Source organism: Loxodonta africana, chromosome 13 (assembly GCF_030014295.1).
Source record: "Loxodonta africana isolate mLoxAfr1 chromosome 13, mLoxAfr1.hap2, whole genome shotgun sequence".
Classification (NCBI taxonomy): Eukaryota; Metazoa; Chordata; class Mammalia; order Proboscidea; family Elephantidae; genus Loxodonta; species Loxodonta africana.
This window is the reverse complement of record NC_087354.1, coordinates 24,735,637-25,889,069: the sequence shown is the minus strand read 5'-3', so window position 1 is coordinate 25,889,069 and position 1,153,433 is coordinate 24,735,637. Positions and strand designations below refer to the sequence as shown.

The 1,153,433-nt window shown below is 41.9% G+C and overlaps 3 protein-coding genes and 3 non-coding genes across 26 annotated transcripts; 2 read left to right on the top strand and 4 right to left on the bottom strand.

The window, feature by feature from the left end:
* Positions 1-145,459: 145,459 nt before the first annotated feature.
* TRNAG-UCC (transfer RNA glycine (anticodon UCC)) lies at positions 145,460-145,530 on the bottom strand. Its single transcript has one exon. It is a non-coding gene; the product is annotated as a tRNA-Gly (tRNA).
* A 78,673-nt stretch (positions 145,531-224,203) lies between these two features.
* On the bottom strand, positions 224,204-224,306 carry LOC111751643 (U6 spliceosomal RNA). Its single transcript, XR_002786764.1, has one exon. It is a non-coding gene; the product is annotated as a U6 spliceosomal RNA (small nuclear RNA).
* Positions 224,307-248,500: 24,194 nt separating this feature from the next.
* KLHL25 (kelch like family member 25) lies at positions 248,501-302,214 on the top strand. Of its 5 annotated transcripts, none has more exons than XM_023553046.2 (3): positions 248,501-248,611; positions 280,471-282,274; positions 293,370-302,214. In XM_023553046.2, the coding sequence occupies exon 2, from the start codon at positions 280,482-280,484 to the stop codon at positions 282,249-282,251; it is 1,770 nt and encodes a 589-aa protein (XP_023408814.1). In that variant the 5' UTR covers positions 248,501-248,611; positions 280,471-280,481; the 3' UTR covers positions 282,252-282,274; positions 293,370-302,214. The 5 variants fall into 5 exon arrangements, with proteins under 5 accessions (XP_023408814.1, XP_023408813.1, XP_003413948.1 ...); XM_023553045.2 differs by lacking the exon at positions 248,501-248,611 and adding an exon at positions 248,634-248,730 and having other exon boundaries at positions 280,468-282,274; XM_003413900.4 differs by lacking the exon at positions 248,501-248,611 and adding an exon at positions 248,637-248,730.
* An 8,374-nt stretch (positions 302,215-310,588) lies between these two features.
* On the bottom strand, positions 310,589-722,694 carry AKAP13 (A-kinase anchoring protein 13). 16 transcript variants are annotated; one of them, XM_064267087.1, is made up of 38 exons: positions 722,563-722,694; positions 614,270-614,313; positions 561,363-561,510; positions 543,053-543,349; positions 532,244-532,427; positions 501,242-501,440; positions 495,171-498,312; positions 490,883-491,013; positions 426,692-426,767; positions 420,134-420,273; positions 410,975-411,345; positions 408,630-408,683; positions 404,819-404,884; positions 402,761-402,953; positions 399,993-400,098; positions 390,453-390,495; positions 387,939-388,071; positions 379,666-379,840; positions 363,924-363,991; positions 361,572-361,638; positions 357,152-357,287; positions 355,461-355,573; positions 354,702-354,854; positions 353,852-354,102; positions 343,868-343,993; positions 343,638-343,755; positions 342,810-343,058; positions 339,016-339,092; positions 338,260-338,441; positions 338,041-338,123; positions 335,240-335,434; positions 333,616-333,777; positions 333,101-333,168; positions 332,595-332,639; positions 329,675-329,722; positions 327,660-328,109; positions 325,242-325,572; positions 310,589-324,101 (listed from the first exon to the last, which is right to left on the bottom strand). In XM_064267087.1, the coding sequence occupies exons 2-38, from the start codon at positions 614,300-614,302 to the stop codon at positions 324,052-324,054; spliced, it is 8,463 nt and encodes a 2,820-aa protein (XP_064123157.1). In that variant the 5' UTR covers positions 614,303-614,313; positions 722,563-722,694; the 3' UTR covers positions 310,589-324,051. The 16 variants fall into 16 exon arrangements, with proteins under 16 accessions (XP_064123157.1, XP_064123165.1, XP_064123160.1 ...); XM_064267095.1 differs by having other exon boundaries at positions 722,513-722,657; XM_064267090.1 differs by having other exon boundaries at positions 325,167-325,572; positions 722,513-722,599.
* Positions 663,728-663,837, bottom strand: LOC111751640 (U6 spliceosomal RNA). Its single transcript, XR_002786762.1, has one exon. It is a non-coding gene; the product is annotated as a U6 spliceosomal RNA (small nuclear RNA).
* Positions 722,695-1,006,512: 283,818 nt separating the features above from the next.
* SV2B (synaptic vesicle glycoprotein 2B) lies at positions 1,006,513-1,082,651 on the top strand. Of its 2 annotated transcripts, XM_003413901.4 has the most exons (12): positions 1,006,513-1,007,233; positions 1,039,730-1,039,910; positions 1,040,312-1,040,463; positions 1,048,129-1,048,262; positions 1,049,316-1,049,405; positions 1,055,223-1,055,333; positions 1,056,418-1,056,506; positions 1,059,543-1,059,707; positions 1,072,534-1,072,667; positions 1,074,892-1,075,092; positions 1,080,340-1,080,499; positions 1,082,079-1,082,651. In XM_003413901.4, exons 1-12 carry the CDS (start codon positions 1,006,690-1,006,692, stop codon positions 1,082,260-1,082,262), a joined length of 2,145 nt encoding a protein of 714 aa, XP_003413949.2. In that variant the 5' UTR covers positions 1,006,513-1,006,689; the 3' UTR covers positions 1,082,263-1,082,651. The 2 variants fall into 2 exon arrangements, with proteins under 2 accessions (XP_003413949.2, XP_023408817.1); XM_023553049.2 differs by lacking the exon at positions 1,074,892-1,075,092.
* The last annotated feature ends 70,782 nt before the right edge of the window (positions 1,082,652-1,153,433 follow it).

Sequence of the window (1,153,433 nt, the reverse complement as noted above, 5' to 3'; positions counted from 1 at the left end):
TCACATCCGTACCACCAGAGGTCCTCCATCATTTCCAATCATCTTACCACAGAAATAAGCAAGGATGGCGCAGGATACATCAGGCTCTTGGTAGACAAACAGGATATCAAGCTTTCCCTGCTGCTTCCTAATGAGACCCAATTAGTATTTTGGGAACAAGCGTCCATTTCTATTACCTGAAGTTTATTCTGAGCCCTCTGCCTCTGCCTCTCATACCAAATCTGCTTAGGAAACAAGAACATATTCTGTTTTATCAAAAAAAAAAAAAAAACTTAAGGAGCCACCAATTAGCACAGAGAACAGAGCTCCAATAGCCGAAAGGTATAGAATGCCTTTCTGTTCCCTAAAAGGCGAACTCTCATCCACCTACCCACACTTCACAGGAAAAGTGACCATTGAGGTAGAAGACAGCTCGCCAAACATTCTGGAAACATAATTGGGGCCAAAGGAAGTACACCAGTACCAAGAAGAGGCACGAGGGAGACTTTTACCCTAGCATCACTGTGGAATCATATCGAGTGTACAGGTGCGAAGTGTGTAATTAGTGTATGAAAGAAACCACATGGAATGTCATTTCAAGAGCAAGTGTTATTGATTTCCAAAAAAGGACTTATGTCAACAACTTTAAATGATTCCTGGCCTTTTCTCTGTAAGCCAAGTTATCAATGTGTGGTAAAGACACTCTCAAAATGGATCCCCATTCGGGGCACAGGAGAGTGTAAAGGGGATGTCATTGGAACATTTACAACTGACAAATCCATTGAAGACACGACAGGTGTTTATAAAAAATGTTTGGAAATGTACTTTACTAAGGGTCACCTCACATTTCACTGGCAGTCTGCCAGGCCACATCCTCCAAGGCAGCTAACAAAATTGGTCATTACCTTACTTAGGTAATATTTAGGATATTAAAAATCTATGTACTGCCATTGTCCTTTATAAAAGATTGAGCCTCCACTGGGTTTCTTGAACTCGTGACTCTAAAAGAAATTTTGAAATGAAGTGAGAAAATGATTATTATAAAATCAGATTGTATACATTTTCCTCAGTTTGCCTCCCTCTTCCTCTTCTTCCCATTTTCTTTTTTTTTCACATCTAATCATGTCTATTCTGGGACTTGGTAGAAAGTGGTTTCATAATTCTTTGGAATTCAGAATATATCGCAGACAGGAAGTAGAAAGATATGGGCTGGGGAAAGGTAATTGGACCCTTCACCCAGGGCTCTCACCCAGGCTCTTCTCCTGAGAATGTGATTTTGTGGGGACCTAAAAAGAATATGGAGGGAAATGGTGGTTTAGTGGTAGAATTTTCACCTTCCGTGCAGGAGACCGAGGTTCGACGCCCCACCAATGCACCTCACATGCAGCCACCACCCATCTGTTCAGTGGAGGCTTACATGTTGCTATGATGCTGAACTGGTTTCAGCAGAGCTTCCAGACTAAGATGGACTAGGAAGAAAGACCTGGCAATCTATTTCCAAAAATCAGCCAATGAAAACCCAATGGATCACAGTGTTTCACTGTGCCTGGGGTTGCCATGAGTCAGGGGCTGATCCATGGCAGCCAACAACAACAAAAAAGAATATGGAGTCCGCAGGTGGTGCAACAGCTAATCCACTCGGCTGCTAACAGAAAGCTTGGAGGTTCAAGTCCACCAGAGGTGTCACCAGAAGAAAGGCCTGGTGATCTCCTTCCAAAAAATCAGCCACCGGAAAGTGGAGCACAGTTCTAGTCTGACACACACGCAGTTGCCATGAGTCAGAGGAAGCTCAACAGCACCTGATTTTTGAAAGAATAACCTTATCCTCTGCTCCAGGGCAGAACCAGTTAGGCAACAGGTTCGGCCAATAGGCAGAAGGAGATCGAACATCCGTCTTACTACTGAGAAAGGCCATTGCCAGGGCTCACGTCCTGATAGTGCCACCTAAGAGCTGTGTGACCTTGGGTAAGTTACCCACAACTGCACCTTCCACCTACAGATCATTTTAGAAACAAAATAAGAAAATACCTGTAACATGCTTAGCACAGTTGCTGGCACATAGTAAGTACTGAACAATTGTTTGCACTTGTTGTTATCTTCTAGCAAATGGAATCAACTAAAGCACAGTGCAGCTGGACCCAAATAATGGTATAATTCTGCGCACACACACACACACACACACATACACACACACACAGTAACATGGACTTTGAAAGCATTGAACTTCTTACTTGGGAGTACAGGGTTACCCCAATCCCTGGCCAAGGCAAAAATAAAAACCTGAATCCATAATTGTTTTATGATGCTAGTTTCACTTTTATGGACATGCTGTCGTTCTCCTCTTCGGAGCCTGGTATTGATTGTTCCTGTATTGTTAACTCATAACCAGAGCGTATTTGAACACATAAACTTTAAGAGAGATAATAAAGAAGCGACACACTCTCGAACAAGCCTCGTTTCTCTTAGTCGAGTAGAATACTTAAACACTTAAGAGATCTGTGAAGTTATGCGACCAGATGTTGAACCTGGATTGTGGTGGTTTGGTTAAACTACTCCGCTGGTCAGACCACAGCCGAATTCTCTTAAGTCCTAGGGCATTTTTTTTAAACAGTTTTATTGAGATATAATTCACATATCGTACAACTCACTCATTTAAACTTACGATGCAATGGTTTTTGGAATACTTACAGGTAGGTGCAACCATCATAGTCAAATTTAGAACATTTCATCACCTCAAAGAAAAAAATAATAGTAACTTTTCAATACCTTCAGATGTCTGGCTAGGGTCCCCATTTCTCTATCTTATACATTTTATTTATTTATCTTATTTTACCATTTGTTTGATCAGGGTCCAAATGGGGATCATACATAAAAACCAAAAACAAACCCATTGCTGTCAAGTCAATTCCAACTCATGGCAACCCTATAAGACAGCACAGAACCCTGCCCCACAGAGTTTCCAAGGAGCATCGGGTGGATTCGAACTGCCGACGTTTTGTTTAGCAGACGTAGCTCTTAAGCACTACGCTACCAGGGTTTCCAGATCATGTATAGTGATTGCTTAATATATCTCTTATCTATCTTTGTGTGTGTGTGTGTGTGTGTGGTAAATATATGTAACAAATCATTTGTCTAGGGCCATTTTTAAAAGCATCATTACCAAACTGGAGTCCATTCAAATAAGCGGAATCAATGTAATATGGAAACTTTTAACCACAGCCCATGAGTAACAAGAGAGGGGTTAGAGAGCTTAAACTAGGACAAGAAGTCTGAGGAAGTAGATGTCTTAGAAGAGCTAAAATGTTGTCATATGCAAGGTAGATTTGGTACCTCTCAGTGTGCCCCAGAAAAAGGACATATGTAGGAAATATGGCGTGGTGTAATAAAACGTCCACGGGCTCCAAACTTAGTATGCCTAAGGCAGAATCTTATTCCCACCAATTTATAAGTGGAACGGCCTGAATTCAAATTTTTGTCGGAGGCCAGATAAGTAATGGAAATGAGTGAAGCGATCCATTACAAGGTTAAGAACTGGTGGCAGCAGGAACATAAAGGAAAAGACTAAAGTCTTCCAAATTCAATTTTTAAAAATACGCTAGCCAAAGAAAATGGATTTGTGAGCCAGTTTGGTTTGTGAGCCTCTAATCTGCAAATTCCTAAGTAATTTTGAGCAAATTTCTTTCTTGACTTGATTTTCCTGGAACTGTCATTTGTAAAATGGGGATAATAACAAGCTTTGACCTAAGATTTTATGAGGCTCAGGAGAAATAAGATACATAGAAATACTTTGTAAAGAATAAAGAGTTACATAAATGTTGGGTATTATTGTTATGAACTTTCTAAATATTAGTACTGTCTGAAAAAAGTTTAGGTGTTATAGAAGGTAGAGTGTTCCCTGTCTCAAGAGGGTTTGGGGGGTTGGCAACCCTGTTGTAAAGAAGATTCAAATATTGAATGGGGTTTTTCAATTAGATTGGGTTTCCTGGGGAAAAAAGACATTGAGATATGGAGATTTTTTATGCAGGGGGTTTATTGGGAGTGCTCTCAAGAACAACACCTGTGAGGGTGAAGAGACCTAGGCTGGGCAGAGAGAGATGCTGAGCTGTACCGCAGCTGCACGAGAGGCCTCAGCCAATCCCGAGGGCAGCTCTGGAGCTGGTAGGACCCTTCTGAGAAGTCCAACCTGAACCCAGGGGGCTGGGCTTTCTATTTCCATGCGGACCAGTCCTTGGCTGTAAACTGCCTCAGGAAGGAGCATAGCCTGGAGTAAGGCAGCTCCTTTCAACAGAGGACAACAAGACTCAGCTTTGAGCCATCAGAAGCCAACAGTCCTGGCAGCTGGGGAATGCCATCCTCACTCCTGAACGAGGGATCTGGGTAGGGGAGCACAGCATCCATCACAATAGGCTGTATGAGCTTAACGATACTTACAACAGAAATTATTGTGATACCTAATATATATATTTTTTTTAATATATATACTGGATATATATCTATACATATATATATACATCTATTGGCAGCCTTCTGTGTACCAAGTACTATGCAAACCCCTGTCATACATTATTTCATTTAATCTTTGAAAAGACTGTAAAAGAATGAACCACTACCTCCTCTACCTTGAGACCAGAATTAGACGGTACCGAGCTACCATTACCAAAATTCTGAGCAGGGACACAAAATGTGGATCCTGATAGAAAGGAATAAAAATGTGGGACAGAACTTCAAATTCTTAAAGAATCCAGCCTCACTGGACCTACTGAGGCAGGAGGAGTCCCCAAGACCATTACCCTCAATAACACTTCAAACCTTGAATGAAAACTACCCCCTGGAGTCACCTTTAAACTAAGTAACAGTTTAGCTCAAAAAAGTCAAGATTGTCACCATGAGTACTGCATTCTTTTTTTTAAATCTTCATAAGACCAAATGGACAACAGCTATTTTAAAGCATAGACAAGAAGTTTGGGGGACAGGAAGTTTAAGTCAAGGGGAATGAAACAACCAGAGCAGAAATTATGAGAATGTTAACACGATCTGCAGAATATAACCGATGTTACTGATGATTACGTCTAGAAACAATTGACTGGGAGTGAGTTTTGCTGTGTATATTTTTGCGAAAAATAAAATACAAAAAAAGATTCTAAAAGATAATTGTTGCCATTTTTATATTACAGGTAAGAACTTTGAGAACCAGAAAGGTTAAGACACTCACGCTTCCACAGGCAGTCAATGGCAGATTCAGGCTTTGAAACAGGCCCATTAGACCTCAAAGCATGAGCTTTTAGCCTTTCAGAAATTATCCTATTTACTTGTTACCAACCAGGTGGCTCCAGGTTTTACAAATATGATATCTGAGTTCGTTATTCTGCTGGGTAGAACTCCTGATCCCTGTTTCCCAAATGAGGAAACCAGCACTCGGAAAGCTTGTTTCTGAGATCTGGTGTCATTACAAAATATGAGCTAGACTGGTTTCAAACTCCGGTCTGTCTGACTTCAGAGTGAGCATGCAGATTCCCCAGAAGCTGTACTCTCTTCTTAAAGGATCAGGTTTCAGACCCAGAAGGCCACATATGGTTGCTGTTTTGTGCCGATTGTAACTCAAAGCCAGCCCATGTGACAGAGTAGAGCAGCCCCATAGGGTTTCCTTGGCTGTAATCTTTATGAAAGCAAATCTCCAGGTCTTTCTCCCATGCAGCAGCTGTGTGGGTTCGAAAGACCAATCTTTAGCTTAGCAGCCAAGTGCTTAACCATTGTGCCACCAGGGCTCCTTCTACATATGCTAGAGGCATGGTAATACTCTAATGAACCAGAGATGGTTGAGGGAATAGAAAGAAAAAACACTGCACAGTTACATGAGTTTCTGTGGCCACTGGCATGGTGGCTTGGAGGAACTCAGGAGAACAAAAGGGGGTGCTGTATTCTCCAGCTGCCTATGGAGCTAAAAGTAAGGTGGCCCCTTCAAACAACTAGAATTTGCCTTCCATTTATCACCGTCACCACTTCTGAGCAATTGCCTAAGGGGGCAAGAGAATTTAAACTTCTTGCCCCCTTCATCACAATCAAGTTAGAGTCTCTCGAGTATTCATAAAAGCACTGACCTCCTAAGTCCTGTGTCTCTGAGTGTGAGTGAAACAATCAGTGGGACCATTCATTAAGGATGTTCTCACAGCTCTTACTGGGGATCTAAAAAGTTAAGTCCACCTGCGAACTTCCTGCGATAACCTAAAGTGTGAATCACTGAGGCTGCCAGAAGAAGGTAGAGAGTCGGGAGATTATAGTCCATTTTACGACAGCCTCGCAAGGGTTTCCAAAAATCCTCAGGCGGTGCCCTCATTTCCTGACGTCCCCTAAAGAACATCAGTTTTAGGGGGAGATAACTGTGGTTTCAAATGCTGGCTCAGTTGTGCAAACTTGGGCATGCTTCTGAACCTCTCCGGACCTAGCTTTTGCATCTGTAAGCGAGGAGCACAAGAGCAATGCTTGCCTGGCAAAGTTGGCTGGCTTTTAGCGGGCACTCAAAAACAGTGGAGCCTCTTTACCTCTTCCTCTTCATTTCATTCCAGCAATAAATCTAGACACAACCAACACAGAAAAAGAGAAAGATAAAGATTTCAACATGAGCCAAGGCAAAGAGTAGTGAAAATATATTTAGTATAGCACCCAAGCTCTATCCTTCTACCAAGCAACCCCTTTGCAGCCTTAATTAAAGGCCTGGGAATTTTTTAGTTTATTTCAGCAAATATCCATCCAGTTGCTGTCAAGTCAATTCCAACTCATGGTGAGCCCGTGTGTGCAAAGTAGAACTGCAACCCATAGGGTCTTCAAAGCTACAACCTTTCACATGCAGATCACCAGGCCTTGCTTCTGAGGCACCCCTGGATGGGTTGGAACTGTTAGTCCGACCACTTAACCTCTTTCTCCACCCACGGAAGCCTTCAGCAGTTGTCTACCTACTATGTGATAGGTACAAAGCTAAAAGAAGACATCTGCCCAGCCCTCAAGGTATTCACAAGAACCAGTGTTTATGTTTGCGTGTTTCAATAATTTGATGGAACTCAATGCCATTCCCCAGAATACGGTCTGTGATAATCTTTTTACTATTCATTGAAACCTAACTTAGATAAAAAAAAAAAAAAAAGCCCTCCTGTAGATACCGTTTTTGCATTTCCAAAAGAGAGAAGTCTAACTATGTAGCAAACGCAATTGCTAATGACTCAGTTGAGTCTCTCACTGGACTGGATTCGGTACTTTAGCAGGCGGGTGGGAAGTTGCATCCCTGCCCCCATTTGTGGGAAAGAACAGAGGTCTGTGTTTCTTCCTAGAAGCACCTTCCACAGTGAGTTTGGTTAAAGCTGAATTCAGTGGTTACTCTAACCATAGGTCCTACTGAGAATTTGAGGAAATTATGTTCCCACAGCCCCCAAAATGAGCAAAAACCAATTAAAGCTCAATTCATTATTACACTCTAAATATGGGCCTAGCTGGGTCCCCTGAAATGTATTAACCTATTAACTAATGTACTAGAAATCTGCTATCATATGGTCGGTCTCTCAGGAAAGTTAGCCTGTACTGGAAGTATAGTAGACAAGGGAGATCAACAGGGTTATGCTGAGTCCTATAAGTGCAAAAAGGGGTCCTGGTGGCATAGTAGTTAAGCGCTTGGCTGCTAACCAAAAGGTCGGTGGTACAATCCTACCAGCTGCTCAGTGGGAGAAAGATGTGGCAGTCTGCTTCCGTAAAGATTACAGCCTTGGAAACCCTATGCGGCAGTTCTATCCTGTCCTTTAGGGTCAGGGTCGTAATGAGTCAGAATCAACTCAACCACAACTGACTTTTTGTTCGTTTGTTTGTTTTTGGTATAAGTGGGAAAGGATCTGTGAATTCTGATAGATAAGAAAAGAGAAGCAAATGAAAGCAACTTATTAGGTATTCTTTTCAGACCCCCCTAAAGAAAACAAGGAAGAGGAAGAAAAAAAAAAAAAGCAGAGAAAGAGAGAATGACAAAGAGACTGAAAAGGAAAAAGAAAGGCAAAACAGAAGAAAAAAAGGAGGAAGAAGAAGGGGGAAGTGGAGGAGGGGTGTGTATTGAGTTCTTCCTATAGGTCAAGCGTTATCCTACTGGTTTATGTATGTGTTCTCATCTGTATTATCATACCCATTTTACAGAAAACTGTGCCCCCCAGAGGTTCAGTAATTTCCTAAGGTCACTTACATTGAAAAGTGAGTGGGCTCTAAAATTTCAATTTTCAACACAACCATCCAGGGGCAGAGCTTATTAAAGGCAGTTTTTATAGAACTTGTAGTGCCTTTTGGTTTGTATGGAGAAGGGGACTGATTCTTAGACACCTCAACTACCTTATCCTCACCTCACATTAATCATTCAGAAAAACCAGTAGAAGATGCAGGAATTTTCTTTGGGATTCATCAACGGGAAGGAGAAAAGAATTTTCTTAGCCATCTGACCCTTGGAATTGAACCTCAGGACGTAACCAACTATTAATTTATTTCAAGAAGGAGCAAACTCAAAGGGACTTCAAACTTGAACTTTAATTGGGATACATTTACTCATTCAACAAACCTCTGGACAGAGTTATCGAAGATGGCTGACTAGGTAGACACTACCTTGGATCCCTCTTGCAACAAAGACTTGGAAAAACAAGTGAATCGATCACATACAGGACAATCTACGAACCCTGAACAACAAACACAGATTTAAAGAGTTGACCTGAGTGACAGAGATGGAGAACGAACAACTACGGGGAAGCAGCGACTGTTTTCGGAGCCTGGAGCCAGCGTCCCAATCAGTGGATTTACTGGAAAAACAAGTTTCCCAGGTCTGATATCTCTGCGTATTCAACAGAGCCCTCACTGACCCACAACAGGGAACTGAGGGCTGAAGCTCCCCCCAGACCACCTAGCCTCTTGCCTTAGGGGTCTAAGGAGGGTGACACCTACCAATCAGTAGAGGTACTTGCATTGGGGGCCTAAGGTACAGCTGCAGAGCCCTCCCACCAAGGTGCTTTAGGAATAGAGACACACCTACCTCACTGACACTTGGGGGAAGCCTGTCAGCATCCTGCCCCCCTGGCGTGTGAACCCTAGCTGCTAATAGAATCTGGTGCACACAACTATCACCACTACTTCTCAAGGTGGTTAGGTGTTAGGGTGCAGCACACACTTGATGACCCAAAATCAGATTCTACACAAGAATAGTGAATAGACTCAGGAATATATATCAGGCAACAGCCCTAACCAGCTGGTAATAGGTCATAAGTAAGTCAAGGGCTACAACAATCAAGACAGCACAATCTAGTAGCCCATCCATGTATATTGAAAGAAAACAAAACAAGATAAGACTCAGTGAGCAAACATAGAATAAGTAACTACAATATCTTAGTGATGGCTCGCAGACAGCAGTCGATATCAAACCACATAAAGAAACAGACCATGACAGCTTCTATAACCCCCCAAACAAAAGAATCAAAATCTTTCCCAAATGAAGATACAATCCTGGAATTATCAGATACAGAATATAAAAAACTAATTTACAGAATGCTTAAAGACTTCACAAACGAAATAAGGCAAACTACAGAAAAAGCCAAGGAACATACTGATAAAACAGTTGAAGAACTCAAAAAGATTATTCAAGAACCTAGTGGAAAAATTAATAAGTTGCAAGAATCCATAGAGAGATAGCATGCAGAAATCCAAAAAAGTAACAATAAAATTACAGAATTAGACAACGCAATAGGAAGTCAGAGGAGCAGACTCGAGCAATTAGAATGCAGAGTGGGAAATCTGGAGGACCAGGGAATTAACACCAACATAGCTGAAAAAAAAAAAAATCAGATAAAAGAATTAAAAAAAATGAAGAAACTCTAAGAATCATGTGGGACTCTATCAAGAAGGATAATTTGCGTGTGATTGGAGTCCCAGAACAGGGAGGGAGGACAGAAAACACAGAGAGAATAGTTGAAGATCTGCTGACAGAAAACTTCCCTGACATCATGAAAGACGAAAGGATATCTATTCAAGATGCTCATCGAACCCCATTTAAGATTGATCCAAAAAGAAAAACACCAAGACATATTATCATCAAACTCGCCAAAACCAAAGATAAACAGAAAATTTTAAAAGCAGCCAGGGAGAAAAGAAAGGTCTCCTTCAAGGGAGAATCAATAAGAATAAGTTCAGACTACTCAGCAGAAACCATGCAGGCAAGAAGGCAACGGGATGACATATACAGAGCACTGAAAGAGAAAAACTGCCAGCCAAGGATCATATATCCAGCAAAACCCTCTCTGAAATATGAAGGCGAAATTAAGATATTTACAGATAAACAAAAGCTTAGAGAATTTGCAAAAACCAAACCAAAGCTACAAGAAATACTAAAGGAAATTGTTTGGTCAGAAAACCAATAATATCAGATACCAGCACAACACAAGGTCACAGAACAGAACATCCTGATATCAACTCAAATAGGGAAATCGAAAAAACAAATTAAGATTAATTAAAAAAAAACATGCTCAAAACAGGGAATCATTGAAGTCAATATGTAAAAGATCACAATAATCAAAAAGAGGGACTAAATACAGGTGGCATAGGACTGCCATATGGAGAGGGAAGCAAGGCGATATACGACAACACAAGTTAGGTTTTTACTTAGAAAAATAGGGGTAAATATTAAGGTAACCACAGAGAGGTATAACAACTCCATAACTCAAAATAAAAACGAAGAAAAACGTAACAACTCAGCAAACATAAAGTCAAATACTATGAAAATGAGGATCTCACAATTTACAAAGAAAAACATCTCAGCACAAAACAGTAACTGGAAAAATGAAATTGTCAACAACACACATAAAAAGACATCAAAATGACAGTACTAAACACTTATTTATCTATAATTACCCTGAATGTAAATGGACTAAATGCACCAATAAAGAGACAGAGAGTCACAGACTGGATAAAGAAACATGATCCGTCTATATGCTGCCTACAAGAGACACACCTTAGACTTAGAGACACAAACAAACTAAAACTCAAAGGATGGAAAAAAATATATCAAGCAAACAATAAGCAAAAAAGAAGAGGAGTAGCAATATTAATTTCTGACAAAATAGACTTTAAACTTAAATCCTCCACAAAAGATAAAGAAGGACACTACATAACGATAAAAGGGACAATTGACCAGGAAGATATAACCATATTAAATATTTATGCACCCAGTGACAGGGCTGCAAGATACATAAATCAAATTTTAAGAGAGCTGAAAAGTGAGATAGACACCTCCACAATTATAGTAGGAGACTTCAACACACCACTTTCGGAGAAGGACAGGACATCCAGTAAGAAGCTCAGTAGAGACACGGAAGACCTAATTACAACAATCAACCAACTTGAACTCATTGACTTATACAGAACAAACCTCTATAGAACACCTACTATATTAGGCACCTTTCTAGGTGCTGGTGTATAAGACTGTTCTCTCCTGTGTGCTTTCTAAAACTTGCAACCTAGTGACAGAAAATAATATTATGACTACCAGAACCAAACCAAACTCATTGCCTTCGAATTCTTTCCAACTCATAGCAATTGTATAGGACAGGGTAGAACTGCCCCCATAGAATTTCCAAGGAGTGCCTGGTGAATTTGAACTGCCAACCTCTTGGTTAGCAGCTGTAGGTCTTAACCACTACACCACCAGGGTTTCCACTATAACTACAGTGAGTATTAAGTGCTACAAAGGAAATAAAGCAGGGTAAAATGCTAGAGAGTAACTGAGTAACTGGTGGGGAGATAGTGCAAACTACTTGAGATAGATCAAGGATATCTGCAGAAAGGATTCTAGGAAGAGGGAAGAACAAATAAATGTAATGAGAGAATTTGTTTGGCAAAAAGAAAAGTAAGAAGGACTGTGTGCCTGGGCATGATAAATAAGAGAGAGAGTGTTTGGACATGAATTTGAGGCTCTGCCTCTCCCTCCAAACTGGCTATGTGTGCACCAAACGTACTTCCTCTGGGCACATAAGTGGACTATGTTTCCCAGACTCACTTGCAATTGGGTGTGGCCATGTGACTGAGCTGTTGCCAGCGGAATGTGAGCCAAGTTGTATGTATTTCCTCTGGGGCTGATGTATAATCTCCTCCCCTCTCCCTCCTTTACTCCTCCATTAGCATCTTCCAGGCTTTTTTCCACCTGCCAGCTAAATTAAGCCCAGTGACCTTGGAAGACAGGTGTTGAAGATGATGGAGCCCCAAGACAGAAGTAACATGGCTGACAGAAGCTTGCCACTTCAGCAATAAGGACATTTAAAGGTTCTCTGTTTACTGAATCGCGCTTCAAACAGAACAACCCATACACTTCCTCCAACTCCTTCAGTACCTAGCGCAAGTACATTGGCATTGCCTTACATTGCTACCAAATTCACTTGAAAAAAGTATTTACGTACACTTTCCATGGGCTAGGCCCAGTCCACACTGTTATAATCCGTAGGGTTTTCACTGGCTCATTTTTCAGAACTAGATCACGAGGGTTTTCTTCCTAGTCTGTCTTAGCCTGGGAGCTCCTCTGAAACCTATTCGGCCTCATAGCAACACTCAAGCTTCCACTGACAATGGGTTATGGCTGCATATGAGGTGCATTGGCCGGGAATTAAACCCAGGTCTTATGCATGGAAGGCAATAATTCTACCACTAAACCACCAATGCCTCGTATCACATTGTGGTGCAGTGAATTACTTAATACGGCTCTTCTAGCCATGCATGATCTTGTGACTCCCACAGAATGACTGGGTGGGACTATGCAAATAAGGTGTTTGTGGCTCACCAATGGGATTGGACAGCTTGCTAATAATGCAAATAAGGTACATGCAACTCCTGTGAGGAAGGAACCAGGCAAATAAGGTGGAACCATATCGAGGGGATTGGTCAGTTTTACCATCCCACTAGGTTTAAAAGAGAGCCAATCCCAGAGCAGGAGGGAGGGCTTCACTACCATCGAGAAGAGCCAGGAGCAGAGCATGTCCTTTGGTCCCAGGGTCCTTGCTCTGAGAGCCTCCTAGACTCAGGAGACAGAGAGCTATAACACTGGAGAAGGCACAAGACAGTGACAAGTGTCAGCAAGCACTGCACAGAAATGTCAGCAGCAAAACCAGAAGAGCGGCACGAGAGGGCGTGGTGGGCTTCCCAGCCCAGAGAGCAAGGCGGCTAAGGTGGGCATGCTGACCAAAAGAGCCAGACAGCCAAGCACCTCCAGGCAGGAGGCTTCTTGGGAGTGGGGTGCCTCTGGGCACTTGTGCCCCACAGAGCCAGAGAGCCAAGAACCTCTGGGCAGGAGGCTTCCTGCCAGAGTAGAGTATCTCTGGGCACTTATCCTCAGAGCTGAAGAGCTCTGTAACCCTTGCCTGAGCAAGGCAGAGGGCAGGCTGAGAGGAGCTTGTCCTGAGGGAGCCAAGAGGGCCTGTCCTGAGGGGGCCGTGAGGAGCCTATTCTCTGGAGAATGAGCTGAAGGGCCCAGGCCCAAGCAGGACTTGTCATCAGAGGCCTGCTTGTGGACATGGCCAGAAAAACTGTCTTGATTGAAGAACAGTATCCTGAGTTGTACCCGTTACTTCCCTAAAAAAAAAACATAATCATGGTACAGTCTGTGAGTTCTGAATGGCCATTGCAATGAATTAACGAACCCAGCAGAGAAGTAAAGAGTGCGATGGGAGGGATGGCTTGTGTCAGAATTGGTAAAAAAAAAAAAGTGCAGAAAGGAGGTATGTCTGACCTCCACCTCATAGGGATCAGCTTTGAGCTGACGCTGGTCTTGATCCATTTCCTCCGCCTTGTGAACTTAGATGAGGAGGTCTGACGCCCTCACGCCATTTTTACACACACACGTAGTTAATGTCTAATCTTCATAATGGTACTGTAACTCCTAGAAAGCAAGAAATGCCTTCAACAAAGGATACAGAACTTGTACGCCTCAAGTTCTGTGTAGATGACAGGAAGCAAGAAGAAAGAGAGGGAGGGAGAGCTGAAGGGAGGGTGGGAAGACGGCAGATAAAGTGCAAATGGCTACAGGCCATGCAATCCAGCCTCAGTTACCCATGGCTGGTCTCACTGCGCAGAGACATTAAGGTTCATTCGAGTTTTATTTACCTTGTGCCTGTGTTCATTTCACACCATCTGACAGCTGTTTTAGGCCACTTCACTTGCCACTGGAAGCATGATCAGGCCTGAAATGCAAGCTATAAGTAGTGCACGTGACGTAGTAAAGGTGAGTTTAATGCATAGTATGTTTTATTAATGCTGCAACATTTATTGTGTATTTTAAGCTGTCATTGATCTTTATTAAAAAGGGCACTTTTATTATAAGCACATGATGCCAGCGAAATAAAACCCTCCCCCCGTCAAAGCAAATTCAGGTTAACTTGCTGTAAGTGCCCATGAAAAGGCCAGCTAGATTTGGTTGGCTTCGGTTATGCGTCCCCAGGGATATCACATCCAGACACCTCTGCGTGCAGGATGGGAAAGGAAAATGAATATTATGTGCACCTGGACTCCAGGAAAAGAGAGAGCATTTCTGATATTTTATTTCATTTTTTACCCATAAAAATAATAGATATGTGACTCCAACAGCAAGTCAACTAAAATATCAAGAATATGAGAGACAGACTTTTGGATACTGTAATTTTATTTTTCCTCTACCAAGTTTACACTTAAAACATGTTGCTGTCAAGTCAATTTGGACACTTAGTGATCCTATAGGACAGGGTAGAACTGCCCCATAGGATTTCCAAGGAGCAGTTGGTGGATTCAAACTGCCAGCCTTTTGGTTAGCAGTCAAGCTTTTAACCACTATGCCACCAGGGCTCCACACCTACATAAACCAAAACCTACATAAAAAACCCATAGAGAGCCCAAATATGGGTTTCACTATGAAATTTCCCACTAATACACTTGTCTTCAAAACTACGCTTGTCATATCAAATATTCCTCCCTCCAATTTCTCCCCCATCTTCTCCCTGGACCAACAAACACTTTCCTTGTAATTTAGAGAAGAAAGAGTATTCCAGACTGTCCACTATGGTAGCCACTGGCCACATGTAACTATTTAAATTTAAATTAACATTTTTTAATGTTGAAATTAAATATTCAGTTCCTCAGATACACTAGCTACATTTCAAGTGCTTAATTACAGCATACGGCTACTGGTAACCATATTGAATAGTACAAATATAGAACACTTCCTTGACTGCAGAAAGTTCCATCAGACAACACTGATCATAGGACCTTTCCAGACCACAGAAATAAGTGTCCATCCTGCCTGCAAGACATGTCCTTCATTTACTCATTTTTCTCATTTCCCACAGCCCAGTTCTAGAAATCACACCTTCATGCCCTTGAGTTTGAGTTCCTCTGACTTCTTTCCCTGACTGTAGTCCCCTGCAGCTTCCCACTTACAACCTTCAGCTCCAACCCATTCTTGCCTGCACTTTCAGACACTTTCCTTTGCATGTATCCTTTCCTTCAAGATTTATTGAGTAGCAAGTAAGTGTGAGGCACTTATTTGTTAGGTGCTACGGACAGCTGCAAAAGTGAAGAAAAATCCCTCCCTTATCCTCAAGGGTTCACAATCAAGGAGAGAACACTAATTATAACCCTCAGTTGCTGAACAAGAACTCACAAATCTAATCATATCATTTCCTGCTTAAACATCTTCGGTAGATCATTATTTCCCAGAAGAAATGTTAAAAATATTTGCTGTAAATTATTCAATCTGTGAACATGTTTTCAGGGACTAATGTTTTGCACACTTCATGGAAGAAGAGTGGACAATATTTGTGATATATTCCCCTTTCCATTAGGATTGATGAAGTTTCTTTTAAACTCTTATCAGTTAACACTTTTGAGACCTGTATTTAGCTGCGATAAACAATTAGATGCCTAGAAGACATGACTTCCGTGGAAGAAAGTGTCATAAGGTTCACCCCAGGGAGCTCTTGGGTGCACCAAGAAAGACCAATGCTTGGACCACTCCCAAAGGTGGTTTGTGCAAGCAGAGACCAAAGGCCATAGTTCCTGGACCCCTCAGTGTGATAATAGGATAATGATGCAAGCTTACACCCCATTGGACCACTTTCACCCAGTGCCCGTACTCTGCTGCCCAGACCACATATGGGCAGAGAGGAAAGAGGAGCTCACCCAAGCCCACTCAAGCCAACCAATGAAAGCTGTTTAAGTTCCTTGTTATGGTGATGGTTGTCGTTGCTGTTGCTGTTATGGACACTCTAGAAAAGTGGTGAAATAGACAAAATAGCTACCCTCCTACCCTCCAGATACAGACAGCCTAAACAAAGCCTAGCTCTGCTCTCACAAGTACTGTTCACCCCGGGAGGATTAACTACTACTGCTCTCTTCCCAGTCCACATGGTCTGGATCTCCAATTGCATGTTTCCTCTCTACCAGGGAACAAGATCTGGACTTTGACTTCTGGGAAGCCTCTTCACTTCAGGCCACATGGGCAAGGGCCTGGTCCTTCACCTAGTTCCTGTCCGGTCCCTCCCTTCATGGTTTGGAACCTGCTTCCAGTATCCCTTGCATCAACTCGGACTTCTCAAGTACACTTTTTCTACACCCATATTTTATCTAGAACTACAGTCACCTAGAAGCCTTCCAACAGTACCATGTCCCATATCCAAGATGCCTAGGAGAACATAGCCAGCCTGCAGTGGATCATGGCAGCAGTAAATGTGCAATGGTTGAGAATGTGCCCTCTGAGGTCAGGTGGCGGGTTTGGATCATCAGTCCACTATTTGATGGCTGTGGAATCTTGAAAAAGTTAATTCTCTTCCCTTCAATCTTCGATTTTCTCCTTAGTAAAATGGGGACACTTAAAGTACTTAGTCCATACGGACGTTGAGAGGATTCAGTAAGATGATCCAGCTGATAATGCAGACACTCGGCACAGTGTCTGGCCCCTGGTATGTGCTCAATAGTTGTTAGCTGTTTTTATTATTAGTCCAGAATTCCACGCTCTGTTGGGTTTGGTAATACAGACATCTAAGCCCTGGGTACCTTTTGCTCCCCCTAATTTCTATCTTCCATGAGAAAACACAGCGGTGACAACCTGATCCACCACCAGGTAACAACTGAAAGCTCTGTCCTAAGACCTCAGGAGAGTGAGAACAACAGGAAGGGTGAGACAGAAGGAGTGGGGTGGAGGTGGCAGGAAGTCCCTCGACTATTTGCAATTTTTACTTAAGCGTCAAAGTTCTCACCCTCATCCCAAGACCAAATCTGAGCAGAGTTTCTTCATGGCAGGCTGATCTAAGGGGAAGCACTTCTGAAATCAGGACTGAACCTTGTATGAGTATTCTCATTATTATCCTGTTATCACATTGAGGGGCCCAGGAGCTACGGCCTTTTGAGTTCTACTTCTCAGGGATGCTAAGGAAGCCTGATATTGGATGACGACTCCTCTGGAGAACTAATAGCTCTTATGTGGAATTTAAACATGGGAGATCTCTTAGACGTCACAAAATGGAATAGCTAAAGAATGCTGTGACAAGGATATAAGGAAATTTTTTAAATAATGTTTTATTGTGTTTTAGGTGAAAGCTAACACAACAAATTAGGTTCCCATTTAACGATTTTTATACACATTTTCCGTGACATTGATTACAATTTTCACAATGCCTCAGCATTCTCATTATGTCCATTCTGTTTTGTTCTGTTTCCATCGATCTAACTTCCCATCCCCTCCTTGCCTTCTCATCTTTGCTTTTGAGTAAATGTTGACTGTTTGGTCTCATACAGTTGACTGTTTAAGGGAGAACATTAACCACGGGTGATACTGTTTATTTTATAAGCCAATCTGTTATTTGGCTCAAAGGTGACCTCCAGAAATAGTTTCCGTTCCAAGTTTAAAGGTTATCCTAGGGTGATAGTCTCAGGGGTCCCTCTAGTCTCTATAGATCCAGTAGGTCTGGCCTTTTTTAGGAATTTGAATTTTGTTTTCCTTTTTTCCCCCATTCTATCTGGGACCTTCTATTGTGTCCCTGATCAGAATGGTAGTAGTAGCCAGGCACCATCTAGCTCTTCTGGTCACAGCTTAGAAGAGGCCATGGTTTGCGTGGGCTGTTAGTCCTATGGACTAGTTTCTTCTTTGAGCTTTTGATATCCTTCATTTTCGTTTGCTCCGTATGAGTAGAGGCCAATAGCTGTATCTTAGATGGCCGCTCACAAGCTTTTAAGACTGCAGATTCTACTCACCAAACTAGGATGTAGAACACGATCTTTACAAACTATATTATGACAATTGACTAAGTTGTCCCCCTAGACTATGGTCCTAAGCCTTTTAATCCAGTAAATCCATCCCTCAAGTTATATGGATATGTTTAAGAAGCTTCTGTAACTGTTCCTCCTGTATACTTTGTTATATGTATATGGATATACATGCAGTACACACAAAAGTGTATATACATATGCCTACAGATAACCTATTCACGCATGTGTATTTACTCACATATGCCTCCTTATACACATATATACATACATATCTACCTATGTAACCACACATATTTTTTAGTTGTTGTTAACCGTCATTGCAAAATTGTTATGTTATACCATTTGCTGAATTGTCCCCTTTTTCGGGTACTTCTTAGTGTCTTTAGTTACCTGGCCAAGTTGTGCTGACTTCACCCATATTTAGTATTGCCTTTCCCATCACCAGAAATAACAACTATCTACTGTCTAGAAAGTGACTCCTCCTCCCTCTCCCGCCCATCTCTGGTAACCAACAAAGAATGTTGCTTTCTATGTGGATATCTATGCTTGACTTTTTATAATAGTGGACTCATACAATAACAGTCCTTTTGTGATTGACTTGTTTCGCTCAACATAATGTCCTGCAGATTCACCCGTGTTATAAGATGTCTTCTGGACTCCGCATTCATTAGAGTTGCATAATATTGTGTTGTATGCATGTACCATAATTTGTTTATCCATTCATCCATCGATGGGCACTTAAGTTGTTTCCATCTTTTTGCTATTGCGCGTAATGATGCCATGAACATAGGTGTGCATATGTGTATTCATGTCAATGTCCTCATATCTTTTGAATATATACCTAGAAGTGGGATTGCTGGATCATAAAGTATTTCTTTTCTAGCTTTTCGAGGAAGTGCCATGCCATTTTGCATAGTAGCTGTACCATTTCACAATCCCACCGGTGATGCATAAGAGTTCCAATCTCCGCACAACCTCACCAGCATTTTGTTGTTGTTGTTTTTGTTTTTTGATCATTGCCATTTTTGCAGGGGCAAGATGGTATCTTATTGTAGTTTTGATTTGCAACTCTCTAACGGCTATTGGGTTTTAATGGCTAATGAGCGCAAGCATTTTTTCATGTATTTGTTGGCCGCCTGAATGTCCTCTTTGGCGAAGTGTCTGTTCATGTCCTTTGCTCATTTTTTGAATGTCTTTTTGTCCTGAGCTATTGAAATTATAATGAAATCTTTATACCCATGATCAGTCCCAATCACTGGTTCTTTGTACTCTACCTTGTTGTTAGTTGCCATCAAGTCAATTCTGAGTCAAGGCAACCTCTTCTGTTACAGCAGAAAACTGCTCCATAGGGTTTTCTTGGCTGTAATCTTTAGGTAAGCAGTTCACCAAGCCTTTCTTCTGCAGAGTTGCTGGGTAGGTTCGAACCACCAACCTTTGAGTTAGCAGCCAATCACAAACTGGTTGTGCCACCCAGGCTCCTGCATACTGCATTAAGAGAAGTTAATAGTTCCCAGCTGGCCACAGTTCAAACCTGAAACCCTTCCCTGGGAAACAAATCATTCCACAGTACCTTCTAGGGCAGGATAATTTTCCACAGAAAGTGGTCCAGAAAGGCTGAGTGACAGAACGTCCTAGGGAAATCCTAGGTCCTAAGTAAGTTTCAGACTGCCTAGCTCAGTCATTTATTTGAGATGGGGTAAAATGATCCTGTTGCAAGGGGTCTCCTAATTATCACACCCATTTCCCCAGATTCCATTGTCCACTAAGTTGCATTGCCTCACTGATAATTATACTCAGCTGAATAGCCCATGTTCCCCCTCCAAGCTGGTCATGACAGTGCTCCAAACAGAACTCTGATGCAAGAGGGAATTGGTGCCGGGAGACTTAACGTGAGGTTAAAGCCCAAACTCATCTGCCTGCAAACAAGGACATCCCCCAGTGATAACTCCCCAGCCTACCTTTCCAGATACATTCTCCTCAGTTCACTCTGCTGCAGCCACTCTTTTCTCTGGTCCACAGTAAGTCACGCTGTCCCAGAACGCATAGCCTTTGCACATGAGACCCCTCTGCTGGAATGCTCCTCTGCTTTTTCTCCCTATGAAGAACTTTTTCTCTCCTTCAAGGCCAAGCCCAAATGTCAAGTTCTCTGTGAAGCCCTCCCTGACCCTCTAAGTCAAAGTTATTTCTCCTGCCACTTTTGTAGCAGTTTTAATGCAAATTAGATGTTTTTTTAAAAATCATCTTAGATTATGGATCCCTTAAATCTTTAATGGAGGAGGTGGACTGTCTCCCAAGAAAAATTCTAATAACCACAGATAATTTTCCAAGTAATTTTAGAGTGCTCAGGGATCTCCTGAAATCATCTCTGAACCAGTTACAAATTCCTGCTCTTGCAGTTTTTTTCAGTTGCTTGCTATCACTAACATCAATGCCAGACAGAATATTCTGGATAATAAGATCTCCCCCAAGGCCAGCATGCCTCACGAATGTTACCACTACAAAATGGCGGCAACTTTGGCCCGAGGTAAGACAAGTAGTTTCTCCTGGGTCATGTACCACTTGGATAGTCCAGCCCAACCACTCAGAAATCCTTCCCTCAGGATCTGTTTCCTGCTTCCACTAGGGAACATTTCCCTGGCCAATTAGAGTGATTGAAACTTCTACTTGCTGTTTCCATAAGGAGTGGAAACAGTTGTTGGGGAAGGAGGAAGGAGAGCTGTTTAACTATTTCATCCCTACTTACTTGCGGGCTTGGAAAGTTTTGAAAACTGCAGAAGGTATAAAAGTACGATGACTTCATTGATGAAGACTGAGAATTAGTTTGTTGATGCTGTGTCATTATATACCTTCAGGACTAGAAGGCCAACAATGTAATCCAGACACAGTAGACCCAACCACTAGACACTCTCTGTGCCCTATCTCCCCATCCAGGAATGTGTCCACCCCACTGGGTTCCATTCCCTTCTGGGTCCAGGCCAGTGAGTCTGACTCATCATCTATCCATCTTTTAGGGTACCCAGACCATTGTGCTCAGGAGGAGAAAGAAGTGGATAGAGGCTGACAAACTCCTTCCATATTCCATCTGGGCCACTCTCCCATGGACTTGGCACTCGTTCTCACACCAGATCAGCTCCAGAACTCACACTTGGAGAGAAGAAGGGATTTCCTCTCTTGTTTCAAATGCTTTTCTGCTTGTGTTTATTGGTCCATTAATTATCTGTCTATGTCTTTTAACGGCCTCATTCCTGGAAAAAGCTGCAAACCATGATTCCAGTGTGACTTTTCAGGGTGATGGAGATTACAAAACTGTCCAGCCCTGGGGAGCATCAGGCAGTGTAACAAGGTTCTAATGTAAAGCACAGAGCAATTAGCAAGGAGATTTACCTCCCTGTCTTAAAAGCATTTTTATTACTTAATCAATCACAAACAATTTCTAAACAAGGCTGGGGTTTTACAAGGAGCCATAAATCTCTCCCATTTGCTTCCAGGAGAAAGAGCAAGAAAAACAGACATGACATTCCAGATGGGACGCTTTCTCAATTAAAACAAAAATTGACCCCAACTCACTTGGGAAACAAAAAAGTGGGTAAGGGGTGGTCACAGGATCCCAGAGGACCTAGGGAGGAAGGAGTTGGTTTAGAGGCAGTCCTGTGGTCCCAATAGCAAGTCCAAGTTCAATTTCGTCTATTTCCACACTCTGGAAAAAGGAGGACCAAGGAGCAGAATATGAAAGAAGCACCCAAACAGCCAGGCAGATTTTCCACATTTCATCTCATGACAGATAGCTTCCAAGCTGTAGCATCTCTCTGGGCCTCAGTTTCTCCAACTGTAAATTGAGAGAATTCAGGTCAGATTACATCCAAGTGATTCTCAGCCCTGACAGCATATCGGAATCATTAAGGGGGTCTTTTAAAAATTACCATTGCCAAGCTGTTTCCCAAACCAATTAAATCACGCTATTTGGGGCTGAGTTGAAAGATCTTTGATCTCATCTAGCTCCAGCTTGAACATGCAAGCAGAGAGCCTTATTTTCAAAATAAAATGCTTAAAGTCCACGCAGCAGTGAGCTCTGCAGTTAATGAAAGAGGCATTCAGCTTATGTTCACACGTTTACTTTTTCCTCCATTCGACAGGCTTTTCCTGAGTTCGTCTACATACTAGTCACTGGCCACACTGTACCTCCTGGCCTCATCCTGAAAGGTAATGCTAGCTCTAGTTTAGACCAGAGGAGAAGTGCATGGAGGTCTCAGTTAGCAAGTATAGAGATTGAGAACTGATGTCCACAGGCAAATTGTCAGCATCTATCAGCTCTGTTGACTTGTGAGTCCCTGGGTGGTGCAAGTGGTTAACATGCTCAACTACCAACAAAAAGGTTGGTGGTTCAAGTCCACCCTAGGGCACCTCGGAAGAAAGGCCTGACAATCTACTTCCAAAAAATCAGCCACTAAAACACTAAGGAGCATAGTTCTACTCTGACACACGTGGGGTGGCCATAAGTTAGTGTTGACTCGACGGCTACTAGTTTTACCACCTCTGTTGACTTATATTCCCCTGGTTCTCAGGACCTGCCTGCAGGATTCTATCAAGCACGTACTGGGAAGCAAAGGCGTTCAGGACCCAGCCCTGGTTCTCTATCTGGCTCTTTGTCAGTAAATGCAGCAGAGATCAGGTGAATTTTAAGTGTCAAGAGAAAGAGCTCGATTGAAGTGATGACAGGTCTGCCTTAAACATTTTCTTGGGCCCATGATGGACCCATCCCTATGGTCACCAATGAAAACAGTTGCCTCTGTGTTCTTCCAGAGAGGAGGCCTACAGCAAAAGCTGTGCTCGGCCTGCCCTTTACATGGCCCAAAGTTAATATCTTTTCTACAGTTAAGTGACGATTATCATTCACTTCCCCAACTCTGACCCAACATAGTCTGATTCGATGTCTTTTTTTTTTTTTTTTTTTTTCTTGCCTAGTTTTACCTTCACTCGGAGCCCTGGTGGTACTGTGGTTAAGAGCTATGGCTGCTAACCAAAAAGTCTACAGTTCGAATCCACTGCTGCTCCTTGGAAACCCTGTGGGCCAGCTCTACTCTGTCCTGTAGGGTTTCTATGAGTCAGAATTGACTCAATAGCAATGGGTTTAATTTTACCTGGGACTCTGGATTTTAAGGAAAAGCATATCCTTCTTTTAGTCACATGAGATTAAGGTCAAGTTCAAATGCCATCGGCTGTATAAGATTTCCATTTCTTCTTCTGAACTCTTCTAGCGTTTATATGCCTCTAATATGGAATGTACCTCATCCTGATTTTAATTTCAATGGTTTGTACATGGCATTTTTTCCTGCTAGAAAATTCATTCTCAAATGCAGTAGAAGGAGTGAATTTTTGGAATCACAAAGACATAAATCAAATCCCAGCTCCAGCCCTTACCTGGCTGTGTGTCTTTGAGAAAATTACTTGACCTTGCTGAGTCTCATTTTCCAGCTCTATAAAGTGAGGATAATAATGCCTACTTCACAGCACTGGTGTCAGAATGAAAGGAGGCAGTGCCCATCACATCTCTAGGTTTACCCATGTCCAGCTTAAAGTATGGTGCTCAGAACCCAGTAAGTACCCCAGTGCAGGCTGTTGACCAAGAGCACATGATGGAGCTCTGGTCACCAGAGTAAAGGAGAGGAACGTGATTTCACCAAGGCTGCGTAAGGAGTGGGAAAGGGAAGCTACATTCCAGCATCAGGAGTGGGAGAGAGAAAGGAAGGGCCTCGTTCCTGGGAAGGGTCATTGCATGGGAGGAGGGCTGGTGTCACTGGTTGGTGGGTGAGTAGGCACGTTGAAAAGACTCTTGCCTATGACAAACTTCTTTACGTATTTCCGACAGTAAGGTTTCACACTGCTTCTTTGGACACCTTCCGTTATTGCTCAGCAAAAGTCAGGTCAATGTCGCCCATTAAAAGTATCGAAAGCTTTGGAAATCGCTCAGGGAAAATTACCATTCCACTAGTCCTCTGGCTACATATAGACACATACACACACACATTCATACACACATATGCACACCGATATCCATACATGCACACATGTACATATGTACATGCACACAGAGCGCCTTGTGTTCAAGTGGCTGCTACTCTGAGCTACTCATTTGGCATTGCTATTGTGAGGTGCTGTGGAGTCGATTCTGACTCATAGCAACCTTATGTACAACAAAACAAAACACTGCCTGGTCCTGCACCATCCTCACAATCGTTATGTTTAAGCCCGTTTTTGCAGTCGCTATGTTGATCCATCTCATTGAGGGTCTTCCTCTTTTTCGCTGGCCCTCTATTTTACCCTCCAGGGACTGGTCCCTCCTGATACCATGTCCAAAGTATGTGAAACAAAGTCTCACCATCCTTGTTTCTAAGGAGCATTCTGGCTGTACCTCTTCCAAGACAAATTTGTTCATTGTTCTGGCAGTTTGTGGTATATTCAATATTCTTTGCCAACACCATAATTCAAAGGCATCAATTCTTTTTTATTCTTCCTTATTCATTGTTCAGCTTTCACACGCATATGAGGTGATTGAAACCACTCTCCCTGGAAACCCTAGGTGGCAGTTCTACTCTGTCCTATAGGGTCACTATGAGTCAGAATGCACTCAACTCTAGGCAATGGGTTTTTTTGAGTCAAGCATACCTTAATCCTTAGAGTGACACCTCTGCTTTTTAACACTTTTAGAGAGACCTCTTGCAACAGACTTGGGCAATGCAATGAGTCCTCTGATTTCCTGACTGTTCCTTCCATGGGTGTTGATTGTGGATCCAAGCAAAATGAAATCCTTGACAATTTCAATATTTTCCCCACTTATCATGATGTTGCTAATTGGTCCAGTTGTGAGGATTTTTGTTTTCTTTATGTTGAGGTGTAATCCACACTGAAGGCTGTGGTCTTTGATCTTCATCAATAAATGCTTCAAGTCTTCTTCACTTTCAGCAAGCAAGGTTGTGTCATCTGCATAATGCAGGTTGTTAATGAGTCTTCCTCTAATCCTGACACCCTGTTCTTCATATATTCCGGCTTCTCAGGTTATTTGCTCAGCATACAAAAAACAGATTGGTATAAACAAAGCTATTTTGATTGCCTCCTTGCCAAGTATCCAGGGTGCTTGGCAGAGAGGGGATTTAGGCCCAGGTCTTTCTTACTCTAAATGAGAGGTTAGTAAACTTTCTGTAAAGGGAAAGAAAGAAAAAAAAAAGTGTGTCAATTTAGCTAGTTCTTTTTTTTTTTTTTATTCCCAGTATTGTCATCCGATGTGATTTTCCTAGTGTAGTAAGTCTTACCTCTGTGATGTTAATGAGGTGGGATTAGCAGCAGTTATGTTAATGAGGCAGGACTCAATCTGCAAAATTAGGTTGTGTTTTAAGGAATCTCTTTTGAAATATGAAAAAGAGAAAGGAGCAGAGAGACAGGGGGCCCTCATACCACCAAGAAACAAGAGCCAAGAGAATAGTGCTTCCTTTGGACCAGGGATGCCTGCCCTGAGAAGCTCCTCTATCTGGGAAGATTGATGACAAGGACCTTCTTCTAGGGCAACAGAGAGAGAAAGCCTTCCCCTGGAGCTGACACCCTGAACTCATACTTCTAGCCTACTAGACTCTGACAGAATAAACTTCTGTTTGTTGAAGCCATCCAACTGTGGCATTTCTGTTATAGCAGCACTAGATAACTAAGACAGGCAACATAGTAAATATGTTCAGCTCTGTAGGCTATTCAGTCCATACCATAACTGCTCAACTCTGTCATCTAGTGAGAAAGTCACCACCATCACCCACCAGTGCCGTCGAGTCGATTCTGACTCATAGCGACCCTATAGGACAGAGTAGAACTGCCCCACAGAGTTTCCAAGGAGCGCCTGGCGGATTTGAACTGCCGGCCCTTTGGGTAGCAACCATAGCACTTAACCACTACCCCAAAAAAGAAGAGGGGACATAGCTGTGTTCCAATAAAAACTTATTTACAAAAACAGGCCACAGAGGGGAGTTTGCTGACTCCTGGTCTAAAGTCTTTGTTTTTAACCACTTGACTTTAGAACAGAAATTCTGGTGGTATAGTGGTTAAGTGCTATGGCAGTTCAAATCCACCAGGCACTCCTTGGAAACTCTATGGGGCAGTTCTACTCTGTCCTATAGGGTCACTATGAGTCGGAATCAACTGGACGGCAATGGGTTTGGTTTTTGGTTTTGGACTTTAGAACACGGATTTGTTTCTCCTCAAAACATGTCCCTTCAATCTGTTAATGTACAGCAAACATCTTAAATGTCCCTGTGCCCTTTGACCTAATAGTTTTACTTCCAGGAATTTATCTTAATGATGTTGTTGTTAGTTGCTGTCAAGTCGATTCCAACTCATGATGACCCTATGTGTGTTAGAGTAGAACTGCTGCACCGAGTTTTCAAGGCCGTGACCTTTCAGAAATAAATCACCAGGCTTGTCTCCTGAGGCACCTCTGTGCAGGTTTGAACTGCCAACCTTTTGGCTAGTAGTGGGGTGTTTAGCCTTTTGCACCACCCAGGAACTCCATCTTAATAAAGATCAACAGTTATTGAACTTTTTACGTGCAGTATCTAATCTTCCCAGAAACCCCATACGAGAAGTCATATTTTTGTCTTCATTTTTACACACAAGAAAACTGAAGCACACAAATCACACAAATGCTAAGTGATTTTCCCCTGGACACATAGTGATGAAGCTGGACTCTGAGCTCATTAGGCAGTGATTTTTCACACTTAACTGAAAAATGGATGCAAAATTAGACAAACAGACAAAATTTCCTTTTTTTTTTTTTGCAACAAAATGTATAATAGCATAAAAGGAAACAATATGTCAAAAATGGGGAATAGTTAAAAATTATAATACAATAGAATACTCTTGCTGTTATTGTGTGTGTTTCCAATACTAACTCATAGCAACCCTATAGGACAGAGTAGAACTACTCCACAGGGTTTCCCAAACTATAGTCTTTACGGAGTCCTGATGGCACAGTGGTTAAGACCTGTGTTGAGCTACGGCTGCTAACCAAAAGGTTGGCAGTTCATATCTACCACCTTTTCCTTGGAAACCCTATGGGCCAGTTCTACTCTGTCCTGTAGGGTCGCTATGAGTTGGAATCGATTTGATAATAAGGGGTTTGGTTTTTTAGTTTTTGTTAATCTTTACAGAAGCAGATTTCCAGGTCTTTTCTCCTGTGGAGTGCCTGGTGGGTTCAAACCTTCCACCTTTCAGCTTAAATAATAAACTTAAATAATAGGAGGGGTTTAAAATGATAGAGAAGAATATTGACTCTGTTTGCAAAAGTGGATGCAGAAATTCCTCTAGAGGCATACTCCTTTCCAATGTCACATCAAAAGTTAGAGCCTGTTTTCTGTCTCTTGAATGTGGGCTGGCCCCATGACTTGCTTGACCAACAGAAAAAGAAGGAGGTGACATTTCATGTCATCCAAGGAGAGGCTTGCAGCTTTCATCTTTCCCCTCTTGAAATCCTGCACTAAGACCACACTGTAAAGAAGCCCCAGCCAATTACTGAAGGGCAAGAGGTTGCATGGAGGAGAACCAAGATGTTCCCAACAGAATGGGTTGCCAGATAGAGCCCAGGACATCAATTAAATTTACATTTCAGACAAACAATGAGTCAATTTCCCGGTACAAGTATGTCCCAAGCATCACATGGACTTGCTAATTCTAAAAACATTATTCATTGTTTGTCTGAAACACAAATTAAACTGGGCGTCCTGTATTTGAATTTGCTAAATCTGACAACCCTGAAGGTGAGGACAGCGGAAGAACCATCTAGCTGGTCCCAGCCCAAATTGCTGATATGAAGAATACTGAGAAGTGATAAATGGTTGTTGCTCTAACCCACCAGGTTTTGGAGTGAGTGGTTTGTCACACAGTAGCACATAACTGAAAACTGTCCTATTTATTGACAAGGAAAATAGTTACAATAGGATAGCTAGTATTCCATGGGCAGAGAGGAAGGAGGACATTCAGACGGGAAAGCATTGTGAATATAGAAGCAGTCATGACCACTCTTGGAAAATAATGACAAGGGTAGAAGGTATTATATGGTGAGCAATGGGACGTAAAATTAGAAAGTTGATTGGGTCCAGGATGCAGAGGATTGTGACTGCCAAGCTCATATTTTTGAACTTCATCCCTTATAGGGAAATTATCAAAGAGAATTGAGCAGGGAAATGGCACAATAAACATATTAAAGCACATAAGATTTCTATGTTCAAATTAAATTTTGAGTGTGTAATGGTATCTTTTGAGGATGTGCATGGTGTCAAATATTGAGGGGCGGAAGGGTTCAAAATGTCTACTTTTGGATTCCAAGATCCTATTTTGCAGATAGTTTTACTAATGGTTACTTAGTTATATCTCTGCGTACGCCCTAATGTTATCTTAACATTTTTAAAAGAATTTAATTTGCTTATGATCTGTTCAGTGTTAAAACATTTCTAGAAGAATATACACAACATGATCTCATTTTGACATAAAATCACACACACACGCACACACACAGACATACATACTTTTGTATGTCTAAAATTGGTAGTTTTTGAGGGTAGGGGGTGAATACGAGTGACTTTCATCTTCTTTCTTATTCTGGTCTGTACTTTCTCATTTTCCTACAGTGAACACATCCCTCTTGTGTAGTAAGTAATGTGTCAGTGTCTATGTATGTGTGAGCTCACTCTGGCCTTTCATTCCCCAGCCTTGTTCCAAATCATTAAGTATTGACGAAGTTCTCGATTTTCCCTAGCACTCATTCAAGTGTGAGGGATCAAAAAGCAAACAGAGGACAGAGCTTGGATCTCTTTCCCAGAGAAAAGAGAAGTAACAGAAGAACCAGGCAGTTATTTAAACTATGTGGTGCTTGGCAGTGTGGTACAAACCAAAAAGGTGACATTCTGGTAAGCTGTAAAGTACGATAACATTTAGTAGTTCATAAGCCCCTTTGGCCACCGCCTGTCAGTGTATTGTACTGTGGTGACTTGCATGTTGCTTTGATGCTGGAAGTTATGTCATCAGTATTTCAAATACCAGCAGGGTCACCCACGATAAACAGGGAGCTTCCAGAATAAGACAGACAAGGAAGAAAGGCCTAGGAATCTACTTCCTAAAATGAGCCAATAAAAAAATTAACCAATGAAAATCTTATGGATCACAACAGGACAATTGTCTTACTGGCTTGCTCTGGACCTATCATCAGGAAGGATCAATCGCTAGAGGAGGACATCACGTTTGGTCAAATAAAGGGCCACCAAGGGCATGCGAGACACTTAGTGAGATGAACTGCAGCAATAACCGCAACGATGGACTCGAACATGCTGGTGATTGTGAAGTTAATGCAGAACCAGGTAACATTTCATTGCGTTGTACATAAGGTTGCCATGAGTCGGAGTCGACTGGACGGCAGCTAACAACAACAAGCCCCTTTGGAGAGATACATCAGAATTACTTAGAAATTTTAAAACTATGTATGCGTATGCCTAGGCCCCTTCCCCTGGAGATTATAGTTCAATAGATCTGGAAATGGGCCCAGGTATCTTTATTGTGTAAAGCTCTTCGGTTGAGAATCTGTGATCCCAATGATTCCTGTGGTTGTTTCCCTTTCATTGAGATTGTGAACAATAGGAAGAATCCCAGAAGACTTCCTAGATGAGGTGACCCCTGCATGAGCCCTGAAGGGATCGAGGGACTAGAGGAGCCAACTCTAGTCTTCATGGTAGGCTGGCACCTTCATTAGCCACAGTCTCCAATGCCTTCCCAGCCATGTTCTATGTCAGGGCCCGCCCCTCCACACATATTCTGGGACTGGTTCTGCTGTGACCCAGCTCAAGTCAGATTCACTCTTCAGTCTGGACTTTGCTCACATCCGTGCCCCTACTCCTGCTTTCCAGGCTCTATGTTGCATCTGCTCTCTGACTGCTCTCCACCCCGCTGCCTACGCAAGAATTGGGGTTTCCCTGTGCCCCACACCTTCTTTCTCCAAGCACCCTACTGAAGGCATTTCCCTCCTGGATCAGCTCCAAAGGTGTCACAGATCAATCCAGCCAGTACTCCAGCCTCACCTCCTGAAATCAAAATTTCAGAAAGAAAAAACAGTGCATTAGGAGAAGAGCATTTCTCACTTTCCACTGTCACTGTATCCAGTATCATTGTGTGGCTCAAACAAGCCACTGAAAGTGGCTGCTCTGGCCCCAGTCACCTCACCTGGAACTCCTCAGAGTGGCAGCCATGTGAAAAAGTGAGGTACAATGTCATACGGCCATGAAGAGGGTTCTCATTGCTGGAGTCAAATCCTGTCGGTGAGAGTGGCAGGTGGCAGGATCACAGCACGCAGAATAGCACAGAAGTGAGAGCAGACACTGGCAGGAAGCCCCCCTGATGGGGACAAACATAGTCTGGTGGAGCTGGCATACTCTGGCCCAGAGGAAGGAGCTCAGTAGCATTCCAAGATTACCTGAAGTAGGTGTGGCAGGGAACTCCAATTTCCTGCAGGATCCCACGATGGTTAGAGCTGTGCAGAGGATGGAACAAGAGGAAAGGAAAGAGATTACTGAATGAGGAGGAAGCTTTGAGAAGGGCAGATTTAGGGGCCAACCACAAGCCTATTTAGGCAAGACCTGTGTTGTTTTCCTTCAGCAGATTGTTGGTGTTGTTAGCAGGTCGAGTTGGCTCCAGGCTCATGTCAACCCCATGCACAATGGAGTGAAACCCTACCTGATCCTGCACCATCCCCATTATGGGTTGCAGATTGTTGGACTGATGTGATTCATAAGATTGTCATTGGCTGATTTTTTAGCAATAGATCGCCAGGCCTTTCTTCCTAGTCTGTCTTAGTCTGGAAGCTCTGCTGAAACCTGTCTGGCATCATAGCAACAACGCACAGACCTCCACTGACAGATGGGTGGTGGCTGTGCATCAGGTGCGCTGGCTAGGACTCTAACCTGGGTCTCCCGTATGGGGGGCAAGAACTTAATCCCCAGTCACAGAGTAGCACACTGGGTCATGAGGCCAATCCCAGAGTGAAATTATCCAGAGGTAAAGGCTGCATGTTGCTCTGGGCACATGGCAGCAGAGGCAGGGCTAGGACACATGCCCACTGATCCGTAGTTGAGGGCTCCTACTGTACCACACTGCCTCCAGGGTTCTTCTGTGAAAAAGTTCTCTATCCAAGTGCTTCTGGCCTTCTCCAGCTACTGGAAGAAGTCTGATTAAGGACCCTGCTCTGCACACCTGTGCTAGGAGGTACATAGCAGCAGCTAGAGCTACCTTAAAGCCAAAATATGTATGATGGCCTGTCTCACATCCACATGTCAGGAAGATCAGGGCCTAGTTAGTTACAAGCCAGGCTGATTCTCCAGGTTGGTGAGTGGCAAAAACAGTTTACATCCAACTACTAACCTAAAGGTTGGCGGTTCAAACTCACATAGCAGTGCCATGGAAGAAGGACCTGGCAATCTGTTTCCATAAAGATTACAGCCAACACAACTCTATGGAGCAGTGCTACTTTGTAACACATGGGGTCACCAGGAGTCAGAATCAACTCAACGGCAACGGATTTGGTTTTTGGTTTTAGATTCACACTCTAGTCACCTACTCTCCATCCAAGCAAGAAGAGAGAGCCCCTGTCTTTCTAATCCAACTCACACAGCCACTCTCCTAAAACCAGAAATGAGGTGGGATCCATTGCATCAACATCTGGGGGATTCCGCCCTAGATATGTCTCCAAAACCATCATGGACAATAATCACGACCAACACCAATGCTTTATAAAATCGTCTTTCTGATGAGGTCTCACTCAGTGCCAGCTTTGAATTATCCACACCAGGAGAGGAGAGGAGGGCAGGGCAGAAGAGAAGAGCAAATTCAAGATAATAAATTGCCTGCAAAGAATAGGCTGGAGGATCATCCATATTAGGATAATTGAGCTATGACCATAGGCAAGCCATTTATTCAACAAACTTTTTGTGTGTAAACCAGGACTCCAATTTATTAATTTACAGCTAGAAATAAATGCCACTGTCTTGTGGCCCAGACGTTCACATCCGTCTGACAGAACATGTGTTTGCTCCTTGGTGGCAGCTACTGGGGAAGTCAAATTATCAAGAGGTTGCTTGGCGAGCATGGAATCAGTACAAGAGGACCTTGTTTTGTAATGTAAATTCAGCGAAAATGTACTGAGCTTTATATGTCAGGCATCGTACTGGGCAGTGAGGACACAAAGATGGGATAGCCAGCCTTGAAGAGTTTGCAGCCCAGTAGAGAAGTGCCCTTAGAATGTAACTGAATGTGATCAAGATCATATAGAGATATTAGATGGATGGACAGGGGCCCCAGAAACCCAGAGCAGTGAGCAATTGCAGGGTAGCACACAGTGGCTATGAGACCAATTCCAGCTCCAGTAACAGGAGGCTGGGAACAGCTCTGCCTTTCTACTGGGCCCTAAAGGATGAATAGAGTTTGCCAAGTCAGTGTGTTAAGTATGGGGAGGAGAGGGTAGATTTCAGGCAGAAGGAATGGTGAGTGCCAAAACAGGAGAGGAATGGTGTGATGGTTCAGTGTCTAAACTAGGAGTGTGAAATGCTGAAAGACTGTTGTAGCGTTTGGGTGCTAAGAAGTTGGATGTTATTCCTACTTTAGCGAGTAGCGTCTGGGATCTTAAAAACTTGTGAGCAATCAGCTAAGATACTTTACTGGTCCCATCCCATCTGAAGCAAGGGAGAAGGATGAAAACCAAAGACACAAGGGAAAGATTAGTTCAAAGGACAAATGGACCACAATTGCAACAGCCTGCACCAGACTGAGCCCAGAACAACTATATGGTGCCCATGGAGCCACTGGTGGGTTTGAACCACCCACCTTTCGGTCAGCAGCTGAGTGCATAACAGTTACACCAACAGAGCTCCTTGATGGACTCAACAGAGATGTTGATTTATCTCCATTTAACAGAAGGGAAACCACAATTCAGAAAAACCAACATCAGTGGGAAAAAAAATTAGGCAGGGACCCAATCTCCAGAGCACCACTACCTTGCTTTCTGTTTGGGAGAAGAATTTGGAAATGAGGAAACGTTTTTCACAGCAAATACTGCTGCCAGCTCCTATGCCCACCTCCCTCCTGGAAACAAGGGTGTTGAATCCAAGGCCTGCAAGACAGCTCCTTAATCCAGAGAGAAGGTCGTTGATGCAACAGTTGACGCACAGCCCGTACCACCAGCTGGGCCAGGCTGGGCTGCCTTCTATAAGGAAACTTAGTTAAGTTGTATTGCCGTCTTAATGGGGCTGGGCCCACCGGGCTGATACAATGACGCCATACTGGTTTCTGCCATTTTGATGTTTAATAAGAACAAATGGGCTGGTGCACACTTCACTGATTTAACAACGCTGAGGATCTTGATGAATGACTCCTTTATATTTTCATTTCATAGACTTTTACATCACACTATGACAGACAGAAATGTGCTGCTTCATGGTGAAAAGCTTGCCAGCCAAATAGAAGCCTTCCTGCAGGTTGGGGACCTACGCAAAGCTCCTGCTGCAGCCCGGCTGTCTCTCCTGCCCTCCACCCATGAGCTTAGCCTCTGCCAAGGGCAAAGGCGTAAGGCTGCTCCCCCAATTTCCTGGAGCAGGAAGACGGCGTATTGGTTTGTTTGTTTTTTAGATTGATCCAAATCAGTGACTATGTTCCCGTCTAAATCTGATTTCACTGATTTGATGGGAAAAAAATAGGAACACAAAGGAATAAATATAGGCATTTGTTATGTATTGAATTGTGTCTCCCAAAAATATGTGTTGTAAATCCTAAGCTCTATGTCTGTGATTATAATCCCATTTGGGAATGGATTGTCTTGTTATGTTAATGAGGCAGGATTAGTATAGGGTATGTCTTGAGTCTATCTGTTACAAAATATAAAAGGAACAGATTAAGCAAGCAGAGATGGAGGAAGATAGATGCCAAGCCACATGGAGTTCTCCAAGAAACCAGGAAACAGAAGCTGAAGAGACAAGGACCTTCCCCCAGAGCCAACAGAAACAGAAAGCCTTCCCCTAAAGCCAGCTCCCTGAATTTAGACTTCTAGCCTCCTAAACTGTGAGAAAATAAATTTGTTTGTTAAAGTCATTCACTTGTGGTATTTCTGCTATAGCAGAGCTATAAGAAGGCATTGAACTATCTCATTGTTTCAAAGGATATTTAAACCAGAAGGAACTTAAAACCAACTCAAAATACCTATGAATTCTCCAGAGATCAGGAGTGGGAAACCACTTGCCCAAAGTCACTGCTCAGTTCTAAAACCAGAGCCACCAGACTCCCAATCCATTGGTCAGTCCTTCTTTTCCTCCTTCCTTCCTTTCTTTCTGGTTGGGAGAAGAATTTGGAAATGAGGAAAAGTTTCTCACAGCAAACACTGCTGCCAGTTCCTATGCCCACCTCCCTGCCTTGAAATAAAGGTGTTGAATTGAAGCCTGCAAGACAACTCCTTAATCTGTCTTTTCTCCTTCCTTCCTTCCTTCCTTCCTTCCTTCCTTCCTTCCTTCCTTCCTTCCTTCCTTCCTTCCTTCCTTCCTTCCTTCCTTCCTTCCTTCCTTCCTTCCTTCTTTCCTTCCTTCCTTCACCTTTCCTTCCTTCTTTCACCTTTCCTTCCTTCCTTCCTTCACCTTTCCTTCCTTCCTGCTTTCCTTACTTCTTCTCATCTTCTTCTTTCCTTCATTCCTACCTTCTTTCCTTCCTTCCTTTCTTCCTCTTTCCTTCTTTCCTCTGTTTTTTTCTATATAGTTTTGTCTTGTTGTAGGATAAAACATTTTAAGTACCACAGTGAAACCCATGTCAGTCATGTTGTTTAGTCGCAAGCAACAGAGTCCATTTTGGCTAGTTTAAGCAGAAAAAGAAATCATTAAAGCATATTGGTTAAGTTACAGGAGGATAAAGAAACAAACTAGAAGCTAAATGTCAGAAGCAACACTCAAAATATAAGCTACTTGGCCTAATGAGAAAACTGCCTCTGCTGCTGCTACTGAGCAATGAATTTAATGACATACCAAGAACTTGACCTTATTGCTCCCCCACCCCCACTGCCGTGATCACCTAAGTCACGTCTGAGACAGAAACTTGACTCTGTAGCCTCTGTGATATCAAACCTGCAGCCTCCAAGCTCCAGACCCCATTGCAACCACCACCAGCCAGTCTTATTTTCCTCACATTGCTCACTTTAGGGTTGAGACCTTCCTACCTGCATCCTAGCTGCAAGAGAGGCTAGGAAGGTGCACTCTGAAATCTACACTCAGATGCTGGGATATTGCAGACCCAGCCTTCGCTTCAAGGCCCTGTCTATTATGTAGTTCTCTGTCCTGGTTGTGAGCTTCTTATGGGTGTTCAGAATAAGATTTACATGATTAGGGCATTTGCAGAATTGAAATGCTTTGAAGTTTAATTTCTCTCTGTTTCTTCCAAAAGTCATATAAACTTCGAGAGAAACAAACACCGTTGCTCTGACACTCTGGACAGTCTCCAGTGTTTTTTGCCTGTCTATTTTATCTTAGACCCTCCCCTCTGTCTTTCATACCATGTTAGAAAGTTCACGACCACAGGACAGAGTTGATAATGCAGTGGAGGGAAAACAAAGTAGTATTTTCTAACTAATTATCCTACCTGTTGGAATTACTGAGAAATATTTTTTTTTATTCACTATCTCATTTCTCAAGAAAGCTAGAAACAACTTTATGGTACAGCTAGTTAACTCCAGACAGTGCCTTCATGGTAGATGTACAAACAATCACATGTGCTTCCAGAGCGACGTGAGGCCCTGGGTTTCAGGAAAGGAGCTTTTTATAGAATGTCTTAGAAAACTCTCTCTGGTCAGTTGGACACCCAAATACCGCCATTGACTTTATTCTTTCCATCTCCTTGTTCTCTCCTCTTCCCTGGATCCTTTATGCTGAGAAGGCTTGAGCTTTGAACAGTCAATCCCAGAGTTACTTAGGCAGGAAAGGGGTGGGGTGGACAAACAGATCTTTGATTTAACTAGTACCACCCCAGGAGTAAATTCACTTGCCCCAACTAGGCCTCTCCGCACACTTCTCCAGCGCCATTTCCCACAGCTTCTCACCAAGCCCCTACACTCCAGCACCCCCAAACTTCTCATGGGTCCCCAAAAAGCCAGTCCTAGTCACGACACTCTCCCCTTCCGTGTATTAATGTTTTTGATGGAATGCCTTTTCGCTGTTCCTGAAAAACACCTACTCACGCATAAAACACACAGCTCAGATGTCATCTTCTTGGCACAAACACCCCTGACACCCTCCACCAAAGCAAATTATTCTCTGCTGTGCAGCCTGCCTCAGGGTGATTGATATCACTACAACCACGCCTACCCACCCTGCCATACAATTTATCCATTTGTTTATCTGTCTCACCCACTGGACCAGGAACACCTGGAGGACAGGGAGCACACTTAAGTCACCTTCATGTGTTCTGAATGTCATAATGGTTTATTCCCCTGAGCAAAGTCTTTCTAGAGTTTCCTCATTTTACTCCCCGGCACGAACACTGCAGCCTGTTGTGATTCCAAACATTTTGCTGGATAAATAAGGTGACCTCTTTCAAATACGTGTTATCAGTAGCAAGTTGAAAACCAGTTATCATCTAGTCAGCTCTGGCTCGTGGTGACCCCATGTGTGACAGAGTACAACTATGCTCCATAGGGCTTTCAATGGTTGATTTTTTGGAAGTAGATTGCCAGGCCTTTCTTCCAAGTTGCTTCTGGGTGGACTCCAACCTCCAGCCTTTCAGTTAGCAGCCGAGAGTATTAACCATTTGCATCACCCAGGGACTGCATGCTATCAGTACCCATTTCAAGTAACCTTTTTGGAGTTTCCCCCTGGTGACTTAGGTCTTCCTCCTTCATCCCTGGGGATAGCATTCATGCCTCATCTTCCTTACCTGAGATTCCCGAGGTCCCTCTTCCCTGGTGGATTTCAAGGCAAATCTTGGAAAGGGTCTTGGATTTTACTCAGGTATAAAAGAAAGCCTGAAATTTTAATGTGGGAAGGAACTGGCTGATGGGTACTTTTCAGCAACGCAGTCCTTAGAAACAGAAAAGCCTTGTTTTTGAATTCTGAGTTCGTGGTCTTTTTTCTGCAATATGTGGCTATGCACCATGAAAGTCTAGTAAGAAAATTATGAATCAATCAATGAATGAATGAGAAAAAGCTAAAAAGAGGAATGCATTTGAAAACACAAAATTTTATCTCATATTTAATAACGTAATCGATGGATTTATTGTTTCTTTTATTCAAAATTGGTGCCATTGTTAAGTAACCATAGCTTTTCTTTCCCCAAGCCTACTGATTTTTTGCTCATTTTTCTCTGTCCTCTCCACTCTGTGTAATGGCAGATAAACACTGTGATGGTCCTTCTGTTTGCCTAGATGAAGGCACTCAATGCTGTTGATGTGAAGAAGTGTAAATTCAACCAGAGCAGCTATCAAATCCAATGACATTTTGGAGGAATCTGAATAAGGTAATTATTGCATGAAGATGGATTTGCCCAGGGGAAGGAAAACAACACAGGCAAAATGATTGAACATTTCAACTGGAAAAGCCTGTTCACCTAGAGCTATTATGAAAGCAAGGACCCCACAACTTGACTTGCCAGGGTACCAAGGGATCTTTCCCTGAGGAAGAACCACGTCATTAAGATCAATGTCTTTACTCTGGTTTCTCACACTGTGCCCACTTGGGGGACCAGAGGCTACTCACAATGAAGCCACCCTATCCCTGATTATAGAGCCTGAAGTATAACTTTTACCTCAATGGCTTCTTCTCTGTTCTTTACTGACCTTCCTTGGCTTCTTTGTTCAAAAGCTAAAACCTCCTTTTGCCTGGGAGCTGCTAAAAATCAAACACCTATGCTCATCTAAAGACCTCACCAAAAGAGTAAAAAGACCACCTACAGACTGGGAAAGAATTTTCAGCTATGACATCTCCGACCAGCGCCTGATCTCTAAAATCTACAGGATTCTGTCAAAACTCAACCACAAAAAGACAAACAACCCAATCAAGAAGTGGGCAAAGGATATGAACACACACTTCACTAAAGAAGATATTCAGGCAGCTAACAGATACATGAGAAAATGCTCTCGATCGCTAGCCATTAGAGAAATGCAAATTAAAACTACGATGAGATTCCATCTCACACCAACTAGACTGGCATTAATCCAAAAAACACAAAATAATAAATGTTGGAGAGGCTGCGGAGAGATTGGAACTCTTATACACTGCTGGTGGGAATGTAAAATGGTACAACCACTTTGGAAATCTATCTGGCGTTATCTTAAACAGTTAGAAATAGAACTACCATACAACCCAGAAATCCCACTCCTCGGAATATACCCTAGAGAAACAAGAGCCTTCACACAAACAGATATATGCACACCCATGTTTATTGCAGCTCTGTTTACAATAGCAAAAAGCTGGAAGCAACCAAGGTGTCCATCAACAGATGAATGGGTAAATAAATTGTGGTATATTCACACAATGGAATACTACGCATCGATAAAGAACAGTGACGAATCTGTGAAACATTTCATAACATGGAGGAACCTGGAAGGCATTATGCTGAGTGAAATTAGTCAGAGGCAAAAGGACAAATATTGTATAAGATCACTATTATAAGATCTTGAGAAATAGTAAAAACTGAGAAGAACACATACTTTTGTGGTTACGAGGGGGGGAGGGAGGGAGGGAGGGAGAGGGGTTTTTATTGATTAATTAGTAGATAAGAACTGCTTTAGGTGAAGGGAAGGACAACACTCGATACATGGAAGGTCAGCTCAATTGGACTGGACCAAAAGCAAAGAAGTTTCCGGGATAAACTGAATGCTTCAAAGGTCAGCGGAGCAAGGGCGGGGGTTTGGGGACCATGGTTTAAGGGGACTTCTAAGTCAATTGGCAAAATAATTTTATTATGAAAACATTCTACATCCCACTTTGAAGTGTGGCGTCTGGGGTCTTAAATGCTAATAAGCGGCCATCTAAGATGCATCAATTGGTCTCAACCCACCTGGAGCAAAGGAAAATGAAGAACACCAAGGTCACACGACAACTAAGACCCCAAGAGACAGAAAGGGCCACATGAACCAGAGACCTACATCATCCTGAGACCAAAAGAACTAGTTGGTGCCTGGCCACAATCGATGACTGCCCTCACAGGGAGCACAACAGAGAACCCCTGAGGGAGCAGGAGATCAGTGGGATGCAGACCCCAAATTCTCATAAAAAGACCATACTTAATGGTCTGACTGAGACTAGAGGAATCCCGGCGGCCATGGTCCCCAAACCTTCTGTTGGCACAGGACGGGAACCATGCCCAAAGACAATTCATCAGACGTGAAAGGGACTGGACAGTGGGTGGGAAAGGGATGCTGATGAAGAGTGAGCTAATAATATCAGGTGGACACTTGAGACTGTGTTGGCATCTCCTGTCTGGAGGGGGGATGGGAGGATAGAGAGAGTGGGAAGCTGACAAAATTGTCACGAAAGGAGAGACTGGAAGGGCTGACTCTTTAGGGGGAGAGCAAGTGGGAGTATGGAGTAAGATGTATGTAAACTTATATGTGACAGACTGACTTGAATTGTAAACGTTCACTTGAAGCTCAGTAAAAGTTAATTAAAAAAAAAAAAAAAAGACCATACTTAATGGTCTGACTGAGACTAGAGGAATCCCGGTGATCATGGTCCCCAAACCTTCTGTTGGCCCAGGACAGGAACCATTCCCGAAGACAACTCATCAGACATGAAAGGGAATGGACAATGGGTTGGAGAGAGGTACTGATGAAGAGTGAGCTACTTGTATCAGGTGGACACTTGAAACTGTGTTGGCATCTCCTGTCTGGAGGGGAGATAAGAGGGTAGAGAGGGTTAGAAACTGACAAAATCGTCACGAAAGGAGAGACTGGAAGGAGGGAGAGGGCTGATTCATTAGGCGGAGAGTAAGTGGGAGTATGGAGTAAGGTGTATATAAGCTTATATGTGACAGACTGACTTGATTTGTAAACTTTCACTTAAAGCACAATAAAAATTATTTAAAAAAAAACAAAAACCTCCTTTTGCAGTCTTTGCTCCTGTATGACAAAAGTTCTGCCAGACCCCAAGGACATGCATGTGCACACACACACACACTAACACACACACTTACATTTGTTGTTGTTATTGTTAGCTGCCATCGAGTTGGTCCCCCAACTCATGGTGACCCCGTGCGCAATGGAACAAAACACTGCCTGGTCCTGTGCCATTCCCATTATTAGTTGCAAATCAGATGGTTAAGACCCATGGAGTCCTCACTGGCTGATTTTCAGAAGTAGATCATCAGCCCTTTCTTTCTAGTCCATCCTACTCTGGAAGCTCCACTGACACCTGTACAGCATCATAGCAACAGACAAGCCTCCACTGACAGACAGATGACGGCTGCATACGAGGTGCATTGGCCAGAATCAAACCGAGGTCTCCCTCGTGGAGGGCAAGAATTGTGCCACTAAACTACCAGTGTCTCAATACACACAAGCAAACACATACATGCACACACACATGCCCTTGTACTCACACAAACACATATAATCACACACACACACACACAAACACACACACACACGAAAGCACACCTACATACAAACACACTCACGTACCCTCTGCTCTTGAGGAGTTTACAATCTAGTAGAAAGACAGATGGGAAAAACAAACAAACCTGTTTGAATTCACCAATATAATTGCTAAGGTGGGGTTACATCCAAAGTAAAATGGGAACACGGGAGAGGAGCAGGGATAATCTGCTAGGGAACGTCAGGGAAGGCTTTACAGAGGAGTTGGGTGCTGAGTTGATATCTGAAGGATGACCAGGGCAGACAACCAAGGAGAGATGGCTTTGGTGAAAGGAAACAGCACATGTAATAGGCGTAGAGGGAGAGATTCTAGCACATATAGGGGACTGTGTGTAATTTAGGACTTCCAGAGAATGAAGCCATCCAGCCTCTGGCCTCTTTCAACGTAGGCCATGGCTAAAGACTCTACTACAGCCCCAGGCACATTTCATGAGTCACTGGGGCTGAAGGAAAAGGAAATGAAATGTGGCTCCCCTCTAAATTTGGAGGCACAGAATCCTGGGGGTAGAGGATCAGGTAAAATGCACATGTGTGCTTCCACCCCAAGCTCTACTTGGTATGATGTATCCCTTGCTCTGTGGCATAAAATCATTCCTGTGATTGTATGAGTGAATAAGCCAAGAACACCACCAAATGAGACCCTCAAAGAAAATAAATATGCTTTTTTGGGGATCATTTGACCATAAGCTTTGTGAGAACAGAAACTAAATTGTCTTCTCTTAAATCTAAGTCACGCTTGACTCTCCCCTTCCTCTCACCAGACACATCCAGTCCATCTGAAGTTGTGTCACTGAAACACACCCCACTTCTGTCCTTCTCAGTGGCTAGTAGCCATTTGCTATCGAGTCAACTCCAACTCAAGAGAACCCCATATGTGTCAGAGTAGAACTGTGCTGCATAGGCTTTTCACTGGCTTATTTTTCAGAAATAGATCACCAGGCCTTTCATCCAAGGTGCCTCCGGGTGGGTTTAAACTACCAACCTTTTAGCTAGTGGTCAAACACTTAACTGTTTGCTCCACCCAGGGACTCCATTTCAACTCACAGCAACCCTATAAGACAGAGTAGGACTGCCCCATAGGGTTTCCAAGGAGTGGCTGGTGGATTCAAGCTTCAGACCTTTTGCATAGCAGCCTGAGCTCTTAACTACTGAGCCACCAGGGCTCCATTCATGATATTAGGTATTATTAAGTAAAATACAGTCTCTTGACAATGGCCCCTGACTATATCACTAACCTCATCCTGACCCACTTTGCCCCTCATTGGCTAAGTTATAACCATGCTGGCCTTCTTAATCTTTAAACAAATCAAGTTTACTTCAGGCTGAGGACTTTTGCATTTGCTCAGCTGTCGTTCCAGCACCCCTCTACCCAGATCTTCACATGTTGGTTCCATCTCATCATTCAGAGGAAAACCAGCCCTTAAGATGGTCCCTCCCTGCCCACCTAGCTCCAACTAGCTTCCCCACCAGCATCACTGACTGCACCCCTACACACACACACACACACACACACACACACACACACACGATTATCCTGCTGGTTGTCTTCATAGCATTTGTCACTATTGGAATTTATATTATTTATTTATTGGTCTACTCATTTATTACTTGCCTTCCCCCAACTGAAAGGAAAGCTTCATGGGAACAAAAATATGTAGAACAGTGCCTATTCTGTAGAAAGAACGCAGCATCTCTGTGTGGATGAGTAAATGATGAATGAATGAATCTATGTAGCTAGCACCCTGCAAATGTTTACTGAACAAACTCAAGTAAGCTTCTAAACACTCATGGAAATGGAAAGAAACTCAAGTTTAAGGAAACTCTGTCTCTGCCATGTGTGATTGGCCATGTAACAGATGTGAAACTCTTATGCCGTGTGATCCAATTAGTGTCGCTCTTAAAAGGGCATTATTCTTGGATACGATTACACCATCTGTCCTAAAAGCATTCTTGATTCATGATCAGATAAGCACCGAACCCCATTTGGCAGGTCTCATAAAGTGACTATCTTCTCAGCTGGGTTCTAGCCATGTGTGGGAAGTATTTTGACATTTTCAAATGAAATATGGGCTGAAATGAAAAACACATTTATAGTGTGGTGAGATAACGTGAGCAGGGGAAGAATATTACACTCTATAAACTCTAAAGGTATAATCAAGATGAGGGCCTGGTAAATTGAAGTCCAAGAAAATATGGAGAAACTTTGCCCAAAGGAGATCTCTATTAAATTCAGGTTTCCTCTCCCCGTAGCATTTGCTGGAGGTTCTACCACATATTCCCAGGCAAAGATTCAGAGCACACTCCGCCAGCATGTTATGAAGAGTCCTAGTTATGTAGATTATGGTAGAAGACAAGATGGAGAAAACTATTGAACAGAGAGAAGAGATGACCAGCCCCATTTAACCCATAAAAAAGGGAGGAACTGAATAGCTGTTTTTGCCTGTCTGGTCACCATTCCCTTTTCTTCTGCTGTTAGAAACTCCATTTTCCTTTGGGGAAATTTTTCCCCACTTTTGACTCCTATGTTTTCAGTGAGTTCCAACCCCACGCCCCATCCCCATACCCATTAGTGCGTAATTCAGGCCTGGCTAATCAACCCTCTGGCCATGTGATTAGTTCAGGGATAAACATGTGAGTTATGCCAGACAAAAGAAATGAAATACTGAAATTTTTTTCTGAAAGTATTGAGAAAGACAAGCTTTCTGTCTATACAGGTTGCTAAGCCCTACGAAGACAAGTCTTAGGCTATTAGCTGTCAGTTTCTCTTCTCTTGTAGAGAACCTGCCTGAGAATGCAACCAACACAAAGATAAACAAAGCTGAGAAATATAGGAAAATGAATTCCAAATCTAACCAGGTGTGAGGCTAGAACTAGCATTGGATATTTCAATTACACAAGCCAAAAATTCCCTTTAATCCCTTGTTGAGATTAAACCCGTTTCAACGGGATTTTCTGTCACTTGTAACCAAGAGTTCTGATCAATTGAAGAAACTGAGGATCAGAAAATTTTAGTCATTTACCAGTGTCCCCCAGCTAATAAGTGGCAGAACCCAGAACTGAACCAGATCCGTGTGACTCCAAAATCCAGCTTCTTACCTACCAAACTATTTCCCCGGCAGGGATTCCATCCTTAGCTGGGAGGCTAAACCTGACAGTTCCATAGGCTCTTGAAACTCAAAATTTCTCTCACTGGAAATATCTCCCCACAGATGATTATAAGGACTCCTCTCAACTAAACCACAAAAAAGCAGGGTTCTCTAGTCACACCAAAGCCCATCCCTTTTTTGTCCTGACATTCTAAACACTATACACAGCGTCGTTTGACAGTGCACACTCTAAACACAGCCCATGGCATACCAGTCACCTCTACCTCCTGAACAAAGTTCAATAACAAAGTTGAGGAAAATTGTCCCTCTGTAGCATGGAGTCAAGTGCAGGAGAAGAAACTCAATGAACTGTATAAAATGTTGGCTGTTTGCTCTTTTTATTTTCTTCCTAATTTCCTCTTATCTCTCTAAAATGAGGTTATAACATCCTTCTGGCAAGGACCACATCTTAGACATTTTAATGCCTCCCTCAACACCCAGCACTATCCTTATGTATAAGAAAACATGTTGAATGGTTGACTAATTCAGGACCTTTCCATTCGTCCTTGTTTGATTTCTTATCTCTGTCTCCTTCCGGATCCAATTCTTCTAATATTAAAACATCCTTTTATGAGCCATTTTTACTTTCCTAAGATGCTGATTTTCACAGATGTTCGTCACATGTGTTGTGCTGATTGGCTGTGAAATTAACCTTGTTTTATATCAGCTCATCCACATTTAAAATAAAATGGCAGCTGGGAGGAAGAAGAGCAATGAATGGGGAAGAGGCTCATGAACAGAGTTAAGAATAGAGGGTATCTGGGCATCAAGGAGAGAGGAGGCAGGGTTGGGAGAGGAGAGACAAAGCCATGGAGCTAGGCATATCCAAGTTCAATCAAAGAAGGTGACAGTGAGATCAAAGACTTCAGTGAGGTTGAAGAGAACTCAGCACAAGGAAAACTGAGGAAGGAAGGGAGCCAGATGCCTGGAACAGACAACGGAAGGAAGGACACTCCATCGGCAGCTGACACAGACAACACCTAGATGGCCCAGTGTCATGAGCCTCAGGGAGGCCAAGGGGGAAACGCTGAGAGCACAATCCAGCCACACTGGTCTTCTTTCCAAAGTGCCATGCGCTTTCTCCTCTAGACATCTGCACGTGTTGTTCTCTCTGCCAGGAATGTTCTTCTCCCCCATCCCTATTTACTGGGCTAATTCTAGTCTTCCTTCCTATCTCGGCTTTGATTTCACCTCTGACAGGAAGCCATCCCAATAAATCATAACGCCACTCAACTCCAATCTTACGCTGTCACATACTATATGCTACAGAATTAAGCACTTTTACTTTGTGTCAGGGATCAGCCTCCCTACTATTATATTGTACTTTAATGTTCAAAAAGTGTTTTCACTCAGTGATTCCATCTTCACAGTCTTGAGAAGCTGGTGGGTCATGTCTTATCCACTCCATCCAACAAATGATATAAACTGAAGCTCAGAGAAGTTGAGAAACTCACACAAGGACCAGGCTGGTGATACTTGGGATATAACTCTTTTGGTAGAAGCCAAGAGTCTCCCCACTCCACCAGGTGACCCACAGGATTAGCTGAAAGGAGAGGTCTGTGTGTATGCCTGGGAACTCTGTGTGCATATAGACAGGGAATTGTGCAGGGTTCTTCGTCATAGCCTTTTGGGAAAGAAATTGGGCTCCCTGATATTAAAGATGATTCTGAATAGAAAAATCACTTTACTCTGTTTCTTTCACCTTTGTGCCAATGTACAGAATGGGCACATGCCAGATCCTATGGTTTACCCTCTCACACCATTGAAGGCGAAGAAGACAAGTGTCTCCAGAAAGAAGACCCCAGGACTGCTTCCTGCAGACGACTTACCAGTCTTATCTTGTAGAATAAAAAGAGGCTAGATCTAGACACATATGTGCTCCGCCACTTTCTTCCAAAGGCAGTGACCAGGAGCCATCCATTCATTTTGCAAATGCTATTCAATCTTACTGAATCCTGGGTTCTGGGGCACAGAGTGGAAGAAATAAGATGAGAAGCCTGTCTCAAAATGGTCAAGATCTTCTGGGAAAAATAGATGAGAAAGTTCTTCTCTTTCATTATAATTCTGCTCCTCCAGCTCTTCCTGTTTGCTTATTTCTTATTATTTCAAACTTATTTTATAGGCTTTTTTCAGATTACTTTATAATTTTTATTTCTTGGGGTACTAATTTTTCTGTTTGTTGTTTCAACAGACTCTTCCTCATGGTGGCTAGTTTCCTCATATGGTTTGTCTTTTTGCTGTTGTTTTTGTTGTCAGGTCACCTTCAACAAGTGTTGTAAATCCTCTGGGATATTTATGTGCTTTGGATTATAAAACATCATTACAGAGTGGTTTGGGGTTTGCTTTGGTTAAGATCCTGAAGTTTCCATGGTCCTGGACTACTTTTACCTTAATCCCTTGCCTTTCAATGAATTTAGACCCTACACCCAGTTTTGGTGTAGATCTGAAGTTTTAATTCCTTCCTATAACTTTTATGCTATTGGACAGATTTCCTAGTTGCCAAGACTAAGGAACACTCTGAGGCTTTATGAAGGGCAGGTCACTCCCAGCTCTCTCCTCCCAGCTTCTCCCAGCCCTCAGTCAGGTCTCTTATCCCTGAATTGGCTATAAATTGCAACCTCTAGGGCACAGAGTCTAGATCCTGTCTAAAACCCCAGGTAGGCATTGCAGCAGTAAAATCCCTTTTACCATTCTGACTCTGACCACTCTGTGCATTTATGGCACCTGAGGGGGTTCCCTTTCCTTTTTTTCAAGCTCAGTCATTTTTTATTGTTTTATTTTGTACAGAATATATCTGTCCTACAATAGGCAAACTGTCTGCCAAGATGCTGGGAGCCCCAAACAGAGGCTTAGAAACTGTGATAAGAATTTTGTTTTGTTTTGTTTTCATGAAGGCTGGGGGTCTTGGAAGGATCCACACTGACCTCCTTCCCTGGCAAGGCTGCCAGCTGGAAAAGGTCTTCTCTGAGGCAGCCCAGAGGAGAAAACCAGCACCCACCAGACAGTCTGGTTTCTGATTCTGCTTTTAACTTGCTCTGGGACACTGAGCAGCTCGTTAGAGTCCTCTGGAGTTCAGTTTAGTCCTCTGCAATAAACAATACGTCTGTCTGTGACATGAGTAAGGATAAGGGAGTTCAGTGAAGCCTCCAGAAATAAGGACAAAGACAAGATACTGGGAGCAAAATACCGAAAACTAAAAACCAATCTCATTGCCATTGAGTCGATTTTGACTCATGGCGGCCTCATGTTTACAGAGTAGAACTGCTCCATCAGGTTTTCTTGGCTGTAATCTTTATGCAAGCAAATCGCCAGGCCTTTCTTCCATGGCTCCACTGGGTGAGTTTGAACCATCAGCCTTTAGGTTAGTACTCAAGTGCCAACTGCTTGTGCCACCCAGGGATCCTGAGAGCAAAGTACAGAGACAGGAAACTGGGTGCCAGAAAAAGGACCACAGCAGCAGCATTGTCCTGTCACAGTCTCTCTGAAGATACCTAAAAACATCTGGCCCATGACATCTAACAGGAAACACAGGCAGGGGGATTGTTAAAGAAAGAGTGACTGAAAAGGAGCAAACATTTACATGGTAACTACCTGAGTCCAGGCACTTCACAAAGTAATCTCTCACTTCTAAAACACATGTATTTAGACCTTATTTCCAAAAGGCTTTAAAGAAGCATAGCTTTTTAATCCTCACAGAAACCATATGAGGTAACTGCTGTACTCAGTTTAAAGAGATATTAACTAACTTATTGTTCTGGATTGAATTGTGGCCCCCCAAAAAGGATACTGAAGTCCTAACCCTTGGTACCTTGTTTGGAAATAGAGTCTTTGAAGACGTTATCAGTTACATTAATACGAGGTCACACTGGAGTAGAAAAAAACTAACCAAACCCTCTGCCATTGAATCAATTGACTCATAGCAAACCTATGGGACAGAGTAGAACTGCCCCATAGGGTTTCCAAGGAGCAGCATGGGTCCTAATACTCTGTGACTGGTGTCGTTACAAAAGAGGAGAAGAGACACAGAAAGAGATACAGAGGGAAGATGGCCACTTGAAGACAGAAGCAAAGATTGGAGCAATCTAGAATTCAATGATCACCAGTTGTCACCAGAAACTAGGAGAAAGGCATGAAACAGGTTTTCCCGCAGAACCCTCAAAAGGAATCAGTGTGTTTAATATCTGATTTCAGGCTCCTAACCTCCAAAACTGTGAGAGAGTAAATTCCTGCTCTTATAATCCACTCACTTTGCAGTACTTTGTTACGGCAACCTTCAGAAGCTAAAGCACCTAGCCAACCACAGTGCCTCTTTTGTAACCCAAGTGTGGCTGACTCTGCCAGCCTGTATACATTTCACCACAGCAAAGTCTAGCCAGACTAGCCCCACCCAGATGACACCACAGAGCAGCAAACGCCCTATTCTCTACCTGAGACTGCAGGAGAGAAAGGCAAGAGAAGGCACAGGCTACGATGGCTAGTGCCAGAAAAGAAAATCTCCTCTCATGGATCCATGGACCACCCATAGTTGGAAAGAACTGATTTGGATGGGCTCTTTCTTCACTAATAGTCCACAATCCTATTCAATCCTATCGGCTCGAATGCACAACCAGCTGTTGACATTCTTCATCAGTGGTGGAACAAAGACAACACCATTCCCTCGCGTGTTTACTTTGAGTTTTCGGCTTTGAGAATTAGAACCGATTGAAGAATTAACGATCTCATTGCTCATTCCACTCTCCACCCCCAAGAACATTCTCACTCTGTTCCTGGTAACGCGCAGTGATGTTCCCGTCACATTTCTCCTGTTCTGCCTGCCTTTCCTCCCCTCGCCCCGCCTCCCTGCCCACACTCACACAGGTGGAAATTAAAAGCCAGGTTTGGCAATGCAGGAAGTCATATATTCAAGCTGGAAATAAATCAAAACAAGCAAGCTGCATCAACACGACAGAGCCCTGTGCCCAAACCTGACAAGCCACCCACACTAGTTCTTTCTACTCCTGACAATGTATTATGATTGTTCAGATGAGTCACCTAGACCAAATGATAGTAATTCAACTCAATCACGGCAAAAATCAAAAACGCACAGCCATCTGGTCACACGCTTACTCACCCACCAGGGCCACCCGTTGACATGCTGTTGGCAGAAAAGGTCATGGAAGGCGAGTGGGTAAAGAGGAGGACAAGGTTGGAGGGGTGGCGGTAAATGGCTTTGGGAGGCTATGGGTCTATAACTTTACTTCTTTCCTATCTCTCTAAAATAAGCATGGAAGCTGAAGTCACCTAGATGGTGAGGATAGAGGTTCAGACAAGAATCTCCCTCCATTTCGTCTCTCTATTCACTATTGTAAATCGTGAAGTCTAACTCTACCATTTTTCTCCTAAAACACTTAGTAAAGATTAAAATTAAATAAAAGGCAATTCTTGTTGCTGACAAGTTTGCAGTGAAACCAGCACTTTCATGTCTTGCAAATGAGAGGATCAATTAGTGTCATTTGGGGAAAGCATGCTGGCATTATGTATCCAGAGCTTTATCGTTGTTCAAACCCTTTGACCCAGTCATTCCTCTTCTAGGTTGTATCCCAGGAAAATATCAGAGATAAGCACAAAAATTAATGTTACAATTATTTGTAATAGCAAAAGAAGAGAATAGGGAGGAAGAAAGAAGGAAAGAAAGCCAATTCAAATATCCTACAGTAAAATATGGCTATAAATTATGGCCATACACGCGATTTACTAGAAGAAAGCCATTAAAAATCACGCCTTCAAAGAAAATTTAACGACATGGGGAAATGTTAACGATATAACAGTATATGCAGAGTAGAACATAAAACTTTATATACAATGTGAAATGTATTATATCGAACCATATATAAAATTGCCTTTTTTATAGGTCAAAATGGTCGACTGTCATCAATTTCATATGATACAAGGCAAAGAAGAAAAAAAAATACTACAAACAGAAAAATACCAAAACATTAAATTGTGGTTTACTCTAGTGACTTTTATTTTTCTTTTTACTTCTCCCTATATTCCAGTGTTCTACAATAGGGCTTTTGCACTTAGGAGAAAATTGTACAATTTAAAAAGACGAAAAAGTGAAAGTTCAAGAGCTGCCCTCAGTGGAATCCATCTCAACTCAGCCCAAGGGAGTGATGGGCTTGAACTTGTATTTGCTCACAACAGCCAACTGGGCACATCATCCCAACTCTATATTCAGTGACATCACATTACGTTGGTAGCTTGATATTGGCTATAATGGGAGTAATTTGACCACAGAAATTGGCAAATGCCTCAAATTGGGGCTTCCCCTGTCCCCCAAGGAGCCAGCTATTAATCATTTACCAGCACACCATTGGTCCAGGGGTTTCATTGATCCAGGAGCAGGGTGGTCCAGGGACAGGTCTGTCCAGCTCCACCAGAAAAAAAAAAAAAAAAACCATTGCTGTCAAGTCGATTCCGACTCATAGCAACCTTATAGGATAGAGTAGAACTGCCCCGTAGGGTTTCCAAGGCTGTAAATCTTTTTACAGAAGGAGACTGTCACATCTTTCTCCTACATGCACCTCCACAATACCCCTAAATTCCTGCCGTGGAATTGGACGAGCCAAACAACTCTTAGGCTTCTAACCTCTGGGCTCAAATTCCAGGTTCTAAGTTCATGCTCACCAAGCAAACTTCTTATCCAAATGGCTTCCCATGTTTCTTTCACATTAGGACAGATCCACGTGATAGACAGGACCATCAGGGTGTACATGGACAGGATGGTTACATTTCCCACTGGAATTTAACAAACTTAAATTAATGAATGAATGGGTGCTCCTGAGACAAATGCAGGCTACACATGCTGTTGAGTCGACTTTCGGAACCTATGAAGCTAAGGGTCAGGTCATGTGCTATGCTGAACTCATCTCCCCAGGAGGTTCCTTTGTCAGCAGTCAGCCTCTGCTCTTATAATCACACCTCACCATATGCCTCTTCTCCTAGGCATTTCCATGTTTATTATTAATAATTAATAAATAATTGTAACGGTTAGTATTTACTGCTTGCTTACTGTACCAGGCACTATGCTAAGTGCTAGACATACATTACACCATTTAATCCTCACAAGAACCTTGTAAGCTACATTGTGGTGATACCGACCATGCTTTTGGCACCCAACACCTTTGAACATTGTTCCTTTACTCAGTGACTTCCCCACCTTTTTTTAGGAACTAGTGACATAGTGGTTAAGAGCTATGGCTGCTAAACAAAAAGTCAGCAGTTCAAATCCACCAGGCCCTCCTTTGATATCCTATGGGCAGTTCTACTCTGTCCTACAGGCTCGCTATGAGTCAGGATCGACTTGAGGGCAATGGATCCTCCCCAAGGTAGAATGCTGGAACTCACTTTCCCAGCCTCCCTAGCAGCTAGAGCACAAGCATGTGACCCAGTCTCTACCAATCCTATGCACCCAAAAGATTTTCTTTAGGAAACTGCTGGCACAAAGAAGCAGGCACCGTGGCAAGGATGTCATTGGGGACATCCACATCCAGGGAGGCAGACAATGGTGCCCAGTACCCACCTGGTGGGGCAAGCTGCAGTGCCCAGCCCAGCAAGGACGGTAGGGCCGTCTCCACTGGGGCAGTCCTATGGTGTGACACGTGGCTTGTTGTAGCCCTCATGTCTTCCAAATCTTGTTCTCCAGTCCTTCTGAGAAAGCCATACGCTACTGAATTCCATTTTATAAACTCATAGTAGGTTTAAAGAAGTCTGTGGGTGGTGCAAACAGTCAGTGCATCTGACTACTAACCACCCAGAAGTGCCTAAAAAGAAAAGCCTGGTAATCTACTTCCCAAAAATTAGCCATTGAAAACCTTATGGAGCACAGTTCTACTCTGACACACACGGGGTCACTGCGAGTTGAAATCCACTTGACAGAAATGGTTTTTGGGTTTTTTGTGTGTGTGTTTTTTAAATTAGGTTTAAACTATCTTGAATAAATTTCTGTGATTTTCGAGGACTCTAAGAACCCTGACAGGTTTGTAAGTGCAATTATTATATAACATAATATTCACCTTTTATAAATGAGGACACAAAGGCTCAGAGAAATTAGGTCACATGCCCAAGGTCACACAATAGAGGTTAAAACACAAAACTTAAGCTCTTGTTTTAAAATACTGCCATCATTTACCATACCACTAGCCTCTAGATCAGTATTACTGCTTCTGTTTTACAGATACCGCTGAACTTTGGAGAAGCTGAGCTACTTTTTCAAGCACTCACAAGTGGTGAGTGGAGCCAGGGCCTCCACTTCACCCCTCTGCTCTTCACTGACAGATGAAGTTGGTTTTTGCTTGTTTTTTAATTTATTTTGTTGTTGTTGTTGTTATTGTTGAGAATATACACAGCAAAACATTCACCAATTCAACAATTCCTACATGTACAATTCAGTGACATTGACTACATTCTTGATGACTATTGTCACCCTCCTTTTCAGAATTGCTCCTCACACTTTAACATAAACTCACTGCCCCCTAAGTTCCCTATCTAATCTTCTGAGTTGCTGTTGTCAATTTGATTCCATATAGCTAGTTCTTAAAAGAGTACAATGCTTCAGGTAGACATTCTTCATTAATTAAGCCAAACTACTATTTGGTTTAAAGAAGACTTCAGAGGGTATTTTTGGATTATGGCTAAAAGATTATCTCAGAGCAATGGTTTCAAGGGTTCACTCAGCCTCCTTGGCTCCAGAAAGTCAGGAGTCCATGAGAATTTAAAATTCTATTCTGCATTTTCACCCTTTTGTTCAGGATTCTTCTATAGTATCTTTGATTGAAATGTTCAGTAATGGTATCCAGGCACCATCCAGTTCTTCTGGTCTCACGGCAAAGGAGGAAGTTGTTCATAGAGGCAGTTAGCCACTTATTCCCTTTCACTTCCCTATTCCTGACTCTCCTTCCTGTGTTGCTCCAGGAGAATAAAGATGAATTATTGTACCTTGGGTGGCTGTTTTCAAGCTTTTAAGACCCTAGTCACTATGCAATGAACAAGAAGGTAGAACTTCTACACATGGCATTAAGCCAATTAACTGGATGTCCATGAAAACATGACCTTAAACCTCCAAACCAAGAAACCAAACCCCATGAGATGCTTGGTTGTACATAAACAACCTCAGTAGCTACCCTTCTTCTTTCTCTCTCTTTTTTTCTTTCGTCATTATTGTAACTATATCTTTCACACATTTGCCAATTCAACTTTTTACAAGTGTACAAGTTACTGACATCAATTACATTAATCATCTGTACAACCCTTACCCTTAGTCAATGCAATTTTTCTATCTTCATAGACCAAACTCAGTGTTCCATAAGCAATAACCCCCCTTTCCCCTTCTTTCCTGCCCCTGAAGATCTGACTCAGCACCCTTCACCCACTTGATCTCCTGTCCCTCCCGAACACTCAGCTAGACCAATCCCTCTGCCTCCCCTGTGTGGGTGAGGGTCTTGTCCTCCATGACCTCCTTTCTACTCTCTTCCCTGACCCAGAATGCCCCCTTCTCCCCACTTTTTATGAAAGGTCTATCAGCTTTTCAAGAACCACAAATCAAGTGCCACTTCCTCTGTTAGGCCTTTCTTGCTGTGCCAACTGACACGGTGACCCAAATTTCTGAACTCCAGTGTATGCACATTCTGCCTGAACCACTCATTTGGGGATGTCATCCTATGCTGCCTGGCATGGTTACTAATTTTGTCTTGTCTCCCCTATCAGCATGACAGCACCTGGCAGAAAGATACCCGTTGCACTTATTTAGCACCAATCCCAGTGTCATGCATACAGTAGGCACTAGAGAAATTTTGCTCACCAAATAAATGAGCATGCTCAATTTACCATAACTAACAACACGATTTATGAGTTATTGTCTTAATACTGTTTGTTCAGCTCTGCTGCATTTCTCTGGTAATGTACATTTAAAATGGAAAACGGTGTGGCAGTTCTGGGAGATCTCAGCCACCATGCACACAGGCTAAGTGATCTCAACCATCTCAACAGGGAGGTTCTAAAAGCCCAGCACTGGCTATGATGGGTTCCCTCTGGCCCAGCTCCAAAGCCCTTCTACATAGTCTCCTCTGCCCCCCACCAACAACAGTGGAGTGCAACCCTGTGGTGCCTTGCCACTGCTTCCCATTCTTCCACAAAAGTGCATTCGCTGCCATGTGATTCATTCCCTTTAATTCTTCCCCAACTGTAATTATTTCTCACGTTGACTATCTTCTTTCCTGACACTCCCCACCTCTCCCTGTCTCTCTCTCTCTCTCTCTGACACACACACATACATGCCTGTCAAAATCTTTACCTGTACCATATCGTCACTGACTGCCTTTTCTAAAGTACCTGTGGCAAGCATCACTGTTCAATTTTCCCAACACCCAGCCACATCCCCTCCTTCCTGGGTCCCTTCCAACTAGGGAAGAATTGTGCCTGTCACACAGTTCTATGTGATAAGATATAGTCAAAAGTCTGCTGAATAGGGCTTCTCTTCCAAAATTAAAAACACAAAAACAAAAAAACTCTTGAAGAGAGGGACTTTTTGCCCTTCACCATCCTCCCTGTCATGGATTAAATTTTGTCCCCCTAAAATGTCTGTCAACTTGGCTAGGCTGTGATTTCCAATATTGTGTGGTTGTCCACATTTTGTGATCTGATGTGATTGTCCCATGTGTTGTAAATCCTAACCTCTATGATGTTAATAAGGAAGGATTAGAGGCAGTTAGGTTAATGAGGTAGACTCAATCTACAAGATTAGGTTGTGTTTTGAGTCAATCTCTTCTGAGTTATGTAAGAAAGAAGCAAGTGAAGAGACAAGGGGACCTCCTACCACCAAGAACGCAGAGCCAGGAGCAGAGCTGTCCTTTGGACCTGGCATCCCTTCACTGAGAAACTCCAAAACCAGGGGAAGATTGATGACAAGGACCTTACCCCAGAGCTAACTAAGAAAGCCTTCCCCTGGAGCTGGTGCCTTGAATTTGGACTTCTAGCCTCCTAAATTATAAGAGAATAAATTTCTCTTTGTTAAAGCCATCCACTTGTAGTACTTCTGTTATAGCAGCACTAGATAACTAAGACACCCACTTACTCCTTCTTCCTGCCTGGGATATGGACCTGAAGCCTGGAGGTGAAGCAGCCATCTTGCAATCATGAGGCAACAAGCATAAGACTAAGGCCTTTAGGAGTGGAAAAGCTAGAAAAAGCCTGAGATCCTGGGCCTCTTGTCAGTTACTGTTCCTGCCCTAAACTACCTACCCATGATCATTGTGAGATACCTCAAGACAATCTGTTTAAGCCACAGTTACAGGTCTTTCTGGACTTTGGATGCCAACCAAGTTACCCAATGCAGGCTCTGCTCATTCAGCTTCTCGTCAATAAAGAGACACTGAGATGAGGAGGGAGAAAGCATTTATTGCAAGTGCACAGACAAGAATCAAGGAGGTGTATAGCTCAAATCAAGCTCCCTGAAAAAAGGGAGGCAGAAATTTTTATACCATCTCTCACAAGGAAGTACATGCAAACATTATAGACTACATAGTTTATTATGGTGTGCAGGTACAGCAAGACAAATGGCATTTTTTTCTTTGGCATGTAGGCTAGTAAACTCGGTTTGACTGGCTTGAGCCACACCCAGAGCTTTGAGGACAAGGGACAGGAGGTAGCAGGTTTTGCTAGGTCTGAGCAGTTCCCAACTGAGCCACATCCATCGCCATCACCTAAGCTTTTGTTTGCTAATGGCCAAGCAGCTGCTGCCTGAATTGGCTATCAATCACATCCATATACTTAATACATCATTCAAGCATCCCCCAAACGAGAGAAACCCAAAGTTTTGTTGCTTGTACCTCTCCCTATGATTTCATCATATAATGCTGTGAAAATATACTGCTTCATATACCCTTCTTATTCTACCTTATAACAACTGTAAGTTTTCTGGGGGCAGAGCCATCCCTTACCTTGGTCTCCCCCGGTACTTATGTCAACAAGGTAGTAACTATCCATGTCTGCGAATCTGCGGAAAAGTATGTCTTTTTTTTTTTTTCTGGCTCAATCTTTTAGCCAGTGTCTAATAATTAAAGGGAAGAACCTACCAACCCTCCAGTCTCCGTGTACAGAAGGAAGCCACATCTTCCAAGCAATCATAAGAATATCACATATTTCTTCACTGTTGCAAATCAGTTATTTACATATTAAAGTGGTTATTAGAGGAGAGAATTCACTGATGCAAATTTGACATTCAGATGTCAGCCACTCCATAAATAAGGTCAACTGTGATGAGGACACATGTTAGACTCCAATTAGACTCTCTTAATGTCTAAATAATGCTAATGCGAGGCATCTGCCAGCCACATCTCGACTCATAAACAAAGACACTGATGAGAGTCAACTTAGTCAAATGTTTATCCCATTGCCATGTCATGTCTCCCAGCTCGCAGGAAATGAGCCCAGTCTGTCTGGGAGTAGTTTCGGTCCATTAGTAGACACAGCGGCCAAGTCCTGGCAGCACAAAATCACCCAGCTCCTTGAATATCCGGATCTAATAGCTACTTAGAGTTGTTCTTCTTGCCGCTCACCCCAGCTCTTTCCAGAGGAAAATGGGGGCATACAAAGCCACAGGCTACACAGAACACATTTTCTGGAAAAATCCATTTTATTCATAGATTTGGTTTAAAAAAAAGAACAATAGTAATTATAATATTTTTTTACCTGATGGTAATTTGAGGCATTATTTGATAGTTATAAAGACAAACAAAAAACACAAAATTTGCATATTTTCAAAATAAAACACTGAAATAGTTTAAGACTTTCTCATATAAAGTCACATTGGTGACTACTCCTAGATGACTAGAACTCAAAAGCCATGAAATGGCAAACTTGGAACAAACTGCACTGGTTTCTTCCCAATGGGTGACACTTTTGATGGAAAAGTCTGAGGAACGCTGACTTAGGGAAAGTGGCTCCAAGGCTAAGGCCAGCTTCTTTCTCCAGCAACTTGGAAGAGCTCTGTGCAAGTCATGGTGTAAAGAAAGACTTTCCAGAGGTGTTGTCATCTGCAGTCATGAGAAAGCCCTCTCCCCTCTGAGGGAATTGGGTGCTTTCCCCCACACACTGGCCCCTTTAGCCTAGTTGGCATGTGCCCTGGATTCAATACAATTTCACTATTGTCTAGCACCCCAAGCGTAATGCTGGCCTCTCCCTCATGGCAGGTCTATACATTCCTCTCTTTTGGCTTGTCCATTCTTTAATCCCCTGCATTCAGCTCTGGATCTCTCCTCCCTGGTCAAACTTGAGTGGCCTCTCTGAAGCACGGCTTCCATATGCGAATCCTGGCCTGGGCACTGTGAGTGAGAGGCATTCTGCCCATGACACATGGTCCTCAATCCTGTGGCACAGACAGGCCTGGTCTGCCCCTTGCCCTGGGTCTCCCACTGGGAGAAGGGAACTCTGCATGACCAATGAAAATGTCTAAAAATGAATCCAATCAAGATTCATTTTATAAGGTACTTTTAAACAGTGGTAGCAATTAACCCCATGCCAAAATGATATAAACTTTATTCTCACAGATTTAAATTCTTTGCCAAAATTGCACTTTGGAAAATCAAGTTCAAACTCTTTAGCCTGGCCTTTGAAACGAAGGCTGCATGCAAGAGAGATAGAAATGGCCCCCTATTCCAAACATAGATTTCAAGCTCTGATGCCCACAATATCCATCTTGCACTCTAATCAGGTTAGATCTTCATATAAATTGTACACTTTTCTCTCTCTTGCTCTCCCTCTCTCTCTCCTTCTTCACTCCTTCTCTCTGACTCTGTCTTTGCTTTTTGCTCTAAAATGCCCTCCACACCCAATTCTAGGACCTGACACTTGTGTTTTTCATTCAACTGATACATATTTATTGAGAGCCAATTAGAAGCTGGGACTTAACTACAGTGTACAAGACAGAATATGGGGCACTCATTCTACGAGGAGGTAATGAATGGAAATCCATGAAAACGATACAGGCTGGAAGAAAGTAACACACAGTCCAGGTGACAGAGTGTACCTGGACAGCTCAGGTTGTCCATAAAGGCCTCTCTGAAAGGGGGACTTCAAAGGCGAGACCTGCAAGAGGACAAGCTCATGCCGATCTAAAGAAAAAGCACTGCAAGTTGAGGGAACATCTGATGCAAACGCTTAGGGAATGCATGGGCTTAGGGGTGTTGAGAAGCTACAAGGAGAGGGTGGCTAGAGCAGGCCCAGCAAGACAGATATAGGCACAGGAAGTTAGAGAGGCAGGCAGGAGCCTTGTAGACCCAGGAATAGTTTTTATTCTATTTTGAGCATGAAGGAACACCATTAGAGGATTTCAAGAAGAGAAGTGACATGACCAAAGGGTGAAAACCCCACGTCAGTCTCTTACTAGTCCTGAGTTCTTGGTCAAGTTACTTAACCTCTCTGTTGTTGTTGTTAGCTACTGTCGAGTCAGCCCCTGACTTATGGCAAGTCCATGCACAACGAACAAAGATGCTGCCCGTCTTGCACCATCCCCATGATCAGCTGCAGATCAAATTGCTGTTACTCATAAAATTTTCATTGGCTGTTTTTTGGAAGTAGATCTCCAGGCCCTTCTTCCTAGTCTATCTTAGCCTGGAAGCTCTGCAGAAACCTGTTCAGCATCATAACAACAAGCAGGCCTCCACTGACAGACAGGTGGTGGCTGTACATGAGGTATATTGGCCAGGAATCGAACCCAGTTTTCTATCATGGAAAGCTAGGGTTCTACCACTGAACTACCAACGCCTCTCAAACTCTCAGAGCCTTTTTTTCTCCAACTATAAAATAGGACCTACATCACTGGTGTGTTATGATAAATGTTGTTATGGAATACCAAACCCATTGCCTTCAAGTCAATTCCAACTCTAACGACCCTATAGTACAGAGTAGAACTGCCCCATATGGTTTGCAAGGAGCAGGTGGTAGATTTGAACTGCCAGCTTTTTGGTTAGCAGCTGAGCTCTTAACCACTGTACCATACATGGTTTTTTTAAATGACAATGGTGTCTGGTGTTCCTAAGTTTTTGCAGGGGAAATACATGCACATCCAGCTTGTCAGTTGTGAACTGGGGATTTTTCCCCTCTTAGAAAGGAGAGCTGGTAAGAGAATTGTTTGCAAAGGGCTTCAGGAAATCAGTTTTGGAGAAGGTAATAGCAAGCGTCAGGATGTCCAAAGGAAGACTAGTGGTTCCATGTCTTCTGTCCTAGATCAGGGCCTCAACGCTCATGCGTATTGTGATCTTTGGTGTGTGTAAAGGATGATGCTTTCATTGTAATGCACCCTCCTCGGACTCACTGACTCTTCCCTCCAACCTAATGGGAACCACTGAGATCCAGTACCTAAACTTCAGCCCCACCTACCCAGTTCCTGATTCAGTCCAACCTGGACAGAAGACGCATTAGCCATTTCAGCACCACCAGAGATGACAGGCAGAGACAGCCCTGTTACCACGGAAGGAAGAAAGAAAAAGGGAGAGAGGGAGGGAGAGAAAGAGGAGAGAAAGAATGAATTAATAATAAACAATTACCATGTATTGAGTACTTGCTTTGTACCTATAACTGCACCAGCACTTTGATTTATTTTTTATTATGATAAGTGTGTATGCATGCGTGTGTGTGTATAATCTCCAAACATTTGCCATTTCACCATTGTTTACGTATAAAATCCAGTGCATTCATGACATTCATCGTGTTATACAACCATCACCACTATCCCTTTCCAAATTTTCTGTCACTCTTAACAGAAGCTCAGTGCCCCCTAAGCAAAGACTCCCTCGTTTTCTCTTCTTCCTACCCCTGGTAACCACTAATCTCTCTTTGTCTGCGCTAGCTATTTCATATAAGTGAGATTATACTATACTTATCCTCTTGTGATAGGTTTATTTCACTCAACATAATGTTTTCAAGGTTCATTTATCTTGCAGCATGTATCAGGGAATATTGCTCTGCCATAAACAAAAACGAAATTCTGATTTTTTTGTTTTTAATTGTTTCCTTAGGAATCTTTTCATCCTCCTGACAATTCTAGAAGATGAGACTTAGACAGTATAAGCACTGATCCAACGTTGCCCAGCTGGTTTGAGCAACTGGGGGTCAAACACAGGCTTGTCTGGCCCCTAAAACCCTGATGCAAAACTAGGGTGACCTTGAACCTCTGCTTTGCCAACTGAGCTCCTGCCATATTTGTACCCTTTCTGCCCCAACCATGTGCTTGGGCTTTTGCTTGTTATTCTGATTAGCTCATGCACACGCAAGCATCTGGGGCCATACCTTGAGCTAGAAATCTGAGTATCCCTGCCTAAGCTCTTGAAAAAAACCCTTCTCCTAGGAGCTGGGAGGCTGGACCTGTACCCCACGGGCCTTGCATTTCAGAGTTAAACCTGAGGATGACACTGTATCTGAAGAATCAGTTCCACCTCCCGAGTCAGCCTTGAGTAGACTGGAGAATGGCAGGTCAATTACCCCAGGTCCAGCTCTGCTGTACAGAATTTCTTCCCATTTATCCTCACCCAGACTCAAGATTCCAACCAAATCCCAGGTCTTTGCCAACGACAGTTGAAACTCCTTTTAGGCCATTGCCAGAGCTCCCTGCCACTAGCCCCATCTGTTATCCAAAATAGTTCTGAAAGTTATGAATGATGCCTATGTGCAATGGGCAGATACGTATAGATAGATAGATAGATAGACAGACAGGTAGGTAAGTAGATAGATACACAGGTAGGTAAGTAGATAGGTAGATAGACGACAGATAGATAGGTGATAGATATAGATAGCTTGGATGGATGGATGGACGGATGGACGGACTGACGGACAGATGGATGGGTAGACAGGTGGGTGGGTAGGTAGATAGGTAGATGATAGATATAGACAGACAAAGTAGGTAGGTAGGTAGGTTGGTAGGTGGGTGGGTGGGTGGGTGGATGGATGGATGGATGGATGGATGGATGGATGGATGGATGGATGGATGGATGGATGGATGGATGGATGGATGGACGGACAGACGGATGGTTGGATAGGTAGGTAGATAGACAGATAGACAGGTAGGGAGAAAGAAGAGGAAAGAGAGATAGATGATATACAGATAGGTAGGTAGGTAGGTAGACAGCTGCTGTCGAGTCAACTCTGACTCATGGCAACCTTATGTACAACAGAATGAAACATTGCCCAGTCCTGAGTCATCTTCATGGTAGTTGGTATGTTTGAGTCCATCATTGCATCTATTGTGCCAATCCATCTCACCAAGGGTCTTCTTTGCCCTTGCTGGCCCTCTACTTCACCATACATGATGTCTTCCTCTAGCAACTGATCTCTTCTGATGACATATCAAAAGCAAGCAAGTCAGATAATGTTCTGTTGGGATCCATAAGGTTTTCTTTGGCTTATTTTAGGAAGTAGGTCTCCAGGCCTTTCTTTCTAGCCTTTCTTAGTCTGGAAGCTTTGTTGAAATCTGTTTACCATGGGTGACCCTGAGGGTATTTGAAATACCGGTGACATAACTTTCAGCTACACACAAGCCACCACAGTATGACAAACTGACAGACAAGTGGTAGATGTGCCTCTTAGATAATTATAAATTGAATTTTAGGGCATTCTAATTCTCCTGTCTTGTGCATCAATCTTTTTTTTGGATAGCCAGATGTTAGGGCAGATAGAAATATGAATAATACATCATCCCAACTAACAAAGATTTGCAAACTTGTCAGGCAAGCATGGGAAGTGAAATAACAACAAGTGGTTTAACAAGCTAGCCAACAGGGAAATAGGAAGCATGTGAGGAAACAGTCCTTGAACTGAATGCTTATGTCTGTTAGCTTGTGGAGTTTTCTTTACCCTTGCCTTTTACCAGGAATGTCACCAGATTATGCTTAAATATGTCTCAGTTCTGCAATCCTGTCTGTAGCTCCATGAGTCTTTTCAGTTTGAAGACTTGGAGAGTTTTCTTCAACTCAAGAAATGTTTTATTTTTCTATCATTAGTTTAATTTATAACTCTCCTCCTTCTGGTTCTTTTTTGGAACTAGACAGAGTTAGGGCCCCTGCATCCGTGCTGTAAGTCTCTTATTTTGTCCCACAGAAGTTCATTCTCTTTGCATTTCTACTTTGAGTTATTTTTAATTCTTGGTCTTACAGGCTGCTAACTCAGGTCTCACCCTCCCATTCACCCCCTGTATTGAACTTTTTAATTGGCAAACTATAGTTTTTTAGTTCCAAAAAGTCATTTCTACTGTACCTAAGTCTCCTTGTATGGTGTAGTGGGTTGAATAAATCAAAAACCAAACTCGTTGCCCTCAAGTCAATTCTGACTCATGGCGACCCCATGTGTTACAGAGTAGAACTGCTCTGTAGGGTTTTCTTGGCTGCAATCTTTATAGGAGCAGGTCACCAGGCCTTTCTTCCGCAGCACTTCTATGTGGGTTCCAACTGCCAACCTTTAGGTTAGTAGTCTAGCATAAACCATTTGTGCCAACCAGGGGCCATGGGTTGAGTAGTGTGCCCCAAAATTCATGTCTATCCAAAATCTGAGATTATGACTTTATTTGGAAACAGTGCCTTTGTAGAAGCAATTTGATAGGTTACGAAGAGGTCATACTGAATTAGGATGGGCCCTAACCCAATGACTGGTGTCCTTATAAAAAGAAGAAAGACATAGAGACACAGACAATGCCATGCAAAGATGGAAGCCAAGATTGGAGTGATGGATCTACAAGCTAAGGACCACTAAGGAATGCTGCAACCACCAGACACTAGGAAGAGGCAAGGAAGGATCTTTCCTTAGAACCTTCAAAGGGAGCGTTGCCCTTCCAACAACTGGACTTTGGACTTCTAGCCTCCACAACTGTGAAAGAATAAGTTTCTGTTGTTTTAAGCCACTTAGTTTGAGATAATTTGTTATGGCAACCCAGGAAACTAAGACACCAGCCATTTCAGTTTGCCCAGGAATGAGGGATTTCCCAGGGTATGAGATTTTCAATTTTAAAACCAGGGAAGTCTCAGGAAAATCAGAACATTTTTTAGTCACCTACCTACAACGTTCCAAGCACTGGGGCATGAGATGCTCAGATACAAAGGGAGCTAGGAGAGAAACTCATGATCGCGGACCATAGTCAGATAAAGTTAAGGGAAAAGCCTTCTCAAAAGAGAGATGTCTGACCTGACAGGGAGTACAGTGGGGAAAGGGAAGGATCTGGTCAGGAAAACACTTCTTGGAAGAACAAGGCATAGTCCTGCCCTCGAAGGTCTCACAGACTGGTCGGAGAACCATTCAGACAATTACAGATCGGTAAATGTTAAAATAAGGAGGCCTGGTAGAACAATGGTTAAGTGCTCAACTGCTAACTGAAAGGTCAGCAGTTCAAACCCACCAACTGCTCACAACAGAAAAAACATGGCGATCTGCTCCCATAAAGCTTAGAGCTTAGGAAACCCTATGGAGCAGTTCTACTCTGTCCTGTAGGGTCCCTATGAGTCAGAATCAACCCAGCGGCACGTAACAACAACAAATGCTGAAAGGTAAACAACTAGTTGCCATTGAGCCAGCTCCCACTCACGGCAGTCCCACACGTGTCAGAGTAGAACTGTGCTCCATAGTGTTGTCAATGGCTAATTTTGGGGAAGTAGATCACCAGGCTTTTCTTCTGAGGCACCTTTGGGTGGACGCAAACCTCTGGCTTTTCGTTAAACCAAAAAAAGAAAAAAAAAACCCATTGCCATCAAGTTGATTCCAACTGATCGGGTTGACACAGTGGATTGACACAGTGGCTACAACAAAGGGCTCAAACATAGCAAAGATTGTGAGGATGGCACAGGCACAGGCAATGTTCTGTTCTGTTCTGAGTCTCTGTGAGTCGGAGTCAACTCAATAGAACCTTAACAATAAAAAAAAAAAATAAAAGTTCTATTATTTTCTTCTTGGACCCAATGGATGTCTTACAGGCATTGCTCTAAATGGCTCTGGTCCGGATCTTTTATGCCACTTTCTCTTCCTTCAAATGTTGGGGGCTGTCACTGACTTGCCAATTAGCTAAATGAGAGCTGAAATCTGGAGCAAGGACTTCTGAAGCCAGTTTCTTTGACCTTTTCCATCCGCTCCCATCCTTTCCTCCTCTGGGAACCTCTCCTGGGGCTGTGGTCCCTCCTCTGCTCAGCAAGACCCCTCACTGACCCCGCAGCCAGGGACACAAATGTGCCAACAACCCCTCTGTGTAACGGAAGGGACACCTCAGAAGTCAGACCACGTCCTCCCTGTTGCTGCGGAAACAGGGAGAAGTCCTTGGTTGTTTTCTTACATGGGCAACTCTATAAACAGGAACAAAACATCTTCACCAGTCTCAAAGGCTGTCTGCAAAGGACATACCCTACCCTTCATGGACAGGCGGCGGGAATCCTGGCCCATTCGTTCCTCTCAGATCACATTAGTCATGCCTGGATTAGGTCTAATAATCCAGACGCTGTCACACAGCAGATGGATTTGTAGCTAGTAGTGCCCTGACCACAGGGGAATTTGAAGCAACGTTGCTTCCCACTGCTCTGGGGCTTACATGAAATATGCCTGTCATGAAGCCGAGGACTGTCCAAATACCCAGAGCCCAGACTTCAGCTTCCAGCCATTTCACCCACTTCCCAGTCATTGCCGACTGAAGGGCACAGCTGTAAGGAGGACCTGGAGCTCTGAGTTGACTGAGGTGGGCAGGAGCCACCAGTGGCAGAGTTCAATGAGCTTGGGGTTTGAATTCAGATGGTCTGAGGTGGGACCTCTGGCTTTGCTGCTTACTAGGCGAGTGAGTTTGGAAAAGGTAGTTAACCTCTCTGAGCTTCGGCGTCTTCACCTGAAGGATACAGAACTGTGACCTACTTTTTATGGCTTGTCTTAGCTACCTAGTACTGCTGTAACATAATACCACACATGGGTGGCTTTAAAGAACAGAAATTTATTTTCTCACAGTTATGGAGGCTGAAAGTCCAAATCAGGGTCTCAGCTGTGTCATTCCTTGCTCCTTGGCTTGTAGACAATCCTCACTCACATGGCATCTGCCTTCTCCCGTTCATAGGCCCATGCCTCTATGTCTATGCTGCTCTTTATGTAACTTAGAAGTAACTAGGTTTAGGACCCACCCTATACTGGTATGACCTCAAATGATACATCACATTACATTACATTGCATTATGGATGGTGATTACACTGCATTAGATTAGATCACATCCATGGATGTAGGGGTTAGGATTCCAGCACTTATTTTGGGGAGACACAATTAAATTCATAACACGGCTGATGTGGAGCTCAGATGAGATCCTCAAGGAAAGCTCCCAGCTCCCAGCTGACATTCAGTGCAATGAGCTCCCTCTTACCTTTCCCCTCATGCCTTTCCACCTCCCTTCAGACCCCTCTCTTTCCTACTTCAGTGACTCTTTTGCCCTCCACTCAGGTACCAGCCATAGGCATGATGCAACCACAGCCAAAAAGGAAATGGGAGGGGAGAGGGGCAATGCCCTGGATGTGAATCTGGTCTGGGGATGGGATGGGCTTGGCACACACGGCACTGAAAATCACGAGATTCAGAGAGCAATTTGGCAGTGTTTCCACTACCATTTAAAATGCATATGCCCTTTGGACAGCAATTCCACTTCTGTATATCCATCCTAAACATTTGGTCTATGTACCAAACGCTGTGTGAAAAGGGCACTTACCACAGCATTGTTTCTCAAAGCAACAGATTGAAAACAGCCCGCACTTTATGTAATGGAGTATTACATAGTCATTAAAAATTATGAGGCAGCTCCCTGTGTACTGATATGGAACGATCTCCAAGATAAAATTTTAAGTGAAAAAGCAAGGTTCAGAATAATGTTTTTTTATAATTACCAGGGTGGGGAGTCGAGATAGCACGCACATGTGTATTTGTATGTATGTCTGGGTACACGTGTACATATAAACGCATGCAATACTTCCAGAAGGATATATAAAAAATGCATAATAGTGGCTGCCTCAACTAGAGAAATTGGGCAACTGGGGCAGAGGACAAAGGGAGATATACTTTTCACTGTCTACCCCTCTGTGCTTTTTGAATTATCTGCTATAAACACGAATTATCTATTCAATAAATGAATTAATTTTTTTTTTTAATAACAACAGGTTTCAAAGGTTTATGAGCAGTTAAGCTCCACCTAGACTAAAGGTGAAATCAGTGGCGAGTTCTGACCTGGCAGGGGGAAGTATGGAAGCAGACAGGTGGACGAGCTGATGGTGAGAGCTCTTCGTTTAGGGCTCAGACTCCAAGCAGAGCTGGGGATACGAGGAGCAGGGCCTGACCCTCAAGATGAAAGAGTGGCAAAAGCTGCTTGGGTGGTTATTGGCACAGCCAAAGGAGCTGAGAGCAGAGGTGGGTGTCTGGGAGTGAATGGGAAAGAGAGAGAGAGACAGATGGAGAAAATGGAGGAGAAGCCCAGCTCATATCTGGGCACTTGGTGGTAGAGGGGTCTAAAGAAGGCAGCTAAGGTTCCGGTCATGGAAGCCCTGCTAGGCTACACGCACACACACAGAGGCACATACACACAGCACATAAACACACACATGCATACATACACACAAACACACACACACCCAACACACATACACACACCACACATACATATACGTATACATACACATACACCATACCGCACATGCACACGAATACATGTGCACACATGCAAGCATGTGCACACACACATACACACACACACACTTTAGAGGACAAGGCTGTAGAGAGTGTCCTTCATCCATTCCTCCCTCCGAGGCCAGGAGAGAAACCGAGGCACCACCCGCTCCATGTGCCCTTCCCATCCTCTTCTTCCTCCACGCTGATCAAGCTCACCCATGTGGTGTCCGGTTCCCTCCTGTTCCTGCTAGGTGCCTCGTTAATTTGATAAACTAATCAAGACAAACTATCAGGTATTATTTCATGAACACCCAGTGGGGGCATAAAGGACGTTTCCTGTTGAATCAACTTGACACTGCAGTATTAATAGCTGTTAATTGTTTAATTTGTTCATCCTTCCCAGGGGCAATTGCATTTTAACTGGCACTTCAGACACTCAAAGGAATGCATGTCTGTGGGAAATTATTTCAGGACTGTGACAGGATGATAGAGGAAAGCTATTTGGGGCTGGAGGCCTTCCCTCTCCCCTTCAAATCCCATGACCTCTCACCCACCTTTCATCCTAAGCCATCCCTGGAATAAGACTCAGGACCACTTTAAGTGAATAAAAGACCACTTGGAGTTGCAGCCACCAGGAACTGCTCTAGGCTCTGGAGCTAAACAAAGACCAGTGTCACCTGAATAGCTTAACAAAGCACAATTGACTTGGGGCTGGCAATCAGACACATTACACTGGCATAATTTAGCTGCCACAATTTGTCAAGTTTTTAAAGAAATAATTGCTGGATCCCAGAAGAATCAGCGCTTAACACAAGGCCTTGCAAGTAGGTCCAGGAACAGTCCATTCTTCCCCTGTCTGTGAAGCCACAAGGACATCTCCAGCCTAACACACAAAAAGAACTATTAACTACTTTTCAAGGACAAAGCCACTTCCTTTATATCAGCACAGACAATGAAGAAGTCAGCCTGCCTGCTCCACCCTCAAAGAAAAGAGCCAGTCAGTGCAATTGACCATGATTGCCCACCACTCAGTAGAGCTTGCCAGCTCTCTTGGTGGCTGGCTTCTTTTAGTGTGCAAGGTACAGAAACTCAGCATGCCTCTCAATTGCCCTGGTGCAATTATTGTATTGATTTGATGCAGCATCAGCTCCCTGTTTAAGGTGGTTTATGTTTTTTAATTTGCAATTAAATCAAATGATGCCTTTTCGCTAAGATGGCTGACACTTGTTTATATTCTGCAGTAAGCAATGAAGGCAACTTTTATTTAGCATCATAAAGCATTCAGGGTGGGGAGCTTGATATTTCAAGCAACTCAATTTTTCGCCTGGCTCTCCAGCCTGGTAAAACAAAATCAAGCTACATACCCATCCATTGTAAAAATGGTCCAAGTAATAATTGGTGTTTTGCAGTGATCATCTAATGAAAGTCATCGAGCAAGCAACATTGGAGGGGGGATGGCTGGAATAGCAGCAAGAATAATTGATGATTTTGTGAAAGGAAACACTGGTGGTATAGTGGTTGAGAGCTATGGCTGCTAAACAAAAGGTCAGCTGTTCAAATCCACCAGGCACTCCTTGGAAACTCTATAGGGCAGTTCTGCTCTGTGCTATAGAGTCCTATGGGGCAGTTCTGCTCTGTGCTATAGAATCGCTATGTGTTGGAATTGACCTGATTACAACAGGTCTGTTTTTTATTTTGTTTTGTTTTTTTTTCTTGGTTTTTCCTTTCTAAATGATCTCCAAGCACTTGACCCACAAGATTTTTTTTCCAACCTTTGATATGGCTGTGGAAACCCGGTGGCTTAGTGGTTAAGAGCTACAGCTGCTAACCAAAAGGTCAGCAGTTCAAATCCACCAGGTGTTCCTTGGAAATTCTATGGGGCAGTTCTACTCTGTCCTATAGGGTCACTATGAGTTGGCAGGGACTTGGTTTTGGTTTGGATATGGCTGTACTGTTCCTACTTTTGATATTGCATTGTGTCTCCATTGAACTTCGGGATCCTTCTGTCTCCAGGAGTAGGCAAGATGGTAGTTGACAAGAGTTGCGTCTCAGGAATGCATCCCATAACCCCAAGGTCAGAGCAATATCGACCTTGTGTGGTTCAGTGCAAATGTTTTACCTCATCTAAGGACTCTGGAATATTCTCAATGGCTGTCCCATCCCTAGCTCTTTAAACACAGCATACCCACCAAACCACAACACTACAGTTGGTGTGAATAAAAGCTGCAGAAAACAAAGCCTGTTCTTCATCCTAACAATTAACAGCCCAGTAGAGAAGGACGGGAGTCCCTGGGTGGTGCAAAAGGTTAACGCGCTCAACTGCTCACCAAAAAGTTAGAGGTTTGAGTCTACCCGGAGGCCCCTTGGAAGAAAGGACTGGTTATCTATTTCTAAAAAATCAGCCATTGAAAACCCTATGGAGCATAGCTCTACTGTGGCACCCATGGAGTCATCATGAGTTAGAGTAGACTCAACAGCAACAGGTTTAGAGGAGAATGAGCCTGTAGCCAAGATGGAGGATAGAGGGGTAGGAGACAAGAGTGTCCCAGAAGATAAAGGAAGAGAGTGCTTTAAGAACATCAAATGCTTGTCAGAGGCAAAGGAAGAGGCAGGCTGTAGGGAAGGTAGGAAAGGAATGACTTGGGACATCAGGTGGGACTCAGGTGACCTCAGCAGTAATTTTTTGGTGGAGAGATGGGGGTGGAAGGCAGACTGGAATAGTCAGACAATTGAAGAATTATCACTCTGCAAAGTGGATGCTTCCCTGCTGTGCCTACTCCAGAAACCAGGGTGGTGCCACAAAGGGAAGTCCCTCCATTTAAGTACCTTCTCTTAGCAATATTCAAAAGGATGCTTTGAATAATACAGGATGACTATGATACCATTTGCTAAACTATTAACTTAAACACATTGTTGTTGCTGTTATGTGCCATCAAGTCAGTTTCAACTCTTAGGGATCTTACGTACAACAGAATGAAAAACTGCCCCTTCCTGGGCCATGTTCACAATCGTTGTTATGCTTGAGCCCATTGTTGCAGCCACTGTGTCAATCCATCTTATTGAGGGTCTTCCTCTTTTTCACTGACCCTCTGCTTTACCAAGCATGAGGTCCTTTTCCAGGGACTGGTCCTTCCTGATAACATGTCCAAAGTATATGAGGCAGTCTTGCCATCCTTGCTTCTCAGGAGCATTCTGGCTGTTCTCCCAAGACAGATTAAACATAAGCTTACACAAAAAACAGCACAAATAATAAAGAAGCATAGCTACTGTGTGAGTTTAGTGCTAACTGCCCTTTCCCCTGTCTCAGGTATTAAAATCCAGCTAGGAGTAGCTGAAGTACATCTCTCTTCTGGCCTTGGTCTGGCTTTACTTTTTCCTTTGTAGCCTGATGGCTTTATCACCCCCGCTCCATTTCTGTGCCCTATGCCAGTCCAAGATCCTTGCCAATCCATGAAATCTATGTTTGAACAGTCACTTGCTCACACCAGAGCCAGACCAGCATTTACTGAGAGTTCTAGGCCTACATCTGTCTCTACATTGCTGCCAGTTCATGCAGAGATTTCCGTAACAGTATGGTTTGGCTCCCGCTTGTTCTATGCAAGTGCTGAAACAAGTACACGTGGATGCTCCATAGCACCCTCCAGAAATACACCTGTAAGAGTCCTACGGACCTCATTCCCAGCTGAATGAGTGGTGTCTTAGTTACCTAGTGCTGTTGTTACACAAATACCACAAGAAAGTGGCTTTAAAGAAAGTAGATTTGCTTTCTCAGAGCTCAGGAGTCTAGAAGTCCAAATTCAGGGTGTGGCTCTAAGGCAAGGTCCTTGCTTTTCTATTTCAGCTTCTCCCTGGGTGTGTCTGTGCCCATTCTGTTCTTTTTATTACTCAGGAGTAATTAGATTTAGAACCCACCGTACTTGGGTATGATCTAATTAGCATAGCAAAGAAAATCTTATTTCCAAACAGGATCATATTTACAAGTATAACTAAAAACCAAACCCATTTCGTTCAAGTTGATTCCAACTCATAGTGACCCTATGGGACAGAGTAGAGCTGCCCTATAGGGTTTCCAAGCAGTGACTGGTGGATTCAAAATGCTGACCCTTTGGTTAGCAGCCAAACACTTAACCACTGCACCACTAGGGCCGGGATTTCAATACATATTTTTGGAAGGACACAATTTAGTTCATAACAGGTGGGAAGTCAAGATCTCCTTGGTGTTAGTGCGGAAAAGAAATCTTGAGTACCGATTATCACCTGGAACCCTTTCTCCACATTACTCCAGGATGCTGAGTCACTGGTTGGTATGACTTTGCCCTCTTAAACAACTTTCCCTGATACAGTCTCCATTGCTCTACGGCACTGCAAAGGGGGCATAAGAATTATACAGAGTCAGGTTTCTGCTGTAGTAGCTCAACATCTTCCTCTGAAAAAAAAAAAATGGCCCCTGTAGACTGAGGGGAGGTGGCAAACGGATAGTTCTTGCCATTAGGTGGTACCCAGGTTCATGAATACACCATATATCAATGGCAGATTGAAGAAGGGGACTGTGTACAGTCAACTGTTAATTAATTTTTGAGGATATTTGGGACCAGGAAAAGCCAAGGCAAATGAATAGGCAGGTATTTCCTAAACTCATTTTAATTAAAAATATTGACACCCAACAGTCTCGTCCTGCTGGCAAGTCGATTTCGACTATCGGTAGCCCTATGTGTTGCAGAATAGAACTGTACTTCATAGGGTTTTCAATGGTTGATTTTTCAGAAATAGATCACCAGGCCTTTCTTCCAGGGCATCTCTAGGGAAATTGAACCTCTAGCCTTTCAGTTAGCAACTGAGCACATTAATCATTTGCACCACCCAGGAACTCTTCGTACTAAGTAACCATTAAGCCTATGCTTAAACTCTCCAGTTGAAGGGATCTCACCTCCTCACTCATTAGTCTATTGCATTTTTTTATATAAATCTAATTATTAAATTAAAATCTCTTTGCTAAAATTTACAACCACGAATCTGGTTTCACATTTTGGGACCATACACATCGAGTCTAATTCTTCTTCCACAAGCCATCCATTTTTACATTCCTTGGTGACTGATCACGCGCCCTTAAATCCTCTCCTCTCTAGACCAAACACTCCCAGTTGCTCATAAAAAACGATTTCAAGTTCCCTCACCATCCTGAAGCTCAGAACGCCCCCCAAAATGAAATCTCTCTAGAAAGATATTAACAAACCGGAGTATTCCCGAGATGCCAATCAAAATGGTGACAGCATAGAAATCATGTTACTAAAAATGAGGTTTGAAAAACCTAAGGGAAAGAGTAGATGAAATGAGAACATAATACTCATCAAATGAAGGAAGTAGTTGACCTTTCTTAGGATCCTCTGGAAGACAGAATTAGGGATAATGTGCAGAAATAACAGAAAGGCAGCTTTCAGCTCCATAAAAAGCTGTGTGAGAAATAACAATGGTTATGATAATCATTATAGAAAATTTAGAAATTACATGAAATTATGAAGAAAGGCATTTTTACCAGTAATCCCATAGCCAAGGGCCCTCTGGTGGGAAAAAAAAAAAAGCGCAATCGGATTTTACTTACCACAGGACTTACCAAATTGTTTAATACACTAAAGTAATTCATATCTCAGCCAAATGTCACCTCCTCTGGGAAACTTTTCCCGTCCATCCAATCTAAAGTAGTTACTCTATCACCCTATTTTGGTTGTTTGTTACCTGGCTCATGTGCTAGAATACACGCTCCCTGAAGGCAGGGTCTTTGCCTGTGTTATTCACTTTCCAATTCCCAGTGCCTGGAACAGTGCCTAAAACATAGTAGAAATTCTGAAATACCTATGGAATGAATGAATGAGGAGCGCATTGTCAAATTCTCTCAGTCGTGTATGTATATGAATATGTATGTGTGTGGTATGAAATTGGAAAGATACAGTATACATAGTTGGAATTCTGCCTTTTTTTTTTTCTTACTTAGCATTTTACTATGAATGTTTTCCTATGTCCTTAAATGAGAAATGGGCCTTAAAAATAGTGACTTTCCCGTCAAAAGTTCTAAGTCCTCAAGTGGACGCAGGATGGCCCAGGCATGGAGAGCAATTCTGACGTGGGGTAAGAGGTGGGACTCCAGGACCTCTGTGGCCTCTTACCTTCCATGATCCTATACTGCTCTGACTTAGCCAAGGCCTGGGGAAACCACTTCTGAGGAGACCACAGTGCTGTTTGAGGGGTCCAGTGGACCCTGGGCAGCTTGTCAGTGTGTGGAAGGCCCTCTCCTCTGTGGTCCTCTGCCTCCCTTCCCCACACTCACGGCAGCACCTGCCGCTGATGGATCTCTGCCTTTGCACGTTTTGCCCAACTGCTGGCCAAACATAGTGACAGGATACAGACAGGAACCCAAGTTGGCTGACTCTGAGACTGTTTCCCAATTTAATGAACTACCATTGTTCAGATATTTGAGTCAATGAGGAACATTCTCAGTCCTCTTTAGCATGACCTACCTCTCAGGCCTTACCTTCATTTTAACTCTGAACTTGATTCAGAGCCAATCGAACTGTATTTACATACTGTTCCTCCTCACTTCCAAATATTTAGTCCACTTTACTCACCATCTGTTCAAGTCTATTTCAAATGCCTTCTTACCCAAGATAACCTTCCTGGTCCTCCACTTCCTGCTATAAACTCACACACGCACAATCTTTTGTGCTCTTTCTCTATTAATGCACCAAACACTTGTTTTATCCGTCTTGTGGTCCTTATGGTATGAGCTCTTATATTATTGCCTTCCAGCCTTCTAGTAACAGACTCCACAAGACCAGGGAAGCCCTAAGCCAAAGAATTCTTTCAGATTCACTATTAGGTCCCCAGAAAACCAATGCATTGCCTAGCTCAAAGGAGTCACTCAATCAGTGTTGAACATAATTGAACTGGACAGATGGACAATGTCTATCACATTGTTTTTTTTCTCAGTGGAAATGAAGGTATGAGTTCCTTCTAAGAATTGGCCATCCATTTATTTGATTTAAGTATTGATGGATTTTGTTTTGTTTAATAACTATATACTCCACTCTATTCCAAAGCGGATTTGAGATGGTTTATAAATATACACCATATTTCCTCCATTCTAGAAGAACATTAATTTTAGGATGTATTGTCATGGATTGAACTGGCCCCCCAAAATCTGTGTCAACTTGGTTAGGCCGTGATTCCCAGTATTGTGTGGTTGTCCTCCATTTTTTAATTTTCCTAAGTGTTATAAGTCATAATCTCTGCCTGTAGTTAAAGAGGATTAGGGTGGGACGTAACACTCTTTCTCAGATCACATCCCTGATCCAATATAAAGGGAGTTTCCCTGGGGTGTGCACCACCTTTTTTCTTACAAGAGATAAAGAGAAGCAGGCAGAGAGTGGGGGACCTCATACCACCAAGAAAGCAGTGCCAGGAGCAGAGTGTGTCATTTGGACCCTGGGTCCCTTTGTGGAGAAGCTCCTAGTCTGGAGGAAGAGTGATGAAAATGTTGACAGAGAGAGAAAACCTTCCCCTGGAGCTGATGCCCTGAATTCGGACTTTTAGCCTACTTTACCATGAGGAAATAAACTTCTCTTTGCTAAAGCCATTCACTTGTGGTAGTTCTGTTATAGCAGCACTAGATGACTAAGTCATGCAGCATATATTTGATAATAGTTTCTCAAGAAAAAAAAAACTGAAAGAAAGGAAGGGAGGGAGGGACAAAGGGAGAAAGGAAAGAACAGAAGGAAAGATCAAAAGGAAAGACAAAGGAAAGGCGAGTGGAGGAAAGGTGAGGGAGTAATGGAATATTTATTATCACATTAAATGTACGCATTAATTGTAGATCTTGTCACAGCTTCTGAAAAATTAAAGTATAAAAGAAATCTCCATTTTATAAGTGAATAGCCATGATATACAATCAAAAATATGTACATTTCGTGGAACAATTGTAGGGTTATTAACAACACAATTAAAAAAAAAAAACCACAGAGGTAAAGTTAGACATTAAACACCTAAGGCTCTTTACAGTTTGTTAAAGGGCTGTAAATTTTGCTCTGGGCTCTCTAGCAACCAGTTCAAAGAAACCCAATCAGTTAAATACCACAATGCCCCCATGGAGGGAAGAAAGAAAAGTTATAGGGAGAAGTGAAGTTATTTATGATACTGAAGGCTAAGAGATAGTTAATTAAAAAACCTGTCTGATATACTGAAAAATACTCTTAGCAATATCCGTCACCCCATAAATACACTGCTTAATTCTGTGTCTTATTACAGCCTTCATTTTCAGACAATGAGACCACAGGATAAAGCTGTGATTTTCAGGGTTAAAGGATGTCATTGGTTTATAGCTGTCTGATGAGGCTTAATCCAGAGATAAAATCTATAATATCTCATGCGGTGGTTCCTAAACGCTAGCCCACCAGCTAGATGCATTGGAATCACCTGGTGCGGTGTGATAGATCACTTTTACGTGTGGCCTTTCTAGCCATGGTTTTGTAACGCCCACCCAAGTGATTGGCCAAGACTGTGTGATAGGGTCAGTGTAGCCCACCAATGGGATTGGTTAGTTTTGCCATCCTGCTAGGCTTGAAATGATCCACCCCAGAGGCGAAGAACAGAAGAGCCCACCACCACCAAGGAGAGGCCTGCAAGAGACTGTGCAACGGGTTTCCCAGCCCACGGAGCAAGAAAGCTGAGTGCCTCTGGGCAGAGACTGCGGGCCAAGGAGAGGCGTGCCTGCGAGCAATGCTGGAAAGAGGCTGTCTTCATGGAAGAACTGTGTCCTTGAGTGTTCCTGAGCTTGAATTGTAACCTGTTACTTCCCTAATAAACCCTGTAACGGTGAGTATGGTCTGTGAATTCTGTGTGGCCATTACAATGAATCATTGAACCTAGCAGAGAAATAGTGCCGTGGGAGGGACGGTTGGTGTCAGAATTGGTAAAGATGGTGGAAAGAGACGGCATGCCTGGCCTCTGCCTCATAGAAATCAGTGTTGGGCTGTTGATCTTGATTTTCCATCCCCCTTGCGAAGTTAGAGGAGGTCCAACACTGCCCCGCCCCATTTTTTATTATCTTTAAAAAGATACAGATCCCAGGACCCCACCCCTGGGAAATCTGATTCACCGGATATTTCTGGTGCCCAGAACCACTCATCTAGAGGGTAATAGAGTGCATATCCTTCAGGCAAGCCTCCCGAGATACAAGCATTATTTCTCTCAGTCCATATTTTGGTAACTCTTGGACAGAAGAGCAGTCAAGGTGAGACTCCCAGTTGATTATTGGTTTCCTACATGTACCAATGGACTCCCTGGGTGGTGCAAACAGTTAAGCGTCCAACGACTAACTGAAAGGTTGGCAGCTCAAACTCACCCAGAGACACCTTGGAAGAAAGACCTGGTGATCTACTTCCGAAAAGTCACAACCATGAAAACCCTACGAAGCAGCTGTACTCTGTGACACTTTGGGCACCATGAGTTGGAATCAACTTGGCAGCAACGGGTTTGGGTTTTTTGCAAGTGTACCAATGGAGAGAACAACTTCACACATCACCCCCAAAAAAAATGTGTTCCGGAACTGGAAGTGAGTCATCCCTCTATGTCCCCAGTGGGCCAGAATAATGTGGAGGCTAAGGGCTTGGTCTAACTCCCAACCCCTCCACTTAGCAGCCAGTGTGGTCTTAGCTGGGTCAGGGAATCTCTCTAGGCTTCACTTGGCTCATCTATAAAATGGGATGACAGCGCGGGTCTCATAAGCTTGTTGTAATGCTTAAACAAGAAAGAATATGTGAAACTGCTTAGTAGAATGCCTATATCATAGAAACAGCCAATAAAGGAAGCTTTTTGTTTTTCGTTATTCTTTTAGGAAATAGCTTTTCTCTATAACTGTACCCCAAGGCATCACTCTACCTGGCTGGCATTTCCAAGCAGCAAAATGAGCCAATTTGACCTCAGATCAAAACTGACCACCATGATTCCATGTTATGACAGAAACCCAAAGTGCACCCTCCCTGGCCACCACTGACCCGTGGTGGCTGCCACAGGCCAAGTGAGGAATGTAGAGACAGGTATGCAGAATGTCACATACAACTGAGCAGAGAATGTTGTTGCAAGAATGAGGAGGGCTTTGGGAGCATATGACTCAAAACCAATAAAAATAAACCTGACTTCACACACAGCACTTAAATGCAATGAGGCCACCTGCAGACAAGCTCATGTTATTATTATTTAGTGAGGGCCTCTTAAATCCTTTATTGCTTAAGCCTCCTATTGGCTGGAAACTTCCTCCTTATAGAACATAAAGCTAGGTACAATCTTGGAGGGGTTATTTGGGGGCCTTATTCTCTGCCTCCAAGCCACTGTTTGTCTAAGCCTGTATACTCAAGGTACCCAAGGTATGTGTTCAGCATAGCTGATTTCTGTGCCCCCCAAATCTGTGAACTCCTGGCAGGAGATGAGTAGAAGGGGGGTTGCAGGGACAGGGGAGGGGTAGCCAATGAAGTTCCAAGGCGGGATGGTGGAGATGTGTAATTAGCAGTAAACTCATTAAGGGACTCTGGGGAGCAATGCAGCTGCCAATATGAGTTTTGTCTCTGCTGCATCTACTTGATGGACTGTGATGCAGCCACTTACAAACATCTATGGAGAGTTCATAACAACACGGGAAAGACTTCTTTCACATCTCCGGGTACATTCAGTATAGAAGTAATAGCTACACTTGACTGAGCACAAACTCCTGCTCTGCATTTTAAACACATTATCTCATTAAACCCACCATCCTGCAGGGTAGGTTTTATTATTTCAACCTAAAAAATGGGGAAACAGGCTCAGAGAAGTTAAACAACTTGTCTGAGGTCACCCAGCAACTGAATGGTAGAACCAGGTCTCAAAGTGAGGCTCAGAGAAGTTAAACCATTTGTCTGAGGTCACCCAGCAACTAAATGGTAGAACCAGGTTTCAAACCTCTGACTGATAGCCAACACAGCCAGAAGTTGCTTAAATCCACTGCCATTGAGACAATTCCAACTCATAGCAGAACTGCCCAAGAGTTTCCAAGAAATCCCTGGTGGATTCAAATTGCCAACCTTTTGGTTAGCAATCGACGGTAGTGGGTTGGTTAGCAATGTAGCTCTTATACACTACGCCACAAGGGTTTCCGGAATCTGCTTAGCCATTATCAAACAAAGCCTTAAGTGTTAACACTGGGTGTGGCTCAATCAGAAGCTGCTCAAACCAAGTGAAACCTGCCCCCCCACCCTCCCCACCCCCTCACCCTCCCCACCCCCCCACCCTCCCCACCCCCCACCCTCCCCACCCCCCCACCCCCCCACCCCCCCACCCTCCCCGTCCCCACCCCCTGTCCATTGTCCTCAAAGCACTGGGTATGGCTCAAGCCAGTCAAACTCAGTTTAGTAGTCTACATTCCATAGGAAAAAAATGCCATTTGTCTCATGGTGCCTGCACGCCCTGATAGCCTACGTTGTCCATAATATTTGTATGTACTTCCTTGTGAGAGATGGTATAAAAGGTTCTGCCTGCCTTTGTTTGGGGAGCTTCATTTGAGATATACACCTCCTTGATCCTTGCCTGTGCACTTGTAATAAACGCTCTTCCTCCGTCCTCACCTCAGTGTGTCCTTGTTGATGAGAAGCAGCACCAAACAGGAGCTGCTTTGGTAACATGACTGTTGACCCCAAAGCTGGCACTCTCTTTCTTTCCACTGTGCTGAAGTAGGAGCTAGGGCTGGTACAAAAGACTAGAAGGAAATAAACCAAAAAAAAACCGTTGCCATCGAGTTGATTCCAAGTCATGGTGACCCCTCCACAAGACTCTACAGAGTAGAACTTTTCCATACGGTTTCCTGGGCTGCAATCTTTATGGAAACAGATTGCCAGGCCTTTCTTTCACAGAGCCCCTGGGTATGTTTGAACCACCAGACTTTCAGGTTAGTAGTTGAGTGCAAACCCATTTTGCCACCCAGGGACCTCCAGAAGAAAATAGGCCAGTGTGACTGTATCTGGATCCTGGGAGCTGGGGCTTTTTCTAAAACTGCTTTATATTTTTTCTTAATGATCCCACTCTGTGGTCTGCTGAGGGCTGCTCTGTTAACCACACCAGACTTGAGTTATGCAAAATTTTTCTTTCCTCTCTGGATGTTCTCCAGCTCCACCCAAGCTGGCACCAGGCAGAGACGGAATGCTGGCAAGGCCAGGAACTCTAGTTGCCTCCCAGCCCCTTAGAGACTGTACAAGTTCCCATGGCATCCATAACTAATTACCACAAACATGGTGGCTTCAAACAATAGAAACGTATTCTCTCATAGTTCTGGAGGCCAAAAGCCCAAAATCAAGGTGCGGGTGGGACTGTTCTCCCTCCAAGGACTCTAGAGGAGATTCGTTTCCTTGCCTCTTCCAGCTTCTGGTGTTCCAGGAGTTCCTTGGCTTGTGACTGTGTCAGTCCAATCTCTGCCTTCATCTTTTTTTTTTTAATTTTTGTTGTCATTGAGAATATACACAGTAAAACATACACCAAGTCAACAGTTCCTACACATACAACTCAGTGACATCGATTATATTTTTTGAGTTGTGTAACCACTCTCACCCTCCTTGTCTGAGTTGTTTCTTCCCCATAAACTCACTGACCCCTAAGAGTCCTATCTAATCTTTTGAGTTGCTGTTGTCAATTTGATCCCACATAAAGCTAGCTCTTAAAAGAGTATGATGCTCAAGGCAGACGTTTTTTTTACTAGTTAAGTGAAACTATTCTTTGGTTTTAAGATTTCAGGGATGTTATTGGTTTCAGGTATAAAGATTATCTCAGGGCAATAGTTTCAGGGGTTTATCCAGCCTCCATGGCTCCAGAAAGTCTAAAGTCCATGAGAATTTGAAATTCCGCCCTGTGTTTTCCCCCTTTTGATCAAGGATTCTTCTATAGAGCCTTTGATCAAAATGTTCAGTAATGGTAGCTGGGCACCCAGTTCTTTTGGTCTCATTCTGCCTACATCTTTAAATACATGGCCTTCTCCTCTCTTGTCTGTGTCTCCTCTTCTGTTTCTTATCAATGAACCCAAGGACAATGGGTTGCATAGTGGTTAGGAGCTCAGGCTGCTAACCAAAAACTTGGCAGTTCAAGTTCATCAGGTACTTCTTGGAAACCCCATGGGGCAGTTCTACTCTGTCCTATAAGATTGCTATGAGTCAGAATCAACTCCACAGCAACAAGTTTGGATAATCCAGGATGATCTCATTTCAAGATCCTAAGCTTGATTATATCTTCAAAGGCTCTTTTTCCAACTAAATTCACATTCATAGGTTTCGAGGACTAGGACATGAACATACCTTTTGGAGGCCACCACCATTCACCCCTTTTTCTAGCCCAGGGCTCATGACACGAAGCAATGGGGACAGATATCAGAGTCATGGCTTTTGATGTCTTAGGGACATCAGATGTTTAATTGCCTCCATGCAATGATGAAAACTCCGCTGCCAAATGGAAAAAGGTGGAATTTTAAGCTCTTCTCTATCCATCTCTTTCTTATTCAAACAGTGTCTCTTGCACCACAGGCAATGATTGATAATAAAACTAAGCCCTGTCTCTTTAAGTTCCTGAGTTCCCAAATCTGGAAATCTCCCTTTAATTGTGTGCTAACTGTTAGGGGCTTTGTCAGGGAAGGATGACAGGAGTCATCACCAGAGAACAGATTTCTAGGTAATTTATACTTAGTCAATCCGAGCCTAATTCCTGGGTGACCTATGCTGTGCCTAAGGAGCCTGAAATAATCATGTATTTACCCTTTACCCTGAAATTCGATGGTACTTACTATGCAATTACCCAGCCACTAAGTGACAATTACCATGTAATTAAATGGTCAGTGGTTACCATATTATTAAATAGCATTGACATGATATTCATTCCTCAAAACCTTGCACTGTCGCCACAGAATTAAATTCCCCACCAAGAAATTACAGCCGTTCCTAGGTAGTTCTCCTCTTTTCTTGGATGGCTTTCAAGTTGGCAGAAACTGTCCTAGCCATGCACCTCAGAGGGAGCAAGGGAATGGCCAAGTTGGGCACAGATTCAAATCTCACCAGACCAGGGAGATGCCACTACAGCCCAGATCAGTGCAGGTCAGGATATCTGGGGAAGTCTCTCCATCCTTTTCAGAGAACGTGCTCTAGGGGGAAGGATTGCTCTTGTGTTCTTTTTCTCCTGGGTGTGATACCTAGAGGCACAGTTGCTACGTGAGAGAAGCTTTAGATAAAGCAATAGCTCTGTTCCAGTCTGTGAGAAATATGTATAAGCAGCCTCATAAATCCGGTGAAGATAGGAACTGTACTTGCTTTGTTGCTTACCTTATTACCAACACCATCCCCGGCACACTGTAGATGTTCAATAAATATTTGTTGCATGAACAGGCATATTAATTAATTGGTATGCAGCTGTTGTGGGGTCATTAATTGTTCAGTGGTAGAATTCTCACCTTCCATTACAGGAGACCTGGGTTTGATTTCCAGCCAGTGCACCTCATGTGCAGCCACCACCCATCTGCCAGTGGAGGCTTGCATGTTGCCGTGATGCTGAACAGGTTTCAACAGAGCTTGCAGATAAAATACCAAGCTGGATTAGTGATGTCTGCCATGGACATTGCTGGGGGAGTGGATGCACTTGAGCCAGGTATTTACTACCTCTGACCTAGATTGTGGGATTCTACAAAATGAGGTCAGGCTTGGAAAACATCAGGGCTGGAGGAAAGCCAATCTGTGAGGCCGGAAGACCAGCTAACAAAGTAAGCAGCCAAAGACATCCTTTTCCTCAAATGGAGGTGCTTAAAGCAGAAAGTAGAAAATATAGTTTCAGAAAAATGAAAACTAGAAACCTTGCTTCTAGTATCTACTCTGTTGTTAATTAATTATAGACACTGACCCCATCACTTCCCCTCTTTCTAGGTTTCAGTTTCATTGCCTGTGAAATGAAGGCATTTGAGTAGCCCAAACCACTTCCATGTCTAGACTTCTGTAAGTCTATAGTGCTTGGTGAGAGGCATTGGTGGTTCAGCTGTAGAATTATTGCCTTCCATGCAGGAGACCCAGGTTCTATTCACAGTCAATGCTCCTCATGTGACATCACCATCCATCTGTTAGTGGAGGCTTGCATGTCACTATGATGCTGAACAAGTTTCAGTGGAGCGTCCAGACTAAGACAGGCTAGGAAGAAAGGTCTGATGATTTACTTCCAAAAATCAGTCCATGAAAACCCTATGGATCACAACAGTTCAATCTGCAACCAATCATGGAGACGGTGCAGGACCAGGCATCATTCATTTCATTCCATTGTGCATAGGGTCCACAGGAGTTACATAATGTAATAGAAAATGATTGGAGAGGTATTTTAATGCGGGTGGTCAGTGAGGTTTCTCTGGGGAAGTGAGATTTGAATGAGGCCTGAATGATGAAAGAGACCATCACTTGAAAATTTGGGGAAAGAATATGCGAGGTTGAAAGAACACCAAGCACAAAGACCCTGACACAGCAAAAGCGTTGTGCGTTCATGAAGATAACTGTGGCTAGAGAAGACAGAAGAGGGAAGGAGGAGCAGAGATGGGGAGAAGAGGCAGGGAGACTTCAGATCATGCAAGGGTTTGTAGGCCATAATATGAAGTTTGCGTTTTATTCTAGTTTCAAGGAAAAACCATTGGAAGGTTTTAAACAGGAAGAGTAATATGGTTACACATGGGAGTAAGCTGTCTACACATGGAGGATGGACTGTAATGAGAAAGAGTGAGGGAGAGAGGCCAGTTAGGAAACTAGGGCAGTAGCCTAGGGCTGATGGTGATTTGACTAAGGCTGTAGCAAGGAGAATGCAGGACCAGTCAGTTTAGGAGATAGATCAGTAGGAGTTACTGATGAACTGGCTGTGGGGTATGAGGAAAAAGAGAAGAATTAAAGATGACTTTTGGGTTTTGGTCCAGAGCAACAAGAAAGACGATGATACTCATGTTCTTGTTCTTGTTCTTGTTCTTGTTCTTGTTCTTGTTCTTGTTCTTGTTCTTGTTCTTGTTTTTGTTCTTGTTCTTGTTCTTGTTCTTGTTCTTGTTCTTGTCCTTGTCCTTGTCCTTGTTCTTGTTCTTGTTAGGTACCATCGAGTCGGTTCAGACTCATAGCGACCCTATGCATAACAGAACAAAACACTGCCCGGTCCTGTGCCATCCTTACAATCTTTGTTATGCTTGAGCTCATTGTTGCAGCCACCGTGTCAATCCACCTCGTTGAGGCTCTTCCTCTTTTCCGCTGACCCTGTACTCTGCCAAGCATGATGTTCTTCTCCAGGGACTCATCCCTCCTGACAACATGTCCAAAGTATGTAAGACGCAGTCTCGCCATCCTTGTGCTTCTAAGGAGCATTCTGGTTGTACTTCTTCCAAGACAGATTTGTTCGTTCTTTTGGCAGTCCATGATATATTCAATATTCTTTGCCAACACCACAATTCAAAGGCGTCAACTCTTCTTCAGTCTTCCTTATTCATTGTCCAGCTTTCACATGCATATGATGTGATTGAAAATACCATGGTTTGGGTCAGGCACACCTTAGTCTTCAGGGTGACATCTTTGCTCTTCAACACTTTGAAGAGGTCCCTTGCAGCAGATATGCCCAATGCAATGCTTCTTTTGATTTCTTGACTGGTGCTTCCATGGCTGTTGATTGTGGATCCAAGTAAAATGAAATCCTTGACAACTTCAATCTTTTCTCCTTTTATCATGATGTTGTTGCTCATTGGTCCAGTTGTGAGGATTTTTCTTTTCTTTATGTTGAGGTGTAATCCATACTGAAGGCTGTGGTCTTTGATCTTCATTAGTAAGTGCTTCAAGTCCTCTTCACTTTCAGCAAGCAAGGTTGTGTCATCTGCGTAACGCAGGTTGTTAATGAGTCTTCCTCCAATCCTGATGCCCCTTTCTTCTTCATATAGTCCAGCTTCTCGTATTACTTGTTCAGAAAAAAAAAATTTTTTTTTTTTTACAGATTAAATAGTTATGGTGAAAGAATACAACCCTGACGCACACCTTTCCTGACTTTAAACCGATCAGTATCCCCTTGTTCTGTCCCAACAACTGCCTCTTGATCTATGTAAAGGTTCCTCATAAGCACAATTAAGTGTTCCGGAATTCCCATTCTTCGCAGTGTTATCCATAGTTTGTTATGATCCACACAGTCAAATGCCTTTGCATAATCAATAAAACACAGGTAAACATCCTTCTGGTATTCTCTTCTTTCAGCCAGGATCCATCTGACATCAGCAATGATATTTCTGGTTCCACGTCCTCTTCTGAAACCAGCCTGAATTTCTGGCAGTTCCCTGTCGATATACTGCTGCAGCCGTTTTTGAATGATCTTCAGCAGAATTTTGCTTGCGTGTGATAGTAATGATATTGTTCTATAATTTCCACATTCAGTTGGATCACCTTTCTTGGGAATAGGCATAAATATAGATCTCTTCCAATCAGTTGGCCGGAGGTGGGGGGAATTGCCATTGAGTTGATTCTGACTCATAGCGACCCTATAAGACAGAGTAGAACTGCCCCATAGGGTTCCCAAGGAGTGGTTGATGAATTCGAACTGCCAAAATTTTGGTTAGCAGCTGAACTCTTAACCACTGCACCACCAGGGCTCCCAGATAGGGATAGATAAGGGAAAATAAGGGATAAGATAGGATAGGGTAGGGTAGGGCAGGGCAGGGTAGGACAGGACAGATGAGGGAAGGTGAAAGCCAAGGGGTCCCTGTGTCCTGAGTCCCAATTATATGCCAGATGCCTTACATACAGGACCTCGTTGTTTTCTCCTTTTTAAATTTTTTAAATACGTCTTTTATTTGGAAACCATCACAAACTTAAAAAAAGTTGCAAGACTGTTTTTTCTTGAACGATTGAGAATATGTTTCTGATCTAAAGTCCCTCACCCCCAAGTTCTTTTGCATTGAATTTCCTGCACAAAATGATTTTCTTCCACATGATCCCAAAACAATGATCAAAATCGGGAATGTAACATTGATCATTACCATTTGGTCTTCAGACACGTTCAAGTTCCATCAGTTGTCTCCATACTACCCTTCACAGTAAAAGATCCAGTTCAGAATCATGCATTGCACTTAGTTGTCATGTCTCTTTAGACTTTTTTGTTCTGGAACAGTTTCTCAGTCTTTTCAGGACCTCATTTCAATCTCTCAACAACTTTGTTCTATAGGTGCTATTATTATCCCCACTGAGACTTCAGAGAGGTTAAAAAAGGAGCCCACGGTGTCCCGGTGGTAGAGTTCTAAAATGTATGTGGTTCTGAGGACCAGCATCTGATGTGGAGAGTAAGCAGTCAGGGCTCATTCCAGTGATAGCTGTGTGCGATTGGTAAAAGCCAGCCTAAGGTCATGGCAGTAGAAATGGAAAGAGGAAAGTGGATGTGAGGGACTATAGCAAATGAGAGTCAATAGGTGATTTTGTGTGTGTGTGTGTGTGTGTGTGTGTGTGTGTGTGTGTGTTTTATTGACTCACTGAGAGAAAGGTTAAAAGAGGACTGAGGTTTTGAACTTGGATGATTCTCTAGAACAGGGACACCAAGAGTGAGAGTAAGTAAGCCGCTGGTCCAGTGTGAAGATTTTCACTTGATGTGAAGTTTCAGTGAGCTATGGGGGTAGTACTCTCCCATGGGGAGTGTAGCACTATGGGAAGATCAGTGTCTCATAGGCAAGCAGAAGCATATATTGAAAGCCGAGGACATCAGATAATCTCAACATCAGCATCCCCCCAATATTGTAAGGCCATTTTATTTGCCTTCTGCAGGTGAACCTCTTTGAAGATGAACCTCTTTGAAACTGTCCTCACCAGGTAGCTTCTTTTAAAATGTAATTACTATTCAGAAAGGCAACTCATTAAATCAGTGTGAACTTATTTTGAATTAGTTTATGTTATCAATTTGTTACATGATCAGAAGACCCCAGAAATATCGGGGCCCCTGTTATCAGGGAGATTATAGACAGTGGACCCTGAAGCCTGTAGAAAGGAGTTATACAAGAGAGGAAGAGACTCAAGTCAAGACACCCAACTTTCTGCATGGCCAAGCCAGAGAAGAAAGCAATTCTAACGGAGCCTCTACTATGTCCCTGGCATGATGTTCCAGGACTTGCCATAAATGTCCCATTTATTCATCTTCGTGAGGTGAGATAAAGAAAATACAGTTCCAAGAGGTTAATTACCTTGTCCAAATTCACCTTCAGGGCATGATGTAACAGAGCTAGGATTCAAACCCAAGGTTCTTCAATCCCAAGGCCCAGGCTATCTACCACACTAGCCTGCCTCCATTACCCTGGGGACTCAGACCTGTCACATACATTGGGCTTCTGGCTGAGCTGAGCCTCTGAAGCCAGAGGGTTCAACTAAGGCTTGCAGTTTTACCTGGAAATGTAGCTGGCTGGCATGAAGTGAGGCATTAAGGAGCAGTGGGGTGAGCCACAGTCTGTCTGCTGGCCTTAGGCCATCTCTCTGCTTGCCTTCCAGAAGCTTGTGGACTGGGCTGAGGCAAGTGGCAGAAACTTCCTGTTTCCCCCATACACCTGCTGAATGGGTAAGATGGCTCCTCACATCACATAGGTGTGGGAGAAATAAAGACAAGCAACTAAACGGTAGCTGAATCCAGGGAAAACCATATCAGCCATGTAGGTGTCCTTCTTCATGGGGTCTGTTGAGCCTAAACCCAAGGATGTGTTCAATTAAAAAGGCACCTAAATGCTAAATAGATCCCAGACCCCCCACGTACGGGTCTGAGTTATTTCAATCATAATTTGCGTTTGGACACCTCCCCCAGGCCTATTCACCATGCCATCTTCTTTATCAAGCCCCCTTCCCTCTGAGGGTCCAAGAACTAATAGGCAGGTGGTAAAGGTGCACTGAGTCATCATCAGGCATGATGGAGTAAAATAGGAAAGCCAGTCAGAGGTGGTTCTGAACTCTCAGGTGGTCATTTTGGGCTCTATTCTTGGTCTCTAAAATGTGATGACACTCACAAACCTAGCACGTAGTTTTATTTGTAAGAATTAAATGAGATATGGCCTATGAAGTGTTTAGTACAGGGGCTGGCTCAAAATAAGTGCCCAATATCAATTCAGACTCATTGTGACCCCATGTGTTAAGAGTAGAACTTTGTAGGGTTTTCTTGTCTGCAATCTCATGGAAGCAGATTGCGAGATCTTTCTTCCATGGTGCCACTGTGTGGGTTTAAGCCACCAACCTTTAGGTTAATAAAACCCTAAAGGTTTTTATTAACCCAGTGCTGTCGAGTCGATTCTGACTCATAGCGACCCTATAGGACAGAGTAGAACTGCCCCATAGGGTTTCCAAGCAGCAGCTGGTGGATTTGAACTGCCGACCTTTCAGTTAGCAGCCTGAGCTCTTAACCACTTCACTACAATAAATGTTAGCTACTGCCAAATAAAAAACAACTCTGGACTTGGGTAAAGAGAGACTTTATTCAAAAGAAATTTTTGATAGAGGAGGGGAAGAGACTATTGCAATGGGGGAGGAGGGCTACTGCAATAGTGAGAATGCGCTATGAGCTCTGCAATCATCTCAAACCACAGGCAGAAAGGGGCTTTTCTTTTATAGGATAAAAACAAGGCTAGAAAGAACTAGATGTGAAGTGGGATAAACAGGAGGAATGGGTGGAGGTGATGTGATCCACAATAGATCAGAGAATGTTTTACCCTGAAATCAGCCTATTCCCAGGAAGGATCATTAAGGACGGGCTGTATGCTAGCTCTGGAACCCCTGGTGGTGCCATCAGTTAACACACTGGGCTGCTAACTGAAAGGTTGGAGGTTCAAATCCACCCAAAGGCGCGTGAGAAGAAAAGCTTTTCAATCTACTTCCAAAAAATCAGCCACTGGAAACCCTATGGAGCACAGTTCTACTCTGACATACATGAGGTCACCATGAGCCTGGGTCACCATGAATCAGGGTCGACCTGAAGCAACTGGTTCAACTGGTGTGCTGGCTCAGGCTATGGGGGTGGGGAGTGTGGTCAAAGTTCAGGGCCTTAGGGGAAGAAGAGAATCTCAGCTAAAGTTTAGTTAATAAACATTTGTTCTAATTGATCAGTGGGAACAAAACTATTCCACTCATCATTTATAAAGCAAAGAAGGGATTTGTAGAATGTGTGTCTGACCTTGCCGTAAGTAAACAAGGGAGAAATCCATGAGTCTTATCTAAGTCCTGTGGGGAAGGATGTTTCTTTGCAGTAAGCTGTTTGCAGGAATACAAATGGTGGTGGAATTCTTTAACTGTCATTGTTTTCCAGGGCTCAGGTAAAATTCCACAGTGTCAGTAAAATGAAAACTTGTTTAGTCTCTGTGTGCCTCTGTTTCCTCCTCTGCAAGGTGGGAATTATTGTTGTTAGTTGCCAACGAGTCGGCTCTAACGCATGGTGACCTTATGTATAACAGAACTAAAAATGCCCCGTCCTGCCCTATCCTCATACTCGTTGGAATTTTTGAGCCCATTGCAGCTACTGTGTTGTTATGGATTGAATTATGTCCCCTGAAAATATGTGTTGTAAATCCTAACCTCTATGTCTGTGATTACAATCCCATTTGGCAATGGGTTGTCTTTCTTATGTTAATGAGACAGGATTATTGTAGGGTGTACCTTCAGTCAATCTTTTTTGAGATATAAAAGAGATTAAACAAGCAAGAAGCAGCGGAGATGGAGGAAGAGAGATGCCAAGCCATATAAGATGGCCCAGGAGCAGAAGCTGGAAGAGACAAGAATCCTTCAGAGCCAACAGAGAAAGAAAGCCTTCCGCTGGAGCCAGCACCCTGAATTTAGACTTCTAATCTCCTAAACTGTAAGGTAATAGATTTGTTTGCTAAAGCCGCCCATTGGTGATATTTCTCTTTATAGCAGCACTAGATAATTAGGACATGTGTCAATTCACCTCGTTGAGGCTCTCTCTCGTTTTTGCTGATCTTCTACTTGACCAAGTATGATGTTCTTCTCCAGTAATTGATCCCTCTTGATAACATGTTCTAAATCCCTTTTTATTCTAAGGAGCATACTGGCTATACTTCCTCCAAGACCAATTTGTTCATTCTTCTGGAAGTCCATGCTATATTCAATATTCTCCGCCAACACCACAGTTCAAATGCATCGGTTCTTCTTTGGTCTAACTTTTCCATCATCCAGCTTTCGCATGCATATGGGGCAATAGAAAATACCATGACTTGAGTTAGGCACACCTTAGTCATCAAAATGACATCTTTACTTTTTAAGATTTTTAAGAAGCCTTCTGCAGCAGATTTGCCTAATGCAATACATTGTTTGATTGCTTGACTGCTGCTTCCATGGGCATTCATTGTTGATTCAAGTAGAATGACATTCTTGACAACTTCAACTTCTTCACCATTTATCATGATGGTGTTTAATGGCCCCCTTGTGTAGATTTTCATCTTCTTTATGTTCAGGTGTAATCTCATACAGTGAAGTCCCAGTAGCACAGTGGTTAAAAGCTAGGCTGCTAACCAAAAGGTTGGCAGTTCAAATCCACCAGCCACTTCTTGGAAACCCTATGGGGCAGTTCTAGGGTTGCTATGAGTCAGAATCGACTCGATGGCAACAAATAATCTCATGTAATCTCTACTGAAAACTACAGTCTTTGACCTTCACCAGTAAGTGCTTCAAGGTTGGGCAAGCAAGATTGTGTCATCTGCATATAGCAGGTTGCTAATGAGTCTTCTTCCAAGTAACACCTATTTCCCTGGACTGCTGTGCAGATTAAATGAGACAAGAGCCAACCACAAATCCTGCTACATAATAAGTATTATTCTTTTTTTTATGCAGATCTACCATGTATCAGTGGTAGATATGCATTAAAAAAAAAAAAAAGCCATGTATCAGGCACTGTGCAGACACCATAAAGGATGAAAAATAACCTACTGATTGTGAGATGTTGAAGCAGAAAAGCCCTGAAGGAATCCAGGATTTAGGATCAGGCCTCAATGAGTTGTATCAGAGATGGAAATCAATGTCAAATTCTTGCCCCTCAGCCGATCGTGAGTCAACACTTCAGCTATAGAACTTACCACCCTTACCAAATTCACTGGCCAGTCAGAGAAACCATCCCTGGGGTCCTCCCTCCAGCCTCCTTGGATGAAAAGATCTCTGCAGCATTGGAATACTGATTGAGAATATAGGTGGCTTTTTCCTCTTCCTTGTTTCCCTTTTCTAGACAAGAGGGAGACACATGTGATCATCTCCATTGTCCCTGGACTCACAATCCACAGCCACAGGTAGCCTGGAATTAGCACAGTGCAGTGTTGAGGAGAATCCCCAGCAGTTTTCCTAGACACAGAGTACTCGCACTGTGTTGACTTCCATTCTCGTACCCGGAGGCTGGGCACCTCCTCAGAGGCCACTTTTCCTGCAAATCTCTGATTGCTGGACAGGGACATGCATAAATGCTCCTTCCTGTGAACCCAACTAGGGACCTGTGACCTCATAAACCTCTCTCAAGCACTTTAGACAGCTTGTGACCTCCTTCCCTGGAGCTGCAGAACTTCCCTGTGAGTGCTCTTGGAAACACAGTTCCCTCGGGCAACCAGCAGGTGTGCTGCCGACTAACATTGTTTCAGCCTGCTCTTCATACACTTCTTGGTTTCGCTCCTTAGAGCTGCTTGTTCACGTGGGGCTCAAAATTCAAGTGCTCTGCAAAGCAAGGCCAACTTGTTTTTTGATTATTTTCCTCCTGCCTTCTTGGCAGTGCTGGTAATATCTCCAGGGTACTCCTTCTTCTGAGTACTAAGGAGATACAGTTGGACCTGACCCAGGCCCTTTCGATCCATGCATTGGAGGGTTTCATTCTGGGGCACCTCAGCTCCCACTAGGCCTGAGACACGTAACCTGAAGCTTCTTCCCAGAAATAATAGAAAAATATGCTTTTGGGTGGCAGTGACATTTATCATCACACTTGTACTGTTGTTTTTCTGTTAGTCGAGTTAAGAGGACAGTATTGCTTATACCATCCCCATGTCAAACTTGCATGTTACTAACTGGCCCCTGGGTGGCACAATGAGTTAAGCACTTGACTATTAAATCAAAGGTTAGTGGTTCGACCTCACCCACAGGTGCCTCAGGAGATAGGCCTGGTGACCTGCTTCTGAAAGCTCATAGCCTTGAAAACCCTATGGAGCAGTTCTACTCAGCACACTTGGAGTTGCAATGTGTTGGAATCAACTGGATGGTAACTGTGCTTTGATTGTTGTTGTTTTTTATTCTAACCACTCCTTTGTCTGTCCAGTTCACTAGACTGAGAATGCTGAAAGGATAGGAATGTAACATGCATTTTACATTTTCAGTGTTTATGCCAGCATTCATCAAAAAGTATATATTTACCACCGAGACTATGGCCCCCAGATACGCTGCAAACTCAGAACTGAAGCCATTCCCCAAGTCAACCTTTCAGCCAAACACTAGACAGCCCTATAAAACAAACAGTAACACACGTGAGGAACCTGCTTCTTAGTTCTACCAAGTATACGAGACCAAGTGGGTAACACCTGCCAAAAGCAAAGCTGGTAGGAAGGGACAGGAAACCTGGACAAATGGACATGGGGAACTCAGGGTGGAAGGGAAAGGAGGAGAGTGATGACATATGGCAGGAATTGCAACCAATGTCACAAAACAATTTGTGTATAAATTTTTGAATGAGAAACTAATTTGTGCTGTAAATTTTCACCTAAAAGACAATAAAATTTTTTGTAGTATATTCTTAATAAATAGAAATATAGAAAAATATACTTTAAGCATCGGTGAAATCAAAAGAATTAAAAGGATAATGTGGACTATGTAAAGGGGCTCTTGGTTCAACTAGGAGGAAGTTACCCCAGATGGCTAGAACTGCAGTTACCCTTCCCATGTCTGACAAGATATGGTAACCAGCACAGTTACCATTGACACTGACCTTGGCGTTCAGAGACCACAAATTTCTTGATGCCTTTCTCAATTATTAGCCCACCTCTTGCTATGCCAGCCTGGATTGGGGCCACCGCAGAACTCAGATGTGGAAAATAAGAAGTAAGGATACACCTGCTGCTGAACAATGAATCAAACAAACCTCATGATCCACACCAGGGGATCCCAAGATGCCAGGGCAAGAGATAACTCTGGTACCTCTTCTACCAATAGTTTAATTGATATAGGTCTCTCTAGCAGCTACAGGACAGAAACCTATTTGTCCTTGATGACAGTTTTTTAATGGTGATAACTAAAAGGTAATGACTTAGAGCAAAGGAACAAATACTGAGCAGGACGTGGGCCCTTTAATTCACTTACGGCAATGTGCAGGACCTCGGACTTTCAGTGGCTGCAATCTGCAAGTCAGGTCTCCAGATAGGAGCAAGGTGGTGAGTAGTCGGCATTGCCCACTCATCTGTTCTAGACAGAAAAATCTAGTTTGCTTCTTTGATAAGTCATTTACAGCTTGAAAGGATGGTAAGGAAGATCCAAGACCAAGATAAAGGGCCACAGGTAAAGCAACCTGGTCACCTGTATGAATCACTGATTCCCCTCTTCATCCCATCTACCTGCTTAACATCATGTCCCCCAGAGGGCAGAACAACGACTGTTGTTAGTTGCATGGAGTTGGTGTCCAAGTCAAGACAACCTCACGTATAACAGAACAAAATGTTGCCCAGTCCTGCACCGTCTTAATCATGGCTGGTATGTTTGAGTCCATTGTTGTGGCTGTTGTGTCAACCCATCTCATGGAGGGTTTCCCTTGATTTTGTTGGCCAATTGCTAGAAAAAGACTCATGTTTGGTAGAGGGCCAATGAAAACCAGGGGCAAGGATAGAGTAAAGGAAAAAACAAAACAAACGTTATCTGAACACTTATCACTAGTTACCATTGACTCAATTCTGGCTTATGGTGACCCCTGTGTGTCAGAGTAAAACTGTGCTCCAAAGGGCTTTCAAAGGCTGATTTTTTTGGAAGTAGATTTCCAGGCCTTTCAACCAAGGTACCACTGGGTGAACTGGAACCTCCAAACTTTCAGTTAGAAGCTACTTGCACTAACAATTTGCAGTACTCAGGACTCTTCATTTTAGAGATGAGGAAATTAAGACTTGGAGGAATTTCGTAATTTGCCCCAAGGTCACACAGCTAGTAAGGAGAAAGAGCAGGGCTTTGAACCCTGGTCGATTTAATTCTAGCAGTGAGGTTCACCACCAGGCTGGCTTCAGACATGACAATGTCTAAACTCTGAACAGCTTCAGTAGATATTCTGGTAGATGGAGCTTACAAACATTAGTCAGAAGTAGGCTTAAAAAATCCATTGCCAACAAGTTGATCCTGACTCATAGTGACCCTGTAGATTAACACTCAGCTGCTAACCAAAAGGCCTGCAGTTCGAACCCACCCAGAGGCTTCAGGAGAGAAAAGATCTGGTGATCTGTTCCCATGTAAATTACAGCCTATGAAACCCTATGGGGCAGTTCCACTCTGTCATATAGGGTCACTATGAGTTGGAATTGACTTGAAGGCACACAACAACAACAAAATCTTTACAGAAGTAGACTGCCACATCTTTCTCCCATGGAGAAACTTTCAGTTAGCAGCTGAGCTCTTAACTACTGCACCTCCAGGGCTCCTAGGCTTAAAGAGTCTCTGTGAATTTACACTTCCTTATGATCCCCATCTCTCTGCTAACTCCCATCATAACAGATAGAAAGGGGATTAAGATCTGCTAGAGCTTTCCAATGAAATCAAAAAGCTGCCTTCTCCTCGACCTTCCTAATGCTTCCTAATGCCAGGAGATAATCAAAGCCCCAGGAGAATGAAGCATTGAATTCCAAGGGGCAGTGCAAAGCTCCAAAGCAGAGGAAGGTCTGTGAAAGCTCTCAGGACTGGATACAATTAACTCCAGGCCAAGTCAGCAAGTTCAAAGCATTGTGGGGGGTCGCTCAACTGGGTCCTTACCTCTCTCCACACTCAACCTAACAGCTGGTTCCATGGCTTAAAATACCAGCTACTTGCTGGGGATTTCATGCCCCCAAACTCACATATTCAACCTGAATGCCTCACTGGCACCTCAGATGTAATGTGTCCTAAGCAGAATTCTTAAGTTCACATACCCAAGCCTGTCCCTACCCGCCCCAGGCCCCATCAGTTAATAGCACTACTGTCCATCCAATGGACCCTGGTGGGCCAGTAGTTAAGAGCTCAGCTGCTAACCAAAGGGTCAGCAGTTCGAATCCACCAGCAGCTCCTTGGAAACCCTATGGGGCAGTTCTACTCTGCCCTATAGGGTCACTATGAGTCGGAATGACTAAACAGCAGTGGATTTGGTTTGGTTTGGTCCACCACAAATTACCAAATTGAGAGTCCTAGTACTCGATCTTTTTCATCTTAACTTATCATGGAAAACTTCAAATACATACAAAAATAGAATAGTATAATAAAGGCTTGTGTACTCATAACCCAATTTCAACGTTTAGCAACCCATGGTCACTCTTGTGTTTCATCTATACCCCATCCACTTCCCCATTCTTGTATTATTTTGAAGCAAATCTGAAATCTCAAAGTGTGGTCTATGAACCTCTGGGAGACGCCAGATTCTTTCAGGGGGTCTGCCAGGTCTAAGATGTTATTTGCCTTTTTCACTGTATTGACACTTGTACTAGTGTTCCCCAAGCAACAGTGGGTATAATTGCTGGTGCCTTAGAAGGATCAAGGCAGTGTGGTATTGTATTCATCACCCCTCATTCACATTAAAAAAAACAAGCACCAGTTTCGCTTAAGAATGCCCTGGTGACAGAGCAGGTGGGGCTGTGGGCTAGGGACCATGTTTTCGGGGAACATCTAGGTCAATTAGCATAACAAAGTTATTAAGAAAATATTCTGCATCCCACTTTGGTAAGTGGTATCTCGGGTCTTAAAAGCTTGCGAGTGGCCATCTAAAATGCATCAATTGGTCCTAATCCACTTGGAGCAAAGGAGAATGAATAACACCAAAGACACATGGAAAAATATTAGCCCGAGAGACAAAAGGGCCACGTAAACCAGAGACTTCATCGGCCTGAGACCAGAAGAACTAGATGGTGCCCGGCTACCACCAGTGACCACCCTGACAGGGAATACAGCAGGGAATCCCTGATGGAGAGGGAGAAAAATGTGCAGCAGAACTCAGATTCACATAAAAATACCAGACTTAATGGTCTGGCTAAGACTGGAGGAACACCCAAAGCCATGGCCTCTGGATGCTCTGTTAACCCAGAACTAAAACCATTCCCAAAGCCCACTCTTCAGACAAAGATTAGACTGGACTATAAAACATAAAATAGTACTCATGAAGAGTGTGCTTCTTAGTTCAAGCAGATACACAAGATCAAATGGGCGGCTCCTGTCTGGAGGCAGGATGAGAAGGCAGGAAGGTACAGGAGCTCGTTGGATGGACACAGGAAACCTGGGGTGGAAAGGGGGAGTATGCTGTCACATTGTGGGGATTGCAACCAGTGTCGCATAACAATATGTGTATAAATTTTTGCATGGGAAATTAACCGGAGCTGTAAACCTTCACCTAAAGTACAATTAAAAAAAAAAAAAAAACAACGCCCTGGATGAAGCAATAATAAATATTAATTTAATTAAATCTCAACTTTTTTGAGTAAACATCTTTTTTTTTCTAGTAATATACTGATGTTTATTATTACTATATAATTTATTGTGCTTTTGTTGCCATTGTTAATAATATACACAGCAAATCATACACCAATTGAGTAATTTCTGCATGTACAATTCAGTGACATGGATTACATTCCTCAAGTTGTTCAATGAGTACACATCTTTGACAAAACACAAGTACACATAATGCCCCTCGTCTGCACAACAAAGTATAATTGCTGTCTCAAGGAAAAACATTTGTGCACATGTTTGAGTAACAAGCTAAACTAGCCTGTTTTTTCACGGAATGGAGTTTTTACTTGAAAATTTGACCAAGACACAAATTCTGGCAATTGAAACTCAAGCATACAGCACACATTTTCTCGAAAATGAATAAAGCGAAACTGTCATTTCAAAGAAAACAACCCACAGTACTTGCTGCCAATGATGCAATTCAAACTTTAAAGCAGAAATTAGAATTTTGGAAGAACTATTATCTGCCACCGTGAAGTTCACAGTTTCGCAGTACTTAAAGATACCTGAGATCAGTGATGATATTAACAAATATGCTTTTTAAAATACTGCATAATGAAATGTGTCAACATTTGAAACATCTGCACACTCAGTATTTTGCAAATAACCAATGAATGATAATAAAAAATCATGCTTGGGTAAAAGATCCATTCAACATGCAAGGCAGACCAACGGACTGAATGTAACAGACTATGAAAAATCCACTTATATGATTACAGGTTCCATGCTGCAACTAACATTTAAGAAATTACCACCTACAGAGTTTTGGTGCAGTATCAAAGAAGAATATCCACAATTATCTGAAAAAGTTAATAAAATATTTTACCTTATCCAGCTGCATATTTGTATGAGGTCAAATTTTTTTGTACAGTTCAACCTAAACAATACATTGCAACAAATTAAATTGAGAAGCAGATGTGAGAATCCAGCCATCTTCTATTAAACCAGATATTAAAGAGATTTATAAAAATATAAAATGATGTCACTCTTCTCATTAATTTTTTTTTATTTTGGAAAACAGTTATTTTTCATTAAAAATACATCATTTACGTTAACCTGTAACAGTTTATTTTTTAATTAACAAATTAATATTTTTATTAAGTAATATTTTCTCCATTTTAATTTCTAATGTGGTAAATATCAATGGCTATAACCCACATAAGCAAAGGCTTTTTGGGGTCTTCAATAATTTTTAAGGGTATATAGGTGTCCCAAGACCAAAACATGTAAGAACTGCTGATTTATACTGTCAACAATTCAGTTTGTATTTCTTTAACATAAGGAATCTTTTTTAACATTATCACAATCACATTTTTTAAATTAATAATAATTCATTAATATTAAAAACACAGTCATGTTTAAATTCAAATTGTCTCATAATTGTCATAATTTTTTTTTTAAGTTTATGTGTTTCAATCAGAAGGGAGATAAGACCCAAACATTGCAATTGGTTGACATGTATTTTAAGACACTTTCAATCTACCAAGTTCCCTCTGTCTTTTTATTTTTTCTTTGTAACCTATTAATTGAAGAAATCAAGTCCCTTATCCTATGGGGCTTCCCACAGTCTAGATTTTGCTGATTGCAACCCCATGATATTCTCTAACATATTCCTCTGCCTTTCCTGTCAATTGAAAATAGCCACTTTAATTTTCTCACAATTCTGTGGATCAGGAATTTGGAAGGGGCATAGCAAGGATGCCTATCTCTGCTCCCTGATGTCTGGGGCTTCAGCTGGGAAGACCCAAAGGCCAAGGGTGTCTGGACAGCTGGAAGTTAGAATCATCTAGAAGTTTGCTCGTCGCATGTCTGGCACGTGGGCTGGAAGAACTCAAAGACTTGGGCTGCCAACCGAGAACCTACGTGGGCCCTCTCCATATGGCTTGACTTCCTCACAACATGGCTGCTGTGGGGCAAAGGGGTCAGATTTCTTTCACATCATTTCAGGATTCCAAACATGAGTTCCATCTAACAAGGCAGAAGCTGCCATTGCCTTTTATAACCTGGCTTTGGAAGTCACACAGTGTCACTTCTGTTGTAAGGTACAAGCCTGCCTAGATTCAAAGGAAGAGTAAGTGGATACCCGTCCCTTGATAGAACTCCTTGAAGCTTCTAGAAGAACATGTGGGATGGAAGATACTTTATGTGGCCATCCTTAGAAAATATAATCTGCCCCACTTTCTTTTAGTTTTGTTTCTCTGTAGACTACCTTCCATTCAGTAGACAAAGCATACTTCTAAAACAAACCAGTATGTGTCACTCGTTTACTTAAAACCCTTCCGTGGCTTCTCATCACACTTGAAGAAAAGCCCAGGCTCTGCTTCATGTCTGCCACTGGCCCATCCACTCCCTTCCCTTCAGCTGCAACGCCCCTCTCTGACTGGCTTTACAAGGCTGGCTCCTTCTCCCGCTTCAGGCTTCCACTTCAGTGTGACCTCCTCAGACAGGCCCTCCCTAACGATGTCCTGAAAAGTTTCCAGAACCCAGAGTTAAATTAAGTGATGGGTTGATTGAGGCCAATATAAAAAGCAGAGGCAGAGCTACCACAGAATTGAGAGTTCTCTAATCAGTGCCCAAAATTTATTCCGTGAAACATTAATTTTTAGCTAGACTTTTTTTTTTTTAAAAATAGACATTATTTTTTAAAATATGGATCCATCAAAACAAGCATAATATCCCTATAAAACAAAGTTGTAAAGTTTTCTTTACAGCATGACCACTTTGGATCTTTAAATAGGCTAATTGCGTGGTAGGTCTTCATGGGAAAGACACAGTAGGCAGCAAACCTCAACTTAACCAATCACAGAACTCTTTCGCAAGAATGTTTCCTGGATCCACTTCGCTAAACGCATCTGCAAACAGTTCTGCGACCCTTCCTGTGCTTAAGTTTACAGACCAAAAGAAACTGGAGTCCCTGGCAGGTTATTCTACCTGTGCCGCTGACCATGTCCCCCCAGTGAGCTACAAACAACAGGAAACCTGAGGAAGGCCCAGCTCTCCTGGGAAAGGCCTGATTGGATAAAAGTGAGGTCATACTTTTGACTAATGCTCTTGATTGGCTGTCAGTAACATCCCACTCACTGCAACAGTGTCCAGCAAATATATGAGTCTCTGGTTTAGATGTACGAATTATAGTCTTTAGAGCAGTGAGTCAGTGAGGCAGGCACTGCTGAGGATTGCATTTTTTTTTTTTTTAATTGGGCCAAGAACCTCAGAGGCTGGCTCCGGGCCTGGTCCTGTCCAGCAGAAGCATGTCCGTGGTTCCCAGAAGCAGGCTGGCTGACCCTGGGTTGGGGGCATAGATTCACCAAAGGAGTGTAACCTGAACAACTCAAAGGAGCTGATTTGTGTCTGATTTCCCTATTACCCTGTTCCCAGAAAGCATCTCTGAGATGATCAGGAAAAACAAAAAAGTTGCATTTTTTAGTAACTGCCAGTTTTGGATAATGCTTGCTTAGAAAGTCTTTGGGGGTTGATTTTTATCAGGAAAACAAAACAAAATATTGTTGCAGTTCAACTAAATTTGACCCCCTCTCCCAGGCATGCACCCTATAATTCCCAAAGGAACTTAAATGTTTGGAAAAAAAAAAAAAAAAACCCTTCAGTCCTAAGGATGAAGCACTCCTTCGTAGTACCAACGGCAGCTAAACTTATTGAGCCTTTATCGAGTGCCAGGCACTGTGTTAAACACGTCCCTGATGTTTGTCTTCACAACCACCCTGTGAGACAGATATTACATATTGTCCCCATTTTACAGATGAGGAAACTGAGGTACCAAGAGGTTACTGACTTGCCCAAGATCTCACTGATGATAAACAGAAAAACAAGGGTTTGAATTCAGGTACACCAAAACCAAACCCGTTGCGGTGGAGTCGATTCTGAGTCACAGCAACCCTATAGGACAGAGTAGAACTGCCCCATAGGGTTTCTAAGAAGTGGCTGGTAGATTCGAACTACTGACCTTTTGGTAAGCAGCCAAGCTCTTAGCCACTGCACCACTAGGGCTCCAAATCCAGCTATTAAAAAAAAAAGAACCAAACCCATTGCTATGGATTCGATTCTGACTCATAGCAACCTTATAGAACAGAGTAGAACTGCCCCATAGAGTTGCCAAGGAGCACTTCGTGGATTCAAACTGCCGTCCTTTTGGTTAGCAGCCATAGCTCTTAACCACTACCCCACCAGAGTTTCCAATCCAAGTATACCCAGTGCCGTCGAGTCGATTCTGACTCATAGCAACCCTATAGGACAGAGTAGAACTGCCCCATAGAGTTTCCAAGGAGTGCCTGGCGGATTCGAACTGCTGACCCTTTGGTTAGCAGCCATAGCACTTAACCACTACGCCACCAGGGTTTCCAATTCAAGTATAAAAAAAAAAACAGTGCCATCCAAGTATAGCTGACCTCAAAATCCATACTTTCAACCACTCCATGGCTTTTAACTAGCATAACAGATCAGCAGTTAGCCAGTCTCACCCGCCTAGAGAAACAGGCTCTAAAACAATGCTTCTTTAATCTTTATAGGGCACCTGGGGACCTTATTCAGATGCAGATTCCAATTCAGAGGGCCTAGGGTAGGGCCTGAGATTCTGTACTTCTAACAAGCCCCCAGGGCTGGTCCACTCTGAAGTTCTAAGACAATGGTTCTCAAATAATGTTGCACATAAGAATCATGGGCGGGGGGCGGGTAAAAACTCTGATCCTGGCCCCCACCCTGTACCAAATAAAATCTCTGAGGGTGGGGCCCAGGCATCAGTATTTTTTAAAGCTCCCAGGTGATTTCTACGTGCAGAAAAAGCTGAAATTACTGATCTAGGGCTTATAAAATATCCTCAGAATAGTTAGGTGGGGGAAGCCAGGTCTCCTTTTGCTGATAACATGATGACGCCATTTTTGTTGCAAATTACGAAGAAATCATTACCACTCTAATAACCCGTTATTATTCTCTGTGTCATCAGCTGCTGCCAAGCTGGTCCCCAGCTCATGGCGACCACATACATAATGGAATGAAACACTGCCCCTTCCGGTACCATTCCCATAGTGATCCACAGGGTTTTCATTGGCTGATTTTCAGAAGTAGATTGGCATGCTTTCTTCCTAGTCTGCTTCATCCTGGAAGCTCCACTGAAACCTGTTCAGCATCATAGCAACATGCAAGCCTCCACCAACAGACGGATGGTGGCTATGCGTGAAGAGCACTCACCAGGAATCGAACTGTGGTCTTCCACATGGAAGGCAAGAATTCTACCAATAAACAACCAATGCCCCCCAAACCCATTAAAACCAACACCAAACTAGTTTCTATTGAGTTGATTTTACTAATGGCAATCCCATATGTTTCACAGTAGAATTGCCCTTTATAGGGTTTTCATAGGTATGACCTATCCAAAGCAAACCACCAGGCCTTTCTTCCAAGGCACCTCTGGGTGGGTCATAACGGCCAGCCTCTCAGTTAGTAGCCCAGCATTTAACCATTTACATCACCCAGGAGCCCGCCCCCCCCCAAAAAACCCATTGCAACCTACAAAATCATAGTGGGCCAGCCCCATTTCAGTGTAGCCATCAGGCATAATCCCAGATATCAAATGATTTGGGTTGTCCACCACCCCACTCTCTCCCCCTCCCCAACACACACACATATACACACACTCTGTTCACCACTGGCATCTCCGTAGATCTCACCTTGTTTCCACCTTGAACCTGGTGAGGCCATGTCCACTGTGGTCCAGCCACATACACATCACCACACCCCAAGGCTCAGAACAATAAGCTGCTTCCCATAACACTCACTCCACTCACTGGGTGGAAAGTGCGAACATAAACATCCTGGTGTTATTGAAGCAATGAAGACTGCACCAGCTGTCTGTTTCTCTTGAGTCAAACCAAAATACTCACAACTGACAAATGAAAGAAAAAAAGGGAGAGGAAGTGTGTAGGAGTTAAAGACTTAAAAAAAAAGAAAAGAAAAAGAAATTAGGGCAAAGAAAGGATGCCAAAACCACCTTATAGTAGGAATTTGGGCTCTGCTTCCCAAAAGCCTACTCGTTGGCATATGTTTGCTTCCCATTCAAGTCAACTTCCCTGGCACACTCACCAGAAGACCTTCATCTTTCTCCCTCACTCCCCACCCCTAGTTGCTTTTCTCTCAACACCCACTTTTTCCTCTGAGAAGGCAAAAAAAAAAAAAAATTAATTAAGAAAATCTTTTTATCTCCAGGGCTTAAACAGATGTTCCTCTCTGCAAAGACTTAGAGGTCACTGGAGATAAGTTAATAAATATGTTTGCTTAGCGAGAGCAGGGCAGGGCTGCTGGCAACAATCTATCCAAATAGGAAAAAACTATGAGAATTCTTGTTTAGAAATGCCCAGCAATACAATTCATCAACGGAAACAATGCCACCAAAGGAAAAAATCATAAAGGAGGCAAACAGATGCTTTCCAGAACATCAGGTCCATGAACAAATCAAAACTATTTTAAGAATGAGACATAACTTTCTCTCAAAAACTGGGTTGAGTCCACCATCCTCGGCAGCAAAGGGCTCCAATACCTATAAGATGGAGGAAGATGGAGGGCTCCCAACTTGGCCAAGTGGCACATCTATCATCCTAGCCTTGGTGGCACGGTGGTTAAGAGCTACAGCTGCTAACCAAAAGGTCAGTAGTTTGAATCCACCAGCTGCTCCTTGGAAATTCTATGGGGCAGTTCTAATCTTTCCTATAGGGTTGCGATGAGTTGGAATCGACTTGACGGCAACAGGTTTGGTTTTTGGTTTTAGAGGTAAATAGGCCATATGCTTCCCTTAGTGTGCCCATCTTGTCACACTTTGCCTGCGACTTTCTTGGTTTTAGCACTGAAAGTCCAACATACCAAGAAGCCCCTCAGGCCCGTCCAAACTGGGACAGTTGGTCAACCTAGCCTCTTCCAAGCTGGGCGTAGATCCTGGCCAACTGTTGAGAGGCCTCTCCTCCTGGGAATGAGCTCTTCAACCCTCTTTCCCAGCTGCAGCCCACCCAAATAGGGTGTGAGGAAGCCAAAATTTTCCTTTGCTTTCTTGGTACCAGCTTGTTTTAAAATGAGTAACTTGCCTTCCAGGTTCACCAAGGTAGGGCAGTACTGCATTTTCTTTCTGGTGCTTATTGAGTGGTTACCCTTGGGCCCATTTTGAATGTTTAGCTTTAAACTGTATACGGTCCAGGCTGGACCCTAACAACATGCAGGGTCAGGCAATGCTTTTCTTCCCACTCCCAGTATCTAGTGGATGGCCAAGTGCTTTGTTAGGCTGAAGCAGGTTTCTGCAGTGAAACCAGACGTCCCAAGGAGTGCTCTTTAAGAGCAGCGGAAGCAGACATCCCTACTGGAGGGCTCTGGGCACCTTCACACAAAAATGAACAGGAGGCTGTATGGGCAATTTTGTCTGTATTTCTCATGGATCTCTCACCTTTCTTCTCCTGTTTTCAACCCCAACCTCAGATTCGTCCAGGAGCTTCACTTGGGTACTGATGTGATCACTCACCTGACTCGACCTAAGCCTCATCGCACACACTTGACTCTGAAAGAAACACCCAGAGGTTGGAGGAGACTTGGGTCACTTCCCTTGGGAGAGGGAAACAAGCCTATGAGAAAATAAACTAGGGTTACAAAGTTATAGTACTTTTATTGCAAAGAAATTATCCTGCATTCAATCTCCTTTGGCGATCACATCAAAAGTGGAAACATAAAACCCTTTGAGACAGCGACTGGAACCACGTAGTCCCTGCCTGCTACTTTCCTCACCTTCACCCCAGCCCCTTGGAGTCTCTTCTCAGCCCAGGGAATTTGTTTTATGCTGCTCTACTCCTGCGCCCCGCGCCCGCACCTCTCCTCAGGGTACAAAGGACCTGAAGAGATTTCAGGTGTGCAGAAGACAGAACTGTGAGCTATGGTGACAGCAGTGAGGAAGGGAAAAGGCTACGGTGATACTGATCTTTCAAATGAGTTTGGAACAAAAGCCAGGAGGCAGCTGCTATGGGTTGAATTGTGTCCTTCCCAAAAGATACATTGACATCCTAACCCCTGTACCTATGAACGTGACCTTGTTTGGGGAAATATGGTATTTGAAGATGTTATCAGTTAACATGAGAGGGGATGCTAATCTTATATGACTGGTGTCCTTGTAAAAGAGACAGGGAGACAGAGGAAGAACGGCAATGTGACAATGGAGGCAAAGAATGCCAAGGATCGCTGGGAGCCACTAGAAGCTGAGAGAGAGGCATGGAACAGATTCTTCCTCAGAACCCTCAGAAGGAATCAATACGGCTGTCTTAGGCTGGGTTCTCTAGAGAAGCAAACACAACCTTAACCATCACAATGCCCAATGCTCTGATTTGAACTTTTAGCCTCCAGAAATGTGAAATAATAAATTTTTATTCTTATAAGCCACCCAGTTAGTGGCACTTTGCTACCACAGCCCTAGAAAACTAATGCAGCAGCCAAGGCGAAACAGCTAAAAAGCAATGAAGTGTCCTGAAGGTCACCCCTGAGTGTGCCTGTCAGAGACAGGCTCTGAGAGGTGATGGTGGAATACCAAATGCAGACCAGGTCTGTTCCTCTGTGACCAGAGCAAAGACATGAGATATGACCTTCTCCATGGTCTGGCAGGCAACTATTCCTCAAGGTCACAGCTACTGAGCATCAGAAGCTCAAGGGGCTCTCGGCCCTGGGCCCTTAAAGAGGTGCCTCTGCCTTCCCAGCACTGCCGTTGTGCTACAGAAAGCAGTGTGGCCAAAAACACTAAAGTCAATACTCTTGAAATGTTAGAAAAGTGGAATATTATACTACCAGTTGCCAAGGAGTCAATTCCAACTCACGATGACCCCATGTGTGTTAGAGTAGAACTGCTCTCCGCAGGGTTTTTATGGCTGTGACTTTTCAGAAGAACCTAGAACTTTCTTCCGGGGCACCTCTGGGTAGATTCGAATCGCCAACCTTTCCGTGAGTAGTGGAGCGCTAACCGTTTATACCACCCCGAGAATTTTTTTGGATATTACACTTAACTCCTCTCAGTTTCTGCAGCACCACATTTCTGCTCCCAACCCTCTCAGGTCATCCGCTGTAACCACAATGAACTGAACTTTCCAAATGCGCCCTGATCTCTCACTGTCCTGGGCATGCTGTGTTGAAAAACAGTGATAGTCATACCGACCAGTAATTTGCAGAGCTGGGATTTGGACCCAGCCTTTATCTGATTGGTAAGCTGCATCTTTGTTTTCTCTCCCCATGCCCCAGGCTGCCTAGATCACTCTAACTCAACCTCCAGGAATTCACTCAGATCTTCTGGATCTGAGAGCAGCTGTCTGGGCCTCCTCAGGCCAGGTTCCCTTTTTCTCCTTGGCACCTCTACTTTGTCCTGAGCTTACTCCTGTCTGGCCCCTGTCACACTGTAGTGAAATTGTAGGTTAACTGTGTTATTTCTCTCCCCATGTCCCCAGGTAGTGAGAGCCTAAGGGGCCTAGAACATGCTTTAGTCATTGTTGTGTGCCCAGAGGCAGCTGATGCCTAGTATAGCACAGACGCTCCATGTGAGCCCTGTGAGGTCAAGGACTGTACCCACATCCCTCACCCATGCATCCCCAGTACAGAAGGCACGGTGCCTAGGAGGCAATCACCGAATATTTCTTCAATGCATGCTTATTGATTGAATGAGTGAATGGACATTCAATTCAATTTGAGACTTCCTAACCCAAATGTCTTTAGTCATGATTGAAACACATTTTAAAAGGTCTTTTTCTTCTCTCCTCTCTCTTGCTATTCTATGAAGATTAGGAGAAAAAAAAAAAAAAGATTGGATCAAAGACTAACTCTGACTATGACAAGCCAAACTTATTTGGTGACACTGTCCAAATTGCCACTTGAAATTTGAGCCCTCACCCTGATTTGGCCACTTTTTTTTTTTTTTTAGGACAATGCAAATTCAAGTGGACTCCATGGGCCAATCTTCCCAATGACTATGCAGTGTGTTTTCATGGCCAGAGGCAAAATGATTCAACTAAATAGGCATGTTTTAAGCATCTACTAAGAAGCCCTGGAAACCCTGGTGGCATAGTGGTTAACAGTTATATCTACTAACCAAAAGGTCAGCAGTTCAAATCCACCAGGCATTCCTCGGAAACTCTATGAGGCAGTTCTACTCTGTTCTATAATGTTGCTGTGAGTCAGAATCGATTTGATGGCAGTGGGTTTGGTTTTTTTAATTTTAAAGAGCCCTGGTGGTGTAGTGGTTAAGGTACTCAGCTGCTAACCAAAAGGTTGGCAATTAGAACCCACCAGCTGCTCCTCAGGAGAAAGATGTGTCAGTCTGCTTTCATAAAGATTTACAGACTTGGAAACTGTATAGGACAGTTTTACCCTGTCCTATAGGGTCGCTATGAGTCAGAATCGACTCAACAGCGATAGGTTTGGTTTGGTTTTGATTTATGAGCAGAACAACGTGCAAGAGACTCCGAAATATATGAATAAGATCAAGAGCTGCTTTCGAGGACTTTACAACTACAAGATAGAACAAAATACGTTCATGCGCAACTATAACACATGGGAAATGGGTTTTATGACAGAAATTCAAGTGCTATGGAAGAACATAGATACATAAGAGGTTAGTTTTGGCTGGGCAGAGGCATGTTTTGATGGTAGAATCTCTCAACCTCGACCACCCACTAAATGGGTAGGATTTTGGTAGACAGGGGTGAGAGGAAGGAATTCATTCCATTAGGGAAGAACAACTGAGTAATTACAAAGGGAACAGAGGTATGGAAGTGGGACATTTTTCCAGATACTGCATGTGCAGAGTGAGAAAGAGTGAAGAGGAAAATCCTGGAGGGGTAAGGTGGGCCAAATACTGTACAATTGGAGATCAGGCTAAGAAGCAGCCACAATATTGTCCAGGTAGTATACAATATTTTGGACATGTTATCAGGAGCGACCAGTCCCTGGAGAAAGACATCATGCTTGGTAAAGTAGAGAGTCAGCAAAAAGGAGAGAGACCCCCAACAAGATGGACTGACACAGTGACTGCAATGATGGGATCAAGCATAGCCATGATTGAGAGGATGGCACAGGACAGGGCAGTGTTTCATTTTGTTGTTTATAGGGCCTCTATGTGTTGGAACTGACTCAATGACAAATAACAACAACAGTGGAGGAACACTAAATGTGTGGAGGCCTTGGAGGGTTTGCTTTTTACCTGTAGTACACGCACTTGGCTCCTTGGCACACATGGGACAAGAAAGCCCACTTCGGGCTTGCCCTGGTTTACACATGACTGGCCTAGAGGATGAATGGAACTTAAGACTTGTCACTACTCAGCAGTGAGCATCCAGAAAGTGAGGAGTGGCCTTGAAGTGCCTATGAGTCTTTTAAATATTATATATAAAAGCTCTCACTTCCCTTCTCCAATTTTCTTCCTCCTCTTTGAGGTCTTTCCAACCTAGCACTTGAACATCATTGAAGAGGAAGCAGGAAGCACTATAAAGGATTCTGGTGGTAGTCCGCAGTTCAGATTGGTTCCAAAGTCAGCCTGAGAGCAGGTAAGCTCTAGCCAAGGGAACAACTGCTGCTGTTTGCCCACTTGATACCTGCATTGCCACTCTTTGCTCAATAAGCTTTTAAACACCCTGAGAATGAATGAAATGGAAAGAGAAATTTACTGTGAGAGGGGGTTCAGCTTGAATCCAAACTATGTGTACTAGGGCTTCAAATAGGCTAGGAAGGTCTGAGAAGCTGGTGTGGGATGTATCTCCTGACTTTCATGAGGGGCTGAGGCCCTCCTAGGTACACCCCACCCTCAGCAACGAATGCAAGCAGGCAGATGGGCTGTATAAAAGGTAAAGAAAGAGATACAATTGAAAATATTCCTCAGAGTTGGCTGCTCGAAGGTCCCTAGCCCAGCCCCCTCATCGAGTTCAGAGTCCTAGAATCTGACAGCTGCAATAAAGGAATGTGGAAAGCCAGAGAATGGTTTTTCTGTATTTCTGTGAGAATCAGCAGCAGAGAAGCCTCTTTTAGCGTGAGGGGTGACAAAGGTCATTCCTTCGGGGTGTGTCAGCAGGAGAGGAGGGCTAGATACCTCAGGTAACCAAGAGAACAACTTCTCAGATCAAACACGGACACCCTGTATACACCTTCTACCAATTGGAAGGAACCTGAGTGGGATTGAATTTCTCAGTAAGCAGGAGAAGGTAAAGCCTCAGGAATATTGTTTTATAACATAATTGCCACTCTATTTTTAACCCTAGGTTGGGGATCTCTGGGAAAATTTTTGTGGTTGATATCTGATCTCATTTGAACTCTCTCCCACCCATTTCAACTCCTTCTCTCCCTGACTCCATGCCTTCTGAATGGCACCAGAAAGGAAACTTGGCTCTTACCTAAACTATAAAGAATGTGCTTAACATCTTGCTTTAGCATGATAAGCTCTAACAGAAAAAAAAACATCTGAAATAAAAGGTTCAATTAAAAGCATTTGCCTTTGCACTGGAAGTCTTTTTTCCCTGATTCCTAATTCTCTCTTTTAGAGACTTTTGAAGATTATCTTTCCATTTCTCCAGGCAACAGTATTATTTGGTGTCCTTCTGGCTTTTTCTGCCTCTCATCACTAAAACGTTCCATCAGTTTCATGGGCCTCATGATTAATGACGATTAAAGAGGAGAGTTTTAACAAATATTAGGAGGCTGTGCCATTTGGATTTGAGGCTCTGAATCCTGGGAAGGGTTTTCTGCTGATTACCACCAGGGATAATGTAGACAGCCACTAATTTCTGCGCTTCCTCTCGTCCCCAGAAATCACAGAAACCATCTTGATAATTTACAAATGTAAGAGGTTCTCTGTGCAGAGTGGGGAGGCCAGATGGCTGTAATGGGTGTGTCTTATATTCCTAGTGCTGCTGTAACAGAAATACCATAATTGGGTGGCTTTAATGAACAGCCATTGATTATCTCAGAGTTCTGAGGGTTAGAAGTACAAATTCAGGGCAACTGGCTATAGAGAAAGGCACTTTCTCTCTCTGTTGGTTATGGGGGTAAGATCCCTGCCTCTTTCCTCTTCGGTAGCCCCAACATTCCACAGCTCCGTGTTAATCTTCATGTGGCATTAATCGTCCCTGTTCGTCCTTGCTCCTGTGTCTAATCTGCTCTTTTTATAGCTCAGAAGCAATTAGGCTTAAGATCCACTCCACACTGGTGTGACCTCAACTGACTGATTGATTATATTAGGTTTAGGATCCACCCTACACTGGTATGACCTCAATGGACTGAATGATTACATTAAACTAAATTAAATTACATCAACAAGTGTAGGAGTTAGGATTCCAACATATATTTGGGGAAACACAATTCAGTCCATAACAGGAGGATACAGAGGTCCCCTCAGTATGGTGTCCTGAGAATATTTATAGCACCATTGCAGCAAACATTTCATCTTCTCAGGTGCTATTATTCCAGATGGGTTAATGAAATTAAAACGCCCAGACCCCTCTTTGCCTGAACCACTCATCCTATTTTGGGGATTTGCTCAACTCTGTAGTATAGCTACTGTCCATGTGTCTGCCATATTTGGAATTTGAGACCCAGAAAGAAGAAACAGCTTGTTGAGGGTCACAAAGCCCACCAGCACAGAGCCTAGAGGAAAATGCCCTTCCTGCCAAACCCGCCAACACCCCCATTATTGACTTAGAATTCAAGCTGCTTAAGGATTAATGCAGTGAACAGACGTTTGTGAGCACTTGCTCTGTGCCAGGCAATGTGCTGGGTGCCAGAGACACAAGAAGACACAGGACAAATAGAAACTCTGCTCTAATGGAGCTAACATTATAGTGGGGGATTTGTACCAAAAAAAAAAAGTACGTAAGTAATTTAAAAACATGGATTTATGATGGAAATAATCTAAGGAACTTGAAAGAAGACCATGTGAGGTAGGGCCTACTTTGGAAAGATGGAGAAAGAGGTGGCAATTAAACTGAGATTCACACAAATAGAAGGAGCCAGTCATTAGAAGAACTGACGGAAGAATCTTTCAGAAAGCGGGAAGGGCATGAGAAAATCTGAGCCTGGAAAGGGCCCAGGCATTTCATTCCCACAGGCTAGTGTGGCTGGAGACTAGAGAACCAAGATGAGAGTAGGAGGGAGAAGCAGGTTAGGACCAGCCCATGCTGGCAATGATAAGCAATTTGAATGTTATTAATTGAAACGTGCTCAACAGAAGAGTGAGGGTCAAATATACTACTTACAATCTACATCATTGCTGTGACTGTAGAAGGGTAGAAGTGAAGTGAGGAGAGCAATGGCTTTGTAAGACTCCTCCGGAGAATATTCTCCTGGACTAAGATAAAAAGTAGAGGCAAAATGGATACAATTGAGCCATCTGACAAACTCAGGGGCGGATTGCAATGAAGAAAAAAGAGACATCCACGGTCTAAATATTTGTAGATTAATTACTGGGTGGCTGGTGGTGCCATTTATGAAGTCAGACAGGGCCGGAGGGAATGGGCACAGGCTTAAAGAATCCAAGATGCAGACATCTCAAGTTTGAGATGGCAGTTATTTAAGTGAAAATATCAAGGGGTCAAGTTAGGACATGAGTCTGAATCTCAGAGGAGAGATCCGGCTGGAGATGCACTTTGGGGAATCTTCATCCAAAAGATGATATTAAGCCACCGAAGGAAAGAATAAAGGGAAAGAAAGCAGGAGACCCAAGGCCAAGCCACAAGAAACTCCCAAACTTTAGAGGTCACACAGAGAAGAAGTAAAAGAGAAAGAGAAGGAGTAGCCAGTGAGGTAGGAGGAAAACCAAGAGGGAGCAAAAGCCAGGAGAGCAGAATGTTTCAAGGAGAGATTCGTTGCCATTGTGGGATGCTGCAGAAGGTCACCTACAATGATCAGAGACGTACCTGTGGTGTTTGACAATGTGGTCATTACTAGAGACCCTGACAGGTGAGGGGTAAAGGTAGAAACCTCTCTAGAGTGATTGATGAGTGAGGACAACATCAGTGGAGAAGCTTTTCAAGAAGCGTGATTACACTGGGGAGCAGGGAAATGGGGCATTACTGGAGGAAGGTGTGTGTCAAGTGAGGCTATTTGAAGGTCGAGAATCTCAAGTATGCGTGTATGTGTATGAGAATGGCTGTGAGGAGAAAGATTAATGATCAAGGAGAGAAGGAGGGAGAGAAAGAAGCCCGGAGCCCTAGTGGAGGGACTGTTTTTGGTAGAAGAAGAGGTCCTTCTTCACTGTAACCACCTAGAAGAGAGAAGGGGTCAGTCACATACAGGTGGTTCATTAGGTTGGCAGTGAGGAGAGGAAGTAGTTCACATCTGAGCCTTCCATGTCCTCAGGGATGCACAAAGTGGCCACACAGAGGGAGAATGACAGTGAAGAAGGGCATGTGGACAGTCCAAGAAGAAAGTATGAGCCATAATGTTTCCCCCAGGGAGTAGAACAGGAGTTGTTGTTAGCGTCATCTAGTCAGCCCCCAACTCATGGTGACTCCATGTACAATGGAACAAAAAACTGTCTGGCTCTGAGCCACCCCCATGATCAGCTGGAGATCAGACAGTTGGCTGATTTTCAAGAGTAGATCGCCAGGCCTTTTTTTTAGTCCATTTTAGTCTGAAAGCTCCACCGAAACCTGACAGACTCGAACCTAGGTCTCCCGTATGGAAGGGGAAAATTCTACCAGTGAACCACCAATGCCCTCAAAGAGCAGCAGTGAAGAAGGCCATTTTAAGACTTCGTATTTAAAGTGAGGTCAGGCAGCCCTGTGGTGTGACTTCCTCTGGTGTGGGTTCAGTGAGGCCTATAGAGGCGAATCCAGAGCTGGGGCATGAAGGGCTGCAGAGATAAGGAGAAATTCAAGCAGGTGGTTTACTGCCCTCGTCTTTAGTTCTCTGGACCTTGCCTTGCCCTCTTACATGAAGTCCACTGTAGATTCTCAAGGATTGTGACTTATTGTAAGGAGATTCCTGGACTGGAAAAACTGAAGCCCATTTGAAATCACATCCTGGTACTGAGTGGCGAACGGACCAGTTCCTCTTCACCGGTGACGGCCCGTATGCCATGGAGGCCTTTGTCCTCTCTCCTCTGAGGTATTCTTCGTAATCCCTGACTGGAGGGTTTTTGGCTTTCTGGAAGGAACAGGTACACAAAATGGCTAAAAACAACTCCTTCTCAGGAAAATTCGAAAGGCCCCCACATTCAAAAAGACCACACATTAAGCCTTTTAACATTACCTGCAAGTGCGGTGATGCACAGCACAGCACAGCCATACAAAAGGGTTGAAGAAAGATGACCAGTGAGGACACTAAACAATCTTAAAATCCCATTTATTGTCAGGTGCCGTAGAGGTGATTTTCAACTCATAGTGACCCCATGTGACAGAACAGAACTGCACCATAGGGTTTTCTTTGCTGTGATCTTTAAGGAAGTAGATCACTAGGTCTTTCTCCCGCAAAGCTGCTGAATGTGTTCAAACCTCCAACCTTTCAGCTAGCAAATGAGCACTTAACCGTTGCTCCACCAGGGCTCCTTTAAAATCCCCGTACCAACCCACAAAGTCTGCTATATGTGCTGTGAATTCATATTTCTTAAAGATGGCAATTATCTTGTGAACAGCACATTTATAATAAAATATGTTTCCATGTGTTAAAGGAATTAAAGTAGGGGAAATGTAAATATTTAAAATATACCATAGTTTAAAAAAACTATAAACCTTTTTTAAATCCAAAAAAATGGAATAGTAAATAATAAAAGGGGACAAAATATGAAAATACTGATACACAGAACCACACAACATTATGCTAAGAGAAAGAAGCCAGACACAAAAGACTACATACTTTGTGATTCCACTCACATAACATTCTAGAAAAGGAAGAATATAGGGACAGATAGCCCATCAGTGGTTGTCAGGTGCTGGGTGTGAGGAAAGAAGATTAACTGCAAAGGGACATGAGGGAATTTTCTGGAGTAACAGAAACATTCTATATCTTGATGGCATTTTGTCAGCATTTGTCAAAACTCATCTAACTGTACACTTAAAAGGGGGTAAGTTTTATTGCACATGAGTTATTCCTCAACAAACTTGACTTAAAAGAAAAAAAAACAACACCTTCCACTTGGATAATGCTGGATAGTTAACCACACATTTTCTCATCCATTACGTGGTCGATTTTCCCAACAACCTGGTAAAATAGGCAGAGTAGTGTTATTATCTCCACAGGAAATGGGACATTGGGAGTTTGTGATGGCCCAGCTCATTCGGCTTGAAAGAACATGGTGTTTTCTTAGTCCTAAACAAGAGCTCTTCCTTCTATGCCCTGAAAACCTGCTCAGGCAATAATGTCAGGGGTACCCGCCATGCCCTGCTCACGCTGGGCTCTGTGATCATGCTTTCCATTCATTCTTTTACTTTCTTCTCACAACTAAGCTATGTTGTTGTTCGCTACTGTGGAGTTAGCCCCTGACTCATGGAGACCCCATGCACGATGGAATGAAACACATCTGGTCCTGTGCCATCTCCATGATCAGTTGCAGATTTGGGGCTGATTTTCAGAAGTAGATCACCAGGTCCTTCTTTCTAGTTTTAGTCTAGAAACTCTGCTGTAACCTGTTCAGCATCATAGCAAGGTGCAAGCCTCCACTAACAGACAGGTAGAGACTGTACAGGAGATGCATTGGTCAAGAATCAAACCCAGGTCTCCCGCATGGAAAGAGAATTCTATCACTGAACCACCTATTCTATCAGATACCATTATCCTACCTTACAGATTAGAACAGAAAGAGGTTAATTCATTAGTCCAAAGTCAAACGGCAAGAGATTAACAGCAACATTATTTGAACCCAGGTCTAAATGGCTGGGCAAACCTCTGCTTTTAACCACTAAGAACTGCTTCTTCTCAAAACTTAAATTCAGGTCCAAATACAATCAACAAGAATATCTAGAACAATCATAGGGAAATAAAATAATTATGCTAGCAGGACCGTGCTAGCCAGCCTTTTAGGTATCTTTTTAGTCCATCAGTCTTCCAAATTTTTCATACTTCCCAGGCACTTCCTGAAAGATGTCACACCCTGCAAATCAGCCACCTTTCTCAATGCCCTGTCCACCTCTCCAAGACCTTCTGTTCTGCGTCTGTTCTACCTGTGTTGCCCAAAGCACGGTCCTGAGCAGACTGCAATTTGACCAGCAGAATCAAAAGCTGAGAATGCTGGGCAGAACAAAAAGGTGCTTAGCAAAGGCAGAGATGCCTGACAGTGGAGGCTGGAGGTCTTTCTTTAGCTGTTCCAAGTAACCCAGGGGTCAGACGCAGCCTCTCGTTGCTCCTAACGGTAGGGACCACCAGTAAGCACCTATTTTTCACTGGAAGAAGTAGGCCATGATTTGGAAGCAGACAGGATCTTTTCCTTTCCCTTGTCATCTGGGCAACTGCAAGTTTTACAGGGATCTTCCTGGTACCACCAGGACCTCGATATGAAGCTAGCTGACTCCACTTTGCAGATACAGGATCCAGGGCAGAAGAAGACAAGGGTCTTGCCTGGTTTCCTGCAGCAGAAAGAAAGAGAAGGGAGGGAAGGAAAATTTCCGAGTGCCATCTATGTGCCAGGAACTATGCTATGAATTATATGCATCATAGTATTAATAATTAACTTCTATGGAACACTTCTTATTTCATTTCAGCCACTCAACAACACTATTTAGTAAGCATCATTACTATCTCCATTTTACAGTACCTGTTGCTGTTGAGGCGATTCTGATTCATGGTGACGCCATGCTTGTCAAAGTAGAACTGCACTGCAAATTTTCAGAAGTAGATCACCAGGCCTTTCTTCCAAGGTGCCTCTGGGTGGACTCAGAGTGCCAACCTTTTGCTTAATAGCCAAGCATTTAACCATTCATGTCAGCCAGGAACACCATATCCACTTTCAGACTTAGAAACTGAAGTTGATAAAGTTTAATCATCTTGCTCAAGGTCACACAGCTACTATGTGACAGGGAGGGATTTTAAACCCAGGTATGCCAGGCCCAAAGTCTCAATTCATTCATTATACTACCTCACCTATAATGTTTGATGCCCCAATCCAGTGTTTCTATTCCCAAAGCCAGCCCTGAACTCCATCTAATGCAACACTAGAGGTGGGTATTTTAAAGGAACTAATATTTTTCACTACTCTTTCCCCTAGAAGCAACCCTGTCAAGCAATATTTCACAAGCAATGTTTAAACTTCCACATTATGTTACCTAAGAGATAGTACAGAAATTCAGGAACTGCGAATGCATGGCCAACACTTCCCCTCCACTCTCAGCAGACATCCCTAATCACAGGACTCTTTCCTGTTGAGCTTAAACACAGCCTCAGAGACCTTCTCAACACAGCGCTCTACTACACTACTAAAATGAACCAGTGTGAACATGCAGGAAGAAGCCTCCTAGACCTTCCTGCAGAAGCATGGAGGCAGAAGTAACAGGGAGAAGGCAACAGGAACAATGGAAAGTATGGAATATTCTGAGGCAGAAGTTTGGGATCAAATCTTCTACTGCTCACTAGCTGGGAATGAGGAAGTAAATTAAACTCTCTCAGCCTAATCGTCTTCACCTAAAATGGAGACCATAATAAAATCTGACCTATGTCACAGAATTGTTGGACCCAGGAATTGTTGGTGAAGGTGAGAAAGACAGTGTATTCATTTCTTAAGACTGTTGTTAACAAAATACCACACGCTGGTGGCTCATCAGAACAGAAGCGTATTGTCTCACAGTTCTAGAAGCTAAAATTCCAAAACCAAGTTGTCAGCAGGGCCATGGTCTCTCTGAAGTTTCTAAAGGAACACCGTTTCTTGTCTCCTCCAGCTTCTGGTAGCCCCAGGTGTTCCTTAGCTTGTAGAAACATCTTCATATGACCTTCTTCCTCTGTCTGTCTCTCTGTGTCTTTTCTCTAAGGACACCACCCAGATTGGATTAGGACCCATCCTACTCCAGTGTGAACTCATGTCAAATTAACTGATAACATTTTCAAAGACTCTGTTTCCAAACACTGTTACCTTCATAGGTATGGGGGTTAGGATCCAAAAACCAAACGCCAAGTCGATTCCGACTCATAGCGACCTACAAGACAGGGTAGAACTGCCCCATAAGGCTCCCAAGGAGCACCTGGTGGATTCAAACTGCCGACTTTTTGGTTAGCAGCTGTAGCTTTATTATTTCACCATAAATTTGGGGGGAGGGGACATAATTCAATCCATAAGAGGCAATAAGAGCAGAAACCTGGAATAAGCGTACTGACAAGAAAAATGAAAGAACATGGAAGATAGTTTTTGCCTGAGAAATAGCCTAAGATTATCCACAAAGGGGTTGAGTGGGGGTGGAGGGGTGTCCTCCAATGCCCTGTGTTATGCCGTGGGATTTATTGATGAGTAATGGTGGTGTCCACCTGGGTAAACAGTGGGGCTAAACGGTAGCATTAGAGCTACCCAAGCTGACAACATAGCAGAAACATACCCCGCTGGCAGAGGAACCTGACTGCCTGATTCAAATCCTGATATGGTCACACAGTGGCTGTGTGATCCTGGGCAAGTGTTTTGTTTTTTTGTTTTTTTTCTTCTCTGAAGCTCAGTTTTATCATCTGAGACATTAAAAAAGAAAAAAAAAAGCCTGCTTCATGTTGTTGTTGTTAGTTGCCATTGAGTCAGCTCTGACTCAGGAAGGCTCATGAGCAACAGGACGACATGTTTCCTGTCCTGCACCACCTTCCTGATCATTGGTATGCTTGAGTCTACTGTTGTGGCCATTGTGCTTTTTGAGTGTCTTCCGCCGTAGGGGGCTCATCTTCCAGCACTATATGGGACAATATTCTGTTGTGACCCATAGGGTTTTCATTAGCTGATTTTCAAAAATAGATCACCAGGCCTTTCTTCCTCATCTGTCCTAGTCTGGAAGTTCTGCCGAAACCTGTCCACCACAGGTGACCCTGTTGGGATTTGAAATACTGATGACATAGCTTTCAGCATAATAACAACACAAAAGCCACTGCATAATGACAAACTGACAGATGACTGCCATCAAGTCGATTCCCACTCATAGTGGCCCTGTAGGACAAAGTAGAACTGCCCCATAGAGATTCCAAGGCTGTAAGTCTTTACGGAGACAGACTGCCGCATCTTTCTCTCGTGGAGCGCCTGGTGGGTTCAAACTGCTGACCTCTTGGCTGGCAGCCGAGCGCTTAGCCACTGCACCACCAGGGCTCCCTCGGGTCTACTTCTTAGTGAATATTAAGAGATGGGTCCTGACACATAGTGGGTCTTCAACAAAATGTTTGTTGAATAAAGACACAGGGCTTGGCAGGCAGAAATGACAGCAGAGAGTCAGCCAGGTTGTAATAGGATGATGTATACCCAACCCACTGCCATCGAGTCATCGAGTCATATAGAGTGGTAATTTCCGTTCTTGGTATAGGAGGAGTTGAGGGCAGGCACTGCCTTTGCCTTGTTCACTGATGTAACCCAGCATGGCAGCTGGTACGTAATAAAAGGTGCTCATATATATCTATGAGCTAGTTGTCTGGTTTAATTGACTGACACTTAGGAAACCATGAAAAGGCTTTATGCAAAGGAAGAACGTGATCTGGTTTAAATGTTAAGAGTATTGCTATATCTGCTTTTGGAGAAAGGAGGCAGGGTGGCAGGTGTAGGAGCAGAAAGCCCATTTTGTTTCCTACATCCAGGAATGTGGACAGGAGGTCTTGGTCCAGTCAAGCAATCGTGGCAGCAGGGACTCCTGAGCAAGCTGGAAGCGTTGGAGGAATGGTCGGAGAAGGAGATATATGGAATTATGATTTCCAATAAGTGGTCTTTCTGGCGGCGATAAGGTCCCAGGCGTAACCAGGGTGAAGTGGTGAGACTCAGTGCAGCAAAAGATTGGTGGTGATTAAAAGGTGAAGAACCTGAGAAACCAGGATGTTGAACGCATTCTCCCTTATGGGCAATGTCTTATTTCCTCCTCACAGCAAAGCTATCAAGTCCACATCATTGTCCTTCTTTTCCAGATGGTGAATTTGAGAGGTTAAGTGACAGGTCAAGGACAGAAAAGGTACAGAGCTGAGATTCAACTTAGGGAAGTCTGACTTTCAACGATCTTGCCCTTTCTCCTGTTCACCTGTTACCCACTGACTTGACTGTGGCCTGCAGTCCCTTAAACTTGGCCATGCCCACAAAACATCTCACATCTTACCTTTCTCTGTGTTTTCGCTGCAGCGACTGCACTGAAGATGCCTTGTGAACTGGAAGGAAAAGGAGAAGCTGCAGAATTATCAAGATGCAAGATCACAAGAATGACAAGTGAGGGCTACAGTCGGGCAAGCTTTTGTCCTTTCCCATCCAGAGAGGGGAGATATTCTGCTCCCCCAAAATTCAGTTGTGTGTCCTCTCTGCCTGTGCCCATCCTGCAAAGCACTTGGTATTGCTGAAGCATCAATCATCCTCCAACTACAGTGCTAAATGGTGTATCTGAGCCATAAATACTGTACAAGCACTTTGCAAACGGGTCCATTTTTGTCACCATTTCATTCCTTTTATACATCATTACCTATTCTGGCCATTTGCAGTAAACTGAGAAATACGAGTGCAGCCCACAGCTAGCTGTAGCAACTCTTGGATGGCCTGTTTCTAGGAGGCTTTGGCAGGGTGATAGTGGAAAAGTGGGGATGGATAGTTATCATCCTTGGATCCCCTTACATTCATGCGGATCCAGCCGACCTGATCAACCTGTGCCCAACTGGAACTTAATGGACTTTATTTTAGCCTCTCTGTGGCCACTGGACACTGCTCTGGCCCCAGGGTCTATAGCTTTGTGATGTAAGAAGATGTGATCACTCACTTAGAGCCAACTCTGCCAGAAGACTGCATTGTAAACCTCATCCAACATGGCTGGATGTCTTCATTTCCTGGTGGCTTAAAACAACAGACATTTATTCTCTCAACAGGCATATTCCCTCATGTCTGTCTCTCAATAGGCATTAATTCTGGAGGCCAGAAGTCTGAAATTAAGGTATCAACAGGGTTGGTTCCTTCTGGAGGCTCTGATGGACAATCTGTTCCATGTCCCTCTCCTAGCTTCTGGTGGCTGCTGGCAATCTTTGGCATTCCTTGGCTTGTAGACACATCACTCTGGTCTCTGCGCCCATCTTCATGCAGCATTCTCCTCTGTGTCTCTGTGTGTCTTCTTTTCTGTCTTATAGGGATACCCGTCACTGGATTTAAGTCCCACCCTAATCCAAGATGGTCTCATCTCAAGATCCTCACCTTAATTACATCTACAAAGACCCTTGTTCCAAATAAAGTAATTCTGAGGTTGCAGGTGAAGAGATCCTTTTTCGGTGAGGGGAAGTAGGGGTGTGGTGGTGGGGGAGGCACCATTCAACCCACTACACTGGGCTAGATGGCCCAACACTGCAGAAGCTGTGCCCATCTTCTTTCATGTAAAGAGCAAACTGGCTGCCCCAAGCTCCATCACTGAGCTGCCGGGTCGTCTGGGAGAAACAGAGAGAGGCTTCAGAGGTACATCCTAGCTCAGGGAAGAGCCTCTGGGGGAAAGTCAATTTCATAGAGAACTGTTGAATTGTTGTTGTTGTTAGGTGCTGTCGAGTCAGTTCCAACACATAGTGACCCTATGTACAACAGAACACCACCCAGACCTGTGCCATCCTCACAGTTGCAGCTATGCTTGAGCCCATTGTTGTAGACACTGTGTCAATCCATCTTGTTGAGGGTTTTCCTCTTTTTCACTGACCTTCTACTTTAGTAAGCATAATGTCCTTCTCCAGAGACTGACCCCTCCTCCTAACATGTCCAAAGTATGTGAGATAAAGTCTTGCCATCTTTGCTTCTAAGGAGCATTCGTTCTGGGTTTACTTCTTCCAAGACAGATTTGTTCCTTCTTTTGGCAGTCCATGGTATATTCAATATTCTTTGCCAACACCATAATTCAAAGGCATCAGTTCTTCTTTGGTCTTCCTTATTCATTGTCCAGGTTTCACATGCATATGAGGCAATTGAAAATATCAAGGCTTGGGTTAGCACACCTTAGTCTTCAAGGTGACATCTTTGCTTTTTAACATTTCAAAGAAACATTTTCTATGGGAAAAATATTAAACAAAGCAGGAATTAAAATTAGGATTGAAATTCCAGGTTTGGTTTCTTCGCATCTTAATATAGGGAATTTCTGCTTCCAGTAATTGTGGACTACCATGTGGCCGACTGACCCTTCTGCTGAAAACAACTATAGTAGCTAAGCAAAAGATTCTGAGAGTACCTGTTTGAGGGTATAAAGCAGCTACTGATGCAACAAAGACTTGAGGGGCTCAGATCCCGGAGCGGAGAGAAGAGCAGAGGTGAGCCAACATCGGGTACCACATTTTCCCTCAAGGCATTTGCCAATTCCAGTGGAGGCTGAAAAGCTGGTCAAAAGGAAAACTTAGGCTGGACTAAGGGCTCCTGTATTAGTCTCCTAGGACTGCCATAACAAAATACCACAAACTGTTGTTGTTCGTTGTTAGTTGTTGTTGAGTCGATTCTGGTTCCTGGTGACCCTGTGTGCAGAGAGTAGAACTGCTGCATAGAGTTTTCAAGGCTGTGACCTTTCAAAAGTAGATTGCCAGGCCTGTCTTCTGAGACACTGCTAGGTAGATTCGAACCACCAGCCTTCAGAACTAGTTCCATGTTGTGTGCCAACTCCAGCCTACAAAACAGAAAAGATCTGTAAGTTCTACCATGGACTATTGCATGAATAGGTTCCTTAGCCATTCTGCCATGCAGCAACCTTACCCTGAAAATGGAGGCAATGCGTGAGAAGCACATAAGCGCCAAGCACACACTAAGTGCTCAGAGAGTGCTCTCTCTCACGAATGCACAGGAAACACTCCTGCTTGATCATAGTCAGTGGGGATGGCATGACTTCCCAAAAGCAGCCCTCTGTTCATTGAGTTGCCTGCAGACAGGTGCAGCCACAGCCTTTTGTTTTGTATATTTCTCAGTATAAGATTGATATCAGTCTATTATAGTTTTCAAGAAGGAGCCCTGGTAGTGCAACAGTTAAGCACTCAGCTACTAACTGAAAGGTTGGGTGTTTGAATCCACCCAGTGGCTCCTCAAGAGAAAGAACTAGTGATCTGCTTTGGTAAAGATTACAGCCAAGAAAACCCTATGGGGCAGGTCTACTCTCTGTCACATGGGTTCCAGATGAGTCAAAAATGGACTCAAGGTCATCCAACAACAACAGCATAGCTTTTAAGCACCAGAAGGATATGTGTCAAGATCTTCAAGAATTCCCAACAGACTTGAAAGAAGGGTGAAAGTATCCCTCTCTCCTCCTCCATCAAGGATCAGAAGCATAGCACAGCTCCTTCCAAAGACATTCTCCAACATCCAATCACCAGTCTCTACCTTCCCTCCTTTCTATGCCCTCTCTTTTTACACTTCAGTGGGTAAGAGTTTAAAGCTTCCAAAACCAGTTTTCAACCACCTCGTTGGTTAGGTTCTCCAGCATCTCATTTTGCAAAGTGGGAGTAGATGGTCCCTTTGTCTTAGAGCTTTGGTTGAATCAGTCTCATTTTAATCTCCTTTTGAGAGAGAGATAGTTCATGAGCAAAGAGCACCTGCTTAGTATAAATACTTATAGGGAAATAGCCTGGGAGCCTCACTGGCTGGTTGTAATCACTCCCAGTGTTCTAGGCCAGAGGAAAATGGATATTTCTTCCTTAGAGTGAGGCCATTGCCTTGCTGCAGAAACAGGCTGTAAGGGGCATTGACACTGATGCTAAATCTGCATGGAAACATTTTCCACCAGCTGCCTGCTCACTTCCCTTACAGACCGAGTTCATTATCCTCTTAAAAACTCGTTTTCTCATGCAGAGGAGCTTGGCAGGCCAGAGGGTCTGTGGTTCGTTAGTCATGGCCTATTTCCCTCCCAAGAACTTTCTTCAGCATATCCCCTGCCCCAGCCCAAGGCAGCTCCCATTCCTGTGCCCCACAGATGTGGCTGTTCTTGGTCATTCTGGGATCCAGCTGCTTTTCCAGAGGAACCTGAATGTCAGTTATCCTAGGTTCAAATCAGGCTTTGCCATTCCCCAGACCTCCAGTGAATTATGAATTCGATAACTTCTCCAGGTCTCTGTTTCCAGCTGTAAAATGGGAATAAGACCTCCTTCCTTAAAGTGGTGTGGGTGCAATGGGATACTGAACACAAAATATGTGACTTGGAACACAATATCCACTGTTTAGAGAGAAGGTCGCATTGGGAGAAACAGGCATGATCTTACACACTCCTCTTCCAATCTGTTATGAATTGAATTGTGTCCACCCAAAACGTGCATTGGAATCCTAACCTCTATGCCTGTGGATATAATTCCAATTGAGTATGGTTCTCCTTGTTATGAAAATGAGGCCATACCAGGTTAGAGTATGTCCTAAACCTAATCACTTCTGAGTTATAAAAAGAGCAGATTAAACACAGAACCACAAACTGGGGGCAAATAAATGCCATGTGAAGATCATCAAGGAACCAAGGAACACAAGGGCTATAGAAGCTGAAAGAGAAAAGGGCCTTCCCCTAGAGCTGACGGAGAAATCTCCCCTAGAGCCAGAGTCTGGGATTCGGACTTCTAGCCTCCTAAACTAAAATAACTTTCTGTTCATTACGGTATTTCTGTTGTGGTATTTCTGTTACAGCAGTACGAGGAAACTAAGACATCATCACATACCTGTCTACTTTGAAGCTTCATTTGTAGGTAATGCAGCCGGATCTTCTCTTCCCAATAAGATTTGTCCTCCATAGGCCAACAGGAGGCAAAATAAGGGCTCATCTATGGAAGGAACTGGACAGAGGTTTCCCAAATTTGACAACAATGCTAAAAATTTACATGACATTATCAAGGAATAGTTGCAAATCTAAAAGGAACTTTTTAAAGCTCTCAATAATAAAAAAGCAATTTTGATCAACCATGCTAAAGACAGAAAATTCTTTTTATATTATCTTTATAGTCTCATTATAAAAATATTGCAAAATCATTATCATGTGAAAAAGAAATCAAAGGACACACAGTCCAAAGATTGTAGGGGTAAAAAGTACCATAGAAGTGTTTCCGGTAGTTAATGAACAAAAATAGCATATCCCATATGATCCTATGTGTCTTAGTTATCTAGTGCTGCTATAACAAAAATACCACAAGTGGATGGCTTTAACCAAGAGAAATTTATTCTCTCACTGTCTGGTAGGCTACAAGTCCAATTCAGGGCGTCAACTCCAGGAGAAGCCTTTCTCTCTCTGTCAGCTCCGGAGGAAGGTTCTTGTCATCAGTCTTCCCTTGGTCTGGGAGCATCTCAGCACAGAAATCTCAGGTCCAAAGAGTGCACTCTGCTCCTGGCACTGCTTTCTTGGTAGTATGAGGTTCCCAACTCTCTCCTTGCTTCCTTTTCCTTTTATCTCTTGTAAGATGAAAGGCAGTGCAGGCCACACCCCAGGAAAACTCCCTTTACATTGGATTAGGGAAGTGACCTGGGTAAGGTTGGTGTTGCATTCCCAACCTAACCCTCTTTAACATAAAATTACAAACACAAAGTGGAGGACAACCACACAATGCTGGAAATCATGGCCCAGCCAAATTGATACATGCCTTTTGGGGGGGACATAATTTAATCCATGACAGTATGTATAGAAAATCCCAAAAAGTCCACAAGAAAACTTCCAGAGCTAATAGAGGAATTTAACAAAGTTTCAGGGTACAAGGTACAAGGGTACAAGATCAACAAACAAAAATCAGTTCGGTTTCTATACACCAGCAATGAGAAATCTGAAAGGGAAATTAGGGAAACAATTCCATTCACAGTAGCATCTAAGAGAATAAAATACCTAGGAATAAATCTAAAAGGGACGTGAAGGACTTATACAATGAAAACTATAAAACACTGCTGAAAGAGATAAAAGAAGGCTTAAAGAAATGGAAAGATGTTCCATGTACATTAATTAGAAGACTTAATATTGTTAAGATGTCAATATTGCCCAAAATGATCTATAGATTCAAAGCAATTCTGATCAAAATCCTAACAACCTTCTTTACAGAAATAGAAAAACCAATCCTCAACTTATATGGAATGCCAACCCCAAAAAACCTATTGCCGTACAGTCAATTCCAACTCATAGTGACCCTACAGATTAGAGGAGCACTGCCCCATAGGATTTCCAGGAAGTGGCTAGTGGATTCAAACCGCTGACCTGTTGGTTAGAAGCTGAGCTCTTAACCACTGTGCCACTGTTACCACAATCAAATAAGGTTCTTGCATCTCACTGGTCAAGAATGAGCAGGTAAGGCATGAAGAGTTTTCCACACGAGCAAAGCTTTGTTGAAATGGCTTGCAAGTGGAGACAAGGAGGGCCTAAGCTACACTTACCCCCATCTCACAGAACAAAGGGCTTGCATGGGCTTTTAAAAATTCTTGAGCAGGGAGTTGGGGGAAGATTCATGTTTATTCAGAGGAATAGGTGGTGTTTTCCGGCAAGTAGCCCCTTTTGGGCAGGCATAGGTTAACTAAGGTGTGCGCACAGTAGCTTTCTAAGATGGCTCCTGTCCTGGAGGCCTCTCGGATTCGCAGCAGGACTTACTATGGGGTGTCACACCTGTGCAGTCTTTCACTCCCTGAGTTCTATCCCCCAGCTGTGGCTGCAGCCCCTCACTGCCCCTGGTGGAAGGTCACACAGGACTCACAGATGGATGTTCTGTGCATGTCCCTGGGGCTGGTTTCATTCAGCTGCTTCCGAAAGACAATTTTAAAGAAGTTTGTGGGCTGTTTTCTGATACCCTGCCCCACTGTTCTAGGGAATGGCTTTGTTTCTGCACCCTGACCCATTTCCTGTTACTTTGTTTGCAGATTTGGGGGCCCCTCTGTTCCCTGTCTTGCCACCAGGGCTCTGTGGAATGCCAAGAGGCCCCAAAATAGCTACAGAAATGTTGAAAGAGAAAAACAAAGTAGGAGGACTCACACTTCCTGATTCTAAAACATACAACACAGCTACAATAATCGAAACAGCCTGGTACTGGTAAAACAGTAGCCACATAGACCAATGGAATTGAATTGTGAGTCCAGAAATAAACTCATACATCTATGGTCAACTGATTTTTGAAAAGGGTACTATAGGGAGAAAAAAAAAGGTCTCCTCAATAACTGGTGCTGAGAAAATTGGATTTTCACATGCAGAAAAATGAAACAAACTATGCCTCACACTATAAACAAAAACAAATTCAAAATGGATTAAAGACCTAAGTGTGCAAACTAAAACCATAAATTCTTAAAAGAAAAAGCAAGAGCAATGCTGTCAGGCCTAGCTTTTAACAATGAATCATCTAATATAATAACAAAAGCACAAACAAAAAAAGACAAAATAAATAAGTGGGACCTCTTAAAAATTAAAAAAACTTTCCTTCATGAAAAGATTTTACCAAAAAAAAAAAGAGAAAAGACAAGCTACCAAGAGAATGTCCTACAAGAATCTAATAATCAAAATACATATAAAACTTCAACAACTTAACAACAAAAAGACAACTCAATCACAAAATGGGCAAAGAACTTGGATAGACATTTCACCAAAGAGTACATTCAAATGGCCACCAAACATGTGAAAAAATGCTCTGTGTCATTAACCATCAGAGAGATGCAAATCAAAACCAGAATGAGATACAATTTCATTCTCATTAGGATGGCCAAGATTTAAAAAAAAAAAAAAAAAAAAACCTGAAAATAACAAACATTGGTGAAGATGTGGGGAAACTGGAAGTCTTACCCATTGCTAGAGGGAATGCAAAATGGTACAGCCAATTGTAGAAAACAGTGTGAGGGTTCCTCAAAAAACTAAAAATAGAACTATCATATGATCCAGCAATTCCACTCATGCATATATGCCCTAAACACTTGAAAGCAGAGTCTCAAAAAGAGATTTTTACACCAATGTTCATTGTAGCACTATTCACAATAGGCAAAAGGTGGAAACAACCAAAATGCCCATCATCAGATGAATGGGTAAACACAATGTGGTACAAACATACAATGGAATACTACTCAACTAGTAGGAGAAATGAAATCTTGATACATGCTACTATATGGATGGAACTGGAAGACATTATACTGGGTGAAGTAAGTCAATCACAAAAGGACAAATATTACATGACCTCACTTACATAAAAAGACAAGAAAAGGTATATGTATAAGGAACAAAGTTTATTAGTGGTTACCAGGGCGGGAGGGAGGTGAAAAGGGGGGTTAACGGTAATGGAAATATTGTATTGATTAAGAGTTGCACAATCAATTATTGTAATTGCTGTCAATAAGTTGTACAGCTGTAAAAAGTCAAATTGTCAGAAATTGTGTAATAGATATATTTACAGCAAGGACAAAAGAAAAAAAAAAACCAGAGTAGTTGCTGAGTCTGCTTATGTGCAACCAAAAACCTCCTGGGATTCGGTTTCTTGGTTTGGAGGTTTAGGGTCATGGTTCCAAGGGACAACCCAGCTAACTTGCCTAATAATATGTTTAGTGCTTTGTTCTACCTCCTAGGTTGTTGTGTAGTACCTGGGGTCTTAAAAGCTTGCAAGTAGCCTTTCAAGGCCCAACAATTGGTTTCTATTCACCTGGAACAACAGAGGAAGAAGGAGTGTCAGAAATAGAAAGAGGATATGGAATGTGCTGATAATTACCTCCATGAACAACCTCATCCTTTGCCATGAGACCAGCAGAACTGGATGGTGCCTGACTACCATTACTGAATATTTTGATCAAAGATTCTATAGCAGAATCTTGATCAAAAGGGGGAAAATGCAGAACAATATTTAAAATTCTCACAGACTCCAGACTTCCTGGAGCCACGAAGGGTGAATGAACCCCTGAAACTATTGCCCTGAGGTAATCTTTAAACCTTAAACCAAAAAAAAAACCCTGAATTCTTAAAACCAAACAATATTCCAGCTTAAGTAGTAAAAACTGTAAACCTTGAATATTATGCTCTTGTAAGGACTATAAATACGGGATCAAATTGACAACAACAACTTGAAAGATTAGATAGGAATCTTAGGGGGCAGTAAATTTATGTTAATGAGGGAGGAGCAACTCAGAAAAGGAGGGTGAAAATAGGTGCACAACTCAAAGAATGTAATCAATGTCACTAAATGGTACATGTAGGAATGGTTGAATTGGTATATGTTTTGCTGTGCATATTCTCAACAACAAAATAAATAAAATTTTAAAAAAATAGCATGTTCTATTTTGGGGGTTTTGTGATATTTGAGTTCTTTGTCAGTTTGCTAAAGTTTATAATCTGTTGTGATTCCTTGCTAAATAGTCACTTTGTACCTAATTTTATATTTGTAATTTTGTATTCTTTTTCTCAGAAGGCCCCTGTTATGGATTGAATTGTGTCCCCCAAAAATGCGAGTCAACTTGGCTAGGCCATGATTACATACTGTGTGGTTGACCACCATTTTGTGATTATCTGATGTGATTATCCTATGTTTTGTAAATCCTAACCACTGTCACTATGTGTCAGAACTGACTTCACAGCAACGAATTTTTTACGTTAATGAGGCAGCATTAGAGGCAGTTATGAGGCAGGACTAAATCTACAGGATCAGGTTGTATCTTTAGTCAATCTCTTTTGACTAAAGAGAGAAGCAAGCATACTACCAAGAAAGAAGCTCGAGGAGAGAGTGTCTTTTGGACCTGGAGTCCCTGTGCTGAGAAGCTCCTAGATCAGGAGATCAATGACAAGGACCTTCCCCCAGAACTGACAGAGAGAAAGCATTTCCCAGGAGCTGACGCCCTGAATTTAGACTTCCAGCCCCCTAGACTGTGAGAGAATAAATTTCTCTTTGTTAAAGTCATCCACTTGTGGCATTTCTGTTATCCAGCAGCACTAGATAACTAACACAGCCCCCCAAATCATACAAACTTCAGGCACCACAAAACCAGGACTGCCCCCCTCTCCTAACTGCCACATCTCTTCCAATTGCCATTGAGTTGATTCTGACTCATGACAACCCCAAGTGTGTCAGAGTAAACTGTGCTCCATAGGGTTTTCAATGGTTGATTTTTCAGAAGTAGATCGCCCAATCTTTCTTCCAAGGTACCTCTGTTTGGACTTGAACCTCAAACCTTTGCATTAGCAGCCGAGCAGTTTAACTGTTGGCACCACCCAAGGAATCCAGCCATTTCATTCTCATTTCATTTCATTCTCACTACGACTCCACGAGGTAGGCATATTAGTGCCAGTTCTGCAAACTGAGGCAAGGTTGAACACCATTCCTCGAGGACCAGAGTCCTGGGTGGCCCCAGCGTTAGTTCCCAGATCCAGGACTTCAAGCTCCTCTACTGACAAGGAGCAGCCAGGTGAGGGCTTTGGACTTTCACCAGTTTCCTCCCAGCTCATCTCTCTAGGTGGATATCTGGCTTCACATTCTCCTCTAGAAATGGAAGGAAAATAGGTACAGGACTTAAATCCCTATGGAATCCCTGGTGGTACAAAGAGTTAACGAGCTTAGATGCTAACCAAAAGGTTGAAGATTTGAGTCTACCCAGAGGCGTGTTGGAAGAAAGGCCTGGAGATCTACTTGTGAAAAGATCAGCCATTGAAAACCCTATGGAGCACAGTTCCACTCTGACACACACACGGGGCGTCATGAGTTGGAGTTGACTCCATGGCGACTGATTTTAAAATCCCTTAGCTGCACGACTCAAACTCAAAATGCTCCAAAACCTGAAAGTTGTTCAAAACTCACTGGGTGACAAAATCTGACCCAATGGGCAAGAGATTGTTGCTAATCTTTATGCATCCAATTTCGGGAGCTATTTATACGTTTTATTGTTTGGTTTCAAATGCTGCTTCTGACCCCAAAGATAATTTATGTAATAAACACGACATGCACTATAGTTACAAAGTTTACAAAGTCCTGGATTCTGAGATAGATCTGACCCCGAGGGTTTTGATAAGTGGTTCTAAACCTGCATCTCGCACATAGGGTTGTTAGGACAAAAAATGAGTGTGAATGGGCTTGGAAAATGACAAAGTGCTGGACAGATGCAAGTTTTTGCAGTGGTGATTGTGACTGTTCTGATCAGCAGTGAATTCTGGTGTAGAAACCCTACCATCATCACCCTAGGAGCAGATGATTAAGGAAGACGAGGAAAGAAAGCCTCGTTTCAATCCGAGTGCATGTCCACTTGATGTGTTAGCTGAGTGCCAAGCACAGCTCCTGGACAGAGGCAAATGCTGAAGATAAACTGTGCCACGTGCGCCCTCACTTCAAGCCCTCAGAGCTACATCACACACCTGGACACCTGGATTCTGGTGGAGCCCAGTGACCTGCAAGTATGTCGGGAATCTGGGATTCACTCCCAGTTCTCCACTGATTAACGGGGCCACCCCAAAGCTTTTTGGGCCCCAGTTCTCCTTCTCTAAAGGATGAGAATAATCGCTAATCTTGGTCTCCATAAAAGCGATGTCACATCAGTGTTCACTGCAGCTCTGTTCACAATAGCCAAAAAATGGGAACCTAAATGTCCATCAACAGACGAATGGATAAACAAAGTGCGGTAAATTCATACAATGGAATGTTACTCAGCCATAAAGGGAAATGAAGTCCTGCTACATGCCATGCCATGGATGAGCCTTGAAAACACTATGCCGGGTGAAATACTTCACTCACAAAAGGACAAATATTGTATGATCCCAATTATACAAAATGTCTAGAATAGGCAAAGGTACAGAACCAAGTTTATTAGTGGTTACCATAGATGGAAAGGAAGTAATCATTGCTTAGGGGCACTGAGTTTCTGTTAAGGGTGATGGCAAAATTTGGAAATAGATAATGGTGACGGTTACACAATATGGTGACTAAATTTAATGTCACCGAATTGTACACATAAACAACTACAACTATTAAAATGGCAAATGTTATAACATTTTTACCAATTTTTTTTAAACTATGTGTTCCCGCACCATTCACCATTACTGTTTCCTTCTAGGGTAATGCAAGTCACATGTGTGGCATAATGAATATAATCATCTCAGTAAATCCAGCTTCTCCTTGACCTTGATCTTGACTGGCAGCAGATTTCATAATTCTTCACGTCCTCCTGAGAAATAGACTTTGCATAAAAGCTCCAACTAGTACCAGAACAAAAGCAGCATTGGGATAGCTCCACTCTGTCTGCTACCCAATTTTGGATCTACACTATAACAAGTCAACTGGTTGGAATTGCACCTCCTGTCTCTGCCCATCTGTCAAGTCAACGTATTTCAAACGGATTCAATGAGTATTTACTGGGTGGCTGCTCTAACACAGAGATCCTGATAGCTACCACTACAGAGGCCTGCTCTGGGCCAGGCCCTAGGCTGCACACTTAAGAGATGTAGTATAACTTAAAGCTCACCACAGAACAGGAGGTAGGTAGTTGTATCTCCATTTTACAGTGGAAGAAGCTGGGTCTACACTGAGATAGCCATTGTAAGCCAGGCAACGCAAGAGATGGTAGTCTCTTAGCATCTTATTGCTGATGTAGTTTAAATACACAAAACACGTAGAGAATCACACAATTGCATATCACCAGCTGTTGGACCGAATATAAATGTGTGTCAATCCTAGAACGTTAATCAACTCCTCAGAGGTATGAACCATGTCATATTTGATTTTGTAGCCCTGTGGTTGGTTCAGTTCTTGGCAGTCAATAGAGGTTTCTGGGAGGAAGGGGAGGAGAAAGAGGGAAGGAGAAAGTGGTTCCCAAAAATCAAGTGCCACTGTCCTATCTCGGCCTCAAAGCAAAATAATAGGGTTCAGAGCTATCAGGGCAGAGATGAGAGGGGCAAATCCATAAATGGGGAAAGACAAAGGACAGAATCAAAACAGCAGATAAAGTCTAGATCACAGAGAAAGGTAGAGTGAAGGGTACATACTCTATACTAAGCAAGCAGCCAGCAAGAGTGGAATGCGTTGGCAGACCCACAGTCAAGGGCTCATCTGTCAAAGCCCTCTGAGCTGTGGGTTCATGCGACACATTCTGAAGGCACATCCCATATCAGAACCTCCAGGGCTGCTGGGATGAGAAGGCAAGTGACTCAGGTGCACCTCTCTGAGCAGCATTCCGTGGTGGTCCTTTTTGGAGCAGGTTTCTGCAAGTCTTAAAAGCACCATGCCACATACCCAGGCTCTAGTCTCCCCTGCTGATCGGCGAAAGGAATGAACAATTAATTTAACACGAACACACACACTCACTTTTTTTTAGAATAGGTTGGACTAATTAGATCTTGGGGCATTGGAATGTCTTTGATTGGTGGGGAGGCAAGCTTGCTCACAAGCATCGTTGTTGTTAGCTGCTGTTGAGTTGGCCCCCAACTCATGGTAACCCCATGCTCAATGGGATCAGACTGTCGTGATCCATAGGGTTTTCAACAAACTGAGTTTCTTCCTACTCTACCGTAGTCTGCACGTTCCTCTGAAACCTGCTGCATCACAGCAACACGCAAGCCTCCAATGGTAGACAGGTGGTGGATATACATGAGGCGCATTGGCCGGGAATCGAACCTGGGTCTTCTGCGTGGAAGGTGAGAATTCTTCCACTGACCCCTGAACCACCACTGCCTGTAAAATCCTCAAGCTGGGTTGTCTGTCTTGACTATGCAAGAGCTGAACTGGAAGAACATCGCCTTTCAAAGTCCCCAGAAAGAAATCATTCTGTCAGGTGTCCCCAGTGGTTGTCAATTCAAACTCCAGGGGCCCAAAGACCGTAACTTGATTACGTAGTTCAGTGATATCTATAGAATAACTTACTAAACCCTCTTAGAAGAGGAAATTGACTTTTGCAAAGATGAAGTCTTTGCCTCCCCAGATTTCCAAGAGTCAGCCTACTCATCATGGGCTGCACTAAGTGTCTGAGCTTTTGAGTCACCCTTACCTTCCTCTGTGACAGGGACATAGAGTGAGACATTAGATAAAATTCTCTGGATTTATTTATGTAAAAAGCCGGGAAAATTGTCACCCACCCCTTGGCCGACAAAGTGAAATATACTAACGTGTAGCCAGCCCTCGACAGGTTCCTCTCTGCCTTCTAGTTTGCCTGCCTGAGCTCGCCTGCCCAGCCTGGGACGCCAGCCTCTCCACTGAATACACAAAGCTTGCTTTTCCATTAAGCAAAGATCAAAGGACAAAAGTTATTAATGGCAAGAAATTCCTGGGGACACACTGACAGTGAGATTCCACACACGCTGCCAGTCAGAGCCCACACATGCGGCACGGTCTGTCATCTTGCTCCAGGTGACACAGAGCTGCCTTTGGCAGGAAGGTGTGGCTCAACGGATTCGCTTCCTGGGCCGTGTAATAGGCTCTGCTGATCCAAACATCCCTGCGCTGGTCCTCAGGGGATTGCCTGGACATCAGCTGGGCCTTTTACTCTCTTTTCTTGATTGCAAAAATGGTCCCAAGGCATACACCACAGCTAAGACAGATGAGAGCATGTTACCTCCTTCCCACTCCACGGCCATACTTCTCAGACCACCAGAGACAGAGTTGCTTCCGCTGGGCCATGCAGTGTGTATGGTGTTGTTGTTAGCTGCCAAGCAGCCATCTCTGACTCATGGCAACCCCATGTACAAAAGAATGAAATGTTGCTGGTCCCGCACCATCTTTAGGATCATTGATATGCTCAAGTCCATTGTTGCAGCCACTGTGTATTTTGAGTGACTTGCAACCTAGGGGACCCATCTTTCAGCAGTATATTGGACAATATTCTGTTGTGATCCATAGGGTTTTCACTGTAATATTCAGAAGTAGGTCGCCAAGCCTTTCTACCTAGTCTGTCTTAGTCTGGAAGCTCTGCTAAACTCTGTCCACCATGGGTGACCCTTCTGGTTATTTGAAATGCTGGTGGCATAGCTTCCAGCATCACAGCAACACACAAGCCATCATAGTACGACAAATAACAGACGGGCGGTGGTGCATAGTGACAGATGCCCAAAGAGCAGATGGCTTCAGTTCCAAGCTGTTGGAGGATGATTCTAAATAGATGGGAACTGGGCTGGCCAAGTTATGCTCTTTAGCTGTGCCCAAGTTTGCTAAGGAAGGCATTTTCAGCAGCCAAGAATCCACTCGGCTGAGGGAAGAAGCCATACCAAGAGAGATGCCTACCTGGTTGAGGCAAATAGTCTGCCAGGCACAAGCCTGCCCAGATAAGGAGTAAGTGACAATTAGCTGCTTACAACTGGGACACCAGTGGATTCACTGTTCCCCATGTAAAGCTGGACCGTTCTTTGAAGAGTTGAAGGAACACAGCCACCCCACGCCAGAGCCAACAAATAGTTGCTGAATAAGTGAATGACCCTTCAGCTAAGTAGGCCAGTCCTCCAAGCTTTCCTGCTCATTATTCGATTTTAGAACAGGCTGCCCCATTTCCCGCAAAATTTAACTGAATATATCAAGTGGTCAGTAGGGTCAGCGCCTACTCCAGAAATGGAAAGCTCCGTGTTGTCACTGCGGCCTTTGACCAGCTGTCGTCGATTAGACTCCAGCTTACAGCAATTCCATGTGCGTCAGAGTAGAACTGTGTGCCACAGGGTTTTCAAGGCTGATTTTTTTTTGGCAGCAGATCGCCAGGACTTTCTTCCAAGGCACCTCCCTCTGAGTGGACTCGAACCTCCAATCTTGCAGTTAGCAGCCGAGCGCATTAACCATGTGTACCACCCAGGGACTCCTACTAAGATCTAGTTTGCCTTATCTTCTCCCTGAGTGCTGAAGATCAAACCCCCCTCTCTTGCTGCAGACTAACTTCTTCTCCTACCTCGGGCACATTTTAGAATAGGTGTGACAGCTTTGTAACGTGCCACTTGGCTAGGCTGATTACGTTTCCCAGAATTCCCTTTTCTCATACGTTTCCTGTTAGAAGATTCTCTCAGGAGAGTTGGGAGGTAGCAGGGAAGTGGCAGCCATTTTATATAGCACACTGGTCGTTACTGATCTGCAGATTCACCTGGTTGACGTGAAGCAGTCCCTGGGCTTGCAGTTGCTCTCCTTCCCCTCCCCCGACCACATCCCCCACCCCCATATTTTTGCTCAGTTTCTCTGACTTCTGTGTTCGGCTCTGTAAGGAAGGGCCCTGACTTCTGCAGGATACCCTTGTCACCAAGGTCAGAGGCAACGAGAACAGACAAGGGGATCCGTTAGTCTTTATAGGGTTCCAGTTCAAGCATGTTGTTGGGTTGCAGCCCGCTTATGGTCTTCCCTTTTTTAAGGCCTGCCTAAAGACTACGGGCTCTCAAGTCACACAAAGCAGCTTTGCAGATACTCCTCAGCCAGCATCCAGAATTGTGTAAGCCAATTCTCTGTAATAAATGAATTATACTTATATACGTTATATTGAGGAAATCCTGGTGGCATAGTGGTTAAGAGCTATGGCTGCTAACCTAAAGGTCAGCAGTTCAAATCCACCAGGCACCCCTTTGGAAACCCTGTGGGGCAACTCTGCTCTGTCCTATAGGGTCACTATGAGTCGGAATTGACTTGATGGCAGTGGTTTTTTTGGTTTAATATAATATAATATTAAAAAAAAAAAACCCAAACTCGTTGCCGTCAAGTTGATTCTGACTCATAAAAACCCTATAGGACAGAGCAGAGCTGCCCCACAAAGTTTCCAAGGAGTGGCTGGTGGGTTTGAACTGCTGATCTTTTGGTTAACAAACTCTTAACCGCTATGCCACCAGGGTTTCCTATATTAGTATATAAAAAATATAGTATATATTTATTCTGATTCTCCGGATGAACCCTGGCTGATACAACATGTAAAGAATTTTGGAATCAAAATTCGAAATTTGAATCATCATCTTATTGTTGTTGTCAGTTGTGGTCGTCAGTTCTGACTCATAGCGGCCCTATGTGTAGCAGAACGAAACACCGCAGGTCCTGCACCATTCTCACAATTGTTGTTATGCTTGAGCCCATTGTTACAGCCACTGTGTCAATCCATCCCATTGAGGGTCTTCCTCTTTTTCGCTGACCCTCTACCTTACCAAGCTTAATGTCCTTCTCCAGGGACCAGTCTCTCCTGATAAGATGTCCAAAGTATGTGAGACAAAATCTCACCACCCTTGCTTCTAAGGAACATTCTGGCTGTACCTCTTCCAAGACAGATTTGTTAGTTCTTTTGGCAATCCATGGTATATTCAATATTCTTTGCCAACACAATTCAAAGGCATCAATTTTTCTTCGGTCTTCCTTATTCATTCGGTGTCTGTGATTAAGGAAAAACATCCAGTAATTGGATCCTGATTCAAACAAACCAACCACAAAGGACACCTTTGAAACAATCAGGGAAGTTTTTAATTTTTTATGGGCATTGTTCATTGTTTTCGGTGTGATAATGGCAAGATGGTTTTAAAAAAAAAAAGTTGCTCATCAGAGATTCATACTGAGCTATTCACAGGTGAAACAATAGGATTTGTTTCAAAATAATTCAGGAAAAAAAAAACCCAGACAATGAATAAGGAAGACCAAAGAAGAACTGATGCCTTTGAATTATAGTGCTGGTAAAAAAAAAAAAAATATTGAAAATCCCATGGACTGCTGAAGAAATCTAACAAATCTGTCCTGAAAGAAGTACAGCCAGAACGCTCCTCAGAAGGGAGGATGGTGACACTTTGTCTCATTTACTTTGGACATCTTATCAGGAGGGACCAGTCCCTAGAGAAGGACATCATGCTTGGTAAAGTAGAGGGTCTGCAAAAAAGAGGAAGGCCCTCAAGAAGCTGGATTGACACAGTGGCTACAACAATCGGCTCGAGCATAGTAACAATTGTGAGGCTGGTGCAGGACCGGCAGTATATTTTGTACTGTTGTACACAGGGTCACTATGAATCGAAACCAACTCAATGGCACCTAACAACAACAGAAAAGTAAGTGGGGGTAAAGAGATAAGCCAAAATTGGCAAATGAAGATTACACCTGAAGCTGCGTGAAAGGTGTAGGAGGGTTCATACAACTATCCTCTCTCTAGTTTGGTATGTTTTAAATTCTCCATAATAAAAGTTTTTAAAAATTTGTGAAAAATACACAGAGCCCTTTCTACCTATTGAATGAATGTGTACCCTGTCGGTGTTGATGAGAATACCAACTTCTGTTAGGAAACAGGAGTACACCATGGGCAGGAAAAACCTGGGTTTTCTGCACCTGGAGAAAGACAGAGCTGGAGGAAATGAACATTGAGCCATGGGGTTCTCCTCTAAAGCCCTCTCTCCCTGGATGCTAAAAGCTGCAGTTTATTGGCCAACTTTTAGTGGCTACTTTCAGAAATATCAGACCATTAAGTGAAAGTAAGGGCTAGAAATAAGAATACATAAAGCTGTTCGGAATTTTTTTTTTTTTACAAACTTACCTTTATTATGTCTTGAATATATGTGTAATATCGTAAATGTATTTAAAATGAAAGAGTAGTTACCGTTAAAGGAAGCAATAAAGCATGCTATCAAGTTCAAATCACACTCAAATGTTAATAAACATGTAGGCAACAAAAACTACTATCCACATTAGATTCAGCTATTAATATGACATAGAGCCACAATCTGTACCGTCAAACAGAAAATTTTTCACTCTTTCAGCTTATATTGTCATCCAATAAAACTGCTAGCATATTTGAAGTCCTAATGGAGTTTTCAAGGAGTCTAAGCCAAAGTTGAAATTTCGAAGGGAAAACAACCTCGCAAAATCTCCCATATTCTTTTTTAACAGAGATTCTCTTTAACAAACTTTGACTTTCTAGCACAATGTTGGAAACTCGCCCTGCACCGTGGACCACGTGTGTGTGTGTGTGCGCGCACGCCTGTGTGTTTGTGTCTCAGTTGTTGTCCCTCTTCCTGTGAGAAGCAGTCCCCTTAAGATCCCACCAGCCCCTCTTGCCCTAGAGTAGAACTATGTACTCCACAGGGTTTTCAACAGATGTAATCTTACAGAAAGTTTCGTAAAAAACAAACAAACAAACCTGTCGCTGTCGAGTCGATTCCAACTCATAGCAACACTATAGGCCAGAGTAGAACTGCCCCATAGGGTTTCCAAGAAGTGGCTGGTAAATTTGAACTGTCCACCTTCTGGTTACCCGCTGAGCTCTTAACCACTGTACCACCAAGGCTCCAAAAGGTCCCTAGGTGGCACAAATGGTTTACACTTAATTGCTAAGCTAAAGATTGGTGGTTCAACCTCACCCAGAGGTACCCAGGAAGAAAAGACCTGGTGACCTGCTTCCACTAAGATTACAGCCAAGAAAACCCTATGGAACAGTTCTACTCGGTAACACATGGGGTTGCCATGAGTTGGAATCAACAGTAATTAACAATAAAAACAATCTTACAGACATAGATTACCAGGCCTTTCTTTCACAGCTCCACTGGGTGGATTTGAATGGTCAACCTTTTGGTTAATGGCCGAGTACAAACCATTTGTGCCACATAAAAAAAAAAAGCTCTCAACTTTCCTGAGCATTTAAATCTCTGAACCTCAGCTTCCTCATCTGGAAAAGAAGGGCAGTACTATCATCTGGCTGAACAGTTTTTTGCTTTTATTCAAAAAATTTTGTGGAGGAACCACTTTGTGCCACACAGTGAATTTCAGTTGCTAACACATACAATTGTCATAATGATCCAGTGAACTGTGACAGCACCTAGCACCGTGCCTGGCAGAATGGAATCTCCCTAAGTGTCCATTCTTTTCCCCTTCACTGGTTTCATTGGATCTCTCCCGGGACCTCCTCTCAGCCTGCTTTCCCAGCCTGCCTCTTTGGCAGCAATTCCGTCTCCTGTCTGCCACTCTGCCTCAGGCCTCCCAGCCTGGTCTGACGTGGGAAGCCTCCAATGTTAAACACCCCGCTAATCGTCAGGGCTCCCACGAGTCTCACTCCAGCCCTGCCAGCGTGCCCCCAGACAGGGTGGTAGGCTGGGGGATTGGAGACAGGAGGAACCAGTCAGGTCTGCTGTATTGAATTAGATAGACCAAAACTTTTCTCCGTTTTAGATGCTGCTGAATTCCTAGGAACTACTTGGTAGCCTGGAATAAGCGATGCTTTGTGTTTTCTCAGAAGGGAGAGAGCTGACCCACACAGGGCGCTCCCTCCAAGCCTGCACTGGGGGAGTGGGCAGGCTTTTCCATTGGAAACTAGACGTCCCACTCCTTAGCCATTCCTAACACCAGTTCTTTTTTTCCGGTCATATTGTCTTACTTCTCACTTCTGACCAAGGGACCCCATTAATTCTCTTTGATGTATATTCCAAGTGACATCATTTCAGCTCTTTGAAATTCAAAGAGCTGGATTAATGAACCACAAACTTCAAGCAAATTGGCTGCATAATCCATCACATCTGACCGAAGCGTCGCTGCTGCCTCAAATTCCAAAGAACGGCAGAAATTTCCCAGGCTGCTTTTGAAAGGGACACAAACGCCTGAAACGGCAGCCACACCAGGTCCGTCCTTTGTAGAAACGCTACGTGTTATCTGTGTGTTGGAAATTAAATAGTCCTATTCAGCGTTTGGTATTTTATTGATATAAATTTAACCTGTTCAAGGGCTATATTAAATTCCAATCTTTTCCAGAATAATCTACATTTAATTCCTCTTTCTACCAATCTATTGAAAATATCCTTCTTGGCAGCCTTTCAAAAAAGATATATGAACTGCAAACTCTTTTAGATTTTGTCGAAGTATTAAGAACAGTACTTACCCACATATTCAACTGAGGCCTTTTTATTCCATTCCATTTCCCCAAACTCCTTTCATATAATGTCAGAGCCACAAAAACCAGGAGCAGCGACTGGGTACAGCCATTCACCTTTCCTTCGGCAGTGAAAATGGCATTGACATTCGCAAATGAAAAAATATATATCAAACTAATTACCTCCTTTTCTCGCAAAGTAAAAGACAATCTAACACCATTCTTTTGGACCTAATGCCATTTATTTCACGTAAGGGGGTTTTTGTGTGCTCAGAAAAGATGGTGTTTAATGCGTGTGAATCAAAACCCAGATTAGCTGATTAACTGATGCGTCTGCGAAAGAAACGAAGAATCAAGATGCTGTGAAAATTGTCAAAAGCACAAAAGAATGTCATATCAGGTGAGACTAGTTCATGAGGTCCAGAATTTTCTCTGCCAGTGAAACAAAAGAAGCTTTTTTTTTTTTCCTTTTCCCAAAAATACATAGAATAAAATTTTAGTTAGTTGCAATCACCAGGAAGTGAACCATCGCTGGAGAGCTAAGTTTTCCAGATAGTCAAAAGTAACTTCTTTAAATAGGGGAATAGTTTGTTTATCTTAACTATCTCCCTGTCCTCTTAAATAGAGTGCATTCTGCATTGCTTACTCATTCAAAGTCATCATTATGGACACCAAAAATGATTTACTAAACGCCCAAGGACTTGATGAATTGTGTAGGGTTCCTTGCCCCTTCATCAGATTGCCCCAGATTACTATGCTGGATTGCCTGGTGGTGAGATCTAGTTTGATTTCTCTGTTTCTCGACCCTGAGTTGGACTGTGGAAGGCTGAATCTCAGAAAGGTAGTGATACCTCCCCCAAATCCCTAACCCTCGGTAAGATTTGGTTAATGCATCATCACGTAAGATTTCTCCAATCCAAAGGCCCCAAGGGATTGGGAACTCAGTGGTAGAATTCTCACCTTCCATGTGGGAGACCCAGGTTCAAACACCAGCCAAGGAGCCTCATGCACAGCCGCCACCTGTCTGTCGGTGATAGCTTGTGTGTTGCTAGGTGATCTACTTCTGCAAAACAGCAGTGAAAACTCTTCATCACAACAGGACCACGAGCCAGGGCTGACTTGACAGCAGCTAGCAACAAGAGGGGACCCAGCCCTTTTCTCTTTTTTTTTGCAGGAAGATGCAAATGAAGAGGTTTTCTGTTTAACAATGACCATCATCTGTAGCGTGCGATGGAGAAACCCAGGCTTAATGATCCAATCTTGAGTTAAAGGAGAGGAAGGACAGAAAATTAGATTCTTGAAGAGAGCTTGTTCGCTCCAGCGGTCGAATGCCTCAGTAAAATTCTAGAGAACCGTAGAAAGAGTTCAGGCTGACAAAGAGAATGGGCAATGTCAATGTCACTAAAGGGCTACTAGATGACACTTCAAGATAAGTCCATCCATTAATTTAACTACTGCTGTGAAACCCTGGTGGCGTAGTGGTTAAGTGCTATGGCTGCTGACCAAAGGGTCAGCAGTTCGAATCTGCCAGGCGCTCCTTGGAAACTCCATGGGGCAGTTCTACTCTGTCCTATACGGTCACTATGAGTCGGAATCGAGTCGACAGCACTGGGTTTGGTTTTGGGTTTTGGTGACATCCCTGAGTTTCAGGTTTGTAAACTTTTTTGGAGTCCAAGTTCTAAGCTTTTATACCTGTACCTCAGTGCGTGTAAATTTTCCAGAAAAACTGAAGTCGTTTGAAGTGATTACAGAAGTCCCTGGGTGGTGCAAAGAGTTAACATGCTCAGCTTCTACCCAAAATGCTGGCATTTGAGTCCATCCAGAGGAGCCTCAGAAGAAAAGCCTGGTGATCTACTTCCAAAAAATTAGTTATTGAAAACTGTTCTACTCTGACACATGGAGTCGCCATGATTCAGGGTCAACTCAAAGGCAACTGAAACTAGAACTGGAAAGTGATTACAAATTCTTTTTTCCCCTATTTTGTGGGAAAGTCTTTCCAAAATGTACTACGCAGTCCCTTGACCAGGAGCTGCACGACCTCAGCTGGCCTTCTCTCAACATCAAGGTCATGCCTGTGAACACTCAGTACTTGATCATGGGGCAACATGACAATGTTCCTTGGGTCCCCTTCCCAGCTGGGTGACTGTGGGAACATTTTCTCATGTTTCTTTATCTGTGCCTACCTCATAAGGTTGATGTGGTAATTAAATTAGACGCTGTGAGTCAACAGACCAGCATGATGCATTCCTTAGGAGAAAGAGGAATTTTCTCACCTTCTCTATCAAAAATCATTCCTCAAATCATCGGTTTTGTCCAAGAATTGGGACCTGGAATAAATGAATATTTATGAAACATAATTTTTTTGAAAAATGCTGTAGGTTAAAAGAAGTGCACAATTCCATCTATGAAGTGTTTTTCCCAAAAAAACACCATGAATTTCCTCAAGCCTCTAGACCTACCCTTCTTTTTTATAAGAGGAGAAACCATCAGAGATTGCAAGAGATATAAGAGATGAATCGAGCAAATGCAACGTGCTGGCCTTGTGTGAGGTCTGATCTGAAGAATCTAACTAGAAGAACACCATTTTGAGATCATCAAGGAATATTAAACATGGAAGAAGTACTATATGACATTAAGGAATGACTGTTAATTTTGCCATGATGACTATATTGTGGTTATATTTTTTTTTAATCTTTATCTATTGGAGATAATACATGGATGCCGTCACAGGTGAACGATATGGTATTTGGATTTGCCTTTTTAGTATTTCCATGAAAAAAAGTGTGTGTGTGCTTGTGTGTGTAAGTAGAATAGATGAAACAAAAATAGCCGAATACCGATAAATACTGAAGCTGCGGTGGGTACATAGGGGTTTATTATACCACTCTCTGTACTTTTTATGCAAACCCTGGTGGCGTAGTGGTTAAAAGCTACAGGCTGCTAACCAAAAGGTTGACAGTTTGAATCCACCAGGCGCTCCTTGGAAACCCTATGGGGCAGTTCTACTCTGTCCTATAGGGTCACTATGAGTCGGAACCCACTCGACGGCAGTGGGTTTTGTTTTTCGGGTACCTTTTATAAATCTGAAATTTTTCCAAATGAGTTCTCAAATTTATAGGCTGATTCATTTCCAGAACATCATTTGACCCAACACCTGAAAGTGCCCCACTCACAGGGATGGAAGGCTAACTGAAGCCAGCCATCAGCACTTACTGAGCACCTACTGTGTACCCAGCCAGGCAGCGCCGAGAGGTTGAGCTCATTAGCCACCGTTCCTAACACACCCTCTGACACTTGAATGCATTTCTTTTCATCTAATCAATTTTGCAAAATCATGGTCACTATTAGATTCTCATTTGGGGTCAGCACAGTTTGAAAGACAATTAAATGTGTCATTTAGACCTTGTATCCAATCTCAAGTATTTTTAATAAATATAAAGAAACATATAAATGTGTCATAAATTATTATTAATCAACTTATTGGAAATGTATACAATGAAACAGCTCACCTAGCTCAATCTTCTTTGACTTCAGTTTCTTTCGTGCTTTCAAATTTGCTCAGCACTGCTAAGATTATTTTTGAAATTCTTCATTACTTCCAAATTAAAAAAGCCTCAATTCTCTAATACTTTTACTCTGACAAAAACAGCATGTACCTGGGAATCAGAAGATGGGAGGCGGTGCCCCAGACTCTGCCAACAATGAAATACATGGCTTAGGAGAGCCACTTCTCTGCTTCGAATCTAGATTTCCCCAGGAAATAAAGCCAAAGAGCCTGTTGTCATCAAGTCAGTTCTGACTCATAGCTACCACTACAGGACAGAGTAGAACTGCTCCACAGGGTTTCCAAGGCTCTAATCTTTATGGAAGCAGACTGCCACATCTCTCTCCCATGGAGCAGGCTGGTAGGTTCGAACCTCCGACCTTCCGGTTAGCAGCCAAGCTCTTAACCACTGAGCCACTAAAAAAAAAAAAAATAGGAAATAAGGCTAATTATATCTGTCACCCATTTTAGAGGGCTTATATAAAATTATACCTGCCCCCATATTATAGATATTCTGCAAAAATACACAAGATGTATGTCTAATAATTTGAGAGGCAATAACTAAGTTCAAGACACCCACGTCCCTAGTTCATTTGGAAGCTGGAGCCCTGTTCATTCTCCCTTGTTCCTCTAAAAACACAGCGAATGAATGAAGTGTGGATATGGCACCAGGATGTGCCCCAGAGGTTCTTGGAATGAGGCATGATTGGCCTTACCCCCACTTAACCCCAAACCAAAACACAAACCCATTGCTATCGAGTTGATTACAACTCATGGCGACCCCACGTGTGCCAGAGTAGAACTGCTCCATAGGATCTTCTTGGCTGTAATCTTTATGGAAGCTAGTCACCAGGCCTTTCTTCCAAGGCACCACTGGGTGGGTTCATACTGCCAACCTTTAGTAATCGAGCACAAACTTTTTGCACTACCCAGGGACCTTCCAGTGAACTGCAGAGGTGGCTTAACAATACACTACTTCTCAGCCATTTTCTTCAACTCATCCATCGCGGACAGTGACTCGCTGCAGCACTGGAACTCAGTGTGGGGACTGCCTCGCTCAGCAGGGCACAGCAAAATACTCAGGGGCAGCATATGAAAAAGCTCCACCTAGTAGCACTTCTCTAGGTCTTCTTTATCATGTGACACTAATACCATTGCTGCACACTATGTTGCTGTCGTCAGTTGCCTGGTCCCGCACCATCTTCACGGTGACTGGTATGCTCGAGTCCATCGTTGCAGGCACTGTGTATTTCGAGTGCCTTCCAACATAGAGTTTCACCTTTCAGCATTGTATCAGACAACACTCTGTTTTCATTGGCTAATTTTCAGAAGTAAATGGCCAGGCCTTTTTTCCTAGTCTGTCTTAGCCTGGAAGCTCCACTGAAACCTGTCCACCATGGATGACTTTGCTGGTATTTCCAATACAGGTGGCATAGCTTCCAGCATCATAACAGTAGGAGAGGTGCAGACTGCAGAGGGGATGAAATCTGCCCTTCACATCCTTCACAAGGATATGGCAGTAATGTGTTCGACCAACAGACACAGGTTCACCCCGTGCAAAAGGCAAGAGATTCAGATAAGGAATAAAATAGGAAAAGAACTTCTTATCTAGCTGGGTCAGTAAACCTTGAACACGGTATCAAGGACCACCGGAGTGGCAGAGTGGCTGTTGAGGAAGAGTAGAACATTCTATCTGTGTGAATAGAAGTACCCCCCACGGCGTTGAGCTAATGCAGCAGTCCCGCACCCATCTCTGATGACCTCCCCTCGACAACTGCGTGGTGATAGATAGCCAGGTGGCCTCTGACCCGCTAGTGCATGGGTCTGGAATTAGTCTCAATGTTTTAGTGACGCCTGTCTTGAGTCATGCCCACCCATAGGGCCGCCCCACTGCCCTGGCATCCCCCAGCCCTTACGCAACTTTCCAGCTTCTCCAGTATTCCTTTCCCAGCACACCTGGCTGAGCCAGGCCACCTGTATCTATGAGCAGTCTCTTCCACTTACTTGATTCTGACTTTCTATTTTCTATTAGTTCCAATAAACAGAAACAAATCTCTATGCCCTCCGCCTGCCCCTCCCAGTTACTATCCTGAATTAGACTGAGAAAACAACCAACGTGTAGGGGGTCTCTACAGACCACGTGATCCACGTCTGTCCCGGGACCCTGGTCCGCTCAGATCCTGAGCAACAATCTTGCTGCTCCCACCTCAAACATCAACAATTCCATTTTTATCCTGGTTGCTCGCCAAATGTTTCTGTTTCGCTTCCCTCCCTGGATTTTGGGTACGCACTGAGCAGGGTTGAAAATACTTCATGACAGCTGCGATCCAGGCATTTGGAGAACTACAGGTTCCACAGTGCAAGATGGGGTGATGGACCTGACAATAGAGCCCATCTGATGGCTTGGAATGAAGCCTCCCCACCCCACCCCCTTCACAGGGCACTACAAGCTCCTTCGGGGTGGAGCCAAGCAGGAATGTGCCGTCAAAAAGCCAGCTCTGCAGTGGAGGCACCTTCCGCTCCCGAAAGCCTGATCGGTGTCTGCTCAGACACCCCCGTGCACATCACAGGGAGGAGGCCCACCTTCCACAGGTGGCCTATAGGAGGCTTATCTGACACAGAGTAAGAGCGCAGTATGGTGGGTGCTGCCGAACGCAAGTCCAAAGTCTCCGCTGGCGTTCCAGACACCTGCCGGCTCACTTTGTCCACCCCTTCCTGAAGGATGACACCCCTCAGCTGGTGAAGTTAATTACTGAGCATGCTGGGGGCTGCTCCCACCTTGGCCTCTCCCTTTTGTTTCACCTAGGCAAGGTGATCAGAGGATGGTTTCTCCCTGCCTCCATCCCAAAATAGATACTCTCTCTACAGATAATAGTTATCATGGCAGGGACGATAAACAGAACTTTTTCCCCTTGTATTTTTTTAAATTTTTTTGAAATGTTTCTCCAAAGATAAAAGCCCGTGGGGAAAGCTCTCCCCATAGGGCCGTGGGAAGACTCCTCACAGCAGAGAGTTGAGAGCAGTGACAGTACCCATGTACACAGCCACGGAGAACAACAGGCAGCAGATGAACACAGAGGCAAGGATGCCAAGTCGGTTCTGCTGGTGACTTCTCTGAAGGCAAGCTCTCTGTACCTGAGGCTCAGAATGGCCGTTCCCAGCTCATCATGAAGATGCAGGCATCACCTGGCCCAGATAAAGAGAGAAGCTGGGGTGACTCTGACAGCGCAGGCAGCCAAGCCCAGTGCTCACCAACTCCCAGAGCTCAGGGCTCCTCGGGTATCAGAGAATGTGGGCCTCACTCATGTAGGAAAGGATGAAGTATCTGCAGAGTGGTGGGCAGAGGTACGGCCTGGGAATAGCAGTTTTGCCAAAGGGAAATGCCGTATTGTTGCTGTTGTTAACTGCTGTCCAGTCAGCCCTGACTCATGGGTGACCCCATGCACGACGGGATCTGACCATCGTGATCCGTGGGGTTTTCACTGGCTGCATTTAGGAAGTAAATCTCCAGGCCTTTCTTCCTAGTCCGTCTTAATCTGGAAGATCCGCTAAAATCTATTCAGCGTCATAGCAACATACGAGCCCCCGTGACAGACAAGTGGTGGGTATGCACGAGGTGCGTTGGCCAGGAATTGAACCCGGGTCTCCTACGTGGAAAGCAAGAATTCTACCGCTGAACCACCAACGCCTCCTAGGGAAAACGCCGTAGTGTCATCTGGTTCATTTTAACATTTAGTTTCTCTACATGTACGTACTGGGCGAGCTTTTGTCTGGATGCTGCGGAGAATGCAGGGTACCCCACTGAAGAAGTTCACGTCCGTTGGCCAGGAAAAAGAACTCATGATTAGGTAAAAACCAAATATCAAGCCATGCAGTACTTTGTGTAAGGCCATGGGGGGGTTAGTGTGGACCAGATTAGAAAAAGCTGCACAAAGAAGGGAAGGCTTGGAGAGCTGGCACCGATTCAGAACTAAAAACCAAAAAACCAAACCTGTTGCCGTTGAGTCGATTCTGACTCATAGCGACCATATAGGACAGAGCAGAACTGCCCCCATAGGGTTTCCAAGGAGTGGCTGATGAACTCAAGCTGCTGACCTTTTGGTTAGCAGCCGAGCTCTTAATCGCCGCACCACCAGGTTCCTTATTCAGAACTAGCACTTACTTAGTCCTCACTGCGTGCCAGGCGGTATACTAAATTCCTCACAGGGCTTTGAGAAAGCTCCTGTTATTACCTCCATTTTACAAATGAAGAAATGATGCTTAGAAATGTTAAGTAAGATACCAAAGGCAGCACTGTATGAGCTAGGCCGCATGAAATGGGGCACCAGCCCAGGCCTATCTGGATCCTAAGGCCTGTTCTCTTAACCACTATTCCACCCCCGTCCCCACCCCGTGTTAGCCATCCCCTAAAGGCACAGAGGGAGGGAGGGGCTGAGGGGAGAAAGAGTGGGCGTAAGCAAGAGTTAGGGGCACATTGGTGGTTCAGCGGTAGAATTCTCTCCTTCCACGTGGGAGACCCAGGTTGGAATCCCAGCCAATGCGCCTCATAAGCAGCCAGCACCCGTCTGTCAGTGGAGGTTTGTATGTTGTTATGATGCCGAACAGGTTTCAGCAGAGCTTCTAGACTAAGAGATACTAGGAAGAAAGGCCTGGCAAACTACTTCCAAAAATCATCCAATGGAAACCCTATGGATCACAATGGCCCAATATGCATCATGGGTATGGCACAGGAGTGGGCAGCATTTAGTCCTATTGTGCAAGGGGTCACTTCGAGTCAAGGGACAACTCCACAGCAGGTAACAACAACAACAGAGCAAGAGATAAAGGTAGAAAAGTGGGAGAAGGACACACGGAGATACTGCCTTGTCCTCATTAGGAAAAAAGAAAAGAAAAAAAGTCTGAATTACAATTACCCAAGTGTTCTCTTCCTAACTAAAGGGAATTTCTTTTTTTTTTTTCCTGGTGTTCCTCTACATTTTCAAAATGTCTCTGATGAACACATGGTTATTATAATAATTAGCAATCAATATTCTGGGTTTATTGTATTAAAATGAGAGGTAGAGCAGATACCTTCTGCTAGTTCCATTGCGTCACATTACCAAGGAGGAAGCTGAGGCGTCAAAATAGTAAGCAATTTGTTCAAAGACACAGGGAGATTAGGCAAAGGGGGTGAGAAGCCAGGTTCTCCACCACGCTGTGCTCTGGTGAATTTTTTCAACAAGGCAAGCATCAGAGTGCAAGCGACAGTTAAATGACAGTTTAGGAAGAGCAGCAGGGTACACTGTGAAAAGGAGGTGGAAGAGGCTGGCATGAGGGAGACCACTCCAAAGAGGCTGTGGCCAGGCTCCAGACTTGACTTCGACCAGAAAGCTGTAGAGGAAGCAGAAGCAAAGAGTAGACTTTAAGTCACAGTGAAGGAAGGCATGATAGAACCTGGAGACGTGTCTTGGGCATGAAACAGTTAAAGGCATAAGAGAGTTACGTGCATAAGACAGGTACAACACTGACATTACCGACTAGTCTATGACTCAAATGTCAACTCCAAGATCCTGAAATTCAAAAGCAGTAACAACTGCTTCCCACGCTCTCTCTGTCTGCCTCCATTGCCACAGTTCGGGACACTGCATTGGCAGCTCTCGACCTTCCTCTCTTCGGCAGTACACCTGACATTTGTTATTTGTATGCATGAAATAACCCTCAAAGTTTGACGAAACCCATAAAAAACCTGTGCAAGTAAAGTGCTATAAAATGTTTACTTGTTGCAGCTATTAATAGAAAGCCTTTCACTGTGAGAAGCTGCATAAGTCCCATAGTCCATGCAGTTCTTGGTGTGCCTCCTGTAACCAGGATCCTTTTTCTCCTGTTCAAGGAAGCACAACAGAACACAAGGGAATAAACTTGCATAAAGAAATAATCTTGAATCTACTTCGATTTATTGAAAGTTCACAAAATTTGATTCTTTCACTGTGTTAGGACAAATTCTTTCGACGCCGACTCTACAACGTCAAGATACTGTGTCTCCGGATAGCCAGCCCGAGCTATCTACTTGGAGAACATTAACTCGCTAGCCACCCTATGGCCTCTTGACCACCAACAAGCAGATGAGTAGGCACTTTCCCAACCCAGGCATTGCCCTTACCTCAATCACTTTCTGACTTCCCCATCTACTGAGAGAAAAACCCCTGACACTGCCCTCCTTGCCCCACCCCCAACATCCCGGACTAAATGGATCCATCTTCCTGATGAAAATCTCTGGTTTTCTTCAGTCAGCTCATTTGACCTACCTGGTCTTTGAAAGCTCCACACATTTCACCTTGGACAGGAATTGTAGAATGCAAAATCTTTGTTATGTGTCATGTTGATTATTCAATATCAATATTATTAATAATATTAATATATTCAATATTAATGACATGTCATTGTTGTCGTTAGGTGCTGTCGAGTTGGTTCTGACTCATAGCAACCCTATGTACAACAGAACGAAGTACTGCCCGATCATGCACCATCCTCACAATCATTGCTATGGCTGAGGCCATTGTTGCAGCCACTGTGTCAATTCATCTCCTTGAGGATTTTCCTCTTTTTCGCTGACCCTCTACTTTACCAAGCATGATGTCCTTCTCCAGGGACTGATCCCTCCTGATAACATGTCCAAAGTATGTAGGAAGTAGTCTTGCCATCCTTGCTTCCAAGGAGCATTCTGGCTGTGCTTCTTCGAAGACAGATTCGTTCATTCTTCTGGAAGTCCATGGTATAATCAATATTCTTTGCCAACACCACAATTCAAAGGCGTCGATTCTTTGGTCTTCCTTATTCATTGTCCAGCTTTCGCATGCATATGAGGCAATTGAAAATACCATGCCTTGGGTTAGGTGCACCTTAGTCTTCAAGATGACACTTTGCTTTTTAACACTTTAAAGAGGTCCATTGCAGCAGATTTGCCCAATGCAATGAGTCGTTTGATTTCTTGACTGCTGCTTCCATGGGTGTTGATTGTAGATCCAAATAAAATGAAATCTTTGACTTCAATCTTTTCTCCATTTATTATGACGTTGCTTATCAATTCAGTTGTGAGGATTTTTCTTTTATGTTGAGATGTAATCTATACTGAATTAACGATACAGTCATTAGTAAAATGGGAAGGAGAGATACTAAATGGTGAAAGGAGACATGGGGACAGAGAAGCTAGAGCTACAAAATGACCAAGGTGAGGGAAGGTGAACACTAGAATCAAAAAACCAAACCCATTGCCATCAAGTCGATTCCAACTCTATAGGTCAGAGCAGAACTGCCCCATAGGGTTTCCAAGGAGAAGCTGGTAGATTCGAACTGCCATCCTTTTGGTTAGCTGAGCTCTTAACCACTGTGTTACCATGGCTCCAAGGCCAACACTTGTTCTTAGAAAAGAATACAAGCATAGACTGCAGGCTCCCCCTTCCTTTCACCCCCTCAAGTTTCATCCCCACATATCATAGTCAAGTTCTTCCCCATAACAATGTGTCATTTGAACAGTGGTCTGCCATGTCATTCTGTTCCGAACAGCTCTGCTCTCACTGTACTTCCCTGACAGGAGTAACTAGGTGAATGACGCACAGCTCAGTTCTCTTTGTCCAAACTCATCTTTTCTACTTTCACAAGGCTTCACTTCAGCCAGTAGACCGATACTCACAAAGCTTTCACTCTCCAAAAGGCTCAGTGTCACCTAGAGGAACCACAGAAAGAAATGGGATCCCAGGGAAGAGGATTCCATTTTCCCAGAAAATGAAGACTTTGGGGGCTTGGAATTTAAGGGCCTTCAAGTAGAGGTATCCTACAGGGAAGTTAGAAATGTACAACCAGGAGGAATTTAAGAAGTTTTAGGCTTTATTAATACTGTTGCTGTTATTATTAGCTGCCATCGACCCCCAGCTCATGGTGACCCCATGCACAATGGAACAAAACACGGCCCACCTCTGTACCACCCCGTGATCAGTTGCAGATCAGGCCATTGTGACCCGTGGGGTTTTTAGTGGCTGATTTCAGGAAGTAGACTGCCAGGCCTTTCTTCCTAGTCTTAATCTGGAAGCTCCACTGAAACCTGTTCAGCATCACAGTAAAACAGAATCCTCCACCGACAGATGGGTAGTGGCTGTGCCTGTGGTCCACTGGCCAGGAATCAAACCCAGGTCTCCCTCATGGAACGAGAGAATTCTATCATAAACTGTATGTACTTATTTATAATAAAATAAATAATACTGTGTTTATTTTATTCTTTTAGGCGAAACAAGCCTGGCATAAATTTATTAAAACTTTACAAGACCTGTTGATGTCATGACCATATTTTCCTAACTGAACTGGATAGCATAAATATACTTCAGGGAGCAAGAAGACAGAATATTGGGATTTGGGGAGGGCCTTGGAGATAAAGAAGTATAGGCTACTGCACCTATGTTCTGAGTGTATTTTCCCAGGCACTGCACGCAGAGAGATTTTCTAGTGTAATCATTCTTGTCATGTCTCTCAGCTTTGAATTAACACTTCAGATTCCCACCTTCCGCAGTCTTTAAAGAGGAGGCTATGTGTCCTCGCCCCCAGGATTATGAATTTTGTAGCTTGAAATCAGCCTTGTTTCCTTTTCTTTTATTGATTTTTATGTTCTGACACCCTTTAACTTGCTTCTGATTCGTGGGCCCAGGGTCACAGAGCCTGATGATTTAAGTGGGTGACGGACGCAGTTGGATGATGAAAGGTGAGAGAGTCACAAACCCGAATAGAAAGCTTTGCAGTTGTGTTCTGCCCCATTGGCAATCGGCCATGTCACTTCAAAAGAAAATTAACATCTAGCTGACCCAGGGAACAAGCTAAAATAAAAAAGAAAACACTCTTTAATGAGAGAAGAGTTATCTCTTGCAAAGTGTCCAAGAATCTCTACAATTGCAGATGTTTGCTTGAATTGTGAGACAAAAGCAAGGCAATTCAGGAGAAAATGGGTTCATAATTGGACACTGGGAATAGAATCATCCCTTTTATCTTACAGCTGAGTAAAGAGGCAGTGGCGTTTCAGTGGCAGAATTCTCGCCTTCCTTGTGGGAGACCTGGGTTAGGTTCCCAGCCAATGCAACTCACACACAGCCCCCAGCTGGCCATCACTGGAAGCTTATGTGTTGTTGTGATGCTGAACAGGTTTTAGCAGAGCTTCCAGACTAAGACAGACTAGGAAGAAAGGCCTGGCTCCTGGAGCCATGAGGGTTGGATGAATCCCTGAAACTAGTGCCCTGAGATAATCTTTAAACCTTAAACCAAAAATATCCTCTGAAGTCATCTTAAAACCAAGCAATAAAAACCCACTGCCATCGAGTCAATTTCAACTCATAGCGATCCTACTGGACAGAGTAGAGCTGCCCCATAGGATTTCCAAGGCTGTAAATCTTCATGGAAGCAGACTGCCACATCTTTCTCCCATGGAGTGGTTGGTAGGTTCGAAAAGCCAACCTTTCAGTTAGCACCCAAGTGCTTTAACTTCTCCACCACCAGGGCTCTTAAACCAAACAATAGTTTGGCTTAACTAGTAAAAAATGTCTGCCTTCAGCGTTATGCTTTTTTAAGAACTATCTATATGGGATCAAATCGAGGAACATCTCAAAAAAAGAAGGTGAGAATGGTTGCACAACTTGAAGAATGTAATCAATGTCACTGAATGGTGCATGTAGAAACTGTTGAATTGGTGCATGTTTTGCTGTGTATATCTTCAACAACAACAAAATAGATAAAATAATATTAAAAAGAAAGAAAGAAAGGCCTGGCTATCATCAGCCAATGAAAACCCTCTGGATCACAACAGCCTGATCCATAACCCTTCGTGGGGATGGCGCAAGATCGGGCATCGTTTTGTTGCATTGCACGTGGGGTCACCATGAGTTGGGGGCTGACTTGACGGCAGCTAACAACAACAAAGTGGGGTACAGAGCAGATAGGCCTCTAACCCAGTGGGCAGGATGGTCGTGTGAGTCAAGAACTCCTAAGTTACGTAACATCCTCCCAACTGAGCTTGTTTGGTAACCCCCAATCCATCAGCTATTTATCCTGCATTCATTCATCATGTATTAGTCACCTACTATGTGCCAGGTCCCAGTATATGGTTGCTACTGAGGACATTCATAAACTCGTGAGGGAGAGAAAAGCAAAACCACTAGTGCTGTGAGGAAGAAGGATTTGAGTCAAGCAGATCAAAGCAAGAAAACCAGTTGGCAGGTTGTAGTGATCTCTGAGGGCAATGACAAGGGCCCAACCACTGAGGTGATAATTACAAGAGAAAAGAAGGGATGGATTCAAGAAATATTTAGCAGATAAAATCAATAAAACTGCTGGTCAATTCATTGTGTGAGGCGAATGAAAAGGAAAGTTCTGAACACTGCCCAGATTTTTTTTTTTTTACTTGAGTGACTCATAATAGAAATAAGAAATACAATGCAGTGAGGAGAATACAGAAGTAATCCATAATTCGAGTGAGCATGGGAAAGAAGAGAGAGCCACATACAAGTGCTCTGGGAGGGAAAAGGAGTGAGAGATTCAATCCCACTGGAGAAACAGGGAAGTTTTCATGAAGGCAGTGACGTCTAAACTGGGCCTTGAAAAATTAGTAGCATTAGAACTGGTAATAATGGGAGAGCTAGACATTCTGGGTAAAGAGCCCAACATGAGCAAAGCAAGAGGAGTGTTTGGGGACTGAAGTTAATTAACTTGCCAACTCACCCACAGCTCTTCAGGAGAAAGACGCAGCAGTCTTCTTTCGTAAAGATCACAGCCTTGGGAACCCTATGGGGCAGTTCTACTCTGTCCTATAGGGTCACTTTGAGTTGGAATCAACTCAATGGCAACAGGTTTGGGTTTTTTTATTTTTTATTTTTTTGGTAATCCTAAAGCAAAAGAGTCAATCCCACTACCTTAGAAAATTGAAAATGAGTAAAATTAAATTAAAATCCCAACCACATGACTCCAGCTGGCCTCTCTCCAAAAAGGGCAGATGGAAAGAGGTGGGCTTTGAAAATGCTTGCCCTTCTATACTGGACAGTGACCAAACTATCCCAAAGAGCTTTGTAGGGGGGTCTCAGATCAACTGACAGACACCCGGAAGTGTTAATGACTAGAGAAAATGCCTACTCCCAGAGGAAAGGGAGAGAGTTCTGGAGAAGCTGCGGTGAGAAGTAGGCCTTCTGGAGTCTTCTTACAAAGGGACTTGCCCATGCAGAGAGAGGTGGGCCTGCAGACTATACTGCCCTGCTCCTGGCAGACTAGGCTTCATCCCAGCCAGGAGCTGGCCAGCAGACAGGCATCCCAGGGGCTGAGCAGACCTGCTCCACATGTCCACAGCTTTCCTTGTGGCACCGAATTAAATCCAGCCAGTTGGCACCAGGTTGTGCAAGTGAGACACAGGATTCTAAGGGAAGGAAATGAAGTAGAGGGGATAAGGAAAGCCCCAGGAAGCCTGAAGGACTGAAAGCAGTCAATACTACAGGCAAAACCCATGATGTTCTGACGTAGGCTTCACCCAGCTCCAAAGTGGGGCATCCTGGGGTTCACAGGCCAAATGGGATTTATCCTCTTACACATTCATCTCTTTTCCTCGGTTTGGGACTTCCTGAGGACAAGGACCACCTGGACTTATCTGGACTTGCCCATCTTCATGTGAGAACTTGGAGCACAGCCTGTGATACAGTAGACTAGAAGACAGGCAGACTGGCAGACCTGGACAGTGAGAGGGAAGGAGCTGGGCAGAAAGCTTAGAGTCTCGGACAAATCACGCCAACAGATTAATGTCCACTAGTGATAAGTAACTTTAATGCATCATGTCTATGGAAATTATTCTACTCTAAACCATATATATAGGAGGCCCTGAGTGGCACAAATGGTTACGGGCTTGCCTGATAACCAAAAGTCTGGCAGTTCAAATTTAACTTGAGATACCTCAGAAGAAAGGCCTGGCAATCTAATTCTGAAAAATCAGCCATTGAAAACCCTATGGAGCACAGTTTTCTACTCTGACACACATGGAGTCACCATGAGTCAGAGTGAACCCTATAACAACTGGATATGTGTGTGGGTGTGTAAACAATTTCCTTCTGTTCTCCCATTAGGGATTGTGAGTTTAAAAAAAAAAAAATACTTTGGGGGTTTGGCAATATGATTAAATTATGCCATTTCCTATTCTTTTGTCCTAACATTAACTGCTGTTTGGGAGTATTTTGTTTATTGAGGTTTTTGTTTTTACAGGGATGTATGCTGAGAACTCTGTAATGGAGATTTGGGGGGTTTGCACAGCCCCCCTGCATCCACTCCCTGTACTTCTGGCAAGAGTGACCCAATTCTCTTTTAGGAAGATTAACTCGCCCTAATTTGCCTGATAGCACTGTAAACCAGAGTGACATACTCTACCAAAGCTGAAGGGTTAGGCACATCACCAAGGCCAGATAAATTTAGCTAACTCACTCTCCCTCTTTTGGGATTTTGTGTCTTGAGCAGAGTGATGGAAGGAAAGAAGTAAATGACCAGAACTTTATTATAAATAATCACCTACTTTATTATCTCAAACAAAATAATCCATAACCATAAAATAATTCCAGATCACACCTGTATTGGAAGTAGCATTGTTACAAGGACTGTGGAGAGCCACAATATGGCAGGCGGGACAGTGCCGGTGCTCCAGATCAAAATCGTTACCACGGAGAGATCTGAGGACTGGGAGATATGACCATGCTCTCCCTTCTCCCATCCTCCTCCTGACTGAAAAGTTTTGATGTAAACCAACATAGCCATTGATTATGACACGGGGGTGGGGGAAAGACACAAGAAGAGAAATAAAAGTTATCACCCTTGCCTTTTATACACTTCCCTACTACACACTAGGTGCTATGGATATATTATATAATTTAATACAACAAACTTGCCCGATTTGTACTATTATGCACATTTCAGAATATAAATGGGGAAATAAGGCACAGAGCTGTATTTCCTTAGCTGTAGTCTGAAATGAATGTACCATGCCCTGTGGGGGCAGTTTATCAAATAGGCAAGGTAAACATGGTGCTTACCTTGCTTATCAGATCATCTGTAGTGCACAACTTCACATTTTTTCACCAGATCACAGATTCTGCTTCTAGGTATGGCTGGCATCTGTCTCTCTCCCAAAACCACAGCACCTTCCTCTTTTCAAATTTACAATTCCTGACCCGGGCAGATGACTCAGTAAGCAAGGTAAGTGCAGATGTACTTGTACTTACTTATTAATCTGTAGTGAACAGTTTCAAAGATGTGGTGAAACTCACGTGAAATTGTTCACTACAGATGATCTGGTAAGCAAGGTAAGCACCGTGCTTACTTTGCCTATTGGATAATCCACCTCGACTATGGAAATAATTCTATCAGTGGAACGAGTTCTTTGGCCAGTGCAATTCCCTGGAGTCATTACGTAGGTGGTTGTTGTAGACGTACTGTGCTAAGCGTTTATTCATAAAACTCAAACATATTGGGCAAGAAGGGGCTAAACAACAAAATCAGGTATAATAGGAAATTACACAACACTCAAAGATTAATTTCTAAGACAACACCATTCACAGGTTGACTATTGAACACACGAGTCACCTGTATGTCTTTATATCTATTACATCACGCATGCAAAATCCTCCTCCACCTCCACTTGTTGGGTCGATTACAACTCATGGCAACCCCATGTGTGTGAGAGGAGAACTGAGCTCCACAGTCTTTTCAATGGCTGATTTTTTGGAAGTAGATTGTCAAGGCTTTCTTCCAAGGCACCCTGGGTAGAACCTTCAAACTTTCAGCTAGCAGCTGAGCGTAAAAACCTTTTGCGCCGCCCAGGAACTCCTATAAGCAAAAGGTTATTGTTGGTGTTTGCCATCAAGGCAATTCTGAGTCATAACGACTCCATGTGACAGAGTAGAACTGCCCCGAAGGGTTTCCTAGGCTGTAATCTTTACAGGAGCAGATCTCCAGTTCTTTTCTCCTGCAGAGCCACTGGTGAGTTTGAATTGCCAACCTCTGGGTTAGCAGTAAGCACTTCTACCTCTGCTCCACCAGGGTTGCTATCATAAACAAAACAGCAGGATGAAAAGCAACTGCTGGGCATGTGGGTAAGAAATGAGCTGTTCCTCTAATATGACACAACCACCTCTTGTGAGCTGCTGATACCAGGGTCCCCAAGGGATGTGTCACATTTGAGAGCTGGGCCTGAGAGAATGCTACGAGAAATTCCTGGGCTTATTTCCCTAAGAAACAAGTAGATCCTTTGGTTCCTCAGACCTGATTCATCCCTACAAAGTGCCCTGTCGGTTAAATCCTGGCTGCCTATCATATTCCAACCCTGACTCTCCAGCCTTCCCTTTGCGCCTGTAAACTCCTGATACCCTTCTCATCTCTTCCTCCTCTGTATAAATTAGCTGGACTGAGTTTCTGTTGCTTGCCTCCAAACACCCTGCCTCCTAGAGGCCCCAAATGAGAACTGAATAAACTAACCAGTAAGCTGTAAATGGATGCACCGGTCACATACAAGATGTTTCACAGTCTCCCAGGGGCTGGATATCTAAGTCTCTAGAATACCTTTCTTTCTATCAAGAACCATTTAATGAGCAACCACTATGTTCAGCCATTCATACCAATAATTTTCAGAGAAAGGGAGAATGAAAAAAATCATTTTGTCCTATACTGTCTATCCAGTTCTTCCAACATTTCCTTTGGATTACAGGGCCCACAGGAGCTATTGGCACAGGTTGCGTTTCAGTCCATTTCACTGCGATTTGGTATTAAATAATTCCCTAAAACTTGCTAAGTGTGGCAACATGCTGCTTTCATTGTTGTTACGCTCTTGTTTGGAGATTTCGGAACACATTTTCTCGGCAGCTGGGTTGAGCAAACACAGATTACCTAAGGGGCTTGTGTGGGCAGCACAGAACTGAAGTGATTTCTAGTTAAAAAAAAGGTAGTGCACTTTGGATCGTTTGTGTTTAATCACACCAAATAAAGCACGATGAAAAGGTACAGCTTTTTTTGTTTTGTTTTACCATTTTTAAAGATTGTCAAAATATTAGTGTCTCCTTCTGGAGTGCCCACTCTGTACCAAGAACTATTTTGGGCTCTTTTTATTTGCTAGTTCATTTAATTGTCACCTGTGACTGAGGAAGTAACTCAGAGGGACTGACATGCTGGTGTCTCCCAGCTAACTGAGCAGCAGCAGAGATTTAAATCCAGGTGTTCTAATCCCAAAACCTAAGTGTTTCCCCAGCCTCCCTCCGTAATCCTTCTAATGATAAGTGACTGAGATATGTTCTACCTCAAAGACAACTTAATCCAACCTTCTCTTTATAGAGGAGAGCACTGAGGCCGAGAGGGTTTGGCACTAGTGTCAGAATACAGTTTAGAATTCGGGTCTCCTGGATCCCAAACCATTTCACTGTCTACTATCCCACCCTACTAGAAACCCTCCCTAAACCCCTCGCGCTGTGTATGAGGCAGGTTTCCTTCTTTTTCTGTGAAACCTGCAAATGATAAATCTTGCCCTAGGCATAAATTAACCCCCATTCCTTTTCCTTCTCCCCACGGCTCCTAGTGTTTCAACTCTTTATTTTGAACCATCTCCAAGTTCCTCCTGCCCTTTTGCTAAAGCAGCTGCCGACCCAGGTTGTAGCAGGCCCGTTTTTGGAGCGTGGAGTCATTGGGTGCCCGGGGACAGCTGGGACGCCAGGAGAGAGGTTGTACAGGGCTGGTTTCAAGGGCAGAGGTAGAGCTGGTATTTCAGGCGGCCACTGCCAGTGTCCAGAGGGCAAAGGAGGCCCAGGGGAGCCAGAGTGCATGCGTCTGCACACAGCTCTCTGGCAGCCAGAGCCTGACAAGGCTTAACTGTCCCAGCACCATGGCCGGGATGAACAGGTGTCCTCACAGCTGATTGGGCAGTTTAGCTCCTAGCTGGGAGGCAGGGTGGGCAGACTGAGCAGGGAATTACAGGCACACAGGACTATGAAACAACCAGGCCTTTACAAAGCAGCTGAGAGTAGCAACCTGGGGTAGAGGTACTTATTTCTGGGGGAATAAGAGACACTTGACCTTTAGCCAGTCAGAGGCTACACACAGCATGATTTGGGACCCGTAAACCTGTTGCCGTCGAGTCGGTTCTGACTCATAGCAATGACACTCCTCAAAGGGTTGTCCTTATATAACGGTATCAGCATCACCTGGGAGTTGGTCATAATGTAAATCCTCAGGCTCCACCCCAGAACTACTGAGTCAGAATCTGCATTTTCACCAGGTCCCAAGGTGATTCCTACGCACACTCAGGTCTGTGAAACGCTGGTCTGCAATACAGCTTCTCGAAGCAAGCCTGACTCCCAGACCAGCAGCAGAACCTGAGAACCTGTTAGAAATGTAAATTGTCAGGCCCCATTCCCAGGTCCCTGGGTGTGCGGCTCAGCACACTGCCGTAAGAAGCCAGCCCGGTGATTGCAGTGCATAATGAAGTTTGAGAAGCAGTGAATTAGGGTACAGCTTTTGCATTTTAGAGAGAAGTAATTTGAAAGAATCTCAAGAAAGGCATCCTGATTGTGGCTTGGAAGGAAGGCCCTCAGCCTCTCGCCTTATATCCCAAGAAAGGTATTTTTCTGAATAAAATGATTTCTTTCCCAAGTGGAATTCTAGGGTCAACTAAGGCAGACAGATAGATAGACGATAGAGACTGATGGAAAAGATAAAGAGATCAGATTAGTCTGATAGATAATAGATAGGTAAATAGACAGACGGACGGATGGATGGTTGGATAGACGATGGATGATATATACATACATACATAGATGATAAATGATGAATGGTGGATAAGCAGACAGAGAGATCGATAGATAATGAATGGATAGATAGATTAGATCATTTGATGAATCGATAAATAGGACGGATTCTTTCTTCGCTGAAGCGCACAGCTCCTCCCACTCCCCAGTGACTCCTTTGCAGTGCCCTGATCATCCCTCATTGCCCCACTTTCTTAATCTAAGTCTAAGATATCCTCTTTCATTTGTAATAACTCAGTTTATTTTCTCTCCTTCCTTTGTCTGAGACCAAAGCCTCCTCCCTGGGACTTTTATTTTGTACATTGCTCATCATTACCCATATCACAGCTGAGAATTATACCTCTTATCTGTGAATCCTTTCCCAGGCAGCTGGCAGCTTGATACAAAAGCTAAAATTCAGAGGTATCCTTAATCTAAAGATTGGGGTTATCTTCCAACACCTGGGGGCTTAGGAATCTCAAGAGAGACAGGAACTCTTTAACACCAACTCTTCTTGCCATTTCTAACACCTGCGTCCTAACATAAGACTCTCACTATCCTTTTCCTGACTATGCCAATACCGTAGTAAATGATTTCCCCTTCTTCAGTGCCTTGCAATCTACCCCACCAGTTCATCCTTTCTCGCATTGATAGATCCAACCCCATGATCACAAACCTTCACTAGCTCCCAGCTGCTTATAGAACAGTACCAACCTTCTTCCAGCTTGGGTATCCTGCTGAAATAAGAAAGGAGTGGTAGAACCAAAAACCAAACCTTTTGGTTAGCAGCAGAACTCTTAACCACTATGCCACTAGGAGCGGTAGAAGAAAGATGCAAAAATGGAAGGCTGGGGCAGGGAAAGAGGCAAGCCCTGATGTCTCAGCACAGAGGGAGGAACCCAAACCAAAAAACCCACTGCAGTCCAGTCAATTCCGACTCATAGCTACCCTATAGGACAGTGTAGAACTGCCCCATAGAGTTTCCAAGGAGTGCCTGGCGGATTTGAACTACCAACCTCTTGGTTAGCAGCCATAGCACTTAACCACTACGCCACCAGGGTTTCCACAGGCAGAGTTATAGTCACCTAAGACAGTAGAACATGGGGTGCTAGCCATTAGGAAAGGGGTTAGGAATGTTTGGGGTCACCAACCCTGGTGGTATAGTGGTTAAGAGTTATGGCCACTAAACAAAAGGTTGGGAGTTGGAATCCACCAGGCGCTCCTTGGAAGTTCTATGGGGTAGTTCTACTCTGTCCTATAGGGTCACTATGAGTCAAAATGAACTCAAGGGCAACGTGTTAGGGTTTTTTTTTTTTTTTTGGTATCATCACTAAGAGTTGGCTCAGGATTCAGATCTCTGGACACACTAATTATAGATAAAGCTGGACCAAGAGAACAGATAGGGACAGATGTCTGACATGGGGCATGTAGAAAAACAAGCCAGGTTGAAGGCCAGTTTGGAAAGGAGATCAAATATGTGCTTTCTAATGAACTGTTTTATTTTATGCTGCTTTATTCTTCCCTGAAGAAGTTCTGGTGGCACAGTGGTTAAAGCGCTTGACCACTAACCAAAAAGATCAGCAGTTCGAATTCACCAGCCACTCGGAGGGAGGTAGACATGGCAGCCTGCTTCCATGAAAAAGGTTTACAACCTTGGAAATCCTATGGGGCAGCTCTACTCTGTCCTGTATGGTTGCTCTGAGTCAGAATCACCTCCACAGCAATGGGTTTGGGTTTGGGGCTTTTGGGTTTTTTTTTTTTTTTTGAATACTTCTCTGAAAGAAAAGTCTGGATAAGTGGCCAGAGTTGGGACTTTATTTCCAGAAAAAACTCCATATACGTCACTTCTTTGCTTGAACACAGTGTAAATGTTTTATTTAATGAGTGTGTCTGTGCAGTCTTTGATTTGGTTGTCTGTAAATCTGTTGCCTGTGATTGGGGATCAATGCCGCCCCAGATGGTAAACTCTCGAAGGTCAGGTACTCAGCTCTGTCTGTTAAATTACTACGTGGGTCCCCGTTGCAGCCAGTGAGCTGTACAGTATCATCTTGATTTTGCTAATAAAGGGCTGGGAGCTGCTGAAGGAGCAATCTTGTGGGCTGGAAAGATGCTAGTTAAGAGCAGCCCTTAGCCACCTGCAGTGAGAAATCATGATTTTTTTCCAGTACTCAAAAGCCAAACCTAACTCCAGTGAACTCTGGGGAACTGAATATTGAAAAGCATAGATAAAGTGGGGAGAAAGCCATGGCCACTCACCCTGAAGGAGGTGCTGCTGTGCTGTGGTTATTTCAATGATTAAAGGGAGAAAAACACTGACAGTGAGACTGGTATAAAGAGGAAAGATGTTCTACAGTGTGGGATGAAGAATTTAACTCTACCCAAATAACGTGGGCTTTGTTCTTGGTTCCTGAAAGGCCTTTCCCCAGTGATGCAGTGTCTTTGATGATGCCTCTAGAACCACACCTAACCTAACAGGTTATGTTAAAAAGCTGACTCTTGGGTGGGGGCTGGCCAGGCCAAAAATCCCCACCGTGTGATATCAGCGAACTCCTGGGGAGGGGGTTATGATACAATTAATCATGCCTAAAAAAAAAAAAAATTTATGTAATGAGGTCTCAATAAAGGCTCTGGACATGGAAGTTCCATGGGCTTCCTGGTTGGTAAAACACATTAGTGCACATGGGAGAGTAACACATCCCTTTTTTGGGACATGGAAGCTCCACATTGGGAACCCTCCCAGATCCCCCCTATGCATCTATTCATTTGTATCTTTTTTGCTATAATAGGACTCTAATTTTAAGTTGAGCACTTTCCTGAGTCGTCTGAGTCATTCTAGCAAATTATTGAACCTGAGAGGTTAGTGGAAGCCACCAGGTCAAAAAATGAGGGGGGTTCTCAGGACCTCCAATCTTACATCTGGCATCCTGAAGGCCGAGTGGGAAAACCCTGAATTTGTAGCCAGCAGGTCAGAAGTGAGGGTGTCATGGGGATTCCCAAACTTGCTGCTGGTGTCTGAGGTCTTGGGCAGACTGGGCGGTCTGGGGGCATGGCGTCCTTTAACTCGAGAGATCTGCCCTAGCCAGAAGAAGCGCTGCACGTACAACTGGTGTCAGAACAGAAGTGGAACGGAGGGGAACAGAACTGACAACAAATTGATTTTGATTTCCACAGTTTGGCGTCAGAGAAATGGGGTTTGATTTTCCAAGTAGATAGGTATGGAGCAAACATGAGATTGGGTTTACAACTGGAAAGACTTGGATTTGAATGACTCCTTCCTGGTGTTTACCAGGTTATTGACTACGACAATTACGTAACCTCTGGAGTCTCAATTTCCTCGTCTATAAAATAGGAATCTGAGTACTCACCCCAAAGGTTTGTTGGGAAAATAAAATGGGGTAATAGACATGAAAGTGTCAGGTACGTGGTCTGTGCTCAAAAAATCTGTTTCCATTCATCTCTCTCTCCTTCCTTCCTCCTTTTCTTCCCTCATTCCAATAAACCAGCTGCTCAATGGCAGTGTTCTGACAATGAAGTAAAACTGCATTTGTCCTTCCCCAGAAGGATGTCATCAATGAACTCTGACAAAGATTTGGGTACTTGCATATAATCCTATAGGAACTATCCAGGATGAAAAGAGAGATCACTCAGAAACCAATTTCATCCTCCACTTCTGAGAGATTATTGCAAGCAGCAGTGGGAAATAAGGATATAAAGATGACTTACATTTCAATAGCCTCGTTCATCCACCAAGATTTTCAAAGTTGCTGAGAAATTTTCCTAAAACCACATTTTGTACCCCCCAAAAGCAGGCATTGCACCCGTCTCTGATACGGTGATCACCACCCTTCTGAGAAACACGGCATCCACTTAGCTGTCTGAGAAATACTGCAGGAAGCTAGTAAGTTCACAAGAGTTCTGAGGGAGGCAGAGGAGGCGGACACAGTGATTTATGTGGGATCTAGACAAAACACCAGGCATGGTTGTTCAAAACGTTGGCAGAACATGTGCTAGAAGTTCTCAAACAGGGCCCCCTGCCAGGTACCTATACTCCCCTCCCCAACTTCCAGGTACTTCTATCGCAAAGGTCTGAGCTGAGGTTTGAGCCCTTAAAAGAGCTGTCAAGAAAGGGCCACATAAGCCAGAGACTACATCAGCCTGAGACCAGAAGAACTAGATGGTGCTCAGATACAACCAATGACTGCCCTGACAGAGAACGCAAAAGCGAACCCCTGAGGGAGCAGGAGAGCAGTGGGATGCAGACCCCAAATTCTCGTAAAAAGACCAGACGTAATGGTCTGACTCAGACTAGAAGGACCCAGGAGGTCACGGTCCCCAGACCTTCTGTTAGCCCAAGAGAGGAACCATTCCCAAAGCCAACTCTTCAGACAGGGATTAGACTGAACTATGGGATAGAAAATGATACTGGTGAAGAGTGAGCTTCTTAGATCAAGCAGACACATGAGACTATGTGGGCAGCTCCTGTCTGGAGAGGAGATGAGAGGGCAGAGGAGGTCAGAGGCTGGCCAAATGGACACAAAAATAGAGTGGAGGGAAGGAGTGTGCTGTCTCATTAAAGGGAGAGCAACTAGAAGTATATAGCAAGGTGTATATAAGTTTTTGTATGAGAGGTTGACTTGGTTTGCAAACTTTCACTTAAAGCACAGTAAAAATTTAAAAAAAGAATTTAAAAAAGGGGGAGCTGTCAAGTTGTGCCATTTGCTTCAGTTAGCTTTTCTGTGGACACCTACGCTGAAAGGAGCCTTCTGGTGACCCCGTGTAGGCAGAGAAACAACCGCACTGACAGAAGAATCATAATGTCTGCATCTGGCAAAACACAGGCTCCCACAGGGTGGCTTAGAGCTCCTTGCTGACTCAGAGAGGAGAATGTCACCCTCTGAATCACCAGCCCTGCTCTGGCCAGCTGGCTCTGCTGCCATCTGAAATCTCCTCTTCAGACCCTGACAAGCGATTCGATGTGACCATAACACAGGGCCTCCAGGAGATGTTTTAGCCTTCAAGTTCTACCCACAAAATGAGCCTGCGTTGACAGACACAAGGGATTTGCATGACCATCCTAGCTCAGTAAAATAATTTGGGAATTTGGCAGCTTCTAGAAGAACATGTTTATTTACCAGCTGCCATCGAGCTCACTGCAACTCACGGCAATCTCATGTGTGTCAGAGTAGAACTGTACTCCATAGGGATTTCAATGACTGATTTTTTGGAAGTAGATCACCAGGCTTTTCTACCTAGGCATCTCTGGGTGGACTTGAACCGCCAACCTTTCCATTAGTAGCTGAGCACGTTAACCAGGGGCCCCATTCTGATTAAGAAAGCCATTCACAGCGGGCTTGAAATTGCCATGCCTGGACCCTCAGTGTCATGTTGGCAAAAGGGGTGCGTGGAATACCCTTACCTTCTTTCTTGCCCCATAGCTCCAGACAGAGCAAGAACTGACCCAGGATCTAATCCGGTCCGGCTGGTTAATCTCTGAACAATAACACAGAGCCAGAAAAACTACACAAGGAAAGCTTCAAACTAGAATTGAGTTCAGTAAAATATATCCTTAGTTTAGTTTTTTTTTAACTTCCAACTGGACTTCTGGCTCTCTCTTCATAAATCCATGAACAACATGGATTTTTTGAGCACCAAGAAACACCACTGAGAAAGGGCACGGTTTTCCCATCAGTGAAAAGGGAAATGGTACCATATCTAGCAAAAAAGGTTGTTGTCAGGATTAAACAAAATCAGATTGCATTATTTGCTCCAATCTGTTTATGCTTTGCCCTTCTTTCCTAGTGTTCCTTTAACAGAAATACAACCAGTGGAGGGCTTTAACAAACAGAAATTTATTTTCTTACGGTTTAGGAGGCTAGAAGTCCAAATTCAGGGCACTGGCTCTAAGGAAAGTTTCTCTCTCTGTCAGCTCTGGGGGCAAATTCTTGTCTCAGCTTCTCTAGCCCGACATTCTCAGAGTTCCTGGGCTTATAGACTGTTCTGCTTCCATCATCTTCAGAGAGCATTGGCCTTCCTCCTGTGTCGGCCTTCTTCTGTACTGAATCTGCTCTTTGACATTTCAAAAGTGATTGGTTTAAAACGCATCCTACACAAATATGACCTCATTAGCATAACAAAGAAAACCCTATTCTCAAATGGGATTATATCCACAGGTATAAAATCCATTGCCACTGAGTGGATTCCAACTCATTGTGACCCTACAGGACAGAGTAGAACTGCCCCAAAGGGTTTCTGAGGAGCAGCTGGTAGATTCAAACTGTTGAACTTTTTGATTAGCAGCTATAGCTCTTAACCACAGTGCCACCAGGGCGCCTCTACAAATATAAGGGTTAGGATTTACAACACATATTCAATCAATAACACCATGGGACTTTGCAGCCCACCCACCATGTTATTTCCCTGCCCTTTGACTTTGGTTTTGCCCATGTGACTTGTTTTGACCAATTGACTGAGGTGGGTCTGACAGTGGACCAGTTCCTAGCACAGGCCATAAGAGGCCTTTCATGTCTCCTCTTGTTCTTTTGTGCCTCTACCATAGCCAAGAGAAAAAACATGCCTCAGCTAGACTGCCAGGCCCAGTAAGAAGATGAGAGACATATGCAGGAGAACTATCCCAGTCAGGAGAGCCTGAAACAGCTGTCATGGCAACTCACAGACCTATAATGAGAAAAGCCACCCCATCAAGCCCAGCCCAGGTCAACTTAGACTAGCCAAACCCCAGCCAACCTACAGAATGTGAACAATAATAAATGAGTGAGGGCTTTTAAGGCTACTGACTTGGGGGGCAGCTTGTTATGCAGCATTATTGTGGCACTAACTAACCAATACACTCATATTTGTACACACACACATACACGTGTAAGTATTTCCCATATAGCCAAGTATATTGTAGATGCTCAATAAACAGTAATTTCCTTCCTCCCACTATTACATTCCAAGTGCTGTGCTACACGCTGGGAATACAGAGATGAATAAACCTTAGAACCTTCAGAAACATACAGGCTGGTGGAACAAGTGCTGTAACAGTTCCAAGTCCTAGGTCCCTCACAGAAAATTCATGGAAGATGCAAAAAAGAAAAGCAATGAGTAAACGCCTTCTTATCCTCAATTTTTCCCTGAAATATATTCTCCCAAAACAGGGATTTTGTTTTTATTTCCTGAGACCATATTCTCCAGACATTTTCATGAGCCTAGAATGAGAAACTCCTTAAAGATGGGAAGAACTTTTTGGGTTGTGTCTGTTTTTTTTGCCTTATCTCAAGTTTCTGTTAGACTGGCTTTGGTGGAGTTAAGGGAGTGTTGAAGATCTAGCTAACTTGAGCTCGAAGTGGAAGGCCTTCAAAGAGGGATAAAAGGACTCTTCTTTTATCAATGGTGAAGAAAGTAGTTCAAAAGTGGATCTATTTTTCTGAAGACAAAAGCGTACTCTCTGCAACCACCTACCCTCGTGAAAGGGAACAGTTCTTGATAGGAACTGTGTCTGACAGGGGAAGAATCAAATCCACCAGGAGGTAAAGCAGGAAGATATTAGGGATTTTATCACCAGCCGCGTAATGCCTGTCACTGAGTTTTCATCCCATAATGGTACAGCCCAATAATACACTTCCGTGTTCTTAAATCTCTCCTGTCAGAGAAGCTTTAAGGATAGTTCCTATTTTTTAGCCCCCTTTGAAATGACCATTCAATGGTTTGCTGTAAGGGCAGCCTCCACCTGACAAAGAATTATTGGCTTTTTACTTGTCAGTTCAGAGAAAATGTCTATGTGATACCACTGGCCGCTGAGGTGACAGACAGACAAAAGGGCGCTGAAATGTAACGCTTGAAGCCCAGAGTAGTGGTGTTTTCCAGAATATACTTGTGCCTTTTTTTTTTTAAGCTCCAGGGCTGGTTGTCTCCCGGCGAGGAGGGCCTGGTTTAGGAGGAACACCTGCAAGATACGTTTTCATGATCAGGCTCAGTTCAGGGGAAATGGGAAGTTTGGTGAACAGAAAATTCCCCTCCAGCTAGTTGGTTGCACAGTTCTATCCTCCTTCGATTATGGATTGTAAGCACTTTCACCTGTTAGCTAGCGTATGCCTCACCACACCTTACTGTAATATGTAATGTTAGAGGTTAGGCCGTGTGCAATTGCAGCTATTTGACTGTTTTTGACTTACAAAAACTGGACTTTCAAATGTTGCAATCAAAAAAGTGTTTCATTTGTTTGTTGAGTCAGGTTGATACACAGTAAAATTCAACCTTTCTGATGTACACTAGTACCACCTACTGTCGAGCCGACTCCAACTCAGGGCACCCTCGTGTATGTCAGAGTAGAACTGCACTCCATAGGGTTTTCAATGGCTGATTTTTCAGAAGTAGATTGCCAGGCCTTTCTTTCAAGGTGCCTCTGGGTGACTCGAACCTCCAAACTTTTGGTTAGCAGGGACCATGTTAACCATCTGTACCACACAGGGACTCCTTTTGATACATAACTGTATGAATTTCAGGAAACATGTGCAGTCATGTAACCACCACTACAATCCAGATATAGAACACTTCAACACCCCCAAAAAGTGACCTCGGGACCCTCTCCCAACACCTAGCCCCTGGCAACCACTGATCTGTTTTCCATCCCTATAGTTTTGCCTTTTCCAGAATGCCCTGTAAATGGAATCACCCAGTATGTAGCCTTTTGAATCTGGTTTCTCTCACTTAGCGTAATACCCTTGAGGTTCTTCCATGTTATTGTGTGTATGGGTAGCTAGTTTTTGTGTGTTGATGAGCAGAATTCCACTGCGTGGATTCACCACAATTTGTTTATCCATTCGCCAGACCTTTGGGTTGTTTCCGCTTTAGGGTGGAATAAAGCTGCTATAAACATTTGCATTCGGGTTTTTGTGTGGACCTACGTTTTCATTTCTCTTGGGTAAATACCTAGGAATGGTATTGCTGGGTCATAATATGAGTGTATTTAATTTTATAAGAAGCTGCCAAACTGTTTTATAAAGTGAGTGTGCCCCTTTGCATTCCCAACAGCAGTGTCTGACGTTCCAGTTGTTCCATATCCTTGCCCATACTGGTACTCTCAGATCTGGAGCAGGGGAGCTTTCGTCATTCTAACAGGTATGTAGTGGTATCTGATTGTGGTTTTAATATGCATTTCCCTAATGACTACATGGGGTCACGTGGTGTCGCCATGAGTCAGGATCAACTTGATGGCAACAATAACAACCAAAAAAAAAAATCCATTGCTGGCGAGTCGATTCTGATTCATAGCGACCCTCTAGGACAGAGTAGAACTTCCCCATAGGGTTTCTAAGAAGCGGCTGGTAGATTCGAACTGCCAATTTTTGGCTAGCAGCTGTAGCTCTTAACCACTGCGCCACCAGGGCTCCAACAATAACAACAGTAACTACGAACTTTGAGCATCTTTTCATGTGCTCATTTTCTATCTGTACATCTTCTTTGCTGAAGTGTCTGCTCGACCCTTCTGTCTTTTTATCTAAATTGGGCTGGTTGCTTTCTTCTTGTTGAGTTTTGACAGCTCTTTATATACTCTGGTTGCTTGTCCTTTATCAGGTACATCTTATGCAAGTATTTTCCTCCAGACTGTGTCTTGTCCTTTCATTTCCTTAACAGTGTCTTTTGAAGAGCATAAGTTTTTAATTTTGATGAAGTCCATTTTGCCAAAATTTTTCCCCTTTAGGGTTCATGTTTTTTGTGTCCTGTATGAGAAATCTAACCCAAGGTCACAAAGATTTTCTTTGATGTTTTCTTCCAGAGGTTTTACAGGTTTAGGTTTTATATCTAGGTCTTTGATCCATTTTGAGTTAATTGCTGTATAGGGTACAAAATTACCCTATATGTGTTGAGGTTCTTTTTCTTTTCTTTTCTTTTTTGCATATGGATATGCAATTGTTCCAACATCGCTTGTTGAAAAGACCACCCTTCTCCCATTGAACGGCCTTGACATCTTTGTTGAAATCAATTGACCATATATGTGTAGGTCTATTTCTGGACTCTATTCTGTTCCATTAATCTTTGCATCTATCCTTTTTCCAACATCACATCGTCTCGATTACTGTAGCTTTATAATAAGTCTCAAAATCAGGTAGGGGGAATCCAACTTTATTTTCTTTTTCCAAAATCGTTGTGATGACTCCAGTTCCTTTACTTTTCCATATAAATTTTAGAATCGGCTTGTCCGTTTCTATAAATAAGCCTAAAAATGATTTTTAAGATGAGAGAGTGACTTACCCAAGGTCACCCAGTTCATATGTGTCAGAGCCAGCTCAGTCTCCAATCATTTGTATGGATCCAAGTTCTTGATGGGCTTCACAGGGAAGGAGCCAGAGGACTGAGAGAGAGCCTCATATGGCAGAGCATCTGAGGACTCAAGCACACGGGTCCTACGGAGCTCGCCAAAGGTCAGGAATTCTGGCTCTCGATACACTGGGAAGAAAACCAACCCTGTCTTCAGTCACTCAGCCCCTGTCTTGCCTTATCAGGGCAGGGAAGACAATCTGATATCATCTGCCATAAATTATGCAGTCATAGACTCAGTGTCTGGACAGCCAAGGTTGACCCCTGGCCTTTCATGGAGTCATGAGTCCCAGCTTTAATAAGCACTGCCTTGTTGACAAGTCTATTCAACCAAGCTTCTGTCTCAGTTTCCTGGTTAGGTTCCCATTCCCCACTGGGAAGGAAGCCCCACTCTGAACCCTCTTAGCTGGGGCTCTGACACCCTCCCTAACCAGTTCAAGCCCTCTTTGCTAAGAAGCTGTTGTCTCTACTCTGCCATTGGCTGGGCCTGAAGCCAGGGAATGCTCAGGACCAGGGCCCTGCCACCTGTGCCTTTGACTATATGTATCCCTATGGCTGGCCAACTGCTGACTGTTCCTCTTGTCTCCAGACCCCTTCCCAAACCAAGTTCAGTTTTATTCTGCCCCATTGGACAGGTCTGGGAAGTCTCCACTCCAGTACCCCCTCAGTCTAGAGGCAGAATAGGATAATAGTGGAGCATTCCAAAGCTGGGGTTTGGAACCAGGCAGAGCTGTGTTTGAATCTCAGATCTTTTTTTCTGGGCAAGTTACTTAATTTCCTGAGTCTCAGTTTTATCATGGGAAGAAGGCCCCACAGGGCTGCCAGGAGAATGAGAGTGAGAGAAGAACTTTGAACTACGCTGGGCACAGTTCCTGGCATATACATGGTAGCAATCAGTGCTATTGTGGCTCCCCCCACCCCAGATCCACCCATCCAGACCTGCCGCCTTCCCCCACCAGCCCACACCACTGAAAACGCAGCGTGCCTCCCCACAGAGCCCCCCAGCATTGTGTCGCCAGCTGCAATGTCCTGCCCAGTCAGCTGTGGTGGAAACAACCTTGGAAAGATCCAGCTGCAGAAAATTCAGCAAATCTTCCATCATGAAAGCAGCAAGCCTTTGGTCCCCTGTGCTGACTTGATTGAAGAGAAACAGGCATTTATTGTTCATGATCCAAAAAAAACCCTCTTGCAATCAGGAAAAGAAACTCAAGCCTAATATCTGACTCTATTGATAGTCTTATTCACTTTTAATGGTGAATGACTGGTGGGGGAGTTTGTCTCCATTACTGGAGGCCGTAATGAGTGTTTTCATTCTCTTGTTTGCTGGCTCACACTGGAGCCAGATAAGAACTATCCTTCATTCCCTAAGATGGTGCTAATGACTTGTGAACAGACAAGTTTGAGATTGTCTTCTCATGGTGGTGGTGGATGGTGCTGGCCCACCCACTCTCTGAGCCCTCCCCCCATGACCAGAAACCAAAACTGAAGAGAAAGTGGTCTGGGTTCTAGACGGAGGCTGAGGCTGGGGGTCAGCATTGTACACTAGGACACACAGAATCACGCCCGCCATCTTGGTACATCAGCATTGACCTCTCGCCACTGGATGACACATAGGAGTCCCACCTGCCGCAAGAGTAAGCTCAGGGTCCTCTCTGGGCCTTGTCAGAGGAGTGGCCATTGTAAGACATCAGGGACTAGAAACAAACTGAAACCAGAAGCCACAGCTGGGATAAATCAGAAGTCACAAACCGCATAAACAGCCTGAATGAGAGCAGGCTGTAAGCCCACAAGAGGTGAACAAGAGGAACGCCAAGGCAGATGGGATATGTTTGCAGACATAGATCTGGAATCGCTCCCTTTCTGGCCACCCTTTTCTCAGTCGTCTTCGGTTTCTGCCTTCTTTCTTTCTTTATCCTTCTAGTTTGACATGCTGTCCACCCTGTTCTCTCCCTTCTTGTCTTTCCTGATTCATTTTTTAAATGTTGATCAGGTTCCTCCCTCCTTATAATGAGCCTCACTTGGCACATTGAAGAGGTCCCCCATATATCAGTACTGCTCTTGTGAGCACTGTGACTGAGAAAACGATGAGCCACAAGCCATACTTCTGTCCCCAGCCCAGCCTGAGAAGGGCTACTTCCAACACTGGGGGATACAGTCAAGATCCCAAAACCTGCTCCGGGGATGGCAAATGCCCAGTATGTACGCCTTGACTCTCCCAAACATGAACTGTGACACACACAGCATTCTTTCTTGCTGAGCCAAAGGAAGTCGAGTTCAGCATAAGTCCCAATCAGAGACTCATGAGAATGTAAGGAGGTAACCAACCGTTCTAGTTTGCCTGGGAGTGTTCCAGTTTTAAAACTGCAAGTTCCAAATCCCAGAAAGCTCCTGTGTACCAGGTAAACCAAATCAGTTAGTCACCTAGCAGGAGACAGCAAATCCAAGGGAGGCCTGTGCGAAAACCACTGTCATGGAATGAGCCGAGGGCAAAGGTGGGAGGAATCAAGAGGCAGGGTCAGAAGCTCTAAAGACAGTTATAAAGACCAAATAGTCATTTCCTTTTTTTTTTTTTTCTTTAATTGTTGTAAAATCTACTCAACATTAAATTTGCCATTTCCACAATTTTCAAGTGTGCAATCCAGTGGCATTAATCACAATCAAATGTTGTACAATCATCACCGCTATTTCCTCCCAAAACATTTTCATCACCTCAGACAGAACCTCTGCACCCACAACGCAGTGTCTCCCCACTCCTCCAGCCCCCCAGCTCATGGTAACATCTAAACTACTTTCTATCTCTATGCATTTGTTTATTCTAGATATTTCATATAAATGGGATCGTACAATATTGGTCATTCTGTGTGTGGCTTCTTTCACTTACTGGAAGGTTGAACAGTCATAATTACATAAACGGTATTAGTCAGCATAGGCTAACCAGGTAATAAACAACCCCAAAATCTCAGTGGCTTAAGGTAACAAAGGTAAATATCTTGTGCACATCACAAATGAACGTGAGTTGACAAAGGGCTTCTGCTCCATGTTGTATTTTAGGGATTCTGGCCCTTTCCATAGAGTGGCTTGGCACCCTTATGGCCTCAGAATGTGCCCCACCCTCATCTTGGATCCTCTGACTCAGTCAGCAGACACAGGAAGAAAGAGGACGGAAAGGGCTGTTCAAGGGCTTTATGGACCAGGCCTGGAAATGGTGCTCATCAGTGCCTCCCATTTCATTGGCTCGAACATAGTCACATGGCTTAATCTAACTGCAATGGAGGCTGGGAAACACAGCTAACTAACTGTGTGCCAAAGAACAGGAAATGGATTGTTTGCTGAATACCTAGCTAGTCTCCACCTACAGAGCTCATTAGTGATAAAACCAGGGCCCTCTGTGTTCAGAGGGTCCAAATGCCCCCTTATCCCATGCACCCTTTACACACCTGGGCTACAGCATGAGAATGCCACAGGGGTGGTAGAAATAAAAGGAAGACAGCCAAGCAATTCTACTCCTACAAATATACCCAAGAAAACTGAAAACATATGTTCACACAAAAACTTGTGCACAAATATTCATAGAAGCATTACTCATAACAGCTATAAGGTGAAAATAATACAAATGTTCATCAACTAATGAGTGGATAAATAAAATGTGGTATAGCCACACAATGGAATATTATTCAGCCATGAAAAGGAATGAAGTCCTGATACTTGCTACCACATGGATGAACCTTGGAAACATTATGCTAAGTGAAAGAAGTCAGACACAAAAAGACAAATATTGTATAATTCCATTTCTATGACATGGTCAGAATAGGCAAACCCCTAGAGAAGGATGGGGCAAAGGATGGGGCATAGACTGCTAATTGGTATGGAGTTTCTTTTTAAGGTGGTGAAAACGTTCCAGAATTAGATAGGGGTGATGGTTACACAACCTTGCAAATGTACCAAAAACCACGGAATTGTGCGCTGTAAAAGGGTGAATTTCATGGTATGTGAATTATAGTTCAGTAAAGAGGCTCTAAAAAAAAAAGAAATAAAAGGAAGACAAAACTGTCGCGCTATTTCCTACCCAATCCCTCCCACACTTGCCCAGACCTCCCTGCTCCCCTTCCATAGGCTCCTGCCACCTCCCTTGCCCACAGTTGGCAGGTAGCAAGGGGACACACACACAGTAGTTGTCATGACGTGTGACACGACCAAGCCTTGTCCTGCTCCTCTTCCCCAAAGCCGCAGGTGGGCAGTTATGCCCAGGACAGGCAGGAGCTACAGAGATGAGTGCCAGAAACACTGGTTACAAATGGCGTTATTGATCTTCTTTTCTGCAGGGCACTCCAGGGCAGTGGCTTTCTGACTAAGCCATGGAGCTCCTGGAAGCAGCAATCTAAAAGGCTTCTGTGCTATCTGGTCCTTTAATGGTCCTTTAGCTCAAAGCATCAAGGCTTTCAGAAAAAAACAGTCTGCGCTAAACTTTCAGTTTTTCTTGCTGGGGCAACTGTAGAAAGAAAGTTCTGAACACACAGATGATCTGAGATTTCTTCGTTTCAGGGTAACTGCTCCTGAATGAGAACAACCCCTCACATTTGGAGGGTTTGCTCACATTCACCATCACATCATTTCTTCCAGCAGCTGTGTGAGATGTGGGTTGTTAGTCCCATTCAGGAGGCAAATGGTGGTGGTTCAGTGGTAGAACTATTACCTTCCATGCAGGACATCCAGGTTCAATTCCAGGGCAAGGCACCTCACGTCTCATGCGTAGCCAACACCCATCTGTCCAGGGGTAGATTAAACAGTAAGCAGGTGAAACTGTGCACGGCAGATTAGTAAGCACAAGTAAGCCCAGGCGTACCTTGCTTATTTGGTAATTCGTCCCTGCATCTGTTCGTAGAGCCTTGAGTGTTGCCATGATGCTGAACAGGTTTCAGCGGAGTTTCCAGACTAAGATGTACTAGGAAGAAAGGCCTCGCAATCTACGTCCAAAAAATCAGCCAATAAAAACCCTATGCATTACAGCAGTCCGATCTCCAACTGATCCTGGGGACAGCACAGGACCAGGCAGTGTTTCATTCTGTTGTGCACTAAGTCATCATGAGACAGGGACTGACTTGATGGCAGCTAATAGCAACAAAGTGCCATTTACGCATGAGGAAAGTGAAGCACAAAGGGTTAAGGGGTGTGCCAAGAGCTATCCTGCCCATAAAGAGTAGAGTTTGGTCTCAGATAATATTGGAGTCAAGGGACCTAAAGATCAATAGTGCAAACCCTGTATTTTGCAAATAAGAAACATGAGACTTGGGGGACGGGTGTAAGTTTCTGATCTGATCTGGGACATTGCTCCAGTGCTGCCCCCACAGAAATTTAAGGGGGAACTTGTGCCACAGGCATACAAACGAGGTAAGTTCCACAGTCACTCATACTTTGAAACCTTCCCTTCCTCAGAGGAGAATCAGCCACCCTCTCCTCCGCATGCTCAGAGCAAACAACACTTACCGTGCTGGACTCCGAGTGTCTTTTTTTTTTTTTTTTCAATTGTGCTTTAGATGAAGGTTTACAGAACAAAGCAGTTTCTCATTAAACAATTAATACACATATTGTTTCGTGACATTGGTTGCCAACCCCGCAACATGTCAACACTCTCCCCTTCTCGACCTTGGGTTCCCCGTTCCCATTCATCCAGGTTTCCTGTCCCCTCCTGCCTTCTTGTCCTTGCCCCTGGGCTAATGTGCCCATTTCGTCTCATGTACCTGGCTGAGCTATGTTTATTATTGTTTGTTTTATGGACCTATCTAATCTCTGGTTGAAGAGTGAACCTCAGGAGTGATTTCAGTACTGAGTTAAAAGGGTGTCCGGAGGCCATACTCTCTCCAGTCTGTCAAACCAGTAAGTCTGGGTTTTTTTTGTGTGTGTGAGTTAGAATTTCGTTCTATACATTTCCCCAGCTCTGTCCGGGACCCTCTATTGTGATCCCTGTCAGAGCAGTCAGTAGTGGCAGCTGGGCACCATCTAGTTGTGCTGGCTTTTTTTGTTTTTAATTGTTTTGTTGTGGTAAAATTTTGTATAACCAAACACTTGCCATTTCAACGTGTCTTACACGTACAATACAGTTTCTGTGGCATTGGTTACACTCATCATGTTACGCAGCCATCACCACTATCCGTTTCCAGATCATTCCACCCCCATTAGCAGAAACTCAGCACCCTGTAAGCTAAGACTCCCCTTGCCTCCCTCCTTCCCAACCCTGGAAACCACTAATAAGATTTGATCTCTATACATTTGCCTATCTTATGTAAGTCGAATTATACAGTGATTGTCCTTTTGTGACTGACTTATTTCACTCAGCATAATGTTTTCAAGGTTCATCCATGTTGTAGCATGTATCAGGACTTCATTTTCTCTTTATGGCTGAGTAATATTCCCTTGTATGGATATACAACATTTCTTTGTCCATTGATCTGTTGATGGACATTTAGATTGCTTCCACCTTTGGGCTATTGTGAACAGTGCTGCAGTGATCCAATCATCTTTTTATGGATAAGTCTTTCCCACCAAACTATGAGCCATTTAGGGCAGGAACAGTATCTTCTTAATTTTTCTATCCCAGAACCTAAAATAACGCCTTAATGAATGAAGTTGACTTCATTCATTCATTCACGAATCTTTCCTGACCACTTACTATGCACCAAGCTTTATTCTGGGCTGACGGTGCAGTGCTGAACAACCCCAGCCTTGGCCTTCATGGACCTTGTGGGCCTGTGGGTCGAGCAAAAGCTAACTAGTAAATTAATTAATTAATAGACAATTTTGGATGGTGATCAGTGCTTCATAGAAAACAAACAAGGGAATAAGGACAGAAACATGACATTTGAACTGAAACTGAATGGTAAGGAGGACCCAGCCACACCATGATGCTGGGGCCAAGCATTTGGGGCAGAGGGAACAGAAAATGCACAGAGTTTGGTGTCTCTGAACACACAATAAGACAACTGGGTAGCTGACGCCCTGTGAGCAAGGAGGTCAGAAGATAGGCAGGGGCCATGAGAGCCAGGGCAAGGCGTTTGGAATTTATTCCGAGCATAACCAGAAGCCATAGGAGGTTTGAAGCAGAGAATTGCCTGACCTGATTGACACTTGAAGATTATCCCCCTGGCTGCTGTGGGAAGACTATTGACCATAGAAAGCCAAGAGAGGAACTAGGAAGACAGGCCGGAATTACAGTAGCACAGGACCCCCTTAGCCAGATGTGAAAACTTAGCATCACCAATCATGGGACCACGTGACATCATGGGTCTCCTGGCATGATGCAAGAGGAAGGACAGCAGATCACCCAGGTAGAATTCTTGCCAAAATACGTAACTTGAATCTAATGCTGAGGAAACAATAAGATGAATCAAGAGTGTTGAGCTTCTTATAAAACAAATGGACTGGAATCTTAAGAACTATCAGTGTCCCGAAAGACACGGAAGGAGGGGGAACCTCTCTAGATGAAAGATGACTAAAGAGACATGACAACGAAATGCGATGTATAATTCTTTAACGGATTCTGGAGGGGGCAGTGAATAAAGCTACGAAGACCATTACTGGAACGTTTAAGTATATATTGTATATGAGAAAATACTACTATCTTGTATCAATGTTTGAATGTCTGGGGTGTGATAATGATGCTACGATTATGTAGAAAAATGGCTTCCTATTCTTTGGAGACACAGACTGAATTATTGAGAAGCAAGATGTCACCATGTCTGCAACATACTTTCAAATCTTTCATCCAAAAAACACAGAGAAAATAAATGTAGTTAAATGTTAACAGCTGGTGGAGCCAAGAAACTAGCAAACAGGTGTTCATTTTCCAGCTTTTCTGTAGGTTTGAAATTTTTCAGAATAAGAAGTTGGGAGGATGAAAGTAATGAAGTAAGTAAATACATAAACAAGCAAACAAACGAGATTGGGGAAGCTTCTTTCCCTGACAGCTTTAGCAGCAGTTTTGCTCACCTTGATTCTGGTGTGGGTAGTTCTAGAATTCTCTGCTTGTTTTAGTAGGACTAGAAGGTCCCTGGGTGGCACAGATGGTTTGTGTTTGGCTACTAACCTAAAGGCTGGCAGTTTGAACCCACCCCGCAGTACCATGGAAGAAAGGCCTGCAACCTGCTTCCATCACAATTGTTGTTGCAATTACTTGCCATCAAGCGGATTCCAACTCGCGGCGACCCCTGTGTGCAGAGTAGAACTGCTCCACAGGGTTCTCAAGGCTGTGACTTTTCGGAAGCAGATCACCAGGCCTGTCTTCTGAGGCACCTCTGGGTGAGTTCGAACCACCAATCTTTCAGTTCCTAGTTGAGCACTTAACTGTCTGCACCACCCAGCCAAGAAAACCCTATGGAGCAGTTCTACTCTGTTACATATGGGGTCTCTCTGAGTTGGAATTGACTTGATGGTAACAGGTTTAGTAGGATTAGAATGGACGAGCTATCACAGTCTTTTCTTCTGTATTGAAGGTTTTTGTTTTTTTTTTTTTTTTTGGAAACTCCAAAAGCGGGGATGATGTGTGTGATGCTTTAGGAACTACTGCCATCTTGTGGGTCTGACTTTCGGTGAGCATGGAAGCCAGACATTCAGGGCTGCCATATGCCCAAAACTACCCTCAACAGCCTGATGGGTAAGATTCCGGAGGTTAAAAGTCTACAGACATTTGTTAACCTCCTTCCAGAGTGACAGTAAAACGCCGCTTCCAGCCTTCAACCAATCCCCTGAATGCTCCACATTTTTGCCTTTAAAATTACCAGGCCTAACAGGATTTTCATTGATTTCACTCTACAAAATTAGAGCCAAGGAGCCATTTAGTGGAATTTAACTGCCATTTGCCCATAATATTAACTTGTTGGCATTGTTTTCTTATTCACAAAGGCTAAGAAAAATAATACCAGGGGCGTTCGATACTGGCTTTTCAAGCCTCTAATTAGTTCACAGACAAAACTTAGAAAAACAGGTCTGGAAGGGTTACTGTAGACAGGGGAATGGGGAAAAGTAGAAGGGGGTGGACTGCCTTACTGAAAAGAAGAGAGTCTGAGGAATAGCTGCCACTAAAAATAGATTCTAGATTTTCTTCGGACGCAGGGTGAGTGTGGGACCAGCACTGAAGGCACTGAGCTAGGTGGACTTCTGAAGCTAGGTGGTCTTGGGTTTGCATTTCTTCTTTGCTGAGCCGCTTCCAGTTTGGATGCGTCGCCTCCCTAAGGGGCTCTACATCAAAATCATGATCACACACAGGATTGTTTTAAGGATTAGAACGTTTTAAGGCAGTGGTTCTCAAACTTCCCAGCGAGCATCAGAAGGACCTGGAGGATTAAAACATGCACAGATTGCTGGGAGTCAGCCAGAGTTTCTGACTTGGCAGAGCTGGAATAGAACCTGGGAATTTACTTCTCGAACAAGTTCCTAGATGATGCTGGTCTGGGTACAATACTTTGGAAGCCACCGTTTTAAGGATTAAGTGGCATAAATGTATGGTAAGTATCTGGCAAAGTAGCTGACAATCAGTAAAACCATCATCTGTCATCTTCCCCTACTCTGTAACCTGACCCTACGGATGCCAGTAAATTTCCAGTAGTCCTTAAACTAGCCCAAGCCAGATCTGGCCTGGCCCGCATGCGCAGAAGGCCCCCTGTGACCACGACCCGAACTCAACAGAGGACGCTGCAACAGGCGGAATGAATCAGAACAACAATCATCACCTGGACACTATTCTGAAACAAGAGGCCCGACGAGAGCCACATCACCTCCTGTTCCCTGGCCACCTTCCATAATTTTCCCTCCCCAGCATGCCTCTGCAGCTGCCATCTTGCTGCCCAAACCACACGTAAGCCCCGCTTCCCCGTAGCTCAGGGAGTGGGATCTGAGGAACTTCCTCCCGGCTCCTCACTCTGTGCATTGCAATAAAGTTACTTTCTCTTTCTCATAGACCGGTGTCCAGGTAATTCGCAGGTCTGAGCTCACCAGACAAGGACCCACCCTCCTGGGTTGAGTAACAACTCCATCCTACACACCCACTCTTCTAACCTTTGAGCTGACACGAGCATTTCTGAGGCTGAGACTATCTCCAAGAGTATGCAGCAAAATTCTTCCTGAAAGCAATTCAAAGCCTATGGTGGGTTGAATAGTGCCCCTCAAAGTTTCACGTTCACCAGACCTCAGAATATGGCTGTCATGGATTGAATTATGCCGCCAAAAAATGTGTGTGAACCTGGCTAGGCCATGAGTCCTAGTATTCTGTAGTTGTCCACCATTTCATGATCTGATGTGATTATCCAATGTGCTGTAAATCCTAACCTCTATGATGTTAATAGGTGCCCTGGTGGTGCAGTGGTTAAGAGCTACGGCTGTTAACCAAAAGGTTGGCAGTTTGAATCCAACAGCCACTCCTTGGAAATTCTACTGGGCAGTTCTACTCTGTTCTATAGGGCTGCTGTGAGACGGAATCGACTCAACATCAATAGGTTATGGGTTATGATGTTAATGAGGCAGGATTAGAGGCAGTTAGGTTAATGAGGCAGGACTTAATCTATAGGATTATATCGTATTTTGAGTCAATCTCTTTTGAGATATAAAAGAGAGAATTGAGCAGAGAGGAGAGGGACCTTATACCACCAAGAAAGAAGCACCGGGAGCAGAGCACGTCCTTTGGACCTGGGAGTCCCTGCACTGAGAAAGTTCTAGACCAAGTAAAGATAGATGACAAGGACCTTCCCCCAGAACTGACAGAAAGAGAAAGACTTTTCTGGGAGTTAGCACCCTGAATTCGGACTTCTAGCCTCCTAGACCACGAAAGAATAAACTTCTGTTTGTTAAAGTCATCCACTTGTGGTATTTCTGTTATAGCATCACTAGCACTGGGTCTGGGTTTAGATAACTAAGACAATAACCTTATTTAGAAGTAGACTCTCTGCAGATACAATGAAGGTTAAGACTAGAGATGAGATCATACTGAATTAGGGTTGGCCCTAAATCCAAAGAGAATGTCCTTATAAGAGAAAAGGATACACAGGGTGACACTCAGAGGGAAGAAGGCCATGTGAAGATAGAGGCAGAGGTTGGAGTTACCCTGCCACAAGCCAAGGAATGCCAAAAACCACCAGACGCTGCAAGAGGCAGGAAAGGATACTCCCCTAGAGACTTCCGAGAGAGTGAAGCCCTGTCAGCATCTTGATTTCAGACTTCTGTCCTCTGGAACTATGGGAGAATAAATTTCTCTTGTTTTAAACCAGTGAGTTTGTGGTAATTTGTTATGGCAGCCCTAGCAACTTGTGGATGTACAGTTCACGTCTTCGCAGAGGTACCTGGTCAAGGGAGGGCGTGGAGCTGAAATCCAGCCAGGCTCTGCTCACCAAGCATGTGCCTTGGCTCAGGCTGCATAAACCCAGAGGAGTGAGCACCTTTCCCTTATTCACTTGCTCTAAAGGGCCACTCCATCTCCTTCCAGCACCAGGTCCATCTCGTTCCTGGACACAGTAATCAGATGATCAAAAGCAAAAGTACCCTATCGAGGAGACCACTTCAACAGCAGCTTAGGTGAAAAAGACCAGAAGGTTTAGCTCTTTGGTTGAGCCCAATGGACCAACGGGCTGATGTGGTTGCCAATAAGAAGGAAAAAAAGCTAGTCCTATCCTATCTTCAACCACATTTATGGACGTCTACTGGTCAGAAAAAAAAATTTTTTTTTTTTTTTTTTACTGGTCAGATCGAAGGAGGATACATCCAGTGAGATTTACACTGATCCAGCCACATCGGAAAATTTCCATTTCTAATAACAAATTATTTCTATGAAAGACTAAAAGGAGTCAAAAATCAAATGGTCTCTCCAAGTGTGGTTCATGAGCCAATTCTATTTGTTCTGTAAAGGTTTAACATAAAGGTTCTCAAGCCTAGTTGCACATTAGCTTCAACTGGGGAGCTTTAAAAATACTAGTGCAGGGGTCCACCCCCTGAGATTCCGATTTAATTGCTTTGGGGTGGGGTCCAGGTAACAGTGTTTTTGCAAAAGCTCTCCTGGAGATTATAACGTATAACCAGGCATGAAAACGACTGGTTTTCATATTAGGCAGACACTTCAGGAACTGTGAGCATTACCTAAATGGTGTACACACTACCTACACCACTAGTTCCCAGCCCAGAATGATGGTCAGAGCCACCTGAGGCCATTTTTAAAAATGCAGATTGCCAGCCTGGCCCTTTCCAGGAGCCCTGGTGGCACAATGGTTAAGCGCTCAGCTGCTAACCCAAAGGTCGGCGGTTTGAGCCCACCAGCCACTCCGTGGGAGAAAGATGTGGCAGTCTGGTCCAGTAAAGATTACAGCCTTGAAAACCCTGTGGGGCAGTTCTACCCTGACCTATAGGGTCTCTAAGAGTTGGAAACCACTCCATGGGAATGGGTTTGGTTTTGAGGGGTTGGCCTAGCCCTTAATCTACTGAATCAGAATCTTCTCCCATGAGGCCCAGAGCTCTGCATTTTTTTTTAGTTACCTGCTTAATTTCCAAAAGGCAGCTACCTCCAACGTGTTCTCTGCTGAGGATGCATACCAGCTTCGTCTGGGTCTCCACCCAGCCTGCTAAATCAGTGTGAGGCTGAGAATCGGTACTTTACAAGTTCCTCCTCTCTGGCTTTGTTGTACACCCCAGCTAACATCACTAACCTGGGTTACTCGTTGGTGTCAATTGATTCTGACTCTTAGCCACCCTACAGAACAGGCCAGAACCGCCCCATAGGGTTTCCAAGGCTGTAATCTTTGAGGAAGCAGATTGCCATGTCTTTCTCCTGTGGAGCAGCTGGTGGGTTCAAACCTATGAAATTTCAGTTAGCAGTCAAACGCTTAACCACTGCACCACCAGGGCTTTTAAAATAATAAATGTAATGATTACCATATTAGTTATCTACTGCTATATAACGAATTAGCCCAAAACTCAAAACAAAAAAGTTGTGTTGAGCCGGCCCCGACTCATGACACATGGGGTTGCTATGTGTGTTACAGGACAACTGTGCTCCACAGGGCTTTCAATGGCTGCTTTTTCAGAAGCAGATCACCAGGCCTTTCTCCTGAGGCACCTCCGGGTGAGCTCAAATCTCCAACCTTTCAATTAGCAGCTACACACATTGATCATATCCACCACTTGGGGACTCTATCCCAAAACTTAGTGGCTTAAAACAACAACATTTGTTATCTTACAGTTTCTGCAGGTCAGAAATCTAAGTCTCTCACAGGCTGCAATCAATGTGTCAGCCGGGTGTGGTCATCTCAGGACTCAACTGAGGGGCGGATCTGCTTCCATGTTCCTGTAGTGGTTGTTGGCAGGACTCCGTTTCTTGCAGGCTGTTGGACTGAGGACCTTAGTTCCTCCCTGGCTGTTAGGCTGAGGTCCTCAGGTCCACAGGAGCTGTTGGGCTGAGGGCCTCAGTTTCTTGTGGACTGTTGGGCAAAGGGCCTCAGTTCCTCTAAGGTTGTTGGGCTGAGGGTCTCAGTGTTGAACTGAGGCCAACCTCTGTTTCCCACCACTTGGACCTCTCTACAGCACAACTCACAACATCAAAGCTGGCTTCATCAGAGCGAGCAAACAAGGAGAGCCAGAGAGAGTGAGAGTGCTAACAAGATGGTGGTCATGGTCTTTTGTAACCTAATCATAGAAGGGTATCCTGTCACCTTTGCAGTATTCTATTCATTAAAAGCAAGTCACGAGGTCCAGTCCACACCCAAGGAAAAGGGATTACACATGAGCATGAATATCAGCGGGCGGGGATCATTGGGGGCCATCTTGGAAGTTTGCCTGCACAGCAACCACTGGCCGAGCACTCACCAGACGTGTTTCGAGGAAGTTTGCACACACCAGCTCACATGGTCCTTGGACTGGCCTTGTGAAGAATGGGGGAACGAAGGCTTTGTTGTTGTTAGTTGCCATCAGGTCAGCTCCGACTTACAGAGACCTTAAGAACGAACCATTGCCCGGTTCTGTACCATCTTCATGACCGTTGGCATGTTGAGTCCATCGTTGTAACTATTGTGTCAGTCCACTTTCATTAACGATTTTCCTTGTTTTCACTGACTCTCTACCGAACATAATATCGTTTTCTAGTGATTGGTCTTTCCTAATGACATGTCCAAAGCAAGCAGGTTGAAGTCTCACCATCCTCGCTTCTAAGAAACATTCTGGTTGTGTTTCTTCTAAGACTGATTTGTTCATTCTTCTGGCAGTCCACAGTGTATACTCAACGTTCTTCACCAACACCACGGTTTGAATGCTTCAGTTCTTCCGTCTTGCTTTTTCACTATCTGACTTTCACATGCATATGAGGCACCTAAAAAGACCAGTGGCAAAATCACATCCTTGAAGTCATGTGGCTGGTAAGTCCAGAACTAGGACCAAGACCCTCCACCCACTGCCATTCATTCCTTGGCAAGAGAACTCCGTATAGATCCTGTTTTTGCCTATGCATAAGCAGAATACTTCCTAGGACCAGCTGTAGGGAGAAAACTGAAGCCAGACCAACAGGCAGATGTCTTAGAGGGCTCATGGCCCAAGCACTGTTCTCCTGCTTCCAAGAGGATTTTGAACCCTCTGCCTCCCCTCTTCCCACCCAGTGGAAGCCCAAAACAGTTCCAATTAGCAAGAAGAGTGTTCATAGCTGCTCCTGTGGCCAAAGTATTTCTTAGCAGGCTTGAATGCACTGGATTCATACACTGTCTGTCATCTGTGACCCTTTAGCATGAATTGTGCATTAGGCTGAATTCGGCTAGGTTTAAGGGGACACCATTCCCTCTAAGGCGATCCTTTCGGATTGTGGGCACGTGTGTGTTTACAGGATGTCCTCTCAATGGCTTCCAGCATATTCGGGAAAGTTTTTATGAATACTTGGGTTTTCGGTGCTCAGGAGTTAAGTCTGAAGATAAAAGCTCTTGGATGGTTGCTGTTCATAAAGCAGGCTTCTGTCCCTTTGTGTTAGGGGAAATGACTAGACTTTAGCTGAGTGTCTGGCTTGGGTCAGCACTGTGGAAGAGTGTCCACCTAGGGGACAAGGTCAGCAGAAGAATGAAGTATGGAAGGTGGCCTTGTGAGTGGGTGGGAGGCCACAGCCACAGTGCTGTCAGGCTATGGACCCCGTGGGGTTTCAGCGCCATCCACGTGGGCCTTGAGTCTACCCTTGGGGCCTCTAGCAAGTGCTGGCAAGGTTTCTTGCTCAGTGAGTACAGCCCCTGAGCTCAGAGCATGGGGCTGTTACCTGGGGGTCCTGTGTCTGTCATCCAGTGCCTGGGAAGGGAGAGCCTCTGAGTACACTGACTTTCACACCTCGATGACAGGTGAACAGAGGCAGCTCCAACGACACAAGTCTTCCTGGGAAGCACAAGCATGGTAAACGGTGAACGCAGCAAGCGTGGGAATCTGGTGCCGCACACCTGGGTGGGGCCGAGCATCTACAGTCTCTCCTGCACTGCAGAGGAGTTCACTAGTTTTGGTCCACGGAGAGCTACTTTGAGCAGCTAGAGGGAAGAGCACATCACTAGGGTCAGCTCAGAAGCCATAACAACAAGGTGCCCAGGCATGCCTATAAGGGTCAGGGACCCACGGACAAGGCAATGCCCTGCTGGGGTACACAGCCATCCTACCTCAGTCCACCCTCCTGCCCCCCTAAAGCTCAAACCTGAAGAGCTGCCATTTCTGAGCAGGCAGTGACATTGAGAAGAAAGCACACAGACGAAGGTGTCAAGAGATTCAAACCCTCGTCCTGACTCCTCCATTAATAAGCTCGTTGACTCTGGGCAAGTCTCACTGTCAATCATACTGGCTGTTGCAACAGGCTGTATAACAGGTGTTGGAAACACATATCTGATGGTGTTTTGAAAATCACAAAAAAGCCACAAATGCAAGGACAAAGAGCCGTGACCAGCAGCTCAGTGGCTGATGGCACACGCTGCCCCCTCAGCACCCTCCCTCGGCCCTGTCCTCATGACAACTGTTCGGGTCCCTTAGGGTGTCACACGCCATTAGCGACCCACAGAAGTCCCCAGTACCCTTTTCTGAGAGCCACGCTGTATGTGTAACGCATGGCTATCCCTGAGGCAAAAGGCTTTCAAAAGGGAGACCAGAACGCCCCTGGAAATTCAAATCCTTAACAGTTATGTTCGACTGTGTTTTTAATCCTTCAGCTCGCTCCTAAGGAAGTTATGGAGAACGTGCGTACCTTACAAGGGGCAGTGTGGTTCAGTGGTAGACTCCTCCCCTTCCATGCAGGAGACTTGGGTTCAATTCCTGGCGAATGCAGCTCACGCTCAGCCACCACTCGTGTAAGGGGAGGCTTGCGCGTTCCTACGATGCTAAACAGACTAAGAAGGACTAGGAAGAAAGTCCCGGTGACCTCCTTCCCGAAATCAGCTGATGAAAACCCGATGGACTGTAAAGGTCCGACCCGCAGCCAGTCATGGAGACGGTGCAGGACGGGGCCGTGCTTCATTCTGTCGGACGTGGGGTCGCCGCGAGTCGGGGGCCAACTCGGCCGCCGCTAACGACAACAACATGCACTTTTCAGATATCGTTGGAAGAAAGACCTGGCAATCTAATTCCAGAAAATCAGTCACCGAAAGCCCTACAAGGCATAATTCTACCCTGACACACGTGGGCCACCATGAGTCGTAGAGTCAACTCAACAGCACCTGGTGGTTTATTGGAGACAAAGCGAAGGTACAGACGCTGGCCTGGATGTGCTTGGAGCCCCAGTGCCCTATCGGGGAGACCTGAGCCTGCCTTAATTCGGGGTTCAGGCATGTACATGTCTTCTGCTAGGCTGGGGATCTTCCGGGGGAAACTTGACCTCAGGGCCCAAGGGACAGCACAGGTGCACAGGATGTCTGCTGAGCGCTTAACCACTGCGCTACCAGGGCTCCTATGTGAACCAACAACTATCTCAAAATAAAAAGTTTAATTTAAAAAAAAAAGTTATACAGACTTTTGGATTTTTACTATAGTTGAAAAAGTGGAGCTAATGAACAGTCTTTTAAAGTCTTAATTCAACCACTTTGTGGTTCAAATCTAGGAAACCGAGAAGCACCCCGGAATACGTTAAGACTTAGGAGGCATTATTATAAAAAGAATCCCCCCTGTGAATGTGTTACCAATTGCCAATCTGACACAAAGGGTCCTTGTCTTTTCCTGAGTAAGAATACATCCAAAAGACAAATTTTACCCTCAGCAAGCTTTATTTTGCTTGAGTCAAGCAAAAGGAGTCAGTGGGGATCTAAGCCTCTCCAGAAGGCTGACTCGAAAAGGGAAGCAAGGCTAGGGCTTATACGGGTTAGGTGGAGACAACAGAGTAATGAGCATTTAGTGGCCTTCTTTCAAGGGCAGGTACTTCTCAGAATGGCATTGTATGCTAATTAGGTTGTGCTCGCATCTGGAATCTATGAGGAAAAAAAAAAATAAGAGGAGGGGACTAGAAAAACACTAAGAAGGAGATAGTAATTCATGCGTTGTTTCAGTCTTATCTGCTGTTGACAGGGTGGGTTCCTGTTTACCCAACTTCTAGATGGTGGTCTTTTAACACCTCTTTTTTTTTTGTTCAGCTGCCGGCACAGTTAACCCTATCTGTCTCAAATGGGGAAACTTCACATGTAGCTTCATTAGCCAAGCCTTACAGTGGGTGAGCCTTTAATGTACATGATCTCATTCATCCTCAGACTGACTTTACAATGCCCAGATTATGACCTACATTTTATAGAGAAACTTGTTGTTCAAAGGGGTGAAGCAATGTTCCCAGCCACACAACTAGGAATGGGCAGCTTTGGGATTTGAATCCAGGTTTGTCTGATCTATGTATTTTCCATCACCAGACCTACTAGTCATTTAAGAGACAGTCATGATTCCAGGAGTAGAAAACCTTTCAACTACAAGCCACAACCCACAAGAGCAAGAAAATTAAAAAAAAAAATTGAAGATCACTATCAAGTAAAAAGCGAATTAAGTACTTTTTTAAAGATTTAAATATACAGGAAAACTAAATGCAAGGTGTGATCCTGGATTGGTTTGGGAACCATGAAAAAATTTGCTTTATGGTGTGAAAGACACAAGTGGAACAATCGATGAAATTTTAATAAAGTCCATAGATTAGATAGCAGTATTGTACTGGTGTCAATTTCCTGCTTTTGCTCATTGTACTGTGGTTATGTAAAAGAGTGGCTTTGTTTTTAGCAAATACTAAATGAAGTATTTCGAGATAATGGGGCATAATATCTGCAACTTACTCTCCAAAGTGTTAGAAATACATCATAAATGACTCGTGTTGAGTTGATTCCGAATCATAGCGACCCTCTAGGACAGGATAGAACTGCCCCATAGAGTTTCCAAGAGTGCCTGGTGAATTTGAACTGCTGACCTTTTTGGTTAGCAGCTGTAGCTCTTACCCGCTATGCCACCAGGGTTTCCACATCATAAATAACTACATCTCTATCTACCCGGGTAGGAGCCCTGGTGGCACAGTGGTTAAGCATTTGGCTGCTAAAGGAAACGTTGACCGTCGGAACCCACTGGCAGCTCCATAGGAGAAAAGACTTGGAGATCTGCTCTTACAAAGATTACAGCCTAGGAAGCACTACAGGGCAGTTCTACTCTGTCATATAGGGTATGGTTTCACAGCCAATTAGTATAGCTGCTGTCAATAAGTTGTAGACCTGTAAAAGCTTGAACTGACAGAAGCTGTGTGATAGATATACTTACAACCACAACAACAACAAAAGAGTAGCTGCTGAGGCTGCTTATGTACACCCAAAAAAGCTCATGGGATTTGGTTCCTTGCTTCGGATATTTAGGGTCGTGGCTCATGGGACATCCCAGTTAACTGGCCTGATAACATGTTCAGTGCAGAGTTCGTTGCATAGTGCCTGGGGTCTTAAAAACTTGCAATCCAAGGCTTGATGATTGGTCCCTATTTGCCTGTAGCAACAGAGGAAGGAGAATCAGGAACAGAAGGGGGAAATGGAATGTGTGGCTAATTGCCTCCAGGAATAACTGCCTCCTTTACCATGAGACCAGCAGAACTGGATGGTGCCCACCTACCACTGAATATTTTGATCAAAGATTCTATAGAAGAATCCTCATCAGCAGGAGGGAAATGTAGAGCATAACTTCAAATTCTCATGGACTCCAGACTTTTTGGAGCCATGGGGGCTAGATGAACCCCTATGTCAAGGATTGAATTATGTCCCTCAAAAAATGTGTGCATTAACTTGGTTAGGCCATGTGTGTTTGTCCTCCATTTTGTGATTTTCTTTTGTGTTATAAATCATAATCTCTGCCTGTGGTTAAAAAGATTAGGGTGGATGTAACACCCTTACCCAGGTCACATTCCTGATCCAATGTAAAGGGAGTTTCCCTGAGGTGTGGCCTGCACCACCCTTTATCTCTCAAAGGGAAGCAAGCAGAGAGTTGGGGACCTCATACCACCAAGGAAGCAATGCCAGGAGCAGAGCACGTCCGTTGGACCTGAGGTTCCTGCAATGAGATGCTCCCAGACCAAGGGAAGACTGATGACAAGGACCTTCCTCCAGAGCTGACAGAGAGAAAGCCTTCCTCTGGAGCTGATGCCCTGAATTTGGACTTCTAGCCTACCAGACTAACCTAGTGCCATCAGAATGTGAGAAAATAAATTCCTCTTTGTTAAATCCACCCACTTGTGGTATTTCTGTTATAGCAGCACTAGATGACTAAGACACCCTGAAACTATTGTCCTGAGATAATCTTTAAACCTTAAACCAAAAATATCTCCTGAAGTCTTCTTAAAACCAATCAGTAGTTTAGCTTAACTGTTAAAAAACGTGTGCCTTGAGCATTATGCTCTTTTAAGAACTATCTATATGGGATCAAAGTGACAACAGCAACTCCAAAGATTAGACAGGAACCTTAGGGGGCAGTGAGTTTATGTTAATGGGAGAAGAAAGACTTAGAAAAGGAGGGTGAGAATGGTTGCACAACTAGAAGAATGTAATCAATGTCACTAAATGGTACACGTAGAAACGGTTGAATTGGTATATGTTTTGTTGTGTATATTCTCAATGAGAACAACAAAATAAAATTTTTTTAATTTTTTAAAAATTCAGTTTTAACGACATTCTAGAAACCATCCAGAACAGCTATCCAGGTGAAAACTCCAATGATGAGCATATTCTTGAAAATGCCACAAAATATTTCCCAGGTCATCTCTTCATTCTTCTCCCCTTTTCCTTCTCCCCATTAAAACGAAAATTAAAGGATGATTTGGCCACAGTCAATAGTCCAAGATTCCTGAAAAGCAACGAACACAAATTCTCAACTGAGATAGCTCTCCACAGGTGTAAGCTATTCCACTGTGGAGCTCGGGGTTGCCTTTGGGTTGGAACCTGGGGCACCAGTTAGGATTCACACAGCAGTCATTTCCAAAAGGCTCCCCAGTAGCTGAGAAATGGGATTCAGAGAAAGTGGTTCACCCCACAGAGGTATTTTACTGGCTGCCAGCAGGTAAGGCACCTCTGCACCCCTGCAGGTAGGAGAGCTATCTCCCACCTAGAATCCAAGAAGTCACAGCAGTGCATGGTGAATACGAAGCTCCCAGCACCCTGCAGTGAGGAGGCTTGAGAGAAAGATCAGAGAGCTGGGCTTTTGATCAAGCAAGAGAGATATCAAGGGCTAGCAGAACCACATTCTGGAAACACATTTACTCAGTGATCGTGGGATACTCACATACAAGAAAGAGCCATCATTAACGTCTAGACATCTAGCAACACGTGGAACTGGATGTCTAGACATCATGTAACAATTTCCATCATCACATCCCTAGAACACCCGCAATCGAGCAGCCCTGGCTCCCCACAGGCTGAGCTTCTGCGGTGATATTCTGCATGAGAGCAAATCTAGCCTGCAGCCCACACCCAGGCTCCCAGCCTGCCTCGAGTCCCTGCCTTCAAGCTGCATGCGTTAGAGAACATTAGAGTCTGAGGCGCCAGGCGAAGGTAGTTTGGTACTGTATCAGGAGGAGTGATTTCTCTGCTCTCCCGTGCCTTATTGCCTTGCACAGTATGATAATGTTTCCTTGATTCCCTCTCTATCTCTTGACGGGTGCATATCAACAGGCCCTGCTGCACAGAGCAGACTTTTCTGAACACTCAAAAACTCCTTCATACACACACACATAGATACACACACACAGACATATGCACCTCAGAGGACAAGGCCACTCTCCCCATAAATTTGTAAACTTGTTACCATGGAGACTGGCACCGGGTATCCCAAGTGTGGGTCAGCAGTGCCACCTAGTGGGCAATTGATTATCCGGCCTCCCCAAACCACACAAAAAACGGGATTTTTTTTTTTTTTTTTAAAGGTCAGCAGTTTGAATCCACCAGGCACTCCTTGGAAACTCTATGGAGCAGTTCTACTCTGTCCTGTAGATCGTTATGAGTCGGAATCGACTCAACAGCAACGGGTTTTGGATCTGCCACTCTCCCTCAATATTTCTAAGGATCTGTAACCAAAAAGTTGGAGATTCAAGTCCGCCCAGAAGAGCCTCACAAGAAAGGCATGGCAATCTACTTCCAAAAAATCAACCAATGAAAACTGTATAGATGCCAAAAAAATGAAAAGATATGGCACCAACTGGGAGAACATCGTCAGAAACCAGATATCCAACAAGAATCTAATAATCAAAATATATATGAAACTTTGACAACTTAACAACAAAAAGACAAAAAACTCAATCATAAAATGGGCAAAAGACTTGAACAGATACTTCACCAAAGAGGACATTCAAATGGCCACCAAACACATGAAAAGATGCTCAGTGTCATTAGCCATCAGAGAGCTTCAAATCAAAACCACAATGAGATATCATTTCACTCCTTCTAGGATGGCTATGGCTAAGATAAAAAAATGTTGGCGAGGATGTGGGGAAATTGGAACCCTTACTCATTGCTGGTGGGAATGCAAAATGGTACAGCCATTGTGGAAAACAGTGTGGTGATTTGTCAAAACAAATAAAAATAGAACTACCATATGACCCAGCAATTCTACTCCTAGATATAGACCCAAAAGACTTGAAAGCAAAGACTCATACAGACACTTGTACACCAGTGTTCACTGCAGCACTATTCACAATAGCCAAAACGTGGAAACAAGCAAAATGCCCATCAACAGACGAATGGATAAACAAAATATGGTACATACATACACTGGAATGCTACTCAGCCAGAAGGAGAAATGAAATCTTGATACACGCTAAAGTATGGATGGAGCTGGAAGACGTGCTGCGTGAAATAAGTCAATCACAAAAGGACGAATATTGTATGACCTCACTTATATAAAAAGACAAGAAAAGGCAAATGGATAGAGAACAAAGTTTACTAGTGGTTACTAGGGATGGGAGGGAGGTAGAAACGGGAGGTTAATGGTGATGAAAATATTACATTGATTAAGGGTACATTTGCACAGCCAATTTTTGTAACTGCTGTCAATAAATTGTACACCTGTAAAAAGTTGAATTGGTAGAAGTTGTGTGATAGATATATTTACAACAAGGACAGAAAAAAAAGAAGAGAAGCTGCTGAGGCTGTTTATGTACAACCAAAAACCTCATGGAATTTTGTTTCTTGGTTTGAAGATTTAGGGTCATGGTTCCATGGGACATCCTAATTAATTGGCCTAATAATGTGTTTAGTGCTTCTATTCTATCTCTTAGTTCACTATGCAGTGCCTGGGGTCTTAAAAGCTTGCAAGTGGTCATCCAAGGCACGACATTGGTCTCTATTCACCTGGAGCAATAGAGGAAGAAGGACAGACAGGAATAGAAGGAGGATGTGGAATGCGTTGGCAATTGCCTCTTTGCCTCCTTTGTCATGAGACCAGCAGAAGTAGATGGTGCCCAGCTGCCATTACTGAACATTTTGATCAAAGATTCTATAGAAGGATCTTGATCAAAAGGGAGAAAATGTAAAACAGAACTTCAAGTTTTCATGGACTCCAGACTTCCTGGATCCATGAAGGTTGAATGAACCCCTGAAAATATTGCCCTGAGACAATCTTTAAACCTTAAACCAAAAATATCCCCTGAAATCTTCTTAAAACCAAACAATAGTTTAGCTTAACTACTAAAAAATGTCTGCCTTGTCTGAGGGCTGCAGGGACCATGGTCTCAGGGAACAGTTAGCTCCATTGGCATAACATAGTTTATAAAGAAAGTGTTCTACATTCTACTTTGATGAGTGGCATCTGGAGTCTTAAAAGCTTGTGAGCGGCCATCTAAGATACTCTGCAGGTCTCACCCCATCTAGAGCAAGGAAGAATGAAGAAAACCAAAGACACAAGAAAAAGATTAATCCAAAGGACAAAAGGACTACAAGTACCACACCCCTCACCAGTCTGAGCCCAGGACAACTAGATGATACCCAGCTACCACCACCGATTGCTGTGATAGGGATCACAATAGAGGGTGTCAGAGTAGGAGAAAAATGTAGAACAAAATTCAAATTCACAAAAAGAGATCAGACTTACTGGTCCGATAGAGACTGGAGGAACCTCAAGACTATGGCCCCAGACACCCTTCTAACTCAGAACTGAAGTCACTCCCGAAGTTGACCCTTCAGCCAAAGATTACACAGGTCTATAAAACAAACAATAACACAAGTGAGGAAATGTGCTTCTTAACTAAATGAGACAAAATGGGCAACACCCGCCCAAAGCAAAGACAAGAAGGAAGGCACAGCAAAATGAGATGAACGGAAACAGGGAACCCGGGGGGGAGAGGAGGGGAAGTTTGACCCATTGCGGGGATTACGACCAATGTTACAAAACATTTTGTGTATTAATTGTTTAATAAGAAACTAATATGCTTTGTAAATTTTCACCTAAAGCACAATAAAATATATGTATGTACGTATATATATCTGCCTTGAGCATTATGCTCTTCTAGGAACTATCTATGTAGGATCAAACTGACAACAGCAATTGGAAAGAATAGATAGAAATCTCGGGGGGCAGTGAATTTATGTTAATGGGGAGGAAAACTCAGAAAAGGAGGGGGAGAATGGTTGCACAGCTCGAAGAATGTAATCGAGGTCACTAAACCAACATAAAGGAAACAAAAATCCTCACAAATGAACCAACAAGCAACATCATGATAAACAGAGAAAAGATCAAAATTGTCAAGAATTTCATTTTACTTGGATCCACAATCAACACCCACGGAAGCAGCAGTCAAGAAATCAAAAGATGCATTGCATTGGGCAAATCTGCTGCAAAAGACCTCAAAGTTCTAAAACAGCAAAGATGTCACCTTGAAGACTAAGGTGCACCTGCCCCAAGCCATGGTGTTTTAATCACCTCGCATGTGAAAGCTGGACAATGAATAAGAAAGATGGAAGAATAACTGATACCTTTGAATTGTGGTGCTGGCAAATATTGAATATACCATGAACTACCAAAAGAACGAACAAATCTGTCTTGGAAGAAGTACAACCAAAATGCTCTATAGAGGCAAGGATGTCAAGACTATGTCTCACATATTTTAGACATGTTATCAGGAGGGATCAGTCCCTGGAGAAAGACATCATGCTTGGTAGAAGGTCAGCAAAAAAAAGGAAGACCCTTAGCAAGATGGACTGACACAGTGGCTGCAACAATGGGCTCAAGCATAACAACAGTCATGAGGATGGTGCAGCACCGGGCAGAATTTCATTCTGTTGTACATAGAGTCGCTATGAGTTGGGACTGACTAGATGGCACCTAATAACAACAACAAACTCAGATGGTACATGTAGAAACAGTTGAATTGGTATATGTTTTGCTGTGTATATTCTCAACAACGACAAAATAAAAATTAAAAAAAAAGAAAACCCTATGGAGCACAGTTCTACTCTGACACATATGGGGCCATGATGAATCAGAGTCAACTCAACAGCAAGTGGCTGGTGGTCCACCACTATCTACTTCAACCAAGTCTTTCAACACTCTTTCCCACACTCAGGTTTAGAGTTCAGGATCATATTTGGCATTGGCAGCCTTTATAATTTCCTGTATGATCTGCCTAATATCCCAGACAAAATCAGCTAAATAAGTCAAAAACTGTGGGCTTCCCTTGGATATCACAGTGACAAAGAAAATCCATCATCTGATAAGGAGAATAAGATTCCTCAGGAATTAGAAATATTTGCAGTCCTCCTTTACCATTTTATTCATTCATTCAGCCAGTATGACTTCTAGTTCACACACTTAGGTGTGCAATAGCTTGCTTTATTTTCTGTAAATGACTTTACCCATCTGATTGAGCAGCGGAAAGTTCGTATCGGTAATTTTGGGGTCTCCTGCCCTCCTTTTATCAATTCCAGAGGACTCATGTGGTGTTGATCCTGGGGGTAGTGTGGGTTGAGGAGCATCTTGTCTTCAGTGTCCTTATCTCTCCACACTCCCATCTGTTATGTGCACCTGGTCCAACCACACACCAGCTCCAGGCTAAAGCCACCCACTACTGTTCTTCCCTGCCATCCTCCCAGCAGGCAGTGACTGCCAAGTGGTACAAGTAAAAAGGGAAACCCTCAGTGAATATCTCCAAGTAATAATCTGCCACCCCAATAGCTATCACGCTACAGGCATGACATACTTGAGGGTTGAAAAGATGAAAATGCAGACATGTTTTCTTAAGTGCACAGACTCCTGGGGAGACAGGCTTGTCAACAAAGCACAGGAATACAGGGGCAATTGCTGTAAAGGAGGAGTCCCTGGGTGGTGCATATGGTTAAGCACTTGGCTACCAACCAAAAGGTTGACAGTTTGAATCCACCTAGAGGTGCCTCAAAAGAAAGGCCCGCAATCTGCTTCTGAAAGGTCACAGCCATGAAAACCCTACGGAGTTCCTGGGGGACATCTGGGTCAATTGGCATAACATAGTTCATAAAAATAATGTTTTACATCCTAGTTTGGTGAGTAGCATGTGGGGTTTTTTAAGCTTGTAAGCCGTCATCTAAGACACCCCTATTAGTCTCTCCCATCTGGAGCAAAAGAGAATGAAGAAAACTGAAGATTCAAGGAAGTCCAAAGGATTAATGGCCCACGTGAACCACAGCCTCCTCTAACCTAAGACCAGAAGAGCTAGATGGTGCCCAGCTACCACTACCTACCACTCTGACCGGGATCACAACAGAGAGTTCCGGTAAGAAGGGATGGAAAATGTAGAACAAAATTCAAATTTATAAAAAAGACCAGGCTTTCTGGTCTGATAGAAACTGGAAGAACTTTTGAAACTATTGCCCTGAGACAACCCCCTAACATGGAACTGAAGCCACTCCCAGAAGCCACCCTTCAGCCAAATAATAGACTGGCCTATAAAATGAATAATAATAACCATGAATAATGTGCTTTTAGAACAATCAACTGTAGGAGACCAAAAGGGCAGTATTTGCCCAAAAGCAAAGATGAGAAAGCAGGAAGGGGCAGGGAAACCGGATGAATGGAAATGGGTAACCCAGGACGGAAATGGGGAGAGTGCTTACACTTTGAGGGGATTGCAACCAATGTCACAGAACAATTTGTGTGTGAAGTATTGAATGGAAAACTAATGTGCTATGTAAGCATTCACCCAAAGTGCTATAAAAAGTTTTTAAAAATAATTAAAAAAAAAAAAAAAACCCTATGGAGCACAGTTTTACTCTGCACACATGGGGTTGCCATTGAATCAAAATTGATTCAATGACAACTGGTTTGGTTTGTGGAGTTTTTTTGCTGTAAGGGAGATCAGACAAAAAAGAAACTAGATGCCTATTGCATCAACCCCAACTCATGGTGACCCCATGTGTGTCAGAATAGAACTGCACTCCATAGGATTTTCAATTGCTGATTTTTTTGGATGTAGATCTCCAGGCCTTTCTTCTAAGGTACCACTGGGTGGACTGGAATCTCCAACCTTTCATTTAGCAACTGACCACATTAACTATTTGCACCACCAGGGACTCCATAAAGGAGACAAACCCAAGAAGCCAACCCATTGCTGTCAAGTTGATTCCAACTCATAGCCACCCCAAAGGACAGAGTAGAGCTGCTCCATAGGGTTTCCAAGGAGCGGCTGGTGGATTCGAACTGCTGACCTTTTTGGCCATCAGCCAAATGCTTAACCGATTCACCACCAGGGCTCCATAAGTGGACACGGGTCCACAATCCCTTAATCACAGGTCCACAATCCCTTAATCAAAACCCTTGGACCAGATGGGTTTGGGATTCTGAATTTGTTGGACTTTAGAAAGGTAACCAACCAGTCTATACGTTACATATTTCATAACATCTCCAGAAGGGTCTGGAATTGGCGCCCTCTTCAATCACACTCATATTCCTGCAGCAAAGCTTATGAAGAGCAAAGTGAAACCAAGAAAACCATCAACAGCCTCATACCAGTCCAGGCAGAATTTGCCACCAAATGAGTTTTAACACCAAAAAAAAATGTTCATTTTGCATTTAAGAATCGCGTACAAGTATCTGCAGACCTGTATGTACAAAATGCAGAGAGGGGACTCCTCACTCAGCCTGAGGATGTCAGGGGGCTTCAGAGGGGAGGTGGAGTCTGAGCTGAGATGTGGAAGAAGGAGCCACCAGGTGCCAGTGGGATCATTTCAGGTGGGAGGAGAGTAGGCACAAGGACACAGGGCAAGGACCCCCAGCAGGGTATGTTGGAGGAGCCTAAACTAGTTCAGTGAGCTTGGAAAGATTAAACTAAATTCTTCACTCTTTTAGATATTCTCAGTCCTGCCTTAAGGAGCCCTGGTGGGTTTGAACCCACCAGCAGCTCCATGGGAGAAATATGTGGCAGTCTGCTTCGGTAAAGATTGCAGCCTTGAAAACTCTATGGGGCAGTTCTACTCTGACCTGTAGGATCGCTAGGAGTCAGAACGGACTCAACGGCAAGGGTTTTAGTCCTGCCTTAAAAGTCTCCCTCTGCAGGAAGCCTCCCCTGACTGCCCACCCACTCCTGTATGTATTGCATTGACGGCCAAAAAATGCTTTGTCTGAAATAAAGTCCCGATACATGCTACAACATGGATGAACCTTGAAAACATCATGCTGAGTGGAAATACATCAGACAAAAAGGACAACCATTGTATGATCCTAAGCCAAAAAAAACCTGTTGCCATCGAGTGGATTCCAACTCATAGCGACCCTAAAGTACAGAGTCAAACTGCCCCACGGGGTATCCAAGGAGCCCCGGGTGGATTCCAACTGCCAACCTTTTGGTTAGCAGCCATAGCTCTTAACCACTGCACCACCAGGGTTTCCCGTATGATCCTACTTAAATGAAATATCTAAAATAGGTAAATGCATAAAGACCAAAGCTTATTGGTGGTTATAGAAGTGGGGGCGGGGGAAGGGAGACATTGCCAGGAGGCCCTGAGTTTCTGTTAATGGTGGTGGGATAATTTGGAAACGGGTAATGATAATGATTAGACGACACGATGAGCATAATCAATGTCACTGAATGGTACGTGTGAAAAATGCTGAGTTGGCAAATGTTTTGTCATATATATTTTTACCACAACGTTGTTATCAGTTGCTGTTGAGTTGTCTCTGACTCATAACGACCCCCTGTACAACAGAACGAGATGTTGCCCCGTCCGGCGCCATCTTCATAACTTGGTATGTTGGAGTCCATCGTTCAGTAATTCTGTCAATCCATCTCATTGAGGGTTTACAGCAATAAAACAATTTTTTAAATGTTATGATAACAATAAAAAAATGTCCTGAGTGTTTTCTCTCAGGCCGCTATAGATTTGAAATTCTTTAAGTACCAACAATATCTTCTCTCTTTTGTCCTGTCTGCTAGCACAAATTCAAGGTTTGTCGATAGCAGCCATTCACGGCCCCTCCAGCTACAACCACATACCAACTGGCAATGATAACAGCAACACATTCTTAAAAAGCTTGGTCCTGGGGGTCTGGGGGCTAGTCCTGGAGGTGAAAGGGAAGGGAAGGGTGGAGGGAAGGAAGGAATCTGTCAGGGATTGCGTGCACTTGTGTTTTCTCTCCTTATCCACAACTCAACAGAATCCAAAGTTGCCTCCTACTCTGGTCAGGAATCAGAATCTTTTTCTGTCCATTAATTCTCAAATCAGTGCAATTTCCAAAGCAGCCATGTAACTATTCAGGCAATAATCAAGAAGAGCCAGATGGAGTGGCCTTCACAGTTATTTTTGTTTCTCTATCAAAATATTTAGCTGATACATAAATCATTTAAAAAACATTAATTTGGTATTGCATGCAAACATATCCATGAATAACACTAATCACCCCCAATTGCTAAATGGGGCTTCCATTTCAGCATGTTTTGAGCACTTATCAAAGAAAGCTGGGCCCAAAACCCAGAATATAAGACCCAAAAGGGCACCAAGACTAGAGGACAGGCCCACCTTCTGCCCAGGCTGGCAGACCACTGCTGCTCCTCCTTCCCAGCCCTCCTGACAGTCAGCAGGCGAAGCCACCCCCTGTGTCGTGAATAGAAGCGGAGATAATTCGGAGAGCCAGGAGGAGGGCTCGCAGAGAAGGGATATTTCTGGAATATGTCTGTTCTCTAGGGTTGGCTAAGTGAGCCTGAACTCCTCAGAACCCTATTTCCTCCAAAATGTGTGAATGTAAAACCACACTACTTGTTCAGGGTTGTTCGGCGTGGGTTTTTTTCAGTTTTGGAAGACAGGCACAGCATAAAATCAAATATATTTTTAATACACTGGAAGCATGAGATGGATTTTAATGAAAGTGATCAAATCTGGGAAGAGAAACAGTGACACGGAGGAAGTAGGTCTACCTGTGGAGTCCCTGGGTGGCAAACTGCTAAGAGTCCAGCGGCTAACAGAAAGGTTGGAGGTTCCAGTTCACCCAGAGTTGCCTCAAAAGAAAGGCCTGGCAATCTACTTCCAAAAAATCAGCCACTGAGCATGTATGGGTGTAACTATAGGCATATATATATACATGTTTACATGTGCTGCATATAGTTTCAAATATAAAATAAAGCACATAGGAGGCACAGTTATAGCTACTTACTAGACAAAACCAAACACCTCACAGGGTTGGTCTACTGTGTTTGAAGGCTTAGGACCATAGTCTCATGGGGCAACTCAGTCAACTGGCACAATATAATCCATTAAGACAATGTTCTGCATCCTAGTTTGGTAAGTAGTATCTGGGGTCTTAAAAGCCTGTGAGCGGCCATTTAAGATAAAATTATTGGTCTCGACTCATCCAAGCAAAAGAAAGAAGGAAACCAAAGACTCAAAGACGAAACTAGTCTACAGAACTAAGAGTCTACACAAGCAATGGCCTCATCTACCTTGAGACCAGGAAAGCTAGATGGTGCCCTGTTTCCACTACTGATGGTTCCAACTGAGTACTCAATAAATGGTTCCAGATAGAATGGGAGAAAAATGTAGAACAAAACTGAAATTCCTAAAAAAAAAAAAAAAGCCATGTTTACTGAACCAGTAGAGGCTGGATGAACCCCCAAGATTATCACCCAGGGATATCCTTTAAACTTGGAACTTAAACCACTCCCAGAGGTCGCCTTTTCACGAGATGACGGATTAGCATCAGCCCATAAAACAAATATCGCCCACGAGCACTGTGATCCTCTGAACAGTCACCTGGGTGACACCTAACAGTAAACATTTTCCCTAGACCAACATTCCCAGGGACAGGGAAGCTAAAGTAAGGAAACAGAGCAACCAGAATGGAAATAATGAGAATGCTAACACATTGTGGAAAATGTAACCGATGTCACTGAACAATATGTATAGAAATTGTTAAATGAGAACCAATTTGCTATGCAAGCTTTCACCAAGAACACAATAAAATATATATTTTTTTTAAAATCGGCCACTGAAAATGCTAGGGACCATAGTTCTACTCTGACACACGTGGAGTCACTGTCAGAATCTACCCTACAGCAACTTCTTTTTTTTTTAAGCGTATCTGTAACATTTCCTCATCCCCACCCAGACTACGGTAAGAGTTCTGTAATGGAGTCTGCTCAAGTCCACAGTCAACTAGAGGGACTTGGCTGTGGACTGCAGGTAGCTCCAAAGGCTGCATCTTGGGAGCTAACACCAAACCTTGTGAGAAAGAGGCTCCAGCTATGTGAACTCCCTTCAGTTAAGCAAGACCTCAGGGAGGACCAACCTCGTGCTCAGCCTGTACTAAGGAATGAGGGCAAAACAACAAATAAAATTCCGACTCAGCTATCACGGCAGGAGGGAGAGTTCTGACGCACAGAATAACGCCCCCGTAAAGATGCCCACAGAATCCTTCACTGTTGCAACTTCAGGCTTGAAGTTGCAGACTGAGATGTTCTTCCCTTTTGGTTTTCCATCTCCAGCTCTTTGCTCATGTCATTATAATACTTTACTTTGTCTTCTTGAGCTGCCCTTTGAAATCTTCTATTGAGTTCTTTTACTTCATCATTTCTTCCTTTTGCTTTAAGCTGCTCAACATTCGTGAGCAAGTTTCAGAGTCTCCTCTGACATCCGTCTTGGTCTTTTCTTTTTTTCCTGTCTTTTCAATGACCTCTTGCTTTCTTCATGGATGATGTTCTTGATATCATTGCACAACTCGTCTGGTCTTCGGTCACTAGTGTTCAATGAGTCAAATCTATTCTTGAGATGGTCTCTAAATTCAGGTGGGATATACTCAAGGTCATATTTTGGCTCTCGTGGACTTGCTCTGATTTTCTTCAGTTTCAGCTTGAACTTGCATATGAGCAGTTGATGGTCTGTTCCACAGTTGGCCCCTCGCCTTGTTCTGACTGATGATATCGAGCTTTTCCATCATCTCTTTCCACAGATGTAGTCGATTTGATTCTTGTGTGTTCCATCTGATGAGGTCCATGTGTATAGTCGCCGTTTATGTTGGAGAAAGAAGGTATTTGCAATGAAGAAGTCATTGGTCTTGCAAAATTCTATCATTTGATCTCCAGCATTGTTTCTATTACCAAGGCCGTATTTTCCAACTATTGATCCTTCTTCTTTGTTTCCAACTTTTCATTCCAATTACCAGTAATTATCAATGCATCCTGATTGCGTGTTCTATCAAATTCAGACTGCAGCAGCTGATAAAAATCTTCTATTTCTTCATCTTTGGCCTTAGTGGTTGGTGTTTAAATTTGAATAGATAGTCGTATTAACTGGTCTTGTTTGTAGGCTTATGGGTATTATCCTATCACTGACAGCGCTGTACTTCAGGATAGACCTTGAAATATTCTTTTTGTTGATGAATGCAACACCATTCCTTTTCAAGTTGTCATTTCCAGCATAGTAGACATTATGATTGTCCAAATCAAAATGGCCAATACCAGTCCATTTCAGCTCACTAACGCCTAGGATATCAATGTTTATGTGTTCCATTTCATTTTTGACGATTTCCAATTTTCCTAGATTCATACTTCATATATTCCAGTTCCCAATTGTTAATGGATGTTTGCAGCTGTTTCTTCTCATTTTGAGTCCTACCACAACAGGAAATGAAGGTCCCAAAAGCTTTACTCCATCCACATCATTAAGGATGACTCCACTTTGAGGAAGCCGCTCTTCCCCAATCATCTTTTGAGTGCCTTCCAACCTGGGGGGCTCGTCTTCCGGCACTATGTTCTGCTCCTATTTATAAGATTTTCACTGGCTAATGCTTTTCAGAAGTAGACTGCTGGGTCCTTCTTCCTAGTCTGTCAGTCTGGAAGCTCAGCTGAAACCTGTCCTCCATGGGTGACCCTGCTGGTATCTGAATACCAGTGGCATAGCTTCCAGCATCACAGCAACATGCAAGCTCCCACAGTATGACAAACTGACAGACACTCGGGTTTCTCAAGCTGAAAGAACTAAGGAAAAAAAAAAAAAATCAAGCCTCGACAGCACTGGATTTATTCCCAAGAAAGGTGATCCAACCGAATGTGGAAGTTATAGAACAATATCATTAATATCACACACAAGCAAAATTTTGCTGAAGATCATTCAAACACGGCTACAGCAGTATATTGACAGGGAACTGCCAGAAATTCAAGCCAGATTTAGAATAGGATGTGAAACCAGGGATACCATTGCTGATGTCAGATGGATCCTGGCTGAAAGAAGAGAATACCAGAAGGATGTTTTGACTATGCAAAGGCATTCAACTGTGTGGATCATAACAAATTATGGGTAACATTGCGAAGAATGGGAGTTCCAGAACACTTAATTATGCTTATTGAGGAACCTTTACATAGATCAAGAGGCAGTTGTTCAGACAGAACAAGAGGATACTGATTGGTTTGAAGTCAGGAAAGGTGTGTGTCAAGGTTGTATTCTTTCACCGTACCTATTCAATATGTACTCTGAGCAAATAATCCAAGAAGCTGGACTACATGCAGAAGAACAGGGCATCAGGATTGGAGGAACACTCTTTAACAACCTGCGTTAGGCAGATGACACAACCTTGCTTGCTGAAAGTGAAGAGGACTTGAAGCACTTACTAATGAAGATCAAAGACCACAGCTTTCAGTAGGGATTGGACCTCATCATAAAGAAAACAAAAATCCTCACGACTAGACCAATAAGCAACATCATGATAAATGGAGAAAAGATTGAAGTTGTCAAGGATTTCATTTTACTTGGGTCCACAATCACAGCCATGGAAGCAGTAGTCAAGAAATCAAAAGACACATTGCATTGGGTAAATCTGCTGCAAAGGACCTCTTTAAAGTGTTGAAAAGCAAAGACGTCACCTTGAAGACTAAGGTGCCCCTGACCCAAGCCATGGTATTTTCAATCGCATCATATGCATGTGAAAGCTGGACAATGAATAAGGAAGACCGAAGAAGAATTGATGCCTTTGAATTGTGGTGTTTGCGAAGAATATTGAATATACCATGGACTGCCAAAAGAACAAACCTGTCTTAGATGTACAGCCAGAATACTCCTTAGAGGCAAGGATGGCGAGACTGCGTCTTACATAATTTGGACATGTTGTCAGGAGGGATCAGTCCCTGGAGAAGGACACCATGCTTGGCAAAGTACAGGGTCAGCAGAAAAGAAGAAGACCCTCAACGAGGCGGATTGACACACTCTCTCCCCCCCATCTCACTCTCTCTCTCTCCCTCTCCCTCTCTCTCTCTTGCTCTCTCTCTCCCTCACTCGCTCTCTCTCTCTCTTCCCCTCTATCCCTTGCTCTCTCTCTCTCCCTCTCTTCCTATCTGTCTCTCTCGCTCTCTCCCTCTCTCTCTCCCTCTCTCACTCCCTCTCTCTCTCTTGCTCTCTCTCTCCCTCTCCCTCTCTCTCTCTCTCCCTCTCGCTCTCCCTCACTCTCTTTCTCTCTCCCTCTCTCTCTCCTTCTTTCTCCCTCTCTCTCCCTCTCTTGCTCACTCTCTTTCGCTCTCTCTCTCTCTCTCTCCCTCACTCGCTCTCCCTCTCTCTCTGTCGCTCCCTCTCACTCTCTTCCTCTCTCTCTTTCTTTCTCTCTCTCTCCCTCCCTCCCTCTCTCTCTCTCTTTTTCTCTCTCTTTCCCTCTCTCACCCTCTCTCCCCTCTCTTTCTCTCTCTCTCCCTCTCTCTCTTTCCCTCTCTCCCTCTCTCTCTCTCACTTGCTCTCTCTCTCCCTCACGAGCTCTCTCCCTCTCTTGCTCCCTCTCTTTCTCTCTCTCTCTCCCTCTCTCTCTCGTTCTCCCTCTCTCACTCTTCCTCACTTTCTCTCCCTCTAGCTCTCTCTCCCTCCCTCTCTTTCTCTCTCTCTCCCTCACTCGCTCTCTCTCTCTCTCACTCATTCTCTCTCTCTCCCTCTCTCTTCCCATCTCTCTTCCCCTCTCTCTCCCCCCTCTCTCCCTCCTTTCTCCCCTTCTCTCCCCCCCCCCCTTTCTCTCTCTCCCTCTCTCTCTCTCTCACTTGCTCTCTCTCTCCCTCTCTCTCCCTCTCTCGCTCTCTTGGTCTCCCTCTCTCTCTCCCTCTCTTCCTCTCTCTCTCTCCCTCTCCCTCTCTCTCTCCCTCTCCCTCTCTCTCTCCCTTTCCTCCTCTCTCTCTCTCCCCCCTTTCTCTCTCTCCCTCTCTCTCTCTCACTCACTCTCTCCCTCTCCCCCCCCACTCTCTTGCTCTCTCGGTCTCCCTCTCCCTCTCCTTCTCTCTCTCCCCCTCTCTCTCTCCCTCTGTCTCCCTCTCTCTTTCTCTCTCTCTCTCTCCCTCTCTCTCTTTCTCTTTCCCTCTCTCTCTCTCTCCCCTTGTTTCCAGGGGTTTCCCTGCAAGGGGATCCTGGGTCCAAAGGACTGCTCTTGGCTTTTCTTCTTTGCAGTGGTGAAATCCTCTCTCTGCTCTGAAATTAGCTCTCTTTTAAGCCTAGCAGGATGGCAAAGCTGACCAATCCTTTCATTAGTGTTCCATAGAACTTATTTGCCTGGTGCCACCCAGTCATTTGGGTGGGAGTTACAAGACCATGGAGAGAAAGGCTACACAAAAGGGACCCATCACACCACCATCTTTAGAAGATGAAAGTAGGCAGATCAGAGTCAATAGTAGGAGATGTGACAATGGAAGCAAGAGGCTGGAGTGATGCAAAGAGGGGCCCACGAGCCCAGGAATGTGGGTGGCCTCTAGAAGATGCAAAACGCAAGGGAATAGATTTTTCCCTGAAACCTCTAAAAGGAACACGGCCCTGCCTACACCTTCGTTTAGACTTCTCGCTTCCAGAACTCTAAGAGAATAAATTTGTGCTGACTTAAGCCACTAAATTTGTGGTAATTCATGACAGCAGCAATAGGAAACTCATATTGTTGTCAGCTGCTGTCGAGTGAGCTCCCAGCTCATGGCAACACCATGCACAACAGAACAAAACGCTGTCCAGTCCCATGCCAGCCCCGTGATCGGTTGCAGATCAGACCACTGTGATTCATAGGGTTGTAACTGGCTGATTTTGGGGAGTAGATCACCTGGCCTTTCTTCCTAGTCTATCTTAGTCCGGAAGCCCTGCTAAAACCTGTTCACCATCGTAGCAACACACAAACCCCCACTGACGGGTGGTGGCTATGCATGAGGTGCAGTCGCCAGGAATTGAACCCTAGTCTACCGCATGGAAGGTGAAAATTCTACCACTGAACCACCAGTGCCCCCAGAAAACTAATACATAGTCTAACTGCCTAACAACACACTTTGCCACAATGCCAACATTGCTGTAGTGGGCGATTTTAACGGTGGATTTAGAGAGCATGAAGGGGGCAGGAATGAATCCTGACTTCCAGAAGTCCTTGGAAGGCCGCACAGGATTGTTTCCAAGGTGACTGTTTTCAAAGGTTGAGAAGTTTCCCAGCCAGTGAAGTTTAGGCAAGCAGTCCAGGCAGTAGGAGAAGCATAAACAAAGGCACAGGCGCAGGAAGGTGCAGGGCAAGTTCATGTCATAGACAGAGCTGCATGGCCAGACCAACGTGTTGGAAGCGGAGTCAGGAAAGGTGAAGTACTGCCCAACCCCACAGCAAGGATGACTGAGTAAACCAGGGTATAGAATGGTGTCCCTGGGTGGCGCAAATGGTTAAAGGGTTCAGCTGTAACCAAAAGTTTGGAGGTTCAGGTCCACCCAGAGGTGCCTCACAAAAAAGGCCTGGCAATCCAATTCTGAAAGCTCAGCTGTTGAAAACCCTACAGAGCACAGTTTTACTCTGACACACATGAATGAGGTCGCCTTGAGTGGGAATCAGCTCCATGGCAACTGGTTTGGTTTGTAGAATGGAAATTTAACTCTTTCTCAGGACTTTGGCTAAACCCTCAAAGTCCAGGGTAGCAGTGATAGGTAGCCCCTACACAGGGCAAGAGACTAGGGTGAGGCAAGTGAGGCACTGGTATCAGGGGCAGTGAATTAGAGGGCACAAAAAAGCTTAGAAATCAAGATACATAAGGTTTTAAGGCAATGTTTAAAAAATTCAAAATGAAGGCAAAAATAAACCACGATGAACAAAATTTTACATAAAGACAAGATCAGTAACAGCGGGTTGCCAAGCCATACTGGAGCCTGAGGCAAACAGAAAAATTAGGAATTCTGGTCCTGACTTCATTTTACAGTTTGATGTTTAGTTCATCACAAATTTTTGCATAGGTCTTGAGTTTTAAACATTCCATTAAGATATTGTCTTACAGGCCCATCAAACAAAATGAGACTAAAGGGACACAGCAGCCCAGGGGCAGGGACAAGAAGGCAGGAGTGGACAGGAAAACTGGTAACGGGGAACCCAAGGTAGAGAAGGGAGAGTGTTGACATGTTGTAGGACTGTTAAACAATGTCATAAAACAATGTGTATTAACTATTTAATGAGAAACTAGTTTGTTCTGTAAACCTTCATCTAAAGTACAATAAAAAAAGAGAGAGCAACTGTCTTAATTACTAAGTGTTTTGGTGCCCCCTGAAATTTTGCAGCCAAGGCTTGTGCCTCCCTCCCTGCACCCTAACCCTACATTCTAAAGAGAACAAACAGCAGCCTGCAATACCATCCTCGACAGCCTATGCCAGAAAAACCAGAAATTCAAAGGTGATTTCCCTGGAATGGGACGAAAAAAAATTTAAAGACATTTGAAGGAGTAGAGGGGGGAGCTTGTCGTGTGCTCGCTGAATTTGGGGTGCTACGGAAACAGAAGGCTCCCGCTCATCTGTCTAGAGCAGCCCACCAAGGAAAGATTCAGAAAAGGCCAACGGAAGGGGCCGCTCCACCTGCACCTTGAAGACAAGGATACCTGGGTTCCCCAGGCCAGGTGGAGGCAGGAGAGAGGAGCTAGGCTAGAGCGGCCCTGAGGAGACCCGTGCAAGTTAATTGCCTGTCTCAGAGAAACCAAAAAATCCGTTGCTGTTGAATCGACCCCAGCTCATGGCAACCCCATGTGTGTCAGAGTAGAACTGTGTTCTATAAGGTGTGCAAAAGCTGATTTTTTGGGAAGTAGATCTCCGGGTCTTTCTTCCAAGGTGCTTCTGGATGGATTCCAGCCTCTGACCTTTTGGTTAGCAGCAGTGGACATTAACCGTCTGGGCCACCCAGGGACTATGCTGCGACAGGGGACCCCAACAGAGAGGCTGTGATGGGAGTATTGCTGGGGGACAGTCAGAAGAGACGGTTAGAAGGTGAATCAACTACATCCCAGAACCCCATGCGGTGTCTCGGAGGAAACGAATCATGTGCCTCACCGCAGTGGCAGCTCCTGGACATCTGACAGAAGATATTTGACAGGCAAAGAAGAAGTACAAGCAGAGCTTCAGGTAAGTAAGAAAACCCTTTCCCAGGGCTCATCGCATCCCTCCTCCTGGCCCCGCTCTGGAAAAGCTAAAAGTGGGTATGACATGGAAACGGAAAGAGAAAGAACAGGCCCCACTCCCCCATTGTCCTAAAGAAGTCTGAGATAAGACGAGAAGGAAGAATATTTAAACTGGCTGAGAAATTGATGTCTTTTTTCAGGTCAGAGTGGACCTTTTAATACCTGAAAATGAGGTTAATTAGGCCCCAAAGTGGCTGAGAAGAATGGGCTTTGCCCAAGATCAGTAGGAGTATAATTGAAGGTAGTGATGGGGGAAAAAAAAAAACAATCTCCTAATTGTTTCCTGTGGAGTTCAATCACCTAGTAAGTCATTTATGCTGGGGGTTCTCCATTTATCCTCCACCCAATCCAGTCTCTGTCCTCGCCTGCCTTGCCCAGGCCCCTAAAGACTGGTCCCTGCTGACCACAGTACATGACTCCCAAGCTGGTGGCCTTCCAGTTGGGCTCTGCCAATGGCAGCACCAGCAGAGGATCAAAGGCCAGCCTGGGACCCACTCCTCCAGCAGCAGCCCTGTCCTCCATGACCATAACCCCTCCCCACAGCTGCAGGTCTCATGGGCTCTGGGGACAATATTTCCTTCCCCAGTGTCTTTGCCTCTAGGGTGGTGATGGCTTTCATATTGCTAGATCTGGTACTTCAACGTCTTTGGTTTGTTCCTTTAAAGCACGTGCAAACCAGTTGTCTTTGAGTCAATTTCAACTCCTGGCAACCCATATGTGTCATAGTAGAGTTGTGCTTCATAAAGTTTTCAATGGCTATGATCATTTGGATGTAGGTCGCCAGGCCTTTCTTCCTAGGTGCCTCTGCATGGATTTGACCATCAACCTGCCGGTTAGTCGCCAAGTGCTTAACCATTTGGATCACTCAGGGACTCCAGGTCCTGTGCCCTCCGTAATTAGAGCTTTGGTTAACAATCTCTTTGTTTAAACTATCTGAGTGAATTATATTTCCGATCCAGTCCCTGACTGATAAAAACAGGATGAAGAATACCTTTTTCACTCTGACTAGAGAGGAAGAGACAAGCATAAATGCAAATGTAGGTATGTTTTAGGTAGAGATGAGGCAGGAAGGCCCCTGGATGCACACAGGGCTTGCACTTAGCTGCTAACCAAAAGGTTGGCAGTTCAAACCCACCTAGCAGTGCCTACAAGAAAGACCTGGCTATCTACTTCCATAGAGATTACACCCAAGATGACCTTATGAAGCTCAATTCTACTCTGTAACATGGAGTCAGAATTGACTTGACGACGAGTTCAGTTTTGGTTTGAGGTGGGCAGGAAGGAGGGGAAGGACTATCCTGTTAGCTTATACTGTCTTTCTGAGGGAAGATGCAGGATCAGTTACTAAAATGGAGTCAAGACAGTGAAGTTTTGAATTGAAAAACTCCCACTGAGGTTGGAAACCGTAACTTTTTAGAGGCACCATTCTGCGCCTTTGGGTGATTCCCTTGAACAGCTTTGAGCAGCTGAGTCAGATCGCATCTGTTCTCAGTGCTTTGCATTGTTATGCTTAAGAAGCAATAACTACAGATAGCAATCGAACATGGATATTCATGCCAAATGAGTTCATGGATTGAATAGGGCGTATTGTATTTGTAACAAAGGGATTAATAGTACTGGGTACATCAAAGATCAAATGCAGAAAGACTGCAAAGTAAGAGGCCTGCAAACTCCCAGCTCATCTTGAAACATTTTATGACATGGATTGCCAGACGGGCGTTAATGAGCCATAATTCATCAAAGGCCAAATTAACTGACTTGTGTAATCAACAAACTTACAAATTCCCATTTAAGACAGTATGGGGTGGTAGAAGGAGCAAGGAGTCTGGATAACTTGAGTACTAGTAAATCCCTTGATTGAACTGACATTTATAGGACATTCCACTCAACGTTCTATGGGTATAAATACTTAAACTTACTGTGACTAACTTTAAATTCACTGAGTCTGGGTATTCTCATCTGTAAAATGAGTATAATACCATCTGTAAGCCTGAGTCTAGCACCTGACCCTGAGCTCGACAAAAGAGAGCTATTATTGAAGATCTGGGTGGCAATGATGGAGGCAATACTGAAGTGTCTGGGTGAAAAGAGAATAATTAAGACAACTTCTATATGTTGATCACTACAATATCAACTGTGTACATCTTTGGAAATATTCCATAAATTCTATACAGGGTATGTGGTAGAGCTATTGCAGATAACTTTGAAGAAGACTAAGAAAAGAAAGAGATTAAAGGGGCGCACCAGCCCAGGGGCAAGGACTAGAAGGCAGAAGGGGGCAGGAATGCTGGTAATAGGGAACCCAAGGTCAAGAACGGAGAGTGTTGACATGTCATGGGGGTTGTTAACCAACGTCATAAAACAATATGTGTACTAAATATTTACTGAGAAACTAGTTTATTCTGTAAACCTAAAGTACAATAAAAAATTATAATAATAACTTTTAAAAAGACTCAGAAAGGGCATGGAAGAGACAAGAACCCTCAGGCACCAATACTCTGGAATGATAAAGAATCAAACACAAGACATCCGTGGAAACACTTTCCAGGTAATGCATCTTTAAGACAAGAGATCCAAGACTGGAACAGCTCAGCTGACATTCAGATCTTCTATATCCTTATTGATGTCTTTGTCTAGTTGTTCTATTACTTACTAGGAAAGGGGTGTTTAAAAATCTTGCATTATGATTATGGATTTGCCTATTTCTTGCTTTAATTCTATCAGTTTGTGCTTATGAATTTGGCAGTTCTGTCATTAGTCATATACACATTTAAAATTGGTATGTTTTCATTTTATCATTATGAAATAATCCTTATTATCTTTAGTAAAACTCCTTGTCATAAAATCTATTTTGTCTGGTATCATTATAGCCACTCCATCTTTTTTATACTTACTGTTCTCGTTGTGTATCTTTTTCTATTGTTTTACTTTCAATCTATCTGTGTCTTTATATTAAAAGTGTGTGTCTTGTACAGAGCATATAGATGAGTATTGCTATTTTTTTAATCCAGTCCAACAACACCTGCCTTTTAATTGGTAAGTTTAGCCTATTTATATTTAATATAAATATGAATATGGTCAGATTTAGGTCTACCATTTTATTGTTTTCTATTTATCCCATCTCTCTTTTTTTTTTTTTTTTTTAATCCTCTGTTCTTCCTTTCCTACTGTCTTTTAGGTTAATCAAATATTTTTTGGTATTCCCTTTGAATCCCTCTATTGGCTTTTAAACCCCACTTCTTTGCATTTTTAGTGGTTTCATGTAAAACTGAAGAAATTTGCATTTCTTATAATACTATAGCTCTATTTACTACCCCCAGTCCTTTGTACAACTGTTGTTAGATATTACATCTACATACGTTATAAACCCCACAAAGATTTATGGAATTTCGTTAAAGCAATTAGCCTTTCCCACCTAATACGATGGCAAGTTACTCAGCCAATGCAATGGGTTCGTTACAAGAGATGTTTGCTTACAAAAATAAATATTAACACCACTACCCATCCAGTTATCCAAGCCAGACAGCCAGAGTCATCTTTGACTCCTCTTTCTTATCCCTTATACCCATGGAATCAAATACGAAAAAAAAAAAAAGGGCTACTGAATTTGTCTCATGAATATTTCTCACTTGATTCCTCTCCTCTGTCTCTTCTACTACAGTCCTGGTTTAGTTCTCGTTATCTCTCATCTGGACTCCTTTAATAGCCTTTTAACTGATGTCCCCATTAACCAAAAGGTCGGCAGTTCAAATCTACCAGGCAGTCCTTGGAAACCCTATGGGGCAGTTCTACTCTGTCCTAGAGGATTGCTATGAATCAGAATCAACTCAGCAGCAAAGTGTTTGGCTTTGGTTTTTTCTACAGACAGTCTGGCCCTCTCTCAAATCCACATCCCTTCACACAGCCACCAGAATAATCTGTCTGAAGTACAAATTCGATTATAGGATTCCCTTCAGTGCTCCTCCTTACCGTATAAGACCTTCATAATTGTCCCCGACCTACCTCCTCAGCCTCACTTCTCACTACTCCCTGTCTCCACTTTGGGGTCTAACATCACTAAACAAATTACTTTTTCCCCCAAGACACTCCACAGGCTCCTCACTCTTGCTATCTTCTCTGCCTAGAAAGTTCCTCCTTCTTAGCCCTTTCTCTCCTGGAAAGTCCCATTCATACTCAGTTCAGGAGCATTTCCTCCAAGAAGCCTTCACACACACACACACACACACACACACACACATACACACACTAATGCATACGCACACACACATGCATACACACACTTTTTTTTAAGCTTTTATGGTAAAAATTTTAAGCATATACAGTCTTATTTCATCTTTATCCCTTCCTACTTACCCTCTCCATCCCTGGATTATTTTGAAGCAAATTCCACATACTATATCATTTTATCCATAAATATTTCAGTACTCTATGTGTCTCTAAAAGATAAGTTTTTGAAAACATGACCACAAAACCATGACCCTGCCTAAAAATATTAACATTTCTATAATATCATGAAACATCAGTGTTCAACTGTCTCCAAGTGTCTCACAATTTTTTGTAGTTGATTTTTAAGGCTGAATCCAAATTGAGACCCGAGCACTCTGATTTTCTGAGAGACAGTTTTCTGACTCACCATCTCCAGATGACTCAGACCGAACTACCTCAGCCAGTCCTGTATCTTCTTACCAAAACTCACACTGAAACAATGCAATAATAAAAAGTCAAATAATCTTTCATGAATTGAATTGTGTCCCCCAAAATATCTGTCAGCTTGGCTAGGTCATAATTCCTCTACACGATTGTATGATTGTCTGCCACTTTATCTTCTGATGTGATCTCCCTATGTGTCGTAAATCCCATCACCATGATGTAATAAGATGGATTAGTGGAAGTCATACTTCTGAGGCCTACAAGATTAGGGAGTGTCTTAAGCCAATGTCTTTTGAAATATAAAAGAGAGAAGTGAGCAGAGAAACAGGGGACCTCATACCACCAGGAAAGCAGCACCGGGAGCACAGCGTGTCCTTCGGACCTAAGGTTCCTGCGCTGAGATGTTCCCAGACCAAGGGAATGACAAGGGCCTTCCTCCAGAGCCGACAGATGGAGAAACCCTTCCCCTGGAGCCAGCGCCCTGAAGCTGAATTCAGGCTTCTAGCCTACTGGGCTGTGAGAGAATAAACTTCTCTTTGTTAAAGCCATCCACTTGTGGTATTTCTGTTAGAGCAGCAGTAGGTGACTAAGACATAATCTGATTTCAAAATGGGCAAAGCAGCTGAATCTCTAAATAAGATCTATAAATGGCCAACATCATTAGCCCTCAGGGAAATGCAAATCAAAATCTAAATGAGATACCACTTCACAGAAACACTAACTAAGGTGGCTGTAATCAAAGAGTCATATAATAACAAGTGTTGGCGAGGATGTGGAGAAATTGGAAGATTCATACACTGCTGGTAGGGGTGTAAAACAATGCAGCTGCTTTGGTAAACAGTCTAGCAGTTTCTCATGGTAACAGTTAAACCCAGGGTTACCATGTGATCCAGCAATTCTACCCCTAGGAATATACCCAAGAGAAATGAAAACATGTCCACACAAAAACTTATACATGAATGTTCATAGCACCTTTATTCCTAATAGCCAGAACGTGGAAATAACCCAAGTATCCATCAGCTGACGAATGGATAAACGAACTGCTGTATATCCATACGATGGAATATTACCCATAGAGAAAAAGGAACGAAGTACTGATTCATGCTACAACATGAATGAGCCTTGAAAACATTGTGCTAAGTGAAAGAAAACCAAAACCTGTCACCATCAGAGTCAGTTTTTACTCATAGTGACCTGAAAGGACAGAGTAAGCTGCCCCATAGGGTTTCCAAGGAGCGGCTAGTAGATTCTAACTGCTGACCTTTCAGTTACCAGGCTGAGCTCTTAACCACTGGGCCACCAGGGCTCCAATTGAAAGAAGCCAGTTACAAAAGACCACATATTGTATGATTCCATTATATGAAACATACAGCATAGGAAAATCTAGTTAGAAAGAAAGTAGATTAGCTGTTGCCTAGAGTTTGAGGGGATGGGAAAATTCGGCTAAGATGTGGAGGGCTTCTCTTTGGGGTGACAAAAATGTTCTAAAATTGATTGCGGGGGTGGTTGCACAACTCTGCGAACGTACTACAAGTCATTAAACTGTACACTTTAAATGGGTGAACTGTGTGGTATGTCAGCTATATCTCAATAAAGATTTTATTTAAAAAAAAAAAAAACCCGCACTGAAAATATTCTGGTGAGCTTTGCCCTAGGAAAGAGTCCACTATCATAGCCCTATTTTTAAGTGTGTAGCTTTTGCTTATTTAATTTTAATTCAAATCTACCACTTACAAGTAGAGCAAATGGTTAATGCACTCAGCTGCTGGGTTAGAGTTGGGTCACCCAGAGGTGCCTTGGAAGAAAGGCCTGGTGATCTACTTTCAAAAAAATCACCATCGAAAACCCAATGCAGCACAGTTCTTCTCTGACACATACAGAGTTGGTTGCTATGAGTCAAAATCAGTTCCACTGCAACTAGTCGGTTGGTTGGTTATAGTCAAATGTACCTGTTATTTTTAAAAGTTGAGATAATCTTTTTGAAGACATGGGTTTGATTCCTAACTCTGCTGTGTCCAAACCATGTGATACTGGGATACCCCTTCTGTGCCTGGGAAGAATAATACTTACCTCACCTCACACTATGGGCAGACTGTACCTCACCAAGGGCATCCAGGCAAGAGGGCGAGTGGGCACCCAGGAGGCTGCATCTGCCCAGAGGGGGAATATTCTAATTCTCACAAAGGCAGTGTAGGCACTAGTGCCAGCCCTGAACAGCATAATTATTAGATATAACATTTCTAATAATACATTGATATTAATATATTACAATAATATATAACATGATACATTATATTATTGTATGTTATAATATCATAATAATTATATTATGGTAATGATATTAAAAAAGAAAATATTAGTGTTATTATATTATGTGTACTATTTAATATGAGATGTATTACATAATACTTATATATTATATTATTTATATTGTATATTCCATTGTGTTATAACAATATTAATAACATATTTTATTATTACATAATTATATGTCATATATTATACATTATATTATATTACATCATTATAACATAATCATATATATATATAAATAATAATATATTTCTAAAGTGGGGGGATACATGGTAGATGATTAGCTAAGAGCAAAGGACGACTTTGGATGCAAATAACAGAAAATACTCAGCTCACCCTGGTTGACACAATAGAGAGGGTTCCTTGGCTTACAAAACTGCACGTCCTGTAGGACAGCGGGACCAGCTCCACTCCTCAGAGATTTTCGGCTCTCCCTTCTGGAAATAGGCTCTTTCCTCTGACAGGAAGTGGCCATAGCACTTGTAGGCCTGACCTCTGTGCACTCCACAGAGGTAGAGAGAATAACTTCTAGAAAGCCTCAAAAGACCTAGGAATTCCTTCACAGAAGCACCCAACCACTGTCTCTCCCCTCCCTGCATCTTTGGCTACACTGGGGCACATACCACGTGCTTTCCCTGAAGGAAGCATCGCGGCCAGGACAAGGCTGTGCACAGACTGGCTTAGGCCTGCCCATCCCTGGAACTTGGGGCAATCAGGACCTCAGTGGCTAGGGAACAATGGCAGCGGGAGATGGATGTGAAGGAGACAGCCCTATTCACTACAAAGGAATAGTAGGATCTCAACACACAAATCATCCATACTTTCAGGAGCCTCTCAAGATTCGTTTCCACGCGAGCAAAATAGGAGAAATTCACCTTCCCTTTCTGAGTTTTCTCCATTTTTCATTCAATAGCCACCACCACGCAGATGACCACATGATTGTTTTCACCAAAAATTATTATCTAGCCAGAGGCCTTACTCTAAAATTCACCCATTAAAGATACCACATCTGTGCACATAATGGAACACTGCTCAGCCATAAAGAGAAATGAAGTCCTGACGCACTCCAAAACATGGATGAACCTTGCAAACATCAAGCTGAGCAAAATAAATCAGGCACAAAAGGACAAATACTCTATGGTATCACCTTACACGAAATAAGCAAAAATAAAGAAACCAAAGATTATTAGTGGTTACCAGGGGTGGGAGGAAACAGGAAAGGGGGCGTTTTTGCTTACAGGGCACTGAGTTTATGTTAATGGTGGTGGAATGATTTGGAAAAAATTATCAAGAAGAGTTACACAACAGGAAGGATGTGATTAATGTTACTGAATTGTACTTGTAGAAATTGAGATGGTATATGTTTTGTTATACATACTTTCAACACAATAACAACAACAACAAAATATCACATCTGCTATCCTGGATGACCAACTACTAAGTAGACAAGAGCACTGTGCTGTGTTCACCCACTCAGTAAATACATTCTTTCAGCTCTGGCTTGCTCTGGGCCCAGTCCCAGGTACTGGGGATCCTTACCTTCCCTGGGGAATCAGAAGATCAGTGAGAAAAATACATAAACAAGGTAATTCCAGATTATGAAAAGTGCTAAGAAAGAAAGAAAATACGGCGAAAATATAGGATCATTGACGGAGGTGACTCAGAAGGGCTGTCTGGGAACATGTCTCCAAGGAGAGGAGAGAGATGACGCAGGGCCCAGATGCCCGGGGGAGGAGTGGGGCTTGATTGCTGGAACAAAGTACAGCCAGGGAAGGGAGAGAGGAGTGGGCATCTGCTGAAGTCAGACAGGGATTCAATCATAGCTCCACCCAATTACTTAACCTTCCTGAACCTCAGTTTCCTCATCTGCAAAACAAGATTAAAAATACCTACTTCATAGGGTTATAACAACAAAATGGGAAAACGGAATTATAAACTGTGTTAACAAAATAAAAATGAGCTACCTCTTCAGTTTGTTTCGTTAAAAATTGAGGGATGATGTGTTCACTGGGGGTTGAAGTGTTTAGGGAAAAATGTCCTGAGGTCTCCAACTTACTCTGAAATGCAACAGAAACATAAAATGTTTTGATGGGTGGAGAGACAGGAATGGATTAAAACAAAAAGCATTGTTGCCATTGAGTCCACTTTGACTCACAGCAGCCCAGTGCGTGTTAGAGGAGAACTGTGCTCCGTAGGGTTTTCACTGGCTGATTTTTCTAAAGTAGATCACCAGGCCTTTCTTCCAAGGCTCCTCCAGGTGGGCTTGAGCCATCAACTTTTACGGTTAGCCGTTGAGTGAGTTAACAGTTTGCACCACCCAGGTGCTCCAAAGAATTAAAAGAAAAAAGCCCATGGCCACGGAGTTGATTCCAGCTCACGGTGACCCCATGTATCACAGGGTAGAACTGCCCCAGAGTCTTCTTGGCTGTGACCTTTCAGGAGCAGGTCGCCAAGCCTTTCTTCTGAAGTACTACTAGGTCGAGGGCAAACCGTTTGCATCATCCAGGGGCCTGAGGGATGGATAGATGGATAGATATGCAATAAAATGAGTAAAATGTTAGTGATAGATTATAGGTGATGTAGATATATGTGTTCACTGTAAAATTCTTGAAATATTTAATATGTAATAAAATTTGGAAAATGGGGAAGAGGGTGATGCTATTTTTTAAATTTTGAAAGTGATTTTCAAATACCTCGCCTGCTCCTTCCTTTCTTGTCTGATTGCATTGGCAAGTGGCCTTACAGTCCTGTCAAGTGATTCAGTCCAGATGGGGGCACAAGGTACCTGCGATGATGGTGACAAGGCACCAGGTTGAAACTGCAGCAAAGGTGAGGGCTGGGATTGAGCCGAGTCTGCCATTTGGGAACATGTGGGGCTCTTACCACTAGAGGGCGCTCCCAGGGCATCCTGAGCTCTAAGGGTAGGCTTGGGCTCTGCAAGGCAAGGACACAGGCCCTAGAGCGGACCTTCACCCAGGACGTGGGATCAGCTGCCTCTGCAGTTACCTGCAGAAAATAGCTCATCAAACAGGACAGTCTTGGAGTTAGTACCTACTCTCTGGCTCTGGAGAGATTCTGCTGAAGAAAAGAAGGAGGGAGAGAGGAAGGAAGGCAGGAAAGTAACGTGCTGAGCAAGTGTCAGGCAATACTAAATGCGTTCACATGAATTATTTCATGTTGTCGTTATGAATCAGTCTGAAAATAGTACAGCAGTTGAAGGGCAAAGGATAAACATTTCATTCCCGGAAGAGGCTTCCCAACTAAATGCTTCCTGGTTCTCTTAGGAAAGCTCTTCAGGGCAGTCACGACCTCCACCCTACCCCCCTTATCCCATGAGTGAAGGGGTTCAGAGTAGCTGTGTTCCCTGGGCTGAGATGGCACCTTGAGAAGGCTTCCTGTGGCCTCACCTGTGTCAAGGAGGCTGCCAAGCCAACCCATCCCGCAGATCTGCCTATCAGCTTCTTCACTGTGGATCTAGAGAAGTATTTAACCTTGAACCCTTGGTCAACCCAAACCTTCCTACTTCTCCCACTGACCTAAGAGTTTTCTGAGACTGCCTACTACCCCAGCAACCAGAAATCCAGACATTAATGATCAGTACCTCAGTGCTTCAAAGTCATAATCATTCAAAGCCTCCCTGAGCGAACCAGTGGTTCCCTCAAAATTTGTGTATGTGTGTATGTGTGCATGTAGCCACAGGCTGCCAGTGGTGTATCTAGGGTATTGCACCAGCCTTGGGCGCATGGCATCACTGAACAGTTTCTATTAACCCGGTACAGCCCAACATCCTTCCTCAAGAACAGTAACCTGTTAATTGAAAGAGTAATGAGCTTCACTTATATTTTTGAGCTGATATTATGGTAAAGTTATCTAAAGAGGGGTGTCAGATGTTTGGACAGGAGCGCAACTTCAGTGCTTGCCATAGGCACCATTTTCTGTAGATACGCTGGTCTTACCAGGTTAATAGAAACTGCTCAGTGCAATACCTGCCATATTCGTCGTACCCTAGTTATACGTCTGGAGTCTTAAGTCTTGTCCTTAGAAGTCTCAGCCACATGCTCCCATCTCTCCACCCAATAGGTCAGCTCAAGCCTCCCAGAACTTGGAGTCCAACCAAGATTCAAGCTCCAAAAGCTCCTAAGAGCCCCCTAAGTATTAGCCGCCTTATACTCCGCCGGTAGGAAAGCAGGATTATACCAGAAAAGTTATTTTAAGATCTGCTAGATAGGTAAAAAGAGTGATTTGAACCCTATGGGAACTTGGACTCTAAACCAAAAAGGATTGCATATCCCAGATTTTTATTATTAATTTCTTTGGGGTGTTTTGAATATTTTTATTCACTGGCAATACATACATGTTACACATCTTTCAGTTTGTTGTACTGTGGAGGCTTGTGTGTTGCTGTGATGCTGGAAGCTATGCCACTGGTATTCAGATACCAGCAGAGTCACACATGGCAGACAGGTTTCAGCTGAGCTTCCAGACTAAGACAGACTAGGAAGAAGGACACAGTGTCTACTTTTGAAAAGAATTAGCCAGTGAAAACCTTATGAATAGCAGTGGAACTTTGTCTGATACAGCGCCAGAAGATGAGCCCCTCGGGTCGGAAGGCACTCAAAAGACAATTGGGGAAGAGTTGCCTCCTCAAAGTAGAGTTGACTTTAATGGACATGGATGGAGTCAAGCTTTTAGGACCTTCATTTGCTGATGTGGCATGGCTCAAAATGAGAAGAAACAGCTTCAAATATCCATTAATAATCAGAACTTGGAATGTACGATGTATGAATCTAGGAAAATTAGAAATCATCAAAAATTAAAAGGAACCAATAAACATCAATATCCTAGGCATTAAAAAAAAAATTAGCGAGCTGAAATAGACTGGTCTTTGTCATCCTGAATTGGATAATCATATGGGTTTGGGGGATGGTCTACTATACTGGGAATAACAATTTAAAGAGGAATGGTGTTGCATCCATTTTCAAAAAGAACATTTTGAGATTGATCCTAAAGTACAATGCTGTCAGTGATAGGATAATATTCATATGCCTACAAGGAAGACTAGTTAATACAACTATTATTCAAATTTACACACCAACCACTAAGGCCGAAGATGAAGAAATTGAAGGTTTTTACCAACTTCTGCAGTCTGAAATTGATTGAACATGTAATCAGGATGCACTGATAATTACTGGTGATTGGAATTTGAAAGTTGGAAACAAAGAAGAAGGATCAGTAGCTGGAAAATATGGCCTTGGTGATAGATACAATGCCGAGATTGCATGATTGAATTTTGCAAGACTTTTTCATTGCCAATAGCTTTTTCCACCAACATAAACAATGACTAAACACATGGACCTCACCAGATGGAATACACAGGAATCAAATCAACTATATCTGTGGAAAGAGACGATGGAAAAGCTCAATATCATCAGTCAGAACAAGGCCAGGGGCTGACTTAAGATCAGACCATCAATTACTTATATGCAAGTTCAAGTTGAAACTGAAGAAAATCAGAGCAAGTCCACAAGATCCAAAACATGACCTTGACTATAGCCCACCTGAATTTATAACCACCTCAAGAATAGATGTAACATGTTGAACACTAATGATTGAAGACCAGATGAGTTGTGAAATGACATCAAGGACATCATACATGAAGAAAGCAAGAGATCATTAAAAAGAGAGGAGAGAAAGAAAAGACCTAAATGGATGTCAGGAGAGACTCTGAAACTTGGTCTTGAACTTTGAGTAGCTAAAGCAAAAGAAAAAAATTATGAAGTAAAAGAGCTGAACAGAAGATTTCAAAGGGCAGCTCAAAAAGACAAAGTATTATGATATGTGCAAAGACCTGAAGATAGAAAACCAAAAAGGGAAGAACTCGCTCAGCATTTATCAGGCTGAAAGAACTGAAGAAAAACCTCAAGCCTTGAGTTTCAATACGGAAGGATTCTATGGGGAAAATATTAAACGATGTAGGAAGCATCAAAAGAAGATGGAAGGACTATACAGAGTCACTATACCAAAAAGAACTGGTCGACATTCAACCATTTCAGGAGGTAGCATATGATCAGGAACTGATGGTACTGAAGGAAGAAGTCCAAGCTGCACTGAAGGCATTGGTGAAAAACAAGGCTCCAGGAATTGACCAAATACCAACTGAGATGCTTCAACAATCACATGCATCACTGGAAGTGCTCGCTCACCTATGTCAAGAAATTTGGAAGACAGCCACCTGGCCAACCGACTGGAAAAGATCCATCCGTATTTATGCCTATTCCCAAGAAAGGTGACCCAGCCGCATAAGAAAATTATCCAACAATATCATTAATATCACATGCAAGCAAAACTTTGCTGAAGAGTATTCAAAAGTGGCTGCAGCAGTATATCGACAGAAGACTGCCAGAAATTCAAGTCAGATTTAGAAGAGGACGTGAAACCAGGGGTATCATTGCTGATGTCAGATGGATCCTGGCTGAAAGCAGAGAATATCAGAAAGATGTTTACCTGTGTTTTATCGACTATGCTAAGGCATTCGAGTGTGTGGACCATAACAAATTATGGATTGCATTGTGTAGAATAGGAATTCCAGAACACTTAATTGTGCTCATGAGGAATCTGTACATTGATCAAGAGTCATTCAAACAGAAACAAGGGAATACTGCACAGTTTAAAGACAGGAAAAGTGTGTGTCAGGGTGTACCATTTTACCATACCTATTCAATCTGTATGCTGAGCAAATAATCCGAGAAGCTGGACTACATAAAGAAGAACAGGGCATCAGGATTGGAAGAAGACTCATTAACAACCTGCATTGTGCAGATGACCCAACTTTGCTTGCTGAAAGTGAAGAGAACTTGAAGCACCTACTGATGAAGATCAAAGACTACAGTCTTCAGTATGGATTGCACCTCAACATAAAGAAAGCAAAAATCCTTACAACTGGACCAATGAGCAATACCGTGATAAACAGAGAAAAGATTGAAGTTGTCAAGGATTTCATTTTACTTGGATCCACAATCAACATGCATGGAAGCAGCAGTCAAGAAATCAAAAGACACATTGCATTGGGTAAATCTGCTGCAAAGGACCACTTTAAAGTGTCGCAAAGCAAAGATGTCACTTTGAGGACTAAGTGCGCCTGACCCAAGCCATGGTATTTTCAATCGCCTCATATACATACAAAAGTTGGACAGTGAATAAGGAAGACCGAAGAAGAATTGATGCCTTTGAATTGTGGTGTTGGCAAAGAATATTGAATATACCATGGACTGCCAAAAGAACAAACAAATCTGTCTTGGAAGAAGTACAATCAGAATGCTCCTTAGAAACAAAGATAATGAGATTATATCTCACATACTTTGGACATGTAATTAGGAGGGATCAGTCACTGCAGAAGGACATCATGCTTGGTAAAGTGGAGGGTCATCGAGAAAGAGGAAGACCCTCAGTAAGACTGATTGACACAGTGGCTGCAACAATTGTTAGGATAGTGCAGGACTGGGCAGTGTTTCATTGTTCTGTTGTGCATAGTATCCCTCTGAGTCAAAATCAACTTGACAGCACCTAACAACAACAGCAGTACATGTTAAGCTTAAGAAATATAGATAAGCAATTACATTAATTCATGAGCCCATCCTTAGATAAACACTTCTAACACTGGATTTTTTATTTCTGTGCATCTATTGACCTATTTCAGAAGCCCTGGTGGAGAAGTGGTTAAGTGCTCAGCTGCCAACCATAAAGTTTGTCAGTTCGAATCCACTAGCCGCTCTGTAGGAGAAAGGTGTGGCAGTCAGCTTCGGTAAAGATTACAGCCTTGGAAACCCCATGGGGCAGTTCTACCCCACTGTGAATCAGAATTGACTGGGCGCAACGGATTTGGGTTTTTTGTTTGTTTGTTTCATTAGTATGAGTTAAATGAAATCATTACACTGAACAGACTTTTTGTAACTTCTGTCATTTAATAGTAATCATAAGTACATTTAATGGTTAAAGGATAAATTTCACAAAAAAAGTTAAATTCATAACTCCCCTGGAGCAATAAAATGAGCACATCCTTGCTTCTAAGGAGCCTTCTGATTGTACTTCTTCCAAGACAGATTTGTTTCTTCTTTTGGCAGTCCATGGTATATTCACTATTTTTTGCCAACACCACAATTCAAAGGTGTCAATTCTTCTTCAGTCTTCCTCATTCATCATTCCACTTTCCCGTGTGTATGAGAGGATTGAAAACACCATGGCTTGGGTCAGGTGCACCTTAGTCTTCAAGGTGACATCTTTGCTTTTCAACATTTTAATGAGGCCTTTTGCCTCAGATTTGCTCGATGCAATGCATCTTTTGATTTCCTGATAGCTACTTCCATGGGTGTTGACTGTGGATCTAAGTAAAATGAAATCTTTGACAAGTTCAGTCTTTTCTCCATTTATCATGATGTTGGTTATTGGTCCAGTTGTGAGGATCTTTGTTTGCTTTATGTTGAGGTGTAATTCATAGTGAAGGCTGTGGTCTTTGATCTTCATCAATAAGCGCTTCAAGTCCTCTTCACTTTCAGCAAGCAAGGTTGTGTCGTCCCTAACGCAAGTTGTTAATGAGTCTTCTTCCAATCCTGATGCCCCGTTCTTCTTCATAGAGTCCAACTTTTTGGAGTATTTGCTCAGCGTACAGATTGAATAGGTATGATGAAATGGTACACCCTGACACACACCATTCCTGACTTTAAACCATGCAATATCTCCTTGTTTTCTTCAAACGACTGCCTCTTGATCTATGTACAGGTTCCTCATGGGCACAATGAAGTGTTCTGGAATTTCCATTCTTTCCAGTGTTACCGATATGATCCATACAGTTGAATGCCTTTCCATACCCAATAATGACACGTTGTTAAGATAGATCAAAGATTTAAAATCTGAGGTCCATAGCCCCTTAGACGAATTTATTAAATTATATGCAAAATTGTATGTCTATGGGCAATTCTCTGGGGAGAAGGCACAGAGCTACCCAGATTCTCTGCAGTAGAAAGGTTAAGAGCCACAGGAGTAGATACTCAATTTTCAAAGAGGCTTCTTAAACCAAAATATACATTTTTCTCTTCCACCTGACTAAATCTCATTTAGCACCAGGTTCCCCAAAAACTGCTTTGGAAATCTACCAATAATTTTCCAGGGGTCGGACTATTGTAAAGGGGCTCTGGTGGTGCAGTGGTTAAAGCTCTGGGCTGCTAACTGAGAGGTCGGTGGTTCAAACCCATCAGTCACTCCGCGTGAGAAAGATGTGGCAGTCTGCTTCCATAAAAATTTACAGCCTTGGAAACCCTATGGGGCAGTTCCACTCTGTCCTATAGGGTCACTATGAGTCGGAATTGACTCGAGGGAAGTGGGTTTTTTGTTTGTTTGTTTGGGGTATTGTAAAGGTCGCTGAATGGATAGAGCCTTCCATAACCTAAGCAGGAGTTGGTAACCTGAACTGGCCTGTGAATATCTGAGAGTGTGCACTTTCTCTGCTCTGTCCCCCCATTGACAAGAACACTCTGCACTGAATGTTCCAGAACCAGTTCACATGGGGGCTGCTTCACTGATTTCTGAAATAGACAGCAATGTAGCCCCACTGCCATTCAACCAGTCAAGTTTGTTCCCCAAAAAAGTCACTTCTTCGATCTAACACTGACATCTAAAGACTCCAGCTGGTTGTGTTGATACCTCCAGCCCAACTCTGCAATACTGTCTGTGACATCCTTACCAGCTTTACGTTTCATGCCAGAGAAAGGTTGAAACTCGCCGCTATGGGATGCTTGACGTAGAACAGCCTCAGCAATCATTTAATTTTTCCCTTTGCTTTTAAAAATGAGGAAACTAAGGCTCAAGGAGGAGTAAAGGGCTTACTTATTCAAAATAAAAGGTAGAAATGTGACTCAAACTCAGGCCTTTGGGGTCCAAATCCGGACGTATTTCCAAATCAATAGATGGTCTCACAAAAATATAAGCGCCTCAGGAGTCTCTAAGTCATCTTTGCTCAGGGACCACATCAATTTTCTCCATATTCTTTCAGTTTTAATATATGCATTGTGAAAGTGAGCATGTATAAAAATGTGCATCGTTAGCCATGATAATTAAATCCTTGGCTCATCTATATGTACATTCCACTATAATAACACATGTTATGGATTGAATTTTGTCCCTCAAAATACATGTTGTAAATCTTAATCCCTATACCTATCGTTATAAGCCCATTTTGGGGAACAGGTTTTCTTTGTTATGTTAATGAGGCAGTATTAGTGTAGGGTATGCCTTGAGTCAATCTTTTTTGAGATATAAAAGGAGTAGATTAACTAAATAGGGATGGAGGGGGAAGAGAGATACCACGCCACACCAAGAAACCAAGGAACAAGTAACTTTCCACAGCCAACAGAAAGAGAAATCTTCTCCTAGAGCCGGCATGCTGAATTCAGACTTCTAGCCTCCTACACTGTGAGAAAATAAATTTCTGTTTGTTAAAGCCACCCACTTGTGGTATTTCTGTTAGGGCAGTGTTGGATAACTAAGACAGCATGTATCACTTCCTTGGGTAACTATCTCTTTATTGGTCCATATCCTTCAACACCTGTACGAGATTGTAAATTCCCGGATAACAGGGATTATTTTGTTTGCATCTGCTTTCTAAATATCTGGAAACCCTGGTGGCATAGCAGTTAAGAGCTACAGCTGCTAACCAAAAGGTTGGCGGCTCGAATCCACCAGGTGCTCCTTGGAAACTCTGTGGGGCAGTTTTACTCTACCCTGTAGGGTCACTATGAGTTGAATCGACTCAATGGCAATGGGTTTTTTTCTCTAAATATCTAGCATAGCACCTGATATAAGTGTGACCCTGGATAAACGGCAGTTAGATCACTGACTGTACAAATGAGTCTTGTACCATCTATTCCAAACCCACTGCTGTCAAGTTAATTCCAACTCATAGCAACCCTATAGGACAAAGTAGAACTGCCCACAGCAGCAGACTACCACATCTTTCTCCTGTCGAGTAGCTGGTAGATTCAAATTACCAACTTTCCAGTTAGCAGCCAAGCTCTTAACCATCGTGTCACCAGGGCTCCTTCATACCATCTATAATGACAAATATCCATGTCATGTCTTAGTCTTGGAAGAAGCAAGATTCTGAGAAATTTTATGGCATATGCGAGAGTTCCCATAAATCATCAGAAGCATCACAATTCTGTGGGTACACTGTTTTGTTTGCTTTCTAATAAAATTAAAGCCTCATTATATGTACACCGAGAAAGCAGGGTGTCTGAAATCAAATACTTTAACATGTTCCAAATTTTAAGCATAAGATCAGGTCTACTTTCAGAATTAACTCAGTTGTTCATTAGTCCTCTATGTATCTATAACTTAGGTCACTCACCTGTACATGTGAAGATTGTTGAAACGTCTAATACTTTTTCACATACGTATTTACTGTAATAAAAAAAAAAATCTTCTATGTATTTAGAACCTGTGTGTTCCAGTCAAAGAAACACCCATCTGGTAACCAAGAACAATTTCATAATAACTCAAATCCTTCACCAGTGTTTCTCGAAAACCATGAAGTGGAGCTAAACACGTGATCCAGAACCACCCTTGTTAGAATCCCCTTTCCTCTCCTAGCCACTTCCCTCATACTCTGCAGTCACTTCCCCACCTCCTTCTACACACTGTTGGGACACATCTGGATCAAAATGGTGGAGTAACACAACAAATTCATCTCCTCACCAACCCAAAACCCATAAAATATTAATTTAGCATACCACTTACTGTAGAATCAATTCTGACTCATGGTGACCCCACGTGTGTGAGGGTAGAACTGTGCTCCACAAGGTTTTCAATGGCTGACTTTTCAGAAGTAGCTTACCAGGCATTTCTTCCAAGAAGCCTCTGCGTGAACTCAAACTTCCAACCTTTCAGTTAGCAGCCAAAGACATTAACAGTTTGTACCACCCAGGTACTCTTAAGAAGGCATGGTCCCTCAATAATAAAGAAAGTAAGAGATGAAACACAAACAGAGAAGAGATTTCAACATAATTCTACAAGATGGAGAGCCCATGGAGAGAAGAAGGGTAACTACTGGGTGGGACAGAAAAAGTCCCAGCCCAGAATATTGCATTTCTGGATATCAGCCTGTCTTGCAGAAACGTGGAGAGGCTCGGGATTCAGAAATGCCTGTGGAAGTCAAATGAGGGGCTGGACTTGGGGGATTAATAGAAGTCCATATGGAACAGGTACACGCACTGCCACTCTTCTCCTGGAACCCCACCTCACAGGCACACGTGGAAGCACAGACACATATTCCCCCCAGACAAAGAATCAGATAACTTCTCCTTAGAGAGAGTAAAGGTTTCAAGGAAAATAATCCTGTGTCCTGGCATTTTAGGGGTCCAGGATAATGGCCAGCATCTCCTGGCCTCCCTGAGGCAGAGCCTACCATTTAAGAAGCCCCTCCTATGAAATGCAAAAGGGTACAACCCCTCTGAACAGTTCAATTTAGCAATAGGTAGCCAAAGGACATATGCATTTGTTCTCTGACCAGTAAGACCACTTCCATGAATCTATCCAAAAGACACACTGAAAAAAATATGAAAAAGACATATGCAGAAGGCTAATTCATTGCAACTCTATTTGTAATAGCAAGAGCCTGGAAACAACCCAAACGTCATCCATAGGAATGAATTGAATAAACTATGATACATCAAAACACCAGAGAGTTCGGGAACTATAAAAAGAAATGAGGAAGATGTCTGTACACTGTTATGAGTTAGTCTCCATGATATATCCATCAAGATAAAAAAAAAAACCAAGTACAGGACAATGTTTAGAGTATGCACACACTGGGTTGCCATGAGTCGGAATTGACCTTTAGTGGAAAAAAAAAAAGAAATTGCCTTCAAGTGGACTTGGACTCAATGCAGCTCCTCATGTGTCAGAGTAGAACTGTGCTCCATAGGGTTTTCGATGGCTGAGTTTTCAGAAGTTGGTCACCAGGTCTTTTTCCTAAGGGCCTCTGAGTGAACATGAATCTCCAAACTTTCGGTTAGCACCTGAGAGCACTAACTATTTGCACCATCAAGGGACTTCATCTTTACTGTGAGAAGGGGGGAACTGAATATATAAACATTGTTTAAAATATTTTTTAAAATAAACAATGGAAGGATAGAACAAAACCAATCAAATAAAACACTCATAAGCACCACAATTAAAAGACAAATATTGGCAGACTGGATAAAAAAGCAAGGTCCAACTATATGTTCTTTACAAGAAACACACATTAAACATAAAGACAGTTGAAAGTAAAAGGGTGGTAAAAGACATGCCATACAAACACTAAGCATAAGAAAGCTGGTGGGACTATGATCAGCAGGGCTTCAAACCAGTTCATTTCCACTCAGGATATACTGAATCAGAATCTACCTTTTAACAAAAAATCCTGGTGATTCTTATGTATAATTTCATGGGAACTTGTTAGAAATGTAAATTCTCAGCAGGGAACTTGTTAGAGATGCAAATTCTCAGCAGCAGTTCGAACCTGAACAAACTGGTTTGAAGCCCTGATGATGATACCAGACAAGGTAAACTTCAAGAAAAAGAATACAACTAGAGATCAAGAAGAGCATTTCATTATAATAAAGATATCAATTCATCAATAAAACATAGCAATCTTAGCTGTGGATGCGCCTAATAACAAAGTTCCCAGCTACATGAACCAAAAATTGACAGGACTGATTTTCAGTACAATTTTCTAGGACTTCAGCTGGTAAGCCCCTCATTCATCATTTCCAATATGCAGCTGGAATCGACTGGTGGCTGCTCTGAACATATCCTCCCCTCCCTCCCCCAAAGCCTTCCAATGCTGTTGAACAGCCAATTCTTAATCACATTTGCAAGGAAATTCTAGGAACTTCAGGAGCCTGACTTGTCATGTCAGAGCTCCAGGGCATTTCCTCCACATGGCACTTTGGTCAGGGTTACTAAACTTGATGAGCTTTTAAAGGCCCTACTGGGTATCACTCACCAGGAAAACTGTAGAGGCTCCAAAATACAAAAAGGCAACTCAAAAATCAATATCAGTACCTGTGTAAATGTCTACAAAATGTAACGCTAGGCAGCTGGTCCACTGCAACTCATCTCAGCTCTTACACAATTCCTTATGAATTATATTTATACTATGGCACTTGGGTACATTTAATGTGCTTTATTGGAAGATATAGCCTCTAAAATTGGAAAGGCCTATGGTCTTCTGCCACTACCTGTCAGTTTGTCGTCCTGTGGTGGCTTGCATGTTGCTGTAATGCTGAAAGCTACGCCACCGGTATTTCAAATACCAGCAGGGTTACGCATGGCTGGACAGGTTTCAGTGGAGCTTCCAGGTTGAGACAGTCTAGGAAGAAAGATCTAAAAAACTACTTCCTAAAAATTAGCCAATGAAAACCCTATGGATCACAACAGAATATTGTTCGACACAGTGCTAGAAGATGAGCCCCATAGGTTGGAGGCACTACAAAATGGCAGCAGCAATGGACTCACATGAGCCAAAGATCATGAAGATGGTCCAGGACCTAGCAACATTTCCTTATGTTGTACATAGGGTCACCATGAGTCGGAGCCGACACGGCTGTAACTAACAACAACAACATGGCCATCAGGAGTCTTATATGGTCCTGCACAGTTCCCAAGATGGGCCTGCAGATTAGGATGCCTTTTGGGAACCTCACAGGGTGAGGATTAAATGAAATAATAGAAATTAAAGTCTTTAAAAGAAGAAAAAGTAACTGCACATATAGAGTTTTTTAGGTGATCTGAAATCTGTTTCCCTCTTGTAATTCTTTTACCCTCTCCTTTTTCAACATCAGAGCATGAGTCACGCTTCCCTAGAACCACTTCTATTCCCAACTCCTACTCCTGTTTCTTCCACTAACCCACGCCCATGCTAAATCTGCAGTAGTGTCTGGTTGGTATCAGGGTAGAAGTAGCTTCATAAAATGATTCGAGAAGTGTTTCCTGCTCTTCTATTTTCTGGAAGTGATTGTGTAAAATTAGTGTTGATTCTTCTTTAAATGTTTGATAAAATTCTCAAGCAAAACTATCTGGGCCTAAAAATTTTGGAGGGTGGGGGGAGCTTCTAAATTACTGATTCAATTTATTCATGGTTATAGGACTAATCAGATTGTCTGTTTCATCTTGGTTGAGTTTTGGTAAGTACCGAGTTTTGAGGAATTGGTTTACTTCTTTTAAGTTATAAAACTTAAGAGTGTAAAGTTGTTCATTTTGTTTTTGTTGTGTGCTGTTGAGTCAATTCCAACTCATAGCAACCTTTTAAGACAGAGTAGAACTGCCCCATAGGGTTTCTTAGGCTGAAATCTTTATGGGAGCAGTCGCCAGGTCTGTTCTCCCATTCAGTGGCTGGTGGCTTAGAATTGCTGACTTTTCAGTTAGCAGCCAAGTGTTTAATCGTTGTACCATCAGGGCTCCTTAAAGTTGTTCATAGTATTCTTTTATTTTGTTTTTAATAAAAGATCTGAAGTATCTGTAGTGATAGTCCCTATTTCATTTCTGATATTGGTAATCTGTGTCTTTTCTCCTTTTGTTTTTATTAGTCATGATAGAGATTTATCAATTTTACAGATTTCTTTTTCAAAGAACCAGCTTTTTATTTCACTTATTTGATTTTCTCTTTTGGTTTCCAATTTTCCACTTCATTGATTTGTGCTCTTATTTTTATTACTTTCTTCCTTCTTCGTGCTTTGGGTTTATTTTGCTCCCTTTCTAGTCTCTTGAAGTAAAAAACTTAAGTTTTTGAGGTATTGATTTGAGATCTTTTCTCATTTCTAATTTAAAGATTTAATGCTATCAATTTCCCTCTCAAAACTGCTTTACTAGAAATAGAAGTACCATATGATACAGCAATCCCACTCCTTGGAATATATCCTAGAGAAATAAGAGCTGTCACATGAATAGATATATACATATCCATGTTCATTGCAGTACTGTTCACAATAGCAAAAAGATAGAAACAACCTAGGTGTCCATCAACAGACAAATGGATAATCTTATATTCACACAATGGAATACTACCCAATGATAAAGAACAGTGATGAATCTGAAAAACATCTCATAAGATGGATGAATCTAGAAAGCATCATGCTGAGTGAAATCAGTCGGTCCCAAAAGGACAAATACTGTATGAGATCACTATCATAAGAAATCAAGAAAAGGTTTAAACACAGAAGAAAACATTCTTTGATGGTTAGGAGGGTGAGCAGGAAGGGAGAGATTTATTCACTAACTAAATAGTAGATAAGAATTATCTTAGGTAAAGGGAAGGACAACACACAATACAGAGGAAGTCAGCACAACTGGACTAAACCAAAAGCTAAGAAGTTTCCTGAATACAAACAAACACTTCAAGGGACAGAGTAGCAGAGGCAGGGGTCTGGGGATCGTGGTTTCCGGGGACATCTAGCTCATTTGGCATAACAAAGTTTATTAAGAAAATGTTCTACATCTCACTTTGGTGAGTGATGTCTGAGGTCTTAAAAGGTAGCGAGTGGCCATCTAAGATGCATCAATAGGTTCCAACCCACCTGGAGCAAAGGAGAATGAAGAACACCAAAGAAAAACACAAGAAAAATATGAGCCCAAGCGACAGAAAGGGCCACATAAACCAGAGACTCCATCAGCCTGAGACCAGAAGAACTAGGTGATGCCCGGCTACCACCAATGACTGCCCTGACAGGGAATACAACAGAGAATGTCTGATGGAGCAGGAGAAAAGTGGGGTGCAGAACTCATATTCTAGTAAATATACCAGCCTTAATGGTCTGACTGGAAGACATGGCCTCCAGACTCTCTGTTAGCCCAGAACTGAAACCATTCCTGAAGCCAACTCTTCAGACAATGATTAGACTGGACAATAAGACATAAAATGATAATCATGAAGAGAGTGCTTCTTAGCTCAAGTAGATAAAAACCAACAAAAAGTAGATACATGAGACTAAATGGGCAGCTCCTGTCCGGAGGTGAGATGAGAAGGCAAAATGGGACAGAAGCTGGTTGAAGGGACATGGAAAATCCAGGGTGGAAAGAAGGAGTGTGCTGTCACATTACAAGGGGAGTAACTAGGGTCACATAACAAAGTGTGTATAAATTTTTGTATGAGAAACTTACTTGAATTGTAAACTCTCACTTTAGGCCCAATTTAAAAAAAAAAAAAAAAAAAACTGCTTTAGCTGTGTTATGGGTTGGATTGTGTCCCCAAAACATAAGTGCTGTAAGCCTAACCTCTATGTCTATGGTTAAAGTCTCATTTGGGAATGGGCTGCCCTTGTTATGTTAACGGAAGTGATTAGTGTAGCGTATGTTTTAAGTGAATCTCTTTTGATATAAAAGAGATTAAACAAGCAAATAAAAGAAGCAGAGAGGGGGAAGAGAGATGTCAAGCCACATGAAGATCACCCAGGAACAGAAGCTAAAAGAGACAAGAACCTTCCCCCAGAGCAATCAGAGAGAAAGCCTTCCCCTAGAAGTAGCACCCTGAATTCAGACTTCCAGCCACCTAAACTGTAAGAAACTAAATTTCTCTTTCTTAAAGCCACTTATTTGTGGTGCTTCTGTTATTGCAGCACTAGATAACTAAGACACAATCTGGTTCCAGGAGTGTGGTGCTGCTCTAACAAATACCTATAGTGCGGAAGTGGTTTTGGAATTGGGTAATAGGTGGAGGCTGGAAGAGTTTTAAGTTTTTCGTAAAAGCCTAGATTGCCTTGAAGAGACTGTTGGTAGAATTATGGACTTCAAAGGCAATTCTGGTGAAGGCTCGGAAGGAAGTGAGGAGAGCTACAGAGAAAGTCTGTATCATCTTAGAGGATACATATGGCACCAGCAACAGAATGTTGCTAGAAATGTGGATGTTAAATGTGCTTCTGGTGAGGCTTCAAATGAAAACAGTGAACATGGGATTGGGCTATGGAGGGAGGGTGACGCTTTTTATGTAGTGGCAAAGAACTTGTCTGAATTACGTTCCTATGTTTGGTGGAAGGTAGAAGTTGTAAGTGATGAGCTTGGATATCTGGCTGATGAGATTTCTAAGCAACATCTTAATGGGGTTTCCCCTTCCTGCTTATAGTAAAATGTGAGAGAACAGAGATGGGCTTAAAAACGAACTGTGCAAAACGAAAACAGAACTTAAAAATTTGGAAAATTCTGTTATACAAACTAAAGACACATGCCCTAGAAAAGTTCACCAAGGATGTGGCTACACAATCTTTTGTTGAAGAGATTAGCTATGACCAATGGATCTAACCAACTACCACAGCAGAAAATCCATCAGCTTAGACTGAAGGGGACAGAGAAAGAATGAAAGGCAAGAACACTCTCTGCCTCTTGGAATTCTACAGGCAGGAAACAGGTCAAAGGAGCTACATCTATTGACCTCCAAGAAAAGAAAATGATCATCCCTGGAGTACCTCAGAGATCAGCAGAATTGTTGGAAGGAGCACGGGAAGCAGGTCAGAGACCAGCAGGGCTGTTGGAAGGAGCACAGGAAGCAGGGCCTTCTCTGTTTCAAAGGGTAGTGCCATGGTCTCCTGGATCTCAAAGAGTGGGGCCACAGTCCCCTAGGTTTTGAAGAGTCAAATCTTCACCAACTCAGTTCCAGAGAGTGGGGCTGCCAATAAGGTGTGCCAGGGAGATGGGGCCACTGCCCAAAGCTGAAGGAGCACGGCTGCCAAGCCCAAGGGACATTAGAACAGGGCTTAAGGGATGAGGAGCTGGGGTTGCCGCTTAGACAGACTAGGAAAATGGGGCTGTCCAAAGCCAAAGAAGAGTTGCCGTTGAGTGGACCTGGAAGGCAAAGCTGAAACCCAGGGCTGAGGGGCCTCTACCCAGAATCCAGAAAACATGGCCAATACCTAGAGTCTGGATAGCAGGGCTATTCTGTAAATTGTCTCTAAGAACAGAGGATTATTTTCAAGCCTTGAGAGCTAATGCAAATTTTTCTACTGGGTTTTGGACTTGCTTGGTGCCTGTTATCCCATCTTTGCCTCCAAATTCTCACATTTGTGATGGAGATGTATACCTTGTGCCTGTTCCACCACTGCATTTTGAAAGCAGATAACCTGTATTCTAGATTGCACAGGTTCTCAGATGAAGCAAAATTTTGCCCCAGGTTGGAATATGCCTAACATCTCACCCATACTTGGTTTAGATGATTCAGAAGACAAGATTTTTGACTTGGAGTCAACTTAAGACTTCTGAGATGATGTGATGGGGTGAATGAGTTTTGCATGCAGCAAGGACATGAATTTTGAGAGGCCAAAGGGTGGAATGTTATGGACTGAATTGTGTCTCTCAAAAATATGTGTTGTAAATCCTAACCTCTATGCCTGTGGTTATAGTCCATTTGGGAATGGGTTGTCTTTGTTATGTTAATGGACAGGATTAGTGTAGGGTATGTCTTAAGTCAATCTCTTTGGAGATATAAAAGAGATTAAACAAGCAACAAAAGAAGCAGAGATGGGGGAAGAGAGATGCCCAGTCACATGAAGATCTTCCAGGAACAGAACCTAAACGAGACAAGGACTTTCCTCCAGAGCCAACAGAGAGAGAAACCCTTCCCCTAGAGCCAGCACCCTGAATTTGGACTTGTAGCCTCCTAAATTGTGAGAAACTAAATTCCTCTTTGTTAAAGCCACCCATTTGTGGTATTTCTGTTCCTGAAGCACTAGATAACTGAGACAAGCTGCGTCTCACATATTTTGATTTTTTTTTTCATTCCATTCTATGGATTCTTTAATACTCAGAAGTGTACGTCATCCATTGTCCATGATCCACATTCACACAAACGACACTATGAACAACTTCAGTTTACAAACAGTTCTCAACCATATCTTGTGTAAAAAAGCAAAAAATAAATGCTCTCAATCCCGAGTACGCATCTGAAAACAATTTAAAGAGAACATGACAATTTTGGAGGAAAGTCAGAAAGAATTTACGTTGAAAGAAAGAGATTTAGTGGATACTGTCAGTCCAGCTGGCACAGTGATTAAGAGCTACGGATGCTAACCAAAAGGTTGGCATTTGGAATTCACCAGCTGCTCCTTGGAAACCCTGTGGGGCAGCTCTACTCTGTCCTACAGTGTCGCTGTGAGTTGGGATTGACTGGACAGCAGTGGGTTTAGTTTGGGTTTTGGTTTGTCAGTCCAGCGTGTATGAGTTTCCTAAAGATTTTATCTTCTCATGTGAGGGGGAAAGTATAGGACATTTGCCAGTTGGGTCATTCTATTTTCAGTGTGTCATACAGCATCTTAGGAGGCACTGGCCGTTCTGCTTACCACAGGTTTAGCAAGGAATTGGACCCCTGTGGCTTTTGTACTGTATTTTCTTGAAAGCTGTCTTCTTGAGGTTGATTGTGTATGTGCTTTTTAGTTTCCTATTTGTCCCATGGATTATTTAGAAGTGTTGTTTAATTTCTATGTGTTTAGAGATTTTCCTATTGTCTGTTATTGACTTCTGGTTGGATTCCATTATGGTCATAGAACATACTCTGTGTGGCTTCAATCCTTTTAAATTTCTTGAAATTTGTTTTATGGCCCCAGATATTACCTATCTTGGTGAATGTTTCATGGGTGCATGGGGGGGGTGTGGTTTACATTCTGCTGTCGTTTGGTGGAGTGTTCTATACATGTCATTTATATCCTGTTGGTTGATTGAGTTGTTCAGATCTCCTATATCCTTGCGGATTTTTTGTCTAGTAGTTCTATCCATTGCTGACGGGGGCTGGTGGGGTGTTGAAAGTTCCCAGCTATAATTGTGGATTTGTTGATTTCTCCCTACAGCTCTATCAATTTTTACTTAGTGTGTTTTGAGTCTCCGTTATTTGGCGCATACACACTGAGGATCATCACGGTTTCCTGGTGGAGTGGTCCTTTCATCAATAACTTTTAAATTTTCTCTCATTGTCACTGAGCTCTTCCTATTGTCTATGTATCTTTTGAGGTAGTTTTGATAACCCGTATTTTCCCAGAAAATCTTTAAGATCATTGAAGTTTTCGAAATACATTTGTTATACTGTTGCCCACTGTGTGTGTACACATACTTGGTGTTTTTACACTTAAACAATATAACCAGCTATCTGTAAACAGTATATACTTTATAGCTGTTTTGTGTGATTTTACAATTTACATAAACGTGATCATACTATATGTATCATTTGCAAATTGCTTTTCTCACTCTCCACACCATGTTTTTGAGATGTATCCATGTCGACATATAAAGACAGTTCATTGCTTTGAACTGCTGTGCAGTAATCCTTTGTGTGAATAAATAAATAACAGTTTATTCACTCATATGCCTGTTTTTTTAATAACTTTTCACAGTGTTCTAGGCCTTGGTATGTTCTTTAGCAGGATAGTTATTAGCAGCACGAACCAGGAGTCAGTCAATGCATAATCTCTTCCCCCTCCTCCTAGTCTTTTCACATCTCTCCATATCACCCACATTTCCTTCCCATCTCCTGACTTGAACTCCATATTCTTTCTTTCTTCAATATTTCATTGTGTTTCTGGTAAAAGTTTACATATCAAATTAGGTTCCCATTTATGAATTGCTATTTTATATATATTGTTCAGTGACATTGGTTACATTTTCCACATTATGTTAACATTCTCATTATTTCTCTTCTGGTTGTTCTGTTTCCATTAATCTAGCTTTTCTGCCCCTCCCCGCGACCTTCTCATCTTTGCTTTAAGGTAAATGTTTGTCTTGTATTTTTTTGTTTTTAAAGGAGCACAGTATTCATGGGTGGTGGTGTTTATTTTATGAACCAATCTGTTATTTACCTGAAAGTTTACCTCCAGGAATGGTTTCAGTTCAAAGTTTAAGGTATCTCAGGGCAATAGTCTCAGGGGTTCCTCTATTCTCTGCTGGTACAGTAAATTGGGCATTTTTTAAAGAATTTTTGAGTTTCGTTCTACCATTTTTTTCCCATTTTATCTAGGACCGTCTGTTGTGTTCTAGTCAGGATGGTTGGTAGTGGTAGCCCAGCATCATCTAGTTCTTCTGGTCTCAGGATAGATGAGGCTGTGGTCCATGTAGGCAATTCGTCCTATGGACTATTTTCTTCTCTGAGTCTTTGGTTTCTTTGTTTCTCTTTTGCTCCAGACAAGTAGAGACCAATAGTTGTATCTTAAGTGGCTGCTTGCAAGCCTTTAAGACCCCAGACACTACCTAGATGTAAAACATAAACTTCATGAACTATGTTGTGCCAACTGACCAAGTTGTCCCACAAAACTATGATCCTAAGCCTTCAAAACCAGTAAACTAATCCTTTGAGGTGTTTGGTTATGTCTGGGAAGTATCTATGACTGTGCCCCCTATGTGTTTTATTATATATATGAATAAATGTGCAGCCCACACAAACATGTATATGCATATACCTACAAATACACCTTCACATACACACGTACACACATATACACACATAGGCGTCCCTATACACGTATATGCATACGTAACTGTAAAAACCCATTGCTGTCAAGTCGATTCTGACTTACAGCGACCCTATAGGACAGAGTAGAAGTTCCCCATAGAGTTTTCAAGGAGCACCTGGTGGATTCGAACTGCCAACCTTTTGGTTAGCAGCCATATCACTTAACTACTACACCAGCTACATATCTACCTATATAACCACTCACACACTGTTGGTTGTTACTGCTGTTGTTGTAAAATTGCATACGTTATAGCATTTAAGGGGCCCCAGTGGAAACCCTGGTGGTGTAGTGGTTGAAATCTCAAGGAATGCCAGGCTCACAGTTGTTGAAAGGAGATAAGGACCTTCCCTCAGAGCCGAAAGGGAGAGAAAGACTTCCCCTAGAGCCAGCACCCTGATTTTGGATTTCTAGCCTCCTAAACTGCAAAAGAATAAATATGTTTGCTAAAACCATCCACTTGTGGTATTTCTGTCATAGCAGCACTAGATAACTAAGACAGGCGTAAGACTTTATCCATTAATGTGTTGATTTGAAAATGTTATCAATCACTCAGCATGTTTGCCAGGCGTTGAGTAGATCCAGAGCCAGATGGAACACAGAGGTAGATAAACATAGCCTTTGTCCTTAATAGTAGTTCAAGTATGTACAATGATGCAGGAAATATACACGGTAACTGTAAAATAAGACAGAGAATACCACTGCGATTCTGATGAAGTGCTATGGAAGAGACCCGGAGGGAAACGAGAGTGTTAGAGGCGGCATTGGTACTCAGCCTTGCTGGGTGGTTAGAAATCTAACAGGAGGTAGGGACAGCATCCCAAGGTGCAAACAAAGACCCACATGGAAAAGTTGGAAGGATAGATTCAAGAAAAGAAGAGGAGCCCCTAGAAAGGATATGGAGTTTTTAATGCTATAACCAAAACCAAGTCCGATGCCATGTACCTTGGCATCAATCTTCCCCTGGGTCTAGGAGGTTCTCAGCTCAGGGACCCCAGGTCCAAAAGACGTGCTTCACTCCCAGCTCTTCTTTCCTGGTAGTAGTGAGGTCCCTCTCTCTCTCTGCTAGCTTCTCCCTTTATCTCTTGTAAGATAAAACGTGATGCAGTCCACACCTCAGGGAAACTCCTGAGTATGGGTGTTGCGTCCCACCCTAATCCTCATTAAATGACCTAATCCTATCGTATTAACATAATGGACAGCTCACTCCCAAGTGGGACCATAACCACAGGCATAGAGCCTAGGATTTATAAGACATCACAAAATGGAGGATAATCAGATAACAAAACAGAGGACAACCACACAATACCGGGAATCATGGCCTAGCCAAGGTGACACATATTTTCGGGAACACAGTTCAGTCCATGACATGCTTATATTAGTTTTTTAGGGCTGCTGCAACAAAACACCACAAACTGGGTGGCTTATAAGAACAGAAATTTATTGTCTCACAGTTCTGGAGGCTAGCAGTCCAAATCAACATGCCAGCTGAACTGTGCTCCCCTCAAAGTGTCTAAGGGAAGATCCTTTTTGGTCTCTCCCAGCTTCTGGTAGCCTCAGGCATTCCTTGGCTAGTAGATGTATCTTCATATGACTGTCCTTCCCCTGTCTCTCTGCGTCTCTTCTCTTCGGGGGATGCCATTCAATCCATAACACGGCCTTTAAACAACTCCTAGAAAAACATTGCCATCGGGCTATGCACAAACTCCTATGCACATGGAACAAAATTCCAGAGGACACTCTATTTTTCTGAAGAAGCTCATCTGGAATCAGACCCAGGGATCCTCCAACTCTGTACCGGCTACCTCCCACAGCTTTTACAGACGCCAGGGAGCAGGCCTGAGGGGCGGAGGCCACCCCTTCTGCCACCATCAACTGGGGATCATGTTTTTAGTGGTGGTGGGTGAGACGTACAGAGCTTCCGACCCTCCAGCTGGGGAGCTACCAGAGACCACATCTAAAGTTACGTTAATATTAACAAAGAATAATTACAATTAATTGAGTTCTCGTAAGTAACCCAGAGATACTTCTTAAAACCGAAAAAGATCCCTTGCCATTGAGTTGATTCCAACTCACAGTGGCCCTATAAGACAGAGTTGAACCACCCCATGGGGTTTTCAAGGCTGCAATTTTTACAGAAGCAGACGGCCACATCTTTCTTCCACTGAGCAGCTGGTGTGTTCGAACTGCCAACCTTTTGGTTAGCAGCCAAGCACTTAACCACTGTGCCACCAGGGCTTCTTGGATGCTGCTTCCAAAAACCCACCAAACCCATTGCTGTGAAGTCAATTCTGACTGATAGTGACCCTATAGGGCAGAGTAGAACTGCCACACTGGTTGTTGGGTTTAAACCACCAACCTTGTGGTCAGCAGCTGAGCACTTAACCACTGTGCCACCAGGGCTCTTTTTGGATGCCCTTAACATTTTACAAATATCCAGCCCTCTAATTGCAGCTAATATTTTTTAGGTTTACTAGTCCCCAGGTATTAGGCTACGTGCTCTACATAGACTTTTTAAAAATTTACTTAACCTTTTTCTTTTTTTAATTTAACTTTTTCAAGAACCCTATTAAATTTTTTTTTTTTTTTATATCACATTATATATTATGGAACCCTGGTGACACAGTGGTTAAGGGCTTGGCTGCTAACCAAAAGGCTGGCCGTTCAAGTCCACCAGCCGCTTCGTAAACCCTATGGGACAGTTCTACTCTATTCTATGGGGTCACCAGGAGTCGGAATTGATTCGATGGCAATAGGTTTTTTTTTTTTTTTCTGGTTTTATATATTATGCAATAATATATATTATTGTTACTATTATAATAATTATAATATTTGCCCCATTTGATTGACAGGAAAACTGAGGCTTAGAAAGGCAAAATAACCCACCCACAGTCACACAGTGGCAGAGAGAATGTACCAACAACCCAGGTTGTGCTAGCTGCCTCCAAAGGCCATTTATATTCCTTCCTTCCTTGCTTCCTTTTTGCTTTTTAAACGATTATCTTTAATTATGCAAAGAAAACATGGATGCATTTTTCTAAAACCTCAGACCGTATACATAGAATACAAGTCTCCTTTATTCTTCCTCTTCACTCATTCTAACCTGTGCACTGAAAGACGTAGTTTTATTTCATTTTTTAAGCTCTGGTTTGGCTTTTAAATTTTATCTTGAGTAAGCATCAATTTCCATGGCTCAGGAATCAAACCATGTAACAAGGTACACAGCGAAGCCCACCACTATGCGTCGCCCCTCCTTGCACACAGGGGGCCATTGGATTCATTTTCTGAAAATCTTAGCAGCGTTTCTTTATTCACATACATGCACTTGAACATGTACTTTCTTCTTTTTCCCACTTTGGGGCCCCAAAGTAGCACACTATACACACTGTTTTGCATCTCCCAAAGGGGTTTATTAGCCATCATTCCATCTTGGTTTCTGGGGAAAAAGTGAGTGGGCATCCCCCGTCACATGTCTAAATGGAGGCGTTTGCTCTGTGGTGCCCTCTTATCTTCCTTCCTGAAGCTCATTCCTGCCCCCTGGGTCCCCGCTCCTCCTCTGCTGGCCCCTCAGGCTGAGCCTTGGATATCTAAAGAGCTCCTCTCTGGTGTCCTTGCACAGGCTCACTGCCCCATAAACCCAGACAGTTGTCCCTTCACCCTCCCCGTACCTCCAGGATGCACTGTATAGTATAGATGAATAAGCATGTTTTCTAGATCAAATAAAGGTCGAAATTGTGGCATTTCTCGTGTGTGTGTGTGTCAGGGTGAGTATATGTGGGAAAAGTGGCCTTCATGGGGCATGGCTGGAATGGAGACCGCTGAGTGGCTGTGGCTTCTTGGGGTAGAAGGAGCAGCAACAGCTTCTTCCTTGTGCAGTCTACACCGCCACCAGGTGAGGGCACAAGGCCCTCCTACCTCCTGCAGCCCCTGTCCCCACCCACGTCCAACCCTGCCCTATGCCCAGGACCTGAGCAGTGACTCATCCCATGACCTTGATTCCTGCTGCTCCCCAGGATAGTAGCCACTGACACCTTGAGAACCAAAGCCAAGAAAGGCATCTCTTGCCACAGCTCCACCCTGAGGGGGCCCTGCCTGAGCAGGGATTCTATCTCTGAGAAGGCTGGTGGAAAATTAAAGACTCGGTTGAACTCATCCAACACTGAGATCAGAAACTACTGATTGGGTGATGGTGAACACTGCCTCTGAAATGACATTCAATTCATAATTCATTGAATGAACGTTAATTGAGCGCCTACTATGTGCCAGGTACCGTCCTAGGTCTGAGATGGAGTGGTGAACAAAACAAATTCCCTGCTCTTATGGAACTTACATTCTGGGAGAGCAGCCAGTTAAAACAAAACAAAGAGCAAATGTGTGTGTGTGTGTGTGTGTGCGCACGCACATTGTCAATGCCCTCCAGCCAGAAACCACCAGGAACACCTATAGTTGAACAAGTCAGGTTTATTACTTTTTGCTAAAAGGGAGCACACACACACCATAGAAAACCAAAGGCCATCTCAGTAAAAAGGTGTTAGGAAAGATCAATACTAGGATTTGGGCTTTGGTTGGTGTGATGGTTAAAGTTTGTGTCAGCTTGGCTGGGCCATGATTCCCAGTGGTTTGGCAGTTACACAATGATGTAGTTTGGTAGTTTCGTAACGATGTAGTTTGGAAGTTATATAATGATGTAATGTGGCAGTTATGTAATGATGTAATCATCCTCCATGATGTGATCAGCCAATCAGTTGTAAGGGGAGTTTTCTCAAGGGTGTGGCCTGCATCCATCATATACAGACATTCTGGTGAAGCTTGCTCACTTGCTCTGGATCCTGCATCCAGCCCATCATCATTTGACCCCTAGCTCTTGGGACCTGAGCCAGTGATCCACTGTCTTACCTACCAATCTTGGGTTCATCAGCCCCTGCAGCTACGTGTCAGGAGAAGCCTCCAGCCTGACATTTGATCCATGGACTTGGGACTTGTCAGCCTCTACAACCATATGAGCCATTTCCTTGAGATAACACTCTCTCTCTACACACACACACACACACACATACTTTACTGGTTTTGCTCCTTTAGAGAGCCCAGCCTAAGACAGTTGGCAATTCGGGGGAGGGTCCAAGGAAGTCGAGGTTTGCTGTGGATTGGATGCTGTCAGAAAGCAGGAGATAATTTTATGTTTGGGTATCCCAATAAATCTTATCTAGAAGGAGGGCAGACTGGAGGGAGGCTAAAGTTGTAATTTGTAAAGAAGCAGTAATCACTAATACTAGCCCAGCAAGCGGGATGGTTGGTATTTTGTGTTTTGGACAATGTTTATGTTTTGTCTGTGTTCAGACATGATTACAGAGTGTTCTGTTTTCGTTTTGATCCCTCATGATCACAGCATGGCCTTGTCTGACTTTGGTGTTCTGTGAAAGTATTTATGTTCAATGGGAAAACACCTGGGCCTAGCTGTAAGTGCCAGGCTCTCTTTCTCTGCATACATATGTAGAGATGGAAGGTGAAGTATGTGCTATAGATAAAGTCTAGCAAGGGGAACAGAGGCTGTCAGGGTGGGAAATGCGGTTATTTTATAGAAGGTGCTCAAGGAGGCTCTCTTTGTCTCCTAGGGCTGCCATAACAAAATGCCACAAACTGGGTGACTTTGAAGAACAGGAATTTCTTCTCTCACAGTTTTGTAGGGTAGAAGTCCAAATTCAAGTTATCTACAGGGCCATGATCTCTCTGACTGCTCAAGGGGAAGAGTCTTCTTTGTCTCTTCTAGCTTCTGGAACCTCAGACATCTCTTGGCATTCCTTGGCTTGTAGATATATCTTCACTCACGAAGCACCTTCTCCCTGTGTGACTGTTTCTACATCTCCACAGCAACAGGTTTGGTTTTTTTGGCTTTTCTCCTCTTTTATAGGACACCATTCAGAGGGGATTAGCAGCCACCCTACTCCGGTATGGCCTCATTAATTTAACTGATAACATTTTCAAAGAAAGAACCTATTTCCAAAGTCACATTCACAGGTACAGGTATTAATCAGTATATTTTGGGGAGGGGGGGCACAATTCAATCCGTAAGAGAGGCCTACCTGATAAGGCGGCAGTTGAGCAGGAACCCGATGGGAGCAGGTGAATGAATCAAGTGGATGTCCAGGAAAAGAGCATTCTGGGTCGAGTGACCAGCAAAGCAAAAGCCCCACAGTGAGAGTAGGCTTGGCTTTGTGTCCCCCAAAAATATCTGTCCACTTGGCTAGTCTGTGACTCCCAGTACTGTGTGATCGCCCACTATTTTGTCATCTGATGTGATTTTCCTGTGTTGTAAATCCTGCCTCTATGATGTTAATGAGATGTGACTAGGGGCAATGATGTTAATGAGGAAGGACTCAATCTGAAAGATCAGGCTGTGTCTTATGTAAACCTTTTTGAGATATAAAAGAGAGAAGCTAGCAGAGAGACATGGGGACCTCATACCACCCAGAAAGCAACACCAGGGGCAAGGTGTGTCCTTTGGACCTGAGGTTCCTGTGCTGAGAAGCTCCTAGTCCAGGGGAAGATTGATGACAAGGACCTTTCTCCAGAGCCAACAGAAAAACAAAGCTTTCTCCTGGAGCTAACACCCTGAATTTGGACTTTTAGCCTAGTAGACTGAGAGAAAAAACTTGTGCTTGTTGAAGCCATTCACTGGTGGTATTTCTGTTATAGCAGCACTAGATAACCAAGACAGCTGGTCTGAGGATGAGCAAAGAGGTCAAGGGGTCTGGAGCAGAGGGAGCGAGAGGCAGGGAGGTGGGAGGTGAAATCCAAGGAGTGCTTAAGCACAAATAGTGTCAGGCCTGTTGGCCCAACGTAAGGGCTCTAGTCTTCACTCTGAGTGAGATGGGAGCCACTGGAGGAGTCTGAGCTGAGGACAGACCAGTTAAACCAGTTACCACTGAGTCGACTCTGACTCATGGTGGCCCCATGTGTGTCAGAGTGGAATTGTACTCCATAGCATTTTCAATGGCTGAGTTTTTAAAAGTAGATTACCAGGCCTTTCTTCTGAGGTGCCTTTGGGTGGCTCAGTTAGAAGCTGTCTTAGTTATCTAGTGCTGCTATAACAGAGATACCACAAGAGAGTGGCTTTAACAAAGAGAAGTTTTATTCTCTCATAGTCCAGTAGGCTAGAAGTCCAAATTCAGAGCATCGGCTCCAGGGGAAGGCTTTCTCTCTCTGTCGGCTCTGGAGGAAGGTCCTTGTCATCAGACTTCCCTTGGTCTGGGAGCAACTCAGCACAGGAGCCTCAGGTCTAAAGGACGTGCTCTACTCCTGGCACTACTTTTTTGGTGGTATGAAGTCCCCCATGTCTCTCTGCTCGCTTCTCTCTTTTATATCTCAAAAGGAATTGGCTTAAAACACTACCTAATCTTGTAGTCTTGTAGACTTCATCAGTATAATTGCCGCAAACCCATCTTATTACACCATAGTGAGAGGATTTACAACATATAGGAAAATCACATAAAATGGTGGACAGTCACACAATACTGACAATCATAGCCCAGCTAAGTTGACAGATATTTTGGGGGGACACGATTCAATCCATGACAGAAGCCGAGTGTGTTAACCATTTTGTACCACCCAGGGACCTCCATGATCAGCTTTTTTGGGAGGAAAAAAAAAAAGGATCCCTCTGGCTGCTGCAGGAAGGATGGAACAAGCAGAGGAGTCAGAAGACTGCTGCAGTGGCCAGGGGAGAGACAATGTGGCTCGGACTAGCCTGGTGGTGGCTGTGGAAGTGGTGAGAAGTGTTCAGTCGACAAAGATTTCCTTATGGATCAGATGTGGGGTATGAGAGAATGACGCCAAGATTTTTTATTTGAGCAAAAGAAAGATTGGGCTGTATTTCCCTGGGATGAAAGAAGCCCTGGTGGCGCAGTGCTCAGCACTCAGCTGCTGGCCAAAAGGTCTGCAGTTTGAACCCATCAGCTGTTCTGCAGGAAAGATGTGGCAGTCTACTCCCATAAGGACTACGGTCTTGGGAACTGTCTCTGTGGGGCAGTTCTGCTCTGTCCGATCTGGTTGCTATGAGTTGGAATCAACTTGATGGAAGCGAGTTTTTTTTTTTTTTCCTGAGATGGAGAAGCCTGCAGAAGGAGCAAAATATCTCTTGCAGGGAAGTGTATCAGCTCAGTGGGGGCATGTTAAGATTGAGATCCCCTCTAGACACCCACGCAAATATATCGAGCAAGGAGTGAGAGCTGTGGGCCTAGAGTTCATGGAGACATCAGGAGCTAGGAGTACGGATGTGAGAGCTGCCAGTGTTTGTATGACCATAAGGCCACGGCCTGGGGGAGATCACCTAGGGAGTGAGTGTGGGCAAGGATGAGGTCTTCTTACCTATCCGTATTCAATTCCTGAGCACTCCAGTACCAGGAAGTCTGGGAAATGCCAAGGAATCAGCGGAGGAGTCTGAAAAAGGAACATCCAAAGAAGTAGGAAAACCAAGAGTTCAACCATCTATTAACAAATACGTATTGAGTTCTGCACATCACCCCAGAATTTCTAAAACTTTAAGTTCTGGGCCACCAGGAATACTGGACAGATACTGGGAAAATGAAAAAAAAAAAAAGGTGTTGGCCTGGACTGTTGGCTGACACCAGGCATCCGTTCTTCCCTTCTGCCCTGTTAACAGAGGCCTGGTTTTGTTTAGGGATGCACTCATATAAAAGTCATCATTTCCCAGCTGCCCTTGTAGGTAGGTATGGCCATGTAACTAAGTTCTATCCAATACGATGTAACTTAAGTATTACATGGGGTTTCCACAGGCTGGCTAAATGGAACTGACACAGCTGGGAGGCATATACTTTTTGCCCTTCTATCCTTATTCCTTCCTGCTGCCTGTAATATGGATGCTATGGCTGGAGCTCCAGCAGTCATACTGGACCATGAGGCAACACTGGAAATGGAAACCAGGCATTAAGGATAGCAGAAGGGAAATATAAAAACCCAGATTCCTGATAACTGTGGAGGTGCCTACCAGTACTGGATTGTTTAACTTTAGACATCTTTTACATGAGCAGGAAACAAAGTTCTATCTCTATCAGTTATTTTGGATGTTCTATTCTAAGGTGCCTGCTTGGGTGGTGTGATCAGTTTGCTATCAGCTGCTAACTTAAAGGTTGGTGCTTCAAAACCACCCACTGGCTCCGTGGAAGAAAGGCAGGGTAGGCTCCTTCCATAAAGATTAAACTCAATGCTGTCAAGTCGATTCTGAGTCACAGCAACCCTATAAGATAGCAGAACCGCCCCACAGGGTATCCAACGCTGTAATCTTTATGGAAGCAGACTGCTGCATCTTTTTCCAAAGACGTGGCTGGTGGGTTCGAACTGCTGACCTTTCAGTTAACAGCCAAGTGCTTAACCACTGCACCACCGGGGCTCTTTCCATAGAGATTACAGCCAATATAACCCTACACAGTAGTTGTACCCTGTAACCTATGATGTCGCCATGAATCAGAATCGGCTTGACAGCAACGAGTTTGGTTTATAGTATGTAGCAAAAGCAGATGCTCAATGATACGAGATTTATTAATAGTATTCCGAACAACTTGTGTTAAGGCTCAGGATTCAGAGATAATTGTCATGGCCCTCCCCGGACCCGATGTGCAGTGGGTGGACTAACAGGTAAGCCGGTCCTCACAGCACTGATGACAAGGGCTATGATGGTGGTTATTCTCCGCAACCTACAGTGAGAATTAAAGCAGATGGCAAAGCAAGTTTCATCTCCTCTCCTCCTCTCAAGTCATATCTAAATGATCTAAACGCAATAACTTAACACATGTCTTTGGTCTGGTTTTGTTCCATTGCCTATATTTGTCTTTAATGTATGCCATACCTAATTTAAGTTTTGGAGTTGAGGAGAGGGAAAATGATCATGTGGACCAGATTTTAGATGGTTGTCATTATAATTTCTCAGAGAACCTCTATGGAATGATAAGCAGTGACTATGAGCTTGCTAAGATCAATTTTGAATATGGAGCTTCATCCAACCAACAATTATATAAATAGTCAAGCCATAGAAAACTGGCAAGATGTTAGAACTATAAATCAAAGTTGTGTCATTTCTTTAATGGAACAATTATTTCGACGCCGCCTTTTTCCCTTTGAAGGCACTTTAACAGCACAGTTGGCCGGCTTTTGCCTCCGGCCAAGACCGCTCTTAAATACTAGAATGGCTGTGTCTTGAAAATCTCCCGATCTGGGCCAAATGGAGACACAAACCTATATTGAGCACTTACTAAGTGCCAACTAAAAACACCAAACCCGCGGCCGTTGAGTCGATTCCGACTCAGAGCCACCCTGAAGAACTGCCCCATAGGGTTTCCAAAGACTAATCTTTATGGAAGCAGACTGCCACATCGTTCTCCCATGGAGCGGCTGGTGGGTTTGAACCACCAACCTTTTGCTTAGCAGCCAAGCACTTAACCACTGTACCACCAGGGCTCCTTACTAGGAGCCAGGACCCTTGTATATGTTTTCTTATTTAATTTTGGCAATAACCTTGCAAAACAGGTTTTAGAAGCCTCCTTCCACCAGTAGGAACCTGAGCAATCTGCCTTACATTACACAGCTCTGGAAAGGCAGAGCCAGAGTCCAAGCCCGGATCTGGGCTGCTGTCCTCTACACTTCTGTTTCCACCACAATGCCTTCCCTGATGGTGTCTTCCCTGTCATTTCCGCAGCTTCTTAAATTTGCAGTCTCTTCTGTCTAGTCTAAGCAGATTTCTACTTGTGGGGTCCACTTGCCAGTTTCCACCACTGGTCAAAAGCCTAGTAATCTTTCAAAACGGTTTGCACACTCTCCTCCTCCTCCGTAAACCTCGCCCCTCCCATCAACGTAACCTCTGCTTCCTGGGAATTGTCCCCCGGACGGTGCTTGGCTCTTCCAGCACTTATTATTTTCTGTATTTTATTAGGGTTGTCTAAAGACCTAAGTAGGCCCGTAAGTACCTATTTGAATTATCTTTCTCCAGTGGGAGGGAAAAGAAAAAGCACATCTCTCGTGCACTTCTTTTGTCTCAGGAATTTTGTCTTTTTTTAAGACTCCAAATTGTCCTATGAGGAATTTTTTCCTGTCACTTACCTGTCAGACGAAGAAACTGGATACACAGGAAATTTAGGTGGTGGGATGGGATGCAATCCTAGAAGGCAAGGACGAGGAATTACAGGTCTTTCTGCCCCTCTGAGACTAGCACATTGCAGACCTCCAGTAAACTTTTCTGGGATGAATAAATAGATGAATGAATGAATGTTTGAAGGCTGGCTTCTAAAAGGAGCTTCGAAGGAAATGATACAAGTAGGAGAGCTGAGATACCTTAAAAAATACAGACCCAAATAGAGATGAGACTTGGTGGCTGCAGAATATCTCAAACACAGTGAAATAAGGCAGGAGTAAAAGAAAGGGTTTAGGAGAATTAAGAATGTGGCTCGGCAGGGTGCAGTGAGACCAAAAACGCCTGTAATCTGGAGGTAGGAGAAAAAGGTACACGCAACCTACAAATCTCCCTCTTTCCGAAAGCTCTGGCTCACCGTCGCGTTTTGTTACCAAACTTCGGCCCTCGGCCGGGCAGGCACCTGTCCCTTTAAGAATCAGGCCGAAGCCTTTTCCTCTCCCTGCCCCGCCCCTCGCGGGACTGGCGCGGCCTGGGTGCCCGCCCCTTTCCCCTCCTCTGCACTGAACTACGGGTTCGGTCGCCCATCCGTCACAGAGGCGCCGCGTCTGATTGGTTGCTGCGCTTCGGCCCGGGAGGCGGAGCGGGAAGGCCGGAGAAACTAGTTTGTTGGCGGCGCTTCAGCCGTCTCGCAGCCGGAGTGAGCTCGGCGCTGGGGCGAGTCGGGGAAGGTGAGCGGCGGCGGCGGCGGCGGCGGCGAGGGCTCCGGAGGCTCACGAGGGCGGCGTGGGCTTCTGAGCGCGGCGGCGGCCTGGGGCTGGGAGCGCAGCGGCCGGCAGCGTCCCGAGTGGTGAGTAGCCGGCCTGGGCGCCTGGGGGCGCCGTCCTCGCGGCCGATCCGGCTTCCCGGCGCCCGGCGCTGGCTCTGCCGAGGGCTGGGCGCCCAGAGCCCCTTCCCGGCCGCCGGCGCTGGGGACTTGTCGCTCCCCTGCGAGGCGGTCGGGCGCCGGCCCCCTACGCGTGCCGCCCTGGAAGCCCCGGCAGAGCGAGCCTCCGCGGGGCCGCGTGTCCCAGGAAGAGCGCAGCGCAGCTCGGAGGCGCGCGAGCCGCCGCGGGGATTGGGGGTGCTGGGTCAGGGACAATGGGGAGCTGAGGTTAGCACCCCCTCTGCCGGCTCATCCCGTCTCGCCCTCACCTGGGGACCGGTGAGGGTATTTGCTGTGCGCTCTGGGCGAGGGGACGAATCGTTTTGTAAATAGATGTTGCGCGCGGGAGCCGCAGCTCCTTCCCCTGGGAGTGGTTGATTCATTGAGTCCGCGGACTCTCTATTCAAAAAATTACTATTGATCCTGGAAAGAGGAGGCTGCTTGTCTCGGAGAATGTGACCGCCGGCTTTGCGCCCTGGCGGAACGAAGTCCACGGCACCCAGAGCTGACGGCCTTGTGCAAAGCGAACGCGGAGGGGTTTAACCAGGGAAATGTCGTCTGCAGGAGCCGGCCCGGAGCCCGGCGGGGTAGCTAAGGGCCAGCCGCCTCTCGCGGGCGGAATTGACCACCTCCCCTTTCACCCGGGCCGTTTACTTGTCGCCTGGCAGGACACCTCGTTCCTGTGAGAGCTGCAGAGAAAGGGTCACACTCCTGAAGTCACACCCACCTGCCCACCTGGGTGGCCGCCAACCTGGCCAGTCCAGAGCTAGTCTCCTCCAGCCTGGTTCTCCCCACCGCCACCCACACACCCATCTTTGCGGTGGCTCCCAGGACCTCACTGCATCTCGGAGTTCCCCCCTCACCCTCTTTACTTCTTCATAGTTGCTTTAGGTGCTTTTCATTTAGGGAATTTTGCCTCCCCACCCCTACCCCCAGGGGCTCCACCTATTTTTTTGTGTTGTTGCTTCAAAACCCGTGAAGTTCTTTCACACCATCTTTGAACAAAGAACAATTTATATAGAGATCTCACCAAAGGGATAGGGGATGGCTGCTGACCCAGGCCCTGCAGGTTTAATCTGGCTCTCTGGAGTCCTGCTGGGTCCCCTTGCTTTGTCCCTGGGGAAGGCTCGCTGGGCTCTGGCCCTCCCTGGTGAGTCAGGGCAGAGCGCCAGGTGCCTGGCCTTTTGCTTTCACTCTGGCGGTGTGACGGGCCCTGCCAGGGAGGGAAATTACCCATGGCGCTACGAGAGGAGGCAGGAACCCCGTATCTTTTCACGGACCAGACTCTGGGGACTGTGACATGGGGTCAGGCTCTTTGGGACCCTGGGCCTCAAACTCCCCACTCATAGATGGAACTGGTTCTCAGTGGGACCTGGTCTGTGTGTTGGGAACGGGCGGCTGTTGTTGGAGACCTGCATTTGGGGACTTGGTTGGAGTAGGACGCAAGGTTGACCCCACCTGGGGCCAGATTTGGTGCCCTTCGGAGACAGGGGCCTTGAACCTCAGCGGTGCCTGTGGAGGCTGATGGATCCAGTCTGTTCCCTGGCCCGCCTTGAGTCATTCCGCTTGTCAGGAAGTGACTCCAGGGAGGTTAAAAGGAAGGTAGAGAGAAATGGAAGAAACCTTCATCCTGAGTCTCGGGCTGCAGCCAGATTTATGTTTATGGTGCCGAGAGAGGAGCTGTGGGCAAGTTGCACACTCTACTTTGGAGGCAGCTCCTGCAGCCTAGTGCGCCTTAATGCATCTGAAACCTGTGGGCATTTGGTGTGGGCAGAGAAGAGCAGGAAGAAAGGAGAAAGAAACTACCCACTACCGGGACTGTGTGGTTTGCAATGAAAGCAGGCTTGGTTTTCCCATCTATCACTGAGGGGGGCCCGTGAAGTAGAGCTGTACCAAGTGGATGGCTTGGTCATTCATTTCATTCGTTAGGCGTTTTAATCATTAATTGTTTGAACAGACTAGATGGGACACGTGCTGTGTTCCAGGCCTTGGGTTAGGTGCTGGGGACCCTTCTTCAGGGAGCTTCTAGACTGGCATGTGGATGAAGGCCCTGCCACGGTGTGGCAGGCAACGTGCCCCAGGAACACTGCGGGGGCACAGAGGAGGGGCACAACAGTGAAAGCTTCCTGGGAAGGCATGCCACAGCCTCTCCAGATTCCAGGCTGTGTGTGTTTGCTCCTACCACCCATCCCCACCTCTTCAAGAAGGCAGAGGCCAACTCATTGCCGGCTCAAGGCAGACTTAGGTTCAGGTCGGGGAGAAGCAGGTGGGAGGCTTTGGAAAGGTTCATGGCTGTGGGTGGCTCCGCCTGGGGACTCCGCAGACAGTGGTGTCCGTGGGCAGCTAGATGCTTCTGGATGCAGCCTCCCTGCTTAGGGGAGTCCTGGAAGACCCTGCCCACCATGGCCTAAGCCCCTAGTCGCTCTGTACAACCTGCAGTGAGGGTGTAGCCTGGCTAGAGTGGAGAGCAGAGCTGGCATGAGAAAACAGAGTGGCCAGACACAAAATGAATTGGCTAATTGAGATGCTGGTTTTCATCTAACGTGATAAATTTCATAATTGAATTGCCTGAGCCAACCAGGGCTATTGAAGTGTTTTCCCAGCTGGGACCAGCTGGGGGTGGGGGCACTCATGCATCCACAGCCTTTAGTCACAGCATGCAGCAGGGCTTTCCCCTGGTCCATCTGTATCTGTCCCGGTGATGGAGGTCAGCCCGGCTCTTGGAACACCTCACCCCCTGAGCAGGACTGTTCTGAAACCAGTCAGCTTCAGACCATTGCCTTGCCAGACTGCCACACCCAGAGTCCTCGGAACTGTTAGAAATAGGGGAGAAGGTATTGTGGGATGGGGCTCCACTGGAAGTCCCTTTAATACAAGGTCAGTGGACAGGGCATGGGCTCTGGAACCAGACTTGGGTTTAAATCTTGGCTGTGTTTCTGTGATTAAGTTAATTAACCTAACTGAGCCTCTTTGGCCTTTTCCAAGGTTTATTGTGAAAATGAAGCGTAATACTATGTAGAAGCCCCTAGAACAGTGTCTAACGGAGTGGGCATTGGTGCAAGCCAGGGATGCCTTTCTCTTCGTCCTGTCTTCTCTGCGTGGGATGGTAGTCAGAGACACCAGTTGCTCTGAGCCAACCTGCAGCGTCTCCTGGGTCCCCAGCCACTTCACCCATTCCCACCCCCTCCCTCTCACACCAGACACGGTTCTTTCTCATTCCTAAACCTTTCCTTCCAAGCCGCCCCATCTCAGTGCCATCTGGATAATGAAAGGCAGGCACACGTGGCTCATTGTCCTGTTCTTAAAAGTGCCAACTTGGTGGCACCAGAAATGCAGTTGGGAAATGGTACCTTATCTTCTGCAAAGACATAAAAATCTTTGCAGCCATTCTTTCCCCCCACAGTGGTCTCCCTGTACCCCAGGGTTGGCTGCAGAGGTTGAAGGAGGTGGCCTGAGCCACCACTTGTTTCAACGTGACCAAGGCCAGAGGCCAGCTCCAGCTCTTCACCATCCCACGGTTGGAACCCTTGGACCTGGAAACTATTGGCAGGAAGAGCACTTAAGTGGGATTTTGGGGCCTGGAGTTCTCGCTCTGCTCTGCCCGTGCCCAGCTGTGGGACTTCGTGCGGGTCTCCCAGCCTCTAGGGACCTCTTCTGTAAAATGGGTGGATGCTTTTCTGTATTACGCTTCCGTTAAACGTTTTGCTGTAAAATCTCAAAGGGTCTTGCAAGCACTGATGTTAAGCGGTTTTATAAAGCTCGATTTACTTGCTTAGCTCTTCTGGGCAAGAGGAGTTTGAGAGGTAGTCCCTTAGAGCTCAGAGGGGCCACGTGAGCAGGGGTCTAAGTTCTAGTTCTAGCTGTACCTCTGATGTGTTATGGGACTTTGGGCAAGTCGCTTTTCTCTGTGGGCTGCAGGGTTTCCACCTGTGACGTGAGAGGAGCCAGTAGGCAGGTTCCCAGTTTCCTTTCCTTTCTCAGTGGGTGGAGACTAAGCCCGACTTCCCCAGTAACCAGAGGGACTTGCTCTCCTCCCTCGAGGCTCCCTTCCTTAGTTCCCTGCCTCTGCCCGCTGCCTCGCTGTTTGGGGCCCAGGTGTAAAGGACTCCCCCCTGTGCTGGCCTGCAAGCACTGGGTGTGTCTGTGGAGGTGGGGGGGCTGGAGAAGCCAGATAACAGGGTCAGAGAAGAAACAGACAGCACCTAGGGGAGCAGGCATGGGCTCGAAGGAAGGTGACGTGTGGGTGACTCATTTCCCAAGGTCTTGCTGGGCAGCAGATGTGGGAGCATGAGAGTAACCCCCACCCTCCAGAACAGATGGGGTGGGACCTAGCCTATGAGTGTCCCCTGGGCACAGAGCCCGGGGCCACCACCTAGGAGAGACGATCCAAGAGCTCAGAGGAACTGGAGAGATCAGGAGGGAGCCAGGTGGACAGGAGGTGGGAGGTGGTAAGGCTTCCTGCCTCCTGTTCTCCAGGCTTTGCCAGGCGGTGCCTGTAAGACCAGTTGAATGACTCCTCCCTGAGTGGGGGCGGTAAGCAAAGCTTTGTGAGAACTGGGGCTGCCACCGAGAACCGTGTTCCCCAGGGACTTCTGTCCAAGTGACCGAAACCATGTCACTCCCCACCCACCTCTGCCAGCAAGATGCCTTCAGCTGTCAGTGTCATCAGGAGTAGGATGCATGGATGGAATAGAAAGAAAAAGCCTTGCTTTTTCCTGCCCACTCCCTTTGGGCCCCTGAGGAGAGGGTAACCACAGATCAATCCAGGCTGAATGGAATTAATTTCCTAATTAAGATCAGAGAAGCTTTGCTGGTCCAAACCCCAGGGCATGCTGTCTGTCAGGTCTGCAGCTGGCCAGGCCCACATGTCTGGGTAGAGTGAGGGCCAGAGGTGGAGGAGGCCTTTTTCTAGAAAGCTCTGGTGCTTCCCTCCAGAGGTCAAGGTTTGCTGCCTCCCAGCTGGGCTCATGAGACCTTGGGCAGCAAGTCCCTTAGCCTTTTAATGCCTCAGTTGTCTTGGCCTTGGAAAGCTGAGGGAGAGAAGTGTACACTCCATTCATGCAATAAGCATTTTTTTTTTTTTATTGAGCACCTTCTGTATGGCTTCTATGTGGGAGTCCTGGGTGGCTCAGACGATGAAGCACTTGACAACTGAAAGGCTGGCAGTTTGAACTCATCCAGCTGCACCTCAGAAGAAAGGTCGGCAATCTACTTCCAAAAAATCAGCCGTTGAAAACCCTGTGGAGCACAGTTCTACCGTGACACACATGGGGTTACCATGAGTTGGAGTCAACGTGACAGCAACTGATTACTGGTATGACTCATGCCCTGGACTAGAAACCAGTGAAAGTCAAGTTCAAAGAGAATCCCTATTCAGGATCCCATCACCTGGAGCAGGAGGCAGGCGGAAGTCAGGTGGTTATGACACAGCGTTAGGGTATGAGTGGCATGCCTGGAGAGAGCCTGTCTCAGTTTCCTCTTTGGAGAGCTGAGGACCAGACTCTTGTTAAAGCCTGCCTCATTCTAAAGGTGGCCGTGAATCTTTTTTGCCACGTCCTGTATGGCCGGCACTGGGACGCTGCAGAGAACAAGGCAAGGTCCTTGCCATTCCTAAGCCCCGCTCAGCTGGGGAGGCAGACACCAAATACAGGATAAATGCAGCTGTGACAAGGGCTGGGAAGGAAGTGGACGGAGAGGGCTGGAGGGGAGGTTAAGGTGAGGAGAATCCGCTCAGACAGGGAGGTCAAAGAAGGTCTCTCCGGGTTAGTGACATTGGATCAGAGACCTGCAAGACCAGCAAGAGGCAGCCAGGGAAAGACATGAGCACAGCAGGCAGGGGCAGAGCACATGTAAAGGCTGGGATGTCCTGGGCTGCTGGGGGACTGGTGTCAGATGAGGCCCAGAGACAGGCCATGGCCTTTACATTCTGTAAGCTTTTGATGGATAGGAGGATGAAGAAAAGTACTTTCCTTCAAAGTGATTGTTTTGTTTATTGTTTAAGTAACATCAATACATTCCCTTTGTACACAAACAATATAGACAAAAATGGGGGTACAGTATGAAAGTCCTCGTCCCCTACCCTTGCCTTCGTTGCTATCTCTGTGAATGGTCTGTATTCTTCTAACCAGTGACTGTGCAGTCGACCCCAACTCGTAGCGACCCCATGTGTGTCAGAGTAGAACTGAGCTCCATAGGATTTTCAGTGGCTGATTTTTTGGAAGTCAACCACCAGACTTTTCTTCCGAGGTGCTTCTGGGTGGACTTGAGCCTCCAGCCTTTTGGTTAACAGCCAAGCAGGTTGACTGTTTTTGCTACCCAAGGACTCCGCATACCCTTGTAGTCCTCCTTTTCACATACAGCTTTTGTTTTTAGCAATTTAGATCATACTCAGCACTCTACAACTTCTTCTCACTTAGTTCCGTTTTCACAGCTACATAATATTCTGTAGTGCAGCCAAACTTTTTTCATTTTTCTGTCTTCCTAATGAGAGATTTTGGGGTTATGTCTGATTTTTCCTGATATGATCAGTAAAGCCTTGAACACCCTCAGTCACATGTCTTTATGTGCAGGCGTGGTCATCTCACTTTTTCATTTTTAAAGCCAAATGCATTTTGCAAAGACTTAATCAGTTTTCTCTCCCAGATGGATCTGGAGGTCTGTTTCCCCACATCCTCACCCTCAGTTGATATTATCCACATTTTCAGTTTCAGTAGTCTATGGAGGCACAAGCACTTGGCTACTCACTGCAAGGTTGGCAGCTCAAACCCACCTAGAGGCTCCTGGGAAGAAAGGCCTGGTGATTTACTTCTAGAAACTCGGCCCCTGAAAAGCTTATGGAGCACAGTTCTGCTCTGACACGCATGGGTCACCAGGAGCTGGAGTCGACCCGATGGTAACTGGTGGTTTATTGAAGACAAAGCAAAATTGGCCACTAAAAACCCTGTGGAGCACAGTTCTACTGTGACACTCATGCAGGGTTGCCATGGGTCCAAATCAACTTGATGGCAGCTGGTTTTGTTTGATTTTCTGTTTTAGCAGACGTAATAAATAAAAAATAATCTCGTTATTCCTTTAAAAAAAAAGTTTCTAGTTTATTTGGGTTTCCTCTTTTGAATTCTTACCTACATGTGTTTTTCCAGAAGAACAAATCAAGGTTTAGTGAGCCTTGGTTCTGCCTTTTGCTGGTCTCCTGACCTCGGCTGAGTACTGAGCACCTGTGTTCTCACCATCTGTGAATTGAGGCCCTTTATTCCCCACCCGGCCTTCTGCCAGGCTGCTGTGCGTTATGTATGAGAAAGCATTCCTCAAAGTTTGTTTTATGCTGAAAAGCTCTGCAAACATCAGGAGGCATTGTTTTTACCAGGGAAAGCAAACTATCTGAAGCCCAGGATATTCAAGTGAATCAGAGTGCTTCTAAACAGCCAGCGTGTCCAGGGAGGGGTCGGGGTGACTTGGCCTCTGTGAAGTGGAGGGGCTTCATGCAGGAGGCATCCACCTGGGGACCCTTGGGATGTAAAGGGCCTCACCAACCTAAGAGGGCTGAGTGCTCCTCTCAGAGGACTGGCCGAGTCATGGGCTTCTCCTGTCCTTCCTGCAGGAAGAAAGAAATGAGCACAGGAGGGTGGAGTGAGCTCTCCAGCTGGTCCATAAAGAAAGGTGCAGAGAGGGGCATTAGCCATCACAGATGGAGCCCTGTTTACCTGTGGGTAGAGGCCAAAGGCTGGGCTCCAAGAACCTTGTGACTGTCCATGTTTATTATTGTGGGGGCCTCTGCTAGTAGGGAGCTTCCATACAGACTGAAAATTTACTAAGTGGGTCCTTGTGCTTGATTTGGAGAAAGAGGCGGGGAGAGCTGTGGAGACTGATGGTACACCCAGGAAGTGGGTGACAATACACCTGGATAGGTGGCGGTATACCCGGGGAGTAGGTGACCATACCCCTGGAATAGGTAGGTGACAGTACACCCCGGGAGTAGGTGACCATACACCTGGAGTAGGTGGCAATACACCCGGGAAGTAGGTGACCAATACCACAGGAGTAGGTGGCAGTTACATCGAAGGAGTAGGTGACCATACCCCTGGATAGGTGGCACTACACCCAGGGAGTAGATCACTGTACCGCTGGAGTAGGTGGCGGTACACTTGGGGAATTGTCACCATACACCTGGAATAGGTAACAGTACACTTGGGGAGCAGGTGACAGGTGACCATACCCCTGGAGTAGGTGGCAGTACACCTGAGGGGTAGGTCACCATGAACCTGGAGTAGATGGCAGTACACCCAGGGAGTAGGTGACCATACGCCTGGAGTAGGTGGTAGCGGGTGTGGGGAAATGAGAAGACGGGATCTCTGGGCCTGGGAATAATCAGGCCCAGTGGTCCCAGGTGGCACCAGGCCCTGTGAGAGAAGCTGGTGGCCTGATTTCGCCAGGCTCCCTTGTCACTCTCCAGGTGAGCTCTGCTCTCCCCCTCCCCTGGAAAAGAAGCTTCCAGGTTTGGCTGCGATTCCCCTGCTGTCCTGGGGATGACGCTGGCCTAAGCACCAGAGGAGGCTCCTATTATCTGACCAGCCTGGCCTGGTTAGGACAGCCTGGGAGGTGCCATGGACCAATGGGTGGCAGACAAAGGTGGGAGTGAGAGGGGGACCCCCCCCCCCCCGCTCCCCAGGGCTCTGGTAGGGAGTCCTGCTTTTGCGCTTCTGCACTGACTGAGCCTGGAGCAGGGAAGGCAGGTGTTTGCATTAGTCAGGGGCCTCCTGACTCTGAAAGTCAGGATTTTTCATGAAGGCAGAGAGGAAAGCGTCCAACTCTGCGGCTGATTTAGAGGGGGCGTGAGTGGGCTGCCTAGGCTGGGCCCCTGCCCCACAGCCATCCTGAGCAAAGCCTAAGGGCAGCTGGCTCACCGACTTAGCGCAAACTGAATCGCCAGGCTTCCATTCGGGCACTGGGGTCCACTGGCGTATCTGTGTTGCAGGAAGTTGTGGCAGCTATTTTTACCACTCCAACCAGGACTTTTTGCTGGAAGGTACAATTACAAGCAAAAATGTCAGGGTTTGGCTGGCCAGCTATGTCCTGGGAGGCCGCTGCTGCTGCAGGCTGGGGTGGGAGCACTCAGCGCTCGGGACACATTCGCACAGGGACTTGCACCCATTCCGACTGCTGGGTGGCTTCCTCTGAACCATTTTCAGTGGCTGGAGTTTTCCTCTAGGCAAAGAGAAGCCCTTACTGGGTTTGGCCTAGATAATTGTACCCAGGCACCTCATTGCGGGCTGTCCATGAAATCATCTTGGAGAACAGTGAGCCCTGGCTGGTCCTCACTACCAGGAGGTTTAAATGCTGTTAAGTGAAGCATTGAGAACCTACTATATGCTACCCACTCTGCTAGGTGCCAGGGATAGAGATGAATAGGCCAGTACTTTGAGGTAGGGGCATTTATTTCAAACCCCCATTTTCCAGATTAGGAAGCTGAGGCTCATAGAATTTAAGCATCTTGGTCCAGCCATACAGGACGGAACGACGGTCTTGGGATTTGAGACCATAGCATCTAACTACCCTGTTAGATTGCTTGAGGTTAGCACCTCCAATTTGGGTTGTGTGATTTACGGAACCCTGTCCAGGACAGGGCTGAGGGTTGCTCTTTCCCATCTGCATTTAAAATATTTAAATATAAAACAGTTGTTCATACAGCAATTAATTCAGCGAACACTCAGGACTTCTCAGTTTAAGGGATCTCTGGTCCATCCTCGTTCTTATTTCAGTGGTCATTGCAGTTAATCCATTGCCCATTCAGCCATATCTTATTGAGCATCTAGCGTATTCTAGGCAGCAAAGTAACACAGAATACTCTTCTTGAGGAGCTGAAATACAGATTAGGGCACAGTGCGAAGTGTCCTAAAGGAGAAAATAATGATAGACGGCAATGGGAGAAACGTCGTGAAAGAAACAAACGGTTAATTCCAGGAGGTGAGACAGACATCTTTGTTAGTTACTTGCTACCATATCCTTTATGCATAGCCTGACTCGTAGTAAAAGCCAAACACCAGTTGCAGTCAAGTCGATTCTGATTCATGGCGATCCCATGTGTTACAGAGTAGAACTGCTTCATTCGGTTTTCAATGGCTGTGACCTTTTGGAAGCAGATAGCCAGGACTTTCTTCTGAGGTCTATGTGTGGACTCAAACTTCCACTCTTTGAGTTAGTAGCCAATCACATAACCATTTGCCCCACCTGGGGACTCCTTGACACATAGTAAGCACTCAGAAATTACCCGTTGCATCACTTGTTTGAGCATCTATTATGTACAAGGTCCACTATGTGCCAGACAAATGTAGAGTCCAGAGGAGAGTGGGGTCATTAAATTAGAGGGATTATGGAGGGAGGAGGGGAGACCAGTAAGCCCAGGTGAGAGGAGGGGAGGGACTGTGATGGGTAGTGGGTGGTGAGCCGGAAAGGCGAGAACAGACTGAACAAGGTTTGGATGTCAAAGACTTGTTGAAGGCTTTTGAGCAGGAGAGATGTTGATCCAAGCTAAGCCTTTGGCGCTGACTGATGGTAGTGGGGAGAGACTGGGGTCAGGGGCCCGGTATTAACCCCGCCTGCAGTGGTAAGGCCCTCACCATGGACCAGGAAAGAAGACACTGAGGCAAGGGACTTGCAGAGGCTGATTTAAGGAACTGGGTGTCTGATGAGATGTTAAGAATGTATATATGAATGAGTGGCTATTTGTGGACACCATGTATTTAACTATAAATATGCATGCATATGTAATTTCAAGAGACCAAGAATTATCAGCTGTGAAGCCCAAGTACAGCGCCCATCTGCTTCCCTGCACTTTGCTGTGGGAGACCATCCCCTCTGCAAACCACCGTGGTCTGTTATTTTGAGATGAGGTGGTCCTGGGGGTGAGAGGATGACATCTAGTAATGACGGGGAGGAGCAGGGTAGGGCCACGTTATCAGAGGAAAGCCTCTTGGGAGGTGGAGAGGCTACAGCAGCCGAGGGTTAGAGGGTGCTGGTGACAGCAGGCTCCTGTGACTGCCTTTAGCGCAAACTGACAAAGGGGACAGAGACCCCAGGGCACAGTCGGCTCCATTCTCACCAGCCCCACACTTTCTATCTTGTTGTTGTTAGGTGCCATTGAATCGTTTCTGACTCATAGCAAACCTGCGTACAACAGAGTGAAACACTACCCGGTCCTGTGCCTTCTTCACAATTGTTGCTGTGTTTGAGCCCATCGTTGGAGCTCCTGTGTCAGTCCATCTTGCTGAGGGTCTCCTTTTTGCTGACCCTCTACCAAGCATGATGTCCTTCTCCGGGGATTGGTCCCTTCTAATAACATGTCCAAAGTACGTGAAATGAAGTCTTGCCATCCTTGTTTCAATAGCATTCTGGCTGTATGTCTCACACTTCCTATAGAAGTTTCTTTTTCTCCAAGTTCATAAAAAGCATGGTTAACCTGGAGGATAAAGAAGTTCTGCTAACCCAGTGTTCTCAGTGTGTGCCGTGGGGGTCCCTGAGACCCTTTCATGGTTCAGAACTGTTTTTATGATAATGTTGTTGTTAGCTGCCGTTAAGTTGGCCTCAATTCTTGGTAACCCTATGCACAATGGAATGAAACGCTGTCCAGTCCTGCACCATCCCTGCGATTGGGTGCCAGTCAGACCTTAGTGATCCGCAGGGTTTCACTGGCTAGTTTTTGGAGGTAGATTGCCAGGCCTCTCTTAGTCTGGAAGCTCCACCGAAACCTGTTCAGCATCATAGCAACACGCAGGCCCCCACTGACAGACAGGTGGTGGCTGCGTGTGAGGTGCGCTGGCTGAGAATCGAACCCAGGCCTCCTCACGGAAGGTGAGAACGCTACCACTGAACCACCCCTGCCGCATTTCATGATAGTACCAAGCAGGGGCGGATTAACCAATAAGCAAGGTACGCACGGGCTTACTTGTGCTTACTTACTAATCTGTAGTACACAATTTCACCTGTTTTTCACCACATCGAAGATATGGTGAAGCCCATGTGAAATTGTGCACTACAGATTAGTAAGCAAGCACAATTAAGTGCGTGCGTACCTTGCTCACTGTAAGTCCATGCATACCTTGCTCACTGGTTAATCCACCCTTGTTACTAAGACATTGCTTTTTTAAATTCTCATTCCCTCTCCTGGGTGCATAACTCAGTGAACTGCTGTTTTCCAAAATGACCAACGCACAATGCTCTAAAACCATGTGTAGGTCAGCAGTCCGTTCAAAGCGCGAGGCAGAGCAGTGGGTCGTAATCTGACACGGTCCTCAAAGTTTAGCAATACCGGTTCCAATTGCAGCTAACCTTTGTGACACTAATGCTTGTCAAGCCTTGGTGTAGTATTAAAGAATATCCACCGTGATCCGAAAAGGCTGTGAAAATCTCCTTCCTTTTCCTTTGCCCACCACGTATCTCTGTGAGGCTGGGCTTCCTTCAGATTCTTCCGTCAGAACAACACCTCACAACAGATTGCATATAATCGGTTTAGTCTTGTTATTTTAATTTATTTTCTTGTTATTTGTAAATGAACTAATATATATTTTAAGGAGCCAAAAAAAATTTTTTTGTTTGTTTTTTTAGTGGAAGAGTGGAAACCCTGGTGATAGTGGTTAAGAGCTATGGCTGCTAACCAAAAGGTCGGTGGTTCAAATCCACCAGATGCTCCTCGGAAACTCTATGGGGCAGTTCTACCCTGTCCTGTCGGGTCGCTGTGAGTCGGAATCAACTCTGCGGCAATGGATTTGGTTTTTTGGTTTAGTGGCAGAATGGTTAAGCACTCAGGTGTGAACTGAAAGGTCAGTGGTTCAAACCCACCAGTCAAGGGAGAAAGATGTGGCGATCTGCTCCTGTAAAGACTGTAGCCTAGGAAACCCTGTAGGGCAGTTCTGCTCTGCCCGGTAGGGTCCTATGAGTCGGAATCAACTCAGTGGAACACAATGACACAAAATATATTTTTTTCTCAGTTTCGGTTTCCAATATGGTAAATACCAGTAGGCAAAACCACATGAACAGAGGCTCTGTAGGTCCTCGGTCATTTTTAAGATGGTGAAAAGATCCTGAAACCAAATGGTTTGAGAACAGCTGTAATTCCCGGAGCCCCCAGAAACATGGGACTGAGTATCGGGCCCCATGCCCAGCTCCCTACATCTGTTTCCCCCATTTCATCCCCACAGCAATCTTATGAGGTTGGTGTGCTTATTTTCATGCCCATTTTACAAATGAGGGAACTGAAGCACCAAGAATTTGAGTACTGGACACAGGCCTCACAGCTTGGAGGTGGCAGTGCTGGCAGACCAAAGCTTCTGTTGTCCAGGTAGGGAGGAAGGCCAGTGCCTAAGAGAAATCCCGCTGTAAGCACAAGCCTGCCCTGTGTTCCCAACTACCGCCCTCATGTGCTGCAAGCAGTCTTCACGGGGCCTGGCAGGGAGGCACCTCTCCGTGTGCACCCTCCTTTCCTGAGGCCCAGGAACGAAGGCAGAGAGGCGTGCAAGATGGCAGTAGCGTGCTTGGGAAACCGAGCTTTTTTTCATTTGTAGGAGTTTTTTCGGTGCTGGCACACACAGCGTGTGTGGACAGGAAGCTTTTTATCTTCATAGATAGCCCACATCTGCCATTGAAGCAGGATCTTTGGAATGAAACAGCTTTGCTTACTGGCTGCAGAAAAACTGAGCATGTGTGCAAGTTCTTTATCTTTTCTGAGCCTCAGTTTACCCATCTGTACAGTTGGCCCACTTAACAGCGGGCACAGAGTTCAGCAGGTTCAAAGTGGCGGGGGGTGTATGCTGAAAATCAAGTCTCCCCTGCTCTCCTTCATGGGGTAGCTATTATCAGCCAGCTTTTTCTATGTTTTCCAGAGCTAGTCTGTGCATATACAAACAGGTGTACATATTGATGTGTGTTGTGTGTGTATGTGTGTGAATAGGTAGTCTGGTTTGTAACATATGTAATAGGCAGTAGCCTATACACAGCTCTTATCTTAGTACAGAAAGCCGGATGTTTATTGGTCAAGCAGCTGTCTAGTGCTTCACTCTGTGGATGGATCCAAAGCAAACCAAACCCACTGCTAGCGAGCCAATTCTGACTCATAGTGACCCTACAGGACAGAGCAGAACTGCCCCACCGGGTTTCCAAGGAGCAACTGGTAGATTCAAACTGCCAACCGTTTTGTTAGCAGCCGAGCTCTTAACCACTGTGCCACCAGGGCCCCATGCATGGATCAAAGTTTACTGAATGTGCTCAGCTCCTGACTGAAAGGATGGAGGTTCAAGTCCACTCACAGGTGCCTGTGGGGAGGGGGAGACGGGACCTAGTGACCTGCTTCTGAAAAATCAGCCGTGAAAACCCTATGGAGCACAGTTCTAGTCTGACAGACGTGAGGTCGCCATGAGTCAGAATTGACCGGATGGCAACAGGTTGTCATATTTGTGAACCTTGAGGTTGTTTCCAGCTATACTTACACATGTGCACCTGTAGCTAAAGGGAGAATTCCTGGGAGCACAGATGCTGGGGCAGGGGGACATGGATTGGTCATTTTGGAAGATGCTGCCAGTGAGCTCTCCAAGGAGGTTGTACCAATAACATTCCCCACTGTGTCCTGTCCCTCAGTGGAGAGGGAAAGTGCTGTGTCTCGGGCTTTAGGAATTAAGGAACATTCTAATTCTGATTCAGTGCTAACACTGACAGCCTGGGAAAGCCTAGAGAGTTCTCCCAAGAAACTGATTTCCAACAAATAGCTGTTTTTTCCCCCCTCTTCTTCTACACGTTCCCCCTGTCCAGGCTGTGCCTTCATGTGCTCATTGAAAGCGATATGCAAGCCAGAGTGCTTTTAATGGCTTCATCTGTGGGCCTTGGTGGGTCTTTCAGGGCACAGACAGGAAAGACAGCCCCTGCACGTCCCCAGGTCCCCTCTGTTTGCCAGAGGGCCAGGCTGGTCCAGCTGAAGAGGGAGGAACCTGCAGTGATACAGTGTTTGCTTTGAGGGGCCAGAGAGCCCTCTTTGTTTCTCCCTCTGTCTGTCTCACTCTTCCTAAGTGAAAGGAAACAAATTATTTCAACAGATGGGTGGACCCCATGCCAAGTTGGTCGTCCCCTGTGATTAGAGCAGCGGTGTCCATTTCACTGCCTTGTCTCAGTCTGGAGCCACAGCTGGGCTTGCAGATGCCACCTAGCTCTGGGGCCAGAGAAAGTCCAGGTGGCACCACAAGCCGGGTGGGGAGAGCTGGGAGAAAAGGATGCAGAGGATAGAAGCTGTGCGACAGCCCTCGCCTGCCCGGCCCGGCCCGGCCCTGCCCGGCCTGGCCCGGTCCGGCCCTGCCCTAGTGAATGTGGAGATGTCTGAGCTGAAAAAAGCCTCTTTGTTGCAGGTGTGGTTTAAACATAGCTCAGCGGGTGGCCTGGTCCCTGAGTGGTGCACATGTTTACCAGAAGGTTGGAAGTTTGAGTCCATCCAGAGGCACCTTGGAAGAAAGGCCTGGTGATCTGCTTTAGAAAAACCAGCCATTGAAAACCCTGTGGAGCACAGTTCTGCTCTGACACGCATGGGGTCGCCATGAGTCAGAGTCGGCTTAATAGCGCCTGACTTTTTCGGTGGGTGACATACATGGAAAACATAGAACTTTTAGAACAATATGACATCAGAAGTCTTTAATCTTTGTCCAAGGAATTTACTCAAGAAAATAATTCAATAGAAGCAAAGATATTATTTGTTCATTAGATAACAGTTCAAAAACTGTGGGTAAATGGATTAGTAAACTGTGGTTAATACATATTTCACCAAAAAACCCATTGCCGTTAAGTTGATTCCAACTCGTAGCAACCGTATAGGACAGAGTAGAACTGCCCCATAGGGTTTCCAAGGAGTGGCTGGTAGATTCAAACTGCTGACTTTTTGATTAGCAGCCGAGCTCTTAACCACTGTGCCACCAGGGCCCCATGCATTTTACAGACATTAAAAATTATAGTTGGCAACCACAGAGAGAGAAGCAAGCTTCCTGAGGGAACGGGAAGATTTTCTACCTTGCTCGCTGTGATCCCCACTATCTTTGCATAATAGGCCCTTCATTGATCTTTGTTGGTGGTGAATGAAGGGTAGGAATGTGGAAACTATGTGGAAAGTTAAGGTAAAACAGAATTCTATAGTTGCAACAATGTAAAAATGTTTTTTTTTTTTTAATAAAAGCTTAAAATAACAAGATAAAGTCAGAATTGTTACTCTGTTTGCAGTGTTTCTCAACCATTTTTATATTGTACCCCCCTCAAGGAAGTTTTTTGGGTTTTTTTTCCTTTGTCAACCCTGTCCCCATTAAATTTTAATCACACATGTATTTGTGGCACTGTGGTTAAGAGCTTGGCTGCTAACCAAAAGGTCAGCAGTTTGAATCCACCAGCTGCTCCTTGGAAACCCTATCCGGCAGGTCTGCTGTGTCCTATAGGTCATTATGAGTCAAAATCGACTCAAGAGCAATGGATATGCTATATGTCTGTTTACACACTGTATGTGTTGTTGTATGTCGTTGAGTTGATTCCAGCTCACGGTGACCCCATGTGACAGAGTAGAACTGTCCCGTAGGGTTTTGTAGGCTGTAATCTTTATGAGAGCAGATGACCGGGTCTTTCTTCCACGGAGCTGCTGGGTGGGTTTGAACCACCAACCTTTCGGTTAGCAGCTCAGTGTTTAACTGTTAAGCCACCAGGGCTCCTTACTGTATGTATATCTGTGCTTTATATATAAAAAGAGTAAGATTTTGTTCGTCTTCCCTAAGAAACAGTTTTTACCCCCTTTGGAACAGTAACCCACCTACCCCTGCCCTACCCTGTGGAGACTGCCTGTGTTGGGGGAAGTGATTCTAGGAGATTTACATCTTTGGCTCCTGCTCTTCTCTCTCATGTTGTCTTTTCAATAAAAATGATTGAGGCTGGGTGCATTTCCTGGCTTCTCTCACTTGGTTCATGGAGCTCATACTCACGAGAAAGCAGCATTCTGGGCAGAAAGGGGCACCAACTGTCCGTGGCTGCTTCTCCTGTGGGCTGGACACATGGCTCACACCACTTCTCCCGAGGGAGGTCTGGCTTCTCTCCTTAGCCAGATGGCTTCTCAAATAAATAAAAAATACCACATTGAGGGGGAGCTGGCAAAATCCCTACACTGACTTTGAGTAGCTGGACAAGGCAGGGGAGATTGTTAAATCCTAAATGGTTCCTTTCCCTATGGTGGCCTTTCAGCTGGGGCTCCTCATCTGAACACAACCTATGAAATGATCCGAGAGACGGGGCTCTCCATTCTGCCCAGGGTGGTATAGAATTTGGACGGTTCTTGATGTACAGTGGAGCTACATTCATGCCATTGCCTGCAGTGGGTATCTTGGGGCATTAGGGCTTTAAGTCTCTCAGGAAGCTGATTGAGAAGGACCAGATGGAAAAGGACAGGTCACTTTGGCAAGACCCTCGTGGTGAATTTGAGGCTGAAGTCCCACAGACTTCTCCTCTATCCCCTTTGGTGCACCAGAGTGAGACTGGTCTGGATTTGAATGCTGCCCTCCCCCAGCCTCGTGACACTGGGCTCATGTGGTGGAGCGGGAAGGCACAGATTCCTGGACTAGAGAGCTGGGCTGTGCCCCCACTCCCCTGGTGACCTTGGGCAAGTTGCCTGACACCTCCCTGTCCGGTTTCTTAACACGTAAAATGCAGATGATAAACATACCGAAGGCTGTTTGTTGTAGGGATCAAAGGGGTTCACACATGTAGAGAACTTAGAACAGGGCCTAGCATATAGTAGGTACTCAATAACTATGATTTATTATTATCATTGTTGTCATTGTCATTAACTTTGCGGCAAATGAGGCAAATGTGGTCGTCCTACTCCCTCAGGAAGCTTGGTTATTTCTCTGTGGCTGTCAAGTATAATTTTTAATGTCTGTGAAATATGTACTAACCATACTTTACTAACCCATTCACACATAGTTTTTGAATTTTTATCCAATCGACAAATAACGTCTTTGCTTCTAAGCTTCTGTCTTCTTATCTGCAAATTACAGAAATAGCGGGGCCTCTGAATGAATTGTACTTGCTAGCTCTCTCATGGCTGAGTGAAGTCCTGTGACTGTTTTGGCCAATGAGTTGTGAGTGGAAATGATGTGTGCCCCTCCCGGCCAAGTATTGACTTGTCAGAGCTACACTTCCCAGAGCACGCTTTCCTTTCCCTTTGGTGACATTCAAGAAAGTGGCTGCTGTGTCATCTGGGTCTCTGGGAGGGACAGAGATGAGAACACTCCTCCCCCCGCCCCCCCATCAACTGAACTACGATCCAAATAGTATGAGCAAGAAATAAATCTCTGTCCTTTAAAGCCACTGAGATTTGGGGGCTGTTTGTTGCCCCAGCCTAACCTAGCCCATCCTGATTAAAACCATCGTAAGCATGTCAAGTTTGGCTGTGAGGGCTAAAACTTACAATAAAGTGCCCAGCACAGCACTAGTTCAGAGTAATCACACCTTGATGTGGGCCCCTTCCCAAGGAGAGTTCCCAACTGAGTTTTTGCAACAAGTGTTGCTTCATCTCCTGCAAGATTTCACTGGTCCTAACCTCTTACCCTCTGATCTTTGCCGTGTTTGGGAAGCAGAGCCTGTTGCCCTGGAGGTAAGGCCCACAGCCTTGCACAGGCAAGCCATCCCTCCAGGAGATTGGAGCTGGGCCTCCATCTCAGTAGCGTCTCTCAGCTTGTAATAATAGCCCTGGATCCCTGACTACAAGAGGCTGCCATCAGCCTGGGACTTAGCTGTCAGTCATGGAAGCTGGAGTGCTGCCCTTGCCTTAAGTGTGCTTAACATTTTTGTGCAGTGCATAAAAAGTCCAGAAGATGTGGAGAAGGCACCGAAACTCCTGCCGGCCCCCCTCTGGGTCTGTTTGGATCTCTCTTTCTCTTGTAGGCCTTGGTTGCAGGCAGACAGTGGGCCGCGTGTAAGGTAATCCTATGATTCATTGCCCCATCTGGGGCTTGGGGAGGCACCTTTGAGAGGGTATGGCGGCACTTTGATCATGACCCCCGAACAGGAGTGAACCAGGTTGTCCCATGACACACTGTCAAGGGACATGGGGGAGCGTTGTGATGTTGACCTCCACTGGGTAAATTCAGGGGTGGACGTTGGTCTGAGGTCCCAGCCGTCCGGAGAGTTGTTTGATTCAGGGACACTTTGATTCTGCCTGAAGAAGAAACCTCTTTAATACCAAGCAGTGTTTGAATAAATGTCCTAACCCCTTCCCTGAGCCTCACTGTGTTCTAGAACCTACCCCGTGACCAACCCATTCCCCTGTGGGGGCGTGGGTGAGGCTGAGGACTGGGTGAGGCTAGGTGCCACCCAGCAGACTGACCACATGAGACCAGAATGCATGTGTGTTCTTGTAACTTTATTGCAGGTTTGAAATCTTCCGGCAGTAAAAAGCTGAAAAACAAAACCAAAACAAAAAGTAAAAAACACGCGGGCACACAGGGAAAAATGTAAAGTTTTAATCCGTTACATTTTAAATTAAACACAGCGTACACAAAATTTTTCTGCATAAACACATTCAATTTATTTTAATGAAATGGCCTCTGAAAAACAGAACTGGGAAAGGGGCCCATTGTCTCATCATCCACTTGTGTCTAGAACAGTCTGCAGCTCCAATTCAGTGGCAGTGGTCATTCTTACTTTACTTTCAATTCATATTGAGATCATCTCCTTACTAAGGATGCTTGGTGTGTTTCCCATCTGAAAATCTGCAGGCTGGAAACCTGTGGACCCTGTGGGCTTCCTGAGATGACTGTGCCCCCCAGGCACTGGGGGCAAGGCAGGGAGTCGGCTATAGCCTCACCGTGCTGGGAAATCCCTGCTCCAGTAACAGTGTCACAGCGCTCACCCTGACACATCTGTGATATTTAATGTCATTCTGTCCTTTATTGTTACAGTTGCCAGAGTAACCTAGATCCAGCAGACATGAAAAAAATCTTTTAGTGTTCTTCCTGATTATAAAAATGATACACACTCAAAAAGTGAAACAACTTAAAAGTAAATAGTGAAAACCTTATTCAGAGTGGAGGCTAGGGATGGAGTAGGGCTCAGGAATGGGTGCTCTGTCTATTCAGTGGCAGTGGTAATAGCAGCACCAGTAAGCATGCTGGGCCCAAGGGTCTTCTAAGTGCTTTGCATTTATCGTCTCATTTAATTCTCACAAGTAGCTACTGTTTTTATCATCACTCTGTGGATGAGGAAACTAGACCCAGGGAGGTGAATTACCTTTCCCAAGGTCACACACTAATGGCTGAGCTGTCTTCAGGGGCGCTATTCCTAACTGCTGTCGCTGACCTTTCCTCAGGGCTGCTTTTCATGATCTTAAATCAGTCAGAATAGCTGGGTCAGAACACCCTGAGGGAAACAGCTCTGCCATACCACTGTCTCTGCCACTGTTCTGGCCCTCTCTCCCATCTTGCTCAAATGTTTTTGTTTTATGTGTGTGTGCTTAAAGCCAAAAAGAATAGGACCATACTGTTGTGCATGTGCTCTCTCTCTCCCTCCCTGCAGGTGTTTGATCAGGACTTAGATGTTTAGGTTGAGAGAAGTGTGGCCATTGTAGTCACTGGGGTCATATGTCTGAGGCCCAGTTCTGGCTGCCAGTTGGGTTCCTCAGCTCACCTGACATATGCTGGGGCTGGCATGTCCGAGCTGAATTCTTCACTTGTGTGCCCAGCATGTGGAGATGGCTGGAACAGCTGGCAATGACCAGGCATCTCTGTCACTCCACATGGTAGGCTGAGCTTCCTCACAGCATGGCCGACTCAGGGTTGTCTGGAGTATTATGTGACAGGAAGTGGAAGAGGCCAGGACCCAGAAATAAGCACGATGTCACTTCAGGCCTATCCTGTTGGTCAGAGTAGTCACAGAATTTGCCCAGATCTGAGGGGAGGAATGTAGACAACCCACCTCTCCATGGGAGGCGTGGTGGAGGGTTTGTGGCCGTCTTTTGTCTATTCCAGTGAGCCTGCATGGTTGTGCCCCTGCCTGCCTCCCTGGCCTTTCCCTTCCCTCATGGGCCCACCTTGTTTCCAACCAGCCTCTGCACTTGCTGTTCCCCGTCCCTGGGGTCTTCCTCTCTCCTGATCTTCAAGCTCTGCCTCCAGCGCACCATCTGAAGGTTCCGCTCAGAAAGCGCCTCTTCACCAACACCGTCTCTGGCCACGTTAGTTCAGCGAGCCAATCCTCATCTCACCGCTCCGTGGCCCATTGCGGTTTATTTTCTTCATAGCCCTTACAGGACGTGAAAGGCCTGTTCACTGAGTTGATCTGTTTCATCATTATGGTGTGCCTGCCTCCATGCCCCCCGTCCCCCCCGCCCAGAGTGCAACCCCCATGAGGTCAGGAACCGAGTCTGATTCGCCCACCATCTCCCTAATGTTCAGGAAACTTCCGGTGGATGAACAAACCAGAACAAAGCAGCCAGCCCTCACATTTAGCTGCCCTCGTTGGTTCTTATGTGATTGAAATTGTAGGTGAGCCAGAAGAGAGGAGTGTGGGAGTGCCTGGACCCTTCTCCCAAGGAGGGGTGGTATTCTTGAGCTGCTCCTCTGCTCCCTAGGTTATTTTGCAAGAAGCCCTCCAGTAACCTGCCTACAGTTACCAGGAACACGCCTTAGTAGGGTGGTAAGATGTCACACGGCCTTTCTAAAACTCAAAGCAGGCAGCAGCCCTCCGTGCCAGGCACTGGCCATATCCTAACCTGCACTGCTAACCCTCAGGAGAGGGTGGTGGGGGTGGGGGGAGAAAGTGGTTGTTGTTGTTAGGTGCTGTGCAGTCAGTTCCGACTCATAGTGACACTGTGTACTACAGAACGAAACACTGCTTGGTCCGGTGCCATTCTCACAGTCATTATGCTTGAGCCCATTGTTGCAGCCACTGTGTCAGTCCATTTTGGTGAGGGTCTTCCTCTTTTTTGCAGACCCTCTACTTTACTACTAGGCAGTGGAAGGGGAAGAAATGTATCATTCTGTTATCCTTCTTCCCTACCTACAGAAGCTCCCCCACCTCCCACCTTCCTTTTCAATGTAGCAGAGGAATTTGGCTACGCAGCGCTTTGCTTGCTAGCCGAAAGGTTGGCAGTTCAAACCCACCCAGCAGCTCTGTGGGAGAGAGACCTCGTGATCTGCTTCTGTAAAGATTACAGCCCGAAAAAACCCTGTGGGGCTGTTCTACTCTGTCACATGGGGTCACTATGTGTCAGAATGGACTAGACGGCACCCAACAACAACAAAGGAATTAAAAGCTCAGAGTTTACAGTCATGCCAGAGTTCCAGGAGAGTGACCTTGAGCCTTAGTTTCCTTATCTGTAAAATGGGAATGATGGAAATGGCTCTTCGGAATACTGTTGCAAGATAAGTGAGTAGAGCTCCCAGCACAGTCCTTGGCATGTGGTAAGGACTCGCTCAATGGCAGCTAGTAGTGGAGAGGTTCTCTGCGGATCTCACTGGGCCGGGGACGAGGGGCTGAGCAAAGGGGCATGTTGAGGTCCTTGCAGCTCTGTGTTTCCGTGAAATCATCGTTGTCGGGATCTTTGACCTGACTCACCCAGTGTTTTCTCTGTATCAGCAGGAGGAAAGGCAGGGCTTTGCTCTGAGGAAGGGAGAGAAGTCGGAGGCCATGGAGTGGGCCCAGGAAAGGAGGGCTTTGCAATGTCTGTTAGTGCTGGCTCCTGCAGGGCAGCCGCAAACCACTGTGCAGGTTGTTCCCTGCACATGACACTGGCCCAGTGTGGGCTGAAATTCAGCCTGCATGTTTCCCTCCAAGCCTTGTGCCTGGGCCAGTGCCGCATCCACCATTGGAAGGGCCAGCTTTTCCAGTTTTCCAAAGGTACTTTCCCGTTAACGAAGAGATTGGTTCACTGCAAAGGATGGGGTGAGGGGGTGCCCTTTTTTTCTAATTTGCACCAAGGGATCAGCTGAGTTGGCCATGAGCCTGAGACATTAAAACCAGAGAACCTCGGAAAAGCAGGATCAACGCCCAAGCTGAGTCTCTTGGGCCTCTGGCGAAGAATGATGGAGCTGACACCCTCATTTTGAGAATCACTTACTCTAGCCTAGGAGTCCTGGGTAGTACAGTTAACACGCTCAACTGCTAACCAAGAGGTTGGCAGCTCAGGTTCACCAGAGGTGCCTCAGAAGAAAGTCCTGGCAATATACGTCCGCAAACTCAGCCGCTGAAAACCCTGTGGAGCACAGTGCTACTCTGACACACCTGGGGCTGCCGGGAGCCCGAGTCAGCACTACTCTGACACACCTGGGGCTGCCGGGAGCCCGAGTCAGCGCTACTCTGACACACCTGGGGCTGCCGGGAGCCCGAGTCAGCGCTACTCTGACACACCTGGGGCTGCCAGGAGCCCGAGTCCAGTTGATGGCAGCTGGCTTGGTTTTGGCGTTTAACTCTCGGCTAGCGGAGTAAGGGGAGCCCTGGTGGCACAGTGGTTAAGAGCTCGGCTGCTTTCTTGGATCAAGTGGACACTTGAGACCATGTTGGCATCTCCCCCTGGAGGGGAGATGAGAGGGTAGAAGGGGTTAGAAGCTGGCGAAATGGACAAGAAAAGAAAGAGTGGAGGGAGGGAGCGGGCTGTCTCATTGAGGGGAGAGCAACTAGGAGTATGTAGGAAGGTGTATATGAGTTGTTGTGTGAGAGGCTGACTTGATTTGTAAGCTTTCACTTAAAGCACAATAAAAATTAAAAACAAAAACTCGGCTGCTAACCAAAAGGTCGGTAGTTCTAATCTACCAGCAGCTCCTCAGAAACCCTGTAGGGCGGTTCTGCTCCGCCATATAGGATCGCCGTGAGTCGGAATCGACTCGGTGGCCACGAGGGTTTTTTGGTTGAGGGGAGTAAGGGGTAGGATGGGATGGTGCTGCAGCCAAATGGAATCAGGCCTTCTAGAGCAGACACCAGGATAACAGCTTTGACGGCCTCTGATTCATTTTTCTTAATGAATGCAGGCCTTTAGTTTTTAGTCACTGGAAGCTTCTCTGAGTATGGCAAGTTCTTTTCTGAAGGTCATACCTCCTGTGTACTTTGATGCCTTCTGCATTTAGTTAACTTTCCAAGGATAGTGAGAGAAAGGAGCCAGCACATTGCTCTTGGACCGTTTGAACCACTTTTCTGTAGGCGAGGATTGCTTGTCTGTGGCGTTGGGAGACAGGTGGAGAGGAGGTGTTGTCTGAGGTGGGTCGATAGCTCTTGGCAGGATGATTAATTGTTAGTCTGTAGCACTGCATGGTCATGCAGTTAAATTATGTGCCGTGAGTCTAGCAAAACCCAGGATGACGCTTAGGTAATCAAAACATGGTTCCGTGATGCGTGCAGCATGAGAGTGTCTGATTTACCATGGCACCAAAGGCATGGAGACGGGGCTTCCAAGAGCCTGGACACACCTGATTTGCACACACATGCTCTCCAGTGCTCAGCCGTCCTGCTGCCAGCACCTCTGTCTCACACCCCTTTTGTATCCCACAGCCTCTGCCATGCATGTAATTGGTGCTAAACGAACATATTTTGAGTGACTGTAAAAGATAACCTCACTGTCTTAGTTATCTAGTGCTGCTGTAACACAAATACCACAAGTAAGTGGCTTTAAAGAACAGAAATTATTTTCTCAGTTCAAAAAAACAGAACCCATTGCCGTCAAGTCAGCTTCAGCTCCTGGTGACCCCATGTGTTGCGGAGTAGAACTAACTACCGTGTAGGGTTTTCTTAGCTGTAATCTACAGAAGCAGATCGCCAGGCCTGTCTTCTGTGACACTGCTGGGGGGTTTCAGACTGCCAAACTTTAAGTTAGTAGCTGAGACCAGACTGCACTATCTAGGGACCTTGTCACAGTTCAAAAGGAGGTACGTCTGAATTCGGGTGTGGCTCCAGGGGGATGTCCTTCTTTGTCTGTTTCAGCTTCTTGTAGCCGCCCCAATCGTTGTGGATGTGTCCGTCTATCTTCCTCTTCTCCCTGTGTGTGTCTCTGTGTCCAGTCTGCTCTTTTTATAACTCAGAAGTGATTATTTAGAACCCACCCTACTTGGGTATGGTCCAATTAACACAACAAAGAAAAGAAAACTCTCTTTGCAAACAGGATTACATCCATGGGTAAGGGTTAGGATTCTAACTTTTTTGGGGGGCGGCGGGACACAATCAGTAACACTCACAAAACCAGTTCTTGGTGTCTGGGATAGGCTCCATAGAGGTGGAAAGGGTGAAGGGACACACACAACTAAGGCCCCTTATCATTGGAGTCCCCAAGGCAAGCAGCCCCTCATCACTGATTCTGGAAACTGATGCCTAGTGAGCCATTGTGTTGGTCAGGACTCGTGGTGGCAAGTGACAGAAGCCCCTCTCCAACAGACCTGGGCAGAAAAGGGAAGTTTAGGGGAAGACTGGCCTCAGGCACAGCAGGCATGAGGGGTACAAGTGAAGAACTGCTCTATCCTGCTGTTGTGGATTGAACTGTGTCCCCCCAAAATATCTGTCAATTTGGCTAGGCCATGATTCTCAGTATTGTGTGATTGTCCACCATTTTGTCATCTGATATGATTTTCTTATGTGTTGTAAATCTTATCTCTATGATGCTAATGAAATGGGATTAGTGGCAATTATGTTAAGAGGCAGGACTTAATCTACAAGATTGAGTTGTGTCTTAAGCCAATCTCTTTTGAGATATAAAAGAGAGAAAGGAGCAGAGACATGGGGACCTCATACCACCAAGAAATAAGAGCCAGGAGAATAGCACGTCCTTTGGACCCAGGGTCCCTGCACTGAGAAGCTCCTAGACCAGGGGAAGATTGATGACAACGACTTTTCCCTAGAGCCAACAGAGAGAGAAGGGCTTCCCCTGGAGCTGGCACCCTAAATTTGGACTTCTAGCCTCCTACACTGTGAGAGAATAAACTGTTGCAGCCTTCCACCTGTGGCATTTCTGTTACAGCAGCACTAGATAGCCAAGATACCTGCCTTCCTGTATAGGCTTCCACCTTAGGCAGGTGGCAACATGGCTGTTACCCACCCCTACCCCAAGCCTTTGCCTGGGTCTCTCAGCATTCCTGGGGAAAGAGCCTACTCCATTCCCAGCAGCTCCTCTGTACATCTCAGAATAGAGGCTCATTGGTCCACCTCAGGTCTGGGGCCCATCATGGTGGCTGGGAGGATGGAGCAGTCTGATTGACTGGGCCTGGGTCACGTTCACTCCTGGGTCAGTCCCCGTGGCCCAGCAGTATGCTGCTTTGGTCATCCAGGGCCAGATGCCCATCCCTGGAGTCAGTGTACACGACCACATGGACTGAGAGTGGAGGAGGGCATTTCCAGAGAATAATCAGGGTGTCAATATAAGAAGACAGTGGTAGCCCAATAGCGACCCAGTGACTGTCCACTATAGGCATCCAGTGCTCACTTGCCACTATTCTCCCACTGTCTCAGCCCTCATCTTTTCAGTTCTGGAAAGCAGCAGGGTTAGCAGTCAGGTTAGATGTTCAATGACGTGAGTTTTGAACATCTTACGTGTCTCAGCAGTCTCATCGTGGTAAAGCAAGAGACTTGAAATTTTCAGTCAGGTTGAGAACGCACCCTGTACCAGAGTCATCCTAGGGCCTGAGGGCATGTCAGAACACCACATGGGGTCTAGTCGGAGGGACACTAAGCAATAAACACGCAGTATTAAGTATGGTGAGCCGTGAGGAAGGTGACACGTTGGGAGGGGTTAAGGCCTTTTCATGGTGGTCAGAAGAGGCCTCTCTGAGGAGATGACATTTGGGCAGAGACCTAGATGAAGTGGGGGAGGGAGCTGCAGGTTCAGGCCCTGAGGCCCCCCCAGAGAGTCCAGTGTGACCTCAGCGGGGGAGGGAGCGGGCACAAGAAGTCAGGCTGTGAGGGCTGAGACCACCCAGTGGGGTGGGGTCAGCTTATGTGGGGACCTGGAGGCCATGGGGAAAACTTGGGATTTTACTGGGGTATGATATGGGGTTTTTGTTGTTTGTTTTTTTTTTTTTAGGTAAAATTTGCATAACATGAAATTAAGTATTTTAAAATTAATTTATTGGCATTTAGTACATTCACAGTGTTGTGCAACCACCACTCCTTTCTCATTCCAAAACATTTTCATCACCCCGAAAAGAAGCCGCAGGCGCATTACACAATTACTGCTTATTCCCTCCTCCTCCAGCCCTCGACAAACCCCAGCCTGCTTTCCATCGTTATGGATTTATTTATTCTAGATACTTCATATAAATGGAATCATATAATATTTGTCGTTTTGTGTCTGGCTTCTTTCACTTAGCATAGTGTTTCCACAGTTCATCTATGTTGTAGCCTGTATCAGGGCTTCATTCCTTTTTATGGCTGAATAATATTCCACTGCAGGGATCTACCCCATTTACTTATTCATTCATTGGCCGATGAACATTTGGGTTGTTTCCACCTTTTGGCTGTTGTGAGTGATGTTCGTTGGTGTGCATGTGTTAGACGGAGTCCCTGCTTTGATTGTTTTGGGTGTACACCTAGGAATGAAGTTGCTGGGTTATATGGCAGTTCTGCGTTTGACTCTTGGAGGAGTGCCTGATGCATTTACGAGGACGCCCTGGCCCCCGTGTGGAGAAGACACCATGGGCAGGCAGGAGCAGAAGCCGGTCACTGGCAAGGGGATTTGTGCGTTTGTCCAGATGAGGCGTGGAGGTGGTAGAAGAGGACAGATTCAGGATTCATTCAGGAGGTGGGGTCAGCAGGTCTTGCTGCTGTATTAGGTTGGGGTGGGGAACACCTAGATATTTGTTGCCATTTCCTGGGCTGGGGAAGTCTAGGGGAGGAGCAGTTTTGGGGGAAATGCTCAGTTCTCTCGTTTGGATATATTAAGGTTGAGGTAGCTTAGATAAGAGCCCCTGAGTAGCACAAACAGTTAAGTGCTTAGCTACTAGCTGAAAGGTTGGCAGTTCACGTCCACCCAGAGGTGCCTCAGAAGAAAGGCCTGGCAGTCTGCTTCCAAAAGGCCATAGCTCTGAAAACCATGTGGAACACTGTCCTACTCTGACACACACGGGGCCGCCGTGAGTTGGAGTCAATTCGAGGGCAACTGGTTAACTGTTAGATGTCCAGGTATTTGTGCTCCAGGTGAGGAGCCTGAGGGGAAGAACACAGCAGCCAGGCATCCCTCTGCCTGGGCCTAGGTGACGGACACCTCCTACACTGAGAGCTGGGAGCTGAGCACAGTCTTAGGGACTGTGGGCCTGAGTGGAGAATTGTGGCTCTGCCTATTCGCAACCTGTGTGCCCTGGGCCACGGAAGTTAATGTCTCTGACCTTGGCATCCTCATCTGTAAGTTGGGGACAGTGATCCTCTCCACCTTATGGAGCTGTGGAGCGACTGAAATGAGGTTGTGTGTCTAGATCACTTAGCTCAGAGGCTGGCATGAGTCAGTGAAGGAGCGGCTACTGTCCCTGGGAGACTGGCTCAGGGGTCAGCTGCCCACCTAAACAAGAGGTAGAAAAACAGGAAGCGGCTGCTGGGAGCGGGAACCCTGCTTGGGGTGCTTGTCGAGCCTCCGGTTCTTTGGCTGTGTGGAAGTTTGTGTAAGCCGGTGGGCATTTTTGGCCTTGATTTGAGCCGGTCACTGGGCTGGCTCTGGGGCCCTGGGGCTGCCTGCTCAGTGTTGGCCATGGAAAGGGCACTGCTTTCCCTTGTTCTCAGGACAAGCATGGCTGCTCTGTGTGGATTTGGCCCACTTTATGGTGCTCTCAGTCTGCAGCTTGGTTGTCCCACAGTTAACTGGTTCCCAGTTGCCGTCTAGCTGACTCTGACTCATGGCGATCCCATGCCAGAATAGAACTGTGCTTCATAGGGTTTTCAGTGGCTGATTTTTCAGAAGTAGATTGCCAGGCCTTTCTCCCGAGGTGCCTCTGCTTGGGCTCGAACCTCCAGCATTTTGGTTAGCAGCTGAGCACTTAACCATTGCATTCCTGTCCCACCTTTAACCCCCTCGATAGGAAGCCTCCGCATCAATACCCTCACAGGACAGCCTGGTAACAAAGCCGTCTTGGGTAGAGGCCAAGCCCAGCCCTCACCCCACAGCTTCCAGTGTCAGCTGCCCTGCCAGCGTGGACTCCGGACACTTGAGGGGGCCTGGAGAGAGGGAAGCGTGCCACTCAAGGGAAGCACCCAGTCCAGAAAACCCAGAGGCCTTTTCCTCGTGGGACTGGAAATATCTCCCCATGTGGTTGGCAGTGTGGGGACACCAGGCCCTCTGAAACTCACTGAACCCCTCTCCTGGTCACAGGGCCATAGATGAGCAGGTGAAGATTTGGGATTCCAACCCAGGTTGTCTGTAAAAGGAGCACGAGAGAAGGCGTGCGTACATCTGGGGTAGCCGAGCTTAGGCATTCCAGGTGGTGCTTAGCCCAAGTTTGGGGTGGCCTGGCTCCCTGGCTGGTCGGGGTGGGGCAGGGCAGGTGTGGGAGGCACTCAGGCACCCAGAGCAGGTGGGACCTGTGAAAATGCCTTGGAGCCCCAGAGACCCCACTGGAGGCCTGGTTCTCGGTGCCCTGAGCCCACTTCCCCAGTGTGGTGTTCAGAGCAAAGGCCACACCTTGGACACAGTGCTTCGCACAGCAGAGGCCGTGGGGTGGGGCAGGACAGGGTCACCAGGCAGACGACCTTATTTGGGAAAGTGTCCAACAATTAAGGGGGTGGAAGAAGGGGAAATGAGAATTTCGCAATCACAGGAAGGTTTGAGAAACGTGTGGCAGGGTCCGAAATTCAGATTGGGCAATAAGGGTCCGAGTTGGCAGCATAGCCTGTCCTGTCCCTGTGACCCGGACACCCCGTCCCGGGGCCTGGCTTACAGGAGGCGCTTGGTAAATAATTTTCCAATGAGGGAATCAGGGAGGCCTGAGCAGGACAGGAGAGAAGAGTGAGGTACAGAGAGCAGGGAGGTGTGCCCCAGGATGGGGAGCAGAGCCTGGACCTCCGTGGGGTCCAGCACTCTCATCCTGTCCCATGCCACCCTCCGCACTGGTATCGGATCCTGCTGAGGACACAGGGCCCCGGCCAGTCTCCTGAGACCTTTGGCCCCTCAGTAATACCTCTGGGTAGGCTCACCTCGGAGTCAGGGGGCCATGTGTCCAGGGGCAGGTTTGGACAACAGTGTCCTGCCGTCCAGCAAACAGGTCCCAACCCTCCAGTCTGCCCAGCCTGGGTCTTAGGGGCCAGAGCAGCAAGGCCAGGCCCCATCACTGGCCCACCAGGAGCCCAGGCACAGGGGCACTGCCTAGGCAGCAGTAATCACGTCAGCCTGCGGCTTCTTTGGGTCCTCTCTAGGGGGGAGTGTGAGAGGGGGCAGTGCAGTCGGACACTAGTTTAAAATTTCATTGAAGCATGAAATCGCTTCCTTCCTTTACCAGATTATTATTAAGTAGACCATTTTTTGGCCTCGTGACTAGTGGGAAGGAGGCAGCACAGGCTTTGGGGGGCCTGGCCTAGTGCTAAGTGCTTTTTGGCCACTTTTTCTTGAGAAGTATGCTTTTGCTGGCCTATTGGCAGAGCCTTGTTCCCACGGCAGGAAGTCAAGGTCCTTGGTCCTGTACGGGCTGGACTCGAATGAAAATGCTTGGGAATCACCCACCTTCAAGCCAGGATGAGCCTGCGTCTTCCTGATCGAGGAGCAGCTCGGAGCACCCAGCCTCCAGGCTGTAATGTGGGCGGACAGGGAGGTGGGGGCACCCAACAGAGCCAGTGAGGCTCCAGTGGCTCCCAGTTTTCTGGCTGCTTTGCTTGAGGCCAATCTGGATTGGCCAATTCTTGGTCTTAGCATTTCTGGCTGTGACTCCTGGGCCCTTGCCTTGGCTTCCCATTGGGACCTTGGAATGGAGCAGGTACCTTATGGGCTGAGCCACTGGTCAGCAGCCTCACCCCGAGCTCATGCTCGTCACCCCAGCTGAGTCAAGGGGACTCTGCAGACCCCCAGATTCAGAGGACTTGTCTGCACTGAGTGTCTGGGCCATGGTAGCAGCTCTTGGGGATCTTTTTGAGTGGAGGGGGCGCTATGGACACAGTCTCCTGGTAGCAAAGGAGCCTATAAACTGGGTGCCTAGCTTCTCAGGAACCTGGTTTCAAAAGCCTCCCGCAGCAAACCCCACAGGAGGTAGTCTCCATGGTCCAGTGGAAGACCAGAAGTGGGCTTTAGAGCTGCCTGCTGGGTGTGAATCCTGGCTCCTGCACTTTGGGTGGCCACGTTGCCTCTGAGCCTAGGTGTCCCCAGCTACAGAATGGGTTAACAATAGAAATATGGTTGAGTGTACACACCACTTAGTGCTGCCGTGACGAGTGCTTGCCATTTGCCTTTTCTCATCATTGTGGAAGGCAGCCCCGTGTAACGCTCACCTCAGTGGAAGGCTCATCTCCAGGCCAAAGACAGCAAGAAGGGTGGTTTCTGAATGGCCGAGGAGAAGTGCAGCCATTTTCAAATGCCCGTGTTGTCCTTGGAGGGAGCTTGGGTTGGAGAACTGGGCAGGGAGGAGGGACAGGGCTGGGGCTCAAGACTGAGCTGACGTGAGGACAGACGGGTAGCACCAGGCTGCCCTCACTAGTGGCTCCTCTCACCCTGGGCTTTGCTTCCCCCAGCAGATTGGCTCACGATGTCCGTCAGCGTCCACGAGACCCGCAAGTCGCGGAGCAGCACAGGCTCCATGAACATCACGCTCTTCCACAAGGCCTCCCACCCCGACTGTGTGCTGGCCCACCTCAACACGCTGCGGAAGCACCGCATGTTCACCGACGTCACACTCTGGGCCGGTGACCGTGCCTTCCCCTGTCACCGCGCCGTGCTCGCCGCCTCTAGCCGCTACTTCGAGGCCATGTTCAGCCACGGCCTCCGGGAGAGCCGGGACGACACGGTCAACTTCCAGGACAACCTGCACCCTGAGGTGCTGGAGCTGCTGCTGGACTTTGCCTACTCCTCCCGGATCGCCATCAACGAGGAGAACGCCGAGTCGCTGCTGGAGGCGGGTGACATGCTGCAGTTCCACGACGTGCGGGACGCCGCCGCCGAGTTCCTCGAGAAGAACCTGCTGCCCTCCAACTGCCTGGGCATGATGCTACTGTCGGATGCCCACCAGTGCCGCCGGCTGTATGAGTTCTCCTGGCGCATGTGCCTGGTGCACTTTGAGACGGTGCGGCAGAGCGAGGACTTCAACAGCCTATCCAAGGACACCCTGCTGGATCTCACATCGAGCGATGAGCTGGAGACAGAGGACGAGCGAGTGGTCTTCGAGGCCGTCCTGCAGTGGGTGAGGCACGACCTGGAGCAGCGGAAGGCGCACCTGCCCGAGCTGCTGCGGAGCGTGCGGCTGGCTCTGCTGCCATCCGACTGCCTCAAGGAGGCCCTCTTGGGTGAGGACCGCATCCTGGCGGACGAGCGCACCAAGCTCATCCTGGACGAGGCTCTGTGCTGCAAGACCAAGATCCTGCAGAACGACGGGGTGGTCACCAGCCCCTGTGCCCGGCCACGCAAGGCAGGCCACACGCTGCTCATCCTGGGAGGCCAGACCTTCATGTGTGACAAGATCTACCAGGTGGACCACAAGGCCAAGGAGATCATCCCCAAGGCAGACCTACCCAGCCCGCGGAAGGAGTTCAGCGCCTCAGCCATTGGCTGTAAGGTCTACGTGACGGGGGGTCGGGGCTCCGAGAACGGCGTCTCCAAGGACGTGTGGGTGTACGACACGGTCCACGAGGAGTGGTCCAAGGCAGCACCCATGCTCATCGCCCGCTTCGGCCATGGCTCAGCCGAACTGGAGAACTGCCTCTACGTGGTCGGCGGCCACACGTCCCTGGCCGGCGTCTTCCCAGCCTCCCCGTCCGTGTCCCTGAAGCAGGTAGAGAAGTATGACCCTGCAGCCAACAAGTGGACAATGGTGGCCCCGCTGCGGGATGGCGTCAGCAACGCTGCAGTGGTGAGCGCCAAGCTAAAGCTCTTTGTGTTCGGAGGCACCAGCATTCACCGGGACATGGTGTCCAAAGTGCAGTGCTACGACCCCGCCGAGAACCGGTGGAACATCAAGGCCGAATGCCCCCAGCCCTGGCGCTACACAGCCGCGGCCGTCCTGGGCAGCCAGATCTTCATCATGGGGGGCGACACGGAGTTCACGGCCGCCTCAGCCTACCGCTTCGACTGCGAGACCACTCAGTGGACACGCATCGGGGACATGACCGCCAAGCGCATGTCCTGCCACGCCCTGGCCTCAGGCAACAAGCTCTATGTGGTAGGGGGCTACTTTGGGACCCAGCGGTGTAAGACCCTGGACTGCTACGACCCCACCTCGGACACGTGGAACTGCATCACCACTGTGCCCTACTCACTCATCCCCACGGCCTTTGTCAGCACCTGGAAGCACCTGCCCGCCTGAGGAGCACCTGCGGAGTCAGCCAGGTGAGGCTCCCCGGGGGCTGCAGGAGGGCCAGCGGGAAAGTGCGTTTTCCCACTCTAGGCACAATGGTTAAGCTTTCGGCTGCTAACCAAAAAGCTGGCAGTTTGAACCCATCAGCAGCTCCTTGGAAACCCTATGGGGCAGTTCTACTCTGTCCTGTACAATGGCTGTGAGTCTGAATCGACTCAGTGGCAACAGGTTTTAGCTAGGTAACGGTTGCAGTTTTGCAGAGAAGGTTACATGGAATGGCAGGTGTCCGGTGTATCCTTGTCCCTTTCTCAGCTTTGAGGCCGAATCCTAGTGCCGCCTCTTACCTGGAGGTGACCTTGAGCATGTTATTTACCCCTCTGTAAAACAGTGAGGGCACCCTTAGACTAGTGCCAGGCCAGTTCCGGTCAAGTCAGCCATGACTCATGGCCACCTCATGTGTGTCAGAGTAGAACTGTGCTCCATAGGGTTTCTGTGGCTGATTTTTTCAGAGTTAGATCACCAGGCATTTTTTCCAAAGGTGCCTCTGGTGGACTCGAACTGCCAACCTTTCTGTTAGCTAGCCGAGGACGTTAACCATTTGCACCAGTACCTATAACCCATTTCCGTCTAGTCGATTCCAACTCACAGCGACCCTATAGGACAGAGTAGAACTGCCCCATAGGGTTTCCAAGGAGCAGCTGAAGGATTTGAGCTGCTGATCTTATGGTTAGCAGCTGATCTCTTAACCACTCCACCACCGGCGCTCCCGGTTCCCAAACCTGGCTGAACATTAGAACCCCCTGAGGATCTTTTAAAAAATCCTAAAACCCAGGTCACACCCTGGACCAGTTAAATCAGTGGGTGGGGCCTAGGCATCAGTCAGCTAAAGCTCCCTAGGTGCTCCAGTGTGCACAGTGATGAGCACACCTGGCTCAAGGTGGGTGTTAGTGCTTTTGGCATGGCTGGGGAAGGTGCTGGGGCCCTGGCTTTGAGTCCTGCCTGTCCTGAGGCTGGCTGTGTGCCGCCCAGTGTATGAGTGCAAGGGGCCCTCTGTCGCCTGCCCTCTGCAAATGGAGTGTTCCCTCTGCGTAGAGTGGGCATATGGATTGAAGGAAGCCACCCTGCGGGCCTCAGAGCAGGGTGTGCTGCATGGTGAGTTACTTAGCTCCACCACCATAGACACAGCACTCCTGGGCAGGAGGGAGAGCAAGCAACGTTCAGGCACTTGGGGAGTGAGGGGAGGGACAGGGAGAAACGAGGAGGGATGTGTGAGCACGAGTGAAGAGACAGATGGGCAGAAAGGAGAGGGCCAGGAAGGACCAGTTTAGCCTGGTGCTGCCCCTTCTGGGGACAGGATCAGAGTCCAGTACTGAGGCTGAAACAGGCATCCTCACCACCTGTGCAACAGTTCAAGGGGTGAGGACTGTGACTGGGTGATGGGCGGAGTGGCCACACAGAGCTGGGGAACGGGTTGATAGGCACTTCTAGACAGCTCCTGGGAAACACCAGGGGCTGAGGGGCCATGTCACTCGCATGTCCCATTCTTAGCCTCCCCACAGGTCCCCCATGCCTGGGAGTGAAGGCAGCAGGTCCTTAACCCCTAGGGCTGTGAGGTCAGGGACCCGAGGGTAGGGGTGCAGGGAAGCAGGGGTCCCTAGGGGCTTTAAGAAGCTGGGTGGGTGGAAGACGATGAGGGGCTGCTCTTGTTACCTCAGGCCCAAGACAAGACTGGGGAAGAAGGGCCTTCTGGGCTGGTGACTCACCAAGGCCCCACCTCTGCCCACCTGACACCAGAAGTCGTGCCAAGAGGGCCCCACCCCTTCGGCCCCTCTTCCTTTGTGGCCCCAAGGCTCTCCTTCTCCAGCTATCTCGTGTGCTCAGGCCCTAGGAACCCCACCAGGGCTGACCTGAACCGAGAATTAATTTTCTCCACCAGCCAGCAGCTGCTGACAGAATGCTGAAAGCTCTGCAGGAGCCAAAGCACTCCTGCTTAGCTGGGATTGCCACTAAATGGAATCTGATGTTTCAGCCATTAAATCAAATCCAGCGGAACCTTCGAGTCCCTTAAAGGGGTACACTCAGGCGGAAAGCCCAGAGGCATCCCATTGGCAGTGGGGCGGTAACTACAGGGTGTTGGTGTCCTCCAAGCCAGCCTGGATAGTAGCAGTGTGGCTTTGTTCTCTTTTTAAAAATCTGTTCTTTTCCTCTTTGGGAGAAAAATCTGACTAGCAAATTTCTTGGTCCTCTGGGGAGTTAGGCTTCAAAGAGGATGTTGGCATTTCAGCATTAATTCTGTTTTTACTGTCTAGGTTATTTAGGAACCTGGGGGGTGGTCACCTGTAGCGAATGAAGTTCCTCCCACCTCAGGCCAGCCTAGCCCAGCCCAGGGCCAGGTTGTGGGGGTGGGGTGCAGAGGGCCCTCGTTCCACCTCCGCTTCCCTGCTGATGGCCTCTGACAGCTCTGATACATCTGGCATCGCCCCTCCTGGGAGTACCTGAGGGCACTTCTTCTACAAGCAGGGTCAGGGACAGGCTGCCCACCCCCCAGATTGGAACAGAGTCTCCCTCCAGCCCTCCCTGCCTGATGGGGCTGGGGCAGGTCAGCAGGACCCAGTGAACCCTTTACTTTTCTGGGAACTTCCCTGATTCAGGGCTCCTGGGACGGAAGCAAGCATCACCTCTCAGCTCTGACTCTTCCTGGCTGCTTGACCCTGGACAGGGTACTTAACTTTCCTGAGCCTCAGTCTTCCCCTCTGGAAAACAGGAATGGTCATATTGCTCATTGTCATGAATAGAAGGGGTCAAATGAGGTGCATGGTTTAGAGTCAGCTTCTACAAGGGACAGTGAGGAGGAGGAGGAGGATGGTGACGATAATGCTTTTGGAGTGCTTTGTGCGGCAAGGGCCTCTCCATGCCACCTGGTGCAGCCCCTCCCACTAGAAAAGCCTCCCCGACCACAGTAGTCACTGCCCTTGCACTGGGCCGAATGCAGCCCAGGCCTTGTCTCCTCCAGCCCTCCCCAGTCCTCACTGAGGAGGTCCTGGCTGGTGAAAACTGTTCATGAGCTCAGCTACTAACCAAAGGTTGGCGATTCGAGTTTACCCAGAGGCACCTTTGAAAAAAGGCTTGGTGATGATCTACTTCTGAAAAAATCAGCCATTGAAAACCCTGTGGAGCACACTTCTGCTCTGACGTACATGGGCTCATCAGGAGTCAGGGTCAGCTCTATGGTACCTGGTTTAGTCCTCAGCAAAGGTGCTGCCTGCATCCCCTTTTAAGAAATGAGGAAGCAGGCACAGAGAGGTTAACTGCACAGACCAAGCCAACCCTGCCTCCTACTGCAAAGCCATACCGGACCTTCCCTCCCAGAGCTGCATGAAGTTTGTTTTCTATCGTCATTGTTATTGTGAAATATATATTGCAAAACATTTGCCATTTCAACCATTTGTATGTATACAATTCAGTGACATTAATTATGGTCACCACTGTTTCCAGATTTTTCTATTCCTCTTAACAGAAACACAGTACCCCATAAACAATGTCTTAACAGAAGCTTGGTGCCCCTTCAGCAGTAACTTCTCATTTCCCCCTCCCATCCCCCCTTTCCGGTAACCACTAATAACCTTTGGTTTCTATGCATTTGCCTAGTCTAGGTATTTCAAGGACCCCTAGTGGCACAGTGGTTAAGAGCTATGGCTGCTAACCAAAAGGTTGACAGTTTAAATCTGCTAGCCACTACTTGGAAATCCTATGGGGCAGTTCTACTCTGCCCCATAGGGTCGCTATGAGTCGGAATCCACTCAATGGCAATGGGTTTAGGTCTTCCATATAAGTGAGGTCATGTAATGTCCATCCTTTTGTGCCTGACTTATTTCACTCAAGCTCCGGCCTCTTTCCTGATGGACAGACGGGCCTGTGTTGTTCCCACACTCTGCACAGCCTCTCCTGTGTCCAGCCTCTCCCACCTGGACCGTTTCAGCAGTCTCTGGGGCCTTCTTCCAAGGCGTAAGCCTGAGCTGGGCTCTCTGGGGAAGGCCCATGGCACAGCCTTGGGGCAGGAAGCTGACGCTCAGGGTGAGCCTGGCTCTCCCCAGTTCTCGGGTCCTTCTGTGGTTAGTGGCGCAGCTTCGGCAGGAAGCTGACCCCTCTCTGCTGCTGCTCAGGTGGCCCTCGTGGTGTTGCCAGGACTGAGCAGGAGGAGGGGCCTCCAATTGGCAGTGCCTCAGGCCAGGACCTGAGGTTTAGCCCTCGGTGGAAAGGCAGCAAGGACGGGGCTTGAGCCCTGGAACAGGGGCTCCTCGAGCAGATTCAAGAGAGAGTAAGTAAGGCAGGTGCGTGGCAGGAAAGAGGAGTCAGCGAGGCCAGGAAAAGGAAGCAGGCTTGTTACACTCGCAGTCCCCCGAGACAAGGAGGCATGGCATGCCATGACGCAGGGCCACCCAGGGATTGTACCCAGGGACAAGGCAACAAGCTGGAATTGTAGGACATGCTTATGTATGACAAGAAGGGTGGGGTTAATGAGGTCTCCTGGTCTTCATAAGGTTTGGGCATTGGGTACCTGGCCCCAGGACAGTTAGGATGGGTACCTAGTGGCCCAAGAGTATGGGAACCTGATAAGAGGAGTGGTTGGAAACTGAATGCAATCAGCTGCTCAAGAAGGGGCATCAAAACTGGGTCAAAACAGCATTTTAAGGAAATGGTATTTCAGGGGCATAGCACCCTGAGTAGGATTGAGGCAGGCAGGGCAGAAATGCAGCAGCCTGCTGCTCTCCCCATCCACTCCCCACGATGGACCACTCACTCCCTCACCCAGATGGGTGCGCCTTGGAACCCCTGGCCCAGTGCCTCAGCTGGTGGATGGCCCGAGAATAGTTTCCTACCAGCTTCCCCCTGCTGTCCCAGTTCCCCCTGCCAGGCAACAGAATTAGGGTTCTGGTAAACCCAGCTCGCCTGGATCCCTGAGAGCGTTCCTGACTCTCAGGTCTCTAGCTATACCTCCTGCTTCTGTAGAAACAGCACTGTCTTAGCCAGGTAGTGCTGCTGTAAGAGAAATACCACAAGTTGGGTGGCTTTAACAAACAAATGTATTCTTTCAGTTTAGGAGGTAAGAAGTCTGAATTCAGGGCTCCAGCTCTAGGTAAAGGCTCTCTTTGTCTGTTGGTCTTGGGGGAAGATCCCTGTCTCCTTTCAGTATCTGTGGGCCCAGCATTCCTCGGAGACCTTTGTGTGTCTCGGCATTAATCTTCCCTTAGGTCTGGGAGGTTCTCCGCGCAGGGACCCCAGGTTCAAAGGACACGCTTTTCTCCGGGCTCTTCTTTCTTGGTGGTAGGAGGTCTCTCTCTTCTTTTCTCTGTTCTCTCTCCTTTTATTTCTTGTAAGATAAAAGGTGATGCAGGCCACATCCCAGGGAAACCCAGGGATATGACTTGAGTAAGGGTGTTGCATCCCACCCTAATCCTCTTTAACATAACCTAATCTTGCCTCGTTAACCACAGGCAGAGATTAGGATTAACAGCTCATAGGACAGTTACCTCACATCACAAAACGGAGGACGACCACACAATACTGGGAATCATGGCCTAGCCAAGTCGACACTTATTTTGGGGGGACATAGTTCAATCCATGACAACCACTCTGGCTTAAGTTTTAAGAGCCAGACAGCCAGAGGTCCCCCCACTCCCAGCCTTTCCTTATCACCTGAATGACACCCCTCTCTTGTCCCCACAGTGCTTTAGTTCCGTCTTGGTGACTGTTCTATACCCTTGGTGGGTGCCTGCCTCTGGGCTGAGTGCTTGTTGTCATTACTCCATTGAATCTTCTCAAAACTGTCATAGGTACTGCTATACAGATGTGGCCACTGAGACGGGTGGGAGTTGGCATCACATTTATGGCTCAGACTAGGAGCAGGGCGTGAGCAGACCTGCCCTGACAACAGAGCAGGCAGGACCTCCCAGGGCCAGCCTCCCCAGCCCCAGTGTCATGTCCAGGGCCCGTAACCTCAGGGGACAACAGCCAGTGGTGGCCAAGAGGTGCCTGGATTGGGCATCCATCTCTCTGGGTTACCCACCAAGTGGGATTCACTTTCTCTCCCACCAAGTCTTCCGCTTTCCCCTCCCCACTCCCCTTTCCCCCAGCCCAGCCAGCTGGGAGGGCTTGTGGTCTCCTTGCTGTCGGCATTGTTGGGGAGGGGTGACAGGGAGGGGAGGAGGGGAGGGGGGAAATTTCAGTGGTGCCTCTGGGAAAGGCCAAGCTTGTTAGTCCTTCATGGGGCCTTGCAAGGGGTTTCGGTCACTGCCAGAGGAGAACAATTAAGCACATTCTGTCCTGCTCAATGGCTACAAAGAGGAAACCACAAAGCCCGGGCCTCAGGGTTCTCACCAGTCCCCACACAATGGGCCAGCTTTCACTGGGCCTGGTATGGCCGAGAGAGACAGGCGCCCAGCTCCATCTGTCCATGCAGCCATTTAGTTGGCTCGTGTTGGCCACGGCTGGCCCTGTGCTGGGTGTTGGAAGTGGACGCATCCCTGTCTGGCGTCGGACCTTCTGTGACAACCCACAGGACGGTGAGCCGCACACACAGGCAGTGGGGTGCTCGCTGACTCTGAGGCGTGGAGGATTATCCCTGCTCAGAGGAGAACAAGCCTCAGAGAAGCAGCATGCCTGTGCCCATGGTGCCAAAAGCAAGGGTGGCTCGACTGATGATGAACCTCAGGGTGGAGGGAGAGAGTGACCCCCCAGGTCAGGGTCCCTGACGCTGGCTGCTTCCAGGTTTAGTTTGGGGGTGGCAGTGGGGCCTTGCCCTCGGGGGAGCCACATATTAGTGCCTGGTGTCCTGAGGGCAGGGGGCAGGGCAGGAGGCCGCAGGAGCCCAGGACCCAGAGTTTCCAGTTTGCCATCTTAGAGAACCTCAGAATGACCCAGCTTTTTGCCTGCTAGGAGCTGGGGCGAATTGGGCAGTGGTCACCTTTACAGGCCCAACTGAGAAAACAGTGGCCACCCTGCTCAGCCACACATCTGGGAGCCTGCCATGCTGGGGATGGCCAGTAGGACTGGCAGCCAGTGAATGAAGGGTACACCTGTATGCTCCATTTAACGGGAGAAGGTTCCATAGGTCCCCAGTGCTTCCTTAAGTTGTTTTTATTATAATGTTACCAGAATGCACCCTGGAAGCAAAGATGACGAGACAGTGGCTTGCTTACTTTGGACATAGTATCAAAAGGGACCAACTCCTGGAGAAGGACATCAAGCTTGGTAAAGCAGAGGCAGCAAAAAAGAAGGAGACCCTCAATGAAATGTATTGACTCAGCAGCTGCAGCAATGAGCTGGAACATACCAATGACTGAGAGGATAGTGCAGGGCCGGGCAGCGTTTTGTCCCATTATGCATCGGTTCCTATGAGTCCGAGCCGACTTAGTGGCAACCTACAAAATAATTACAGACTTAAAACTGGATGTAAGCTTCTTATGTTTGTAGACGTTACACAACTACAAAGCCAAGGCAGATGTACAGGGTGAATATGACCGAAGCCACGAAACCAGTCATCTTGTCACCATTAATTGATGTTTTGCCCAGACTGTGTTGCCTCTTGGAATGAACTGAATGTGCAAGCTTCCTGGAGACCTCAGCTGCCCCGAGCTCCTGCCCCCTGTGCCGGGGAAACCTCACTTCTCTCTCTTGGTGCCACCGTGAGACCTTCCTCCAGCAGCTCGGCGTGTGGGGACATCATCTGGTCTCCACTGGCACAGTGTGCCTCTTTGGTTTTAGGGCCGCCTCTGAGCCCGTGGCATTTAGAGTGTTCACCAGAGGAAATGCGGAGCCAGGCATTGAAATTGTGGGTGGACATGTGAGAGTGCCATGTGACCCCTTGGGAGAACCCACATCCCTTCCTGTCCTCCATCCCCCCACCTCATACTCCAGAGTACCTGGTTTGAGGTTTTTTTGGAAACCGCTTTATTGAGATACAATTCGCACAGTATAAAATTGACCCGTTTAAAGCATACAACTCAACAGCTTTTGATATATTGACAGAGTGTGCAGCCATCACCAAGGTCAACTTTAAAACATTTTCACTACCTCAAAAAGAAACCCCATAAAACCATAAGACTCTTAGATGAAGACATAGGGGTAAATCTTCATGGCCATGGATTTGGCAGTGGATTCTTAGCAATGACACCAAACACACCGGCAACAAAAGAAAAAAACAGGTAAATTAGACTTCACCAAAATTAAAAACTTTTTCTCATAAAAAAACCAGACTTAATGGTGCGACTGAGACTAGAAGGACCCTAGAGGTCGTGGTCCCCAGACCTTCTCTTAGCCCAAGACAGGAACCATTGCCAAAGCCAACTCTTCAGACAGGGATTGGACTGGACTGTGGGATAGAAAATGATACTGGTGAAGAGTGAGCTTCTTAGATCAGGTAGACACCTGAGACTATGTGGGCAGCTCCTGTCTGGAGAGGAGATGAGAGGGCAGAGGGAGTCAAAAGCTGGCCGAATGGACATGAAAATAGAGAGTAGAGGGAAGGAATGTGCTGTCTTATTAGGGGGAGAGCAACTGGGAGTATATAGCAAGATGTGTATAAGTTTTTGTGTGAGAGAGTGACTTGGTTTGTAAACTTTCACTTAAAGCACAATAAAAATTAAAAACCTTTGTGCATTAAAGGACATTATCATAAAGTACAAAAACAACCTACAGAATGGAAGAAAATACTTGCAAATCATATATCTCATAAGGGTTTAATATCCAGAATATATAAAGAACTCTTACAACTCAACAACAAAAAGACGACCCAATTTAAAAATGAGCAAAGGGCATGAATAGACATTGCTCCAGAGAAGATATGTGGATGGCCAGTGCACGCATACGAAGATGCTCGGTGTCATTAGTCATCAGGGAAATGCAAATCAAAACCACAATGAGATGCCATGTCACATGTAGTAGGCTGACTGTTATCCAAAAACAGAAAATAACAACTGTTGGTGAGAATGTGGAAAAATTGGAACCCTTGTGCATCACTAGTGGGGATGTGAAATGGCACAGTGGCTATGGAAAACAGTTTGGCGGTTCCTCAGAAAGTTAAACATAAAACTACCTTGTTGTTGGTAGGTACCATTGAGTCGATTCCAACTCATGGCAACTCCATGTGTGCAGAAGCAGATTGCCAGGCCTGTCTTCTGAGGCCCCTCTGGTCTGGGTGTGTTCAAACTGCCAACCTTTTGGCTACTGGTTGAGTGCTTGCCCGTTGACGCCATCCAGAGACTCCTAGAACTCCCTTATGACCCAGCAATTCCCCTCCTAGGTGTAGACTCAGAAGAATTGAAGCCAGGGGTTCAAACAGACACTTGTACAACAGTGTTCACTGCAGCGTTGTTCACAATAGCCACAAAATGGAAACAACCAATTGTCTGTCAATGAATGAATGGATAAACAAAATTGTGTGTGTGTGTGTATACAATGGAATGTTACCCAGTTATAAGAAGGAATGAAGTCCTGATACATGCTACAGTGTAGATGAACCTTGAAAACATTATGCTGAGTGAAATAAGCTAGACACAAAAGGACAAGTACATGATTCCATTTATATGAAATATCTGGAATAGGCAAAGTCATAGAGACAGGAATTACCAGAGTTGGGGCGGGGGAGGAAATGGGAGGCTGTTGCTTAAGGTGTACAGAATTTCTGTTTGGAGTGATAAAAGCCTGTTGGGAATAATGGTGATGGTTGCACAATACTGTGAATATAAGAAACGCCACTGAACTGTACACTTAAAAATGGTTAAAATGGCAAATTATGTGTTATATATTTTACAATTAAAAAAGAAGGTAGATAGAAACCCCTACTTTTAGCTTTCAGCCCCACATGCCCCATAGGGGTTTGGCTGCCTGTGGAGGCTGAGCGATTAGTCCCTCCGTTGCTGTCTTTCTGAGTGCTTCCCTCTTCCCCACCCTGCCCCAGGGTGTCTGCTCTGAGTTTGATCCTCTCAGGAGCTGCTGCTCTGGGCTAGGGCCTCACTTCCTGTATGTGCCTCTCCAGCCACATCCCTGCCTGCGGCCGTGCTAGGGTTACACCGAGCTGTTGTTGTGGGTTAGGCTTCAGAAATGATCACACCAGCAAATCTGTTTTTATCAGTTGCTTCAGAGATGTTCTCCACGAAGCCTTTGGCATGCACTAGATGACTCCGGACCTATCTCGGCAGTAGGTGCCACCTATCTCGGCAGCAGGTGCCACCCTCATCTCCCATGTGAAGACACTGAGGGTCAGACAGAGCGGTTACCTACCTACATTTATCAAGAACACACCCTGGAGTATGAGCTTCGTGAACATAGGGATTGACCTACCTTGTCCCGCACCGTGTCCTGCTATGCAGTAAATAGTTGTCCAGTGCGTGAGTGAACGTGCTGACCCGTGTGTTCTTCCTAACAACATGGCGGACCATGTCCTCCTCTGCCTTCCTCCTCTCCGATCCCTCATCTGCCCTCATTCACTGTGTGCCCGCCTCACTGGCCTGTTTTTTAGATTTTCAGACTTGCCAGATTCATACCTCAGGACCTTTTGCACATCCCGAACTTTCTATCTGGACTGCTGGTGCCCCTCCTCTAGCTAACTCCTGTCCATCTTTCAGGTTAAATATCACTTCTTCAGGAGGTTTTTTCCTAAATGACCTTCCTATATCCTTCACCAAAATAAAGGTCCCGGATCTAATCTCTTTTTTTCTTTTTTAATATTTGTGGTGCTTCTGTGTAATTCTGTATATATTTGTCTATACAAACTGCAGTTTCTCCCACTGGAGGAACGTCCATGGGGACAATATCTACACCTGTTTGCCCTCTGTCCTCAGGGAGGGCCTCACATGGTGCCTGCCAGATGGAGGGTTTTCTGGGAATGTGGTTGGAATGGGTGGATGGACAGATGAGCAGTATACCCACATTGTAGGCGAGGGAACCACAGCTCAGGGAGGTGACTGAATTGTTCTGGATGACGCGACAGCAGGAGATTCTCACGCCAGGTCGTCTGATGTCCAGGCCTGCGCTTCAGCCCTTACACACAGTGTCTCGGTATATCATTTTGTCCCATATTAGGACAGAACAGTGTGAACACTCATGCACTCTCTTTTTCCTCCCCAGGCTCCACGAGTTTCTCCTCGGCCCTCGCTGTCATGGAGTGGCCTTGACCCTGTCTGCGGAACAGGAAGCTCAGACCAGCCCTGGGCAGCGCTCCTAGCGGCCGGAGCTGCCCACCAGTTTGGGGAGCAGTAGCTTTGGGGCTGTCCTGAGCTTTAGACAGGAGAGGAGCAGACTCCACCTCCTTTGTGCCCACCCAAGGCCTCTTCAGGTTTGCAGTGGTTTGCGGGGGAAGAGGACCTCTGGAGGGAGCGTGGGCTGACCCTAGGACTTCTGTTTGGAGAAGAAAGTTCCTGCAGAGCTTTGGGTTCCTCTCTTTCAGCACATCCTGGCCTGGGGCCTGGTGGGCAGTGTTCAAGGACCCCAGGTGCAAAGACTAGCCCTGGGGGGGGGTGCTGGTGGGGCTAGGCAGCCCTGGCTGGGCTGCAGGCCGTGCAACATTGAGGGCACAGCCTTGGATTCCAGGGCTGCCCTGTCACGGGCTATGATGTCACCCACACAGGGTGCCCCAGGCCTCAGCAAACAGGGTTCACCAGGAGTGAGAGCAGAAAGTTGCTGAGGAAAAAAAATCAAGGCAGGATTTTATAAGAGGCAGAACCCTCCGTGAAAACCCAAGGCTTGATTAGAAAATGTCACCAGACTCCCTAAGGTTAAAGGGGACATTTTTTGGCCTGCCCTTCCCCTCCCCCCCACCCAAGACCTCTAAGTCCCAACCCATTCCCAGAGACTAGCCTTCCCTCGGCAACCCTGCCACCACCCAGTCCCACTAGCCACGCTGCCGCCTGGTGCGATAAAAAACGCCCCCGACATCCAACCACATGCAGGGAGCCCGAGCCCCACAGCCGGACTCACGGCTCTGGGATGGCTGGAAGCCAGCACAGGCGGTAACATCCTTGGGGGCCATCCCATTGACTCCCCTCCTCAGAGCCCACCATAAAGGGCAGCAGTGATGACCACATCTCCTACCAGCCCAACACCTGCCACCAGCCTTGGGGCTCCTTCAGAAGAGCATACCTGGCCTCCAAGACCAGGAGCAGGTGATAGCTGGGGAGAGCAGGGCACCTGCAGCAGGCCCTGCCTGCCGGGGCCGGATTCATCTTGGCATCAGGGACAGCCACAGACCCACGACCTTTGCGTCCAGCAAGCACTGATCTGGCCCCTTTTGCTCCCTGGATCAGAAAAGTAAGGTTGGTCGCAAGAGGCTTGCCAAACCTTTGTTCGTTTTTTCACCTCCTGGGTCCTTGGGGTCCCTCACCAGCATATCACCAACAGCTGGGCTTCCCAGGGAGCTCAGCTCCTGCCAGGGGCTGCCTTAACACCTACTGTCAGAGTTTGCGGCTCATCCCAGTGTACCATTTAGGGAGAAGGGGGCTTGACAAGCTCTTGGTGCCAGAACCTGTGTACTCTCCAAGCTGCTGCTGTTAGAGTAATGCTGTGGGGGTGCTTAAGGATCAGTGGCTCCAAAGTGCACTACCCGGTTTAATGACTTGCTGGGGGAGAGGGAGGGAGGGACAGGGATGTAACAAGCCCATTACTTCCAGAATTTGTTCCCCCTCCTTACAATGCCTTACTTTTGTGCAGGGGCCAGGCCTGTAGGCTTCTGGGGATCTGGGGTGGGGAGTGGGCGTCTTAGCTGGGCTGGTCCCCAGTGTGCACCTGGCCACATGTGGGCAGAGCCAAAAGCAATTTGGCCTCCAGGCTCTCCAATCCCTGCGGACTGTCCATGTCGGAGGCTGGCTTCCCCTGCCCTCAGCTTGATCCCAGCCCACCCCAAAGCCAGTTGGCCCCTGTCCTGGGAAACTGCCTTACCCAGAAGCCCCATGAGCCACGGTGCCAGGATGGCTGCCCTGACAAACCCTGGGCAATGCCCTGTGGGTCCAGAGCACTCCCTGGCCTTCAGGAGGGATCTGGGTGCCCATGTCCCCGTTGGAACTGCATAGTAGACATAAACACACTTCACACAAAGGGCCTCGTGGTGATGCTTTCCCTGAAAGTTGTGTTGCTTTGTTCAGTTTTCTAATAAAAGAGTTGAGAAAATTATTTGCTTCCTTTGGGTGCTTGGACCAGTCTTGGGGAGGTGAGGCACGGGCAGATTTAGGTTTCTTCTCCGCTAGCCCTGTTTGAAGTCTGCATCAGCCCCTCCCCCACCCCGCAGGCCACCCAAATGAGAACAAATTTCCCTTGCTTTCTGGAATTATTTGAATTAGCCTCAGAAGTCCTTGAGTTGGGGGCGTGTAGAATCCTACACTGTCTGCCTCTCCTGACAGTAATTTTTCCCTGAAAAACCCTTGAGCTCTGGATTCCAAGTTGAAAATGTAATTCCATCCATTCCAATGGGCAAGACATTTATGCTTTGAGAGCCTCCAGTTGACACTCATTTGTGTGAAAGTAGCTCAAAGGCCATTAAGGTGGACATAATTACTTCTGTAATTAATATCAGCTATCATACCATGACCATACAAACTGTTTTCCTTTCATTAGTTGCTCGATAATGCTCATGTCTTCCTGCATCTTCAAGCTTTTTTTGTAGCTATTGATGAACTGTAAATGCAACTACTGTATTTTTACAGAAATAACACGATAATTTTTTTTTTTTTTTTTTGCCAACCTCACCCTCCCCTGCGAGGTAACTTCATAAGTGTACAAGCTAATCTTTGCATGCCCACAGGTAAAGTGGGCAGATGTGCATTGCTTGAGTGGTCTCATCTTTAGAGCATCCCCGCCCTCCGACAGCAGGGGGCCCAAGGAGGTCACTAGGGCAGTGCCAGTGTTGGGTGCTAAGGTTGTCAACCCAGAAGACTCATCTGTGCTCCAAACCTCAGTGGAGACTGCAGGGCAACTGCCCTTAGTGGTCCTCAGCTGTGCGGGCCCACAGACTCCAAGCTGGGCTTTGCTAAGTGTGAGGGGATGCGCAATTGCTGAGGTAAGGGTTGTTGTTAGTGGCCGAGGAGTCGATTCTGATTCATGGCCACCCCAGAGGTGCAGAGTAGAACCGCCCTGTAGGGTTTTCAGGGCCATGATCTTTCAGTAGCAGATCAAAGGCCTGTCTTCTGAGGCGCCTCTGGGTGGGTTTGAACCACCAACCTTTCGGCTAGCATTTGAGCACTTAACCATTTGCGCCACCCAGGGACTCCTCAAGGAAGGGTAGTACATCAAATCTCTCATAAAATTTAATTCTTACCTGAATGAGTGGGTGGATCTCAAAAGTATGGTGCAAGTTAACACAAAGGTGGAGATGCCCTCTTAACCCTCCCCGCTGGCCTCCTCCCACTAAGAACAAGCCTGAGCTCTGGATACTTGGCATCAGAAGCTGGGGGGTTGGCCTCCAGTTCCCTGGGAAAACAGCCAAAATAGTGAGGCAGAGCTGTCTTTCATGTAAGTGTAAGCAGTCCAAGGCACATGAAGGGGCTCTGCAGTGTTGGGGCCCAGGCTCCTTCTATCTTGTTGCTCTGCCGTCTTCCATGCAAGGCTTCTGTCTCTTGGTTTTACGTGGCTGCCCCAGCCCCTGCCATTCCATCTACATTTCTGCCAGTGGGAAGGGGAGAAGAAGTGACAGGTAAGCCCCTTTAAGGGCATGACCCGGAAGTTGCAGGCATAAGACTTCTCCACAGCACCCCCATGGGTGAGAACTTAGTCATATTCACACCTAACTGCAAGGGAGCCTGGGAAGTATCCAGCTAAAGCTTGGGCTCTATTTCTAACTAATGAAGGAGAGAGTAACCCCATCTGGTCTGGGGTTACAAAAGAACTGACTGGGTGGTCCCAGTGCTCTTGTGTATGTATGAGCTTGGATAAATCATTTAGCTTCTCCGAACCTGCATTCCCCCAGTGTATGGGTTATGGTGGCAGGGCTAACAGAAGGAATTGAGATAAAATTTCATGAAGCCCTAAAACCATGCCTGGCACCTAGAGAGCCCTTGATGCGGCGAGAATGGTCACCATTAGTGAAATGGTGGAACTGGGATTTGAAACCAACTGTTATACATTGAATTGTGTCTCCCAGTAGTATGTGTTGTAAATCCTAAACCCCTATACCTGTGGATGTAATCTCATTTGGGAATAGGACTTCCTTTGCTATGCTAAGGAGACCGTATCAGTGTAGGGCATGTCTTAAACCAACCACCTCTGAGATACAAAGAGCAGATTAAGCACAGAGAAGGAAGCATAGACAGAGGGGAAGATACAGGCCATGTGATCGCCAAGGAACCCAAGCTGAAATGAAACAAGGACCTCCGCCCAGAGCCCACAGAGAGAGAAAGCCTTCCCTAGAGCTAGTGCCCTGAATTTATTCAGACTTCTAGCCTCTTAAACTGTGAGAAAATAAATTTCTGTTAAAGCCTGTACTACATTGTAGGGGATGCCCCCAGTCCCTCCCTGCCCAGCAGGCCTAATTCCATGTTTCTTGGCTTCCCAGGGGTCAAACTGAGTCTGGGATGGGGCTTTGGGGAGGGCATCAGTGATGGGGACAGTTCCCAGGATGACCAACTGGCTTTCATGGGTTGTGGGGCCTGATTCAGAGTCTCTAGGTGGTGCAGATGGTTAACATGCTCAGTTGCCTACCAAAAGGTTGCAGGTTCAAGTTGACTCAGAGGTGCCTTGGAAGAAAGGCATGGCAGGCCTGGTGATCTACTTCTGAAAAAATCAGTCGCTGAAAACCCTGTGGAGCACAGTTCTACTCTGACATGGGGTCACCATGAGTCAAAGTCATCTCAGCAGCAGCTGGGGCCTGGTTCAAGAAAGAGGATGGAGCACCTCCAAGGCTGCAGGACCCTGTGAGCCTGCCCAGCAGCAGCCGGGCGGTTCAGAAAGGAGGATGGAACACCTCCAAGGCTGCAGGACCCTGTGAGCCTGCCCACGGAGGCCGTGTCCCCGGGCGGGGCAGGGAGCCAGCTGCAGACTGCCCGCTGCTCCTCAGCCAAGGTTTCCTGGCATTCAGAGGGCCCCTCTTTGGTCTGGCACTGGCTGGAGAGGACTAGCCCAGACCCATCGACCATCCCTCGCTCAACACCCAAAGCTGTAAATCAAAATGAGAAAGGAAGGAAGCTTTTAAGAAGCAATTGTCTTTAACGAGCGAGAGTGGAAAGGGCCCTTGTTCTTCGTGGTCACCACTGGGTGGGTTTTGCACACTAAGAAACTTCCAGACTCCATCATGTCTCAGCCCCAGTTCTGGCCCCAGTGGCTCCATCCTGCAGCTCTCCTTCGCGTTCATTTCCCTGGAGGCCAGGCAGCCCCAGCTGCTTTCCTGCCCAGGGGCAGTGGGGGCAGGGTGGCTCCTCCACTGGGATAGACTCCAGCCCCACCTGATACAGCCCACAGCACCTGTCCAAGGTCAGGCCCTGCCCAGGGAGCCAGGGGAGATTCAGGGTGAATGGCCCAGGGTGTGCATGGTACTGCCCCTGGCTCTCACTTGCCTTGCTGGCTCCTCGGGCTTTGAGATGTGGCTCTGCCTCATTGACGGGCAAGGAAAAAGTCTGGAGAGGCCACAGGCATCCTCAGCTTGGGGTTCAAGGGTTCAATTCAGGGGGTTCGTGAGTCCCTGGGTGGTGCAAACGTGAACAGTTAACAAGCTCACTGCTAAATGAAGGCTTGGTGGTTCGAGTCCACTCAGAGGTGCCTTGGAAGAAGGGCCTGGTGATCTACTTCTGAAAAATCAGGCATTGAAAACCGTAAGAGGCGGAGGTCTACACTGACACACATGGAGTTGCCATGCATTGAAGTCGACAGCAATTGTTCAACTGGTTTATGTTCTTGGATGGGGAAAAAACCCTATATTTTCACTACCCCCTAACTGATATTTAGCATTTTCTCCTACTAGGAATGCAGACGACAAACCATTGGTACCAGCAGTCTGTGACTTTGTCTCTATGGATATTTTCAATGACGTTACAAACACAGATATTTTCATGTGACATTACATATTGTAGATATCTTGAAAAACCATTTACACTCACTCATGTCTCCAGATTACAGTTACTACGTCAGCCACTAGATCTCGTAACCTAGCGCAGGTATTACTAGTAATATCATAAATTTGTAATATTTTCAAAACAGCCTAATATTTGAAACATTTCTTTTGTTAAACCATACATTACATGTTATGCATTTAAAAACTTCCTGAGAGGGTGCCCACAGGTTTCACCAGATGCCCAAAGGGTCCTGAGCACAGAAAGGTCCGGAAGCCCTGATTTGGCATGGGGTCAGAGCACAGAAAGGACCAGAAGCCCTGATGTAGCATGGGGTTTAGAGCACAGAAAGGTCCAGAAGCCCTGATTTAGCCTGGGGTTCAGAGCACAGAAAAGTCCAAAAGCCCTGATTTGGCACAGGGTCTAGAGCACAGATAGGTCTGGAGGTTCTGATTTAGCATGGGGTCAGAGCACAGAAAGGTCCAGAAGCCCTGATTTGGCACCGGGTCCAGAGTACAGAAAGGTCTGGAGCTCCTGATTTGGCATGGGGTCAGAGCACAGAAAGGTCTGGAAGCCCTGATTCAGCATGGGGTTCAGAGCACAGAAAGGTCTGGAGGTTCTGATTTAGCATGGGTGTAAGGGCACAGGGTTCCGCAGAGAGCTTGAGAGTCCCACCCAGACAGAGTGGCCATGGTGTCTTTGCTCTGGAGGGAAGCCCTCAGCCCAGGACTCACCCTAGCCCAGCAACCCTCCCCTCTCTGGGTCCTGGTGGGGAAGGAGGAGGTGCACGTAGCCTCAGGCTGTCCCTGAGACTTGGACAGGTAGGTGTGGAGTGGGGAGTCTTCCTTGGTGGTGATGCTGACCTCTTCCTAGGCCCTTCGGAATCCTCAAGCTGTCCTGGAATACAACTCCAGGGGACGCCAGTCAGGCTTCAGTGTGTGTAGCAGCGTAGGTCCCCAGCTCTGGGCCAGGCTGCCTAGCGCCACATTTACACTGTGTCTTCCTTGTCTGAGGCCCATCAGAGCTCCCTCAGGACAGACCTGGCGTGGGGACACCAGCAGGCAGGCAATGGCTATAGAGAGCTGCTCCCGGGTTTCACTTCAGATGTTATCCTCCTTGAAAGGAGGAGGGAGGCCAGCCTCAGGCCCTGGGGTCTGGAGAAGTGCTTGCTAAGTCTGTTTGGAGCCCTTAATTATGTGCACATTTGCAGATCCACGGAGGCCAGGATCCTATTTCCCAGATCCGGAAACTGAGGTCCAAACAGGATATTAGGGCCCACCAGAACCACAGCACTTCCAGGTGGCCAGGGAAGAGCCAGCAGGTAGAATGTATACTTCGTCCCCTCTGGCTTCTTTTCTTCTTTTTCGCTCTTACCTGGCCACCAGGACTTCCTCCCAACTCTGTAAAAAACAGATATCAAAAGTTTAAACATAGACAGGCATATAAAACAAAAAATAACACACGTGAGGAACATGATTCTTAGTTCCAACAAACATATGGGACCAAATGGGCAGCTTCTGTCCAAAAGCAAGATGAAAAGGCAGGAAGGGACAGGAACTGGGAACCCCGGGGTAGAAAGGGAGAGCGTGCTGTCACATTGTGGAGATTGTAACCAATGTCACAAAACAATATGTGTATACATTTTTTAATGAGAAATTAAAGCACGATAAAATTTAAAAAACAAACCATATGATTTTGAAAGTAAAAAAAAAAGTTTAAACAGGAGGAGGCAGTGGAGAACCTATTTCACATCAAGCTCTCTTTACCCACCTAGACACCCGTCCACTGATGTCATAGACACCTGTCCACTGATGTCATAAACACCCGTCCACTGATGTCATAGACGCACCTCCCCTGATGTCAAAGCGTGCTCCAGCTTTGGGGTAGTCCCCACCAGTGTAGACATTCCTGTTGCTTTGGCTTTTTGTTCGTGTTTCCCATTCATTCTGTACAGATGTGGCCACGTGCTTCTCACGCTCTTTTACAGCTGAGTCTCAGTGTGTGTGTGCCCAGGTGGCCTTGACAAGGTGCTGCAATTCCCTGGGCTTCAATGGCAGGTCTGTAAAAGGGGGACATTGCAAGTGGCTATCTCCTTGGGCCCTGTGAGAAGCAACTGAGTCAAGGACACATGAGAGTCACAGTACACAAAGTCCTATCGACAGTGCCTGGCACTCAGGAAACACTCCGCGCCTGTGAGCTGTCATTATTTTTGTTATTATCTTCATTGTGGGCTTTATTATTTGATTGAGCGTCATGACCTTTCATTATACCAAGATCCCATGACTGGCTCAGCCCCGCCTACATATAATCCAGGGGGATGTTTGCTGTTCTGTTGGTTTGTACGTTAGCAGTTATAATTTAATATTTGAACACGAGTTACAGTTTGGAGTTCCTGGGTGGTGCAAATGCTTAATACACTTGGCTACTATCCAAAAGGTTGATTGTTCGAGTCCATCCAGAAGCACCTTCAAAGAAAGTCCTGTCAGTCTATTTACGAAAAAGCGCCCACTGAAAATCCTGTGGAGCACGGTTCTACCTTGACACACATGAGATCACCACGAGTCGGAATCGATTTGCAGCAACTGGTAAATTGGTAGTTATAATTTAGCTAAATTAAATATTTAATCTCATTGCCGTGAACATCTTTGTACAAGTCAGTTTTTCCGTCTTGTGTCAATGCTTTGGGCTCTATCATATATCGAAGTGGTCGTCAGGGTCAAAGTGCAACACGGTTTAATGGAAAAGACACAGGCTTGGAGGTCAAAGGTCAGGGTCATTACCAGATGAGATACAGGCTCTGGAGCCAAGGAGATCAAGATTCAAACCTGTCATCACCAGGTTTCCAGCTGCCTGACCTTGGGCAAGATATTCTGAGATTAAGCTTCCTCAAAAAAAAAAAAAACAGATTTACCTGGAAGGATTGTTGAGAGACTTAAATAAGAAAATGTGTATTCCTTTCTTCATAAATGAATTGGGCCCAAAAGAATTGAAAACAGGAATGCAAACAGAAACCTGTACACCGATGTCTATTGCAGCCGTTTTCACAATAGTCAAAAGGGGGAAACAGCCCAAATGTCCATCAACAGATAGATGGGTGAACAATGCAGTATATTCACACAACGGAAGACTACTCAGCCAGAAGGAGAAATAAAGTCCTGATACATACTGCAACATGGATGAACCCTGAAAACATAATGTTGAGTGAAATAAATCAGTCAGAAAAGGACAAATAATGCCTGAGCCCACTTATATAAATAGACAAATGTATAGACCAAAACTTATTGGTGGTTACCAGAGGTGGCAGGAAGGGGCAAAGGGGAGTCGTCGCTCAGGGGGCGCTGAGTTTCTGTGAACAGTGTGGAAGGACTGGGAAAAGGGTAATGGCGATGGTTATGCTACTTGATGAACGTAATCGAAGTCACTGAAACAGTACATGTAAAAACTGCTGAATTGGCAGAAGTTTTGTTTTATGTATTTATACCACAATTAAAAAAAAAAAAAAGGAATTGGGTTTGGACAGATGTGGGGCTAAGGAGGATGGCACCAGCTGGCGTTGCCCTCAGCCCAGTCTTCTCACCTCAGGCTCTGAGGTGGGAACGAGGACACCCTGAGAGCCAGTCCTCGGCTCTTGAGCAGGTGGGGAGCGTGCCTTTTACCTGACACCACCCAGGGGTCTCTGCCCCTCGAGTTTAAGGCCTATTTTTTTTCAGGCTGGGCCTGAAACACTGAGCAGCAGAGGCCAGGAGCTGCTTTTAGAGGAAAATCGAACAAAGAGAGACAAAAGCCCTCTGACAGCCATAGAACGCAGGGAGTGGGGGCGGGGTGGGATTTTCCGGGGGGAGAACATGGGATTTGGTTAAGAGAGTGTGGGGAGCAAGGAGTTTGTCCTGGATGACCAGCTGTCCTGCTTAGACTGACTGTGGTGTGTTCCTGGCATGCCTGGGCCCTTGCTGGCCTGCTACTAGACCAAGCCAAACTCATTACCGTTGAGTTGATTCCAACTCATAGCGACCCTATAGGACAGAGTAGAACTGCCCCATAGAGTTTCCAAGGAGCGCCTGGTGGATTCAAACTGCCGACCTTTTGGTTAGCAGCCATAGCACTTAACCACTGCGCCACCAGGGTTTCCTAGCCTGGCTACTAGAGAGATACTATTCATGTTGTTATTACTACAACTATCCTGTGCTGTCAAGTCGATTTCAACTCATTAGTGACCCCATGTGACAGAGCAGAACTGCCCCATAGGGCTTCCTAGGCTGTAATCTAGGATGTAATCTAGCATGTGAAAGCTGGGCAATGAATAAGGAAGACCGAAGCAGAATTGACGCCTTTGAATTGTGGTGTTGGTGAAGAATATTGAATATACCGTGGACTGCCAAAAGGACAAACAAATCTATCTTGGAGGAAGTAAAGCCAGAATGCTCCTTAGAAGCAAGGACGTTGAGACTTCATCTCACATACCTTGGACATATTATCAGGAGGGACCAGTCCCCAGAGAAGGACATCATGCTTGGTAGAGTACAGGGTCAACGAAAAAGAGGAAGACGCTCAATGAGATGGATTGACACTGTGGTTCCCACAATGGGCTCAAGCATAACAATGATTGTGAGGATGGTGCAGGACCTAGCAATGTTTTGTTCTGTTGTATGTAGGGCCGCTGTGAGTCAGAACTGACCCGACCGTGCCTAAGAATAACAACAACAACCTTTACAGAAGCATATTGCCAGGCCTCTCTCCTGTAGAGCTGCTGGATGGGTTCGAACCACCAACCTTTCGGCTAATAGTCAAGCACTTAACAATTGCACCATGAGGGCTCCTTATTACTACAACTACTACTACTAATGGGTGCATTTTATGGCACACCTACTATGTGCTCGGCTCTGCATTAGGAAATTAAGTATTTATGCTCATTTAACCCTCACAAAGAGCCTTTAAGGTTGGCATTGATGTAGTTATTTTAAAGAGGAAATGGAGCTCAGAGTGGCGGTGGAAGATGTTTCCCTGTCTCTGGCCCCCGGCCGTGCAGGCCCCTGAGCCCCTGGAGCCTTGCTCTGGCCCAGTGGACTGGCCCAGGGCAGGCAGCTGGAGCATTGTCCCCTGAGGGTTTGCTGCTGTCCTCGTTGAAGGGAACAGTAAACGGAGCAGTGGCCCCACTCTGCATCAGTGTGTGTCCTTGAGAAAAACCCAGAACCTCTCAGATTCTGCATCTGTAAAGAGGGCTGGCTGCTCCTCCTTCGTGGGTTAATTACACATCCTGAGGTCTGTGAACCCTGGTGGCACAGCGGTGAAGAGCTTGGCTGCAGCAGTTCAAATCCACCAGCTGCTCCTTGGAAACCCTATGGGGCAGTTCTACTCTACCCTATAGTGTCACTATGAGTCAGAATCAACTCAACGACAGTGGGGTTTTGGGTTTGGTTTCAGGTCTGTGAGGAGTCCCTGGGTAGTCCAAGCAGTTAATGCATTTGACTGCTAAGTGAAAGGTTAGAGGTTTGAATCTACCCAGAAAAGGTGCCTCAGAAAAAAGACCTGGTAACCCACTTCCGAAAAATCAGCTACTGAAGACATGACGGAGCACAGTTGTACTCTGACACACACGGGGTCCCCTGAGCTGGCAGCCACTTTTTTAGGTTCTTTGCTTTTAAAGGTCTGTGAGCGTGCTCAGGGCTGGGGTCCTCCGGCAGGTGCTCACTGGCTGGTTCACTGAGTTGAATTGAGTAGGACTGGATCATTTTCCTCTCCTTTCTGCAGCTAAGTGAGAGGAGGAGCGTTGCTCTGGTACCCCAAAAGAAGCTTCCAGACATCTTTGGGTGCATAATCGATTGATTAATCTGATTTATGGGCATCAATTTTACTTAATTTTCATTGATATAATTTAAATAGTTGCATGTGTCTAGTGGCTACCGTATTGAAGAGTATAATTCCAGAGGTTAAGGGGTTCCCCCAAGAAAACACACCCATGGGGTGATCCTTTACCAGATACCACCAGGGGTCAGGTGGATCAGGTAACGGATGACTCACCTGGCATGGGACGGTGTGGGCTGCTGGGGTCTGTGGCACAAGGGACACCTGGTTCTAAAGCAGTGACTTTTAAGATGGTGTGAGCCAAACAGAAGGCATCTGCTGGCCAGACTAGCCCCCTGCCTGTGTAATCACCAGCTCTTTCACGCTGCCCTAGCCTGGGACAGGAAAGGGCTGTGGAAGTCCCCAGAGCTTCATCCATGCAGGGCCTCTCCCCCATTTAGACTCCAAGTGGATGTCTGCACAACCACTTCTGGTGTGGCTTTGGGGACTTTTACCCAGCTCGGTGGTAAAGACGCGTATTGATCTGCTTTCAGAGCTATGGTGGCAAATATTCTAAAGATGGGTCAGCAAACTTTTCCTATAGAGGACCATGCAGTAAATATTTTAGGCTTTGTGGGCCACATGGGCTTTGTAGCAACTACTCAACTCCGCCACTGAAGCAGTAGTACAAAGGCAGCCTCAGACGATACAGAAACGAATGGGCGTGGCTGTGTTCCAATAAAACTATTTATAAACACCGACAGTGGGCCTGATTAGCTGGGCCATAGTTTGCCAGCACCTGCTCTAAAGCTAGCCGGCAGGACTGGGTGTCACCGCTGCTCTGGATAAGACAGCCTCAGGCCTTGGGCTCTCATCTCAATCATGGTGACCGAATTACACAGCCATCACGGGGTCTAAAAGGGTTAAAAGGCAAAGCTGTTACTTTGAAGGCTAAGATGCACCTGACCCAAGCCATGGTGTTTTCAATCACCTCATATACGTGTGAAACCTGGACAGTGAATGAGGAAGACAGAAGAATTGATGCCTTTGAATTGTTGTGCTGGCAGAGAATACTGAACGGACTGCCAAAAGAACGAACAACTCTGCCTTGGAAGAAGTACAGCCAGAATGCTGCTTAGAATTGAGGCTAGCATGACTTCGTCTCATGTACTTTGGGCATGTTATCAGGAAGGACCAGTCCCCGGAGAAGGACATAATGCTTGGTGAAGTAGAGGGTCAGAGAAAAAGAGGAAGACACTCAACAAGATGGAGGCTGCAACACGGTAGCTGCAACAATGGGCTCAAACATAGCAACGATTGTGAGGATGGCGCAGGACCAGGCAGTGTTTCATTCTGTTGTACATAGGGTTGTACGTGAGTTGGAACCGACTCAACGACAACGACAACACAGGATCTAACTGGAAATTGCTATGGTGGCTGCAAGCGGGATGGGCGGGCCTCCCTTTCAGGACAAGATACCATTTTTCACCTTGGCCACAGATAGTGTTGCCCTTATTGCTGAGCTGCGCACCCCACATACTTCTCTCCCTACCCCCTCCTTTTACCCCAGCCCTCTCTAGGATCTTAAACTGGGAGGAAAACTAAAAACACCTTCTAACTAGAGTGGGGTGGTTTTGTACTGTGTCAGCATGACAAAGCCGAAGCAATCTTCCCAGCACCCGCAGTGTGATACCAGATTGAGTTGGCCAAAAGAGAAATTTACCTGAAGTTTGAAAGGCAGAAGAGAAGCAGCCGCCGTTATGCTCCGAAGAACATCATGGCTGGGCGTGATGAGGCACCGACACAGGCCCCGGTGGAGGCACCGCTTGTTGCTCTTCCCCACTCCATACCTGCTCTTCTTTCCAACTGCAGACACTGCTGACCAGAAGCAGCCACAGGCCTTTTGATCAACCAGCTGAGCCTCAGGATGTTGCCTCTCTGGTCCCACAGTGCAGCGAGGTTGGGGAGCCTGCACACTTGGAGTCAGGCCAGCTGGGGCTCAGATAGCAGCTCTCAGTCTTATACACTGGATGACCTTCTAAGAAGGTCCCTTTACTCCTCTAGCTTCCATTTCTTCATTTGTCAAAAAAGGGGTAATTAAACCAAATCGGGTAGATAAAGAGGCTACTAGACTTCCTCAACATTGCTCATTTCCTTTGCTTCATATAAGATTCCAACTGAGTAGTGTGTGTGTGTGTGTGTGTGTGTGGTGGTGTTCGAGAGAGAGAAAAAAACAAAACAAAACTGGGAAGGAGAAAGCAGTCCAGGTTCTCTTGGGAGTCAAAGAAACTCTGTAAGAAATATGTTTCCCAGACCACCTTTCAGCCAAACAATAGACAGGCCCATAAAATAAACAACACCTGAGAGGAACATAGTTCTTAGAACAATCAATCACACCAGTTCAAAAGGGCAACATTTGCCCAAAAGCAAAGTTGAGAAGGCAGGAAGGGCTAGAAAACCAGAACGAAAGGAAACTGGGAACCTAGGACAGAAATGGGAAGGGTGCTGACACATTACGGGGAATGAAACCAATGTCATAGAACACTTTATGTACAAACCATCAAATGGGAAACTAACATGCTCTGTAAAGTTTCACCTTATGCTCGCTGAAAATTAAAAAAGAGGGAAGGGAAGGGAAGGGGAAGGAGAATGGAAAGGGGAAGGGGAACGGGAAGGGAAGGGAAGTGTGTAAGTCTAGGTAGGTAGTGTGTTTCTAGAAATTCGTCCATTTCCTCTAGGTTTTCGAGTTTGTTGGAGTATAGTTTTTCATAGTACTCTGTTATGATACTTTTTATTTCAGTTCGGTCTGTTGTAATGTCCTCCATTTCATTTCTTCTTTGGGTTATTTGTGTCCTCTCCTGTTTTTCTTTTGTCGGTTTGGCCAATGGTTTGTCTATTATGTTGATCCTTTCAAAGAACCAACTTTTGGTTTTGTCATTTCTTTCTATTGTTTTTCTATTCTCTATTGCATTTATTTCTGCTCCGATCTTTATTATATCCTTTCTTCTGGTGGCTGTGGGCTTCTTTTGCTGTTATCTATTTGCTCGAGTTGTGTAGCTAATGTTTTGACTTCGTCCTTTTTTTATTTTTATTGTACTTTAAGTGAAAGTTTACAAATCAAGTCAGTTTCTCATATAAAAATTTACATACACCTTGCTATATACTCCTAGTTGCTCTCCTCTTAATGAGACAGTACTCTCCTTCTGTCCACCCTGTATTTCCGTGTCCATTCAGCCAGCTTCCTTTCTTCTTTTTTGATGTGTGCATCTATTGCTATAAATTGACCTCTGAACACTGCCTTAGCTGTGTCCCAAAGGTTTTTGCTTGGTGTGTTTTCATTCTTGTTTGATGCTAGGAATTTTTTGATTCCATCTTTGATTCCTTCTATTGCTAAGTGATTTTTAAGCAAGGTATTATTCTGTTTCCATGTATTTGATTTTTTTTCCCTTCCTCTTCCAGTTGTTAATTTCCACTTTTATGATGTTGTCATCGGAGAAGATGCTTTGTATTATCTCAGCGTTTAGGATTTTGTTGAGGGTTGCTTTGTGGCCTAAGATGTGTTCTCTTCTGGAGAATGTGCCATTGGAAAAGAATGTTTACGTTGGTGCCGTTGGATAGAGTGTTCTATATACGTCTATGAGGTCAAGCTGGTTGATCGTGCGTGGCCTTTAGATCTTCTGTATCTTTGCTGAGTTTCTTTCTAGATGTTCTGTCCTTTACTGAGAGTGCTGTGTTGAAGTCTCCTACTATTATTGTGGAATTGTCAGTTTCTCTTTTTGGTGCTGTTAGAGTTTGTTTTCTGTATTTTGGAGCCCTGTCATTGGGTGTGTAAATAAATTATTTATTATGTACTCATGGTGGAGTGTCCCTTTAATCATTATATAATGCCCTTCCTTGTATTTTATGGTGGATTTTGTTTTAATGTCTATTTTATCTGAGATTAGTATTGCCACTCATGTTCTTTTTTGGTTGCTGTTTGCTTGATATATTTTTTTCCATCCTCTGGTTTTTAATAAATTTATGTCTTTGTTTCTAAGGCGTGTCTCTTGTAGACAGCATACTGATGGGTCCCATTTTTTAATCCGTTCTGTCACTCTGTCTCTTTATGGGTGCACTTAAGCCATTTATGTTCAGTGCGATTATTGATAGGTGTGAGTTTATTGCTGTCATTTTGTAGTGCTTTTTTGTGGTGCTGATGTTTTCTTTGTTCCTCTTACTCTTCTGTGATGAATTTCTTTTGTTCATGGATTTTTTTTTCTTTTGTTTTTGTAGATTTTGTGTTTACTGAGACTTTATGATTTTTTCTTTATTTTGATGAGTAGGTTTGTTAACGTTCTTTGTGATTACCTTGAAATTTGCCCCTATCTTCCTAAGTTTAAACTAGTCTTTTATTACTTGATATCACTTTGACTTCCTCTCCATTTCAAAGTTCTATACTCACACTATTCATTCCCTCTTTTATTATTCTGATATTGTTGTCATTTACAGATTGACATCTGTTTTCCTGTTGTAAATCATTTAGTTTTGTTTTATCCTTGAGAGCTCATTACCTGGGTTGGTACCTGGCTGATTGTGTCCTGTGTCCTAGATTCAGGCTGTTGTCTGCTATTGCCTGCTGTTATTTGTTCTCTAACTGAAGGGACTCCCTTTAATAATTCTTGTAAATTTAGTTTGGGTTTGGCATAGTCCCTTAATTTCTGTTTATCTGGAAATGCCCTAATTTTGCCATGGTATTTGAGCAAGAGTTTTGCAGGATATATTATCCTTGGTTGGAATTTTTTTTTCTTTCAGGGTTTTGTACACGTCATCGCATTGCCTTCTTGCCTGCATGGTTTCTGCTGGGTAATCAAAGTTTAGTCTTCTTGTTTCCCCTTTGTATGTGACTTTTCATTTTTCTCCAGCTGCTCTCAAGATTGTTTCTCTGTCTTTGGCTTTGGTGAGTGATTATGAAATGTCTTGGTAACTTTCTTTTGGGGTCTATCCTATATGGGGTTCTTTGAGCTTCTTGGATGGTCAGCTTTTCATCCTTCACGATATTAAACCTTCAATGATCCTCTCTGTGTTTCCCGTTTTCTTGCCGTTTTGGAACTCCGATCACAAAATTTTGCTCTTGATTGTATCCCAAAATCATTCTCAGGTTTTCTTCATTCTTTTCTGTGATTTTTCCTCAAACAATGCATTACCCAAGTGTTTATCTTCAATTTTGCTGATCCTGTCTTCCATTGTTTCAAATTTGCTCCTAAAATCTTCTATTGCACTGTCCATTTGTGAAACCTTGTCTTTTGGATTTCTAATTGCTGTTTTTGTATGATTTTGTTCCAGTATTTTTTTCCTGAATTCTTCCATTGTTTTGTCTGTGTTTTCCCTGATTCTTTTTTTTTTCCTTATTTTTGTCTGTATTTTCCTTTATGTCTTTCCTAATCTCTTAGAGAGCCCTGAATATTAGACTTTTGAGTTCCTTATCAGATAGTTCCAGTGCCTTTTCTTCTACTGGAAGGTCATCTGGTGTTGTATTTTGGTCGCTCACTGGAGCCATCCTGTCCTGTTTTTTTTTTAATATGTTTTGATATTGTCTGCTGTTTATGGGACTTTTGGGAATTATTTTCTTCATTTATTGATTGTAGATTCGTTTGTTTGGTCTTGTTTTTTTGTTTTATCTGGTTATGTTTGGATAGGCAGGCTGGGAGTGTTTTGTGGCTTGCTTGTCTGTGACCATGATACTTCTCACCACCTTGTCCAGGTGAGCAGGGCTGGCTGGGTTGCTCAGCTATGGTGCAGCAGGGCGGGTCCATCGGGAGGCAAGGGGAGTGGGGATGGGTTGTTTGTGACATGAACTGGAGCTGGTAGGGTGGGGCTGGGCGGCAGTGTGGGGTAGGGTTTGGGGGTCCGTGCCAGTGCTGCTTGGGGGTGTGGTGCTCAGTGTGCAGTGCAGATAGGCAGGAGGGAAGGGAGAGGATGTGATGTACGGATTGGGTGCTGTGTCTCCTGCTATGAGCTCCATGTAGTTGCCTCCCCGTATTTGCTGTCTGCACTACTTGGTGGCTGTAGTCCAAGATGGTGAATCCATACCACGTTAGCTAGTAGGGAATCTCTACACCATGGCTCCCCTCATTCTCTGTTCTCTGTTAGTTTCTTATTCCATTTGGTGCTTGTTCAAGTTTTTTACCCCTTCATTTGTTGCTTAGGTTTCTAGGATTGATGTTTGTATCTGTTTTACTTAGTTTTTTGGGTCTTTGCTGCAGAGGGACAGCATTATGCTTCTGTCTATAGTGCCATGTTCCAGCTTGTCAATTTTTGCAAAGAAGGTAGTGGGATTTTGATAAGGATTATGTTGCTATCTTAACTGTGTTAAGTCTTATGATCCATGAACATGGGGTATCTTCATTTATTTAGGTCTTCTTTAACTTCTTTCAGCAATGGTTTTTAGTTTTTAGAGTGTAAGTTTTTCACTTCTTTTGTTAAATTTATTCCTAATTATTTATTTTTTGAAGCTTCTGTAACTGGCATTTTTTCCTTAATTTTATTTTCAGGCTGTTCAGTGCTACTGTATAACAATACAATTAATTTTTTGTATTGATCGTGTACCCTACAACTCTGTTGAATTCATTTATTATTTCTAGTAGTTTTTAGTGGATTCCTTAGAATTTTATTTATACAAGAACGCCTTGTCTAGAAATAGAAAATAGAAATAGTTTTATTCCTTACCAGTCTGAATGCTATTATTTTTTCAGATTTTTTTTGGGCCCCTTTCCCCTTTCTGGGACTCCCAATTACAAATATAGTAGGATGCTTGAAGTTGTCCCACATCTCATTGACGCTCTGTTAATTTTAATTTTCTGTTTTATTTTGCATAGTTTCTATTACCATGACCTCAGACTCACTAGTCTCTTTGTTGTTAATCCAATTCAGTATATTTTTCATCTCAAACATTGTAGTTTTTATCCATAGAACTTTTTAAGAAAATATTTTTCATGCTTCTAATTAACATTTTGAACATATGAAGCACAGTTATAATGACTTCTAATGTCCTTGCCTGCTAATTCTATCTGTGTCTGCCCTCAGTCTATTCCAAATGATAGGTGTTTCTTGATTTGTTTTTATCCTCACTATGAGTCATATCTCGTTTCTTTGTATGCCTGGCAATTTTTTAGTAGATGTCAGACATTGTGAATTTTACTTTGTCAGGTGCTGGATATTTTTGTATTCCTGTAAATATAATTGAGATTTGTTCTGAGATGCTATTAAGATACTTGGAAACACTTTGATCCTTTCAGGTTTTGCTTTTTAAGATTTGTGAGGCAAGATTGGAACAGTGCCCCATCTAGGTCTAATTATTCCCCATTACTAGGGAAAGAAGGAGCCATGGTGGCACAATGGTTAAGCACTCAGCTGCTAACTGAAAGGTACTTTCCTCACACTCATGTGCTAATCAGTTTTCTGATGAATACTTAAGGAAGACCTGAAGATCTCTGGAATTCTCTTTATATGCGCTCTGTCCTCTCCTCAACTGTTCTGCCAAGTCTAGCTAGCTTTGTCTCCCCTAACTCTCAGCTCCATGTCCTCAACCTGGGAAGTCTTCCAGGTTCTGTCTAGGTTTTCTTCCTTCACAGAAGCCTGGAAACACTTTTAGAGCAATGGCAAAGCCTGTGTCACTCAGAAGGCTCCCCTCAACTTCTCAGGGAGTACTGTACTTTGCTGTCTGCTGTCCAGTGCTTTAAAAACTGTTGTTTTTATGTATTTAGTCTGATTTTTTTGTTGTTTTATGTGGGAGGGTAAATTCAGTGCATATTACACCATCTTGGCTAAATGCAGAAGTTCCTACTATGGCTGATTTTTATTTATTTATTCTATTTACTGATAGTTTCTACATTTCCTGTAATAAGCATGCATTACTTTGAAATAAAGAAAAAGATGAATGTTATAAAACTAGCTGTGTATGATTATGTTGATCAGTCAAATCCACTTTTTGATAACCGTTATAAAAAATAATTGGATAGGATAATAATCAAAATGCCCATCTTTCACTTCTCTGTTCAGTTCTAGTACCAGCTGCCCATGTAGCACTTCTTCCTCGGACTCTGACTGCCTGGGGCTAGGTCAGAGCTCTCAGGTGAAAGCAGACAGTCTTCCAGAATGCCAGACAGGCCCAAGACTTTAGCTATCAGCTGCAAACTTGGGGGCCCCCATGATACCCTCACTTATAACCTGCTGGTTCCGAGTTTGGGGTTTTCCCAATACCCCTTCAGGACGCCAATTATAAGAGCATCCCTCACTTCTGACCCGCTGGCTGCAAATTCAGGATTCCTTCTACCCTCTCAGGAAACCCTGGTGGTGTAGGGGTTAAGCACTATGGCTGCTAACCAAAGGGTCAACAGTTCAAATCCACCAGGCGCTCCTGGGAAACCCTATGGGGCAGTTCTATTCTGTCCTACAGGGTTGCTGTGAGTTGAAGCCGATTCAACAGCAACAGGTTTGGTTTGGTTTTCTGCCCTCTCAGGATACCAGCTGCAAGCTCTGGTGTCCCTAGGCCCTCCTTCACCTCTGACCTGCTGGCTGTCACTACTCTCTTGGTTTTGATAATTTTCTAGAATGACTCACAAAACTCATAGAAAGTGCTACATTTACAATTATAGCTTTATTATGAAGACTGCAAAGCAGGATTGGCATAAAGAATGGACACATAGGGTGAGGTCTGGGAGGGTTCCCAACTGTGACGCTTCCATGTCCCAAAGAGGATACATCACCCTCCCGAGTCGATGTTTTTTTGCCAACCAGGAAGCTCTTGGAGATTCAGTGTCCAGAGCTTTAATTGGGGGTCTCATTATATAATGCCAACTTCAGCCCTTATGCCCTGAGATCAGTTGATATCCCAAGGTGATCACGAGGTGGGTTTTCCTGGCCATGTCATGATGAGATGATCATCACAAGTCACTGTGGCCTGGCCAGCCCCCCTTCTCCCCGACCCAGAATTGCCTCTCAGGAATCACCTGTCAGGTCTGGAGTCCTTATCAAGGACACTTAAACCATTAGGGAAATTCTAAGGTTTTAGGGCAAGGGCAAAGACCAAATTCTTTGGGTAAGGTTAAATTCTAAACCCCACAATGGTGCTAAGTGAAATAATCTGACATCAAAGGACATATATTGTATGATCCTATTTATATGAAATATCTAGAGTAGACAAATGCATAGCGACAGAAGATTAGTGGTTACCATGGGCTGGGTAGAGGGGTAAATTGAGAGTTATGGCTTAATGTTAGTTTCTGTCATAGGCTGAATGTGATTAATACCACTGAATTGTATGCTTAAAATGGTTAATCCATTGCCACCGAGTTGATTCCGACTCATAGCGACCCTATAGGACAGAGTAGAACTGCCCCATAGGGTTTCTGGGAAGCGGCTGGTGGATTCAAACTACTGACATTTTGGTTAGAAGCTGAATGCTTAACTACTGTGCCACCAGGGCGCTGTGAAATGGTTAAAGTGGCAAATTTTATGTTGTGTATATTTTACCACAATTAAAAAAAAGAGTAAACACATACACATATAGCCTGTATGTTATTTGCAGGAGGGAAAAATTTTAAACACCTAAGTTCCCAACAATAGTATATCTATAAAGTGGAATATATAAGCACCCACCGTTTGTGACAAAATGTGAAATGGAGTATGACATAAATCTCTACGTAGAACATGACCTTAACTTGTTTTTTTTTAAAAAAAATGTGTACACAGAAAACATTGGGGATGTTAATGAAATGCTAATAAAATGAACAAATCCATCTGGGAAGAAGTACAGCCAGAATGCTCCTTAGAAGCCAGGATGGCAAGACTTCGCCTCACCTACTTTGGACATGCTATCAGGAGGGACCTGTCCCTGGAGAAGGACATCGTGCTTCGTAATGTAGAGGATCAGTGAAAAAGGCCCTCTAATAGGTGGATTGACACAGTGGCTGCAACAATGGGCTTAAATACAGCAATGATTGTGAGGATGGCATAGAACTAGACAATGTCTCGTGTTGTACATAGGGTCGGTCGCTATGAGTCGAAAACTAACTTGATGGCACCTAACAACAAGAATGAAATATTAATTGATAGTTTGTTCTGGGTGATGGGATTATAGGAAGCCCTGGTGGCACAGTGGTTAACATGCTCAGATACTAACCAAAAGGTTGAGGATTTAAACCCACCAGCAGCTCCATGGGGAGAAAGATGTGGCAGTCTGCTTCTATAAAGATTAAAAACAGCCTTGGAAATCCTAGGGGGCAGCTCTAGTCTGTCCTACAGGGTCGCTCTCAGTTGGCATCAATTCAGTGGCAATGGGTTTGGTTTTGATTTGGGATGGGATTATAGGTGTTTAAAAATGTTTTAAAAATAAATCCCAGTGTTTCCCAGGTGTTCTTCAGGGGACACGAATTACAATGTTAACAAACATGCTGAACATTAAGACCATACCTTGCAGAGGAGTGGCTGATACTAGTCTGGGAGAACAGGTGGATGGGAGCGGATGTGGGCATGAAAGGGCAGGTGCAGCTGGAGCTGGGGAGGTGATGGTCTGGCATCCTGGGGAGAAATTTGGCTAGACATTGGCACCAGAATCTGGGACTTGCAGGCAATGCTTGGGCTAGCAAAGATTGGCCCAGCCCAACCAGAGTGGGATGGGTGCCCCTGTCTTCTTGCTTCTGGAGGTCCCTGGATTGTTTCCTCAAACCCCGCCCAGTCCCTCTTTGGCTGTGCATCTCCCTTGGGCACTGCTTCTGTCCCCTTCTCCCTCATGTTGACTTTGCTGCTTGGTGGCTGCCAGTGGGACTCAAAGCCCCAAGGAGAGAGAGGTCATCCTTCAGACCTGGAGCCCTGGGTCTACAAAACTCAAGCTTTCATCAGACACCAAGCTGGCTCCATGTAAGGGGAAGCTCTGGGTCAGGGGCTGGGAGAGAAGCATCATCCAACCTCAGCTGCGTACCAGAACCACCTGGGAGCACTAAAAGTCCGGATGCCTGGGCCCCGGCCCAAAGATTCTGATATATCTGTCTCAGGTGTGGCCTGGGCCTGGCCACGTTCTGGGGTAGAACCCTCACCTACCACATGGGAGACCCGGTTCGGCCAACGCACCTTAGGAGCAGCCACCGCCCGCCGGTCGGTGGAGGCTTGTGTTTTACTATGATGCTGAACAGCTTTCAGTGGAGCTTTCCGACTAAGAGGGACTAGGAGCAAAGGCCTCGAGATCTACTTAGGAAAATCAGCCAGTGAAAACTCTATGAATCTAAGGGTCCCATCCACGGCCAATCATGCGGATGGTGCAGGACTGGGCGGTGTTTCCCTCCAGTATGCAGCCGGTGGCCAGGAGTTGGCCCACTCAACAGCAGCTAACAACAAACAACGTACAGCTGTGACAGGCTGCTCCTGCAGCTAGCGTGCTTTAAGAAATGTTTGCCGGCCCTGTCTCCAGCAGTGAATATTCCTCATCTCACCACACCTAATCCGCAAGGTGGATAGTGCCATTGCCTTCTGAAAGAGGGAGAGTAGACACAGAGAGGTTAAGCAGCTTGTCCGAAGTTGCTCAGCTATGACAAGGCAGGATGGAGTGTGGGCTCAGGCTCTCTGGTCCAGAGCCTGGGCTCGCTCTCTTGCTCCCCTGCGCTTCCTCTGCCTTTGTCCACAGTCCTCCCAGGCAGGGTGGGACCCTGTCCTGCCCCCCGCCCAGGTCCTCACGCGCCAGCCAGGTTGGTGCAGGAAGCATTGTGTCAGATGACCGGTGCCCCAAGGCCAGGCTAGCGAAGACGCAAGGGCGTCCAGGCGACCGGCCAGCTCCAACTCTGAAGCGGGGCTGGACGGCTGTGGAGGAGTGAGTTCAGGGCCATTGGAAGGGAAGGGGGAGCTGAGGGAGGTAAGGGGAGAAAAGCGGCTGGCTCTTAGCTGGTGCATTTCACGCAGCCATTTCAGGAGGCCCCCTCCCCCACGGCAATTCTCCCCCACGGGCTGACCTGGGTCCCCACCCCTGGATGGGTCCAGGCGTTTCCCAGGATGAAGGAAAGTTTCACAAAGGCGCCTGGAGAGAGCTGCCCAAACTTCAGCTATACTATTAATAGCTGTGTTGAGCAAGCAATTAGCATGTGAAAGAGGGAGGCCAGGCAAGGGCCTGGGGAAGAGGCAAAGCTGTAACTGGGATACAAAACACTGCTGGGGACTGTGTGGGGGTGGGGGGAGGACGTGGGTCCCCGCACTAGCGCAGACAGGGAAGGCAGTGGGGCTCTGTGACCCACATTCCCAAAATCTGGGGCACACCACTTCTTCCCAAATCCTAACTCCCTTTCCCCCATGCAACTCCTCTCAGGCCTCAGGGACACCCTCCGGGGGCAGGGCTGGAACCCTGAGGCTAAGCACCTGAAGAAAGGGGGAGGGTTTTGAGGGCAAAGGAATCTCCAAAGAACTGTGGTGGGAGTGAAGGAGAGTCCTCAGGACACGCTAGTGGGAGGGGACAGGTCTACTCAGTGGAAAGAGTTCCTCATCTTATTTCGAATACTCTGTAGCTCAGTTTGGCAGTCCCTGGGGTGGTGCAAATGGTTAACGTGCTGCAGTCAAAAGACTGGCCGTTTGAGTCCACCCAGAGGCACTTTGGAAGAAAGGCCTGGGATCTACTTCAGAAAAATCAGCCACTGAAAACGACATGGAGCACAGCTCTGCTCTGGACACATGGAGTCGCCGTAAGTCGGAGTAGGCTGGACAACAACTGCCTTTTTGGCAGCTCAGCCCTCCTGGGTTCCACATCCAAGAAGGTAACTCAGCCTTCATTTCTTTCCTGCTCTGCAAGCCCTTGCCTGGCCTGTCTTCGCAGCTTCCTGGTTTTCTCCCCGTATCCTGGTTTGGATCTCTATCTTGTCAGACTATTACCTGCAGCTCTTTCGGCACAGCTTTTGCTGCAGACCCACCTAAGCCAGTTTATAGGTGGCTGCCACAGGCCACAGGCTCTCCCTGAGGGTGCGCGGGGTGGGCACCTCCAACAGAAAGTGGCCATTTTACATAAACCACCTGGTCGGTTTTGTGGGCATCCCGGGCTCTGAATACAAGTTTCCCTCAGGAGCCAGCAGAGCTCAATGTGCCCATGAATGGCGTCTAGGACTCTTGGAGCCGTCCGTGCTTTGTGCCTTCTCTTCTTTTGGAAGAGAAGGATGGAACCTTCTGGCTCTTCAGGCCTTCCAGACAGCAGCTCCCCTGCCCCTGGCTCAGAATCAACTACAGCAGGAGTCAAGGAGAGAGGCCACAGGAATTACTCCTCTTGCCCTGCCAAGGGTGTGTCAGGGGCGGGGGGGGGGGGGGCAGGTGTCACCCTGAGCCAGGACAGGCGGGGCTATTCAGATGCGTAGGGGCTGCCGAAGCTGCAGTGGCCACGAAGGCAGTGAGTGGGTGAAGAGAGACCAGTTTCTCTGGCTCCCGGGGAGGCAGCTATTGCCAGGACTACAAAAGGCTCTGGGAAGAAATGTGTGCACTTCTCAGTTTACAGAAAAAGGGAAGACTTGGCACTGTGGAAAGCCTTTCTTCTTTTGGGTAGCTGGGGGTGGGGTGGGGGGAGCAGGGACCTGGGACTGGATCCCGGCTTTGCCTATGTTCTTTGTGTTACACCACGCTGCACGACTCTCCAACGTCCAGCTGGATTTAAGGGTCTTTCTTTCTAGGCACAGTAAAGGCAGACACAGAGAAACAGGAAGTAGGCAATTTAGGAGAAAGTGCCACAGCTCCTGGAGGCAGGTCACAATCACTGTCCTGTGTATTTCAGTTCTCCAGCAGACCCAAGTGAGATCAGGCCCAGTCCATCCTCATGGAGTTACCTGCAAACAGGGCTTTGCTTCCTGAATTAGCTTTCGGCAGTTGGACTTGTTTGGTGGTGGAGTAGGGCAGAAAGTTGACAAAGAAAAACAAACATTATTAACCTTTCTTACACAGTACCATCTACAGCAAAGTGAACCCCTGCACAGAGTTATCTGCAAATAGTTCTGATTCCGCAAAAATCCCGTGACTTCCGGAAAATCAATCAGCCTCAGGGTTTGGGGTCCAGACTCCAAGGTGGATTAAGACTATTCCTAGGAGCCCCCGGGGAAACTTCTCTTCCTACATGTACAGAAATCAACATTTTCTTAATGGAGGCTGCGTTGGAGAGAAGGTTCCCCTTAGAATTAAGGGGGGGGGGGACGACGACATCACTTTTCCACAAACCCAAAATATCTTGAGAATCTCTCAAGAAGTCCACAGGGACAAGAATAAATCACAGCAACGATCAAGACTTAAAAGGAATTTTATTATTTTTTTTGAACGGGTTGAGGGGGACTTTACAAGAGTTTGAAGCTGATACCTAGAAAGGAAGATAAATAAAATACAAAGCCAGTATGTTGTGGCAAAATTCCAGAAAACACACTGAAAAAAATCTTTACAGTTTAAAACTGCTTCACTTTGTACATAATTACAAATTAATATACAGCATGTGGGTTTTAACCCATTTTTTAATAGAATTTAGCACAGAAATGTTCGTCTAGCATTTGAAAACAAAAAATGAAAGCAGAGGTATGAGGTGTACAATCACCCTCCTGCACGTCCTAGCGTCTGACACCAAGTGCACCCCACATGGGTTATGCAAAACACAGGAAACCATGAGGCTAAACTTCCGCCACAGGCAAGTTCACTGAGCACATACGTCCCTGACGGATGGTCGCAGAGGCACAGGGAAGGCTGAGCCGGGGGAAGATCTTGGAGTGAAGGAGTGCTGCGCTTACTTTCCGCCTAAGCCAGGGTGTGGCAGGTGCCCTCTGCTTCGCTATGAGTTCCGTGCTCAGGAGCCCACAGCGCAGACTGGGCTTCAGCGTGGATTTCTAGAACAGGTTGCAATGCATTTGGCAGGAGAGCTCTTAGCCAGTGGGGTCTGCCCATCTTTCAACCTTAGCGAGATGGAGAACTAACTCATGGCCTGTCAATCTTGTGACAAAGTAAATTAGATAAGGACATGGAAAGATGCCTTTGTTTTCGCTTCCTCTTTTTTTTTTTTTTTAATGGTAGCATTAAAATACTTTTCATTTTAAAAACCTGGCCAGCAGGCAGTAGATTCCAAGACTCTGGTTAACTAGGAATGTTATGCTACATTGAAAAAAAACATTCAGAACCAAACCAGAACAAACTCGTTGCCTTCTTGTCTCTTAGGCTGCATCAGGGCACCAGTGCAAGGCTGAGACACGACCCCCAGGACCTCAGCAGATGTATGTCCAAGTGGCCCTGCTGGAGGATGGCGAGGTGCCCAGCTCTCCGCTGGCCATCACGACCGTTTCATCTACAGGGGTTTTCTGGGCTTCCACCTTCACAGAAGTCCAAGCATGCGGGGTCAGATATTCTTCTGCACTGTCTTCTGTCACTGCACAGCCACCCTCTCCTTAGGACTGCCTTGGCTACAAAGCTGGGCTTGACTATCCTTGGGACACAGCTGGCCACACCACAATGTCAGAGGACACTTCTGCTCCCATGCAAGTACTAAGTCCTTGGGAAGAAAGAACTGGCTATGTGAAAAAAAAATCTTAGAGACAAAAGAGTGGAATATAAAGCACTTTGATGGATAGAAACTTCTGGCCTGTAAGGTTACGGTTCCACCCTGCTTTTAAGGAAGGGCCTATTCTGTTAAACCCCTATACGGTAATACCTGTCCCCTCAAGTAAAGGTACAGACAAAACCCTAAGAGTCTCAAAAATCTGTGCTTACCACTAATACTGAGGCCTTGGGAAATAACAAAAAGGAAAAGAATCAGCTGAGGGAAAATTTTAGTGGTATCACCCTGAGACATAAGAGGGTGGGGCGGGGGAGGAAAGGTAAGATTCGTACCTTAAAAAAAAAATCTTAATAGGGATTTCTTTCCCACAGAGAACTCTTATGGGGTAGGATGGAATGTTGGCAAAGGTTGAGTTACCTATGCAATCTGCTTGTTCTTAACCCTCTCCACTTTCAAAGAGGAAAACAGTATGCCTGATTGTCTCAGAAATGATGCCAACTGACGAGAGCAAGTAAAGTGCACATATCACCCCTGGGATGAAACATGGAGATGATCTGATTTGAAGGAAGATGCAGCTCCTTCTATGGGGTTTGCTAGATTCTAGGACTACGGAGAGTGTCACTAACTACCCCCCAAAACTTCAGTGCAGTTTCAGGAATCTGATTTCTCCAGCTTGGTGGAGAAAGACACTGGGGAATTTGATCTGAGTCACAACCCAGACAACCACCCCTTTTCACAGGACAGAAGGGTAGACAGGGCTGTAGACTCAGTAACCAGCATAGGCCTCAAGGTCACAAGCAGCAACAATCCCAGGTAATTCCCCAAACACGACAATGCAATCCCATCGGGTTTAGTTCCAGAGGAGAGAGATGACACAGAGAGATGACACTTTCACGACACAAAAGCGCAGTTTGAGTAAAGCCACTCTTTTCCACCGCAGACTAGATTCCTGATTGCAGCTTGGGCAAATGCAGAAGGTTTCTGATTCTAAGCTTGTCCAACCTGACCAAATGGTTTTAAGTTAGTGGGGTATGGGTGGAGGTGATATCTCCATTTTTAAAAACCACTGCCCAAACAAATTACACATGATAGTAGTTGGGAGTAAAAGACACTCTAAAGTCCACACGGAGCTGTGCGGCTTCTGTGGAAAATCTCCACAGTGCTTCCGTGAAGAGTCGGCGTGAAAGCAGCACTCGTCAGTGCTAACTCCTCACTGGTGTAAAACCTGGACAACAGGGTCAGCCACCCCGTGCCTGCACAGGAAGGCGACACGCCAGTCTGATTCAATACTGCCCTTCCCGCAGCTGTACTGGCAACGGGCCCATGAGTCCCAGGCGGGAACGCCTGGGAAAGTGACAGAACACAGCTAGGCTCTGGGGTGGAGCAAAGGGAAGCCATGACAGGCACAGGATGTATCCTGGAGTTGTAGGGAGTGGTGGAAGGAAGCAACTTAACTTTTTGCTGTTTAGGGTCTTGAAGGGGGGCAATGGGTGTATCACGTGGTTCCAATAGAAAATCAGATGATTTTGTTTTTAAGTCTATTTCTCACGGGAAAGAAACCTCCATGACAAAACAGGCAAATGTAACTCACAGGTGGCAAGTTTCTTGAATTCTCAAACAAGGAAGAAGACATCCCTTGATAAAAGAATGAGGTGGGGTGGGACGGGGGAAAGGGAATGAACCCCTCCCCTAGCCCTTCTCCTTCCTTCTCATCTGGGCCTTCAAGGCACTTGGAAAGTCACTGAGGAGGAAGGGGTGCTGGCTGCGACCTCGGTCTGCACTGATCAGACAGTCTAAACCGTTGGGCTAGTATGATTATACTGAAAACAACACACACACAAAATAAATAAAACAAATCTACGCTAAAAATTTTAAACCAGACCCCTTTCAAATAAACTGAAAGATAAATATCTCCATCTGCAAGGCCAGCTTGCAATTCATCAACAAGCACCATGTTACAGATTTTTTTTGTTTGTTTTTTAAACGTATGGTTCAAAGCCCCATGTGCCTGAGGGGCAAAACACAGGAGTCAAAGGCCACAACTGAAGCACAATTTCCCAGGATCTCCCCTCATGGGAGCACCCCGTGCGGCAGGAAGAGGGGCTCTCAGAGGCTGCTGTTGCTAGTAAGAGAACGTTACCAATGATCTGGCCTGCCCATACGAACTGGTGAGGAGCCTCAAGCAAATAAAGACCAAAACACAGTGGAAAGAGGGAGAAGAGAAAAAGAAAAAACCCAAAAATAAACAGGCAGGGGTAGGGTACAACTAATTATCAGCAGACCTTTAGAGTTTTTAAATTGTATATAAAAAGCCAATTTGCCACGGCCTCCTGAAGAAGAACGAGAACTTACCCCAGCCCCACCTTCTGGGCCAGCTCCTCTCTTGATCTGTGCTGGTGGAAACCCTGTACACAAGGTGTAACACCTTCGCCTAGACCTACTTCTCAGCCACTCGTCCTGGTACAGGGGTGGGAACATCAGGAGCTGGGCCAGCCAGGCTAGGGAGGCACCGGACCAGAGGTGTGCCAATGGGGTGTGCCCCCACAGTGAAAGCCTGTGGGGGATTATGATGGGGCTAAGGAAGACTGGCAAAAGGCCGTGGCCACTTCTGAATGGTCAGTGACAACCACAAAGTATCAAACTTCTACCTCATCTGTGCCCAGAATATGTGGGAAAAATCTTGGTAAGCCAATACATGATTTCTTCTGGATTTGATGATGAGATTAGATACTTGCCTGAAACGCCAAGATCAAGGTGGTGCAGCTCTTATGCTTCTTACACACACCAAGTCTTTTCTCAGGGGCTTTCACAAATATTTGTCCTCCCCGCTAAAATGAAATGGGAAATACGTGCATAAGAAGGGGTAAAGTGTGCCCTGGGAGGGCTTAAAGGGAAACCAGACTCTGAGAACTACTGTGTGAAATCCTTAACAATCCTTAGCAGCCGCACGCCACCTGACTTGGTGGCAGGCTGTCCCCTTGGGTGGAGCGAGGCTGTCTGGTGCAGACTGTGTGTAACTCGGATAAGCCCCATGTATATGGCAAACTGGTCACTGTACATGTACAGGGGAAGTCCAAACGGCTTCATTTTGATTGTGTCCCCCAAAATGAAAGAGTGTCAGAGGTTTAGACCTCACTGGAAAACACTCTTGTAGGCTTTAGGAGTAGCCATTCCTGATGTATCCAAAACCATCACCAGTACTTTGGGGGTCAGTACTTTCAGTGTTCACATCCTTAATACAGTCAGCCTCCACCGTTGAGCCCCTGGCAGTCTCAGATCACAGCCAAAGCACTGTCTGGGCCTCCGCCTCCATCGGACACTCCAGCCCCTTTGCTCCTTCTTATCCAGGACGTGGCAGCACAGAAAGACTTGCTGCTGGAGATGGGTAGGTGTACACATAAGAGGCCGGCACACGCAGGGACCGCGGGGAGGGAGCTGGTGACCACAGAGCAGGAGGTGGCCGCCTCAGCAGAGAGGAGGCAGCTCAGCAGAAGATCTCTTCACCCTCTGCTGGTACTTCAGATGCAGGGCCATCTGGAAAAGTGCAAACCAGGAATATAAAGAAGAAATTTGGAAAAAAATGACCTCGAAGTTGTTCTTTTCATTTAGCTCCCCACCTCTGCCCCCCCAGTGAAATCTTTTGTGATGCAGGTAGACGACCCTGGCGTGTAGACAACGAATGCTCTGGAATCCACAAGTAATATGTGATATTATATTCTTTTAAGCACATTGTTGTTGTTGGGTGCCATGGAGTCCATTCTCATAGTGACCCCCTGTGACAGCGATGAACTCTCTGCAACAGTTGCTGGGTGTCAGTGCTTACTGCCTGAGTGAGGCCCGGGGTGACACCCCCTTCACGACCTACTCTCTCTTCAAGTTACTTAATGCATTAGACCTTACATTTCTAAATGTTGTCATGTGCTGCAGAGTTGATTCTGACTCACGGTGAGCCCACGTGACAGAGCAGAACTACCCCATAGGGTTTCTGAGGCTGTGATCTTTATGGAAGCAGCTCACCAGATCTTTTCTCCTGAGGAGCAACTGGTGGGTTCAAACCACTGACCTTTCAGTTAGCAGCCGAATGCTTAACCGTTGTGCCACCAGGGCTCTATATTTCTAAACAGCCTGGAAAATATTAATTTTCTCAAGCTTCCCACACATAAGAGAAAGATCAATCCCAACCACAAAGAATGGAGAAGGATTCAGGGAAAAAGTGGCACATAAACTGGGAGGCCCTGTTTGGTGCAATTTAATCTGGGGTGCTATGGCCTTTAGCACATTATTTCATCTCTCTGAGCTTCAATGTCATCATTTCCCCTGGGCTCAGATCACTGACCTCACCAGCCATTTTGATGACTACGGCAGATCTGGACACACTCACAAATGCCAGCTGTTATTACCAGTTACTGGACTAGGCCTAGAAAGACATGGAGGGTTCTGCTTCACATAGGTGAGTTTCAGTTCCTCAAGTGGACTGTAAACACCTCAACAATGAAATCTGTGCTTTGGACAGTGTTTGTTAAATTAAGAGTTTTTAGTGTTAAATCCAACAGAGCAAGCAGGTCTGGTGAGAAGTACAACAATTCAGCTTTCACTCACCTAAAACACACCCCTTGTAAACCGCAGACCCTATTCTTCAGAACCTAGGGCTGCCGGGCTGGCGTGCGTACTCACCACCAGGCTGAGAACGGCTCCCTTTGCTCTTCTTCTTCTTTTCCTTCTTCTCCTTTGGCTTAGATAACCCAAACAGGCGGGTGGAGGTGGAGGTGGACACTGCAGTCTGGCTTGGCCCCTCGGGTACTTTACTTGTCTGGCTGGCTGAACTCAGTATGTGAAAAGCTTTATCTTTGTGTGTCCGAGAGAGGCTGTTCCTTTTTGGGGACACTGAAAGTTCGGAGTCCAGTGACCCTGATTTGGCTATTGAAGGTGCAGAAGGCAGAGGGGACTCCTCAGGATTGGGGAAGAAGGACGGGATCCTCATCACCTTGGTATGCTGACATGAGACCTGCACCGTTCAAGAGAGGGGGCTTTAGCCTAAAGGCCGGCAGCATCCCTGGCGCCCACTCGAGAAATGCTGGCTGAATTACACTAGTGTCAGCTGGGGTTTACCCACTTCCTCCGGCTCTAGAGAACTCACCGTGGTAAGGCTCAGAACTTCTCATTTACTCTCTCTCCTGAGCAGTAACCATCCAGGTGTTATTACCTTTGATACCATTACTGTTTTTATTACACCATGTACTTTAATCAGTATCATAAAGAATTACTAGCATGCTACGGATTCAACTGTGTCCCCCCCAGAAGTATGGGCTGTAAACCCTGATTTGTGGTTATAATCTCATTTGGGAATGGGCTGTCTTTGTTATGTTAACTAGACAGGATTGGTGTAGGGTGTGGCTTAAATCAATCTCTTTTGAGATATAAATGAGATTAAAGAACCAAGCCAGAGAAGCAGAGATGGGGGAAGAGAGATAGCAAGCCACCTGAACATGAAGATCACCCAGAAGCAGAAGCTCAAAAGAGGCAAGGACCTTCCTCCACAGCCCACCGAGAGAGAAAGCCCTCCCCTAGAGCTGGCACCCTGAATCTGGACTTCTAGCCTCCTAAACTGTGAGAAAATAAATTTCTGTTTGTTAAAGCCACTCATTTGTGGTGTTTCTGTTACAGCAGCACTAGATAACTAAGACATAGTGCCTTTGATGAAGCAGCTCAGAAAAGAACTCCCAGAAACAAGGAGAGCTGCTTATCTCAAGACTGATTTACACAGGGAGGTAGATAATTATTTCAGGGCAAAGAGACTATAAGACCCTGGCCAGGTTAGAGGGTAAGTGGAAGAGTGGAGCTTATACCCAGATGTCAGGCAAAGGGCAGACCAAAGGTGAAGAGGATCCGGCTAGTCTGTGCTCAGTTGCCTCGGACCCTTCCTCTGCCACAGCCCAGCTGATTTTTTGGGGACAGGGCAGAATCAGTCATTGTGGCATAAAATGGGACCATCTGTTGCTCCCCACCATATATCTGAAAACTTCTACAGGAAGCTAAAACTGTCCCTTCAGGAAGATGTCAGTTTAATTTTCTTTCATGGCCCAAGGTCAATCAATCAATCCAACAGCAACATGATAGGAGTTTCCATAGACAGGTAGATGTGCGTGAACTCGGGCTCTCCATCTGCCACAAGGCGTCCACGTTCCACAACAACCATGGAATATCACCGATAGAAACTCCGAGTCAGTGTGCTGAATAACTGAAAGCCCTCCCATGTATTTAGCAGCTACAGAAAAGGAAAGGTTTCATCAACGGCAGCAAGGCAAATCAGGAACTAAGGACAGTCCAGATATTAGAATATCCACAAGAATGAGTTTCACTTGCCCAGAAGAGCAGTTGTCGCCTCCCACTCATTTGGTGGGATGCGCTTTTTCCTCTCTGACTGACTCCCCAGTGACTCTACAAAATGGGCTCTTGAATAGCTCCTGCACCAGAGCCATCTACTGCTGTTGAGTGATGGCAGGCACTGCCCCTTCTGGGGGTTCCTTATCCTTGGTGTTTCCCCCAGCAGGCTACAGGTTCCTTTAGGGTGGGGACCACACCCAATTTCTCATGTGGCACAGAGCAGATGGGTTGCCTGTTTTCTCAGACATGCTGAGGCTATTCCAGCCTAACCTGATGGGGCTGCGGGAGGCGTCAGTCTGGCTGGAAGTGCCCATTAACTTCCTTGGCCCCAAAGCCCCAGGCATCTCCATTCTCCCCATCAACCTCTCGGAGATGCAAAAAAGAGAAAAAGACTCACTCTCCACCCCACTTTTGGTATAAAACAAAAATTACGTAAAAAAAAAAAAAAAAAAAAAGGTGGGGGGGGGCGTTTGTATTTCTGCTTACTTTCTGTGGTGCTTAGTACACGTGGAAAAAAAAAAAAAAAAGTCCACTGCGGTGAGTTGATTCCAACTCATAGAGACCCTCTATAGTAAATGGAAGGTTCTTAATTAGCATTAGTCATTAAGTAACCAGACTAGTGACAGATAAAGAAAACCTCTCTTTTTGTCCCTGGGCTCGGAACAGCAGAAGGGAAATCAGTCAAAAACAGGAAAATGCCTTCATTACCTGAGAGATGTCCCGTTCTATCTGCCTTTGGCTGAGGCGCTCCGTGTCTCTCTTCATTTGCTCCTGCTCTCTCTCGAGCTGTTTCTGGGCCGCACGCAGCCTCTCCAGGTCATACTGGTATGTGTCCTTCTTCTGCTGGAGCTCCCTGAGGTCGTTCTCTAAATCCTGCTGCCCACGCTGCACCTTCTCCTCCCACTGGGCCAGCCGGGCCTCGCGCTCCTGCAGCTCCCTCTCACGGGCTTCCCACTCCCGCTCGCGCCTGCGTTTCTCCTCTAGGTGCTGGGCCTGCTGCTTCTGCAGGTTGGCCAGATCCTGCCGCTGCTTCTCCAGGCTGCGCTGCTTCTCCTGCTCAATGAGGGAGCTGGGGCGGGAGGAGCTCCGTGTGAGCACGCGCTCACTCAGCATCAGCTTCTGGTCCTCGATGTAGCTGTCCTGCTGCAACACCACACCCTGAGGGAGAGCAGAGGAGGAGAGAAACGCAGCTCAGGCCCAAGATGAGAGCTAACTTCTGGTCCACCTCCTGACCCGGACTTGGGAGCAGAGCACCACTCACTAAGACAGACCACAACTCTTCTCTGCCTCTATCAGTGGTCTAGGGAAAACGCTCCAGGGTAACTTTGGCAATTATCAAAGAGGAATGCTGAAGGGCAGGAAGTCAGTTTTTTGGTCAAACTTGGTCCCATGCCGTCTGAGGCCACTGGCATTGGCTGGAGTGGGCGAGTGAGTACATGTGCATGTGTATAGGAGGTGGGGGGAGGCAGGAATCCTATGAACTGGAATCAGCTTGAGGGCCCACAACAACACATAACAACAGATCTTCAAGAAAGGAAATGAGCAGAGTTTCAGTACTAAATAGTGGCTGTTTAGGGGAGGGCCATTTTGAGGTACAGAAAACAATTTGTTGTTTTGTTCTGGGTTCCTGAGCTGGACTGTACCTGAAACTATTGAATGGGGGTTGACCAGACCAAGAGGGACGCCTGGGGGCCAGATGCTGACTAAACCTCAGAAGCTGATAAAAGCCCTGAGCCCTGAGGCTCAGATGGATCTTCCTGGTTGGTAATCCTGAACATCTGCTCTTGGGATGGTAGTACGTCCCCTTGGGCCACGAGAGCTCTGCACTAGGACCCTCCTGGACCTGCCTCATGAATCTCTTCATTTGTCCCCTTTTTTGTTATATTTAAAAAAAAAAAAAATTAAAGCTGTTATGAATGGTGTTTCCTATGAGCTCTGTGAGTCGTTTCAGCAAATTATAGGATGACCCAAAGGAGTATTGGGAGCTGGCTGGTCTGAAGTGGAGACAGTCAGGTGAACTCCTGAGCCTGTTGTAGCTAGTACTCTGGAGCAGCAGAGGAAAACCCCAAATCTGGGGCCAGCTGGTCTGAAATGTATGGATTCATGTGGGCTCCTGAGATGGTAGCTGGCACCTGCTGATCTAGCCCTGGTGGCTAGGGATGAGAGACAGAAAGGCTACGTGGGCAGCTGTGGTCAGAAATGAACAGGGGAGGGAAGCTGAGGTTTTCACAGGACACAGCTGGTGCGCACAGTGGGATTTATTATCCACCACACAATCTGCCAGCAGAAGTGGGCAGTCTTACTTTCCCTGAACTGGTTGGCGCAACTGGTGCAGTTGGCAGGTTTGGTAGAGTGACTCTGACTTCACAGCCACCCTACGTAAATACCACATAGAAATACGGAATGTCAACTTATAATACTACAGGCTGTCTGGATGTAAATCATCTCCTAAATGCATGTTAGTACCCTCTGTGCTTTGTGGCCTGGTTACCAAATAGTGCCTGTAGTCAACCATTTCTTCATCAATTCCACTCTAATAAGGTAGATAGTGCCATAACCATTACATTTTATAACCTTTTCCATCACGAGAGTCAGTCTTGCCTAGCATCAGAGCCCCATTTACCCTAAGCAACCTATAAACCTCAAAGATCTAGGTCAACACCACTCCCTTTACTGTTTTTCTCTAAACAGGCAAGTGGAAGAATGAAAGATAAGCCATGTACCTGCAAAGTGCTCAGAATTTCGTGGAGGTGAACAATGCTCTGGATGACCTGAAAGAAAAAACAAAATGGAAACATCATTCCAGGGACTTCTGCGTCTTGGAATCCCTTACACTAAGTGGTTATTTGGCAAGATAATTTCCTAAATACAGCAAGGTGCTTGAATTTTAATGAAATATTGTCAAATTAAAAACGGCAAAGAAAATAAGCATGTACAGGTAGCCAAGACAAGCAAAACAAGACCAAAGAAACAAACAGAACTGTGTATGTAGACAGAACATCAGTACACATTAAAATGTATTATAAAACATAAAACGTCAATCATTTAAAATGACTGGCACACAAACGGCAGACACAGCAATATAACAGAACAGAACACCCGGCGACAAACCGTAAGAATTTAGTCTATGATATAAGTAGCATTCCCAATTAATGGGAAAGGACAGAATATCCAATAAATTGTTCTGAGGAAACCTGGCTAAATCTTTGGGAAAAACTGAGTCTGATTCACACAAAAAAAAGTGAAATGGATTCAAATGTTAAGTGTAAAAATTGAACCATGAAGAAAGCTGGAAGTAAATATAGGAAATGGAAAAGGCTTTTCAAACACAGAAGCAATACAAAAAAACTACAGAAATTTTTTCCCCATATTTTACTACGTAAGAATGTAAAATTACATTAAAAGGCAAAGGTCAAACTTGAACAGAAAGTCAAATAAAAAATATGTGATTAAAAAAGGCTCCCATGAATCAATTAGAAAAAGATGCATTCCCTAGTAGAAAAACAGGCAAGGAACAATTCAGAAGAAATACAAAATAATAATATAATTATTAAAAATGACTTAATCTTATTTGAAATCAAATAAATGAAAATAAAACAAGTACAACTGGAAGTTATCAAACCAATAAAACATCAATAAAAAGTGGTAATATTCAGTGTTGGTGAACATAAGATGAAAATGGATACTCTCGCACCTGACAGGTAGTGACTGATAAATACTGTATAACCTCTTTTCTGGAGAGTAATCTGGCATGTTGAGGAAATAAAAGGCTGTGTAAAAAATGCGTGTACAAGGGTGTGCTTGGCTGCACTGTTTAAAAAGCAAGAAGTAGAAAAAGAATGAACTATTGGAAAAATTGGATCACGGTACACACTGTAGTAATATATAGCTTTTAAACAGCATGTTTTGTAAAACTATGACCTGGCGAAATGCTTACAACGTGTTAAGACAAAAAAAAAAAAAAAAAAAAGGCAGGAAAAATAAAGCTAGAGGCACTATTGATACGAATTATATAAACTGTTTATATACTGGTTCATACATACAAACTCAGACACACAAAGATATGCTCTGTGGTAAAAAAAGATTGGAAATGTGAACACCAAATACATAATAGTAATTATCGCTGAGTGGTGGGATTATGTTTATTTATTTTTAGATTTTCAGACATATTTCAACTTTTCTACCATAAACATCTATCCATTTTATATAAAAAAAAAAAAAATAAAAACTTAACTACCAGGCTTAGCTCCTTTGAGAATACTTTTCATCCTGCATTAAGTTTATCCTTAATAAACTGAGAGAGAAGTCACACAAGACCCAATGGCCACCTATAGGGTATAATCTGTAATGACATGCACAAAAAACAAATTGGTTTTGTACTATTTCTTACCCCAACTCTTCTCACTACAGGGGAAGCTGCCAAATGGAAAAATCAACTAACAGCTAATTTTTAAGCAGGAGACACAGAGAGCAAGCACCCTGTGAAGCCTGTGTGAGGCCAGGTGTATTTCATTTAAGGATAAAAGCATGGGACGGGATTCCCTCAGGACATCACAATATTTAGACTTCCATGCCGACAAGTATAAAACAGTATCTTTCCGTGTTGTAGGGGAAAAAGTGAAAGATCTCCTTAACTTAAAATTTCACAAAGCTCCTCAGAGATTTAATATGTTAAAAGCAAGAAGAAATACAAAGAACATCCTTGGAAAGTACACCCTGAAAAACAACTATCATATACCTAATTCCAGTCTGCTCACAGAGAAAGCCACATACTCAGAGTCAAATAATTTTGGAGATGGGTAACCTCAAGGAATCCCTGGGTGGTGCTCGGACTACTAACAGGAAGGTCGGCAGTTTGAACCCACCCAGAGGCACCTTGGAAGAAAGGCCTGGCGATCAGTTTCTAAAAGAGCACAGCTTCGAAAACCCTATGGAGCAGTTCTATTTTGCACACATGGAGCTGCCATGAGTGGGAATCAAATTCGATGGCAACTGGTTTGGTTTGTTTTGATTTAGTAACCTGAAAAGACTACTTAATAAGAAAGCATCAGGGAGAGCAGGGAACAAGTGAACAGAGTGCAACCACCCTGCAGGATCAGTGAAACTCGGTTCAAGAAAGGTGAAAGTGAGAACTGTTACAACCTGACTCCTAACTAGGAGAACAGCAAGGCTACTTTCACAGCTGAAACACACATTTAGTGAAAAGCAGTTCTCAAAGAACAAAACTCCAGAGTCCTTGCAGCACAGGAAATTACTATGTAGAATTACCCAAGTTAATTTCCCCTGTTCCAGACTTGTAGCTTTTGGCATTGGGTTTGCTATAACTTATATGCAGTGTGACTCAGGCTGAAAAAAACCACCAAGGACACTTCACAGCCTAATGTTTACAGAAAGTTGATTAAAAGAGGATTCTGAAGGACGAGAGCGCATCAGAGGCCATTCTGGTAGGAAATACTCTAAATGGCTAATTCCAAAATGGTGCCCTGGGACTAGGAAAAAAAAGAAAGGTAAAGAAACTGACAACTCTGCAGATTTTAGCCAAGAGTCATCTTGTTTATAACTGCAAAACAAAAATGAGTATTGCTAAGCGAACAATGTTAAGATTAAACATATGCTGCTTTTAAACAGCACAAATGTCCTTACCTCACTGTTTCTTTTAAGCATAAAGCCCAGGTTAGCGTTACCACCCTATAAAACAAACAACACACATTAAAAAAAGAAAGATCACCATGTAAAAACTGAATTCAACATGCTTCTAAGTTATGCTGTGGCCTCTCATTTCCTCCTACCATAGCCTCTCACTGCGAAGCCATGAAGACTTGAGGGTGACTGTTACTGACGCCAGCAAAGCAATCAGATTGGGTTGGAGCATTCAAAACAAACCTCTTAATGAAACTCAGGTCGTGCCAGGGCATGGAAGAGCTACATATATGAACACAGTGTTCTGCACCAGAAAGGCTAAACGGCCAATCAAGGGCGAACCCTTGACTGTGTTGTTTGTTTTAAAAATGTGTTTTCCTCTGGAAATAAAGTAGGAGTTAAAAACAGCAAGTCAGGTACCCAACACAAGATCAAGTGGAATAATTTCACACGCGGTGAATTCACAGGGAAGTGCCACGGAGGTCACAGGGCATTTTAGAAAGACATACCTTCTTCAGGCCACTATCCGATTCTGTCCTCCTAAGATCTTGGCCATCTTCTTCTTCCTTCTCTCCTCCTAAATGAAAAAAAAAAAAAAATTTTTTTAAGTTGTGAAACAGATTGGCTAAGAAAAGAATACAAAATCCATAGCTTAGGTGTATGGTATTTCTGAATTCTATTATAATGCCAAAAAAAGGGAAGCCACCTGGTGGCAGGTAAATAATCATTAATAATCATTTTATTGATGCAAAAGAGCTATGTTGGCAGGGAGAAAAACAAGTATTAGACTCCTTTAGCTACAGCTTAGCTGGGATCCCACAACGATCTTTTTCATTATTCAAATGGAATGTGGCCGAAGGTCCTAGAGTGTTTTAGCAGCTAGCTACCTTGTTTGGATCCCACTAAAACACTTACTGATTGAATACGACAGAGGAAATGGGGCAACTAGAGCAGAGGTCATTTTTTAGTTGTGTGTGACAGTCAAGGATTGCTGGTGAAAGCACACGAGTTCACAATCATTTACCTTTGGAAGCATTCATCTGATGGCAGTCAAATCCTCCAAAGGTCTCTGCTCTCCGGGGCAAGGAAACAGGGCCGACCATGCCTTCTTGCTCAATTGGGCTGCTGATTGCTGGCCCCATTGTTCCTCCCAGGCTTCCGCTCACCAAACCCTGAAGGATCTCCACTGGAAAAAAGGAAACATGCCAAATTGACATCTCATCTTTCAAAGAGAAAAAAAATCTCACGGTAATCTGTGATATGTACAGGAAGCATGATCAGCAAGTTCCAAGAGTGACCGGGTGCCTTCCTTTGCTCAGAGGAGGGTCTCGGCTCAGGGTATGTTTTAGTTGGATTCTACTGAAAATTTAGAGATTACACCTTCAGCCTTATTTACTTACATTAGGCTGAGAAAATCTGAAATGATACAGGGAAGGCAGAGTGATTTACTAGAAGGAGCATGGCTTCTGGAGGAGACCAAAGGTATTGCCTGGAAGTAAGGAGGGCCAACACGAGACCAGCAACTAAAACTGGCAGGGTTTTGACTCCCTCTGATAGTGAATGAGTTCAAGGGACTAGAGCAGTCTTAGCATCTGAAGTCTCGAATACGACCAAGTACAGTTCTTTTCTACAACAGGGCCCCACAGAAAGGAGGAATTGCTGAAAGTGGATAAAAACTGAGCAGGACAGGGACCACAGAGACAAAGGAAAAAGAGGTCCATATAGAATAAGGGAGGGAAACAGACCCAGGAATCTCACAAGACAAGCCAGCACAGATTTCAACACCACATGAAAATGACAGAAGAGTCCTGTGAAGTGAGCAAAGCTATCTGAACAAAGCCTCCTCCTAAAAAATTAAGAATCTAATAATAAAAAAAGATGGGACAATATCAAGGTCAAATCCTATACAAGAAATTGCCTCTGGGTCCAGCTGCGTATCTGAAGGAGATACTAAGACAGTAGAACTGCTGCATGAATGAGGCTCAAATTGTGGGACACTCTCTTGGTCAAAAGCTCAGATTCTTTAAAGATAAGCTGTATGGAAAAGGGATGGTGGGGACTATAAATTAAGACTCTTAAAAGCTATGCCAAAATAAAAAAGCAAGCCTAAACTACAGTGTCTGTGAATAAAAAAACAAAACAAACCCACTGCCGTGTAGTTGATTCCAACTCAGTGGCCCTACAGGGCAGAGCAGAACTGCCCCATTGGGTTTCCAAGGAGTGATTAATGGTTGATTCGAACTGCCAACCTTTTGGTTGGCAGCTGAGCTCTTAACCAGTAGGTGGCCAGGGCTCTGTCTAAGAACAGTTAGGTAATTAAGCCATAAAAAAAAAAAAAAGCAAAAAAAACACAAGCATGCAATTACTAGAAAAGTCACAATGGCTGTCCCTTTTGAAGGAGCAGAGGGAGATATGATGGGGACAGGGCACATGGGGGCTCTGAGGGTAGACAGTCAAGTTGTATTTCTCGAGCAGGGTAGTGGTTACAAGGGATGACCACGTGATAATAATTTACTAAGTGATAACATCTGCATAGTTTTCTGTGTTTTTTTTTTTTTTTTACAACAAAAAAGTAAAGACTGTTAGATAATATTAGCATGTAAACCACTTTAGAAGAGTGCTCCCTAGTAATGCTGAGTGTGAATTACCCTCATTGATTGCACTTTTCATTAAAGGTCCTCCTTTGGGAGCCTCTTCTGTGTTGGACCGGAAGAGGATCCTAGAGCTGTGTGTTGGGGAGCAATCCTCTGGCAACGGGGTGCTGCACTCTGTCATGTCCCGGAAAATTGTCTCCTTCTCTTCCAGTAAGTGTAGGATCTGCTGGTCCTTTTGCTGAAGTTGTTCTGCGGGGCGGATGGAGAAAACACCTTGTGATTCTTTGCATATTATTAGATGACTAATATGTGACCGCCACCTTGTGGTGACTTATGGAAAGGGACAAGACAGAACAACTTTCTTTTTTAAAGGAACAAAAACAATCATCAAGATACCATCATCGAGTTTCTGTTCTGAGATTTCTACCTGGAAAACTAGCCTGGGTCTTTCTCAGCAAACACTGGAAGTTCTGAGAGAACAGTTAAGTCTTCTGACAAATCTGTGTTTGCTTCCATGCCCTTAAACCAGAACAAACCAGTTGCTGTCATGTCATTTCCAACTCATGGTGACCTCTTGTGTAGTAGAGCCAAACTGTGTCCATAGAGTTTTCAATGGCTGACTGAAAGATCACTAGGCCTCTCTTCCTAGGAGCCTCTGGGTGGACTCGAATTGCCAGCCTTTCGGTTAGCAGCCAAGCACTTAATTGTCTGCACCACCCAAGGGCTCCTCTACTCCCTTGCCTCCTGTTTATTTCTGAACCCTCTGCTCTCTGGCTTTGCCCCACCACTCCTCTCCAACTGCTCGTTCCTGAATCCAAGGAGGTCTTTTATTTGATCTTTTCCAGCACCGATGATTACTCCCTCCTTTGAAGATGGCTTTCCTCCTCTACTCTGAGGACATCACTGGTTCTCTTGCTATCATTCCTTCTCAGGACACGTTAGAGATCTACCATCTGCAATGCAAGACCTGGGTTTCCCTCGGTTCCATCGTGAACTGTCTTCTATACTTTCCTTATTTTCCTTCTGGGGAGCTCATTCACTCCCATCGCTTCCATGACTTCCTGTGTGCTGATAACGCACAATACCCCAAATCCCCCTCTTTTTTGGGAGCACTGGTCCACTGTCAGTGGCCATCTCCACTGACTGCCTCATTCTCAGCATGTCAGAAACCAATCTTTCCTCCACTCTTGACATCCCACCTCTTCCCACGAGCCTGTGATCTCCTCCTAGGTAAACCACATCTTTTTCCTCCAGGTTACCCAAGCTGGACACCTGGGAGAGATTTCATTCCTCCCTCTGTCCCATCACCCCTGCCAAGTGTACCAGGTTTGATGGCCTTAGTTCTTACTCACATTCAGCCTTCTTGGCCCATTTCTCACATAGCCTGTTTCCACGGGCTCCCAGGTACTCCTTCCATTTCCAGTGGATCCTTTAACCCCTCAAGCAATTCTGTCAATTTGCTTCAGCAGCGTATGTTAACATTTTTCTTTTTCTTAAAAAATGATATTCTCCTGAGTCAAACCCTTCAGAAGTTCTCTGTTGCCTTTCGAGACCTGGTGCCTTCCCACCTTAATCTCCCATCTCTAAGTCTCAACACTCTAGGCCTACCAAACCTGTCATTCCTTGGCAGAGATGTCAGGCCCTTTTCCACCTTTGCACACAACTATTCTTCCTGTCTGATGAAATGTTTCCCAATGTAGCTCATGTCTCAGCTTCTGAGACTCACCACAGGCAGAATTAGTGGACCTCACACGCTTTACCCGTGCTATGGTGTAAAACCACTCTGTGGCCTGACATTTATGTGTATCTCCCTTACTAGCATATGAGCTCCCGAAGGGTAGGGACTGTTTTAGGAATCCCTGCATCCCCAGCACCCAACAGTATGCCTGGCCAGGTGCTTACTAATGTGAAAAGGAGGAAGTTTTAAAATAAATATGAAGTAACTGGCTCGAGTCTAAATTGGTCCATCATTTTTTTTTCCACTGACAGAAACAGAATTAGAAACTAAAAAAACAAACAAAAATTACTGTACAGCTTGAAGGACTAACCAAACCCCTTGGGTACTTACACTTACTTGACTCTGGGCCTTATTTCTATCCAAAGCAGAGTCTTTACTTACTTTGGAAAATTCAATAGCTAGCCAGCAAAGAGGGAAGAGCACCAGGGTTTCCTGTTCAGAGGAGAGGATAAGAAGTCTGGCTCTGGCATTAACTAGTCATATGGGACTGGAGCGCCTGGCCTTGATGGTCCAAGATTTCTCATGGATACAACGGGGTAAGAGTATCTGTCTTGCAGGGATGTTGACAGGACTGCATACCTAGTAGGTACTCAATGAATGGTGGTTAAGCATAATCAGTGTAAGTACACTTCTTCCTGAAATACCTCAAAACTCATTTGTGAACGCACAGATCAGTGGTAGGGGCTAATGGATAAAGCCACGAACTGGCAGGAACTTTAGAACAGATTAATTGGAGAATTCCTTCCCTCAAAAACCTTTCTCTACTTCTGGTTTTAATCTCCGTAATGACGATACATCTTGGCTTATTCTCCTGTGACATAAAGTATAAACAGTGTCACCAGGGCCAAGAACACTGATGCCAAGATGAGAGCATCCAATATCAGGCACATTCATCTAGGATCAGACACATCCTTAGAGCCGTTCTTCACCAGAACCCATGTCATTTTGTGCTTGGTTTCCCTTTTTGTTAAAAGCTATTCATTTCCCTGTTTTCAAGTGCCTGCCGGGACAGCTCTGGAACCTAGGAGTAGCAAGCAACTCAGAAAACCACTAGCAGTCTTCTGCAACTTCAGACATTCCACAGACCAGGGCCACAGACTACTTGCAGCAGCTTTACCTTTTAATTCCCGGGCTTTGGTGTCCAACATTTTCTTTTCCTCCTCATTCTCACTAGGGATTCCTTCGTCTTCATCTCTGTTCCTAAAACAACCAAAACAAAACAAGACAAAACAAAAAGCTCCTAAGATATTAATTCCTCTGGTCACTGCCAGGTTGGGGTGGAATTGCGGAGAGGCACTGTGAGGTCTGGGAAGGTGGGCCGTGGGGCTGAACTTACAGGGCGGCCATCGTGTCCTGGATGATGTGAATCCAGCTGTTCCGCTCCTCCTTGGAGCTGGCGTGGACTTCGACCATCTCGGGGTCTTTCATCCCCATACTAATCAGGAATAAGCCTTTCTCCTCATGGGCCACTTCTCTTACAATCAGCTTCTTTAAAGAGATCACTGTTGATTTCTGGTCCTGAAAAGAGGGAGGGGACAGATACGATGAATGTATGTAATATTCTAACTCTTAAGGGAACTGCAAGCTCAGGTAAGAGCATACTGCAGAGATTTAAAGGCATCTGGCTTAACAAATAATGGCAGCTTTTGGATAAAGAGATATGCCCCATTATTTAATGAAAGTTTTATTAAACAAGAAGATTTCCAACAGGGGAATGATAATTTATGACTATAAAGGTTTGAGTCACATTTCTGCACTATAAATCCTCCCAGTTTGCCCACAGAATTTGGTCAGCAATAATATAAGTGAACACAATTTATGGGGCCTAACAGCAGAGAAAGATCCCAGGGACAGATTTCTATTTAGCTCAACTGTCAAATGTCCAAGGTTGTGAGGGAACAGAAAAATGGTGATTTCTGGGAAGGAGATGGAGAACAGAAAACTGTGAGGGGTGTACAGAAACTACTCAGAGGTGTTTGTCTTGGGCTAGTTAATTGTGGTTAGGGGGGCAATAATATAGTGTTTATGCCCAATACGTAACTATTTTTAATACTATTAATTGCAAACAGAAAAGAGTAACAATTCAGCTTACCAATGACGCAAAGACGTACTTCTGGTCTTTTTCTTGAAGGAAAACTAAAATATCAGTGAGCAGAACTGCTTGAACCTCTGCGAAGTGGAAATGGGGGGTGGGGAGAGACAAATGAAAATTTACTTTAAAAATTAATAATTAATAGTTACAGAAGGGTCTGAATTACAGGATTACTCAGCAATACACTCCCCACCTGGGCAAATCCTGATCTGATATCACACCTCTCCATGGCAACGGCTATAAAGCTCTGTAGGATACTGATCTGGTTGCTACAGTTTTAAAATGTGATTTATCACCAAAGCCTTGTTTGGGAAAAGTCCAAGCACTCGGCTCTGGAAAGGTATGTCCCATAGGGCAACACTCTAAGAATCAAGTTTGAAAACTGGGCCTCAACAAGTGTTAAATAACAAATACTTTACAAAATACTCAGGTCATAACATTTCTCAATGTCTGACTATAGCAATGGGAAAGGCGTGGGATAAACAAAAAGGAAAGCTGCCAAAAGGTGATCTATAAAAATACCTGAGTCTAATAAAAGACAGACTTCTACATTCCCAAGGGAACAAGAATGGCTCACAGAAAGGCCCTCTGATTTCGCAGGTACATGTGAATACCACAGGCTCTTTCCCCAGCTCCAACATACAAAAGTCAACCTGAACCTCCCTGGACCAGGCAGACGGCCTTCAAGTCTTCTGGAAACAAAATTCACATCCCTAGTTGAATCCACAAATCAAAAATCCCACAACCCATGATCTGACTAATTCTCTAGGAGTACAAAGTGACATTTTCCATATTGCCTAAAGGACAAAATCTGACATCTCTGGAGGTTAGCCTTCTATTGTGATCTTCATCACTTGTAAAGTGGAGCCTACACTTCCTTGGGAGAAGAACTGAACCCATTCCTATGCAGTCTGGCCCCTTTGGCCTCTTCCACAACCTCTGCCATAACTGGAATGCCCTTTCTGTATAATTCATTGCAAAACTATGAAGAAAACAGAAGCAACAGTGTCCAATTCCTAGGGAGGTCTAACTTTTCAGCCTAGACCACAGTAATTTTCCATGTACTACCATTAGTTTTTTTTTTTGAAGGTTATTTTTAAATAATTCAGATGCCTGCCAAAAAAAGAGTTCTAAAACACAAATGTCAATTTCATTGGATCCTAAAGTTTATATGATCAGTGTCAGTGGATCAGAGAAAAACAATCCCACCCCTTTCCAAGGGTACCCAACGCAGTACTGGCTGTTCTTGGCATGGGTTCACTTGGGGTGAAAATGACTAAACACCACTCCTATCTCCACTGGAGGGATTTAAGGCCAGAAAACCTATCATTCTCCATGGGCTTGACCACAACTTTATTCAACAGCTGGAATCTATTAGTTTATTCTGAGGATGAATAAATAAACTGCTGTGTTAAGGGAAGAATAAAGTGCTGGCTCCAGGCAGTGGCAGCACCTCTAGGAAATTCAGGTCCTTTCAAGAGAGAGCAGGTATTCCTGGAACTGCTACCCTGCCTCAAAGACAGACTCAAAGTGGCAGAGTGGAAAGAGTCCTGAATTAGGGTTCTCTGAGCATCACAGAACAGAGTTCAGCTGCTAACAGAAAGGCTGGAGGTTTGAGTCCCCCCAGAGGTGCCTCAAAAGAAAGGCCTAGAGATCGATTTCTGAAAAATCAGCCACTGAAAACCCTGTGGAACAGTCCTACTGACGCACGTGGGGTTGCCACCAGTTGGAGTCAACTCGATGGCAACTGGTAGGTAGTAACTGCAATTCAGATCCAGATTAGCTCTGCCTCTGGGTTTCTCTGTTACCAGTTTCTCTTATTCCTATCTGCACTCTAAAATGCTACCAGTCCTTGTACTAAAAAACAATCTAATTTATTCCTTTCCTACTAAAAACCCTCCACTGTGAACCCATTCTTTGCCTTGCCCTATCAACAGTGAGGTTTGAACCCACCCAGAAGCACCTTAGAAGATAGGCCTGGCAATCTGTTTCTCAAAGGTCACAGCCTTGAACACCCTACAGAGCAGTTCTACTCTGCAACACACGGGGTCAGCACAGGTCTGAATCCACTTGGCAGTAATTAACAACAACAATGTCAATAGTATCACTTGTGAACTTTCTAGTCTAGGGTACACATCCCAGTACAACCTGGTCCGCACCACTTCTTAAGGCTTATTTTCCCAATCTTCTCCGTCATTCGCTCTGCCTGTCTGACTGAGATGGCCACTGTCTACCCTTCCCTGCATGTGCCAGACCCTTTCAAATCCTCCCGAAATGCATCCTTCCTTTCGTCTGGCACCCTCCTCTTCATCCTTCAAGACAAGTCAAACGTCACCACCTTCCAAAGTCTTTAGAAAATTCCCAGGCAACTGGCTACTCCTGGCCTCTTCTGGTATCCAGCGCACACCTCTAGTCCAGCACTCACCACATCATGTGCCACTACTGCCTTGTTGTTGTCATCATGTACCAAACAGTCAATTCCGATTCACAGTGACCCTTACAAGCCTCTTTATTTTGATCTCAACTTCTGAGGACATGTCCTGCTTCATTTATCTTTGAAACCACCGAGGGATGACTGCCTGGGACTTCTCTCCTATTTGCTCTAAGCATATTGAGACTCTAGGTAAGGACTCTTGGTTGGGTAGTCCCTGAGGGCAGTTACCTACATCACTGCTTAGTGCTCAGAGATGAGAGAAACACACATTAAATGCAACAGAGTTTTATATCAGTGGGGCTGATGGCACTGGCCTGGGTTTCATGGATTCACTTTATCCAGGCAGGGAGAAGCGGTGGGTATCCTCAAGACTACCTGGGAAGTCAGACCTCCCATATAGGCCCATAGGGTATAGGTTTGACAAAAACAATTATTTTTAAACGAATCAGATATGCAGATGAATTAAAAAGCAAACCTCGTAACTTCCTTAACTTGATGGAGCCAACCATGTGAAAAGTGAAAACTAAAACTAAACGGAAAATGAACCTCTTTTATCATCTCTTTTGCTTTAGCGTGAGATCCAGGAGGAGAATCACAAAGTCTAACAGAACACCTAGTCGATGTGAGTTAGGCTTCCATGTCTAACACTGCTGTAACGAACGCTGCGGAGGACGCAGCTCACTCTTCATGAGGACCCACGAGAGAGTACTCTAAGGTCTCTTCTGAAGAAATCGTTTGTTTTTACTCTCATAAAACCAGCTGCCAGGGAGTCAGCTCCAACTTGTGGTGACCCTACGTGTGTCAGAGTAGAGCTGTGCTCCACAGGGTTCTCAGTGGCTGATTTTTCAGAAGTAGATCGTCAGGCCTTTCTCCTGTGGCACTTCTGGGTGGACTCAAACTTCCAGCCTTTTTGTTAGCAGGTGAGCATGTTAATCACCCAGGGATTCCTTTTAATCTCACAGAGCGTGAACTGTGTGAGTGACTGTGTTTCCCTCCTTAAAACTGTTCCACCAGAAACTCCAATCCCAAATTTGTTGCCCAGCTCTCAAAGGGAAAGGAATAGGCCTTAACCGCGTGCATTTTCACATGGGTTTCATCCTTCGCTTTTTTTTTTTTAATCTCATTTCCCCTTGCCCCCGATTACACCATTTTCTTGCTATCTTACTTTATTTTATAAACTTTACCTCAAACCAGTCCTTTTTGATGTAAGATTAAGAATAATTAAATGATTGTTGCTCCTACGGGATTTTTGGATATGGGCTCTCTAGGAAAAAATCTGGTGGTGAATTTCTAACCGAAGCATTTGGATTTTATCTGCCCTTGTCAAGCACACACTTGTCTCAGACAAAGAGAGCCTTACCTTTCAACCTTCCAGCCATGTTCTTCAGAAATACACTCCCGTCCCGCACAAGCTTCTTCCGTTTCAAATCCTCCTTCGCAAACATCTGACCACTCTTCATCCTCATGATCGACTTGCTATCTGTCTTCGTATAAATTTCAATGAGACGCACTTTCTTCTCATAACTTGCCACTTTGCTGTCTACAGCTCCAATCACATCCTTCACCAGACTCAAGGACTGGGCTAAATCTTCCTCCTCCACTTCATTGTCTTAGAAGGAAAGAATAATCCTGTTTTTAATCAATCCTTTTCCAGAGGGGGAATCCTGCCTTCTCACCCTACACCTTGACCAGTTCCCCCCTCTGATGATGCTATTAGAGTGAAGCCAACTTATCAAAGGTCACATGCCTATCTCCCTCTGTCATAATGTTAATTCTAAAGAAAGCTAGATGTTTTCAGTGGTACAGACAACATGCAATTACATGCTATAGTCTGAAACAGAAGGATGGAGAGTAGAAGAGAGAGCAGCAGTATGTTTTTTACGCTTACTGGCAGCACTGGTGGGAATTATCTCCCAGTCTAGCACATAAGGGGGGAATAAGTTGTTCAAGTCATTGAACTCTTGAGGGAATCAATAAGTGGTTCCCCTCCCTTCCTATCATCTATACTACGCTTGGTGACATAACATTTCAAGTTTTCACTAAGAACACTGATTTGAAGATGAAATACAGGATCCTTTTTAGACCTACTAGAGCATAAAAAGGTTCCTCTAAAGGGGGTCTCACATGCTACTGGACAGACTGCAAGCAATCCACTGGCACATGAGACTGAGTGAAAGGGGAGGCTCACCTTTGGTATACTGCAACATTCTCTGGAATAGAACTGGGTACTTGGTGATGCGCTGGGTCACAAGCAAAATGCACTCTGGGATTCCAAGCCTTCTCACCACTGAGCTGCTCATCTTCTTCTGTAAGGGGGTAAAAAACAGGACCCACATGAGGAAGAAGGCTCTAGCTAAAACTGACAGCGACACATTGCCCTTGGTGCATTACGGGGGTTTTCACGCTGTACATCAATACCTTTACAAAGGCTTGAAAACGCTTATCCTTGGTATAAAGGTCTTTGAAGTAGTTTACAGACTGGGTGTGCTGCCCACAAAACTTGCCATATGTCTTCTTTAAGCGTTCTGCATTCTCACCTGAAAACTGAGAAAAGAGAGATCCGATGTTATGCCAAAACGCAGACTGCTAATAAAGTCTAATAAGGTCTAGTACCCATTTTATAAAAGGGATCCAGTCTATTCGTAAAACCCAAGAGTGCTTCCTCACAGATCCCGCCAAAAGATTAAAAACTTACAGCCTCATACACTGCTAGTGGGAATAAAAAATGGTACAGCCACTTTGGAAAACAGTCCAGAAGGTCCTCAAAAGGATAAACTTATGACGTGACTTAGCAATTCCACTCCTAGGTATGTACTCAAGAGAAATGAAAACATATATCCACACATCAACTTGTACACAAATGTTCATACAATATTCATAGTGGCCAAAAAGTGGAGACAACCCAAATGTCTATCAACTGATGAATGGATAAATAAAATGCAGAGTATCTATACAATTGTGGTATATAATACAAAGATGTGTTATGAGCAATAAAAAATGTATGAATGCATACTATAACACATATGAACCTTGAAAACATGCTAAAGAAGTCAGTCACCAAAGATCACATATGATTCCATATATACGAAATGTAGAGAACAGGCAAATCTACACAGACAAAAAGTAGATTAGTGGTTGCCTAGGGCTGGGGATGGGGCAGTGGGGAGGTGGGGAAATTGGGGCTTAAGAGTGCATGGTTTCTTTTAGGGGTGATGAAAATGTTCTATAAAATATAAAAATCATTGTGAGATGTAATTCACATGCCATACAGTTCACTCATTTGAAGGATACAATTCAGTGGTTTACAGTACATTCAGAGTTGTACAAACATCACCATAATCAATTATAGAACACACACACGTGTGTGTACATAAACTTACAGGAAGACCTATGTACTGTACGAAGAAATGCAAAATGTATGCTAACCTTCATTTGTGGTAAAGACAATAAAACCAGGAGACTCATGTTCAGTTTTTCATGAGACATTCAATGTAAAAAATTTGACCTTGATAAGTTAGAATATCATCCAGAAACAGCCCTCTTTCCCTAGGGATCTATTTATCCTACTTACCTCAGGCCAGCAATCCTAGCAACAACTCTGCATGGCCCTTAAATCATTCCCAAATGTGTGCAATCCCAACGGTTTGTCTGAAGAAATGTTCACTTTGAGGTAAATCAACAAGTTTCTGCTTGTGGTTCCTATGATACATGCTAAGCATCGATTTCCATCATACTAAAAATCTCTGGAGACAACTCAACTGACCTTACCAAAAAACCTGAAAAAAGGTTCAGGGTAGCTTTTCCTTTTCCCATTTACCAATGGAGAAACTAAGGCAAGAAGATCTTCAGTGATGTGTTGACATCACAAAGCAAGTGACCTGCACGGCTGACCCTAGCACCGGCATACAACAAATGGGGCTGAGATGTGAATCCTGCCATCAGAGGTCTTATAAGAGGATGTGCACAGATACAAGACGCTACAAACGATAATTCAAGTCAAGGTCACATGTGGGAGGTGCCTGCACAGGTCTGATGGCAGAGGAGGGGGAGAGAGAAACGGGAAATGTTTGAGAGGGGGGATATTTGGAGAGGAAGATCCCCGTTAACAGGGTTTGGGCCCTGACTGTCCTCACAGATACCTGTGTTACAGCATTTACCATCCTGCATTTGCACTGATTTTTTTTTTTTTTTTTTTATAATAACTTTTATTAAGCTTCAAGTGAACGTTTACAAATCCAATCAGTCTGTCACATATAAGTTTACATACATCTCACTCCCTACTCCCACTTACTCTCCCCGTCTTGAGTCAGCCCTTTCAGTCTCTCCTTTCTTGACAATTTTGCCGGCTTCCCTCTCTCTCTATCCTCCCATCCCCCCTCCAGGCAAGAGTTGCCAACACAATCTCAAGTGTCCACCTGATATAATTAGCTCACTCTTCATCAGCATCTCTCTCCCACCCGCTGACCAGTCCCTTTCATTTCTGATGAGTTGTCTTCGGGGATGGTTCCTGTCCTGTGTCAACAGAAGGTCTGGGGAGCATGGCCGCCGGGATTCCTCCAGTCTCAGTCAGACCATTAAGTTTGGTCTTCTTATGAGAATTTGGGGTCTGCATCCCACTGATCTCCTGCTCCCACAGGGGTCCTCTGCTGAGCTCCCTGTCTGGGCAGACATTGATTGTGGCCGGGCACCAACTAGTTCTTCTGGTCTCAGGATGATGTAGGTCTCTGGTTCATGTGGCCCTTTCTGTCTCTTGGGCTCTTAGTTGTCATGTGGGCTTGGTGTTCTTCATTTTCCTTTGCTCCAGGTGGGTTGAGACCAATTGCTGCATCTTAGATGGCTGCTTGTTAGCATTTAAGACCCCAGACGCCACATTTCAAAGTGGGATGCAGAATGATTTCATAATAGAATTATTTTGCCAATTGATTTAGAAGTCCCCGCAAACCATGTTCCCCAGACCCCCGCGCTTGCTCCGCTGACCTTTGAAGCATTCATTTTATCCCGGAAACTTCTTTGCTTTTGGTCCAGTCCAATTGAGCTGACCTTCCATGTATTGAGTGTTGTCTTTCCCTTCACCTAAAGCAGTTCTTATCTACTGATTAATCAATAAAAAACCCTCTCCCACCCTCCCTCCCTCCCCCCCTCGTAACCACAAAAGTATGTGTTCTTCTCAGGTTTACTATTTCTCAAGATCTTATAATAGTGGTCTTATACAATATTTGTCCTTTTGCCTCTGACTAATTTCGCTCAGCATAATGCCTTCCAGGTTCCTCCATGTTATGAAATGTTTCAGAGATTCGTCACTGTTCTTTATCGATGCGTAGTATTCCATTGTGTGAATATACCACAATTTATTTACCCATTCATCCGTTGATGGACACCTTGGTTGCTTCCAACTTTTTGCTATTGTAAACAGAGCTGCAATAAACATGGGTGTGCATGTATCTGTTTGTATGAAGGCTCTTGTATCTCTAGGGTATATTCCTAGGAGTGGGATTTCTGGGTTGTATGGTAGTTCTATTTCTAACTGTTTAAGATAACGCCAGATAGATTTCCAAAGTGGTTGTACCATTTTACATTCCCACCAGCAGTGTATGAGAGTTCCAATCTCTCCGCAGCCTCTCCAACATTTATTATTTTGTGTTTTTTGGATTAATGCCAGCCTTGCTGGTGTGAGATGGAATCTCATCGTAGTTTTAATTTGCATTTCTCTAATGGCTAATGATCGAGAGCATTTTCTCATGTATCTGTTGGCTGCCTGAATATCTTCTTTAGAGAAATGTGTGTTCATATCCTTTGCCCACTTCTTGATTGGGTTGTTTGTCTTTTTGTGGTTGAGTTTTGCCAGAATCATGTAGATTTTAGAGATCAGGCGCTGGTCGGAGATGTCATAGCTGAAAATTCTTTCCCTATCTGTAGGTGGTCTTTTTACTCTTTTGGTGAAGTCTTTAGATGAGCATAGGTGTTTGATTTTTAGGAGCTCCCAGTTATCTGGTTTCTCTTATCATTTTTGGTAATGTTTTGTATTCTGTTTATACCTTGTATTAGGGCTCCTAGGGTTGTCCCAATTTTTTCTTCCATGATCTTTATCGTTTTAGTCTTTATGTTTAGGTCTTTGATCCACTTGGAGTTAGTTTTTGTGCATGGTGTGAGGTATGGGTCCTGTTTCATTTTTTTGCAAATGGATATCCAGTTATGCCAGCACCATTTGTTAAAAAGGCTATCTTTTCCCCAGTTAATTGACACTGGTCCTTTGTCAAATATCAGCTGCTCATACGTGGATGGATCTATGTCTGGGTTCTCAATTCTGTTCCATTGGTCTATGTGTCTGTTGTTGTACCAATACCAGGCTGTTTTGACTACTGTGGCTGTATAATAGGTTCTGAAGTCAGGTAAGGTGAGGCCTCCCACTTTCTTCTTCTTTTTCAGTAGTGCTTTGCTTATCCGGGGCTTCTTTCCGTTCCATATGAAATTGGTGATTTGTTTCTCTATCCCCTTAAAATATGACATTGGAATTTGGATCGGAAGTGCGTTAAATGTATAGATGGCTTTTGGTAGAATAGACATTTTTACTATGTTAAGTCTTCCTATCCATGAGCAAGGTATGTTTTTCCACTTAAGTATGTCCTTTTGAATTCCTTGTAGTAGAGCTTTGTAGTTTTCTTTGTATAGGTCTTTTACATCCTTGGTAAGATTTATTCCTAAGTATCTTATCTTCTTGGGGGCTATTGTGAATGGTATTGATTTGGTAATTTCCTCTTCGGTGTTCTTTTTGTTGATGTAGAGGAATCCAAGTGATTTTTGTATGTTTATTTTATAACCTGAGACTCTGCCAAACTCTTCTATTAGTTTCAGTAGTTTTCTGGAGGATTCCTTAGGGTTTTCTGTGTATATAATCATGTCATCTGCAAATAGTGATAACTTTACTTCTTCCTTGCCAATCCGGATACCTTTTATTTCTTTGTCTAGCCTGATTGCCCTGGCTAAGACTTCCAACACGATGTTGAATAAGAGCGGTGATAAAGGGCATCCTTGTCTGGTTCCCGTTCTCAAGGGAAATGCTTTCAGGTTCTCTCCATTTAGAGTGATATTGGCTGTTGGCTTTGCATAGATGCCCTTTATTATGTTGAGGAATTTTCCTTCAATTCCTATTTTGGTGAGAGTTTTTATCATGAATGGGTGTTGGACTTTGTCAAATGCCTTTTCTGCATCAATTGATAAGATCATGTGGTTTTTGTCTTTTGATTTATTTATGTGATGGATTACATTAATGGTTTTTCTGATATTAAACCAGCCTTGCATACCTGGTATAAATCCCACTTGATCAGGGTGAATTATTTTTTTGATGTGTCGTTGGATTCTATTGGCTAGAATTTTGTTGAGGATTTTTGCATCAATGTTCATGAGGGATATAGGTCTATAATTTTCTTTTTTTGTAATGTCTTTACCTGGTTTTGGTATCAGGGAGATGGTGGCTTCATAGAATGAGTTGGGTAGTATTCCGTCATTTTCTATGCTTTGGAATACCTTTAGTAGTAGTGGTGTTAACTCTTCTCTGAAAATTTGGTAGAACTCTGCAGTGAAGCCGTCCGGGCCAGGACTTTTTTTTGTTGGGAGTTTTTTGATTACCGTTTCAATCTCTTTTTTTGTTATGGGTCTATTTAGTTGTTCTACTTCTGAATGTGTTAGTTTAGGTAGGTAGTGTTTTTCCAGGAATTCATCCATTTCTTCTAGGTTTTCAAATTTGTTAGAGTACAATTTTTCATAATAATCTGAAATGATTCTTTTAATTTCATTTGGTTCTGTTGTGATGTGGTCCTTCTCATTTCTTATTCGGGTTATTTGTTTCCTTTCCTGTATTTCTTTAGTCAGTCTAGCCAATGGTTTATCAATTTTGTTAATTTTTTCAAAGAACCAGCTTTTGGCTTTGTTAATTCTTTCGATTGTTTTTCTGTTCTCTAATTCATTTAGTTCAGCTCTAATTTTTATTATTTGTTTTCTTCTGGTGCCTGATGGATTCTTTTGTTGCTCACTTTCTATTTGTTCAAGTTGTAGGGACAGTTCTCTGATTTTGGCTCTTTCTTCTTTTTGTATGTGTGCATTTATCGATATAAATTGGCCTCTGAGCACTGCTTTTGCTGTGTCCCAGAGGTTTTGATAGGAAGTATTTTCATTCTCGTTGCTTTCTATGAATTTCCTTATTCCCTCCTTGATGTCTTCTATAACCCAGTCTTTTTTCAGGAGGGTATTGTTCATTTTCCAAGTATTTGATTTCTTTTCCCTCGTTTTTCTGTTATTGATCTCTAGTTTTATTACCTTGTGGTCTGAGAAGATGCTTTGTAATATTTCGATGTTTTGGACTCTGCAAAGGTTTGTTTTATGACCTAATATGTGGTCTATTCTAGAGAATGTTCCATGTGCGCTGGAAAAAAAAGTATATTTTGCAGCAGTTGGGTGGAGAGTTCTGTATAAGTCAATGAGGTCAAGTTGGTTGATTGTTGTAATTAGATCTTCCGTGTCTCTGTTGAGCTTTTTACTGGATGTCCTGTCCTTCTCCGAAAGTGGTGTGTTGAAGTCTCCTACTATAATTGTGGAGGTATCTATCTTGCTTTTCAGTTCTATTAAAATTTGATTTATGTATCTTGCAGCCCTGTCATTGGGTGCATAAATATTTAATATGGTTATGTCTTCCTGATCAATTGTCCCTTTTATCATTATATAGTGTCCTTCTTTATCCTTTGTGGTGGATTTAAGTCTAAAGTCTATTTTGTCAGAAATTAATATTGCTACTCCTCTTCTTTTTTGCTTATTGTTTGCTTGATATACTTTTTTCCATCCTTTGAGTTTTAGTTTGTTTGTGTCTCTAAGTCTAAGGTGTGTCTCTTGTAGGCAGCATATAGATGGATCGTGTTTCTTTATCCAGTCTGTGACTCTCTGTCTCTTTATTGGTGCATTTAGTCCATTTACATTCAGGGTAATTATAGATAAATAAGTTTTTAGTGCTGTCATTTTGATGCCTTTTTATGTGTGTTGTTGACAATTTCATTTTTCCACATACTTTTTTGTGCTGAGACGTTTTTCTTAGTAAATTGTGAGATCCTCATTTTCATAGTGTTTGACTTTATGTTAGTTGAGTCGTTACGTTTTTCTTGGCTTTTATCTTGAGTTATAGAGTTGTTATACCTTTTTGTGGTTACCTCATTATATACCCCTATTTTACTAAGTAAAAACCTAACTTTTATTGTCCTATATCGCCTTGTATCACTCTCCATATGGCAGTTCAATGCCTCCTGTATTTAGTCCCTCTTTTTGATTATTGTGATCTTTTACCTATTGACTTCCATGATTCCCTGTTATGTGTATTTTTTTTTTTTAATTAATCTTAATTTGTTTGTTTTTGTGATTTCTCTATTTGAGTTGATATCAGGACGTTCTGTTTTGTGACCTTGTGTTGTGCTGATATCTGATATTATTGGTTCTGTGACCAAACAATATCCTTTAGTATTTCTTGCAGCTTTGGTTTGGTTTTTGCAAATTCTCTAAACTTGTGTTTGTCTGTAAATATCTTAATTTCGCCTTCATATTTCAGAGAGAGTTTTGCTGGATATATGATCCTTGGTTGGCAGTTTTTCTCCTTCAGTGTTCTGTATATGTCGTCCCATTCCCTTCTTGCCTGCATGGTTTCTGCTGAGTAGTCAGAACATATTCTTATTGATTCTCCCTTGAAGGAAACCTTTCTTTTCTCCCTGGCTGCTTTTAAAATTTTCTGTTTATCTTTGGTTTTGGTGAGTTTGATGATAATATGTCTTGGTGTTTTTCTTTTTGGATCAGTCTTAAATGGGGTTCGATGAGCATCTTGGATAGATATCCTTTCGTCTTTCATGATGTCAGGGAAGTTTTCTGTCAGAAGTTCTTCAACTATTTTCTCTGTGTTTTCTGTCCCCCCTCCCTGTTCTGGGACTCCAATCACCCGCAGGTTATCCTTCTTGATAGAGTCCCACATAATTCTTAGGGTTTCTTCATTTTTTTTAATTCTTTTATCTGATTTTTTTTCAGCTATGTTGGTGTTGATTCCCTGGTCCTCCAGATGTCCCAGTCTGCATTCTAATTGCTCGAGTCTGCTCCTCTGACTTCCTAGTGTGTTGTCTAATTCTGTTATTTTATTGTTAATCTTTTGGATTTCTACATGTTGTCTCTCTATGGATTCTTGCAACTTATTAATTTTTCCAGTATGTTCTTGAATAATCTTTTTGAGTTCTTCAACAGTTTTATCAGTGTGTTCCTTGGCTTTTTCTGCAGATATCCTAATTTCATTTGTGATATCATTAAGCATTCTGTAAATTAGTTTTTTATATTCTGTATCTGATAATTCCAAAATTGTATCTTCATTTGGGAAAGATTTTGATTCTTTTGTTTGGGGGGTTGGAGAAGCTGTCACGGTCTGCTTCTTTAAGTGGTTTGATATGGATTGTTGTCTCCGAGCCATCACTGGGAAACTAGTTTTTCCAGAAAATCCGCTAAAAAAAAACTGCAGTCAGATCCCTATCAGAGTTCTCCCTCTGGCTCAGGCTATTCAGATGTTAATGAAGCCGCCTGGGGAGGATGGGGGAGGGAACAGAGAGATAGGAGAGTAGCACCTCAGAATATAGCCAGAGTTGCTTGTCTTGCTTGGAATGACTGTTATATCTGAGATTCCCGCGGGCGCGTCGCCTATGTGTGCTGGCTGTGTGGAGATTGCCCCCAGGGGGTCTGGCCCGCTGGAGTCACGGTCAGATCCTCCGCTTCCAGCCCCACGCCCAGCGTCAAGGCTCCCCTACTGGGACGGTGCACTCTCAACTCCAAAATCAGTCGCTGCCTCCCGGGGACTTCTCGTCTCTCCAGCCGTGTGGCCGTGCCACCCCTGTGAACCAGGTGGGCCCCCTCCTGGGGTTAGTTCAGATGGGTGGAGTAGCTCCCCGTGCTTGTGCCGCGACCGAGTGTCCCGGCTGGAACGCTGTTCTCCCCACTCCAATACCAGTCGCTGCCTCCCGGGGACTTCTCCTACCGGCTGCGTCCCACGCCGCCCGCGCGACCCGGCTGGTCCCCTTCCAGGGGTTAGTTCAGGGGGTGGAGCAACTCTCTGTGTTTATGGCGTACCTGCGTGCAGTCCAAATCCCTGCGGGACGGTTCTCCGGCTCGGATGCTGCTCTTTCTGCTCCAAGATCAGTCACTGCCTCCCGGGGACTTCTCCTACCGGCTGCGTCCCACGCCGCCCGTGGAACCGGCTGGTCCCTCTCCCGGGGTTAGTTCAGGGGCGTGGAGCAGGTCTCTGTGCTTGTGCCGTACCTGACTGGTACGCTGGCTCCAGGCTCTGGAAACTATCGCTGCTTCCCCGTATTAGTTCGTTCTCCGTCTCTAAATCTGTGTTTGTTGTTCAGGGTTCGTAGATTGTTATGTATGTGATCGATTCACTTGTTTTTCCGTGTCTTTGTTGTAAGAGGGATCCGAGGTAACGTCTGCCTAGTCCGCCATCTTGGCTCCGCCCCATTTGCACTGATTTGATAACAGGCCTGTTTTCCACTCCTTGAACATGAGCTCCACAAGGCAGAGGTCTATGCCCCATTTGCTTCTGTGGTTCCACTTGGCCTTTCGTAGGGGCTCAGTAAATATTTGAAGAATGAATAAATGCATTAATGAATGAGGTGAGAGGTATGGGTTCAAGAGTACAAGAAAAGGACAAAAGCTCCAATTCTCAGACAAATGTTCCAGTACTTCAGTAGAGAAGCAGAGAATTGCTGGAAGAAGGGTGCCGAGAGCACACTATGCCCTCTATCCACAAAGGCCACACTAGCAATGGTTTTCTTCGAGAAGAATGTTTTTAAAAGTGACATTAAAACCTGTCTATGCAAATACATCTGAAAGTATCAAAATAATTTTTAGCCAAAAAAATTTTAGGGGGTGGGATTAAAACCATATCACATTTTGATGAAAATACCAGCAACAATATGCATCTTTGAAGTATTTTACAGACAGTCCTTTATTCACCTTTCTATTTTCCAAGTGATTTTAGACAAATGAGATCTTTCTGATTTGAGGCACAGGGACAAGTTGAGACTCCCAACAAACATTTTCTTATTTCTCATATTCTCTTACCTTAAACTACATTGCTTCTGAGGAAGAAAAACTAACTTTCACTGGATATCTACCATATATGTTAGGTACTCTATATGTACACACTTTTCAACCTTCTAAAATAGCACAGGTAAGAAAACTTTTCATTTTACAGAAAAGGAAACTGAGGCTCAGAGAGAAGAAGTAACTTGACAAAGCTTATACAGACAGTAAGTGGAAGTGCCAGGATGGGAACGCATGGTTATGGAACCCCAAAGCTTCACTCTTCTCCCAGTGCATCCTTCTACTGCTCACCTGGTTGACAAGCACATCGCCCATTCTCCTGATGAGAAAGTTCTTTTCGCTTTTTTCCACCAGAGACTCCTTCTTCCGCTCCAGGATCCTCTGGAAGAACTGGCTATGGATACTGATGAGCTCATCCAAACAGGGGAACAGCTTCTCCACCATTTGCTGCTCAAAGAGCAGATCCGTCATCATCCCCCGGCTATACACATCGCTCATGATCTTGAGTGTGCGGACGTGATGTAACTCCGTCTGCATCAACTCTAAGTGGAGAGGCAAAGCTCACGGTCAGGGATACTCTTTCACATGGATTCTCCTTCAAGGTCATCTGCTGTAGTCTGAAAGCTATTTAGAGTCCAATTCAAACTTGAAAAGTGGGCCAATAGCTGTCTTTTCCCTAGAAGTGTTCTCATCTTATTCCTCTATTTTTTACTTGACCCAAAACCATTTTCTGATGATAGGCACATTGGATTCCACTAATCTTAAATGGTGGTTTCCAAAGCAGCCTTCGTTGGATTCAGCGTCTCCCATATTTTACTGTATTCCTAGAAATGGCTGTGTTTAGTCTAGTTTTCAGTGTAGCTGACAAACTCAACTGTACTTTCACAAGAGATTCTTTCTAGAACTGTTACATAAATAAGCACTTAATATAAATAAAATATTCAATAAAATTAAAGGAACTAGAATGGGATGAAAGGGCAAAAAGGATACAAACAAGAGCATGTCACTGAACCTCAAAGTTTTTAAAGGAAATCTTTAAGGTGCTACTCAAAAGTCAACTTTCCACAGTCCAATAAATCACCAGATAAAAATGCTGGAAAACGCAAATCAAATGTCAGCAGAACAGAATGCAGAGTCTTACCATAAATCACTTCTTGCCGTTTGATCACATCTTTCTTTTGCTGTTTCAGGAACTTGCTGTCCACTATTCGACTCCAGGACTCTGCTTCTAGCTGTTTGGACTCAATCTCAAAGTCTCCCATTAGTTGTCCTTCATTCATGTCTGTACCTACTCCTCACAATGCCAAAAAGCAAGATCAGAGTCTTGAGTCTGTGACTCCTAAAATGCTATGCTGGCCTTTCCTCAGGGAGATAACCCTCAGGGTGATAAGTGATTTCCTAAGACGCAAATGTGCTGCATTGATACGGGGGATACTCATGGAGCACATATTCTGATACTTAACAACAAACAATCTCCTGTTTGGGAGTGACAGACCATACTCAAGGCTCCGGTTAACAGGGGTAAACATCATTCCAATCAAAGCTGACTGTGATTCCTATAAGAAGTAAGAGTTGGAAGGGAGCTGGTAACGTTACATGTTTGGAAAGCAGGTTTGCAATTGTGCCTAGAGCACCAGAACTGAAAGTGTACAGAAATCGAGGGGAAGAAAAGCATCTGTTCCACACTGAACTCAATGACATCCTTCAGTGGACAGTGCAGAGTGGACACCTGGGACATATGATTAGCAATGCATCAAAAACCACTTGATGTTTTACAGATAATCCAGAGAAACTTTACAGGATTCTCTAGGCAGGCACTACTGCTCCATTAACACTTGTACTGCTGGTAATGGCACACAGTCTGGAGCTGCACAGGACATGGGCCATCCCCTTCTCTTACCCTCATCAGTCAGTGACTCTGTCGACTCGTTGACCTTGCTGATTTTATTTAGTGAGTCTGTTGAATGAGACAGGAATTTCCAGGTGTTTGACATGCTCTCATCATTGCCAACTCTGGAGACAAAAAGAAGCACAGCCTGTCAAATGCATTCTGAGGAGCTGTGGTTTGCTCTTGGATGAGTGCCTGACAAACTCTACAACGGCAGCTGGCTGTGAGAACTCCAATGGCTGAAGACAAAATATACGCATGTCAGGTATGTGGCAACATGCAACACTATTTACAAAGGTTGGAAACATTACCCATCACTGCAGCCTCCAACTTTTTGAGCTTCAGGATTTCTTTTTCAATGGTAGGTAGCAAGGAGAACTGTTTTTCCTCAAACTACGTGCACATTACATAAGAAATTTCTTAGTTTGAAACTCATTGCCTAACAACTGTACTTTCTTTTCCTGTTCCCTAAATAACTACAGACCAAGCACTTATAATAAACTATGCCTTGATCTATCTTAACCCTAACTTACCAGCTAGCATAGCAGCACCCAATAAATGTTTGTTGTATGCATAAAAGCCAGCAAGAGTCATTTAAAACTTTAAAGATCAACTTCTTAAAGACATAACGCAAACTCTGGTAACATTACAACTTTGAAAAGAAGACCTCTGGAGATAATGAAAATACAAAATAAAAACAAAATAAAAATATTTGAAAAAATTTTTTTTTAAGGAGGAGGCAACATTAGCCAGCACAGGTGTTAGGAAACAGAGACAAAAGGAGATCTGTATTCTTTAGTTAAGAATTTTCCTCCAACTGAGGTTAAGAGAGACGCAAGAGATGTTTTTGAGTCCTACATTTGAGATGATTTATTTACTTGGTGGGAAGGCAGACGTCTTACCCAGAACAGCCGGCAACATCATAATCAGCCCTGTGCTGACCACCCGACAGCCCAGGCCTGAATAGTCAGTGGACACCACAACAATGCTGTACCCATTGCCAATGAGGTAACTGCAACTCACAGCGACCCTACAGGACATGGTAAAACTGCCCCACAGGGTTTCCAGGACTGTTATCTTTACGGAAGCAGACTGCCCCATCTTTTTACTGCGGAGCGGCTAGTGGGCTCGAACCACTGACCTGACAGTTAGCAGCCAATGGGACCACAAACCGTACTCAGTGCAAATGAGTGAGGGGGAACCTGACAGTAGTAACTGCTCCCTTACCCATCCCCCGCCCTCCCCCATGACACTGACTTAAGAGGCAGGAGGCAAGGATGGAAAACAGATCAAAAAGAGAAAAAAACACCAGGTTCTCCTGAACAATAAAAAGTCTGACGTCTGAAAACATTAGTGGCTGCAACTAAAACTTTGTAATTAAATTATCCTTTCCCCTACTCCCACTTCCTATTTTGATTTAAAAATTATCTTTGTAGAACTCAGGTTTTTCAAAAGTGGGACTAAACATCTACAAAAGCCTAGGGGAACCTGGCCTGATAATGGTGTTGAAAGGAGTTCACTGTTACAAAATGGCAGTCATCACAGTGCTCCCAAATGAACCCCCATTCTGTATGACCCATTTATGCACCAACCCATTATTTTACACCTTTATTTCTAAAAGGATCGTGTTGTCGAATGACCCGATTACCATGCTCATGACAGTTACCTAGCTGTCACCTGTGCTATCTTTAAACCCCACTTACCCAGCGATGTTCTGTATGGAGACACTTTTGGAAAGTGAGACACTCTGCTGGGACCGCCTGTTAGCAAACACTGGGGCGGCAGTGGTTTCATCAGCCAGGAGGACTGCTGACCGAGGGCGCTCCTTGGGCTGTGAAGCTGCAGAGGAAGAGAAGACACTAACTGAAGCACCACACAGCCATGCCTACCTACTACTGACTCACTGGACAAGTGCCAAGTGGCAGCACAATGCTCTAAAATCCATTTTTCCCTGGGAGCGTAAATTGGTATAAAAACTCTATGGAGGACAATGTGGCAATATCTATTGAATTATAAACGCATATATCCTCTGATCCAGCAATTCCACTCTGAGGACCTGTTTATGCTATAAGATATGCTATGTATGTGTAAAATGATATATATCCAAAGTTATTCAATGAAACGTCGTTCATAAAAGAAAAAGATTTGAAATGACACAAATGTGTAACCAAAGAGGGGTGGTTAATAAGTTATGGTACAACATAAATACTAGGCAGCTGATTAAAAAAACGAGGACACTCTCCTACTTACACAGAAAGAGCTACAAGATATATTAAGGGGGAAAAAAATCAGGGTGCGGAACAAAGTATATAATAGGCTATCTTTCATGGGGAAAAAAAATAATACAAATTAACATTTGCTTAGGTTGCATAAAGACACTCTGGCAAGATATATAAGAAATCAAGAAGAGAGGGTGGGATACAAACTAGGCAATAGAGACAAAGAATCATGCAAAAGTACTGCATTTTTAAAAAATTAAATGGCAAATGTTTCGTTACATGTATATTTACAACAATTAAAAAAATCAAACTAAAAATAAAAGATTCAAAGAATTGAGATAAGTGAGGCTGTGTTCTTTGGGGTCACCTACAACAGAAACACCTGAACTGCCTGTAAGAAGATATGCAGATTCCCAGGCCTCCTAGTCCCTGGGGGTGGGGCCTGAGTCTACATATTTTACAAACTCCCCACCTGATTCTACTGCGTGCTGTGTCAGAAGACAGATTTTGACCAATTCCTTTAATTTACAGATGAGGAAAATGCAACACTTAATGTCAAATGGAAACCCTGGTGGCGTAGTGGTTAAGTGCTACGGCTGCTAACCAAAGGGTCAACAGTTCCAATCCACCAGGTGCTCCTTGGAAACTCTATGAGGCAGTTCTACTCTGTCCTAGAGGGTTGCTATGAATTGGAATTGACTTGACGGCACTGGGTTTGGTTTTTTAATGTCACATAGCTAAGTAATTCTCATATTGCGTATTTCTCCTTAACATGACCACAGAAGAAACTGGAGCTCCAATTTGCTAAAGTGGTCACACTGGCATTTGAGAAACCCATAATTTTTTCTTGGTAACAGAGCTCCTGCCCCAGACACTGGTTATCTGTCCATCCCTAGGAGTGGTAGAAGCTGACACAAATAAGACTGGGGTGGGCTGATACGGCTTTAAATACTTCAGGATGATTCTGACTTAATAAAAATTAATGAAATCATGAATTACCAATTCAAATCCTATTTAAGAAGAATGTGGTAGAATAAAAAATCAGAAATGTGACCCACTACCACACTATCAGACCCTTGCTGCAGGAAGCACACAGAGGATGAGATACAGTATCTGCCCAGCAGAGGGTGGGAACAGCTGGTACAAGAGGAGATACCCGTAAGTGTTAAAGTGTTTCAACAGGGAGGTCAGTGTGCGAGCAAGATCCGGTGGAAGAAGGAACACTGGTTCTTGAAGAACGGTTAAGGATCTAGACGGGTGGGAAGAAAAAGAGGGGTATTCTGACAGGAACTGTGTGAATGAAGTCAGAAATAATCATGCAGTAGTAAGTAAAAAGAAGGCTGCAAACAGAGGAGGAACAGAGACTTATAGAAGGAATCAGTGAAAAGGCTGGAGAAGCAGAATGAAGCCATGCTACGTCCAGTCCTGAAAGTTATAAAGAACGATTTGTATCTGAAAGGCAGCAGATGGGGATGAAAGTATGTTTTTCTTTGCTAAACCAAACCATATTTCACTTGGGTAAGTTACACAGTGTCTTTGAGCCTCAGTTTCCTTACTTGTGATGGTGATGATGACGGCAGCAAAAGCTAACACTTAAAAAATGCCTGCTACTAAGAATGCTATTGGTAGGCTCTCATTTAAATCCCACTACCACCCCCATATTACAGAGAAGGAAATTGAGGCACAGGGACGGTTTGTATGTGTCTACAGCTATTAAGCGGCGGTGCTGAAACTGGGACCCATACAATCTGAGTATCCCAAGTTTGCACTCCTAACCACGGTATTGGCTCAGTGGGTAAAACAGGATAAATCCTTGTGGGAACCGGAGATGACAGACACAAAGTACCTGGTATATAACACCTGGTATATAATACAAAATATAAAATATAATAGATATTTAAAATAAAAAAATTAAAAGGTATTACAAAATACGTTTCTGAAACATGGGATAATGACACAAAGAAAACAGTTTAAGGAAGATTAGAGTCATAAAAGGTAAGTGGAATGGATGGAAGATCACTGACAGAAGTGGATCTCAGTTTGGCAAAGATTCTCTTGTAGTAATCTACACGCAAAGATTGATAACAGGACTTAGTATGTCTAAGGAGTCCCTCAGTGGTATAAATGGTTAAGAGCTTGGCTGCTAACCAAAAGGTTGGTGATTCAAGCCCACCCAAAGACATATCAGAAGGCCTGGCCATTTACTTCTGAAAACTCAGTCACTGAAAACTGTATGGAGCACAGTTCTACTCTGACATACATGGGGTTGCCGTGAGTCAGAATCGACTCGATGGCAGCTGGCTTGGTTTTTTAATATGTCTAAAAAACCTTCTGTGGTAGTAGAGACTGGCATTCTGGAGCACTATCTGTAAGTACTTACAGGAATTAAGTATGACTTTATACCTTAGGGAAACCCTGGTGGCCTAGTGGTTAAGTGCTACGGCTGCTAACAAAAGGGTCAGCAGTTCGAATCCACCAGGCGCTCCTTGGCAACTCTAGGGGGCAGTTCCACTCTGTCCTGTAGGGTCGCTGTGAGTTGGAATCGACTCGATGGCACTGGGTTTAATTTTTTTTTTGTTATACTCTACAGCTGTGGTTCTCAAACTTGGGTGTGCATCAGAGTCACCTGGTGGGTCTATTCAAACAGAGTGCTAGTCCCCGCGCTCCAAATTATTGATGCTGTAGGTCTGGACTCAAGCATTTGCATTTCTAACTGGTCCAGAGGTCATACTTTGAAAAACACTGTCTTAGAGAAACTCTTACATAGGTTCCCAAGGAGCCAACTATAAAGATATTCATTACTATCTTATTTATAGTAATAGTTGGAAGCAACTTAGATGTCTGTCCATCTTTGGGGGAACTGATAATTAAAATGTGGTACGTGGTCGCTATGAGTAGGGATTGACTTGAAGGCAGTGGGTTTTTTTGGTTTATGTGTACATGAGGAGCCCTGGTGGTACAGTGGTTAACAGCTCAGCTGCTAACCAAAAGATTGGCAGTTCGAATCCACCAGCTGCTCCTTGGAAACCTTACAGGGCAGTTCTACTCTGTCCCGGAGGTCCACTAAGAGTCAGAATCGACTCGACAGCAACGGGTTTTGTTTGCTTGTTTTTGGTATATGTATCTAAAGGAATACCCATGCAGCAGTCTGACTCGATGGCTTACATATAATTAACATGTATCGGCCTCAGAATGACACTGAGGTAAAATAAGAAGCGGAATGTATAACCACAGTCGTATCATTATCTAATTGAAATCCAACACACAATCACAGATACTATTCTAAAGATATGGCAGAGGGACAAACATTAAATATATTATGTGGGTCCTAACGAGGGAAAAGGGATAATAAGATAGGGGATGGAGAATAAAAACGGAAAAATATTAAGCAAAATAAAACCGAAGTGTAGCCTTGCAAGAACTGATGAAAATAGTCTGAGGTGAACAGAGGAATGTGATTTACTCAATTCTGTGTACCACTTTGAGGTCCTTGAAAAAAAAAAAAAAAGAACTACTTATGTATCTTCACAGTTTATAAAGAAGTTTAACAAGGGAGATCTCACCTGACCACAGAACTGTGAGGCACTAAAAGCAAGCACTACAATTTTTGACTTACTGATGAGGAAATCTATATGCACAGGAGTTGCATCATTTGCTAAAGCACATGGGGCTGAGGGTGCCACCAGCTTTAAAGCTACAAACACATCATTCCAGAAACATTCAAAGAAGGTTTGACGGTACCATCGGTCAATGCACCTGTAGGATTAAATAGTAGATTATTCTAACTCACTACAAAATAGGTATTCAAACCTTCATTAAGTTTACTTAAGATTACAGGAGTATTTTGAAGTCCAGAACCAGAAAGTCAAAAAGTGAACTGTGAGAGGTAGTATTAGCTACTTACGCTTGTTTCTCATAATGACTGTGGGTAGAGATGACGTGTCATGTGCCTGAAGGCTCCCTTTGGGCTGCTGAAGGAAAAAGAAACAAAAAACGATGACGACTGCATTTACAATGATCTATTGCTGAGTTTCAAGAAGGCTAGAATAGAAAAGAGCTGGTCCGGTCTACTCGGGCCAGTCTTCTTTCCTCCTCTGCTCTATTTCTTGCTACTGATCCTCAGCATCCTACACCAGTTGCCGCTGAGTCAATTTTGAGTCACAGCAACCCTAAAGGACAGGAGAACTGCCTCATAGGGTTCCCAAAGAGCTGCTGGTGGGTTTGAACTGCTGACCTTTTGGTTAGCAGCTGAGCTCTTAACCACTGTGCCATGAGGGCTCCCAGTAGAACAGATTCAAGCTCGCAGAGTCTGCAGATGAGGTTTATTTATTCTGCCTGGAATGCTCTTCTCACCTTCAGAGACATGGTGTTCTTCTATTTCAAAACTAAGTGTTCCCTGCTAGGTAAAGCCATCCACAACTCCTTCCCTGCCTTCACACAAGGTAGTGACTGGCGCCCCCTCAGAATCCTGTGCATGCCTCCAAACAGCTTTCGTTTCATTTACAGTAACTGGCTGCTTGCCTGTCTTCCCCACTAGACCGCTGGTTCCCTAAGAGCAGCATCCGGGCCTTCTTCATTTTTACTTCTCCAGTGACTTACATTGGTAAGGTGTCAAATCCTTAGGTAAAATGCCAATTTTACTTAAGACTGTTGTTGTATCACGTAACAAAAATATTTTGAAAAATTAGACTTAGGCAATTAATCTGGAGGAAATTATTAGTGAAAACAAGTGACTTTCAGTTTAAAATGGAAGTCCCCCTTTAAGATTGCATGCTCTTACATGGGAGGAGCTACAGCTGTATCACTGTCCTTCTATAGAACCTAGTACATTCACAATGGCAATAACTGATCACGTCAGAGACCACAAACTCAAATACCTACTGAGTCGGGCAAGTAACAGAAATGATGGACTGGAACACGCACATCCTGTGTAAAGGAGGCAGCAGCCACTAGCTATAGTTATCACTGCTTGCCATCTGTCCCTCTAACATTTAAGGAACTACACCCCAGACACCATGCTAGGTGCTTAGAATACCTTAATAGATCAAAAATTCCTGCCTTCAGAGTGCTCGACAAGTTTGGAGCTTACATTCTAGTGGGGGTAAGGTATAGATCAAAAACAATAAACACAATAAATATAGATTGTTAAATATGCACTTTGAGAACATGATAAGTACTATGGAAAAAAAGGAGCATCAGGGTATGGGGAATTAGAAGTGCCGGGTAAGGTTGCAAGATCTTCCAATTTTTTAAGGAATTCACATTGATATGAAATATGATTTTTAAATGACTGCATTAATTCAAATTAAATACTGTATGAGCCAAACAAAGTATCTGTCCTTGGGCTGAAAAGGACCCAGGGTACAGAAGTTTGCCATCTTTACCCTAGGTCAGTATCAGCATCATCTGAGAACTTGTGAGAAATGCAAATTCCTGGGCCCGGCCCTAGACCTACAGAATCCGAAACTCTGGGCGTGGGGCCCAGCAAGCTGTCTTTTGACAAGCCCTCCAAGTGAGTCGAGTGCACTCTATAGATTGAGGCCATTGCACTAGACAGAGGTGCTCGGTTATTGATGGAGAAGCACACAACACGCTAAGCATTTGTGTAGATGTATCTGGAGAGTACTCTTCTGACAAGGAACAAAAAGACACTTCACGTGTAACTGGACACTGAAAACCACACAGGTTACTTAAAAGGTACACCCTCAAACCCATACTCATTTTTAAGGGCCGCATACAAGGGCTACTTGATAAGCAGTACACATTATCACATAACATGTGCTCAGAGCAGGCAACACCAGACAACTGGCCCTTTTTACTCTGGTATCATGAACCCTGTGGAGAAAACTGCTACCAGATAGATTGGGTCTAACCGTTACACCTCCCAGCCCAAACAAATATGAAAGCCTCTGATTTCCACCTGCTGTTCTCCTGGTCCTGAATGAGGAAGTCAGGTATGTGAACAGCAGAGTGGGTATGCAGACATGGTAAAGAAGAAAGCTACTTTAATAGTGATACAAATATTAAAATCCTAAAAAATGTACATTTAACATGGAGAAGTTCTGGAAGCATTTTATTTTCTAAATGTCTCAAATTCCTGAGTGTGTTAGTCAAGAAAAGAATTCAATACTTTAGAAAAAAATTTTTTATTTCAATAAAATAATTTAAATTAAAAAAAAAAAAAATCCCATCTCCTGGGGATTTTACTGGTTTAAACCCCTTATATTAAGCTTTCTTTTAGCCAGAAGTGTCTTACCTTCATTTTGACTTTTGCACAGGAGGCCAGACTTTCTCTACAGCCTTTGTGGACAAAAGCGCCACAATCTGAAAAGAAAGCAAAACCCAAGGTCACCTCGACAAAGCAAACAGATCCTAGGTTCTGCCTCTCTATGGCTGCTCAAGCAGCACACAGATCTCTGAGCAAAGCTGCTCCCATGGAAGACTATGACTCTAACTGAAAGACTGCAGCCCTCTTCTGGGAAGTAGGCCTGTGATGTCACCTTGGAGGAGGAGAAACAAGAGCAGATGTGATTTCTGATTAACAAACAAACACTAGAAGCCTGGAATTTCTCAGGCAGGAAGTGGAAAGGCTACTGTTTTAGTTATCTAGTGCTGCTATAACACAAGCGGGTGGCTTTAACAAACGGAAGTTTATTCTTTCGGTTTGGAAGTCCAGAAGTCTGATTCAGGGCATCAGCTCCTGGGGAATGAATGGTTTCTTTTTCGTCAGTGCTGGGGGAAAGTGCTTGTCATCAATTTTTCCCTGGTCAAGGAGCTTCCCATTGTAGGGACCCCAGGTCCAAAGGACAGGCTCTGCTCCCGGCTTATTTTTCTTGGTGGTAGGAGGTCCCTATCTCTCTGTTCACTTCTCTTTCCTTTTATCGTTTGTAAGATAAAGGGTGATGCAGGCCATATTCCAGGGAAACTCCCCTTACATTGGATCAGGGCTGAGACCTGAGTAAGGGTGTTGTATCCCACCCTAATCCTCTTTAACATAACCTAATCTTGCCCCATTAACCACAGGCAGAGATTAGGATTTACAATACATAGGAAAATTACATAAAATCACAAAATGGAGGACAACCATCTAGTACTGGGAATTATGGCCTAGCCAAGTTGATACTCATTTTTGGCAGACACGATTTAATCCACAACAGCTACCAAAACTAAAAGTGTCTGCCATCAATGAGTCTAAGTCACAAATATATAAATACACACATAAACTCCCTAATAAGGGCTGTGAAATTTCTATGACTGCGCCAAAGATAGAGTGTGAATCTGAAAATCTATCCACTTGATGTCCTTCTACTTCCCCCCTTAAGTGCCCATGGCTTTTTCACAATCCTCCCCAAGTCAAGAGTCACTGAGAAAGGTCATTAGAACCACCCCAAAGTGCCTCTGGGAACTCTTGATTCAAGAGAAAAGTGGGAGACTTCCTGGAAGACAAAACAAAGACCACAGCTTGCCATGGACATGATTCTATCTCAACTCTTATTTCTCACTCCCTTGGCCTACAAGGGCTGCTGATGTAAAAACCTAGCCCTCTGTGTCTTAGAAAGGTCATCATCAGCTCTTACTGCCGCTATGAAGTCATAAAACAGAACAGTGCCAGGAGGCCAGAGGTGAAGTAGAAACAAACAAACCAGCTGTCTGCGGGGACAACCGATGAGGAGAGACTTGTGGTAAAGGCTCACTCAGGAAATCAACAGCGGATACCACTCATGAGGCAATTCTTCACCCTGATTTAGGAAGCGCCACAGGTCCTATCAATGTCAACTCACTAATTACGGGCAAGATGCTCTTTTAGGTCATCTACAACGATTGTAAAGTTGGCGCAGGACTGGGCAGCGTTTCATTCCGTCGTGCATAGGGTCGCTATGAGTTGGAACCGACTAGACGGCACCTAACAACAACATGGATGTGGAGCGGTGTGGACTGAGGATGGTAAAGGGAAGACACTAGAAGGAGACTAACAGAATCTCTTCCTGAACAGCTGCTTGTCTAATGTCCACTTGGTCCACAGGTCCCTCCCATACACCACCAACAGTACTGAACTGTGAGTATCTTCAATTTTTTCTTCCACCGAGTGCTCCCTTTAAGGCAGGGACCATGTGTTATCCATTGCTGTATCTTTAATTAGGTCTCTCTAGCACAGTGCCCAGCTCATTGGAACCTAGTCAAATGTCTATCTGTAGGCCCTATGTTTATTTTATCCAAAGGCCAAGTGCCCCAACAAAATTTTGTTAACAGTATGTGAAATATTAGCTTGATAACACTACAAGGAGACAAGAACATCTGCCCAACTACATACGATACAGTTTGATTTAGTTTCCAGCTCTGCTAATTAGTTACTATGACCCTGGTACAAGTCCCTTCTCTCTAGACCTCAGTTTCCTCACCTATAAAATGACGGCAGCATCCACATTTTTTCCCAAGTTCTTCAGGTCTGTGATTCTCTAAGACTCTTTTTGCTAGATCTCTTAAAGGAATACTTTTTTTGAAGAAAATCCTGCTGGCTGTTCCAGCAGGTTCATACTGCAAAAGGGTCCTCAACTTCAAAGTCATCTGAAGTATCCTGAGGATAGACCTACCCTCTTGGGTAGAATTTGAGGAGTCAGTAGATCCAACGGAGGATTCTGGGCTGAAACTACTACCATAAAAGAAGCTATCAGGAGCAATTCTACTTTTTTCAACATGATGCCTCAGAGTTGGAATTAGCTTAGAAGTCCCGGGCATGGGGTGAGGGTTTTACTTTGGGCCTTATATTCCTAGGTGTATTGATGCCCTCTCCTATCCACTTAACCTCTTCCAGCTTTACCTCACTTGAAATTCACTGTCCAGTCACTTTTCTGATGTTGATAAACCAAAAGAAACATCCAAGTTCATTTACAAACAGCAGCACAAGGAGAAACTCCTGGGAAAGGCTCACTGAGGAGATCAAGCGGAGAAAACCTGAAGGGTTTTGTGTCAGTCAAAACTATTCCTGCTTCCACTGTTTTCTGCTCCAGCAGCAAACTGCTTTGCTCACTAGTTCTACTGTCTGTGATTGTGGCCACTTCCACACAAGTCCTAAAGCTGTTCTGGAAGTCAGCAGTTAGAATGGGTTCCCCCTCACTGCATATTAATGCTGTGCTTCTCAGTGAAGTCCCTTTCTGGGCACAGGGAGGGCTTTGCAGAAAGAGATCAATGGGGAGTGACTCACTCTAATCAGCAAAAGGGAACATTCTAAAAGTTTTCTTAATATCTGAAAATCAACGATACTAATTAATGTGTCTCTGTTATTTGAAAGTAAGGAGAAATTCTGATGAAGAAATACTTGATTTGTATTCAAGACTTTTTGCATCTCACATCCTAAATCCCCTTTGATGGCTCCATCATTTTTAGGATACAACTCAAATTCCTTACTTGACACCCATCCGTGACTGGTATTGCCTCAATTTTTCAGCCCCTTACCAAGTTCTGACGTACCCTGGAGCCTAAACAAGCTGCCTTTTTTGCTTGTGTCCTTTCCCCTATCTTCCCTTCACCTGATAAGACTCCCAACCTCTGTGCTCTTAGGGTATCCCATGCTTGGCTCCCTCAGGGTACTGTACTGTAATGGTCCCACTCTTCAACTAGACAGAAAGCTCCTTGAGGGGGTCTAGCTTTGTTGTTTTTTATGCGCAGTCCCAGATCTGGTCCACAATAAACACTAGATGTCTGAGGAGGTGAGAAGGGACAGGCAGGTGAGCTCCAGGCTGCTTGAACCGGAGCAACAAGCATTAAGAAAAGACGTCAAACATTTTTATTCATTTTCTAGTGAAAGGCAGAAAGTGTTTCCTCCCACCCTCACTACTATCCTTACTCAGGGTATGTGGTATCTCCTCTCACTTGCCACAAAGATGCCTGGGATGATGGAACTGCTGTCTAGTTGATTTGCCATCTCTTTCCATACACAGCTCTCATAGCTCCCTTGCACCTGTTTTTTCTCTGTTGTTCACAATTTCTTGCTCAGCTAAAGTCTTTCAAATGCATCCTTTAAAATCCCAATCGTCTTTCCCCTCTCTCAAAGGCTTGCCTATTTATCTTTAAGTGAACCTCTTGTCCATTCCACTTAAACAAACAAAATGCTTAAAAACATGGTGACAGGCATATGAGGAAAACTAATTAGCCCATATCAATGTGCCACAATTCTCTTTTTGGTATACAGCCTAGTAAGAGGCTCGCACACATGCATAATGATGCTCCTGTTTATAACAGAGAATTGGAAACAAACAACAGTTGTGATATATTCATATAATGGAATACCACACAAGAGTAAAAGTCAAAAATCTAGATACATGTGTTTCAATATGTCGGCTCCCCAAAATACAATGTTGAAGGGAATAAAACAAATACAGAATAAGATGTACTATATGGGACCATTTATGAAAACTAAAAAAAAAAAAAAAATTAAATACTGGTTATATATGAGATAAAATTATAAAGCACCACCTATACACTGAACTCATGATAATGTTTGCCCTTGGGGTGGAAGGCAGAGCAATGGGATTAGGCAGGGAAACAGGGATATTCAACTTTAAATGCAATAGTTCATTTCTCAAAAATATAGGACTATCTAAAAAGTTACTCAGTATGATGTTACTTTTTTTCCCATTTTGAGTGACAAGTACATAGGTGTTTGCTATATTATCCATGCAATGCTTTGTGTTATATTTTTCAAAGTTAAAAACAAGCAATCCAGTGTAGTGAACTCTAATATCCTTCAAAGTTCGTTAGCTTTCCTTATAAACATTTCCTTATCCTTTAGGAAAAAAAAAAATCAATTTATCACACTTGTGATAAATTAAAAACTTTTCAATTAGATTTTGCTGTCTTGTTTCCCACAGTTACAAAAGTGCTTTTTCTTTTTTGCTTTGCTGCAAATCCATAGTATTTTTGGGCCCTGGTGGCACAGTGGTTAAGAGCCACGGTGTGCTAATTAAGCCTGAGAACCAAAAAGGTTGGCAGTTCAAATCCACCAGTCGCTCCTTGGAAACCCTATGGAGCAGTTCTACTTTGTCCTAAAGGGTTTTGCCATGAGTTGCAATTGACTTGACAGCAACAGGTTTAGTTTTTTTGGTTTAAGGGCAATATAGGAAATGGTAGATTAGCTTGAGGACTTGCTGCTAATTCTGATCTATAAAAGTGACTAACTGCCACACTATGGACAGAACTTGGTTTCCAAGCTGTGTTCTTCCTGTGCCCTTCTCCCAAGCCATTGCCAATACTCATTTTATTAAGCAATGAAAATTTTCAAGGGAGTGGTGCTATCACTTTTAAACAAACATAAACAATATCCAAGCTCTCAGGCCACTGTCAGAGATTTAAAAGACAAATCGATGAATCATAAAAGCAGAAATAACATTTAAAATGTACTTCCAGTAAAGAAATATTTATATACGTTCACTTTTGCAGTTAACTGAGTCACATCCCTCAACCCACAACCCAGTCGAAATTTTAATATGCTCTATGTTATGGTCACAGGTCTTAGTGTAAATAGTTTGCGTGAATGACTGCTCACATACTCAAGTACCTCCTTGAAAAGCACTCTACTTGTTACCAAGTTGTCCTGGACTCTGTTCACATCGGTGGTATTAGTGCTGTGAGTGGGTGATCTAGATACTTCAGCACCACTGACACCAGTCAGAGTCATGAGGTTAAAACCCTACTCTTTGTTTTGGAAAAAAGACAATTACCAAGAACACAAGACATAAAGACAAATCTAAATACATTTTTCAAGCTCTCTGCCATAACAACACCAAAATTTTTAGGGAGATCAAAGGAGAAGAATTATCTTTTTTTTTTTTTAGATTTCCTAATATCAGTAAGCAATGTGCTTTCATTTTTCAAGGTTCTTCAAAAGGTCTCAGCACAGTGGTCTATGGGAACAGAGCCGATTCCTAATTAGATTATCCTGAACTTAAACGCAAACAGCCCAGCCTTCAACTTCTTTTTTCTCTACATGGGGGCATCAAAGAAAAGAATATGAAGCAAAACCCAAATGACAGGGAGCTATCATCAATATGTTCCTGCCTTTTTTTTTTTTTTTAATCCCTGACTCTAACGACCACAAATCTTTGGTGAACTGTTATATACCATGCATTCTTTTTCCTTCAGGAGAAAAATAAAACCAACCATTAGAGAGACTAGCTTAAGAAAATCAGCTTTATAAAAGATAGAGAAGAAGAGGGCCAGGACAAAATGAAGTGAAATCACAGGAGGGGGTGAATGTTTAGGTCTGCCTAGATCACTGGCATGAGTTGAGCTCTACGCAGTCAGAACGCAAAGGAGGCGTCTTCCATCACGTCAGTCTACTGATCTTCATTAGGGTGTATGCTGAAAGTTCTGACTATTCTGTCTACTAGGGACAGAACTGAGCAACCAAATCTGGGGATATTTTCTGGTTCTTCTTAAGGACACAGGTTGCACAGTTCTCTTTTTGGGACAGATACATGAAACTTCCTCCTACCACTTCAACCCTAATCAAGAAACGTAAAACAAAACCCAAAAAGCATTCCAATATAAACAATTTAGAAATACATGCTCTAAAATTCTTTCTGCAACTTCTTGTTTAAAATCTTTAGGGAATGTGAGCTGTTGACCAGCCTGGCTTGATAAGACTCAGATGCAAAGGGCGTATAAGATGTTCTTGGTAACTGGTGTAATAACCACAATGCTGATGTACAGAACAAGAGGAAAGCCACAAAAAAGAACCAAATCATCTTAGCTGAAGTGCCCGGAACAGCAGTTTTTATAAGCACATTGGTAAACAAAAAGGAAACTGTTCTGCTTGAATAAAATCTGATTTTATTGCTTAGGTTCTCCTTTCATCTTCCTTTTCCCTAAATAACAAACTTCCTTTCTTTAATCAATCATAAGTATTTTATTATCGTATATAAATAATGAATTCTAAATGCCAGAAAACTCTTTATCTGGAGAATTGGTTTTCCTGATGAAATTCAAAGCAAGATTTAACCATTACACAACATCCTAAACTCTTAAGCTTCCTACCAAGATTGCAGCTGGTCTACTTGTTTATTTAACTAAGAGAAACAACCTACGACAAAACTACTCAGAAGCTGCTAACACAACTGATTCAACAATAATTTCAGTATCATTTTACATCTGTTTAAAGCAAACAACAAAAAAAGGAACTACTAGCAGGAGACAAAAAACCAGAACATAACTGATTCCTTATTCTGAAAGAATCCAACAAGCTACCCAAAGACCAAATTATTTGTGGCAGCTGGAAAGAACAGCTGATTATTCAAGGAAAGCTTTACATAACTGAAGAAATAAGCATTGGAAAGACATTCCCTCTCCCCAGTTAAGGTTTTTTAACCCTAAAGCAAAAGTACAGTTTCAACTGAGACAAAACCTTCCAGGTTTTCTCTTAGCTTAAATTACTCTGAAGCAAGGCTTTGAACTGGTTTGAACCAGTTCAGTCATGGCCGACAGAGCAAAACTGTAACAGATCCGAATTTTTACAATTTGGGTGATCCGAAATAATAAGTGGAATGGGAAAAATTATAGGTTGAATCCCTGGCATGGAAGACTCAGAAAAGGTGTAGTGAGCCCTTTCAGGAGCCTGATGCATGAGATTGGATTACTGGCAGGACTGAGGAGAGGGACATTCAAAGGGGCACAGTTGGCAGCCACCTATGAGTGGGGCACCACTGTTTCTGACTCTGCTAAAAATCCGAGGGACAGGTGATTTGTTTGCTATGCAATGTATACACTGTCCTTGTTTTCTAAAAAAGGAAACCAAGTTTCTAGCAGGGCTTTGACCTGTAATTTCTCCTGTTTTGGTTATTGTTCCAGTTCACCAAATTTTAAAATTCGGGTTTGTTCTCGTTCTACTTCCTTGGCCATGACTGAAATGTTAAGCACCAGTGTGAAGCTCTGGTTTGAAGTGGTCCTGACAAGGTGCTTCAGGCTTTGCTTCCATTGTTCTTTTTCTCCAGGGGTAGACTGCAAGGAGGCTGTAGGGATGCTTTGCTCCTTGTTATTTCTTGTATCTATTATTTTCCACATAAATCCACATAAGGGACTCAGCTTTTTACCCAAGATTATGATCATAGACTCCGGAGTCAAGAGATATTCATTTGCTTTAAAACACCCCATCCCACTGAATCTCTTAGAATCTGTATACAGAAGGATACATTACAGTGCCTATATATTTTTGGAAGACAGGAGCAAACAAATATAAACCATCACAATATGCCATCATCGTGAATTATATGTTGTTCTTTCTGAACCACGAGTCAAAACCTGACTGAGCAGCTATTTGAGGGATGTGGCTCCAGGGGTCAGTAAAACAGGGTTAGGTTAAACCAAAAAGAGAAGTTACTTTTTTCAAAGAGCACAGTGGGTTTCTATGTAAATGACTAAGTGGAGGGATACTACATTTCCTAAGACTCCGGGGAAGATCCTGAACATGAGAGGGGATGGAAGGAAGAAAAAGATTCTGGGTTCCCAAATGACTCATATTTTCCGCTTCCTGCCAACACAGCAGATGGGGCTTCACACATTCTTTGCCGGCTCTGTTCTTCAGGAAGCCAAAGACATCAGCCAATTATTTTTGTTCCTTTGGAAAGATGACTACACATCATTCTTTTGACTTCAAGCCTTGATTTTCTTTCCTCCTTTTTGTAAGAGGCAGAGTACACATGTCATATAGACTTAACGCCACCACTAAACGTCGAGTGTATTTCACCAGTAGCTCCAGAGCTAGGTGCAATGCTGTAATTCAAACAGAGGGCTCCTAAGTTTCTGATGCAGGGGGGTATGCCACGTAAAAATGTATTTTTGAATCTTAGGTGCATATTAGGGTTCCATCAGGTTATATCAAACTGTTCTCTTTTGGTGTCTGATTCTTTTCAGTTTAAACCTCAAAAACGTTAACTCTTTTTCCGTGTTCTTGCTCAGTGGGTAGAGCTAAGATAATCTGATATTTTATTCGACCACGCTATTACCATAAATGAAAGAACCACTGGCAGAGTTCTTTATGATGGGCCTCACACCCTCAACAGAAAAGGCTCCAGTGATGACACACTTCACGGAAACAATTTGCTTCCAAAAGAAGCAGAACCAAAATTTACAGGTTGAACCAAACAAAGGGCCACTTACAAACACCATTAGCACAAAGTGAGCAGCCAATCCGCTATCTCACTGGTTTTCTACTTAATAAAGTCTTAAATGAAATAAAATATTGTTATACTGCGTACCATCAGATAATGTCAAAGATTTACTACAGATTTATTTTTTGAGTTACAATTTTAACACTTAAAGTCAATCAATTAGAACGATGAAGCTATGTCTGATGGGGCCAAAAGTATAAAATCAAAGATATATGACACTTGCAATTCATATATTTATCTCAGCAACTACTTTATTTCTGTATTTAGTTCTGAGTGCATAATACACAGGACATACTCACTCCCATGGGTGTTGCTGTTAGGTGCCCTTGAGTCGATTCTGACCCTATGTACAATAGAACTAAACACTGCCTGGTTCACGTGGGGAAGGAGGTGCAAATAGTAACAGTTTTTATTTTAATGGCTTGCCTTGCAATCACAGTACAATTAATCAGAGATGAAAGGAAAAATACAAAGAAGAAGGTAGGGTGACAGACTAAATCAGTATGTTGATATTAAAATTTGGTAATGACACTTTTGAGCATGTTTAATTTTTTATGCAGGTTTTAAACCTACATTAAAAAGAAAAAAACAAAAACAAAACAAACCCATGGCAATTCCAAAACACCAGTGTCACAAAAGACAGTCTGAAAACCACTGCTCCATTCATTAAGCTATTGAACTACTACTACACAAAGGTATGACTGAGAGCTTTAAGACTCCAAGCCTCAAACTGTCTTCTATTAAGTTTTTCCTAATCAGTACCGGACCCTACACAAGTGATTCTTCATGAGTTGCTCGGGCATTCTTGGGCCATGGAAGTCTCTAAGAGGTACCCCAGATCCCCCTTTCAGGAGGGATTCTAGCACATGCAATACTGACAGCAATAAACCATCCAGCAACCTATGGTGCCTAAGATAGGCTTCATCGTTTAAGGAGACCAGTCAAAGAGAATTTCTATTCATGTGTAACAGGAAGGATATTAAGAAAACAAATGCGCTCAGGACGCCTGTGGTTAAGAGAGGTACATGTTGTTGTTGTTGGGTGCTGCTGAGTTAATTCAGACTCACAGAGGCCCCAGGTGACAGAGTAGAACTGCCCACAGGGCTTCCTAGGCTGTAATCTTTGCGGAAGTAGATGGTCAGGTCTTTTCTCCCACAGAACTGTTGAGTGAGTTCAAACCACCAACCTTATGGTTAGCAGGTGAGCATTTAACTGTTGGGCACCCAGGACACCTATATTATAGTGGATATTTTTGTTATCTGACAAATCAATTACATGCCAGTTACAGGTCTGATTATGACTCACTATAGTCTAACGTAGACTATGACTTAATAAGCCAAGAAATGCAAAATTCAACCATTTTTACCTAGAAAAAAATGTATATACAAAAATCAATGGCAGTACAAAATTAAATAAACACATGTATCTTAGATACCTTTTTCCAACCTGAGCTTAAAATTGAAAAGTTGTCTGGAGCTAGTCATAGACACATCCTTTTATTATGACCATAAACCAACTGTTCTTAAACTTAGTCCCTATAGCACAGGACTCAATTAAGGACTAAGGTGACCCCAAGCCATAGTGTTTTCAATTGCCTCGTATACATGCAAAAGCTGGACAATGAATAAGGAAGACTGAAGAAGAACTGACGCCTTTGAATTATGGTGTTGGCAAGAGTACTGAAAATATCATGGACTGCCAGAAGAATGAACAAGTCTGTCTTTGAAGAAGTGCTGCCAGAATGCTCCTTAGAAGCGAGGACGGTGAGACTTTGTCTCACATACTTTGGGCATGGTATCAGGATGCATCAGTCAGTCCCTAGAGAAGGACATCGTGTGTGGTAAAAAGCAGAGGGTCAGCAAAAAAGGAAGACCCTCAATGAGATGGAACGACACAGTGGCTGCAACAATGGGCTCAAGCATTAAGAACGATTCTGAGGACAGCTCAGGGCTGGGCAGCATTGTGTTCTGTTGTACGTAGGGTCGTTATGAGTTGGAACCGACTCGTCGGCACCTAACAACATAGCACAAATATCCTCCATACCCTTCACATCTAGATCTCCTGATAATAATTCACTCAGAATTGAAAGCTGGCAGATCAGCTACACTGCTGCTTCTTCAAGCTGGTGCTGTTAACAGCACTGACAGAATGACTCTCCTTAAGTCTTTTCTCAAGCTGATTCATTTCCAGTAATAATTTTGTTCCTATGTCCATTAAGTTTTTGAACCAAATACTGATACATTTTGCTGTTTCATCAAGAACCACACGACAACCAGAAAAACCCTTGACACTGTCAGTGGTCCAAGATTGACATTTTGTTTTAACTCACACAAGTAACATTGCATTAAGTAGATTCTTAAACACAAAAGTATAAAGAACCCTTTTCAATCTCTTTTCTCCTAATCTCTTTCTCCAAATTATAAACAGTTTGGTCTATATCCTTTCAGGTATTTCTGTATGTTTACATCAACAACTACTTGTTTTCTATCAATTTGTATCATGTTATTCATACTGTTCTTTTTCACTTATCAAAAATGTTTTGGAGATGTCTGTCTGTACCTGTAGGTCTATCTCAGTGGTCAGGAAGCTACAGTTTGTGGGTCAAATCTGGTCCATAGCCTGTTTTTGTAAATAAAGTTTTATGGGAACAGAACCCTACCCATTTTTTTATGTACTGTCTATGACTGCTACAAGGCCTATGCCCAGTACTCATGGCAGAGGCTGCATGGCCCACAAAGCCCAGCATACTTATTACCAGACTCTTTACAGAAAAAAGTTTGCCAACCACTGACCTATCCTATTCTTCAGTGTCTGCCCAGTATTCCATCTAATGAATAGACCATATTTTACTAAGGGATGTTCAGATTGCTCTAAAATTTTCCATATTATAAAAATGCTGCCATGGTGTATGTACCAAGGATTATATTTTGAGAATTTTTTGATAAGGCACTGTGTAAGCAACTAGAGAAAGGTGCCTGGCACATAGTAGGAACTAAAAAAAAAAAATTTGCTGACTAACTGCTTTTGAATGAATCACGAAGTACCAAAATATCAAAGTACCTTGTATAGTTTAGATAAACGATCTTTGTTGAATGGCTTTACTTAAGATCAGGGACTCAAGTATTTATTGACAGTTAAATGTAAAAAAATAACTCCAGCCTGAAATCATCAAAATTTCCAAGAATATTCACCCAAGTCTCTTTATTAAAGCAGACAAGAGGTCAGAAGATATTTTCCTCCTTCACAAACAAATACAAGTCGGAATAACGCACTGATGAGGAAAAACACTGGAATATTTGACGAATATCCACTAAGACCCTTCAATGGCGATTTTGATTTTTGAAGTTTTATTCAGTTAATTTTTTTAAAACCTACCACCCATTAATTGTTATGTCCTATTCTGCTATCATGGAGTCTACCCCTTTTAACTCTTTAATACTTTTCAACATCTTTTCCCGTTTGTATACCTGCTAATTCTTCCTCATGGTGGTTTTATTTCTGAATGTTATCTATGGGGCAGTTATCTATATACATATATTTTATTGTGAGCTCAGCTTCAGCTTTACAGGACTTTTTATTTTCTTTTTTTTCTCTAGTGGGAGCCTCTGGTCTCCTGTTAAAGTGACTCTATGGAGCAGCTCTGCATTTGCTCTGGCTGGGGTCCCTCAGGGTATCATAATTCCTTTACTGGGATTTTACTAAATCTCTTGCGAAAACTTCTTATCTTGGGGTTCCAGCACACATGGATAATGTAAATTCAGACCCCAGATTCATGCATGATACAGAATTCTCACTCAAGGCCCTGGAGAGTAAGATTCTTTGCCGCTTTTGAATGTCAATGGGTAGAATTTTTCTAGGTCCTTTATTGTGGGTGTTACAGTCTTTAACGCTCTTGTCTTTATGTAGGAGTCTCAGTTCCAGTTCCTCTGTAGGCCCTGAGGCCACCTATCCTGTCCCCAACTGAGAGGGATGCTGTTTTTATTGCTCTAGCTTTGAGAAACCTTGAGGGAGTTTTCTTTTTTCAGGTTCAGCTGTGTACAAATTAAAAAAAAAAAAAAGAAGTATATATATATATAAATATAAATTTTTTTTTATAAATATGTATTTTTTATCGAGTATTTCTAGGTTTTACAGGAGAATGGCCTCAAATATAGCAACAACTGTAAACACGGCACAGGATTGGGCAGTGTTTCATTCTGTCGTACGTGGGGTTGCTACGACTGGAATTGACTCAACGTCACCTAACAACAATAGGAGAATGGAGGTGACAATCCAGTCTGCTTCACTGCTGGAGTTCCTTGAAAATCAATTTCGTACTACCAATCAAAGGGATGGCTTCTCCCTGACACCAGTGCTTCCCAAATGGAGTAGAGGCACTGAAGGGGGAATGGCAAAAGGATTCATTGATATACAGAAGAAAAATTTTAGAGCTCATTATTTATATTGACTTCTTAACTTTTTTTTTTCTTAACTTAGAAGAGAAATGGAATTCATATATAGACTGATACACTGGTGCCTCACGCAGCCTTTATGTTGGGCAGCCTCACTTGATACACAATACTAGCGGTTTCTTGAGGGAAGAAGGGGTGTTCCTCACTTGGTGGGATGTGGGGTATGGGATGTGTAATGGTGGCATCCTTTTTTCTCTGCCCACTTTCAGCACACTGTGACAAATAGAAGTTTACAGGTATATAATTAAGAGAGTTTATGGGCTATATTATCTAGTTTCAACTGAAATAAAAGGGAAAGAAGGTTTAACACAAATTCCTGCAAAGAAACCATGCATCAAAGACAACTCTAGTAACTAACTAACCAACAAGAACATGGCAAATGTGACACTTGTCTTATTCCCAGGATGAGCTCCTTTTAAGTAGAACAAGTATGTAACTTTACATTAAACATACTACCGATGGAGGCAGGATGCTAAAAAGTGTTCTAATGATGGATGTACGTGCTAAAAAATGCGTGGTGACTACTGCCCTGGACAGCCAAGTTATTCCAATTCTGAGAAACTGACCATGCCAAGTGGCCTAAAACTAAACTGTAGACATTCAAGTGGTGTCCTCGGAATGTGACTAATTAGAGCCTGGGCTCTGAAAGAATAACACTGGTGGGATGCTGGCCAGTGATAGCCTCTTCTTTCTTAGAGGTTGTATAAAGCTTATTTTTGTGAAGTAGTAGTTGTCAGCTTTCTGATTATACCTGAAAGGTGACATCAGCATGTGTGCTATCTGCCACAGGGATACATTGAGATTTGGATGACACCGCCCTTGAATTTTTTTTTTTTTTTAATGGGACATTAAAACAAATAGTGCAGCAGACTATTTTTGGGTTATAATGCACCTATAAAAATCACTTAACAAGAACATGAGTGATGAAGCCAGTCATTTAAAAAGTCACAAGAGCTGCGGTATAGATAAGACAGGCTGTGGGTTATATGCTAGCTTTAAGTCCACTCCTTTTCTATTCAAGAAAGCAAGTAAGTGGAAATTATTATAGAACTAACTCTGAAGTTGCCCAAACAAATTTAAAAAATTTTAAATTTCAGTAGTAAGTTAACTGTTTTTAGTCACAAATCACTTGGGATACTCAACATAAATGACAGGAAATAAGATAACATCATGACATCACGGTCTGAGAAGTGCTCCTTGGAGTCCGTATTAGTCACTATTTTGTTGCACTGGTTACAGGTACAACACGACACCGCCTCAGCCTTCCGGGGTGGCCCGATCTCCAGATTGGTCACTTCTGGCCATAAGCAGCCTCCATGATTTACATCAGAGTGCTATGCAAACATTATCACATTCTATGTGTGCCATGACCAAAGTTCACACATACTGCCTTAGAGCAGGGGTTGGCCTGCAGCCTATTTTTCGTCTGGCCCATGAGCTAAGAATGATTTTTATCTTTTCAAGTGGTTGAAAAAAGTTTAATATTTTGCGACATGTGTGGACTGTATGAAATTCAAATTCCAGTGTCCATACATAAATAAAGTTTTACTGGAACACAGCCACGATCATTGCTTTATGTATTACCAATGGCTGCTTCTGGAGTCCTGGTGGTGTAGCAATTAAAGAGCTCGTCTGCTAACCAAAAGGTCGGCGGTTCAAATTCACCAGCTGCTCCTTGGAAATGCTATGGGGCCATTCTACTCTGTCCTATAGGGTCGCTGTGAGTTGGAATGGACTCCACAGCAATGGGTTTTGGGATGGCTGCTTTTGCACTACCACGGTAGAGTTCAGTAGTTATGACAGAGACCCTGTGGTCCACAAAGCCTAAAATACTTGCTACATAGCCCTTTACAGACAAAGTCAGCGACCTCTGCCTTAGAGTATCTTATCAAAACCAGGAACCATGCTCAGGTAACAGCCTTCTGTTTAAGGTGGTTTTAAGCAGGTCAGCAACATCTCTGCACACAAAGGTACTCTCCCTCCCTTGGCAGTTAGCATGAGCTAATGGCGGTAAAGAATCGAAGCATATACCAAAAGACTAGAACAAAAAAATAAGCATGTATGATCTGACAAGGGATTGCTGGGTAACTTTACGGTTGAGGCTACGATGCAGTTTTGATGCTGACGCAGACTTCTGGAATAGGTAGCGGTTTAGGGACAAAAGAACAGAATATCTGAAATTGGAGCTGTCTGAAAAAAAAATACAGGCTGTATGCTATATATATCCAGAATTTAATTCTTTGGTACCAGTTAAAGAAAAACATGAAAAGGACTACTTCTCCATATAAATGAGGAACAGATCAGAAGTGGGATAGACACGAAGCTAGAAATGAGCGTGCTTGAGCCGAGAGAGCTGATCCTGAGAGAGGCAGAGCATGTCTCTTACTTGCACAAGTGTAGGCATCTCTGTTGGTGAAAGGCTTCATACACTGGCTACAGTTGATGGGACCCACAACAGGAATGGAACCGAAGGTGTGGCCATTAAGAGTCTTCTTGTCCTTGTCCTTCTCTTTATAATCTTTCTCTTTCTCCTTAATTTTCTCTTTCTCTTTTTCCTTTTCCTGCCAATGAAAAGAATCAACAATTAATTGAGCACTAGAAGGCTTTCCCCTCACCTGGGCCTCCAGATGACACGTGGTCAAGAGTCGCCGGTGAGTGTTTTAGACAAAAGTAGGGAACACTGCTTTAGACACCCCCGCACAAAAAAAATCCTGTTATTAAGTTGTGAATGTGGCCATGGATCTTCCTCAGTAAGTCACAGCAAAGGCCACAAAGCAAGCAACACGTTTAAGGCTGGCTCGAAGCAGGAGCAGCCTGAGGGAGAGGAAGGACGACTGGGCAGCACAAAAAATTACTCTGAGGTTCCCCCTCTGACTTTCTCACACCAACCACATGCCCCTAAGTGAGGGCATATCCCCATGACGTTTCTTCCTTACCCTATCCAGAAGTATTAAACATCTCCCACATATACATTTTCAGTTCTCACTAGTTAGAATTTCAAGATTTATGGCTATCAACTTTGGTACATTTTTCAAAAATAGGAGGAGGGAGTAGATAAGAGGAGCAGGCTGGGAAATCGCACCATGGTTAAGAATATGTCTGACCTGGGTTGAAATCTAGATACTAATGCTACTTACTAATGATTGACCATGGGTAAGTTAGTTACATTCTCCGAGCTTCAGTTTGCTCATGTGTAGGATAGAGATAACAGAGGTGCTCATGTCTATGTTTTTTTGAAGAATTAAATGGGATAATACTTTAAAACAATACATGCCTGATACATAAAAACAAAAATCAAACCCACTGCTGTCGAGTCGATTCCAGCTCATAGTGACTCTATATGACAGAGCAGAACTACCCCACAGGGTTTCCAAGAAGCGGCTGGTGGATTTGAACTGCCTACCTTTTGGTTAGCAGCTGAGCTCTTAACCATTGCATCACCAAGGCTCCAACATAGTGAGTACACAGTAACGCTCAGCAATAGTTATAATAATTATTCATAACTTACCGAAAGTGGGTTCTATTTGCTTATTACTCTCCTAATCCAACACAGAAAAGCAGTGATAGCAGTAGGGGAAAGGACATTTTTATGGGAGGGTGGGATGCTAGGAAAGGAAACTGAGGAACAGCAATGACAACAGTGCAGAGCAGGGAGGACAAGATAAGTATGCAAAGGATGGGAGACAGAAGCCCTGTTATTAATTCTCCTCAAAACCATCTTCTTTATTCCCTCACGCTAGTTACCAGAGGGGTCACTTCCTTCAGGAAAATGGGGTCCCAGAGAAAGGCAAGTCGCAAGGCCTATCTGTTCACTCCTCTGCCCTGAAGACAAGGAGGGCACAGCAGGACAGGAAAAGGAGGCAGCATGGAACTGACTCTATTTTGGAGAGACAAGGTTCACCCAGACTGTTCTCTGGTCTCCCCTAAGAAGCTCCTTTCTCTTCATGCTCCTCCCTCAGAGAGGACGCAGGAAACTGAAATTCATCTAATGTTTACTATGCGCCCAGCCACTGAGCTAGGTGCTTCCCACTGACTGAGCAGACTGGAGGTGGCCAGGCATGAAGCTCAGGGGCACTGGCTAAGCAGAGATCAGATTGGATGGGAAGGAAAAGGGGGGGCACTGGACTGGGATTTGGGTTTTCTGATACTAGAATACACTGGCTACATTACCTCACAAAAATACAGAATGCTATAAATGCTTTAGGGACAGACAGAAAGCAGATCAACTTTCACATGACATCATGCTTCAATCTAAGAGGGATTAATATCAAAGCATATATACAATCGTAAAGAAAAATGCAAGAGTCTTTAAAACTTGAGGAAATACTGATGACTGCTAGATTCTAAATAAAGTTTCTAAAGCAGTCAGGGGCATTTCAGGTATATCTTACTTTTAGTAGGTTAGGACCGTGGAGTATTAACCATGTTCTCCATGAAAGGTCCTTAGAAGCACTGTGAGGCAGGACATTCAGCTAGTTAACCAATATCAATTGAATTTTTTTTTTTTTTAAACTTACTGGAAAGGTTTGGAGAAGTACAATTCACAGAGGTGGGAGTTTCACCTATTGCCATATACTACTGTTGTAATCTAAGAAAATTCCTGGAAATGGGAACCCCACAATTAGTGATCACCACAAGTACTAAAAAAAAAATGCCTGCATTTTGAATCAATGCCTTCTACGTACATTATTTCATCTGATTCTAAAACTCTGAAGTGACAGGGTGGGCACTATGCTTCCCATTTAACAATGGAGAAGTTGCAGATAATAACAGCCAATATTTTGACAGTTACTAACCCAATGAAGTAAGTACTCGCTGTTACTTCCACTTGCATCTGAGGAGACTGAGGCTTAGAGATGTTAAATCATGGATTTGAAGCCACACAACAGTAACTGCCCACACTGGGATTAAGACCCGGGGGTGGATGACTCTAAATCTCAACTCTCACTCACTACACTATACTGCTAAGAGCTGGAGAGGTCCGTTAACTTGCAAAGGTCACACAGCAAATGAGCAGCACAGTCAAAATTAGAACCCAGGTCTTTTGACTTCTTGTCCAAAACCTTTCTCACTATACTGAAACGGTGAATATTTGCTAAGTCCAGGGTTCATGTTATATCTTTTATTAAAAGAATACATATAATGAAACTCTAAAGGCCGAATGCTATTAATTTGGAAGAAACAACACATAAGGAAGAGAGAAAAACTACTTCATTTTACAAAACAGGAAACCGTTCTGAGTAAAAATTAGTAACCTCTAAAGTACCTAAAACCCTAATAAAAATTAATAATAAAATTGATTTTCTTTGAATAATTTTCTTTTCACTAAATTTTGCTGCAGGTTCCTCCATACATAAAATGCTAAACTGAGAAGCATCTGATTTTTGCTCAAGAAAGCTAAAGCATTCTCCAATAGTTAAAGAAAATCTGCTATGGCAAGTTGCTTATTCTCTCAAGCTTGCAATGCTTTTCAAATCTGAATAAATAACGGGTTCCTCATCCTTTGCAACAATCGCAACTCGTTTTTCCACAGGCAAAACCAAACAAAACACTTCACTGTCTCTTTCTGTGTTTATTAGAAGTGAGTGCTCTTACCTCTCCATGTTTTGGTCCTATGAATCTCACTGTTATGACGGGTACTTCATGAAACCGACCCCATTTTACCGACATGATTCGGTCCCCATGCCAGGAAATGTTCTCTCACAGAAGGAGGGGCTCATGCCGGCAGGGCAGGGCTAGCAGCTTGGAGCTGCCATTAGAGAAAGCGTAAGAGGAAGCCAGAGACTGGTTGAGAAAGGGAAGGAGGGAGGGCGGAGGCTGGTTGTTGCCTTGAGACGATCTTAACTATTTGAATGCTGCTGGTAAAGCCAACTACCTTACTCACAGACAATACAGGCAAGGAAACAAAACTAATTCCCCAGATACAGTGTGTGCGGATGGTGCTTAAGCTGCAACATGGGCACTCGGGCAAAGACTGAGGCCAATTTTTAAGGCAGCAGTAAGGAACACATCTGTCTAAAAACAGACTTCTCATTTTATAAAAAGCAGTGAGTTTCCTAAGAAAACTTTTTAGTGAAGTTGCCTGTGGTAAGGTGGTAGCTGGCTGTTTCTGACGCTATTCATGTTTAGCAGCTGCCAAAATACTTTAACTGTGTGCTGGGGAAATAGAAGCTAAGAGTATTTAAAGGGAAAGACACAGGCAATCGCTAAACTAGGATACTATGGAGGAAAATGATTTTTCACTTTCCTAAACCTACCCTAGGAAACCCTAAGGGGCAGTTCTACTCTGTTCTGTAGGGTGTCTGAGACTGGTTTTGCTCGACAACACACAACACCAACACCAATAAACCTAACCTTTAGACAAGTAATTATAATAAAAAAATCAGAGAACACTTTGGACAACTGTGAAAACATGCTATCATTAAGCAACTGTCACACTGCAGATCAGTAATCAAAGGAGGAATGAGAGAGATAATTATATTTAACATTGACTTACGGCTGTGTAAACAGTGCTCTAAACTATTGTAGGCAACTCTGAAAGGCTGGTGGGTATATTTTTTATACAGACCACAAGGAACTAGGAGTTGGTACTGAATGTCTTGTTATAAAGTCATGTCGTGTATTAGCAGCTGTGCAGGAATTCAACCCTTGCATCCAAAAATACTACCTTAAGTCAGATTAAGAATTTCTCTAAAACATTGCTAACCATCTTCTAGTTGTCTGCAAAGAAGAAAGCTTAGTAGCAAAAAGAAAGCCAATATGACAAGATGGTTTCTAGAATTGCACACCTCCCTTTTTGAATGCAACTATGATGCATTACGGAAACCCTGGTGACGTAGTGGTTAAGAGCTATGTCTGCTAACCGAAAGGTTGGCAGTTCAAATCCACCAGGCACTCCTTGGAAACTATGGGGCAGTTCTACTCTGTCCTATAGGTCACTATGAACTGGAATCGACTCGACAGCAACGGGTTTGGTTTGGTTTTTGGTTTATGATGCATTACAGCGTTTAAATATTCTGTAATAAGCCAAGTTACTTAGCAGGAAACAGCACTATCTCTTAGAGATACTAAAAGACAAAAGCAGAAACTGCCTATCTTCCTGTTGTACTTCCTGTTTAGACTTTTTTCCTCTTTTCAAAAAAATTTCAATATATTTACCTAGTAACTTATGCCAGTTGTTGATAATTCTCAAAATAATTTGTGGAGGAGACAGTAACTCAAATTTTCAAATAATATATATGCAACCCAGTGCTACAGGCAAAATATCCTGCCCAGGAATATGAATAGCTTGCAACCTACCTGCTGATTTTTGGCTCCTCTGAGCATTATTTAAGAATTGTTTACAATCACAACTTAACATACTGACTGTATCAGGTTAATAGCTATAAGCCATTTTTATATAAACATATATATATATTATGCTTAATTATACAGAAAACAGGAATTTCCAAATGACCATTGGAGACTACCAAGAACTACAGGTGGCATTTTAATATTCAGTAAATGCTTAAATTTTTCTTTTAAAAGAAGTAGGAATGGTTCAGTTGTATGATAACTATCAGAACAGGCAGATTGGATACATCAAATAATACCTATTTTAAAAAATTAAAAGTGAAAATATATAATTTTCATAGACAATCAGTGTTGACATCTCAGTTAGCACTTTCAAGTTTTTAACATTACAGAGAGGCAACATAACTCAATTATTCAATAATTAAAAAACAGTATCATCATGGCTAAGAAAAATTCATTTATTTTTGTGTAATCATTTAGAAAATAAAACACTTCTGTATAGAAAAGCCCTATTGTGAGGGGATGATATATAAAGGCAGGGTATTTAATATAACTTAACACAAAAAATATAGGAATTCACTATAGGAACTCTAAAACAATCTTATTTAGTTATACAGTTGTGAAAGGTGACTCTCATACTTCTCAACACACTTGGCCATCAGGGTACTTTAAAGAACCGATAATGAGAAAGGGGTTGTAATCCAGGGCTACTATCATTTTTGATTTTTAGTTTTCTTGAGACTTCCTCCATTGCTTAAAACAGCGCAGCCCCCAAGGATCAAATCTTGAAGCCAAGTCTGAAAGAGGAACCAGTCTCAATTGCAAAACAGTGTTGTCAATTTGAAAAAGACGATCAGAGGCAAGAGGTCAACTGACACTTCAATAGTTTCTGCAGTGATGACAGGCTTCACTCCAACACAGATTACCTTCTTCTCTCATGTCCTTTCTCCTCATTCCCTCACTAGCAAACTTTAGTCCTTTGAGGTCATTAACAAAGTTAAAAAAAAGAAAAGAAAAAGATACTGTTTAGCAATATATTTTGCTTAAGAGTAAGCATGCAATGCAGAGTACTACTTGCCAGAAAGGAGCCCTGGTGGTTCAATGATTGAGCACTTGGCTGCTAACTGAAAGGTCAGTGGTTTCAACCCACCAGCCACTCTGCGGGAGAAATATGTAGCAGGCTGCTTCTGTAAAGATTTACAGCCTTGGAAGCCCTGTGGGGTAGTTCTACTCTGTCCTATAGGGTTACCATGAGTTGGAATTGACAACAACAAATAACTACACTTGCCAGAAGATAAACCAGGTTCTCCCTTCATTTTTACCTAGTTATGTGACCTGAAGCATACTGCCTGTGTTTTAGCTGATAAAATAAGGAGGCTGGATGAGACTTCAAGCTCAGGTCCAGTTCCTACATTCAGACTTATACTGTTTTTTCATGTTTGTTTGTCTCACCTGATCAACGAGATCAGTGGTGTACTCATTGCTCTGCCCTAAAAGTCAATGTCATTGTGGGATGGGATGGAAAGGGGATCTGACCTTATTTTATCCATTTCCAATTAAAAGTTTATTTGAAGATTCTGTAGTGTAGAGCCAAAATAAAAAAATGACAATTTTTTAAAAATCAACTAAATTTGATCATAAAATGTTTCAAGGTAAAGACTATGAATTTTAGTTTCTTCAGGTGATTCTTAACCCCTGCAGAGTGCCATGACTATAGATATAATTCAGTAATACTTGGCTAATTTATAACGACCCTGGCATACTGCTGATGCCAACCAGTGTCTATGCCATTAGAGTTAAGTCAAATAGATAAGGTATTATTTTACGACTTGCTGCCAATATGCAGAATACCAGTAAGCATTCTGGCTTCTCTGACCTTAGATTTGCAGCTGTAAAACAAGGTTAATTATGAGATTAATACTTAAATATGTGATTATTCTACAACTGACTTCTGCGACTCTGCATCTTTTCCTGACCACTTGCTCTCCAGTTGGTGCGTCAGAGGCCAAAAATGGGCAGGAGAAATGGAGGGAAAACACAATTCTAGTGCAGGTTTTGTGCAAAAGCTTCTGAGTGATTTCTAACTATGTGTATGGTGTGCATCTATATCTATATATAGACACCAGACTTGTTGCCGCTGAGTCGATTCTGACTCATAGTAACCCTACCGGACAGAGTAGAACTGTCCCATACAGTCTCCAAGAAGTGCGTGGTGAATTTAAACTGCTGACCTTTTGGTTAGCAGCCGTAGCTCTTAACCACTACACCACCAGGGTTTCATATATATGCATACATAGTGATTCCTTGCAGGAACTCTTTCACTGATTTCCAATTTTCATTTACTTATTTCTTTATTTTGACTGTGGAGGGATGAATGGAATGTAGGGAAAGTGGGAGGCAAAAAGCTTCCCCCACTGATTTGAAATTGAAACAGTTTTGGTTTAGCAATGGGAATTAGCATAAGCAAATTAAATCCTTTTCTTTGTTTCTTTTAAAAATACATTGGGAAAAAAAGATTAGGAGTGAATAAACCAAATTAAGAGTAGTTATTTCTAAGTGGGGTTATTAGAGATGATTTTTATATTTTGAAAATTCTTATAATTAGTAGGTAATAAAGTAATAACTAGATAAAAATGTTAATTATTTTAGCTTAATCTCTTAAGTGCCAAAGAAGATACGGTACAACATGTTCTTGGTTAGGAATAGATTGAACAATTCATATTAAATTAGTTTCAAAAGTTCTTGTAATTTTCTGTGAGATAATCTTTCTTCCCTCTACACTCAAAATATTTTCAGTCCCCTGACCTAGGAATAAAACCTTCTAGTTGGGCTGATAACCAAAAGGTCGGCAGTTCGAATCCGCCAGGCGCTCCTTGGAAACTCTATGGGGCAGTTCTACTCCGTCCTATAGGGTCGCTATAAGTCGGAATCGACTCGAGGGCACTGCGTTGTTGTGGGGTTGTAGTTGCATTTTAAACCTGATTTATTCCTTTAAGGATCATAGTTCAGATTACGGGATCTGAAGTCAAAGAGACCTGGGTTTGAACCTCTGCTCCACCGCAGGAGCATATACTCAGATAAGGCACCTCACTCCCATAAAAGGGAGGTAACATCTAACTCACCAGGTTGTGGCAAGGATTAAGATTGTATGTTAAAAGCTGCTAACATGGTAAAAACTCAACAATCGTAGTACCTCTTGTTGCTGTTTTTCTTACTGTTCTTCAACTATGAGGCTATTTCTGCACTGATTTCCACCCATGTCCCACACCTAATTAGTTGTAGGCTGTGTGCAGCCTGTGACAGGAGCCTACTGATGACCGACTGAGGGGGGGAGGTCAGATGAGGAGTGCCTAGGATGATACTCACTTTGTTCTTCTTACTGCTGGACATTTTATTCTTGATGTAGCTGAATGTGCGGCTGACTTTTGTTCCACTCTTTCCTTCAAAATCTTTCTTGGAAGGGCTTTGTGGCGGGATATCATAGTTCTCTTCTGTTATACTAAATAAAAACAAGAAGACTTATTTTTTTTAAGGACTACAGAAGTCAATTAAGAAAAACCCTGAAAATACCTTATATGTAATTCTTTGTAACTGTTATTGTCATATATTACTTTATTGACAGGTCATAGCCAACTTATATATTCACATGAAAACGGCAACCAGGAATAAGAAGGTAGATGAAGGCTACTAGATGGTTTTATACATACTGCCCTCTGCTGCCAAAAAACGGCTGTTTTCTTACACCAGCCAATTCCAGTGACCTGATGTTAAATATACAGGCTGTTAATTATTAATTATTTCATCTGAAATTTCTTATTTTAAAATAGCAGTCAATTTAGAAACTTCTCTGCATCAAAAAGGAAAGCCATATATATGATGGATGATACGGAACTGTTAATAAAGGTTGTAAACCAAGGAATCTATATGACTGACTAACTGCAGAGCCAAGTTCCTTACAGCAGAGATGACACATCATTTTGTTCTTCTGGCATACTGGACAATCAATGCTGCGAACTGGTCAGTGTAGCCATGCACAATTTTAGGACGGAATGTTCTGCCGTGAGTTGGAGCAGACTTGAGGGCAACTAACAACAACATACTGAATGGCAGGTAGAACTGACGCAGAGTATAGAAAGATCCACTCTGTGAGTTTTAAAAAGGTCCAAACTTAGTGATGTATTTGTTCAGGACGCCTACATAAAATCTAAGTCCACCCAAAATGGACATGTTTTGACCTTAGGAAATTCATGGGGGTTGATTTCTTCAAAGAATGCTGGGCAAAGGCACTTGAGTAAATAATCCATTACACAGAAAAGGAATCTATTTATACTGTTTTTCTCAGATGTCTCAGAAAAGTTATTTTAGAACTAGCTTTCCACTGGACAGCAGTGAGAAGGCAGCAGAAGCCCATTCATAAGGCTCTTCTTCAAAACGTAAAGCCTTCTTACAGAAGGGAGGCCACGTAAAAAGCTGTTTACAAAACAGAGGAGTCTGTTGCTAAGAAACAGGGAAAATGGTGTGAAAGGCACTGCTCTAGAAAGGAGAAAGAATAAAAAAGTGCAGAGAGAAGTACTCAATTAAGAGTCCTGGATTGCTGAGCCACACTGATACCTTTGTGAAAAGGAGCACAACTTTAAAAACTTCAGGGCAACAATCAGAATCCCAGTTATGCTGTTGTTAAAATATTTAATCTCATAAACACGAAAAGAGAAATATAAACTAAACAAGTCAGAACAGAAATCTTTTGCCTGCTGTCAAGTAAGAACCAATTCACGCACTTCAGCAGAGCTGTGTATCATATCCACATACAGAGAAGAAAATAGTTTTAAAGCATAAAATGACTATGGTAGCAGTACCACACGAACTTATTACTCATAAAGAAACAAAATGTTGCCAGACTTAGGAGTTAAAAATGTCCATAAGCAAAGAGTGCCTAAGTTCATGAAGTCATATATAAATGTGCTCTCATATGAATAAATGCAAACAATAATCTTTATCATTAGTGTAGTACAAAAAATAAAAGTGGCCAATTAATTGAGATATTAAGATACAACCTTCATATGACCTCTATGAACAACTACCACGAAACCAGAAGAACTGGATGGTCCCTGGCTACCATTACTGAACATTTTGATTGCAGTCTATAGAAGAATCCTGATCAAAAAGGGGAAAATAAAGGACAGAAATTCAAATGTCAAAAAGTCTGGGGCCATAGGGCCTGGATGAACTCCTGAAACTAATGCCCTGAGAGAACCTTTAAACCTTAAACCAAAAATATCCCATGAAGTCTTCTTAAAACTAAACAATAGTTTAGCTTAACTAGGAAAAATGTCTGCTCTGAGGATTGACACAGTGGTGGCTGCAATAAGGAACTGAAGCATAACGATTGTGAACCAGGCAGTGTTTTGTTCTGTTGTACACAGGGTTGCTATCAGTCGGAACTGACTTGACTGCACCTAACATCATCATCATATGGCATCAAAGTAACAACAACGACTCAAAAGATTAGACAGGAAACTTAGGGGGCAGTGAGTTTATGTTAATGGGGGAGAAACAACTCAGAAAAGGAGGGTAAGAATGGTTGACAACTCCAATAATGTAACCAATGTCACTGAATTGTACGTGAAGAAGCGACTGAACTGATGTATGTTTTGCTGTGTATGTTATCAAGAACAAAATTTTTTAAAAAATGTAAAAAACAACAACAAAAAGATACAGCCTTCAATACAAAACCATTTTTAATCACTATCCCAAATTTATTACTCAAGGAAGAACCAAATTAGCTCAATGAACTTGGCTTACTTAAGTTAAATGCCATAGATATTTTGGGTTTCTTTCATTTCATTTTGGGAAAGGAACAACAAAACAAATGCATAGTACCTTTCAGCCAGATTAGCGCTGGTGTTGTGGAACAGTCGTGAATCTTAGAAAACAAAAAAGGAAAAGATAAAGTTAGAACGAAAGCATTTTACCACGGTAGACAGAATGTTTATGATGACACAACTAAAGTGGAACTAGTGCGCTGAAAATCAGCGCATGGTGTCTCCTTCTTCTAAGTGTTCGGAAGGAGGAGAAATTAACTAGAAACCATGAGTCAGAAATGGAAATATGAGCAATAAGGAGTGAATTTCCCACAAAAATAAAATTAAGAAGTTTAACCTGGGATTCAGTAAACAGAACAAATCTAAAGTCAACGTTTTTTTCTAATGCTTCAACACTCATGAAGCCTATTTTATTCCTGTTGTATCAACATTCAGTCTCCAACAGGCCATCTTTCTGAGATGACATCACAGAAAGAACCTAAAACAGGAAATTATGTGCCATATTCTACATGCTCTATTAATCCTACTTTTGTATATTTCTGTATTAGAAATCTAGCTAATTTGTCTCTGATATTTTCCTGAGAATTTCTGGAAACAGATTAGTGACTAGGAAAGAACATCAGACCTGGTTTACGCTCTTGGCCCTGTCACTAATTTGGAGTGAGAGCTCTGGATTTCATTTGCTCATCTGTGAAATGAGAGAGACAAAGATGTTCTCTGAGATCCTTTCCAGGATGATGCTGAGCAAATTAATGGGTGGGCCGATGCATTCTTCCTCCCTCCATGCAGATCAGACTATAAACCAAAATGGGTCATTAAAATGTTAAGTCAGAAAGCAGGGCAAAAAGCATAACAAAGAACACTACCATTGTTTTGATCTACCACACGTTAATAAATATTGAGCTACTTTAGGACTTAAAAGAGAATATGCCCTCCATCACACAATGATAAATGGTTTTCGATTTTCAGGAGATCAGATAGAGGGGTATTTTCCATGTATGATTCCAGATACACAAGGTTGCTCAGTACCTCCTGATACAATGTGGATCATATATACCCTTCTTCCTTGAGGCTGGCTTCAAGGATCCCTGAGATTACTGTGAGTAAAACTTCATAGACATTTGAAGATGTTCTACTACTTGATTACCAGCATTTGAAATTCTAAACTTCCAAACCATTTCAGATTCTGAATAACAATGTAAAATGACAGTTATTATTAAGTAATATATAAATAGCGAAGGAGTGGAATAATGCATAGAAACTTAAATACTAAGTCTTCAAAAGATCACCTTGTACACTTTCTTCTTTTCCCTACTTGGGGCTTTTCTTCTATTTCACTTATGTGCGCGGAAGCAATAGTCAGATGAGTGAGAAAGATCAGCAGAGTGAGAGTCTAGGATCTGTTCCCAGCTCTGGTCGATCAGGTGTGAAACCATCGGCATTTTAATCTCATGATGCTTTAGTTTGCTTAAGCAAAAAACCAAGTGGCTGGTTTAGGGCAGTGGCTTCAAAACTCTTTCTATCATGGGCCTTCAATGACACAAGTGACATTAAATCCTTTCAGGTCGCCAGGATACAGTCATATTTTTAAGCTATTACCTAAAAAATTACCACCCTAGTAATCTAAACAAAAAGAAAATAAAATTTATAAGGTAGATAAATATCAACCAATACAGAACCTAACTATGGATAGGCTCCAAGTAGATTTATTTTGAACTAACCAAACACCTAACAAGTATGTGGCTAGGGTACTGGGAGAATCTATGACTCTTACAATGTCCAACTTTTTCACTGCTGAAAAAATTTTTCATTCAGTTACGATGACTTCCTTAGATGTGATTCCGAAAAGAGTGATTAATTCACTAATGTCTCTGAAATTCCTAGTGTCAAGTTCTTAGAGCATCTAAGAACATGAAACAATTACGGTTACTTCCATGATATAATTACAGACAAAAGCAAAGAAATTTGTTACTTAAGTTAGTCTGTGACGTTATTATTTCAGGTGAGCAGAATATTTCAACTAGGCCTTTTTTCAAAGCATAAAATAACTTGCAGATCTATTATACTACATCCAGGGACTGTGGGTTAGAACCTATTGGATGCACATGGTCAATCTTTTCCAAAGTGTGTTCTGAGGAATACAAGTCTCATGAGATGTGATATACTGCTGCTGTTTGGTGCCGCTGAGACAATCCTAACACATAGCCAATCCCATGGGACAGAGCAGAACTGCCCCATAGGGTTTTCTGGCTGTAATCTTACGGAAGCTGATTGCCAGGTCTTTCTCCCACAGAGCTACTGGGTGGATTCAAACTGACAACCTTTTGGTTAGCTGCTGAACATTTAACCACTGTGCCACCAGGGCTCCTTATGTTATGCACAGGCTCGCACACATTGTGGTTTCTTTCCTAAATTAATAAGCTTGGAAAACACAGCACTTTAAACACTGCCTTGGAAAATCACAACATACACATTAGCTTTTTATATATGCTTAACCCAGAGTTTCCTAAACCTAGTTGGTCATGGACTAGCCTCCTCCTTCTCCCTTCTCCTCCACCTTCTCCTACATAATTCTTATTAGTATCTTTGACTTCAAGGAACACATTTTGAGAAAAGGTGGACACATGATTCAAAGATTTCTCCAGCTTTTATACTTTTATGATTCCATTATGACAGATTAACTGGGTAACAAGTACTATTATGGGATTATAATTTTATATCAGTGGTAGAAGAAATACTAGGGGAACCTTGGTTTATTTACCATGTTGACCAGAGTATTTCCCAGCATATTATAAATACTTTGAGGTGAAACAGCTTTGAGGATTTCTGAATACTCAAGGTTGTAAGTGGATTTTCACAACTTCCCTCCTCTTACAACTGACGTATAAGGTGAAGGAGCCTGTGTCTGCTTGCCAAACATCTCTTAACAGAACTGAGTGCCGATAAGATCTCCATTTAAAAGCCAATTAACAACAGATGAATGAATAAGCAAAACAGGGAATATACACACAATGGACTATTACTAGGCTGCAAGAGAAATGAAGTCCTAATACATGCTATAACATGGATCGATCCTGAAAACATGATGCTGAGTGAAATAAGTTAGTCACAAAACGACAAATACTGAATACTGTATGATCTCACTTACATGAAATATCTAGAATAGGCAAAGGCAGAGATAGAGACAAAGGTTTTTTAATAGTTACTAGGGGCTGGAGGAAGGAGGGGTGGTTACTGCTTAGGGGCCACTGACTTTCTATGAAGGGTGATGGAAAAATCAGGAGCAACTAATGGTGATGGCTGTGCAATATGATGAACAAAATTAATGTCACCAAATTTTACATGTAAAAAATGGTGAAATGGCAAAAGTTTTGTTACATATATTTTTACCACAAATAAAGAAGCAAATTTAATTTTTTTTTGGTGTGTGTGTGTGTGTGTTACTGTGCACAAGGCACTTTCCTTTAAGAATGATGCGAAAATGCCAGCCTGTGCAATATTTAAACAGTGCTGGAACTCAGGGCTGAGCACGTGGTAGGAAGCAGGTCACTCAGTCCTGTGAACGTTTTAACCATCAACTATTGTAGTTAACTGCTGTCAAGTTGATTCCAACTCATGGTGACCCCACATGTGCTGAGTTAAGCCTGTGGCCTGTCTTCTGAAGTGCCTCTGGGTGAATTTGAACTGCCAACCTTTTGGCTTGCAGTTGAGCACTTAACATTTTGCATCACCCAGGGGCTCCTTAATTGTCAGAGACTCAAAATACTAGGTATATGATATGAAAACCGCTCAGTAGATAACTTTAGTTTAGAAACGGTTTTTCTGTTAAAAAAAAAAAAAAGCAATATTAGCATAGTCTATAAATCTTGCACAACTGCAGACAATGATTTCCCCAAGAGGGGGATTCATCTCCTTTCTAAGTTTACTGTAACTGGTACCTGTAAAGTTTGGAAACTAGTATTATCAAGCAACCTGTGGCTTACCAAAAGGACTGAAAAATAAGAAAAACGGAAGTTCAACAGGAGAGAATGTAGGGTCTAGTCTCAAAGGAAAGGTATTTTTTTAAAAAAAATGTTCTGAATAGGTGAGAAGAAAAGGGTATTACGTCCATTTTTTAATACCACAGATGGACATCTAGATATCTGTCCCATGAGATGGAAAAATTAAACAAGGAGAAATGAAATCTAACTGTCAAATGGAAAGTTTTAAGAAATTTGTACTCAGTATTATAAAGGCCATCAAGTGGGAACACATCTCTCAGTGGCTTTGAAGATATCTTGCACCCTGGGTCAGGAGGTCATTGAATCCATCAGTGTAGGTAGTATACGGAAGACAAAAATTGCTCTATCCAAATTAATTTTCACGGCAAAGCAGGAAGACAAGTGATTTTGAAAAGGTAGCATGCAAGGGGATGAGGGTCCCCAAACAATTTCTTAGTACCAAGCCTTCAGTATTTTCAGAGCTGGCCAAACCCTGGAGAACAGCCACTGGACACCCAAGTTGCTTACTTACTATGCAACTCCTGCTCCTCATCACTGGAATAAGAAGAGCCAAGAGAAAAGAGAGTTTTAGACTTAAGGAGGAGCGGAGAGATGCTGACGGAGAAGGAGATCCGCCTTGCTGGTTGCGTCTGCTGCTGGGCTGAGGGTAACAGAAGACATTAGATCAAGCACAGGTTATGCCAGCACAAAGAAAAAGGCATCAGAAACCCATGTCAAAGCAGAATAATGTCACCGGCCTATCTGGTTACAGGAAAGGTTGTCTAGGTGAACGCTGTAATTTATTCACATATTCATCTTCATTTCTCAATATACAGAATTCTAATGCAATATTATAAAAACCCATCAAACAATATCTATTTCCTTGTTCAATTATGAAAACAAAAAGTAAGTTATTTGAAGGGTAATAATTTACAGCTGGAGTTTTCTTCCTTAAAATATGCTGAAAACATCTTGAGCAGTGGTGTTGCTCAGGATTCTATATTTTGCTCTTTTCTCCCTCATCCAGTCTCCTCATTCATTCCCATCTCTTAAAGTACAATTCTTCCAAAATACGCTGCTGACTTCAAGCCAGACCTCTCCTTTGAGTTCAAGACTTATTCATCTCACCACTTACCTATGGGTGAGCTTCCCACAGGCAGCTCAAGCTCAAGGACATCCCCTAAAACACATTTGTCAATGCTATCTTCTCCTGATAGAATTATGCTAAGAAAACACAGGTATCCTAGTAAATACGTATCCCAGTGTGCACACTGAGAAAGAAAGAGAGCATAACCACAGTAAGTAGAGATAAAATATTCTATATTTCTCATAAGCACTGAATCCTAACTTTCTAGATATCCACCTTGATCTTTGCTCATGTGGACTGTAAATCCTTTATACATCACCTTATATATAACAATGTCATAAGATCAACATAGCTTTCATAGCCTGATGCTTGTGTACAACGTTACAATTACAAGACACATATAAGAAGAATGGCAAATTCACAATCATTGAGTGACTATGTAAGAATAATCCTAAGGGCAGTGCCATTTGTGAACATCCTTGCTTGTGATAACAAATCACACAAAATGAAGAGTTAAAACTTCTAACGGGTACTATTCCCCTTTTAGCATTACTGCCACTGATATAAATGAAGCCCCAGCGGTATGGTGGTTAAGTACTCGGCTGCTAACGAAAAGGTAAGCAGTTCAAACCCACCAGCCGCTCCGAGGGAGAAAGATGTGGTAGTCTGCTTCCTTAAAGATTTAAAGCCTTGGAAATCCTCTGGGGCAGCTCTACTCTGTCCTTCAGGGTTGCTGTGAGTTGGAATCACTTGGCGGCAAAGGGTTTTGGCCACTTATGTGCTTAGAGTACTTCCAGGGACACAGTGAAGCAGTTTCTCTATTGCTGTAAGCATCCTCTGGGTGTAAGCAACAAAAATTATAAGGCATGGTCTTGAAAATGGATCATCTGTAATGACTGAATTACTCTGCATATGCCGAAATTAAGTTTATTCTTCAATTGTATCCAGAAACCATCTAAGTTTCCTGGCAAGCTGGGAGACAGAGGCATCATCTAACCCTCTGATGCAAGAATAAGAAATGCTACTAACACATTTCCAGAGGCTTCTCTGAGGCATTTCTCCCAGTCATTTTCCTTCAGGAAACAGGCAGCGTCAGTGCTAATTTTGATTCCTCAAAAAAACGAGCAATTACGCAGTCGTCGTGTTCCCCCCACCAAGACAGCTAATTGAAGACGTGTGCTGCAATAGCTTTCCCACTCTCTGTGGTTCCTACCTCCCACCCCAGAAAATTATGGAGACACATTTTAGTCACCCCCTTCCCCAGGATTTTCCTCTACATCAATGGGTTTTTAAACAGATCCCAGCTTAGAAAAAACGCTTTAGGTTGACTGTTTTCCTAATCTAGCAAATGATCCAACAAGACATTCTGTACAACAGCTCAGCTGACACACACATTTTCAGACGTGATCAAATGTTAACTAACAGCTGTGAAAGGCTGGGGTAGAAACAGCTACTTTCTTTAGAAGGAAGAAGACACAGTATAGGTACCAAACTGGCAAGTAGTGACATAATGGTAATTTTAGAAAGCATCTGGTTCCCAAACAAGAATGCTCATAAAACACAGCCGCTTACAAGGTAATGAGAAACAACGTTCTAGTTTAACTAACACAGCTTAAAGCCCAGTCAGAAAAACAAAGCTCTGGCACTATTCTGGGCACTATGGACTAGAGTGCTCGAGAATGATTATGGATGCTTATTAACCGCCAGGAACACACTAAGCATTTAAAATAATTTACGCCTCATCACCATGCTGAAGTAACTGAGGCAGAGGGCTTCAGTAACTAGTCCAAGGCCACACTCACGAAGTATACTTATAATAAAACCTCAGCTAAAATATTTTAAGGATACCAAACACTTTAGGCTTTAAAGTCACTTTGTAGGTTTCACTTACAACACCGTCAGACACGAGGAGCATGACCAAGGATGAATTATGCAGATTATTTAAGTCCTGTGGAATTGGAGATTGGAGATTTGAGTCTGTGGCAAAGGGAGAAACACCTAGTTACCCTGATACTTTTAAGGCATACCACAAGGCCTTCGACATGAACTTTACTATTCTGTTCAACAGTCAGGATTTTAACTCTCCACAAAGATTTATCATGTTCTCGACAAAAAAAAAAAAAAAAATACAGGTAGAGAAAATTAATTTAACTGCACATGGAGATGGGCTTGGGGTAGTGTCATTGGATTTGATCAGACCTTCAATTATAGCATAAGCTGCCTGAGGGAAATAAGTGAGGTCAGCTAACTAATTTATGACCTAACCATTTAAATCTGCATGAAATAAGTGTCCATTACAAATGAGAATGAGGGTGTCACATTTTGACGGAAGGGTTAAACTCTTGCTTGACGTGCTGCTCCTGATTTCAGCTCTTCTCAGTGAACTGAGCAGAATTTCCCGCGACAGGAAGGAAACTGTCCATGTCAGACAGTGCTTTCTTTCTGGGAGTTAGCCATATTATTTATAGTGTCTAGATAGCAACTGAAAACACAGTCAAAATCCATCTTGCTTTTTGGAGATAAATTAGTAGTGTTTCATCCACGAGGAAAGAATACGTGTCACACAACCCAGGGAAACGATCTCTGTGGGCCACATTCCGTTGGTCCTGCGTATCTGCTGCTGTAGGAGAACATCCACCATGCCGCAGCACTGCTAGTCATGGAAGCATCATACACGAGCTGAATTACCTCATTTAGAGGCCTTCCTGGTTTCCTTTGGCTATCACTTCAGGCTCATCAAACCTACTATAAACTACTCAGTTGTAATTTTCATTTCACACCTGCACAACCCCTAATCTGCGCCAAATCAAAACCAAACAAAAATAGGAAAAGTTATTTCTGTTACAGTTGTATGACATTTTATCTTTGAGAACAAGCCACCATGAGGCTGGTTCAGTCAAACAGGCTAGATTTGCATTTAAAGTGTTATCCATATGAAAAAGAGGGCCAGAATCATACATTATACTCTAATTCCACTGTGGAAATTAAAAAGATTATATAGGGTTGCTATGAGTCGGAATTGACTCAATGACAGCGGGCTTTTTTTTTTTGTTTGTTTAGGCCTCTAATAAGTCAGGAGCTGAGACAGAATACCCTATTAACACAAGGCAACTACTCCTGTCCCCAAGCCTTTTAAATTTAGTTAAATTTAACTTCTCTTTTACATTTCAGTTAAATGAGGGGAACCTGATGAAACACTGAAACAACTGGAGAAGTTTATTCCCTTTGCTTCAGACTTCCCAATACATGGTCTTTCCACAAAGAATGTAATGTATACCCCTTCCTTGATAAGAATGTTAAATCTTCTTATTAAGATATTACCCTGCAACTACTCATGAAAAACATCAATATTGTTTAAAGTGTGGAATTTCTCAAAGAACAGCTGCCTTTCTGTGGCAAACAACATTTGCATCCAATTCAAACATGATTTTGAGCATCTCTTACAAATGCCCTGTGCTTAGGGACGCCATGACATCTTTATACAACTTTCACAGCCAATTGGTCCTGAATCCATTAATCACTCAGAAGTAATCCTCCTGCACTTGCTTAAGTAGCAAAAAATGTATCTCAATCTTTCTTTGTCCTTCATGAACCTGACATTTTTGAAGAGCTCACGCCACTTATTCTGCAGAGTGTCCCTCAAAGTGGATTTGTCCAGTGTTTCCTCACGTTTAGATCCAGGCTATACATTTCTGACAGGAACGTTACAGAAGTATTACTGTGTCCTTCTCATCATATCAGGAGGCAGATGGTGTTGATCTGCTCCATTTACTGGTGATGTCAATGTTGATGACTGGGTTAAGATGGTGTTTACCAGGTTTCTCTACTGTCAAGCTCATGAAAAACAAAGATCAACTGAGCAACCCTTCCAGATGAGAAGTGGACTCCAGAGACATGACAACGAAATGCAACCTATGTTCCTGGATTGGATTGTGGACCGAGAAGATGAGATAATTGGAGAAATTTGAATAAGGTTTGTATATTAGACAAAAGAATTGAATCAATGTTATATTTCCTGATGTGGATAATTACACTGTGGTAATGTAAGAATATTTTTGTTTTTAGGAAATATACACTAAAAGATTTAGAGGTAAAGGAGTACTGTATCTATGACTTACTCTCAAGTGTTTCAGAAAAAATGTAAGAGGAGTGATGAAGAAAGGGACGTTGATAAAACAAGTATCACGCTGACATTTGGAGACTCTATGTAAAAATATATGGTAATTCCTCATACTGTTTTTGCAACTTAAGGTCTGAAATTGTTTCAAAACCAAAAGTTAAAAAATTGTGTGTCAGGTTTAGGCCCAAGAATTTTAATGAATTAAGGAGATTTTTAGGTAGTAAAAGGAAGAAGGTCCCAAAGCTGAGCTCTAAGTCATTTCTTCTGTTTAAATGCTAAGCCACTCGTTCAGAGGAAGAGGTAGGAAGGGTTTGGAAGGTAATGTTACAGGACCTTAAAGTAAGAAAAATAATAGAAAAAAAGTTTTTTGAATGCATATTTTTAATAATAATAATAAAGTAGTATACTCACTGTCCGATGCAGGATGGCTGATTGCCATTAATGAGATGGACTTTGTCAGTGGAGAAGAAATGGCTGAGGTACAGTAATTAAATCCCTGTTGTTTAGATCTGTGACTCTGTGAAGTAAATTGAAAAACAGGTTCTGAGTACATATACTTTCCTATTTCTAAATAAGCGCAACATTTTAAGCTCAGACACAACATAGTGAAATAATGCAGTACAGCAGGGGGTTAACAGCACCAGCTTTGTAGTCAGACAGACTTCAATTCAAGTCTCTGCACCTGCAATGCAACAGCTGCTCAACTTCAGAGATGTTACTTGGCCTCTATGAGCCTCAGCTTTCTCATCTGTAAAATGGGGACAGAGTATTCATCCTTCATAGTGATTTTAAGTCTTTGTTTTCTTCACTGGGAACATCAAACTACATATAGTACTTGTTCACTGAAAATCTAAACAGCCATTATAGAGACATAGTGGGATACGCATAATGTTACTCTGATTTTAAAGAATTGGAAACTAAAGTGCAAGTAAAATTGTTTTCCGATCAAAAGGAAAGCAGCAGTGTATCTGGAAAGAGGTCAGAATCTCTTTCATTTTCTCATCTAAGATTAGACAGCTTCAGGGTTACTGAGTCTGACTGATAATTTAACTGCCTCAGTAAGTTCACAGCAGCTTTAAGGCCATGGAATCCAACAACTGCAGAAGCTCCTGCTACTGTATCCCAGAATGACAGTCAACTAGTGTCTGCCAGCACACTTCTGGTGGTGAGGGGCTCCCTACCTCCCCTTTTGTTTTGAGGAAGCCCATCCCAAGAGTTAACTAACTTTAACTGTCATAAATCCATTCCCTTTATAGTAGGTTGAAATCTAGGACTCCCACATATGGAAAGGAAGCAATGAAAACCTGTTACTGGTGTGAACTTGGCTCAATTGTGCCAAAGACTTCTGATTACTTAAGAGCGTGGTCCATGTGTAACCATGGAAACTGAGGGAAACAGTTTCTATGTTTCAAATACAACTGTGAGGTCTGAAAAATGACCTCACTGAAAGGCAGAGAAACTTTCAACAGAAAGGTGGCTGACGGCAACTTGTCCAGATCAGTGATACACGCAGCTCAAATACCCACTCTGAAGTTTCACATGAGATGAAAAACTGGGTGAGCAAAGAGATCCAGGAAGGCTAAGCACAGGAAGGTGCTAAAGTGTCAGTAACTTTACTAAATCAAAAAAATCGATTTTATGGAGACATTACTGGTAATTAACATCACTTACTGAAAGATAGTCTTCTATTAAAATCAGTCTCAGAAAAGCTGTCACATAAACAATATCAGAAAATTGACATTTTTTCATTTCCTCATTTAACAGGAGTTTTGAGTTTAATAGTATTCAACTAATAGCTAGTTACGTGGCCTTAGACAAGTCACTTGATTGGGTTTGAAGTTCTCACACACAAGGGTCTGAACTAAATCCAAATGCATATACTGGCCCTAAGTCTATGATTCTGCCCACAAACCCACAAATTTTGGTGCTTACCTGATTTTCAAAGGATTCTATACACTGAAATGCAATATATTTTTCAGACTTTCCAGTGGTGTGTTTATCATCAAAGCAGCAGTAGCTACCAAAAATTGTTCCTATCTTTTCCTTCCCTTTTCTGTTACCACTTGGCTAAATAAATCGAAATTACTTGCTCCAATAAGCATATTCTCCATAGTCTCGTCATTTTTTTCTAACTTGTTCTAAAGTATCAGGCCAAGAAGAAATGGAAAAAGAAGGAAAAAAAAGTCGCAAAATTCTCTCAGGCTTTCAATTTCATTTTCATTAGGCCTAAATTCTCTTAGGCCCTCACATGAACATAAATGACACACTCATTACTAAGTAATCCTTCAGTATCAAATTTATATTTGATAATGGCATTGCTATGTAGTAGGATGTAATTAAAAAATTAAAATTTTACACAAAACCCCAATCACTGGTTCAAAGAACAGGTGTTTACCATTTTTTAGGTTTGTTTACTTAATCAGAAATGGGCCCAATTAATCCAAAATCTCCTTGGTCCAAAAGGGGGAAAAAAAGGACAGGAGTAAAGTAGGAAGCTATAAAAGAATATAATTCAAATTCTCAACCCAAAAACTTCCTGGGGGATTGTCAAAGTGGTAAGTGATAATGAGGGTCCTGAGAGATGAGAAATAAGAAAATATCACTTGACTGGTTGGCAAGGAAGTCTTTCATGACCTTTAAGACAGGAATTTCAAGAGTGACAGTGATGGAAATTAAGAAATAGTTAGATTGTGAGAAAAAGAAGGCCATAATTCTGGCAGAAATTCTTCTGATAAGACGCAGAGGGAATAAACAGTGGCTTTCTGGACAGTATAATAAAACAAAACTGTGTATGTGTTTTTAAGGAAGGAGAAACCTGGGATATATTTTGAGAATTGGGAAATGTAATAATATGTAACATACTTCAAGACTCATTTTACCACTGAGGTAGTAAAAGAAGGCTTGAATAAGAAAGAAAAACTTGATTTAATACCCTGCATAGTTTCCTAATTTTAAAAGTCTGCTTTGATAGAACATATAACATCTATGCAGATTAAAGGTGTCTTTTAATTAGTATTAAGTGCTTAAAAACTTCTGTGCTAGATTGGAGGTATTATACAATGGGTAAATATTTTTTTTATTAGCCTGACACTAACAGATTTTTGCCTTTTATGTAAGGTCATATTTTAGGAAATAAGCATTTTTCGAAATTAGTACCATATACCTGGTTTCAGCCTTACCTGCTGCTCAAACATCCTATGTTCTCTCTGGCCCGACTCCAGATCCTCTTCTGAAAGTGACACCAAAGAGCCGCCCCGCTCCTCACCAGTGAAGGGATGCCTGAGCTCTTTGGTGTTTGCAGAGTTTGCTTCTAGAGATGAGGAAGGCTTGTTTCTGACACCAGCTCCTCCTGTCAAGCCTTCGAGACTGAAACTGAACACGGCACAAGAGTTAACTCACTCTGAGTCTCAGAAAGGAAAGAGGACACAAACCCCCCTAGTTATATCTCCCTTGCTTGTGTATTATTTCTATGCCCCTTAGTAAAATTATTTATAAGGGCACTGCACAAATGAGTGCTACCTGCCTTTCCCCCCAGATGGCCTTGGTATGCTGAGAGAGAGTACTACTGATGCACTCAGATTCTCTTACCTTACTACTTCCATCTTGAAACATCTGTGATTTCCTTTCCTCAGACTTTTTTCAAGATACCACGTGGACAGACCATATGTATCTTATCGGTCCTTTTATATGTAAGTACTTTTCCCCAAGCTGATATATTAGGCTTTACCACAGCCCAGGTTTGCTATGCCAAAGAATTAAATGCCACAGAGAAAATGTTAGGCTAAATAACTTTTGGAAGGCAAACCAGGAGACTTGCCTTTGCACCCATTAAATTCACCTTGGTAACTTTACATTCATTCAACTATATCCTTCTTGACCTTTATAACTTTACAGGCATGCTTCCACCCTAGAAACCCAAGTATTACTCATGAGCTTTATCATCTTGCACACCTGGCTGGACAACAATCGCTTGACAGGTTTTCTGAGAATTGTTAGTTGCAGGCAAGCACATATAACACCTTGAAAGAAAAAAAAAAGCTGAAAAGCTACTAAGTCTAAGAGTTTTACATTTTTTTGTCTTACTATTGGGAAAGAAAAAAGAAAACAAACTTAGGGTTTGTATTTTAAGTGAAATTGCTGGTATAAACATTTTGTGGTTTGCAGAGCCAAAAGCATTTTCTCTAACAAGGAAGCTACAACCACATAAACTTGTTCTAGCCTTCTCCAGAGAAAGGTCAGGGATCTAGTGTCCTCCTTGGTGTTGCTAGCTAGAATAACTCACATCTGTAACAACTGCAGTGGAATGGCAGCCTCTTTAAATAAAGTCAGATCTCAAAATACAGCTGCAGCTGAGAATATCTTCAGTTACAACAGCTAGAAATGAATTTCAAAGTATACTGAAGCTATTTAGTTACCTCTGCTCAGGACAGACTGCACAGTTAAGTGCTACAATTCATTTATGCCAGTCCAGAAAAGTTTTTGTTTGCTTTTTTGGTTTCATGAATTGTTTATTATGAATGGAGGCCATATGGCTCTATTTTCTTTAATTGGTAAGTTAAACAATAGATTTTTTTCTTATTTCAATATGACAAGAGAAATCATGGCTAACTACAAGTGTCTCTGTAAAACTCATTTTCAATGCCAGGAATAAGAAGAGGTGCTAAGTGAAGAAGAAATTTATTTATTGTGAATTATTCGAAAAGCCTGAGAAAACCAGATCTGTGCTTAACATTAAGACTTTATTCTAAAAACATTCTAGTAATTAAATCTGGCTGTGTAGATGAGAAAAGAATATGAAACAATGAGTATCTGTGAATTTGGAATCTAAAGAGATTGATGAATTTGAAGCAAAATAGGAATAATAAGTGCATCTTACTAGCTGTCTTGCTTTTCTTATCGTTTTCCTTCAAATCCCTAGCATCTGGGAGTTACAACAGACCAAAACAAAGAGAGAAGTGGTCTACCACACCATGGAAACAAGTCTGTGCAGAAAACACCGAATCTACAGCCACTCGAGACAAACAGGATGCACTGGGGTACACCATCCAACTCCTAGGCTGTACCCTCTTCAGCTGGTTTAGTAGTGCCCATAGCAGAGGCATCGGAACACTGTGCTCACAGACAAAGCAGGCTGCCCATACGCATTCCAGCCATAAAGAAGCCAGCTCCAAGCCAAAAGCCCAGATGCAGATTTTATGGTTCCCCCTTTGGTGGCTGGACATGTAATGATACCATACCTTCTGCAAGTAAAGTCAGCACTCAGGGCAGCAGAGTATTGCACACCAGAAGGACACCAGCTCATACTGGGGATGACATCAAAGGCAGAAACAGAAACGGAAGGAGAAAAGAGGAAACAGGGACAGGGTTATTGGGCTTAAAAAGAAAGGGCACAGTTAGAGACAGATGGATTTACTTTATCATCTAAAAATCTGGGAATGAAAACAGCTAGAACTATGAAAACCTAAAATTGTTCTACTTATGTCCATCTATAATAATGTGTTAGAAATTGAGTACATGAGCACTTTACAAGGGAACCAGTTCAACCTGAAACCCAAGAATTCCTTCTAGAAGACTGCTGGTAAAGAGGCTGGCCCTTGGCTTCCTCTTGAGGCATTTTCAAAGAGGGGCTGTGACTTCCACTTTTGGGAACAACCTCTCTATACACCCCACCCTCCCATGCCACCTGTACTAACACTATGGCTAATGACAAACTGCACTAGACGGGCTAAGTCAGGCATATGTTTTTGTTTTTTTTTTTCCCCATGTGTTTCCATTAAGGATCCATCTAAAACAAATAATTTAGAAATCCTCACAATTAAGACACTCGATCAACATTCACATCCATCTTCAAACCCCATTCACTGGACTTTTAAGTTAAAGCATATAACAATGGTTACGTTTCCTTGAAGGGATTTTTTTTTTTTTTCCTTCAGAAAAAGAAAAAAAAAGGGAATTTTATGGTACTGAGTTAGAAAATGTATCTTTTTAAATTTTAGGGTTGTATCCATTTTCCCAGAAGTCCTTGGGTGGTGCAAATGGTTAAGTACTCGACAAAAGGCTAGAGGTTCAAATCCACCCAGAGGCTCCTTGGAAGACAGGACTGGCGATTTGCTTCTGATAGGTCACAGCCTTGAAAATCCTTTGGAGCGGTTCTACACCACATACATAAGGTCACCATGAATAGAATCACCTTGACAGCAATTAACAACAACAATCTATTTTCCCCACATAATTAAAAAAAAAAAATCCATATACTTCTTTGACTATCTCAGCATTAATATCTATTCTCAAGTAGCCGAAGTCTAAGCCGGTTGCTGTTAAGTCGACTCCGACTCATAGTGACCCTATACGTCAGAGTGGAACTGCCCCACAGGGTTTCTAAGGACTGGCTGGTGGATTTGAACCGCTGAACTTTTGGTTAGCAGCTGAGCTCTTAACCTCTGTGCCACCAAGCCTTCTCTCAAGTAGCAGGGGCACAAAATCTGGGATTGGAAATGCTAATAGAACCAGCTCAAGAGATAACCAATTCAAAATAGCAGGTATTCTGATGGGAAATGCATGATTTCTTATTAACAAAAGCTATCACTTAAAAAAATATTCTGCTACTATTTGGGTCTTGAAGAACTAAGTGACATGCCTTTGTTTTCAAAAGGGGATAAAAACAGCAGTCCTGGGCAAGGGTAAAACCACTCAGTTCCCTCCTGAATCTTGCAGATGGGAAGGCCTAGATACATCAAAAATGTCTACCTTGAACACACTTAATACATTTATTTTGTTAATAAGTGGGGAATTTTGGCAGAGGAAAAGAGACAAGGAAAACGGTGGGAGAATATAAGAGCTACCTCTATGGCTCTTCTAAAAGTTAATCTTAAAATATCATTTAAAAATAATTTAAACTAAATAAATTTAAATCAGATTGAATTAATAATATAAAGCTCACAATTGCAAAAGCAGAAAGAAATACACACCTGAGGTATGTCTCAAGTCTGGTAAGTGAGATCAGATTGATTTATAATTACTTTGTGAGTAGAAGCCCATCTTGATATGTTTTATAATCACAGGTGGGACTCAGAAGTTAATTCTTTGAAATCATAAACTGATTTTTTAATCTCTAAACTGTTAATAAACAGGCATATTATACCTAAATATCCAACTTCTTATTAAAAACAGAACAAGGAACATCAGTAACTGAATAACCCACTGCCGTCGAGTCGATTGTTCCGACTCATAGCGACCCTATAGGACAGAGTAGAACCACCCCATAGAGTTTCTGAGGAGCGCCTAGTGGATTTTAACTGCCAAGCTCCTGTTAGCAGCCGTAGCACTTAACCACTATGCCACAAGGGTTTCCAGTAACTGAATATACACTGCTAAACCATCATTTGTAGAAATAATCTCCTTCTACATATTTAAGGATCACTTTTACTCTCAGGATATGGCAATGTTGTGGAAGACATGGGTTAAATTTAAGATGAGAATGAAGAGCAAAAGGTAGACAGAGAGACGTAATAGCTTTTCTAAGGATCCAGGGAGGAAGTTACACATGGTCCATAGAGTGTCTGCCCTTCCTTGTAGCAGAAAACTTCTTTCAGCATTAAGAGCATTTTTGAGAACAGCCTAATTTCCTCAATTAGTGGTGCTAATATTCTAATATTAATTGAACTTTGGCTTTATCTTGCGACTTCAGCAAATTCTAGATTAAAAGACAAACAAACAAATATCCCTCCCCCACATTTTTAACTACTTGCTGGAATGTTTCAAGTTTACTAGCTAAAGCTTAATACTTATGTTAAAATTATACATCTCATTCTCCTTACAGAAATATGACTGTAGATGAAACCATAAACTGGACTTGTTTATGACAGTTATGTCTATATATTAACCCAGACTCCATCCAGCAACTTGTCACCTTCCACCTGGGCACCAAGTGGACGTATTCGATAAATGCACATTAAAGAGCTTTAATGGAGAGCCGGACAAATACATCTCCCAAGGTTTGAGAGATCTTCTACTGAAAAGGGAATCTACTAACTTAACTGGAGTCATGATTATCTGAGATTCATGAGAATATGTGAATTTGAGGCACAATCTTGTGCCTAAAATCTGGAATTAAAAAACAAAAACAAAATCCACTTGGAAAAGAGAAAGTGGGAAAGATCACTGCCTGCTTCTCAACAGACAGCTTTAGCTAATAGCTAAAAATAACCTCTTTACAAATGTCTCCTAATATGAGAGACTAATAGTACCACAACCATCCTTTTTGGATTTTTTAATACTTTTCCAAACAATGGGAGAAAAGGTCATTAATAACTTCTGAACTATAAAAATAAAACTCATTACCTGGAAATTTTAAAGCAAATCAGTACTTTTTGACTGGAAATGATTTCTCAGTGAATAAATCAAAATCACTTATTTTTGGCTCAAAATTTTACCTAACAAAAAATAATTAAGGAATTTAAAGACTGAGGGGGCTCCTGAGAGATCAGTTTATTCCTCTTACTTGCTTTAAGGAATGACTACATCAACAATGGAATAGCAACTGCCAAGTGACTGAGGAATTAAGCCTTTCACAATACCATTGAGGAATGTGTTGGAAATATTTTAGGTTCTGTGTGTATGCACATACACACACGCACACACAAGCACATACACACACACACACTTCCAATTTTTTTTTTTCTAGAGAGGGGAAGAAGTACTCCCCAGGGCTCACCAGTAGGCGTAACACAGGCAAATTCCTTGAATTCTCCTAGGGAAAGTTGGGTGAGAAACCTACTCTAAAAGTTGTCTGAACACCAATAAGCACAAGACGGAAAATACTTTTGATTTTGAAAAAAAGATAAAAGTAGAATAGGAAAGAACTTCAGATTAAAGAAACCATTTCATACAGACACCAGCAATAAATAATAACTATATTCTACTTGCCTGAAATGCACATTACATTATTTAAACATATATTATCTAATTATGGATTAAGTAGCATGAGATGCTTGTTAGTAGATGCTCAGAGGCAATGTGGTTAGTCAGTCAGGTTAGTGGAGTCTGTACCTTCTCCTATGAATGGGACGTCTCCTGACAACATCCCCAAGAACTCGCATTGAACTGAAAATGAATGATGGGAGAGGTCAGTGTAGCAGGTGAAACAAAATGGGCAACAACTATACCAAATACGGACACCACACTGGGAAGAGAGACAACCTCTATAGAGAAATAGCACCGGAAGTAAGGGAATGAAAGCATGTGGAATGAGAGAAATATCAGAACCAAAAAGGTCTGACAATTTCTATAGGGAGCCACTTTGCTCCCCCTTTGCTCCATGACGTTAATCAGATGACAATGAATTATTAAATCCTAAACACTTAAAAGCATGTAAAATTGGGGGAAAAAAACATCATTGAAAACTTCAATTTCTTAAGTCTTTGAAATTCAGTAATATTTGGATAGTGTATGAATTAGTCAAACTAATTAAAGTGATCATTACAACCTCTTAATCTAAAATAATCTAAAAGTAATCTCCAGATTTTTGGCACGGTTATGCTAGGCAATCAGTGATTTTAAGTCCAAATACGAAATTCGGTGACATTATATAGACTGAAAATATAAATAGCTTTGGTGATATGGTCCTAGGCTCAGTTCAGTCTTACGATCAACATGTAATCTTGGGCAAATCATTCAATCTGAGCTTCAATTTTCTCATCTGAGCAAAACGATCCATAAAGTCACATCTAGCTCTGAAATCAAAGGCAAAGGGATCCACAGCAGGTTATGAAGAAAAACACATTATATACATAAAATAAATCCCAGTTCCTTAATGCTGTTATTATTAAAGACCAGTATGTGCAGTCAAAGAACTACCCTTGCTTCTGGAAGAGAATTCTGGCTGAAGGATCATTCCTCACCTTCTTATTTTTTCTTATACATGTGAATGCTAAAAACAAAGTAGCACAGCATAAATAAAGCTGAAAAGGAAAGCTTCAAGAAACTTTTTTATATAATCTAGGGTTTCAAATGTATATAAACATTATGTAGAAGATAGAGCACATCAATTATTTTGATGTCAGCAACCTGAACCCCACCACAGAGTTATATGGAATTGGAGAAAAAGCACTTGACTGAGGGACCAGAAACCTGGATTCCACTGACCTTGGTTGGGTAAGTGATTTAGCCTATTTGCACCAGTTTCCAAATCTGTAAAAGTGAGGGTCATATCACTTGACTCACGGGGAAGATAAAAAAAATTCTATACGATAATGTGTTATTAGAAGAGTCTTAAAAGATTAGCAAATTAGCAAAGTGTAAGGTATTACTCTGAGCCCCATGAAGGCAGGGACTTTGTCTTGTTTACCTCTGTATTTCCAGAACCTAGAACAGTGCCTGGCATCGAGTAGGTACACATTATGTTTGTTAAATAAAAGAATGAATGAATGAATTTGATTAGATTCCACGTACTTACAGTCATAAATTTTGAGCCAGAATATCATAAAGAGGTCTAGGATTTAAAAAAAAAAAAGGGGGGGGGGAATAATTGCTCCAGCTGAGCTGTTTACATCAACTATTTTAAAAGAAGAGTAGATGGGGGAGGAAATACACGGTCAGCCTCCCAACTCAGTGGGTTCTCCTCATTAAGAGAGTAGCTTTGGAGTAAGCACACTCTTTTAAGCACAATATGCAGGATCACAGCATTCTGTTCTTTAGAACTAAAACCACCTGTTTAAATTCATCTAGGCAGCCAATAGTAAGAAGCCAAATTCAACTTATTGTCTCACAGTTTGCTCCCAAACCAAATGGAAGACCAGGTAACATTTATGAAAGTCCCCAAGACCATAAGACATATGGGAAAATATCAACTATTTAATGATATTTAATGATTTCTGTATGCTTTATTGAGGATTAACACTGATAATTTAGAGTTTATCAACACTTTAGAAACAGATGGCTTTAATTCCTGCGATGTAATTTGAAAAACTTAGATGTGTTGAGACTATAAGATTTCATTTTTTTTTCTCAATTCAAAAATTACTTGAAATTATTCCCCTGTATTTTCTAATCTATGGATTTCATTGACAAAGCTGGCAAGAATAAATGTTACCATTTATAAATACCTACTATGTGACACGTTATTTCACTTTATTACTGTAAATATTCTGAAAGGCATGTATTTTACAGATGAGAAAATTAAAACTCTGAGGGGTCGAGTAACTTGCCCAAGGTCATCCATGTAGTAAATTTTAGACCTGGAGTCTGAACATAAGTTTTCCTGATTCCTATGCCCATATTCTTTCTTCTATACCATGGCGTCTCCTAAAATCTTTTGCCAACTGAAATATCAAAGGAGCAACTTTTCAAAAGCAAGCAGACATTGGAGAGACTAGACAAAGGGCCTTCCATCTCACCTCCGTTGGTTCATTTCTGCATCGCTGGCTGCATTTTTCCCAGGACCCCAGCTGTGTCTCCGGAAAGGGGACAGAGAGCGCATAGAGCCCCTCAGGACAGAGCAGTTTGCAGGCACCTCAGTGATGCTGTCCATCTCCTCCTCTTCCATTTCACCTGAACCAGCAGGCTCACTCTCACTCTCTCGCCTCTCAGCTCCCATCCCATGGCTGTAGAAGCCATTAAGGCTTTGTGGATCCTTGGACTTGTTCAAATTTGAAATCTGGGGGAGGGACACATCACTGCCATGGGAAGAATGTCGATCCAGGGAAGCTGTGTCATCGGTGGAAGAACTGGATCCAGTGGTATCACATACTAACTGCTCTTCCTCGGGCTATAATAGAGAGACAGCACATGTGGTTAAAAACGGCAGGAGAAAACAGACCATCTCAGTGATTTCAGGTCAAGCAAAATGGCTTCATGTTGGGTCTGAGATGGGTAAGATCACAACTTGGCTTCCAGACACAGATTTTTTTTTTTTTAAGTATGATCACAGTTGGGTTCACATACTCGGAGCTTCCAGGCAGGAATGGTTTATCCTCTTTCTACTCTCTTCCATTAGTTCACCTACACTAGAAGTACATCTTTTTTTTCTTCCCTACAAAGGAAAAAGAATCTAACTCAGGCCAGTTGTTTCAGTCAATACCATCAACTGAAATGAAAAGGAACCCATCTGTCTCTGGGATTTCTGCGGAGTGAAAACTCTAAATCCATGTCATATCGTCTAACTTTTTCACAAGCCTTAACTGAAAATGAAGCAATCTGCCTGGCTACAATAATCATTTGCTGATGATAGCTTTTAGTGGCCGTTTGGAAAATGCTCAATAGCTTAAGACCCTACATAATGCCTGTCACAAATACCCAAATATCTGCCACAAATACCTAAATGAAAGAAAGCTATTTCTTCTTCTCATTTCACTAAGAATTCAGTTAGTGTTATCAAGCCAAATCATACATAAAATAATCAGTCCTGGCAATGGGGTCTTTGATAAGAGTGATGATGCTCTTTCCTGGGCCAACCTCTAGAACCTAACAGGGATTGTGCAACTTTGGTCCCAGCAGCCTGACATTCTCTACTTGTTGAAAGACATCAGACCACATAATTTAATTGGAGAGGGAAAAATGAGCTTCATGGCATCTCACAGACCCAAAGATAAATAAAAGTTGCTAAGAGATGTAGAGATAAATTCAAACATGATCACATTATCAGTTATCGATGTAAGCAAACTGCCTTAATATCTTTATTTTGTACTCATACAGAATAGGAAGCAGGGAATAGGGAAGGACATCTTGTGATTTTTTTTCTTCTTCATAGCATTTTCCTAATTAGCTTGTCCACTCAATGTTTTAATTAAGGGCACCAAAACTTACAGTTCTTAGAGGACAAAAAAAAAATTTATGAGAACAAATGAGCCCTTTCGGCCCTGGAACAGAGAACCAGCCTCTATCCTAGAAAGAGTCTCTTTAAAAAGTTAATACAGCACTTCGAAAGCACATCATCTCTCTATATCTTCTGGACTAGATCTTATCAGTAAATACGAGATTTTTTCACTTTACAGAATTCAGGTTCTTAGAGTAATTGATGTTTAAACAATGTCTAAGGTATAAGACTGAGAAAGAAGATGCAAAGGGATCATTGAACAGGTCAGGAAACTGAGACCCACATTGTCTTATAGATTCTCCCAAGCACTCAGGCCAAACCAAAAAAAAACCCAAACCCCTTGCTGTCAAGTCAATTCCAACTCATGGTGACTCTGTAAGACAGAGTAGAACTGTCCCATAGGGTTTCCAAGAACAGCTGCTAGATTCAAACTGCCGACCTTCTGGTTAGCAGCCGAGCTCTTAACCACTGTGCCACCAGGGCTCCAGTACATAGGCAGTGAGAAGCAAAGTCAAGATTTGAACCCAGGCTGATTTTAACTCAAATTGTCCCGTTTTGTTATCTCAATTATCTGGACAAAACCCTGTAAGAACAAAATCTGAAAGTCAGTATGAGAAATGTTCACTGTTCCCTTTACCAGGCCACAATGTAAAATAATACTATACTTTGATTGGCCTAATAATGTGTTTAGTGCTTCTGTTCTACCACCTAGTTCCTTGTGTAGTGCCTGGGGTCTTAAAAGCTTACAAGTGGCCATCTAAGGCATGATAATTGGTATCTATTCGCCTGAAGCAACAGAGGAAGAAGGAGAGTCAGGAACTGGAGGAGGAAATGGAATGTGTGGCTAATTGCCTCCATGAACATCTGCCTTCTCTACCAAGAGACCAGAAGAACTGGATGGTGCATAGCTAACATTACTGGACACTCTGATCAAGATTCTACAGAAAAGTTCTGATTAAAAGGGAGAAAATGCAGAAAAGAATTTCAAATTTTCAGGGAATCCAGACTTTCTAGAATCATGGAGGCTGGAGGAATTCCTGAAACTACTGCCCTGAGATAATCTTTATAACTTAAACCAAAAATATTCCCTGAAGTCTTCTTAAAATCAAACATCAGTTTAGCTTAACTAGTAAAGAATGTCTGCCTTGAGCACTGTGCTCTTTTAAAATCTATCTATATGGGAACAAATGGACAATGGCAACTTGAAGATCAGATACGAACCTTAGCAGGCAATGAGTTTATGTTAACGGGGGAAGAACAACTTAGAAAAAAAAAAGGAGGGTACAAATGGCTGCACAACTTGAAATCTGTAATTGATGTCACTGTTGAATTGGTGTGTATGTTCTGCTGTGTATACTCTCAACAACAAATAAAATTATAAAAAAATAAAACTATTTCACCAAGTAAATTCTAAAACAAGGTAGCTATTATTGTAATACAAAATTATTGATTTTTCTTTTTATTTAGTTAATGAGGGACTGACTTGGACATCCTCAAGAGTTTCTACTCATGGAGCTACTCTCCACAGAGGGGAGAAATATAAGTTGTCATGAATACCAACTTAGGGGACACTTTCAGGATGTCTTAGCTTTCTTATTCCTTAGTTTTCTAAATTGCTAATTCTCAAACCATTACCAGTAGGCAAACAGAACAGACATCAATAAAGAAAAATGTGACAAGCCTGTTCTAAAACATATAAGAAAGGTTTTAAAGGAAATAATAAAAGATCTAAGTTAAAGTTTTTACTTATCTTTGATAGATTCTTCTTAGAAGTCAGCTTTTCTCAACCCAGAAGAGTAGATAGGCACTCTTCACCCTGGCATCCAATCTTGGAAAAATAATACCTTGAAAAAGTCCCTGCTATCTTTCTGGCACTTTATGGACTGGAAACTTACAAACAAGCATCTACTCTTTTTTAAGACATAAAATCAAAATGTGAAAATCTTTGGCTGCCTGTTTGTATGTATTAAAATAAAGGAGAAATTTGTCTAGAATATATCTTCAACACAGTCTTTTTCCTGGTGTGCGCTGTGACATTTCCTGGTTTGTGTTTTTAACTCTGATTGCACTGGCAAACTAAATGACCACGGAGTCTTTTCATAGTGATTACATGGTTTCTTCAGCCCTGCATTCCTGAGGAGAATTAAGTTCTCACAGTATAATATTCTCATGAGTGAGTGGAATGTTACTTGAAGATGAAAAATGGGACAAAATTCAGAAATTAACACTGAACTCAATTATTAGGCAGCTAAGGCAAATGGTTTTCTTTAATACTGGATTCAATCTAAAGAAGGCTCTAAATTACTTCTTCCTAAGACTCTAAGTTTTCTCAAAAGAGTTTCCCAATTTCCTCATGTCTTGACAATATCCCTGCAGAACAGAAAGCAGTCCGTGGCCTAACTAGAAATCAAGTAATATAGTCATGGCTTTTCTCTAAGTAAAAAAAAGTGGCTTTTCTCTAAGTACATGACTATAAATAAGTCACTTTTTCTTTTCATTTTCCTATCCAATATGAAAGTTGTAAACAGACGACTTTTAGATCTAAAGAGGTTAGAAATTAATATAAGGCCTGTTGCAAAGTGTTAATCCATCTAATTAGACCATTGATGATAGAAGAAAAGCCAGGTTCTAAGCTTTTGAAATATTTTAGGCAAGGAAAAAAAAAAAAAAAAAACTCCTTTCTAGTTCCTGAAGCCACTATGCCGAAATTCTTAGAGACATCTGTCAAATAAAAGATAAGAGAACTATTACTTCTCCTCTTGCCTTCCCTCCCAAAGCACCAGGTTTTGAGGCTGTTATATATACTGTTATACATATTCTATATATATCGGCAGGAAGAAAATAGTTATGGCTTCTGACACAGGGCGGAATGTTCCATGTCTAAGATTCAAAGTCCCGTCTCAAGAGTTTTTGAGTTACGTGTCAGTCTTTCTTTGTAGAGATCTTTTATCTTAAAATATCTGGTAATTAAATAATTTTCAGGGACTTGCTTAGGATATTACATCTAATAGTTAGAAAGAATGACACCATGGATATCAGTTTAACAAAGACATTTGGTTCACATGGAGTCATAACTAGGTGATATTTCTAGTCCTATAAATTGACAGCCAAAACATAATTTTCTGCCTAAATATAAGCTTTTTCTTAACATTCTGCTATAAATAAACTTCAATTTTTAGATCGATATATATTAAGACTGAATTGGGGCAAAGCCACCACCCATCTGTCAGTCTGTCATACTGTGGTGGCGTGCATGTTGCTATGATGCTGGAAGCTGTGCCATTGGTATTCAAATACCAGCAGTGTCATCCATGGTTGACAGCTTCAGCAGAGTTTCCAGACTAACACAGACTAGGACGAAAGGCCTGGCAATCTACTTCTGAAAATTAGCCAATGTAAACCATATGGATCACAAGAGAATACTGTCCCATACAGTGCTGGAAGATGTGCTCCCTAAGTTGGAAGGCACTCAAAATTCACAGTGGCTCCAACAATGGACTCGGGCACACCAAGGATTGTGAAGATGGTGCAGGACAGGGCAACATTTCATTCTGTTGTACAGGAGGTCGCCATGAGTCAGAGCTGACTTGATGGCAACTAACAACGACAGGGCAGAGACCAAGAAAGGCAGACAAAGGAGAGATGGGGTGGTAGGGTAGGAGCTACTTATGTTTTTGAGAATGTAAACATTTGGGAAATGAAGACTGAGCCTATATACTTGAGATGTACAAATGAATCCTTCTTCCCTTGAGTCTTTCGCAAGTGAATTTCCTCCTGCATATGAGGATGGAAAAACACAAATGTGTATCCCTCTACCATCAGGCTCTATTTTCTTAGGGCTTATGCAATTTTGAAATTCTGCAAATGTTACCAGGCTAGCATTTGCAGAATTTCATTTTTTTTTGTACCAGGCTAGTAGAAGTCTCTGAATCAAAGACAAAATGCCTGCAAAAAATGGGCCCCCTAAGCAATACAGAGGCATAAGTGTGGCTGCTCTTTACAAGCATCAGTCTTAAATGGACAGCTCTGTATTAGGGGCAGGAGCTGAGCTGATGAAGTGACCAAAGGCTACTACTGTTCTGCTTAATTTCAGGTTAAATAAACTAAGGAGATTTAATAATAAAATAATTATGTAACTAAAAGTTAACGAAAAGGTCTAAATTAAATGATCACACTGTCTACGTAAAACTCAAGAAACTAGTGTTACTACTTAAGTGTATGTACAACATAACTATGACTTAAATTTAAATAGTACAGTGAAACCTGTGAGAGCTGGAACTCAATGGGACTGCCTTGTTTTTCTGGGTCTCACAAGTTTTCCACCCTCGACAGGGTGCAGCTACCACTTTTCTATTGCTTGTTTTCATGGAAAATATTTTGGTTTTCCTTCTCTGACAGGTTTCCACCTTACACAAGTTCTGGCTTTTGCAGGTTTTACTGTAATGTTTACTGGAAACTAATCACCTGTGGAAGGAGCCCTCGTGGTGCTGCGGTTAAAGCAACTGATTGCTAACCAAAAAGTAGGTGGTTCGAAACCACCAGCAGCTTCGCGGGAGAAAGATGTGGCAGCCTGCTTCCATAGAGATTTACAGCCTTGGAAACCCTTTGGGGTCGCCATGGGTCACAATCAACACCATGACAGTGAGTTTTGGGTTTTAATCACGGGTGGGGCTCTATGCTAAATGATTTAGTTGAATTGTTTCCTTTAATCCTGACAGTATTCAATTTAGTAGGTATTCTTACTCTCATTTTACACATAAGAAAACTGAGGCTCAGGAAAGTTAAATAACAAACTGTATGAGGTAGTTCTACGAGTCAGAATTTGACTCAATGGCAATGGTTTTTTTTCCCCCTTGGTTTTGTGATATCTGTAATTTATTTTAAAATCCATCAGAAATTTCTGATGGACTTGGGGATGGACAGAGGGAAGGACAGGTGTACAGTTACCTAAAAAAACAAATATAATTAAATGTTTATTGTAGAATACAGGTGGTGGGTATGTGGGTGTTCACTGCATAATTCTTTCAACTTTTCTATATGCTTCTGAATTTTCATTATAAAATGTTGGGGTAATAACCTAATTGGCTTCCGTCACTAGAGTTATACAGTATCTATATGCTGTACACTATCTATGCCATGTAGAGGTATAAACATTATATACACTATACATAGGAATATAAAAACTGCTGCAAACTTTTACACTGTACCTGGAATCATGCTTAATACTGCCAAAATATTAGGCTTTTCATTTTCATTTATTTATTCATCAAATTTTGATTAATTTTTATTACATTATACACAAGGCAGCATATACTTAAGGTGGTGCTGTGTTTAAGAGCTCGGATGCTAACCAAAAAAGGTCAGCAGTTCGATTCTACCAGATGCTCCTTGGAAACCTTATGGGGCAGTTCTACCATGTCCTGTAGGGTTGCTAAGAGTTGGAATCGACTTGACAGCAACCTGTAATACATGCCAATAACGTAATCCATTTATGTACAATATTTTATCTAAGAATCTTAAGTATTATCTGATAGCAAGCATTATCCCTGTTTCACAGTTTAGAAATTCTACTGATTTTAGTACTTGTACACTGATTTTTCTAATATGGATTCTGTAAATATTATTTTTTTCATTGAAAGGTTTAAAAAAACAGGTGATTTTTTGGGTTGGTGATTGAGTACTTTGGGAGGAAACTATAGCATATGAAAGAAAGGGTATTCCCTTAAGGTTTAGTATCTTACAAAAAGTTACTTTAGTTTTTTTCTGTTCCATATATAGTTTTACTTATTTTGTTGTTGTTGAGAATATACACAGCAAAGCATACACCAATTCAACCGTTTCTATGTATACTATTTAGTGACACTGATTACATTTACGAGTTGTGTAACCATTCTCATCCTTCTTTTCTGAGTTGTTCCTCTCCCACTAACATAAATTCACTGCCCCCTGAGGTTCCAATCTAATCTTTTGAGCTGCTGTTGTCAATTTGATCCCATATAGATAGCTCTTAAAAGATCATAACGCTTAAGGCAGACAATTTTTATTAGTTAAACTACACTAATGTTTGGTTTTAAGAAGACTTCAGGGGATATTTTTGGTTTCAATTTGAAGATTATCTCAGGGCAATAGTCTCAGGGGTTTACTTTGATTTTTTAGTCAACCGTGGATGCTTCTTATAACTTGGAAAAAAAAAAAAACCAACAAGTATAAGGGCTTTGATTTATCTCTCTTTGGGCAAGGAGGCAACAACTATTAATATTTTCTACAGACTTCAATTATTCTTTTGGATTACGTGATGGCCTAGACCATGCATATTTTATGATCACACTTTCTTTCTTACCTAGCGCCCAAAAAAATCCCAGGATTTCTTCTCACTCTTAAAACAAAATTAAATTTTATGCTGTTGAACTAAGGAAAAGACAGGCCTTAGGAACTGGCAAATATTCCTAAGAATAAACACGAAGTTTTTTTTTTTTTTTATAACACTCACCAAGGATCATATTTGCCAGGAGGCATACCGAATGGAAAGAAGAGGTTAAAGTGAAAAGCTCATGACAAACACTGCAGGCTGTTAAAGAGACCTCTGAAGGCCAGAGTCATCCAAATGACTTCAGGAAGTGACCTAATGCGCCACTCATGGTTCACAGAAAAGGATGTTGCAATGTCTTGCCTACAGATTATTTTTTAGTAAAGGGAAAAGAGGAGGTTAGACTCTAGGGACAAACTCTGGGACATTCTGATATTTCTCAGCACACAGTGTGTGGATGACCACTGAGGAAACTTTTTAGGGAAGTACCTAATGGCTGGCCACTGCCATGCTTCTACATAAATCACTGGCTATAAAAGCAGGTGTTTGGAGACTGAGAGAAAAATACCAGAAATGAAGAGGTTTTAGTCAGGCTAACTGAGGTACAAATCTTAACTCTGACTCTTACAGCTGAGTAATTTTGGTTAAACTTCTTTACCAATCAGAACTTCCATTTTCTGGTAGACAGGTGGTTTTATAACGAGGATAAAACAACCCACCTAGCAGAGTAGCTGGGACTATGAAATGAGATCACATGCGTAAAAATTCAGTTTAGTGCCTGGAATACAAGCAGACCCCCTCCCAACTCTTGCCTCCCAACCCTTAGACAGCCTCAAATGATATGCAAACACTAGGTGACTCATGTGGATGGGCTATTCACTAGGGTGAGAGCTCCAGTTCCCTAGCAGAGATCTAGAAAGTTCCAATTAAGCAGGCTAGATGAGGAGAGGTGATATCACCAAGCTCAGCAGGGAGCTTTAGGCCTAACTAAACACATTAATCAGAAATGAGTCTATGGTTAGTTTATACACATGACATCATATAGTCTGAGTTGCGGTCCCTTCCTGCCCACTGAAAAGCGTTCACTGTTATCTGACTAAATTTATACCAAAGGAACTTCCATTTCTTTAAGCTTCAATGTGAGCTTCAAAACTTGCATATAACTAGTCATGATTGTGCAGAAATCTAAAACTGCCAGTGCCTTCTTTTAAGCCCAGACAATAAGGAGTTTCCTTCCCCAAAAGGGAACATTTTATACTCCTTTAAGATCATATTACTCTGTCCTACAAGGTCGCTATGAGTTGGAATCGACTCGACGGCACTGGGTTTAGTTTTTTTTTTTTTTTAAGATCCTCTAAGAACCTGAAAGAGGCCCTGTAAAGCTAGCTGGATCACAACTTACTAGCAAGAGTCACATATTGTGGCGAACAATACCTTTGAGAAGACGATGCTTTCCGTTTCATCACTGGGCGAGTGAAAGAGGTCAGAATCACTCCCAGACTGTCTGTTAAGTCCACCTTGTGACGAGGCACACTCTCTGCCCAGTCCAACATGGAGGAAGTTTTCATCACATTCTGAAAAAGACAATTTATGCAACCAATACTTTATAAAATTTTAATTTCTTTCCATCCAAGAAACCAGTCTCTTAAATTCTGTTTCTTTTGTTTTTAAGAAGCTATTAAGACATTACTACAGGATGTCCATGAGTTTGCCATGTTCACCCTGGGTTAAAGAGATAAACTGATGATTCAGAACCATTAATTCCACCTATTTTTAGGTACCTTAGTGGCAATGTTTTCCTCCAAGTGTTTTTCTTTTGCCATCAAAATCAGAAGTCCATTATTAGGAAGCTACGTGATAGGGTTTGTGGCCAATCCTTGTTTTGAGACTAAGTTCCCTCTGGAAGCTTGTTATTTTATCAGAATTCTGGGATAAAAGGCAAAAGGAAGTATATCTAATAAACATATGAGTGTATCACACTCAGGGATTCTGTTCCTTAGTAACAAAAATATAATTATTTAACTTTTCCTACCTTAAATTCATCTCAGAAAAAAAAAAAAACATGCTAAAGTAGAAAAGTATATCATCTAGAATCTGTTTTCAGCTCAATAAGTAGGACAGGGGCTCTACTGAACCAAAGGGAGGGGGCCTTGACAGAAATACTACACGGGTATCAAGGAATCCCAAAGACACAGTACCTTGAAATTAGCAAGGTATTTAGCCCATTCTCTCTTTTTAACTTTGTGGACAAAATGAACATGTGGCTGCATAGTGATAGGGTTAGAGAGATTTGTAGATGGTAAAATCAAGAATCCAAAAAGGGTCAGTTACTGCATGGAGGTCAATCTCCTTCAAGAAGATTTGAAGACAAGTGTGATATACTTGAAACTGAACTAAATTCTAGAAGAGTTGACAATGCAAGGCATTTGCAAAAAAAGTAGAAGACAATAAATACACACAAAACCTTAATATTTTTAAACCCTATTAATATACTGTGTACTCAAAGCCACAATGGGGACAGTCTTGCTACTAAGTGCTAGCCAGACAGACCACACCCAAGAACTGTGGTTGTTTCTAGGTAATACATTTAAATTAAAACACTGGCAATGAGGTCCCACAGTGGAAATGCTTGAGGTACACTTAGCTTGCAGAGGATTTTAACAAAAATGTGCCTAGGAACAGTCATCAAATGAGAAACAGTGAGTAGAATCATTCTGCGCTGTTCAGAAGCCAAAACAAAGTCAGTGGGTGGAAGCTGCACAGTCACTACGGCAGGGTTTCCAGGCAGCCTCACTAAGTAATGACTGTCACTTCACCAGAAGGACTGAGCAGGGGTTGAGTGACTGTGTCAAGAGGTTTCAGAAAAGTTGTCTACGCAGAGGGAAAAGTGGAGATTTAACTAGATAACCTGCAATGTCTCCCTTTTGAGTCTCAGATTTTTTGCTTAGACAATAACGTGCACCTGCACGCTGGGTGTGGAGCTAACGGGAGGAAGCTGTTCTTATTTAGATGAATTAGTAAATTAAAAACTGGTTATTAATACATTAATTACTCTGGATATGCTGAGTAGCTAAGAGGAAGGGGCCAGGGAGGCACTGAATGAATCACCTGTTAATAAAACTGCCTTTTCTATTAAGTTGGAAATCCTGGTGGCATAGTGGTTAAGAGTTGCGGCTGCTAGTGAAAATGTCAGCAGTTCGAATCTACCAAATGCTGCTTGGAAACTCTACGGGGCAGTGCTATTCTGTCCTATAGGGTCGCTATGTCTAAACGGCAATGGGTTCCTATTAAGTCAGGCACTTGGCAAGGTACTAAGAGAATTCACATAAAAAGCGAAGTTTAGTGTTTGTGTGCCGGGGGGGAGGGGTTACAGTCTTATGGGAGAACTGGACATATTATGAGAAAATTTCAACACGGAAGTACACAAAAGAAGCCACAGGAAGCAAGGCAGGGCCCACAGACTAATCTGAAACAGTAAACTTATGCACATATTTCAGTTAAAAAAAAAAAAAGACCCTGCTCCATTTCAATCTTGCTCCAAACCATTTCAGTACATTATTTCAAGAGGAACAGCTCTGCCTTTAAAAGACTAGAAATCATGGGTATTCTGGAGCTTTGTTTACATTTCATAGAGCACGCAGGTAGAGTTGGTGGGTGTGATCTTTATTTCTTCCCCTGTCCCCACTTGGAAAAACCAAACACTCCATTCCCTGGTTGACGGGAAATTGGGGGGGTGGCCAAGGAAAGAAAGGGCTGTCACAGCAACTATGCTGAGCTACTAGTTGTCCAACTGGCAGTTGAGCAGACCACGTCCAAATTCCACACTGAATAACAAACCAGCCCCGAGATATTCTAATGGAAAATTCACAGGGAAGATCCAGATTCAGCCCTGGTAGGAATACCTCACCCAGAAAATAAGAAAATAAATCTGAACCAGCACTACAAGGGACCACAAACCAAGTCTGGGATGAGATGAGTTGGCTGTGTGAGATAATGCTGACTACTGGGGTAGGAAGGTAGGGAGAGTGTGAAAAAATGGAATCAGCGTGAGAAGGACTTTAAGCAATCAGGAAACAACACTCCCCCCTTCCAAAGCTACTCCATGCCCTACATCATGTGTTGTTTTCAAAATTAAAGAAATATCTCCTTTCCTCCTTCATGCCCCCTTCCTAATGAATAAAGTTGGGATAGCATATCAAGGGGTAAACAACAGCAAAGATCATTGGTTTTAGAGTTAACCTATTATGGTTTAAATTTAGGTCTGAGTACTTATCAGCAGAAAGATTCTAGGCAAGAAGTAATTCAATACTAGTGAAATGGGGTAATTAGCATTTTACTTGGATCCACAATTAATGTCCATGGAAGCACCAGTCAAGAAATCAAAAGATGCAACGCTTTGTACCAGGCAAATCTGCTGTAAAAAATCTCTTTAAAGTGTTGAAAAGCAAAGATGTCACTTTAAGGACTAAGGTGCACCTGACTCAAGCCTTGGTGTTTTCAATCACCTCATATGCACGTGAAGCTGGACAGTGAATAAGGAAGACCGGAGAAGAAGTGATGCCTTTGAATTACGGTGTTGGCGAAGAATATTGAATACACCATGGACTGCCAGAAGAGCAAACAAAATCTGTCTTGGAAGAAGTACAGCCATAATGTTCTTTGGAAGCGAGGATAGCAAGACTTTGTCTCACATACTTTGGACATGTTATCAGGAGGGACCAGTCCCTGAAGGAGGACATCATGCTTGGTAAAGCAGAGGGTCAGCGAAAAAGAGGAAGACAGTCAATGAGACAGATTAACACAGTGGCTGCAACAATGGCTTAAGCATAACAATTGTGAGGACAGCGCAGGATCGGGCAGTGTTTTCTTCTGTTGTACAAAGGGTCACTATGAGTCAGAACTGACTTGACGGCACCTAACAACAACAACAAAAAGAGTTGTGGTGACAGAAATAATATATACATAACGGAGCCCTGATGGCACAGTGGTTAAGAGCTATGGCTGCTAACCAAAAGGTCTGCAGTTCGAATCCACCGGTTGCTCCTTGGAAACCATATGGGGCAGTTCTACTCTGTCCCATAGGGTTGCTATGAGTAGGAATTGACTTGACAGCAATGGTTTTTTTTTTTTTTAATGTTACCTGAAAGGAGTCCTGGTGGCGCTGTGGTTAAGTGCTCAGCTGCTAACCAAAAGGTTGGTGGTTTGAACCCACCAGCCGCTCCAAAGGAGAAAGATGTGGCAGTCTGCTTCCATAAAGATTACAGCCTTGGAAACCCTACGGGGCAGACCTACTCTTTTCTACAGAGTTGCTATCAGTTGGAACTGACTTGATGGCAATGGGTTTGGTTTTAGTTTAATGTTACTTGAACTCTGCCCTTCAACATATAGCAGTCATGTGATAAATGTACCTAATGAAGTTAGGGGTTCATTAACTCATAATGTGTGTTTCAGCAAGTATCCCATCATCACAGTACCTTGAAGGTGGGCATAGCAGGGGCCAGTCCCATTCATGACCCACATATAAACCTGTCTGTATCTTTTGTGTACTTAGCCATTAGCTTTTAAAAGCTAGCAGTCTATACTTTTTAAGATGCTGTGTAGTCACTTGGATTTAAAATGATATATGTGCAAACAGATTATAGTTAGGGAAGGGTAGGGAAACATGCAGCACGGTTCTGTTAAGCCATGTTAATCATAATCCTATCTTGTATTTATTCAGTATTGAAGAGTATACAAAGAGATTTTCAAAGACACTACCTTATTTGGTCTAATGTTACTGCTCTCTTAAGCATGTGTTTGTGAAGTAAAGAGAAGAAATCTGCGAGACTGAAAGTACTTAGGACACACAATCAACTATACCTAAAACGGAAAACCCAGGATTTTGTTACTTAAGGATTTAAAAAGAATCACTCTAAAAAGGCCCAATTGTTCGTGTTTATAGGTTGAGGTGGGGAGGGTCTATAAAATTCAAGATTATGCCCTGGGGAAAATGCTGAGGGCTCAAAATTCATTTCTTTAAATGAGTGAATTAAACTACAATGTGTGGAGATATTTCCTGTGAATATTCAAATTGTGAGGCCCATTTAACCTTTACATTGCAAAAGTTTCACTTGTTAGGTGGCTGGGAGTAATTACACTTTTTAAAAAAGCCCCCGAACAGTTTAAGGAACCAAAACACAGAAAGTAGTATATTTTTAAATAGAAGATTCCAGAGGGTGAAATGGGAGAAGTGTCAGCTAAATTTGTAAACAAGGTCAATCTTATAAAATTTGGAGAACCCAAACATACCTACAGAATAATAATATCCTTTATCCATTTTTTTTCTATGTGAGATAGAGAAAAACATTTTATATAATTTGTTTCTAATACTTCCTCTATAGTAAAGTCAAAGAGTTCAGAATCAGTAGGAAATCTCTAGAGATAGAGGATTTGAACCAAAGCCAAACCCATTGCCACTGACTGGATTCTGACTCATAGGGATGATCCTAAAGGACAGAGTAGAACTGCTCCATAGGGTTTCCTAGGCTGTAATCTTCTTTTTTTTTTTAATTTATTTATTTAATTGTGCTTTAAGTGAAAGTTTACAGCTCAAGTAAGTTTCTCATACAAAAATTTATACACACATTGTTATATGACCCTAGTTGCTCTCCCCTGTGATGTGACAGCACACTCCTTCCTTCCACCCCGGATTTGCCATGTCCATTCAGCCAGCTCCTGTCCCTTTCTGCCTTCTCATCTCACCTCTGGACAGGAGCCGCCCAGTTAGTCTCATGTATCTACTTGGGCTAAGAAGCACACTCTTCACTAGCATCATTTTATGTCGTATAGTTTAGTCCAGTCTAATCTTTGTCTGAAGAGTTGGCCTAGGCTGTAATCTTTACGGCTGTACATCTTTCTCCCATACGTTCAAACCGCCAAACTTTCAATTAGCAGCCGAGTGCTTTAACCACTGCGCCAACAGGTTCCTTGAGGATTTGAACGGTCGCCTTTAAATTTAATACTACTGTAAGGTATCTGTAGCTAAAAGCTTTCTAAAAAGACCAACAAATGAGAACTCAGCAGTTTTTAAAGCAGGTCAGCAAAAACCAGGAAGGTAATCAGAAATGGCGTTGGGTAAGGGCGGTTCAAGAGCCCAGAATCCAAATTACCAAGTGTGTTCTCTTAGCACCTGCAGCAACAGGCACAAAACATACAATTACCAAGTAGGTCATCCTTGCAACACCTACCTCCCCTCTCCCTGAAGTGAGGCAAGCTAGTAACACTTTACAGATGGGAGACAATAAACACACACATTAGGGAAGGTCACCGAGAGTTAGTGGCTGAAACCAAGTTAAAAGTCAGGAACCTTAACTAGCCGTTAAGTTGTGTGCTGCACCTGTCATTATAACACGCAAGATCTTAACAGCAGCTTTTGTTCCTTGTACTTCATGGGTACTTAAGGAAAGACTCAATCCTGACAGTACAATGGTTCTCAACACACTACAGTGACCAAAAGAACTTTTAAGGACTCTGATGTCAGGCCACTTCCCAAGTGAATTAAATCAGAATTTTAGAGGGTAGGACCTTAAATGAATATATATTTTAAGGCTCCGCAGATAATACCCATGTACTGCCAAGATTGAGGACCACAGCTTTGGTCCTTAATAACATATATTCACAGTTTTACCAGATTAAAAGACCTATATCATATGTATATACACAGCACAGGTGCCTTAACAGATGAGTTAATAAATCACAGCTGAAAATCTGTGAAATCTGCTACCACTAAAAATGAAATTTAAGTGCTTATATATGCTCACCTTCATTTCTGAGACAAAATGCTACAAACCCAACTCATATATGCCCCTTCCTCTAATTAACTGCATAACATGCTAAGAAAGGCAAGCTCTCCAAATCCAGTAACTTGTTATTAGAATGGGACTAGGGCTCCAGGAAACGGGCATTTGGATGCAGTTATTCCAGCAAATTGGAAGCTGGAAAATTTCTGCTTACCTGGGCTCTGCTTGGGAGCCAAAAGAGATGCTGCTTCAGGGCATGGTTCTATGGTACACCAGCTTTCTTGGTTTATCTGGAGGAAAAGAAAAACAGATTGAACTTCAGACAGTTAAGCAGTGCAGGATGATTTTACAGCTGCTCCAAGTATACCTAAAGAGCTATGGTAGTGCAGTGGTTAAGCACTTATCTGAGAACTGAAAGGCAGACGATTTGAACTCACCAGCCGCTCCATGGCAGAAAGATGTGGCAGTCTGCTTCCTTAAAGATTTACAGCCTTGGAAACCCTACAGAGCAGTTCTGCTGTCCTAGAGGGCTGCTATGAGTCACAACTAACTTGACAGCAATGAGTTGTTTTTTTTTTTTTAATTTTAGTTTGCAAGTATATCTACTTGCATATCTACTTTTATTTTTTCTTTAATACTTTACTGCAAGGTGAATAAAATTATGTCAAGAACAAAATATTTCTACAATACAATCAAGGCAATCTGTGCTCAATTAAGGCTCTAAAGAGAGTGTTAACAAAAGTTAAGCATACAAAAGCAAGAGGAAGGAGATGTACAAAGCCGTGGTACAGGTCAAGGGTAGAATAAAAAAGAAGTTTAGTACGTGATTAAAATACTCATTTGATGCCATGGTTTGAAAGATTTTTTTTTTTTAATAATACAAAGGTATTATTAAAATTACTAGACTTATGTTAAGAATACTATATATATTATCTCATCTAATCCCTATAATAGCTACATAAAGTTTATATTATCTCTATCAGAAGAACTGGCTCAGAGTGGTTGCTGAGGTGATACATGGTAGAACTGGTAACTTTAACTCAAGTGTGTGATCCCTCAACGTATGAAAGAATAAATACACCCCCCTAAAATAAAAACTTTTAAAAATATGTAGTCCTTACAACTCTCCAATCATCTTAAAATTATAACCTTCTAATTTTATTAACTTCAAAATTTTGTAATTTAAAAAATTACCATTGGAGATTTCAAGACTCCTTTCTTGGTAACTGATAGAACAAGGATATAGAAAACTTGCAAAACATCATGTGACCTAACTGACACATATAGAACACTACACCCAACAACAGTAGAACACACAACTTTCTTTTCAAGAGCACATCTACTATGCACCAAGAAAGGCCATATTCTGTGGCACAAAACAATGCTCAAATTTAAGAGGATTAAAATCATACAAAGCATGTTTCTCTAACCACAACATTATTAGAAATCAAAACCAAAAAGATATTTGGAAAATCCCCACATACTAAAAAACAAAAACTTATAATCTACAATTCAAAAAAATCTTAAAGAAAATTGGAAAATAATTTGAACCGAATAAAATGAAAATAAAAACACCACATACAAAGTTTGTGGAACACAGCTAAAGTGGACCTTAAAATAAAATTTATAGCACTCCAATATTTATACAAGAAAGGTCTCAAATCAACAATTAAAGCCACCGCCTTAAGAAGCTAGAAAAAAGAGGTTACCCCACATCCAACTCAAACGCATTGCCACTGAGTCCGTTCTAATACTGACCCCATACAACAGAGCAGAATTGCCCCACAGGGTTTCCAAGGCTGTAAATCTTTACAGCAGTAGGCTGTCACATCTTTCTTCCTTGGAGCAGCTGCTGGATTTAAACCACCAACCTTGTGGTTAGCAGCTGAGTGCTTAACCACTTGTCACCCGGGCTTCTTCTTATCCAAAGTAAGCAGAATAAAGAAAATAATGAGCAGAAATAAGTGAAATAAAAAACTGTATAATTAATGAAACCAAAGCTGGTTTCTTGAAAAGATCAATACACCCACTCTTATCGATGTGGTCAGGTTCCAAAGACCAGGCCATTATGCAAAAATGGGCGTTATTAAAAAATGGAGGATTTTTTTGTTTTGTTTTCAGACTATCCATTTGTCCGTTTTTTTCTAATTTAGAAAAATGACTGTAGAATAATAGCTAAGATTCATGAATGTGCTCTTATTCCTCTGCAGAAAAGGGGGCTTGGGGGGAGACAAAGCTGCATAAAGCCAGGCTGAGTGATTGGAGGGCCCACTGCTTAACTAAACACTTTACCTTCCTCCCGTGCTGAGTCAGAACTTCCCTTGCAGAGTTGCCTCTAGGGCTCCACTCTCACCCCTACAGCCCTGTGTTCAGAATCCCAGAGCCTGCTCTGCTCTCTGGGCCTGGCAAGTCATGCGAGGTTACTGGGAGCCTGGTCCTGTACCTGGCCCCATCGGAGGCAGAGGCTTGAGGCTCAGTTCAGCTCACTTTGGGAATGTCATCAGACTCACACACATTTCTTCCAAACACCCTCTTTCTTTCTTCCCTTTCCATCCATGCCAATTTTGAGCTGCAGGGCCCCAGGCTGCATAGGAACTGGGAACCCAGAACAGGTGCCCACTGGCTCAGTGCTGCCTCCGCTGTCCACCCAGAGGCCAGCCCGAGCGGCAATTGGATGGGGCACCTCTGCCGGCAGGAGGAAGCAGAGGGCATGGGGTGGCATCGCCCAGTTTCCCAGAGGCCATCAGGAAATCCTCTTCAAGGGAGGGGATGCTCTGCAGCCATTGCTTCTACAACTACTGGCTTACTATTGTTGTAAATGAGAAATGTCAGATAACAAGATAGTTGGTAAGTAAGGAGTAGGTGTAGTATCAATAAACCTCTAGCTAGACATGATCAAGAACAAAAGAACAGTTAGAAATAACCAGCGTTAGAAATTAAAGAGAGAGATCATAGAGCTCTTATAGACACTGAAAGGATAATAAAGGAATTGTTAACAATGTTATAGCAATACATTCAACAAGTTAGATGAAATGGACGCATTCCAGAAAGAACTCACTCAAGAAAACACAGATAACCTGAGTAGCCTTAGTCTATTAAAAACATTGAATTCATTGTTTAAAACTTCCCTAGAAAGAAAATTCCAGGTCCAGATGTCTTCAGTGGTTAATTCTACCAATATTGAAGGAAGAAAACCAATTCCACACAAACTCATACAGAAAATAGAACACAAGGGAAGAGTACATAGCTCATTTTATGAGTCTAGCAAAGACAGAATAAAAAAACTATAGACCAATATCCCTCATGAACACAGGTGCAAAAATCCCGAAAAAATTTGAGGAAATAAAATCCAGCAATATATAAAACACACACATATATACATCACAACCAGGTAGAGACATCCGTCCCAGGAATTCAAGGTTGACGGAGAATTGAAAAAATCAATGCATTAACAAATAACCCACAACCAAATGATTATTAGTAGATGCAGAAAAAGGACTTTGCAAAATTCAATACTCATTCATGATAAAACTCTCAGAACACCAGGAAATGAAAGAAAATTCCTCAAACTGATAGAGGCCTCTATGAAAGACCTACACCTGACAGCATACTTAATGGTGAAACACTAACACTGCCACTCTGAGACCTGGAACAAGGCAAGGATGTGCATTCTCATAACTTTCATTCAACATTGTACTGAGGGTTCTAGGCAGTGCAACAAAGTAGAAAAAAGAAGAAAATTCTTACAGATTGGAAAGGAAGAAGTAGAACTTCTTTATTCACAGATGGCAAGATGGTCTATGTAGAATATCCTAAGGAATCTACAAAAATGCTACCTGAATGCTAAGTGAGTCTAGCAAAGATGCAGGATACAAAATTAGTATCAAAAATCAATACTATTTCTATATACTAACAAGGAACAATTAGAAACTAAAATTAAAGGCAAAAGCAACACCATTTACAAGAGAGGTATAAAATACAAAATAAATTATAGTCTTCACAACTCCCAAATACCTTTACATTATAACCTTCTAATCTCATTAAGGAGCCCTGGTGGCACAGTGCAAACCCTGGTGGCATAGCGGTTAAGAGATATGGCTGCTAACCAAAGGCCAGCAGTTCGAATCCACGAGGCGTTCCTTGGAAACCCTATGGAGCAGTTTTACTCTGTCCTATAGGGTTACTGAGTCAGAATCGACTCTGCGGCACTGGGTTTGGTTTGGTTTTATAGGGTTACCATGAGTCGGAATCGACTTAATGACAATGGGTTTGGTTTGGTTGGCAGCGCAGTGGCTGCTAAACAAAAAGTTGGCAGTTTGAATCCACCAGTTGCTCCTTGAAAACCCTATGTGTCAGGTTTCTTCTGTCCCATAGGGTTGCTGTGCCTCAGAATCCACTTGACGGCAATGGGTTTCTTTCTGTTTCTGTTTTCAAATCTCATTAACATTGAAATAACTGTAACTCTAAATAATAATAAGACATTAAGTAAGACTATCTAACAAATTAAGTAGCTGAATATTTGTAATGCTCAAAGATGGAAGCTGTAAGTTTTATTTAATGACCACTGCGCTGGTGGTGCAGTGGTCAAAACAATTGACTGCTAACTGAAAAGCCGGCGGTTCGAAAGCACCAGAGGCTCTGCGGGAGAAAAACGTGGCAGTCTGCTTCCATAGAGATTTACCCAGCCTTAGAAACCCGATGGGGTTGTTATAAGCCGGAATCGACTCTACTGCAACGTGGTGGGTAGAATATAGTATGTTCTCCTTAGAAGATTTCGGATCACTTTGCTGAGAAGATATTTAAATCCTTCTAAAGATCAACATCAGTACTGAACAGAAGTGGTGTAGTTCTACTCCGCAGATATGGGGCTGCCTGGAGTCAGAATGGACTCTACAGCCAACTAACAACAACACACTAAGCGGAATAGGCAGAGAGGTGGGGGACATTTAGTCAAATTACAACTGAAAAGCAAGAAATGCAAGGCATTAAACTGCTTGCAATTAACTATGCAAACCCAGAACCACAGGAAACAAAACATGAATTCTTTCACTCGTTTCAGCTATTTACCATTAGAAAGAGGAGGCAGTGGGGGAGAGGAGGCAGAGGTGAGAGGAGGCAGTGGGGACAGTGGGCAGAGAAGAGGCTGGAGGGAAAGGAGGCAGCTGGGGCCAAGGGCATCAACTTTTGAGCTCCTGGTGTGTAGCAGGTGTAAATGCTGCCAAAAATTTGAAAGTGATCCTGAATGGGAAAGAACCTTCAGCACGTTTCCTTAGATTATAGAAAATATGCCCCTGAAATGTAATTTGAGTGGCATGATAAGGAAGTAATTACAAATACAGCAACTTTACCAAACCCTACCCACATCTTCTGAAGAAATGAAACAGCAATTTTTCTTAAAAAAAAAAAAAAAGAGAAAGAATCAGTCATTTAAAGGATTTTTTTCTCATTTTAAACTGCATCTTATTCGAAATAAGTAAAATTTCATATATCATGGAATACGTTTCTCTGTTAACATTAAAAGTAACAGAGACCAGACTCACCGTACTTCAATCTAAAACTACGTTTTGAAGCTGGAAAGGAAAAAAACCGTTTTCCTTTCTTTTATTCCTTAATAGGAAGAAGCTGCATGAATATAGCAACGAATTTAGACAGTTAACAGAAACAGACAGCAACAATTGATTGTGAGGATGGCACAGGGCCGGGCAGTGTTTTGTTGTGTGGTACATGGGGTTGCTATGAGTTGGAACCAACTGGACAGCACCTAACACCACCACACCAAGAGAAATAAAAAATCTGAGATAAAAGACCCTTTAATAACAGAGCGAAGAATCTGAAAATGAACTGCTCTGAATTATCACAGTATTGTTCTCTTTTTCAATGACCAACAACTTTTTCAGCCAACATTTTAGGAAATTATGCTAAAATTCTCTATCTCAGAATATTTATCATCACCTTTTCAATACCACACAAGTAATGAGTAAATTGAACATTCTTTGCCTTCAATTCCCATCTAAATTCTATAAAAACAAAATGTGTAATTCACTTTATGTAACAGTATCTAAAATGACATGAAAAGTACAGTCTATTAGTCTCATGCATATAAATATTACTGAAAGAATGAGGGATTAAAATTAAACCAAATCCCTTTAAATACATACTCTAATTTCTGAATAACAGTGATGAGAACATACTAATGTTGGTAATTCTCCATGGGTCTTATGCGTTCCTGCGTATTACAAGCAAAGGCACCAACTATTCTTTTTTTCTAGGCTAGCCTTTTTTTTTTTTCTAGGCTTTTGTTCTAGACTGTTTTTTTTTTTTCAAGAATGTTTGTACATCAAACAGCCTTGGAAGACAGAGATACTGTTTCCCTTTCAAGCACAGCAAAGAGCAGGTTTGTTTCCCGTACAGTATGATAATGTCTCAGTCAGGGGCAAAGGTCAGGCAGGCTTACTGTTCATTATGAAAGTTCAAGTTTCCTAAGCTTGGGGTTTCTCCGCTGTTGACAAAGCTCCGACCTGGCCCCCTCATGTTGTTCCCGTGAGACTTGGGGGCAAGAGAAACCAAAAGGGGGCTGATGTTGATGCTGCTTGCTGCGCCATGAATAACAGTCATTTGTCTCTGACCCAAGAGTCCTGTGACTTCTGCCAGCATCCATGAAACTGTCAGGCTAACTTGTTAGCCTGTAAGTAGATAAAACTCTCAGACCACAGTTCTTGACAATTGGTAGATATTAAGCAGTGTTAAAAATTTAAACCACAATGGGCAGCCAAAAATCTACTGATCCGATTACAACTACGTGATGCAAACTCCTGATCAGATTCTATTTTTGAGTTGCTATGCTTGAATGATTCTAAAGAGACAATTTAATGGTTTATTGCTTTAAAAAAAAATTATTTTGATGAGGTTTTTATTTTGTAATAACTGTAGACTGACGGAAAAGTTGCAAAGATAGTACAGAGAGTTCCCATATATCCTCACCAGTTTCTCCACACGTTAACTCGTACGTTATTATTAACTAAACTCTAGACTTTATCTGGATTTCACTAGTCCTTTCCACTAATGCCCTTTTTCTGTTCCAGGATCCAATCTAAGAGACCACAATGCATTTAGTATGTATTGTTATCATCATTAGTATCTTTTGATTTTAACATCTTCATTGAGATATGATCCACATACACCCATTTAAATTGTACAATTCAATAGTTTTAGTATATTTATAGAGTAGTGCAACCATGATCACTATTTAATTTTAGAACATTTTCATCTCGTGAAAAAGAAGCCCCATACCCCACTAGCCGTCACACCTGCCCGCGGCCTCCAGCCCCAGGTGCAGTCCTTTGTGTCTCTATGAATTTGCCTTTCTTGGATATTTCATACATGGAATCAGACATTGTGTGGCCTTTTGTGACTAGAACTTTGCAGTTTATAAAGTTCTGTAACATAGATCTGGCCTTTTTATAGCCCTGTAGGTCGGCAGTTCGAATCCGCCAGGCGCTCCTTGGAAACTCTATGGGGCAGTTCTACTCTGTCCTATAGGGTCGCTACGAGTCGGAATCGACTCGAGGGCACTGGGGTTTGGGTTTTTTAGGGAAGCATGTTTCCATTTCAGAGATGAAGAAACAGATTTACTAAGGTTTGATGATTTGGAGCGAGTATCTTTGTGTGTGGAGCCCTGGTGGCGAAGTGGTTAAGAGCTCAGGCTGCTAATCAAAAGGCTGGCAGTTTGAACCTACCCGCCGCTCCTTGGGAGCCCTATGTGGTGGTTCTAATCTGCCCTATAGGGTCCCTACGAGTCGGAACGGACTTGACGGCACAGAACAACAACCTTTGTGTGTGAACTACTATATTGCACTGATAGCTTTATCTGCTTGAGAGACTGCAAGCTTCTCAAGAACAGAATCACATCTTTTATTCCATGGGTCTCTGGTGAGTAGTAAATGCCTGGTTTACAGTAAGTGCTCACTGAATAAATTCTGAATGCACTGTCTTCAGTAAATTTACCAAAAAATCAAATTTGGAAGAGCGTTTAGGGCCATCGCTTTGCCTCCCTTTGCTAGGAGATCCATAAAGAACTGAGACCAAATGAAGTCACTCGTGAAACGTAATACACTATTTAGGCACATAGGACCACAGTCCCCTGGGTGGTTAAACGTTATCACATTCAGCTGCTAACCAAAAGCACGGAGGTCAAACCCACCCAGAGCATCTCAAAAGAACGGCCTGGTGATCTACTTTTGCAAAATCAGCCACTGAAAACCCTGTGGGACACAGTTCTGCTCTGACATACACGAGGCTGCCACGAGTCGGAAGTGACTAGACAGCAACTGAAAACAAACAAAACAGAAAACAAAATAAAACAGAGGATCCAGGTTCCCTCGCTTCCAGTCCAGTCTTTCCCCACCCTACCAGTGTCTCCTCTGGTTCTTTACCTTCTTTGTTTCAGAATCCAACAATAATTGTTTAAAACAATTGTTAATATTAATAGTAAATTGAACAATCTTGCAAAGTGCATGTAACATCTCTGGAGAAGATTTTTTTGAAAGAGTCATTGTTTAATTTATACAAATATTTAGAAAATAAAATATCAATATGAAGCTTAACTAAAATATGGACCTCTGGGTACCAATGTTTTGAACATCAAAATGCCACAATTGAAAAAAAGTTTTTTTTTTGTTTGTTTGTTTTTAGCTTTGTCTATTTCTAGGTGCCTGTGTTTTTAAGGAGTCCTATTTTTTTTTTTTTAGTGGGGTAGCTGTTAAGCGCCTGACTGCTCACTTACAGGCAGGCGGCAGTTCAAATCCACCAGCGGCTCCACGGGAGAAAAATGCGGCTCTTTGCTTCCCTAAAGATTACAGCTTACAAAACCCTGTGGGGCAGGTCTCCTCCGTTCTACAGGGTCACTTTGAGTCAGAAATGACTCTATGGCAACGGGTTTGGTGTTTTCAGTCATCAAGAGTTAATTAACAATATGCTGAAAAGGCCCACTTCCTCCAAGTGCACACTAAGAAACTTAAGCAAACCGGGTGATGATGCACAGTTTCAGTCAGTTCCCTCTTCTGAATTAGACTTCATTTACAAATATCTGAAAGTAAAACCTATATTCAAAAATAGTAAGATTTCAGGTATCAAGGCTTCCTCATCATCGTTTATGGAGGGCCCCCTTCAGGCAATCAACAGTGTTATGGTGCAGCATTAAATAGTAAGGTGAATAAGACATGACCCTGATCACAGTCTGTACAGTAGGTCCCACAGTTTAAAAGCATGAGAAATCCTTTTTAACTAAAATATCATGCGTTACACATTTGCCTCCACATCCCAGGATCACAGATGTATATATAATGATATGAATCTACAGATTATCAGATCCAACGAAGTAACTCCACAAACTGTGGCCCATAGATTGGGACCACTGATTTGTTTGTGGAAAAAAAAAAAAAGGGCGTACAAATAACTAAGACCCACAAAAGAGGTAAGGAAGGCCCTAGGGTAAAAAAGCTAACTTCTGGTTCAGGAACTTGGGAAAAGTTTAACAGAAGTGGTAGTATATGAGGTAGGCCTTAAAAGGGGCAGTATGGCTCCAGGGATAGAGATGGTGTAATGGACTGAATTGTATCCCCCCAAAATACGTGTCTACTTGGTTAGGCCATGTGTGGCTGTCCTCCGTTTCCTGATTTTCCTATGTGTTATAAATCATAATCTCTGCCTGTGGTTAAAGAGAATTATATAATAGTATCACTCTTGCTCAGGTCACATCCCTAATCCAATGTAAAGGGAGTTTCCCTGGGGTGTGGCCTGCACCACCTTTTATCTCATAAGAGATAAAAGGAAAGGGAAGTAAGCAGAGAGTTGGGGACCTCATATCACCAAGAAAGCAGCATCAAGAGTAGAGCCTGTCCTTTGGACCTGGGGTTCCTGTGGGGAGAAGCCCCTAGTCCAGGGGAAGATTCATGAGAAGGACCTTCCTCCATAGCTGACACAGAGGGAAAGCCTTCCCCTAGAGCTGACACCCTGAGTTCGGACTTGTACCCTATTAGACTGTGAGAGAATAAATTTCTTTGCTAAAGCCATCCACTTGTGCACTATATGACCAAGACAGATGGTAAGACAGGGAATTTCAGCCATGTGAAAAAAAAGTATGAGCAAAGCAGTTACAAAGCTCCAGAGATGGAGTTCACAGCCTTTACACACACAAAAAAAACCCCACAAACCCATTGCTGTCAAGTCAATTTTGAGTCACAGAGACCCTAAAGGACAGAGTAGAACTGCCCCATGGGGTTTCTAAGGAACGCCTGGTGGATTCAAACTGTCAACCTTTGGTTAGCAGCCTACCTCTTAACCACTATGCCGCCAGGCATAGCCTTTAGACTCCTTCGAAAACTACGAACCCTCACCAGAAACAGGTACGTGTGTGTCACAGTCAGTGGCTCTGGAACATATTCTTATAACCCAGATTAAAGACCTCTGAGAGGGATTTCAGGTACACATAAAGCCGAGTGGTGCCTAGAAGCATAAACTGAGGAATGAAGAATCATGGGTGCTATGTCTACAGTGAATCCAGGCTTTCATCTCTAGAAAGTGTGGGCGTCCCTAATAATATAATCAAGGGAGTGAAATGGGCAGTTTTATGCTAGGAAAAGAATTCTAGAAGTATGTAGATAAAATGGGATGGGGAGAGGAAGGAAGCACAGGGCACTCAGGACACGAAGACCAGTTAGATAGAGCCTCCACTGGTCTAGTTTAGAGGTACGTCCACCTGGACTGGGGAGAGGTCCTTCGGCATTCAGAAGAAGGGACAAATCAGAGATCTAGTATAAAAGGAAAGCTCGTATTTGCTGGCTCTTACAACATAAATGGCACAAAAATGAGTGTGCAGCAGTCAGAGATATGCAAGCTTGTTCAGAGAAAAGTAGTCAGGCAGCCCACATAGCCAGAGGCAGAGCTGGTGATCTGGGCCGGATGCTACCAATCACGGTCAATGCCATCAACCAGAGGACAAACTCCACATGCGCTGAGTGCAGGAAGAATGTCAAAGCCTGCATCATCATTTTCAGCCACATCCTGTATACAGGGACAGCAATACCAAGCATATCATGTTCATGTGTGAAGAATATTGTGCCTGGTATAAGTAAACTGCTTCAGAGATACTTATATCTCTTGGATGACAAAACACCTCTCCCTCCTTCTGCCCTATTTCAGAATCATTGATGTGGTAAATAAATTTGCCCTAGTCTCACACAATTAAGGCCACTGAAAGCCACACTATGTGGCTCCACCTGAAACATTTCCAGAGCGATTCCTACTGGCCAGATACAATGCCGAGTCCCGAGCACAGGCATGGTAATACATCTGCGATCTATACTGTAGGAAATCTGAAGTTATCAGACATTTTCAGTTACAGAAATGCTTGTTCTCATATTAGTCTCCTCCCCAAAATGTAATCTCTAAGACTGAGGTTTTTACACTGACAGATGATAAGCTGGTTTCTTGTACTATCAACACTTCTTCAGCTCTGAGGCCAGGCTTGGCAAACGATTTGGACTGTGAACAGAATTAGGAGATGGAATAGGACGAGACACCAGTACTGACACTGCTAATAATCTGAGTCTGAACAGAAAAATAAAGATGATAATTATGAGTCCTTCTATTCAGATTTTTGTCCATATAAAATCTCTGAGCTATTAGCAAAATACAGGATTAATGACTGACTGGATGGGTATGAGAGGGAATAGTTCAAGATGATTCAGAATTTTTTTTTTTTTAGCAAGTAGTTTGAAATGAGGAAAACAGAATTTGCCATTAAATGTCTACATCTTTTGGAAGGTAAGTTACCAAAACACACTTTCTGGCTCTGATCACATTTACGACCCTTTAGTTAAAAAACAAACTCAGTCATTGGTTTTCCTCTGTCCATAGTATCTCCATGACAACCACATCATGGACATCACCAATATTCAACATCCGAAGTACTGGTGAGTTATAGTGCATATGGAATATGAAGTAACGAAAGTTACTTCGGAAGACATGCCAGACCAATCCAGGTACCTTTATATTCCTGCCATGAAGTCTGGGGGCTCGTTGTTATTACCTAAACCTTACCCACACTGTGATGTGTTCCTATCAGTCTGAAAATAGACCTGCACATATTTTCAGTGGGGAGAGAACTGTCTTTTGTTTCTGGCAGTATTTCTGGTGCTGTTTATATCTGAACATCCTAATAATAAAGCTCATGGTTACGCCCAACTTTCGCAGTCATTGCTCATATTTACTTCCTCTGCAACTGTCTCAGGAGATCCAGCTAGACTTACAAGGCTGAACAAAAGGAAGCAAAAACCCACCATCCGGAGATGGCAGCCAACATTTGAGTCAGAGAATCAGGCTGCAGATGAGCAGACACGTGTGGCTGCTGTCAATCCTTACATCTTTCATGTGCTGCAACGTGGATATCTCTTAGAGCAAGCAAACTTTCAAAGGACAGGTATTTCTCTGGAAAATGACACTAGAGTTAGAGACAACTACTCCTTCTGAGCTTCGGCTAATGAGGGAATGTGGCCTGCCTGGACATCAAGGATTGGGTAGGGAGGGTGTACTCATCCACTGCCGTCGAGTCGATTCCGACCCATAGCGACCCTACAGGACAGAGTAGAACTGCCCCATAGGAGGTGTGCATCTCTGTAAATATCTTCATTCATGTACACAAAATACTGTTTCAAACCTTTTAGCCATTCAGCTAATGTTCTGAATTACTAGCTACAAAATGATCATCAATAATATGAAGAAGTATGATACTATTTTTTTTTTATGATACTATTAGTAGACAATATTTTCCCAGGTATCCAAAGTTATTAAATTAGTAAAACAGAAATGGCCCCCGAGCTACATAAAATGAGTTTAAATCTGCAGTTAATCTGAAATTGTGACTACCTCTTCCCTTTTGGTATGCTAGTTTTGCAGTAAGTTTCTGACGCTTGCTGTCCTCTGGCATTATGAGTGGTCTCGGGACTCCTCATCACAAGCCAAAGTTTGGCTATTGACTGAACCAAGTTAAGTGAAAGTGCTGATAAGTCACCAGCTTGTGAGGTCAATGCTAACTCTTTGAAGAATGCTGAGAAAAAAGGGCATGTTGGTATCAGAGGCCCCTGCCAACAATTAAAATGCTCTCATATTCCATTTTTAGTATATGAGTCATAGTTGCCATTTATCATAATAGCTAGGAGCCATGTACACATCAGGAGAGGGTAACAAAGGGAATGTCATGTACAGAGGAAGAGGGGTGTGCATGCGTGTACTGGGGTAGGTGACCAAGAAATACTATCAACTTATGTCTAACTAGTTAGAAAAAGTCTCTGAAAGGAAATGAGATTTGAGGGGTGTTGGTGTCAACGATGGGAAGCAAAGAGCCGACCTGAGGATGATGACAGCTGTTTGTAGCCTTAGGTGAATTTTAAGAGACTAAGGACCATAAAACTGACCGTAAAGAACCTACAAAGGGAGCAGATCAGAATGCAGAATAAGCCAAAGAAAGTATGGGTCCATAACAAAGGATGAGAATTCTGAAGCTAATCTACAGTAAATTATTAGGATGTCAATACAGGGGCTAGAGTTGTGTATATGGAATATCAAAATGACAGGCTCACAATCTAAATTTTGTGATTAGTCCCGTATTTCCTTTGTGTTCTTATACTAAACTTCTCAGTATATTAAACACAATTTATATAACATGATGCTTATGAATCCATACTTACAAATCTTGAAACATTCATTCATTCAATCAACAAATACTTATTGAGCACCTAACACAAATTACACTGTTCTAAGTATTTAGATACATTTGTGAAGAGATGAAAATTAGTATAAAAAATCAAATTTCCACAGGTAAAAAGTGAAGTGAGACCATGTACATCATTACTTGAGAACTGAGATGGCACATGCCCCTGATATAACTGTTTTTTAAAAATACTGGTAAAAGACACTTAACTGCAAAATGGAAGATTTTGTGGAAAAAAACTGGAGAACACTACTGAATTGATTTAAAAAAAAAAAAAGGTGTAGGGGGGATAGAACCAAAAAATTGTGGGAAAATCTGCTAAAAATTTTGTGACAAAATGAATTTATATGAGATCATGCACCTGTCCAAAGTGTTCTAGGGAGAATTCCTGCACTGGGAAAGCAGTGATCAAGATAACTTCTAATACATGCACGCCCATGCTCACTGCAGCACTATTCACAACAGCAAAAAGATGGAAACAACCTATGTCCCTGCCAACAGATGAAAGGATAAACAAAATACGGTACATACATGCAATGGAATACCATGCAGCCAGAGCGAATAATGATGAGTTCTCAAAATACAATGTGGATGAATCTGGAGGACCTTATGCTGAGTGAAATAAGTCAATTACAAAAGGACAAATACTGTATAATCTCACTATTATAAAAAAGACAAAAATAGGCACACTGAAACCAATGATCACTGGTGGTTACCAGGGATAGCTGTTGGGGGTGGGGGTGGGGGTTACTCTCTAGATAGTAGACACTCGTAATTTCTGGTGATGGGAAATATAACACCAAATGTGGGTGAAGTATGCACAGCTTGACCAAGATAAATGATGTCACTAAGAAACGTGAGAAAAAAAGGACGTTTTAGGTAAATGCTACGACATATACAACTGTGCAACAACAGCTAAAAAACAGGGAGTGTGGCTACATGTGTATGTATATATGCATACAAATGTATAGGTATGTATATATGTGTATACATGTGGGCATATATATATGCAAGTGTATACATCCATATATGCTCATACACACAATAAAACACATAAAACAAAACCCTGTGCTGTCAAGTCAATTCCGACACATAGTTGACCCTATAGGACAGAGAACTACCCCGTAGGGCTTTCAAGGAGTGCCTGGTGGATTCAAACTGCTGACCAGGATTTTCAATAAAGCACACGGGGCACAAACATGGGTACTTCGTAGACTTAACCAAACACCTCTCGGGATTGGTTTATGGGGTCCGAAGGCTCAGGACCATAGTCTCGGGGAACAATTCAGTCAACTGGCATAATACAGTACGTAAAGTTTATGTTCTACATTCTAGCTTGGAGAGTAGTAGTGTCTGAGGTCTTAAAAGCTTGCAAGTGCCTATCTAACTATTGTCTCTACGCATTCGGAGTGAAGGAGAAAGAAGGACCAAAGACTCAAAGAAACTAGTCCACAAGATTAATAGTCTACAGGAACCATGACCTCATCTATCCTGAGACCAGAAGAACTAGATGGTGCCCAGCAACCACTACCGACTATTCAGATCACAAACACAATAGATGGATCTTGATAGCATGGGAGCAAAATGTGGAACAGAACTCAAATTCTTAGAGTCCAGACTTACTGGACTGGTTGAGCCTGGAAGATTCTCCGAGACTATAGTCCTGAGATACTCTTTAAACCTGGAACCAAAACTACTTCATGAGGTCATCTTTTAGTTAAATAAAAGCCTGGATCATAAAATAAACAATATTATCTATAAATACTGTACTCCTTTACAAAATCATCCATATGAGACCAAACAATCAACATTTATTCAGAAGCAAAGATGAGGTGCACCTGACCCAAGCCATGGTATTTTCAATTGCCTCACATGCATATGAAAGCTCGACAATGAATAAGGAAGACTGAAGAAGAATTGATGCCTTTGAATTATGGTGTTGGCAAAGAATACTGAATATACCATAGACTGCCAGAAGAATGAACACATCTGTCTTGGAAGCAGTACAGCCAGAATGCTCCTGCGAAGGATGGCAAGACTTTGTCTTACATACTTTGGACATGTCATCAGAAGGGACCTGTCCCTGGAGAAGGACATCATGCTTGGTAAAGGAGAGGGTCAGTGAAGAGGAAGACTTTGATGAGATGGACTGACACAGTGGCTACAACAACAGGCTCAAACTTAGCAATGACTGTGAGGATTGCGCAAGACCAGGGTAGTGTTTTGTTCTGTTGTACATGGGGTCACTATGAGTCAGAATCGACTCGAGGGCACCTAGTAACAACAACAAAAGATGAGAAGGCAAGAGGGCAGGGAAGCTAGATTACTGGAAACAGAACAACCAGAACAGAAATAATGAGAAACCTGACACACTGTGAAAAATGTAACCAAAGTCACTGAACAAATTATACAGAAATTATAAATGGAAACCTAATTTGCTGTGTAAACTTTCAATGTAAATAAAACAAACTGTTTTCATTACAAAACAACAAACTCACCACCATATTGAAAAAAAAAAAGATAACTTCTAAGATTTCTTCCAACATGAAGAGTCTATGATGGAAAAAAATACATATGTATACATCACTAAATGCAGATATACACATTCAGGTAATAAAAGCAACTGGTTAACTCAAAGAAGAGGCCTAGGAGAGCAAGAAAAAAACATGAACTGAACTTTCAAAACAGTCAGACCTGGGGTTGTATCCTACTATCTATAACTTATGAGCTGTGAGACTTTGGGAACATTACTAAATATCCGAGTCTGTTTTTCCATATATACAATGAGGTAAGTACTAGGAATATAAAAATTAAATGCCTGTGTCTCATATCCTTCTACTTCTTCCTGCTTCAGACCACAAAACCATTTAGCATGCTTGGACGACCATAATGGCAGCCTAACTGATTTCCGAGCCGCAAGAATGATCTTTTAAACGCATAAACTGAAAAGTCATACATCCAAACAAATCAAACTCCTCACCATGGCTGTGAGGGCCTTGTTTTTCTAGTCCCACCTCTATCTCCAGCTCTCTTCTCACACTGTCACCTGCTCACTACGCTCCAGTCACGACCAACAGCCCTGTCAGCTCTTTCCTACCTCAGGGTCTCTGAATTTGCTGCTCATTCTTTCTAGAACACCTTCCTTTGGTATAGCTCATGTGTTTTCATCTTTAGGAGATTAGCTTTTTAAATGTCAGCATCTGACAAAGAACTTCCCTAACAACCCTATCTAAACAGGTCCTCCCATTATTCCCTTATGGTACCCTGTTTATTTACGTCAAATCACTTGTAACAATTTGTACTTACTTTTTCTCTGTTTACTGTCTGTCTGTAAGCAACATGAAGATAAAGGCTGGACATAGCAACATGCCTGGCATCAAATACGTATTCAGTTTTTTGTTTTTTTTTTTTAATTTTAAATGCATAGCTCTCAATGATGCTGTCTCACTCTGCATCTCCAAAACAAATTAATGCCAAATGTCCCCATCTCATTTCAGACTGGAAATAAGGATTTTTCAAGACTCTTAGTGTTTATTTATTTATAGTAAACGACTATTTTCTGAGAAGTGAAGTTTTCGTTCCCGAAAATCTTTTATTTTATAGCAGGCAGTATAGCACAAATCAAAGGATACAAACATAAGTTCATTTCAAAACCTAAGTATGTTCTTTATGAGCTATGGCCTTGTGAATAAACACATCTTCGCCCCTCAAGTTCTTCACACTCCTCACCATGGCTCAAGAGAACTCTTAAATTCTTCAAATGAAAAGGAGTGAGAGAAAACAATCAGTACCTGACAAGGCAAACCTCATGGAACGATGCATGTAGAAGTGCTTTGTTAAAACTATAAAATAGCATCTATGAGGCCAATAGGGCTGAGATGATTCAGCTCTACTTTTAAAGGTTTTCATGGACAGCTGGAGTTTATAGTACGATACATTTCTGTATTAATTTCAATGTATAAGATTCTTAGGTATCAAGTGATACCTAGACTGAGATTTTCTATTTCAAAAAAAATTTTTTTTTTCCCAAACAGGTAAAACTGTAAAGAGTCAAGCAAATAAACCAGCTCCTGTTGAGTCCAATCCAATTGATAGCGACCCTACAGGGCAGAGTAGAACTGCCCCACAGGGTTTCCAAGGCTGTAGTCTTTAAGGAAGCAGACTGCCACATCTTTCGCTGGTAAGGTGGCTGGTGGATTCAAACCGCTGACCTTTCGGTTAGCAGTCAAGCATTTAACCACTGCACCACCAGGGCTCCTAAATAGCATGGAAAGCTTCACGATTTTGTCACCCTTGCACAGCAAATAAATGTCCTAAAAACTAAATATATATATATATTTTTATGGCCCTCCTAAATACATATGGACAACATTTTAAAAAAATCACTGTTTTCATAGAGGAAATCATATTGAAGAAAAACGAAAATTAATAATATCTTACAACGAGTTCAAAATGCCAAGTTATCCGCTGCTCTCAGCCTTTTCCTGGTAAGTCAAACTACCACCTGATAGAGGTTATGGAGGAAAAAGATAACAGTGAACCAGAAATTACAACTCCTCTACCTAGCCCCCTCATCCGCCTTGGTATTTCACTAACCTTCTGAGCCTCATTCAACCAATAAAAAAAATCAGGGACTCTCAAGTAATAAACTGAATAGACAAATTAATAGTCTCAGTATTTCTTTGGCCAAAGCAATACATTGCCACTTTGCCTAGATCTCCCCCCACCCCACCCCTGGCTCCATATTCTTTTCACAAGTTGAAGTTCTGAGGTTCTTTTGGGCCTCTGTGAAACACTTAGCTGGCTTCCAGTTTCCCTTGTATTTGTTAGAAAATTGCTAAACTTCCAAAAAGTACTCCTTGAGTTGCCTGGCATTCCCAGACTCCCTTTTACCCCCTGGAGGAGTCCTTACTAATTTTAGATTCAAGTGTGACTTCCGTGGGCCATTAGATAGATATTCAGAGTCTCCGCCCCCATCCTGCTTAGACACCCAACCAAACAAACAACTACAGCCATCAACAGAGTCAGAAGCTAGACCTGAAAACATGGTCAAGTCAAGCCGATGATAAACAGGTTGATTAGAGACCCTTCCAAAAGAAATAACTGTTGCCTATCTTTCTTTCCCCTAGAGAACTGAGTGAGAGACAGCAGCAGAACAACAGATAGAAAAAACTCAGACAAAAGACAGACTGAGAGACGAAAACATAAAGGGAGGGACTGACAGACATAGGGACAGAGATACACTAGGAAAGAGCAACCGTGAAGGTAGATTTCTCCCTCAGTGATTTCAACAGCCTGAGATTTTCCTGATCATAATAATCCATCTTAAAGCAAGGATGAAAATCACACTTAAACAGTAAGTGGTTTAATGCAGACTCCCAAACACCCGTTGTTTCTGTTCAGGCGCCCCACCTTTAAAAGAGTCTTAAAATCATCCCCCAACACAGACATTATTTACGCAGGTTTCTCAGTCTTTGTCCCAGCAGGACACGCCCAAGGACACAGCAACTGGATTCAAGGAGCAAAAACCTGGAGACCTTTAGGATTTATGAGGTGTGGTCCCCTTACCTTTAGCAACACCACATCCACAGTCCTGTCCACCTTGGAAATGTCACACAGGCTGTAGCGCCTCTTGTGCCGTTCATACATTTTGTCCAAATGCAGAAGAGGAGATAAAATACAGGAGGTATACCCACTGTTAACTTGGGGGACCAGTGTGCTCCACGCAAGTCCAGAGTTCCAAATTTCCAAATGAGCTGGATGAGATCTGTCTTCCAGGCTCCTCTATACAGTATCCTCAAAGGGTCAAATATGAATTAAAAAGAAACCAAGCTGAATCCAATTCCTTGAATTGAGAACTTTCTGGCAACTTCAAAGCACTGGGATGATGAATTTACAATTCACAGTATAAACAATAAATGCCTCTTGATGCTATACTCTGCGCAAATCTTGACCGAAAGAAAAGCACACCGTTTCCATCGCTGGCAATAACTCCAATGGAAAAATTAAAAATTAACTGGCTAAGCATAATGGCTGACACAGGTAGGGAAAAACCCGACGCAGGCAATACAAATCCAATATGCACTTCGCCAGGAAGAGAGAGAGAAGGGGAAAAAAAAAAAATGAAGATAAGGAAAACCAATTTTTCCTTCACAGGCGTTAAAAAAAAAAAAAGGCGGCGGCAGATTCTTTACAAAGTAATGGTTTTTAGAGTCTGTCTCTTGCTCATCAGGCAGGAGAGCTTGGTTTTGATTTAAGTTGAAAATATCTAATGAGAACAGAGTCGGAGGGAAAAAAAAAAGACTGCTCCTCCTGCCCTATCCCCTCCCTCCCTTCTTCCTGCCCGTGCGCGCCCTTCCCCACCCCATCCCTCTTTCCCCTTTCTTCTCTCTCTCTAGAGAACGTCACTACTTGCCCTTTCAGCTCTGCACCAGCAGCCTTGGAGGTTTGAAAACCTAATTGCAGTGGTGGGAACATGATTCATCTGCAGACGAAGAGAACAACAAGGCTTCCTTTTCCAACCCGCTTCCTTCTCCTCCTCCTCCTCCTCACACTGTCCCCTGTGAACAAGGCTCTGTCAGAGAGTGCAAGATGCAACTTCAGTGCTTTGATGTCAGGGTAGTAATAAAGGAAGGGGGATGTCATCCTAAACACCACAAACGAGTACAACCGACCTTTCTATTCCACGAAGTACAGAAAATCGAAACTACCAATGCGTACACAGCATCGCCCAGCCAATGCAAACCAATGATTTAATATGAGAAAAATGTTAGCCAAATATTTCAGGGCTATGGCTCAAGGATCCAGAAGTGGCTACAACAGTGTCTGACAAGGTTTAAAAATCTTTTTTTTTTTTTTTTTATGGCTCAAGGATCCAGAAGTGGCTACAACAGTGTCTGACAAGGTTTAAAAATCATCAATAGCAAGGCTTCCCCTCCCCCTCCAGGGGAGGAGTAAAGGGGCTTTAAAGAAAATCAAAAACGAGTGGGTAGGTGTGTCTTAATGCTTTTTAGTGACTAATGGTCACCTGGCTGGGGCTTCTGCCCCATTCAACAGGTTCATTCTCATTAATGGGGCCCTGCATGTGCTCTGTTACTTCACCTGCCTGTTTTCTTACTATTCTAGACTCCTCTAGCCCCTACCCTCCCTATCTAACATTCTTAGGGGCAGATCTATTCCAGAATTCATTCTCTCACTTGGGTCTTAAATGATTTGGGAGGGAGAAGGAACTGAGGGAAGCAAAAAAGGAGAGGGGAGAAAAAAAAGGTTTTTCTCCTTCCAGAAGCATTCAGCTGCTAACATTTTCAAGCAGCCAGAGGAGACTTCACTCTACCTGGAGAATGTAAATGAAGTTCAAATCACAACAAAAAAGAAGAGATTTAAATAAAGCTTTTCAGAAGTTATAAAAGGGGTATAGAAGGTCTGATGAATCATCATTTCCTCAGGCCAGACATTCGAGTTGCTAAGGAGCTTAGCCGAGGAATACAACAAACTCTTGCTAAGAATGCAAGCATTTCCCCCACTTATCTGTTAATACACCACAGCTACAGCTATAATCGAGGCAGCCTTTTATTTCCCTCACTCCTCACTGTTTCACCCCAGGCATGACGGTGGACACCCCGTTCCATTCCCACATACCCAACAGTGAGCCCTGTAATGTCTGCAATAATACACACAGCTACACAGATGCTGCTTTTCATTAGCGATGACGATAGAAAACAGTAGAAACAAAATGATCAGAGAGAGATTAAAAAATTGTAAATAAAATTCTTGCTCAGGCTTACCAAAAGCGTGGGAACCTGGCCAGGGATTTACAAATACTTTGAAACTATGTGGTTCCCGGCACAGATTGAAAGATCCCTTAGGCTTTCGCGTACAGAAAAAAATGATAGTTTATTATCTTTTCTGTATCAACTTTCACCAAGCTATAATTTAAACTCACCCTTCTTCCCATATGAACACAAAGCTGCCTCCCCTCTGTCCTCAGTATGGTTTATTCCTCACTGCCGCTCCTTTCTGTTTTAATTAGAATCAAATGTTTCCTGCTTCCTAGGTTCCCAGGCATCTCTCAAGGGACCAGAGATGCCGTAATCACCATAGAGCCTTTCTACTCCCAACCCCATCAAGCTATTAAATGTAGATAATCTATATCTATTTATGTGCCTTGCAGTGGAGGCGAACGAAAGATAAAAATAAGGACTCTGTCCTCAAAAAGTTTGTAAAATCACAGAGAAATCCATTTCGATATAATGTAATTTTCTGAAATAGCCCAGGTTACTGTTTGAGACGTATAGATTATCTTCTTATTTCGCACCACAGGCTGGAAATCCAGACTTCTCACTCCTTTTGCACACGTAAACACATGAAGAGGAGGATCTGGAAGTGCCCAGACGGACTCTATTCCTTTTCAGAGAACAAATGTTCTGGGTGGGGAAAATGTTCTGGGTGGGGAAAAAGACAGTCTGTTTTGCTTTCCCCTCTGGACCTATCCAGTACTCCCCAACAGCAGACAGAATTTGTAGTCCTGTGCTTTTGCTGATGTTACAATTCCAAGTTTTTATCGAAAACATCTGGAACCACTGAACAATTATTCTGTTAGGATTTTGAAACACAGCAACCAATCATTTTATATCCAAATCAGAGCTGAAAGTTGCGAATTTAAAGGAGGTTTGAGTATATCCCCCCTTTCCTTTAACTTTATCTACAACAACTTACAACAGCAGTTATCTGCAATATTAGTTATATCTCCCCTCTCTGTGTGCTCTATCCCACCCCCTATCCTCCTCCTCCTCCACCACCACCACCACCACCACCACCAGAGCAAAACAACCAAACCCACTGGCATCGACTCTGCTCTGACTCATATTGACCCTACAGGACAGAGTACAACTGCCCCATAGGGTTTCCAAGGAGCGGCTGGTGAATTTGAACTGCCGACCTTTTGGTTAGCAGCCTTAACTCTTAACAACTGAGCCACCATGGCTTCCTATCCACAGAAGGAGTCCCAAATTCCACAACAGAAGCAGCCACTGCTCTTTATCCGCCTCACACCAGAAGCCCAATGTACATACTTAAAGATTATGGAAAATGAAATATAAGAATACTTTATGCATTTCAGCTTAACCATGGCACTCTGTTCATGAATTAAATTTTCTCTTGATGTATTTAACTGCAAGATCTAATACCTTATACAAATTGTTTAACCATTCTTATGGGTCAACTCTTTTTGGCTCCTTTAATTCCAGATGGGCAAGAACCCTTTCTGAAGTCCGACAGCAAAGTTTCTGAATTAGGGCACCACTTCATAAATAAGATGAAGACCCAAACAGAAATCCAATGGCCATAAAGTATGTAGGAAAAAAAATGTTAAAAGTTCACTGCTACTAAATATTTTTCCTGAAACCCCAAACTGAACACAGATGTAGCAGCATGTGACCCATCAAAGGATCAACATGGGCTCTGCAGGCAACACAAGGTATTAAGGTGAAAATGAAGGGTTCTTTCTATTCCTAGGCATGCCACTATATAATATCATTGAGCAACTTGGGATTATGAGTGTTATTCTCTGGACCTAGGTTTCCGGAACTGGAACATAAAGGGGTTGGACACTAGATCATATCTTAAGTTCCTTCCTGCTCAAATACCATATATTATCAGTTTGAGTCTAAGAAATCATCATCTGCTTGATAGCTCATGGGATGTTGGTGGATTCAAAGGAGAAAGAAAAATTGAGACATGCTCTCAAAACTTTGTGTGGAAAATATCTAGTATATTCTTGCACAATTTTGTTTTCTACATTCATTTTCAAATGAAATGATAAAGAAGGAAAAGTCTACCACCGTTAGCAATTTTCATTTATCTGTGATTTCATCAACTTAAAAATAGTGAGTCATCCAGGGCTGTACATTTCTTGGTGGCATAATTTACTAGACTAAAGATAAAACATTTAGTCTCCACTTGAGCAGCTCCTGTCTGCTTAGAACAGGCGGTTTCAAGTAAGATATATATATATTTGAGAGAAGAAAGAAAGAAATTATTTGCAATGGTTGCAAAGGCCGTATTTCTAAGATTTCCTTTTTAATTTCAAATCAGGCATTTAAGCATCCCTGGTCTAGGAGAAGAGCCCTGGTGGTGCAGTGGTTAAAAGCTCGGCTGCTAACCAAAAGGTAAGCAGTCTGAATCCCTCAGCTTCTCCATGGAAACCCTATGGGGCAGTTCTGCTTTGTCCTATAGGGTTACTATCAGTTGGATTCAATGGCAATGGGTTTGGTTTTGATTTCAGGCCTAGGAGAGGAAGGCACGGTGTTCCCACCTTGCATTTTACTGACACACAGATTTGGAGGTTTCATGAAAGGAAAAAGAGTAAAGGAGGAAGGGGAGACACAATAACAACAAAAAGAAATTAATGGAAAAACGTAAGAAAAAAAAAGCTTTAAAAACATCTCTCAGCAAATCAAAGTTAAAACAGAAAAACAATAACCAAACCAAAACCAAACCCGCTGCCATCGAGTAGAACCAATAAAACCAGAAGTTGGTTCCTTGAAAAAAAAAAAATCAATTTAGCTAGACTGACAAAGAAAAGATGCAAATAACCAAGTAAAAAATGAAAGGGGGGGGGGCATTACAACTGAACTGACAGAAATAAGGAGAATGACAGTATTACGAACAACTGTATGGCAACAAACTGGATAACCTAGATGAAATGGACAAGTTCTTAGGAGCACACAACCTACCAAAGCTGATGCAAGAGGAAATAAAGTCTCAACAGACCCATAACAAGTGAACAGATCAAATCAATGATCAAAAACCCTCCAACAACAAAAAAATTCCTGGACCAGATGGCTTCACTGGGAATTCTATCAAATATTTAGAGAAAAATTGATACCAATACTGTTAAAACTTTTCCAAGTTCATTCTATAAAGCAAACATAACCCTGATAGCCAAACTAAAGACACCACAAGAAAACTATAAGCCAATATCTTTTATGAATATAAATGCAAAAATCCTCAACAAAATACTAGCGAACAGAATTCAACGGCGTATGCGGGGACCATGATCTCAGGGAATACCTACCTCAACTGGCATAACATAGTTTATAAAGAGTATGTTCTTCATTCTACTCTGATGAGTAGCGTCTGGGGTCTTAAAAGCCTGTGAGCGGCCATCTGTGATACTCCACTGGTCTCACCCCTTAAGAAGCAAGGAGGAATTAAGAAAACTAAAGGTACAAGGGAAAGATTACTCCAAAGAACTAATGAGCCACATCTACCACGGCCTCCACCAGACTGAGCCCAGCACAATGACATGGTGCCTGGCTACCACCACGGGCTGCTCTGACAGGGATCACAATACAGGGGTCCTGGACAGAGCTGGAGAAAAATGTAGAACAAAATTCTAACTCAAAAAGAAAGACCAGAATTGCTGGCCTGACAGAGACTGGAGAAACCCCAAGAGTACAGCCCCCAGACACCCTTTCAGCTCAGTAATGAGGTCACTCCTGAGGTTCACCCTTCAGCCAAAGACTGAACAGGCCCATGGAATAAAACAAGACTAAAGGGGCGCACCAGCCCTGGGGCAGGGACTGGAAGTCAGGAGGGAACAGGAAAGCTGGTGGTACAGAATCCAGGGTTGAGAAGGGAGAGTGTTGACACACTGTCGGGACTGTTAACCAATGGCTTAGAACAATGTGTATACCGTTTGATGAGAAAATAATTTGTTCTGTAAACCTTCATCTAAAGTACATTAAAAAAAAAAGTTCAACTGCATATTAAGAGAGTCATACACCATGACCAAGTGGGATTTATTCCAGGAACGCAGGGATGGCTCAACATTAGAAAAGTAATTAACGTTAACACACCACATCAACAGAACAAAGGAACCACATGATCATTTCTACGGACGCAGAAAAAACATGACAAATTCCAACACCTTTTTTTTAAAAAAAAAATTTTATTGGGCTTTAAGTGCAAGTTTACAAAGCAGGTCAGTCTCTCATACAAAAATTTATATACATCTTGCTATATACTCCTACTTGCTCTCCCCCTAATGAGACAGCATACTCCTTCCTTCCACTCTCTCTTTTCGTATCCATTCGGCCAGCTTCTAACCCCACCTCTGCCCTCTCATCTCCCTCCAGACAGGAGATGCCAACATAGTCTCACGTGTTTACTTGATCCAAGGAACTCATTCTTCACCAGCATCATTTTCTATCCCATTGTTCAGTCCAATCCCTGTCTGGAGAGTTGGCTTTGGGAATGGTTCCTGTCTTGGGCTAAGAGAAGGTCTGGGGACCATGACCACTGGGGTCCTTCTAGTCTCAGTCAGGCCATTAAGTTTGGTCTCTTTATGAGAATTTGAGTTCTGCATTCCACTGCTCTCCTACTCCCTCAGGGGTTCTCTGTTGTGTTCCCTGTCAGGGCAGTCATCGGTTGTAGCCGGGCACCATCTAATTCTTCTTGTCTCAGGCTGATGTAGTCTCTGGTTTATGTGGCCCTTTCTGTCTCTTGGGCTCATAATTACCTTGTGTCTTTGGTGTTCTTCATTCTCCTTTGGTCCAGGTGGGTTGAGGCCAGTTGATGTATCTTAGATGGCCACTTGCAAATGTTAAGACCCCAGATGCCACTCTCCAAAGTGGGATGAAGAATGATTTCTTAATAGATTTTATTACACCAACTGACTTAGATGTCCCCTGAAACCATGGTTCCCAGACCCCCGCCCCTACTACGCTGGCCTTCGAACTGTTCAGTTTATTCAGGAAACTTCTTTGCATTTGGTTTAGTCCAGTTGTGATGACCTCTCCTGTATTGTGTGTTGTCTTTCCCTTCACTGAAAATAGTTCCTATCTACTCTCTAATTAGTGGGGACCCCTCTCCCTCCCTCCCCCGCCCATAACCATCAAAGGATAAATTCTTCTCTGTTTAAACTATTTCTCCAGTTCTTAAAATAGTGGTCTTATACAATATTTCTCTTTTGCAACTGACTCATTTTACTCAGCATAATGCCTTCCAGGTTCCTCCACGTTATGGAACAATTCACGGTTTCATCATTGTTCTCTATCAATGCGTAGTATTCCATTGTGTGAATATACTATAATTTATTTATCCATTCATCTGTATGGGCACCTTGGTTGCTTCCCTCTTTTTGCTATTGTCAACAGTGCTTCAGTGAACATGGGTGTGCATATATCTGTTTGTGTAAAGGCTCTTATTTCTCTAGGATATATTCCAAGGAGTGGGATTGCTGGGTTAGATGGCAGCTCTACTTCTAGCTTTTTAAGGAAGTGCCAAATCAATTTCCAAAGTGGTTGTACCATTTGACATTCCCACCAGCAGTGTATAAGTGTTCCAGACTCTCCACATCCTCTCCAACATTTATTATTTTGTGATTTTTGGATCAATGCAAGCCTTGTTGGAATGAGATGCAATCTCATTGTAATTTTGATTTGCATTGCTCTAATGGCTAATGACAGTGAACATTTCTTCATGTATCTGTTAGCTACCTGAATGTCTTCTTTAGTGAAGTGCCTGTTCATATCCTTTACCCATTTTTTAATTGGGTCATCTTTTTGTAGTTGAGTTTTAGCAGAATTATGTAGATTTTAGAGATCAGGTGCTGACTGGAAACGTCACAGCTAAAAACTTTTTCCCAGTCTGTAGATAGTCTTTTTACTCTTTTGGTAAAGTCTTTGGATGAGCATAGGTGTATAATTTTTAGGAGCTCCCAGGTATCTAGTTTCTCTTCTGCACTGTTGGTAATGTTTTGTATACTGTTTGCCATTTATTAGGGATTCTAACATTGTCCCTATTTTTTCTTCCAAGATCTTTATCATTTTAGATTTTATATTTAGGTCTTTGATCCATTTTGAGTTACTTTTTGTGCATGGTGTGAGGTATCGGTCTTGCTTCATTTTTTTGCAGATGGACATCCACTTATGCCAGTACCACTTGTTAAAAAGACTGTCTCTTCCCCATTTAACTGACTTTGGACCTTTGTCAAATATCAGCTGCTCATATGTGGATGGATTTATGTCTGGATTCTCAATTCTGTTCCACTGGTCTATATATCTGTTGTTGTACTAGTCCCAGCCTGTTTTGACTACTGTGGTGGTATAATAGGTTCTAAAATCAGGTAGAGTGAGGACTCTCACTTTGTTATTTTTTTTCAGTAATGCTTTACTTATCTGGGGCCTCTTTACCTTCCATATGAAGTTGGTGATTTGCTTCTCCATCTTATTAAAAAATGTCATTGGAATTTGGATCAGAATTGCATTGTATCTATAGATCCCCTTCGGTAGAACAGACATTTTTACAATGTTAAGTCTTCCTGTGCATGAACAAGGTATGTTCTTCCACTTATGTAGGTCTCTTTTGGTTTCTTGCAGTAGCGTCTTGTAGTTTTCTTTGTATAGGCCTTTTACATCTCTGTAAGACTTATTCCTAAGTATTTTATCTTCTTGGGGGCTACTGTAAATGATATTGATTTGGTGATTTTCTCTTCAATGTTCTTTTTGTAAGCATAGAAGAATCCAACTGATTTTCTGTATGTTTATTTTCCAATACCCTTTCTTGATGAAAACCCTCAAGAAGACTGGAATAGAAGGGAAATTCCTCTATATGATTCAGGGCATATATGAAAAGTCAACAGCCAATATTATACTTAACGGAGAACGGCTGAGAGATTTTCACGTGAATTTGCGAACAAGGGTGCCTGCTCTCACCACTTCTATTCAATTTTGTATCTGGAGTCCTAGCTAGTGCAATATGACAAGAAAAAGAAATAAAACGTATTCAGATTTGAAAAAAATAAGTAAAATTATCTCTATTCGTGGATGATATGATGTCATAAATAGAAAATCCCGAAGAATCCAGAAGAAAACGTCTAGAAATTTGCAGGGTACAAGGTCAAAAAACTGAAAATCAGCTGGGTTCCTATATGCCAGAAATGAGAAATCTAAAAGGGAAATTAGGGAAACAATTCCATTTACAACAGCATGTAAGAGAATAAAATACCTAGGAACAAATCTAAACAGGGACATTAAAGACGTATATAACAAACTATAAAACACTAATGAAAGAGATTAAAAAAGGCTTAAATAAATGGAAAGATGTTCCATGCTCATGATTGGAAGACTTAATATTGTTAAAATTTCAATACTAACCAAAGTGATCTATAGATTCAAGGCAATCCTGAAGAAAACTCCAATAGCCTTCTTTAAATAAATTAAAAAACCAGCCCTCAACTTTATATGGAATGACAAGAGGCCCCAAGTAGCTAAAACAATGTTGAAAGAGAAGAACAAAACAGGAGGATTCACACTTTCTGATTTTAAAGCATGCTATACATACATTTATATACATACATACCCTGGTGGGGTAGTGGTTAAGTGCTACGGCTGCTAACGAAAAGGTCGGCAGTTCAAATCAGCCAGGCGCTCCTTGGAAACTCTACGGGGCAGTTCTACTCTGTCCTATAGGGTCTTTATGAGTCAGAATCTCCTCGACAGTAGCGGGTTTGGTTTGGTTTTTGGATACTGCTACAGTAATCAAAACAGTCTGGTACTGGTGTAACGGACACATAGAACAATGAGATAGAATTGAGAGCCCGGTAATAAATCCACACATTTATGGTCAATCGATTTTCGACAAGGGTGCTAAGCCCATTCGATGGGGAAAGAAGAGTCTCTTCAATAAATTGTACTGGGAAAATTGGATAGCCGCACGCAGAAAAACGAAACATGATCCACGTCTCATGCCATACACAAAACCAAATTCAAAATGGATTAAGGACCTAAATGTGAAAACTAAAACCATAAAATTTTTAGAAGAACAAGCAGGGGCAATGCTGTCAGGCCTAGCTTTTGACAATGGATTATCTAATATAATAACAAAAGTACAAACAGCAAAAGCCATAATAAATAAACGGGACCTCATAAAAATTAAGAACTTTTCTTCATCAAAAGACTTTACCATAAATGTGAAAAGACAAGCTATCGACTGGGAGAATATTTTTGGAAACCAGATATCCAACAAAAATGTAACAACCAAAATATATACATAAACTTTGACAACTTAACAAAAAGACAAATAGCCCAATCATAAAATGGGCAAAGGGCATGAATAGACATTTCACCAAAGAGGACATTCAAACGGCCACCAAGCACATAAAAAGATACTCAGTGTCATTAGCCATCAGAGAGATACAAATCAAAACTACAATGAGATACCACCTCACTCCCATTAGGATGGCTAAGATTAAAAAAAAACAGTTAAAAAATGTTGGCAAGGATGTGGAGAAATTGGAATCCTTATTCACTGCTGGTGGGAATGCAAAAGGGAAGAGCCATTGTGGAAGATAGTGTAAGTTCCTCAAAAAACTAAAAATAAAACTACCATTTGACCCAGCAATTCTACTCCTGGAAAGATACTCAAAAGACTTGAAAAGCAGACACTCAAAGAAACCTGTAAACCAACATTCACTGCAGTACTGTTCTCACCAGCCAAAAAAGGTGGAAACTTAAATGTTCATCAACAGATAAACGGATAAACAAAATGTGGTACATACACACAATGGAATACTACTCAGTCAGTAGAAGCAATGAAGTCTTGGTACATGCTACAGTATGGATGGAGTTTGAAGACATGCTGAGTGAAACAAGCCAATCACAAAAGGACAAATATTGTATATCATACTACTATAAAAAGTGAAGAAAAGGCAAATGCACAGAGAACAAAGTTTATTAGTGATTACCAGGGGAGGGAGGAAAGGGGAGCTAACACTGATGAAAAAATGGCATTGATTCAGGGTAGGGTAGCACAGCTGATCCCTCTAATTGCTTTCAATAAGTTGTAAACCAGTTTTCATTGACTCACAGCGACTCTATGGGACACAGTAGAACCACCCCATACAGTTTCCAAGGACCAGCTGGTAGATTCTAACTGCTGATCTTTTGGTTAGCAGCAGAGCTCTTAACCACTATGCCACCAGGGCTCCTCAGTAAGTTGTACACTTGTAAAAAGTTCAACTGGCAAAAGTTGTGTGATAGATATATTTACAGCAATGACCAAAAAAAAAAGAGTAGCTGCTGAGGCTGCTCATGTACAACCAAAAACCTCATGGGAATTGGTTCCTATAATGGCACAATGATACAAGAATTTCTTCTAGCATCTAGAAATCCTACTAAGTTAATGAAGCCTGTAAGTGCAAACTTTTATGTGCATAAAATAACTATAAATATTAGCTTCTCTTTTTCCCCCCACAGCAATAACGGCAGAAGGATATGCTGTCTCCACATTTTCTTAAACTTGCTTACTACCAAATAATCATTCCAAATGAATACATATCCTTTTGCTATTTTTCCACCCAAAATTGTTGGATGTGTTTACAAGTGCAAAAAGCACGAGATTCAGATTAAGCTTTGGTCATAACTGTTACTTCAGATGGCAATCTAGAGTTTGAAATATACTTTTTAACACTTAAAAATTTTAGAATTTTATTTAAGGTATAATTGACATATAGTAAATTTGTTATAGCTGTTGTTGTTAGGTGCCATCGAGTTGGTTCTGACTCATAGTACCCCTATGTACAACAGAACAAAACACTGCCTGGTCCTGCACCATCCTCACAATCGTTGTTATGTTTGAACCCATTGTTGCAGCCACTGTGTCAAGCCATCTTATCGAAGGTCTTCCTCTTTCGCGTCAACCCTCTACTTCACAAAGCGTGATGTCCTTCTCCAGGGACTGGTCCTTCCTGATTAACACATCCAAAAGTACGTGAGATGAAATCTCGCCAGCCTCGCTTCCAAGGAGCACTCTGGTTGTATCTCTTCCAAGATAGACCTGTTCGTTCTTCTGGCAGTCCACTATTCTTCGCCAACACCATAATTCAAAGGCATCAATTCTTGTCCCACCTTTCTTATTCATTGTCCAGCTTCTGCATGCATATGAGGCGACTGAAAATATCATGGTTCGGGTCAGGCGCATCTTAGTCCTCAGAGTGACACCTTTGCTTTTTAACACTTGAAAGAGGCCTTTTGCAGCAGATTTGCCCAATGCCATATGTCGTCTGATTTTTTGACTACTGTTTCCATGGGCGCTGACTGTGGATCCAAGTAAAACGAAATCCTTGACATCAATCTTTTCTCCATTTATCATGACATTGCCTATTGGTCCAAATGTATTTTTGTTTACTTTATGTTGAGGTGTAATCCATACAGAAGGCTGTAGTAAATTACACATATTTATAGTGTACAAAGAATGTGGCTTCAAAATACATTACTGTTCTTTAAGCCTGGAATGCTAGGAACACTAAAAATGGCAAACTGAGTAAGAGCCACAATTTAAACAACCAAGAAATTTCACAAGGAAAATTCAAAATATTGTTGTGATTTTAAAATACAACTTACCACGTTACTATCCTAAATTAGTTCAACCATTAGAAAAATAATTGATTGAACATCTATCCTTTGCGCTGAGGATACAGCAGCAAACAAGACAGACAATAATGTGTAAGAAGCACTAAAACAGAGGAATCACAGGCTACTATGAGAAAGTTTTGCATAAGTTGTGATATACTCTAAGAGGCAATACAGGCCTCTTGACGAAATGCTGACTAATCTGACACCTGATGGATGAGCAGTAATTACCCAGATGAAAAGTGTGTATGTGAATGGTATAAGGAAGCAGGGTAAGGAGAGCTAGAAAGACACTAATTTGTGTACAGGTTCAGGCAGAGGGCTGCATGCTAAGCCCAGAGGCAAGAAGGAGCACAGTGGCTGATGGCGAGGCCTAAGGAGCAGAACTAGGCCAGTCCAGGTGAACACGTCAGCTATATTCTGAAGTCTGAATCACTGCAATAGGAAAAAGCCACTGATGGGTTGTTAGCAAAGAAAAGGCATGATCAGTTCTGCATTCCAAAAATGTCAGTTTTTCTGGAGCACACCTAGTAGACGTGAGGGAGCAAGGCTAGAGGAGGGGAGATTAGCTAAAAAGCTGTGACTGAAGCAATGACACTGGACATCAGGAAGATAAACTGTGTACATTCATTCAATGGAATACTATTCAGCCATAAAGAAAAATGAAATTCTGATACATGGAATGATTCATTTGGAGCGACTGGATGAACCTTGAAAACATGCTGAGTGAAATAAATCAGACACCAAAAGACAAACGCATGATTCCATTTATATGAGATATCTAGATCAGGCAAATACTGCCCTGGGAAGCCAGATAAACGGTGGTGTGGAGTAGAAAGAGGTGACGAGGAGAGATTAGATGATTTCTGCTTTAAACACAGTGAGTCTGAGGTATCTCAGAGAAATCTAAGTGGAGCTATGGTAGGCAGCTGAATGTATGTATCTGGAGTTCAGGATAATGGTTCGGACTGGGCATACAGATTTGGGGATTAATACACACACAAACGTGGTTACCAAAGAAACAAAAAAAGCAAGTACTTCAAAGAAAGAATGGTAAACAGTGTCAAATGCTGCGAAAAAGGTCAAGCAAATAAGATCTCAGTTTTGTTATGTGAATGTCTTGGTGGACCTTGGTGAGGGTAGTTATGCTGTAGAAGCAGAGTAATAAAAACAACAACAGAAAAATCCACTGCCATCGAGTCTGTTCCAACTTACACGGACCCTATAGGATAGAGCAGAACTGCCCCATAGGGTTTCCAAGGAGCAGCTGGTAGATTCGAACTGCTGCACTTTTGGTTAGCAGCTGCAGCTCACTGTAGCTCTTAACCACTGCGCCACCAGGACTCCAGAGTGATAAAAGCTGGATTGAAATGTTCTATTTCACAGGGAAAGCTTTGTTTGTATATTCAACATTTTCTATTTTTCTCTTAAGATGTTTTCCTGTTAGAGAAAATACCTTAGTTAATCCCTACACATTGCTGCTATAGGGTTGCTAACCTTATAATGAACGCTTTAGACTGTCAAAAGTCTCTGAATTATCTAAACTATTAACAGAGAACAACTGTCATTATCATGAAGTGAACTTTATGCAACATGTGTGTGTCTGTCCTTTTGGATACTTTCAATTCTTTCAGAGATCCTGTCACAGAGGCCAAAAGAGAACATTTGAGTGCATAAGCTGCTATCTGGGTTGGGAATAAGCACAAAGGTTTTGTAATAGCTAGAGGAGGGAAGCAGGGTGTACAAAGAGTGTTTTGGTAAGGAAATGGAAAAAGAAGGGAAGAGCCAACAAGTAAGAAACTCCCTTTCCATATGATCATCTACGGAAATAAGAACAAACCTCATTCTATAAAACAAAGGCAATGAGGTCAAGGGAAACGATGCTGACATTTACTGACCAGAATTTCTTAATGGGATTTTATCATCACCAGCATGTCATGGTCAATTAGTAGCAAACTGGTGAAAATTAGCCAATTTTTTTTATTCCATCTAACAAATATATGTATATTTTTTATCGTGCTTTAAGTGAAAGTTCACAGTTCAAGTTAGTTTCTCATAAAAAAATTTATACACACATTGTTATGTAACCCTAGTTGCTCTCTCCTCCTTTCCACCCTGTATTTCCCGTGTCCATTCAACCAGCTCCTGTCCCTTTCTGCCTTCCCATCTAACCTCGAGACAGGAGCTGCCCATTTAGTCTCATTTTTTTTTTTTTTTATCTACTTGGGCTAAAAAGCATACTCGTCATGAGTACCATTTTATGTCTCATAGTCCAGTCTAATCCTTGAAGAGTTGGCTTCAGGAATGGTTTTAGTTCTGGGTTAGGAGAGAGTCTCGGGGCCATGTCTTCTGGGGCTCCTTCAGTCTCAGTCCGACCGTTAAGTCTGGTCTTTTTACTAGAATTTGAGTTCTGCACCCCAATGTTCTCCTGCTCCGTCAGAGACTCTCTGTTGTGTTCCTTGTCAGGGCAGTCACTGGTGGCAGCCAGGCACCATCTAGTTCTTCTGTTCTCAGGCTGATGGAGTCTCTGGTTTATGCGGCCCTTTTTGTCTCTTGGGCTCATATTTTCCTTGTGTCTTTGGCATTCTTCATTCTCCTTTGCTCCAGGTGGGTTGAGACCAATTGTCACATCTTAGATGGCTGCCTGCTAGCTTTTAAGACTCCAGAGACCACTCACCCAAGTGGGATGTTGAACATTTTCTTAATAAACTTTGCTATGCCAATTGACCTAGATGTCCCCTGAAACCATGGTCCCCAGACCCCTGCCCCTGCTACTCTGTCCCTCAAAGTGTTTGGTTATATTCAGGAACCTTCTTAGCTTTTGGTTTAGTCCAGTTGTGCTGACCTCCCCTGTATTGTGTGTTGCTCTTCCCTTAACCTAAGATGATTCCTGTCTACTATCTAGTTAGTGAATACTCTTCTCCCTCCCTCCCTGCCCTTGTAACCATCAAAGAATGTTTTCTTCTGTCTTTAAACCTTTTCCTGAGTTCTTATAATAGTGGCTTCATATGATATTTGTCCTTCTGTGACTAATTTCACTCAGCACAATGCCTCCTAGATTCATCCATGTTATGAGATGTTTCACAGATTCATCGTTCTTTATCGTTGGGTAGTATTCCATTGTGTGAATGTACCATAATTTGTTTATCCAATCGTCTTTCAATGGGCACCTAGGTTGTTTCCATCTTTTTGCTATTGTGAACAGTGCTGCAATGAACATGGGTATGCATATATCTACTCATGTGACAGCTCTTACTTCTCTAGGATATATTCCAAGGAGTGGGACTGCTGGATTGTATGGTAGTTTTATTTCTAGCTTTTTAAGGAAGTGCCAAATCAATTTCCAAAGTGGTTGTACCATTTTACATTCCTACCAGCAGTGTATAAGTGTTCCAATCTCTCCACAACCTCTCCAACATTTATTATTTTGTGTTTTTTGGATTAATACTAGCCTTGCTGGAGTAAGATGGTATCTCATTGTAGTTTTGATTTGCATTTCTCTAATGGCTAATGATCGTGAGCATTTCCTTATATATCTGTTAGCTGCCTGAATGTCTTCTTTGGTGAGGTGCCCGTTTGTATCCTTTGTCCTTTTTTAAATTGAGTTACTTGTCTTTTTGTTGTTGAGGTTTTGCAGTATCTTATAGGTTTTAGAGATTAGACCCTGATCGGGTATGTCATAGCCAAAAATTTTTTTCCTAGACTGTCGGTTGTCTTTTTATTCTTTTGGTGAAGACTTTCGATGAGCATTAAGTGTTTGATTTTCAGGAGCTCCCAGTTATCTAGTTTCTCTTCTGGCGTTTGTGTATCATTAGCAATGTTTTGTATACTGTTTATGCCACGTATTAAGGCTCCTAGCATTGTCCCTATTTTTTCTTTCATGATCTCTATTGTTTTAGATTTTATATTTAGGTCTTTGATCCATTTTGAGTTAGTTTTTGTGCACGGTGTGAGGTATGGGTCTTGTTACATTTTTTTTTTCTTTGCAGATGATCCATCTAACAAATATTTAAGGGTCTGCTGTAAGTACTTCGCTCTGAACGGTGTTACGAGAGATATAAAAATGCATAAGACATTTCTGGGTCCCTGAGGACATCAGCAGAAGAAATGACATGTAACACAAATACAAGGCCGCACGGCTAGTACAGATGAGATGCAGATTTCCAACAAAAGGGATGAGGATCTCCAGCTGAGCTGATAAGGAAGAAAAGTTTCATAAACGTAGGGGTTTAATGTAGAGGGAGAGAAAATGGGAGGGGGAGGCAGGCACTGCACAGGAAAAGAAGGCTATGAGCCAAGGCAGACCTATGGAGGAATGTCAGGTGTTACAGAGGAATAGCAAGCTGTGTAATTACATGCATCAAACTAATGGTATCGGGCTGGAAAAGAATAATGGCCAAGATTATAATAGCACATGATGTCATGCTAAAAAGTTTAGACTCTATTCAGAGGCAGGTAGGTGCCACTGAAGAAGTTTGAGGAGAAAAGTGCTATTATTTGAGCTGTAATTCAGGCAGACTACAAAAGATTTCAGTCTAATCCCCCTTGACTGAATTTCATACTGCTCCTTCTTTATTATCCTACTTCATTTTCTACTATTCTTCAAAATAAGTACATAATTGATGTCCCACAGTTGCACAGTTAGAACATGGTTCTTCCTACCTCAATGTCCCCGCCCTTGGAACAATCATTTACCCTGCTGCCTTCAAGTCAGAATTGACTCATAGCAACGCTAGAGGTCAGAGCAGAGCCGCCCGACAGGGTTTCTAAGGAGTGGCTGGTGGATTCAAACTGTTAACCTTTTGGTTAGCAGCCGAGCTCTTAACCACTGCGCCACCAGGGCAATCAAAGTTTCTGGAATTCTCTATTTTGTCTCTCCATCTAGCCAAAGCCCACTCTTTGAGTCTAACTTCCCTAATTAAGCTGTCTCTGTCTACCCTAACCCTATGACACTCTCATTTGAACTACTATGGCAGCAGACTCTGACACACTCACTTTGCCGTGTTCTGTCCCGTTCGTTGTTGCTGCAGGCTGCTGTGTCTCTAAGTAGATGGTGTGCTCCTTAAAAGCAACAGCCGTTTCCTAAATTTCACTCCCAGAGCACCAAATGCAGTACTAGGCATCCTAAGGCTAGAGGACTAACTGATTATGTCTTAGTTCACTACCACAATCACAACCCCAAGACTTTTCCAGCAATGGCTGGAGAAATTTAGTTACTAAACAATGAGAAATTTTTTGTCAGTGTTACATACACAAACGGTGAGTGGTCTGAAAGAGTTTGAGTTAAAAGGATAAAAGTCCTGGCCAGACATGAAAACTCCTGTTCAAAATAACCATAGCCTTAGGAAAATTTTGAATCCCATATAAAATGAAAATGTATTACTTTAGGAAATTACTAGACTTATTCTTATTTTTCACTTCACGGCAAAGAGAATAGTTCTAGTATAGTCACCCGGTCAGAGAAGCCAAAAAATGACTCAGCTTCCCATAGAAGACTTCCCTCATCCCTCCAGGCAAACACACACCACTGTACAGTCATGCCTTCCAAAAAATGTACCAGTACAACTAGCACTTTTTATCAATTGTCCAAAAGACAAAGCAATGGGAAGAGAGAACAATTCTTCATGAAAAACCTATCTTTCAACACTACTGCCAGGTCAACTTTGGCATTCACTCAGCCCCAGAGGAATAAACTTGGTTCTACTCGTTTAGAAACTACTCATTTGAGCTTTGTATTTTGATAATTTTATTCAACAGGGATAGATATTTTAATGTTCTGAAAATTTTTAAGGTGGTGAACATAACTCTATCTCAGATTAAAGTGTAAGAATTGGTTTTGGAAGGTTTATCATCATAAAAATATTCTCAGACAGGGAAAAATGCCCTTTTATTTAAATACATGCAAACAGAGATGTCTCATATGGTAAGCGTCAAAGGGAATCAAGGGATGGCTGGCTGGCTTCATTATCCTATTTACCTAGCATAGTGGTTAAGAGGATAAACTCTGGAGCCAGACTGCCTTGGTCAAGTTACTTAATCTTTCTGTTCCTCAGTTTCTCACCTGTAAAATGGGGATAAAAATAATAAATGCAAATAGTAAAAAAAATAAAGTTATTGAGGAATAAATGAAATAACATGTATTTTGTATAATGCCTGTGGCATAAGTATTAGTTATTTTTATTTTATCATCATTATGTTTTTGCCTCATTTAAAATAAAAAAAAAAGGAGGTATTTAAGTTAGCCTAAAGGGTGCATGTAAGATAAAACCAAGTTAACTACAGTAAATTCTGACTCAATTTAGAATTGAAAAAACAAAACATTTTTGGTTTGAATCAGACCACCACCTTTTCTTACGGGTATATTTTGTATCCTGGGACAAGAAAGCAGATAGTGCGATAAAGGGAAACTTAGGTTTCCTGATTCCGATCATGGAGAAAGTAAGTAGCTTTCCCAGAAAAGATTAAAGGTAGTACTGAGCATCCAAATGCCAAACTGTTTTATGGGAAAAGGCCTGATGATCTACTTCTGAAAATCAGTTAATGAAAACCCTATGGATCAAAACACTCTAATCCACAATGGATCATGGGAATGGCAGCATTTTGTTTCATGTGCATGGGGTCACCATGAGTTGGAGGCCAACTTGATGGCAGGTAATAGCAACAAGAAAGTTCTTCCAAAAGAGCAAGATAGAATGGAGAACACAGATGGAGGAGTTAGCCTTAGGGGGGAAAAAAAGAAAGTCTTCATCTAAAGCAAAAGAGAAAGAAAAAAAGACAGATATTTATAGATTTTTCCTGGCCAATGCCCAAGTGCCTAATTTGGACTGAACTTAATGTGTTCATGAACAATCCTGACCCAGAAGACTGGCTGACATACTGGTAAGAACTGGGATTAAAGGGCATTTGGCTCCAAAAGGAGACCATGGCAGAGAAATCTCCCACCATTATATCTCCTTGACCTTTTCTCTCACCTCTCCTTGCAAGACTTTTTTTTTTTTTTTAATAATTTTTATTGTGCTTTAAGGCAAAGTTTACAAATCAAGTCAGTCTCTCACACAAAAACCCATATACACCTTGCTACACACTCCCAGTTATTTTCCCCCAATGAGACAGCCTGCTCTCTCCCTCCACTCTCTCTTTTCGTGTCCTTTTTGCCAGCTTCTAATCCCCTCTACCCTCTCATCTCCCCTCCAGGCAGAAGATGCCAACATAGTCTCAAGTGTCCACCTGATCCAAGAAGCTTACTCCTCACCAGCATCCCTCTTCAACCCATTGTCCAGTCCAATCCATGATTGCAAGACTCTTCTATTACAGACATGTAAGTCCACTCATTGTGCTCAGACTAGATTTTACTCCCTGGCTGCTCCATGACCTTGATCCTACCCTGCTGTTCCTCTCCATCTGTGCAGAGCAAGTCAAGCCTTTAAGGCCCCTCCAGATGCTATCATATCCATGAGGCCTCCACTGAACACCTCAGCCAAAAAACTGGCCTGTACTTACCATGACTCTATCAGAATTGTGGTAACACTCATACCCACTTCAAGCACTCATCTATTATCACATTTATCTGGGTGCCCGTTGTACAATTTCCTGGGATAAGACATCTCTTATTCCTTTGGATTGCTTATAGATTCTTGGCCTTAGCATACAACAAAGGTTCCTGTGTGAATGAGTAAATAACCATCTCTCTGTCTGAAGAGAATCTTTCAGGCAGTCCATTCTCAGGAGTAGATCAAACCGGCACAGGCAATCTAGATTCAGAGGCTCCTTTATTTATGAATTTATATTACCCATGGACTTATGATACAAGTGTATGTACTAGAAAAGGGGGCATCTATTCTGCCCACTACAAATAAATGGCATTAGCAGATCTTATCAATAAATGGAACCTAACAGAAATAATTAGTAAATGGAAGAACTTCTGTGCCTACCCAGAATGGTTTTTAAAATATAAATTGCAGTTTGGGTGGACTCTATAGGATCACCCATTCTGGAGATTCATCTAAATACATATTGATTTGTAGATTACTATTTTATTGGCTCACGATTATTGCTATGAGTTGGAATAGCCTCAATGGTAACGGGTTTGGTTTTTTTGTTTTGTTTTTCGTATTAACAGACTAGTATCCTAGTGCCTTTCTATATATGCAGGTGTTTCTGGAATTAATGTGAATGCTTTTTAATACAAGCCTTGTGAAAAGAAAACAACTGTTCCCAGTGAAACTTTTAAATAAATATACTCTGCACAAAACGTGTGTGTGTTTCAAGGCTCAGGAGACTGCACAGCACTGACTGGCTGTGTGCTAAGGCAAGGACAGTCCCTCTAGTTCATCAGGTCACCCACAGGAGGAGCATCATTAATCTCTCTTCTGCCTTCCCCGTGCACAGGTTATAATAATAAGCATTAGTGGTCTTCAAAAGGACACAGTATTATTTAATATGGCTCATTGTTATTATTTTTCTTTCACCTAAGTTCTGAATTCTAATGGCTCTAGGTCACCAACTCTCATATTGACAAATCTGAAGAAGTTTTTCACCTGCTCTGTTCTACTACGAAGGCAATCTTCCAAATCTTAAGTAGACAGAAAGATGAGCCACTCTTCTTGGATCAATTCTAAATACTCATATTAATGCATTACCAGTGAAGGGGTTCTTCTTCCCCAACCAATTTTTAGTTCCAACTCCTGCCATACTGATTAATTTTTTACCTCAACTAATAAAACTGAAAGTTTTGGACATGTTTGTTATGGAAATAGGATTTTCAAAGAAAGGGGACTAAAGTTTATCAGTGCTCTGAAGGACAGAATTTAATAAATGAAATAAATATACTCATGTAAAGTTCACTGAAGTAATACCTATAGGAAAACGTCACTTAAATAATGAGATCCGCCTTGTAGTTCTTCCCTGTGTTCCTTTTTCTTTTAAGACACTCACATACATCAGTTACAAATGCCTGCTAGGTGTGAGGCAATGTGACAGGGTCACTGTGCACATAAACAAGGCTAAGGCAGAGTCACTGCCAGGAGGTTGCAGAGCTCCCAGGACAGCACTGAGCAGGACATATGAAACACATCACCGTTACACTGGATCTGCACTGCAGTGTAAGGAAGACAAGGTGCAATTCTCCCTGAAAGAATGAAGAAGGTAGCACAGGACAGATCACATCTGAGGAGGGCCTTAACACCCAGGTAGACTCCAAGAATACATTTCAGGCAGAAAACGTATGAGCATGTACAATGATGGATTTTAACGGATAAAGAGAAGTCTGGTGTACCTGGCAGCTGGACTGCAGGATGGACGGTGTAACTGATGGCACTGTGCAAGTACTCTCAGGAGTCAGACTGCGAAGTTCCCCCTCTAAGGATCCTGAAGTAAACTCTCTAAATGAGCAGTCTGAAGTGATAAGTTAGATTTGATGGCTCTCCCAAAGGGAGGGAAAAAGAAAAAAGAATTTTGATTTGAGGGAAGAGATGAGAAGAGTGTTCCAGCTTAAGAGACTGTGAAACCCGATGCCTTGCTTACAGATGAAGTGAGGCCCAGATTGATGTTTTGAATAAAGCTCATGAATGAAGAGTAACTATAACAAGAATAAAAAACAGGGATGAGTTTTTGAAGATGAACAAAGCTGTTTAGGAAAACACTGCTTAAATGATCTCTATGATAATGAAATTTAGTGGAAAGGCATGGATGAATATGTCTCATTCCACTTTTGAGTGACAGGGCAAATGGCCAACAGGTAACCTGACATGAGTAATTTTTCAATGCTAGTTCCTGTGCTATACTAGTAGGATCAGTGCCGACTGATGTACATATATCCTTGACGTAACTGTCACTGATTCCCGTAACGATAATTTTGTGCCAGCAAAAAGAGGGTAAATTTTGCTCAGTGTTTAAGAAGGCAGCCAAGTGCATAGAATATTTTAGAAATGTACTACAGCAAAGACTTCCAAGTAGAAGCTCCAGCCATTTAGGGTTTCCCCCAGCTATCTGAAAACTCTGTCATTCCAAGAAGACTCACCTGACAAAGGGTCTCATAGAGTGGAAATGTTTTAATTATAACATGGCGTTCACTCTTGGAGCTGGTAACAACAGAGGAACTACAGCCACAATACTAAAGAATGGAAGTTAAAAACACGGTAGAAGACTTGGCCTACAAGTTTCTTTCCCTGCCAATGCTGAGTTATCTCTCAACTCAGTCACTCCTTGCGGTTGTCAGAACATATGTGTATTTGTGTGTTTTATTTATTTATTTGGGGGGGGGTAATATCCCCTTAAAAATCTGCCTTATTAAAATTTAAGATCAATAACATGCACTTGTGAAATATTTTAATAATTATTTAAAGTTCATTTTAGTAAAAAAGAAAAACAATTGAGCATTAGCCTTTACTTAATATATTTTCTAACTGCCTTTATTTAGATAACTTTAAATAATATTGAAAAGTATCCTGAAAAAAAAATTTAATGGAAAAATGCACTTGTATGCACAATATATATATTAAAATAAGCACTACATCATTGTACCTATAAACAGAATTTCTATCTAGGTGCCACAAATTCAAAACTGGTGACAATTCAGTTTAAAGCCTATTTTAATTGATGAAAAATAACTTCCTAAAAGGCCCTTTGTTTTGTAAAAATGGATGCCAACGTTTAAAGTTCTGTCTATTGCATTACAGATGGCCCAGCAGCGCCTTCACTTAGCAACAGCTGCTGAAATTCCCTGAGTAATGGTGTGTATCTGAAAGTAAGAGACTTGCATTTAAAAATATTTGACAATTTCTACCTTTTACTCATTTAGATTTGTGCATTTACTTCCCCCCATTAGACTAAATTAGTTGGTTATGTGATAAAATGCTTTTCAGAGGAAGGAGAGTCAGCTAGCTGTTTCTTCTTTTTCAAAAAATCTCATCTTCCTTTATTTCCACTTTCCCCACTAGATGCTGGGGTGATAAACTACAAGAACTCATAGGAATAACCGCTAGAAGAGTTGGACAACTTGGGTCTTTTCACAGCTGTTGCCATTTCATGCCTTTGGAGCTTGTCCAGTTACAGATGTTGTAAAGGGACTTACGTTTACTTTTTCACTCCCTGACCCCCCACATTAAAACTCTCCTTTATTGTCCCTTTCCTTTTACCTCTCTTTATTCTGCTCCAAGCTTCCACCAACTAGCTTTAAAAGAGGGAGGATCAAGGCAACTTTTCCTATCAGTCATATTTCAGGGCACCCCACGTTTGTTCTCTGTCTAGTAGATGGCTGGGGTGAGAGTCCAAGTTTAAAAAACAAGATTGATTTAAGAAATTAAATTCTTAAAAGGGCATGACTTGCTTTGTTTTTAATTTAACAGTCACTCCCCCATAACCTCTCAAACAAAGAGTCCTGCCAAGAAACAGACATATGGCAGCACATGGTCCATCAGGAATAAAACAAAGACACAAAAACTTGGCATTGTTAGGCACTGAGGAGCTGCCCCCACCCTGGTCAGCCCTTCCGGGGACAGCTAAAATCATAGTAGTTCCCAGTATGAGACCAAAACCAATGTGAGCAGGAAGTGAGACATTGGAACTATGACGCTGTATTCACCACTGCCAGCATCTAAGAACCTCCAGTGGCTTCACAGAGCCTGGGGAGGTGGAGGGTGCAGTGCCCATGACAAACTCTTTCTCAAAGCTTATCAGATACAGTCTTTTGAAAAGCAAACCTAAGAGTACTGTCCACATTATATTATATGCCAATCTTGAAACAGTATTTCTTCCAACAGCTTACAGAGAGTCCTTTCAATGGACTCGGCTGTATCAGCAATTGCATTAAAGTTCATTGTCAAGAAAGCCAGGATTTAAATCCTTTTCCTGACTCAAGGAGGAAAGAACAGTCTCGGGCAAGGAGAAAAACAACGCATTGAGCTTGACGTGAAGCAGACACAGCACCAGACTTCAGCGCTAATGAGGGTGGAGGGCCAGAGCTTTATTTTCCTTCTTTGGATTATCCCATTAGGAAAACCTAATGACTCCTAGGAAGGAACACAGCCTATTGTGTTGTGTTCAATGGTGAGAGGGACAGGAACTGTTCTACCGCAAAACAATCATGACACATGCATCACTTTCTGGAACTGGAATGAAAAGACTGGCTCCCTATTTTAAGGCAAGAAAGACTGTCAACTGCGGAAAATCCCTTGAAATATTTTAGCAGAATTCCACTTCATGCCTGATGGTATAATGCCACCTAAAGTAAAAAGCAGAAGGACGGCAATGCAGATAGGTCCCAGCGATACATACTCTCTCCCCTAGGTTCCTACCACTCAGGTGTCAACTACTGGCTCATGCTTTTGTATCTCCCAACAGTTTCTTGAGGGGATGGGATGTATCTTACTCATTCACCCAGCATGACACGCCCAGTTTCTATTACACTGTTCAGCAGACAAAACAGTAGATTAATTTGTAGATTAAAGGTTCTGTTTAATTTTGGAAATACACGACAGTAATGCCTCCTGGGGGAAGGGAATATGTTCCACCGCACAATTTCCTGTTGAAATCTTTGTTTTAAGTGTATGGAGACAGATTTTAAATGTGTAAAGACAGGCATGGTTATACCTGTGTGCTCTCCACGTTTCCCCCGCTGACATGTCAGTCTGTGGCTTCCCACAACTCCTGACCACGCAAGGATGGAATGAGACAAAAATCTCCTGAATCTCTTAGAACGAATGTCCTATTTGCCCATACAGTGGAGATTATGCTTTGCTCCTCCTGCATCCATCTTCAGACTGGTCTGTCCTTGGTCTGCTGTCAAGAGGCCTGCAGCCAAGGTGGTGGCTTTAGGTCTTCTTCAGTCATCTCTGCCACTAGCTCAGCCTGGTAGGGAAAAGCTGTTCCCAACCAACTCTGTCCCCAGGCCACTTCTGCCTAAAAAGAGCTTTGCTCAGCAGATAGCTCAAGGGGAAAATTAATACAACAGATTTTTAGAAGCAAAATAAAAAAGGATGGCAGAGAAATAAATTAATGATGTTAGAAATAAAATTGTCCACAAGTAGTTACTTTCATAGAAACAGAAAGAGAAAGGGGATCCTACAAGGCTGCTTTTCCTAGGACAGCCAAGATATATCCTCAGGGAAGGAGATAGCAAAGAGAAGGCTCCTCCTCTTTTCACGGCATTCTTCCACTGTGGCACTGCCAGAAAACATCCTTGATTTAAACAAACCTGGATACCCAAGTGGCTCATACAGGCTCATCTGGAACCAAAGAACCCCTGTCCTGGGTAGGTAACAGTTTTCATTAAATTACAGGGAAGGTAACATAGAACAAGCAAAAACAAAAAACCAAACAGATGCCATGCTTTAGAAAGACAAAGGCAACAGAGGGCTGGTGTTGCTGTTAGGTGCCATTGAATTGGTTCCAATTCATAATGACCTATGTACAACAGAAGGGAACACTGCCTGGTCCTGCAGCACCCTCAGGATTGTTGCTATGTTTGAGCCTACTGTTGCAGCCACTGTGTCAATCCATCTCGTTGAGGGTCTTCCTCTTTTTCACTGACCCTCTACTTTACCAAGTGTGAAGTCTTTCTCCAGGGACTAGTCCCCCCCGACAGTATGTCCAAGTAGGTGAGAAGAAGTCTCACCACCCTCGCTTGTAAGGCGCATTCTGGCTGTACTTCTTCCAAGACAGATTTGTTCATTCTTCTGGTAGTCCATGGTATATTCAATATTCTTTGCCAACACCATCATTTAAAGGCATCAATTCTTCTTAAGTCTTCCTTACTCATTGTCCAGCTTTTGCACGGACATGAGGTGACTGAAAACACCATGGCTTGGGTCAGAACACCTTAGTCCTCAAAGTAAACATCTTTTTTTTTTTTTTTTCAAACACTTTAAAGAGATCGTTTGCAGCAGATTTGCCCAGTGCAATACGTTGTTTGATTTCTTGACTGCTGCTTCCATGGGTGTTGATTGTGGATCCAAGTAAAATGAAATCCTTGACAACTTTACTATTTTCTGTTTATTAAGATGTTGCTTATTGGTCCAGCTGTGAGGATTTTTGTTTTCTTTATGTTGAGGTGTAATCCATTCTGAAGGCTGTAGCCTTGATCTTCATCAGTAAGTGTTTCAAGTCCTCTTTGCTTTCAGCAAGGAAGGTTGTGTCACCTTCCTATCACAGTATTAATGAGTCTTCCTCCAATTCTGATGCTGCGTTCTTCTTCATACAGTCCAGCTTTCCGGGTGGGAATCTTAAATCTATTTGGATGGCCTTGACACTGTCATCGGCACATGGCCCAGCCACGAGCCTCCAGGGATCTGCATCAGATGGCGGTTTGCCACAAGGAAGCGCTGCAGAGTCACCAGTGCAGCAGGTGAATACTGCTTACCAACTACAACAGGATTCCGTGTACATATTCAGTTGTACTCTTCCCATAATTCCTCTCAATGTCTGCAGAAAGATCAAGGATTTAATAAAGTAGAGGAGAACTGCCGATCAGTCCAGACGTCCTAAGAATTTCCATAGTGGAGTAAGCACAGAACTGGAAATCAGTAGGAACACTGCAGCAGTTCCCAGGGTGCCCACAGCTTACTGTGTGACCCTGAGGGACTTATTTCAGAGAGATGAGGGAGCTTCAAGTTAGAGAGGGGCAAGAACAGAGGAGCTGGACCATAGCAAGACTCCGAGATTTGAAGTTCTAGGCCTGGCCCTAACGCTAACTAGCTGGGCAAACAATGGCAGGGCCTTCGGGCTTTCTAACTCTCTGGGGCTCTCAAGTTCCTGCCTTGCAAATGAAAGGGTTTAGAATGCATGATCACTAAAATTTCTCCTCATACTAAGATTCTTTAACAATTATTTCCATAAAATTTTGGGTTTTCGCAGGTATATCACCTGGAATTTAAATAGAAGGGAACTTTAAATAGTTCCATTATAAATCTTATGATTTCACGTACTCTATTTTTACAAATGGACCAAAAAAGGGCTGGGACACGTCTGGCTCCAGCGTATTTTTCTATTGGACTATCCTTGAAGGTAGTCCTTAGGTGTCACAAACAGTTAAGCACCCAATTACAAACCGAAAGCTTTGTGGTTCAAATTCACCCAGAGGTGCCTCAGAAGGAAATCTGCTTCCAAAAGGTCGCAGTCTTGAAAACCTTATGGAGCACAGTTCTACTGTGCAACATATGGGGTCGCCACAAAGCAAAATCGAATCAAAGGCATTTTTTTGGGCGGGAGGTATCTTTAAGGGGAATTCTAAGTAACAAAATTATTAATTTTTTCACTAACTCCCCTCTTAATTTTTTTTTATTGCTTCAGGAAGTGGTTGAGCAAAAATTTTCCAGATGCCTGACTGTCTCTCACAAGGCACCTCACATATTATGCAGTAAAAGAAACACACACACGTACTCACAAGCACAGGTATATATATATATATATATATATATATATATATATATATATACACGCACCTCACATATATGAAAGCGCAAAGTCAGATTTATATATTCAAACTGGTATTTTCCACAGTATCCATTTTGGGAAGCACATATTTATTCTAATTATTCCTATTATAATTAGTTCTAACAGTTTGAGATACCATCTTCTACAACTATCTTTAGCAGGAATCCAGGAACCACACTTCATGAAAAATGTTTTATTTTCATGCCTCAGTTCAACCCCAAACTCCAACCTCAAAATGACAAGGCTTTCGAAAACTCTTCAGTGTATATACATCCTGATGACTCAGCAGGTACAAAATGTCACCTACAGAGAAGGACGACCAACACAAGAAACATTCTGGCTTACTCAACCTTTGGTTTAAGCTTAAACTTAGGATCGTTTACAGGTATTCACAGGACTCTGTTTTGAACTTCCTAGAAAGTACTTTCACCATCACCTAACTTGGGGTAAGGACTTATGACATTGTCACAACAATCCTTTGGGGACACAAGCAGTGTCAGGGCTTTTAGGGACCTCAGAATGCAAGCAAAATGTCAAGCATTTAAAGAGATAAAGAGGGAAAACACAGAATTGACACTGACTAAATGGAAATAGGAGCCCTAGTGGCGTAGGGGTTAAGAGCCTGGCTACTAACCAAAAGGTCAGCAGTTCAAATCTACCAGTTGCTCCTTGCAAACCCTATGGGGCAGTTCTTCTCTGTCCTATGAGGGTCGCTATGAGTCGGAATCGACTTGACAGCAATAGTTTTTTTTTTTTTTTTTTAATGGAAATACTTAAACAGATGTCCTATGCTTTTGAGGTTCCCAGGTGGTACAAATGGTTTGCCCTTGATTGCTAGCCTAAAGGTTGGTGGGTCAAACCCACCTAGCAGTGCCATGGAAGAAAGGTCTGGCAATCTGCTTCTATAAAGATCACAGCCAAGAAACCCCTATGGAGCAGTTCTTCTCTGTAACACACGGGATCACCACGATTTGGAAATTAACCGGACAGCAAGAGGTTTTTTGGTACTATTCTTTCTAATTCCAACATGGTTCACATACGACAGAATACCTCCACTCTTCATACTTCCCTTGGTAGTATTCCTTTTCTCAGTTCCCCAATTTTTTTTTTTTTTTTGAACCTAGATTATCTCCAGATCAGTTACTTTGCAAATCAGGCTGCTCTGGCAATTCTTAGGCAATTCTATGACCTCTGAAGGGCTCAATGCATTGTGAACGCAAAAAAGAACTATATGGTTGGAAAGTACATCAAAGACTCCCTGAATCTATTCCTAGTCTTTCCAATGGAATATTTCTACCACGTGTTACAATGTAGTTCTCACCAAGGAAACACAATTACATTTCAGGCAAGCACTTTTCAAGGGATTGGTTAATCTCTCTGTTAACTCCTATTGCAGCTAACAGTACTTCTGGCATGTCTCATATACTGCGATTTTATGTGCTTAATTGTATATTTAACCATATTCTAAGTGTACTGTTTTTTTAAGTGTACTGAGGGCAGAGACAATATCTTGCTTTTCTTAATGCCCTAGATACTTGATGCAGTACCTTGATCAGGGAAAGACATTCATATAATGTTTACTGAATGAAATCAAAGCCACAAACTATATAGTAAAACTGCGTAGGCTAAAAGACCAAAAATATCTGAAATCATTAGACCTGAAACTTGTTCTGGATAAAGTGGACAATTCCACAGAGTGTGCGCACCTTTACTTTTATGGCGGCTGTTATGGATTAAATTGTGTCCCCCAAAAATATGTGTTGTAAATCTAACCTCTTGATTATAACCCCATTTGTGAATGGGTTATCTTTTTTATCTTAATGAGGCAGGATTAGTGCAGGGTGTGTCCTGAGTCAATCTCTTTTGAGATATAAAGAGATGAAACAAGCAAGCTAAAGAAGGAGAGATGGGCTAAGAGAGATGCCAGGACACGTGGAGCTCTCGAAGGAACCAGGAAACAGAAGCTGAAGAGACAACGACCTTTCCCCAGGAACTGATAGACAGAAAAAGCTTGTCCCTAGAGCCAGCTCACTAAATTCGGACTTCTAGCCTCCTAAAACTGTGAGAAAATTAATTTGTCTGTTAAAGCCACTCATTTGTGGTGTTCCTGCTACAGCAGCACGAAATAACTAGGACAGTGGCCAACCAGCAAGACAGAACTAGACATCCCCTTAAAATCCTCATTCAAAAACTAATATGAGAATTTTATAACTGTCCAAATATTTCATAGGTGCCCAAGTATACTCCTGAGAAGGACTGAGACCTTTCTTAACTGATTAAATTACATTAAAAAAAAATTCTTTTCCTACTATAGAAGCCCCTTTTAAGTGGCAAAAACATGCGGCTTTAAGTCATGTTTATCCCAGCGAGCTGAACACAAAATTTAGGATGAGAAGGCATACTTAGTTTTTCTAAGAGATCACCTAGCAATCTCTCACAAGCTTTCTTTACAAGTCCACTGGCAGAAATAATGGTTTTACCCAAGTGTATGCCTGTGCTTCCATATAGAACACCCATGTCTTCACTCCCATAAAATGCAATCAATTTTTAAAATGGAACTTGGAAAGTCACTTGAGGCAAATAGTGTAAAAACAATACACCATTCTTTAAAAACTTCCCTTCCCCCAGAGGGTGCATGGCAATTTAGAAGAATTTACATCTACCTCACTGAAAGACATCCATTCATAGGCAATTATGTTTATCTGTATTTTAACACTTATTGCATTGGGTCTTATTTACTGGTTTAATAACTGTCTCTTCCTATAGGGTATAAGCTTTTGACTTCTGAGACTAACCTATTCTCATTCCAGCATATGCTAAGGCCTAGCACACAGCTCAGTGAGTGAATCAAGTACCGAACAAATTAATGCTTCTCACAGTAAACATAAAGTGACATGATAATTTCAATGAGTATCGCCATGGCCTGATAACTGGCAATTTCTTCCATGAACATTTTAACCATTGCCTATCTGAAATCATTTATCTATACAGTCTCAAAAGTGAGTCCAATATTTCTGAGCTACAGTTTTAAATAAGATTAGAATTACATCTACCACTTATAAAATGTCTACTCCGTGCCAAACACTATACTGACACATACTCTAGTTAGTGTGAATACGTCCTGAAGTAGGCATCATTATCCAAACTTACAGATGAGGAAACAGAGTCTAAAGAGAGGACAAATAACTGTATCAAAGTGACTCAGCTAACAAGTTGCAGAACTGGTATTAAAACCTTTGTTTACTGGGCTCCATAATCCTTCCATTTCGCTTGGCTACTACCCTTTTTTTTTTTTACTACCCTTAGGTCTCAATATACTGATAAGAAGGTTGTCAATACAGTGAGATAAAAACAAAAAAAAAGATAAAGCAATGAAGACTGGTAAGAAATGGGCAGGAAGAGTGATAAGAATCAGATTCAGTTCCTCTGTTCCAACAGGAGGGAAGAAAAAGACACACATACACACCCCTTCTAAAATGCATACATGGCAATGATTCAGTAGTTCTATGAGAAAAAAAAGATAAATTATAATTTATTTTAAGGCCTCAGAGCAAAACACCTTGGGAAATGTTCAAGGAAAAAGTGATCACTTAAAAATTTAACTGTAAAAGAAAGTAATTTTAAGAAGTCCCTCATGATTGTCCTTTTGGTCCAACACACGTATTTATGAATTTATCCCAATCATATCAGAATTATACACTGATCAAAAATTAAGAGCTGAAAAAAACTTTAGAGATTATTTAACCATTATACAGAGGAGAAAACAGACCAGAGAATTTAAATAAAAGTCACTTGAAAATATATAATAAAATATATAGTCAAATCATAAATTATATTCTTCCATTATCTTTGGATAGTTTTACACTAAGGTTATAGTTTTGCCACTTATGGCTTTACAATTTGGGGTTCTTTGAGGTGCTTCTTTCTGCAACAATCGACTCTGGAAGAATATCTGCAGAAGCACCCATTGTATAATTTTCTGGACACTCTCCATTTCAGAGTAAAGAAAGAGAGTCTCCAAAAAACTTATGTGAAAAAGATGAGTAAGTTTCCCTGTGGCTGATGCCAGCTCTAGTTTTGAACCCAAAAGGTAAAACTGAATAGGGGACAGGAAGGGTAGCTTCTCTTAAATGCCAAATATATGCAGAGAAGACTTATTAGCAACTCAGAAAGAGGCCAATCATTCTTTTCCTAGGAGATGCACACCCCACACAAAACTATATACTGTAAATAAGAGCAGTGACATTATTAAAATAACTTTTCTTGAAATTGAAAACTGTTAAATAGTGGATGGGATGCAAAGCCATTTTGAGTATCAATGTCATGGCTTGTTAAATAGTTACCAAATAGCCAAATTCTGCTATGGCAGCTGAGTATGAAGGCTTTGAAGAGGCATCCAAAACATAGAAAGTTTTAATCAAACTCCTAGACCAGTGATGGAAATGAAAGCTCAACTCCTGAGACAAGAGAAAACAGTGTCCCATTAAAATAAATGCAAGTTGGGAAAACGCAGAATTTCAAATTCTCATGGACTCTAGACTTTCTGGAGTCATGAAAGGCAGATGAACCCCTCAAACTACTGCCCTGAGGTAATCTTTAAACCTTAAACCAAAAATATTCCCTGAAGTCATCCTATAACTGAAAAATAGTTTAGCTTAACTAGTGAAAAAGATCTGCCTTGAGCATTATGTTGTTTTTTTTTTTTAATTGATTTTTATTGTGCTTTAAGTGAAAGTTTACAAATCAGGTCAGTCTCTCATACAAAAATTTACATACACCTTGCTATACACTCCTAATTGCTCTCCCTCTTTTTTTTTTTTTTTTAATGAGATAGCACAGTTCTTCCCTCCACTCTCTCGTGTCCATTCGGGTAGCTTCTGACCCCCTCTGTCCTCTCATCTCCTTTCCAGACAGGAGATGCCAACATACTCTCATGTGTCTACTTGATCCAAGAAGCTCATTCTTCACTAGTATCATTTTCCATCCCATATTCCAGTCTAATCCCTGTCTGAAGAGTTGGCTTTGGGAATGGTTCCCGTCTTGGGCTAACAGAAGGTCTGGGGACCATGGCCTCCAGGGTCCTTCTAGTCTCAGTGTCACCATTAAGTCTTGTTTTTTTTTTATGGGAATTTGGGATCTGCATCCCACTGCTCTCTTGCTCCCTCAGGGGTTCTCTGTTGTGTTCCCTGTCACGGCAGTCATCGGCTGTGGCCAGGCACCATCTAGTTCTTCTGGTCTCAGGCTAATGTAGTCTTTGGTTTATGTGGTCCTTTCTGTCTCTTAGGCCCATAATTACCTTGTGTCTTTGGTGTTCTTCTTTCTTGCTCCAGGTGGGTTGAGACCAATTGATGTATCTTAGATGGCCATTTACTAGCATTTAAGACCCTAGACGCCACTCTCCAAAGTGGGATGCAGAATGTTTTCTTAATAGGTTTTATTATGCCAATTGACTTAGATGTCCTCTGAATCCACAGTCCTCCTCAAATCCCCATCCCTACTATGCTGGCCTTGGAAGCATTCAATTTATTCAGGAAACTTCTTTGCCTTTGGTTTAGTGCAGTTGCGTTGACCTCTCCTGTATTGTGTACTGCCTTTCCCTTTACCTAAAATAAAACTTATCTACTATCCAATTAGTGAATAACCCCCTCCTTCCCTCCGTCCCTCCCTCCGTCCCCCCTCTTGTAACCATCAAAGAGTTATTTACTTCTCTGTTTAAACTATTTCTCCAGTTCTTACAATAGTGGTCTTATACAATATTTGTCTTTTTGCAACTAATTTCACTCAGCATAATATCTTCCAGATTTCTCCATGTTATAAAATGTTTCACAGATTCATCATTGTTCTTTATTGATACGTACCATTCCATTGTGTGAATATACCATAATTTATTTATCCATTCATCCATCGACGGGCACCTTGGTTGCTTCCAACTTTTTGCTATTGTAAACAGTGCTGCAGTCAACATGGGTGTGCATGTATCTGTTTGTGTAAAGGCTCTTATTTCTCTAGGATATATTCCAAGGAGTGGGATTGCTGGATTGTATAGTAGTTCTATTTCTAGCTTTTTAAGGAACCACCAAATCGATTTCCAAAGTGGTTGTACCATTTTAAATTCCCACCAGTAGTGCATAAGTGTTCCAGTCTCACCACAACCTCTCCAACATTTATTATTACATGTTTTTGGATTAATGCCAAGCTTACTGGAGTGAGATGAAATCTCATTGTAGTTTTGATTTGCATTTCTCTAATGGCTAATGATTGTTATCATTTCCTCATGTATCTGTTGGCAGCCTGAATGTTTTCTTTAGTGAAGTGCCTGTTCATATCCTTTGCCCATTTTTTCAATTGGGTTGTCATTTTGTAGTTGAGTTTTAGCATAATCATGTAGATTTTAGAGACGAGGTGCTGATCGGAAATGTCATAGCTAAAAACTTTTTCCCGGTCTGTAGGTAATCTTTTTACTCTTTTGGTGAAGTCTTTGGATGAGTGTTATGCTTTTTTTTAAGAACCATCTATAGAAAACCTACCCGGTGCCCTCAAGTCGATTCTGACTCATAGTGACCCTACAGGATGGAGTAAAACTGCCCTATAGGATCAAATTGACAACAGCAACAGGAAAGATTAGTAAGTTTATGTTAATGAAGGAGGAATATCTCAGAAACGGAGGGTGAGAATGGTTGCACAACTCAAACGATGTAATCAATGCCAGTAAATTGTACATGTAGAAACTGTTCAATTGGTGTATGTTTTGCTGTGTATATTTTCAACAAAAATAAAATGAATAAAATTTAGGAAAAAAAAAACCAAAAGTACACAGTGACTTGAAGGAGATATAAAAAGAAATAACATGACCAACACTGCCGTGACCACAACCCCAAAGAAATAGAAATTAATACTGTCATAAAAATAATAATGGAAATTCAGTTAATTTGATGTTTGCTTGTGTAGTTATAAGAAGGGAGGGGCATGGTTCTGAATTAAAATGTTTTCTTGACTGGAGCAGGTCTGGTAAACGGAAAGTAGACTTTACCAGTAATCTAATACTCAACATATGGGATTTTATAGTCGTGGTTTAACATATTCCTGAGTGCTTGGTTGCGAAGACCATGGACATCCTGACAAGATATAGTGACTTGCTGAATTAACAATTCCATATGGCTAATAAACTTATGCAATGAGCATTTGGAAGAGAAATTATTACACAGATACCTCAATGAACAAGATACCCCAGGAGGCAAGCTCTTTCCTAACAAAATTAGTCACATATTAAAGAGACATGACTCCTTGTATCAAGTGAATGTGTTAGTTTGCAGCACCAGGACAGGGAAACAGAGGCCAGGATTCATTCTTGTCCACCACGGATCATACTCAAGGTGAATGGTCCCAAACGACTTTCTTTTCTGGACTCAAGCATTTAATGTCATCTCCTGCTTTCTACTTAATGCCTATCGCTTCAGATCATTCTTTGGGAAATAAACAGCAAGTCTAGAGAAGTTTAGTAAGTAATTTCTGTACCCAAAGCAAGCTCTTTGGACAAACACCATCTTGGTGATATTAACTCTCACTAAAGATATCATAATAAGAACATGGGACTGTAAACCTAAACCCACCAGAAGAAAACAAAGATCAGAGCAGGAATACATAAAATCCAAATCAGAAAAACAATACAGAAAATCAACAAAACCGGAAGTTGGTTCTTTAAAAAGATCAATAAAATTGACAAACTTCTAGCTACACTTACAAGGAAAGAAAGAGAGAAGATGCAAATAACCAAAATAAGAAATGAAAGAGGAGACATTACAACTGACCCGAAAGAAATAAAAAAAATTATGACCGAATATTATGAACAACTGTATGTATGACAACAAACTGGGTAAACCAGATGAAATGGACAAACTCTTAGAAGCACACAACCTACCCAAAATGACGTGAGAGAAAATACAAAGTCTCAACAGACCCATAACAAGTGAAGAGATTCAATCACTGATTAAAAATCTCCCAACGAAAAAAAGTCTGGGCAACACACAATACAGGGGAAGTCAGCGCAACTGTACTAAACCAAAAGCTTAGACATTTTCTGAACACAACCAAACACTTTGAGGGACAGAGTAGGAAAGGCAGGGGTCTGGGGACCATGGTTTCAGGGGACACCTAGCTCAACTGGCATAACAAAGTTTATTAAGAAAATGTTCTGCATCCCACTTGGACAAGCGGCGTCTGGGGTTTTAAAAGCTAGCAAAAGCGGCCATCCAAGATACATCAGTTAGTCCCAACCCACCTGGAGCAAAGGAGAATGAAGTACACCAAAGACACGAGGAAAATATGAGTGCAAGAGAAAAAAAGGGCCACATAAACCAGAGAGTGCATCAGCCTGAGGCCAGAAGAACTAGATGATCCCTGGCTACCACCAATGACCTCCCTGGCAGGGAACACAACAGAGAGTCCCTGGTGGAGCAGGAGAAATGTGGGGTGCAGAACTCAAATTCTAGTAAAAAGACCAGTTTGGTCTGACTGAGACTGGAGGGACATCAGAAGACATGGCTCCCAGGCTCTCTGTTAGCCCAAAACTAAAACCATTCCTAAAACCAGCTCTTCAGAGCAAGATTAGACTGGACTATAAGACATAAAATGATAGTGGTGAGGAGCGTCCTTCTTAACTCAAATAGATACACAAGACTAAGTGGGCAGCTCCTGTCCAGAGGCAAGATGAGAAAGCAGAGGGGGAGAGTAGCTGGTTGAATGGACACGGGAAATACAGGGTGGAAAGGAAGAGTGTGTTGTCATATTACAGGGAGAGCAACTAGGGTCACATAACAATATGTGTATAAGTTTTTGTACTTGATTTGTAAACTTTCACTTAGAGCCTAAGTAAGTAAATAAAAAGTCCTGGACCAGATGGCTTCGTTGGGCAATTCTACCAAATATTTAGAGTAAAATTGATACCGATTCTGTTTAAATTCTTCCAAAAGATAAAGGAGGAACACTTTCTAATTTGCTCTATGAAGCAAACACAACCCTGATACCAAAACAAGACAAAGACACCACAAGAAAAGAAAATTACAGGCCGATATCCCTTATGAATATGGATGCAAAAATCCTCAATAAAATACTAGTGAGCAGAATCCAACAAGAAGTCAAGTCGTACACCTGACCAAGTGGAATTTATTCCAGGAATGCAGGCATGGTGCAACATTAGAAAACCAATCACCATAATAAGATCAATAGAACAAAGGAAAAGAAACACATGGTCATCTCTAAGGACGCAGAAAAAGCATTTGATAAAAATCCAACACCCTTTCTGATGAAAACCCTCAAGAAGATTGAGATAGAAGGCAAGTTCCTCAATATGATTCAGGGCATATACCAAAAGCCAAAAGCCAACATTATACTTAATGGAGAAAGACTGAGAGCTTTTCCCCTGAAATTGGGAACAAGACAAGGGTGCCTGCTCTCACCACTTCTATTCGATATTGCATTAGAAGTACTAGCTCAAGCAATAAGAAAAAGAAATAAAAGGTAACCAGATTGGAAAAAAAAGAAGTAAAATTATCTCTGTTCGCTGATGATATGATCTTCTAAATAGAAAACCCCAAAGAATCCACAAGAAAACTTCTAGAGCTAAGAGATGAATTTGACAAAGTTGTAGGGTACGAAGTCAACAAAGAAAAATCAGTTGGGTTCCCATACATCAGAAATAAGAACTCTGAAAGGACAATTAGGGGAACAATTCCATTTACAACAGCATCTAGGAGAATAAAACACCTAGGAATAAATTTAACAAGAGATGTGAAAAACTTATACAAAATTAAAGACTCAAATAAATGGAAAGATGTTCCATGTTCATGGAATGGAAGACTTAATATTGTTAAGACGTCAAAGCCACTCAAAGTAATCTAAAGATTCAGTGCAATCTTGATCAAAATTCCAGCAGCCTTCTTTAATCTTCGACTTTATATGGAACGGCAGGAGGCCCCATATAGCTAAAGCAATATTGAAAGAGAAGAAAAAAGTGGGAGGATTCACACCTGATTTTAAAACATATAACACAGCTACAGTAAAATAGCCTGGTACAAGCAGTCCCTGGGTTACAAATGTCTGACTTATGGACAACTCGTACTTAAGAACAGAGGGCCATAAAGCCTATTACATTAAAAATTTGAGTTAATTACATACAATGGTACATAATAACAAACACATGCACCACTTTAGTGACGCTCATGAGAACGCTACGTGGCTTGAAAGTGTGTCTTAAGTGTTTTGATATGCACACAAAGGTGAAATATATACTATATACTAAGATAAACATTTGACAACTGATGCTAAGTAAGAACCGTATGTACCGGTTCTGACTTACCTACAAATTAGACTTAAAGACAGACTTAGGAACAGATCTTGTTTGTAATTTGGGGACTGCCTGTACTGATATTAACAACAGACACATGAACCAATGGAACAGAATTGAGAGTCTGGAAATAAACCCACACATCTATGGTCAACTGATTTTTGACAAGGATGCTAAGTCCGTCTGACGGGGGAAAGAAGAGTTTCTTCAATAAATGGTGTTGGGAAAACCAGAAAAATGAAACAGGATCCATGCCTTACACTATACACAAAAATAAATTCAAAATGGATTAAAAACCTAAATTTAACCATAAAATTATTAGAAGGAAATGCAGGGGTAATGTTGTCAGGCCTAGCTTTTAACAATAGATTATCTAATTTAAAAAAGCACAAACAGCAAAAGACAAAATAAGTAAACGGAACCTCATAAAAATTAAAAACTTCCCTTCAGCAAAAGACTTTACCAAAAAAGTAAAGACAAGCTACCCACAGGGAGAATATCTTAAGAAACCATATGTCTGATAAGAATCTAACAACCAAAATATACATAAAACTTTGACAGCTTAACAACAAAACGGCAACCCAATCATAAAATGGGCAAAGGACTTGAATAGACACAAGAAAAGATGCTCAGCTTCATTAGCCAACAGAGAGATGCAAATCATAACCACCATGAGATACCATTTCACTCCCAGGAGGATGACTCAGGTAAAAACAAACAAACAGAACCCAGAAAATAACGAACGCTGGCAAAGATATGGGGAAACTGGATCCCTTATCCACTGCTGGTGGGAATGCAAAATAGTACAGCCATTGTGGAAAACAGCAAAGCGGTTCCTCAAAAAACTAAAAATAAAACTACCATATGACCCAGCAATTCTATACTTAGGTATATGCCCAAAAGACTTGAAAGCAGAGACTCAAACAGATATTTGTACATCAGCACTCATTGCAACACTATTCACAATAGCAAAAAAGGTGGAAACAACCTAAATGCCCATCAAGGGATGAACGGATACATACATGCAATGGAATACTACTCAGCCAGTAAGGGAAATGAAGTCTTGCTATATGCGGAAGAATGGACAGAGCTTGAGGATATAATGCTGAGTCAAATCAGTCAATCACAGAAGCTCAAATACTGTTATGACTTCACTTATACACAAAATCAAGAACAGGTAAATGTATACAGACCAAAATTTATTAGTGGCTACCAGGGGCAGGAGGGAGGGGAAAAGGGAGGTTTATTGTTTATGGAGTACTGAGTTTTGGTTTACAGTAAAGAAAAAGTTGCATCAATTAAAGGTAGGGTTGCACGGCTGATTGAAGTAGTTGCTGTCAATAAATTGCACACTTGTAAAAAGTTGAATTGGCAAAAGTTGTGTGGCAGATGTATTTACAACAACAACAAAAACAGTGGCTACTGAGGCTGCTTATGTACAATCAAAAACCTCATGGGATTTGGTTCCTTGCTTTGGAAGTTTAGCGTCGTGGATCATGGGACATCCCAGTTAAATGGCCTAATATCATTTTAATGCTTCTGTTCTACCTCCTACTTCACTGTGTACTGCCTGGGATCTTAAAAGCTTGCATGCAGCAGCCATCCAAGTACAACAATTCGTCTCTGTCGGTATGGAGCATCAGAGGAAAAAGGAGAGTTAGAAATAGGAATAGAGAACTTAGGGGCAGTGAGTTTATGTCAATGAGGGAGGATCAACTCGGAAAAAGAGGGTCAGAATGGTTGCACAACTTGAAGAATATAATCAATGTCACTGAACTGTACCGTAGAAACTGTTGAATTGGCATATGTTTTGCTGTGTATACTCTCAACAACAACAAGAATACAATAAATTATTTAATAAAAGGAATACAGTCTGGTCACAAATAAATAAAAGAACATGAGACTCATTTTGAAGTGAATCAGCTTAGATCCCAAAGTGTTTTAAGGAATTCCTCCAATTATCACTGAAATCTGGGAGTATAATGCAATGGTTTAAAATTTTTTTTTTAAATTTTTAGTGTGCATAAGTTATCATTCAGGGCTGCTTGTTTAAAATGGAAATACTCACTCCTGACTGAGTGAACTGGAGTCCCCGAGACTGTACCCTCAGGATGGCCCTTCAAAAAACGAAGGTATACTGGAAACATTACTAGCACAGAAGCTGGATTCTAATCCAGTTTACAAGTAACTAGTTTAGAGACAAGGCAAGTCACTTAACTATGCCGAATCCACTGTACAGCAAAGATGTTAGACCTCAGATAATCTTTAAGGTTCATTCAAATTCTAAAGGTCTGAGAAACAAAATGAACTCCATGTCTTCCAATTTAATGAATTTATAATTCTATTCCTGAAGCTTTTATAACATATGCTCAAGAAGCAGTAACTGAGTTTAGATTGTTCTGGGAACCACTGTATACCACTGGTTACTTAAAAGAGTGAAAAAGAATATTCAAATCCGAAGTTGTAAAACTAATTATTATTATCAGTAGTAGTAACAATGACAATAAACCTAAGCTGTCTTTATGGTGTGCTAGACACTGCTTTAAACACTTGATACATAACTCATTGAGGGAAAAATGAAGAAAACAAAAGGTATCTGAGAACCTTGAAACCAGTAAAGTATGTAAAAGGGGATAATACTGAATATTAAACTGTTGCTACTATTAAAGCTATGGCAATATGTAATAACAAACCACAACTATAAAATATTGATAAAATGGTCACTGGAAAGAACTATATTATGTGTAAATTAATGACTTGGCCTTCTAAATTGTAAACAATTTGCTATCCACGGAAGAATTATCAGTTAGGGGCCTCTGGCAGCATTTAACTCATGTGTGTATTTTCTCTGAGACTATATGCAAACAATGACATTCATATTGCCTAATTCCTTTATGAACCATGATTTTAACCATTACTGACCTCATGAGAAAGGGTTTATTTATAGCACAATGTCTCAGGCGGGTTAAGGAATGAAAAATACCTCCTTAGTGTGTATGGCAGATATCAAGACCACTAAACTAAACAAAACAGGACCCTAACCGTAGCTTTTCTCTTTAAATCCTTGGCAGTGCTGCTCTCCACGGAGATCCCTATACTCTGACAGTTACATATGTTTACAAGACTATAAAATAGAAATATCCCCATGAGAATTTAGAATGGATTTTTTATTTACATCTACTAGATAACTGCCATATATTCACCACTGTTCTAGCTTTTCAAGCTGGCAGCACTGCATAAGAAATACAAGTTCTTTCTGTTTTACATTTGGAACAGGGTACTTCAATGAAGCAATGATTCAGTGAAGCAATGACTGGCCTACTCCCAAGGCCAACACAGGCTGGGCATGTGTCAGGGATACTGGATTAAATAACATTAAACAAATGCCACTCTACCCTCAACTACAATCACAAGCTCAATTAACCCTTTTCAGACTGCAAACAGAACCAAGAAGGTTATGGCTAGAGAGGAACAGGTCTAGGGAGGCTAAGTCAAGAAGCTGGTTCAGAGAGACATGGAATTGGAACGCCCTGATTCCCAGCTTCTAAGTTTCAAAACTAGAGGTTTCACCTCAAAACAAACAAAAAAGGAAAGAAAGAAATCTACTTCCTTCTCTTTCTATCCATTGGTGTGCAAGTATTCTGGCCTGGGGCCAGCAAACCAGTGCCCAAGGCCAACAGCCTGTTTTTGCATAGCCCATGAAAAAAATCTAAGAGCGGTTTTCACATTTTTTTAATGGTCGGGGAAAAAGAAAAATCAAAAGAAGAGCAATGTCATGACACATGACCATTCTGTGAAACTCAAATTTCAGTGTCATATATGTCTTTTTTCTAACACTGTCCTGCTGTTTCATTTCCATTCTGTCTATAGCTGCTTTAGCACTACCAGCAAAGCTGACTAGATGCGACTGAGACTGTAAGGTCCACAAGACCTAAAAGTGTCCCATCTGCCCTTTACAAAAAAAGTTTTCAGAGCTCTACTCTCTTCTGACCCAATGAAAATCTATACTATATATATACACACACACACATATACGTATAAGTATACGTATACATACACACACACACACACACAGAGGGAGGAATATGAATGGGAAGAAGAAAAAAGGGGGGGAATAGAAGAAATTAAAGTTGTATATCCATGCTTTAAGGAGCCCTGGTGGCATAAATGGTTAAATACTCAGCTGCTAACCAAAAGGCTGGCGGTTCGAACTCACCCAGAAGCTCCGCGGGAGAAAGATCTGGCGATCTGCTTCCATAAAGATTATAGCCAAGAAAACCCTACGGGCAGTCCTGTCACATGAGGTCGCTATGAGTCACAATTGACTCCATGGCACCTAACAACATCATCATCATCCATGCTTAATCCTTTAAATTCACAGCAAACAGGGCGAATTTGGCAGAGCAACAGGGAGGAGAGGTAACTAATCAGATTTCACCTCACTATGACAATACTGTGAATACGAAAACCTCCACTGTTTAGACCTGAACACTTTCAAGAACTGAAAGTTCCATTGACGTATGTTGTCTCCAACTATATACAAGGAGGAGGCAGACACAAAGCATAAGGCACAGATAACTTCTACCAACAGACACCTTTTCTCAGAATCTGACACTCGTTAAAATATATCCACCAGTCCCAGAGTCAGGATAAGAGTGTGCTTTGTTGTATAAGTCCTAGGTTAGGAATCAGACTCTTAGCTCTCATTTCAACGGGGTCTGACCTTAAGCTAAGTCCTGTAACTCCTTCAGGGTCTATTCTTTCATCTATAAAATGAGGCATGCCCATCAACCTGAGAAGTATTCTCTCTCTCAACTCCAGAAAAGCTAAAGGAAAAATGAGAAGAGGAGGAAAGGGACTGAGTTTTTTTTTTTTAATTAATGGTTTTTCTTCTTCTTTATGGTAGATAAGATAGACACATCTACCCATGGACGGTGTATTCTTTTATTTCTCCAGGGGCAAAAGTAACATTTGTCTGAATAACGCTTGCTATACAAGTAGCCACCCTGGCATTAGTCACGAAGAGTATCTGTAATAAGGAGCCAGGTTAGGAACAGTCAGCACCTTCCCACCACAGTACTCCAATAAAATGAAGCTTGTTTATCACAGTTCATATACTTTAAACAGTCTGGGAGAGTACAGTTCTGTTTACCTACTGGGGTAACTTTAAAAGGAAAAAAAAAAAAACCCCGTTAGCCCTCTGAGGAGAAAAACAGAGCACTAAGTCTAGTCAAAAAAGACTGACTTTCTGAGGGGCAGTATTCCGTAGCCCAGTAATTTGATTAGCTTCCTAAATGTTTTTCTTTGCGCAGCATGCAAGCTAAAGCTTAGAGCACTGTTTCAACAAGCTTAATAAGTTCCTTTGTTTCAAAAATTAATAGTTTCAAATAAGAGAAAAACAATAATCTCAGAATCCTGCAGTGAAGCCATTTGAAAAAACTTACTGGAATACCGAACACAGAATTACCATACAACGCAGCAATTCTACTCCCAAGTCTATGAAAACATCATGTCCACACAAAACTTGTATACAAATGTTGACAGCAGTATTATTCACAATAGCAAAAAGTGAAAACATCACCTTTTTCAAACAAAACATGGTATATCTATACAATGTATTATTTAAAAATAAAAAGGAATGAAGTACTGATACATGCTACAACATGGATGAACCTGGAAAACATTATGTTGAGTGAAAGAAGCCGGTCACAAAATACCACATGTTATATGATTCCATTTATATGAAATGTCCAGAATAGGCAAATCCATAAAGAAAAAAAATAGATGAGTGGTTTCCAGGAGTGGGGGGTGGGAGTAGGGAATGACTGCTAATGAGCATGACATTGCTTTCTGGGGTGATGAAAATGTTATAAAATCAGGTAGTGGTGATGGCTGCATAGCTCTATGAATGTATGTATAACAACTATATGCTTTAAAATGGGTGGACTTTATGGTATGTGAATTATATCTCAATAAAAAAGCTGTGATAAAAAAAATTTACTGAACTATTTCCTTTGTGAAAATGGCATACTTCATATTTTAGACCATAATATTGAGCTATAAATTAAAATCTCATTTTGCTGCTATCAGTTTCTATATAAAGAAAGGTCAGGTTTGAGAAGGGTTAATAGATCCCTTCTTTGAGGACTGTTATTTTGTGACACTTTAAGCTGAAGGACAAATTTAAACCTTTTGAGTTCACAGGGAATCTTTTTCATTATAATCTCCAAGGCAGTCACAGAGGAGGGCTGTGTGGTGCACACCGTTCATGAAAGCTGACCTGCCATCACATATCCACATTTATATAATGGAATAAGAGAGAAGGAAAGAATACTGTTCTGCAAAAAAAAAAAAAAGTTCCCCCAAATAAAAAACAAGGCCATAAATCAGATGCAGCAGACCAAGCTAAACACATATATTTTGTGCTCATACAGACTCACTGATGCTACTTACCACCTGGGTCTTCGGGCTTTGTTTCATCATAGGTGCAGTTATGTGCCCTATGGCCACCACTTCAGAAACTGAACTCTCTTTGGAATTACTCAGAAAATCCACTTCATCTTCAGCTTTCGTGCCTGGCATTTCTAAAGACAACAAGGGGGTTACAGAGTGCATTTGAAAAACTGATTCCTGTGCCTTACTATTTACACAACATGCTCTGGTATCAGGCATTTTGTTTGTTTTTGCTTTCGTTTTAAAATGGAAAAGTATTCTTTTGCTTTCAGCCTCTGTTGTCATTTCTGACCCTGTGCTGAGCTGAGCTATTCCCTTACCCCGTGGTTGTACGGTTTTCCCCAAAAGCAGCCAATGATCACCATTTAGCCTTGTTTGGGTTTGGAGCTAAGGGAGGGGCCAATTCAATGTCTCTTGAACTTCCATTTTCACTAGTGACTTTTCATAACCAATCTGACTGTGGTGCTGACCTGCACATGGAAAAGTAAATTCATAAGCTTCAAGGGAACAGACTAATAGCTGAAGGTAGATGGTCTATTTTGGCCACCATCAAAAAAGTCAGGAGATATTAGTACAGGACAATAACGGAAAAGTCACCAACAGCTATTTTAAAGCACAGATGAGAAGGTTGGGGGGCAAAATTAAGTGAATGGAAGTGAAACAACTATAACAGAAATAACGAAATAACGAGACTGCTGACACAATGAGAATAATGTCACTGAACATTATGTCTCGAAACTGTGGGACGGCAGCAGGCTTTGCTGCGTGTATTTTTACCAAACAAAACAAACTTTCTCAACAACAACAAAAAAGGAAAAATTCACTAAGAATGAGGCGATGCCTCTGGGACAAGTCTGGCTTTCTTTTAAAATGTACCACACTCCATGATCTACCCATCACTGCGACTGATAAGACTAAGTGAACTATTCCAGTAAGTTATAATTTTGTGTTTTAAGTCTTATTTCTTCCCTAAACCAATAATCCCAAACTGGCAGTTCCTTTTCTTAAGAGAAAGTTTTTAAACATGCTTTCTCTGGGATTATGCAATTGTCTTCTTGCTGACCATGCTCGGGGGACCAAAAAGCAGTGGCTTTTGTTACTATCGGCCACCGTATGGTCAAGCAAAGACAGAAAGTGATAAAATAATGTCTGAGGCAAATTTCAGCTTCTCATGCTTCCTTAAAGAAGACTGATGATTGAATAGTCAAAATTCACCCTGATAATCCAAAAAGAAGTGGAACTGTAATCTCAACTTCATGGAGAAAATTCTCTCAGATCATTATTCACCTAGTGGTACCTCTACTGTAACAAAAAAAAATTGCTCCCTACACCAAAGGGCAGAGAGGTTTCTTTCACAAAAGAATAAATCCTATTAAGATTTTATCCTAGCAGCACACCATGACATTTACAAAGGTCTACACGAATATGACACAGGACCACACAACATCAAGTTCTGTTATACACAAGGCTGCCACGAGCCAGAGACAACACATTTGCAACTAACAAAAACAACACCTTAAGATTTAGGAAAGTTACATTCCTATAAATGAACATTTATAAATCACTTTCTTCTGTCTTCACTCTTAAACAGTCTTACTAGCAATTTCAAAACGGGTAAACAAGCTTCCTTGCCCAAAGAACCAAAGTCTGTCTTGGATTTCATAAAATGTGATTAAAGGAAAAAAAAGAAGAAAAAGAAAATGTGACTAAGCAACTCCCTGAGAAGTGTCCCTTGATCAAAACACTTCTAGGTGAGTCAGAGTACTTTTTTCGTTTTTGGTTGGTGATGAATTTTACATTATTTATTTGGGGGTGTGATTTTTGGCACAACCTTCCTTTCCTATACCCATCAACTGAAAATATGTATCCTGGCAAGTCGTACCCAGTCACAGTGGTAAACAGTGATTACTGAGACTTTAGGGGTGTTGGCAATCTCTGCAGGACTGACCTGGCTCAGTTGTATGCCACCAACGTCCCAAAGCACAGTGTTCAATGGTCTTGATGGCTGAGGGGCCACGTTCCCTTCTTTCTACCTAGAACTTTGGGTTTTCCCCATTTCAATTTCTATCTGGCTTTATTTCAAACACTATATAAAAAGAGGAAGTCAGTGTTACATAGATGATAGGGAGAGGTATGACAACCTCCGTATCAGCAGTTAAACTTACATCTTTTCACGCATAACACAAGTATGGTTAAATCCATGTAACGGACTACAGACTTCCTAGAAAATAACCTTTGACTTTGACCTCACTCTCGGGTGCTTTTTCTCCAGGGCAACACAACTAGGTACTTTCCCTAACCCTGGCTATTTTCTGAAGAAAGCCCCGATTTCCTTATCACTGACCACTTCTTCCTGTAGTTTGAGACTATGACCACCAAGCATACATGTCTCCTTTGGGTAGCAAAACAAGTAAATGGCCCACACATATATACTTATCCCAAACCCATACACTGTTGAAACGTCATGCATCTTGTTATCCTTCCTAAAGCCTTAAAAATCATTTCTTGACATCTTTACTATATATTTACAAATTATTAAAAACCAAAGTCTGAAATTCTCCCTGGCTTTTACCTTTTATTAGTACTATTTAAAAAAAAAAAAAAAATTTTTTTTTTTTTTTCTTCAATAGACACAAACCCCACACACAGTTCGCCCTTTCTTGGGTTAAATTTTGACGAAGCCAGAAAGAGAAATAATTCCAGCCCATGTGGCCAAAGACACAGCACCCAAATGAGAAGAACATAGCCAGGCATCAGCTTACGGCCACTCCCATTCTTCTGAAATGTCAACCTGCCAGGGCCCCCGAAATAGACTTGTTGTTGTGCCTGAGTTTTAAAAATTACAGATCTTCTCATTTAAGTTTTGAGACAGCAGCCAACAAATTTCTATCACTAACAGTCCAAATCATCCCTCAAAACTAAAAACCTGAAATCACCAAAAATACTACCTCAGGTTCCTTAAAACCCCCAACTGGAGGGGAGGCGGAACGAGATTGTACATGGTTAAAAACCCTCTACTGGGGAAAATGACAGCTGGGTTTAAATTGTTCTTCTTCCTAAGAGACTTGGGAGAAGAATTACATGACTTGTGTTCTTGACCTATTTGTTCATTTCTCTCCACACTCCCTCCTGCCCCCAGACTCTTAACAAGCACTACATTCAGAAGGATCTTCAAAAATGAACAAGAACAACAAAAAACATAATAAAAACAAAATAGGCTACTTCTTACCTACGAGAGCCTAAGGGCAAGCATGGAGATAGGTCCTCTGCACCTGGTAACAGGTGGTGCTATAAAACCGTCTGAATCAAACTGACCTTCAAAGACTTCAGGAGTCAATACCAAGGCTGACTCCAGTTTTAGCTTCAGCCTCAACCCCCAATAAGACGTTTTATTCTGATAGTTTATTTCCACTGAGCAGTAGTGGTTTCTCTTTGCTCTCTCTGGACGCAGTTACCCATAGACGGAACAGGCTGCTGGGTGAGGCAGCTGCACTGAGCAAATTGTGAGCAATCTGCTTGGTGCAGCTGCTTCACCCAGATAAGCAGACACAAGGTCTGCCCTGTGACAGCGGCTCAGCCGACTGGGCTTGGGCGGAAATCCTGCATCCTACCCCCTGCACTGTGCTCGGTCCTGAATTCCCAGACTGCTGCCCAAAAGCAACAAGCAATGCAACTGGAGGTGCACTCCGTAGGCAGGAAAAGGAGGGAGCTCCCTCTTCCCATCCCTCAGCCCCACCAATGACCCAGTACCACCACCACGGATACTGGATCACCAGCTTAGAACGATAGCTCCAGCTGCTTATGAAACCACTCTGACTCTGTGTGCTCAGAATATAGTCTAGGATGACAGGAAAAGAAGGGAGTTTCAGGCTTGTAAATAAAATAGAAACTGCAGAAACTTCCCAACCACACTTTTCAGCACTGTTTTCTATGGCCCTAGAGAAAAAGACTAGGACATGTGAATAAAAACATCTACTAAATTCCTTTATCATTTTAGAGCACCTGTGATCCAGGCATTGTTTTCCAGGTTTAGAAAGTTGCAACTGCTCCCGTCTGACAGACAGAGCTGCAAGCAATCAAGCCAGGAATCTGTAATACAGGAAGCAAAATCTGTCCAACCCTCAGAGATGACGTGCCTCTTCTAATGCTGGTAACTATTAACTTGGCAACCTACCAAATAAGTGCAATGTCTCTAAACAAAGATGTCTGTATTTTTTTTTCCACACATCACAGAGACTCTTAAAGAAATCTGCTTCTCAGCTTGTTAATTCTGTATTGTTTTGCTTACCTGTTGCCGGCTCAGGTCCTTGGACAGGCAGAACACTTTCCTCTGGCTCTTCCTTTCCGGCAAAACATACTGCAACGTTCACAGTGGCTTCTCCACGAACGCTGACCATTTGTGGGGTCTCCCCTGGCAGGAAAGCATTCATTTTCTCAGTAGAAACATTCTCTAGTTGTTCAGCCACAGGACCTGACTCAGAAGGACTGGGTGATGGAATGTGACTGATTTCCTTGTCAGTAATCAGTGCTCCTGAGGCCTTGACGTGTTCTATGACAGCATCCACTATCCGACTTGCAGCCTCCTCTATCAAGTCTGCTCCCTTAGGCAGGTCCACAGCTTTGGCAGACACAGTGCTAGACAGAGTGGGAATACTGCTTTCCTTGTGCAGGGCTGCAGCTTGCCTGGCTTCCTTCATGCCAGGTGGGGCCCTGTTTTCAGTGGTTAAGAGCCCTGTCTCTGCAGGGAGCTCCTTGGCAATAGGCTGCAGCAGGACTTGGTCTGCTTCCTTGTCCATCTGTGTCTCCCTGGAGTTGCCCACAATACAGCTATGGTCTACTCCCTCAAGCTTCCCTTTCTCCCAGTCAAGTGGTAGCACCTCTAGGGTTGTAGCTACCTGTAGGTCAGTCACACCTTGGTCTGGTAAAGCTCCTGGCAAACCCAAGATTGTATTTTGCTCCTGGCTCAACAAGACTTTTGAAATAGGGATGTCTTGGGTGTTGTGTGATATATCCTTCCTTCTGGCCCCAAAAGTATCTTGCTGAGCACTAACCAAGGCAACATCCAATGTCACATTTCTGCTCACCTCACAAGCAGCAGTTTTTCCCTGGGTTTGAGTGTTCTTCACTCCAACATCCTGACCTGGCAACAGAGGTGGGCTGCTCTGCTCTGGGCCCAAGGCTTCCTGCCTGGAATCTACACTCAGACTTGCTCCTGGTGGCACCAAGCTCTGTGCAGCCCCACCTTCAGTCAGCAGTGATCCTCGTGGGGCCACTTTCTTGTTATGCTCAGTTTCTGCATTAAGAAAGGCAGAGGGTGTGCCCAGTGAATCACTGTGCTGAAGTGCATTGCCCTCAGCACAGGCAGCTGAACTAGGTTCTTCACGGAATCCCAGTGCTTCCTGTCCAGGAGGTGGTGTTCTCTGCTCTTCCTGTGAGGCTCCTGAAGAAAGAGTGTCTTCCTTGATGAAGGCGCAAATCACTGCTTTGTCCTTGTCATCTTGTCCCTGAGCTGAAGAGCTTTCTGGAACCACTAGATTTTTTCCTTCTCTAGTCAAAACTGACTCAGTGGCCAAAGAGGCCTTACTCACACTTAGTAGGGAAGAACCAGTGCCCAATCCCTTGATACTCAGAACTTCTGGGGCTGCTGGGGGACAGGGACCTTCGTGCTGCCCGCCAAGTCCCACAGGGCTGGTATTCCCCATACTGGGCTGGAGATCTGTAGCAGAAAGGGATGTGGTAAGGCCGGCTGCACTGTCTTCTAGTGGCTGCTCACTGGGATCACTCGAACCTCCGCCTGGGTCATCTCTGCCATCTGTAGCCTCATGTAGTTCAGGAGCTGCCGTTCCTTTTTTTTCCTGGGAGGGGACAGGAGAAAGTGCGTCATCTTTGGTTACTGAGTCACTGCCTGGCCTGCTTGCTGGAGAAAAAGTGCTGTCTGATGTCACTGCCTGGTCTGGCACCACTTCTTTCTCAGCTTTGGGGACAAGTGGCTGTGGATGAGAAGCTGCTTCGTGCATGTTAGTTAAAGCTGTATCTAGATTCAAATCTTCTCCTTGGCCCCCTTTATCTGTATCTTCAGGAGGACAAAGACCCACATGTTCCTGGGTATCCTGTACACGGTCAGAGATGACTGTGTTAGCCTGTGGGGCTTCAGAGAGGACCACGGGGGGTGAACCTTGTGTGATGGGCTGCCCTGCTATGATGCTTTCAGGCTGGGCAACTATGTCATCACAATGTTTTGCCACCAGCTCGCCACTAGGAGTCACTGTGTTCTGTTGACCTACAGAATCAGCACAAAGTTTATCATCTCCAGTTGTAGAACAGATGGGTGACTTGCTGCTCTGACTTTGAACATGAGATGAATTAGTTTCTGATTTCCAGTTTGATATTAAATCTTTTTCTGGCCCGGGAAAAGTTAAATCGGAGGCTGACACTGCCTCACATATGCTTGCTGAGGGAGTGCCAGGTTCTGACCCATCTAGTATCTTGTCTTTTGCAGCAGCTGGAATTACCAGGGAGTTCTGATCTACGGGAACATCAGCACCCTCTTTATAACCTCTACTTGAAGTTTCCGTTTCTGTAGTTCCTTCGGCAGAGGTTTCTCCATTACTAAAGGCAAGTAAAGACTCGGCAGGTTCATTACCATCCAGGGAACTGGTGGCAGAGACACAGTTTGGAACACTGGTTTTATCCACAGGCTTACTGGTGACTTTTACGTCAGAGGCTCCAGCTGTGTTGATACGAAAGTTCTCGACTCCTTCCTTTGTACTTTTCTCTACTTCGAGCACATTCTTCTGGAAAGTGGTATCTGGGTTCATGAGACCATGTTCCATTTCCCCTGCAGTATCTGGGACACTGACATCTGTTGTTGAAATAACGGCCAGCTCACCTCCAGAGACATGCTGGGCTGTGCCTGGCTCTGCAGCCAGATCTCCCTGCAGGACGTTGTCTCTACTGCCCAGAGACTCTTGGTCTGCAGTCATCCCAAAAGGATTTGTTCCCGTTTCTTCATTGCTGTTTCCACAGGAGGGAAAGCCTTTCGTGTCCTTTTTGCCACAGTCAGGCATGCTCTGAAGGCAGCTGTCTTGATCAGACACAGTTCCAGAGTCCACAGTGGGGGCTGGCTCCACCTCTTCCCCTTTTCTCTCCATGCCTTGATTTTCTTCCTTACAGGAACAATCTGTGTTCTCTTCCTTAACTACACTTGACAAATCACAGGAACTCTCAATCTGCCCCTTGGCAGAGCTCCCTTGGCAGCATGGAGTACTACCTGTATCTTTAGGAGGAAAAGAAGGTTGCAGGCTGTCCATGGGCTCTGATGCACAGGGCGGGAACTGGCCATCTATATCTGGGGTGCTGGGAAGACTTGAGGGATCCTGTGCTGTAACCATTAAGGGCATAAGACTGTCCATCTGCTTGAGGTTTGTTTTCTAGGAAGAAATAAAAGACACTTTTAAAAAACTGTCCATGGGAAAAGATGCCACTGACACCTATAAGCAAAGATCCTGGTGGAGAGAATTCATGGCCATTTCTGCCTTTCTAAGGTCACATGATAAGCTGGTCTAACAAATACAAATCAATTTTCTCTTGTTCCTGATATTACTTTCCTAAATTGTACCTGCATATCCCCTGGGGCGTTAAAAATGGCAAAGAATATACAAGATGACTGTTTCCTGTATGATGAATTTAGTTTGAAGAGTAGATTAAAACTGAGCCACAATAACCTTATTTTTTATAATTTATCTTATTTTTTGTTGTTGAGAATATGCACAGCAGAGCACACACCCATTCACGGGTTTCTACATGTGCAATTTAGTGACACTGACTACACCCTTCGAGTTGTGCAACCATTCTAATCCGCCCTTTCCGACTTGTTCTTCCCCCATGTTAACATAAACTCACTGTCCCCAACGTTCCCATCCACTCCTTTGAGCCGCTACAACAACCTTGTTTTAAAAAAAAAGTAAAGGTGAGAATCCTCGAATGAGCAGCTGAGACAGATAACTTCTTACAGGGTCTTTAGAGGGACAGAGGCTGCTGGTTCCACCTTGCTTCATATATACGAGTAAGAACAAATCCTAACGAGCGTGGCAAGCTCTCTTTAATCTCAAGGTACAACCAAATGCTGCTGCAGCCTAAATATTTACTGAGGAGTTACACCTTGTGCTTTAATCCTAAAACTATGCTCCACCCAATCTAGCTTAACAATTTTAGAGACGGGTTAATAATTTCAAGAACAATGGCATGGTAGATTGTCTTTCGTTTTTTGATGAAAACAGTTCCTCTGTTGTCCGATACTGAATATTAAATAAAAGAGAGCATGTAATGCTAATAATACCTAAATCTTGATTATTCACAGAGGGGACTGTGGCCTGCGGATATTATAGGTCATCTTCAAAATAGTTTTTCCAACTTTAAAATATTTTTAAAAATGTAAACAGAGGTAACCAACGACATGGGAATAATGGTTAAAATAACCAAGGCTCATCAACCTAATGGGAAGACTACCATGCTGTTACATAAATGTTAACTATGAAGACCACAGAGAAATCAGGAAAAAAATACTTGTAATACAATGTTGAAAAAAACTTTTTTAGTTAATCTAAGATTATAATTATGCAAAAAAAAAAACCAAAACATGTGTATGTAGATAAGCCCTAGAAGGAAATGGGGCAAAACAAATACAATTGATTTATTAGGATAAGTTTACCTTTATATAAAAATTCACTATTATTAAAAATACGTTTTCCTCAACACATAAAGAACTATTTTTAAAACAGGTGGCTTGTTCTTCACTCAATATCTGACCTACTGCAATAATCCCAAGCATATCTACTTTCCTCCATCCTCTCGATCATTTATTCACTCAGTGGATACACTGAGCTTATACTACTCCATCACTGTTCCTGTCTACTTACTGGGTCTGTCATAAAAGTCTACACAGGCAAGTGTGAAATGTGTTCAAGTCCTTCTATACGAAAGTAGAAGAAAAATGGATCTTCACTGAAAGCTTCCGTGCTATACCCCTCAGACTATTCAAAAGTAGCTTGCTTCCATTTCCACTGAGAATGTGGCAGTCTCCTTAAAGCTATGAAAGCAGATCATTAAATCTAATGAAGAGCGAACATCACAGAACAGTGATCCAGGAAACAAGAGATATTCCTTGAAGAATTTCAGCAGCTCTTAACACATGCATCCTTCCACATTTTTAATTTCTCATGCCTTCCCGTTAACCATTCCCACAGTCAGTTAGGCTATCATCTACCTAGCCACAAGAGCTCTAAAGCACATTCTGATTTCCTGCCAGTCCGTCCAGAGGAAAACAAAACGACACCTATCCTGGAACAAACATGATTCTGGAAGGCAGAGGCAGGCGCACCACACAACCTTGCTATGAAGCCTCTTGGCCTGCTGGTCTCAAAAATGCCTGCTCCCAAACAAGCCTCTGGCACTGGGCTGACCCTAGATGATCTTTAATGAAATTACTGCCAAGCTGTTTCCAAATCAAATCAGCTCTGAACTAAACTGGGTGGAAAAATTATCTAAACTTAGCCTTTCAGATGTTATGGCCAAGGGAGATGTAGCTATATGACGTTTATATTATCCATAATAAATGCTACTAAGGGACTCTAATGTTTTTATGTCTGGCAACAACTTTATCTTGAAGGCTTGAGTGGGTTATAAAATCTTTATTTTGTTTAGTGATCTTTTTTACCATATAACTATCAATTTAAATATAGTAACACTCACTCACTGAAATAGTTGTGAAAAGGCTTCATTCCTGAGTAATTGCAGTTTTTGTTCTTTAGCAACAATCTCAGAAACTGTTCTGCTCATTCAGTTTTATACAGTTAAAAAAGACAAATTTCCTTTATGCCAGAAAAATTTCGCACTAATTGCATATTTGGAAACCCTGGTGGCATAGTGGTTAAGAGCTATGCCTGCTTACCAAAAGGTTGGCAGTTCGAGTCCACCAGGAGCTCCCTGGAAACCCTATGGGGCAGTTCTACTCTGTCTCTAGGGTTGCTATGTTTTGGAATCGACTCAACGGCAAAGGTTTGATTTTTTTTGGTTTTGGCTGTGTATTTCTGTATCTGTAATATGTGTGTGTATGTACATCTTCCATTATTCAAAAATCTGGCAAAAGCCAATGAAAAATTCTCATCTCCCTATTGCTACAACTCTAAATGCTAATTCTGTATATGTAAGTGGCACCAACTAATACTGCTATTACTGCTTAACAGGTTTCTCAATCTTTGGGGGAAGGATTTTTATGTTCTAATTACACAGCAAGGCCTACGGGGGGAAGAAGGAAGGTAAACCTCACAGAAGCCCGAAAGCGGAAACTTTCTTCCTTACCATCAACTGCTGTTGGATGTTCCTAAGTTTAAAAATGTGTCCAGTGCAAGTGTCTCCAGGAAATGGGGGTTCATGATGTGATTCAGACTCAGAGGTTAACGTATAGATGTCCCGCTCTCGATGATGCCTCACAGAACAGTCTTCGTAGGGTATTTCATAGGACAAACTGCTCCAGGAGTCTGGTTCTCCAGCATTCTCCCTGCAAGCAAGCAAGCAAGCAAGCACGCTCTGGTGAATATACACATTCTGCCTCCCAGGCATAGATTTAGCCCTCTCTGTCTTATGTAAAAGTTCTAACCTGATTGTCTTGAAAAGGAGGCTCTGATGTGGAAATGTGGCTTGTGTAGTGCCCTGTTTCTTCAGGCCTGTAACTAATTGCTCCATTCTCCTCATTAAAGGTCACAAAAGGGTAAATGAAAACTGCAGGAGTCCTCTATACAGAGGTTCTTTTGACCAAGATACAGAGACACCTGGGATCCTAACATTATGCTAACAACCAGGTAAGGAGGAAGCGCAAAGAGGATGGTTTTAGCAAGACTTATTAAGAGTTTCTCTTAAAATAAGTTATACTATATGCTAATTGCAGTCAATTATATTAAAAAGTAAAGAACCAGTTACTGCAGCCCATGCAAGTGCCCTCCACCTTTTATAAGTGGAGGATGCATTCTCGAAATACCCAGTCAACTCCATAGAAAAACTAACACAATTGCCATACTATTCTATAATTGTCAATATAACATTAGAAACATACATTATATGCACATAAAGGTGACAGGGGCACAGGTGTATGAAAAGCCATTCCTGGGATGGGACTCAAAGCATGAAATCTCCCTTTATGTGGTTCACTATAATGAACTTTCCACTACTATAAGCCAACTAATTTGAAAAGTGGATATCTTCTTTAGAGGCCACGGCAACTCCAATTCCACCCCTACTTCTAGAAGGCATACTTATACCCATAGTGCCTGCTGCAATACAATACGCAATCAGTATTGTATTTTTCATACCAGATGAGAGAATCCTGGAGTATACGATAAACAGGGATGAGGTACACAGGGATACACTGCACAACTGCAGATTACACAATTGCTGTAATGTGGCACAGGTGTCAAGTGTTCAGCAGCCTCTTCAGGATTCACCACATTTTGATAAACTTCTGAAGCCCCAACCCTTGGCAAGACTGCCCTTTCTTGTTAGTGTGAAGATGGTGAAATGTATAGTTGGAGAGATCTGGGCTCAAATCCCAGCACTAGGTATGTGATGTTGGACAAGTTTCTTAACTTCTCTGGGCTTTAATTTTACAATCTGCAAATAGGGATACTACAATGCAAGCACTGTTTTGAGAATTAGAGAAAACGCATCTAAAGAACCAAACATAGTAGCATAATAATAGATTATGCTTTCCATCAGCCTTTTACTCCTTATCTTGAATGTCCCCTTATTATCCCTTTCTTTAGAACATTAACATCCTTGAAAACCCCCATACCATATTTATTATATCCCATCTAAGCAACCAGTAGATTGGTAAAGTATCTCAGAGAGTCTGAAAGAAGGTTGCATTTCAGATCATTATCATGGTTTGAAATCGAAGAAATAATAGATACCCATTCACAAATTTGAGAAATACCACTTCAACTCCCTCTCCAGAGTTTTGTCTAGTAAGTCATATCTGCCTGTTATTAACAATTTACCTGGAGAAAATTAGAATTTTAAAGCTAAAAATATGCTATAGTGGTAAAACTATAACTGAAGACTCACATACTGGCTCAGGGTAACAATTAAGGCTGCCCAACATATTGTTAATTTCTATATTCAAGAGCGGGTGCCCAACAGTTGCATAAGTTTAGCTTATGCTATGCTAAATGTTTTATGTATTTACCAAGCTGCTCTACTCTAAGTAAGGTGACTGTAAGATAGTTATTTCAAAGTTCAGCTGAATGACTCAGTTAAAAACTCTACCAACTACACCCAGTTAGAGACGGGGAACTTCTAAGTTCAACTTTCAAAACAGTGGTTTTGCTATTGTTTCCTCCTGCCCTCCTCAGGTACCACTTCAGTAATTATCCCCTGGTGGCCTGTGGTGGTCTACCAGCTTCTGGGCTAGCTCCTTTTCCATCCACCTACAAGAATGCTTAAAGATCAGTATTAGACACAGCAGCAGTGGCAGTAAAAGGGATTACTGGCAGTGGTAGAAACAGCAGCAGCAGCAGCCGCTGCAATCCTTATTAGACCCTATAAACCAGCAGCTCTCAGTCAGGAATGTTGCCCTAGGGGACATTTGCAAATGTCTGGAAACAGTTTTGGTTGTCTCAACTGGTATAGTAGGTGGTACTGGCATCTAGCGTGTAGAGGCCAGGGATGTTGCTAAACACCCTACAATGCACAGTACAGCCCCCACAACAAAGAATGATCAGCTCCAAACTGTCTATACTGCTGAGGCCGAGAAACTCTGCTGTAAACTCCTTGAATTACTTTGTCTTCTTCCTCTCTTTCTTCCCTTCAAGGAGTCACCATCTTTACCTCCTTGTCACTCACTTACAACACTTTAACCTTTGCAATTTGGCTTCTACTCACCCCCTCACAGGTCACAAGCAACAAATGAATCCCCAAATCCAATGACCTTCCTTGAGTTTTACAAAATTTTAAAATATTAACCTGACTCTTCTTTGGAATTTTAGTCTCGTAAAGAACTGTCCCCATTCATCTACTGATTTCTCTGGCTCTTTCTTCTTCTTCCCCTTACATCTCAGACATGAACATGTCAACTTTCTGAACTGTCTTCTTCTTTCATCCAGGCCCATAGTCCCAGTACATATCCCAAAACTCTCTCTAGCTTAAAAATCTCTCTGAACTTCCGCTTCTTCCACACTTCCAATAATTGATGAATGTCTTCTTTACTAGAATACAAGCTCCTTGGCTGTGGGGCTGTGTCTCATTTGCATCTGTCAACTGGAGCTGCAATTTACCAAGAGTTTAAGATCTAAAGTCAGCACATAATACAAAAATACGGGTGTATGAAGAATTTTCCTTAATTACTATTCCTCTGGCTGAGTAACAAATAAAAACCTGGCTTAACATTTGGGGGCTATCTTGTATAAAAACTACACATCTCTGTAAAAACAACTTGGGGCATTGTGTGACCTCTAGCTTCACAAGGAAGGAGAATCAAGATCAACAGCCCAAGGCTGATTCCTATGAGGCAAGGGTCAGACATGCCTCCTCTGTCCACCATCTTTACCAATTCTGACACCAACGTCCCTCGCACAACACTCTCTACTTCTCTGTTGGGTTCACTAATTCATTGCAATCGCCACACAGAACTCACATACCATACTTATGATGATGGGGCTTATTAGGGAAGTAATAGCTACAATTACTCAGAATACAGTTCTTCCATCAGGACAGCCTCTTCTCAACAGTGTTCGCAGCCATGCTTCTCCCTGGCCCTAGGCCTCTCCCCAAAGGCGCTCAGCTTTCTCTCTTCATGGGCTGGGAAGCCCACCGCGAAGTCTCTAGCCACCAGGTCTCTCCTGCCACCACTTCTCACCGTCTTCAGGATTATAGCTTGCTCTCTCTCCCTGTCTCAGTCTCCTGCTTCCAGGAGCTTCTCAGCACAGGGATCCTGGGTCTAAAAGATATGCTCTCCGCTCCTGGCTCTTCTTCCTTAGTAATGGTAGGATTCTCCTCTCTGCTTTGGAATTGGCTCTCTTTTAAGGCAAAACTGACCAATCCTCTTGTTGTTGTTAGGTGCCATCGAGTCTGTTCTGACTCATAGTGACCCTATGTACAACAGAACGAATACTGCCCGGTCATGTGCCATCTTCACAATCATTGTTATGCTTGAGCCTACTGTTGCAGTCACTGTGTCAATCCATCTCATTGAGGGTTTTCCTCTTTTTCGCTGGCCCTTTACCAAGCATGATGTACTTCTCTAGAGACTGATCCCTCCTTATGACATGTCCAAAGTATGTGAGAAGTCATCTCGCCATCCTCGCTTCTAAGGAGCATTCTGGCTATACTTCTTCCGAGACAGATTTGTTCGCTTTTTTGGCAGTCCATGGTATATTCGATATTCTTTGCCAACACAATTCAAAGGCGTCAATTCTTCTTCGGTCTTCCTTATTCATCGTCCAGCTTTTGCATGCATATGAGGTGACTGAAAACACCATGACTTGGGGGCAGGCACACCTTAATATTCAAGGTGATATTTTTGTTTTTCAAGACTTTAAAGAGGTTTTTTGCAGATTTTCCCAGTGCAATGGATCGTTTGATTTATTGACTGCTGCTTCCATGAGTGCTGACTGTGGATCCAAGAAAAATGAAATCCTTGACAACTTCAATCTTTTCTCCATTTATCATGATGTTGCTTACTGGTCCAGTTGTAAGGATTTCTGTTTTCTTTATGTTGAGGTGTAATTCACACCGAAGGCTGTAGTCTTTGCTCTTCATCAGTAAGTGCTTCAAGTCCTTTTCACTTTCATTAAGCAAGGTTGTGTCATCTGCATAATGCAGGTTGTTAATAGTCTTTCTCCAATCCTGATGCCCCACTCTTCTTCATACAGTCCAGCTTCTCAAATTATTTGCTCAGCATACAGACTGAATAGGTATGGTGAAAGGATACAACCCTGACGCACATTTTTCCTGACTTTAAACCACACAGTATTTATTTCCCTGTTTTGTCCAAACAACTGCCTCTTGATCTACGTACAGGTTCCTCATGAGCATGATTAAGTGTTCTGGAATTTTTGTTCTTTACTATGCTATCCATAATTTGTTATGATCCACACAGTTGAATGCCTCTGCATAGTCAATAAAACACAGGTAAACATCTTTCTGGTATTCTCTACTTTCAGCCAGGATCCATCTGACATCAGTAATGATATCCCTGGTTCCACGTCCTCTTCTGAATCTGGCTTGAATTTCTGGCAGTTCCCTTGGTAGGTCACAACTACCCTATCACACAGTTCTGTCCAATCACCTGGGTGGGAGTTACAAGATCATGGGCAGAAAGGCCACACGAAAGTAATCAATTGCACCACAATCTCCCAGTTGTAGACTCTCAAGGCAGAACAAGACATGCACAGACAAGACGACTGGAGGAACTGAGACTGACTGAGGCAAAACAGATTTAGGTCTTCCTTATCACTCACACTGTGAAGTCTATGTCCAATGCATGCAGTGGTAGGTACCTACACTATTTTAAATTCTTTCTGTTTGTTTTCCATCCTCCTACAGATGAATTCTCTAAGTTAAGGATGCATATAAGCCAGTCTATACAATCAAAATGCCTGTGCAATAAAGTGTGAGCAATATATTTTTGCGAAACAAATTCAATGAGAAATAGAGAGGTATAGATCAAAACAGCTTTTTAAAATTTAGTTATATAGGCACAAACACTTCTACAAGGCTTATAAAAATAAACTGCATTCTCCCAACTTCCTCTCCACCTCACTCACCACAGGCAACCACTTTCAACTTTTATAGTGTTTTAGTATTTATCTTCTTAGCCTATTATATACTTACAGTACCATTTCTTTCCTTTTTTTTTTTTTTTTTAGGCATTACGAATTGACTTCCCAACATAGAAAATTGGTTATTTAGCTCAGGTATCTTCCCCTTTTTCAAAAAACAAAAAGAAAACAAACACATGCACACAGCCTGTCCCCTTCTCCTCATAACAATTATAATTCTGGTTGGATCAGTGTCTATGTTATTATGCATTTAGAAATGCTGTTCATCGCTGATCCAAGTAAAATGCTATGACTGCTTTTCCTTTCTTGAACCATTTATTATTTTCTCTGGAGTTAATTGAGTTCTTTTCTTTTTCATTTACTCCCATCTAAAATCTTGTTTTCATGGTCTGTCTCACAATGTCATATTCAAAGATCATTCAATCAAACATTTACTGAACACCTGTTAAATGGTAGGCACTGTGCTAGATACCAGGGCTACAAAGATAAATATGATGGCTTTCTCAAGTAGAAATTGAAACACACGGTCTTAGGTCAAACATGAATTTCCGTCAGATAGTCACAGTGTGGCTTATTAGTGTTACTGCCACGTCCACAGACACAACAAGCAGAACTGTCCCCCTTACAAGTGTGGACTTTCATGCACTAAATATACCACATTTCATTAAAATTAATATGCTAATAAATGAACCACCATTTTATGCACCACTAAGAAGGAAAAAACTGGCAAATTTAATTTTAATAGGGTGTGATGACATCGTTCATCAAAATGCATCCAATTTCACACTTGGAAAAATGCACATATTAGAATAGATAAAGCTCTCTATTGCCTGAAATACTGGTGGTGGTAGTACAGATTGTTCAAATAACAAACAGTTCCAACATCATCTGCTTTCATAGTATGCTCTGCTTAACATAGTATTTGCCTGTATTCCCAAAGCATGCAACAGAGAGATAGCAGAAATGTGTGAGGAAAGAAACTCAGAAGCTTCAGACTGAACTGCAAGAGACCTTAGAAGACTATAGCATGGTACACCTTGAAAACTTTTTCGAACTTTGTTTTCAAATAAAGTCGTATGGAGAAACAGAATTGCTCTGGTGATGGGGAAGGCGAAGTCCGGCCTTCCCTCCTATGTGGGCTTCATATCTACAAGTCTATGTTAAACCAAAACCTGTTGCCATGGAGTCTAGATTAGGATATGAAAAGATGCATTCTTTTTTTGAGGCTCCCCAGGCTTGGAAATCCAGTATTTCCCTCAGAATCACAAGTATCAAAATATTTGCTAATTCCAGAAGTACAGAATTCCTTTATGTACAACTACGTATTTCCTACTTTGAACTCATTTTCCTTGTTTAGTATCCTTTGGACTTGCAGAACAACTAGTCAGCATTTCTCTTGATTAGAAACCCTCCCTGTGTCTACAGTTAGCAATTAACCTATCCCTCAGCCTTGTATCTAGCCGTGGAGAAGATTATGCTTGGGTATCTAAAATTTACCTTGGATAATGTACACAATGATTTTACTGTAACTAAATCATGTCTGGCAGGACAGAAAAGCATACCCATGAATGTACTAGAAATTCTGGTTGTTTCACTTGGTAGATTAAGGGTAACCTGGTCTTGGTGAGACTTTTTGAAAAATGAGTGGACATGAGATTTGTAGACCAAGAAATGTAAGTGCTCCAGGAAGGTCTAAAAGAAATCTCTAGCACCATTCATTTTCATCCCAATGAGGAGACCACCACTATGAAGAAAATCCGTTTCCGTTGAGTCAGTTCCAACTCACAGCAACCCTATACGACACAGTAGAACAGCCTCATAGGTTTTAAAGAAGCGGATGGTGGATTTGAACTGCTGGCCTTTTGGTTAGCAGCCGAGCTCTTAACCACTGGCCAACAGGGCTCTACTCTGAAGAAAAGAAAGGGTATTTTGCCAGTAACTGCAGCAGTTATGCAGTACAGGCACTATCTCATATACTGCTCCATCAGACAGCACTGAGGGCTCTTAAGAGTTTCACACTCAACCAGGTCCCAGAACAGACTTCAAGGTATAAAAGGCTGATAATCATGATTACCCTGGAACATTCCATCTTCAGATCATGAGGCAATTTATATAGTCTTCAAACATTCCTGGGAGCCCTGAATTATATCTAGTTTCCGGCACAACTTCCGGAGTAGGCTCTCTCTTCTGTGCTCCCAAAGACTGGTTGCTGCACAACGCTGCAATCATCTCTTTACTCATCCATAAGCCCTACTGAGGTCAAACACTATATATCCCCACTACCCTGCAATTATCTCCTGGCACGATGTAGATATTCAAATTTGGGACTGCAGTCTAGGTCAGACCAGTAAGATTATTACTCTGTCTTCCAAAAGATACTTACAAAGGATTTGTGATCACTAAGTTACTCTTTGTGAAAGGACACGTAGTTTAAGGAAGTAATTCTAGTACAACCCAATGTAGTGGGGAGTAATGGCTTAAAACGCAAAGGTGGAAAAGGAGAATGAAGAGCCGTAACAAGTACATGCAGTGTCTGATTAACATCGGGAGGAAAATAATTTCTTAAAAATTATTGGGGCAACCAGTGGAAAGTGAATACAAACTATTTATAACTGTATTATATTAATGTTAAATTACTGATTTTGATAACTGCACTGTATCTAAGAGAATGTCATTGGTTCTTAGGAAGTATATCTTGAAATGTTTAAGGAGTACAACAGAATCATGTCATGATATCTGCACCTTTGTCGGAAAAAATTATGTTTGTGTACACAAACGCATACACAGATAAAGCAAATGTGACAAAATGTTAACTGGCGAATTTAAAGGAAGGGTATACAGGAGTTCTGTATCTGTTGCATCTTTTCTGTAAGTTTAAATTTTTTTCAAAATCCAAAGTTAAATATAAAACATTAACTTAAAAAAAGATGGCGGTGACAACAGTGTTACTCTTCTATGAATACTGTTGAAGTACTGTTTACCTAAGGTAGGGAAAAGTCTAATATTATTTAGGTGTCTACTAAGAGAGTATTCTAACAGGCACTTTTAGATACACTGTATTATTTAATCCTCATACCAGCCCTTCAAAGTAGTGTTATTCCTGTTTCAGAGATGAGGAAATTGAGATTCAGAAATATTAACTCATTTGCCCAAGCTCTGTCACAGTCAAGCTGGAAGGGAGCAACTGGGCAAGATATTTAACCTTTTTGAACTTATATTGTAATTTCTACAAAGAAGACAGTAAACTGTCCCTTCATAAAGTTGCTGTGGAAATTAAAGAGGAAAATAAACAAATTATCCAACATAGTAGACGTTCAGCAGATTTTTAGTAGCCCCCTCACTGAGTGCACAGCTTATAAGTAATGGAGTAAAGCATTTGCATCCAGGCTCCAAAGCCTATGTTCTATGTGACAAGACAATGCTGCATTGCCCAAGGCAGAAAGGGCTGATCTCTGATCTCTACAGACCTACAATATGAAGGAGACTCCAGGAGCACTCAGGGCACGCCCACAGCAGGAAGTATCTAAGGGCATTTGAATGTAGCATGAAACAAAGAGGCCTTTAGGGGGAAAATTTCTTTAAAAATCAAAAGAATGTCCATGCCAGGTAGAACATTTTTCCACACACACACATTCTCTGATAAAAAAGTTTCAAAGTCCACCATCTGCTGAATTGCTCAACAGAATGAAGAACAGACCAACCACAACGTTCTCAGTTCTGAATGAGGCGGTGACAAAATGTAGCACAAAGTGCCTTGCCCAAATTCTCACCGCCTAGTTATTTTCAGAATGAGCACATTCTACTCAAATGAAGAACAGCATCAACTTCAAAAATCACATGCCCAAACTGTTCATCACAAATTTCACAAAATTTATACCAACCAGCATTTATCTTTTCCTCAGGGGAAAGAAATACTCTACTCACCATACCAATTCACCACATATTTATGTTAATTTAAGATTTCCCTGGAGGCTAAAACAAGGTGTTACGATGGAAAAAGCTTAGAAACTCATCTATACCATGGTCTGATCTAAAATAAGTTATTTAGCTTCTATGCGCCATAGTTTTTTCATCTCTTAAGAACAAAGAAAAGTGGAAATAATATCTGCTTCTTTAGAGTTGTTTTAAGAATTAAAAATATGTACACATAGATGTATAAAACCAGTTGCCTTCCAGTTGATTCCAATTCATGGTGACCCCAGGAGGTTTACAATGGTTGATTTTTTAGAAGTAGATTGCCAGATCTTTCTTTTGAGGCACCTCTAGGTAGACTCAAACCTCCAACCTTTCAGTTAGCAGAAAAGTCCATTAACTGTTTAGGTCACCCAGTGACTCCTATACATACATAACCCGTTGCCGTCGAGTTGCTTCCAACTCATAGCGACTCTATAGGACAGAACAGAACTGCCCCACAGGGCTTCCAAGGAGTGCCTGGTGGATTTGAACTCCTGATATAGATAAGACGGCCTTAAAAAAACATATATATATATATATAAACAAACCCTGATGGTATAGTGGTTAAGAGCTAAGGTTGCTAACCAAAAGGTCAGCAGTTTGAATCCACCAGGAGCTCCATGGAAACTCTATGGGGCAGTTCTATTCTGTCTTATAGGCTCGCTATGAGTCGGAATTGACACATACATACATATATTACTGGGAGGTACTCATTAACTATTAGTTTTTGATTCACAAGCGAGTGGGTATGCACCGTAACTGCTCCTTTTTATTGCTAGTATTTGTTAATTTTTTAAATAACGTACCAGATCTTGAGTTGTGTGCTTTATATGTATCATCTTTATATGTATTCCCTTAGCGATCATGTAAAGGGGGAATACTATTACCCCAGTTTGCAGATGAGAAAACTGAAGTTATGAGAAATTCAGTAACTTGCTGAATGGCTAGTAAGTAATGGAGCCAAGATTTGGACCAACATTGTAAACCACCACTCAAAACTGCCTCTGCTGCCTACGCTGCACCAGAAAATGCACCAATGAAACAAAACATCATAATATGCACACTCTGAGAAATTAGTATACAAGTTCTAGACCACTGTGCATCATGGATAGAGGCTGTAGTTTGTGGTCCATGGCTCCTACGGTCATTTTTGTCTTTCACTTTTCATCCTGGCGGGCTTCCTTACTCAAATGGTTCCTTTACTCAATGGTTCCATGACTTCTGGAAGACCAGGCTCCTGTTTTAGCCAAAGCTCTGTGTTGTCTAGTTCCACCTTACTACACTGTTTTCAAGATCTTGAAGAAGTAATTTTCAATATCCTACCATGGTATCTGTTACATATGCATCATTATCTAATAAACCAACATTCACAGGATGAGGAAAAACTAAAGTTAAATCAATTTTATTCTAGACTAATAACTAAATACTTATTGACATGACCAAGCTCCTTAGTTGTCTACTAATGGCTACTCTTATTTAAGCCACTAACCTGATTCAATAAATAACACTTAGAAATTAATTTTCAGATGTAACCTTAAGCCCAATTTTCCCACCGAAGCAAAGTTCTTAACCTTAATTGCCTAGAGAGCTTTTAAAGATCCTGATGTCCAGGTCACATCTTATACCAATTACATTAGAATCTGTAGAGGCGGCCTTCAAGTGTTAATATTTTTTTAAAGCTCCCTATGTAACTCTAATGTGTAATTAGATTCCCAGGTGACTCCAATGTGCAACCAAGGTTGTAAAATACCACGATAATGTAGCCTACAGGTGCCAGCTCATTTAAAAGAAAAGAAAGGAGAAACAGAGTATAAAGAAAGAAAAGCTCCGGCTGGCAGGACCACAATGAATTTTATATACAATCTTTGGAATTTTTCTTAAGGAAATAATTTAACAGAAGTAAAAATCAAATGGTAAAAGATGGGGTTCACTGCAGCATTCATTAGTTTTACTATAAAAAAAAATCAGAAATTAACATAGAACGCTGGTTAATGATTTAAAGACAAATGATAAACATAATGAAATATCTTAGAGGTCTAAAAAATTACAGAGACCATAGAAATAAAGAATATGATAAAGTGAAAATATGAGAATGCAAAATGGAATATCAGCTGCAACTGTTCAAAAAATCCTGCACAGTGTGGGATGTAATATCTGATAAAGAAATAAAACTGTTGTATGGTGATGTGATTATGAGCAATATTATTATGCATAACTTAAAAAAATAAATAATTCTCTCTCTTTGTTATCCTTCTTGTCTCTAGTCTAAGTTAGAGAAGAGAAAGTAAAGAGTAAATGTCATGGAGAGTTACTTAAAATGAACATAGGAGAAATAAACCATGGCACAGAAGTCTGGGTACACACTTCAGCACAGTTACATTTAGTTCATTCCCAGACCAACACCACACACTTCAAACAGATGTTCACCTGAGAAACAATTCCAGGGTAACCAATCTCTACTTGCTCAGTCACACAATTCTCTTTTTCAACCCTATCATTCAACAGATGACTTAGACACAAGTGACTAGATAGCGATTTCTATTTAAATATTACTTGAACTTATTATTTATGTACAAAAGCTATGACGAACTCTCTCAGAACTTGTCTTTTTGCCATTTCCATGGCAATTATTGGCTTAATAACTATTTATTGTCCTTCATATAACTAGTGCTTGATGTTACTTAATGAGAAAGGAGGGCGGGGGAAGGAGAAGTAAAGGGAAAGAGAAGCTCCTTCATTAGGAGACTGACAGACAAGGACCTTCCCCTAGAGCTGACAGAGAAAGAAAGCCCTCTCCAGGTGCTGGCGCCCTGAATTCAGACTTCTATCCTCCTAAACTGTGAAAGAATAAACTTCTGTTTGTTAAAGCTATCCGCTTGTGGTATTTCTGTTATAGCAGCACTAGATAACTAAGACAGAAATGTTTACAAACTAAACAGAAACAAGGAAAATAATACAACTGGATAAACTAATTTCTAACTGATGACAGAAAACAGGTCATGGAGAAAATTTCAGTACCAACCACCGGTAGAAATATAACAAGTCTTTAAAATGCCAAGACCTTCCTTAGCTTTCTCATGGAGCAAAAACACAAACCAAAAACAAAGAGTAATGCTATATGATTACCCAAGAAAATAAACAACTAATAATCTAATCAAGGCAGAAAAGATGTGCATATGTTTCTTCCTGTCTTATTACTGTAAGCATCTGCAACTAACGAAAGATTAAGAGCTAAATATGAATCCATAACTCCAGTGTAAAAGCAAAATGTAAGATCAACTGATTAACAAGCTGCCAACTGTGAAGATTCCATGATTCTACTGATAAGTGATCTGTCCTAATTTTAGAAACTAATAACCTCAATCACAAGTAATCTAAACTAGCTTTTCCCATTTAGGGAGAAAAAACTTTTTTTTTTTTTTTTGCTCATTAGTCTGGGCAGGACCCCTACCTTCAGGCATAAAAAGTTCACCTGATTTTATGTATGTAATCAAGTTATTGCCATTAAAAACTCAAAAAAGAACCCATACTTAACAAGTCCAATAAGCTTCTAGTGACCGTGGATTTTTATATAACACATTGCTCTGATTCAGTACTTTTCATAATTCAATTGTTGAAACGAATTCATTTTATTTAGAAGTATGCCGGTGAATAAAACAGGTCGTAATAAAGAAACGATGTCTCCAAAACTCCATGTGACTTTTTTCATGTTTCCTATAATTTGCTGCTTTTCCAAAACCATATAACATTTATTTTTATCCTTTAAAGGACAGCCGGAAGTAATCATAGTATATAATAAAAATAACACAATTATAAAGCAGTTCTTCAATGCACTTTTATTGTAAGTATCATACCTAATCTTACAAACAACAAGGTCAATGTACTATATATAGATGGAGGAGCACGAAGTTTAAGTGAACCAACCAAGGTTTCACACAGCTAAGGGCTGAAAAGAGGGCAAAAATACAAATTCTTAGAATTCATTTCAAGCCACCTATTTATTCCAAAGCAATCTGTAGTCATTAATGTGGATTAATGAACTGCAAAATGTTTCTTTCGATTACATTTGAAAATGGTACTAAAGGAGTATTCTACTGAACATTCCCATCTAAGCAACAAAATCATTTCACATTAGCACATGTTCTCCAAAAGGGTGTGCATATACAAAGATCCCAGAAGATACTTGCAGCATCAGTGTATATGGCATTTCAACTTACTCTTATGAAGCTTAAAATGTAAATAAAAATCCTATGAAACAGGAGGGGACTGGGTTAAACACGAGGCAATTACAAAAACACTATTTCTCAGTAAATGAAAATATGTTAGGCTCTATATGAATACTTGTTCTCAAGTATTCATACAGATATTTTTCTATTATTGATAAAATGTTTCCAAAAGCCTGTTGAAAAGGTAACACCACAGATGGCTTTTAAATGTATTAATAATGTATTCTATCTGGGACCTGGTCTTCTCTATACTGTTCTTAAGTTCATATTTTATTTTAAGATACCTCAAAACAACATTATTTCCAGAAAAGGGTGGGTCTGAGTTATACACTATTCATTCAACCATTCAACAAATATTCACATAGTATCCACTATGAGCCAGATATATTCCTAGATGCTGGAACTCTATTAATGAACATACAGCAGCCAAGGTGCCTGCTGTTAAGGGTGCTTATATTCTGGAGGGGTATAATTACAGGTAGAGCTAAGTGCTTTGAAGAAAACAAACAAGGTGTTTATGGTAGCAAGCATCTTAGGGGTGGAGACAGTGGTTAACTCAGATGGGTAGCCAGGAAAATCTGTCTGAAGGGTGACATGACAACTGACCCAAATCAGACGGAAGAGCCAGCGTGTGGAGCTACTGGGACAGAATGTATCAGGCAGTGGGTTACAGCAAGTAGAGACCCTGAGGTGGCAATAACCAGGTCCTGTGTGGGCACGCAGAAAGCAACAGATGAAGAGAATGTTCTGAAATGGCGTTCAAGAGTGATGCAGGGCTCAGATCTCAGACAGCTTTCTGCTTTGTGGTAGGAATTAGGATTTTATTCTGTGTGGGGAGAAAACATTAGGAGGCGGAAGGCAAAGAAGAAAAAAAAAAGAAGGAACTTAACAATATTAACTATTTAGTATGGTGCTAGACAAATGTTATCTACTTTTAATTCTCACAACAGCTTTGAGGCAGGTGCCAAAGGATTTCCTTTTGCACGTGAGGAAAGTGAGGCTCAAGGGATAATCTGCCCAAGTATACACAGCTAGTAAATGAAAAGGCCAAAATCTGTACCCAGACCTAACTCTAAAACAACTGTACTCTCTCCACTACGCACAATGATACTTGCCTGTATCACAGTTTCAAACTGTAACAACACACAAATTATACAAACTGTAAGTGTGATGCAATATTTATCAGAAGCTAATCAAGTTCCCTGTTACCACAGATTTTACAGGATCCACAGCAAGTTTTTCGACTACAGGAAAATGCAAATTAGACGCCATCCCTCAGAAGTTGTAATTACAGCATTCAAACAGAACATTCATAGTCGGCCGAATCAGCTGAGGTTTATGGGTGTAGTATGTACGTGGCACAGCAAAATTTAATAAGCCACGGGGGGGGTTTCAACTAATTCCCCAGCATTCTAGCTGCTATGCAACAAACAACAACCAGTCATGGTCTGCCTTCTTACCTTCCCTAGCACGCTGCAACTCAGAAAAATTCAGGTTTGATGCTAACATATTTACGTGAAACCCTGCCCAATCAACTGCTGAGAAAGACACTTCTCTGAACTTAACAACCCTAGCATCCAGAGGAATTCAAAGATGCTTCTTTTCAGATACAACACAAAGCCAGAGAAAATGTCAGAATAAACAATGAAGATCAGAACACATCAGTTTGGAGGCTGATACTCACATACGCCTGCCTGAGCACCCCGAATATCGCAAGCCCATCCTATTTTGGACCTGGCTTCGTACTATAGCTTTAAGAACAGAGAAAAACACCCAGGTCAGACCTCCCAAAAGGGGTGTTTTCCTGTGAGTCTACTTCTGACAAGGAATTGCAACACCTAGTTCCTTATTTGGGGACTATTGCAGTATCTTCCCTGACCACATTAGCACAACAGCGCCAAGCCTCAATGAGTTCTATAAAATTAACCACAACTCTACTGAAAGAGAGGGAGAGAGACCAAACGTCAGAAAAGGCTGTGTGGTGGGAGTAGGCAGTTGTGTGTGTGTGTGTGTGTGTGTGTGTGTGTGTGAGAGAGAGAGAGAGAGAGAGAAATAGTTGATCCACCTCAAAATTAACAGGGGGCTACTATCAGGCATTTGTAGGGGACTCAATGCTAGGCTAGTTATAGGCAGATACGCATTCGTGCATACACAAATTCACCAGAAATTTCAGCATTCATATTCTTAGTATTTCTCTTCCTTCCCCTTTTCTTTTCTTTTCTTTTCGTAGTACTGCCACTCTGCCCTTAACAACTACCATGAAGGGCAAAGGAAACAAAAAAGAGAAGAGACAAATAATTTAAGCAACTACTGTGTGCCAGTATTCTATTTGTTCTACATTTTCTGTTTCTAATTAATTAAAACCAGAAAACTTTCATAAGGTAATGGTTAGAACATGAGCTGGAAAGTATGACAGATTTGGTTGATTCCTTACTCTGCCACTACCACCTGTGTGATCTTGGACGAGTTACTTAAATCTTTCTGCATGTCAATTTCCTCATCTGTAAAATGGGAATACTACGTTAATTGTGAGGACCAAATGAGCATGAATGCCAAGTGTTAGCACAGTGTATGCCCTCCACCCTGAAGTGCTCAATAAATTATGACTATATGGTATATTATAAAAAAAAAAAAAAAAAATTATAGGGCTGGTGTAATTCTGATAAACAAAAAAGACGGCAGTTTCTGAGTTTGAAAGGCTTTAAAAAGTGTCGAAGGCCTTGCTTGTGGGATAACTATCAGGCAACTACCCCCACATCGCCTATCACTATCCCCCCACAAAAAAACCAAGATGAGAATGGAGCTCAAATTTCTCTACAGTTTAAAGGAATCACTGTCACAGTAGTGGTGCAAAGCCACTCAGAGAACAGTGAGTCAGACACTAGGTTTTGGAGCAAAGAGATGCCATGTTTGTATAAAGCTGAGTGCTTATCGTATTTCCAATGAATCTACTTTCCAGCTCTCCAAATAAAGGGACACGCTAAGTTTCACACTAAGTTATGAACACGTTCTTGCTTTATCCTAACAGACCTATGAGGTACATACTACTGTTTCCCATCTTACAGATGAAGACAGAGGCTCAGAGATGCTAAATAACAGGAGTGCACCGAAGTTCAGCTTTCGCACTTCTAGGGACAAGCAGGTGGATGCCTGTTGAGCGTGTACATGATCCATGACCAAGTCATTCTAGAAGTTCAGCTTTCGCACTTCCAAGGACAAGCAGGTGGATGTCTGCTGAGCGTGAACATGATCCATGACCAAGTCATTCCAGAAGTTACCAGCAGTGAAGCAACATCGACGCGAGCAATAATGATAACACAGGAGTAAGCTAAGTATTCTACACACAATTTAAAGTGCAAATCTCCTCAGGTGTTTTGTATGTAGAAATTTTATAGGCCAGTATAGCATAAATGTATATTATGGTGAGAGGAAAACGCCTGTAAAATTGTTACCGCTGTGTTCAAAAACAAGAGTTTTCAAGTGGTTAAACAGAGAAATAGGTTGATATTTAACATGAACATTAAAAGACAGTACATTAGTTAGATAACTAAAGGAAGAAAATTTTTTGAGCAAATATTTAAAAACATTTAAATGCTACAAAGAATTATAGATATTAAATTATATAAAGGTTCTAATTTTGATTAACTGTTTTGTTAACTAGCATCCATAATGTTAAACATAAAAAAGAATATATATTTTTTTTAATTCACAGATTTCACTCCACTTAAGCCATATGTCTTTCAAGGAAAAGTTCTATTTGAAAATTATTCACATCTAATAAGAAATACATTAAAAGTAAAATGTCAACTCTGCCACCTCCAAATTTTACAAGATGGAAAAATGCCAAAATCATGTGCAATAACTGTGGTAAATTATCTACATGGCAAAAAAAGTGTTACAAAAAACTGAGATACTCAAAATATTTTGTTTTTGCTCCTCAAATGTCAAAACAACAGATTTTAATAAGAATGCTTTTAAGAATGCAACTCTTTATAGTCCTAAGTGTGCATGTACACTAAACATTTACACAAAACCTTGTCAAAACGACTGTTATATGCTGCCTACCAATTTCAGTAGCTAAAAGATTTTTGAGATTTGCCAAACCAAGAATTCTAAGTATAATATTTCTCCTAGAAAACATGTTACTAAAAAATTTTCCTGAATTATTAATTTGCTAGATAACCCAACAGATTAATAATATTAATGTGGAGTTTAGTCAATCAAGAGCAATCCAGTACATGGGAATACTGGTAAATTATTATTCTTGCACTATAAGATCAAACTTCTAAAACAGAACTATTACACTTTAATAAAAGTATAAAAAAAAAAAGTATAGGACCGATTAATTATATGTGATACAATTCCATATTTATGCTTGCGTCACAGAACTTCATTATATGATGGTGATACTCAGCTTTGGTCAAATATTGATTTTAGCTAAAATGGTTATTCAACTCACCTATTCCCCACCCCCCCCCCTTTCTTAAGAATCACTCGTTTCTACTAACAGTAAACGTAGGTAAAATTTTCCAGTCAGTCTTCCTAATGGTGTGTCTTTATGGAAAATTCAAAATTGAGCCAACAAAGACACCGTGTAATGATTACTAAAGCTTTGTTGTTTTTTAAAGAGTGGAAGGTGCCAACGGGTCCTTCATTTTCTCACATACACCTATCAAGCTTTACATTCTAGATTCATATTTTCTTCCACCTAGGCCTTAAGTGAAATGAGAAGCAAGTGTTTTCAAAATCACATGCTGTTGCCATAGAGAACTTGTGACCACAGATTAAGCTGTGCAACTTCACAACTCTTTGAGGAAAAACTCTGAGGCCTAAATGTTACATGGCAACCAAGGGTAAACATGGAGGAAAAAAAAGTATACAGGAAGAAACACAGGACACATGGAATGGCTTTGTTACTCCAACCAACTTCCGACACTCATCTGTCTGCTTAGAATGTCTACCCAACCCACTGCCATCAAGTCTAGGACGTGTAAATGTTCACGAGCTTTAGACCTGGTTCAAATGGCTACTGCATCACTTTATCAGCTGCAGCTATCTCCTCGTGAAATGGGGATAATATAAGCACCCTCATAAGAATGGGAAGAGGATAAAATACATGAAACTTTATGTAAAATGCCTGGCACAAATATTTACAATAAATGGCAAGTAAGTGTTATTGTTATATAAACATTTGCAGAAAGTACATTTCGTAATTTCCCAGCACGGTGCCAGACAGGGGAAACCTGAAAATTACTAGTTGAATGACTTAAGAACTATGATATGTCAAAATTCTTAAAACCCTTCAATGAAAATTTACCCCCCAAAAAGGATGACTGAAAACCCAGTTGAATATTTACCCAAAAAAGTGAAAACTCAATTTCTGAATCATTATCACGTTAGTTTGGTTAAAAGCCTGACAATGTTACCAATCAAGCTTGCTCACAACATTTATCAAGAAAGCTTGAAAACAACCTAAAGACAGTCTCATGAATAACGGCAACTTACTGACTGTACGGCTTTGAGCAAGCTATTTAGCTCCCAGGGTCAACTTTCTCATCTGCAGAATACTAACTCTACTATCTTCACCTTAGAGATCTGTTGAGAAAACTTAAATGAGAATGGAGAACACCAATGTAACAACGGAAATACAAAGCAGGTAATTCAGTATTTCAATCAAAATTTGTGTCTCCCTGCCTCTAGTTTCCACTTAGTTCAACGGACTCATCTTTACCATAACGCAAAGATCCAGATCACACAGTGAGAAGGGAGGTCAGATGGATGAATGGATGGACCAACTGAACAACTGTTGGAACTCAGGCCAAAGAAATGTAAACACACACACACACACACACACACCAAACCCACTGCCACTGAGTCGATTCCAGCTCATTGCGACCCTATAGGACAGAGCAGAACTGCCCCATATGATTTCCAAGGAACACCTGGTAGATGTGAACTTCTGACCTTCTGGTTAACAGCCAGAGCTCTTAACCACTACGCCAACAGGGTTTCCAAGAAATGCAAAGTCATCTCAAATCTTGCTCTCCAGCTACTATTTTGAAATCAAATTTGAACATCTGTTTCATTCTTGCCCCTTCTAAGCAAATGCAAAGGCTCCAAACCTGTTCTGCACCATAAGGGCTACTGAGGACCCACTTATCAAGTACCTGAAGAAGACCCTAACAAGGCAATCACTATGTTGACAGAACATCTTGCTCAAAAGCACTTGCTTCCATTGGGAAATATGAACACTTTGAGTAGCTACTCTGCCATATGACCCTGAACCCAAGTTTCAAGTGTCTGAAAAGAAGGGCTCAAGAGCTTAGAGGCAAACCCCCCTTGCAAGGGGCCAACATTGCCGACTACAATAATAAACCATGACCGAGCGCTCCGTGCATGGCAGACTTGGTCTGTGTGCTGCTGCACATCACATGTGTCACCTCAGTCTGGACAGATCACTGAAAACTGTGCCTGAGTCAAGTTCTGTTACTTTGTAGCTTAGTAACTGGGCAAATTACTTCACTTCTCCAGCCTCAGTTTCTTTGATTATAAAATAGGGATAATAATATCTACTCTACCCACTTATTAGGTTGTGGTTAGAACCAAAATGTAAAAGGACAGCTTGAGTGTAACCAACCATGCTTTAAAAACTATTACGGTGAAAAAAAAAAAAAAATGACCCACCAATATGTTTCCTATAAAAGACACACCTTAGACACAAAGACCTGAATAGGTTAAAAATCAAAGGATGCAAAAAAGTGTACCATGCAAACAGCTACCAAAAAAGAGCAAGAGTGGCAATATTAATCTCTGACAAAATAGGCTTTAAGCCAAAATCTATCACAAGAGACAAGGAAGGGCATTATATAATGATTAAAGGGTGATTCCACAAAAGGACTTAACCATAATAAATATTTATGCGTCCAACGACAAGCTCTAAAATACATAAAACAAACTTTAACAGCAATGAAAAGAGAAATGGTTTCATAGTAACAGCTGGAGACTTTAACACATCACTCTCAATGAAGGACAGAACAACTAGAAAGAAACTCAACAAAGACACCAAACCAACCAAACCCAGTGCTGCCAAGTCGATTCCGACTCATAGCAATCTGATAGGACAGAGTAGAACTGCCCTATAGAGTTTCTAAGGAGCGCCTGGCGGATTCAAACTGCCAACCCTTTGGTTAGCAGCTGTAGCATTTAACCACTATGTCACCAAGGTTTCCGACAAAGACACAGAAGACCTAAATAACACAATCAACAAACCTGACCTCACAGACATACAAAGAACACTCCACCCACCAGCAGCACAATACACATCCTTTTCCAACGCACATGGATCATTATCCAGAATAGACCATATTTGAGAACATAAAGAAAGCCTCAATAAATTAAAAAAAATAAACTGAAATAATACAAAGCATCTTCTCTGATCACAGCACTATAAAACTAGAAATCAATAATAAGAACAAAGGAAAAAAAAATCAAATACATGGAAATTGAGTAACACCTTGCTTAAAAACCACTGGGTTACAGAAGAAATTAAAAATAAAATAAAAAAAAACTTCTTAGAAGCAAATTAGAATGAAAACACTACATACCAAAACTTTTGGCACACAGCAAAAGGTGTTCAGAGGAGAATTTATAGTAATAAACACACACAAAAAAGAGAGGGCCAAAATCAACAGCTTAACCCTACAACTAGAATAAACAGAAAAAGAGCAGCATAAGAAGCCCACAGTCACCAGGAGAAAGGAAATAACAAAGATTAGAGCAGAAATAAACGAGACAGAAAACAGAAAAACAATAAAAGAATGAAGACGACTAAAAGTTGGTTCATGAGGATCAATAAAATCAACAAACCACTGGCCAAACTGACAAAGGAAAAGAATGAAAAGATGTAAATTACCAAAATAAGAAATATGATGGGAGAAACTGCAATAAACCAACTGAGATAAAAAGGATCATAACAGAGTATTATGAAAAATTATACTCCAACAAATTTGAAAACCTAGGAGAAATGGACAAATTTCTAGAAACACACTACCTACCTAAACTAACACGAACTGAGATAGAAAATGTGAATAGATCTGTTAACAAAAGAAGAAATGGAAGAGGTCATTAAAAAAAAAACAAAACTCCCAACAACCACAACAACAAAAAAAGCCCCAGACCAGACAGCTTCACAGGAAAATTCTACCAAACATTCAGCAAAGAGCTGACACCAATTCTACTCAAACTATTCCAGGATATAGAAAAGGAAAGAACACTCCCTAATTCATCTTATAAAGCAAGTATAGTCCCGATACCAAAGACAGATAAAGACATCCCTAAAAAAGAAAATTACAGACCAATATCCCTCATGAATATAGACACAAATACAAAAAATTCTAGCCAAGAGAATTCAACAGCATATCAAAAATAATACATCACAATCAAGCTGGATTCATACCATGGATACAAGGATGGTTAGACATTAGAAAATCAATCAATGTAATTTACCACGTAAATGCAACAAAGGAAAAAAACCACATGATCATCTTAATCAATGTAGAAAAGGCATTTGATAAAATCCAGTACCCTTTCCTGATAAAAACACTAAGCAAAATAGGAATAGAAGGCAAATTCCTCAACATAATTAAGGGCATATATAGAAAACCAAAAGCCAACATTATTCTCAACAGAGACAGAGAGCATTTCCCCTGAGAACAGGGACCAGACAAGAATGCCCTTTATCACCACTCTTAACTCGATATTGTACTGGAAGTCCCAGGTAGAGCAATTAAGGCAAGAAAGGGAAATAAAGGGCATTCAAATTGGTAAGGAAGAAGCAAAACACTATCCCTATTCACAGATGATGTGATCCTATACATAGAAAATTCCCAAAACTTCACAAGGAAGTTACTGGAACTGATAGAAGAATTCAGCAAAGTGCCAGGATACAAGATCAACATACAAAAATCAGTTTGATACCTCTACACGAATAAAATCAAGAAAATACCACTTACAATAGCCCTCCCTGGAAAAGATCAAATACTCAGGAATAAATCTAACTAGAAGCAGAAAAGATTTACACAAAGAAAACTACGAAACACTACTGCAAGAAATCTACGTAAGTGGAAAACACACCATTTTCATAAATGCGCGTGGATAAAAGACTTAACATTGTGAAAATGTCAATACTATACAAAGTGATCTACAGATATACCGCAATCATGATCCAAATTCCAACAACATTCTTTAATGAAATGGCAAAACTAACCTCCAACTTTATATGGAAAGGAAAAAAGCCCCAGGTAAATAAAACATTATTGAAGAAACCAAGTAGGAGGCATTCTTCATACTTCCTGATCCAGAACCTACTATACAGCCATCAGAACCTACTATACAGCCACGGTAGTCAAAATAGACTGGTACTGGTACAACCACAGACACACAGACCAATGGAACAGAACTGAAAACCCAGAAATAAATCCATTTACCTATGGACTGCTGACTTCAACAAAGGGTTTAAGTCCATTAAATGGGGGAGAGATAGCCTTTTTAACAAATGATGCTGGCAAAACTGGATATCCATTTACAGAAAAATGAAACAGGATCCATACCTCACACCATACACAAAAACTAACTCAAAATGGACCAAAGACCTAAATGTAAAATCTCAAACTATAAAGTTCATGGAAGACAACATACCGACAAACCTGCTGTTGCTACTGAGTGCAGTCAAGTCAATTCTGATGCACAGTGACTGTATATGACAGAGTAGAACTGCCCCCTTGGTTTCCTAGGCTGTCATCTTTATGGGAGCAGGTAGCCAGGTCTTCTCTCCAGCAAGGAGCAGGTGGTGGTTTCGAACTGCTGACCTTTTGGTTAGCTGCTGAGAAACTTAGGGGCTCTAATTTATGGCATAAATAAATTATCAACATAACTAAAAATGTAAGAACAGTAGAAGATAAATTTGATAACTGGAACCTCCTAAAAATTAAATACTTATATTTATCAAAAGACTTCACTAAGAGAGTAAAAAGAGAACCTACAGACTGGGAAAAAATTTTGGCAATGACATATCTGAAAAAAGTATAATCTCTAAAATTTACAGGAAACTTCGACACCTCAACAACAAAAAGACAAACAATCCAATTACAAAATGGGCAAAGGTCATGAACAGACACTTCACCAAAGAAAACATTCAGGTAGCTAACAAATACATGAAAAGACATTCTCAATCATTAGCCATTACCAAACCCAAACCCGTTGCCATCGAGTGGATTCTGACTCACAGAGACCCTACAGGACAGAACAGAACTGACCCATAGGGTTTCCAAGGAGCGCCTGGTAGATATGAACTGCTGATCTATTGCTTAGCATCCATAGCTCTTAACCACTATGCCACTAGGGTTTCCAAGAGATAGATGCAAATCAAAACTACAATGAGATACGATCTCACCTCAGCAAGAACGGCACTGTTCAAAAAAACAGAAAACAAATGCTGGCAAGGTTGTGGGGAGACTGGAACTCTTATACAATGCTGATGGGAATATAAAATGGTACAACCACTATGGAAAATGGAAGAGTCAGAAATAGAAATACCACATGATCCAGCAACCTCACTCCTAGGAATGTATCCTAGAGAAATAAGAGCCGTGACACAAATAGACATATGCATACCCATGTTCACTGCAGCATTATTCACAATAGCAAAAAGATGCAAACAACCTAGGTGTCTATCAACGGATGAATGGAAAAACAAACTGTGATACCTACACACAATGGAATACTATGCAACGATAAAGAATAACGATGCACCCGCAAAGTATGTCACAACAGGGATGAATGTGGAGGACATTATGCTGAGTAAAATAAGTCAATCATAAAAGGACAAACATTGTATGACACCACTATTATAAAAAATCACGAATAGGTTTACACACAGAAAGAAACATTCTTGGTTGCCAAGGATGGGAGGGGCAGGGAGAGAGAATCACTAACTAGGTAGCAGACACGTGTTCGTTTAGGCGAAAGGAAAGGCGATACACAATATGGGGGTAGGGAAGACAGCACAACCTGAGCAAGGCAAAAGAAGGCTTTGTGAAGTGTGAAATACTACAGCATATATAAACCTTCAACAACAAGAATAAACAATAATTCACAAGTTGACACCCAAGTAAATATGTATGCTAAATAGGTGAGGGAAGTTGTACCAGAGCACACCCACGTGCATCCATAAGTATGGCGGTGGGTATTTCTATGTACGTATCTATACGTACTGTAGATACATTCACATATATAATAGAGCATATAGAGGGCACAGCTATGGAAATTAGTCATTACCAAACACCTCGTGGGACTGAGATACTGGGCTTGAAGCCTAAGGACAATAGTCTTGGGGGACACCTAGGTCAACTGGCACAACACAATTCATAAAGGTAATGTTCTACATCCCGCCAAGGTGAGTAGCGCCTGGGGTCTTAAGTTTGGGAGCAGCCAACTAAGACACAACTATTGGTCTCTTCCCGTCTAGAGCAAAGGAGAGTGAAGAAAACTGAAGATTCAAAGAAGCAATTAATCCAAAGAACTGAAGGCCCACAAGAACCATAGCCTCCACTAGCCTAAGACCAGAAGAACTAGATGGTACTTGGCTACCACTACCAATCACTCTAACCAGGAACACAACAGAAGGTCCTGGTTAGAGTGGGAGAAAAATGAAGAACAAAATTTGATTTCACAAAAAAGACCAAACTTACTGGTCTGATAGAGATCGGAGGAACCCCCAAGACGCCTTAAGACACCCTTCTAACTTGGAACTGAAGCCATTCCTGGAGATTACCTTTCAGCCAAATAACAGACAGGCCCAAAAGGTAGATACTAACACCAGTGAGCAATGTGCTCCTTAGAACAGTCAACTATATGAGGCCAGAAGGCAGCATTTGCCCAGAAAGCAAAGATGAGAAGCTAGGAAGGGGCAGGGAAACTAAACAAATGGAAATGGGAAGCCAGGGTGGAAATGGTGAGAGTGCTGGCAAATTGTGGGGACTGCAGTCAATGTCACGGAAAAACTTGAACTACTGAATAGCACAATATAGCATTCAAAAAAAGAAGCTATTATGATTGGCAATATAAATGTAAAGTTATACTGAGGATCTTGTTTTCCTCAGGAAAGACAGAGACTAGGGCTAAAAGGAAAACATAACATTTTAATAGTTGAGTGATATTTCAACCTGCACCCTAGAGGCCTCCTCCTAAGTCTCTTCTTTCCATTCTACCAAATTTTTGTGGAGGAAAGAATATGGGCCTAGGTATTCCATAGATGTATGTAATTCTAGCTCTGCCACTTTCTGTTTAGTGTTAGGCTAGTTACTTTTGCTATTCATAAGGTTTTCACTGGCTAATGCTTTAGTTACTTTAGTTCTCTGAGTGACCATATTTTGTCCATAAAACACAGATAATGTCTATTTCAGAACAGCTGCAATGAAGTATCTGTAACATACCATTAATCCTAGTATGCTGTAGGCATTCATGGAAACCCTGGTGGTGTAGTGCTTAAGAGCTACCAGCTGCTAACCAAAAGGTCGGCAGTTCAAATCCACCACGCGCTCCTTGGAAACTCTATGGGGCAGTTCTGCTCTGTCCTATAGGGTCACTAAGAGTCGGAATCGACTCAACGGCAACGCGTTTGGTTTGGTTTTGGTAGGCATTCAATAAGTGTAGACTTGTTGAACGAATACTGAAAATGAGAGGAATTCCTTGAGAAGGACAAATACTTTCAAAAGTATTTCAGCACTTTTATGCTAACACTCCAGAGTTGAAGTTTTGAAAAGAAATACTCTTCTGATAAGGGTGGAGGCATCGTAAATGATACTTTATCAATCTAGAATTCTCTATTCCATCAACCCACAGGTATTGACATCCCAGCATGTCTCAGAAAGCCACACTACTTTTTAAAAAGTGGTATCTATTACACTAGATAATAATTTCAATTCCTTATCAAGTAGGGACCATCCGAATGCCACCTAAAAAATAATTCAAGATTATGGCAAACTTTCCTTAAAGTGATGTGTGAAAACTTGATACAGGCCTACAAGGAAAGGAAAACTAAGGAAAGGATAGTAACAGGTAACATCTGTGTCCATCACTGTGTCACACCTCCTACATGTAATCTTTCACTTCCTTCTCAAAGCAACCCACTGAGGACACTCCAGTTATTCTTCCCATGTTACAAACAAGCACTGAGGCTTGGAGAGGTTAAGCAATTTGCCCAAAGCCAAATAGCTTCAAAGAAGTAGACCCTGGATTCAAACCTAGCCTGTCTAACTATCTTTCTCCCAACCTCTCCTCTCTACTAACTCGAATTCAGAGAATTACAATAAATATTTTAAAAAAAGATATTCTTAGAAGACCAATCAATTGAAACTTGAGTTTCTTTGATCAATAAACTGTAATTTTGCTGATTTTATTATTATATAAGAAACTTTCATATTTACATAGCACTTTAGGATTTAACAAAGTATTGATACAAATCTCATTTGGTTATAACGACCTCGTAATGTAGACAGAATAGGTATTACATGTAATTTAGTGATGAGAAATATGAAACTCAGAGGGATAGCTGATTTGTTCCAAGCCTAGATTTCAGCTAAGCTCTTTATTGTAAGCAGTTCCACTATATCACACTACCACTCTGCAAGGAGAAATAGTTACAGCCCCTTTGAAGTCCCTGGGTGGTGCAACAGTTAGCTCACTTGGCTACTAACCAAAAGGCTGGAGGTTTGAGTCCTCTCACAGACAACTGAGAAGAAAGGCCTGGCAATCAACTTCTGAAAAATCAGTCACTGAAAACCCCAATGGAGCACAGTTCTACCCTAAGACACATGGGGTTGCTGTGAGTAGAGTCAACTCTAAGGCAACTGCTTTTTTTTTTTTTTTGCCCCAAGGAATAACTATAATCTGTGTAACAAGTAAACCTGATTTTTCATATTACACAAGTCAGATTCTTGATTAACAATCCAGAGGTAGATGATATTATCCTTTTTTATCAGGTGAAGAAACTGAGGTTTAGAGAAGAAAGTTCCTTAATGTGTCCAAAGTAACATGGCTAAAAACGGCAGAGCCAAAATGCAAACTTAGGTCTGACTCCAAAATTTGCATACTTAGCCACTACCTAAGAGCTACCTCTTATTCTAAACTCTGTGCCTGCCTATATGAATGATCCAGGTCCCAAGATACCTTATTTGTGATGTATAAATAAGATATTAGATAGCATCTAAAATCCCTTCTGGCTCTAACATTCTCTTACTAAACTACTCCAACACGACACTCATCTAACTTGACACTCATCTAACTTTGTAACTTCCTAGCATTCACTAAGCTAAGAGCCTGAAGCCCTGAGTTTTCTCCCTACTCTACCTATCACCAGCTAGATGACCTTGGGCAGGGTGTCCAGCTGACTCCTCTTCAAAATGGGGCAGATGACTGTGCACCTATCTAAAAGCAGTGGAAGGCCTGGGTGTTCTCCTGAGTAAGGTTAAGACTTCTCAAGCAAGACTGCTAACACTTTGGTTTGGGGTGAATTTTCACATCACAAATACATACATACCCATAATGTAAAATCAAAATGAGCTAAAGCAAAACAGCAACAAATCATAAAATCTCTCCCTTCCACGTTACTGAACTAAGTGAAAGTTAACAACAATTGATTACAGAAAAAAGAAGCTGACAAAAATGTCCTGAAACTGTACTATCTGGTGGGATTTAATATCAATTTCAAAAGTTCTCTAAAGATAAAAGTCTTAGAGAGTCTTTCTACTTCCAAATATGGCTAAATCATAATTTTCACATAAAAGTAAAACTCAGTTTATCAAAATGGACTGTCAACACTATAATCCTCAGTCACACAAACACAAAAGGAACTTTCGGTCTCTAATTAAAGCAACACCAAAACAAAACACACATACACACACACAGGCAAAAGCAGCAAGGAATTAAAACAATTAATTTAGTTTGAGAGGGTTATACCCCAAAAAACCCAAAAGGGGTTAAATAAACTTTTCAGTGAAGACTAGATTGTAAATAGTTATTAAAAAAAATATTAAATGTATAAAACTATACTTCAATTTTACATAAATTTAAAAGATGGAGTAAAAGAGATAGGCTTATATGGGAAGACTTAATAAAAAATGGGGGTGGGGTGGGGTATGAGACACACAAGTCTAAAGATTTTAGTAACCTATTAAGAAGACAGTACCATATTGTGTGGCAACTCTTTAACTTTCTACAAGCCTTTTTGGAATCACAAAATGAATGCTATACCCAGAAAAATGTATGTATAAACTTCTGCCTACAATTTCAATGGATTCAGATCTCAGAGAGTCCACCACTGGGCACCCAGTTACAAATCCTAGGAGCAGAAGACTCTCTGGATGGAGACTGAGTTTTTTAGGAGCTTAGGCTTCTATTTCTAGTCCACCCTGCCATCTTGTTACCCTAATCCAGTCAATTTCCCTCTATGGATCTCAGTTTCCTCATTTGATACAGATGATCTTTATAGACTTTGTATAATCGAAAGTCTAGTAAAGTCTACTAATATCAGAGCAAGACTGAGGAGGGTTAGTATAATCATGTCCTTGTTTTTTCAATTGCTAATTATGCATCAAGGCATTTTTTTCTAGGCTTCAGACAATAAAGCCTAGTAGAATCCAGGTTATGCACAAGACATACAGCAGACTCTCCTACTCAAATTGCCTTTCCCTTACCAATCTTTTCAAAAGGAGGTAAGAGGCTTACCCACATGTAACAGAGGTAGTGCTTTAAAACGAGCCAAAAATGTTCTCCAAGGACAAATACACTCCAGTTTCCTTCAAGCTGTGCTGCAATATAGTCTTGTGACATGCCCTTCAAGCATATAATAAAGCTGTTGTAATCACTTTATTTCCCCATTTGGATGGCAGTCCTTAACCAACTCTGCTTCCCAGCAAAAACTCTGAGTTATATGGTCAAATTAGAGGAACTGCATTTAAACTTCACAATAGTTACACTGAGTTAATTGTTTAAACTTCTGGAACAAGGCCTGTCTTCCTAAGGCCATGAGGTCAACAGCAGAACAAATCCAATTACTGGCCAGATGGGAAGCAGGAAGGACTGGAATATATCGCTCTCTGGAATACTGTCATAGGAGGGCTCAGGTATCCAAAGCTCATTTAAGATGAAAAGTGCCCCTCCTACCACCACTGTATCTACAGCACCCATCAGAAAATGTTCTGCAAAGAGCCCTCTGTCCGGCTTGCCTGGAAAAGTTATGAGCTTGGTAGGTAAAGCAAGAGAAAACGGTGTATACAGCTGCAGATCTCGTCTTGGCCCTTGATACTGCCACCACCCCTACACTCACATCCATTCACACATGTAAAAAATAAAACGCAACTAAATTAGAGCTAGCATGGGCAAAATATCTCAGAATTTGGAAAGACGAATTTAACATACAAGAGTGTCTCAAATACTACAGAACACAGATTCAATGGGGTCTGTATTTGTTCAAAATGTGTAGTGGAAAAGATGATAGCCAGGGGCCATAAAACTAATAAAAAAATATATACTGAACAAGAGAAATTATACTTTAAACTTTTACCTTTAAGTATTCCAATGAAAAATACTGGCTGCTGTAATCCATTTACTTCTCTATATAAGAAAAAAGAATTCCCCAAATGCCCTGACTAACAATCTTGATCCCTCCAGAGGATCCTTTGGCATCAGTGTATACAACAATTGGGCTCAAAGACACATAGACAGAGTTTCCTACTGCCCAGTTTCTAGGACAACTCAGTTGCTTTTTACTGCTATTCTCAGGAAAGACCACTGGTCTCAATTTTACTCATAGAAGTCACAGTCAAACCAAAATGCAATGATTTAGCATATTTTCTAGATACAACTTATGCTAAAGTATTGGTTTCTAATTAACTCTCTCAAGTCTTAAAGACATACCAAAAGAAAAAAGTACAGCATAGAAAAATGGTTTCCTCTTATACTAAATTGGGATACACTGGGTACGCTGGTAAAGTTATGCTACCCAAGAAAGAAGACTTATTCAGGGTCTTCAGTAAAATATAAGCAGCGTGAAACAGTACAGGCAGGCCGACAGGCAGAGAGAGAAAATGGTAATACGACTTACGTTTGTCTCTCTCCTGCAATGAAGTGGTTAGCAGGAGCAAGCTTGCAAACCTCCAACAGAAGGCAAGGTACAGAGTTGAGGTTTCAATTTGTGGCAAACCCACACTGAGCAGCCAAGTGGGTGGTACCACTATGAATCGGAAGGTGGGGCCAGTGGTGAGAGGAGGGAAATAGGGAGAATGAGCACTCACTCAGTCAGAAGCTGGTGCAGCTTGTGGTAACCACGCTCCAAGGCCAAGCTCACAGGCGTCGCCCCTTCCTGGTTGTGGATGCTAAGAGCTCCACGGCCACCTGGCTTCTGCAACAGGAACCATGTCAACCTTAGCAGTCCCAATCGCACAGCAAAATGCATCAAAGTCTCCCGTGGGCCACCATCTGTAGATGGAGAAAAAAATAAAAATGAGTGAGAAGAATGTAAAAACAAAAAGCAAAAAGACAAATTAGGTAAGTACTCTCACCTCCAGATGCATTTACCTAGGATACTGAAGTTACGCCATAACGTACCTCATGAACAACTTTATTGTGGCCGGGAAGAACTGGCTCTTAAGTAAAGACAAAACAAAGCTAGAAAAAAGTATGAGAAACAATTCTCTAATTGGAGACAGTTCCACGAAAGAGAATCAAGCCGTTGCTATATTCTGACTTAATATTATCTGTTCAACCAATTTATATAAGCAGGTTTATAAGGGTGACTCCACACACATTCTTTTATTCTTTTTCTGAAAAAAAAAAAGGCATTCCCACAACATGGGGACTCAAGGGGAATACTGGTTGGGGCTTAAATGGGCGTATCGTAAAGGGTGTAATTATTTTAAAGGAGAACACCCAGATAGGAGCTGGCACGTTCAACACTAAAAACAGGTTCTGCTTGAGAACACACCAGTCTCTTCCCCCCGCCCCGCCCCCATCTAGGGCAAACAAAATTGTTGGCACTGCCAGTTTTTTTGTTTGTTTGCTTAATGAGAAAAATGCATCTCCAGGCATAGTAAGAAGGACTAACTCTTAAGGCATACTAGGCTGATAACTTCAGAGAGAGAAACATGCATTCGGGCTTTCTTCACTTAACGCACACGTTCTTCCTCAGAGGTCCCTAAGCGCAGCAGTCACTTTGAGGTGGTAGAATGAGAAAGGGCTTTGGAGGCAAACCAATCTGAGTTCAAGTCTGACATTCACCATCTGTGTGACCAGGGATAATTCACTTAATCTCTCCGGGCTCCGCTCTCCTCATCCCCAGAGTGGGGGAGATACGGTCACCCAGCTCACACGGAGTTGTAAGAGATAAGCCGGTAAGTGAAATGCAAGTACAGTGACTGGCATGTAGGAGGCACTCATGAAATACACATCTCCCTTCCCTTTCCCTGTCATCTTAGACTTGGTGTTATATTCCAGGTTCACCAGCACCACTCTTCCTTTTGCCTCAGGCATCTTCTAGTGCTCCTTCCGACCTGTGATGGCAGGAGCTAAGGTTCCGAACGACTATTAAGCAGTTGGTGAAGAAGAAAGGGTGCAATGGTGACACAGCTGTGGCCATGCAGGGCCACTGCACACAGCTGCACAAGGCAGTGGGGTACTCCCCGTTAGGGGCCAGCACTCACGGAACCTCCGATATGGATGGTGCCCCCTGGCGTTGTGTCGGCCTTCTTCCTCTCAGCCGCACAGCTCTCCCCTTCACTAAGCACGCCTGGACCTCGGTATCTTTTCCTTACTCTGGAGTGCTCAGATGCGTCTCAGTGTGTAATAGAGTGAACATACCTTTGAACTTGTGAGTTTACACTGAACTGCACTGTTTTTTAATGTCACGTTGTGTATTAGTCTGGTCTCCCTCTTACCAAGGTAGATTTCCTTAGAAGCAAAAGCTATCTTTCCTATTTTACATTTTTCCAATGCAACTATGCACACACTGGCCAATCCGGGATTTATAGGGTGTTCAACAGAGGCACATGGTAGAAAGAAATCAATGTCCCAGAAGAAACCATCACATGCGCAAGCATAAATTTTAATAATCAACACCTCAGAGCAGGTGGCAAGGCCAGACAAAAAGACAGAAAGAACCCTCACAAAAGATCAAGCGTCACCATCTGACGTGGTGCTTTACAGCTGTTCACAATCATTCTGACATCAGAAAAAAAGCTAACAGGGCGCTGACCAGGAAGTGATTGTTTATTTAGAGATTGGTTAATTCAGGCCTTACTAGGCAACACCTCCTTAAAGCTGCTTTTCCTACATGCCCCTCCCCGCCCCCCACCACCCTTTCTGACCCCTTATTAGCTTTTAGTATTAGCTTTTAGTCAGCTAAGCACTTACCAGTAGGGTTCCTACAACGTCATGCACCTGCTTAAAAGCAGGCACCCTGACTCCTCCACCTGCACTCTTCCCCCAATCTTACTCTAAGGTCTCTAACAGCAGGCACCCTCTCTGCTTTTCAGTAGCCCCTTTCTGCAGACAACAGATTAGAAGAAAAGTAATATGCAGTGAGGACCTGTTACATGCCATGCACTGGGCTAAGTAGCTTATTTCAGCTTTTTTCATTCTATCCTCACAACAATCCTGTGAGGTTTCGTTACTCTCGTTTTGTAGATGAAGAAAGAGAGGCTCGAAGTGTTCACAACTTGCACAGCAATAATCAGGAGTTGAAAATAGTTCTGTCTTGAATCTAAAACCCATACCGTTTCCATTACTCCACCCTGTTTTTTTTTTTTTTTTTTAGTAAAAATCAAGCAACCATGCAAGCAAGCTAAAGTTGTGGTTAAAAAATCACCTTTTCACACGTTTCCTCCCAACGTTTTATTATCACCACTTTCAAATACACACAGAAATTAAAAGAATCATACAGTGAATAACTAGATACCCACCAACCTAGATTCTACAATTAATGTTTCTCTATATTTGCTTTATCACCTATCTCTCCAACTACCTTTCCCACTGTGTAGTCATCAATTCATCTTTTATGCATTTTAAAGTAAGTTGAAGACTTACCAAACACTTCATCATGCACCCTGTTAACTATAGTTCAACATATGGTTACTATTGTAGGTAATTTACATACAGTAAAACACAAATGGTACAATGCACCATTTGATAAATTTTGACAAATGCATATACCTGTGTAATTCAAACTTCTATCAAAATACAGAACATTGCCAACATCAAAGAATGTTCATTTGTGCCCCTTCTCAGTTAATCCTCCCTCCCGCTTACAGTCAACCACTGTCCTTAATTTTTTCACCATAGATTAGTTCTGCCTGTTCCAGAACTTCACATAAATGAAACCATACCATATACACTCTTGTGAATGGCTTCTTTCACTCAGCATCATGTCTGAGATTCAGCCATGCTGTCGTGTATCAGCAGCTCCTTTTTTTATTGCAGTCCACTGCATGAATATACCCGTTTGTTTATAATATTCCCCTGTTCATTTTTCACACATTTTTATTTGATCTTCCTCTGTATTCTGAGAGTTACTCAACTTTGTTTTTCATATCACTAACTGCGTTTTTCTACAACGTCAGTTGGTCCTTTGTCCCCAGTTTGAATATCATTATACATCATTTCAGCCAACTCCCTTTTCCAGTTTTGTCCTCACTGTGATGGCTTTTTTGCAGATGTAACTAAAGCCTCCAATCAGTGCATTTGATAAGGGAGATTATCCTGGATAATATGGATGGGCCGGACTAAATCAGTTGGAAGGATTTAAAAGCAGAGCTGAAGTCTGCCCTGGAGAGAGAAATACACTTGGCCCGCGGAGGACAGCTTCGGCCTGTGTCCTTGGAGCTTTATCAGGCTCGGAATCTTCCCTCCCTGATGGCCTAAAGATGATAGCTTTGGCCCATGCCCGTGGGACTGAGCTTGCCCGTGGTCTTGTCTTTCCTTCCTGCCCTATAATTTCAGACTTGCTTAGCCAGCTCCCACAATCACGTAAGCCATTTCTTGTAATAAATCTTAATACATATTTCTCCAACTAGTTCTGCTTTTCTGGTTGAATTCTCATCTACTAAACTTATTCTCTCCTTGTTGGTTCTTCCTCTGATTTTATAATATGTCTATTAAACGGCAAAGTGAAAGTACCTTCTAAATTTTTCTTTGTTTTTAAAAGAAAATCATAACCAGAGAGTCTTCCATTTAAATACTTACCATACTTTTCCCTTTCCTTTGTACTGTAATGTTATTTCACACACCCCGTGTTGGTCTGTTTATTTCCCTGTTTAGCCATACTCAATGAGAAAGATCTCTACATAGGCCCAACGTTTCCCCACAGAGAAGGTGAACTGAAACATTATCTACTGCAAGCACCTCCCACAGACATCCACTCAGATCTGCAGAAATGGTTGCTCTGCCTAGCATGCATTCAACCATGATGAGTCGACTAAAGGGTTGCATCTTTTTCAAATTATCAGAATCTCTGACCAAGCAGAACTTTCTAAGTTCTGTGAATGGTACAAAGACTAAACATATTTTCTGATCCCATCAATCCACCAGCATGCCCTGCTCACAGGATGCTTTGAATCTGTCTATAGGACTCCACAGCCACCATTCTTTCCACTATCCCATCCTGCCTCTTAAATAAATCTGAAGTCTCACATGATTCAGGAACTCTCACACCACATAAGGAAGAAAAACATTCATAACAGCCTAGTGTTAAGAAAATGGGCTTGTGCAAACATGAGACCTGTACCTTGTGAAAGAACCAAGGTTTGAGAGGCAACAAAATCTTTTGGAGCTACAGCCCTGCCATTACTACGCACTGCTTGTCTTGAAGTCTATATTAATCCTCTGACAAGAGCAACAGCCCATTGGTGGTCTTTTTCTATTTTATTATTTCTTTTTAGCAGCTATGATAGTTCAGAAATACACAAATACTGCTGGAGCTAAGGAAACATTTCTGTGGAAAACTATCAAACACTCTGCAAGGAGCAGGGGAACTAAAACGCCAAATGAGTAAGAGTGAGGATTTATCAACCAACATCAGATATACAGGCTTGGGACTACACGGGCTATTCTCAAGGTGGCCTTTCTTCAAACCATCTGGCCCTCCTCCCCACCCAAATTTCTCTTTGTGGGCAGGATTCCCACCCCCAAAGACGAACACATCTTCTTTTCACTTAGTTATACAAAACCATGACAAAGTAAGAATGAAGATCTCCCCCAGCATGGTTCTCCTTCTTGCTTTCATCACAGCAACCCTCCAGGGGGCCCGCTCTCTAAGTTACCTCATGCTGACTGCTACTGTGCACGTGTCTCTCACTAACCACTGAGGCACAGACGAGCTGAACTAAGCAACTAAGTGAGATGTGGATAACTTGGAAAGGGAAGACATCCTTGCCCTGCCATTCACTCCCCTTCTCCCCCCGATGAATCCTTGCCACTTACATTTAAGACACAACTATCGCAATACCTACAGAGTAGAGAGTACCCTTTATGTAACTAGGGATTAAAGAACATTTGGGTGAACTAAAATGGGCAAATTTCCTCTTATTCATGTATAAAGGGAGGATTATCTTTAGAAACATTTAAAAGCAAAAGAAACACAGTCTCATTCTACTTTGAAGAGCCTTTCCTTTTAGTGCTGACCTGTTTTATCCTTTCCTAAGAAACGTCACCTTCCCTCGTCATACCTCATCAATGTTCTGTGTCTCTAAAAGGCCACTGGGTATGGTCATGGTACATTCAAAGTGAATAGCTTGCCAATGGCACACACTTCAAAAAATACTTTCCCAAGACTTCTTGAGATGGAACTGTCACATAAATCAAACACATATATTCTATCCTAGTAATAATCACCATATAAATCTACCCAGAACCTCTGTTTATAAGGTAGCTTCACATAAATTGTCTGCTTTGATTTGTACAACCATTATAGGAGAAAAGAAAAAATGGCCATAAAAATGGTAACAGTTACTACCACTTATTTAGTGTCTATTATGTACCAGGTACTGCGTTAAGTACATTGCATACAGTTTCTCTTATCTTCACAAAACACAAACAAAGAAATCACCAGATAGGCACACTGTTGCTTTTTGACAGAGAAAACTGAGGCACAGGGAAATTAAGTATTGTATTTTGCTAGTCAGGGACAAAAACTGGGATCCAAAGCCAGGCTATATAATTCTAAAGTCTGTTCATTTTCAATTTTATCCTGTATTAGTTAGTGGGAGGAGTGGAGGGAAGTGTTGGGGAAGGGGCATGTCAGAGTTCAAACCCCTTACTCTGTCTTGTGACTCACACTGTTTCACTATAAAATCAAAGGTGTGCCCTCAGAATAACACAGCCATAGGAAGACAACTTGGGAAAGAAAAAATAATGCTACTTGAAATGATGAAAATGTTTATATAGTACATCTCTGTTTATCTGGATAAATAATTAAGAGTAAACATTGTAGAGGATACACTTACCACAAGACTATTTTGGAAAAAAGGAAAAATTTCCACATGCTAACATAATGAAACCAAAAAAAACTAAACCTGTTGCTGTCGAGTCGATTCCAACTGGTACCAACCCTAAAGAACAGAGCAGAACTGCCCCAGAGGGTTTTCAAGGAGCAGCTGGTAGATTCCAATTGCCAACCTTTTGGTTAGCAGCCAAGCTCTTAACCGCTGTGCCACCAGTGCTAAGGTCATTACGGTCATCAGCAAATTTCAGATACATGAAAACCAAGGTCCCAGTTGGGTAATCTCAGTATCTTCAGTTTAGGCAAAATTCCCTTTTTAGAACACAGAAGTCACTTCTCTGAATTCTGTACTGCGAAAATAATGAATGGAAGAATCCAGGTTCCTGTGTATATGGCTGAATTAGTCTCTACAAATGTTACCAAAAAAAAAAAAAAAAAAACCCGTGCCGTCGAGTCGATTCCAACTCATAGCGACCCTATAGGACAGAGTAGAACTGCCTCATATAGTTTCCAAGGAGCGCCTGGCGGATTTGAACTGCCGACAGCAGGGTTTCCTACTACAAATGTTAGAGGGCCTGAATTCTTAAATGAATTCACTTCAGTTTAAGCTTCTCCTACCTGCAGTTACTGCACAATCTAAAAAAATTGGCTCATGCTCTTAAGGATGCTTCATAAATTGAAAAACTCTATGTTCCAGTATTAAATTCTGAAGCGTTATGACAGAGATCTTCGAATCGAACCATCTACTCATTTCCCCCTGTAGCCATAACCGATGGCGAGAACATACAATTGTAGTTAATATTTATGCTACTATCAACTGCTGAAGCAGTCCTTGTCGCGCAATAGTTAAGTGCTCGGCTGCCAATGGAAAGGTTGGTGGTTTGGACCCACCAGCAGCTCCACAGGGGAAAAGACCTGGCGATACGCTCACATAAAGATTACACCCTAGGAAACCCTATGGGGCAGTTTTACTCTGTCCTATACGGCTGCTATGAGTCAGCCTTGAATCAACTGCACACAACATCATCAACTCTTATATTTCATGCAATGTCCCAGGCACTATGCACTAAATGCTTTACATGGATTAATTTATTTAATACAACTCCAGAGGATAGGTATTATTATCCTTCTCATTTCACAGAGGAGCAGGCTGAAGTTTAGAAAAGTAAGAAATCTGCTAAGGTCTGTGGTCTCTGGGAACATCTAGCTCAAGTGGCGTAACAGTTTATAAAGAAAGTGCCCTACATTCTACTTTGGTGAGTTGCATCTGGGGTCTTAAAAGCCTTTGAGTGACCACCTAAGATACTTCACTGGCCTCACCCCTTTGAGAGCAAGGGAGAAAGAAGAAAACCAAAGACACAAGGGAAAGATGAGTCCAAAGGACTGATGGACCACAACTACCACAGCCTCCACCAGACTGAGTCCAGCACAACTATATGCTGCCTGGCTACCCCCACTGACTACTCTGACAGGAATCACAATAGAGGGCCCCCGACAGAGCTGGAAAAAATTGTAGAACAAAATTCTAACTCACAAAAAAAGACCAGACTTACTGGCCTGACAGAGACTGGAAAACCCCCAAGAGTATGGCCCCTGGATACCTTTTAGCTCAGTAATAAAGTCACTCCTGAAGCTCATTCTTCAGCCAAAGATTAGACAGCCCCATAAAACAAAATAAGACTAAATGGGCACACCAGCCCAGGGGCCAGGACTACAAGGTAGGAAGGGACAGGAAAGCTGGTAATAGGGAACCCAGGGTTGAGAAAGGAGAGTGTTAACATGCTGTGGGGTTGGTAACCAACACCACTAAATAGTATGTGCACTGTTTAATGAGAAGCTAACCTTCATCTAAAGTACAATAATAATAATAAATAAAAAAAGAAAGAAATTTGTTAAGGTCAGATGATCAGTAAGTGGCAAAGCAAGGATTCCAGATCAGCACTCTCTAACTCCAAAGCCTGTCCATACCCTATTTCAAACGGTCTATATTTACAGCACTAGGTATAGTCAGGTGATGTGGCGGGAATACATTTGTCTGAAATAAAATCTTCACCCAAAACAAAGGAAACGGAACTAGAGCCAACTATTATTCTCATGGATTATATCACTTTGACGGTAGTCTCATGATAAGATTTGGGAACAGAGTTAAGAGCGAGTAATTGTAACTTATGGTAACACTGAAATTGTACTTTGAAGGATCAGAGCAATTTCAGCAAGGCATATACTGAGAATGAAGAGTGGTAAATAATCTAAAATGCAGACTTGATTTTCTCTCCTTCCGTCGTCTTTTTTTGGGGGGGTGGGTGGGGGAGATGGTAGTGGTGAGGGTTGCCAAGAAGAGGCAAGAGAAATGGAGTGGGAAATATGGATTTGTTTGCCAGTCCAGGACTTTTTTCTTTGCTACCCGCAACATACATAATTACATACGTGTGTATATATATATACATAACTCCTTTGAGGAGAAAACGTCATTTAGCAAGTTTTAATCAAATCAAAACACAATTAAGCTAAATCCCATAGTTGTTCAGTGAAAATAAAAATGAGTTAGAGACCTGAACGTGACAAAACAAAAGCAAAAAATCACCACAGCCCCACAAGTAACTATATAACGCAGTTCCATCTTGATACTGATTTATAAAAGGTAACTAGGACAAACATTCCTATAACAATACACTAACGGAAGAGCTCAAGTTATTAAGGTCCACTACTGTTGTTAGTTGTTTCCAGCTTCTGGTGACCCCATGTGTACAGAATAGAACTGCTCCTTAGGGTTTTTAAGGCTGTGACTTTTAAGAAGCAGATCACCAGGCCTGTCTTCTGAGACAGCTCTGGGTGGGTTCAAACCACTAACCTTTTGGCTAGTAGTTGAGCACTTGACCGTTTGTGCCACCCAGAGACTCCTCTAAAGACCAACAGTAAGTTTCTGAAAAGGTACTTCTGCCTCTCTCTCTATACACATACAGATATACATACATACACACGTGTGTGCATCAATGAAACTGCAGATACTCTGATCTCTAGGTCTCAGCCACACAGAGGCTTCCTGAACAACACATTAACGAGAAAAAGAAAAGGACAAGTGTTTTCTTCCTTGGTTTGATTTTACAATCCACGCTTTCTTCCATATTTTTTGTGTTTGACCCGGGCAGGCCTGTCCTGATAGTATACTCATCTCCACCACGTGGCACACCACTCCTGTGGTTGATCACTGTTAAAATCACTGGATTTAAGAGAATCAAAGCTAAGAAATACCTACTACCCATTCTTCCATGGGAGGAAGAATAAACTTATCTGATGGGTCTTAGAGAGCAGGAAGTGAGCATCCCCTGGCTCAGCCCCACTGGGCATTTCTTCTCAGGACCTGCTTACCTACAGAGAGGGAGAGAGCTGGTGTGTTCTCCCTACATGGCCCAGTAATCAAAGCTGGGTGCACTCAGACTTCGAGGGACAGTCCTGTGACTGTCCAGCTCTCTCACAGATAAAGTATACGCAAACCCTTTTGGCAAGAGATCTCATGCCAGTCCTCCAAGCTAGCTTTCATCAGTAATAAACCAAATATTTTGACCTCTGTGACTCCTAAACCTTCCAAATGCATTTGAACTGAGGAAGGAAAAAAACCAAGGGGTGGGGGTGGGGGGATGGGGGGGACATTGCCATCAAGTCAATTCCGACTCACAGAGACCCTATTGGACAGAGTAAAACTGTCCCACGGGCCTTTCAAGGCTGTAAATCTTTACAGAAGCAGACTGCCACATCCTTCTCCTGCGGAGCAGCTGATGAGTTCTAAACACCAATCTTTTGGTTAGCGGGCAAGTGTTTAACCACTCAGGCACCAGGGCTCCTCTAGGAAGGAAAGAGGATGTTATTTATTGGACCCCAGGTAAACACTGTTTCATTTTAGGGGATAAAAAAAATCATAAAACTTGGTACATGTCATCTGCTCCAAGAATAATTATGTGGGAAAACCCCTCTCCAAATAAAAGGAATATATGATAGATATTTGTTACATCAGTGCTTTTAATAAAGGGAAGCTCTTTCTTCAATGAAATCTTATACGGAAGCTGAGTAAATAGAATAAGTAAGAGTGACACTTCTCTGGCTAAAGATGTGTGGGGTTTCCCAGAGCTCAACGTGCTCTCATGCTCTTCTCCCCGCTCCCCTCTGCCAATCTTTCTTTTCCTCCAACTCCATGGCGTCTCAAAAGAACCTCAAAATATGATAATGAAAACCCTGTCTTTGATGATTAAACACCAGATAATAACAAAAATGGTTACTCTGGCTACTCTCTTCGTGAAGGATGGCTCACTTTCTGTGCATAAGAGAGCAAGCCTGAAATCCAGACCCAGAGGACAGTGATGGGCCATTCTCTACCTTAAATGAGAGACTGAAAACAACTCCAAAGGTGCTTCCTTAGGTGCTTTCACTACAGGAACAGGTTAACAGCGCATTCAAACAAGTACAAGGTCACTTAATTATAAGATTTATTCAGCTACTGTGGAAGACCTGAAGACAATGACCAAATCCTTAATTAATATAAATGCAGCCCCATTAAAAAATAAAATTAAAGAACAAAAAAAAACCTCAGAATTTGTTTGATGGTCATATAAATTCTCACCATGCAAAGTCTGATCTGTCCCCAATACATTCCACTCTGCTGGCAGCTTCAGGTGTCTGAATGCCAGTGCTACCTTCTCATCGAGGGAATTCACATCCCCAGATGGAGGTCCTGACCGGTCAAGAAAGCGGGTGAAGTTCAGAGCCTGCTGGTTTCCAGCGCTGGTTGCCAGGAACTGGGCTGCATCATATGCTTCATCCTGGATGAAATGAAAGTCTTCTTCAGCCACCACGAACACGGGAAGCCCCTCTTTGGAAGCACAGAGCAGCACTTTCACTGTCTCACAGCAGTCATGACCTAAAGAAAACACAGGCAGCAAAGAAAACCGCATGAGTCCTCTGCAGAGAGAAGGACACTGGTGGTCCAGTGAGCTCTTCTTCAACGCCCTACGAGCTTCTGCTCCTCAGAGAAATCCCTCCCTTCTTTGGAGCTCTCACAGCATTATTCTAAACTTCCTCAAACGTCATTTTCAGTTGTTTTATTGTTATTCGCATATAAAAAATAGTTCCTTAACAAAGAGCAAATAACTTTGCATCCCACCTGTCACCATGGCAATTAACAGGCCCTGAACATCAAACTACTATTGTTCAATTTGAACAAATTAAAGAAAGGAAGAACAAGGATCCAGTGAAGCCTAGATACAACAGGAAATCTAATACCTACTAAATGGAATTAATCTGAAAATGCAATGGGGAAAAAAAAAATCACTCCTACAGGTTGCATGGGAGGAATTTCATGGATTCCCCAGAACTTGCTGTATTTGCAACACAATGAAACAGATCAAATGAGAATGTGATGAAGTACTTTGAAAAGTATATGGTTATACACATGATTATTATAGTGAAACCTGTAAAAGCCAGAGCTTGATGGGACTGCCTTGTTTTTCCTGGTCTTGCAGGTTTTCTGCCTTTGATACATGTAGTCTTAACCACTTTTTTATCACTCTCAATTGCTGGGCAATATTTGAGTTTTCCTTCTCTGACAGGTTCCTGCCGTTTACAGGTTTCAGCTTTCACAGGATTTACTGTATTAGCAATCCAAGGCCTAGAAAATAATTTTTGTTCTCAGAGGCACGTTCTTCCCTGTCTCAGCCACTAAGGTAGCGAAGACTTCAAATAAAGTCACCTGGTGCATACAACACTGATGCAATACTGTTACTAGAAGCCCAGTTCGGGGAAAGCAAACATGCCACAAACTCTGTGGTGCCCGCTGCACAGACTGGCAGAGGCCAAAGGAGCCACAACTTTAGGCAGCAAGCTCAGCCACTCCACGGAGTCAAATTGGCAAGTTCTAACCACACTGTTTTTCTATAGTTAAGGACTTCTTAGACAAGCAGGCTTTTTTCTGGATTTTTAGCCTCACAAAATATGGGGAATGTACTCATTAAAACACATACAATTTTCCTTCAACTTTCCAACACTGATCTCAACTTGACAGAACTATGCTCCTATCATTAACATAGTTGTTCCATAAAATACGTTCCTGTTGAGAAAAAGGAAAAAAACTGAGCCAGTATTTTTACTTTTGAGTTGTGCCACCTTGTGCTCTGCCTGATTAACCACAGGCACCTGTGCACACAGCAGTCTACATTCATCACCCTGCAGAGATGGCTCTTCCAGATCCCTACGTGGTCCATTTCATGGGTGCAGGCCAGGAGAGGTTTCAGACCGTGGCGGCACAAACTAAGCTTTCTGCTGCCTTTGAAAGAAAATACATATATATATATATATATATATATTTTAAATCACATGAATAAGTTGACTTCCCACCTAATTTTCCCCCAGGATCCTCCTAAAGCCCTTCATCTGTGACAGAAGAAATCTCTCAGTGCTATGTAATTCCAGTGTAGCAAAATGTATTTACTAATCAAGTACATGTCATGTCAGGCATTTGACATGTCATTTTCTCCACACAATAAACTTATCAGGTATGTATTGTCCTTAATTTACAGATGAGAACCAAGACTTCAAGAAGTAAAGTAGCTTAGCAACAAGAAACTTGAAAGGGAAATTAGGAAAACCATTCTACTTAGAACAGCAACTAAGAGAACAGAGTACCTAGGTATAAATCTAACCAGGGATGTGAAGGACATGTACAATGAAAACTATAAAACACTGGTGGAAGGGACTAAAGAAAACTTAAATAAATGGAAAGATGTTCCATGTTCATGGATTAGAGAACTTAATATTGATACGATGTCAATACTACCCAAAGCGATTTAAAGATTCAACTCAATCCTGATCAAAATTCCGACAGCCTTCTTTACAGAAATACAAAACCAATCTTCAACTTCATATGGGATGACAAGAGGCCCCATATAGCTAAAACAAAGCTGAAAGAGAAGAACAAAGTAGGAAGACTCACACACTTTCTGATTTTAAAACATACTGTACAGCTACAGTAATCAAAGCAGCCTGGCACTGGTTTAACAAGAGAAACACAGACCAGTGGAGTATGATTGAGAGTTCAGAAATAAATCCAAACAGACTGATTTCTGACAAGGATGCTAAGTCTATCTGATGGGGCAAGAAGAGTCTCTTTAATAAACAGTAATGGGAAAATTAAATTTCCCCACGCAGAAAAATGAAACAGGATCCATGCCTTACACCATACGCAAAACCAAATTCAAAATGGATTAATGACCTAAACATGAAAACTAAAACCATAAAATTCTTAGAAGAACAAGGAGGGGCAATGCTATCAGGCCTAGCTTTCAACAATGGATTATCTAAAATAATAACAATAGCACAAAGAGCAAAAGACAAATAAATGGGGCTTCATAAAAATAAAAAATTTTGTTCATCAAAAGACTTTACCATAAAAGTGAAAAGACAAGCTACCCACTGGGAGAGTATCTTCAGAAACCATATATTCGACAAGAATCTAATAATCAAAATATACATAAAACTTTAACTATTTAATAACAAAAAGACAAATAACCCAATCATAAAATGGGCAAAGGAGTCAAACAGACATTTCACCAAAGAGGACATTCGAATGGCCGCCAAACATATGAATAAATGCTCAGCATCATTAGCCATCAGAGAGATACAAATCAAAACCAGAATGAGATACCACTTCACTCCCACTAGGATGGCTAACATTAAAACAAACAGAAAATAACAAATGTTAGCCAGCATGTGGGGAAACTGGAACCCTTACCTATTGCTGGTGGGAATGCAAAATGGTACAACATTGTGGAGAACAGCAGAGCAGTTCCTCAAAAAACTAACAATAGAACTACCATATGACCCAGCCATTTCACTCGTAGGTATATACCCAAAAGGCCTGAAAGCAGAGACTCAGAGACTTGCACACCAACATTTACTGCAGCACTATTCACAACAGTCAAAGGTGGGAACAATCAAAATGTCCATCAACAGATGAAGGAGCATCTCAGCCAGCAGGGAAAATGAAATCTCGATATGTGCTGCGGAATAGATGGAGCTTGAAGACACTATGTGGCGTGAAATAAGACAATTACAAAAGGACAAATACTGCTTGACCTCACTTACATAAAAAGACAAGAAAAGGCAAATGTATAGAGACCAAAGTTTTTTTAGCAGTTACCCGGGGGTGGGAGGGAGGGGGATGATAGAAAAATCGCACTGATTAAGGGTAGGGTTGTAAGCTAATTATTGTAACTGGTGTCAATAACTTGTACACCTGTGAAAAGTTGAAATGGCAAAACCTGAAATAGAGATATTTACAATAACAAAAAAAAAACAAAAAGAGTAGCTGCTGAGGCTGCTTATGTACAACCAAATACCTCATGGGATTTGGTTCCTTGCTTTGGAGGTTTAGGGTCATGATTTCATGGGACTTCCCAGTTAACTGGGCTAATTATGTGTTTAGTGCTTTCTGTTCTACCTCCTAGTTCACTGTGTAGTGCCTGGGGTCTCAAAAGTTTACGACTGGCCATCCGAGGCACAACAATTCGTCTCTATTCACCTTGAGCAACAGAGGGAAAAAGAGAGTCAGGAACAGGAGGAGGATGTGGAATGTGTGGCCAATTCCCTCCAAAAAAAACTGCTTCCTTTACCATGAGACCACAAGAACTGGATAGTGCCTGGCTACCATTGCTGAATATTTTGATCAAAGACTCCATAGAAGAATCCTGATGTAAAGGCGGGAAATGCAGAACAGAACTTCAAATTCTCATGGACTCTAAACATTCTGGAGCCATAAACTACTGCCCTGAAATAATCTTTAAACCTTAAACTGAAAATATCCCCTGAAGTCATCTTAAAACCGAGTAACGGTTTAGCTTAACTAGTAAAGGCCTGCCTTGAGCAATATGCTCTTTTTAAGAACTATTTATATGGGATCAAACTGACAACAGCAACTCAAAAGGTTAGACAGGAAACTTATGGGGCAGTGAGTTTATGTTAATGAGGGAGGAACAACTCAGAAAAGGAGGTGAGAATGTTTACAGAACTTGAAGAGTATAATCAATGTCCCTAAACTGTACATGTAGAAACTGTTGAATTAGTGTATGTTTTGCTGTGTATATTCTAAACCACAGCAACAACAAAATAAATTTAGAGAAAGAAAAAAAAAAAAAAAAACAAGAGGTAACTTGCCCATGGTTAGATAAAAATTAAGCAACAAAACCCATTATTCAAATTCAAATCTGACATCAAAGCACATAGCCTATTATATCATGATGCAAGAGTTTTGTACCACATTCCTATAAGCAAAGGAGAAAGGGTAACAGCTAAATTCCTGTCTGTGTTCTAGCACCCGGAACACAGGCCAGTATGTCAATTAAGCAAGAATATCAGGTTCATGAACCATCAACATCTGTCTTCATACAAACATATAACCTACTAGGTACTGCCACTGCCTTCCAAATTAAATTCTTTCTTTGAAGGCTTTAGGGATCTGAAGCAACCTTTGCCTGGAATATACATGTTATGTCTGCATGTGTGCATTTCAATTATATGTGTGGGCATAACTGAAACTAGAAAAAAAACCTTATCCATTCTTTGCAGGGCTGCCAGCTTAGTTACATAAGACAACAGTGTGAGCAGAAACAAATCAACCGATTCACTCTGAGCAGAAACAAATCAACTGATTCAGTGTGAGCAGAAACAAACCAACTGATTCAGTGTGAGGAGAAACCAACGGTTTCAGGCAGTGGTGGATCATCCAATAGGCAAGGTAGCACAGTGCGTACCTTGCTTAGCAAATCATCTGTAGTGAAACTGTTCACTACAGATCAGTAAGTAAGCACAAGTAAGCCCATGCTTACCCTGCTTACTGGGTCATCTGTCCCTGTCAGGGACTGTAAATTTGAAGAGTGACTTTGATTTTGTAGGAGGGTATTGTGGGGTTGGGAGAGAGACAGATGCCACCCATACCTACAAGGAGAATCTCTAATGTGTTGAAAAACATGTAACTGTTCACGACAGATGATCTGGTAAGCAAGGTATGCACTGTGCTTACCTTGCCTATTGCGTAATCCACTTGGATTCAGCTGTGACGCCAGGGGCAAATGACAATCTTTGCAATACTTTTAAATCATATAATCTCCTAATCTTATAACTAGAAGAGCCCTGGCGGTACAGTGGTTACGTGCTTGGCTGCTAACCGAAAGGCTGGCGATTCAAACCCACCAGCCACCTCACAGGAGAAAGATGGGGCAGTCTGCTTCTGTAAAGATTTACAACCTTGGAAACGCTATGGGGCCGTTGTACTCTGTCCTATAGAGTCGCTTTAAGTCTGAATTGACTCGATGGCCAATGGGTTTATTAGTCTTAAAACTGAAGAGATAATTTTAGAAGAGTCTTCCCAAATTCTTTAATACTATCACCCAAAACAACATACATATTTTCATTTCCAAATAAATTAGACAGACAGCAATATATTTTCCAGTCTAAGAAAGAATGTTATGGCTCCCATTTAGGAATCTAACCAATAATTACAGCATTGTCCATTTTTTCATAATTAAGCTAATTTACGAACTACCGACAATCCTTTGAGGTGGATACGAATAAATGTCAATAAACACGAAAATCACCAATTTCATAATACATGATAATAACTGATAATTTAGAATCCAAATGGAATTCTGCCTTCAAACCTTCAACTCACCATACCTTAGAAAAAGTATTACACTAACCTAAAATAATAATATACACCGTCCTTATCTATCCCAACAGTCTTGAGCTTTCCTACCACTCTCCTTCCCCAAGCCTGTGCAAAGCTTCACAATGCAGTGTTAACTTCTTTATAAGCCCTCAGATGAGAAACCCGAAAGCTTGAACCAGAAAGGGAGTCACAATGTCACCAAAAATAAACATCGCTTACTGCTCCATAAAATCACTTTTTGTATGTACACAAAGTTCATATCATATTCTTCACCTTTAATTTTATTACTGGCAAGCACGCATGCGGGCACACATACATGCACACAAAGGCAAAAGGCCATGGTGAGGCAATTTCTCTTTACTAGAAGCTGGAAAACGCAGAAGTACCTGCGCAGAAACCTATCTAGGGTTGCTAAACTGAACGTTTACTCAGGCAGGATGGGGGTGAAGACAGACAAGGAGGGGATAAAATAGAGGAAGATACAGGGGAGTATGTATACGCACCTGCGTGTATGTGTACACACATACATGTGCTTACCAGCACAAGTATACGTATCTCTGCTGAGAATTTTTTAGCAGGCGAAAGGGTGTATGGGCGAGCTTTTGTTCGGTAGTCTGGCTCTATTTCTATAAAGTGAAACTGTCTATCAGAGGAGGTGGAATGGCAGAAAATGGCCGTGACATAGATATCTAGGAGAAGCCATCCAATTGTCAGCCCAATGCCTTCCCTTCAGACATGAACTCACAATCTGAAGGAGAAACTATGAATCATTGTAAGTAAAATGACGCCATAAATCTGGAACTTATTTGGTTACGATTATAGGCTTTTTTTGTTCCCCAAAAGAAAAGCTGAGGGCTAAAAGAGGAGTACACCCAGTGGAGATCTGAGGGTTTCAAGGATCAGTCTACATAAAACTTAAAGACTAAACTGGAAAGTTTACTATTGATCAGGAACAAAATGCCTCACACTGACAGGAAATCAACCACACAGAATTGGCAAGGGCTACTCTCTCATTTTAATGTCTTCTATGAGGCTGAAGTGGCTCCTGAGGTTAATTTTTAATTCCTACAGCTGTACAGAAAGTATTTAAGGGAAAAAAAAAAAAAACCAGCTCTACCTTTTTTTAACCGATGGTTATACAGTATGAACCCCAAAATAAACTCTCTGCATATGCATACATAAAACCTCTCACCACCATAACCTTGCTGTGGACACATGACTGTCTACAGGAGAGCATCAGTCTTATGACTGCCTTTGTAAACAAAGAATACAAAGTATTGACAACGTCTACAACTACACTGCAAAGCCATGGGAATAGGAAGCCATATCCGACTCAATACAAAAACCGCAGTTTCTTTCTACATGAAAACTGAAGCTGCAGTAGAAAAAAAAGGGTAACGAGGTTTTTGGCTAATTCCATGGTGGCTTCCCTTCCACACAATTTCCTGGTATCAATAAAGGAAAATAAAAAATCGCAAATCTTTCAAAAAAAGGGAAGCTCTGAAAAAGTTATCGAGCTTCTTTTGGAAGAAGCTACCCTAGAGAATTTAAGGGAAAAGGAGATAACTTCTTGATGAAACATGGCCTATACTTTAATTCCACTTTTTAAGTTGCCTTCTGAGTTTATTCCACTATCAGATCAAGTTAATTTAAAACAGAAATATAAATTATGGGGCAGGAGACCTGTTACCAAATGAGTTAATTATAAGAGATTCTGAAGTATGCTGGCAGTTAGCTGTATGTATAGTCAGAGATCTCAGAGGTTTGAATTTCAGCTCCTCTGTCAAAACATCTGCTTACCTTGAGAAAGTCACTCACTCAACTTTGAAGTCATAAAAAATGGGGACCTGAGAGATGGCCATACACAACGCACCTGGCATAAAATAAACCCACTGACCAAAACCCACTGCCGTCGAGTCGATCCCAACTCATAGCGACTCTATACGACAGAGTAGAACTGCCTCACAGAGTTTACAAGGAGTGCCTGGCGGATTCAAACTGCCAACCTCTTGGTTAGCAGCCGTAGCACTCACTTAACCACTACGCCACCAGGGTTTCCTGGCATAAAATAGGTATCTAAAAAGTGGTAGTTATGATTATTAGCTACTTATATATATATATTTTTTTTATGTGCCTGTGTTCTGCTAACTCAGAGAAAACAGAGTCCCAATACTCTACAAAGAGCTTCTGCCGCATGGCTCAACAAGCTTCTGAGCCACATGTTGCCTTTGGCACTGCAGAACTGAAAAAAGAAAGGGAGGTGCAAAAGAATAAACAAAAAACATAACAAGAACACCTAGGTTACAAACAAAAAATTTAACTACTAATGGTCTTCTTGGGTTCCTGGTGGCACAGTGGTTAAGAGCTCAGGCTACTAACTTAAAGGTTAGCAGTTCAAATCTACCAGCTGCTCCTTGGAAACCCCCCTGGAGCAGTTTTACTCTGTCCCATAGGTTTGCTATAAGTAGGAATCAAATTGATGGCAACAGGTTTGTTTTTTTGTTTTCGTTTTGGTTTAATGGTCCTCTTAAAAGCATCTAATCCATACCTTTCTCAAGCTCACAGGTCAGGAGGTGGGTGTTCATGAGGTTGGGAGGGCTTTCCTGTAGGCTCCTTATCACTATATGAAACACCCGCACCCATGGAAACGAAATACTGCTACAGATAAACAACACTGCTGAAGCATGACCCAAGAATTACCTCATTTCCTACAAAGCTAAAAGTGGAACACATCCCATCCGGGCCTTCTCTTTTGAGGATGAAACAATTGAGACTTTGTTTCAGCGGCCATCAAAAAAGGAACCCTAAAAGTGCACTGGCTGAGCCAGCCAAGCCCAGTCCAACACAGATGTCATCTTCTCAAGGAAGCTGGCATTAGCAGTCTATGGCGGAAAATATAAAAATAATTACGTTTTGCTACTTCAGTTTTGCATGAAAACATTTGAGAACGTAGTGTCTCTTTCTTCCCTTTGAGTGGCTACGGCAGGGTTTAAATTTTCTTTTTTTTTTTTTTTCAGTCTTAAATAGGAGAAAGGATTATTTGCTTAAGTTGGAACCCACTGCTAGTTTTTGGTGATGTAATGGTAGATGGCAAAATGGTGAAGGTGTGAAACTTCTCTACGTGTACAGGATTTCAGCAGGAGGGGCAAACAGCAGGCACAGAAATGTTATCATGTGCATTTTTGGGAGAGGAAGTGTCCGATTAATGCTAAAAAACTGATCTACTGTCCAGCCTACACCTCTAAAGTGGTGTTTCTGAACCTATTTTTCATTGTCATTCCCCTCTAGGACCCTTTTTAGACTTTTTCCCCCTTATTTATTTCTTGCCCCATGTAATTTTAATACCATAAACCTGTTGCTGTTGAGTTGATTCTGACTCACAGCGACCCTTTAGGACAAAGAAGGATTGCCCGCAGGGTTTTCAAGGCTATAAATCTTTACGCATGCAGACTGCCACATCTTTCTCCTGCACAGTGGCTGGTGAATTCAAACTGTTAAACTTTCAGTTAGCAATTCAGCACTTAACCACTGCCCCACCAGGGCTCCTTTTAATACCATAGATATACCATATATTTGTTTTATGTGCTATATGTATACCAAACCAAGCCCATTGCTGTCCAGTCAATTTCAACTCATAGCGACCCTCTACGACAGAGCTGAACTGCCCCATAAGGTTTCCAAGGAATGGCTGGTGGACCTTTTTGGTTAGCAGCCAAACTCTTAACTACTGTACCACCAGGGCTCCACTATATATATATATCTATATTTTATACATAATTATCTTTTTTATTTACATGGGATCAAACTGACAACAGCAATTTCAAAGATTAGATAGGAACCTTAAGGGGCAATGAATTTATGTTAATGAAGGAGGAACAACTCAGAAAAGGAGGCTGAGAACAGTTAAGCAACGTGAAGACTATAATCAATATCACTACATGGTGTACACAGAAACTGCTGCATTAGTGTATGTTTTGCTGTGCATATTGTCAACAACAACAACGAAATTAAAAAAAAAAAGTCTAAGAGACCTTTTTGCCCCCCACAAGCCAATTTTTACCCCCTCAGGGGTGACACTGCCGTACCGAGAATGCACGTGCTTAGGATTTCAACGCCACAGGCATACTACCAAGGTGATGAAACATACAGATCCTTTCCCCATAAGGATTACAACTGGGGACAACAGACAACAGATTTTTTTCCCCTTCAACTACTCAGTTTTTCTTCCAGTATAACCACTAAATAATGACTAGCATTGGGACAGTAATTTAGCTTTTTTAAAATATAAAATCGTATTTATCTAGAGGTAGCCTACCTAAGGCAGGATATTTTACAACAGGGAGGCTATCAGAAAAGGTCCGATAAAAAATAACTGATTACTTGGGGGTTGAAGGGGGTATATCTTCTCTGAATAGGCCCGTTAAAAGCCTATAACTTCTTTTCCAGTATGCTCTTCGATTTGGTAATCTCTGGGCACCTGCTGCTAGAAACAGTGTGGGCTCATAAGAACTGAGAGACACATAGTGCCATAACTGTAGGACGGACTACTTACTGAAGCCCAGGCTGCAAGCACTGATTTTTAATTAAACCCAAAAGGACTTCTGATCATGGCAAATGTATTTTTTTTTCTTTCTTTTTTTAATGACACATCTATTTTGTATGGTATCTTCCTTTTGATGAGTAAGAAAGGAAAGAAAAAAACAAAAGAGCAAAGTCAAATTGAGTCAATGTTTGCAGTTTTCCTGTCAAACAAGAACCCATGTTGTGAATTCTAAATAACAGACATAATGAAAAAAAGTTTCATTTTATGAGAGAATCTGCATCAAAAGCCTTTCATAGAAATAGAACGGAGTATCCACTAAACATCCTGTCCTATTTTTCATTCCGAAATCATTGTTTGCTTGGTCTAAATTCACATTTTAATTAGTAAAAGTAAACAATAAAGTAGTAGTCTATATCCCCCCAAGAATTATCTTGCAAGGATATTCAGATTTCTTTACACTGCTTACCTGTTCTACATAGGTCTTTTAAATTTTTTTAGCTTCATCTCTACAGAGAAATTTTTGGTTAAAATGAGATTTTTTTGTTTTTGTGTTTTTACAGGAAAAGATAACAACGGAGATATTTTATTTTTATTTATTACAAAAGCGACACATTTTGTTATTAAAGGTGTATTTCCATTTCAGAATATGTTTTATAGCAAATTACACTGTTGAACGAGCCACATCATAGATACCTTAAATGTAATATTTTCTGGGGAAGTCAGAATAACTTGACCAAGGCAAGGTCACGGAAGCTTCACAGACACATCCAAACTCCCTGAGGGACTGAATTACTTGGCTGAGGGCTGAGGACCATGGTCTCGGGGGACATCTAGCCCAATTGGCATAATATGGTTTATAAGGAAAATGTTCTACATCCTACTACGGTGAATAGCATCTGGGGTCTTAAAAGCCTGTGAGTGGCCATCTGAGATATTCCACTGGTCTCACCCTGCTGGGTGTAAGGGAAAATGAAGAAAACCAAAGACACAGGGAAAGATTAATCCAAAGGACTAATGGACCACAACTACTACAGCCTCCACCAGACTGAGTCCAGCACAACTAGATGGTGCCTGGCTACCACCACCCATTGCTCTAACAGAAATCATAACACAGGGTCCCAGACAGAGCTGGAGAAAAATGTAGAACTAAATTCAAACCCACACACACTCAAAAAAAGACCAGACTTACTGGTTTGACAGAGAACGGAGAAACCCTAGAAGATGGCCCCTGGACACCCTTTTTAACTCAGTACTGAAGTTATCCCTGAGGTTCACCCTTCAGCCACTGATTAGACAGGCCCATAAAACAAACAAAAATACATGTAGCTCAACCATGCACACAAGACTAAATGGGCACACCAACCCAGGGGCAAGGATGAGAAGGCAGGAGGGGATAAGAAAGCTGGACAAATGGAAATGGTGAACCCAACGTTGAGAAGGGGAGAGTGTTGACAAGTCATGGGTTTGGCAACCAACGTCACAGAACAATATGTTATTGTTTAATGAGAAACTAATTTATCCTGTAGACCTTTATCTAAAGCACAATAAAAAAGTATATATATATAAAATAAAATATATGTAATAATTTTATTATAAAACTTGTTTGTCCTTCTCTGGTGTTAGTTAGCACAAAGATGGCTTTGTTTTCCAAAGAAAGGATATTCTTTTCAAACAATCTTCAAAATTTTTAAAATATCTGTATCTATAAAAAATTTTAAAAATATAAAAGTAAAATGCTCACTGTAAATCATTCAAACAACCGTAGAAAGATAAAGTAGAAAGCGAAAGTCTCTACCTACCTGTCCCCTTTTTTTTTTTATTTTATTGTGCTTTAAGTGAAAGTTTACAATTCAAGTCAGTCTCTCACACAGAAACTTTTTACATCTTGCTACATACTCCCAATTGCTCTCCCCCTAATAAGACAGCCCGCTCCCTCCCTCCACTCTCTCTTTTCGTGTCCATATGGCCAGCTCCTAACCCCCTCTACTCTCTCATCTCCCCTCCAGGCAGGAGATGCCAAGACGTTCCTACTCTTAACATATTTTATTAAAGAAGGGAAATCATACCATATGTCTATAGCCTTTCAATGATAATAAGCCAAGGAAAGAGTGCTTTAAAAAGCCTTTATAAACTGATTTACAATAATTTTTAAAATCACACAATCCACTGTAAACTTCTCATTAGAAAACAAGTAAGAATGTATAGAAAGAGGGAGAAAAAAAATGGGACTATAATTTCAATATCTGAGGTCAAAGTTTTTTTTAGTAGACCATTTAAAAATGTCTTATTTCCACCCCAAATAATAAAAGGTCACAGACGAGCATCAAGTAGTATCTACCTTTTGAAAGTCAATCAATCAATCATCTAGTTTTAGTAAAAATTAAAATGTTACAAAATATTGACAGTGAAACACGCAGAGAACTCAAGAAAAATCAGAGCCAACAATCTGGATGAAACATGACATTAACGCAAGAACATGACACAAAAGCTCTTTTTCTTTCTCAGGTCAGCTGAAAGGACTACGAATTGCAGAGCCAGTCCTCGCATGAACAGAAACGGTGCAAAGACATCCCTATGGGCAGCAGCTGCTGCAAAAAGACCATGAGCATTCACCCAGTAACTGCGATGCACAAAGCACTGTACAAACTTCCCATGAACAATCGCGACTGATCTGACGCTGCCCTGGGCTGGCAGACAGGAAATCTGAGGCTCAATACAGCTAGCTGACGCAGGCAAGTCATCGATGGTAGCTCTGGAAAGAGAACAGGGACTCATGCCCCAGGCCAAGAATTCAATTCAAGAAGGCACAGACACCTTTTGAGCTTCTTTAAAAAAACTAAAAGTGGGGTGGGGGGTGGGGGAAAGGTGGGTGTAACCTTTCTAGAAGGCTTCCCAGGCCTAGAATGAATTTCAATGTAGTGGAAACGTTTTCCATGTTTGAAGAGCAGTGAACAAAGCAGACAAACATCCTTGCCCTCAAAAGCTGACAGTTTAGTAGGGGCAGGTAGGAAATAAGTAAGACCTGTAGTGTGTCGGAGCCCTGGTAGCGTAAGGGTTAAGGGCTACGGCTGCTAACCAAAAGGCCAGAAGTTCAAATGCACCAGCTGCTCCTTGGAAACCTTTTTGGGCAGTTCTGCTCTACCCTATAGAGTCGCTATGAGTTGGAACTGACTCGACAGCAATGGGTTTTGTTTTTTTTTTAAATAGCGTGTTAGATGGTGAAAGTGCAACGGTGAAAAATAAAGCAGGGAAGGGAGGAGGGAGTGCTGAGAAGCATCGGCTGTTCATGTATGTAAGGTGGACAGGAAGGGCCTCACTGAGAGGGGGTATCTATGCAAAGACCTGAAGGAAGAGATGCAACGAGTACATGAAAGCAGATTTAAGACAGTTTAATTCTAGGCTAGAAAAGTAACTCTGTGATATAAATAAGAAATTGAAAATTACCTTAATCCTAAAAATGACCCTATCTTTATCTCTCCACAACATATTACTCAACTAATTCAGATGACAGCTGGTGAAAAAGACAGGGAAACAGAAATCTCATCCACAATGACCAGGGCAGTAGGGTCTATTCATGAATCTCCACTGCTTAATTAATGAAGCCCACCCAAAAAACCCAGTGCCGCTGAATGAAGAGAGCTTCTAATTCACCAACTAGGGACCCCACAGGCGCCCTTACACAACTATCTCAGGCTCACATGTTAAAGTGCTGCCTTACATTTGGGATGCCTGTACACGAGGGTCTTTCAAGTACTCTAATCCTTTGTTACCTCTGCTGTGATTTTTGTTGTTGTTAGGTGCCCTTGAGTCAGTTCTGACTCACAACGACTCTATGTAAAACAGAATGCTGCTAGGTCCTGCGCCATCCTCACAATTGTTGCTGTGCTGTAATTAGGCGCCTCCTATCTGCAGCCTAACTGAATTCAGGTGGGCAGCAGAAAAATATTCAAGCCAAGGCGGGGCAGGGGTTGGGCCCCATAGGCACGATAGAGATATAGGAAGTGGGAGAGGTCATAATTTAAGGGGAAGAGAGCTGACGGGTAGCAAGTGAAGGAGACAGCAGGTACTAAGTAGGACTGTATGCCTCAAGCAAACAAGGTAGAAAGGGTTTCCTCTAATTTGGACCAAATCAGAGGAAAGCAGTAGAATAAAACATCCATTCTGGTGGGCTGGAGTCTGCAGAGAAAGGGTACTAAGAATCTGTAAGCCTAAATGGACACTCAGCAACGGGTGCAGCTAGAAAAGAGGGGCACAGGGATACATAAGGCGGAGTTAACCAAAGACAAGGGAAGAAATGGGTACACGCAGTCAGAAACGTAAGTTACTTAAGGATCTGCTATAAACATAGAGCACTCTAGGCTGTCGCACAAGTAGAGTGGGTTTGTGAGTCCATGGAGAGTAAATGCCTGCTCGTCCATTCTAAATTAAGTACCTGGCCAGTGAGGGTGTTGAAGCTGCGGGGTACATCCCTCTCTACCTTCTGATTGAGGAGCACAGCTATGACCTATGGTCACATCTTCTTCATATCTGTCCTTTCTCCTTATATCTACTTGTATTCTCCTTAAATCTACTTACATGCTCCATATATGTGTGTGTGAACACGTATACATATATACACACACATACACGTGAAACATTAACTCCTACAGTGTTCCTAAATTCAGGAAGAATTAAGTTTATAAAAAGGATCTCTGCTCTTTTCCTACTAAGAACCCCAGTCAGGGACTGATCCCACCCAGCTGAGCTGCGTCTAGCCATCGCTAACACTTGCTACATGTTCAGCAGCGGTGATACTGGATGACACCTGCTAGAGGGCCAACCTCTAGTTCCAGATAAGCCTTTCTGACAAGATGCCCATCCCAAGAAACAAGATGACTGGGCTTTCAAAGGTACCCAGTACTCTTCAGAAAGGACATCAGTGTCTATCTGGAATTCTTCATAACCTTTCCTATCCTTAAAGTTTTGAGGGACAATATATTCCTAGAACTATCAGGAAGCTTTAAATCCTTTATTTTCAAAATCATTTTTCCCAAGTAGGAAGATAAATACAGCTTTCAAATGTCTTAAACCCAATTCTTTTTTATATATATAATTTTTATTGTGCTTTAAGTACAAGTTTACAAATCAAGTCAGTCTCTCATACAAAAATTTATAAACACCTTGCTATACACTCCTAATTGCTCTCCCCCTAATGAGATAGCACACTCCTTCCCCCCACTCTCTCTTTTTATGTCCATTTGGTCAGCTTCTGACCCCCTCTGCCCTCTCATCTCCCCTTCAGACAGGAGATGCCAACATAGTCTCATGTGTCTACTTGACCTAAGAAGCCCACTCTTCCCTAGTATCATTTTCTATCCCATTGTCCAGTCCAATCCCTGTCTGAAGAGCTGGCTTTGGGAATGGTTTCTGTCTTGGACTAAAAGAAGGCCTGGGACCATGACCTCTGGGGTCAGTCTCAGTTAGATCATTAAGTCTGGTCTTTTTACGAGAATTTGGGGTCTGCATCCCACTGCTCAGGGGTTCTCTGTTGTGTTCCCTGTCAGGACAGTCATCGGTTGTAGCTGGGCACCATCTAGTTCTTGTGGTCTCAGGCTAATGTAGTCTCTGCTTTATGTGGTCCTTTCTGCCTCTTGGGCTCATAATTACCTTGTCTCTTTGGCGTTCTTCATCCTCCTTTGCTCCAGGGGGGTTGAGACAATTTTTTTTTTTTTTATGTGTACTGTTTTTAAGCACTTTATTTTTTTAATAATTTTTATTGTGCTTTAAGTGAAAGTTTACAAATCAAGTCAGTCTCTCACATAAAAACTTATATACACCTTGCCACATACTCCCAATTACCGTCCCCCTAATGAGACTTTTTTAATGAGACAGCCAGCTCTCTCCCTCTACTCTCTCTCTTAGTGTCCATTTCACCAGTTTCTAACCCCCTCTACCCTCTCATCTCCCCTCCAGGCAGGAGATGCCAATATAGTCTCAAGTGTCCACCTGATCCAAGAAGCCCACTCCTCACCAGCATCCCTCTCCAACCCATTGTCCAGTCCAATCCATGTCTGAAGAGTTGGCTTTGGGAATGGTTCCTGTCCTGGGCCAACAGAAGGTCTAGGAGCCATAACCACTGGTGTCTCCCAGTCTCAGTCAGGCCATTAAGTCTGGTCTTTTTATGAGAATTTGGGGTCTGCTTATCCAACTGCTCTCCTGCTGCCTCAGGGGTTCTCTGTTGTGTTTCCTGTCAGGACAGTCATCGGTTGTAGCCAGGCACCATCTAGTTCTTCTGGTCTCAGGATGAAGTTCTTCTGGTCTCAGGGTGAAGTAGTCTCTGGTTCATGTGGCCCTTTCTGTCTCTTGGGCTCATAATTACCTTGTGTCCTTGGTGTTCTTCATTCTCCTTTGATCCAGGTGGGTTGGGACCAATTGATGCATCTTAGGTGGCTGCTTGCTTGCGTTTAAGACCCCAGACGCCACTCTTCAAAGTGGGATGCAGAATGTTTTCTTAATAGATTTTATTATGCCAGTTGACTTAGATGTCCCCTGAAATCATGGTCCCCAAACCCCTGCCCCTGCTACACTGGCCTTTGAAGCATTCAGTTTATTCAGGAAACTTCTTTGCTTTTGGAGACCAATTTCTTAATCCCAGTTCTTGAATGCAGTATGATTTTCAGGATTTGGTAGGCACCAGACATTAAGTTAATTTATATAAAACAGCACAGCAACGAAAAAACTGGCAATCTGATCCAATACCAGCAAGACAAGGTACTGGAAGTGCTTCATAAATTAGTAATTTTTTACACCCATCTATATCAGCAAATCAGCAAAGCAGAATGAGTCTTATATAAAATATTGGCTTAAAAATGTTTTGATAAGAATTAAATCCATTTTATTCTCTAAAGGAAAATAGTTAAACTGTCAGCTTTAAGGGGTTCTACCCTAAATGTGCCCCCTTTTGTATTCTGATGAAAAGTGGTTGATTGTTAACTTGGAAGCAAGATCAGTTAAGAAGCTCATCCTCAAACCAAAATCAGCACCTTCAGACGCTGGAATAGGCCAAGAGACAGTGATTATTTTCTCAACAGTGTCTGATGGAAGTAGTGATGACTTGACGACTTTGTACAGAATTCCTGGTAAGTAAACATTTTCCCCTTAATTCTGTTAAACTTATAAGTGCAACTATGATTAATCACTCATTCCACCATAAATTGTAATTTCTAATTTGGGGAAAGTCCAGCTTTTATGGAAGATTCTGTTTCTCTCACCCATTTTAAGAAGCCCGTTACCAATTGTCTTTTACATTTGCCACCAGTAAATTCATAATCCAATCCATAGTCACACCACAGTAGCCATGTATCTTGTATGTATGTTTTAGTTTTCCCAAAAATGCCAGACCTCCAATAAAACAGTAAATCCTGATTTTTATCTTTCAATTTGTGTCATCATTTTATCTCACTTATTTCTAGTTAGGCTCTGATTTTTGTGGAACAAGCAAGATATAAACAAAAGTCAGTATCTATGTGCTTAAAACAAATACCTGATAACAGTAGATCACGCTGATTTATTTTTCCTACCACTCTATACTAACGAACATAGAAGGAAGTGTTCATGAACTATGTACAATTTTCTAACACAATAAGATCATGCTTATTTTTCATAAGGCAAGTATGATTCTATTCAAATACTTACCAGGAGCAATGGTCTCCAACGTATCGGCACTGATCTTTCGAGTGCTTGTACAGTGATGGAGGGTAGAACCCGAAAATACCAAGTAAAAAACTACATCATCTTCAACTTTATCCTCTTCAGCAAGCAATACTGTAACAACACAATCGCCCTAGGAAAGGAAAAGAAGATATAGCAAGCTTGCATTAGTAAGGCTCCTCTTAGGAGTCTATCTTTATAAAACATTAAATTTAGGGTAAAATCAAACACATCACCTAACCTGTGCTCCCATTCTAGTAGGCTTATACAAACGCCACGCCACTTACTATGTGCTAAGCAGTGGTCTAGTCATTGAGAATACAGAATTAAGCTGAAGATAAGACAGATGTCCTCTTTAAGCTTATACTGTAGCGGAGATGGTTAGATAAGTAAACTAACAAGATAACAATTTGTTTATTTGCATAATGAATGGGTAAAAAGGGCAGAAAACCATGAAAATCCAAAAATAAGGCAGAGGATGGAAGCGGTATATTTAATAGTTACATCCTCATACTCAGAACGTTCCTCAATCCTCGTGTTCCAGCTGCAGCAAGAATTCTCTCAATGCCAACTCCCGCCATGTCCCCAGCAAGAGTATAAAGGAGAGCCTGTAACAGGCCTGCTTGGAAATGGTGTGGTGAAAAGAGCATGAGCTTGGAATCCAAGTAAATCTGGGTTTAAATCCCACCTACAAAGGCTTTACTTAAATCCCAAGTCAGCTTCCTTGACTATAAATAGAGATAACACCTTCCTTCCTACGGCTAATGTATAAAAACTCATGGAACATGGTCAGCTCTCAGTCTATGTTAATGTCCTTAATCTATTTAAATGGAAGGCCACTTTTCTAACAATTCGCTGACCACCTGGCATCCCTGCTCTTCCTTATACCATCACCCCCATTAAGCCCTTAGAATCAAACAAAAATATTGTGCCAGTAACTCTGCCTATGATTCAGAAACTATTTAGAAGTTAAGACATCTCTTTCCTCTGGTTGCGAATATTCCTCTAGCAGTCATGTACACTGATTTTTTACTGAAGCAAGTGGCTAAATAAAAAATATATTCTGTGAAATACAGTCCTAATTACCATTTTCTCAATCATAAACATTATGTAATTTGTGTTGTACTCATAAACAAGATTTTAAGGCACTCAGGACAATTATGCAAAGCAATTTAACAAAAAAGCCAATTTAAAGAAAGCCAAGTCATTTTAGCAATAAATAGAGGAGAGAATTCTCATTATTTACAGCATTTTTTCCTTTCTTTTTTAGCCATAGTAAAGCCCACAGGAGAACCATGCCACCCTGTGGCCATAACTTATTTAGCGGAAAGTAGTATTTTACTGAAAACTGAAAACCAAAGACTATAAACTCAAACCTAAGATTAAGTCTAACAGCAGAAATGCTCCAGTTGATCAATTCTGGAAACAGAGTCAAATTATTTCCCAAAGACCTGAGTTTCTATTTTGTGTGGTATTTAGTACATGGTAGGTACTCAAATCTGTTGCATGCAACATATAAGAAGTCCAAATAAACTATAATCCCGAATAAACTGTAAATTACTTGATTGCAAAGCGAATTATTAACACAAATGCTGAAATCAGGGAGTTCCAAGGCATCCTAACACAAGGAGTATCAGTAAGCAGAATTATATGACTGACTTGAGTAACCACTCAGAATTATGTAACTAGTCTTAGATATATAGTTCATTTCTAGAAAATATTTTTTAATTACACTGTGGTAAAATATATATAACAAAAAATTCACCATTTTAACATCTTTAAGTGTACAATTCAGTGACATTAATTACATTCACCATGACTACTATCCATTTCCCAAAGTTTTTCATCACCCCAAACAGAAACTCAGTACCCTTTAAGCAATAACTTCCCGCTTTCCTCTTCCCCAGTAAGCAGTAATAAACTTTTGTCTCTATGCATTACCCTATTCTAGATATTTCATATAAGTGGGATCATACAATATTTAACCTTTGTGTCAGATTATTTCACTCAGTATACTGTTTTCACTATGGTAGCAACTATCAGAACTTCATTTCTCTTTATGCTGAGTAATATTCTGTTGTATGCATATACCACATTTTGTTTATCCATTCATCTGCTGGTGGGCAATTGGGCTGTTTCCACCTCTTAGCTATTGTGACTAATGCTGCAATGAACACTGATGTACAGTATCTATTTGCATGCCTGCTTTCAAGTCTTTTGTGTATATGCCATATGCTGGGTCATATGGTAACTCCACGTTTAACTTTTTCAGGAACTATCACTCAGGCTGTACCATTCTACACTCCCATCAACAATGCACGCGGGTTCCAATTTCTCCACATCCTCACCAACACTGTGTTTCTGATAATAGCCATCCTAGTGGGCGTGAAGTGGTATCTCATTGTAGTTTGGATTCGTACTTCCCTAATGACTAACGGGAAACCCTGGTGGCGTAGTGGTTAAGTGCTATGGCTGCTAACCAAGAGGTCAGCAGTTCGAATCCACCAGGCGCTCCTTGGAAACTCTATCGGGCAGTTCTACTCTGTCCTATAGGGTCGCTATGAGTCGGTATCGACTCCACGGCAGTGGGTTTGGTTTAATGACTAACAGGAGACATGGTGGCTCAGCGGTTAAGAGCTTGGCTGCTAACCAAAAGGTTGGCAATTCAAATCCACCAACCACTCCTTGGGAACCTTATGGGGCAGGGTCATTATGGGTCAGAATCGACTCAAAAGCAACAAGTTTGGTTTCTGGTTTAATGACTAATGAAACTGGATGTGCTTATTGGCCATTTTTATATTTCTTCGTGGGAGAAATATCCTTTGTCCATTTTTAAATTGGGTAGCCTTTTTGTTGTTGAGTTGTAGGAGTTCTTTATATTCTGGGTATTAACATTTATCAGATACATAGTTCCCAAGTATCTTCTCCCATTCTGTAGGTTGTCTCTTCACTTTGTTAATAAAGTCCTTTGCTGTACCAGTCCAACTTATCTATTTTGTCTTTTGTTGCTCATGCTTTTGGTGTCATATATAAGAATACATTGCCAAAAACAAGGCCCTGAAGATTTACTCCTATGTTTTCTTCTACGAGTTTTATGGTATTAGTTCTTAATTTTCATATATAGTGTGACGTATGGATCCACCTTCAGTTTTTGTATGTAGAGATCTAATCATCCCAGCTCCATTTGTTCAAGACAGTATTCTTTCCCCCACTGAATGAAGGACTTGGCACTCATGTCAAAAATCAATTAACTATAGATGTATGAGTTTATTTCTGAACTCTCTATTCTATGCCATTGGTCTGTATGTCTATCCTTATACCAGTGCCACAGTTTTGGTTACTGTAGCTTGACAGTACATCTTGAAAGAAAGGAAGTATAAATTTTCCTACTTTGTTCCTCTTTTTCAAGATTGTTTTGCTATTCATGGCCCCGTGCCATTCCATATGAATTTGAGGATTGGCTTTTCCATGTCTGAAAAAAAAGGCTATTGGGATTCTAATAGGGACTGTGTTGAATCTATAGATTACTTTGGGTAGTGCTGACATCTTAACAATTTTATGTCTTCCCATTCATGAACACAGGGGTCTTTCCATTTATTCTGGTCTTTAAGTTCTTTCAGCAGTGCTTATAGTTTTCAGTGTACAAATCTTTCAACTCCCTGGTTAAATTTATTTCTACACATGTCATTCTTTCAGATGCTATTGTAAATGGGATTGTTTTCTTGATTTCCTTTTCAGATTGTTTTTTGTTGGTGTATAGAAACACTACTTATTTTTTTTTCATCTTGATCTTGTACCTTACCACTTTTGCTGAATTCATTTATCAGCACTGGGAGCTTTCTTGTGGAGTCTTTCAGATTTTCTACATATAAGATCATGTCTTCTGTGAATAAAGATAATTTTACTTCTTCCTTTGCAATTTGGATGCCTTTGATTTCTTTTCCTTGCCTAAATGCTCTGGCTAGAACTTCTAGTATAATACTGAATAGCAGTGGTGAAAGCAGGTGTCATACATTGAACTGTGTCCCCACCCCACCCCCCGGCCAAAACATCTGTCAACTTGGCTAGGCCATGATTCCCAGTATTGTGTGATTGTCCGTCTACCATCTTGTCATCTAAAGTGATTTTCCTATGTGTTGTAAATCCTATCTCTATGGTGTTAATGAGATGGAATTATTGGTGGTTATGTTAATGGGCAGGATTCAATCTACAAGATTAGGTTTTGTCTTAAGCCAATCTCTTTTGAGATATAAAACAGAGAAGCAGCGGAGAGACAGGAGACATCATATGACCAAGAAAGTAGAGCCAGGAGCATACGTCCTTTGAACCCAGGGTCCCTGCCCTGAGAAGGTCCTACAGCAAGGAAAGATTGATGACAAGGACCCTTCCCCAGAGCCAACAGAGAGAGAGAGAAAGCCTTCCCCTGGAGCTGGCATTCTGCAATTCAGACTTCTAGCTTCCTGGAAACCCTGGCAGCGTAGTGGTTAAGTGCTACAGCTGCTAACCAAAAGGTCGGCAGTTCGAATCTGCCAGGCGCTCCTTGGAAACTCTATGGGGCAGTTCTACTCTGTTCTATAGGGTCGCTATGAGTCGGAATCGACTAGACGGCAGTGGGTTTGGCTTTTTTGTTTGTTTGTTTTGGTTTCTAGCTTCCTAGGCTCTGATCTGAAAGAATAAATTTCTCTTTGTTAAAGCCATTCACTTGTGGTATTTGTTACAGCAGCATTAGATAACTGAGACAGTGGGCATCCTTGTCTTGTTCCTGATCTTACAGGTTTTTTTCCTTCACAAAGGCCCTTTATCATGTTGAACAATTTCCTTTCTATTCTTAGTTTGCTGGTGTTTTTACCATTAAAGGATGTTGGATCTTGTTAAATGCCTTTTCTGCAATCAAGATGATCAAGTAGGTCTTTTCTATCATTCTGTTAATGTGGTACATTACAACGATTTTTCTTATGTTGAACCACCCTGTATTCCTGGGGTAAATCCCACTTGGTCATGGTATATAATCCTTTTAATATGCTGTCAGATTTGGATTGCTAGTACTTTATTGAGAATTTTTGTACCTACTAAGGTTTATTCTTTAGAGCACAGGCTGGCAAACTACAGCCTAGTGGCCAAATTCAGCCTGTCATTTGTTTCTGCATAGCTCATGAGCTGAGAAAGGTTAATAACACATTTTCTAATGGTTGGATAAGAAAAAAAAAAAAAAAGAATATTCCATACATGAAAATCATATAACATGCGAATTTCAATATCCATCAGTAAAGTTTTTGTTGGAACACTGCCAATAAAATTCATTTACATGCTGTCTACGGCTTTCACACTACCATAGGACATGGTGGGGCTGAATGGTTGCTACGGAGACTGCATGGCCCAGAAAGCTAAAATACTGACTCTGTGGACCTTTACAGAAAGTTTGCTGACCCCTTCATTAGTAGCTGACTTCTGTCACAACTACTCAACTCTGCTGGTATAACACAAGACAATACATAAACAAATGAGTTTAATTGTGTTCCAATAAAACTTTATCTACAAAAACAAGTGGCCCACCCACAGGTCTAAAGCCCTGCTTTAGAGCCAAGAAACCATAAAATAACGGTCAAAAGAAAACAGATGTGAGTGTATTTTGGCCATTTTAATAATAATTTTCTCTTGTTTTATGACTTGAGACCAGTTCTTGGGATTTAAACATATATAACTGTTTCACAGGGTTATGCAATCCAAAATGAAATATCAGCTAAGGTAAAACTGGTAAAATAGGTATCTTCTCAGTCACTGTCCTTCAGATTTTATTCTAGTCTTTGGACAGTCTCATAAAAACAGGCCTGGGGAGAAAGGGTATTTAAACTCCAACGCTTAATATACATATAGTTTATATGCTCATTGTTCTATAATTGAGAGAAAAAAAAATTAATACGCAGTTTCAGAACTCCCAAAAACTCTTTTTAAAATATTTTGTAATACTGAATACCAGCAAAGTGGATGCTGAAAATGGTACTGTGCACTATTGGTGACATTTTTCTTTTTTTCGTTTCAAAAGGAATAATAAATTTATACAGAAAAATCCAAAATCTCATTTCATATTCCTCAGCCAATCTCACTTTTCTTCCCAAAGATATTCAACCCTATTTACAGTTTGATATTCACTCTGAAAGTCATTTTTCTACAAATTTACATATCTGCTACAGAAATACCAAATTTAAACCTTTAAAAATAAATGTGAACTACACATATTATTGTGTGCTTTGCTATCCTCAATTTACAACATAATCTTAATGATCTTTACATGACTCTCTCTATATGTATAGGCCTATCTCATTCTTTTTGTTGGCCTTCCACAATTCTACTTAGTAAATATACATAATTTATGTAACTGTTCTCTTACCAATAGATCTTTCTGTGGTTTGTCATTTTCTACTAATACAAAATAATGTTTTAAGTAACATCCTTGAACATGTACTTTTGTACACACGTGCAAGTATTTCTATAAGATAGATAGCTTTAAAATCGCTAAGTTAAAGAGTAAGTTAAATTATAGTTTTTATAGTATTTTTAAGTTGTCCTCTAACAAGGTTAGGATAATTTACATACCCAATATTACATATGTAAATGCTCTTTTCTCCACATCTTAAACCATCTCTGGATGTTATTATTCTTTATTTTTTCATAGTTAATGTGTACAAATGGTATTTTATTATTTTGGTTTGCATTTCACTAGCTACTAGAAACCATCTCTAGATATTATTATTCTTTATTTTTTCATAGTTAATGTGTACAAATGATACTTTATTATTATTTTGGTTTGCATTTCACCAGCTACTAGTAAGACTGAGCAATTTTTATATTAGTCATTTGTATTTCTTTTTCAGTGAATTGCTGACCAATACTTTGCTGTTTTTCTTATCAGTTATTTTCTCCTTTTCAAATACTCAAGGAAGTATGGTAGAAAAAGGCTAACATTTACTGAACACCTATCCCAGTGATACCTAAGTCATCTCATTTAATCCAACCTACAAGTGAATCCAATAGAAATGGAGATGGACAGAGTATATGTAACATGACCAGAGGCATACAAGAAAGTAAATGGTAAGGCTGAGATCTGAACCTAGTACCGATCATTCCGCAAACATCTCTTATCCTTCTGAAAATGTTTCCTCAACTTTTAACAACCAGGAAACGACTCAGTTCATCATGGTACAAAAATACTGTGCAAACACTATAAATAATTATGAAAAACTTGTTGAAACACACAAATTTATTTATAGGAAAATGTTAAATGAAAAGGCCAAGAAAAAAACAGTAAATGCCAAAATAGAAACCATTACAATGTTTAACAATTTATAGAGCTCCTCCAAAAAAGAATTCTAACAGCTTTGTTGTATCACCTTTTCAATTAAAAAAACAAAGCAAACAAACCAAAAAAACTAACAATGAGCACACCCACACACACCACCCCTCAGCTAAAAAGTCATGGCTAATTCAAAATCACCAGCACCCATACTAACACACAAGGTAACACCAGTGACTTAAATTCATCTGGCCAAGGTAAGAATTAAAGAAAACATCTCAAGCAAACTGAGCTGTTTTCACACATGAAAAGGAGCCCTGGTGGAGCAGTGGTTAAGCCCTCAACTGCTAATGGAAAGGTCAGCAGTTCGAACCTACCAGCAGCTCTAAGGGAGAAAGATGTGGCAGTGTGCCTCCATAATGATTAAAAAACCAAAAAACCAAACCCCACTGCCATGGAGTCAATAATGACTCATAGCGATCACATAGGGTTTCCAAAGCTGTAAATCTGTATGGAAGGAGACTACCACATCTTTCTCCCGCGGAGCCACTGGTGGTTTTGAACCAATGACCTTTCCATTAGCAGCCAAGCGCCTTAACCACTGCACAGTACAGCTTTGGAAACCCTATGGAGTTAAGAGTCTGAAGTGACAGAAGAAACATTGAGTTTTACTCTGCCCTACAGGGTCTCCAGGAGTTGGAATCAACTGGATGGCAAGGGGTCACATATGAATTACAACATTTATTGGTAGCCAGTCCATAAAGTTGGCTAAAATACATTTAGGGGGAGAGACAGAGGGAGAGAGAAATCAAAACAATTCCTTGAAGTAAACCAATAGATTCTAGAGATGCAGCTGTTTGAGGATTCACAGGAGCAAACATGAGAGAACATGGGCCCTGCGTTATTTTCCTTCCAAAGTCAGCCAAAGCAGAGCCTAGCAGGTTCAAGAAGTACCTGGTGACGGACAATTACAGGTATCAGCACAAGGAAACTCATCTCCAGCCCTCCTCTTTTATTACTCACTCCTTCAGAAAACATTAAACACATTCTATCCAGGAGGCACTGGTGCTATGGGAAGAAATACAGAGTTGGCCTTCGTGGAACTGGCAGTTAAAGAGTGAGGTGAAAAAGGACCTGAGGTTATTATCAAGCTTCTGGTTAGGACACCTGAGTGGACAGCAATGTCTATAAAAGACAAGGAAGCTAAGAAAATGCAGTTACTATTTTGTTTTGTTGGGAGACAGTGACAGGTAAGAAAAGTTAAGTTTTGAACATGCTAGAGTCTGAAGTGACAGAAGAAACATCAAGGAGGAAATGGCTAATAAACAGTTCAAAATTCTGTTAACAAACCTTTTAGTATCAGTCTCTTTTTTCATTCCCAGGACAAAATTAAGTTTTAAATGGCTTTCACTGCTTTGTTTAACAGTTTTGTTTTTTTAAACGTAAGTCACACCACTTTATGCCCAAAATACTAAATAAAAGGAAACATAGAGGCCTCATTCACTTCAAAGCTACTTGAAATTTAGATTCCAAAAGCACCTGGAATTAAAGTACCTGTTTTTCCTGACAGTACTTTTCTTTCTCTGCACTCTGATAAAGTCACCGAGAGCAAAACAAACATTCTTGCTCTGCATTTCAGCCACGTGACTTCTATTTTACTGCAGTAGTACCAGGCACCTAGTATTACTTGACATGGCCTTGAAAGATAAAGCAAGTAGAGTGGTGATGAAAATGAAAAACACGCCTAAATAAAAATTCTGTAGTAAGTAGTTGTTTTAATCATAGCCTCCCTTAAAAGATTCCCTGGTAAATGATATTGCAGCTCAAGGGAAGGGTCAGCCCCATAGAATAAATAGATAAACCAAACTGGATGCCCAGTTAACAAGTCTATATCATGTTTCTAACTACAACGGAGAAATTATTAACAAGGGCAACTTTCAGGACAGTCTCCATAAATAATTTTAGTTGGACCTGACCCTAGAAAAGAATTCATCTAGGTCTCCAGCTTTCCAACGATCTGAACTCAAGAAAACAGAAGGCTAGCCTTACAAAGACATATTTCATATTTTTTCATTAATGAGAACTATATCCTTGAACTAGGTCCTAATTAGTTTTGCTGACAGATGACCCAAGAACCAATGGAAAAGACCATCTATACTAGGCTCCATCTTGGTGATTCCCAAAATATAAATGGGCTGTGGTCTAAAATGCCACTGATAATTACTCACTTGCCAATAAAAACAGAGTTTTGACTGGTAGCTATGGTCTCAGTTCTCCCCATCTTTAGCTCGTTTATGTACTAGAAATAGTAGTGTTGTAATCACCTTTAACACTCACTAATAAGTTAAAATTTTTTTTTCACTTTAATTTTTAACCTGGAATTCTAAGACTATATCTTCCTTTTCTAGATAAAGATTGCCTCTCCACATGAGACCCAACATCTGTTGAGAGACTCTCCAGACCCCAGGATACTAATGATAATCTTCCTTTACAGAAAGTAACTTGATTAAGGAAGAAATGGAATAGGGATCAGAGAGGAATTTGAGGTATGGGGAAAGGTGGATTACAGTGTGGGGATGGGTACAGGGCCTTGTAACAGGGAAAATGGTGGGTAGAGATTTAGAAGAATGAGATAGTTAATAAGTTTTATGGGAGAAATGGTAAAAGAAGAGATAGCACTGATGTCTTAGAAAGCAAGGCAGTGTCAGCCACAAAGATTCTGAGGGTGGGCCCAGTCAGCAGCAAAGTAATTGCAGTAGTATACTAGAGGTGGGTGGCACAGGATCTTGGGAGCCAAATGTTAGTATTTCAGGAATTCTGTGAACTAGCTGTTAAACACGGCCATTATTAAAAATTAAAAGACCTAAGCTTAAAATTAAATAAGTTACAAAAACAAACGTAAGGAATACTCAAAACTCATACTTTTTAATTATCCTTACTACATTTTACTATTATCTGTTCTCTCCAGGATATTTATATCTATTTTACCCGTATGGTAGAAATTCTACATAATGGTGTGCTATATTACATATCTCTTCCCAGCTTGCATTTTCTGCCAACTCTTCATTCAATGATGTTACACTGGTAGCTTGAAATCAACCACTGTGGAAGTATTTACACCAGTTAATGTCGCAAATATTACAAATCAGAGTTGATTAGTTTGTTTTTAACCAATACACCACTGAGAATAGGTCAGCGGAAGGAAGTGAGGAGAGAAAGGGGGAGAACCCCCACAAGGAAGCAAAGGGTAGGCCATGGCAGGCCCAATCAAAAGAGGTGACCACTTCTGAGAAGTAAAACTGGAGGTCTTGCCGTAAGAGAAAATCCTACGTAAGTAGGAAGCATCTCCGGTCATGGATAACAATACCGCCATAGTTCTGCTCACATGAGGTCAGTGTTATACCCCTTTCAGTCAGTTCATTTTCTAGCTTTAAAGCTTTGCTTTTAACTCTCTCAGTATACCCCAGTGGTATACCAGCCAGCCTAGGTTGGAATCTCAGTATGCTATATCTCTAGCTGTTTAACCTGAGGCATGTTATTTAAGTTCTCTGTGCTATGAGAATAACAATACCTACCTCCTAGGATCGCTATGAGTCACAATTGACTCAACGGCATTGGGTTTTTTGGGTAGGATTGTTGTAACAATTAAACAATTGATAAAAATAAAGCATCTACAGCAGTGCGTGACACATAACACACACTCAGTAAAGAGTACCTATTAGTATTTATCAGAATAAAAGTACTCCATGAGAGCAAGACTGTTTTATTTGCTGAGATATCCCTTTTGTCTACCACAATAAGTAGCAGGTGCCAGATATATACATGTGAAAAGAAAGAAAAGGAAACACCTAAACTTTAACTAGTTATCCCTAGATCATAGTTGAGAGCAATATTTATATTTTTCATGCTTTTCTGATTTTTTTTTTACAGTAAAGATAGGTTACTTTTTTTTTGAAGTTATTTTGAAAATAATCTGCTCACTTATAAACCTCAAAGGGAAAAATAGTAACTTTATTGTGAAGAAACTTGGCGGACACCACCTGGGTCAAGTGATCAAAACAGTTAACATCACACCAACACATAATAAGATAAACTAACATCACAGGGCTCCTGATATGATGCACTTAGGACACAGGATGACCTGGGGAGTGTTCCTAACAAAACCGCGTAACCTCAATCTAATCATGAGGAAACAACAGACAAGCTCAAACTGAAGCGCTTTAAAAAAAAAAAAAAGAAGAAGAAGTCTGGAGTCCCTGCATGGTACAGTTAACGTAGTTCACTGCTCACTGAAAGATTAGAAGTTTAAGTCCACTCAGATGCACCTCAGAAGAAAGGCCTGCCAATCTACTTCTAAAAGATCAGTGACAGAAAATCCTATGGAGCACATGGAGTCACCAAGAGTCAGAATCAGCTTGATGGCAACTGATACGCTTCAAAACCATCACTCACTAAAGACAAAGAAAGATAGAGGCATTATTCCAGGCTAAAACCAAAAAAAAAAAAAAAAAAACCCCAGTGTCGTCGAGTCAATTCCAACTCATAGTGACCCTATAGGACTGAGCAGAGCTGCCCCATAGAGTTTCCAAGGAGTGCCTGGCGGATTCAAACTGCTGACCTCTTGGGTAGCAGCCGTAGTACTTAATCACTATACCACCAAGGTTTCCATTCCAGACTAAAGGAAATTAAAAAAACCTGAAAATTAAATGAAATACATGATCCCGGATCAGATCCTAAACAATAAAAAACAAACTGCTATTGAGAACATTATTTGGGGAAACTGGCAAAATCCAGATGGGGTCTACAGAATTAACATTGTATCAATATTAAAATACTTGTTTTTGGTAACTGTGCCATAATTACCTAACAGAATATCCTTGTTCTTTAGAAATACACAGTCGGGTAAGGGAGCATGACCGCTGCAGTTTACTCAAAGGATTCAGGGGGAAAAAAATGATTAACCAAACGTGGCAAAATGTTAACAGCTGGTAAACCTGGGTTTAAGGTATACCTACTCTTCATGTGGAAACCCTGGTGGCATAGTAGTTAAGTGCTAGGGCTACTAACCAAAAGGTTGGCAGTTCAAATCCACCAGGCAATCCTCAGAAACTCAATGGGGCAGTCCTACAGGGTTGATAGGAGTGGGAATTGACTTGACAGCAAAGGGGTTTTCATTTCAACAGGTTCTCCTCACTTATCAATTACTTCATGATTTCACATTTTGCATTTACAACAATAGTAAAAAATCTACTATTCAACTACTTTGCATATTAACGACATGCATCTGGCAGTTAACGAATGAGGCTAAAGCAATATTGGCTGTGACGGTTAAGGTTATATGTCAATTTGGCTGGGTCATGATTCTCAGTGGTTTGGCGGTTACGTGTGGCAGTTATGTAATGATGTAATATAGTGGTTATGTAATGAAGTAATATGGCAGCTATGTAATGATGTGGTCAGTCTCCATTTTGTGAACTGATGCAGTCATCCTCCATTTTCATATAATACCTATTTTCCCATAACAATCTGGTCTCTGGAACCTAACCAAGTCAATAAGTAGTGACGAGCGAGTGCATATGGGATTTCTTTGTACTATCCTTAAAACTTTTCTGTAAATTTGAAATTATTTCAAAATAAATGTTTCTAAGAAACATTTGCTCAAACAATTTCCAAGATGACCAAGTATCCAAGTTAAAAAATGTAAGATTAGGTTACATTCCTGAGGCTAATTTTTATATCCTGTAGGCCTATATCTGGTAAAAAAACATACTTACAGGGCCCCAGAATTATGAAATTATACTAATAACTATCTTTCATTCAAGAAACTTTAAGGAGTTTCACAAGCCTTCTCAAATCAAAATTACAAGATTTATATCCCATAGTTCATGTGAGGAAACTGAAACGAAGGGGTTAAGCAATACTAAGTAAATACTAAGCACTATTATGAAGAATTCTTCCCATGAGGTGACAATTATTATAGTACCAAAAGAATTAATTTCAAAGTGAAGCTGGTGGTCCAATGGTTAAGTGCTCTGTGCTAACCAAAAGATTGGTGGTTCTAGCCCACCCAGAGTATATGCAGGACAAAGACCTGGTGATCTGCTTCCTTAAAGATTACAGCCTAGAAAACCCTGTGGGGCAGTTCTACTCTGTCACATGGGGTTGCTGTGAGTCAGAATCGACTCAACAGCACCCAACGACAACACCACTACATCATATGAAAGACAGTAATGTGCAATCAACCATCTAACCCACAAAAATAATTGAGTAAAATGAGGTTTGGAAAGAGATTATATCTGATTCATCTCTGTACACTCAACATCTCTTCAGAGGGCCTGACTACTGCAAGTGCCCCATCAGTATTTGTTGGCTTCAACCAAAAACATTTCATTTTTTTTTTTTTTAATTTTTATTGTGCTTTAAGTGAAAGTTTACAAATCAAGTCAGTCCCTCATATAAAAATCTATATACCTCTAGCTGTATATTCCTAGTTGCTCTACCCCAATGAGACAGCACACACCTTCTCTCCATCCTGTATTTTTGCGTGCATTTGGCCAGCTTCTGACCCCCTCTCCCCTCTCATCTCCCCTCCAGACAGGAGCTGCACACATAGTCTCATGTGTCTACTTGATCCAAGAAGCTCACTCTTCACCAGTATCATTTTCTACCCCATAGTCCAATCCCTGTCTGAAGAGTTGGCTTTGGGGATGGTTCCTGTCTTGGGCTAACAGAAGGTCTGGGGACCATGACCTCCAGGGTCCTTCTAGTCTCAGTCAGGCCATTAAGTTTGCTCTTTTTACAAGAATTTGAGATCTGCATCCCACTGCTCTCCTGCTCTCTCAGGGATTCTCTGTTGTGTTCCCTGTCAGGGAAGTCATCAGTTGTAGCCAGGCACCATCTACTTCTTCTGGTCTCAGGCTGATGTAGTCTTTGGTATACGTGGCCCTTTCTATTACTTGAGCTCATAATTACCTTGTGTCTTTGATGTTCTTCATCCTCCTTTGCTCCATGTAGGCTGAGACCAATTGATGCATCTTAGATGGCTGCTTGCTAGCATTTAAGATCCCAGAAGCCACTCTCCAAAGTGCGATGCAGAATGTTTTAATAGATTTTGTTATCCCAGTTGACTTAGATGTCCTCCAAAACCATGGTACCCAAATCCTCACCCCTGCTACGGTAGCCTTCGAAGCATTCAGTTTACTCAGGGAACTTTTCTTTTGGTTTAGTCCAGTTGTGCTGACCCCTCCTGTATCGTGTGCTGTCTTTCCCTTCATCTAAAATAGTTCTTCTACTATCTAATTAGGGGAAACCCCTCTCCCTCCCTCCCTCCTCGTAACCATCAAAGAATGTTTTTTTTCTACGTTTAAATTTTTTTCAAGTTCTTACAATAGTTGTCTCATACAATATTTGTCCTTTTGCAACTGACTAATTTCACTCAGCATAATGCCTTCCAGATTCCTCCATGTTATGAAATGTTTCATGGATTCATCATTGTTCTTTATCGATGCATAATATTCCATTGTGTGAATATACCATAACTTATTTATCCATTCATCTGTTGACAGGCACCTTGGTTGCTTCCACCTTTTTGCTATTGTAAACAGTGCTGCCACAAACATGGGTGTGCATATATCTGTTTGTGTAAAGGCTCTTATTTCTCCAGGATATATTCCAAGGAGTGGGACTGCTGGATCGTATGGTAGTTCTATTTCTAGTTTTTTAAGGAAGCGCCAAATCGATTTCCAAAGTGGTTGTACCATTTTAGATTCCCCCCAGCAGTGTATAAGTGTTCCAGACTCTCCACAACCTCTCCAACATTTATTATTTTGTGGCTTTTCGATCAATGCCAACCTTGCTGGAGTGATATAGAATCTTATTGTAATTTTGATTTGCATTTCTCTAATGGCTAATGATCGTGAAGATTTCTTCACGTATCTGTTAGCTACCTGAATGTCTTTAGTCAAGCGCCTGTTGATATCTTTTGCCCATTTTTTAATCTGGTTGTCTTTTTGTAGTTGAGGTTTTGCAGTGTCATGTAGACTTCGGAGATCAGATGCTGATCAGATGTATCATAGCTAAAAACTTTTTCCCAATCTGCAGGTAATCTTTTTACTCTTTGGGTGAAGTCTTTGGATGAGCATAGGTGTTTGATTTTTAGGAGCTCCCAGTTATCTAGTTTTTCTTCTGCATTCTTTTTTTTTTTTTTTTATTCTTAATAATGTTTTGTATACGGTTTATACCATGTATTAGGGCTCCTAATGTTGTCCCTATTTTTTTCTTCCATGATCTTTATCGTTTTAGATTTTATATTTAGGTCTTTGATCCATTTTGAGTTAGTTTTTGTGCATGGAGTGAGGTATAGGTCTTGTTTCATTTTTTTTGCAGATGGATACCCAGTTATGCCAGCACCATTTGTTAGAAGGACTGTCTTTTCCCCATTTAACTGACTTTGGGCCTTTGTCAAATATCAGCTGCTCATATGTGCATGGATTTATGTCTGGATTCTCAATTGTGTTCCATTAGTTTATGTATCTATTGTTGTACCAGTACAAGGCTGTTTTGACTAGTGTGGCAGTGTAATAGGCTCTAAAATCAGGTAGTGTGAGGCCTCCCACTTTGTTCTTTTTCAGGAATGCTTTACTTATCCAGGGCCTCTTGCCCTTCCATACAAAGTTGGTGATTTGTTTCTCCATCTCATTAAAAAAATGTCCTTGGAATTTGGATTGGAATAGCATTGTATCTGTAGATCGCTTTTGGTAGAACAGACATTTTTACCATGTTAAGTCTCCCTATCCATAAGCAAGGTATGTTTTTCCACTTATGTAGGTCTCTCTGGGTTTCTTGCAGTAGTGTCTTGTAGTTTTCTTTGTATAGGTCTTTTATGTCTCTAGTAAGATTTATTCCTTAGTATTTTATCTTCTTGGAGGCCACTGTAAATGGTTGTTGATTTGGTGATTTCCTCCTCGATGTTATTTTTGTTGGTGTAAAGGAATCCAACTGATTTTTGTATGTTTATCTTGTATCTTGATACTCTGCTGAACTCTTAGTTTCAGTAGTTTTCTTGAGGATTCTCTAGTGTTTCTGTGTATAAGATCATGTCATCTGCAAACAGAAATATTTTTACTTCTTCCTTGCCAATCCGGATGCCCTTTATTTTCTTTATCTAGCCTAACTGCTCTAGCTAGGACCTCAGCACAATGTTGAATAAGAGTCGTGATAAAGGGTATCCTTGTCTGGTTCCGGATCACAAAGGGAATGCCTTCAGACTCTCTCCATTTAGGATGATGTTGGCTGGTGGTTTTGTATAAATGCCCTTTATTATGTTGAGGAATTTTCCTTCTAATCCTATTTCACTGACAGTTTTTATCATGAATGGGTGTTGAGGTTTGTCATGCCTTTTCTGCATCAACTGATAAGATCACGTAGCTCCTGTCTTTTGTTTTATTTATATGATGCATTACATTGTTTTACTAATGTTGAACCATCCCATTTCACTTATCCTAAAACTTAAAATGCTACAAATAAGCAAAGTATTAACTTTGTCCTTGTTTATTACTTCCTTCAGTTAAATAATGGTGGCACAGTAGTTAAAGCACTCGACTGCCAACCAAAAGGTTGGCAGTTCGAACCTACCAGCCACTCCATAGAAGAAAGATATGGCAATTTGCTTCTGTGAAGATTACAGCCTTAGAAACCCTATGGGGCAGTTCTACTTTGTCTTTTCGGGTCACTCAGTGGAGACACGTCTGGTTTGGTTTGGTATCAGTTAAATAAACACTGGGCGAGCATTTGGTTAAGTACTATGGTTTTTTTTTTTTTTTTTTAGGATACAAAGACAAGACTGTTTTGCCCTTCTGGGTGTCATAGTCTTTTAAGGAAGAAAGACACTGAAAACAATAATTACAGCTATATAAAAAAGTGTATTAAGGAAAAGTAAGGATCAGGTACTACAGGAATTAGAGGAGGCACTTGATGCTACTCCGAGCAAGTCAAGGGAGGGAGGCTTCTGAAAGGTTTATCTCATAAATAGGTCATTGGAAGGAGCCAGAGGAAAAAGAATTTCCTCTCGCCTGATTTCCAATTCCGTTTGAGGTGATGGTTGCAACTAGTGGACAGAGAATATGAGCACCATGTGGGAGAATGGGACAAATGATACAAAATGAATCCAAAAATCAATCAGGAAACAGCTGTCAGATTTGAGAGTTTTTTCAAACTGGATGTAATGCAGCTTATGAAATGTCATATAACGTTGTTGTTGTTGTTAGGTGCCGTCGAGTCGATTCCGACTCATGGAGACCCTATGCACAACAGAACAAAACAATGGCCGGTCCCGCACCATGCTTACAATCTTTGTTATGCTTGAGCTCACTGTTGCAGCCACTGTGCCAATCCACCTCGTTGAGGATCTTCCTCTTTTCCGCTGACCCTATACTCTGCCAGGCATGATGTCCTTCTCCAGGGACTCATCCCTCCTGACAACACGTCCAAAGTATGTAAGACGCAATCTCGCCACCCTTGCCTCTAAGGAGCATTCTGGCCGCACTTCTTCCAAGACAGAGTTGTTCGTTCTTTTGGCAGTCCATGGTATATTCAATATTCTTTGCCAACACCACAATTGAAAAGCGTCAACTATTCTTCGGTCTTCCTTATTCACTGTCCAGCTTTCACATGCATACGATGTGATTGAAATACCATGGCTTGGGTCAGGTGCACCTTAGTCTTCAGGGTGACATCTTTGCTCTTCAACACTTTGAAGAGGTCCTTTGCAGCAGATTTGCCCAGTGCAATGCGTCTTTTGATTTCTTGACTGCTGCTTCCATGGCTGTTGATTGTGGATCCAAGTAAAATGAAATCCTTGACAACTTCAATCTTTTCTCCGTTTATCATGGTGTTGCTCAATGGCCCAGTAGTGAGGATTTTTGTTTTCCTTATGTTGAGGCGCAATCCATACTGAAAGCTGTGGTCTTTGATCTTCATTAGTAAGTACTTCAGGTCCTCTTCACTTTCAGCAAGCTAGGTTGTATCATCTGCATAATGCAGGTTGTTAATGAGTCTTCCCCCAATCCTGACGCCCCGTTCTTCTTCATATACTCCAGCTTCTCGGATTATTTGTTCCGCATACAGGTTAAACAGGTATGGTGAAAGAATACAACCTGATGCACACCTTTCCTGACTTTAAACCAATCAGTATCCCCTTGTTCTCTCCGAACAACTGCCTCTTGATCTATGTAAAGGTTCCTCATAAGCACAATTTAGTGTTCTGGAATTCCCATTCTTCTCAGTGTTATCCATAGTTTGTTATGATCCACACAGTTGAATGCCTTTGCATAGTCAATAAAACACAAGTAAACATCCTTCTGGTATTCTCTGCTTTCAGCCAGGGTCCATCTGACATCAGCAATGATATCCCTGGTTCTACGTCCTTTTCTGAAACCGGCCTGAATTTCTGGCAGTTCCCTGTCGATATACTGCTACAGCCGTTTTTGAATGATCTTCAGCAAAATTTTGCTTGTGTGTGATATTAATGATATTGTTCTATAATTTCCACAATCGGTTGGATCACCTTTCTTGGGAATAGGCATAAATATGGAGCTCTTCCAGTCAGCTGGCCAGGAAGCTGTCTTCCATATGTCTTGGCATAGACGAGTGATCACCTCCAGTGCTGCATCTGTTTGTTGAAACATCTAAGAAAAGACCAAGATGGATGTCAGAGGAGACTCTGAAACTTGCTCTTGAGCATCGAACAGTTAAAGCAAAAGGAAGACTCGATGAAATAAAAGAACTGAACAGAAGATTTCAAAGGGCTGACATGTGCAAAGAACTGGATATGGAAAGCCAAAAGGGAAGAAAACGCTCGGCGTTTCTCAAGCTGAAAGAACTGAAGAAAAAATTCAAGCCTCGAGTTGCAATAGTGAAGGATTCCATGGGGAAAATATTAAATGACACAGGAAGCCTCAAAAGAAGATGGAAGGAATACACAGAGTCATTATACGAAAAAGAATTAGTCGATATTCAACCATTTCCGGAGGTAGCATATGATCAGGAACCAATGGTACTGAAGGAAGAAGTCCAAGCTGCTCTGAAGGCATATAACATTAGCAAACCCCAAAGAAATAGCCTTCTCTACTTCTATCTTTGTGGACATCCTAAAGTGCTAGTTCCTGGCCTTCTTTACACTGGAACTCACTCAAAAGCAGCACACCACAGACTTTTATAGGACGACACATATGTTAAATTTCTGCTGTCTAAATTACACGGCAGATTAATTTAGCAGAGTCATGGCAAAGAAGTACTCCAAGCTGCTTTAAAATAAGAGCTAACATAAATGTATGATGTTGTTGCCACCAGTTTAGAAAACAAAAAGGTCTACCAGAAGAAGGAAAAAAAATTTTTTTTGTTTGTTTTTTTCAAAACTGTGTATCACTGGATGGGGCTGTTCAGTTCTATTGATTCTTTAATATTCCTCAAAGTAGCTTGTGTAGTTCTCACAGTAGCTTAGTTCTGGGCAATTAATAACACCATTACAAAGGACACATATACAAACTTTCAATATTATTTAGCATTTACTATTTCTTAAACGCAGCATGCTATTCAGTAATACCATTTGCCCGGACATAGTGTAGTGAAGTAGAACAAGCACAGGTTCAAGAATAACATCACTAGCATCAGTCATTAACAGCTATAAAACCAAATCTATTGCTGTCCAGTCAATTCCGACTCATAGCTACCCTACAGGACTGAGTACAACTGCCCGATGGGGCTTCCAAGGCTGTAATCTTTACAGAAGCCGACTGCCACATCTTCCTCCCATGCAGCAGCTAGCAGGTTCCAACCACCGACCCTTTGTTAGCAGCCAGGTGCTTATCCATTATGCCACAAAGGCTCCTATTAACAGCTATAAACCTGGATAAACAACCTCTAGAAACTTACTTTCTTTGTGAGTAAAATGAATTCATTCATTAGGATATTTACTGATCACCAAACATGTATCAGGCACTGTTAAGAATCAGGGTACAAACATAAAAGAGATAAGGCCCCTGGCCTCATGGAGCTTATATTTAAGCAGGTAAGACAATGAAATCATAAGAAGCAATTATAGTGAGAAAGTTCTACTGGAAAGAATAAGACTGGGTAAAGACTTAAAGTGCATCTGAAGTAGGGGTGAGAGACTATTTCAGATAGGAAGGTCTGGAAGTCTACTCTGAGGAAATCACCTCTGAGCTGAAATATGAATGAGTAAAGATGCAAGTTAAGGAAAATGTTCAAGGCCAATGGAATATCAAGTACAAATTCAGCATGTTCACGGAACAACACAGGAGGTCAGTGTGAATAAACACTAGATGGGAGACGAAGTTGGAGTATGCATTTTTTCTGAGTGTGATATCAAGAGATGAAAGAGTTGTAAAAAGAAGAGTGAAATACCTAATTCACATTTTAAAAGTACCATTATGACTTCTCTGTGGAGAATGGACCTAGCAAGTAAACAACAGAAACAGGAAGACCACCTTGGAGGCTATTAAGAGTAGTGCGGATAAAACAGGACAGCAGTTTGAACTAGAGAGCCAGCAGTACCACCCATCTACCCCTTACCTAAAAATCTACATAAAGCATCTGGCAAAAACAGAGGCTCAGTGAGTATCCCTCCCCAGCTCCTTCCAGCTTAAGATGCTTTGGGTGTAACTTCCTGAGATCTCTCTGTAAAGATACAAGATGCAGAGTAGACAAGGCAAAATGCCAGACAGATGGGTCAGAGGCCTCTACCCTCAAGGATAGTTGAGAAATACTATTCTCCCACGAGCCACGGTCCTGTGTCTGCCACTTCCTCCTGGCAAGTCTTAGAAGCACACTGAAAGCCTCTCCTGTGGCAGATGTGCACCTATACCCAGCAGCACTAGAACACGGCGTGGGTGTATGGTGATTAGGTACTGCTGCCACCACACTCTACTCCCATTTGCTGCTGCTTCTGGGATGTCACTTGTAAAGGAAGTAGGCTGGTCACACCTGTCTCTAAGAGGCTTATACTCTTTGCTACACAACCACTTGCAATCAGGCTTTGGTAAAATCCAAATCAGTTCACTAGAAGGTTATCAAGCCCCTGTCCTAGGGAAAAGGAAATACTAGTAGTTAGGTGATTTGTTCTACCTTCACTGTGGTTTCTGGACCCAAAGAAGAGGTAGATAACTGTGCCATACAGAACCAAACTTCCTGTTTGTTTAAATCCTCAGGACTGGCACTAAGATGTACAGTCTTGGTCTATACACACCAAGGCTATGAAAAAAGATGACAGTAGGGTCTCGAACATGTAGGGACCGTTCTTAGTCTAATTCTAAGGTTGGCAAACTTTTTCTGTAAAGATCCAGATGGGAAATATTTTAGGCTCTGTAGCAACTACGCAATTCTGTTGTTGTACTGCACAAGTTAGACACAGGCAATACATAAAGAAATAATAGGCATGGCTGTGTTCCAATAAAACCTTCTTTACAAAACAGGCAGTGGGCCAAATTCGTATTAGGCCACAGTTGATCAACCCTTTGTCTAGTATTAACCTTTTAAAATAGTATATACTTTGACTAAAGAAAGCTATAATACCTCTCCCCAGAAAGAAAGAAAAATACACACACAAAGCTTTTCACATATTTTTCAGAGGTTCACACCTCCTCCCCTAAGACATCAACAGAAAAAAAAAAAAACAGACTAAAAACTCAAGGCCTGTCAGGAGAAACTCATGTCAACAAAGAGTTACAGTGATACACCAGGTACTAAAAAAAAAAAATTTTTTTTTTTTTATAAACAGAAGCATGTATAAAGTGCTATGTCACAATAGAAGAGAAAGAAAACTGGCCAGAGGAAGACTAGAAAGGCCACTCTGATATGAATCTCAAAGGACATGCAGGAGTTGACCAGGCAGACACAGGGTAAAGTCACTCCAAGAGGAGAGAAAAGGATGTGCAGACGCACAGAGGTGAGCAAACATGGCACATTCAAGGAGTAATATACCATGGTTTAAGCACAGAGGACACATTAACAGGAGACAAGGATAAATGAATGCTAAGGATTTTGGCCTTCATATTCCAATCCAAAGAGAGCCACGGAAGGGTTAACATTATCTGTCCGACATACTATCTGTATTATGGTTGGTGAGGATCAAACAGGACAATCATGAACAACTGCCTTGTTTAACATTAATGATCACTATTTTTCCAATGTCCCCCAATCAATGAAGTATTTTCCTAAATAAAGTATGAACTCCCCTACCCCAACTATCCTTACATATCATCTTCCCCTGTGCTTTATTTTTTCGAACAGCACTTTTTACTGTCTGACACAGTATTTATTTGCTTATCTATTTATCTGAGTGCCCTGTCCCCTCCCAACTATTATGTAAGCTTCATGAGGTCAGGAACCATGTTTGTTTTATTCAATGCTACACCCCCATTGGAAACCCTGGTGGCATAGTGGTTAAGCGCTACGGGTGCTAACCAAAGGGTCGGCAGTTCAAATCTGCCAGGCACTCCTTGGGAACTCTACGGGGCAGTTCTACTCTGTCCTATAGGGTCACTATGAGTCGGAATCGACTCGACGGCACTGGGTTTGGTTTTTTTTGGTACATCCCCATTGCCTAAAACAGTGTTGGGCTGTTTCAGGTGCTCAATGAATTTTGGTTGAATGAATGACTGAAATTCCTAACAGGACACTTCCTGAAAACGATCTGCCTCTCTCTCTTCAATCACACTTAATTAGGCTAACTTGGAACCCTATTAGGAAACCCTGGTGGCAGAGTGGTTAACAGTTCAGCTGCTAACCAAAAGGTTCGCATTTCAAATCCTTGGAACTCTACGGGGCAGTTCTACTCTGTTCTATAGGGTCGCTATGAGTTGGAATCAACTCGATGGCAACAGGTTTGGTTTTTTGGAGCCCTATTAGATGATCAGATTTATAATGCAGTTGTTACTGCTTAAATATTTAAGATGACTGGATGAGAAATTAAAAGATTTAAAATCTAATGCTGTGGCTCTGCCAAATTTCTAGCTCGATGTTCCTTAAAAGGTCACTTACAATAAAACTAAGGCTCAAAAAGACTACCGATAAAACAGAACCATAAAAACCTAATAGCTCCACCCTTGTTTACTTAACCTAGGAGCTTTACCCATTATCTTTTCTAGGTGGAAAAATGTTCAGTTACTCTCCACTCCCTCAGGATAAAGCCCAAGTATCCAAACTGGCTCACAAGGCTCCTTTTATAAAGTTTTCTTTAAAAGATGTCTCAAAGTACCTCAAGCAAATGAACAGAGAGCCCCTGAGAATTATATTTACTTTTTAACATAAACTAAATTCATTCCACATAGACTGACTTCACTAATTGAACTTACTAGGTATTAACTAATTTTATTTGAAACTTAAAATTCTTTTTATTTCAACCAGGCTAATCTTCTGTCATATAAAGATACTGGTCAACAAAATTCCTATAACCTGCCTTATTCATTTTTAATCATGCAAGCCGGTCTATATTTCAACCAAAAGCAGCCCACTTCCCAACGCTAACACAAAACTATTATTTTAAATATTACTATTCCTAATAATCCAAATTCGTACTGTCTTACAGCTTCATAATTTTGCAACACTAAGATATATGCAAATATATCTTTGCATATGGAGCCCTCATGGTACACTGGTTAAGAGCTACGACTGCTAAGCAAAAGGTCAGCAGTTTGAATCCACCAGCCACTCCCTGGAAATCCTATGGGGTAGTTCTAACTAGTCTCTCCTACAGGGTCCCTGTGAGTCAAAATCGATTGGACAGCAATGGGTTTTTCTTGATGGAGTTCCAGGAACCATCTACTTGATCCATTCAAACAAGACCAGCAGATGGCGCTCAACAGACCCACAGAGTTCTCTCTCTATGGGGTGGTTTTAGAGACTATTCTCCCTAGTGAGGAATAACCTTAGGGCTTCAGCTGGAAAAAGAATCAAATCACATAATGTGTGGTCCCCTTAATGGTTTAAAAAAAAAAAAAAAGAGCTTTTTAAAAAATGCTGTAAGCGAGCTCTTTTTGGTTCAATGTACCGTCCTGCTTCTCCGTCTATTGTTCAAGCAGAGCTGGATTGGTCTGAGGGTGCTGACTTCTCTGGTGGCTACAAAAAAGAAATAAGAGTCTCCCTTTCACAAATGTTTCACAACTCTCTGGAACAGCTAGAAAAATTAGGTCAATGCTTAAAGAGATGGCCTCCCCTTTGCTGACAGCACCATATATTTGGTTGAAATGCAATGCAGAGAACGTAACGATTTTTATTAATTCTTCACAGAAATTTAATGAAAAAGTTGGAGGCAATTAGATAAATAAGTACCTGTGGCTCCCCACTCCTCCCCTCCCAGAGAGCAGATTCTTATATTCTGCTACTCTGTGTTGCTGGTTGAAGAGGTGACATTTGTAATTAAAACTTATGAACTTCTTGGAGAAATAAATCACCAACTTCATATGGAAGGGAAAGAGGCCCTGGATAAATAAGGCATTACTGAAAAAGAACAACAAAGTGGGGAGCCCTTACTTTACCTGATTTTAGAACCTATTATACCGCCACAGCAGTCAAAACAGCCTGGTACTGGTACAACAACAGATACGTGGGTCAATGGAACAGAATTGAGAATCCAGACATAAATCCATCCACATATGAGCCGCTGATATTTGACAAAGGCCCCAAAACAGTTAAATGGGGAAAAGACAGTCTTTTTAACAAATGGTGCTGGCATAACTGGATATCCATCTGCAAAAAAATGAAACAAGACCCATACCTCACTCCATGCACAAAAACTAACTCAGAATGTATCAAAGACCTAAGTATAAAATCTAAAACGATAAAGATCATGGAAGAAAAAATAGGGACGATGTTAGGAGCCCTAACACATGGCATAAACAGTAAACAAAACATTATTAAGAATGCAGAAGAAAAACTAGATAACTGGGAGCTCCTAAAAATCAAACACCTATGCTCATCCAAAGATTTCACCAAAAGAGTAAAAAGATTACCTACAGACCGGGAAAAAGATTTTAGCTATGACATTTCCGATCAGCACCTGATCTCTAAAATCTGCACGATACTGCAAAAACTCAACTACAAAAAGACAAATAACCCTATTAAAAGATGGGCAAAAGACATGAATAGACACTTCACTAAAGAAGACATTCAGGGAGCTAACAGATACATGAGGAAATGTTCACTGTCATTAGCCATTAGAGAAATGCAAATCAAAACTACAGTAAGATTCCATCTCACTCCAACAAGGCTGGCATTAATCCAAGAAACACAAAATAATAATGTTGGAGAGGCTGTGGAAAGACTGGAACACTTCTACACTGCTGGTGGGAACGTCAAATGGTACAACCACTTTGGAAATAGATTTGGCGCTTCCTAAAAAGCTAGAAATAGAACTATCATACGATCCAGCAATCCCACTCCTTGGAATATATCCTAGAGAAATAAGAGCCTTTATATGAACAGATATATGCACACCTATGTTTACTGCAGCACTGTTTACAATAGCGAAAAGATGGCAGTAGCCAAGAAGCCCATCGATGGATGAACGGATAAATAAATTATGGTATATTCACACAATGGAATACTACTCATCCATAAAGAACAGTGAGGAATCTGTGAAACATTTCATAACATGGAGGAACCTGGAAGGCATTATGCTGAGTGAAATTAGTCAGTTGCAAAAGGACAAATATTGTATAAGACCACTATTATAAGAACTTGAGAAATAGTTTAAACTGAGAAGAAAATACTCTTTTGTGGTTATGAGAGGAGGGAGGGTGGGAGGGTGGGACAGGGGTATTCACTAATTAGATAGTAGATAAGAGCTACTTTAGGTGAAGGGAAAGACAACACACAATACAGGGGACGTCAGCACAATTGGACTAAACCAAAAGCAAAGACGTTTCCTGAATAAACTGAACGCTTCGAAGGCCAATTTAGCAGGGGCAGAGGTTTGGGGACCACGATTCCAGAGGACATCTAAGTCAACTGGCATAATAAAATCTATTAAGAAAATATTCTGCATCCCACTTGGAAGAGTGGCGTCTGAGGTCTTAAACGCTAGCAAGCAGCCATCTAAGATACATCAACTGGTCTCAATCCATCTGGATCGAAGGAGAATGAAGAACACCAAGGACACAAGGTAATTATGAGCCCAAGAGACAGAAAGGGCCACAGGAACCAGAGACTACATCACCCTGTGACCAGAAGAATTTCATCCTGAGACCAGAAGAAACAGATGGTGCCTGGCTACAACCGATGACTGTCCTGACAGGAAACACAACAGAGAACCCCTGAGGGAGCAGGAGAGCAGTTGGATAAGCAGACCCCAAATTCTCATATGACCAGACTTAATGGTCTGAGACTGAAAGGACCCTGGTGGTCATGGCCCCCAGACCTTTTTTTGGCCCAGGACAGGAACCATTCCCGAAGCCAACTCTTCAGACATGGATTGGACTGGACAATGGGTTGGAGAGGGATGCTGGTGAGGAGTGAGCTTCTTGGATCAGGTGGACACTTGAGACTATGTTGGCATCTCCTGCCTGGAGGGGAGGTGAGAGGGTAGAGGGGGTTAGAAACTGGTGAAATGGACACTAAAAGAGAGAGTAGAGGGAGAGAGCTAGCTGTCTCATTAGGGGGACGGTAATTGGGAGTGTGTAGCAAGGTGTATATAAGTTTTTATGTGAGAGACTGACTTGATTTGTATACTTTCACTTAAAGCACAATAAAAATTATTAAAAAAAAAAAAAAAGCTACGGGTCATAACCAAAAAAAACTTATCAACTTCTATTCTCACTCATCTCGCATAGCTATTCATTCACCTTCTTCCTTGGCTATTTATCATCCTCAGTTCACCTGTTTTTCCTCCAACGTCATCAGTGAAATTGGGTCTCCAGGCTTCCAGACTAGCCCTTCACACACTAGGAGGCAGAGACGGGTCTCCAAAGTACAATCTGAACAAATTATTCCCCTGAAACTCTTGGCTAGACAACAGGATACACTCCTAACTCCTGAATTGTCCAATCTGTGGCAAACAAGGCCCTCCACATCCTAGCCCTTGCTGACCTCTCCAGTCTTGTCTCTCTTACAGAGCTTCTTCTCAAGTACCTCACTATAATCTTACCAAACCGCTGAGAGTTTCATGAATACTCCAGGACATATAGGCCCCACTCCATATACCTGACTATGCTGCTCCCTTTATCCCCTATCTCCTCCTCTCACCTGCATGATGGTTCATTAGAGCAAGACAGTAAAGCATGAAACAAGACAATGCCTCTCCTTTCAGTGTAGAGACCTGGGCCCTCAGGTAGTAGGTGGGCCCCCTCATCTGATCAAATACATACTATACCTCACCCACTGCCTATAGATCAAAGCCTCCAAATCCTTGAGCCCGTCAGGTTTGGGCAATGGACACGCACATGGTCAATGCCCAAAGAGAACCCAGCAGAGGTCAAACTGAACCACACTTGGTCAAGTATCATTTCTAACTCAGAATACAACAAACTATAAGACCACAAAAAGAGATATTCAAAGTTGGCAAGTAGAACATTGACAATTAAATCAAGATTAAGAAGGGAAGTTGCAAATACAGGATGGGAAGCATTACTCTGGGCGGTAGTAGTACTGGGGAAGGACCATAGGTTTTGAAATCACATGACTCAGAACACAGCTTTACTTATTACTAGCAGTGTGACCATAAGCAGTTGCTTAACATAGATGATTCTTTTAGGAACTACCTCAAACTCTTTTTGGAAACTGCTAGATTGTACACTCCATGAGGACAGAAATTACATCTATTGTATTCACATATCTGAAGTGCATGGAATAATAATAGTGGCTCTTCCATCGAGTGTTTACTGTACGCCAGCACAATTTAAAATGTTTCACACAGATTAGGTGTCTTAGTTATCTAGTGCTGCTATAACAGAAATACCACAAGTGGATGGCTTCGACAAATGGAAGTTTATCCTCTCAGGGTCTAGTAGGCTGGAAGTCTGAATTCAGGGAGTCACCTCCAGAGGCCTTCTCTGTCAGCTCTGGAGGAAGGTCCTTGTCATCAATCTTCCTCTGGTCTAGGAGCTTCTCAGCACAGGGACCCAGGGTCCAAAGGATGTTCTCTTCTCCTGGCATTGTTTTCTTGTTGGTATGAGGTCCCCCATGTCCCTCTGCTCACTTCTTTTATATCCCAAAAGAGACTGGCTTAAGAGACAATTGAGTCTTGTAGATTGAGTCCTGTCTCATCAACATAACTGTCACTAATCCCATCTCATTAACATAGTGATAGGATTTACAACACACAGGAAAATCACATTGGATGACAAAATGGTGAACAACCACACAGTATTGGAAATCATGGCCTAGACAAGCTGACAGATATTTTGAGGGGACACAATTCAATCCGTGACATTAGGGTTATCATTTAACCTACTTGATAGCCTATAAAATAAGTACTAGTATTTTAAAAGTTATATTTAAAAGTACTTAGCATACAGTGAGAAAAACTAGTTGCCCTTGAGATGATTCAAACTCATGGTAAACTCATGTATGTCAGAGGAGAACTATGTTCCACAGGGCTTTCACTGGCTGATTTTTTTTCATAAGTAGATCACCAGGCCTTTCCTCCAAGGCACCTCTGGGTGGACTCAAACCTCCGACCTTTCAGTTAGCAGCAAAGCCTGTTCACTGTACCACCCATGGACTCCTTAGCATACAGTAGGCAAAAAATAAATCCTTATTCCATCCATTCTAGAATAACTCGAATGATCCCACATTTCAGAATCTCCATGTCTTTACCTCCCTTTTCAACCTACTCTAATAAAACACACTATTTCTCAAACCAAAGTTTTTAGACGAAGTGTGAAGTTTACTGTTTTTGGTTTTATTTAAAATTACAGATGAAGAATTTAAACTATATGGTAAAAACTGCCTACGGTTTAATGAAACCACAGGAAAAGTAGTCATAACGGAATGCAGAAAAAGTAAAAGAACTGATCAAATTAGTTTTAAAGGAAAATTATAAAGCTTTCTAAAAACTAAGTTTTGTAATTGATAACAAAAAGTCATTATGGGCATTAAATAATCTACAGTACTTAAAAGCCATAAAGACTATAAGGACAAACATCCTATCATTACTGATAACAGTAACATTTTTCTTACCCAGCATTACTATACCGAAAAAACCAAACCAAACCCAGTGCCATCGAGTCGATTCCGACTCATAGCGACCCTATAGTACAGAGTAGGACTGCCCATTCGTTTCCAAGGAGCGCCTGGTGGATCTGAACTGCTGACCCTTTGGTTAGCATCTACAGCACTTAACCACTACGCCACCAGGGTTTCCAGCATTACTATAGGTAAAACAATTTCACATAAGTAAATAATCCGGTTTTTTGAAGTGTTCCTTTTAAAATGTCAAAAAAAATTTTTTTTTTACTGAATTTGCTTTATGAAAATCTGCCTACGGTGTATTACACATTTCCCTGCCTTCTTAAACACTGATAAGGAAGGGCAGAGATACTGACTTAGCACCTACTATATGCCAGGATCTTTAAATGTGGGGACAACAATATTTAACGGCGCAAGATTAAACGATACATGTAAAAACTTCCCAAAGCACCTGGAACTTAGTATGCTAGATATTGCTGTCATTTTGTAAATCATATGTAATCCTCAAGACAACCCTATGATATAGGTATCACCCTGCTGAATTTTACAGACGGAGAAATCTACGGCTCACACAGCTAAAAAAAAAAAAAAAAATGCAGGAAGTGAAGCCCATATCTATTTGACTCCTAAGCCCTTGTACTTTTCTCTACACAGGCAGTTCTCAACGTGTGGTCCCAGTACCAGCAGCAAAACCTGGGAACTTAATAAAAAAATAAAAATTCTCAGCCCTGTCCCAAACCTAGGCAATCAGAAACTCTGCGGGTGGGCCCAGCAATTTGTTTAGCCTCCAGGTGATTCTAATTCATGCTGAAGTTTGGGCACCTGTGGCCCCACTAGGATACACTGCACTGTACCAGTTACAACAGAAGTCCTGGTGTCTGTCCCTAAATGGTTCTTTCTTTCCAACAAATTACACTTTTTACTGTTTCATTCTGCCTTTAAAAACTGCATCAATATCCTTATTTTACAATCTTCAGCAACAGACCACACTCCATTCCCCCACCACGCAGGGTAAGAGCAGACACACAGTAGCGATATACTAACATCGTTAGGAACTTGGACTTTCCGAAGTAAGAAAGGCCTGGTTTGAATCCCAACATTATCACTTACTAGCTGTATAACTTCAGCAAGTAACCAAAGCTCTCTGATCCTGTTTCCTTGCATTTACAATATAAGAAAACAACAGTTACCTCATGAGGTTGTCATGGTGACAAAATGATAAAATCAATGTATTATATAGCATAATGAATAAATACTATCAAGAGTTCAATAAAATGGAGGCTCCTGTCCTATTTCAGTACAATACACAGTCCTGCCGCCCTCTACTGCATGCACAGGCACACGGACACATCACGCCACACGACGGCTCAGAGCCCCAGGCTCACCGGGAAGGCTGAGCTTGGACACACCATTTCTTAAAACACCCATCTTTATCTCAGAGTCAAGGAGACTTAGTCAAGTACAGGCAACACATAATCATGGTAATGGATGTGGCAAGGATAAAATGACAAATTTCAAGGAGATCTGGAAAATGGAGACTTATAGAGGAAAGATACTATGAGAGAAACCCACAGTAATGGCTTCTTCAGCGCCCTAACCTGAGATCCCTTAACCACAGAAGATAGGACAAGACACGCAATGTCTGCAAGACCTAATAAGCTTTACTGGAAACAGAATTTAGAAATGCGGGAGGTGACAAAGAAGGAATTCAAACTCACAAGGGTAGGTTAAGATCACCCCTTGCCTTTAACAAGATCAAGGAGATGGAAGAATAGTACGAAAACAGCCCACAATCAGATTGGTGGGTCCCATGAACCAAAAAAGGAATGTACCATCGCCTAAGCAGTAAGATAAAACTCACATTTCCTTCTGTGGACATAACAAAGAGAGACAGCTGAGAATTCCACCCCAGCTGCCAGATACTCTGTATATCACACGAGGTCAGCAGTTAATCCAAACACAGAGCTATGAAAAAGGCTTCAAGGATGCACAAGGGCCAATAGCTCTTTCTTGATTTAGAAAAGAAAGAGTAAACAAAACAAAAACAAAAAATTCAGTATAGATGAGGTTCTCTGTAGCCAAGGAAAAGGGCTCTAAGTTTTCATCTCCACATGAATGAGTATAATAGGAAGCTCAATCAGAATCTCTGGAGGAGAAAAAGTCCTAAAGGCGTGCACCATCGGGTCATTCATCAACAAATAAATTAGTGTGCCTTTCAGAGAAATGTAACTTCTATGTCCCTGCTGATACAAATACATTCCTAATAAATTAATCTATTTGTGGATTTCTGAATTAGATTCAGCGGGCTGAGTTTATGAATCTACCCAATGGTCTCATCTCAGGTGGCACCGCAAATTCCAAACACAGCAATAAAAAATCTTTAGCCTTATCATGAACATCCTGGAGCTGGAAAATGTCAATCTTCCTGTCTCAGTTTCCCCAGTTGTAAAATAAGAAAACAACTGCTCCCAATTCATAGGCTTGTTTAACCAATAAAATGAGATGAGTAAAGAAAGAAGCAACACAGTCCCAAGTAATAGTCCATACACAACACAAAAGATTATTTTAGTTGAAATTCAGTTTTTCATCCAGTGTCAGTTCCTAATTTTCACTTTCAAGGTGCCTTCTAGAGGCCCCATCCTACTTCTGCCACTGACTCCAGGTGACAAAGCTCACTTGTATGATTTCATCTCTTGACTGATGAACTACAGGGGCCCTACTTTCTAGGTCATAAGTCTTAACAAAAAAGACCTCGTCTTTGGGTAATCAGACATCTGTAACCACCCATGCACTGGACAAAGCTCTTTTCCAAGGCAGAGCTTTCATTCTACTTAAAAATATTTAATCTAAAACACTGCAGGCCTACTACATGCAAGGCACTGTGCTAGCAGCTGGAGTTAAAAACAGCAACAAAAATAACAATACAACTGCAAATACAAAGTCCCTGCCTTCGTGAAGCGCACAAGAGAGTAACTAGGAAAAGGCATGTAAACAGAAGTGTACTAAAGTGTTTGCACAACTATAGTCAAGTCTGTACAGAGTAGTTGGGGCATGAAGGGAAGAGTGACAGACTCCACGGAAGGCAAAAGGGCTTCATAAAGGCAAGTGACAGGAAATGAATCCTGAAAGATGAGTGGTTTTCTTTTTTTTCTTGTGGGAGAGGGGTTAATACTGTATTTCTGAAAGAAGAGAGACAAGAACGGTTTTTTACATGCCTGAAGAATAGCAGACATACAGTTGAAAATAGTTTACCTGAAGGCCCACTAACTCAGTACGGAATCCACAGTTAGGGATTTTTAAAACTGCCAAATGCTGGCTTCAATATACTGCTTTTTATTTATGTAGGTGTCCAAAAATCAGTTTCAGCAGCCTGTCCACACCTCATCCCTAAACCCATGTGTTCTTACCAGTCCCATTTACATCACGACCTGCTCTACTACAACAAAACCATTTTAATTCTTCTGGAATCCAGATTTTTGGGTTCATGGAATTGGAGTGACCCACTCAGGCCGTCTGCCCTCAGGTGTCCTTTTGAATCTTCAACCTTTAAGGAACTATGTTCCTAAAGACACCTTCGAGTCCAACACTAGCCTAGGAAGCAGCTTAGCAGAGTCCTTTTTGCCTCAGGCATTGGGCTCTTATAGAGAACTATTTATGTGCAGCCAGTTTTGAGGAACAGGAACCCCAGGGTCTGACTGAAGAATGTATGGCAGGTCTTGTGACTGTTTCTCCAACAGGCCCAACCACAGAACTCTACACGTGTTCTGACGCTATCTCCTGAGAAATTAACATGACAATGACCTACATAACCTGTTTTCACTGTCCCCTCAGACTGCCTTCCTGGATATGCTGCCCCGTTTGAATCTACTCACAATATTCTGTTACATTAATTTTTGGTGTTTCTCTAAGCATTTAGGTTTTTGACAACTACCAACTACAAAGCAGGTCTGCTTTTAATGATTCACAATCACACAAGAGGAACTCATGAGAAATCCTAAATAACATACAAATACTGTGAAAATAATGTGAAGCGTTCTCCCTTAATTGTTCTCTGAAGCTGAGATAACCAAACCTGTGTTCAACAACACACACCTTGATACCATTTGAGTCAATAATCTCATAATAATTTACTCAAGAATCTAACCTTAAAGAGAAGCCATAGATCTGTCCTTTTGAAGTAACATCCTACTTAATGTATATAATTTCCCATTTACTTCTACAAGTTACCCCTGCTGACGGGTTACAAAGCTGCCTTGTTGAAAGATCTAAATCTACCAAAACTGCTGCAATTTAATCCATAAGAAAGGGGCTTTCAAAACTCTCCTTTTTGCTCATTTGGTTCATAGTTAAACTTTAGTATGCATCAGAATCTCCTGAAAATCTTATTTTAAAAATGGCTTGCTGGAAGGAAAGACTAGTCCAAACGACTAAAGGCCCACATCTACCAGGGCCTCCACCAGACCGAGGCCAGTACAACTAGATGGTGCCTGGCTACCACCACTGACTGCTCTGACAGGACCCACAATAGAGGGTCCCGGACAGAGCTAAAGAAAAATGCAGAACAAAATTCTAACTCAAAAATAAAGACCAGACTTGCTGGCCTGAGAGAGATTGGAGAAACCCTGAGAGTATGGCTTCTGGACACCCTGTCGGCTCAGTAATGAGGCCACTCCTGAGGTTCACCTTTAGCCAAAGACTGAACAGGCCCATGGAACAAAAGAAGTCTAAAGGGGCACATCAGCCCTGGGGCAGGGACTGGAAGGCAGGAGGGAACAGGAAAGCTGGTAATAGGGAACCCAGGGTTGAGAAGGGAGAGTGTTGACATGTCATGGGGTTATTTAGGCATGTCGCAGAACAAGGTATATACTAACTCATGAGAAACTAGTTTGTTCTATAAACCTTCATCTAAAGTACAAAAAAAACAGAACAGGATGCTATTTAAAAAAGAAAAACAATAAAGAGCTTTCGAAAATGGAGAGAAGAATGGCTTGCTGGGCCCATTCCCAGCCTTTCTGATTCAGCAGGTCTGGGATAAGGTCTGAGGATATGTATTTCCAACAAGTTCCCAGGGTATGCTCATGTTGCTGGTCTGGGGACCACACTTTGAGAAACCCTGCTCTAGAGCAATCTAGCTGGCCATCTTTCCAGGTCACCCCCACATACCAATTATGGCCGTGACTAAACAATTTTTATAAAATCTGCCGTACATTTGACAAAGGGTGCCAGATGGAGTTTGATATCAAAGGCGACCTCTAAATCAAGCATCAGGCTTTCAAATTACCAGCTCAAGAGAGGATAGTATCAATTTGAGGAACCGATAGTGAAACCATTCTCACTTATAGAGATTAAACAGAAAGAGCAAGAGTTTTTGAGTTCAAATCCCCACTTCACCTCTTAGCTATGTTCCTTCATCTATAATATGGGCCCCGTAAAAATGAAGGATTTAAGTGGCATTATATGGAAGGTGCTCAGGAAGTAGTTCTCTTCCCCTTTCTAGCCAAACAAGGGGAAGAGCTCTCAACCAAAGTGCATATGCAGAAGATGCAAGAGGAGGTCACACAATGGAATTTTTACACGTTATGCTTTCACATTTCGTGTCAAAATAAAGGAGACGGGTCTCTTTAAAAACTTACCTATATTTAAAATTTTTATCTGTCCGAGTGCTATGTGCTTTACATATTTTCACTTCATTTAATTCTCACTACCACCCTCTACGGTTTTAAAGACACGATTGTTCTCCCTCAGGCTTCCAAGACAGCTCCTTCTCCTCCTAAGTGTTCTTACCACATTGGTGCTACAACCATAGTCCCTGCCTCTCATACTAAAACCCTGAGTGGTCATGTCTGTGGCCCGGTGATGTCCGCAGTCATTCTATTTGTCAAGATCCACATGCTCATCTGAATGGAATAATTATCCCAGATCCCATCAGTGTGCTGTAATAGTGAATTAACAGAATAAGCCTACACACCTGGTGGAGTCCCTGGGCGATGCAACTGGTTAATGAGCTTGCTCACCTGCTAACCAAGAGGCTAGCAGTTCAAGTCAACCCAGAGACACCCTGGAAAAAAGATCTGGCTATCTATTTCTGAAAAATCAGCCATGGAAACTCCTATGGAGCATAGTTCCATTAACACACATGGTGTCACCAGGAGGCGGATGCAGCTTGACAACCGGTTTGAGTTTTTTTTTTTTAATAATAATTTTTAAAATATTTTCTTGTATTTTATCAGCAAAGTATACACAGAACAGGTTCACATTCAACAATTTCTACACATATTGCTCAGTGACATTAGTTACATTCTTCAGATTGTGTCAATATTCTCATTACTTCAAGTTGTTCCATTCCCATTAACCTGGTCTCACTGCTCTCAGCCTTCTCATCTATGCTTTAAAGTAACTGTTGATCATTTGCTCACATATGCCGTATTTTTACACAAAGAACGCATGCCTTCTACATTGTTTGTCAACCTAGCCCTATCCTCACGAGGTATTTTAGTAAGCATGCTAATTTTTTATAGCAACACGTAAAGAAAAACTGGCAGAGCAGTCCTCATGAAAACATCTCATGGGGGAGGGCACAGCTGGCAAACAAATGTAGAAGGCACCCATTATTTGCATTAAAGTACAGTAGACGACTTTTTAAAAGAGCACAGTACTCAAGGGTGATATTATTTACTTTACAGGCAACCCTGCTATTTAGCTAAAAGGTGGCCTGAGGGGACAGTTTCGCTTCAAGGTTTAAAGACTATTTCAGGGCAATAGTCTTGGGAGTCTTCCAGTCTCAATGGGTCCAGTAAATCTGGATTTTTTGAGAATGTGAAGTTCTGTTCCACATTTTTCTCCCTTTCTCTCAGGATTTATATAATGTGGCCCTGATCAGAATTTTCAGTAGTGGTATCCATGCATCATCTAGTTCTTCTGATTTCAGGACAGAGGAAGTTCTGGTTCATGTAAACAATTAATTGGTCCTGCAGACTGGTTCCTTCTTTGAATATTGGGTTTCCTTCTTTCTCTTTTGCTCCAGACAAGTAGAGACCAATACTTGTATCTTAGGTGGCTGCTCACAAGCCTTTAAGATGCCATATGCTACTTACCAAAGTAGAAGGTAGAACATAAACTTTATGAAATATGTCAACTGACCGAGTTGTCCCACGAGACTATGACCCTAAGTTTTCAAACAAAACTAATCCCGTGGGGTGACTCGTTATATCTAAGAAGTACCAGTTTCTGTAACCCCTTTTCATTTTAATATATACCATATTTTTATGCCAATAATGTGCACCTTCTGTATGCCTTCTGTGCTCTTCCCCCAATGAGGCATCCTCACAAGCATGCTATGCTAATTTTTCTACACAGCAACATGTTAAAAAAAAAAACTGGCACAGTGACACCTGTGAAAATACCTCGTGGGGAGGGAACAGCTGGCTAACAAATGCAAAAGGCCTGCATTATTTCATAAAAATATGGTATATGTTAAACACATATACACATTCTCCATAGGGATTTCTTGGCTGTAATCCTCATGGAAGCAGACTGCCAGGCTTTTCTTCCATAGCACTGCTGGGCTGATTCAAACCATCAACCTTAGCAGTAGTTAGCAGACAAGCTTTGCGCTGCCCAGAGACCTTGTTAGTCATTAGAGAAATGTAAATCTAAACCAAAATAAGATACCACTTGACGCCCATCAAAAACACAAAGACCAAGCCCACAGCCATTAAGTCCACTCCAACTCTCACAGCAACTCTGTAGGACAGGATAGAGCTGTATATTGGGTTTCCAAGGCTGTAAATCTGTATGGAAGTAGACGGCCACTTCTTTTATCGTATGGAACAACTGATGGGTTTGATCCGCTGACCTTTTGGTCTACAGCCGAGCACTTTAACCACCGCACCACCAGGGCTCCTTTCACACCCACCAAAATGACTATTATCAGAAAAAAGAAAACAACAGATATTGGAGGGGGTGTGGAGAATATGGAACCCTCACGCATTCCTGGTAGGAGTGCAAAATGGTGCAGTCGCTGTGGAAAAGTTTGTCAGTTCCTCAAAAAGGTAAACACAAAATTATCATATGACCCAACAATTCCACTCTTAGTCATATACCCAAAAGAACTGAAAGCGTGAATGCAAACAAATACTTGTACACCAATGTTCATCACAGCATCATTCACAATAGCCAAAACATGGAAACAACCCAGAAGTCATCAACTGACGAATAAATAAACAAAATGTGGTACAGATAGTAAATTACTCATCCATAAAGAGAAATGAAGTCCTGATACATGCTACAAGATGGACGAACCTTGAAAACATTATGTTGAGTGAAATACGTCAGTCACTAAAAGGTAATTATGATATGATCCCGCTTATGTGAAATATCTACAATAGGCAAATGTATAGAGCCCAGATTTCATTATTTGTTACCAGGGACAGGAGGGACGTGGAAAAGAGGAGTCACTGCCTAACAGGGTCTGGGTTTCCATTAAAGGCTCTTGAATAGGAAAAATAATAAAAGACATCTTACTTTAAGGTTTTTCTTATCCAGGAAACCAAATATTAACCATGAAGAGCCTAACCCAAACTACAAAAGCCTGCCAGAAGCTGCTCTACAACAATGTAAATTTGTCTTATCCTGCTGCTGCTGTTGCTGTTGTTAGGTTCCGACAAGTCGGTTCCAAGTCACGGCAACCCTATGTACGACAGAATGAAATACTGTCCAGTCATCCCGCGCCATTCTCACAATCGCTGTCAATGCCTGCGCCAACTTTTGCAGCCACCGTGTCAATCCATCTCCTTGAGTGTCTTCCTCTTTTTCCGCTGACTCTCTACCAAGCATGATGTCCTTTTTCAGGGGCTGATCCCTCCTGATAACACGTCCAAAGTATGTGAGACCAAGTCTTGCCATCCTTGCTTCTAGGGAGCATTCTGGCTATACCTCTGCCAAGACAGATTTGTTCATTCCTTTGGCAGTCCATGGTATATTCAATATTTTTCACCAACACCATAATTCAAAGGTGTCAATTCTTCTTCGGTCTTCCTTATTCATTGCCCAGCTTTCACGTGCATATCAGGAGATTGAAAACATCATTGCTTGGGTCAGGAGCACCTTAGTCCTTAAAAATACATCTTTGCTTAACACTTCAAAGAGGTCTTTTGCAGCAGCTTTTCCCAATGCAATAGGTCATTTGATTTCTTGACTGCTACTTCCATGTGTGTTGATGGTGGATCCATATAAAATGAAATCCTTGACAACTTCAACCTTTTCTCCATTTATCATGATGCTGCTTATTGGTCCAGTTGTGAAGATTTTTGTTTTCTTTATATTGAGGTGCAATCCATACTGAAGGCTGTAATCTTTGATCTTCATCAGTAATTGCTTCAAGTCCTCTTCACTTTCAGCAAGTAAGGTTGAGTCATCTGCATAATGCAAGTTGTTAATGAGTCTTCCTCCAATCCTGATGCCCCGTTCTTCTTCATATAGTCTAGCTTCTCAAATTATTTGCTCAGCATACAGATTGAATAAATATGGTGACACACGTTTCCAAACTTCTGAAATCTGTTAGAAAAAGATAACTGTCAAACCACTGCTTCCTAATTTACCTCTGAAAACGCCTCGTGGCTGCAGGTGGGTGAAGGGCTAAATTATTCGCAGCCAGGCCAGTAGTAAACTGGTATCAGTTGCTCTCAGCAGAGGGGGAAGGCACAGTTCAATCAATCACATTAAAGATTAGTCAAAGGTTGATCTATATTTCTCCCTTCTCTTCTCTTTATAAGCCTCATTCATATATAAAACCCACTGCTGTCGAGTCAATTCTGACTCATAGCGACCCTATGGGACAGAGCAGAACCACCCCATAGAGTTTCCAAGGAGCAACTGGTGGATTCGAACTGCCGACCTTTTGGTTAGCAGCTGGAGCACTTAACCACTATGCCACCAGGGTTTCCCTCATACATATATATATATATGTGTGTGTGTGTGTGTATATATATGTTACGTATGTTGTTAGGTGCTGTCAAGTCGGTTCCAACTCGCAGCGACCCTATGCACAACAGAACGAAATACTGCTCAGTCCTGAGCCATCCTTACAATCATTGTTAAGCTTGAGCTCATTGTGGCAGCCACTGTGTCAATCCACCTCGTTGAGGGTCTTCCTCTTTTCTGCTGACCCTGTACTCTGCCAAGCATGATCTCCTTCTCCAGGGACTCATCCCTCCTGACAACATGTCCAAAGTATGTAACACACGGTCTCACCATCCTGGTCGCACTTCTTCCAAGACAGATTTGTTCGTTCTTTTGGCAGTCCATGGTATATTCAATATTCTTCGCCAACACCACAATTCAAAGGTGTCAATTCTTCTTCGGCCTTCCTTATTCATTGTCCAGCTTTCACATGCATATGATGCGACTGAAAATACCATGGCTTGGGTCAGGCACACCTTAGTCTTCAAGGTGACATCTTTGCTCTTCCACACTTTGAAGAGGTCCTTTGCAGCAGATTTACCCAATGCAATGTGTATAAAATATATATACACCCACCCAGAAGCACCTCGGAGGAAAGGCCTAATGATCTACTTCCAAAAATACAGCCATTGAAAATCCAATAGAGCACAGCTCTACTCTGTCTGACACACATGCAGTTGCCATGAGTCAACTGACTTAATAGCAACTGATTTTTTATAATTACAATACATAATGACCCTGTTGGAAACCCTGGTGGCGTAGTGGTTAAGACCAAAAGGTCGGCGGTTCAAATCCACCAAGCGCTTCTTTGAAACCCTGTGGTACAGTTCTACTCTGTCCTATAGGGTCACTCTGAGTTGGAATCAACTCAACAGCAACGCGTTTGGTTTTTGGCTTTTTTCATATATATATTTTATTTTGTTGCTGTTGAGAATATACACAACAAAACATACACCAATTCAACAGTTTCCACATGCACAATTCAGTGACACTGACCACATCCCTCGGGTTGTACAATCATTCTCACCCTCCTTTTCTGATGATCAGATTTTTTACTCATTTGGTAGTCCCTCATTGCTGTACCTCTACTCTGCATACCTCCTAATCAGTATTTTTTGGGTACCACTTTAATAATGCTACTACTTGCATGGTCAGAAGATCTCCAGTTGCTCTCCAAAGTCTCATGCTGATACGTACAACTCCAAATGCCCTATACCAGCTCTGGCCAACAGAGCTTTCTGTAACGATGGACACACTCTCTATCCGTGCTGTCCAATACTGCCGCAACTAGCTACTGAGAACTTGAAGTGTGGCTAGTGCAGCTGAGGAACTGATTTTTTAATTTTATTTCATTTTGATTAAATAGCCATATGTGGCTGGTGGCTACCATACTGAACAGAGTAGCTCTACACAATCTCATCTCCAGGTATCCTCCAATGTGCACTGTCCATCCCACCTAAGCCAGATCCCTCACCACCCCAGTGACACCACGTTCATGTTTTACTTCAAAGGCTGCATTTCCTCCTCACTCTGCCCTCTCATCTGTCCATATCCTATCTATCTAGACTAGCAGGGTCCCCATCTTTCCTAAAGCCTTCGCAATCATTTCTGCCTATATCTCATTCCTCTCTCTACTCTGAACCATCACTGCCTGTATAACTCTTCTAGCACTTGAACAGACACTGCTTGTGCTGTCATTTAACTTCTTATGCTGCATCTGAGCCCCGCCTCCCGAAGGAAAAAAATCTATTTCTCCAAGACCAGACCCTCCAAAACAACGTCTAGTGCAGTGCTAGGCACAGAACAGGTACTTCACAAAGCATCTGTTGAATGAATTAAAGGTACAGAACATTACATTTTGGCTTTCCTTGCACAACAAGACTTCTCTTCCCTAGTACCAAATTGAAATTTTAACCCTTCGTTGTTACTCGGATGCTTGGAAAACATGTACTTACTGTAAGCATCCTGTAAACAGCCCTAGAACAAGCTCTGACATATGCACCCCTTGTCTGTCTGAAAATGCCTAGGAAAATAAGAAAATACTACTTGCAAATGCAAAATCCATTCAGTTCAAAGCAAGTTTCTGGAAACTGATTAAAAAGGCACACAGAATGAAACTGAAGTTTTTGCTCTGTAAAACTATCAAAAGCTAGATTGAGGAACACTTGACTTCCTTATTTCTTCTGGCACTCGTGACAAAGTCCTGTTATTTAAATATAGTTTCGGATCTGGCTAGCAAGTGCCACCAGCCTACTGAATGTTTAGAGCAGACCCGTCAGACATGTATTGTTAAGGCTAAGGCAGGTAGTTCATTTAAAAGATCAAAAGGCTGATAAGGCTCTCTTTAGAGGAGCGAAATGTAACCTAACAGCCAAGTGAGAAGCACAGCCAGATTTATTTCAGCTCCAGCTATGGACACATTTTCCAGGAACAATAACAAAATTATGCCATTAAAATAGATCCGGTTCCCTACAATGAAGCAACAACTGAGAACACCAATTTGGGGTAAACTAAGCTCTGTGGCCTTTCAAAAAATATGATTATTTACACAAATTAAATTTATATGGGCATAAATTTTTTAATTAACAAAAAATTAAAACCTCCAATCATTTCTTCTCCTCTGAGCACAGCATATCCACTTGCACCCTTACCTTCTAGTATTATTTGGGCTCTAAGATATGTTCTGATCGACATGCAGAGAACATTAACCCACTGAATAAAGTCTGAGTCTTCACTGAGGCTAGAAACAAAAGTCCAGAGCCAACAAGAATCCACTGTTGATTAGTTTTTCTCAAGATCTAAATATAAGTCAAACGGATATGTTCTTCTGATTTCCCTTATTTAAATGGACTTTGAAGTCATTCACAGGAATGAACCCTAGCTCTACCACAGCTGTGTAACCTTAGACAAGCTAGTTACCTCTCTGAACTCTCATTTCCTTGGCTCTAGCCTGGAGATAATAACCAATCTCTACATTTGTTGTGAAAAATCAGGAAATGTGTACTGAGTGCCGACCACAGTACCTTGCCAGAAGTGAGCTCTCAGCCAACATCAGTACCCTAGCCCACTTATCCCTTCCTTGGGAAAATGGAGAAGTAAGAGCTTGGAATCCCTGGGTGGTGTCATACTTAATGTGCTCAACCAACAGGCTGGAGGTCTGAGTCTACCCCTAGGTGCCTTAGAAGAATGGCACCTCTTCCAAGGCACCTCATCTGTTTATGAGAAATCAGCCCTTGGAAACCCTATGGAGCACAGTTCTACTCTGACACACATGGGGTCATCATGAGTTAAAACTGACAACGCAACTGGTTAAGAACAGCAGCATAAGGAATAGCGCCTATTCTAATGGAATCATTATTAGAGGTTGTTTTGTTCTGTACATCTAAATAAACAAAGGTATTCAGCGCCAAAGATACACTTTCTTTTGAGGTTCCTCTATCTGTCAGGATGTTTTTGCCTCCTCCCTGAAGTAGTTACATACAAAAACATTCAGAAATGCGGAAAAAGGGCATAATAAACCAGATCTGTTGGGGTTCTGGAAATCTGTTTAACTGGAATGGTTCTTCCCCTTGAAAATCTAATAAATGCTGGCTTTATCGCAAACATATGGCAGGTAATGATTATTGCCCCAGATATTACCCCGGGGCATATTTTACATCTGACTTGGAGCAGAATTTACATCTGACTATCTGTCTGGATTTAGAATGTATTTCATTTGTAGGGGAAAAGGACTTCTGGTTTTCCTGAGGGAGACCTAGAGATGGGCTTGACAGACCACAAATCTTAGAGAAACAAAAACAGCAAATTCATAATTGGAGAATCTGGGAAATGCACCCCAAGTTTCCCCTCCTTAAATGTATCCTTTTGGTCATCTTAGTTAGGGAACCATCAGTCTCCAAAATAAACCGTCTGGGCCAGTGTTAGCTATACCCCTTCATTCTCAAGTTATAGCTGCACATATCATTAACCATAAGGTGCCCAATGCCCAGGGAGCACCTGGAAAAGCAGAAAAGAACATTACTCTAATACAGAAAAACATCAAAGTGCTGTAAGACAGGAGAAATGTCTTACTATTTCAGGATCTTGACCTAACCATCACTGTCCAGGCTAATAAATTGCCCATCCTCTTGAGGAAGCTCAAAGTATAAACAAGAGGGATCTGAACCAATTTATTCATTAGGGTGGCTACCACTGACTTCCATATTTTTTTATATACATACACATACACACACACACATTTTACTGTGACTCCTTTTCCACTGAAGAGGGATTTCAAGTGATAACTGCATATTCTCCAATGTGTCTATAGCTCATAAAGACATTCTAACCCTTACCTGCTCACTCCACCTAGAAAGGCATTCAAAGCTATTTTTTCAAATACTCCTCTTCTGCTTCTCCATACTTTTCTCTTACTTGGCATTTATCCCCAGTTTTCGGCTATAACTTCTCTGTGTATGTATTTGAATCTTAAGTTCAAGCCTACTAAAAACCTGACTCCTGTACCCAGGCTGGGCTGATTATCTGCAGATTCGGCTACCTGAGCAGATCACAATCAGCTGTGAAACTGGAGGTCGGTCGCTCCAGCTCTCTGGAGCTCAGTTTCCTCATTCAGAAAGCCAGAACACTGGGCTCAACCACCCCTAAAATAGAATGATTCCTATGATTCACAAATTTTTCTCCAGTCTGACTTCTCCCACAAAGTCCATTCCCACATGTATAGCTGACTATGGGGCATCTGTATGGGTTCGTCGTTACAACTTTTTTCCCAGAAAAGTAAAGTGATGGGAGAAGAGAGGAAACAACTCAGTCTGGCCTGTGAACCAGAGGATTAGTCCAGGACTCCTAATTCTTGACACTTGACTGTAGGTCTCCTTCGCAGAGCTTCAGGCCTGAACTGGCCAGATCTCCTCTAGAATAAGTCTGGTGCCAGAGATAACAGGCATCCAAAGACCTTTTCCTCCGCCTTCTTCGGAAGTCTATAAATCTTGCTTCCTTCTCAGCTGTTAGTCTGGGGGAGGATGTATTTACTGTTGGTTGCTAGGTCCAGTAGGGCATAGTGTGGGTGGGCGGTGGTATGGCCTATTTTGTTTGTTTTATAAATACCAACCTTTCCTTCGTGTGCCTGGCTTTTTCTTTTATCATCTAACAGCATCCTTCATCCCTTCTGGGAAAAATCTATGCTTTTATCTCAGTGGTGAGAAGAGCTCTCTAGGGACCAACGGTGCCTGTATTATGTTCATAAAAAACATTCGCAGTTACACGGTTTGCTGCAACCAAGTGGCTCAACCCGTTAAGTTCACTTAGGACTAGAGATAATTCAGGAATCAACAGACGTAGGCACTATTCCTACCATGCTTTTCCAATTCACTAAATGACTAGTAAGTCATCTCACATAATGCATCTCTAGAATAAAACTCTATCAGACACCCTCAGCTTCACGTCGTACGGATGCTATGGCATCTTCTGACAATTGTAGGGAAAGTTATAAATGCACAATAAAGGTATCATTATCCCATTCATTTTCTTTCGAGCAACATCTTCAATTACAAAGGTCATACCACTAACTATTCAGGGCCCACACAGGGTAAAATTAATAATGAAACTTGGGAAACAAAAATGAGCAATTTTAAGAAAGGCAGCAGTTCTGTCAAAAATAACTGAATTAACTAAAATTTTAGTAGTCTCTTAACTAAACTGTATTTCATTCACTCACTCAACAAATGTCTACTGAGTCCGTTATATTCCATTTGCCATGAGTCAGAGTTGACTCGACCGCAGCTATCTACTAGGTTCTGTATTAAATATGAGCTATGAGTTATTACAGATTAGTTAATATTTATATATATTTTTAAATGCATATATTTACAAGAACAGTGACAATGATCTGTTGAAACCTCAGGCAATTTGTTACTCACAATGAGCTCTCTTTCACCTGTATCAGGAGCATGCCTTGGAAAGAACAAACGTGCCCACTTTAGGAAAATTCACTATGTTAAAAGTACTTCCAAACCAGAGACAACATTAGAGAGGGGGAGTGAAGAATCACAACATCTTTAAATGCCCGATTCCCCTGGAATAAACTAAATTATACAAATTTAACACCACCTTAACCAAGGGATCAAAGTTAACCCCTCCAATAATTAGACAAGAAAATTTCACGTGTCCCCTAGTGTGGTACACCAAAAAGGATATCATTTATGTAGTATTCTTACACAAATCTCCCAAGAAGCATTTCAGCATGAAAGACTATAAAAACAAAACAGAACATTTTTATTACACTGTTCTCTGGTAATTAAGAGCCAAATGTGCTTAAATGAAAAAAGTTCCTCAATTCAAGAATATCCATTTACATCTAAAACATGAATCTTAAGATGACGAGAAGGACTAAAACTATTTTTCCTCAAGTAGATAGTCCAACATGTTTAAACTATCTAAGGATCCAATGTGTCCAGGGCCAGCAGATCCACAGGAAGGTAAATCCCAATATCCCAAAGAGGTCTAGTTTGACCCCAAGCCATCAGAAGCTCTAAAGTTTTCAGAGCGCACACAGAGATGGGTTCTGTACAGGGGATTCAGATTGGATCAAGGCAGGCACACCGGTCTACAAAACCCTACAAGATCCAGCTCTTCCCTACTTCTCCACCCTCCTGCCTCACCCAGGAGGGAGAGCAGGCCCCTCATCCCACCGCTCCTGCACTGCATTCACTATGCCCCAGCCATTGCTCTTTCTGTTCCTCAAATACATCAAGCTAGTTCTCATTTCAGTGCTTTTGCATTTGCTGCCCTCTTGGGCTAGAACACTATGCCCAGATCTGCACACGGCTGGCTCCTTCTGGTCATGCAGGTCTTAGCCTGCCATTCAGCAAGGCCTTCCTGACCACCAATCTAAAATAGGCCCAGTCAGGCACTATCCTTTTCGCTCGTCTTACTCATTTTAAGGCTTTTCTTCCTGATATGTCTTCTTGTTTATGAGTAGTCTGCCACCTAATCACTATAATGAAGGTACTATAAGAACCGTGACCCTGTCTGTTTTGTGTGTGGCTAAATCTCCAACACTCAGAACAGGGCTCAGCCAAACCAGGCACCTGAATCAAAGGATGAATTCCCCCAGTTCCAGCCCAAAATTCACTTCCAATTCTGATGTTTTGCCTGAAGTTAAAGGTCTCCTAGAATAAAATGGTTTCTGGAACTCTGCTTTCTCTGCCGAAGTTCACTATTCTAATTCCATCCATGCCCTTTTCTTCTCAAAGAACTCATCTGTACACACTCAAAACTACCAGTTTCTTATAGATGACTCAAACGGGCTCTACTTCAAAATCAATTTTGTTGCTCCTTAGTTCCAACCTCACATCTCCAGCTGCCCACAGAGTATTCATATGCCCTCCAACACATTTAAACAACAGGCCTGTCACTTCCCTCTTCTTCCCTGTGTCTGACAATGGTATCAGCTGTCACTCAGGCTCAAATTCTCAATCAACTGTCAACATTCTTCTTTTCCACTCCCTGTATCTAATAAAGCACTTGGTCGTGCTCCTTCTTTTAAAATATTTCTTGCATCTGCTACTCCATCTCCATTTTTACTCCCACTAAACTATCGAGAGAGGTATTATGGCACCGTGGTTAAGAGCTACGACTGCTAATACCAAAAGGTCTGCAGTTCGAATTCCACCAGTGACTCCTCAGAAGCCCAGTGAGTCGGAATCGACTCAATGGCAATGTGTTTCGTTTTGGTTTTAGTCAAAGTTTTATTTTTCACTACTACCCAATGGAACTGAAACTGCAATTCTTATAAATCTATCTGGCAATAATCAATACCTTTGTGGAGGCTGTGAGAAACACAGACCTAGACTGCCTAACACAAAGGTTGTACTCATGGAATCAGAGCTGACAGAAGAGGAAAATCACAGGCATTTTAAGCAACTGATCTCCAAAGTTCCAGGCCAGCGTCCTGCACAGTCCACTGTGAACATTTCATCAAAAATAATTCACTACAGCATTTAAGAGTCTCATTTAAGAGTACACAGTATTGCCACCACTACAGTTTTGTACCTTTCTTACATTCTTAACTATTACAACTTCTTCTGAACATTTACCTTAATTCAAAGACTGAGTAAAATATTTATTTGTAATCCAGCTTTTTTTTTTTTAATTAACTTACAGATATAAGTTGTACCACTGTCAAATTGGGAAAAGTTGTGTGACAGGCATATTTACAACAACAAAAAACAAAAGCAAAAAATTGAGGCTGCTTATGTAGAAACAAACACCTTATGGGATCTGGTTCCTTGGTTTGGAGGTTTAAGGTCATAGTTTCATGGGCCATCCCAGTTAATTGGCCTAATAACATGTTTAGTGCTTCTGTTCTTTTCCTAGTTTGTTGCCTAGTTCCTGGGGTCTTAAAAGCTTGCAAGCAACCATCCAAGGCAAAAAAAAATTGGTTTCTATTTACCTGGAGCAAGAGGGGAAGAAGGAGAGTCAGGAAGAGGAAGAGGAAATGGAATGCGGGCTAACTGCCTCCATGAACAACTGCCTCCCGTACCAGGAGACCAGAAGAACTGGATGTCCGGCTACCATGAACATTCACATCAAAAATCTTTAGAAGAATCCTGATGTAATGGGGAAAAAACGTAGAGAAAATTTTCAAATTCGCATGGACTCCAGACTTCCTGGAGCCACGGAGGCTGGACAAATTCTATTGCCCTGAGATAATCTTTAAACCTGAAACCAAAAATATCCATTGAAGTCTTCATAAAACCAAACCACAGTTTAGCTTAACTAGTAAAAAAATGTCTGCCTTGAGCATATTCATACGGGGTCAAACTGACAAGAGCAACTTGAAAGATTAGATAGGAAATTGTAGGAGCAGTGAGTTTATGATAATGGATGAGGAGCAACTCAGAAAAGAAGGACGAGAATGGCTGCACAGCTCTGAGAACGTAATCAATGTCACTGAACTGTACATGTAGAAATGGCTGAGTTGGTGTATGTTTTGCTTTGTACATTCTCAACAACAATAAGCAAAATTTTTTTTAAAAAAGTTCGTTTTAGAATCTGTCTTCATTTGCTAGTACTTTCACTCTTCTGCTGATTGATACTTGTCCCTAGCAAATCTGAAATATGACTAAAAGAAAAACGTTACTACACTCTTTCTATTCTTTTGCTTATTCTTTCTCTAGATGCAGAGGACCGTCCCCCTCTCCAATGGATTGTCGTATGGGTGTTACTTTTCTACACCAAAACAACATAAGTCCCTATGACTCGACTTAGCTGACTGAAAATGGAGTAAGTACATTTTCACTATCCTTTTTCAAAAAAGGATAATACGACTGCCCCACTAAGTACTCTGCTGGTAAGATATAACCTGAAATTTGAAGTTTAAAGTATTCTTCAGTAGAGCTTGCCCAGGTTCAACATATAATCTTACACAAAGCACTTACTTTATTAAGAACATTCCCAAGAGTTGATTTTTAGAGAGCTTTGTTCCACTAATAGAACAAAAGCTTAACATGGTGTGCAGTGGTTTCCATGACTAAGACCAGAAAAGAAAAGGTTCAAATGACAATTTTATCACTAATTAGTTGTGTCATCTTATCACATCTTCAGACCGCCTCTCTAAAATGGAGGGGTTGAAGCAGATAGTATCTGAGGTCTTTGTTAGCTCTAAAGTTCTCAGATTCCACGATGGAAAAATCAGAAAGTTTCTAATTGACCTCACAGCCTCTAGCCTCTCCTTCCAAATTATCCTTCAAGCTACCAACAATTAATTTTCCTGAACTATGACTGTATTAGTTTCCTATTGCTGCTATAACAAATTACCATGAAGTTAGTGGCTTAAAGCAACAGGAAATTTATAATTTTGTAATTCAGGAGATGAGAAGTCCAAAATGGGCCTCTCTGGGCTAAAATAAAGGTGTCAGCAGCACTGTGCTCCTCTTGGAGGCTCTAGGGGAGAACCCATTCCCTTGTCTTTTCCAGCTTCTAGAGACTACATTCCTTGGCACATGGCTCTTCTTCTGTCTTCAAAGCAATCAGCTTTGCCTCCCTCTCTCACTTACAAGGACCCCTGGGATTATACTGGGTCCACCCAAGTAATTCAGATAATCTCCCCATCTCAAGATCCTTAGATTAATTACACCTGCAAAGTCCCACCGGTCATGTAAAGCAGCATATTCAGAGATTCTGGGGATGGGGGGGGGCAGATAAATTGGGGAGGGAACATTATTCTGCTTTAGTTACATCAGATCCCCTAAGCAAAAACCTGCAATGAAAAGAAAAAACTTCAGACCAATATCTCTCATGAATATAGTCTCAAAAATCCTTGAGAACATACTAGCAAACCTAGTCCAGCAATATACAAAAAAGATTATAACACCATAACGAAGTGGAATTTATGCCAGGGATGCAAGGCTGATTTAAGATCCCAAAGTCAATTAATGTAATACACCACATCAACAGAATAAAGAACAAATACCATGATCATCTCAATACATGCAGAAAAAGCCTTTGACACAATTAAAAACCTTTTCATGGAAAAAACACTCAACAAACTAGGCATATAAAGGAATTTCCACAACTGGGTAAAGGGCATCTACAGAAAACCCTCAGCTAACATCATATTTAATGGTGAAAGACCAAACGCTTTTCCTTTAAGATCAGGAACAAGACAAGGAAGTCCACTGTCACCACTTCTATTCAACATGGTGGTGCAGTGGTTAAGAGCACAGCTGCTAACCAAAAGGTCATCAGTTCAAATCCACCAGCCATTCCTTGGAAACCCTACGGGGCAGTTCTACTCTGTCCTACAGGGTCGCTATGAGTTAGAACTGACTTGATGGCAATGGGTAGGCAGGGCAATTAGGTATGAAGGCATCCAGATTAGAAAGGAAGGAAACTCTCTGTTCACAGATGACATGATTTTGTATATAGAAAATCTTAACCAATCCACTTGAAACCAATAATATTAATAATAAAGTTCAGCAAGTTTTCATCAAAAAGAGTAAACTATTTATGGAATATATTTAACAAAAGAAGTACAAGACTTGTACACTGAAAGCTACAAAACATTTTTTAAAAAGTCCTAAATGAATGGAACAGAACTGAGTGTCCAGAAATAAATCCTTACATTTATGGTCAAATGATTTCCAACAAGACTGCCAAGAAAATTCAACGGGGGAATGAAAAGTCTTTTCAACAAATGATGCTAGGACAACTGGATATTCATATGCAAAAGAATGAAGCTGGACCCCTCTGTCACACCATACACAAAAATTAACTGGATCATAGACCTAAATGTAAGAGCTACAACTATAAACCTGTTACAAGAAAACAAAGGAGTAAATCTTCATGACCTTGGGTTACACAAAGCCTTCCAAAATATGATACTAAAGTACAGTGACAAAAGAAAAAGTAGATAAACTGGACTTCATCAAAATTAAAAACGTTTGTGCTTCAGTGGACACTATCAAGAAAGTGAAAGACAACCCACAGAATGGAGAAAAATTCACAAATCATATATCTGATAAGGGGCCTGTACCCAGAATATATAAAGAACTCACTTTAAAATAGCCACTTCGTTGTTTTTGTTAGCTACCATCAAATCCCCTCTGATTCACAGTGTCCTTATGTATCAACAGAATGAAATGCTGCCCAGTCTTGTGCCATCTTTATATGACTTTTGGTATGTTTGAGTCCAATGAATGTTTCACTTCATTGAGGGTTTCCTTCATTTTCGTTGATCCTCAGCTTTACCAGCCATGATGTCCTTTTCCAACTAATGGTCTTTCTTGATGACGTGTTCAAAGTAAGCAAGTCAAAGCCTCGCCATTCTTGTTTCTAAGGAACACTCTGCTTAGGTTTCTTCTAAGACTGATTTGTTTGTCCTCTGGCAGTCCACTTTAAAGGTACATGAATTATATTTCAATAATTGTTGTTAGTTGCCGCTGAGTTGACTCTGATTCACGGTGACCCCATGGGTGCAGAGTAGAACTGCTCCATTGGGTTTTCAAGGCTGTAAGCTTTTGGAAGCAGATTTCCAGGCCTGTCTCCCAAGGCACCTCTGGTCTGGTTCGAACTGCCAACCTCTGGGGTAGTGGTCAAGTGCTTAACCGTTTGTGCCACCCAAGGACTCCTTATCGCAATAAAGCTATTTTAAAAAACAAGGTAATTAGTTTACGTACAAATCCATTGACGAACATTAAAAAAATTACATCACTAGTCTGGAAAGAAAGTAAGTAAATAAAATACCTTCAATTTTAAGAACACATGTATATTTGTTTTTTTATGTATTACATTTAACAAAAAACCATCTATGCAAAAGAGCGATCATATGAATGCTCTATGCTGGAAAGGTATAAGACAATACAACATGGTAATAAATTAATTAGCTGATTAAAATAAACACTAAAAAAAATTTACAGAGACACACACACCTTCAATGCCTCCCAACTGGTCACAAAATTAAATCCTCACACCTTGTCCTCCTTCACAATTGGGCTTCAACCACCTTTCTAGACATATCTCCCATTATTACCCAATACAAATTCATCTGGGCCAGGCTTTCCACTGCCCACCCTCTCACCACCCATGGAACACCATGCTCACTACCATCCTTCTCCCCACCACCTGCCTTCTGTCTTAAGTAAATCTGGAGACTTTTCATCTAACTAAATTATGCTCCTCATTTTAAGGTCTGGCTCAAGACCTATCACACACATCAAATAAACCTTTCTCACCCACTCCAGACCACACCAACCCAACATCCATGCCTCCCACAGATCTAACTGTCCATACTTCTGAGCTGGTTCCTTATCAAACGGGCAGGCCCACTTTCCACCACCCCAATTCAGCTAATTCATTCCCACAACAATTTTTTTAAAAGCTACCTAGAGTTTACCTTTTCCAGGCTTGATCCATGCATTTATCCATCTTATAATTCCCTCATGTTAGGAGCTGATACATAAAAGCTTTCACCCAGAGTCCTAAAGTAAATAAAGTCAATACTGCACCTTGCCAATGACAGAGTGCCACCTAGCTGCAAGACAGGGTAATTCACAATAGTAGTGGGAAAAAAACACTAAAAAGTTTTTTTTTTTTTTGGAAGACCCCCAGAAATGAATTACAGGTAAAAATAAGAAGTCATAGTACCATCATGGAGTGCAATTTAATTGTTTCATAGGTGCATCTTATCTCCCTGTCTAGACTGCTTTACTGTCTTGCAGGTATTACTTGTGCTTAGCACAGTTCCTTGCACATATTAGTCATTGAATATTTACTAAATCAAACTCAATTTCTGAAATGTACTATGCCAATAAATTCATGTGTAGATGGCTAAAAGCTTCTATGATAATCTCTATCACATTAGAGTGTCTGTGAACTTATTATAACAAGTAAACAGCAGCAATAACTACAAAATTAAAAAAAAAAAATCGAATGATTTACTCACATATAATGGAGCTTGTTGTGGATTAAGTTTCATGACCCAGGATCCTGAAACAGAAATGGAAGAAGTAAATCGGAAAAATAATAAAAGTTGCTGGCAAAAGTATAAAAACTACAGGAAGTCCTAGATGTTAAGCACAGCTGTTATGATCACAATCAGAAGTCTTGAGATTACTGTGTACCCAGTTTTTGTCTGTTTCTCTGTTTTAAACAGGTTTGGGAAGGCAGGAAGGTCTAGGATTGCAGCTCTCCTTGTATTCCAGATTTAATCGTTTCAAGTGGGGAGAAAGATTTTCTGATTGAAAAATAAAAACAAAAAGCTTCACTGTCACCAAAGGAGTTTCAACAATCAATAGGATATTTAAAGTAGTTGTCAAAGCACTTATCAAAATACTATATGATCAGTTCAACTTTTACATAACCCCCCACACTCACAAAAAACATGGGACTCCCCCACGCCCTCGCTAGGGAGCTTAAGGGAAAAGGGGGAGGCACAGGACTATCCCAACTCTCTTGTTCTTTACCCCTCTCCCAGAAAGGCTACAGCTTGCCTCCACCAAGGAAAGGTTGTCCCTATACCCCAAGTTAATAGCTCAATTTCCTTATTGGTTATTTTCACTAAATGAATTCTCACAAAAAAAATCTTAACTTTAGAGAAAACTTCCAGGATCCCGGAATATGAGTCTCACCTGCATGCTATTCTTAGCCTTCCCGGCACAAGTAACTGAATTTAAACAATTATTTAATGTTGGTCTCTGATCTAGACTAAGTGAGGACAAGAGCTTCACTTGTCAAGTTCTCAAATATCCTCTGAATGCAACAAATGAAAGTTAGTAAGTTTTGATATCCTACGTCACCTAGGACTGCACTTCCTTGAAATGTGGACCCAGTTGTATCTTGTCCCCATGTTTAACCTTTTACTCAGAAGACAGTAATCAAGTGGACATTACAACATCCTACTCGTAGCATGTTCTCAGGAGTTTAACTTAGTGATTTGAGAAGGACTTAACCTAGGATAAAAGAAATCACTGTCCCAAATGATGAACTCCAGGATGGCTGGTCCTTTGCCAACCACCCTGAATTTAAGTATAAGCTGATCTCATTCTCATAACACTCAGAGAAATATACCCCAATGACTGCATTATAAGTTGATCTGAGGAAATTTATTTATAATAAGTAACTGGATTTAACTAAGCACAAACTACCCAGCAATATAAACTACAGTATAGAAAGATCATACATGCAAAGAAATAGATAAAAATTTCCATACTTTTATGTTCTACCACACCACGGAAACCTCATCACAATGAATGAAAATCCAAACAGCATAAATTCAAAGTTCTCAATGACTGAACATTTAGAATACAAGAGCGATCCCTTACCCAGCACACATAACTTAATAAACTTAAGCCTTTCAATATTAAAATCCTCACAGAACGGCCAGTTTGGTCAGGCTGGGTATGCCTGAGGTCAAGGCTAACCCCCAAAAAGCAGATAACACATACTCAGGAAAAAAAATGTACAGCCAGGCTCCTAAATCAAATCATCTCCAACCAGTTGCAGGCCATAGGCTTCACACTGTTCGTTCGGATGGACAAAGGAAAGACACCCAGCGGCCTCCTCCACACTGAACCACCTCCATGCCCCGCCCCCATTTACTCTGGAGTCCACTCCCTACATTCTAACTGGCCTCCTGGCTCAGGGCACTCCTTACCTCCTGCCTTCTTTCATTTAATGATTTTGTGCCCTTAGGTGCTAAGTTCACCGGCACTCTTGGGCAATTAAGTAATAGCCAAATCTCTTACAAAAATAGAGTTCAAGCCCGTAAGATTCAAATAGCAAGCATAGATGAAAAAGAAAGAATGAAGGACCTGAGTTACTCGCTCAATGTGTTAAATATCCACTTAATTTAAAATTAAGCTCAACTGTGCCCACTGGCCTTTTAATCAGCTTTCCAGGTCCTGTTTAGACTTGCCTGACAAACAACTGAAAGAACTTATAACTTATGAACCAATCTGCTTTAACAAACTCCTCAAGCGTTCCTGACATCACAGCAGAGGAAATATCAATGGAAACTGATACAGGAATTAACACTTTACTAATCTGTAAGAATTGCACAAGTCCACGGAGACAAACTAGTAACTTACTATAATACGCCAGCCCTCTGACGTTTCCCGATTTGCTAAGAAACAGTATGATTGTGTGCAAGGACCACAAATATCAACTGCACTTGGATAAGAGAGCTGGTAAAACTAAGATGACTCTAAAGAAGGGCTCATGCAATCTGAATTGTTTGAAGTTATGAACTCATCTAAACGTAGGACGCAAAGTCAGAACCTATACAAGTTGCTCTGATTTATGATTAAAGAGGAATGACGGTGTCTATCCACCTACCGGGTCAAAAGATCTTGACAGATCACTGCTGTGCTGCCAACCCAGGAAGCTGAAAGAATAAATCTGTCAAAAGCAATCAAGGCAATAACCCCAGAAGGTTCCAGAAACAAACTGGTGGGTTTGGAATGCTTTTAGGCTTTTTAATCCTGGTGGTGCAATGGTTAAGTGCTCAGCTGCTAACTGAAATGTCAATGGTTCAAACCCACCAGCCACTCCACAGGAGAAAAGACCTGGCAATCTGCTCCCGTGAAACCATATGGGGCAGTTCTACTCTCATACAGTGTTGCTCTGAGTTGGAATCAACTTGACAGCATACAACAATGCTAGTACACAAGGGGAGAGAGAGAACTAACATTGAGAGAGCTCAGCGTCTGATATGCAGCCCTAGTGACATGGGGGTTAAGAGCTCTCAGCCATTAACCAAAAGGTCAGTCATTCAAATCCACCAGCCTATACGGCAATTCTACTCCGTCCTATAGGGTCACTATGAGTCAAAACTGACAGCAACAGGTTTGGTTTTGTTTCTTTCTTTTTGGTACCTTTGATATGGGGAGCCTTGGTGGCACAATGCTTAAAGTGCTCGGCTGCTAACCAGAAGGTTGGTAACCGGAACCCATCAGCCCACTCCACAGGAGAAAGATGTGGCAGTCAGTTTCCGTAAAGATTTATATAGCCTTGGAAACTTTGTGGGGCAGTTCCACTCTGTCCTACAGGATCCCTATATGACAACAATGGGTTTATGTTTGACACCTTACTGAATCCGTATAACAAAAGTATTATTTTCCCCATTCCACTGTTGAAGAAAATTGAGTCTTTCAAAGATTATTTAATTCTAAGGTCAAAAAGTAGTAGAGCCCAGATTCATACGTGGCCTGATTCTCAAACATGCTTGTTCCACCCCATCGTAATAGAATCTCCTGCTAACAACCTCAGATCTAAAAACTGACTTGCTCTACCTCTAACCCTCATCCTACAAACGATTCAGACTTTCCCTGGCTTTGTTAATGCAAGGCACTTTGAACTCAAGAGACTTTGTACTCTTCAAGGCAGTGACAGTACAGAAGGAATAACACAAAAAAAGGACATTAAAATAAGTGGTTTTCAGATAGTGATATGTGCTATGGAAAAAAATTATAAAACAGGTAACTAAGATAGGAAAGGGGGTACCATTTTAAATAGGATGCTGAGAGAAGGCTTCCCTGAGAAGGTGACATTTGTCCAAAACATCAAAGAGATTAAGGGTGCAAATAATACAGACAACAGAAGAAAGGCGTTCCATACAGTTAATCCTCAAACTGGTCCCGAAACTGAGAACTCAGAGTTCTGAGGCTAAATCACAAAAAAACTGGTACATACACTGCACTGACTGATTTGCTTTCACATTTAAACAAACTTGCTTTCCTTGAGAACTATGCTCTAAAGGAAGGAACGAATTACAGGAAGGCAATTTTTTGATCAGAGTAGAAGCATTTAAAAACCAAACCCATACTCCAAGACCAATTTCAAAGTCTTGGCTTTGCCAACAGATTTCTGATTAAGCCTTCCCAAAAGGAAAACTAAGTAATGTACTATACCAATCCATTGATTTCACTAAGGAATTTTAAGAGAAAACCCTCCAATTTCTTCCTCACCCAGTAACTACCAACCAACCAACCAACCAACCAACCGCCATCCATCTGACTCTCACTCATGGTGGCCCCGTGTGTGTCAGAGTAGAACCGTGCTCCACAGGGTTTTCAATGGCTGATTTTTTTTCCCCCCGGAAGTAGATCACCAGCCTTTTCTTCCAAGGTGCCTTTGAGTGGACCTGAACTTTCCAGTTAGCAGCCAAGAGCATTAACAATTTGCACCACCCAGGGCCTCCTACCCACTAACTTTTGAGCAAATTCATAAGTTTACTGGGGTTGCTTCCACACAACCCAAGACCAATACGTCATAGACACAAAGGCGCTGTAAAGGTTGCCTAACATTTGAAAGGCTATAAAAAGAGAAAACCTCAGAGTTCAAAGACTTCAAATGATATGGTTTTAAGGATGTCTGCTAAATCCATTCATTACTCAGAAGTAACCAGCTGAAGTTCTGACGAATCGTAAATTGGAAGGGTGTGAAAGAACAAGCAGAAGCACAGTAACTATGTTTTTTTATTCTTCCCACATCTTCCACTTTATTTCACAATGCTAAAAGGAAACAAATTTAATAGTTTACTGCTGTATAAAAGAGACACATTCACTTTGTGTCAAAACAGGGCACCCAATTTTAATGCAACCCTTTCAAAATTATTTAAATCAGCATTCTCCCCTGACTCCCCACATGCTAAGGTGTTGCTGATTAAAGCAAAGACGCTGGGACAATCTCTTCCTGCACCTTAATATAAATGATCAATTTTTTCTTCATAGGGCGCAGTGTGGACGCCATCATCGGCATGTACCAGCACTGGGTATGCAGCGCTTACACAAGGTTAACGGTAACAAAAGTTTGGAATTTTTGAAATCCAAGCTGCCTGCAAAGGACTATGCAGAAGCTCAGTCACAATACAGGACCATACAGAAACTCAGGCGTGAAGTGATACGGCTGCGTGATTCATACAGAAACTCAGGCGTGAAGTGATACGGCTGCGTGACTGGTTTGGGAGAAGTAGAGGACAGAAGGCACCTCCGCCAACCAATGGACTTGAACAAATGAATGTAAAACTTTAGCAGCTACAAAAAGATAAAACCAAAAAACCAAACCTGTTGCCATACCCACACATTACACCAGAGAAGGCTTTAACAGGTGCTTGCTCCACTGTTAATGAAATGTCCCTGGAGACAGAACCAAAAATAAATAAACCTGTTGCCACTGAGTCTATTCGAACTCATAGCAACCCTAGAGAGAGAGAAAAAACACTGGCCCAACACCATTTCAGGTAATTAAATTTTACCACCAGCTTTGAACTTGTTAGCCTGGTGATCTCAAGCTAAGGACCAGCTGTCCAGGTCTGACAAACCTGTCACTTCAATTGGTTTTTTTTTGTTTTTTGTTTTTTTTGTCATTCACAACAGGAAAGCTTCCTAATCAACTAAAAAGATACCCAAGTCGCCTACCTCCCATATCTGCCTTCCAACCCCAGTACAGGGAGGGCAGCTGTTCTGGACGCAGACAACTGTAAATGGCGCGTTTTTACCTGCAGTGCACTTCTTTGGTAAAACGCAATCTCCGTGGCCAGTGACCCTGCTAATCCACAAAAATCTGTGGTGAGAGTTAATATGGCAATGACAACACATACTCTGGATTTTCGTAAAATAGTCAATGTTCAGCTCCTCCTCAAGGAAAATACCAGAATCCAAGGACTCCTTCATTCCTAAGGTGCCTGGGCTGGTGGCTATAAATATGCCACACACTGGCTGGGGAGGTTAGGGATGGACGAAGGCATTTTGGAGCAACAGCAAAAGAGGCAGGTACAAAGAGTGAATGGCTTTTTCCTGTTGAGGATTCTGAGTTCTACAAAAAATGTAAAACACCAGACGTACCAAATATTTTTCCTGAATAAAGACGGAGGTAATCCAACAGGAGCTTTATAAATGTCTGACTTCTGTTTACAGCTGCATTAATTAATAATGGAGAAACTGTCTGTTTTAGGCAGTGGTGGTCCTCAAACCTTACCGTGCACGAACATCAGCTGGAGACTTGTTAAATAATGCCAATTCTTGCCCCCGCCCCCCTCCCCCAACAGATCAGCCTGGTGACTTTGTTACTCTGCAGTCACGGCCCACACATGAAGAAACAGTCATTTGAGACTGTATCGTATGTTTGCTTCTCTTACAGTTAGCCTTGCTCTGCCCAACTATCACATGAGTCAGTACTCACTAACCACCAAGAGAAATGCAAAGCACTGATCACAACTCAGATGGGACAGGTGTGTGTGTGTGTGTGTGTGTATGGCATGTAGGTAGGACATGAAGAGAATGAAGAGTTCAACACAGCAATACCCTCAAAGTAAAACAAAAGCACACAGCAAAATAACACAAGCAGCAAAAAACACTAATACCCACATTCACTCGCTCTATTCTTTACCGGCGCTGGATTACCCAATACAAGTTTAGGACACACACACAAAATCAAGGTAATTACGGTGGAACAAAAAATCAGAATCCTGACTTGCTTACACTCATCTTAAGAGTTTACTTGGAACTATGTTGTTGTTCTTGTTGTCAGGTGCCGTCGAGTCAGTTCCAACTCACAGTGGCCCTATGCACAACAGAACTAAACACTGCCCAGTCGTGAGCCATCCTTACAATCACTGTTATGCTTGAGCTCATTGTTGCAGCCACTGTGTCAATCCACCTTGTTGAGGGTCTTCCTCTTTTCCACTTACCCCATACTTTGCCAAACATGATGTCCTTCTCCAGGGACTCATCCCTCCTGACAACATGTCCAAAGTATGGAAGACGCAGTCTCACCATTCTTGTTTCTCAGGAGCATTCTGGTTGTACTTCTTCTAAGACAGATTTGTTCGTTCTTTGGGCAGTCCATGGTATATTCAATATTCTTCGCCAATACCAAAATTCAAAGGCGTCAATTCTTCTTCGGTCTTTCTTATTCATTGTCCAGCTTTCACATGCATATGATGTGATTAAAAATACCATGGCTTGGGTCAGGCACACCTTAGTCTTCAACACTTTAAAGAGGTCCTTTGCAGCAGATTTACCCAATGTAACGAGTCTTTTGATTTCCTGACTGCTGCTTCCATGGCTGTTGATTGTGGATCCAAGTAATATGAAATCCTTGACAACTTCAATCTTTTTCTCCGTCTATCATGATGTTGCTCATTGGTCCAGTTGTGAGGATTTTTGTTTATGTTGAGGTGTAATCCATACTGAAGGCTGTGGTCTTTGATCTTCATTAGGAAGTGCTTCAAGTCCTTTCCACTTTCAGCAAGCAAAGTTGTGTCATCTGCATAATGCAGGTTGTTAACCAGTCTTCCACCAATACTGATGCCCCGTTCTTCTTCATATACTCCAGCTTCTCATATTATTTGCTCAGCATACAGATTGAATAGTTATGGTTAAAGAATACAACCCTGACACACACCTTTCCTGACTTTAAACCAATCAGTATCCCCTTGTTCTCTCCGAACAACTGCCTCTTGATCTATGTAAAGGTTCCTCACGAGCACAAGTAAGTGTTCTGGAATTCCCATTCTTCGCAGTGTTATCCATAGTTTGGTATGATCCACACAGTCAAATGCCTTTGCACAGTGAATGAAACACAGCTAAACATCCTTCTGGTATCCTCTGATTTCAGCCAGGATCCATCTGACATCAGCAATGATATCCCTGGTTCCACGTCCTCTTCTGAAACTTGCCTGAATTCCTGGCAGTTCCCCATCAATATACTGCTGCAGCCATTTCTTGAATGATCTTCAGCAAAATTTTGCTTGTGTGTGATATTAATGATATTGTTCTATAACTTCCACGTTCGGTTGGATCACCTTTCTTGGGAATAGGCATAAATACGGATCTCTTCCAGTCAGTTGGCCAGGAAGCTGTCTTCCGTATTTCTTGGAACTATATATATATATGTGTGTGTGTGTGTGTGTGTGTGTGTGTGTGTATATATACACACACACACACACACATATACGAGTACACCATAAATGTCTGTGTTTAGGACCTCCGTTTCTTTACACAAGGAGCCCTGATGGCACGATGGTTAAAAGCTCAGCAGCTAACCACAAGGTTGGCACTTTGAATCCACCAGCCACTCCTTGGAAACCCGATGGGGCAGTTCTACTCTGTCTTACAGAGTCTATAGGACAGAGTAGAACAATACGAGCCAAAATCAACTCAACAGAAACGGGTTTGGTTTTTTTCTTTACACGTTTATACTACTGCCTGGCACATAAAAATTCAATAATGGTAAACAGTCTTTTCATATTCCTGAGCCTCTAGAACATTCCATGTACTAAACTAGCTGCTGAACTTCAGAGATAAATAATGCATGCCCCTATCAATTCAGTAAGGGATATATACAGGTAATTATATTACAGTATGACAAGTGCAATAATAAAAAGATTACAAGGATCAGGAAGGAGCAATAAACTCTCAGGAGCCGGAGGCCCAGACAGGGTTTACTGGAGGAGGCAGCTCCTGAGCCAAGTTTCACCAGATGAACATATGGGGAAAAGGGCAGATAAGAAGGGACAGCACATACAAAGACATGACAGCATCCTGAGTTGCTGAGAACTATACAGGTGAATGAAAACTACGAGCAGGGACTGATAGGAGATAAGTCAGGAGAGTTGCTCACATAAATTCACTTACTCAACGGTGCTTGACTTTAGAAACCACAGGAGAAAGAAGCCACTGTGACACAGCTCTATACTAAAGGAGTTATAGCCATACAATGGCATCAACAAATCCCTGCCCACCTCCAAACCCTTTTTCGAGCCGGCAAGATGAAGCTTGGCTCCAATTTCTGTTCATTCACAATCGCAGGTTCAAAACCTCACCAAAAAATCAGCACTGGAAGAAGTCTGTAGCCTTATCTCAAACACAGACAGAGCAAGTATCTGTTGTGGGTGACAACCAGTAAGGCCAGGCCAGACCCCCACATTGCTTTCCCCCGGTGCAGCAGGCAAAGGCCGGCTTTCAAATCAATTTGCACAGGTACTGGAGCCCTCATCCCAATCCCTAGCCCAACGCCATCAGTTACAGGACCTTATAATTAGAAGGGGTCTCAGAAGCAGCCCACATCATCCTTCCTCCCTGCCAGCCTACCTGCCTCTGCTTGTGTATTTCTAGTGCCAGGACCTTAGTGCCCTGAGAAAACACTCCCTGCTCCACTCACACCTCTGACTCAGCCTACCAAAAACACTGTTTTCATTACATAGCTCCCTCTCTACCTACACAGTAGTAACGATCTTTTAGAAGGGTTCTTTCTTTCAGATACCAACCTCTTTTCTTTAGGGAGTTCTAGGGAATGGTACTATCAATATCAAAGTATCAATCTAATCCCAGATGGTTAACCTAGTAGCTCAGTAGAGACAGTAGGGTCCCGCCTAGTGTTAAGGAATTCATCCTGAAGCAATTTTCTTAATCTGCTAGAGAGTCAGTAGGACCAAAATCAAACCAAACCCACTGCCGTCCAGTTGATTCAAACTCATAGAGATGCTACGGGACAGAAAAGAACAGCCTCATAGGGTCTCCAAAGCTGTATTCCTTACAGGGGGCCCTGGTGATCCAGTGGTTAAAAGGACAGCTGCTAACCAAAAAGCCAGCAGTTCAAATCCATAAGCTGCTCCTTGGAAACCCTATGGGGCAGTTCCACTCTGTACTATAGGGTCACCATGAGTCAGAACCAACTCAATGGAAACTGGTTTGGTTTTTGATTAATCTTTACAGAAGCAGAGTGCCACATCTTTCTCCCATAGAGTGGCTGGTAGGTTCAAACCCCGACCTTTAAGTTCGCAGCTGAACACTTTAACCACTGCACCACTAGGGCTCCCTCAGTAGGGACCACAGTACGGGAATTCAGCATCATTTAACTCAACAACCTCAAAGAGAAGAGGACAAAGAGCTGCTTAACACCATACTTGAGCTCTCATAACAGTTGGTACCTCTTGCAAGAGGAACATGTTATTTCAATTCTCCTTTGGTCTTTAACATAGGTTTGTGGTTTCCTGCTAAAATGGTTTCTGCTTCTTTGTAAAGCTCTGTATAGAGAAAAAAAACTCCAATAGCCATTCCACAGGTGAGAACTTTGCCACCAGCTGTTTCCTGTTATCCAAAGGAAAGGGAACTGCAAGCTGCCAGGAGGTCCAGACACAGGAGAACAAGACCATAAATTCAACATGGGCTGACACTCTTATCCCTGTGGTAAAAAGAATTAATTTAAATTTAGAAAAATTCATATACAGCTGGGCTTTATGTAAATTAACTTCAACAAGGGTTAAAATAGATATCCGGTAAAGAGACTGCCAAATTCAGGCCTTTATACTTCCTTCATCCTCCCTAACCTCTATCATCCAAAGAGTAAGCAGCCCACTGGGGTTAAGACAATCACAAACCACTTGGAAAGACAAGTAGGCAAGTGGGCTTTCAAACAAATGCAGGCATCACTGAGCTGGATGGCTTTACCTGGATAAATCCCAGGGCTTAGAGTGGTTACTGTTAGGAATTTTTTCATAATGACACAAAGACCCCCTACCTTCTTGGGCACACTATTTGACAAGGGCACAGTCAGGCTATTTCCATGAGTGGCACGCATAAGAGGTATCAGGAACAGATGCTGGAAGTGTCAATATTGGTTTTTAACTGCTAAAATGGTTCAGTGTGTCTCAAGGATAAATATTGCCTTCAACGTCAGGACTTCCCAATTTAAGTCTTTAAGATCTTGAGAGCACTGACACTAGAAAACACAAGAGAGGTGGGCAGGTTGTTTTTTTAGACCATCTCAATATCAGTGGGAAAAGATTTTTACAATAAAGAGTTCAAATAAAAGTATATATTTCATAACCAAATGTAAATGCTACAAACTCCTGTTTTTTCTCCAGCCCCATATTAAAGTCTTTAAAAATATCATCTAACTTTTTAAATGAACATTTTTATTTTTAATGAGTAACTTCAATTCATAAAACATCCCTGACCTGCATTACTCCTTGCAGAGTCATTCTCGTTTGTAACACACACTGCACAGAGTAAATAAGATAATAGATGGAAAATAGATTTTAGGTGGAAACAAATTAGAATCAGTTAGCCACAGGACATGAAAATAATCATTCTCACTTCCAAAATCTAGACGCCATATGTCTACAGTACTTGTGGTAACATGATTAGTATTTTTAGCATACCCAGTACCCAGGGCCATCGAGTCGGTTTAGCTATTTAAAGATAAAAATTTATCAGTCTTCTGAAATGATGAAACTGCTTCTCCGTCTCTTACCAGGGAAAGGTATTGCTCAGTAACTGTGCCCAAGTAACATGCAGGCGGCGCTAAATGGAACTGGATCTGTACTCACAAAGCACACAGACTACGCAGTGGAGAAGGAGGAAGTACTCAGGCATTTCAAAAACGGCAATTTATAAGAGTTTCGGCTACCTCTGTTTGACTATTTAATAAAGATTATTTACTTCAATCCAGACACACTGCTTCTCAAAACACAGCAGTTGTACAGCAAAGCTAAGATAAAGAATTGGTAATATTAGATTTCCACTGAATTTAAAATCAACTATTGTTAGAAGGAGCACTGGTGGTGCAGTGGTTAAGCTCTTGGCTGCTAACCAAAAGGTGGGCAGTTTAAGCCAACCAGTGACTCCACAGAAGATGTGGCAGTCTGTCTCTGTAAAGATTTACAGCCTTGGAAATCCTACAGGGCAGTTCTACTCTGTCCAATATGAGTCTTAATCGACTCGACATCAACAGGGTGGACTGCTGTTGTTAGCTGCCACCAAATTGGTTCCAATTCATGGCAATCATGATACTAAGTTAAAAAAAAAAAAGAGACATTTTACCAATTCTCACATCATCAATTCATTGAAAATGAACGACTGAAGAGGTAGCTTTTCATCGAATTATTAAAAAGTTATTACCTGGATAAATCTGTGTGGGATTATGCTTGTTCTGGATTTAGAAATAACAGACTTAAGGAAAATTTCAGAGCCTGTTCCCTGAAATTCAAATTTTCTGCACTTTTCTTAAGAGAAAACTCTTAGAGGGCTACCTCTATTAAGAGCATCTCAAACAATGCATGAATGAAAAATTAATTTCTCACTTGAATTAATATAAAAAATATAAGTTGTCATAAAAAATACACACCGTGTGTGTTAAAACACTTTAGCAAGTCTAGCTGTCTCTGAGGAGATCAATGGCATTTACATAACAGAAATGCATAATGATGGATTATTGTTTCTGGTGAATATGAAAACACTCATGGGAAACTCAGGTCAAGGTCAAGGTCTCTCTAGGCTGATCTCATCCTATCATTCCACCTCTGCATCCCACTGCTCCCACAGAACAATCTTCCTACTCCATCTAGGCCCTACACTCCTGTTCTTCAGGGGCTCCATCTCCATGCTCCCATCTAATGACAATCATCATGTGATTATCTCTAACACTACAGACAGCATATTGCTTTATGAATAGTCTATTTCTACATGTGAGCATATTTAGCACAGGGGCCTTGTCTAACTCAACATTTTATTTCTAAACCCAGCACAGTGCCCAGCACAGCACAAATAAATTATAAACATTTCTTGAATAAATTTCCCCATCCCTTTGTGCTTTATTACCCAATTGCTTTTCCCGACTTCAAATCCAAAGGATCCCTGGTGGCACAGTGGTTAAGCACTAGGCAGCTAACCTAAAGGTCAGCAGTTTAAACTCACCAGGTGCTCCACGGGAGAAAGATGTGGCAGTCTGCTTCTCTAAAGATTACAGCCTTAGAAACCCTATGGGGCAGTTCTACCCTGTCCTATAGAGTTGCTGTGAGTTGGAATCAACTCGATGGCAATCGATTTTGGACTCCAAATCCATCCTTTAAAACCTAAAAGTTCCACCTTATTCACTCCATTCCCCCACAATTCAGTGCCCTCTGAATCACACTGGATCACTTAGCCTCCACATCTAGTCTCCCATAGATGGATTTTTAAGCTCTCTGAGGGTATGGCACATTCATTCTTTCAACCCGTACTTCAGTACCCCATAACTTTTGTAGCTCATATCTAAACTACGCAAGTGAGACTTCAAATATTTAATATATGTGTAGTACACACAAAACAGCTAGACAGGTATCTACTACACAGTTACACAGTACCCTTTCCATTATAATTATTACATTTCAAAACTGAAACTATATATAGGTGTTTCATAAAATACGTCCTAACAGAATGCCCCGAGTGCTCATAATCTCATCATAATGAATACTTCATTTGTCTGCTTTTTCTGAAAGCCTTTACAATCAACAAGTAGACAGACTAGGGGGAGGAGGGGAGACTGACGATTGATTTCTGGGTAAAACTGTTGCTATGCAGGTTCTGTTAACTGGTGTGGGGTAGGGAGTAGATGTCTGTAGTTGTGTTTTCAAAGAGCCCAGGTCATTAGGAAAGCAATCTGACTAGGAAGGGGGTGCAGAAAAGAAAATGTAAAGCATGCAAACAAAACGTATTTGAAAGGCAACAGAGGGAAATAATTCAACAAATACTTGAGAGCCTACTCTAGACAGAGATTGTGGACAGAAAAACAAACTATAAATAGTCCAAATAAACTCTCCAGAGAACACTAAGACCTCGGCCTTCTTATTCTCCACGTAAACTAAAAAGGCCCAGCAGCAGGCCTCCACTGCAACAGATAGTTGGTTCAGTACTGGAGTAGTTGTGGTTAGTAAAGACACAGAATTCAGAATGATATGAAAGACTGAAGAACTAAGGTTGTTCAAAAAACCCAGAGACAGCCACGGCACAGAATCAACACTTTAACCATTCCACTCCAACTGAAGTGTAGATGGATGGATCGCTTTGGCCATAGCAAGAAGGTCATGCGGGAGGAGGGAAGTGAAGTCCAGGCCCTTGCTAGCTATGTGCCTTCCTCCTCTGTATAAAATGAAGTTAATAATCTCTTGTCTCAGAGAGCTGCTGAGATGCCATTAGTGTAGTGCTTAGTATAGTGGTGACTCAGGGCAGGTGTTCTGTAAACTTTGTCTTTCACAACCAACTAGAAAATGGTAATGCGAGATGGCAACAACTAGAAAATAAACTCCTCACTCCTAACTTGCAGCAAGGGCAGACTTTAAGAAGAGCCCATTAAAACAACCACAAGTCTGAGAGTTTAAAGGTAAAAACTCTGGTGATGCCAACTCTCTCTGTAGATGACTTAAGGTGAAGAAAGCTGTTTTCAACTATCGAATAAATCTGGGCTCAGAACAGATGTCTCTGTGGCTGGCTCTCCAACTGGAGGAAGCAGCCATGGTAAAACCACAAACCAACACAGTCTCAACATCCACCAATGAGGTAAAAGCTCACAGGTCAATTGTTTTTCAAAGTTAAAAAAATATATTCCTGATTCCCCCTTCTTTCCCTTGGCTCCTCTGCCCAAATGTTGGTACAACCAAACCACAGATCCCATTTTAAAATAATCTGTCTGTTAAACCCATTGCCATCTAGTCGATTCCGACTCATAGCAGCCCTATATGACAGAGTAAAACTGCCCCACAGGGTTTCCAAGGCGTGGCTGAAGGGTTCAAACTGCCAACCTTTTGGTTAGCAGCCGAGCTCTTAATCACTGCACCACTAGGGCTCCAAATAACCTGCGGAAACACATAAATAGATAGAACAGGCCTGCTTCAGTGCCCACCTACCACAAGAAAAAGCTAACCAAAGATTAAGGCTATAAACCGACAGCTGGCTGTCCCCCCTATTCTCCTCACCCTGTGCTCTGCCCTCCCTCACTGGACTATGGAATTTCCATGGAGGGACTCACTCACTTTCTAGCTCACATATTTATGTAGAAATAGGAACACTGTAAATGTTCAGAGAACAAAGTAAAAGGATTATCAACTAGCTTCAATTATACCAACTGATCTCATCCTTTTGTTACAAGCTTCTTCCTGGCGGCTGAAATCTATTTCTGAAACAACCAAGGGCTTTTTTTTTAAGCCCTCCCTTTTTCAAGCAAACACTGACATACACCCAGGGGTGGACAAATGCACGTTCACTGTCTACCACACTACACATATGTACCTTGCTGAGAGAGAAGTCACAGCCTCCTGTTTCACTCCTCAATAGGTGTTTTTATTTGTTCATACTCTCTTACTGGGTCACTATGAGTTGGAAACAAATCAAAAGAAACCAGGTTTTTTGTTTGTTTGTTTGACATCTTACAGCTCACCAGTTACGTAGACACGGTGCCGTCACCATGGTCTCTGCTGGCTTGCTCAGTTTCACTACCCTGCTAGTTCTCACATTAATCCATTTTGCCAATGAAAAACCTTATAGTTAGTTAAGTAACCTGTATAAAGTCACATAGCTAGTACTCAGCGGGAGCTGAAATCTGAACCCAGATCTAACTCCAAAGTCATACTCTTAACCTCCACACTACTACACTGCTGCCTCTCCTAACGTGTAGCATGTTTGAAAGGAAGGCGCTGGGTTAGCATAATTCCACCTACAGAAACATTGTGAGCCAGGGACTAAGCGCAGTGAGATCAGGAAGGAAGAGAAGTTCCTCTTATTCATTTAAATGGAAAAATACTTGATGGAGGAAGTAGCAATTTACTAATTAAAAGAATGAAGGCAGAGGAAGGAGGCAGAGACATATGTCCATTTCAAGTTTCTCTAAATAACTCACCTGCTTTATCGCCCCAAACGTAACCATTGTTGGCTGACTTACAGATGTGCCCTCTTCTGTTTTTCCAAAATAGTAGAGAATGAACTACAGAAAAAGCCAGCTGCGTAATGACTCAACAAGTAAAGCAACTCAGCAGGCCAACATGTTCCTACCCACATCCAAATGGAAATGTTTACAAGCTTGAGAATCACTGGAAATGGACTCCCTTCCACACAAACACAGACTAACATCCGCCAGCTAAAATCTGCTGCCCAAAAAAATTTACTTGCTATTATATAAGAGAAACTTCTGAGACTGTTTTTCCTAAATTCTAGAAAAATATGATGAAGAAAAGTGACCACGGAGTCCTTCACACTGAAAAGGGATGATAATGTTTCTGACAGTACTATGTTAAATTTCACAAATTGTTAGGTCCTAATAAGGAGTGACCCTCGGCTTTACTCCATTGTACATTGGCTTTTTTCATACAGGTAATCACCAGCCTTAAATTTGTTATTAAGCTGAACAGAAAACCTAAAACAAAGCAGTTACAAAGCAAGATGGACAAACCAAAGACACATACCACCACTTCCATAAGAGACCCTGGTTACTAACCAACCCTAGGTCAGAGCAAGAAACAAATGAAGAATGCTGCCACCCACAGAACGCTTCCCCACCCAGTTCAAGAAAAAAAGGAATACCACAGAGTCTAAGAATCTAGAAAACTCAGTTATGGAATCTCTAAGGAGACACTCCTTCTTAGTAGATTTTCAGGCATGGGCTAACAGTCTCAGGCCTCTAGCTTGTTAAAATAGCAACCAAAATTCCTACGTAGGTCCAGCAATAGCTGCACCTATCAATCCCAAAGCAAGCTCCGCTTTTCAAAGACTCTAGTCAATCAAATGACATGTTGTATTGGGCAAATCTGCTGCAAAAGACCTCTTTACAGTGTTAAAAAGCAAAGGTGTCACCTTGAGGACTATGGTATATCAGACCCAAGCCATGGTATTCTTAACTGCCTCATATGCATGCAAAAGCTGGACAATGAATAAGGAAGACCAAAGAAGAGTTGACTCATTTGAATTATAGTGTTGGTGAAGGATATTGAATATACCATGAACTGCCAGAGAATGAACAAGTCTTTCTTGGAAGTATAGCCAGAATGCTCCTTAGAAGCAAGGATGGCACGACTTTGCCTCACGTACTTTGGACATGATATCAGAAGGGTCTAGCCCCTGGAGAAAGACATCATGCTTGGTAAAGCAGAAGGTCAGAGAAAAAGAGGAAAACCCTCAATGAGACGAACTAACACAATACCCTGCAACAATGGGCTCAAACATAGCAAGGATTGTGAGGATGGCACAGGATTGGGCAGTGTTTCATTCTATTGTACATAGGGTCGCTATGAGTTGGAAACAACTCAACAGCACCTAATAACAACAAGAACGAGAGGTCAAAACAACTAGAAGTAAGGAAAACATGTTTTAAATATTGCTAACCAAACCAACCTATTCCTTTTACTTTCAAAAATTTGAAATCTTGAGTTACATTTCCAGCACCTCATTATAAGAAATACATGATGGAAAGTAACTGAAGTCAACAATGGATAACCTTAAAAGTTTGAAGAATATTCTGTAATTAATAAGTACTCTTACACAACACATTTCCCTTCTTTCACTTTTAAACTGCTTTTCAACTAACACTCTTCTCAGATCATACAATGCAGTAGCTGAAACTCAAACAGAAAGCTGCAGTCTTAGAATCTCTGGTTAAACTTTGTCAAATTCTTGGTAGACCCTTGAACTGCACATGCATTGGGGAAAATCCAAGGTTTCCAGCAAAAAGCAAAGTCTGGAAGGCTGAAACAACCAAGCAGAGATCTGAGCTCCTCTACACTGAAATGGAGTTTTGAGTCCACCACAATTAGCTGCCCGTTAGAATAAATGTTAACTCTCTCCAGAAAAAGATAAAAACACTACAGTCTCTAAAACATACGCTCCACAATGTGCAGCATACAATTAAAAAATTACTAAACATCTGGAATCAGTTTTAACCTCTTACTGGATTCCTCATTAATAACTGAGTTAGATAAAAACTTGAACGTATGTGCATTTTATATTTGTATTAGTGATTTGACAACTGATAAGCCACACACTAAAAGAAGTATTTTCAAATCATATATTTGATAGTGAACTTTTATCCAGAATTTACAAGGAACTCTTCCAATGCAATAAGAAGACACACCAATTAAAATATGGGCAAAATATTTAAATAGACGTTTCACTAAAGAAGATATATAAATGGCTAATAGGAACATGAGAAGATTCTCAACATCATTAGTTATTAAGGAATATATACATTAAACCTACAATGAGGTATCACTATACTTTCTGTAGAATTTTCCTAATACGTACTTTAAAAATTGAATTCTTAGTTAATTTTTCCTACAAAGAAAACTCCAGGCCCAGATAGTATCAAGGTTATTTATGCCAAATTTTTAAGGAAAAAATGATACCAATTCTAGCAAACTTTCAGAAAAATGGGGGTGGAGGAGGATTTTCCAGCTCATTGTATGAAATCAGCATTATCATGATACCAAAACCAAAGATTAAAAGAAAACTACAAGCCAAAGCCCTCACGAACACAGACACAAAAACCCTTTACAAAATGTTACCAATTCAAATCCAGAGAAGTAAAAAAGGATAACACATTATGACCAAATAGGGTTTATCCCAGGAATTCAAAGTTGATTTAACATTTGAAAATCAATGGGATTCACCTTACCAAAAAAATGCAGAAGATACTTCTTAGACATACCCAAACACCTCAAGGGATTAGATTTCTGGGTGTGAAGGAAAAAGACCACAGTCTCGTGGGACATCTCAGTCAACTGGCATAATATAGTTCATAAGGTTATATTCTACATCCTAGTTTGGTGAGTAATGTCTGGGGTCCTAAAAGCTCGTGAGCGGTCATCTAAGATACAACTACCCGTCTCTACTCTTCTGGAGCAAAAGACAAAGAAGGAAACCAAAGACACAAAGAAGAAACTAATCTACGGGACAAACAGTCTACATAAAACACACCTTCATGTACCCTGAGACCAGAAGAACTAGATGGTGCCCGCCTACCACTATCGACCATTCTAATATGGGCCACAATAGATAGACCCTAACAGAACGGGAGAAAAATGTGGAACAGAACCTCAAATTCCTTTAAAAAAAAAAAAAGCCACCAAACCAACTGAACTGGTTGAGTCTGGTGGAGTACTCCCCAAGACTACTGCTCTGCGATAATCTTCAAACCTTGAGCCAAAACTAACCCATGACGTCACCGTGTAGCTAAATAATAAACTGTCTCAAAAAATAATGAATATCACCCGTAAGTACCATGCTCCTTTAAAAAAAATCACCTATATGAGATGGTCAACAATTACTTTAAAACAAAGATAAGAATGTAAGGGGGGCAGCGAAACTAGATTAACGGAAACAGAACAACTATACAAAAGTCATGTTCCCATATTGTGAAGGATGCAACCAATGTCAATGAACAATCTGTGTAGAGATTTTTGAATGGTAACCTAAACTGCTATGTAAATACTCACTGAAAATACAGTATTATTTTTAAAAAATTAAAAAATCTATACAACTATCTCATCAAAAGTATTTCACAAAACTAAACACTCAACCAAGATAAAGAGTCTCAGAAAAGTAGGAGCAGAAGAGAAACTTCCTCAATCTGAAAAAAGGACTCTATAAAAAACATTATACCCAAAGGGTAAAAACCTGAATGCTTTCCCTCTAAGATAGCCAACAGGGCAAGACTGTCAGTTCTTGCCAACGCTATTCAACAGCCAGTCCTAGCCAATATAATAAGGCAAGAAAAATAAAAGCCATTCAGATGGAAAAACAAGTAGTAGTGCTATATTTACTTACAGATAATATATTTAGATTCGTAATTCCAAGAAATCTACAGAAAAGCTACTAGAAATAAGTGATGTTAGCAAGTTTGCAGGTTTTAAGTTCAACTGTGTAGTAAAGAATTAACCTTACCCAAAGAGAGGTCTGGTGGTGCAGTAGTTAAGAGACTGACTGTTAACCAAAAGGTCAGCAGTTCAAATTCACCAGTCACTCCTTGGGAACCCTATGGAGCAGTTCTCCTCTGTCCTATAGGGTCACTAGGAGTCAGAATCCACTCGATAGCAACAGGCTTTTTGGAAAGAGAGGTCTGTCCTTTGCCCATAGCACCTGACTGGTAATCTCTAAGCCCCTGGAATGTCCTGTCTCATAAGAGCGTACCTGGGGGCCTTGGGCCACACCAGATGTGCTAACTGCGTGATTTATATGGGGCGGGGGGGGGTACGCCACATGGTATCAACTGAACGTCTGAAGGGGCTAGAGACGAAAGGTCATATGAGCAGTCAACCATGTCTTCGTGACTGAACCTAAACAAAAACTCTGGACACCAAAACTCAGGTGTCAGTTCTCTAAGGTGATTCTAAAATGCATATGGAATGCCAGTGATCTAGCATATACAAATCAATTTTGATAAAGGACAAAGTTGACAACTCATAGGACCTGATTTCAAGACTTATTATAATTCACAGTTATCAACACAGTATAGTATCATTATACAGACAAGGATATAAAGCAATGCAACAAGAAAAGCCAAAAACAGACCTACACATATATGGTCCATTGATTTTTCAATTAAGGGGTCAAAGTAATTTAACAGAAAACAATAATTTTTCAACAAATGATGTTGGAACAAGTAGGTATTCACATGCAACCTGAACCCTTATCTCACAACATCTATAAAATTGACTCAAAATAGATCACAAACTTAAATCTAAGGAATAAAATTTCTTGAAAAAAGTATAGGAGAGCATTTTTGTGACCTTGGATCTGGCAAAAAATTTCTTCTACAGGACACCAAAAGTACAAAATAGAAAGAAAAAATGGATGAAATGGATTTTATCAAAATTAAAAACTTCTGCTCTTCAAAACACATGATTAAAACGAACAGGATACATTGGTGAAACAATGTGCAAAACATATCTGGATAGAGGACATATTTCTACAATGCGGAAAGAATTTTTAGAACTCCATAGTAAGAAATATTTGAAAAAATGACAAAAAAAAAAAGGTTCTCATTATTAGTCATCAGGGAAATGCAATGCAAACATCACGAGATTTCACTACACACTCACTATCGTAGTTTAAATTTGAATGACAGACAATACCAAGTGTTGGCAAGTAAATGTAGTAGTTGTTATGTGCCGTTGAGTTGACTCTAACTCACAGAAACCCTACATGACATAGAAGAACTGCCCCAGAGAGTTTCGAGACTGTACAGGAGGAGATTGCCAGGTTTTTTTTGCCTGAGGAGGGCTGGTAGGTTCAAGGTACTTACCACAACAAGCACAGTGCTGGTGGTGATGAAAATGATATAACCACTTTTGAAAACAGTTTGGCGTTTTCTTAATAAAGCTAAAAAATACACTAACTATATGACTCAGCAATCCTACTCTTAGGTATTTACTCAAAAGAAATGAAAGCACATGTCTACACAAATATTTATATGCATATATTCCTAAAAGCCTCATTCATAATAGCTAAAAGCTGGCAAGAGTCCCTGAGTGGCACAAACAGTCAAGGTTAAGCTCTCAACTTCTAGACAAATGGCTGGCAGTTCAAACCCACCCCAGAGGCACCTCAGAAGACAAAGACAGGCCTAGGGAAAGCGCACAGCCTTGAGAACCCTATGGAACAGTTCTACTCTGAACACATGGGGTTGCCATGAGTTGGAATCAACTGGACAGCAACTAACAACAAAAGCTGGAAACAATCAAGGTCCTTCCAGCTGGCGAATGGGTTCAAACAACTGCGGTACAGCTACAAACGGAGTATGTCTCAACAGTAAAAAGGAACAAACTACTGATACATGCAATTATATGGACAGATTTCTAAAGCATTATGGTAAGTGAAAAATGCCAGATACCAAAAAACTACATACTGTATGATTCCATTTATATGAAATTCCAGAAAAGGTAAAATTGCAGTGACAGAAAGCAGATCTAGACTAGTGTTTGCCTGGGCTCAGGAGTGGAGAGACGAACTGACTGCAAAAGGGCAAAAATAAACTTCTTGGAGTAACAGAAATGTTCTACACCTTGACTGTGGTGGTGGTAGGTGCATTACTGTATACAGTTGTCAAAACTAACTGAACTTAACACTTAAAATGGATGAATTTTATTATATGTAAATCACAGCATTAAAATTATATTTTAAAAAAAGTTTGCTTCCGATTGTGAGGGTGGCACGGCACAGGGCACTGTTTCATTCCGTTGTACATACAGTCACTGTGAGTTGGAACCGACTTGACAGCACCTAACAGCAACAACGTATGGGGCCAAATCGACAAGAGCAACTTGAAAGATTAGATAGAAAGCTTAGGGGACAATGACTTTATGTTAATGGGGGAGGAACAACTCAGAAAAGGAGGGTGAGAATGGTTGTACAACTTGAAGAGTGTATCAATGTCACTCAATTGTACATGCAGAAACTGTTGAATTGGTGTATGCTCTGCTGTGTACAGTCTCAAAAAAAAAAAACTTCATGCTACTTAAACCCTTTCACTTACGGAGATAAAAAAAGAGAGAGAGAATGTGAATCAGTTGAAAAAATGTGCAGCCTCCTACATCTAATGGGTTTGGTCTTTAAAGTTCACCTACGAGCATCTGTCAGTGAGGATCTCTGCTGAAAGTGTACAGCCGAGATTCTTGGATGGCCTGAATTGACTTTATGCAGCACGGAAGCCAAGTGATTTAAAGACACCACAAAGAGTATTTTTTACAGGGCTTCAATATAGGCAAGAGGGGAGAAAATGGCATTAGAAACAGAAACTTGTCTTCTGTTTCCTGAAATGTTTAATTGCACTAATTTATTCCATCATTCCCACACCCGGATCCTGCAGTGACAGTACTATCAACCTGTAGACTTAAGTTTGCTGGCTGAGTACCTAAGAGACTGTTGGCTTTCTGAAGTGCCTATAATCCAGATTTTCTGCATCTCTGGCTTCAGGGTCTTCTCCAAGGCTTGAGTGACAACTGCAGGGCAACCTTGAAACATCTGGGTTCTCTTGACTCTACCCTGACTTTCTGCTGTTCTTAATTGTCATGCGGTCCTGGCAAGCATATCTACTGTCAACGTTTTAACTACCGTATCTATTCTCCCCTCATTCTCTGCCCTTAACTCCAACAGCCCTTCTCTTAGGCCCTCAAACAAGGCATGCTGAATTCCAGCTTCCTCTATAAATTACCCTAGGGTCAGTTCACCATTACTGACACTTTCTGTGTGGCCCCAAGCCAAGTTCCTTTCCCCACTATGAACCTCAGTTTCTTCATTTATAAAATGATAAAAGTTGTTCTTGATTAGCTGATCTCAAACTTCAGCATCCATAAAAGTCCCCTGAGGAGTGTTAAAATATTCCAATGCCCAAGCCATATCCCAGAGCAATTACATAAGTAATGTCTAGAAATGAAGCCTGGGCCTCAGTGTGTGTGCATATATAAACACATACACATGTAGTTGTGCAATGGGCTAATACTTAGCAATAGGTTTAAACTCCTGATATATTCGACAACATGGATGAGTCTCAAAAACCACAGTTGATTCACTTATTCTCTTGTTGATGGACATTTGGATTGTTCCCAGCTTTGTAATTATGAATAAGATTACCAGAAATGTTCCTGTTTCAGTTGTGGACAGCAAGATTGGCGTTTCCTTCTCTCTTGGGCAAGTAGCTAAGAGCAGAATTGCTGGGGTATAGGATAAAAATACACACATATATTTACCTTTAAAAGAAAATGCCATTTTCCACAGTGGCTGTCCCAATTTACACTTCCGGCAGCAATGTATGAGTAATATAGTTGTTCTATATCCTTGCCAATATTTGGCGGTGTCATTCTTTTTTAGTCATTGTGGTGAATCCTTGCCAATATTTGGCGGTGTCATTCTTTTTAATTTTAGTCATTGTGGTGAATCTGTAGTGGTTCTAATTTGCATTTTCCTGATGACTAATGGTGTTCAGGACCCTTTTCATGTTCTTATTGGTCATTTGTTTACCTTTCTTTGTGAAGTGATTGTTTAAGTCTTTTACCCATTTTTAAAATTGGCATTTGTTTTTTTATTATTGAGTTTTAGGTGTACCTTATGTATTATGGATACAAATTCTCTGTCAAATATGTTTCTATGAATATTCTCGTTCCATCTTAAAAAAAAAAAGTTTGCTTCTTGAAACAATTCAAAAGTCCTTTATGATGCTGCAATGCTATGTCAGTGTTCTGAACGTCAATAATCACTGCTCTGTGCAGGGCCTAAATAACAAAGTCTTTGCTTCCTCCATAACAAGAGTAGTAACAGGCTGGCTACAAGAGGTGTGAAAGAAGTTGCATGGGGCCTGGAAAGTGCATAAAACTGTATTACTAAAATACAGCCATACTTTTGTAAAACGGCATTGAAAAGTATCAGCTGTAACAAGAATAAGAAAGAGTAAAGTTACAGTAAAACTGAACCACATGATGTTATACAGCTGAAAAAAATACATATAAAATGAACGTTCCTGGGAAGATGCATCTGTTTTTCCCCTCATCTCCACAGAAACATAAAACCAATGATTTCTAATCACAGTCAGCGCTTACAACTCTGGGCCTGGGTACATTGTGGGGAATGAAACCAAGGTCATGAAACACTTTATGTACAAACTATCCAATGGGAAACTAATTTGTTTTGTAAACTTTCACCTAGTGCACGATTTAAAAAAAGAACCTCTGGGCCTTTGTGTAATTGCTTGTCTGTTAGACGCACTCTTGTCGTTATTGTCAGGTGCTGTCGATTCCGACTCATAGCGACCCTATGCACAACAGAACGAAACGCTGCCCGGTCCTGCGCCATCCTCACAATCGTTGCTATGCTTGATCTCACTGTTGCTGCCACTGTGTCAATTCACCTCATTGAGGGTCTTCCTCCCTTCTGCCGACCCTGTACTTTGCCAAGCATTACGTCCCTCTCCAGGGACTGATCCCTCCTGACAACATGTCTAAAGTATGTGAGATGCAGTCTCGCCATCCTTGCTTCCAATGAGCACTCCGGCTGCACTTCTTCCAAAACAGTTTGTTCGTTCTTTTGGCAGTCCACGGTACATTCAATATTCTTCGCCAAAACCACAACTCAAAGGCATCAATTCTTCTTCGCTCTTCCTTATTCATTGTCCAGCTTTCACATGCAACTGAAAATACCATGGCTTGGGTCAGGCGCACCTTAGTCTTCAAGGTGACATCGTTGCTTTTCAACACTTTAAAGAGGTCTTTTGCAGCAGATTTGCCCAATGCAAATGCATTGTTTGATTTCCTGACTGCTGCTTCCACAGCTGTTGATTGTGGATCCAAGTAAAATGAAATCCTTGAAAACTTTAATCTTTTCTCCGTTTATCATGATGTTGCTCACTGGTCCAGTTGTGAGGATTTCTGTTCTCTTTATGTTGAGGTGTAATCCATACTGAAGGCTGTGGTCTTTGATCTTCATTAGTAAGTGCTTCGAGGACCCAGCAGTCTACTTCTGAAAAGCATTAGCCAGCGAAAACCTTATGAATAGATGCACGCTAGGTAAGTGGAAACAAAAGAAATTGATTAGGACAGACCAACTTGACTGTTGTAGCTGTGTGCCGTGAAGTCGATTTTGACTCAAAGCGACCCTATATGACAGTGTAGAACTGTCCCCTAGGCAGGGACGGTTTACCCAATAAGCAAGGTAAGCACATGCTTAGGGGACCAATAAAACAGGGGCACCAGTTTTCCAAAGCAAAGACTCATAGATGCCAAGCAGACAGGACACAAGAAAAAGCGAGCGTCGCAATGGAAGGGAGCTAGCAGGGCACTAAATGAAACTGATACCAGCTTCAGTGTGTGAGAATATGCCAGCAGAAATAAAGTTCGCGCTCAACCATGAGGGCACCCACGCACAAAGTTGTTAAAGCTATGAGGTCCCTACAACTTCAACATCTTGACTGTCATCTGTTTACTATGGTGCCCTGCCATGTAACTGAAACACTTTATCTCCACTGGTCTGTTGGGAGTATACTATTTCTTTCTAATAAACAAGAGGTGGGGGTGGGCTGTGGAGTCTAATTATTGCTACATTCACCCAATATGCAACTGGATCCAACGTGAACAGTTAGTAGGCAAGGATGAATTACACTAACAGAAAACAGCTCTCTGATCCACTTTGAGAGAACCGTCTTCTACCATCCGTGTCTGCTGATCAGCAACTCCGGCCAGGAGGGCCCGTAATGCTCTTTGCCATGATACAGAAACAAGGGTATACTCTTGTGCATGTCCTGGTAAACCAATGGGAACTCCAGTCCAAGATGATGTGCAAAAGAGAGGGAGCTCAAATAAGTCGACCACACCAATGAATTCAACCAAGTTACTTTTTAACTATATAGCATTTACACACAGAGTTATGTCCAAATTTTGTAAAGAATAATATTTATAACTTTAACATTAAAATACATTTGGCATACACGTGAACATAAGCTACCATGCTGTTGTTACTGTGTTGTTGTTAGGTCCCATCAAGTAGGCTCCAATTCATAGCGACCCTATCTTTGTACAACAGAAAGAAAGACTGCCCAGTCCTGTGCCATCCTCACAATGGTTGCTATGGATGAGGCCACTGTTGCAGCTACTGCATCAATCCATCTCCTCAACGCTCTTCCTCTTTCTTACTGACCCTCTACTTTACCAAGCATGATGCCATTCTCCAGGCACTAGTCCCGCCTGATAACATGTCCAAAGTATATAACACAAGGTACCACCACCCCTGCTTCTAAGGAGCATTCTGGCTGTACTTCTTCCAGGAAAGACTTGTTCATTCTTCTGGCACTCCATGGTATGTTCGATATTCTTTGCCAACACCATAATTCAAATGCATTAATTCTTTTTTGGTCTTCCTTACTCATCATCCAGCTTTCACATGCATATGAAGTGAATGAAAATACCATGGACTGGGTCAGGCGCACCTTAGTCCTCAAAGCTACATCTTTGCTTTTCAACACTTTAAAGAGGTCTTTTGCAGCCGATTTGCCCAATGCAGCATGTTATCTGATTTCCTGACTGCTGCTTCCATGGGCATTGATGGTGTATCCAAGTAAAATGAAATCCTTGACAACTTCAATATTTTCTCTGTTATGATATTGCCCACTGGTGCAGTTGTGAGGATTTTTGTTTTCTTTATGTTGAAGTGTAATCCACACTCATTTTTTTTATGTTGAAGTGTAATCCACACTCAAGGCTGTAGTCTTCGATCTTCATCAGTAAGTGGTTCAAGTCCTCTTCAGTTTCAGCAAGCAAGGCTGTATCATCTGCATACTGCAGGTTGTTAATGACTCTCCCTCCAATCCTGATGCTGCACTCTTCATGCAGTCCAGCTTCTCCTAGTATTTGCTCAGCACACAGACTGAATAAGTATGGTGAAAGGATACAGCCCTGACGCACACATTTCCTGACTTTAAACCACACAGGACCCCCTTGTTCCGTTCAAATGACTGCCTCTTGGCCTATGTATGGGTTCCTCACGAACACAATTAAGAGTTCTGGAATTCCCATTCTTTGTAATGTTACCCATAATTTGTTATGATCCATACAGTAGAAGATCTTTGCATAGTCAATAAAACACAAGTAAACATCTTTCTGGTATTCTCTGCTTTCAGCCAAAATCCATCTGACATCAGCAATGATAACCCTTGTTCCACATCCTCTTCTGAATCCAGCTTAACTTTCTGGCAGGTCCCTGTCAATGAACTCCTGCAACCATTTCTGAATTATCTTCAGCAAAATTTTACTTGCATTTGATATTAATGAGACTGTTCGATAATTTCCACACTCTGTTGGATCACCTTTCTTTGGAATACCCACAAATATGGAACTCTCCTTGTCAGCTGGCAACATACTTATCTTCCAAATTTCTTGGCATAGACAAGGGTTCACCTCCAGCACTGCATCCGTTTGTCGCAACAAATCAATTGGTATTCTGTCAACTCCTGGAGCCTTGTTTTTCACCAATGTCTTCAGTGCAGACTTAACTTCTCCCCTGATCATATGCTACTCCTTGAAATAGTGACGCGTTGACCAATTCTTTTTGATACAGTGACTCTGTGTAGTCCTTCCATCTTCTTTTGATGCTTCGTTTGTCTTTCAGTATCTTGCCCACAGAGGCCTTCAAAATTGCAACTTGAGGCTTGAATTTTTTCTTCAGTTCTTTCAGCTTGAGAAATGCTGAGTATATTATTCTCTTTTGGTTTTCTAACTCCAGGTCTTTGTACATGTCATTATAATACTTTGTCTTCTCAACCTGCCCTTTGAAATCTTCTGTTCAGCTCTTTTTACTTCATCATTTCTTCCATTCACTTTAGCTAATTTATGTCCAAGAGCAAGCTTCAGAATCTCTTCTGACATCCATTTTGGTCTTTTCTTTCTTTTTAATGACCTTTTGCTTTCTTCATCTATGATGTCATCCCACACCTCATCTGGTGTTTGGTCATCAGTGTTCAATGCATCAAACCTATTCTCGAGATGGTCTCCAAATTCAGGTGGGATATAGTCAAGGCCATATTTTTGCTCTAATGAACTTGTTTTAATTTTCTTCAGCTTCAGCTTGAACTTTCATACAAGCAATTGATGGTCTCTTCCACAGTTGGCCCCTGGCCTTGTTCTGAATGATAATATTCAGCTTTTCCATGTATCATTCCACGGATGTATTCAATTTGATTCCTGTGTTTTCTATGCCGGGAGGTCCACATGTACAGTCACCATTTATGTTGTTGAGAAAAGGTATTGGCAGTGAAGATGTCATTGGCCTTGCAAAATTCTGTCATGCTATTTCCCTCGTCATCTCTATTACCAAGGCCCTATTTTCCAACTACTGATCCTCCTCCTTTCTTTTCAACTTTTGCATTCCAATTACCAGTAGTTATTAATGCCTCTTAACGGCATGCATGTTCCATCAACTTCAACTGCAGAAGTCGGTAAAAAATCTTCAATTTCCTCATCGTAGTCGGTGTGTAAGTTTAAATAATAGTTGTATTAACTGTCTTCTTTGTAGGCACATGGACATTACCCTATCACTGACAGCGTTGTACTTCAGGACAGATCTTGAAATGTTCTTTTTGACAATGAATGTGACATCACTCCTCTTCAATTTGTCATTTCCGATATAGTAGACTACTTCAGGACAGATCTTGAAATGTTCTTTTTGACAATGAATGTGACATCACTCCTCTTCAATTTGTCATTTCCGATATAGTAGACTACAGACTGTCTGATTTAGAATGACCAATACCAGTCCATTTCAGCTCACTAATGCCTAGGATACCAATCTTTATGCGTTCCATTTCATTCTTGACGACTTCCAATTTTCCTAGATTGATACTTCATACATTCCATGTTCTGATTAAAAGAATGTTTGCAGCTGTTTCTTCTCATTTTAGTCGTGCCACCTCAGCAAATGAAGGTTCCGAAAGCTTAACTCCATCCACCTCATTAAGGCCAAGTCTACTTTAAGAAGGCAATTAATTCTTCCCTAGATGTACTTTGAGCGCCTTCCAACCTGAGGGGCTCATCTTCCAGCACTATATCAGACAAGGTTCCATTGCTATTCATAAGGTTTTTACTGGTCCGTTCCCACCCCCCACCCCCCCCCCCCCCGGAAATTAGACCATTAGGTCCTTCTTTCTAGTCTATCTTAGCCTGGACTCTCCACTGAAACCTGTCCACCGTGGGTGACCATGCTGGTATTTGAAATACCAGTGGCACAGCTTCCAGCATCACAGCAACACGCAAGCCACCACAGTACAACAAACTGACATTTAATTAATTAAACATAATACTAACATAGCAAATGTTGAAAACATTGTGGGAGATCAACAGAATTTTACACTGATTGTTGAAACGACTAAGTTCACTGACTCATTTTCTTTGTCCTACAATACAGCAGCCCCTCCTCCTTTATCGCTGGGGATACATTCCAGGACATCCCTTGGATGCCTGAAACCTTGGATAGTACTGAACCATATATATATACTATGATTTCTCCTGTATCTCATACCTATGATGAAGTTTAATTTATAAATTTGGCACAGTAAGAGATTAACCATAACTAATAATAAAACAGAACAATATACTATAATAAAAGTTATGTAAATGATGGAGCAGGACAGGTGAGATGTCATTATGTTACGTACTCATTTAACATTTAACCGAGGATGACTCTGAGTAATTGAAACCGCGAAAAGTAAAACCATGGATGGGGGGCAGAAGGGCATAACTGTATGCAGAATATTCATTTTGTAGCAAATGTATGCAGTAAAAATCTTAGTATCCCACATCCACTCAAAGTTTTATAATCCAGTTCATCTCATTCCACTAAAATGGCATAAACCACTTTCGCATTCAATCATTAATACACAGTCACGTTTAAAAAGAAGTTACATCATGCATAGGTAAGACACGTGTGTGTGTATATATACCCGTTGCCGTCGAATTGATTCTGACTCATAGTGACCCTACAGGACAGAGGAGAACTGCCCCATAGAGTTTCCAAGGAGCGCGTGGTGGATCTGAACTGCTGACCTCTTGGTTAGCAGCTGCAGCACTTAACCACTACACCACCAGGGTTTCCATATATATATAAAACTCACATATCCCATGAATGTGTGAGTAGACAGAGGGAGCCTACAGATTATCAATGGTTATAGCCCTCACATGCCTTAATCCAGCCCTGCCATTAGGGTCTCCTAGGCTGTAATCTTTATGGGAGGAGGCCTAGTGGTGCAGTGGTTAAACACTAACTGAAAGGTTGATGGTTCAATCCCATCAGCCACTCGCGAGAGAAAGACGTGGCAGTCTTCTTCCATAAAGATTAAAAAAAATCATATGGCAGTTCTACTCTGCCCTATTGGGTTGCTATGAGTTGCAATCAACTTGACGGCAACAGGTAATCTTTACAGGAGCAAATACCCAGGTCTTTTCTCCTGCAGAGCAACTTGTAGGTTCAAACTGCTAACCTTTCAATACCAGCCAAGCGCTTAACCACTATATCACCAGGGCTCTTTTGTGCCACTCTAGGGACACAATTGATAATCACAGCCCTCAAGGAATCTGCAAATCTGTTAAGAAACATAGATATGCAAACACCTAATTACGAAGCGGTGATAATTCTAGAGTTATTTACCAAGTGTAAGGGTGGAATGGAGGAAATCTTTACACCAAGTATGAAGGGTGGAATGGAGTGGAATGGAGTGCTCTCTGACCTAAAAAAAATTTTTTTAGTAGTCAGAAGCTAAACTCTTTCCGCAAATGTTAATTTAATAATGTTTTAACTCAGAGATTATACAGAATTTTCCAAATGCAGTTTATGCCCTGATCTGTTTTACTTGTTCTGTTTGCCCTTATTATTCTGCTCCCCTCAGGCTGAAAAGAAGTAAGAGAGGAAAAGAGGTTAAAGAAGCTAACACTTTATCTTGATGGTGGTGGATCCACCAGAAATCACCTGCAAGGGATAACTCAGAATTTGAACATATGGATCACAGAAATCACGGCAGCCATCTTTCAAAGCAGAACAGAACTTCTGAAAAGGATAAAGTGGAACTCATGTAAGAACCAAAGCATCTCTTTAGAACCCCTGTATGCTACAAAATACCAGCGCTATATTCTAAAATGCTGATGTGACTAATCACATCACAATCAATCCACAACTAATTTTACGGAAAGTTAATTTTATGTTACTCCTTGGATGCTAGATCATAGGGGCTATATGAGAAGGGAGACGGTCCTGGGAGAGGTCCAAAGGCAGCCAGGGCAAGGAGCAGTAGAACACAGGGGCTTGGATGGTAATGAAAATTTTTAACAACTGTTAATGGCCTCACAAGTGCCTACTAGCTGGGTATCAGCCGGGGTGTGAGCACACAAGCACACATTTCTAAAAACATGAAGGTCAAAATCACAAGAATCAGGCTTGCACATTTCAACCAAAGCACATTAAAAACAAACACATTACCAAGTGGGTCCCTCCACTACAACCAGCAAATCACCTTGGAGAAAAAAGTAAAGACCCAACAAAAGCCTCCCCAGAAGCCGCTTACTGCCAAAGATGACTCCAGTATCAATAGGACTTCCTGCCTTTGATATAGCCCCTCTGGTTCAAATGCATCAGTCTCCTCTTTGCCCTTTCTCAGAAATAAGAAGAGGGTGGAAAGAAAGGAAGGCAGAAGAAAAGCAGCACACACAAAAAGACCCAGTGTTTGCTACAGACCTCCACTAGAAACCAGCCCTGGCATGTTTCAAAAAACCACCGTGTTCTACCATTTTGTGCAATTTGGTCTTGGCTGCAACTTAATCTACTGATTCTCATTAACAGTGTGGAACTATAAGACCCAGAAAGAAACACTACAGGGATTGAAATCAGTCAGGCTTGTTAAGATCAGACAATTGGGGTGAAGGACGACAATCAAGCCTCAATTCTTCCTAAGCTCAATGCTGATTGTCCTTTTCTTCATACAAACAACGGTAAACAGTAATGACTTCTACTTAATTCTGTCATTAAATTTAGGAAATGTAAAAATATTTTTAAAATATTTTTTCTGCCTCATTCTCTTTCCTCTATTTCTGGAACCCCAATTAAATGTGTATTATAGGCCGTTTTAAATTGTTCCACAGGTCTCTCAACTTCTGTTCATTTTTATTTCAATCTCTTTTCTCTCTGTTCTTCAGATTATTCTTATTGCTCTAACTTCAAGCGATTCTTTTATCTGTCATCTCTATTCTGTTAACTGTATTCTGCAAAATTTTTATTTCGGACATTAAGTAATCTTTAAGAATAAAAGTATATAATGCTTCTAAGAAAAACGTACCCAAAATTCTTAAAATTGTTTTGAGAGGGAACAGGCTATTCATTCTGATGACCACCATCTATATGAAATATATGATGTATATAATATGAACTATATAATGCTCCTAAGAAAAATTTACCCAAAACTCTTAAAACTGATTTGAGATGGAAAAGGCTATTAGTTCTGATAACCACCAACTACATGAAACATGATGTATATAATATAAAGTATATAATGCTTCTAAGAAAACTTTACCCCAAATTCTTAAAATTGTTTTGAGAGGGAAAAGGCTATTATTCTGATAACCACCAGCTACATGAAATAATTTCCCCAAGTTTCAAATCCGGCAGAAATCCAGACAATATATGTTGCTGTCATTAGCTGCCATAAAGTTGTCCCCCTACTCCTGGTGACCCCATCAACTAAAGAATGAAACGTCAGTCCTGTGCCATCCCCGTGATCAGTTTTGGATCACACCATTATGCTCCACAGATTTTTTTCACTGGCTCATTTCTGGAAGGAGATTATCAGGCCAGGTACTTAAAAATCAAATAGTTTTTATCATGTAAAAAAATATATTTTTATTTATGATTAAAAAATCTGTAAATAATTTATATATATAACATTAGGGAAATGATTAACATTATTTGATATATAAACTATGTGTAAGAGGAACTCAATAGTATGTGCAAGTACTTACAACGTAGAATGAGAAGATATAGACTTGCAGCACTCCACACATACATAGTTAGCAAGGGGAGGGCATGACAGACTCAATGTTCACCATAATTATTCCTGGAGGTGCAATTATGGTTAGTTTTTTATTTTTCTACTTCATATTCTAAAATCTCCACAGTGAGTTGGGGGGGGAACAGTTGTTGTGGGGTCAATTCCAACTTATGGTGTGTCAGAGTGGAACTGTGCTCCATATAGTTTTTAATGGCTGATTTTTTCAAAGTAGGTTGCCAGGACTTTCTTCCAAGGCCTCTGGATAGACTCAAATCACCAACCTTAAGTCCCCTGTATCCCAGAATTTCCATAATGAGCAAATATTACTAGAAAATAACACATTTGAATTGTGGTATTGGTGAAGAATATCGTATATACCATGAACTGCCAGAAAAATGAACAAATCTATCTTAGAGAAAGTATAGTCAGAACGCTCCTTAAAAGCGAGGATGATGAGACTTCGTCTTGCTTACTTTGGACATGTCATCAGGAAAGATCAAAGTGTAGAAACAGACATTAGGGACAGTAAAGTAGAAGATCAGCAAAAACAATGGAAGCCCTCCGTGAAATGGACTGACACAGTCACTGCAACACTGAGCTCAAACATACCAAAGGCTGCAAGGACAGTACAGGACCAGGCAGTTTTGTTCTGTTACACATAAGGTTGCCAGAGTCAGAGCTGACTCAACAGCAGCAAACAACTACTGGACAAATCAGGAAAGGCGGATCGCAAGAAACCTCATGGACCGCAGAGCCTGCCATCCAAAACCCTACTTCACCTCCCAATACTGTGACCCTTTGGCTCTTGTGGTCCTAAACTACACAGTTCACAACTCCATCCACGTGAGAGGTGGCAGAGCCAAGTAGTGGTGATTAGACCGTGGGACATACCTGGACCAAACGAAGTTCCCTAAGGAGCTCTGGTAGAACAATGTTTAAAGTGCTCAGCTGTTAACCAAAACATCAGCAGTTCGAACCCATCAACCACTACGCAGGAGGAAAAGACCTGGAGATCTGCACCATAAAGATTTCAGCCTAGGAAACCTCACAGGGAAGTTCTACTGTGTCCTACAGGGTCACTGGAAGTAAAAATTGACTCAACAGCACACAATTACAACAATACATACAGGATATCAAAACCAAAAAACCAAACCCATTGCTGTCGAGTCGATTCCGACTCATAGCGACCCTACAGGACAGAGCAGAACTGCCCCATAGAGTTTCCAAAGAGTGCCTGGTGGATTTGAACTGCTGACCTTTTGGTTAGCACTCGTAGCACTTAACCACTATGCCACCAGGGTTTCCATACAGGATACCAGGCTTATGTAATTTTCCCAGGGCAGAACCCTGGTTGAACTAGGCCCTTAAATGTTTAGATCTAAGAACAAGCTCACTGGCTGGCTGTAGACAGTAAGCCCACCTGACTCTTCCCTATTTCACTTGCTCAGTTCTTACTTACCCATTGGTGGGGACCCTAGCTAAGATCAATATTACAGGCAGGCCTGATCACCCTGCTTGTGGTAGTCATGGATACAGTGTCCAGGTGTTGTACAGATACCCTTTCCATCCTGGTTGTTAACAACCCTACGGAGACAAACCTCCGCCCCCATGTTCTAGAAGAGCAATGAGCTTATAAAACTGACCATGCCTGAATGCAATGGGCAAAAGGACAGCTGAGGGGTAGAGAGCGAGGAAGCAGCCCATCATTTAGCCCAGGAAGTTACTCCTTTCATATGGCTTCCTGTTCCTCCCCTCCCCCAGTAGCATCAGATTCAAGTGAACCCTGCACTTCTGATCTACATCAAAACACCCAAATAGAGACCACGGAAGAAAGTTCTCTTAAGGTAGCATACGTATATAAAACAGACCTGTGATTTTTAGTGGCCAAAGATCTCTCCTCTGTCAATAAAATAAAATAGAGTTCTCAGGTTAAAAAAAAAAAAAAAAAAAAGTTAAAGGAGGGACAAATCTGGCTTAATTTCTTGAGCTGGCTATTAAGAGACCAAACCAGAAAAGTGATCTTAAGCTTCAGAGAGCTTAACTGAGTTATGCAATATAAAACAGATATTAAACATTAGGTCAAGATGACTGCCAAGGATTTTAAAAAATGTTCTAAAATTGATCATGGAGATGGTTGTGCAGCTCTATGAATTACTAAAAAGTCACTGAGTTGTATAATCTAAATGAGTGAATTAAAAGTATAGTATGTGAGTTATATCTCAAAAAGCTACCAAAAAGAATGTTAATGTTAAGGGTCAAGTCAAGCATATATATTTCCGTTTTATTGAAGAACTCTTGTTTAAAAATTACATCTATTATTTTAAAAATCAGATGAGGGATTCTGTGATTTTCTGACTACACATCTGCTTTTATTGGTTTATCTCATTCCCCATTCCTTCCTTAAATAAAGTTCAGAAAGCAGGATAAGATCATTAAAGCCTGTTGAGTAGCTCACCAAAACCCAAAGAAGTCACGGAAGCTATGGCTCAAGTCTTCCCACACCTTGTTTGATTTGGCATTTACTTTGCTCTGAAACAAAAAGAGTACCTCCTTTACCTGGCTTGCATTTCCAAGTGTATAACCAACTTCCACAGTCTAGAACAACATTATCCACCACAGCCTCTAAGATTCAATTTAAAGTCCACTTCTCTGTCACCAGTCTACTCTATTCTCCATTTCTCTGTCTGCATTACGAAATTATAGCTACTTCTATCAAGAAAAAGGGGAGCGGGGGGAGTTGCCACTGAGTCAATTCCAACTCCTGGCAACACCAAAAAAAACCATGTGCATCAAAGTAGAACTTGGTGCTCCATAAGGTTTTTAACAGGTTTAACCTTTTGGAAGCAGATCACTAGGCCCTTCTACTGAGGCACCTCTGGGAGGATCAGAAGAGCCAATCTTTCAGCTAGTAGTTGCACACTTAACCATTTGCACCACCCAAGGACTACTATTTCTATACAGGCTACCTAACTGCATATTTTACACATATTAGAGTACTACTTTTGTGATCTCTAATTATACAAACTTCACATATTCATTCAACTAATAAATACTACATGCCAGGAAACATACCAGGGGTGTGGCTACAATAATGGGTCCTTTGTTGTTGTTAGGTCCTGTCGAGTCAGTTCCGACTCACAGTGACCCTATGTACCGCAGAACGAAACACTGCCCGGTCCTGAGTCACCCTTATAATCATTGTTGTGCTTGAGCCCACTGTTGCAGCCACTGTGTCAGTCCACCTCACTGAGGATCTTCTTCTTTTCCGCTGACCCTGTACTTTCCCAAGCATGATGTCCTTCTCCAGGGACTGATCCCTTCTGACAACATGTCCAAAGTATGGAGGACGCCGTCTCGCCATCCTTGCTTCTAAGGAGCACTCCTGGATGTACTTCTTCCAAGACAGATTTGTTCATTCTTTTGGCAGTCCATGGTATATTCAATATTCTTCGCCAGCACCACAATTCAAAGGCGTCAATTCTTCGGTCTTCCTTATTCATTGTCCAGCTCTCACATGCAATTGAAAATACCATGGCTTGGGTCAGGCATAACCTAAATCATCAAGGTGACATCTTGGCTTTTCAACACTTTAAAGAGGCTCTTTGCAGCAGGTTTACCTGATGCAATGCGTCTTTTGATTTCTTGACTGCTGCCTCCATGGCTGTTGGTTGTGGATCCAAGTAAAATGAAATCTTTGACAACTTCAATCTTTTCTCCATTTATCATTAATATAGCTTATAGTCCAGTTGTGAGGATTTCTGTTCTCTTTATGTTGAGGTAATCCATAAAGGCTGTGGTCTTTAATTTTCATCAAGTGCTTCAAGTCCTTTTCACTTTCAGCAAGCAGATGGGTCCTTAGTGAGCTTAATCTGTGCCCTCAGAGGGTTTACACATTAGTAAGGGACAAAATAACCATTCAAATAAATGAAAAAGTGCAACTAGGACAAACATTATGAAGGTAAGGTATATGGTATTATGAGAACAAATAACAGGGAGATTTTTACCTGGGAGGGGAAGTGAAGGAAAAGTTTCCTGAGGAAGTGAATGCCTAGGCTAAGAACTGAGACACAAACAAAGGCAAAGAATAAGAACCTTCTAGGTAAACGGAAAATTTATACACGCATATGGAAATTAAACAACACACTATTAAACTACCAACAGGTTAAGGAAGAAATCACAAATCTCTTAAGAGACAAATGAAAGTGAAAGCACAACATACCAAAACTTAGGGGATACAGCAAAGGCAGCACTAAGAGGGAAACTTATAGCAATAAATGCCTACATAAAGAATTAAGATCTCAAATTAACAGCCTATCTTGACAACTCCAGGAACTAGAACGAGAAGAGTCCACTAAGACTAAACCTACCAGAAGAAAGGAAATAACAAAGATCAGATCAGAAATAAATAAAATCAAGAACAGAAAAACAATAGAATCAATAAACCAGAAGTTGGTTCTTTGAGAAGATTAATAAAATTGACAATCAATGATCAAAAACCTCTCAGCAAGAAAAAAAAAAAACTCCTGAACCAGATAGTTTCGCTGGGGAATTCTACCAAACATTTAGAGAAGGTTTGATACCAATGCTGTTTAAACTGTTCCAAAAGATAAAGAAGGATTACGACCTAATTCATTGTATGAAGTAAACATAACCCTGATAGCCAAACCAGACAAAGACACTCCCCCCAAAAAAGAAAACTACAGGCCAGTATCTCTTAAAAATACAGATGCAAAAATCCTCAACAAAATACTAGCGAACAGAACCCAACATCATATTGAAAGAGTCATACACCATGACCAAGTCTGATTTATTCCAGGAATGCAGGGATGGTTCGACATTAGAAAATCAACCAACATAATACATACGACAAAGGAAAAGAACCACATGATCATCTCTATGGATGCAGAAAAAGCATTTGATAAAATTCAACACTCTTTCTTGATGAAAGCCCAAAAGAAGATTAGAATAGAAGGGAATTTCTCAATATGATTCAGAGCATATATGAAAAGCCAACAGCCAACATTATACTTAATGGAGAAAGACTGAGAGCTTTCCCCTTGAAATCAGGGATAAGACAAGGGTGCCCGCTCTCACCACTCCTATTCAATATTGTATTAGAAGCCCTAGCCAGAACAATAAGAAATAAAAGGTATCCAGATTGGAAAAGAAGTAAAATTATCTCTATTCCCAGATGATACTGTCCTATATATAGAAAATCCCAGAGTCCACAAGAAAATTTCAAGAGCTAACAGAAGAATTTAGCAAAGTTGCAGAGTATGAGGTCAACAGATAAAAATCAGTTGGGTTTTTATACATCAGCAATGAGAAATCTAAAGGAGAAATCAGAAAAACCATTCCATTTACAACAGCATCTAAGAGAATAAAATCTTTAGGAATAAATCTAACCAGGGACATGAAGGACTTATACAATGAAAACTACAGAACACTACTACAAAAGATTAAAGAAGACTTAAATAAATAGAAATACACCCCATGTTCATGGGCTGGAAGACTTAATATTGTTAAGACGTCAATACTACTCAAAGCGATCTATAGATTCAACGCAATCTCAATCAAAATTCCAACAGCCTTCTTTACAGAAACAGAAAAACCAATCCTCAACTCTATGTGGAATGGCAAGAGGCCCCAAATAGCTAAAACAAAGTTGAAAGAAAAGAACAAAGTAGGAGGACTCATATTTCCTGATTTTAAAACACACTACACAGCTACAGTAATCAAACAGCCTGGTACTAGTATAACAGTAGACACACAGGCCAATGGAACAGAACCAAGAGTCCAGAATCTGTGATCAACGGATTTTTGACAAGGGTGCTAAGTCCATTCGATGGGGGAAGAATCTATTCAATAAATGGCACTGGAAAAACTGGATTTCCATAGGCAGAAAAATGAAACAGGATTTATGCCCCATGCCTTATGCAAAAACAAATTAAAAATGGATTAAGGACCTAAATGTGCAAACTAAAATCATAAAATTCTTAAAAGAACAAGCAGGGGCAATGCTGCCAGGCTTAACTTTCAACAATGGATCGTCTAATATAATAACAACAACAAAAAAAAAAAAACAGCAAGAGACTAAATAAATAAATGGAGCCTCATAAAAATTAAAAATTTTTGTTCATCAAAAGTCTTTACCATACAAATGGAAAAAAGAAAAAAAAAAAAGCTACCAACTGGGAAAGTATCTTCAGAAACCACATATGGGACAAGAACTTAATGACCAAAATAGACATAAAACTTCAACAGCTTAACAACAAAAAGACAAATATACCAATCGTAAAATGGGCTAAAGACTTGAACAGACAATTCACCAAAGAGGACATTTGAATGGCCACCAAATACATGAGAAGATGCTCAGTGTCATTAGCCATCAGAGAGTTGTAAATCATAACCACGAGGAGATACCACTTCACTCCCACTAGGATGGCTAAGATGGAGGGGGAAAAAAAAAAACAGAAAATAACAAATGTGGAGAAACTGGAACCCTTATCCATTGCTGGTGCAAATGCAAAATGGTACAGCCATTGTGGAAAACACTGTGGTGGTCCCTCAAAAAACTAAAAATAGAATTACCATATGTCCCAGCAATCCTACTCCTGGGTATATACCTAAAATACTTGAAAGCTGAAACTTGTACACCAATGTTCCCTGCGGCACTATTCACAATAGCCAGAAGGTAGAAACAACCTAGATAAACAAAATGTGGTACATATATACAACAGAATACTACTTAGCCAGTACTCTTGATACATGCTACAGTATGGATGAAGCTTGAAGACATCATGCTAAGCAAAATAAGGCAGTCACAAAAGGACAGATATTGTACAACCTTACTTATATAAACAGACAAGAAAAGGCAAATGTATACAGGACAAAATTTTTAATTGGTTACCAGAGGCGAGACCATGAAAAGGGGGGTTCATGGTGGTGGAAAAAACACATTAAGGGTAGAATTGCACAGCCAATTATTATTGTAACTGCTGTTAATATGCTGTACACTTGTAAAAAGTTGAACTGGCCAAGCTGTACGATAGATATATTGATGACAACGACCAAAAAAAAAAAGTAGCTGCTGAGGCTGCTCAAGTACAACCACATACCTCATGAGATCTGGTTCCTTGGTCTGGAGTTTCAGGATCGTGGTTTCATGGGACGGCCCAGTTTAACTGGCCTAGTAACATGTTAGTACTTCTGTTCTACCTCCTAATCCAATGTGTAGTGCCTGGGGTCTTCAAAACTTACAAGAGGCCATCCAAGGCACAACAATTGGTCTCTATTCAGCTTGAGCAAAACAGGAAGACAGAGAGCCAAGAACAGGAGGAAGATATGAAATGTGTGGCTAACTGCCTCCATGAACAACTGCCTCCTTTGCCACGAAACCAGAACTATATGATACCTGGCTACCATTACTGTACATTTTGAAGATTTCATAGAAGAATCTTGATCAAAAGGGAGAAAATGAAGAACAGAATTTCATATTCTCATGGACGCCAGACTTCCTGGAGCCATGAAAGTTGGCTGAACCCCTGATACTACTGCCCTGAGATAATCTTTAAACCTGAAACCAAAAATAACCCCTGAAGTCTTCTTAAAACCCAGAATACTTTAGCTTAACTAGTAAAACAGGTCTGCCTTGAGCGTTATGCTCTTTTAAGATCTATCTATCTGGGACCAAATTGACAACAGCAATTAGAAAGATGACAAATGAATCTTAGGGGATAGAGAGTTTGTATTAATGAGGGAGGAAAATTCAGAAAAGGAGGGTGAGAATGGTTGCACAACTCAAAGAACATAATCGGTGTCCCTAAATTGTACATGTGGAAACCGCTGAATTGGTGTATGTTTTGCTATGTATATTCTCAGGAAAAAAATTTTTTTAAAAAATCCTCATAACAACAACAAAAAAAGAATCTATCAGGTACAGAGACCCCAGAGCAGAAGAGAGTAGCTGAATTAAATTAAAAGAAGACATACATCGCTAAAGCAAAAAGAACAAGAAACATTTTGTGAATCGAAGCTGGAGAAGTGTACGGAACAGAGACCATTCAGGATCTACTACTGTTGTTGTTGGGAAACCCTGGTGGCATAGTGGTCAAGCGCTACAGCTGCTGACCAAAGGGTCGGCAGTTTGTATCCACCAGGCGCTCCTTGGAAACTGCATGGGGCAGTTGTTGTTAGTTACTAGACCCTGTCAAGTATTTTGGTCTTTATTTTAAGTGCAAAGATTATCATCAACTTTGACTTTAAAAGAATCGCTTGGTCACAAACAATAGAGTGAAAGAAGATAGGAAGTAGATACAGGGATTCCAGCTAGGAGGCTGTGATACTAATTCAGGCAAGAGGGAAAGCTCTAGCTTGGGTGGTGATAACGAAGATGGGAAAAAAGAGGGTAGACAACAGATATTCAGGGTATTAAAAATCAACAAGATCTGTTGATAATATATTAAATATGGAGAGGGAGAAAGAAGAGTATCACGGATAATTTCTAGATTTCTGCCTTGCTTGACTTGATGAACAGTGATCCCATTTACAGAAAATGGAATGAAGAGGATCGTGAATTTGTGTGCCTGTCTTTTTCCCCAGCAAAACTTTCGTGAGGGCAGAGAACTTAAGATAGTCACATTTGGGTCCTCAAACACTAATTAACTGACTGGTGATGCACACTAGCAAGATCCCTATTTAAATTATTTCAGGGCCTCTCAGTCAATTTTCTGAGAAATTCTAGCTGGGCAAAAGAAAAAGGTTTGCATGAAAACTAATAATTAACTAAAGGTAAGTGGCTATAACCCGTGCCCATTTGAACGGCATACCTCACAAAAGCACAATGCCAACATTAGAGCTGTAAAATGTTGTATGCTGGATTTCTGCTTCCAGCCTATACCTCCTTCTCAAAATTTTAAAACCCCAAAACCATTTGGCTTTTCTTTCTTGCACCAAATAATCAACGTATTATTATATTCTCTGATAGAAATTTTAAGACACCAGTTATTTTACTTTAATGTTTAAATGCCCTTCCTTGTCTTCTACACTTACTGGTAGGATACATTTACCTTTGAAAAATCTTTGAAGGAATGACTATATCAGTGCTAAAAGGAAATGGTGATAATGTAGCTGCAACCTAACCAGCTGCCGTTGAGTCGAACCTGACTCATGACAACTCCATGCATGTCAGAGTAGAACTATGCTCCGCAGGATTTTCAATGGCTGGATTTTCAGAAGTAGATCAGTAAGGCTCTTCTTCTGAGGCACCTCTAGGTGGACTTGAACTGCCAATCTTTCGATTAGCAGCCAAGCACATTAATTCTTTGCACCACCCAAAAACCCACTGCCATCAAGTAGATTCCGACTCATAGACCCTACAGAATAGAGGAGAACTGCCCCATAGAGATTCCAAGGAGCGCCTGGCAGATTCGAACTGCAAACCTCTTGGTTTGCAGCCACAGTGTCTAACCACTATACCACCAGGGTTTCCTTGTACCACCCAGGGATTCATAACGTAGCTCCAAAAACCAAAGCCAAACCCATTGCCATCGCGTCTATTTTAACTCTTGGTGACTCCATGTATTACAAAATAGAACCGAGTTTCACAGGGTTTTCTTGGCTGTAATCTTCATGGAAGCAGACTGTCGATCTTTTTTTCCACGGCACCACTGGGTGGGTTCAAACTGCCATCATTTAGGTAAATAGTCAAGTACAAATCATGTGTGCCACTCAGGGACCTTAATGTAGCCCCAAAACCAAACCAAACCCACTGTTGTAGATTATGACTCATAGTCAGTCTCCCCTTATTTTATAGAAAATGAAAATGAGTCCCTAACAGGTAACTTGTTCAGTGCCAGAAATGAATGAGACTCAAACCCTGACCACCTGTTCCCACCACCACTACACCTATACAAGAGGGAGAGGGAGGGAAGCCAGGGAAAGGAGACACAAACACATAAATAGCCCTAGTCTGGGGTAGGCCAAGGACAGTTTTTCCAATATTTGATGTCTTCTAAAAATTTCTTGGCAATGATTACAGCAGCTGGCTGGAGTACTGGAAAAAGCAGTTCAATGAATTACAGTTCATCTTCAAGCCCCAGCAGAGTCCTTGCAGGCCACTGACAGCAGCATCTACACAGATGAGTAGAATGTGGTAGGATGAAAAGAAAGCAAAAGGCACCAAATCTATTGCTCTAATTCCCACTTCATCTACAACCCAAAGGTGAACGAAGCTGTCCCAGCTTCACTCCCCCACTAGCCCCCAAACTCAGAGTAAAGAAAAAGGAGAAGAGAAGCTCAAACCAATTTCTGCTCAATGGTTTTAAGGTTACTAGTAGCAAAGGCAAAGAATTTGCGAAGGTAAGTTTTAACGATGGTAGCCAGGGTGACACCATGGTTAAGCACTTGGCTGCTACTGAAAGGCTGGCAGTTTTCAAACCCACCCAGCAGCTCTACTGGGGAAAAGACCTTGCAATCTGCTTCCATAAAGATTACAGCCAAGAAAATCCTATGGGGCAGCTCTACTCTGTCACATGGGGGTTGCTATAAATCGGAATCAACTCAATGGCACCCAACAAGTCTTAACTATGAGTTCTTAGGCTCTGAATGTACCAAATTACCATCTGGACTCATTTAGCTTGCTTACTTACTTACCAGGCTCCGTTGAAAAGGATTTTTTGTTTTTTTTTTTTAACTTAAAAAATGATTTAATCCTCACGATAACCATAAATGTTACCTCCACTTTCCAGGAACTTAGAGGAAATGGAGCAACAGAAAAGTTGAATACATTGCCCAAAGTCACACAACGAGTAACTGGATAGCTAGTAACAAGCAGAGTAAGGTTTAGAACCCAGGCAGTCTGGCTCTGGAATCTACGCTCTTAATCATCGCCATACGCCCTCTCACAAAACATATGGTGAAACTCGGATATTTATGCTCTCTTTAAGACCACACCATTTATTTAAACATTTAATGACATGATGGACTTTAAATATTCTTCATCAGAGCCTAGAGCTTTGGAGGGGGCTAGGGTGGTTTTTAGGCAGTGGACAGGAAGAAAAGGCATGTTTAGCTGGCCCAGTAAATGAGGCAATGTAACTCCATATTGCCCCCACATCCTATAAGTATCTTCTTATCCTACTCCCTCACTTTCAACTATCACTTATACGCAGATCGCTCTCCACGCTGACTCTCTAGCCCTAACTTTTCTACGCTCTATACCCTAATTGCCAACTGCCTAGGAGACACCTCCCCATGGATATTCTGCACCGAATTCATTATCTACACCCAAGTCTATGCCCTCATTCTGTCCTATATCCCCATAAATGGCCTCACCTCAAGCTCTCATGTAATAATTTTCTTCTCTTCCTTCACCTCCTTCCTTCTATCTCAAGAAATCCTGTTTATTTTACATCAACAATGTCCCCTTATCCATCCCAACTGCCCAAGTCCTCGTTCTCTCTCCTGAACCACTGCTTCCCTACTGTTCTCCCCAACTCCAAGCATAATCTATCCTCCATATTATTACTAAGTTCCACTTCCCACGATTTAGATATGATTTGTGTGTCAATTCTCTGATCAAATCCTTCCATGGGATCCTTGCTTTTTTCACAATAAAGCCAACTCCCTAGTCCCAAATTACTATCTTTTTTTTTTTTTTTCCTGCTGTTAACACAACTCTAGCAAAACTAGGCTGCTCACCAACCATGGCACTTTTACAACTAAGTCAAAAGAAACAGGAACAAACTTCAGGTTCGATGGCATTACAATGGACAAATATTAATGATTTTTTGTTCTCCCCATTCCTGTCACATTCAATTAATTACTTTGATTTAATTCAATCCTAGCCTGACTTGTTTCACAGTTCATTGATTGTATCATTCTCCCCAAGTCAGTCTATAAGTACTAGAACCAAGATAACTCACAGTGCCATGGGAGCCCAAAAAAGAGAAGATGTAATTAAATACGCTCATCAGAGTACACTGCTATATAAACTATTTCCATAACATGACAAGCAGATAAGAAAATACAACTGGATAAATAAATTTCAGGAAACAATATTATAAATAACTAAAAATTTTGGTTAAATTATTTCTTATCAATGATTACTAAAAAGCCTAAAATGTACATTTTACTTTTCTGTCCCCAAAGTTAAAACATACTAATCAGTTTTCTCTGGGCAACTTTCAGGGATGGCATTTGTGAGGTGATGAGTCACCTGGCAAAAAGTAATTTGGCCTTTGGTCTTGGTTCCTGGGACCTGAGGCTAATTAGTAGGGGCTGACCAGACCAAGAGAGACCAGCTGGGGTCCCAGTGTTGACTAAGTCTCAGGAAACATGATGCAATCTATCATGGCCATGTGGGAGGAGGGGCGCGAAGAAGAGCCCTGAACCCTAAGGCTGAGATGAGCTTCCTCGTTGGCAAGAACACCTGTTCTCAGGAAGGAAGCACATCCTCCTGAGACATGGAATCCATGCTGGGACCCCTCCCAGACCTCACCCTATGCATCTCATCATTTGCATCATTTTTAGTTGTAATAAATCTGTATGGCACACTCTGTGAGATTCTGTGAGTTGTTTCAGGGAATAAACAAACCCACAGGGCAGTGAAAGCCAGAAGGGGCTGGCGTCTGCCCACTTAGCAGTCTGAAGGAAGGTGTTCTAACTTTTAAGCTCTGACCCAGCTCCAGGTGGCTAGGGTAGGGGAGAGTGTCGCTTGGGCACTGGTGATGTGGACGGAGAAATGCGAAGGTGAAGACTGTATATACTTCCACACTTTGAAGAATGGATTCATGTAGTTAGCAAGGAAGGTGGTATTTACCCACTTTGCCCCTTGCTTAGTGTAGCATTATAGCCTATAATTCTCACTGTATAATCTAAAAATGTCAGTTCAGAGATGCAACCTTTACAGTAGTGAGATGTCAGGTTGTTCACCATTTTCTTTGGTAATGTAGGGGCCCCAAAAACAATGCTCTTGCCACATAAACCAGAGAGTACATCAGCCTGAGACCAGAAGAGCTAGATGGTGCCCAGCTATAACCAATGACTGCCCTGACAGGGAACACAACAGAGAACCCCTGAGGCAGCAGAAGAACAGTGGAATCCAGACCCCAAATTCTCATAAAAAGACCAGACTTAACAGTCTGACTGAGACTAGAAGGACCCCGGTGATCATGGTCCCTAGACCTTCCTCTTGGCCCAGGACAGGAACCATTCCCAAAGCCAGCTCTTCAGACAGGGATCGGACTGGACCATGGGTAGGAGAGGGGAGCTGGTGAGGGGTGAGCTTCTTCAATCAGGTGGACACTTAAGACTATGTTGATATCTCCTGCCTGAAGGGGAGATGAGAGGGTAGAGGGGATTAGAAGCTGGCGAAATGGACACAGAAAGAGAGAGCGGAGGGAGGGAGCGGGCTGTCTCATTGGGGGAGAGCAACTGGGATTATGTAGCAAGATGTATATAAGTTTTTGTGTGAGAGACTGACTTATTTGTAAACTTTCACTTAAAGCACAATTAAACAAACAAACAATGCTCTTACACTGCGCTGTGTATTCATTAGAGTTATCCCACACCTTTAAAAAAATGTAAATAACCCTAGGGAGGTTTCATTCCAAAGAACTGCTTTGATCAAACGTTTTCCCAACGCTTATCAGAGATCAGAAAACAAGGGCTTTTTGATTGATGGAGCTTATGGAGAGAGGGAAAAGAAGGGAAGAGTTAAAGTATTATATACTTTAAGAGAAGACAAGCTTTAAATGCAAAAACAATATTTGTGGCTCTGTGCAACGTCTAATTTTTTCAGCTGTAAAACAGTTTTCAGAACAGCTATGATGAGTGTACCACATGAAGAGTTAACTTCTGCAGCGGAAATTGAATACCCAAGGCCAAAGCGGCTAGGGGAAAGACTCCAGGAGATAAGATGTCCAAACAGGAAAATAGAAAGCCACAGAGAACTACATTCACTCACCAAGAGTTTTGCTAGAGTTCCAGTGTTAACCTCACTAAATTTTAACTAAATTCTAATTCCTTCTCCACAAAACTTTTGTGACCATGTTTTCCGAAAAAGATTAAAACTGATTTTGTATTCTCTCTTAGGCATCCTAAAAGTATTATATTTTGTTGGTTTTTCACTATACCACTAACAGCTTTTTTTCCCCATTTTTCCGAACATGCAAAAAGCAAAAATGTCTGTCAATGCAAAGTAAAGATCTTACTCCAAACAACTACTTACTTACTCTTATGTGTACTCATTCTGCAACCAAGTCAGAAGTTCACTGGCTCTAGAAAGGGATGTAAACGATTCACTTTTTACTTTCTTTGTGATTCCTTTTCCACATCTCCTGAACCACCTTTATCGTTCTTCATCCTGAATCACTGGTCCGAATGTTAAAATCAGTGAAGCTGCCAAATTTGGTCTTTTTGTTCATTTTTACAAGCCTGATGTGGCAGCAAGGTGTTCTACTCCAGCCTTAGTTCTAATGTTCAGCCCAAACATAACATTTGTCAGGAACAAATGCAATTCATGTAACAAGTAGTTGGCTCAAATGGAAAGCCCTAAGTCACTGAACGAGACAGTTTAGCCATTAACAGAATGAGTTAATATAAAGAACTGATTTATAACTGTCCAGAGTCCAAACATCCCACCTCCCTTTGTACTCATTACACCCCCAAGCCTTAGCCTGAATCATAAGAAAAAAATATTCTGCAGGCAAATGCCAATTGGGAGGGGGGGGAAGGAGTTGGATTCCTTTACAAACATATCAACCAGATTGTTTCCAAAAAGGATACTATGGCAACAACATAAACAACAGATTAGAATAAGCTATTCTATTTGGTAAAGTGAGGGTCTCAATGGGAAGGCTGGCTGTTAAAAAGGCTTTGACAGTCATAAAAATCTCCTAAATGAAGGAAGAAGAAAAATGAGGCTCCAGGATCACAAATATCCTTCCTTTCTCTCCATGTTGTTTACATAAAAAGCAGAGTACACGACAACTGATGCTTCTTAACCATTAAAAAAACAGCCAGGATAAAGAGACTGAATACCAAAACTAAAGCTTGAATGCAAACAGTTTGAAGGTTGCCATGAATTGGTGGCGACTCTAAGACAACAGAAGACGGAGGTTCTTCAAATACTGGCGCCTATGGCAGATACTCTGATCATATCACCAGAAACTTATTTCATGGTTCCACCAACACCAAAAATTAGGACTGCTGATATACCACGGAGGGATCCTTGTTGAGTCCATTCACAAAAGAAACCGAGAAGTTTGCCCGGGATCCATAGCTAGTTATTAGTTACTCACTAATAAATAAAAATTGTTGATGAAATTGATCCAATTCAAGGAATTTTTCTTGTTAGAAACCCCAGCTCTCTTCTTTACCTTTCTGTTGAGTTAACAAATGCCGAAGTTAAAACCAAGGCTCAGAGAGCGCAGCACAGAGAAAGGAGAGGAGAATCAGGCTTTAATTTGAGCAGGACAGATTGGGACCTTGCGACTTCTAACTCTGATGGAGAATAAAAGGGAAAGGACATAAACCAGAACAGTAAGAAAAGTAGAACTACCCCCACCTTTCTTCTTCTTTTAAAAGCCCCTCAAGTCATAAAAGAAAGCACAGGTTGAAGATTTTAACTGCATGATAATTAAGGCTTCCCTCTGACTTTCTGACCTATCATATACTAGGGCTAAGTAATTTTGGACAAATTATTCAGCCCAAACCTGTAAAAAGGAATGAGGGGGGCAGGTAGGAAAGAAGAGAGAATAAATTTTTAATACTCTTTTAATATATTTTTAATATTTCATCAAGTTTGTAAGGTACAAGGCCTGATAAGCTTCTCTTCTGTTCCTTTCCCTTCCGGTGAGAAATGCAGTAACAGGCCTGAATCCCTCAGTAGTTCCAAAAATTGTTCCAAGGAACCATGCTGCCCAGAGTCCATACATCACTCACACAAAATTAAAAGTATTGTTTAGCTAAAATCAGAATGGCAGAGACAAGGGGAGATTTTTTCTTCATACTGTTTCATAATTTCCAAAGTTTCTATAATAAACATGTTTGCTTTTACAGTTAGAAACTCTCATGTTAGGACTATTTCTTTTCTTTAAATATGTAATGCTTCACGAATCTGCATGTCATCCTTGCACAGGAGCCACGCTGATCTTCTCTGTATAGTTCCAATTTTTTTAGTGTATGTGCTGCCGAAGCGAGCATGCTAGGACTATTTTTAACAGATGTTCACGTTGACTTTATTCTATCCTAAACTTAACCCAGCTTGTGTGTTAAAATAAAGTTTTAACCCTTAGAGGAAGAGGATAACAGTATCTTCTTAACCAAAGCCAAGCTTGCTAACATTCTCTTCATTGTTTACCAAGAGTCTGTAGATGTCTTCTCAAAAGCCAGAATCACACAAAGGGTAACTGCATGCAAGCGTTCCCTACAATAAGGTCAAGACGAGACAAACTCCTTCCCTTCATCCTCCCCCAACTTCATCAGAAAATGCAGGCTTCTTCTCATTAGCATATCCAAGACTGAAAGTCAGTAATACAGCTTAAAAGGAAAAAAACTTAGGGTCTTCTCGACAAGTGACACTAGAGCAAGTAGTATCCACATGCAAAAACATGAACTTGGACTCTTGGCTCACATCAGACACAAAAATTAATCCAAAGATGGCTCCTAGATATAAACTTAAGAGGTAAATATAAAACTTTTACAACAAACCATAGGAGAAAATCTTGTGACTTCAGCCAAGGCAAACATGCCTGAGATATGATACCAAAAGTATGAGCCATTAAATAAAAAGTGATAAACTGCACCGAATCAAAATTAAAAACTTTACTCTTCAAAACACACTATTAAGAAAATAAAAAGACAGGCCACAGGCTAGGATAAAATATTTGTAAATCACTTATCTGATAAAAGACATCTATCCAGAATATATAAAAATTCTTACAACTCAGTAAGACAAAAAATAAAAAATGGGCAAAGGGTTTTAACAGACACGTCACCAAAAATATAAACAAATGGCAAGTAAGCACAGGGAAGATATTTAACATCATTAGTCATTAGGGAAATTCAAATTAAAACCACAATGAGATACCAGTACACACCCACCAGAGTGGCTATATAATGGAAAAGATTAACGATACCAAGTGTTGGCAACTACATGGAAAAACTGGAACTCTCATATACGGCTGGTGGATATATAATGCATTTTTTATGCCACTCCGGGATTTAAAAAAAAAAATACATTAAGCCATCCTCAAACTTAAGTCTTGACTTCTGAATGACTGACCATCATTAATTTCCTCAGGACTAGGAATACTAAATTTCCTCAAAATGCATGTAGGACAAGAGTACGTGGCTAGTTCTGGGAAAGGAGCTTTCCTAGGGAAAAAGACAAGTGTGCATGTGTGAGCTCTGACACACAGCACTGTTGACACCTTTGTGACTGCTTAGAGTTTTCCCTCCTTTTGGTACCTGGCTGATCGCAAGTGAAAACTGGTTAATTAAAGACTCACCTACACAATACCAGATGGAGCAATTTCTACCAATGAATACAGAAAGAAGAGAGCTGTTCTATCTATATGTCTACTGCCTGTTTAAGATTTTGCATCAGATCTTGAGTATCAAAGTCAGGTCCCTCCTTGGGTAGGAATCATGAGTTTGCAATATTTTCATTTACAATAAAAGCAACATTCTAGAAAACAGTAATTAACTCCAGCAAAAAAAAAAAAAAAATTCATTTATAGAACAGAAATATTCCCAATAAAACATGGTGCTAAGGTTGTATAAGCAAGTCGACAACCTATAAAAAAAAAAAACCTATAAGCTAGCTGAAAACCTGCTAGTCAAGGGCAAAAGAAAAGGCAAAAGGGAACGGATGACCTAGGTGTTTGCTTTGATGAAAGGGAGGGGCAGAGACATTCAGACTGGTTCTTCCAGATGTAAAAACTGGTCCAGCCAAAGCAGTTGCTAAATATACCAAGGACGGGCACAGTACAACACAAAGACAGATAGCTTTGTTGGGCTGTTCTTCCTCCTTCACAGGGAACTTCCAAACTCTTGCTTAACTTTTCAGTGATATCCTGGTTTTAATGAAACCACAGCAGGTCGGGCCTAACACAGACACCCTATGTGTTTAGCAAGCTTTGCTAATAATATGAAGGGATGGTCAGGATTGAGTTTAGACAAGAAAACAAAGGCCAAATAGTGTGTGGGCTGACAAGGTATTTACATCACTTCAAGAGGGGCATGAACTTATTGCAACATTTTTTTAGCTGATATTTTCCACCTATAAATCAGGAAAAGGTAGAAAATGAAAAATGCCCATTGCTGACAAGGATGTGGTGAAACAAGTAATCTCATATTCAGGTGATGAGTATGAAATAAAAAGTGCTCATAAGCATTTTGGATAAAATTTAACACGTGTGGAGAAAGCTGAAAATGTTCAAACATTAGCTTAGTAATTTTACTTTACAAAAAGGAAATGCTGTTGGAATCAAAGGAAAAACTGTTGGGAGAAAAAAGAAGAACTAAATGCCCAATACTGAGAACTGTTGAACTAAATTATAATAACTCCAAATAATATAATTACGCTAGCTGTTAAAACAATGGAAACCCTGGGGGTGTAGTGGTTAAGTGCTACGGCTGCTAACCAAAGGGTTGGCAGTTCAAATCCGCCAAACGCTCCTTGGAAACTCTTTGGGGCGGTTCTACTCCGTCCTGTAGGGTCGCTATAAGTCGGAATCGACTCAACGGCACTGGGTGTTTTATGAAAACAATATTTAAAAACTATATAACATGAGGACACAGTGTTATATGAAAAAAAGCAGAAAACAAAATTATAAATACGATGTAATCTTCTCAACTATATATTATTACACAACGTATAGGAAAGAAAAAGGCTAGAAGAAAACCAAAAGGTTAAGTACCTCTAGGTAATGGGATTTATAGGTAATTTTTTCCTACATTATATACTATCTAGAATTTACTTATCACCTATATAACTGGGAACCGACTCGACGGCACCTAACAACAACTGGGAGCCGACTCAATGGCACCTAAGAACAACAATATAACTGGGAGCCTTTCACCTCCAACTCTGGAAAATATAACTACGAGTGCTATCAATCATAATAAATAAAGTTGTTGTAAATGCCTGCCCAGGGCCTCCCTCGATGGTTTTCTGCTCCTATAAAGTACACCTAACTCCTTACTTAACGACTATCTCATAATCCAACATTTCACCCTTACAACAATAGTAAAAAAACTACTAAATGACTATTTCGTGCATCAACAATGTACATCTGGCAGTAACAAACGCTGAGGTACAAAGTGGGGGTAACACTGGCTGTGATGGTTAAGGTTATGTGTCAACTAGGCTGGGCCATCATTCTTAGCTGTTTGGCAGTTATGTAATGATGTAGTCATCCTCCATTTTGTGATCTGATGTGGTCATCCTCCACTTTCAAATAATGCTAATTTTCGCATAATGACCTGGTCTTTGGAACCTAACTATGTCGATAAATGAGGACTGGATGTAATATGAATCTAAATAATAGAGATAAGCCCATGGCAACACTGCCAGGCTCATGGATCATTTTTCTTACCCTATATTAGTTTATAAAGTCAATTTTGCAAAGTGAACAAAAATCTTGTGGTATAATGAGGCTTACATTCCTCTAGGTTTTTTTTTTTTTGGTAAAGTTGTTCCTGCCTTCCACATTGAAGCAATTAACTTTTTTTTATTTTTAAATAATTTTATTGTGCTTCAGGTGAAAGTTTATAGGACAAGTTAGTTTCACATTCAAAAATTTATTTACAAGTTGTTTTAACATCAGTTGCGATCCCTGCAATGTGACAGCACTCTCCCGTTTTCCACCCTGGATTCCCTGTGCCCATTCGTCTATACTTTTCCTGTCCCTTCTGCCTTCTCATCTTGCTGTTGGGCAGGAGTTGCCCCTTTGGTCCTGTATATTTCACTGAACTAAGAAGCACGGTCCTCACATGTATCATTATTTCATAGGCCTGTCTAATCTTTGTCTAAAAAGTGGGCTTCGGGAGTGGCTTCAGTTCTGAGTTAGCAGGGTATCCAGGGCCATAGTCTTGGGGGTTCCTCCAGTCTCCATCAAACCAGTCAGTCTGGTCTTTTTTTGTGAATTTGAGTTTTGTTCTACATTTTTCTCTCGCTCTGTCCTGGACTCTCTATTGTGATTCCTGTCAGAGCAGTTGGTAGTGGTAGACAGGCACCATCTAGTTCTTCTGAGCTCAGGCTGGTAAAGTAATAAACTCTTAGGAGTCTCTTTCTACACCTAGAACTTTCCCAGAACGGTAAAGGCATCAACTGGTGATTACCATATCACCAGTAAGCTACTACTGGATGATGCCCTGACAGGGATTCATAGAATTCTCCCACATTTTACAAGCCACCCCTGCATAAAAATGTTTCAGCTACCCTCAAATTCAATCAACATTAAAAAAAAAAAACACCGGCAGAGGCATAGACAGAGCACCACGGGTTACGAAAATAATGGTGAAGAAAAGATAATCCAAAATAAACATGTGTTACCTTACGTTTTTTCCCCGATTGAAGGAAAAGTACCTTTTTATAGCAGATAAAAAGTGGGCAGGAATTTGCAATAAGTTAGGCTACGTTAGGAATGAGGTTAGAATGAGTTGAGACAGCTAGAAGAGAAGCTGTTTTCTATTGTTCTTAGGCTAAAGTACACATTCTATTGAAAAGGAAGAAAGAAGAACTAATTTGGTATGTAACATTCAATACTTAATAACATAGGATCCCAGAAATAGAATTGGAAAGAGCCCCTTACCCAAACTGCCTCCCAATGAAAGTCAGAAATAATTGGTGAGAGGAAGTAATTTTATCAATTGAAGAACTTTTGAATGTTTTTCAAGTGCTCAGCTATTATTCCTATCAGATAATGACAGTGAACCAAAAAATTTTAGACTTGAAAAGAATCTTAGAAATCCTCTGCTCCCGTTCATCAGTCGATCCACATGAAGAACGCCGTATCTGCTGTGGTTGTGAAAATACACACAAGTCTAAGTATTCAAGAACCAATGAAGTTAAAAGAAGTCAGTGATATTGCACCATGTCATGCTTTAGGCCACGAAGGTTATCAATACACATGCCACTCTTGAGGAAAAGTCACCCAAGTGTTTACAGCAATCTGTCTTTCTATTCCACTCTCCATTTCTTTCTCCCCTACCTGACTGCGGTATATAACATAAGCATGTTACGTCTTAAACAGTTTTAAAACTATGTTCACAATTTCAAAAATGGAAACTGAAACAGATAATCACTAATAAAGTAGTTTATTTAGGAGATCCTACATAGAATTTGTAAACAGTTCAGAGACCCTCATTTAAAAAGTAGATGATTTCCCACTCCAGCGTAAATGGTCTCATTTTTGCATACTCACCTTACGCAGCAGAAGTTTTTCTTAAAAGCTTTCTTCTGAAAACCCAAGATTTGTTAAAATACCAAGAGAAGATTAAACAAAACAGTTTGTTTAAACAAATGATATAGCCTAATGTTATTTTAACATACATCACAGCCCAGATCTTCACAATGACACCAACCGTTCATTCCGACCAGTGACTACGCCAGTGGACATCTCTTTTGGACACGTTCCTTCAACCAAACGCAAACACACAGGCATGTACAACTCTACCTCATATCCTTTAAATTCCATATTTATGAGGTTGATCTGCTAAAAAAAAATCTGATAACCAAATTTCTTACCATCTATTTCATTTTCATATTGCCTACGAGCAAGAACCATTTAAACATATACTTAAAAATGTTTTAAAATATTTCAGAAGTCAGAATTTTTATATACATCCTAAAGTAGCTACCTAAAGGCTGTAAACAGTTGACCTTAGAACTCCCAACACAAAGTCTGATTAACACAGAAGACTCCCATTAGAGGACAAAATAACCAGCACCCACCTCATCACTAGGCCCTCTCCACCTCACAGCTCTCATATGAGCTCTAAATTTAATACCAGTATGATTTTCCTATTAGCTCACGATAGGAAGACATTTGGTGCTTGCTATGTGCAAGACACTCTGCGAAGCACTTCACATCGTCTTATTTCACCTTCATAGTATTTCTTTGAGAAAGGCAGGACTGATACTACCCTATTTTACAGGGGAGGAAACTGAGGATTGGGGAGGTTAAAGAATTTGCCTGGGGTCACACGGAGGTACAGCTAAAGAATGCAAAAAGTCCAGCTCCCTGTCTAAGCTCTTCACCACTATGTTAGCATAACCTCAGAGGTCTTTCCCATTTTCCTGATACACCTGGTTCCTAAATTTGTAAGAAGCCACGCTTCTAAAGAATATGTTACAATGTTGATTGCCCTAGACTGAACAGGAGCCTCTGCACCATCACTGGGGATATGTCTGGAAAGTAAAACAGTTATGGCTAGTCCATTCTCCCCAATCATAGTCCAGCACCCACTGTAAGAAATGCTAACCGACTATTCACTCACTAAACCTTACTACTTATGCCTCTCCCATTACCAGAAGAGCCCGCCTGAAGAAGGGATGGGTGCTTACCAATTTGAGCAAGAAAAGAGAACACCAATGCTGACGATCTAGCACAGCAGACAAAGTTTAAAACATGGGTTCTGAAGGCAGACATGGATTTGAATCTCGGCTTTCTTTAATTTGTTAGCGCTATAACTGTTTCTGTTGTTAGGTGCCGAGTTCATTTTCAACTCAAAGCAATCCCCTGTGACAGAACAGAAACACTCCATGGGGTTTTCTAGACTGTAATCTTTACAGGAGCTGATCACCAGGTCTTTCTACTGCGGAGTGGCTGGGTAGGTTCGAAAGGTCAAACCTTTCTGTTAGCAGCCTAGCATTTAACCATTAGGCCACCAGGGGTCCTTGCTCTTTGGCCTAGGGCAAGTTATTTAACCCTTAAAAGTTTCAGTTTCCTCATCTGCAAAATGTGGATGACAACATCACTACTTTCTTGGGTTACTGTTGTATCACTATGAATATTAAGGTAATATATGTAAAGTCATCAGCACAATGCCGGGCACAGAGTAGGCATTCAAATTCTAGTTATTGCTGATAATGATTTAGAATATTTATAAATGTTATAACCTCAATGGTTTTCTGCTCTTCTAAAGTAAAATGAATCTAAATAATGGAGATCAGCCAATGGCAACACTGCCAGGATCACGGACCATTTTTTTTACCCTGTATTAGTTTAATAAAGTTCAATTTTGCAGTAAAAAAGGGCTAGATAGACAGTAGCTGTCTGATACATTAAAACAGGATGAAAGGCAGAAACACTACAAAGACCCACAGTATCACATTAAGCACAAGAGTAGGAACGACTAAGAATCTCAAGACAGCACAACTGTACACCTGGAAATCGCAGAGGCTGGTTCAGTGAAATACAACATCCACCAATACAACATCCACCAATAGCCACTAACGTCCAATTATTCATATGCTCCCAGTGGAAAAGACTGAGTCACACACACTCTGTCTCTACCATTAAAGAATAACTTTTCTGTATTTATTTTCTATATATGCTGTATATATTCCCATACAGAAAATACAGTTTACAACTTCAACTAATTTTGAATTGCTTGAGAAAGATAATTTAGTTACAAGTGTTAATGAACTTAAGAAATTTTTACTACTTTATTGCAAACAATAACCTGAAACTAGGGGTCAATAAAACAATGCCAAGAAGAGGTTCTGTCTGGCCTTATAACGATTAAAACATAATTAGCACACTCCAATAAATAACACCACCCTTATTAAGGATGAACTTTATCCCACTCTGCCTCTACAAGGCAAATTTGAAATTAAGAAAGGTCCAAATTAATAAGACTTTATAGAATGTAACAGGGCTTTGTAATTAAATGCAAAAATTCAGCCCAAAAGATATGCAAGTAAATGAAATCCATTCTACTAGGTTCTAGAATAAACTTCTAGAGTTGAATTTACTTCGACCTTGGAAATTTTGCTTAAGCCAATCACAGATCACTCACAGAACTACTGACTAGACAAGGGGAATGAGCTGACAGGTGTCCAAATTCAATTACTGACACTTCAGAGTAAAGTACAGAATAAAGGCTAGGGGAAAATGTAAAGGAATATTCAGAAGATAAGAACAAACATATATCTGAGAATTAAAGGAATAAAAATTTTCCTTGATGGCATAAATCACAGAGCATATCAGAATCACAGATTCCTGCCCCACCCCAGACCTACTGAAGTCAAATCTCCTGGGGATATTCTGGTCCAGAGCCAGGATTGAGAAACACAGCCTCTGTGCAATCTCTACATAAATTTGTGCTCCCTTCTCTGGTGGTGTAGTGGTTAAGGGCTACAGCTGCTAACCAAAAGGTGCGCAGTTGGAATCCACCAGGCACTCCTTGGAGACTCTATGGGGCAATTCTACTCTGGGTCGCTATAAGTCTAAATCGACTCGTCGGCAATGAGTTTGATTTTTGTTGTTTTTCTCCCTCTGAACACAAAATCATTTGTCTGGTTGGCTAACTGGTTGTACAACCTATGGATTTGTGGCACCTACCACACTGCCAACCATGTGCATACATTAGCTCCCATACTAAGTTCTAAAGTTCCTGAGGGCTAGAAAAGTTACTATTTTCCTGGGTACCTAGCACCAAATATGAGTAATGTTTACAGGGTCGCTATGAGTCAGAATCGACTCGACGGCAGTGGGTTAGTGGGTGGGTAAGCAAAGCGCACTATAGTAGATGTTCAACCAGAAAAGGAAAATAATCCAATAAAAATACATTTTTAGGAAGCAGTTTGGGGAATTCTCTCCCATGCTGCATGGAGGTGGTCAGGCTTCTCCCTGACTGAAAAACAGCTCCCAGAGGGACCACGTTAAATCTTGTAAGGGAGAGAGGAAGGGAGATTACCTTGGGAAACTCTAGAAGTTGCACAGTATCAGAAAGAACTCAAGAAAATCCACAGACCCATGGCCTAAGAGGTGTAAGAGTAAATAAACCCATTACCATCGAGTCAATTCTGACTCACTGCAACCCTACAGGAGAGAAGAGAACTGCCCCATAGGGACTCCAAGGCTGTAAATCTTTACAGAAGCAGACTGTCACATTTCTCTCCAGAGGAGTGAATGGTGGGTTCAAACAGTCAACCTTTCAATTAGTAGCCGTGCACTTAACCACTGTGCCACTGGGCTCCTTTTGGGGCACCTTCATAATGTAAATAATTACGCGAAAAAGAATGGTGTTGTTAAGCTATTCCAAACAAGAAGGAAATAAAATTTGTTTTCTGGGGTTATAAACGTCATACAAGATTTTTTGAGTCACAACATACCTGAGTTCAAATTCTAACTCCACTAGCTGTATAAAATGACTTTATTAATATGCCACAGTTTCTTCATCAGTAAGTACAGTAATAATGCCATTATAAGGTGAGGAAAAACAAGGTCATATTTATAAAGCATTTGGCTCACTGTCTGGCACATCCTAGGTATTCAATAAAGATCAGTTCCTTTTCTCCTCAGGTGCAACTGAGAAGTAAGACGATACAAAGATTACATGGTAGAAAATGACTGGATGGCCATTCTAACACCATTTTTGACTGTGTTCTTTTTCAAGCCCCGCCCCCTCATAAGTGTGCCAGCCCTTAGTAGTACCCTCAGCAACCATTTCTGATATTAAGATCACAGGAAAGCTACAATACCCACATTTTTTTAAAGTTCAGAAGTATAAATATCCACAAATGATCATTTAAACCTAAACACAATGGAAAAACAAGAAGAGACCTTAGCATCTTTACTGAGGCTCTGACTTCGCAAGACACTAAGAAACAACACCTCCAACCATCACAGCTTTAACTAGGATGCCATATCCTGAGTCAGTCTCTCTGAGAGTAAAAGATGTTACTGTGCTCTGAATGCAGTAGGGAAGGCCAAAGAATTGTGTTAAGGAAAAGAGGCACAACACCAGACTCGTTCATGTGGCCAGGAACAACACCTGAAATTAGTTACAGTGAGCTGATTATTCAGAAACACCTGGGCAACCTGGCTGGGGCTTCTGGTTCCTTTCTAAGTGCCTAAACTACACAGCAAAGGAATCCAGATATTCTCGCAGTGTATCACTCACTTAAATAATATTTCAGATATATTACCCATCGCAAAAGCTGCAAGATGTTAATGAACCAAGGCTGAAAGGAACTAACATTACCACTGTTTCAGGCAACCTAATATCCATTATTTCTTTTCACCTTTACCACAAACCTGTAAGGTATTATCATTTCCATTTTGACAAATGAAGCAAACAGAGATAAGCTAAGAACTTGACCAAAATTCATATGACTATAAATGTTGTGAACCTAGAACTGGAATCCAGGTCTATCTGGCTACTACACCCTGCTGCCAATACCTAACCATCAATTTGGAAAATAAAGTGATGCTCAAAGACATGTTTAAGGATATTATCCTTGCCCTACTCCTTAAAAAAAGACGAGTCTGAACTCCTTGAAAGTGCTGTGTTACCAAATTAAGCCATCTCAACACACTGACACATGGCTTATTTTGTTTTCATATTCCTGTTTTGACTTTTATAAACAAATAAAATCTATGAAACAATGCCAGCAATAATGTAAGCATTTTATTTCAGGGAGGAACTGCAGCCACCCAAAGGGGAGAAAAAGTAGAAGTCTACACAAACCTCTCACAATTCAAAATACACAGAAACAACCTTCTTGCAGAAATTCAGCTGGTACCAAATGATCATCTGTAAGTCCTGTATATGCCTCATCAAAGGACAAAACTTACTGGCACTCCTACTACGTGCCAGGCACCTATTTTATCCTGGTAACACTCCATAAAATGGGGTATTCTTAGGCTCAGAAAAGTAACGTCACAGGAAGCAGCGGTGGTAATATCTGAATGCAGGTCTCTAACACTCAAGTCCGTACCTTTCTACTTTATTTACCACACTACTTTCCAAAATAATTCTACTGAATCACCGAACATATAACAAGCTACACACAGTGTACTTAATTCTGTCTAATGAAGTTCCCAGAGCATATTCCAACGCCAAAAGACTGCAAGAAATTGTCTGAGCTTTGTACTTCTATCTTACGGTTTTAAATTCAGTTACATCTTAAGGAAGAAAAAAAAAAAAAAGATTGTCAATAACTTCTTTATCAGGGCTAAATAAGATTTGGTTAAGTGATAAGAAATCAAGACATGAAATTAAATGAGCTCCTCTACATCTAGGAAAAATGAATCAGAAGTAACTCTGTTACTCCAACATTAAAACATGGCAGTACCCAAACTCCCTTAGGCAGGCACCAAGCAAATTCCTGATTGTTTGTTATTAACAGTTTTAATTTCTGGGGTAAGTGTTCCATTTCAGCACACTTTAACAACTGCAACCATGTCACATCAGCTGTACTGGAATTTATATTAGTATACTTTCCTCTCAATCAAATATCTGTTTGAGGAGAAGAAGAAGATCTTCCTGAGGCAACTGGACAAAAACTACAGCAGAAGAAAAGAAGGTACATGGAATTATATCTAAGGTCAGAAAATGACTTCAAAAGTCTAATCTTTCCATTCCTCCACTCCTGGCAGATGGTCATCAAGTCTCTGACTCTTCCTGGGGCTCAATTTTTATGGGAGGTTACTCAATTGTCAAGCAGCTCCACTTACTTTGGTCAACCCACCTTCCAGTGAGCTCCAACCATTGGATAAGTGTTCTGCATACTAAAAGTCAGGCACAGTATGACTTATTCTTCTTTTGCAATGTCATTCTTCATATATCTGAAAAATACCTATGACATTTACAGTTAACTCTTCTTAACTTTGGGCTAATAATTATTCCCAGTTATATAACTAATCTCTGTTCAACAGGTTTTAAACAGTCCTCAGGAGTATAAACTGGATGGTAAAACAAGCTCCAGTTTGTCAATGTTTCTCTGAAAATATGGCAACCATGACTAAACACGCCAGCAGTCCAAATCTTCCAGTGTGGTCTTTTTCTACTCTGACAGGCCATCAATGTCTTTTTCTTCTGGACATTATACTTCTATTACTGCATTCAAGATCAATTTAGCAATTTTGACAGCAATGTCCCTCATGACTCAAATAAGCTTATTATAATCAGCTAATGCTCCAATTAAACCAGGTCTTCCCTCATCTGTACTTGCACAACTGGTTTTCCAGACCCAAATGCAGAGCTTTAAATTACTCCTACCAAAATCAGTCTTATCAGATTTAGCATACTATTTCACTCTACTTCTCCGGCTCTCAGTTTCCTCATACATAAAATGAACACACTTAACAAGATGATTTCAGTGGTCCCTTCCAGTTTTAAAATGATATTCTAGAATATACCAAACATGTACAGTTAGCCATTTTACTTTTACAGCAACTTTATTACTACAGAGTTTTTAAAGGACTTTTTTTTTTAATCACAATTGGCTACAGGCTTTTGCCTAAAGTAGTTCATATGCTTACAAGCCACTCATACTCCTGACATAAAACCACCTATCAAGTTTTTGTATAATATAAGCTTCTCAAAACTTTACATACTAGGAGAGGAAAGGAGAATAAATCCCATTCCTATGAGAGCAGACAACAGGAAAAAGGTGGCAAAGGGGGGAAGGAGACAAAAGTGTTCCTCATGGAGCAGGGAAAGTGACATTACTAAACAAAATATCCCTCATGCAACATGGAAAAACGAGTTGATCAAACTGCATACAAACTGAAAAGCAGAAACACGGAGAATAAAAGTTTTGCTCAGAAATTTAAAAATAATAATAACGGGCCTCTTAAAGTTAAAAAGTCCCCTCTCCCTAATCTCACTGTCTAGGTATGACTCCATTTTTCCACACAATCTATATCTGTGTGTGACGGAATGGTGGGATTTCTGTTGTGCTCTCTACAGCACAGGCTGGAAAGATAACTATGTTTCTTAAACTCTTGCATTTAGGCTTTCAGGTGTGATTTAGGCTCCTCTAAACAAATGCAAAAAAAAAAAAAAATTTTTTTTTTTTTTTAAACAAATGCCAAGTCCCCGGGTTGCGCAAATGGTTTGCACTCAGCTACTGAAAGTGTGGCAGTTCAAACCCACCCAACAGCACCACAGAAGAAAGGCCTGGCAATCTGCTTCCATAAAGGGTACAGCCAAGAAAACCCTATGGAGCATTCCTGCTCTGACACACAGGGTCACCATGAGTGGGGATCAACTCTATGGCAATCGGTTTTGTTCTGTTTTAAAAAAAAAAAAAAATGAAGATGCATTTGACCAAGATTGGAAGAGGAACTGAGGTGGAGGCCTACCTCCGCTACAGTTGCTAACAAGTGTGGTTGTAAAGGCACTGGGTTTCCTGCAGAAGCATTAATTAAATCCAGGTGTCTTAGGTGTCAAAAAGCAGAGGGCCATGTTCACAGATCAGAAGACTTAATATCGTTAAGATAGCAATACTCTCCAAATTAGTATGAAGATTCAATGAAATCCCTATCAAAATACCAGCTGGCCTCTGCAGAAACTGATAAGCTGATCCGAAAATTCATATGAAAATGCAAGGGATCCACGATAGTCAAAACAATTTTGAAAACAAAGAACAAAGTTGGAGGACTCACACTTTCTGATTTCAAAACTTACTACAAAGCTACAGGAATTAAGACAGTGTGGTACTGGCATAAGAATAGACAAACAGATCAATGGCACAGAACTACAGTCAGACGTCAGCCCTCACGTTTTTGGTCAACTGATTTTTGACAAAGGTGCCAAGACAATTCAGCGGGAAAAGGAATGTCTTTTCAACAAGTGGTACTGGGACAAGTCGATACCCACATGCAAAAGAATGATGCTGGAGAACTATCTCAAACCATATATAAAATTAACTCAAAATAAATCAAATGGCACCTGATTCCTAAATCAGAAAACCTCAGTTCAACTCTCACGGGATCTTAAGGGTCACTCTGTAGGCAGACATAGGGCTTTTCCAGCAGGAAGGCACATATGGGCCAAGCTACTAAGTTGTTTTACTGTTGACCTATCAAAGAAGCAGCAAGATGAGTGATCGCTGGCCTGACTAGTACCACAGGTGCTGGCTAACCTCAGAAGACTAGGGCAGGCAAGTAGCTATAAGTTTACAGTCGCAGCGGAGCACACCATGGAAATGCACCTAAGAAGATAATTAAACCTGCAGGCCTTAACCAGATCAACATTTTCTTAGGAAAAGCCTGACAGCAAGACTACATATATTCAGATTCTTGTTGCTTTAATCTAAGGAAATTGAAGAAAAAAAAAAAAAAAACATTGCCATCGAGTCGATTCCGACTCATAGCAACTTTACAGAACAAAGTAGAACTGCCCCCTAGGGTTTTCAAGGAGCAGCTGGTGGATATGAGCTGCCAACCTTTTGGTTAGCAAGTAAGTTCTTAACCACTGCGCCACCAGGGCTCCAATTACAGGTACAAATTACTGGGGAGGAAGGAATCATACAAAAGTTAGAGAAATTTCATTAAGAAAACTTGAAAACATTTTAAAGAAAAAAATGGCACACTGGAAACTAAAGAATTCAACGAACTGTATCCATACTTATTAAGTTTAGTCATTAGGTTGGGCTTGGGGGAATAGGGAGAGGCAAAAAATTTAAGGAAGTCAAATGTAAGAAAAAGCACTTCACAAACAGTACAGATGAGGAAAAAAAAAGATAAAACACTGCCTATACAATTATATTTTCATCAATTCCAAACATCAAACAGGGGACACATTCCAGGGTCAGAGATCCAGTATATCATTTAAGTGGCACATCTGAGAAAATCGAAGCATAGGACAATACACAAGAGAGGTAGAGAAAGCTCTCATTAGCTCAGTTGGTCCAACACAACTGCCAAGAGGTCAGTGAGGAAGGTATTCATCCCTCTGTCACTCTCACTCTCACTCTCCTTGGCCCTGTGAAAGGCTATAACTCATTAACAAAGGAGGAAGAGACTGTGCCTTCTCCAAATGCATTATTGATGTCTAGATCTGATTGAATATTAGGTTGGAGAGGAAAAAAAAGACAATGAACACGTATACACATCTCCATCAAAACATCTGCTACTCTTGCCACTTCTCAAAGCAAATCCTGATTTTATTGTGGCCATGCCAGAACTTACCAAATGTCCCTATCAGTCATTCCACTGCCTGTGCTCTAGTTTAAACCCCTTTTCATATCTTTCTTAAAATGCTGTCAGAGGCAGTGAAGGCTTTAAGACAAAGCAGATAATGAGAAGGAGAATTATTTGGCCAGGAGGGGTAAAGAAGTGAAGAGGCCCACTACAGCTGCTCCACACATAAGTTCAAAAGTGCTTAGATAAGCCCCCATCTATTTTTAGGTTCAGCTCTGCCCACTAGCAGAGTCACTAGTACACTACAAGAATTCAAAGGCAATCTAACACAATAAAAAAAAAACACAATACTCCCCCATAATTTTCTCCAAGTTCATGTGCCATGGACTGTTCTGGCACCTAAGTAATTCACAAAAATACTTGTTTATTTTATCTGAAACTGTCTCCATTCTGTGAAACTTAAGAAACTACACAAACATAAACAAAATCATTATTGCTTAAATTTCTGAGTCAACCTTTTGGTTAGCAGCTCTTAACCACTCCACCACCAGGGCTCCATTTTTAACTTAGTCCCTTTAAAATTTAGTGGAAAGAAACATTACTTTTTTTTTATATTTCAGCTTCCCTTCCATGCCCTTCAGGTAACTCTCATAAAATGACTCTCTCAAAATGTCTCTCTGGTCCCTATATTTTCACTCTCAACAAATTTTTCTGCCATTGTTTTCTAGTGAAAAAAGGTACTCCTCCCTATTTCAGAGTTAAAAGAGTTTTACGTATCAACTTCCAACCTGTTTGTCTTTTCTATCTTAGGATATGGTCAACAAGTTGCTTTATAAATATCTCAGCTGTGCAATGGTCTTTACACTGGATTAAAAGATAATTTGAATGACAATCCTATGCTATGCCTTGCATTCATACTTTCCATTGGTAAGTGGCCAATCCCCAAGAAGAATGAACAGGCTGAGCTAAATACAGTGCCCACCAATTGCAATCAAAATCATGGGCCAGACTTTCCAAGAAGCTGTTCTGTAAATCATCATAAAAATGAAATGACAATAGTCTGCATCCTGAAGCTACCACTGCTCAGTAAAACACTGTTTCAAGGAACAGACATCCTTAAGGCATCTAGAATGATATAAGAATGCAACAGGTGTTTCTTCTTCCTCCCACCCTCTTCACTTTTTGCAATCCCAGAGACAAAACGAGGTGTACAATTTCCCTTCTCACTGCACTACTTACCCTCCACACTGACACATATCAACAGAAAATATCACATACGCCTACGACTACTGACAGAAAAGCACATACTACCTTCAAAATCTTTTAATTTTTTGAAAGAAAAAAACAAATCCTGGTTAGCTAATTACTTCTCTCTGATCTTCCCTCACTTAATCAAAAAATGACTAAACTTGGAAAAATTTTACTCTCCTCCCAACGCAGATAAATCAGAATGCCAACACAGCTCTAACCTGAAATGATCAGGCAACTAAACTCCCACCTACCTTACAACCAAGCAGCTCTGTGTAAAATAACACCCAGTTCAACACTGAGGTACAACTGTATTCTAGACTAAGATACTAAAATTTATTTACTTCGGTGATGTTAACTGTATGAAAAGCTTAATCCAAAATGCAGATCAAGTTTATAAGTAAGACCTAATATACGGGTCTTTATCTAGAAATGTCACAACATAATGTCAAGTCACAGACTATCAAAAAAGCATTTTATAAAATGGCTCTGGGGCTGTCAAAATTCAGCCCTCTTGGTACCATATAGTTTGTTTTTTTAATGCATACAAATAAGTTACAAAGCACTTCCCTGAAATCCTAATGATGCTACGGGAGGGACAAAGGTTGTCTCTAAAACACTATGTTTTCACTGTGAAATGCCAAAATATACATACACAGTTGACTCTTCCCATCACCCCCAAAATATTTCTTCTCAACCCCAATCGGGCAGAAAAATACACCATTCTGAACACAACTGTCCTAATTAAACCCTTGAGGGCAAGATCTTTGAGCACAGGGTCCATTTCTTATTTTAATCTTTACACATCTGAACAGTACCTGGCACATAAAAGGTACTCAAAGTGGGCTGCTGAACTTAATTAACCTGCCTTAAACCCATGTACAATATTTTTAACTGTTTCCTCTTTGTGGTTGAAAGTGGCCTTAGCAAAAGCAAAGATGAGAAGGCAGGAAGGGACAGGAAAACTGGAGTAATGGACACAGGGAACCCAAGTTAGAAAAGGGGAGAGTGCTGACACACTGGGAATTACAACCAATGTCACAAAACAATTTGTATATAAATTTTTCAATGAGAAACTAATCTGCACTGTAAACTTTCACCTAAAGCACACACAAAAAATTTTTTTAATTGACCTTAGCCACTTTTGGGCTTTATTATGAAAGACAGCTATGTGACTGTATTCCTTATAATCTCCAGACCAAGTACAACCACTTGTCTTTTAAATGCTGAACTATTTTAACCTACATCCCCTACTTCTGTTCAGAGGAGTGGATTTTTCAATATGAGAATGACAGCAAATATCAGTATTGTCACAAAGCTACAATGTCACCTTTTCTAATGGCTAATTCCATTAAATTAGTCGATTGCTGTTAAGAGTATGCTGTAAACTGAAATCAGCCAAAAACATGCAAAACTTAGGTTGATGCTGAAAGCCTGGTTCCTTTAGTACATGTACACTTAAGTAAAGCAAAATGGAGTAGCAGCAAAAGCACTAAGCCTGCACTATCCATTAAGGTGGCTATTAACCCATTTAAAAAACAAAAAACCCACTGTCATCAAGGCGATTCCAACTCACAGCGACCCTATACGACAGAGTAGAACCACCTCATAGGGTTTCCAAGGAGCAGCTAGTGGATTCAAACTGCAGACTTTTTGGTTAGCAGCCGAGCTCTTAACCACTGTGCCACCAGGGCTCCAAGACAGCTGCTAAGCCACATGACACTACTGAACACTTGAAATTTGATGAGCCTAAAATGAGATGAAAGGAAAGAAGGAAGAAGCCATTTAAACTGACCCACTGTACCACAGTATATAACCCTTTGTGGACAGGTCATCTTGCTCATTACAGTACGATTTTAAGGAAGCACATGCATGTAGGAAGCCTGACCACTTACTATGTTTTAATGGGAGGAGGAGAAGTAAAGAGCAATAACAGAGAAAGTATGGTGGAAAGGAGTGAACAGACTAGCTTTCAGGTGGATCAGTTTGTAGCAGATAGAGCCTAACACTCAAACATACACCAAAATTTCCATAAACATAATAGATGTGACCTGATACTTTATGTGTCCTGCAAGTTAAAGCAAATTACCAACTGCTCTCAAAATTCCTCTTTCCCACTAAAAACTAGCCATGAAAGAAGTACTTTGGATACAGTCATCAACCACTGAAGTCCCAAAAATTATTGTGGCCACCGGTCATGTCCATGGGTATTACTGCAGAGAGGTATACAGTGTGACTGTATATCAATAAGACGGATGGATTTCCAATGTGGCTTAGCAGCAGGGGTAGAGAAAAAAGAAAAAACAAAAAGGCACCAGTCTGCCAAACTATGTGGCTACCCACAGCTGAGTACTGAACCGAAAGCCGCTGAAGCAGTTCATAAAGTACCCTGCCTTCCCTCCTCAAATCACTGAGGTAGGATCACATTTTATACTTCTTCTGTAACTCCTCTCCCACGTGCCTAGCAGAATGCTAAACATAACCTACACACTAAACAGATTTGTTTGGACTAATTCTGAAGTGTTCACTTAGGCAAAGAAGTTGGCGCAGTCAACAAAGTTATTCTTGCTGAATGCTCTCAATTGAGGTTTTAGAATGTCCTTCCCTCTTTCCCGCCCCAGGACCTCTATGTGGGTGTCGTTGCTCTGCCCTCTGTGTTCCCACCTCACTTTCTTCAAATCTTTGTAATGACATTTACCATTCTGATTCATCGTTTATCTATTTACAAATCTGTCTCCATCTGTGAATTCTGAGCTCAAGAAAAGGGCCATGCAGCCTGAACTACAGGGTTTGAATGCGTCGCTGTCTTCACAGACCTCCCATCATTTTGTAGAAGCTAATAATCAACACACTTGAGTTTTGTTTTTTGTTTTTTTTTTTAAAAAAAAAGTCATTTCTCTCAGAAATTTAGTTTGGACACTAAAGAAAAATGATCGATTTCTGAGTACCCTGACAATCACCTCAAACCTGAAACCAAAATATAACAAAACACCCCAACCCCAGAGAATTCAACCAAAAAAGCTCACATAACAGCTGTCTGCAGACATCCTACTACTCTGAAGTTACAGTTGAGTGTTTTTTCCCATGACAAAGCAGCAATGCCACAAAACACAAGCCCAGAATCAACTTTAGAAAACAATTCTAACCCTTCTCCTGGTCATATGCTTCCCAAGTACAATGGAAAGACCAAAGGAAGCCTCAAGCAGATGCCAACGGTCTCTTAGAGTTAGGACATCTTCTTCCCTCAACTTGTCACGTGCTCAAAGATAGATATTGAAAAAGAAACAAGAACAAACTAACCACTGATCTTAGAAACGCCTCCACATCAAGAAGACATTTTGACATAAGAACAAAACACACAGTCCATCAACTCGTTTATCTAATTTTGGAGTTCCATAACTCTTCCCAAATCACATAATAAAAGAACACTCTGTACCCATATCATTTGAACTCACAGTATGTTTCTAATCTTCATCCTATATATCATCATCTACATCTCAGTACAACTCATTTTTATTTATGCATGGGAATTTCTTTTGTTAATTAGCATTGGAATAAAAAGCTATTGACTATTTCAGAGAAAAAAACACAATGATCATATTCCTCTTCCATATTTTCACCGTGTAACTATTCACGAGTTCTCATTTTGTTTTCCCCTCATTTTAAAAATTCCTTCACACAATTAGCAATTCAATTCCACCAAATAGACAATCTTTACAACAGTTTAAGTTTGCCCTCTGTCAAAGCCTATTTACATACGTAACACAAATGTGAAAGACGACTACCATTTATAGACTGGCCATAGTAGTGTTGAGTTAAAGGAAGACTCTGGTTTCAGGGTACAGTATAAATGTCAGAGCGAAATCTGGGAATAGAGTTCATCAAGACCAAGACAGGTATAATGATTCACACCTTTTTTTTTTCCATTTCCATTAAGGCTGTTGAAAAGGTTAGAGAAAACAGTAACAGTTTAATGACAATACAGGAGTATAATGTGTAACATAAATGAAGCTGTTCACATTAATTTCAAAGCAAATTTACCAAGACAATTTTAAAGTAAGTGGTAGAAAGTTGAGTAGCTTAGGCATGAGGAATATTGTTAACACAAATGCTTGCAAGGTTTTTTCAGCCAGCTAATCCACCAAGCAGAAAAAGTGTTCTGCACATGATCCCAAAACAAGACGGTCTAAGAACACACACAGCTATTCTCACCATCTGCAGCTGAAACTGGCAATGTATGTTCCTGTGCAGGGTGCCTCTGGGTCGGATCAAGTCACTCCCCCCTTTCCGAATCTGCTTTCACACTTGCTTTCCTTTCAGTCACCTGATGGTCTCAGCACAATAACCCATGAGTCTGGGATCAGACAGGCAGTGTGACTCTCTTCACATTCACCTGGCTTCAGCTCCATTTACATTTCCTTTTCTCCCAATGAGAAAACTCTTTCTGATCAAAATAACACCTTCAGATGCTCTAAGATTTCTGTACCTCTGAATGAAATCAAGAAGAGCGACTAAATTAAAACCATACTAAAGTAAAGCCTTGAGCTAGCTTTACATATTAACTACTACTAATCTGTAACAAAGTAAGCCTACAGACTTCCAGTCTATTCTGAAGCTCTGCTAACATTCTAAGGATTTGGTTCCACAAAACCATACAGGTACGGCCTGGGTTAAAACGAAAACATGGGTAGGTGCTTCAACTCTGCATGAATAATCTTCAGATATCGGCATTCTGCGTTTTTCTTCTAATGACTGAATTTTTGTGTGGACACGGTGCTGATTCATAAAATACACTTCTCTGTGAGGCAGCAGAGCATCACGATGAGGGGCTCAGGCTTTTGAATCAGACTAGGTCTGAAAAGTGGGTCTGCTACTTATCTCTTTAAGCCAATTACTGAACTTCGCTGTGCCTTAGCTCTCTGATTTCTAAAACTAGGGTAATAAACATGTTGCAGAATAAAGCTTAGAGGAAACAGTGCAGCTATGTGTTCAGCATACAGCCAGACACATATTAAAATAAGTGTCTTTTAAATGTAACTATCTGGTTGTTTTTTGTTGTGGTTGTTGTTGGTTGGGTTGGTATCAGTGTAATACAAATAAAAGCAAATTATTTCTCTCTTCTGTATTGTTTCTTTTGAAGATTTTTAAATAAGTCAGAAACTGAAGTATTCCTCAGGAGCTTATTTCAATCCACTGTAACCTCTTATCAGTGGTCTTTTGAAACCCATTTTACTTTTAAAAATTGAAAATCCCAAAGAGTTTTTCCTTATGTCGGTTATATTTAATGATACATACTATAAACAAAATTCAAACTGAGAAATTTATAAAATATTCATTCATTTAAAAATATCAAGAAACTCATTATTAAAATTAACATATCTTATGAAAAATAACTATTTCCAAAATAAAAAAAAATTAATGAGGAAGTGGTATTAGTTTTACATTTCTGCAAATCTCTTTAATATGTGGCTTAATAAAAGACAACTGGATTCTTATCTACTTCTGCATTCAAACTGTTACATATGCTATTTTGGTTGAAATGTATGAGAAAAAAAAAATTTGGCCTCACACAGACGTAGTTAGAAAAGGAGGAGGAGAATTTTAATAGCCTTTTCAGATAACTGTGAATATTACTCTTGAATATTACTCTTTGATATTACATCAAAACTTTACAAAGTGGTAGATTCTTAAAGGTTAGCTGCAATGTGGAATCTGAAACCGTATCAACGACTTTTTCGTACTCTGTTACAGCTGAAGTTATTAATCCATCTTTCACTTCGAATGAATCTCTTAGCCATGCATGGTTTTGTACCACACACTGATAATCTGGAAAATAAGAGTTCTCTGAGTTATGCGTATCTTCCATATATGTACACATCTGATGATACGATATTAAATAATTACATTTGTTAAGATCATTACAAAACTCATAGCAATGTTTTTAAATATAGGAAGCTGTCAGGCTCATGATGGTGAATACAAGTTTTCCAAAATTCTAAATTTCACTTGAAAGCTCAAATTTTATCACTGCCAACAAATACTACCTGTTATTTTCCTTGAAGTAATAGGCTCATTTTGTTTGTTTTTAAGAAAATGTCTGCCAAATACCCAAGTTCTGAATAACCATAGTTTCTTAGTCTTTCTTTCAAGTAAAAATGAAAAAAGCAGCTAGTTCAGCTCACAACTCAAACACACACAAGTTTTTCATCATGACAACCATAGTACTTCAGTGTACAGCAGAAGTATTGTGTGCATACTTCCCTTTTTGTCACACAAAATAATGAAAAATGTGCACTCAGAAAACTACTGGAACTAATACAAAGATTCAGTGGAGTTGCCGGACACAAGAGAAACATACAAAAATCAGCTGGATTCCTATATACCAATAAAGAGAATGAAGAAAAGGAAATCAGGAAAACAATACCATTTATAATAGCCCCTAAAAAAATAAAATACTTGGGAATAAATTTAACCAGGGATGTAAAAGACCTATACAAAGGAAACTACAAAACACTACCGCAAGAAACCATGCTCATGGATAGGCAGACTCAACACTGTAAAATGACAATTCTACCCAAACCAATTTACAAATAAAACGCAATCCGAATCCAATTACCGACAACATTCTTTGAAGAGATGGAAAAACTTATCATTAACTTTATATGGAAAGGAAAGAAGCCCCAGATATGTAAAGCACTACTGAAGAAGAAAAATAGAGTAGGAGGACTTGCACTACCTGACCTCAGAACCTACTATACAGCTACGATAGTCAGAACAGCCTGGTACTGGTATAACAACAGACACACTGATCAAGGCAACAGAATTGAGAGCCCAGACATAAACGCATTCACCTGTGGTCACCTGATCTTCGACAGGGGCCCAAAGTCCATTCCATCCACCTATGGTCACCTGATCTTCGACAAGTGCCCAAAGCCCATCAAACTGAGAAAAGGCAGTCTTTAACAAATGGTGCTGGCAAAGCTGGATGTCCATCCGTAAAAACATGGAACAGGACCCGTACCTCACACCATATACAAAAACAGGACCCGTACCTCACGCCATATACAAAAACTAACTCAAAATGGATCAAAGACCTAAATACAAAGCCAAAAACTATGAAGTTCATAGAAGAAAAAATAGGATCAACGCTAGAGGCCCTAATACACAGCATTAACAAGATACAAATCCCAACCAACAACACACAAGCTCCAGAGGATAAGCTAGATAACTGGTATCTTCTAAAAATTAAACACTTATGCTCATCAAAAGACTTCACCAAAAGAGTAAAAAGAGAACCTACAGATTGGGAAAAAAAATTTTGGCTATTACAAATCAAAGGTCTAATCTCTAAAATCTACAAGAAAATCCAATACCTCTACAACCAAAAGACAAATAATCCAATTAAAAATGGGCAAAGGAAATGACAGACCCTTCACCATAGAACACATTCAAGAGGTCAACAGACACATGATGAAATGCTCACAATCTCAAGCCATCAGAGAAGTGCAAATCAAAACCGCAACAAGGTACCATCTTGCCCTGGCATTACTGGCATGAATCAATGAAACAGAAAATAACAAATGTTGGAGAGGCTGCAGGGAGATCAGAACTCTTATGCACTGCTGGTGGGAATGCAAAATGAAACAACCTTTTTGGAAAAGGATATGGCACCTCCTTAGAAGGCTAGAAATAGAAATACCATATGATTCAGCAATCCCACTCCTAGCAATATATCCTAGAGAAATAAGAGTCATCACACAAATAGGTGTATGTACACCCATGGTCACTGCTGCATTGTTCACAATAGCAAAAAGATGGAAACAACCTAGATGCGCATCAACAGATGAATGGATAAACTGTGGTACGTACACACAATGGAGTATTATGCAATACTAAAGAACAACGATGAATCAGTGAAGCATCTCATAACATGGATGCATCTGGAGAACATTATGCTGAGTGAAATAAGTCTAAGTCAATCACAAAAGGACATACATTGTATGAAACCACTACTGTAAAAATTCATGAAAAGGTTTACATACAAAAAGAAACAACCTTTGATGGTTACAAAGGAGGGGAGGAGTGGGGACTGAAAAACACTTAACAGACAATAGATAAGCGGTAACTTTGGTGAAGGAGAAGAGAGTACACAATACTGGGGAAGCCAGTACAACCTGTACAAGGCAAGGCCATGGTAGCTCCATAGACACATCCAAACTCCCTGAGGGACCAAATTGCTGGGCTGAAGGCTGTGGGACCATGGTCTCAGGGAACATCTAGCTCAATTGGTGTAACAGAGTTCATAAATATGTTCTACATTCTACTTTGGTGAACACTGTCTGGGGTCTTAAAAGCCTATGAGTGGCCATCTAGGATACTCCACTGGTCTCTCCTCTTCGGGAGCAAGGAAGAATGAAGAAAACTAAAGACATAAGGGAAGATTAGTCCAATGGACTTATGGACCACATCTACCACAGCCTCCACCAGACCGAGCCCAGTACAACTAGATGGTGCCTGGCTACCACCACTGACTGCTCTGACAGGGATCACAATAGAGGGTTCCGGACAGAGCTGGAGAAAAACGTAGAACAAAATTCTAACCCAAGAGAAAGACCAGACTTGCTGGCCTGACAGAGGCTGGAGAAACCCTGAGAGTATGGCCCCTGGACACCCTTTCAACTCAGTAATGAGGCTGCTCCTGAGGTTCACCCTTCAGCCAAAAACTAACAGGCCCATGGAACAAAACAAGATCAAAGGGGCGCACCAGCCCTGGGGAAGGGACTGGAAGGTAGGAACAGGAAATGTGGTAATAGGGAACCCAGGGCTGAGAAGGAAGAATGTTGACATGCCATGGGGTTGTTAACCAATGTCATACAACAATATGTGTACTAACTTAAGAAACTAGTTTGTTCTGTAAACCTTCATCTAACGTTCAATTAAAAAAATGAAAAATGTGTACTCAAAGGTTGAGCTTTAATACAAGTAATAATTTTTAATGCCTCATCAAGGACATAAAGTGAAATTGACATTTTTTTTCACTCTGAGTGCGAAACTGCTAAGAATAGAAAGGCTACTAGCGTTCAGTTTGCAGCCATGCCTTAATTCATGCTTAAGGCATCAGGAGTTCTACCCACTGCTGCTTTTCCACTATAAAAAGGTAACTAACATTTAATAATATTATGAAAATAGTGCTGACTTCACAGACCCACTTGAAAGGGTCTCAGTACCCCCAAGGGTCCATTGACTACACTTTGAGAAGGAATATTATAGATTAACAAATATAGGTATACTCATGCATCATTAAATGTCGACAATACGTTCCGTGAACTAGGACGTTATGTGATTTGGACGTTGTGCAAACACGCCTAAATCAGGAGCAATAGCATTCACTGATTTTTCACCTTCCTGTTGTTTAATAACCTTATGTTTCACTTCCAAATCGATCCTTTTCCTTTGCCTCTTGCTGCTTCAAATTTCTCAATGGAAATTTCAAACCTCACTCTCCTCAAATGTCCCATTTTCAATTTTCTTCCTCTTCTCAGAGTAAACAGAAGCCATGAAACCAACAACTGCATAAATTTCCTCTAGTTACAGTGAACCACAAAACAAACCCATTGCTGTGAAGCAGATCCTGACTCACAGCGACCCTATAAGACAGAGTAGAACTGTCCCATAGGGCTTCCAAGGCTGTAAATCTTTTATGAAAGCAGACTGCCACATCTTTCTCCCAGGTAGAGCTGGTGGGTTCAAATCACTGGTTGGCAGCCGAGCACTTTAACCACTGCGCCACCAGAGCACCTTAGTTACAGTGAAATAGATGCAATTCCTCATGCCTCAGGCCAATTTCTTCACCTATACTCTAAATCTTAACTTCTCCCATCTTCAGAAGGGTAATTTACACTATAAAGAAGACACTAGAAAATAGCGGATGCCAAGCTATGCAATGGACACTATGCCAGTAAATGTAACAGATTTTTTTTTTCCATATTTTGTTTGACCTTTCACAGCAACATTTAAAAGTGCTTATCTAGGAGAAAAAAAAAAAAAAAAACATGAATCTCCACCTATCATTCTGACTTCCCAGGCTTTTACACGTTAAACCAAAACCCCAGTTTTACATGTTTGATTATCCATATTTACTCTGGTATGGGACCAGGGATATATACGCAGTCTCATGTTGCCAGAACAGATGTTATACAGCACATGACTGTGCATCAATTACCTAATTGTAATAGGGATCAAACTATGGGACCTAATCTTTTGTAAAAATAGGATAATAAACATAACAACAAATGTAAGAACAGAAAAAAACAAAACAGATATATAGGACCTCAGAAAAATTAAAAACTTATGCTCATCCTGGAGACATGAAGGTTTGATGAACCCCTGAAACTACTGCCCTGAAATAATCTTTAAACCAAAAATATCCCCTGAAGTCTACTTAAAACCAAACAAAAGTTTAGCTTAACTAGTAAAAAAAAGTCTGCCTTTTCCTGTGAGTGGCCATCTAAGATACTCCACTGGTCTCAGCCCTTCGGGAGCAAGGAATAATGAAGAAAACTGAAGATACTAGGGGATGATTAGTCCAAAGGACTAATGGACCACAACTACAATGGCCTCCACCAGACTGAGTCTGGTACAACTGGTATGATGCCTGGCTACCATCACTGACTGCTCTGACAGGGATCACAATAGAGGGTCCTGGACAGAGCTGCAGAAAAACATAGAATAAAATTCTAACTCACAAAAAAAGGCAAGACTTCCAGGCATGACAGAGACTAGAGAAACTTAGAGTATGGCCCCCCGACAGCTTTTTTACTCAATAATGAAGTTGCTCCCTTCAGCCAAAGATAACTCTTCAGCCAAAGATTAGACAGGCCCATAAAACAAAACGAGACTAAAGAGATACACCAGTTCAAGGGCAAGGACCAGAAGGCAGGAGGGGAAAGGCAAGCTGTTAATGGGAAACCCAAGGTCAAGAACAGAGAGCACTGACATGTCATGGGGTTGTTAACCAATGTCATAAAACAATATGTGTACTAACTGTTTAATGAGAAACTAGTTTGTTCTGTAAACCTTCATCTAATGCACAATTTAAAAAAAAGGTCTGCCTTTTAAGAACTGTCTACATGGGATCAAACTGACAACAGCAACTTGAAAGATTAGATAGGAACCTTAGGGGACAGTAAATTTGTTAATGGGGGAGGAACAGCTCAGAAAAAAGTGGTAAGGGTTGCACAACTTAAAGAATATAATCAACACCACTGAATTGCACACGTAGAAACTGTTGAATTGGTGTATGTTTTGCTGTGTATAGTCCCAACAAAAACAACAAAATAAAGATTTTAAAAAACCTTCATTAAGAAAGTAAATAGACAACCAACAGACTGGGAAAAAATCTTTGGCAACAACTTATCCGATAAGGGTCTACTCTAAAATCTACAGAAAACAGCAACAACTCAAGAACAAAAACACAAGCAATCCAATCACAAAATGGGCAGAGGAACCTTCACCGAAGAGGACATCCAAACTGCTAACAAACAATGAAAAAAAGATGTTCACAATCATGAGCCATTAGAGAGACAAAAATCAAAGCTACTATGAGACACCATCTTATCCCCCGCCGCCCCAGTCAAAATGGCTCTGATTAAAAAAAAAAACAGGTGACAACAAATGTTGGCGAAGATGTGGGGAGACTGGAACTCTTATCCATTGCTGGTGGGACTATAAAATGGTAAAACAACTATGGAAAACAGTATGGCATGCTCTCAAAACACCAGAAATAGAACCACCCTATATTCCAGCAATTCCACTACTCCTAGGTATATGCCCTGAAGACCCAAAAACAATGACATGAAAAGACATATGCGTACCTATGCTTATTGCTGCTTTATTCACAATAGCAAATAAAGGGAAACAATCGAAGTGCTCATCAATGAATGAATGGATAAACAAATTGTGGTATATACATACAGTGGAATACTATGCGATCACAAAGGACAATGACTACTCTGGGAAACATAATGTGGATCGACCTGAAGGGCATAATGCTAAATGAAATAAGTCAAGCATATAAGGACAAATACTGTAAGATCCTTCTTTTATAAGACAAGGATAGATATATACAGAGAGACCAGTGTTCACTGGTGGTTACAGGGAGAGAAGGGGAGAAGGGAAAGTATGCTTTAGATAGTAGAGACTTGTTATTTTGGGGGATGGGAAAAAGTAGCACTGAATGTGGATGCAGTGAGCACAGCATAACCAAAGGAAAAACAAGTATGTGAGCACATATGGATGGGTATAGACATACTGGTATACAGGCAGGTACCAGTATGTACATAGGTGAGAACAGACAGAAGTATCTATAAACCAAAAAAACCAAACCTGTTGCCACTGAATCGATTCCAACCGATAGTGACCCTACAGGACACAGCAGAACTGCCCCATACGGTTTCCAGGGAGTGCCCGGTGGATTCAAACTGCCAACCTTTTTGGTTAGCAGCCGTACCTCTTAACGACCACATCACCAGGGTTTCCAGAAGTATCTATAGATACATGTAAATACAAACGGGTGGGTACAGGCACGTATATTCAATGAAGACACAAATACGAACACTCCTCAGACATAAGCAAACAACTTTCAAGATGGATTTTCTGGGTTTGAAGGCTTAGGACCACAGTCTCATAGGACAACCCAGTCAACTGGCATTACATAGTTCACAAAAATCATGGTCTGCATCCTAGTGAAGTGAGCAGGGTCTGGGGTCTTATAAGCTTGCAAGCAGCCATCTAAGACACAACTATGGGTCTCCACTCACCAGCAGCAAAACAGTAAGACGGTAACCAAAAGCTCAGAGAAAAAACAGGTCTACATGAGCCACAACCTCATCTACCCTGAGACCACAAGAACTAGATGGTGCCTGGCTACCACCACCGACCATTCTGTCCAGGGTCACACAGATGGTCCCGGACAGAATGGAAGAAAAATATGGAGAACTCAAATTCTCATTAAAAAAAAAAAGGTCGGACAAACTGGAACAGTAGAGAACAGAGGACTCCCTGAGACTATCATCCTGAGACACTCTTTAAACCTAGAACCAAGCCTATCCTCTGAGATCAACCTTTTAGTGAAATGGTAGAGTGGCACACAAAATAAATAAAGGACATCACTCAGAAGATCAGTGCTCTACTTAAAATCCATCAATATGAGACCAAAAGGTCAACAGTTACTCAAAAGCAAAGATGAGAAGATAAAGGGCAGGAAAACTAGAGTACTGGAAATATAACAAACAGAACAAGAAGAGAATGCTGATACATTGTGGCGAATGTAACTGATGTCACTGAACAATTTGTGTGGAAACTGTCCAATAGGAACCTAACTTGCTGTGTAAATTTTCACCAGAAACGCAATAAAATAATTCTTTTCCAAAAAATCACCAACTTCTGGCCAACACAGCACTATAGACAGGAGCACTACAATGTCCCTCCACAGCAAAGACCCAAAAAACTAAGTAAAACAGAGACAAACGTCATTCCTGGAACCCAAAGTGTCAAACGAAGAGATAAATAACTCAGCCAAACACCAAATACAATAAGAAACTGACAGAGAACAGAGAGCGAGAAAGATAAATGCAGAGGTTCCCTATCAGCTAACACAGCATGAATACACAATCGTGGACTCCTGTTGGAGATCTGTGGGGAGGGAGCATGGGAAAACACCTCATGGAGCTCCCAGCAAGAGACAGAGCACCCGGTGACCAGCAATACACTTTCCAACCCCACATTCTCTCCCCACTGCTCTACCTCTGCTCTTCCTCGCTGGCAGCAGTGGCTTGGCCAGCCAGGATATGAAGCATCCGTGCCACTTGGATTCACCCTGCCTACATCGGAGATCGGAAGACAGGGAGTATAGGGAAGCAGCTTCAGGACGTTGCCAGCAGGAGACAGAGCACCGGCAACCAGGGATACATGCTTTTCTAGCCGTCACTCCCCCCCCCCCCACCTTCAGCCTCCTCTGCTTCCTGTCGGCCAGTCTGCTTCAGCCCCCAGGACCTCTTGGATTCACCCCATCGACAATGGCCGGCTCCCTGAATGCCATTTGTCTGTTGCTGGTGTTGCTCTTTTCCATTTCTTTTGGTTTATACCATGCCTCCACCACCTCTCCCTCCTTTCTCTTGAACACCTGGCTCTGTGTGCCATCTTTGCTTCTTCTTGAAAGGCTGTGAAATGCCATTTGACTGGGGAATCACTTCCCTGGCCCACAACACCATGCTGGTGGGATCCCTGACACATTTTTTTTTTTTTTTGCTTTGTTCTGTCTGTTTATTTTCTTTTTCCTTTCACGGCTTGGGAGTCCCTTCTAGCCAGGCTGCACTGCACAGCTTAGGAGCCACTTCCCCAGTCTGTCTTTCTTCATTTCTCAGTTCTTGTCTCTCTATACGTACCTTCTTTTCCTGTCTCCTGAATACCTAGAACTGTGTGACATCTATGCCCCCTCTACCCAGGCTACACTACACAGCCTGAGAACTACTTTCCTGGTATTTGCAGCCACATCAGTGGGACCCCTGGGGGCTTTTCTTCTCTATCTTTTTTTCCAAATTTTTATCTAGTTTTTTTTTCTCCTTTTTTATTTCTTTTTTTCCTTTTTGTTTTTTTCCACTTATCAGTTTCTCATCTCTCCACTCCCATGGCAAGCTGCCTGAACACTCTTTTTTGTTTGTTTGTTTTTGGCTCCTGTTCCTCTCTCCTCTCTCTTTCCCATACCCGTATTAGCTCCACACATCTCAACCTCCCCCCTCCTTCCTGCCTACCTGCACCGTGTGCTCAACATCACATTGCCAAGCAGCACAGGCCCGGCCTACCGGAACCTGCCCAGCACTGATATCCAGCCCACCCTGTCAGCCCTAGCACGTGCCACAAACCATCCATTCCAGGCCCTCCCCTTCAGCTGGACCTGCCCTGCTGCACCATAGCTGAGTGACTGGCCCTGCCCATTGGACAAGGAGGTGAAAAGTAGCATGACCACAGATGAGCAACAACAAAGAATGCACAGCCCACCGGCTCAGACATAACAAGAATGCAGAACAAAACAAATTTACAATCAATAAACAGAGAAAATAACTACTAAATGTCCAGAACACAGCAGACAATATCAAAACATATTTTAAAAAAACACAACAGGATGGCCCCGTAGGTGTCCAAAATAAAACACAGATGACTTTCCCGTAGAAGAAGAGGCACTAGAACTACCTGACAAGGAATTCAAATCTTGAATATTCAGAGCTATGCAAGGCTTGAAGCAAAAAGCAAACAAAAATGAGGAAAAACAGACCAATCTATGGAAAAGACAGACAAGTTCATGGAAAATACAGACAAAAAAAAATGGCAGAATTCAGGAAAATAATACAGGAACTAAATGCCAAAATACATTCACAACTAGAAACCTGAAAGATCAATAACTAGATTTCAGAAAAGGACCGTGTCAAAGAAGGGCTGAGGAGCAGGAGCAGGTCTGGAATGACAGAAAGCAGGATCAGCAAAACTGAAGACAAATACCTGGAAACAACTCTGTTTGAGGAAAAATCAGAAAAAAGAACGAAGAAAAATGAAGAAACCCTGAGAATAACGTGGGATACAATCAAAAGCAAAAATATGCAAGTGATAAAGAGTTCCAGAACAGGGGGAGAAAACAGAAAACACAAAGAGGATCACTGAAGAATTCCTGACAGAAAACTTCCTTAATATCACGAAAGATGAAAAGGTGACCATCCAAGAAGCTCAATGAACCGCATACAGGATAGACACCAAAAGAAAACCACCAAGGTATATCATAATCATACTCACTAAAACCAAAGACAAACTCCTGAGAGCAACTCGAGAAAAACAAAAAGTCACATACAGAGGAGAAACAATAAGACTAAGCTCTGATTATTCAGCACAACCCATGCCGCCAAGAAGGCAACAGGATGACATATATAAAGTCTTGAAAGAAAAAAATGCCAACCAAGAAAAATATAACCTGCAAAACTCTCATTCAAATATGATGGTGAAACTTGGACATTTCCAGATAAACAGAAATTAAATGAATATGTAAAAACCAAACCAAAGTTACAAGAATTATTAAAGTGAGTCCTTCAGTCTGAGAAGAACAACTTCAGACCACAGCCTGAATCTAGGACACAAGACTGTACCAGCCAGATACCAAGCTAGGAAACAAACTCTCAAGGATCATCCAAAACCAAAAGAATTACAACAAGGAGCAAGAGAGGTTAATATGTAAATGACAACAAAGTCAGAACAATAAAAGAAGTAATAAACAGTGTAGGTACAGAACTTTCTAATGGTGAGGAAGGCAAGGCGATACCAAGTAATAATAGACTGGTTAAAACTTAGGAAGATAAGGGCAAATTTCAAGGTAACCACAAAGAAAGTTAACAAACCTACTTATCAAAATAATGAAGAAAAACAAAGTCTCAATAAAAACAAAAGAAACAAATATGAAATCCACAGACAAAAGGAATTCAGCACAGAAGAGTAAGAGGAACAAAGAAAATGTCAGCACCACAAAAATGACAGCAATAAATTCACACCTATCAATAATTACACTGAATGTAAATGGTCTAAATGCACCAATAAAGAGACAGGGAATGACGGAATGGATTACAAAAACAGGATCTATCAACCTGCTGTTCACAAGAGACACAACTTTGAACCAAAGATGTAAATTTATTAAAAATCAAAGGATGGAAAAAAATATATCAAGCAAATACCTACCAGAAAAGAGCAGAAGTGGCAATACTATCTCAGACAGAACAGGCTTTAAAACAAAACCCACCACAGTCCAACAAATTTGGAAACCTAGAGGAAATGGACAAATTCCTAGAAACACACTACCTACCCAAATTAACACAAAATGATGTTGAAAATCTGAACAGACCCGTAACAAGAGAAGAGACTGAAAAGGTAATTGAAAAAAAAAAAAAAAAAACTCCCAACAAAAAAAAAAGCCCTGGCCCACATGGCTTCACTGCAGAATTCGACCAAATATTCAGAAGAGCTTACGCCAGTACTACTCAAACTATTTCAGAACATAGAAAAGGAAACAATACTTCTAAATTCATTCTATGAAGCCAGCATAACCCTGATACCAAAACCAGGCAAAGAGACCACAAAAAAAAAGAAAATTACTGACCAATAACTCTCATGAATATAGATGCAAAAACTCTCAACAAAATTCTAGCCAAGAGAATTCAGTAGCATATCAAAAAAATAATACACCACAACCAAGTAGGATTCATAGCAGGTATGCTAGAATTCTTCATCATTAGAAAATCAATCAACACAATTCACCACATAAATAAAAAGACAGAAAAGAATTACATGGTTATCTCAATAGACAGAGAAAGGACATATGACAAAGTCCAAAATCCATTCCTGATAAAAACTCTCAATAAAATAGGTATAGAAGGGAAATTTCTCAACATAATAAAGGACATCTATACAAAACCAGAAACCCTGGTGGCGTAGTGGCTAAGTGCTACGGCTGCTAACCAAACGGTCAGCAGTTCAAATCCACCAGGTGCTCCTTGGAAACTCTATGGGGCAGTTCTACTCTGTCCTATAGGGTTGCTATGAGTCAGAATCGACTTGACAGCACTGGGTGTTTGGTATGCAAAACGAACAGCCAACATAATTCGGAACTGAGAGAGGCTGAAAACATTCTCCTTGAGAACAGGAACAAGACAAGAATGCCCCTTAACACCACTTCTATTTAACATTGTGCTGGAAGTCCTAGCTAGAGCAATAAGGCCAGGAAAAAGAAATAAAGGGTATCCAAATTGGTAATGAAGAAGTTAAACTGTCCCTTTTTGTGGATATGATGCTATACACAGAAAACCCAAAAGAATCCATGAGAAAACTACTGGAACAATAGATTCAGCAGGGGAGCAGGATACAAGATAAACACCCAAAAATCAGCTGGATTCCTATACACCAATAAAGAGAACAATGAAAAGGAAATCAGGAAAACAATACCATTTAAAATAGCCCCTAAAAAAATACTTAGGAATAAATCTAACCAGGTATGTAAAAGACCCATACAAAGAAAACTACAAAATACTACCGCAAGAAACCAAAGACATCTACATAAATGGAAAAACATACCATGCTCATGGATAGGTAGACTCAACATTGTGAAAATGACAATTCTACTCAAAGCAATTTACAAATACAATGCAATCCAAATACCAACAACATTCTTTAAAGAGATGTAAAAACTTATCATTAACTTTATATGGAAAGTGAAGAAGCCCTGGATAAGTAAAGCACTACTGAAGAAGAAGAATAAAGTAGGAGGATCACCAAAAGAGTAAAAAGAGAACCTACAGATTGTGAAAAAAAATTTTAGCTATTACAAATCAAAGGTCTAATCTCTAAAATCCACAAGAAAATCCAACACCTCTACAACAAAAAGACAAATAATCCAATTAAGCAAAGAAATGAACAGACACTTCAGCGAAGAAGACATTCAAGCAGCCAACAAACACATGAGGAAATGCTTGCAATTACCAGCCATTAGAGAAATGCAAATCAAAACCACAATGAGATACCATCTCACCCTGCCATTACTGGCATGAATTTAAAAAAACAGGAAATAAAACAAACGTTGGAGAGGCTGTGGGTAGATCCAAACGGTTATGCACTGCTGGTGGGAACTCGAAATGATACAACCATTTTGGAATACGATACGCTGCTTCCTTAGAAAGCTAAAGATAGAAATACCATACGATCCAGCAATCCCACTCCTAGGAATATATACTACAGAAATAATAGTTGTCACATGAATAGACATATGCACATCCATGTGCACTGCAACATTATTCACAATAGCAAAAAGATGGAAACAACCTAGATGCCCATCCACAGATGAATGGTTAGACAAACTGTGGTACATACACACAATGGAGTATTATGCATCAATGAAGAACAATGATCAATCTGTGAAGCATCTCGTAATATGGATGAATCTGGAGGACATTATGCTGAGTGAGATAAGTCAATCACAAAACGACAAACATTGTATGAGACCACTAATGTACTGAAAAGATTTACGCAAAAAAAGGAAACAACCTTTGATGGTTACCAGGGAGGGAAGAGGTGGGGATGGAAAAACACTAAATAGGCAATAGTTAAGCGTTAACTTTGGTGAAGGGTAAGGCAGTACACAATACTGGGGAAGTCAGCACAACTTGTACAAGGTAAGCTTCCACAGAAGCTCCACAGACACATCTAAACTCCCTGAGGGACCGAACTGCTGGGCTGAGGGCTATGGGGACCACAGTCTTGGGGAACATCTAGCTCAACTGGCATAACATAGTTTATAAAGAAAATGGTCTACATTCTACTTTAGCGTCTGGGGTCTTAGAAGCCTGTGAGTGGCCATCTAGGATACTTCACTGGTCTCACCTCTTCGGGAACAAGGGAGAATGAAGAAAACTAAAGTCCCAAGGGAAAGATTAGTCCAGAGGACTAATGGACCACAACTACCATGGCCTCCACAAGACTGAATCCAGTACAACTAGGTGGTGCCCAGCTACCAACACTGACTGCTCTGACAGGGATCACAACAGAGGGTCCCGGACAGAGCTGGAGAAAAATGTAGAACACAAAATTCTAACTCAAAAAGACAGACCAGACTTGCTGGCCTGACGGAGACTAGACAAAGCCTCAGAGTATGGCCCCAGGACATGCTTTCAGTTCAGTAATGAAGTCACTCCTGAGGTTCACCCTTCACCCAAAGAGAGGACAGGCCCATAAAACAAAACGAGACTAAAGGGGCACACCAGCCCTATGGTAAGGACTAGAAGGCAGGAGGGGACAGGAAAGTTGGTAATAGGGAACCCAGGGTTAAGAAGGGAGAGTTAGTACACATATTGTTTTATGACATGTCGTGGGGTTGTTAGCCAATGTCATAAAACAATGTGTACTAACCGCTTAAAGAGAAATAAGTTTGTTCTGTAAACCTTCATCTAAAGTACAATAAAAAAATTATCTATGTGTATCCACCACCTGTCAGTTTGTCATACCATGGTAGTTCGTGTGTTGCTATGATGCTGGACACTACACCACCAGTATTTCAAATAGCAGCAGGGTTACCCATGTTGGACAGGTTTCAGGTGGAGCTTCCAGACTAAGACATACTAGGAAGAAAGGCCTGGCAATCTACTTCTCAAATTAGGCCAGTGAAAACTCTAATAATCACAACAGGCTACTCTCTGACATAGTGCTGGAAGATGAGCCTCCCAGGTTGGAAGGTACTCAAAATATACAGTGGCCACAACAATGGACTCAACCATACCAATAATCGTGAAAGTGGGGCAGGACTGGGCAACATTTTGTTCTGTTGTATGTGGGGTCCCCATGAGTTGGAGCCCACTCAACAGCAAATAACACCACCACCTATGTGCACGGCAACATTCTGAGTACAAGGCATGGTCACTATTCAAGGAACTAATAAAAAAAAAAAATAGGGACAGATAATTTAAAAAAAAACCTAAACATAATACAAAGCCATTTATAATTAATTACCCAATTAAACAGCCAAGAAAATAGATACTAGCAATCATTCTTACAATAGAAAATGATCTCTATAGGCTGGAGCATCTATAGAAGAATTTGAGGAAATGGATTTGAGTTAGGCCGCAAAAAACACAGCAAAGAGGTGAGATCATTCCAAGCGGTGAGTATAGCACAAGTACAGGCAGGTTTAGGACACAGCAAAGAAAATATGAAGCATCACAAAGGAGAAATGTCCCAGCTGTCAAGCACCTTAGCTTTTCTGCCAAGGAAGGTGAACCGCCTTGACAAGGATCATCAATGCAGTAGTGGCCTAGGAAGTAAAAAGGTGTAAAGGAAGGTTAAGGTAACGGAAGTCTGACTGCCAAGCTTAGTAGTTTGAACTAGATCCTGAAAGCACTGCAAAGTCCCTGAAGGGGTTCAGTTTGAATTTCTGAGGTGTTTTGGAAAGGCCGATCTAAGCAGTATGCAGGAAGAATGAAGGTAAGAGAAATCTGAAGGAAGACCCATTCGGAAACCGCTGCCACTATGACCCAGGTGAGAGTCAACAAGGGCATACCCAGAGCGATGGCCCCAAGAAAAGTGTAAGGGATGTGGCAGAACATGGTGCTAAATGGAGAGCTGGTGAGGAGTCACTAACCGACGGAAATAATGGCCATGATGCATATCTAACAATCATAGTTATGGGTCAAAAAAGGAAAGGGTGAGACACCTTAACCACTACTTCACCAGGGCTCCTTTTGGATGAAAAAATGAGCTTTAAAACAGAATGTAGGTTAAGAAGAAAAAAAAAAAAAAAAGCAAAAAAAGAAACAGATTGCAGGCAAGAACAAGACCACACTGAAAGAGGTAATCTAAACAGAGCTCAAATGTTACCTCCTCTAGGAAACCTACCCCATCCCTACGCCAGAATGAATTACGTCCCTCAGTCCCCTCCATTCAGGCCCTCATTATCTCTTACCTAGTGAACTCTTGTAATGGCCTCCTCTAAGGCAGTAGCACCCCCTTTCAAGACACTATCCATACTGCTCCCAGGATGAGCTATCCAAAACAAAAACACACTATCCTCCCTTCTGCTTCAGGAGGATAAACTTAATTTCCTAGCACAACACAGACACTTCCACCCACCTTGTCTTAACTTTTTAGCCTAATTCTGTGGCCACATACCACCCATATTAAATAACTCGGCCACACCTCACTGCTCACTGTACCCAAAAACACCAGTCTTTGACATCTCTGTATATTTGCATATACTGTATCACTGCAGGGCTGCCATTCTATTCTTCCTCTCCTCCACCCATGTCTGGCAAACCCCTACTCATCCTTTAAGATCCAGTTCAAATGTCACATTCCTTATCTGTGTTCCTTCAAACTTTGTATATATTGCCATTGTACCACAAATTTTCAACTCCCTTACCATACCCCCAAAAAATCTTTGAATTCCTAGTACCTGACACACATTCACTTGCTCAAACTTTTTTTTTTTTGGATGAGCTAATATTATCAGTACTCATAATTTGCATAAAATTGATTTTGCAAGCAAGATGCTTACCCTCCAGGGGACACTCCTCCTCATCTGGGGCTGTGCATTACTCTCTTTGGGTTCTTTCAGGGTCTGGCCCATAACATGCTGTTTCAAATGTCTGCTGACCAACAAGTTAGCTCCATTCTTACAAATTTTTCCCTCAAAGTGTCTATGCTCTACTTAACACAAAATGCTGATTGTGAAATCTAACTGTATTTACAAAAAATAGCAAAGAAAGCTGCAAACAACTTATTAGGACACTAGCCAATTCATGTCTTCTAAAACAAGAATACACCAACATCAAAACTGATTTATTTCTCAAAAGGAACCTGCTATGTAGCTGCTCTTCTTTTACCTTCTGGTGTACTACATCAAAATCTACTCTTAAAAAAAAAATTCTTCCCAGTGACAGTTATAACCACAGACGAAAAGGAAACACTTGCTGAATATCTATTATATGCCCCACAACTGTTGTAAAGTAGGTATTGTTTTCCCCACTCTACACAGAAGACTGCTATAACTCAGAAAAGGCTAAGTATCTACTCCAAGGCCACAAAAACTAGTTAAGACAGAGCAAGACTTGAACCCATACTCATGAAACCACACAATGTTGTGGAGAGAAACAAAGAATTACTCCACTGCTGTGGAGTATGCAGTCTTAACGGAAGATTCAGAAAAAGTTTATTTAGCCAGTCATTCTCCTTTGTATGTTAAGAGTATTCTACCAATAGTATCATGTGGAACAGACAGTCCTTCCTTTAAGAGACACAGAGACCATCCTTAATTTTGTCCTAAAGCTTACTCTATTTGCAAAGCCTAAAACTGCTTGCGATGCACAATAAAAAGAAACTTGGCTTTGGAGACTGAAGTTCTGGATCTTGTCCTTACTAGTTGTACAGCCTAGTATTCTAGCTGCTTTGCACCTGATATTGCCTTAAATGAAATACGGAAATAAAATCTCTTTCACAGAACAGTGAATAAAGCAGATATAAAGCATCCAACACAAAGCATTAGTTGTTGTTAGGTGCCATCGACTCATAGCGACCCTGTGCACAACAGAGCGAAACACTGCCCAGTCCTGCACCACCCTTACAATCCTTGTTAAGCTTGAGCTCACTGTTGCAGCCACTATTGCAGTCCACTTTGTTGGACTGACACGTTGAGGGTCTTCCTCTTTTCTGCTAACCCTGTCCTTTACCAAGCATGATGTCCTTCTCCAGGGACTGATCCCTCCTGACAACATGTCCAAAGTATGTAGGACGCAGTCTTGCCATCCTTCCTTCTAAGGAACATTCTCGTTTTACTTCTTCTAAGACAGATTTGTTTGTTCTTTTGGTATATTCAATATTCTTCACCAACACCACAATTCAATTCTTCAGTCTTCCTTATTCATTGTCCAGCTTTCACACGCATATGATTCAACTGAAAATACCATGGCTTGGGTCAGGCGCACCTTAGTCTTCAGGTGACATCTTTGCTCTTCAACACGTCAAAGAGGTCCTTTGCAGCAGATTTACTCAATGCAATGCGTCTTTTGATTTCTTGACTGCTGCTTCCATGGCTGTTGATAGTGAATCCAAGTAAAATGAAATCCTTGACAACTTCAGTCTTTTCTCCGTTTATCACGATGTTGCTCATTGGTCCGGTTATGAGGATTTTTGTTTATGTTGAGGTGTAATCTATACTGAAGGCTGTGGTCTTTGATCTTCATTTGTAAGTGCTTCAAGGCCTTTTTACTTTCAGCAATCAAGGTTGTGTCATCTGCATAACACACGCAGATTGTTCATCAGTCTTCCTCCAATTCTGATGCCCCGTTCTTCTTCATATAGTCCAGCTTCTCGGATTATTTGCTCAGCATACAGATTGAATGGGTATGGTGAAAGAACACAACCCTGACGCACACCCTTCCTGACTTTAAACCAATCAGTATCCCCTTGTTCTATCCGAACAACTGCCTCTTGATCTATGTTCAGCACATAGTAAGTACTCAATAAACCTAAAGTGTCCTTCTTCTTATTTGGTCTTCAACAGAATCTCATCTCCAATGTCAGAATCCATACTAGATTAGGATTTAAATAATTTACCTGGTTCATGGTAAATCGGGTAATAGATTATGAAACAATCTATTCTCTATATGTTCATTGACTCTAAAATATTTAGTATCATATATTTTAGATCTTTTAGTTTTTATATCTTAATTATTCTTTTAGGAATAATTACCAAGCTTTTTAAAAATCATACAGACTATCTCATCCTGCTCTAATCTGATAAATTTCTCATTTTTGTCCTTACTTAGCAGACAAGGAGTAATATACACAGTCTGATGAGATCACTTCAGCCCTGTTATTAAAAGTTCTTGACAAAATCCAAGCAGTTAAGAAAATGAAAGGTGCAATTATGTGTATTGCCAGGTTTCACTAGTGAGAAACATGAGTAGCAGTAGTGCTATTAGTAACTTCTTCAAGTTACAAATCTCCTGCAAATTTAGGAGAGGCAAGTGAAAATAATAACGAATGTACATGTTTTAGAAACACAATCCTAGTTCATACCCCAGCTCTACCTCACTAGCTGTGGAAGCTTAGCCAAACTACAGAGTCTCTGCAAATCTCAGTTTCCTCATCTATAGTAAATTCCAGTTCTACTTGATAGGACCATGCCAAGGTTAAATGAGATAACCTACATACAACGCTACAAGATAAATGGCAGCTGGTTTAGTGTGTCTTGATCAGCAAGGAATATGATTTTCTTTTCTGTTTTTTCTTAAGATTCTCCAAGCTAGAAGAGAGGTGAAAAATACTTTCATTTTTCATTGGCCAGTAGGAGTCCCTGGGTGGCACAAACAGCTAAGTACTCAACTACTGGCCAAAAGGTTGGTGGTTCAAACTCACCCAGAGATGCCTCAGAAGACAGGCCTAGCAATCTGCTTCCAAAAGGTCACACCCTTGAAAACCCTATGGAGTTCTACTCTGCACACATGGGGTTGTCATGAGTTGGAAACAACTCAACGGCAACTAAAAACAACAGGCAAAAATGAACCTCCACCTAATTGTCCAGCTGAGAATGTCTCCTCTGCAGCTCCTATCAGGGCACAGCCAAAAAGTCAACCACCACAATTATCCATTGTATTGCACTGACTTCCCGACTGCACCAACATTTCCTAACCCTCAGAGAATTACACTGAGAATGATGACACTCACAATGGATGGATATTCATAAACAACAAACCTTAGCACCAGAAGAGGCTTTCAAGATGTCCTAGTCCAGATGTTTCCAAACTGATTTTTTACCTTGATATTTTCTTCAAATGAAATATAAGAAACCCACAAAGGTAAAATAGAAATACGCAGAGGATTGCTCTGTGTGGGGTCACTTGGCCTCTTCCTGTTGCCCTCCCCAACCATTTGGTCCACTGATGTAATTCCAAGGGAACTCCAGGGTTTCAGAAAATTCCTTTTGGGAAAGGAAAAAAAAAAAAATGATGCAGTTTAACCATTTCATTTTTAATGGCAGAAATTGAGGCAGTGGGTTAACTGACTTGCCCAGGTTGTTTGCTACAAACTAGGTCTAGAGCCAAAAGCTACTGAACCCTAATCCACTGCTTTGTCCATTAACAAGATTTTCACAGCTACAGAATGCTTTCCATCAGAATTTATCGTGATCATCTCTACCACAGGGAATGATTCAACCCACCAATTTTTAATCTGACTTCTTTATTTTCTTATTATTCTCACATTATTCTCCTATTATTTCTTCCCCATTATTCTGGTCATGTGTCCCAAAACAACTGCAGTGAAGCATTTAACTCCCAACACCGATTTACCCAGTCTATTATGCCCAGACCCATTAAGACAGGAAAGAAAAAGGAAGTAATGAGATTCGAAGGGAGAATTCTCAGAAATGTTAGATGCAGAGATCCAATTCATTGCCTGACCTGTGAAATATTATTACTCTTTTTCTGCGTCTCCAAAGGGGCAGTTTATAAAAAAGAATGCTGTAATAAAATGACTAGCTTCTTTGGTAAGCAGATTATAGCTAAATTACTAAGGGGAGGAACAGTGAGAAAGCAGAGTGGTTCACTTCTGAAATTTAAGCCTAAATAATGCATTTGTAAGAGAAAAAAAAAAAACAGTGACACGACCCCCAAAAGATTTGCAAATAGGCTCTTGGGAGGCCTGTAAAAATTCTGATCAATTCAGGCTGGCAGAGAGGATATTCTCAAAATTACACATAAAAGAGGAGTTTTAACAAATCAAAAAAACACCCAAACATATCAACGAACACAAACAACAGCTCAAGAATCAGTATGTTACATAAAAACTGGGCTGTTCCAAAAGGACCTCAGAACTCCTCCTACAACCGAATGCCCATCTACATGCTCCAGAACATTATTACAGAACCATCATAAATCAAACCTTCTACTTCTAGCGATATTACCTACAAACTGCAATCAAACAGGTCTTTGTTTCTCAGAACAATCAGAGAGCTAATATTTCCAAGAGTACCAACAGAACAGACACGCTTTGGTATATCAGCAGTGCCAGACAAGCTTAAGCACCTGCCTGACGTGTACTTTATAACTGGCTATGCAACGGACTCTTCCCACCTATAGTACAGAAAATCTTGACAAATGTTATCTGACTGAAAATCACTGCCACCATAGCTGAGGTGAAATAATTCATCCTTGTCTCACAGAAAAATATTCGGTGAAATTAAAGCACAGTTCCAATGCTTAATTTGCTTAATTATTTAAACTATGTCAACAAATACGACTTTTTATTTGGGTACATACATGGATTATGCGTTCTCATGCTTTCAGAACTAAATTAGATATAACACTAACTTTAAAAGCTTCTAATACGCATTTGGAGGCGCCATGGAAAGGCCAAGATCACCTCCCACAGAGCTCTTCTCTATGCATAAGGGGAACTTACTCCCTGTCATCTCTAGAGATCTTAGCTCAAACACTTCTCTGCCTCACCGCTGGAGTTCATTTGGACTGACAAGGAGCAGCCAAAGGAACGTGACACCAGTGACTCCCTTTATTTGAAACTTTTCTTCGTATGCCTTTTAATATTGAGAACTGACCTCAGATTAACTTCTAGTGCTTGAGTTCAGAGAGAGAGTGGTGACTAGGCTTCCTGAGTTTCTTCTTAGTCTTTTAGATTCAGAGTTTTTTTTCAATTTATAACTGGTTGACAATGACTGTACTATGACATTTCAAACTTCTTTTTAAAAATGCTGGACTTTAAAAAAGAAGTTGCACTTTTTAAAATTTGCTTTCTAAAGGTTACAGAGAAATGGTAAATAGGTACTTATACTCTGCCAGTGGGAGTGTAACTAATGCAACCTTTCTATTGACAACCTGACAATATCTACCAATACCTTTTGCAATGTGCACCCTTTGCCCTAGCAATTACATTTCTGGGAGAAAGAGGTAAGCAAGGATACAAAGATGTATGCACAACGTTTGTAACAGAAGGGAGAAAGGGAAGAACAGAGGGAAAAGAAAGAAGGAAAGAGAGACAGAGAGGAAGGGAGGGGACAAAGAGGAGAGAGCAGTTCAAATCCCAGCTCTGCCACATACTAACTGTGTGATCCTGAGCAAGTTATCTAGACTTTCTGAGCCTCAGTCTCTTCATCCATAAAATATGCATAACAGATTAAAGACTAAAATTAGGCAAGGGTTTGTAGAGCACTTAGTATATGTTTGGCACATGGAAAGCAGTAATAAATGATAGCAATTGTTGTTGTTGTTATTGCTATTGCTATCATAAGTGAATCAAGAAGCAAGGTCATGAGTGCAGTGACCTTATTTTGTTTACTCCTGCATCCCCAGCACTTACTAGTGTGCCTTCAATAACTGCTTACTGAATGAAGTACACCTAAAATTAGTTAATTAACCTCCCTGGGCCTTAAGTTCCTTTCTGCTAAAATCATAAAAACACCTATATCTTGCAATGTTACTGTGAGAATTGATGAATGTAAGACACCTAGATCAATGGAGGTTCCCAATAAATGATGACACCGTATCAATGAATATGTGCCTGTAGATTTCAACAGGCACTGAGGCTGAGGGGAAAGGGCAAATACAAGTTTTCCTCTGAATTAGGATTTTGAGCCTGAGGTATCACACAGATGAAGTTATCATTTTTATTTGGACACAGAAAAGAAACTTCTCCATTTACAGACACAAATCCTAGTGAGCTAACTATTAAAGTGGTAATCTTTGGACTGCCACAAGCGCTTCTGGCAAAGCAGCCAAAATAGTACTTCACCACGGGGCGGGGGGCGGGGGGGAGTGTGGTATTTCAGAGAATCCATGAGCTTTGGAACATAATATATACAAATAGGGGCCATGAAAAACAGTCCATCAATTGTTCTTACGGCTTCGAATGAAAGCTTTTAAGATACTGATCTGAATTAGGAAGCATGAGAAAATCAATACTATTTTTATATACACTGCCAAATGAATTATTAAGGAAGTACAAAATTTATGAAGGTATCCAATTACCTAGAAAGTATTTTCTCCACAAAAATAAAATATCCAATTACCTAGGAAGTATTTTCTCCACAAAAAAACAAAATATGAAAATGCTTTTTAAGACAAAATATATATCCTCAAGGGAAAAAAGGATCACTAAATTCTATGGGGGGGGAGTGAAAAAGACTACTAACATCAAACCAAAAATAATTTTGCATAAATCATAACATCCTTGTGCTGGTATTTAAGAGAAACAGTCATCTTAAGAAAAAAAGGAGGGGGGGATGCCTAACACACAAGAAGAGCTCAAAAGCTGCGCAGTTCAGTAAATTTGTACAGCTTTGTTGAATTTTCCATGTCTAATTTGACAGAAACCTCAGATTTCATACAAAAGTGCTTAATAGAAGGTTTACAGTCCTATTTCTGTAATGACTCTGTTTAAAGGAAAAAAGGCTACTCAGCACTCATTTGCTCTGAGTTAATGTTGTCTGTTCTGTATCCTGGAAACCTATCACACCATGTTTTACAGTGACATTTCATTGTTATTGTATAATACGTTGAAGTAAAAACACCATTTAAAAGTCACTATTAAGAAAATGATAGTTTGGTACAGACTTTTAAAACTAGGAAGAGCATGTTAAAATGAAGCAGTTTTCATATTAAAACGAAACCGCTGAACAAGTTCAAGCGTAAAGTGGTAAGAGCAGTACACTGACCAAACACAAGAACCAGACAAGACTTGTGCAAATTTTGCCACCAAGTCAACACTGGCCAATCTTCCATTTAACATGGTGTCTTCCCTCCCCCCAGAAAGATGCAATTTAAACAACTCACCAAAATCAAATTAAAACTGCCATCTCAGAAAGAAATTATTCTCAATCCCTTAAACCCGTTGCTGTCAATTCCAACTCATAACGACCCTACAGGACAGAGTAGAACTGACCATAGGGTTTCCAAGGAGCAGCTGGTACGTTCGAACTGCTGATCTTCTGGTTAGCAGCCAGGCTCTTAACCACTGTACCACCAGGGCTCCTTATTCTCAACAGGATACATTTGAGTAACAGTTTAATAATTTATCTCATATATACATACACATATGCAGAAAGAGAGAGAGTTTTGTCACCGATTTACTCATCCATCCACCTATCCAAATATTTCCCAAGAAACTCACTACTATGCAACACGCACAATGCCAGCCAGGTGCTGGGGACACAGCAATGGATAAGGAGGATAAAAAATCTGCCCACAAGAAGCTTATAATCTTGTAAGAAATAAAGACATGTGGTGCTACCTCATCCCAAGCTATTCAGGTGATGGGGATACAACAACAGATAAGGCAGATAAACATCTGTCCACAAGAAGCTTATCATCTAGTAGGAAATACAGATGTGGTACTTACCTTATCCCAAGCTATTCAATGAGCAATCTGACAAAGGAATCCTACTGAATTAACAGGGAGGGAGCAATGGCAAAGTGGGCAAAGACAATATGGGAAAGCAAGAGAGGTGACTGAAAACAGTACAACCCAAGATCCTTAACCTAAATAGGAAAAACAATCATTCATCCTAGCTGCTGGCGTATTATCTTAGGAAAAAAAAAGCTGTTTATTTCTGTAGTTTATGATGCTACTATACCAAATAAGTGGCGTACTGCTTAAGTGCTACGGCTGCTAACCAAAGGGTTGGCAGTTTGAATCCTCCAGGCGCTCCCTGGAAACTCTATGGGGGAGTTCTACTCTGTCTTATAGGGTCGCTATGAGTCGGAATCGACTCGACGGCACTGGGTTTGGTTTGGTATTTGGTATACCAAATAAGTAGCCCTGGCGGCACAGTGGTTAAGAGCTCGGCTGCTAACCAAAAGGTAAGCAGTTCAAATCCTCCAGCCTCTCCTTGGGAACACTATGGGGGCAGTTCTACTCTGTCCTACGGGGTCGCTATGAGTCAGAACCAACTTGACGGCACCTACCAACAACAATACCAAATAGGTGTTTGCAAAATAAAATCTATATCCTATCTAATTTATATACGTAGCTTATCACAGCAAAAGTATCTCCTTTCTAAAAAAAAGTAAGCAAAGGCTACCATCAGGCATTCTTTAAATAAAAGGGTAACTTTAAACATTTAACTAAATATCTCAATTACTTACAGTCATATACATGTATAGGTTTTATTCAAGGTGCAGCTGTACAACCTTCCTTCCAGATTACCATAAATCTTAGGTAAAAACAGAAGGGATGAAAAGCTTATACCCGGGTGTATTTAGTGCTGTTATAAAAAAGTTCAGCAGCCAACTCATCTCACTTTTAAGTTTTCTGATTTGAAGAAGAGAAGGAAAGGGAAAGGGAAAAAAAAGAGAAGGAAAGACTTGAAAAACAGCCCTATTTGGTAGATGGAAAAAGTTCAGGGTCATCCTTAACTGGCCCCATTAAAATGAACAGATTCTCACTTATGATACAAATGTAATTAAGTATACACGCCAAGCTTTCAGAATTCTCCTTTCTGCCATCACATACTAAGGTTTCTCTGGTAAGGTCATATAGATAAAGACTCATGAATGGGTCTCTCTGAACGATGGAGCCATAGGCAATGATGAAAAGGAACTTGCATGTCCTGCCTTAGGAAATCACCCAGACACAATATTTATCAAATGGTTCTACTTATTGCTCTGTATTAGGAAAAAAGAGATGCTTTAAAGCGTAGCAGTGTGGTTGGCGACAATGGTTAAAAAAAAATAAATTAATTAACTATTCCAACCAAAGGAGGAAGGAAGAAGTCACCGCAACTTTGAAGAATCTTCACAGATGGGAAAACATCCTCTGTCCCATTTCATGTCCAAGAGCCTAAGTTTTATCTCTTCCTCCTGCCGACCCCTTTAGGATTCAATGAAACGTGAGTCATTAAAAAATATCACTTTACATAACAGAAGAACTCACCCAAAAAAACCAAACCCGTTGCCTTAGAGTTGACCCATAGTGACCCTAACAGGACAGGAGAAAAGTAGTAACCTGCTCAAGGTCACACAGCTAGTTAGTCACAGAAACACAGCTGAACTGGGTCTAGTGTCTCCGTCTAAGCCTTTTCCCAACTATACAACCTGGCCAAGTAAATATCGTTTTACTCGAGATGAGGGAGGTAAGGAGTTGCAATCAGGTGACAAGTGATCGTGAGGAAACTAGCGAAGTACAGAGTTACAGACTTCTCTCTCCTAAGACAGGAGTGAAAAAGAAAAGAATTCTTTCAGAAGTTAGCACGCATAACTACTCTGTTCATTTGCCAGGGTCTCTGCTCCAACTGTTTCCTTCCCCTAAAAACCCTCACAAGAATGAATTAAGGACAATTAACATTTAAGGGACTACAGAAGAAGAAAGTTCCATTACAGTTCATTGAATGACCCAGTTCTTTCCCCAAGCATCCCGCTCCTGTGTATTTCAGTCCATAAAATTCTTATGTCCTTGCCATTAAGCAGATGTGTACACACACACACAATGCTTCATGTGAGCTAAACTTGGGCAGAAAGCTAAGGGATTGAGGAAAGATGTTTAATACTGCACGTTACATACCTGCATCTTTCTCACTAAAGACTTACTCCTTTCTTCCCTTAACACTTCTGTACTGCTAAAAGGAACCAAAAAAAACTGGTTTTTCAACTTCAAATATAGGTTAAACATGAACTAATTAAATGTCTGTAAAACACTTTGAAGATGTGAAAGTGTGTAAATGTTAATTATTAATGTTGGTCCACAAAGTTCCTGCATTTGAAGGAAAATAAAATTCTACCAGCAAGCTTCTGCTACTTTAAAGAAACAAACGTGGAAACCCAGCAAGTTCTTAAGAATTCTAGGAAAACTTTAAAAGCTGACCACAATAATTTCCTATTTACAACAAGAGCCAGATGGAATTTAAGCTGGCTACTTTGGATATAATTATGTCAGAGTTTTAAAAAATTTGATTTATGGCATATATAATAAATTACAGTATGTTCAGGTCACAAAATCCTGGTTGAAAACTGTAGTTTCTAGACTGTGAGACAAGCTGTTGTCATTGTTTGCTAAAACTCTTCAGTTAATTCCCATCATACTTAAAAGCCTATTTTATCTGGCCTCTGCCTACATATACAGCCTTATCTCTTAAAATTCTCCTTTCTCACCCCATTCCAGTCACACTAGCCACCCTGCTCATACTCCCACTGCAGGACCTTCTGCTTGGAACATACTTCCCGCTGGATCTTCATGTAGCTAAATCTATTGCCATGGAGTCCATTCCAACTCATAGCAACCCTAAAGGACAGAGTAGAACTGCCCCATACGGTATGCAAGGAGCAGCTGGTGGATTCGAACTGCTGACCTTCTGGTATGTAGCTGAGCTCTTAACCACTGCACCACCAGGGCCCCAGCTCCCTTCAATTCCTTCAGATCTCTGCTCAAACTTCACTTCCTCAGAAATGCCTTGCCTGACCACCAACCTCTTTCCCCCAATCTAAGATACTCTACTAGTACTCTCTAACTTCTTTCTCCTACTTCACGTTCTTCCTAGACTTATCACCACTGGACATCACCTAATTGCCTGTCTACTTGCTTGTTTTCTGCTTCCCTCACTAGAATGGTAGCTCCTTGATGACAGGAACTACATTTTATGTCACTAACTCTCCATCGACTAGAACAGTGCCTGACACACGGAAGACACTCAGATATTTGAATAAATAACCAGCAATACTACAAGGAATGTCCCATGCCCATTTTACAGGAGAGAAAATGAATTTCAGAGACAAATAATTTACTTCAAGCCACACCGTGAATGAGTAGCCAAATGCCTCTAAAAGGTTAAAGAGCCAGTACTCTGCCCACTGACTTAGCACATCTTGTGCCTTAAAACTGAATTACACGTATGTGCTAACAAAACCACACACACACAAAAAATTCTAATAAAATACCAGATCACAAGTAATCTTTCTACAATGAAACCTGTGAAAGCTGGAACTCAGCGGGACTATCTTGTTTTTCCAGGTCTCACAAGTTTTCTGCCTTTGACAAGGTGCAGTCTTAAACTTTCAGATCACTCATTTTAGTGGAAAATATTTGAGTTTTCCTTCTCTGCCAGGTTTCTGCCATACACAGGTTCTGGCTTTCACAGGTTTTTACTGTATTTCTACTCACCACCACAGCATTTCACGTCTGATGAATCTCTTCAGCTGCAGGCTATCTACTTTTTTGTATCCCCATACAATATAAAGGCTGAGGTACGTTCAGTAGATATTTAACAAATGCTTCTTAGATTCCCAAATTCCCAAAGAACTGGAAAATCATATAACTTTTCAGCACCACCAATAAGGTATATGCTTTCAAAAGACTTTGCCATTCAACTACGATGGAGTATCTGAAGCCAGACTTAGGTCACTCACCTTCAACTACTGGAAAAATGGAAATATATGAATAAACATCTTTTAGACACTGGAAAACAGGCAACACAGAACTGCAATCCCTACAAGAAGGGAAACAAATGATAAGCCCTACAACCGCACCAGCTTTGGGCTTACAGGCACATTCCTGACCATGGTACAATGGGGGTAAGGGGATCCCAAGCAGACCATGGCAGTTTTGTCAAGTGACAAGGCAGACATGAGTCTGGAAAGGCTGAGGAGTCTAAAAATTGCAGAGTGCCAGAGAGGAGGCAGTTGCATGAGAAAAGAGCTCCAGAATCAGCAGAGAAGCCTCACTTGATGCTGATATTGAATAGTAAGCCATACACGTACGTTATAAAAACCTATGAGGAAGGGCAAAGAGGGACCCGGCAACTGTAAGCTAAATGATCCCCGAACTCACACAGACTGGGAGACATTTGTCTTCTGACCAGCCAGAGTAGGGAGTCCTCTTTTGATGTCTGACTCTTCTTCGATGGGAACTACAGAGGCTTCAATTCTCAGTAATAGGGTGAAACAAGCCCTATAGTAAAAGCTACTCTAACCCAATCCTAAAAAATTTAAAAACAAGCCTCAAAAGGATCAACCAAGCAACTTAATAGCCTGCCAAAACAAAGTCCAACACTCTTTAATGCAGTGTCCTCAATCAAGGACAAATTTGTACCCCAGGGGACATCTGGCAGCAGTTGTCATTACTGGGGGTGGTGCCACTGGCATCTAGTGGATAGAGGCCAAGAATGCTGCTAACATTCTAAGGTGCACAGGACAGCCCACCACAACACAGAATCATGTGACCTAAAATGTCAATACTGCTAAGGTTGAAAACCCTGCTTTAAAGGAATACAATAAAATCCTGCAATCAGCAACTTAAAATTCACCATTTCCAGAATTCAATAAGAAATTACCAAATGTGCAAAGAAGAAAAAAAATGTGACCCATGAGAAAGAAAAATTAGTCAATAGAAACAGACTCAGAAATAAAGCAATTAACAGACTTTAACAACTATTATGAATATTATAAATATTAAAAATTTTTTAAGTAAACTAGAAGCAAAATGGAAAAAATAAAAAAGATCCAGTAGCAAAATGAATCCAATAACACATAAAAAGGATAATATATCATGGCCAATTGAGGATTATCACAAGAATGCAAGGCTAGTTCAACACTCAAAAATCAATCAATATAACTCATCATATCAACAGACTAAAGGAGAAAAACCATACAATTATCTCAAGAGCTACAGAAAAAGTCTTTAACAACATTCAATATTCATTCATGATAAAAACTCAGCAAACTAGGACAGAACCTCTTCAACTTCATAAAGGACAACTACAAAAAAAGCTAACCTAGAGCTAACATATTAATGGTGAAAGACTAAAAGATTTCCCCCTACACCAGTAAGAAGAAACAGATGTCCACTCTCAAAACTCCTATTCAACATCACACTGGAGGTACTAGCCAGTGCACTAAAGCAAAAAAAAATGAGAAATAAAGGTATACAGATTAGAAAGGAAAAAATAAAACTGTCCTTACTTGCCAGTGACACTATTGTCTATGAAGACAATCCCAAAGACTCTACAAAACGATTTCAAAAACTAAAACTGAAATTAGCGAGGTTGTAGTATACAAGGTCAGCCTACAAAGTCAATCATATTTATATTAAACAATATAAATAATTAAGCAATAAACAACTGGAAATTGACATTTTAGAAGTATCATTTGCAACACCACCAGAAGACGTGAAATATGTATAAACCTTATAAATACATGCAAGATCTAATTGCTGAAAACTATGAAACACTAATGAAACAATGAAAGGCCTAAATAGATATACCATATTCATGGCTCAGAAATCGCAATACTTAGATTCGACACAATGCCAATTAAAATCTCAGCAGGAGTTCTGTAGATATTAATAAGCAGATTCTCAAATGAATATGAAGGACAAAGCAAATAATTTTGGAAAGAACACAAAGAACTCACATTACAGTTGTTACCTCTTATTTACTTTGAGATTTACTATGAAGCTACAGTAATAAAAAACAGTTTGACAATGGAATAATGAAAGACACAGATTAATGGAACAGAGTCCAGAAATAGACCCACACATACATGATCAATTAACTTTTAATAAAATTGCAAAGGTAGATCAATGGAGAAAAAGAATAGTCTTTTTAGCAAGTGTCACTGAGCAACTGGGCCGTAGTTTGATGACCCCCTAATACAGACAAAAAGGGCCGTGGTAGCACAGTGGCTAAGCACTTGGCTGCTAACAAAAGTAGGTGGTTCAAATCCACCAGCATCTCACGGAAGAAAGATATGGCAGTCCGCTTCTATAAAGGTTACAGTCTTGAAAACCTTATAGGTCAGCTCTACTCTGTCCTAAAAAACAAAACCAGTGCCATCGAGGCAATTCCGACCCTGTCCTATAGGGTCACTATTAGTTGTAACAAACTCAACGGCAATGGGTTTTTGTTTTCAATGCACACAAGACAAAACTATAGTGACAGAGGCAGCATAGCAGTTGCCTAGGGTGAGGTGGGCAACAGGGTGAGGGCTGAGGGGATTATATGGAAAGGGGAACGAGGGAGCTTTCTGGAATGATGGCAATGTTCTATATCCTGACTGTGGTGTTAGTTACATGCAGGAATGCATCTGTCAAAAGTCACCCAACTTAAATGGGTCTATTTTACCATACGTAAGTAATACTTTTTTTTTTTTTAAGTAATACCTTAATTAACTTGATTTGTCTTAAAAATACATTCTTTCAATGATGTGAAAAGCATGGCCTTTGGAGCCAGAACAGTCTAAGTCCAAATTTCAGCACCATGGCTGACTATGCGACCAATGCAAGTCACTTTATCAGTTTCCGCATCCTAAAAGGGGTTAAAAATTCCTGTTTCACCTTCTGGAGCCATGGAGGCTAGATGAGCCTCTGAAACTACTGCCCTGAGATAATCTTTAAACCTTAAACCAAAAATATCCCCAGAAGTCTTCTTAAAACCAAACTAAAGTTTAGCTTAACTAGTAGAAAATGTCTGCCCTGAGCATTATGCTCTTTTAAGATCTATATGGAATCAGAGTGACAACAGCAACTCGAAAGATCAGATAGGCAACTTAGCAAGCAGTGAGTTCAGGTTAGCGGGGGAGGAAAAGCTCAGAAAAGGAGGGTGAGAATGGTTGCACAACTCGAGTAATGTGATCAATGTCACTGACTTGTACATGTAGAAACTTTTGAACTGGTGCATATTTTACTGTGTATATTCTCAACAACTACTAAACAAATAAGAATTAAATAAGAAATGTAGGTAAGACACACAGTATATAGAAAATGGTACGTTACTGGCACACTTCCCTGATTTCAGTAAACCAACTTTAATGAAAAAAAAAACTTTTTAAGTAAGAAAACAACAGTAAGTAAAGAACAGGCAACTACACTAGGCTCTTCTGTGTTCTTCTGAAATAATGTAACCTTCTTTGTTCACTGTTTACAGTGGTTCTACCTGACTTCGAGCTTTGGCATCCAATGTCAGTCCCTATGATTCCACAGAAACTTGGGTCCAGCAGCATGCACTGTGAGCTGAAATTTCTTTAGAGTTTAGAAAAATATTTCATGACAAATATGTTGTAAAAAGAAATGTGAGAAGAGTCGAAAGTAAAAAGAAAAATATCAGTTTTTCCAAGCAAAGAGAATGGCAACAGAAATGGTATGCTATTTTAATTACCATTTACAAAGAAAAACCAATAAAGTTAGTTGGATTTTTCTCCTTTGAGACTAAAATTTGAATTTTATCCAAACCAGTAGACACCTAATAAAAATAATCACACCACTATGTGCACAATGCTTTATCTCATGTGTTTCTCGCAAAAGTAGTATGCAGTAAATAGGATAAGGTTAATATTAGTTTTTATTTTAAAAGCAAGGGTATTAAGTCTGGGAAAGATGAAGTGGCTTGCTCAAAGTCACATCGCCAAAAAATGGCAAAGTTAGGACATAAAGTCAGAACTTGTAGCTCTGTATCAAGTGTTTTAATAGAGATCATCATCAGAGACACACCCTAGAGTCTGTGAAATTCTTTACCTAACTCCTCTAGGTGTTTTTCCCCAATGTGACATCTTTAGTAAAGATGATAGATTAATTATAGTGTGGTCCCTGATGGCACAATGGTTAAGCACTCAGCTACTAACCAAAAAGCTGGTGATTTGAACCCAGCCAGCCACTCTGCAGGAGAAAGACCGGGAGATCCACTCCCACAAAGATGATAGCCTAGAAAGCCATGTGAGGCAGTTCTACTCTGTCACACGGACTCGCTGTGAGTCGAAAATCGACTCAACGACACACAACATAATTCTTAACCACTTAGGAATAAATGGGCATTTGGGGTAATAGAGCCTACTGCCAGGGCCAAATATCGGCTAAAATATGATCAGAAGTGAAAATTCAAAGTATTGGTTTCCGAAAGAAGAGCCTACAGGGCGACATAAATGGTAAATCGCTTATAACTTTTCCTTCTCCCCACCCCAATACACCCACACAAACACACACTGATACACACTTTCCCAAAGCTCTGGACAAAGCTGTGAAGACGTAAAAAGGGAAAGCACACCACTGCCCCCACACAGCTATTCAGACAATCACAGCATCTCACAGTACCATGCCTATTTGTCCTGCCTCCAGCAAGGACAGACAAATATGGGTTATCTATGCATCATGTTTGGTAAGACAGAAGGCCAATGAAAAATGAGGGAAACTCTCAATGGCATGGATTGACACAAGAGCCGCAACAATGGACTCAAACATACTAAGGACCATGAAGATGGTGCAGGAGCAGGCAACATTTCATTCTCTTGAACAAACTTCCTTTTACTTACACCTTCCTCCTCTCTCCCTATTTACACTGATAGGACAGCATGACGTGACAGCGCCACTTCCAAAGGAATGCCTGTCCCCATTAATAATAACCAAGCCTGCTCAAGTGTATTTAAATGTTAACTGTAAAAGAAGCGAATAACAAAAGTCCAAGTTTTCACATCTACCTTTGTCAGGGATGTATTTACCCTCAATCAATGAGTTTGACCAAATACAATTTTTAAAGGCTTACTATAATCCTCCAGTGTTAATTCCTTACCCTGATTTTATAAGAAAATTAACCGAGAGATGGATTCAATATACGGAAATACTCTTTACGGGTAAACATTTCTAGGATGTTATCTATTTCATTACCATTTTTGTAAGCAGCCTAAACCAAACTGGTATAACTGATTTAAATCACTGCTTCCTTCCACAGACAGTGGCACCTTTAAGCTTTATCTTGAAGGAGAAGTGAGTGGTTTGCTCAAGTCTTTAAACTGTACTCAAACTGCTAACACCCAGTCCAGTACCATCGTAAGTTTGAGAAATGTAGTCATAACCCATTTTTATAGTTTTCAAGACTAAGGTAAAATAAGGAAGGAAAGCTGGAATTGACTAAGTACCTCAGATATACTATGACATGTATTGAAAACAGTCCGTGTCTAACCAATTCCTAAACACTTGAAAGACACAGAGCTCTGCCCTAGCAAGCCATTCTGCAAGCCTCACTCAAAGGAAGGCTAGCAGGTGATTGAGAAGATAAAATCACTGTTGTTTTACTAAATTTTGGTTCAACTGACATCTTTTAAAAAAAAATCACATTTGGATTAATGATCTCAATTCTCATGAAGACATGAAACAAACAGCTAAACCACTATATGTAGCAGTATCAGACCTTCAAGAATGCTTTTAAGTCATGTAAAAATGTATCAAAATGATTATTACAACTACCAAACCAAAAACCCACCGCCATCAAGTTGTTTCCAACTCATAATGACCCTATCCAAGTAATACATACACACTTATTGCCATGGAGTGAATTCCAACTCAGGGCAACACCATGTGTTACAGAGCTGTGCTGCACAGGGTTTTTATGGCTGTGATCTTTCGGAATCAGATCACCAGGCCTTTCTCCCAAGGTGCCTTCTGGCTAGCAGCCAAGCAGTTTGCTCCACCCAAGGTCTCGGCACCTACTAAATGCTGGATACTGTACTAAGTACCTCACATAGTTTCACTTATTCCTAAGAACACTGCAAAGTATGTTACTATCCTTACAGAGCAGGAAACTGAAGCTCTGAGAAGTGACATACTCAAGGTGACACTCTACGAGTCAATGGAAGTGTGGGGATTTGAATTCAAATCTACCTAGCTCCAAAGAATGTGCTTTCTTATAAATTGTTCTACCTCCAATTTCACATTGGAGAATTGGGCAGTGATGTGAACGGATGTGTCCAGTGGTCTTAATAATTTCACCAAGAAGAGGGAAAAAAATTCTAAATCGGGATCACCTTTTGAAATCCACAGTGCATTATTTAAACCCCACTTCTTGCCAAGAGATAATCAGCAGATTAAAAAAAAAAAGTTTAGAAGTCCTTTTAATGTAAACTAAACTTCATCACAAGTGAACTACCACTTTGGACAAGTCCCCGGGGGTTAGTGGCTCTCTCCTGTGTGCACTTCCAGCACACTGCACACCACCGCCAGCTCGTAAAAAAGCACCTCACCCAGTTCACAGGCATACTCAACACTAGTACTGTCGGACTCCTGGCAAAGAGGATACAAAGCTTTTTAAATAAGGCCCATCACAGCCCTTATGGAGTTAACAGACTAGCCAAGGAGCCCATTTACACTTACATGTACAGTTACCATTTAGTCAAACAAACGAAGTGTGAGAAATCCCAAAGCAAAAGTATGTATAACATGCTATCAGAGCCCAGAGGAGGGAAGCAACCAGCCTACTTGTCATCTTATGCTGGAAGGAGTGTTTGTTTACATTAAGTCCCTCCCTGACAACCCCTTCCAACCTGTCAATCCAGGATCCCACGCCCCCACACACGAACACTCACACAATCGTAGAGTAGGAATTGTGGCTCCTAAATGTGACTTTGCTGTAGTTTAAAAGTATTAATGCCATAAGATAATTTTTCTTTAGCTTCATCAGATGAAGAAGATTGGTTTCTCAAAGCAAAATGAGGCCAAGCAAACCTGAAAAATCCAAGAACACTTCTCCACACTGCCCACTTATCATGAGAAATCAAGGCAAACTAACATACACGGTATTTCTCAAATTGTCTTTTTAACTTATCAGATGCTCAAGAGACGATACAACAACTGAAATTGAGACACTTCCACTGCGAATTTCACAGGCATTCAAGCTAATTCCATCTAGGGCATTAAAACATAATTATTTGTATAAGCCAAATGAGAAAAATTCGGTGGAATCCATGTACCCAAAACTAGACATCAAGGCTTGTACTTAATGCGATCTGCAAATCCCCAAGAGACCACGGAGTGCAAGAACAGTGATTTATCTCAGCCGATCATTACGCCTTTACAAACTTGCAAAAAATGACCTTTCAAGAACTGCAGCATTTGTTCTGATCTGGGCAATCCAACAGTTTAGAAAAACTGAATAAGCTGCTGCTTCTAAAAATAAGGGAGGGGGAAGCATACAGCTTTTCACTTTAGTTATAAATGCCTAAGGCAATAAACTCGCACAGTAAGGAGTATAAAAGCTAAAAATGAACACCAAAATATTACTCAATCTAACTTTCATGGTGAATTCCTGAGTTCACAGTAAGGTCTAGAAACTTAAATGCAGTGGAACTGATCTGTTTAAATAATTAAAAGAAAAAAAAACTATTTTTTTATTTAATAAAAAAACTGTTTTCTTAGTATTTTTCAACTCCTCACCAACTGGAAGGCTTTGCAAAACAAAAAGTGTCAGCGAGCCATATTTACATAATAAAAATGTTTTCTTCGGGCTCAAAGTAGGGCTGTGCTCTAGCCTGGTGGAAAGGCGAGCCCGTCGCACGCTCCCCGGCCGCTGCCGTCACCGACGCGCGCGGGTCGGGCCGAGCGCCCCGAGGGCCCCCCCACACCCCCAGGCGGGCGCAGCGCAGGGCGCGAGCGCGGCCCGACGTGTTTACTCTCCGTGCGCCCCGGGGAGCCGCTCCCCTCCCGCCGGGAGCACTTGTTCGCGGCGTCGCTGGCGACCCCGGGGTAGCCCGGCCTCCGTCGGACCGGCGCGATCCACCGAGCGACCGCATGGGTGCCGGGGCTCCTCGCGCTCCCTGCCCCGGCGGCGCCGGCCCGGAACGCCCGGGGGCTCGAGGCTCAGGCCTCGCGGCGGGGCCCAGGGGCGCCCGAGAGGCATCGGCGACCGTACGGGGCCCCGAAGCGGGGCTGCGGGGTGAGGAGGCGCGCCTCGGCCCGGGAGCAGACAATGCGGGAGGAGAGGGGCTGCGCAGGGAGGAGGGGTCGGCGGGGCCGGGCCGCTGCCCGCACCGCCCATTCATCCCTCCAGCCGGCCCAGCCCTCCGCCCCCGGCCCCCGCCCCCCTCCCGGCCCCCGCCCCGAGCCAAGCCGCAGGGGAGGGGCCCTCGCTCCTCGCCGGGACCACTCCTCAAATCACGAAAGTTCCCTCAACTCGGCCAACTCAGTTGCGCTCTCACCGTGCGGCGCCCGGGGCTCCCCCGAGGGCCGAGCCGGAGCAGCTCCGCACCTTCGCCGCGGAGAAAGACAATAGGTGGCTGCTCCCCCGGCGGCGGCGGCGGCTGAGGCGGCGGCAGCCGAGGCGAGAAACGGGCACGGCGGTCCCGGCGGCGCCCAGACGCTTCACCGCGGCTCCTCCGGCTCTGCGCTGGCCCCGCACACAGCCCCTGACCGCCGGCGCATGCGCCACAAGCCGCCCGGAATGGGCGGAGACCTGGGAAGGACGGCACCGCCTACAAGCCCTCCCGGGCCGCCGGGGAGCGCGGAACCGAAGGCCTCAACTGGGATTACACGGCAGAGGTGCCCATCATAGTCCGTGCGACCAATAGGAAGGCGCCTGGGCGGTGCGCTCAGGTTGCTAAGGCAAGCTGAGGTTGACTGCCGCTGCTGAGCCGCGGCGGCAAAGTCATCAAAGTAGTGAGGCTGGCAGAGGCTGCCTGGGAAATGCCCACGCACCACATCTCTGAAAAAGCTCCCCGCCCTGTCTCCGGAAACCGCCCTTCCTCTGTGCGCCCGATGCTTACCTGAGCTGTAGCGCTTAGCACACAAACCGAAATGATTTACCCTTCAACCTCCCCCCGCCCTTGAAATCAGGAAGTGCGGTTTAGTCTTCTGTGTCCAGCGCTTAGGAGAGTCATGGCTAGGTGTGCAGCCAGGCTTGTCTGGATGGATGGATGGATGGACGGACGGAGGGACGGACGGCGGTGTGATGGTGTCACAACTGTGACAGTGAACTTTTGGCAACTCCATCCCACAAATTCATACAGTCTTCAAGTTTGAAAGGACCGCAGAAATCATCTGGTGCTTTTGAAAAGCTACAATCGGTGTACCAGTGGTAGTCTAGGAGACAGTAAGTTGGTACGCGAAGAAACTTCTTTATTTTGATAGGTATGTGTTTATTTTGATGTGCTTTGGGGGGCGGGGGGATATGCCGAGCACGTCGAACCATTATTTCACTGTTATTATTTCTTAGGTAGGAGCCCTAGTGGTGCAATCGTTAAGGGCACGGCTGCTAGCCAAAAGGTTGGCGGTTTGAACCCTGCAGCGGCTCCGTTCTTGGGGAAAAAAAGACCTGGCGATTTGCTCCTATAAAGATTACAGCCTAGGAAACCCTATGGGGCAATTCTACTCTGTCATATAGGGTCGCTGTGAGTCGGAATTAATTCAGCAGCATACGTTTCTTGGTCAAGTGGCCCAAAACCAAACCATTTCCTTCCAGTCAATATATTTTCTTGGTTCACGATCACATAGTGGTAAAAACAAGGCCAAACATCCCCAGTGTCCTAGTCTCCTATCAAGTAAGGGGCTATCCTAGAAAATCACTTGGACCCTAACTTTTAATAATCTCAAAGCTTTCTCTTAGAGCCTGGCTGGTCTGATTCGGAGGTGGCAGCAGCAGATGGTTACCATGTCGTCTTTCTTGTGACTGCTGACACCATTCCCTGTTTCCTTACCCCACCCCAGCAGGATTTACACCTCTCCAGTGGGCTACAGAAAGGGTTGAGAGGCCGACACTTTTCAAAGTTTACTATGCCTACGGAACACCTGGGAGATTTTGGTAAATGTGAATTCTGACTCCGTAGGTCTGAGGTGGGCTCTGGGATTCTGCTTTTCTAACAAGCTCACAGGGGTACTGATGTTGCTGGTATGCGACCTCACTTTGAGAAGCAAGAGTCTACTCTAAATTCCCCAGACCACTGAGCTCTCTGTCTTTTGGCGGGAAGTCTGAATAGTTATTTGCATGACTGGAACTTTCTCATCATTCAGGGCTCAGCTTAAAGGTCTTCCTCAGAGAAACCTTCCTTGACCACCCTGTAAAAAAGAACCCACTCAATGAAGTTCATATACATGCCACAGTATGGGTAACCCTGGAAAACATTATGCTGAGCAAAATAAGTCAGTCACAAAAGGACAAATACTGTATAATCTCACTTATATGAAATAACCAAAAAAAAAGTTGCCATGGAATTCCAATTCACAGTGTCCCTAAAGGACAGGGTAGAACTGCTACATAGGGTTTCCAAAGCTATAAATCTTTACAGAAGCAGACTGCTACATCTTTCTCTCATGGAAGCATATATAGAAACCAAAAACTATTAGTGGTTCCCAGGGATGGGAGGGAGGGGGAAAGAGGGAATTTTTGCTTGGGAGGCAGTAAGTTTTCATTAATGGTGGTAAAATAATTTGGAAAAGGGTAGTGAGATTGGTTATACAACTTGAGGAATGTAATCAATGTCACCGAATTATACTTGTAGAAATTGTCACATTGGTATATATTTGGCTACGTATATTTTCATCACAATAAAAAGAAGAAAAAAAAGTAGCCCACTCATACCTAATTCCTCTCTTTATTTTGCCCAATTTTTTCATAGCATTTATCCCAATATGAAAGTATCTTATTTATCTTGTGTGTTTATTTGCTGGCCTGGGCTCCACTATAATGTAAGTATAACGTAAGCTCCCTAAAGTCTGTTTTTTATCCTCTCTCTCTATAGGGTCGCTATGAGTCGGAATCAACTTGACGGCAATGGGTTTTTTTTTTTTTTTTTGGTTCGCTCTCTCTCGTACCTACAGCAGTAGGAACTCAATGAAAGTTTTGCATGAATGAATTAGTACAGAAAGAGCTACTGTGAGGTGTCCTCAAACTGAATGTTCCTGACACTAAAGATTTGTTCTTCCAAGTTGCACCAAGGATCTCTAAACAGCTCCATTTCACCAGAAAGATTTCAGATTTATCATTTTCCATGAGTAAACAATTCTACCACTTTCCATGAGTAAGCTTATAAGCCAGGAAAGATACCAGGGCCTAAGAAGCATGGCAAGATTTTTTGTCTCTGAACTGTCTCTCTAGTTGACTTATATCTAATTGATCTGCCTGGTTTATAATACTTAAAAATGTAACAGGGTTACACCCCATTTTACAGAGTACCTAAAAATGCCAGTGTACTTAAAAAAAAAAACAACAGTTATGAGAACATGCATTTTCTTTGGACCCATGTTTTATAAGATGTCCACTTTTATGAAAGAAAAGGCACTGAGAACAAACAACATTTTATTGCTTTTGTGGTAGAACTAGTACCCTGATGTTGCTTTGTGGGAACTTTTACCTTCAGCCCCTGCTTGGTATTAGGCAAACTTCACTACAGCCCCAATTCCATGGCCTTAGCACGTGATCAGATCGGAGTACATCAGAGCATTCTACCGGTAGGCCACTTCTACTTCAGAGGTGGGCACGTGACCCCAAACAGGCCAATCAGGAGCAATAGGAATAAATTGTATTCTCTGTTTAAACTATTAAGGTAGCAGACTTTGTCTTCTTCAGTGGAACCTGGGAGGATATGCTTGTCAGCCAGCTTGTCATTTTGAGGAAATAACCTCTCTGGGAATGGAGCCATCACAGTGGGAAGGTGAGAGAGATGAAAAAAAAAACATCTTGGTGACAATGGTTGAACTGCTAAATCTAGCCATACCTAAAGATAAAACAATACATAGACTTTTCAACTATGTAAGGCAATAAAACCAGGCAGAGTAGATGTTACAGTCACTTACATCCACAAGAGCCCTAATTAATATGCCATCCATGAGCTGATGATCCCTGGTTAATTCCCTTACCTGCTTCTCAAGTCATTCAGCAAATAGCCCTTGAAAGTGTACTGTGTGCCAGGCGTGAGGCTTGGTCCCGGGGTTGAAGATGAAGAACAAGGTTCTGCCCTCAATGAGCTCACAGTCAAGTGAGGGAAATAGACAAGTAAACCAGCAAGAAATCAAATGTGTTAATGCTCTTAAAGACGCAAGCACAGAGTGCTGGGAGCATAGAGGAGGAGCACTTTTGCCTAGAAAGAAGGTAAAAGGTCAGGGAAGGCATCCTGGAGGATGTAACAGCTAAGCTGAGTCTTAGCAGACAATCACATTAAACCAAGTAAAGGAGAGTGGGATAGTAGAGGGGACTTGGGAGTGTTTGCACAAGTAGCACATTCCCAGAAACAGGAAGAGCAAATTTAAAGACATGGAGGTATCAGAAACTCAGCAGAAGAAATTGGAGAGGGGAAGGGGTAGGAGGTAACACTGGGAGAGGGTAGCAGCTACCAGGTCATGAAGGGCATAGCATACTGCCCTGCTGAGTAGTACAGCCTTTATTCTGAGAGGCCAGGGGGAGCCCTCAAAAGGTTTTAAGCAATGGGGCAACAATGAGAACAGATTTTCATCTTACAAAGATCACACTCTCACCGTATGCTTCACCAAAACCAAACCTGTTGCTGTAGTTTGCTGTGGAGTCAATGTCAACTCATGGCGACTCCATGTGTTTCGGAGTAGAATTGTACTCCATGAGGTTTTCAAGGACTGTGAACTTTCAAAATCAGATCACCAGGCCTTTCTTCCAAGGTACCTCTGGGTAGATTCAAACCACCAACCTTTCAGCTAGTAGCCAATTACTTAATTGTTTGTACCACCCAGGGACTCCTACCATGTGCTTAGGGGGCACTGAAGTGAGGCAAGAGAGTGGGGCCTAGAGGCAAGGTACGAGGGAGTCTCTAAGAGAATCCTGACTACAAGCGGAAAGTTTCACAGTGTAGATTAAGTTTTCACTTCTTGGGTAGCAAAGGGAACCTTCTTCTCTCAATGTCAAGCCCAACGCTGTCCAATAGAAATATGATGTGAGCCACATAATTTAAAATTTTCTAGTAGCCACATTTAAAAAGTAAGAGGAGACAGGTGAAATTAATTTTAATAATATTTTCTATCCCAAATATTATAATTTCAACATGTAATCAGTGTAAGCCTTTATTAGTGAGACATTTTATACTCTTTTTATCATACTGTCTTCAAAATAACTCAATGTATATTTTATACTTACGACACATCTCGAATCAAACTAGCCGCATTTCAAGTGCTCAAAAGTCACCTGTGACTGGTGGCTACTGTACCGGAAAGGTCGGGTCTGGTTAGTAGATTCTGGGGATTCGTTCCAAACCTCAACATGTACCCAGGGCTATAATCCCTGTACTCTACCTCTGTCACTTGCATGACCTCATTTATTCCTCATACCAACCCTCAAAAAAAATCTGTTGCTAACAAGTTGACACTGTTCTCCCCTTTGACAAGTAATACAGGCTTAAACCAAAAAAAACCAAACCTGTTGCCATGGAGTTGATTTTGACTCATGGCAACCCTGTAAGACAGAGTAAAACTGCCCCATAGGGTTTCCAGGGAGTGGCTGGTGAATTCATACTGCCAACCTTTTGGTTAGCTGGTGAGCTCTTAACCACTATACCACCAGGACTCCAAAACAGGCTTAAAGACGTTAAATAACTTGCCCCAAATCACACAGCTGCTAAATGGGAGAGGTAATCTTCCAGGAATTGGAAAGTAGAGTAAAATCTCCAAATCCAATTTAGAATTGCTCACTGACAGTATCTTCCCTCATTTGGGCTCTCTCACCTCCTCCCTTACCCTCCTCTTCAGCCTATCCACAGAGTAGGTGCTCAGTAAAGAGCTATTTAAGCAACCAGTCCCTTGTTCAGAATATATTCCTGTAATAGATTTCAGAAATTCTGCAGGCACAGACTAAACAATATCAGAAAAGTACCTAGACTACAGTTAGATGTGGAGTAAATGACATTTATCATGATTATTACAAGGTCAGACAGTATTAACATTTTTAGGGACGTCAACGCACATTCTTTACAAATAGACCCCCAGAAAGGTTGTGCTGGTTTACATTCCTACTCTCAGGATGTCAGAGTGCCTAACCCCTTTGATTTAAGTTCTTCTTATATTGAACAGAAAGAGCGGGCCTTTAGAATAAGCCAGGCCTAGTTTTGGATCGTGAATGCTCAAATTCATTTCAGTAAAGATATCCCTCCCAATCAATAGCAATGCTATGACAAATACAGACAACATGCACGTAACCCTTAGTATATGTCCTGGCACAATGAAAGTGCTCTGGACACTTTATCTCCCTCCTCCAAGTCCACATTTACTGACAATAAGATAAAAGATATTCTAGGCTTTCTAGAGCCATTGAGACCCCTGTGATCCCTCAAAACTATTACCCTGAGGAAATCTTTAAACCTTGAACCAAAGCTATCCCCTAAAATCATCTTTGAACCAAATAATAATTTAGCCTAATTAGAAAAGAATGTCTGCATTAAGCATTATACTCTTTTAAAGAATTATCTTTATGTGATCAAATTGACAAGAGCAACTCGAAAGGTTAGATGGGAAACTTAAGGGTATTATGGATTGAATTGTGTCCCCCCAGAATGTGTGTCATCTTGGCTAGGCCATGATTTCCACTATTGTGTGATTGTCCACCATTTTGTAATCTGATGTGATTTTCATGTGTTGTAAATCCTACCTCTATGATGTTAATGAGATGCGATTAGCAGCAGTTATGTTAATGAGGCAGGACTCATTCTACAAGATTAAGTTGTATCTTAAGTCAATCTCTATTGAGAGAAGCAAGTAGAGAGACATGAGGACCTCATACCACCAAAAGAAAACAAGAGCCAGGAGAATAGGGTGTTCTTTGGACCCGACTTCCCTTAACTAAGAAGCTCCTTGCCCAGGGAAGATTGATGACAAAGACCTTCCCCCAAAGCCAACGGAGACAGGCCTGCCCTGGAGTTGGCACCCTAAATTCGGACTTCTAGCCTCCTAGACTGTGAGAGAATAAATTTCTCCATTGTTGAAGCCATCCACTTGTGGTATTTCTGTTATAGCAGCACTAGGTAGCTAACACGGGGATGAGTGAGTTTGTGTTAATGATAGTGGAATAGCTTGGAAAAGGTTGTCAAGAAAAGTGGCACAACTTGAAGAATGTAACCAATGTCATTGAACTGTACATGTAGAAATTGTTAAAGTGCTGTATGTTGTGTATATTTTCACCAAACAAATAAATCAATAGAGTAGGGGGAGACAGTCTAGAAATAGATTGATTGTGTGGGAAAAAAGTGATATTAGAGAAATGTAGGGAAACATTTACCCCACCACAATTGAAATAGAGAAATTCCAACAAAAAGTATGTATTGTCATGTATTGATCTTACCCACCGACATTGCAGCTACCCAATCTCCTGCTCCCAGGGGCTCCCCAGCCTTTAATTAATAGAGTCCAAGTGTATTGTTTAGTGATAGAACAGTTTCTTTAATTTGTGAAAACCTTGCTTTTTGGCATAATAATAATCCTTCCAGCAATAGGTTTGCTTGAAGGCTGCACGTGGACCACATTAAACTTGTGAAGTCATCATATTTCCAGTGTTGAAGGGTTGGGGTGGCTCAGTTGATGGAAGGGAAGGGAATCACAAAAGCCTCAGGATTAAGGGACCACCCTGGCCTCAAAAAAAGTTATTGCCATATTTCTCAATCCAGAGTCAAAGGGGATATAATTTTAAGGACCTAAAAGGAGCCAGGGAAAACCTGGTAGCCTAGTGGATAAAAGCTACAGCTTCTAACCAAAAGGTTAGCCGTTCGAATCCACCAGGCACTCCTTGAAAACCCTGTGGGGCAGTTCTACTCTGTCCTATAGGGTTGCTATAACTCGATGGTAATGAGTTTAGTTTTGGGGGTTTAAAAGGAGCCAGAGACCCCTCCCCCAATAACTGCAAAAGAAAACCAGGGCCTCTTTTTGAGGTGACATCATTTTGGTTGGATTTTTACTTTAAATAGAGGCTTCAGTTTGGAGAAGATGGTAACTCTTATTCTGATTCCAGAGAGATTTATGGACTGGCTTAAGTACTGCACATTTCATCCTATTGCTTTTCTTTTTATGCCCAGCCTTTTCCAGTTTATTCAGCTGCTCTCATAATTATCCCCAATTATTTATAATGGTAGGTTTCTGAAGCTGGAGTTAGAGAAACATCATGTTTTTTGAGCCCTAATCACTATTTGATGGAAATGGACTCCAACAACTCGGGTGAGGCAAGAACATTCAGGTTTCCTTGGGCAAATTTTTAAAAAGCTTTGTTTTCAGCTTTGTTATAGCATTTTTAGCAAAACTAGAAGGAATTTGCACTATTAGAAAGGAGTTCTTATTTGCTTACAACTGTTACCAATAACTGCAGTTGCCGCAGAGTTTAAAGCAGCTTTTCTGAAAGTGCTCTCCTTAGATCATTAGCCCCGAGAGCTAATCCTTGAAAAAAGCATTGTCTGTTTAAATGAATACAGGAAAAGCTTTATACTGTATCCTCCTCTCCTTTGAGGAGTCCCTGTGTGTAGTAGGATTACATATTAAGGCTCTGAGAACTCCTACAATAAAGAAAGCTATTTAGATTTGTTTACTCATATATTTGTCAAATTTATTTGAGCATGAAACCAATTTCCCATGGAAAGCTCATTAATATATTGTATCAAGGACACATTTTCAAACACACTTCATAAATTCATTCAACTCCAGAAAGAACAAGATAGATACTCTTGATTCTGAAGCGTCATTTACCATTGATTCACACTGTCATCATTTCCGAGGGCCTCCATTCTTTAGGCAAGAAAGGAAAACAGATGTTTCTAAATCTCACCTCCAGCCTGATCACTCCTGTGAGATGTCAACCTACCTTCCCACCCACCTTAAGCACCTCTTGTCCTGGGTAATTAACCTACTGAACCACAACATCATTTCCAAAAGTGAGATCGCTTTTCCTCCCTTACCTCCTCCATTTCCTGCTTCTCCCTCCCTCAGATCCATCCAGTCATTTCCCACATTCTGCCTTTTCATTCTGCTGCAATCTCTTTTACATGTCAAGGTCAAGTTGTCCTTTTTTCTCTAGAGTTCATTCAAGGCCCTTAGGTGTTGCAAACAAGTTTGCACTCAACTGCTAGCCTGAAGATTAATGGGTGGAACCCACCCAGAAGCACCTCGGAAGATAGGTCTGGTGATCTGCATCTGTTAAGATTTTAACCAAAAAAACTCTGTGGAGCAGTTCTACTCCATAAGGCATGGGGACACCATGAGTTGGAATCAATTGAATGGCAACTAACAACAACAACAGGTTTCACTAGCCAACTTTTGACTGAACAGTAGTCTCCTAACAGGTTTCCCTGCCTCCATTATCTCCCAAATAGTCCATACTTCTCTTTGCTACAGAATGATTTTCCCAAAGCACCGTCCTGACCTGTCGCTTCCCTACTACAAAGACTTCAGCTTCCCGCTGCTTACAGGATAATACCAAACACCTTAGCAGACAATCCAAAAATAATCGACTTCCAGTGTCAATCCACACAAAAACTGCATTAAGCTTATTATCTACCTAACCCCAAAATCCTGCTTCAAAACCCACTAACTTTCTGCAGGTAAATGTACTAAAAATCTCGAAACTTTCTGAGTGTCTGCAGTCTCTGCTTATCCATCTTCTCCCGGAAGTATCTCACTATCTAACCTTACTGCTTAATATCATTTATTTTGGTCTCCTCCAGGATTTTACTTTATGCTATGGATTGAATGTGTCCTGCCAAAAAGATAAATTGAAGTCCTGACCCCTGTACCTGTGAAAGTGACCTCATTTGGAAATAAGGCCCTTGACGATATTATCAGTTAGGCTAACATAAGGTATATTGAAGTAGGGAGAAACCTATTCCAGTATGACTGGTGTCCTCACAAAGAAGAGAAGATATATAGAGACAGGAAGACAGAGGAAGAATGCCATGTGATGATGCAGCTGCCAACTAAGGACTACCTGAAGCAGTTAGAAGCTAGGAGAGGGGTGTGGAACAGATTGTCCCTCAAAGCCTGGGAAGGAATGAACATGGCCAACACCCTGATCTCAGACTCTCAGCCTCCAGAACTGTGAAACAATATCTATTGTTTAAAGCCGGAAACTTTGTGGTATTTTCTTATAGCAGCTCTGGGAAGCTTTGTAATTTAACTTCTCTGTTTTACATTATTAGTTCTTATCCTCTGTCTTCAAACTTATTTAGGTGTCTCTTATCCTAAAAAAATTAAAAGTGCCTGACCCAGATACACTCTTCAGACACTGTCCCATCTCTCTTCTTGCCTTCACCATCACACTTTTTAATGTATAGACACTGATTCCACCTCTTCATACCTGCCCTCTTCCCTTAAAATTACTTAAGTTAAAATGTACATTCAACAAATATGCCCATTTAAAGGCCACAATTCAATGAATTTGGACAAATATGTAGCCACTCCCACAATCAAGAAATAGACCATTTCCATGATCCTCAAATGTTCCCAGATGTCCTACCCAGTCAATTCCCACCCGTACTCCTGGCCCCAGGCACCTGCTGGTTTGCTTTCTATCATTATAGATTTGTCTTCCCTAGAGTTCATATAAATGAAATCATAGAATATATACCTTAGTCAAGTGTATTATTTATTGCTATGTAACAAATTGCCCTGAAATCTAGCAGCCTAACACAACCAACATTTATTAAATCATACAGTTTCTGTAAGTTAGGAATCTGTCAGTGGCATAGCTGGGTGGTCCTGGTTCAAGGTATTTTAAGAGGTTTTAGTTAAGCTGCCATTTGGGGCTGCAGACTCTGGACTGGGGCTGAAGGGGCCACTTCCAAACACACTCACCTGGCTGTTGGCAAGAGGTTTTAGTTCCTTGCTACTTGGGCTTCTCTGCAGGAATTCTCACAACATGGCTTCTTGCAGAGTGAGTAATCCAAGACAGAGTTGAAGCCTCACTACCTTTTATGGCCGAGTCTCTAAGTCATGTACCAACTTTTACCCTATTCTGTCAGTTAAAAGCAAGTCACTAAGCCCAGTCTATTTCTAAGGGAAGAGAATTACACAAAGTACTGCATTCTGGGAGGTGAGGACTATTGGGGGCCATACTGCAGACTGGCTATCACAGTCTGCCCTCTACTCCTCTCTACCCTCTCGCCATTAATTCACATTACCCCACCTGCAAAATACATCAATCACGCTCTTAAGGCCCTCAAAATCTCAATATAGCATCAGATCAAAGTCCAGAATCTCATCACCTAGATGAGACAGAGGTGCAAATGAGGCTCCTTAGGTGTAGTTCCTTAAGTATGCTCCTCAAGTATAGTTCTTCTCAATCTTTAAACGTGTGAAACTAAACATACGAGTTATCTACCCACTCCCCACGCACAAACTTATGACGGTGGAATGGTCGTAGGATAATGACTGTAGACATTTCTATCAAAGAAGGCAGAAATGGAATGCCCAAAGGTATCACTGTTCCATTAAAAAAAAAAAGAACACGTTGGTGTTGACTCATAGCAACACTATAGGACAGAGTAGAATGCCCCTTGAGTTTCCAAGGACTGCCTGGTGGCTTCAAACTGCTAACCTTTTGGCTATCAGCCATAGCACTTAACTGTTCCATGTTGTTGTTAGGTGCCGTCGAGTCAACTCATAGCGACCCTATGCACAACAGAACGAAATACTGCCCGGTCCTGCACCATCCTTACAATCATTGTTATGCTTGACCCCATTGTTGCAGCCACTGTGTCAATCCACCTCGTTGAGGGTCTTCCTCTTTTCCACTGACCCTGTACTCTGCCAGGCATGATGTCCTTCTCCAGGGACTGATCCCTCCTGACAACATGTCCAAAGTATGTAAGACACAGTCTCGCCATCCTTACTTCTAAGGAGCATCCTGGTTGTACTTCTTCCAAGACAGATTTATTCATTCGTCCACCAGTCCATGGCATATTCAATATTCTTTGCCAACCCCACAATTCAAAGGCATCAATTCTTCTTCAGTCTTCCTTATTCATTGTCCAGCTTTCACATGCATATGATGAGATTGAAAATACCATGGCCTGGGTCAGGCGCACCTTAGTCTTCAGGGTGACATCTTTGCTCTTCAACACTTTGAAGAGGTCCTTTGCAGCAGATTTACCCAACGCAATGTGTCTTTTGATTTCTTGACTGCTGCTTCCATGGCTGTTGATAGTGGATCCAAGTAAAATGAAATCCTTGACAACTTCAATCTTTTCTCCGTTTATCATGATGTTGCTCATTGGTCCAGTTGTGAAGATTTTTGTTTTCTTTATGTTGAGGTGCAATCCATACTGAAGGCTGTGGTCTTTGATCTTCATTAGTAAGTGCTTCAAGTCCTTTTCACTTTCAGCCAGCAAGGTTGTGTCATCTGCATAACACAGGTTGTTAATGAGTCTTCCTCCAATTCTGATGCCCCGTTCTTCTTCATATAGTAGTCCAGCTTCTTGGATTATTTGCTCAGCATACAGATTGAATAGGTATGGTTAAAGAATACAACCCTGGCGCACACCTTTCCTGACTTTAAACCAATCAGTATCCCCTTGTTCTATCCGAACAACTGCCTCTTGATCTATGTAAAGGTTCCTTATGAGCACAATTAAGTATTCTGGAATTCCCTTTCTTCACAATGTTATCTATAGTTTGTTATGATCCACACAGTCAAATGCCTTTGCGTAGTCAATAAAACACAGGTAAACATCCTTCTGGTATTCTCTGCTTTCAGCCAGGATCCATCTGACATCAGCAATGATATCCCTGGTTCCACGTCCTCTTCTGAAACCAGCCTGAATTTCTGGCAGTTCCCTGTCGATATACTGCCACAGCTGTTCTTGAATGATCTTCAGCAAGATTTTGCTTGTGTGTGATATTAATGATATTGTTCTATAATTTCCACATTTAGTTGGATCACCTTTCTTGGGAATAGGCATTAACATGGATCTCTTCCAGTCAGTTGGCCAGGAAGCTGTCTTCCATATTTCTTGGCATAGACGAGTGAGCACCTCCAGAGCTGCATCCGTTTGTTGAAACATCTCAGTTGGTATTTCATCAATTCCTGGAGCCTTGTTTTTCACCAATGCCTTCAGAGCAGCTTGGACTTCTTCCTTCAGTACCATCGGTTCCTGATCATATGCTGCCTCTTGAAATGGTTGAACATCGACTAATTCTTTTTGGTATGATGACTCTGTGTACTCCTTCCATCTTCTTTTGATGCTTCCTGTGTCATTTAATGTTTTCGCCATAGAATCCTTCACTATTGCAACTCGAGGCTTGAATTTTTTTCTTCAGTTCTTTCAGCTTGAGAAACACCGAGCGTGTTCTTCCCTTTTGGTTTTCCATTTCCAGCTCTTTGCACATATTATTATAATACTTTGTCTTCTCGAGCCGCCCTTCTAAATCTTCTGTTCAGTCCTTTTACTTCATCAATTCTTCCTTTTGCTTTAGATGCTTGATGTTCGAGAGCAAGTTTCAGAGTCTCCTCTGACATCCATCTTGGTCTTTTCTTTCTTTCCTGTCTTTTAAATGACCTCTTGCTTTCTTCATGGATGATGTCCTTGATGTCATTCCACAATTCATCCGACCTTGGGTCACCAGTGTTCAATGCGTCAAATCTATTCTTGAGATGGTCTCTAAATTCAGGTGGGATATACTCACGGTCATATTTCAGCTCTTATGGACTTGCTCTGATTTTCTTCAGTTTCAGCTTGAACTTGCGTATGAGCAGTTGACGGTCTGTTCCACAATTGGCCCCTGGCCTTGTTCTGACTGATGATATTGAGCTTTTCCATCATCTCTTTCCACAGATGTAGTCAATTTGATTTCTGTGTGTCCCATCTGGCGAGGTCCATGTGTATAGTCGCCATTTATGTTGGTGAAAGAAGGTATTTGCAGTGAAGGAGTCGTTGGTCTTGCAAAATTCTATCATTCGGTCTCCAGCATTGTTTCTATCACCAAGGCCATATTTTGCAACTACTGATCCCTCTTCTTTGTTTCCAACTTTCGCATTAAAATCACCAATAATTATCAACGCATCTTGGTTGCATGTTCGATCAATTTCAGACTGCAGCAGCTGATAGAAATCATCTATTTCTTTGTCTTTGGCCCCAGTGATTGGTACGTATATTTGAATAACAGTTGCATTAACTGGTCTTCCTTGTAGGTGTATGGATATTATCCTGTCACTGACAGCATTGTACTTCAGGACAGATCTTGAAATGTTCTTTTTGACAATGAATGCAACACCATTCCTCTTCAAGTTTTCATTCCCAGCATAGTAGACTATATGATTGTCCAATTCAAAATGGCCAATACCAGTCCATTTCAGCTCACTAATGCCTAGAATATCGATGTTTATGCATTCCATTTCATTTTTGACGATTTCTAATTTTCCTAGATTCATACTTTGTACATTCCAGGTTCCGATTGTTAATGGATGTTTGCAGCTGTTTCTTCTCATTTTGAGTCATGCCACATCAGCAAATGAAGGTCCCGAAAGCTTTACTCCATCCATGTCATTAAGGTCGACTCTACTTTGAGGAGGCAGCTCTTCCTCAGTCATCTTTTGAGTGCCTTCCAACATGGGGGGCTCATCTTCCAGCACTATATCAGACAATGTTCCGCTGCTATTCAAAAGGTTTTCACTGGCTAATGCTTTTCAGAAGTAGACTGCTGGGTCCTTCTTCCTAGTCTGTCTTAGTCTGGAAGCTCAGCTGAAACCTGTCCTCCATGGGTGACCCTGGTAGTATCTGAATACCGGTGGCAGAGCTTCCAGTATCACAGCAACATGCAAGCCCCCACAGTATGACAAACTGACAGACACGTAGGGGAACTGTTCCATAGCAATTCTTAAATCGTCTGTGGAAAATATTATGAGTTCCTTGATCAGGATTCAGTCCTACTTCTGCCCCAGAGTGATTCCGTGGTTCTTGGCTCTGCCTTCTGAAATATCTTTCCTTTTTCATAAAAGGTAGCACATGTTTGAAGGTGAGTGGTTTTCTCAACCTGCTTTTTTCTTCTAGAATTTTGGCATTCCAAAGGTCTCTTTTCATTTTGTACCATCTCTGCCTCATTCGGTCCAAGCTAGTAGCATTTCTGCTGATATACTTGATTGGTCTCCAGTGAATATTATTGGGGTACACTCCATTAGACTAAAGTTATACTCACAAGTCTTTCTGATACAGTGAAACCTGTGAGAGCTGGAACTCGATGGAGTTGTCTTGTTTTTCTGGGCCTTGTGAAGTTTTCTTTCTTTGACAGGGTGCAGCATTACCACTTTTTCATTGCTCATTTTAGTTGAAAATATTTAAGTTTTCCTTCTCTGGCAGGTTTCTGCCTTACACAGGTTGCAGCTTTCACAGGTTTTACTGTATAAGCCCTTCTGTTCTTTGGGCTTCTGCTGAAAGACAACGCCCTTAAACTTCTTAGAAATCTTATTATTTGATTGAGAGGATCTGTTAGCCATACCCTTAGAATCTTTAGAGGGTTTTTTGTCTGACTGACCAATACTCTGAGGTATCAACTTTGAGCTTTCTGAGGTCTTAAGAAAGGATTTTACAAACACACTCAAGGTGTCGTCTTTGGACCAGATTTTCCTATCAGTATCTTAGATTTTATCTTTGCTTGAAAACCATTTCTTAATTTTAAAACCATTTGTCTTTGAGAGATGCCGAGAATCTTCAAACCTAACATTTTTGTTTAGCAGTCCTTCCTTTAGTTTATCTAACTCCTTGCATTTTACTGTAAGCAGCAAGAACCTAGGCAACGCCTCCAACTCTGACAGGAAATTTCCTTTGTTTGATGACTCAGCTTATTAGGTACATTTTCTATCATCAGCATTATTGTAGGCAATAATATTACTAACCTTTCTGCTACTGCATGAATAAAAAAAAAAATTTTTTTTTTGAATAGGATCCTTTTTTCTCCAGTGTCCAATAAGATTTTCCTCACTTTCTCTTAATCCTTCACAGAATGCCTCCTCAAAGTCCAGAATTCTACAAATAGTGTGTTCAAGGCAAGTTAAACTTTCATATAACACTCTTGTCAACTTTCTTACAACTTTTCTAGTTTCTGCCTACTTCTTTGTCCCAAAGTAATTCCACATTTTGGATTTTTATTACATGAGCACTCAGTTTTGGTACCAAAATCTGCACTAGTTATCTATTTCTGTGTAACAAATTACCCACGAACAACAGTTTAGAACAATGTAGGTTTATTAATCTCACACAGTTTCTGAAAGTCAGGATTTGGGAATGACTTAGCTGGGTGGTTCTGGCTTGGGGTCTGTCATGAGGTTGAAGTCAAGCTGTCAGCTGGGGCTGTTGTAGTCTCTTAGGGATTGACTGGGACTGGGGGCATCTACTTCCACGCTTACTCCACTGACTGTTGTCCTGAGACTTCGGTTTCTCATCCCATGAGATGTTCCAAAGGGTTGCTCACAATGTGACTTCCCTCAGAATGAGTGATCAGAGAGAGAGAGAGCATGAGAGTGGAAGCCACACTGTATTTATGATCTAGTCTCCAAGTCACACACTATCACTTCTGTCTTGTTCTATTTATTAGAAGTAAGTTACTAAGTACAGTCCACATTCAAGAGGAGGGGATTGAATAAGGGAATAAACACCAGGAGGCAAGGATCATTTGGGCCATCTGGGAACCTGACTACCAGAGAAAGTAATTTAACCTCCCCTGTGCATGCATTAGTTTCCTCATCTATAAAAGTAAATATATATACCCATATGTATTTGTCTACACACAAGAAAACCAAATCCATTGATTCAGACTCACAGCAACCCCATAGGACAGAGTAGAACTGCCCCATAGGGTTTCAAAGGAGTGGCTGGTAGATAACCTTTTGGTTAGCAGCTGCGCTGTTAACCACTGTGACACCAGAGCTCACTCTCTCTATATGTATATGTGTATCCCATTAGACCAATACTTGGCACCAAGCAAAATGTAATAAATGTTGGCTCTTCTCACATCTTTATCTCCCGAGCACTAGTTCCACTTTTTCAATTGCATAGATGACTCCTGGTAACTTACATATGTCCAAAATCATCAGTTTTGTGTTCATCAAGACTCTTTCAGTTACCAAATCAAGAAAAAAAAAAGGAATATTTGGGACTCATAAAAATGTCCAGAGATAGATTTCAAGCATGTCTGTTTCCAGGTGTTCAAATCATGCCATTAAGTATCTGTCTCTCCCCGTCACATTCTTTGTCTCTCCCTATCCATTGCTTTCTTTTGGCTCTGCTGTCCTCTGTCTTGGTTTTTGAGAAAGCTTTTCCTTCATGGTGACAAGATAACCACCAGGAGCTCCAGGACCCCGTTCTATCAACTCTGTAACTCCAAAGAAATGAGAGTTTCCGTATCCCGGTGCTTGTATCAAAATTCTCAAGACTGTCCTTCACTGGCCTAGTTTTGATCACATGCCCATCCCTGAATCAATTAATGGTGGAACCATAGTACTGTGGGGACATCACTGAGGAAGGCTTAGCTATCTCATAATCTTTATCAGATCCCATTCTTTGATATAGATCATTGATGCTTATTTTGTCTTACTGTGCACACACAGCTTAAAGTTCTACTCTCCTGCTGTCATATTTGTTTTTAGCATTCAAAAGCAATTCTATAGTAAACTTTCACCCAAAACATAATAAAATATTATTTTTAAAAAATCAATTCTATGTAAAAATTATAGAGCCACCCCAGATGGCCTGGAAGATGAAACATGCCAATTTCTCAGCTCTGGATCATGTGTCTACCCATTGAGCCAAAGATAGTGTCAGTTACACCTGAATATGAATTGCGAATGTAGGAAGAGCGTGTGCTTAAAGGAAAACTGAAGTGCTGTGCCCAGAAGAAGGTGGAATGGATGCTGGGCAGGCAAAACCAACAGATGCCCATCTCAATCACCTTCCCTCTCCCAAATTCATTCCTTGTCCTGCGCTGTGTTCTGCAGTGGAGGTCACCACTTGGGCTGGACAACCTGCAAGTCACCTCTGACACCTCCCTCTTCCCTGCCCCAAACATCCAGACAGATGGCAATTCCTTCTGACTCTACAGCTTTGTATGCCCAGAACATGCCCTCTGGTTTGTTTCTTTACTGTCTGTTTATATGATTACTTCTACCAAGAATAGCCGCACATTACCTTGCTGCCTGGCTAGTTCCACAAACCTTAAAAGCCTGCTCAATCACGCCACCTCCATGAAGCCCACTGTTGATTTCTTGGGAGGATTCGAATAAGTCACCAGCTTATAGGAAGATAGTCCTGTATCATACTTTTGTATAGGAGCGTATCTCACAGTTAAACATAGCTCTAAACTGAGACCTTTGGAACTCAGAAAGCCTTAAAAACAGATACAGACCAGAAGCTGGCCCTTCACACTCTCTTTTCTCTCTCTCCTCTTATCCGTACCTTTGTTTCCTTCACACAAAGCAAGCGTCTTACCAATGTCAAAACTGCCTAAATGTAGAAATCCATTCAGCCAGAAATAAGGCTCTGGAAATATGTTTTTAAAGATTCACATCTGTGTCTCAATTTGTGAAACCTCCTTGAAGTTTATGAAGAACTATTTAATTGCCCTTTCTGGCTTCCATGCGGATTTGATGAGTCTCTGTCACATTTGCTGGAGGGGGACCTCTAAATGCACTAAAATCTTGACCTTCAGACCCCAGTGGGTGTATAATTCCTGTCTGAGCTGTGACTGGAGTTCCATGTGGGGAGGCCTTGGCCTCAGTGTGCATTAGGGACAAAGCTTGTGACACAAGACACTCTTTAGCTGGGGTAATTTTAGCTGGTCTCTTGAAGTGGATATCAGGTCTATTTGGAATCAGCTTTACTTTTCTTTGATTTCCTCCTGAAGATTTTCATCTCTCTTTTCATTTTAAGCACCACACTACCTCCTGTTTTTTCTACTTTAAGTATTCAGTGACAGAAAGACAGCAGTTGTATAAAACACACACATGCACGCACACACACACAAGAAGACTGATTTTAAAAGTGAGCCCAAAACCTATCTAACTTTTGCAAAGCTGCCGAGTCAGAGAAAAACCTTCAAAATAACTTTTGTGTTGGGACCTCAGCCGGTCTGTGCTGGTGGTTACACATTCCAGCTTGTCATTTGTCTCTGACTTACTCTCCCAAATGCTCCCATCGAGTTATGCCACTTATCACCTGCTTAGTATGTGACACTTCATCTGCCAAGACAAATGTCATGTTAGAAAAGCCTCCCAGTGTATGAAGGCAGTAAAGGATTGCAACACAAAAAGATTGTACTTTTTCTTTTAATTCACTTTTTAAAAAAATATTTTATTGCACTTTAGGTGAAAATTCACATAGCAAATTAGTTTTCCCATCAATTATTTTTACATAAATTGTTCTGTGACATAGGCTGAACTTCCTGCAATGTGTTAGCACTCTCCAGATTTCCTCCCTGGGTTCCCTATTTCCGTTAGTCTTATTTCCCTGTCCCTCCCTTCTATCTCTTCTTTGGTTTTGGGCAAATGTTGCCCTTCTGGTCTCATATAGTTGATTGTTCTAAGGAGCACATTCTTCACAGGTGTTATTGTTGATTTTATAGTCCCTTCCTACTATATGACTGAAAGGTAGCTTCTAAGAGTGTCTTCAGTTTCAAGTTAGAAGCTTTCCTTAGGGCAATAGTCTCAGGGGTTCCTCCAGTCTCTTTCAGACCTGTTAGTCTTTTTTTTATTATTATTTTGTTCTACATTTTTTACCCATTCTAACCAGGACCTTCTATTGTGATCCCCATCAGAGTAAGCAGCAGTAGTAGTTCTTCTGGACTCAGGTTAGAGGGGGCTGTGGTTCATGAGGGTCATTAGTCCCTTGGACTAACTGCTTCCTTGAATCTTACAGTTTTCTTCATTGTCCTTCTCTCCAGGTGGGAATAGTTGCTCCTTAAATAGCCCGTCACAAACTTGTAAGACCCCAGATGCTAGTCACTAGGTTAGAATATAGAACATTATCTTAATCAACTGTGTTTTGTCAATTGACCTACATGGCCCCCGAGACTCTTAATCCACTTTCTAATTCTGCTTTTCAGCTCCTGCCTGTTGCTGGGGCTGGTTGTATTTTTATGATATGAGGGCATGTTGTATTTAGATTACAGAGACAGATCCTTGGATAAATGGGTCCTGACTGGTAGGACACACTGCCCTTGAAACTCAAAAGCCCTGACAGTAAATTTGATCAAAAGAAGTGCCAGTGATTAAAAACAAATGTTTGTCAATGCTATGGAGATACCAAAAATGAGGTCATCAGATTTTCAGGGCACTTCTGTAGACGCCTCACAATTATAATATTTTTTTTTTAATTAAGTGAACTCAAAGCTTTTGAAAGTGAGAGGCTGATGGCATTGGTTAGGGCCAGAAATAGAAGGCAAGCACTGTGGTGCCTTACTCGTGAGACTTTAGAGTCATAAACTGCTTCTGCTAATAAATTTTAGGGCTGGGTCACAGCTCTCATGCTCTCCCATGCCTGAGAGGCCTCTGAGAACCCGGCTGTCACAGTGAAGATTATCATCTCCAGATTTGGCTAAAATCTCCAAACTCCTGTTCATGTTGTGAGAAACATGGGTTTGGCCCTGAAGGTGAAAAGAGAGTTAAATAATTGAGTCAAAGTGTCAATATTCCTGTCCAACCTCTCCAGTCCCAAACAACAATAGCAAACCAACCCCAAATCCCATTTAGCATGAGGTTCTCTGACAATTTCAATTTTTGAAGATGTAACTTTGTCTTTCCATGGGGGATTGGAGATTATCGTTAGTGCATAAATAAGTTGAACCCGTGGACATAAATTTCCGTGCAATTTTAAAAAGCAGATCTGATCATGTTACCCTCCTGCTTAGAATCCTTCAAAGACTCTATAAATTTCATGTTAAAACCCAAATTACATAGCTTCGTTCCCCAGACCCTTTGTGATTTGACCTCTGCCTACTTCTCCATCTCTGCCTTGGCCCCACTCCCACACAGTCCCCCTGTTCCCGCCCATCAGAACCAATGGCGATTTCACACTCTGTGCCTACGCGTAGGATGGTTTTTCTGCCTGCAGAGCCAATCCCTACCTTCTTCATCTGGGCTATTCCTGCTTGCTCTTTCAGGCTTTTACCTGCTCCTGTTTCCCATCATGCCTTAATCCTCAGCACACACACATCATGCAGTCCTTGAGAATCTTACTTAGACGCTCTTCCTCGGATACACTCAGTACACTATTGTTGCCATTATATACCCCATAGCAATAATCTTATCTGTCTGTTTCCCCCAGGAAACTGAGAACCACAGGCCATTTACATATTCCCAGTTTCTACTTCAGTCTCCAACACAGAAAAAGTGCTAAATAATTTTTATTGATTAAAATAATAATTGAATTGCCCCTTCCTGCTTCTGGAACATGGATTATTCCAGAATGCCCTCTGGTACATTTTTGATCAGTGAATCCTATGGTAGAAAGAATAGATGGTTCTAGGACTCTCAAAAGGACTTCGTAATACAGAAAGAAGTACAGGTTAGCCTAGGACGTTGGGTGACCAAGATATGATTAACTATGAGCCAGATCTATTGCTCTGGGCACTTGAAGATGTGTTTTCACCTTTTATCTTCCCAACGACTTTCCACTATAAATCTTATTTTCTCCAGTGTACATATTAACAATCTTCCCGTACCCCGTGCAATCAGGAAGTGACAGAGCTGCTGTTCATTTTCAGACTTCTATGTTTCCAAAATACGGTTCTCTTTACACAGGGCATGGATGTATAACTCCCTCTTCTTTCTCTAGGGAGATCTGGGTGAGGTGAACATTTCTGGTTTCTGTCTTTTGAAAGAAGGACATGCAGATTAGTGAAAACCACAGGGGCCTACTTCTGTCTGGGGTTGTATCACAAGGTGATCCAGATACCCTCTCACCCCCGAATTTACTCATAAAATTCAGACTCAGAGAAACAGGTTGATCTAGAGATCATGGGGAGAACGTGAACCAAGAACAAACTCTTGACAAAACTTCTTCACTTTGTTTGAGTTTCTACAAACCCATGTTGTTTTTAGTCTATCATAAAGGAATTGATATTTTATTTTTGCCTAGTTAATATTGCAGATATTATTTAATAATACAAATAAATCTGTATCTTCATTTTGGATATGTTATGTGCACCTTTACTGAGCTCCTGGGTACAGTGAAGAGCAGAATGAAACAGGTGCACGCTTTCACCTACGTGCCTTGAAGACTGTCCTGCCACAGTAACACCATGAGGTTTAGTCAACGACCCCAATTTCTATGCCCTGCCCGTGGTGTCTCTCTCAGACCTGGTGCCCATTAGAACCACCCCACCTCACTGGGGCAGTCCAGTGGTGCTCATGAAGTCAGCTGTACCTTGGCAAGCCCTGGCCTGGGATTAACTTGGCAGGGAGGATATTCTGAGACTTCTGACTCATAAGTGTGGGCCTAACTCTGAGCGCCAAGCCCCAGCCCTGCCCTCTATTGCCTTTGCTCTGTGCTGATTCACACTGGGCTGGGATTTTATTGTCAGCAGTCATAACTGTGTATGGGTGGAACTTGGACTTTAAAGATGATAGGAGGCCAAAGTTTAGGACTTCTGCTAGCTTTGTATTTCATTGTATCACTTTTCTTAATTGAAAAAAAAGAGGAAGGAAAGAAAGGAGGCTAAGAGGTAGGGAGGAAGGAAGAAAAAGAGAAACCTTCTGCAACCAACGCAAGCCTACTCTCTTCTGTACTCTATTTTCTCCAAGTCCTTTGAAAGGCTTGCCCTGGGTCTAGTTCACATAAGAGGAAGCCAGGTATAGTAGCAAGGGTGTAGATTTTGGAATTACCATATCTGAATCATTGTATGATCTTGGGTAGGTTGTTTAACCTCTTTGAACCTCAGTTTCCTCATCTTTGATTATTATAAAATAACAACCATAGTATTTACCTTGTAGGTTGTCCTGATGGTTAGAGATAGTGTGTATAAAGTGCCTGATACATTAGAAAACATTTAAGAAATGTCAAATATTATTGTTGTAGCTATTTTCATTAAGAGGCCCTTTGATGCAGTGAGAATTTTGCCTTGCATGATAGACTGTGTAAAAATGGCATAGGGGAGCATCTGACCTCCTCTAACTTCACAAGGAGGAAGGAGAATCAAGATCAACAGTCCAAGACTGATTCCTACGAGGCAGAGGTCAGACATGTCTCCACCCTCCAACCTTTTTACCAGTTCTGACACCAACCATTCCTCCCATGGCACTCTCTACTTCTCTGCTGGGTTTGATAATTTGTTGCAGTGGCCACACAGAACTCACAGACAATACTCATGATTATGGAGTTTATTAAGGAAGTAACAGGTTACAATTAAGGTTTAGGAGTGCTCAGGATACAGTTCTTTGATCCGGACAGCCTCTTCTCAGCCGTGCCCGCAGGCACCCCTCTCTCTGGCCCTTCTGCACAAGGGTTACAAAGCTCTTTTAGCTCTCCTGATAAGTACCCAGAGGCATCCCACTCCACCAGTAGCCTCAGCCCGAAGTCTCTTAGTTCTCTCCCTCCCTGGGTTGACACACCTACTGTAACCCCCTTGCTCCATAGGCTAGGAAGCCCACTGTGCCACCTCCTGCCAGTCTTCTGGTTTAGCTGCCGCTGCTGCCACCATTTCTCTGCCACTGCTTCTCACCATTTCTCACTGTCTCTGGTGTTACAGCTCTCTCTCTCTGTCCCCTGGGTCTAGGAGGTCTCAGCATAGGGATCCCAGGTCCAATGGGGAAGTTCCACTCTTAGCTCTTCTTCCTTGGCAGTAGTAGGTCCCTGTCTGCTCTGGGATTGACTGCTCTTCTAAGGCTAGCAGAATGGCAAAATTGACCACTCCCCTCATTGGGGTTCCGTATACCTTGTTTGTATGGTCTACCCCCACCAGGGTGCTGTGAACCTTATTTACATTATTAGCAAGCTAGCTAATCCTCCTGTTGGGCCACAAGCACGTTATTTGCATAGTCCCACACAGTCATTTGGTGAGCGTTACAAAAACTATGGCTAGAAGGGCCGTATTAAGCTACTCACTGTACCACAGACTGAAAGTTTAAATTTCATTTCTCTGAAATTGTGGCTGATTGTTCTATGCTCCCCAAGTGGGGCATGGGGTCTATGTAGTGGGCTGCCATTGTGGTTGGATTCCAGGGACTTATTCAGGCTGAGAAATTACCCAAAGCAATCAGTACAGAGGAGAAGCAGGCAATAAATGGAAGCCAAGTGGAAGCAGTAGAAAGTAGGAATAAAGAGCTCTGGCTTTCTGGCCCAGCACTCCCCCCACTTATTAATTAATGGAATAGTCTGAGGCAAGTTGCTTAAATCATTGTGACTTGGATTGTTGTATTAGAGGGGTCTACACATGTAAAGTGCCTAGTGCAAGTAAGGTGCTTAGTCTGTACAAGTAAAGTGCGTGGCACAAGCAAGGGGCTTACTAAAAAAAAATCTTAGATGTTGAAGAGAGGCAAATCGAGATCTATCAAGTTCGAGTGTAGCATGGCATAGGCTTTGGAGCAATACTGCCTGGATTCAAATCTCAGCCCCACTATTGCCTGCCTCATCAGTTCTCTCTTATATAAAATGGGCATAATAACAACTTATTTATCTGTGCTTACTGCATACCTTCGTTATGAGAAATAAATGTATGTATGTACGTGTATAAAGCACTTAGAACAATGCTTGGCATATAGTCAAGTACTATAAAAATATTTGTTAAATAGATAAATAGAGGGGTCAGTGCTAGGACAAGAACAGAAGATAAAAACCAAGAATGGTAGGAAATAAAATCAGCAGACCCTGGACCAGAACGGTGAGTATAGAACAAAAGCAGCAATGAGGCAAGAACATTCAAGACCGTGCCCTAAGTAAACCTGAGCTATTCAAATTCAAGACTCCTTTTTTTTTTTTTTTAGATATAATTGTCTGCAGACAGTACAGCGCAAGGTTGTGTCAGCTGCAGTTTAAGACCAGAATCTGAATGGACACAGTCCTTTCAGCTGGCTGTGGACTCTAGGAAAACATGCCATGGGATCATTGTAACAGCAAGTCCTCCTTAGCTTCCTAAACCAGTGCCTGAGAAGGTTGACTCCAAACATTATTGTTGGAAATAGGCTTGCTCAGGGCAGACCCACCCCGTAGGGAAAGGGCCCTTCTTCAGAAAGGCCCATGACTGTTTCCAAGACCCACGTAACTGAGTTAATGGGAAACCATGTCGACTTCTGCTTCTTCTACTGTCTGATTTAGTGTACAAACAGGACATAAAATATTCAAATTCCAGTGACAAAGCCAACTGTGCAAATTCCTAACAGGCAAATTGAGGCCCATTATCTGTAATTACAGTCACCCGAATTCCATGCCAGAGAGACCCTGCTTTCCAGCAGTTAGTGATAGCAGCTGCTGCTCTCCTGCCAAATGCATACAGGGAAAGTAGCAAGAATGGAGATAGGCAGCCCTCACAGGGTGTTCTTGGCAGCTACTGTGGAGAACCCAAATCTCTACTGCTCGAAACTTTTCTATGGGTTCCTATCAGAGGTCTAAGGGAGGGAGGGGGGTGTAGGTAGAAGTTTTCTTGGCCATCATGGTTTCCATCCCCAGCGGTGAGAGATCATTCAACAGTTTAGCACTAATTGCCCTGGGCGCTATTTTCCATAGTTAGGCCTCTGCTTCCTGTAGCTCTCAGGGCAAACTCTTTGGTTTGTCATCTTTTGGTCCATCTCTCTCTTGAATTTCTCTCCAATAACCTTCACTTAAACCAAACTGAATTATATGCATATAATAAACAACTTGATTCATCATGTTTTACTCATTAAGTGATTTAGTTCTTCTGCCTGGGATCACCTCACCCCTAACTCCTAGAAAAGATAAAATAGTTGCTCCAAAGAGTCAGCTCTGACTCAAGGCGACCCCAAGAGTATCACAGTAAACTGTGCTCTGTAGGGTTTTCAATGACTGATTTTTTGGAAGTAGATCACAGGTCTTTCTTCTGAGGCCCCTCTGGGTAGATTTGAACCTCCAACTTTTTGGTTAGCACTTAGCTTGTTAACTCTTTGCACCACCCAGGGACTCCACTAACGTTTATTCTTCCTAAAAAACTTAGCTCGTGTCTCCTCTTTGTTGAGACGCATTCCCTGACTGCCCCAGCTTGAATTTTGGTCCTTTACTCTGGGCTTCCACAGAGTCTAACATTCTTTGTTTAAAAGTTTGTTGCCCCCACTATACTATAAGCTCCCTGAGGGCAGGGATCACATCTTATTAGATTTTCTCAGAACTCAGCACATTATCCAGACTCACTGGGCATCTATCCAATGGATGTTGGCTACGTGAGTAAGCGATGTCTTTCTTGCTTTAGCACTAATGAGACTGTTCTTTCACTTGGTTAGAACAAAAGATTCCTCTTTTGGGATTACTGCTCAAACCTACTCTGAAATTAACCAGTAAAAACTCAAGAAGAGAATTTCACTGGTATAGTGAGGATAAACTCAATTCACCACGTTATCCCCTCTTTAATGCTGTTTAACCTAAGGTGCTTGGTCCCTGGGTATATAATTGGGCATAAAGACTTAATTAATTATATTGCTTGTGTTTCATCATGGTGCCCTTTTGAGCCCTTATTTAAACATGATTTGGTGTTAGTCTGCTCATAGCTATTAACAAGGTCCAAGGGTTTTTATTTGACTTCTGCTTATAACATTACTTGAGATGTAGCTAATAAGAAATGCCTATTTTAAATAGAAATTTTAAAATGTATGTATTGAAATGGCTGGGTCCCCTCGCTAAAGGCCTCTTGCAAGTCCAGCCACCTCTCTCGTGATAACATTGCTGCCATCCAAAACAATTTTTGGGTCTCTACTTTTTTGGGTGATGATGATCCTTGTTTGAAGAGTGGTCTCTTTAGAACCCAAAGAAACCCAAAGAGTGGTTTGCTTTAGAACCCCCAAATGACAACAAACAATACTGTCCAGTGAAATATCTGTTTTATTTAACTTCTAGAAGCAGCATAGTGTTTCCCATAGGTTGAATATGTACACCATTATTGGGAAGCCAGATATTTTAGGTAATACTCAAAAACTTTCTAAATTAAAAAATTGATAGCTATCTAATTATTTTAATGTGCATTATAGATATGTACACATATATAACAAGCACATCAAATCCATACTTTCATGGCTATTGCTTTAAAAAAAAAAAGTAAGCTTATTTAAATAGAAGTAAAGTGAAGTAATTTTCTGAAAAATATTAAACAATAATACAGCTTATGAGGATAAGACAAAGATTAGGAAGGAAGCATATAGATGAATAAAAAGCAAGAAACACTGATGGCAGAAGAGCAGAGGCTACTAGGTCCCAGTTATTTTGCTTATTAGCTGGGAGCCTGTGAGCAAGTTACTTAACTTCTCTGAATCTGGTTTGTGCATCCATACAACGATGGTAGTGGTGATTAGATAAGGTTCATGGGGTATGCCCCACGGTGCCTAAAGTGCCCTGAAGTGAGAACTACTTTTTTTTTTTAAATCACATCTGCTCTAATAGGACAAAGATATTGAGGCTATTTTAAAGAAGCTGCCACCAGCTCAAAAGGGGAAAACAAAAGAGACATTTCATTAAATGTGATGAGCGAAGGGGAGCAGTTCAATTGATAGCTTCTCAACAGCTGCTGTGTATTTCCAGAATTTCCACACCATCCAAGTCTTCTTCTTTCCTGGATCCATCATTCTAAAACCAGAAGATGCTAGGTAGGCGTGCTAACTATGAGCCAGAATATGGGCTCATGTACTAAACCATCCGGGATTCACAAAAAATGAGTGGATCTCCTGATATATCAGTTCCGTGGGTCCTCTTCCTCAGTCTAGTTGGTCACCCCATGTGGAAGCAGCATTTAATGGGAGCCTGTAATATGGCAAGAAATGCTGAATGTTTTACATCCACATAATCTTATCTAACCTTACAAAAATTCTTAGACTGGAAATCATTACACCCAGTTTTTATGTAAGGAAACTGAATCTCAATGAAAATTAAGTAACTTGAACAGCATCAAGTAACCAGTAATTGGGTGAGCCCAGCTTTGGACGTACACCTGTCTAAATCCAAAGGCTCCAAAAAGATACCGATGCATCTGGGATACTTTCTATATTGCTCGTCCAAATATTCATTCACTCATCGAACCAATACTCCTTGAGCTCCTACCTTGAGCATTTACCAGGCTCTGTGTAGGCTCTGGAAACCCTGGTGGTGTAGTGATTAAGGGATATGGCTGTTAACCAAAAGTTCAGCAGTTCGAATCCACCAGGCATTCCTCGGAAACCCTATCGGGCGGTTCTGCTCTGAGCTTTAGTGTCACTATGAGTTGGAATCAACTCGAAGGCAACGGGTTTGGTTTTGGTTATGTTGGCTCTGAAAACCCTGGTGGGGTAGTGATTAAGAGCTACCCCTGCTAACCAAAAGGTCGGCAATTCAAATGCACCAGGCGCTCCTTGGAAACTCTATGGGGCAGTTGTACTCTGTCCTATAGGGTCACTATGAGTCAGAAATGACTCGATGGCAATGAGTTTTTGGTTTCATGCAGGCAGTGGAGCCCTGGCGGCGACACAGTGGTTAAGAGCTAGGCTGCTAACCAAAAGGTCGGCAGTTCCAATCCACCAGGGGTCCTTGGAAACCCTGTGGAGTAGTCCTACTCTGTCCTACGGGGTTGCTACGAGTCGGGATCAGCTCGATGGCAGCGAGTTTGGTTTGGTTTTTGATATGTAGGCGACAGAATATTGCGGTGAATAAATCAGACAAAAAATCCCTGCCCCGATGACTTACTTTCCAGTGACAGGAGACAGAAAATGAACAGAACAAATAAGTAAAACAAGTAGCATGCCATAAAGTGCAGAGTGAAAAATAAGGCAGGGGAGGAGGACAAGGAGTGCTGGGGTGGGGAGAGTCACAATTTAAAATCGAGCAGTCAGAAAAGGCTTTACTGAGAAGGAAACAGTGGAACAAAGACATGAAAAAGGTAAATTCTATTAAACCAAACCCACTGCCGTCGAGTCGGTTCTGACTCATACCGACCCTATAGGACAGAGTAGAACTCCCATAGAGTTTCCAAGGAGCGCCTGGTGGATTTGAACTGCTGACCTCTTGGTTAGCAGCCGTAGCACTTAACCACTACACCACCCGGATTTCTGAAATTCTATTACGATGTCATTAATTCTGAGGCCCCAAAGGCTCAAGGGAGAGTTTTTTTTTTTTTTTTAAGCCATTGTGTCAGGACTTTCTTTTGTGACACAGAAGTAGACACAAATTGGCATAAGCAAAAAATGAGATTTATTAGCTCAGGGAATTGAAAAGTCAAGGTCAGGCTGGGTTCAGGGTCAAACAATGACATTAGAACACAACCTTCTTGATTTCTTATCTCTGCTTTCTTCTGTGGCGACTTTATTCTCTAGCTTCACACAGAGGTAAAATGGCTGCCAGCAACCCCAGGCCAACATCCTGCCAGGCTCAAATCCAGGAGTGTTCCTCTATCAACAATCCAAGCAAAAGTCTAGATGCATTTCATTAGGTTGCAAGCTGCTACCGACACATTACTATGATGGGGAATGCAAGGCTTTGATTGGCCAGGCATGCATGGCTCTGATTGGCTGGGCCTGAGCCATCTGCCTGCCCTGGAGTCAGGGGCTGAGTCAATCCACCAACAGCAGGAGAAGGTGGAGCCCAGAGGGAATGGGGGTGTTGCTGGAAGGAAGTGAAAGACTGCTAAGGGGAGAAAGCAACAGGTATTGACTATTATCTCCGATTTAAAAACAGGTCCCTTTTATCCCATTGTATGCAATGTTGATCCGATGCATTCCACATCCTAATGATGGTTGAGTGTAGACTTCTCCCTGATAAATGGTTTTAAGGCAGTTTAATTTTATTTTGTGGGGCTGCTGGTTTCTGGAGTCAGCTGTCATCACACAGAAGTATGTGAGGCATATTCCCTGGCTTTCAGTCCCTCATGGTCCTCCCACCTTGAGGATGGCTGGATGTGTGATTTTGGCCCTGTGAACGCTTGTGCTTCCTCTGTGGGCTTCATTGAGCCACATCGCAGTAAGCATCTGACATCACCACTGTCAGAAGTTCATGGCTTTTCCAGTCTTGTTCTGCACAGACCGACACATGACCCATTGGGCTTGACAACATTCTAGCGACCTAGTCCTAAATTCTAAAAACAGAACCAGCTACCCTAGTAGAATCTAATTTCCTAGGCGGCAGCCATGCTTGTGCGTTGGCACTGGGTGATCCTGGGGCTGATCCTGACTGAAATGACCATACCTAAAGAAGCTGGCCCGCCACCTGGCCCACAGCAGGGGTTCAGAAAATATTTGTGTGTTGTCGGGTTTTCCTTGTTTTTTCCACATCTCTGCTCCCTTTTTCCATTAGGCCATTATTGGATCCCCTGGAGTCCATGTTGCAGATGAAACTTTCAAACAAAAAGAAAAGGAATGCAAAAGGATGGGCAAGTGAACCCTGCGGTGCAGCTCAGGGCTGTGTAGCTAAATGGAAAAGTCATGGTTTTGGGAATTAGATTCAGTTTTGAATCCAGGCCCTGTCACTTGTGGACTAGAAGTCTTTGGGAAAATTACTTAATATCCCAGAATCATTCTTTTCATTTCCTCAATGAGAAAAGCATTTGTTGCTATTTTTGGTTTTGGAGGGATGAACTGAAATACTGTTCGTAAGGAATCTGCCACGTAGTAGGCTTTCGACGAATCTTAGTTGTCTTTGTTTTCAAAGGTAATTAATGCCTGGGTAAAAAGTGATTGACAGTCAAGAAACTCAAATGAAATTACCCAGAGGATTATCCATTTTTCTGAGGACTGGAATGCCCAGATCTTTGCCTTATTCTTCTCCTCCCTTTTTGTTCCTGTGATGTGTTTTTCTTATTTTGAGTCTGGGCAGAGGAAATAAAAATCAGTCAACAAGGGAGTATTGACAACCTGTTACGTATAAAGAGAATGCTATGTGTTATGGGTGGGAAATCAAATAAGATGATCCTTGTCTTTGAGAAATTTCTGACCTAAATTAGGGAAAATAAAACATATAAAACAGGTCATTTAAAGCACTTATAAGCAAAATAATATCCTGGTCACCAAACACCAAGGGTAAAGCATGACGGAGTGACCTGAGTTGGGAGTGAGAAGGCAAGAAGGGCATAAATTAGCTGGGAGAAGAGGCCCCAGCAGAAGCGAAATAAAAAATCTCCTTCCTGTGTTATGGTGACCTCACTGACATTGGTCTACATACCAGGAAGTCATTGTGTGGAGGTAATGAGATAGCAAGTCAAGAGGCTCTTGGGCAGTAGAAGGAGGTCAGTCAGAAGTTGCTGTTGTTACCTATCCTGGCGCTGGCAACACAAACATCCAAACAGCTTCCTCAAACTGACTGATTGAAAGAAGTGTTGAAACTCCTGTCTACCCCAAGATGAAGACTATCGCAATTGTTACAGTTTTATTTAACTCTGAACTTTCTGGCAATTCTTATATAGGGGCAAGTTTACATTTCTCTGTGTAGGGTTACATTGAAAAAGAACTGGAACCCCATCAGGTGTCCCACGTCAGCACAGGACTTGGTGCCACCTCTTGCTGGAGCTCAGATTACTGGCTTTGCCACCTCCACATTCAAGGACAGAAGATGCTGAATGTGAGCTCCTGCCTCTGGACATTGGTCTGCAGTTTCAGCCCTACAGGCACATAGCAGCTTCTAAATCTGACCATCTTCTGTGCTCTTCCCTACAGCTAGGTGAAGTCTTGGTGTGGTGATTAGGGGATGGCTCTGTCCCTTACTAGCTTTGTGAAGTTTAGCCTGCTAAACATAAGGATAATGATATTGATGGTACTTCCCTAGTGTAGTTGTTGTGAGGTTATTAATTTAAAAGGCTTAGCCCAGTGCCTGGCACACAGTAATTGCTCAATAAATACTACATGCTTCTATCTTGGAGCCCTGGTGGCACAGTGGCTAAGAGCTTGGCTCCTAACCAAAAATTCGCTGTTTGGATCCACCAGCTGCACTTCGAAAACCCTATGGGGCAGTTCTACCCTGTCCTGTGGTGTTGCTATGAAACAGAGTCGACCCGACAGCAATGGTTTTTTTGTTTGTTATTTTAAACTAGTTTGATGTTTGGTGAAGTTGGAACATCATTTTTCTGTAGAGTACAAAAGGTAGATTTATATGACCAAGGTGGACAGAATCTTAGGTTAAATACGCTTGTGATGTTGGCATAGTAGGATGAAGAGTCTTCTACCTTTAACCTCCTGGTCCATTTGAGTGTTTGAAAACAGTCTTCAGTAGAAAGGTTTATGGAAAGAATCAACAGAACTGAGGTCTGTGTATATATTTTCTTGAGTATTCAACGTACAGTTACTTCTTCAGCACATTGCTTAGAAATGGGCCTTATGTATATGTCTGTTACGTATAAACTAATATATGCTATAGTTTATGCATATAAATAAACTACATTGTGTGTATGATGGACCTGGTGCCAGTGGAAACAGAGACCCAACAATGACTGTGTTGTTGTTGATAAGATGCTGTAGAGTTGGCCCCCAACTCATGGCATCCCCATGAACAACAGGATCCGACAATTGTGATACATAGGGTGTTCATTGGCTGATTTTTGGAAGTAGAGTGCCAGGCCTTTCTTCCTAGTCTGCCTTAGTCTGGAAGCTGTGCTGAAACTTGTTCAGCATCACAGCAACATGCAAATCTCTATGGGTGGTGGCTGTGCTTGAGGTGCATTGGCCGGGAATCAAACCCAGGTCTCCAGTACAGAAGGCGAGAGTTCTACCACTGATCCACCTACCACTTACTAAATGTGTGATCTGGAGAAAGTTATTTAGCCCCTCCCTCAATTTCCTAAACTGTAAAATGTGGATAAATTACTCATTCAGAGGGTTGTTGTCAGGATTAAATGGGATACCAAATGGAATGTGCCTGGTACATAGAAGTATTTAACTTTTTTTTTCTTTTCTTCAGATATTAAGGGCTAAAATGGCATATAGAGCCTTCTCATCAAAGTCTTGGTTTCCTTTACTCTCTGGGATAGTTTGGAAGAAATTATCGATAAGAGAAAGCCTGCTTGAAGAAAAGAACTGGTTGGGCAAACGTACCTTTTGATCCCTGATGCAATTCCAAAAAATGTAATGACAACCTGAACCTTCTTTAGACAGATGATGACTGTCCTGCAGCCTGTCCTGGTGGGAGGTTTCCAAATGAATTTCCTCTGAGTGGCACTAGGTAGTTTGGCTAGCAGATAGCACTTCTGACCTAGATCCACCTTCTCTTGGGCCACACCAGGACTTGCAACTGGTTTGTTCCCATTTGAACCCTTGCTGAGAATTTGCATTTCCACCCCAGGTATACTGAATCAGAATCTACAGTTTAACAAGACCCCCAGGTGATTCTTATGTATAATAAATTTCAAGAACCACTACTCTACCAGTGGGTCTCAGAATTGGCCCCTAATCAGCAGCGTTAGCATCACTTGGGAACTTGTTAGAAGTGCAAATTCTCAAGAACTAACCAGTAGAAGACCTGGGCCACACTTGATAAACAGAAGCATCTGGGCCCTCAAGATTCACGTGTCCAGGAGGCTGAGAGGGTGGAGTTCTGCAGCCCCCTAGGTTCCGGTCCCACTCACTGCCTGCCCATCCAAGTGTCACTTCATCTCTGGGTCTCAGCTTCCTTATTGAGTAAGTTCAAACTGATAACCTCTAAATTCCTTCCAACTTCTAAGAAATCAGTTGCCATAGAGTCAATGGTGGCTCACGGTGGTTCCATCATGTGTGTCAGAGTGGAACTGTGCTTCACAAGGTTTTCTTTTTTTTAGAGGAGACATTTTTATTTTATTATAGTGAAATGTAGGGTTTTCTATGGCTGATATTTTTCAGAAGTAGAAGTCCAGGCCTTTTTCCAAGGTACCTCTGGGTAGACTTGAACACCATCCTTTCGGCTAGTTCCACCCAGGGACTCCTTCCAAATTCTAATATCTTATAAGTTCATGAATGTGTAACTTTGTTCCTAGCTGAAGAATATGGTCTTTATGGACTAAGGCAATCCTAAAATGACATTGCCTCATTCCTTTATGAACTTTCTCTGGCTCCATAAAAGGAGGGAGGTGGGGAATTCAGCAAGATTAATAATGAGGACGAGTGAATAGTCACACCGAATCCAGGACTCAGAGCCTAGTCTTTAATAACTTGGACGTGGTCCCCTCTGCTTCCTCCAACACTCCACCCCCAGGGTCTGACACATCTCCTAGTTGGGAGGAATCGTTTTTACTCTCCAGCCGTTGTTCTCTTGTATATAGAGCTGGTTTTCAAGTCTGCGTCATTCTAGAGAGGCTTCCCTCTGTTCTCAGACACCCAGCTAGGCAGCCCGCAGATCTTTCTCCACTTGTTACTGTGGATGTGTCACAGCAAGTCAAGTCATGGGGAAAGCAAGAGCTTTCCTGCGTGCGCCCCAAACAGATTCCTCCAGGGCTGCTTTCTCTGAAACCAAGCTTAGTCACTTGCCAAACTCAAAACAGAAGTGTCTCTAAAATTCCATGAGGGATGGTTTTCCCAGGTGAAGTACCTTGCTTGGTTGTGTTTATAAAAAGGATAAAGGGCTTCCTTTGAGAGAAGTCCCCAATGAGAGATGAGAACTGACTACTGGAATATAACTGGGTACTTTATTGCACAGGGAAGTGTAATTGATCATCTTTACTTTGTTAAAGCAGTTGGCCTTGATTAATGAAGCCTTTTCACGTGCATTGCATCACTTTATTGGCTTCACAGCAAAGCTGGCAGTGTAAAAATGGCGGCTTGGCAGCAGATCTCGTCTAACTTCACAAGGATGAGGAGAGAGAATCAAGATCAGCATCAGCCCGAGGCTGATTCCTATGAGGTGGAGGTCAAACATACCTCTGCTCTCCAACCTTTTTTCACCAATTCTGACACCAGCCATCCTTCTCACAGCACTTTCTACTTCTCTGCTGGATTCGATAACTCATTGCAATGGTCACACAGAATTCACCTATCATACAGTTAGGAGGTTTATTAGGAAATAACAGATTATAACTGAGGATCAGAAATGACTCAGGATACAGTCCTTCCATCAGGACGGCTTCTTGGCTGTGCCCATAAGCAGACCTCTGTTTTGACCCGTTGGGCCCTCGGCTTTTGGCCTGGCCTCTGCCTTGCTTTGAAGAATGTTACAAAGCTCTTTAGCTCCACCAATAAGTGCCTGGAGGCACTCCACTCAGCCAGTAAGCTTCAGCCCAAAGGTGCTCAGCTCTCTCACACTATGGTCAAGGGTCCGTGAGCCCAGCTCCACCAAGTGCCTGGAGGTACCCCAGTCAACCAGCAAGCCTACTACCAGAAGATGCTCAGCCCTCTCGCTCCATGGGTCAGCATGCCAATTGTAGCCACTTTGCTCCATGGGCGGGGAAGCCCACTATGGTGTCTTGTGCTGTTCTCCTAATTCTGCTGCTGCTGCCGCCGTTTCTCTGCTGAGCTTGTTGCTGCTTCTTGCCATCGAGCACCTTCTCCAGAGTTACAGCTCTCTCATCTCCTGGGTCTAGGAGGTTCTCAGTGTGGCGAACCCAGGTCCGAAGGATCTGTACCACTCCTGGCTCTTCTTTCTTGATGGTAGTGTGTCCCCTCTCTTCTCTGGGATTGGCTGTCTTTTTAAGACTAGCAGGGTGGCAAAACTGACCGATCTCATTAGGGTTCCATACACCTTATTTGCATGGTCCCGCCTGCACAGGGGTTCCATGAACCTTATTTGCATCGTTAGCAAGCTGTCCAATTCCCTTAGTGGGCCACAAGCACCTTTTTTGCATAGTTCCACCTAGTCGTTATGTGGGAGTTACAAGACTGAATGGCTAAAAGGACCATGTTAATAAATTCACTGCACTGCAGGCAGGCGCTATTAAACCCACTTTACAGATGAGGAAAGTAAAGTTCAGAGAGGTTAAGCTTTGCCCAAGGTCACGTAACAAATACGGAGTAAAATTAAGACCTAAAACCAAGTCTTCTGAGTCTGAGTTCAGTGTTCTTAGCATTACTACAGTAGAACCAGGAAGTCAATAACAAATCCACATCCCACATTAGCAGGAAGAATTCTGTGAATACTTCTTAGTCACTGATCTTATGACTCATAGGCCTGATTTGTTTGCCAATATCATTTTTATGGTGATTTAGTCATTTTCCTGACATCCTATGACCCATGTGGAACAAAATTGAGCAGATAAGATACTGCTACTCTTAATAAATTCACATTCCAGAGGAAAAATTCAAGTGAGAGAACAATGTTTTATGGATTTTTGTTTGTTTGTTTGTTAAAAGTGAGAGCAGAAAAAGGCAGGAGACTCAAAAAAGTTCTTATGGGAAAAAATTGTTCCACTAAGGCAAGTTAGTCATTAATACATGCTTTTATTCACCAAGTATTTACTAAGCATCTATTATGTGTCAAGCTCTGTACTAGGTGCTGGGGACACAATGATAAATAAGACTTAGTCCTCACCATGAAGGAACTTACAGTTCCATGGAGGAGATAGAAATGTCAAGAAGTTATTGGGATAGAGTGTGACAAGGGCTCCAGGAGAGGATTGTATATAAAGTTCTATGGCGCACAGAGACAGGGAAAACTTGATAGAAGAGATAATATTTTACCTGAATTATAAAAGGTTAATGAAATCTTATCAAATAGATAAGGGGGAAATGATCATTTCAGAAAATCATCGTCATCACTACAGCCCTCTTCACCGTATAAATATTCCTTAAGTGCCAGACAAAGAGCCCTGGTGCCAAAAATGGCCAAGACCTTGGCTGCTAATTGGAAGGCTGGCAGCTCACACCCACCCCGTGGCTCTACGGGAGAAAGACCTGGTGATCTGCTCCCGTAAAGATTACAGCCAAGAAAACCCTATGGGGCAGTTCTACTCTGTCACATAGGATCACTATGAGCTGAACTCGACTGGATGGCACCCAGTCACATTTCAAAGCATTTTATATATGTTAACTCATTTGCTTCTCACAATAAACCGCACGATAGATACTATAGTTATCCCCGTTTTTCAGATGAGGAAAATGGACAGAGAGATTAAGTGTCTTACCCAAAGTCACACAGCTAGTAAGTGGCAGAGCTAGAATTTGAACCCAGGCCGTCTGACTCCAGAGATTATACTGTTGACCATTCTAGTTCCTATGATGGAAGGAACAACTGGTGCGAAGATGAGAAAGTGTGCATGGGAGTCAGTGTGGCTGGAGCATGGCACACAAATCGTGTCTGCCTTTGTTGCTCTCCAATCTCCTTTTTGTATCTCTTCTATATTCTCACCATTCTCTCCATGCAGTACCATTTTCAATTCATAGTTTGCATTTTTTTTTTTTTTTTTTGAACCACACTGGAGATATGGAGGTAGTCTGTAAACCTAAGCCAGGGCTAGCCCATGGTTACAACCTCTTAGGGACTGGTTTTCTTTTTTCATGGCTCTGCTCAGCACAAAGACCATTTGTGGGTGTCCACCTGCAGTCCTGATGGGGGTGTTGTGGGAAGTGGCCGGTTTACTTCTGGTTCACATGGACTTGAAGATGTGATCTGTGGAACCCTGTCCCTGGCCTTGACTTTTGCCCTGCTTTCCCCAGGAATCCATCAGAACCACAGCTTGATTTCACCTCTTGAATGATCCAGAGTAGCAAATGCCTTCAGAGGAAAAGCAGTTTTGAGAGCTCTGCTTCCTTCTCTGAGTTTTTGCTTTCTCTTTGGTTTAGGTCTGGAATTTCTTACCACCTTCTCAGCTCTTTGATGCTTTTATGAAGATGAAAAGAAAAATTATCCAGCATGTTTAGTTTTTTTAAGCAAGAGGGTTGGTCCAAATTACCTAGCCTTCAATTACAGGAAACTCAAAGTTCCAAGACTCATCCAATTCTCACAGCAGCCCTATGATGTAGATGTAATTAACCTGGTTTTTCCAATGGGGCAAATGTGATTCAGGGAGTTTAAGTAACTTGCAAAAGGCCGCACAACTAATAGACGATGGGGCCAAGATTCCAACCCAAGTTTCTCTAACTAATTACCACATTTCTCCCTCCATGTTCCCACATTCACTACTCACTAGCTGGGTGACCTTGGTGAAGTCACTTATCCTCTCTGTGTTTAAATTTCCTCCCTTACAAAATGAAGATAATAAAAGAATCAACATCAAAGAACTGTGCAGATGAAATGACTTAATATGTGTAAAGCTTTATAACTATGTCTTGCACAGAGAAAGAACTTAGTAAATATTCCTAGCTCTTATTACAATTCTCTAGGGGAGTTAAAACCAAAAACCAAATCAGTTGCTGTCGAGTTGATTCTGACTCATGGCGAAGACCCCATGTGTGTCAGAGTAGAACTGTGCTTCTTAGTGTTTTCTATGGCTGAGTTTTTGAAAGTAGATCATCAGGCATTCTTCCACCAGAGGAATTAGGCTTATCTAAAACTAGAAGCTGATGACCTGTTTAGAGAACACTTGCCCACCACTCTCTGTTTCTCATACATTTGTTCAACATTTATAGGCAACCTCTGGTGTATCCTGCCTTCTACGAAGGGTACATTTAGTCCTTCCAGAGCTTTCGGCCAAGGTCATGGGTGTCTCCCCACTCTGGAGTCTTATTTTCCAAAGGGAGGAGTTACTTCCTTTCTGGTTTCTTGGATAAGAGAGGAGGCTCTCTGAGTAAATGTTTCATATTACAGTGTTTGTTGGTCTCCTTTCCTATTTTCTTCTCCCCTTCCTGACATCCTGTTCCTTTCAGGCTCCAGATACACTGCCCTAAAACAGGGAGTTACCATTTTGAAGGATGTGAAGGTTCTGCCACCAAGCCCTCTCCTCCCCCAGATTACAGGAATCCTAGAGCATTAGCTAATTACCTCTTTGCTTTCAAGCTTAGCTACCTCTTTAGAGACTGCCAGGCCCTTTCTGAAAGAAAAGAGGCAGAACCTAGTGCAACCAGAGAGTCACCATCAGATGTGTGGTTGACTAATCACAAATATCCACCAAATAATTGCCACGTTCAAGGCATTCTATGTCGGCACTGCTGGCGGGGTTGGGGGGAGGAGGGAGGATATAAGGATGGCAATGACACAGTCTTGTGACAAGGTAGAGAGCACAATAGTCCATAAATAATAGTTTTATTTAACAAAGAAGTTTGTCCTAAGGTAGCATTTAGGTGCGAGAGAATGAAACAGCTGCCTGGGCTGGGTGCAAGGAATTCAGGGGGGAAGAAATTGAGGTGTGTGTGTGTGTGTGTGTGTGTGTGTGTGTGTGGTTTCTTTAAAGAGTTGACAAGGTCGGACCATTTGTGGATGTAAGATGGCCTCAGATTGAATTGATATGTTTATGACCACATTTTTATGCAAATAATGTGCAACTTCTATGTGTGTTTGCCAATCTCTCCCTCCCCACGTGGGGAAAGTATTTTTATAAGTGCTGGTAATAGCATAGCGTTATTTGCATAAAACATGGTACTTTTAAATTTTATCAAGATGTCGTTTTAATAGAAGTTTTTTGCTTTTTTTTTTTAAACATTTCGTTGTGGTTTAGGTGAATGTTTACACAGCAAATTAGTTTTCCATTCAATAATTCATATATGAATTGTTCCATGACTGTAATGGATTGAATTGTGTCCCCCCAAAATATGTGTGTCAGGTTGGTTAGGCCATGATTCCCAGTACTGTGTGGATGTCCTTCATTTTGTGATTTTCCTATGTATTATAAATCATAATTGATGCCTGTGGTTAAAGAGAATTAGGGTGGGATGTAACACCCTTGCTCAGGTCACATCCCTAATCCAAGGTAAAGGGAGTTTCCCTAGGGTGTGGCCTGCACTACCCTTTATCTTACAAGAGATAAAAGGAAAGGGAAGCAAGCAGAGAGTTGGGAACTTCATACCACCAAGAAAGAAGCACTGGGAGAAGAGCGCGTCACTGGACTCGGGGTTCCTGCGCAGAGAAGCTCCTCATCCAGGGTAAGATTCCCTCAGAGCCAACAGAAAGACAAAGCCTTCCCCTGGAGCTGCCGCCTTGAATTTGGACTTCTAGCCTACTAGACTGCGAGAAAATAAATTTCTCTTTGTTAAAGCCACCCTGTTATAGCAGCACTAGATAACCAAGACAATGACATTGTTTACAGTCCCCTCAAAGCGTTATTTCTGTTATAGCAGCATGAGATAACCAAGACAATGACATTGTTTACAATCCCCTCAAAGTGTTAAGGCTCTCCCTATTTCCACTCTGGGCTCCCCATTTCCATTTGTCTAATTTCCCTGCCCCTCCCTGCCTTCTTATCTTTGCTTTTCGTTAAATGCTGCCCTTTTGGTCTTGTATAGTTGGTTGTTCTAAGGAGCACATTATTCTGGATGTTATTGTTTATTTTATTGGCCAGTGTATTATTTGGCTGAAAGGTGGCCTCCGGGAGTTGCTCCAGTTCCATGTTATTGAGTTGTCTTAAGGCAATAGTCTCGGGGGTTCCTCTAGTCTCTTTCAGACTAGTAAGCCTGGTCTTTTTTATGAATTTGAATTTTATTCTACATATTTCACCCATTCTAACCAGAACCCTGTATTGTGATCCTGGTTGGGGTGGTAGTGGTAGCTGGGCACCATCTAGTTCTTCTGGTCTCAGATTAGAGGAGGCTGTGATTCATATGGCATTAATAGAAGTTTTTAATGCTTATAATTTCGTTATTACATTTTGTGTTTATGTATCTGTTTTGTATAAAACACAAATATTGTTGCAGGTTGAATTGCTCTATATTTCTTAATCTTAATGCCTTCAGCTAAGGAACCCTGGTGGTGAAGTGGTTAAGTGCTCAACTGCTAACCAAAATGGTGGTTCAAACGCACCAGCCACTCTGTGGGAGAAAGATGTGGCAGTCTGCTTCTATAAAGATTTACAGCCTTGAAAACTCTATGGGGCAGTTCTGCTGTGTCCTATAGGATTGCTATGAGTTGGAATTTGACTCAACAGCAATAGAGTTTTTAAGAATGCCTTCAGTTAAATGGTTGAGAGATGTTTTCAAGGCACTTCTTTCTTGTGTTGCTTTTAGAGAGAGATTGAAGAAACAAAAATAGCAGGATGAGCAATGGGAAAAGGAGGGAGTGAGGTTTCAAACTTGGTTCCCAAGAGGCAGCAAAGGAAAAGCAACACAAAGCGAATGAGAAATCCAGAAAGTCGCTGAAAGGAGAGGGAAATGCCTCAGGAAATGCAAGAGAAAACAAAGGTTGAGGAGTCGGAAATAGATAGAGACTGAGAGTCTCAGGCATGGACACTTAAGGGACCACGACTGTCCCATTTGGAGATGGAAGATGGAAGTATTTTCCAGAAAGAATAAAGCCTGTCATTGCTGGAAACAAAAAAGATTTTGGAAGCAGAGAGCATGATGGATGACTCTTTTGGTATGGTCCATGTGATAGATGCCATGTCAGGTAAAACTGAGTAGGAATTAAGAAGAAAAACGGTTCTTTCTACATGGGCAGACACAAGCTGTAGAACCTGGAAAAAAAATTCCAACAGATCCAACAGAAAACCCAGAACAGTATGTGGAGGTAGATTTCCAGCAATATACTAGGTGTTCGTGGTTACAGCTGGGAGTCCTTATAGATTCAAATGCAGCGAGCCTTTGACCACCAAGGAGCAGGGAATGGGCATTTGTTGAGTACCACAACGATGCTGTGAAGGGGATGCTGTTATCTCCATTTTGCAGGTGAGCCAAGAGATGGGGTATAAAGTGACACTATACCATTAACACACCCCCAAGGTCACACAGCTGAGAATCGGTAAAGCTGAGAATCAAGCCTTACCACTTACATCATGCCAGGCATTGTTTCATTTTCTGAGGTCTCACCTAGGGCCAAGCTCTTTATACACTTTTCTCTGAGCTAAAACAGGATCCAGCCATGAGCTCAAGTGTCAGCATGTCAGCATTTCAAAAACTTGCCACTTCCACATGACCCTAACACCTAATGCTAAAATTGGACAGGAGCTCAGAGCCGGAATGTTTTCTTTCCCTTTCCTTTTCTGATGATTTCACGGGGCTGGGGGTAGGTAGGAAACCCTGAGTGGGTAGAGTCCGGATTAGGAAATGAATCCTCAACTGGCACTTAGACTTGCTTTCATAAAATTCTCTCCTTATATTCGTAGCCTTGTTTCATAAACACAGACCCCAGAGGAGGAAACAGACCCCAAAGATTTTCCTTCTGTTATGTGGAGAAATGGTGAGATGATTACTTTGTATCTTTGTTAAAACAGTCTATTAGGTATTCTGTCTTAAGCTGTTTGAAAACAGAGGCATTTTTAATAAAATAGTTATCTGTTTGGGGAAAGATAACTAATATTCTTTGTGAACCTGCTACATGACAGTACTTCAATCTGTATTATTTCATTTACTTCCGGGAGGGAGGTATCATTATGTTCACTTTATAGATGAGTTCCTGCGTGGCACAAACAGTTAAGTGCTTGACCACTAGCCAAAAGGTTGGAGGTTTGAACACACCCAGAGGTGCCTGAGAAGACAGACCTGGCAATCTGCTTCCAAAAGGTCACAGCCTTGAAAACCCTACAGAATACAGTTCTACTCTGTACACATGGGGTAGCCATGAGTCAGAATCTACTCAACGACAACTGGCAACAACAACATAGATGAGGAAACTGAGGTTCAGAGGCATTACAAAAATAGTAGGTGGCAGAGCCAGGATTCGGACCCAAGGACGCTTAAATCAGACTTTAAGAAGGAAGTCTGGGGAGTCAAGGAGATAAAACCTTTAAGGAGCAAGCTTTTTTTTTTTTTTTAATTTTATTGTCTTTTAGGTGAAAGTTGACAGTGTAAATTAGTTTTTCATTCAAAAATTTTATACACAAATTGTTTTGTGACATTAGTTGTGCTCCCTATTATATATCAGTACTCCCCTGCTTTCCCTTTCCACCCTGGGTTCTCAGTGTCCATTCATCCAGTTTTCCTGTCCCTTCCTGCCTTCTCATCTTTGCTTTTGGGCAGGTGTTACCCATTAGGCACATTCCTCACGTGTGTTATTGTTTGTTTTATAGGCCTGTGTAATCTTTGGCCGAGAGGTGGAATTCAGGAGTGGCTTCGGTTCTGAGTAAACAGGGTGTCCAGAGGCCATAATCTTGGGGGTTGCTCCAGTCACCATCAGACCAATAAGTCTGGTCTTTTTTGTGAATTTGAATTTTGTTCTACTTTTTTCTCCCGCTTTGCCCCGGACTCTCTATTGTGATCCCTGTCAGAGCGGCCAGTGAGGAGCAAGCTTTAAGGAGCTTAGATCAGTATCTGGTACAAAGTAAGCATGAAATAAATGTTAACTGTTGTTACTGGCATTATCATATTGGAAGACCACCTGTAAAATCACCGTTCTAAGAGAATCTCTGATATATCAATTTCTAAAGCATATCTAGCAAGTCATCTAATACCTGAAGGTAAAGATGGTGATCATTATTCTGATGCTCTCAGACACGTTACATTTACGGAGGGATTTTGGGTTTGTACGGCCCTTCTACTGGCTCCATTCTTACTGGAAAAGGGCTTTCCGAAGGCTATTAACTTGTCCTTTCATGGCCAACCACTGGAAGGAGAGATACAGGAATTATATGAGCTCAGGGTGGGGGCTTTCCAAAGGCAAACTCAGGCCTGCCTTGTGATTAGCAGAAAACAGTCATGGGTCAGAGATAAGAGAAAGAAGGGCTGAGTCAGTTGAGGAAGGCTTGCCTAGAACTCAGGCCGCCTGAAAAGTTCCTGGGGGTTGGTGAAGAGGATCAGGGTGAGCTCATTACTGAAGAACAGTCCAATTACGGTAAGATAAGAAGAAACGGCTAACGAAGGCTTATGGAATCTAATTCAAATTTACCTCAATTAGTCCCCTTTAAAACTTGTTCGATGCGAGGTACTAGCTTGTTATTTAATTTTTCAGGTGTTTAAGAAAATAAGTTGCATTTTGGTCATAATACCTCTCACGATTTCATCCACCTGGCCCTTGTCTATGCTGTGTTCTCTGTCTTCTTGCCTGAGTACCTCCTGATCACACCTCAGGTCTCACTTCAGTGTTATTTCTCTGAGGAAGCCTTCCCAAACTGCCAACCTCTTCTCTCTCTCCCCACGCTGGGCTAAGTGCCCCTTCTCTGAGCCCTCTGGGACTTGGGCACATGTCTCTACCTGTACCATGGCGCATGTCACTTTTAATCTGTTTTTCTGTATTGACAATATTTGGTATGTGTCTGTATCTCTTTAGACAGGAATGCCTTATGTCATTCATCAGCATGGTGCCTGGTGCGCAGTAGATGCTCAAGTAATTGAACTGAATTGCATTCTTTTTAAATTGTGGTAAAAATATACACAACAAAACCTTCACCAATTCAACAATGAATTACACTTTTTAAAACATAAAGAGCAGAGTGAACCAATCTCTCAGTTAACCATGCAGCTGGTAGTTGGAATCACATGACTAAAAAAGCCAAAACACGTAGCTTCACTTGTTTTTTGAGTGGTGTAATTACAGAATCCTGTTTGAGGGATAAAAAGATATCTTGAAAGGTAACTCTAAAAATCAAAGTATAAAAAAGAAATGACAAAAGGACTTCAAATGACAAGGAAGAAAGTTTGGGTGATAGACTATATCTTTCCCAGAAGGTCAACCATCTACCTTCCTTGGGCCTGCCTAATGTTGTCTCCATTCATTCCACGTCTCTTTAGTTCCACAGTCAGAAATGGATAGAGATCCTGGCTCCCCCAGCAGCAAGCTGCCTTTAGCTTGTCTTCCTTTCAGTTCAAAGCTGGGATCAAAGCCTGGTGTAGGCTATGGTATGCTGGATTTGAACTTCCCTGGCACATGTATGAAAGAGTGTGATCCAAATGGTAGCAGAAATTCCATGTTTATGCAGAATGACATCTGCAGATTTTATCTCCAGTACAGCCCAGTTACAGTCACACTTGGTATTTAAAGAATGAAGTGAAGCAACCATGGAAGGAGATAAAATGGCAAGAACTCTCTGTCCAGAGTCTCTTGAGCTGTTTCAAATATGAACAAGCATCAGCACTAGAAAAGGAAAATGGGAAGGTTGAAGGGGAGGGGAAGGGACAGACATAGGGGCATTTATCTAAGACAGCCAACATATAATTATGTCCTATGTCAGCTTTGAAGTGGAGGGGACATAAACTATTTGGAGTTAGGTAGATGTGGGCTCCTGGCTCTGGCACGTGCAAAATGACATACACACAAAGTTATTCATTGCAGGATTGTTAATAGTAGCAGAAGGTTGGAAACAATCCAATGTCCAACAATAGAGGACTGGCTAGTTAAATTACAATATGTCCTTACAATGGAATACTGTACAGCTGTAAAAAAAAAAAAAAAAAAAGAGAAAGCCCTTTATGTGTTGGTATAGAAAGACCTACAAGATATTTTGTTGAGTGGAAAAGGGCATGGAACAACATGCTATGCTTTGTGTAAAACAATAAAGAAGTAAAAATGAGAATATGTGGTGATTCAGTGGTAGAATTCTCCCCCACCATATAGGAGACCTGGGTTCGATTCCTGGCCAGTGCACCTCAAGTGCAGCCACCGCTTGTCTGTCGGTGGAGGCTTGCATGTTGCTGTGATGCTGAACAAGTTTCAAGGAAGCTTCCAGAATAAGACAGACTAGGAAGAAAGGCCTGATGATCTACTTCCAGAAAAATCAATCAATGAAAACCCTGTGGATTACAACAGTGTGATCCTATTGTGCTCGGAATCTTCATGAGTTGGGGGCTGACTTGAGGGCAGCTAGCAACGACAGTTCTTAAGGAAATGCTAGAAGTGTACAACAAGAAACTGATACAGTGGCTACCTATACACGTGGCAAGGGAGACAGGAGATGGGGAAACTGAGTATTCAGGGGTCAGTGGGGGCTGTATACCTTCCTATGTTTTTAGATCTTTGAATCATGTATTATCTATTTATAATTAAACAATTAAATCAAATAAAATAAGCAAGCATTGTGGTTCTGCCACTTTATGACCAGCTGACCCTGGCAAATTAACATTTCCCAGTCCCTGCTTCCACATCAGGGAAGTGGGGATGTATCTATTTGCCCCACTGGGTTGCAAGGTCACCTAACAACAGAACATAGAAAGTACTAAGCGCGGCCCCTGGAGGGGATTAAAACCAAAAATCAAACCCTTTGCCATAGAGCAGATTCGACTCATAACCACCCTACAGGACAGAGCAGAACTGCCCATAGGGTTTCCAAGGAGCGGCTGGTGGATTTGAACTGCTGACCTTTACGGTTAACAGTTAAGCTGTTAACCACTGCGCCAAAGGTGCTCACAAATGTTGGGTCATTCCCTTCCTTTGAAAACGCCAGGGTCTCTGCCCAGGATCGTGATTTTTTGGCTTGAAATTTCTTCAAGAAGCATCTGGTGCAACTTGGCTGCTTGTGTTGTCAGGACTCTGCGTGAGTCCTCACCCCGCTTTTTACCATGTTCAGCGACCTTAAAAGTTCAGGAGCCTCCGAACACTCCTTTTCTGGGAGGGGCAGCCTCTTGAAACCCCGTTCACGCTTTTCCCGGGGGCTCGTTTTCCCCCACGCAGCCCCTCCCGGAGTGTCAACTTCTGCTCCCCGTCTCGGCCAGGGGCCCGGGCCTGGAGCCCCCCCTCTCGGCCAGGGGCCCGGGCCTGGAGCCCCCCCTCTCGGCCAGGGGCCCGGGCCTGGAGCGGCCGCATCTCACTGCCTCTCTGTGGAGACTGCTTCACGGAGCTGAACGTCGGCGGCCCTGTTCAGCTCCGTCGCCTCGCCCCGCCTCGCTCTTTGCTCTCTCTTCGAATCAGTTCTCTGGGCTACAGAATCCTAGTGAAGAGAGGGGACAGGCGCCTGTTGTTAGGGAGCTAGAAGGTCCCGCCCCACAAGATCTGAGGAGAGATCCCAGAGTCAGGGGAGGGACCTTAAGGGGCCACCCAGCCCACCCTTTGTAGTTCGGGGGCCACCGGGCGCTCTAACTCCGAAGCCGGTGTTTGGTCTCCCGCGGGCCTACGCACACAGCCCGGAGTGTAGCCTGTGGAAGTGAGGAAGGACACGGTGCTCTCGGCTGAACAAAGCCTGCTGCAAACTCCCTCAGGGCCTTTCATTCCTCCGCGAAGGGACAAGTGCGGCCTCTAGTGGCCCCTCCTACATACGCCTTTTGGAGTCTTCAGACTTGGGGGACCCTTCAATCTAAGCTAGACCACAGCTCCAGGGCGGTCGGAAAAAAGGCATCTGAGCTGCACGACATTGTTCTCTGAAAAACCGTAGCCAGAGTTGGGGCCCGTCCTGCAGGCAAGTGTTGAGTCATGCTGGACCTGCACCCCATGCGGCCTGGGTGCGGGACTCAAGACTGGGACCGAGCCAGCTTTAACTACAGTGCGTCCCGAAAGCCGTGCCTCTCCCTGCCCCAGTCCTGCCCCTCTGCCCCCAATTGCTCCCCCGTCCCACCTCAATTATCAGCCACTGCCTGTGGCCCATACCCTCAGGCAGTAACTTGTGAACTGGTTGCTGCGGGCCTGGAGCTCCTTTCTCCGACCCTGGGACCTTCTATTAAGTCAAAGAATGAAACCAAGCCACTTTGGTAAGTTGAGAGTGATCCTCAAGTTGCATCTGACCCACTCACGTTAATCTATTTTCTAGGTTATTTAAAAACATTTAACACTGACCCTTTTCTTTTTCTTGTTATGACATGTTGGTATTGTGGAATGCAGTATTGGAAATACTGATCAAATCAATCCCTCTGATTTCATGGAGGATCAGTATAAAGTCTGTCACTGCCCTACGGAAAAAAACAAACACTCCAGCACTCACTGGGTACATGAAACCATTTTTGGTGCTAGGCACTGCAGTTTCTCTAACCCAAGGTGGATCCCTTTAGGGCAATCATAAGGATATAATATGGCATTTACTTTTTGCACATGTTCCTTCAGATTTCTGTTTTCTACATTACAGGCTGGAAAACCTGGTGGCGTAGTGGTTAAGTGCTACAGCTGCTAACCAAAAGATCAGCAGTTCGAATCTGCCAGGTGCTCCTTGGAAACTCTGTGGGGCAGTTCTACGCTGTCCTATAGGGTCACTATGAGTCAGAATCCACTCGACAGCACTGGGTTTGGTTTTGGGTTGGTTTATATTACGGGCTACTGTCTACTAAAAAAACAGAGGGTCATAAATCCCCTGGAGAAGTCATATGTTGTGCCATGTGATTAGCTTTGCATCTGCTTTGCAGCTGTTCACTTTGCAGTTTTATTTTGCCTTTTGGAAATCCTACAGCAGTGCATCTCAAATATTAATGCACATATCATTCACTTGGAGGATGTTGTTAAAACGCACGTTTTGAATCGGTAGGTTTGTGATGGGGTGAGATGCTACAGTTCTAAGGAGATGCCAGGTGATGCTGATTCCCATGGTGCGGACACCACACTTTGGGGAGTGAAGTCGTTGAATAATAAGAACAAAAAGGATTGTGAAAGTGTTGGCCATCATCAATGTCAATATGCAGGCACTGAGAACCTGTCTGGCCATGGAGAGCCTGACAGGAGGACTTTTCCTTGGTGATGCTGGTCTATTCTTCCCCTCACTCATTCCACCTTCCCCATCCTTTTAAATCTCCTTTGCTGTTGTTTAATTGGAGGGAAACTGAGAGCAAAGCAGAAAGCACGTTGATATAAGATTTGTGGGTAGCAGCTTATGTTTCTTCAGGTCATCTGGGTTGGAAAACAAAAGGGCTCTGTAGCCAGCTATATGTAAAACCAGTGTGACTGCCACAATACCTGAGTGAGCAACCAGAAACAGACTCTAAACCGACTGTTTGGCTTCTCTCAATTTTATTTAACATGATAGTGAGGCAGCAGGCGTCTATGGTCAACTGTGTCCTGCTTCATTTTTACCTGTGCGGTGATCTAGGGCAGGGTTTCTCAGCTGGGGTCCTATTGACATTTTGGGCTAGAAAATTGTTTGCTGTGGGTGTGGGGTGTCTTGTATATTTTAAGAGTTGCTTAGCAGCATCCCTGGCCTCTACCCAGTAGATGTGGTAGCACTGCCCCACCCCACCCCTCCATCTGTGAAACTAAAAATATCTCCAGACATTGCAAGATGTCACCCAGGGGGCCAAATTGTCCCTGGTTCACTGGTGATGGTTGCATAGCATGATTGATGTAATTGTTCTCAGTGAATTGTACATGCGAAAAATATTGACTTGGCAAATGTGGTGCTGTCTGTATTTTTACAATAATAACAATAAAAAAAACTTTCAAAAAGTTGTCTGTGGTTGAGAACCACTGATATAGGACAAGATATAATTTGTCAGTTCTACAGAATGTGTACCTTCCCTGACGTTGTTGTTGTTAGCTGCCATTGAGCCATGGGGACCCCATGAGATCAGACTGTTGTGATAGGGTTTTCATTGGCTGATTTTTTTGGAGGTAGACTGCCAGGCCTTTCTTCCTTGTTTGTTTTAGTCTGGAAGTTCCACTGAAACTTGTTCAGCTTCGTAGCAGCACACACGCCTCCACTGGCCGACGGGTGGTGGCTGTGCGTGCGGTGCGTTGGCTAGAAAGCAAACCTGGGTCTCCAGCGTGGAAGGCGAGTATTCTTTCACTGAACCACCAGCCCCCTCTCTAACCTTACCTACCTACCTTTTCAAATTCCATCTTATTTTCCACTTTTTAGGTGGAATGTTTCTAAGTGGGATGCCACAAAATGAATTTCTGCATAAGAGAAGCTAAGGCAGATGGGTTTGTATTCTGTGCCTATTCCAGCTGATTAGCTCTGGCTACAAGAGACAGCGTGTTGAAAAGGATTCTGAAGAAGTCCATACATAGCAGGAAAGAACACTGTCTGCCATGAGAGTGGCTGTGGGGTAGGGGTGCTGTTATGCCTCCCATGAGTTTGTCTTTTCTGATAACTATAAATTGCCATCTTTCCTCGCACCCTGATGTTTGATTTTTCCTCAAAGAAGCAATAGCTGTGGTCTAATGGGAAACATGTTAGCCTTGGGGTCTGAAAATACAAGTTGGAATCCTAGCTTTGAGACTTGCTAAATGTGTCCTTTGAATGAGTGGGTCATTTAGTCTCTTCTGGTCTCAGGTTTCCTCAGCTTGGAATATGGGGCTACTCATTCCTCGTTCATAAGGCAGGTATGAGGATTAAATGAGATAACAAATGAAAACACCTACATAGTACTTGGCTTATGGTGAGTGCTCAATAATATATGTTTGTTTTTCCATCCTTTATTTTATTTATTTATTCAATTTTTTCAATGGCTGTAATCGTACAAAGTAGATTGCCAGGCCTTTCTTCTTCAGTGGTGCTGGGTGGATTTGAACTACCAACCTTTTGGTTAGTAGCCGAACACAAACCAGGGACCTCATCCTTTATTTATTTATTTATCCAGTAAATAGAGTGATGTAAATTTTGGGGCAGGGAAGCAGATGATCCTGAATTGAGTACATGGAAGATTTCAAAAGATGAAAAGGCTTGTCCTAAAAGAGAAAGGAAAGAGCAGGGAGGACTGGGTCAAACATCTTTTCAAAGGGAAGGTATATTTGGAAGCCTTCAATTTGGCCCCACTGTGGCACAGTGGTTAACTCGGTGCTAACCTAAAGGTCGACAGTTTGAATCTACCAGGTAGTCTGTGGGAGAAAGATGTGGCAGCCTGCTTCTGTAAAGATTTACAGCCTTGGAAACCTTATGGGGGCAGTTTCACTCTGTCCTATGGGGTCACTATGAGTTGGAATTGACTCGATGGTAGTGGGTTTGGTTTTTGTTTTTTGAGGGAAGGATATGGGAGGAGGAAGAAATACCTTTTTTTGAAGAGGTGACTCATTAGGGTGGCCCTAATGGGCTCTCAAAGTGTGGTCCCTGGACCAGCAGGCTTAGTATCACCTGGGAGCTTGCCAGAAATGAAACCACAAAGACCAGACGCAGAACTTCACTTGATTCTCAGGTAAGATATTTAGGCACATCACTCAGAGCTGTTTTCTCTTAGGTCTGGTTCTAACAAACTGAATTTTCTAGTCCACAGAGAAGCAACAGCAAATTAGAAGAGGTAAAGCAGAACTATTAGAAACTGGACCAGTGAAAGCAGGCATAGGTAACAATTGATAAAAGATGAACACCCCCAGATATTAAGTTTTGACTTGGGTCCTTTAACATAGAGTCAAGCAGTCATACCCCTTAATAGATCCGTTTACCGATTGCCAACCTGACGCAAAGGGTCCTTGCACAGTTAACCCTATCTGTCTCAGATCCTGTGGGCATTATTTAATAGTCTAGGAGTAAAACTGTGTTTTGTGTCTCCTGTTTAAAACCAGAGAATGACCTGGTGGGAGGTTGTTAGAGAAATACAGGGAAGAGATTATGCTAATGGGTATGGGGTTTATTTTTGGGGTGATGAAAATCCTCTAAAATTAGATTGTAGTTATGGTTGCACAGCCCTGTGAATACGGCTAAAAACCATTTCATTGTACAGTTTGAAAGGGTGAATTTTCTCTCTCAATAAAGATGCTTAAAAAAAAACTAACAAAAACAGCCCTGTAGGATGTTATAAATTTTAGAAAACTTCTTTAAATTAAAAAAAAATGCTTCAAACAAAGAAAATGTGAGCACTTCAAGGAGTTAGGTTTCCTTATTTGTGGCATGCTTCCCTCCCCACGAAATTGGTCAACGAGGCCTCAAGGCAACTTCTCAGAGGCGGAGAGCTGTGCAGCGTACTTTTCTGTACTCCTATTTAAACAGATTTTAAGGACTCAGTAAACACTTGTTGGCTGATCAAGCTTCTCTATAGGCTTTGGGGGAAAAAATGGCTGAAGTGCAATTGTTTTGCAGTCAGCGTGCAGTTCCCACCCTGCCCTCCCACCTCTTCTATCTTCAAAGCCAAACTTTCCCTGCTGATTTTCTGGTTATCATTTGCTTTTTTTTTTTCCCTTTGGAGAAAGAGAAATTTCTGCATAGAGAGCAACTGTGCTGAGAACATTTGTTTCCTTTCCTTATTGTCTCCCCTGGCAGCAAACACATCCCTCAGCTCACTTCAGGTATTAATCATAATTATGGATCTCCCAGAGTTAAGTGAATTTCATCTCTTATTACCAGCTGTGGAGGTCTTGCTTCAAGGACTGGCTGTTTGTAAAGATGACTCATTAGGTAAGCCCTAATGAGTTCTCAAAGTGTGGTCCTGAAACTAGCAGCACCAGTATCACCTGGGGGCTTCTCAGAATTAGAAATGCAGTGGGTGGGGCCCAGCAATCTTGGTTAACAAGCCCTCCAGGTAGTTCTGATAGGCACACAAGTTGGAGATCTGCTTTAGATCTGTTGTTGATGGTTGCTGTCAACTCAATTCTGACTCATGGTCACCCCATGTGTGCACAGCAGAATTGCTACACAGAGCTTTTTTTTTTTCCCCTGTGAATCTGCTGTCTTTGCTTTTTTTAATTTAATTTTGTTGTTGTTGTTCAGAATAGATACAGCAAAACGTACACCAATTCAACTGTTTCTGCATGTACAACTCAGTGACATGGATTACATTTTTTGAGTTGTGCAACCATTCTCACCCTCCTTTTCTGAGCTGTTCCTCCACCATTAACATAAACTCACTGACCCCTAAGGCTCCTATCTAATCTTTCAAGTTGCTATTCTCACTTTGATTCCACATAGATAGCTCTTAAAGGAGCATAGTGTTCAAGGCAGACATTTTTTTATAGTTAAACTAAACTATGTATGGTTTTAAGAAGACTAGAAGGGATATTTTTGGTTTAAGTTTTAAAGATTATCTCAGGCAATAGTTTCAGGGGTTCATCAAGCTCCCTTGGCTCCAAGAAGTCTAGAGCCCATGCGAATCTGAGCTACATAGGGTTTTTAAGGTAGTGACCTTTTGGAGGCAGATTGCCAGGCCTTTCTTTCTTCCAAGGTGCCTCTCTGTGGGTTCGAATGGCTAACCTTTTGGCTAGCAGTTGAACGCTTAACTGTGCCACCCAGGGATTCCTGAGTATCTTCGAGGGTACCCACCTTTATCCACCTTACCCCTCATTTCACCCCAGTGGGGATAAGTTGTTCTAGTTGGGGTATAAATCTACAGGTACTTAAACTTCGTAGAGAGAACAGGGGCTAAGATAAACCTGGGTTTAAATTCTGACTCTGCCGCTTTTTAGCTACGTGTCTTGAGCGTAGTATTAATGCACACTCAATATTCTGTTATCTAGTTGTTGTTTTGTGCTGTCGAGTCGATTCTGACTCATACTGACACTATAGGACTGAGTAGAATTGCCCCATAGGGTTTCCTAGACTGTAATCTGAAAAAGATTGCCAGGTCTTGGAGCCCTGGTAGCACAGTGGATAAGATTTCAGGCTGCTAACTAGAAGGTCAGCATTTCAAGTCTACCAGCTGTTCCTTGGAAACCCTATGGGGCAGTTCTAGTCTGTCCTATAGGGTCACTGTGAGTTGGAATTGACTTGACAGCAGCGGGTTTAACGGGTTTCTCTTGTGGACAGCTGGTGGGTTCGAACGGCTGACCTTTCGGTTTGCAGCCGAGTGCTTATCCATTGCACCACCAGGGCTTTTTTGCTAACTAGATAATATCAGATACTACAAGTGAGTGGCTTTAGCGAACAAAAATTTGTTTTCTCACAGTTCAGGAGGTTAGAAGTCTAAATTCAGGGTCTGGCTCTAGAAGAAGGTCCTTCTTTGAATCTTTCAGCTTCTAAAGTGTTCTGGGCTTGTACATGCATCTGCCATATGTGTCTGTCTTCATATGGCATCTTCCCCCTGTGTGTGTCTCTGTCTCTGTTCTGCTCTTTTTATAACTCAGAAGTGATTAGATTTAGGTTCCACCCTACACCAGGTATGACCACCTTAACATGACAAAAGAAAACTCCCATTTCTAAGTAGGATCACATCTACAGGTACAGGGGACCAGAAATTCAGCACATATTTTGGGGGGACATGATTCAGTCTATAACAATTATTAACCGTTTTGTGATTCAGTTTCCTTAATGTGTTCCTCATAGGGTTTTCCTCCAGACAGACTAAATTAATGTATATAAAATCACCTAGTATAAAGCTTCGGGAACCCTGGTGGTGTTCCATATTTAAAAGGCACTCAGTGAATGTTAGGTCTCTTGCCCTTCTGTATTTTGCTTAGGCACTAGAGGTGCTTCCACTTGGAAAATGTGTCTTCCTATAAAAACAGCATTTCATACTCAGAACCAAATGGATCTGAAGTACTACTCTTAGCATGATATGTTAGGTATATTATGGGTTAAAAGCAGGCTTAACAGACTTTTGTGTGCTGGCCTGGGAACTTAATTATCCATTTATTCCTTCATTTGGTCATGGCTTTAAAAAGCACAATACAATTTCCCTCTGGGGAAATGTATTCCAAGTTCCAAAAATGTAACCGTTGTGCTCCGCAGCTGGTAATACGGGATGAAATTCACTTAACTCTGGAAAACCTGTAATTATGATTGATACCTGAAGTGAGCTGGCGGGTAAGTTTGCTGCCGTGGAGAGACAAGATGCAAAGGAAAAAAATGTTTTCAGCATGGTTGCTCTACATTGGTCAATGTTCAACCATTTCAGGAGGTAGCATATGATCAAGAACCAATGGTACTGAAGGAAGAAGTCCAAATTGCACTGAAGGCATTGGTGAAACACAAGGCTCCAGGAATTGACGGAATACCAATTCAGATGTAGCAGCACACATACGCAACATTGGAAGCACTAATTCGTCTATGCCAAGAAATTTGGAAGGTAGGTACCTGGCCAACTGACTGGAAGAGATCCGTATTTGTACCCATTCCAAAGAAAGGTGATACAGCAGAATGTGGAAATTATCAAACAATATCATTAATTTCAAGGAGGCTTGGTGGTGCAGTGGTTAAAGTGATCGACTGCTAACTGAAAGGTTGAGGTTTGAAACCACAAGAAGCTTTGCAGGAGAAAGATGTGGCAGTCTGTTTCTGTAGAGATTTACAGCCTTGGAAACCCTATGGAGTCGCTACAAGTCAGAATCAACTCAACAGAAGTGAGTTTGGTTTTTTGGTTTTATCATTACTATCACAGGCAAACAAAATTTTGCTGAAGACAATTTAAAAACAGTTGCAGCAGTATATCAACAGGGAACTTCTAGAAATTCAAGTCAGATTTAGGAGAGGATATGTAATGAGGGATATCATGGCTGATGTCAGATGGATCTTGGCTAAATGCAGAGAATACCAGAAAGATGCTTACCTGTGTTTTATTGACTATGCAAAGGCATTCAAATGTGTGGATCATAACAAATTATGGATAACATTGTGAAGAATAGGAATTCCAGAATGCTTAATTGTGCTCATGCAGAACCTGTACTTAGACCAAGAGGCAGTCGTTTGAATGGAACAAGGGGATATTGCATGGTTTAAAATCAGAAAAGGTGTATGTCAAGGTTGTATCCTTTCACCATATTTATTCAATCTGTGTGTTGAGCAAATAACCCAAGAAACTGGACTATATGAAGAAGAACATGGCATCAGGATTGGAGGAAGACTCATTAACAATCTGTGATATGCAGATGATACAACCTTGTTTGCTGAAAGTGAAGAGGACTTGAAGCACTTACTAATGAAGACCGAAGACTACAGCCTTCAGTATGGATTACACCTCAACATCAAAGGAAACAAAAATCCTCACAACTGGAGCAATAAGCAAAATCATGATAAACAGAAAATATTGACGTTGTCAAGGATTTCATTTCACTTGGCTCCACTATCAACGCCCATGAAAGCAGCAGTCAAGAAATCAAACAGTGTATTGCATTGGGCATATCTGCTGCAAAAGACTTCTTTCAAGTGTTAAAAAGCAAAGATGTCACTTTGAAGACTAAGTTGCACCTGATTCAAGCCATGGCATTTTCAATTGCCTCATATGCATGCAAAAGCTGGACAATGAATAAGGAAGACTGAAGAAGAATTGATGCATTTGAATTGTGGCATTGGTGAAAAATATTGAATATACTATGGCCTGCCAGAAGAACAGACAAATTTGTCTTGGAAGAAGTAAAGCCAGAATGCTGCTTAGAAACATGGATGATGAGACTTCATCTCACATATTTTGGACATGTTACTGGGAGGGATCAGTCTCTGGAGAAGGGCATTCTGCTTGGTAAAGTAGAGGGTCATTGAAAAAGAGGAAGACCCTCAAGGAGACAGATTGACACAGTGGCTCCAACAGTGGGCTCAAATATAGCAATGATTGTGAGGATGGTGCAGGACCGGGCAGCGTTTCATTCTTTTGTGTATAGTGTTAATGGGAATCAGAACCGACTTGACCTAACAACAATTACACGTGACTTTTGGGACATGCTCTGTTCATTTGATATTTCTATGCATATATTATAGGTTTAATATAATCCAAATAGTCAAATTCAGGAAGTTAGGGATTTGGAAGCTGTAAAAAATGATGGTCTTTTCTCAATATTGATAATGCTCTTTGTAATTAAAACTAAAAAGAAAACATAGTCTTGACTTGTTTTTGGAAAGCAAGAAGGCCAGATATTAGGGCAATAGTGCAAAGCTGGGTTGACCCAGGAATAGAGAAAGTAGAGAAATCTGGTTCAGGCACTTGTTTGACCGTGAAGTCACACTCATTGTCTGCAGGATACGTTCTCACTGAGCATTCTGCCACCTCAATAACCATATCATATGGTGGCTCCAATATTATAGTTCAAGGACAAGAACTACAGGTACTTGAAAGGAGCTACTTATGTTTTCTAACAGGAAAGACACAAGTCGTGAGAAGATATCTCAACTTTTGTTCAAGGTTGATGATATATTTTCTTCTCCTTAAAATTGGTCTGTTAGGATTTAAATGGATGTGTCCCAAGAAGATGGTTAATTTATTCAAGGCAGTGTGGTACAGTAGACAAAGTGTGCCTGTGAGGCAGAATATCTGGGTTATAACCTTGGCACTGCTTGTTGCATGCAATATGATCTTGGAGAAGTCGTGCAATCTCTTGGAGCCCAAGTTTTCACTTCTGTCAAAGGGTAATCATAACGATAATAATACCCAACAGGGGCACCTTTTTTAAAGTGGAAGGCATGGAAAGCAATTACAGATGGAATGCACTTGAGTAATGAGAGAGAAATTTTTCCAGCCAACATTTAACCTAGACATTTCTCTTTTCCTACTTAAAGCCCAGGACTCTTTATCCCTTCCACCCCAGCTGGAAAATGTGTTCACATACTTTTCTCACAGGTGTTTTTAGGGGTGGTTCCACAGAAGGTATTTTCAGAATGCCTCAATTCAAACACTCATATTGACTATACTTCAGCTTTTTTTGTGGAACTATTCAGCTGTTAGCGGGAACAAAATTAACCAGAGCAATAGAAATGCAGTTGAAAATATGAACTAAAAACCATGCACAGTAAGGCCATGTTGCACTGCCACGCATGATTATCCTTCATCCATCGTGGCAGAGATCTGGAAGCATAGTCTCTGCAGGCTTAAACAGAAAGTCTCTGCAGTGCTTCAGACATTTGTATGGGTGTGAACACAGTACCAAGTGAACTCTGCACCAAAAACAGAGGGATTAGTTAGCCATATGCATACTAAGTTCAGAATGAAGGAACCACTCACTCTATACCTCCAGTTGGTTCCCAGAATTCTGGTACCAGGACTCTTTCCTTCAGGCAGGAGATTGGAAAGCTCTACTTTGAGAAATTGACCTGCTCAAGAGGAAAGACCTAAATATACTGACATCAGATCTTTATCCCATAAGGTGCCACCCATACAGTCCTACCGTGAAGTTTGAAGTCAAAAAGCCCCACCATGTACGCAGAGCTTCCAATCAGCTTTTGTCCTCTACTGGTTATTATAAGTACATGGCCAAGGAATAATATGTATCTCGTTATAGATTGAGACCCCAAAAAGCAAACAAATAAACAATAGCAACTTAGAAGATACATAGACAAGACAGGAAGAGAAAAAAGAAAAAAAAAGGAAAAAGAAGTACCATTAAAATCCTCAAAAAGAAAGGAGAGGATATTGCATGTATGAAAAAGAAACATGATGCCATAAAAAAGTTACATTCAGAGGACAAAAACATGCTTCTGGAAATTAAAGTCATAATATTAGAAATAAAAACTCAATAGAAAATCAGGAAATAACCCAGAAAGTAGAATAAAAAAAATATGGAAATAGAAACTAGGATAAAAAGTATATGAAAATTAAAGGATTAGCTTAGGAGATCCAATATCCGAATACCACAAGTTTCCAAAATCAGAGAACAGAGAAAAACAAAGGGGAGGAAATTATCAAAGAAATAATTCAAGAAAATTTCCTTGAATTTAAGCACATGAGTTGCCAGATTGGAATGTTTGCCAGAATGGATGAAAATAGATTTACAGTAAGGCACATATTGTGAAAATTCAGAACACTGGGAACAAATAGTTGTTTCTATGAGCATCTAGAGAGAGAGGAAAAAAAAAAGTAAGACAGATAAAAAGAGTTAGGAACTAAAATGACTGGATTTTGCAATAGCAATATTGAAAGCAAGAAGATAATAGACAAGTACCTTCAAAATTCTGAAGGAAACTTATTTCCACCATAGAATTTTATGCCCAAAGTATCACTTAAATTTGAGTTGAAAAACTACATTTTCAGATATGCAAGCTCTCAAAAACTTTGTCTCGTTTAACCTTTCTCAAGAAGCTGTAATAGTAGGAAGTACTGCACCAAAAATGAGAGAGCAAACCAATGAAGAAGAATTAGGAGACACAGGAATTAGCAGACCCAGTTAGGAAAGATGAGAAGGAGTCCTCTGGAAGGAAGATGGTAAAGGCAATCCCAGGATGAAAGCTGTGCTTGCATTGTGAGCAGCTGAGGCAGATTGGGGACGTGGACTCAAGAGACAAGCTGAGGGTTGTCATCACCACTGCTGTTTACTTTCCTTCAACTCAAGGACAGCATATCTGAGTGGGCCTGGCTCATGCTTTGTTTTACCTTGACTTGTCTTGATCACATATGTACTGATGAAGTTCCTACTCTTTCCTACATGCACTACTGCTTGTTCCTTATTGAGGATACTCATTTCCTGCGCCATAGAATTGCTATGTTTTCTTTCGCTAATGAGAGGTGTAGATGGGTCATGGTGGGTTTAGAAGCAGAAGATACTCAATAGCCCATTCAGAATGCAGGACATTCTGTGCCTGGTGCACACTACAATCTGCCTGATGCCCCAACTCTGGCAAGCTCAGTATTTCCCAGGACTCACCCACATGACCTTGCCCTATGGATTCACTAGAAGGGGCTCTCATAAACACTTGGGGAAGTTGAAGCCAGACTGTGACCCAGAGGCTCTGTTCAGCTTAACTTTTCTTGGAAGCCTTCAGCCAAAAGTGTCAATACTGCCTGTTCCTTACATGGCTTCGAAAAATCCAAATCAGTTGCCATCAAGTCATAATTGACTCGTGGTGCCCCCGTGTGTGCCTGAGTAGAACTGTGCTCCGTAGTGTTTTTGGTGGCTGATTTTTTGGAAATAGATAACGAGGCCTTTCTTCTGAGGTGCCTCTTAACTGTTTGTTCCACCTAGGGACTCCTTACATGGCTAAAAAAAGAAAAATTCTTTTTTTTTCTTTTTCTTTTTTTAGCGGCTGGGGTTGCATTTATCACTGAATTTTTCAAAATGAAACAACACATTGGTTAGGGATACATACATTCATGCTGTAATTATTTAAAAAATTTAAGGGAATGACTAAAGTTCAAGTCAGGATAATAGTTAATTCCCTGGAGAGTAAGAGGAAGGGGGGATGCAATTGGGGAGGGGTATGCAGTGAACTTTAAGTTACTTGTGATGGATCTTTTTTGACCTAAGTGATGAGCACACTATTGTGTATGTAATTATTTTCAAAAGTGTGTATATGCGTTATATATATATATGTATACACATATGTACACAAACACACATATATAAACATTTTTGAAATAAAAATGATACTAAAATTGTCCAGCAGATGAGGAATTCCTGGAGGGATGCGTGAATTATGTGGAACCCAGAGTGGAAAACTTACAGTAGAATGATTTTGACTCTGATAAAGAGGAGGAAACTCCCAATTAACTTAGATAGTAAATTTTCCCAGGAAGCTTTTCTCTGACTTGCGGGGGCCTGTCCTTCAGGAACTGAGTCACACGAAGATGTGGTTAGTTTTGTACCAACTTCTGTGCTACCCTTACATTCTCTGCCTTAATTCAGGTATTACTGAAGGAAAAGCCCCTAATTATAGTCAGCTATTTTTTTTTTTTTATTGACTCATACCTATGCTTTGCTCATGGTTATTTCCTCTAAGAAGAAGATATGTGCTATTTTTGCCTAATGTGTGTGTGTGTTGCACATCATTGCTCCAGAATGCCTTTACATGATCTTCAGCTGTAGGCTTAAGTCTTTTTATGAGTCCTGGTGATGCAGTGGTTAAGAGCTCGGCTGCTAACCAAAATGTGGGCAGTTCAAATCCACGACTGCTCCTTGGAAACCCTATGGGGCAGTTCTACTCTGTCCTGTAGGGTTGCTCTGAGTCAGGATCAACTTGATGGCAATGGGCCTGGGCTCAAGTTGTTCCAGCTGTGCCCATGGCTGCTGAATTGCTTTAGTAGACATACCCAGGGGTAGATTATCCAACAGGCAAGGTCAGCATCCTGCTCACCAGATCATCTGGAGTGAACAATTCCACATTTTTTCACATCAAAGATTCTGCTTCTAGGTATGGCTGGCATCCATCTCTCTCCCAACCCCACAGCACCTTCCTATAAAATCAAAGCCTCTTTTGAAATTTACAATCCCTGACAGGGGAGGATGACCCAGTAAGCAAGGTAAACAGCATAAGCACAGGCTTACTTGTGCTTACTTACTAATCTGTAGTGAAATTGTTCACTACAGATGATCTGGTAAGCAAGGTAAGCACCATGCTTACCTTGCCTATTGGATAATCCACCTCCGGACACACCCAGAATGTTGGTGTGGCTTTGAAATGCCCAGGTCTCCTGGGTGTCATTTCATAGCTTAACAGGATCTGGAAGCTGACCTGTCCCTCAGCACTAGTCAGGACTGTTTAGGTTGCAAGTGGGAGAAACTCAATTCACAGATTTAAACCACAAAGGATTCACATACCAAACCAAACCAAACCAAACCCGTTGCCGTCGAGTCGATTCCGACTCATAGCGGCCCTATACATCAGGGTAGCACTGCCCCATAGAGTTTCCAAGGAGCACCTGGTGGATTTGAACTGCCGACCTTTTGGTTAGCAGCTGTAGCACTTAATCACTACGCCACCAGGGTTTCTGGATTCACATACAGATGGGTCCAAATTTTCTAACAAAACCATCAGCACCTGTTTCTTTCTGCTTTCTTCTGTATTAGCTTCCTTTTCAGGCAGACTCTCCCCAGCATGGTGGCCTAGAGTAGCTATGAGCTTGTATGTTATCTGCTTAGTATCTCTGGCATAAAAAGAGGTCTTTCTCAATAATTCTAGCAAAAGTATGGAGGTTCCTATTGGCACAGCTAGGACTGTGTGTATTGCATTGGGCAAATATGTTGCAAAGATCTCTTTAAAGTGTTAAAAAGCAAAGATATCCCTTTGAGGACTAAGGTACGCCTGATCCAAGCTATGGTATTTTCAATAGCTCCATATGCACGCAAAAGCTCGACACTGGATTAGCAACACCGAAGAAGCATTGATGCCTTTGCGTTATGGTGTTGGTGAAGAATATTGAATATACCACGGACTGCCAGCAGAAGAAACAGATCTGTCTTGGAAGAAATACAGCCAGAATGCTCCTTAGAAGCGAGGATGGTGAGACTTTCTCTCACGTACTTTGGACATGTTATCAGGAGGGATCAGTTACTGCAGAAAGACATTGTGCTTGGTAAAGTAGAGGGTCAGTGAAAAAGAGGTAGACCCTCAAGGAGATGGTTGGATATGGTAGCTGCAACAATGGGCTCAAACATAGCAACGATTGTGAGGATGGTGCAGGACTGGGCGGTGTTTCGTTCTGTTGTACATGGGGTTGCTATGAGTCAGAACTGACTCCACAGCACCTAACAACAACATTGTTATTTCAAGGAGCCCTGACAGCACAATGGTTAAGTGCTCAGCTGCTAACTGAAAGGTTAGCCATCTGAACCCAGCTAGCAGCACAGTGGGAGAAGGACCTGGTGATCTGCTTCCGTAAAGATTACAGCATAGAAAACCCCATGGGGCAGTTCTACCATGTCACATGCACTTGTTATGAGTCAAAAATTGACTTGATGGCACCTAACAACCACAACAGCAACATTGGTATTTCATGAGCCCTTGAAGCACATAACCACAGGCCTGTTTAACTTTTGGTTGGGATGGGAGCTTAGAGGGCAGAGGGCAGATGCCTGAAGCCAAGCAGCCTATTAAAAGTAGAATAGAAATAGAAGAGAGAAAACCGAAGCCCTTTTCTCTTTAGATAGCTATCAAACCATGCTTCGCTGCAGAGCACAGGCTTGGGTATGGCCGGAGATCAAAGGCCCTCTTATGTGTAGTGACATTTCTGAGCACAGGGCTGAGTTATAAACCTCTTGAATGGAAGATTTTGGCACTTGGACACAGCTTGGAATAGAAGGGCAGGGTTTTTATAGAGGCAATTCACAGAACTGCTTATGCTGGTGGAGAATTCAGACTGTTATGACTCACTTGTCTCTTTATTGCTTTGGACCGAGAACTATTGTTTCCTTTTAAGTCCCTCCGTAGGAGCTGAGCTACAGCCTAGGGCCAAGAGAACTCTTTCAGGAAGACAGTGAGGCCTCAGTGAGTGTGAACAGGAATACCCCTTTTTTGGGCTCTGAGTCTAGTGTGCTGGACAAGCAGAGTAAGTACTTTATTTTGACTGAGCAGGGGAATTTCTTTTGGAAACTGGCAGACTCCTGAATGCTCCCTCCCAGCTCAGATAAGCTTTCCTTTTTTGTCCATCTCTAATTTTCATTCTCTGAAAGCACAGACTAAATTTGATTTTGTGATGAGTAGACGATAGTAGAGCAACTTTGGAAAATAGAAATCAGTGTCTGCGGTGCTATATAAGGATCTAGGGGTGGCAGAAGAGGTCACTTAGAGCGCATTTTGCCTGAGGTCCTGCTAAGTCTCCTGGGAAAAATGTGAAGAGGGCTTTTGAATTGATAGTAAGACCTAGGATACTGGGTAGACTTTGAAGGTACTCTCAGTGTTCCCTACCTCCTGGTATATATCCTTGGTGTAATCTTCTCCCCCTTGTGTATAGATTGGACCTAGCGACCTGCTTCTAATGAATAGAATATGATGAAAGTAATGGGATGTCACTTCCATGATTGGGTTATAAAAGACTATAATTTCCATCTTGCTAGGACTCTGTCTAGCTGGCACTCTTCCTTCTCTTGCCTTCTCGGCTTGGATGCCTCAGTGAAGCCAGCCACCATGTTGCAGAGGCCCATGTAACAAGGAACTGAGGGCAGCTTCTGGTCAACAGGGAGTGAGGAACTGAGACCTTCAGTCCAACAACCTGTGAGGAACTGAAAATTGCCAACAACGAGTGAGCGTGCTTGGAAGTGCGTCCTGCCCTAGTTGAAGCTTGAGATGGCTGAAGTCGTTTTCACCCTGATTTCTGTTTTGTGAGAGGTCCTGAAGCAGAGGACCCCACTAAGTCATGACTGGATTCCTCACCCACAAAAACTGTGAGGTATTAAATGTCTGACAGTTTTCAGGAATAGATAACTAATACAAAACCCAAACCAAATCTGTTGCTGTTTAGTTGATTCCAACTAATAGCAACCCCATGTGTTACAGAGTAGATCTGCTCCAGAGGGTTTTTTTTTTTTTTTGGCTGTAACTTTATAGAAGCAGACCTCTGGGCCTTTCTTCCCCAGGGCCTGTGGGTGGGTTTGAACCACCAACCTTTCAGTTAGTAGTCAAAAGCAAACCATTTGTGCCACCTAGGGACCATATCAATACATTTACTATCTTGAGCAAACAAGGAAACAAACCCCAAACTCTGGGGTTTTGAGGACTCTCAGTGGGTTTGGAGCTTACTATGAAGTAGCAGGTAGTCCTGAATTCATGGAGACAGTATTTCTTGGTCTCTGACAAACATAGGCTAGTGTTAATTAAAGCCTCTTACACAGTGCTCGAGGGTTATTTCAAGACCTTTGGGAAAATATTCTAGAACCAGAAGACCCAGGATTTCTTTGGGAATTCCAATTGGAGTTTAAATTACTGACTGGGAGAGAACCTCCCCCCACTTTTTTTAGAAAAATGTTTCATTGAGTTTTTGGTGAAAATTTACACAGCAAATTAGGTTCACATTTAAAAATTTCTAAAGGTATTGTTCACTAACATTGGTTACATTTTCCACATTGCGTCACTATTCTCATTATTTCCGTTCTGGTTATTCTGTTTCCATTACTTGCTTCCCTGCCCCCTCCCCCGTCTCATCTTTTTTTTTTTTTTTAACATTTAATTGTGGTTACATATATATAAAGCAAAACATTTGCCCTTTTGACTGTTTTTTTTTTTTTAAATTTTACTGTTTAAGGTGAAAATTTATAGCACTAATTAGATTCTCATTCGAAAATTTGTACACAAATTGTTTTGTGACATTGGTTGCAATCTTCGCAATGTGTCCGCAATCTCTCCCCTCTCCCTTTCCACCCTGGGTTTTCTGTGTCCATTTCTCCAGGTTTCCTGCCCCTTCCTGCCTTTGTGTCTTTGCCTTTGGGCAAACGTTGCCCATTTGGTTTCGTATACTTGATTGAACTAAGAAGCATGTTCCTCTCATGTGCTTTGTTTGTTTTATAGGCCTGTTTAATCTTTGGCTGAAAGGTGAACTTCTGGAGTGGCTTCAATTCTGAGTTAGGGTGTCCGGGGGCCATAGCCTTGGGGGTTCCTCCAGTCTCTGTCAGACCAGTAAGTCTGGTCTTTTTTTGTGCATTTGAATTTTGCTCTACATTTTTCTCCCGCTCTGCCTGGGACCCTCTATTGTGATCCTTGTCAGAGCAGTCAGTGGTAGTAGCCGGGCACCATCTAGTTCTACTGGGCTCAGGCTGGTGGAGGCTGTGGTTCATGTAGTCCATTAGTCCTTTGGACTAATATTTTCCTTGCATCTTTCTTTTTTTTTTTTTCTCCTCTGCTCCAAATGTGATGGGACCAGTAGATGTATTTTAGATGTTCTCTCAGAAGTTTTTAAGACCTCAGACGCTACAGATCAAAGTAGGATATAGAACATTTTCTTTATGAACTATGTTATGCCAGTTGACCTAGATGTCCACCGAGATCATGGTCCCCAGCCCTCAGTCCTAGTAACTTGGTACCTCAAGGTGTTTGAATGTGTCTAGGAAGCGTCTATGACTTTGCCTTTGTCAAGTTGTGCTGACTTTCCCTATATTGTGTGTTGTCTTTCCCTTCACCAAAGTTAATACTTGTCTACTATATAGTTAGTGATTTTTCCTCCCCGTCCCTACCCTCCCTTGTAACAATCAAAGATTTTTTTTTTTCTAGGTGTAAACCTTTTCTTGAGTTTTTATAATAGCGGTCTCAGACAATATTTGTCCTTTTGTGATTGTCTTATTTCACTCAGCATAATGCCCTCCAGATTCATCCACGTTGTGAGGTTGTTTCATGGACTTATCATTGTTCTTTATCGTTGCATAATATTTCATTGTGTGTATGTACCCTAATTTGTTTATCCATTTATCTGTTGAAGGGCACTCTTAGTTGTTTCCATCTTTTTGCTATTGTGAATAATGCTGCAATGAACATAGGTGTGCATATGCCTATTTGTATGACTGCTGTTAGATCCCTAGGGTATTTAACAACAATTGTGAGAATGGCACAGGACCAGGCAGTGTTTCATTCTGTTGTACATAGGGTTGCTATGAGCCGGAACTGACTCGACGGCACCTAACAACAGCAAAATACATATGTATATATAGAAATAATTTTATTGTTGTAAAATATAAATGTATATAACAAAAATTTGCCATATTTACCATTTTTAAGTGTACAATTCATTCAGTGGCATTAATGACATTCACCATGTTGTGAAACTATGACCACCATCTACGTCCAAAAGGCTTTCATTACCCCAAAGAGAAACTCAGTACCCTTGAAGCAATAACTCCCTATTTCTCCCTTCCCTAGCCCCTGGTAAACACGGATAAACTTTGGTCTCCGTGTGTTTGCCTACTCTAGATATCTCAAATAAGTGGAATCATACAATGTTATGTTCTTTTGTGTCTGATTTATTTCACTTAGCATAATGTTTTCAAGACTCATCCACATCATAGCATGTATCAGAACTTCATGTCTCTTCATGGCTGAATAATATTCTGTTGTAGGGATATACCACATGTTGTCTATCTGTTCACCTGTTGATGGACACCTGGGTTGTTTCCACCTTTTGGCTACTGTCAATAATGCTGCAGTGAACACTGGTGTACAAGTACCTGTATGAGTCATTACTTTCACTTCTTTTCGGTATATACCTAGGAGTGGAATTGGTTATGTGGCAATTCTACGTTTGACTTTTTGAGGAACTGCTTAACTGTTTTCCATGGCTACATTTTACATTCCCACCAGCAATGCATGAAGGTTCCAATTTCTCCACATCCAGAGGTTATGTTTTTAATATAGTAAAATTTAACAATCTTTTATGATTTGTATTTTTTTGCCTTATCTATTACTTTCCTTCTGTAACATCATAAAACTACACTCTCTTGTATTTTATTTCAAAAATACAAGAAATTTTATTTTTCATGTTTGCAATTTGTTTTCTGTGAGGTAGTGTCTACTTTCTGTCATTTTCTATGGAGAGCTGATTGTCCTGGTACTATTTTTTAAATTGTATTTTCTTTCCCCAGTGGTTTGAAATGCTACCACTGTTGAGTTCTAAATTACCATTTATATTTATATTGGTCTGTTTGTAGGATTTTTATTCTATTCTTTTGGCAAATTTTTCTGTCTTGTTGCCATTTCAATTTTCTTCCTGTCCCCTTATTTCATAGAAAATTTTGAGGAAATTTTAAAGACTGACAAAGGTATCTGGACCACTGAGAACGCAGTTGTAAGAACTGGGGTTTTGAGGAGCTTAGATTTCCTGTGAACACTAGGCATGGACTCAAGAGTCAGAGACTACTCCAAAACATTCTAGATTGTTCCCTTCACTAAGTGTAATGCACAAACTATGTGACCGGGATAGTGAGTGTGATTACATGTTTTCGAGGAAAAGAGAAACTTTACTGTCCTAGCCTTTACCTGAAAGTTTATCTGAATTACTGAAATTCTCATTATGGCATGTTTTTGTTGTTGTTAGGTACCACTGAATTGATTCCAACTCATAGAGACCCCATGTGTCACAGAGTGAAGTTTTATAGGCTGTAATGAGAGCAGATCATTGGGTTTTTAGGTGGGTTCAAACCACCATCCTTTTGGTTAGCAGTTGAGTACTTAACCATTGTGCCACCAGGGCTCTTTCACTATAGCATAGTTTATTAAAAATTAAGCCACACAGTAGAAAAGCAACTTACCTATTTATCAGATTTAGAAATTGGCTTAAAGAAGTGCAAATCTTCCCTAATTTTTTTTTTTTTTTTCTCATAGAGTAATAGAACTTGAGACTAGGTAAAAAAAAAAATCTTTGAGATCATAGTACATCTGTCTTGTTTTCTGAACGGGTAGGGTAACCATATTCAAGGATGTGTGGGACAGTGCTTGTTTATACCTGATGTTCCAGTATAATAATTAATAATACTCCCTTTCACTATCAAAATATCTTGGTTTGGATAATAAATTGCAGTGTCACCCTATGGATGAGAAGTCCGTGGGTGCTGCAGATGGTTAATGACTTGGCTGCTAAATAAAGGGATGGTGGTTTGAGCTCACCCAGAGGTACCTGGAAAGAAAGCCTTGATGCTCTACTTCTGAGAAATCAGGCACTGAAAACCCTATGGAGCACAATTCTACTCTGACATACATGGGGTCATCATGAGTTGGAATTGACTTGGCGGCAACTGTAAAAATTGATGAGAAAACTGACATTCCCAAAAGTTAAGTGACTGTCTTCTTTGCTTTTAAGCTTCTAAAAAAATTAAAATTGAATAATGTTGGCAACAAATTTACCTAGCCCTTACCCTAAGAAATACATCCAAATGTAATAATACTTAAAAATTACATTTTTCTCATTAAGTACAATGTGAATTTGATGTCTGAACTAACAAAGCACCTGGGAAGCTGCAACAAATATTTAATTGGCTTGAAGACACATAATGGGGTGACCAAATGGTTGAAGACAAAGCCAGACTAAACACTGAGCATTCAGTAGTTTTCAAAAGGCCATATAAATACTGTCAATGGTGTCATGAGGGCTAGAATTCAAGATCCTTGACTGTTTCTTGCTCTTCATGTGTTGCTTCCATTTGCAGTCTCTACTGTAGGGTTCTAGCAAGATGGTAGACTTAGCTAATATATACCTCCACCATCTATTACAAATATACAGAAATGTTGGATAAACTGTACACACACACACACAGATACACACGCACATATCTAAACTTTAAACAGATTATATAGGATAATAAATTAAAAAAAGGATAATACATAAATTCTTATGAAGACATATGTCATGGATTGAATCATGTCCCCCCCAAAATGTGTGTATTAACTTGGTTAGGCCATGATTCCCAGTATTGTATGGTTGTCCTCCATTCTGTGATTGTAATTTTATGTTGAGAGGATTAGGGTGGGATTGTAACACCACCCTCACTCAGGTCACCTCCCTGATCCAAGGTAAAGGAGGTTTCCCTGGGGTGTGGCCTGCACCACCTTTTATCTCTCAAGAGATGAAAGGGAAGCAAGCAGAGAGTTTAGGACTTCATACCACTAAGAAAGCAGCACCAGGAGCAGAGCACGTCCTTTGGACACAGGGTCCCTGCACCTGAGAAGCTCCTCGACGAGGGGGAGATTGAGGACAAAGACCTTCCTCCAGAGCCGACAGAGAAAGCAAGCCTTCCCCTGGAGCCAACCTGAATTTGGACTTGTAACCTACCAGACTGTGAGAAAATAAATTTCTCTTCGTTAAAGCCATCCACTTGTGGTGTTTCTATTATGGCAGCACTAGGTGACTACGACAACATACAAAAAATTAACCATAAAGGAATAGATTGATAAATATAACTGTATTAAAATTTTCTATTTACCAAAAGACATCATAAAGAGAGTAAAAAGACAAGCTACAGAGGGATAAAAGGTATTAGCCATGTATGTAATTGACAAAGGAGTTATATACAAAACTTATATAAAAAGTTACATATAAACTTACATGAAATGATGTAGAACTTACACAAGAGCTATATGTAAATGAGTAAGAAAAAGCAACTCAGTAGAAAATAAAAATGGGCAGTGGACTCAAACAGGCACTTCAGGAAGAGGAAGCCAAACATCTTGCACTCTCTCTCTCAGTTAACTTTCGTTGAATCTACTTGAAAGGTATATAGATGTTAAACATACAGGCTGTCCCCAACTTGTGATGTATTTGAGTTATGAGGAACTTCACTTATGACTATCCATTTTTGTGTACATCTTATTGTTAGCAATATGTAGTACACACAATGTTGCAGCACGTAATTTGCTGATGTTATCATTCTCATGTCAACCCCCAAAGACAAATAGAGATCGAATTTATAAAGATACTGATGATAAAAGGTAGTAATAATGCAAACAAAACAAACAAACAACAACAGAAAGAAATGAGGTATTTGACTTATGTCAGAACTGACTTCTGACAAAGTCACCGGAACGGAACCCCATCATAAGTTGGGGACTACCTGTACTATTTTTTTAACTTATTGAAAGTTTTAAAAATAAAACATTGTGAAAAATAAAAATGGAGCCAAATTTAAAAGAAAAGAAAATGCAAATTGCCACATGACAGAAATTATAAGCAGAGCAGTAGGTGTGCCTGCCAACTGCTCCAGTGGCCTAGAGGTATCCTGGGCTTTGATATGGGTCCCACACACCTGGGCTAGGGATTGAACTCCTTTGCGGGAATAGGAAGCCTGTGAGACAAAGAACTGAAACTGAGCTTCCTGTATATAACCAGATTGCAGGGAAGGGCTGTTACCTCCACAGTAGGGGAGAAATAGTCTTCCTAAACTAGGAGAAATATTTCTTCAAAATAGTTTTTATATTTTTTCTTCTTTTCTCTCAAAAAGGCACCAAGGGAATTTGTCTCTGCCTGATGTTTTGGATAGAAAAAATCCTCCCCTGAGAAATTGAAATTCCATTTCTGTGACATGTGAGAGTGTTGATTCTAACTGTTGTCTACTGCATCGTATATAGAATGGCCCCAGACCAATGAAATCTGTAAAGTATTCAGCAGAAACAAACCCAAAACCACTCACTAGGGATACTTTCATAACCCAGGGTACGCAAGGTTTCCACAGGAACTCTCCTCCTCACTGAGAATTCGTGCAGAATAAAAAATTACAAACCACATGAGGAAACAATCCACCATGAAGGATAGTCAGTGGGCAAAACATAAGGAAGGATTAATGCTCTAAGGAAGTTATGGATGAATCTAAGATGATAAAATAAGAATTTAAAACAATTAAATAGATTTTAGAATAAGAAAAAAAAGCCATAACGAAAGAAGAAAACACCAGGAAAAAAGAAGAGGTAGATTTGGAAAATGAACAAATTAAACTTCCAGGAACTAAAAATACTCTTTTTGGCGGGGGGAGGGGGGACCTCCCTGTGGATGGAGTGGAAACCCTGGTGGCGTAGTGGTTAACAGAGTTTGGCTGCTAACAAAAAGGTCAGCAGTTGGAATCCACCAGGTGGTCCTTGGAAACCCTATGGGGCAGTTCTACTCTGTCTTATAGGGTCACTATAAGTAGGAATTGACTCAACAGCAACAAGTCTTTTTTTTTTTTTTGTGGATGGATTAAATAGCAAATTAAACATGGCTGAGGAAATAATTAGTGATCTGGAAGATTGCTCTGAGGAAATTACCCAGAATGACACATAGAAAGATAATGAAATGGAAAAAGTGGAAGTCAGTCACCTACTTCGAGATATGGGAATAGATTATCTTAGAATGAAATAGGCTAACGTATGTCTAATTGACATTTCAGAAGAAGAGAAGAGAGAGAAATTGGGAAAAGCAATATTCAAAAAGGACAATGGCTGAGAATTTTTCAGAAGAGATGAAAGGCATGTCTCACTGGGTGTGAAAATGAGTTTCTTCCTAGTTTCATCTGAGACCAAAAGATCAAGAACAATTCTAGGTTATAAGAATGACCCAGGTTTTAAAGTTAGCTTCTAGGCCATAAATGCAGGACATATTAATAGATTGTAAAACTGGTTCCCACAGTACAGTCACCTACTTTTGACCTACATAAGAGGTTAAAGAAGAAAAGGTTTAGATAGAATTTTTAGGACAGAGTTGTTGATATGTGATGTTCTTACCACCACTTGTGGGAGACAGGGAGGGTGCTTTCTCCCTTGCCTCAAGCCAAAAGAATGTGACTTCACTGGTACTACCTGGTGATCTTGACATGTGTCTCCCAAAGTCAGAGGGACCTAGGTGCTGATATAAGGAACTCTGATGGTGGAACGATTAAGTGCTTGGCTGCTAACTGAAAGGTCATCCATCAGTTTGAACCCACCAGCCTTGCCGCAGGAGAAAGATGTGGCAATCTGGTTCCATAAAGATTACAGCCTTGGAAACTCTAAGGGGTGGTTCTACTCTGTCCCATAAGGTCGCTATGAGTCAGAATCGACTCGTCAGCAGTGGGTTTTGGTGAAATCAACTCACCTCCATTTCTCCAAAGTTAAGTACGATTTGCTACACACAGAGTATCTGGCAATCAAGGAACTGCACAAGACAGAGTAGCAGATGAGAAGCACAAGAGTTAGGGAGTCAGAGGGGAGATTTTCATGAAGCCCCCGTGAGCTGGAAGAAAGCATGGACTTTTGCACAAGGTATGTATAGAATGGAGTATGAGCCAATCATATCCACTCTTAACACCTGGACTGCAGTGAGATGCCTGCAAAAGCCCCCTACCTCTCTTCCGTCTCTGTCCTCTTCACATCACTCCTCTGCTGGAAGTTCTGAGGGATCCTCTCACTGGCAATGGCGGGACCCTATGTTCTTTACTGCCAATTTCTGTTGGAAAGTATCAATCTTTTCACATATATCCTTTTAGGTTGTAGCATTCACCTCTCAAATATAACTTTCCATCATCCCCTTAGGAGAAAAGTGTTGTGAAAATGTGACCTCTATCCAGAAAAAAAAAGAAAAGAAACTACCGGCATACCTCATTTTATTGCGCTTCACTTCGTTGCTCTCTGCAGATATTGAGTTTTTTACAAATCGAAGGTTTGTGACAACCCTGCATTGAGCAAGTCTATTGGCACCATTTTTCCAACAGCATGTGCTCACTTTGTTTCTCTGTGTCACGTTTTGGTAAGTCTTGCAATATTTCAAACTTTTTCATTATTATTATATCTGTTAAGGTGACCTGTGATCAGCGATCTTTGATATTACTATTGTAATTGTTTTGGGGTGCCATGAACCGTAGCTATGTAAGACGGCAAACTTAATAGATGAACGTTCTGTGTGTTCTGACTGCTCCACTGACAGGCCGTTCCCCTGTCTCTCTCCCTTTGCTCAGGCCTCCTTATTCACTGAGACAGGACAATATTGAAATTAGGCCAGTTAATAACCCTACAATGGCCCCTAAGTGTTCAAGTGAAAGGAAGAGTCTCATGTCTCTCGCTTTAAATCAAAAGCTAGAAATGATTAAGCTTAGTGAGGAAGGCATGTCAAAAGCCAAGACGGGGAGAAAGCTAAGCCTTTTGTGCCAAATGGTTAACCAAGTTGTGAATGTACAGGAAAATTTCTAAGAGGAAATTAAAAGTGCTATTCCAGTGAACACACAAATGATAAGATAGTGAAACAGCCTTATTGCTGATATGGAGAAAGTTTTAGTGGTCTAGATGGAAAATCAAACCAGCTACAACATTCCCTTAAGCCAAAGCCTAATCCAGAGCAAGGCCCTAAGTCTCTTCAATTCTATGAGGCTGAGAGAGGTGAGGAAGCTGCAGAAGAAAAGCCTGAAGCTAGCAGAGGTTGGTTCATGAGGTCTAAGGAAAGAAGGCGTCTCCATGACATAAAAGTGCAAAGTAAAGTGGCAAGTGTTGATGTAGGAGCTGCAGCAAGTCATCCAGATTATCTAAGATACCTTGATGAAGATGACTACTCTAAACAACTGGTTTTCAGTGTAGATGAAATAGCCTTATTTTGGAAGAAGATGCCATCTAGGACTTTCTTAGCTACAAAGGAAAAGTCAATGCCTGACTTAAAAGCTTCAAAGGACAGGCTGACTCTCTTGTTAGGGATTAATGCAGCTGATGATTTTCAACTGAAGCCAATGCTCTTTTACTACTCTGAAAATCCTAGGGTCTTTAAGAGTTATGCTAAATCTACTCTGCCTGTGTACTATAAATGGAACAGCCAAGTGTGGATGGCAGCACATCTGTTTACAACATGGTTTACTGAATATTTTAAGCCCGCTGTTGAGACTTACTGCTCAGGAAAAAAGATTTCTTTCTAAAATATTACCGCTTATTAGCAGTGTACCTGGTTACCCAAGAGCTCTGATGGAGATGTACAAGGAGATTAATGCTGTTTTCAGGCCTGCTAACACCACATCCATTCTGCAGCCCATGTATCAAGGAGTAATTTCAACTTTCAAGTCCTATTATTTAAGAAACACATTTTGTAAGGCTATAGCTGCTATCCCCCACGTGTCTGTCAGTTTGTCATACTATGGGGGCTTGCGTGTTGCTGTGATGCTGGGAGGTATGCCACTAGTATTCAGATACCAGCAGGGTCACCCATGGTGGATGGGTTTCAGCTGAGCTTCCAGACTAAGGAAGAAGGACTTGGCATTTTTACTTCTGAAAAGAATTAGCCAGTGAAAACCTTAATGAATAGTAGTGGAACATTGTCAGATATATTGCCAGGAGATGAGCCCTCCAGGTTGGAAGGCACTCAAAAGATGACTGGGGAAGGGGCGCCTCCTCAAAGTAGAGTTGACTTTAATGACGTGGATGGAGCCAAGCTTTTGGGATCTTCACTTACTGATGTGGCACGACTCAAAATGAGAAGAAACAGCTGCAAGCATCCATTAATAATCAGAATATGGAATGTATGAAGTGTAAATTTAGGAAAATTGGAAATTGTCAAAAATGAAATGGAATGTATAAACATTGCTATTCTAGGCATTAGTGAGCTGAAATGGACTAATATTGGCCATTATGAATTGAACAATCATATGATCTACTATGCGGGGAATGACTAATTGAAGGAGAATGGCATTGCATTCATTGTTAAAAGGAACATTTTAAGATCTATCTTGAAGTACAACACTGTCAGTGATAGGATAATACCCATACACCTACAAGGAAGACCAGTTAATATGACTATTACTCAAACTTACATACTAACCACTAAGGCCAAGGATGAAGAAATTGAAGATTTTTACGAGCTTCTGTGGTCTGAAATTGATCGAACATGCAATCAGGATACATTGATAATTACTGGTGTTTGGAATGCAAAAGTTGGAAACAAAGCAGAAGGATTGGTAGTTGGAAAACATGGCCTTGGTGATAGAAACGATGCCAGAGATCTTGTGATAGACTTTTGCAAAACCAATGAGTTCTTCATTGCAAATACCTTTTTTTTCACCAACATAAATGGCAACTATACATGTGAACCTTGCCAGATGGAAAACACAGGAATCAAATCGACTACATCTGTGAAAAGAGACAATGGAAAAAAGCTCAATATCATCAGTCAGAACAAGGCCAGGGGCTGACTGTGGAACAGACCATCAGTTGCTCATATGCAAGTTCAAGCTGAAACTGAAGAAAATTAGAACGAGTCCACGAGAGCCAAAGTATGATCTTGAGTATATCCCACCTGAATTTAGAGATGATCTCAAGAATAGATTTGACGCGTTGAACACTAATGACTGAACACCAGACAAGTTGTGGAATGACATCAAAAAGATCATATATGAAGAAAGCAAGAGGTCATTAAAAAGACAGGATAAAGAAAGAAAAGACCAAAATGGATATCAGAAGAGGCTCTGAAACTTGCTGTTGACCGTTGAGTAGCTAAAGCAAAAGGAAGAAATGAATATGTAAAAGAACTGAACAGAAGATTTCAAAGGGTGGCTCGAAAAGACAAAGTATTATAATGACAAGTGCAAAGAGCTGGAGATAGAAAACCAAAAAGGAAGAACATGCTTGGCATTTCTGAAGCTGAAAGAACTGAAGAAAAAATTCAAGCCTCGAGTCGCAAGAGTGAAGGATTCTGTGGTGAAAATATTAAATGATGCAGGAAGCATCAAAAGAAGATGGAAGGAATACAAAGAGTCATTATACCAAAAAGAATTGGTCAGTGTTCAACCATTTCAAGATCAGGAATCTATGGTACTGAAGGAAGAAAGTCCAAGCTGCACTGAAGGAACTGACGAAAAACAAGGCTCCAGGAATTGACGGAATATCAACTGAGATGCTTCAACAAACAGAAGTAGCACTGGAAGTGCTCATTTGTCTATGCCAGGAAATTTGGAAGATAGCTACCTGGCCAGCCAACTGGAAGAGATCAATATTTATGCCTGTTCCCAACAAAGGTGATCCAAATGAATGTGGAAATTATAGAACAATAGCATTAATATCACATGCAAGTAAAATTGTGCTGAAGATTATTCAAAAGTGGCTATTGCAGTAGTCGACAGGGAACTGCCAGAAATTCAGGCTGAATTCAGAAGAGGACGTGGAACCAGGGATATCATTGCTGATGTCAGATGAATCTTGGCTGAAAGCAGAGAGTACCAGAAAATGTTTACCTGTGTTTTATTGATGATGCAAAAGCATTCAACTGTGTGGATCATAACAAATAATGGATAACATTGTGAAGAATGGGAATTTCAGAAGACTTAATTGTGCTCATGAGGAAACTGTACATAGATCCAAGAGGCAATTGTTTGGATAGAACAGGAGGATACTGTGTGGTTTAAAGTCAGGAAAGGTGTGTGTCAGGGTTGTATTCTTTCACCATATCTATTCACCACTCATTCAATCTGTCTACTGAGCAAATAATCCAAGAAGCTCCACTATATGAAGAAGAACTCGACATCAGGATTAGAGGAAGACTCATTAACAACCTGTGTTATGCAGATGACACAACCTCACTTGCTGAAAGTGAAGAGGACTTGAAGAACTTACTGACGATCAAAGACCTTCAATATGGATTACATGTCAACATGAAGAAAACAAAAATTCTTACAACTGGACCAATAAGCAACATCATGATAAATGGAGAAAAGATTGAAGTTGTCAAGGATTTCATTTTACCTGGATTCACAATAACACCCATGGAAGCAGCAGTCAAGATATCAAAAGACACATTGCATTGGGCGAATCTGCTGCAAAAACCCTCTTTAAAGTATTGAAAAGCAAAGATGTCACCTTGAAGACTAAGGTGCACTTGACCCAAGCCATGGTATTTTCAGTTGCCTCATATGCATGTGAAGGCTGGACAATGAATAAGGATGATCGAAGAAGAATTGACACCTTCGAATTGTGGTGTTGGCGAGGAGTATCGAATATACCATGGACTGCCAAAAGAACAAAGAAATCTGCCTTGGAAGAAGTACAAGCAGAATGCTCTTTAGAAGCAAGGATGGTTGAAGCTACGTCTTGCATACTTCCTTTGGACATGTTGGAGAAATCTGTCCCTGGAGAAGGACATCATGCTTGGTCAAGTACAGGGTCAACGAAAAAGAGGAAGACCTTCAACAAGATGGATTGGCGCAGTGACTGCAACAATGGGCTCAAGCATAACAAAGATTGTGGGCATGGCACAGGACCAGGCAGTGTTTTGTTCTGTTGTACATAGGGTTGTTATGAATCGGAACTGACTCAACAGCACCTAATGACAATAGCTGCCATAGATATCGATTCCTCTGATGAATCTGGGGAGGGTAAATTGAAAACCTTCTGGAAAGGGTTCACCATTCTCAATGGCATTAAGAACATTCTTAATTCATTGGAGGAGGTCAAAATATCAACATTAACAGGAATTTGGAAAAAGTTGATTCCAACCCTCATGGATGACTTTGAGGGTTCAAGACCAGTGGAGGAGGTAACTGCAGATGTGTCTGTTGTGTTTACTTCTGGGCTTATTTGTGTATTTAAAATGTTTTATAATTAAAAACTTAAAAATTAAACCTGTACATTTTATATTAGTTAATTAAATCTTTCCCCAAGGATATAGAGAAGACACAGTCCTGCTCTCAGGAACTACTGTTTAGGTAAGGATGCTGGTCATTCTTTGTTTGCCCTCACCTCCTGGATTCATTCTTTGCCTTGCGGAGTCCTGTGGACTGCATACCCTGGCTCCCTTGCCAGTTGGTTTTCAGACTTAATCAATAGGAGGCACCAGGTGGGAGATTGGAGGGTGGGAGAAAAGAGAGGTCAAGACATTTCTTTCTCATTCTCTTCCTGCTTTGGCATCATGTATCGATCTGGCCGAGTGTGTTCTTCCCTTTCTGTTTTCTAAGTCCAGGTCTTTGCACATTTCATTATAACACCTTACTTTGTTTTCCTGAGCCTCCCTTTGAATTCATCTGTTCAGCTCTTTTACTTCATCCTTTCTTCTTTTTACTTCAGCTACTCAACATTCAAGGCAAAGTTTCAGAGTCTCTTCTGGCATCCATTTCAGTCTTTTTTTCTTTCCTGTCCTTTTAGTGACCTTTTGCTTTCTTTAGGTATGATATTCTTGATGTAATCGTACAACTTGTCTGGTCTATGGTAATGAAGGAAGAAGTTCAAGTTTCACTGAAGTCATTAGTGAAAAACAAGGCTCTGGGTATTGACAGAATACCAACTGAGATGTTTCAACAAATGGATGCAGCACTGTAAGTGCTCACTTGTCTATGCCAAGAAATTTGGAAGATTGCTATGTGGCCAACTACTGGAACAGATCCATATACACGCCCATTCCAAAGAAAGGTGATCAAAAGGAATGCGGACATTATTGAACAATGTCACTAATATCACATGCAAGTAAAGTTTTTCTGAAAATAATTAAAAAACAGTTGCAGCAGTACATTAACAGAGAACTGGCAGAAATTCAAGACAGATTTAGAAGAGGACATGGAATGAGGGATCTCATTGCTGATGTTGGATCTTGCCTGAAAGTAGAGAATCCTAGAAAGATGTTTACCTGTGTTTTATTGACTATGCAAAGGCATTCGATTGTGTGGATCATAACAAAATTATGGATAATATTGCAAAGAATGGGAATTCCAGAACACTTAATTGTGCTCATGGGGAACCTATACATAGACCATGAGGCAGTTGTTCAAACAGAAAAAAGGGGATAGCACGTAGTTTAAAATCAGAAAAGGTGTGTGTCAGTGTTGTATCCTTTCACCATACTTATTCAATCTGTGTGCTGAGCAAATAATCCAAGAAGGTGGACTATATGAAGAAGAACGGGGCATCAGAATTGGAGGAAGACTCATTAACAACCTGCGATATGCAGATGACGCAACCTTGCTTGCTGAAAGTGAAGAGGATTTGAAGCACTTATTGATAAAGATCAAAGACTATAGCCTTCAGTATGGATTACACCTTAACATAAAGCAAACAAAAATTCTCACAACTGGAACAATAGGCAACATCATGATAAATGGAGTTACCCGAGTTTGTCAAGGATTTCATTTTACTTGGATCCACAATCAATGACCATGGAAGCAGCAGTCAAGAAATCAAATGACACATTGCATTGGGCAAATCTGCTGCAAAAGACCTCTTTAAAGTTTTAAAAAAAGCAAAGTTGTTACTTTGAGGACTAAGATGCTCCTGACCCAACCGATAGTATTTTCAATTTCCTCATTTGCCTGGAAAAGCTGGACAATGAATAAGGAAGACTTAAGAAGAATTAATGCATTTAAATTATGGTGTTATCAAAAAATATTGATTATACCATGGACTGCCAGAAGAACAAACAAATCTGTCGTGGAAGAAGTCCAGCCAGAATGTTCCTTAGAAGCGAGGATGGTGAGACTTTATCTCATGTACTTATGATATGTTATTCGGAGGCACCAGTCTCTGGAGAAGGATACCATGCTTGGTAGAGGGTTAGAGAAAAAGAGGAAGACCCTCAATGAGATAGATTGACACAATGGCTGCAACAATGGGTTCAAACAATGCAAGGATTATGAAGATGGCACAGGACTGGGCAGTGTTTTGTTCTGTTGTATATGGGGTCACTATGAATTGGAACTGGCTAGACAGCACTTAACAGCAACAACAACATCTATCTGGCAGAAGCTGCAACCTTTCCTAAGCACAACTTCCACCAAGCAGACCCTCTTCACAAGGTTCTTGCCCTCACTGTGCTGTATTTCCTCCCCTTGCCTCAATAGATCCTGGGGGTGGTAATAGCATCTCACCATTGGTGGTCTCTGGATGCTTTTCCACACCTTGTTTGTTCCCTTAATCATGGCCAAAGTTCTGTGCGTAGTCTCTTCATTAAAACCTTTGCATTTTAACCTCTGGAATAACACAAGAAAGTGATGAGAAAATTTTGTTTTTTTCTTTTTGAGTTTACAAAACTCTTGCTGTGGATGTGTGGATTGACCATCCCCATGTCCACAGCCTCACTGCACACAGAACAACTGGTCTTGAGCATGTGATGGCTGACAAATTCTGGATGAAAAGGGATTGTGGCTGACATACTCAGAGACCTCATCCCCTAACATCTCGTAACCCAAGAAATTTTACGATTCCTTGGATATTATCAGTATTTTAAAAGAGTTGGTTTATTTATTCATTTATTTGATTAATTTTGATTGAGTGCTTCTCTATGACAAGAACTGTGCCAAGAAATGGGGATACATTGCTGAATAAGAAGAAGTCCTTGCCCTCAAGGAGCTTATAGTAGACAGTGAAAGACAAGTAAACCTAGTAGGCAGGCAAATGATAAATGCTAAGATGAAGGAAGCAGTGGGTATGAGTCATAACTGACTTGACGGCAACAGGTTTGGTTTTGGTTTTTGGTTATAGGTTACCCAGAGGGTCATCCAATCAGTCTTGTATCACCAGGGTGGCTTTCCAAAGGAAATAACATCTAATATAAGACCTTTAGGGTAAATACTAGTTAGCTAAGAAGAATGGGTAGTTGGGAGGGAGTGGGTTTTGGTGTTAAGATATTCTAGGCAGAGAGGAAAACAACTTGGGCAAAGACCAGTAGAGGATAAAAAAGCATTTGGGAAACTAAAGTATATCTCTTGTGTAGATATGGAGATTGCAGGGGAGGGAGGAAAGATGAGACAGGAGAGGAAAGCATGGGTCAGATTACAAAAGGCCTTATAAAATTAAGGATACGGATATTATGCTGAACCAACAAAGAGCCATTAAAGTTTTTTAAGTGAATAGAACCAAAAAACTCAGTTGCCCCAAGTTGATCCTGACTCATCGTGACCCCATGTGTTAGAGAATAGAAGTGCTCCATAAAGTTTTCAAGGCTGTGACCTTTCAAAAGCAGATTCCCAAGCCTTTCTTCCGAGGTGCTTCTCGGTGGTTTTGCACTGCCAATGTTTTGCTTAGTAGTCAAGTGCTTAACCGTTTGCACCTCCCAGGAGTTCCTTTTAAGTAGATGGTGTGTAACTTAATTGTATTTGCATTTTAGGAAGAGTAACCTGTCTGTATGGAGAGAATGAACTCAAGGTAGTTAAGACTATAGGTGGTTCTTCTAGGAGGCTGTTGCTGGAAGTGAGTGGAGTGTGTGGTTTGAGAGATGTGGCCATAGCATACAGGATGGAGGGAGCAGGTAACCTGAACCTGACATCCCCTCATGTTCAGACAATTACTGTAATTGGAGGACTGCCCTGTACAATGCAAGCTGTTGTCTCCTTGTTTGAGTATAGCTGGACCATGGACTCCCTGGGGGCAGGGAATATTTTATATTCATCCCTGGGTCTCCTGTACCATGGAGGTGATCAGGTACTGTTCTTGAATAAGTGTATCTCAGGAATGTGGTGTTTTTGATACAGTTACCCTCATGCCTAGAAAGGTACCTCGGGCTCACCTTTGTTAGGACCTGGAGCCCTGGCGGCCAGTGTTAAGAGCTGGGCTGCTAGTCAAAATGTCAACGCTTCCAATCTACCGGCCACTCCTTGGAAACCCTACGGGGCGGTTCTATTCTGTCCCATAGGGTCGCTATGAGTTGGAATCAACTCGACAGCAATGGGTTTTTTGTTAGGAAAGTTCAGTAACGATTGTCAAGTCAATGCATGGAGCTATTTCAGAATTCACATTAAGATGAGGGACCTTTAACGCCATCCACTGTGCGTATTGAGATGGTCAGGCTCTTTTTTCCTCCCTCAGTGCTCTTCTGCCATCTGGTGGGGCAAGCATTTCATAGCATACCAAAGCAAGAGGGCAACAAAAGGCAAGCCCCAAAACTTTGGGGAAGACTCAGTCAAGGCTAACCTGACAAGTTTACAACCTAGCTGGAGAAACAAGTATTACACCTTCCATTTGCAGCTTATTTCCAGTATTTTCCAAAGACAAAATATCTCCTTTTTTTTTTCCATGTAAACCAGTAAAACAAGTTGCTGTCAAGTTGGTGCCAACTTATGGTAACCCCGTATGTGTCAGAGTGGGCAGAACTGTGCTCCATAGGGTTTTCAGTAACTGATTTTCGGGAAGTAAATCGCCAGGCCTTCCTTTTGAGACACCTCTGGATGGACTCAAACCTCCAACCTTAAGTTAACAGACAGTACGCTGGCTGTTTGCACCAACCAGGGACTCAATACTCAGCACTTGGACTGCAGTGTTGGTGCAGGGGTGAGGGAGGACATCGGAAATGATTTCCCACATTGTATGTTGCACGGTGACATATAAAGAGATGTCCCTGAAGAAAAAATGTTGTAAGTATATGAAAATTGATGGAACTTGAACCAAGATAGTAGCTCAAACCCTTGGTAGATGTTGTCAAACAAAATACCAAACCCATTGCCATTGAGTCAATTCCAATCGTAGCTAACCTAACGAACAGAGAACTGCCTCATAGGATTTCCAAGGCTGTGATCTTTACGGAAGCAGACTACCACATCCTTCTCCCATGGAGCAGCTGGTGGTTTCGAACCGCCAGCCTTTCGGTAGATACTGTTATTTTTTGGTTAAAGTACATGGCTGAGACAAAGAAACCAGCAATCCATCCTCTTCTTACTTAAAATTACTAAAGTTATTCAAATAATATATGCTTATATAAATGCATAAATATGATCTTGGTGATAAAAAAAAAAATCTAAACATTCAGAGAAATAAAGCTAAGCTTCTCCTTGGCTACCAGTTTCAAGCGTTTCCCCAAAGACAACCACAGTCAGTGATATGTATTTTCCAGATTTTTCCCGTGTGTTTACATATACACGTGTGTTCCTGTGTGAGCACGTACCAGTTAACCAGTTGCTACTGAGTCAGCCTCAACTCATGGCAACCCCATGTGTGTCAAAGTAGAACTCTGCCCCACAGGGTTTTCAGTGGCTGGGTTTTTGGAAGTAGATCATCAGGCCTTTCTTCTAAGGCACCTCTGGGTGGACTTGAACCTCCAGCCTTTTGGTCACCAGCCGGCATGTTAACAGTTTGCACCACCCAGGGAGTTCTACAGAAGCATGTAGTGTAGTTTAATGTTCTATTCCCCCTTACATGGATGGGTAGCCTGCTGCATTGTACTGCCTTGTCTCTCCAACTGAGGGTGCCTCTGTCCCCTGACTCAGTGGGTGGTGAGGGTTTACCTGAATGGGGTCCATCCTGTGGAATTTCACCTTATTCCCTAATGACAGTCATCCTTGGTCCTGTCCTGCTCCTGCTAGACTGCCTCCAGGCTGGAAGCGACCTACAGCTGTTGCCTAGCTTGGCAACCATTCTCTGAGCACACATGGAGCTGAAGTTGCCTTCTTTAATGAAATGCCCCTTGCTTCTCAGCTATTTACCATAGTTACCTTTCCACCAAGGGCATTCCTCTTTGCTTTTTAGGATAGCTGTGGACTTAAATAAGTGTTTTTCCATTTCTGAAGATTTGGGAGAGAGAGAGGCTGTTCTCAGACTCCTGGACTTGAAGACTCAGCTCACACGCCCACCTCTAAGTCTTCCCTGATCAGTCCCTAAGATGCACTGAATCCCATTCTCCTTTATGCTGCCATAGAACTGCGTACTCTCACGGTATGCAATTGTTGCTGTTTGTTCACAGCTCTGTCTTCTTCACAAGACTGTGAACTCCTTGAAGGAGAAGGCTGTGTCTTTTTAATCTCTGACCTGCCGTGTTGCAGATGGTGGGCATCCAATATCTGCTTCTTTTTATTTTAATTAATTTAAAAAATTATCTTTAATAAGTTCACATACTTATAAAAATTCAAACAACAAATGAAAGGCTTATAAAGAAAAAAGAAGACCCTTAACCCACTACTCCCCATTACTCTCTGGAAGGAAACAAGTCTGTTTCAGTTTTTAGTTCTCTGGGTGTTATCCTGCCTCTCCAAGTAATAAACGTATACCATTACACCTATCTAAACTATTACCCTGCTTTAACAATCTTATCTGTTGCTTTTTGCTTTAACAGATGAGTGTTTAGTTCACCTACACCACCACCTACTTTTGGCCTCCATTGGTTCCAATTCTTCACCTCTTCCTATCTCCACAGCTTTTGCCATGTGGCTTTGCAGCTCTTCCCACTGCACCTCCCCGCCCTTTGATTTTGGGCTCAGCCATGTGACTTCTCTTGGCTAATAAGATGTTTGTAGACAGGATGTAAACAAGGGTGAGAAAAGTGCTTCTGCAGTAGGGCCTGCCCTCTTGTTTCATCAACTGCCAGCCTGCTGGTCTCAGAAGGAAAAAAGTTGGGGGGCAAAGCCATCTCCCTTCACTTGTAGACCTGCAGAGAGAAACAGATTCAGCCTGGCCTAGATCAGCTGAACTCCAATACATCTGCAGATGGACAAGTGATAATAAGTGATTGCTGTTTTAAGCCACTGAGTTTTGGGGTAGTTTGTTATGCAGCAATAGCTAACGAATACAGATCACTATTGACCTTCCCTGCCCCCTCCACCTCCTCCAGTTACATCATCATTTTTGTTCCTCTATTGTTATTATGGAAACCTTGGTGGCGTAGTGTTTAAGTGGTACGGCTGCGAACCAAAGGGTTGGCAGTTCGAATCCGCCAGGTGCTCCTTGGAAACTCTATGGGGCAGTTCTACTCTGTCCTGTAGGGTCGCTATGAGTTGGAATCGACTTGACGGCACTGGGTTTGGTTTGGTTATTGTTATTATTTTCACCTTTCTCCATCCATTAAATGCTGGTGGTATCACCCCTGTCGCCATTTCGTGCAGTGAATGTTTCCACACTCCTGCTTTTTACTTTCACTCACCGCTTTCCAACTCCTGATTTCTGTCAGCAGCGCCTTAGCTGACACTGTCAGGTTTGAAAACATTCACATTTTGTTTGTAACAGAAAATTTTGACACTTGCTACTTCCTAAGATCATTATGTTCCTGTGGAGGAAAATTGAGAAAAGATTCTTTCAGAACAAACCCACCGTTTCCCACAAGCTGGTTTAGTGTTTTTCTTGTCCTTGTAACCAAATGGTCCCTGATTAATTCACCCTCAGTCCTGTCAACGCTCCTGGAATCAAAATATAAAGAGGAGGAGGAGGGTTGAACATCAGAAGGGGATCTTTTTATAATAGGTTGTGTAGGGCTATGGGGAAAGAGAATAGAAAACTGGCCTGTTTCTTCTATGGGGACTCTATTGTCACAAACATTTGTGCTAGTAGCAGATAGATAGATTACATCAACTTAATATCAAAGACAAAGTAAGCCACACTGAGCTTTGTATGTAGGAAATAAGTGTGATGTAAAGTAAGAAGAATGGTGTCTATTGATATACTTTGTCATATATATATGTTTTACTAGACATAATGAGAAATTAGGTGCAAATGGATATATATTTTGTAAGTTTTGGGTTGGAGATAGTAATGTTAGAAGTTGGAGTTCTCAGTTGGTTAGAATGCTGTCCCTTGGGTTTGTGGAATCAATCTCTCAGGCCTCTCCTCCCTCTTCCACACTGTATGGGTCAGAGAAGATAATGAGGGGTTCCTTCCTTTTCTTCTGAGAGCACTGCCTTCTTTTTTTTGCCCTCTGGAATCATGAAAGAACATAGGTTTGAGACTAAACTGTTTAAGGTTTCAACAGCTCCTTTACCACATCTTGGCAAGTGTAAATGTGACAAGTTTCTGAATTTTTCTGACCTTCAGTTTCCTCAAATAAGGAAAATAAATACAAGCCTGTTGGGCTTTGTGTGAAGAGTAAAATGAGATGACATAAATAAAGCACCTCACATGCCTGAATCATAGAAGATACACAACAAAAGGTAGCTGTCTTTATTATTGTTGTTATTGTTATTATTCATCAGCTTGAGATACATTAGTTCACATTCATTTTAATGTTTAACTTAAGTGATTCCACCACCCCATCTCACCTGGTTTTGATTGCCTCCTCTTCCCCTTGTTGGTGAGGGAAGGATTCTCACCCTAAGGTTATGGGGATGACCGAACACACAACGTCTGACAGTGGATAGATGAATTCAACAGTAGTTTATTAGTCACATGTACTTACAGCCTGGGGGAAGAGGATACCACATGACACGCAGGGCAGTGACACTCAGGAATAGAGTGAACAACCAGGGGCTGTGGGAGGCTGGCTTTGTAGTAACAAGGGGGTGGGGTGCCCCGTGATTTCTGTGGGAGGATGTGATCGGCTTATTTGGATGTGACCAGCTTGTTTGAATAATGCCGTGGCTAGCAAGGAACTGAAACTCAGGATAAGCAAGAACTGTGCCTGGTCTCCTAGATAAGGAGAATTGTTTGGCTAAGGGATCTTATGTGTGGGAGCAGAGTAGGGTGGAGAACTTATGGTTAGACCATTCGAAGCCCTTTCAGTTTTTCCAGATGGCAAGGCAGCATATAATATTAAACCCTAATTGAAGGTCTTATACCACACCCATGTAGTGAGTATGTATTTTTTTTTTTTCATGCTATCCTCTCTCCTGCAGTAACTCCAAAGCCCCTCCTCCTCCCAGGGATACTCCTTAATTCCTACCTCCAGGATAAAAAACTGGGAAACCATGGCGTCCACAATTTTTAGCTGTTGTTGTTGGTCCTGCCACATGGTGTCACTGTTGAAACAGGCATTCATGCCACTGGAAGCATGCTCTTGGCCCAAAGCCCAGTGATCTTAGGGAACAAAGCAGGCAACTTCCTTGGTCTGACAGGAGCTGCTATGTTCCGTTTCAGCCACCTGGTGAGATCACGTCTATTTAAGCACTTTTTGTCATGGAAATGAAGCCGTAAGAGCTGTCTGTGTGTAAGAGGGGCCCTCACGCATTGCACCTTGCCAATGGCCAGGCTCAGTTCTGCATCCTTGTTTAATTACTCAGATATCTGAGTTGACACATCCAGAAACTCTATGATAGATGACTTCTTTGCAGGTGGACCGCTACCACCATGCTCAAGTAATTAGCATTCTTCTCCCCAGCGGTACATATTGACTTGCAGGTTCCTGCCACAAAGAAGCCCTTGCAGGAGAGACAGATGTGTTTACAGATGGAAAACTCACACATTTCTGGGCACACCTATGCCCAGATGAATTCTTTGGTCCTTATGTTTCTGCCCACGCCCATGCGATCTGGATCGGAGTTAGGAAGCAGTCAATGATAAAGGAATGTTGGAGACAGATATTGTAGTTAACATCAGCTGTCCACTTCCATCTCAGGTCATTAAATGTGTTGAGGGTGCTTGTCATGGGGAGGATGGGCATGCAGAGGTCCCCACGATAAGTAGGTTAGTTCAGCAAGTAAGTTGCCAAACTAGATGTATAACATGATTCCATCTTATTTTTTCTTTTGCACTTCTCTGTTGTTTGAATTGGAGTTCGTGGGTGGTACAAACAACAAAGCTGCTAACCTAAAAGTTGGCCGTTCAAACCCTTGACAGCAGCTAACAACAGCATATTTCTTTATACAAAGGAAGAATTAAAATTTGTCCAAAAATGCACTAATGTCTACTTAGCTGTGTATGTTTTCTGCATTAATTTTAGTGATGTTAGCTGCTGGGGTAGAGTGACACTAATTCTCAGTGGATTAATACAATAAAAATATGTAAGTCTCTTTCAGATCCCAATCCAGTGCTGGTTGGGAAGCTTCCACATGGCTATTCATAGCCCAGGCTCCTTCCATCTTGTGGCTCTGCCCTCTATAGAGTGTCACAGAGTTTTTTCCATTCAACTGATGGTGGGAGAGATGTCATCTTGGAAATAACACGTGTTTCTTGATCACTGTGGCCTGGATGAGATGACATCACTCCTACTCACTTGGTGAGAACTAGCCCTGCTTGGAAACTGGGCTGGGGAATGTAGTTCTTATTGGGCAGCCACTTGCCCACAACAACTCTACACTACAGAAGGGGGATTATCCATCTTTCATAGTCAGCCAATCCTTTCTACCACAGTTATGTTCGTGACACAAATAATGATTTCGGACTCTGGAAAAATTCAATATTTAATTTCATCCAAGTCACTTTTCCAACTTTAGCTCAAACTTTTAAGCAACAAAAAGTGCTTAAAAACTTCAAGAAAGAGAGTTCATCAGGAGTTAACTCAGAGAGAAGGCAATGATTTGGATCAGGCATACTGGAGCCTCCTGCTTGTATGTGCACAAACCATTAACCTACAGAGATGGTATCTCCTCAGCAGAGTGGTCAGGGAGCATGTGGAAGCATATCTATCTGTGAACAAATTGTCTTGAAGGGTAAAAATGTTCCATGGATTGCAAATTATGCCAAATGTAATATGTATGTCCAAATATTATTAGCCTAAATAAACACTGCTGGTGGGATTTTTAACTGGTTTATCCATTTGGAGAACAAATTGGCATAATATCTTAAAGTCGAAGATGCAGACATTCTATGATGCAGTAATTCCATCAGTACCATCAATAATGATTTATTTCCCAGTCAGCAATCCCAGATAACCAAATAGTGCAAACAGCTGGATATATAAGACTCCCCATGGTTTCATTTTTTGACAAGATGACATTTGAAAGGCAGGAAAAAAATTGACCAAGTTCTTATGAGGGAGAAATCAACTCTTCTGGAATGCTGTTGTCAGTAGCTGAAAATGCACATTGGCAGCAAGTTTCTAAGTGATGGAGACCATCACGCTCTTTGCCTCATGAACATACTTAGAGCAAGGCTCTTTGAGACTCAGAATTTGAGCAGGTAAAGATATCCACACAAGGCAGAATTGATGAAGTATTATCTCTTGTTCTTACAGATGGATGGGCAAATACGTGAGAAAGAGTCATAAACTTTACAGTCACATTTTAACTAGTTTTTTTGTTTTTTTAAGCAGAAGTATTGATTCAGGGAGAATGGAAACATTGTAGAATTTATCTGCTGTAGGGTAAGTGGAAATTTATAGATAATATTTTGCTTTCCAGACTTACCATTCATGTAACATGATAAGATCATGGGTAATCACAATTGATGAAGATCTATGTAGTGGATCTTTTATATGGTCACTTACCTGAGGTCCTCAGCTCTTCAGAATACTAAGGAAATATAAAATAGATGTAACATAAAACAGACCTCTGAACAGCCAAAATATGTCACGTGCACAGAAGGTTATGCATTTTCTCATCATGGCTTCTTTGCAGCATCGCTTAGACTTATTTAATTTTACTTTGTGTTCTTATCTAATAAGCCTGGTTAGTTGTTTCCTCCTTTAAACAGTACTATGGGAAGTAATAAGCTAGAAGTACCTGTATGTGTGTTTACCTAGAACAGTGGTTCTTAACTGGGGGTGATTTTGCCCCCCACACCTCCAAGGGACATCTGGCACTGTCTGGAGACATTTTTGATTGTCATGACTGGATTTGGGAGGGTTGCTACTGGCCTCTGGAGTGTAGACACCAGGGGTGCTGATCAATATCCTTCAATTCACTGGCCAGCCTTCTGGTTACCCCTATAAAGAATGAACTGGCCCCAAATGTCAACAGTGCCACTGTTGAGGAACTTTTTAACCTAGAAGCAGGCACAAGGACATCAGCAAGGGGTGTGAGGTAGTGTATAACCTTGCAGCGAGGTAGGAGACAGGAAAATTATAAAAACAGACACGTGGATTTTTTTTTTTCGTTAATTAATACATTTATTAACATTAATTTCACCTGCTTCTTTTTGCTGTTAAGTTTGGCTACTAGAAATTTTAAGTCAGGTAGGTGGCTTGCATTCTATTTCTACTGTACAGTACTGTTATAGACAATACTAAAAGGGCATGTTTAGGTTAAATATGTAGAATATCCTGCCATAGCCTTGCATAGATTCACAGTTTTGGTTTTGATTGTGTTTTAGGTGTAAGTTTTTACAGAGCCAGTTAGTTTCTCATTCAAAAATTTATACACAAATTGTTTTGTGACATTGGTTGCAATCCCTGCAATGTGTCAGCATTCTCCCCCTTTCCCTTTCCATCCTGGGTTCTCTGTGTACATTCGTCCAGTTTTCCTGTCCCTTCTTGCCTTCTCAGGATTGCTTTTCAACGAGTGTTGCCCATTTGGTCTCATATACTTGATTGAACTAAGAAAGACATTCCTCACATGTGTTATTGTTTGTTTTATAGGCCTGTCTAATCTTTAGCAGATAGGTGGACTTTAGGAGTGGCTTCATTTCTGAGTTAGCAGGGTGTCTATACCATAGCCTTGGGGGTTCGTCTAGTTTCTGTCAGACCAGAAAGTCTGGTCTTTTTTTTGTGAATTTGAATTTTGTTCTACATTTTTCTCCTGCTCTGCCTGGACCCTCTATTGTGATCCCTGTCAGAGTGGTCGGTGGTGGTAGCCAGGCACCATCTAGTTGTTCTGGGCTCAGGCTGGTATAGGCTGTGGCTCATGTGATCCATTAGTCCTTTGGACTAATATTTTCCTGAGTCTTTGGTTTTCTTCATTCTCCTTTGCTCTGAATGTGATGGGACCAATAGATGTATTTTAAATGGCTGCTTTCAAGATCTTAAGACCTCGGACGCTACTCACCAAAGTAGGAAGTAGAGCATTTTCTTTATGAACTGTGTTATGCCAATTGATCTAGTTGTCCCCTGTGACATGGTCTCCAGCCCTTGGCCCCAGTAACTCAGTCCCTCAAGGTGTTTGAATGTGCCAAGGAAGCTTCTATAGCTTTGCCTTGGTCAAGTTGTGCTGACTCCCCCTATACTGTACATTGTCTTTCCCTTCACCAAAGTTAACACTTGTCTACTGTCTAGTTAGTGATTTCCCCTCACTACCCTTCCTGTCCCTGTAACCATCAAAGATTGTTTTTTTCTGTGCGTAAACCTTGGCTTGAGTTTTTATAATAGTGTCTCATACAGTATTTGTCCTTTTGTGATAGACTTATTCCACTCAGCATAATGCCCTCCAGATTCCTCATTGTTCTTTATCGTTGTGTAGTATTTCATTGTGTGTGCGTACCATAATTTGTTTATTCATTCATCCATTGGCAGGCACTTAGGTTGTTTCCATCTTTTTGCTATTGTGAATAGTGCTGCAATGAACATAGGTGTCCATATGTCTGTTCGTGGCAATATTTTTAGGTTTCTAGGGTATATACCAAGGAGCTGTGGTGGTACAGTAGTTTAAGCCCTCGACAGCTAACCAAAAAGGTTGGTGGGTTCCAACCCACCAGCTGTTCCTCGGGAGAAAGATGATACACATAGGTTTTAAAAAATTAAATTTACAAAAGCATGTCAGTGTGGTACTGTTTAGCATGGAGGCAAAAAACTCTCTGCATATCAATAACTCTGAGCCTCTCTGTATTAGGGCACTGACTGGTAAAGACCATTCAAATAATATTAATCTATTCCATTTAATAAGTAGGTGGGGGATTCTTATTACCTGCAGCTAAGCGGGACTGCAGATGGTAGAGACTGACATCGGTGATAAATAGTCACCTCTGAGTTCTGTCCTGAGGTAAGGGTCTGCTACCCAGTGTGTGAGAGGCAGAATCTACGTGGAAAAGCACAAGTGTTTAGAAGTCCCAGAGTCCTGGGTCCAGCCCCAGCTCGGTCGTGGTGTGACCTTGGGCAAGTTTTAAATCTTTTGAATATCTACAGAGGATCGTAATGTCCATCTTGCTAAGTGCTAGGAAGACTAAATAAAAAATTGGTAAAATACGTGATACAGAAAACCAAAACCAAGCCAGCTGCCATGGAGTCGATTTTAATTCATGGTGACTCCATGTATGTCAGAGTAGAACTGCACTTTATAAGGGTTTTCATGGCTATGAACTTTCAGAAGCAGATTGCTAGGTCTTTCTTCTGAGGTACCAGAGCTCTGGGGGGCTTCAAACTGCCAATTTTTTGGTTAGCAGACAAGTGCTTAGCCGTTTATGCTACCCAGGGACTCTATTACATGATGCATTAAAAAGGAAAAAAACGTTGGCATTGAGTTGATTCTGACTCGTAGTGATCCTATAGGACAGAGTAGAACTGCCTGAAGGAGTGGCTGGTGGATTCAAACTGTTGACCTTTTGGTTAGCAGCCAAGCTCTAAATCAGTGTATCAAGATTATGATAGTTTTTATTTCAATGGTAAATGATTAATAAATTAATTTATAATAATAAAATAATATTTATTGCAACATACTTATTTACATTATAAACATTGTTGTTGTTAGTTGCTGTTAAGTTGGCTTCAACCCGTGATTAACCCATGTACAACAGAATGAAACGTTGCCCAGCCCTGTGCCATCTTCACAATCGTTAGTATGCTTGAGTCCATTTTGCAGCCACTGCGTGTTTTGAGTGCCTTCCAAGCTAGGATTTATCTTCCAGCACTATGTTGGGAAAATGATAAGGTTTTTTAATTTTGCTAATTTTCGGCTGTAGATTGTTAGGCCTTTCTTCCTGGTCTGTCTTAGTCTGAAAGTTCTGCTGACAACTGTCCATCGTGGGTGAACTTGCTGTTATAACCTACAATACATATTTATTTATAACCTATAAAACCAAAAAATATGTTACTGTCAAGTTGATTCCAACTGTCCTGTAGGGCTTCTAAGGAGCGGCTGGTGGATTTGAACTGCCAATCTTTGGGTTAGCAGTCAAACTTTTAACCACTGTGCCACCAAGGCTGCACATTTATAACGTATAATACGTATTTATTTATATACCCAAAAAACCAAACCTGCTGTGGTAGAGTCAATTCTGACTTATAGCGACCTTATATGACAGAATAGAACTGCCCCATACGGTTTCCAAGGAGCACCTGGTAGATTCGAACTGCCAACCTTTTGGTTAGCAGCTGTAGCTCTTAACCACTAAGCCACCAGGGTTTCCATTTATTTGTATAGTAATAAATGATTAATAAAAATGATCTTTTTTACTGATAACCTGGTGTCACGTGGTGTAGACATTCTGATGTTTCAGCATTTGGCAAACGAAAGGCGGTTGGCCTGATCGCGATGTCCTGCTTTGTAGCGGCTGCTCACTTACCCGTTAGCAGACAACTGTCAGGAGTTTCTGGAGAAAAAGGGAGGAGTGGGGCTGCCTCTAATCCATACAAACATCAAGAATGGAAGAGGAGAAAGAAGAAAAGCCTAGGAGTAAGTTAACTTGACCTTGGACAACTGATTGTCTTACAACATTGTTGCATTTCCTTAATAGTAATTCAGCATTGCAGGAAGACTGTGTCAGTCTCAACCATTTCTTGATCCCGCTCTCTGGGAAAGCCAAGGAAGCCTGCGGGATCAGCATCTTGCATTAAATGACTTCTAGCAGAAAAAACCCCATCAGTGAAGCAGTCATGCATCCCAGATGTTGAAGGGCACAAATCCCTCTCTTTTGGCCCCTGAACCTTTTATTGCTTCACCTTCAAACAAGACTGGATTAGTATTCTGGCTTAGTTGCTTACTACTGTGTAGACTTGTTACCTACGTTAGGCTGCTTGTGACTTGTAGAGATGAAAGTTACTTTATCTCCCTAAGCCTCAGCTTCTTCACCTGTGAAATGGGAATAGTAGTAATTCCTATTTCTTAGAGTTATTGTTAAATAAATGCATGCATTAAATGCAAATTTAATTAATATTAAATAAATGCATGTATTAAGTACTAATGTAATTAATGTTACTAATAAATTATGGAATAAAATAATATCTTTGAGGCACTGATGTGAAGGGCTCACAGGTCATAAGACATACTGCCCGGTATTTCAGGGGCAGAAGTTATATGGAAAAGTACATGCATTTGTTTAGGAGCCCCAAAGACCAGGGTCCAATCCCAGTGCTGTCTTGGTGTGAACTTGGACAAGTTCTAAATCTCCTGAGTCTCTGCAGGGGATTATAATGTCCACCTTGCTAAGTGCTATGAAGAATAAATATTTTGTTAACATGAATGCTAACTACTCTTTTTATTATTATCACTTTGGGATGGCTTTGGGTGAAGATTTTTTTGAATATCACCCTGATAATCTTGATTCCAAGGCAGCAGTGCTGTTAAGGATAGTTTATCTCTTGGACTTGCAGTGCTAAAAGTTGAATAAGTAAATTTTGTTTTCAATAAGGAATGAGTAAAAAAAAATATTAAAAAAAGTTTGAATAGAGTCAGTTTTTGTTACTATATGGAAAGTGAATGTTATCAATAAGAGGAAACTGCTGTTTAAATTAAACTAATTGATTTTACCTTCTTATAGTTTCACATTGAGGGTTTCTCCAAGGTATTAAAAAAAAATCTTTGAAATTCTTAGCTTGCTTGCAACCCAGGGGCTCCAGGTGCAGGCAGCTTCTACTCTCTTCTAGGAAATGGACCTCTTTCAAGGAAGTGAGTTGATTTCCGGAGGCTCATTTTGGTTGTCTCTCTCCAGCTCTCTATCTTGCTCTCTAAGGAATGAGATGTTCAGATAATGCAAGAAGGTTGCAATAAGGTAGCCCCTGCCCCCAAATCTGGAAATAAAGCAAACGAGGTTGCATTCAGAAAATTCAATCATAAAACTCATGTTGGGTGAGATTAATTATCTGTACAATATACCTTAAGATTGTCTGCAAATATTTGAACACCCCATACTCTAACCATGAGGAAAAAGCACAGGCTGTAGAGTCAGAAAGAACCAACTTTGGGCAAATTTCTGAATTTCTCAAAATCTTAGTTTCCTTATTTGTAAATTATGGATTGAAATGTATACACCAGAGAATTTATTATAACAATTAAATGAGGTGTTGTACCCAAAGCAACTTGGACAATGTCTGGCCTATCACAGGTATTCAGTAAAAGATTACTACCCACATCATCATTATCTTCATCATCCAGGTTATCAGGGCACAGTTTCATGTAGGTGGGACTACTAGATTGTGATTGCAAGTTTGAAAAAGAAATGCCAACATTTCTAAGAGCACTTGCCATATGCCAGGCACTGAACTAAATGCTGTTCTACATGGGTTAACTCAATGACATTGTGAGGTAGGTACTGTCGTTATTGGCATTTTACAGATCAGGAAACTAGGGCACAGAGACAGTTATAGGATGCCAAATCAAAAGATCTAGCTGCAGAGCTTGGCAACCTACTTCCAAAGAGGAAATCCGATCACTTGCTTGACTCATTGTATTCAGAAAGACTGAGGAGAAGGAAAACAGTGAATTTAGAAAGTACTTCTCAAAGCACTCCCAAAAGGACAGAAGAAGGTGATTTCATACTGCAGGAGGTATGAAGAAACAGCTGGAAGCCACTCTCTGCCATAAACGTTTGTTTTCTTTTTGATTTAGTGCTTTATCAGAAATATGCAAAGGCATTTTTCTTCTCTATAAATAGTGCTGTTTTTAATATAATATGCTGCTGTTAGGTGTTGCTGAGTCAATTTCTACTCATTGCAACCCCCTGTGACAGAGTAGAACTGCCCTTTAAGGTTTTCTAGGCTGTAATCTTTATGGGAGGAGATCGCCAGGTCTTTATTCTGTGGAGCTGCTGGGTGGATTTCAGCTGCCAACTTTCACTTAGCAGCAGAGCGCCTACCTGTTCTGTCACCAGGGCTCCTTTTATAATAAAAAATATAATATAACATTGCATATATGTGTGTGTGCATTTGTATGTGTGGAGCCCTGGTGGTACAGTGGTTAAGTGCTTGGCTGCTAATCAAAAGGTTAGCTGCTCCACAGGAGAAAGATGTGGCAGTCTGCTTCCATAAAGATTATAGCCTTGGAAACCCTATGGGGCAGTTCTACTCTGCCTTATAGGGCCTCTATGAGTCAGAATCGACTTGGCAGCAATGTTTTTTTTTGGCATACGTGTGTGTGTGTATATATATGTATATAGTTATTATTGTTAGGTGCTGTTGAGTTGATTCCAACGCATAGCGACCCTATGTACCACAGAAGGAAACACTACCTGGTCCTGTACCATGCTCACAATCGTTGTTGTGCTTGAGACTATTGTTGCAGCCACTATGTCAATCCATCTTGTTGAGGGTCTTCCTCTTTTTCGCCAATCCTCTGCTTTACCAAGCATATATTATTCTAAACATTATTTGCAATTGACTAAATTTGTTCCTCTAGAAATATATACAATATTTGTAGGCTTTGAGTAATCCTGTTTCCTTTTCTCTTTATTTCTTTGCCAAATACTTCGTGCAGGCGAACTCTGTGCCAGGCACCGTACTGCAGGGTTGTCCTCAGGATTATTTGAATTCAAGAAGCAGAGGCTTAGAACACAGAGAAATTGACAGTATCCCTTCAATCTGCATGCAAGGAAGGTCTACCTGCTCCAGTATATTTGACTTTCTAAGTTCCTATGGAAGAGGGTCTCCCACTGAGGTGCCACTAAACATCTGAATCACACATTTAAACATCGTTGTTCTTACTTTACGCACCCCAAGAAGCCACCTGGTGGCTTGTGTTCTCATTCCTGGATGCCATGAGTATAAGTCTTTTGGTCAGTGTGGTATTTACGTTAACCAGTTGCTGTCGAGTCTGTTCCGACTCATGGAAACCCCATGTGTTTCAGAGTAGAACTGTTTTACTCACTGTAAATTAATAACTGACAATCTGAATTACTCACCAGTCTCTTCAAAAGGCATTAATGTGAGATCATCCCTGAGAAATGGAGACATTCTTTCTGATTTCTGATGTATAAATTACTTCCCTGGAGAATAGACCCTGGGACCTAGGGATTTATCAAAGTAATGTCACCTTTTGAGTTCTCCTAGTATCTGGTTGGAAAGCATGAAATTTCTTTGAAGATAAAACATAACCAAATTTTGAGAAAAGTTACAGAGCCAACTTTGGGTAAAAACAAAAAAAGAACAACTAATACTGCTATTAGGTATTAGCTCTTTCTGAAGAACATGGACCTGAAGAACATTGGAAACTGTTATCTGAGAACCATTGTTAGGGGCCATCGAGTCGCTTCTGGCTCACAGCGACCCTGTGTACAACTGCCCGGTCCTGCACCATCCTCACAATCATCTTTGTACTTGAGCTCATTGTTGTAGCCACCGTGTCAATCCACCTTGCTGAAGGCCTTCCTCTTTTTCTCTGACACTCTACCAAGCATGATGTCCTTCTCCAGGGAGTGGTCCCTCCTGATAACATGTCCAAAGTATGTGAGAAGAAGTCTCGCCACCCTGGCTTCTAAAGAGCATTCTGACTGTACTTCTTTCAAGACAGATTTTTCATTCTTCTGGCAGTCCATGGTATATTATATTGTATATATTATTTTTACCAACACCATAATTCAAATTGGATTAATTCTTCTTTGGTCTCCCTTATTCATTGTCCAGCTTTCACATGAATATGAGGCAATTGAAAACACCATGGCTTGGGTTAGGCACGTCTTAGTCCTCGAAGTGAGAGCTTTGCTTCTCAACACTTGAAAGAGGTCTTTTACAGGAGATTTGCCCAGCGCAATACGTCTTTTGATTTCTTGACTGCTGCTTCCGTGGGCATTGATTGTGGATCCAAGTAAAATGAAACTCTTGAGAACTTGGATATTTTCTCTGTTCCTCACGACATTGCTTACTGGTCCAGTTGTGAGGATTTTTGTTTTCTTTATGTTGAAGAGTAATCCATATCGAAGGCTGTAGTCTTTGATCTTCATCAGTAAGTGCTTCAAGTCCTCTTCACTTTCAGCAAGCAATGTTGTGTCACCTGCATATCATAGGTTGTTAATGAGTCTTCCTCCAATTCTGATGCCCCACTCTTCTTCATATAGCCCCTCATTTCACATCATCTTCTGAATCTGGCTTGAATTTCTGGTAGTTCCCTGTCAATGTACTGCTGCAACTGCTTTTGAATGATCTTCAGCAAAATTTTACTTGCATGTGATAATTATGATATCGTTCGATAATTTCCGTATTCAGTTGGATCGCCTTTCTTTTGAATGGGTGCAAATATGGATCTCTTCCTGTCTGTTGGCCAGGTAGCTGTCTTCCATATTTCTTGGCATAAACGAGTGAGCACATCCAGTGCTGCACCCCTTTGTTGAAACATCTCAATTGGTATTCCGTCAATTCCTGGAGCCTTGCTTTTCACCAGTGCCTTCAGTGCAACTTGGACTTCCTTCACTACCATCGGTTCTTGATTATATGCTGTCTGCTGAAATGATTGAACATCCACCAATTCTTTTTGGGACAGTTGACTCTTTGTATTCCTTCCATCTTCTTTTGATGCTTCCTGTGTCATTCAGTATTTTCCCCATAGACTCCTTCACTATTGCACCTCGAGGCTTGAATTTTTTCTTCAGTTCTTTCAGCTTGAGAAATGCCAAGCGTGTTCTTCCGTTTTGGTTTTCTAACCCCAGGTCGTTGCACATTTCATTATAATACTTTACTTTGTCTTCTCAAGCCGCCCTTTGAAATCTTCTGTTCAGCTCTTTTACTTCATCATTTCTTCCTTTTGCTTTACCTACTCGAGAGAAAATTTCAGTCTCTTCTGACATCCATTTTGATCTTTTCTTTCTTTCCTGTCTTTTTAATGATCTCTTGCTTTCTTCATGTATGATTTCCTTGATGCCATTCCACAACTCCTTTGGTCTTCGGTCATTAGTGTACAGTTAAAGGGGTTCAATTTTGACTAGATATGATTTTTTATGTTACAAGCTGCCTTTGGAAACTAATACTGGCATAAAATATATTTCCATTGTAATATATGTTCATCACAGGAAACTTAAAAAATATAGCGGAAGAAGATAAAAGTCATTTTATCTCTCTATATTAAGATGACAATGGTAATGATTGTATATATTTAATATATGTAAATGTTATTAATTAATTTCTCTCTCTCTATATATTTCCACCATCTGGCTGCCTGTTTGTCATACGGTGTTGGCTTATATGTTGCTATGATGCTGGAAGCCATGCCATCTGTATTTCAAATACCAGCAGAGCCACCCATGGTGGACAGGTTTCAGCGGAGCTCCAGACTAGGATGGACTAGGAAGAAAGGCATGGAGGTCTACTTTTGAAAATTGTTTTTGTTGTTGCTAGGTGCCTCCGAACTGGTTCTGACTCAGAATGACTATATGAACAACAAAATGAAACACTGCCCAGTCCTGTGCCATCCTCACAATCATTGCTATGTTTGAGCCCATTGTTGCAGCCACTGCGTCAATTCATCTTGTTGAGGGTCTTCCACGTTGTCCTCTGAATCTGGCCTGTATGTCTGGCAGTTCCCTGTCAATTTACGACTGCAACTGCTTCTGAATTCTCTTCTGAAAATCAGACAATAAAACTTCCATATGTAAAAAAAAATACCCATGAGCATGAAGATGGCACAGGACCAAGCAATGTTATGTTTTGTCACACATACGGTTATCATGAATTGGAGCCAACTTCAGCAACAAACAGCAACATATATATTTTTTTATATTTATTCTATGTATGTTTTTATGTGGTAGGATACCAATGTGAGTCATTTTTCTAGGTACTTTTCCCCATTGCATTCTCTTTTGCTCTATCCCGTGGTCATCCCTCCCCTTGGGCAGGCAGATAGGACTGATAAAAAAGGACCCTCATCATTTTCAAGGCTTCAAAATTGTCTTTTGAAATTTGTCATGTTAAGAGCCTTGAAAGCCATGCTCTGGAATTTGAACATTTTGAAAGTCTATGTACCCCAGAGTTGAGTACATAAAATTATGTGGGGTAAACAAGAAGAAAAGACAAGCCATGCTCCTCTCCTTCAGAGGGGGTGAAGAATCCCCAGCCTGGGGAGAAGGATGGAGGGACACAGCACTTGCCGAGAGAGGTTGGAGGGGCTGCAAGGGACCATGTGGACCCTAGTGGATTCAGCACTGAGCTACTGCCCAACCTCTGTCTGAGAGAGCACCATCTGTAGTTGGCAACAGCAAGCCCTGAGGGAGCTGCATCAGGCCTGCTGACCACTGTGCCTACTTGCATAATCATTTGCATTATCAGTGCCAAGGAACAAAGTCCGCTATTCTTTCACTGCCATCTCACCAGGAACTCCCATGGAGATCAGCCAGTGGGTCTCTGGCACATTAATCAACAGTCAGGAGTGTTGCCCATCTGTTCCTTGAGACTCACTCTACAGTCTTCATCTGAATTACCTTGTGTGGCCAGTGCCCTTCTCAAAGGTCAAGAACACTGGGAAGCCCAAGCTGGAGACTGGGCCGTGGATACCTGGAGAGGAAGTGGAAATATCACACAGCAAGACCCAGCCACAGCTCTTCAGTGGAACTGCATGAAATCAGCCCTCTGGAATACACCATCCCTTCATTGTTGTTTACATCAGTGGAGTCAGCCCTCAACTCATGGTGACCTCATGCACAGTAGAACAAAATGCTGGCTGGGATGGGTTGCAGATTGGATCATTGTGGTCCGTAGGGTTTTCATTAGCTGATTTTTGGAAGTAGATTTCCAGGTCTTTCTTCCTAGCCTTAGTCTGGAAGCTCCACTGAAACCTGTTCAGCATCATAGAACATGCCTCCACTGACAGAGAGGTGACGGCTGCACATGAGGTGCCTTGGCCGGGATTCAAACCCAGTTCTCCCGTGTGGAAGGTGATAGTAACCAATGCTTCCCCCACCTCTTGTTGTTGTTGTTGTTAGGTGTCATCGAGTCAATTTCAGCTCATAGTGACCCTGTGAACTACAGAACAAAACACTGCCTGGTTCTGCCCCATGCTCACAATCATTGTTATGCTTGGGCCCATTTTTGCAGCCACTGTGTCAATCCATCTTGTTGAGGGTCTTCCTCTTTTCCACCGACCCTGTAGTTTACCAAGCATGATGTCCTTCTCCAGGGACTGATCCCTACTGACAACATATCTAAAGTGTGTAAGATGCAGTCTTGCCATCCTTGCTTCTAAGGAGCATTCTGGTTGTACTTCCAAGATAGATTTGTTCATTCTTTTGGCAGTCCATGGTATATTCAATATTCTTCGCCAACACCACAATACAAAGGTGTCAGTTCTTCTTCAGTCTTCCTTATTCACTGTCCAGCTTTCGCATACATATGACACGATTGAAAATACCATGGCTTGGGTCAGGTGCACCTTAGTCTTCAAAGTGACATCTTTGCTTTTCAACACTTTAAAGAGGTACTTTGCAGCAGATTTGTCCAATGCAACGTGTCTTTTGATTTCTTGACTGCTGCTTCTATGGATGTCGATTTTGGATCCAAGTAAAATGAAATCCTCGACAATTTCAATCTTTTCTCCATTTGTCATGATGTTGCTTATTGGTCCAGTCGCGAGGATTTATGTTTTCTTTATGTTGAGGTATGATCCATATTGAAGGCTGTGGTCTTTCATCTTCATTAATAAGTGCTTCAAGTCCTCTTCACTTTCAGCAAGAAAGGTTGTGTCATCTGCACAATGAAGTTTGTTAACGAGTCTTCCTCCCATCCTGATGCCCCGTTCTTCTTCATATAGTCCAGCTTCTCGGATTATTTGTTCAGCATACAGACTGAATAGGTATGGTGAAAAGATACAACCCTGACACACACCTTTCCTGACTTTAAACCAATCAGTATCCCCTTGTTCTGTCTGGACAACTGCGTCTTGATCCATGAACAGGTTCCTCATGAGCACAATTAAGTGTTCTGGATTCTCATTCTTTTCAACGTTATACATAATTTGTTATGATCCACACAGACGAATGCCTTTGCATAGTCAATAAAACACAGACAAACATCTTTCTGGTATTCTCTGCTTTCAGCCGGGATCCATCTGACATCAGCAATGATATCCCTGGTTCCACGTCCTCTTCTCAATTTGGCTGTAATTTCTGGCAGTTCCCTGTTGATACACTACTGCAGCTGCTTTTGAATGATCTTTTTTTTTTTTTTTAATAATATTAATGATATTGTTCGGTAATTTCCACATTTGGTTGGATTATCTTTCTTGGGAATAGGCATAAATATGGATCTTTTCCATTTGGCTGGCCAGGTAGCTGTCTTCCAAATTTCTTAGCATAGACGAGTGAGCACTTCTAGCGTGCTTAGGTTTGTTGAAACATCTCAGTTGGTATTCTGTCAATTCCTGGCACCTTATTTTTTGCCAATGCCTTCAGTGCAGCTTGGACTTCTTCCTTCAGTACCATCAGTTCCTAATCATATGCTACCTCCTCAAATGACTGAACGTCAACCAATTCTTTTTGGTACAGTGTCTCTGTGTATGTTCTGCTGCTATTCATAAGGTTTTCATTGGCTAATGCTTTTCAGAAGTAGACCACAGGGTCCTTCTTCATTCTCTGTCTTAGTCTGGAAGCTCAGTTGAAACTTGTCCAGCATGGGTGACCCTGCTGGTATCTGAATACCAGTGGCATAGCTTCCAGCATCACAGCAACATGCCAGCCCCCACAGTATGACAAACTGACAGACACATGGGGACCTTGACCTGTTAGACACCCAAAATTGGGATCATACTGCATTGCCTAGTTAGAGAGTCTGACTCTACATTTTATACCCTACCATGCACTTCTCCCTCATCTAAATCACTTTCAGAGCAGGATTCTAATGGTTCTAGAGTATTCCATCACATACAGGTACCACAGTTTATTTTTAAAATCCCCTCTTGCTGGCCATCTAGGCTACTCCACTGGTCTCACCCCTTCGGGAGCAAGGAAGAATTAAGAAAACTAAAGACATAAGGGAAAGATTAGTCGAAAAGACTAATGGACCACATCCACCACGCCCTCCACCAGACTGAGTGCAGTACAACTAGATGGTGCCCAGCTACCACCACTGACTGCTCTGACAGGGATCACAGTAGAGGGTCCTGGACAGAGCTGGAGAAAAATGTAGAACTAGATTCTAACTCAAAAAGAAAGACCAGACTTGCTGGCCTGACAGAGACTGAAGAAACCCTGAAAGTGTAGCCCCTGGACACCCTTTCAGCTCAGTAATGAGGCCACTCCTGAGGTTCACTCTTCAGCCAAAGACTGGACAGTCCCATGGAATGAAAAAACTAAAGGGGCACGCCAGCCCTGGGGCTGGAACTGGAAGGCAGGAGGGAACAGGACAGCTGGTAATAGGGGACCCAGGGTTAAGAAGGGAGAGTGTTGACATGTCATGGGGTTGTTAACCAATGTCTACAATAATGTGTGTACTGTTTAATGAGAAACTAGTTTGTTCTGAAAACCTTCATCTGAAGTTCAATAAAAAAAGAAAGAAAAATTCTCTCTTGCTGGACATTGAAGTGATTTCCTGTGTTTTGCTGTTACAGATTATGCAACAATGACCTTCCTTATCCTAATCTCTGTGCATGTCTGTGATTATGAAAAACAGATTCTTAAAAAATGGCAAACAACCACGAGACAGCTACTGTGAACATTATGGCCTGGGTTTTGGCCTAATGGTCCAGGATTATTAGCAGCCCTTGAAGCAGCTGGGACCCCAGCTGCATTGCAGATGGGCAAAGCCTGCAGAGGCTCAGTATGGACCTTAACACACTGGCTGGGGGAGAAAAGCAGCCCAGGGAATGTGAGATTGCCATGGTAACATGCTTCCTGCCTAAATATACCTCTTGGTATCAAACCCATGTCTCAGAGTCTGTGATGTCCTGTGTACATGACGTGAGGTCCCAGTTTGAGCTCAGCAGTTTAGAGGAGACTCTGCAGCTCCTAGGAGCCTTTGAGTCTTCCTTATGATTCAGGTGGGAAGTCCAGTTGGCATCATCCTCACATACAAACAGAAAAAGCATGAAGTATTAATGTGTGGGGCTTCCTTACTAATTCTGCTGCAAATACTTAGAGACCATCAGTCCCTTCCAAATAAATCAGTGTTGATTTATGTGTAAGAGTTCCACAAAGTCAGACTTATCATTGCTCTTTGGGTTAGAGGGGTGGGAGAACCAAGAGCAGAGACCTAAGGAAGATGCCATTCTGATAGGGTTGCAATCCCCTTTCTCTATATTTTTATTGTATAACATGTTTAACCATTGCCAGAGAGTAGAAGTGTGATTACTCATCAGACAACTCAAGACTTGGAAGCACAGTACTTGAAGAAGCCCAATGGACCTTTTTGATTTTTCCCTCCATTTTGGCCGTGGAGAAGGTATGAGGGTGGAATTTTAATGTATTTTATCTTTGTTTACACAGAAGGAACACATAGTCATTTTAATAAATTTAGAGAGTGCATAAAGATGTATGTTTTTAAAATTCCTGTAGACATTCCTGTCCCGGGGCGGCACAAATGATTTGTGCTCAACTACTAACTGAAAGGTTGGCGGTTCAAACTCATCCAGTAGTGCTGAGGAAGAAAGGCATGGTGACCTGCTTCTGTAAAGATTATAACCAAGAAAACTCTATGGAGCAGTCCTACTCTGTAACACATGGGGTTGCCATGATTTGGAATTGATGTGACAGCAACGAGTTTTAACATGTTGACATGCCACAAAGATATGGACACTGTTAACTGTTTTGATGCATTTCCATATATGTATATCTATATATATATTGTACACGCATATAAAGACAGAAGGCTGCTATCGAATTGACTCCAACTCATGGTGACCTTATGTACGACAGAATGAAATGTTGTCTGGTCGTGTGTCATTCTCACTATTGCCAGCATGTTCAAGCCCATTGTTGCAGTTATTGTATCAGTCCATCTTACCAAGGGTCTCCCTTGCCCTTTCTGGCTGTCTACTTCGCCAAACCTGATGTCCTCCTCCCGTGACTGGTCCCTCGTGATAATGAGTCTAAAGCAAGTGAGTTTGACAATGTTCTATTGTAATTCATAGGGTTTTCACTGGCTAACTTTCCGAAGCAGATCACCAGGCCTTTCTTCCTAGTCTGTCTTAGTCTGGAAACTCTGCTGAAACCTGTCCATCATGGGTGACCCTGCTCGTATTTGAAATACTGGTGGCCTAGATTCTAGCATCATAGCAGCAGTATGATAAATTGACAGATGGATGGTGGTATACATACACACATGACATATGTAATTACTTTCATGAAATTTTGATTAAATAGCACAACTTTGTACTTAGATTTTAACTTAATTTCTATTTGTATTTTTTCTGTTATTAAATAATCTTGGTAACAGAAGTTAACATTCCATCGTTTAGGTGTGATGAAGAGATGAAGCATGATAAAAAACTCACCTGTGAAGTCAAGGAAAATTGACAATTAAAAAAGTGTTGATCATCTGTGAACCTTTAAGATGACATAAAATTATTTTAGTGCAATTAAAATATACATATTAAGCACTCTGGCCCTATTGTCTGCATTGAGGATATAGACTTTGGCTTGAGGGACACACACCTAACTAAGGGGAAGACTAACAAGCAGACAATTAGACTAGGAAGTGGTAAGTGCTATGGTGCATGTGGATGTGTGATATACATGTGGACAGAATGTGTGGAAGAAGAGAGGAGAAGCACCTTACCCAGTTTGGGTGGCTTCCTGAAGTCATAACAACTGAACTGAGTTTTTAAAGATGACTAGAATTCAGCCTCACTACCTGTCTATTTGTCATACGATGGTGGCTTGTGTGTTGCTATGATGCTGGATGTTCTGCCAGCAGTATTTCAAACACCAGAAGGGTCACCCATGGTGGAGAGGTTTAAGCAGGGCTTCCAGACTAAGATAGACTAGGAAGAGAGGCCTGGAGATGTACTTCTGAAAATTAGCCAGTGAAAACCCTATGGGTCACAACAGAATATTGTCTGATATAGTGCTGGAAAACGAGCCCTCTAGGCTAGAAAGTACTCAAAATGTCCAGTGGCCGCTACAATGGACTCGAGCATAACAACGATGTTGAAGAATGCACAGGACTAAGTAATGTTGTGTCTGTTGCACATGGGGTTGCCATGGAGCTGACTTGATGGCAACTAACAACAGGATTCAGACATGACTTTGCCTTGTACAAGTTGTGCTGGATTCCCCAGTATTGTGTATTGTCTTACCCTTTACCAAAGTTACCACTTATCTACTGTCTATTTAGTGTTTTTCCACCCCCACTCACCCCCTCCCTCAAGACCATCAAAGCTTGTTTCTTTTTGTGTATAAACCTTTTCATGAATTTTTATAGTAGCGGTCTCATACAATATTTGGCCTTTTGTGATTGACTTATTTCACTCAGCATCATGCCCTGCAGATTTATCTATGTTGTGAGATGGTTCGCAGATTGTTCTTTATCGTTGCATAGTATTCTATTGAATGTATGTACCATAGTTTGTTTATTCATTCATCTGTTGATGGGCATCTAGGTTGTTTCCATCTTTTTGCTACTGTGGACAATGCTGCAGTGAACATGGGAGTGCATATGTCTATTTGTGTGATGACTGTTATTTCTATAGGATGTATTCCTAGGAGTGGGACTGCTGGATCATATGATATTTCTGTTTCTAGCTTTCTAAGGAAGCACCATATCATTTTCCAAAATGGTTGTATCATTTTGCGTTCCCATCAGCAGTGCATAAGAGTTCCAATTTCCCTGAAGCCTCTCCATTTGTTATTTTCTGTTTTTTTTTCATCTGTGTCAGTAATGCCGGGTTGAGATGGTATCTTATTGTAGTTTTCATTTGCATTTCTCTAATGGCTAGTGATTTCGAGCATTTCCTCATGTGTCTGTTAGCCACTTGAATGTCTTCTTTGGTGAAGTGTCTGTTCATTTCCTTTGCCAATTTTTTAGTTGGATTGTTTGTCTTTTTGTTGTAGAGGTTTTGGGTTTTTCTATAGATTTTAGAGATTAGACCTTTGTCAGATTTGTAATAGCCAAAATTTTTTCCCAAGTTTGTAGGTTCTCTTTTTATTCTTTTGGTGAAGTTGTTTGATGAGCATAAGTGTTTAATTTTTAGAAGATCTCTGTTATCTAGCTTATCTTCTGGAAATTGTGTGTTGTTAGTTATGACTTATATCCTGTTTGTGCCATGTATTAGGGCCTCTAGCATTTATCCCATTTTTTATTCTATGATCTTTATAGTTTCTGACTTTATATTTAGGTCTTTGATCTATTTGGAATTAGTTTTTGTGTATGGTGTGAAGTATGGGCCATTTCAGTTTTTTGCAGGTGGATACCCAGTTTTGCCAGCACCATTTGTTAAAAAGACTGTCTTTTCTCCGTTTGATGGACTTTGGGCCTTTGTCGAAGATCAGGTGACTGTAGGTGGATGGATTTACATCTATGTTCTCTATTCTGTTCCATTGGTCAATGTATCTGTTGTTGTACCAGTACCAGGCTGTTTTGACAACCGTAACTGTATAGTAGGTTCTGGGGTCAGGTAGTGTGAGTCCTCCTACTTTATTTTTCTTCTTCAGTAGTGCTTTACTTATCCAGGGCTTCTTTCCTTTCCATTTAAAGTTGATGATTAGTTTTTCCACCTCTTTAAAGAATGTCGTTGGTATTTGGATTAGGATTGCATTGTATTTGTAAATTGCTTTGAGTAGAATTGTCATTTTCACAATGTTGAATCTACCTATCGATGAGCATGGTGTGTTTTTCCATTTACGTAGATCTCTTCTGGTTTCTTGCAGTAGTGTTTTGTAGTTTTCTTTGTGTAGGTCTTTTACGTCCCTTGTTAGATTTATTCCTAAATATTTTATTTTTTTAGGGGCTATTATAAATGGCATTGTTTTCCTGATTTCCTTTTCATTGTTCTCTTTATTGGTGTATAGGAATCCAACTGATTTTTGTATCCCGCTAGTCTGGCGAATCTTTCTATTAGTTCCAGTAGTTTTCTGGTGGAGTCTTTTGGATTTTCTAAGTGTAACATCATATCATCTGCAAATAGGGACAATTTTACTTCTTCATTACCAATTTGGATGCCCTTTATTTCTTTTTCTTGCCTTATTGCTCTAGCTAGGTCATCCAGTAAATGTTAAATAGGAATGGTGATAAAGGGCATCCTTTTGTGTGTAATTTTTTAAAATAAAAAACAATTAAAATTTAAGACATAAATTTTGTGACTTTTTTTTTAAAGGAGGTAAATTCCTTTCATCTGAAAAATTTGACTTACTTGTTTTCTATACATTTACCTTCTTTTCTTTAGAAATGTAGCTTTCCTTTTTTTTTAAATTAGAAAACCACTTTAAAAATAGGTATTGTACAGAATTGCAGTATATGAAACAAATACAAATAGAGCATCTCTGCTTGAAGCAGAGTATGTGTATATGTGTGTGTTTGCTGTGTGTTTGTGTGGTATGTGTATATGTGTGTCTGTATGTGTGTATGCAGGTGTGTGCATGTGTGGCATGTGTGTGGTTTGCATGTTTATGTCTATGTGGTATGCACTGTGTATGTGTGTGTGTTGGAGCATCCAGAGCTCAAACCAGTCAGTGTGGTCTGTCCCCTGGAGGACCTAGACCTGCAGAACACAATTTACCAACTATTGAATTTGGACAGAGAACCTAGACTATAAGAGGTAATAAGGCTTTGGATGGTCAAATAGAACAGCCTAAACCCCTGATTCTGGAAGTAGGCATGCTAAGATTTGGCAAGGCGTTGTGATCTTCTTAAAGTCACATAGATAGATAGCAGCCGAGATGGGGTTAGAACCCAAGTTCCCTTATTCCAAATCTAGGGTTTTCCCTACTCTCCTTTGTCAGTGCCCCATGGCCCATTGTCTTTATTAACTGAAGCATTACTATATTTACACTGAGTTGTGATGGAGCCTACGCTCTCAGAATGCACTTACATTTTAAAAGAAGAATTTGTTGTCCCAAATGACTCTTCAATAATTGGTGAAGATATTTATAAATAAGGTGGTCATCCAGTACTCCCTGCTCAAAATTTCCCTTACTTCACCTTTCCACTGAGTCAGGAAGGGAGTCAAACCAAATCACAATCATTTGGCTTCACAGTCCCATGTCATTCACACTTCCCACACTTTTCCTTACTAAACCATAGGACTCCTTAAGAACCAAGAGTCTTCTCTTCCCTCAGGGACAGAATATTGATTTGTGCAATGAACTTCAAATATTTGAGAATATGAATTATGGAAATGATTAATGCGGGCGGTCCAAACTTAGCTAAATTAAATCCTAAACTACACCCTATTTGTTGTGAGAATCTCTTTGATCATGATTCTACCTCGATTCATATCTACACTGAGTTTTATCTAATTTTCTTTCTGGAGCTGGTAGTTAATGCATCTCAGAAGGGAATATTAAATAAACCAATGAGTGAAAATATTTAATAATTGCTTTCAAAATGTTTTAAACTTAAAAATATCCTTTGGTATAAACCTGTGTAACCCTATGGATACTGGGTCCCACATGGTCTAGTCTATGCATTGTGTTTCATTTAAAGAAACACAGCCCAGAAACTGAAAATAATTAAAAGCAATTCCAATTTTTACTTGCCTATTGATTAACTTTAAAGTGGATTCAATTCATAACCCACATTTCTTTCATTCTCTGCCTTTTTCACACTTAACAACTGCCCCCCCAATCAAATGTCCTCCTAATACCTATTCAGTCAGTGGCATTTTCTCTTTCATTTCTTTCCCTGTTTCCTTCTGGATCCCCTTTTTTATCCCTCAGATATTTCAGATATAAATCCTTGGATTGTTTAGTTCTCACTTGAACGATTTTACTGATACACAAAATAAAGGGAGTAGGGAGAAGAAACGCAGATGTGGTTCAACACCAGAGTTTGAGTGGGGGGTGGGGGAGAACAGAAGGGAATGGGAAAAGGCTCTGAACACTCAAAATTTAGTACTTTTTGTCTCTGTTGCATCTTTTTAGTGGGAAGATCAATCAGTGAGTATTTGATCATGCAGACTTACCATTCAATTGATTATTCATTAAATCATTTGCTTAGCATCCACTTTTTGCCAGACATTCTGCTAGCCTCTGGGTATGCAATGACAAATAACATTTACAATGTAGCGAGGGGGATATGCCTGAAAAAACAATCAAATTACCATATGATTTTAAATAAGTGCTTTATTAGAGTGTGGAGAATAGCCGTAGGCTAAGAGTGGTGAGGGATGCCAGGGAACAGTAGAGAAGACAACTTCCCTCAAGGAGCTTATAATCTCTTTTGGAGGTAAAGATAGATAGATAGGCACACTAAAATATAAGAGGCTTTATGCTTCTTCCCCTTAGCTTAAAATCCTTAAAATACCCCTTTTCTAGAATAAATATAATTTTTTTTTTTTTTTTGATCTGGTAGTTTTCTGTTTCTTCTGGAAAAGCACCTTCTCGAAAAACTTATTACCTTTCCCCCTCCTTTATTAGTCAGGGGGTTAGTGCTAACTGCTGTAACAAAGCACCCCTGAATCTCAGTGACTTAACACAATGATAATTTATTTAGTATTCTTGTCACACTGCAATTGAGTGTTCCAAAGGCAGCTTCCTCTTCCTCAACTTTCCTCTAATGAACAAACCGTTCTTTCTGCTCCTGTTCTGTATGCTTTGAAACTGCTTTTGCTGTGGTCAACTATGACTTCTCAACTGTTAGATGTGATGGATACTTTCTAGTCGTTACTTTGATTTCTTAGTTGTATTTGGCCCCATTATCTGCTACTGTCTCTTCGAAATTCTTCTTCCTGCATAGCTTCTGACACATCTCTCTGTCCTGGTTCTCCTTTTTCTTTTCTGAGAGTTTCTTATTATCTTTCTCATCTTGGATTCTCTTCCTTTGTCTACCCCTTATTTATCAGTATAATTTAAATATCTTTTTCCTTCCTCTGAGTAATATCAGCAAATGTGTTGCAGTGGGTAAGTGTCCAGGGGTTAAAACCCATCAGTGGTTCTGAAGGAGAAAGATATGGCAGTCTGCTTCCATAAAGATTTACAGCCTTGGGTCATGGAAGTTCCGTAGACTCACCTAAACTCCCTGAGCGATGGAATCACTGGGCTGAGGGCTATAGGGACCATGGTCTCTGGGAACATCTAGCTCAACTGGAATAACATAGTTTATAGAGAGTATGTTCTACAGTTTACTTTGGTGAGTAGCGCCTGAGGTCTTAAAAGGGTGTGAGTGGCCAACTAAGATAGTTCACTGTCTCGCCCCTTCAGGAGCAAGGGAAAATAAAGAAAACTAAAGACAAGATTACTCCAAAAGACTAATGGACCACAACTACCATGGCCTCCACCAGACCGAGTCCAGCACAACTAGGTGGTGCCTGGCTACCACTAGTGACTGTTCTGACAGGGATCACGCTAGAGGGTCCAGGACAGAGCTGAAGAAAAATGGGGAATAAAACTCTAATTCACAAAAAAAGGCCAGACTTACTAGTCTGATGGAGACTGGAGAAACCCCGAAAATATGACCCCCAGATACCATTTTATCTCAGTAATGAAGTCACTCCTGAGGTTCACCTTTCATCCAAAGGTTAGACAGACCCATAAAACAAAACAAGGCTAAAGAGGCACACCAGCCCAGAGGCAAAGACTAGAAGGCAGGAGGGGACAGGAAAGCTGGTAATGGGAAACCCAAGGTCAAGAAGGGAGAGTGTTGACATGCCGTCAGGTTGTTAACCAATGTCATAAAACAGTATGTGTGCTAATCGTTGGATGAAAATCTAGTTTGTTCTGTAAACCTTCATCAAAAGTACAAAAAAAAAAAAGGTTAACAGCCTTCGAAATCCTGTGGGGCAGTTCTGCCCTGTCTTACAGAGTCACTATGAGTTGGAATCGACTTGATGGCAATGAGTTTGATTTGGTTTTATGGTTTAGCCCTATCTTAGTTATCTAGTGTTGCTGTAACAGAAATACCACAAGTGGATGGCTTTAGCAAAGAGAAATTTATTCTTTCACAGTCTAGGACACTAGAAGTCCGAATTCAGGGTGACGGCTCCAGAGGAAGTCTTTCTCTCTCTGTCGTCTCTGGGGGAGGGTCTTGTCATTAATCTTCTCCTGATCTAGGAGCTTCTCAGAGTAGGGATGCTGTGCTCTGCTCCTGGCTCTGCTTTCTTGGTGGTAGGATGTTCCCTTCCTCTCTGCTTGATTCTCTCTTTTATATCTCAGAAGAGATTGACTCAAGATACAACCTAATCCTGTAGATTGAGTCCTGCCTCATTAACATAACCACCTCTAATCCTGCCTTATTAACGTCATAGAGGTAGGATTTACAACACATAGAAAAAGCACACCAGATCACAAAATGGTGAACAATTACACAATAGAGGAAATCATGGCCTAGCCAAGTTGACACACATTTTGGGGGGGCACAATTCAATCCATAATGCACCCTAAATCTATTTCCACAGTTTACCTGTGTATTCTGAAGTTCAGATTCCTATATCCAACTTCCTACTGGAGAGCCTCATTTGAAAGACAGGAAATTAAGATTATCGACTCAGAAATGAAAGTAGCTGGATTAAAATCATTTAACCTGTCTGTGTCTATGTTTCATTATCTGTAAAAAATTAATAGTAGCAATTTCATAAAGTTGCTGTAAGTATTATATGAGCTAACCCAAGTAACGTGTTTAGAAAATTGCCACTTATTTGGTAAGTATGTGTCAAATATAAGCCTTATTATTGTTATTATTTTTGATTTGCCACATATAGAACTACATGTAACATTACATTTTGTGCATATTTGTCAGGGTAATTAATGCAAGCTGCTGTAACAAACAATTCCTGAGTCTCAATAGTTTAACACAATAAAAATTTATTTCTTGCTTAAGTCGTAGTCTAATTGGGTGTTCTGTGGGCAACCTTCCATACAGTGATTCTGAGATTCAGACTCCTTCCACCTTATAGCTCTGCCATTTTCTAGATCAGGGATCAACCGACTTATTTCTGTGAACAGCCAGATAGTAAATGTTTTATGCTTTGCTGTCCGTATGATCTCTGTTGCAACTAGTCAATGTTGCCATTGTAGCGCAAAAGCAGCCATAGACAATATGTAAATGAATTAATGTAGCTGTGTTCCAATAAACCTTTATTTGTGAAACACACGATGGGCTCCATTTAGCCTGTGGGCTGTAGTTTGCCAATCCTGCTCTAGAATTCTCTATTGGCCCCTCTGCATTTGACTAGCCAATAAGCAAGAAAAGCACAAGCTAAAGATTTCACAGATGGTTGTAGAGGCTAGGTCTAGAAGTGATGGGCATAATTTCTGTTCACATTCACATTGGCCAGATCCAACTACAAAGAAGGCTGGACAGATGTAGTTTTCCTATTTCCCAGCAGGAAAAATTAGAATTGGTGAGCATCAAGCCAGTCTTGACCAAAACTACATTTCTTTTCTTCTAAATGCAGTTCCTGTATTTGTCGGTGAAATATTCATCAAGTTGCCCAAGACTGGAAGAAGTATATTATGACCAGGGTTTCCATATTATGACCTAGATTCAATAGCTGTTAATATTTCGCCATATTTGCTTTATCTGTCAAACTAAATTGCAGACACTGTCACACTTTATCCCTAAATATTTCAGCATATGCCGCCTAAGAATAAGAGCATATGTAGCCATGATAGCACTATCATACTTCAGAAAATTAATGTGGATTTTCTAGTAACATCTAATACTCCATGTATATTCAGATTTCCTCAATTATTATCCAAATATCTTTTTCTAAAACTGACTCTGTTAAACAAGGATTCAATTAAGGTTCACAGATTATACCCATCCAATTTTTTTTCCATGACGTTGGCTTTTTGCAGAGACTTTGTCTTGCAGAATGTCGCACATTCTGGATTTGTCTTATTGTTTCCTCATGGTCATATTTGACTTGCTCCTTTATCACCTGTGTTACCGTAAACTGGATTAAGATAAACCTGTTTAACCCCTTGCTGTTGAGTTGATTCCGGCTCATGGTGACTCCATGTGTGTAGATGTGTAGAGTAGCACTGCACTCCATAGGGTTTTCAAGGCTGTGAGCTTTTGGAAATAGATCACCAGGCCTTTATCCTGAGGCACCTCTAGGTGGGTTTGAATGGCCAATCTTTTGGTTAGTAGTTGAGCTTTTAATCATTTGTGCTACCAAGAATTCTAATTAAGATAGAAGATTTGACTAAGTCAGAATAAGCATTTTGGTAAGAAAACATCATATGTTGTGTGACTCTGTACTTTATCACCTAAAATGGGACAATTTTGAGAGTGAAAGGGGGCACTCTTAATAATTGCACTGGAACAACAGGTGCAAAGCAAGACTGTCTCAGTCAAGCTGGAACATGGTCACCTTATTCACAGGGAATGCCAGGCACTGCATGTTGTATCACATCGGAGACACAGGACATCAGGATCACTTGATTCAGTTAGCGATGACTACAGCTCTCCTTTGGGGTATGTAATGGTTAAGGTTGTGTGTCAGCTTGGCTGGACTGTGATTCTCAGTTGTTTGGCAGCTATGTAATGATATAATCACCACATAATGAGATCTGATATAATGTAATCATCTCCATGATGAGATCTGCTATGAGTAGCTAATCAGTTGGAAGCGAGTGTCCTTGGGGATGTGGCCTGCATCCAATATATGTGCACTTTCTGGCAAAGCTTGTAGGCTTTAAGCTTGCTCTGGATTCTGCATCTGGCCTCTAGTTTTGGCATTTGAGCTAGCAGCTTACCTGCCGATCTTGGGATTCATCAACCTCCACTGCCTGTGAGCCAAAGGCCTGCTGTCTTACCAGCCAATCTTGGGTTCGTCAGCCCCTGAAGCTATGTGAATCAGGAGAAGCCTCCAGCCTGATCCATGAACTTGGGACTTTCCAGGCCCTACAACTGCATGAGCCATTCCCGTGATATACATCCTCTGTCTCTCTCTCTCTCTCTGTATATATACACTTTACTGGTTTTCCTTCTCTAGAGAACACAGCCTAAGACAGGGTATAACTTCTCTTTTTTTCCCCCTATAAGTGGGGCAAAATTTTGTCTTCATGAACTCATTCTGTTCTTCACCAAATGTTCAGCTAATGGCGTTAGCATCTGTTGATGAGCCTTCCTTGAGACATTTGTTTCATTAAGGGTTGCAAAATGGTGATTTTTCTAATTATACTGTTCCTTCTCTATTACTAGCATTCTTCTGCAAAAAAGAGCTTTTCCTAATCACTTGGAGATGGATTATAGTTCCTCCAGGGCAAATGCTCAATCCTTCACCATTATTTACCAATTTTCAGAGTAATGAGTCAGTGTAGTAGATATCTCCATGGAATTTAGTTTATTCAATGTGTAATTATCTGTAGTAGTCATTATTTTGCTGCTTAAATTGTCCCATATTTGGAAAGTGAGGTCCCTTACAGCCAGTTCATGGTCCTTTGACAGGCCCCAATTAGGCTTTTTTTCAAGATCTAAGAGAACATGCCAAATCAGCATCTAGAGATCAACTTTGTCCTTTTTTTTTTTTCACTTTAACCAGATTTAATAGTTCATTTAGTTCAGATCTTAAATATTTAAATTATTTAATATGTTAAAAAATCTATGCAATAAAATACATCAAAAAGTACAAATTCAAGAAATTTATGCCCAAATTATTATTATTATTGTGCTTTAAGTGAAAGTTTACAAATCAGGTCAGTCTCTCATACAAAAATTTACATACATCTTGCTATACACTCCTAATTGCTCTCCCTCTGATGAGCTAGCACAGTAATTCCCTCCCATCTCTCTCCTCATGTACATTTGGGTAGCTTCTGGACACCTCTGCCCTCTCATCTCCCCTCCAGACAGGCGATGCCAACATAGTCTCATGTGTCTACTTGATCCAAGAAGCTTGTTCTTCATCAGTCTCATTTTCCATCATTTTTTTTATATTCCAGTCCAGTCCCTGTCTGAGGAGTTGGCTTTGGGAATTATTCCTGCCCTGGGGTAACAGAAGGTCTGGGGTCCATAGCCTCTGGGGTTCCTCCAGTCCCAGTCTGACCATTAAGTCTGGTCTTTTTACGAGATTTTGCGGTCTGCATCCCACTGCTTTCTTGCTCCCTCAGGGCTTCTCTGTTGAGATCCCTGTCAGGACAGTCATCGGTCGTGGCTAGGTACTATGTAGCTCTTCCGGTCTCAGGCTGATGTAGTCTCTGGTTTATGTGGTCCTTTTTGTCTCTTAGGCTCATAATTATTTTGTGCCTTTGATATTCTTCATTCTTCCTTGTTCCAGGTGGGTTGAGACCCATTGATGTATCCTAGATGGCTGCTTGTTAGCATTTAAAAAAAAAATAAAAAATATAGCTGCATAATACTTATTGTGTAGATTCATGACAATTTACTCAACCAGTCCTCAGTTAATAGACATTTGGGCTGTTTCCAATATTTTGGTACTACAACTAATGTGGCAATAAATTGTCTTTGCAACAGTTTTTTAATGGATATATCAGATTCTGGTCTCTCTTGCCTCTAGTTTAATTTTCACCCTGTGTGTAGGAAGTTCTTTGCTAAAACTCAAATAACCAATGCTAATCTCTCAAGTGTTATTCCTACTCACCAGCGAAATCCAAAATTCCTTATTTTGACATATGAGGTCCTTCATCATCAGGTCCATATGTACATCACCAGTCTCACTGCATACCTTGCCACCCAATACCCTATTGCTCCAGCTGAGCCTGATCTTGCAGTTTCATGAATGAGCCATGATGCTCAAGCATTACAAAGAGTCATCCTTGACTCTTTTCTAATACATCAGCAAATCCTATTAGCTCAACTAATCAAAACATATTTAAAAAAATATGAATACCTTGCGTAACAATCACTGTTACTACTCTGGTGCAAGCCGCCATCATTTCTAGTCTCTAGAGTGACCCTCTGCCCTTACTACCGCAGCCAGAATGATCCTTTTAGAACCTAAGTCACTGTTACCTTTCCCCTTCCCTGTATATTTCTCTGTTTATTGTCTGTTTTCCCCCACTACACTGTAAACACCTTGGTGGCAGGGAATTTTGTTCACTTGGTTCCCTGCTGTATCCCCAGTAACAATGCACTGACTGGTATGTAAGCAGCACTCAAAATGTGTTGAACGAATAACTAAGTTAATTAATGATTTCCTTCTTTTGCACATGCTATTTCTTCTGTCTCGAATGCCATCTGTAAGAGTTGACATGATTTCAGCTTCAGGTAATAGAAAAGACAACACGCTTTGTTTTATGTAAATGGAAAGCCATTTCAAAACATGAGCAATGTGATGCCACTAGGACTTTGTAGCCAACAAGGATAACAAACCCTGTATCTAAAGAGTTGATTCTTACTCATGATGACTTCATGTGTGTCAGAGTAGAACAGCACTTTATAGAATGGCTGTGATCTTTTGAAAGTACCCTTTAAGGTACTCTTTCTCTTCTCCTAGACAGGAAAGAATAAGCACATAGTCCTGCTTGCTACCAGCAACCACTTCACAACTGTGAGGAGGTCTAGCATTAACGTAAAGGTTACTGTCTTTGCCTTTCCACCTGCTCCTCATCCCAGTCCTCCATCATAGAACATCTTAGTACTTGTCATGGTGCTACATGCCAGGAGTTATCACCGGCCCGCTCAACACCAGCAATGAGGTCCTCAGTGCCATCTGACCAGTGAATGATGAAGTCACAGAATCTCATCCACAGAGACTGCTTTCAAGGTCTATTTCTGGTACCAATTATTATAGCTTAGATTTCCTCCTGAAAGTAGATTTCCAGGACTTTCTTCCTGGTGATCCCCTTTTCATAGGGGGCATTAAAAAGAAAGAAGTGACTTAATCAATAAGGACATTTATGTTCTTACATTACTGCAAGTACAGAGTAGCAAGTACAGCTGAATGGTGGCCTTGAGGATCTGGGTGCTTTTTATCTCTCTCTCTGACATTTGGTACTACTGTGTGGACGTCTCCTATGCCTAACACACATCCTCTCAGTTCACCTTTAATCCAGCCATTGGTGCGGGAATCAGCTCTGTATAGGTGTATCAGCACCTTGCCTCAGCTGCACAGTGTATTTCTCACTTTCTCTCCCAGGGCTTTTCTGATAGCTGACGTGGGACTCTTATGAGAACGAACTCAGAAACATGGCTGACACTTGTGCATGTGAAAACCTGGATGTGTGAAAATGTTAACACCCTATTGGACAACTTTTGACCAATGGGAGGTGAGAACTGGTAGGTAAATGTTTTACTTTTCAAACCCTATGGTGCATTGGGCAAATATACTCCAATGGACATCTTTAAAGTGTTAAAAAGCAAAGACATCACCTTGAATACTGAGGTGTGCAACAATGGGCTCAAACATAGCAGCAATGGTAAGGATGGTGCAGGATCAGGCAGTGTTTTGTTCTGTTGTACATAGGATCAGTGTGAGTCAGAACCGACTCAACAGCACCTAACAGCAACAGCCCTAGGATGATATTTACATGGCATATTCCACACAGTTTCCACTAAGCTTCCCACTAATACCAATGTCCAGTTGCCAACAGCAGTGATTAGTTTGATAATGTGCCCTTGGGTTGACTTTCCTTCCTTCCCTATTTCATTCTTCATAGACTTCCCACTCTTGTTCCCAGGATTCGTTTCTCAGAATCAACTACTTGTATGCAAACCCTTCCCTCAGCTTCTGCTTTCAGGGGGAAATCTAAGCTATAATAATTGGTACCAGAAATAGACCTTGAAAGCAGTCTCTGTGGATGAGATTCTGTGACTTCATCATTCACTGGTCAGATGGCATTGAGGACCTCATTGCTGGTGTTAAGTGGGCCGGTGACAACTCCTGGCATGTAGCACCATTACAAGTAGTAAGATGTTCTATGATGGAGTATTGGGATGAGGAGCAGGTGGAAAGGCGAAGACAGTAACCTTTACGTTAATGCTAGACCTCCTCGTGGTTGCTGGTAGCAAGCAGGACTACTTGCTTCTTCTTTCCCGTCCAGGAGAAGAGAAAGAGTGCCTTAAAGAGTATTTATTTATTCAGTATTATAAGGCCAGCCTAAATCTTATAAACATTCTAGAACCAATTACACTTGCAAAGGAAATCTAGTAGCTTGGGTTTCTGAACAAATCATGGGCAGAAAACCAAAAACACCAAACCTGTTGCCATCAAGATGATTCCGACTCATAGAAACCCTATAGGACAGAGCAGAACTGTGCCATAGGGTTTCCAAGGAGAGCCTGGTGGATTCAAACTGCCAACTTTTTTGGTTAGCAGCCGTACCTCTTAACCACTATACTACCAGGGTTTCCAAACATGGACAAGGGAACTGAAATTACAGCTGTTAATTTAGGCCAGTCGCAAGCCACTCATGGGGCTCACATCACTTTTTCAAAGTTGCTAAGGAAGGGATTGGATGCTGGAGAAACAACTACAATGCCCACTGCATTCTTTTTCTCCTGGTCTCCTTGATGAAGTTCTCTTCTTCCTTCAAGACAGCATTAAAACATCGTCTCCTCTGAGAAGTTTTCTGTGAAGCAGTCCTGTCTTCTCTGTTTGACAGCTGAACCTATCTAGGGTAGTGGTTTTGAAAACATAGGCTCTGGAGCCAGTTTGCCTAACTTCCTAGCTGTGTGACTTTGGGAAATTTACTTAACCTGTCTGGTATTCTTATAAGTAAAGAGATACTCACTTCATGCAGCGGCTGTGAAAATTAAAAATATTAGAACATATAAGAGGCTTAGAACAGTCCCTGGTACATAGTAAGTGCTAAAACACATTAGTTGTTATTAATACTGATATATAAAACAAACAAACAAAAAAACAAACTTCTTGTTGTCAAGTCAATTCTCACTCAGTGACCCTATAGGACAGAGCATAACTGCCCTATAGGGTTTCCAAGGCTGTAATCTTTATGGAAGCTGATTCCCACATCTTCCTCCTGTGAAACGTCTGGTGGGTTCGAACCACTGACCTTTAGGTTAGCAGTTGAGTGCTTAACTGCTGTGCCACCAGAGCTCCTTAATATTGCTGTATATATATATATTTTAATATATTTTATCTGTTTATGTATCTGTTACAGGATTTTACTCCTAGTTATCTCTGTGCTTCCAGTGCCTGAAATTCATAAAGATCTGTTGAATGAGTGAATAAACCAACAGTAGAGAGAATGAATCCTATCTGGAAGGAAGAGATTGCTATGGAGGGCTTGGAGAGGGACTAAAGTGGTCTGGGGAGGTTTATTGAAGGAGGTGGGATCTCAGCAGGAATTCGAAGGATAAATCGACTTTTTACAGGGTTGAGGACTAGAAATGGTACTAGAAGTATAAGAAATCATGTGTGTAAAGACACAGAAGAGAAAATAAGCCTAAAATATTTGAGGAAATAGACCATTTTGGCTGGAATGGAGGGTTTGGGAATGGAAGTGTGGCAAGATAAGAGGACAGGTAGGTTGGAACCAAACTGAGGGGAAACCAAGAATCTATGCAAATAGAAAAAGGATGATTTTGTGGAAAGAGCCTACCATGATTTGACTCTTGACCCCATCACTTACTGTTTGTGTGGCCTTAGGCAAATCATCTGACCACTCTAAGCTTATCTTTTGTCTGTAAAATAAAAATAATGTACATAACTTGCAATGTTTTTGTTGAGACTAGTGATGAATATCCCCCATGTGTCTGTCAGTTTGTCTTACTGTGGGAGCTTGTGTGTTGCTGTGATGCTGGAAGCTATGCCACTGGTATTCAAATACCAGCAGGGTCACCTATGGCAGACAGGTTTCAGCTGAGCTTCCAGACTAAGACAGACTAGGAAGAAAGACCCCACGGTCTACTTCCGAAAAGAATTAGCCAATGAAAACCTTATCAGTAGCAGCAGAAAATACACAGAGACACTGTTGCTGGCTAAAGCTTCCCAGCTGGGGACTAAGCCCTGCCTAGGTTCTTGCCTTCTACTGACCAAGAATGACCAGGAGAGACTCAGAGGTTCCACACAAACAAAAATTTTTTAGTGGCAGAAAGAAAGCAGAGGCTCGTGAGCGGGGACAGAGAGGAACCAGGCAATGCTAGCCTCTGTTCCCCCAAAACAAAGGTTATTCTGGGGCTTATATGGGTTTAAACTCAAGGTCATATTTTGGCTCTCGTGGACTTGTTCTGATTTTCTTCAGTTTCAGCTTGAACTTGCATATGAGCAATTGATGGTCTGTTCCACAGTTGGCCCCTGGCCTTGTTCTGACTGATGATATTGAGCTTTTCCATTGTCTCTTTTCACAGATGTAGTCAATTTGATTTCTGTGTGTTCCATTTGGTGAGGTCCAAGTGTATAGTTGCCATTTATGTTGGTGAAAGAAGGTATTTGCAATGAAGAAGTCATTGGTCTTGCAAAATTCTATCATTCGATTTCCGGCATTGCCAAGAAACATGGAAGACAGCTTCCGGGCCAACTGACTGGAACAGATCCATATTTATGCCTATTGCCAAGAAAGGTGATCCCACCGAATGTGGGAATTATAGAACAATATCATTACCATCAAACACAAGCAAAATTTTGCTGAAGATCATTCAAAAACGGCTGTAGCAGTATATCGACAGGGAACTGCCAGAAATTCAGGCCAGTTTCAGAAGAGGACGTGGAACCAGGGATATCATTGCTGATGTCAGATGGATCCTGGCTGAAAGCAGAGAATACCAGAAGGATGTTTGTGTTTTATTGACTATGCAAAGACATTTGACTGTGTGGCTCATAACAAATTATGGATAATATTGTGAAGAATGGGAATTCCAGAACACTTAAATGTGCTCATGAGGAACCTGTACATAGATCAAGAGGAAATTGTTCGAACGGAACAAGGGGATATAGTGTGGTTTAAAGTCAGGAAGGTGTGCATCAGGGTTGTGTCCTTTCACCACACCTATTCAATCTGTATGCTGAGCAAGGAATCCGAGAAGTTGGACTGTAAGAAGAAGAATGGGTCATCAGAATTGGAGGAAGACTCATCATCAACTTGCATTATGCAGATGACACAACCTTGCTTGCTGAAAGTGGAGAGCGCTGAAGCACTTATTGATGAAGATCAAAGACCACAGCCTTCATTATGGATCATACCTCAACATAAAGAAAACAAAAATCTTCACAACTGGGCCAATAAACAGCATCACGGCAAATGAAGATTGAAATTGTCAAGGATTTCATTTTAGTTGGATCCATAATCAACATCCATGAAAGCAGCAGTCAAGAAATCAAAAGACACACTGCATTGGGCAATTCTGCTGCAAAAGACTTCTTTAAAGTGTTGAAAAGCAAAGATGTTACCTTTAAGACTAAGGTGTGCCTGACCCAACCTATGGTGTTTTCAATTGCCTCATATGCGTGTGAACGCTGGATGATAAATAAAGAAGGCTGAAGAAGAATTGACACCTTTGAATTGTGGTGTTGGTGAAGGATGTTGAATATACCATGGACTGCCAAAAGAATAAACAAATCTGTCTTTGAAGAATTACAACCAGAATGCTCCTTAGAAGTGAGGGTGGTGAGACTACAACTCATATACTTTAGATATGTTGTCAGGAGGGATCATGCTTGCTAAAGGACAGGACCAGTAAAAAAAGGACCTGGAGAAGGACATCATGCTTGTTAAAGTAGAGGGTCAGCGAAAAAGAGGAAAACCCCTGATGGCTGCAAAAATGGGCTCAAACATAGCAACAATTCTGAATATTGTGTAGGATGGGGCAGTGTTTTGTTCTGTTGTACCTAGGGTCACTATGAGTCAGAACCTACTCAACCGCACCTAACAACAACAGTGATGAATACATACATAGAATGATTTTCAAGTAGTAAGTACATGATAAAGGCAGGTGTTGATTTTTGTACTGGCAGGTAGCGTGGAAAGCTTTTTTAATACAAGAGGTTGGCATTTTAACACCATTTGATGGTAGTATAATTAAACTATCAAAATTTATAGAGTGATAAAATCCACTAAATGAACCAGCTAGTCTGCCAGACATTGATAATGTATGGAAATTATGGACTCCTTCGGTCTATTGGGAGCAACAAAAGGTAACGGAAATATTTCAAACCCTGTGAGGGAACTTCGAAGATTCATTTTTCCTGTCTCAGATTTAGTTTCAGAATTCTACTTTCAAACAGACCACGGATTTCTGTACGGAAGAAATTGTTTGGTTTACCTGCGTCATCAACTGAAACTTTCCTTTCTCAAAACCAATAACCAAAATGTTTTTTTTTTGTAAAATCATATACTGGATTTAGTCATGATCAAATCTTAAAGTCTTCTCTGCAAGTACAGGAAGTGGAAGAGATTCTGATTCTTTGCACCTTAGTTTTTTTTCCCTCTCGGTAAAATGGTAGTTAGAAGAATCTTTATCACGGTCACATAATTATTAGTCAAAGTCCTGCAACGAATGAATGTCATTGCTTTTCAGAATGTGCTGTTTCCTTAGCATAGGTTCAGATGTGACTTATTCTTTGCAGCTACAAACTAGCAGCTGGCTGAAGCCACTTGGCTCTCGCTTTGACCCTTTCAAAACACAAATCGATTGTGGATTTTTTGTTTCTGCTTTAGTTGTCTTAACTTTTGCTATTTTAAATGAGCAGTTTAGGAGGTCCCTGTGCTTATGTTCCAAAAATGAAAACAGAAAAGGAGGATGTTTTCCTACATGCATTTGTACTTATGAAGTTAATTGGCATAATTAACAATAGTATTCTGTGGGAGGAAGACACAGAAAATATGACAGTTGTCACTCATGTTCACTGAAGAAAATAGAGACAAAAATGTCTTTCGATTAAGTGAGGTTTGTCCCTTGAGTCTTGAGGAATAGAAAAAAGTAATTTAATTTCAATAGAAAAAACTTGAGGAAATATGTATTCTGAGTTTAAATTAATTCATTTACATATCTGATTCAAAGCAAATTTCTAGAGAATGTTTTAAAAATGATCTTCCTTTCAGGTTTTCAGTCAGAAGGCAAAACTTACATTTGCTTGGCTATTAAAAAAAAGAACATTCCCATCCATTGGTGGTAATAGATCATAATGGTTATTATTACAACCCCTGGTTTTAGAATGAGATACCTTAGGTTCATCTCCCAACCTTATTACTTAGTATATATAATGTGATCTTGGAAAAGTTACATAATTTGTCTGAAAATGGTACCTACCTCAACGTAATGTTGTGAGGATTGTAAAGAGTTACAAATTGACTTCTGCTTCCCAATAAGACTTAATAGGTAGTGGCAAGCTATTACTCTTGTGCAGCAGCTAGAAACATATGGATAAATTATACAATTCATATTTTACAAGATATTGGAGGGAAGTGAACACAAAAAGGACTAGATGAACTAAGATTACAAAGAGGGAAGAGCTCTTCCTAAGTGAGTTGAGATTGTTATTTTGTTCCTTACAAAGATTTACTGAGTTTGGACATGGGTTGAGTATCAGGCTTGTCATAGTCAGAGGGACTATAACAGAGGAAAGAGAAACCAGCAGAGTTTCAACAACTAAATAGCCTGGTGTGATGGTTTAAAATCTGGAGAAGCCCCAAGGGCACAGCCAACTTGCCTAAAGGGATATTTGCTGAGTGTTGAGTTAGGGGGCTATGAGAGGCTGAGTGATGGACTAGAAGGGCAGAATGAAAGATTCCTCAGTCTCGCAGTGCTTTGGAGAAAATTTCTTCAGGGAGGGAACATCCTGAAATTAACACAAGGCAGATCTCATACTTGAAACATACACAAACAAAAGTGGAATGAGTCTAACTAAAACCACTATTCAGCTCTTTGGAAGGTTAATTTCTGATGGATTGAGGTGATCAATCCCTCATTTTATCTGCTTAATAGAGGATAAAGTGAACCTTCTCTGAAGGAAATTAACATTAACTTCAGTTTTCTATGATTTCTTTGCACACGATGAATGGCGTACAATAAAAAATTCTGACACATGTGAAGAGGCAGGAAAATGTTACCAATAATCAAGAAAAAAAAGAATAAGACAATAAAAGCAGACCAAATGATCCAAAAGTTGAAGTTAGTAGACAAGAATTTTATTATAAATATATTGGATAAAATAGAAGAAAAATTGGATAGAATGGATAAAATAACGGGAAATTTCAGCAAAGTCTGTAAAAGAAGTAAATGGACATATAAAAAAGTAACATAGTACCTAGACTTAACTCAATTGATGATATTAGTAGCAGACTGGTCACAGCAGAAAGCAAGTTTATTGACCTCAGAGCCAGGTCAATAGAAAATATTCAAGCCAAAACACAGAGAGGGAGTAAAAGAAATGGAAAAAACAGAACAGAATGTAAGAAACATGTGGGAAAATATAAAGATGGTTTAATTGTGTGTAACGTATGTGTTCTTTCTTTCTCTCTTCAAGAATATCAGAGAGAGAAAACATGGCAGATACAACATTTGAAAAGGTAAAGGCTGAGAATCTCCCCCAAATCGAAAAAAACCTCAACCCAGAAATTAAAGATGCTCAAAGAATCACAATCAGGACAAACACAAGGAAAACTAACTACAGGAACATCATAATTAAACATCTTAATGGAAAGATAAAGAGAAAAATCTTACAAGCAGCCTATGGAAAAAAGATTGCTTTCCAGGAAGCAACAGCAAGGCTAACATCAGACTTTTCAATTGAAACTATGGAAGCGAGAAGACAATAGAATGACATCTTTAAAGGGAAGAAAGCCAAAAAAAAAAAAAAAACCAACTTTGATCTAAGAACTCTATACACAGTGAATCATACGTCTCCAAAATAAAGGTCAAATGAAGACATTTTAAGTGAAAAAAAAAAAAAAACTGAGATAATTTATCCCTAGCAGATCTGCACTGTAAGAAATACAAAGAGTGGTTCTGGCTGATGTAAAAGGATCTCAGAAGTGCAATGCAGGAAAGAATGGCAACCATCAGAACTAGGAAATATGTTGTTAAATATAAAATAATATTGCCTTTTTAAAGGAACAATAACAACGATGTCTAGTAGAGCTTATAACATATATAGAAGTAAGATATATGAAAACAATAGCACACAAATCAGGTAGAGTTAAATGGAGTTATACTTTTGTAAGGTTTTTGTATTGTTTGAGAAGTGCTAAGAATACTAATTTAAGGTAAACTGTAATTAGTCAAGGTTGCATGTTAAAATCTCTGGAGTATCCAGAGAAATAAAAATACAAAAGAGGAAAACTAAAAAGAAAATAAAAAGGATATAGAGATTTAATAATAGCAATTAAAAAACTTCATTAATAAAAAAGTAGAGAGAAAAAAAGATAAAGGAACAATAAACAGATGGAAAAAACATAAAACCAATAGCATGACAGAAGGCTGACCCAAACTATGTCAATAATTACATTATGTGCAACAGGGCTAAACATTACAAAAAAAAAAAAAAAAAGAAGAAGACAAATATTGTCAGTCTGGTTATAAAAATCAAAACATAGCTAACCATACACTATTTACAAAAGAAACAATTTAAATAAGTTGAAAGTGAAAGGATAGAAAAATATGTATCATGAAAACATAAACCAAAACAAAGTTGTTGTTGTTGTTAGGTGCCGTTGAGTTGGTTCCAACTCATAGCCACCCTATGTACCACAGAACGAAACACTGCCCGGTCCTGCACCATGCTCACAATCGTTGTTATGCTTGAGCCCATTGTTGCAGCCACTGTGTCAATCCATCTCATTGAGGGTCTTCCTCTTTTTCACTGACCTTCTACTTTACCAAGCATGATGTCCTTCTCCAGGGATGGATCCCTCCTGACAACATGTCCAAAGTATGTAAGACCCAGTCTTGCCATCCTTGCTTCTAAGGTGAATTCTGGTTGTACTTCTTTCAAGACAGATTTGTTCATTCTTTTGGTAGTCCATGGTATATTCAATATTCTTTGCCAACATCACAATTCAAAGGTGTCAATTCTTCTTTTGTCTTCCTTATTCATTGTCTAGCTTTTGCATGCATATGATGCAATTGAAAATACCATGGCCTGGGTCAGGAGCACCTTAGTCTTCAAGGTGCCATATATGCTTCTCAACACTTTAAAAAGCTCCTTTGCAGCAGATTTGCCCAATGCAACACATCATTTGATTTCTTGACTGCTGCTTCCATGTTGATTGTGGATCCAAGTAAAATGAAATTAGTGTAAAAACAAAGTTAGTATAGCTATATTAATATTGGACAAATTAGACTATAAAACCAGAATTATTACTGGAAATAAAGAGGACATATCTTAGTGATAAAAGGATTAATTCAATAGAAATTCATAACAGTATTAAATGTATACAAAAACCCAGTGCCGTCGAGTTGATTCTGACTCATAGCGACCCTATAAGACAGAGTAGAACTGCCCCATAGAGTTTCCAAGGATCACCTGGGGGATTTGAACTGCCGACCTTTTGGTTAGCAACCATAGCACTTAACCACTACACCACCAGGGTTTCCATTAAATGTATATGAACCTAAAATAGAGCTTCAAAATATATGAAACAAAATATTGACAGACATAACAGGAAAAAAAAAAAAAAGAAAAGATGAAACCACAATCATAGCTGGAGACTTTAACACACCTCTTTCTGTAACTGATAGAAAAAGAGGATGAAAAAACCAGTAGGGATATAGAATATTTGAAAAACCTGAATAACTGGTTTCATGGATTGAATTGTGCACCCCCAAAATATCTGTCAACTTGGCTAGGCCACAATTCCCAATATTGTATGATTGTCCACCATTTTGTCATCTGATATGATTTTCCTATGTGTTGTAAATCCTACCTCTAGGATGTTAATGGGGTAGGATTAGCGGCAGTTATGTTAATGAGGCAAGGCTCAATTTACAAGATTAAGTTGTATTTTAAGTTAATCTCTTTTGAGATATAAGAGAGAGAAGAGAGCAGAGAGGCAGGAGGACCGCATACCACCGAGAAAGCAGTGCTGGGAGCAGAGCACGTCCTTTGGACCCTTGGTTCCTGCGCAGAGCAGCTCCTCCACCAAGAGCAGATTGATGATGAGGACCTTCCTCCAGAGCTGACAGAGAGAGAAACCCTTCCTCTGGAGCTGGCACCCTGAATTTGAACTTCTAGCCTACCAGGCTGTAAGAAAATAAACTTTTCTTTGTTAAAGCCATCCACTTGTACTATTTCTGTTATAGCAGCACTAGGTAACTAAGACAACAGACTTGACTTAAAGGATATATACAAAAGCACTTCATTCAATGTAATTCCCCATGTTAATCTGATAAAAGAAAAAAAAACATACAGTCATCTCAATAGATGAAAAAAAATTGAAAAAATTCAACCCACATTTATGGTATAACTTTCAACAATTTAAAAGTAGACGACAAACCTTTTAATCTGAGAAAGGGTAAAACAACAAACAAACAAACAAAAACTACTTATGGTGATCATCTACTTAATTGCAAGAATATTTTCACCTTGAAGTTAGCAATAAGATGATTCTGTCCACTATCATCTCTTTTACAGTTAACGCCATCCATAACAGTGTGAAAACTTATTTTCTGAATTTCAGAATAAGGCAAGGATGCCCAGTATCACCACTTTTATTCAACATTGTATGAGAGGTACCAGCCAGAGCAATAAGACAAGAAAAGATATAAAAAATTGCAAAAAAGAAAGTGAAACTGTCTTTAATCACAAATGATTTTCTGTTCATAGAAAATCCAAAAGCATTTATAAGTATTAAAATTTATAAACTAGTCATTAATAAATGAATTTAGCAAGGATATAAAGATACAGGATAGTGCTATACTTTATATATAAAGGAAAAGTATAAAATAAACTTTATTTTGATAATGGATATAAGAGCGGTATGAAGTAATTTTATTTTCAAATACTAGCAATAAATAATTGGAAAATGAGTTAAAATACCATTTACAATGGAATCAATAACATCAAACATGTAAGTGTAACACTAACAAAATATATGCAAGATCTCTACACAGAAATCTATAAAACATTTCTGAGAAAAATTAAAGAAGACTTAAATAAACAGATATTTATACAATATAAAGGATTTGAAGACAATAGTAATAAAAGGTTGATTTTCACTAAATTGATCTATAGATTTAAGGCAATTTTAATCAAAATCTCAGCAGGGTGTGTGTGTGTGTGTGAAAATTGGCAAGTTTTTTCTAAAATTCATGTGGGAAAGCTAAGGACCTGAACTAGCCAAGACAATCTGTAAGAGGAACAAAGTTAGTGGAAGAACATTACCATATTTCAAGACTTAAAACAAACATAAAGCAATTAGTGTAGTGTTGGTACAAATTGGTGTGGACATAGACCAATGATGTAGAATGGAGAATCTAGGATTAGATTCACATAGAGGTGGTTACTTGATTCATGACAGTCACTATTGCAAGCTGGTGGATAAAAATGACCTTTTCCATAAATGGTCTGTAGCATATGGTTATCTATGGGGAAAACAAAATCAAAAACAAACTTCAAATCTACTTCACACCATACACAAATAGAACATAGATCAATATATAAAAGGTAGGACAAAAAGACTTCTAGAAGGAAACAGGTGAGTAGGTGCTTGTCCCTGAAGTAGATAAAGATTTCTTAAACACAACACAAAAAAGCTAATCGTAAACAATATAGATGAATCTCACAGACATTATTTTGAATAAAAGAAGCCATACACCAAAGAGCACATAATGTATGCTTCCATTAATATGTAGTTCATGAACAGGCAATATTCACTGATGGTAAGAGAGGTCAGAATAGTGGTTATATCTGGGCAGTTAGTGGTTATTGTCTGGGAAGGGGTATATACGAATCTGTTCTATACCTTAACTAGGTGGTGGCTATACAATACGTAAATATATATGTATGTTTATAAAGCACAGATCAATTATTTATATATAAGATTAGCGTGCTTTATTAAGTGTATGTTATATGTCAATAAGAAAGTGAAAACAAAAGAGTAAATATAAGTAAAGCACTTAGAATTATGTCTGGCACATATTAAGCTCAGTATAAAAGATATTTTTACTGTCATTTCTCTTCACCTTCTCTTCTACCTCAACTCTTATACCCCCTTCTTTTCAGCACAGGTGTAGCTTTTGCTGTTCCCTGACTCTTGTGGTGACTTATTGCTCCCTTCTCAGTGCTCCCACTCAGGTACTGATTAAATACTTATTGAGTAGACACTCCTTGTGCTATATGCCATGGAGAGACATGATTTTCTGCAGTGGCTTCGTAGTGAGGAAGATAGGTATGAGACAGCTAACTTTATTAACAAGTATTGGGTGCTTTGGTAGAGGGAGTAGTGGCAGTTCTAGCCACGTGGAGCAGGAAGAACTGATTTATTCCAAGGATGAGAGAAGCTTCTTTGAGGAAGAGATGGTTCAACTGATAACCATTTGGTTTTAGGAAGAGCTAAAAGGATTAGGCCACTACCTGTGCAGGGGCGTAACTAGGGTACAGCAGGTACGGCAGGTATTGCACCGGCCCTGGGTGCAGGGCGCCACTGAGCAGTTTTTATTAACTCAGTATGGCCAGCGGCGTATCTATGGAAAATGGTGCCTATGGCAAGCACTGAAATTACGCCCCATTCAAACATCTGACACCCCTCTTTTAGATAGCTTTATATTTACCATAATATTAGCTCAAATACACAAGTCAAGCTCGTTAATCTTTTAATTAACACACCGCCGTGTTTGAGGAAGGACGTTGGGCTCTACCAGGTTATGGAAGCTGCTCAGTGGTGCCCTAGATACACCACTGCCTGTCTGTCAGTTTGTCATACTGTGGTTGCTTGTGAATTGCTGTGGTGTTGGAAGCTATGCTACCCATATTTCAAATACTAGCAGAGTCACCCGTGGTGTACAGGCTTCAGTGGAGTTTCCAGACTAAGACAGACTAGGAAGAAATGTCTGGTGATCTACTTCCAAAAATTAGCCAAGGAAAACCTTATGGATCACAACAGAGCATTGTCCGACTTGCTTTGGATATGTCATTAGAAGAGTCAAGTAGAGGGCCGAGGAGGGCATGGGAGTTCCTTGATGAAATGGGTTGACACAATAGCTGCTACGATGGCTTTGTCCGTGCCGGTGATTGTGAGGATGATGCAGGATTGGGCAATGCTTCATTCTGTTGTGCATATGGTTGTCATGAGTCCGAGTTGACTGGAGAGCAGCTAACAACCAGAGGGTTGGGGAGGAAGAGAACATTCCACGCAGAGGGAACAGTATATGCAAAGATCTGGAAGTGAAGGGTGAAGCACGTCTAAGGAATGAAGAGTTTGGAATGGCTGGAGTATTGGGGAAAAGATGAGGGTAGAAGGGTGAGGTCATGGGGGTCCGCAGGAGTCTGCTCTTGGATGGCTAAAGGAGATGCCTTAGAGTTTGGGCTTTTCTAAGGACGTTAGGAAGCCAATGTGTGGTTTTAGGTAGGAAGGAGTCAGGATCAGACTTACATCTTAAGAAATGCCTCTAGGAGGCTGAGCTGTTAGGAAGCCTGATGAAAGATGACAGAAGCCTGAACTGAAAGATGACAGAAGCCTGAACTAGGGAAATAGCAGGGGAGCTGGAGAGCAGTGCCTTGAATTCTAGAGAGAGTGAAGAGGTGAAAGTGAAGGCCTTGTGATGGCCAGGGTGTGTTAGCTGGGGAGGAGGGAAGAGTCTTTCAGGACATGCCTGCATTTCAGCACTATTAGAAAAGGGACATAGTTCCAGATCCTAGAGGAGGCCAGGCACCTGAGGGGTCATGTTTGATTTTGCCTCCTTATTTCCAATGTCCTGTCATTGCTGGTCATTTCCTCCTAGAAGGATCCTTATGTATTTTCATGCAGAGTGAGCTTAATTTGCCGAACTCAAAATACAGGAATATTTCTGAGGGACGGGTAGGAAGGTGGGAGACAGAGGTGGGGGACTTTGCTTAGTGCATCAAGTCCCCCAACTTATCCCCCCCCCCACGCCGCTCCCGCCCTGCAAGCCCCAAGTTCTTTTCAGTTCCCTGGTGGAGTAACAAGGAGTGAGCGATTTCACCACACCCATTAGCTAAGATACTTTGGGGATGGAATTATCAGAGGATTCTCCTTCCAGGATTTTGAGTCCTGTCTTCTGAGACGTTCTGGTTAGGAGTTGGTGAGAGGGGGTGTGGATTGACAGCATCCCCTGGTCCCGGAAGGGATGGAGACTGCGAGATGACGACAGTAAGCCGTTGGGGATGAGACTGGAGGAATACGAAGTTTGATATCCTTTGGGTTGCAAATCCAGAGAGCCTGGGACCCCACTGGGTCCCTTCTCGCCGGGCTATCCCAAACACGCCTCCTTGAATCCAAAGGGGATTTATTTAGAAGTAAAGAGCTGCCGGTAGCGAACGCGCCTCAGGAAGAAAGCAGGTTAGGATCTGATCCTGCTGAATACAGGATCTGCGCTCCTTCGCTCCGGGTACTCGGTGGGGCGGGGGCGCGCGGCGCGCTGCGCCTTGGCGGGCGGTGGCGGCGATGGCGTGGGCGCAGTGATGCAGGTGTGACACCCGCCGGCCCCTGCGTTCCCTGGGATCGCCCCAGAGCCGCGTTCACCGAGCTGCAGGCTGGGCTGCCGGGACCGACTCTGCTCTGCATTCGCCCCAAGGCGGCCGCTGGTGGGTTTCCCACCCAGGTAGGGACCGGTGTTGTTCCCTTTGGTGCGTGCCGATCCGGCTGAGGCGGGGACCGTAGCGCGCCTGGGGCACACCCATCAGGACTGAAACATACACGCTGCAACAAACAAAAACGATGGTAATGCTGAGTTTTGTTTAGAGTAAATGGCACAAAAGACAGGTGAGAGCCTTGAAAGCGGGCGCAGGAAAGCAAGGACTTGCCGGCTGCCCTGCGCTGCGCGCTTCTTTGAAGGTGGCAGCCCCCAGGGCTGTTTTTAAACCCTCTTTGAATTGTGAGCTCCATAGGTAGTTTTGCAACTTAGGCTACTGACATTTATAGCTCTGTTTCCATAAGCTTCCGAGCCATCGCTTTTAGTTTCAGTTCTATTCCTATTACATTGTGTTGTTTTTGCTGATTTGTTCTTAAAGAACAGCTTAAAAACATGCTTACACTTTGTGGCTCTTGGGGTTGGCGTTTGTGAGTGTGTATTTCTGTATATAAAGAGCGCCCTCCCCGGGCTTGGGAGCCCTTTCTTAGGGACACCGAGGGGATTTGTTTATGGATGGGTTTTAGCGCAGGAAAAGAACATGATTTGTTCTGCAGGGGTGGGTGAGCAAATGCGTTTAGCTGGGGAGGAGCGAGGCACTGCTGCTTCTTCCGCAGGCGGGTGTTACATATCTCTCCCGTCCAGGGTTCAGTCCGGCTGCTGAAACACAATCCTTTACCCAGAAATCGCGGACACAAACTAGCTCGGTTAAAAGGTAGCTTAACGTTGGTGTCCTGCACCCTGAACAAGAGCAGCCCGGGTGGGTGGGGCGGGGCGGGTCGGGGCAGGGCCCTGGGGGGTGCCCGCTTGTTTTCTAAGCCTGGGCAGTAGGCGAATGTGGACGGCTCCAGGCGCAGGAAGTGGCAGGTGAGGAATGAAAAGTGTGTGAGTGTGGGGTGAAGGGGCATTGTAGCCAGCTCAGCAGTCATTCCGGTCTCCATGGTCTCATCTGTGTTTTTGCTTCCTCCCCTTTTTGGAAGAGGTGATTTGTCCTGCTTGCCTCCGTAGATGCGGTAGGTACAATATAGGCTCATTATACATCTTTCTTGACTCAGCAAATACTCACTGAGCACGAGTATGTGCCAAAGGCCGTCTTAATCCTTGGGGTTGCAGAGAGGATGAAAACAAAGTCTCTGCTCCCCAGAAGCTGACACCTGGTGGGGGAGAAGCACCTGTAATTAGGAGGTGTGAAAAGTGCTATCATGGAGGTAAGAAAAAGAGTGAGAGCAGAGAGGAAGAAGGGATTAATTGTGGCCGTGGTTCTTTTTACAATGAAGCCCTTATTGCTTAGGCATTACATGGATTTCAGCAGGGATAGACAGAGTCCCTTTCCTGGTGACTTGGTCTGTGAGTGACCAGCATTGCTCTCCTGCCCCGTCGCCATCACTGCTACTGGATGGGCAGAGGTTTGAAAGTCCTGGCAGGGCTGGGTTTGCAGTATGTGACTGGACCCCAGTAGATGTAGACCGATATCAATCAAGGAGCACGTGCAATGCAGGCTAAGGATTTTTTTTGTGTGTTTGTTTTTAAACTTTTTTTGGGATGGTTTTCCTAAATTCAAGGACCATGGGGGTTTCCAAGCAGCAATTCACAAAGCAGGGACTCTGGAAAATTCTGAGGGCATCTCAGAGCAGAAGAACTTCTGCCTCTTTCACCCTGGGCCCCTGATCTGTCTTTGGTGGTCCCAGCCCAGTTCAAAAAGAGAGCTCTGACCCTAAAAAGAGAGCTCTGACCCTGGTTATCTCTAAATGGGCAAAGGGAAGTGGCTACTGCCAGTCTGCTCTGGGAGAGAAAAATCCAATCTCACAGGTATTTCTTCTGGGACAAGGGCTGTGGTGGGCGATAAAAACAGATGGACTGCAGAGCTCTGGGCCGTGCATGTTTGCAGGGATGCGTGCAAATGCACTTTGTCATCTAAACCATCGTTAAGGCATTAAAAAAAACAGCCTGGTGCACTGCGAGAGCATGGGCTTTGATGCGCAAACCGACCTAGATGTCTACCTTAGGCAAGTTATTCAGCTTCTTTTTGGGCTTTGGTCTTCTGATCTGTAAAATGGAGGAAACAATAGGGTTGCTATGATAATTACACAGTAGGCACTTAAAAACATTTGTTCCGTGGTAAATAAATTTGTATATAATGTGCCTAGCACGAAGTAGGTATTTACGAAATGGCAGTTCATTCATTAATTCATTCAGGGAATATTTATTGAATACCTCCTGTGTGTCAAGCAACGTTTCATGAGTAGGGAATACAGAATTGAACCACAACAATGACAGTTTTTTAAAAAAAGCCCCTAAATGTAAGGAGCTTGAGTTAATAATGAGTGTGTGTGTGAAAGCTAAAGAACAAATAAGCAAGCAATATATAGTGTGTCAGTTGATGATAAATTGTAATGGAGGAAAGCAAAGCAGGGCAAGAGAAATAGCAAGTACTGGCAGATAAGTGACATTTGAGCAGGTCCCTGGGGAAGTAAGGGGACAAGCCAAATAGACATATGAGGAAGAAAGTTCTAGGCAGAGTAACAGCACCTGCAAAGACCCTGAGGCAGGAGAGTGACGTGTACATAAGGAAAAGAGAAGGAGGCCAGGGAGGCTGTAGTGAGGGAAGAGAACAACAGTAATAGTTGAGGTCAGAGAGGTCAGAAGGCAAGATTATTAAGGCATGGCCTCTTACGATTTGTATTATTTACTAAGATACATGTCTGGAGTTCTTGTTTAGGGAACTGGCTGAAATCCCAAGCTCTATGTTTAAAAAAGGTTGGTTGGCAGACATTGGTACCTGTAGTCATTCAAAGCATAACTAACGCAGTAAGCAGGAGGCATAAATCTCTGCAGGGCAAAGGGAAGCATAGGAACTCAGGGAGGCCCACAATGCAATGTTTAGATTTGTTTTCTCAATATCAAGTACTGTATCTGTGCTTCCCTTTATCCTTGGTATCACATTTCTTTGTTTCCATTCCCCCCACAGTGAAAGAAAGGGTCTTCTTTAGTAAATTGCCCAGTAGATATCGCCCTTACTAGCTTGTATGTTTTTCTTTGAGAATGATTATAGTTTCTATGATTATGGAAAGGTGTTAGAACCATCTGGAAATAAACTGGCCTTGGGGTACCATGGAATTCATTTCCATAAGATCATATGAGGAATTTATTTAAGGCTCCCAGCTTGTAGGCTTAATATAAAGACCACAGTTTGCTGGTCTGCCCTTCTGAGACTTGGTTTTTTTAGAGAGAGCTGTTTTGGGATTTGAGAGCTTCGTCACACAGCTGTCCTTGGTGCAGTGGGGCTACTGCAGTGCATCCTGTGAACAAAACTGCGTGCCTGAGAACCTCGTGAAGGTTCCTGTGAACTAAGGTGTAGTGAGGCTGGGTCAACGTCAGGGTGGCTGGTTGGCTGCCACCCAAATCTGTGATTATCCCCCTTCCTAGGTCTGCCTTTTAGTCTTGCTGGCTCAGAAACCTGATCTGTCACTCACTGTGACCTTGCTTACCAGCATGCCAGTCTATTGATTTGCGATGACTGAGACTCTGTGTGGCATGGCTAGTACACCTTCTCCCTGAAGACCCTCATTCGTGAGAACCAAATTACAAAGAGAAGGTGCCCTTGTGAGCAAGTATTCAGACCAAAGCAGCTTACATGTGTACCCTAGGGATTGATCATACACATTAGGGCTGATCTTTCCAGTGAGACTACATAACAAACCACTCCAAAGCTTATTGGCTTGAAACAACAACTATTTATTATTTCTCATGTGTCCATGGGTTAACCTTGGAGTTCTGTTGAAATGGATTGGGCTTGGCTGATTTCATTTGAGCTTGCACATGTGTCTTTGTTCATCTGATGGAGTGGCTGAGGGCTGATTGGTCTAGGATGGCCTCAGCTGGAATGGTTTGGCTCCGCTGCATGTGGTTTCCCATCCTCCAACAGGCTAGCCTGGACATGTTCACATGGCAGGAGTCCAAGAAAGAGTAAAACCTCAGTGGCCTCTTGAGGCCTAAGCTTATAACTGGCACACAATTACTTCATCTTGTCTATTGACCAAAGTAAGTCACAAGGCCAGCCCAGAGTGATGGGGTGGGGAAACAGACTTCATCTCTTGATGGGAAGAGCTATATTGTCACATTGCAAGGAGCAGGGGTTCAGGTGGGGGAAGACTTGGGGATATTTTTGCAAACAGTCTACCATAGGGACCTTAATAATTAATGTTCCCTAGGCTAAGGCTCCTTCTGGTCTCTGCTTGAATGGGCACTGCTTGTAATTGCCCTTGTGACTCTCTTCTTTTTCTGTGTTTCCATGGCTGACCAACCATAGACCTATATGTTTTTAGATGGTCATTCATTCATCAAATATTTATTCAGTGCTCGCTTTGTGCCAGTCATGTTATAGGCGGGGGATATAGAAATAAAAAAACCAAGACCCATCCTCATGAAGCATTTATTCTAGTTAGGGGAGACAAACAATATATAAGTAAGCAGGCAAATTTGAAATATATCAGGTGGTACTAAGTACTATGGAAAACGTCAAGTAGGGAAATAGGGATGGGTGGGGAGTATCTTTTTGGGGGCACTGGAAGGCACATGACAACAACAACCATTTTATATAAGGTGGTCAGGGTGACATGAAGGAAGTGGAAGATTGAGCCAGATGGATATCTGGGGAAAGACAGGAAGAGGAAACAATAAGTACAAAGGCCCTGAGGCAACAGAGTAATGGCAGGTTCTGGGTTCAGCAAGGTGGCTAGTGTAGATGGAACTGAGTGAGAGAGGGTGAGTGTGATAGAATATGAGATCAGAGAAGTACAGGGAGCCAGCTAATACAGGGTCTTATAGACCTTATATGGATATCGGCCTTTACTCTGAGTGAGATGGGAAGGTATTGGAGTATTTTGAGCACAAGGTGACGTGACGTAATTTATGTTTTGCAGTGATCACTTAGGCTCTAGAGCTCAGGACAGACTCTAGGGGTGCCAAGGTGGAAACTGGGAGATCAGTCAGGAGGCTACTGCAGTGATCCAGGTGAGAGATGATGGTGGTTTGGACCAGAGTGGTTAACAGTCAAGATGGTGGAAAGTGCTCAAATTCTGATATATTTGATGGTACAGCAGACAGGATTGGCTGATGGATAAGATTTCGGGTACGAGAGAAAGAAAGGAGTTGAGGATGGTTCCAAGTGTTTTGGTCTGATCAACTGGAAAGTATAGCCCTTTACTGAGATGGGGAAGGAGCAGGTATGAGGCTCAACTGGATACAGCCAATGGGAGATGTCAAAGAGATAGTTGTATGTATGAGTCTAGAGTTCAGGGAGGGATTCAGGAAGGAGGTATAAATTTGAGTAACTGAGTCAATCAGCCAAGTTATTGCTGTATCACCAGTGCCTAGAATATTGCCTGGCTTATACCACTTGAGTCAGTTCCAACTCATGGCAACCCAGTGTGTGTCAGGGTAGAACTGTGCTCCATAGGGTTTGCACTCTGGGTAGACTCAAACCTCCAACCTTTCAGTTAGCAGTCAAGTGCCTTAACCATCTGCACCACCCAGGGACTGTCTGGCTTATGTTGTTGTTCTTGGGTGTTGTCCGGTCGATTCTGAAGTCATAGCGGCCCCAAGTGATAGAGTAGGCTTTTCTAGGCTGTAATCTTTACGGGAGCAGATCTCCAGGTCTTTCTCTTATGGAGCCGCTGGGTGAGTTTGAGCCATCAATGTTTCAGTCAGCAGCTGAGTACTTAACTGTTTGCGCCACCAGGGCTCCTTGCTTAGGTTATAGTATGTGCTAAGTGAATATTTGTTAAATGAGTGAATGAATGTTAAATCACTAGAGGGTGACTGTAAATATTTTCTTTGGTGGATATGAAAGTGTAAGTTCCTGAAGTTATTCCCTTTCTTTTTGGGGTCTTATGGGAGCCTTATTGTGGATCTCACGGATAAAAACAGACTTACAATGTGAAGCCTCCAATTGCTTGTATCTTAAAGAAAACAATGTGTGATGACAAGTAAGAAAGAGAAACAAGAGGAAACAAAAAATAGCTCATATTTTCAAAAAAACAGAAATTCTTCAGAGAGAGGTGGCTGGAATTCAGGGGTGTGATGTTCTTGGGTTATTATTGTACTGCTCTTAATTTAAGATGAAGCAGGAGCAGAGAAGAATCCCGAAAAAGGGGGAAATTTATTTAAATTAATTTTATGCCGAGTGAAAAGAGTGTCACCAGCTTGCGTGAGAAATCCCACATCGCCAGGATCTTGCATAATGTGTTCTGTTTATAAAAGGAGAGAAATAGGCAATAGCCTTATAGGAAAAGGGGAGTACTGGAATGCCTTAAATTTCAGAGTGTGGGTGCTGTCCAGTTCCTCCCCATAGCGTGGCTGAGTATGTGTCAGTGTGAGCTTTGTTTGCAGTGATATTGGGGACGGGGGAAACTGAAACAAGAAGAAGCAGGTACTGCAATTGAAGGCTGTTTTCTCTCTCTCTCTCTCTCTGTGTGTGCAAGACAGACAGAGAAAGAGAGAGAGAGGGAGGCAGAGTGGTTCAATGATGGAAAAAAGAATCGAAACCCAGAAGGAAGTATGAGAAAGAGATGCCAAGTTGGCCTCCATTTTTATGTGTGGATACGGGGTCTGACCACGTGGGGTTTGAATGGAGCAGTGGAATGTGCTCTGTGGAATCAGACAGGACTGTGTTTGAACCCAGGCTTCCCTATTTTGTAGCCAAGTAAACTTGAGCAAGTCATTTCATTTCACTGAGCCTTGGTTTCCTCAACTGTAAAATGATGGTGGTTATGATCATGAAGATTGATAGTAATAATGCCCAAGTGCTCTGCAGCTTCTTTTATGCTCTTGGACTTGGAGAGATATTAGGGGTACATGTTGAGTAAGGGATCACTGCAGTTACTAGCTGAGGGATTTAAAGATTTGATTGGAAGGGAGAATTGAGAACCTATTATTTAATGTTGGCAAAGCTATTTAGAAGATTATCTACAAGGGGCCCATGATGTTCTAAGTGAGACAAACCCATTTCCGTTGAGTGAATTCCGACTCAAGTGGACTCTAATGAGCCTTAGGGCCTAGAGAATTCAAAGGCCTCAGAGAGACTCCAACCTCCCATTCTGTGCAATAAGCCATTCCTACTAGCTCAGCTGTGCGATGTCCCATAGCGTGTTGGCATTTCATGTCGAAAATTTCTGAGTGACTTGGATTATGTGGAAGGATAAACTTTCCTATCAGATATTTCTGGATGTTGCTTCCACAAACTCTTCCCCATTGTCTTCTACTGGAAAAGTCTGCTGTTCTTCTTCCCGTATCAAGCATATAATAGGCATATAATGTGTATTTATTGGATGCAAAAATGGGTAAATGCTCTTGTGGTTGTTCTGTTGGCCAAGGCTCTTTCTGGTTTTTCTCCACTGGTCTCAGCAAGAAATGAGCATGTGTAAGTGACAGTGATAACGTTAAGTCTCTGACACCTATTAGGTGCTTAGCAGCTAATGTTTTCCCTTCCCTACCCTTGTACTTTTGCTGCTATTCTAGCCTCCTCTGGATTGAGAAGCTGGACACTGAGCTCCCAGATACACCAGCAGCAAAGCCCAATGCTCCCTTGCTGACCTGACCATTAATCCAACGGTGTCATCCAGCAGTATCTCCTGCCCCAGCAATGAAGAGCCACACCAAAATGCCCCCCTTCGGCTCACCACGCAGAAGCCTCTAGTCCTATCAAATCTTCGTGGCATCTATAGAAACTCCCTGTACCACCCACTTCCCCTTCCCTTCAGGCTTTAGAGCTTGCTTCTGTGTTGGGTGGCAAAGGAGAGAGCACAACATTAACTTTCTTTTTCCAAAAGGCAATTGGAAATTCTCCCCTAACAGGTGACTGTTGTACTGCTCAGAAACAGAGTTGACCTGAACTTTTTTAGGAGGTAGGTCAGAGGCCCATCTTTCTTCTCTCTTCCATTTTACAGATGGAAAACCCAAGGCAGAGAGAAGTGTACAGACAAAAGTACACTTAGAGAAGTGGGTGCATGACCCGGTTTCTTTCTCTCCCAGCTCCGCATAGATGTAAGAGATGGGATTTTGCCAGACTTCCAGATCTTTCTTGACTCACAGATGTCTGGGTCAGGAAGTTGGCTGTTCAAGCTGGGAGCTGGGCACCATTAACTGCTTCCTGGTCAAGTCAGGTGATAAGTGTGTTGGCAGAAGCTCTTGGCTTCTAAAGCTCATCTAGGCAGGCCTAGATGTTGAGTTTTTAATCCTGTTTTTGTGTTCTTTTCATAACAGAAACCTGTGATGAATACTCCTACAGAGAATACCAGATACTAGAAAGTGTCCATGGGTAAATTCACCATCTATCATTACTCCCGAATTAATATTGCTGTGAATATTTCATGGGCAGGCTCCTTTTCAGGTCCAGAATAAGTTCAAGACAATGGAAAGACTTAGTTGAACTATAGAATCTTAGTGTTTCAGAGCTGAAGGGACCTTAGAAAGCTGGGAATCTAAACTCCTTGTTAGGCAAAGGAGAGAGCTGAGTGCAGAGAAGGAAATAATTTATTTACAGTCATACTGTGAGTTGAAGGTAAAGTGAGGATCAGAACTTGGGTTGGGGCTGTAGCAACATAAGTTGATATGATGGTAAGAGTTAATAAAGAACAGTAAAGTGGGACCTGGATCCCTTTTATAATTATGCTGAGAAACCCTTTGAAAAGGCAGATGTGGCTTTTCCAGGCAGATGAGAGCCTGGTTAGGTCCCTCAGTAGCTTCTTGGGAAAGCTGTATGTCTCAGGGATTTTCCCTTCTGCTCCCCAAGCCCAAGCTCTGTGAGGACTGCTCTTGTTTTGCCTGCGGCTCCTGCCCTCCTGTCATGCATGGAATCTGACCACAGCCTCTCGCCTGCTCTGGGTGCAGCAGATGGCACTGAGGATGGAGCCAGCTGGTATGTGGAAGGCTCCAAGAGAGAGGAAATGGGCGTTGTGGGGTGGTCTGTTTTGGGCAGAGCCCTGGACCTGGGTGACAGGGCTGGAGAGGTCACAGCAATGTCAGGAGCTCCTGACCTCTGGCTCAAGGGATGCAATTCCAGGCATCAATAACTGTTTCCTGGCCCCACCCTTACAGTCAGTGATGAAGAAACACATCACATACAGCTGCCTAAAAGTCCATGAATTAATTGCTGTGACTTCTTTTTATAAAAGCATAAGAATTAAACTTATTAATATCATTATTATGATAAATATTTTATTTGGTATTTAAATTAAATATTTAATAATTATTAAACACTTAAAATAATAAATATTTTAATAATGAAGAAGGTTCAGGGCCAGGCAACATTTCATTCTGCTATATATAAGGTTTGTATGAGTTGGAGTCAACTTGATGGCAACTAACAACAACAATGTTAATAATAATACATATTAAGGAAAGAAAATACAGGAAAGCCATGTAAATGCAGTAGCTTAAAAATTAAATCAATGATGCAAAGAGTGAACCTGAATGTAAGCTATGGACTTTAGTTGATAATCATGTATCAGTAGTGGTTGGTCAGTTATAACAAATGTCCCAAGCAGTGCAAAATGTTAATAGAAAAAATGTGTGTTGGGGAGGGGAGTATAGGAAACTCTCTGTAAACCTGAAACTGTTCTAAAAACAGAGTCTATTAAAAATTGAATTGATAGAAGATAAGCTTAAGTGGAGCTGTGAAAAAGTAGATGAGAAAGGGTCAGAAGCAACATGAAAACAAGGGGGATGTTGAGCCACCTTCTCACATTCTCACTCCCCATGATGCACGGTTTGTGTGTATGTTTGTGTGTGTGTGTGTTTGAGTGGTGCTGGCCACACCTCTGGCAGAGAAGCTGTGCTGGGCTCCAGTCCTCACATCACAAGGTTGGTGACCTCCTGCATCCCTCAGTGGCCTTGAGAAATTGTGGCCCAGTGTGAGGGATATTAAGGTCTGTGAGTGGTACAAACAATTTGCTCTAAAGGTTGGTGGTTCAAACTCATCCAGCGACACCACGGAAGAAAGGCCTGGGAATCTGCTTCCATAAAGGTTGCATCCAAGATAACCTTATGGAGCAGCTCTACTGTATAACAGATGGGATTGCCATGAGTCAGAATTGACTCAACGGTAATGGGTTTGGTTGGGTTTTGGTGTGGGATCTTGGGGCACCACATCAGGCTGCCAGAGGCTGATGTCACTTGTGCTGGTCCAAGAAACCTCCTTGTGGGCTCCTCCAGATCCCTTCCATTCACTGGCTAGTCCTGCAATGGGCTGTTTCATGTGTAGGAGATAAACTTCGTCTAGGTTAAACTAGGTGGTGTAAACGGTTAACGTGCGCAGCTGCTAAAGGAAAGGTTGGCTGTTCAAGTCCATCCAGAGACACCTCAGAAGAAAGGCCTGGCCATCTACTTCTGAAAACTGTTGAAAACTCTATGGAGTGCATTTTATTTTGACACACACGGGCTGTTGTGAATAGGAATCGACTTGATGGCAGCTGGCAGCAGTAGAAGTTTAAATGACTGCCATTTAGAGTTCATTACAGCACTTAGCCTACCTTCACCAATGCAGAGCTTGAAAGTTTAACTAGCAATTTATCCTAAGCTTATGGAAAAACCTGTGAGAGAATCAAGACGAGTGTTTCTCAATAACTTAAAAACGGAAAAGTCAAGACTGGACGAACTGTTGATTGCCTGTTGCCCTGGAGCTCCTTCAGTGCAGAAAGTAGAGGGTTAATTATTCAGCTTTGTCTTGTCTTTTGTTTTTTAATACTGTGCTTTAGATGAAAATTTACGAAGCAAATTAGTTCGTTATTAAACAATTAGTACACAAATTGTTTTGTGACATTGGTTGCTAACCTCGTGATGTGTCAATACTCTCCCCTTCTCAACCTTGGGTTCCCGTGTCCATTTGTCCAGTTTTCCTGTCTTCTCCTGCCTTCTCGTCTTTGCTTGTGGGCTCGCGTGCCCAGTTAGTCTTGTATACGTCGTTGAACTACATGTGTTATTGTTTGTTTTATAGGCCTGTATAATCTTTGGCTGAAGAGTGAACTTCAGGAGTAATTTCAGCACTGAGTTAAAAGTGTCAGGGGGCCACACTCTCGGGGTTTACAGTTTTTCCTTATGATGAATATTACAGGAGTCTAAGCACTTCGAAGACACTAAGGTTCAGTATTTTCCCTTTTCCGCAGTTTCTGACCTCTACCCAATAAGAGGAAAATATCTTATAAAATCTGGTTATGCTGTTGTTAGCTGCCGTCGGCCCCTGACTGTGGTGACTCCGTGCGCCATGGGATTAGACTGCTGTGATCCGTAGGGTATTCATTGGCTGATTCTTTGGAAGTAGATCACCAGGCCTTTCTTCCTAGGCCATCTTACCCTGGAAGTTCAGCTGAAACCTGCTCAGCATCAGAGCGACATGCAAACCTCCACGGACAGATGGGTGGTGATTGCGCATGAGGTACCTTGGCTAGGACTTGAACCGGGGTCTCCCAAACAGAAGGCGAGAATTCTACCACTGAGTGACCACTGCCCTCATAGAATCCTATACCGTTTTAAAACCAAGAGGCGTGCTCTGACACATGCAGGTATGGAACCTTGGGTAAATTGTTTAATTTCTCTGAGCTTCATCTGTAAAATGGCTATAATAAGAAAGACCTACCTCCTGGAGTTGTTGAGGGGCCTTGAAGAAAACGATGGTTGTCAAGTGCTTAGCAGGGTGCATGGCACACAGTAGGTGTTTTCCCAGTGGACTGAAAACTCTCTGAGAGCAGGGACTGGGCCAGCCTTGGCCACCATTGCAGCTCCAATGTCTTACACAGCCCCTGGTGCATAGTAGGTGCTCAGTGGTTAGTTATTTACCTAAAAGAAATCTGTAGATTTCAAAGGAGAAACGATGTATCCCTGGATTGGAGAACTGAGAAAGGTGGTGGAGGAAGGTAGAGAGTGTTTTTACATCTAACACATTGAGTTTGAGGTGTTGTAGGGTTAATCTCCCAGTTCACTTAAAGGGTTAAAGTAAAATAATTTGCCAAAGAAGATGGGGGCGTTTCCTACCTCTAATGCAGGTGCTAGGGATTGCTCTATATTTGGATGGTGACTATCTTGTCTGAGGGTTAATCTTCTTTGTCCTAGCCATCCAGCCAGGGGATTATCCTGCTTTAAACTCCAAGCCTCCCCGGCCCTGACAGTGTGAGCAGTGTGTTGCCAAGGCCCAGGGTTTGACCCAACATCCAAAGCTCCCTTGTGTTTATTTAATCCCACTCCCTTATATTATGGTGAGTTCCTGGGTGGCGTAAATGGTTAGTGCTTAACTGCTAACTGAAAGGTTGGAGGCTCAAGTCCACCCAGAGCACCTTGGAAGAAAGGCCTTAATCTGTTTCCAAAAAATTGGCTATTGAAAACCCTACAGAGCACGGATCTACTCTGACACACATGGAGTTACCATGAGTTGGAATCAACTGGACAAGTGGTCCTTGGATACCACGCAGGGAGAGATTGAGGACACTAGATGGAAGGTAACTTGTTTCTTGTGGCAAATTTGTGACCCAAACTTCTTGTTTCCAGCTTGGAGTTCATGCCTCTGCTCTATGCTGGTCTCTAAAGAAGGATTCTGGAAAGGAACTTAACTGAAAGAACAAATCAACGGGCCAGTGGGAATGCTTGAGCCCTGGTGTCAATTTCATACTGTGTTCTGGGAAGCCTCCAGGCTGTCTGTAGGAAGACCAGCCTGCTCCCTTGCTAATAGATGGGCCATTTGGAACACCCCCAAGCAGCTGAATCCCCTCCACCATTTTCTGGCTTTGTGTGCTTATTGCAAGATTCATGTTCTGAGAAGAGAGTCATCTGCCTGGCTTAGCTGGAGTCACATGCGCGTACCTTAGAGCATCTTGACTATGAGTACCAAAAACTGTGTGGAGGGAGAAAAGGAGAGTTCCTCAAAAGAATATCAGGGGTGTTGTTACCAAAAAAAGAGGTATGGTTGCTGGGCAGGTAAAGCCCACAGATGTCTATCACATGCTGAGCTGGTTTCTCTTGCTGAAATAAAGATCACAGAGTGTTAGCTTTGTTAGTGAGTGTTGAAGACTTTGAAGATCTGATATTTCTTTCTCCTCTTCCTTTCCTAAGGAGTTCAAATTTTGCTAACCATCTCCTCGCTTGCTCCAATCTTGCATTTTAAGAATTAAAAATTATGCAAAATTCTGTGATGGATTTTTCCCTTAAGTCCCTTTTGTATCTGTTTATTCAACAAATGTTTGTTGACTGCCAACTGTGCTAGGCAAGGAGGGTAATGGTAGGCAAGGAAGACATGATCCCTGACCTCACGGAGCGTACAGTCTAGAAATTTATGAGGCAGATTGGTTTCACATGTACACACACACAACCACACACATACATTTTTTTCTTTCTTATTTATTTCAGAATTGCTAGCTTGTCTATAACTTGAAGACCTGTAAGCCAAGTTGTTGCTCATCCCAAAAGCAAACCAAACCCATTGCCATCGAGTCGATTCCGACTCATAGCAATCCTATAGGACAGAGTAGAACTGCCCCATAGAGTTTGCTGGCGGATTCGAACTGCCGGCCTCTTGGTTAACAGCCATAGCGCTTAACCACTACACCACCACGGCTTGCTGTTGCTCATCAGGGGACACTGCATTTGATTAAAGAAAGAGGGTACATCCTTGAATCACATTAAGGAGTTATTCTGCCAATGAACATGACTTTGCATTTTCCTGGTGCGTGAAAGGAAACCCCAGTGGTGCAGTGGTTAAGTGCTACAGCTGCTAACCAAGAGGTCAGCGGTTCAAATTTGCCAGGCGCTCCTTGGAAACTCTATGGGGCAGTTCTACTCTCTCCTATATGGTTGCTATGAGTCGGAATCGACTTGACGGCAGTGGGTTTGGTTTTTGGTTTTGGTGCACAGAATATCTTGCAAGTTGAGTAAAAATCCATTTTGAGACCAGGCTGTCCACTACTCTGTCAAATAAGAAGAGAGTAGGTGGCCTTCATTCATGCAGTTTCTGTATGCAGGCTGCGAATGAACACTGGCACCCCAGGCTGCTTTGTTGTGTGGTGGTGTTTGAACACCAGACAGCATATTGCTTTGCTATTATCAAGTTATTTGTATAATCCCAGCAGCTGGCAATTGTGTAATAATTTCCTAGAGAAAAAGCCTGGAGATATTTGCTTAGAGAGAATAAAAATAAGCAGAGAATGAGGTGTGCCCTACAATTTTGTGCAAAGGGTTGCAGGACTGCTTCTCATGATGGCAGGATTGTTCCTTGGTTAGCATTCCCTGTGGGACTTCCCCTCCTCAGAGTTCACGGAAGGGTCATGCATTCTGAGAGGGAAGCCTGTCTCATTCTTTTTGTACGCACTGACTGACAGGGCTAGAAAAATTGTCTCAGTCCTCGGGATCTGGTCAGGCTTGTGCTGATAGGGAGCTTACAAAGTCGTTGTGGCTTTCATCCCAAGGTCAGCACCAGAATACGGATTTAGAAGAGCCCAGGGCCACACCTTTTTCTTCTGTGTTCCTTGTTCCATGGTGATAAGAGTGGAGGCTCTGGAGTTAGATTGCTTGGTTTAAAGCTTGTCTCCTTCACTTACTAATTATGCTTAAATGCTTTGTGCCTCAGTTTCCTTTTCTGTAAAAGAAGGATAATATTAATAATGCTCTATCTCATATAGTTGTTAAGAGGAACAAATTAAATGAGATAATACATTTTTTTTTTTTTAATACATAGCTTAGCACTATTTGGGCATATAGCAAATATGTTGTTGTTAGCTGCTGTTGAGCTGACCCCTGACTCGTGGCAACCCCATGCACAAAAGAAAGAAATGCTACCTGGTCCTGTGCCATCCCCGTGATCAGTTGTGGATTGGACCATTGTGATCCATAGGGCTTTCACTGGCCAATTTTTGGAAGTAGATAACCAGGCCTTTCTTCCTAGTCCATCTTAGTCTGGAAGCTCTTCTGAAACTTGTTCAACATCATAGCAACACACAAGCCACCAATGATAGATAGGTGGTGGCTGCACACGAGGTGCATTGACTGGGAATAGAACTCCAGTCTCCTGCATAGAAGGCAAGAATTCTACCACAACCAACAATGTTCCCTTATAGCAAGTGTACTAGTCTATACTAGCCAGCTATTACTGCAATACTGCTGCATAACAAACAGCCCCAGATATCTCCATGGCCCACGCATGAAACATCATTTATCTTGCTCATGAGTTTGCTGGTCAAATGAGTGGCCCTCCTTCAGGCTGAAGGTTCAGGTCTGTTTTATTGTCCCTCAACCTCCTTGGACTAGCATCTACCAGGGGTGTATTGTCATGTCAAATGGTAGGACGACAAGAGGGAAGCCAAACTGTGCTAGCACATTTAAAGCCTCTGCTTTATGGAATCTCTGCTAATATTCCATTTACTAAAATAAATCTCATGGTTAAACCCAACATCAGTGGGATGGGAAATATGCTCCTTCCATAGTGGAAGATGCTGCAAAGTTACATGGCTAAGGATGTAGATTACAATCATATTACTTGGGGGTAAAGAGTTGGGAATAATACCTCAATCTACCACAGCAAGTTAACTGTGTAACAGAGTGCTGAGTGAAACTTTTCTATTGTCTCAGAATGAATATTCAGAGTGCACATCTGAAAAGCCTTAGACACTCTGCCTTCTAAAGACAGCCACAAATAACTTAGTCCCCCAGGACTTCTGGCATTGTTTCTAGAAACAATGCCAGAGGTCGAATGATAGAATTTTGCAAAACCAACGACTTCTTCACTGCAAATACCTTCTTTCACCAACATAAACGGCGACTATACACATGGACCTTGCCAGATGGAACACACAGAAATCAAATCGACTACATCTGTGGAAAGAGACAATGGAAAAGCTCAATATCATCAGTCAGAACAAGGCCAGGGGCCGACTGTGGAACAGACCATCAATTGTTCATATGCAAGTTCAAGCTGAAACTGAAGAAAATCAGAGCAAGTCCACAAGAGCCAAAATATGACCTTGATTATATCCCACCTGAATTTAGAGACCGTCTGAAGAACAGATTTGACGCATTGAACGCTAGAGACTGAAGTCCAGATGAGTTGTGGAATGACATCAAGGACATCATCCATGAAGAAAAAAAGAGGTCACTGAAAAGACAGGAAAGAAAGAAAAGACCAAGATGGATGTCAGAGGAGACTCTGCAGTTTGCTCTTGAGCATCGAGCAGCTAAAGCAAAAGGAAGAATTGTTGAAGTAAAAGAACTAAACAGAAGATTTCAAAGGGCCTCTCGAGAAGACAAAGTAAAGTATTACAATGACATGTGCAAAGAGTTGGAGATGGAAAACCAAAAGGGAAGAACACACTTGGCATTTCTCAAGCTGAAAGAACTGAAGAAAAAATTCAAGCCTCGAGTTGCAATAGTGAAAGATCCCATGGGGAAAATTTTAAACGATGCAGGAAGCATCAAAAGAAGATGGAAGGAATACACAGAGTCATTATACCAAAAAGAATCAGTCGATATTCAAGCATTTCAAGAGGCCACATATGATCAGGAACCGATGATACTGAAGGAAGAAGTCCAAGCTGCTCTGAAGGTATTGGCGAAAAACAAGGCTCCAGGAATTGATGGAATATAAATTGAGATGTTTCAACAAACAGACGCAGCGCTGGAGGTGCTCACTCGTCTATGCCAAGAAATATGGAAGACAGCTTCCTGGCCAACTGACTGGAAGAGATCCATATTTATGCCTATTCCCAGGAAAGGTGATCCAACTGAATGTGGAAATTATAGAACAATATCATTAATATCATACAACAAGCAAAATTTTGCTGAAGATCATTCAAAAACGGCTGCAGCAGTATATCGACAGGGAACTGCCAGAAATTCAGGCTGGTTTCAGAAGAGGACGTGGAACCAGGGATATCATTGCTGATGTCAGATGGATCCTGGCTGAAAGCAGAGAATACTAGAAGGATGTTTACCTGTGTTTTATTGACTATGCAAAGGCATTTGACTGTGTGGATCATAACAAACTATGGATAACACTGTGAAGAATGGGAATTCCAGAACACATAATTGTGCTCATGAAGAACCTTTACATAGATCAAGAGGCAGTTGTTCAGACAGAACAAGGGGATACTGATTGGTTTAAAGTCAGGAAAAGTGTGCGTCAGGGTTGTATTCTTTCACCATACCTATTTAATCTGTATGCTGAGCAAATAATACGAGAAGCTGGACTATATGAAGAAGAACGGGGCATCAGGATTGGAGGAAGACTCATTAATAACCTGCGTTATGCAGATGACACAACCTTGCTTGCTGAAAGTAAAGAGGACCTGAAGCACTTACTAATGAGGATCAAAGACCACAGCCTTAAGTATGGATTACACCTCAACATAAAAACAAAAACAAAAACAAAAACACCTCAACATAAAGAAAATAAAAATCCTCACAACTGGACCAATGAGCAACATCATGATAAATGGAGAAAAGATTGAAGTTATCAAGGATTTCATTTTACTTGGATCCACAATCAACAGCCATGGAAGCAGCAGTCAAGAAATCAAAAGACGCATTGCATTGGGCAAATCTGCTGCAAAGGACCTCTTCAAAGTGTTGAAGAGCAAAGATGTCACCCTGAAGACTAAGGTGCGCCTGACCCAAACCATGGTATTTTCAATCACATCATATGCATGTGAAAGCTGGACAATGAATAAGGAAGACCGAAGAATAGTTGACACTTTTGAATTGTGGTGTCGGCGAAGAATATTGAAAATACCATGGACTGCCAAAAGAACGAACAAATCTGTCTTGGAAGAAGTGTGGCCAGAATGCTCCTTAGAGGCAAGGATGGCGAAACTGCATCTTGCATACTTTGGACATGTTGTCAGGAGGGATGAGTCCCTGGAGAATGACATCAGGCTTGGCAGAGTACAGGGTCAGTGGAAAAGAGGAAGACCCTCAATGAGGTGGATTGGCACAGTGGCTGCAACAATGAGCTCGAGCATAACAAAGATTGTAAGGATGACGCAGAACCAGGCGGTGTTCCAGTCTGTTGTGCATAGGGTTGCTATGAGTTGGAACCGACTCGACGGCACCTAACAACAACAACAACAACCAGGACTTCCTGAAAGATATCAGAACTGGCCTTGGTGCCCTCAAATCTTAAGTCCCTGGGTCAATATAAATAGAGGACTTTGGAATCCTGGCCTGTAAGAGAGCACTTGCTTGAGGTGAAAGGCTTTTTGTTGCCCTCAAGCCCAGTGAGAGGACTCCGAGTGACTCTTCTGTGGAGACTGGGGATGCCTACAAGGAGGGAAGACAGAAGCATTTTGTACCCTGACTGAGTGTTTATTGAGCTGCAAATCCAGCAGACCCGCCATTCCCCTGTGGTACTAACAGAGTGGAGTGGGCTGTGCAAGAGAGTTCCCTGGAGGGCTTGATGTGTCCCCTGGAGTTTGGAGCATATGAGGACATGGAGTGCGGTACTACCTATAGTCTGGAAATTTTGGCAGGCATGAGACTTAATGGAGTAGCCCATACCAGCAGGGAAAGACAGATGATAGTACAGTGTCTCTAGAAAGAAAAACAAGTTTTTCTTATTCTGTTGGTTGAGGCCTTTGGAAGGCAGAGTAGAGGTCTTCAGATGATCCTCAGGCCCCACAGGGAGGAGCATGGAGACTGGGAGGAACAGGAACCCCAGGGATGTCCAAGCTGTAGCCGAATCATAAGAGGGGGCATTCGGCCTGGAAAAGTGGCTGGGGGCATGGACAGCTGGTAGGTTTGGGGTAAACAGCTGCCCCTCCTTGAGAGATTCCTCAGTGCTGAACAGGGCTAAGGTGAACCTGAACATTGCCCTGTGACAACTGCTCATACACAAGCCAATAGCATCAGATGTTGCAGTCCAAACCAGAGCCACACCAAGGAAGGGCATCTTCTCACTCCTAAAATCTCTGCATTTTCTACCCCCTGCCCCCCTTAGCCCCTTCTCCAGAGAAGCCAGACCTGGAGAAGTGGATGCAGAGGGTGACTTAGGACCAGATGGATTCTTCCTCCTTCACTGGAGTTAGAGTTCAAGGCGTCTGGGGTTGGGGTGAGGTGGTATGGAAGAGAGGAAGAGCTTTAAACCAGTTATAAGATTCAGATGTTAAACTGAATTGGATTTACTTCAGTAATCAAAATGGACAAAATAAAGTTTATAGAATCTGTCCAAGAGGTTGTTAAAAAATAGAGAAGAGGGATCTGAGAGGGTGTTGGTGGGGAAAATGAAACTATTATTTTCATACTCCTGTAAGTTGAGAATGTTCAATAAGCTGGTTACAGTTATCGTAATAATAACTGTAATTATTGTTATGCTTCACTCACATTCCAATTTGAATGAACAAAATTTTCTACTTCCTTCCTCTACTTCTGGCTGCTCTTCATAGCTCCTCCCCTCTTTCCTTTCAGCTCTGTTTAAAACCAGAAAAACCGAACCCATTGCCTTCAAGTCGATTCTGACTCATAGTGACCCCAGAGGACAGAGCAGAACTGCCTTACAGGGTTTCCAAGGAGCAGCTGGTGGTTTCAAACTGCTGACCCTTTGGTCAGCAGCCACAGCTATTAACCCCTGCTCCTCCAGGGCTCTGTTTGGAGCCTTAAAGTCTTTTCTATACTGGCTGTTGGACTTTCTCCTTGCAGTGGTAGGGCCTGGGAGTGTGGCCACGCTGGCTTATCTACTTGGGGTTCCTGGTTGTTATTACTCCTAATCCCCAGCTTCTGTCTGGCCTGAAGTAGATGGATTTCTCCACAGGACACTCAGCAATTTTTTCTGCTTTTTTGAAAAAAAAAATATTTTTTAATATGTTTTCTGTAAAGATTTACTTGGCATTTTAGGTTCCTGTCCAATAGTTTCTACACAAGTTGTTCAGTGACGTTGATTACATTCTTCACAATGCATGAACATTCTCATTATTTCCATTCTGGTTGTTCCATTTCCATTAGCCTAGTTTCCTTGCCTCCTTACATTTTAATTTTGTTTTAAAGTAACTGTTAATCATTTGGTCTCATATTAGTGATTTTTTAAAGAAGCATTTGCTCCGTTTTTTAGAATAAGATGGGGTTCAAAATATACAAATAAAATGGAGGCAGGAAGCATACCTTTGCAAGGAGCAAAGAGTTGGTATTTTAGGGGAAATACGCTTTTTCCAATGGCAAGAACTATCTTTTAAAAAACAAATTCTCTCCTGATTTGACAATTCTTTAGCTTTCAGGGAGAGATTAAGGAGCTAAATTGGATGAGGAAAGAAAATAAGATGTGGCTAAGATACCCCTTCACTTGAGATGCAAAACTATGGTGAGCAATTCATTTGCTTTTATGTTTAAATCTGGGCCATTTGGTGACCTGCCTGAATGTAGCAAGTGATAAAGCCCACCCCTTACTCTGAAAGCTGTGGGTCTCCCTGTTGTAAACCAATGTAATGAAGAATATGAGTTGCTCTAAGCCATGTTTTTGCAAGGGAATTTGAAATTACCCAACTCTAGTTTTTTTTTTTTTTTTTTTTATTGGTAAAATAGGGTCGCTATGAGTCAGAATTGACTCAACGGCACTGGGTTTGGTTTGGTTTTTTTTTTTTTAATTGGTAAAATTGGAGCCCTGGTGGTGCAGTGGTTAGAAGCTTGGCTGCTAACCAAAAGGGTAGCAGTTCAAATCCACCAGCCTCTCCTCCGAAACCCTATGGGATACTTCTACTATGTCCTATAGGGTCGCTATGAGTCGGAATCAACTTGAGGCAACAGGTTTGGGTTTTTTTTTTCGTTTGTTTATTGGTAAAATTAGTGAATACTCAACTTTACCCTCTAGGTAGTTGGCTTCTTTATACTTATTCATTTTTTTTTTCTGATTAGAGAAGTCGTGCTTGCTATTGAATAACATTTAGAAAATACGAAAACTTGTAAGTTATAAAGCACTTCATTCATGTTGTCAAATTGCTTTCCAGAGAGTTTGTTGCAATTTATCCAACACCAGCAATATATGAGTGCCCCCGCAATGCATCCTTGCCAGCAATAAGTATTATCATTAAATAAAAGCCAAACATTGTCAATTAAAAAAAATACACCCATTGATATGGTTAGATTCCAAAGACCATGTTGTTATGCTAAAATCAGTGTTATGAAAAATGGAGGATGACCACATCAGATCACAAAATGGAGGATGAATACATCATTACATAACTGCTAAATTACATCATTACATAACTTCTAAATTACATCATTATACAACTACCAAATCACAGAGACCCATAGCCCAGCCAAGCTGACAAATAATCTTAACCATCAAAGCCAGTGTTATTCTTGCCTCCCACCTTGGTGCTTGGTACTGCCAGACGTATGTCATTAATGAGCAAAATAGTCAGATAGTGTATTTTTACTATTGTGGTAAATGCGAAATGTTATAGTCGATAAGTGAGGAGTAGATGTAATATTTTGTGTTTTCTCTGAAGGTTTACATAGCAGTTTAGGTTCCCATTCCACAATTTTTACACGAGTTGTTCAGTGACATTTTTTACATTCTTCACAATGCATGAGCATTCTCATTATTTCTGTTTGTTCCATTTACATTAATCTAGTTTTCCTGCCCTCTTACATTCTTGTCTTTGTTTTAAAGTAATTGTTGACCGTTTGGTCTCATATAGTTGATTTTTAAAAGGAACACGGTGCTTAGGAGTGATATTCATTGTTTTTTGAGCCAATTTGTTATTTAGCTACAAGGTGACCTCAGGGGTTAGTTTTAGCTGTATGTCTGAAGAGTATCTCATAGCAACAGTCTTGGGGAATCCTCCAGCCTCAACAAGTCCGGTAGGTCTGTTTTTTTTTTTTTTTTTTGATTGTGCTTTAGGTGAAAGTTTACAGCTCAAGTTAGTTTCTCATACAAAAATTTATACACACATTGTTATGTGACTCTTTTTGCTATCCCTGTAATATGACCGCACATTCCTCCTTTCCACCCTGAATTTTCCCGTGTTCATTCAACCAGCTCATATCCCTTTCTGCCTTCTCATCTCGCCTCCGGACAGAAGCTGCCCATTTAGCCTCGTGTTTTGTATCTACTTAAACTAAGAAGCACACTCTTCACGAGGATCATTTTATGTCTTGTAGACCAGTTTGTTCTTTGTCTGAAGAGTTGGCTTCGGGAATGGTTTTAGTTCTGGATTAACAGAGAGTCCAGGGGCAATGTCTTCTGGGGATCCTCCAGTCTCAGTCAGACCATTAAGTCTGATCTTTTTACTAGAATTTGAGTTCTGCACCCCACTTTTCTCCTGCTCTGTCAGGGACTCTCTGCTGTGTTCCCTGTCAGGCTGGTCATTGGTGATAGCAGGCACAATCTAGTTCTTCCGGTCTCAGGCTGGTGGAGTCTCTGGTTTATGTGGCTGCTTTTGTCTCTTGGGCTAATATTTTCCTTGTGTCTTTGATACTCTTCATTTTCCTTTGCTCCAAGTGGGTTGGGACCAATTGATGCATCTTAGATGGCCACTTGCTAGCTTTTAAGATCCCAGGTCTGTTCTTTTTTAAGGAATTTGAAACATTGTCAATTTTTAAGTGAGAAAGTGATATCTTATTTTACTTTTTGTTTATTTGATTACGAATGAGATTGAGCATTCTTGTTTATTGGCCATTCGTATCTCATTTGCTAAGCATTTTATTTCCATGTCCTATGTCCATTTTAAATTGGGTGTTAGTGTTTTTCATATTTAGCAGCAGAAGCTCTGTGTATATTAAGGGCATTAAATCAGCAAGACTCATAAATATTGCAAACATTTCCCAATCTGTTATTTGCCTATAATTTTATATGTGTAAGGTCTTTTTGCCATGTAGAAATCTGGTTTTTATACATTCAAATTGCCAGTGTTTTGCATTAAAATCTTTTCATTTTTACACTTATAAAGTCTTTCATTACCCTGAAATCAAAAAGTAAAAAAAAAAAAATTTTTTTTTTTTTTTTTAGTCACCTATAATTTTTGGCTGTTTTTATTATTTTAGTTTTTTATGTAACCTAGTTATAGGTAATATATTAATCTATTTGGACTTTATTATGACTTATGGTGTGAGGTAGAGCTCCATCTTTGTATTAGTACATTTTAGCTATTGTTAATCAGTTCTTTCAATACCACTTAATGAAAAGTCTTCCAGTCCTTGTTTGAGAAGCCAACTGTATGATATTGTTCCGTTTGATTTCTCTGTCTCTCGTGTCAAAATTAACATAATTATTTTAGCTTTATGTTTTCTTTTTTGGAAACCCTGGTGGCGTAGTTGTTAAGAGCTAAGTCTGCTAACCAAAAGGTGGGCAGTTTGAATCCACCAGGCTCTCCTTAGAAACCCTATGGGGCAGTTCTACCCTGTCCTATAGGGTTGCTATGAGTTGGTATTGACTCTACAGCAGTAGGTTTTTTGATGGGTTATATTTTTATATCTAGCAATACAAGTATCTCCCCTTTATTACTTTTGAAATGTTTCTTGGTTATTTTCACCCATTTGAATTACAGAATTACTGAACCAGGTTACCCAAGTTAAAAAAATACTGTTGAATTTTGGATAGAAATTACATTACAGCTTAATTACATTACAAATTAGTTTGGTAAGAACTAGCATCATAGAAAATGGTACATTTCTGTATTTCTTCAATGTTCACTTTCTCTCTCTTTGTAAAGCTTAGTATTTTAAAATAGTGATAATAGCAATAATAGAAATTAAGCCGTATTGAGAACTTAATATGTGTGGGCATTGGGTTCTTTAAATTCACAGTCTCATTTAACCCTCTCGGTCTACCCAAGATGATTCAAACAGTAAATGGCAGGCTGGGGCACCCACTCAAGGTTTCTGATTCTGGAGCCGGAGCTCTTAACCTCTGTACTCTACCCTCTTCCTTAAGGCGCCTACAAATAGTCTCCATGATTTAAAATTGCTGGAAACTAGTCTAATTTTGTTATTATTTCCTCTTTGAAATAAAAAATAAATGTCAGGGTAGAGCTAAAATGCTTGAAATTTAGGGAGCGCTATTGATTTGGGGTCTCAGTGAGTTGGAATTGACATGATGGCAACTGATAACTGATACTGATTTGAAGAGTCAAGGTTTTCTTCACCTTAGGCAATTTTTTTTTATGTGGTGTAGTGATTCCCAGTGCTGGCTCTACATCAGAATCAGCTGAGGAGTTTATGAAGAAAAAAAAAAAAAATCATTTTCCTAACCCTCCTGAGAAACTCTAGGGATGGGGTCGAGAAATTGAATCTTTTAAATAAACTGTTCAGTGTCTCCAAATGATCCTAATGTGTTGCTAAGGGTGAGGGCCAGGAATAGAGTAAACGTAAAAAATTTTTTTTTATTAGCTTTGGTGAAGGGAAGGATAATACACAATATAGGGAAACTCATCACAACTGGACCAAAGCGAAAGTGTGGATGTTTCCTAGACACATCCAAACACTTTGAGGGGCTGAGTAGCTGGGACTGGGGCCTGGGGACCGTAGTCTCAGGGAACATCTAGGTCAATTGGCCTAATATAGTTTATAAAGAAAATGTTCTATATCCCACTTTGGCGAGTAGCGTCTGGGGTCTTAAAAGCCTGCGAGTGACCATTTAAGATACTTCTATTGGTCCCATCCCACACGGAGCAAAGGAGAATGAAGAAAACCAAAGACACAAGGAAAATACTAGCCCAAAGGACTAAAGGACCACATGAACCAGGGACTCCACCAGCCTGAGACCGGAAAAACTAAATGGTGCCTGGTTACCACCACCAACCACTTTGACGGGGGTCACAATAGAGAGTCCCAGATAGAACAGGAGAAAAATATACAACAGAATTCAAATTCACGTAAAAAGACCAGACTTACTGGTACGGTGAGGACTGGAGGAACCCCCAAAACTATGATCCCCGGATACTTTGCTAACCTGGAACTGAAACCATTCCCGAAGCCCACTTTTCAGAAGAAGACTAGACAGGCCCATAAAACCAAAAATAACACACAGAAGGAATGTGCTTCTTAGTTCAATCAAATACAGGAGACAAAATGGGCAGCTTCTCTCCAAAAGCGGGACTGGAAGGCAGGAAGGAACAGGAACTGATTGAATGGATGCAGAAAACCTGGAATGGAAGGGGGGAGCATGCTGTCACATTGTGGGGATTGCAACTAATGTCACAAAACAATATGTATATAAATTTTGGAATGAGAAATTAACTTGAGCTGTAAAGTTTTACCTAAAGCACAATAATTTTTTTTTTTTATATTTCTGTTTCTGTGGTTTTGATTCTTCTTATGAAGTCCCTCATTATTCTTGGGTAGGACATCATTTCTCTTCCATGCCAGTTACGTCAAAATGTTTATGTCTTTACATTTTTCTTTTCTTTCTGGAGGTGGATTCAACTGTTGGGCAAACCAAACAAATCACCCACTAGCTGGAAGGAGAGAAAGAGGAGTAGGCTTAGAAGTAAAAGTAAGATCAGAGCATCAGCTGTCTTGAACCACATGGGTCTTCATTCCAATCAGGGAATTAGTTTCTCTTTGCCAATCCCTGTGCCTTTGCACCCACCTCAAGAAAGCACTCTGTTTATATTAATAATATTTAAAAAAGTAATGCTGACCCATCGACTTCAGGAGCCTGACTCCCAAGACTTATTCCCAACATGTGCTCAACAGTCTCCCGTTTGTTGAATTCCTACTATGTCAGTGTCATGGATTGAACTGTGTCTCCCCAAAATACGTGTCAACTTGGCTATGTCATGATTCCCAGTATTGTGTGATTGTCCATCATTTTGCCATCTGATGTGGTTTTCCTATTTGTTGTAAATCCCATCACTATGATGTTAATGAGATGGACTAGCAGCAGTTATATTGATGAGATCTACAAGATTAGATTGTGTTCTAAGCCAATCTCTTTTGAGATATAAAAGAGAGAAGCAAGCAGAGAGACATGGGGACCTCATACCACTAGTGAACAAGAGCCAGGAGAATAGCATGTCCTTTGGACCTGGCGTCCCCAAGCTGAGAAGCTCTTCAACCAGGGGAAGATTGATGATAAGGACCTTCCTCCAGAGCCAGCAGAAAGAGAAAGCCTTCCCTTGGAGCTGATGCCTTGAATTTGGACTTGTAACCTACTAGACTGTGAGAGAATAAACTTTTGTTTGTTGAAGCCGTCCATTTGTGGTATTTCTGTTACAGCAGCACTAGATGACTAAGGTAGTCAGGTACAATAAACATGTCATCACATTGATGTCTCATTAGGCCAGGGGTATTGTGGATACAGGTAAAACTAACATAGAGCCTGCTTCTGATTAGGTGTTTATCAAAGGTGTCCCCCTTCCTCTCTCTCAGAATTTAAGTCATGATGGTCTCAGATGGGATCCCAGATATCTCACTAAGTAGGAGTGCTTGGGTTGACTCCTCTGTCTGAATCACCTTTAGTCTCCCAGCTTTCTCCTGTTGGGTTGATTATGCCCCATTTGGACACCAATCTCCTGCCTTTTGCTCTCAGCCAGCACACTTGCTGGCACCCATGGGTCCTGCTTCCTCTTCATTCTTTCTACTGCTTTTAGTTTCCTATTTTGTCTCTAAACAGTTTAACAAAACTGGAAATTCCAGTGAGGGTAATTTGAATCTGGGGCTCATCTTCCCCAACCTTTTGTCTGTTGTTAGTCCTGCACTTTCTAAGATACCTATTTAAATAAGAGCCTGAGGAAGATACAGTGCAGGAAGGCAATAAAACCATAGAGCCAGCATTCATTTAGGCAGGAATAACTTAGAGAGTCAGGATCTGGTTATTCAGTGCAGTGAACACTTAAGAGTGGCCCCTAGGCTTATTGTGCACTTTGTGGGACAAAAGTAGGGGTGGGGTTTACTTTTGCTGAATGCATTATTTGTCTGTTGTTGTTGTTAGGTGCTGTCGAGTCGGTTCCAACTCGTAGCTACCCCGTGTACCACAAAACAAAACACTGCCCAGTCCTGTGCCATGCTTACAATTGTTGTTATGCTTGAGCCCATTGTTGCAGCCACTGTGTCAGTTCATCTCGTTGAGGGTCTTCCTCTTTTCCGCTGACCTTTTCCTTTACCAAGAATGATGTCCTTCTCCAGGGACTGACCCTCCTGACAACATGCCCAAAGCATGTAAAACACAGTCTTGCCATCCTTGCTACTGGGGAGCGTTCTGGTTGTACTTCTTTCAAGACAGATTTGTTCATTCTTTTAGCAGTACATGGTATATTCAATATTCTTCACCAACACCACAATTCAAAGGCGTCAATTCTTCTTCGATCTTCCTTAATAATCCTGAATAAGAATTATTTGTCTAGCATTTTCTAAAGAGTAGACCTTATTTGCTCTTTAAAAGACATTGCTGCAAGGTAGATAGCTGCTGTTGAGTTGACTGCAGCTCATGGTGACCCGATGTACAACAAAACAAAATGTTGCCCAGTCCTGTGTCATCCTCATGGTCTCTGTCATGTTTGAGTCTATTGTTGCATCTACTAAGTAAATCAGTCTCACTGAGGGACTTCTTTGCCCTCTTTGGCATTCTACTTCACCAAACTTGAAGTTTGTCCTGTAGCAATTGATCCCTCCTGTTGATATGTCCAAAGTAAGTGAGTTGGACAACGTTTGTTGTAATCCATAGGATTTTCTTTCTTTTAAAAAATTTTATTTGTTTTGTTTTTGTTGTTGAGAATATACACAGGAAAACATACACCAATTCAAGCATTTCTACATGTACCATCCAGTGACACTGGCTACGTTCTTTGCGTTGTGCAGCAATTCTCTCTCCTTTTCTGAGTTGTTCCTCTCCAATTAACATAAATTCACTGCCCCTTAAGGTTTCTATCTAATCTTTCGAGTTGCTATTGTCAGTTTGATCCCATACAGATAGTTCTTAATAGAGCATAATACTCAAGGCAGACATTTTTTACTAGTTAAACTAAACTATTGTTTAAGAAAACTTCAGAGGATATTTTTGGTTTAAGGTTTAAAGATTATCTCAGGGCAGTAGTTTCAGGGGTTCATCCAACCTTCTTGACTCTAGGAAATCTGGGGTCCATGAGAATTTGAAATTCTGTTCTACATTTTCTTCCTTTTGATCAGGATTCTTCTATGGACTCTTCGATCAAAATGTTCAGTAATGGTAGCCCAGCACCATCCAGTTCTGGTCTCAAAGCAAAGGAGGCAGTTGTTCATGGAGGCAATTAGCCACAAATTCCATATCTTCCTTCTATTCCTGACTATCCTTCTTCCTCTGTTGTTCTAGGTGAATAAAGACCAATTGCTGTGTCTCGAATGGCCGCTTGCAATATTTTAAGACCCCAGGCACTACGCACCAAACTAGTAGGTAGAACAGATGCACTAAACATGTTATTAGGCCAATTAACTGAAATGTCCCATGACACAATGACCCTATACCTCCGAACCAGGAAACCAAATCCCATGAAGTTTTTGATTGTAAATAATCTGCCTCAGCAGCTACTTTTTTTTTTTTTTTGGCATTGCTGTGCTGTTGTAAATATACCTATCACACAACTTTTTACAGGTGACAATTTATTGACAGCAATTAGAATAATCTGTTATGCAACCCTGCCCTTAATCGATGCAATTTTCCATCACCTTTAAGCCTCCCTTTCCTCCTCCTGCCTCTGGTAACCACTAATAAGCTTTGTTCTCTATACGTTTGTCTTGTCTTTTTACATAAGTGAGGTCATACAATATTTATCCTTTTGTGATTGACTTATTTCACTCAGCATAATATCTTCCAACTTCTTCCAGATTGTAGCATTATCAAGACTTCGTTTCTCTTTCTGGCTAAGTAGTATTCCATTATATGTATATACCGCATTTGGTTATCCATTCATCTGTTGATAGGCATTGAGGGTGTTTCCACCATTTTGCTATTGTGAATAGCGTAATGAACATTGGTGTGTAAGTATCTGCTTTCAAGTGTGTTGGGTATATACTAAGGAGTGGAATTGCTGGGTCATATGGTAGTTCTATTTTTAGTCTTTTGAGGAGCTGTCACACTGTTTTCTACAATGGCTGTACCATTTTGCATTCCTGCCAGCAATGGGTAAGAGTTCCCATTTCCCCACATCCTTGCCAACATTTGTTATTTTCCGTTTTTTTTTTTTTAATCTTAGCCATCCTAAAACAAAACAAAATGAAACAAAACAAAACAACCTAAACCCACTGCCATCAAGTTGGTTCTGACTCACACTGACCTCATAGTGTTTCCTAGGCTGTAAATCTCTATGGAAGCAGACTAGCCATCCTAAAAAAGAGTGAAATGGTATCTCATTGTGGTTTTGATTTGCATCTCTCTGATGCCTAATGACGCTGGGCATCTTTTCATATGTTTGGTGGCTATTTGAATGTCCTCTTTGGTGAAATGTCTATTCAAGTTCTTTGCCCATTTTATGACTGGGTCATTTGTCTTTTTGTTGTTAAGTTGTCAAAGTTTTATACATACTTTGGTTATTAGGCTCTTGTTGTTTATAGTTTCCAAAGATATTCTCCCAGTCGATAGCTTATCTTTTCACTAAAGTCTTCTGGTGAACAAAAGTTTTTAATTTTTATGAGGTCCTAGTTATTGATTTTGTCTTTTGCTGCCTGTGCTGTGCTTTTGTTATTATATTAGAGAATCCATTGTTAAGAGCTAGGCCTGACAGAGTTGCCCCTACTTTTTCTTCTAAGAATTATATGGTCTTAAGTTGCACATTTAGGTCCTTAATCATCCATTTTGTATTTGTTTTTGTGTGTGGTATGAGGCATGGATCCTGTCTCATTTTTCTGCATAGGGAAATCCAGTTTTCCCAGCACCATTTATTGAAGAGACTCTTCTTTTCCCATCAAGTGGACTTAGTACACTTGTCAAAAATCAGTTGATCATAGATGTTTTGGTTTATTTCTGGACTCTCAATTCTATTCCATTGGTCTATGTGTCTATTTATACCAATACCAGGCTGTTTCGATTCTTGCAGTATGTTTTAAAATCAGGAAGTATGAGTCCTCCTACTTCATTCTTCACTTTCCACATTGTTTTAGCTATTCAGGGCCTCTTGTCATTCCATATAAAGTTGACAATTGGCTTTTCTTTTTCTGTAAAGAAGGCTATTGGCTTTTCATATATGCCCTGAATCATACTGAGGAATTTCTCATCTATTTCAATCTTCTTTAGGGTTTTCATGAGGAAAGGGTGTTAGATTTTATGAAATGCTTTTTCTGCGTCCATAGTGATGATCATGTGGTTCTTTTCTTTTGTTCTATTGATGTGATATATTAAGTTGATTGATTTTCTAATGTTGAACCATCCCTGCATTCCTGGAATAAATCCCACTTGGTCATGGTGTATGACTCTTTCAATATGCTGTTGAATTCTGTTCACTAGTTTTTTTTTTTTTTGCATCTATATTCATAAGAGATATTGGCCTGTAGTTTTCTTTTCTTGTGGTGTCTTTTTGTGGTTTTGGTACCAGGGTTATCTTTGCTTCATAGAATGAATTAGGGAGTAATCCTTTCTTCTCTATCATCTTTGGGAGCAGTTTAAACAGCATTGGTGTCAATTCTTCTCTAAATGGTTGGTAGAATTCCCCAGTAAAGCCATCTGGTCCAGGCTTGTTGTTGCTGTTGGGAGGTTTTTGATCACTGATTCGATCTTTTCACTTGCTATGGGTCTGTTGAGACTTTCTCTTTCCTCTTGAGTCAGTTTGGGTAGTTTTTGTGCTTCTAAGAATATACAGTTTTCATTGACTTCTTTTTGAAAATAGATTGCTAGACCTTTCTCTCTAGTCTGTCTTAGTCTAGAAGCTCTGCTGAAACCTCTTCACCATGGGTGACCCTGCTAGTATTTGAAATACTGGTGGCATAGCTTCCAACCTTCCAGCAACATGCAGGCCAAAACAGTACAATAAACTGACAGATAGTTGGTGGTCCTACAAGGTATGGATTATTATTTCTGCTTTACAGAGAAGCTAAGGTATCATTCAAAGCTGCATAGTTGTTGAGTGTAGAGTTGTGATCCAGGTCTTCACACTCCTCATTCAGTGCTCTTTTCTCTAAACTGGACATATTTTCGCTGAAGGTCTCCAGAGATGAGCAAGGAGAGATTGGTTGAGATCAAGCTGGAGTTGAGTGTTTAGAAGAACTAGGTGAGTGATCTCTAGGGGAAACAAGCCTGAGCCCTGGGCTCATGGTCTGTTTCCCTATTTAATTATATGTCTGTAATTTAAATGGAGTCGTGGGTGGTAATAAAGATTATTATGTTCAGCTGCTAACTAAAAGATTGGAGGTTCAAGTTCACTCTGAGATACCTTAGAAGGAAGGCCTGGTGATCTACTCCCAAAAAATCAGCCATTGAAAACCCTATGGAACACCGTTTTACGGTGACACACATGGGGTTGCCATGAGTCAGAGATGACTTGATGGCAACTGGCTATAATTTAAAACTTTAGCTGGACATCACCTGGGACTGTTTTCAAGTCAGTTACCCAGAAAGACATCCTGAAGAGCACAGGGAACATGGGGTACATGTGTCCCCGTGGACATCACTGTGTCCCATGTGTTTGGCTTTGGATATTCAGGAAGGAAGCTTTAAACCCCGAAGGAAATGTTTCATCCCTGTAACCTTGTTGTCCTCCTCATTGTGGGGAAACCATCTTGGAGTTACCACCAGGGTGGGCGAACCATGTTTTGGCTGTCTGGTGCTGGTTTGCCATTCTTTTCTCACCACAGCCATTAAATTATCAAAATGTTATTAAGACTTAAATGAAAGCTTCAAGCCTATTTACTCCCTCAGGGAAGTCATGAATCTGTCATTTGCAACTTCACAGTTTTTCATACTGGCGGGGCCAGTGGTGTTTCCTCTGTCCATGAGGCTCCAACTCACAACTCTCCAGGCAGGACTCAGGGGGAGTATGAAGCTCATTGCAGCTTCTTCCTCAGAAAGTGAGAAACCCTCTCCCGAGTGTGATGCACCAGCTGTCAAGTCACAGCAAGGAAGGGAGTCTGGTGGAAAACCTTGAGCTCCTTACCTCACAAAACAATTTTCAGCCCCACAGAAGGCTCAGGGACTTTTATGTTGTACTACAACTTTCTGTCGCTTGTTGTTGTTAGATGCTGTTGAGTCAATTTGAACTCATGCTGACCCCATGCGACAGAGTAGAACTGCTCCACAGGGCTTTTTTTGTTTTTGTTTTTTTCAATTTTATTGTGCTTTTGGTGAAGGTTTACAGTGCAAATTCGTTTCTCATTCAAACATTTATACACAAATTGTTTTGTGACATTGGATGCAATCCCTTAAATATGTCACCACTCTCTCCCTTTCCCTTTACACCCTGGATCCCCCATGTCCATTCCTCCAGTTTTCCTGTCCCTTCCTGCCTTCTTATCTTTGCTTTTGGGCGGGTTTTGTCCATTTGGTTTCATATACTTGATTGACAAAGAAGCACGTTTCTCACATGTGTTATTGTTTGTTTAGTAGACCTGTCTAATCTTTGGCTGAAAGGTGGGTTTTGGAAATGGCTTCAGTTCTAAGTTAGTAGGGTGTCTGGGAACAATAGTCTTGGGGGTTCCTTCAGTCTGTGTCAGACCAGTAAGTCTGGTCTTTTTTGGTGAATTTGAATTTTTTTCTACGTTTTCTCCTGCTCTGTCTGGGACCTTCTATTGTGATCCCTGTCAGAACTCCCCGTGTTTGTAGCCGGGACCATCTAGTTCTTCTGGGCTCAGGCTGGTGGAAGCTGTGGTTCATGTGGTCCATTAGTCCTTTGAACTAATAATTTCCTTATGTCTTTGACTTTCTTCATTTTCCTTTGCTCCAAATGTGGTAGGACCAATAGATGTATTTCAGGTGGCTACTCACAAGCTTTTAAGATCCCAGACGTTACTCAACAAAGTGGAAAGTAGAATATTTTCTTTATTAACTATCTTATGCAAATTGTCCTAGATGTCCTCCAAGACCATGATCCCCAGCCCTTAGCCCCAGTAACTTGTCTAGGAAGCTTCTATGGCTTTGTCTTCGTCAAGTTGTGTTGATTTCCTCTATATCATATGTTTTCTTTCCCTTTACCAAAGTTAATACTTGTCTACTATCTAGTTAGTGATTTCCCCTCACCACCTCTGTCCTCCCTCGTAACCATCAAAGATTGTTTCTTTTTTTTCTGTGTGTAAATCTGTTCCTGAGTTTTTATAATAGTGGTCTTATACGCAATATTTGTCCTTTTGCAATTGACTTATTTCACTTAGCACAATGCCTTCCAGATTCATCCATGCTGTGAGACGCTTCACAGATTCATCATTGTTCTTTATGGTTGTGTAGTATTCTATTGTGTGTGTATACTATAATTTGTTCATCCATTCATCTGTTGATGGTCACTTAGGTTGTTTCCATCTTTTTGCTATTGTGAATAATGCTGCAACGAACATGGATGTGCATATGTTTATTTGTGTGATGGCTCTTATTTCTGTAGGATATATTCCTAGTAATGGGATTGCTGGATCATATAGTATTTCTATTTTTAGGTTTTAAAGGAAGTGCCATTGTTTTCCATAGTGATTTTACCATTTTACATCCCCACCAGCAGTGCGTAAGAGTCCCAATTTCCACAGGGTTTTTTTGCTGTAATATTTATGGGAGCAGATCATCTGGTCTTCTGCCCATGGAGCCTCTAGGTGGGTTCAAATTGTCAACATTTTGGTTAGCAGATGAGTGCTTCACTGTTTGTGCCACTAGGGCTCCTAATTCTGCGGTTTGGAGATGCAAAAAATACTTGATCTGTAAGAGGAAGTGAGTTTCTGTCCCCAGCATGCACTGCCCTCACGCTCCACATACTCTTTCTCACTGATTGAAAAGGGTTTTATAGATCAGTTCACAGTGATCTCAGCAGACCTTTGTGTAGATACACTCAACATTGTGCAGACAGCATAAGGGGTGAGACTTCCTTTTAAGGACTTGGAAATTCATGACCAGAGCATAATGGGAAAATGAAGTCACTTTAAAGAGGGGAAAGGGCCCCTAGTCCTATACTACCTGAATATAACTAGATTGACACTATTAATAAAAACAATAATGATAATAGTAATGATAGTAGTTGACATTTGTTGAGTGCTTACTTTTTCTGGGCCTGTGTGCTAATAGACATAACTCAAATGAAAGGAAACATCTAACACTTTTAAGAGGTGTTGGTCAGCCAAGAATGACTAGAAAAAGGATCTTCTCAGAAAATGTTGGCAGTGGCCTTCCAAATATGGCCCAAGAAGAGAGCCTTCTTGCCAACAGACTTCAGTATGAGGTCTCCTTCAGAGACCAGGAGCAGTGCTATCCACCTGCCTCTGCTTGTTCCAATCCGAGCATCTCAAGCGTCTTTCCAAATATGGATTGGCCTGTTGTGTTGTTCAGCCTAACAGGAGAAAAGGTGCTGGCCATGCCAAGATGAGTATTTTGTGTTACAGGTAGACGTCTCCTTGCAGATAAGTAAAATGGCATTCTGGTTGCTATCTCAGTCTGGAAAGCTTGCATAATGGGAGAGAGGCTTGTGCTTGTAGAGCTGATGAAACCAGGCCTTTGTGCCTGATTTGGGGTGAGAGCCAGACTTTGGACTGGGATATTGTATTAGTGTTCTATGGCTGCTGGAACAAAGTGCCACAGACTTTTGGCTTTAAACACATCTTTTTTAAAAAAAAAATTTTATTGTGCTTTAAGTGGAAGTTTACAAATCAAATCAATCTCTCATACAAAATTTATATACATCTTGCTACATACTCCTAGTTGCTCTCCCTGTACTGAGACAGCACACCCCTTCTCTCCACTCTCTATTTTCATGTCCATTCAGCCAGCTTCTGACCCCCTCTGCCCTCTTATTGCCCCTCCAGATAGGAGCTTCCCACATAGTCTCATGTGTCTACTTGATCCAAGAAGCTCACTCCTCACCAGTATCATTTTCTATCCCATAGTCCAGTCCAATCCCTGTTTGAAGAGTTGGCCTTGTGAATGGCTCCTGTCTTGGACTAACAGAAGGCCTGGGGACCATGGCCTCTGGGGTCCTTCTAGTCTCAGTCAGACCATTAAGTCCAGTCTTTTTATGAGAATTTGAGTTCTGCATCCCACTGTGCTCCTGCTCCCTCAGGAGATCTCTGTTGTGTTCCCTGTTAGGGCAGTTATCAGTTGTAGCCGGGCACCATCTAGTTCTTCTGGTCTCAGGCTGATGTAGTCTGTGGTTTATGTGGCCCTTTCTGTCTCTTGGGCTCATAATTACCTTGTCTCTTTGGTGTTCTTCATTCTCCTTTGCTCTAAGTGGGTTGAGACCAACTGATGCATCTTAGATGGCTGCTATGAGTCGGAATAGACTCGAAGGCACTAGGTCTGGATTTTAGATGGCCGCTTGGTAGCGTTTAAGACCCCAGACACCACTCTCCAAAGTGGGATGCAGAATGTTTTATTAATAGATTTTATTATGCCACTTGCCTAGATGTACCCTGAAACCATGGTCCCCAAACTCCCCCCCACCCCCCAGCTACACCGGCCTTCAAAGAGTTCAGTTTATTCAGGAAACTTCTTTGCTTTTGGTTTAGTCCAGTTGTGATGACCTCTCCTGCATTGTGTATTGTGTTTCCCTTCACCTAAAATTGTTCTTATCTACTATCTAATTAGTGAAAACCCCTCTCCCTCCCACCCTCCCTCTCCTCTCTTGTAACCATCAGAGAATATTCTCTTCTCTGTTTAAACTATTTCTCAAGTTCTTACAATAGTGGTCTTATACAATATTTGTCCTTTTGCAGCTGACTAATTTCACTCAGCATAATGCATTCCAGATTCCTCCATGTTACGAAATGTTTCACAGATTCATCATTGTTCTTTACTGATGCATAATATTCCATTATGTGAATATACCATAATTTATTTATCCATTCATCCGTTGATGGGCACCTTGGTTGCTTCCATCTTTTTGCAATTGTAAACAGTGCTGCCATGAATATAGGTGTGCATATATCTGTTCATGTAAAGGGCCTTATTTCTCTAGGATATATTCCAAGCAGTGAGATTGCCGGATTGCATGGTAGTTCAATTTCTAGTTTCTTAAGGAAGCGCCAAATGGATTTCCAAAGCGGTTGTACCATTTTACATTCCCACCAGCAGGGTATAAGTGTTCCAGTCTCTCCACAACCTCTCCATTTATTATTCTGTGTTTTTTGGATTAATGCCAGCCTTGTTGGAGTGAGATAGAATCTCATTGTAGTTTTGATTTGCATTTCTCTAATAGCTAATGATCGTGAGCATTTCCTCTTGTATCTGTTAGCTACCGGAATGTCTTCTTTAGTGAAGTGCCTGTTCATATCCTTTGCCCATTTTTTAATTGGGTTATTTGTCTTTCTGTAGTTGAGTTTTTGCAGTATCATGTAGGTTTTAAAGATCAGATGCTGATTGGAAATGTCATAGCTAAAAACTTTTTCCCAGTCTGTTGGTAATCTTTTTACTCTCTTAGTGAAGTCTTTGGATGAGCATAGGTGTTTGATTTTTAGGAACTCTCAGTTATCTAGTTTCTCTTCTGGTGTCTGTGCGTTGTTAGTAATGTTTTGTATACTGTTCATGCCGTGTTGTCCTTATTTTGTCTTCCATGATCTTTATCACTTTAGATTTTATATTTAGGTCTTTGATCCATTTTGAGTTAGTTTTTGTGCATGGTGTGAGGTATAGGTCTTGTTTCATTTTTATGTAAATGGATATCCAGTTATGCCAGCACCATTTATTAAAGAGACTGTCTTTTCCCCATTTAAGAGACTTTGGGCCTTTGTCAAATATCAGCTGCTCATATGTGGATGGATTTATCTCTGGATTCTCAATTCTGTTCCATTGGTCTATGTATCTGTTGTTGTACCAGTACCAGGCTGTTTTGACTACTGTGGCGGTATAATAGGTTCTAAAATCAGGTAGTGTGAAGCCTCCTACTTTGTTCTTCTTTTTCAGTAATGCTTTACTTATCTGGGGCCTCTTTCCCTTTCGTACGAAGTTGGTGATTTGTTTCTCCATCTCATTAAAAAATGTCATTGGATAAACAACACATTTTTATCCTATGATACTAGAGGTTATAAGCCCAAAATGAGTCTTACTGGGCTAAAGTTGTTGGCAGGCTTCTAGGGTAGAATCTTTTTCCTGGCTTTGTCCACCTTCTGGAAGTGGCCCGCAATCATTGCTCAGGGCTCCTTCCTCCATTGTCAAAGTCAGCAGTGTAGCATCTTCAAATCTCTCTCTGACTCTGACCCTCTTGATGCCCTCTTTCATTTATAAGGACCCTTGTGAGTACAAGATAATCCCCCCATTTCAAGACCCTTAACTTGATCACATCTGCAAAGTCCTTTTGCCCTGTAAATCAATATATTCTCAGGTTCTGGAGATTAGGACATGGACATCTTTTGGGGGGACATTATTCTGCCTCCCACAGATACCCTTACTAAGTAAAAAGTAAGCAATGCCTCTTTGGAAAATTTCTTGGAAGATAGTCAGCTTACTACCTTAGTGACACCCAAGATTACTGTTGGTCACACAGTGATTTTAAAGTTGATCCTCCCTACCTGGTGAGGCAAGGAGGAGGGTATTATCACTTGACCTGCAAGTCAAGGAAACTGAGGTTCCCAGAGGCTGAGTGGTTCCCTGGGATCAGAACTTACTCTGGCCGAGGACGTTGTCCTTTCGGTTATACTATACTTCCTTTCTAATCCATTTTACAGATAAGAAAACTGAGACTTACATATATTAAGATAAATAAACAGAAACCTGTAAGCTTCTGAACCAGGTGGTGGAAAGGTAAGAGAAAAGCTTATATTGATATCTCAGGGATTTCTCTCTCTGCTTCAAAAACTAGCATTCTTTGGATGCTGGTGTCACTGCATTTGAATTTACCTTAAAACTGATAAGTTTGTTGATAAACAAATCAGGCTACACACCTCAAGAAGGAACTGGGAAAATCTTCTGTTTCATTAACTTTTTCATGCATGCATACATTCATACGTTCTTTCAATACACACTTTATTGTTGTTGTGAGTTGCCGTTGAGTTGATTCTGACTCATTGGCAACCCCATGTATTACAGGGTAGAACTGCTCCATAGGGTTTTCTTGGCCATAATCTTAAGGGAAGCAGATTGCCACTTACTAAGTGCCTTTTTTTTTGTTCCGTGATGTGGGGAACATAGAGGTGTTCAAGGTTTATGGCTCTTGTTCTCAAGGAGCTGATAGTTGAGCAGTTCAGTCTGGCCCTATTCTTTAGAATAGAAGGATTTAGACTCAAATACTAGCTCTGATAATCACTAGCTTTGTGATTTTGGGGCAAGTTCCTTGACCTTTCCTAAGTTGCCTAGCTTGTACCAGTTGAGTCGATTCTCATATGTGTCAGAGTCAAACTGTGCTTCAGAGCATTTTCAATGGCTGACTTTTTTGGAAGTTGATTGCCAAACCTTTCTTCTGAGGTGCCTCTGGTTAGAGTTGAACCTTCAATGTTTTGGTTAGTGGCTGAGCACTTTACCCATTTACACCACCCAGGGACTCCTTCTACACAATGAGATAATAACCATACCTACCTTGGAGGGTCCTTGTGATGACTGAATAAACATCAAGCTACCAGCTCTGAGCAGGGCACAGTGGGGATGCTCAGGAGATGTTCTCTACTCTTCCTTCCCCTGGGGACTTAATTTTATCTTTAGAAAAGAGAGAAATGAAGTGCTTCAGTTATGGATTTGCTGGGGTTGGAGAGGTGAAAAGTGAATTTAAGCATTTTGGGTGTTCTCATTAATGGGCCAAGGCCAGGATGGTCCAGATCAGCAGCGCCCTTTATGTGGGCATTTCAGAACAGGCTCGTAATGCTGCTCACTTGACGCTGCTGGGAAAGCATTCTCTTTTCCAAGCCTACACGTGGACGGAGCTGCCCAGCAGCTCTTCCTGCATTTTCTGGCACAAAGTCTCAATAGGTTTTTAGAAAGCAGATTTTCCACCCTGTCCTGATTTTGAGAATGAGAAGCTCTTCTATGGAACAAATAACCTGTTAGACGAGAAAGAAAAGAAATATCCCAGATGCTTAACAGCCATAGTACGGGCCCCTGGGGCAGCCCAGCACAGGGTAGTGTGTGCAGGGAGCCGAGACGCCTGCCAGCGGGGAGGTGGGTGGGTGATGGGGAAGGAAGAATGAGACGCTTGGGTAAGTGTTCTGCTGGGGTCTGGCATGCTGCCTATCTAGGTGGAGGGAAGGATTTCATTTGCCTATTTTTAACTGTGGTAAAATATATACATCATAAAATTTTCCATTGTAACTGTTTTCAAGTGTGCAGTCCAGGAGCATTAATTACACTCACAGTGTTGTGCCAAAATTTTGTTTACAAAACTTTTTCATGGCCTCAAATAGAAACCCTGCACCTATTAAGCAATAACTTCTCATTCCCCTCTTCCCCAGCCTAAGCAACCTCTGATCTACTTTCTGTCTCTATGCATTTGGCTATTCTGGATATTTCATATAAGTAAAATCATGCAATATTTGTCCTTTTGTGTCTTCCTTATTTCGCTTAGTGCAATGTTTTCAAGGTTCATTCACGTTGTAGTACATATTAGGACTTCATTTCCCCTTATGGCTGAATAATATTCCAATGTGTGTAGACACCACATTTTGTTTATCCATTCATCTGTTGATGGACACTTGGGTTGTTCCCACATTTTGGTTATTATGAATGTCAAAAGAAACTGAGTCAACACTAAAATTAATCTATTCTATGAGGTTTATTTGGGCAGAAGATTTGTGAATTGGGTAGCACCAAACTGAAAGTGGAAAGATACTGCACTGCATATCACCAGTGACTGGCTTTTTATTGACAAAAAAATTGATTGGCTTATACAATTTACTACTGAAGCCCTGTCAGGATCTCATTGGCCAGGGAGGGTAGCCACATTTACAGGAAAGCTAGGCTTAAGTTTTGGTAAAGACAAGTCTTAGAGGAGTTATCCACTCAACTGCTGATGCCATTTTGTCAACCACACAACTCTATTTTGATTTCATTTAACACGAATAATGCTGCAGTGAGCACTGGTGTATGTGTGTCTGTTTGAGTTGCTGCTTTCAATGCTTTTAGGTATGTATCTAGGAGTGGAATTGTTGGGTCATATATATATATATTTTTTTATGTTAGTTCTATGTTTAACTTTTTGAGAAGATGCCAACTGCTTTCCACAATGGCTGCACCATTTTACATTCTCACCAGCAGTGGACAATGGTTCCAATTTCGGCACATCCCCACCTTAACTTGGAGTTAAGGTTTTAACCCCTACATATTGGGGCACAGCAATAGTCCCAGGGTTCATGAGGATTTCTTTCTTAACCCTGAGAAGCTAAGCAAAATCAGGAGTAGTTACCTGAATTTTTTTCTTCTTCTTCCTCATTATGCATATGGAAGTGATATGCATTTTACCATCTGTTAAGGGGACTTGGGAGGAGGTAGAGAATAATGACATTTGATGCCCTGTCAAGAAAAAAACATGCCGCGGGTACTCAAGCCTATTTCACTGGGGAGGGGAAAGGAGAAGAATACACAGGTGAACAGTCTTATCTTTGCCAGTTTCATCCCAAAGGCTCAAATCAAACCTAGGATTGTGCAGACACTGCATTTCCACCCTCTGGGGACAGATCCCATCACCAGCCCAGCTCTGTGTCTCACGGGGATTTTTTAGCTCCCTCTGAGGAGCAATTTTCACCTTCACCCACCCGCGAGTCATCCTCAGAGGCCCTTCTCCCAGAAGGTGGGAGGGAAGAGCGGGAGGAGGTGTAATAATGTGAAAGCTGTTCTGTTCCCTCCTTGAAAATCAACTTTGCAGCTTGTAAGCAGTGATTTTTTTTTTTTTTTCCTGCACCGAGTCAGAGCAAGTGAATGGATTGGGTACTGACCTGGGTTCTTGAACCCTTAGCCCATCTGCTTGATTGAATATGAGATCCCTGCATAGCCATATGCAAGTCATCTTACTCTGTTACTTTTCAAACGGGTAAAATAATCACAGTGACAGTGCATTTGTGAGAGCCTTGGGATCAAATCTTTTCAAGAAATATTTAATAGGCCCTGTGTTAGGTATAAGGAACCCTGGTGGCACAGTGGTTAAAGCACTTGGTCTGCTAACCCAAAATTCGGCTGTTTGAACCCACCAGCTCTGCTCCGTGGGAGAAAGATGTGGCAATCTTCTTTCATAAAGATTTATGGCCTTGGCAACCCTATAGGGCAGTTCAACTGTGTCCTATAGTGCCGCTATGAGTCAGAATTGACTTGACAGTAGTGGGTGTTAGGTATGGAGTACCTGGGTGGTGCAAACAGTTAAGTGCTTGGCTACTAACCAAAAGGTTGGTGATTCGAATCCACCCAGAGGAAGGAAACCCTGGTGATCAACTTCCAAAAGATCACAGCTGTTGAAAACCCTATGCAGCACAGTTCTACTCTGACACACATGGGTTGCCATGAGTTGGAATAGACTTGATGGCAACTCGTTTGGTTTTTTTTTTTTCATGGTAGGTATGTTGTATATTCAGAAATGAAGACATTCAGGATATCTGTCCTTACAAAAATTAGAGTCTAATTGGAAGAGCAAACATGCAGATGACCGTTGCATAAAGCAGAGTGAAATGAAGGCTGTGGCAAAAGGATAAATAAAATGCCGAGTATGTTGAAGGAGAAATCATTTGTCTAGAGTCGCAGTTAGGGAAGGAGGGAGCTTTGAAACTGAGCCAAGTAAGATAGCAGAAGGCAGAACAAAGATGTAGTCTGTTCGGGAAGAGCCCAGAACTGGGATGTGACCTAAATGGGTGGATGTGGCAGCAAAGGGGAATGAAACCAACATGGAAGTAACATGTGAAGTGCCCAGCACAGTGAGCCTGGCCTGGTTAGTGCCCCACACATGATGGCTATGTGGTGCTATGGGAGGCCTAGGGGCTGTGGGAGGACATTGGTTGGCAACAGGGGGTCACCAATAGGCTTTTTGGAGGGGCTTTATTTGGTCTGATCTGCTCTGTGGATGATGGCAGCATGGCTTTGAGGCACTCTGGGATCTGAGAACCTGGGTTAGAATCTCAGCCCTGACAAATTTTTTTTTCTCCTTTTTTTTTTTGTTATGCTTTAGGTGAAAATTTACAGTTCAAGTTAGTTTCTCATATAAAAATTTATACACACACATTGTTATGTGACCCTAATTGCTCTCCCTATAATATGACAGCACACTCCTCCTTTCCAGCCTGGATTTTCCATGTTCATTCAACCAGTTCCTGTCCCCTTCTGCCTTCTCATCTCACCTCCAGACAGGAACTGCCCATTTAGTCTCATCTATCTACTCGTGCTAAGAAGCATACTCTTCACAAGTATCATTTTATATAGTCTAGTCTAATCTTTGTCTGAAGAGTTGGCTTCAGGAATGGTTTTAGTTTTAGTCAGCCCTGCCAATTATTAATTGTGCAACCATGTATATGATCTTCCTCAGCCTCTGCTTCCTCATCGGTAGAGACAAGAAGGGTACCCACCTGGGGTGTTGGGAGGGTTAAATGAGATTACGATTGTTAAGTACTTAGCTCAGTGCCTGATACTCAGGAAGGGCTCAGAAATGGAGCTCATATTAACAGTCATTCTAAGAAGATGGCTGTGGACAGTGTGATGGTGGATGGATTGGGAAGATGAAGGACTGCAGGCAGGGAGGCCACATGGGCAGTTGTGGTCAGCATGCAGATCAGCGATGCTAGAGGCCTGAACCTGGACAGGGCAGGGCAAAGGGAACGGAGGAACTGATGAAGACCCACAATGCTGAGGCTGAACGTATAGGACTTGGCAAGTTATTGGAAGTGGGACTGAGGAAAGAGGGAGGAGTTTCAAAGACAGCTGAGGTTCCTAGATTAGGGCACCTGGGAGGGAGCATGGAAGGAGTGTTGATGAAATACTGAATTCCATATCGGGCATTTAACGAGCTGGTGGACACCTGAGTGAGTGAGCACATGAACCCATTGCAAATTTAGAGGCAAAGGCAGGGCCGAAATGTAATGTGGTAGAAGTGGCTGAAATCATCCAGGGAGACAGAATAGAGGAAAAAGAGAAAAGTGCTATGCATGGAACCATAAGAAAATTTCCACTGAAAATGGAGGTGGAAGATAAGGAACAGGAAACAAGAGGAGAGGAAGCATTCAGGGAGGAAGGAGGAGAGTCGGGAGGGAGCTGGTAGAGGTGGTCGTAGAAGATTAGGACCAAGAAAAGGCCGCCGGGTGGCAATCAGGACATTAGTGGTGGGTCTTGAGCAAAAGCTGCAATGCTAGGAGTTATGACTTGAGTGTGTGGAAGGACACAGGGTCAGTGAGTACAATCATTCCTTAGGATGTTTGGCTGGGAAAGGAAGAAGAGGATGGTAAACTGAAGTAGTAGCAAGGAGGGCTGAGGGAAATGTTTTCAGGATGTAGGGTTATTTAAGCATTTTTACAGGCTAAAAACGAAGAGTCTGTCGAGGAAGAGTTTGAATATGTGCAAAGAGAGGAGAGGTGGTTGATGGAGCCAAGTTCTGGAACAAATGGAAGAGGGCGGGGCTGAGAACATGGGGCAGATTAGCTTTAGAACCTGGTCATAAGCTGTGAAGTCAGAGACGGGGTGTGGGGGGAGGAGAATGGTATGGATGAAGATGGGAGACACTTTGGGAGGAAGTTCGATGAACTAAGGTGCAAGGTCGGGAACTAAGGGGGAGGTCTATGGAAGTAGGGGTGAGATTCATGGAAAAGGTTTGGAACAGCTCCCACGGTGAAAAAAACTAGATATTAACTAGGGGCGACATAAAGATTGACATGAAGAACTGAGTCGTAGTTGATGTGAACATCTGTACTGGAGGTTGAGCTGATATGTGTGTGTATGTAGATACATAAAGTTGGTCATTTGAACCTACCCAGAGGCTCCTCGGAAGACAGACCTGGTGATCTGCTCCCATAAAAAAAAAGATTACAGCCTAGGAAACCCTATGGGGCAGTTGTACGGTGCCCAGTAGGGTCACTATGAGTCAGCATCAACTTGACAGCACCAAACAACACCACCACAGCAACCCTGTAAGACACAGTAGAGCTGCCCCATAGAGTTTCCGGGGCTGTAATTTTTATGGGAGCAGATTTCTGTAGAGCTGCTGGTGGATTTGAACTGCCAGCCTTTTGGTTAGCAGCTGAGTGCCTAATCATTGCCAGGGCCCTTGCTCTCTCTCTACACACACACACACAGACACACACACGCACACGCACATGCACACACGGTATTTTTACTCAAGTAATGCATACTTACTATGCTTGCCAACCACGCCTTCCCTCCAAAGGGATTTTTGTAACAGCATGTAAAAAAACTGGCATATTGGCGCTTACAAAAATATCTCGAGGAGGGGGAGGGCAGGGTTGGCAAACAAACGTAGAAGGAGCATGTTATGTGTGTAAAAATATGGTGTGTGTATATATATGTGTATGTATGTATACACACACGCACACACATATATATAGCTCAGCTGTTAACCAAAAGGTCAGCAGTTCGATTCACTGGCCGCTCCTTGGAAACCCTATGGGCCAGTTCTACTCCGCCCTGTAGCGTCACTATGGGTTGAATCAACTCCACGGCAATGGGTTTTTTGGTATATGTACATATATATATTTTTTCTTCCTGTGAGGGCTTGGGTAACTAAGCAAAGGGAAAAAATAAAGTGGGTTTGTGCTGGGTTGGAAATTGTATGTGTCTGTGGTGCCTCCTGGGAACTAGCACCATGTCACTTCAGACCATTCAGTAATAAGGGGATAGGAGGGTGTTGGGCACCTGTGTGGGCCAGACACTGAGAGAGGTGCATTAATCCCATTAGGTAATTTCATTCTGTAATAACCAGGTGAGGGAGGCCACTTTATTATTCACATTTTACAGATGAGGAAACTGAGGATCACAAAGGTTAAGTAGCTTGACTAAGGTCACACAGAATAAGTGGCAGAAGTGGACATTGATGCCTGTGCCCGAATTCCTAAGAATTAGGCATTTTTTGGTACATCTTGTGTACCCAGAGCAGACATGGTCTCAGGACTAATTAGGCGTGGAAGAGCAGATGTACGACTGAGCAAGGGACTTTGACTCTAGAACAAAAGAATGGAAGTGAGCCTCCCCACCACCCCCCCTTCACCTCTCTGGGGCAATATGTCTGGGAATTTTTTTATTCTTTCTTTTTCATTTTCTTGTTTTGAGGCTGTCTGCTCAGATGCACAAGAATTGACAAATTCTAATGATGCTCTATTTGGAGGGAGTGTTAAATTATTCAGACACAGGCACAAATAGATTGTCTCCAGCAGCCCTAACTTCCTCTTGAGCCTGCAGATGTTAATTTGTCGACCTCTGAGAGGGTGTGCAGACGACGACGCTGGGCTGGGGCACAGGTGGCAGAGCTTTCATCTGCCGTCTGCCTGAGAGGCGTGTGCTCGCTGGCTGCTGTCTGGAGCCAGGCAAGTCCAAATGCTCCCTGTTTCCAGTCCTGGGGTTGCAGGGTCACTGGGCAAAGCTTGGTGCCATGGCAGTGGGGTCTTGGCTGGGGTTTCTTCTGGCTCCTCTTCTCCACCTAGGCTTGGGCATGGGTGAGCCTCCCAGGTATGCAAACCACGGGAAGCTGGAACAAACGACTGCAGCCCTCACTGGTGGTGATCATAATATGTGGTTTACATTCTTTGAGCTCCAAAAATTCCACATGTGCGTCACGCCTTTTTGCAGGATGGTTCAAAGAGTGAAGCCTGTCGAAATTTCCCGTGTGTCCTCCCATCCCTCTCTGCCCCTTTGTTTTCACAGCTCATCACTTTCTCCTCCAGGAACTTCTTTGCCTCCCCTGACCAGGATGTTGTTACCATAGGCAATTCTCGATTGTTCGGATTCTAGGCCCTCCTTGTGGACAGTGCACCTATCTAGTTGCATTTTAAGGAGATTATTGGATCCATCATCCAAATCAGGAGACTTTTGAGGGTGAAAGGGCACGCTTTTTAATACTGATTCTAGGACCTCAGGCGTATCAGGCACTGTCCCAGGTGAGCAGGGAGGATGGCCACCCTAGAAAGAACATGGGCTTTGCAATTAAGTGGTCTCGCTCAACTTCAAAGAACCTCAGTGTTCTCATCTGTTAGACTGAAACCTACCTTTTTTTAAAAAAAATATTGTGTTTTCAGTGAAGGTTTATACAGCAGTTTAGGGTTCCCATTCAACAATTTCTACATGAATCGTTTGGTGACATTGGTTACATTCTTCACAGTGCGTGAACATTCTCATTATTTCCATTCTGGTTGTTGTTTCCTTTAATCTAGTTTTCCTGTCCCCTTACATCCTCATCTTTGTTTTAAAAGTAATTGTTGACTGTTTGGTTTCATATAGGTTAATTTTTAAAGGAGTACAGTTCTTACAGAAAACGTGGTGGCATAGTGGTTAAGAGCTACGCCTGCTAACCAAAAGTTCGGCAGTTCAAATCCACCAGGTGCTCTTTAGAAATTCTATGGGGCAGTTCTACTCTGTCCTGTAGGGTCGCTATGAACTGGAATTGACTCAATGGCAATGGGGTAAGTACAGTACTTACAGGTGATATTCATTATTTTCTGAGGACTGAAACCTACTTTTCATGACCATGTTGGAGTTTTTATATATATGTATATGTGTGTGTGTGTGTATATATATAAATACATATATAGTGGCAGGCACAATTCCTAGCACATACATATTGACTCCTTTTCTTTTAAACTAAACAAAATCCGATAAAAACAACAGTGGAAAAAAAAAGCGCAAAACAAAAAACCCTCTTGCACCAAAAATCATTCCTTGGTTTTCAGCAAGTGGGCTGAACGCTGTCTACCTCCTCCCTATTCCGTCTAGTCTAGAGGTGGAGTGTTGCTTTCCCGGTCAGCCAGTTTCTTTCATTTTAGATTATCTAAGATATGAATGTAGCAGTGTTTCTCAACCTTCTTTCCCATTATTGACTCCTAAGGAGCTTTTTTAGACTTTTTTCCCCCTAATTACTACCCCTGGCCTGCGGAACTTAAATACCACAGATATCTATCTGTTTATCACCATTCTGATATCTAATATTAGATATTGCCATTTTGATATCTAATATTTTTTTCACCCCTGCAAGAACCAATTTTTGTCCCCTTGAGGGTGATAACATGCCCTTGAGAATGCATGGCACACAGCATTTTACCCTTCCCACTCCCATCCCGAGGTCCTTCATGTGCATTGTGTGGGGCTTCTTGTTTGGAACCTGCTCACTGTGGAGGGGAGACAACCATGAAAAACAGCAAGAGTTACCTTTTGTTGGGCCAGTGCTTCATGGTACAGTATCTCTTATCCTCACAGCAGCCCTACAAGAAAAAATTTCTTTCATGGATGAGAAAGCTCAGGCTCAGAGAGGGTAAGTCATCCAGGGCCATATGACTATTGAATGACAGAAAGAACTTAAGGCATTGGCTATGGGATTTAAAAACTGAAACCACTTTGCTATCCTGCCTCCTCATTCATCAATGCAGAAAGAAGGGTAGTGGAAGAAGAAAGCTTCTACTATGAGCCTGGTGCTTGGTTAGGTGCATTATCTCTTTTGCTTCATTTAATTCACACCCCTGCTCTCGTGTCACCGATTTTAGAGATGAAAAATAGGTTCGCAGTGGTTATTTGTCAGTGTTCACACAGCCAGCAGTTCATAAAGGCTGGGTCATAACTGGGGTCTGCCTACTCTTTTTTTTTTTTTTTTTTATAATAATTTTTATTGAGCTTTAAGTGAACATTTACAAATCACGTCAGTCTGTCACATATAAGCTTATATACACCTTACTCCTTACTCCCGCTTACACTCCCCCTAATGAGTCAGCCCTTCCAGTCTCTCCTTTCATGACAATTTTGCCAGTTTCTAACCCTCTCTACCCTCCCATCTCCCCTCCAGACAGGAGATGCCAACACAGTCTCAAGTGTCCACCTGATACAAGTAGTTCACTCTTCATCATCATCTCTCTCCTACACATTGTCCAGTCCCTTCCATGTCTGATGAGTTGTCTTCGGGAATGGTTCCCGTCCTGGGCAATCAGAAGGTTTGGGGACCATGACTGCCGGGATTCCTCTAGTCTCAGTCAGACCATTAAGTCTGGTTTTTTTATGAGAATTTGGGGTCTGCATCCCGCTGATCTCCTGCTCCCTCAGGGGTTCTCTGTTGTGTTCCCTGTCAGGGCAGTCATCGGTTGTGGCCGGGCACCATCTAGTTCTTCTGGCCTCAGGATGATGTAAGTCTCTAGTTCATGTGGCCCTTTCTGACTCTTGGGCTCATACTTGTCGTGTGACCTTGGTGTTCTTCATTCTCCTTTGCTCCAGGTGGGTTGAGACCAATTGATGCATCTTAGATGGCCGCTTGTTAGCATTTAAGACCCCAGACGCCACATTTCAAAGTGGGATGCAGAATGTTTTCATAATAGAATTATTTTGCCAATTGACTTAGAAGTCCCCTTAAGCCATAGTTCCCAAACCCCCGCCCTTGCTCCGCTGACCTTTGAAGCATTCAGTTTATCCCGGAAACTTCTTTGCTTTTGGTCCAGTCCAGTTGAGCTGACCTTCCGTGTATTAAGTATTGTCCTTCTCTTCACTCTTATCTACTAAGTAATCAGTAAATAACCCTCTCCCACCCTCTCTCCCTCCTCCCCTTGTAACCACAAAAGTATGTGTTCTTCCCAGTTTATACTATTTCTCAAGATCTTATAATAGTGGTTTTATACAATATTTGTCCTTTTGCCTCTGACTAATTTCGCTCCTCAGCATAGTGCCTTCCAGGTTCCTCCATGTCATGAAATGTTTCACAGATTCTTCACTGTTCTTTATCGATGCGTAGTATTCCATTGTGTGAATATACCACAATTTATTTACCCATTCATCTGTTGATGGACACCTTGGTTGCTTCCAGCTTTTTGCTATTGTAAACAGAGCTGCAATAAACATGGGTGTGCATATATCTGTTCGTGTGAAGGCTCTTATTTCTCTAGGGTATATTCCGAGGAGTGGGATTTCTGGGTTGTATGGTAGTTCTATTTCTAACTTTTTAAGAAAACGCCATATAGATTTCCAAAGTGGTTGTACCATTTTACATTCCCACCAGCAGTGTATAAGAGTTTCAGTCTCTCCGCAGCCTCTCCAACATTTATTATTTTGTGTTTTTTGGATTAATGCCAGCCTTGTTGGAGTGAGATGGAATCTCATCGTAGTTTTAATTCGCATTTCTCTAATGGCTAATGATCGAGAGCATTTTCTCGTGTATCTGTTAGCTGCCCGAATATCTTCTTTAGTGAAGTGTGTGTTCATATCCTTTGCCCACTTCTTGATTGGATTGTTTGTCTTTTTGTGGTTGAGTTTTAACAAAATCCTATAGATTTTAGAGATCAGGTGCTGGTCGGAGATGTCATAGCTGAAAATTCTTTCCCAATCTGTAGGTGGTCTTTTTACTCTTTTGGTGAAGTCTTTGGATGAGCATAAGTGTTTGATTTTTAGGAGCTCCCAGTTGTCTGGTTTCTCTTCGTCATTTTTGGTAATGTTTTGTATTCTGTTTATACCTTGTATTAGGGCTCCTAATGTTGTCCCTATCCATGATCTTTATCGTTTTAGTCTTTATGTTTAGGTCTTTGATCCACTCGGAGTTAGTTTTTGTACATGGTGTGAAGTATGGGTCCCGTTTCATTTTTTTGCAAATGGATATCCAGCTATGCCAGTACCATTTTTTAAAAAGACTAACTTTTCCCCAATTAACTGACACTGGGCCTTTGTCAAATATCAGCTGCTCATATATGGATGGATTTATATCTGGGTTCTCAATTCTGTTCCATTGGTCTATGTGCCTGTTGTTGTTCCAGTACCAGGTTGTTTTGACTACTGTGGCTGTATAATAGGTTCTAAAATCAGGTAGAGTGAGGCCTCCCACTTTCTTCTTCTTTTTCAGTAATGCTTTACTTATCCGAGGCTTCTTTCCCTTCCATATGAAGTTGGTGATTTGTTTCTCCATCACATTAAAAAATGTCACTGGAATTTGGATCGGAAGTGCATTGTATGTATAGATGGCTTTTGGTAGAATAGACATTTTTACTATGTTAAATCTTCCTATCCATGAGCAAGGTGTGTTTTTCCACTTAAGTATGTCCTTTTTAGTTTCTTGTAGTAGTACTTTGTAGTTTTCTTTATGTAGGTCTTTTACATCTTTGGTAAGATTTATTCCTAAGTCTTTTGTCTTCTTGGGGGCTACTGTGAATGGTATTGATTTGGTTATTTCCTCTTCGATGTTCTTTTTGTTGATGTAGAGGAATCCAAGTGATTTTTGTATGTTTATTTTATAACCTGAGACTCTGCCAAACTCTTCTATTGGTTTCAGTAGTTTTCTGGAGGATTCCTTAGGGTTTTCTGTGTATAAGATCATGTCATCTGCACATAGAGATAATTTCACTTCCTCCTTGCCAATCTGGATGCCCTTTATTTCTTTGTTTAGCCTAATTGCTCTGGCTAGGACCTCTAGCACAATGTTGAATACGAGCGGTGATAAAGGGTATCCTTGTCTGGTTCCCGTTCTCAAGGGAAATGCTTTCAGGCTCTCTCCATTTAGAGTGATGCTGGCTGTTGGCTTTGTATAGATGCCCTTTATTATGTTGAGGAATTTTCCTTCAATTCCTATTTTGGTGAGAGCTTTTATCATAAATGGGTGTTGGACTTTGTCAAATGCCTTTTCTGCATCAATTGATAAGATCATGTGGTTTTTGTCTTTTGTTTTATTTATATGGTGGATTACATTAATGGTTTTTCTAATATTAAACCAGCCTTGCGTACCTGGTATAAATCCCACTTGGTCGTGGTGAATTATTTTTTTGATATGTTGTTGAATTCTATTGGCTAGAATTTTGTTGAGGATTTTTGCATCTATGTTCACGAGGGATATAGGTCTGTAATTTTCTTTTTTTGTGATGTCTTTACCTGGTTTTGGTATCAGGGAGATGGTGGCTTCATAGAATGAGTTAGGTAGTATTCCGTCATTTTCTATGCTTTGAAATACCTTTAGTAGTAGTGGTGTTAACTCTTCTCTGAAAGTTTGGTAGAACTCTGCAGTAAAGCCATCCGGGCCAGGGCTTTTTTTTGTTGGGAGTTTTTTGATTACCATTTCAATCTCTTTTTTTGTTATGGGTCTATTTAGTTGTTCTACTTCTGATTGTGTTAGTTTAGGTAGGTAGTGTTTTTCCAGGAATTCATCCATTTCTTCTAGGTTTGCAAATTTGTTAGAATACAATTTTTCGTAGTAAGCTGATATGATTCTTCTGTTGTGATGTGGTCCTTCTCATTTCTTATTAGGGTTATTTGTTTCCTTTCCTGTATTTCTTTAGTCAGTCTGGCCAATGGTTTATCAATTTTGTTAATTTTTTCAAAGAACCAGCTTTTGGCTTTGTTAATTCTTTCAATTGTTTTTCTGTTCTCTAATTCATTTAGTTCAGCTCTAATTTTTATTTTTTGTTTTCTTCTGGTGCCTGATGGATTCTTTTGTTGCTCACTTTCTATTTGCTCAAGTTGTAGGGACAGTTCTCTGATTTTGGCTCTTTCTCCTTTTTGTATGTGTGCATTTATCGATATAAATTGGCCTCTGAGCACTGCTTTTGCTGTGTCGCAGAGGTTTTGATAGGAAGTGTTTTCATTCTCGTTGCATTCTATGAATTTCTTTATTCCCTCCTTGATGTCTTCTATAACCCAGTCTTTTTTCAGGAGGGTATTGTTCAGCTTCCAAGTATTTGATTTCTTTCCCCTAATTTTTCTGTTATTGATTTCTGCTTTTATGGCCTTGTGGTCTGAGAAGATGGTTGGTAATATTTCGATGTTTTGGATTCAGCAAAGGTTTGTTTTATGACCTAATATGTGGTCTATTCTAGAGAATGTTCCGTGTGCACTAGGAAAAAAAAATATCGTTTGGAGCTGTTAGGTGGAGTGTTCTGTATAAGTCTATGAGGTCAAGTTGGTTGATTGTAGCAATGAGGTCTTCCGTGTCTCTATTGAGCTTCTTACTGGAAGTCCTGTCTTTCTCCGAAAGTGGTGTGTTGAAGCCTCCTACTATAATTGTGGAGGTGTCTATCTCACTTTCCAGTTCTGTCAAAGTTTGTTTTATGTGTCTTGCAACCCTGTCATTGGGTGAATAAATATCTAATATGGTTATATTTTCCTGGTCAATTGTCCCTTTAATCATTATGTAGTGTCCTTCTTTATCCTTTGTGGTGGATTTAACTTTAAAGTCTATCTTGTCAGAAATTAAAATTGCTACTCCTCCTCTTTTTTGCTTGTTGTTTGCTTGATATATTTTTTTCCATCCTTTGAGTTTTAGTTTGTTTGTGTCTCTAAGTCTAAGGTGTGTCTCTTGTAGGCAGCATATAGACGGATTGTGTTTCTTTATCCGGTCTGAGACTCTCTGTCTCTTTATTGGTGCGTTTAGTCCATTTACATTCAGTGTAATTATAGATAAGTATGTGTTTAGTGTTGTCATTTTGATGCCTTTTTATGTGTGTTGCTGACAGTTTCATTTTTCCATTTACTTTTTTGTGCTGAGACGTTTTTCTTTGTAAATTGTGTGTTCCTCAATGTCATAGTATTTGACTTTATGTTTGCTGAGTCATTACGTTTTTCTTGGTTTTTATTTTGAGTTATGGAATTGTTATACCTCTTTGTGGTTACCTTAATATTTACCCCTATTTTTCTAAGTAAAAACCTAACTTGTATTGTCCTATATCGCCTTGTATCCCTCTCCATCTGGCGGTTCTATGCCACCTGTATTTCATCCCTCTTTTTGATTATTGTGATCTTTTACATATTGACTTCAATGATTCCCTGTTTTGAGCGTTTTTTTTTTTTTAATTAATCTTAATTTGTTTTTGTGATTTCCCTATTTGAGTTGATATCAGGATGCTCTGTTCTGTGACCTTGTGTTGTGCTGGTATCTGATATTATTGGTTTTCTAACCAAACAATTTCCTTTAGTATTTCTTGTAGCTTTGGTTTGGTTTTTGCAAATTCTCTAAGCTTGTGTTTATCTGTAAATGTCTTAATTTCGCCTTTATATTTGAGAGAGAGTTTTGCTGGATATATGATCCTCGGCTGGCAGTTTTTCTCCTTCAGTGCTCTGTATATGTCATCCCATTGCCTTCTTGCCTGCATGGTTTCTGCTGAGTAGTCTGAACTTGTTCTTATTGATTCTCCTTTGTAGGAGACCTTTCTTTTCTCCCTGGCTGCTTTTAAAATTTCCTCTTTATCTTTGGTTTTGGCAAGTTTGATGATAATATGTCTTGGTGATTTTCTTTTTGGATCAATCTTAAATGGGGTTCGATGAGCATCTTGGATAGATATCCTTTCGTCTTTCATTATGTCAGGCAAGTTTTCTGCCAACAGATCTTCAACTATTCTCTCTGTGTTTTCTGTTGTCCCTCCCTGTTCTGGGACTCCAATCACACGTAAGTTATTCTTCTTGATAGAGTCCCACATGATTCTTAGGGTTTCTTCATTTTTTTAAATTCTTTTATCTGATTTGTTTCCAACTATATTGGTGTTAACTCCCTGGTCCTCCAGATCTCCCAGTCTGCATTCTAATTGCTTGAGTCTGGTCCTCTGACTTCCTATTGCATTGTCTAATTCTGTAATTTTATTGTCAATCTTTTGGATTTCTGAATGCTGTCTCTCTATGGATTCTTGCAACTTATTAATTTTTCCACTATGTTCTTGAATAATCTTTTTGAGTTCTTCAACTGCTTTATCAGTGTGTTCCTTGGCTTTTTCTGCAGATTGCCTTATTTCATTTCTGAGGTCATCCCTGATGTCTTGAAGCATTCTGTAAATTAGTTTTTTATATTCTGTATCTGGCAATTCCAGGATTGTATCTTCATTTGGGAAAGATTTTGATTCTTTATTTTGGGGCGTTGTAGAAGCAGTCTTGGTCTGCTTCTTTATGTGGTTTGATATCAACTGCTGTCTCTGAGCCATCACTAAGATATTGTAGTGATTTATTCTATATTTGCTCACTGAGTCTTATCTTGTTTTGTTTTCTTTCAGTACATGTAGATGGGCTAGTAGATTGAGCTGTCTTGATTGTTGTAACCCTTGACTCAGTTATGTCCTATTACCAGCTGGTTTGGGCTGTTACCAGGTATATAAACCTGAGTCCATTCACTATTCTTGAGTAGAATCTGATTTTGGGTCTACCTAGAGAAGTAGTGGTGATAGTTGTGTGTACCAGACCTTAGGCCCCCAATGCAAGTACCTCTACAGATTGGTAGGTGTCACCCTCCTTAGACCCCTAACGCAGGAGGCTAGGTAGTCTGGGGGGAGCTTCAGCCCTCAGTTCCCTGTTGTGGGTCAGTGAGGTCTCTGTTGAATACGCACAGATATCACACCTGGGAAACTTGTCTTTCCAGTAAATCCGCTAAAACAATTGCAGTCAGATCCCTATCAGAAATGCCTTTGCATTATAATAGCCTCCTTGTTCCCTGTAGGGATGAAAGCCCTAGACTGTGGATCACATATGCTTGGCTGGAGCTGGTTCTGTGTTTTTAGTCCAATTAGGGAAGGATTTTTGGTCCCTGGGTTTCTTGTTGTTGCTTCTCTCAGGCCAGAAGAATGGGTTAGGAAAAGACCAAAAAAAAAAAAAGGAAAGAAAAACCACGGAGCAGTTATCCCTCTGGCTCAGGAAATTCCCATGTTAATGAAGCCGCCTGGGAAGGGGAGGGGAGGGTTCAGGTAAACAAGAGAGAGTAGCACCCCAGAATATAGACAAAGTTACTTATCTTGCTTGGGATGACTGTTTTATCTGAGATTCTCGAGGGGCGCGTAGACTGTGTGCGCTGGGTGGGTCTGCCTACTCTTAAGATCTCTCCCTGTCCCTTAGGAAACAGGACTCCCAGGAGGAAGGCGTTGGTGCTTTTCGCCTCTGTCTTACAGGAGGCTGAGTGCCACCTTAATTGCAGCTTTTTCCTGTGGTTGGTTTTTGATTATAATTGATATTTTAAGGTTTTACTGTGGTAAAGCATGTATAACAAGGCATTGACCGCTTAAACCATTTTTAGATGAACAATTCTTTGATATTAATTGCATTCACTATGTTGTGCTACCGTCACTACTACTCATTTGCAAAAGTTTTTTTGTCTCCACAAACAGAAACTCAGCACCCAGATCCTTAGGCATTAACTCCTTATTCCTTTCATTTCGGAGCCCCTATAATCACTATTAAACATTTGTCTCTATGTATTTATCCCACGGCCAGTTTTTTTACGTGAATATGAAGATCAGGAGTCCCTGCATGGTGCAAACAGTTAAGTGTTTGAGTACTAACGGAAAGGTTGGCAGTTCAAACCCACCCAGAGGTGCCTCAGAAGAAACACTTGGCAATCTACTTCTGAAAGGTCGGTCCAGCCTTGAAAACCCTATAGCTTGCAGTTCTACTCTGCAACACATGGGGTCGCCATGAGTTGGAACTGACTCAATGGAATTTTTTTTTTTTTTATAAGCCATGATGTTTGGAAAACTTTGTGAATATTATAGCCTACAAATCGCTGCCTCCACAAACTCCTAGTGATCTGGGAATTCCAGATGAAAAGCCACTGGTTTGGGATACGCCAAAGCGTGACCTGCTCTCTGGAGATAGCTTAGCAAGATGGCATGGAGGTAGTCACACTTGGATGCACTGTGGCTGAGGTGTCAACACCAAGTAATTAGGAAGAGACTGAGTGGGCTGACCTCAGCAGGTAGGTGGGAGATAGAATGCAGGGTTAATGCATCGGACCCTTCAGAACCCAGAGAGTCAGTCTGTGGGTGCTTCACACTCCAGGGGGCTTTGGTGTATTCTTGGGGGGAGAACTTTTATCTACATATGTTGACCCCAGCCACTGGAACATTGGTAGGAGGGCTCAGCCCCTTTGGTGGTTTGTCGCAGAGAACCGTGCACTGGAATAAGGGTTCTTGGGTACAGATGACAGCAAGCCCCTTACATCTTTCATTTCATCTTTGGCCTAATTCACTGAGTCCTGACTTCACTGCTAGGTGGGCCCAGTAATTCATTTAACATCCTAGAAAGGAAGCTCTCAGCTCTGGTAGGCAAACTGCTGTCCTAGTTGTCATCATGTCTATCTCTCTAGGAGCAGGATAGAAGCTGATTCCTGTGAAGGGAATGGGTCCTGAGGGAGGCGGGGGTGGTGACAGCCAGAGTTGGCTGGCTCTCCTGCCGTGCTGGGAAGCATCTGGAGGCTGGCACGTGGGCAGCAGAGCTGGCAGTGATGAAACAGGGGGCGGCCGCCTCAGCAGAGAAGGAGATGGCTCTGGGTAGCCTGTTCATCCCTGTTCTCTTGGTCACAAGCCACTTAATCTGATTAGGGTTTTGGCAGATTCAGAAAGATATATCTGTTTTTAAATGGAAAATTGGATCCTGTGCAGGAGACAAACTGCAGGCAAATAAAAAATGCCCTAGTGTGACTTTCAGGGAAGGGTATGGGACTCTTAACTCCTAACCCAGCTGTTCGGATGACTGGGGAAAATCAGGCAGTCACTGAGCCTCAAGTTCCTCAGCTTTAGGTGAGAAGATTGAGTCAGACACTCTCCAAATTCAATTCAATTTTTTTTTTTTAAGTTTTATCAATTTTCAAAGCGGTTTTGTTGAAAATTTGAAGGTATCAGTCAGAATTCTCTCCAGACTCCAGTTAATAATCACTCCAATTACCAATGTGTCCTTGCTACCACCAGTTGCCATCGATTTGGCTCTGACTCATGGCAACCCCATGTGTGTCAGAGTAGAACTGTGATACATAGGTTTTCAATGGCTGATTTTTGGGAAGGAGATTGCCAGGACTTTCTTTTGAGGTGCCTCTGGGTGAACTCAAACCTCCAACCTTTGGGTTAGCAACTGAGTGTGTTAACTGTTTGCACCATCCAGGGACTCAAATGAGTGTTTAAGCCACCCTTATATCAGAATCTGGCCAGCTCATTCATTTTCAAAATTGTTTGATTCTGCATGTCAGATTGAAGATGAAAGTGACATTAAATCATTTATCACAAAGATGTTACTTATTTTTAATTCATAGATTTATAATAGATAAGGCAATCAGCAAATAACTAGTGATTAGCTGCTATGTTCCAGTCATGAAATGGTGACCAAATGACATACGCATTTACTCTTAGACTCAGAAATCTCACTTCCAGGACTGTATTCTGAAAGTACTGTGAAAAAAATATAAAAATATACATACGTGGAAGGTTATTCATTGCAACTGATAACATCAGTTGATTGATACACATCAAATATGTTTAAATCCATAGGTTCATAATGATACTTAGAAAAAAAAATCTCATTGATCCCTTTTCGAGGGTGCTAAGGAACCAATTTATTATTTTGAAAACTGGTAAAGGGAAAAAACTAGGTGCTTACCTTTCCTGTATAAACTATATATCTCAGGAAAATCAAATAGCTGCTGAGAAGCTCTTGGCTCTGATAGGCAAGCTGCCTTCTCAGTTGTCATCATGTTTATCTCCCCAGAAGCAGGATTGAAGCTGATTCCTGTGAAGGGATATTCTAGAAGTTTTCTGCTAGTAAATGAAGAAGGGATGATAGAATACCTTCCCTTTGTAGCCCTGAATTACAGGATCTAGGCAATGGTCACCGTGGCTGTTAGCATCATGAAAAGAAGGACAAGATTTTATGTGCCTCCTCCCCCCCTTTTTTTAATTGTACTTTGGGTGAAAGTTTACAGAGCAAATTAGCTTCCAATTCAACAATTTATACACATTTTGTTTCTTGCCATTAGTTGCAATCCCCTCAATGTGAAAGCACTCTACCCGCCTCCTCTCTAGCTTCCCCGTTTCCATTCCCCAATCTCTCCTTCCCTTCATGCCTTCTGAACTTCATTTTTGTGCAAATGCTGCCATTTTGGTCTCATATGGTTGATTATTATGAGAAGCACGTTCCTCACAGGTGTCATTGTTCACTTTATAGGCCTGTCTGTTATTTGGTTGAAAGGTGATCTCTGGGAATGGGTTCAGTTCCAGGTTTGAAGGGTGTCTAAGGGCCATAGTATCAGGGGTTCCACTGGCCTGTATCAGACCAGTAAGTCTCATCTTTTTTATGAATTTGAATTTTGTTCTACATTTTTCTTTCACCCTGTCCAGGACTATTGTCATCCCTGTTAGAGCAGTTGAAAGTGGTAGCTGGGCACGATCTAGTTCTCCTGGTCTCAGGCTAGTGGAGGCTGTGGTTCGTATGGTCTGTTAATCCTTTGGACTAATTGTTTCCTTGGATCTTTGATTTTCTTCACTCTTCTTTGCAGCACATGGGAAGAGACCTTCGTTGTATCTTGGATGGCTGCTCGTAAGCTTTTAAGACCCCAGATGCTACTTGACAAAAAAGGATGTAGAATATTGTCTTTATGGACTGTGTTATGCCAATTGACCTAGATGTCCCCTGAGACTATGGTCCTAAACCCTCAAGCCCACTGACCCAGCCCCTCAGGGTGTTTGGTTATGGCTAAGAAGTTTTCATAACTTTACCCTCTATGTGCTCTACTATATACATGGATATATTTGCAGCACATGCATACATACCCAAAAAACCCAGTGTCCTTGAGTCAATTCCGACTCATAGAGACCCTATAGGACAGAGTAGAACTGCCGCATAGAGTTTCCAAGGAGCGCCTGGCGGATTCAAACTGCCGACTGTTTGGTTAGCAGCCATAGCGCTTAACCACTACGCCACCAGGGTTTCCCATGCATACATATGTAGAAATATCTTCTGCTAAACCTGTATATGCTCATGAGTGTACTCCCATATGCCATCCCACACCTGTGCAGCTTACATATCTAGCTATGTATTCACTCATAAGTTATTGTTTGTTATTAGTTATTACAGAATTGTGTATGTAATAGTATCTACTGTTGCTGCCTTTTACTCTTGCGTACCTCTCAGTGTCTTCCTTTGCCTTGGTCATGTTGTGCTGACCTCCCCCTTATTGTGTATTGCCTTTCCCTTCACCCAAGTTAATATGTGTCTACTATCTAGTTAGTGATTTCCCCTCCCTCCCCCTCCCATCCCTGGTAATCATCAGAGAATGTTTCTTTCTGTGTGTAAACCTTTTCTTGATGCTTAATAATAGTGACCTCATACAATATTTGTCCTTTTGTGGTTGGCTTATTTGACTCAGCATAATGTTCTCTAGGTTCATCCATATTGTGAGATGTGTTGTGAATTTGTCATTATGCTTTAACTGTGTGGTATTCCATCGTATGTATGTACCATAGTTTGTTTATCTATTCATCCATTGATGGGCACTTAGGTTGTTCTCATTTTTTTGCTATTGTGAATAATGCTGTGATGAATGAACATGGGTGTGGATATGTCTATTCATGTCATGGCTCTTATTTAGTGGGATTGCAGGATCATATGGTGTCTCTATTTCTAACTTTTTAAGGACGTGCCATACATTTTCCACAGTGGTTGTACCATTTAACAATCCCACCCCCAGTGTATGAGAGTTCCAATCTCCCCACACCCTCACCAACATTTGTTGTTTTCAGTTTTTTTGATCTTTGGCATTATTGCTGGGGTTGTTTTGATTGATGTCTAACAGCTAATGAAGGCAAGCATCTCTTCATGTATTTGTTGGCCACCTGAATGTCTTCTTTGTTGAACTGTCTGTTCACATCCATTGCCCATTTTTAATTGGATTATTTGTCTTTTTGTTGTTTAGGAGTTGAAATTTTCTATAAATTTTAGAGATTAGTCACTTGTCAAATATGTTGTTGCCAATTTTTTTCCCCAGTCTGTAGGTTCTCTTTTTACCCTCTTGGAGAAGTCTTTTGATGTGTATAAGTGCTTAATTTTTAGCAAGTCTTAGTTGTCTACGTTATCTTCTGCTGTTTGCAAATTTTGGGTTATGCTCGATAGTCTATTTATGCTGTAAATTAGGGCCCCTTGCTTTGCCCCTGAGGAGCCCTGGTGGTGCGGTGGTTAAAGTACTTGGCTGTGAACTGAAAGTTTTGTGGCTCAAACCCATCAGCCACTCTGCAGGAGAAAGGTGTGGCAGTCTCCTTCCATAAAGATTTACAGCCTTGGAAACCCTATGGGACAGTTCTACCCTGTCCTGTAGGGTCGTATGCATCGGAATTGGCTTGATGGCAGTGGGTGGGTTTAGGTTTGTCCCTATTTTTCCTTCCATGATCTTTATGGTTTTGGGTTTTATATTTAGGTCTTTGATCCATTTTGAGTTAGTCTTTGTGTTTTGTATATTGTGTGAGGTATGGATCCTGTTTCATTTTCCTGCAAATAGATAGCCAGTTTTGCCAGCATCATTTGTTAAAGAGACTGTCTCTTCCCCATTTAAAGGATTTTGGCCCTTTGTTGAAAATTAGCTGTCCATAGGTGGATGGATTTGCTTCTGAGTTCTCAATCCTGTTCCATTGCTCTATGCATCACTGTATCAGTACCAGGCTGTTTTGACTACTGTGGCTGTATAGTAGGTTCTGAGATCAGGAAGAGTGAGGCCCCCTACTTTGTTCTTCTTCATCAGTGCTTTGCTTATCCAAGGTCTCTTTCCTTTCCATATGAAGTTGGTGATTAGTTTTTCTGTCTCTTTAAAGAATGTTAATGGAATCTGAATTGGGATTATGTTATACCTATAGAACACTTTGGGAAGTATTGACATTTTCACAAAGTTTTGCTATCCATAAACATCGTTCTTCCATTTCTGTAGGTCTCTTTTGGTTTCTTGCAGTAGTGTTTTGTAGTTTTCTTTGTATAAGTCTTTTACGTCCCTGGTTAGGTTTATTCCTAAGTATGTTTATCTTTTAGGGGGTAATTGTAAATGGTATTCTTCTTCCATTTCCTTGTCAGAGTTCTCTTTGTTAGTGTAGAGGAATCTGGCTGATTTTTGTATGTTGATCTTGGACACTGCTACTTTGCTGAATCCTTCTATTAGTTCCAGTAGCTTTCTTGTAGAATTTCTGGGATTTTCTATGTATTTATGTGCTTCTTGATAGAAGTACACAATACTAGCTATGAAATAGTCTTTGCAGAAATTTTAACCTGAAACTGATCAAGAGTAGCGTGGTCTAGTGGAACTTTCTGAAATGATAGAAATGTTCTATATCTCTGTGGTTCAACATGGGAATGCTTAGCCACATGTAGCTATTGAGCACTTGAAATGTGACTTATGTGACTGAGGAACTAAATTTTTACTTTTATTGAATTTTAATTATTTAAATTTAAATAGCAACATGTAGCTAGTGGCTACTATATTGGACAGCACAGCTCTAGATCTAACTACTGATTTATGGGACACACAAGGGACAGAAGAACATGTTAAATGACACCCTAGCAATACAAATTGCAAACCACATGCTATGGGAAACTATATAGGGTAAACTATCTGGTTTCATCAACAAATAAAGACAATGAAGAAAGAAAGACAGCATGGGGGAACATACAAATTATTAAAGACAAGTGATATCAACCAATTACAATGCATGGAGATTATTTGGATTCTGATTTGAACAAATAAACTAAAAAAAATTATGAGACAATTGGGAAAATTTGAACCCTAAAGGTACACGTAATGATATTGAGAAATTATTGTTACTTTTTTTAGGTGTGATAATTGTGATTATTTAAAAATAGAGTCCTATTCCTGTAGGGATACTGCAGATATGGATGAAATAATATGATGTCTTGGAGTTGCTTCAAAATAATCAAGTGTGTGTATGAAGGGGGAGGAAAAGTGGAGAGCTGAGTAGGGGTTTAGATGAAACAAGATTCGAAAAAGTTCCTAATTGTTGAAGCTGGTTGGTGGGTTTAAGGAAGTTTGTTATATTATTCTCTCCATTTTTAGTGTTTGAAAATTTTCACAATAAAATGTGAAAAACAAAGGAAGTAAGGGAAACTTCCAAAGAGCCTCTTCTCAACCCCAAATAATAAGATACATAACAGTAACAGTAACGAAAACATCACTCATAGCTGGGAGATGGAGCAGTGAATGATGAACAAGTAGTGTGCCAAAAAGAAAAGGCAGGCTCTCCTGAGTATCAGCACTGCAATAAGACTAAGCTTTGGGCCAAGGCCAAGGTTGGGAGTTGCACCTAGAACTTCTCCATTAAGCTAGATTCCCGGCTAAAGTGATCCCATGTCCATAGTGTGCCCTGGCTCTCAGAGCAGGCAAAAGCACATTCTCTCTGGAGAAGAGCATCCTTAGTTTAGGTAGGTGGGATTCCTAAGATTAAGATCAAGCAAATATGAACAAATATGAAAGTGAATATAAAAGTTATCATCTAAACCTGGACACTTTTGAGGATGAAACCCAAAAAAAGGGGGTGCTAAAACAATTAATAGGTATAAACTGATTGCAAAAGACATAAACCAGGATTTTTCTGGGGAAGCCAAGCCCCGTGGTCCCCCTGGCAAACAGAGGAGGGGGGAAGATCTGGCCTCTTCCGCTCCTGGAGCTTTGGTGGGAGCGAGGGCCTGCATATCACCCAGATCATTCAAGAAATTGAGGGTCTTGTGCTTTGTGTCTGTGGTTCTTAAAGCGTGGTCCCCAGACCGGCAGCATAAAATCACCTGAGAACTTATTAGAAATGCACATTCTTGGGCCCTACTCCAGACCAACTGTATCAGAAGCTCTGGGTTTGGGCCCAGCAAGCTGTGTTAGAACAAGCCCCCCAGGTGGTTCTGATGTACCCTCAAACTTGAGAATCATTGCTCTCTGTGAACATTTCTTAACTGGTGTTCACTAAGCTATTAATAAACATTCCATGAGTATCACAATACTAGTGATATTTTTCTTAAAGTAATAGCAGATAGAAAAGAAGTCACATTTTCCAATAATAAACGTTTTAATTTTAGCAAGTGATTCTAGAAATAAATTCTAATGCAAGTTATTCACCAATTATTCATTAAGAAGAATTTCAAAATAATAAAATTGCCTTTTAGCATTTTACTTAAACATCCTTTATGTCAAAAGTCTAGAATTTCTCCCAGAAGAGTGAGACAAAAATATCACCCTCTCAAAGGAGACTGTAATTACGATATGCCTCCTCTGTGCCAGTTTGCCAATTTTTCCTCCAAGTTAAGTTCTCTAGCACTTCTGGTTGGAATTGGTCCTTAGTCGTTGTTGTTAGATGCTGTCTTAGTTATCTTGTGCTGCTATAGCAGAAATACCACAAGTGGGTGGCTTTAACAAACAGAACTCTATTTTCTCACGGTTTAGGAGGGTAAAAGTCCGAATTCAGGATGCTGGCTCTAGGGGAAGGTTTTTTTCTCTCTGTCAACTCTGGAGAAGGTCCTTGTTTCTTCTGAACTTCTGCACCTGGACAAACTTCATGTGGCTTGGCATCTCTCTTACCTATCTCTTGTCTGCTTGCTTGTTTAATCTCTTTTATATTTCAAAAGAGATTGACTAAAGATACATCCTACATTAGTCCTGCTTCATTAATATAAGAAAGACAGCTCACTCCTAAATGGGATTGTAACCACAGGCATAGAGGTTAGGATTTACAACACATATTTTTGGGGGACATGTTTCAGTCCCTAACAGATGCCTTTGAGAAGGCTCCATGTACAACATAATGAAATGTTATCTTCGTGATCATTGGTATGCTTGAGACCATTTTGTAGTGCCTTCCAATCTAGGGGGTTCATTTTCCAGCACAATATTAGACAATCTGTTGTGAATCACAACAGTAAGCAAGGTAGCAGTAAGCAAGATACGCTTGGGCTTATAGTAAGCAAGGTATGCATGGGCTTAATTATGCTTCCTTATTAATCTGTAGTGTACAATCTCACATGGGTTTTACCACTTTGCTGCTGGGTAGAAACCCCAGGTTCTGCTCGGCATGACTCATCCCAGCCAAAAAACGAGAGGTTGAAGTGGGAGAGTGGAAAGACAACTTTATTTCATTGCTCAAGGAAAGGAAACAGTTGGGGTGCTGCCATCAAGACTGCTCATTGAGGGCAAGGGAAAGGTTATTTTTAAGGGGTATACAAGTAGGAAGTTCATATAAGTCATATCAGCAACACTCTTAATCATACTATGCAGGTGCAATGGGGTATACATATAACTTCATGCATCGCATGTTCAGAAAATGGCAGTTAAGCTCCATCCAAAGGTGGGGAAGTTGCCACGTATGAGGTATTTAATGAGCTAAAAGGTTATCCTGAATATCAACATGGCGCCTAAACTGGTTTCTGTCAATTTCCTCTAGTTTTGGGCAGCAGTTAAGGATAGGAGAAGCAGGATTTTATTGTAAAGCTTTGGGGTGTGCCAAGCAAAGGAACTGGGATTTTAATATAAAGCTATGGGTGTGCCAAGCAAGATGCTTGAGGCAGTGGGATTTTCCACAACCTGGGGACTTCTGTCTTAACATTAAGATATGGTGAAAATCATGTGAGATTGTGCACTACAGGTTAGTAAGTAAACACAAGTAGCTCATGCGCACCTTGCTTATTGGGTCATCCACTCCTGGTTGTGATCCACAGGGTTTTCGTTGGCTGATTTTTGGAAGTAGATCACCAGGCCTTTCTTCCTAGTCTGGTTTAGTCTGGAGGCCCCACCGAAACCTGTCCACCATGGGTGACCCTGCTGATATTTGAAATGCCAATGGCATAGCTTTCAGCGTCATAGCAACACACCAACCACCTCAGTATGACAAACTGACAGACGGGTGGTGGGGTCCTTAGCACTAACTCCTTCATTTAGGGCTGGTCTCACTTAACCTGGGATCTGAACAGTAGTCTGTTCTTGTCTGTCCTCTTTGATCTCCTTCAAAAGTTAGAATATGGCTATGTTCAGTTTCTTTTTCCCCTCTGGGCTTCCTGAACTAACCAGACCTGGGTTTAAGGCAGGGATCAGATGTTTCTGTGGTGCAAAAAGCCTCCTCCTGCTGCAGGCATGCTTGCACTTGTTCTGAACAAGTTTCTGGTGTGTCTCAGTGACTGTTTATTACTTATGTATTAAACATTGTAGGATGGACCCTGTGTTAATTACAGCCTTGCCGAGAGTTGATAAACATATGGAGAGAGAGAAGTCTCGCTGTTTTCTTATGACCACAGGCATCACGAAGAAACCTGAACAGCCTCAGATGAACATATGTTAAGGCTAAGATTTCCCACACATCCCCCCAACTTCTCCTAAAATAGAACTATTATTGTGATGGAAGCTAGATGTGCTACAGGCACTTAGGTGGTAGAGCTTGAAGCTAAAAGTGGTGTAAAATAACAGTTTTTCTTAAAAATCTCAGTTCTGGAACTGGCTGCATTATTTGGGGGCTGTTATGGATTGAATTATGACCCCTCCAAAGTATATATTGTGAATCCTAACCCCTATGCCTGTGGAGGAAACCTTGGTAGCCTGGTGGTTAAGTGGCATGGCTGCTAACCAAAAAGTTGGCTTTTCAAATCCACCGGGCACTCCTTGGAAGCTCTGTGGGGCAGTTCTGCTCTGTCCTGTGGGGTCACTATGAGTCAGGATCAACTCGATGGCAATTTTTTTTTTTTTTTAATACTTGTGGATGCAATCCGGTTTGGGAATAAAGTTTTCTTTGTTATGTTAATGAGACGGTGTCAGTGTAAGGTGTATCTTAAACCTAACCACTTTTGAGACATTAAAGGAGCAGATTAGACACAGAAGCAAGCAACCACAGATGGGGTAAGGATAGATACCACGTGGAGATTGAAAAGGAACTGACCAATGTCAGGGTGACAGAAACTGAGGCAAGGACCTTTCCCTGGAATGGACAGAGAGAGAAGCTTCCCCTAGAGTCAAAAAAAAAAAGTCAGTGCCCTGAATTTAGACTTCTAGCCTCCTGAGCTGTGAGAAAATAAATTTCTGTTCTTTAAAACCACCTACTCTTGGCAGTGCTGTTATAGCAGCACTAGATAAGTAAGACGGGGATCTTAAAAAAAAAAAATACAGTTTTTTTTTCTTCTAATTTCCAAAGAATTGTTTTAGCCACCTACATTGAGGTTTGAGAAACTCCAGTTTTAGAAGGTTTCGTAGGTGATTCTAAGGAGCTCTGGTGGTGCAGTGGTTAAGCACTCAGCTGCTAACTGGAAGATCAGCAATTTGAACCCACCAGCTGCTCTGAGGGAGGAAGAGGTGGTCGTCTGCTTCCGAAAAGATTTACAGCCTTGGAACTCCTGTGGGGCAGTTCTGCTCTGTTCTCTGGGGTAGCTGTGAGTTGAAATAGACTCGATGGCAATGATTTAGTTAGTTTTTTTTTTCAGGTGATTCTGATGCATAGCTGGAGTTTGGAATCACTGATGTTGTCTGAGAACCGTTCTAGGTTTGGCTTGAAATTTTTCCAATTTTTTGCTGGCATCGTCTAGGGTAGTTTGCAGGCTATGGACAGGTTATTCTTCAGGCAGGCTTGAAGTTTTCAGTAGCATCTTTGCAGTTTGTTATTCGAACCTTGTCCCAAGCCTCCTGAGGGAATGAGTTCACCAAGGTGACTTGGTTAAGAGTGCAGGTAGGTCTGGCTTTGAATCTAACCCTGTCCCTCACCAACTCTGTGATTTTGGGCAAATAAATTTCTGTGAGCCTCACTTGCTTATCTGAAATGCAGCAAGACTAATACCTACTTCACAGGGCTCTTGTGAAGATTTGATGAGAAAATATCAGTAAAATACTTAGCCTAATGCCTGGCACTTAGTGGATTCTCAATAAATAGTTGATATCATCGTCATCATTATTATATTTTTAAAGGTTTAAGCCTACAGAGTTGCCAGATAGTCTTTTTTTTTTTTTGTGGATAGAGGTCACATTTTGGCTATACCGTCTACTAAGAGGATGATGGGAAGTTACATTTGGAGAGGGGAATATACATGAGAAAGGTGGTACTTTCCAACAGAAACTGGCGATAAAGAACACAGGGTCCCGCCACTGTCAGTGAGAGGATCTCTCAGAGCTTCTGAGCAGAGGAGTCACATGAAGAATGCAGAGATGGAAGAGACGTAGGCGGCTTTTGCAGGCATCTCACTGCAGCCCAGGTGTTAAGAGCAGATATGATTGGATCATACTCCATTCTATATATACTCTGTGCAAAAGTCCAAGCTTTCTTCCAGCTCATGGAGGTTTTCATGACAATCTCCCCTTTGACTCCCTAATTCTTCTGCTTCTTGTCTGCTACTCTGTCTTGTGTAGTTCCTTGATTGCTGGACACTGTGTGTAGCAAACTGTACTTAAGTTTTGAGAAATGGGGGTGAATTGATATCAATGAAACCCATTGCCATTGAGTCGATTTTGACTCATAGGGACCCCATAGGACAGAGTTGAACTGCCCCAAGGCTGTAATCTTTATGGATGCAGACTGCCACATCTTTCTCTTTTGGAGTGGCTGGTGGATTCCAACCATCGACACTTTGGTTAGCACTGTGCCACTAGGGCTCCTTGTTGACATCACAGCAGTGCATATTAAATGTGTTCCTGTTTTAATTGTTTCTTACTTCTTTGTTGTGTGCCCATCACCTCACTCTTCTGTTTCTTCCCTCCCCTCGCTTCTCTTTTATGCTTAGTTCATTACTTTATTTCGTATGCAGAATAATTTAGCGATACCTCTTTTGCTATTGTTTTCTCCTGCTAACTCATGCTCTGGGGGCAGTGGTTGTTCAGTGGTAGAATTCTCACTTCCATGAGGAGACTGGGGTTTGATTCCTGGCCAGTTCTCATGCACAACCACTACCCATCTGTCAGTGCGGGCTTGCGTGTGGCTATGATGCTGCACATGTTTCAGTGGAGCTTCCATACTAAGACGGAGTAAAACAAAGGCCTGGTGATCTAATTCAGAAAACCAGCCAGTGAAAATCCTATGGATCACAATGGTCTGACCCCATTGTGCATGGAGTCGCCACGAGCTGGAGGCAAACTTCAAGGTAACTAACAATAGCAATAACCTGTGCTCTTAGGGTCTCTTCTGCCCCAAGTGGCATTTCAGTATATTACAGGGTGGTTAACTCCCTGAAAGGAATTATGGTGGCTCAGTGGTTAAGAGCTCAAATGCTAACCAAAAGGTTGGCCATTCGAATCCACCAGCTGCTCCTTGGAAACCCTACAGGGCAGTTCCATTCTGTCCTATAGGGTTGCTATGAGTCGGAATGGACTCAATGGTGATGCATTTGGTCAATGGGTTTTCTTAATTACCTAGTGCTGCTATAAATTTTTCTTTATATGGTTTTTCAGAGCCATTTTTCTTTACATGGTCTCTTTAAAGAGCAGAAATTAATTTTCCCACAGTTCTGGAGGCTAAAAGTCCAAATCAGGGTCTTCCTTGTCTGTAGCCCCAGGTGTTCCTTGGCTTGTAGCTGATCCTCACGTGGTATCTGATCCCACCCTCTCTCCTTCGTAGGTGCGTGTGTCTGTGCGTGTGTATGTGTGTGTATACGTGTGTGTGTCTGCATCTATTCTGGCCTTTTTTATAACTCAGAACCGATGACTTCATTAACATAATAAAAGGAAAAGCCTATTTCCAAACAGGAGCACATTCACAGGTACAAGGACCAGGAATTCAACACATATTTTGGGGGGACACAATTCAACCCGTAACATGGTGCTTGCTCTAAAGATGATAGTTCATTTCTTTCTTTTTATTTTTTAAATTGTACTTTAGATGAAGGTTTACAGAGCAAACAAGTTTCTCATTAAACAATGCACATATTTTTTTGTGACATTGATTGCCAACCTCACTACATATCAACAGTCTCCCCTTCTTGACCTTGGGTTCCCCGTTACCAGCTTTCCTGTCTCCTCCTGCCTTCTTGTCCTTCCTCTGGGCTGGTGTGCCCATTTAGTCTTGTTTTGTTTTATGGGCTTGTCTAATCCTTGACTGCAGGGCGAACTTCAGGAGTGACTTCATTACTGAGCTATAAGGGTGTCTGGGGGCTATAATTCATTTCTACACTTGATTTTAGCCAAAAGACCGAGAAGCAATATATAATTCATTTCTTGTTCTCCTCTAAACATAAATATTTAGATTATGAGATGCTGAACAAATACAGTTTTGATAATAGAGGTGGTGGTATTAGTGATGGAGAGAAAAGATTGGATTCAAGTGATATCTAGAAACAGTAAGGTCCTATGATAAATTAAACACAGAAGAACAAAACAAATGGAAAGGAGAGGAAGGGAATCAACATTTATCGAAGGCCAATATTTCATTTAATACCCCAAACAACCACAGTAGATTGGTTTTATCCTAATTCTCCAAGAAACTGGAAAGTTCAGTGAGGTTAAATAATATGTCTAAGGCCAATCAAATAGTAAATGGATGATTCAGGATCCAACCTAGGTGTCATTTAAAATCCTGCCCTCTTTCCATCGTACTCTTAATCAGTTATGCTTCTAGAACTTTCCAGTTCAGGACAGTAAGGTCTGCTCTAAAACTGTGTTGCATTCAACCTAATTCACTACAAATCATTTTTGATAAAAATAAACTTTACAATTTACCATTATTTTTTCACAGGCTGTACTTTGGATCTGGGTGTAAATTTTTCTTTATATGGTTTCTCAGGTGTAAGTGGCAAAAATCTGCATCTTTGTAAGTACGAACGAGGTCCCTCTTACTTACATAAAAGACCAGGGCTGGTGGGTAGGAATTTCAGGGAGGCCGATTTCCCAACAGTTACTGCTGTCCTGGGATGGATTGGGTGTCAACGGTCCATAGTGGGCACTCTCTCGCAAGAAGCATTGAAGCAAAGATCCCTTGGTTGGAAGGTTGTAGTGGGGATTCTTACTTTGAGGAGAGGTTCCCAGATATGGCTGCACGTCAGAATCACTGCATGATCAAAATGCAGATGCCTGGGTTTTATTAGAGATGATTCAGTATGTCTGGGTGGCTCAAAAGTGTCTGTGTTTCAGATATATGTTCCACGTGATTCTAATGCATCTCCGGGTCTCGAGACCATTGAAGCAGGAGGTATTAAAATCTGCTCTATCAGGAGGATTCTGTGGATTCCCCAAGATTCTACCTTCTGTCTGGGAGGAAAGTTCATGGTCTTCCCTGTCTTGTATCCTTTAAAGCACAATGTCCTATTCATGTGGGGAGTGATAATTGGCCAGACATTATTTCTGTTTCATTCTGAAGAAGATGGAATACTGACTGATCCACCCTTCAAATATCCGGGTTACACGTTCACTTTTTAATGGAAAACTTTACTTACCTTAGGTAGTCCTTGTTGGTGATGCCAGGCAGACCACGAGTCTTTGACTTTGAAGAGGCTAGAAAATGTTTATACACCTGCTTGAACTAGCTAGAGGGAACAAGGTGAGGTTCTTAGCTGTTGTCATATTTATTTTAAAGAATGGAAGGGTAAATGCAGGACTGAGGTGGTTTAGGGATGTAGCAATCTTAAGTACACTTTTTCTTGGCAGGCTTGAAGCCGAAAAAGGAAACTTCTCAGGGGTTTCAGTGGTAAATGCATGTTTTCTTGATCTTGGAGAATATATTGCCCAATATCTCTCCAGCTCTTGAACTGAAGCTCTTGTGTGTGTGTGTTTTAGAAGCATTGGCTCATTCTTCTTTAAATAGACAAATGGTGGTAATAAACGGCAAAAAATTTGAACGCTAGGAAAATGACATGCAGTTTTTTCCTTCCTCTTTGATATAAGCTCTTCTTAATAATTGATGCACACATCTTTTCTAGAGGCCAAGGGCCATACTTTAGAGAGAGACGTAACATGGCCAAAGCTGAGAGAACCTTTATGACTCTGAGGCCACCAAGCCTTTTGCTTCTCAACAGAGAGGTAACTCTTAGGCAAGAACCCAATGCAGCCTTCCCCTCCTATTCTCACCTTAGTCCGTGGAGCCGATGCTTCTTTGACTGCTGGCCTAGTCCTCATTTTTAACTGGGAAGACTCTGTAATTAACACCAGCCTATTTCTGCTGTGTTAATTAATGTGAACATATTGGAAGTTGCTGCTTTCCCTCAAGGTGTGATGAATACAATTGGTTTTCACGGAAATCACCTAGAGCTTTAGCAGATGTACTGATTCTGACTTTAGGAAACATGTATCTTGAATAGCAAGATGTAAAGTGTCCATGGGCACCCTCTGGGCTCTCTGTGGGCATTGGAGGAAGGTGAGCGAAGTGGAAATTATTTGTCCATTGAAAGCCATCAGATCTGGGCTGGAATCTTGATATCACCCTATTGTGACTGTGTGATCTTTGACAAGTCACTTAGCCTCTGAGTCTTGTATTGTATGCTCATCCATAAATGGGATACAAAATGACCTCTTTGTCAGGATTAACTCGTGCAATGTTTGGGACGCTTCTGAGACATGTAACTCAATATGTGAGTCTATAAGTTAACCGTGAGTGTTTACTTCATTAGACTTTAAGCTTCTTAGGAACAAGGACTGTATTTTATGTAGCCAATGCCTAGGAACAATTGTTATTGTTGTTAGGTGCCGTCGAGTTGATTCCGACTCATAGCGACCTCACGTACAATAGAATGAAATATGCTCAGTCCTGCGCTATCTTCACAATGCTTAAGCCCATTGTTGCAGCCACGGTGTGAATCCATCTCATTGAGAGTCTTCCTCTTCTTCACTGACCCTCTACTTTACCGATCATCATATCCTTCTCCAGTGACTGATCCCTCCTGATAACATGACCAAAGTATGTGAGACATAGTCTCACCAACCTTGCTTCTAAGAAGCATTCTGGTTTTAATCCTTCCAAGACAAATTTGTTCTTCTTTTGGCAGTCCACGATATATTCAATGTTCTTTGCCAACACCATAATTCAAAGGCATCAATTTTTCTTTGGTCTTCCTTATTCATCATCCAGCTTTCACATGCATATGAGGCAATTAAAAACACCATGACTTGGGTCAGGTGGATCTTATGCCTCAAGGTGACATCTTTGCTTTTTAACACTTTAAAGAGATCTTTTACAGCAGATTTGCCCTATGCAATGCATCTTTTGATTTCTTGACTGCTGCTTCCATGGGTGTGGATCATGGATCCAAGTAAAATGAAATACTTGACAACTTCAATCTTTTCTCTGTTTATCATGATGCTGTTTATTGGTCCAGTTGTGAGGATTTTTGTTTTCTTTATGTTGAAGAGAACTTGAAGCACTTACTGATGAAGATCAGAGACCACAGCCTTCAGTATGGATTACACCTTAACATAAAGTAACAGTAGGAACTTATATTTATTGAAAAAGTAAATTGGTCTTATTTTATTAATTGGCTTCATAACAGTAAAGTGGCTAGTGCTAGGTGTGGGAAAACATTTCATCCCTAAACTCTCAACTTGCCTTTGCCCCTAAAGGAGTTTGAACCTATTACCCAGGCCTATTTAACCTCCTTGGCATAGTGTTGGGCTTACCAGTCCATAAAATTGTCACTGAAAATTGCACTGTCCCTTCCTGTAGGGGTCCTTCTGCTCTGGACATCCTCTATAGCTCCCTGAGATGCTAAAAAACCCAAAATCCCATTGCTGTTGAGTTGATTCCTACTCATGATGACACCCTGTGTTACAAACAGAGCTGCTCCATAGGGTTTTCTTGGGCGTAGTCTTTACGGAAGCAGATCACCAGGTCTTTCTTCCATGGTGCTGCTGGGTGGGATTGAATCACTGGGTAAGTTAATAGTCAAGTGCATAGCATTTACACCACCCAGGGACCTTCTTGAGAAGCCATTGTTGTTGTGTGCCGTTGAATTGATTCCAACTCATAGCGACTGTGTATATGACAGAGTAGAACTGCCCCATAGGGTTTCCTAGGCTGTAATCTTTATGGATGCAGATTAACAGGTCTTTCTCCTGCAGAGCCTCTGGGTGGGTTTGAATTGCCAACCTTTTGTTTAGCAGCTGAGTGCTTGACCATTGCTCAACCAGCGCCCCTATCCTGAGAAGATAGGTGGATGCAAATCTCTGCAGAAATGCCAGTGGCTCAGGCTGCCCAGACATGCCTTGTAACCATTCCTCCCCTGGGTCTTGTCAATGGCTAGTGACAGTGCTGTAGGCAAGCAGGGCGTGACAGGAAGCAGGGTATAGGTCTCTGCTCCACAGACCTCTCTCCATTCTCTGCTTCTGCTCTTCTCCCCCAGCCCCGGGGGGCAGGGGAGAGGTGAGTCAGCACGAGGGCTCCAATCTCTTTTCGGTCGGGCCAGATCAACAGTCCCTTCTGTTCCTTAAGACACTCAGTCCATGCACAGAATATCTTTTTCCTGAAGGCCTTGGGCTTTTGGAACACACAAACCAGAAACAATTTCAGTCTATTTAAGTTCTGGTCTACCATATGCCTCTCCTCGGTATCAGTGAGCAGAGCCCACTACTTGCTTGAATGGGGAAAGGAAAGGTAATATCTCAAAATAATATATACGTAGTGGGTAAAAAAAACGTAGCGGGTAGGAGGAAATAATTAGATTCTGGGGACTAGTCTTCTGACGGATGGCAAATATTATAGGACTTTGTTGTTAGTTGAAATCAAGTTGGCCTGACTCATGGTGACCCCACGTACAACAGAAGAAAATGTTGTCTGGTCCTGCACCATCTTCACATTGTTGGAATGCTTGAGTCCATTTTTGTGGTTACTGTATATTTTGAGGGCCTTCCAACCTAGGGGGCTCATCTTCTAGCACTGTATTGGACAATATTCTGTTGTGATCCATAGGGTCTTTGTTGGCAAATTTTTTTTTTTTTAATAATTTTTATTGTGCTTTAAGTGAAAGTTTACAAATTAAGTCAGTCTCTCACATAAAAACTTATATACACCTTGCTACATACTCTCAGTTACTCTCCCCCTAATAAGACAGGCCGCTCTCTCCCTCCACTCTCTCTTTTCGTGTCCATTTCACCAGCTTCTAACCCCTTCTACCCTCTCATCTCCCCTCCAGGCAGGTGATGCCAACATAGCCTCAAGTGTCCACCTGATCCAAGAAGCTCACTCCTCACTAGCATCCTTCTCCAACCTATTGTCCAGTCCAATCCCTGTCTGAAGTGTTGGCTTTGGGAATGGTTCCTGTCCTGGGCCAATAGAAGGTCTGGGGGCCATGACCACCGGGGTCCTTCCAGTCTCAGTCAGACCATTAAGTCTGATCTTTTTAAGAGAATTTGGAGTCTGCATCCCACTGCTCTCCTGCTCCCTCAGGGGTTCTCTGTTGTGTTCCCTGTCAGGGCAGTCATTGGTTGTAGCTGGACACCATCTAGTTCTTCTGGTCTCAGGCTGATGTAGTCTCTGGTTCATGTGGCCCTTTCTGTCTCTTGGGCTCATAATCACCTTGTATCCTTGGTGTTCTTTATTCTCCTTTGATCCAGGTGGGTTGAGACCAATTGATGCATCTTAGATGGCTGCTTGCTAGCGTTTAAGACCCCAGACACCACTCTTCAAAGTGGGATGCAGAATGTTTTCTTAATAGATTTTATTATGCCAATTGACTTGGAATTCCCCTGAAACCATGGTGCCCAGGCCCCTGCCCCTGCTACGCTGGCCTTCAAAGCATTCAGTTTATTTAGGAAACTTCTTTGCTTTTGGTTTAGTCCAATTGTGCTGACCTCCCCTGTATTGTGTGCTGTCTTTCCCTTCACCTAAAGTAGTTCTTCTCTATGATCTAATTAGTGAATGCTCCTCTCCCACCCTCCCTCCCTCCCCCATCTCATAACCACAAAAGAATGTTTTCTTCTCAGTTTAAACTATTTCTCAAGTTCTTATACAATATTTGTCCTTTTACAGCTGACTAATTTCACTCAGTATAATGCCTTCCAGGTTCCTCCATGTTATGAAATATTTCACAGATTCCTCACTGTTCTTTATGGATGAGTAGTATTCCATTGTGTGAATATACCATAATTTATTTATCCATTCATCCGTTGATGGGCACCTTGGTGGCTTCCATCTTTTTGCTATTGTAAACAGTGCTGCAATAAACATGGGTGTGCATATATCTGTTCGTGTAAAGGGTCTTATTTCTCTAGGATATATTCTGAGGAGTGGGATTGCTGGATCATATGGTAGTTCTATTTTTTGTTGGCAAATTTTTGAAAGTAGATCACCAGGCTTTTCTTTCTAGTCTGTCTTAGCCTGGAAACTTTTCTGAAACCTGTCCACCATATGGCGACTCTGCTGATATTTAGGGGATATTACTTCCTTATGTTTGTAAGATTGTTGTTGTTAGGTGCTGTCATGTTGGTTCCAACCCATAGTGACCCTGTATACAACAGAACCAAACACTGCCTGGTCCTGTGCCATCCTTACAGTCCTTGCTGTGTTTGAGCCCATTGTTGCAGCCGCTATGTCAGTCCATCTTATCAAAGGTCTTCCCCTTTTTCGCTGACCCTCTGCCTTACCAAGCATGAAATCCTTCTCCAGGGACTGGTCCCTCCTGATAACATGTCCAAAGAACATGAGACGAAGTCTAGCCATCCTTGCTTCCAAGGAGCACTCTGGCTGTACTTCTTCCAAGACAGACTTATCCATTCTTCTGGCAGTCCATGCTATATTTAGTATTTTTCACCAACACCATAATTCAAAGACATTGATTCTTCTTCAGTCTTCCGTATTCATTGTCCAGCTTTCAAGTGTTTCTAAGATAGTGGAGTGAAACTCCAGTTATCATCTCAGCATTTAAGGCAGGTAGAATGGAAAAGACAAGAGCTTTCTTTTTGTATTTTCTCCCTCTAAAAAGAAGTACCAGCATTTCAGAACCCTTGTCTCTCCAATGGACTTCTTTTTATGTCTCATTCACTAGTTTTGGGTCACATGGCTACCTATAACTGCAAAGGAAGCTGGGAGAGCAAACACTGAGTTTCCAGCTTCAGTGGGGAGAGACAAGAAGGGAAAAGGAGGGTGGAGATGCTGTTGGGTTAACCTGCCTTAGTCTGGGTTCACTCCAAAGCAGGCCCTAAGACCCTTCAGACAAAGATTCAAATGTAACTAGTTTATTTGGGTGGTGAGTAAACCCTGGTAAAAAAAAAGCAAGGCAGTGAGGTAAAGAAGTAAAGAACCCACTGAAGAGAGCATTGTCAAACTGGCTACCACTATGAGTTGTTGTTAGTTGCCGTCAAGTTGGTTCTGACTCATGGCAACCTCACATACAACCAAAGAAACATTACTCGGTCGTGCGCCATCTTCACTATTGTTAGTATGCTCTAATCCATTGTTGTAGCCACTGTGTATTTTGAATGCTTCCAACGTAAGAGACTCATCTTCCAGTACTATACTGGACAATATAATCTGTTGGAATTTATAGGATTTTTATTGGCTAATTTTTGAAAGTAGATTTCCAGGCCTTTCTTCCTAGTCTGTCTTAGCCTGGAAGTTCCACTGAAACCTGTCTACCATGGGTGAACCTACTAGTATTTGAAATACTGGTGGCATAGTTTCCAGCATCATAGAAATACACAAGCCACCACAGTATGACAGATGGACAGAGGGGCAGTGGCCACTGTGGGCAGCTGTAGTTTAATCCTGTGGAAGCAACTCTGGGAGCCAGTGCAAAACCACACCTCCGAGTTACCCCACTCCTGGCAGTCATTGGTGGAGAGCTGCTGGATGTGTTTAAGTCCCTGGCACTTCTGTCCTGCCCGTGAGCAGGCAAAGTGGGCTTTGGCCAGAGAACATTCACAGGTAAAGCGATGTTGGTGCTGGACTTAGGGGCCTGGGAAGTGCTCTGAAGTGGTAGAATGAGAAGCTGTGGATGAATTGTGGCATCAGCAGCTACACCAATCCACAGGGTTGGCCACATAGGGTGTGGCAAAGTGCTTAGATGTTCGATACATGCATTTTATAGAAACTTAGTTTCCAGAAAACCTCTACTGGATTGCAGTTGTTATTGTTGTTAGCTGCTGTTGAGTCGGCCTCTGACTCAGGGAGACCTCATGTACGACAGGATTGGACCATTGTGATCCACAGGGCTTTCATTAGCTGATTTTTGGTAGTAAATCACCAGGCCTTTCTTCCTGGCCTGGAAGCTCCACTGAAACCTGTTCAGCATCACAGCAACACCCAGGCCTCCGCTGACAGATGGGTGGTGCCTGTCGGTGCATGAGCTGCATTGGCTGGGAATGGAGCCCGGGTCTCCTGCATGGAAGGTGAGAATGCTACCACCGAACCACCCCAACACATGCTTTTTTATCTTTGAAAATTTTAAGCTGGAGATTGATTCTAAGTCTCAGGTGTTTTGACACCTTGAACACTTCTCTCAGAAGAGAAACTTACATTCTTATGACATTCTCTCTGGGAACAAACAATCTACCAAAGAAGGAATGAGAACCCTGTGAACAGAATCTTTAATGATTGAACTGTTGACTTTCCAGCCTACACCGTTTGGATTCAAGGCTCTTAGTCTCTTCATCCTGGATGTGGTTGAAGCCAAAAGGGAGGATGGATCACATTTTCTTATGTAACATTTAAAGTCAACCTTGGGCAAGGTGGTACTATCCACCATTCAAAGGTGAGAAAATCCAGGCTCAGGGAGGGAGATTTGCCCAAGTCACATGGCTAGAAAATGGTGCAGTTCTGTGTGATGCCCAGGGTTGCCTGATGATAAAACTCTGCCCCTACCTTGGTATGGGCTGCTCCCCACAGCAAGATGACCTTTTCAAATGTATGAATTAATAATGGTAGAATTACGTACCTCTCCGTGTTCTGACTCACAGCCAGACAGAGCGTGTGTGGCAGAAGGTTGTTTTTCTGTAGGGGAATATATTGGACTGACCCTCTGACCTCTTCTCCCTCTCTGGAGTCAGGTGTATGCAGCTGGCGATAGAGCCTGGTGTCATGTTGCTGAACAAATCAAAACAGCTTATGTCTGCCAATTTAGTTCCAAAGATGAGCCAATGCAAACCTTATGGATTACAGTGGTCTGACATGCAACTGATCATGGGGATGGTGTAGGACCAAGCAGCATTTCCTTCTCTTGTGCACAGGATCGCTATGAGTCCAGAGGCCGACTCTATGGCAACTATCAGCAATGTGCTGGGCTGAACCATGACCTTGACCTATTGATGCTTCTTCCTGAAGCATAGTTAGATAGCCGCTAATACCTGAGTTAGAGAAAAATAAGTTCCAAGTAAAACTTGGCTCTCTTTTATGCTTCTGCTAGTGGAGTTAATCCAGGAATGGGTACATAGTGCCCCCGGTCTTTGGAATTGCCCTGTCCCAAAGCCCCACTGAATGGAGAAGTAGGCGTCTGTGCTCCTACCATCATGTCTGCTTTCATGAGCTCAGGAGTAGATACTTGACCCAAGGGAACCAATATGATCATATTTTTTGTCCTGGGCATTCGGTTCTGTGAGACTGAAATAGTTGTGCTGTGGCCAACCAGGTGGCAACATCCTGTCTGAGCCTCAGGTGTGGGCAAGTGGAGTAGCTGGGAGTGAGCAGAGTGGGCGGATGTTTGCAGGGAGACAGGGACCTGAGACCAGGCGGCTCAGCAGGGGTGGCGTTTTGGACCCTGCATCTCACAACAAGTGTGGAACTTTGCCCCTTGTTGACGAGGAACATGTATCAAGTCAAGCGCACTTGTGGAAATTCAAGTTTGTGTTTTTACTCACGATGTTGATCAAGGTCAAAACTCATAATTCAAACAAAATAAAGCAGTGACCATCAAACTAGACCAACCATAACATTAATGCTTAAACAGAAAAGTTGAGTCTAAATAACAGGCGGTTTCTAGAGAAAAGTTATATTGCAGCTTTATAATTTTGCTCTAATAGCCCCGAAGAGGTGAATTTTTTGTCTGTCTCCCTACCTACCTACTTACCTATCTATCTATTATTTATCTATCTATCTACCAAAAAGGTAAACAATAACCAAGGAAAGCGGGAATAACAAAAGTTAAATAGAAACTGCCCTGGCCCAATCAGCCCAAGACCACTGAGTACACAGTCAGGTGTATCCGCCCATCGCGATGAGGGAGACCCTGCAGGAGAAGAATGGGGAATTCCAGCAAACAGAGGAAAGGACGGAATTACTATAGAATTTGGAAAATGGGTGGCATTTAAGAAAAATGTAAATAAAGGTTCAAAACAAAGCAGGGCTGGGTGTAAGGGGTCAACTTCAGGTCTGGACTTAGAGTAGACACCTGTTCTTGTTTCCTTGGGAACGACAAGGTTAAGATAAATGTGAATGCTGTGTTCAGAAACCCCTTATGTGAAACTCTGCGCCTGGGTTGGAAATTGAGGCTGCTTCTCTGTGTCAAAGTATCTTAGATCCTCCAGGCAGGAGTGCTTCTGGCTCACGGATATAATTTCAAACAGCAACGCTTCTGATAGTCTCTGATTTTGGAGAACAAGGATTTTCAGAATGTAAGAAAGCAGTAGTTACTCGAAATAGGAGGGTTATAACATGCTGTGTGTCCTTGAGAGAGATGTTATTCTCTATTACTTTTCGGCTGCCTTTAACTTGACCTGTTATCCCAGTCTGCAGAATGACAAGCAGTTTTTTATTTTCTCAGTCTGAGCTAATTTTTACTTTGTCAAAACTTTGGGGGCTCTTTTGAGATGAATGTGGTGGTTTATATGTCAGCGCCCTTCAATTTTCCTAAAGCTTGTCAACAGATACCTTGTAACTATCGTATGGAGTCCCTGGGTAGTACAGTGGTTAAGGCACTCAACTGCCAACCGAAAGGTTTAAATTCACCCGGAGGTGCTTGAGAAGGAAGGCCTGGTGATCTACTTTGGAAACAGCAGCCACTGAGAATCCGATGGAGCACAGTTCTACTCTGACACACGTGGGGTCACCAGGAGCTGACTTGGTGACAACTGGTTGCTGGTTAACTGTTGGATACGAACCAGAAACCACTAGCAGTGTTTGGAGAGCAGCTAAGTGGGGCTGGCAGCCCTGCCGACGCCACAGCTGATGGGGTTTCCCACACTTGGGAGGCTGTATAACATGGGGTGCTGCTCCTTCCCTTGAGTCTCTTGGGCTCCATCTTCCTGATTTTTCCATATGCGACGTATCCCATGTACTACTGTCTACTTAATTTCTCAAGAAGTGATTCACATCTGTACTTAAATAAATATTTTACAAAATGAAGCCTTTAATCACTACCATAAAAGGAAAAAACAGTATCACTTGCATAATTGCAGAGTATCCACAAAAAAAAGAAACAAGATGATGACGGTGTCATTTTTTCTTTCTCAGCGATTGCCTTTCAAAGGCTCTGCGCTTGAAGATTGCCTTGTCTTTTTAAGAAAAAAGGGGGCATTAGCTAATGTCGGAAAGGTGTTAAATCATATCACAATCAGCATCAAATCAAGACTTTGTCCCTGACATAATCAGAAAGATGAAAGAGAGTAAGAAGAAGAGCCTCAGGCCAGGATTTGGTATTACCACTATGTCGTGTACCACCCCAAACCACTTCTGGTGCCAGCATTTCTGGGCACACTACACACTGGAAAACTGGTATTGAGACTATGGCAGAGGACACTACACAGACCCCAGAAGCTAAATGATCCCTGGAGTTGAAGGTTACAGAAGTTTCTAAGCATCAGACAAGTCAAAGCTCAGAAAAATCAAGCCAAAACCACAAAAAAAATGGCTGGGACAGGGTGGGAACCAGTAGCTGAAGACAAGGGTAAGGGGGAAGAAACTGCAGTAGAGTGGAGCACGTTAGTGATAGGAGGAGTCCCTGGATGGTGCAAATGGGTAAAGTGCTCAGCTGCTAACCGAAAGGCTTGTGGTTTGAGTCTACCCAGAAGTACCTTGAAAGAATGGCCTGGTGATCTGGTTCTGAAAAACCAGCCATTGGTTTTACTCTGACACATGGGGTCACCATGAGTCAGGATTGACTTGATGAAAACTGGTTTAGTGATGGGAAGATGTTCAGAAGAGACTGTGCTAATGACTATAGACTATCCACCCTTTATGGCCACTGGCCTGGCTGAAACACTCAGAGTCAAGCGCTCAACCCTTCCCTGAAATCTCAAGTTGAAGGCAAAGTCAGATAGGTAGAGACTCATTATCGAGCTGGAATGACAACCAAAATCCCCACAAGCTCTCAGTACCTCAAATGCTGCCTGGAAAACTTCCAGGGTGGGACATGCTTTTAGCCCATTATTCTCAGGGACAAGCTTCTCTGGTTTATGAGCTGCACGGAGAACTCTCTTTCCTTTATGCAGGCTGCTAATTGTGATTTCTCTGTTTACATAAAGCATTAGGTCAGGTGCTTTATTTGGAATGAAAAGCCTCAGATAAACAGGTGTAGGCACAAGCCCGTCATCCCTGCCCCAGCCTTTTTATAGCTGTACCTGACTTCCAGCTGTGGGCTCAGAAAGGCCGTGGTCAGGGGATGTGGAAGGCCCAGTGCTCATTGGAAACTGGAGGTCACGAATGAAGAATATGGAGTGAGGAGCTTGGAAATACAGTAGGATTCAAGAAAGATCTCCTTTTCTCTATTTCCATCCCTGTCAAACAAACTCCACGGAGGCTTCAGAAAGCATGTCATTGAGGAAACCAAACCAAACCACACCAAACCACACCAAACCACACCAAACCACACCAAACCACACCAAACCACACCAAACCACACCAAACCAAACCAAACCAAACCAAACCAAACCAAACCAAACCAAACCAAACCAAACCAAACCAAACCAAACCAAACCAAACCAAACCAAACCAAACCAAACCATTGCTGTGGAGTCAACTTTGACTCATGACAACCCCATGCCTTTCAGAGTAGAACTTTTTGCAATGGGTTTTTCAATGGCTGTGATGTTTTGGCAGTCATCTTCCAGGCCTTTCTCCTGAACTGCCTCTGGGTAGATTTGAACCTTCAACCTTTTGGTTAGTAGCTGAGCGCTTTACAGTTTGCACCACACAGGCACTCCTTGTCTTTGAGGAAGCAGGTGTAAAACCATTTGAGATGCACAGAAAGAGTGGTTTCTCCGTTAGCTCATCTGTGCAAGTTTCCAAGAAACAGGCATGAAATCAGAAGAGATGTTCTAGATCACCAGCCAAACCAAACCCATTGCTGTCAAGTCGATTCTGACTCATAGAGACTCTACAGGACAGAGCAGAACTGCTCCATAGGATTTCCAAAGCTGTAGTCTTTACGGAAGCAGACTGCCACATCCTTCTCCTGCAGAGTGGCTGGCATGTTAGAACTTATGATTCAACCTTTTGGTTAGCAGCTGGGCACTTCGCCACTGTGCCACCAGGGCTCCTTTTCTACATCACGGAGGGGTGGAATTGAAACCCCGTAGGGAGACCCAGCTGTTCTGCTCCCCACCCCTTTTTTCTCTTCTCCCTTTTCCTTCCCACATGGAGGAAATGTTAACACTTTCCTCATCTCTCCATGGCTCCAGGATAATTTTGACCAGTAACAATCTTAGAACATAGACTTTTTTCATGACTCTCTCTTGATGAATAATAGTAATTAAAAAAAATTTTTTTTGGTGCTGATAATATGTTGGGCTCTCTTCTAAGCACTTTGCATATTTTATCTCATTTAGTCCTTGCAAAACCACTGTGAAGTAAAGTAGATGCTATTGTCAGTCCCATTTTAGGGAGGAGGGAACTGATACATAGAGGGTCAATTGACTTGTTCTGGATCACAGAGCTAGTAAGTGGCAGAGTCAGGATTTGAACCGGGATCTGGATCAAGAATCCATACTCTCATCTACTCTGCCTGTAGTATGAAGAACAAGTTCATTAGTCTGGCATTCGGTGCCCACCACACCTGAGTCCTATCTGCCTTGTCCCCTGGTTATGCCTCAACATACTCCATGACTTTAAACAGACCAGGTGCTGTCTTATCTCTACCTGGACTGTCCTCTCTGATGTTCTAGGTCTGTTGAGTTCTGGGAGTGCAGGTGAAGAGCACTAGGTTGGGATCCAGAGGATTTGGTCAAGTCCACATTCTTCTACTTCCCTTTCTGGACCTCTGTTGCTTCACACATGGAAAGGGGAGATTGGACTCCATGGTCCCTCTGCTTCTGTCCAGCTGAGATACTCAAGGATTCTGAGCTGCTCTCACACCACAGTGTTGGTCTCCTGGCCTGGAGAAATGACTTTTCTTCATTCTAGACCTCATTTGGGCCTTACTGCCAGTCCAGCTTATGTGCACTGAGCTGAATGCTTCCCAAGAGGGGTATTGACCTGGTTAGTTTGTCATCATCCTGTATGGAATGCCCCCATTGGACAGTTTTATGCAAAGCCTCCTTAGAAGCAGTTGTCCTATCTCATGTCCTCCTGTGACATGCTGGCCTCTGGCCCAGGCACTTACAATCTCTGGTCCAGATGTTGAGGTCAGCAGAGCATGTTGGCTTCACCTAATACATGTGATGGGGGCCTTAGATGTGGATTCAGAAAAGATTCAACTTGGATGACTTTTCTAAAGAAGTCTCTTGAGGTTTCACTGGACACTTCCTATAGCCTGGATAATACAGCTTAAAAACATAAAAAGAACTTGATTGTGTGCCTTTCTGACTAGATATCATTCCAGTCCAGTTGCTGCTGAGTAGACCCTGAGTCATGGCAACCCTGTGTGTGTCAGAGTAGTACTGTACTCCATAGGGTATTCAATGGCTGATTTTCAGGAAGTAGATCTCAAGGTCTTTCTTCCAAGGTGCCTCCGGGTGAACTCAAACCTTCAACATTTCAGTTAGCTCCAGAACACATTAACCATTTGCATCACTCAGGGACCCCTAGATATCATTAGATATCATTACATAGTGGTTAGAAGCACAGGCTTGGAGTGACAGGCATGAGTTTGAACACACTTTCTTCCCCTTTCTAGTTGTGTGACTTTGGGAAAGTTACTTAACTCTCTTAATCCAAATTTAACTCTCTAATCCAGGCCATTGGGGTACAAGGGCTTGCCAACTCTGTGAGTACCCCAAAGGGGTGGGAAGAGATAGGCTGGGAGCAAGCACTAGGATCTTTGGAAATGTAGAAGAAGAATACACAGCCCAGCCAGGGAGGATTGGAGAAGACATCCTAGGGAGATGACACCTGAGTTGAGACTCAAAGGATACATACAAGTTGTCAGGTAAAAACAGAGCTGAGACAACGCATGTTCAAAGGCACACTGGAAGAGAGCTGGTGAATTCAGGGAACAGCAGACAGGGCCTTGCAGGTTAGGCTCGGGAATTTGAACCTTATTCTGCCAGTGATTGGGAAACTATGAATGACTGTGGTCAAATTTCCTTTGTAGAGAGATCACTTTGGCGCAGCGTGAAGGAAGAATTCTGGAAGTGGTGGGGAGACTAGGTAGGACGCTGTTCTACACAGGGTGAGTAGTGCAGTTCAAAGTCAGTGACCTGCACAAAGGTGCCCAGTCAAGCAGGTGAGCAGGGGCTGATTTGGTCTGGAGGACTGGTGGCCTTTCTTTTTCCTTTCCTTATCTCTCTCTTCCTTTCCACAAAGTCACCTCCGACCTCTAGGCCATGTACTGGTGGGGCTGAGTCTACTTAGAAGGGCACCTTTTTCTAACTAAAACAAAAACAAAAGCATTGCCGTTGAGCTGGTTCTGACTCATGGCGACCCTACCTGTGTCAGAGCAGAACTGTGCTCCCTAGGATTCTCCAATGACTGGTCTCTGGGAAGTAGGTCACCAGGGCTTTCTTCTGCTGCCCCTCTGGGTGGATTTGAACCTTCAACCTTTTGGTTAATAGCGGAGCACTTAACCATTTGTGTGACCCAGTGCCTTTTTCTAGCTACTTGGCCCTTTTTCACATTTAGCCAAAGGTATCCTCTAGGACCTAGGCTGTTCTGGTTATAGGAAAGTAGGAAAGAAATGAAGTGAGGCTGCGTCCGGCAGGGGCTGTCTGGATGGCAAAGACTGAATAGAGTTGATCATTAGATCATTGCAATAATTGTCCTTTTGAGGTTGACTTATTTCACTCAGTGTAATGTCTTCCAGATTGTCACGTTGTCAGATGTTTTGAGTACTCATCATTCTTTATGGCTGCATAGTATTCCATTGTATGTGTGTACCACATTTTGTTTGTCCATGTATCAGTTGATGGGCACTTCATTTCTTTCCCATCTTTTTGCTATTGTGAATAATGCTGCAATGAACATATGTGTGGGTATGTCTGTGTCCCTTCTATTAGATCTCTAGGGTATATACCTAGAAGAGGGATTATTAGATCATAAGACAGTTTTATTTCCAGTTTTTTTAAGGAAGCACCATACTGTTTTCCATAGTGTTTGTACCATTTTACAATCTCACCAGCAGTGGATAAGGGTTCCAATCTCCCTATATCCTTGCTAGTATTTGTTGTTTTCTGTTAGTTCGTTTGTTTACACAGTGCCATTTCGGCAGGAGTGAGATGATTATCTCGTTGTAGTTTTGATTTTCATCCTTCTGATGGCTAATGATTGTGAACATCTTTATATGTGTTTGTTGCCCACTTGAATGTCCTCTTTGGTGAAGTGTCTGTTCATGTCCTTTTTCCATTTTTTTTACTTGGATTGTTTTGTCTTTTTGTTGATTTCTTCTATGACCCAATAGTTTTTTAATAGTGTGTAATTTAGTTTCCATATATATTTTTGTTTATTCTTCCTGTTATTGATTTCTAGCTTTATACTGCTATGGTCAGAGAAGATGCTTTGTATGATTTTGATATTTTAAAATTTCTTGGGGTTTGCTTCATGGACTGAAATAATGGTCTATCTGGAGAATGTTCCACGTGCATTGGAGAAGAAATGTGTATTGTGCTGCTGTTGGGTGGTGTGTTCTTTGTATGTCTGTTAGGTCCAGTTGGTTAAGAGAGTTATTCAGGTCTTATGTATCTTTATTTATTTTGTTTCTCGTTATTCTATCGTCAAAGATGGTGTATTGAAATCTACTATTGTAGATCTATTTCTTTCTTTAATTCTGTTAGAGTTTGCCTTATAAATTTTGGGGCTCTGGCATTGGATGCATAAATATCTATCATTGTTATGTCTTCTTGGTGAATTGCCCCTTTCATCATTATATAATGTCCTTCTATGTCTCTCATAATGGATTTTGACTTAAAGTCTATTTTGTCAGATATTGATATTGCCACTCCTGTTCCCCTTTTTGTTATTGTTTGCTTGGTATGTTGTTTTTCCATCCTTTGATTTTTAACCTATTTATGTCTTTGTGGATAAGGTGTGTCTCTTGTAGGCAGCATATTGATGGGTCATGTTTTTAAGTCCGTTTTACCATTCTCTGTTTCTTGACTGGTACATTTAATCCATTTATATTCAGTGTGATTATCGATAGAGAAGAATTTACTGCAGCTATTTTGTTATGGTCTTTTTTTTTGTGGCATTAATGGTTTCTTCTTTACTTTCTGTGCTGAGTTCTTTTAGTACATGGGTGTTCTTTTCCTGTCGTTTATTACTCTTGTTTATGTGTTTATTAAGTCATTTTGTTTTTCTTCTTTATTTTGGCAAGTAAATTTATTAAATTTCTTTGTAGTTACCATGAGGTTCACATTTAACATCCTGCATTTAAAACAGTTTATTATATTTTTATGGATGTTTTATACCTGCACTATTCATTCTCCCTTTTGTTTTGATGCTGTCGTCTATTACAACTTTTGTCCCTGATTCCCTGTAATTACTTTTAACTTTATTTTGCTGTTGTGATTTGGTATCAGGGTGATGCTTTTCATGTGTCTCTACCTTTGGTTTTCTATCTGAAGGACTTCCTTTAATATTTCTTGTAGGGGTGGTCTGGTGGTTACAAATTCCTTTACTTTCTGCTTATCTGAGAATGTCGTAATTTCTCCCACATTTTTGAATGACAGTTTTGCTGGATATATAATTCTTGGCTGACAGTTCTTTTCTTTCAGGGCTTTGTGTATGCCGTCTCATTGCCTTCTTGCCTGCATAGTTTGTGACGAGAAATCAACGTGCAATCTTATTGGTGCTATTTTTAGGTGATATCTTGCTTTTCACGTGCTGCTGTCAAAATTCTTTCTTTGTCTTTCAATCTGGAAAGTTTGATTATAATATGTCTCTGTGACTTTCTCTTGGGATCTCTTCTACATGGAGTTCATTGAGCTTCTTGGATAAAAACCTCATCTTTCATGATATTTGGGAAGTTTTCTGTCATTATTCTTTAAAAATTCTTTCTGTATTTTCTTTCTCTCTTCCTCTTCTGGGATTTCTAATATGTGTATATATTATTCTTCTTGATGGTGTCCCATATAACTCATAGGCTTTCTTTATTTTTCTTCAATCTTTTTTCTTTTTATTCTTCATACAGAATAATATCAAGGGTTTTGTCCTCTGTTCCACTGATTCTTCCCTCCATTGTTTCAATCCTACTGCTATGTCCTTCCACTGAGTTGTTCATTTCTGTTATATTATTAAGCTTCTGAATTTCTAGTTTATTTTTTTAAGGATTCTATTTCTTTATTGTGTTTGTCATATTGTTCCCATATTGTTTTCCTGAGATCATCTTTATAGTTTTTTTCTGTGTTTTCCTTGATCTCTTTGATGAGCCTTAATACTAGTTTTTTGGTCTTTGTCAGGTAGTTCCACTATTTGTTCTTCCTCAGAGAGCTTTTCAGTCCCTTTACTTTGTTCACTTGCTTGAGCCATGTTTTCCTGTTTCTTCATATAATTTGTAATTGGCTGATGTCTTTAAGACATTAAGGTTTGTTTTATTTACTTATATATTTCTTTATTGATTGTGTGTTTGTCTTTATTTATTTATTTTTGGTTTTGATATATCCAGACCTTAGCCTCTTCTCTTTCTGTTTATGTTGCCTATCTGCTTTTGTATTATTTTAATTTTTTTCTTTTGTGATATTGGCCTATGTATGGCTTTGGTGCTGCTGGTTGGCTGAGTGTGATTTCCTCTCACTGGTGGGTATGGTTTGTCTCACACACACAGGGGTCCTCTATCATTAGGCATGTATGTCTTCCCTTAGAGGATTACTTGGAGGTGTGAGAGCAGGTCCTTTTCGTGAAGTGAGGTGCCAGGTGTCATGTGGTCAGGATCCCTCCTCAGCTCTTGAGAGACAGCATGGTCCTTCCATATTGGCACAAGCAGTTAGTGTGACCCTTGGAGAGCAGAACAGGTCATCTTTGAAGTCACAGGGAGGCAGTCCTACCCAAATAAGTGAGGTAGGCTCTCCACATAGGCATGGATTGGCGTCACAGTGGTGGGAGGGCAAGGAGCCTCCATGCAAGCATGGACAGCCAGTGGGAACAGGTAGAGTGTGGGAGCAGTGTCACCGTAGTTGGGTGGGGTGGGGGTGGGTGGGGCACAGAAGGTCGATCATTAGAGATACAACTGACAGCCTCCATGCCTGATTCAATGTGAGGAGTGGGGGAAAAGAAGGATAATTGCCAAGATTTGGGTAGGGGATACTGGGTGACCTGGCATGGTGAGGCGAGTAAATAGACTTGAGCTATTTTTGTTAAGAGCATTAGAAATCAGTCCCCCAGGCCACTGTGAGACAGTGACCACCTCAGACTTCTTGGCTACTTTCGAGAGCTCAGGTACTTTACCCCTTTGCTTGATGTTGCTTTACAGACCTCTGCAGCACCACGTCAGCCTCTCAGCCCTGTAGCTTGGCCTCTCTGATCTGGACTTAGCAGGCAGACATGGTTGGCTTTTGGTTGTAATTTGAATCTTTTCCCTAGGCTGTTTGGATGAGCAGTCTTATGACTGGAAGACCCTTGGCTGCAACTCTTGGCCAACAGATTCATATCTTATGTTATAATTTTCTTTCTGGTGCTTGAGAATATTGAACACTTAGTAATTCAAAAATACAGTTTAAAAATTATTTTTGACACTGTAGACACAGAGAATGGAAAATTAACTTAGAATCCTTTTCTTGGAATCATATAACTTCACCTTTTTTAGATAGATTTTTTGAAACTTTGTTTACTCAGTAGGTATTTTTTGAGCATCCACAGAGTGGGTGTGCTGTGCAAGCTTCTGAAAACACAATGGTGAGCAAAACAGGAGGTGCCAGCCCTCATGGAGCTTACAGTCTAGGAGAAAGTTCAGATATTAATCAGTAATCGCATAGAAAAAGTGCTTTCAAAAGGAAGCAAAGGGTGCTATGAAAGACTTGTTGACTTTTGTTTGAAAAGAAAAGCTGGCAATGATTTTGAGTTTATTTATAGTTTTTATCCTGTTTTAACCTGTGTTGTTGTTCTCTGCTATTGAGTCGGCCCCTGGTTTATGTACAACAGAATGAAATGCTGCCCAGTCCTGTGCCATCCCCAGGATGAGTTGAGGAATGGACCGTTGTGATCCATAGGGATTCATTGACTGATTTTCAAAAGTAGATTGCCAGGCTTTTCTTCCTTAGTCTTTGTCTGGAAACTCCACCGAAACCTGTTCATCATCATAGCAATACACAAGCCTCTGCTGACAGGTGGGTAGTAGCTGCGCGTGAGGTGCATTGGCCAGGAATTGAACCTAGTTCTCCCACATGGGAGGCAAGAATGCTACCTCTGAACCACCGATGCCTTATCTTTTAACCTGGAGACCTATTTAATATTTCCTCAGCAGAGAAATGTAGACTCCATTTGTCTGGACCAAAGCTGAAGAAGAGGAAAATGCAAAAGTTATCTTTGCCACAAAGTTATTTCCCTCAAGTGCACACCCAGTTACAGACAGGGAAATCCTAGCCACACGAAGAAGTTAAAATGATTTACTGAGTGTTTGGAGATAGAGTTGAAAATGTAGTTTCCAGGTACTCAGAAAATCTGTCTACATAAGGAAGAGTTGCCCTGCCCAAAGTGGTTGTTTAAAGGATGCCCTAACGTTTCAACACTGGGAAGTCTGTCTAGCCAAATGCTTGCACTAACAAAATAGAGGGAGGAAAAATCATATGGCTAAATCAAAAGAACACAGAGAAGTATTTTCTACCATTCAGCAACCATTCTTCATAAAATAACATTAAGTAGAATAAGAATGGAAGAAAATTTCAGAGGAAGATAAAGACATTTATTAAATATTAACAGCATTGTATTAAATGGTATAAAGCATTTCCGTTCAAGTTTCGAATTTGACAAGAATACTTGCTATGACTAATATCATTCAATAGAATTTTGAAGGTTCTAAGTCATGGAAAACAATAAACAAAAATTAGTCATTTAACTATTAAAGGAGAAGGATAAAAGTGTCAGTGTATGCTTTTGGCATCAGTTTATACCTAGAAAACCTAGGAGTGAATTAAAAAACTATTATAACTAGTAAGAGAATTTAGCTAGAGACAAGATAAATATGCCAAAACCTTTTCCTTTTCCACTATCAAAAATGTTTTATAAACTAAAATGGAAAAATTAGTGACAAAAACTTTGAAGTATCTAAAAAATTAAATTAGAAATATGATAGTGTCTTAGTCATCTAATGCTGCTATAACAGAAATACCACAGGTGGATGGCTTTAATAAAGAGAAATTTATTCTCTCACCATCCAGTCAGCTAGAAGTCCGAATTCAGGGCACCAGCTTCAGGGGAAGGCTTTCTCCCTCTGTCGGCTCTAGAGGAAGGCCCTTGTGATGTGTCAGTCTTCCCTTGGTCTGGGAGCATCTTAGCGCAGGAACCCCAGGTCCAAAGGACATGCTTTACTCCTGGTGCTGCTTTCTTGGTGGTATGAGATCCCCATGTCACTCTGCTTGCTTCTCTCTTTTATATCTCAGAAGAGATTGGCTTAAGACACTATCCAATCTTGTAGATCTCATCAATATAATTGCCACTAATCCATCATATTACATCATAGTGATAGGATTTACAACACTTAGGGAAATCACATCAAAAGATAAAATGGTAGACAATCATACAATTATACAAGGGAATCATGACCTCGCCAAGTTGACAGATATTTTTGGGGGGCACAATTCAATCCATGACAAATAGCTATATGAAGAAAATGCAGAAGTTGTACAGAAGGATAGAAATATTGCAGAAGGAATAAATGAAGGGACATGCCATGTTCTCAGATGGAAGATTAATGTCATAAAAATAAAAATTCTCCCAAAATCAATGAAAACATTTAATACAATTTTGATAAGAACCATGATATTATCTTTTGGAGAGGTAGGGAACTGGAAAATTGATTCTAAATTTAATAGCAAATAAATAGTAAATGTGATTAAATGGTTAAGAAGATTTTGAAGGAAAAAAAAAATAGAAGGAACTTACCCTTCTAGATATTAAAATATATCCTAAAGCTACTAGGATCAGAACAGACTATTAATCAGTGAAATGGAAGAGGGAGCCCAGAAATAGATTTGAATATAAATGGAAGGTTAATGTGTGATAAATGTAGTGATTCAAGTCATTGGGTGTATTATTCATTAAGTAATGATGGAAAAATTATTACCCTTAGAAGAACATAGATACCTACCTCAAACCTCATAATCAAAATAAATTTCAGATGAATTAATCCTAAAGGGTAGCCAAAAACTAGAAATAATCTAAATGCCCAATAATTTGTGAGTAGCTAGACAAAATGTGTTTTATCCATACAATGGAATACTACTCAGCAACAAAAAGAGACAAACTACTGGTAAGTGCAACAGTGTACCTACCTAAAAAGCATTAGGCTAAATGAAAGGCTACAGATTGTATGATTCCATTTATATGAAATGTCTAGGAAAGGTAAAGCTGCAGAGATCAGTGGTTTCCTGGCGGCTGGAATGGGGACAGATTGACTACATACGGGAGTGAGGGACATTTTGGGGGTGATGGAAGTGTTGCAAAACTGCACTCTGGGATGCTTGCACACTGTACACATTTACTACCACTTGTCACACCATAGGCTTAAATGGGTGAATTTTATGGTATGCAAATTACAACTCAATGAAGTGGTTAAAAATGATGAAGGTAAAAATTATAACTTGAAAATAATAAAAAATTGGAGTAGAATATTGAAAAAAATTTTTTAATAACTTTGTGATAGGAGAGTTTTTCTTAGGCAAGATGTGAAACATAGAATCCATAAAGGAAAATACACCTTTGTCAACATAAACTTTTTAAAAATGAATTCACAGGGAAGGACACATTTTAAATATCAAAAGGCAATTAATAAACTTGGAGAGAGTATTTGCATCTCTTATAACAGACAAAGAGGGAGTCTTTCCATTATACAAGACCCCATAGAAATTAAAGAAGGCAAACAGTCTAATCTCAAATTACCAGAGTGTTCACAGATCATGATGTACAAATGCATGATAAAATGATGAAATTTACATAGGTAGTCATGGAAATGAAAAGTTAAACAATGGATTAATTTTTTTTCTTTTTCAGAAAAAATTCTAACTTTTGATAATAGTATTACCTAATGAGGATGTGAGAAAATAGGAAGTCTGCTTTTGGAAGTGTAAATTAATTCAAGATTTTTGAAGGTTAATTGGATTATAACTATATAAGTTAAAAATTCACATGCCCTTTGGTACATAAAACCACGTTTAGAAATTTGTCTTTCACAAAAACAGTGCAGATATACCAAGACAAGTGCATAAGGATGTTTGTTGATGGGTTGTTTGAAAATAACAAGAAATAGGACCCAGGTGAATTTCTATAAATAGAGACATGTTTGAATATATTCTGGGACATCAAAATAATAGCAAAACAATATAATATTATGCAGTCTTAAAAAGAAGTTGAAACATTTATTTGTACTAATTTGGAAAGCTGTATATGACTGAATTAATTTTCTATTTCTGTGTAACAAATTACCACAAATTTAGGAGGTCAAAACAGCACCTATTTATTAGCTTACAGTTCTGTAGACCAAAAGTATGGCCTGGAGTGACTGGATTCTCTGCTCAGAGTATCACAAGGCTGAAAGAAAGGTATCAACTGGACAGAGTTCTTGTCTGAAGACTGGGCAAAAATCTGCTTCCAATCTTATCCTTGTTTTTGGCAGAATTCAGTTCCTTGTGGCTGTAGGACTGAGGTCCAATTTCCTTGCTGGTTCTCAACTGGGGAGAGTTCTAACTTAATTACACCTGCAAAATCCCTTTACCGCTACACCTAGATTCACATTCGACTGAGTAATTGGGAGAAGGTGTGTGCACATGAAGAGACACCTAGATTCACGTTCAACTGAGTAACTGGGAGAAGGTGTGTGTACAGGAAGAGCTGGGAATTTTGGGAGACCATCTTAGACTTCTGCCTACCATGATGACCTACCAGCACATGAAAAAGCTACTCTTAGAACAAAAGATTGAATACAAACTCATTAAAAACTTTTATGTTTATATTTATATGTATATACATATCAGTGATATGTTCATACATGTATAAGAATATCAGTGGACATGTTCATATATGCATAGGCATATCAGTGGATATGTTTATATATATAGACATGTTGGTGGATATGTTAATGTACTCATAGACATATAGGTGGAGATGTTTATATATGACTAGACATAGATAAAGCAAAAACCAAACCCCTTGCCTTTGAGACGATTCTGACTCATGGCGACCCCATGTGTTGCAGAGTAGAACTGTGCTCCATAGAGTTTTCATGATTGTGACCTTTTGGAAACTGATTGCTAGGCCTTTCTTTCCAGGTGCCTCTGGGTGGATTTGAACTGCCAACCTTTTGGTTAGTAGTCGAGTGCTTAACAGTTTACACCACCTAGGAACTCCAGACATAGAAGTAGATACGTTTATATATGTATGGACATATAGATTGATATAGAACTGGACAGTGGAGTGCCACACAAGAGCATTCAAAGGTAAAAATTGTTCTTGCCATTAGTTGCCGTTGAGTTGATTTCGACTCATGGCGACCACATGCATGCAGAGTGGAACTGCTTCATAGGGTTTTCAAGGCTGTGGCCTTTCAGAAGCAGATCACCAGGCCTGTTTCCTGAGGTGCCTCTGGGTGGATCTGAACCACCAACCTTTCGTCTAGTAGTTAAGTGCTTAACTTTTTCACCACCCAAGGTAAAATTGTTAATAGTGGTTATTTCTAGGAGTGAGATTCCATGGGAGAGAGGAGACTTTTTCTTTGTGTTTTACTTTTTATTAATTGTGAGATTATGGGAGATTTATCTTCTTATGTGGTTTTTATTATTAAAAAAGAAGAAGAAATGGAGCACACCTATTTTTTTTTTTAAGGACTCATTTTAGCATGTAAGGTCCCTAAAGTCACCATAGGAGTCGAACCTGAGAAGAAAGTGGTCCATCTTCAGGTCACACTGTCTCTCATTTTCTTCTGCTCATAGCCCAAGGCATGGCACTGCTCTCTCTAAAGATAAAATTAGACAGATTTAGGAGGAGAAGGGCTCCTAAGGGCATGGATTCTATGCCAAGGCTGTGAACAGAACTTAACGAGTTTAATGAGCACATAATTATAAAGGAGCTTACTTAAATTATGCAAATGGAGGAATAACAAAGCAGGAACCAATCAGACAAATGAGTGGGTTGCAAAAGATGCAATGCCCAGTATGGGCCCAGGGAGGCCAAGCGTTTCTTCACAGAGGGAACATGTGGAGAAATAGTGAGAAAGTCTGTTCCTGTTAACGGGTAACAAGGAACCCAGGATAAAGGATGCTTAAAAATAGCACAAGTGGGGAGAACTCTGTTCTGAGCAAAGGTGATAATAAAAGAACTAGGACACAATGGAAACCTTGCAAAAATGGTTCTAGATAAGATGCTGATAAGGAAATAATTGACCTTGAAAAAGTGGGAAACTTAGAATTTGGTAGAGGTTGGAGCTGATAGGGGAGAGCCACACAAGAGCATTTGAAGGCAGGATCAGCATGCAAAAATATCTCAAAAGTTCTAGCAGCCCAGCTATTTCTTTCTCCTCTGGTATTCTTCTCCACTCCAAACAAAAAGCAGTACTTTTATGTCTTCTGGTAGATTATTATAGATAGCACACAGTTGGGTCTTTATAAAAAATCCAGTCTTACAACCTTTTAACTGATGGTCTTAGACCAAAAAAAAAAAAAAAAAAAAATCCAGTTTGCATGAATGTGATCGTTGTTACGGTTGGGTTCAGAGGTACCGTTTTACTATCATTGTTTTCTGTTTGTTTTTTTCCTCTGCTTTTCACCCCTGTTTCCCTTTTCTTGCCTTCTATTTTGGTAACCTTTTTTAATGTTTCATTTTAATTAATATGTTCAATTTTTGATTATATTTCTGTGTAGTTTTTTTCAAAGAATTACTGTGTGAATGCTGTAGTGAATTACAATATACATATCTATCTTTTCACAGCCTACTTAGAGTTAATGTTTTTTTAATCACTTGACAGGAAGTTTAGGAACTTTAAAATCATATAGGTCCTTTATACTTCCCCTTTATGTGGTAGTTTTCTTATATATTACATCTTCATTTATCTGTAAGTTCCTTGACTCTTTCCTGAGTCGTCTTTATTCTATTGAGTCCATCCAGGAAATGTTTAATTTCAGTTCTAAAATTTCTACTTGGTTATTTTTTTTGTAGTTTCTATTTCTTTACTGCAATTTTTTTTTTTTTTTTTTTTTCTATTTAAAGAGTGTTTGCCTTGACATCATGGAGCGTGGTTACAATAGCTATTTTAAAGCCCTTGTCTGATGATCCTAAAATCTGGGTCATCTCTGGTTCGCTATCTGTTGTCTTTTCCTTTGCAAATTGTTGCGTTTTTTCCTCTTCCTTTGTTTGTTGAGGAATTTTAAATTGTATATTAGTTTCTTGTAGCTACTGTAACAAATTACCACAAACTTCGTGGCTTAAAGCAACACAGATTTATTTGCTTATAGTTCTGGAGGTCAGAAATCTAGAATTAAGATGTTGGTAGTTCTGCGTCCCTTCTGGAGGCTTCAGGAGAGAATGAATTTTCTTGCATTTTCCAGCTTTTAGAAAGGTCCCCGGGTTGTGGTCCCTTCCTCCATTTTAAAAGCACATTACTTCAATCTCTGGTTCTGTCATCACATCTCCTTTTTGTCTGATCCTGATCCTTCTGCCTCCCTCATATATGGACTCTTGGGATTACATTGAGCTCACCCAGATAATCCAGGGTAATCTCCCGTCTCAAGATCCTTCGCTTAATCACACCTGCAAAGTCCATGTACGAAAGCATATTCCTGGGTACTTGGTATTAGGACGTGAACATCTTTGGGGGGCCATTATTCAGCCTACCACAGACTATATTCTAGACATTTTGAATATTATGTTATGAATATCAAGGCTCTGTTAAATCATCTAGGGAATGTTATTTATTTATTTATTTTTCTTAAAGCAGACAATTAACTAGGTAAGGTTCAGATTGCTGAGTTCTGGCCTGCATTCTGTCAACTCTGGTTGTAATGTCAACTTAGTTTTCAATGCTTTTGCACTGCTTTTTGGATCTCCCCTGCATGTGTGCCACTCAGGGGTGAGTCTGGGGCCTGGGTGACGGTCTCTATTGTAGTTCAGCTTTTAAAGATTTTGCTACAGTGCATTGCATCAGTTATGTACCTACACAGTTTGGGAGGGTGCCCAGGACTTCATACTTAGATATAGAGGATCACTTTTGCCAGCTCCTTCTTCTTTGTGGTTGCCCCCGTACTCTGGGCTCCTAGTGCCCCCTACTTCTGATCCTCTGACTAGGAATCTGGGATTTTAGCCTCCCCGCACAGTGAACAGGGGCAGTGGTGGTTTAGTTTAGAATTCTCATCTTCCATGCAGGAGAGCCAGGTTTAATTGCCGGCCGATGCACGTTATGTGCAGACACCACCCGTCTGTCAGTGGAGGCCTGGTGTTGCTGTGATGCTGAACGTGCTTCAGCAGAACTCCCAGACTAACACAGACTAGGAAAAAAGTCCTGGTGATCTCCTTCTGAAAAGTCGGCCAATGAAAACTCTAAGGATCATAACCATCTGATCTTGCGTGCATGGGTTTGCCATCAATCGGGGGTCAGCTTGAAGGCAGCTAGCAACAACATGCACAGTGAATAGTTTATGTGAATGGGTCTACTCTGGGGCAAAACAGAGAGATAAGAAAAAAACAGAACCAACCAACCAACCAACCAACCAACACTAAGGTAGTTGCCATCTGTTGATTTCCACTCCTGAGAACCCTATGTGAGTTAGAGAACTGTGCTCCATAGGGTTTTCAATGACTGATTTTTTGAAAGTAGATTGCCAGGCCTCTCTTCCAAGGTGTCTCTGGGTAGACTCGAACTATCAACCTTTTGCATGATATAGGTGGCGTAGTGGTTAAGATCTATGGCTGCTAACCAAAAGGTTGGCAGTTTGAATCCACCAGGCTCCCCTTGGAAACCCTGTGGGGCAGTTCTCCTCTGTGCTGTAGGGTTGCTATGAGTCAGAATCGACTCAATGGCAAAGGGTATATATATAGAGAGAGAGAGAGAGAAATAATGGGGATTCCTCTTACATCCCATACTCTTCAGGCTTCAGGGGCCCATTTTCTCCATTTCTCTGCTCAAAGAGAAGGATTTTCTCTCAGAGTTTTTGATGCCTTTGTGGCTGACACTACTGGGACTGCTATGGAGGTACAACTTCCTGCCTGGGGCTTTCCTTAGGGCAGGTGGAGGAGCGTTAAAGAAGGAAAAAGATGGGAACCTCCCACATCCTCTGTCTTACAGGTACCTCCCCACCCCTGCCCACCTCACTGCCCAGAAAAAGGAAGTTTCTCTTGGAGATATTTCTGTCTGTGCCTGCTCTGCTGTTCTGGGGTTTAGGCTGCCCTGAAATCTAACTGGGAGAAATGAGAGTTAAAAAATAAACCAGGAAAGCCACTGTGTATTCGTTGTTCCTTGAGTTTTTATTTTCCTCCTCAGTCCACCTGCTGCTATTTACTTTTTAGAGCCCTCATATAGTTGTTTTATCTGGTTTGTCCAGGGATTTTAGTTGTAATCACTGGAAGATACAGGGCAGAGTGTACTCACTCCATCTTCCCTGGAATCAGAAGTCCTGGGTAGATTGTTAACAATGTAAGTGACAGCAAGGCTGAAGCTTTTGACATTAAAGTAAACCACATCACTAGTCTTGGACACCGCGGAGAGAACCTACACTGAATTCTCCTAGTTAGCCCAGGGACAGATTACTGATACTTTTAAAATGACCTCAATGAGTATTTAGTGCTCACTTGGTGTCTGTAAGAGGTTACTTTATCTTTCTGCATGTGAAGTAGTATCCTCATTATTGTTGTTATCATATCTTTTGCATAAGTTAAAAAACCAAGCCCACTGCTGTCAAGTCGATTCCAAGTCATAGCAACCGTGTAGGACAGAGTAGAACTGCCCCATAGGGTTTCCAAGTCTGTAAATCTTTGCAGAAGCAGATTGCCACATCTTTCTTCTCCGGAGCAGCTGGTGTGTTCGAACCACTGACTTTTAGCAGCTGAGTGCTTCACCACTGCACCACCAGGCCTTCTTTCCGTCAGTTAAAACAAACAGAAAAACAAACCCATTGCCATAGCGACCCTATGTTACTGAGTGCTTATGTCGTTCCAGGAATTGTGCTACTGGCTTTACATATGTTATATACCTTTGAAGTAATCCATCAGTGCATACTTTACAGATATTCCAACCTTAGCTTGTGCAATAATGCCTTCTTTAAGAGCCTGGGCTATGCCTTTTTACTCTCCTCCTTGTACCCAGCACCTAGCTCAGTACCTGGCCCATAGTAGTTCCTCAGTAAACATCTGTCCAGTGACTGAACGAATGCAAGACCATCCCTACCCCCCTGACTCCAATGCCGCTTTACAGACTACTTCAGAGAATTTAGGACTAGGTACATCCTTTTCTTTCCTAGCTCCAGCTGAGGGGAGAGATATTTTCAAAGAAATACACCAGTTTTGGTATTCATCGATTCACTCAACAAATATGTAGTCGGTAGTGTTCTGGCTGATGGGAATGCAATGGGGAAAGTACAACGAGACCCTAGCCCTCATGGAGCTTACCTTCTAATGCATAAGAAACAGACAAGAAACTGATAAATAAGATCATTTCAGGTGGTGTGAAGTGATATGGAGAAATAAAAGACAGGGAAGGGCAGGAGAGGGTACGGGAGCGTCTATAGCTAGGATGGTCAGAAAGGATTCTCTGAGAAGGTCACCTTTGAGCTGAGAGGTGAGAAAGAGCCATTTAGGCATCCATTCACCTGCAGGTCGTGGAGGAACCTGGAATTTTCCTCTTGCTTAATATGCCCATTGTTTTCACTGGGTAAGTCAATAGTGTAAACAGGACTGACTGTGAGAGAAATATAAAAGAAGTTCAAGAGAATTGTTACCTTCATGTTATTAAAGATCACCACTTACTCATAAGGGACTGAAAGAATATGAAAATACAAGATTTAAAAGGATCTTAGAGACGATCTAGAAACATTGGTGGCATAGTGATTAAGTGCTATAGCTGCTAACCAAAAGGTCAGCAGTTCAAATCTACCAGGTACTCCTTGGAAACTCTATAAGGCAGTTCCACTCTGTCCTACAGGGTTACTATGAGTTGGAATTGACTCGATGGCAATGGTTTTTTTTTTTTTTTGGTAGAGACCATCCGGTGATTTGCTTCTTAACTTAACCCAGTGTTTTTTTTTTTTTAATCATCAAAGACTAATTTTTTATTACTATTATTTAATTTGTCCACATAGGCCCGTGTTTTGAAAGAGTTTGACCACCAAAAAAGCTTAATGAATGAGTTAATTTATTAAGTAGATTTCTCATGAGATTGAAGTATCAATATATGAAATTGGTATAATTCAAGTCCAAAGAAAAAGATACTTGATTTTGTTTGTTTTTAGATTATTTTTGCAACCCTATTAGAGATAAAAAGGAGCCCTGGTGGCATAGTAGTTAAGCACTTGGCTGCTAACTAAAAGGTCAGTGTTTGAGCCTACCAGCTGCTCTGAGGGAGAAAGATGTGGCTGTCTGCTTCTGTAAAGATTTACTGCCTTGGAAACAATATGGGGCAGTTCTACTCTGTCCTGCAGGGTTGCTATATGTTGGAATCGACTCAACAGCAGTTTGGTTTGGTTTGGATTAGAGATAAATGTGTTGCTTCTTTTTAGAATTTAAAAAATTGTGAGTAACATTATACAAATTTGACTTAAAATACATGAAAAAAATCTGTCCCTGCCCTGAGGTCAGGAACTTTCCTCTTACATTGACTGTTACATTCCTAGAAAGTAGAACAGTGCATGACAACGAATAAGTTTTTCCGATTGAAACAGAATAATAATAACAAAAAGCTTTAATTAAAGCTAAAAAATTTCATTAGTATTCAGTTTTTTTTTTTTTTTTTGGCATTTTGAAGTTTGAATGATTTGTGTCTTGGAATAAAGAGAATTTGTGGGCTCCCAGATACATATTATCACACCTGTTCTATTTTATGATGGATTTTTTTATTGAGTTGAAATTCACATAACATAAAATTTACCAGTTTAAAGTGTGCAATTTAGTGACATGTAGTACATTTATAATGCTGTGCAACCACCAAGTCTATCTAATTCCAAAATATTTTCGTCACTCCCAAAGGAGACTCCCATGCCTATTAAGCAATCATCCCCAGTCTTCCTTCCCCGCTTAGCCACTTGCAACCACTGATCAGCTCTCTGTATTTATGAATTTACCTATTCTGGCTATTTCATGTAAATGGAACTATACAATGCATGACCTTTTTGTGTCTAGCTTATTTCACTTAGCACAGTGTTTTTGAGGTTCATGTACATTGTAGTGTATATTGGTCTTCATTCTTTTTTATAGCCGAATAATATTCTACATTATGGATATACCAGATTTTGTTTATCCATTCATCTGAGGATGGACATCATCCACTCTTTGTCATGGACTCACTCTGTGCCAGGCACTTTATTTAAATCTTCACGGTGGCCTTACCCATTTTACAGATGAGGAAACTATGGCTCAGGGAGGTTAATTTCAAGGTCATGCAACTGGTTAAGTGCAGAACCAGGATTTGAATCTTTATCACTTTGGTTGTGAAACATTAACCATTATGCCATGGAAAGGACTTTGAAGCATGGTCTTTGGGTCTTCGGAGCTGGATTTCCTGGAGTTTGAATTCTACCATTGGCTCTGTCTAACTGTGTGACTGTAGGCAAGTGGCTAGACAACTCTGTGGCTCGATTTCATCGCCTCTAAAACAGAAATAAAAATAAACAAACAACACCCCCCCGCAAAAAAAAAAGCCAAATCAAGTGCCATTGAGTTGATTGTGACTCCTGGTGACCCTGTGTGTGTCACAATAGAATTGTGCTCCATAGGGTTTTCAATGGCTGTGATCTTTTGGAAGTAGATCTCCAGGATTTTCTTCCAAGATGTCTCTGGGTGGATTGGAACCACCAACCTTTTAGTTAGTAGCCGAATGCTTAACCATTTGCACTACCCAGAGATTCCTAGCGATAATGATGGTACTTACCTAATAAGGTTGTTAAGATAATTAAACCAGTTAACTTATGTAAAATGCATTGTTAAGTAGTATTCACATTTAACCTCTTATTATTATTTTTGAGCAGAAAGAGTTTGGGTGTTGATCTTTGGAGCTGGTAAAAGCACCATGCTGGTGCCAGTCATGATCTTGAACACCTGAATCTGGGCCAGGCTGCCTTTCTGCTGCTTTGAGGACTCCAGCAAGAGCCTAACCCTGTGCAGTGGACTGCAGTTGATGCCAAACACTTTACGCTAGCCTGTTCTGCTGGTTTGGGTTGTGTATCAAGTTGGCAGCTAATTTTCTCAGAGCAGTTGGTTGGAATGGATCTAAGAGGCTGTGCCTATAATCATAAAACACGCAGCCCCAGCTCTAACGGTCATCATCCCTCCTCGTGATGCGTATGGATTGCTGTGGTTCTATTGATCAAGCAGCCATCTATTGCTTTTGCCAAGAGCCCAATGCTTAACTCACATAAACCAGTTTTGCTGTTTTGTGCTCTGTTTCCTTTTGGCATTTTGACAAAGTCTGAGAGTTAACAATGTTCCCGGGAGTGTTTTGAAGTGGTTGGCTGCTGATGAATCCATCTTGCTACACGCATCGCAGACTGAAGATCTCGTCCCCCTTGATCCACCCACTCTCCATTCCATCTGCAGAATGATCTTTCCGAAACATGAATCTGACTGTGCCACTCTTTTGCTTAAAAGTCTTCAATGGTGAAGAAACTCTGCTGTGACAGGAATACTGTGTATCATGATTGTGGGGTGGTTAAAAGGATCCTCATCCACTCTTGGTTATGGACTTACTCTGGGCCAGGCACTTCCACACATTTAAATCTTCCCTTGTTGTTATTCGTTGCCATGAAGTCAACTCCGACTCATGGAGGCCCCACGTATAATAGGATAAAGTGTTGCCTGGCCCTGTGCCGTTTTCATGATCGTTGGTTAAGCTGGAGTCTGTTGTTTTGGCTGTTGTGTCAATCCATCTACTTGAGGGTTCCCTCCTTTTTATTGGCCCTCTATCAAAAAATGGACATATACAATTGTCAAAGTTCATCAAACTTTATACTGAAGATGGGTACAGTTTATTATATGTAAATTATACCTTAGTACGATAAAAATACATTTGATTCTCACTATTTACTGCAGTTATGTCACCACAAACACTGAGTTAGTGAATTTGAACCATTCCTCCATCCTGCGAACCTCTAGTCACAACATTTTTGTCAACCAAATGTGTGTCTATGTTTAATGACACCTTATTTAGTAAATAGTGTCGATTCATTAACATAGCATGGCCGACAGCACTACAACTCATGTCTGAATGAAGCTTCTCTAACCCATGTATTTTCTCTGTAAGGCATATCATAGCCTTTGGTGCTTAGGAACGCTAGACAGCACTTTAGTGCTACACTTGGGGACCATTTAAACGGTGATACACCAACAAAGAGCACATAAATTGTGAAAGACTTGACACTAAATATATGGCAAAAAGGACACTTGTTTACAGTAAGAGACTCAAAACAAGAAGGCAGGGCATTGCCTTGCTTGGCCTCGTTGGGAATGTGAGCTTGGGCAACTCAAATTTTTCACCACCCTGTGTCTGTCTGCAAAGCGTCATGAAAGTGCCATGAGTATTGATTTTGGGTTATAAATAAATTTTAGCAAGTAGGCAAATGCATAAATATGGAGTCCATCAATAATGAGGATTAATGCTATAATTAGTAGCCAGGAAAAGCCCAAACTCCTTTGCTGGGCATTCAGAGCTCTTACCAGCCTGGCCACCCAGGGACCTAGTCTAAATCTATTCTATTAAATACAGTTTTAGGGGACTCTGTTTAATGGAATTTTGTGCCCAGTTCTGTGTTAGGTACTGGGGCTACGGAGGTGAATGAGCCACTATTTTTTGAGAAGCTCGTGAGCCCTTTACAGAGGTAGACATGCAAACAAATAATTGCAATCCTTTGCTGGAGTATCTGCCAACGGTAGTGGGATCAGAGACAAGGGAGCAGCTTCCTTGGGGCCTTTGAAGCAGAGTACACTCTGAATACTACATATTCTTCAAGTCCTTCTCATGCATAGTGAGTTCACAAGGTGGTGAATTTTATGTGATCTAGACACTTCACAGAGGATGAAGGTAGATACAATATCTCCTGAATAAGAGTAACAATTAAATAAGTCCTGATGATATTGCAGTTATTTCTTGGCCCTAGGCAGTTATTTATGCTGTTAAACAAGTTGTGAAAATAAGACATGTAGAAATGATGAGCAGATGAAAATATCAACATTTTCGAAGACCAGGAGGAAAATTCAATCCTGTCCTTGGCAAATCGTCAGCTTCCTCCGCCTCTGTTTTTCTGTTAATTACAAGTCAGTGTGAACCTGGTTTGTTTACTGCTTTGATCTGTTTGCTCATTGACATTAGCACAGCTTTGGGACTGGGTTTTTTTTTATTTCCTTTGTCATCTTGATGAATGCCTGGGTAATTACACAGCAAAATGACGGTGAAGTCAAATAGACCAGTGTAGCAGTGGAGCCTGGTCTATGGGGAAGGCTGAGTGACATCTTGCAAGCAAGTAAATGACTGATGATGGAATCGTCTACCATGTTGGTTGTGGAGAATTTTGGAGAAATACGCCTCAAAATTTTGACCTATTAACAAGTCATAAATCTTAAGCTGGATAGTAAAACTGGATGTAGACCAACTGAAGTGGAGAATCTGCTCAATATTGTTATTAAAAAATTAGCTCCCATCAAGTCAGCACTCGCTGACTCATGGTAACCCAATGTATAAGAGAATGAAACCTGATTTTCACCATTCTGTGCCTGATCCTGCACCATCTTCAACATTGTTTGCAAGTTTGAGTCCAGTTGGATAATATTCTGTTGTGATCAATAGGGCTTTCATTGGCAAATTTTTTGAAGTTGATTTCCAGGCATTTCTTCCCAGTCTATCTTAGTCTGGAAGCTCCAATGAAACCTATTCACTTGATAGGTAACCCCGCTGGTGTTTGAAATACTGGTGACATAGCTTCAATTATCATAGCAACTTGCAAGCCACCACAGTATAACAGAGTGACAGATGGGTGGTAGAATTATCAAAATTATTTTTCATGAAGTCTGTATAATAAAGGCAAAAATGTTTTCTGGTCAATCATTTTGTCAGTTGCGCTGGTCTTCCTTTTGATATTTCAGTAGTACACAACAGAAAGTCAAATTGCAGTGTCTGGGTAATTCAGGTGAAGGCCAATTTTCCCTATTGATTTGTCAGGGTGATTTAATTTTAATTTGTATGTTATCTGGATTACAAGGTGATCATAGCTTTTTTTTCTTTTTAAGTTAATTATTTATCCATTAAGTCTCAACTCAAACGCTGCCTCCTCAGGGAAGTTTTTCTTGATACCTGACTAAGTAAAAAAAAACAAACAAAAGCAAATCCGTTGCTGTAGAGTCGATTCTGACTCATAGCGACCCTATAGGAAAGAGTAGAACTGCCCCACAGAGTTGCCAGGAAGCACATGGTGGATTCAAACTGCCGACCTTTTGATTAGCAACTGTAGCTCTTAACCATTACACCACCAGGGTGTCCAGACTAAGTAAAGTCCCATGTTACTTACTCCAAATGGTGCCCTCTCCTTGGTTTCTATAAGATCATATATTTGTAATGTCTGTCTCTCTCCTGGGATATCAACTCCAGCAGGACAGGAATTGCAGCAAGTCCCTCCAGCCTTGTCAGAGTGCCTGGCACACAGTAGGTGCTCAGTAGAGGATGTTGCATGAGTAAACATGAGAGGTAGTGCAGATCCGAGAGCCCCTGGATATTTAGGTAAATGACAGTTCTCTCTAACAGTTCTCAAACTTGATGATTCTATGTGCATTTGAACTTGGTTTGTGGGTAACTAATATCCACCACAACTAAAATTCTTTTCCCCAAATAGCGTTTTTAAATGTGTTAAGAAAAAGTTTAAGAAATTTCGTAAAATGAGGGACCCAAAGAGGCACTCTTCATCTCTGCCATGAAAACAGGCACTTGAATCTGTTTCTTCCAGCTGCGACTCAACGCTGACCCATCTTAGATGGCCTTGTGATCAGAGGCGCTCATTGAGAATGCTGGCTGGGACCAAGTCATGGTGTGGGGGCTTGGAATCACCAAAGCTGACTGGCTTCCATGGGGATCAAGTTCGTGAATTTGGCCTGACTAGTTTTTTTTTTTTTTTTTTAGTATCATCAGTACTGTCCTCATTGGAACCATATTTAGGTCCATACTTGAAATAGGAACTTCTAGGTGTTGACTTTTTTTAAATACTGTGTTTTCATTCATTTCTTCATGTATGCATACATTCGACAAATATTAATTGGGCATTTGCCGTGTCCTAGCCACAATCCAAGGCATTAAATTTAGTTCAGGGCCGGAAGCACAGCAGACACTCAGTCACAAAGACAGATGAATGATTGCATGTCAGGCCTTGAGAGATTTCTAAAGGGAAGAGCGCTCCGTGATTGAACTGATCCTTGCTTTAAATTAATCATAGGAAAACATTCCTCTTCTGTTTCTGATAAGCCTTGTTTCTCCCACTTGATAATATAAAGTGCCAGTATGATTTTAATTGCAATATCAGGAGGCCAGTGATATTACAATTCTAGATAATCTCACAGCTAGAGATGTGTACATATTTCAAAATGAAAGAAGGAAGGGCAAAATTGCAACGGTTCATTTTCTATCCTTGTCTTTTAGCCTTAAACTTAAGAAAAAAAAGCCTGTTATGTAAAAATATGTGTGTGTATATACACCATAGAAATATATATATATATTTGGGGCAGTGGTGGTTCAGTAGTAGAATTCTCACCTTCTACGCAGGAAATCCGAGTTTGATTACCGGCCAATTACCTCAAGCACAGCCACCACCTGTCTGTTAGTGGTGGCTTGCGTGTTGCCGTGATGCTAAATAGGTTTCAGCGGAGCTTCCAAACCAAGATGGACTAGGAAGAAAGGCCTAGCATTCTACTTCTGAAAATCAGCCAGTGAGAAGCCTATGGATCAGAACAGTCCAATCCTGGGGTTGCCGAGAGTCAGGGGTGACTCAACGACAGCTAACGATAATATATGTTGTTGTTAGGTGCCGTCCAGTCGGTTCCAACTCATAGCAACCCTATGTATGACAAGGTGAAGCACTGCCTAGTCCTGAGCCTTCCTCACAGTTGTTGTCATGCTTGAGACCATTGTTGCAGCCACTGTGTCAATCCATTTGGTTGAGGGCTTTCCTCTTTTTTGCTGACCTGCTCCTTTACCAAGCATGATGTCCTTCTCCAGGGACTGGTCCCTCCTGATAACATGTCCAAATTATGTGAGACGAAGTCTCACCATCTTCGCTTCTAAGAGGCATTCTGGCTGTACTTCTTCCAAGACAGATTTGTTCGTTCTTCTGGCAATTCATGGTATATTCAATATTCTTCACCAACACCATAATTCAAAGGTATCAATTCTTGTTTGGTCTTCCTTAGTCATTGTCCAGCTTTTGCATGCATATGAGGTGATAGAGAACACCATGTTGTATGCCATTGAATTGATTCTTTTTTTTTTTTTTTTTCATAGTGACCCAGTAGGACAGGGTAGAACTACCTCACAGGGTTTTCTAGGCTGAAATCCTTATAGGAGCAGATTGCCTGGTCTTTTCTCCCGTGGAGCAGCAGTGGGTTCAAAACACTGAGCTTTTCGTTAGCAGCTGAGTGCTTAACCATTGCATCACGAGGGCTCCTCTTATGTACGTGTCTATCTGTCTATCTATATTGCACAGGGACATACACCCCACACATGAACTAAAATCTTCCTGGTTCTAAGAGACCAGATGCTATGAACTTTCTGACATCACTTTAAACATCCCCCAAAACAGATTCAACCATGACTCCTATGTGTAAAGAGTGGCATGGGACAACCCTCCTACTCAGAGAAGTGACAACCTCGTGATGGTCGTGAAATTGGTTATTCCATTTGGTCATTGCTTATCTAATTGGTGAATTGGGTGAGTCAATATTTAAAGATAATAATCTGAAATAAAACTTTTTGCATAAAGCTTTAGGGTAGTAAGAAGTAGCATTCTTATGTATGTGTAAAAAGGAAAGAAAGAAAACACTATCTAGTTTAGGAAAGTCCCTGCTGATGCTGTGGAATTCTCAGCCCTAAGGTTCTCAGACTCCTCTGATGTCAGTTCTAACCAAGGTATGGTTAGTGAGAATTGGAATGGATCATCATATTGTGGAATTTTACTAGTGTAAAAGGGAGGGGTCTGCTCATGGACTTCTTCCTTCTTTACATCTTTGGATTGATTTGTATGATATTTTTCTAGCTTTCAAGCAATTTTTTCCATTGTGTGTACAGAAGTGCAATTTTGTAGTTAAGAACAATAGTTTTGAGTCATGTAGCCTGATTCAAACCTGGGCACCACCACCGATTTGCTATATACCCTTGAACAAGTCATTTAATTTCTCTGAGGCTTAATTTTCTCATCTTGTGAAAAAGCTTGGCACAATTCCTGGCACATAGAGAGAGATAGGTAGATAGAATTTGCCATGAGCAACTCTGACTTATGGCGACCTATGTACAACAGAATTAAACATTACTCAGTCCTGCATCATCCTTATAATTGCCAGCATGTCCGAGTCCATTGTTGTGGCTATTGTGCCAATCCATGTCACTGATGGCCCTTCATACCCTCCCTTGCCCTTTACTTTACCAAACACAATGTTCTCCCCTAGTGGTTGATCCCTCCTGATAACATGTCCAAAGCAAGCCAGTCAGACAGTGTTCTGTTGTGATCCATAAGGTTTTCATTGGCTAATTTTCAGAAGCGTATCTCCGGTCCTTTCTTAGTCTTTCTCAGTCTGGAAGTGCCAATGAAACCTGTCTACCATGGATGACCCTACTGGTATTTGAACTACTGGTGGCATAGCTTCCACTATCACAGCAGCACACAAGCCAGCAAGGTACAACATATGACAGACAGGTGTTGGTGGCACATGGTAACTTCTCAATAAGCATTACTCACTAATGTCTTTCCTGGGTGTCATAAAGTGGATGTAAGGTGTTGTGAGATGTGATGAGTGGGTGTCATCACATATCACAACACCTGGTGGGAGAAATCTTGGCTTTGATTCATGCTTTCTAAAATGTCGATTTTTCCATATTCCCCAATGCCCTCCTGTTAGAGTTTATGCTGACTTCTGATTCATCACTTTGGTACCTTTCTATTCCCCAATTTTTTTCACCTTTAGTTTGTTTTTTTCCATTGCTGGTCAGCTGCTACCTTTGTGATCTTGAAAAATGCTTACTCATGACTTATTTGTTACATCAGTGCCATATATTTTATTCTATCATTGACGTCCAACTTATCTACCTGGCCTTTACCGTGTTACTCAGAATTCAAGCAGTCAGATGCAATTGCCCTTCAAACACTTGCTTAAAAACTCTTAAGTCACAATGTCACCAGGATGTCTCAAGATTTCCTAGGCTATCTTGCCTAAAAGTAGACAAAAGAATACACACGTATACTCGGCTTTTTAATGTTTAGTATAATAAAAATATCATGAATCTATTTCAAGCAAGGTACGTTTTTATAAAAGTTTCTTAGTTTTCTAGAGCTGGTGTAACAAAATGCCGAAAAGTGGGTGACTTTAAAGAACAGAAATTTATTGTTTCAGAGTTCCAGAGGCAGGAAGTCTGAATTAATAGTGTCAGCAGGGCCATTCTCTTTTCTGTCCACTTTTGGGGAAGACGCTTCCTTGTTTCTTCCAGCTCCTGGTAGCTCTGGACATTTCTTGGTGTTCCTGGGATTTTAGATGTACCTTCACATGGCATCTTTCCCCTGTGCAACTCTGTTTCCATGTCTGTTTCCCCCTTTCATAAGACATCACTTGGAAGGGATTAGGACCCACTCTACTCGGATATGACCTCAATAATTTAACTGATCACACCTTCAAAGAAAGACCCTATATCCAAACAAGGTCACAATCACTGGCACAGGGATTAAGACCCCAGCATATCTTTTTGGAGGACACGATTAATTCTTAATAGTTTCTTTCATTTTTAAAGAGGTATGATATTGGAAATTATTCCACCCTGTCACTGGAACGCTTTTGTGAAACAGATGCTCTTTCCATCCAGTTGAACATCAGTTCAAACACATCGAAGGAAAAATACTAACTTCTTCAGAATAGAATTTATTTTGATTTCTAATTCACAAGATATTCTGTTATTTTCGCTTGTTTGCATCACTGGGACTTTTGCATGTAGTTCTTTGACATGATGTGGCTGGTGTTTTCCTTCCATGTTGATCATCAGTGGACTCTGTTCCCTGCTTCACCTAGTTGTGGTGATGGTTGTAAGGTATATAGCTGACTCTGGCTCACTGGTAAGTGTCCTGGTCTTGTTGGTCCAGAGCTCATACTTGTATTAGGAGATATGATGTTTTCCCCCAGCAAAGCTTAAGCGGAAGACTGAAATGGAGATGTTTCTGTTCCTCACGCCCATAGATCAGTGCCCTTTGGGGCTTCCTGGGTGAAATAATACTGAACATTTTCAAAGCTCAAATTACTGAACTGGAAAGTGTTATGGTGGTGATTAGGATACGATAATAAAGATAATAGCTAGCATTTATTCAACTCTTACCTTGTACCCAGTAACTCATTGAACCCTCCCTCACAAGGCCTCATGAGCTAGATCTAATTATCTCCCTTTTCTCATTAAATGGACTGAAAGCTTGGGAGGGGGGTTAAGGAACTTGTGCAAGGTCTTGTTGCTGTATCTTGAGTCCGTACCCAAACTCATCACTATTACACCACTCTGTGCTGCTGACTAGTGTTCTGTCATTAGGGAGTCTTGACTTCCAGTGGAGTGTGACCACACAGGCTTCTGCTGGTCTGAGGCTGTCTCTGAGCCCTGCCCCTTCTTCTTCTATCTTCATGACTGCAGCCAGGAGGATTCTATACAAGGGATTATCACACTACTTCATTTTTCTTCTCTGAGGAATTGTGTGGGTGTTGTCTTGGAATTCTCTACTTACTTTCTCCTAACAAAATATGCACTGGCCAATCTGGCAATTTATTGGTGATATGTGGAACAAAGGAAGTCTGGGACTGATTTATTTTATACCCAAATCTAGTAATCTAGAGTCCTCTGAAGAACTATTTGGCTGTCACAAATATGTTTACTTTTACATAAGTGAACTGATGATTCCATATAATTTATTTATGTATGTTTTGCTATGAGATAAACCATTGAACAAAAATTATATGTAAAATATATTATAATGGAGCCAAACCAAACCAAACCCATTGCTGCTGAGTCGATTCCAACTCATAGCAACCCTATAGGACAGAGTAGAACTGCCCCATAGAGTTTCCAAGGAGCACTTAGTGGATTTGAACTGCCGACCTTTTGGTTAGCAAACATAGCTGTTAACCACTATGCCACTAGGGTTTCCTATAATGGGGCAGCATCATGATAAATAGAAAAAAACATTACATATGTTTTTTTTTTTATATGAAGAGGGACAGAGTTAGTTTCAATGCCCATCTCCACAAGTTACTAGCTGTGTGTCCCTTAACAAGTTACTTAGCCTCCCTGAGACTCAGTTTTGTAATTTTTAAGAGGAGATAATCATGCCTGCCAAGAGGGTTATTTGAACAGGTTGTAGAAGTGTGTGAATGCTTAATAAATTTTAAAACATAAGGGAAAATTCAAGTCTTTCTTAGGAATCCGTGTGGAAAAATAATATCCACTAAATGCACAGAAGAGATTTATTTTCAGGATTTGTTTAACTTTTAAAAATAGGGTTTTTTTTTTCATCATGAAGAGACCATTGTTTGAGCATACTCTTTTCTTATAATCAGAGCAGGAGAAGTCCTGAGTCCCACGCAAGGCATACTTTTAAGAATAACTGACAGGCATTAACATTTCACAGGCATGCATCACTGGATGTGTGAACACTACATTTCAAAAGGAATTTATTGGCATCACATTTTGTGACATACTGCTGGAGGCAAATAATTTATCTGATGTGAATGCTTGAGGAAATATTCCTCCGTATTTGCAAGTGGATTCTTCTTTCTTAATAGACTTATTGCATGGGTGAAATGAATTCCATGTTGTTCTTAAATGTCTTTCAGGAAGGGATGAATTTCAGGGTCTCACATTTAATCAATAATTTTCTACTCGACAGCACAGTAGGAGAGCATTACAACCAGGTTGCTCACCAGCATCAGAAAACAGCAGGTAAAGGTCACTGTCCAAAGTGCTGAAAGTTATGACTGCTTATGAAATAGATGGTCCTGGGTTGTTTTCTGGAATGGATCTGATTCTAATGTATAATATATAATTTTTATTAAAATAGAAGAAGTATACTAATTTATTTATATTTATATAAATAAATAAAATACATAAAACATATGTAAATATTTTTAAATATTTGGCACAGTAAAACTTCTTGTAGCTTGTAGATAACATCTGACAAGTAATGATACTCAGTAAAATCATAGCAATCCTGAAATTATTTGATTTTATGTTTTTTTAAAAATTATGGTGACAATTCTTTTCCTTGCTGCAAAGGTAAGTGGGTTTGTATAATTTTGTTGAGTGTTAATTTTTAATTAATGTAATCATTTTATATGTTCATCTACTAGGAAGTAGTACTTGGGATTTGTGTTTTCTTCTTTACACAAGTGCTAACTCTATTTCTTTTAAACTTGATATTTTAGTGCTTAGAGCTTTAGAAGAAGAGCTGAATCACATAACTGCAAGTTTAGCTGGCATTGATTTAATATATTTGGATTTAATTTAAAACTGCAGTGCCATAATAAATAAATAGCCATAATAATGAAACTATCTTATGCTCATAAAGTATTTAAATATGAATTACTAAGGAGTTTGGGGTTAAAAGCTTAACATATTGTATTAAAAATACATTAGCTTTCATTTAGTTATTTTATCAGTAAGTTTTCCTGGCTTGTTTTATTTTTGAAGGAATCATTACAGAGAGACCAAGTGATGTAATTAGAGCTATACGATCTGCCTACTACAGAGGCCAAAATAGAACTCAAGAAGGGGGCCTTGTCAGCTGAGTCTGTGCTGTAACCTCTTGAGTCCAGAGAGCAGGAAAGCTAAAAAGATGTCCTTTAATTTGGACATGACTGTGCAGTTTGAACAGTAAAAGTTATTTAGAGGCTTTTTTGAAACATAAAACCAATTCGAAAGCACTCTTTTTTATGAGCATCGAGTGTTACAGGTTGTCTTTCTTATTGTTCTCATGGTCTAATAGCTTCTAATTCTAAGCCCTGGTTAATCTACACACTCCTTTCTGCCTTAGTTATTTTTCTTCTCAGAATGCCATTTTTCACCTAGTTTCCTTTTTTGGACCACATTTAATTTAGTTCATGACACGCTGTCACAGTTGATCCTTGTAAAGATGTCCTGATTTGTGTTATTTTAGTATTTTTTTCTCATCCGAACCCCATTTTCCTCCTAGTGTAGGTATCAACTCCAAAGTGTTTATATATAGGTATGTGGATTTTTGTTTTACATGTATATACACACACATACATATGGGAAACCCTGGTGGCGTAGTGGTTAACAGCTCGGCTGCTAACCAAAAGGTTGGCAGTTTGAATCCATCTGCTCCTTGGAAACCCTATGGGGCAGCTCTACTCTGTCTTATAGGGTCACTATGAGTTGAAATTGACTCAACGGCAACAGAGTTTATTTATTTATTTTTAATGTATGTGTATATACACACACAAACCACACCAACTGCTATCGAGTTGATTTCGATTCAGCAGTCCTATAGGACAGAGTAGAACTGCCCTAAAAGGTTTCCAAGGAGCAGTTGGTGGATTTGAACTGCCGACCTTTTGGTTAGCAGCCGAGCTCCGAAGGACTGTGCCACCAGGGCTGCATATGTATGTATATGTATATGTATATGTATATGTATATGTATATGTATATGTATATGTATATGTATATGTATATGTATATGTATATGTATATGTATATGTATATGTATATGTATATGTATATGTATATGTATATGTATATGTATATGTATATGTATATGTATATGTATATGTATATGTATATGTATATGTATATGTATATGTATATGTATATGTATAATGACAATGCACCATAGTTTTTATTTTTCTTCCCTTTTTTCACTTAGTACTAAATTAAAAGATATACCCGTGTTATTTTACATGCAAACATACGTACATATGTATGTTTCTAAGTATTTCAATGCTTCTGACTTCATAAAGAAATCAACATTCTCCAAATTAACTTACCAATGCAATTTAATTATAAGACAATTTCTTCTTTATAATGTCACCCCATATATGAATATGGTAAATCTCTCTATTTTTCAGGTCTTTTAAATGTGTTCTTTGACAAAATTAAAAAATTTCCCCATAAAGGCTTTATATACTCCTTTAGAATAATTCCTTGATACCTTTTAGATTTATTGCTGTTGTGTATGGTATTTTATTTCATATTACATTTTCTTGTTAGTTTTTTGCTGGTAAAAATAAATGCTGTTGTTTTTATTACATCTATCTGAATGATCTATGTCAATGATCCTATCATTCATCTATAATGATCATTATGCCTCTTTACTTCCAATGTTTTTTCTTTTTCTTAACTTCTTTTTCTTTCCTAATTGCATTGGTTAAGTCTCTAACACTGTGTTGGACAGTTGTGGTAAAAGTGTACATTTTTTTCTTGTTCATAATCTTAATGTGAATGCATACAACATTTCTTCATTAAGTGTGATGCCTGTTTTACATTTTTGCTAATTAGCATGTACCTATAGCCATTTTTATTATTTTTTTTTATAGCCATAGGGTTGCTATGAGTTGGAATCAACTCGATGGCAATGGGCTTAGTTTTGTTTGTTTGTTTGTTTGTTTTTTGGTTTATAGCCATAAAGACTTACGTACCATGCTTTTATTATTCTATTTTTTAAATTTTCTAATTTCCATTTCTGTCCAAGACAGAATCTCTTGGTTTTTAGACATATAGTGTTGATTCATAGTTTTATTGCTTTATAGCCAGAAACAATCTGTATGAAGTTTCTGCTGTGACCTGGTACCTTGTGAATTTTTACAAATGTTCCGTGTGTGTTCTTCTTAACTTGTCTTTTTAAAAAATTTGGCTTGCTTTTTCTTTTTCTGAGCAGGAAGTATTTACATTTCTGCTACAATGGTTGATTTATTTACTTCTCTCTGTAGTTTTATCAATAATGTTTTGCTATTTTGTTTGGAGCATTATATTCATGATTGTTATAGTTTCTTGAGCTAATGTTTCTTCTACCAATATATAACCTTTCTCTTTGTCCCTTATGTTTTTTTTTTTTTTTAATCTTAAGTTCTATTTAGTCAGATATTAAATTGTTACACTGCTTTTCTTTTGGTTCATATTTTTCCATTCTTTTATTTTCAGCCTTTCTCTGCACTTTGTTTTAAACGAATCTCTTTAAGGCAACATGTATTGCTTGACACTTTGCAAAGTACAATCTGAGAATCTTATGTTTTCATCACTTAGTTTAACTTTTTACATTAATTTTAGCTGTTACTGTATTGGGATTATTGCTCTTATTTTGTGTTTTTAATTTGCACACATTCTCTTTATCTTTTTTTCTCTCACCCTAATTTCTAATGGATATGTTGAGTTTTATTTTGCAGGTTTTAAAGTTATAGTTTTATTTTCCTGGTGGCTATCCCTAGACTATTAAAACTACACTTGTCTTTCTAACTCTTCTATCAAACAAGGGAAATACATTATCATGCTCTCACCTCATTCTTGTCTGGTCCTCTTCTGCCTACAACTGTGTTAGCATTGAACTTTTAGTTCTAGGTTTTCATGCATGTGTTAACACCACCCCCATTTTGAGTCACTACTTATTTAGAAAATTAAGTTGGTTAACATATTCACTCATTTTTCCTTTCTACTTTTTGTAGAGTCCTTTGGAATTTAAGTCTTTTTTCACACACCATTTCTCCTAAAATTATTTTCAAGGTGGGTCTTTGTATGATAAACCTTTTGACAATCTTCTGATAAACCTTCTGAGGCCCTGAGTGACTAAAGATACCTTTATTTCATGCTTGCATTTAATTGAAAGTTTGGCTGACTTGTAAGATTCTAAGCTTTCTTGAATTCAATTCTTTTCTGGGCTTTCACTTCCTTTCTCTAACTCTATAGATATGACTTCTTCAGTCTAGTATTTCTATTGTGAGGTCTGAGATCAACCTTGGAAATGGTTCTTAGCCTCTTTGAGCTTCAAGTTCCTCTCCTGTAAAATGAAGTAATAATGGCATGCGTTTCACAAGGGATGTGATGGAAAGTTAGTGAAACAATATAAGAGAAAACAACATTCTTGATGTGTTTATGGACAAGAGAATAGTCACTGAGTTGCACCTAATATGGCTTTAAAATTTTGACAAAATTCTTTCCTTTGCAAAAGGATGCAGAAAACAAGGGGAGCGCAGGTGGCGTTTTCTTCTATTTCACGAGATCGGAGAATTCACATCTATATTTTCCATTTTTAAAAATCACAGAAAGGTTTTCTTGCAGTGGACAGATCAATGACTTTCAGCAGCTTCCTTTTATGAGTCGAGCCTTGGGGGCTGAAGTGTGATTCATCACTTGAGGCCAAGCTGCCCTGTTTTCCAGACACCTGCTGTGCAGGATCCTGGGGCTGGGCAGGATGGATGCTGACCCTGACATAGCCAGTTGGCCTGGACAGTTAATATCAATCATTTTGGGGCTTGTGGCTGTCTTTATACCACATTTTTTTTTTTTCCATTTCCCCCCTCTGAAGTGAAAAGAGAAAGAAACAAATCTGGTTACTGATTTGTTTTCTGTCTGTGAATACACAGCGGTCCCTTTTTACTCGGTGAGGCGTCTGCTTCTTAAGCATCTATTTTTGCTCAATATTCTGCCCTGCTCAGAATATTGAAGTGAGTGAGTGGGGGAGTCAGGAGAGGTGAGCCTGAGATGGCGGCAAAATGGATAGGAGCGCCCGTATGTGTGTGTCGTGGTAGGGTAAGGGCTGTTGTTGTTAGTCGCTGTTGAATTGGCGCCAACTCAAGATGACTGTATGTATGAGAAAACAAAACGTTGCCCAGTCCTGCACCATCCTCACGACTGTTGGTATGTTCGAGTCCATTGCTGTGGCTGTTGTGTCAATCTGTCTCACTGAGGGTTTCCCTCATTTTCCCTGACCCTGTACTTTACCAAACAAGATGTCCTTTTCTAGCAATTGGTCTTTCCTTACGACGTGCCCAAAGGAAGCGAGTTGAAGTCTTGACACCCTTGCTTCTAAGGAACATTCTGTTTGTATTTCTTCTAAGACCGATTTGTCTGTTCTTTTGGCAGTCCATGGTATATTCAACATTCTTCACCAACACCACGATTTGACAACCATTATATTCCCAATGAAGCAGGGTTAACTTTACTTGGCTCTGACATTTTTCAAATTGAACTTTTTAAGACTGAAAACAACGGCAGAGCCAGGGAACCCTTTCGGAAGATCCAGAGCATCTGTGCTTCCTATTCTTTCGTTGGAGCAGAACATATGGTGGTGGCTCCGCTTGCTGGGTCTCTGCAGGACCTCTAAGCAAGAGGCAGATTGAAGGGTGGACCCACACTCTGCGCTGAAAAAAATTAAGGCCCTTGAAAGCATTCAAATATGTGAGAGAAGCACAAGGACATTTTGCCAATACAAAATGAAAGCAGCTTTCATCTTCTCAAAGTTGCCTCACATTTTAGTTCTAGAAAGCACTCAGCTTTCATGTCAGCCCTTTTGTATTAATGCTAAGACTAATTCTCAAGTGAAGTGCTGGCTAAATGACCACAAAAGGGATCAATGCATCAGGTTTAAATGATGAATGTGTTTATAGTCTCAAAGACAGCAGTCCAGGAGAATATATTCTTTTTTCTTTTACTTTCCAGCATATTTAAACTTAAATTGTAACTCTAAGGACCATGTTTTTCCCTCCTCCTATAATATAAACGTGGAAATTGAAAATCTGTGTTTGTGTTTGCTAGTGAATCATCAGGGTATAGATGAATCAGAAATATATATATATATATATATATATATATATATATATGTATATATTTTCATTAGGAGCCTGGCTAGGGCACTCAGCTGCTGGAGTGCTTGTCCAGTGCAGGAGAGAATTAAATTTAGGCAAATCTAGGTAGGATCAGTAAGGGCAATTTTCAGATTAGTGTCTTGTACTAGGGCAGCTGGAATCCCTGGGTGGTGCTGGGGTTCATGTAAGGTTGACGTGAGGACTGAAATGAGCAACAGATGTGAAATTGCTTTGAAAACCCAACATGCTCTACAAATTCTAAAGCTTGGTTTCCATTGTTGCAACGTGTTGTTTTTAGTTGCCAACAAGTCAACTCCAATTTATGGCAATCCTGTGTATAACATAAAGAAACATTGCTCAGTCCTGCACCATCTTCATGAGAGTTGGCATGTGTAAATCCGTTGTTGCAACCATTGTGTTGTGCCTTCCAACCTAGGGCCCTCATCTTCGAGCACTATACTGGACAATATTCTGTTGTGATCCGTAGGGTTTTCATTGGCTGATTTTTGGAAGTAGATCACCAGACCTTTCTTCCTAGTCTGTCTTAGTCTGGAAGTTACACTGAAATCTCTCTAACATGGGTGGCCCTGCTAGTATTTGAAATACCAATAGCATAGCTTCCAGTATCATAGCAATGTACAAGCCACCACAGTACCACAAACTGACAGACAGGTGGTAGATTGTTGCAGTGTAGAATAATCTATTTAATAGTTAAGGGCTCAGGCCCTGGGCCGTTTACTAGGTGTGTGACCTTGGGTTAGTTACTTACCCTCTCTGAGTCTTAGTTCCCTCAACTCTAAAATGGGGATTGTAGTGGTATCTACTTCATAGGGTGGTAGGTAGGTGTCTTAGCTCTCTAGTGCTCCTATAACAGAAATACCACAAGTGGATGACTTTAACAAACTGAAGTTTATTCTCTCACAGTCTAGTAGTCTAGAAGTCCAAATTCAGGGTGCCAGCTCCAGAAAAAAAGAAAAAAAAAAGGCTTTATCTCTCTGTCAGCTCCTTGGAAGGTCCTTGTCATCAATCTTCCCATGACCTAGGAGCTTCTCAGTGCAGGGATCCCAGATCCAAAGGACATGCTATTCTCCTGCCCTTGTTTCTTGGTGGTGTAAGGTCCCCATGCCTCTCTGCTTGCTTCTCTCTTTTATATCTCAAAAGAGATTGACTTAAAACAACCTAATCTTGTAGACTGAGTCCTGTCTCATGAACATAACTGCAGCTAATCTCACCTCATTAACATCAGAAAGGTAGGATTTACAACATATGGGAAAATCACATCAGATGACAAAAAGGTGGACAATTACACAATACTGGGAATCATGGCCTAGCCAAGTTGACACACATTTTTGGGGGGGGGGACACAATTCTATCCATAATAGTGGGTTAAATGAGAAAGTGCAGAGAAAGCACAGCACAGTGCCTGATACATAGCAAGTCTTTGGTGAAAGCTGACTGCCATCGTTGCCATTGCTGTGTTATGGTTGTTGTTACCGTTACCTAGGGTACACCTGCTGTCCGCAGTAGGATTAGAGGGCCCAGGTGGAGGATGGAGTTCTGCAAGTCTATCCCATTACATCCCATTACAACTGTAACAACAATATGCCTGTCTCTTTACCAAGATCCTCAGGCAGGGAAAATCTTCACTGTTTAAGTGCTTTCGACTTTGCTTTCATAATAATTTATTAAAGATCTACTAATAACAAGAGGCTTCTTTCAAAAATAAATCAATAGTTCATATCCAGGCCAAGATGCTAAAATTCACTTCTTGCGAGAAATTAGTCATGGAAAAAAAAATCACATTTGTCTTGTGTGTGAGGCATTTATTGACCATCCTGTGTCAAAGACAAGGCACAGGGGTAAGATAATGGATAAACCAAGGCCTCTGCTCCAACGGGCACACAGTCTAAGGGGGGCACGTGTACAAACAATGAAAACAAAGTGCTGTTTTTACATCACAGCGTTACATAGAAACGGTGATGGGAACGTAGATGTGGGAGTGATATATTATGTCTAGGTGGGTCCTGGCCAAAGCCTTGGAAAGGAACTGACCTTTGAATTGAGTTTTATGGCTAATTGGGCAGTCCTTGGATATTCGGGAAGGAGTCCTGGTGGCCCAGTGGTTAAGCACTCGGCTGTGAACTGAAAGGTTTCTCCATGGGAGAAAGATGTGCCAGTCTGCTTCTGTAAAGATTCATAGCCTCGGAAGCCCTCTGGTGCAGTTCTACTCTGTCCTATAGGGTCACTATGAGTCAAAATCAACTCGACAGCAATGGGTTTGAATATGCATGGTGCAGCGAGGTGGGGAGGCATGAATTGGGGGGCAGAATGTGGGGTGTGGATAGAGATGAGACTGGTAACAGTGGCCTTAGCCACTGTAAAGGCCCCTGAATACCATGTTAGGGAATTTGAGCAAGGGGGAGGTGTTGTAAAGACATATGCATTCAGTATACCTGCCTTGGATAAACACCAAAGAAGAAACATCAGTGAAGGGATGAATTATTCTCTATCTATATGTTAAGCACATTTTTTTTTTTTTTTTTTGCTTGCCTAACAGGTTGTGCTAGATAGATTTGTTGGGATGAAATTGCACTAATATGAGTTATATGCCATTTGGAATTGTTAATGAGTAGAGTGTCACCATGGGTGGAGACTAAAGGGAAGTGGGAGATGGGAAAGACTGGAATTCTGACCAAGCAGGGAGGCCAGGCAGCTGATAATAATAATGATGACTATTGTTTACACAGTGCCAGCAGCCTGCAGGACCCTGTGATAGACACTTCACAAGCAGGACTATTGCAGGGGGAGCTTATGTCTGATCCTGGAGTGGTGGAGATTTTGCCCTTCCTCTGCTGAGCTTGTTCAGCCTAGAGATGCTGATCTCAGATGGAAGCAAGTCAAAGAGAACTGTACGCTCTGCCCTGACTAGATACAGGAGTTAGGCTGGCCTTATCAAAATACTGTACTTCCTCCCCACAAAAAACCCCTTGCTGTCGAGTAGAACTGCCCCATAGGGATTCCAGGAAGTGGCTGGTGGAGTCAAACTGCCGACCTTTGGGTTAGCAGCCGAGCTCTTAACCGCTGCGCCACCAGGGCTCTGTACTTCCTCCTAGATAGTCAAAATCGGTTACTGTAAAGGAATGGTGTGATCCTTGTCTTAAACAGCAAAAAACTAAGTTGCCATCAATAGGAGCATGGATGAATAAGGAGAGGCATACAGAGCAATACTATATAGCAGCTAAGATAAATTAATTAAAACTATATTTACATGTAGTTTTAATTATGCAAAAGCCAGACAATGAAAAAGGAAGACAGAAGAATTGACGCCTTAGAACTGTGGTGTTGGCAAAGAATATTGTCTGTACCGTGGCCTGCCAAAAGAACAAACAGTCCAGCCTTAGAAAATATACAACCAGAATGTTCCATAGAAGCGAAGATGGGGGACTTCGACTTGCTTACTTTGGACTCATCAGGAAAGACCAGTTTCTGGAAAAGGACATTATGTCTGGTAAAGTAGATAGATGGTCAGCAAAAATGAGAGAAACCCTCAATGAGACTAAACTGACACAATAGCCAGAACAAAGGACTCCAACTCACCAATGATCGTGGAGGTGACGCAAGACTGGGCAATATTTCCTTCTGTTTATACCTAAGGCTGCCATGATTTGGTGCCGACTTGACAGCAGCTAACAACAACAACAAAAACAAACCCGTTGCCCTCGAGTCGTTTCAGACTCATAGCTACCCTTACAGGACAGAGTAGAACTGCCCCATAGGGTTTCCAAGGAGCGGCTGCTGGATTCGAACAGCCAACGTTTTGGTTAGCAGCCAAGCTCTTAACCACTGTGCCACCAGCGTTCCAATAACAACAACAACATTTGCATTATGGGTAAATCTCTGAAACATAATTTTGGACTAAAAAAGCAACGACATTTACCATATGATATCATTTACATAAAGTTAAAAAACACCCAAAACAATATTTTAAAATTTGATAGACACATTAAGATGTCAGAAAAAAAACAAAAACAAAAAAAAACTGGGTTTATACTGGTGGTTAGCTCTAGGAAGGAAGAGAGAGGGTCAAGAAGGGAAGAGCCTACACAGGAGGCTTCAATTTTATCTTTTTATTAATATTATTATTTATCTTTTATTGTGCTTTAAGTGCAAGTTTACAATTCAAGTCGGTCTCTTATAAAAAAATTTATATACACCTTGCTATGTACTCCTAGCTGCTCTCCCCACAATGTGACAGCACACTCCTTCTCTCCACCCCGTATTCCCCGTGTTCATTCAACCACCTCCTGTGCCCCTCTGCCTTCTCGTCTCCCCTCCAGACAGGAGCTGGCCACATAGCCTCATGTGTCTGCTTGAGCCGAGAAGCTCACTCCTCACCAGTATCATTTTCTGTCTCAGTCCAGTCTAATCTTTGTTTGAAGAGTTGGCTTCGGGAATGGTTTTAGTAATTTGATCTTTTTTTGAAGACAAAAAGCCAATAAGGCAAAAGCTAAGATTAGAGAAAGGCAAGCAGCGAGTTCACGGTTGCTTGTAGTGCTGTATTGCTTTCTCTTCATATCTCTGTGCTTGAAATGTTTCACAATACAATAAAATTGAACAAACATTCAGCCTTAGAAAAAATACAGCCAGAATGCTCTTTAGAAGCGATGACGGTGGGACTTCGACTTGCTTACTTTGGACTCATCAGCAAAGACCAATTGCTAGAAAAGGACATTACGTCTGGTAAAGTAGAGGGTCAGCTCTGAAATGCTTCAGTCAAGGGACCAAGGCATATTATATTTAAACAAAGACATTACGTTTGGCTTTGAAGGAATTTTCTAATTGCCTTTTTTTCCCCCGGTGACAGTTTTTGGTGCTCATCCACGCTGCCTGCAGGTGTGTAGGTGTGTGTTTGGAGATCTGCTAGAGGAAGTGAGCACATTTGTCAAAATGGAATGTTACGTTTGTACCAGAAATATTGATGGTTCAGTGGTAGAATTTTCGCTTTCCGTGGAGGAGACCCAGGTTCAGTTCCCCACCAATGTACCTCAGGCACAGCCATCACCCATCTGTCAGTGGAGGTTTGCGTGTTACTATGATGCTTAACAGGTTTCAGTGGAGCTTCCAGATTAATATGGGCTAGGAAGAAAGGCCTGGCAATCTACTTCTGGAAATCAGCTAATGAAAACCCTATAGAACACAAAAATCTAATCTACAACTGATTATGGGGATGGCACAGGACCCGGCATATTTCATTCCATTGTGCATGGGTCACCTTGAGTTGGGGCTGACTTGATAGCAACTAACAACAATACCCAGAAACCTAAAAAAATATTTTCTTGAAATGCAGAATATGTTAACTGAATGAGTAGAAGGGCTTATGTTAAGAACAGCTGGGCCTGGGCCACAAAAGATGAGGAGAGTCTAGGGGGTAGTCCTGGCCTATGTAGGACAAAGCAATAACCTGATTATGATGATCTTGACTCAGGGGGGTGGTTGAATTTTAAAACTATGTAGTAACGTTGGGCTGGTGCAGCCTAGTGTGACCTGAAGTGGTGGAGGAACATACAGAGCGATGATTCCCAAGCATGTGGAGATGCCTCTCTAGGGCAGGCAGAGTCTCCTGTGGTTGCATATTTAAAGTTTGAAACAGCATATGCTTCTATTTTGGATATGAAAACTTTTTTTTTGTCATGTGAACTACAGAGAGTCAAACTCAACAAATCTTGGGGGAAGAAATTTTCAGAAAGTAATTTGACTCTCAACTACAGCCATCACTTCATGGGGGGAAGAGTGAGAATCAGAGAGCGAATGGATCTTGAGAGATTTGTCAAATTGGAGGTGTCTTGCTTTTCTAGTGCTGTCACAGAAATACAAGTGGGTGGTTTTAAAAAACAGAAATTTATTTTCTCACAGTTCAGAGACTAAAAGTCTAACTGAGGGTGGCAGCCATGTTGATTCCTTCCTTGTTGGTAGTCCCAGGCATTGCTTGGTCCCTTGGCTGGTAGAGGATCCTCGCACGTCTCCTGTCTTCCCACTGTGCATGCGCGTGTCTCTGTGTCTATGCTGCTCTTCATAGAGCTCGAAAGTGATTCGGTTTAGGATCCACCTTGCACTGGTATGACCTCAACTGACTGACTGATTACATCACATTAGATTTCATTATGGAAAGTGACTATCTTACGTCAGATTAGATCACATCCACAGATGTATGGGTTAGGATTCTAACACAGATTTTGGGAGGACCCAAATAAATCCCTAAAAAGGGGGCATAGGTTAAAAAGTTGACTAGTACTGTTCTAGGCCAGTGTTCTCAGGGGACCAGAATCTGGGTGGCGAGGATGGGGGTTTTGCAAATAGCACAGGGTCTTCTTCCTTCCTGAGATCCACTCCTGGCTGGAGCAGGGATGAGGGGTCTTGGATTCTTTTTTAAATACTGCTGTCATAAACCATTCTATTCTGGGAGATTCTAGGCCCTCAGGTGTCTTGGGGCAGAGCAAATACTTTTTGAGAATCCCTGTTGTGGGCAGTGGTGGGCCTCATGGTTTGTTTCCAAGCCTGTCACCATTGCAGCAGGACCCCAGGCAGTAGAGGCTTAGAGGAACCCTTAGGGGACCCGGGTTCCAGTCCCCAGGTGGAGAGGTAGGAAAGGCGGGAAATGGCTTAGAGGTCCAGCTGAAGCTTCTGGGCACACATAATGGAGATGAGAGCTTGGAGGGCTATTCTGGGCTGAAGGCTATTAATTTCAATTCTATCTTTTGAGAAGGAAGCAGCTTTTCATGTATTGCCATCAGAGCAGTGTGGCTATTACTCATTGATGGGAGATGAGATGGGGCTGGACCTGCAGGCTAAGGGTCTCCAGGCAGATGGCCAGGAGAGGCTGCTCAGGTTCTAGCTTTCCTCTTAACTATCAGTAACCATTGGTTAAGTAAGACTTTCCATATTTCCTTGGGTAGTACAAACAGTTAAGTGAAACTAACCAAAAGTTTGGTGGTTCAAACCCACCTAGAGACACCTTGGAAGTTGTTGCTGTTGTTAGGTGCCGTCGAATTGGTTCCGGCTCGTAGTGACCTTATGCACAACAGAACGAAATGCTGCCTGATCCTGCACCTTCCTTACAATCATTATTATGCTGGAGCTCATTGTTGCAGCCATGGTGTCAGTCCACCTTGTTGAGGGTCTTCCTCTTTTCCACTGACCCTGTACTTTGCTAAGCGTGATGTCCTTCTCCAGGAACTGATCCCTCCTGACGACCTGTCCAAAGTATGTAAGATGCAGTCTCGCCACCCTTGCGTCTAAGGAGCATTCTGGTTGCACTTCTTCCAAGACAGATTTGTTTGTTCTTTTGGCAGTCCATGGTATCTTCAATATTCTTCGCCAACACCACAATTCAAAGGCATCAATTCTTCTTCAGTTTTCCTTATTCACTGTCCAGCTTTCACATGCATATGATGCAATTGAGAATACCATGGCTTGGGTCAGGTGCACCTTAGTGTTCAAGGTGACATCTTTGCTCTTCAACACTTTAAAGAGGTCCTTTGCAGCAGATTTGCCCCATGCAATGTGTGTTTTTATTTCTTGACTGCTGCTTCCATGGCTGTTGATTGTGGACCCAAGTAAAATGAAATCCTTGACAACTTCAATCTTTTTTCCATTTATCATGATGTTGCTCATTGATCCAGTTGTGAGGATTTTTGTTTTCTTTATGTTGAGATGCAAGCCATACTGAAGGCTGTGGTCTTTGATCTTTATTAGTAAGTGCTTCAAGTCCTTTTCACTTGGAATTAAGACTTGGAAGTCTGCTTCTGGAAGGTCATAGCCTCAAATATCCTATGGAGCACTGTTCTACTCTGAAACACGTGGGATGGCCATGAGTTGGAATTGACTTGATGACAACAGTTTTTTTTTTTAAATTTAATTATTTATTTAAGGTACATAAAAAATCCAGGAAGTCATTGAGATAATTTTAAACCTTAAATCAAAAATAACCCTTGAAGTCTTCTTAAAACCAAATAGTTTAGCTTAACTAGTAAAAGATGTCTGCCTTGAGCATTATGCTTTTTTAAGAACTATCTATATGGGATCAAATTAACAACAGCAAGTCGAAAGATTAGATAGGAAACTTAGGAGACAGTGAATTTATGTTAATGGGGAGGAACAACTCCGAAAAGGATGAGAATGGTTGCCCAACTTGAAAAATGTGATTAATGTCGCTGAATTGCGCATGTAGAAATGGTTGAATTGGTGTATGTTTTGCGGTGTATATTCCCAACAACAACAGCAACAACAATGTCCAGGAAGTGCCTTGATCCCACCTATGTCCAAGTCTCTCCCATTGCTTATGTCCTGATATTTGATAATTTACTGAGAGGTAAGGTTTCTGCTGAGGGCATCTGATGCTTTGTTTCTGAGTCTGGCCTCTGTGGCCCTTGGCACTGAGACTCAAGCAGGATGCTCCACCAGAATCAAGCCTATGACCTTTGAAATGTTATTTCTCCAGTAGAATTGATAGGAACAGCCAGGTACAAAAAAAGGGATATTTATGGGGGCCATATGGCCTTGAAACCTGTTCAAATATAATTTAGAAGAAAGGCAAATGCCAGTCCCTGTTACTTTTGGAACACACTTGCCTTGGAGATTGGGAAGGATACTTCAGGGCATGTCAGCATGGGCCACTGGTTGCTGTCAGAAACCTAATATGTCAATATGGGCTTTCTCATGGTCAGTGGTATGGCCCTGGTCCAGTTCAGCAAATACAGATGAATGAGAGGGTCAGATGGACTGTACCAGGGTTTATTTGTTTATTCTCAGTCCTTTTAGCCATATTGTGAATCTCACACTGCCTGGGGAAAGGATTAATACAAGTGTGTCATAAGATAATAATTTTATATTTGGCTTTGATTGCCTATGGCTGATTTTCAGGGAAATGGACATACTGTTCCCTTTGTCTCAAATACTCCCCACCCTCACCACTCCTTTATCCATCTGGCCACCTCCTATTCATTTTTCAAAACCAATCTCAGGTTTCATCTCCTCCGGGAAGCAAGTAAGGAGCCCTGGTGACCCAGTGGTTAAGTACTTGCCTGCTAACCAAAAGGTTGGTGGTTTGAACCCACCAGCCACTCCGAGGGAGAAAGATGCAGCAGTCTGCTTCAGTAAAGATTCTACCAAAGCCAGATTTACTGCTGTTGAGTCTGTTTTGACTCATAGTGACCCCATAGGGTTTCCAAGACTATAAAACTCTACAGAAGCAGACGGGCATATCTTTTCCCCAGGGAGCTGCTGGTGGTTTCGTACCACTGTCCTTTCGGTTAGCAGTCGATCACTTTAACCAGGGATCCTTTCAGTAAAAATTACAGCCTTGGAAACCCTATGGGGTAGTTCTGTTCTGTCCTATAGGATTGCTATGAGCCTGAATTCGACTCAATAGCAATGGGAGGTGGGGGGCAAGTCTTCAGACTCAGGGAATCACCCTTCCTTAGCACTTCCCTGGACTGTATATGAATTCTCAAGTTTAACATTAATTGAGGGCCTAATTTTTGTTTTAAATACTCATATGGTGCTGATTGTTTGAGAACTACTGCTCTACACATTTACATACCAGCCATATAAGGTAAGTACAAATATCTCCCTATTTTACAGATGAGAATGGCGAAGCCCAGAGAGGCGAAGTAACTTTCCCGAGGTCCCGCAGTGAATAGTAGCAGAGCTGATGGTGGACTCCAGGTGGCCAGGCTACAGAATCTGTGTACCATCCCATCTCTCCCTAAACTCTCCCACTACCTTTAATAGCTAAGACTGATATTAATTCATCTCTCCTGACCCTGCCCATCTTCTACCAAAGCAGCTCCTCCCATAGCTTTTTCCATCTCACTCCATGGCTATGCCATCCTTTCGGCTGCTCATTTCCCAAATCTTGGTGTCATTTTTGCGTCTTCTCTTGCTCTCACACCCCACACCTGATCCATTTATAAATCGATGGGTCTCCTTTTCAGCATAGAGCCAGACCTGAAAATACCTATCACTTCAGTGTCTAAACATATTGGTCTAAGCCACAGGCATTGCTGGCCTGGATTATGGCAGAACCCCAAACCAAACCCATTGCTGTTGAGATGATGCCAACTCACAGTGACCCTATAGGACAGTGTAGAACTGCCCCATAAGGTTTCCAAGGCTGTAATCTTTATGGAAGCAGACTGCCACATCTTTCTTCTGCAGAGCTGCTGGTGGGTTTGAACTGCCGACGTTTTGGTTAGCAGCCGAGCACTTAACCACTGTTCCACCAGGGCTCCTGGATTATGGCAAGAGACTCCTATTTGGTCTTCCTGTTTCCTTCCTGTCCTCTCCTCCCCATCCCACACACAAACACACACAGTGTATTCCATGAGTTGGAATCAACTGGACTGCAGTGAGTTTCTTTTTCTCTCTTGGGATCAACACCTGTGGGGGAGTGAAAAACCAGGATTGATCAGGAGGAGAAGGTTGGCCACAATCTTCACACTCCAAGGGCACTGGAGCTGGAAAGTACCTGCAGAGTTGGAGTGTGAGGGCCTGGCCTTTGTGTGCCCACATTGATCAGCCATTGGCAGTGGGGAGCTCTAGGAAGGGGCATGACCTTGGGTGAGGCCACTCTATTCAGTACCAGGCAACCCCAGAGGGAGCTGACAGCCACCCACACTCAAAGCAGCTGGGCAGTGAGGGCTCAGTCCTCGGTATGTGTGTTGAGGGGGCCCTGGTGGACCACCACAGTATCCACTACAGTAAACCTTCAATAAATGCTTGCAGTTATTACCTTCTTACTGCACTGCCTGAATCTACTGCCTGAGTACAGAACACATGCCATCCTTTGAGTCTCAGCTTCCTGCAAAGACCGTCCTCTGTAAGCCTTTCTCCCTGTGGACTTCCAGAAATGGGAGACTTGCCCAGCTGCCCAGCAGCTTTGCTCACTGTCTGAGGTGTTGGTGGGGCTACCTTGTTCCTTGTAGGGAAGTTGATTCAAAACAAAATAGGGTGTAGATGGTACCGAGCTTTTGTTCGGGTGATGGAGACATTTGAAATCCGATACTGGCAATGACTGCACAGGAAACGCGTGTAACATTACTGAGTTGTACATGTTAATAACATGGAAATGGCAAATGTTTTGTTAAATGTGTGCTCACCGCAATAGAAAGGAAATAAAGAAGGAAGAAAGGAAGGAAGAAAAAAAGAAATTTATCTTTAAAAAAAAAAAAAGGCCAGACTTTTGAGTAGTCTAGGTCAGCAGGCTTGTCCATGGTGCCATTTAAAGAAACTCCCCCACTACCTGGAATTCTACTTTTTGTATTCCCTTTTGTACTGAAGAATTTTAAAAAGCATACTATTTAAATGCAAATAACTCCGATAGAGTTAACACCTTAAGCATTTGTGATGAAATGACTTTATATCTTTATTCAAACACAGTCTTAATTTTTCTATTTTAAACTCCTCTAAATCTGGTGATCTTGTTATGGTTTGCCCTGGGTTTTATGCTGTTTTTGTTGGGAGCTGTCAAGTCAGTTCCGACTCGTAGTGACCCTATGCACAACAGAATGAAGCGCTGGCCAGTCCTGTGCCATCCTCACAATTGTTGCTTTGCTTGAGCCCATTGTTGCAGCCACTGTGTCAATCCATCTCGTTGAGGGTCTTCCTCTTTTTCGCTGACCCTCTACCGAGCATGATATCCTTCTCCAGGGACAGATCCATCCTGATAACATGTCCAAAGTATGTGAGATGCAGTCTCGCTATCCTTGCTTCTAAGGATCATTCTGGCTGTACTTTTTCCAAGACAGGGTTTTATGTATGGTTGGTGAAAATGATCCAGATTCCTTCACTTGGGCATTTGCATTGAGAAAATCTAGGGTACAGTAAGAAAAAAAAAAGGACTCAAGATCTAGGTTCTAGTGTGAGATCTGTTCTCAATAACTAGAGACTTTTTTAAGCTTCTTAACATCTGTGAAGTTCATTACCTCTTTGGTAAAAAGGGGGCTAGATCTAGATATGAGCTCTGGTGGCACAATGGTGAAGAATTCAGCTGCTAACCGGGAAGTCGGCGGTGAGAACCCCTCGGCTGCTCCTGGGAAGAAAGGACCTGGTGATAGCTCCTGTAAAGATACTACACCCGGTCCCGTCAAGTTGATTTTGACTCATAGCAACCCTATAGGGCAGTTCAACTCTGTCCTACAGGGTCACTATTAGTCGGAATCAACCTGGCGGCTTACAACAAACTTTAATTATTTAGAGTGTACAAGGAGTGGCTGGTAGATTTGGACTACAGACTTCTTGGTTAACAGCCGAGTTTTTAACCACTGCACCACCAGGGACCCCAGGAAACTCTATTCAAACCAAACCTGTTGCAGTCGAGTCGACTCCAACTCATAGGGAACCCTACAGGGCAGGCAGTTCTACTTTGTCTTACAGGGTCACTATGAGTTAGAATCGCCCTGGTGGCTCACGACAACAGATCTAGATAATGCACTGTCCAACGCTAGTGACCCGGTGACTCTTTAATTAGAATAAAATTCAGTTCCTCAGTCTTACTAGTCACATTTCATGTTCTCAGTTGCCTGTGGCTAGTGGCTACTGGAGTGGGCAATACAGAAAGTTCTATTGGACAGCTGAAGATGATACCTTCGGTTCTTTTGAATTCTAATATTTTATAAGTTTAATGTAGAGATATTTGCTTAGAAGAAAAATTAATCTGCATTTGTGATGTGTTGAGAGTTGATGATAATGAACCAAAAAATCAAACCCATTGTTGTTGAGTTGATTCTAACTTATGGTGACCACATGTGTGTCAGAGTAGAACTGCACGCCATTTGAGTATTTACACATCCATCGGTGCTTATTTAGCTATCCATTTTCTTCCTCTTATTTCTCACCACTGACCTATGAGCTGATATTTACAACTGTTAGAAATGGGGAAGCTGAGGTCAAGAGGGTTAAATAACTTGCACAAGAACCAAACTTGGATTAAATGCAGGTTGATCTGATACTAAAGCACGAGTCCCAGGTTTTGTTTTCTGAAATAAGCATATGATAAAAGATGACAAACTCACTTGCTTTGGAAAGAAGCTCACAGATCCCTTAGTGCGCTACTTCTTCCTCCTCCCCCTCTTCTGAAATATTTTATTGTCTTGATACAATGCATGTTTCCTCTCTCTCAGGGGAAGCATGTGCATTGTACCAAGATGATAAAGTATTGTTTTACTGTTAGTATTTTCATTAAGGGAGCTCACACTTCCAGAAGGTTCTCCATGCACAGAGCCATATGTATGCCATTTTCATACCTAAGTGATACACTGAGCCACCTGTCTATGGTTACCGTTTTGAATCTCCGTTCAGTAAAAGTCAGAAGCCCCTTCAGGAATTGCTTTAGGTTAGAACCAGATCGAAAATGTGGCATTTGCTTAGCACTTGAGAAGGGCTATCCACCTGGGGACATTGTGAGCAATGCCTGCTCAGGAACTGAGAATCAGAAAAATGTTTTGAGTGAGTGGGCTTCTTTAAGAGCTGTCTTCTTATTTGCCAAATGGTGTGTTCATGAGCATACACATGTTAGATCTAGCACCTGATATATTTTCTCTTGCCTTGATTTATTACAGAAAGAGTACATTTAAAGTCAAGGGTGTCAGGAGGAGGGAATTTAGAAGTTTGAAAAGCTAACATTCTGAGGTGGTTGTTGTTAGCTACCACTGAGTCTGCCCCCACGCACGAAGGAATGAAATGCTAACTGGTCCTGCGGCGCCATTACCATGATCGGTTGTGGATTGGACTGTTGTGATCCAGAGGGTTTTCAGTGGCTGATTTTCGGAAGTAGGTCACCAGGCCTTTCTTCCTAGTCCATTTTAGTCTGGAAGCTCCCCTGAAACCTGTTAGGCATCATAGCAACATGCAAGCCTCCGTTGAGACTAGTGGTGGCTGCGTATGCGGTATGCTGGGTGGGGATCGAATCTGGGTCTCCTGCATGAGGCTAAGATCTCTTAGTTAGCTACATTATTCTCAATAGGAAAGGAGAATCTTGATCCACTTTTGGGGAAGTGCGTCTTCCAGAGTGGCCTGAGAGAGTGAGAAGTGGACATTTTGGTTGAGACTTAGAACCAGATGATAACTCTATCAAAGAAGTGAAACTGAACCATGTACAGTTTCCCTTGCAACATTCTTCTGTTGGACATTTAAAAAGGTGGAGCTAATGAGTGCCTTAGTGGAAAGCGTCCTGTGTCAAAAGCAAAGAGCTGGCTCAGCAAGGAATTTTTCTAATCCCTGTACCTGAAAATGGCCTATTACATTTGTGTGATGTTTACCAAGGACATGACCCAACCAGTTCACTCAAACAAAGGGCCCATTGATTGAGGAAAGTCCTTTAAATCTGCCTGGTCACCTTGATATCCATCACCCAGTGTTTGAACCTGTTAGATGCCAGACTGAGATACTCTGGGATAATCTGGGGATGCCCAAAGATTAAACTAGGTTGCTGAGGCCAGTGGAAGTATCTGGAGCTCTTCTGATGTAGCAGGACAGAGATGACTTATTAGTGTGAGCAGCTGGTTTCAAATTCTGCAACAGAGACCCTAAATCCTGCCCATTATGCAAAGTCATGTATCTACACTTCTCTTCACATGCAAAACAGCTTGCACATTACTTCTTTTTTCCATAGGTCTCTAGGGGGAATCATTACTTTGTGTTTATGATGAAGAGGAATTTTTTTTTTTCCTTAGAAAAGAAAACACCAATGGGCTAGTTAATTTCAGAGATGAAAGCTTCCTAAGATCATTTTGGTGATGACAGTCGAATATTCACAGAACACGAGAAGACATGGTGTGTTTGGTTTCAAAGCTCCCAATGACAGCAGCAGGCAGCCCTGGGGGTGGACCGGGACGAAGCCTGGTGCAGGAATTGGCCTTCATGCCGCATGCTACAGGAATGCGCCATCTGTTTCTTGGATGAGAACCCCACAAAAATATCTCTGCCAGGTCTTCTCAAAATTCATCTCTTTCCCTTGTTGCAGATGACAGCCCTCTAGATAATAAGGCAATTTAGGAATAGGAGGACAATGAAGATGCATCTTTTAAAATATTTATCTTCCTCCTGTCACCCAGCTTGGCTGTTTCATACCTGTCTCCTCTCTCTTCTGCTGTGCACGCGATTCCAGGATACAGCTCTCTCATTTCCTTTTAGTATCTCAGGACAGTCTGAAGGATGCTGTGATGGAGGGTTTGGGCCTCAACTGCTCTGAGCTTCGGTTGGGCAGGAGTCCAATTTCCTTTTCTTTGTTTTTCTTTTGTAATGATTTATGGGGCAATGGTGGCTCAGTGGTGGAATTCTCACCTTCCATGCAGGAGACCCAGGTTCGATTCCTGGCCAGTGTACCTCATGGGCAGCCACCACCCATCTCTCAGTGGAGGCTTGTGTGTTACTGTGATGCTGAACAGACTAAGATGGACTCGGAAGAAAAGCCTGGTGGTCTACACCTGAAAATCAGGCAATGAAATCCCTTTAAATCATGATGGTCTGATCCACAACTGATCCTGGGGATGGTGCAGGACTGGGCAGTGTTTTGTTCAGTTTGTAGGCATCGCCATGAGTCGGGGGCCAACATTAACGATGATTCACTTATTAAGTACCTACCAACACAAAACCCTGCTACTTGCCAAAAGGGAGACAAAGGTGAGGAAGAGATGGACGTTTCCCTCCAGATGCTTACAATCTATGTATTATATTATCTATGAGAGTGAGCGAGCTGTGGTCCTACCATTTTTCGGTAGCTTAAACAGAGTTCTTAAAAATGTTGACATCATTTGAAATCTTCCTTTGCCAAATATGTAGGAGTAATTTTAACAGGAATGCAAAACAGTGAAAAGAGGCCTGTCGAGGAATTACATCACCTAGTGTTTTGAGCCTGTTGGGTGCCAGACTGAGATAAACCAGGATAATCTGGGGATGCCCAAAGATTACCCCCAGGCAGCCAGGTACACACCTGGGCTTGAATCCTGGCTCTGCCTCTCCCAGGTCTGTGACCTTGGACAAATCTCTTGACCTCTCTGAGCTCCAGTTTCTTAAACCTACCTCTCAGGCTGTTGAGATCGAATGAGATCACATGTGAGAAAACACCTGCTCTATACTACAAACTCATGAAAGGTTTTCCTTTCCTCTTTCTTTCCTTGTTCCTCCAGGGTTTGGAAGGGAGCCTAGAGCTGCACAAAATGCTAGTCTCTAGAACTAAATCTGTTTGCATTCCTGGCAGCATTTTAACCCTTTCTAATTACAAAGTTTATCCTTTGCCAAAGCTGAAGTAGGGGCCAGGATAGTGAGAAGGAGGGGACTAATTATAGAAGTTAACACACTAGAGGGGTTTGGCTGGTCGGGGCAGAGAAGACTTGCAGGACTGATAACACCATGAAGCTGAGTCATTTCAGGATCAGTAGGAGGTGGAGACAGGAATCAGAAGGTATAGGGGATGAAGTTTTAAAAAATATTTATTGTTTCAGGGAAGTATATGGGACTGGTAACAACGAGATAAAATATGAAATTTCTACTTAATAGTTCTGACTCCTTGCTTGGGTTAACAGACTTGGCTGCTGATGGAAAGATTGGAGGTTCAAGTCCACCCAGATGTACCTTGGAAGAAAAAGTCTTGGCAATCTACTTCTGAAAAATCAGCCATTGAAAACCCTATGGAGCACAGTTCTACTTTTACACACACAGGTTGCCATGAGCCAGAGTTGACTCCACGGCAGGCAGCTGGTTTACTTAGTTTCCCCAAAGTGAAAATGCCGGGGGAGGTTTTGAGAGGCCAAGAGAGCGGCAGGCTAATGGTCATACAGGGTGGAGACATAATTGGGCAGCAGAGATGGAGGATCCCAGCCAAGCTGGGTGTGGTAAACCCATTGGCCTGAGCCCCAGGAGGAACTAACTGCGGGTCATCCTGGAGCAGAAGGCATTTCCATGGCTGGGTAGCTGCTGGGCCAGAATGTAGCAAAGAACAGGTTAGTTTCTTGGGAAAAGAAAAAAAAAAAAAAAGCATGCAGGCAGAGATTAGAGCAGATGCAACTCCAGGCCTGAAAATGTGTTTCTGCAGCCCCCCAGCTGCTCACAGGCCTGCATTTGGGTCGTGATGGGGAATGGTCCCGGGTCTTCCTTGATGTCATCTCTGTTAGTCTGCCTGTCTCCCTGGCTTCTTTTTCCTCAACAACCTATAGATCTGTATCCCAAGTTTTTCAAGTCTTTTAGGAGGAGATCCATATTTTGAGCCAGTGCCACCTACTGGACCAATGAGTCTTTTAATTTTAATGTCAGCTGGTATTTTTACTTTTTTGGATGTACTTCCAAAGATTCTATCTAATGAACCAAGATATAGAGAACATTTTGTGTGTGAAAACAGGACCCTCTCCTTATAGGAAATCTGTTGATGTTCTTAGGTTTAGTAACTTTATATTCATTGGAGTGTAAGGGACACAAAGGCAGGAGCTTGTTAGGCATGTTCTTCCAGTGTCCCCAGCATGTGGCATGAAACCCATATGTAGTAGGTGCCCAATCAATATTTGTTGATTAGATGAATGAACATGGAATGATCAAAAGGCTTCTCCCCTAGGGAGGGCAGTGATGGTTCAGTGGTAGAAGTCTCACCTTCTATGTCGGAGACCCAGGTTCAATTCCGGGCCAATACACCTCAAGCATTATCACCACCTGTCTGTCAGTGGAGGCTTGCGTATTTCTGTGATGCTGAATAGGTTTCTGTGGAGCTTTCAGACCAAGTTGGACTAGGAAGAAAAGCCTGGTGATCTAGTTTCAAAAATCAGCCAATGGTCCAATCCCAATGTCTGTAGGGTCTCTATGCGTCGGAGGCTGACTCCATGGTAACTAAAAACAACACCCTGGGAAGGGGCTAGCAGAAAGAGAGAAAATGAAGCTGCAGAAGAGGAGTCGATGGTGTTCAACAAGGGTCCTTTAAAGCCAAAGGAAGGACAGTAGTTGGGAGATCTTTGGGAGCCACTAAGAGACTTGGCCATATGGAGATGGATTGAGGGCAGAAGAGGCCCATTAGAAGGTGTTAGGGTAATTAAGGTGAGAAGGCTGTAGGGTAGTAACAGGGCTGGAGTGGAGGGCTTGTCCCCAGAGCTATGTCCTTAACGTAGCGTCACAGTTTGAAAAGTTAGTTGGGTCAGCAGGCAAAAAATCCGTAAGCCACACAAGCAGCGATCTGTGGGTGTTTGGTTTTCTCTTTAACAGTTTGCTTGATCCTGGACGTGGCAGTTTTCAAGGTGACACTCAATTGTGTTATTGGCTTAGTGGTTTGAACTGTTTGCTTCTTATTTTTAAGCCAAGCTTTCAACCAATAGAATTGTTTTTGCAGCAAATCTATTTTGGGAAGAAAAAAAAGTGGCTGAGATACCCAGCAGGTTATAATATGTCTTCTTTGCTCTGGGAGATTAAAGTCCACGGGGAATGTGACCTGTCTATAAATATGTCCCTAGATAAGCCGTGTTGTGGTCTCTGAACCTCCAGGTACATTTGTGCAGTGGGAGAGGATTCCATTTTAACCATCCTTGCTTAAAAAAAAAAAAGCTGAAAAACATAAAACAAAAAACTTACCCCCTTCCTTCCCTCTGGCCTACCTCAGAATGTATCTTTGCTGATTTTGTTCTGCACACTTTAGATGTCAATTAGTTGACTACCCCCCGTTACCTCTTAAGACCCTTCCCAAACTGGCCCTGGCTCCCTTCCCACAGGTGTCTCTAGCCATCCTCTCAAAGGCCCCTGTGTCCCTGCTGGACTCACTGGCCCCCACGTAGATCCCATCATTAGATAATTTGACATTACCCAAATTTACTAAGATTCACTGTATAATTCTGGCAGTCTAAGAGTTCACATAGGTCACTTATGTCCCTAAATGAACATGTAAGGGATGTGTTCATTTGCCACTTACAGTAATTACTCTTTGTTGAGTGTACTTGACTGGAAAGTGGAATTGAAGAGGAATGTTGTGTTAGAGAAGAAGCCAGGGTCCTGAGGGCCTGGGTTGAGGCTACTGAGCTGGCTGCAAGGCAGCTCCTCCCAGTGAAAGCCATAGACAACTATGTCTATGTTTTTCTTCAGCCTGGTGTTGCTTTCCAAGCGGTAGTCACCTGGCAACAGGAGAAGCAGTGAGGTTATGAGGAGGCACCTTGGTATGGGTGAAGAGTTTGAATCCTGACGATGCAGCTTCTGGTGTGTGGCCTTGGCAGGACTGAACCTTTTTGAGTCTCAGTTTTCTCACCTGTGGGATAGAAAAATAAAATATCTCCTAGTGTTGTGAAGTTGGAAAGAAATGATAAATTTAAAGGAGCAGTTAAGAAAATCGTCCTTTCACTCTACCTTGAAGGCAGCATTTTCTACCTGGGTGGTGTTTGGTCTATATACATCATTCATGCATGGCCGTCAAGATTTTTACCATATCCCTGGCAAAGATTATGTACTACCTGTTGTTGTTGCTGTTGTTAGGTGCCATTCAGTAGGTTCCTACTCATAGTGTTCCTATGTACAACAGAATGAAAAGCTGCCCGGTCCTGTGCCATCCTCACAATCACTGCAATGTTTCAGCCCGTTGTTGCAGCCACTGTGTTCGTCCATTTCATTGAGGGTCTTCTTCTTTTTTGCTGGCCCTCTACTAAGCATGATGTCCTTCTCCAGGGACTGGTCCCTCCTGATTACATGTCCAAAATACATAAGATGATGTCTTGCCATCCTCCCTCCTAAGGAGCATTCTGGCTCTACTTCTTCCAAGATAGACTTGTTCATTCTTCTGGCAGTCCATGGTATCTTCGCTATTCTTCACCAACACCGTAATTCAAAGGCATCGATTCCTCTTCGGTCTTCCTTATTCATCATCCAGCTTTCACATGTATACAAGGCGATTGAAAATACCATAGTTTGAATCAGGTGTACTTTAGTCCTAAAGTGACATCTTTGCTTTTTAACACTTTAAAGGGGTCTTTTGCAGCAGACTTGCCTGATACATCTGTTGATTTCTTGACTGCTCCTTCCATGGGCACTGATTGTGGATCCAAGTAAAATGAAATCTTTGACAACTCCAGTATTTTCTCCATTTATCATGATGTTGTTTATATTAGTCCAGTTGTGAGGATTTTTGTTTTCTTTATGTTGAGTTGTAATCCATACTGAGGGCTGTGGTCTTTGATCTTCGTCAGTAAGTGCTTCAAGTCCTCTCAGCTTTTGGCAAGCAATATGCTGTGTCATTTGCATACTGCAGGTTGTTAATGAGTCTTCCTTCAATTCCTTCATTCTTCATATAGTCCAGCTTCTGAGATTATTTGCTCAGCATACACATTAAGTAAGTGTGGTGAAATGATACAACCCTGACACACACCTTTCCTGATTTTAAATCACACAGTATTCCCTTGTTCTGTTTGAATGGCTTCTTCTTGGTCTATGTAGTTTCCACACCAGCACAATGAGGTGTTCTGGAATTCCCATTCTTCGCAATGTTATCCATAATTTGGTATGATCCACACAGTTGAATGCCTTTGCAGGGTCAATAAAACACAGGTAAACATATTTCTGGCATTCTCTGCTTTCACCCAAGATCCATCTGACATCAGCAATGATATTCCTGCTACCACATTCTCTTCTGAATCCGGCTGGAATTTATGGCAGTTCCTTGTCCATGTATTGCTGCAGCCATTTTTTAATTTTCTTCAGCAAAATTTTACTTGCATGTGATATTAATGATATTGTTCGACAGTTTCCACACTCTGTTGAATCATCTTTCTTTGGAATGGGCACAGGTGGTTGGCCAGGTAGCTGTCTTCCAAATTTTTTGGCATAGACGAGTGAGTGCTTCCAGTGTTGCCTCTGTTTGTTGAAATATCTCCATTGATATTCCGTCAATTCTTGGAGCCTTGTTTTTGGCCAGTGTCTTTGGTGCAGCTTGGATTTCTTCCTTCAATACCATCAGTTTTTGATCACATGCTACCCCCTGAAATGGTGAACATTGACTGATTCTTTTTGGTACAGTGACTCTGTGTTTTCCCTCCATCTTCTTTTGATGCTTCCTATGTTATTCAGTATTTTGCCTATTGTATCCTTCAATATTGTAAGTTGAGGCTTGAGTTGTTTTCAGTTCTTTCAGATTGAGAAATGCTGAGTGTGTTCTTCCCTTTTGGTTTTCTAACTGCAGGTTTTTGCAATTTCATTATAATGGTTTACTTTGTCTTCTTGAGCTGCCCTTTGAAATCTTCTGTTCAGCTCTTTTACTTCATCATTTCTTCTCTTCTCTTTAGCTACTCTATGTTCAACAGCAAGTTTCAAAGTGTCTTATGACATCCATTTTGGTCTTATCTTTCTTTCCTGACTTTTTAATGACCTTTCTCTTTCTTCATGTATTATGTCCTTGATGTCATCCCACAACTTGTCTCGTCTTTGGTCATTCGTCTTCAAATGGGTCAAATCTGTTCTTGAAATGGCCTCTAAATTCAAGTGGGATATACTCAGGGCTGTACTTTGACTCTTCTGGACTTGTTTTAATTTTCTTCGCTTCAACTTGAACTCGCATATGCGCAATTGATGGTCTTTTCCACAGTTGGCCCCTGGCCTTGTTTTGACTGATGATATTGAGCTTCTCCATTGTCCCTTTCCACAGGTGCAGTCCATTTTTATTTTTGTGTTTTCCATTCAGTGAGTTCCATTGTATAGTTGCCATTTATGTTGTTGAAAAAAGGTACTTCCAAAGAATAGGTCATTGGTCTTACAAAATCCTATCATGTGATCTCCAGTGTCGTTTGTGTCACCAAACCCAAATTTTACAACTACTGATCCTTTTTTTTTTTTTTTTTTGGTTTCCAACTTCAAAATTCCAATCATCAGTAATTATAATTGCATTTTGATTGCATGTTTGATCAATTTCAGACTGCAGAATTTGGTAAAAATCTTCAAATTCTTCATCTTTGGCATTAGTGGTTGGTGTGTAAATTTAAGTAGTATTTGTATTAACTGGCCTTCCTTGCAGGCATATGCATAGTATCCTACTGACTGCGTTGTACCTCAGCATAGATCTTAAAATGTTCTTTTTGACAGTGAATGTGGTGCTGTTCCTCTTCAAGCTGTTATTCCTGGCATAGTAGACTATATGATTGTCTGATTCAAAATGCCCAATATTGGTCCATTTCAGCTCATTAATGCCTCGGATATTGATCTTAAAGCGTTCCATTTCATTTTGACAACTTCCAATTTTCCTAGATTTATACTTTGTACATTCCACGTTCCAATTACTGATGGATGTTTGCAGCTGTTTCTTCTCGTTTTGAGTAGTGCCAGATCAGCAAATGAAGGTCCTGAAAGCTTTATTCCATCCTGGTCATTAAGGTCAACTCTACTTTGAGGAGGTAGTTCTTCCTCAGTTGTATTTTGAGCACTTCCTAACCTGAAGGGCTTATCTTCTAGCACTATATAAGACGATATCTCAGCTATTGATAAAGTTTTCAATGGCCAACTTTTTCGGAAGTAGATCACCAACTCTTTCCCATTCTGTCTTAGTTGGAAGCGCCGCTGAAACCTGTCCACTGTGAGTCATCCTGCTGGCATTTGAAATACCAAGCACCACAGTATGACAAACTGACAGATGAGTGGTGGGTACATTTATTTTGGAACAAATCTAAATCATTGCTATAAATATAAGATAGGTATAAAGATAAACACAATGAAAACCATGTTACTGATGTTAGCTAGATACTGTTCCTCCTGAAAGCTCTGAATCTGAGGCTTGTACTTCACTTTGTTAAAAAAGGTGGTTAGCAAGTTAGCTGAGGGCAGTGTTGGTTCAGTGGTAGAACCCTCGGGTTCCATGTGGAGACCTGGTTTCCATCCCTGGCCAGTGGACCTCATGTGCAGCCACCATTTGTTTATCGGTGGAGGCTTGGGTATCGCTCTGATGCTGAACAGGTTTCAGCGGAGCTTCTGACTAAGACAGACTAGGAAGAAGGGCTTGGTGCTCTAATTCTTAAAATCATCCAATGAAAACCCTATGGATCACAACTGTCTGATCCACAGCAGATCATGGGGATGGCCTGGGACTGGGCAGCGTTTTGTTTCATTGTGCATGGGGTCTTTGTGAGTTGGGAGCCAATTCAAAGGCAGCTCACAACAACAACAAAAAGAGTGGTTAGCAAGTCAGTGTTAGAGCTGTGCTGGCCCCAAAAGGAGACTTTTCTTTTGGCAATCAAAAGGAATGGAAAATGGCACAATGTGTTTTCTATGTGATGCAATGTTATTTAATGGTGTGTCTTAACATCTCTTCCAATCACGTCAGGTACCACAAAAAGTAGCAGCCTGCACTTTGGGAATCACCGGCCTTGGGAATCAGTCATTTGGGAACAAAATATTAGCCGGCGACTAAAGGAAGGTGGGCCAGGGCCAGGATCTCCAGAACAGAGATCTGGCAAGAAGTGGTGGGGAGATGGTAGTTAGGGCCCTAGTCCAGGGAGTGGGGATGCAAGGCAGGGCTCCAGGTGGAGTGGGGGTGCCACAAATCCAAAAAGCCTCACCTGGGAAGCTGTAGCTTTGCTGCTTATGGCGTGAGGTTAAGACTTTTACAATCTTTTCGATTCCTGTATGCATTGCAAAAGTTAGTGAATACATGGAAAGGTATACCTGTGTGTGAGTAAGTGTGTGTTTATATAATAGTAGCTATTTTTATTGCACTCTTTCTTGGCTACAGGCGATAGACCAAGCTTTTTAAAAACATCAGCCTATTTAATTATTGTAACAACCCAATGAATAGGAACTCGTATTCTCCTCATTTCACGCCTGGAGAAACAGAAGCTTAAAGGTTAAACAACTCGCTCAGGCTCGTAGAGCTTATAAGTGGCAGAGCTGATATCTCTAAATGTATGTCATGGGCTCTTTTACAACATTCACTCCAAGGCAAGAAACATTACTAATATTTCGTTTGTCTTAATCAAATCAAATTGAAGTAGTGTTGGCAAGATGCCCATGAAGGGTCTTTGTTAGGGCTTCCTTCCCCCCTCCATTGGGCCATGTAAGTGGTCCCCCAAACAGTAGGAGTGCCTGGTTCTTAGTTCATGGTGTGGCCGTGATGGTGCTCCGTGTTCTTTTTGCCACCCAATGGAAGCCCTCTGTCACTTGCTGGGCAATTCTGTTTTACATGAACTACAGAGACACCTCTCATAATGAAGCTTGATTCTGTTTTTAGGTTATAATGTAGGCTGGGACCCTTGCTGCAGATCTTGGGGCTGCAGGGTTCATAGCCTCCATAGGCATCCCACAGCCATCCCTCATCAGAGTGCTGCCTGCAAGAAGGACAGAGATCTACCTCCTCTCAGGGGTCCCCATCCTTCTTTCTCTGAGTCTCCCTCTCCCAGGGGTTGGGCACCTCCACTACATGCCAAAGCCCCAGTTCCTTGTTCTCTTTTCTTCTAGCTTAGCTCTTGGAAGGACACAGCTATCTGAAGACTTGAAAGGGGGCTTGTTTGGTTTTGCCGTTGAATCACAAAGAAACTTTTGTTTCCTGGGGTAAGAAAAGCTTAGGCCAGAGGTTCTAGACTCTTGAATGAGCACAAGAATCACCTGGGGAACTTGTTAATGAAACACAGTTCTGTCCCCCTTCTGTTTCAATGGAAACCCTGGTGTTATAGTGGTTAAGTGCTACAGCTGCTGACCAAAGGGTCGGCGGTTCGAAGCTACTTGGTGCTCCTTGGAAACTCTATGGGGCAGTTCTCTGTGCTATGGGGTCGCTATGAGTTGGAATTGACTCAAAGGCAATGGGTTTGGTTTGGTTTTGGTCTGCTTCAGTGGAGCCCTGGTGGCGCAGTGGTTAAGAGCTTGGCTGCTAATCAGAATGTCAGCAGTTTGAATCTACCAGCCTTTCCTTGGAAACCCTGTGGGGCTGTTCTACCCTGTCCTATAGGGTTGCTGTGAGTTAGAATTGGTTTGACGGTGACGAGTTTGGTTTGGTTGGTCTGTTTCAATAAGGAGCCCTGGTGGCACAGTGGTTAAGCATTTGGCTGCTAACTGAGAGGTCGGTGATTCAAACCAACCAGATGCTCTGTGGGAGAAAGATGTGGCGGTCTGCTTCCTTAAACATTACAGCCTTGGAAACTCTATGGGGAAGTTCTACTCTGTCCTAAAGAGTCGCTATGACTTGGGATCCACTCAATGGCAACAGGTTTGGTATTTTTGTTTTTTTGGTTCTGTTTCAGTAGGTTTGGAATAAGTCCCAGGAATCTGCATTTAACTAGCACCAGGTGATTCTCCTGCAGGTGGATTCAGGACCACACTGTGAAAAACACTAACCTGGCTTTAGAACACAGAGGAGCAGAGAGAAAGGAAATTAGCTTTTCCGAGAGTACTAGGAAAACATTAATGTCTTAATAGAGCATTCTGCCGGATACATTTGCGTAATATAATACATATTTACAATGTATAATATTATGGACATTATTGGTATAATGATACAAACGAGTGATTTACCTAGCACTTTTTCACATACTATTAAGGTGTGAACATTTTCCTTTTTTCTTAAAAAGTCCTTCAAAAAACCTGATTTTTATATCCCTGTAATATTTAACTGTGTAAGTACGTTACAATTTATTTACCTAGTCTCTATTGTCTGGGTTCTATTGTTTAGTATACAGGCTCTTTCCAAGTGTTTGCCGTTACAAATAATGCTTTGATTAACACGCTTCTATGTAAATTGTCCTGCTTTTGTCTTTGAAAGCTAAGAATTCTGAAAACTCAGATTAATGCTGGTACCTTTCTGGTTCTATTTTAAAGCTCTTTTTTTTCTTCCACAAAAAAATCACATGGTTTGGTTCTTGTTTAATAATCATATGTTTCTCACACCTTAGAAACTAGTGTTCTTTTTAAACACAATAGAAAAGAGATGGATAATTCATCTTCGATGAGAAAGACACTTTTAATATGATGATAATGAACAAACACTGTTGTAAGTGGGGAAAGGAAAACGATCGTTGGAAGCCTCAGAGAACAGTCTCCCAATGCCCATCGGAAAATCAGCCCAAGGCGGATGCAGCCTACCCCAGGGACATCAAACCGTGTATTTCAGGAAGCATTATGGGTGGTCAAAACAGGTTTTCTCATCAGGAAGTTAATAGTGAGTAACTCCAGCAGACCTTAGAACAAGAATCCCATGCCCCCAGCCGTCTCAGCTGGGAGCTGGCTGGTGTTAACAGAAGGTCGACGAGAAGGGAAGAGAAGTCCCTCGGTGGTATAAATGGCTAAGCGCTTGACTCCTAACCAAAAAGTTGGTGATTCAAACCCACCCAGAGGTGCCTCAGAAGAAAGGCCTGGCAGTCTGCTTCCAGAAGATCCCAGCCATAAAAACCCTATGGAGCAGAGCTCTACTCTGCAACATATGGGGTTACCACAAGGCAGAACCAACTAGATGCCAGCTGGTTAGGACAGTGAGACAGCAAAATCTCTGAGCTGGCCTGGCTCCTGGTGAAGGGGTGTTTCATCAGGATGTCAGGTGGTCCAGTTCTTTTTTTTTTTTTTTTTAAGGTAAAACACTGCATTAAGCAAACACACAAAAACAAAATACATTTCTGTCAAGTCAACTCTGACTCCTAGTGACTCCTTAGGACAGGGCAGAACTGCCCCACAGGGTATCCGAGGAGCGGCTGGTGGATTCGAACTGCTGACCTTTTGGTTAGCAGCCAAACTCTGACCACAGTGCCACCAGGGCTCCACGTTAAGCAAGATGGCCTTTTACAGTGAGAGTAGGGACACTCTGGCTCATGGACTGTTTTTGACTTGCTTTCAGCTAGCCACTGAGTAACTATTAGCCTCCTTCAGTGAACAGAGTCAAGGACCTACTATGTTTAAGTCTGCATTTGGTGTTGGACGCTCAAAGACAAGTGAAACTCAGTGCTGTATCTATCATGGAATTGCTCACCATCTCCTGGCAGAGAAAGAAATATAAACAAAGATATAAATAATTGCAGTGTAATGGGAGGCTAGAGATATGTGCACAATTCCACGGAATCTCTTCAAGTAATTCTAAATGTTGAAGAGTAAAGAGCCATCAAATTGGCAAAAAATGGTTAAGCATTTTGTAAATGTTGCTTCTAAATAGAAAGATGCACTCTTAGAGGTTAAAGTAATAATAACTAGGTTGGTATATAGCGCTTAGATTCTTTTCAAAGCATTTTCACAGATACACGTGGAAATATTGAGTCAGAGGGCTAGAAAGGGCTTTAGAAATTACCCAGCACAGCCCCTCATTTCAGAGCCGAGGAGCTGAGGGCCCTAAAGGTGAGTGACTCGTTCAAAGTCCCGCAATGACTTGATGGCAGGGATAGGACTATAATTCAGGTCCTCTGTCTCTTGGTCCCAGGAGCCCTGGTGGCACAGCGGTTAAGAGCTACAGCTGCTAACCAAAAGGTTGATAGTTCAAATCTGCCAGGTGCTCCTTGGAAACCCTATGGGGCAGTTCTACTCTGTCTTTTAGGGTCACTATGAGTTGGTATCAACTTGACAGCAAAGGGTTTTATTTCTTGGACCCGGAGCCCTGGTGGTGCAGTGGTTAAGCGCTTGGATACTAACCAGAAGTTTGATGGTTCGAATCCACCAGTTGCTCAGTAGGAGAAAGATGTGGCAGTCTGCTTCTGAAGATTAACCCCCTCGCCTCCCAAAAAACCTATTGCTGCCCCACAGAGTTTCCAAGGAGCACCTGGTAGATTTGAACTGCTGGCAGTCATAGCACTTAACCACATACCACCGGGGTTTCCTTTTAAAGATTACAACCTTGGAAACCGTATAGGCCTACTGTGTTCTCTAGGGTTGCTATGAGTCAGAATCCACTCAACTGCAGCGGGTTTGATTTGGCTTTCATCTCTTGGTCCAGAGGTCTTTTTCTTATACAATTGACAATATTTTGTAATGAGTCTTCCTACCCTCCCTTATACCCATTATTGGCATGATCTACCCAATTTGGGAGGGAACTGAAGTAAGAGTGTCTACCAAGTAACTGGCATAATTAATGCCCATCTGAATTCTTTGACTCACCTCTCTCTTGTTCACGCACAACAGATTTACAAGAAGGTTCTCAAATAACATTCCTCAGGCTTTGTCCCTGTATGTCCCTGTCATTCCCCCTGAAGTCCTGCCCAATAGTTACAGGAGTACTCAAAGTTATCTTATGTATCAGTGCACTAGTCTTTCTAAGGGTAGGGTTTCCATTATTTTCCTCTTTTGCCTTGACACAGTGTGGTGAGTCTCCCATCATGGCCAATTACAACAGAAGGCACAGCTGTTACTGGCTTCTGCCAAACGGTCCAACTAGTATGCTCAGCATTCCAGGGGTAGGTGCAGGGGGTGCTGATATCTTTGCTAAGGGGAGCATTTTCTGTTGTTTGCACTGATGTTCTACGCTATGGGTTCTTGATGTCCTATCAAGATTTGAATGAATCTGGTGAAAAAAATCTCACAATGATCTCTCTCTCTACAGTGGCCCATTGTACTTTGACCAGCCTGTATTCCCTGATTCTCTTTTCCAATAGGAAGCTCTTGGTCTCTTATGCAAATAGACTCCAGGATGCTTGCCAAATGGGCTCTTGAGGCATGACACAATCTTAGCGTGAGTAGAGCTTATGCTCTAGGTAGACAGTCTGTACTTAACTACTTAGAAAAACCTATATTCCAAGCCCTATATCAAGGGTTCCAAGGAAAAAGAGGCCCATGATCATGGAAAACAGTGATTTCACTAAGCTAAATAGTTTTTTGTTTTTTTTTTTGAGCAGCAGGTTTATTGAGGTATAGTTTTCTTGTTGTTGTTAGCTGCTGTAGAGCTGGTCCCCCAACTCACGGCGACCTCATGCACAGCAGAACAAAACGCTGCCCAGCCCTGTGCCATCCCCGTGATCAGTTGCGCATTGGGCCATTGTGATCCATTGGGTTTTTATTGGCTGGTGTTTGGAAATGGATGGCCAGGCCTTTCTTCCTAGTCTATCTTAGCCTGGAAGCTTCACTGAAACCTGTTTAGCGTCATAGCAATATGAATCTTCCACAAGGAAGTTGAGAATTCTACCATTGAGCCACCCATATCCCTGAGGCATAGTTTACAGTACCCTAAAATTCACTCACTGTAAGGGTACCATTCAATGATTTTTAGTCATCCTATCACCCCCAGAATTTCCTTCAGGTTCATTTACAGCCAATCCCTACTCCTGCTCCTGGTCACTGGCAACCACTTATTGTTTTCTGTCTCTATATATTTGTCTTTTCCACATTTCATGTAAATGGAATCATACCATATGTGGCCTTTTACATCTGGCTTCTTTTACGTGGCATAACGTTTTTGAGGTTCATCCATGTTGTAATATGTATCAGTAGTTGGTCCTTTTTTAAGGCTGATTAGTATTCCACTGTATGTACGTATCACATTTCGTTTATCCATTGACCAGTTGATGGACATTTATATTTCCAACTCTGGGCTATTATACAAGTCTTTGTGTCCGCACATGGTCTTTATTTCTTTTGGGTAGATTCTTAGGATGAAATTGCTGGATCTTTTGGTAAGTGTATGTTTAACATTTTAAGAAATGGCCAAACTATTTCCAAAGTGGATGAACCATTTTACATTCCCATCAGCAACGTATGAGTGTTCCAGGTCATCACATTCTTGTCAACACTTACTATTGTCGGTCTCTGGGTTTATAGTGGTATCTCATTGTGGTATTTAATTTATTTTAATTCAGGTCATCTCACAGCCTTTAATATAGCAATGTGCTTTGTGAATCTCCAAAAGGGTGTGTTCATAGAGTATGCAAACTTTTCCCACACTTATTTGCTCTTGGTATTCTTTCTTAAATGAGCACATTTGGGGCCTAATGTTCCACAGAACACATTTGGGGTGGTGTTATATAATTTGTAATATTATTTTTAGCTTTGTTCCCTGTGAGATTTAATCACCCAACAAATATTTACCACACAACAATTTTGAATCAAGTAGCATAGACCCAGAGGGTAATTGAATGCAAGAGTTAAAGGAGGGTACTGGAGAGACAAGCCCTGGGACACTTTTGAGAAGCAGCAGTTTTCATGAGTGAGTACATGTCAGTTTTTTTCTGTACTTAATTCCCCAGCCCAGCCCAGATGGGCTCCAAATCTCGGAAGAAGCCAGGCTGGGCTCAAGCTGAGATCCTGGCTACATTTTAATTGTCAGTACTCAGCCAGGTAATAATGATAATGATAGCAATAATAATAATAAGATCAAATTTATATTGATCACATGTGTGCCAGGTACTGTGCTAAGCTCTTTTCATGGATTATCTCACCAAATCCTCACAATGGCCTATGATATAGGGAACATTATTATAAATATTTTACAGATGAGGAGACTGAGGCACAGAGTGGTAGCTTGCACACAGGTTTTAGGAAGTGGCAGAGTCTAGATTTGAACCCAGGACTCTCTGACACTAGGTCTGTGCTCTTGAACTACTACTCTGCTATATATCCTACCACCACACCAAAAAGGCAGATTGGTTTGAAAAACAATTTTTGTTTGTCCTCATTAAACAGCATTTGTAGGGTGCTTGCTGGGAAGATCTTCAGTTCAGAATTTGGGGCACTGGAGTCATCATTGTCCCAGGCATGCTTGCTCCCTCCATGTCACCTGATCACACACACACACACACACACACACACACACACACACACACACGTGTGAAAACTTCTTCCTGGTTTCAGTGCCCTAGGTTTCCTCTCTAAAACCAGCATACACATCCGCACTAGGGAAACCTTTCCAGATCACTGCTTGGCTCTTCACACTGCTCTGTTCAGTTTACCACAGGGCTTCCAACCGGGTCTTCCGGTTTGAACCTCTGCTGAGAATTTGCATTTCCACCCAAGATATACTAAATCAGAATTTACATTTTAAGAAGATCCTCAGATGATTCTTATGCATAGTAAATTTCGAGAATCACTGCACTAATAGTGGTTCTCAGAATTGATCCCTAACCAGCAGCATTAGCATTGCCCAGCAACTTGTTAGAAATGCAAATTCTTGGCAAGGGTTTGAAGCCTTGGTTTACCAATATTCACTGACTCCCCTTGCTCAAAGGAGAATTCCAAGCCCTTTAGCAGGGCATTCAGACTGACTGCTGTTTACTTCCGCATTGCATCTCTCATAATGCTCCATTTTTGGATCATATACAGTAGGCCGACTAGCCTTTTTATTGCTGCCCAAACAAGCAAAGCCATTCCTGCCTTCCTGCCTCTACTTATTCCTGTTCTCCTGCCTGCAGTGCCCTCCTCTCCTTTGTTTGCTTCTCTGAATCTTTTCTTGCAGTTGGAAATCCTACTAGAATGGGAGATTGGAAATCTAGGATGCTAATTTAGCAGATCTCAGCCCATAGTGACCTCTCCTTCCTCTGAATCCCCTTGGAGAACTTACTATCTGTGTAGGTAGTTAAAGGCACAGCCTCTCTTTGACTGGCGATGTGACCCTGGGTCATCTATCTAGCTTGGACATCCTCAGTCTTGTTTTCTGTAATATGAGTGTAATAATAGTCTCTGTCTCATAGGTTGTTGTGCAGGTTGGAAGTGATAAAGCACGTGATAAACAACTCAGTACAGTACTTGGCACAGAACTACAAGGCAACATTTAAAAAATGAGATAATATTATTAATAATTAAGATAGTAATGATGCTTTGTGTTATTTTAATCTAACTTACTCATGAGGGGTAGACCAGCAGCCTCTTGAGATCAGGGAACAGGCCATGTCATGTTTAGTACAATGCCTTAAGCACCAAAGATCCCAGGGACTGTTTGTTGAGGATGGGCAAACAAGCCCTAACCTGGGAGTCAAAAACCCAAGATCAGCCTTAGCTCTGCCAACAACTCAGCACGTGACCTTGATTAAACCCCTTATCTCCTTGGAGCCTCAGTTTCTTAAACTGTGCATCATCTCCAGTGTTCTGTTTGAACCCGACTTCGTATCCAAGCCCTGATACTTGTTCTCTGAATTAATTTGAGCACATTCTTTAATCCTCTTAGCTCTCTAATTCTTCGTCTATGAAATGGAGAGAATAATCCTACCTCCCACTGGTTGGAAATGAGAATAAATGATGTATTGCTTATAAAATGCTGGCCTAAGTAGCTGGCATAGTGTAACTTGGTTAATAGTTGCTCTTGTGTTTGTTTTATTATTGTTGTTTAGTTGATAAACCGTAGGTGGGTTGAAAATCATTACTAGATGTATTCTCTAGAATATGTTTTGCTAAAGAAATAACTTGGCACTTCTCAGTGAAATAGAAATAATAAAACACTTGACAGTGATGACCCTTTGCTCTGTTGCATTTGACATTCACAGTGGTTTATTTAACTGGATCATGGAGCTGAGTTCATCTTGAAGAGGATCTACTTCTTGCTGTAAAACAAGTCCCAGGACCTTTGCCCTGAGTGACATTTCATGCATTTCTTATTTTTGTCTCATGACATTTTTTTGCAGAGTCCCCAGGATGGAAATAACATACCAGCTCTCAGGCAGTTGGCATTTTTTCTCTGTTTTTTTTTTTTTTTTTTTATAGCACTCTGCAAACTCTCAGGCTGTTTGTATGTGATTTATATCCCCTCTGTGGTTCCTAAATGAATATAATAAAAACAGACTTAAGAGTATTAATCTGACATGGTTCAGACCAGCGTGGTCTAATATAAATTTATTTACTGGGAATAGTGAAAGGGTGAAGTGTGTGTCAGTTTTTAGTTACTATTTCTTGCTCGTTCCTATGGCACTCTTTCTCAAAGTGTAGTCTACCTACAGTGTGTATTACCTGTGGTGTTTGTAAAAATGCAGATTCCTAGGCCCTACCCTGACTCAGCAGGATCAGAGTCTTTGGAGGTGGGGCCCTGGATTTGCATTTCTAATGAGCCCCCCTCCCTGAGTGCTCCTGGTGCACCTTGGTCTGAGAACCCTGGGCCCTTGGGATCCACCCAAAAGGAAATGCCTTGTGTTGTCTGAGTCAGATGAGTCTCAGAGCTGGAGTCCGTCCAAGGTGTGGGGCCGAGGCTCAGGGATGCACCCAGGGAGGGGAGGGTCCAACAACAATGGTGATGGCACATGCCCAGGAGGTGGTGATGCCACATCTGCTAAGCTTGGTGAAAGGACATGGGAATTTTCAGTGGTGACAGGGCAGCCTGGATGGATTGAGAGCCTATGCACTCGTTGCCTGGGAGAGTGGGTTTCTGACAGCCCCCAGGCAGAGAGATCTGAGCAGCCATCCCTGGCAGTTGAGTGGGAGTGGGGTGTAAGGGGTAGGAGGGGCTGGGCCTGGACTCTACCCCTGAGGGACTGCTCTGCAGGGCCTGGGCCTCAGTGCCTTAGGGGAAGCTGTGTCAACACTCAGATTCCTGAGTCTGAACCCAGCCCTTCTGCACCTGGGTTTCTAAAGCTACTTAGTGATCTAACACTACAGTCCCTGGAACACCATCTGGGAAACATGGGGGTGATGGGAAGAACTGACTTTGGGCTCAGTAGGCCTGGGGTTATGATTTTGATCACATTATTAAGCCTGTCTGTGGTTCAGTTTCCTTAGTTGTAAGATGAAGATACAAATACATTTGGTTTTTCTTTTCTTTTATGGATTGTTGTGACAATTAGGGATGAAGAATGTGACACACTTAGCAGTTTCTGGCACACAGTAGGCATTTAAGAAATAGGGGCTACTCATGTTATAAGAACTGAGATTCTTGGAAGGTAGTTAGGGCAGGGTGTCAGACTCTTGGGCATAAGAGTCAGCCTAGGGATCCAGTGATTGAACTGGGATAAGGGCAGGGTCTTGGCTCTAGAAACAAGGCAGCGTTCTGGTTTCCAGAACTGGAACCAGAGAAAAAAGCACCAATAATATCAAGGTTCGAATAGTATTTGCCCTGCTTGTCAGGCACTGTTTAAGCACTTCACGCAAAATCATATGAGCTAAGTAATTATCATTATCCCCATTTTATAGATGAGAAAATTGAGGCTCAGAAAAACGTGTGTGTGGTCACCCAGTTATTATGTGGCAGAATTGAGTTCCAGACCCAAGTTCTCTGGCTCTAGGTCTTGAGTTCCCTGTTGCTGCTTTGTAACTGTCTGGACATTCAGGTCAAGCACTAGGTCCGAGCGCCTTGAAATCACAACACCAAGGCTCACAAGTAACTGAGCTTCAGGGTAAATTGTCCCAGGTATTTCTCTACCATAAGTTTCTACATGTGAAATTATACAACCACTTCTTAAATTTAGAAGCTGGGTGGTAGCAAACCTCTACTATTTCCTAGTATAAAATCAGTTGCTGTGAGTCAGAATTGACTCGACAGCACAAGACAACAACACAAAATCTGTAGCACAGAGTTGTTTTGTATTAAAAATCCCTTGACCATTTTATATTTTATTCTTGTGTAAGATTTGGCCTCTTTTATGGATTAATAAAAACTTGGAAGGACCTCTGACTACTGGTCTTTCTCTTCTTCTCTTCCAGTCCCACTGATTCAATCCTCATTCATTTTCTATGAATATGAACATCTAACCAAGATTTCCTCCACCTTGCACGTGAAGCCATGTATCAATGTATTTGCTTAATTCTGAGAGTATTTTGTAATATTTTCAGCATTTTGTAACAGTCTTCTTTTTCCCTTCTGCGTATTCCTAGGGCATGACCTTCAGTAGCAGAACAAGGCAGGCCAGCAAGCAATCTGCTAAGTCCTGCTTGCTCCTTGTCAAGGAAGACAGCTGGACCTGTTTCTAATCAACACCTCCCTCCACAACACCTCTTGGTCACTGAAGACTTCCGATAGACCTTGAATGCAAAAGGACATTTAGGTTGCCTTTGCACAAATCAAGTCCATTTGGGAGACAAAGTGGGAGAATACAGGTGTCACTTTAACCCAACAAGTCAATGAACACATTCCACACTTAAACCTTTACACATATGATGGATGATGGTTATCGAAACAACCGGAACCTCTACCATGGTGCACGGGATATAGCTCGAGAGGCAACCAGACAGTCCCAGAACCAAGGGATGGATGACTACAAATATCAGGACAACTACGAGGGCTATGCCCCCAACGATGGCTATTACCGTGGCAATGAATCCAACCTAGAGGAGGACGCTCAGAGTGATGTTACAGAAGGCCATGATGAGGAGGATGAGATCTATGAGGGTGAGTACCAGGGCATCCCTCACCCAGACGATGTCAAGGTCAAGCAGGCCAAGATGGCAGCCCCCAGGGCAGATGGCCTTCGGAGCCAGGCAGATCTGATGGCTGAGAGGATGGAGGATGAGGAGCAGTTGGCCCATCAGTACGAGACCATCATCGAGGAGTGTGGCCATGGGCGCTTCCAGTGGATCCTCTTTTTCGTCTTGGGATTGGCCCTGATGGCTGATGGAGTAGAGGTATTTGTGGTGGCTTTTGCCCTGCCCAGTGCTGAGAAGGACATGTGTCTGTCCAGTTCCAAGAAAGGAATGCTTGGTAAGTGGAAATTTTCAAAGATCATTCTCTTTAGGGCATTAAAAATCCAAAGCGGGAAGAGAAATAAGATTTATATAGACCCATCGCTGTTGTCATCGTTAGTTGCGCTTGAGTCAGTTCTGACTCATGGCCACCCCATGTGTGTAGAGTAGAGCTGCTCCAAAGGGTTTTCAAGGCTGTGACCTTTTGGAAGCAGATTGTCGGCTTTTCTTCCAAGGCGCTTCTGTCATAGGCCCCTGAAATATATCACAATGACCCTGCAAAGTTATCATTTTATACCTATTTGGCAATTCAGGAATTTATATCTCAGAGAAATTAATTAATTGGCTCAAGTTTACACACCTAGTAAATAGTGAAGCTTGGATTCCTACCTAGGTCTGTCTGACTCCTAAGCTCTTAGTTCATTTTCTATTTCTTATTGCCTCCCTGGGAGTCAGATTTCTTTCTTCTTTAAATTAAACCATCTTCCATGTCTAAATAATGGAGTTTTGTGAGTGGCTGGCCAGAGGTCTCTTCCATGTGGTCTGTTTCTCTGTCTCCTTCCAGAATCTGACAGCATCTGCTCTGGTGTCTTTTTATGTAAGTGTTAATGTTGGTGGGCTGTGTGCCCACATGTCTCAGGATGAATGATGGGCATCAACACACGAGCTGAGCCTCTGCAGGCTGTTGGGAACCATGCTGTTACCCACAGATGGACTCCTGGGATGGAGGACCAGCTTTGTAAATGACCCCAGAGATGAGCACCATCAGAGCTAAGCAGCAAGAACCAGGGCTCGAGGCAGAGGAGTTTGTGAAGTTGAGAGAGGAAGGGCCCAAATGGCATAAAATAGAAGAGATTCATCATAATACACACAAGGGCTCATCCCAGTCACTAAATGTTGTACCAAACATACCCGTCTATAAATATAGGGAGTCCATGCTATTGATCGTTCAGCAAACATGCAGTTATTGAAAACTTACCATAAGTCAGCTTTTGACTCAAGGTCAAGATGTACTTCCAACCCTCAAGAGCTCAAAATCTAGCTAGCAACTTAGTTCCCTCAATCAACAAATATTTCTTGTCTGCTGTGTGCTCATCTCTGTGCTTAGTCCCTAGGGAGACACTATTGAACCAGACAGACACAGGCCCTGGCACTCAAAGAACTTATATGGAGCAGGACAAGCTGGTGTTAGATAAATACAGAGAATTATTTAATTACTATAGGGATAAAACCAAAATCCAGTTGTTGTTGAGTAGACTCCAACTCATGGCAACCCCATGTGTGTCAGAGTAGAACTGTGGTCTACACAGTTTTCAAGGGCTCCATTTTTGGGGGAAGTAGATCGCCAGGCATTTTTTCTGCGGTACCTCTGGGTGGATTTGAACATCCAATCTTTATGTTGGCAGCCAAGCACATTAACTGTTTGTGCCCCAGGGACTACTGTAGGGATAAGCACTATGAAATACCTTGAGCAATTCTGGTTCCCAATATTTGCTTTAGAGCAGGTGTTGGCAAACTTTTCCTCTAAAGATTCCCATATAAATATAAATATTTTAGGCTTTGTGGGTCCAGCTGGTCTCTGTTACAATGTTCAACTCTGCTGCTGTAGCATAAAAGCGGCCATAGACAATATGTAAATGAATGTGCATAACTGTGTTCCAATAAAACTTTATTTCCAAAAAAAAACCCAAACAAACAGTTGGCATTGAGTCAGTTCTGAGTAGAACTGCCACATAGGGTTTCCAGGGAGTGGCTGGTAGATTCGAACTGCCGACCTTTTAGTTAGCAGCTGAGCTCCTGACCACTGTGCCACCAGGGCTCCTTATTTACAAAAGAAGGCAGCCATCTGAATTTGGCCTGTGGGGTGTAGTTTACCAGCCACTGATTTCGAGCCACTATAAATTATTTCTAAGTATGATTGGCATATTAAATAACGAAAATTTCCTCAGAATTTCTTCAGAACAATTGTCCCTGAGGACCTTTAAAAATTATTTTATCCATTTGTGTTTAACTAAATACCATTTAAAATGATCAGAACAGTGCCAGCATATGAGTATATACGAACAGAAGGAATGATTTGAGAAGCAAGAGTTATCACCCAGAGTTTTTAGACACCCACAGAATTTCAGTACAGCTTTTTTTAAAAATATTGAAACATTTCTGCTATATGCTTTTGAGTTTAAATAGTAATATTAAAAAAGGAAAACAAACAGAAAAAACACCCAAGCAAACAAACCAAAATCAAGAACTGAAAACAAAGTGAAACCATCCCCAACTGATCAAAAATTTTCCAAGACATTAATTTGTTTTGTGGTATTCCCAACCGAGGCCCTGGGTTCCTATTAGTCCAAACGGGGAATGTCAGTAATGATTTCATGCCCTGCCAGTCTCTCTGCCACCCTGGTGCCCGGCAGCCTCATTAGCGGAGCTGAACAAGGCGGCAACTCCCACTGGCTCCCAGAGCAAAGGCTGGGAGTTGAGGGATCACGGTCCTCGTCTGGAAAGTCCTCTTTTCTGTCATTTTGCTTCCAGTGTTTTCTAAGCATGTGCTATGTCTCAGTCCAAGACAGGCAGGCAGACCACCTGAGTGGAGACAGACTTCCTATGGCCTTGTGAGGCCCCCTTGTGTTCATGAAAATGAGTATCCAAGTGTATCTGGGGAAGTGAGTGATTTGAGGGTCTCCTGAGGGCCAGCATTTCCACATACTATCTCATGTAGTCTTCATAGTAGCCATGAGAGTAGACGATTTTTATTCCCATTGGTGGTAGTGTTAGCTGCTGTCGGGTCAGCCCCACACACAATGGAATGAAACGCTGTCTGACCGTGCACCATCCCCATGATAGACCGTTGTGGTCAGTAGGGTTTTCACTGGCTGATTTTCGGAAGTAGATACCCGGCCTTTCCTCCTAGTTTGTCTTAGTCTGGAAGCTCCGCTGAGATCTGTTCAGCATCATAGCAACATGCAAGCCTCCACTGACAGATGGGTGGTGGCTGTGCTTGAGGTCCATTGGCCGGGAATTGAACACAGATCCCCAGCATGGAAGGCGAGAATTCTACCACTGAACCACCAATGTCCCCATATACCTATTTGTACACAGGAAGAGACAGGCTCAGAGAGCTAGATGTAAGGCCACCCAGCTAGTAAGTACTGGAGCTAGAATTTGAATGCAGATCTGTTTGAATTCAAGGTCTGTGCTCAATCTGCTACGCCATACTGCTTTCTGTCATGCACAATCTGTGCAAAAGAGGCTATGACCACAGAGCAGGCCTTCTCTTAAGATTGCTTAGAACATTATCAATTCCGACTTCTAACTTCCTAAACTGTCAGAAAATAAATTTCTGTCCTTTAAAGCCACCCTCTTAGGGTATTTCTGTTATTGAAATGCTGGGTAACGAAGACACCCCCTTGGGTTATATTTGAATATTTTTCAGGTATACTTAAAAAAAAGAATCACCCATAGAAATGACTTTAAAGGTGGGAGGTTCAGGCTGCCAGGCATATTAAGCCAATTGATTCTTTCAAATGACATTGAATAGGTGGCATCTCAGAGATTTATTTCCTTGCAGCTCGGGTGGCACTTAATATTGGTGATGCACAGGGCAGGCCAATAGTTCTCCCTCTTCCTACATTTGCAAAATTGACGCCAAGGTTTTTCCATTATTGTAAAAGTGCTCCTTAATCCAGAATAGTGAGCTCTTCCCCATCTTCATGCTGACCAAGAGAAAAGAAAGAGAGCCCCACTTTCAGGAAGAGTTCTGTGTTTTGTCTGCAAGGTTTTCATTTCCTAGAAGGGTCTAGTATCTCGGTGTGTAGTTCATTGGCTGTTAGTTTTTCTTGTCATTTGCAGTAGAAAGCTTGGGAATTCCTGAGCTGACAGTGACTCACAACCTAACAGGGGGTCCCTGGGGCTCAATGTTTTCACCGGCTATATCAAGGACTTTTTTTTTTTTTTTTATATCAAGGACACAGAGCAATGTCAGATGAGGCGGATTCATTAGAATAAATTATGCATTGAATTTGCATAGCAGCTCAGAGATGGATATATGGCTCTGATGTCCTGAAAGATTATCCTTGAACTGTTTTATATGCAAATCCTAGGTGGGCATCAAGGACCTGATGGATGAGCCACTTTGTCTTTAGCCCTGAGTTCAGAGTTTCTGGAAGGAGGGGCTGCTCTGTGTACCCTGATAGCAAACCATTTCCTTTGACAATGAGAGCTTCAAAAGATGTGGAGGGTTTTTTCTTCACAGTTATCATGCCCACTCCTTGAGGATTTTGTTAACCAAAGATGTTTATTAACTATTGATTCACATATTTTCTGAGTAAAAATATAATAGTTATTTATATTTACCAAATTTTTCCCCACCATGAAAAAACTTTACTGAGACCAAAAAAAAAAACAAACTCTCAAGGCTCTTAAAAAATATAACCCTTCAGACTATAGAACATGCAACAAGAGTGAATGGGAGGAATTCTTAAATAAACTGGTGTATTTACTGGGAATGGAGGGGGAAGTTCCAGGGCTGGGCAGGGGCTGGGAATATGTAAGTGTCTTATCCCTTATACAAGTATATTTAAACCTTTGACCTCAGTGACATAGTGTAGGGGTTCAGACACAGATCTTTCGTGGAGTCATCATGATTGAACTTTGTTCTGGTTATCTACTGCTGCATATCAAACAAACAAACAAACAAACAAACAAACAAACAAACAAACAAACAAACACCCCTGTAGAACCAAGACCTGCACATTTGTTTTGCTCATGGATCTGCAGTCTGGGCAGGAACAGTTCATCTCTGCTCCACTTGGAATTATCTCGGGCAGCTGGAAGGTAGGGGCTAGAATCTCCTCATGTCTGGTGCCTAATCCTCAAAGAACTGGCTGCTGGAGCCGCTGGGGTTCTTTTGGGTATTCTATCTGAGTATTTCTCTCACCAGCATCAGAGTGGCCAGAGTTCTGACTTGTCAACTCAGGGCTCTTGAAGTGCATATATGGAGAAGAGAAAGCCGGGCGGAAACCACGATGCCTTTGGTGACTTGGCTTCAGGAGCCCCGCAGTGTTAACTTCCGCTGCATTCTATCTGCTCTGCAGTCACAGAGATCTGCTCAATTCCCAAGACAGCAGGAAATGAACTCCATCACCTGGTGGGGGGGTGGGGGGGGGGCGGTGGCAAGGTTCTGGAGAGCGTATGGGACCAGAAATATTACTGGGCCATTTTTGGACAGGACCATTAGCTACTGACTTTCTTTAGAACCAGTCCTTGGTGTGGCCATCCAGATTAGGGCTTCTCAGGGTTGATACTTTTGTACCGGATAAATCTTTGTTGTGGGAGTTGCCCTGAGCATTGTAGGATGTTGGGCAGCACCCTGGCCCCTACACCCTAGATGCCAGTAGCACTGTCCTCATTGGTGCGACAACCAAAAATGTCTCTAGATATTGGCAAATATTACCTGGGGTGGGGTGGTGAGTCAAAATTACCACCAGTTGAGAACCATTGTTCTAGGTGAGTGTTCTCAAGCCCTGCTGCTCACTGGGCTCACTGGAGGAGCTGTTAAAACAACACAGGCTCTGTCCTAGGATAATTAAGTCAGAATCTCTATGGGTGAAGTGTGGGCATATGCATTTTTTAATAGCTCTTCTAATGATTCTAGGGTAGAGACAGGCAGTTTACACAGCGAGTCAGGGGGAGCTGCTAAGATGCCACAGTTTTTTTGCTTATTATGCTATGTAAGTATAGGAAATATCCCCCAGTGGCTTCCTTCTTGTGTCTGTGATGATGGTTGGCATATTTGCATGGACCTCAACCCGCAAGAAAAATGCGGTTGTACTCAAAAATCATCATACTGACGTTGGCACAGTGCTGTACAGGCTTTCAGGGGTTTTTGTGGCCACTATGATTCGATCCTGGTGGTGTAGTGGTTAAGAGCTCGGCTGCTAGCCAGAAGGTCAACAGTTCAAATCCACCAGGCACTCCTTGGAAACCCTATGGGGCAGTTCTTCTCTGTCCTATAAGGTCGCTGTAAGTTGGAACCAACTCGAGGGCACCTAACAACAACAACAACATGATTTGATCCTTGAAATAACCCTGTGGGGTGAGCAAGAGTGATAATTCCCAGTTTATGGGAAAAGGGAAGTGTTGCTCAGAGACCTTAAGTGACGCAGGCTGAAATCCAGTTCCCGATGTAGTGTCTTTGCCTGTAGCCACCGCCGCTTGTGTTCATTAATGAGGTTGGAAGCTTTATTTTCTCATGTGCAGATTTCTTCATAGAAAGCAAAAGAAACTGCTGCTGAAGTGTCGGTTATTTCCTGATACCAGGAAATGTTGTTAGCTGCTGTCAAGTCAGCCCCCGACTCATGGCGGCCCTTGAGTCATGAAGACCCCCAACTCGTGGCCACACTGGGCACATCAGAACGAAATGCTGCCTGGTCTTGCACTATCCCAGCGATTGGTTGCAGACTGATCAGTGTTGCGTTGTGATCCATAGGGTTTTCATTGGCTGATTTTCGGAAGTAGATTGCCAGGCCTTTCTTCTTAGTCTGTCTCAGTCTGGAAGCCCCACTGAAACCTCACAGCAACATGCAAGCCTCCACTGGCAGACATGTGGTGGCTGCACACGAGGTGCATTGGCCAGGAATCTAACCTGGGTCTCCCACATGGAAGGTGAGAATTTTATCACCAAACCACCACTGCCCTCTATGACCTCTGCTACCGCTCTTGTAATTCGAAAGCAAGTTATAGCCATCATACCACTATCACCAAGAGTTATAATTCCGTAAGCTATTACCTTTTGTCTGTTTCGTGCCAGGTATTTTACATATGTCCTTTCTAATCCTTGTATCAATCCTGCAAACCTAACCAAACCAAACCCATTGCCGTCGAGTCAATTCTGACTCATAGTGACCCTATAGGACAGAGTAGAACTGCCCCATAGAGTTTCCAAGGAGCGCCTGGTGGATTTGAACTGCTGACCTTTTAGTTAGCAGCCGTAGCACTTAACCACTACACCACCAGGGTTTCCACACCACCAGGGTTTCTAATCCTGCAAAGCAGGCATTATTTTCACCACTTCACAGGTGAGTAAATTTAGGCCCTGCAAGTTTTAAGTAACTTGTCAAATGTAGTCATTGACAGAGCTAGGATTTGAAACCAGATGTGTCTGTCTTCAAAGTCTATTGCTTCTCTTTACCTTGCTATCCTCACCCTTGGAAGATTTTTCCAGATGCCCATTACATATATCACCTTGAACAACCTTTTATGCAAAATTCATCACTCCAATAAGGTGTGAATGAAAAGGAGGCACTAGGCCTTCATCTGCCCATATCCATAGGCGAGAGAGGGACATTCCTGATGCCCCAGCCAGCCAGATTAGTAGAAAAATGTCATGGATTGAATTGTGTCCCCCCAAAAATTCATGTGTCAACTTGGTTAGGCCATGATTCCCAGTTTTGTGTGGTTGTCTTCCATTTTGTGGTTGTAACTTTATGTTGAGAGGATTAGGGTGGGATTATAACACCACCCTTACTCAGGTCACCTCCCTGATGCATGGTAAAAGGAGTTTTCCTTGGGTGTGGCCTGCGTCACCTTTTATCTCTCAAGAGATAAAAGGAAAGGGAAGCAAGCAGAGAGTTGGGGACCTCATATTACCCAGAAAGCAGCACCAGGAGCAGAGCACATCCTTTGGACACGGGGTCCCTGAGAAGCTCCTCAACCAGGGGAAGATTGAGCTCAAGGACCTTCCTCCAGAGCTGGCAGAGAGAGAAAGCCTTCCCCTGGAGCTGATGCCCTGAATTTGGACTTGTAACCTACTAGACTGTGAGCAAATAAATTTCTATTTGTTAAAGCCATCCACTTGTGGTATCTCTGTTACAGCAGCGCTAGATGACTAAGACAAAAGGTCAGGTGCCGATTTCACCAGCAGGGGGACTGGCAGTGTTCTATTCCCTGAGGCATAGATTGTTAGGTCAGAATAGCTAGCTGTCCAAGAGCTGAAGAGCAAGGCTGCCGCCACCCTACTGTGCCAGGCAGTGACAAGAATTCCAAGGAATGACCCCTATATAATGAGAGGCAGAGGCACAAAGGACTTCATTCTACCCCAACACCAGGAACCATGTCAGACAGAGTATGCTGAAGTCCTTGGTGGACTTCGTGACTGCACAGCTAGAATGATTCTTGGTGGGCCAATGAAAAAAAAACCGTTGCCGTTGATTCAGTCCTGACTCATAGCAACCCCATGTATTACAGAGTAGAACTCCTCCATAGGAACTTCTTGGCTATAATCTTTACAGGAAGAAGCCCTGGAGGTACAGTGGTTAAGCTTTCAGTTGCTAACCAAAAGGTTGGTGGTTTGAACCCATGACCTGCTCTGCAGGAGAAAGACATGGCAGTCTACTTCCATAAGATAACAGCCTTGAAAACCCTATGGGGCAGTTCTACTCTGTCCTTTATGGTCACCATGAGTCAGAATCAGCTTGATGGCAATGGAACTGGTTTTATTTTTATTCTTTATGGGAGTAACGGCCAGGCCATTTTTCTGCGTTGCTACTTGGTGGGTTCAAACCACCAATCTTTAGGTTGGTAGTTGAGTGCAAACTGTTGGCGCCATCCAGGGACCTTCTTTGTAGGCATCCCTCTTTATAAATCTTATGTAGCACAGGTGCAGAAGTGCTGGTTTTCACTTTGCAAAGAATTGGTTTCATTTCCAGAGAAAAGGAAGCTTAAATGTCACAGATATTAGTAGGGCAGAGGAGGAGGGAAGGGGGAGTCAGATGGTTGCAGAAATGTAACAGCCTTTGACATGCCCCATGGGGTCCACTGAACAGACTGGATGTGAACCCCCCTCTCTGTGTGGGCTGGTCCAGCCTGCTCAGACGTGCAGTGCACGCATTTGCCATTTCACGGCTGGCGGTTGTGCTGACTCAGAGGCACACATCAATCTCTGGTGGGGGTGTGCAGAAAATAGCCCAAAGAAGTCTCATTTTTTCCTTGGTCTCTGTGCCTCACCTCTCCTTGAATCCCAGCAAGGAAAGCCTTATCCTTGAAAGGAGACATGATAACAGATTATACGGTATAAGGCATTAACTACAACATAGAATCATCTAGTATTGAAAGTGAAATGAATGATGAGGGAGATCTCCTAGAATGCCCTTCATTTTAAACTTGAGGTAACTGAGCCCCACGGGAGAAGTGACTTGGTCAAGGTCCCGTGCCCTGAGACCAGAACCTGGGACTCCTAATTTCTGGCACATAGCTCTTTCCTCTATACCAAGTTGTCTTACCTTTTGCTACTAAGAAATGGCCACATACAGGAACCAGAAGATCTTTTACCTATATTTAATTCTTTCTTAGGAGGCAGTATGAGTATAGGCCACCACCCATCTTTCAGTTTGTTGTGCTGTGGTGGCTTGTGTGCTGCTATGATGCTGGAAGCTATGACAATGGCATTTCAATACCAACAGGGTGACCCATGGTGGACAGTTTTCACCAGACTTTTCAGACTAAGACAGACTAGGAAGAAAGGCCTGGTCAATCTCTTCCAAAAATCAGCCAGTGAAAGCCCTATAAATCACAACAGAATATTGTCTGATATGGTGCTAGAAGATGAGCCCCCTAGGTTAGAAAGCACTCAGATACACAGTGGCTGCAACAATGGACCCAGACACACCAACAATCATAAAGATGGCATAGGACTGGGCAACGTTTCATTCTGTTGTACATGGGGTTGCCATGAGTTGGAGCCGACTCGCTGGCAACTAACAACAACAAATGTGTGTAGGATGCATTTGGCTGTTGGTAACAATGATTTTAAATTATAAAGGTATTTATTGTTTATTTATCAAGAATTCTCAAAATAGGTGGTTCCAGAGTTGGCTCAGTGGCTCACTGTTACCAAAGCACAAGGCTGGCATCTACCTGTGGTTGTCTTGCCTTTGCTTCAAGATCATAAGATGACCACCATAGCTCCAAACTCTATGACCTCCCATAATGGCTTTCCAAGCAGAAAAGAAGAAGGATTGTGGCAAGAAAGTGCCTTTTCTGCAATGTTCCCTCTTTTATTAGGCATGAAAATATTTCTCCGGGTCCTCTGGCAGATGTCCCCCTATGCCTTATTGCCCTCCCTGGATTAATCGCAGCAAGAAGGATTGGGCAAAGATGGTTGTCTTAGTTTCCAAGTCCTGCTGTAACAGAAATACCACAACTGGGTGGCTTTAAGGAACAGAAATTTATTTTCTCATAGTTAAGGAGGCTAGAAGTCTGAATTCAGGGCACCAAAGGCTCTCTGTGTCTACTCCGGGGGAAGGTCCTTGTCTCAGCTTCTGTAACCCTGATGTTCCTTGGTTTCTTGGAGATCTCCATAGGGCATCTATCCTTCCCCCATTAGTGCTTGCTTCTCTCTGTGTTTAATCTGCTATTTTTATATCTCAAAATTCATTAGTTTTAAGATACACGCTATACTGATATGGACTCCTTAACACAGCAAAGAAAATCCTATTCCCAAATGAGATTACATTCACAGGTATAGGGGTTAGGATTACGACACATATTTTTGGAGACACAATTCAATCCAGAAAAGTGGCCTTCTTAAATTAACTATGCTTCATCCCCTAAGGCTTCATGTTTTGGGGAAGGGAGAGAAGGCTGCAAATTCTCTTGAGCACCTGAAGAGAAACCAAGGTTCCCTTAGCAAGGAAGAAGAGGGAAAATGGCTCTTGGAAATGTGACCTACAGTGTCTACCACACCTGCCAGTGCTTAGAGATGGACTGCCTGGCTTCCAATCTTGCCTACCCCTTACTACCTTTGCCACCTAGACAAGTCAGTCCACCTCCCTGAATCCTGATTTCTTAAACAAACAAACAAGCAAACAAAACCAAACTCATTGCCATCGAGTCGATTCCAACTCATAGCGACCCTATGAAACAGTAGAACTGCCCCATAGTTTCCAAGGAGCAGCTGGTGGGTTCGAACTGCCCACCTTTCAGTTTGCAGCCGTAGCTCGCTGTAGCTCTTAACCACTGGGCCACCAGAGGACTCCTTTGGTTTCTTAGTCTTTAGGATTAAGATGTTAATAGTATTTACTTTACAATACCAAAAACAAAGAGTATTCTAGATGGAGGAAAGAGCAGTGTGGAAACTCAGGTGGAAAAAGCATAGAACATCGTATCTATTAGGTACTTAATACCTGATGAAAAGGTAAATAACAATTTAAGAGTAAGTGTCAAAGGGGTAGGAAGATTAAGAGATTTGACCCATGAGGCGCATCTTATTTTTTTAAAATGTGAATACTCCTTTATTTTCACAAATGGTTAAGACTCAGCTACTAACTGAAAGGTTGGTGAGTTGAATCTACCTAGAGGCACCTCAGAAGAAAGGCCTGGTGATCAGCTTAAAAAATTTCAGCTATTGAAAACCCTATGGAGTACAGTTCTACTCTGAAACAAGCGGGGTGTCTGAATTGACTTGACGGCAACTGGTTTATTAAAACCTGCACAAATCTTTGTCACACAGAAATCTCAGTGGATGGAAATAATTGTTTATCAGGAGAGCTCAAGACAGAAGTTCCCAGTGGGGTTTCCATGCCCCTCTGGTGTATAGTCAAGCCAGGCTGATGCTCTAGGAACACCATTGAAAACCATCCATAAATGAACTGACTCTGGGGGATGTTGGGGGAGTTTCAAACTTTAAACAGCAGCATAAACCCCACTGCCTTTATCTTGGCCAAGAGTTAGAGTCAGGTATCTAGGCATCCCCAGAGATAAAGATGAATCTTTTCCAGTCCAGCTGTAAGTCAACTGTATCATAATACTGGAGATAATGCCCTTTGAAGACCACACAATCCATTCAGTCATTGTAACAGAAAGGCATCTAACTTCTAGAAGAACTAACGTGACACAGGTCATGGGTTTGACTTCTGCCAATACCAGTCCCCTCACCCTCTGATCCCTTGGTGAGAAGCTCAGCCCTCCCTCCACCCACTACCCTGACCATCTGCTTATTCTAAGAGCCAAACTCAGCTCCGCCCTCTTTCCAGGCACCAGCTTGCTGGGGTTCTTGCTGTGTCCCATCTCTGGCCCTGCCCTGCTCCACCATTTCCCTTGTTTCTACCTCTTTATTTCTGCCTGACTGTGAGTTTTTTGAAAGCAAGGAATGGGGATTGATCCATTAATATGCCCCTCTCCCAAACTCCCTGGAATGTAGAGAACAGGGCTTAGCAACTTTCCTTCTAAAGACTTTGGCTCCCTCTCTTGATCTTTTATCAGTCACTCCCATCTAAGCTCCCAGACTGGCCATACTCCACAATTGGTCCTATTATGATCCCTCTGGATTGGGCCCAAATCTGATTGTACACATTGTTCCACCCTCTAGAAATGACCACAAGAGCAGCCAAAATTTGCTCTTTAGTGAAATAGTTGAGACATCACTGTCTTCTTACGTGGGTAATAATTGGATCTGAGACGCCCACAATAGCTATCAGAGATATGAGGCCTTCACTGGCTTTAGCCTAGGTGGCACCTGCCTCACCTGCAGTCATGCTGGATGTGAGGTACCAAAAGAAAACTTGGCTTTTCTAAAACTTCTCTGGTGTGGCAGTATGTGAATAAAGCTATTTCGGGGTTCTCACAGTATCCTCAAGGAACATTACTCAGTCTCTCTCTTCCAACCTGAGGGAAGATTAAGGGGAAGGGCAAATGGCCATTTTTCCAGGGCTAGCGTAAGCACCCAGTGGTCAGAAGGCTTACCAGTGTCCTGTGTCCAGCTTGTGATGGGGCTTAACAGATGGGAGTTCTCTTGTCCCTTCTTTTCTCCTCTACATATTTGTTTCCAAACATCTATGTGATACCTGTCTGTCAGTTTGTCATACTGTAGTGACTAGCATGCTGCTGTGATGCTGGAAGCTATTCCACTGGCATTTCAAATACCAGCAGAGTCCCCCATGGTGGAAAGGATTCAGCAGAGCTTCCAGACTAAGACGAACTAGGAAGAAAGGCTTGATGATCTACTTCTGGAAATTAGCCAATGAAAACCTGATGGAACACAACAGATATAGTGCTGGACGATGAGCCCCCTAGGTTGGAAGGCACTCAAAATACACAGTGGATGCAACAATGGACTCAAGCATACCAACAGTCATTAAGATGGCATAGGACCAGGCAATGTTTTGTTCTGTTGTACATGGAATTACTGTGAGTCAGAGCTGACTTGACAGCAACTGAAAAAATGACATGTGACTTTTAGGAAAGAGTTCCAACTGTCAATAAATTGAGAAACTTACCCCACTTCCAGAGATTCACTCATGTGAGCTTATTGATCACGTAAGGGACTAGCAAAGTCTAACACGGTTGTTTCCAGATTGGTTTCTACCAGACAAAGGATGTTAAAGCCAAGTCTGCACTGAGCCAAATACCTAGATCCAAAAGAAAGTGTTTAATTATCTCAAAAGCTTCCAAGCATCCGATATTATGTACACACAACGCACCTGATCAACTTATCCAATACATCTCATGTCATAGAAATGTACAGATAAGATGTCCTGATGTTCTTCCATGATTTAATACCAACTTGAGACTTCTCTGTGGGATTCCATTATAAGTTAAGCTTTTATCACATTTACTGCCTTGTGGATCTGTGAATGCCTGACCCTCATACAACAGAATATTACCCTTCAAGAAGGCAGAAGGCATATTGTTTCGAATAATAAAGAAATGGAATGGGAGAGGACAAGAATCCTGTAGATAGAATGGAAATAGTTGGGAGATGCTGAATTTTTTTCTTCTGCAAAGCGTATACCTACAGTCAAAGAAAAATTTTCATGGTTGCAGGAGAAGAGAGCTCAGAAACCTACCAGGGTAAATAATGCATTTAATTTCTGTGCCTTCAAGAAAAAAAAAAAGTTAGAAATGGCTTGATTGTCCTTGGCTACTTACTAAATAAAGATGATCATCTGTCCAGAAGCCTCTTCCTTTCACACCACCACTGTAAGCCAGTGTGATGAGGCATTGGTGGTCCATTGGTAGAATTCTCACCTCACATGCCGGACACCCCTGTTCAATTCCCAGCCAACCCATTTCATACACAGCCACCACCTGACTGTCACTGGAGACTTGCATGTTGCTATGACGCTGAACAGGTTTCAGCAAAGCTCCCAGACTAACATGAACCAGGAAGAAAGGCCTAGTGATCTACTTCTGAAAATCAGCCAGCGGAAACCCTATGGATCACAATGGAACATTGACCAATCTGGAGTTGATCACGGGGATGGTGCATGTCAATGTTTTGGTTTGTTGTGCATGGGGTCAGTGGCATCACTAGGGTTGGTGTCACTCCCCATGCTAATTACCACAATATTGTAGCTAAAACACCAGAACATTTGACAAAATCAGCAACTATAGAAGTGCTGGCAGCAATGAAAACAACAGCACATGCTTGTAGCTCGTGTGGACTAAACCACGTGATTCGAAGCATCACTGTAATCGGGTAATAATGACAGCTCTGACCGCAGCGCATTAGAAGGTTCAAAAAGTAAACTAGCATAGAGTTTCAGCCTTGTAAGTATATTGATATATGTAAGCTGGGCTTACGAAAAATGTTTTTGTTGTTATAAATAACTACGGGGAGGTTTTTATTAAAAATAATAGCTCTCTGCTGCAACACTGCACACAGATTTTATGGACAGTCATATTGGTGTCACCCCCTCTACAGTGTCACCTGGTGTGGTCTGTATCCTCTGCACCACCCTAGTGATGGGGTTACCAGAGTTTGGGGCCAACTCAATGGGCAGCAACAATGCCCGTCTGATTGGACACCTACTGCTCCCCTCATCCTGCTGCTTTGGATGCCAAGAGGATATGTTCTGTCTGTGTGAAAAGCACCTTTAGAGGTTATGAGGGGTTTGTGATGTGTACTTGCTTTCTGGGAGAAAATTTGTCCTTATATCTCAAGAACCATGAACTTGTTCATTCCCTTTGACCTCATGTTTCCATTTTTTGGAGTCTATCCTGAGCAAATAACTAGAAATGCAGATAAGAACATAGACACAAAGATGTTCTTTGCTGAGTTATTAATCAAGTGGAAAAAATCAGGCCATGAAACTCCCAATACAGAATGGTTTCAAGCATGTGAATACAGTGTGTAGTTGTATGCATACAAATACCTGAAGAGAAGAATAAAACATGCTAACGACAGCTGTCTTTGAGTGGTAGTATGATGGATTTTTTAAAAAAATTCACCTTTTGTACATTTTTTTGTACTTTTCAGATTTATCTATAGTATGGATCATTTTTATATTATTTAATGCATTTATTGAACAAATATTAATGGAGCACCTACTGTGTGCCAGTTCCTATGTTAAATGCTAAATGCTGGACACAGTGGGAAACTCTACCCAAACAGAACCAACGTGGTCCCTTCCTCCAGAAGCTTACAGTCAAAGGTGTTTGAATAAATAGATACGTAATAGCAAACAGAGAGATGTGGTATGAAAGATAAGGACAGTATGCTGCAGCAAGATTACCAACCAAAATTAGATAGATAGGAACTATATTAGGTGAAGGGAAAGAACACACAGTACAGGAGAGGTCAGCACAACTGGACTAAACCAAAAGCAAAGAAGTTTCCTGAATAAACTGAATGCTTCAAAGGTCAGTGTAGCAGGGGCAGGGGTTAGGGGACCATGGTTTCAGGGGACATCTAAGTCAATTGGCATAATAAGATCTATTAAGAAAACATTCTGCATCCCCCTTTGGAGAGTGGCATCTGGGGTTTTAAACACTAGCAAGTGGCCATCTAAGATGCATCAATTGTGCTCGACCCACCTGGAGCAAAGGACAATGAAGAACACTAAAGACAAAGACACAGGGTAATTATGAGTCCAAGAGACAGAAAGGGCCACATAAACCAGAGACCACATCAGCCTGAGACGAGAAGAACTAGATGGTGTCTGGCTACAACCGATGACTGTCCTGACAGGGAACACAACAAAGAACCCTTGAGGGAGCAGGAGAGCAGTGGGATGCAGGCCCCAAATTCTTGTAAAAAGACCACACTTAATGGTCTGACTGAGACTAGAATGACCGTGGTGGTCATGGTCCCCAGACCTTCTGTTAGCCCAAGACAGGAACCATTCCTAAAGCTAACTCTTCAGACAGGGATTGGACTAGACTGTGGGATAGAGAATGATACTGGTGGAGAATGAGCTTCCTGGGTCAAGTAAACACATGAGACTCCTGTCTGAAGGGGAGATGAGAGGGTAGAGAGGGTCAGAAGCTGGCCAAATGGACGCAAAAAGAAATAGAGGAGGGAAGGAATGTGCTGTCTCATTAGGGGGAGAGCAATTAGGAGTATATAGCAAGGTGTTTATAAATTTTTGTAGGAGAGTCTGACTTGATTTGTAAACTTTCACTTAAAGCACACACACACACAAAAAGATTAGCAAGCACAACCTAATTTCATTTGGAACAGGGGTCAGCAAACTATAGCCAACAAGCCATAGATGTTGTTTTTGCTTTCACGTTTTTAAAGGGTTGGCGAGAAGAAGAGAATGTGCTAGATATCTTGAGTGGCCTGCAAAGCGTGAAATATTTACTCACTGGCCCTTTGGAGGAAAAGTTTGCTGACCTCTGGTTTGGAACATCAGGGAAGCTCCTTTAAGGAGATGGAAGCCAAAGAAATATAACAGTTGTTGTTGGGTGCTGTCGAGTCAACTCCAAATCGTAGTAACGCCATGTGACGGAGAAGAACTGCCCCATAGGGTTTTCTAGGCTTTAATCTTTACAGAAGCAGGTCACCTGGACTTTCTCCCAGGGAGCCGCTGGGTGGGTTCAAAGTGCCAACCTTTTGGTTAACAACAGCCGAGTGTTTAACCATTGTGCCACCTTATATAAGAGTTAGCCAAAAAAAAAAAAAAAAAAGTATTGTCTTCAAAATCTTGTTAAGGAAACTTGAAAAATATTTTAGATTGTATAAACCTCTTTATTAGAGCCTGGCTCCTTCTCCAGAAAAGGTGAGGTATATTCAAAGGGCATGAAACTATAAATAAGAGGTTCTTATGCTATTCTCTATCCTCTTTCCTCAGTATTCCTTTACTATGTGGTTGGTTTGATTTCAAAATACCTCCAGCTTATTTTCATCTTTCTAACCCTGTGGCTTTCTCAGGTCATGGCCAATTGTAAGCTGCACTGCTAGTAACAATAATAGCAATTTATATTAATTGCACATTTACTTTTGTGTCAGACATCCTGCTAGATACGTGAAATCCACTCTCGTACTTAATCCTAACGATTCTGCAAGAGGAGCGCTATTATCTGCATTTTACAAAGAAGGAACAATGATCAGAGAAGCTACATGGCTTGCCCAAGGTCAAGTTGCTGGTAATCCACGGAGCCGGGACGTGAGCCCAGGTTGTCTCACTCCAAAGACTGGCCTTTTCCTTTCACGGCACCTATCAGTGCAGGCTTCTCCTTTCCACTCCGCCACATCTTCCCTCCTTTCACCCCCATTCTCTCTACTCTGCAAACAGAAACCGTGGTTTTCAATTTCCTTTGAAAGCTCAGTGTGTGAGGATGAACCCCGAAACCCATCGCCGTCATCTATTTTGACCCATAGCAACCATTTCTCTAATATGCCATGTAGCCTGTTGAGTGGAATTGACTTTCTAGCTTTCTAACTAATCTCTTATCTGCTCCATGTGATAGCAATTTTTGATAGCTCCATTATGCTCCAATTTTCTAAATTTATTGTTTTAATTTCTTCTGCTAAAGACAGATTTTAAATGAGTTTAATAATGCAGCCATTTAAGAGACATCATTAATTTCATATTTCTCTTCTTGGAGGGATAGGCACGTTTTATCTTTGTTCTGCCTTTTCATAGCCTTCAAAGAGTGAACTTCGAGAAGTTCTTTTTCTCTCTGTTACTCCTTTGACCTGGACAGTGAGAGTTAGTAGCAAAAGCACCAGGCGTGGATCCAGGAGACCAGAAATGCAGTGCCAACATGTCTTCTGGCCAGCAGAGTGGTACAGACCAGTCACTGATCTTCTCTGGACCTCAGGCTCCTCGTCTTGTAAAGCTAAGGGGTTGGACTCAATATGTAAATTGGAAAGATTGATCAATTCACTCAAGTGTCTGTATTAGTCAGGGCAGAGTCAGGAACTAGAAATCACACCAGTTACTTGAACCAAAAACAAACAAAACAAAACAAAACAAACCTGTTGCCTACTAGTCAATTCTGACTCATGGCAACCCTGGGTGGTGCAGTTTGTGCTCAACTACTAATCTAAAGGTTGGCAGTTCAAATGCACCCAAGGGCGCTGTGGAAGAAAGCCCTGGTGATCTGCTTCCATAAAGATTAAAAAAAATAAGAAAACCCTATGGAGCAGTTCTACTCTGTAACACGTGGGGTTGCCATGAATACTTGAGCAGAGAGACTTTAATATGAAGAATTATTAACTGGATAAGTGAAATGGTTACAAAAACTATCCGAGAAGCAGTGAATTCAGAGAGCAGCTACCCCTCTAGGGCTGGGGGAGGAAAGAGAAGAGGCCGGGATTATCGTCAATTAGGAGCCCCACGGAGCTGAAACTCAGGCCTCTGGGAGGGGTTGCTGGCTGGCTGGTGCTGGTGTCGGGGAGGAGGGCAGGGCCTCGTGTGGCTGATTCTGCGAGTGTTGGGAAAACCGAACTGGATTTAGCTGCTAGGATGAAAAGGCATTGCTGCCGCCCAGGTGAGGAAGTATCGCTAGGGTGAAGCTGACGGGAACTGGAAACACGAGTCTTTTCTTCCTTCTCTAGCCTGGAAGCCTCCCTCTAGTGCCCCCTATTGGCAGAGTCTAGCAGGGAGCATCTGGCCAAACAGCCATATCGTCTGTGGACAAAGTAGGGTCCAGAAGGGTGGCTTTGGAGCTGAGAGACAATAGCTTAATATCTGGCACGATGCTCATTATTGAGACTGCAAACTAGTGGTCTAGATGCTACTTTTGGCCACTGGGCACATATGGTTCGTAGATGTGTCTAGTGTGACCTTCACAGTAGTTTAATACAACCTTTGTGTTAGGGTTTATGTGTTTAAAGGAGTCGTTGGGTGCTGCAAATGGTTAAATGCTGGGCTAGTAACCAAAAGGTTGGCAGTTCGAGTCCACCCACAGATGCCTTGGAAGCAGGGTCTGTCCATCTCCTTCTGAAAGATCCCAGCCATTGAAAATGCTATGGAGCACAGTTCTACCCTGACACACATGGGGTTGTCACGAGTTAGAACTGACTCGATGGCAGCTGATTAGGTTCTTGGTTTTATGATTTTGATCTGAATATCTTCTTCCTGGGGGTAATCCATATAATTTCTTATTTCGTAATTTATTTGTACCCGTTGCCGTTGAGTCAAGTCTGACTCATAGTGACCCTATAGGACAGAGGAGAACAACCCTTAGAGTTTCGAAAGAGTGGCTGGTGGATTTGAACTGCCGACTTTTTGGTTAGCAGCTGCACTCTTCACCACTGTGCCACCAGGGGTCCTCATAATTTACACTACTTAAAAAGAAAAAAAAATTAAATAAATTAATGGAAGGCAAATTGGAGTTTAGTAATCAGTTAACAAATGTGGTAGCAGAGGGTGGGAGATGTTTCAGAGAGCCCAGGAGGAAAAGCCCCAGGAGAAACCAAGTGCCCTCGCCAGTGGTGTCACTAGGATTGGTGGCACCCAGTGCGGTAATTCATGGTGTCATCCCTCCACCCATGGACCTCATCCTGGATCAGATCTAAGCAATGTTTATTATCAATTTTAATCATAGAATAATATGTGATACAGGTGTAAGTTGCTTAAATATAATATTTCTTAGATTATACGAATACTAAGAACAAAATCGATTTGTAAAATTTTTCTACATTGAATTACAACATTACTAGTACATAAGCGGAAGCGTTTTTTTTTATTTTTCTCCTTCTGTTCCTTTAATTACCACTTCATTCTCAAAAAAGTTATGGATAGAGGTTCATGAATACTGATTACCACAATATGGTAGCTAAAACACCAGAAAATTTGACAAGATCAGTGACTATAAAAACGCTGGCAGCAGCAAAAACAACAGTATGCTTGTAGTGTGTGCAGACGAGACCTCGTGATTTGAAGCGTCATTGTAATTGGGTAATAATGACAGCTCTGACTGGAGGGCATTAGAAGGTTCAAAAAGTTAATTAGCATAGCTTTAGCCTTGTGTGTGTATTGATACAGGTAAACTGGCCTTACGAAAAATGTTTTTATGACTATATTTAACTACAGGAATTTTGTATAAAAAATAACAAATTTCTGCTGAAACACAGCACACAAATTTTGGATGTAGTCATTTTGATATCACCCCCTCTGACAGTGTCACCCAGTGTGATCTGGGACCCCTGCATCCCCCTAGTGAAGCCACTGGCCCCTGCTCTGTTTTCTGATCAGGAGACTAGTGAGCAAAAAATTTGTTAGTGGAGTGGTTAAGTCTAAAGCCCAGGGGCAAAATGAGCTGAATAAAAGGCTGATTCCTCTTTACAAAAAGACTGAGTCAGCTCCTCCTTGTTCAGGACTTTTCTATGTGCAAGCTGAACTCTGCGAGTGCACGATTGCTTCTCCTGCTCGCCCAGGCCCACCCAGGCACTTAAGTGTGTCTGGGTTTATATTTTTAATTTGAATATCTTTTTTCTGAGGAAATCCATAGAACTTTATATTTATGATTCACACTATTAAAAAAAAAAAAGACGGAAAGTAGCGCAGAGATTATTGAGTTCAGTCTTCAGTTTCCAAACTCAATGGAAAGGCTCTGAGACAGTGGGAGGAGGTTTTTCCCCCAATCACACAACCAATGAAAGAGCTCTTCAGTTCCCAAGGCCGGGATCCTCCTCACTTCCCCTCACTGTGTTTACAGGAGAATGGGTGTGCTCCGGCCCCTTGCTACTCAAAGTGTGGACTGTGGACCAGAAGCATTGGCCTCACCTGGGAGCTTGTTCGAATTGCAAATCTCAGGTCCACCCGAGACCTGTGAATCAGAATTTGATTTTAATAAGACCCCCAGATGATTCGTGTGAAGAGGAAAGTTTGAGAAGCCCTGAAGCTCGCTCCATTGAAATAACAGAAAAAATAACTTATTGGGTGCTAGTGTTTTTCTCTGAGGTGGGACCAGGGTGTAGACATTGGCTCTCAGTAGCTCTCTGGCCTACTCCTCTAACTCTACGGTCTCCCCCATCCCCAATTTTTTAAAGTTTTTCTCTTGTTGAGAACATACTCAGCAGAATACATACCTATTGCAGAGGAAAAACTCCAAGTTTGCTTTAAGTAAAATAAAGTGGTTTGTTGGAAATGTACGGATTATTTCAATGGGAAAACATGGGCTCCACTGAAGTGAAACCAATGAATTTAAGATGGTGCTGTTGCAGAGCCCTAGCAACAGGGCAAAATCAGGAGGTATAACCTACAATAATCTGATTGGTGGACAATGAAATAAGAGAATTAAAGGCAGAAAATTGAGAAGCAGTGTTTTGGATGTTATTGGTTACAAAGTTACATTTGGCAAAATGGGATTGGTTGACAAGAAAAAATATTGTGGGATATGATTAATGTTGTAATGACAAGTCTTGGTTATAAGACTTTCACATAGGATTACTCATGGGAACACGTTTTATATATGAACAGATTTTTCTGGGGGTGGTCTGTGTGTTACAGGGTGGCTACAAAGCAGATATCCTGAGAACTGTTAGAATAACTCGCTTAAGGCAAAACATTTCCTGAGGCTGTGTTGTACTAAAGGTTTGATAGCTATTTAATATCCCTGGAGACAATGTGTGCCAGCCCTGCGGGCTGACCACAGAGAAAAACAGCTTAGTAAGCGGATCTAGCTTCTGTTACAAAGGTTAACTGCTCTGTAGTTAAAGCTACAGTTAAAGATGGGGTTTGGGTCCCGGCTTTAAATAAGCCATTTTACTTTTAGTCAAGTGCCTCTAAGACATATACCAATTCAACGGTTTCTACACATAAAGTTCAGTGACACTGATCCCATTCTTTGAGTTGTTCATCCATTCCCACCCTCCTTTTTTAAATTGTTTCTCCCCCATTAACAGAAACTCACTGCCCGCTAAGCTTCCTATTTAACCTTTTGAATTGCTGTTGTCAGTTTGATCCCGTATAGGTAGTTCTTGAAAAGAGAACAATGCTCAATCCTGACCCCAATTCATGGACCCACACGCACACACATAACCACACTTACATGCAGCAATACGTGTGTTCTTTGTCTCTATCACACACACACACACACACACACACACACACACACACACATACTTGGCAGGTCCCCCACATGCACTATGCTCTACTCAACTGAACTACATGCACTCGCAGTCAGTTGCCCAGACATTCCAGGCTTTCTTTATGCCTCCTTGTCTGCACCTGCTCTCTGCCATTGTCTTTAATGCACTCCCCCAACCATCAAGATGGAAACCTGGCTACCTTCTGTTTGTCCTTCAAGAGCAGCTCAGCTCTTAGAAGCTTCCCACATTGAGCAAGGTGTGCTCCTTCTCTGTGTTGTTAGAATACTGATGTATACCTTTATTGGAGCACTTTTTCTCATGGGGAGATAATCATAGACTTTATTGTTTGTCACCTTGAAAGGGAAAAACCATCTTCTACTTAGGAAAGAGTGAACTAATATAGAGCTAAGAAATCTGACCAGTGCTTATCTATAAGGAGCAGTGAAGTATAGTAGTTAAAAGCATCACCTTTGGAGTCAGAATTCCTGGATCCAAATCTTGGTACTTTTACTAATAAAACCTTGAGATGCTACTTAATCTCTCTGTGAATCAAAATCCATTCCTTCTCTGCAAAATGGGGATAGTAATAGTATCTACCTCACTGGGTGGTTGTGAGCATCAAATGGGGTAGGAAAACAAAACAAAACAAAAAAACCCAACATTGTCACTGAGTCAATTCTGACTCATAGCGACCATACAGGACAGAGTAGAGCTGCCCCATAGGGTTTTCAAGGAGCGGTTGGTGGGTTCAAACTGCCGACCTTTTGATTGGTAGCCAAGCTCTTAACCACTACACCATCATGGCTCCATAAATGGGATAGAATTGCCTGCGAAATGCTTAGACCAGAGCCTGGCATTTTTGTAAGTGCTCACTCTATGTTTGCTATTTTGCTGCTATATATATTAAAAAAAAAAAGGCTCCTTAAATTTGATAAGCACTGTCTGTCTAGTTATCTATGGCTGCATTACTTTGTGGCTTAAAGCAACAACAGTATTTATTTTGCTCATGAATCTGCCATTTGGGCAGGACATGGCGGCTCCATTGCTCCATTTAGTGTCTGCTAGGTGTCATGAAGACTGAGGCTGGAATCATTTGGAGGCTCGCTTATTCACATGTCTGGTGGCTGATGCTGGCTGGCAGCTGGGACTCGGTGGGGCTGTGGCTAAAACACCTATGCCTGGCCTCTTTATGTGGATAGGGCTTCTTCCAACATGGTGGCTGGGTTCCACTTAAGTGCAAGGATCTCAAGAGAGGAAGCGCCAGATGGAAGCTGTATGACCCTTTTTAACCTAGCCTTGGAGGCCATGCAGTGGCACTTCTGTTGCTTTTTCTTTTTTGGAAGCAAGTTATTAAGCCCAGGTCATAGTCAAAGGGAGGCGAATTAGACTCCGTCTTTTGGTGGCAATAGTGTCAAAGAATTTTTAGGCACACTTTACAGTAAATCAATGCCCTTTTATCAATATGGGGCAAACTTGGTGGAGAACAAGGTGCTGGTTGGGGCAGAGAAGGTTGGCAATGGGTTTTTCCTAGAAGTGGTAATGAGATAAATAGCCAACTGCAGCGTGGAGGTTTGACCTGCATCAGTTGAGCTTTCTGCACTCTTAAGCTGATGACATCTTTATTAGTGTCACTGAAACATGCAATGTACCATCTCAGCCTCGTTTCTCTGACTGATAGTTCTCTCCTTTCCATTTCTATTGAATGGGAGGCTCCCAAGGAAAGGACCAAGGGAAAACATTGTGAGGGCATTTAGCCAAACCAGTAGGAACTTTCAGACCAATTGTTTGGAGTTATGTAGACAAGATATCCAGAAAAGGGGCTTCATTTTTTACTACGTTGACTGAATTTACTCTACATTTTAATATGGTATAGTCACATTTATTTGGGAAACTTCAAAAGGCCAGGTTTTCCTTAATTTCCACTTTTCTTCCTTTACTGTCTACCATGGAAACAGTATTTCTCTCTTTCTCCCTCCCTGAATGAGAAAATCATCAGTCAGAGAAATGAGGCTGAGATGGTATATTCCATTTTTCAGTGACACTAATGAAGATGTCATCAGCTTAAGAGTACAGAAGGCTCAGCTGATGCAGGTCAAGCCTCTATGCCGCAGTTGGCCATTTAACTCATTAGCACTTATAAAGAAAAAAACCCATTACCAACCCCCCTTCCTCCCTCACTCCCTCCCTACCTCTCTTTCTCCCCAACTTCCTTCCTTTCCATCTTCCCCAAAGGTTTATTGGGCAGGTGTCATGCAGAAAACCACAAGGCTTTTGTTGGCTGAATGCTATGCTGGAAGTACTTGGAAGGAATGGGACTAAACTGAGGCCAACAAAGGTTGGAAGCTGAGCAGACCTAACTTGGAAAAAAATATCCCCTCCCTGCCCTGACTCTAGAATTCTAAATTACTAAGTTCAAGGAACTGTTTAAAACTCCAGTATGAGTTAGATTGGTGGTGCTATCCAGGGGTTTGTCTGGAGGTAGGAGAAGAAGGGCAGGCTGTTCAAGCTTCGGGGCTCATGGTTACCCATGGTCATGGTATTAGATGGGTTGTCAAGTCATAGGAGGGAGAACCCACTTCCTTCCTGGGGAGGGCCTGGTTGGACAAGAGTTTTACAGTTGGTTGGGGTATCAGATCTGACAGGAAATTAGCATGGGGATGAGGATCCTGGGACCAGACACAAGGCCAGTCATGTAGACTTGCCTTATCATATGAGAGTAATAGGGAGGTTGCAGCCTGAGGCTTACCCAGGCATCCTGACCAAATTCATTCTTGGTGGAGACGGAACATAGGTGCAGAAGATGGCTTTAAGGTACTCTCATGGATGGCTAAGGCAGTCCTGTGAGGCAGTACTCACCATGGCTCACAACCTGGCAAGGCTAAGTCTGCAGGGAACAGATGTTGAAACCCTTGCTGGACAGGGCTGGATCAGGCAGATAAACTCATAGTCTGGAAGGAATAATCAACCCATACATTATTACAATATAGTATGATGCATACTATTGAATGAGTTTTCACAATCTTAACTCATTTTCTCCAGTGTCAGTGATCTAACAGTGGAAAACTGTTCAATACGTGTTCTGATCTGTGGGTTGGGAAATTGGTGAAATAAGGAGAACCAGGAATCTTCATGGATCCTGATCCTCACCATTTCCCTTTTCTGTGTGTCTTCCAAGTATCCAGAGAAAGCTCAGGGCCGGGAGGAGCACAGGTTCAGCAAGTGTCTACTTTCTTGACTCAAGGAGCAGGACTGAACAGAGTCAGGAGGAAACTGCCTACTCTGCTCAACTCTAAGGAGATTTATAACATTCTGCAAAGCTGGAGGGAAGGAATTAGGCAAAAGATGTTTTTTCAAGCAATTCATACCAACATGAATCCAAACCCAACCCACTGCCGTCGAGTCGATTCTGACTCATAGTGACCCTATAGGACAGAGTAGAACTGCCTGGAGAGCTTCCAAGGAGCGCCTGGCAGATTCAAACTGCCGACCTTTTGGTTAGAAGCTGTAGCACTTAACCACTACCAACGTGGATATGCTAGAAAAAGGCACGGAGCCTGAATGCTTTAATTTCATCCCAGGGGGAACTCACTCAGTAATGAAACCAAAATCAAAAGTTATAAATAAGAATAAACGATTCCAGGTGTTTTTCTAAAAAGCAATTTTGTGATTTCCTCCCCCTAGCTTTTGTAGATTCTGATAGTCATAGTAAATATTGCCTTTAAACAGTTCAGCTGCTTTTAAACAATGACCTATGGATCAGTAGTGGACTGGCTACCTAAGAATCACCTGGGGGAGGCCTTGTATACCAGTTAAAATTAGAGTCTGAGTCTTACTTTTGGAAATTCTGACTTAGAAGAGTGGGATTGAATACTGGTGTGTGTGCTTCAGATAGATCAGCCGTGTTTGGTGACAATGATCTTTAGCCTGTGGCAACCATCCATTACTGATAGGGGAAAGTGATTATAAGCGTTGCTTCAGGTGGTCAGTTGAATCGCGTAAAATAGATTTAGGTATTTTGAGGTGTGGAGGTGGCTATAGTACATAAAAAAAAAAAAAAATATCTTAGGAGAGCTCATTGCCGTGCTTACACCAGGGCTGGACGATGGTAATATGAAGGTCTACCAGAGACCTCAAGAGTCCTACCAGGACATCCCTGGAGGCCCCTGAAGGCATGGTGGGCTCCACTATAGACTAAAGGCATCATGGAATCCATCTCAGCCTGAGTCTAGTCCAGAGGTCCACAAACTATGGCTCACAGGCCAAATCCAGCCTACCTAGTTTTGTGAATAAAGTTTTCTTAGGACACAACCCCACCCATTTATTTACATGTTGTCTATGGCTGCTTTCTTGATACAACAGAAGAGTTGAGTAGTCACAACACAGGCCATCTGTCCTGCAAAGCTGAAAATATTTAATATGCAACCCTTTATAGGAAGTTTGCTTACCCATGGTCTAGAACATTGGACCTTGTGCTGTGGTGTAGAGCACAGAAATGGACCGAAGGGCTGAAGTTCCCCTTTTCAAACTGACCAGATGATAAAATACTTTTTATGTCTGGGATGAGTCCACCTTTGTTCAAACGTTCCATGTCAGTGAGGTTTTCCTGGACCATTTATTTAAAATTGTAACCTCCCATCCTGGCGCTCCCCATTCTCCTCTCTGCATTTTTTTTTCATCTATAACCGTGGTGGCGTAGTGGTTAAGACCTACGGCTGCTAACCAAAAGGTTGGCAGTACAAATCCACCAAGTGCTTCTTGGAAACCCTATGGGGCAGTTCTCCTCTATCCTATAGGGTAACTATGAGTCAGAATCCCAGTGGGTTTTTTTTTTACAACCCATATTGGTAACTAACTTACTGTATATATTTTATACTTCTTAAAAAAAATTGACTCTATCCTCCAACTAGAATGTAGTTTCCCATAGGCAGAGATTTTCATGTGTTTGTTCCCTGCTGTATATCCTTAGTTGCTAGAAAGCTGCCTCCTTCATAATAGGCATTTAATAAGTGTTTGTTGAATACATATAGAAAGGGAGAGTAATAGGCATATTTCATAAATAACACCGTATCCCGAAAAGGGGAAAAAACATAGTTCATGACTTTGAGCAACACAGAGGTTAATAGTTACAGTGCAGGTGAGTGAAGAAAATCTAGGTAGTGAAAATAGTAGGATGTTGTTGTTGTTAGGTGCCATCGAGTTGGTTCTGATTCATAGTGACCCCACGCACAACAGAACAAAACACTGCCCAGTCCTGCGCCATCCTTACAATCGTTGTTATGCTTGAGCTCATTGTTGCAGCCACTGTGTCAATCCACCTCGTTGAGGGTCTTCCTCTTTTCTGCTGACCCTGTACCCTGCCAAGCATGATGTCCTTCTCCAGGGAGTGATCCCTCCTGACAACATGTCCAAAGTATGTAAGATGCAGTCTTGCCACCCTTGCCTCTAAGGAGCATTCTGGCTGCACTTCTTCCAAGACAGATTTGTTCGTTCTTTTGGCAGTCCATATGGTATATTCAATATTTTTCGCCAAAACCACAATTCAAAGGTGTCAACTCTTCTTCGGTCTTCGTTATTCATTGTCCAGCTTTCACATGCATATGATGTGATTGAAAATACCATGGCCTGGGTCAGGCACACCTTAGTCTTCAGGGTGACATCTTTGCTTTCCAACACTTTGAAGAGGTCCTTTGCAGCAGATTTACCCAATGCAATGAGTCTTTTGATTTCTTGACTACTGCTTCCATGGCTGTTGATAGTGGATCCAAGTAAAATGAAATCCTTGACAACTTCAATCTTTTCTCCGTTTATCATGATGTTGCTCATTGTTCCAGTTGTGAAGATTTTTGTTTTCTTTATGTTGAGGTGTAATCCATGCTGAAGGCTGTGGTCTTTGATCTTCATTAGTAAGTGCTTCAAGTCCTTTTCACTTTCAGCAAGGAAGGTTGTGTCATCTGCGTAATGCAGGTTGTTAATGAGTCTTCCTCCTATCCTGATGCCCTGTTCTTCTTCATATAGTCCAGCTTCTCGTGTTATTTGTTCAGCATACAGATTAAATAGGTATGGTGAAAGAATACAACCCTGACGCACACCTTTCCTTACTTTAAACCAATCAGTGTCCCCTTGTTCTGCCCCAACAACTGCCTCTTGATCTATGTAAAGGTTCCTCATAAGCACAATTAAGTGTTCTGGAATTCCCATCCTTTGCAGTGTTAACCATAGTTTGTTATGATCCACACAGTCAAATGCCTTTGCATAGTCAATAAAACACAGGTAAACATCCTTCTAGTATTCTCTGCTTTCAGCCAGGATCCATCTGACATCAGCAGTGATATCCCTGGTTCCACGTCCTCTTCTGAAACCAGCCTGATTTTCTGGCAGTTCCCCGTCCATATGCTGCTACAGCCATTTTTGAATGATCTTTAGCAAAATTTTGCTTGCGTGTGATATTAATGATATTGTTCTATAATTTCCACATTCAGTTGGATCACCTTTCTTGGGAATAGGCATAAATATGGATCTCTTCCAGTCAGTTGCCCAGGAAGCTGTCTTCCATATTTTTTGGCATAGATGAGTGAGCACCTCCAGTGCTGTACCTGTTTGTTGAAACATCTCAATTGATATTCCATTATTTCCTGGAGCCTTGTTTTTCGCCAATGCCTTCAGAGCAGCTTGGACTTCTTCCTTCAGTATCATCGGTTCCTGATCATATGCCACCTCTTGAAATGGTTGAATATGGGCTAATTCTTTTTGGTATAATGACTCTGTATTCCTTCCATCTTCTTTTGATGCTTCCTGCATTGTTTAATATTTTCCCCATGGAATCCTTCACTATTGCAGCTGGAGGCTTGAATTTTTTCTTCAGTTCTTTCAGCTTGAGAAACGCGGAGCGTGTTCTTCCCTTTTGGTTTTCCACCTCCAGCACTTTGCTCACGTCATTATAATACTTCGTCTTCTCGAGCCATTAAAAATCCATTGCCTTCTTGCGAGGCCCTTTGAAATCTTCAGTTCATTTACTTCATCAATTCTTCCTTTTGCTTTAGCTGCTCGATGCTCAAGAGCAAGCTGCAGAGTCTCCTCTGACATCCATCTTGGTCTTTTCTTTCTTTCCTGTCTTTTCAATGACCTCTTGCTTTCTTCATGGCTGATGTCCTTGATGTCATTCCACAACTCGTCTCGTCTTCGGTCACTAGTGTTCAATGCGTCAAATCTATTCTTGAGATGGTCTCTAAATTCAGGTGGGATATACTTTTGTGTTATCCTACTATGACTCAAGGTCATAGTAGGATAACACAAAAGTTATTCTTTCTTTTCCTGTCATAGAGCAAACTGGGACCTAACTTCAACGTAATTAATCAGCTAATTGGAGCGCTTTGCATTAGGTTGGTCCTTCCCAGCACGTATCTGCATAAATAAAGCATCTGCAGGTGCCTGAGAGGCTTCCTTTCTGTGAAAGATGATTTGTGTTCATTGTTTTATTTACAGTTAAGGCTGGGCAAAGGAGATTTCCATCATTTGTATTAGATATTTTCTCATTATGAAAGATCTGCAGAGAATACTTCATAAGTTTACTAAAGACATATTAAAATAATGAAAACTAAAGTCCTGATACATACTACAACATGGACGAACCTTAAAAACTCTACACTTAGTGAAATAAGTCAGTCGCAAAATGACAACTATTTTATGATCCCACTTATATGCCACTACCTGTCTGTCAGTTTGTCATACTGTGGTAGATTGTGTGTTGCTGTGATGCTGGAAGCTATGCCACTGGTATTTCAAATACCAGCAGAGTCACTCATGGTGGGCAGGTTTCAGTGGAGCCTCCAGATTAAGACAGACTAGGAAGAAAGGGCTGGTGAACTACTTCTGAAAATTAGCCAATGAAAGCTCTATGGATCAGCACAGAATGTTGTCTGACACAGTGCTGGAAGAAGAAAAGATGGCGCAGGACTGGGGAAACTTGTCATTCCGTTACACATTCATGTGAGTTCTGTTTTACATGTACATGTATTGGAGCCAATTTAATAGTAAGTAACAACAACCACCTATATGAAATATCTAAAATAGGTAAATGTATAGAGACCATAGTTTATTAGTGTTTGCCAGTGGTGGGGGAGAGAGAGAAAGAGGGGGCCATTGCTTCGTGGGCATTGAGTATCTGTTAAAAGTGATGGAAAAATTTGGAAATGGATAGTGTTGATGGCCGCACAGGATGAAGAATGTAATTAATGCTACTAAATCTTACATGTAAAAATGTTGAAATGGCAAATGTTTTTTATGTATGTACTTGCCACAATTGTCTTAGTTACCTACTGCTGCTGTAACAGAAATACCACAAGAGGGTGGCTTTAAGGAAACCCTGGTGGTGTAGTGGTTAAGTGGACGGCTGTGAACCAAAGGGTTGGCAGTTCAAATCCGCCAGGTGCTCCTTGGAAACTCTATGGGGCAGTTTTAATCTGTCCTTTTGGGTCGCTATGAGTCGCAATTGACTCAACGGCACTGGGTTTTTTGGTGGCTTTAAAGAATAGAAATTTATTTTCTCACAGTTCAGGAGGCTAGAAGTCTGAATTCAGGGCACCAGCTCTAGGGGAAGGCTCTCTTTCTGCCGGCTCTGGGGTAAGACCCTTTTCTCTTCCAGCATTCCTCGGTTCCTTGGCGATCTTCACATGGCATCTACTTTCCTCCATCTGTGTTCCCTTGTCTGTGGGTCTATGCTACTCCTTAAACCCAGAAGTAATTAGGTTTAGGACACATTCTACACTGATATGATCTCATTAATATAAAAAAAAATCCTATTTCCAAACAGGATCATATCCACAGGCATGTTGTTGTGCGTCATCCAGTTGATTCCATCTCATTGCAACCCTATGTAAGAGTAGGACTGCCCCATATGGTTATCTAAGCTGTAATCTTTATGGGACCAGATCACCAGGTCTTTTCTCTCGTGGAGCTGCCAGTAGGTTTGACTCACTGACCTTTCAGTTGGCAGCTGAGTGCTTAATCATTGTGCCACCAGGACTCCTTTCCACAGGCATAGGGGTTGGGATTCCAACACCTGTTTTGGGGGACATGATTCAATCCATAACAACAACAGTAATAAAAAAAATATGTATGTAGTTCACTTAGCACCAAACTAAAACCAAACTCACTGCCGTCGAGTTGATTCTGACTCATAGTGACCCCACTTAGCACAATGGATGGGAATTAGTCAGCACTGTGAAACAGTGGTTAAGAGCTCAGGCTGCTGACCAGAAGGGTGGCAGTTCAAATCCACCAGCTGCTCCTTGGAAGCCCTATGGGGCGATTCTACTTTGTCCTAGAGGGTCGCTATGAGTCGGAATCAAATATTTAGTAGAAAAGAGTTATCCATATGCTTCTGGGGATTTTGTCAACTCTAGGAGTGTTCTGACTTTCATTATAACACCATTAAGTGTAGCTAAAACCACCCATTATCATGATACTTAAGTGAACTGATTCTATTATAAAGCAAGTAGTAGTCACATGTGTTTAAGAAAGGACAGCTCATTGCTATTTTCTTCCACAGTCCTTTTAGAGGCTTGGAAAAAGTCCTTCTTGGGTTGTTAATAAAATATCGGTCCTGTGGGGTACAAATGGTTAATGGGCTTGGCTGCTAATCACAGGGCTGGAGGATCCAGTCCACCAAGAGGCACCTTGAAAGAAATGCCTGGTGACCTACTTTTGAAAAATCAGCCACTGAAAACCGGAGCACAGTTCTACTCTGACACACATGGGGTCGCCATGAGTTGAATTCAACTCAATAGCAACAGATGGTTTCTTGTGTTGGTAATCACTGCTTTTGACGTGCTCCATTTTCTCCCTTCCCAATGCTCCCCGTGCCCTTTTTCCAGGCTTTTCTCCTGGAAATTCTCACATAGCCCCTCATACGAGAACTTTTGTAGCATAAATATATTTTCTTACTTGAAAATAAAATTACGACATTTTCTTTGCCTGTGCATCTAAAAGCATAATATTTAAGAAGGGTACATCACCCCGGTTACAACTGAAGTATTTTAGTATGTGTAAATCTGGGTAAACCTGGTGAGGCTATTTTTTGGAATAACAGTTTTAAAAAGTCACATTTGAATAGCACTTCTAATTTGCCACATGCATCTTGTCCCACTTCACCTTTATGTCTCTGACACTGAATTTTTAGGATGGGTAAAAATGGGTGTTGGATTTCTAAGACATCGGATGGTTTCTAATTTCTGACTTTCTCTCTCTTCCTCCCAGGGCTGATAGTCTACCTAGGAATGATGGCCGGGGCCTTTGTCCTGGGGGGCCTTGCTGATAAATTGGGCAGGAAGAGGGCTCTCAGCATGTCTCTGGCCATCAATGCCTCTTTTGCCTCCCTCTCCTCCTTCGTGCAGGGGTATGGAGCCTTCGTCTTCTGCCGACTCATCTCCGGAATAGGGTAGGTAATCAGATAGCATGCCTGGGCACTCTTAGACCAATGGTCCATCCATTCCAACAGTATAGTTCTGAATGGTGCCTCCAGAAACCTTGTACTCAGTTTTTTGTCAACTTTCAAAAATACAATGAAGTTAAACCTCAGATTGTAAAGTATGGCGAAAATTGCCTGAGACTTTTTCCCACATGCAGTGAGGAACTGCCTGGCTGCTCCATCTTTGCTTAGCAATCTTGACTGGTTAAAGAGGCATGGCTTCTTAATGAAAGCTCATGCTTGGAGCCTCCCAAATTCATTGGGTTATTTCACCAGGGAGCCTAAGGGTGGAGTATAAGGCAACTTTGTTTCTGCTATCACCATTTTTCCTGTATGGCTTGATTCTTTCTTTCTGGCATTTTCCGTTGCAGCATTGGAGGTGCTCTGCCCATTGTCTTTGCCTATTTTTCTGAGTTCTTGTCTCGGGAGAAGCGAGGAGAGCACCTCAGTTGGCTGGGCATCTTCTGGATGACTGGGGGCATCTATGCATCTGTGATGGCCTGGAGCATTATTCCACACTACGGTGAGTGCACTGGCCTTAAAGTGGCCCAGGGGGCCTTGTTTCTATGGTACCTGCATCCAAACAAGCCTTCCTGTTCTCAGCCTTATTCCCCATACTCACATGCAGTTCCTGTATGTGACCTTGATCTTTCTAAAGAACTTCTAACATGGCAGACACATCACTCATTTCAATACACATGTCTTTCTGGAAACAATGCAATCAGTTTGTCCTCCTACCCTTGGAACCTCCCTCCTTCCCTCCTTCCCTCCTTCCCTCTTTTCCACCCTCTTTTTGGGATAGCCCTGGTAAGGAGCCCTGGTGGTGTAAGTGGTTAAGCACTTGGCTGCTAGCCAAAAGGTCAGTGGTTCACACCCACCAGCCACTGCATGGGAGAAAGATGTACCGGTCTGCTTCTGTGAAGATTTACAGCCTTGGGAACCCTATGGGTCGGTTCTGTTCTGTCCTATAGGGTCGCTATGAGTTGGAATCGACTTGATGGCAATGGTTTTATTTTTTATAGCCTTGGTGGTGCAACGGTTAAGCAGTCAGCTACTAACGGAAAGGTTGGTGGTTTGACCCCAACCAGCGGCTCCTCGGGAGGAATACCTGGCCATCTGCTCCCGTAAAGAATACAGCCTAGAAAACCCCATAGGGCAGTCCTATTCTGTCACGTGGGGTCCCTATGAGTTGGAAAGGGCGCACAACGACAACAACATCCATCTTCTCATTCTTTCTTCTTTCTTTTCTTTTAACTGAAAAGATTTCAACCATTGTCTTCTCCAGCCCTCCTTCCCCCAGCAAATTAGATTTTGGTAGCCACATTTTAATGAAGAAGTAACAGAAGCCAAGAGCAGTTGGTGACTTGCCCAAAGTCACATGGCTGGCAGGTAGTGGGGGAGACTAGAATCCTGACTCCCCCTCTGGTACAGCCCACATTCCACTCTAGTGCCTTCCATCCCTCTTGTTGGGCTGCAGATGTGTACCAGGCAAGATACTCTTACAGAAAGGTCACGGTTTCAGCCAGGACAATTTTATTATCCTGGGTAATTGTGAACACTGGATTCTCTGGACAGGGACCTCGCAACATTAACTCTCACTATTGGTTTTGTCAGTAATAAAGTAGGGAGAAGGCAAGAGTTTTGAATTTGATTATGCCTTCTGAGTACACTAGGTAATAATATCAGCATCCTGCAAAATCAATTTGTGTGAAAACTGAAGCATGGGTTAACTAGGGATTATGGGGCTGGGCCTTGCCATCAGTTAGAACCCTGCAGTCACAGAGCAGCCAGTCCAAAAGGGTGGAGCAGACATCTGGACTCCTGAAGCTAACCAGACGTCCCAAGGTGTGCAGATGGTTAACCCAATCAGCTGCTAACCAAAAGGTTAGTGGTTCGAGTCCACTCAGTGATATTTTGACAGAAAGACCTGCAGATCTACTCCTGAAGAATCAGCCACTTAAAACCTTGTGAAGCGCGGTTAGACTCTGACACACATGGGATCCATGATTCACAGTTGACTTGACAGCGACTGGTTGGAAGCTAATCAATACTTCTCTGCCAGTTCACTTCTTTGGTGTCCTTGTTTTAAACCTGAGCCTCCGTGGTGTGTGTTCTGAGCTAATAGGGACTCCATGTATATCTTTATAAAAAGAAACTTTGGTCTAGACAATACCTACTGTATTAGTTAAGATGATGCTGAGTATATCACCCTGATAGACTAATGAACCCTGAACTCTCAGTGGCTTAACAGAGAAGTTTCTCCCTCATGTAAGGCCCAGACGGTGTTTCTGATCTGCAGGTAGCTCTGTTCCAGAAGTATTTCAGGGACTCAGACTCCTTCTATCATATAATTCTGCCATCTGCAACCTGTGCCTTATAAGGTCTCTGGTTTGGGGAAAGAGCATGGTAGTTATTCATGGTGGTTTAATGGGTAAGCCAGGAAGTCGAGCACATCATCTCTGCTCACATCCGTTGCCCACACCTTACTGCAAAGAATGCTGGGAAAAGGAATCTAGCTATGTGCCTAGAAAACAGAGGAAATGAGTTTGGGAACAACATGTAGTCTTTGTCATATCTAGTATTTGAGAACTCGCTGGATTTTGTATCTGAAATGGAGAAGAAATAGGAGCAGGAATAGTGAAATGAAGAGTTTTCCAGATAATTCTGTCACTATAGGCAGTTCTTCACAATTTTAGAGACAAAATTGCATTACTCCTGATAACAGGCTGTGCACTCTATCCTTCACCCAAACTCACACTTTGATTATCTTGTATATTGTGCCTTTGGTTATATGGTTTTGAGAAATTGCCTTTTTCCTGCCCACCAACACACACTTTTTGATATAATATCACTTCCTCTTATAACTGGTCCGACCATGTTGATGCTAAGAAACTATTTCCAAATTTAAGTTGAGTGACTGAAAAGCTTTTGCAGGGGGACAAATAAAACCTGAATAAATGCTGAGCCAAGACAGTGGTGCTGTGCGACTCGGGATGAGTCACTCCACCTTGCTCAGCCTTCATTTTTTCACCTGTAAAGTGTAGAATGTAGCCATTCATACCAGCCCTAAAGTTTGGTAATTCCTGAGATGCAAAGGGGAGTGTTGAGAACATTTTCAAGATGATTCTGACACTTGGACTAGCTTCCCTCCTGGCAGCATTAGCGATTGCAGGCCTCCTTTTTGCAGATACCTTGGAAACATACACCTCACACCAAGGCAGTACACAAAGGTCTTTGGTCTCCTTTTGATTAGATCAGCTCAGGTTGTGTCTACCTCAACCAATCACTATACCCTAGAGGATAGCACGTCCTTCCTGGAACAGGGAGTGGGGTTAGTCCCACCCAAACCACATGTCTGCAACATAGTGGGTGTTGGGAATTGAACTGTGTCCCCCCAATATATATGTTGAATTTCTGGCCCTTGTAACTGTGGATGTGATCCTGTATGGAAATAGGGTTTTTATTTTTTATGTTAATGAGGTCATGTCAGTGTAAGGCAGGTCCTAAACCCAATCACTTCTGAGTTATAAAAAGACCAAGATAGATATAGACACACACATAGGGCAGGACAGATGCCATGTGATGGCCCTCAACAAGGCAAAGAGCCTGGGGCTACCGACAAGGAAGGAATTAACGCAGCTGAGACCCTGATTTGGACTTTCAGGCTCCAGAACTGTGAGAACATAGCCACCTACTTGTGGTATTTGTGTTACAGCGGCACTAGGAAAGGAAGACAGTGGAGAGGAAGGGTGGGAGGGGTCTTGTGAGGTTGGACAGGCAGCCCATAATAATCACTTTAAACTGCATGCTTTTCTCACTTTACGTGCACGCTCACACACACACACGGTAATGTCTAGGTGTCTGGTTGCTAAGAAATCTCAAAGAATTCAGGTTGGGAGCATGCTGATCAAGATTCCATGAGATTTACTGAACGATTTGTATAGAAATTGTCAAATGGGAACCTAATTTACTGTGTAAAATTTCACTAAAAACACACAAAAATATTATTTAAAACGAAAAGATTCCACGAGATGCCTAAGGCGGGGGGGTGGGGGGCGCCCACAGCTGCTAGCTGATCCCTGCTGGTGGACAGAGGGAATTGTGTATTTTATCCCAAATGGACAAGACGTTTTGCCATTTTATGCCCGTGTGATATCTGTGAATTTTACATTACACAGTGAAACCTGTGAGAGCTGGAACTCGATGGGACTGCCCTGCTTACCTGGATCTCACACGTTTTCTACCTTAGACAGGGTGCAGTCTTAACACTTCTGTTGCTCGTTTTAGTGGAAAATACTTGAGTTTTCCTTCTCTGATAGATTTCCACCTTACACAGATTCCAGCTTTCGCAGGTTCTACTGCACTTTAAAATAGAAGCCTCTTGGATGATCATGCTGAATCAAAACAGGCTTTAGCTAGGAGGAAACTCTTCCTACAAATACAGTAGACTAAAATCACAGTGTAACAAGAGTGATTATTTATTTTAAGCCTCATTTTACCACGGCCAGATGTTTTGTTCAGAGAGAAGCAGATATTTGATGCTACTTCTCAATATGCCTAAGACAGTAATCCTCTAACATCCCTCCACTAAGAGGGGCCAACACAAGAAGTGACTGTAGGAAAGAGACTGATGTTTGCGTACGGCTTGTGTAACCCATTGAATTTCTTTTGTGGGAATGCAATGATGGTAAGTCTTAGCACCAGGAATTTGGGTGACTGACTCATTGAGAGAGGAAATTACAAAACTCAGAATGTTTTCCTGGGAACTCATGGGCACGGCCCAGAAGAAATGAATATATAATGGAAGATTAATTTTGATTATAGTCAGCACCACCAGCTGTTGTGAAATCCTGATGGAGAAAAGTAGGGCAAGCTGAAAGATCAGAGAGTGGAATAATCCCTGCTTCCAAATTAATATGGTTCCAAATATTTGGAACCACTTCACTGTTTAATTTTATTTAATTTAAGGCCCCAACGATCTGCCTAGTAAATATGATAAGTGCAGATGACTGAAATCACCATAAAAACCACAGAAGCATGAGGGAATAATGGATTTCAGATCATTTATACATATTATCATAAAGAACAAAAAATTTCCAGGCAGAGTGTAAGCCTTTGTAAATGCGCCTGCTGTGGCCCTTTTTGGTTCTCCACCCGAGTTGATTGTGATGCAGTTTTGATCAGCTTGACTTCTAATTACCCCAGAGTAATTTGTGGATATGAGTTGAGAATGTGTAAACATTGCTATGGTTTTATCTTGCCTTTTTCTACTGTTACTCCCAGGAGAAAGGAAAGGCTTTTAAATTAAAACGAAAAGAAAAACCCAGCAAGATGAGGAAGAGAAGAAGCCACACTGTGATTTGAAGAAAAGTGATTTGACTCTGATTGAGTGTGTTGGATGAAGTGCCTGTTCTGTTGCTGGGGCCAAGTGTGTTAAAGTGGCCACAGTCCTGCTGATTTTCCCAGCTGCCTAGTCTTTTAATTGTGCAGATAGAGTAGGCAATATCTACAGAAACAGCAGATATTGGTAAGGAGTCCATTGCAAGTAGAACACGTTGAACCACAGAGGGTGAGTGTTACAGACTGAATTGTGTTCCCCCAAAATATGTATCAAAGTCCTGACTCCTGTACCTGTACATGTGATCCTGTTTGGAAGTAGGGTTTTTCTTTTGTTATGTTAATAAGACCATACCAGAGCAGGGTGGGTCCTAAACCTAATCACCTCTGAATTATAAAAAGAGTAGAATAGACGAAGAGGCACACAGGGGAAGATGCCATATAAAGACAGACACATACAGCAGATGTTTCTACAAGCCCAGGAACTCTGAGGATTGCTGCAGTTACTAGAAGCTGAGATAGACAAAGAAGGACTGCTCCTACAGCCATGCCCTGAATTCAGATTTATAGCCAGCTGACCACCACCCATCTGTCAGTTTGTCATACTGTGGTGGCTTGTCTGTTGCTGTGATGCTGGAAGCTATAACATTGGTATTTCAAATACCAGCAGGGTCATCCACGGTGGACAGGTTTCAGCAGAGTTTCCAGACTAAGACCGAGTAGGAAGAAAGCCCTGATGATCTACTTCTAAAAATTAACTGATGACAACCTTATGAATCCCAACAGACCATTGCTTGATGTAGAGCTGGAAGACGAGCCCCCAGTCTGGAAGGCACTCAGAATACACAGTGGCTGCAACAGTGGTCTTGAGCGTAGCAACGACTGTGGAGATGCTGTAGAACTGGGCAACATTTTGCTCTGTTGCCACAAATCAAGACCTACTGAACGGCAACTAACAACAGCAGCTTCCTGAACTGTGAGGAAAAAAAGATCTGTTCTTTAAAGCCACCCACTTGTGGTGTTTTTCTGTTTGGACTGCATTAGGTAACTGTGACAGGGAGTAATGGAGAAGTCAAACATAAACCCTGCCCACCACTACAGTTTGCCAGTGTATTTGTTGTTGTTGTAATTTTTAAGTAAACTAAATAGTATATTTTTAAGTATTCTGTTTTTTAAGTAAATGAAATAGAAATTTTACATCTAGAGGATTATTACCTTCTAAACTTTAGAAATCAATGCACACACACACAGCAGACACATACACACACATACACACACATACACATGCACACACACACACACACACACATTTGGTCTTTTTTAGAAAGACTTGAAATTGTCTTCAGAGGTACTTTGAGTGGCCTAAGAAATCAGACTATTTTATACCCTCGGCATTTTTTTTTTAAGCCATTCTTTTGCTCATCTTTATCTTATTTCAATATCTCTGACACTAAATGTCATGAAGCTATTTTTAAATGATCCACCCTCAGAACGGGTGAATTATTGTTGGTTGCCTGGAGCTTTCACACACAGTGAGTCTGTGGAGGGATCATTACCTGCGTCTACAGATGGGCAAACCCATGGCCACACTGAGGCGATACAGCCAGGATTTGAATTCTGATCTTTGTGACTGTGAGAAGTCTGGGCTCTTTCCACTATGCTACCGGTCTTTAAAAGGGAGAAGTTTGCTGCCCTGGAGGATATTCAATAATACTGTGTTGTAGATCCCGAAGGCAATTTCTGACAAGGGATTTTAGAAATGCTTTGAGCAATTGCAGCTCTCCATTTAAAAAAAAAAAGGGGGGGATTTATTTGAATATAAAAGTTCAGCTTCTTTTTCTTTTTTTAAAAAAAATAGTCATATTAAGATTTACAGTGTTTTTCAAAGTGTGGTCCTGAACTATTGGCATCAGAATAAACTGGAGCTGGCATTGCCCTTGGACCAGGGCTCCCTGATGGAAGCCCCGTGCCTTATAAGGCCCCACTCTGGCCCCCCTCCGACCACACTCCTTCCCATGAGGCAAGGAGTCCCTGAGGGTAGGAGGATGTGTACACTGGGAGCCATGGCCCCCTTCCAGACCAAGCTCCAGCTACCCAGAAACCTGAATTCCCACTAAGCTCAGAATCAAGACAAGGACACCCATTCTCATCAAGGTGGTGTGTGTGGTGGGCCCATTTATGTCAGCCTGAGGCCCCTCACTCTGCCAGAGGGCCTGAAAGCTGGGCCAAGAAGGGATCCCACAAAGGCAGGTCCTGTGCAACTCTGGGCCTGGCCTTCAATTTGTAATTTGTCAAGGTAGGCAGGAGTTGTTAGTTGCTGTCGAGTTGGCTCCGATGCATGGCAACCTGTGTACAACAGAATGAAATGTTGCCTGGTCCTCTGATATCTTCATGATCATTGATATGTTTGAGTCCATTGTTGTGGCCACTGTGTCGATCCATCTCATTTTACTTTACCAAACACAATGTCCTTCTCCAGTGACTCATCGCTCCTGTTGACATGTCCAAAATAAGTGAGCTGAAGTCTCACCATCTTTGCTTCTAGGGAGGCAGAACATATTTTATTGAATAGTTTGTTAACTTAAAGTTGAATATGTAGGAATATAGGATATTACCTCTATCTGTACTATTATCCAGGGCCCTGCAAATGCCACGGCAGGCCTACGCAGGAATTTGTCAAAATGCAGATTCTCAGCTTCTATACCAGACTTGCACCTGAAGCTTTGGGGGTGCAACTGGGGAAATCTGCATTCTCACGTGCCCTCAACTTTGAGAGTCAGCCCTTTACAGTTGCTCTTTGGTTGTGGAAGAGACCATGTACAAGGAATCCTCAGTGGCTGCTTCTTCACAGGCTGGGGCTTCAGCATGGGGACCAGTTACCACTTCCATAGCTGGAGAGTGTTTGTCATCGTCTGTGCTCTGCCTTGCACCGTGTCCATGCTGGCCCTGAAGTTCATGCCAGAGAGCCCAAGGTTTCTGCTAGAGGTGAGTCATGCCTTCCCTACCCATGCATGAGAGACTGAACCAGCAACAAGAGTCCTAGCCTTGCTTCTTTCAGCCCCTCAGTTCCATGCCCTCTCCTGTTGGCACAATGCTACCTTCCCCCCAGTTGCAGAGCTTGCCCATCACCGAATCTGGGACCCTCCCTGTTTGTGATGGCTACATGGGATGAACTCATGAACTGTCAGAGCTGGAGAGACTCAGAGTTCCTGGGCCACAGGGAGAGAGAGCCATTCTCTGAGGCTAGGCAGTGGAGGAAGGGCAGCTCCCCAGGCTGCTTCATGCCATCCACTTTCTCCAGAGGTCCCACTATGAGCCTTTTAAAAAGCCGTGTGATGCTTCTCAGTGCTGCAGTGGGGTCTATGATAAAGCTAGTACCTATTGCAAGCCCTCCAGGATTTGCAGCTCTGCAGGGCCCCTACCTACCGGAGGGCTGCTCCCAGTATTCTGAGAGATGAGTCCTTCGAGCCTTCCAACTCTGAGGAAAGCTGGTGCTTGCAGTGGTCAGACAGGCCAGAGGCTGGCAGAGGAACAGCAGGACTCCAATTCAGAGTCCTCTTACATGCCTCCTTCTTGAGCTCTCTGCAGAATGATGCTCCATGGCTAATTCCCTCTTTGGTCCCATTGAGCAGGAGGCAAATGCAGCATGAAGTTTCTTAACCAGGGTTACCACGAAGTTCACATTTTGTTGTGTCTTTGCCTTCATCTCATCATTGAGGGACACACCTCCCACTTGCTCTCTGTTGAGCCCAGCAGTCGATTCTACCATATAACTGTGAATGGATAGTCATAGTATAAAAAAATGGTAATAATGCCAAGCACTGACACCATGAAGGTACAACCCTATTATTATTTCAACATGGGCTGGGCATGGAAAACTTGTCTTGGTCTTCATGAGTCCAAACAGTAATGAGTCCATGTTCAATCACCTCAGACCCAGGTAACAGCACCCTTTGGGTTTGTAGGGTTCTCCATCTCTTAGAACAGAGAATATATTCAGCAATGGATTTCCCGTGTCTCTTCCCTTGGCTTTACCAGATGGGCAAGCATGATGAAGCCTGGATGATTCTCAAGCAAGTTCACGACACCAACATGAGGGCAAAGGGGACCCCTGAGAAGGTGTTCACAGTGAGTATGGTTGCCTATGGCAACAAAAGGGCATGTCTCCCTCTTTATGCTTTTGGTTTGCTAAAAAAAAAAAAAAAAAAAATTGTATAAGCACATAACAGAAAGTGTATCAGAAGGAGAATAAAACTCTTGACATTCCTATAGCTGTAATATAATTATTCTTTGCATTTTGAGGATTTCCTTCCAGGTTTTTCTTAGTTAGCTAGTTAAAAATGATGACAGCAAAAACTAGCTATATTCGTATAGAGGTAAACAGACATATGTTTAAATATACATATATATGATTTAACAGTACTCATAAACGTCTTATGTGTTGTCACATGGTAACCATAGCCATCACTTTGATGAATATGTAATAATTAGGAACAGTAACACAGTTTTCCTAAATATGTACCTAATGTCGGTTATTTATTTACCCTGTTTTATTATGTTGTTCCTGTAAATATTGCTGCAACCAACCTTCTCCTGAACATTGTTTCTTTTGCTTCATCTTCTGAGTTTATTTTCTAAGAGTAAACCGAAAGCAAACCAAGCCCACTGCCATCGTTGAGTTGATTCCAACTCATGGAGAACCCATGTGTTACAGAGTAGACCTGTTCCATAGGGTTTTTCTTTGGCAGTAATCTTTATGGAAGCAGATCACCAGACCTTTTCTCCATGATGTTGCTGGGTGGGTTTGAACCACCAATCCTTAGGCTAGTAGTTGAGCGAAAACTGTTCAAGTCATCCAGGAATCTTTTCTAAGAGTTGACTCTTAGAAAGAAAATTATTGGCTCAAGGAGCGTGAATTTTTCCTAGCTCTTGAGATAGAATGTCAAATTACATTCCCATAGAGTCGTACCAGTCTGCAATGCCACCTGGAATAGGGTGTCCATTTGGCTACATCCTTACCAGCATTGGCTATTGGCTTGATTATTTTTCTTTTTCTTACTGGTTTAAAAAGTGAAAAACCAGTAAACTGTAATCTTTATGAAGATGTCCTGTTAGTTACAGAGATGCCGTGTTCCTCCTTTTCCAGCTCTTTGACCAACCTGGAGGAACATCGTTGGCAGGCATCTTTGTGCTCCTGTTTCTATAACTTCCTTTAAGACCTGCCTTCCTGAACTAACTCCCACCTAACTCCAGTCTGTTGTTTGGAGTCTTTGGAATCCATAATTTCAACCTAGAGTAAAACATTCGTCCATGTTAATCCGTTGCTTTAAACTCCTGATTTTGTGGCAAGATTGCATGGTAGCTAAGAATCTGCACCCTAGAGCTACACAGCCTGGGTTCAAATTCCGTTTTTGACGCACTCTAGTTGTGTGGACTTAGGCAAGGTACTCTCTATGCCTCAGTTTCCTCCTTGGGAAAAGAGCAATAATAATAGTATCTATAAATACAATTATTGTGTGGATGAAATAAAGCACGTAAAACAGTACCTGACTTGAAGTGTTACATAAAAACATAGGTGTTAACTATTACTCAAAAAGTCATGATAATATTTTTCAGAAATTAACCCAAGTAGTTAATTTTATAGAAAATGGCTTTATGTCGTATTTGCCCAATTTCAGTATTCCTAAAAACATCTAAAATATGGGACTAGTGATTTTATCGCAAACAAATTTATTAAGAAGCACAATTAATAGAAAATACTCCAAATAAAAATGTTGAGGACATAGTTGCTCTCCTAGTTCTCCATCCTGCCATTTTCAGGGGACTGCAGATGTGGAAACCAGATGTTAGCTGGGGGTTCCCTACCTACCAGGATTTGGGTATACTTGACTCATCCTCTCCCACCCCCAATTCCAAACCAAAGTAAGTTCAAATTTCTCGTCAATCTCCTGGTTATTCCTGGGAGAAGTTTTTAGGGCCGTCTGTCTCTGCTTCTGAGAGGAGCCTTGATGGCACAGTAGTTAAATGCTTGGCTGCTAACTGAAAGGTCAGCAGTTCGAACCCACTGACCTCTCTGTGGGAGAAAGATGTGGCAGTGTGCTTCCATAAAGATGTGGGGCAGTTCTGCTCTGTCCTATAGGATCTCTATGAGTCAGAATCCACTCGACACCAATGAGTTATGGGTCTCTGCTTCTAGCCTCTGAATCCACGTTGGCTGGATTGGTTTTTGTACCATATCAACCTGGTGTGAAACTCAGTCCCACCAGTTTTCTCTCTCTCTCACACACACCCTACTCATACAAAGCACTGTGATTTTAATAGCCTTACTGAAACTTTGGGGCTAACCGAGGAATTACATCACAGAATCAGAATGGTACACACACAGCCTTCTCCTCCCTTTCTTCCCCTCCCTGTCTCCTCTTTCCTCCCTCTTTTCAGACCTTCCCTTGTCCTTCTTCTTTCTCTGTCCTTCCTCCTCTGAACTAAAACAAATCCTCCTTGGCTCATGCATAGCAGGTGAGGGGTCATCTTTGAAGCTTGAGCGTGTCTCCCTAGGACTCCCCTGTATCTCACTTTATTAACATATTTATTCCAAACAAACTGTGATCTCCTAAGAGGAGCTCTGATAGAGAAGTTCTTCTTCACTTCATTGTGCAGCCTACTGTGTCTTTCCCAGATAAGCTATAAACTCTTCCAGACACTTGTCTTACACACAGTAGGTGCTTCCCCTCCCCCCCTCAAAAAACAAAAACAGATCCAAAAGCAATCTGTTGCAGTCGAGTGAATTCCAACTCATTGCTACCCCATGTGTGTCAGAGTAGAACAGTGCTCCATAGGGTTTTTTTGTGGCTGTGCCCTTAGGAAAGTAGATCGCCAGGCCTTTCTTCCACAGTGCCACTGGGTGGATTCGAACAGCCAGCCTCTTGGTTAGTAGTAGCCAAGCACCTATGGTGCTCACCTAGGGTTTTCCTAACTGTCGCTTTTAGGAGGACCACTTCTAAGCCAACCAGGTGGGCTCGTAAAAATGAGACTTCACACTCTCTGGACAGCATGTTCCAACGTAAGCAGCCTAGTTTTGAGGAATGAGATTTTAGCCTGGAAATTTCTAAAGGCAAAACTAAGCCCTTTACTTCAGGACCAGAGCTCCTCATTTCAGGGATAGGAGTGCATTCCTGAGAAAGTTCAGGCAGAAATCAGTGAGGAGAGGACCACAAAACTTTGGAATTTTGTCTTCCCCATCACACATGCCTGTTAGTAGGTCCTTAGGCACAACCTCTGTTTTGAGTGGTTTTTACCCAACAAGAAAAAGGAATTGAAAAATTGTGGCTTCAGTATTCTACACTGACTTGATGATTATATTAATTATGTAGAAGTGGGTGGCTGAATGGGGACAGAGAGAGAGAGAGAGAAGCTCCGCCAGAAAGTGCCGATTCCCTCAGAGAGCTGGCCTGAGGTTGGCAGCCAGGGGTGAATACTCAGAGCCCAATGTGATGAAGTGACTGCCTTGTTCCCATGCCTGCCCCCTCGGTGAATGCACTCAGTAGCCTCCAAGAAGAGCTTGGGAGCAGGTCAGGTTCTCAGATGCTCCTTCCTCACTTTCCCTTTCAGCTCTAGGTTTCACCAGCTCCATTCCCTTGCCTGACAAGCGCCTGAGCTGCCACCTGTCAGGTGTCCCCTGAATGGAGTATTCCCCTGAGAACTGATGTTCAGCAGGGCTGGGGTGAAGACACCTGTATTCTAATGTAGACTGAATCAGAGTTAATTGTAAATTACAATAATTGTGCTTCAAGTTGTCAACACACCCACTCCCAGATCCCTAGGGAATAAGGTGTTTTTTCCCCTAGGAGCCAGAAAAAGAAAAATTTGCATATGAGTGGAGATTTTAAGGCTTTGGAGTGTGGTTTTTAAGGTGCTTCATGAATTGGTGTCAGCCTTCCTGTCTGGCCTCTTGATAGGTCCCTGGGTGGTGCAAACGGTTTGCACTGGACAACTAACCTCAAGGTCAGGGTTAGAGCCCACCCAGCGGTACTGGGTTAGAGCCCACCCAGCGGTACTGTGAAACAAAAGGCCTCGTGATATGCTACCGGGAAGATGACAGCGAAGATGACCCTCTGGAGTAGCCCTACTCTGTTACATGGGGTTGCTGTGAGTTGGAATCCACTCGTTGGCAACTAGCAACAACAACCAAAAAAAGAAAAGAAAAAAACCAAACCCATTGCTGTCGCCTTGATTCTGACTCTGAGCAACCCTGTAAGATAGAGTAGAACTGCCCCCATAGGGTTTCCAAGGAGCAGCTGGTGGATTCGAACTACTGACCTCTTGGTTAGCAGCCGAGTACTTAACCATTGCACTGCCAGGGCTCCAGGGGTTGTGATATCCCTGGGGGGGATATCTGATAATGGGAAATCTAGATCCAACCAAAAGGGTCTACTCCAGTTCCTGCTGTTTTCTCTCTCTCGAGTTTTCCTGTATGACCCCAGGCTGAATTACATTTGCAAAAGCTGCAAAGCTGGGGATGGTGGGAGGTGTCCAGGAAGGCTCATAGTGTGTTATTTATGTGCAATTTCAGTGAAGAGAGCCTGTGACTTCATCAGATTCTCAAAGGGGTGCCTGACCCTCCTAAAAGTTTAAGATTGTCTGCTCTAGGGTTTTTTTTTTTTTTAGTGTTTAGAAAAGCTGAACCAAACTCTATTGAGCCCTGTGCTGGGGAATTAATGAATTAATCCAGGGAAGGGGGTGGGGAAGAGGGGAACCAGCTAGGTGCTGGTTTCCCCCTGTGGGTTATCCAGACCCTTCTGTCTTTCTTGTTCTTGTTTCCTCTCATGTTTTCAGTCCTCTGGCTGAAGAAAGAGATAGAGGCACACCTATTACTCATTTTAATCCTTAGACAAAATATTTGTTGGAGGAGATCATGGAAACTGCTTTATTTATTTATTTTGAATGTGCTCTTTCATTTATTGTAAGTATTGGGGAAGACTTTTCAGCAAGCACCAACCTTAATACCTTGTCTAAAGGCGTTAAGTTGTGTGGTCAGGGACTTCTTAAAATGGTGATTAGTTATTTAATTCAATGGCTGCTTTTAGACATCTAGTTAACTTGGAAATCAGTGTCCTGGTGAATCAGGCTCGCTTATGGGTCTACCTGCTTAATGGGACAAATTAACCTTTCCCAGGGCTCTTGTGCAGGGAGCGCTGAGATGGAAAACCTTATCTCTGCTCCCTATTTCTAGGACTCCTACAAGGAAAACCAGCGATACAGGATTTCCCTTACTCTGCTGTGGTTTTAAAATGTTTTAAGTAACATCACCCTTCCCCCCACCATAGCCTCCCGGGGTCCTAGACTTCTGTGATGTTAATATGTATTAAGGATAGAGTTGGGAATTTTATAGGTCCCAGTTGCCATGAGTCAAGTCGGAATTGACTCCGCGGCAATGGTTTTAGGTGGCACAGATGATTTGTGCTTGGCACCCAGTGGCACGGCAGAAGAAAGGCCTGGCGATTTGCTTTCGTATAGATTACATCCAAGAAAACCCTATAGAGCACAGTTTTACTCTGAAACATGTGAGTCGCCATGAATTGGAATCGGCTCCATGGCAACAGGTTTTGTGAATTTTAGGGTGGAGTTAATGCTACTGTGGGCAAATCAGATATAAATGAGAATGAAGTGAATTAATCATTTAAGACTCATTGATATAAATTTTCCAAAGACACAATTTAGTGAAAAGATTCTGACTCATTTTGTCTGGAGTGGGACACATCCACCTGGGAAAGCTCCCTAAGAGTTATTATGTGCACCTTTGGTTAAGAATCACTGAACAAGAGGGTCACCAAGGACCCCTCTAGCTCAAAATAAGTTAATAAAGTCAGTTACATTAAACCAAAAATGGAAAGTAAAATTTTGACACAAAGTGGGATTAAAATTCTTTAACTCATCTTTGCTTTTCAGGTTTCCAACATCAAAACTCCCAAGCAAATGGATGAATTCATTGAGATCCAAAGTTCAACAGGAACTTGGTACCAGCGCTGGCTGGTCAGATTTAAGACCACCTTCAAACAGGTATGATTGGGGATATATTTTGGATGGGAGGATGGCTCTATGGGAATCTATAACCCCAGTGGATGAAGAATAAAGACCCTGGACACCCTTATCACATTAGGCAGTGTTATGGAGAGGAAGCAACCCTAGATGGGAATGTTTGGATTCTAGTACAAGCCTGCCCCTAAATTGCTGTGTGCCCTTGAGCCAATCACTTCCCGTCTCTGAACCTTATTTTCTTTTCCTTGCTCTTTCTGCCCAAGGCACGTATTTTGAATGTCAGTAAAATGTCTGGAGAAGCCCTGGTGGCACGATGGCTAAGCAATTGGCTGCTAACTAAAGATTGGCTGTTTGAATCCACCAGTGGCTCCGCAGGAGAAAAGACCTGGCAATCTGCTCCAGTAAAAAAAAAAAAAAAAAAAAAGATTACAGCCTAGGAAATCCTATGGGGCAGTTCTACTCTGTCATATAGGGTCACATGAGTTAGATCGACTTGACAGCACACAACAACAAAATGGTCAGTCTGAGTAAACTTCCTTCCAACAACTTCTCTTTAAATAATGCATAGGAAGAAAACAGTGGGCGATATAAATGATCCCTTGAGGTTTGTTAGCGATTTTTGAGAAAGAGTCTTCCTAAAGGGCAATGTAGTTCTGTAGAGAGACTGGCTCCTGTGGGCAGGAAGCTAGTCAGCTGCAGAGCAGTGGTGTAGCCTACCAGTCACTATATATTAAGACTGGATGGTTAAAAATTAGGAATATCACCCATGCCCATGGGCAGGGAGCAGAACTCAGTACTCAAGGTTATTGGGTGCCTGGTGGGTGGTTGTGTCCTTTAAAATCCTAACTCAGTGTGCTTTTGGTCACGTTCATGGAATATTGCTAGGTTTCTAGGGAAAATGCTATTGGACTGTTAGAATTTGAGGCCAGCCAGTAATAAAAGAAGATCCTTTTCTTGTTATGTGACTAGAATTGCTGCCCCTGGGAGTAGTGGGGTGCCCATTCTCTCTGTGGGACCTTGGCAACATATTAGAAGATCCTAGAGATGAGCTCTTCCAAGTCGTAGCATTCCTCCCTTTAATGAACCTTCTGTGGTATGGTCACAGGTCTGGGATAATGCTCTGTACTGCGTGATGGGGCCATACAGAATGAACACACTGATTCTGGCTGTGGTCTGGTTTGCGATGGCCTTAAGGTAAGTTCCACCTTACTCAAGTTCTTTAATTTCCCTGTGCCTTGGTTGCCTCTCCTATAAACTGAGGATTACAATTGCTTCTTGCTCATTGAGTTTGTATCAGATGGGATGCTTTTGGCTGCAAGTAACAGGCAGCCAACTCTAGGGGCTTATACACTGAGGAAATCTGTTGTCTGGCACAAAAGGATTCTGTAGAGAGGCAGGCTCAGACTCTAGGGAGAATTTCAGCCTCAGGCTAGTTCCCACTGTGATTTCAAGATGGCTGTTCCAGGCATCATGTCGACACAGAAGAGTGTCCCAAAGAGGAAGAGGCTGCCTCTCCCCAAGCTTCCTTTTTTAACATCAAGGAAACCTTTCTCAGAGGTCCCCCAGCAGACTTTCCTCCTGCTGTATTTGCCAGGTTTGTGTGACATGCCTATGCCTGAACTAATCCTGGCAAAGGGAATGCGAGTTCCCAATAGTTTTAGACTAATTGGAATTTGTGTCAGAGCTGAAGATACAGTCACCTTCCCTGAGGGTTGATACCTAAACAAAATTAAGTTGCTATTCACAGGGAAGAAGCAGGGAATGAGTGCTGACTAGGCAACCATCACTGCCTGCCGCAGGCTGCTGTGAATATTAAGTAGATAAAACAGTAAGACTCTGTAATCACGTTCCCTATGATAATGGAAATTGATGTATAATACAATTGGTGCTTAGCTGACTGCTCTCTTCTGCAGGAGGCTCACCCTAGTCATTTCATTAATCTCAAAATAATGTGACCCTTTTTCTAGGCAAGTCATGAGGTCCACTTACAGCATTATGGGGCTATTTCACTATAGGTATAAAGATTACAGGCAAGAAAACCCAATGGAGGAAGTTCTATTGTCACATGGGGTTGCTATGAGTTGGAATTGAGTCAATGGCATTCAACAACAGCAACAAAATGCTTAGAATAATTTTTGTCCCATAATAAGTGCTCAATAAATTGCTAACTATAATCAACTAGGAAACTTTAGCAAGATTTTGAACTTCTGTCTATGAAATTGCCTTGCTTACTACAGTCTATGCCTAAAGAGGCATTCGCTCGACCCAGCATATTGAATTGGCTCTAGTGACCTCTTTGTGTGAGGAACTTGTGGAGACCTAGCTCCCTGAAGGTCCCCCTTATCAAGTTTCTTCCAATACCTACTTATGGAGACCTGACCTTTTAGACATAAATAGGTAAATGTAGAGAGAAAGCCAGACCCTGCTACCCTCCACCTGTTCAATCTGAACTGAGAGAACATCTCAGAAGCCAAATCTGTTAGACACTATGATTTAATTCACTGATAGCTTTTCAAGTGTTTTATTTATATTTAATTTAATTTTGTTGAATAAGTAATACATTTCAAGTGTTGAAACCACAGAGAAGTCTTATATCCATCCCTTCCCCCTCCACCCATTCCCTTGTGCCTTCTATATATATAAAATCATTTTTAAAATTTTCTTATTTGTTGTTCTGGTGTTTCTTTTTGTTAAATATAAATGAATAATTATATATATTCTTATTTGCTCCTCTTTTTCTTATTTGAAGAAACACATTGTTCTACTGTTTGCACTCAGCAATATACTCTGGAGATACCTGCCCATCAGAAAATAGAGATTTTTCTCACTCTTCTTTCCAGAATCACAGCACATCACTGTAACACTCCGTAGTATAGTACCACACTTTATTCATCCAAGACCCTATAGCTGAACCTTGGGAAGTTTCCAGGCTTTTGCTGTTACAAACAATGCTGCAGTGAATAGTTATTTTTGTAGATCGTGTCATACCTGGTGGATTTATCAGTGGACTAGATTTCTAATTCTAGAAGGATTACAGGGTCAAAGGGTATAAATGCACCAGTAATTATTTAGGCATTGACAAATTCTCACCCAGGAGGTATTGTACAATTTTGCCCTCCTTGTAGCACTGGCTGAGAATGCCTGTTTAAACTATAGCCTCACCAGCAGAGAATTGTGACAAACTTTTGGGTTTTTGACAACCTGGTACGTAAGAATGGTAGCATGGTGTAGTTTTAATTTGCATTTATCTATTATGGGTGGGATTGAGCATCTCTTCATATGTTTAAGTGTCACTATTTAAATTGGAAATCTTGGGTTTTCCTGATATAAAACCATATGTCTTAGAGCTCTTTAGAGAAACAGATCAATAAGGTAACTATGTAGAGATTTTTTTTGAGGAATTGGTTCACATGATTGTGGTGGCTGGCAAGTCCAAAATCTGAAGGTCAGGTGACAGGCTTGAAATTCTGGCAGTGTTGTGTCAGAAAGTAGGGATGGAGAGAGAATTCTGGCAGGGTGTCTATTTGTAGTCTGGAGGCAGAATACTTCTTTGGGAAACCTCTGATTTTCCTCTTAAAGCCTCAACTGATTGGACGAGGCCCACCCATGTTATGGAGGGTGACCTATTTTACTTAAGGCCTACTGATTTAAATGCTAATCACATTTAACTACTTCATAGTAACATCTAGACTAGTGCCAACCAGGCCTCTTAGCCTAGCCAAGTTGACACATAAAATTCACCACCACATCACGTCATCTGCAAGCAGAGATAGTTTTACCTCTTCCTTCCAATTTTATACTCTTCATTCTTTCTCTTGTCTGAGTTGGCTAAGATCCACAATACAGTGTAAATAGCAGTGGTGATAATGGGCATCCTTTTATTGTTCCCTGACTTCAGTGGGAATGTCTCCAGTGTTTCCCCATTAAGATCCCGGCTTTTGAACTGAGATACACATTTTTTTGGGTTATATTCCACCAGTTCTTGATTTATTGGTATTTTTAATCAGGAATGAATGTTGACTTTTACTAAATGCCTTTCAGAATCTATGGAGCTGATCCTAATTTTTCTCCTTAGATCTATTAATATGATGAATTATATTATTAGATTTGCTAATAATGGACCATATTTATCTATTTAAAATGAACCCGAGCTATATCAAGTCAGGGATGTAAACTCTGATAGTGAAAGAATAAGCATGCTGCTGACATGTTCTGTCTTCTCAATTTCAGTTACTATGGACTGACAGTTTGGTTCCCTGATATGATTCGGTATTTTCAAGATGAAGAATACAAGTCTAAAATAAAGGTATTTCACGGTGAGCACGTGTATGGTGCTACAATCAACTTCACGATGGAAAATCAGATTCACCGACATGGGAAACTTGTGAATGATAAGTAAGTGAGGGACCATGGGCTTCTCTCAGACCCTGGTGGCAGAGTAATAGTACCCCCTGGAGACTGTTTCTGGGAGACAGCCATTGGAAGGATAAAAATTAAATATGGTGGGTAATGAGCTCCATGGATGTTGTAGTGATCACGACTTATCATGGCTGCCATGGTCACAGTAACACTCCAGGTAACTGTGTCTGTGTCATACTGACTCAGAGCCATGTCTAATTTGGCCATACCTAATTCATCCAAGGATGGAGACATTTGACCGGGGAGGCAATCAGGTGATCTCTTCTGAGAACTTGAACCTTTCGTGGAGATATGCAGAGAGCTGTGTCCCATGAATGGTGACTGCCTGGAGAGAGTCCAAGGTTTCCACTGTTGTGGTTCCTGAACCGTTCGTGGCCTGGTAGTTCAGCTTTTTCTTTGATTCTGTAGGCTTCTCCAGTGTCCTTCCAATACATTCCTTTGGGCTTAGGTCAGCCCCAGAGCTGGTTTCAGTTTCTTGAACAAAAAATCTTTTCACTAATCTAAATGTGGTTCTGGGTCGTCTGGCTTTTCTCAGTAAGGCAATTATTTGCCTAAATTGAACATTGTACACAGTCTGGTGTAAAACTCCTAAGTGCATGAGATGATCAATGTAAGGGTTTTTAGAGAGAATAGCATTTTCTATTGTCCCTCAGTTTGGAATAAACAGGACACTTTTGGTTTAAAATAAAAGCAGGTGAAAAGGTACCTTTAAAAGCCACGCTTTACTTAGGTAAGATCACTTATCTTGCAATCCAAACTATTCAAAACACAGTAACCAGGTTGGAAGCCAGAAAGGCTCCTGGGGGGCCAAAGTGGGTATATTAGAGTCCATATGGTAAAACTCGTGCGTTTTACTTATGGGAAATCCACTTGAGCCCTTATTACAATCCCATTTACTCTGATATTACACAGAATTCCAACAAACTTTGCCATCTGGCCGATTAGCAGGAGCGAACTAGAAATGGGGACATGGTCTGTCTCAAGTATATTAACATTAACAGTCATAATTAATAGACTAAGATCAAAGGAGGAGACGTAAAAAGTAAAAGGAAATACTCAAAATGATCCATGAGTTGGGACCCTCTTTTGTGGGAGTGAAGAGCCCTATGCATCGCCATAGGCCCTGAAGCAGTGTATCTTATAATATGGTGGAGTAGCAGCTGTTTAGGAGTCCTTGGGTGGTGCAAACATTTAAGCACTCAGCTGCTTATAGAAAGGTTGGAGGTTCAAGTCCACCCAGAGGCACCTCAGAAGAAAGGCCTGAGGATCTACTTCTGAAAAATCAGCCATTGAAAACCCTATGGAGCACAGTTTTACTCCCACACACGGGGTCGCCAAGAGGCAGGCTTGACTCCATGGCAACTGATTGTAGCTGCTGTTTACAGTAATTACCCTCAGCCATCAAGAATAGGGTAAATAAATGTTTGGTGTTGGAACCCTCTCTGGTGGCGAGATTGAGAAGTTTCTGGAAACCAGAATACCCAACACTTGAACCCTGTGCTACAGTCAAGGGAGATTCCTAAGGAGGTGTATACATGGGGGACAAAGCCCCCAGCATGCACGTTTTTCCGTACTAAGGGTTTCTCTAAACCCCTATGGAGTCTTGGTTGAGCCAGCCTGGACTGCCGGAGAACTCAGGTTTTTCAGTCTGGGCAGTTCCAGGTGACCCACTGCAATAAAATCAGGCAGAGCACACACTTGGCTCTTTGCTCCTATGGCCACTCCCAGATTGCAGCTCTCTCTCTTACCTGTCTGAAAACAAGTACAGAGCACAGCTTTCTGAGCAAAAGGAAGAAAAAAAATTTTTTTTTCTCTATGCAAGGCTGGTGCAGGGTAGTCTAACATTAACTGTGTGCACCAACTAAGGACTCCAATATGGCATGACCTTGTGTTATTCTTTCACCTGTTATTATACCTGAGGGCTGATCACCATGCCCTATGGCCAGCCTGAAGTGTTGGTGTCCTTGGAGGGATGGGGAGAAAGCCAGTGGACTACTAGAAAAGTCCTGCCTGCATCCCTGTGGGACTGTTTCCTCAACCCTTGTTACTCCTCCTCCTTCTGCCCCTGGGACAAATGAGATGGACGGTCTAGCCCATTGGGCTTTAAGAACATCTCCTTGAGGTATTGCCTTCTGAAACTCCAAAATGGGTCTGAGCAGAACATTCACTAAATTTACCCCAGGCCACGTTATTCACGAAGCTGAGCATTTACCCCTCTTATATTTCCTTGTTGAATTGTACTCAGTAATCTTGTCAGGTTGGGTTGCACAGTGGACACCAGAAATAGCATGGCCCAGGTAGTTCAATGTCAATGATAGAAACTGCCTCACATTTACACCTTTAGGCAAAATTCACACCAAGTATTCTCAACTCCTGTGGAATTTTTCCCCCTACCCCCACCTTCACCCATCTATGTGTCCGAATGAAGTGGGCCATCTGTGACTGCTGGCCACTTTGCAAAAGGAGCAGCATATGGCCGAGTGGAGTCCAAGGGAAAATACCTTCTCCAACCTACTCCCTATATTTCTCTTACAGGTCAAACTGTAGCAAATGTTCACTGTTCTTTTCAGTGAGAAAGTATGAAATAGAAGGGGGAAGGGGTTATTATTTTTACAAATGTGAGAATTTTGGGGAAGAAAGTTTAGGACCGAGTATCAGTGGACATGGAATTCTAATTTTCAGATGGTTTTTTAAAAAGTGATAAGCTCAGTTGCAAACATCTACACGCCCATGTGCCCATGCATACACACATCCTCTGCACAAAGAATTCAGCCACTACAATCTGCTTAGAGTGGTGACTATTCCAGAGATGGTAGCTCCAACGTTAGTGGTAGTTGAAAGAAATTCCCCATGATGCTTCATCTTAGGGCTGTTTAGTATAGGTCAGGAGACCCTGGTTGGCATTGCTATGGGAGAAACGTTGCCCCTGCACTTTGGAAATGTTGAAAAGCAAGGAACATTACGATGGCTAGATGTTACCCAGAGTATTACATGATTTCCTGCAAAGATGAATTCACTAAAAGAGACACCATTTTTGAAGTTCCCAATGTTTACTGATACTCTACTGAGATAATAGTAATAACAATGATGGTAGTGGCAATGATAAGATCCCCAGCAGTAGTAACTATGGCAGCCAGGATTATTGAGCACTTGCTGTGTGCCGGGTACTGCCTTAAGGGCCCTACATAGATTTTTCTCAGAAAACCCCAAGAGGCAAGAAATACTATGATTCCTATTTTATAGGTGGGGAAACAAGCTTACAGTGGTTGAGGAACTTGGCTAAGATCACACAGCTAATGGAAATGTCTGCCTCACAACCCAGATGTTTGGACTCCTGATTCTGTATCCTTGAAAACTACAGTATTGTCTCATTGGGAAACTCACTATTCCTTCAGAAGCCCCCTTTTACATAGTGTTTTCTGCATTAAAAAGTGAATTGCAGAATCCTTGTGATTTATAACATGCAAAGTTTTAGAGTTCTAAGACCTAGCCATGCAGAAAGTGGGGACTTCTAGTCCACTTTGTCCTTTTAGTCTTTCTCTACTTTGCTAGCTTTCAGCAATCTGCTGGGTGAGAGTGAGGAGGGAGCAAGGGTGGATGACACTGGTGGTGTCATCTTGTGAATCCAGGATCCCTGGGGACTGTAGAGTTATTGCCAAGGGTCTGGGGGTGCATAGCCCTGCCAAGGATTATCTGGGACTGGATGTAAATATTCCACTCTACCATGTTTCTGTTTCAAATGTATGTGGATGTTTTTGACTAATTATTAAAATATAAATTCCTTCAAAAGTTATAATAAATTAATTATAACTTCTGCCATATATATATATGTATATATAAATATATATATATATTTTAGTCTGTGGATATTAGAAGTACACTATCACTTGAAGGCTATAATTTTTTTCTAGCAAAATTTTTGAACAAAATGTTTTTATCCTTGAAAGAGTCCCTGGGTGGCACAAACGGTTAGCATACATGTTCCCTGCTAACTGAAAGGTTGGCTCTTCAAGTCCACCTACATGTGCCTCAGAAGAAAGACCTGGCAATTTGCTTCTGAAAAGTCACAGTCTTGAGAACCCTTTGGAGCACAGTTCTACTCTGACACAATAGGGTCACCATGAATCAGAATCAACTTGATGGCCACTTTTTTTTTTCCCCTCCTTGGAAGGATTAACGAACCTTTGAAATTGACCTAAGGAAAGAACCAGTCTGGTTTCTTTTCTTGAGTTACAGTGACATCTGCTGGTAATGAGCTAGAAAACACCGCGTCTTTGAAAACCCCAAGCCTCTGAACTATGGATGAGGGATTGTTCTCTGGTTTCCTTGGGATAGTTCTCCCATCAGTATCAGTATTGCCCCTAATATTGACTTTACCCACAGAGTCGTGATTTAAAATTTAGATAAAAATTATTTATTGTGTTAACTATCACACATGGGGGAAACCTCTTTTGTGTTAAGAGGGCTTTAGGCTTCGCTCACAGACTTTGTCAATAAAGGAGATCCTATTGAAGCCTGTGAGACTAATCCCTTTTCCCCCGAGAAGAAACAAAAGCACACAGGTTAGTTTTGGCCTGTTCCCTACGCACCATCTGCAGCCTTCTGGTGCATCTCATGGGATCTGGGTGCTCTGAGTTCCCGTACGGATTTTGCTTCAGAATTTGAGTTTTGGAAAATGCAGGAAAGGCAAAATAATACATTCATGTTTTAAATCCTGAGCCAAAATGTCAGGCCAGGCTTCTATTATTGTTAATTGAAAACAGTAGCTTTTCACCCCAGAGCGTGCATTAATCCATTAATTTACCCTCCCTCCCTGGAAAGAAATTTCTGCTTGGCAGAGTTTATTGCTGTGAGGGTTAGGATGGGGGCAATGGGATTATTTTACTTACACCCCTCTACAGGGATACCTGGGAGATGTACCTGATGCCTGTTTGTGATAGGAAAGTAATGTCATAACCCTGGGTTTTTGTGGCAGCTGAAAAGGAAGTTGATTTTGGGTCCTGTTCAGGGTTGGAACCTCAAATAGGGATGAGCAAATCCAACTCGATGATTTCTGTTCACCCAAAATGATTTGCCAGTGAAAAAATGGGAGAAAACCTCTCTCAGGTTCTTCCTGAAGGTCAAGGGTGAATAGCTCAGAATGAAAATGAAGCTTACAGAGTTTAGCTCTAAAATGAGAAGAGTAGTACAATAGGGAGTCTCTGAATGGTGTAAACAGTTAACACCCTTGGCTGCTAACTGAAAGGTTGGAGGTTCAAGTCCACCCAGAGGTACCTTGGAAGAAAGGGCTGGTGATCTACTACTGAAAAATCAGCCACTGAAACGGCCGTGGGGCACAGTTCTAGTCTGACACCTGCAGGGTCACCATGTATTGGGGTTGACTTGGTGACAACTGGTTTTTAATACAATAAGGGGCAGCAGAAGCAGAGAGAAAAAGAAAGCAAACCTACCCATAGAAAAGAGAAGGTGGAGTCTTTCACGAACTGTAGTGAAAAGTTACGCACATCTGCTGAGGTCCTTTTAGTGTGGCGTAAAAAGAATTTTCTCTTACTGCGGCGGGGCTAGGTTTATGTACAGTGAAGCTGAAGATGCCAGTGGTGGGATACTGGCAAATGCACCACCTGGCTTAGGTCTGAGGCCGCGGCCCAGGCGTGAGGGACTGGATTCCAGCCTTGATTGGTCAGTAACTAGCTGACCCTCCTGGGCAACTCTCAGAGCTCTCTAAGCCTCCTATCCTACATCTGAGCGTGATAATATTGATGTATAATGTACATAACGTTTCAAAGTTAATAAAATCTCTCTGTAAATTTCGTGTTTAATATAGGCCCTGCATAGTTTTTATTAAGTTTATTCCTGGTATATTTTTGTTAGCTATTGAAAATAGGATACTTCCTCCCCATCAAACATTTGCACAGGTTATTTATGGTGGATAAATAGAAATCCTATTGGTTTTGGATACTTATTTTGTGTCTAACTGAACTTTTTTATTACCTCTCCCAGTTTTTCTCTTGTTCTTGTTATCGAATCCTATCATCTGCAAATAACAATTCCTTTGCTCCCTTTCCCCTGTTTTTTTTTTTTTTTTTAATGTGAATTGAAAGCATGCAAACAATAGAGAATAATGCAAACAACCCTGTTAGGAACACCTAACTTTATAAAATTGTAAACTATGCTGTTTTTCTTTAGGATTTTAAAATAATATTTCTTTAGGATTTTAAAATAAATTTAATGTTACTCACCATGTAACGCTTCCCAATTCTATTCTTTTTCCTTCCCAGGGGTAATCGATCACCATTGTCATGAATTTGGTGTTTCGCATTCTTACGCATGTTTTTACACTTCATCCAAATATTTAATAAGTCTATAAACATGAAATAGTATTGTTTTTCATGTTTTAAATTTTAGATAAATATTGCAGTGTATATGTATATATATATACACACATACATATACACGTATAATTATGCATACTTATAAATTCTGCAACTTGTTTTTTGTATAAGTTGTGGTTTGGGGAATATAAATTATGGCTTTGTGTTGGTTAACATAACTCAGTTTTATTAATTTTAATTCCATTTTGTGAATATTCTATAATGTATTCATCTGTGTTCTCCTTTTGATGGATGCTTAAGTAGTTTACTTTTTTTTTTTTTTTTGCTATTATAATACTGCACAAATGAGAGATTGGCCCGTAAAATAAATATCAGCCACAAGTACTGTGCTTCTCAAAATAACCATCTAGATAAAACCAAATGGTAACCATTTACCTTAGACCAAAGATGAGAAGGCAAGGGCGGACAGGGAAGCTAGATTAACGGAAACAGAACAACCAAAATGGAAATAACAAGAATGCTGATATATTGTGAACAATACAGCCAATGTCATTGAACAATAGGTATAGAAATTGTTAAGTGAAAACCCAATTTCCTGTGTAAACTTCCACCCAAAACACAATTAAAAAGCAGAACAAAACAAAAAAGCAAGTAATGCTGAAGTAGCATTCTTATACAAGAGTTTTTCTAATGTACATACATAAAAAACAGAGGTGGAATTGCTGGCGGGAAAGGTGTGAACATCTTCAACTTCTTTGTGCCAAATTGTTCTGCAAAGGAGCTGCACTAATTTGCACTCCCTCCTGTAGCACATGGGTGCTCACACTTCCCTTCATCTTGGCAATCTTTGTATTTCAAGATTCATGAGTGTGAAATGGTATCTCGTTGTGTTGTAATTTGCGTTTCCCTGGTTCTAGTGAGACTGATACGTTTTCATTTGCCTACTAGCTATTCATTGTCCTCTTCTATCGGTTACTTGCTCATATGCTTTGTTTATTTTATTTATTGGGTTATCATGTGCGTATTGATTCACAGTTCTTTATAAATTCTACGTGTAAAGCAATTGTCAATTACGTGTTTGCAAATTTTCTGTCTGCAGGCTGTTCTTTCACTTTACTGGTGACATCTCATGCAGACGTTTTATATTTGAATGCTAAATTTTTACCAACCTGCCATTTAAAGTTTGTGCCTTTTGGCTCTTGTTTAAGAAATTCTTCAAGTATAATGTCATCGAGTATTTTCCTAAGTTTTAAAAGTTTGCCTTTTCATATTTAGGCCCTTTAGTAATCTAGACTTAGTCTCTGGGGATGGGAGAAAAACTATTTCGATTTTTTTCCACATGAATAGCCAGTCATCTCAGCCACATTTATTGAAGTGTCCATCCTTTCCCCATTGATATTATCATATACCAAGTTTCTATATATGTATTGGTCTCTGTCTAGGTTCTCTGTTTTATTCCATTGGTCCATTTGCCTCTCCCTTCACCATAGCTACACAAACTTATTTCCATAGCTTCATGGTAAAGTCGTTTCCTGGAGGATTGGGTTCTCCTCCTTGTCCACCCTTTTTACTGTATAGCTCTGAGATTTGACAAATACCTACACTCACGTTACCACCACCGCAATCAGATATGGAAGGTACAGAACAGTTCTATTACCTCTCTAATCTTCTAGTGCCGCTTTGTAGTCAATCCTTCCCTCCACGTCCAGCCCCTGGCAACCAGTGATCTGCCTTCTGTAATACAAATGTCACATAAATAGAATCTGTCTTCTTTCACTTGTTGTTGTTGTTGTTGGTACCATTGAGTTGGTTCTGACTTATAGCAACCCTGTACACAACAGAATGAAACTCTGCCCAGTCCTGCACCATCCCCACAATCTTGTTATGCTTGAACCCATCGTTGCAACCACTGTGTCAATCCATCTCGTTAAGGGTCTTTCTCTTTTTTGCTGACCCTCTACTTTATCAATCATGAAGTCCTTCTGCAGAGACTGATCACTCCTGATAACATGTCCAAAGTATGTGAGATATAGTCTCACCATCTTTGTTTTGAAGAAGCATTCTGGTTGTACTTGTTCCAAGACAGATTTGTTAATTCTTTTGGAAATCTGTGGTATATTCAATATTCTTTGCCAACACCACAATTCAAAGGCATCAATTCTTCTTCCGTTTTCTTTATTCATCGTCTAGCTTTTGCATGCATACGAGGTGATTGAAAACACCATGGCTTGGGACAGGTGCACCTTCAAGGTGACATCTTTCTTTTTTAATACTTAAAGAGGTATTTTGCAACAGATTTGCCTAATGCAATGAGTTCTTTGATTTCCTGACTGCTGCTTCCATGGGCATTGATTGTGGAACCAGGTAAAATGAAATCCTCGACAACTTCAATCTTTTCTCCAATTTATGATGCTGTGGCTTATTGGTCCAGTTGTGAGGGTTTTTGTTTTCTTTAGGTTGAGGTGTAAGTCATACTGAAGCCTGTGGTCTTTGATCTTCACCAATAAGTGCTTCAAGTCCTCTTTACTTTTAGCAAGCAAGGCAGTGTCATCTGCATAATACAGGTTGTTAATGAGTTCCTCCAATCCTGATGCCGAGTTCTTCTTCATATAGTCCAGCTTCTTAGATTATTTGCTCAGCATACAGATTGAAAAGCATGGTGAAAGGATACAACCCTAACACACACCTTTCTTGGCTTTAAACTATGCAGTACCCCCTTGTTATCTTCGAACGACTGCCTTGATCTATGTACAGGTTCCTCAGGAGCACAATGACGTGTTCTGGAATTCCCATACTTTGAAATGTTATCCATAACTTGTCATGATCTTTCACTCAGCTTGATACATTTAAGGTTTCTCCATGCTCTTACAGGTTCAGCAGCTTGTTGATTTTTATTGCAGGGTTGTATTCCTTTGTACGAATGTACCTTACGCTTTGTTTACCTATTTACCAGTTAAAGGAATTTTGGGTAGTTTCCAGATTTTTGCGTGGGTTTTTTTTTTTTTATATTAGGGTTTTATTTCAGATGTTTACAGCTATATTTATGTGTAAATTTGTTCTACTTTTTCTTCTCTTACTAATTTAATAATAACTGCTTTTATTTTCATTTTTTCCATTTTTATTTTATCTTCTGTTTAAAAAATTCTGCTTTAGTTATTATTCCTAAAGGCTGTAAACCTACTGGGATCTCTGCAAAGGAGACGAGATGAGATATTGAGGTTTTAGCACTTGGGAAACCTTGCGTATAAGAGAAGAAGGAGAGAGGCAGTTAGATTTACTGGCAGATTCATGGAGGCACAAGAATGTGTGTTCTTAAAGACTATTTGGTTGACATTGGCCCCAGGACTTCCCATCATAAATATTTCCTGATTCTCCAAGAAATGCTATTTTACTAAATATGAAATTATTAAGATGGCCACTCCTAAGTCCACTTTTTATTTCTTCCTAGGGCTACTCACAGTAAACGTATTCCTCATTTACAGAACCATATATACAGCTGGAGAAAGCCATCTCCCAACACTTCCATTTTTAGATTTTAAATGCAGCCCTAGAGAGGGGAAGAGACTAGCCTGGTAGTTAAGTCCTGCAAGTTGGACTCCACTCCTCATCTTTTGGAGAGTGCATCAGAGGTAGTGGAAGTGTTGAGGCCTACGTGTGGGGACTTAGGAAGCTATATGGAGTATTCAGACAAGACTTTCTGTATCTTCTATTCTTCAGGCAACTTAGGCCTAAGCATAGTTTTTCTGAAGTCAATGATCATTTTATTTGTGCTTTGCTTTACCTTGGGTTAAGACCTGGTATGCAACAATGCAAGAGACAAGGCTTCCACTTTTTTTTCTGAAGAATTCTATTTTATTTCACTGTTCATGGAGGAGCTTTGGGGAACCATGCCCTTTATTTATTTTTTGAGAGGTGACATGATTCGTGTGAAAGAGAATTTTCTATTTTTGTAAGAAAATGGGAGAATATAACGTACCTCCATATCTTTGTACATCCTGTTCCCTCTGTCTGAAATGTGCTTCCTTCACATGTTTAGTTGGAGAGCTTTTACTTCAGCATAAGTCACCTATGTGTCGCCTCTTCAAGGAAGGTGACCTTCTTCCCATCTCTTTAGTCAACTGGGTCAAGTGCTCCCTTTGCAGTGAATTTATAACATACTTCCGTCTTGGTAATTATCACACTGAATTTTAATCGTCAGTTTCCTTGTCTATCTCTTTAATTAGACTGAGTTTCTTGATGTAGTGCTAAGCCTAAAAATTCCACCTTCACTTAAAAATGTGACATTTAACATAGTTTAGATCACTTTGTGGACCGAGCATTGGGTCCGAGAGGGTAACTGAAATATACTCTTTGTAACAGAAATTCTGACAAAGACCTTGGATTGCCAATGTTTTCTTAGGGGAAAAGTTCTACGAGATGCTTTTGCTAACTTTTCTTTCACCCTTGGAACTATCCTGAGTGAAGAGTCTTGGACCACTTCAGTATATAAATTAGAGATTGGAAAATATGATCTATATAAAGACTCATAAAATATGCCTTGATCCTTTTTCCTTTTATCCCTTCCCTTATAACTTTGCTTTTTATAACTCTCTGGGTGATACATTTTAAGGTCTGCCTGTGTCAGACCTGTTTATGATTTATGGCTCTACTGTCTCACCCATCCTTGGCAGAACATTAAAATACCACTGAAGGCTGCATCACCAGCCTAATACTATATTAAAGAGACAAAGACCTAGGACTATCTCCAGGAATAGCTTTCCTGAGTAAACACATCTAGCATACAAATTACATTAATTTTGAAACCAGGGGCATCTTTCTGCAACAAAAGGCTCACCAATTAATTTTTCTGTGGAAACCTGAAGAGTTCAATGATAGATTTGGAGTCCCTGGTTTAAAAACCTGTAGCAAATTTGACCCTAAGAAAAACTACTCAAAATCATTGGGTTTTCTAGGCCAGTGTTTCTCAAATCTTTCTTAGTACTTCTGTGCAGAATTCAATAAAAATACAGAATCTGGTCTCTGTCTCTGGGATTATGGTTTAGCAAGTCTAGGTTGGAACTAGGAGCAAAAGTTCACCTTTAATAGTAAACTTCCATTTTATCCTGATGCAGGAGATTTGGGACCTCTCATTGAGAAGCACTTGCCCTAGCCCTCTTATTGTATGGGAGATCTTTTTGCAGAAGTGAATGTGAGGTGGCACTTGGTTAGGATTCAGAGAAGAACACAACATGGCATGAGAGTCAAGGGCTCTAGCCATCATATGTTGTCATGGAGTGAATGGTCTGAGGGCCCTGAAGAGGAACAATGCTCCTCATATCCTAACTCAATCATTGGGTTGTCATTGTCTATAGGCTCATCCCTTTTTCCCATTAGACATGCCTTTCTTCTCTGTTCTCACAGCGTTGAATACAATGCTCAATTCATGTTTGCTGAAGGCTGAATGTGTGAATGAATCAATAGACAAATAAATGAGTGAATGAGTTGGAATTCTTGACAACTATAGACATACTCAAAGGCCTTCAGCCTAAAGTTTGACCAAACGTGGTAAATACAACCAAAAGAGAATGGTGTTAATGTATGTATATCATCTATCTGTATATCAAATCTAGGTAGTATACCATTGCTTTTGTAAATAATGTTGCAGTGAATATCAGCAACGCATGTGTCTCTTTGTATACATGAGCAAGCATATGTATAAGATAAATTCCTAGAGGTTATATTTTTAGGTAAAAGGGAATATGCATTTAAATTTTTTCAAAATTGTCCTGGACCGTGCACCAATTATATTCTACCAACAATGTGGAAGTGTCTACTTCCCTGTATCTTTGGTGGGGAGATTTTTTTTTAAAGTGAAGAATCGCAGAAGCTTTGCAAATCTATTGCCTGTAAACCTCCCAGGATCAGCCCAGGAACCTGTATGTTTTGATAGCTCCCTGTAAAGTGAGATGTTATTCATATTTGCAAACCACACTATTTCACATTTCTGTGAGTCTGCTACAGAAGGCCTGTGGACCTGCGTTTGGGAACCACAGGGCTGGTGGTGCGTAGTACCTCATATGTACCCAGACTGGAATCCCTGGGCTGTGCAAACTGTTAACACGCTGGGCTGCTTACCAAAAGGTTGGAGATTCGAATCTGCCCAGAGGCACTCTTGGAAGAAAGGCCTGGGAATCTTCCACTGAAAAATTAGCCATTGAAAACCCCATGAAGCGCAGTCCTACTATGACACGCAAGGAGTCGCCATGAGTCAGAATCCACTTAATGGCTACTTTTCCTTTTTTAAACCTGGGCTATAGGTGCTAGCTCCCCATTAAGAAACACCTGAGAAATGGCAAAGTAGGGTTGAAAGTAATGTTCCAGCACCTTGTGGCTTACAGTTCTCCTCTCTTTGCCTTTCTGTGTTCTCAATTTTGTCTCAAGTCTCCCACTTCTCTGGATGAATCACTCAGGAGCTAATGTCTTTTCCACAGGTTCACAAAGATGTACTTTAAACATGTACTCTTTGAGGACACGTTCTTTGATGAGTGCTATTTTGAAGATGTTACATCTACTGATACCTATTTCAAAAATTGCACCATCGAATCAACCATCTTTTACAACACAGGTAAGAACATGGAAAGACTAGAGATAGGTAGACTTGTAACAAGGGTAGATTCATCTTGTCTAAGAATCAAAGAACTAGAAATACTTTAGGACTAGGCAAGTATTCATAGATGCCATTACCAAACCCTAGGATGGAGAAATGGATTCTAGCCTTGAATATGACTCATTTTAGTTGCATAGCGTTGACCAAAATATTTGCTTTATCTGCATCTCAGTTTTATTACATGTAAAATGGAAACAAAAGTTCTAAGCAAGTACTGGGATGTCAACGAGACTGATGGTACATGCTAAGAGTCCTTGATAGGAGTAAAGTGTCACACAGATTTAAAAAAAATCTTCCATGAGGACTGCATTTCATGCACAGGGTGCATTCTTAAAGACCTTGAATAATTTGAATCTTGCAAAATTCCTGACCTATGTTCCCACCATAATAAACCAAAAAGGGAGTTCACATCTTTTTAAAATTTGTGCATAAAGTGAGAGGATGTGAATATTTTAAAATCACACCATTTAAAATTTCCGTGATTAAAAAAGTTACAAAATTCCACCACTTCACCATTTCTTGTTACATTTATTACTCTTATTATATACAGGGAGTTGGGCTATGAGGAAACTAATTGGGCTTTCCCAGGGCTTTGCCTATATTGTCGCAAGAGGAAATGTGCTATTATTAACCCCGTCTTAGGAAATTGAGGCTTAAGTAACATGCTTGATGCCACAGTTGGCAAGCTTGGATGAATTCATCAATTGTTTGGCTCTAAATTCTGTGATCTTTCCAGCAAACTATAGTCATGCACAGCATAACATCCATTCGAGCAACATCTGACCGCATATATGTCCATGATCCTATAAGGTTAATTATAATAGAGTTCAGAAATCCCAGTCGGAGAATGGGATATAGCAGACCTAACATCAAAGACAGAAAAAATTGTCCAAGCTGTTAAAGGCTAGGCTCTACTGAAAGCTACAAGGCTAACAAAAATGTTAGATATGGAGAAATTGCTAATGATGTGGTATGAAGACCAAACACAAAAGTAAACCCCTCACAGCACGTTGATGATCACTGCTAAGGCGCAAAACTTGCTTGAGATGCTTAAAGAAAAAAGCAAGACAGACTACTATATTGAGTTTAGTGATGGCTCTGGATGGTTCAAATGCTTCAAACGTATTCCCCTGCCTGATGTGAAAGTGAGGGGTGAGTCTGTGAGGACTGATGCAAAGGCAGCAGAAGAATTTGTTGAAATCTTAGATAAACTAGGTGTTCACACAATGTCCAAATCACAGAACATTTCGTGGACGTCAAGGGACGCATGATTGTACTCGCGTTAAATGCAGATCTGTGCTTTCTCCCTGACATCTACACTGAGGGATAGTTTATGCAAGAACATCTTTGTCCTCCATGATGTCAGCCTCAAGAGGTTCCATATCTAGCCTCCAAATATTCCTGAGTCTCTTAGTCATCCTTTATGGGGTTTAACTTCCTGGATTTCTTTTTAATTTAAACTTAAAATAATGAAAATGTGTTCCATAAATTCACTACTTTTCTCTAAAAACTGGTATTTCCTTTTATTTTCTCCTCTTAAGTTTCAATGGTGCCTCTTCATTTGTATATTCCAAGCATGGGGATTTTTGAAACACTTGTAATCATGAGATGTCAGAGCTCAGAGAAGCAATAGAGATGGCATGGCCACTCCTTTATTTATAGATGAAGTCTCAGGGAGGTTAGAGGGGTCACCCGCAGAGCCAGCTCCCCACACCCAGGTTTCCTAAGAGCCTATTTATCGCTCTTTCTGCTAGAACAGTTGGTCTTAGAAGATACCAGAAGAATAACAAATGGTTTTCTGGATGGGCTGTGCAGTGATGGGGTAGATCTGGGCCTGCCTCTCTTGTCTTCTGCTATATGTAAGTTGAGTAGCCGTGGAGGAGAGGCCAAAGTGCTGTGGCCCTCAGGGTCACCTCATTGGTACAGTCAGAGACCTTACCCAGGTTTGAGAGATGATGTATTTAAAAGTGCTTCTCAACTAATGTTAGTTTCCTTTCCTCTTCTTTAAAGAAACGTGAACAGGTCATTACAGTTGTAGAAGTTTCTCTATTCATCCATAGCTGGCTACAACTTACCTTTATTTTGAGAATGTCTGATGTTCAAAAGCCTACTTTCATCCCTGACCCTGCTGTCCCCAGCCACTCTCCACATTACATGAACCAAAGATTCCTTTTCTCCTCAGACCTTTACGAACATAAGTTTATCAACTGTCGGTTTATCAATTCCACCTTTCTGGAGCAGAAGGAGGGCTGCCACATGGACTTTGAGCAAGACAATGACTTCCTGATTTACCTCGTCAGCTTCCTCGGCAGCCTGTCTGTCTTGCCTGGGAACATCATTTCAGCCCTGCTCATGGATAGAATAGGAAGGCTGAAGATGATTGGTGAGTGATTAGCCCATCCGTGCTCCAATGGTCCAGAGCAGTGGCTTTCAGAATGTATTAAAGAAGTTAAAGAAGTGATTTTTTTTTTCCTTAAAGAAATCTTCCATAGGAAACCCAAACTGATTCTGTTCTTGTTAAAGATGGGGGTCATGGAGCCCCACCCCGTTGGGTCCCATCAGTAGCACCAAGGAGGGCTCTGTGGAAATAGAAACTGCTGGTCCAGGGGAGAGACTCTTTAATTTCACACTAAGCAGCTCTGGAACAGGCACTTATCCTAGTGGCACCTCAGTGTCTCACCTGGAAAATAAGATACTAGAAATATCCACTCTGCCTGCTTCATAAGATCAATGTCAGAAAAGCGTATAAAGTGCTCTTAAATGATAGTGTGAAGGCTTTAAAGAAAGCTTATTGCTTATGATTATTTAAGAATAATAACACAATTGTAGCAAAAAGAGTTTGGGCTTTGGAGTAGACTTTGAACGTGTTACTTTATTCCCCTGGGTCTCTCAGCTTCCTTATCTATTAGGTGAAGATACCTATAACTAGATGGTAGGATTGTGTGAGGAGGGACTGTGATGTACACAAAACACCTTGAAGTACTTGGTGCATTGTAGGGTCTCAAAACCAGGCAGTGGTGGCTTACATAGAATTCTTGCCTCCCGTGTGGGATACCTGATTAATTCCTAACCAGTGCACCTCATGTACAGCCATCGCCCATCTGTCAGTGGAGGCTTGCATTTTGCCATGATGCTTAATAGATTACAGTGGAAGAAAGGCCTGATGATCTACTTTAGAAAATAGGCCAATGAAAACCCTATGGATCACAACAGTATGATCCGCAACTGATCATGGGGCTGGTGCAAGACTGGGCAACGTTTTGTTCTCTTGTGCATGAGGTTGCCATGAGTTGGGGGCTGACTCAGAGGCAGCCAACAACATGGGTTTCAAAAATGGTAGCTGTATTCACATATGCCTTGCCTCATTCCCTGGAGTATCTGCAGCAGTTGGTAACAGAAGCACATTAGGGCCAGGGAAAATGCATATTACAGTATGAGTCAAGGTCAGGGCTAAGGGTAGGGTGGACAACACATTAATAAATGTGCTATTAAGTGTTTGCCCTTGGGAAGTCATTGATCAGTAGAATGAATACCAAGCTTCCTGGTGTGAAAGCTCAAAGGGTAACAAAATAAGTCACATTGTCAGAGAGGGAAAAATTGATCAAGTCTTCATGGGAAGGAAGTCTTTTCCTAGGATTTGTTTCATATTGAATTTTATTATTATAAATAGTAAAATTAATATTCAGAATGGTGAGCACAAGAGATGTCTGTGAGTTCAGCTTTTTAATCTTGTGGGGAGGATGGAGTCCTGTCTTAAGTAGGACCCACTGCGCCGCCTCCCCTATTAGAGGCAGAAGCCACATGAGGGATGGGACAAGGGCTCACTAATATCTTGGTGCCTGCCAGAGAGCCCCACTTAGTCATGCTGCTGAAGTGACCGGAACCAATTAGGACAGTCACTTTCCTAGATAAGCCCAAGGCACCAAGCTTTTCAGCAGAAGGTGCTACAAGATGGTTGCCGTTGTTGAATCAGCTCTGACTCATGACAACCTTATGTATAACGGAACAAAACGTTGCCCAGTCCAGCACCATCTTTATGATTGTCGGCATGTTGAGTCCATTGTTGTGCTATTGTGTCAACCCATTTCTTTGAGGGTTTCCCTTGTTGTCGCTGACCCTCTACTTTACCAACCATGATGTCCTTTTCTAGTAATTGGTCTTTCCTGATGATGTGTCCCAAGTAAGCAAGTCAAAGTCTCGGTATGGTGTAAAAATCCTACGGCTGGAAGTCAGGCGGTCGTCTCTACCAAAATTAGCTTTATGAGCTGATGGAGTTCTGCTTTTCTGAGCTTCTGTTTCATAATTGTTAAAATTATAACTCTGTTTGCTCAAGTGCTCAAGTGAGATGAGGGGCATGAGAGTAAACCTATGACATTTCTTCCATTTTGTTACCAGGCTTTGAGCCCTGGGGTCTAAAAGTGAGGTTCTATGTTATGTCCTGGGGTAGCCTGGTAAGTTCTTGTGAAGGCAGGGTCTACAGGGCCACCAGGTCAATGAGAATGACCCACCACCTGGATTGGCTGTACACTCCTACCTGAGAAGCAGAAGGCAAGTTGGCACAGGTGGCAGGCAGGGCACCATTGAAACCCTTCTTGTCATCATGGCTGCATCCCAGATCAAAACTGATTTCTATAATATTACAAAAAGGTATGCTTCTGCCCCAAATTAGATATCTAGAACTAATATTTAATCACTTTTTTATAGTCTAGTCTTTTATTAACGTCTGTACTTTGCTTCTGAGCTAGATCGAAAACTCCTTAAGCACTCAGTGCCATCTTTGTCTCTGTACCTGCCCCCCATCTTTAGTAAAAAGCCTGGCACACCATAGATGAACTGTGACATTCTCAGTAAATAGAAGCTACTCAATAGATCTCTGTTCCACCTTGTCATGGTGGAATGTGGGTGACCTGCTTTGAAATAGCCTTACGCATGGTCCACCTGAACTAGCTGATGAAGCCTCATTTGTCCTGCTTACTCTGCCAAGCCATTTCCTGGTTAGAAGTGGTTTTTTGTTAACAGCAGATGATGACGTTACTCATTTATTCACTCAACAAACATGTAATACTCTCTCTCTGCCAGACTTTGTGGAAGGCTGCAGGAATCCAACAGTAGTTGAGACAGACAATATCCCTGTGCTTAAGGAGCAATGGCCTATTGGGAAAGACAGACATAAACTAGAAGGTCCATTTAACAAACACTTATGAAGTGCTTATTATTGGTCAGGCTTTGCTGTACGCATTTTTATTAATTTTTGTAAACATTAACGTATTTAACCCTCATAATAATCCTGTAAGGTAGTACTATTTTTATGAACATTTTACAGTTGGGGAAAGTGAGGCAGCACAGAGAAATAAAGTGCCTTGCAAAGGGTTGTCCCGGTAATAAGTAGTGAAGCTGGGATTTGAACTCAGCCTCTCAATTACAAGGGGAAGAAGGATTATGAAATTGGAAGTACAGTGGGCCATAGGCCTATCACGAGAGGACTAATGTAGTTGAAGGGTCAAGGAAGGCCTTCCTAGCACTTCATTTATTTGATGATAATGTCACATATTCTACAAACATTTGCTCAACATTTATTATAAACAAAGCACCACGGCTGCCCATTAGGAGGGACGCATGCATGTGGAGTTCTCATGGCACTTGTGGTCCAGCAGGTGGCAGTCTCCTCCCCATTCTAGCTCCCTCCTAGTTATTCGGGAAGAAGTTACCAGGTCACCTGTTCATAACCCTACACCTTCCCAGGCTCAGCAAAATCCAGAACAGCTATCATCTCCCAGCTCATCAGCAGGGTGTGGGATTAGTCTTGACTACCTCAGGTTTGAAGGCTGAGATTCCAGGCTGAGGCCTCCCAGGGAGGCATTTCTCAGAGACCATGCTAACATTCTGGTTTTGGGTATTCAGAGTGCATCCCTCCTCCCAGGTCCTGATCCCTAGTGAGGAAGCGATGCTTTTTTTCCCAGCTGGTTGTTTGGGACCTGCTTTCTTACCTCCTTTCCACTAACCTTATTCCCACCTCATGTACAGTCAGATTCCTCGTCTGTAACCTGTTCTGTTTTGACCCATATCTACCCTGAACTTCCAAACTCCTCTGGGTTAGACTTACTAGATTTGGGCAGGATTTGACACAGGCTTCTTTCGATTGACTCCCTTACCATTCACTGTATCAGCTAGAGTCCTCGAAGGAAAAATAATTCACCCCAGAGGGTTCCAGTGAAGAGACTTTATTGATGGGACTTCTTATAGAGGTGTGGGAAGGGCTACAGGAACAAATAAAGCAAGAGAGGCACCCAGAGACTAGCAACACTGGCAAGCAGTTACCACCTCTAGGGCCCCAGGAATGAGGGGATAAAATGATATTAACAGCCCAATGAGAGCTGGAACCATGGAGGGGATCTGCCTGTCAAGGGAGTCCTGGTATGCAGTCCACCAGGGTTCACTTCTTAGGGCACGGAGCAGGGCTGAAAAGGGCAGATCATATATTTGGAGTGGGGATGGGGATAAGTGGAGAATACCCACCACAGCCCTTCTTCAGGTTTTCCTCTGTAGCCCATTTACACACATGTCCTTACTAGAATGTAAGCTCTGTGAGAATGGGGGTATTTGACATTGATGTATCGCTGGAGTGTTGAACAATGTCTGGCACACAATGGTTTCTCAAAAAATATTTCCCTCTGCCCCATCCCCATTCATTCTGGGCTGGGAAGCCCCACACAGTGGTGACTTTGTAATTCTTCCTGGAGGTTAACTGTGGTGACCTGATCTATGCAGAGAGCTCTAATGCCATGGACTGGATGTCACATAGGGGGTCAAGCTGATGTTTCTCCATGTGGATGTTGGTAATGTTACTTCATGTGTACCTGTGGGAGATGGGACCAGACCTTTGAGTAAGAGTCTTGCCCATGGGTGTATAATAAGGAATTTGGCCTTGTCTAAAGAGGATCTGGCTTTTGCCCTTGGTTTCTGGGAGGTAATCTATGGTATACCTGATAGAGGTATCCTTGTTTAGGTGTGGGTTGATCACATTGAATCCTGGGTTGGGGCAGGCCGCACCCAATAGTCCTAAGCTTAAGGCTGGTCATGTCAGAAAGACCAACCAAGTGATTTAGAGTAACGGCTTTAACTCACACAGTATTGGTTCATGTGGAGACTGGAATCAACCACATGGGCAATCAATCAGCCAATCAACCATGCCTATGTAATGGAACCCCAATAAAAACTGTGAACACTGAGGCTTGGATGGGCTTCCATGGTTAGGAATACTCTGTGAATTTTGTCACACAATGATACTTGGAGAGTATTATGTCCTAACTTCTTAGAGAGATGGCAACAAAGTCTCCATGTTTTACCTCCATCTGCACTCTGCTCTATGTTTCAGTTTCTTTGGCTGATTCTAATTTGTATCTTTTCCCTGTAGTAAATCATAACCATGAGTATGATAGCTTTCAATGAGTTCTGTGAGCACTTCTAGTAACCTATTGAACAGGAGAGTGGTTTTTGGAAGTCTTCAAAGTTGCAGTTGGCTTCAGAAGCGAGGACTGTCTTGAGGATTGTGCCTTTCAACTTTGTAGTTAGCCTTAAACTCTTCACAATGGGGTTCATGTTTCTTTGTGCCTTTGATCTTCCTCCGTAGGTGGCTCTATGCTAATCTCGGCAGTCTGCTGCTTCTTCCTGTTTTTTGGCAATAGTGAATCTGCGATGATTGGCTGGCAGTGCCTGTTCTGTGGGACCAGCATTGCCGCCTGGAATGCTCTGGATGTGATCACAGTGGAGCTGTATCCTACCAACCAGAGGTCAGTTTTACCAGGACTTTCCTGAAGGACTTGTTTGGACTTCTTTGGCAAAAGGCTATGTGCTCACTCAGTCCTTCACCATTTTGGTCATCTTGGTTCTCTACGATCTGAGATGTCTATTGGCTGTTGAGTTTCTCCTGCATGGGGGTTAGCATAGGCCTGGAAGTGGGCAGGTAGGGCTTGATATGCATATGAAAGCTGGACAATGAATAAGGAAGACCAAGAAGAATAGATGCCTTTGAATTATGGTGTTTGAAAAGAATATTGAATATACCATGGACTGCTAAAAGAACGAACAAATCTGTCTTGGAAGAAGTACAACAAGAATGCTTCTTAGAGGCAAGGATGGTGAGACTTTGTCTCACATACTTTGGACATGTTGTCAGGAGGGACCAGTACAGAGAAAGACATCATGCTTGGTAAAGTAGAGGGTCAGCAAAAGAGAGGAAGACCTTCAACGAGATGGATTGACACAGTGGCTACAATAATGTGCTCAAGCATAATACTGATTGTGAAGTTGGTACAGGACTGGGCAATGTTTCACTCTGTTGTATATAGGGTCGCTATGAGTCAGAACTGACTTGACAGCACCTAACAACAATACCAGTATCTGCCACAAAAGGATTGAGGGTGTTATTAAAGGGGGGGCACTTTTTGCTTTGCAAACTTCTTCCTGCATTCAGTATTTCACAATAAGCATGTGTTGTTTTTAGGTGCTGTCAAGTCAATTCCAATTCATAACAACCCTATGTACATCAGAATGAAACACTGTCTGATCTTGTGCCATCCCCACAGTAGTTGCTATGTTTGAGCCCATTGTTTCAGCCACTGTGTCAATCCATCTTGTTGAGGGTCTTCTTCTTTTTCGCTGACTCTCTACTTTACAAAGCATGATGTCTTTCTCCAGGGGACTGGTCATTCCTGATAACATATCCAAAGTATGTGAGATGAAGACTTGCTATCTTTCCTTCTAAGGAGTGTTCTGGCTTGTAATTCTTCCAGGACAGATTTGTTTGTTCTTCTAGCAGTCCATAGCATATTCAATAATCTTTACTGATACCATAATTCAAAGGCATCAATTCTTCTCGGTCTGCCCAGCTTTTGCATGCATATGAGGTGATTGAAAATACTATGGCTTGGGTCAGGCCTACCTTAGTCCTCAAAATGACGTCTTTGCTTTTTAACGCTTTAAAGAGGTATTTTGTAGCACAATAAGCATGTAATTCATGTAAAAAATTTTGAAAAGAGAATTATTTTAAGAGAAAAGAAAAAAAAAAAAAAAACTTGAAGAAAATACTCCAAAATGTTAATAGTGGTTGTTGGCTTTCAGTGGTGAGGTTATACATACATGGTTGTTTTCCTACATCTTTCTATGAATCTGTATTTCCAAATTTGATTAAAATGGGAAGCTGTTACTTCTATATTTAGGAATAAATTGTCTCCCACGATCTCACTATACATTGCCCCCAACAAGGGAAAAAACAAAGAAACAAACCCACAACAAACAACCAAGCCCCACTCATCTGCTGAGGCCCACCTTGTGTCTTTCAGAATTACTCACTTTCGTGTTCTTTTATAGGGCAACAGCCTTTGGCATCCTCAATGGATTATGCAAATTCGGTGCCATCTTGGGAAACACCATCTTTTCTTCTTTTGTTGGGGTAACCAAAGTTGTCCCCATCCTTCTGGCTGCTTCTTCCCTGGTGGGAGGTGGCCTGATTGCCCTCCGGCTGCCAGAGACTCGAGAACAAGTCCTGATGTAAACAACCTAAGGAGAAAGGAAAGATCTGAAGAACCTTGTCCAGGATACCTTAAAGACACTTCTCGTCTGTCACTGTCCAGAGGAGACCTTGGATAGCACAGGAAGAGAAGCTGATTTTGTGACCTCTAGTTTAGGACTAATTTCAGTGGTTAATATGCTTGTAACTCAGGTGACTGATTTGGGGGTGCCCAAGTCACCCTTAGAATCACAGAACTTGGCTTCAGGTCTCCCCAGCCCAGTATTGAGAAGAAAGGTAACACTGTCCAGTGAGTCAACTCTCTAAGCAAGAAGTATGCATTTCCCCAGTGGGGTGCAAGGACTTATTTGCATTTCAAAATGATTTTGTGGGTGAGAAACACTCAAGCTCCTCCATAAAACTCCCCGGAGCCCAATGACCTAACATATTGACTTGGCTGGAAGTTAGATCCATCAAACAAATATTGGATTTGAAGTACAGGATACATATATTTTTGCATTTAAAAGTATTACTGATCATATTTTCCATTTGAAAATTGGCACAATAGTATTAAAGATACTCTGATATAAAAACCAAATATTTGAGCAATATCCATAGAGACCTACTTTCTCCCCAAGTGTCCTAAGCTTTCTATGATGATTAAGTAGCAAATTTAAAAATGATATTTATTCCTTATTCTCTATTAAAAGAAAATTAGGATAGGTATTCTGTGAACTAAGTTTGTACATAACTGTATTTGGGATTAATTTCCAAATGTGGTTCTGCAAATATTTGCCAGCATTTTCGCCATATTTTGGGAGGATTTGGTGTGTGATGTTCCAGGAAATTGGGTCTGACTGAACGAAACGCAAGCACAATTTCTAATAGCCATTTAACTTGCTGTCGGGAAGATCCACTTAGCAAACTCACAGTGTACAGTTCTTTTAATCCAGGCACTTTTCTTTGTGTGCGTGGTGTAGTTACTTTTCTCTTACACAAATCACGTATGAAACTCAAGCTTACCGTCTGCAGTACTGGAATTTGACTTTGCTGCTCACCCAGAAACAACATGAGATGTGTTCCGTGGCCTCTGGCATTCTCTTTGTTGGAAAGAACAAGACACTGTGGACTATGTGGGGGATTAAGGGAAGGATGGGAGAGTGTAGCCACAGTCTTCAAAAGTATAGATCCTTTCAGTTTGTTGTAGAAGTAAACCATGATTTGTGTTTGTTATAACTGGTCGGGTCCTGTGGGAAATCTATACCATGTGTCCCAGGTCCAGGGGTTTTGAATCAGATGTTATTGGGGTGGGAAGTAGGAGGTATAAAGGATGTCTCGGTTTTTCTTCTGTGCTCCAAGAAAACTATTCCCTGAGAATCCAGTTTGGAACACTATGGGGCTGGAGGTGGGGAGAAGGCTAAAACAAACTGCCCTGGCAAGGGTCAGCAATAGATTGAAGCCTTTTTCTTGACTACATAGAAAAGGAACGACTTTTTTTTAATCACTCAAAACTGTCTCGCAATGGAAGGGACAGTGAACTACGAGCTCCTGCCACTGGAGGTGAACTCGTGGAAGCCAGGTGAACATCAGCCTGCAGAACCGGTTCTCTGAGTTGGTTCACAACACTCAGTGGCTGCCAAACGCAGAAATCTTGAAAAATGTAAAACAGAATCATCTTGGCTGCTTCGAGTGATGTTTTTGGTTTTGGAGAAACACTTAGGTCCTGTGGTAGCTTCAGACTGTCTTTCTGTTATCGTCTTGAGTAGCAGGTAGGCGGGGGGAAAGAGTAAGTTACATAATACCTTTCCATCCTTTATCTGAGTTTAATTTTAGTGCTTAAAGTGTTTATTCTCATCCTCCTCTCTTTATTCACCCTGTTTTTTCTGCACAGTGAGGGAAGACACATCAACTCTAATCCCTTGATTTGACACCCCGAATGTATGTACGTGTGTATATATGTGTGTGTGTGTGTGTGTGTGTGTATATATATACACAGCATTGCATATATGGCTTCATGTCTCCCCAGTCCAAAGTATTAGTAAGAAGGGTAACACCTTCCAGTGAGTCAACACACTTTATATAATCTGTTCACAGTTCGTGATGTAATTTATGACACCCATAGTTACATTTAATAGTGTCAACTGTGTTGTGTCACATCATGACCCCGATGTTTGATCTTTTGTTTTATATATGGTATTTTATATATATAAAATACCATTGCATCATAATGTTTCTCTCAGCACTTTATGGGAGTTATCTAACATAAATGCTCTCTCAGAAGTCCGATGTAATATAATTGTAATATACTTTCCATATTCTTATGATATAAAATACAGTGGCTAGCTTCATAAAAGAGAATTGCAGAATCCAGGATCACACAATGGCTATTATCATTCAGTGAGCAGCTACCATTTAAGAAATTTACAAGGCAGTTAGAGTTTGCATCTCTAGTTAAGATGGATCTTATAAATCCACAATTTGATTAGTTTTTGAGTGCTGGGGGTGGCCATAATCATTTTGGGGTTGGCTCCATTTGGTTTCCAAGCTTTAACTTCTACATTATCTTTATGGCTCTTGAAACCAAACACCTAACCAACCAAGGGCATTTCCTGTCTCATCCATCACATAGATCCTCCTGAAGAAGGCAGCCACCCTCTGCAGCCTTTCACCATGAAGGATCGTGTGGCAGTGGCGCCTGGCGACTTCTTAAATGCTGTCACTTCTGCTGAGATAAATGCTTCTTTAAAAATAGTCCCTGTGGCAGGTCATTGGGGGAATAAGGCACAGCATTCCTGGCCATCCAGCTCTTTTTCATCTCACGTTCAACCCTAAGAAACTCCCGATGTTATCCGTGCAGGGTTAAAGGGCTACGCCTCAACTTTGTTGAGCAAATCTGTTCACAGTTCATGATGTACTTTAAGACACCCAGTATGGAAGTAGTTACTTTTAATAGTCTCAGCTGTATTCTGTTGCCTCATGATCCTGATGTCTGATCTTTTGTTTTATCAAAAATGATTAGTGAACGAGGTACGGCTATTTCTGAAGTCTATTACGCCTTAGCCAGACCAAAAAAAAAAAAAAAAAAAAGCAAAAAAACCCATTTCTGTTGAGTCAATTCCGACTCCTAGTGACCCTATAGGACAGAGTAGAACTGCCCTATAGGGTTTCCAAGGAGCAGCTGGTGGATTCAAACTGCCAACCTTTTGGTTAGCAGCTGTAGCTCTTTACCACTATACCACCAGGGCTCCACCTTAGCCAGAGGTCATGTACAAATAATCTCATTCCCAGGGTTCTCTGGTACCTTGTGTTAGCTCATTAAAAATAATAATAATAAAAAAAAGTAATTTCAAGCAAACCTGTAAGAAGTGGGGCTAGAAATTATTTTCAGTCTCCCAGGTCTCTTCTGTATTCCTAAATTCACTGACTCAGCTGAGAGGAACGTTAGGGATCAGCGTTCTTATTTTGCATATGAGGACACTGAGAGGTTAAATGAGGTGACCAAGGACACATGTTGTGCTAGGAGTGGACCACAAGGTCTAGGATGATGTCCTCTTCATAATTCAGGACTAACTTTGCAGTCAATGAAGCCCTACTACAGACCTTCCGTAGGGTTTTGGGGAATGGGAGAATGTGACAAGTACTTAACCCTCCATTCCCTGAGGCCATTCATTGAAAACTCACTTTGCGGTTTCACCTGGACTGAGTAGAAGGATCGGTCTGAATATGGAAGGATTAGTATTTATTCATTCATTTAGTTTTTCATTCATTCATTTAGTTATAAATTCATTCAGCAAACCCTATTGTGCCCCTGCTGTGTGCCAGTCTCTTTGGAATCCCTGGGGATACAGAGGTGGAAAAGCTATTCCTAATTCCTTCCTCCGTGAAGTCTGCAGCTAGTTGGCATGACGGATATTAACTTGACAATGAAGACAAAGTGCAATGACCTTACAATTGGTAAAATGCACATTTTGTTTGTAAGAGGAATTTTACTTATTATGCGTTTCTGATTGTAGTTGCCCTTTCCAGCTTCTCTTTTCCTAAAGGAGTACAGCAAGTTCTTGTCTTTATAACCCAGGTGAGGGAAAGGGCACACTTGCTCATTTCTGCAGAACTTATTTAGTTTTTACTTAATCGATTTTATAGACAGTTTTTCAAGGAAGAAACGACGGGGGCCAGGATCTAAAGCAGGGAATTAGACTCCCATTAGCCCTGAAAAAGTGATTTCCATCTCCACATCTGGCTTTTCTATAGTCCCTGGATAGTGTGAATGGTTAAGCACCTGACGAGCACTTGACTACTGGCCAAAGTCTTGGTGTTTTGAGCCTCAGAAGAAAGGCCTGGCAATCTGCTTCCCAAGGTCACAGCCATGAAAACCCAATGGAGAAGTTCTATTTCGTCACGTGGTGTGGCCACGCGTTGGAACGACTCAACAGTAACTGGTTTGGTTTCTTTAGATAAAAGAAAAGCAGAGTGGGACAAATCTCTCCGTTTAGATCTATTCAACACATACTACAGAGCGGCTGCCGTGTGTCCTGGGCTGGGCTAGGTTCCTGCCTCTGAGGGCATTTTCTTCTGTCCACAACTTCATGCTATTATGGGTAGCTGCCTAATGTTTCAAAGAGCTGTCTGGAAATAAATCACGCAAGCAGAGCCTTTGAATTTGAGGCATGCTTAGTGTACACTTTCTTGAATTTGCTGAGGCATGCTGGGGAAATTTATATACACGGCTTTTGTGGCAGCACTGAGGCTTCTACCAAGATTAATGATGAAACGAAACAGACAGTAGTGCTACCCACAAAGGTTAAGTAGAGAAATAAAAGTTGTTACAGTGGTTGTTAATTACAGAACGAACGGGGGATTTATTTAGCAGAACCATACTGCACCCTCTGGAATGTTCGAACCGTGAGCTGGGGAGTGAGGAGTCACTGTCATCTCCCCTTAAAACATGTGTTTAGCTGTCCTTTCGCCTTTGGCCCTTTTGGCTTAAATATATTAAAATTTCAAAGACTGTAAAGAAGCATTCTTTTAGAAAGCAAAATCTTCAGGAGCCATCCTTTACAGAAGTTAACATGGTAAAAAAAAAAAAAAAAAAGGTGGATCAAAAACCAAGCCTGTTGCCGTCAAGCTGATTTTGACTCATAGTGACCCTGCAGGGCAGGGTAGAACTGCCACATAGGGTTTTGAAGGCATGGCTGGTGGTTTTGAACTGCTAACCTTTTGGCTAGCAGCCGAGCTCCTAACCACTGTACCACCAGGGTTCTAGGGAGGTTTATTTAATCACAGCTACTCTTGCTCAGGAGGGAGTCATTTACCCTTGCTCAGGAGAGAGACATTCAAAATGACTGCCCTGTCCTTCACTGCTTATATACAAGGTATAATCTCAGGAATTCTGATTTCTCTAAGTCAGAATTTGTGATCATTTCAGTAAGGCCTCTAAAAATGGCTTCCCAAGAAAATTAGACTTGGGACTATATCACAAAAGAATTGCCTAAACTAAAAATACTTAGAAAAATAACTGTAGCCAATTGATCAACAAATTACAAATAATTCTTATTTATTAAAGTGTTTCTCCCAAAGAAGAGCAATTTTTTTGACCTCAGAAGTACTTGAAAGTGATAAAACTATGCGTCTTGAAAATGTATTTTATGATATGGCTTTCTTTCCGGTTTAGAATTGGTCTGGATGACTCAAGAAACCCCAACTATATCAAATGTTTGCAGTGGGGTTGCAACTGGTATTTGTACTAATGGCTTTGAAGGATAATTTTCAGAAACCTGTATTCTACATGTTTTACAGTGGAACTATCAATCTATAAGGTAAAGAAAGACTTGAAATCAGAATATAGGTAGTATGTTGCTGAGCTGTGTGTTAGAATTTAGGCTTGTCATAAGTCAGGCAGGAAAAGGGTATTTTATAGGTAGCCCTGAATATTCAGATGTGTATCCAGTAGATCTAATAGGAAATTTTGAAAGTTAACTCAATTCTTTTTAAAATTACATTTTAAGGAGGTAAATGGAATATTTGTGATGTATAAGAGTAGAAAAAACAAAAGAACCCTTGGAATGTAGATATTTAATATAAATGCCATGGATTCAGGAAACCCTGGTGGTGTAGTGGTTAAGTGCTACAGCTGCTAGCCAAAAGGTTGGCAGTTTGAATCCACCAGGCGCTCCTTGGAGACCCTGTGAGTAAGTTCTACTCTGTCCTATAGGGTCGGAATTGACTTGACAGCAATGGGTTTGGGTTTTATTTTCTTGTTGTTTGCCATGGATTAGTTAGTTATGATTCAGGCTATTTTCACATAATAGATAAAATCTAAAATATATTTTAAACGGCAAAGTTTAAAGTATTTACCAAGGAGTTAAACACAGATTTGCCAATTTTGCTACACTTTAAATGGGTCAAACATTAAAATAGCTGATCTGTGACTTCAGGTTTCAGGAATGGAGGAAATATTCAAGGTTATTTTTCTGCATGAGATTTGGTCCCAGCTCTTTGTCCATCTGAATCCTGAATGTCCCCCAACTCTAGTAGACTAAAAGAGTGTCTGCGTCTTTTGTTATTACTTCTCTGTCCTTGATGTAATGAATTAAGTATATAAAGCAGGTATGAGGAAGGACTTTTCTTCAAGGTTGATAGCCCATCTTTTAATAGTCATTTCTGCCTGCAAATCTTTTTCTTTTCTTGTTTGTTTCATATTCTGAAGTAGTAGCCTAACCTTGGGAAGTCTACACTAAACCTTTGGACTCCAGTGAGCGATGCTGGGGTATTAAGAGATTTCGATCTCCCTGGGCGGAGGCAGGCTTAGAGAGATGCCATCTTTGGGGAGAGGTGAAAATTCTCCAGACGTGGGTAACTATTCCTGGTCTTCCCTGAATGTTTGGCCAGTGGTTATGTTACGTTCCTACAACAACTGCTATAAAAATGGCCACCTCAGTCCTTTGGCCAGATGGAACACTTCTAGTTCTGCAAAGGTGAGCTGTTGAGTAGTAATGTCTGCTACAGTAATGTGCTCCTGGGATAGCGGTGCTTGTGAACAAGGCTAATAAAGGTAATACCTCCTGATATCTGTTTGTGGCCCCATGAAGTGCTAAGGTTTGTAAAGATACTCGGAAGCTGTAGAAGACATTTGTTGATAACATCACTGTTGATGAAATGTGCTGATACACAGCCAGTACAGGAAGGAGATGTTTCTTTGGAAGCCTGTCATCTTTCTGTAAAGCACCTTCACCTGGAGATGACTAAGGGCCAGTTTTGTTTCCTAGTCCTGTGTCGTACCAACCAGTCCTGCAGTTCCATGATCAGGAGGAGGACACAGAGCTATATGCCATGAGCCACGAAAAGGAAGTCTGCAGGCGATGGGCAAAGGGACTCATCAACGAGTTTACAATGACTTAAGAACCGACTGGAGAGACCTTTACGATATATTTATCTAAACTTGATCAAACTGGCCTGTAAATAATACCACCTATAGTGAATACATCTACTGAATGATTAAACTGATGCCGTAAGTGTGGAATGACCAAAGACATTTTTGGTTTCTCTTCCTATTTTTCATGCTCTAGTTTCTCTCTCCCTTTAAATGTTTTACCATCTGGCTGTCCCTGGAAAGTGGAATTACTGTGATGACCTATGCTTTTTGTTCTTTGGTTCATTAAAGTGGTAGAAACATTTGCTTTGGTGATTGGTCAATTTTTAATCTTTAATAGCTTGGGATATAGACATTAGCAAACACTTATTGAAAACATGCTATAGACCAGGGACTGTGCTAAAAACTTTTGAAGACTTTCTCTTTTAATCTTCATAGTAAGCTAGTGACGTGTTATTTTCATCTTTCTACAGATGGGGAAACTGAAAACTAGCTTTCTAAAGGCCAGACAGCTATAAAGAGGTGAAGCCAAAGTCTGACTCCATATCACTTGGCATATAGTATAGGGTAACCCTCCCACTGTACTTCCTTCCAAATAACCCTGGGAGTATATTAGTCATTGGCTGTAGGTGTTTCTAGGCCACTAGGTCAATGCTAACCAAATTAGATGCCATCTTAAGCACAGTAAATTACAAATGGGCAGATGAATGAACAAATTCTTTAAATGCTGAGGAGCAAATTAAAGTGTGTTATTCAAAATATTTCATCTCTGGATTGTTACAAACATGGACCAAACATTGTAGCCATAGCTCTGGATCAGGGTCTCAGAGACTGCTGCTTTGCCGAGCATTAAGGATTTAGTTACTGGAAGTACTCATGAGGCTAGGGTACTGGCTTTTTGTCAACAGGTGTAGGAGTATTTTAGGCTTTTAAGTATGGAAGTGGTAGTATGAACTGACTGACTGTGAACCTTGGGAGAAACAAGTGGTCAACCCAGAGTAGCACCTTTTTCTAGTGGTGTTTTCTAAACTACCTACCAAGCCTGCTAAGACATATTATTTATTGTGAAAATCAAAACTTCAATGACATACCATTGGCATGAATAAAAAAGCCAGAAAATAAACATTGGAGAGGTTGCGGGGAGATTGGAACTCTTACGCAATACTGGTGGAAATGTAAAATGGTACTACCATTTTGGAAAACAATATGGCACATTCTTAAAAAGCTGGAAATAGAAATACCATACAACCCAGCAACCCCACTCCTAGGAATATATCCTAGAGAAATAAGAGCTGTCACGCAAATAGATATGTGCACACCCAGGTTCACTGCAGCATTATTCACAATAGCAAAAAGATGGAAACAAAAGTGCCCATCTACAGATGAATGGATAAATAAGCTGTGATACATACACACAGTGGAATGCCACACAATGATGATAAAGAACAATGATGTATCTGTGAAACATCTTACAACATGGATGAATCTGGAGGGCATTATGCTGAGTGAAATAAGTCAATCACAAAAGGACAAATACTGTATGAGACCACTATTATAAAAACACATGAAAATGTTTCCACACAGAAAGAAACAATCCTTGATGGTTTGAGGGAGGGGAAAGGTAGGGAGGGAAAAACACTAACTAGACAATAGATAAGCGCTAATTTTGGTGAAAGGTAAGAGTACACTCTACGGGGGAAGTCAGCACAACTTGACCACGGCAAAGTCATAGAAGCTTTACAGACACAACCAAATGCCCTGATAGACCAAGCTACTGGGCTGAGGGCTAGGGACCAGGGTCCTGGGGGACATCTAGCTCAACTGGCATAACATAGTCTATAAAGAAAATGTTCTACATCAAACGCTGCTGAGTAGTGATTGGGGTCTTAAAAGCCTTCGAGCGGCCGTCTAAGATATATCTGCTTGTCCCATCCCAGGTGGGGCAAAGGAGAATGGAGAGGACCAAAGACAGAAGGGAAAGTTTAGTCCAAAGGTCTAATGAACCACAACTACCATGACATCCACCAGATTGAGCCTAGAACTACTACTAGATGGTGCCTGCTTACCACCACCGACTGCTTTGGTAGGGATCACAATAGAGGGCCCTGTTTTCTCCAACAGAGTGGGAGAAAAATGTAGCACAAAATTCAAATTCACACATACACACACACACACACACACACACACACAAGACCAGGCTTGCTTGTCTGACAGAGACTGTAGAAACCCGGAGATTATGACCCCTGGACACCCTTTTAACTCAGTAATGAAATCACTCCTGAGCTTCACCCTTTAGCCAAAGATTAGACAGGTCTATAGGGCCAAACTCATAGGGTTGCTATGAGTCAGAGTCGACTCGACGGCACAGGGTTTTTTTTTTATAGGGCCAAAAAGAACACACATGAGGGACGTAGCTTATAGTTCAATCATGTATACGAGACTAATGAGCACAACAGGCCAACAGCAAAGACAAGAGGCAGGAAGGGACAGAAAACCGGATGAGTGAAAACATAGAACCTGGGGTGGAAAAGGGGAGAGTGTTGACACATTGAAGTGTTGGCAACCATGTCACAAAATATTTTGTGTTATTAACTGTTTAATGAGAAACTAATTTGCTCTGTAAACTTTTACCTAAATCACACACACCCCCCAAAAAACTGTGAAATTAGGTTTAGAGTCTACCTGGTGTCATTTTTGCTTTATTTCTGTAATAACACTAGAGGGCAGTAGTTACCTTGAAGATGTAAAACAAGTTACCACTCTAAGGTTGGTTAACCTTCAGCCTGTCTCTGTCAAGAGGAAGAGACAGCTTTTGTGAAACAAGTATTTCTCCTCTATTCTTAAGGATGCATTGAGGGCCTGGGGTATCCTTTAACTGTTTGTAATATGCTCAGGCCTGAAGTAGGGGGAATTTTCTAATCTACTTTGGGGAGATGATCCATATTCAGATTTTACCAGGAATTATTAAACGTTTACGTGGAAACACTTAGCACCATCCTAGGAGACAATTGGCATTTAGTCAGTCTGATTTAGCCTTTCCTTCACCATTTACTGTTGCTGGGTCATCTCATGTAGGTAAAAACCTGTGGGTGTGCCTGGAAATTTGTGAAGATAATGTCTTTTAACAAGAATGCAGAAGTGAGCGGTAGTTTGTGTATCCATAATGTATCTACCAAAAAATGGAATTAGTCCACATATTAACCATATTTAACAATAGATAGCCACTGCCATGACTGACCCCCACGTGTTTGTTAGTTTGTGTGCTGCTGTGATTCTGGAAGCTATGCCACCAGTATTCAGGTACCAGCAGGGTCGCCCATGGCAGACAGGTTTCAGCTGAGCTTCCAGACTAAGACAGACTAGGAGGAAGGATCCTGAAGTCTACTTCTGAAAAGCATTAGCCAGTGAAAACCTTATGAATAGCAGCTGAACACTGTCTGGTATAGTGCTGGGAGATAAGCCCCCCCCAGATTGGAAGGCACTCAAAAGATGACTGGGAAAGAGCTGCCTCCTCAAAGTAGAGTCGACCTTAATGACATGGATGGAGTCAAGCTTTCGGAACCTTCATTTGCTGATGTGGCACGACTCAAAATGAGAAGAAACAGCTGCAAACATCCATTAATAATCAGAACCTGGAATACACAAAGTATGAATCTAGGAAAATTGGAAATCATCAAAAATGGAATGCATAAACATTGGTACCCTAGGCATTAGTGAGCTGAAATGGATTGGTATTGCCCATTTTGAATCAGACAATCATATGTTCTACTGTGCTGGGAATGACAACTTGAAGAGGAATGGTGTTGTATTCATCATCAAAAAGAACATTTCAAGATCTATCCTGCAGTACAGTAGTGTCAATGATAGGATAATATCCATACACCTACAAGGAAGACCACTTAATACGACTACTATTGAAATTCATGCACCAACCACTAAGGCCACGGGTGAAGAAACCGAAGGTTTTTACAAGCTTCTGAAGTCTGAAATTGATCTAACCTGCAATCAGGATGCATTGAGAATTACTGGTGATTGGAATGGGAAAGTTGGAAACGAAGAAGAAGGATCAGTAGTTGGAAAATATGGCCTTGGTGGTAGAAATGATGCCAGAGATCTGGTTAAACTTAGAAAGACAGAGGTAAATTTCAAGGTAACCACAAAGAAAGTTAACACACCTCCTCATCAAAATAAAAAGAAAAACAAATCCTCAGTAAACACAAAATCTGCAAAAACAAAAGAAACAAAGACATAAATATATTAAAAATCAAAGGATGGTAAAAAATACATTGAGCAAACACCAACCAAAAAAGAGCGGGAGTGCCAATAACCTCAGATAAAATAGACTTTAAAACAAAATCCACCATAAAAGACAAGGAAGGGCATTATATAATGATTAAAGGGACAATCCATCTCATGAGGACATAACCAAGATAAACACCTACACACCCAATGGCAGGGCTCCAAAATACATAAAACTTTACATGGAAGAGAAGAGGCCCTGGATAAGTAAAGCACTATCTAAGAAGAAGAATCAAATAGAAGGACACATGCCACCTGACCTACTAAGCAGCTCCAATAGTCAAAAGAGCCTGGTACTGGTACAATGAAAGACACGATGACCAATGGAACAGAACTGAGAACCCAGATGTAAATCCGTCCGCCTACGGTTACCTGATCTTTGACAAAGGCCCGAAGTCCATTAAATGGGGAAAAGATAGTCTTTTTAACAAATAAATGGTGCTGGCAAAACTGAACGTCCATCTGCAAAAACAAACAAACAAATGAAGCAGGACCCATACCTCACACGATATACAAAAACTAATTCAAAGTGGATCAAAGATCTAAATATAAAACCAAAAGCTATAAAGATCATAGAAGAAAAAATATGGTCAACGCTAGAGGCCCTAATACATGGCATAAACAGGGTACAAACCATAGCTAACAATACACAAACACCAGAAGATAAGCTAGATAACTGGGATCTTCTAAAAATCAAACACTTCTGCCAATCAAAAGACTTAACCAAGGGAGTAAAAAGAGACCCTACAGACTGGAAAAAATTTTTGACTATGACAAATCTGACAAAGGTCTCATTTCTACAACCTATAGGAAAAGCCAATACCTCTACAACAAAAAAGACAATCCTACTAAAAATGGGCAAAGGATCTGAACAGATACTTCACCAAAGGAGACATATGGGCAACTAAAAGACACATGAGAAAATCAGCAAGATCACTAGCCAGTAGAGAAATATAAATCAAAATGACAGAGGTACCATTTCACCCTGACATTACTAGCACGAGTCAAAAAAACAGAAAATAACAAATGTTGGAGAGGCTTCGGGGAGATTGCAACTCTTATGCAGTGCTGGTGGCAATGTAAAATGGTACAACCATTTTGGAAAATGATATGGCACTTCTTTAGAAAGCGAGAAATAGAAATACCATACAGAGATCCCACTCATAGGAACATATTATAGAGAAATAAGAGCCATTACAAGAATTGACATATGTACGCCCATGTTCCCTGCAGCACTATTGACAATAGCAAAAAGATGGAAACAACCTAAGTGCCCACCAACAGATGAATGGATAAACCAACTATGGCACATGCACACAATGGAATACTATGCAACAAGAAAGAACAATGATGAATCCACGAAACATCTCACAACATGGATGAATCTGGAGGGCATTATGCTGAGTGAAATAAACCAATCACGAAAGGAAAAATACTGTATGAGACCACTATTATAAAAACACATGAAAATGTTTCCACACAGAAAGAAACAATCCTTGATGGTTTGAAGGAGGGGAAAGGTAGGGAGGGAAAAACACTAACTAGACAATAGATAAGTGGGAGCTTTGGTGAGGGGTAAGCAGTACATGATATTGGGGAAGCCAGTACAACTTGACCAAGGCAAGGTCATGGAAGGTTCATAGACACATCCAAACCCCCTGAGGGACCGAATTACAGTTCGAGGGCCAGAACCGTGGTCTCAGGGGACATCTAGCTCAATTGGCATAAGATAGTTTATAAAGAAAATGTTCTACATCCTACTTTGGTGAGTAGCGTCTGGGCTTTTAAAAGCTTGTGAGCAGCCATCTAAGATACACCCCTGGTCCCACCCCTTCTGGAGCAATGAAGAATGAAGAAAGCCAAAGACACAGGGGAAAGATTAGAGTAGTTAGCATGTCATGGGGTTGGCAACCAATGTCACAAAAAACAATATGTGTATTGTTTAATGAGAAATTAATTTGCTCTATAAACTCATCTAAAGTACAATTTTAAAAAGTGGTTCATTCTGAGACACTTGATGAACCCACTAAAATGCACATGCGCGGTGTCTCTGAGTGAGAAAGAAGCAGGTGAACTCTGAGTGTAAAATGGAGGGGAATTTGGGCTCAGCGCTTACTTAAAAAAAAATGAAGAATTCCCAGAGAAAATGGAGTTTTGTTTTATATTTGGATCACCACTGAGATACCAACAAAGCAGAGTCAGGAAACTTCATTTAACCACATCAATAGGAACCAGGAAAGGGGGCCACCAGAGGGACCAGGAAGCAGCCTGTCGTAGCAGAGAGAGAGAGTGCGTTTTGTAGTCAGAAAGCCCAGGGTTCAAATTCTGCCTCTGTCCTTTATTAGATGAATAAGCTTGGGCTGGAGTCCCTGGGTGGTGAAACATTTAGGGCACTCAGCTGTTAACCGAAAGGTTGGAGATTCAAGTCCGTCCAGATTGGCCTCGGGAGAAAGGTCTGGCGATTTACTTCAGAAATATCAGCCAGTCAAAAACCGTATGGAACACTGTTCTACTTGGGCACACATGGGGTAGCCATGAGTCAGAAATGACTCAATGGCTTTACTGATTTAAGCTTGGGCAAATGAGGAACCTCTCTGAGCCTTCTTTTTCTCATCTGATGTCTGTAAATGTTAATTCCCTCTCCTTCTTTGCCTTTTCTTGAATCTGAAGTTCTAAGGAAGAAATTGTCTCATGTTTCACCCTTTCAGTTGAAATAATTCTCCGTGAAGTCAAACAGGTAGAAAGGCACCGGCAAGTATAGTGAAAAAATCAGCATACACGGAATTTGGCCTGAAGGAACCATGCCATTTCTAGAATGTTCCACAGCTAAAGATGGGCACTCAGAAGGAGACCAGGACAGATGGGAAAGGGATCTAAGAATGTATCTGAGCATGAGTCCTGGCATGCTTCATGAAATGAACCTTCCTGGTGTTAGTTTGTATAGCAGGGTTCTTTTTGGGCTGGAGAAGAACAAAGGCATATGTTTAGGGTAAAGAGGGTGGGAAGACAGTGACTCACAGCCCAGTTACCAGGCCACCTCCCTGGACTTGCGCCAGAGCCCTGTGAGAGAGGAGGCTGCAGGCAGGCTGACTGACCTGCGTTGACGAGGGACACTATGAGGCAGCACGCTTAGCAGTGGCGGTAGTGAGGAAGGGCCACCTTCATGTGGCTTTGGGAGGGCACAAAATGTCAATATGAGAAACAAAAACAGAGAAAAGAACATGAGGAAAAAGTTACATGTGTGGCACCCTTTGTGGACTCCCAGAAATAACCATGTGAAACGCTTAGTGGGATTTGAAATCCTGTATTAAGAGCTTGGAGAAAATCCTCAGAAATACTGGTCATTATTGTAAAAGTGACTCAACTTATAAAAAACTTAGAAATGTATAAGAAATGCAGAAACATAGGCCACATATATAAACAATGATTGAAGAAAGCTGGGGTTTCTTGCATGGAAAAGAGATGTAAGAAGACTAAGTAAAGTTTAGCAGAAACTATGTCCCTTTCAAAATTTTGGTGTTAAGGTTTCATTGAGCCTGAATGTAATCCCTGTGACACCAGTAGGATGCTTTAGAATCACATGTCTTCATGAGCTGATCATTATGTATTTGCTTTTTTGGCTTGCCTCATATTAAAGAATTCAAGCTTCCTAATTATGTTAAAGGGATTTCAGCAAGCAAAACAATAGATTATCTGCAATTTACATAATCTTGCTTCAAAATCAATATTGCATTTGCATCAAGTGCTCAGATTTAATTTACTCTGCATGTAGGATTTTTCCCTAGGGAAGCTTCACCTAAAGGAAAGAGGATAAAAAGAAAGAGAGAATGAATTAGAAGATCAAGACAGAAGAGTACAGAAGGTGAGAAAGAGGCCAGGGCATGGAAGAAGGCCAGGTCAGAAGGGGGCGGCAGGTGATGCACACAGAGGTAAGAAAGAAGTCATAATAAGAAATTCTAGGAAGACAGGAGAGTGTATTCAAAGATTCTGATTCCTCCAATGGGGGTGGGGGGGAACTGAAAAGATATGAAATCTTAGATTATGGGCTTGGGCCAGAATTGTGCCATTCCAACAGGTCAGAGGTAGGCAGATTACATGTCTCAGGGTGCAGGCAGAGTTTCCCATGGACTTAAATCAAGTACACTGCCATAGTTGAAGAAGATTCTAGAAAAGAAAATAGGAAGTTGCATCCCTGGGTCAGTGCTTTAGAACTACCCCGTACCAGAAACCAGTTGTCTTCAAGTCAACCCTGATTGATGGCGATCCATGTTTATCAAAGTGGAACTGTGGTCCATGGGGTTTTCTCTGGCTGATTTTTTTGAAGATCTCCAGGCCTTTCTTCCAAGGTGCTTCCGAATGGACTTGAACCTCCAACCTTTTGCCTAATAGCCAAGTGTATTAACCATTCGCAACATCCATGGAATGCACTCTATATCTCCCAAAAGAGGCTGTAGATTCCAGGGCTGTGTCTGCCCATTTCTGCCCTGATTGTTAGTTATTCTTCAGATGAGTGTATTGGATCCCTTCTGTGCACTGACTGAAACCTTGGTCTCCTCACCTCTTATTTTAACTGCTGCCGCCACCATGGATCCGTATAGGCTTTGGAAAGTTTTCTACAGGTGCGACCGACTACATCTCTCCTCAGGTCCGTGCTGTGAGCCTCTTGCTTCTTACCTCAGGGCTTCTTTGACACTGGGGCATGGGACTCCCCAAAACTGCATGGCGCTCAGGAATGCGCAACCCTGAAGTGGAGGGGAGTTTATGCTGCATGGGAGCAACCCTCGACCCATGGGAAGAGGAGCTGGTGGATAAATGCATTGCCCTTTCTCATTCCAGGCAGATGATTCAGAGACTCTTTACATGACTTCTAAGAAGACCGTCCCGTGGGATTACCCAACCATCATCTGAGTTGGGGGCAATTAGATAATGCAAATGCAACCTTGTGTTGACTTTCCTTTCCCTTTTACTCTCCCTGTGCCTCACTCCTTCCTCCCTGGAATCACCTTCCCAAATATACTGCTCTAACATAAGTCTTTATTTCAGCTTCTACTTTGGGGGAACCCAGGCTAAGCAAATAATAGACTAAGAGAGTGAGAGCGATCCCCGGGGGAGGGAGGGCTTCTTGAACCCACCATATCACTACTGGGGATAGGGATAGGAGGAGTCTTCAGAGCAACTAGTGATGACACCAGCTCTTTCCTTTTCTTTTCCTTTGGAGGGAGTTCCCGGATGTTGCAAATGGTTAATGCAACTACAGGTTGGAGGTTTGAGTCCACCCAGAGGTACCCTTGAAGAAAGGCCTGGTGATCTACTTCTGAAAAATCAGCCTTGAAAATCAAGTTGGAATCAAGTTGGTGGCAACTTGTTTTGCTTTGGAGAGGTGGCAAATGGCTAGGGCAAGTATCTCTCTGATTAAGGCAACCAACCAATCAGTTGCTATAGTGTTGATTCTAACACATGGTGGCCCCATGTGTGTCAGAGTAAAACTGCACTCCATGGGGTTTTCAATGGCTGGGATCTTTTGGAAGTAGACTGTCAAGCCTTTCTTTCGATGTGCCTCTGGGTGGATTCGAGCTGTCAATCTTTTATTTGCTGTGTTCTTTAACTATCTGCATCATCCGGCAACAGCCTTCTGATCAAGGATGCCCCTTGCTTTCAAGAGAAGTTCCTGTGCTATTCAGAGAGAACTTGGCGTAAAACACAGGCTTTGGGATTTAAAATCCCCACCCTTCTCCAAACTAAACACTCTCAGCTCTTTCTGGGTTTAGTTTTCTGATAGGGTCTACAGATTGGCTCACTGACTTGGTCTCCTGCCCTTGAATGCATAGCTGCTTATCCACGTTCACCTGAAACCATTCTCCTGAGAACTGGACACCTCTACCCAGGTGTGGCCTGACTACCACAAATACAGGGGAATTCTTGCCTCCCGTGGTTGAGATGCAGTTCTTGGTCAAATAATTGGGAGCTGGGTTGTAGAACACAGGCTTTTTGCTTTCCGGAAATTCAATTATAGTGTTGGAAGCTCTAATTACCTGCCTTAAAAGCTAACATTATTAGCCAAGAATAATTATTACCACAAGGAAAGTGAAAACAATCAGGAAGGAGCACATCTTTAAAGCCACCTTCAATTTCAACTTCCCTTCTAGCAGAGAATTCCTCATTCTCCTCTCTGTTAAAAAAGAAACTCCTCAACTCTAAGCAATCTGCCACGAAATCCCTTTTTTTTTTTTTTTTTTTACCTTCAGTGAGAATAGTAATTAGACACAGTGACAAAAATACAACATGTGGAGATTCATACGACTTTGGTATTTGTTGTTTTAAGCTCATTTTCAGGATATAAAAGATTTTTGGAATTTAAGGAAGTTATGGTTGGTGGGTAAAGCGTGTGGGGTGTGTGTGTGTGTGTGTGTGTGTGTGTGTAGTGAGGCTTCCTGGTTACCGTGACTACACTATAAATTCCACTGGCACTTTGAATGCTGTAAGGGCAAAGAAGGGGTTTGAAAATCATACAAGTGAAATTAGAGGGGTTACAAATTCCCAAATTGGAAAGCTGCATTTCCTTAAATACCTCCACCATCTGGGCATATTCCCTATGAAGATTCTGTAGTCCAGATGCATTTTTGCCAAACAAAGCAGAGTTATCTTTAGTAAAATAAAATTAAAGGAGCAATTGGCTGAATCTAACAATTGTGAAGAAGCCTGGGGATTTTCTATACAGTGATTGGCTTTCCCCCTTTTCTTTATCTGGTGTTATTGGTAGTCAGTGTGCTACATGGAGCCCTGGTGGCGCAGTGGTTAAAAGCTTGGCTGCTAACCAAAAGGTCGGCAGTTCAAATCTACCAGCCGCTCCTCGGAAACCCTGTGGGGCCGTTCTGCTCTGCCCTGTAGGGTCACTATGAGCCTGAATCAACTCGACGGGAGTGGGGCTTTTGGTTCAGGTGCTACATGAAGGTCCCTGGGTGATGCAAGCTATCAGCTACTAACCTGAAGGTTTGTGGTTTGAACCCACCCAGTATCTCTGAAAGAAGATTTGGCTTCTGTAAAGATTACAGCCAAGAAAATCCTGTTGAGCAGTTCTACTGTGCAACACGTGGTGTCGCCATGAGTCGGAGTTGACTCGATGGCAACTGGTTTTTTATGATCTAAATTAAGTAAAATATCCCCTTACTAAAAAACAAACCCATTGCCTTTGAGTCCATTCCGACTCATAGCGACAGTATAGGACAGAGTAGAACTGCCCCATAGGGTTTCCAAGGGCGGCTGGTAGATTTGAACTGCTGACCTTTTGGTTAGCTGCCAAGCTCTTAACCACTGCACCACCAGGGCCCCATAATGGGGGCTATTTTGTTGACCTAGTGTGGACCAACTGGACGATGTGTAGATTCTCTAAATCATCCTCTCTTAATCTGCCCCTAAAACTGCACCTGCCACATCTTTCTGGGCCTCCCTTGGCCCCCAAGCACACTGAAGCTTTGGGGGAGAGAGAACAAAAGGAGGGAGAATGAAGATGGAAGGAGCACTCTGGCTGCTCCAACTCTCCTTGTTTCACACTCCCTTCTCTCCTTGAACACAGGCCTAGCTCATGGGAAATTTGATGGAGGAGAAGCAAATGAAATGTCTTCCTGCCTCAAGACCACAAAATCTAAATGATCTCCTACTTACACTGCTTATAGTTTTTGGTTAATTTACTGCTTCTCCCTCTTGCCCCATTGCTCTGTCCTTTTTCTAACTCTATGGAGAACCCTTAGCTTATTTTTCTCTCTATGTATTTTTTTAACCTTAATTGAAATATAAAATACATACAGAGGGAGTTTGTGCTTAATAAGTACACAGTTTCTGTTTGGGGTGATTGCAAAGTTTTGGAAGTAGATGGTGGTGAAGGTCGCACACCATTGTGAATGTAATTAATGCCACTGAATTGTACACTTAGGAAATGGTTAAAATGGCAAATTTTATACGCATTTTACCACAACTGAATTCAAAAAAGTAAACAGAAATGTTATTTTCACAGGCTGTTGTTGTTAGTTACTATCGAGTCAGCTCCAACTCAAGGTGACTCGATGTACAACAGAATGAAACGCTGCCTAGTCCTGTGCCATCTTCAAGATCATTGACGTGTTTGAGTCCATAGTTGCAGCCACTGTGTATTTTGAGTGCTTTCTAACTTAGGGATCTCATCTTCCAGCACTATGTAAGACAATATTCTGTTGTGATCCATAGAGTTTTCATTGACTAATTTTTGGAAGTAGATGGCCAGGACTTTTTTTTCTACTCTGTCTTAGTCAGAAGCTCTGCTGAAGCCTGTCCACCATGGGTAGCCCTACTGCTCATTACTGTATGGCATCTCCTGGGTGAATTTCCTTCAGTTTGTTTATTGGGTGAATATACTTCACTTTTTACACTCTACTGTTTTATACCATCCAGATCCCCTTTTCAGAACTGAAGGACAAATTCCTTGCTGCCTCAGCTGAAGACACCTGCCTTACCAAAGGTCATTCTCCTTTCCTGGGGCAGCCTGCACCCAATACAATAACTGGCTGATGTACAGGGGCATGAAGGCCTGGCCCCATAGCCTCAACTCAGTACAACTTTGAAGGGCTATCCTAGCTTCGGAGCTCCCCGTGAGGTTGGCTGAGTCCTTGCCACTGCCTGGCAGCCCAACCTCTCCTTCTGCCTAATTCTGTTTTATTTTTTTTCATCTTCCCTGGGTGATGATCCCAAGAGTTACCTAAGAAAATTTCCTTCACACTCCACTGCTTCCTGGGGAATCTAACCTATGACAATGGGTTTTGGATCATTTCTAATTTTTGGCTTTTACAAGTGACAGTGCTATGCATACAAGTGACATTTCTTGCATAAATCTTCTGGTGATTGCATGTGTTTCAGTGTGTATGCAGCTCAGAGTAGAATTGCTGGGTTGTAGAAATAGCATGTGCTTACCTTTAATAAAAACATAATAATAATTTTTTTTTTTTTTTTACCTTTAATAGATACTTCCAAATAGTTTTCCAAATTGGCTGTACCAAATTACTCTCTCAGCAGCAGTTCTGGTTGCTCCATATCCTCATCGACACTTGGTATTGTTTATCTTTAAAGGTTAGCTATTTTATCATAATAGGGATGCAGAGATATTACATTGTGGTTTTAACTTGCATTTAAATTTCAGCCTGTGTATTTTTGAGGACACCTGTCCTGGGCCATTGCACAGATATTCTTTATAATGATCACATCCCTCTTTCTCCAGGGAAGGTACATATTTTCCTGTGGGCCATCAAGACAGGAATGTATTAATCTTAATACATATCTAAATACTGGGTACAGATAAGACTGGTACCATGTTATATGGACTGGTAATATTGTTGGGCTTATTAAATTGCTGTAGCTTTTCAGGAGTAAGAAGTAGCAGAGGAGTAACAGGGAAACATGGGGGATGTTATCCAACAGCAAGAGAGGTGTCGCTAGTACTGGAAAGGGCCTTGGAACAGAGAAGGGAATCAGGACGTCAGAAGTAGCTGACTGGGGCATCAGGTGTTCATGGGTGATGCAAGAAAAAGAACATGCGATTGAATATAAATAGACATGAATTTAAGTCCTGCTCCTAGTTTTTTTTTAACTAGTTAGCTGTGTGACCTTGAACCACCGACTATGGACTCAGTTGCTACGTTTATAACAAACATTATGGAGGCAGGGGTATTTGAGTCAAGACTTCTCCTTTCCTCTGTCCTTCTACCTCAGCAGAAAGAAAACTCACTCCACCCTATTGCAGCTAAGAACATAGTAAAAATAGGGGGACGATAATCTTATATTTTATTGTCCTCCAGCTCTAGCTCCCAGTTGGAGGGTTTTCTTTCCAGAAGGAGCAGGGTTCAGCATTTCTTATCCTACTCCAAATGCCTGTTGCTGAGGCTAAGTCCTGGGCAAGTGAGATCTAGAGGTCAGGGCTCCCATCTTCCATCCAACCCCTACTTGTAGATCCTAGATTCTACTTTGGGCCTGGTATGCTAAGAATACTGGGGCCCTGATCGCTGTATTCTGGCTTGTGAGGTGGTGGTTCCATGACAGGAGAGGTACCTCAGGCTGCTGGCCCCTCCACTGAGCAACCAGCTCCTTGAGCAAGGGTATTATTCAGACAGAAGCTTACAGTTCCAGAGTCTGCTTAGAGATTTTGCTAGAGGAGAGAAGAAGGCCATCAAACAGATTCTAATCTCTTTTCAAAGGAACTGACTTCATTTGCAACAAAGCAGGAAGATATTCAAGCCTAAGGATGCTCTCAAGAACAGAGGAAGCTATGGTGAACAGCAGTTGGGAAGAGATTTATGGATTTAATGAAGATATAGCTTAGACCATAGGGTAGCTAATTTGCAGGGGAGAAACTAGGAATGAGACATCTGGGAGGATCCCTCCTGGGGTCAGAAAAAGAATCGAGCATAGATCTCAGACACTACACTGTCTAAGGAGCCATAATTTGATTCTATTAGTGTAGAGCAATTTATGCTCCAGGACATTGTTGAAAACAATAGAGCAATCAACAGGCAATTAGTGGAATTTAATAGCTGAGTGAGGTCAGGAAAAGAGAGAGAGCCCTACCTATATCACTGCCATTCCACAGTGGCTTCACCTCCCTGAGGAGCAACATTAGGGTAGATGTCACTAAAATAATCCAGCCAGTCATTAAAAAATAAACCAGCAAGTAACAATAACAAGTCCCAGGTAGGGGAGGGGGAGCAACACCCAGAGTTGCTATAATACCTTGTCTAAAATGTCCAATTTCCAACAAAAAATTACTAGGCATTCAACGAAACAGGAAAGCATAACTCATACACCAGGGAAAAAAGCAGGGAACACAGCCTTGCCTGTGACAATGAGCAGATGTCAGATTTCACTGAAAAATACTTAAAAATAGCCATTATAAATATGTTCACAGAACAAAAGGAAAGCATAATTAAATAAAGAAAGGTATGATGGCAGTGTAACATCGAACAGAGAATGCCAATACAGAGGTTGTTGTTGTTAGGTGCTATCAAGTAGGTTCTGACTCACAGAGACCCTATGAACAATGGAAGGAAACACTGACTAGTGTTGTGCCATAGTCACAATCACTGTTATGCTTGAACCTATTGTTGTAGCCACTGTGTCAATCCATCTCATCAAGGGTCTCCCTCTTTTTGGCCGACTGTCATGGGTTGAATTATGTCCTTCAAAAAAGGTGTGTATTATTTGGCTGGGCCATGATTCCCAGTATTGTGTGGTTGTCCTCCATTTTGTGACTGTAATTTTATGTTAAAGAGGATTAGGGTGGGATTGTAACACCCTTAGCCATGTCACAAGCCTAATGTAATGTAAAGGGAGTTTCCCCAGGGTGTGGCCTGCACCACCTTCTACCTCTTGAAGATAAAAAGGAAAGGCAAGTGAGCAGAGAGGGGGGAACTCATACCACCAAGAAAGTAGTGCTGGCAGCAGAGTACGTCCTTTGGACCCAGGGACCCTGCCTGGAGAAGCTGCTAGTCCAGGGAAAGATTGATAAGAAGGCCGGCAGAGAGATAAAGCCTTCCCTGGAACTGAATTTGGACTTCTGTGAAGAAATAAATTTCTTTGTTAAAGACATTCACTTGTGGTATTTCTGCTATAGCAGCGCTAGATAACTAAGACACTGACCATCTACCTACTAAGCATGATGTCTTTCTCCAGGGGCTCGTTCCTCCTGATAACACATCCAAAGTTCATAAGATGAAGTCTCGCTACCCCCACTTCCAAGGAGCATTCTGGCTGTACTTCTTCCATGACAGATTTGTTCATTCTATCCATGGTATATTCAATATTCTTTGCCAACACCATAATTCAAAGGCATCAATTCTTCTCGGCCTTCTTTATTCATTGTCCAGCTTTCTCATGCATATGAGGCAATTGGGTTGGTGATACCACGCTTGGGTTGGCGCACCTTAGTCCTCAAAGTGACACCTTTGCTTTTCAACACTTTAAAGAGGTCTTTTGCAATGGATTTTCCCAATGCACCGTATCATTTGATTTCTTGACTGCTGGTTCCATGGGTGTTGATTGTGAATCCAAATAAAATGAAATCTTTGACAATTTCAATCTTTTTTCCGTTTATTATGATGTTGCTTACTGGTCCAGTTGTGAGGATTTTTGTTTTCTTCATGTTGAAGTGTACTCTGTACTAAAGCATCAGTCTTCAATCTTCATCAGTAAATGCTTCCAGTCCTCTTCACGTTCAGCAAGCAAGGTTATGTCATCTGCATATTGCAGGTTGTTTATGAGTCTTCCTCCAGTCCTGATGCCACGTTCTTCTTCATACAGTCCAGCTTCTCGGATTTTTTGTTTAGTATACAGGTTGAATAAGTATGGTGAAAGGATATGACCCTGATGCACACCTTTGCTGACTTTAAACCATGCAGTGTCCCTTGTTCTATGCACAAGGGTCCATGTACAGGTTCCACATGAGCACAATTAAGTGTTCTGACATTCCCATTCTTTGCAATGTTATCCATAATTTGTTATGACCCACACAATCGAATGCTTTTGCATTGTCAATAAAACACAGGTAAACATCTTTCTGTTATTCTCTGCTTTCAGCCAAGATCCATCTGACATCAGCAATGATATCCCTCATTCCACCTCCTCTTCTAAATTCGGCTTGAATTTCTGCCAGTTCCCTGTCGATGTACTACAGCAACCACTTTTGAGTGATTTTCAACATAATTTTACTTGCGTGTGACATTAATGATATTGTTCAATAATTTCCACGTTCTTTTAGGTCATCTATCTTTAGAATGGGCACAAATATGGATCTCTTCCAGTCAGTTGACCAGGCAGCTGTCCTCCAAATTTCTTGGCATAGATGAGTGAGCACCTCCAGTGCTGCATTCATTTGTTGAAACATTTTAATTGGTATTCTGTCAGTTCCTGAAGCCTTGTTTTTTGCCAATGCCTTCAGTGCAGCTTGGACTTCTTCCTTCAGTACCATCAGTTCTTGATCATATGCTACCTCCTGAAATGAATGAATGTTGACCAGTTCTTTTTGGTAGAGTGACTCTGTATATTTCTTCTATCTTCTTTTGATGCTTCCTGCTTCGATCAGTATTTTCTCTGTAGATCCTTCAATATTTTGACTCAAGGCTTGAATTTTTTTCTTCAGTTCCTTTTATCTTGAGAAATGCTGAGTGTGTTCTCTTCTTTTGGTTTTCTAACTCCAGGTCTTTTGCACATTTCATTGTAATGCTTTACTTTGTCCTCTTGAGCTTTCCTTTGAAATCTTGTGTTCAGCTTTTTTACTTTATCATTTTTTCCTTTTGGTTTAGCTACTCTGCATTCAAGAGCCAGTTTCAGAGTCTCTCCTGACATTCATTTTGGCCTTTTCTTTCTTTCCTGTCTTTTTAATGACCCGCTTACTTTCTTCATGTATGATGTCCTTGATGTCATTCTACAACCTGTCTGGTCTTTGGTAGTTAGAGTTCAAACATCAAATCTATTCTTCACATGGTCTCCTAATTCAGGTGGGATATATTCAAGGTCATATTTGGTTCTTGTGGACTTGTTCTAATTTTTTCAGATTCAACTTGAACTTGACTGTGAGCAAATGATGGTCCATTCCACAGTCAGCCCCTAGCCTTGTTCTAACTGACAATACTGAGCTTTTCCATTGTCTCTTTCCACAGATGTAGTTGATTTGATTCCTGTATATTCCATCTGGTGAGGTCCACACGTATAATAGTTGTTTATGTTGTTGGAAAAAGGTACCTGCAATGAAGAAGTCATTGGTCTTAGAAAATTCTGTCATGTGATCTCCGGGGTTGTTTCTATCACCAAGGCCATATTTTCCAACTACTGATCCTTCTTTATTTCCGGTTTTCACGTTCCAACCTCTAGTAATTATTAATGTATTCTGATTGAATATTTGACCAATTTCAGACTGCAGAGATTGGTAGAAATCTTCAGTTTCCTCATCTTTGGCCTTAGTGGTTGGTGCATATATTTGAATAATAGTCGTGTTAATTGGTCTTCCTTGCAGGTGTATGGTTATTATGCTATCACTGACAGTGTTGTACTTCAGGATAGATCTTGGAACATTCTTTTTGGCAATGAATGCGAGGCCATTCCTCTTCAATTTGTCATTCCAGTAAAGTAGATCACATGATTGCCTGATTCAAAACAGCCAGTACAAGTCCATTTCAGTTCACTAATGCCTAGGATATCAATATTTATGCATTCCATTTCGTTTTTGACGACTTCCAACTTTCCTGGGTTCATACTTTGTACATTCCATGTTCCAATTATTAATGGATGTTTGCAGCTGTTTCTTCTCATTTTGAGTCATGCCACATCATCAAATGAAGGTACCGAAAGGTTTACTCATTCACATCACTAAGGCTGACTACACTTTGAGGAGACAGCTCTTCCCCAATCATATTTTGAATGTCTTCCAAGCTGAACGGCTTATCTTCTGGTGCTATATCAGACAATGTTCCACTGCTATTCGTAAGGTTTTGACTCTCCAGTTTTTTCAGAAGTGGACCACCTGGTCCTTCTTCCTAGTCTATCTTCTGGAAGTTCCGCTGAAACGTGTCCATCAAGTGTGACCCTGCTGGTCTTTGAAATACCAGTGGCAAAACTTCCATTATCATAGTAACATGCAAACTACCACAGTATGACAAACAGACAGATGCGTGGTGAAATACAGAGGTAGAAATTATTAAAAAAAAAGAATCAAGTAGAAAGCCTGGAACTGGAAATTACAGTAATTGAAATTAAAAATTTACTCAAGGAGCTCAACAGTAAATCTGAACTGGCAAGAGAAAAACTTAGCAAACTGAAGATAGATTGATAGATATTTTGCAAGCCAAAGACGAGAGAGAAAAAAGAATGAAGAAAAATAGCACCTTAGAGAAATCTGATACACCGTCAAGTGGACCAATATACATAGAATGAGAGAGTACCAAAAAGGAATGACAGAGTGAAAGGAGAAGAAAAAATATTTTCAGAAATAAAGGTTGAAAAGTTGTATAAGATTATTGTAACAAATGAAACACTATAAATATGTATAAAGGAAAGTTTGATAGTTTTTTGCCCACAACTATGTTCCCTATCCCATGTAAACAATTTGGTGTGTATCCTTGCATACTCATTTCTATGCTCATGAATAAATAAGTAAATTCATTCTTTCCCAACGCACATGGACATTTTCCAGAACAGGCCGCATTTTAGGCCAAAAGCAACCCTCAAAAAAATCCAAAACATCAAAATAATACAGAGCATACTGTCTGATCACAATGCCATAAAAGTAGAAATCAATAACAGGAAGAGCAATGGAAAAAAAAAATCAAATACGTGGCATCTGAATAACATCTTGCTTAAAAACAACTAGGTGATAGAAAGAGTCAGAGAGGGAATCAGAAAATTCCCAGAATTAAATGAGAATGAAAACACATCATACCAAAACCTTTTGGACACAGTAAAGGCAGTGCTCCTTCTAGTATTCTCTGCTTTCAGCCAGGATCCATCTGACATCAGCAATGATATCCCTGGTTCTACATCCTATTCTGAAACCGGCCTGAATTTCTGGCTGTTCCCTGTCAATATACTGCTGCAGCCATTTTTGAATGATCTTCAGCAAAATTTTGCTTGCGTGTGATATTAATGATATTGTTCTATAATTTTCACATTTAGTTGGATCACATATTAATGATATTGTTCTATAATTTCCACATTTGGTTGGATCACCTTTCTTGGGAATAGGAATAAATACGGATCTCTTCCAATCAGTTGGCCAGGAAGCTGTCTTCCGTATTTCTTGACATAGATGAGTGAGCACCTCCAGAGCTGCATCTGTTTGTTGAAACGTCTCAATTGATATTCCATCAATTCCTGGAGCCTTGTTTTTCACCAATGCCTTCAGAGCAGCTTGGATTTCTTCCTTTATTACCATCAGTTCCTGATCATACACTACTTCTTGAAATGGTTGAACATCTACTAATTCTTTTTGGTATAATGACTCTGTGTATTCCTTCCATCTTCTTTTGATGCTTTCTGCGTCGTTTAATATTTTCCCCACAAAATCCTTCACTATTGCAACTCAAGACTTGAACTTTTTCTTCAGTTCTTTCAGCTTGAGAAATGCTGAGCATGTTATTCCCTTTTGGTTTTCCATCTCCAGCTCTTTGCATATGTCATTATGATACTTTACTTTATCTTCTCGAGACCCCCTTTGAAATCTTCTGTTCAGTTCTTTTACTTCTCCAATTCTTCCTTTTTCTTAGCTGCTTGACATTCAAGAGCAAGTTTCAGAGTCTCCTCTGACATCCATCTTGGTCTTTTCTTTCTTTCCCGTCTTTTCAATGACCTCTTGCTTTCTTCATGGATGATGTCCTTGATGTCATACCAGAACTCTTCTGGTCTTCGGTCACTAGTGTTCAATGCATCAAATCTATTTTTCAGATGGCCTCTAAATTCAGGTGGGATATACTCAAGGTCATATTTTGGCTCTCATGGACTTGATCTGATTTTCTTCAGTTTCAGCTTGAACTTGCATATGAGCAATTGATGATCTGTTCCACAGTCGGCCCCTGGCCTTGTTCTGACTGATGATATTGAGCTTTTCCATCATCTCTTTCCACAGATGTAGTCAACTTGATTTCTGTGTGTTCCATCTAGTGAGGTCCATGTGTATAGTTGCCATTTATGTTGGTGAAAGAAGGTATTTGTAATGAAGAAGTCATTGGTCTTGCAAAATTCTATCATTCAATCTCCGGTATTGTTTCTATCACCAAGGCCATATTTTCCAACTACTGATCCTTCTTTGTTTCCACCTTTCGCATTCCAATTGCCAGTAATTATCAATGCATCTTGATTGCATGTTCAACCAATTTCAGACTGCAGCAGCTGATAAAAACCTTCTATTTCTTCATCTTTGGCCCTACTGGTTGGTGCGTAAATTTGAATAATAGTTGTATTAATTGGTCTTCCTTGCAGGGGTATGGGTATTATCCTATCACTGACAGCGTTGTACTTCAGGATAGATCTTGAAACGTTCTTTTTGATGCTGAATGCAACACCATTCCTCTTCAAGTTGTCATTCCCAGCATAGTAGACTATATGATTGTCTGATTCAAAATGGCCAATAGCAGTCCATTTCAGCTCACTAATGTCTAGAATATCGATGTTTACGTATTCCTTTTCATTTTTTACAGTTTCTAATTTTCCTGGATTCATACTTCGTACATTCCAGGTTCAGATTATTAATGGATGTTTGCAGCTGTTTCTTCTCATTTTCCGTTGTGCCACATCATCAGATGAAGGTACTGAAGGCTTTACTCATTCACATCGTTAAGGCTGACACCACTTTGAGGAGGCAGCTCTTTCCCAGTCATCTTTTGAGTGCCTTCCAACCTGGGGGGCTCATCTTCCAGCACTATATCAGACAATGTTCTGCTGCTATTCATAAGGTTTCACTGGCTAGTGCGTTTCAGAAGTAGACTGCTGGGTCAATCTTAGCAATGTTATCCATAGTTTGTTATGTGGATCATAACAAATTATGGATAACATTGCAAAGAGTGGGAATTCCAGAACACTTAACTGTGCTCATGAGGAACCTTTACATTGATCAAGAGGCTGTTGTTCAGACAGAACAAGGGGACGCTGATTGGTTTAAAGTCAGGAAAGGTGTGCGTCAGGGTTGCATTCTTTCACCATACGTATTCAATCTGTATGTTGAGCAAATAATACGAGAAGCTGGACTATATGAAGAAGAACGGGGTATCAGGATTGGAGGAAGACTCGTTAACAACCTGCGTTATGCAGATGACACAAGCTTGCTTGCTGAATGTGAAGAGGACTTGAAGAACTTACTAATGAAGATCAAAGAACACAGTCTTCAGTATGGATTGCACCTCAACATAAAGAAAACAAAAATCCTCACAACTGGACCAATGAGCAACATCATGATAAATGGAGAAAAGATTGAAGTTGTCAAGGATTTCATTTCACTTGGATTCACAATCAACAGCCATGGAAGCAGCAGTCAAGAAATCAAAAGACGCATTGCATTGGGCAAATCTGCTGCAAAGGACCTGTTCAAAGTGTTGAAGAGCAAAGCTGTCACCCTGAAGACTAAGGTGCGCCTGACCCAAACCATGGTATTTTCAATCGCATCATATGCATGTGAAAGCTGGACAATGAATAATGAAGACCGAAGAAGAATTGACGCCTTTAAATTGTGGAGTGGCGAAGAATATTGAATATACCATAGACTGCCAAAAGAATGAACAAATCTGTCTTAGAAGTACAACCAGAATGCTCCTTAGAAGCAAGGATGGTGAGACTGCGTCTTACATACTTCGGACATGTTGTCAGGAGGGATCAGTCCCTGGAGAAGGACATCATGCTTGGCAGAGTACAGGGTCAGCACAAAAAAGGAAGACCCTCAATGAGGTGGATTGACACAGTGGCTGTAACAATGAGCTCAAGCATAACAATGAATGTAAGGATGGATCAGGACCAGGCAGTGTTTCGTTCTGTTGTGCATAGGGTAGCTATGAGTCTGAACTGACTCAATGGCATCTAACAACAACAATAAAAACAAAGGCAGTGCTCAGAAGTCAATTTATAGCAATAAATTCGCACATCAAGAATGAAGAATGAGCTAAAATCGAAACGCTGGCCGTACAACTTAAAAAAAACAGAGAACAGGAAAAGAAGCCTACAGCCACCAGAAGAATCAAAGCAATAAAAATTGGAACAGAAATAATTGAAGGAGAACAGAAAAACAATAGAAAGATTCAAAAAGACAAAAAAATTGGTTCTTTGAAAAGATCAACAAAGTCAACAAACCACTGGCCAAACTGACTAAAGAAAAACAGGATAGTAAGCAAATAATCCAAATAAAAAATGAGATGGAGGCTATTACAACAAACCCAAATGAAATAAAAGGAATCATAACAGAATAGTATGAAAAATTATACTCCAACAAATTTGAGAATCTAGAGGAAATGGACAAATTTCTAGAAACATAAAAAAAAGTACCTACATAAACTAATGCAAACTAAGATAGAAAATCTTAGCAGACCCATAACAAGAGAAGAGAGTGAAGAGGTAATAAAAAAAAAACTCCCAACAACAACAAAATACCTAGCCTGGATGGCTTCACCGTAGAATTCTACCAAACATCCAGAGAAGAGCTCACACCAGTACTACTCAAGCTATTTCAGAGTGTAGAAAATGAACGAATACTCTCAGCTTCATTCTGTGAAGCCAGTATAACCCTAATACCAAAGCCGGGCAAAGACACCACAAAAAAAAAAAAAAAAGAAAAAAAGAAAGAAAATTACAGACTAATATCTGTCATGAATATAGATGCAAAAAGTCTCAACAAAATTCTAGCCAATAGAATTCAGCATCACACACACAAAAAACAATACACCACAATCAAGTGGGATTCATACCAGGGATGCAAGGGTGGTTCGACATTAGAAAATCAATCAACATAATCTACCATATAAATAGAACAAAAGACTAGAATCACATGATCATCTCAACTGACACAGAAAAGGCATTTGATAAGGTCCAACACCCGTTCCTGATAAAAACTCTCAATAAAATAGGAATAGAAGGGAAATTCCTCGACATAATAAGTGGAATCTGTTTATTCCATTTATTATGAATAATAAGAGCTCCGGTGGCACAGTAGTTAAGAGTTCAGCTGCTAACCAAAGGTTGGCAGTTCCAATCCACCAGCTGTTCCTCAGAAACCCTATGGGGCAGTTCTACTCTGTCCAGTAGGGCCACTATGGGTAGGAGTCAACTGAACAGCAATGAGGTTTTTTTTTTTTTTTTCGTTTATACAAAATAAACAGCCAACATTATTCTCAACAGAAAGAGGCTGAAAGCATTCCCCTGAGAACAAAAAAAAGACAAGGATGTCATTTATCACGACTCCTATTTAACATTGTGTTGGAAGTCCTAACTACAGCAATAAGGCAAGTGAAAGAAATAAATGGAATTCAGACTGGAAAGGAGGAAGTAAAACTAACCCTATTCACAGATGATATCATCCTATACATACAGAATCCCAAAGATTCCTCAGGAAAGTTACTGGAACTAAAAGAAAGATTCAGCCACGTAGCAGGATACAAGTTCGACATACAAAAGTCAGCTGGATTCCTATACGCCAACAAAAAGAACTTTCAAAAGGAAATCAGGGGAACAATACCATTTATAAAAAATAATAGCCCCTAAAAAGATAAAATACTTAGGAATAAATCTAACTAGGGATGTAAAAGACGTATACAATGAAAACTACAAAATACTACTGCAAGAAAACAAGAGACTTACATAAATGGAAAAACATACTGTGCTCATGGACAGGAAGACTCAACATTGTAGAAACGTCAATCCTACCCAAAGTGATCTACAGATGTAATGTAACCCTGATCTAAATACCAACAGTATTTTTTAACAAAATGGAAAAGCTAATCGCCGACTTTATATGGAAAGGAAAGAGGCCCCAGATAAGCGAAGCATTATTGAAGGAAAAGAACAAAGTAGGAGGTCTCATACCACCTGATCTCAGAACCTACCATACAGCCACGGTAGTCAAAACAGTTGGCACTCGTACAATGACAGACACATAAACCAATGGAACAGAACCAAGAATTCAGATGTAAATCCATCCACCTATGGTCAACTGATCTTTGACAAAGGATCAAAGTTTATTAAATGGGGAAAGACAGTATTTTAACAAATGGTGCTGGGAAAACTAGACGTCCGTCTGTAAAAAAATGAAACAGGCCCCATACCTCACACTATACACAAAAACTAACTCAAAATGGATCAAGTACTTAAATATAAAACCTAAAACAATAAAGCTCATGGAAGAAAAAATAGGGATAAACCTAGGGGCCCTAATACAAGGCAGAAATACAGTACAAACCATAACTAACAATGCAGCAACACCAGCAGATAAACTAGATAACTGGGAGCTCCTAAAAATTAAATACTTAGGCTCATCAAAAAACTTCATCAAAAGTGTAAAAAAAGAACATAGAGACTGGGAAAAATTTTTGGCTGTGACATATTGGACAAGGAGCTAATCTCTAAAATCTGTAGAATACTTCAACACCTAAACAACAAAAAAAATACAAATAATCCAATTAAAAAATGGGCAAAGGATATGAACAGACACTTCATCAAAGAAGACATTCCAGTGTCTAACAGACATACATGAGGAAATGTTTGCTATCATTAGCCATTAGGGAAATGCAGATCAAAATTACAATGAGATGCCATTAGTTTAAAAAGACAGGAAATAACAAATGTTGAAGAGGTTGTGGGGAAATTGGAATTCTTATACACTGCTGGTAGAAATGTAAAATGGTATAACCAGTATAGAAAATGGTATGACACCCCCTGAAAAAGCTAGAAATAGAAATACCATACAATCTAGCAATTCTACTCCTAGGAATATTTCCAAGAGAAATAAGAGCTGTGACAGGAATAGACATGTGCATCCATGTTTACTGCAGCATTATTCACAATAGCAGAAAGGAGGAAACAACCTAAGTGCTCAGCAACTGATGGATGGATAAACTAATTATGGTACATACACACAATAGAATACTATGCAATGGTAAAGAACAATGCTGAATCCACAAAACTTCTTACAACATGGATGAATCTGGAAGGCATTATGTGAGTGAAATAAGTCAATTAACAAAGGACAAATACGGATGGGAGCACTGCTATAAAAACTCAAGAAAGATTTACGCAGAGAAAGAAACAATCTTGATGGTTACGATATAGGGAAGTGTTGGGGAGGAGAAATAACTAACTAGATAGTAGGCAAGTGTTAACTTTGGTGTAAGGAAAGACAAAACACAATATAGGGGAAATCAGCACAACTTAACCAAGGCAAAGTCATGGAAGTTTTCTTGACACATCCAAACGCCTTGAGGGACTGAGTTATTGGGGCTGTGGGCTGGAGACCATTGCCTTGGGGGACATCTAAGTCAATTGGCATAACATAGCTTATAAAAAAAATGTTCTAAATCCTACTGTGGTGAGTACCATCTGGTGTCTTAAAGCTCGCAAGTGACCACCTAAGATACCTCTATTGGTCCCATCATGTTCGAAGCAAAGGAGAATGAAGAAAATCAAAGACACAAGGGAAATATTAGTCCAAAAGAGTAATGGACCACATGAACTATAGCCTCCACCAGCCCAAGCCCAGAAGAACTAGATGGTGCCTGCCTACCAACACTGACCTTTTTGAGAGGGATCATAATAGAGGATTCTCGACAGAGCGGAAGAAAAATGTAAAACAAAAATCAAATTCACGCCAAAGACCAGACTTACTGGTCTGACAGAGACTGGGGGAACCCCTGAGACTATGGCCCCTGGACATCCTGCTAACTCAGAACTTAAGTCACTCCTGAAGTCCACCTTTTAGCCAAAGATTAGATGGGCCTACAGAACAAACAATAACATGTGTGAGGAACATGCTTCTTAGGTCAGTCAAGTATACTAGAGCAAATGGGCAACACTGTCCAAAACCAAAGATGAAAATGCAGGAAGGGACAGGAAAAATGGATGATGGTACATGGGAAGCCCAAGGTGGAAAGGGAAAGAGGGAGGGCGCTGTAACATTGCAGGGATTGCAAGCAATTTCACAAAACAGTTTGTGTGTAAATTTTTGAATGAAAAACTTATTTGCACTGTAAACTTTCACCTGAAACACCTAACCAAAAAACCCACTGCCGTCAAGTCGATTCTGACTTACGGTGACCCCATAGGACAGAAGGGAACTGCCCCATAGAATTTCCAAGGACGACCTGGTGGATTCGAACTGCCGACCTTTTGGTTAGCAGCCATAGCACTTAACCACTACGCCACCGAATTTTCCACCTGAAACACAATGAAATAAAAATAAGTAAAATATGTGTATATATTTACACATGCATACGTAACACATGTGTACAGCTTTTCAATATATAAAAGAGATAATATATTCCATTGTTTGCACGTACCACACGTTTAGCTCTTTTCCTGTTCAACCATTTCCCTACCAGATCTTTGAAAGCTATGGCTTTGTTTATCTATTAGCAGACATTACTATATAGAATATTTCTCCACCAGTTCTCGCTGAATTTTAGGACTTCAGGATAAGGCTTACATTGGAATAGGCTTAATAGATTTTCTTGTCATTTGTGGGTCACAGACTAGACCAATTTTGGAATGCTTTAAGTAGAGCACTAAAACATAAATATTTAAGAGTAAGAGACCATGGTAAGAAAAAAGAAAGGAGGAGAAAAGAGAAATGGTGAAATTCACTTGCTCAATATTCTGTTTTACTTGGCCCAATTATCCATAAAATCAAGTGCGGTTTTAGCAAAGTTTTTCGACAAGGTGGTAGTATGTCACAGAGAAAAGACAATGGGTGTTGGAGTGAGAGGCCTGGGTTTGAGTCCTGCCTTAGTCGCTGTTTTAGTTAACCATGGCCACAGTCACACTGTGTAAGGACCAATCATAAAATCTCAGAGGCATGCAATAGAAGCATGTATTTACATGTCTGTGGGGCAGCATGCGGTAAGCTGAGCTACGCTTGGCTCAGCCGGAGTGGCTCTGCTTCATGTGTCTCTCTCATCCTCCTCTTCCTGGGACCAGCAGACTGGACTGGTGACAGCAGAGATGCAAGAGAACGAGCCTAACTGTAAAAGCACGTTCTAGGCCTCTGTTTGCATACAATCGGCCAACATGCCATCAACCAAAACAAATCAAAAGCGAGCTCTACTCAGGGTGAAAAGGGCTCTGCAAATTTAGATGGCAAAAGGTATAGATATATGATCCAATTATTGGGGAGGGAATAAAGAGGTGGAGTCACACCCCCATCTATCTTAGTCATTTCATTAGCATGACCTTAGGCAGAAAAACTAAAAACCAAATCTGTTACCACTGAGTGGATGCCAACTCATAGCAACCCTATAGGACAGAGTAGAACTGCCCCATACAGTTTCCAAGGAGTGCCTGATGGATTTGAACTGCCGACCTTTTGGCTAGCAGCTGTAACACTTAACCACTATGTCACCAGGGTTTCCTGACCTTAGGCAAGTTACTTTATATTGTCTAAAAGAAGGAGATAATAGCACCAACCTTGTAATTTTGGTGTTAGGGTTAATTGCGCTACTGTATGTATGTCCCTTTTTGTGTGTGTGTGTGTATGTCCCTTAGCGTATAGTATACGATCAATGGCTCTTCATTTCCTTCCTTTACAAAAGCTATTATAGAAAGTGATTCTTTTATGTTAAAATTGTATACAATATCAGGCTAACTGGTACAGTAAAAAGGGTATGAATAATTAAAAAATTCTTTCCCCACCATACCAATGCAACAATATTGCCTTTCACTTTGCCTATTACATTCCTCTTGCATGAATACTTTTCTATGGTTGCCATCAGTGTATATAGCCCATTCCGAATTTTGCTACTTTAAATTTTCTTACGTTAAAACATCATCCTACACTTCTACACAGCTTTTCTAATTATCCCCTCTCGTGGTTGTGTGATGGTTCATCACTCAGCTGGGCCATATGAGGTAAACTATTTCACGGAGAGGTTTCCAGGCCTCCAGGCTCAGCAGCAGTTACTGAGCTGGTGTCCCATAGCAGCTTGGCACCTGCTGAGGGATGGCAGGGAGGATCTCAGGGCATGGGGGCTCTTGAGCGCCTATAGATCCTCTCTTCCCCCAGAAGACAGGTAAGCTTACCTGAAAAGTAATCAAGTCCTCCATGCTAAATTAGTCTGACTCTGACTGCTGCCCATGGGAAGAAAAACAAAGCCATCTGCAGGTACGGCCATTGTCAACGACACACCGCACAAGGCTTCAGCCCCACCGAGTCGCTTCTGTGGTCTAAAATATTTTAGCTAGATATAGGACTGATTCTCTGGCTTTGAGAGTCTCAAAAAGGAGCCATATAGTTTCATTTTTTCAATTTAAAGGCAGCAAATGAAGTAGACCTAGAATTGGCTTAATGAAGAAGTAGCTAAACAAGGACAATGAACAGGTGGGCCCTGCTACCTGTGCAGGTTTAGTTCAATTAGGGAAAGTTTTAATATCAAGCCACTGGTCTCTTTGGAGCCCATATGGCAAGTCACTGCTGCTGAGATGAGTTCCGTGACCAGTCAAAGGAATCCATGCCTAACGAGGCATTCAGCGCAGGTAGGAAAAGCAGCTTCTTTTGTTTCCAGTCCAGTCCAGTTGCCAGGGAGTGGATTCTAACTCAAGATGACCTTGTGTGTGTCAGAGTGGAACTGTGCTCCACAGGGCTTTCAGTGGCTGATTTTTCAGTAGATTGCCAGGCCTTTCTTTTCAGGTGCCTCAGATAGCACTCCAGCGTGTTTAACTGCACTGCCCAGGGACTTCATTTACTTAGGGTTGTCCAAATAAACACTTCCCTGTGAATTGTCCAGGGCTCTCTGGACGTGAGACTGGCTCACTGTGGGTTCTAAACTTTGTACTGCATAGTAACCAGCTCTCCGGAAGTAATTATTTCATGCCCAGGAATTTTGTATTCAGAAGTCGTAGAAGGATCTGGGTATTCATCACGTTTTTTGTGAGCATCATTCTCCTCCCCTGTAAAGACTTCAGTTCTGTTCTGTGCCTTACTTTACATGTGCAGCAATGGGTGTGTGAAGTGATGGATTGAAAAATGCAGTGATTAAAGGTACGGACTGTGGAGCCAGACTGCCTGGGTTTGACCTCTGGCTCAGGCACTCAGGTGTTACCACCTTGGTCAGTTACTTAACCTCAATATGCCTCAGTTTCCTCCCCCTTAAAATGAGGATAATGATGTTACCCACCCCGGTGGTGAAGTGGTTAAGAGCTATGTCTGCTAACCAAAAGGTTGGCAGTCCAAATTCACCAGGCGCTCCTTGGAAACCCTATGGGGCAGTTCTACTCTGTGCTATACGGTTTCTATGAGTCGGAATCGACTCAGTGGCAACAGGTTTGGTTTGTTGGTTTGGTACCTCTTAGAGATTTTTCCAGGGCTTCGAACTGGTTCATTCTAGCTCAAACCCCTGCTGAGAATTTTCATTTCTAAGAAGTTCCCTGCTGAGAATTTGCATTTCCATGCCAGAGGTACTGAATCAGGATCTGCCTTTTAGGCCATGTGGTAGATGTCCAGGTGGTTATTATGTATCACTTCCCGGGAACTTGTTAGAAATGCAAATTCCAGCAGGGAGCCTTTTTTTTATTTTTATTCTGGAACTTGTTAAAAATAATGCAAATCCTCAGCGGGGGTTTGAACTGGAATGAACCCGTTTGAAGCCCTGTTTTTTTTTTTTTTTTTTCCAAGAATTAAATGAGTATGTAAAGTGCTTAGAAGACGTTGTTGTTTCTGGCACATGTTGTTGTGTGCTGCCAAGTCTATTCCAGCTCATAGCGATCCTGAAGGACAGAGTAGAACTGCCCTACAGGGTTTCCTAGGCTGTAAATTTCATGCTAGCGGATCAGCAGGTCTTTTCTCCTGAGGAGCTGCTGGTGGGTTTGAACTGACAACCTTTTGGTTAGCAGTCAAGCGCTTAATCACTGCACTACTAGGGCTCCTTCTTGGCACATAGAATGTGTTCTATGTGTTATTTTAAGTCCTTAATGATCATCAATTGAATGAAATAATCATATAACATTCCAAGCACATAAAGCATGCTGAATTTTTGGTATTATTGTTACTGTTACTACTATTATTAATAATAAGTTGTTCAAGTTGTATGCCTTCTTGGATAAGATGCCTTATACAGGGGCTTTCTGCAGTTAAAGCCCCAATCCACCTTTTCTCCAGCTGGCTTCTGCTCTGGAGAGGAAAGTGTCCCATGGTCACTTAAGTTTGGGAAATGCTGTACAGGTCTGAGTGTGTGTGTGTGTTTCCAGTACAAGTTCAGGCCATAGAACTGTTTTGCCCAAGAACCTATTTCAGAAATGTTTTTTCATAATCCATTGAGTGGTTATGAGTGAGAATTTCATATGAGGAGAATTGCTGGGCAGAAGGGGAAGTAAATCTCTGAACTATTTGCAAATATTGCTAATCAAAAACTGCCCTTCTCACCTCGAAGGGAAGTGAAGGAAATTTATTAATATTGCGTCTGTGCCAGGCTTTGATCTCGGCACTTCTGAGGCATTCTCTCTAACCAAAATATACTAATAACTATCAGTTATTGACCACCTGTATGCCAGGCATTAACGCCTATAACACTTTTGGAGAGTAGAAATTATTGTGCGCCCTGCCCTCCCTCTGCCCCCTGTTCCCAGTTTAAAGACAGGAAAATCAAGGTTCAATGACATGTCACATGGCAAATATCCAAAGTCCAGCGTTAAGCTCAGGTCTGCTGGCTTCAAAGCTTCCCTTTGTGAAACTATGATGAGAGATTTGGGCATTCTTAGCAACACTTAAATAGACTACAAACCAAAACCAAACCCATTGCTGATGAGTCGATTCTAACTTGGGGGGAAGAAAAGAGATAAGAAGTAATAGCAGCCATTCACAATTATTTTATAATTTACAAAGCGCTTCCAAGTGCATTTTTCATTAGATGGAGTGTGCATAACTTGGGCTCAACCTCCCTTTCCAGGCTCTGCTCCCACTGTTTCCCAGTGGGAGACTCTGTCCACCCAGAGAGATCACATTTTCTGAACTCACTTGGCTCTTTCCTGACTTCCTGTCTTTTTCACATTGATTCCTTATCATGGCCAACTTGATGAGTCTTTCAAGTTCCAATCCGTCTTCTCTGAGCCCAATAAAACTAGTTGTTGTTGGGTTGATTCTGACTCATTGCAACCCCATGTGTGTCAGAGTAGAGCTGTGCTCTTTAGGATTTTCAGTGGCTGATTTTTCTGAAGTAGATCACCAGGCGTTTCTTCTAAGGCATTGAGTGGGTAGAATTGAATAACCAGTCTTTAAAAGAGCAGCCAAGCATGTTAACTGTTTGTACCACATAGGGACTCAGCCTTTCCCAACTCCTTCAGGCAGAATCAACTGCTCCATCTTTGTGCCACAGAATTTTATTCAAACTTTTTTTTTCATAATTTTTGTTGTGTTTTAAGTGAAAGTTTACAAATCAAGTCAGTCTCTCACACAAAAACCCATATACACCTTGCTACACACTCCCAATTACTCTCCCCCTAATGAGACAGCCCGCTCTCTCCCTCCACTCTCTCTTTTTGTGTCCATTTTGCCAGCTTCTAGCCCCCTCCACCCTCTCATCTCCCCTCCAGGCAGAAGATGGCAACACAGTCTCAAGTGTCCACCTGATCCAAGGAGCTCACTCCTCACCAGCAACTCTCTACAACCTGTTGTTCAGTCCAATCCCTGTCTGAAGAGTTGGCTTCGGGAATGGTTCCTGTCCTGAGCCAACAGAAGGTCTGGGGGCCATGACCACAGGGATCCTTCTAGTCTCAGTCAGACCATTAAGTCTGATCTTATGAGAATTTGGAGGTCTGCATCCCACTGCTCTCCTGCTCCCTCAGGGGTTCTCTCTTGTGTTCCCTGTCAGGGCTGTCATTGGTTGTAGCTGGGCACCATCTAGTTCTTCTGGTCTCAGGATGATGTAGTCTCTGGTTCATGTGGCCCTTTCTGTCTCTTGGGCTCTTAATTACCTTGTGTCCTTGGTGTTCTTCATTCTCCTTTGATCCAGGTGGGTTGAGACCAATTGATGCATTTTAGATGGCTGCTTGCTAGCGTTTGAGACCCCAGACGCCACTTTTTAAAGTGGGATGCAGAATGTTTTCTTAATAGGTTTTATTTATGCCAATTGACTTTGATGTCCCCTGAAACCATGGTCCCCAGACCCCTGCCCCTGCTATGCTGGCCTTCGAAGCATTCAGTTTATTCAGAAAACTTCTTTGCTTTTGGTTTAGTCTGATTGTCATGACCTCCCCTGTATTGTATGCTGTCTTTCCCGTCACCTAAAAGTAGTTCTTATCTACTATCTAATTAGTGAATACCCCTCTCCCACCCTCCCTCCCCTCCTCGTAACCACGAAAGAATGTTTTCTTCTCAGTTTAAACTATTTCTCAAGTTCTTATAATGCTGGTCTTATACAATATTTGTCCTTTTGCATCTGACTAATTTCACTCAGCATAATGCCTTCCAGGTTCCTCCATGTTATGAAATGTTTCACAGATTCATCATTGTTCTTTATTGATGCGTAGCATTCCATTGTGTGACTATACCATAATTTATTTAACTATTCATCCATTGATGGGCACCTTGGTTGCTTCCATCTTTTTGCTATTGTAAACAGAGCTGCAATAAACATGGGTGTGCATATATCTGTTCGTGTAAAGGCCCTTATTTCTCTAAGATATATTCCAAGGAGTGGGATTGCTGGATCGTATGGTAGTTCTATTTCTAGCTTTTTAGGAAGCACCGAATTGATTTCCAAAGTGGTTGTACCATTTGGCATTCCCACCAGCAGTGTAGAAGTGTCCCAGTCTCTTCACAGCCTCTCCAACATTTACTATTTTGTGTTTTTTGGATTAATGCCAGCCTTGTTGGAGTGAGATGAAATCTCATTGTAGTTTTGATCTGCATTTCTCTAATGGCTAATGATCATGAACATTTCCTCATATACCTGTTAGCTACCTGAATGTCTTCTTTAGTGAAGTGTCTATTCATATCCTTTGCCCATTTTTTAAATGGGCTATTTGTCTTTTTGTAGTTGAGTTTTTGTGGTATCACATAGATTTTAGAGATCAGGTGCTGATCAGAAATGTCATAGCTAAAAACTTTTTCCCAGTCTGTAGGTACTCTTTTTACTCTTTTGGTGAAGTCTTTGGATGAGCATAGGTGTTTGATTTTTAGGAGCTCCCAATTATCTAGTTTTTTTTTCCTACGTTCTTTATAATGTTTTGCATACTGTTTATGGCATGTATTAGGGCTCCTAACGTCCCTATTTTTTCTTCCATGATCTTTATTGTTTTAGATTTTATATTTAGGTCTTTGATCCATTTTGAGTTAGTTTTTGTGCATGGAGTGAGGTATGGTCTTGTTTCATTTTTTTGCAGATGGATATCCAGTTATGCCAGCACCATTTGTTAAAAAGACTGTCTTTCCCCCATTTAACTGTTTTGGGGCCTTTGTCAAATATCAACTGCTCATATGTGGATGGATTTATGTCTGGATTCTCAATTCTGTTCCATTGGTCTATGTATCTGTTGTTGTACCAGTACCAGGCTGTTTTGACTACTGTGGCTGTATAATAGGTTCTAAAATCAGGTAGAGTTAGGCCTCCCACTTTGTTCTTCTTTTTCAGTAATGCCTTATTTATCCGGGGCCTCTTTTCCTTCCATATGAAATTGGTGATTTGTTTCTCCATCTCCTTAAAGAATGTCCTTGGGATTTTGATCGGAATTGCATTAAATGTATAGATTGCTTTTGGTAGAATGGACATTTTCACAATATTAAGTCTTCCTATCCATGAGCAAGGTGTGTTCTTCCACTTATGTAAGTCCCTTTTGGTTTCTTGCAGAAGTGTACTGTAGTTTTCTTTGTATAAGTCTTTTACATCTGTGGTAAGATTTATTCCTAAGTATTTTATCTTCTTGGGGGTTACTATCAATGGTATTGATTTGGTGATTTCTTCTTCGATGTTCTTTTTGTTAGTGTAGAGGAACCCAGCTGATTTTTGTATGTTTATCTTATATCCCGATACTCTGCTGAACTCTTCTATTAGTTTCAGTAGTTTTTTGGAGGATTCTTTAGGGTTTTCTGTGTATAAGATCATGTCATCTGCAAATAGAGATACTTTGACTTATTCCTTGCCAACCTGGATGCCCTTTATTTCTTTATCTAGCCTAATTGCTCTGACTAGGGCCTCCAGCACAATGTTGAATGAGAGTGGTGATAAAGGGCATCCTTGTCTGGTTCCCGATCTCAAGGGGAATGCTTTCAGGCTCTCTGCATTTAGGATGATGTTGGGTATTAAAAAAAAAAAAATTGGCTTTGTGTAAATACCCTTTAATACGTTGAGGAATTTTCCTTCTATTCCTATTTTGCTGAGAGTTTTTGTCACGAATGGGTGTTGAATTTTGTCAAATGCCTTTTATGCCTCAATTGATAAGATTATGTGATTCTTGTCTTTTGTTTTATCTGTGTGGTGGATTACATTGTTTTTTAATGTTGAACCATCCCTGCATACCTGGTATGAACCTCACTTGGTCATGGTGAATTATTTTTTTGATATGTTGTTGAATTTTATTGGCTAGAATTTTGTTGAGGATTTTTGCATCTATATTCATGAGGGGTATAGGTCTATAATTTTCTTTTCTTGTGGTGTCTTTACCTGGTTTTGGTATCAGGGATATGGTGGCTTCATAGAATGAGTTTGGTAGTATTCCATCCTTTTCTATGCTCTGAAATACCTTTAGTAGTAATGGTGTTAACTCTTCTCTGAAAGTTTGGTAGAACTCTGCAGTGAGGTTATCTGGGCCAGGGCTTTTTTTTTTTGTTGGGAGTTTTTTGATTACCTTTTCAATCTCTTCTTTTGTTATGGGTCTATTTAGTTGTTCTACCTCTGTTTGTGTTAGTTTAGGTAGGTAGTGTGTTTTTAGGAATTCATCCATTTCTTCTAGGTTTTCAAATTTGTTTGAGTAAAGTTTTTCAGAGTAATCTGGTATGATTCTTTTAATTTCAGTTAGTCTGTTGTAATATTGCCCATCTCATTTCTTATTCAGGTTATTTGCTTCCTTTCCTGTTTTTCTTTTGTCAGTTTGACCAGTGGTTTATCAATTTTGTTGAGTTTTTCAAAAAACCATCTTTTAGTCTTATTAATTCTTTCAGTTGTTTTTCTGTTTCATTTAGTTCAGCTCTAATTTTTATTATTTGTTGTATTCTGGTGCCTGCGGGTTTCTTTTGTTGCTCTCTTTCTATTTGTTCAAGTTGTAGGGATAATTCTTTGATTTTGGCCCTTTCTTCTTTTTGAATGTGTGCATTTATTGATGTAAATTGACCTCTGAGCACTGCTTTTGCTGTGTCCCCAAGGTTTTGATAGGAAGCGTTTTCATTCTAATTGGATTCTATGAATTTCTTTATTCCATCCTTAATGTCTTCTATAATCCAGTCTTTTTTGAACAGGGTATTGTTCAGTTTCCAAGTGTTTGATTTCTTTTCCCTGCTTATCCTGTTATTGATTTCCACTTTTATGGCCTTATGGTCAGGGAAGATGCTTTGTAATATTTCAATGTTTTGGATTCTGCTAAGGCTTGCTTTATGACCTAATATGTGGTCTATTCTAGAGAATGTTCCATGTGCACTAGAAAAGAAAGTATACTTGGTTGCTGTTTGGTGGAGTGTTCTGTACATGTCTATGAGGTCAAGTTGGTTGATTATGGCATTTAGATCTTCCATGTCTTTATTGAGCTTCTCTCTGGATGTCCTGTCCTTCACCGAAAGTGGTGTGTTGAAGGCTCCTAGTATAATTGTGGAGGTGTCAATCTCACTTTTCAATGCTGATAGAGTTTGTTTTATGTATCTTGCAGCCCTGTCATTCGGAGCATAAATATTTAATGTGGTTATATTTTCTTGGTGTATTGTCCTTTTAATCATTATATAGTGTCCTTCCTTATCCTTTCTGATGGATTTAAATTTAAAGTCTATTTTGTGAGAAATTAATATTGCCACTCCTACTCTTTTTTGATTGTTGTTTGCTTGATGTATTTTTTTCATCCTTTGAGTTTTAGTTTTTTTGTGTCTCTAAGTCTGAGGTGTGTCTCTTGTAGGCAGCGTATAGATGGATCTTGTTTTTTAATCCATTCTGCCACTCTCTGTCTCTTTATTGGTGCATTTAGTCCATTTACATTCAGGGAATTATGGATAGGTATGAATTTAGTGCCATCATTTTGATGTCTTTTTTTGTGTGTTGTTGACAGTTTCTTTTTCCCACTTGATTTTATGTGCTGAGTAGATTTTCTTTATATATAGTCCTTTCCTCATATTTGTTGTTCTTGATTTTGTTTCTGCTGAGTCTGTATTTTTCTCTTGTATTTTATTTTATTGAGGAGGATGGTTTGTCTCCTCTGTGGTTACCTTATCATTTACCCCTATTTTTCTAAATTTAAAACTAACTTTTATTTCTTTGTATCGCCGTATCATCCTCTCCATATGGAAGATGTGTAATTACATTTCCTAGTCCCTCTTTATTATTTTAATGTTGTCTTCTTTTATAAAATAACTTCGCCATTACCGTGTGTTGGGCTTTTTTTTTTTTTTTAATCTTGCTTTGTTTTTTTGGATTTCCCTGTCTGGGTTGACTTCTGGTTGCTCTGCCCAGTGTTCTAGCCTTGGGTTGATACCTGATATTATTGATTTTCTAACCAAAGAACTCTCTTTAGTATTTCTTGTAGTTTTGGTTTGTTTTTTACGAATTCCCTCAACTTTGTTTATCTGGAAATGTCTTAATTTCACCTTCATATTTAAGAGACAGTTTTGCTGGATATATGATTCTTGACAGGCAATTTTTTTCCTTCAATTTTTTAAATATGTCATCCCATTGCCTTCTTGCCTGCATGGTTTTTGCCGAGTAGTCCAAGTTTATTCTTATTGGCTCTCCTTTGTAGGTGACTTTTCTTTTATCCCTCGTGCTCTTATAATTGTCTCTTTATCTTTGGTTTTGGCAAGCTTGATTATAATATGTCTTGGTGACTTTCTTTTAAGATCTACCTGATTTGGAATTCAATGAGCATCTTGGATTGATATCTTCTCATCTTTCACAATATCAGGGAAGTTTTCTGCAAACAAATCTTCAACAATTTTCTCTGTATTTTCTGTTATCCCTTCCTGTTCTGGTACTCCAATCACTCGTAGGTTATTTCTCTTGATAGAGTCCCACATGATTCTTAACGTTTCTTCATTTTTTAAAATTCTTTTATCTGATTTTTCTTCAAATATATTAGTGCCAAGTGATTTATCTTTGAGTTCAGAAATTCTAGCTTCTCCTTGCTCAATTCTGCTCCTCTGACTTTCTATTGAGTTATCTAATTCTGTAATTTTATCATTAATCTTCTGAATTTCTGATTGCTGTCTGTGTATGGATTTTTCTAGCTTATTAAACTTTTCATTATGTTCCTGAACAATTTTTCTAATTTCTTCAGTTGCTTTATCTGTGTGTTCCTTGGCTTGTTCTGCATATTGCCTCATTTCCTTCCTGATGTCTTGAAGGGTTTTGTATATTCAACTTTTGTATTCTGCATCTGGTAATTCCAGGAATGCACTTTCATCTAGAAGATCCCTGGAGTCTTTTTTTTGAGAGCCTGTGGAGGTGATCATGGTCTGTTTCTTTATGTGATTTGATATTGACTGTTGTCTCTGAGCCATCTATAAGTTATTGTTTTAGTTTATGCTTGCTTATTGTATCATAGCTGCTTGCTTTGTTTTGTTTTGGTATACCCCTATGGGTTGCTTGAGTGAGCTAGCTTGATTATTTTCGCCATTGGAGCTCTAGTGTCCTGTCCCCAGCTGGCTAGAGCTGTTATCAGGTATATCAGTCCAGGAGTCCATTCAGTCTTCTTATATGAATTCAGCTCAGGTTTCCAGGTAGCTGATATCGAGTGTGTGGTACAGGCTCTGTCCTACAGTCTTAGAGGGGTAGGGGTGATTGGCATGTATACTGGTATCTGATTGCAGCACGGGGTCATGCTCTGAACAAGGCAGGGGGCTGAGAACCAAGCCCCAAGTATCTCTGATAAAAACACGTCTCTGTTCCCCAGAGTGTGCTGGTGGGTGGCTTCTGCAAAGGGACCATGGGCATCCAAAGTTTTTAGTTGTAAGGACTGGGAGGTACCAGTTCTCTTCGGACCCCTGTCACGGGTGGCTGGGTGACCTGAGTGGAGCTACCAGTCCTTAGGTCCCTGATGCAGGTAGGTGAGGACCTTGTTTAATAGGCAAAGCAATGTCACACTTTAAACACCCACCGCTCCACCGCACAGCTGAAATGGTTGGAGTTTGCCAATGAGGGCCTATTCTCCTGAAATAGGCCCACACAGGTCCATACAGAAGGGAAAGGTGCTCAAGGCTCATGGACGGTTTATGCCTGGACAGGAGCCGCCTCTGTCCTGAGCTCCCCCAGTTAATGGAGCTAGCAAATTATCTTTTCCCCCCAGTTGCAAGTTTTTTCCTTTCCCCAGGCTGGGAGTATGGCTCTAGGTGCTCACCAGGGTCTATCTCAGGCCTAGAGATTCACCCGCTGAAGCTGGCTTGGGGGTGGGGGGGCGTGGTGAAATATACGCAAGTACTTAGCTTTTGCCAAGAGCACCCTTCTCAGGTTCCGGAGGTGTGAGTGGGCTGTATGGCTCGCTGCTTCTCCTTGAGGAAACTGCAGCCAAATGCTAGGACCAGCCCACCCCTGCTGCCATAGCTGCCACTGCTCTGGGAATGGTGCCTGAGGGCTCCCCGTGATTCAGGTCTGGTAACTCCTCTCCGCTTCTGAAGGGCTCTTCCTCTCCCTGCCCCTCAGTTCATTGTTTAAGCTTGCCTTTGATGCTCAGGGCTTCCAGCTTGTCACAAATATACTCCTTTCACTTGTTTTTTTTGGGTCTTTGTTATAAAGAGGGCTCGATGGAAGCGTCTGTCTATTCTGCCATCTTGGCTCCACCTCCTTATTCAAACTCTTTGATTGCAGTTATCACTTTGAATTGTAAGTGCTTGTGAAAGAATGAATGTATGAACGTTTAGCAGCTCTATCTTTCAGGTAGGCATTAGCCTCTTTTCCTTTTTGTTTTGTTTTTTAAATGAGAATAAAAAAGCTTAGAGAGGTTTAGTGACTTGTCCAAGGTCGTATAAGTACTGTATTTTTATGCAAATAACGTGTGAGTTCCACTTTTTTTTTTCCCCCAACTCTGCCCTCCCCCCACCCCCCCGGGTATTTTTTGTAAGCTTATTTTGCTACTATGTTTTTTTACAGAAAAATGCAAAAAATATTAGAATAGCATACTTATGAAAACATCTGGAAGGGAGGTTGTGGTTGGCAAAAAAAAAAAATAGAACTTGCACTTTATTTGCATAAAAATACGGTAGTAAGAGGCAAAACTGGGACATTAGTCTTGATTTTAGGGCCCAGGGACTGGAGAATCCCAACCTAGGAGATTTACAGTGATAATAGTTACGTTTTTATAAACTCTTTCTCCAGTCTCTTCCCTGAAGGAACATAACTTTTAGGTCAGGATTGATAAGCTAAACAAGGGAACTATTAGAAGAGGAGTGAGTGGAAAAAACGAACTAATCTCATATTTATACGCTTTTTACATGCATACATTTATGTGTATTTTTACAGAAGTCCATGGGTGGTGGCACAAATGATTAAGCACTTAACTATTAACCAGAAGATTGAGGTTCAAACCCACCCAGAGGACCCTTGGAAGAAAGGCCTAGGAATCTGTTTCTGAAAGATCACAGCCATGGAAACCGTATGGAACACAGTTCTACTCTGCAACACATGGTGTTAGTATAAGTTAGAATCGACTCCTTGGGAACAGGTCTTTTTTTTTTTTTTTTTTGGTTTACAATTACAAAACTAAAAACAAACAAAACCGAAATATCAAAAAACCCAAACCCATTGCCATCATGGCAATCCTGACTCTCGGTAATCCCATGGTGAACTCCATAGGGTTTTCTTGGCTGTAATCTTTATGGAAGCAGATCACCAGGCTTTTCTTCCATGGCACTGCTGGGTGATTTGAGATAAGCAAGTATATCTTCTGGGGTCTTTAAATTAAAGGAAAGTCCTAGCCACACCATCTCATTTACTCCCTCTCCATTCTGCTGCTTTCCTGGGACAGACCATCTCTCCCTCTGTGGAAAATTTTGCACTTGCACACCCTACAGAGGCCAATTAAAAGAAATCAATTAAAGCCAGTCTTGTGAAGGCAGTGATCCAACAAAGGGGGAATAAATGAGAAAACGATGTTGATCATAATGGAAGCTGAAAGGCTAATGTTGCTTAAATACTCATTTACAGACTGTGAGACTGACAGCAAGATTCTGACCTAGGAAGCCTTGATTAGGCAAAAGCTTTGCCGCTCTTGCATTTTCTTGAGATTTTTCCCTTCCCGGGCTGGGTGAAGGTTTAGGTCTTCAATCAGTTGGGGCAGAGATAGAGCATATCAGCAGGAACAGATGGGCTGTTCCATTTTCCCTTTGAAAATTGGAGTCTGAAGCCCTATTAGAGCCATCCTTACTATTAATTATAGCCATGATCGGCATGGCAAGCCTTCCTGATTACTTTTGGTAAATTTTCTTTGGAGATAAAGAGGAAATCATTAAACCCAGATTACAGTTTGCCGGCTCCAGAAAGCGCTTGTTAGAGCAGCCTCTAACACTGTTCTAAACAACGAAGAAAACAGCACCACCTTGGACAAGAAAAGGGATGACCTCATGCAGCTTTGGGAGCAGCTCCAGCCTGGCCCCCCACCCCGCCCCGATCTTCCTCATCCATCGTTGTCTAACCCTGGAGGCCTATCTTCTGATTTCTTGGTAGAGATAGTGGAAATGTGGCTTAAGTCTTTGCAAGAAGATCAAAAAAGAAGCTTTGTCTTTTTTATTCATCTTGTTTTTCTTGTCTTAGAGTTCATTTTTAAATTTTTTTCTTAGATAAAATAAAGCCTGCCTATTGCTGTCTGGCTACCCTCATCTGACATGGCAGGCCTGGAATTTGCAGAGCTCAAGGAAGGCAGAGATTTTTTTTTTAAATCCTGAAGCCGGAATCTTAGAGCTCAACTGGAGAGTGAGCCCAGTTATGCCTGGCTAAGCCTATCTCATTAACTCCTCTTTCTACTTACTGGGGATCTCATGTAGGGTTCAAATTTTGGCCTTCTGTGCTTTCTACTAAAATTTTTTTTTCCTTTTTGAAAATTGAACACTTTTGTTTATTTCTTCTTGGATGAACACTTTTATGCCTATGTTTTTTACTTGTCATTTTAAAATCTAAGTTCATCAGAAATTCCTGAGTATAGCTGCAATTATGCCTAAATGAATGATGACCTTCAGTATGCCTTGGGCAGGCATACTATTATTTAAGGGCATTGAGGTGCAAATGGCAGAAAGTCACACTAGGAAAATTAAGCAAAAGGTGGATTCATTTTAAGGATACTGGGATGTCTCAAGGAAACCCTGGTGGCATAGTGGTTAAGTGTTACGGCTGCTAACCAAAGAGGTCAGCAGTTCGAATCTGCCAGGTGCTCCTTGGAGACTCTATCGGGCAGTTCTACTCTGTCCTGTAGAGTTGCTATGAGTCGGAATTGACTTGACAGAAGTGGGTTTGGTTTTTTGGGGGTGGGATGTCTCACAGAAACCGACAACAAAAATGTGACCAATTCTCAGGATATCTGACAACTGAGATGCTGTCAGAATTGACTTCGTTTCTTTTTTCTTCAGTTCTCTTTACACACCAGCTTCTTTCTTACCCTTCTTAATGTATAAAAGTTTCCCCATTTCTCAGGGGTAGAATTCTTGCCTTCCATGCAGGGGACCTGGGTTTGATTCTCAGCCAATGTACTTAATATGTAGCTACCACTCCTCTGTCAGTGGAGGCTTTTGTGTTGCTAGGATGTTGAACAGGTTTTAATAGACTAGGGAGAAACTTTGGCAATCTACTTTCAAAAATCAGCTAGTGAAAACCCTATGGATTACAGTGGTTTGGTCCTGTTGTGCATGGGGTCACCATGAGCCAGGGGTTGACTTGACAGCAGCTAACAACAAGAACATATCACAGAAAACAAGGACATAAATACAGCCTGAGCTTCGTATCCTTCAGCAAACCACCCATGAAGTGACTAATTTATTTCTTGGTTCTAGTTCCAAAATTCCCTTGCCAGGACTCTGGCTTACCTGGGGACAAGTGCCTGACTCTCTATAATGATCACAGGGCTCCAGTGCTATTCATATGGATGGAGTGGCAGACATGGTAGGTGGGTCTCAGAAGTAGGATGGAGGTGTTTGATGATGAAAAATAGGCATGGAAACCAGCAACTTCTCAATGTATTTATAAACCATCCACTAAGCAAACACTGAAATCATTAGTTCTGCCAAGTTAAGTCAATTCATTTTCCTAGGAATTGAGGACTTGTAGATTAAGTCTGCGAGCTATTAGCCTCTATTATTAATTGAATTTAATTACTTAGAGAAATCAATTTCTTTATCAGACAATCATTTATTTAAATCATATCCATTTACACTGTTCTTTCCCACAAGCAGCTTACAATAATAGCAAATACATAGAGCTTACTGTTTTATGCAGTGTATTATCTCTCTGTGTGTGTGGGCACCCACTCTGGTTCTCAAAACAACCATAGAAGGAAACTTAGGCACAGAGTATTTAAAAATTTTGCCCAAGATCAAGAGCTAATTCGTGGTGGACCTGGGACTTGAACCTATTTAATTAAGCTGGAGGGAGCTGAAATTAACAGATGACATAATTATGCAATATAGGATATGGTGTAATGATGATTTTTTAAGCAAACATCCTAGAATTTGGAGAAGTTTTAGAACCACATTAAGCAGTCTCATTACTCTGTGTTTATTTTACTTTTTTTTTTTTTTTTACAAATTCGCTGTTATTAGTACAGTCAATCCCTTTACTGCTCCACAATACCAGTGATATTAGTGTAAATTTTACCAGACAGCGTTTTATGATGGCCTGTTTGTGAGTGAGCTTGAGGAGGCAGGGTCAGGAAAATTATCTTTAGATATTTGGAGAGACAAGTGAAAGAGAGGATAGCTTTAGTGTTGGTCCAGAAGGCAGAAGCTGCAAGGATGGATGAAAAATAAAGGGGAGGAAGGGATGAGTGACATTCAGTGTGAAAAACTTGTTAACTATTGTCTTAGATATCTAGTGCTGCTATAACAGAAATACTACAAGTGGATGGCTTTAACAAAGTGAAATTTATTCTCTCACAGTTTAGGAGGCTAGAAACCCAAAGCAGGGTGCCAGCTCTAGGAGAAGGCTTTCCCTCTCTGTCTGTTCTTTGCCATCAATCTTCCCCTGGTCTAGGAGCTTCTCTGTGCAAGACCCTTGGGTGCAAGGGATGTGCTCTGCTTCAGGTGCTGTTTTCTTGGTGGTATGAGGTCACCATGTCTCTTCTTGCTTCTCTCTTTTGTATCTCAAAAGAAACTGATTTAAGACACAACCTAATCTTGTAGGTTGAGTCCTGCCTCATTAACATAACTGCCAATAATCCTGCCTCATTAACATCATAGAGTTAGAGCTTACAACACAGAGGAAATTCACATCAGATGATAAAATTTTGGACAATCACACGATACTGGGAATCATGGACTAGACAAGTTGACACACATTTTTTAGAGGAGACAATTCAATCCATAACATATACTAAGTCAGCCTCCCCTTGGACAGTATGCTTTTCAAAGCAGTGAACACTCAAAGTGTGTGGTGTCTGGACCAGCAGCAGCAGCATCATCTGGGGAACTTGTTAGAAAAGCAAGTTCCTGGGCTCCACCCCAGACCTACAGAATCAGAAACTCTGAAAGTAGGACCAGCCACTGTCTTAACAAGCCTTTCAGGTGGTTCTGATACTCCCTAAGGTTTTAGAACCACCATCATGGAGGCCAGACCACAGAACCCAAAATGTCAGGATCAGAAGACATTTAAGGCAAGGGCACAAACTGTAATGCCTTTGGGGCCTGGGCAAAGTCCAGTTAATGTGAATGTGGGAAACTTCCTGGCAATTGGTGCTGGGATGCTTGTGTTACTAAGAATGACATCTGCTTAGTTACATTGCCTTATAAAACACTAGAAAGACATAACAGTGCTGTCAAATAAGACCTTCAAATAAGACAGCTGATATTGTGTCATGGAGCATAATTTAGTTCAAACTCTTACTTTTGTATATAAAGAAACTGAGGCCCTGAGATCATAAAGTGAAATTTGATGTGGATCACCCTAGACTCAATTCCATGACAGTTACAGAAGAGACTCCTGTGCACCATGTGGGTTGGTGGTGGTGGTAGAAAGTGTCTAAATGATTGACCTCTAAGGCCATTTCCACATGCATTGAAGATTCTGAATTTTGCAAGGTAAACATTAATTAGACATGTAAGCAGATAGCTGCCATTGAGTCCATTCCAACTAATGACAACAAAACAAAACATTGCTTGATACTATGTCATCCTTACAATTGCCAGAATGTTCGAGTCCATTGTTGCAGTTATTGTGCCAAACCATCTTACCAAGGGTCTCCCTCACTCTTGTTGGCCAAACATGATATTCTCCTCCAGTGATTGATACCTCCTGTTATGGATTGAATTGTGTCCCCCAAAAATGTATGCCAAATTGGCAAAGCCATTATTCCCAGTATTGTGTGGTTGTCCACCATTCTGTGATCTGATGTGATTATCCTATGTATTGTAAATCCTAACCTCTATGATGTTAATGAAGCAGGACACAATCTACAGGATTAGGTTGTATTTTGAGTCAATCTCTTTTGAGATATGAAAGAGACAATTGTGTAGAAAGGAGGGGGACCTTATTACCACCAAGCAAGAAGAGCCGGGAACAGAGCACATCTTTGGACTTGGGGTCTCTGTGCTGAGAAACTGCTAGACCAGGGGGAAGATTGGTAACAAGAACCTTCCTCCAGAGAAGACAGAGAGAGAAAGCCTTCCCCTGGAGCTGGCACCCTGAATTCAGACTTCTAGCCTCCTAAACTTTGAGAGGATAAATGTCTATTTGTTGAAGCCATCCACTTGTGGTATTTCTGTTATAGCAGTACTACATAACTAAGACACCTCCTGAAGATGTGTCTAAAGCAAGCAAGCTGGACAATGTTTTGTTGTGATCCATAAAGTTTTCATTGGTTAATTTTGGAAGTAGATTGTCAGGTTTTTTCTCCTAGTCTGTCTTAATCTGGAAGCTCCTATCCACAATGGTTTACCATGCTGGTATTTGAAATACTGGTGGCATAGCTTCCAGCATCATAAAAACACACAAGCCACCATGATACAACAAACTGACAGACTGGTGGTGGGACCATTAATTAGGAGAAGGCTATTTTCATTATCAGGAGACCTTGCTTTTGGCCCAAGCACCTTCACTTACCAGACTGTCAGTTTATTGCAGTCATAAAATAAGAGAACCGTAGAGATTATTTACTTGGTTCAGCCCACTCATTTCACAGATGAAAAGAAAACCTGAGGACCAGAATGCTCAAAAGCCCACAGGTATTTAATGCTGGGCCCTGCTTTGGGAATGCCCACCTGGTGCACTTTTCAGCATCTTATCAATATCCACTTCTTCTCAGTTTCCTCATTTCCAAGATAGGTATAATGATATTTCCATTCCTACTTAAAATAGAAGCTGTTGAGTATAAATATAAACAGAGTAACATTTTTATACGTTTAAATGCTATGGAATATTCAATTCTATTATCTTCACCATTGATTTTATCATAAAGATCTATCCTTCTGTAAGTAGACTAGACTTGAGTCACAGGATTTTAATGAGAGGAGGGTCCTTAGAGATCACTTATTCCAAACCCTTCATTTTACAGATGAGGACACTGAGGCCCAGGAGGTCTGTGTGATTTGCAGAAGGTTACACATAATCAAAACAGCTCTCCAATACTGGTCTTCTCTAGGGATAAACATCTTGTGAAGTAGCTCCCTTGAAATGTCTGCATAAAATCAGGCTGAGGTTGTTGTCTATTTTACATATAATTTCCCTTCTGGTATTTGGCATTACAAATGAAAGCACAAGGCCAGATGCTTAATTGCTTCTAAATGGAGGCTGTTAAATGATAAGCAACTTTTTGCCGTCTTTTCTGTGGGTCATTGTATCTCCTCCAAAGTCATTGTATTTTTGTTGTTTGTTAGCTTATTTCCAAAGTGGGAATTATGAAAGAGATTTTTTAAAGCATTAGAATGACTTATGAAAAACTATAATATAGCCTTTCTGCATTTTTCAGGCATTATACTCTACCTTACATTTTCCTTTAATGTGCAATTAAATGGCCACCACTAGTATATTTCTAAACAACCTTTCACACAACATAAAGCTGTAAATAGAAAGAAAAAAAGCTATCATTGGGCAGACACTCTTTGGCAATCTGCTTTTCTTTTCTCCTTTAGTAAGTATAGTTTATTGTTTTCAGATGATAAACATTTATATTCATTGTAAAAAATATTAGAAAATAGGAGAAAGAAAAAAAGTTATTGAAATTGCTACTACTTTTAGAAACTTCCTTTATCATTTCAGTGTATTTCGTGTCATTCATTTTTTTTTTGCATTTTTGTGATAAAAGTACATAAAACCTATACATACAGCTTAACAATAACAATAACAATAAAGATTAATGAATAGTGCCCCCACGTATCTGTCAGTTTGTTGTACTGTGGGAGCTCGTGTGTTGCTATGATGCTAGAAGCTATGCCACCGGTATTCCAATACCAGCAGGGTCACTCATGGTGGACAGGCTTCAGATGAGGTTCCAGACTAAGACAGACTAGGAAGAAGGACCCAGCAGTCTACTTCTGAAAAGAATTAGTGGAGAAAATCTTATGAATAGCAATGGAACATTGTCTGATACAGAGCCAGAAGATGAGCCCCTCAGGTTGGAAGACACTCAAGAGACAACAGGGGAAGAGCTGCCTCCTCAAAGTGGAGTTGACTTTAATGATGTTGATAGCATCAAGCTTTTAGGACCTTCATTTGCTGATATGGCACAACTCAAACTGAGAAGAAACAGCTGCAAACATTCATCAATAATCAGAACATGGAATGTATGCAGTATGAATCCAGGAAAACTGAAAATCGTCAAAAATGAAATGGAACTCATGACCATTGATATCCTGGGCATTAGAGAGCTGAAATGAACTAGTATTGGCCATTTTGAATTGGACAATCACATGGTCTACTATGCCAGGAATGATAACTTGAAGAGGAATGGCATTGCATTCATCGTCGAAAAGAACTTTTCAAAATCTATCCTGAAGTACAACATTGTCAGTGATAGGATAATATGCATATGCCTACAAGGAAGACCACTTAATACAACTATTATTCAAATTTATGAACCAACCACTAAGGCCACAGATGAAGAAATTGAAGATACCAACTTCTACAGTCTGAAATTAATTGAACATACAATCAGAATACACTGATAATTATTGGTGATTGGGATGTGAAAGTTAGAAACAAAGAAGAAGGACCAGTAATTGGAAAATATGGCTTTGGTGAAAGGAAAAATGCCAGAAATCACATGATTGAATTTTGTAAGACCAACGACTTCTTCACTGCAAATACCTTCTTTCACCAACATAAATGATGACTATCCATATTGGCCTCGTCAGATGGAATACACAGGAATCAAATCGACTACTTGTGTGGAAAGAGATGGTGGAAAAACTCAATATCATCAGTCAGAACAATGCCAGGGGCTGACTGTGGAATAGACCATCAATTGCTCAAATGCAAGATGAAGTTGAAGCTGAAGAAAATTAGAACAAGGCTACCAGAGCCAAAGTACAGTCATGAGTGTATCCCACCTGAATTCAGAGACCATCCCAAGAATAGATTTGATTCATCGAACACTAATAACCAAAGACCAGACGAGTTGTGGAATGACATCAAGGACATCATCCATGAAGAAAGCAAGAGATCATTAAAAAGACAGGAAAGTAAGAAAGGATGAAAGTGGATGTCAGAAAAGACTCTGAAACTTGCTCTTGAATGTTGAGTAACTAAAGCAAATGGAAGAAATGATGAAGTAAAAGAGCTGAACAGAAGATTTCAAAAGGCAACTTGAGAAGACAAAATAAAGTATTATAATAACATGTGCAAAGACCTGGATTTAGAAAACCAAAAGAGAAGAACATGTTCAGCATTTCTCAAGTTGAAAGAACTGAAGAAAAAATTCAAGCATCGAGTTGCCGTATTGAAGGATTCTACTGGGAAAACATTAAAGAATACAGGAAGCATCTAAAGAAGATGGAAGGAATACACAGAGTCACTGTACAAAAAAGAATTGGTCGACATTCAACAATTTCAAGAGGTAGCATATGATCAGGAACTGATGGTACTGAAAGAAGAAGTCCAAGCTGCACTGAAGACATTGGTGAAAAACAAGGCTCCAGGAATTGACGGAACGCCAGGTGAGATGTTTCAACAAATGGACGCAGGGCTGGAAGCACGCACTTCTCTATGTAAAGAAATTTCAAAGATTGCTACCTGGCCAATTGACTGTAAGAGATCCACATTTGTGCCTATTCCAAAGAAGGGTGATCCAACTGAGTGCAGAAATTATCTAACAATAACAATTAATATCACACACAAGTAAAAATTTTTCTGAAGAGCATTCAAAAGTTGTTGCAGCAGTATATCCACAGGGAACTTCCAGAAATTCAAGCTGAATTCAGAAGAGGATGTAGAACCAGGGATATCATTGCTGATATCAGATAAATCTTGGCTGAAAGCAGAGAATACCAGAAAGATGATTTCCTGTGTTTTATTGACTATGCAAAGGCATTCAACTATGTGGATCATAACAAATTATGTATCACATAGTGAAGAATGGGAATTCCAGAACACTTAACTGTGCTCATATACATAGATCAAGAGGCACTTGTTTGAATACAACCAGGAGATACTGCATTGTTTAAAGTCAGGAAAGGTGTGCGTCGGGGTTGTGTCCTTTCACCATACTTATCCAATCTGTATGCTGAGCAAATAACTAGAGAAGCTGGACTCTATGAAGAAGAACATGGCATTGGGATTGGAGGAAGACTCATTAACAACTTGCATTTTGCAGATGACACAACATTCTTTGCTGAAAGTGAAGAGGACTTGAAGCATTTACTGATGAAGGTCAAAGACTACAGCCTTCAGGATGGATTACACCTCAATATAAAGAAAACAAAAATCATCACAACTGGACCAATAAGCACCATCGTGATAAATGGAGAAAAGAGTGAAGTTGTCAAGGATTTCATTTTACGTGGATCTACAATCTACACCCATGGAAGCAGCGGTCAAGAACTCAAACAACGTGTTGCATTGGGCAAATCTGCTGCAAAAGGCCTCTTTAAAGTGTTAAAACTCAAAGAAGTCCCCTTGAAGACTCATGTGTGCCTGACCCAAGCCATGGTGTTTTCAATCTCCTCATATGCATGTAAAAGCTGTACAATGAATAAGGAAGACCAAAGAATTGACATTTTTGAATTATGGTGTTGGCAAAGAATATTGAATATACTACGGACTGCCAAAAAAAAAAAAAAAAAAGGATGAATAAATCCGTCTTGCAAGAAATACAGCCAGAATGCTTCTTAGAAGCAAGAATGGTGAGACTACATACTTTGGACATGTTATCAGGAGGTATCAGTCTGTGGAGAAGGACAGAATGACACTTATAGTTCTATTATTATCTATGTCTACTGAGTAAACCCTGGGGGCATAGTGGTTAAGAGCTACAGCTGCTAACCAAAAGGTTGGCAGTTAACACACTATTCAAAACTTACTGACTTACAACAATTTTTTATTAGCTCATGATGCTGTGAGTCAACATTTTGGGCTGGGCTCAGCAGAGCTGTTCTTCTGGTCTTTCCTGAGCTCACTTATGCCCCTGCAGTTTGTTGGCAGTTGAAACAACTGTTGCTGGGTTGTCACAGATGGCCTCACTCACTAGTCTAGCCATTGGCGTTGGCTCTCTGCTGGACCACGTGTCTCCAGAAACTAACAGTCTGGTCTGGGCTTTCTCACATAGTGGTGGAAGAGTTGTTGGCAGCAAGAGAAGGAAAGCCTCAAGGCACAAGGAGTTACTAAGTCTTTACTTGCATATTTGCTAATGTCCTACTGGCCAGAGAAAGTTATATGGCCAAGCCTAGAGTCAGTGATAAAGAGGGGTATATGAGGGCATGGATTCAAGGAGGTGTGATTCATTACTGTGACTACCATAATAGCACAGTTTATGTAAATTTTGAAAGTTCACCCACCAATGATATTTTATATTTTTCCTAGATATAAATGCAATTAAATAAACATTATGTGTACACCAGCAGTGTGTGTACTAAGTACTGGAGTGAGGGTGTGTATGAGGGAAAGAGGATGGGATCAAAGTAGAAAATAGACTGGAAAAAATTAAAAAGGGCATTGGGTGAATTGAGGGTAACATTATGCCATGTACTGAGGAATCTGATCAATTCAAATCTATGTACCTGAGCTCTAAAAATAGGATGAAATGAAGTAAATGTAATCTTCCCTGGTTGAGGCAGAGTTTGCCTCCTTACCAGTAGTAAGATCAGTGTTTTAAGCTTAGTATTATTGAACACTACTACCTGCTAAAAAAAAAAAAAACCTGCTAGGCACTCTTATATCATTTAATCCTTACATGAGGATACCACTGCTCCCATTTAAAGGAAAGAAAACTGAGGAACAGAGAATTTAAATAAGTGTCCACAGTGAGTAAGTGGCAGGGCAGAAAGTTAAACTCTGATCTGACTTTCACCCTGTGCTTCTTATTTGTTCATCTTTTATTTAGCAAGTTCTGTCTCTTCAATTCCTTGGGCCCTATATTTGTGTATAGAATTGGAGTCTCCCATTGCTATGCCTGTGACATGTGCCCTTTGCTCTTGGCTGCCTGTCTTGTCTGAATCCCTATTCTTTTCACCCTGTTATGTCTTCCACTGTTTGCCAGGTTCTGATTCACAGCCTGGCTTTGCCTTGGTGCTGGACTGCCTCCTCCAACTTGCTTCAGCCTCATTCACAACAGTGCCTGAGAAAGTCAGGAAGCCTGGGAATAAAAGAACACAGCCAACAATAGGCAGAATGAGGCAGAGGATCAAGCCTTATCTTAGTCATCTAGTGCGGCTATAACAGAAATACCACAAGTGGGTGGCTTTAACAAAGAGAAGTTTATTTCCTCACAATAAAGTAGGCTAAAGGTCCAAATTCAGGGAGTCAGCTCCAGGGGAAGGCTTTATCTCTCTGTTGGCCTTCTCATCAATCTTCCCTGGACTGGGGAGCTTTTCCGAGCGGGGACCCCGGTTCCAAAGGATGCCCTCTGCTCTCAGCACTGCTTTCTTGGTAGTATGAGCTCCCCCATCTCTCTGCTCACTTCTCTCTTTTATATCTCAAGAGATTGCCTAAAGACACAATCCAATCTCATAGATTGAGTCCTGCCTCGCTAATGTAACTGCTTCCCATCTTCCCTCATTAACGTCATAGAGGCAGGATTTACAACAGACAGGAAAATCACACAATACCGGGAATTATGGCCTAGCCAAATTGATATACACACTTTTGGGGGAACATAATTCAATCCATGACAAGCCTCAATCTCCTCACTTGTGGGTACTTTAAAATACAGATGCCCAGGCCCCATCTCCAGAGATTCTGATCTAACTAGTCTGAGATGCAGCCTAGGCAGCAAAGATTTTTAAAAAGCTCTCCAGGTGATTTTAACAGGCAGTCAATGTTGAGAACCACTGGTCTGCAGTTTGAATTTAGTGCTACCGTCAGTGGTGGGCTGGAGCTAGCCTATAACGGCTAGTGAGAGGGATTGTTAAGTGTTCAAGAATTTTGTGAGCCAGTTGTTAAAATGCTGGTAGCTTGAAATCAGACAGGTGGGAGTATTTACACCATAGAAATTGGCAAATGCTACAAATCAGGGCTTATTTTTTGATAGCTGGTTTACCAGGCCACCAATGGATAGAATTTCCTTGGGTTATAAAAATTCGTGTATATAAAAGGACTTAACACTGTATTGTGTGGTACAAGTGTCCATACTGTGAAGTCAGATGACCTGAGCTCAAGAAAAAAAAAGCTCTACAATATTTTAACCAAGTGACGAAGTGCAAATTATTTTATAATATCTGAGGTTTGATTTTCTTAGTTTTTAGATGGGAATAATAATACCTACTTCACTGAAGTGCTTTGAAGGATAGAAAGTATATGAAATAATTTAGCATTGTGTTCAAAATAGTATTTGCCCAAGGAGCAAAGTCTAGCTAATAATGCTGCTATCCATAATGTTTTCAGCGAAGGCAAATAATATTGATATTTACTGTATGCCAGATATTATATTTTTCAGGCATTGGTCTCTAATCTACGTCAACCTTTTGAGGTAGATACTGTTTTTTGTCACCATTTTGAAGACGATGAAACTCTCAGATCTATTTTTTGACAGAACTTGAGTCTGTCATACTTCAGAGCCAGCCCTCTTAACTGTTCCATGCTACTGGTAAAGGGTGATAAATGCTAAATGATGATAATGCATGTGATAAACATGGTTACAAGTAGTACACGTGTCTGCATTAGTCAATTAACTGTGAGGTCATCTGGAAAACAGCACCCTTTGTATCAATTAATGCGGAATCACAGCTTTGTCGGTCCCTCAGGGGCTGCCTGAGATCTTTGCCAGGGAGTGTGCCATAAATTGTAGGTCATGTTTTATGCAGTTCAGTCACTTCAGTCCTGTGGGGATTAGAGTCTTAGTGGAAGAGGTTCTTTCGGTCTTCAGCTAAACCAACTGAAAGCCCAATTTTCATCCCAAGATCCTATTAACAGACCTTTGATACGGCAGCAATAACTGCCTGTCACTCTATGATTTGTCTCTCTGCCTTCTCCCAAGCCTGGGCTACTTCCTTTAAAGAATATAAAGTGAAGTTACTCATTTCATCTCAGTCTCACTTAATCAATTATGCTGTATCTGAGCCATTAGAGGACTTCAATTTCTTCATCTAGCCACGCTGCATTTCAAAGAAGAGCAAGGATGTATGTTTTTTCTTCCCTGGAATCTTCCTTTCTGTCTGGTATCCTGCAGAGCAGAGTAAATGCAAGAAGCTGCCTTTTTTTTTTTTTTTATGGAAATGACATCTGGAAAATGGATTTTATTTCACTACCTCTTATTTGTATCTCTTGTCGGCTGGCCAGGTAGCTAACAACAACCACCTCGTATTTATTCAACACTGTATTTGTGCCCACTAAAGAGTCATGGCTTCTTTTCCTATTGTTTCCTTTCCTCTGATTTTTATTCCCTCCACCTCTCACTCTACCTTTTGCCTATATAAAATGACTTAAATAATAGATCAAGTTAAAAGGCAATATCAGATATATGAAGCTCACTAATTTCACCAGTCAGAAGTTGCCAAAGCAGCACTCTAGCTCTACTAAGAATGAAACAGTTGAAAGCACCTGGTTCTACAGCAGAGTTTACTGAATTTTGAGAGAAAGTTTGAAGACTTCACTTGAGAGTTTAGTCCCTCTTTTTTTTTTTTTTTGCGTTGTGCCGTAATTACTGAATAGCGTTCCCAAATCACCCCTTATGTGTTAAATCCAGGTGGTTATTGGAGACCTTTCCTTGGTGCATCTATGTGAGTGTGTGTGTGTGTGTGTGTGTGGTGTGTGGTGTGCACAGTGCACATCTTGAGAGGTTTCAAGGAATAATTAAATGTACTTGAGAAGAGCTTGAAGAACTAAGAGATGATTCTAAGTAGAACCACACTTTCTTATCTTTTCATGAAAGATTGAGAGACTCAGGGGAGAGGGAGGAAAGCAGGCAGTGCACACCAGTCTAACTACAGAGGAAGCTACAGCCTATAACTCCAACCTCAGTAGGATAAATGTGAGCTTTGGTAGGGGGTGAGTATGTGATTGGAATGGGGTATGTGATAGTATATGTCACTTCTCAAAAATGACATCATATCCCCATTGCCTGAGACTTCTCTGTTCTTGTTCTGGCTGGTTTCACATGAGAATACATGGCCCCTGAGGAAGGAGGTATCATTTCTCACTTTTCACATAACAGTAGCAAGTTTTCTTATAATAAATGCCTTGTTAAGTGTCTCAGCATTAGACAAACTTGAATTCTGGCCTTAACTCTGTTATGGATTGAATTGTGTCCCCTCAAAATGCATATCAACTTGGCTAGGCAACGATTTCCAGTATTGTATGGTTGTCCACCATTTTATCATCTGATGTGATTGTCGTATGCATTTTAAATCTTAACCTCTATGATGTTAAGGAGGCGGGATTACAGGCAGTTATGTTAATAAGTCAGGACTCAATCTATAGGATTAGGTTGTATCTTGAGTCAATTTCCTTGGAGATGTAAAAGAGAGAATCAAGCAGAGAGGAGTGGGACCTCATACCACCAAGAAAGAAGTGTGTCCTTGGACCTGGGGTCTCTGTGCTGAGAAGCTCCTAGACCAGGGCAATATTGAAGACAACGAATTTCCTCCAGAACTGACAGAGAGAGAAAGACTACTCTGGGGGCTGGTGCCCTGAATTTGGACTTCTAGCCTCCTAGAATGTGAGAGAATAAGTTTCTGTTTTTTTAAAGTCATTCACATGTGGTACTTCTGTTGTAGCAGCTAGTAAGTCAACCTCTTACTAGCTGTGCAAGTTATTAACCCCTCAGGCCTCAGTTTCTTCATGTGAGAAATGGAGCTGTTCAAATACCTACCTAGGGAGGTTACATGAAATGATGCCTGTAAGCCTTTGCGCAGTGGCTGGTGACAAACAAATGACCAACAAATGGGAGTTATTTATTTTATTTTATCTAATCCTTTATTTAAAATTAAGATACACCAGGCTGTTTCAAGTTCTTGCTGAAATACCTTTTCTGAGAATCCTTTGCTTGATTTTCAAGGCAGAGCCTAAACAATGTTTTTTTTTTTCATGTCTTGGTTCTGCTCAACATATGCTGTGCTGAAATTTATCTGTTTTCATTTCTCTCCTTCCCAGCAGACTGAATCCCGTTAACTAAAGAAAATATTGTGAATATTATTCACGTTGGTATATGACCACTTAGTAGTTCATCTAGTACTTACACATTATTGGCCCTCATTTATTGTTTCTTGAGGAGAATTAATATAGAGTCACTATCTTCAATCTTCAATCTAGTGAAGGAGAAGAATAATTAAGCAGAAAATTAAAATGTAGTGTGATAGAGGGGAAGTTTAGGAAACTACATTTTTTATACTTAAAAAAAAAACCAAACCCAGTGCCATCGAGTCGATTCTGACTCAAAGCGACCCTGTAGGACAGAGTAGATGTGCCCCATAGAGTTTGCAAGGAGTACATGGTAGATTCGAACTGCTGACCCTTTGGTTAGCAGCCATAGCACTTAACCAATATGCCACCAGGGTTTCCTTTTTCCACTTAAGAGAGGTCAAAGAAGGCTTCCTGGAGGAGGAGATTATATGAGATGAGACATGAAGGACATGTAGGGGAATCTGAGGGTCTTTGAGTTCTCCCAAAAGCAGAACATGAGAAAAGAACTTGGGTATAAGTTTATTTAGGAGGTGCTCTCAGGAGGTGGGATTAAGAACCCTGGAAAGTAAGACAGGGAAGGAAGAGAAGCCAAGAAACTGCGCATTATCGACTGGGTGCTGCTATGGGCAAATGAGATGCAATCCCTTTGAGAAACGATGTAGAACAGACTTTATAATTTCCCTTTGAGGGACGAGAGATGGAGCATTTATTTATTGATATGTTCCTGGATGAGGGCTGCCTCCAGGGGCATTAATTCTCTTGCACTTCTGGCCCTGCACAAAGACTGAGTGTGCTTCCTGAGCTTCAGAAACAATATTAAGGCAGAAAGTGAAGCAATGTGTGTGGGGAAGTGGGTGGTTGCAGAGGGAACTGTCCAGCAAAGCTCCAGCTGAAATCTCACCCCAGGTGATAATGTACAATGCGGAAGGCTTCACTTCCACCAAAAACAAAAAACCAAAACCCAGTGCCGTCGAGTCGATTCCAACTTATAGCGACCCTATAGGACGGAGTAGGAAAAAAAAAGTGCTTTACTCTAAAACTAATGGGCTACTTGCCAAGATTCAAGGCATCTTGGGAGCTATAGAAACCACTTCAGAAACTCCCGCAGGTTCCTACAACTACATAGTGTCAGGGATCAGCATAATTTCCTTCTGTAATCACCCAATAATTAAAGTAGGAAATAGACCATTAGAAAAGCTAAGGTGTAATGTAATCGTTGGTAAACTCAATTTAAAGTTCTCAGGATAAATTCTAGCACTTTTTCAAACTAAAACTTTTAAAATATTTTCTCAAAGCCTGATTCATCTCTTCCTCTTACCGTGCCTTGTCAAATCATCAACCCCCTAAGGAAGCAGCTGATATTACTTCCTGACAAACTAACCACTCTTTTCCTAGCAGGAGGACAAGTAGTCTAAGAGAAAAGAAGAAGAGAATTTGTATCAATACCCCACAGCATGTACAATATTTCAACAATAATGTGATGACCACAGTTTCCTCCTGGAGGTGGGTGGGAGAGAGCGTGCCTCTAAAGGTCTCTAGTGATCAGAATTCAGATAATACTGGGCATATTCTTTAGCTCCACAAATAATTATTTCTGAAACAGTAACTCTCATTCATTACCCTTAAGATTATTAAATGTTCCTGGGTGGTGCAAATGGTTTGTGCTCAACTAGTAACTGAAAGGTTGGTGGTTCAAACCCACCCAACAGTATCACGGAAGAAAAGGCCTGGAGATCTGCTTCCACAAAGATTACAGTCAAGAAAATCCTATGGAGCGGTTCTACTCTGTGACACATGGGGTTGCCATGTGTCTTGGATTGAATTATGTCCTCCTCCCAAAATGTGTGCATTAACTGGGTTAGGCCATGTGTGATTGTCCTCCATTTGGTGATTTTCCTATATGTTATAAATCATAATCTCTGCCTGTGGTTAAAAGGATTAGGGTGGGATGTAACACTCTTGCTCAGGTCACCTCGCAGATCCAATGTAAAGGGAATTCCCCTGAGGTGTGGCCTGCACCACCTTTTATCTCTCAAGAGGTAAAAAGAAAGAATGGGAACTTCATACCACCAAGAAAGCAGTGCTGGGAGCAGAGAGCGTTCTTTGGACCTGAGGTTCCTGCGCTGAGATGCTCCCAGACCAAGGGAAGACTGATGCATCACAAGGACCTTCCTTCAGAGCTGACAGAAAGAAAGACTTCCCCTGGAGCTGGTACCCTGAATTCGGACTTGTAGCCTACTGGACTGTGAGAGAATAAACTCTTTGTTAAAGCCATCCACTTGTGGTATTTCTGTTACAGCAGCACTAGATGACTTAGACACCATGAGTCAGAATCAACTCGACGGCACAAGACGATAAGGACAAAGGTTAATAAACTTCCCCAAACACCAACCTTCTGTTCCAACTACATTATCCACAAGAATTATGACCCTCATGTGGTGAAAAGCGCATAGACTTTGGAGGCAGACAGTCCTGGGTCCAAATTCTGGCTCTGCTAATTACAAGCTCTATGACCTCAGGTAAGACATTTAATCTCTCTGAGTCTACATTTCTTTGTAATTTTGTTGCAAGGATTAAATGAGGCCATATTCATTAAGCTCGGAGTGAAGAGTCAAAATTCAACATTGTTAGTTCTTTCCCTATCCACTTAACTGACGGGACATGAAGCAGCATTTGGCTTCCGCTGCAAATGGAGGCAACATCCCTAGGATTATCTCTCACCCATAGTGCAGTCATCATTATTGAGTCCCCAAAGTTCTGAGCAGCAGACATGCATTACTTCTTTATTATTTTACTTTTTAGATTTTTTATTATTTTAATGACTAGAATTATTTTGCTATTTACTGATGAGATTTTTATCAATCAAGCCTTCAATGGACTGCTCTCTTCTAAAATAAATAGAATATGGAAATTTTTGAAAACAAACCCCCATAAGGGCCATCTAGAAGAAAAAAGAGCAAAGGATATATTCACACAATTAACAGAAGATGAAAGCTGAATGGCTAAAGAACACACGAAAAGATGCTCAACCTCACAAGTAATCATGGAAATGAAAATAAACACTATGAGATTCCATCTCAAATCCAACAAATTGACAAAAATGTATAAGACTGACTATACTAAGAGATGGTGAGGTGGTAGGTAAAGCAATGGACACACTTGTAAAAAAAAAATCAGACCTGTTGCCGTTAAGTCAGTTCTGACTCATAGCAACCCTACAGGACAGAGTAGAACTGCCCCATGAGGTTTCCAAGGAGCACCCGGTGGATTTGAACTGGCGACCTTTTGGTTAGCAGCTGTAGCACTTAACCACTTCGCCTTCAGCATTTCCGGACACACTTATAGTGGTAGTGTAAATCAGTAAAGGTGCTTTGGAGGACCACTTGGAAGTATGTCGGAAAATTGTAAGCACACATACCCTTTGATGGAGCAATTCCAATTCTCGGTACATACCCAGGAGAAATACTCATAGGGGCCCAAGGAAACGTGTGAGCATTAATGTTAAAAATACAAAACAAGGAGGGCAATCTAAACGTTCATCAGAAGACCTTGGGTGGATGCATTTTAGTGCTTTCATACGCTAGAATGCAGTTCAGATGTTTAAAAGAACGAGTTTTAACAACATGTACTGGGATGAAACATCTCTGAGATGTATTGTTTTATTAAAATCATGTCACAGTCATTTCACATGTGCACAAGGCGACAGGTCCAAGGGTGTTCTTTGATGCTTATTGCAGCAGTATTGGAATCATGCAAAGCTGGAAACTACTTAAATATCTGCCAGCAGGAAAAAAAAAACAAAAACCTGATAAATAATTATGGCATATTTATGACATGGGTTATTAAGTGGCAGCTAGAATAAATCAGAGCTGCCGTATCAGCATGGGCAAATCTCAAATGCAGAAGGAAATATGTACTTTTAAAATAAGTTAAAAGCACACAAAACAATACTCAGTATGGCTTAGTAATATATGCGTGCATAATTAAAGCTTAGAAGCATATGCAGGAGAAGGAAATACCGAACTTGGAGTAATTATCATGGGAGGTGTTGGAAGGGAAGAAGATGAGGGAGGTTTATATATCTGAAGTATTTTTTTTAATGCAAAATAGAAAATAAACGCCCTAATGAAACAGAAATTTGCCTCTTCTTATAAAAATAGAATTATGTTTAAAAAAAGACAAATTTTTAAAAGAGCTTTTCTCATGTTTTTCCTTTCATTAGCTACAAGATCTAAGCAGGAAATAGGCTAACATGTTGTTTCTTCAGAGTCCCTGGGGGGTACAGTCAGCTGAAAGGTTAGCAGTTCAGATACCTCCAGAGTTGCCTCAGAAGAAATACCTGGAGACCTACTTCCAAAAAATCAGTCATTGAAAATCCTATGGAGTACAGTTCTACTCTGACACACATGGGGTCACCATGGGGCTAACAACGTGGGGTTTTTCTAGGCATGACATCCTGGGGAGACCCACTGTGAGATTCAAAGAGCATGACATCATTTGGCCTGTGAGTTTTCTCTGCCACCCAAGACACAGGATGTAGGACACTGGATGTGGGGGGTTTGTTTCAGTTGGGGTGGACATAGCCCTCCAGGTTCTTGGTTTCCATGGAGAGACCTAGGAGGATTCCAGGTTCTGGCCACTTTCTCTTAAGGCTGGTCCAATTTTGCTTGCATATTAAAACTCAGAGGAAAGCCATCAGGAAGAAGAGAGAGCCTGCTGAGTGTGATTTATCAGTTTGCTTGATGAAATGACCCTGTTGTTGACTTAGTCTAACTCTATGAGGTCTGGCTGTTCACATGTGGGACTCTGGTTTATGATACAAAGACTTAAACACCTAGGATAAAATGGAGAGTGGAACAGGAAAAAAGCCCCCCCCCCCAATTTTTTTTTCTTCTAATAACTGCATAACAATCCCAATATATTGACTCTATTCTTCCTTAATGCCTTCAAATAAGCATTGGCATTCTGTGCTTAAAGGAAGACTGTGTTCTCAGGGCAGAAGAATTTATCAAGGAGATTGAGGGCAAGGTGGTTGAACTTTTAGCCTGAACTTCCTAACTGAACAATGATCTAAAATCAACATAAAAAGTGAGAGCATAACTGTGCCCATAGAGAAAAAGCCAAACCAAACCAGCTGCCATGAGTCGATTCTGACTCATGGAGACGCCATGTGTTTCAGAGTAGAACTGTGTTCCACAGGGTTTTCAATGACTGTGTCCTTTCAGAATCAGATTCCCAGGCCTTTCTTCCAAGGCACCTTTGGGTGATTCAAACCACCAGTCTTTCTGTTAGTAGCTGAGCGCTTAACCATTTGCACTACGCCAGGGACTTCTGCATACACAGAGAGGTCTCCTTCTTCTTCGTGAGAGCATTGTTTCCCATTTGGGGCTCACATTCAGTCAGTCTGTGCCATCAGGAGCGTGCCAGATTTTACAGCTGACTTCTGTTCTTGTAAGACCAGTGTCCACTCTAGTTTGCCAGTGTCAATTTCATGCATGTTGTTAAGTATAATTATCACCTTGATTCCATTGTTCCATGCACATGTCATTACTTGATCTGTCCTATATTGGTGAATGCTTAGTTCCCCCCCCAATTGTTTGACATTATGAATAATGCTTGAATAAATATCATCGTACCTATAATACTTCACACATGTGCAAGAATATTGGTAGAACAAATCCCTTGAATTTGAACTTCTTGATCAAATGGCATCTGCATTTTTAATTTTGAAAAATACTATTAAATTGCTTTCCATAGAGGTTGTATAAGAGTCATGAGGTAGAAAGAACAAACAACAAAAAAAGGGGGATCATGATATGCATCTATGTATAGCAGACCCTGTTGCTGTTTCTTATCACGTCCTCTTGGTCCATCTCTGGTTTCAGCTGTAGCTTCAGTGGACAGTTCTGCATTCTCTTGGATTGGCATTGGCTGCAGCCCCCCCCTGAGGCACTGAGACTCTTTCACTTTCTGCACAGGGGCAGGGTCTTCTTTGACGTTGCTGGAGCTGCTCAGTTAGTGCACAGAACAGCCAGAATTGGGGTTGGGACAGTTAACACCCTAAGGGTAGCTCTATCCAAGGAGGGATAGAAGCCAGCTGCATCCTTTGGATAGGTAGCTGTGGGAGGTATTCTAAACACTCCTCAGAGGTCCCTGCAGAACCCATCCCTGATGCCTTCTGCAGTAACCTTGGAAAATTAACCCTTTCCTCCTCTGTGTCTCACTCTACTCTCTCACTCAAGTTTTTGGGTATCACCTCCCAAATTCCTGACTCAGGCTTTGTCTTTGGAAAAGACACAATGTAAGGTGCTAATCACTTGGTGGCATGCAAAAAAAAAAAAAAAAAAAAGATAGATATTATGACATTTATAAATTGTTCTGGGCTAATAAACCAAGCAACCTGCAAATCCTTTCTTTGCCCTGTGCCTCAAACTGCTTCATACACCCCTAAAACTCAGGACCTTACTTGGCATTAACTGTTGTTGTTATCTGTCATTGGGTCAACTCCACCACATGGCAATCTTATGTACAACAGAACAAAACACTGCCCAGTCCTGCATCATCCTCACAATCGCCAGTGTGTTGGAGTCCATCGTTGCAGCTATTGTGCCAATCCATCTCACTGAGGGTTTCCCTTGCCCTTGTTGGTCCTCTTTTTCACCAAACATGATGTTCTTCTCTAGCAACTGATTCCTCCTGATAACATGTCTAAAGAAAGCAAGTCAGACGATGGCCTGTCATGATCCAGAAGATTTTTTTTGGCTAATTTCCTAATTTTTCAGGAAGTAGATTGTCAGGCCTGTCTTAGTCTGGAAGCTCTTCTGAAGCCTATCCACAAGAGGTGATCCTGCCGGTATTTGAAATACTGGTGGCATAGCTTCCAGCATCATAGCAACATGCAAGCCAACACAGTACTACAAATTAACAGACGGGTGGTGGTGGCATTAACTAGCATTCATAATTCCAGGTAGAAAAATTTGATTTTAGAGACAATAAAAGAGACATTCTTCTCTTTCCTGGGCTCTCTGATTTTCTTTAGGGCAGGCACTGGGGAGGAGTTTAGAGTGGGCAGAAAGTCTCCATTTACAATAATTCGGAAAAAGAATTAACTCTCTGTTAATCCCCACTTCCTTTTCTAACAGGCATGTTTAATTCCCTCCACATTTCTAAGCTCTGGAGTTGATCCTTCTTTTTCAACTTGGCAGTAAACAAAATGGACAGAGAACTGGAAGCTTTTCAGAGCAATGACACAACTTGAGAAAAATCAATTTACACATTTCCTTTGGAACATCATACTATGAGAAACTGTGCAGCTAGAGGCAGTCCACTCCATGAACGAGAAAAAAAAATAATACATAGTATGGATATATTCAAGACACCTTCGTGACTCATTGGTAAGGAAATGAACAATAGGTTAAAATAATAACTTGAAATCAAGATTCACGGTAGAAGAGGTGGATGAGAAATTGGCATATTCTTCAAAGAATTTCTTGGGAAATGAAGTTAGGATCCAAAACCTTGTGCCTCTAGTATTTTTCAAAATACAGACAAATTATTAGTACAAGATTATTGTCCCTCCACCCCAAGTAGAAGAATTGAAGAGCATGGAAAGAAAAAGGCCAAAAAGAAGGGAAGGAAATAGAAATAAGAGAAGAGGTGAAAAAAAACTACAAATTGGGAAGAGAACATAAAACTATATGCAGAAGCATCTTTCATGTTTTTTCTAACTAGGGTTTATTTTGTGGGAATGAGACAAATGCTGGAAGGTACTGGAGAGTCACCCA

What these genes read in the sequence shown, in the direction of transcription:
- KLHL25 (XM_023553046.2), top strand. Translation starts at nt 280,482, where the DNA reads ATGTCCGTCAGCGTCCACGAGACCCGCAAGTCGCGGAGCAGCACAGGC.
- AKAP13 (XM_064267087.1), bottom strand. Translation starts at nt 614,302, where the DNA reads ATGAAACTTAATCCACAACAAGCTCCATTATAT. An exon ending in CTGCACCAGCTTCTGACTGA is followed by an intron (nt 501,441 to 532,243) that starts GTGAGTGCTCAT and finishes GCTTGCTTGCAG; the next exon opens with GGAGAATGCTGGAGAACCAG. An exon ending in AAATTCTGAGCACTTTGCAG is followed by an intron (nt 328,110 to 329,674) that starts GTACATGGCTTA and finishes GCTCTCCCTCAG; the next exon opens with GGTGTGGTGTTGCAGCAGGA.
- SV2B (XM_003413901.4), top strand. Translation starts at nt 1,006,690, where the DNA reads ATGATGGATGATGGTTATCGAAACAACCGGAACCTCTACCATGGTGCA. An exon ending in GCCCAAGGTTTCTGCTAGAG is followed by an intron (nt 1,048,263 to 1,049,315) that starts GTGAGTCATGCC and finishes TGGCTTTACCAG; the next exon opens with ATGGGCAAGCATGATGAAGC. An exon ending in AACCATCTTTTACAACACAG is followed by an intron (nt 1,072,668 to 1,074,891) that starts GTAAGAACATGG and finishes TTTTCTCCTCAG; the next exon opens with ACCTTTACGAACATAAGTTT.